The 1013090-nt window shown below is 46.6% G+C and overlaps 1 protein-coding gene across 1 annotated transcript; it reads right to left on the bottom strand.

The window, feature by feature from the left end:
* Positions 1-48158: 48158 nt before the first annotated feature.
* Positions 48159-635925, bottom strand: NPFFR1 (neuropeptide FF receptor 1). Its single transcript, XM_075348928.1, has 4 exons — positions 635389-635925; positions 435758-436063; positions 111398-111497; positions 48159-49861 (listed from the first exon to the last, which is right to left on the bottom strand). The coding sequence occupies exons 1-4, from the start codon at positions 635393-635395 to the stop codon at positions 48970-48972; spliced, it is 1305 nt and encodes a 434-aa protein (XP_075205043.1). The 5' UTR covers positions 635396-635925; the 3' UTR covers positions 48159-48969.
* Between the last annotated feature and the right edge of the window lie 377165 nt (positions 635926-1013090).

The following is a 1013090-nucleotide window of genomic DNA, read 5'->3' as shown; positions in this document are numbered from 1 at the left end:
AATAAAAGAGATCTCAGAGAGCTGCAAGATGCAATACATAGAGGATTGGAAGAGTGAATTAGAGAACTCCCAGAAACTCACCATCTACCGGTCACTGCGGAGGGACTACACTCTGGCCCCATACCTGGAAAGGTTACACCACCCCAAAGACAGGCAGACCCTGAGCCTGTACAGACTGAGTGCCCACAGCCTAGAGGTGGAAACAGGGCGGCACCGACAGACATACAAGCCGCGGGAGAACAGACTGTGCCAGCACTGCCAGCAGGGGGCTCTGGAGGACGAGGCGCACTTCCTGCTGCACTGGGACAAATACTCAGCAGTGAGGGCCTCCCACTTCCAGAAATTTACCACCCATACCCTGGACTTTCCATCCATGGACGAGGAGATGAAACTCCGCTTTTTACTGGGGGAAGAAGAATCAATGGTGGAGATCGACGCCCAATATGTCACCACATGTCATAAGCTGAGGGGAACATAAGGCCCCTAAATGGACTTTCAGAGCCCAAATTGTGCCCCTAACTCCCTATAACCCTGATCTTCCTCCCACCACACTTACTGTATTTATCTTGCTTTGGCAACACTAATTGTATTTTGGTCCTGCCAATAAAGCATATTTGAATTTGAATTTGAAAGAGAGAAAAAGAGAGAGAGGGGAGAGAGAGAGAAAGAGAGAAAGGGAGAGAGAGAAAGAGAGAAAAAGGGAGAGAGAGATAGAGGAGAGAGAGAGAGGGAGAGAGAGAGAAGAGAGAAAAAGAGAAAGAGAAAGAGAGAGAGCTGGAATCAAGGTGTAATAACGCCCATCTACAAGAATGGAGACCGACATGATCCAGCAAACTACAGAGGGATCTGTGTCAACAGCATTCTGGGAAAACTGTTTAACAGCATCATTAATAAAAGGATTATTGCCTTCCTCACCCAGGGTGACATCCTTAGCAGAAGCCAAGCTGGCTTCATGCCAAACCACCACACCACCGATCACATCTACACCCTGCACAGCCTCATCAAGACCGACGTCCACAGCAAAAAACAGGGCTGCAGCCTGAGCCCAACTCTATTCAACATCTATATAAATGGACTAGCAACAGCTCTAGAATCCTCCCCTACTCCAGGCCTCAGTCTGCATGACCGAGAGGTGAAGTTCCTGCTGTACGCAGACGACCTCCTGCTACTCTCCCCAACCGAAAGAGGCCTCCAAGATAGCCTGGCAGTACTGTAAACATTCAGCACCACATGGGCGCTTCCCATCAACCAAAAGAAGACCAAAGCCATGGTGTTTCAGAAGAGGAACCAGAATAAAATAAACTCTCCCTCCTTCACATTAAATGGCTCCACTCTGGAGAATACCAGCAACTATACCTACCTTGGTCTGGAGCTAAGCAATAACGGGAGCCTCAAGCAAGCAGCAGAAGCCCTGAAAGGAAAAGCGTGCAGAACCTTCTACGCCATCAGAAGACAACTGTACCACCTCAAACCACCTGGGAGAGTCTGGCTCAAGATATTTGACAGAGTCATCACCCCTATACTGCTGTATGGCAGCGTGGTATGGGGCCCAGCGACCTACCCAGACCACACAAAGTGGGATTCCAGCCCAACCGAAGTCTTCCACATGGAGTTCTGTAAATATCTCCTCCAAGTCCATCGCAGCACCTCAAACATAGCCTGTTGAGCAGAGCTGGGCCGATTCCCCTTATGGCTCAGTATACACAAGAGGGCGCTATCACACCAGGCGCACATACAGAACAGCAATCCCAGCTCCTACCATCATAAAGCCCTGCTGAGCCAGAGCCCAGAGCAAGCCAGGACCCTGGCAGCCAGTACAGCCAAAGTCAGCAACACACCCTGACAAAAGCCCAAATAAAAGAGATCTCAGAGAGCCGCAAGATGCAATACATAGAGGACTGGAAGAGTGAATTAGAGAACTTCCCAGAAACTCACCATCTACCGGTCACTGCGGAGGGACTACAATCTGCTCCCATATCTGGAGAGGCTACGCCACCCCAAAGACATGCAGACCTTGAGCCTGTACAGACTGAGTGCCCACAGCCTAGAGGTGGAAACAGGGCGGCATCGACAGACATACAAGCCGCGGGAGAACAGACTGTGCCAGCACTGCCAGCAGGGGGCTCTGGAGGACTAGGTGCATTTCCTGCTGCACTGTAACAAATACTCAGCAGTGAGGGCCTCCCACTTCCAGAAACTCACTACTCATACCCCGGACTTTCCATCCATGGAAGAGGATATGAAACTCCGCATCCTACTGGGGGAAGGGGAATCAATGGTGAAGATCGCCGCCCAATATGTCACCACATGTCATAATCTGAGGGGAACATAAGGCCCCTAAAAGGTCTTTCAGAGCTCAAATTGTGCCCCCAACTCCCCATAACCCTGATCCCCTCCCACCACACTTACTGTATTTTTCTTGCTTTGGCAATACTAATTATATTTTGGTCCTGACAATAAAGCATATTTGAATTTGAATTTGAGAGAAAGAGAGATAGAGAAAATGAGAGAGAGAGAGAGGGAGGGAGAGAGTGAGAAGAGAGAGAAAAGAGAGAGAGGGAAAAAGAGAAAAAGAGACTGTGAAAAAGAGAGAGAGAGAGAAAGAGAGAGAGGGGAGAGTGAGAGGGAAAGAGAGAGAGAGAGAAAGGGAGAAAAAGAGAGAGAAAGAGAGAGAGAGGAGAGAGAGAGAGGGAGAAAAAGAGAAAAAGAGATACTGAGAAAATGAGAGAGAGAGAAGAAGAGAGAAAAAGATAGAGAGAGAAAAAGAGAGAGAGAAAAAGAGAGAAAGAGAGGAGAGAGGGAGAGAGAAAAGCAGAGAGAAAGAGAGAGAGAGAAGAGAGAGGAGAGAGAGAGAGAAAAAGAGGGAAAAAGAGAGACTGAGAAAAAGAGAGAGAAAAAGAGAAAGAGAGAGAGAAAAAGATCCGTTTATCACTATTAGATATCATTATTTTACATGCAATGTGTTATGGACATGATTATATGAAGATACCCAAAATACAGGACAAGATGGCACTTGCACCCATATTTGCATTGCATTGCATACAGAGACATGTAAAAGACATTTGTTCCTTTATTTTAGTCTCTGGAATTTACCAAATGAAGAAATATATTGCTACTTTTGATTTCTCTCGAATCTTAGAAAAATACAGTATCAGGAAATGTTGGGACATATGTCTCTCTCTCCTACATCCTATGTCTTAATATTACATTAATCTTCTATGTAACAATTGCTTGAAAACGTATTTAATATGCTTAAGTGTTACATAATAAAAAGAAGAAATCTAGTGGAAATCCGGGCAAGTAAAAATAAAATCCATCTTTATTGAAAAACTTAAAAATGAAGCACCTACCTGGATACTGGCACCAACAGACCGCTAAGGGACTACTGTAATCCAATGCGTTTCGACATATAACATGTCTATTACAGTAGTCCCTTAGGGATATGTTGGTACCAGTATCCATGCGGATTCATTTTAAAGTTTTTCAATAAAGACGGATTTTATTCATCCTTGCCTAGTTTTCTGCTGGATTTCTTCTTTTTATTGGGTGGAGCTTTGCAACCCTGGCCGGGCATTTTCCTTGCGGATCCTGTGGTTTATTCCCGGATTTCATCAATGCGGTGAGATGGCTTTTTCTTGCTGTTTGTTTCATGTATAAGAATTGCGCCCTTGGACAGATTGCAAAGTCTTTCCCATGCGTCAGGTATAAAAACATCCAACTTCCTTTAATAAACAGTCATTTTTTCCTGCATTGATCAGAGCACATTCTGGTTATTGATCACTGCATGGTTATTTTATGTATATGTAGAACCCCACAGGACCTAAGGGGTTATTCGTCACCGGGCCAGTGGTTTTGTGTGGTTGCTCTGACTGGCCTGACCCGGCTCCGTGGCCCCGTCGGCTACATGTAAAAGACAAACAAGCGGGTGCAAGATGTAAAGGGGGATGGAAGGAGGGTGAAGGGTTCCTGGGAAGCATGTCACCGATTGCAGCGGTGACTGTTGTCTTGGCCTCCTCTGCCGCAGAGCCTTCCTGTGACTTTTCCTCTTCCAGGAGCGGTGTTGGATGGGAATGGGGGATGCTTTGCAGCGCCACCCGTGGTGTGAGACCAGGGATTAGCCACCGCTGCAAGATGTTGCCCTCCTCCGGGGCTGATGTTAACGCAACCCAGATAGCAAGCTCCATGGAGGAGGAGGGCGATGGGGACGGCTGATGGTGCCGGAGTGTGGGGCAGCGGCGCCGGCAATGACAAGGACGACACCAGGGTTGCGGTGCAAAGTTCTTTTTACTCACAGTTCTTAAAGGTTCCTAGAGATGCCGCTTCCCCCACCATGGATGGACTCCAGCCGGTCCCAGGTGAATCAGAGGCAATCACCGGTGTCTGTGGAAATGTGTGAGACCTTCCTCCTTGCGCTTGGCTGTGGATCCCCGTGTCTTGAAGAAACTTGGGGACCCCGCTGTCCGTGTTAAGTGTCCCGTTCCGTATGCAGGTAACGCGGGTCCTCGCCGTGGGGCCTGGCTGTAAACCCGACCCCGGATTCTATATGTCACTGTGCTTCGGGAAAGTGGGTGGTGGGCAATGGGACATAAAATCCCCACCCCCTGCAGATTTGTTAGCATCCATGAAGATTTCCCCAACCGAGTGCTCTGCACCCTGACTGCACTGGCACTGTGGGAACGGTTAGGCTCGACCTCAGCTACCATATCTCCTCTGTCTCACCATCTCCACCGGTCGCCTCTTGCCCTATTCCACTCTCATTCCTGCAGACTCAGTGCAGTGTTGTGGCCCCTGGTCCTGGGACACCATCCACCAGTCTCCCGTCCCCAGGACCAGCCTTGCTCTCCTTACTCTCTTGACGCTGTCTGCTCTCTGCTGCTCCCAGACTGAAGTGAAAAAGGTTTGTGTCTCGCTTACTCACTCAGTGCCCCCACCCTTGGGGTGACTCTTAGTGGCTGTTGCCCTGGTAACCTGGATTTCCCCAGATTGCCTGGCTTCCTGTGTAAGTGGTGACTCATAGCTAGATGTTTTGCAAGTGAGAAAACAACAAAAGTGATTAACTCCATCATCACCCAAGTCCAAACATTGCACTGTAAATGAAATGCCATGCCCTGTGGCGACTGAAGTCTCAGGGGCACCACATATACATATGTCAGATTCATAATTTGGACTACAGGCAACTAAGGGCTGTGCAACCCTTTAGTGTGAACCCCTAAATCAAATGTGGAATACTTTTTACAAAGAGAGGGTGCCCTGATGGGCTCAAACTTCTCACCATTTCTTGCTACTCTATTCATTGCTTGGTGGGAAGAAAGGTATATTTTTGATAAAACCAATCCATTTTTTTATTATATTATCTAGTATGGCTGCTATGTGGAAGACCTGATTTTCCTCTGGTCTGGCAGCATAGCGGCTATTCCTGATTTTATTACATATTTAAACAAGAAAAATTACATTTTTAATAATTAGATTTTTAACATTTTTCTGTTTGCTTTCTAAGTGGCATTTGGGGGGATCTATAGAGTCACAGTCATTCTCAAGGGAAAAGGTGTTTCAGAGACCTGACCTTTTCAACACAGACTGGACAAGGAGAACAACACCAAGTTGGCTCAGGAGTGAATAGGGATTTATCAACCCTTAAACGCTTAGCAAAACACAGTGCATTCAGCATAGTACCCTCCACCAGCCCCAAATCTGCAGACTTGCTGTGGTTTGCTCTATTAAAGCAAGCATATAGCCATGATAATTTGTGGATAGACAAATGGTCAGTCTAGAACAAAACAAGAAAATGGCTTCACATGCTGACTAAACTGATTTCTGTGTATGAGGAATCTGTTACGGTTGCTGTGGCTCTGGAGACTATGTCCGGATTTCTTGCTACTGCACATGTGCAAGCGCTGGAGACTAAGTCCTATCTTGGAGCCATTGCACATGTGCGGGTGACATCATCGCTGACACGAGGTCACATGTCTCTGACACCTTCTAAGCTGATTGGCCATTGGTCATGTGCTTGTGACACGTGGTCACATGTCTCTGACGCCTTCTATGCCGATTGGTCGCTGGTCATGTGCTTGTGACGCTTTGCTCGGTGATAGGCCAGCGTGACGTCATTGCTGTCATTCTGGCAGCGGATTGGCTCTGGTGTCCTCCATCTTGGATGAGGCACAGAGTCTATATAAGATCCTGACGCACGCCGCCCGGCGCTCAGTCCTCTTGGTTCATGCATGAGGGTAGACGCCCTGTGCACGTCCCTCTAGGCATCTCTCTGTCTATGTTAGGTGAGCGCTACCGGCAGGGTAGCATTCTTATACCTTACAGCTTCGGCTGCAGTCCGTATCCTTACCTCTTACCTTACCTTACCTCTTAGTGGAGCGGACATAGGCAGGTGCCTGAGGCACATGGTCCGGCTGGGCCTTGTGATTCTACTCGTAGGTGGACGTTGCCGCTAGGGTAACGTTCCTTATACTGCGTCTGGCAGTTGTTCATATCCTCGCACACTAGGGGAGCGAACAGAGGTAGAAGTTTTGTGCGGCTTATGCTGCTGTCCGTCTCTTTTGCACCACTAGAAGAGCGGACCTAGGCAGGTGCCATATCTAGTGGTTCGTGTCCTCGCACACTAGTGGAGCGAACGCAGGTAGGAGCTTTGTGCGGCTTATGCTGCTGTCCGTCTCTTTTGCACCACTAGAAGAGCGGACCTAGGCAGGTGCCATATCTAGTGGTTCGTGTCCTCGCACACTAGTGGAGCGAACGCAGGTAGAAGCTTTGTGCGGCTTATGCTACTGTCCGTCTACTGGCACCACTAGAGGAACGGACCTAGGTAGGTGCCATTTGCCACTCACTGCTTTTGTCTCTGTGATCTTTAACAGAGACCATTCCACACACCCTCCAAGTAAGGGAGGAATTGCTTTATTTTCTAATTATATTCCTCTGTGAGTTTAACAGAAGTATTGCACTCTGCACTTGTGCTATTATTTTTTACAGTGACACACTTATATACCCCTTATCCTCTGCCATAGTCTGCAGCAGAGTCTTTGCACGGTGGACCCTGACTGTCTGACATTCCTTTAGGTTTTATTATCAGACAGCCCCCCGTAACAGAATCACTGTGTAAAGATTCCCCAAATTTCCACTGCCATTGTTGTGTAACTAATTTGAGTAGTGTTTGTACCTTACAGACACAACTGGCAGAAAATAGTCAATGTAATATTGATAGAGATAAGCAGTTTTTCATGCTTGAATTGCAAAGGCTAGCGATGAAAAATCATTGTTGTGATATTGATGCACAACCACCCACAGGGAGGAATAGGGCATCCGCCAGGGCCCAGGAGATCCCACGGGTCAGCGTCAGCGAGCAAGGCTCCCAACCAAAGGACCGAGAGCGGACTCCCGTGTTTCACACTGGGAAGTCCACCTTACAAAACACAGTGCAGAGGAAAGTGACCGAACCATCACCCCGGGTGAGGGACCAGAGTACACCCGGCCGTGGCGTCTGGCCACCAGCATCTTGGTTAACCATTGGCCTTGTCTGATTTCTTTAAGCAATAGTAAACTGAGACTCCCTGGTCTGACCAGGCGCGCCGGCCCCCGTCATCACCGTCCTCTGCACCGAGTCACGGGGCCCCGGGGCAACCATCCCTACCCACGGAGGGGTTAACATCCAGCTGTCATCCCATCGCCCACGCGTGCCCCGCAACCGCAGTGGTGGTGTTCCACTTCACCACAGACCGTGGGTGGCGTCACAGACTGACTACGGCAAATCCCGTACAAATACGTCCTTGTCATTTGAAGTGTCCGCGTGACCCCCGGGTCCGGAGAATCCCTCAAGCCACACTGCGGGTCCTGATCTGAGCAGCCCGGCTGCTACTGACGTGGGGGCGGCACACACAGCTAACTTAGTCTGCTGCTGAGATCAAAGCATTTGATAAGGCAGCAACTAGTTATGCCACTATTAATCAGTTGAATGTCAGAGTTGCTACTAATCAGGACCGGCATTAACACTTGGCACACCAGGGAAATTGCCGGGGCTCTGGCCAGCTGGGGGGGCCCCACTCGCCGTCTTCAGTCATGCGGGCCCCAGGCTGAGTTCCATGGGCTGCATTGCTTGGGCTGGCAGCTGCACTATCCTCAATTCTGAATAGTGCAGTTGCCGTTCACACAGCATTCACTGCTGAATGCTCCATGCTCCTCCTGCATTGAAGTTCATCTATGGGCGGAGCTACCACATGGTGTTCTCCAGTCCAATAGATGAAGAGGAGCCGCAGCACAGCTCCAGCTAACGTCCCTCAGCAAACTGAGCACAGCGTATGTCCTCCCGCACTGTATGGCCCCTCTCCACCTGAGCTGTATGTTCCAACCCCCGATCTGTATGGGGGCCACCTCCACCTTAGCTGTATGTTCCACCCATCCTGATCTGTATTCTGTATGGGCCCACCCCTCCATCTGAGCTCTATGATTCACTTCCCTTAATCTGTATGGGCCCCCCACTCCTGAGCTGTATGTTCCCCCAATCCTGAGCTGTATGGGCCCACGCAGAGCAGTAGGTACCCCCCTTGAGCTGTATGGGACCCCCAAAGCCAGCCATATTTGCTGCCACCCCAGAACCGTATGTGCTGCCACAGAGAGCCATATGTGCTGCCACCCCAGAGCTGTATGCGCTGCCACCCCAGATTGTACGTGTGGCTGACTCACCTCAGGCCTATGGGGTACTTGGTTCCGGGCCGTATATTTATGAGAACAGTTCACTGGGTGGCCGTTACCCGGTTCCGTGACCCTGGGGGGTTGCTTGAAAGGGGAATAGTAATAAAGGTTTTGTCGTGATGCCACTTGCGGGTTGCGGCTAGGTAGATTGAGCCACCGCTGCACAGTCTCTTACTGCTGGGTCTGATGCTAATAGCAGCCAGGATGTTGGGCCCTCCGCAAGTAGGGCCAGGCCCCACGGGGTAGGTGATGGAGTTGGGCGTGGAAAGAAGGTAGGCCACACAAGGGATTGCAGTGTAACTCGTTTCTTTACTCACAGCGTTGTTATTGCTGGCAACCCAAAGAAGGCTGGTCCTCACCACTGGTCCCCTTAGTCCCAGTGCCGGTGTGGTAATCTGGTGGATTCTTTTCCCTGCACCTGTCTCTACTTGGTGGGTCCCCGTGCTTGGAGTGTCTGAGGATCCCCTCCTGAAAGTCTTTCAGTTTTTAGTCCGTACGGCGGGCAGTTTGAACCCTGTAGAGTCGGTGCTCTGTTCCGGTCCCTTGCTCTCCCGTCACTGCTGGTGCCCCAGACTTTACGGTCAGTGAGGTCTGGGATGGTCCCCTCACTGTGCAGATTTTCAGGTCTGCATGCAGCGTTTGCCTGACCTAGGGCTCTGTACTCCATTGGTGCTATGGTTTCGAGAATACTCCACCGTACTCCTTTGGCAACCACACGCCTGCGCCTGACAGGTCACTGTTACACACTTCCGTCAGTACAGTTACGTCTGTCTCCTTTCACTTCCACTTACTGACTGTCTGACCCCTCCTCCCTGGTTGTCATCTAGTGGACTGGATTGGCTCCACTCCTAGGTGGGCATCCATTGGGTCCAACCCTAGTCTGTCACCAGTCCTTGGGAAAGGGAAAAACAGGGATTAAATGTGTTTTGGTGTTACCGGCACTGGTCTTCTGGGTCCCTGGGTGTAGGCCCTGCATCTTTGACAGGATGCAGTACCTTGTAGCTCCTGATGGCTTCAGGGGCGCTACACGGCCCCACAGGGCCACATGTGCTGCCACCCCAGAACCATATTCGCTGCCACCTCAGAGCCGTATGTGCTGCCACCTCAGAGCTGTATGTGCAGCCCCCACAGCCATATGCGCTACCACCCCAGTTCCGTATTCACTACCACCCTATAGCTGTATGTGCTCCTCCCACCCTAGAGCTGAATGCACTGACACCCCAGAGCCGTATGCGCAGCCACCTCAGAGCCGTATGTGCTGCTACTCCAGAACCGTAAGCCCTGCGATCCTAGAGCCGTATGTGCTGCTACCCCAGAGCTGCTGTATGTGCTGCCACCCCAAAGTCATATGGGCTGCCACCCTAAAGCCGTATGTGCAGCCCCACAGAGCTCTATGCCACCCACTAAAGTAATGTGTATGCCCCCCAGAGTTGTATGCTACCCTAGTAACATCTATGCATCCCAGTAATATGTATGCACCTCAGAAACATGTATGCCCCCCGAGTAATGTCTATGCCCCCAGCCTCTCCTTTCATTTATATACTGCAGCCCCCAATCTCTCCTGTGATGTATATACAGCAGTGTCAGTGTGCACTGTGCGTGGCCATGTCTGTTAGTGACGGACACCAATTAGCGCAGCACAGTCACATGCCCAGGAGGAGCTGGACAGGAGACAAGCGGGGAAGTGAGTGAGGCTGCTGCCGGATTCACCATATTAATAATATCTCTAATATGTCTGTGTGTGCATGTATGTGTATATCTTTGTATGTCAGTGTATATGACTGGGTATAGATTTATTGTCCAGTAAATGTAAAGAATCCGGCACACTCAATAAAAATGATTTCCAAGGTGGTATTTCGTTTCAATGATTTTATTGTTCTTGTGAGGATATCAAAAGCGTAATGTGTGTACAAGTCCAACGTTTCGACCAAAACATATGGTCTTTTTCAAGGACTATGGAACAAAAAACAATATATCAGAAAGGACAAATTTCATAGGGTGAAATTAGAACACATAATTACGTGGGAAGCTAATTACATGATTTTTCATGAAAGGGGAAAAAAAATAAATGAAAAGGCATAAAAAACATAAAAAAACATGTATCCCAATGGGAATAGAAAAACAGGGATTATGCTGAATTTCGTCACAAGAATTTACAATTTATGTAAAACAACAGTAGTATTTCATAACAGTGGTATACATCAAATTTTCAATGAAAAGATAATAAAGAACAAATAACAAAGGAAGTTTACAGAGTAACACCAACCTCAAAGGTTATAGTATGGCGTGCATCATATGAGATATTCACTTTCGTGTATTTTATGTTACTCTTATAGCCTAAGATCAAAAGAGGGACAAATCAGTGACCATACAGGAATATGATTGAATATGTACCGAAAAATGAAGTCATGTAGGTTGTCAGAAAGGACAATGTCCCTATGGGAGATAGGTATAGTTACCTTAGTACCCTCACTAAAGTGGATAGGATGACTAGCGTCCTCTTTTCTGGATTAGGTTTGATAGAAAAAGCTGTATAATCTGTGACATATAGAATAAATGTAAGACATATGCGTGTATAAACAACATTAAAGTAACGCTGAATGTTGTCATATAGGATATGAAAGAATTCCCTTACGTGCCTGGTCATCTAACAATCCAAGGCAGGAGAAAGTAATATTCCTCATAGAATATGTCAAAAAAATGGTAGCACTCATGGGAGAGTCAGCAATTTAATTAAAGATCCACAGGTGTATATGCCTATAGCTCATGATCTAAAACGTATAGAGAGAAAAACGTCATACAAGTATGAGTAGCTGCCATATTACCAAAAAGAAACACATCAGTATACCAGGATTATCTGCATCAAAATAGCAGAAGTGAACAAATTGACAGGATCACCTGTAGTTAGCTTGCCTATGTGTGGCACCTATTGAGGGCTGATCTGGATTCAATTGAATAGGCGTGACAAAGCACCTAGGTAAAAGCAGGACATAGTGTAAAGGTATGGACTAAGTGTTATATCAAAAACAGGGATGAAAGAGAGCTTACCCACAATGTGAAATAATGGGACAAATCCTAGGTATGCAAGTGGGGCCTGTTATATGAAATAAAATAAGGGGATTTAGTGTATAAAGTACACCAAGATTAGGGAGTCCGGTCCAACCACATACCTTATAACTGTCCTGAAAAACGTGGTGCCCACAGGTGCCTGGTGGTAACTGGTGACTGCCGTAAATGAGTTATATATACCCTAGGTTTAATAAGGAGGCCGGCGTGCGTCTACTGCATTTCCTGGTGTGTATGTGAGAGCGAGGCCTGGAGCGCATGACGCGCAAGCGCCCCCCGTGGCATCCGGAGGGCGCATGCGCGGCAGGCTGGACCAGGCGTCACTGTGAGGAGAGTGTTTACCGAGCGAGGCGCACATCACGCATGCGCCGCCCCTGTCGGGCGGCGCATGCGCATCGGGCACATCACTCGGCATGTGAGAAGGGGGACAGGGAATGAGTGCGTCATGCGCAGGCCCTGTCCGGTTTATCGGACAACGCGTGCGCAGAAGGCAGCTCAGTCGCTGTGTGTATGTGAATGGGAGATGAATGGAAGTGAATGGAAAAGGTCTCATGCATGCATCACCAAGTGATTGGCAATGCATGTACAAAAGTAAACCATTATAGTGCATACAAGAGATCAATGTGAGACATTAGGAGAGCTGGTGGAGGCGGTACGTGCGACATCAAGAACAAGATAAACTGCGTGCTGGTGATACGTGACGTGAAGAGATGAAATCAAGAAGGATGGGCCTAAAAAGAGAAAAAACAAGATTTAGTAAAATTTAGTAAAATATGTAGGCAGTATATGTTCATGATATGTGTTTGGCAATATACCAGCTTTACAAAACATAGGAGATATAAATACTGCAATATTTACTGATCATGAGAGGCATCTGTTAAAGGAGCAACCATATATCTGTAAAATGAAACAATTTAGATAAGGACAAAAAGTAAACCGCGATATGACATGAGCGGGAAAACATTCAATCGTGTCTCAATGAAAGGTCTCATATTCCCTATTCAGTCCCCTGGGCTCCAGGGTCTGTAGAGTATGTATCCAATATGCCTCTCTATGTTTGAGCCTTTGTATCCTATTACCCCCACGTCTTAGGGGGGGTACATGCTCTATAACTTGATAACGGAGTTGGGCTACAGAGTGGTTATGCATGATAAAATGATGGGGAATGGGGAGCAAGGTCTGCTTACAGCGGATAGTTGATTTGTGTTTGCTAATGCGGTCTCGGATATGCTGGGTAGTCTCTCCAACATATCCGAGACCGCAAGGGCACTTGATCAGGTACACTACAAATGATGAGTCACATGTGAAAAAGTCATAGATGGGATAGCTCTTTCCAGACAGGGGGTGGGTAAAAGAATCACCACGTGTCAAGTTGTTGCACTGTAGACATCTAAGGCAGGGGAAATTGCCTTTTCTAGGGGTTGCAAGAAATGTTTGGCGGGGGAGGATTTTCTCAGATCCCATATCTGCTCGTACCAGATTATCTCTCAAATTTTTGGGCCTTTTATTACAGAACAATGGTGGTATCGAGAACTCCTTAATTGAAGGGTAAGCTTGTTTCAATAAAGGCCAATGCTTAAGGATTGTACTTTTGATCAAATGTGAATATGGGTGATAAGTATTTACGCAGGCTACCCTCGGAGAAGGATCCTGATTATTAACTGGCTTACGAGCTATGCGATTATGTGCCACATCACTTGGGTATCCCCTGGCAATAAATTTCTGCCCCATGTCGTGCTGTCTTATTTCACGTTGTAACGGGTCCGATACAATTCTGTGTACCCGTGTGTGTTGTGAGATGGGTAATGACTTTTTGGTGTGAGGAGGATGGCAACTTGAAAAGTGTAGGAGGTTATTCCTATCTGTTGGTTTAACATACAGGTCTGTATTGATATAACCGTCCGGGGATATAGATACCATTGTATCTAGAAAATTGATCTTTTCTCTGTCATGGTGCATTGTGAAAGTTAACCCAGGCCTAACGGTGTTCAAATCCCTGAAGAAGTGATTAAAGGACTCTAAATCCCCTCCCCAAAGGATGAAAACATCATCTATATATCTTTTCCATGAGATGATATTAGCGACCCATAGAGGATGACAGAACACGTGTAATTCCTCAAAATGGGCCATATATGCATTAGCATAGGGTGGTGCCAAATTAGACCCCATAGCTGTTCCGCGCTTCTGTAGAAAAAACTTATCTTGAAAAATGAAAAAATTATTCTCCAACACCAGTCGTAATAGGTCAACGCATAGTGATTTTTGTGTAGGGGAATATGAACTATATTTGTCAAGTAGCCAATTGGTTGCTAACAATCCATCCTGATGCTCTATACTCGTGTAAAGACTATTTACATCGATTGTTGCCAAGAGTGTATGCGGTGGAATTGTACCTAATCCACGTAAATGGGACAAAAAATCAGAAGTGTCCTTAATGTAGGCCGGGATCTGTGGGATGAGGGGCGTCAAAATCTTTTCTACAGTCATGGCTAGCGGAGATAAAATGGAGTCAGTTGAAGCAACTATTGGACGACCCGGGGGTGTATGTAAGTTTTTATGGATTTTTGGTAAAATGTAAAAAACCGGAATAATGGGATGCATGTTGATCAAAAATTCTGCTAGTTTACTGTCAATAGTTTGTTGTTTAGAGTGAACCTCCACTATTTCCTTAATTAGGGTCGTGATATGGGGTGTGGGGTCTCTAGGAATTGGTTGATATGTGGTCACATCATCAAGTTGTCTGTGGATCTCATATAAATAATATGTCTTATCCATTACAACAACTGCCCCACCTTTATCCGCCGGTTTAATAATAATGTTTTTATTATTTTTCAAATTTTGTAAGGCTCTGTTTTCATCAATTGACATATTATTTTTGACTCTTAGATCGCCCTGTTCCACAGATTTCAATGTTTTTTGTACATCATTTGAGACAAGAGAAATATACGTTTCGATCGGATGGTACAGTTTTGGTGGATTGAAAGAACTTGGGATTCTTAAATTCAGACCATGTAATGAAAAACCTTGTGTACTGGTGGTTTGAAAGGATGGCATATCCTCTCTATTCAAGAAATGTGCCTTGAGTCGCAAGGTTCTGTAGAACCTCTGCAGCTCTTGATCCAATGTAAATGTGTCAAACCTGGGAGTCGGACAAAATGATAAACCCTTTTGCAATACCTTAATTTCCAATGGTGATAGATTGTATGATGATATGTTATAAACAAGACTCATCGTACCTGAGACCGTGTCTGGACTTGATAGGGTGTTGATGTCCCCGTGGCGCCTCCTCTTACTACGCCTCGTCTTCCTTTTTGGCCCTGTCTGGGTCCCAAAAAATGACTCGAGCGGGTTTGATATTGTTCTGAGTCTGAGCCAGATGAATTGGAGAAACGGTTTGTTCTGATACGGTATCCGGATGAGTCCTCTGTAGAGCGCCATCTGTACACACGGTTGTTGTTGTAGTCCTCCTGGTCTCTGATAAATTTTGTTCTTTTTCTTGTTTGAAGAGTTTTTTGAAACTCCTCAATGATTTCTTTAGTCTTGGTTCTTATCTTATCCCACTCTGTGCTTGAAAGTGTATTGGTCAGTTGTTCCTCTATAGAGACAATTTTAAGATTGGTATCTTCTATCTCTTTATGTAGATATTCTATAGTTAGTACAATGACATCCATGGAGCATTTATTGAGAATGCTTTCATACTTCTGACAGTACTCCTGATTATCTGCAAATAGGGTGGGTCGCAGTTGCACTCTCAGTCCTCTGGGAATTCTCTGAACTCTGTGGTATTCTGCGAGGGTTGTGCAGTGTAAGCTTAATGCTTTTTGTTTTACTGGACATATATATTTTTCCGAGCACCTTAGGCTTTTCATTAAAAAGTGAGCCAGGCATCTCTATCACATTGGGTATAGATTTATGTCTGTTTATATGTATTTTTTGTGACTTTGTCTCTAAATATGTAATTGTACCTATGCTTGTATGTGTACGTATCTGTGTATGTGCGTGTCTACGTGTGGATGGGGTCCACTGAGACTCTCTCGCCCAGGGCCCACAAAAACCTGGAGACAGCCCTGCTGATAATGAGCATGCAAAATATCATCAATGATTTTTCAAATCTTGTACCAGCCTTCTCAATGTCTATGAAACCAAGGCCAGATTCCAAACCAAATTGCCCTGTGCAGGACAAAAAGGGGAGAGTAATGGAATAAGTGATGGATCAAAGATTTCAAATTTTGATTCCATCCATAAATGTGAAGGCAAGTGTGCCGCCCCCGTGGCGGCAGCCTGCCGCTGCTCGGGTCCGGGCCTTCCGGTGGGTGGCTCGAGGGTCTCCGGACCCGGGGGATCCCGCGGACACTCCGAATTAATAGGATTTGGGGGTGGTGGATGTTGGACGTATATGTACGGGCTAGGCTGTACTAGGTTCGTGACGCCACCCACGGTATGTCGTGAGTTTGGACACCACCGCTGCAGTTATGGGGCACCCGGGGGAGTTGTTGTGCAGCAAGTTGTTAACCCCTCCGTGGGCAGGGATGGTGGCCCCGGGACCCGATGGGGTTCGCTGGTGCAGGGAGATGGGTGACCGCAGGGTACTTGTGTACTCACTATGAAGGAAACACACGAGTCTCTGGTAAACCAAGGTGATGGTGCTCGGTGCCCGCAGCCGGCTGCACTCTGGTCCCCCACCCGGCTGGTGGTCTCTGTCTTTCTCCTGCACTTTTGTGTGATGGTGGACTGCCTGTGCTTGCAACTTCAGGAGTCCGCTCCCGGCTGGATGTGGCCTAAGGAGCCCTTGCCCGCAGATGCTGGCCTGTGGGATCTCTGAGCCCTGGAGGTGGCCTGTTATCCCCCTCGGTGGGCTTTTGCCTTCAATCGGGACTTTGGGTGGGACAGGACCTCTAGTCCTGGCCTCAATCAGTTAATTAACCAGTTCCAGTCGCTTCTGGACCTAGCTTCAGGGTTTGAGTACCCTCCTGTGTGCTCCGGTTTCCGAGTCGGTTCCCCGGGTCGGTATCGGCGGGCCACTATCCTGTCCCAGTCCATCTCGCTTCCACTGAGCCGTCTTCCCGGCTCCTGCAGATGGAGACCGCCGTCTACCTCCTAGCCAAAGGCACCAGGGCTCCTACCCTGGCACCTGTCAGTTTACTTCAGACCTGACACACAGGCCTGACCTCCACTCTCCTTGCACTCTCAAACTGATCTGTCTGAACTCAACCATCTGTTTTCCTGTCCCGGGCCGTCTAGACTCCTTGGTGGGTGGGCGTCTTCCAACCGCCTTGTTCCACCCCCTGTAGTGTCCATCTAGCCCTGAGGGGGGTGACTAGGGTTTTAAGGTCGGCTGATGTCACCTGTGAGGAAAAGGTGTAGTGCAGGGGCCTATCTGTGACCACCTGGCCCGGCCAGGGCATCACACTAGCATGTGCTTTCTAAAGTTATGAAAGAATGCAAAAGAAAGCTTGTTAACAGATCATCCCTACAAATGGAACATTTTAAAAGATCTAGACATAATAAAGTATGTACTGTTAGGGACCATAAATGATGCATTGTATGTGTTAGATGGGTTATGCCTTTACTGGCGTCCCCGCACTGTCCTGACCTCCTACTACCAGCAGGGAGGCCAACATACTCACCCCTCTGGCCTCCCAGAGGTGGCTGCTGTGTCTCTTGTGAACAAAAAGAATACGTTATCACAGCCCACCTAGACCTATATGTATCCCTGCTGTGTCTCTTGTCCATGCTGTCTGCTCCCTGGGCCTGCGCACACTGTGCAGGTCTCCTGGGAGCGCGTTTGTGGCACATGCACCTATTTTTAAGAGGCCAGCACACCCTAACTTGGAAGTGCCTCTTAGTCTATGGCTGAGAGGCACTGGGTATTTAGGGCATCGTCGCCCTAGGGGAATTGCCTGGACAATGTGGTTTATCCTTAGGGGGGGCTTTACACGTTGCAACATCACTTCCGAAATATCGTCGGGGTCACGTCGTTAGTGACGCACATCCGGCGCCGGTAACGACAACATGTAAATCCTAGGTGCGCCGATAAACGATCGCAAAAGCGTCAAAAATCGGTGATCTGTGTAGCGTTGTTCATTTTCAGAATGTCGGGTCGACCGCAGGTACGATGTTGTTTGTCGCTCCTGCGGCAGCACACATCGCTGTGTGTAAACCCGCAGGAGCGACAAACATCTCCTTACCTGCGTCCTGACAGCAATGCGGAAGGGAGAAGGTGGGCGGGATGTTATGTGTTGCTCATCTCCACCCCTTCACTTTTATTGGCCGGCCGCTTAGTGATGTCGCGGTGACGTCGCGGTGACGCCGAACGCACCTCCCCCTTGAAGGAGGAATAGTTCACCAGTCACAGCGATGTCGCCGAGCAGGTATGTGCGTGTGAAGCTGCGGCAGCAATCACCACATATCGCATGTGCGACGGGGGCGGGTACTATCGTGCTTGACATCGCTAGCCGATGCTAGCGATGTCGCAATGTGTAAAGTACCCCTAAGAGACATGTTGCCAATTGTCAGGTCCTTCCTTGTTTCTTGGGTTCTTATGCAGTGTGTGCTAACACATACCTGTACCCTAGTATCCGCTCTGCCGCTGTACCTGCTGCACCTATGCTACACCTACCAATGCCTGCCATACCCACCTTACCTGCTGCACCTGTCTATAGCAGCCATCCAGTCTACACCAAACTAGATCAGAGACTGTCAGAATTCGTATCCTCGACCCCCCCTGTGGCCAGCTGTCGCAGTACCGGGAATCCCTGGAGTAGTACCTGGTGGCTACCTTTCAGCACAAACCTATCCTTACCATTAGAGGCTCTAGTAAAGATGAGGTAGTTGCTTATTTACACCCCTCCAGGTTGAGCCTATACTGTTGCCCAGTGGGTCCACCCCCTCTCATACCCACGAGCATTACAGTACAGTGACGGGAATAATTATTTGATCCTTTGCTGATTTTGAGTTTATTAAGTAATGTATTATATGTCTGAAATGAATTTCAAACGGAACAGTGAATGGATATACATAGTATAGAAGAAATAGCGGTGAATAATAAATATGTCCAGCTGAACACTGCACGCAACACCTAGCACAAGCTAAAGGTACATAAGTCTGCATATAAAAGAAGGCCAAAGCAGGATTACATCCTCAATTTGTGGAAATACTGGCCCAGTAGTATCACAGTCTCAAAAATGTCATATAGCTCACCTCCAGTATATCAGTAGTGGCAAAAGAGGGGAAAGTTTATATGGGTACATAAGAGGTTCCCATGGCTGCAAATGATGGGATATATTCATATATCTCACAATTTTATGTGACCTAATAAATTTAATAACCAACTATCCCGCTAGGTGTATTAGCCAGTTATAACAGAACAATCTCCCAAGGGCTAATCGATGGAGGTCTACAGGAAATTTAATATGTCACTGCAGCTAGGTTGCATTGATAAATAATCCCCAATTCCAAATCATAGCATGCTATAAATCGCTGAATAAGATCACCACTATATAAGGGGGTATCACAATCAATGCAACAAATAAAGCCACAGCGGCATAACGATTTCAGGAACCTCTATGTGACTCTCCTTCAATATACAAATGATGATATAGGGTCACATTGATATAGGGAAAATCCCATAGCCACCAATATGGGGTATATATATCTTACAATTAATATAATTAAATAGATAGATCAGACATAATAGTCAAATACCCCTCTTGGTGTACTAGCCAAAAAGGACAGCCACACAATGTAAATCACAACTACAGTAGCTAAGTAGTATTAGTAGATAATAAGCTGAGTAACGTGCAATAAGTTAGGGAGTTTTGAATTGGTTTTAACTTTTTATATTTTTTCTTCTTAGAATTTTTTCACAACGCCTTTCCCTGCATGTGGTTCACTCTTGATATGCGGAAGTCATCATTTGGATCTATGATTATGATTCCTTTCAACCTTGGAGCTCTTTCATTATGGATTATTGTAGTATTTAATTGAAGATCTATATGTATATATTTGTTATATTTGTTCTGTATTGAATATTTTTCATAAATCCCATTAGTGCAATTGCACTGGTGTATATGTTATGTTTTGATGACTTGTATACTAATATATGCTATGTACTATGATGTTATGCCTTGTAGACATGTATACCCACTGCTCTCAGGTATCTAATCATTCCACATGTGGTTTCTTATATATCCTTATTATATATTCTTTTATAATTGATCTACCTGACCAGTATATGGCAGGATAATGGCGCCTATCTTGTGGCGATTGCTGTACGCTCGCGCCTTCATGCCTGCGGGCCGCTGACCGGCCTGTCGCGTCATCACAGGTCACCTGACTGGGGTTTCCCGGTCATGTGACCCTGACGCGGCCGCCGCTCTGCGTCCCGTGGTGGCGCGTCAGCGCGAGCGGCACTATGCATCTCGCCTCCGATAGGCTGCCGCTGTGGTTATATACCCGGCACTTCCTGACGTCACTACCGCCCCGTGACGAAGGTACTCGAAACGGCCGTCGGGCCGCTTCCTGCTGGCTACTGCACGTGTCTCCTATTCATCTACCAGGTATGGCGGGTACTACTTAGGTGTTCTAATACATTATCAGTACTAATGGGATGTAGCAATTGTTGTTACAGTTACATGGTGAGCAGTTGATTGCTGCTCTATTGCACGTTACTCAGCTTATTATCAGGTATGGTAATCACCACCTGTTTATCCTTGCCGTATGTGTGACTGCAGCGGCTTGTCTATTTACATGTGGTTACTCAGCTGGCTATTTGACATAGTGATTATCTTGGTCTGAGTTTATATAGCAATAGGACGTATGGGATTGAGTGATCTAATATCCTTTAGTCTTTAAGTCCCTTAGTATATAGCTTTCCTTGGCCTATAAATTGGTTACAGTTGGGGATTATCTACTAATACTACTTAGCTACTGTAGTTGTGATTTACATTGTGTGGCTGTCCTTTTTGGCTAGTACACCAAGACTGGTATTTGACTATTATGTCTGATCTATCTATTTAATTATATTAATTGTAAGATATATATACCCCATATTGGTGGCTATGGGATTTTCCCTATATCAATGTGACCCTATATCATCATTTGTATATTGAAGGAGAGTCACATAGAGGTTCCTGAAATTGTTATGCCGCTGTGGCTTTATTTGTTGCATTGATTGTGATACCCCCTTATATAGTGGTGATCTTATTCAGCGATTTAGAGCATGCTATGATTTGGAATTGGGGATTATTTATCAATGCAACCTAGCTGCAGTGACATATTAAATTTCCTGTAGACCTCCATCGATTAGCCCTTGGGAGATTGTTCTGTTATAACTGGCTAATACACCTAGAGGGATAGTTGGTTATTAAATTTATTAGGTCACATAAAATTGTGAGATATATGAATATATCCCATCATTTGCAGCCATGGGAACCTCTTATGTACCCATATAAACTTTCCCCTCTTTTGCCACTACTGATATACTGGAGGTGAGCTATATGACATTTTTGAGACTGTGATACTACTGGGCCAGTATTTCCACAAATTGAGGATGTAATCCTGCTTTGGCCTTCTTTTATATGCAGACTTATGTACCTTTAGCTTGTGCTAGGTGTTGCGTGCAGTGTTCAGCTGGACATATTTATTATTCACCGCTATTTCTTCTATACTATGTATATCCATTCACTGTTCCGTTTGAAATTCATTTCAGACATATAATACATTACTTAATAAATTATTTTTTGATGGAATTGGACGTTGTTCGCCTCTTTTTTCTTTCTTTTTACTTCTTGTCTTAGCGAATGTCCTTAACTAAATAATATATCCATGAATATTCTGATCAGATATTTACTAATATGAATATTTCACACTTTTCATTGTTGTCTCTTGTTACTGTGTTTTGCACAGGTTGTGTGATTTTTATCATGGATTACCGAGCCAAGGAAACAGCCTGGCTCAACCAGATGGAACAAGTATATGGTGGCACTCTAGATTGTGTTGGTAAAAGCGGTGATCAAGAAATTGAGGATCTATTCTCTGATATACAATTTCATCTGCTCAAGCGCACACGCTTATGGTGGAGCAAAGCATTGCTAGAGAGATATATTGCAAAGCAAATTATACCACGGGGTCTCCGAGTCCGAGTGACCCCTACCTTTATTATCGAAGATGATGAATTCATTAAAAAATGGGAAGAGGCATGCCATTTATGTTCAACGACCTTGATGCATCTCCTAATCAAATTTAATACCGATCAAATATCTAAACTGGACAAGGAGCTGGAGGGTGAACAAACTACATTAAAGAACAAATGCTCAGAGGAGAAACTTAAAAATTTTGAAAAAGAATTGGATGTTAACTTGGATTCAACTGTTAAAAAAATTCATGACAATCAGTTGAAAAAACTTAATCGTGATCAACGAGACTTTGCCAATAATATGGTTTATTTTTGGCGAAGACCCTCTCCTACTCATACTAATGCTGTGAGATCATCCTCACTCTCATCTGTCAATTCCATGAGTGACCGATCTGATACATCATCTGTGTCACAGACACGCTCTGGAGCATTTTTTGGAGGTGGAGCACGTGGACGTGGAACTGGATACTCTCGATATTATCATGAGTCTCCTCGCCCCTCGAAACAATTTAGGGGCTCTAATAAGGTGATTAATTTAAGTTCACTTATACTGACCTCAGCAGATAAATCCTTATTGGAGAAGGGGTTGTCCTTCTTCCCTGTGGCTAAGTTTGACCCATTTTTGGCCACTAAGGATCTTCACATCTTTGCCCGGTCCTTGATCTTTAAGAAGTTCTTTTATGATGATACTCTGTGTTCTATGTTTCCCTCAGCCCAGGAACAGGAGGCAATAAAGATCTTGGAGGAATTATCTGCTGAGAGTACAATTGGTATAGAAGGTAAGATTCCTTCCTCCATTAAACCACGCTCCAAAAAATTCCCACCCTTTACATCTTGTCCCAATATAGAGCTGTTTGTCCAGATCGTGTCAGAAAAATTCAAGGAAATCGCCACACATATTACCTATAGGGAGGACAATCTGACCCGGGAGGAGCGATCTCGTTTATATGAATTGAAACATCTTTCTAATGTGGTGCTGAAGCCGGCTGATAAGGGTGGCAACATCGTCGTCTGGCCTTCAGATATGTACGAAAAAGATGCATTTCGTCAGCTATCCAATGCAGCCTGCTATAAAAAACGTACGTACAACCCACTACTTAGTTTTTCAACGTTACTAAAGAATATATTGAAAAAGGCATTGGACGACGGTGTTGTCACCTCTGATCTGGCTTCAGCGCTACAAGTACATGAACCATCTGTAGCAACAATGTACTTATTGCCTAAGATTCATAAAGATCGATCTGTTCCTCCCGGCAGACCAATCATCTCTGGTTGTGGTGGTTTCCTTGAAAATGTTAATAAATGGATTGACTCCATCCTCCAGCCCATTGTTCAGACTCTCCCCTCCTTCTTGAAGGATACAGGGGACTTATTGAAACAAGTTGATGGAATGCATCTGGACAATGAATCATTATTGGTTTGTGCGGATGTTGAGTCATTGTACACTAGCATACGTCACTCTGACGGATTGGCGGCTGTTCGATATTTTATTAATATGTCTAATCTTACATCAGGGATTGTCAATCTTGTCATGGCCCTTCTTGAATTCTCCTTAACCCATAATTTTTTTCTTTTTAAGGGGTCCTTCTATCTGCAGCTCCAGGGTACAGCGATGGGTGCGGCCTTCGCGCCCTCGTATGCCAACCTGTTCCTGGGGCTGTGGGAGAGGGACCTCCTCCTGTCAGACCAACTGTCGTCAGTGGACCGTGTCCTTTTTTGGGCACGGTACATTGACGACATTTTTTTGGTCTGGCAGGGGTCTCCTTTTTCGTTACAAGAGTTTTTTTCTGATATTAATATTAATGATTGTAATATTCATTTAACGTATTCTTTTTCCCATGACAAGATTGACTTTCTCGATGTGGTCCTGAAGCGTGATGCTTCGGGATTTATACAAACGGACCTGTTCCGCAAAGCAACAGCCACCAATTCATTTTTACATGCCTCATCATCTCACCCTTCCTATATGATTAATGCAATTCCTGTGGGACAGTTTCTGAGGATTCGTAGGGTCTGCTCTACGGATAGTGATTTTGAGAATCAAGCCACAAAGCTTAAAATGATGTTTAAAGAACGAGGATATAGCAATCGATCAATTAAACGTGCTTATCATCGTGCTAAATATAGTACTCGTGATCAATTGCTATATCCCAAACATAAACCTCATGGCGATGTGGTGACTAGATTTGTTACCCAATATCATGCCCAATTCTCTGCCATGAGGGATTGTCTATTGGAATCGTGGCCTATCCTTAGGGCAGACCCTACACTCCGTAAGATTCTCCCTGACAGACCGCGCTTCGGTATTTGGAGATCTAGTAATTTACACGATCATCTTGTCCGTTCCCAATATAGACCACCCTCTGATCTAACTATGTTTGGTCAACCGATACCATCAGTTCGGGGTGGATGCGTCCCGTGCGGAAGATGTGTAGCATGCCCCAACATATTACGATCTGACTCGTTCTTTAACTCTTCTAACACTAGAAGTTTTTCAATTAAACAGCGTATAACATGCACTAGTTGCGCTGTTATATATTTTGCAACTTGTCCTTGTGGCAAAATTTATGTTGGAATGACTACCCGACAACTTAAAGTCCGAGTCAGGGAACATGTGCTGGGGATCCTGGCCGCTTCGTCGGCTCTTGACGCATCTACCCTCAAAACATTGCCGAGACATTTTAAGCTGTGTCACAATTCTGATGCTAGGGGATTGAAAGTTAGGGGTATCGACATGCTTAGAGTCGATGCCAGAGGTGGTGCGATCAGTGTGCGCTTGGCCCAACTTGAGGCTAGATGGATATGGACGTTGGACACGACATATCCATCTGGTCTCAATGAAAATAATAGCTTTTCCTCTTTCTTGGGATGTTTTAAGTTAGGGAGTTTTGAATTGGTTTTAACTTTTTATATTTTTTCTTCTCAGAATTTTTTCACAACGCCTTTCCCTGCATGTGGTTCACTCTTGATATGCGGAAGTCATCATTTGGATCTATGATTATGATTCCTTTCAACCTTGGAGCTCTTTCATTATGGATTATTGTAGTATTTAATTGAAGATCTATATGTATATATTTGTTATATTTGTTCTGTATTGAATATTTTTCATAAATCCCATTAGTGCAATTGCACTGGTGTATATGTTATGTTTTGATGACTTGTATACTAATATATGCTATGTACTATGATGTTATGCCTTGTAGACATGTATACCCACTGCTCTCAGGTATCTAATCATTCCACATGTGGTTTCTTATATATCCTTATTATATATTCTTTTATAATTGATCTACCTGACCAGTATATGGCAGGATAATGGCGCCTATCTTGTGGCGATTGCTGTACGCTTGCGCCTTCATGCCTGCGGGCCGCTGACCGGCCTGTCACGTCATCACAGGTCACCTGACTGGGGTTTCCCGGTCATGTGACCCTGACGCGGCCCATGGTGGCGCGTCAGCGCGAGCGTCACTATGCATCTCGCCTCCGATAGGCTGCCGCTGTGGTTATATACCCGGCACTTCCTGACGTCACTACCGCCCCGTGACGAAGGTACTCGAAACGGCCGTCGGGCCGCTTCCTGCTGGCAACTGCACGTGTCTCCTATTCATCTACCAGGTATGGCGGGTACTACTTAGGTGTTCTAATACATTATCAGTACTAATGGGACGTAGCAATTGTTGTTACAGTTACATGGTGAGCAGTTGATTGCTGCTCTATTGCACGTTACTCAGCTTATTATCAGGTATGGTAATCACCACCTGTTTATCCTTGCCGTATGTGTGACTGCAGCGGCTTGTCTATTTACATGTGGTTACTCAGCTGGCTATTTGACATAGTGATTATCTTGGTCTGAGTTTATATAGCAATAGGACGTATGGGATTGAGTGATCTAATATCCTTTAGTCTTTAAGGGGTGCTTCACACACAGCGAGCTCGCTGCCGAGATCGCTGCTGAGTCACGCTTTTTGTGACGCAGCAGTGACCTCATTAGCGATCTCGCTGTGTGTGACACTGAGCAGCGATCTGGCCCCTGCTGCGAGATCGCTGCTCGTTACACACAGCCCTGGTTCGTTTTCTTCAAAGCCGCTCTCCTGCTGTGACACACAGATCGCTGTGTGTGACAGCAAGAGAGCGACAAATGAAGCAAGCAGGGAGCAGGAGCCGGCGTCTGACAGCTGAGGTAAGCTGTATCCAAGATAAACATCGGGTAACCAAGGTGGTTACCCGATATTTACCTTAGTTACCAGCCTCTGCAGCTCTCACGCTGCCTGTGCTGCCGGCTCCGGCTCTCTGCACATGTAGCTGCTGTACACATCGGGTTAATTAACACGATGTGTACAGCAGCTAGGAGAGCAAGGAGCCAGCGCTAAGCAGTGTGCGCGGCTCCCTGCTCTCTGCACATGTAGCTGCATTACACATCGGGTTAATTAACCCGATGTGTACTGTAGCTAGGAGAGCAAGGAGCCAGCGCTCAGTGTGCGCGGCTCCCTGCTCCCTGCTCACACTGGTAACTAATGTAAACATCGGGTAACCATACCCGATGTTTACCTTAGTTACCAGTGTCCGCAGCTTCCAGACGGCGGCTCCGTGCAAGCGCAGCGTCGCTTGCACGTCGCTGCTGGCTGGGGGCTGTTCACTGGTCGCTGGTGAGATCTGCCTGTTTGACAGCTCACCAGCGACCATGTAGCGATGCAGCAGCGATCCTGACCAGGTCAGATCGCTGGTCGGATCGCTGCTGCATCGCTAAGTGTGAAGGTACCCTAAGTCCCTTAGTATATAGCTTTCCTTGGCCTATAAATTGGTTACAGTTGGGGATTATCTACTAATACTACTTAGCTACTGTAGTTGTGATTTACATTGTGTGGCTGTCCTTTTTGGCTAGTACACCAAGACTGGTATTTGACTATTATGTCTGATCTATCTATTTAATTATATTAATTGTAAGATATATATACCCCATATTGGTGGCTATGGGATTTTCCCTATATCAATGTGACCCTATATCATCATTTGTATATTGAAGGAGAGTCACATAGAGGTTCCTGAAATTGTTATGCCGCTGTGGCTTTATTTGTTGCATTGATTGTGATACCCCCTTATATAGTGGTGATCTTATTCAGCGATTTAGAGCATGCTATGATTTGGAATTGGGGATTATTTATCAATGCAACCTAGCTGCAGTGACATATTAAATTTCCTGTAGACCTCCATCGATTAGCCCTTGGGAGATTGTTCTGTTATAACTGGCTAATACACCTAGAGGGATAGTTGGTTATTAAATTTATTAGGTCACATAAAATTGTGAGATATATGAATATATCCCATCATTTGCAGCCATGGGAACCTCTTATGTACCCATATAAACTTTCCCCTCTTTTGCCACTACTGATATACTGGAGGTGAGCTATATGACATTTTTGAGACTGTGATACTACTGGGCCAGTATTTCCACAAATTGAGGATGTAATCCTGCTTTGGCCTTCTTTTATATGCAGACTTATGTACCTTTAGCTTGTGCTAGGTGTTGCGTGCAGTGTTCAGCTGGACATATTTATTATTCACCGCTATTTCTTCTATACTATGTATATCCATTCACTGTTCCGTTTGAAATTCATTTCAGACATATAATACATTACTTAATAAATTATTTTTTGATGGAATTGGACGTTGTTCGCCTCTTTTTTCTTTCTTTTTACTTCTTGTCTTAGCGAATGTCCTTAACTAAATAATATATCCATGAATATTCTGATCAGATATTTACTAATATGAATATTTCACACTTTTCATTGTTGTCTCTTGTTACTGTGTTTTGCACAGGTTGTGTGATTTTTATCATGGATTACCGAGCCAAGGAAACAGCCTGGCTCAACCAGATGGAACAAGTATATGGTGGCACTCTAGATTGTGTTGGTAAAAGCGGTGATCAAGAAATTGAGGATCTATTCTCTGATATACAATTTCATCTGCTCAAGCGCACACGCTTATGGTGGAGCAAAGCATTGCTAGAGAGATATATTGCAAAGCAAATTATACCACGGGGTCTCCGAGTCCGAGTGACCCCTACCTTTATTATCGAAGATGATGAATTCATTAAAAAATGGGAAGAGGCATGCCATTTATGTTCAACGACCTTGATGCATCTCCTAATCAAATTTAATACCGATCAAATATCTAAACTGGACAAGGAGCTGGAGGGTGAACAAACTACATTAAAGAACAAATGCTCAGAGGAGAAACTTAAAAATTTTGAAAAAGAATTGGATGTTAACTTGGATTCAACTGTTAAAAAAATTCATGACAATCAGTTGAAAAAACTTAATCGTGATCAACGAGACTTTGCCAATAATATGGTTTATTTTTGGCGAAGACCCTCTCCTACTCATACTAATGCTGTGAGATCATCCTCACTCTCATCTGTCAATTCCATGAGTGACCGATCTGATACATCATCTGTGTCACAGACACGCTCTGGAGCATTTTTTGGAGGTGGAGCACGTGGACGTGGAACTGGATACTCTCGATATTATCATGAGTCTCCTCGCCCCTCGAAACAATTTAGGGGCTCTAATAAGGTGATTAATTTAAGTTCACTTATACTGACCTCAGCAGATAAATCCTTATTGGAGAAGGGGTTGTCCTTCTTCCCTGTGGCTAAGTTTGACCCATTTTTGGCCACTAAGGATCTTCACATCTTTGCCCGGTCCTTGATCTTTAAGAAGTTCTTTTATGATGATACTCTGTGTTCTATGTTTCCCTCAGCCCAGGAACAGGAGGCAATAAAGATCTTGGAGGAATTATCTGCTGAGAGTACAATTGGTATAGAAGGTAAGATTCCTTCCTCCATTAAACCACGCTCCAAAAAATTCCCACCCTTTACATCTTGTCCCAATATAGAGCTGTTTGTCCAGATCGTGTCAGAAAAATTCAAGGAAATCGCCACACATATTACCTATAGGGAGGACAATCTGACCCGGGAGGAGCGATCTCGTTTATATGAATTGAAACATCTTTCTAATGTGGTGCTGAAGCCGGCTGATAAGGGTGGCAACATCGTCGTCTGGCCTTCAGATATGTACGAAAAAGATGCATTTCGTCAGCTATCCAATGCAGCCTGCTATAAAAAACTTACGTACAACCCACTACTTAGTTTTTCAACGTTACTAAAGAATATATTGAAAAAGGCATTGGACGACGGTGTTGTCACCTCTGATCTGGCTTCAGCGCTACAAGTACATGAACCATCTGTAGCAACAATGTACTTATTGCCTAAGATTCATAAAGATCGATCTGTTCCTCCCGGCAGACCAATCATCTCTGGTCGTGGTGGTTTCCTTGAAAATGTTAATAAATGGATTGACTCCATCCTCCAGCCCATTGTTCAGACTCTCCCCTCCTTCTTGAAGGATACAGGGGACTTATTGAAACAAGTTGATGGAATGCATCTGGACAATGAATCATTATTGGTTTGTGCGGATGTTGAGTCATTGTACACTAGCATACGTCACTCTGACGGATTGGCGGCTGTTCGATATTTTATTAATATGTCTAATCTTACATCAGGGATTGTCAATCTTGTCATGGCCCTTCTTGAATTCTCCTTAACCCATAATTTTTTTCTTTTTAAGGGGTCCTTCTATCTGCAGCTCCAGGGTACAGCGATGGGTGCGGCCTTCGCGCCCTCGTATGCCAACCTGTTCCTGGGGCTGTGGGAGAGGGACCTCCTCCTGTCAGACCAACTGTCGTCAGTGGACCGTGTCCTTTTTTGGGCACGGTACATTGACGACATTTTTTTGGTCTGGCAGGGGTCTCCTTTTTCGTTACAAGAGTTTTTTTCTGATATTAATATTAATGATTGTAATATTCATTTAACGTATTCTTTTTCCCATGACAAGATTGACTTTCTCGATGTGGTCCTGAAGCGTGATGCTTCGGGATTTATACAAACGGACCTGTTCCGCAAAGCAACAGCCACCAATTCATTTTTACATGCCTCATCATCTCACCCTTCCTATATGATTAATGCAATTCCTGTGGGACAGTTTCTGAGGATTCGTAGGGTCTGCTCTACGGATAGTGATTTTGAGAATCAAGCCACAAAGCTTAAAATGATGTTTAAAGAACGAGGATATAGCAATCGATCAATTAAACGTGCTTATCATCGTGCTAAATATAGTACTCGTGATCAATTGCTATATCCCAAACATAAACCTCATGGCGATGTGGTGACTAGATTTGTTACCCAATATCATGCCCAATTCTCTGCCATGAGGGATTGTCTATTGGAATCGTGGCCTATCCTTAGGGCAGACCCTACACTCCGTAAGATTCTCCCTGACAGACCGTGCTTCGGTATTTGGAGATCTAGTAATTTACACGATCATCTTGTCCGTTCCCAATATAGACCACCCTCTGATCTAACTATGTTTGGTCAACCGATACCATCAGTTTGGGGTGGATGCGTCCCGTGCGGAAGATGTGTAGCATGCCCCAACATATTACGATCTGACTCGTTCTTTAACTCTTCTAACACTAGAAGTTTTTCAATTAAACAGCGTATAACATGCACTAGTTGCGCTGTTATATATTTTGCAACTTGTCCTTGTGGCAAAATTTATGTTGGAATGACTACCCGACAACTTAAAGTCCGAGTCAGGGAACATGTGCTGGGGATCCTGGCCGCTTCGTCGGCTCTTGACGCATCTACCCTCAAAACATTGCCGAGACATTTTAAGCTGTGTCACAATTCTGATGCTAGGGGATTGAAAGTTAGGGGTATCGACATGCTTAGAGTCGATGCCAGAGGTGGTGCGATCAGTGTGCGCTTGGCCCAACTTGAGGCTAGATGGATATGGACGTTGGACACGACATATCCATCTGGTCTCAATGAAAATAATAGCTTTTCCTCTTTCTTGGGATGTTTTAAGTTAGGGAGTTTTGAATTGGTTTTAACTTTTTATATTTTTTCTTCTCAGAATTTTTTCACAACGCCTTTCCCTGCATGTGGTTCACTCTTGATATGCGGAAGTCATCATTTGGATCTATGATTATGATTCCTTTCAACCTTGGAGCTCTTTCATTATGGATTATTGTAGTATTTAATTGAAGATCTATATGTATATATTTGTTATATTTGTTCTGTATTGAATATTTTTCATAAATCCCATTAGTGCAATTGCACTGGTGTATATGTTATGTTTTGATGACTTGTATACTAATATATGCTATGTACTATGATGTTATGCCTTGTAGACATGTATACCCACTGCTCTCAGGTATCTAATCATTCCACATGTGGTTTCTTATATATCCTTATTATATATTCTTTTATAATTGATCTACCTGACCAGTATATGGCAGGATAATGGCGCCTATCTTGTGGCGATTGCTGTACGCTTGCGCCTTCATGCCTGCGGGCCGCTGACCGGCCTGTCACGTCATCACAGGTCACCTGACTGGGGTTTCCCGGTCATGTGACCCTGACGCGGCCCATGGTGGCGCGTCAGCGCGAGCGTCACTATGCATCTCGCCTCCGATAGGCTGCCGCTGTGGTTATATACCCGGCACTTCCTGACGTCACTACCGCCCCGTGACGAAGGTACTCGAAACGGCCGTCGGGCCGCTTCCTGCTGGCAACTGCACGTGTCTCCTATTCATCTACCAGGTATGGCGGGTACTACTTAGGTGTTCTAATACATTATCAGTACTAATGGGACGTAGCAATTGTTGTTACAGTTACATGGTGAGCAGTTGATTGCTGCTCTATTGCACGTTACTCAGCTTATTATCAGGTATGGTAATCACCACCTGTTTATCCTTGCCGTATGTGTGACTGCAGCGGCTTGTCTATTTACATGTGGTTACTCAGCTGGCTATTTGACATAGTGATTATCTTGGTCTGAGTTTATATAGCAATAGGACGTATGGGATTGAGTGATCTAATATCCTTTAGTCTTTAAGTCCCTTAGTATATAGCTTTCCTTGGCCTATAAATTGGTTACAGTTGGGGATTATCTACTAATACTACTTAGCTACTGTAGTTGTGATTTACATTGTGTGGCTGTCCTATTTGGCTAGTACATCAAGAGGGGTATTTGACTATTATGTCTGATCTATCTATTTAATTATATTAATTGTAAGATATATATACCCCATATTGGTGGCTATGGGATTTTCCCTATATCAATGTGACCCTATATCATCATTTGTATATTGAAGGAGAGTCACATAGAGGTTCCTGAAATTGTTATGCCGCTGTGGCTTTATTTGTTGCATTGATTGTGATACCCCCTTATATAGTGGTGATCTTATTCAGCGATTTATAGCATGCTATGATTTGGAATTGGGGATTATTTATCAATGCAACCTAGCTGCAGTGACATATTAAATTTCCTGTAGACCTCCATCGATTAGCCCTTGGGAGATTGTTCTGTTATAACTGGCTAATACACCTAGCGGGATAGTTGGTTATTAAATTTATTAGGTCACATAAAATTGTGAGATATATGAATATATCCCATCATTTGCAGCCATGGGAACCTCTTATGTACCCATATAAACTTTCCCCTCTTTTGCCACTACTGATATACTGGAGGTGAGCTATATGACATTTTTGAGACTGTGATACTACTGGGCCAGTATTTCCACAAATTGAGGATGTAATCCTGCTTTGGCCTTCTTTTATATGCAGACTTATGTACCTTTAGCTTGTGCTAGGTGTTGCGTGCAGTGTTCAGCTGGACATATTTATTATTCACCGCTATTTCTTCTATACTATGTATATCCATTCACTGTTCCGTTTGAAATTCATTTCAGACATATAATACATTACTTAATAAATTATTTTTTGATGGAATTGGACGTTGTTCGCCTCTTTTTTCTTTCTTTTTACTTCTTGTCTTAGCGAATGTCCTTAACTAAATAATATATCCATGAATATTCTGATCAGATATTTACTAATATGAATATTTCACACTTTTCATTGTTGATTTTGAGTTTGCCCACCGACAAAGACATGAACAGTCTATAAATTTAAGGGTAGGTTAATGTTAACAGTGGGAGATAGAATATGGGTGATTTGAAACGATGAGATAAATGTCAATAGACTATATGTATTCCCATATACATATAGGATAGCCGACCTGCTCGTCCGTGCACTGCATATCAGAGGTTGCCATCGCCAAATCACATGTGCTGGAGGAATAGACAAAGAGAAGTACAACACATGTAAGAAAAAAAAACAACTAGGCCATGTGCTGAAAACAGGTTTTTACACTCTGGTCTTTGGCCTCTGCTAGTATAGGGAAAGAGCTTTTCCTCAGTGGTTTGGGAAATAAAAAACTTACATCACAGCCCTCAGCCAATCATAGGGGAGATGAAGCTTAGTACATCTCCTGTTTCTCTGGGTATAAAAGACAAAAACCCTGACACATTCCCTCTCTTTCTCTCTTGACCTGCAGAACTCCAGACCATAAGCATAATGGGCTAAGTGTTTCAGATCCCCCCCGTATTAGTCTTCTGTACCACCGGTATTCTATATAGGAAAATTAGCATTGACAGGGGGTGGGTTGTTATTGTATGTTTGTTTAAGTAACATGGGTGGATAATATTGTTAGGAAATTGTGTGAGTGGTATACTCACCCGAGGCTGTGTCATGGCAGCAAACTCCTTCCGGGTCATGCTTTTCCCTTCCAGGGTCGACAATTCAATATTCATTGTTTTGCCCACCCACCAACATGTGTAATTGGTTGCAGTTAGACGCGTCCCCACCCTGAGTGGCAGTGTGTCAGCTGACTGCAACCAATCACAGGCAGCAGGATGGCCGGTGGGCGGGGAAAGCAGTGCATGTGTCTGCAGGTCAGTCTGGTGAACGTGCATGTGTTTCAGAAACACATGCATGTTCCTGTCAGAAGTGTGCGCGGCTGTGCCGGTGATGTGGCTTTTTTTTTCTTGTTATTTAAATAAATTAAAAAAATGTGCGGTCGCCCCCTAATTTTCATCCCCAGCCAAGATAAAGCCGGCTGGGGGCTGGTGTTCTCAGTCATCAGACGTCCAGTATTGCTGCATCTATTAGATGTGACATCTCAGTGCTTTACCAGCTCTTCTTGATTGCCATGGAGCGGTGGCAATCAGGGTAATAAGGGGTTAATAGCAGCGCACAGCTGCTACTGAACCCTAGGTTAGTGATGGCCCAGGCGACTATGAGATACCTGCATCACAATAACCTGTAAATGAAAATAAATTAGACACAGACATAGACACAGAGAAAAATCCTTTATTTGGAATAAAGTACAAAACACATGCCCTTCTTCACCTCTTTATTAACCCCCAACACCCTGCAGGTCCGGCGTAATCCACACAAGGTCCCACGCCGCTTCAGCTCTGCTACATAACAGAGCCAGTGGCCATAGAGCACGACTGCAGGCTGTACAGACAATGACTGAGCCATGATGACTGCACAGCAGGCAGCTACTGTCACAGGCTGGGGGCGCGTCTGCCTGCAACCAACCACAGATAAGAGAACGGTCGGTGAAAACACGGAAAGCTGTGTGTATACGATGCACAGTTGTTGTGAATGTCAGTTATGCTTTTGCTGCTGTGAGGCTCCCTATTGTGGCCAGGAATTGTTTGGACAGAGACCAGGTTTGCTGGAGCAATGGGCATTTCCATTGCTAACTCTCTGCCTATTTAAACTTTTGTCTGCTAGCAGTCTGAACCGGTTGTCATCTGTTCTTTAGTTTACCAGCCTTCTCATCTTGCTCCAGACCACATCTACCCCAGATAAGTGCTTTGTTCTTTCTTATGTTGTTTTGTCCTTTTTGTTCTCATCTGGGTTTGTCATTTACTGTGGTTATGGTCAGTTCATTTGCATGCAGAAATCTTCCCTCTCTGTTGCTTAGCTGGGAAGCTCCCTGAAGCTATGTTTGGAGTATTGCTCCTATAAGTCCATGTGTTTGTTGCTTTTTGAATTTGTAATTGTTCCTGTTTTCTGTTCATTGGTTTGACAAGAGCACCTGATATAGGACGGAGATCAGATCGTGCGATCTGAGGACTTTTTGTACTATCAGTTATTTGGATATTTGTAGGGTTTTTCTCTGGCCACCAGCCCCTTTCCTATATTTTCCTATTTAGTCATTGGGGCCTCACCTTTGCTAATCCTATCATCCATCTGTGTATTGTGTTTTCCTATATCACCGTAGTCTTTGAATGTGGGGGGCTTGCTATACCTTTGCGGTCTATTTCTGAGGCAGAGAGTTATTCATCCTTACTTCCTTTATTATAGCTAGTTCTCCGGCTGGGTTCACGGTGCAAAGGATGTTAATTCACCCCTCAGCTACTTCTAGTGTTGGTGGTTAGTAAGGGGATGGCGGCCAGATTAGTTGCCAATGCTCTTGTGACCTTTTTGCCAATGATCTATTGTGATCTTCCGTGGTTCTGGATCATAATACACAGTACAGGAAATTAATGCACGACCTAGAAGTAGTGTGCCGCCATGACACCAAGTGTTGGTAAGTATGAAACGTTGTTTTGTTTCTGTTTTCTTGCTCCTGTCACCTTTTTGACAATGATCTATTGTGATCTTCCATGGTTCCGGATCATAATACACAGTACAGGAAATGAATGCACGACCTAGAAGTAATGTGCCGCCATGACACCAAGTGTCGGTAAGTATGAAACGTTGTTTTGTTTCTGTTTTTCTTTATTTTTCAATTGTTATTCCGTGCACCCGGAATCCCAGATCTTGGTCCGGCACCCAGACATCTTTGAAACCGCATGGATCAGGACTTTTATTTATTTGTCAAACCTCTATGCCACCTCTCTCTAAAGACTCAGAGCGGCTCACAACATTCATTTATATATAGCGCTGTTAATTACACAGTGCTTTCACACACATTGGCAACACTTCTCCATTGGGGCTCACAATCTAAATTCCCTATCTGTATGTCTTTGGAGTGTGGGAGGAAACCAGAGTACCCGGAGGAAACCAACGTAAACACGGGGAGAACATACAAACTCTTTGTAGATGTTGTCCTTGGTATGAATTGAGCCCAGGACCCCAGCGCTGCAAGACTGCAGTGCTAACCACTGAGCCACCGTGCCACCCTAACCACTGAGCCACCGTGCTGCCCTTTTACTGTTCAGATCCGCTCAGTCCTTTGCCCGTCTGTCTCTTTGCCTGTCTGTCTCTTTGCCCATCTGTCTCTTTGCCTGTCTGCCTCTTTCCAGGGTTGTCTCTTTTGGCCGTCTGTCTCTTTCCAGGGTTGTCTCTTTGCCCATCTCTCTCTTTCCAGGGCTGTCTCTTTGCCCGTCTATCTCTTTGCCCGTCTATCTCTTTGACCGTCTGTCTCTTTGCCCGTCTGTCTCTTTGCCCGTCTGTCTCTTTGCCCATCTGTCTCTTTGCCCGTCTGTTTCTTTGCAGGGCTGTCTCTTTCCAGGGCTTTCTCTTTGCCCATCTATCTCTTTCCAGGACTGTCTCTTTCCAGGGCTGTCTCTTTGCCCGTCTTTCTCTTTGCCCGTCTTTCTCTTTGTCCGTCTGTCTCTTTGTCCGTCTGTCTCTTTGCCAATTTGTCTCTTTGCCCATTTGTCTCTTTGACCGGCTGTCTTTTTGCCCGGCTATCTTTTTGCCCGGCTGTTTCTTTCCAGGCCTGTCTCTTTTCAAGGCTGTCTCTTTCCAGGGCTGTCTCTTTCCAGGTCTGTCTCTTTCCAGGTCTGTCTCTCTCCAGGTCTGTCTCTTTCCAGGGCTGTCTATTTCCAGGTCTGTCTCTTTCCAGGGCTGTCTCTTTCCAGGGCTGTCTCTTTCAAGGTCTGTCTCTTTAAAGGTCTGTCTCTTTGGCCGTCTGTCTCTTTGGCTGTCTGTCTCTTTGCCCGTTTGTCTCTTTCCAGGGTTGTCTCTTTCCAGGGTTGTCTCTTTCCAGGGCTGTCTCTTTGCCCGTCTATCTCTTTGCCCGTCTATCTCTTTGCCCGTCTGTCTCTTTGCCCATCTGTCTCTTTGCCCATCTGTCTCTTTGCCTGGCTGTCTCTTTCCAGGGCTGTCTCTTTCCAGGGCTGTCTCTTTTCAGGACTGTCTCTTTCCAGGGCTGCCTCCTTTCCAGGGCTGTCTCTTTGCCCGTCTGTCTCTTTGCACGTTTGTCTCTTTGCCCGGCTGTCTTTTTGCCTGGCTGTCTCTTTCCAGGGCTGTCTCTTTCCAGGGCTGTCTCTTTCTAGGGCTGTCTCTCTCCAGGTCTGTCTCTTTGCCCATCTGTCTCTTTGGCCGTCTGTCTCTTTGCCCATCTGTCTCTTTGCCCGTCTGTCTCTGTCTGTCTCTTTCCACTTCTGTCTCTGTCTGTGTCTCTGTCTGTCTCTCTCTGTCTCTCTCTATCCGTCCCACCACTGACATCATAATACCTCACACATAAGCTTCTTATACTAACAGTTTATTTTGTTCCTATAGCAACCACTGACAGTTGCTATTAATAGCCAGTAGCTCCCACCTCCATTCAGTTAAATGGAGGCAGGATTTTGGTGAATAACTGTAAAGCGCGGGGTAAAATTTTCCCGTCAAAACATAGTCTAGGACGTTCCCTGGGTCACATGGGGCGTTTGTGCAAAATTTTGTGATTGTAAATGCAACGGTGTGGATTCCTTTAGCGGACATACACACACACACACACACACACACACACACACACACACATACATACACTGAGCTTTTTATATATATATATATATATATATATATATATATATATATATATATATATATATATATGGCAAAAGAACAGTCTAGAATTAGGCATATTTAGCATTGTATATTAATTATTAAAAGTCAAAATTGACATTAGTTACTATATGGAACTCTCATACAACAGTTGGCCAAACAGTTCCCCTTAAACACTGGTGGAGGAGTGGAGGAGTTCTCCACCAGTTAGCTAGCCAGTGTATTAATTGTAATTATTGCTATATTAATTAATCATAGTAGTGGCCAACATTAATAATTAATATTGGTGTTCTAACCCTTTAATGGATACAATGTAAAGTAGCCAGTGTACAGCTTGTATAAAAGTGTAAATTTGGTGTGTCTTCTAAATAACTCAACACACAACCATTAACATCAAAACAGCTGACAACAAAAGTGAGTACACCCCTAAGTGAAAATGGCCAAATTGGCCCAAAAGTGTTAATATTTTGTGTGGCCACCATTATTTTAAAGCACTGCCTTAACTATGTTGGGCATGGAGTTTACTAGAGCTTTACAAGAGCCACTGGATCCTCTTCCATCCTTCATGATGACATCACTGAGCTGGTGGATGTTGGAGACCTTGTGTCCCTTCACTTTCCATTTGAGGATGTCCCACAGATGCTCAATAGGATTTAGGTCTGGAGATATGCATGACCAGTCAAGCACCTTTACATTCAGTTTCTTTAATAATCAGTGGTCATCTTGGAGGTATCGATATCATGTTGGACTACTACCCTGCAGTCAAGTATCTGAAAAGAGGGAATCATGCTCTGCTCCAGTATGTCACATGTTGGCATTCAGGGTTCCCTCAATGACCTGTAGCTCCCTGCAGTCAGGAACACTCATGCAGCCCCAAACCATGATCCTCCCACCACAATGCTTGACTGTAGGCAAGATGCACTTGTCTTTGTACTCCTCACCAGGTTGCCGCTAAACACACTGGACATCAAATAGGTTTATCTTGGTCTCATCAGACTGCAGGACATGGTTTTAGTAATTCATGTCTTCAGTCTGCTTGTCTTCAGCAAACTGTTTGCGGGCTTTCTGTTTCATCATCTTTAGAAGAGTTTTCCTTCTGGGAAGACAGCCATGCAGACCAATTTGATGCAGTGTGTGGCATATGGTCTGAACACTGACAGGCGGTCCGAACCTCCCCTTTAATCTCTGCAGCAATGCTGGCAGCCCTCATGTATTTTGAAAAGACATTTTCTGGATATGACGCTGAGCACGTGCACGCACTCAACTTCTTTGGTCGATCATGATGAGGCCTGTTCTGAGTGGAACCTTTATTATTACACCACTGTATCGTCAAGAGGGGAGCCAGCACGATCTGAAAATGGCATGCATCATATAAAAAAGTGCAAATTCACAGATTTATACCAACTGTTTTTATTTTATGTAGAGCAACAATTCTTTTTTTCAGATCCTCAGTGAATTCTTTGCCATGAGGTTCCATCATTTGGAAATTGTAATGACCAGTATGAAAGAGTGTGTGATATAATAATAATAATAATAATAATAATAATACGTTTTATTTCTATACATATCCAACATATTGCGCAGTGCTTTACAATTCAGAGGGGACATGTACAGACAATACGAGACAATACAAAATAACAAAATGAAGATACCAGGAGGAGTGAGGGCCCTTCTCGTAAGCTTACATTCTATGAGGAAATAGGGGAGGCACAAAAGGTGAATGGGGGGGAGAAAAGCTTGTTATATATGGTCCAGCCATCGATTTAATAGGGGATTCAAAACCAGCTATATGAACCTGTCATCGGCCAGAATTTATACAGGTAAAGGGGACAAGAATTGGAAGTACATTTTTAGGAAGGGCAGAAAGGGACTAGATTAGATCAGGGCAGTGAGGTGATAGGCTAGTCTACAGAAATGCGTTTTTAGGGACCGCTTAAAGGTGTGGATGTTGGGAATTAATCGGATTTCTCTTGGTAGTGTGTTCCAAAGCATAGGCACAGCTCGTGAGAAATCTTGAAGACAGGAGTGGGAGGTTCGAATTGTTGAGGATGTCAGTCTTAGGTCATTAGCAGAGAGGAGGGCACGGGTGGGGTGATAGACAGAGATGAGGGAGGAGATGTATTGTGGTGCAGAACCATGGAGAGCTTTGTGAGTGAGAGTGATAAGTTTATGTTAGATTCTGTAGCGGATGGGCAACCAGTGCAATGACTGGCAAAGAGCAGAGGCATCAGTGAAGCGGTTGCAGAGGAAAATGATCCTGGCTGCGGCATTCAGAATGGATTGGAGAGGGAAGAGTTTAGTAACAGGGAGATCAATTAGTAAAGAATTACAATAATCTAGGCGAGAATGAATGAGAGCGACAGCAAGAGATTTTGCAGAGTCAACGGTAAGAAACGGTCGAATTCTTGAGATGTTTTTGAGGTGGAATTGACAAGAATGAGCAAGTGAACGAATGTGGGGAGTGAAGGAGAGATCGGAGTCAAATATAACCCCAAGACAGAGGGCGTGCTGCTGGGGCGTAATGATAGAACCACAAACAGAAATGGTAATATTGGGTTTCGGAAAGTTAGGAGAGGGAGGACACAGAAGAAGTTCAGTTTTTGACAGGCTCAGTTTTAGATAGTTGGAGACAGCGAACAGACAATCGGTTGTATTTTGTAATAGTGCAGGGGTGATGTCAGGAGAAGATGTGTACAGTTGGGTGTCATCAGCATAGAGATGGTACTGGAAACCAAATTTGATGATGGTTTGTCCTATAGGGGCTGTGTATAGAGAGAAAAGGAGGGGGCCAAGGACTGAACCCTGAGGAACCCCGACTGTAAGGGGAAGAGGAGAGGAAGAGGATCCAGCAAAGGATACAGTGAATGAACAGTCAGAGAGGTAAGAGGAGAACCAAGAAAGAACGGTGTCCTTGAGCCCGATAGAGCGGAGCATAGTGAGGAGGAGCTGGTGATCCACAGTATCGAATGCAGCAGAGAGATCCAGGAGGATCAGCAGGGAGGAGTGACCAGTAGATTTAGCTGTTAGTAAATCATTGGAAACTTTAGTAAGAGCAGTTTCAGTAGAATGTAAGCAGAGGAAACCGGATTGTAGAGGGTCGAGGAGAGAATTATCTGACAGCAGATTAGACGGGAGTGGACCAGGCATTCCAGGAGTTTTGAGATGAATGGGAGATTAGAGACAGGTCTGTAGTTAGTGGCACAATTTTGGTCCAGGAATGTTTTTTTAAGTAATGGGTGTATGCTGGCATGTTTGAAGGAGGAGGGAAAGACACCAGAGAAGAGAGAGAGAGATTGAATATTTTAGTTAGATGAGCTGGAGTGACAGATTTAAGGAGATGTGAGGGAATAGGGTCACTGGTGCAGGTAGTAGGGCGACAAGATGCAAGGAGCCTGGTGACTTTTTCTTCTGTGACCGGATCAAAGAGTGAAAGTGAGCTAGATGAAGTGTAGGAGGGCAGACAATGTGTGGTGTTATGAAGCTGTGAGGAAATTTCCTGGTGTATATGGTCAATTTTTTCTTTAAAATAATTGGCCAGGTCATCTGCACTGAGGTTGGTGGTTGGGGCCAGAACTCTTGGTCCGAGGAGGGAATGGAAAGTATCAAAGAGTCGTTTAGGATTGTTGGCTAGAGAGGTGATGAGGGTGTTAAAGTATGCTTGTTTGGAGAGGTGAAGGGCAGCATTGTATGTTTTGAGCATAAACTTATAATGGATGAAATCTTCGGCTAGATTGGATTTTCTCCACAGATGTTCAGCACACCTGGAACACCTCTGGAGAAAGCGTGTTTTAAACGTGTGCCAGGGCTGCTGCCGTCTGCGCTGAGTTGTGCTGCGTGTAGCAGGTGCAGCTTCATCTAGGACGCTCTGTAGGGTTTCATATAACATATATAACATATATAAATGGATATGGATCCATAAGATGGATATAAAATATAACATTTGGTGTTATATTTCATAGAACACCAAATTTTACACACCTGCTATCCATTCACACATGAGACACTGAGTCACATGACACTGGGGAGGGAAAATGGCTAACTCGGCACAATTTCACTGTTTTCACTTAGGGGTATATTCACTTTTGTTGCCAGTGGTTTAGGCAATAATGGCTGTGTGTTGAGTTATTTAGAGAACACAAACTTTACCCTGTTGTACAAGGGTAACTTGTACTGACCACTTTACATTGTATCAAAGTGTTAGATCTTCAGTGTTGTCCCATGAAAATATGTAAGAAAATATTTACAAAAATGTGAGGGGAGTACTCACTTTGGAGATACACTGTAATTATAGCAATTCATATCCAACTAATGTATCTTTTCCCGTCATAATTTTCAGTACATCTTTTAGTTCATAGTTTACTCAAACACATTATTTTGAAACATATGCTCATATTTGATCAGAATAATATTTTGAACATTGTGGAAAATGACCGTGGATGTGTAGCCAAAAAGGGTCGTTCCTTGAAGAATATTCTGTTCCCTAGTTATTTGCAGGAGCAACCATTTGCTTCCGCATGGCTTTCGCAAAAAGGTTTCCTTAAATGTGCAGGTAGTCGCTGTAACGTTTGGATTTTTGATGCAAATGAGAAACAGAAATTTTCATTACCACATGGAACGGATTTCAGTATAAATGATTTCATCAACTGTGATTCACACCATGTCATTTATTGTATTGATTGTTGTGCCGTTCATATGCGATATATTGGTTCCACCATCAGAAATCTCAAGAGGTGCATTGCAGAAATATTTCAAACATTATCAGCAATAAACATTCTTAAGCTGGTGGAGTAACAATTGTGTTAACTTATATAATGGTGATACCACTAACCTGATCTTCAATGGCATTGAAATTATCAAATCTCCAAAAAGGGGAGAAAGATGACAGAGATTGATCCATGATTTTCTCGATACTGACAATATACATAAAGTATGCAAATGATATGAATATCTTTTTTTACGTGTATTAATTGTTTCATTCATATTTTTGCTATTGTGTGTATGTCATGTTTTATTCATATACTGCTGATTCTTTTAAATGGTTAAACTCAGTTGGTGTTTATTTATTACCTGATTATTCTTTATATTGTGTGATTGGTTCATATAAGTTTAAATAGATTTCTCATGATCTGTTTTTTTCGTATGCTTATGACTAAGGGCTTGTGATATACTAGAAAACACATCAAGGTTTTGTCATGATTCGTCTGTGCAGAGCATCTCGCAGACTATAAGATTCTCTTCTGCGTTTTCCTGGTTACAGACCTAGCAGTCAGTGACACGATTCCTCTGAACAGAGCATCTTGCCTTTGGAGATGCTCTGTTGCGCTTTCCTGAGTTACTGAGCTAGCAGTTTGATTGACAGTGCAGGATTCCATCTTGGTGCTGATTACTCAGGTGTTCCACTTTCCTGGTAATTGCTAAGGCTTCTTTACTGAGCATGCTCATCCAGGACCTTGCCAGTTGTATTTTCTGGTTCTGCAGTTGTGCTGTTGCTTCTGTCTCTGCTAGTGTTCTGATCTTTGTATACTGACCCTGGACTGTTATTTGACTCCTCTCTGCCCACTCCCTGTTCTTGCCGTGATCCCCTGCCTTTTGATCTGGGACTGTTTCCTGACCACATTTCTGTTTTCTCCTTGTACTTATTACATGCTCTCCTGGATTTCTGACCCTCAGATTGTGACCTGACTACTCCTCTGTTTACTCATTGTGCTCATACGTGTCCTCCTGTTATCAGACCCCATCTTTCCTGACCACTCTTCCGTCTACAGTGCCCGTAATTAGTGACTAGCATCACGGGATTTTTTTAATATTTTGACCATGGATTTACCTTTTTCATGAATGGCTAAATAAAGGAGTTTAATTTTATCTAATAGTTGGGACGACCCTTTCCTTCAGACATTAATGTTTTAGTGTATGTGTATGGTGTATATGTACTGTTATCAAATACTTCAAATAAGATTAATTTTGAGCGGCCAGCCTTCTTGACACCCTCATTGTCAAATCATCACATTCATTTTGGTTTTAATACTTAGATTTCATTTGAACTTAGGTAACAGCTATGCGAAGTGTAAAAAAATTAAATCTTTTATTTTTTAACATCAGTTTCAAAATACACAGACAGATATTACAAGCAATCGCTGAAACAAAAATTTGATTATCTATGTAATTCACACCCTGATGTTTGATAAGAATTGGCTTTGGGAATTCTTCTATAAGACATCCATAATGTAAAAATGCATTCTGTTTGAAGGTAAAAATCTGTGCTGTACATAGTAAAATGAATAAACCCAAATACATAAAAAAGTACATAAAATACATTATGATTGTACCGAACAGTTCTACAGTCAAGGGTTAGAAACAATTCTTGATTTATTCTTCCCCTTTTCGGAGTATCCCTTTCCTGTCCTTTACAATCACTTTGTAATTACATCCATTTTACAACCCCTTTTAGAACTTTTTCATCTAAATTCTATGTTTATATATTTTTTTTAAATATTCTTTGTGAAATGTCCAAGTAATATTGCTTGATGTATACATTGTACTTTTATTTAGCCATTGGTGGACAGGTAACTGTCTCTGGAAAGCAACACTCCTTGTGAATCAGATTTTATCAACTTTAAATTCTTATGTTAAACCTTCCTGTATACCAGCCCACTCAAACCCAGCATTTTTCATTGCTTTTTTGTCAGCGATAAGTATGAAAAGGTGCAGATTTTGTGATGATTTTTTTCACTTTGACTTCCTATTTGGTTTTATAGTTTTTATTTTAAAACGCAGCATGCTCAAGGTATGGCATTTAGAAGCAACCTTTAAAAATTGCGTGCCTAGAATTTAAGGACAAGAACAAAACACATCAATATTCTTATAAACACATGAAATTCACTTGTACTTTGTGCAAGTGGACAAATGTAGAAAAAAATGCAACTCTGTAATTACAAAACATACCATTCCATATATCCATACTTCATGATGCCAGACTTCGTAAAAATGTCCCAACGTATAGCAGGGCCGTGCCTTGTACCTACACAGTGGTACCATCTTGAATCTAAAATGTTTACACAGATGTTTTTACAAAAAAGTTACAGTTATCATAGAAGCCCTGGAAATCGCTTTTACAGCATGCTTAAAACCCTCAGTAGCTGCTATTATATGTGTCACTAAAAATTTACATTATAATTTGTGCAAATGGATATGGTAAAAGTAGCTTTCCTGTTTGAAACCATCCTCTGTGATCCTGAAAGCCACTAACAACCTCTGGTAGAACCAATCTGCCCTTGTAGTGCATGGACAATATTTCATGTCAAAGGCTACATGTTATACAACAAATTCCCTGTAGCTGTCAATACTGTGTAACCATATAACCAGCTGACTGCTGCAGCGCCTCTAATATTGAAGAGGTTGTGTAGGATAAGACTACTCCCTTAAAATGAATTTGTCATCAGGTTTTTGCTACCTTATCTGACAGCAAAATAATATAGGCAAGGGAATTCTGAATCCAACGGTGTATCACATAGGTTACTGGCTGAAGCTGTTCTGAAACAAGAATTCAGGAACACAGAAATGCTGTCCCAGCCCACACCTGGCTCCCAATAGAGATTATGCATTGGCTGTGACTTGCAATCATAGCAGAGGACATGTCAAACTGACCAGCATGTGAGTTTCTAGCCCTGCAATGTTAATCACAGGGCAATAAACTCTTTAGTTTATGTAAACAATTGCACACACACTGATCAGAGACGCACAGTTGCTCTTTGTTTATTAATCTTTGCAGCATGCTTTCCTCAGCTTACATAGTAAAAACCTGCTGACAGATTCCTTTTAACTGTTAAGCCTGTGTTTACACACCTGAAAGTTATGATTGAATCATAAACACTTTCTTCACATGAATGAGGAGCAGTATGGCCGCAGAGCTATGGTGCTTAGAAATTACATTCTGGCCACCATGGATTTGCTATTTTCAAAACTTAGAATGTTAAACAAATAAGGCCTGATTTAGAACATATTTTGGGCATATAGTTAATATCAATTTTGTTTTGGAAGATACTATATTTGCAATATTTTAAACTTGTTATATTAAGTAATGGGTAATGATAATAGAGAAATAATTTCTATATCATATAACAATGATTTCATGCATAAATAAAGAATTGAGGAAATTCTAAGCCAATATTACATTGGAGCTTCCTCCTCCTCTGTTTATTGGTGATGTGCTTGAAAGGAGGCCCTCTTTCTGTCTCAGTTCATTAGCTTTGTCAGCCGCCTTCCTGTCACAGCTGATGCAGAAAGAATATTGAAGTATAAAGATATCGTTAGTATGATATAAGGTATATGCACAGTTATTCCTTATTACCAACCAAGGCTAAATTTATACTTATGAGACTTTAAAATAATAATCTATGTTGTGTTGAGCTTTACATGTGTTGAAACCTCCCTTACTTACTTGTCTTTACCTATATTAGAGTTAACTATCTTTATCCTTACTTGCGCAGTGTCTGGCCATGGCTTGCTGCGGTGATTTATTTGAGTGTAAATATGATTTTACAACAGCAATTATCTGGTAAAGATAAATCATTGTCCAAGAAAAATGTTGGAGAATTGTCACTCCGCCTTTTTCTTTATATTTTCTTTTTCACTTTTTATTTTGAAATCCATTGAAGGGGTTCTCAACTACTAGGACAACCCTTTCCCAATTTGAGTGTTAAAATAAAAACACTTATATTCATCTCCAGTGCCATTACAGCGGTCTTGGCATTTGTTCTTTCGGGGCTCACATGTAGTTGTTACATATACAAAGCGGTGACTGATCCTGTGCCGTCACTGCCCCGATGACTGAAACCCAAACGCTGCCGGGAGGAAAAAAAAAGGGTTTTCCTCCGGCCGCTTTGTTGGATATACATGCACCATGCAGCTTCCAAATGCTATTAACCTGCAGATTAACCCCATATCTGCAGGTCAATAGCATTTTTTCATGTGGCAGGTTTCCATCAATCATAGACTCACTACCTTTAGCAGAACTCTGTAAAGCAAAAAACTGTTAATCAGAAATACCACTTACAGCACTGTAGGAATATGTAGAACCGTGTATGGTCTACAGACTGGTAAACATAGGTACAATACACCTTTCAGTACGAAGCAAAGAAATAGAAACATAACTTTACAAAAATATAAATCAAATCTCATAATGGCTTTTCTAAGTGGTTAGACTGGATAACCCCTGTTATGAATCCGTGTAACCATTTGACTTTTCGGCAATAACATGGAGCTTCCAAAAGTAATGTGCTCTTGGCTTTTATGCTATATTTATATCAAAACAATCTCAGCAATTACTTAGATCACATTTTCTGTTCCTCAGTAATTTAACATTCCTTTAAAAGTTCTTTTCTAATTTTATAAGAATACATTGTATAATGAAAGGTTCTGCCCCTAACAAACACTAGTTACAAAAGGATACCGTTACACTCTGTAGTGCTAAGACGTGTGTAACAATGAATATGGGAATGTAGACATCCATTACTGCTATGAAAATCATGTAAAAATTGAGATACTTAGCACACAAAATTGGCCAGGTTTATGGGAGCCCAACAGTCAACGGCAAGGTGACCTCATTTTTGTTGGGTCCCTATCACACTAATGCCTCTCTTTGGGTTAAAAAACCTACTATTTATCTGCGGACAGGAACCTGCGAATGAAGGATTAAAATCGCCTGAGGCTGAAGAGCAGGAGTGCTCAATCAGAAGGCATAACTTTATAATCTAAGAAAAAGACTGATGGCACATCCTATGCCATCAGTATTTTTCTTTTCCTAATAAACAAGTACACTTTGGGTTTCAGATTCTCTCCTATTTCAAAAATAGTGGAAATCTTAAAGTGATGATATCTACCTGACCCAAGTGCATACACAACACTAGACACCTCTGATACACATAAAGAAGTTGTCCGCCTTGTACATTCTCTTCTTAGTAGAAGGATCTCCCAGTTAAAAGCGAATCACAGGAGCACCACTGCTTTGAAGGGACTCGTCCTAATGATAAGCTGGTCTCAGGTAGCTCTAGTAATGAGCAGCAAGTCCAGTACTGCGCCACCTCAGGACAAAAAGGAGCACTGTTCAGTTCCTGTTCAACCCAGTGTGCTGCATGAATGTGTAGGTTCTTCAGAGAGGTAGAAGGAAACTTTTATCAGCCATTAGAAGTTGCTAGTCCTTAACATATGATTTTCGTTTTTTATCTCAGAATTTCTTAATAGGGTATTTAAAAATGTGTTTTCTAAACTATACAACCCATTGATCAAAGCATGTACCTTCATCACAGTCACATCATAAACAGGCCAGGCGCATAGTCTGTGAACCATTTCAATCTTTCAGCATCAAAAAATTATGAAGAAACCGTAGATCTTTTATTTATACAATGATTATTCTTAAAAGTTGATAAACTCTTTTGATGTACTGTAATCATGTTGCTGCTGAGAATGTGCTGGAATATGTACATCAGATAGAAAAACAATTTTACAGACAATATATATCACGACAAATATGACTCACCTATGATGACATGAAAATTTAATTAAATGTTGATGGTGAGTTAAAAGTGTTTATTCCCTTCCTTGAGTCAGTTAACAAATAACTAAAAGGGATCAAATTGATACTGTGTTGATCTTTTAGGAATTTTCTGAACCCGACAAATTTTAGACCACCATTTTACAAATTGCAGATGGTTGCATCGGCCGGAGACAGGTCAAATAACCCTAATCTTGCAAAGCTAATCTTCCCCATAAAGCTTTGCAATCATCACATCACATGGTATAACACAGCTAATCAGTAGAGACTATCATTGCCTGTATAAAAGCATAAGCAGGAAATGCAGTGGCCATTTTATGGTTAATCTGGATAGTCACAACTCACAGCTTGGTTACAGAGATAAGAAAAAGAAAGCTATAAAACACCAAATAAACTGTACATATAGTGTGAAACAGCACAGCAGTGAAGAACTATTACCATCCAATTACCCACAGCCATTTATGTTGAGCTCACTTTGACATTATTAAGCCTGTGTTTGGGTTAAAGAGCTTGAAAGAGGTTGAACACAGACAGTCCTAGGAGACCTCAAAGGTTAATACATGTCTTTTAAGGATAATGGAAGGCTTAGCAATACTTTTGATTCAGGTTGAATCAGTTACCTGGAAAAATTTGGCTAAGCTGGTGAATTTTAATTTCAAAAGGTTCAATCATCTCTATAAATAAACCATCATTAGTCGGAGTGATATTTCATGTTGATATGAAAACCAAGTCTTAAACATCTCACCAAGTCTTTAAGATCACTTTGATTGACACAAAATGTACCTCTTTTGGCTGACATTTCTGTTACACATACCACACAAAGAGAAAGTTTTATATATCCCATGCTGGTATGCTGACAGTGTTATTCGAGCTTTTATTGTCTAAGTCTTCAACTACCATACCATGATGGGCAATCCTTCCACTCCTTAAGGAGAACATACCACCACCCTTTGCTGTGGTACTGTTGCAGGAGTCTGAGCCATGAGCAGAATCACTGGGTTGGACTTCAACAAAAATCCTGTTTCGTACACCAAACATAAATCCACTGTTATTCCTTTCTGAATATGTTTCCTTGTGCTCTCTATTCATTGAGCAGAACTGAACTTTAAATGCTTCCTGAAAACCTCGACGGAAGTTCTCATTAAAGTAGCCATATATAATCGGATTGATGCTACTGTTGAAAAATGCCAGCCAATGAGCAAAAGGGAATATATATACAGCAATAAGGTTGAGTTGATGATCATTAAGATTTCCATAATCTGTGAGGAGCATTAAAGTCCAAAGCGGCAGCCAAGAAATCGTAAAGAACAGTGCTACAATAATTAACATGTTTATAACTCTTACTTTCCTCTTGGATACCCTACGACCTTCTTGTTCTTCAGACATGGATCCTCGAATGGTGGCAGATGATTTGAAAAGTTTGAAAGCAATGCGAGCATACATGATGACAATCAAGGTCAGAGGAGCAAGATATATATGTGAAAACAAGACCGTGGTGTAAATCTTTCGCATTTCTTTGTCTGGCCATGCTTCCCAACAGGAGTAAAGGGGATAGAAATTATTGTAATCGTCTACCATGAAGTGATAATCATCCTTGGTCACCGTCAGGGTTACTGCTGATGGACACATTATGATAAGAGCTAACACCCATATGACAATTATTGTAAATATAGCCTTTCTTAGAGTCAGCTTCTGCCGGAATGGATATACAATACAGCGGAACCTACAAAGAAAAGAAAACTATCATTAGTATTCCCTCTATAAATCATTAAAACACCATCTAAAAATTTCCTTTAAATTTACATGAGTTGCCACATCAAAACAACCCCTATTCATATGTCTGGTCAGGGCTAATACATGTAATAAAGTGGATCTCACTTTGGAAGACGTCCAATCTATGCATTGTACAGTATATATGGTCTACTGATTTACTCCTACTTAAAACACAAGTAAAAAAGTAAAATAAAAAAGTTATTATTTTCCCTAGTTACATGATAAGACAATTTGAAGTGAGTTTCTTAGCAGTTTTGCAGGGTAAACAATGACAGCAATTCATATGAGACCCACTAAAACTTTAAGAACATTAGTTGCCTTTTGTTCTTTTTTAGTTTCAGTAGTGCTGATCCCTTGGGTGCTCCTCCACCTCTTTTCTCTGCTCTTGAGTTATAGTTTGTTCTTGGTCGGATGGTACAGCTGTGATTCAAGAGCAGAGATGGAGAAGGAGGGTTGTGAAGCATATAATGCAAAGATTGGAGGACACTTCAACCTTAGGAACTGCCTCCAGAACATTTGTAAGAGTGGCGTGTAATGGGATATCATTGCATTTCTTCAGTCGTACTATGACAAAAACTGTTTAGGAACTTATGTATATACAGGGTTTTTTTTCAGCTAACTTTATATATCGATGTCAAAATGTATTCAGTATGAAAACTTCTCACAACCTCCCTTTAATTAAAGGTTAGTTTGTTTCCTTTACTACTGTGAGGTAGCATTACTGTGATGCAACCTGGTAACCTATGTTCTATAGCAGGGATCCCCTACTTGTGGCTCAGGAGCCACATGTGGTTGGCAGGCCTGTGATGTGTGACTTGTAGCTGTCTTATAGCTTGGTGCAAAAGCACAAGGTCTAGCAAACAGCTATGAAGAACAGGTCTTCAGATAGTGACTTTTGTGGTAGCCACGCACAGAAGAGCAGATCTGAATGGGGTCACGTAGGAACCCCTGGATCTTGTTATTCTGCCTTGGTGTGATTTCTGTGGAAAAGCTTTGGCTATCATTGTATTGCTAATAAGTCCTCTAGATGTCACTACTGTGAGGAGGGTGGGAGCCAGATGTAGCTTGCCACCATCTCACAGAACTGGATGTGGCTTGCGACCCTCTCTCAGAGCTGGATGTGGCTTGCAATCTTCTCAAAGAGCCGAATGTGGCTCTCACAGCCAGAAAGGTTGGAAACCTCTGCTCTATAGCAATGTTTTCAAAATGCCAGTCATCACAGTCCCCAACAGGTCATGTTTTCATGATTTCCTGCGTACTGAACAGGTGATGCCCTCATAATAATTCCATTACAATATTCAGTGCTAGGAAAATCCTGAAAACATGATCTGTTGGGGGCATTAAGAACTGAAGTTTGGGAAACACTGCTCTATAGCAATTATATTGTTAACACATCAAATCAGAGAGTACTATCCTAAGTTTAAAAAAATAACTTGGACGAAAAACCCTGCATACTTTTGTTGCAGTTACACATTTTGTTATATACAAGTGTCATACATCCAGATAATCCTGTATTACAAACTTTCATCAGATTTTTTTTTCTGTCTTCCACATCTAGGGAGATTAGCTATAGTGCCATGGGTTGTTAACTTCTTAAATACATTGCACACTGTGGACAAAGGAATATCATGATGTCTGGAGATGGTGGACTTGTAACCATGAGAATGTTGATATTTTTCAACAATTTTGGTTCTCAAGTGGTTTCCTCAGACAGCTTTCTTCTTTTTTTGTTCTCTATGCTTAGTGTGGCACACACAGACACACAATGCAAAGATTGAGTCAACTTCTCCTCTTTTTATCTGGTTTTAAGTGTGGTTTTCATATTGCCCACACCTGTTACTTTCCACATGTGACTTTGACTGAGCATCACATGCTTGAAGCAAAGTTGTTTACCCTTAATTTTGGAAAGGTGCCAACAATTTTGTCCAGCCATTGTTTTGAATTTTGTGTGAAATTATGTCCAATTTGCCCTTTTCCCTCTCTCTTTTTATGTTGTGCCACTGCAGGCAAAAAAAAAAAAATACCATCTATCTATATATAGCATTCACTAAAATGTCAATTGTTCCAAATTTAGGAAGCTTTGTAGTATTGCTTGCTATGTGGAAAGAAAACTAGAAATATAGTAACAGTCATTAAAGATTACTATTAATTGTGACAGTTTAAATTTAATAAAAAATGCAAATGAATATCGTACTTTAATTATCATGCAGCATATGAAAAGAGCAGCACAGTATGTGTACTGCACTTTTGTGCTAATTTACCCATATGTGAATTTCAGTCATTAGGTGCTTTGGAAACAACTCCCTGATGTGCTTTTCTTACATGCTCTATTGTTCAGACAGCTTTTATCTTTGCCTTCATGGGAACATAAGTCACTTTTCCCTCTGTAGAGCTGTGTCTCTGGTAATGTATTTTTATTTTTAGATCTTTATACTTACATGGATTCTTATATATGTAGCAAACTGAAATTGTGCAGCTACATAACCAAGACTCAAACACATTATGCAATGTTGTTTAAGACACTTGTAATTAACATCTACTGTATATTGTTGTACACACATGTAATTGACATCTGTAATGTTTTACTCACATAATTAACATCTTCTTTAGATGTTAGCAGATTTGTAATTTCTACATAAAAATAGTATTTTCTGTATTTTTTTGATGATCTGTTTACCCTCTGTGAGTATGTTTTGTAAATGTAGAACTTTTCGATTCAGTTAAAAGCACTCTCAGCATCATGGAGTAGAAGCGCAGATGTACGATCTATGTCAGTCCATTGTGGTTATGGTCTCGGCATGGAATCAGGTTAACATATTCTGCAGCGGTGAGAATAAAGAATGTAAGCAAAAGAGCTTTACTTTTTTTGTACAACATCTACTGAAATCACAGGTGACTGAATAAACCTCCTGCAGCCATTTCTTGCTTTTCCCTGTTGTAGGCATGAAATATGAAGAACAGATTCAGCTAGAAAAAGGACAATGTGAGATAGATGCAGTAACCTACTTTAGCTTGACAAGCCATGCTTGTTTCAGAAAGAAATTCTCCAGATTTGGGAAACAGATAACTAGAAAATGAAGTAGTTTGTAACACTTGGCTGAATCAACAGTAAAATATTAGCCCAGCTCATCAGCTTTTTGGGGAACACAACTATATTGATTAGAAATGAGCGAACGCCTGGAAGTTCAGTTTGAACTTTAGATAAAGTTCGTTTTGGGACCAGGAATTTACCTGAACCCCAATGAAAGTCACTAACAGTTTGGGTCTCTGCCCACAAGCAGCCAGCCATAAACAGAACACTTCTGAGGAAGGGTGGGCAGGGTTTTTCCATTTTTTTTTGTGCACTACATTTGATCACGCTGTTGGTACCCCTAGTGCGACCCGTTCAAACACTACAAGTGGCTCGCACTGGGTTGAGCACCAAGAGTGCCCGAGCACAATGATGCTGTCATGGTTGTCTCTGCTGTAAGAGATTAATGACAGGTTCTGGGTCTGAGTCTTACTTTACCTGGTGAAACTCTACTTAAATGTGGTTTTCTTTCCTTTGGTATAGAGAGTGTTAATGTCAGTTTACTTCTAAGCAGCCTCAAACATCAGGTGTTTCTGGTTAGGACCACTCCCAGTCCCTTTATATACCCTCTGCTACCAGCAGAGGGTGCCAGATAGTCTTGTTTCATTTGGATTTGGGTCTTTGAGGAAGTAGGAGCTGCTGAAACCCTCGCTTGGAGTTGCTGGTGTGGCTGCAGTCTTGGTTCTGATGGCAGCAGTCTGTTGGTGTGTTTCTCCCTGTGTCTTCCTTTCCCTTGGTGTGTTTTTACTGAAGTGGTGGGGCTAGCGTCCGTCACCTGCCCACACTCTAGCCAGGGACTATTGTAGGGTCATCTCAGGGCTTCAAGTTCCGGCTCGACGAAAGGTGAGGAACCTGTATAGTGACTGGCTAGGAGTTCAGGGTACAGCAGCAGGTAAGTGAGGAGGTGCCCATCTTCCCTCTCACTGGCGCTAGGGCCCACAATTGTTATACTTTCCCTGATGTACCCCTTGTTTGTCTTGGTGTTACCCCTGTTTAGTTGTATTTTTGTCCTCACACTGGACCTCCTCTAGCCAGATCGTGACAGATGCTCACGCGAGTGGTTGGCATATGTAAAGCACCCAAATTCCGAACGTGAACTCTGTTTGTTTTTTTTTTAAAGTCTGTGTTTGGTACGAAAACTAAACCATAAGTTTGCTCATCTCTAATTTTAACCCTTGTCTGGTACCATGAAAAAAAATCACTAATTGTACTAATCTGCATGGGGTCACATTGAAGGGTTAAGTCTGTTGTTATATAAACTTCTCTGTTTGTCACCAAAGTCATTGTTGTGAATCCATACTTATCCAAAAGCAAAAAAAAAAAAGCAAAAAAGAAATTGTACCACAATCAAATATTTTGAAACACCTCCTCTACAGAATAGAATTAGGACAGACGCATTTGAGAAAGTGCATCTAGAGATTTCATAGATGTCCCAACCCAATTCAATTATTAGTAATAGATATTAATGTAGTTTATAGAAATGACAGATCTATATATCAATAAATCTATTTGTTACACTTCTTAATGTAATCAGTTTGTGCTTTTTTCCTGCAGCAGTATACCTGGAAGGTTAAAAGTCCCTTGTACAGGAAAAGAGATGCTACTGCATTAGCGCCTAATGGTAATATGATCCATATCCTAAGCAGGAAGTAAATCCATTATTGTCAGTAATTCAGGATATTACCCACTGAATGATTTTAGCGCTCTGCATTTTTTGTTGAGCAACATACGGCTTTTTCCGATTTCTTGGTTGTTAATTACCATTTTCCACATTATATCCCTATTGTCACAGCTTTCATTGTACCAGTGCAGAGTAAATTTACATTAACGATATGGCCTCCAACTGTTCCTTTAAATGGGTTCTTTACATATTCCCAAGTTGCTATTAATAAAATCACTCAGGGGTTTAATAGCATTTCCAGTTTGTGGAATCTGTTGTCAAAATTAATGTAAAATAATTGAGCTATGATATACTATTTGCATACAAGCCAGTATAGATACAACTTAATATCCTTCTAATAGGACTAACCTTATATTACTTTGTATAACAATGTAGGAAGCCTTATCCACTGGGCAGAAGATAATAGACAGACACCCATTGTGCTTTTGTACTGTAATGCATTACACATATTTTATTCCGTAAAAGTAATGCTTTTAAATGAGAATATCAGTGTAATATAGTGTTTATTTCTCTCTTTATGCCTATGTTTATGATCTCCAGTACTACATAGTGATCATTATTCTATTCCAGCAAGCATCGGACCAACAGGTTTATCAGCTTTAGACAACCAAAGCATATAATATACTACATGTCTAATATTATTATTATTATTATTATTATTATTTAAAGGCCTTAAGCTCGATCTCGAGACATGGTGACCTGATAGATAAACTCTCTTTAGGAAGGTCACGACTAGAGATGAGCGAACCGGTCGCGGTTCGGCTCGAGGTCGGTTCGCCGAACGGAGCTCCCGTTCGAGTTCGGTTCGTCGAACGTTCGACGAACTGAACTCGAACTGCATAGGAAACAATGGCAGGCAATCACAAACACATAAAAACACCTAGAAAACACCCTCAAAGGTGTCCAAAAGGTGATAAACAACTCACAACACAACACAAACACATGGGAAAGTGACAAGGACATATACTCATGCGAAAACAAAAGAGCTGGACAAGGAAAAAGAGGAGGACACACAGATATATGAGTATATGCAAGGAAACATCGATGCCATTACTGTGCAACTTGAGCCCTGCTCATTTTAGGCTTCCAATCTGGATAAATTGCCTGAGCTTGCCACGAACGCCTTGGGGATCTTGTCGTGTCCTGCAGCCAGCGGTTTCTCAGAACCTGTCTTCAGTTCTGCTGGGGGTCTGCTGGCAGATAAGCACACGCGTCTGTCCACTGACAATGTGGACATGGCTCTCAGAGGACTTTTCTTCCCCTGGGTCAGCCAGGGGACGGGAAAGGCACGCGTATTTTTGAGAGTGCTTCATGCAAAGCATCTTTTTCATCTTGAAAATTGGGTCAACTGATGCCAGTCAAGTGGGGTGTGTGTGGCCCAATTAGTGGCAACGAGGGAGACTGTGGTTGGAGTCCCCTCGCTGTGTTTCTAAAAGAACCAAGATGAACAAGTCATGGCTCTCAGAGGACTTTTCTTCCCCTGGGTCAGCCAGGGGACGGGAAAGGCACGCGTATTTTTGAGAGTGCTTCATGCAAAGCATCTTTTTCTTTTTCAAAAGGGGGGGTCAACTGATGCCAGTCAAGTAGGGTGTGTGTGGCCCAGTTAGTGGAAACGAGGGAGACTGTGGTTGGAGTCCCCTCGCTGTGTTTTACATGCTTTTAGAAGGGCATGGCATGGCTTGGAGGTTGACTTTCAGCATCTGCAAACTGTTGGCTATCAAAATGCTGCTTTTCCAACCTTTTTAACCGAGGATTTTTGAGACCTTATGCCCATCGCAGTGCCCCAAGAGCCGATGCCCAAGCGCCACTCCTTCTCCAACAAAGGCGTGCACGCGCTACACCAGCATGTCGCACTAAACATCACTAATTCCTTGAGAAACTCTGTGTGACAGGGTGCATTTCACCACAGATAATTGGCCCAGTAAGCATGGACAGGGGCGTTACATGTCGCTGACTGGGCAATGGGTTACTGTGGGGAGAGATGGAGAAGGGTCTGCTGTACAAGTCTTGCCGTCCCCACGAGTTGTGTCAATCCTTCTTCTGTATGTAGAAGTTAATACACTGCTTCTGCCTCTTCAACCTCGTGTGGGTCCTCCACCTTGGCCCAAACCCTGTGTGGTCAGGCCACCCTTCCTTTTAACTGCACACAAGGAATACCACACACCTCCTTACTATGCTGGCAGCAGAGCTCAATGCAATCATGCGGTCAAAGGTTTACTTTGAAATGTATGGGAAATGTGAGTCACATCGCTGAGAAGTTGTGGACGGTTAGCTCTGGAGACCGAGTTTCATCAATGGTTGTCTCCACTCAACCAGCAGCCAGGGAAGGCCGGGTGCGACAATGATGCAAACATGGGTGCGGCCCTTCGCTGTGACAATGTGACACATGTGCCTTGTGTGGCTCACGTGTTGAACCTGGTTGTCCAGGATTTTTAAAGCACTATCCTGGCCCACATGGCCTTCTGCAAAGAGCACGGTGTAATGCCTTCCTTGATCCACACACTCAGATGGGCTGTAAATGATAGGCTAGAGGGAAGCCACTCACCAAGCAAGACCCATAGAACCCTGAAACCCTTTAACCCCTATACAGGGATTAGGAATTACACAGGGCCCAAGGTGATCAATACCTGTGGAAGACTGCAGTTCCAGAGAATAGTAGTCAGGCAGGGTCAAAACATTAATTGAGGAATAGGAACAGAATGGAAATAAGAAAGCCGCGGAGACACCATCACGTGTTTCTCAACGCTGGCAGGAAACTAGCCAGGTCTTTCACCGGGAAGGAACAACCACGGGAAGGGCAGTCTCCAGTCAAGGAGACCACCTATACCAAACATGGTATCCATCCACAGACAGCCGTTTCGGGGTATTTACCCCTCATCAGTGTGGAGTAGGAATCTGGCTAGTGGGGGCAATGCCTAGTATAAGACTACTTAAGCAAGCATTGTTGACCTTAGGGAGATCAACATATCCACTGCGGAGACACCATCACGTGTTTCTCAACGCAGTGATTCTAGAGCATTGCCCCCTGGGAAGTATGCAAATAAGAAAGCCGCGGAGACACCATCACGTGTTTCTCAACGCTGGCAGGAAACTAGCCAGGTCTTTCACCGGGAAGGAACAACCACGGGAAGGGCAGTCTCCAGTCAAGGAGACCACCTATACCAAACATGGTATCCATCCACAGACAGCCGTTTCGGGGTATTTGCCCCTCATCAGTGTGGAGTAGGAATCTGGCTAGTGGGGGCAATGCCTAGTATAAGACTACTTAAGCAAGCATTGTTGACCTTAGGGAGATCAACATATCCACTGCGGAGACACCATCACGTGTTTCTCAACGCAGTGATTCTAGAGCATTGCCCCCTGGGAAGTATGCAAATAAGAAAGCCGCGGAGACACCATCACGTGTTTCTCAACGCTGGCAGGAAACTAGCCAGGTCTTTCACCGGGAAGGAACAACCACGGGAAGGGCAGTCTCCAGTCAAGGAGACCACCTATACCAAACATGGTATCCATCCACAGACAGCCGTTTCGGGGTATTTGCCCCTCATCAGTGTGGAGTAGGAATCTGGCTAGTGGGGGCAATGCCTAGTATAAGACTACTTAAGCAAGCATTGTTGACCTTAGGGAGATCAACATATCCACTGCGGAGACACCATCACGTGTTTCTCAACGCAGTGATTCTAGAGCATTGCCCCCTGGGAAGTATGCAAATAAGAGAGCCGCGGAGACACCAGCAATTTTTAAAGCACTATCCTGGCCCACATGGCCTTCTGCAAAGAGCACGGTGTAATGCCTTCCTTGATCCACACACTCAGATGGGCTGTAAATGATAGGCTAGAGGGAAGCCACTCACCAAGCAAGACCCATAGAACCCTGAAACCCTTTAACCCCTATACAGGGATTAGGAATTACACAGGGCCCAAGGTGATCAATACCTGTGGAAGACTGCAGTTCCAGAGAATAGTAGTCAGGCAGGGTCAAAACATTAATTGAGGAATAGGAACAGAATAGGACGGCCAGGACTTAATCAGAAAACAAGCAGAGGTGAAATGCGGATCGGCCAACAAGGTACATAAACAGCAAGCAGGAAAAATAGTCAGGTAACAAGCACACAAAATCATAAAACTGAACTGGGGGTAAAAGTAAGCAGAGGTTCATAGCTATGTCTGGCAGTGGTCTGCAGACAGGATGGGCATAAAAAAGGGTGTGGTGTCTTCCCATTGGTTGTAGCTGAATGATGGTACTTCATCTGTGAGATACCCACCAGCTACATTCAGCCAGAGATTCTGCATCTGTCAAGGTAATGCGGCCCAGTGGGTGAGCATAACCTGCGTTCACCTGCGCCGCTGGCATCGACTCCTCTCCCATCATCAGCACTATGCATGAAGGGAACACGTTGTCACCTGGCGACCGGAGTACAAATTGACGGAGCGGACTCCGTTGGTGACTTAACAGCCGTGTGCGGCAATGATGCAAACCTGGCTGCGGGCCATCGTCAGGGCAATGTGACACACGTGCCTTGTATGGCTCACGTGTTGAACCTAATTCTCCAGCAATTTTTAAAACACCATCCCGGCCTACATGGCCTTGTGCAGCGGGCACGCTCGCTATGTGCTCACTTCCATCGTGCGCACACAGCAGCTCAACAACTTTCGTCGCTACAGAAGTCTTTAGGTCTGGTGGTTAAACGCCTGAAATGCGATGTGCCGACACGCAGGAATTTGAATCTGCACATGTTGCAGCACCGCCGAACCCTGCTGCAATACGTTATGACATATAGCCTGGGATAACTTGATCCAGAGGTGGTGCAGATCACGCTGCTGGAGTGGTGTCAGATCAAGGACCTATGCACCCTTCTACACAGTTTACAAATGTCGACGAAGATGTTTAGCACTGGCAATGCCATTCTCAGCATGACAATTCTGGTCATCTACATGATGGAGCACACTGTAATTATTATTCGGAGTCAGGTGTTGGGACAAGAGGAAGGGGAGGAAGTACAGGAGGAGTCATATGCGGAAGGGATAACAAGATCTACGAGGTCCAGATGGTCAGTGGCACCTAGGCGGCAGTCATGGTGAGGGAGAGGGATTAACAAGGGCGCATAGTATCAGCAAAAAGTGTTGAGGAAGGTGCAGGAGCCCATGAAGAAATGGAGGGCGAACTGGCGATGGGCATGGAAGACTCAGCAGATGAGTGAGAGCTTGCTCACATTTCGGTTGTGCGAGGTTGTGGGGAGAGGGCAGAGGAAGGAGGCACGATTCTCACCTCTCTGCCACCAACACACCAAGGACTTGGTCCTCCTGGATGCACAAGACACATGAGCGCCTTCTTGCTGCACTACCTACAACATGACCCTCGGATTGTACGAATTCGAAGTAATCCTGACTACTGGGTTGCCACACTGTTAGATCCCCGGTACAAGACAAAATTTGGCGAAATAATTCCTGCCATAGAAATGGACGCACATATACAGGAGTATCTGCAGAAGGTGGTACGCAATCTTAGATCTGCTTTTCCACTAAACACCAGACCTGCACAGAGTGAATCTCAACGCTTTGTCATGGATAGGAGGAAATGGTCTTTTACTTGTCCACATCTGAGGGACCGAGGGCTGGCTGCTGTGCTGAGATGGCGTTGAGTACGGTGTCCCTGCAGAGTTGCACTTTTGGTCATATACCAAAATGAGTTGAAAAAGGACAGATGCTGGTGGAAAGGGGAACAGGTGTGTTGGAAAGGGGAAAAAAGTTTTGGTCCGTGGATTTGGTGGTTAAGCAACAGTAACATTTGCTGAAGAAACACCATCTGTTACAGTGGGACTTGCAGATTTGGATAAGGTGGTATATACTATGTTACCGCTATATAACGAAAATTAATAAGAAAAGAAAGAGAAAGGTATATATCCCCATCAGCAGTCAGTGTTCACCGTGCTCCCAGATGGAAAAGGAGAGGTTGGCAACTGGAAGGTTTGGTGGAGGATACAGAGCTGTGTGGCTATGAAACTAATAGTAGCCTGAACCGAGTTAGACGCCATTCGGATCTGGAGACTGGGAGCCCTGTTAGCGTCACAGGGTCCACATGCCCACCCAGCCCAGGAACTCCCTGTTAACAACACAGGGGCTATTGAGTACGATGACCGTGTGCATTGGGGCCACACCTGTGGACAGCAGGCGCATCAGCAGCAGCAGCAGCAGGCCTGTTAATGCCACTGGGCTGCACAAGCAGGACTGGTAGGACAGGAGCTGGTCTTAACCGTTCTGCGCAATGGGTTCAACACATGGAGGTGTGCTCTTTCGGAGCATAATAGAAGACTGCGCACCTCCTTGTTGGCTCCAGCCCCTTTTATAACCTGGGTCCGCCCCAAACCAGGGTGAACCACAATGCACCTCCTGGAGACAAAAGCAGAGTGACACGTCATGAGTGGCATAACTAGCGTCCTATTTGGAACCGCAACTTCAATGATGACCTCATGGCTGCCATGACCCAAACACCTGACAAGTCATAGGGGCGGGCCTCTGCAAGCAATTTGGGAGTGGCCTGGCCACATCGTCAGGACACCTGATGCCCTGTGGTCTATATGGGCCCCCCACATCAGGGGCATCTCTGATGCAGTAAGTGCCTGAGCATGCTCAGTAGCATGAAATACAGTCTCTGAAAAAAGACTATCAGCTTTAGCATGGTGTCTAGGCACAAAACAGGACTTAGACCTGGCACGGAATGCAAGTACCTGTGCAAAGAGGCTTTTCACACTAAGTGTGGGAGCATGCGCTGTATCCCGAAATGAAGACTTAGCCTCAGCAATGGCACAGTCAGGCAAAGCATACTCACTAGGTGAAACACTGTAGTTAGGCTGCGGCTGGGGTAAATCGGCACACGCATGCGCACTAGCTGCCTCTCCACACTTAGACGTGTAGGAGAAAGTAGCCAGCTGGACAACCCAAGGCACAGCCCTAAATGGCAGCTGACGCCTGGGCGCAAATGAAACCGCAGCAGGCTTCAGGTTACAGGTTTTGTAACAACAAATACCATCCAAAAGAACAGGTGTACTTCTTCCCATGGATAATCTGATATGAGCCTTTTTTCACGGACACAACCATCGCTAACAAATGTAGATGAGGCCAAAACAGCAGCTGCTTCAATGGATCTCAAGTGCTCCATAAAGTGGCCTCTCCTCCACCCCAATTTCAAGATCCCAAATACTCCATTCCTCTGTGGTGTCAATCCAATCGCACTTGCTTCCTAACAGCTCTCACGTTTCCACCAGCCCTGCTGAGTATGGGGTAACAGAGATGGTTGAGTTTGCATAGCTGTTCAGTCGCACCATAGCCTGGGAATCAGAGGTCTGCTCCAAAGCTGCAATGAGTACAGACAAGGAAGTTATTATTATTTTTATTATTATTGATTTATAGAGCACAATTGATTCCATGGTGCTGTACATGAGAAGGGGGTTACATACAGAATAAATATACAAGTAACTATAGACAGACTGGTACAGAGGGAAGAGGGCCCTGCCCTTGCGGGATTACATTCTAAAGGATTTTTGGGAGGAGACAGTAGGAGTGGTTTAGGTTGAGCGTCAAGTACGTATGGTGGTGGTGTCATTGAAGGTTATAGTCATTTCTGAACAGATGAGTTTTCAGATTCAGTTTGAAGCTTGCGGGTGTAGCAGATAATCTGACGTGTTGAAGTAGCGAGTTCCATGAAACAGGGGAAATGATCTGCGCAGATGGCCAGAAGCTTTGTGAGTGGGATCCAGGCCCCGATGAAGAAGGTGCTGAGCCTAATCTACACCCTCATTTCCAAAAAGTAAATCCTCCTGGTGGAGACAATGGGGAACATGATGAGGAGCACAGATACCTGATTGGAATGACAACTTTACTATTCGGTCAGGGCAGGAAGAGGTTGTCTCGGAGGACTCAGGACGAGGGGAATGAAAACACACAGGGTTATTGATGAGGTTGGAGACCACACTTACTGTCAAACCAAAGTCAGCCAGTCGATGAGGTCAGCAGAGGAGGTGGAGGAGGATGCTACTGACGACGAGGTTACATTGCGTCTTCCTGGCCAGAGACAAAGTACTGGAAGCACGTCAACAGCTGAATCCTGGACCACAACTTTGACTCTGAGCAGAAGTCGTGTTGGCTATGCAGGTCGCATGGGCTGTAAGCCTTGCCTAGCCTGTGAATTTTTGGACATCGCAAAGGATCACCCAAGTCATGGAATCTGTAAGATTTGTCAACAATCTGTAAGTAGAAGGCAAAAACTCACACCTTTGAGTAGTTCCTCCATGAAGTGTCACATGGATATGAATTGATAGCGTGAAGGTGTATTGCTCAGCTTTAGCCACTGTCAATGCAACATGCTAATTTGCCATTGCATGCATTGTTGCAGACTACACACAAGGGGCTGCTGTTATTTTGGATCTGCCTTTGTTTGGTCACTATAGCAATATCAAATTGCTCTTCGGATGTGGACTTGGAGATGCTGTCTATGAACAGAAGGAAAAGCGAAAGGTGTGTGTTACAGCAAGGAGCCACCGCGGAAACACTTCGTTCAATTGTGAGGGGAGTCATGTTGTACTTTGATGATGAGCCCCGTAATGCCAGTGAGCAGCATCCTGTGCCACAGACCAACATTCTTACGGTGCTGTCTATACTGCTTACCGTGAGAGGAGCGTAAAGTCTGTATTTCTGGCAACTGGACATCAGAGTACCCGGGTACGGTAGGCTGTGCCCAGACAATAATGCGGGCATGCAACACTTTGTTTTATTAGCAAAACACATATCTGTTCTGGGTAGGCCGACTATTTATAGACAATAAGACTTGCTGCCTCTGCACTGTCAAATTGTGACGTACACTTTAAATCATAGAGGGACAGCAACACATGTTTGCATTGACTGTTGCTTTTCAAGATTTCCATGACTGTGTTGCAGAGCTGTGTGGTTTGCATTCACACTGTTATCATCTGCATTATCTGTGAGGCTTCAGCTAACAAGGGTATTCAGGGGCGGTAATGTGTTTTGTCTATGTTTAGGTAGGTAACTGGGAAGCTCTTGTGATGCGCCACTGGTAAGTCGTGTTCGCACACACACACACACACACACACACGCGCACAAACACACAATTACTGCTACACAGAGGGATTAGCAGGTAGTAGGCAACAGAATAGATTGTTCAATTATTTAAATTGTATGCATGGTTCTTATTGTTTGTTTTGGTAAAGTTAAACAATCATTTATCAACCCAACTGCCTAGAGTCCTTTTCCTGTTGCCTGGTTTTGCTGCATACTGGGGAGCCCACCCTGTACACAACTTAAAATGAAGCAAAGTCGCAATGTGAATTTCACTGTGCTAAAATGCGGCCTAGCATGCCTGTGCAACCACCGCCTGCCCCATCAAGTGCATCTGCGTGCTCTTCATCCTCTGTGACTGTGGGGACAGCAGTCACACATGGTTTTTCACACTGAACTTCCACTCCTTTACCCGCAACAGGGAGTGTGATTGGCAGGTCATCACTTGTTTTGGAAGTGGAAACAGATGGTATTGTTGAGCTGTCAGACATCAAGAGAACCATCATTGGATGCAGGCTACATTATATCCACGCCTGCACCTTCGTCACAGATTGGCTGAACTACCTGCAGTTAATAATTGCATTCCAGAAATGGAAAGGAGTGTAGAATGCACATGTGTTGTACCTTGCTTGGCAGCAAAGGAACACTAACTTAGTATTCCAGGCAATTTTAGGAAGGCAGAAAAAGTCAGCTCTTTGGGCAAATTAAATAGCGTGGCAAAAGTGGACAGATGGGTACAGGGGCCGTGTTCTGTGGGTACCAGGACAGTAAAAGAAGCCTCACTTTCTATCCCTCCTAATGATCAAATGCAGCAAGGAATTCCTTGAGTTTGCTATAAAATTAGCATAGCAAAATGTGCATGAGGGTAGAATGCAGAGGTGCTTGAGATTGCTTGGCACAAGTGGCACAATAAAGGAGTCCAACAGCCAGTTCTATGATGCCACTAAATGGCAGTATTTTTTGCTATCATTATAGCTTATTAAAAACAGAGCAGGAGGGTGTCCTGCACAGGTGCTAGAAATAGCTTGGCACAAGTGGGGCACTAATGGAATACAACAGCCAGTTCTATGATGCCACTAAATGGCAGTATTTTTTGCTATCAATATAGCTTATTAAAAACAGAGCAGGAGGGTGTCCTGCACAGGTGCTGCACATAGATTTGCACCAGTGGGGCACTAATGGAGTACAACAGCCACTTCTTGTATGACACTAAGTTTACTCAATTTTTGGTATTATAATGTCTTAGTAAGTAACAATGAGTTTGAGTGTGCAATGCAGGCAGAGGTGCTGCAAATATCTTTGCACTAGTGGGACTATACAGAAGTCCAATAGCCACGTTTAGGATGCCACTAGGTACACTGACTGTTTGCTAGTATAATGGCTTAGTTAAAATGAGTTGGAGTGTGCAATGCAGGCAGACGTGCTGCAAATATCTTTGCACTAGTGGGACTAGAGCAAAGTCCAATAGCCACGTTTAGGATGCCACTAGGTTCACTGAGTGTTTGCTAGTATAATGGCTTAGTAACAATGAGTTTGAGTGTGCAATGCAGGCAGAAGTGCTGCAAATATCTGTGCACTACTGGGACTATACAGAAGTCCAATAGCCACGTTTAGGATGCCACTAGGTTCACTGAGTGTTTGCTAGTATAATGGCTTAGTTATAATGAGTTTGAGTGTGCAATGCAGGCAGAGGTGCTGCAAATATCTGTGCACTACTGGGACTATACAGAATGTTACGGGGGGCTGTCTGATAATAACCGAAAGGAGTATCAGACAGTCAGGGTCCACCGTGCAAAGACTTTGCTGCAGACTATGGCAGAGTGCAATACCTCTGTTAACTCACAGAAGGATATAATAAGTAAGTAAATATAATAAGTAAGTAAAGCAATTCCTCCCTTACTTGGAGGGTGTGTGGAATGATCTCTGTTAATAATCACAGAGACAAAGGCAATGTGTGCAAAATGGCACCTACCTAGGTCCGCTCTTCTAGTGGTGCAAAAGAGACGAACAGCAGCATAAGCCGCACAAAGCTCCTACCTGCGTTCGCTCCACTAGTGTGCGAGGACACGAACCACTAGATATGGCACCTGCCTAGGTCCGCTCTTCTAGTGGTGCAAAAGAGACGAACAGCAGCGTAAGCCGCACAAAGCTCCTACCTCTGTTCGCTCCCCTAGTGTGCGAGGATACGAACAACTGCCAGACGCAGTATAAGGAACGTTACCCTAGCGGCAACGTCCACCTACGAGTAGAATCACAAGGCCCAGCCAGACCATGTGCCTCAGGCACCTGCCTATGTCCGCTCCCCTAAGAGGTAAGGATACGGACAGCAGCCGAAGCTGTAAGGTATAAGAACGCTACCCTGCCGGTAGCGCTCACCTAGCATAGACAGAGGAATGCCTAGAGGAACGCGCACAGAGCGTCTACTCATATGCATGAACCAAGAGGACTGAGCACCATGCGGCGTGTGTCAGGGTCTTATATAGACTCTGTGCCTCATCCAAGATGGAGGACACCAGAGCCAATCCGCTGCCAGAACGACAGGAGTGACGTCATGCTGGCCTATCACCGAGCAAGACGTCACAAGCACATGACCAGCGACCAATCGGCATAGAAGGTGTCAGAGACATGTGACCTCGTGTCAGCGATGATGTCACCCGCACATGTGCAATGGCTCCAAGATTGGACTTAGTCTCCGGCGCTCGCACATGTGCAGTAGCAAGAAATCTGGACTTAGTCTCCAGCGCTCGCACATGTGCAGTAGCAAGAAATCTGGACTTAGTCTCCAGCGCTCGCACATGTGCAGTAGCAAGAACTCTGGACTTAGTCTCCAGCGCTCGCACATGTGCAGTAGCAAGAAATCTGGACATAGTCTCCAGTGCTCGCAGCAACCGTAACAGTACCTCCCCCTCAAGGGCCCCCCTCCCGGCGACGCAGGTAATCGGCAACTAAGTCGGGAGCATGGACAGCCTCCTCAGGCTCCCAAGAGCGATGTTCTGGGCCATAGCCCTCCCAATCTATCAAGAAGAACCTGCGCCCTCTAACCATCTTAGAACCAACTATGGCTCGGACCTCATAGCTAGAGCGAGAGGAATCAGAGGCAGGAGAGTGCACTTCACGAGCGTGAGGTAAAATAGCCGGCTTTAGCAGTGAGACATGGAATTTGTCATGAATCCTAAGATGGACAGGTAACTTCAATTGATAGACTACAGGATTTACCTGTCGAAGAACCTCATAAGGACCAAGGAAGCGAGGAGCAAATTTGACAGAGCTCACTCTAAGTCTCACGTGTTTTGCAGAGAGCCACACAAAGTCCCCTGGAGAAAAGACAGGAGCCGGGCGACGAAACCGATCGGACACCGTCTTCATACGGTCCTTAGCTGCTTGGATCGACTCTTGAGTCCGATCCCAAACCTCTCTGGCATTAGTTGCCCAGTCGGCCACAAGAGGAGGAGGTGCAGCAGCGGGAAACGGTACCGGTACCCTAGGGTGTTGCCCATTATTGAGTACGAACGGTGTCTGCCCAGTGGCCTCAGCCAGCGAATTGTTAAGGGCAAATTCTGCCCAGGGTAGGAGGGAGGACCAGTTATCGTGGTTCTCAGCAACAAAGTGTCGAAGGTATATAATCATAGATTGATTGGTACGTTCAACCAAACCATTAGTCTCCGGATGGTATGCCGAAGAGAGATTCAACTCAATTTGCAGAAGGCTACAAAGATCTCGCCAGAAACGGGAAGTAAATTGCGGGCCTCTATCACAAATGATACGATCTGGCATCCCGTGAAGCCTAAAGACATGCTTGAGGAATAGTTTGGCTAGTACCCTGGAAGATGGGATTCTCGATAACGGTACGAGATGAACCATCCGGGAGAAATGGTCCGTAATGACCCACACAAATCTATGTCCCTGTGAACATGGAAGATCACCCACAAAGTCCATGCCTACCACCTCCCATGGTCTATCTGGCACTGGTAAAGGATGCAAGAGCCCAGCCGGTCTCTGCCGTAATGGACGGTTGCGAGCACACGAGTAGCAGGAACCGACATATCTCTTGACGTGGCTGGCTAAGTGTGGCCACCAATACCACCTCTCCAGTAACTCTCGTGTCCGCCTAATACCAAAATGCCCACCCACCTTTGAGGTGTGGGCCCATGACAGTATATCATTCTGTCGATCAGGCGGAACAAAGGTCTTGCCTGGTGGGATTTGGTCTAACGTCACAGGGGAGAGCGTATGAAAAACCCTGGAGGGAAGGATAAGACGAGGTTCGTCAATCTCTTCCTGGGTAGAAAGCATAGAGCGAGACAGGGCATCTGCCTTGTTATTCTTACTCCCAGACAGATAGTTGATGGAGAAGTGAAAGCGGGAGAAAAACAAGGACCAGCGGGCTTGGCGAGGATTCAGACGCTGAGCGGTTTGTAAGTACGTCAGATTCTTATGGTCTGTATAGACCTGGAAAGGATGTTTCGCTCCTTCCAGCAAGTGACGCCACTCCTCCAAGGCTAATCTCAAGGCGAGCAGTTCCCTATCCCCAATGGTATAGTTTCTCTCTGCCGGTGAAAAGGTTTTAGCAAAGAAGAAACACGGCCTTTTTCTACCTGCACCGTTCTTTTGATACAAGACCGCACCAGCACCCACTGAAGAGGCATCAACCTCTAAGAGGAAGGGCTTATTCTCATCGGGTCTTTGAAGAACGGGAGCAGTTGAAAAGTGTCTTTTTACTGCCTCAAAAGCCTGAGATGTCTCAGTAGACCAGGCTTTGGGATTAGCACCTTTCTTAGTCAAGGCCACCAAAGGGGTTACCAAAGTAGAAAAATGGGGTATGAACTGCCTGTAATAATTTATGAATCCTAAGAAGCGTTGCACCGCCTTCAAGGAATGAGGTTCGGACCATTGCAGGACAGCAGAGAGCTTCGCAGGATCCATAGCCAGACCCTCTTGTGAGATAATGTAACCCAAAAAAGGCAATGAGGACTGCTCGAATACACATTTCTCGAGTTTAGCAAACAATGAGTGCTCCCTTAAACGGGAAAGGACACGAACGACATCCTGACGATGAGTCTCCAGATCAGGAGAAAAAATCAGGATGTCGTCTAGATACACCACTACTGAGGATAACAGTAAATCCCTGAACACATCGTTTACGAAGTCCTGAAATACTGCGGGTGCATTACATAACCCAAAAGGCATGACGAGGTATTCATAGTGACCGTCTCGGGTGTTAAAAGCGGTCTTCCATTCGTCACCCTTTCGAATTCGTACCAAGTTATACGCACCCCGCAGATCCAACTTCGTAAAAACTTGAGCTCCTCTCAGTCTGTCAAAGAGCTCCGAAATTAAAGGTAATGGGTATTTGTTCTTTATTGTGATTGCGTTGAGACCCCTGTAATCTATGCAGGGACGCAAATCACCCTCTTTCTTCCGAACAAAGAAAAACCCAGCTCCCGCGGGAGAGACAGACTTACGAATGAACCCCTTCTCTAAACTCTCTCTTATATAGGTCGACATGGCCTCCGACTCAGGTATCGACAGGGGGTAAACCCTGCCTTTAGGTGGAACCGAACCTGGGATAAGGTCTATGGCACAGTCATACGGCCTATGGGGTGGAAGAACCTCAGCACCCTGTTTGGAGAACACATCAGCGAAATCCAAATAGGGTGTAGGTATGGGAGAGAGATCAGTTGATGCAACCGCAACGACCTTAGGTGGTAAGGGAAGACATCGGGACTGACATTTCGAACCCCAACTAATAATGCTGTCAGACTCCCAGTCAATGTGAGGAGCATGAGTCCGAAGCCATGGAAGACCCAGAAGGACGTCGTCTATACCCTCAGGCAAAACAAGAAAAGAAATCTCCTCTATGTGACCCTGAGACAGGGAAAGGCGCAAGGGAACTGTCCTCAATGTAATGGAGTCAGACAACATAGTTCCATTAACAACACGGACAGGAATAGGCGCCTCTAACATGATAGAGGGAATATTGTGTCCCTTTACAAATCCTGAGGACACAAAAATCCCGTCAGCTCCGGAATCCACAAAAGCCATAATAGGCCATGTATTCTCAGATAACGAGAGCTGACCTGGGATACAACACTTAGAGGGTGCAGAAGACGTCTCTAGTAACCCCCCTCTAATGGTTACTAGGCCAGGGAGTTTCCCTGACGACTAGGACACTTGTTGGCATAGTGCCCAGCCTGACGACATACGTAACATATAGGAGGACCAGACTTGCGTAGTCTGGAGAACGTATGACCTAACTCCATAGGAGTTGGAGATGTTTCAGATGCTGAGGAAGATGGTAGTGGACCCTCAACAACTGGAATAGCCCGATGCTTAGGGCGTGAGGAAGAGACCTCGAGTCTACGTTCCTTATGGCGTACATCGATCCTCGTTGCTACTGTGATCAAGTCCTCCAGAGAAGCAGGGACCTCACGAGTAGCAAGGGCATCCTTGACATAGCCTGCCAACCCTCTCCAGAAGATAGGAATCAACACCTTCTCTGGCCAATCTAGTTCTGCCACCAGAGTTCTAAAAGCAATGGCATAAGAACTAGTGGATAACGAACCCTGAGATAGATCTAACAGTCTCAGGGCCGCATCATGGGTAACCTGCGGACCCATGAATACCGCCTTAAGAGCATCAAGAAAGTCTTGATGTCTCAGAGTAACCACATCAGAGCGCTCCCATAGGGGAGTCGCCCATTCTAAGGCTTTGTCCTGAAGTAAGGAGATGATAAAGCCTACTCTGGACCTCTCCGTAGAGAAGCGAGAAGAGTTGACCTCTAGGTGTATCTGACACTGACTAATGAAACCACGACATGATCTGGCATCGCCAGAATATCTGTTTGGCAGAGCAAGTCGAGGATCATGTGCAGATGTCACCATGGTCTGAGGTTTATCCTCTATACTCTTGAGCCGTGACTCAAGTACTTGTATGTAACGGTGTAACTGCTGATATTCTGCCATAACTGCCAGACCCTTGGCTCAGTCCTAATGTTACGGGGGGCTGTCTGATAATAACCGAAAGGAGTATCAGACAGTCAGGGTCCACCATGCAAAGACTTTGCTGCAGACTATGGCAGAGTGCAATACCTCTGTTAACTCACAGAAGGATATAATAAGTAAGTAAATATAATAAGTAAGTAAAGCAATTCCTCCCTTACTTGGAGGGTGTGTGGAATGATCTCTGTTAATAATCACAGAGACAAAGGCAATGTGTGCGAAATGGCACCTACCTAGGTCCGCTCTTCTAGTGGTGCAAAAGAGACGAACAGCAGCATAAGCCGCACAAAGCTCCTACCTGCGTTCGCTCCACTAGTGTGCGAGGACACGAACCACTAGATATGGCACCTGCCTAGGTCCGCTCTTCTAGTGGTGCAAAAGAGACGAACAGCAGCGTAAGCCGCACAAAGCTCCTACCTCTGTTCGCTCCCCTAGTGTGCGAGGATACGAACAACTGCCAGACGCAGTATAAGGAACGTTACCCTAGCGGCAACGTCCACCTACGAGTAGAATCACAAGGCCCAGCCAGACCATGTGCCTCAGGCACCTGCCTATGTCCGCTCCCCTAAGAGGTAAGGATACGGACAGCAGCCGAAGCTGTAAGGTATAAGAACGCTACCCTGCCGGTAGCGCTCACCTAGCATAGACAGAGGAATGCCTAGAGGAACGCGCACAGAGCGTCTACTCATATGCATGAACCAAGAGGACTGAGCACCATGCGGCGTGTGTCAGGGTCTTATATAGACTCTGTGCCTCATCCAAGATGGAGGACACCAGAGCCAATCCGCTGCCAGAACGACAGGAGTGACGTCATGCTGGCCTATCACCGAGCAAGACGTCACAAGCACATGACCAGCGACCAATCGGCATAGAAGGTGTCAGAGACATGTGACCTCGTGTCAGCGATGATGTCACCCGCACATGTGCAATGGCTCCAAGATTGGACTTAGTCTCCGGCGCTCGCACATGTGCAGTAGCAAGAAATCTGGACTTAGTCTCCAGCGCTCGCACATGTGCAGTAGCAAGAAATCTGGACTTAGTCTCCAGCGCTCGCACATGTGCAGTAGCAAGAAATCTGGACTTAGTCTCCAGCGCTCGCACATGTGCAGTAGCAAGAAATCTGGACATAGTCTCCAGTGCTCGCAGCAACCGTAACACAGAAGTCCAACAGCCACGTTTAGGATGCCACAAGGTTCACTGAGTGTTTGCTAGTATAATGGCTTAGTAACAATGAGTTTGAGTGTGCAATGCAGGCAGAGGTGCTGCAAATATCTTTGCACTAGTGGGACTATACAGAAGTCCAATAGCCATGTTTAGGATGCCACTAGGTTCACTGAGTGTTTGCTAGTATAATGGCTTAGTAACAATGAGTTTGAGTGTGCAATGCAGGCAGACGTGCTGCAAATATCTTTGCACTAGTGGGACTATACAGAAGTCCAATAGCCACGTTTAGGATGCCACTAAATTTCCTCAGTGTTTGCTAGTATAATAGCTTAGTAACAATGAGTTTGAGTGTGCAATGCAGGCAGACGTGCTGCAAATATCTTTGCACTAGTGGGACTATACAGAAGTCCAATAGCCACGTTTAGGATGACACTAGGTACACTGAGTGTTTGCTAGTATAATGGCTTAGTAACAATGAGTTTGAGTGTGCAATGCAGGCAGACGTGCTGCAAATATCTTTGCACTAGTGGGACTATACAGAAGTCCAATAGCCACATTTAGGATGCCACTAAGTTTCCTCAGTGTTTGCTAGTATAATGGCTTAGTAACAATGAGTTTGAGTGTGCAATGCAGGCAGACGTGCTGCAAATATCTTTGCACTAGTGGGACTATACAGAAGTCCAACAGCCACTTTTAGGATGCCACTAGGTTCACTGAGTGTTTGCTAGTATAATAGCTTAGTAACAATGAGTTTGAGTGTGCAATGCAGGCAGACGTGCTGCAAACATCTTTGCACTAGTGGGACTATACAGAAGTGCAATAGCCACGTTTAGGATGCCACTAGGTTCACTGAGTGTTTGCTAGTATAATGGCTTAGTAACAATGAGTTTGAATGTGCAATGCAGGCAGAGGTGCTGCAAATATCTGTGCACTACTGGGACTATACAGAAGTCCAATAGCCACGTTTAGGATGACACTAAGTTCACTCAGTGTTTGCTAGTATAATGGCTTAGTTATAATGAGTTTGAGTGTGTAATGCAGGCAGAGGTGCTGCAAATATCTGTGCACTACTGGGACTATACAGATGTCCAATAGCCACGTTTAGGATGACACTAGGTACACTCAGTGTTTGCTAGTATAATGGCTTAGTTATAATGAGTTGGAGTGTGCAGAGGACAGGAGGGTACAATGCCAGGGTTGTGGGGCTCTGGGTAGAGGAATGGAAGCCTGCCTTTCTATCCCTCTTAATGGGGAAATGCAGCGAGGAAATTCCTGACTTTAGCTACACAGACGCTGTCATCTTGTGTAGCTGTTAAACTCTGTTTTCAGGACCTGTCACCTATGGCTCTGACCCTGCCGGTACGAGCCCTTAAAAGGACTTATAGAAAGTGCTATCCCTAAGCTGTCCAGCACTGTGTATGGAGCACATACAGCAGTATCGGCGATAGGACTCAGGACGGAGCTGCGCCAGTGATGTCTGACACCAAGGACGCAGAAGGCAGATAATGGCGTGCTGGAGGAAAATGTCTGGTTTTATAATGCAGGGACATGTGACATGGACATCCTATCACACATGCCGTTGCTTCTCTGGCTAAAAGTCCACTTAGCTGTGTGTGTGTCTGGGATTGGCTGACATGCTGGCCCTCCCCACTACACGCGCGCGCTTAGGGAAGGAAGACAAGGAAAAAAAAAAAAAATGGCGATCGCCATTATCCATACAGCAGTGATCTGAATCCGCTGTTCCCGCACACTATACACTGAAATTTCATAATAGTGTGAGTCACAGAGTGACTTACACTATTACAGCGGAAAGCCAGCTAGGAATTAGCTGTTTTTTTTGCTGCTAGAACCGTTCTCGAACGTATCTAGAACTATCGAGCTTTTTTGCAAAAAAGCTCGAGTTCTAGTTCGATCTAGAACAGCCCCCAAAATCACTCGAGCCGCGAACTGGAGAACCACGAACCTAGAACCGCGCTCAACTCTAGTCACGACCTTGTGCAAGCTTAGATAGGTCCACCAATGTCTTCGCTGTTTTCTTGATTGTATCAAGCCAACAGGTTGCTGGTCTTCTTCTCCACCATTTTCCTTCTATTCTTCCAACCATGATGTCCTTCTCCAGTGATTGCTCTCTTTGCTTGATGTGTTCAATGTCGGCAAATCTTAACTTGGTGATACTTGTCTTGAGTGACATGTCTGGCTTCAAATGTTCCAAAATTGATTTGTTTGTTCATCTTATCATCCATGGTATTGATAAAATCCTTCTCCAGCACCACATTTTGAATGCGTTGATTCTTCTTCTGTTTTGTTTCTTTGCATCTATATGTTACAACAGAAAAGACCAGACTATGTACGAGTTGTGACTTAATCACCAGTGAAATGTTCTTTTATTTCAGGAGCTTGTCCAGTAACTTCATTGTTGACTTGCCCATAGCTATTCTCTTAATGACTTTCGGTTTGCTGCATCTTGAGTGATCATTGATCTGAGTAGGTTTGACTACTTGTTTATTATAATGAAATATGTTCTGTACTGTAACTCCTCATTAAAGAAACATAATTAAAACATGAAATGTATCTATAAACTGCAAGGTAAAATACAAGGTCATCTCAATAAATTAGAATATCCTCAAAAAGTTAATTTATTTTAGTACTAGCTGTATTACCCGGCTTCGTCCGGGTTAATAACTGCTGTTAACAAAATAGAATGTATTAACAAAAATGTATTCTGCACAAATAGATAGAAATGTAATTATTAAAAGGCAAAAACTAAGCTAATAGAAGCATTTCATAACATATATTTCAACACCACAGATATTCCACACAGATTTAACTAAATTGGCCAAGTAATGTGCTCCGTCTGTCTCTTTCCAGATCTGTCTCTTTCCCAGTCTGTCTCTTTCCCCGTCTGTCTCTGTCTGATTCTTTCCCTGTTTTTCTCTTTCCAGGTCTGCCTCTTTCCAGGTCTGCCTGTCTCTGTCTCTTTCTTTCTCTGTCTCTTTCTTTCTCTGTCTCTATCTCTCTGTTTCTTTCCCCATCTGTCTCTTTCCAGGTCTGTCTCTTTCCCAGGTCTGTCTCTTTCCCCGGTCTGTCTCACCGCCTGCCTCTTTGTCTGTGTCTTTTCCTGTCTGTCTCTTTCCCTGTCTGCCTATCTTTGTCTGTCTCTATTTCTCTGTCTCTTTCCCCATCTGTCTCTATCAAGGTCTGTGTCTTTCCCCATCTATCTTTGTCTGGCTGTCTCCTCCTTCCCTGTCTGCCTGTCTCTGTCCCTGTCTGCTTATCTGTCTGTCTCTTTCCCCATCTGTCTCTTTCCATGTCTGTCTCTTTCCAGGTCTGTCTTTCTTTTTCACCGTCTGTCTCTGTCTGTCTCTTTTACCGTTTGTCTCTGTCTGTCTCTTTCCCTCTCTGTCTGTATCTCTCTGTCTCTTTCCCTGTCTGTCTCTCTCTATCCGTCTCCCCACCGACATCTTATTACCTCACATATAAGCTTCTTATACTATAAATGTCTTTTGTTCCTATAGCAACCACTCACAGCTCCTACTAATAACCTGTAGTTCCAGGCTCCATTTACTTTAATGAAGGCATGTTTTTTGGAAAGTAACTGTAAAGCGTGGGGTTAAATTTTCCTGTCAAAACATAGTCTATGACGTTCCCTGGGTCACATGAGGTGTCTGTGCAAAATTTTGTGATTGTAAATGCGACAGTGCGGATACACTTTTCGTTTCACTTTTTCCCCATTATGTAGATAGGGGCAAAATTGATTGGTAAATTGGAACGTGTGGGGTTAAAATTTCACCTCACAACATAGCCTATGACGCTCTCAGGGTCCAGACGTGTGAGTGTGCAAAATTTTGTGGCTGTAGCTGCGACGGTGCAGATGCCAATCCCAGACATGCATACACACACACATACACACATACTGTCAGGGCCAGGCGGTCGGGCAGACCCAGGAGGTGGATCCACTGGGCCGAACTCTAAGATGGTGGTAAGGAGTCCGGTAGCTGCAGCAGTATGGGCAGTAGAACAGTCCGTGCAAGTGAAGGTACCGAAGAAGTCCCTGGGACCACGGAGTCACGGATGGTAGTCCGGGTGACGCAGCTCAGGTTCGGAAGCCGAGATGATGTCAGGCGGGGTCCGGAACCTTTTGGAGCGAGATGACGGGTCACAGCAGGGATCCAAGATGGTACGGACTGTCAGATGGCAGACGGACAGCGTGCGGGGTTCGGGATTCAGCAGGACCGGCTGGCGAGGCAGGATCAGCTCTAGAAGAGAGATACGTGAGTATGGCAAGACGACACAAGGAGACCTGACTCCTAGCTTGGAAAACACGAAGATCAGGCCCCGCCCTCTTGGACAATACACCCCTTTATACCCTGTACCTGTTTAGCCTCATTTCCTGTTAATGGACGCTGGCCCTTTAAGAAAGGGTCAGTGACCGCGCGCGCGCCCTAATGCGCATGCGCGCAGCCCGGGTGCCAGAAGCCAGGGAAGGAGGCTGAGAAGAGGACGCAGGGGAGCCGGCCAGAACCTGGGAAGCCGTCGGGCGCCGCGATCGGGGACCAGGGGGCCTGGGAAGGACGGGCACCGGAGCCAAGGACCCGGGGAGCGTGGCAGGTGAGCCGGGGAGCGGGGCTGAGGACCCGGGGAGCGGAGCAGAGGACCCGGGGAGGGGAGCCAAGGACCCGGGGAGCGTGACAGTACCCCCCCCCCCACGCCCCCCTCCCCGCAACCGGGACAGGAAGGCACGGATCAGAGGAGTGCCCACGTTCTCCCTGGGCTCCCAGGACCTATCCTCAGGACCATACCCCTCCCAGTCCACCAGAAAGAACTGTCGGCCTCGAACAGTCTTCATGGCCACGATATCCCTTACCGCATAGATGTCGTCATCGGCAATAGGTGGAGGAGCCGGACTGGCAGCAGCGGAGAAGGGACCAAGGACAACCGGCTTGAGCAGGGAGACGTGGAATGAGTTGGGTATCCTCATCGTGGCCGGGAGCTGTAGCTTGTAGGAGACCTCGTTGATCTTGCAGAGGACCTTAAACGGCCCGATGTAGCGAGGACCCAGCTTGTAGGAAGGAATCTTCAATCGGATGTATTGGGAAGCAAGCCAGACCAGGTCACCAGGAGAGAAACACGGAGGGTCCAGACGCCTCTTGTCAGCGTGTTTCTTCATCCGCTGGGAAGCGCGTCCAAGGGACGCCTTGACAGAGTCCCAAATGGTAGCGAAGTCACGGGCTACAGTATCAGCCGCAGGGACATCCGAAGAAGGGGAGATAGGCAATGGAACGGAGGGCTGAAGTCCGTAAACGACATGGAAGGGAGATTTGGAGGACGACTCACTGATGTGGTGGTTATGTGAGAATTCAGCCCAAGGCAGAAGCGTGGACCAGTCGTCGTGATGGGCGTTGACATAGTGACGTAAGAAGGATGTCAAGATTTGATTGACCCTCTCCACTTGGCCATTAGACTGAGGATGGTATGCGGAAGAAAAGTCCAGAGTCACTCCCAGATGTTTGCAGAGCGCCCTCCAGAAGCGGGAGGTGAACTGAGTTCCTCTGTCGGACACGATGTGGGATGGAAAGCCATGCAAGCGGAAGATGTGATGGATATAGGCTTCCGCGAGTTCCTGAGCAGAGGGCAGTCCAGCCATGGGGATGAAGTGAGCCATTTTGGAGAACCGGTCCACCACGACCCATATGACTGTGTGTCCAGAGGATAATGGCAAGTCCGTAATGAAATCCATCGCTATGTGTTGCCACGGAACTGAGGGTATAGGCAGAGGCAGAAGACGGCCATAGGGCAGGTGTTTGGGCGTCTTGTTTCTGGCACAAGAGGAGCAGGCAGAGACAAAAGCAGCGACGTCCGTGCGAAGGGATGGCCACCAGTAATGGCGTACAATCGCACCCCATGTTCTCTTCTGGCCTGCATGACCGGCTGTTTTTGAGGCATGACCCCAGTGCAACACTTTTTGCCTGTCAGTCTCAGAGACATAGGTCTTTCCGGGCGGTATCTGGGCCAGGGTGACAGGAGCCACCGAAATGATCTTGCTAGGAGAGATGATGGGTTGGGTAGTCTCTTCCTCCTGCTCCATGGGCATGAAAGACCTAGACAAAGCATCAGCGCGTACGTTCTTGTCCGCGGGTCGGAAATGGAGCTGGAAGTCGAACCTGGCAAAGAATAGGGACCACCTGGCTTGGCGTGGGTTCAGTCGCTGAGCTGACCGCAGGTATTCCAGGTTCTTGTGGTCCGTGTAGATAATCACGGGGTACACTGCTCCTTCCAGGAGGTAGCGCCACTCCTCCAGAGCCAGTTTGACCGCCAATAGTTCTCGGTCACCGATGGTGTAATTACGTTCAGGCGCTGAGAAGCTCTTGGAGAAGAAACCGCACGTCACCATCTTGCCGGAGGAGGACTTCTGCATGAGCACTGCTCCGGCTCCCGAGGAGGAGGCATCCACCTCCAAGGTGAACTGGCGGTTTAACTCCGGACGGTGGAGTACAGGAGCGGAGGCAAATGCTCGCTTCAGCGAGCAAAACGCGGCGTCGGCCGCAGGTGACCAGTCCTTTGGATTAGCCTCTTTTTTGGTCAAAGCGGAGAGAGGAGCAGTCAGGGCAGAGAAGTGAGGGATAAACTGGCGGTAGTAGTTGGCGAATCCCAGGAACCGTTGGATTGCCTTCAGTCCAGAAGGGGGAGGCCAGTTGAGTATGGAGGAGACCTTCTTTGGATCCATCTGCAGTCCAGTGCCCGAGATGATGTATCCCAGGAAAGGGAGAGAAGACTGCTCAAAGACACACTTCTCATATTTGGCGTAGAGACGATTCTCTCTCAGTCTTTGTAAAACCAGCTGTACGTTCTCTCGGTGGGTCTGGAGGTCCGGAGAGAAGATAAGGATGTCGTCCAGATAAACTACTACACAGATGTAGAGGAGGTCCCGGAATATGTCGTTCACCAATTCTTGGAAGACTGCTGGTGCGTTACACAGGCCGAAGGGCATCACGCAGTATTCATAATGCCCATCGCGAGTATTAAACGCGGTCTTCCATTCGTCCCCAGAGCGGATACGAACTAGGTTGTAGGCACCCCGAAGATCCAGCTTGGTGAACACACGGGCTCCTCGGAGCCGGTCGAACAATTCAGGGATGAGCGGCAGAGGGTACTTATTTTTTACGGTGATCTGATTCAGACCCCGGTAGTCGATGCATGGGCGTAGATCACCCTCTTTCTTCTTAACGAAGAAGAAGCCTGCTCCCGCAGGAGAGGAGGATCTCCGGATGAATCCCTTTGCCAGGCTTTCTGTGACGTAGGTGGACATGGCCCTGGTTTCGGCTGGGGACAACGGATATATCCGTCCTCGAGGCGGTGTTGTTCCTGGGAGTAGGTCGATGGCACAATCGTAGGGACGGTGTGGCGGAAGTACCTCAGACTCCTTCTTGTCAAAAACGTCTGCGAAGGACCAATAGGCCGAAGGCAGTTCCGGCAGGTTCTCTGGAACCGGAGGTCGTCGGATGGGTTGTATGGACTTCAGACACTTCTCATGACAAGCAGGACCCCATCGGGTGATTTCGCCAGTACCCCAGCTGACTGATGGTTCGTGTGTCCGCAACCAGGGAAGTCCCAGCAGGATTTGATGGGACATGTGTGGAAGGACGTAGAGAGCGATGTTCTCGGTGTGCAGGGCACCGATACGCAGTACGACCGGACTGGTGACCCAGGAGATGGTATCAGAGAGGGGTCTCCCATCCACAGAGGCAATCACTAGGGGCTTCTCGAGTGGAGTAACAGGCAGCTGGTACTTGTCCACCGTGGCCTGCTGGATGAAATTGCCTGCTGCTCCAGAGTCGAGGTATGCCTCAGCCGTGAAGCGCGTCTCTCCCTTTGACACTTGCACAGTCCATGTAACTGGGTCTGAGAGAGTCCCAGCACCTAGGGTGGCCTCTCCTACCAACCCTAGGCTTTGGAGTTTCCCGGCCTTTCCGGACAGGAGCGTAGGAGGTGTGTGTCCTCTCCGCAGTAAAAGCAGAGGCCCTTGGCGAGCCGCTCTGCTCGACGTTGTTCAGACTGTCGTACTCGGTCGATCTGCATGGGCTCGTGGACGGGAATCCCAGCTGTTGATGACTGAGATACGGAGGGCTTCTGTGGAGGAGAGGAATGCCGTACCGGACGTCTCTCCCGAGACAGCTCTTTGGAGCGCTCCTGAAAACGAATGTCCACTCGAGTTGCTAGGGCAATCAGGGCATCTAGGGTGGAGGGCACGTCACGACCCGCCAACTCATCTTTGATGCGACTCGAGAGTCCTTCCCAGAAGGCGGCTGTTAGGGCCTCATTATTCCACCCGAGTTCTGAAGCCAGAGTGCGGAAACGGATGGCGTATTGGCCCACCGTCAATGTTCCTTGACGTAAGCGGAGGAGGGATGAAGCAGACGCAGAGGCACGTCCCGGCTCGTCAAAGGTGCTACGAAAGGCCTGCAGGAACTCTTGAAGATCCTTGGTCATAGGGTCCTCCTTCTCCCACAACGGGTTCATCCACGCCAGTGCCTCGCCCTCCAGGTGAGACATGATGAAGGCGACCTTGGCTTGGTCGGAGGCAAACAGATGTGGTAGCTGCGTGAAATGAAGGGAACATTGGTTTATGAAGCCCCTGCAGGTCTTGGGATCTCCGGCATAACGAGGTGGTGAAGCCAAACGGAGTTGGGAAGCATTCGAAGAGGCTGCCACGGGTGCGGGAGCCGTGGATTGACTAGTGGAGGCCCGGAACGTTGAAGGCGTAACTGCCGCTTGTAACGTGTACAGGCGGGTATCCACGGAAGTCATAAAGTTCAGCATGCGGGTCTGGACTTCACGCTGGCGTTGGAGTTCCTCTTGCAAGGCCGCTAGTGCTGCAGCGGGATCCATGGCCTGATCTTACTGTCAGGGCCAGGCGGTCGGGCAGACCCAGGAGGTGGATCCACTGGGCCGAACTCTAAGATGGTGGTAAGGAGTCCGGTAGCTGCAGCAGTATGGGCAGTAGAACAGTCCGTGCAAGTGAAGGTACCGAAGAAGTCCCTGGGACCACGGAGTCACGGATGGTAGTCCGGGTGACGCAGCTCAGGTTCGGAAGCCGAGATGATGTCAGGCGGGGTCCGGAACCTTTTGGAGCGAGATGACGGGTCACAGCAGGGATCCAAGATGGTACGGACTGTCAGATGGCAGACGGACAGCGTGCGGGGTTCGGGATTCAGCAGGACCGGCTGGCGAGGCAGGATCAGCTCTAGAAGAGAGATACGTGAGTATGGCAAGACGACACAAGGAGACCTGACTCCTAGCTTGGAAAACACGAAGATCAGGCCCCGCCCTCTTGGACAATACACCCCTTTATACCCTGTACCTGTTTAGCCTCATTTCCTGTTAATGGACGCTGGCCCTTTAAGAAAGGGTCAGTGACCGCGCGCGCGCCCTAATGCGCATGCGCGCAGCCCGGGTGCCAGAAGCCAGGGAAGGAGGCTGAGAAGAGGACGCAGGGGAGCCGGCCAGAACCTGGGAAGCCGTCGGGCGCCGCGATCGGGGACCAGGGGGCCTGGGAAGGACGGGCACCGGAGCCAAGGACCCGGGGAGCGTGGCAGGTGAGCCGGGGAGCGGGGCTGAGGACCCGGGGAGCGGAGCAGAGGACCCGGGGAGGGGAGCCAAGGACCCGGGGAGCGTGACACATACATACACACATTTAGCTTGATATATTAGATTTCAATACAAAAAAGGAAACACATTTATTATTTAGCGTTATTACAAGCAGAGTGATCTATGTCAAGTGTTTATTTCTGTTAATGTTGATGATTATGTCTTACTGCCAATGAAAACCTAAAAGTCATTATCTCAGAAAATTAGAATAATTACCACAAAACACCTGCAAAGCCTTCCTAAGCATTTAAAATGGTCCCTTAGTCTGGTTCAGTAGGCTACACAATAATGGGGAAGACTGCTGACTTGACAAATTTCGAGAGAGCAGACATTGACACACTCCACAAGGAGGGTAAGCCACAAAAGGTCATTGCTACAGAAGCTGGCTGGGCTATATCCAAGCATATTAATGGAAAGTGGAGTGGAAGAAAAAACTGTGTTAGAAAAAGGGGCACAAGCAACTGGTATAACCATAGCCTTGATAGGATTGTTAAGAAAAGGCCATTCAAAAATTTCGGGGAAATTCACAAGGAGTGGACTGCTGCTGGAGTCCGTGCTTCAAGAGCCACCACACACAGACGTATCCAGGACATGGGCTACAAGTGTCGCATTCCTTGCATCAAGCCATTCATGACCAATAGACAACGCCAGAAGTGTCTTACCTGGGCCAAGGAGAAAAAGAACTGGAATATTGCTCAGAGGTCCAAGGTGTTGTTTTCAGATTAAAGTAAATTTTGCATTTCATTTGGAAATCAAGGTCCCAGAGTCTGGAGGAAGAGTGGAGAGGCCACAATCCAAGCTGCTTGAGGTCTAGTGTGATGTTTCCACAATCAGTAATGGTTTGGGGAGCCATGTCATCTGCTGGTGTAGGTCCAGTGTTTTTAGCAAGACCAAAGTCAACGCAGCCGTCTAGCAGGAAATTTTAGAACACTTCATACTTCCCTCTGACGACAAGCTTTTTAGAGATGGAAACTTAATTTTCCAGCAGGACTTGGCACCTGTTCACACTGCCAAAAGTACCATTACCTGGTTTAATAACCACAGTATCACTGTGATTGATTGATTGATTGACCAGCAAACTCACCTGACCTAAACCCCATAGAGAATCTATGGTGTATTGTCAAGAGGAAGATGAGAGACACCAGACCCAACAATGCAGAAGAGCTGAGGGCTACTATCAAAGCAACCCGGGCTTCCATAACACTTCAGCAGTGCCACAGGCTGATCACCTCCATGCCACGCCGCATTGATGCAGTAATTCATGCAAAAGGAGCCCCGACCATTTATTGAGTGCATTTACTGTACAGACTTTCAGTAGGCGCCAACATTTCTGAGTTTTAAATCAGTTTTTCAGTTTGTCTTATATAATATTTTAATTTATTGAGATATTGACTTTAGGTTTTCATTGGCTGTAAGCCATAATCATCAGCATTAATAGAAATAAACACTTGAAATAGATCACTCTGTAATGACTATATAATATGCGTTTCCCTTTTTGTACTGAATTACTGAAATAAATTAACTTTTTGAGGATATTCTAAATAATTGAGATGTACCTGTATAAGGATGAATGTGAATATGCCAAAATTCAAATTCGAGAAACTTGCTCATAATTTACTGGGAAATTCCATTCATCTCTACATGCACTGTGGAATATGATGGCGCTATAAAAGCAATGCAGAATAAATAAATAATATATTTGATGTGAATAGAATGTGTACTAACATATTCTGAGATCTGTACAGAATATAAAACATAGGTAAAAAATAAATTTAGAGGGCGTGGTCTGGCCATGGAGGAGAGAAGACACGGGTAACATTGCTCCTGTGCTGAAATCGGCCCCAGGCTCATAAAACCCCACAGTACACAGCCAGAAACACCCTCAATGTCGGCCAAAAGGAGGGGGAACAAAAGCAGACGAGCTTCAGACCTCCCGGTGCCCTGCAGCCCTGGAATTACGCGATTTTTGAGAAGCGCATCCGGCCCAAGGCAACAGCAAACTTACTCTAAGATGGCGGCGGCAGTTTCCCCTGCAAATCTTTCAGCGTGGAGAGACAAAGCGGGTGCAGGGCAGGACGCCGGAGCTCACAGCACTGAACATGCAGCTGCAATCCAAACACCATCCAGGTCGGAGCAGGAGCAGGGAGGGGGAGGATCGCTCCAGACTAAACGGCACACAGATAACCCAGGCAAGACAGCAGCAGGGGGGCAGGAGGGACCGGAGCCACGAGGCATGAAACAGCCGGAGGTAGGGGGAAGGCAGCGATGCCCCGGCGGGGGGGAGGTGAACACAGGCAGGGGTCCTCAGGGCCCAACCGCAGTAGAAGCTGACATAGCCAGCATACCACAGACGGATTCCAGGCATATATCCTCGGGCCTGCAAGAGAACACAGGAGGACAGGCATATGGAGCTGTGACCATATCACACAGCTCAGATAATGAGAGACACTGCTGCCCTTCTGATAATAATATCACTTTGAATTAACAGCCGGAGAATGGTGATAAGACCCTCTTGGCCCCAGATGCTGATATAAATACCACCACCCCCACCATGTCAAATGAGCAGAATATAATAACATCCATCACACCCATAATATCCCTGCCACCCTCCCCTGAAAGAGGACTGCTCCCTCATTTACTCAGGCCCACTGCTGCCACCAGTCTAACAGGAGAAGCCTCACAAAATGGTTCTCAACAAGTTGATGGTGTCTGGGAAGAGTTAAAGGCACGGATACGGACCATCCCTACCAGGGAAGAGATGGAGAATTATATTGCAAAAATGGAAGCTACATACAAGGCGGAATCGTCCGCAATAAGAGGAGACATGCAACAATTGACAAAAAGAGTGGAGAAATCTGAACACCGCACAGAAACGGTTTCACAACAAATCACCACGCAGGAGCAGGCGCTATCGGAACAGGCCTCACAAATTGAATACCTGACAGATCTCCTTGACGATTTAGAAAATAGAGGAAGGCGTAACAATATCAGAGTAAGGGGTATCCCTGAATCGGTGAGCCCACAAGACCTAGACGGAACACTGCGCCATCTGTTCAACTCGATATTAGATCTCCCTCCAGATGCTAAACTAGAATTGGACAGAGCTCACAGGTCGCTAGGCCCAAAACCAATGCAAGGTGCTAACCCGCGAGATGTCATATGCAAAGTCCATAAATTTAAAAAAAAAGAAGATATCTTATTTAAAGCACGTCAGAAGGGCCAAATTATACTCAGGGGCACTCCTATCCTGCTCTTGCAAGATCTTTCTCGCCATACTCTACAAAAACGGCGAGCATTGAAACCTCTTCTTGATGTCTTAAGACAAGAAAATTTTCTCTACTCATGGGGATTCCCCTTCAGACTACAGGTACGCCAGGCAGGCTCCCTGCGAGTGCTCCGTAACCTGGATGATCTCCCGGAATTCTGCTCGGCTCTACAGATTCCCTTGATCCACATCCCTCCAGCGGACTGGCCTAGGGTACACAGAAGGGGGGAGAGTTCACCTGCCCGGATGCTTTCACTCCCACAATGATCTCGTATCCAGAGAAACAGAGATACCTTCCAGAGGGGAGAAACCAGAAGGCCTAACGCCTCATCTTCATCCTAGAATTGAACTACACCACTTTGAACCTCGCTGAGTTTCCTTTGAGGAACTTTCCACGCAGTAAGATCCGGAGGAGGGTCTTCTTTTGGACATCCCTTTTTCTTTGCTTCTGTGGACAAGCTTCTGATCATTAGCATTGAGCGACGGAATATCGATATGATGGTGGTATCTACATGACTCCTACACTTCCTTTTGGCTTACGTAATATGTTTTTGTTTTTGTAAAATGTAAAATGTTACCATACACGTATATGAATATTATCAGAACAGGCCGCTTGGCCTGATATTTCATATTTCATGTTTATGTCTATGTTTATGCATTTGCTTTATTCCTGGTTGTGGATGTTCCTGGGTGACCGGTTTAAACTTGAGGGTCACCGTATTAAGCATTTGGGCCTGGGGCTGGTTCGGCAGGGAACTAATCCCTAGTGGAAAGACAGTCCCCCCTTTTGGGTCTCTACTCACTGCAGGCAGGAGTAGAAATTAGTGACCCCCCTTTCTTAATTTCTTAATTTCTTTATTTTCTTAATTTCTTAATTTCTTGATTTCTTGACCTATAGTCAAACATCCTTAATATATCCCATATTCTCTATCCCCTACATTTCTTTTCTTCCCCCACTTCACACAGTCTCCTCTTCCTCTTCACTCCCTCGCTTTTCCTTTCCTCTTCTCTTCCCCCCCCTCTCCCCCCCTTTTTCTTTCTCTCTCTCTCTTTCTCTCTTCTCTTCTTCTCTTCTTTTCTCGATCCCCTATATTGTCAGTCCTACTTTTCTACTTTCCTACTTAAACTCAACTCTCTAGACCTCTCCCCCTTTTCCATTTCTTGGCGCCCTACACATACCTTTGCCTACACTCGACTCCCCTCCTTAGACCTCTGAGGTCCCCAGAGCAACATGACTACACTTAACTGTTGTTCAATTAACATACGAGGCTTTAACACCCCTCAAAAGCGTTCACAGGTCCTGTACTCTATGCATAAAAAACAAGTCCACGTCCTTATGTTACAGGAGACACATTTTAAAAAAGATCATGTACCCACATTTCGAGACAGATTTTTCCCTGTGTGGTTTCATAGTACCAACCCCGAATCCAGATCAAAAGGGGTCTCGATTGCACTCCATAAACAACTGGTACACACTATAGTAGACTCAAACATTGACGAACAGGGTCGATATATTTTCCTTAAATTGAAAATAGCAAACTCTCTGTTCACACTGGCAAACTGGTACCTTCCTAACACTAATCAGATCTCTCATTGCAGAACCCTTTTAGCATTACTCGCTGATTTTGCAGAAGGAACAACAGTAATTGGAGGTGACTTCAACTTCACAATGAACTCGGCCTTGGACTCCTCATCTGGACGGAACACCACTCGTATCAGAGAGTGTCGTGCCTTGAATCGGACCCTCCATGCCCTCCGGCTGATAGATGTGTGGAGAACTCTAAACCCCCAAGGTAGAGACTACACATATTATTCCCCATCACACAATACATACAGTAGAATAGATCTCTTCTTGGTGAGCCATGGGGCCTTGGCTTGGAACCCAAAGGCGGACATAGGGGAAATTCTCTGGTCCGATCACGCCCCAATTTACGTATCCCTTCAGGTCCCATCCTTTCCCCAACGCTCATGGACATGGCGATTGAACAACAATCTACTTAAAGACACTCTTTGCCTAGAAGAACTGAAATCCTCAATTGACTCCTTTACACAAATACATGGCTCTGATCCGACTTCTTTGCCTACCCAATGGGAAGCATTGAAATGTGTCCTTCGTGGAGTACTAATCAAACATGGCTCCAGGATTAAAAGGGAAAAGACGAAGGAGGTAGAGGAGTTGCTGACACAAATCCACGAACTAGAATATTTACATAAATTAACACGCACTTCTACGGTTCTGGCCGAATTGGTCCTTAAGAGGGTTACACTTAGAGATCTACTGGATCAGAAATACTCACGACACAGAGAGAGAATCCGAGGTTATTATTATACATCCTCCGATAAATGCGGCCGCCCCCTAGCGCGACTCTTACACCCCCGGGCCAACACCTCTTATATTCCTTGTATTACCAATAGAGGCAATAAAAAATCTCATGACCCGACAGTAATACTGGAAACCTTTCGGTCTTATTACGAGGACCTTTATAATATCAAAGGGCAATACTCGGAAATACAGCCAGCGGCTCTGATAGGGAAAATTGAGAGATATGTGCAGGAGACGGCCCTACCCCCCTTAGATAGCCTCGCTGTAGAGGCACTGGAGGGAGATTTCTTAGAATCTGATATCTGTAATGCAATTCAAAACACACCCTCAGGAAAATCTCCAGGCCCAGACGGGTTTACCCCGGCCTTTTATAAAATACTCAAAGATCAATTAACACCGATTATGACCAAAACGTTCAACTCGATTGATGGAGAGTCACGGTTAACACCACAATCCTTATAAGCCCACATTAGCGTGATCCCCAAACCAGGGAAGGATCCATCTCTAGCTTCAAACTATAGACCCATATCTATTTTGAATATAGACCTTAAACTTTATTCCAAGTTATTAGCCGACAAGCTGGCACCACTCCTGCCCTCCGTTATTAACTTGGACCAAGTTGGGTTCATTAAGGGTCGGGAGGCAAGAGATAATACGATCAAAACTCTATCCCTTATTGCTAAGGCCAAGAAAAAATCAATCCCATTGGGCCTTCTGAGTATTGATGCAGAGAAGGCCTTCGACAGGGTCCATTGGAGCTTTCTGAAGGCAGCTCTGGAGCAATTGGGTTTGGGACCCCGGTTCCTACAGAGAATTAATGCTCTATATGACAATCCATCAGCCAGAGTGAGAATTAACGGGACGTTATCTTCTTCCATTGCGGTGAGAAATGGGACTAGACAGGGATGCCCCTTGTCCCCTCTCTTATACGTAGTGGTCATGGAACACTTAGCCAACGCACTTAGGGGAAACATAAACATTAAGGGGATTCAGGTCGGAGATAAACACCATAAAATTGCATTGTATGCGGATGACCTACTAGTATATGTCTCCCAACCCCATATTTCGTGCCCAGCCATAATGAAAGAGTTCGAAAGATTCAGCCTCCTTAGTAACTTTAAAGTTAACCTCACAAAGTCAGAAGCCTTAAATATTTCGCTGTCTCAGGAGGACGTTACAAGGGCAAGAGACAACTTCCCATTTAAATGGCGACCTTCCACCATCAAATACTTGGGCATCCACATACCGACAGACATCTCGAAGCTCTACACACTTAATTACCTACCACTGCTAGAGAGCACAATCAAAAACTTTAAATCTTACGGGGGTCTAAAATTATCATGGATGGGTAGAATGAATGTGGTGAAAATGGACATTCTGCCACGTTTTCTATATTATTTTCAGACTATCCCCATTTCCCCCCCCTCCAGCTTCTTTTGTAGCCTTCAATCAGCTATCATTCGTTTCGTGTGGGGTAGGTTGAAGCCTAGAATTAATCTCCGCACCCTGACCCTCCCTAGGGCACTGGGTGGGGCCGGTCTCCCCAATTTTAGGGGCTACATGCAGGCTGCGGCCATGTCCCGCCTGGTGGACTGGCATTTTAACAAGGTCTCCAAGCAGTGGATACAGGTGGAGCAGGAGGGGCTGGAGATACCACTTCATCACCTTCCATGGCTGCCCATCACTGACCTCTCTGAGGTGGGTTCATACTCAGACTTCACCAAAGACACTCTTAGGGTCTGGCATACAATATCCAATAAGTTATCCCCTACACAACATATTGGTCCTCTCACACCTTTATTCTCCACTCCATCGTTCCGCCCAGGATATCAACAAAGAAGCTTTCTCGGCTGGAGGGCAGAGGAGGACACCCGGTTGGGGAGCATCCTGATTGATGGCAAGGTTCCGCCCCTCCAATTTTTTCAAACTCAGCATCTGGGCGGGGGAAGGAAGTGGTTGGAATTTTTTCAGCTGCAGGCCTTTGTATCCACGCTGGGGTCCAGTGGCCGAGTTCGAGACACATACAACGCCATTGAAAAACTGTTTACGAAAAAAGATCAGCCTGAACGCCCGGTTTCTCAGCTGTACAGCATTCTCAATGAAATTGGGACCTCAGGCAAACGAGGCTACCAGTTGGCTTGGGAAAGTGAGCTGAAACAACATATCTCACCAGCTGAATGGGAAAAATGCTTTTTATTCACACATAAATTATCAGCTACGTGCGCCACACAGGAGAAAAATTTTAAAATCTTTACGAGATGGTACCAATTTCCAGCTAAGCTTCATTCAATATTCCCTACGGTGTCAGCAATGTGTTGGAGATGTGAACGGGAGGTTGGCACAATGACTCACATTTGGTGGGAATGTGAAGGAATACAGCAGTTCTGGCAAAAAGTACTCTCGAACTACCATCTCATAACTGGGAAAACAGTTGAGAACTGTCCCAAGATAACACTCCTCTCCATCTTACCTCACGCTATCACATATCATAAGCGAGACATTCTGCGGTTCTGCCTTGCGGCGGCACGCTCCACCATTCCTAGATACTGGAAAACTTCCATAATCCCTCCTATTTCCGAGTGGTACATGGAGATGGCAAATATTTGTAGGATGGAGGAGCTTGCAGCCGAGGGCGAGGACACCAGAGATATATTTTACAGGACCTGGAACGATTGGATAATGTTTAGGGATTCACCTGACTTCCATAAACTGTTTTGAAGATATAGACCTCAGAGGAACCCCCTCCCCCCCTTCCTCCCCCTCTCCATCTCCTTTCTTTCTCCCCATCTCTTCCCCATTTTCCTCTTCTCTCCATCTGCTTTCTCCTCCATATCCTTTTCCTGTCTTATTCTTTCAAACTCTTTATGCCTATGGTATTTTCTGCTGATCTTATATTGGAATAATGAGAGATATGTATGTATGTATATATTATTTTATAAATATTTTTGTTGTTTCATTCACAATTTTAATGGCTCCGGTCAGCAAGTTTTTTCCATTAAGCGAGGGAATACTAAAGTATTGACTTACTAGGCTTGCTTGATCCCCGCTTCTAAATTTGAAACTTGACATTTCTACTCCTGAGCTTGCTTTTCTTAATACTAGCAGTCTGAACATCGGCATAATCTTTAAATTTTTGAAGTTTTGAATAAGAATACGTTCTTTGCATATATTCTCTGAATTTCAATTTTGGTACTGCAAATCCACGAACTTGTTGTGTTCATCATTACACACACTTCAAAGGTTTTGAAAATGCCTAAGAATCGATATGCTGCTTGTACGGGACACCGGCAGGCTGCTCTCTGCAGATTGCTTTCATTGCATAACTTGTTATATGACTTTATGTTGGTTTTTTTTTTTGTAATCCTGATAACTTCCAATAAAAATAGATTGAACATAAAAAATAAATTTATTCTCCCCTGGATCTCACCTGTCTGAATGACCCTACCCCATTCATCTGTGGCACCTTAGGTCCCTCCAATGCCAGCTAGGTCCAACGTCATGATGTCACTTGATGTCATGATTTCATGGCCCTTAACTAGCACTGAATATGTCATTGATGCTTGGAGAGAAGACGATGTCAGGAGCAAAGCGGGGCTGTGTCACATGACAGGTAAGAATATAAGCTTTTTAAATTTTATAACCCCTTTCCCGACTTTCAATATTCCAACAAAACGGTGGCGGTCTTGCCTTAATTTTGCTGGATTTGCCACAAAAGTATCTAAAAACAATTCATGCAAATTTACCAATAAGTGATGAATGGAAGGAATAATTTGTTGACAACATTCAGATCCCTTTTACTCTGCTGATGCTTTGTTTTATATTACTTACCCCTTTCAGCTGTGATTCTTGCAAGATTAATTTATTATGGATACTGGCTTTTGTTCTAAAGCACCATATTTAAAGCACCACTCCATCTTTTTTTTATTTCACCCCTGGAATGGTACTTTAAATTGAAGTCCCCTGCCACTAGTTTTATACTCACTGGTCATTACTGGTCTCCGGTGATTTGTGACCTTTCAGCTGCTTAAGTGTTTCATGGAGTGTGTTTCAGGTCACAACTCAATACAACTCTGAGAGCCTCGTTCTAGCCTTGTTCTGGCTCTCATAGACTTGTATTGAGCTCTTGTACCGCAGCATCTGACTTACAGCCAGTCATAAGTTAGAGACGCTAAAAAAGGTGAAGCCGCTGGAGGGTAATTATATTAGGGGCATGGGACTGTAAAGTAGAATCTGGAGGGTGCTTTAAGCACCGTTTGAACAATACAAGTGTTGTAATCCTTCTTCTTTCCCTTGTTTATATAGCTCTGGCAAAAATTAAGAGACCACTTCCAAATTGTCAGTTTCTCTGATTGTTCTCTTTATTGGTATATTTTTGAGTAAAATGTAAACTGTTCTTTTATTCTATAAACTACTGACAACATGTCTCCGAATTTTCAAGCAAAAAAATTTGTATTTATTTTCTGAAAATGAGAAATGGTCAAAATAAAAAAAAAATGCACAGTGCTTTTAGACCTCAAATAATGCAAAGAAAACAAGTTCATAATCATTTAGAAACAACAATACTAATAAAGTTTTATCTCATGAAGAGTTCAGAAATCAATATTTTGTAGACTAACCATCATTTTTAATCACAGCTTTCATGCTTCTTGGCATACTTTCCACCAGTCTTTCACACTGCTTTTGGGTGACCTTATGCCACTCCTGGTGCAAAAATATAAGCAGTTCTTCTTTGTTTCTTCGCAAAGTTGTTTGTTGCATTTTCTTTACTTAATTTTCAGCTTTCCCGAACACCTGGTCGTCTAATGGTTAGACGGAGACCTGGAGAGGCGTACACTCCACAATGTTTTGCACTCACTGTGAAATTTGGCGAAGGATCAGTGATGATCTGAGGATGATTCAGCAAGGCTGGAATTGGGCAGGTTAATCTTTGCGAAGGATGTATGAATCAAGCTGCATACAAGGTTATCCTGGAAAAACAGTTACTTTCTTCTGCTCAGGCAATGTTCCCCCAACACTGAGGACTGTTTTTTCCAGCAGAACATTGCACCATGCCACACAGCTAGGTCAATCAATGTGTGGTGAAGGACCCCCACATCAAAACCCTGTCATGGCCAGTCCAATCTCCAGACCTGAACACCATTGAAAACCTCTGGAATGTAATCAAGAGGAAGATGGATAGTCACAAGCCATCAAACAAAGAAGAACTGCTTACATTTTTGCTCAAGGAGTGGCATAAGGTCGCCCAAAAACAGTGTAAAAAACTGGTGGAAAGCATGCCAAGACGCATGAAAGCTGTGATTAAAAATCATGGTTATTCCACAAAATATTGATTTCTGAACTCTTCCAGAGTTAAAACATTATTCGTATTGTTGTTTCTAAATGATTATTAACTTGTTTTCTTTGCATTATTTGAGGTCTGATAGCAATGAATTGTATTGTTATTTTGACCTTTTCTCAATTTTCAGAAAATAAATCCAAAATTTAATGCTTGGAAATTTGGAGAGATGTTATCATTTTTTTATAGAACAAAAGATCAATTTACATTTTACTCATAAATATATCTATATATAGAAAAAACAGAAAAACTGAAAATTTGGAAGTGGTCTCTTAATTTGTGCCAGAGCTGTATATGGTTTTCTACCTATAACCAGCTAAACAGGATATCTGGCTGTTCGCCTGTTCTCTGTGTGGATTCATTTTCTGTATACATTTACAGTCATATGAAAAAGTTTGGGCACCCCTATTAATGTTAACCTTTTTTGTTTACAACAATTTGGGTTTTTGCAACAGCTATTTGTTTTATATATCTAATAACTGATAGACTCAATAAAATTTCTAGATTGAAATGAGGTTTATTGTACTAACAGAAAATGTGCAATCTGCATTTAAACAAAATTTGACCGGTGCAAAAGTATGGGCACTAGAGTTGAGCGCGGTTCGTGGTTCGTGGTTCTCCAGTTCCCGGTTCGAGTGATTTTGGGGGGTGTTCTAGATAGAACTAGAACTCGAGCTTTTTGCTAAAAGTTCGTTAGCTCGAGTTAAGTTCGAGAACGGTTCTATCAGCCAAAAGCCAAGCTAATTAGTATCTGGCTTTTCGCTGTAATAGTGTAAGTCACTCTGTGACTCACACTATTATGAAATTTCAGCATATAGTGTGCGGGGACTGTGCGTTCATATCACTGCTGCTGGGATAATGGCAATCGCCATTTTTTTTTTCTTTTCTTCCTTCCCTAAGCGCGCGTGTAGTGGGGCGGGCCAGCATGTCAGCCAATCCCAGACACACACACAGATAAGTGGACTTTTTGCCAGGAAGCAAGGGCATGTGTCATAGGATGTCCATGTCACAAGTCCCTGCATTATAAAAACGGGTATCTGCCCATCTGGACGCCATTATCTGCCTTCTGCGTCTGGGTGTCAGTCACCGCTGGCGCAGCTCCTGTCGCCGATCCTGATGTGTACGCTCTACACACAGCGCTATACAGAATAGGGATAGAAGTTTCTTTCAGCCCGTTTAAGGGCTAATTACAGCAGGCTCAAAGCCATAGATGACAGTCAGGTACGTGGAAAAAGTTTTTAACAGCTACAGATAACAGCATCTGTGTAGCTAAGCTCAGGAACTTCCTTGCTGCATTTCACCATTAAGAGGGATAGAAAGTGAGGCATCCTTTCCTTTACACTGACCCACAACCCGGCCACTGTACCCTCCTGCCCTTTTTAGCAAAGCCATTTTAATTGCAGAGTGCTGCCAGTTAGTGGCATCTTAAATGTGGCTGTTGGACTTCATTAGTGTCCCACTGGTGCCAAGCTATTTGCAGCACCTCTGCATTGCACCCTCAAGCTCATTGTTACTAAGCCATTATAATAGCAAACACTGAGGAAACTTAGTGGCATCCAAAAAGTGGCTGTTGGACTTCATTAGTGTCCCACTGGTGCCAAGCAATTTGCAGCACCTCTGCATTGCACCCTCAAGCTCATTGTTACTAAGCCATTATAATAGCAAACACTTAGGAAACTTAGTGGCATCCAAAAAGTGGCTGTTGGACTTCATTAGTGTCCCACTGGTGAAAAGCAATTTGCAGCACCTCTGCATTGCACCCTCAAGCTCATTGTTACTAAGCCATTATAATAGCAAACTCTGAGGAAACTTAGTGGAATCCAAAAAGTGGCTGTTGGACTTCTTTAGTGTCCCACTGGTTGAAAAGCAATTTGCAGTACCTCTGCATTGCACCCTCAAGCTCATTGTTACTAAGCCATTATAATAGCAAACACTGAGGAAACTTAGTGGCATCCAAAAAGTGGCTGTTGGACTTCATTAGTGTCCCACTGGTGCCAAGCTATTTCCGGCACATCTGCATTGCACCGTCAAACTCATTTTTACTAAGCTATTGGAATAGCAAACTGTGCTGCCAGTTTAAGGGCCATAGTTGCATTGTCAGGAATAGTTATTGTTGTTTATTCTGCTGTCAATAAAGGTAGACCACCGCTGCAATCTACACCACCTCTTAATTTTTACTACCACATTTTAAGTGCACAATCTTGTCGCAATCAAAATGAGTGGCAAAATGACAGATGCTGGTGGAAAGGGGAACAGGCGTGTTGTAAAAGGAAATAAAGTGTTTGTCCGTGGGGAAGGTGGAAAAGCTCCATTAACATCTGCTGAAGATAGGCCATCTTCCAGCAAAAGTAAGATGTCTACTACTTACCATGGACAATCCGATGTGCTCTCTTTTTACAGACACGAACAACTGGAACAAAGGTAGATGATGGCCAAAAAAAGAAAATGCTTGAATGGATCTCAAGTGGTCCAACAAGTGCCCTCTACGCCACCTCAACTACCGCATCCAAAAAACACCAGTCCTCTGAGTTGTCATCCAAATCACACTTGCTTTCTCTCAGCTCTCAATTCTCCATCCGCCCTGCACAGTACGGTGGAACAGAGATGGCTGAGTCTGCAGAGCTGTTCAGTCACACTATAGCCTGGGAATCAGAGGTCTGCTCCCAAGCTACAGTGAGTACAGACCAGGAAATGGTCTGCAGTGATGCCCAGAACCTTTGTGACTCAGATTCAGGCCAGGATGATCAAGTTTCTGAGCATAATGTTGACCCTTATTCACAAACTGTAACACCTGTTGTAATAGACAATGAGGAACATACTGATGATGATGAGACGCAGATACCAGATTGGGATGACAACTTAAATATTCATTCAGGGCAGGAAGAGGCTCGGTCTGAGGGTGAGGGGAGTGCAAACACAACGCTTGATGAGGAAGTTCTAGATCCCACCTACTGTCAACCCACAGTTAGGCACTCGAGGAGGTCAACAGAGGCGGTGGAGGAGGATGCAACTGACGACGAAGTTACCTTGCGCCTTCCTGGACAGAGGAGGAGTACTGGTAGCACGTCTACAACTGCATCCTCAGCCACCACTCTGCCTCTAAGCACTAGTCGGGGTGGCTCAGCAGGTCGCATGTCCTCTAAGCCTTGCCTAGCCTGGTCCTTTTTTGACCTTGCAAAGGATCGCCCAAATCATATGATCTGTAAAATTTGTCGGGAATTTGTTAGTCGAGGCAAAAACCTCAGCAGTTTGACAACTTCCATGAATTGTCACATGAAAAAATTTCATATGTCCCAGTGGGAAGCTCACCGTGCTGCAATGTAGCCTAGCGGTGCGGACCATCCACCGCCTGCCCCTTCTAGTGCATCCGCGCGGCCGTGTGCGACAATGCTGCAAACCTGGGTGTGGCCCTTTGCCTGGGCAAGGTGACACACGGGCCTTGCATGTCTCACGTGTTGAACCTTATTGTCCATCAATTTTTAACACACTATCCCGGCCTAGATGGCCTTCTGAACAGGGCACAAAAACTGTCTGCTCCCTTCCGCCGCTCAACCGCCGCAGCTGAGTGACTTGCATCGCTCCAGAAGTCTTTCGGCCTGCCGGTTCATCGCCTGAAATACAATGTGCCGACACGCTGGATTTCGACTCTCCATATGTTACAGCGATTGTGGCAGCATCGCCGACCCCTGGTGCAATACGTCATTACGTATAGCCTGGGCCAACAAGATGCAGAGGTGGGGCAGATTACCCTGATGGAGTGGTTTCAGATCAAGGACCTATGCACCCTTCTGCACAGTTTTGACATGGCGATGAATATGTTTAGCGCTGACCATGCCATTATCAGCATTACAATTCCAGTCATTTACATGCTGGAGCACACGCTAAACACTATTTGGACTCAGGGGGTGGGACAACAGGAAGGGGAGGAACTACAGGAGGATTCATATGCGCAAGAGACAACAACATCACCAAGGTCCAGACGTTCATCACCAAGGCGGCAGGCATGGGACCATGGGGGACATGGATCAACAAGGGCGCATGGTAGCAGACGAAATGTTGAGGAAGGTGCAGGAGAACATGAAATTGAGGACAAACTGTCCATGGACATGGAAGACTCAGCGGATGAGGGTGACCTTGGTCAAATTTCAGTTGAAAGAGGTTGGGGGGAGATGTCAGAGGAAGAAAGAACGGTTAGCACCTCTATGCCACAAACACAGTGTGGATTTGGTCCGCATGACTGCGCAAGACACATGAGCACCTTCTTGCTGCACTACCTCCAACATGACTCTCGTATTGTCAAAATTAGAAGTGATCATGACTAATGGCTTGCCACACTATTAGATCCCCGGTACAAGTCCAAATTTTGTGACATAATTCCAGCCATAGAAAGGGACGCACGTATGCAGGAGTATCAGCAAAAGCTGTTACTCGATCTTAACTCGGCTTTTCCACCAAACAACCGTGGTGCACGGAGTGAATCTCCCAGTTGTAACTTGACAAACATGGGACAGTCTCGTCATCTTCAACAGTCTACCCGTACCAGCAGCACCGTATCTGGTGCTGGTAACAGCAATTTTATTGAATCTTTTCATAATTGTTTTAGACCATCCTTTGCAAGGCCACCAGACACAAGAAGTCTGACACATAGTCAACGGCTGGAGAGGATGATACAGCAGTATCTCCAAATGAACATCGATGCCATGACTTTGCAAATGGAGCCTTGCTCATTTTGGGCTTCAAATCTTGAAAAATGGCCTCCACTTACGCCTTGGAGATCTTGTCGTGTCCAGCTGCCAGCATTGTCTCTGAATGTGTCTTCAGTGCTGCTGGGTGTGTGCTGACAGATAAGCGCACGCGTCTGTCCAGTGACAATGTGGACAGACTAATGTTCATCAAAATGAACAAGTCATGGATCCACAAGGAATTTACTACCCCTGTGTCATCCTGGGGAGAGTAAATGCTTGTGGATTTGGAATGTGCTTGATGCAAATCAAAACATCCTGTTTGCAACTAGGGCACAAGTGCTGCCACTGATGGGGTGTCTGTGTGGCCCAATTTTTGGAAAAAAGGGAGACTCCGCTTGGAGTAACCCTTGCTGTGTTTTTAAAAAGGAGCCAAGATGAACAAGTCATGTTTCAGCAAAGACTTTGCTACCTACCTCGGTGTCATCCTGGGGACGGTTAAGGATGGCGTATTTTTGAATGTGCTTGATGCAAATCTACCTGTGAAGTTTACAACTGGGGCACAAGTGCTGCCACTTGTTAGGGCCAGGTGGACGGGCAGACCCAGGAGGTGGATCCACTGGGCTGAACACCTCACCGAGGGCAAGGTGCCCGGTAGCCGGAGCACTACGGGTAGCAGGACAGTCCGTTCAGAGGAGTGGAGTGAAGAAGTCCCTGGGACCACGGGGTCTCTGAAGGTAGTCCGGGTGACGGAGCTCAGGTTCGGAGGCCGAGATGACGTCAGGCAGAGTCCGGAACCAACGGAGCGAGAAGGTGGGTCACCACAGGGATCGGAGATGGTAGGAACTGATGGGATGGCAGACAGTCACCGTTCGGGTATTGTCAGGACCGGTTGGCGAGGCAGGAGCGGCTCTACGAGAGAGATAGGTAAGTATACCACAAGACACAAAGAGACCTGACTCCTAGCTTAGCAAAACGCGAAGAACAGGCCCCGCCCACTTGGAAAGGATCCCCCTATATACCCTGTACCTGATTCTTCAAAATCCTGCTGGAGGACACTGGCCCTTTAAGAGAAGGTCAATGACCGCGCGCGCACCCTAATGCGCATGCGCGAGGCCCGGGTGCCAGAAGCCAGAGCAGGGAGCGGTGCACAGGAGGCAGGAGTGCCGGGCTGGAGCAAAGTTGCCGACGGGCGCCGGGAGCGGGGACCGGGCTGCCTGGGGACCGCAGGTGATGGGGCATGGAGGCTGTGGAGCGGGGGACGCCTGGCAGAGGAGCCGGGGAGCGTGGCAGGGGAGCCAGGGAGCGTGGCAGGGGAGCCGGGGAGTGTGGCAGGGGAGCCGGAGAGCGTGGCAGAGGAGCCGGGGAGCGTGACAAGGGGGCCGGGGAGCGTGACAACACTGAAGGGGTGGGTGTCTGTGTGGCCCAATTTTTGGAAAAAAGGGAGACTCCGCTTTGAGTAACCCTTGCTTGCAGTGTTTCTAAAAATGATCCAAGATGAACAGATCTGGGATCAGGAAAGACTTTGCTACCTACCCCGGTGTCATCCTGGTACGGTTAAGGATGGCGTATTTTTGAATGTGCTTGATGCAAATCTACCTGTGAAGTGTACAACTCGGGCACAAGTGCTGCCACTGAAGGGGTGGGTGTCTGTGTGGCCCAATGTTTGGAAAAAAGGGAAACTCCACTTGGAGTAAACCTTGCTGTGTTTTTAAAAAGGAGCCAAGATGAACAAGTCATGTTTCAGCAAAGACTTTGCTACCTACCCCGGTGTCATCCTGGGGACGGTTAAGGATGGCATATTTTTGAATGTGCTTGACGCAAATCTACCTGTGAAGTGTACAACTGGGGCACAAATGCTGCCACTGAAGGGGTGGGTGTGTGTATGGCCCAATTTTTGGAAAAAAGGGAGACTCCGCTTGGAGTAACCCTTGCTTGCAGTGTTTCTAAAAATGATCCAAGATGAAAAGATCTGGGATCAGCAAAGACTTTGCTACCTACCCCGGTGTCATCCTGGGGACGGTTAAGGATGGCGTATTTTTGAATGTGCTTGATGAAAATCTACCTGTGAAGTGTACAACTGGGGCACAAGTGCTGCCATTGAAGTGGTGGGTGTCTTTGTGGCCCAATTTTTGGATAAAAGGGTGACTCCACTTGGAGTCACCTTGTGGTGTTTTACATGATTTTAGAAGGGCATGCCATGCCTATATCTGTGTCTCCTCCTCTTTTTCCTCGTTCAGCTGTTTAGTTTTCGCATGAGTATTTGTCCTTGTCACTTTCCCATGTGTTTGTGTTGTGTTGTGAGTTGTTTGTCACCTTTTGGACACCTTTGAGGGTGTTTTCTAGGTGGTTTTATGTGTTTGTGATTGCCTCCCATTGTTTCTTATGGGTTCGAGTGGTTCGCCGAACCGAACTCGAACCAGATCTCAGTTCGGCGAACCGGGCTCGAGCCGAACCGTGACTGGTTCGCTCATCTCTAATGGGCACCTCAACATAAAAGTGACATGAATATTTTTTAGATCCTCCTTTTGCAAAAATAACAGCCTCTAGTCGCTTCCTGTAGCTTTTAATGAGTTCCTGGATCCTGGATGAAGGTATATTTGACCATTCCTGTTTACAAAACAATTCCAGTTCAGTTAAGTTTGCTGGTTGCCAAGCATGGACAGCACGCTTCAAATCATCCCACAGATTTTCAATGATATTTAGGTCTGGGGACTCGGATGGCCATTCCAGAACATTGTAATTGTTCCTCTGCATGAATGCCTGAGTAGATTTGGAGCGGTGTTTTGGATTATTGTCTTACTGAAATATCCATCCCCTGCGTAACTTCAACTTCGTCACTGATTCTTGCACATTATTGTCAAGAATCTGCTGATGCTGAGTTGAATCCATGCGACCCTCAACTTTAACAAGATTCCCGGTGCCGGCATTGGCCACACAGCCCCAAAGCATGATGGAACCTCCACCAAATTTTACTGTGGGTAGCAAGTGCATTTCTTGGAATACCGTGTTTTTTTGCCTCCATGTATAACGCCTTTTTGTATGACCAAACAACTCAATCTTTGTTTCATCTGTCCACAGGACCTTCTTCCAAAATTTAACTGGCTTGTCCAAATGTGCTTTGGCATACCTCAGGCGACTCTGTTTGTGGCGTGCTTGCTGAAACGGCTTCTTTCACATCACTTTCCCATACAGCTTCTCCTTGTGCAAAGTGCGCTGTATTGTTCACTGATGCACATTGACACCATCTGCAGCAAGATGATGCTGCAGGTCTTTGGAGGTGGTCTGTGGATTGTCCTTGACTGTTCTCACCATTCTTCTTCTCTGCCTTTCTGATATTTTTCTTGGCCTGCCACTTCTGGGCTTAACAAGAACTGTACCTGTGTTCTTCCATTTCCTTACTATGTTCCTCACAGTGGAAACTGACAGTTTAAATCTCTGAGACAACTTTTTGTATCATTCCCTGAACAACTATGTTGAATAATCTTTGTTTTCAGATCATTTGAGAGTTGTTTTGAGGAGCCCATGATGCCACTCTTCATAGGAGATTCAAATAGGAGAACAACTTGCAAGTGGCCACCTTAAATACCTTTTTTCATGATTGGATACACCTGCCTATGAAGTTCAAAGCTCAATGAGGGTTACAAAACCAATTTAGTGCTTTAGTAAGTCAGTAGACAGCACCAGTGAGAAATAAATCTAAAACTTAGCTTTTAATCTTTAAAATTGTGTAATATATTAAAATACATACAGATTTGGATCACCCTGCGGGTAGCCAAGGCCCATATTCTCACACTGAATCGGGATACCGTTGGACAATTACCGTAAGGGGATAACAAGAAAGTGTGTTTAAGGTAATATGGTCAGACTGTTATAGTGCACAGTAATGCAGGAGATAACGGACAGTGGTCCTGCTATTAGCATACAATATATATATACAACATTAAATCCCACAGTTACTGGCAACAGAATATAGCCTTATACCTCTTTTAGGTTATTAAACACACAGACAAGGGCAAAAAATTGGAAGGATCTCACCCATTTAGATGATCTTCCCAAGTTTTGCACAGCATTTCCACATTGGAGGGGTCACAGAGGGGCTTGAAATCCGGGCTTGATGTAACTTGCCCTATGCCCCCTTGACTCCCGTCCTTACAAGGACGGTCCACATCTGAACCTAAGTCCTTGTGCACAACCGCCCCACATGCCTCCTGACGTGTTTCGTCACAAAAAAGTGACTCCTCAGGGGACCGGGCATAAAAGAAAAGTGTGGAGGGCCAAAGAGTGGTGTGGCACCTGCAGGATCCTTCACATAGAACACACATCCAGCGGCGGTTTGGTCACGGCCACATGCTCCCCCGGTTACACCAGCTTCACTCCTCCATTTGTGCCTGACATAATAGAGTAGCCTTATTCCTCTATCACAGGGGTGGGCAATTCATTTTCCCATGGGGCCGCATGAGAAATTGGGATTGGTTTAGAGGGCCGGACTAATATAATTACCTCAGTTCTACCCAATATTTTACATCACTACACCCCCTCCATATACTACACCTGTAATAAACTACACCACTACACCCCTATATACTACACCTGTATTATACTACACCCCCCATATACATCTGTATTATACTACACTCCCTCCATATACCTGTAATATACTACACCCCCATATACACCTGTATTATACTACACCACTATATAATACACCTCCGATATACTACATCATTACACCCCTATATACTACACCTGTAATATAGTACACCCCCATATAGTACACCTGTAATATACTACACCTCCATATAGCACACCTGTAATATACTACATCACTACACCCCATATACTACACCTGTAATATAGTACACCTCCATATAGCACACCTGTAATATACTACAACTCCACATAGTACACCTGTAATATACTACATCACTACACCCCTATATACACCTGTAATATACTACATCACTACACCCCATATACTACACCTGTAATATACTACACCTCCATATAGCACACCTGTAATATACTACACCTCCAAATAGCACACCTGTAATATACTACATCACTACACCCCATATACTACACCTGTAATATAGTACACCCCCATATAGCACACCTGTAATATACTACAACTCCATATAGTACACCTGTAATATACTACATCACTACACCCTTATATACACCTGTAATATACTACATCACTACACCCCTATATACACCTATAATATACACCTCCATATAGCACACCAGTAATATACTACGCCTCCATATAGTACACCTGTAATATACTACACCTCCATATAGTACACCTGTAATATACTACCCCTCCATATAGCACACCTGTAATATACTACACCTCCATATAGTACACCTGTAATATACTACCCCTCCATATAGCACACCTGTAATATACTACACCTCCATATAGTACACCTGTAATATACTACATCACTACACCCCTATATACACCTGTAATATACTACATCACTACACCCCATATACTACACCTGTAATATACTACACCTCCATATAGCACACCTGTAATATACTACACCTCCAGATAGCACACCTGTAATATACTACACCTCCATATAGCACACCTGTAATATACTACGCCTCCATATAGTACACCTGTAATATACTACACCTCCATATAGTACACCTGTAATATACTACACCTCCATATAGCACACCTGTAATATACTACACCCCCATATGTCACACACCCTGCTCCCCATACAGCCTGCACCCCCATATCACACACACTACACCCCCATATGTCACACACCCTGCCCACATATTTCACCCTGCCTGTACCCCAACTTACCCCTCTCAAACACTCTGCACCCCTTCACATCCTTCTGTCAGTCTGCAGCTCTCATATGCCTCTCACCCTGCAACTCCAGCTTCCCACATATGCCACTCACCCTGCAACTCCATCTTCCCACATATGCACTCACCCTGCAGCTCCATCTTCCCTCATATGCCACTCACCCTGCAGTTCCATCTTCCCTGATATGCCACTCACCCTGCAGCTCCATCTTCCCTCATATGCCACTCACCCTGCAACTCCATCTTCCCTCATATGCCACTCACCCTGCAGCTCCATCTTCCCTCATATGCCACTCACCCTGCAGCTCCATCTTCCCTCATATGCACTCACCCTGCAGCTCCATCTTCCCTCATATGCCACTCACCCTGCAGCTCCATCTTCCCTGATATGCCACTCACCCTGCAGCTCCATCTTCCCTCATATGCCACTCACCCTGCAACTCCATCTTCCCTCATATGCCACTCACCCTGCAGCTCCATCTCCCCTCATATGCCACTCACCCTGCAGCTCCATCTTCCCACATATGCCACTCACCCTGCAGCTCCATCTTCCCTCATATGCCTCTCACCCTGCAACTCCATCTTCCCACATATGCCACTTACCCTGCAACTCCATCTTCCCACATATGCCACTCACCCTGCAACTCCATCTTCCCACATATGCCACTCACCCTGCAACTCCATCTTCCCACATATTCCACTCACCCTGCAACTCCATCTTCCCACATATGCCACTCACCCTGCAGCTCCATCTTTCCTCATATTCCACTCACCCTGCAGCTCCATCTTTCCTCATATGCCACTCACCCTGCAGCTCCATCTACCCTCATATGCCACTCACCCTGCAGCTCCATCTTCCCTCATATGCCACTCACCCTGCAGCTCCATCTTCCATCATATGCCACTCACCCTGCAACTCCATCTTTTCACATATGCACTCACCCTGCAGCTCCATTTCCCCTCATATGCACTCACCCTGCAACTCCATCTTCCCTCATATGCACTCACCCTGCAGCTCCATCTTCCCTCATATGCACTCACCCTGCAACTCCATCTTCCCACATATGCCACTCACCCTGCAACTCCATCTTCCCACATATGCCACTCATCCTGCAGCTCCATGTTCCCACATATGCCACTCACCCTGCAGCTCCATGTTCCCACATATGCCACTCACCCTGCAGCTCCATGTTCCCACATATGCACTCACCCTGCAGCACCATGTTCCCACATATGCACTCACCCTGCAGCTCCATGTTCCCACATATGCACTCACCCTGCAGCTCCATGTTCCCACATATGCCACTCACCCTGCAACTCCATCTTCCCACATATGCCACTCACCCTGCAACTCCATCTTCCCACATATGCCACTCACCCTGCAGCTCCATCTTTCCTCATATGCCACTCACCCTGCAGCTCCATCTTTCCTCATATGCCACTCACCCTGCAGCTCCATCTTTCCTCATATGCCACTCACCCTGCAGCTCCATCTACCCTCATATGCCACTCACCCTGCAGCTCCATCTTCCCTCATATGCCACTCGCCCTGCAGCTCCATCTTCCCTCATATGCCACTCACCCTGCAACTCCATCTTCCCTCATATGCCACTCACCCTGCAGCTCCATCTTCCCTCATATGCCACTCACCCTGCAGCTCCATCTCCCCTCATATGCCACTCACCCTGCAGCTCCATCTTCCCACATATGCCACTTACCCTGCAGCTCCATCTTCCCTCATATGCCACTCACCCTGCAACTCCATCTTTCCTCATATGCACTCACCCTGCAGCTCCATCTTCCCTCATATGCTCTCACCCTGCAACTCCATCTTCCCACATATGCCACTCACCCTGCAACTCCATCTTCCCACATATGCCACTCATCCTGCAGCTCCATGTTCCCACATATGCACTCACCCTGCAGCTCCATGTTCCCACATATGCCACTCACCCTGCAGCTCCATGTTCCCACATATGCACTCACCCTGCAGCTCCATTTCCCCTCATATGCACTCACCCTGCAACTCCATCTTCCCTCATATGCACTCACCCTGCAGCTCCATCTTCCCTCATATGCACTCACCCTGCAACTCCATCTTCCCACATATGCCACTCACCCTGCAACTCCATCTTCCCACATATGCCACTCATCCTGCAGCTCCATGTTCCCACATATGCCACTCACCCTGCAGCTCCATTTTCCCACATATGCCACTCACCCTGCAGCTCCATGTTCCCACATATGCACTCACCCTGCAGCTCCATGTTCCCACATATGCACTCACCCTGCAGCTCCATGTTCCCACATATGCCACTCACCCTGCAGCTCCATGTTCCCACATATGCCACTCACCCTGCAGCTCCATGTTCCCACATATGCCACTCACCCTGCAGCTCCATGTTCCCACATATGCACTCACCCTGCAGCTCCATGTTCCCACATATGCACTCACCCTGCAGCCCCCCTCCCCCTCATGTCCCCTCTTTTCTCATTACCTGTCATGATGTGTCCACATCTCCTTCAGGATTCAGTATCTTGCTTTCTGCCCGGCATCCTGTGTCTCCTCCCACACAGTCACATGGGCGTGACATCATCGCAGGTCCTACAGTGCAGGATGAATTATTCCATCTGCTGTGCTGCTTCTTCTCCTGCCCGGCGGGAACTTTTGAAATGACACACGCAGTGCAGTACTGACAACGTCAGAGCGCGCGCGTGTGTCACTGACAATTAGTGCCGGCAGGGAACAGAGGAAAGACTCCTGCGTTCCGCTGCCTGCACTGACTGTGCGGACCTGCACAGGATCTCTCCTTGCTCGGCACGCTGCAGCCCGGCTCCACTGCACCGGCTGAAGACGGGCGGGCCGGTCACAGAGAGCAGGCGGGCCGGATGCGGTCCGGATGTGGCCCGCGGGCCGCCCCTTGCCCAGGTCTGCTCTATCATATACTGGTCTGCTTTCCAGCTGCCACAGTCCACATATTCTACTGCAATCCTGCAGGATCCAATGATAAGCGCCATTTAATGGCTATTGCCCTGTGTCAATGTAACCTAACATACGCTGGCCCTGTATGACACCATACTAATAGGTTTGGACTCCATAGTACATTCGACTATCACACCCAACATAGAGCCCTTGAGCCTGCACAAGTGCCTTTGATGCAATATACCTTTATCACCATATGGTATGCAAGCAATCACAGTGAAGGTTATATGAAACTCCTTCCATCTTTCTAGTTACCGGCATTCAGCCGAGTGTCTTCATACACTTGATATTACATGATAATAGTCCAGTGTGACGAAGGCCAGGAGGCCGAAACGTCAATTGTTTTTGGACCAAACACATATTCGCAAAAAGACACTGAAAACTTGATTAATAAAAAGAAATTGCATACTAAATCATCGCATTTTTGCCTTTTCTTGGGAGTTGTAGTGTGCCGGGGTTGTCCTTTTTTCTATTCTTTGTAGGCCTCATTATTTTTTTGGTAAACAGTAGAATGATGTACCTTTTGATAAATGTCTTTATTTTGGTCTAATCTGTCCACAAGATGCTTTCCTAGAAAGATTTTGACTTACTCATGTACATATTGGCAGATTGCAGTCTAGCTTTTTTAGGTTTCTGTGTCAGCAGTGTCTCCTGCCATAGCATTTAATTCCATTCAAATGTAGACAGATAGTTCACGTTAACACGGATGCAGCCTGAACATGCAGGATAGCTTGATTTCGGCTTTCTTTGGTACTTGATTGGGGCTGTTTATCCACCATCCAGAATATCCTGCATTGCAAACTTTCATCAATGTTTCTCTGCCATCCATGTCCAGGGAGATTAGCTACAGTGTCATGGGTTGTAAACTTCTTGATTGTATTGCACACCGTGGACAAAAAATATCATGATTTCTGGACATAGACTTGTAACCTTGAGATTGTTGATATTTTTCAACTATTTTAGTTCTCAAGTTCTCAGACAGTTCCTCCTCTTTCTATTCTCCATGCTTAGTGTGGCACAATCAGGCACCCAATGATTGAGTCAACTTCTCCCCTTTTAATCTGGTTACAGGAGTGATTTTCATATTGCCCACATCTGTTACTTGCCACAGGTGAGTTTGAACGAGAATCACATGCTTGAAACAACGTTGTTTACAATTTTGGAAAGGTGCCAATGATTTTGTCTGGCTCAATTTTGCGATTTTGTGTGAGGTTACATCTAATTTGCCTTTTTTCCCTTTTTTTGTGTTGCTCCAATACACACAAAGGAAATAAACATGTATATGACAAAACATGTGTAACTGCAATAATTTTCTGGGCAAAAGACTTCATTCTCAAACAATTTCAAGGGTGCCAACACTTGACTGTATCTACCAAAAAAATCCTTTTTAAGGCGCACTTACCGGATTTTGCTGCGGATTTTTTGCGGTTTTGCTGCATGTTTCGCTGCAGAAAATGTTCATAACATCTCTGCAGTGAATCACCAGCAAAACCTATGGGCAAAAAAAATCCTGTGCACACTAGGCGGAATTTGACAGCTGCATGTTTTGCTGCGGGACTCCCGCAGCAAAAACAATTGCATGTCAATTCTTTTCCGCACGTCGCTGCGGGATTTCACTCCATTGACTCCAATGTAATCGTGAAATCCCGCAGAGAATAACGCAGGCAGCAAATTCTGCGCGGTTCACTGCGTTTTCCTGCGTTATTCCCTGCGGTATTTCGCAGTTTACCTCCGGTAATGTACATCGCTTGTCTGCGGTTTTGCAGGGAAGTGATGTCATTACAGGAAGAGGAAGCCATGCAGAGGGTAAACACACACATCACACACACACAGACATCACAGACATAGATCACAGACACAGACACATAGAACACACATAGAAAGAAAACGGAAATATAGAAAACAAAGAATGTGGGCTCCGCTGTATATTTACCTTCCAGCCGAGGTAAGCACACAGTGGCGGCCCGGTATTCTCAGGCTGGGGAGGGAGAGGGGCAGGGTTAATGTCCCCCGCCTCACTCCCCCTCCCGCAGCCGAGAATATCAGCCGCAGCTGCCCCGGCACTGTCGCATGCATTATGCGGCAGCACCGGCGTGTCCCCGGTTCTTCCTGCCACCGTGTAGCAGTGGCAGCAGGGTAATACAAGGGGTTAATGGTGGTGGATCACCGCCATTAACTCCAGGCTTGATCATGGCAGCGTCTATGTGACGGCTGACATGATCAACCCGTAAGTAAAGTGAAAAAACACAGACACCGAAAAATTCTTTATTTTAAATAAAACAAACAAGCCTCGTTCACCATTTTATTAACCCCTCCCGCACCAAAGCTCCGGCGTAATCCACAGGTCCTGCGCTGCTTACATCCAGCCGCGACTGTCACAGACACAGCGCTGAATGAATGCAGCAGACAGCAGAGGTAATTACCGGTCATTTCCCACGGCCGGTAATGTGAACTCACTGCCGACCGTGGGAAATGCAGCGATCTGTCCTCTGTCTATCTATCTATCCCTCTATCTGTCTGTCTATCTATCTATCCCTCTATTTATTCTTCTGTCTATCTATCTACTATCTCAGAATTAAATGACTTTTTTTTTTTAATGTGCTTTATTGCATTGAATGCAATAAAGCACATCCCAACCCGCACGCGGCAAAACCGCGGCAATACCGCAAACAATACCGCGGTGAAACCGCGGCAAACCGCATGCGGTTTTCGGGTGCGGTTTGCCGCGGTTTTTTACCGCGGGTGCGGTAATCTTTGAGAGCATGCGGAATTTTCTCAAGAAAATTCCATTTCCCAGTGCGCACATAGCCTAAAATGTATTTGAAAACCAGTGAGCATAACTATTCATCCATAAGATGAAGCATTGAGTCACTTAAACAAAAAAATCAGGTGGGTTGGGGATTATAACTATTTTGTTGAATGCAAAACTATTAGCTCATAAATAGGTTATTTTTGTCTGGCGCTGTCACTGACAAAATCTCAACATAAATTCAAACTCTATTTAGTAGTCCCAAAGTTGGCGGACACAAGGCGTAAAACCAACAAAGTTATAGAAAATGTTTTATTTTTTTACTTACAAACATTACTGAATGGTGGCAAACAAGATCCCACACATTACTTCAAATTGAGAGTGCAACGGACACAAACACACCATACAAGCTTAGAACACACTTTATACAGACAGCTTACACACTAATACTTTTTTAAATGTCCTCCACCAACTTTACAGGACAGGACAGTTCGATTTACTTTAGAGAAGAATAAAAAGTAAAATAAAAAATACATTTATGTATATATATATATATATATATATATATATATACACACACAGTATATATAGTGTATATGTCAATGCAATTAAGAAAGATTACCTAGACTAAATTTAATGCATGATAAATTCCACTTAACAAAAAAATGTTTACAACAACTGAGAGTCATCGGTGGTTGATACCTTTTAATGGCTAACTGAAAAGATGGTAATACACTGTGTGCAGAATTATTAGGCAAGTTGTATTTTTGAGGATTTTTTTTATTATTGATCAACAACTATGTTCTCAATCAACCCAAAAGACTCATAAATATCAAAGCTTAATATTTTTGTAAGTTGGAGTGGGGTTTATTTAGATTTGGCTATCTTAGGTGGATATCTGTTTTTGCAGGTAACTATTACTGTGCAGAATTATTAGGCAACTTAATAAAAACCAAATATATTTCCATATCACTTGTTTATTTTCACCAGGTAAACCAATATATCTGCACAAAAATTTAGAAATAAACATTTCTGACATGCAAAAACAAACCCCCAAAAAATTAGTGACCAATATAGCCACCTTTCTTTATGATGACACTCAACAGCCTACCATCCATAGATTCTGTCAGTTGCTTGATCTGTTTATGATCAACATTGCATGCAGCAGCCACCACAGCCTCCCAGACACTGTTCCGGGAGATGTACTGTTTTCCCTCCCTGTAGATCTCACATTTTATGAGGGACCACAGGTTCTCTATGGGGTTCAGATCAGGTGAACAAGGGGGCCATGTTATTATTTTTACCTTTATTGGCCAACCACGAGTAGTTGGATGCATGTGATGGAGCATTGTCCTGCATGAAAATCATGTTTTTCTTGAACAATACCGACTTCTTCTGTACTACTGCTTGAAGAAGTTGTCTTCCAGAAACTATCAGTAGGTCTGGGAGTTGAACTTCACTCCATCCTCAACCAGAAAAGGTCCCACAAGTTCATCTTTGATGATGCCAACCCATACCAGTACCCCACCTCCACCTTGCTGGCATCGTAGTCGGAGTAGAGCTCTCTGCCCTTTAATGATCCAGCCTTTGGCCCATCCATCTGGCCCATTAAGAGTCACTCTCATTTCATCATCCATAAAACCTTTGAATAATCAGTCTTAAGATATTTCTTGGCCCAGTTTTGACGTTTTATCTCATGTTTCTTGTTCAAAGGTGGTCATTTTTCAGCCTTCCTTACCTTGGCCATGTCCCTGAGTATGGCACACCTTGTGCTTTTTGATACTCCAGTAACATTGCACCTCTGAAATATGGCCAAACTGGAGGCAAATGGCATCTTGGCAGCTTCACACTTGATTTTCCTCAATTCATTGGTAGTTATTTTGCGCCTTTTTTGCCCAACACGCTTCTTGCGACACTGTTAGCTATTTGCCATGAAGCGCTTGATTGTTCGGTGATCACACTTCAAAAGTTTGTCAATTTCAAGACTGCTGCATCCCTCTGCAAGACATCTCACAATTTGGGACTTTTCAGAGCCTGTCAAATCTCTCTTCTGACCCATTTTGCTAAAGGAAAGAAAGTTGCTTAATAATGAAGCACACCTTATATAGGGTGTTGATGTCATTACACCACACCCCTCCTCATTACAGAGATGCACATCACCTGATTTACTTAAATGGTAGTTGGCTCTCAAGCCTATAAAGCTTGGAGTAGGACAACATGTATAAAAAGTATCATGTGATCAAAATACTCATTTGCCTAATAATTCTGCACAGAGTGTATATAGCTAACTTTTGAGACTACTCAGGTCTCTTCATCAGGCTCAGTATAACACAAAATCTGAAGAGTCACATATTTATACACAACAGGACATAGAATAGAGCAGTAAATTAGACAAGTGATGTGAAGCAGAACTATTAGCATGGCAAGGGGACAAACTGTTGTGGCAGTAAATATTGCAGCAGTTCATAGATAAGGAGTACTGCCTAACACGGTACAAAGATATATTTTACCTGCACTTAACAAAAACACATCTTTTTGAAGTAAATGTAGTGGTCAAAGTAGTAAGTAAAAATGCTAAAATAAAGTACTTGCAGTCTGAAACCCTAATGTCATTAATTATTTTTCATCATTGTTTTAATATGCACTATAAATAATAAACAATATATAGTGAAAACATTTTATACATACCTTTCCACTGCAATGGCCACTAAAGTAAAGACAGATGCAGACACAGACATTCCTTGGACAAGACCACTCATCTTACACATAATGTTGTCGAAAGGCCATCCTGAAAAACAAGAAATATGTTATATAGCTGCATAAAAACTGATTTTACTATATGATTACAATAGGATAAACTAATGCAAATATTTGTTGTTTGCTACAAATGATACTTTCCTGCTCTCAATAACATTATGACTTCTGTTATACAGAGAGATTGACTCGCTGCTTTACCTGGAAAACTGCCGTAACATCTCAAAGAAACGGTTGACCATACATGCATGTTTTTTCGGCTGAACTCGATGGGCCAAAGAAACAAACATCCATTTTTTTGTGGACGGACCCTACATTTATGAATTGCCTCTCACCTCTGTTGCACTTATGATACGGATTTTCTCACCACGACTTTATACAGTAAACAAGGATCCTTTCAGCCATTCCCCACAAGTGTTACCAGTTACCAGTGCTTTTTAATTTTTCTGAACAGTTTATCAAAAAATAATCAAGGACAGCCAATATTTTTTATAAACATATTGGAAGACTACAACCAATCATATACATTATAGGTGATATATCAGTTTGTGTGAAGCACAGATAGTAACATGAACAGTTTAGCAGTGTAATGCAAAATAATGATCATTACAAAGACACTAATCTGTACAAGCTCTGAATCACTGAGTGCGTAACTCAGATAGCAGCTCCGCTATTGCAATGTGGCATTTCACGGAAAAAATACTTTAAAACGCTGACTGGGGACAATGCGACTAGAATGACTGCTCCACAAGAGAAGATCCTGGCGGCTTCACTTTACACTGCTCCCCTTTGTGACAGGTCTCTTCCTGTATGTTTAGAGACCTGTCAGTCAAGGAGAAAAAAAAGATGGAGAAGCAGGACTCGTCACAGTGTTTCCGAGGGAATAATAAATGGCTGCAATAGAAGAACTTGGCTCTATGTCACACTGCCTGTGGTTCGAGCTACATGAATCAGCTTACAGGTTTCCTTTAAAATGTGAGACAGAGCGCTGTTAGTGTGCTTGTCAATTAGTTAATGCATTGACAGGTCTGGAGATATGGAAATATCAGTATGGCTGAAAACAGTAGAATCTGCTGAGAAAGATATAGAGAATATGAAATAGTTCCTGTCATGAATGTTTCAAATTACCAGGTCAGTTCTGCTTCATCACATGTCCCCCCTTCCAATAGGTTCCAAGTGCAAATCCAACTTCCCCCAGCATTCTATTACCTTTGTAGTTATCCCAGTGTGATGCCCTGCACTATTCAGGTCGTCACAGGGTTCTGCACAATCTTTCTCTCCCCGTGCAGGGCTCAAACCTCCATGGTTCTGGGTCCCTATCTTGCGGTACCGCCTCCACCAGCATTCACAATCCTAGATACACTTTGCACCACACCTGTCAGGCACACCAATGGGCTGCTTAAGCAGGAATAGGGCCGCCCACCTAGGAGTCAGGCAGGTAGGTGGAAGGTGTTAAGTCAGTCGAGTGGTAGCCCTTGAGCTGTGAGGAGCTCTGAGGAAGCTGGGAGTTGTTGCTCCCAGGGGGTAAGCAGACTAGGTCGCAGATGGTAGTCTGGACATAGAGGAGTCGGACCCTCGATCGCAGGGGATTGATGCTAGGTGCCTGGGACCTGTCTTGGAGGACGGTCAGCAGCCTGAGCCTAATCACCGGTCCAGGACTGAAGGCATGATGGGGTACACGGAACCTAGGTCGGGGAGAAGCTTCAGGTGACCCGGCAATTAACCTGTGGAGAAGTGGACCTCTATGGGCTGTTCCCACGAAGCTCAGAGACCGGGGGCACTAGCGCAACAAGGGGAATAGGGCTTTCCAAACAAGAGGCCCTTTGAAATCCCAAGCGTGAGCTGCTGAGGGCAGGCTCCTTCACTTAGCCATAGTGGGGAGCGGGGACCAGAAAGCTCCAAGCTGACAGGCCACAAAGGACACTCTAAATTCTGTGCCAGGAGGTAGATTACGGACCACCAGGCGGTGCTGCAGGGGACGGGACCCAGACGAGCTCCCCTCAGGAGACTGCGGCAGTCAGAGACTTCGTTTACCCTGTTGTCAGCGTCTGCTTTATTGCTGAGAAGGAAGCAAAAGGAGTAGAGTTAAACATGGCTGCAGAACTTGACAGTCATGCGGTGTTCTGCTCTAATCTCATCAGGTGTCTTGGTGTCTTCATGCTCTGTTCACACCGCAGAGTCTGACATGACACCTGGTGCTATTGAGTCACTGTGTCAGAGCCAGGCGTCGACCAGTTTTGTGCTCACTGGTGATTGGTCTAGCCGGAGTTAAAACCTGCTGGGTTTTGAATTACTGCTGGAGTCACAAATTGTTGAAGACCTATCACAGCTTCCTCCACCTTTTTTTAAGATGGGGGAACCTTGTCCCTCATGCCGAATATAGCTCTAGCTTTGCTCCAGCGATTCCAGCCTTTGTGCGTGGTGATAGAGTTGTTGGTGAACTGTTGTATGCTATATGTTGTGCAGTAGAAATATCCTTGTTGTTTATTTCCTCAATGTACTTTATTTCTTTCTGAGCATGTATTGTCTTTACCCCTGTGTGTGCTTGCAATGAGTTTGAGTCTTGGTTTTCTCCTGTCTGTCGATATTTGTGCATTTATTAGTCCTGTCTCAGCCCTCTCTGGGGGTGGGAGAGAGGGGGTGTTAGACCAAGGCTATTCAGGAGTCAGTGGTACATTGGCGGTCCAGACCTCGTCGCTAATTGGCGTACCTCTGGAATAAAGGACAGCTTAGGGTCCCTAGTCTGAGGGGCAGTCTAGGTGCCCCTACTCCTAGTTACCATATCACACCCTATGATACAGACTACCCACAGAGTTTGTTTGTAACTTGTAACTAAGGAACAACAATAGTACAGAGGTGTGCACAACATGATATTTAAAATCAAAGCTAAATTTTTTTCCTAATATTTAAAAAATAATTATGATTTTAATTTTTAACTCATAAATCAATAGTGCACATAAAAATAAGAAAAGTAGAGAAAAAAAGTATTCAGCTCACCCATGTAAGGTCCTCCAGTCTGCGGTTGATGCACGTAGTCCTGCGGACAGGCAGGTCCAGCTTCAGAGTAAACGGTAATAGAAAATGAGTGGGACTCAGCACCAATATGGATGAATAAAAATTCATAAGCCAAGGCTTATGATTAAGGACTGTTTTTAAATTCCCCTTTTGTGTCCGAAACGCATCAAGCCGCACGGCAAGTCGCATGGCGATTTTGGATGATTTGTGACCCTTTTCTTTATTTTTAAACTTTTCAAATAAAGCATGAAGATTTTTATTCATCCATATTGGTGCTGAGTCCCACTCATTTTCTATTACCATAAAAATAAGAAACTTTGTAACATATGTGATCACAGAAACTTGCTTCCTTCTCCTCCTGGATTCATCTTTCACTCTAAAGGCTACTTTACACACTGCGATATCGGTCCCGATATCGCTAGTGTGGGTACCCGCCCCCATCTGTTGCGCGACACGGGCATATCGCTGCCCGTGCCACACAACATCGCCCAGAGCCGTCACACATACTTACCTGTCCAGCGACGTCGCTGTGACCGGCGAACCGCCTCCTTTCTAAGGGGGCGGTCCGTGCGGCGTCACAGCGACGTCACTGAAACGTCACTGAACCGCCGCCCAATAGCAGCGGAGGGGCGGAGATGAGCGGGACGTAACATCCCGCCCACCTCCTTCCTTCCTCATAGCGGCCAGGAGGCAGGTAGGGAGAGCTTCCTCGCTCCTGCGGCGTCACACGCAGCGATGTGTGCTGCCGCAGGAACGAGGAACAACCTCGTTACTGCTGCAGTAACGATAATTGAGAATGGACCCCCGTGTCGCCGATTAGCGATTTTGCACGGTTTTGCAACGATGCAAAATCGCTTATCGGTGTCACACGCAACGGCATCGCTAATGCGGCCGGATGTGCGTCACAAAATCCGTGACCCCAACGACTCCGCTTTAGCGATGTCGCAGCGTGTAAAGCCCGCTTAAGTTCATGATTAAAATTTGTGTTCAGTGAAGACAGATTTTCACTTCACTGAAAAATAATATTACAGTTGGTGCTAATAAACTTTTATGGAGAAAGGAAGGTGAAGAGGAGGGAGGAGCGGGAGACAGATACAGACATTCTGCTGCAAGTTCTCCTGAAACAACAGTTACAGTTTTCTACAGAAAATTATATGACCAATAGTGATGAGCGAGTACTAAAAAGCTCGGGTGCTCGAAGCTCGGGCCGAGCCTCCCAAGATACTCGTGTACTCGGCCCGAGCACCGAGCCCAATGTTATCCTATGGGAGACCCGAGTATTTTTGTGAAATGACCCCCCGGCAGCATGGAGAAACCCTAAAAATGTCACAAAAGTCTCAGAAGAGTGCTCAAATGACATGGCAACAGCATGGGGAAGACCCCTTGAAGCATTTATCACTCAAAAGTCACAGCTCTGAACAATTTTGTCCGAGTTTTACGCCATTTTTACGGACTCACCAGAAAACCTTCCAAAATGACACCAAAATGAATTTTCATGGCGGAAATGTTAAGGGCACATACCCAATAGTGAGATAGAGCTGGTGTATGTTACTTTTTGAGATTAATACATGAAAGATTTTACATGAAAACCTTGTGTGGCACTCCGATGTCCAAAACGCACGTTTTGTGCTTTTTACTAGCGATGTTGGTCATTTTTTTTTTTTTATTCTATCTCCCTCAGTCCGTCGGTCTGTCTCTCTCTGTCTTGTCTGTCCCCCTCTCACAGTCTGTCGGTCAGTTCCCCCCCCTCTCTCTTACTTACCGTTCCCCGATCACTGCCGCGGCGCTGCACAGCTGTTCAAACTCCGGGGGCTTTTCCTCTTTTGAAAAAGCCGGCCGCTCATTAATCAATCTCCTATTCCCTGCTTTCCTGCTTTTCGGCGCCTATGATTGGTTGCAGTGAGACACGCTCCCACACTGAGTGACAGCTGTCTCACTGCACCCAATCACAGCAGCCGGTGTGTGTATACTGTGCAGTGAAATAAATAAATAAATAATTTAAAAAAACGGCGTGCGGTCCCCCCAATTTTAATACCAGCCAGATAAAGCCATACAGCTGAAGGCTGGTATTCTCAGGATGGGGAGCTCCACGTTATGGGGAGCCCCCCACCCTAACAATATCAGTCAGCAGCCGCCCAGAATTGCCGCATACATTAGATGCGACAGTTCTGGGGCTGTACCCGGCTCTTCCCGATTTACCCTAGTGCGTTGGCAAATCGGGGTAATAAGGAGTTAATGGCAGCCCATAGCTGCCACTAAATCCTAGATTAATCATGTCAGGCGTCTCCCCGAGATTCCTTCCATGATTAATCTGTAAATTACAGTTAAAAAACACACACACCCGAAAAATCCTTTATTAGAAATAAAAAACACTAACAAAGTCCCTCATTACCAATTTATTAACCCCGACAAACCCTCCATGTCCGGCGTACTCCACAGTCCTCCAGCGTCGCGTCCAGCTCTGCTGCATGGAAGTGACAGGAGCTGCAGAATACACCGCCGCTCCGGTCACCTCCACGCAGCTAATGAGATGAGTATAGCGATCAGCTGAGCTGTCACTGAGGTTACCTGGATCCAGCGGTGGATGCAGCGGTGGCCGCGGGTAACCTCAGTGACAGCTCAGCTGATCGCGCTACTCACCGCCGCTCCAGTCAGCTCCATGCACCAACTGAGGTGAGTATAGCGATCAGCTGCTGTCATTGAGGTTAATCGCGGCCACCGCTGGATCCAGCGGTGGCCGGGAGTTACCTGACTGACAGCAGCTGATCGCGCTATTCCCTTCATTAGCTGCGTGGAGGTGACCGGAGCGGCGGTGTCTTCTGCAGCTCCTGTCACTTCCATGCAGCAGAGCTGGACGCGACGCCGGAGTCCGTGGAGTACGCCGGACATGGAGGGTTTGTCGGGGTTAATAAATTGGTAATGAGGGACTTTGTTAGTGTTTTTTATTTCTAATAAAGGAATTTTCGGGTGTGTGTGTTTTTTAACTGTAATTTACAGATTAATCATGGAAGGAATCTCGGGGAGACGCCTGACATGATTAATCTGGGATTTAGTGGCAGCTATGGGCTGCCATTAACTCCTTATTACCCCGATTTGCCAACGCACTAGGGTAAATCGGGAAGAGCCGGGTACAGCCCCAGAACTGTCGCATATAATGTATGCGGCAATTCTGGGCAGCTGCTGACTGATATTGTTAGGGTGGGGGGCTCCCCATAACGTGGAGCTCCCCATCCTGAGAATACCAGCCTTCAGCTGTATGGCTTTATCTGGCTGGTATTAAAATTGGGGGGACCGCACGCCGTTTTTTTTAATTATTTATTTATTTATTTTACTGCACAGTATAGACCCGCCCACCGGCTGCTGTGATTGGGTGCAGTGTGACACCTGTCACTCAGCGTGGGGGCGTGTCTCACTGCAACCAATCATAGGCGCCTGTGGGCGTGGAAAGCAGGGAATATGAGATGGCTGTGTACAGAGCACAGCGCGCCGGCCGGTATAAAGGCTCGGTCACGCTGTGCAGGCCGGCCAATCACTGCAATTCCACAACTAACAGGGCTGTGGCATTGCAGTGGTCTGCCAGCCAATCCCTGCATGAGGGCTGGCTCTCAAAAGAGCGCCAACATGCAGAAATGAAGACCACGAGTAAAGCACGAGTATTGCAAAATTACTCGGTACCCGCCGAGTAGCCCGAGTACAGTGATACTCGTGCGAGTACCGAGTAGTAACAAGCATACTCGCTCATCACTAATGACCAACTGTTATCTCCTATCTCAGTAATGGGAACATTTGCATGTACATTTGTATACATGTTTCCTATAATCCGATAAAAAGTACATTGTCAGAATCTAATTTGAATGGGAAGCAATCTTCATCCTTCCCACATGATTTTATTGTAATTAATAAATAACCAAGTCATTATTCCTTATTATTTAATCGGTTTCACAGTACAGGACATTCCTAAGATTATAACTTTCAATTGAAAAATATTCAAATGTATAGAAAAATGTTTGTCCCACTCCTTATTGATGGGCCGAACAACTTATTTTATTATTATTCAAGAGTTTACAAGACTTAGATTGTAAATACAACAAAACGTGTCAAGTGCCAAGATAACTTATTTCCAACTGCTGATTATGTAGCACCCCTGAGCACCTCAGGGCAATACAAGGAACTGCATGCTCTAGGGGATGCAGGACCTACCCCCTGGGACCTGGAGTACCAGTGTCTTTTCCACGAACACACATCTAAAATCCTAGTTCTCCTCTCCACAAAGGGCATAAAGGGTTAACCATATAAGGGGATGGTCGCCATGGGAACGAGTCCCTGGGTATAGCCAGCCTGGTGGGAGGGGTCAGTCAGTGGCAGTCTGAAGTTGGGAGCACACAGGAGAGGTGTGCAGACATGCCTGAGCTGGGTCCGTGTAATGATGACCCTGGGGCACAGGAGAGAGGTCATCAGGACGGGTACCGAGATATTGTTGGGACTAGAGCACGCACGGGGAACAGGGCCCTAGGTTAAATGTCAGGTTTCAAACGGTTTGATAATGGTGCATGGTGAGGATACCTTAATGGACCTCATCGAACCAAATAATCCAGTGGTATCAGCAGTAAACGAGGATCGCGGTTCGGACACGTACAGTTAGGTCCAGAAATATTTGGACAGTGACACAAGTTTTGTTATTTTAGCTGTTTACAAAAACATGTTCAGAAATACAATTATATATATAATATGGGCTGAAAGTGCACACTCCCAGCTGCAATATGAGAGTTTTCACATCCAAATCGGAGAAAGGGTTTAGGAATCATAGCTCTGTAATGCATAGCCTCCTCTTTTTCAAGGGACCAAAAGTAATTGGACAAGGGACTCTAAGGGCTGCAATTAACTCTGAAGGCGTCTCCCTCATTAACCTGTAATCAATGAAGTAGTTAAAAGGTCTGGGGTTGATTACAGGTGTGTGGTTTTGCATTTGGAAGCTGTTGCTGTGACCAGACAACATGCGGTCTAAGGAACTCTCAATTGAGGTCATGCAGAACATCCTGAGGCTGAAAAAAAAGAAAAAATCCATCAGAGAGATAGCAGACATGCTTGGAGTAGCAAAATCAACAGTCGGGTTCATTCTGAGAAAAAAGGAATTGACTGGTGAGCTTGGGAACTCAAAAAGGCCTGGGTGTTCACGGATGACAACAGTGGTGGATGATCGCCGCATACTTTCTTTGGTGAAGAAGAACCCGTTCACAACATCAACTGAAGTCCAGAACACTCTCAGTGAAGTAGGTGTATCTGTCTCTAAGTCAACAGGAAAGAGAAGACTCCATGAAAGTAAATACAAAGGGTTCACATCTAGATGCAAACCATTCATCAATTCCAAAAATAGACAGGCCAGAGCTAAATTTGCTGAAAAACACCTCATGAAGCCAGCTCAGTTCTGGAAAAGTATTCTATGGACAGATGAGACAAAGATCAACCTGTACCAGAATGATGGGAAGAAAAAAGTTTGGAGAAGAAAGGGAACGGCACATGATCCAAGGCACACCACATCCTCTGTAAAACATGGTGGAGGCAACGTGATGGCATGGGCATGCATGGCTTTCAATGGCACTGGGTCACTTGTGTTTATTGATGACATAACAGCAGACAAGAGTAGCCGGATGAATTCTGAAGTGTACCGGGATATACTTTCAGCCCAGATTCAGCCAAATGCCACAAAGTTGATCGGACGGCGCTTCATAGTACAGATGGACAATGACCCCAAGCATACAGCCAAAGCTACCCAGGAGTTCATGAGTGCAAAAAAGTGGAACATTCTGCAATGGCCAAGTCAATCACCAGATCTTAACCCAATTGAGCATGCATTTCACTTTCTCAAATCCAGACTTAAGACGGAAAGACCCACAAACAAGCAAGACCTGAAGGCTGCGGCTGTAAAGGCCTGGCAAAGCATTAAGAAGGAGGAAACCCAGCGTTTGGTGATGTCCATGGGTTTCAGACTTAAGGCAGTGATTGCCTCCAAAGGATTTGCAACAAAATATTGAAACTAAAAATATTTTGTTTGGGTTTGGTTTATTTGTCCAATTACTTTTGACCTCCTAAAATGTGGAGTGTTTGTAAAGAAATGTGTACAATTCCGACAATTTCTATCAGATATTTTTGTTCAAACCTTCAAATTAAACGTTACAATCTGCACTTGAATTCTGTTGTAGAGATTTCATTTCAAATCCAATGTGGTGGCATGCAGAGCCCAACTCGCGAAAATTGTGTTACTGTCCAAATATTTCTGGACCTAACTGTACCTCCCCGCAGTGTCCGCACTGCCCGCCGTATGGAGAAGGAGACTGTACCCCAAAAGGGACAGGTGGGGTTCCCAAACGCTCCACACTACAGGGACTCAGTCTACAGAGAGTGCCGGGGACAGAGCAACCTGGGTCACTACATTGGCACCGATACTCCTGGGACCGGAACCAGCGAGCTGAGGGTCCATGTGAGTAGAGACTGTTAAAGTAAACCTGGTGTGGTCTCCATTAATATACACCATACATCTACCAGGCACAGCCCTACCTGCGGAGGGCCTACCAACATAGCTGCCACTACCACCATCCCTGGGAGTACCCTCGTTGAGCAGCGGCGGTTCTCTATCCCTAACCGCAACATGAAGGTGGCATCATGAACATTAACCCTATTATCCCCTGTAAATACCCCCTTTTATTAAGCGTCCCCAGAGTGACATTCCCATTTGCAACCACCCGGGACTGAGTACCCCCTTCCCTGAGCGACACAATTATATTACGGTAGGACCCCTTCACCTGTATGTGTCTTCGGTATGTATAAAGTCTATTTTTACACGTACCAGAGACATGTAATAATAATAATAATAATAATCATATAATAATAATAATAATGTACCTCGCACACCCATTAAAATCTATGTTGATCTCCACATTTCTCTTCAACCGTGTGTCCATGTGAACCATTGATGTTTCCGTGTGATCCACATGGGGACATGTTTGTTTTTTTCAGGCAGCATGGTTCACATGGACCCATACAAGTCAATGGCAACCATATGACATCTGTGTGCCGTCCGTGTGACACATATCAGAATTAAATGCATTCAAGAAATTATTAATTTTTCTGTGTTAAAGATGTGCATAAATAATAGGTAGATAGATCATAGATAGATTATAGATTGATAGATAGATGATAGATGATAGAAAGATAGATGATGGCTAATAGGCAGATAGCTAGATATATTGTGCAAATATTAACCAAATAAATAATTAAATGAAAAAAAAAATGATGTGGGGTCCCCCTTCATTTTTGATACCCGGCAAGGTAAAGCAGACAGCTGTTAGCTGATATTATCAGGCTGGGAAGGTCCATAATCATTTGGCCCTTCCCAGCCTAAAAATACTAGCTGCAGCTGCCCCAGAAGTGGAACATCACATTAGATGAGCCAATTCTGGTGCTTCGCCTCTGCTCTTCCCAATGCCCTGGTGTGGTGGCCATTGTGGTAATGGCTTTTGGGGTTTATGTCGACTGTGTCCAAAAACACAGTTGGAATCAAGTCCTAGCGTTAGTAATGGAAGAGTGTCTATCAAACACCCCCATTTCTAACCGAGTAATAAATAAAAAGATACACATTGAAAAGTCCGTTATCAAAATAAACTCTCCCCGAAACTATCCCTCATTCCCCACTCCCAGAAGCCGATTTTTTTTTTTGGGGGGGGGTTGTGCTATTTTGTGTGAACCCAAATATCCAAGGGTTTACTCATCACTATGAAGAAGTCCAAGAAGTGATACGTTAAAAAACAGGAGTTTTATGGAAATGCATTGAAATACAAAAAAAATATAGGTATAAAATATCAGCAAAGGTTCCTACAAGACTGAGGAAGTGAGAAAACGCCAGCAAGTATAATATGGTAACTATTATTTTAATGTCTACATACAATATACCACAAAAGTAAATACACCTGATACATTTTTGTAAATATTTTATTATATCCTTTTATGGTTCAATACTGAAGATATGACACTTTGATACAATGTAAAGTAGTCAGTGTACAGTTTGTATAACAGTGTACATTTGGGGTGCCCTCTAAATAACTGCACACACAGCCATTAATGTAAAAAGTAACTGCTGTCATCACAACTGAGTACACCCCCAAGTGAAAATGGCCAATTTGTCCCCAATTAGTCTTCTGTAGGCGGTATCAAGTGGCTCATTTTAGTGTTACAAGGTGTCAGGTGTGAATTTGGAGTAGGCATGTTAAATTTGGTGTTATCGCTAAAACACTCTCTCATTCTGGTCACTGGAATTTCAACATGTAAGTATTGTTGGAGGATCTGAAAAAAATAATTGTTGGTCTACCTAAAGATGGCCTAGACTATGAAAAGATTGCCAACATCCTTAAACTGAGCTGCAGCATGATGGAAAAGGCCATACAGCAGAATAACAAGACAGAATATACTTAGAAGAATCCTCGCCTTGGTTGACCAGAGAATTGAAGTGTACATGCTCAGCATCAAATCCAGAGGTTGTCTTTTCAAAATAGATGTATGAGTGCTGCCAGCTTTTCTGCAGAGGTTAAATGGGATAGGAGGGTGAGCCTGTCAGTGCTCAGACTATATTGCATCGCACATCGCACACTGCATCACATTGATAGGCATGGTTGTTGTCCCAGAAGGAAGCTTCTCCTAAAAATGATGCACAAGAAATCCCGCAAACAGTTTGCTGAATACAAGCAGACTAAGAAAATGGATTACTGTATTGTGATGAGACTTAGATAAACTTATTTGGTTCAGATGGTGTCAAGCGTGTGTGGCAGCAACCAGGAGAGAACCACAAAGACAAGTGTGCCTTACCTAGAGTAAAGCATGGTGGTGGGAGTGTTATGGTTTGGAGCTGCATGAGTGCTGCTGGCTATGGGGAGCTACAGGTCATTAAGGGAACCGCGAATGCTAATATATAAAGGGACATAAGGAAGTAGAGTATGATCTCCTCCGTTTGAAAACTGGGTCGCAAGGAAGAATTCCAAAATTATGATGACCTAAAAACACACCTCCAAGACGACCACTACCTTATTAAAGAAACTAATGGGTGCTTTACACGCAGCGACATCGCTATCAATGTTGCTAGCGAAAGCAACCGCTCCCATCGTTTGTGCGTCACAGGCAAATCACTGCCCGTGGCGAACAATATCGATAGGAAGCATCACACATACTTACCTTCCTAGCGACGCTGCTGTGGACGGCGAACAACCTCTTTTTTAAGGGGGAGGTTCATGCGCCGTCACACAGCGGCCCGCCAATAGAAGTGGAGGGGTGGAGACCAGCCGCATGAACAACACGCCCACCTAGTTGCCGGCAGGATGCAAGTACGTTGTTGTTCATCGTTCCCGAGGTGTCACACGTAGCGATGTGTGCTGCCTCAGGAACGACGAACAACCTGTGTCCAGCACCAGCAACGATATTTGGGAAATGAAGGACGTGTCAACGATAAACGAATAGTTGAGATTAGTGAGTATTTTTGATCGTTAGTGGTTGCTCGTAGGTGTCACATGCAACGAAGTCGCTAATGAGGCCAGATGTGTGTCACGAATTCAATGACCCCAACGATATATCGTTAGCGATGTTGTTTAGTGTAAAGCGGCCTTAAGAGTAAAGGTGCGAGACATAAACCCTATTGAGCATCTGTTGGGCATTCTCAAACAGCCAACAGCTCCATGATATCATTATGAAGGAGTTGAAGTGGATTCCAGGGTCAAACTGTAAATTCAATGCCCAAGAGAGTTAAAGCAGTGCTTGAAAATAATGGCGGTCACATAAAACATTGACACTTTGGGCACAATTTGACCATTTTCACTTAAGGGTATATTTACTTTTGTTGCCAGCAGTTTTAATATTAATGGCTGTGTGTGTTGAGTTATTTAGAGGGCACACCAAATTTACACTGTTATACAAGCTGTGCACGGACTACTTTACATTGCATCAAAGTGTCATCTCTTTAGTGCTCTCCCATGGAAAGATATATAACATATTAACAAAAATGTGAGCGGTGTATTCACTTTTGTGTTATACTGTATAGTGCACAAATCTAATAGGTATAGATATCAAAAACATGATAAAAACACAGCATCACAAAATGCACACAAAAATGCAATGAAAAAACTCAAGAAGACTAAGGTGCAGAAAATCTGCAGTTTTAAAAATTTAACGAACACTGATCGGTTGAACATAGCCTTATGGTCTGATGATAGAGTTGTATCTTTTTAGCCATAATTCCACAAGGTACGTTTGGCGCAAAGCCAACATTACACATCACATAAAGAACACCATACCCACAGTGAAACATGATGGAGGCAGCATTATGCTTTGAGGCTGTTTTTCGGCTACTAAAACTCGGTTTAAAAGGGAAAATATTACCCCAAAAACATTTTTTCAATAATGGAAAAAATCTAAAATATTATTGGTTTAATTTTTTTTTAAATATTATTATTTGTTTTAAATGGAGTCATATGGGAAAAATAATAGAAAGGTTTTGATATTTTACAGTTTTAAAACACTAGGGGGAGTACTTGCTGCAATCTGCCATGAAAGCCAAGTGTACAAGTCTGCATTATGACTGCAGTAAAGGTGGGCAGAATCTACTCATATTTGTCTGACATCACTCCTCTCCTCCCCTTCCGTGTATTTGCAAATGGATATGGGAAGTTAAAGTTTAGGATCACTGTGTGGAGCCATTGTGTTTGTGACTGCAAAGTGATATTGACATGTGAAAAGTGTCACAATGGATGACTGGCAGGGCTGGTTCTTTTAGTTGGTGCTGTTCGTTATATCATATGCAGGAGTTAGATAGGCAGAGTGCATCACGTGCTGCAATTAGATAAGTGGAGTGTAACACAAGCTGGGATTACACATGGGGCTCTGGGGAGTGTAGCTCATGAAGGGATTAGATACACAGATGCATATCCACTTCTATGGGAGCAATGATGATGAGATCCCTCTCCATGCAGTTCTATGAGAGCTGTGGTGTAATGCGTGACCTCTTCCCCCTCTCAGTATATTTCTATGGGAGCAGTAGTTTAATGTGTGACCCCACTAAGTCCACTTCTATAGGAGCAGTGGTGTAATGTGTAACACAACTCTGTCCACGTCTATGGGAGCAGTAGTGTAATGTGTAACACCACTCCATCTATTTCTATGCGAGCAGTAGTGCAATGTGCGACACCACTCTATCCACTTCTATGGTAGTAGTGGTGTAATGTGGTAGACATCAAATACATGTTTATTAGTGTATCATGCATAATCAGTGTTAAATGCATGTCTCTGGGGGAGATCATGTGTGATCGGCATTAGATAGATGGATCTGGGGGTGTATCACACATGATCGGCATTACATACATGGCTCTGGGGCGTATCACAGATGGTGGGCATTAGATACCTGGCCCTGAGCTTATCAAACATAATCAACATTAGATACATGGCTCTAGGTGTATCATGCATGATCGTTATTAGCTTCATGGCTCTGGGGGGTATCATGCATCGTTGGTATTAAAAACGCGGCTCTGGGGGGTATCAGACATGATCGGTATTAGATATATGGCTCTGGGGATTACACAAATAAATGTTATTAGATACATGGTTGTGAGCGTATCACACATGATCAGCATTAGACACATGGCTTTGAGCGTGTCATGCATAAACAGTGTCCCGACTCTTCCTGTCACCACACACTGAACACTGTGTCAATGGCAGGGTGAAAGTAAAGTTTACACAGTAGCTGCGTTCTTCACAAAAATGGTGCCACAGCCTAGGTCACAGCTGAAGGCAGCACAATGCATGCGATGTGGTCGAACACCAACCGCAGTCTACTATGTACAGAAGCTTACATATATGGGGTGTGTAAGTGTTGTGCTCAACAAATGCAAATGGCAAAAAAGAAAAAAGATAAACAGTTAAATTAGTGTATTTAAAAATAGCTGATTATACACTGGGGAAAATAAGTATTTGATCCACTACGGCTTTTGCAAGTTTTCCCACCTACAAAGAATGGAGAGGTTTGAAATTTTTATCATAGGTACACTTCAACTGTGACAGCCAGAATTAAAAAAAAAATCCAGAAAATCACTTTGTGTGATTTTTTAAATAAATAATTCCACTTTCTCCAAAGATTTTCTATTGGGTTCAGGTTTGGAGACTGGCTAGGTCACTCCACAACCTTGAAATGTTTATTATGAATGCACTCCTTAGTTCCCTTGGATGTGTGTTTCGGGTCATTGTTATGCTGGAAGACCCAGCCACGACCCATCTTCAATGTTCTTACTGAGGGAAGGAGGTTGTTAGCCAAAATCTCGTGAAACATGATCACATCCATCCTCCCTTTAATACGGTGCAGTCATCCTACCCTGTTTGCAGAAAAGCACCCCCATAGTATGATGTTTACACAACCATGCTTCTTAGTTGGGACAGTTTTCTTAAGAATGTACTCATCCTCAGTGGCGTAACTAGAGTTCAATGGGCCCCGGTGCAAAGTTTGGACCTGTAAAAAGGAAAGGCTCTGCATCACCGATCGATAGGTGCTCAGGAGAAAAATTTAAATAAAGTAGAAAGAACTCCGGCACACTATTCACCCCCACAAAAAGAGACAATTCAAAAAATCATGCAGAGGGGTTGCAGGGGTTACATAGGCAGGTTCCACAGCCAGCAGCGGTATAGTGGCATGCTTAAGCAGACATCCGGTCCTCCCGGTGGCACAGCACATATATTCTTGGCTGCATTAGAGTGACTCAAGTAATACCTCTCTGCATATATACCTCTTCCTATTTGTAAGGACAATTAAACCAATCGCGTTTATCAGGGTTTTCCAGTTTGCCCTGCTGACAATTTGGAAGACATAGCACTGGATATAGAATAGAGCCTAGCAGACATCCAATGCCAATAGTGATGATCTAAGAACATATTTATGAATACAAAATTATACCGTCTTTACAGCCATAACAGGGACACGCTTGATGACAAATCGATCATTACATAAGTAGAGACCCACACATGATTGATCATAAGATAATTACACATGATTTGATATAATCCAGTCTGATGAAGGCCCGAGGGCCGAAACATCCACTTATAGTGGACAACGTCATGTACATCAGCTGCCACAAAAGAATTTTGATCAATAAAACAGATCTTTGCATGATTTTTTGAATTGTCTCTTTTTGTGGAGGTGAATAGTGTGCCAAAGTTTGGACCTGACACTTGGCTCTCCCATACTCCGATATCTTGATGATATAATACCCAATATGATAATGTATCTCATAGTTCTCCATACATTATAATAGACTTTTCATAGTTCTCCATATATTATAATACACTTCCCATAGCCCTCCATACATTACTAGAGATGAGCGAACCGGTCCCGGTTCGGCTCGAGGCCGGTTCGCCGAACGGGGGTCCCGTTCGAGTTCGGTTCGTCGAACGTTCGACGAACCGAACTCGAACGTATAGGCTATAATGGGAGGCAATCACAAACACATAAAAATGCATTATAAATGTACACAAACAGTTAATAAACATTGCCATAACACTTACCGGTCCTCGCGATCCCTTCTGCACTCTGTCTCCTGCCGCTATTCCATCCGATGATCGCTGAATCCTCCCGGTGACCTGCACTGCCAGCAGAGAAGCAGGACCTATCGTGACGTCAAAATAGCCATGTGACCAGTCACGTGGCTATTATCTCATTGGCTACAGACTGGTCACATGACTATGACACGTCATGTAGGACCTGCGAGTGCATCTCTCCGGTACACGGTGCACATATGTGTATCGCCGTGTACCGGCGACATGCTCTAGCACACGGTCGACTCCCCGTTCCGTTAGGGACCGGCTGACACAGCCGGTCATTAACGGAGATCACCGTTGCCATAGCAACGCAGTTAGCGGTGACGTCACCGCTAACCGCGGCTCCGGGAGCACCGTTGCTATGGTAACGCGTCTGTCAGCGTTACCGCTAGCAGCAAGCAGTGATCACTCACGGAGTGAAGGCTGCACGCTGCTTCCCGATTGTAGTGAGCATTGTAGTTAGGATGGAGGTTCCCCAGCCCCAAGTGATGCCCCTCACTACAATCGTCACTACTACTACACTAGAAAGAAAGAAGACAGAAGAGCAGGATCGTGGAGGGCTGATAGGGGTAATAAAGATGGAGTCTCTAATGTGTCTGTGTATTTATTTCTATTAAAGTATTTTTTCTCTGTGTGGTGTCTTTTTTTAACCCTTTATTGGAGATTCTTAATGGCCGGGTCAAACGTGCCTGACATTAAGAATCTCTGGCTTAATACTGGCTGGTAAAACAAAGCCAGTATTAACTCATGATTACCCAACAAGCCACCCGGCTCCAGGGCTGTTGGAAGAGTTGGATACAGCGCCAGATGATGGCGCTTCTATGAGAGCGCCATTTTCTGGGACGGCTGCGGACTGAAATCCGCAGCAGAGGCGCCCACAAACCTCGGGCTAACCTGTGCTGCGGATTCCAATCCCCAGCTGCCTAGTTGTACCCGGCTGGACACAAAAATAGGGCGAAGCCCACGTCATTTGTTTTTTAATTATTTCATGAAATAAGTGAAATAATTAAAAAAAACGGGCTTCCCTATATTTTTGGTTCCCAGCCGGGTACAAATAGGCAACTGGGGGTTGGAGGCAGCCCGTGGCTGCCAGCTGTACCTGGCTAGCATACAAAAATATGGCGAAGCCCATGACCAGCTGAGGGAGGATTCTCCGGTCATGATGTCTGTGTAACCAAACCCCCTTATCCTCTAAAATTAAACACACGGACTGCATGCGACTTGGTTCAAATGGCCACAGCAGCCTTTTTTATTGCCTATTGTTTTACAGACTAGTACCTTAGGGACGCCGTCCAACGGGCGACCCAAAACAACCACATAACGGTAACAATAGACACTAACATTTACAATACCCCCCGGGGTAGGCCCAGTCCACTACTACTACTCCCCCTGTCCCCGGCCGCAACACACCGACCCAGAGACGAGGTGCCAATCACCCACGGATTGACCCCCACACTTTGGCAGAACCCCGTGCCTGCCACATCCCGGAAACCGAGAGCCACCATACCAAGACAATGACTCCCGGTCCAGCCACCAATCACTTCCAAACCTCTGGACCAGACCTACCCCCACCGCTACTGTGACAAAAGGTATCCCAACTACCCAAAAACATCTCCCACATGACAACACAAAGGGAGGGTGGGCGGGGATCGTTCGGCGTCCGGAAACAGAAGAGGAGGTAACTCCTTCCTCTCCCAGCTAACCCTTTCCCTGCTCCTCCTCTTCCTCCCCGGCTAAAACCATCCCCCAAAGCCATATTAGGCATATACCACTGTCCCTATTAACCCATCACTCCCTACCTCCCCCTTGGTCATGTCGCCCCTCCCCCCAAGTGGGTCCGTGGCTTTCTTGACCAGCTGAGGGAGGATTCTCCGGTCATGATGTCTGTGTAACCAAACCCCCTTATCCTCTAAAATTAAACACACGGACTGCATGCGACTTGGTTCAAATGGCCACAGCAGCCTTTTTTATTGCCTATTGTTTTACAGACTAGTACCTTAGGGACGCCGTCCAACGGGCGACCCAAAACAACCACATAACGGTAACAATAGACACTAACATTTACAATACCCCCCGGGGTAGGCCCAGTCCACTACTACTACTCCCCCTGTCCCCGGCCGCAACACACCGACCCAGAGACGAGGTGCCAATCACCCACGGATTGACCCCCACACTTTGGCAGAACCCCGTGCCTGCCACATCCCGGAAACCGAGAGCCACCATACCAAGACAATGACTCCCGGTCCAGCCACCAATCACTTCCAAACCTCTGGACCAGACCTACCCCCACCGCCACAGGACAGACCACGTGACACCTTACGTGGCCTGGACCCGCCACACACCAAAAGCACGCTCCACACCATCCTGCAGACCCAACGCCCATAAATCCAGACCGACCTCGTTGAGGTGCACACCATCACCCCTCCGAAATCGCCAATCAGCCGGCTCCAAATCCCTGTGCCGTACCACAATCCCACCATTCCTGGTCACAAACCTAGCCACTACCCTATTCACCTGGGCCCTGGCCTTATTAACCTTCTCCACCGACCGAGCCCCTCTCCATGCCAACCTGGTCACTATGTCAGACCATACGACCAGCAAACCAGGATACCGCTTCCACAACTGCAGTAAATCAATCTTTATGTCTCGGATCAAATCCCGCGACGCCCTGGCACCAAGATCATTACCCCCCACATGCAATACCAGCACATCCGGGGGCCGCTCAACTTTACAATGGAAACGAAATTCCGGGACCACCCTGCCCCACTCCATGCCCCGAACTCCGATCCATCGAACAGTCGCCTGCGCACGATCCAAACCCAGCTGTCGACCATTCGGGCGGACCTCCGCCCGACGGGCACCCCAAAATACGAAGGAGTGCCCCAAGATCCAGATCAGGCACTTCCCTATAACAAATAAAACAAAACGAAAATATCAAAACCAATAACAGCACAACCACCAACACATCAAAAAACACCCCTTTCCTCAAACCTTCCGCACGTAACCAAAGTCCCATGATGCTACAACAACTGCGGTCTCACATACCGCCGAAAACAAGAAGATTCCCATCTACCAATACGCTTTACCACCTCATCTCCAAGCCCCCAACGGGCTGCCTCCGTTGCTGCACCAATTCGGAATGAATGCGACCCGAATTCCTCCGGGCGCTCCCCCGCGTTACGTAGACTTAGCCGCAGCACCGCCACAAACTGAAACCTCGACAAAAACGACCCATTCAAATGCCGCAACAACGGGCCAGGTAAGCCTCCCCTCACGGCCATAAATCTCTCGACTAAACGCACAGGGCACAATTCCTCTCCTGGAACCGCATATAACACCACCAATCTACCACGGCCCAGCTGATCCATTTTTGACCGGCGAATCCGGCACTCCACCTGACTACTGCTCACTTGCACGTCCTCAAACATCAAACCACCACCCGTCACCCTGGACGGGCTCACCAGCTCGCCTATCCGGAACGCCCCATAAAAAGCGAGACCGAAAGCCGTTGTAAATAGAACCGTCTCGTACACAGACTCACAAATGCCGCTCAGGCCACCCACCATCCGTCTCAACAAACCAAACGATACAGGGCGCCTCTTGTCCCTCTCCCGTACGCCACGGCGAAAGCCCCGCAAAGCCTGACGAACCCGAAAATCCTGTGAAACATCACGCTCCCCTCTCATTTTTAACCAAAATGCCACTGCCGACACCCGATGTGCCACAGCCGATGCCGATCGCCCGGCTGAAAAATCCGTACTCACCAATGACAACAAAGCCACCAAGTAATCCACGCTTTCCCCACCAAACATCAGACGCAACAACTCCTCCCATTCAGCCCACACCTTAGCATACCGGCACCAAGTCACCTCGGTCACCGAGTTCCGAATCAAGTCTGAGATCACCGCCTCACCAGATGCCACAAATCCTCGGGGCACTCCACTCCAACTTCGTCCGCCCACGGCAACAGCGCCCGAAACCTGCTGAACTGAAAACGAGACAAAGCATCAGCCACCTCGTTGTCAACACCCGGAACGTGCCTTGCCACTACCTGCACATTCAACTGCAGACATCTCAACACTAAATGCCGCAAATACACCACCACCGGCTCCGACTTAGCAGACAAGTTGTTAATCGCGTGCACCACCGCCTGGTTATCACAATGAAAACACACTTTCCTTCCGGCAAAGTGCGACCCCCATAGCTCCACTGCCACTACAATGGGGAATAGCTCTAACAGAGCCAAATTCCTAACCAAGCCGCTCTCCCGCCACGCCTGTGGCCACTGCCCGACACACCAATGACCTCTGAAGACAGCCCCAAACCCGGCCGACCCCGCCGCATCCGTAAACAGCTGCAACGCCCCGTTAGACGCCACCCTCTCCATCACCAGCGTCCGGCCGTTGAAATGCTGCAAAAATTGATCCCATACTTCCAAATCGTCCCTGATCGCCTTTGTGATCCGCACAAAATGCGCCGGCAACCGTACCCCGGCCGTCGCCGTCGCCAAACGCCTCGCAAACACTCTCCCCATTGGCACAATTCTGCAAGCAAAATTCAATTTTCCAAGCAAAGACTGCACCGCCTTAAGCCGCACCTTCTTCGCCGCTTTTACCCCTGACACTGCGGACCTCAAATCACGGACCTTCTCCGCCGGCAACCTGCATTCCATAGCAATGGTGTCAATTTCAATTCCCAGAAAACACATCACCGGCGCCGGGCCTTCCGTCTTATCCGGCGCCAAAGGAATCCCGAAACTGGCCGCAACTTTTTGCAACGCAAATAGCAAACCCGCACAAACCATCGAACCCGCCGGCCCGACACACAGGAAATCATCCAAGTAATGAATGATGGACGTAAGCCCGGACACGTCCCGAACCACCCACTCAACAAACGAACTAAATGCCTCAAAGTACGAACACGAAATGGAACAGCCCATTGGCAAACAACGATCAACATAATAACTGCCATCCCACCAGCAACCCAACAAATGCTGACTATCTGGATGAACCGGTAACAACCGAAACGCTGCTTCCACATCCGCCTTTGCCATCAATGCACCCCGCCCCGCCGCCCTAACCAGGTCCAACGCCTTATCGAACGACACATAATATACCGCCGACAACTCCGGCGCAATGCCATCATTCACCGATAACCCTTCCGGGTAAGACAAATGATGAATCAGCCGAAATTTATTCCGCTCCTTCTTTGGTACCACCCCCAACGGTGACACCACCAAATTCCCGCACGGCGGGGCGACATAAGGGCCGCCCATCCTGCCCAAAGCCACCTCCCTTTCCAGCTTCTCATCCACCACTTCCGGGTGATCCCGAGCGGAACGCAAATTACGATACGGCGGAACCGATGCATTAACAACCGACGGAATATGAAAACCATCCGAAAAACCAGAACTTAACAACGCCGCCGCCTCCTTGTCCGGATACCTATTTAAAAACGGAACCATCACTTCTACCTTCACCGGCGTCGTCCCTCTTACCAGCCCCATCACCAGCCTTTCCTTTTCCTTTTTTAAAACATTTGGACAAGCTATGTCCCCCCCCACATCCGGAGCATTCATGCTTAAAACGGCACGCCGCTCCAAACCTGCACTGCCCTTCATTGTACTGCCAACACAAACCTTTCTTGAAACTTGCCGGGGACCCGGCCCCCCCCGAACCCCCGGCGCCCCCCCGAAAGGGCTGAGCCGGTGCCGACATCAATCGCATCCATAAGGAAATATCCTTATGGTCCCAACGCATATCTGGCCGCAATGCCTTCCGCTGCCTAAATTGCTCGTCGTAGCGCAGCCACGCCAGTCCGCCATAAACTCGATAAGCCTCCCCTATCGCATCCATGTAGCCGAACAAAGCCGAACAATGCTCCGGCTCCTTCTCCCCGACCACGCTCGCCAAAATCGCAAATGCCTGTAGCCAGTTGGCAAAAGTCCGAGGAATAAGCCTATAACGGCGCTTTTCCTCCTCGTCCTTCTCCTTTTTGGAATCACTCGGCTTAACCCTATCCAAATTAAATTTCTCCAGGGGAAGCAGAGAAAATATCTCCACATATTCCCCTTTCCAAATTTTTTCCCGCACCTCCTTCTTTAAATGGGCCCCCAGCGGGCCCTCAAAACAAACATAAACTTCGCTTTTAGCCCTATCATCTAAGCGCACCACCTCATCCTCCTTCTCCTTTTCCTTCTCCTTTTCCTTCTCCTTTTCCTTCTCCTTTCCCCCCCCCGTCTCACTCCCCCCTTCGCCCCCCCCTCTACTCGCACCCGCTCCGTCACCCCCCGTCGCCGCCGAGGCCCCTAAACCGGCTGCACCCACCCACGCCGCCACCGGCGCCTGGGCCCCCTCCCCCCCCGCTCCCGAAGCCGCCGCCAGCCCCTGCAACAGCCCCAACAATTGACTCCACACTGCGAAACCAGCGGGCGCTGCCGTAGCCGCAGCCGCCCCCCCCCCCGAAGCCCCCCGCCAGCGCAGCCCCTGCCGCCTCCGCGGCCGTCTCACCCGACCGCCGCTCGGCGTCTCCCGAGACCGCCGCCTCGCTGTCCTCCGTCTGTCGTCCATCCGACTCCTCCGAACCGAAAGCCTCTTCCCCCTCCTCGCCGCTGGCCTCATCTTCCATCCGACATCCGGGGGGCGCCGCCGCAGCACCCCCCCCACCACGGCCGCCAGACAGGGCCGCCGCGTGGGCAGAGTCATCCCCGCTCCATCTCTTGCCCCGGGGTGACAACCCAGGAGACCGTCCTGTCCCCCGCGCCGGCACCCCGGGCCTCGACCTCTTGCGCCCGCCCCCCTGCCGACTGCAAGGGGCCTCTGGGCGCGGACGACCAGACGCCCGGCTCCGGATCTCAGCCGTCGTCGCCTCTGGCCCTCCTGGGCTATTGCAGGCCTCCATCCGCCGAGTCCTCCCGCTCCCACGGGAGACTGCCACATCCGGGGGCTGCACAGCGGTACTGAGTGACCCGGCGGTTGCCGCAGGGCTCCCGCCGTCACTCCTTCTCTCAGCCGCACCGGGGTCAGGCACCGCAGACCCCCCCCCGGCGCCGGACCTACCGCCACGTGCAGCCCCGCGGTCCCCCCGCCGACTGCAGGGGGATCTGCTGGCCTCTCTCCTGCGCCGAGCGCGCTCCCAGCCTGGAGCCGCTGCAGTCTCAGTAACTCCAGCCCGGAGGCCGGGACCGGAAGCAGGCCCCGTGCTGGCCACTCCCACCTCCCGACCGCCGCGGCTGGAACGAAGATTCCTCCCGCCGGCCTCTGCAGCAGCCAGACGCTGCTGCTGCGCTGCACTCTGCGGAGGGTCCCTGGAGGGGCTCTTACATCTCCTCCTCGCCCCCCCCGCGCCCGGGGAATACCTGCGGGGGGGCCGCGACTGGCGCCCGCCGCTGCTGGGGGGACGAGGGGCAAGCGCCGACGGGTTAACCCCGGCAGCCCTGATGTGGGTCTGCACTGCCAGGGGCCCGTGCGCTGCGACCGCTGCCTGAATCAGACGCTGGAGCTCCTGAAGATCTGCCATGGAGGTGCACGTGCAGATCGTTCGGCGTCCGGAAACAGAAGAGGAGGTAACTCCTTCCTCTCCCAGCTAACCCTTTCCCTGCTCCTCCTCTTCCTCCCCGGCTAAAACCATCCCCCAAAGCCATATTAGGCATATACCACTGTCCCTATTAACCCATCACTCCCTACCTCCCCCTTGGTCATGTCGCCCCTCCCCCCAAGTGGGTCCGTGGCTTTCTCGTCATTTTTTTGGTGGGCAAAAAACTTCTGCATACAGTCCTGGATGGAGTATGCTGAGCCTTGTAGTTCTGCAGCTGCTGTCTGCTCTTCTCCATACAGACAGACAGCAGCTGCAGAACTACAAGGCTCAGCATACTCCATCCAGGACTGTATGCAGAAGTTTTTTGCCCCCTGAAAAAATTATGTGGCTTCGCCATATTTTTGTATGCTAGCCAGGTACAGCAGGCAGGTACGGCTGCCCCCAACCCCCAGTTGCCTATTTGTACCCGGCTGGGAACCAAAAATAAAGGGAAGCCCTTTTTTTATTATTTCATGAATTTCATGAAATAATTAGAAAACAAATGACGTAGGCTTTGCCCCATTTTTGTGTCCAGCCAGGTACAACTAGGCAGCTGGGATTGGAATCCGCACCACCGGTTGGCCTGAGCTTTCTGGGCCCCACTGCTGCGAATTGCAGTCTGCAGCCACCTCAGAAAATGGCATTTTCATAGAAGCGCCATCTTCTGGCGCTGTATCCAACTCTTCCAGCACCTGCCTGCTATACCTGGCTAGCATACAAAAATATGGCGAAGCTCACGTCCTTTTTTTGTAGCTTTTTGGCAAAAAAAAAAAAAAAATGCTTCCCTGGATTTTCCATTGCCAGTGAAGGTAACACCAAGCAGTGGGGGTTAGCAGCCAGTAGCTGCTTGGATTACCCTTAGCTAGCAATACAAAAAATGCAGTGGGAGCTAACATATATTTTTTTTAATTATTTATTTAAATAACTAAAAATAAAATGGGCTTCCCTGTATTTTGATTGCTGGACATCACAGTGCTGTAAAAATAAATCTTTAAAAAAATGACGTAGCGCTCCGCGGTATTTTTGATTCTCAGCGCAGATAAAGCAGACAGCTATGGGTTGCCACCCCCATCTGCCTGCCGTTACCTTGGTTGGCAATCAAAATACAGGGAAGCCCATTAATTTTTTCTATTTAAAAAATAGTTAAAAAAAAATTACGTTGGGTCCCCCCATTTTTGATAGCCAGCTAGGGTAAAGCAGACGGCTGTAGCCTGAAAACCACAGCTGGCAGCTTTACCGTGGTTGGGGATCCAATGTGGAGGTCCCCTCAGGCTCTTTTTTATAATTATTTTATAAATATTAATAATTACACAATAAAAGTAGGGGACCCCCCAAATTGGATCACCAGCCAAGGTAAAGCGGACAGCTGTGGTCTGGTATTCTCAGGGTGGGAAGGTCCATAGTTATTGGGCCTTCACAGCCTAAAAATAGCAGGCCGCAGGCACCCCAGACGTGGCGCATCCACTAGATGCGCCAATCCTGGCGCTTCACCCCAGCTCATCCCGTGCCCTGGTGCAGTGGCAAACGGGGTAATAAATCGGGTTGATACTAGCTGTAAAGTCACCTGAGATCAAGCCCAGCAGTTTGTGATGTCATGGCGTCTATTAGATACCCAACATCATAAACTGTCAGTACTAACAAAAACAAAAAAATCGACAAAAGAAATTTATTTGAAAAAACAGTCCCCAAAACATTTCCTCTTTCACCAATTTATTGTAAGAAAAAAAATAAAGGGGTCCCACGACGACTCTGGACCGTCTAGAATATGGGGGGGAGACACTCAGGGAACGTATCCCCCATTTTCTAGGAGTGCGGACCCTTCATGTGAGGAGTGTGGGTGCAATGAATCTGCACTCACTCTCCCCGGGTCCACAGCAGCAGAGTCCATGTCGTAATGGTTGCTACCAAAGCTGCAATGCCCTGTTCATGAGGTAAGGGCATGCCTAATCAGGAGAACTACTGTAGAGCAAGCTCTGCTCACTGGTATATAGGTGCTCAGAGGTAATAATAGATAAAATTAGTGAGTAACCTCGGCACTCTATATCTCCCAGACTAAGTCAGTAAGTCACAACGGATAGTAATGCAAAATCACTCTTTATTGGTCCGTATTAAGAAAATTTTTTTTTCATAAGCATATATGTTTTTGTCCAAAACAAGTTACAAATGACGTTTCAGCCTGAGCCTTCGTCAGATTGGACTTATCTGCATGTAATCATGAAAAATGACAATAATCAGTATCACATAAGAGTGAGAGAACAATAACATAAACTCGAACAATGTAGAGGTACAATTGGGATGCAGCAAAAAAATTGCAACACAGCAAGAAATGAAACACATGATACAAATGTCATAATACAGTACAAGGACAATATAGTAATGACAAATATGGGGTCAGAGTAGACTTAGACAGCTCTGGTACGAAAGAGATGTCAATCATAAAGTAACATGTGCAGTAGGTGTAGAGCTACACTATGCATGGCAGAGCTAATGGGTAGACCGACCATAGAAAAAGTAGAGAAAAAGTGGAGAAAAAGTGGAGAATAAGTGGAACATAAGAGGAGAAAAAGTGGAGAAAAAGTGGAGAAAAAAGTGGAGAAAAAGTGGAGAAAAAGTGGAGAAAAAGTGGAGAAAAAGTGGAGATTAAGAGGAGAAAAAGTGGAGAAAAAAGTGGAGAAAAAGTGGAGAAAAAGTGGAGCATAAGTGGAGAAAAAGTGGAGAAAAAGTGGAGAAAAAGTGGAGCATAAGAGGAGAAAAAGTGGAGAAAAAGTGGAGAAAAAGTGGAGAAAAAGTGGAGCATAAGAGGAGAAAAAATGGAGAAAAAAGTGGAGAAAAAGTGGAGAAAAAGTGGAGAAAAAGTGGAGATTAAGAGGAGAAAAAGTGGAGCATAAGAGGAGAAAAAGTGGAGAAAAAAGTGGAGAAAAAGTGGAGAAAGTGGAGAAAAAAATGGAGAAAAAGTGGAGAAAAAGTGGAGAAAAAGTGGAGAATAAGAGGAGAAAAAGTGGAGAAAAAGTGGAGAAAAAGTGGAGAATAAGAGGAGAAAAAGTGGAGAATAAGTGGAGAAAAAAATGGAGAAAAAGTGGAGAAAAAGTGGAGAAAAAGTGGAGCATAAGAGGAGAAAAAGTGGAGAAAAAGTGGAGAAAAAGTGGAGAAAAAGTGGAGCATAAGAGGAGAAAAAGTGGAGAAAAAAGTGGAGAAAAAGTGGAGAAAAAGTGGAGCATAAGAGGAGAAAAAGTGGAGAAAAAGTGGAGAAAAAGTGGAGCATAAGAGGAGAAAAAGTGGAGAAAAAGTGGAGAAAAAGTGGAGAAAAAGTGGAGCATAAGAGGAGAAAAAGTGGAGAAAAAGTGGAGAAAAAAGTGGAGAAAAAGTGGAGAAAAAGTGGAGAAAAAGTGGAGAAAAAGTGGAGAAAAAGTGGAGATTAAGAGGAGAAAAAGTGGAGAAAAAGTGGAGAAAATTGGAGCATAAGAGGAGAAAAAGTGGAGAAAAAAGTGGAGAAAACGTGGAGAAAACGTGGAGAAAAAGTGGAGAAAAAGTGGAGAAAAAGTGGAGAAAAAGTGGAGCATAAGAGGAGAAAAAGTGGAGAAAAAAGTGGAGAAAACGTGGAGAAAAAGTGGAGAAAAAGTGGAGAAAAAGTGGAGCATAAGAGGAGAAAAAGTGGAGATTAAGAGGAGAAAAAGTGGAGAAAAAGTGGAGAAAAAGTGGAGAAAAAGTGGAGAAAAAGTGGAGAAAAAGTGGAGAAAAAGTGGAGCATAAGAGGAGAAAAAGTGGAGAAAAAAGTGGAGAAAAAGTGGAGAAAAAGTGGAGAAAAAGTGGAGAAAAAGTGGAGAAAGTGGAGAAAAAAATGGAGAAAAAGTGGAGAAAAAGTGGAGAAAAAGTGGAGAATAAGAGGAGAAAAAGTGGAGAAAAAAGTGGAGAAAAAGTGGAGAAAAAGTGGAGAAAAAGTGGAGAAAAAGTGGAGAAAGTGGAGAAAAAATGGAGAAAAAGTGGAGAAAAAGTGGAGAAAAAGTGGAGCATAAGAGGAGAAAAAGTGGAGAAAAAAGTGGAGAAAAAGTGGAGAAAGTGGAGAAAAAAATGGAGAAAAAGTGGAGAAAAAGTGGAGAAAAAGTGGAGAATAAGAGGAGAAAAAGTGGAGAAAAAGTGGAGAAAAAGTGGAGAATAAGAGGAGAAAAAGTGGAGAATAAGTGGAGAAAAAAATGGAGAAAAAGTGGAGAAAAAGTGGAGAGAAAGTGGAGAAAAAAATGGAGAAAAAGTGGAACACCCTTTGGTACCTTTCATGTGGCACTAAGGGGTGCTTAGCTTTGTATTTAGCCAAAAAAATGAAAAAAAAATGACATAGGGTTCCCCCTAGTTTTGTAGCCAGCTAGGGTAAAGCAGACGGCTGCAGCCTGCAGACCACAGCTGGCAACCTCACCTTGGCTGGTAATCCAAAACTGAGGGCACCCCACGCTGTTATTTTAAATTAAATAAATAATTAAAAAAAAAAAACACGTAGGGGTCCCCCAAAATTGGATCACCAGCCAAGGTAAAGCAGACAGCTGGGGCCTGATATTCTCAGACTAGGGAGGTCCATGGTTATTGGAATCTCCCCAGCCTAAAAATAGCAGGCCGCAGCCGCCCCAGAAGTGGCGCATCCATTAGATGCGCCAATCCTGGTGCTTCGCCCCAGCTCATCCCGCTCCCTGGTGCGGTGGCAAACGGGGTAATATTTGGGGTTAATACCAGATGTGTAATGTCGCCTGGCATCAAGCCCTGGGGTTGGTGAGGTCAGGCGTCTATCAGATACCCGACATCACCAACCCAGTCAGTAATAAAAAAAAAATACACGACAAACACATTTTTATTTGAAAAAACACTCCCCAAAACATTCCCTCTTTAACCAATTTATTAGATTGAAAAACAAATCCAGGTCTGGTGTAATCCAAGGGGTTGCCATGACGATGCACACTGTCCCAGTCAATGAAGAGCAGGATGTTCCCCATTGGCTGGGAGAGCAGTGCAGTGACCTGAGCTAACATCAATGGGTCAGCCCAGGTCACTGCAGGGGGGTGACAAGTGCTGCTGTCAGCGAGGTACATTACCTGCGCTGATCTCCAGCACACTGACAGCCCCTGTCACTGAGGTCAATGACCGGCGCCTTCACATCAAGTATCGCGAGAGGTCCGTGACGTCACCGCCAGTGTCAGTCTCGGGTCGGAAGCGATAGGTGATGTGACAAGCGGCGGCCATGGAGGACAGTGACAGCGCTGAGGTCGGGATGGCGGGACTTCATCACCGCAGGTAAGCCGAGCGAGCGAGCGAGCGAGCGGGCGGGCGGGCGGGGGGGGGGGGGGTGGATGTGTGTGTGTGTGTGTGTTTGTGTATGTGTATGTATGTGTACATGCCGCGGGCAGGAGGGGGTGGAGCGAGCTGAGCGGGAAAGTGTGGGCTTCCTGCACGTAACTAAGATAAACATCGGGTTACTAACCAAAGCGCTTTGCTTGGATACCCGATGTTTATCTTGGTTACCAGCTTGTGGCAGGCTGCCAGCGATGGCTCCTGCTCACTGTAACTGTAAAAAGCCCTGCTTTTTGCTGCTAGAACCGTTCTCGAACGTATCTAGAACTATCGAGCTTTTAGCAAAAAGCTCGAGTTCTAGTTCGATCTCGAACAGCCCAAAAATCACTCGAGCCTAGAACTGGAGAACCACGAACCACGAACCGCGCTCAACTCTATACATTACAATACACTGCTCATAGTTCTCCATGCATTATAATACACTCCCCATAGCTCTCCATACATTATAATACACTCTCCATATAGTTTTATGCATCTTCATGTAGTATAGAGCTCCCATATGGTTTAATGGACCCCATAGCCCTCTGGTCACCGTGATTAAATATATGTTCTCACTTCTCCTCGTTCCCCTGCTGTCCGGTCTCCTCAGCGCATCCACCGTTTTGCCGCTCTGCACAGCACACAGTGGTGACGTCATCACGCTCCGCTGAGCTGTCAACGGCAGGGTGCAGACAGACACAGCAGGAGAATGATAACAGAGGGAGCGCACAGCTCCATCTCTCATCATTGCTTCCAATTGTATCGGCATCTGCGATGCCGATACAATTGAAAGTGCAATCCTCAGCTGGAGGCCTGCTGCCAGCCAGGGGCTCTCCTGAGTCACAGGCTCCACAGTGGTCGCATGGCCTGCAGCCATTCACCACTGGCTGAGATCCTCGGGCCTCCTGGACCCCTGGGCCCAGTCACAATTTGCAACCCCTGTGACCTCGATTGTTCTGCCCCTGCTCATCCTTCTTCTTCCTCCAAATACGGCTACTGGAGTTGACAACAAAAATTCTATTTTGGTCTCATCTGACCCCATGACCTTAACCCATGCCTCCTTTGGATCATCCAGATGGTCATTGGTGAACTTCAAACAGGCCTGGACATGTGCTGGCATGAGCAGGGGGACCTTGCATGCCTTGCAGGATTTTAATCCATGACGGGGTAGTATGTTACTAACTGTAATGTTTGAGACTTTGGTCCTAGCTCTCTTCAGGTCATTGACCAGATCCTCCTGTGTGGTCATGGGCTGATTCCTGACCTTTCTCAGAATCATTCTTACCCCATGACACGAGATTTTGCATGGAGCCCCACACCGAGTAAGAATGACAGTCATCTTGTCTTTGTTTTATTTTGTAATAACTGCACTAATAATTGTTGCTTTCTCACCAAGCTGCTTGTCTATTGTCCTGTAGCTCATCCCAGCCTTGTGCAGGTCTACAATTTTGTCCCTGGTGTCTTTAGAGAGCTCTTTGGTCTTGGCCATGGTGGAGAGGTTGGAATGTGATTTATTGAGTGTGTGGACAGGTCTTTCATACAGGTGATGAGTTTAAACAGGTGCAAGTAATACTCGTAATGAGTGCAGAGTAGGAGGGCTTCTTAAAGAAAAAAAAATAACAAGTCTGTAAGAGCCAGAATTCCTGCTGGTGATAAAATACCAATTTGATGCAATAAAATGCAAATTCGTTACTTAATAATCATAAAATGTGATTTTCTGGATTTTTTTTAATTTTGTCTGTCACAGTTGAAGTGTACCTACAATAAAAATTACAGACCTCTATTCCTTGCAGGTGAGAAAACTTGCAAAATTGGCAGTATATCAAATACTTATTTTCGCCACTGTATATTTAATAATGTTTAATACAAAAAAATCAAGGCACCTTCCCTTGCGAGTCAAGGAGGTGGGCATTATGAAAAGTTCCAAATATCACTTAATTTTGTAACAAAACCTTGAGGCTTCTGCTAAAAAGTTGATATGAAGAAGAATTTCACCTTTCAGCATGACAAGAATACTAAGCTTAGGTCCAAAGCAGCAAAAGAATAGCTTTGCCAGAAGAAATTAAAAGTTTTGTCATGCCCAGCATAGAGTTTAATTGATAATCTGTGGTTGTCACGAGTGTGTCATGGCCTGATGTGCTCTTGGGGTGATCTGGGATCAGAAGGTCACAGCGCATTACAGAACGCAGATCCACTTTAGTGGCTGCTCACCATTTACCCTGAGTTAGAGAGTATTTAATTCCATGCGGCACTGAAGGGGTTAAGGTTCATTTCTATCCTGCAGTGTTCTATCAGGTAGTTGTAACCTCATCTGCAGCCTGTAACGCCTGCCTGGATCCACAGACTCAGATGGGCTGTAAAGGGGAGGCTAGAGGGAAGCCACTCACCAAGCAGGACCCCCAGAACTCTGAAACCCTTTAACCCCTCTACAGGGATTTGGAATTACACAGGGAACTGGAGATCACTACTTGTAGAAGGCTGCAGTCCGATGAGAGTAGTAGTCAGACAGGGTCAAAGCAGGGATTGCGGAACAGGGACAGAATCGGCAGGCAATGACGTAGTCAGCAAACGTAGCAGAGGTCAAATCCGGTTCGGACAGCGAGGTACAAAAACAGTAGGCAGGAGGGTAGTCAGAAAACATGCAGAAGTCAACACACAGGAATCACCAAAGAGAATAGGACATAACAGGAGCCAGGAAAATCAGAACTATCTCTGGCAGTGGTCATGTGACAGGAGGGGGAATAAGAAGGGTGTGGTGTCTTCCCATTGGCTGTAGCTGAACACAGGCAACTTCAGCTGGAAGACACATGCCACCCACAGTCAGCCAGCGGTACTGCAGATCCCAAGCTAACCCAGCCCAGTGGATGATCGGAGCCTGCGCCCACCGCTGGCATCGACTCCTCTCCCATCACCAGCACCATCCACGGCAGGAATACGGCGTCGCCTGGCGATCGGAGCAGAAGTTGCTGGAGCAGACTCCGGCGGTGACGTAACAGTACCCCCCCTCCATGAGGGGCCTCCGGACCCTCAAAACCCGGCTTCCCAGGAAATTGGATGTGAAACCACCGGACCAGACCCTTACCATGAATATCGCTCGCAGGGACCCATGACCTCATCTTAGGGCCGTAACCCTCCAATGCACCAAATACTGTACCGCCCCTCTGACAATACGGGAATCAAGTATTCTCTGTACCTCATACTCCAAGTTACCTTCAACCAAAACAGGAGGAGGAAAGTCACTGACTGGGTGAATGGGGACACATTCGATATCTTAAAGGATGGGGGGGGGGAGTTGCAGGCGGAAAGCTGTGGGATTAATTACCTCGATTATCTCATAAGGTCCAATAAATCTCGGACCCAGCTTAGCAGAAGGGACCTTGAGTTTAATATTCCGTGTGGATAACCATACCTTGTCCCCAACTCCAAGGCCCTTGAAACGTCTCTTATTAGCAGAGGAGGCTTGACCAACCTTTGCCTTCTTCAGGTTCTCTTTCACCTCAGACCAGATAGCCTTCAATTTGTCCACAGTTGATTCAGCCTCAGGAGTATCCACCACAGCGGAAGAAAAAGAACCAAAACGTGGATGCAACCCTAAATTGCAGAAAAAGGGGGTAGTCTTGATGGATTCCTAATACTGATTATTGATAGCGAACTCAGCTAGCGGCAGATAGTCCACCCAGTCAGACTGACGGTCAGACACATAACACCGGAGATATTGTTCAAGGGTTTGATTGGAACGTTCGGTCTGACCTTTGGTCTCTGGGTGCTAGGCAGATGAAAAAGATAGCTCTATATTGATCTTTTTACAAAATGCCCTCCAGAATTTCGAGACGAACTGTGTTCCTCGGTCAGAAACAATATTTTCCGGAACCCCGTGAAACCGCACAATATGCCTAATAAACAACTTGCTGAGAGTTTCGGAATTGGGTAATTCGGACAGAGGAACAAAATGACACTGTTTGCGGAATCTATCCACTACTACCCAGATACAGGTCTTCCCTTCTCTGGGTGGAAGGTCAGTGATGAAGTCCATGGAGAGATGTGTCCAAGGGCTTACTGGAGTAGGTAGGGACTGGAGAAATCCGGCAGGGCGGTTACGGGGTTCCTTGTCTCGAGCACAAGTTTCACAAGCCAGTACATATTCCTTACAATCTTTCGCTACGGTTGGCCACCAAAAATTCCTGGTTACTAATCAGAGGGCATTGCCGATACCAGGGTGACCTGCCAGCACAGAATTGTGGGATTCCTGGAGTACCCGTAGGCAAAGCGAGGGGACGACAAACAGTTTATGGACAGGAGTGGTTTCAGGAGCTTGGTCTTGGGTATTATGGACCTATTCTATCAAATCTAAGGAAACAGATGACATAATAATGCCTTTAGCTAAAATATGCACTGGTTCAGAGTTTTCAGACTAAGAGAGACAGAAGCTACGGGAAAGTGCATCAGCTCTTGTGTTCTTGGTACCGGGCCAAAATGTTACCACAAAATCAAATCTGGAGAAGAACAATGCCCACCTAGCTTGCCTAGGATTGAGTCTCTTAGCAGATTCCAGATAAGTGAGGTTCTTATGGTATGTAATGACTGTGACCTTATGTTTGGCGCCTTCGAGGAAGTGGCGCCATTCCTCGATGGCCCATTTAATTGCCAACAGCTCACGATTACCAATGTCATAATTTCTCTCTGTGGGAGAAAACTTGTGGGAAAAGAAGGCACAAGGACGAAGCTGAGTGAGGGACGGAGTACCTTGTGATAGCACCGCTCCCACTCCAACCTCGGATGTATCGACTTCCACAATAAACGGACGCAGAAGGTCAGGCTGAACCAGATTTGGGTCTGAGGAGAAACATTCTTTTAATTTTGAGAAGGCATGGATCGCCTCTGGCTTCCAATTAACCACATCAATCCCCTTTTTAGTCAAATCGGTGAGGGGTTTGTCAATTTTGGAAAAATCTCTAATAAATTTGCGGTACTAATTAGCAAAGCCAAGGAAACGCTGCAAGGCCTTCAGAGACTTGGGTTATACCCACTCCTTAATCGGTTGAAGCTTAGAGGGATCCATGCGGAAGCCTTCTGCAGACAATATATAACCCAGGAAATTAACCTATGCCTCAAAAAAAACACATTTCTCATATTTAGCAAATAGGGAGTTCTCCCTGAGTCTCTGGAGTACAGTGCGTACATGTTGGACATGTGACGCAGCATCAGGAGAATAAATCAGGATGTCATCCAGATAGACCACCACATATTGACCACAAATATCTCTGAAAATGTCATTAACAAAGTTCTGAAAGACAGCTGACGCATTACTTAATCCAAAAGGCATTACCAGGTACTCATAGTGTCCCTCTGTAGTGTTAAATGCCGTTTTCCACTCATCTCCTTCTCTGATGTGGATTAGGTTATATGCTCCCCTGAGATCCAGCTTGGTGAATCACCGGGCTCCTATGAGCTGGTTAAAGAGATCGGGGATGAGTGGCAGAGGGTACAGATTCTTTACAGTAATAGCATTAAGTTCACGGTAGTCAATACAAGGTCTGAGGCCACCATCTTTTTTATCAACGAAAAAGAATCCAGCGCCGACTGGTGACCTGGATGGTCTGATGAACCCTCTCTGCAGACTGTCTGCTATATAATCTTTCATGGCCTGACGCTCCGGACCAGAAAGATTATACATTTTATCCTTGGGGAGTCGGGAATTGGGGACCAAATCTATGGGGCAGTCATAATCTCTGTGCGGAGGTAATTTTTCAGATTCAGATACAGAAAAGACATCAGCAAAATCCCTGAATGCATGAGGTATGATGATAGATTCAGCTCTAGTCAGGTTAACAGATAACGACATACACGTCTCCTGACACTCAGGGCTCCAGCGCACAATCTCACCCTGGTGCCAGTCTATGACCGGGTTATGTTGTGCAGCCATGGCATGCCCAATACCACTGCTGACATCAGATTCTCAAGAACAAAAAATGACACAGTTTCTACATGCAGAGCACCAACAAGCATGGAGATCTCTGGAGTTACAAAAGTAACCACATCCTGAGTGAGAGGGGTGCTATCAATAGCAGATATTCTAATAGGTGCATTTAACTTTAGCAAAGTCAAACCCAGCTCTTTTGCTACAATAGTGTCTATAAAATTAGCAGCAGAGCCACAAGCAAGAAAGGCATGCAGCCGTACAGATTTTCCCTGGTGAGACAATGAGACAGGTAACATTAACCTCATAGGGTCTGCACGAAGTACCTGGGCACCTGAGCGGGTATCCTGGGGTCCGCTCAGGTGGTGCTGCTGCCTTGGAAGCGATTGCCTCTCTGATCCAGGCACTCCATGTTTGGCTCCACAACGTGATCTGCTCCCTTGCAGTCGACGGGACTCTGGACATGCTGAGATAGGTGCTGCAGCAGGGGCTTGGACCTGAGCAGACCTGAGATCCTGCACTTGCTGTGTAAGCCCATGTACAAGGCCAGAAAGGGTGGGCACCTGATTTAGCACAGCATGGAGAGAATCCATTTTTTTTTCTCTCCTAGTTAGGTAGGCCAGAGATAAATGTAATGCCTGCCTGGATCCACAGACTCAGATGGGCTGTAAAGGGGAGGCTAGAGGGAAGCCACTCACCAAGCAGGACCCCCAGAACCCTGAAACCCTTTAAACCCTCTACAGGGATTTGAAATTACACAGGGAACTGGAGATCACTACCTATGAAAGGCTGCAGTCCGATGAGAGTAGTAGTAGGGCAGGGTCAAACCAGGAATTGCGGAACAGGGACAGAATCGGCAGGCAATGATGTAATCAGCAAACGTAGCAGAGGTCAAATCCAGATCGGACAGTGAGGTACAAAAACAGTAGGCAGGAGGGTAGTCAGAAAACACGCAGAAGTCAACACACAGGAATCACCAAACAGAACAGGACGTAACAGGAGCAAGGAAAATCAGAACTGTCTCTGGCAGTGGTCATGTGACAGGAGGGGGAATAAGAAGGGTGTTGTGTCTTCCCATTGGCTGTAGCTGAACGCTGGCAACTTCAGCTGGAAGACACATGCCACCCACAGTCAGCCAGCGGTACTGCAGATCCCAAGCTAACCCAGCCCAGTGGATGATCGGAGCCTGCGCCCACCGCTGGCATCAACTCCTCTCCCATCACCAGCACCAAACACGGTGTCACCTGGCGATCGGAGCAGAAGTCGCTGGAGCAGACTCCGGAAGTGACGTAACACAGCCACTCCCTTCTGCTATAAATATCTGCTCCTCACTTCTCCCTATGCTGGCTATAGTTAAATCCTATGCTGATCACGTTGAAGGCTATCATTGCTGCTTAGCTGTGGTACCGGTTCTATTGCAGCTGTGAAGTTCTTTACTGAAGAAACTTAGGATTGCTTGTTGTTGTGTCTTTCCTCACCAGTTTGACTTACCTGCCACATGTTGTCTTATTGTAGTGGTGAGACTAGCGTTTCACTGGCCTTCACCAGCCAGGGTAAGTTTTGGGTCAGTAAGGCTTGAGATCGTCCCAAAGGGGGGGGGATGATCCATTTAAAGACATTAGGAGGGTATCCCGCTCCTCTCTACCTAGCGGGAGGACGTACTGTGGTATTGTTTTCCCTGTGTGTTGCATCACAGGTCCTCCCCTCCTCCGGCATGACACTACACTGGTATTCCCACTGTGCCGCAATGCTGGCTGGGAGTACTCCCATGACCAGGCAAGAAACCTGCAGTCACATCATGACAGTGGATTGACCTGAAGAGGGTGTTGTACACATAAGCTAATCTCGCAATCTGACAGATTTAGAGGACTGCTGCAAGCAAGAGTGGGCAAAGATTGACAATTCTTTTTGCAGCTGAAAAGATTTCAATTTATTTTTCAATTGAATTGTACAGATTATGGCTGACATTCAAGGTGGAAAAAGTTCTGAAATTATTTTTCTAGCTAACATTTTTTTACATGCCAAAAACCTACCATTTTAACAGAGCTGTCTAGACGTTTTACTAATGTATGTGTTTATGATCACCAATTGATAGAGTACCAAAAGATAAATAATACTAAAAGACCTGATCAAAAAGATACAGTGTGCACATATACATAATAGGTCTTCCTTCCGAAATGTCAACAGCTATAAAGTCTTGGCTTCAGTACTATAGACCTGGTCATTTAGAAAATGTGGAATAATGGAGTAAAGCAATCTGGTAAAGAGTATCTCATATCTTTATATAGGGTTGTCTAATTTTTAAAAACTCTTGCCAAAACCGAGCTACTAGTTGTAAATTGGAATGTTTTGCTATTCTCTAAAAGGCATATAATGGCTGAGCCCAACTCACCTTGTGTAAAGGGTCCAGAAGAGTATCCATACTTTATCCTTTTAAATCCTACCCTTGATGCGGAGTTTAGTGAAACTATTGTATTGCAAATACCACTTAAACATTGTTCTCCAAAGATAACGTAAAACAAAACATACAATAAAAATATCAATTTTCGCCTTGTGTAAAGTAGCAATTGCAATAATGCCTAAGTGCTTTAGAAAAATATTAGTGTAAAGATGTCATGGACATGGCCCTATAGTGTCTCTTTTGAACACTGTAGAGCTCTAATTTTCTACAGAGAATGCAGCATAAAGGAATAAAGCATGACATTCTCCATTATATGCTGTTTTACAGATGTAATTAGCTATTGGACAATACTGTGACTCGCATGAGGCCTAACATACCTTATTTGCAGTAAAAAAAAAACCCCAAAACAAACAAAAAAATGCATTTGTAAATTAGACGGTTGAAGAGAAGACAAAAATTCCTTTCTGATTTCAAGTATGGCGATTTTAATATATCCCTATATCACTGACCCATTTCTATACATTTCTGCATTCACTTTTTACATATTTATAAATTGTTATTAGTGGCCGCTATAAAATCAATTATTTTTCCAAACTAAAAAAAATAATTTGAAATTGAACCTAATCATTAGAGATGAGCGAACCGGTCGCGGTTCGGCTCGAGGTTGGTTCGCCGAACGGACCTCCCGTTCGAGTTCGGTTCGTCGAACGTTCGACGAACCGAACTCGAACTGCATAGGAAACAATGGCAGGCAATCACAAACACAGAAAAACACCTAGAAAACACCCTCAAAGGTGTCCTAAAGGTGACAAACAACTCAAACACATTGGAAAGTGACAAGGACATATACTCATGCGAAAACAAAACAGCTGGACAAGGAAAAAGAGGAGGACACACAGATATAGGCATGGCACGCCCTTCTAAAATCATGTAAAACACCGCAAGGTGACTCCAAGCGGAGTCTCCATTTTTTCCAAAAATTGGGCCACACACACACCCACCCCTTCAGTGGCAGCAGTTGTGCCCCAGTTGTACACTTCACAGCTACATTTGCATCAAGCACATTCAAAAATACGCCATTCTTATCCATCCCCAGGATGACACCGGGGTAGGTAGCAAAGTCTTTGCTGACCCATGACTTGTTCATCTTGGCTTCTTTTAAAAACAATGTAAGCAAGGGTTACTCCAAGCGGAGTCTCCCTTTTTTCCAAAAATTGGGCCACACAGACACCCACCCCATCAGTGGCAGCACTTGGGCCCTAGTTGCAAACAGGATGTTTTGATTTGCATCAAGCACATTCAAAAATACGCCATTCTTATCCGTCCCCAGGATGACACCGGGGTAGGTAGCAAAGTCTTTCCTGATCCCAGCTCTGTTCATCTTGGCTTCTTTTAAAAACACATCAAGCAAGGGTTACTCCAAGCGGAGTCTCCCTTTTTTTCCAAAAATTGGGCCACACAGACACCCACCCCATCAGTGGCAGCACTTGGGCCCTAGTTGCAAACAGGATGTTTTGATTTGCATCAAGCACATTCAAAAATACGCCATTCTTATCCGTCCCCAGGATGACACCGGGGTAGGTAGCAAAGTCTTTCCTGATCCCAGCTCTGTTCATCTTGGCTTCTTTTAAAAACACATCAAGCAAGGGTTACTCCAAGCGGAGTCTCCCTTTTTTTCCAAAAATTGGGCCACACAGACACCCACCCCATCAGTGGCAGCACTTGGGCCCTAGTTGCAAACAGGATGTTTTGATTTGCATCAAGCACATTCAAAAATACGCCATTCTTATCCGTCCCCAGGATGACACCGGGGTAGGTAGCAAAGTCTTTGCTGATCCCAGCTCTGTTCATCTTGGCTTCTTTTAAAAACACATCAAGCAAGGGTTACTCCAAGCGGAGTCTCCCTTTTTTTCCAAAAATTGGGCCACACAGACACCCACCCCATCAGTGGCAGCACTTGGGCCCTAGTTGCAAACAGGATGTTTTGATTTGCATCAAGCACATTCAAAAATACGCCATTCTTATCCGTCCCCAGGATGACACCGGGGTAGGTAGCAAAGTCTTTCCTGATCCCAGCTCTGTTCATCTTGGCTTCTTTTAAAAACACATCAAGCAAGGGTTACTCCAAGCGGAGTCTCCCTTTTTTTCCAAAAATTGGGCCACACAGACACCCACCCCATCAGTGGCAGCACTTGGGCCCTAGTTGCAAACAGGATGTTTTGATTTGCATCAATCACATTCAAAAATACCCCATAATTAACCGTCCCCAGGATGACACCGGGGTAGGTAGCAAAGTCTTTGCTGACCCATGACTTGTTCATCTTGGCTTCTTTTAAAAACAATGTAAGCAAGGGTTACTCCAAGCGGAGTCTCCCTTTTTTCCAAAAATTGGGCCACACAGACACCCACCCCATCAGTGGCAGCACTTGGGCCCTAGTTGCAAACAGGATGTTTTGATTTGCATCAAGCACATTCAAAAATACGCCATTCTTATCCGTCCCCAGGATGACACCGGGGTAGGTAGCAAAGTCTTTGCTGATCCCAGCTCTGTTCATCTTGGCTTCTTTTAAAAACACATCAAGCAAGGGTTACTCCAAGCGGAGACTCCCTTTTTTTCCAAAAATTGGGCCACACAGACACCCACCCCATCAGTGGCAGCACTTGGGCCCTAGTTGCAAACAGGATGTTTTGATTTGCATCAAGCACATTCAAAAATACGCCATTCTTATCCGTCCCCAGGATGACACCGGGGTAGGTAGCAAAGTCTTTGCTGATCCCAGCTCTGTTCATCTTGGCTTCTTTTAAAAACACATCAAGCAAGGGTTACTCCAAGCGGAGTCTCCCTTTTTTTCCAAAAATTGGGCCACACAGACACCCACCCCATCAGTGGCAGCACTTGGGCCCTAGTTGCAAACAGGATGTTTTGATTTGCATCAAGCACATTCAAAAATATGCCATTCTTATCCGTCCCCAGGATGACACCGGGGTAGGTAGCAAAGTCTTTCCTGATCCCAGCTCTGTTCATCTTGGCTTCTTTTAAAAACACATCAAGCAAGGGTTACTCCAAGCGGAGTCTCCCTTTTTTTCCAAAAATTGGGCCACACAGACACCCACCCCATCAGTGGCAGCACTTGGGCCCTAGTTGCAAACAGGATGTTTTGATTTGCATCAATCACATTCAAAAATACCCCATAATTAACCGTCCCCAGGATGACACCGGGGTAGGTAGCAAAGTCTTTGCTGACCCATGACTTGTTCATCTTGGCTTCTTTTAAAAACAATGTAAGCAAGGGTTACTCCAAGCGGAGTCTCCCTTTTTTCCAAAAATTGGGCCACACAGACACCCACCCCATCAGTGGCAGCACTTGGGCCCTAGTTGCAAACAGGATGTTTTGATTTGCATCAAGCACATTCAAAAATACGCCATTCTTATCCGTCCCCAGGATGACACCGGGGTAGGTAGCAAAGTCTTTGCTGATCCCAGCTCTGTTCATCTTGGCTTCTTTTAAAAACACATCAAGCAAGGGTTACTCCAAGCGGAGACTCCCTTTTTTTCCAAAAATTGGGCCACACAGACACCCACCCCATCAGTGGCAGCACTTGGGCCCTAGTTGCAAACAGGATGTTTTGATTTGCATCAAGCACATTCAAAAATACGCCATTCTTATCCGTCCCCAGGATGACACCGGGGTAGGTAGCAAAGTCTTTGCTGATCCCAGCTCTGTTCATCTTGGCTTCTTTTAAAAACACATCAAGCAAGGGTTACTCCAAGCGGAGTCTCCCTTTTTTTCCAAAAATTGGGCCACACAGACACCCACCCCATCAGTGGCAGCACTTGGGCCCTAGTTGCAAACAGGATGTTTTGATTTGCATCAAGCACATTCAAAAATATGCCATTCTTATCCGTCCCCAGGATGACACCGGGGTAGGTAGCAAAGTCTTTCCTGATCCCAGCTCTGTTCATCTTGGCTTCTTTTAAAAACACATCAAGCAAGGGTTACTCCAAGCGGAGTCTCCCTTTTTTTCCAAAAATTGGGCCACACAGACACCCACCCCATCAGTGGCAGCACTTGGGCCCTAGTTGCAAACAGGATGTTTTGATTTGCATCAATCACATTCAAAAATACCCCATAATTAACCGTCCCCAGGATGACACCGGGGTAGGTAGCAAAGTCTTTGCTGACCCATGACTTGTTCATCTTGGCTTCTTTTAAAAACAATGTAAGCAAGGGTTACTCCAAGCGGAGTCTCCCTTTTTTCCAAAAATTGGGCCACACAGACACCCACCCCATCAGTGGCAGCACTTGGGCCCTAGTTGCAAACAGGATGTTTTGATTTGCATCAAGCACATTCCAAATCCACAAGCATTTACTCTCCCCAGGATGACACAGGGGTAGTAAATTCCTTCTGGATCCATGACTTGTTCATTTTGATGAACGTCAGTCTGTCCACATTGTCACTGGACAGACGCGTGCGCTTATCTGTCAGCACACACCCAGCAGCACTGAAGACACGTTCAGAGACAACGCTGGCAGCTGGACACGACAAAATCTCCAAGGCGTAACTGGAGAGCTCTGGCCATTTTTCTATGTTTGAAGCCCAAAAGGAGCAAGGCTCCAGTTGCACAGTCATGGCATCGATGTTCATTTGGAGATACTCCTGTATCATCCTCTCCAGCCGTTGAGTATGTGTCAGACTTGTTGTCTCTGGTGGCCTTGCAAAAGAGGGTCTAAAAAAATTATGAAAAGATTCCATAAAATTGCTGTTACCGGCACCAGATACGGTCCTACTGGTACGGGTAGACTGGTGAAGATGACGAGACCGTCCCATGTTTGTCAAGTTACAACTGGGAGATTCCCTCCCTGCACCTGCACGGTTGTTTGGTGGAAAAGCCGAGCTAAGATCGAGTAACAGCTTCTGCTGATACTCCTGCATACGTGCGTCCCTTTCTATGGCTGGAATTATGTCACAAAATTTGGACTTGTACCGGGGATCTAATAGTGTGGCAATCCAGTAGTCATCATCACTTCTAATTTTGACAATACGACTGTCATGTTGGAGGTAGTGCAACAAAAAGGCACTCATGTGTCTTGCGCAGCCATGCGGACCAAGTCCACGCTGTGTTTGTGGCATAGAGGTGCTACCCGTTCTTTCTTCCTCTGACATCTCCCCCCAACCTCTTTCAACTGAAATTTGACCAAGGTCTCCCTCATCCGCTGAGTCTTCCATGTCCATGGACAGTTCGTCCTCCATTTCTTCATGTTCTCCTGCACCTTGCTCAACATTTCGCCTGCTACTATGCGCCCTTGTCGATCCCTGTTCCCCATGGTCCCATGCCTGCTGCGTTGGTGATGATGAACGTCTGGACCTTGGTGATGTTGTTGTCCCTTGCACATATGAATCCTCCTGTAGTTCCTCCCCTTCATGTTGTCCCACCCCCTGACTCCGAATAGTGTTTAGCGTGTGCTCCAGCATGTAAATGACTGGAATCGTCATGCTGATAATGGCATTGTCAGAGCTAAACATATTCGTCGCCATGTCGAAACTGTGCAGAAGGGTGCATAGGTCCTTGATCTGAGACCACTCCATCAGGGTGATCTGCCCCACCTCTGCATCTCGTTGGCCCAGGCTATACGTCATGACGTATTGCACCAGGGCTCTGCGGTGCTGCCACAGTCGCTGTAACATGTGGAGAGTTGAATTCCAGCGTGTCGCCACATCGCATTTCAGGCGATGAACCGGCAGGCCGAAAGACTTCTGTAGCGATGCAAGTCGCTCAGCTGCGGCGCTTGAACGCCGGAAGTGAGCAGACAGTTTTCGTGCCCTGTTCAGAAGGCCATCTAGGCCGGGATAGTGTGTTAAAAATTGCTGCACGACAAGGTTCAACACGTGAGCCATACAAGGTACGTGTGTCACCTTGCCCAGGCGAAGGGCCGCACCCAGGTTTGCAGCATTGTCGCACACGGCCTTACCAGGCTGCAGGTTGAGTGGAGACAACCATTTATTAAACTCGGACCGCAGAGCTGACCACAACTCCTTAGCTGTGTGACTCTTATTACCAAGACATGTCAAGCTAAAGACCGCCTGATGCCGTTGCGCTCGGCTGCCAGCATAGTAATGAGGCGTGCGTGATTCCTTCTGCGCAGTGAGAACGCTGGTGGCCTGACCAGGCAGGCTTGGGGCGGAGGTGGAGGACCCAGATGAGGTGGAGGATGCAGAAGCTGTGGCGCAACTTGGACAGACAGAGGATTGACACACAAGTCGTGGGGACGGCAAGACTTGTGCAGCAGACCCTTCACCATCTATCACCATAGTTACCCAGTGCCCAGTCAGCGACATGTAACGTCCCTGTCCATGCTTACTGGTCCAAGTATCGGTGGTGAAATGCACCCGTTCACACACAGAGTTTCTCAAGGAAGCGGTGATGTTGTGTGCGACATGCTGGTGTAGCGCGGGCACACCTTTCTTAGAGAAGTAGTGGCGACTAGGCATCTGGTACTGGGGCACAGCGACAGACATAAGGTCTCTAAAATCCTGTGTGTCCACTAGGCGGAAAGGCAGCATTTCGGTAGCCAACAGCTTACAGAGGGATAGAGTCAACCTCTTAGCTTTGTCATGGGTCGGAGGAAGTGGCCTTTTATTTGACCACATCTGAGGGACAGAGATCTGGCTGCTGTGTGTAGACGGTGTTGAGTAGGGTGTCCCTGGAAAAATGCAGGTTTGTGAGGAAAGTGCAGGCGGAGACATGATGTTGCCTTCATCCAACGTTGGTGCTATCGATGTCTGAGAGAGCTGTACACACTCACTTGTTTCCCCTTCCAAACCAACTGACGACCTTACAAGCAAACTGCCTGTTGCGGTTACAGTGGTGGAAGTTTTGCGTGGAAAAACAGGTGTGACAGCTGTCCCCACAGTCCTAGAAGATGAAGAGCGCGCGGATGCACTGGAAGGGGCGGGTGGTGGATGGTTCGCTCCGCTAGCCGGCATTGCAGCACGGTGAGCTTCCCACCGGGACTTATGATATTTATTCATGTGACGATTCATGGAAGAAGTTGTCAAACTGCTGAGGTTTTGACCTCTACTAACAGAATCATGACAAATGTTACATATCACATGAGTTGGGCGATCTTTTTCGATGTGAAAAAAGGCCCAGGCTAGGCAAGGCTTAGAGGCCATGCGACCTGTTGATCCACCCCGAATAATGCTCATAGGCAGAGTGGTGGCTGAGGATGCAGTTGTAGACGTGCTACCAGTGCTCCGACTCTGTCCAGGAAGGCGCAAGGTAACTTCGTCGTCGGTTGCATCCTCCTCCACCGCCTCTGTTGACCTCCTCGAGTGCCTGACTGGGGGTTGACAGTAGGTGGGATCTAGAACGTCATCATCAATTGTTGTGTTCGCACTCCCCTCCCCCTCAGACCGAGCCTCTTCTTGCCCTGACCGAATATTTAAGTTGTCATCCCAATCGGGTATCTGCGTCTCATCTTCATCAGTATGTTCCTCATTGTCTATAACCACAGGTGTTACAGTTTGTGACAAAGGGTCAACATTATGCTCAGAAACTTGGTCCTCACGGCCTGAATCTGAGTCACAAAGGTTCTGGGCATCACTGCAGACCATTTCCTGTTCTGTACTCACTGTAGCTTGGGAGCAGACCTCTGATTCCCAGGCTATAGTGTGACTGAACAGCTCTGCAGACTCAGCCATCTCAGTTCCACCATACTGTGCAGGGCTGATGGAGACTTCAGAGCTGGGAGAAATCAAGTGTGATTGGGATGACAACTCAGAGGAATGGTGTTTTTTGGATGCGGTACTTGAAGTGGCTGAGAGGGCACTTGTTGGACCACTTGAGATCCATTCAAGCATTTTCCTTTTTTGCCCATCATCTACCTTTGTTCCTCTTGTTCGTGTCCGTAAAAAAGGGAGCACATCGGATTGTCCACAATAAGTAGTAGACATCTTACTTTTGCTAGTAGATGGTCTATCTTCAGCAGATGATAATGGAGCTTTGGCACCTTCCCCACTGACAAAACCTTTTTTGCCTTTTCCACCACGCCTCTTCCCCTTTCCACCAGCATCTGTCATTTTGCCACTCATGTTGATTGCGACAAGATTGTGGACTGAAAATGTGGTAGTAAAAATTGAGAGGTGGTGAAGATTGCAGTGGTGGTCTAGCTTTATTAACAGCAGAAAAATAAAGAATAAATATCCCTGACAATGTAACTTAGTTATAATTCGTTGGAGTGTGCAACGCAGGCAGACGTGCTGCAAATGTCTTGGCACTAGTGGGACTATTGCAAAGTCCAATAGCCACGTATAGGATGCCACTAGGTACACTGAGTGTGTGCTAGTATAATGGCTTAGTTATAATTAGTTGGAGTGTGCAACGCAGGCAGACGTGCTGCAAATGTCTTGGCACTAGTGGGACTATAGCAAAGTCCAATAGCCACGTATAGGATGCCACTAGGTACACTGAGTGTGTGCTAGTATAATGGCTTAGTTATAATTAGTTGGAGTGTGCAACGCAGGCAGACGTGCTGCAAATGTCTTGGCACTAGTGGGACTATAGCAAAGTCCAATAGCCACGTATAGGATGCCACTAGGTACACTGAGTGTGTGCTAGTATAATGGCTTAGTTATAATTAGTTGGAGTGTGCAACGCAGGCAGACGTGCTGCAAATGTCTTGGCACTAGTGGGACTATAGCAAAGTCCAATAGCCACGTATAGGATGCCACTAGGTACACTGAGTGTGTGCTAGTATAATGACTTAGTTATAATTAGTTGGAGTGTGCAACGCAGGCAGACGTGCTGCAAATGTCTTGGCACTAGTGGGACTATAGCAAAGTCCAATAGCCACGTATAGGATGCCACTAGGTACACTGAGTGTGTGCTAGTATAATGGCTTAGTTATAATTAGTTGGAGTGTGCAACGCAGGCAGACGTGCTGCAAATGTCTTGGCACTAGTGGGACTATAGCAAAGTCCAATAGCCACGTATAGGATGCCACTAGGTACACTGAGTGTGTGCTAGTATAATGGCTTAGTTATAATTAGTTGGAGTGTGCAACGCAGGCAGACGTGCTGCAAATGTCTTGGCACTAGTGGGACTATAGCAAAGTCCAATAGCCACGTATAGGATGCCACTAGGTACACTGAGTGTGTGCTAGTATAATGGCTTAGTTATAATTAGTTGGAGTGTGCAACGCAGGCAGACGTGCTGCAAATGTCTTGGCACTAGTGGGACTATAGCAAAGTCCAATATCCACGTATAGGATGCCACTAGGTTCACTGAGTGTGTGCTAGTATAATGGCTTAGTTATAATTAGTTGGAGTGTGCAACGCAGGCAGATGCGCTCTGCAAATGTCTTGGCACTAGTAGGACTATAGCAAAGTCCAATAGCCACGTATAGGATGCCACTAGGTACACTGAGTGTGTGCTAGTATAATGGCTTAGTTATAATTAGTTGGAGTGTGCAACGCAGGCAGACGTGCTGCAAATGTCTTGGCACTAGTGGGACTATAGCAAAGTCCAATAGCCACGTATAGGATGCCACTAGGTACACTGAGTGTGTGCTAGTATAATGGCTTAGTTATAATTAGTTGGAGTGTGCAACGCAGGCAGACGTGCTGCAAATGTCTTGGCACTAGTGGGACTATAGCAAAGTCCAATAGCCACGTATAGGATGCCACTAGGTACACTGAGTGTGTGCTAGTATAATGGCTTAGTTATAATTAGTTGGAGTGTGCAACGCAGGCAGATGTGCTGCAAATGTCTTGGCACTAGTGGGACTATAGCAAAGTCCAATATCCACGTATAGGATGCCACTAGGTTCACTGAGTGTGTGCTAGTATAATGGCTTAGTTATAATTAGTTGGAGTGTGCAACGCAGGCAGATGCGCTCTGCAAATGTCTTGGCACTAGTAGGACTATAGCAAAGTCCAATAGCCACGTATAGGATGCCACTAGGTACACTGAGTGTGTGCTAGTATAATGGCTTAGTTATAATTAGTTGGAGTGTGCAACGCAGGCAGACGTGCTGCAAATGTCTTGGCACTAGTGGGACTATAGCAAAGTCCAATAGCCACGTATAGGATGCCACTAGGTACACTGAGTGTGTGCTAGTATAATGGCTTAGTTATAATTAGTTGGAGTGTGCAACGCAGGCAGACGTGCTGCAAATGTCTTGGCACTAGTGGGACTATAGCAAAGTCCAATAGCCACGTATAGGATGCCACTAGGTACACTGAGTGTGTGCTAGTATAATGGCTTAGTTATAATTAGTTGGAGTGTGCAACGCAGGCAGACGTGCTGCAAATGTCTTGGCACTAGTGGGACTATAGCAAAGTCCAATAGCCACGTATAGGATGCCACTAGGTACACTGAGTGTGTGCTAGTATAATGGCTTAGTTATAATTAGTTGGAGTGTGCAACGCAGGCAGACGTGCTGCAAATGTCTTGGCACTAGTGGGACTATAGCAAAGTCCAATAGCCACGTATAGGATGCCACTAGGTACACTGAGTGTGTGCTAGTATAATGGCTTAGTTATAATTAGTTGGAGTGTGCAACGCAGGCAGACGTGCTGCAAATGTCTTGGCACTAGTGGGACTATAGCAAAGTCCAATAGCCACGTATAGGATGCCACTAGGTACACTGAGTGTGTGCTAGTATAATGGCTTAGTTATAATTAGTTGGAGTGTGCAACGCAGGCAGACGTGCTGCAAATGTCTTGGCACTAGTGGGACTATAGCAAAGTCCAATAGCCACGTATAGGATGCCACTAGGTACACTGAGTGTGTGCTAGTATAATGGCTTAGTTATAATTAGTTGGAGTGTGCAACGCAGGCAGACGTGCTGCAAATGTCTTGGCACTAGTGGGACTATAGCAAAGTCCAATAGCCACGTATAGGATGCCACTAGGTACACTGAGTGTGTGCTAGTATAATGGCTTAGTTATAATTAGTTGGAGTGTGCAACGCAGGCAGACGTGCTGCAAATGTCTTGGCACTAGTGGGACTATAGCAAAGTCCAATAGCCACGTATAGGATGCCACTAGGTACACTGAGTGTGTGCTAGTATAATGGCTTAGTTATAATTAGTTGGAGTGTGCAACGCAGGCAGACGTGCTGCAAATGTCTTGGCACTAGTGGGACTATAGCAAAGTCCAATAGCCACGTATAGGATGCCACTAGGTACACTGAGTGTGTGCTAGTATAATGGCTTAGTTATAATTAGTTGGAGTGTGCAACGCAGGCAGACGTGCTGCAAATGTCTTGGCACTAGTGGGACTATAGCAAAGTCCAATATCCACGTATAGGATGCCACTAGGTTCACTGAGTGTGTGCTAGTATAATGGCTTAGTTATAATTAGTTGGAGTGTGCAACGCAGGCAGATGCGCTCTGCAAATGTCTTGGCACTAGTAGGACTATAGCAAAGTCCAATAGCCACGTATAGGATGCCACTAGGTACACTGAGTGTGTGCTAGTATAATGGCTTAGTTATAATTAGTTGGAGTGTGCAACGCAGGCAGACGTGCTGCAAATGTCTTGGCACTAGTGGGACTATAGCAAAGTCCAATAGCCACGTATAGGATGCCACTAGGTACACTGAGTGTGTGCTAGTATAATGGCTTAGTTATAATTAGTTGGAGTGTGCAACGCAGGCAGACGTGCTGCAAATGTCTTGGCACTAGTGGGACTATAGCAAAGTCCAATAGCCACGTATAGGATGCCACTAGGTACACTGAGTGTTTGCTAGTAAAATTGCTTAGTTTAAAAAAGTTGTAGTGTGCAATGCAGGCAGACGTGCTCTGCAAATGTCTTTGCACTAGTGGGACTATAGCAAAGTCCAATAGCCACGTATAGGATGCCACTAGGTACACTGAATGTTTGCTAGTATAATGGCTTACTTAGAATGAGTTGGAGTGTGCAGAGGACAAGAGGGTACAGTGGCAGGATTGTGGGGCTCTGGGTAGAGGAATGGAAGCCTGCCTTTCTATTCCCTCCTAATGGTGAAATGCAGGGAGGAAATCCCTGACCTGGGCTACACAGACGCTGTTGCTGTTTTCAGGACCTGTCACTTATGGCTCTCTGACCCTGCCGCTTTGAGCCCTTAAAAGGACTGCTAGAAAGTGCTCTCCCTAAGCTGTCTAACGCTGTGTATGCAGCGCATACAGCAGTATCGGCGATAGGACTCAGGAGGACGGAGCTGCGACACTGATGTCTGACACCAAAGACGCAGAAGGCAGATAATGGCGTTCGTGAAGAAAATGTCCGGTTTTATAATGCAGGGACATGTGACATGCAGATCCTATCACACATGCCGTTGCTTCTCTGGCTCAAAGTCCACTTAGGTGTGTGTGTGTCTGTGATTGGCTGACATGCTGGCCCGCCCCACAAGACGCGCGCGCTTAGGGAAGGAAGACAAGAAAAAAAAAAAAAAAAATGGCGATCGCCATTATAGAAACAGCAGTGATCTGAAGGCGCTGTTCACGCACACTATACACTGAAATGTGATAATAGTTTGATTCACAGAGTGACTTACACTATTACAGCAGAAACCAAGCTAGGATTTAGCTGTTTTTTGGCTGCTAGAACCGTTCTCGAACGTTTCTAGAACTATCGAGCTTTTGCAAAAAGCTCGAGTTCTAGTTCGATCTAGAACATGCCCCAAAATCACTCGAGCCGCGAACTGGAGAACCACGAACCACGAACCGCGCTCAACTCTACTAATCATGTGCATCTTTGCAGTTTTAGTAAATTAAGTATTCTTATTTGGCTTGGCAGCAGCTGCCTGGCATTGATTGCAACAGTTCAGTTGGCTTTAATATACCTAGGGCCTTTTACATGTTATTAATGAGTGTTTCACTGGAATGCTATGGCGAGTCTGACATATATTTTTCTTTCCTGAATACATATGTATATTTTTAGTGTTAACCCTTAGGGCATGTGCACACCTGTGCGTATTGCATGCATTTACCCTGCGTCTAGCACTGCAATGTAAAAGCATGCGTCCTGCGTCCCCAGCACAATCTATGAAGATTGTGCATAATCCATGCGCACAATGCTTTTTTGAGCGCAGCGATTTGGATTCTGAAATTTTGATCCAAATCGGTGCATTCAAAAAGGTAGCATGTAATTTCTTTCGTGCGCTTTGGATGCTGCTCCCACTCTGTCTAAGGCCCCCTTCACACGTCCGTGAAAAACACGCACGTGTGTTACGGGCCGTTTTTCGGGTCCGTGTCCCGTTTTTGTGTCCGTTTTTATGGTCCGTGTGGCACCTGTGTGAATTGCGTATGCTAGCCGTGTTTGTGTGCAGAACGTCCGTGTGTGCGTGTGGAATTAACGTGTATGTGTACGTGTAATGTCCGTGTGTAATGTCCGTGTGTGTGATGCACAATGTCGTTTATAAATGTCGGCTGACAGCAGACAGAGTTGCGCGATGAGAATGAACTCGGGTGAACTTCACCCGACTTCATCCTCATACCGCGGCTCTGTCTGTGTCGAGTACTGATTAGCGGTCACCTGTGAAGGATTCACCGGTGACCGCTAATCCCCCGAGTGACTGAAGTGTCCCCCCCTCTCTCATACTCACCGATCCCCGATCACCGGCGCTGCACGGCATTCACACTGCTGCGGCGGCTTTTACTATTTTGAAAAAGCCGGCCGCCCATTAAACAATCTCCTATTCCCTGCTTTCCCCGCCCACCGGTGCCTATGATTGGTTACAGTGAGACACGCCCCCACGCTGAGTGACAGGTGTCACACTGCACCCAATCACAGCAGCCGGTGGGCGTGTCTATACTGTGCAGTAAAATAAATAAATAAATAATTAAAAAAAAACGGCGTGCGGTTCCCCCCAATTTTAATGCCAGCCAGATAAAGCCATACGGCTGAAGGCTGGTATTCTCAGGATGGGGAGCTCCACGTTATGGGGAGCCCCCCACCCTAACAATATCAGTCAGCAGCCGCCCAGAATTGCCGCATACATTATATGCGACAGTTCTGGGGCTGTACCCGGCTCTTCCCGATTTGCCCTGGTGCTTTGGCAAATCGGGGTAATAAGGAGTTATTGGCAGCCCATAGCTGCCAATAAGTCCTAGATTAATCATGTCAGGCGTCTATGAGACACCCTCCATGATTAATCTGTAAGTTACAGTAAATAAACACACACACACCAGAAAAAATCCTTTATTAGAAATAAAAACACACACACATTCCCTGGTTCACCACTTTAATCATCCCCGAAAAAGCCCTCCATGTCCGGCGTCATCCAGGATGCTCCAGCGTCACATCCAGCGCTGCTGCATGGAGGTGACAGGAGCTGCAGAAGACACCGCCGCTCCGGTCACCTCCACGCAGCTAATGAAGACAGCCGTGCGATCAGCTGAGCTGTCACTGAGGTTACCCGCTGTCACAGTGACAGCGGGTAACCTCAGTGACAGCTCAGCTGATCGCACGGCTGTCTTCATTAGCTGCGTGGAGGTGACCGGAGCGGCGGTGTCTTCTGCAGCTCCTGTCACCTCCATGCAGCAGCGCTGGATGCGACGCTGGAGCATCCTGGATGACGCCGGACATGGAGGGCTTTTTCGGGGATGATTAAAGTGGTGAACCAGGGAATGTGTGTGTGTTTTTATTTCTAATAAAGGATTTTTTCTGGTGTGTGTGTGTTTATTTACTGTAACTTACAGATTAATCATGGAGGGTGTCTCATAGACGCCTGACATGATTAATCTAGGACTTATTGGCAGCTATGGGCTGCCAATAACTCCTTATTACCCCGATTTGCCAACGCACCAGGGCAAATCGGGAAGAGCCGGGTACAGCCCCAGAACTGTCGCATATAATGTATGCGGCAATTCTGGGCAGCTGCTGACTGATATTGTTAGGGTGGGGGGCTCCCCATAACGTGGAGCTCCCCATCCTGAGAATACCAGCCTTCAGCCGTATGGCTTTATCTGGCTGGCATTAAAATTGGGGGGAACCGCACGCCGTTTTTTTTTAATTATTTATTTATTTATTTTACTGCACAGTATAGACACGCCCACCGGCTGCTGTGATTGGGTGCAGTGTGACACCTGTCACTCAGCGTGGGGGCGTGTCTCACTGTAACCAATCATAGGCACCGGTGGGCGGGGAAAGCAGGGAATAGGAGATTGTTTAATGGGCGGCCGGCTTTTTCAAAATAGTAAAAGCCGCCGCAGCAGTGTGAATGCCGTGCAGCACTGCGCCGGAGATCGGGGAACGGTAAGTATGAGAGAGGGGGGGAAACTGACCGACAGACTGTGAGAGAGGGACAGACAGACAGAGAGACCGACAGAGAGACTGACCGACGGACTCAGGGAGATTGACGGACATACACAGAAATAGAAAGAATAGCCGACATCACTAGAAATAAAAACACCAAACGGACACGGACTATAGGTATATGCATACGTGTTTACTAACGTGTGTGCACATACCCATAGACTTTCATTGTGTCCACGTGTGCGTGCTCCGTGCAGATAACGGACATGCATCCGTGCCAAACGCAAACACATACGGATCACGGACACGCACACACGGACATAATGAAATAATGGACGTGTGACCACAATCATAGATTAACATTGGTGCACGTTTGGCCGTGTCTCCGGTATATACGGAAACGGACCAAACACGCACGTGTATCACGGACGTGTGAAGGGGGCCTCAGGGAGAGGCAGCATCCATAGCGCATGAAATCCACATGTAATCTGCTGAAACACTGCATCCATTATGCAGTATTTCTGCAGCGATTTGAAGCGCACATGTGCTGACAAATCGCTGCAGAAATTTCAGCATGTACATGCGCACATAGCCTTATTTTACCTTTTTATGCTGAAGCCTCCAATTTAAAGGGTACCTGACAGCTGATCTATGATGCTGCTGAAACCGTGCAAACCAAGCATGTATCAGCCAGGTTGATTACAGTCAGGTATGTGTCACTCCTAAAGTTGATCAAATCTGCCAAAATTCGGGATCGGCGGATCAATTCCTGATTGAAAAAAAAATATAGATCCACTCCGGATTCCAATGCCCATATAAGTCTATGGGGACCAGAATCCAGAGATTAAAAACATTGGTGGAAGTGATAGGGGGGTAGGAGTGCGCGTGGTATACTCACCCGAGGCTGTGTCATGGCAGCAAACTCCTTCTGGGTCACGCTTTTCCCTTCCGGAGTCGACAATTCAATATTCAATGTTTTGCCCACCCACCGGCGAGTGTAATTGGTTGCAGTTAGACGTGCCCCCACCCTGAGTGGCAGTGTGTCAGTTGACTGCAACCAATCACAGGCAGCAGGATGGCCGGTGGGCGGGGAAAGCAGTGCAAGTGTGTGCAGGTCAGTATGGTGAGCGTGCGTGTCTTTCAGAAACATATGCTCGTTCCTGTCAGAAGAGTTTGCGGCTGTGTCGGTGATGCAATGTCAGACTCGTACAAGTCTGACTTGACATCAGGCAGCACAGCCTGCGCTCTCAGAGCATGAGCGTGCATGTACCTAGAAACCCATGCATGCTATTGTCAGAAGTGTGCGCAGCTGTGCCGGTGATGCGCTGTCAGACTCATACAAGACTGTGGAGTTTCAGAGAAAACATACTTTTAATAACCATTGGTGTTCAAGCTGGGCTGTAGACAATTCGTACACGTGGGTCACCGTCAGCTTCTCCCTGCCCACTTATAGTGATTGATAGGCCTCCCCTTACATGCTCGTATAGGCAGAGACCTGTTGGTCCTGGGAAGCAGGTGGGGAGAAGCTGTTGAGGACCCATGGGTACAACTAGTCATTTTTCTCTGAAATGCGCAGTTTCAGAGTGAAACATACCTGGCTGTGACCACACAGACAGTACCCGATATATACTGCATGAGGTTTGGGCAGCGTTTATCAGCTTACAGGTTCCCTTTAGCATTCATGAATCATTTTTGAACCATTGTTAATCTTGTCAAGATGCAAACAGTGTGTATTATATTATATTATATATCTGCTCTAAAGAAATGATTAAAAAAAAAGACCAAAAACAGTGGACATTTTTATTTCATATGATTAATAAGCCGATAATTCAGGAAAATGTGACACGCAAATTACTTATTGTGAAATAACTAACTGAAGGATGAGGGCCAATGGCTTTGATTAGAACCACAATCTGTGCCTTCAAATGACATTTAATTTATACGAGGGGCTGCTGATAAGTCTTTGGCTTTGTGATCTTTTTTGTTTCTATGGTAACAAATGTTACATCACATGAAAGATTTATGTGTCTAATATATGTTTTCAAAATTTTGTGTTTGTTGCTTATGGCAACAGTGTTCTATGCACGCGGGAAAACAAAATGGCGGAGTCTAATGCGATATTCACAGAAACTGAGAGCAGAGGAGTGATAAAATTCTTGTTTCTGTAAGGAAAGTCCGCAAAGGATATTCATGGTGATATCTCGCAGACATTGGGGGATCAATGCCCTTCATATTCCAGACTTAAGGACTGGGTTGCCAAATTTAAAACGGGCCACTTCCGCACCAATGATGAGGAGCATCCTGGACAACCAAGAGTGGATGTTGTTCTGGAGATTGTCAATGCTGTGCACAACCTCATATTGGAGAATTGATGAATTTCAGCTAAAGCAATAGCAGACATCATGGGGATTTACCATGAATGTGTTTGTCATTATCCATGAACATTTGGACATGAGGAAGCTATCAGCAAAGTCGGTTACTGAAATGTTTGACAACAGATCAGAGAAGCATGTGAGTGAAAACTTCCCGGTCCATTTGTCCGTGTTTCCGGACTAATAAAAACTTCCTGGATTGACTGGTCACTATGGATGAGACCTAGATTTATTTGTATGACCCTGAAAGCAAGGAGCAGGCAAAAGAGTGGAGGCACAGTGGTTCTCCTCATCCAAAGAAGTTCAGGGTGCAAAAGTCAGCCACTAAGGTGATGGAGTCTGTGTTCTGGGATAAGGAGGGCATCCTGCTAGTGGACTACTTCAAAAGTGTTCCACCATCAATGCAAGGTATTACATTAAACTTTTGGATCAATTGAAGGCAGCTTCGAAGGCCAAAAGGCCCGGCAAGCTGTCCAAAGGAATCTTGTTCCTGCAAGACAATACCTCCGCTCACACTGCACAAGCGACCACGGCAAAACTGGCAGAGCTGGGCTTCCAGCTGATTGACCACCCACCTTATTAACCAGATCCAGCTCCCTCTGACTATCATCTGATTCCAAACCTGAAGAAACACCTCAAGGATACCAAACTTCACACCATTTCTGATGCCATGGCTGCTACGGATGCCTGGTTTGAAGCACAACGGAAAACCTTCTTTTTGCTAGGCTTACAGAACTTGGAATACCGATGTAAGAAGTGTGTTGACATCAGTGGAGAGTATGTGGAATAAATGTAAAGTTTCATCCTATCTCGTTTCTGCCGGGTAAAGCCAAAGATTTATCAGCAGCCCCTCATATAAAGTTATTCCAATTATGTCATATTCCATACATACAAGAAATGTCCTCTCAATCACCTCTGCTCTGTTGAGAGTACTTCACATTGTTACGCTTTTTGTTATTCTGCCAAGAGAACTATCAAGTCTCTGGGGTCATAGCTGCCAAGTATATGCAATTATATACATGGAACAAAAAGGATTCTGTTTTATTTACAAAATTGCCAAAATAAATAATAGGACATGCTTTTTATTTTCTTTTTTTTTCAAATGACATTCACACGCAATACTCATAAATGGCATCAATTTTCAGTAAAATATATTTCCCTACTGGCAGCAATTGACATAATTGCAGGGGGTTGTGTGGCTCTCATGCACTTTGCTTGGCCGGCACAATGAAATTGATTCTTTACCACCTTTCACGTAGTTCTCACATTATTTCTAATATGCTGCGATGATGTTGAAAATGTATAGCAATATTTTTCTTCAATTTTAACTGGCAGAACATCGTTTGTTCAGAATATACGTATGCTGAATGCCTATTCTCAACACCGCTTGTATAAAAACATATTTACTAGCCGTTTCCAAATTTTAGCCTTCTTTTATTAAGTTGGAAATGTAGACAAAGTGTTGACTATAATGAGATATAAAGTTGCTATTAATATCGAGCTGTGAGCTAGGATTTCATTTTAATGCAGAAAAGACAACAGTCAGCGACTGCCAGGCGCAGAATATCTCTCAGCTGCAATGTCTTTGTCCGCCAGTTGTTTACTGAATATCATTTCAGTTCCACGGAAAGTGACCCTGCAATGTGGTTTCTTGGCCTCCATCACTGATAATAATATATAAGACATGTTTTACTATTTTGCCTACTTTAAGTAAATGTGCTTTATGTATGTTATTAAAGTTGTATCTTGGTTGCTACTTTAGTTGCTTTACGCGTTTGGATCCTACCTGAGCACCATAACCAGTCCAGGAGTGCCGTGCTTTGAATTATTAATGTATTTTAAGTTACATCCATAGACTTCTATGAAGTCCATTGACGTCAATCGGTGCTGATCGGAAAACAACTTTAGGCCCGTTTCACACGTCAGTGAAAAACACAGACGTTTTTCACTGGCGTGTAAAACACGCACATGTCCCTGCGTGTGCCGAAAATCACGGCACACGTGAGTTGTCTAAGTGCAATCCGGGCTCCGTTCTCCGTGGCCCGTGATTGCACTTAGAGATTCACTCACCTGCGCCCGCTCCCGCTGTCCATGGTGCTGATCGCTTCCGCGACGCAGCATCCGGCCGGCGGTGACCCCTGCAGGAGCTACGTCCGGGTCGGCTGTGTCGCGCATAATGAATATGCGCGACAGTAATCAGCCGGCACAGAAGGAGCAGGGAGGACGGGCTGCAGAGGACATCGCTGGACGCCGGGTGAGTTAAAATGTTTATTATTTTAAAAGCACGTTTTTTTCTGGCACGTGTTTCACGGACCACACCACTGCGTGGTCCGTGGAACATCAGTGATGCCAGAAAAAAAATGGACATGTCTCCATGCAGCAATCACGCACACGCGGGTACGCTGCACGGAGACACGTGCAGTGACAAATCACTGACGTGTGAGCAGACCCATTCATTATAATGGGTCTGCGTATGTCAGTGATTCTGGTACGTTTAAAAAAAAGCACAAACGTACCAGAATCACTGACGTGTGAAAGGGGCCTTAAGTGAATTCAATAGAAAGAAAAATCCTATGGCAGTGTACAATGCATATATGTACACTCTAAGGCCTGAAACACACATCCGTGAAACACGTGCGTGTTTGGTCCGTTTCCGTGTATACTGGAGACACGGCCAAACGTGCACCAATGTTACTATATCTCTGCGGTTACAATTGCGCACCAGGGCAAATCGGGAAGAGCCGGGTACAGTCCCAGAACTGTCGCATCTAATGTATGCGGCAATTCTGGGCGGCTGCTGACTGATATTGTTAGGGTGGGGGGCTCCCCATAACGTGGAGCTCCCCATCCTGAGAATACCAGCCTTCAGCCGTATGGCTTTATCTGGCTGGTATTAAAATGGGGGGGACCGCACGCCGTTTTTTTTAATTATTTATTTATTTATTTTACTGCACAGTATAGACACGCCCACCGGCAGCTGTGATTGGGTGCAGTGATACAGCTGTCACTCAGCATGGTGGGCGTGTCTCACTGCAACCAATCGCAGGTGCCGGTGGGCGGGGAAAGCAGGGAATACGAGATTGTTTAATGAGCGGCCGGCTTTTTCAAATTAGAAAAAGCCGCCGGAGCAGTGTGAATGCCGTGCAGCGCCGGTGATCGGTGAGTATGAGAGAGGGGGGGACACTTTAGTCACTCGGGGGATTAACGGTCACCGGTGAATCCTTCACAGGTGACCGCTAATCAGTACACGGCACAAAGACAGAGCCGCGGCATGACAATGAAGTCGGGTGAAGTTCACCCGAGTTCATTCTCATCCCGCTACTCTGTCTTCCGACATGTACTAGTAACGACATTTTGCATCACACACGTACATTTCACACGGACAACACACACACATGTCAGTTATTTCACTCACGCACACACGGACATTCCACACGCACATACGGCTAGCATACGGGATACACACGCAGGCCACACATACCATAAAAACGGACCTAAACAACGGAAAACAGACCCGAAAAACGGCCCGTTTTACACGGACGTGGTTTTCACGGATGTGTGGCGGAGGCCTAAGGCCATGTGCGCATGTGGCGTTTTTTCTTGTGTTTTGGTTGCGTTTTAAACTGCACTTTGTCTGACAAAATTCATGCGTTTTGCTTCCCCAGCAAAGTCTATGATAAATCAGAAATTCCATGTGACTCGCCCACTCCAGGGCTTTGGGTGACTCGGTGTCGGGCCAGACTAGTCCAGGGTAGTCAGCGACCCTGGTGGAGTCAATTAATATGGCGGCTGTGGGGGTGATGATCATTAATAAAGTTTGTGGATACATATATTCGTCGTGACGCCACCTGTGGATTGCAGCTATGGAGCTGCCGCTACTGGATAGGGCCTCCGGGGCTGATGTAATGGCAGCTGGGATGGTTCTGCTCCCCACAGGTGGAGCGGTACCCTGCGGCAACCGTTGATGCTTGTAAGAGTCTATGGTGTTTTGGGAATGATGCGGTGCAGTGCGGAATAAAGGAAGTGTCACCAGAGATTGCAGTTCAGATGTCTTTTACTCACTGTTGCCAGGGCTGCAGCAGACTGGTTGCCGTTGGAGTGCTGGAATCCGCCATCCGGTGCCTCCGCCGATCCCAGGTAATTCTTAGGGTTAATACCGGTGCACCACTTTTAGGTCTCTTTCCTTGGCTGGCTTCACAGCCTTGACTTTGATAGATGAACTTGTCTTGGCCTCTACCATAGAATCTGGTCAAGGGGGCTTGCCTGACTGGAATCTTGCCCTCTTCCCAGGGGATCTAAGGCAGGTTGTGGCCCTGGGTGCTTGCAACCACCCTGGGCCTTCGGTGTCACTTTATGAGGAAATGTCTTTCTTCCCTCTGTCTGGGGACCGTCCCCGAATGCAGCCAGATCCCTCCACTCGATCTTCCTGTGGAGCAGGCCACAAGCAAATATGCCCTTCCGTGGCCCTGGGATCCTCTCTTCTCTGTCTGTGGTGCCACCTGGGCCTAACCGGGCCCCAGGATCTCCACCAGGAACCTTCTCTCTCTTTACTGTCTCAGCTCACTTTCTCTTCCGATTACCATTCTCCTCCTCTGCCTCACGCAGACTACACTCTCCACTAACTGACCTTGAACTTCCTGTTTCTACTCTCACTTTCTAGTCGGCTCCTCCCACTTTCCTTGTTGCTTGACCCCTACCCCATGGGAGGAGAGATGGGTCTTACGGCCCCCCTGACTACAGCACGGGGGTAGCTGCCACTATTTCTTGTCCCTGTATGTGCCTAGCAATGAGTGTTTGTGCAGATTTGCCTGTGAACCGGTATGTACCCTTGTTATTACCTAGGATGGGACATCACACCTCTGGCTGAGGTGCAATGTCTCTGTAGCGACGGAAGCCTCAGGGGCGCCACACATGCGCACATTGCTTTTTTTTAGGCAGCGTTTTGTTTGACAAAGATTTGTCAAAATTGTTGCTTAAGAAAACAGCATGTCACTTCTTCATTGCATTTTGTTAACATTTTACACATATTGAAATGAATGAAGTGTGTCAAAATGCAACCAAAATGTTTAGCTGTGCATTTGCACTGCTTTTTGGTTGCATTTTGGATCCGTTCTTGTCAACAAAATTGCAGGTCACCAACTTTTTTACATTCTCTCTCTCTGTCTCTCTCCTCTTCATGCTCACCGATCACTGGCACGGCTGTCACACTGCGCCCGTGGCCTCTCCTGCTTCTGAAAATGCCGGCCGCTCATTAGGCTCATCTCTTATTCACTAGTTCCCCAGCCCACTGGCACCAATGATTGGTTGCAGTCAGACGTGCCCACACGCTGAGTGACAGCTGTCTGACTGCAATCAATCACAGCCGCCAGTGGGCGGGTCTATATCGTACAGTACAATAAATAAATAAATAAACAATTTTTAAAAAGCAGTGTGCTGTCCCCCTCAATTTTGATTCCCAGCCAAAATAAAGCCTCACAGCTGGGGGCTGGTATTTTCAGGCTTGGGAGACCCACGTTATTGGGAGCCCCCCAGCCTAAAAATATCAGCAGCAGCCATCCGGAATTGCCACATCCATTAGAAGTGACAGTTCTGGCACTTTACCTGACTCATCCCGATTGCCCTGGTGCGGTGGCAATTGGACTAATAAGGAGTTAATGGCATCTTATAGCTGCCATTAAGTTTTAGATTAGTTATGGCAGGTGTCTATGAGACGCCCTCCATCACTAATCTATAAGTGAAAGTAAATAAACAAGTCTGACATGACATCACCTACATGGCATGCCACTCTCTGAACATGAGAGTGCATGTACACAGAAACACATGCACGATCCTGTCAGAAGTGTGCAGCTGTGTCGGTGACGCGCTATTAGTCTTATACAAGTCTGACATGACATCAGGTGGCACAGCCTGCCGCTCTTTGAGTATGACCATGCATGTACACAGAAACACATGCAGGCTCCTGTCAGAAGTGTGCGCAGCTGTGCCGGTGATGCACTGTCAGACTCGTACAAGTCTGATATGACATCAGCTGACACAGCCTAAGCTCTCTGAACATGAGCGTGCATGTACACAGAAACACATTCACGATCCTGTCAGACGTGTGCGGCTGTGTCGGTGATGCACTGTTAGTCTTATACAAGTCTGACATGACATCAGGTGGCACACTCTGCCGCTATCTGAGCATGAGCGTGCATGTACACAGAAACACATGCACGCTCTTGTCAGAAGTGTGCACGGCTGTGTCGGTGATGTGGCTTTTTTTATATTATTTAAATAATTATTAAAAAAAAAAACCACGACGTGCTGTCCCCCTTAATTTTCATCCCCAGCCATGATAATGCCAGCTGGTGGTTGGCATTTTCAGCCCAGAGCTGCCCGGTATTGCCGCATCTATTAGCGCAATACCAGCTCTTCTCGATTGCCCTTGAGCGGTGGCAATCAGGGTAATAAAAGGTTACTAGCAGTGCACAGCTACTACTAAGCCCTAGGTTAATGATGGCACAGGCATCTATGAGATACCTGCATCACACTAACCTGTAAATGAAAGTAAATAATATGGACTGTGTGTGGCATATTAACAAAATCAGCAGATGCCATTACTGCCCGGCAACGAGTAGGTTAAAACACCTGCCCCGTGGGGCGCTACACTTCCACCACTGCTACATCTGACACAATGAGTGGACATACTTTAGAGCATGACTGCTCACTCTCACTGTGAGTTCCACGCAGCAACTGAAGTGAGCTATCAGCGGTGACGTCACTCAGGTTAGCCGCTGCCATAGCTGGAGTCCTCCACCTGTGACAGCAAATCATCCGGGTGGCTGCTGCTATTTTTAGGCTGGGAAGCTCCCAATAATGTGGGTCTCCCAAGTCTGAGAATGACTAAGGCTACCTATAGCTGAAACGCGTAGGATGGTTGTTCCTATAGCCTAGCCCTGTGGCTGCAACATGCTGCACTGTATTTTAAAGTGTCTACAATAAATGTGACATTTTAAGAAAAATTCTACTACCCACAGTCACTGGATTATCTTCTGTTATTTTGTATTCCACTATTTGCCTGGAGCCAAGGCTTAAATCCATGCGCAAAGGGGAGAATCTGCAGCATAGGATGACTATCAAGAAGAAGTGAGCTGAATTTCTTTTCTATTTTTTCCAAAAGCAGTGGAAAGACCCCACAAGTGTCCTCATTTTGGAAACTAGACCTTCACAGAATTTATCTAGATGTGTGCTCAAGTAAGGACCTCACAGGCCACCATAGCTGGATGACTCTGCAGCCATTATTGGGCCTGGGATAACCATGGAGATTATCGGCACAACGCATTCACAAACGTGTGGTGCCAATCAGAGCAGAGAAGGAGCCCCCTCCCTCTACCAGCATATTGATGTCGCTGTCACTATTTACAGCAGCATCAGAGGGGCTAAGCACACCGATTGTGGATGTTAGAGCAGGGTGTAAGCTATGATAGCTGACACCCGCTCATGGTCTTGCCTGCGCCCCACATGTACGGTGTATGTTGTGAAGGGGTTAACAACACTTTTAAAAATAGAAGTGTTAATAGTTTATCAATATTAATCAACAAAATGCTAAGTGAATGAACAAAAGAGAAGTATAAATAAAACTGAAAAACCCCTTTACTCAGTGACCTCTAAGATCCGGTGATGTCACGTCAACTTCTAGATGACCTGATGTACCAAGGCCGGCCCCATTCTCCCTGAGTGACTGGGCTGTGGGCGGAGTTTCACCACTTGTCACAGCCCAGCATCTCGCGCTCTCTCCGCTGCAGAGCACCACAAGCAGGAGCGATGCTGGGCTGTGAAGAGCGATGAATCTCTGCAAGAATCAGTATAGTGATATTTCTCATTTGGTAACAGTATAACTACTATTTAGAAGTATTAAAATTATTTTACTGCTGTGTTTACTATAAGATTTAAATATTTCATATGTAGTCTCTTTTTTAAAAAACTATTAACACTTCTATTTTTGAAGCTTTCGTACTTTTCACAATTTTATATATACACACAGTATGTAAAATATTTGTAGTAAGTTTTTTTTATTAAGTGATAGTCAAAATAAAGCATAATGAAGATTAATTTTCAATTTAAGAAATAAATCTGTGAATATACGATGCAGTGGTATGAGTCAATGTGCAGCAATACTTCACACCTGCATTTCTGGTATTTAAATATTAATTAAGCTAATGAAAATTGGAGAAAAACCCAGAATATGCCATATTACATTTTAACTGAACACTAGAAGTAATAGATTTTAATCACATAGCCACATGTCATGTAACTAGAAGAAAATGGTAACATGTAGTGACCAGGCTCTTAGTTACTATTGGATCAATTGCATATCACTGGTATTTTTCAGATCTGTTCCATGTTTATTGTAACACTGAATGGCAGGAAAATATTAAATAATTTTGACTATCCATACTAAAAGACTGATAATAATTAAAGGGGTTGTCCACTCCTAGAACAAGCCCTTCTGATTCTTTTTGTTTCCCCCAGTTGAAATAAAAGACAATGTACTCACCTCACGTTTTAGCGCCATTCCACTGCTGTCGGCAATCATGGTTAAAGCCTCATGTGACATCACACGAGCCCCATGTCCAATCACCGCCGGCTTCTCTCTCCTCTCCTTCAGACTAAATGACTTAATCAACTGGAAGTGATGCTGCGGCTGCCACTCACTTCCTGTTGATCACTCATTTGGTCCGAAGGCGTGTTGAGATAAGTCGGCAGTTATTGGGCGTGTGGCTCCTGTGACTTTACAATGTCATGTGAGCCCTGAACTGCGATGACCGAAAGCGCTGGAATGGCGCCAGAATGGGTGGTGAGTATAGTGTTTTTTATTTTAACTGTGGCAAACAAGTGGAATCAGAAGGGGTTCTCCAAGTAGTGGAAAACCCCTTTAGACATCCATTGCTGGTTTATTTTTTCCTATATGATCAGATGGGGCAATGGTTTTCTGGTGGAGAATCTTACATTTGCCTGAACTTCTCTCCTCTTAGCAATAATTCTCATACTGAGAATGTACTGTAGATAGAAAAGAGCAATAGAGGAACTTGATAAGTTCTAAATAGAATAACCCTACTCATTTACCTATGCAATCTCTTAACTCACATTGCTGGTAAAGAGCATAGACATTTCATTTACTCGACCAGCTGCTTCCCTGCAGGAGCTGTTGCAACATCTATGAAGAAATCTATGTAGTGAAAAGCCCACCTCTCTCCCAGTATCCAGACAGACTGAAAGGGGTAAGTGGCATCTAGTGTCCCCAGTCAGGAATTCCTGGCCATACAGGAGACAATTCAGAAAAACATTACTAATGAAGAGGCAATAAGCTTGAAGATTACTTCGAATATGATAATAAATGATATTTCAAGAGGCAACAACATGGTAGGTAGACAGACCTCCTAAATTTACTGAAGCGAAAGGGGGACACAATGTGCTACGAGCATATTTTTTTTGTCCCGTCCTTAACCACATCCCTTAGCTTACCTATTTACCATTTCTTTATACCCTAGCAGGAGGAGATGTCACAGGGGCAGTGGCATAGAAAGACATTTGCAAATCAAAAAAGGTCCGTGGAGCCTCTGTTAGGAGTCTCGACACAGAAAATAGCTAGATATCCCTCCGGGAAGGACCTAGCCAAGGAGTGGCTCTTTTTACGAGAGCACCATAACCACCATATTAAGTGACCCTTTTAGTCAATATCCAACTCTTTGACGAGTTTAAAGATATGACAAGGGAAATATCAAGGCCAGGTATCCATCCACAGACAGCTGTTTCGGGGTATTGCCCCTCATCAGTGTGGAGTAGGATTCTGGCTAGGTGGGAGCAATGCCTAGTAGACCAGCAAGACAAAACAATCACTGATCTCGGGGAGACCAGCCAGAGAAAACACTGCCGGCAGCCAGCAAAGACGGTCAACACTGTGAAATCCTAGGTGACCTGGCCTTGGTATTTCTCTTGTCATATCTTTAAACTCATCAAAGAGTTGGATATTGACTAAAAGGGCCACTTAATAGGGTGGTTATGCTGGTCTCCTTAAAAAGAGCCACTCCTTGGCTAGGTCGTTCCCTGAGGGATATCTGGCTAGTTTCTGTGTCGAGATTCCTAACAGAGGCCCCATGGACCTTTTTTGATTTGCATACTTCCCAGGGGGCAGTGCACCTAGGATTTTACTGTATTGAGCGCCTCTGCTGGCTGCCAGCAGTGTTTTCTCTGGCTGGTCTCCCCGAGATCAGTGATTGTTTTGTCTTGAAAGAAAGACATTTAGCAGACATCATAGACTGCAGGGTGTAGGCCCAAATCCGGGATTGTTCCACTTCATCCAGGACACTTGCCTACCTGTCAATTTATTTTTTGTTCCTTTATTCATTGTTGTAGCAGCCAGAACTTTTTCATGATTATGTAAAGGCTAATTATATAATGTCCTGCTTTTTTCAAGATAAGCAGTAGTTTTTTTTAAATGATTTTTTTTACCAAACATGTCTGTAAGGCTGTATTTCCACAGGGCATAAATGCTGCATTTTTTCTGTCCCCATCAAACCACGCCATAACAATCTTCTGTGATTATAGCAATTTTGCTACATTTATTATGCATTTTTGCTGCAGATTTGAAGCAGCGTTTTAATGTGGTTTGTATAGCACTGAAAAGCTTTGATTTTGCACTTAAAAATAAAACAGTTTTTCTTTACATGCTTTTTTAAGGCTCTCCAGAGAAGTTTATTGTAAAAAAAAAGCACCAAAAATGCACAATTCCCTAACGTCGTTATATGCGCAGTGGATGGAGGTTTCATGAAGTCATATCCATTTACTTGGATAGTTAAATGCACTAGATTTTCTGTGCAAAAAAGAAAGCTTCAGAAAAAATGCAGCATTTAGGCTACGTGTGAGCACAGATAACTCTGGATGTGATTTCAAGAAAAATCCACCCATTACGCGTTCAATGACGTTTGGGTGATGCTACAGCTCCAGTGGTAGTGAGGTGGGAGAAGGGTTAATGCAGGCTGTGGGTTATTTTAAAGGAATGTGTTTTCAGGTTGCATTGAAAGGTGTTAGTTGTGGAAGACATTCGGACATGCTGAGGCAGTGTATTCCAGAATGTGACGGGGTAGGCGATAAAGCAGGCAGGGACACCAGGCTGATAGTCAATCCAACAAGTTTTATTGAGGCGAGGAGCATAAAACATCCAATATCCAAATGGTTCTTTAGAGTCTCCAATGAGTCCACACAAAGAAAACAGATCAGGGGGCGTCACCCAGCAATCCGATGCCAAGGAAAACGCAACAACAGTCCTTAGATGAGTTCCTTAAATTCAGTAGCGTAGCTGAGACAACACAATCCCATGTAGCAGCTGATCTTCAATGTCCCATAGTCCATACACAGGGACCAGGACCTGCCCTCAGCACAGATCCTCACCCTTCAGCCAGCAAAGTATCAATCAACTTAACATGTGACTCAATCTTCCACCTCTCCTTAGATACATCCACTGTATGGGAAAGGGTTCACACCCACTTTTAAGTATGTGACTTTATATGGAGAAGTTTCCAGGAACTACAGGCTCCTATTGGATGAGTCCCATGTGGAGAAGAACAAAGACACAGTCACCCACTAGATGTTGACCTAGACCTGACTACATTAAAGTCTAGACATATAGGCCAGGTGCGTAACGACTGCAGTCGCAGAGGTGGCCACTGCGACTGGGCCCGCAGGGTTATAGGGGCCCTTCAGCTGCTCTGCAGAGACGGCTCCTCTCTGTAAGAGAGGAGATGCGCTTTGTAGTGGCCGACTACCAGGGGGCCGGCCTGTGAGTCAGGGGGCCCGGTGTCAGTAGAGGGACCCCTGACCTGGAGAGGCCCACCAGGCGTTTCTGAGCTGTGGCAGAGCAGAAGTGCTCCTGCAGAGAAGACGGAATCCATCCTGCCAGGACCTGCGATGATGTCATGCCCATGTGATGTGGGAGGAGACACAGGTTTGTCGGGCAGAAAGCATCAGAAGGTATCAATTCCTGAAGGAGATTTGGACACATGACTGGTAATGAGAAAAGAGTGGACATGAGGGGGAGGGGGGCTGCAGGGTGGGTGGCATATGAGGGCTGCAGACTGTGACAGAAGGATGTGAAGGGGTGCAGAGTGTTTGAGAGAGAGGTAAGTTGGGGTACAGGCAGGGTGAGATATGTGTGGCAGGGTGTGAGACATGGGGGTGTAGTGTGTGTGATATGGGGGTGCAGGCTGTATGGGGAGCAGGGTGTGTGACATATGGGGGCAGGGGCGTAATTACTGAGGTCGCAGGGGTCGGAGGGAGAAGAGAGGTACTTGTTTTTTTATTTTGCTGGCTGCTTGACACATGGATGCCTGGGGGGGCTGGCTGTATGACACATGGAGGCCCTGGGGGGGCTGGCTGCATTAAACATGGAGGCCTGGAGGGGCTGGCTGCATGACACATAGAGGCCCCGGGGGGTCTGGTTGCATGACACATGGAGGCCGTGGGGCAGCTGGCTGCATGACACATGGAGGCCTGGGGGGGCTGGCTGCATGACAAATGGAGGCCCTGGGGGGGCTGGCTGCATGACACAGAGGCCCAGGGGGGGGGGGGTTGGCTGCATGACACCTGGGGCGACTGGCTGCATGAAACACGGAGGCCTTGGGGGGGCTGGCTGCTTGACACATGGAGGCCCTGGGGGGGCTGGCTGCATGACACATGGAGGCACTGGGGGGGGGCTGGCTGCATGACACATGGAGGCCCTGGGGCAGCTGGCTGCATGACACAGAGGCCCAGGGGGGGGCTAGCTGCATGACACATGGAGGCCCTGGGGGGACTGGCTGCATGACACATGGAGGCCCTGGGGGGACTGGCTGCATAACACATGGAGGCCCTGGGGGGGATGGTAGCATGACACATGGAGGCCCTGGGGGGGCTGGTAGCATGACACATGGAGGCCCTGGGGGGGCTGGTAGCATGACACATGGAGGCCTGGAAGGGGCTGGCTGCATGACACATAGAGTCCCGGGGGGGCTGGCTGCATAGTGTGACGCCCTGGACCCCAGGGGTCACAGGTTACAACATCATCACATACACCCCCACACTAGAAAGGTACCATCAGTCAACCATAAAGACCTGATTGCCTCCCTCAGTGTTAGACAGGCACACCAGGAGGGCGGAGTCGGGCGGAAAGACACGCCCCCCGAGGAGTCTGCTGGCCTGAGGCAGGAAAACACAAAGAGTTCAGTTCAGTTGAATGGAGTGGAGTGAAACAGTCAGGCAGGCAGACGGCAGTGACCTCCTGCAGGAGACCGCGAACACGACCAGCGAAACTGTAAGGGACTGGGACAGGGTAGTGGCCCGCCGGAACCGAACCGGGGAGCTAACAGGATACCGGAGCACCAGGCAGGGTACTCAGACCCCGAACTAGGCTATATGCCACCACCATAGTCGAATTAACTGATTGCGGTCTGGACCTCAGGGGTTCATTCCCACCAAAGTCCTGTTAGAAGGCAACAGCCCAACCCGTCCGGATAGTAGCCACCGCTAAAGGCCAGAGATCCAAGGGCCAGCACTTGTGGGCAAAGGAGCTCCTCCGACATCTACAAGCCGGGGAGCGGGCTACCAATGCTCAGGCACAGTGGTCAAACTACTACATAGGTGCAGGAGAAAGGTGGACATTGCCAACCCGACTAGGAAGCTGCAGCCGGCTGCGGGTCCCGTTCATACCTTCGTTTGGTTTACCAAAGACTCTGTGTGGTTTAATCATGAGTACACCAGTGCCCTTAGGCACCGCACCGCGCTGCACCACAACCCTGCGCCCTGTACCCCGGCCCTCGCACCACCGGGCCCCGGGACTCACATCCCCTACTCACGGAGGGGTCAACACCTAGCTGCGCCACTACACCGCTCCCGGGAGTCCCCGTACCTTCACCGCAGCGGTGGTGTCCACCATCATCACAACCCGTGGGTGGCGTCATGAACAATCATCCCAAAACCAAATACCCGCATTCCCCCGTGTGCAACGCTAACCCCCTTGCAGAGCGACGTGACCCCTGCGTCTGTGAGAGGCTCGAGCCATCACCTGTAGAACGCAAGCACGGATCCGAGCGGCTCGGCGGCCGCAGCCGAGGCCGCGGGGCGGTACACGTCGACTCTTCTGGCGTCACGAACAGGATAGAACCAGTCTACTTACCGGTAGAAGTGCGCTCTGTGATTCCAGTCAGCAGCATCCCGCTGAAAAATCTGAAGGTCCGCCATCTTGGGCGCGAAAGTTTCCCGCTCGAGTCGTCTTCCCCGAGCAGTGGAGGCGCGAAAGTGAAGCCCCGCCCCCAAAGAGAGAAGTGCTGTAGAAAAACCAAGGGGGATGGGAAGATGTCCGCACCTGCCGGAGCTGGCTGCTGCTGATGTCCACGGGAGAGGAAAAAGGAAAATGTCGGTGTCCCAGGAGGTGAGCGGAGCGGCGCCCATCCCGGAGCGGCAGGGCCTGATGGTAAAGCAGTTAGCCAGCGAGCGGCTCCCGCTCCGGTCGCAGGAGCGGAGGTCCCGGGGATGCCAGCAAGCCCAGCGGCACCCACCGGAGGACCCGCCGATGCTGATGACCCTGCGACGGTAACGGAGCAGGCACCGGTAGGCCGCCCAGCTGCACCTGAGGGGCTGGAATCAGAAAGCAGCGACTCCGATAACAGCATCCTGGTGGCCACGTATATCCCACGGGACGGCGGGAACGGCTACCGAATGGCTTTGTCGCCCCGAGCATATTATGCGCTAACATTGGATGAAGCAGATATGGATTCTGTCTCGAAGATGAGTCCCCACCCGCCGTGCTGGTCCCAGTCTGCAGGCATTGCGGCTTACCCGGGCACTTTGCTAGAGTGTGCCCCAGTGGTGCCGAACCTTAAAGCTGCAAATAATTCTCGAAGTTCAAAGTTAACGTTTTCAAGTTGAAGTTTTAAAGGTCCCGTTCCTGCATTCCCGTCTTCCTTTGTTGAACGCCCCCATGTTCCGTGGGGCGCCATCCGGTACGCCGGGTGGAAGGAGCCGGACCCTGCCTGACTTGTTTAACGTCGCCGGGGCCGGAGCCCCAGTGGGCGCCATCAGGGGTCGGAGCCCCCGGTGGAGGACAGCAGGGAGTTAGAGGAGCGAGGACAGTTCTACAAATGGAGCCCAGTCCACCGTACCTGCACTGGAGGCAGTAGAAGACGGGGCCTTTATTGGCAGTGCCGCAGTGAGTGAGCGTGGCAGTGGGGACCTGTGCTGCCTTTGGTGGACAGGGAAAAGTGACTGGAAGAGGCTGCATTGGCAGCAGAGTTTCAAAAGTGTTGGTGGTAGCCCGTTGGCTGCTAAAGTGCTTGTCCCCGTTGGGACTGATGTTGTCCCCATTTCCCCAAAAGACAAGGCTGAGAACTTGCAAGCCACCCAAAAACTATTGGGCTTGTAAATATTCCCTAACTGCCCCTTCCCGCTACTGCCAGTCTCCAGAGAGGCTGGTTGGAGGAAGGACCCGCAGCAGAGCAGGCTGGGGTCTGGTCACCACCAGGACTTGTGACCATTCTCCGGGTCAGGGGTCCCCTTGGACGTGGGGCCTCTGAAGGACTACCGGGTGCGTGTCACCATACCCGTTCCCGCTTGGGTGGCCTGGGCCAGTTCCCGTTTTTCGGACTGGGTAAAAGGGGTGCTGTCTGTTTCTTAGGGGCAGCATCAAGGTTCAGGTTAATTGGGTGGGAAAGCGGAAGGACCTGTTAATTTTATTAAAATGTTTCCCCGTTTGCAACGGTTCAAGTGTTGTGCCTCCCGTAAGGGAAGAAATGAAAATGCTTTTTGAAATGATTTACCTGTTATTTATCCTTTTTGCAGTTAACAGAAAAATAAAACCAGTGTGGACGGGCAGCCCGCGGACGGTCTGCATTAAACCAAGGGGGAGTGTGACGCCCTGGACCCCAGGGGTCACAGGTTACAACATCATTACATACATCCCCACACTAGAAAGGTACCATCAGTCAACCATAAAGACCTGATTGCCTCCCTCAGTGTTAGACAGGCACACAAGGTGGGCAGAGTCAGGTGGAAAGACACGCCCCCCGAGGAGTCTGCTGGCCTGAGGCAGGAAAACACAAAGAGTTCAGTTCAGTTGAGTGGAGTGGAGTGAAACAGTCAGGCAGGCAGACGGCAGTGACCGCCTGCAGGAGACCGGGAACACGACCAGCGGAACCGTAAGGGACCGGGACAGGGTAGTGGGCCGCCAGAACTGAACTGGGGAGCTAACAGGATACCGGAGCACCAGGCAGGGTACTCAGACCCCGAACTAGGCTATATGCCACCACCATAGTCGAATTAACTGATTGCGGTCTGGACCTCAGGGGTTCATTCCCACCAAAGTCCTGTTAGAAGGCAACAGCCCAACCCGTCCGGATAGTAGCCACCGCCAAAGGCCAGAGATCCAAGGGCCAGCGCCTGCGGGCAAAGGAGCTCCTCCGACATCTACAAGCCGGGGAGTGGGCTACCAGTGCTCAGGCAAAGTGGTCAAACTACTACATAGGTGCAGGAGAAAGGTGGACATTGCCAACCCGACTAGGAAGCTGCAGCCGGCTGCGGGTCCCGTTCATACCTTCGTTTGGTTTACCAAAGACTCTGTGTGGTTTAATCGTGAGTACACCAGTGCCCTCAGGCACCGCACCGCGCTGCACCACAACGCTGCGCCCTGCACCCCGGCCCTCACATCACCGGGTCCCGGGACTCACATCCCCTACCCACAGAGGGGTCAACACCTAGCGCCACTACACCGCTCCCGGGAGTCCCCGTACCTTCACCGCAGCGGTGGTGTCCACCATCACCACAACCCGTGGGTGGCGTCATGAACAATCATCCCAAAACCAAATACCCGCATTCCCCCGTGTGCAATGCCAACCCCCTTGCAGAGCGATGTGACCCCCGGGTCCGTGAGAGGCTCGAGCCACCACCCGTAGAACGCGAGCACGGATCCGAGTGGCTCGGCGGCCGCAGCCGAGGCCGCGGGGCGCTACAATGACACATAGAGGCCCTGGGGGGCTGGCTGCATGACACATAGAGGCCCTGGGAAGGCTGGCTGCATGACACATAGAGGCCATGGGGGGGGCTGGCTGCATGACACATAGAGGCCCTGGGAAGGCTGGCTGCATGACACAGAGGCCCTGGGTGGGCTTACTGCATGACACATAGAGGCCATGGGGGGGGGCTGGCTGCATGACACATAGAGGCCCCGAGGGGGCTGGCCGCATGACACATGGAGGTCCTGGGGCGACTGGCTGCATGACATATGGAAGCCCTTTGGGGGCTGGGTGCAAGACACATGGAAGCCCTGGGGGGGGGGGCTGGCTGTATGATACATGGAGGCCTGGGGGGTGCTAGCTGCATGATACATGGAGGTCTATGGGACTGCATAATAAACATGAAGGACACCTTATACATGGACTATAGGGGTATATTATACATGGAGGTCTATGGGGATGTGTGGAGCCCCACAGGTGTTGTGTCGGTGCATTACCTTCAGGGACTCCACGTGGAGGAACAGTATGGTCACAGGTAGGGAACCTTCTCTTTAGGATTTTCGTGACGCCACTCTCGGTATTGCGGTCAGGGTGACCGCCACTGCAGATTAAGGGGTGCCTGGGGCTAATGGTGGGTGCAGTCAGTTGTAGTGGCCTCCCAAGAGTGAGGCAAGCCCCAGGGCCCTGTGTAAGTGTGTGGAACCACAAGGCGCAGAATGACAAAAAACACAGTCCAGGCAGTCTTTCAGGGTTTTTACTCACATTTGTTGGCAGGGTGAGTAACCCGGGCGTAGCTGGGATGAACCAGGCTGGAACCAGGTATCCTTCCGGCTGGCTGATGAGGGTGACTACCAACTTGCCTTCCTAGCCCTGTGTGTTTTGGGGTGACCCCTACTTGAAGCCCTGCTGGGGTCGCCCAGGGAAGTTACTGATGCCTCTCTCCCCTGGCCCGTTTGCTTGTAGCCTGAACCAGGTCACTCCGGCTGCTTGCCTCCTGTGAACTATAGGCCCTCTCTTTGTTACGTGGCTGCGGGCTCTGTGGTGGTATGGTGTGGGTCTGAAGTGCCCCCACCGGCAGGTTTGGCAGGAGAAAATTGGATGAATCTCTGCACTGGGACCTGTTACCCTTGCGGGCCTGGTAACTCCCTGGCAGTCCCCTTACTCTGCCACCCCTTTGCTCTCTCTAGCCTTGGGTGGATTTCGGGTGGCACTACCAGGTGACCAATCTCCCCCGTCAGTAGTCACTGCGCGTACGTTGTCTGACTAGTGGCAGTCTTAGGTCTCCTCTTTGCGTCTGCTCTCCCTGAGCTCCACTTCAGACTCAGCTCCCTCCTTACTACTCTGTCTGCCTACGCAACCTAGCAACCAGGCTCTCTACCACACCCCTTGAGTGGAGATGGAGGCCGTGCCCCCTCCTGTATTCCCCAGGGGTCCACTCAAAGGTAGATGTGTGAGACCTGATTACTATGCGCCTGTGTAGTCACACCTCGGTCAGCCTTCTGGATTACCTGTATTGCACTGCCCCCAGCATGGGTGCAGTACTCAGTGGTGCCTGACCAGGTCAGGGGCGCCACAGATGCATTATATAACATGAAGGACACCTTATACATGGACTGTAGGGGTGCATTATACATGGAGGAGTATGGGGCTGCATAACACAAAATGAAGATTTATGGGGCTGCATTATAATACATGTAGGACTATGGGGGCTACATTATAATATAGGAGGACTATGGAGGCTACCTTATACATGGACTATGGGGCTGCATTATAATACATATAGGACTATGGGGGCTACATCATAATATATGGAGGACTATGGAGGCTACATTACACATGGACTATGGGGGTGCATTATAAAACATGGAGGACTATGTGGTGCAGTATAAAATATGGAGAGCAATTGGGTGAATTATAATACATGGAGAACTATGGGAAATGCATTATAATACATGGAGGACTATGGGGGTGCATTCTAATATAAGAAGGGTTATGTGGGACCCTTTATACTATATGGAAGGCTATGTGGGGACCATTATAGTATATGGAGAACTATATACAAGGGGGGACAAAGATACAAGCATGGGATGGAAATGTTTTGTGCTGAGGGAAAAAGACTCTCTCAGCACCCAGCTTTCCCATGCTCTGCTATAATCTTCTCTCAGCACCCAGCTTTCCCAAGGTCTGATATAGGAAAGCTGGGTGCTGAGGGAAAGATGGATTTCAGATCATGGGAAACCTGGGTGCTGTGGGTAAAAGCCAAGTGTCAGCGTGATTATCCTGTACACTGAGTGTCAATGTCTTATCCCGTACCCTAAGGGCGGCTTTGCACGTTGCAACATCGCACGTGCGATGTCGGTGGGGTCAAATCAAAAGTGACGCACATCCGGCGTCACTTTCGACATCGTAGTGTGCAAATCCTAGATGATACGATGAACGAGCGCAAAAGCGTCGTTATCGTATCATCGGTGTATTCTCCGATATTTCCATAATGCCGGTGCCGCGACAGGTACGATGTAGTTCCTCGTTCCTGCGGCAGCACACATCGCTGTGTGTGAAGCCGCAGGAGCGAGGAACATCACTTTACCTGCCGCCGGCGTCTATACGGAAGGAAGGAGGTGGGCGGGATGTTTACATCCTGCTCATCTCCGCCCCTCCGCCGCTATTGGCCGCCTGCCGTGTGACGTCGCTGTGAAGCCGCACGACCCGCCCCCTTAGGAAGGAGGCGGGTCGCCGGCCAGAGTGACGGTCGCAGGGCAGGTGAGTGCATGTGAAGCTGGCGTAGCGATAATTTTAGCAGCGCCAGCTATCACAAGATATCGCAGCTGCGACGGGGGCGGGGACTATCGCACTCGACATCGCAGCATCGGCTTGCAATGTCGTAATGTGCAAAGCCCGCCTAAATGTCGGTGTATGTGGAGGGGGGCCCCGGTCCAAATTTTGCACCCGGGCCCATCAAACTCTAGTTACGCCACTGCCAGGGAGGGACACTCTGTTACAATACTGCTAGAGGCGTGATTACATTATGGTGCAGGCTGGGGTAACACACTGTTACACAAAAGATGGGTGATCCTCAAGAAAAATCTTGGAGGTAGTTCAATGAGGAACGCATCACAGCTGAGGAGAGAAGGAGATCATGAAAGGACCAGAGATTATGTGTGGGAAGATATTGGGAGATTAGTTAGGAGATGTATGGAAGAAACACATTATGGATAGCCTTGTAAATCATTGTTAGTAAATTAAACTGAAATTGCTGTGTGAGTGGAAGCAAGTGAAAGGATTCATAGATAGGAGAGGTGGAGGATTAGTGAGGGGAGACATGGATTAATCATATAGCAATGTTAAGGATTGACTGGAGGGGGATGGGAAACAGTAATATAGGATGGAGATATTAGGAATATTATTACAGGAAGGAGCCAGAATGGGGACTGTCATGGTTTCCCCTCCCCGTCCACATGGCTAGGGGATGGATCCTTCTCCCGGGCCTCACTTCCGGAGCTGGGATGCTTTAAATACTGTCATCTCCGGTGAACCAGCGCCGGCTAGAAGCTAAGCTCTGCTTTGCCTGTGAGTGCTGGGCCCTGTAAGTGTTATCCTGATCCGTTCCCTCTCTGTGCCCTAAGCCTCTGTCTGTGTTCTGTCCCCTAGTCGTTCTGCCATTCCTCTGTCCCACCTCCTTCCTTCTCACAATAGCCCCGGTTGTTCCCCCCCTCTCCTACCTCCCTACTCGGTTGTTTCCTCTGGTACTGACCTCGGCCTGATCTCGACTCCTACTCTGCTAGTTCCTCCGGTCTTCCTACTGCCCGTACTGTGTATGACCCAGACCCGTCTGACCATCCCCCAGCCCAGCCTCTCTGCCCCCAGCATCAGCCTCTCTCCTCCCAGCATCAGCCTCTCCTCCCAGCATCAGCCTCTCTCCTCCCAGCATCAGCCTCTCTGTCCCCAGCATCAGCCTCTCTGTCCCCAGCATCAGCCTCTCTGTCCCCAGCATCAGCCTCTCTCCTCCCAGCCTCAGCCTCCCCCAGCATCAGCCTCTCTTCTCTCAGCCACCCCCCTCCCAGCCTCCCTCCTCCCAGCCTCCCCCTCCAAGCCTCCCCTAGCATCAGCCTCCCCCTCCCAGCCTCCCCCAGCATCAGCCTCTTGCCTCCCAGCCTCCCCCAGCATCAGCCTCTCTCCTCCCAGCCTCCCCCAGCATCAGCCTCTCTCCTCCCAGCCTCCTCCAGCATCAGCCTCTCTCCTCCCAGCCTCCCCCAGCATCAGCCTCCCCCTCCCAACCTTCCTCAGGATCAGCCTCTCTACTCCCAGCCTCCCTCCTCCCAGCCTCCCCCAGCATCAGCCTCCCCCTCCCAGCCTCCCCCAGCATCAGCCTCTCTCCTTCCAGCCTTCCCCAGCATCAGCCTCTCTCCTCTCAGCCTCCCCCAGCATCAGCCTACACCCTCCCAGCCTCCCTCAGCATCAGCCTACACCCTCCCAGCCTCCCCCAGCATCAGCCTACCCCAGCATCAGCCTACACCCTCCCAGCCTCCCCCAGCATCAGCCTACCCCAGCATCAGCCTCTCTCCTCCCAGCCTCCCCCAGCATCAGCCTCCCCCTCCCAGCCTTCCCCAGGATCAGCCTCTCTCCTCCCAGCCTCCCCCAGCACGCCGTGCTCCTCTGCCGACACTCACAGATTCGATCGCATACACTCACACACACACACTCACACATCTGAACACTCTCACACACATCCGATCGCATACACTCACACACACACTGAAGATATCGCACATACGCGCTCACACTCACAACATCCGGAGATACAACATGCTTCTGGCCATGTGATCCTCCGGCAGGTCCTGGAAGGTCACTCCACAGTATCGCCGCCGAGAAGCAAGCGATATCCCAGGATGTTGTGAGTGTGTGGATGCGATGTGATGTGTGTGTGAGAGTGAGTGTGATCTGATGTGTGTGTGTGTGTTGTTATGTGTGTGCGTGTGTATGTTCCGCCGCTGCAGGACCTTGATGCGCTGGTAACTATGCTACCATGGTTACCAGCGTATCCCGTCCCCCGCTCGCACGGGAGCCCACACCAGCATACGGCGGCAACCCCAGCAATGCGAGGGTATGTGTCGGCTGGGTTGGCGGCATACGCTGATGTGGGCTCCCGGGGGTACATTACTCACCTGGGAGTCGTGGCTCCGTGTCGGTTCGGGGAATGCGTGCGGGGGGCAGGGCCAGAGTGAGCGTGCATTGCGTGAGGGGGGTGGGGCGTGGCCGAGTTGCCAATGCGTGCAGGGTGCCGGAGCGAGAGGCCAATCTGTGTGGGGGGCAGAGCCTGGGCGAGCGGCCGGCCAATCCGTGTGTGGGCGGAGCCTGGGCGAGCGGCCAGCCAATCCGTGTGTGGGCGGAGCCTGGGCGAGCGGCCAATCCATGCGGGGGGCGGGGCCATGGCGAGCCCAGCGGCCAATCAGCTTTGTGTCACCGTAAGGACACAATTTTGGAGCAAGACAGACAGACAGACAGACAGACAGAATAAGGCAATTATATATATAGATATATATAATACAGCAACCACAAGAGAAGCAAAAAAAAAAAAACTAGTTTGTCAAACAGTATGGATTGGGACTAAGGGCGGCTTTGCACGTTGCGACATTGCACGTGCGATGTCGATGGGGTCAAATCGAAAGTGACGCACATCCGGCGTCGCAGTCGATATCGCAACGTGTAAAACCTTTTTGATACGATGAGCGAGCGCAAAAGCGTCGTTATCGTATCATCGCTGCAGCCTCCGACATTTCCATAATGCCGGTGCAGTGACAGGTGCGATGTTGTTCCTCGCTCCTGCGGCAGCACACATCGCTGTGTGTGAAGCCGCAGGAGCGAGGAACTTCACCTTACCTGCCGCCGGCTGCAATGAGAAGGACGGAGGTGGGCGGGATGTTTACATCCTGCTCATCTCCGCCCCTCCACTTCAATTGGCCGCCTGCCGTGTGACGTCGCTGTGACGCTGCACGACCCGCCCCCTTAGGAAGGAGGCGGGTCGCCGGCCAGAGGGACGTCGCATGGCAGGTATGTGCGTGTGAAACTGCCGTAGCGATAATAATCGCTACGGCAGCTTTCACTAGACAATGCACGTGCGACGGGGGCGGGACTATCGCTGCAGCATTGGTAACACATTCTTACCGATGTCGCAGCGTGCAAAGACCGCCTAAGAGCGTTCAGCTCGAAACACGTACCATCTATATTTGATTCCCCCTTGTGGGATTTTATGTTTTGGATGTGATATGCATCACTCCTTTTAACGAATGTGAATAAAAATCAAGTTTTATATACCTGGACGTGGATGCTGGATTTCCTTGTTTTTGTGGAGTTTCCTGGCGTGGCCGGCCTTCTAACCGTGCACCTGTCCTTCTTTGGAGTCCTCGCAGACCTGGGTGGGCTGAATTACTTTCCTTCACTACCATTAGACAGTACAGATATATTTAACTATAACAGATAAAACACAGTACTTTAAAGAAACAGTACCTGGCGTTAGATATGCAGTAGGATTGTGAAATAAAAATCAACATGAGTAGTGCACCTTGGTGACCAGTTGATATCTCCATTGTAAGAAGGTAATCCGTAGTGACAACAAAGAATATGAGAATCCTTAATGAATACTGTCCTTGGCATTCTAGAGTTTTATGCATTGCAACACCTGTCAATAATGGATGTCTCTGGCAACAAAAGCCTTTTTAGGCAGGTGTCACACTTGCGAGTGCCTCGCGTGTATCTCGTGCGAGTCTCACGTTGCATCACCCGGCACGGACTTACACTCTCCTCACAGGAGCGGGTCGGTTGCATGCATCTCTATGCAACTGACTCACTCCTGTGAAGAGAGTGTGAGTCCGTGCCGGGTGACGCAACGCGAGACTCGCGTGAGAAACTCGCAAGTGTGACACCGGCCTTACTGTGATACTCTGGGAATCCATGATTTAATATTCCTGATCTCTTCTTTTGCTTAAAGACATCCCATAATTTCTTTTATTTTCTTGTAATGTGGTGCAACCAGCATCTGACCCAGCAATTCAAAATTCAGTCTATCCTCCCCAATCATAGGTAATGGGAGGTTCTGTGCTCCGCTACGCAGTCTCATTATTATTGTGGAGACTCTATCACGAAGGGTCTGCAAGCTGGATCAAAAACTGAAAAGCCACAGAAGGAAAAATGCCAGAACACTCCTCACCAGGACTAACAAGCATGCAATCAAATTAATAGAACAATTCTGCATTAGGATTTTGGAAGCTAATGTCAGACATGGTGTCAAGTCTCTATCTTGTGAATGGAACTACGCATGGCATGAAGAGGAGAGCTGGAAGTTTCCTCAGGAACGCCACAGCGTTGAACAAGCTAACACAGCTGTTTTAAATGATAGTTGTCAAGTGCCAAATTAAGGCTATGTGCACATGCAGCAGTTTTGTTTCTTCAGCAAAAAACGGACCCTCTGGCAGAAATCAAACGTGTTTTGGCGTTTTTTAGCGCGTTTCAGAGCGTTTTTGGTCCATTAATGCGTATGACTTTGCCCATTTGTTTTTTTCACTATATTTTCACTATATTTATTGCAAAAACAGAGGTCAGAAACGCAGATAGACTTTGGCTACGTGCGCTTGCTGCATCTTTGTGTTGACCACAAAGATACACATTTTTGGCCTAAAAAAAAATGCGACCGCGGCAAAAACGCATCCAAAAAATGCATGTGTTTTGTCACTTTTTTTGCTGCGTTTTTGTTATTGTGTTTTTTACAGGAGAAACAAAATAGGATAGGGTAATTGATAGATAGCTAGAATAGGTGGATAGATAGAATAGATAGAAAGAAATAACAGAATTGCTCGTTAGATAGAGCGATAGCTAGCTTGACCAGCTGTTTTTTTTTAATTATTTTTTGGTAAAAAAATTACGTGGGATGCCCCATTTTTCATATCCAGCACAGGAACAGCAGCAGCTGTAGGCTGCAACCCTCAGCTGTCTGCTGTAACTTGGCTAATTATGAAAATAGAGGGGATCCCACGCATTTTTAAAATTATTTTATTTATTTAAAAAGAAAAAAAAATAAACGTGAGGTCCCCCCAATTTTCTTAAAAACCAGTCAAAGTGCAGCAGACAACTGGGGATGCATCCATTAGATGAGTAGTAGCGCATCCATTAGATGAGCCAATTCAGGCACCGGACACGGCTTTTCCCGTTGCCCTGGTGCAGTGGTATTCAGGGTAATAAGGAGTTAATGGCAGCCCATAGCTGCTACTAAGTGCCAGATTAGTCATGGCAGGCACCCCCTCATTACTAATCTGTAAGTGAAAGTAAATAAACACAAACACCCAAAAATTCCTTTATTTGAAATAAAAGACAAAAAATCCCCCTCTTTCACCACTTTATTAACCCACCATACACCCCTCCAGGTCTGACGTAATTCACATGAGGACCCATGACGCTTCCAGCACTGCCAGATCTGACACTCACAGCAAGCGCCATAAAACAGGACTGCCCACTGTGAGCTCCACACATCAACTGAAGTGAGCCGCACGGTCAGCAGTGGTGTCAACTAAGGTGATTTCTGGTCACAGGTGGAGGACTCCAGCTGTGATCAGAAATCACCTGTTATCCGCGGCTCACTTCAGTTGCCTCGTGGCGCTCACAGCGGGCATTCATGCTCTATGGCTGCTCACTGTGATTTTAAACACTGGAAATGTCAACTTCAGGATGAAACTAAAAATGTAACTTAGTAAACGTAACCAACAATATAATATATCATTTTTCAAGAGCAAAGCTGCAGGTATTTTGCCAGTTAGTAATCAAAACCATTTGCAAAAATGATTTTTAGCCCAAACAAAAAATGTATTTGAAGGGAATCTGTCACCAGGTGTTTGCCACCAATCTGAGGGCAGCATAATGTAGAGACAGAGACTCTTATTTCAGAGATGTGTCACTGACTGGGCTGCTTAGTATAGTTTTGATAAAATCACTGTTTAATCATCAGGAGATTATTATTAGAGGATTGTTTGAGGTACCGACACACTCAGTGACGCTCCAGTGATCCCACCAGCGATCTGACCTGGCAGGGATCGCTGGAGCGTTGCTACATGGTTGCTGGTGAGCTGTCAATCAGGCAGATCTCCACAGCGATCAGAGATCAGCCCCCAGCCACTAGCAACCCGTGTAACGACGTTGTGCTTGGTAACCATAGTACACATCGGGTTACAAAGCAAAGCGCTTTGCTTATAGTTACCCGATGTATCCAAACAAGAAGCCTCATGGTTAAACCTTATGGTCTCTAGAGGGTCATACTGGTAAAGGGTATAGTTTAACCCACCAGAATGTCCCAGAGACTGCACACTCCAGGAAACAATTGAAGGAACAAGAGAACCGGAGTATTTGCGTGCAAATATATTAATTTTAATAGGAACCGTTACAAATACATGTAAGAAACATTTAAGAAGCATAGACCTGGAAAAATACATCAGATCCCCATGAATCACCTAACATATCAAAAATGAACATAATCAGGAGAAAAATTCCAGTATGCAGATGATATGGCAGCTAACTGCGGCTATATATAGTGTGGCCTAGTCCACAGAGGATAGGGAGGCTATACACAGAAATGTAATATAGACTGTATCATAATAGCCACCTATTATTAGTGAATGGATCTACACCTACCCAAAGGGTACTAGATAAGTGCATGGTCACATATGGAAATATGTACAAAGAGGTGAAATTTTATAATAGAAAAATCAGCTCCATAGGGACCAAGGTAAACAAGGCCAGTAGAAAGGCTTACCAGTATATAGGTGGTTCAGGGGGACCAGTCAGAGGGGACCTCCGATGGCCGTTTCGCAGTCTAAGACCGCTTCTTCCGGGAGGAGAGGTATAAACTATATATAGCCGCAGTTAGCTGCCATATCATCTGCATACTGGAATTTTTCTCCTGATTATGTTCATTTTTGATATGTTAGGTGATTCATGGGGATCTGATGTATTTTTCCCAGGTCTATGCTTCTTAAATGTTTCTTACATGTATTTGTAACGGTTCCTATTAAAATTAATATATTTGCACACAAATACTCCGTTTCTCTTGTTCCTTCAATAGTTACCCGATGTGTACCTTGGCTACGTGTGCAGGGAGCAGGCAGCCAGCTTCTAGAAGCTGCGGACACTGGTAACCAAGGTAAATATTGGGTGACCAAGCAAAGCGCTTTGCTTGGTTACCCGATGTGTACCTTGGTTACCAGCGTCTGCAGTAGCAGGCTCCCTGCTCCCTGCGCATTCAGATCGTTGCTCTCTCGCTGTCACACACAGCGATGTGTGCTTCACAGTGGGAGAGCAACGACCAAAAAATGGTCCAGGACATTCAGCAACGACCGGCAACCTCACAGCAGGGGCTAGGTCGTTGCTGGATGTCACACACAGTGACATCGCTAGCAAATACCATGACTCAGCAGCGATGTCGCTAGCGATGTCGCTTAGTGAGACGTGTCCTTAAACTCCTGCCAGGAAATCCATCATATTCATGTGAATTTTATAACCCCGCCCTCACCACAACTTTCTGTGTATATTCTGCATAGGCAGAAAGCTGCCAATCACTGGTGTGGGTGGGGCTATACACAGCTCAGTATTCACATAAATGCTGCAGTAGATAAAACAGAGATTTTGTCAATAGGACAGTAAGCAAACAAGTAAATGCTACATCACACAGAATTAGGATCTCTGAATGATGCTGCTTGCAAATGGGCTAGCAAACCCTTTAAGTTAAAAGAAAATGATGTACATATCCTTTAAGTTGTTAAGTTGTAAATGAAGAATGACATTATTACTGGCCGTGTGGTTAACAGTTTTACCCATATGAAGGTGTCGCGGGCGGAGGAGGGGACGCTGCGCTCTCCCACTGCTCGGGTCCGGCTGCTGCTGCTGCTGCGGCCTGCTGCTGCTCGGTGGCTCAAGCGATGGGCCGGATCCCGGGGACTTGAGCGGCGCTCCTCGCCCGTGAGTGAAAGGGGTTTGGTTGTTGGGATAGTTTATTGTCCGTGACGCCACCCACGGTTGTGGTGATTGTGTGGACACCACCGCTGCTCTGGCTGGGGATCCCGGGAGTGGTGGTATGGAGCAGCCAGTTGTTGATTTGCCCCTCCGTGGGTAGGGGATTGGTGGTCCCGGAGCCCAGTGATGGGGTTGGGATGGTGGACAGGCGGGTTATGGGGCCTGTGGAGGTGCAGGGGCGCAGGGGCAGCGCTGTGCCGCACGGCACGGAGGTACTCACTCAGCCCAAAGATGATGACAAAGTTCTCGGTAAACAAACGGCTGGTTGGACGGTTCCCTCGGATGGCTGCGGTGTTGATGTTCCCTGCAGTTAACGGTGACAGTCCCTTCCCTGCACCTATGTTCAATGTTGGTAGCGATGGATTCCCACCGGTAACCCGCTCCTCGACTTGGATATGGGCCGGAGGAGCCCCTCTCTTGCCCGCAGGCGCTGGCCCTGGGAAACTGGTGCCTTGGCGGTGGCGGTGTCTCCCCGTAACGGTTGGACTGTTGCCTTCAATCGGGACTTGGTTGTTGGGAGACCCAGTGGTCCCCTTCACTGACGGATTTGGCAAATTATGGCGACTCCTAGCCTTGCCTGGATCCGAAAGGCCCCTGCCCTGGTGCAGACTGTTCTTTGTATACCGCTCCGGTACCGCCGGGTCACCACCCGCCCACGGTCCTTTCGACAACCTCCGAGCAATCTCTCCTGCAGACGGTCACCGCCGTCTGCCAACCTTGCTGTCTCAGTCCAGGGCACACACCCGGACCAACTTCAGGCTTCTTGCTGTCCCTTTTTTCTTTCTCCTTCTCTCACTACAACTCCACTGTTTACTCCTTCTACTTCAAACTCCAAACTCTATCTGCCTGGTTTTCCCGCCTCCAGGGCTGTGAACTCCTCGGTGGGTGGAGCCAACTGCCTGGCCCACCCCCTGGTGTGGACATCAGTCCCTGGAGGAAGGCAACAAGGGTTTCTGGTCTGACCTAGGTGTTCCTGCAGGGAATGTGGGGTGCGTGTGGTGTTATGACCTGTGACCCCTGGCTTGCTAGGGCGTCACAAAGGCTCAGTCTTTAATTGACAGTGCTCTTTGATCTCAAAAGGAAGCAGATACACCCTGCACCACATCCACCAGACACACCAGTGGACGGCTTGAGTGGAATAGAGTCGCCCACCTGGGGGGTCAGGGAGGGGAGGTGAGGAGTGTAGTCAGTGAGCAGTCGAGTCTGAGAGTTGAAGGAGAGTGGTTGGGAAGTAGCCCTCGAGCTGTGAGGAGATCAGAGTAAGTCAGGAATGGTGACTCCTGAAGGAACTGTCTAGGTTGCAGACGGTGTTCTGGGCCTAGAGGAGTCGGACCCCCGATTGCAGCGGATTGTGGTGAGGTGCTTGGACCCGTCGAGGAGGACAGCCCATTCAAAATGGAGTAGAGAAGGGGTTAATGCCACGCATCAGCCAAATGAAGATGTAGAAATGTTAATGAGAAATAACTTTCTTTTTTATTCCGTAGGTCTACGCATTTCGAGGTGAAAACCTCTTCCTCAGGACCAGTATATCAACAAAAGCCATTTTGAATGTTCATCCACGTGGGGCTGCAGCAGACGCCATTATCTCATGCGTATTAGGGGTTGTGACTTTCATAACTGAATTAGGTGAGTGTATATTTCCTATATACTACACTTGTCCATCTGGTATTACACTATTAGCACTCCTTATTTTTAGATTTGCACGTATGAGGAGGACAGCCGGCAGCCTAGCACTATCACAAGTCCGGGCCGAAGGCACGACGGGATACACGGACACTAGGTCGGGGAGTAGCTTCAGGAAACCTGACAATTCAACTGAGGAGAACGGAGCCTTTATAATCTGTTCCCATCCGCTCCAAAATCGGGGCATTAGCGCAACGAGGGGAATAGGACTTTCCAAATCCAAAACGGTCCAGAAAATCCCAAGCATGAGCCCTGATAGCAAGCTCCCATACTTAGCCATATTAGGGAGCGGGGCCCGGCTAGTTCCATGCTACCGGGCCATAAAGTTGAAGTCAAACTAAGTCCCAGGAGGCAGGTCACGGATCACCAGGCAGCACTATTGGGGACGGGACCCGGACGAGCTCCCCTCAGCGGCAGCGGTACCCAGAGACTTGTTTTATCCAGTTGACAGTGTCTCTTTATGAACTGAGTGAGTACGAGAGTGACCCCTGCACCCCGCGGCACCCCTCACAGAGTCCCGGGGATTCCATCAACTCGTGAAGGGTTACAACACCTTGCTGCCCCACTTCATCACCCCGGGTACTCCCAATGGCAGTGGTGGTACTACCCAAATTACCGTACACCACGGGTGACATCACAAACTACATACCAATTCCCGTGTAAATATCCTCCTTATATTTGAGTGGCCGCACGACCCCCGGGTCCGGAGACCCTCGAGCCACAGCGAACCTGGATCCAAGCAGTTCGGCTGCTTCGACGGAGGCAGTACACCAGCTGGTACATGTAGTTTCACTGGCAGCAGTTAGTAATGTCACAGTAGCTGATATGGGCTGCTGAACCCCAAAACTCTTCCCTCATTTTCACAATTGTCAATAGCATGAGGTGGCACTTATGGAAATGGTATAGGGGTTGTCTATGGAGGTGGTGTCTGGGTGCAGTTGTTGGAGCGCCTGTGATGCTAGTGCTTTTGGAAGCAACAAGACACATATGTGAACTTGCAAACATAACTCTTCTTTACCGATAGAAATAACAGGTTAGAGTCTCTCTTAAAGGCAAAGTATATGTGGATCACAGCATAGAATACACTCAGTATACGAGAGGCTGCTGATAAGTCTTTGGCTTTACGCACAAAGAAACAAGATAGGATGATGAAATTTTACATTTATTCCATATACTCTCCACTGATATCAACACACTTCTTACATCAGTATTCCAAGTTCTGTAAGCCTAGCAAAAAGAAGGATTTCAGTTGTGCCTCAAACCAGGCATTCGTAGTAGCCATGACATCACAAATGGTGGGAAATTTGGTACCCTTAAGGTGTTTCTTTAAGTTTGGAAACAGGTGATAGTCGGAGGGAGCTAGATATGGTGAATAAGGTGGGTTGTCAATCAGCTGGAAGCCCAGCTCTACCAATTTTGCCGTGGTCGCTTGTGCAGTGTGAGCGGAGGCGTTGTCTTGCAGAAACAAGATTCCATTGGACAGATTGCCATGCTTTTTGACCTTCAGAGCTGCCTCCAATTGGTCCAAAAGTTCAATGTAAAACTTTGCATTGATGTTGAAACCCTTTTGAAGGTAGTCCACTAGCAGCATGCCCTCCTTATCCCAGAACACAGACGCCATCACCTTAGCGACTGATTTTTGCACCTGAACTTCTTTGGATGAGGAGAAACACTGTGTCTCCACTCTTTTGCCTGCTCCTTGTTTTCAGGGTCATACAAATAAATTCAGGGCTCATCCATAGTGACCAGTCAATCTAGGAAGTTCTTATCAGTCCGGAAATGCTGACAAATGGATCGGGAAGTTTTCACTCACATGCTTCTCTGATCTGTTGTCAAACATTTGGGGATCCACTTTGCAGATAAATTCCTCATGTCCAAATGTTCATGGATAATGACACAAACATGTACATGGGAAATCCCCATGATGTCTGCTATTGCTTAGCTGAAATTTGTCAATTCTCCAGTATGAGATTGTGCACAACATCGACATTCTCCGGAACAACAACCAAACTTGATTGTCCAGGATGTTCCTCATCATTGATGCTGAAGTGGGCCGTTTAAATTTGGCAAACCAGTTTTACTGTTGAATATGAAGGTGTCACGCTCCCCGGGTCCCCTGCCCTGCTTCCCGGCTCCCCTGCCTCGCTCCCCGGCTCACCTGCCACGCTCCCCGGCTTCCCTGCTTCGCTCCCCGGCTCCTCTGTTAGGCGTCCCCCGCTCCACAGCCTCCAGCCCCCATCACCTGCGGTCCTCAGGCGGCCCGGTCCCCGCTCACGGCGCCCGTCGGCAGCTCTGCTCCAGGCCGGCTCCCCTGCTTCCTATTCACCGCTCCCTGCCCTGGCTTCTGGCACCCGGGCCTCGCGCATGCGCATTAGGGCGCGCGCGTGGTCATTGACCCTCTCTTAAAGGGCCTGCGTCCACTGACAGGATATTGAACACACAGGTACAGGATATAAAGGGGTTTAATGTCCAAGTGGGCGGGGCCTGTTCTTCGTGTTTTCCTAAGCTAGGAGTCAGGTCTCCTTGTGTCTGCTGGTATACTTACCTATCTCTCTTCTAGAGCCGCTCCTGCCTCGCCATCTGGTCCTGACGATTCCCGAACCCCGAACGCTGACTGTCTGCCATCCCGTCAGTCCGTACCATCTCTGATCCCTGTGGTGATCCGTCCTCTCGCTCCATTGGTTCCGGACTCTGCCTGACTACATCTCGGCCTCCGAACCTGAGCTCCGTCACCCGGACTACCATCAGTGACTCCGTGGTCCCAGGGACTTCTCCACTCCACTCTTTTGAACGGACTGTCCTGCTACCTGTAGTGCTCCGGCTACCGGACCCCTTGCCTTCAGTAAGGTGTTCGGCCCAGTGGATCCACCTCCTGGGTCTGCCCGTCCACCTGGCCCTAACAGAAGGGCATTGATCCCCCAGAGCAAAGAAACGTCAACACGTTTCAAGCTAAAAAGGCTCTTAATCATGACTAAGAGAACAATTGTTGTTATGGGATTTTTAATTATGCTTAAATACATTTTTACATTTTATTTGCTGGTGCTGGATTTTTTTCACCTCCTATTTTGTTCTTCACCTGCCAGCTGAAGCAGGTTGCACCACCACCCTCAATATTCTCCAGTGAGCTGTGCATTTCTCCTTTTTCTGCTATTGATCCCCCAATGTCTGCGACATATCACCATGAATATCCTATGTGGACTTTCCTTGCAGAAACAAGAGTATTGTCACTCCTCTGCTCTCAGTTACTGTGAATATCGCATTAGACATTTTGTTTTCCCGCGTGTGTAGTAGAACACTGTTGCCATAAGCAACAAACACAAAATTTTGAAAACATATTTTAGACACATAAGGCTTTCATGTGATGTAACATTCGTTACTAGAGAAACAAAAAAAGATCACAAAGCCAAAGACTTATCAGCAGCCCCTCATATTATATATGAGAAGGTTTTGTCTCCTGTAATGTAGCAGGTTTAGAGCATTATAGCGACTGGAGGGCTGTTCACTTCACTTGCTATTGGAGAAATTGGTATAGGCATGTGTGACGCCCTGGGCAAGCCAGGGGTCACAGGTCATGACACCACCACACCCTACACCCCGGATAGGTACACCAAAGCTACACAAAAATCCTTGTTGCCTTCCTCCAGGGGCTGATGTCCACACCAGGGGGTGGGCCAGGTGGTTGGCTCCGCCCACCGAGGAGTACACAGCCCTGGAGGCGGGAAAACCAGGCAGAAGAGTTTAGGAAGAGAGAGAGATCAGTTTAGGGAGAGTTAGAGTCAAGCTAGGGAAGTGAAGGAGTAAACAGTAAAGAGTTGAGTTTGGAGAGTTAAAAGTGAGAGGAAGGAGAAGGAGGTCAGTGAGAGTAGTGACAGAGAAAGTGACAGTTGAGAAAGCCTGAAGTTGGTCTGGGTGTGTGCCCCGGACTGAGAACAGCAAGGTCAGCAGACGGCAGTGACCGTCTGCAGGAGAGGCTGCTTGGAGGTTGCCGAAAGGACCGTGGACGGGTGGTGGCCCGGCGGTACCGGAGCGGTATACAAAGAGAAGCCAGCACCATTGGCAGGGGCCTTTTGGATCCCGGCAAGGCTAGGAGTCGCCGTGAATTTGCCAAATCCGTCAGTGAAGGGGACCTCTGGGTCTCCTAACAACCAAGTCCCGATTGAAGGCAACAGTCCAACCGTTAGAGAGAGACACCGCCACCGCCAAGGCACCAGTTTCTCAGGGCCAATGCCTGCGGGCAAAGAGGGGCTCCTCCGGCACATATCCAAGCCGGGGAGCGGGTTACCGGTGGAAACCCATCGCTACCAACTGTGAGACTCATGTGGGATTAGTGGATGAGGGCAGGTATATCTCACCCCGGTATCGGTCCTATGTGATTTAGCCTGGCCAGGATCACCTGGCTACTAATGGATTAATGGGAGGTGAAGGACGGAGGTAAAAGGAATCTGGGAAGTTGGGGGAGGGTCTCCATCTGGGAACACAGTAAGCCTGTCTGTGTAGGAGACACTTGTGAAGAGCAGTGCCTGATGTTTGTATGGTTTAGCTGGAAGGGAGAAGCCCTCCAGTTGGTAGTTAGGATAACACCATGTATAGTTAGTGCCAGACAGGCAAGGATTTATTTTGTTGGTGTTTTTTTTCTTTTTGTTTATGCTTCACTGCAATAAACCTGACCAAGCGTCAGTTACACCTTGAATTCGGCTGTCTGCCTGAGGTGAATACGTGCCCTTTGAACCCAGCAAAGGCGATCCCGGAGCGTGTTGTCACATTGTGGTGGAGAACGCGGGCAGCACGTTACAGCGCATTATAATGGATGACGTGGTGATAGCGCTGGTACAATCCGCAGCTGTGCAGCGGGAGGCTAATCGCTTGATGTCGGCACAGTTGAAGGAACTGGTGGATTCGACGGTTAAAGACCGCCAACTTTTGCAGCAGGTGGCGCAGCGTCTGGCGACCGTACCGGAGAGTAATGCGGAGGCTGACCAGAGGGTGATTCATGTGAGTCGGTGCTGGCAGAAATTAACCACAGAGGACGATGTGGAAGCTTACCTGACCACGTTTGAACGGACGGCAGAGCGGGAAAAGTGGCCAAAGGAGCGATGGGCCGACTTGCTTGCACCGTTTCTGGCAGGTGAGGCCCAAAAAGCCTACTTTGATCTTGAGCCTGAAGCAGCGCATGACTTTGATAAACTAAAAGCCGAGATCCTTGCCCGGCTGGGAGTGACGACGGCCGTGCGAGCACAGAGAGTTCATCAATGGACTTATCAGCCCGATAAACCACCGCGGTCACAGATGTTTGACCTCATTCACTTGACCAAGAAATGGCTACAGCCCGAGGTTTTGACAGCGCCAGAGATGGTACAAAGAATCGTTCTTGATAAATACCTAAGAGCTCTACCACCATCTCTGAAGAGGTGGGTAAGCCATGGAAACCCCACGACAGCGGATCAGCTAGTGGATCTAGTGGAGCGTTATTCCTTGGCAGAAGGACTTATGGACGATGCTACACATCCTCGCTCTTCCCCTTCTCGACGAGGATCTGGTAAGACTGTTCCAGGGTCATGGGGAGGAGGAAAATATCCTAAGGCAGTGGAGGAGGAAAACAGGACTGCTGGCCCTGTGAGGGCTAAGGTGCCAAACTATGGTCTTAGCAAGGGGCCCGTGAGGTGTTTCCGCTGCCAGGAGGTGGGCCACATTGCTGCAAACTGTCCAGTAACTGCAGAACCGATGCAGTGTGATGTCACGGACTTTGAAAAACGCAGGACTATGGTTGCACGGGTAGTGTGTGTTGCTGCATGTCAAGGCGATATGAAAAAACACCTGTGTGAAGTGTCCATTGATGGCAATACTGTTGTTGCACTATTAGACTCGGGAAGTGTGGTGACTCTGGTAAAGGCCAGTCAGGTAGCAGTCCCGATGGGACCGTCAGATAAATTTTCTGTGACATGTGTGCATGGAGACACCTGCTCGTACCTCACAACGGTCTCCTGCATTACTACGCCCTATGGGTCTGTGCATCATAAGGTGGGACTAGTACCAGCCCTATTGCATGATATCATTTTGGGCAGGGATTTTCCCCATTTCTGGCAGTTGTGGGAGAACCAATTAGTACCCCAGGGTAGCCGCACGGATGATCCTTCTCCCACACCTTGTGTGGGCCCGGAGCCACTAGAGGATGCCCCACAAGAGGGTTCAGAGGAGGAATCCGCTGAAAACAACCCCCAGTTCCCCTTTTCAGTTCTGGCGGGTGATTCCGATGAACCCGGGGCAGAGGCGGACACGGGTGGCTGTCCCCCATCCTCTTGGCTGAATTTGGAAGTCCAGAAAGATGACTTCCAAAGTGAGCAAATGAGAGATCCTACCCTTACTCAGGCTATAAAAAATGTTAAAATGATAAACGGGGTGCAGGTGGATGCAGGTACTAGGCTGTCTTACCCCTACATGGCACTGGAGAATGACTTTCTCTATCAGATAGAGAAGAAGGGGGATGACACAGTACAACGATTGGTTGTGCCGAGAGCCTACAGGCGGAGAGTGCTGGACCTGGCACACGGACACATGATGGGGGGACACCTGGGGGTCCAGAAAACTACCGAAAGGATATTACACTGTTTTGTTTGGCCCGGCATGCATCACGATATTCGCACCTATTGCGAGTCTTGTCCCGAATGCCAAATCTCTGCGCCTAGGCCCCGTTTTTGTAGCCCCTTAGTACCTCTGCCTATCATCGAGATCCCATTTGAGAGAATTGGGATGGATTTAGTTGGACCCCTCCCCAAGTCTGCACGAGGACACCAGCACATCCTTGTCATCTTGGATTATGCCACTCGTTACCCCGAGGCCATCCCTTTGCGTAACACGGCCACCAAGACCATTGCCAAGGAGCTGGTCCATGTGTTTAGTCGGGTTGGTGTCCCAAAACAAATACTCACAGATAAGGAACCCCCTTTATGTCTAAAGTAATGAAAGAACTCTGCAGGCTGTTACAAATAGCACAGTTACGCACCTCCGTGTATCACCCTCAAACGGACGGACTGGTCGAACGGTTTAACAAAACTTTGAAACAGATGCTCCGTAAGGCGATAGACAAGGACGGGAAGAACTGGGACTACTTACTCCCGTATTTGCTTTTTGCCATCCGGGAGGTGCCCCAGTCTTCCACCGGGTTCTCTCCTTTCGAGCTTCTGTACGCCCGACGTCCCCGTGGACTGTTAGATGTCGCTAAAGAAACCTGGGAGGGACAGGTCACCCCGTTCAAAAGCGTAATAGACCATGTAACCCAAATGCAGGACCGAATTGCGGCGGTGATGCCCATCGTTAAAGAGCATATGATACAGGCTCAAGGAGCACAGAAAAGGATTTATGATAGGGGGGCCAAGATCCGTACTTTTGCACCGGGAGATAGGGTGTTGATCCTGGTCCCCACGGCAGAAAGCAAATTTCTGGCAAAGTGGCAAGGCCCCTTTGAAATTAAGGAACGGGTGGGTGAGGTAAACTACAAAGTGTACCAGGCTGGTAAAAGGAAGCCTGAACAGATTTATCACGTGAATCTGATAAAACCCTGGAAGGACCGTCCAGCTCTGTCAGCAGGTCTGGCCCTTCCGGTCTGCAAGCAGACCATACCGGATGTCGGGACGGCGGAGACTCTGTCGGAGCGGCAAAAGACCGACGTCAAGCAGTTTGTAATCAACAATCACGAGTTTTTCTCGGAAAAGCCCGGGCAGACCACTCTCATTAAACATGACATCATAACAGAGCCTGGGGTAACAGTTCAGGTAAAGCCCTACCGAATACCGGAGGCTCGGCGGGAAGCTGTCTCCCGAGAAGTGAAGACAATGTTAGAGTTAGGTGTAATCGAGGAATCGCATAGCGCCTGGTCGAGTCCGATTGTGTTAATACCGAAACCAGACGGCTCCATTAGATTCTGCAACGACTTCAGGAGATTAAATGCGGTCTCCAAATTTGATGCATACCCAATGCCCCGGGTCGATGAATTAATAGATCGGCTTGGAAAAGCCCGGTATATCACGACCCTAGACTTAACGAAGGGCTATTGGCAGATCCCGCTAACAGAGGCCGCTAAAGAGAAAACCGCGTTTTCTACACCGGAAGGTTTATACCAGTATGTGTATATGCCGTTTGGACTACACGGGGCACCGGCAACCTTTCAAAGGTTGATGGACCGAGTCCTGAGGCCCCATAGGCAGTATGCTTCTGCGTATTTGGATGACATAGTCATTTACAGCCTGGACTGGGAGACGCACCTCCAGAAACTAGAGGCTGTGATTGAGGACCTGCGGGAGGCGGGTCTAACAGCAAACCCCAAGAAATGTCATATCGGGCTGGAAGAAGCCCGGTATTTGGGATACGTAATTGGGAGGGGAATTGTTAAACCCCAGATTGACAAGATACAAGCCATTCAGAAATGGCCGCAACCAGTCAACAAGAAGCAGGTGAGAGCGTTTTTGGGAATAGCCGGCTACTACCGACGGTTCATTCCCAATTTTGCGGCTACCGCTGTTCCCCTGACGGACCTTACCAAAGGGAAAGACTCTGTCATGATCAAATGGACCTCGGCAGCCGAAGAAGCCTTCCATAACTTAAAACTAGCTCTTTGCTCTCAACCTGTGCTAATGACTCCTGACTTCCGCAGCGAGTTCGTGGTCCAAACGGACGCTTTTGATGCCGGTATAGGGGCTGTATTGTCACAACTGAAGGACGGAGAGGAACATCCGGTCCTTTATCTTAGTCGGAAACTTAATAAGCATGAACGCAACTATGCCATAGTGGAAAAAGAATGCTTAGCCATTAAGTGGGCTCTAGAGTCCCTTAAATATTACTTGATTGGAAGGAAGTTCTGGCTGATCACTGACCATGCCCCTCTCAAGTGGATGCACTTGAATAGGGAACGGAATGGCCGAGTGACCCGGTGGTTCCTTGCACTTCAGGCCTACCGTTTTACAGTGGAGCACCGCCCGGAGGTGCGGATGGGGAATGCTGATGCCCTGTCTCGTGTGCACTGTTTTGTGGGTGCTGTTGCTCAGCTGCAGTGGTCTGAGCAGAGGGGGGGGATATGTGAGACTCATGTGGGATTAGTGGATGAGGGCAGGTATATCTCACCCCGGTATCGGTCCTATGTGATTTAGCCTGGCCAGGATCACCTGGCTACTAATGGATTAATGGGAGGTGAAGGACGGAGGTAAAAGGAATCTGGGAAGTTGGGGGAGGGTCTCCATCTCGGAACACAGTAAGCCTGTCTGTGTAGGAGACACTTGTGAGGAGCAGTGCCTGATGTTTGTATGGTTTAGCTGGAAGGGAGAAGCCCTCCAGTTGGTAGTTAGGATAACACCGTGTATAGTTAGTGCCGGACAGGCAAGGATTTATTTTGTTGGTGTTTTTTTTCTTTTTGTTTATGCTTCACTGCAATAAACCTGACCAAGCGTCAGTTACACCTTGAATTCGGCTGTCTGCCTGAGGTGAATACGTGCCCTTTGAACCCAGCAAAGGCGATCCCGGAGCGTGTTGTCACACAACATAGACTTATGTGCAGGAAAAGGGACCGTCACCGTCAACTACCGGGGAAAAGCAACAGCAGCCGTCCTTGGGAACCGTCTTTCCAGCCGTGTGTTTTACCGAGAACTGTGTCACCGTCTCAGGCTGAGTGAGTACCACAGTGCCGTGAGGCACAGCGCTGCCCCCGCGTCCCTGCACCCCACCAAGCCCTGCACCGGCCCCGCCATCCCTCATTCCCCAACTCATCACTGGGCCCCGGGACAACCACCCCCTACCCACGGAGGGGAGAACTAACAACTTTGCTGCTCCCTGTCACTGCTCCCGGGATTCCCATATAGAGCAGCGGTGGTGTCCATACAATCACCACAACCGTGGGTGGCGTCACGGACAATAAACTATTCCAAAAACCAAACCCCTTTCACTCACGGGTGAGGAGCGCCGCTCAAGTCCCCGGGATCCGGCCCATCGCTCGAGCCACCGAGCAGCAGCAGGCCGCAGCAGCAGCGGCAGCCGGACCCGAGCAGTGGGAGAGTGCAGCGTCCCCTCCTCCGCCCGCAACACATGCACCATCCAAGTAATGCTTTGCTGGTGGAGGGGCATTCATGGGTGGGCTCCCTGTGGGAACACACTAATTTTATGGGTTTACGGTTTCGGGGCGCTATCATTCCCTAATTCAGGTGGTAGAGTAGATAACATTCATGGTGTAGAAGTCAGGTAGCACTGGTTCCTGCTGGAAGCACATAAGGAGACCAGTATGAAGGAGAACACGTATTCAGCCTTATCTCTCCCGACTATAGAAAGTTTCACTCCTTTGTGGGTGTAACCATATAAAGCAAGATGCTCCCTCAGCATGGACTGGAATAGAGATTCTGGGAGTAGTAGTGCTTAATTCCTCTACCTGGACTAGACTGGATTGAAGTGAACTGGTTTGTACCTGCTTATAAGAAGTGTGTCAGTACTGCGCCATTTCTGTGGTATAGAAAGGAGAATAAATCGCTAACTTTCACATGCATACATCAGCCAGTAGATGGCAGCAAAGTACAAAGGACAATGAACATTTATCAGTTGTCAGTGTATGCACAACATAAACTACACCTTACATTATTTAACCCAGTGCCCAAAGTAATTCTGCCACACTGGAACAGATCTTCTACGGTTAACAGCATTGATCCAGCAGCAATCAATGTTGTTAGGTTAGCATCACACTAGTACAATGCTCTCCAATGAGTACTGAATAGAGTTAGGTTAGCGTCACACTAGTATAATGCTTTCCATTGAGTACTGAATAGTAGAGATGAGCGAACCGGCCGCGGTTCGGCTCGAGTTCGGTTCATCGAACGGAGGTCCCGTTCGAGTTCGGTTCGTCGAACGTTCGACGAACCAAACTCGAACCGCATAGGAAACAATGGCAGGCAATCACAAACACAGAAAAACACCTAGAAAACACCCTCAAAGGTGTCCAAAAGGTGACAAACAACTCACAACACAACACAAACACATGGGGAAGTGACAAGGACATATACTCATGCGAAAACAAAAGTGCTGGACAAGGAAAAAGAGGAGGACACACAGATATATGAGTATATGCAAGGAAACGTCGATGCCATTACTGTGCAACTTGAGCCCTGCTCATTTTAGGCTTCCAATCTGGATAAATTGCCTGAGCTTGCCACGTACGCCTTGGGGATCTTGTCGTGTCCTGCAGCCAGCGTTCTCTCGGAACCTGTCTTCAGTGCTGCTGGGGGTCTGCTGGCAGAAAAGCACACGTGTCTGTCCATTGACAATGTGGACATGGCTCTCAGAGAACTCTTCCCCTGGGTCAGCCAGGGGAGGTGAAAGGCACGCGTATTTTTGAGAGTGCTTCATGCAAAGCATCTTTTTCATTTTGAAAAGGGGGGTCAACTGATGCCAGTCAAGTGGGATGTGTGTGGCCCAATTAGTGGCAACGAGGGAGACTGTGGTTGGAGTCCCCTCGCTGTGTTTCTAAAAGAACCAAGATGAACAAGTCATGGCTCTCAGAGGACTTTTCTTCCCCTGGGTCAGCCAGGGGAGGTGAAAGGCACGCGTATTTTTGAGAGTGCTTCATGCAAAGCATCTTTTTCATTTTGAAAAGGGGGGTCAACTGATGCCAGTCAAGTGGGGTGTGTGTGGCCCAATTAGTGGCAACGAGGGAGACTGTGGTTGGAGTCCCCTCGCTGTGTTTTACATGATTTTCGAAGGGCATGACATGCCTAAGAGGTTGAGTTTCATCATCTGCAACTTGTTGGCAACAGAAAGGCTGCCTTTACACCCTTTTGAGACCGAGGATTTTCGAGACCTCATGCCCATTGCAGTGCCCCAAGAGCCGATGGCCAGTCGTCACTCCTTCTCCAAGAAAGGCGTGCCCGCGCTACCACAGCAGGTCGCACACAACCTCAACGATTCCTTGAGAAACTCTGTGTGTGACAGGGTGCATTTCACCACAGATACTTGGACCAGTAAGCATGGACAGGGGAGTTACATGTTGCTGACTGGGCACTGGGTAACTATGGTGAGAGATGGAGAAGGGTTTGCTGTACAAGTCTTGCCGTCCCCACGAGTTGTGTGTCAATCCTTCCTCTGTATGTACAAGTTCCACCACTGCTTCTGCCTCTTCAACCTCGTGTGGGTCCTCCACCTCGGCCCAAACCCTGTGTGGTCAGGCCACCCTTCCTTGTAACTGCGCCCAAGGAATCCCACACACCTCCTTACTATGCTGGCAGCACAGCTCAAGGCCATCAGGCGGTCAAATGTTTACTTCGAAATGTAGGGGAAATGTGAGACACCGCTGAGGAATTGTGGACGGTTAGCTCTGGAGAGTGAGACCGAGTTTCATCAATGGTTGTCTCCACTCAACCAGCAGTCAGGGAAGGTCGGGTGCGACAATGATGCAAACCAGTCTGCGACCCTTCTTCAGGGCAATGTGACACACGTGCCTTGTATGGCTCACGTGGTGAACCTGGTTGTCCAGCAATTTTTAAAACACTATCGAGGCCTGCATGGCCTTCTGCAGAGGGCACGGTGCAACACCTGCCTGGATCGACACACTCAGATGGGCTGTAAAGGATAGGCTAGAGGCAAGCCACTCACCAAGCTGGACACCCAGAACCCTGAAACCCTTTAACCCCTATACAGTGATTTGGAATTACACAGGGCCCAAGTTGATCAATACCTGTGGAAGGCTGCAGTTCCAGAGGATAGTAGTCATGCAGGGTCAAAAACATTAATTGAGGAAGAGGAACAGAATGGGATGGCCAGGACTTAATCAGAAAACAAGCAGAGGGGAAATGCGGATCGGCCAACGAGGTACATAAACAGCAAGCAGGAAAAGTAGTCAGGTAACAAGCCCACAAACTCATAAAACTGAACTGGGGGTAACAGTAACAAGAGTTTCATAGCTTTGTCTGGCAGGGGTCTGCAGACAGGAGGGGCCTAAAAAAGGGTGTGGTGTCTTCCCATTGGTTGTAGCTGAATGATGGTACTTCATCTGTGAGATACCCACCACCTACATTCAGCCTGCGGTTCTGTATCTGTCAAGGTAACGCAACCCAGTGGGTGACCATAACCTGCGTCCACCTGCGCCGCAGGCATCGACTCCTTTCCCATCATCAGCACTATGCACGAAAGGAACACGTTGTCACCTGGCGACCGGAGTACAAATTGATTGAGTGGACTACGTTGGTGACTTAACAGCCGTGTGCGGCAATGATGCAAACCTGTCTGCGGCCCTTCGTCAGGGCAATGTGACACACGTGCCTTGTATGGCTCACGTGTTCAATCTGATTCTCCAGCAATTTTTAAAAACCATCCCGGCCTACATGGCCTTGTGCAGCGGGCACGCTGCTATGTGCTCACTTTCATCCTTCGCACCCAGCAGCTCAACAACTTTCATCGCTCCTGAAGTCTTAGGGTCTGGAGGTTAAACGCCGGAAATGTGATGTTCCGCCACGCAGGAATTGGAATCTGCACATGTTGCAGCGTGTGTGGCAGCACCGCAGAGCCCTGCTGAAATACGGTATGACATATACCCTGGGCTAACTTGATCCAGAGGTGGTGCAGATCACGCTGCTGGAGTGGTGTCAGATCAAGGACTTATGCACCCTTCTACACAGTTTACAAATGTCGACGAAGATGTTTAGCACTGGCGATGCCATTCTCAGCGTGACAATTCTGTTCATCTACAAGATGGAGCACACTGTAAGCATTATTCGGAGTCAGGTGTTGGTCCAAGAGGAAGGTGAGGAAGTACAGGAGGAGTCATATGCAGAAGAGATAATAAGATCTACAAGGTCCATACGGTGAGCGGCACCTAGGTGGCAGTCATGGTGGGGGATAGGGATTAACAAGGGCGCATAGTATCAGCAAAAATTGTTGAGGAAGGTGCAGAAGCCCATGAAGAAATGGAGGACGAACTGGCGATGGGCATGGAAGACTCAGCAGATGAGTGAGAGCTTGCTCACATTTCGGTTGTGCGAGGTTGGGGGGAGAGGGCAGAGGAAGGAGGCACGATTCTCACCTCTTTGCCACCAACACACCAAGGACTTGGTCCTCCTGGATGCACAAGACACATGAGCGCCTTCTTGCTGCACTACCTACAACATGACCCTCGGATTGTACGAATTCGAAGTAATGCTAACTACTGGGTTGCCACACTGTTAGATCCCTGGTACAAGACAAAATTTGGCGAAATAATTCCTGCCATAGAAAGGGACGCACGTATACAGGAGTATCTGCAGAAGGTGGTACGGATTCTTAGATCTGCTTTTCCAGTAAACACCAGTGCTGCACAGAGTGAATCTCAACGCTTTGTCATGGATAGGAGGAAATGGTCTTTTACTTGTCCACATCTGAGGGACCGAGGGCTGGCTGCTGTGCTGAGAGGGCATTGAGTACGGTGTCCCTGCAGAGTTGCACTTTTGGTCATATACCAAATGAGTTGAAAAAGGACAAATGCTGGTGGAAAGGGGAACAGGTGTGTTGGAAAGGGGAAAAAAGTTTTTGTCCGTGGGTTTGTTGGTTAAGTAAAAGTAACATTTGATGAAGAAACACCATCTGTTACGGTGGGACTGGCAGATTTGGATAAGGTGGTATATACTATGTTAACGCTATATAACGAAAATTAATAAGAAAAGAAAGAGAAAGGTATATATCCCCATCAGCAGTAAATGTCCACCGTGCTCCCAGATGGAAAAGGAGAGGTTGGCAACTGGAAGGTTAGGTGGAGGATACAGATCTGTGTGGCTATGAAACTAATAGTTGCCTGAACTTAGTTAGTCGCCACTCGGATCTTGAGACTGGGAGCCCTGTTAGCGTCACAGGGTCCACATGCCCACCCAGAGCCCAGGAACTCCCTGTTAACATCACAGGGGCCATTGAGTACGCTGACCGTGTGCATTGGGGCCACACCTGTGGACAGCAGGTGCATCAGCAGCAGCAGGCCTGTTAATACCACTGGGCTGCACAAGCAGGACTGGTAGGACAGGAGCTGGTCTTAACCGTTCTGCGTTACCAACTGTGGTGGCGGCCTGCATCGACGCCCTATCCCTGCCTACCTCTGGCCTAAAGCCGCAACGGGTTCAACACATGGAGATGTGCTCTTTCGGAGCATAATAGAAGACTGCGCACCTCCTTGTTGGCTCCAGTCCGTTTTATAACCTGGGTCCGCCCCAAACCAGGGTGGACCACAATGCACCTCCTGGAGACAAAAGCAGAGTGACACGTCATGAGTGGCTTAACTAGCATCCTATTTGGAACCGCAACTTCAATAATGACCTCATGGCTGCCACGACACAAACACCTCACCAGTCATCGTCTGACCATCAATAATGAGGTGACAGGTCATAGGGGCGGGCCTCTGCAAGCCATTTGGGAGTGGCCTGGCCACATCGTCAGGACACCTGATGCCCTGTGGTCTATATGGGCCCTCCACATCAGGGGCAGGGCCAAAGAGTTCATTACCGGACCTAGTCTCTGATGCAGTAAGTGTGTCAGGTTTCCAGGTTTTCCAGTTCTCTTTTGACTGCCCTTGCCCTCGGTTAACATGGAGGTTACCGTTCTGTTGCCCTACTTCCTGTCCAGCAGCTTAAAAGGCCGCCTCCCAGCCCAGTCCAGTGCCTGAGTAAACTGCCTGCTGTGTGCTCCTGCTGTGTTTGCTGCTTATTCCGGATTGCCTCGGGATTCCCCTAAAGGACTACCTACCGATTGTCTCAGGACTGTACCCGGCTCTTAAGGCTGTGCCCGGATTCCGTTTACCATCTTCGGTCAGCACTCCGCCTGGTTCTCTTTTGGTTCGTAACCATCCTGGATAAACATTTCCGTACGGACACTCATTGACTTTACCGCTTGCTCCTTATCCCGGCCGCTGCGCATTTAGGCCTTCCGGGGTAGATTGCCGGACAGTCCCTGTATAGGGGTTCGCTCCGGTGGTCTCCCTGGGGGAGTCCGGTGCGTGGTCCCGGGAATCCCCTGCGCGTCTATTCCGGAAAGTATTGTATGTGTTATTGTATTGTTGTGTTTATTCTGTTTCTACCGTGGTGACATACTATAAAACATCTTGTACCCGGAACTCGTCTCTGATTGTCATTGCCCTACGCTATCGAAATCCTCAGAATATAGAATAAGTATTACATTATACTCAGGCCCTTAGAGGATTTCGCTGGGGCAATGACTGAGACACGAGTAGATCAGCTGTTCTCCATGATTAACTCCCTGCAGCAGGAGATGGAGGTGGTGCAGACTAAGCTTAGAGATGTGGAGGCACAGCTGGGCCATGATCACCAGGTACTGGGTCCGGCTATACAGGATTTGCAAGTCAGAGTGGAGGCTCAGGAAGCCGTCCCCACTACGTCCGTACCAGCTGCCGGTATGCCTAGGTTACCCCCATTCCGTTTTAATGGTGATCGTAGTCAGTTCCGTGGATTTATTAACCAATGCATACTGTTTTTCGATGTACATGCTGAATATTACCGTTCTGACCGGTCAAAGGTGTTATGTATCATCATGTTATTAACCTCACGAGCACTGGCTTGGGCTAATCCGATGATAGAAAACCGGGACATCCGTTTAAATCACCTAGATGACTTTCTGAACGCAATGGCGCAGATGTTTGATGATCCGAATCGCCGTGCTACCGCTGAATCTGCTCTCCTTTCCTTACGTCAGGGAAAGCGCTCTGTCATTGAATACGCCACTGAGTTCAGGAGGTTAGTGGTAGACACCGACTGGGGAAACAATGCATTATTGTCCGTTTTCAGAAAGGGTTTGTCTGGTACCATCAAGGACGAGTTAGCCCGTTCCGAATCCCCAGGGGATTTTGACCTGTTTCTCCAGCACTGTGTGCGCATAGATACCCGTTTAACGGAACGTAGACAGGAAAAATGGGCAGCTATAAACCGTATAAATAATAATACATTTCCTTCCAGAGAACCGGCTTTCAGGACGCCACGGGAGGCTGAGGACGTTCCTATGCAAGTGGACTCTCTACAAAAGCGAGAGACCAACGAACGTCGTGAACACCGGCTCCGTGAGCGTTTGTGTTTCTACTGCGGTCAATCGGACCATTTTTTAATCGACTGCCCGAAACGTCCGAATCGCCCAAATAAGGTATTGGCAGCCATGGCAGAGTGTGATAACACGGACGCAGAGTCTGATATCTCTGAGGCAAGTGGACACTTGGATGCGGTATTTCCCTTGACGGTAATGTCTACCTCACCGAAGGACTCAGAAGGGAAATATACCCATTGTTCACTCCCCATTCAGATCCGGTGGGAGGGACAGCTAATTCCTACCTCTGCAATGATAGACTCTGGGGCAGGGGGAAATTTCATGGACTTTTCTTTTGCTAGTAAACACGGTATCCGGACTCAGCAAAGATCCTTACCGGTTACCATGGAGACGGTAGACGGATCTCCGTTAACATCTGGACCAGTGGATCGGGAAACAGTACCGCTAGAATGCGTGATGAAACCAGGTCAGCAGGAGACTCTTGTTTTCATGATGATCTCTTCTCCACATTTTCCGATTATTCTAGGTATTCCGTGGCTACGGTCTACAAATCCGGTCATCAATTGGGAAACTAAGGAGATATCCTTCCCACCGCAGAGTGATCCGGCCATTTGTCCAACTGTTCCGGTTCCGGTAACACCACATGCAGAAGGCACGGTACAGGTACCCGTTTTACCCTCGGTTTATCGTGACTTCGCTGACATATGCGACAAAAGAAAGGCCGATCGGCTTCCTCCGCATAGACCGTATGATTGCCCCATAGACTTACTCCCAGGGGCAGAAATCCCGTTTGGTCATGTTTACCCGTTGGCGGCACCTGAGCTAGAAGCCCTAAAGGAGTATATTGATGAAAGCCTGGCCAAGGGATTTATTCGCCCGTCTACCTCGCCCGCAGGGGCACCCATCTTTTTTGTGAAAAAGAAGGAGGGGACTCTGAGACCCTGTATTGACTACCGGGAACTGAATAAAATAACCATCCGGAACCGGTATCCGTTACCGTTGATTCCGGAGCTATTGGAGAGAGTCCAACAGGCAAAGATATTCACCAAATTGGACCTCCGTGGGGCATATAATCTGCTTCGTATACGTCCCGGAGACGAGTGGAAGACCGCGTTCCGATGTCGGTACGGACATTTTGAGTATTTAGTGATGCCTTTTGGACTTTGTAACGCTCCTGCGGCATTTCAACATCTAGTTAATGATATTTTCAGGGATATCATGGACCAATTCATGGTGATCTATCTGGATGATATTCTAATCTTTTCTGATTCTCTCCAGGAACACCAGGAGCACGTCAAGACCGTACTTACCCGGCTGAGGGACAACCACCTGTACATTAAACTGGAGAAATGTGAGTTCCACTGCTCACAAATACAATTCTTAGGTTATGTCATCTCTCCTCAGGGACTGAACATGGAATCTAGCAAGATACAAGCCATTCTCGACTGGCCGGAACCGGGAAACATCAAAGAGGTACAACGCTTTGTCGGTTTTGCCAACTTTTACCGACGCTTTATCCGTAACTTTTCAGAGATTGTTCGTCCCATCACCCTGTTGACTAAGAAAGGACAGAAGTTTGTATGGTCCGCCCAGGCTCAGGAAGCGTTCCATCGTCTCAAGGGATGTTTTACCTCAGCACCCATACTAGTGCATCCGAATCCCGCACTTCCCTTCATCGTGGAGGTCGACGCTTCCGACTACGCATTAGGGGCCATTCTTTCTCAAAGGACCGGGGACAAGAGTCTCCTGCATCCGTGTGCCTTCTTCTCCCGCAGGTTGTCCCCTGCGGAAAGGAACTACGACATTGCGGATAAGGAATTATTGGCGATTATTGCCGCCTTCAAGGAATGGAGACACCACTTACAGGGAGCCGCGCAGCAAGTGATAGTACTCACAGATCACCGTAATCTGGAATTTCTCAAGTCTGCCAGGTGCCTGTCTCCACGACAAGCCCGTTGGAGCCTATTTCTTAACCAATTCAATTTTGTTGTTACATACCGTCCAGGTTCACGTAATGGGAAAGCCGATGCCTTGTCCCGAATCCCTGCCGTGGACTCCGTGCCTGGAACCCCGTCGCAGACCGTGTTAACAGATGCCAATTTCGTTGGAGTAATCCAGGACCAGGACTTGTGGAAGGACATCAAGCTGGCCTATGATGGTGATGTATTTCTTGCTGCCCCCCCGAATGATGTAACTCTTGTTCTTCGGAATGGTGTGTGGTTAAGAGAACGACGCATTTATGTCCCGGAGGCCGTAAGACTTCGGGTTCTCAAGTTGGTTCATGACTCAGTGTTGGCCGGTCATAGGGGGGTACAGAAGACGCAGGAATTTCTGAGCCGGTTTTTCTGGTGGCCTACCTGTTTAAAGGACGTGAAGGACTATGTCCACTCATGTGTGGTTTGTGCCCGGTGCAAGGTCCCTCGTGTGGCTCCTACGGGACTCCTCCAACCGTTACCCGTGCCATCTCGCCCTTGGGGGTCTATCTCCATGGATTTTATTGTGGAGTTGCCGGTCTCAGGCGGGCATAATACCATTTTAGTGGTGGTGGATCGATTGACTAAAGCTGCTCACTTCATTCCGTGTACCGGTCTTCCCTCAGCCGCAGAGACAGTGGATTTGGTTGTCCAGAACGTATTCCGATTGCATGGGGTACCGGATGAGATCATCTCCGATCGGGGCGTGCAGTTCACGTCGAGATTCTGGAAGGGGTTTTGTACGGCACTCCAGATTGATGTCTGTTTGTCTTCTGCATACCATCCTCAGACAAATGGGCAAACCGAACGGACGAATCAAACCCTGGAACAATATCTTCGCTGTTATGTCAGCCATCTCCAAGACGATTGGTTGAAGATGCTTCCGTTGGCGGAGTTCTCCTACAACAACACTCAGAGCAGCTCCACTAAGGTAACGCCCTTTTTCACTAACCTGGGTTACCATCCGACTATTTTGCCTAGGTCACCGGTTGCGGTTTCGGTACCAGCGGTGGAGGACAGAGTGACAGAACTACGACAAAATCTGGAGGTTCTAAGGAACACCGTAGCTACGGCCCAGGAGCGTTACAAGAGGTCGGCGGACACTCACCGGAAACCGGCACCCATGTACAAGGTAGGGGACTCTGTATGGTTATCCACCAAAAACCTGAGATTGGGTGTTCCTTCGCAGAAACTGGGACAAAAATTCATCGGTCCGTTCAAAATCACCGGGATCGTGAGCCCTGTGGCCTGTCGGCTACGGTTACCGCACCATCTAAAGGTACACCCGGTCTTTCATGTGTCTCTCCTCAAACCCGTTTCCCCTAATACTTTTCATGGTCGTATTGTGCCTCCTCCTCCGCCTGTGATGGTCGACGGCGAGGAGCAGTTCGTGGTTGAGGACATTATTGACTCCCGGCTCCATCGTCGTCGGCTTCAGTATCTGGTACGTTGGCAGGGGTACGCCCCCGAGGACGATTCCTGGGAACCGGTGGGTAACATTCGGGCACCCCGGAAGATTGCTCAGTTTCATCGCCGGTACCCGGACAAACCTGGCCCTGATCCGTCCTGAGGCCGTCTCTGGGGGGGGGAGTAATGTCAGGTTTCCAGGTTTTCCAGTTCTCTTTTGACTGCCCTTGCCCTCGGTTAACATGGAGGTTACCGTTCTGTTGCCCTACTTCCTGTCCAGCAGCTTAAAAGGCCGCCTCCCAGCCCAGTCCAGTGCCTGAGTAAACTGCCTGCTGTGTGCTCCTGCTGTGTTTGCTGCTTATTCCGGATTGCCTCGGGATTCCCCTAAAGGACTACCTACCGATTGTCTCAGGACTGTACCCGGCTCTTAAGGCTGTGCCCGGATTCCGTTTACCATCTTCGGTCAGCACTCCGCCTGGTTCTCTTTTGGTTCGTAACCATCCTGGATAAACATTTCCGTACGGACACTCATTGACTTTACCGCTTGCTCCTTATCCCGGCCGCTGCGCATTTAGGCCTTCCGGGGTAGATTGCCGGACAGTCCCTGTATAGGGGTTCGCTCCGGTGGTCTCCCTGGGGGAGTCCGGTGCGTGGTCCCGGGAATCCCCTGCGCGTCTATTCCGGAAAGTATTGTATGTGTTATTGTATTGTTGTGTTTATTCTGTTTCTACCGTGGTGACATACTATAAAACATCTTGTACCCGGAACTCGTCTCTGATTGTCATTGCCCTACGCTATCGAAATCCTCAGAATATAGAATAAGTATTACATAGTGCCTGACCATGGTCAGTTGCATGAAATAGTCTCTGAAAAAAGACTATCAGCTTTAGCATGGTGTCTAGGCACAAAACAGGACTTAGACCCGGCACGGAATGCAAGTACCTGTGCAAAGAGGCTTTTCGCACTAAGTGTGGGAGCATGCGCTGTATCCCGAAATGAAGACTTAGCCTCAGGAATGGCACAGTCAGGCTGAGCATACTCACTAGGTGAAACACTGTAGTTAGGCTGCGGCTGGGGTAAATCGGCACACGCATGCGCACTACCTGCCTCTCCACACTTACACGTGGAGGAGAAATTGCTCTTCGGGTGTGGACTTGGAGATGCTGTCTATGAACAGAAGGAAAAGCTAAAGAAAGCCTCACTTTCTATCCCTCCGAATTATCAAATGCAGCAATGAATTCCCTGAGTTTGCTATAACATTAGCGTAGCAAAATGTGCATGAGGGTGTCCTGCACAGGTGCTAGAAATAGCTTGGCACCAGTGGGACAATAATGGAATACAACAGCCAGTTCTATGATGCCACTAAATGGCAGCATTTTTTGCTATCATTATAGCTTATTAAAAAAAGAGCAGGAGGGTGTCCTGCACAGGTGCTGCAAATATCTTTGCACTAGTGGGACAATACAGAAGTCCAACAGCCACTTTTAGGATGCCACTAAGTTCACTCAGTGTTTGCTAGTATAATGGCTTAGTAACAATGAGTTTAAGTGTGCAAAGGGTAGGAGGGTACAGTGGCAGGGTTGTGGGTCTGGGTAGGTGAAAGGAAGCCTGCCTTTCTATCCCTCCTAATGGGGAAATGCAGCGAGGAAATCCCTGACCTTAGCTACACAGACGCTGTCATCTTGTGTAGCTGTTAAACTCTGTTTTAAACTCTGTCACCTATGGCTCTGACCCTGCCGGTATGAGCCCTTAAATGGACTGATAGAAAGTGCTATCCCTAAGCTGTCCAGCGCTGTGTATGGAGCGCATGCAGCAGTATCGGCGATAGGACTCAGGACGGAGCTGCGCCAGTGATGTCTGACACCAAGGACGCAGAAGAGATAATGGCGTGCTGGAGGAAAATGTCCGGTTTTATAATGCAGGGACATGTGACATGGACATCCTATCACACATGCCGTTGCTTCTCTGGCTAAAAGTCCACTTAGCTGTGTGTGTGTCTGGGATTGGCTGACATGCTGGCCCTCCCCACTACACGCGCGCGCTTAGGGAAGGAAGACAAGGAAAAAAAAAAAAAAAAATGGCGATCGCCATTATCCATACAGCAGTGATCTGAATGCGCTGTTCCCGCACACTATACACTGAAATTTCATAATAGTGTGAGTCACAGAGTGACTTACACTATTACAGCGGAAAGCCAGCTACTAATTAGCTGGTGTTTTTGCTGCTAGAAGCGTTCTCGAACGTATCTAGAACTATCGAGCTTTAGCAAAAAGCTCGAGTTCTAGTTCTATCTAGAACAGCCCCCAAAATCACTCGAGCCGCGAACTGGAGAACCTCGAACCTCGAACCGCGCTCAACTCTACTGAATAGTGTTAGGTTAGCGTCACACTAGTACAATGCTCTCCATTGAGTACTGAATAGTGTTAGGTTAGCGTGACACTAGTACAATGCTCTCCATTGAGTACTGAACTGGGGTTTATTTCAGGATCCCTAAAAAACAGGATTTTGTCAGGAATGACAGAGCCCTTACAGAGGCAATCATTTCAATTAGGCTGAGGGGTCACTGTGGCCACCGTCTGACCTGCGTCCTGACAGTTTTCTTTTTCTGTCATGCATAAGAACGTGCTTGCACCTTTCCTGAGCAAACATTCCTCTTGTTATTGTAAATATGTTTTGTTTTTTTTTCATCTTAAAATCACATTTTATTAGATGCTTAGGGCTCAAAATCTGATCATCAAATGTTTCCCTTCGCTCTTTAGGCTGGGAGTTCATATTCATCTGGGCTTAATACTGATGCTGAAATATATTTTATTTTCATCCTAGAATAATGTGCCTGGTAATGGCAAGAGAACAATCCCTTGGTGAAATGGCTGGAAGAATACTTCTGACAAGAAATAAGAAAACAATATTTGTGTTCGGATGACCAGCTGGGTTAGCCATTTATAAAGCTGCTACCATTAAAGATCCAAGGAGGAAGTTTATAGAAATGTCAAAATCCCTTAAGATATGTTGATCTTTCAGACTTGTTGTTTTTTCACTTGCGTATTTTAGTAATATTTGGGAGCTTGGAAAAGTATACGTATTTTCTTTATTGCAGCTCAGTCCAGTCTAAGCTGCAGTGCTGGATTAGATGACACAGTTTCTAGAACAATGGTCCATAACCTTTCTTACATTGAGGATTCGTTCACATCTAGGTATAAATACGAGTGCAATCCAATAAAAAAAATCTCATTTTAAACTGTAAGGCAGTGCTGATCTGTGATTTTCTTTCTTCAGTTGTTTTCAACCGGAGGAAAAAATTGCAGCATGCAACGCGTAAAATAGTCAATGCAAGTCTATGTGTGCAATACAAAAAACGGACAGCGCACAAGCTATCCGTCTGCTATCCATTTTTTATGGATTCATTACCATTCTGTAGCAAAGAACACTGTAAATGGTCCTGGAAATGAATGTTGATTAATAGCTGCTGAGAAAAAAAATGCATTGCATATACAATAGATGGCATATGGATGCTAGGCGAGAAGAAAATCATAAACTGCACAGAAAGCTGCTAATCAGTGGTGTGGGTGGGGTTATACACAGATCAGAATTATGAACACTTACATCTACAGCAGAGAAAACAGAAATTCTATCAAAACTACACCAGGCAGCCAAGTAAGTGATACATCACTGGAGTCAGACGCTCTGACAGATTATTTTTAAATGACATCTGTGTTTTCAGCAAACTTTGCATAAATCAATAGGGCAAGTGAATATAAGAGATGTAGATAAATCAGCTTCGTTCTCCACTTATGAGATAGTTCTTCATCTGACTCCTGCACTCATCTTCCACTTACTCAAGAGGAGGTAGACTGCCAATTCATTGAGGTGTCAGGTTTCACCTATGTTCTAGTTAAAATAAAAACGTTTTGGCACCGTTTTAGCCAGTTGAAAAATGATTGATTGCTCTTGTGAGAGAAACAAAATTATAATCTTGTAGTTGTGATAGTTTTTAATGGGTAACTAAAATAAAACAAGAGGATGTTACAAAGCAAGGTTTCGAGACTTCTCATGTCTCTTCATCAGGCATGGTCCCATGCCTGATGAAGCGTCCAGAGAAGTCTTGGAAGCTTGCTTTGTAACATCATTTTACTTTAGTTACCTTTTAATGGCTATCACAACACAAATTAAGAGCTGGAGCTTGAAAAATAGAAAATTGGTACAAAATGCAGGGTATAAGTCACATCATGGCAAGAAATTGTGTTATTGCATGTATACATAGGGCAGTTTATGCTGTTATCTGGTGTAATTTCACCCACCTATTTACAGAAAGCTTTTATATATATATACACATATATATATATATATATATATATATATATATATATATATACATATATACATACTATAATTTTTTTACATTTTACCTATAACTATCTATAGCTATTATTATAGCTTTCACTTTGGTGACTGGAGCAGCCAATAGACTAACTTTTTTAGATAGCTCAGTTTTCAAATTTGTTGTGCAGGTCAGGGTGGGTTACCAAAATCATCTTACTATTATAGTGAGGGTTTAAAATATTAGAAGTCATGTTTTTGTACTTCTGAATATTCTATTTACACCAGTGGTCGGGAACCTTTTTTTTGCCAGGGGCCATCTGGATATTTATACCATCATTTTTGGGTCATACTAAATTATCAAATTGAAATTTATCCTGCTATATTTGTGTCATGGGGTACTTCTCCCATATTATACGATCAACAGAGTGAGAGATGGCTGTACAATCCAAAGAGCATTTATTCCAAGCAAATCGAAACGGTCTATAAGATAATCCACAAAACAGAGGGTAAAATTAATCCAGTAACACAAATATAGTCCAGAAAGCGATAAATAAATGACCAGTTTCTCTCTGAGAAGCCACAGCTTCCCTCAGAGGTTCAATCTTCTTCCATCAAGTTCTCCAAACAGACTGAATCTCCCAGGTAAGCAGAGAGTTTACAGTAGGTGGATCTCCAGGCTTCTGTTCAGGAGTCCCACTAACAAACGCACCCAGCCAGAGTTGGGAACCTCCATCATGACACACTGCTGCTCAAAGTCCTTGAAGAACCCTTCCACATCTCCGGAAGCCTCATCAAATGGCTTGACGTCCGCCCAGGTGATCCGCACAGGCTCCTGGATCACTGGGTTTACACTCCAACTCACATTACTCCCTCTGTCGGACTCCATTGCTTCTTGTCTCCTCTGTGCTCAGCAAGCAGCCTGCTCCTTATATTCCTGAGATACACCGGGGCCAAGAGCTGCCATTTCTTTTTCAAACCACACCACCCACTGGTTTTTTGGGGCAGGGATCCCCATCCCCAGTGTTTGTCCGTCAGACATCTGGGAGGAGGTGGACTGGCTCTCACCCACAAGTAGATCAATTAAGGCTTCTTTACTCAGTAGCTCAGGCCAAGATCTTTGGCTCTCTCCTTTAGACTGGATGCAGTCCAGTTTCGGTAGTCACTCTGTTGGTGGATCTCCATTAGGCTGCGCTCTGTTGATCCCACTGCTGCCACCAGTTGTCACGGCGTCCTTCTCCCATATCATACAATCAACAGAGTGAGAGATGGCTGTACAATCCAAAGAGCATTTATTCCAAGCAAATCAAAATGGTCTATAAGATAATCCACAAAACAGAGGGTAAGATTAATCCAGTAACACAAATATAGTCCAGAAAGCGATAAATAAATGTCCAGTTTCTCTCTGAGAAGCCACAGCTTTCCTCAGAGGTTCAATCTTCTTCCATCAAGTTCTCCAAACAGACTGACTGAATCTCCCTGCTAAGCAGAGAGTTTACAGTAGGTGGATCTCATGCCCTCTCCCCCAACTTAGGAACAAAAGGCTGGCAGGGGAGGAATTAAACCTGCAAATGGGACAGTGTACACATAAGGAATACAGAATGGTCAGTGAACCACGCCCAAACATTAACCCACAGAAAATGGTACAAAATCCACAATATTCCACCATCACAATTTGGTCAAATATTTATTAACTCACCCTTAATATGATGGCTGGAGCTGCTTCTGTTTGATGAAGTCTGTTTTATTAGGTGATACTGATGATACTACTCACAACTGCTTTTCCTGATTTATGTCAGGAGCACAGTCGACTCTATGGGGAAAGTCACTGGTTCAAATCAAGGAGCAGCCAAGAAGAAGATTTCCAAAGAAAAGAGAAACAGCATCACCCAGCTCATCAATAGTGGTCTTTCGGCCAAGAAAATTGCCAAACTGCATTATGTGAGTGCAATGACAGTAAGAGGAATATGAAAAGAAGTCCATCTATCTAGTCAAAAGCCAAGAGGAAGATGTCCAGGTAAAATATAGGCTTCTACAAGTCAGTTCATCACTGGTCTATCAGTTCTGACGCCGCAAACATGGCAGTTGAAGTGGCACGTATGCTTCGTGATCTTGAGATCACAGACGTCCATGCAAGCAAGTACTAAGTCTGGAAAGATGGTCCGAAAAAAATAAAGATGCCTCAACTTCAAAATTATTGTAAGAAAGGTCATCTCAAGTTTGCAAAGAAGTTCAAAATGTGGACAGTAGAAGATTGGAAATGGGTGATTTGGAGTGATTAGATGAAAGCCAATAGACAAAGATCTGGTGGGTACAAATTGGTTTAGAAGAAACACAGGAAAAACGGGCTAAGTATTGAGAAATTGAAAAAAGTTTGTTTAAAAGAACTGAGAGTCCTCAGTAGTTGATACCTTTTATTTTACCTGTGAGAAATTGATGGAACTCTCAAGTTCAGTGGAGGAAGCCAATTGCTATGGGGTTGTTTAACAGCCAGGCATTATATACTTGACCAGGATCAATGGTGGTCTCAATACTGAGCTATATGTGAGTATCCTACTAGATGACTTACTTCGTAAACTTGAGAACTATAGGTATGAATAGGATGATATAGTGTTGCAGCAGGACAACGAACCAAAGCATAAGTAGGGATTGGCGAAGAAATGGTATGACAATGAAGTGCTGGATTGGCCCCGACAATCACCAGACCTCAACCCAATCGACTGCTTGTGGGTAGAGTTGAAGAAAAAGCTGTATAAATACCCAGGTGAGATGACCAGTAGGCACCAACATTGGGAACATGTAAAAGAGACCTTCGATTTCAGTCTAGACATGCTTAAATTTGATTGAGAGCATGACCAGAAAGATTCAGCCAGTGTTGAAAGCCAAATGTGGATTTACGAAACAATAACAAAATAAGAAAATAAAAATTGCAAAACAGTAACAATGCAGTGACTTAACAAGACTCTCCATAACTAATCATATGTTAAATAGTTGCATGTCAAATTTATATATGAAATAGCCAAGATGACTGTCCAAAAAAATCAAAATACTTATATCAAGGCATGGCACTTCTGCTACTGGGGGTGCACTGGTAAAGTCCAATTCTGAAATTTGAAAGTAAATAATGCCAAAAAGACTGACGGCATTCCCAAAATGCAGTCTGAACATATGCAAAACTGAACATGACATATAATAACAAAAAAAGACAATTGTACTCTGAAATACTAAAGAATGAAAACATTGAATGCAAGAATATAAAGATGCATTACTGCTTAAGGAAATCTAGGAAATATTTAGATATTTAGCATACAAAAATGGTCATTTCAATATCTGCCCAGTAGCCACGTCATGGCATATCTCGTTACTGGGTACTTACACTAAACTGAAACCTCTCTGTGGGTTACTAACCTCCATGTGTATGGGCATGTAAGAACCTGCTACTGAAGAATAGAATCACCTGTGGCTAATGGGGGAGAGCTGACTTGAATGCAAGGAGTTAACCTGTGCTGCCAGTACAATGAAGAGAGATGAAATATCCTAAAGTGTAATATTTAGTTGTCAAGGCATTCCAAAGTTACAAGACTCATTCATCAGGTCAATCCCATTTTGGATGTGATTGTTCTAATGAAGGAGTTTGGTAAGTCTGAAATGCGTTAAAAAATAAATAGTACACTCCTGGGTATTTTATCACTCTTCATTGCCTACTGGCAGTGAAGGTTAACCCTTTCCATTGTCGTGGGGCACTGCAACAGCCTGTCACACAACCACAGAAGGTAAACACTACACCTGATTTTTACCATTTTAATTCCCTATTGTGAACCTTGTATTAGCATCTATCTCAACAGAAAATTATTGCAATTACACATATTTTGTCATACACATCTTCATTTCCTTTGTTTGTATTGGAACACAAAAAAATTAGAAACAAAGGCAAATTAAACATAATTTCACACAAATCCGCAAAAATGAGCCAGATAAAATTGCTTCAGCTTTTCAACAATTGTAGGTAAACAACTTTGTTTCAAGCATATGATGCTCGCTCAAACTCCCCTGTGGCAAGTAACAGGTATAGGCAATATGAAAATCACACCTGAAATCAGATAAAAAAGGGAGGAGTTGACTCAATCTTTGCATTGTGTGTCAGCATGTGCCACACTAAAAACCGAGCACAGCAAGAGGAGAACAGAACTGTCCGAGGACTTGAAAAACACAATTATTGAAAAATATCAACAATCTCAAGGTCACAAGTCCATCTTCAGGGATCTTGATGTTCCTTTGTCCATTGTGTACAACATAATCAAAAAGATTACCACCCATGATACTGTAGCTAATCTCTCTGGACGTGGACGGCAAAGTAAAAATCATGAAAGGTTACAACACAAGATAGCCTGGATGGTAGATTAGCTGACCCAATCAAGTTCCAAAGAAATTCATGCTGTCCTGCAGGCTTAAGGTGCATCAGTGACAGTGCAAACTATCCGTTGCTATGGCAGGAGACCGAGGAGGTCCCCACTGCTAACACAGAGACATAAAAAAGGTAGACTACAGTATGACAACATGTACGTGAGTAAGCCAAAATTTGCCTGGAAAAGCATCTTACGGACAGGATGAGATTAAGATAGAGCTTTTGGTAAAGGACATCATTCTATTGTTTACCAAAAATAGAATGAGGCTTACAAAAAAGAACACAGTACCTACAGTCAAATATAGTGGAGGTTCAAAGATGTTTTGTGGTTGTTTTGCTGCCTCTGGCACTAGGTGCATTGACTATGTCCAAGGCATCATGAAATCTGAAGATTACCAACAACTATGGCACCCACTGTCAGAAAGTGGTTTGCATCCTAGGTCATGATGAGTCTTCCAGCAGGACAATGAGCCCAAACATACTTCAAGAAGCACCCAGAAATAGATGGAAACAAAGCACTGGAGAGTTCTGAAGTGGCCAAAAATGAGTCTGGATCTAAATCCCACTGAACACATGTGGAGAGATCTTAAAATTGTTGTTGCGAGAAGGCACTCTTCAAATATGAGAGATATGGAGTAGCTTGTAAAAGAACAGTGGTCCAAAAATCCAGTTGAGAGTAGTGATGATGAACATACTCGTGGAAGTTCGGAGACACTGTATCCAGCGCTGTAAAGGGAATCTGTCACCAGGTTTTCTACTCCATCTGAGAAAAGCAAAATGTAGAGACAGAGACCCTGATTCCAGCTCTATGTAACTTGCTGAGCTGTTTGCGGTCATTGTGCTAAAATCAATGTTTCCTCATTAATATCCTGGTCTACCTGGCAGCAAGCAAATGGCCCTCTAATGATAATCTATTGCTGATTAAACAGTGATCTTATCAAAACTACACTAAGCAGCCCAGTAAGTGAAACACCTCTGGAATCAGGATCTCTGCCCCTATGTTATACTGCTCTGAAATTAGGTGTCAAAAACCTAGTGACAGATTCCCTTTAAACAAAAGTTTGGTTCGAGACTTCAACTTGACTCCAGACGCCGAACCCCATATAAGTCAAAGGAGACTCAAACTTGTGTTCTCTTAACGAGGCTGTATAGGGGTTACTGCCGATCAGCAGTAGGTTGGGAATTTCTCACGCTTGTGAGAAAATCTGGGCTGCCGCTGACAGACAGTGACCTATGGTGCCTCGTTATGATGATTCGATTGATGTCGTGGAACATTATTCTTTGGATTCTCAGATCTTGGATTTTCAGATCTTCCAGGATTTTTTTTAATTCATAAATTGATGAATGATGAAGTGTGGGGAAGTGTTTATTCCCCAACTGGGTTACGTCAGAACTTCAAACATTTTCTTTACGGTTAAATTGGTGAACAAGGGCATATGGGGGAATGTTTATTCAAATAAACATTTTTTCCCTGTGTCTGTTTTTTTTTTTTTACTTTATAGTTGCTGGATTAGTAATGAGGGTGTCTGATAGACTCCTACCCATTAATAACCTCTGGTCTTGATATCAGCTGTCAATTCACATCTGATATCAACCCCAAAAGTATTACCCGAATTGCCACTGCACCAGTGCAATCAGGAAGAGATGTGACAGAACTGATGCATCTAATGGGGTGGCTGCAGACTTCTCTTTTTAGGTTTGGAAGGACCAAATAACCATGATAATATCAGCCTGCGGCTGTCTGATTTACCTTGACTGGTTATGAAAAATAGGAGGGAACCCATACCATTTTTTAAAAATATTGTATTTAATTATTTTTTTTTAAAATGGCGTGGGATCCCTTTTGTTTTGATAACCAGCCAAGATGAAGCTGACCCTTGAGGATTGCAGCCCGCAGTTGTCTGTTTTACCTGCGCTGGTCATCAAAAATAGACAGGAACCCAAGAGATTTTTTATTTAATCTTTATTGTTTACAGCAGCAGACAGGCCACTTCCACATGCAAACTTTATTGTTGCACGAAGAGTACCCAACATTGAATTTGGTACTTTACCGTTTGGGTTCACTCAGCACTAGTTTAGAGGTGTAAGAAGTGTATTGATGGTCATAGGAAGCGACTTATTGCAGTTATGTATTCTAAAGAGTGTGTCAACAATTTTGACCAGCCCGTATTTGGAATTTTGTGTGAAATGATGTCTAATTTGCCTTTTTTTCTTTATTTTTTTTTGTGTTATTCCAATACACACAAAGGTACGATTATGACGATATAAAACTTGCATATTTTTATATATTTAAGTGGTGAAAAAAAATTCAGAGTTTTTACAGATAGGGCAATTCATTTTATATTTTCATAGATTGGACTTTTCTAAACATGTTGATTCTAAATATGTGTAATTTTTTGTTTTTACATATTTTTATTGTTAATTAAACTTTTTAAATTTTTTTATGTTTTTGTTTGTTTTTTTTTTTATTTAGCTTTTTACTTTGTTAGCCCACTTATTGACTAGAGTATTGCTGTATATAGTAAAAATATCTGTCTTCTATGATGTCTAGCGACAGACTGGACATTACCGAAACAATGAAATGACAGGCATGGGGGCATTCAGCCGACCTGGGCTGTCTTACCAACCTATCAGTCCCTGCTATTGTACCGCCCCGGGCTCGGCTGCAACCGAGCCGCTCGGATCCGGGCTCGCTGGTGGGTGGCTCGAGCGTCTACGGACCCGGGGCCCCTGTGGTCACTCCGACACAAGTCTCTGGTAAACCAAGAAGATGGTGGTCGGTGCCCGCAGCCGGATGCAGTCTGGCCCCCCACCCAGTTGGTGGTCTCTGCCTTTCTCCTGCACCTTTTTAAGTGTTGATGGACTACCTGAACTTGCAATACAGGAGTCCGCTCTCCGGCTTGTGTATGTCGGAGGAGCTGTTTGCCCGCAGACGCTGGCCCGTGGGATCTCTCTGCCTGAGTGGTGGCTTTCTATCCCCCTTTTTGGGCTGTTGTCTTCAGTCGGGACTTTGGGTGGGAAAGGACCTATAGTCCTGGCCGCAATCAGTTAATTAACTCAGTTAAGTAGCTTCTGGACCTCGTTTCAGGGTCTAAATAGCCCCTTTGTGCTCCGGTTTCCAGTCGGTTCTCAGGGTCGGTACCGGCAGACCACTACCCTGTCCCAGTCCACCACGGTTCCACCGAGCCATCTTCCCGGCTCCTGCAGGCAGAGGCCTCCGTATGCCTCCTAGCCAAAGGTGCCCAGGCTCCAACCCTGGCACCTGTCAGTTAGTTGCAGACCTGACACAGGCCTGCTTCCACTTTACTTCACCTCCACTAACAGACTGTTTTCTATTTCCTGCCTCAGGCTCTCTGAACTCCTCGGTGGGCGTGCCAACCGCCTGGTCCACCCCTGGTGTGTCCATCCAGCCCTGAGGGAGGTGACTAGGGTTTAAAGTGTTTGGCTGCTGACACCTTGTTAGGGACAGGTGTTGTGCGGGGCTCTAACTGTGACTACCTGGCTAGTCCAGGACGTCACACTATTGCATCACAGAGAGGCCAATGGCTGCCTAAACTGAAGTCTGGGATGGATTGCAGCCCTTAAATAACAATGTCAGCAATTGACAGTGGCATTTAAGAGGTTAACAGCAGCTATTGAAGAGCACACTTATTGGTAGTGTTAGAGGATGATGACAACTATATAATATAGCTGGTATCTTCCCTCTGTGGAGCCATTCTTCTTCTGAGTCCACTCAAAAGTCCATTACACGTTCCTTGACGGATATATCCATCATTGAGCATTAAGGGATTAAAGAGGTTTTGTAACTAGATTACAGTTTACAGAACTTATACATTATTAAATAGGTTTCTTAGATCTGACTAGACTGGTGTACTTAGATGATTAATGTATTCAGCATGAATTGTGACAAATGGTAAAATGTCAAGACTGGACCAAGATATATCTGAAGGCAGATTTTTCAAAGATTTTATGGACTAAAGAAATTAGACTCTAGATGGACCAGATGGATAGGCCAGTGGCTGGATCAGTAATGGGCACAGACCTCCACTTTGACCCAGATACCAGCAAGATGGAGGGATATAAACCCTATTGCGAATTTGTGGGCCCTTCTTTAAAGGAAGATTTATGTTTTTATGGTGAAGGAAAACAGTAAACCTTTCTGAACAGTGTCTGGGAGGCTGTGTTTGGTGCTGCCGAAAGAGTTTATTGTGAACTGATTAAAAAACGGACAGCCTCCATGGATGGATGACAGGACTTTTGTTGAAAATACTGTATATGTGGCTATATTGGTCACTGCTTTTCTGGAAATGTGAAATATGTATTTATGTACATTTTAAGTTGTTTGGTTATTATTATCAGCTTAAAGGCTGCTTTACACGTATCAATTTCTTGTGTGATCGCATATGCAATCGCACCCGCCCCCAATTTCTTGCCCGTGTCGCACAAAGTCGGTAACCCACGTCACACGTACTTACCTTCCAAACGACCTCGCTGTGGGCGGCGAACAACCACTTCCTGAAGGGGGAGGGACGTTCGGCATCACAGCGACGTCACACAGTGGCCAGCCAATAGAAGCGGAGGGGCAGAGATGAGCGGGACGTAACATCCCGCCCACCTCCTTCCTTCCGCATTGCCGGCGGGACGAAGGTAAGCTGTGTTCATTGTTCCAGGGGTGTCACACGGAGCGATGTGTGCTGCCTCGGGAACAATGAACAACCGGATGTTCCTGTCGCGGGCGGGGAGGGGACACTGCGTTCACCACGCTCGGGTCCGGTGCTGCTGCTGCTCGGTGGCTCGAGCGGTAGGCCGGATCCGGGGACCGTCTGCCTGACTGAATACAAGAGGGTCCTAGGCTCCAACCTAGGCCCCTGTCTGCTTCTGCCACTCTGCACACCTCCTCTCCCTTCCTCTGCCTGGACTTGTCTCCCTTGTTTCCTGCCTCAGACCAGCTAGACTCCTCAGTGGGCGTGTCCATCTGTCTGACTCCGCCCACCCGGTGTGTCTGTCTGAACCCGAGGGAGGAAATCAGGTCTCACAGGAGATGACTGCTGTGACCTGCTGGGGATGGGGGTGTGTGTGTGTTGTTACCTGTGGCCCCTGGCTAGTCCAGGGCGCCACATTCCATTTTTAGAAAATGAGCGACGTGTCAACGATCAACGAAAGGGGAGTATTTTTGCTCGTTCACACTCGCTCGTAGCTGTCACACGCTACGATGTGTCAAACGATGCCAGATGTGCGTCACTTACGATGTGACCCCGATGACATATCGTTTGATATATCGTAGCATGTAAAGCCCGCTTAACAGATGAAAGTAAACAATTGAGATGGGAAATTTACAATTTTCATTTAGTCGCATAATAATTCTGCACATTAATAGTTTCCCACTAATGCTGCACACATAAAAATTCTCCTATGAAAGTCAAAACCCCACTTTTACTTTCTTAATATTCAGATTTATAGTTTATCAACCTTTTGGATTAACTGACAGCACTGTAGTTGATCAATAATAAAACTAATCATAAATACATTAAAAAATACAAGTTGCTCAATAATTGTGCACACAGTATGTTACATTTCGTGGCTCTCCTGAGGCAGTCTCCCATTCCTTGCCTGCCACGAGCACTCCTGCTCAGCAGCGCCGAAGGTCTGCCAGACTGCGCAGTGTGCAGGAGATACCTTCTCAGAGAGGCAGCAGAAGGGTGACACCTAGTGGTTCTCCTGTTACAAGGAGTGAAGCGGTCTCCCATTCCTGGCCTGCCGCAGACTCTCCTGCTCAGTGGCCCCGAAGGTCTGCGAGGCTGCGCAATGTGCAGAGGTTTACTGCTCAGGGAAGCAGTGAGATTCCCGTTATCTCTCCACATTGTGAGACCGAGGATCCCGCCTCTATTTCCCAGAGGCAGGAGGGTGAGCATGTGCAATGCGTGGTGGGTCCTGATTCGCTCACTGACGTCACACGGCTTGATGACAAGGCTGCTGACGTGGTGAATCCTGACTGGCCAGGCTGGGACGTCGTGGACCCTGATTGGGTCAAGTCCGTCATCTCCGCCTCGCGCCCGCCCTCGGGTGGAGCTGCACCTCCTTAAAAGCTCCCCCTGCCATCATGGCGGCGCGCGACCGTCCTTCTATGTTTGGATGTCTGGCAGCGTGCTGCCACGCCACTGCTCAGGCATTACTGTCTCTTGTGGGCTTGGCCCTTGCTGCTCCGGCAGTACCTCGTTTGCAGGCCGTGTTCCTGCCTTGCTGCTCCGGCAGTACCCCCGTCAACAGGCCGTGTTCCTGTCCCAGGTGAGCTCCTCAAGTCTCCATTGGACTCACCTGGTTATTGAAAGCACACGTGCGTGGGCACCTCTGTGCTACCCTCGTGCCATATTCTCGTGACTTCCACTGGCACACGTGCGTGGGCACCTCTGTGCTTCCCCGTGCAACAGGTACACCGAGCTGTGAGATCTGTGCCATACAACCCTCACGGGTTAGGGCAGATCGGTGTACATAGATCGTCTGTGACATTCCAGACGATCGCTAGCAGCAACCCGCTCACTCTTCACCCACCATAGCGGCGGTCCCTTACACCGCACAGTGGACCTTGACCGGCGGAAGCAGTCCATTTCCCATCTTGGCACGCTTCCCCGGGTCCCCCTCGTAACACAGTATATACAGTATATATATATAAATCTAATATATAAAGCTGAGTGTATGTGTGTGTGTGAGTATGTGTGTATGTCCGATAAAGGAATCCGCACCGTCGTATTTACAATCCCGAAATTTTGCACAGATGCTCCATGTGACTCAGGGAACGTCATAGACTATGTTTTGATGGGAAAATTTAACCCCGTGCTTTACAGTTATTCTCCAAAAAACTGCCTACATTAAAGTGAATGGAGCCTGGAACTACTGGTTATCAATAAGAGCTGTGATTGGTTGCTATAGGAACAAAGGACAGTCACAGTATAAGAAGCTTACGTGTGAGGTAATATGATGTCGGTGGGGAGACAGAGAGAGACAGACAAACAGAGACACAGATAGAGACAGACGGTAAAAGAGACAGACAGATGGAGAAAGAGACACACAGGGAAAGAGACAGACAGACACAGATGGGGAAACAGACAGACAGAGACAGATGGGGAAACAGACAGACAGAGACAGACGGGGAAAGAGACAGACGGGAAAGAGACAGACGGGGAAAGTGTTACGAACCGGTGCCGCCATAGCCGCAAGCAGCCAGCTGCGAATCCTGTTGTGCCCAGGCGCCGGCTGCCGTTCTTCACTGTGCCTCGGGTCGTCCAGTTGGCTGCTCCTTCCACCACGTCTAAGTGTGGAGAGGCGGCTAGTGCGCATGCGCGCGCCGATTTACCCCAGCCAGAGTCTAAGCCCGGTGTTTTGCCTACTGAGCATGCTCAGCCTGATTGTGTCATTTCTGAGACTAAGTCCTCAGTTCAGGCTACTGAGCATGCTCCCACAATTAATCCTAACAGCCTCTTTGCACAGGTACTTGGACTTCGTGCTGTGTCTAAGTTCTGGGATGTGCTTACTGAGCATGCTCAGGCAGATAGTATGATTTCTGAGTCTGTTGTTCAGGCTACTGAGCATGCTCAGGCACTTAGTGCATCAGAGGCTAGGTCCGGTAAGGACCTCACTGAGCATGTCCGTGAGGTGGCATGCCCTGATAGAGCAAATGGTGTCAGGTGTGCTGATGACGTGGCCACTCCGGACTGGCTCGCAGAGGCCCGCCCCTATGATCTGACACCTCATGATTGGTTGTCAGACGGTGACTGGTGAAGTGTTTGGGGCGTGGCTGCCATGAGGTCATCATTGACGTGACGGTTCCGGATAGGCCGCTGGTGATGTCGCTGATGATATGGCAATCTGCTATTGGACCTTGATGGTTCCACCCTGGGTTTGGGGCGGATCTAGGTTATAAAAGGGGCTGGAGACAACATGGAGGGGCGCAGTCTTCACTTATATTCACTTAGAAGTCATGGTGGCATAAGCCTTGTTGGAAGCGGTAGGTAGGGCTAGGCGAATGGTGCCTGTCACGCCAAGATTCGTGGCTCAGCACATGAGGGTCAGGCGCCGTGCTTCCTTGCTACCGTTTCTGTTGTGCTATAGCAGTCCAGTGGCGTTAACTGGGCTGCGACTGTTGCGTCATCTGTCCAGTTGTGCCTCCTACGCACACGGACAGCATACCTGCTGCGTCACCTGTCTGAGAGTGCCCTCTACGCACACGGACAATGCACCTGTTGCGCCACCTGTCCAGTTGTGCCTCCTACGTGCATGGACAGCATACCCAAGGACCCCTGTGGAGTTAACAGGGTGTTCCAGGATTGGGTGTGTGAACCTATTATCCTCCTTGGCTTCCCAGTCTACGCTACTGGTGTGATCCCTTGGCCTGACATGTCCTCTACACACATAGCCATTCGAACGCTAATCGAAAGACCGCTCGGCCTGTCATGTCTGACACACGTGGCCAACAGGGCGCTGTCGCAGCGGTCTTCTCGGTCAACGCTACCTGGTCACTATCTGGTCTGACGTGTTCCCTGCACACATGGTCGGGGGTTGTGCATATTCCACCGACATGCTAACTCGGTTGTCATACGGTCTGACGTGTCACTACACACGTGACCGGTTCCCTGGGTTATCTCAAAGCCATCCAGCCCTATAGTCTCCGCCTAACCCACAGGGTGCCAGCAGCTCCATTACCATCTGGAGCACGGTGGGCCTCGACTGGCGATTGGGATATATACCCCCTAGTCCTAATCTGCCAGTTCCCCCGTAACAGAAAGAGACAGATAGAGATGTGTCGCCATGGGCAAGCCAGGGGACACAGGTCATCACACCACCACACCCTACATCCCAGTAAGGAACATCTAAGCTAACCAAAAATCCTTGTTGCCTTCCTCCAGAGGCTGATGATTCACACCAGGGGGTGGGCCAGGCGGTTGGCTCCGCCCACCGAGGAGTTCACAGCTCTGGAGGCGGGAGGAACCAGGCAGATAGCTCAGGGGGAGCTTGAGTGAGGAGTTAAGTGGAGGAGTAAACAAGAAGTGAAAGTAGAAAGAAGTAAAGTGGTAAAGGAGGAAAGCAAGAGTGGTGACAGGAAGAAAGCCTGAAGTAGTCCAGCTGTGTGCAGGACAGGTCAGCAAGGTCAGCAACGGCGGTGACTGTCTGGAGGGGGACCGTTTGGAAGTTCCTGGAAGGACCCCATAGGCTGTGTGCCCGGCGGTCTGGAGCAGTGTTCCGAAGGACAGTCAGCACCAGGGCAGGGGCCTCTCGGACCCCGGCAAGGCTTGGAGTCGCCATAATTTGCTGAATCCGTCAGTGAAGGGGACGTAGATCCCCCAATAACCAAGTCCCGATTGAAGGCAACAGCCCAGCCAGTGTAGAAGAGACACCGCCACCGCCAAGGCACCAGTTTCTTAGGGCCAGCGCCTGCGGGCAAAGAGTAGAGCTCCCCCGGTCCAGCTTGAAGCCGGGGAGCGGGTTACCGGTGGGGACCCATCGCAACCAAAAAGTACACAAAGGTGCAAGGAAGAGGGACATCACCGTCACCTACCGGGAGAGCAAGTGCAGCCGTCCGTGGGACCGTCTATCCAGCCGTTTGGTTTACCGTAAAACTGTGTCCACGTCTCAGGCTGAGTAAGTACCACAGTGCCGCAAGGTACAGCGCTGCCCCCGCGTCCCTGCGCCCACCAGGCCCTGCACCTCCCAAACCATCACCGGGCCCCGGGATCACCAACCCCTACCCACGGAGGGGCAACACAACACCTGGCTGCTCCGCATCACCATCCCCGGGACCCCTGTACTGAGCAGCGGTGGGGAAATCACCACAACCGTGGGTGGCGTCACGGACAATAAACACTTCCCACACCCAACAAACCCCTTTCACTCACGGGCGAGGAGTGCCGCTCGAGAAGCCCCCGGGATCCGGCCCACCGCTCGAGCCACCACTGAGCAGCAGCCGCCGGACCCGAGCAGAAGGGGTGAGCGTAGTGTGCTGACACCCTCCTCCCCGCCCGCGACAGAGACCGATGGGGAAAGAGACAGACAGAGACAAATGGGGAGACAGACAGAGACAAATGGGGAAATAAACATACAGACAGACGGGGAAAGAGACAAACAAAGACAGACAGACGAGGAAAGGGAAAGACAGAGACAGAGACAGACAAAGACAGAGACAAACAAAGACAGAGACAAACAAAGACAGAGACAGACAGGGAAAGAGACAGACAGGGAAAGAGACAAATGGGGAAAGAGACAGACAGAGACAGACGGGAAAGAGACAGACAAAAACAGACTGGGAAAGAGACAGACAAAGACAGAAATAGACGGGTTAAGAGACAGACGGGGAAAGAGACAGACGGTGAAAGAGACAGACGGGGAAAAAGAAAGACAGAGATAGACTAAGAAAGAGACAGACAGAGACAGACGGGGAAATAAACAGACAGAGACAGATGGGGAAAGAGACAGACAGAGACAGACGGGGAAAGAAGCAGACAGAGACAGATGGGGAAAGAGACAGTCAAAGACAGACGGGGAAAGAGACAGACAAAGACAGAGACTAACTGGGAAAGAGACAGATGGGTAAAGAGACAGTCTGAGACATAGACACAGACAGACAAGGAAAGAGACGGCCAGACTTAGACACAAAGACAAAGACTGGGAGAGAGACAGTGACAGTTACTATCCCGGGCAACGCCCGGGTACTACAGCTAGTCTAATATATGAAACTGAGTGTATATATATGTGTGTATGTGTGTATGTTTGCTGAAGGAATCCGCACCATATCATTTACAATCATGACATTTTGCACAGCCAGCTCATTTGACTCAGGGAGTGTCATAGAATATTTTTTGAGGGGAAAATTTAAGCCCGCGCTTTACAGTTATTAGCCAAAAAACTTGCTTAAATTGAAGTCAATGGAGCTGGGAGCTACAGGTCATTAATAAAAGCTGTGATTGGTTGCTATAGGCAACAAAGGACATTCTTAGTATCAGAAGCTTATGTATGAGGTAATAAGATTTCGTTGCAGAAATAAAGACAGACAGATAGAGAGACAGACACAGAGAGACAGAGACAGACACAGAAAGACAGAGAGACAGAGACAAAAAGACAGAGACAGACAGAGAGTGAGACAGAGACAGACAGAGAGAGAGACAGATAAACAGACAGAAAGAGAAAGACAGACACAGATACTGAGACAGAGAGACAGAGACAGACAAAGACAGACAGAGAGACAGAAAGAGACAGACAAAGATGGACAGAGACAGACAAAGACAGACAGAAAGAGACAGACAGAGAGGCAGACAGAGAGACACTGACAGAGAGAGGCAGACAGAGAGGGGGAGTGAGAGAGTAGAACAGAGGGAGAATGGGAGAGAGATAGAAATACACTTAAGGGGGCTTTACACGCTACGACATCGCTAATGCGAACTCGTTGGGGTCACGGAATTGGTGACGCACATCCGGCCACATTAGCGATGCCGTTGCGTGTGACACCGATGAGCGATTTTGCATCGTTGCAAAAACGTGCAAAATCGCTCATCGGGGACATGGGGGTCCATTCTCAAAAATCGTTACTGCAGCAGTAACGAGGTTGTTCCTCGTTCCTGCGGCAGCACACATCGCTCCATGTGACGCCGCAGGAACGAGGAAGCTCTCCTTACCTGCCTCCCGGCCGCTATGCGGAAGGAAGGAGGTGGGCGGGATGTTACGTCCCGCTCAGCTCGGCCCCTCTGCTGCTATTGGGCAGCCGCTCAGTGACGTCGCTGTGACGCCGCACGGACCGCCCCCCGCCGGTCACAGCGACGTCGCCGGGCAGGTAAGTATGTGTGACGGATCTGGGCGATGTTGTGCGGCATGGGCACAGATTTGCCCATGTCGCACAACAGATGGGGCGGGTACCACACTAGCAATATCGGGACCAATATCGCAGTGTGTAAAGCCCGCTTTAGTTACTATCCCAGGCAACACCGGGTGCTACAGCTAGTATATATATATATATATATATATATATATATATATATATATATATATATTACACACATATACATATATATACACACATATACATATATATACACACTGATAATTACAATAATTTGTACACCTCAGCAGATTTGTAGAGCGGTTCTAATTTACTTTCAGAATCAACAGTTTCTTAGGGATTTCATTGAACAAAATAGTCCCACAAATTTGGACCATTAACTGCAAACAACATTTGTTATTTTGTACACCTAAAAAAGTAATTTTGGTCACGTCACTAAGTAATTTATGATCATGTTGCGAAAAGTATATCCCAATGAAAGTCTTAGAAGCTAAGCTAAAGTTTAGACTACAAAATTGTAATTGACAATAATTTGAACCATCAGGAGCATCTGACGAATTGTGCATGGCTCTATGCACCACGACAGGAATCCTATTCCAGTCCCAAGCCAGAGAAAAACTTTTCGTGTAAGGAACATTGCAGCTCATCTTGAATTAGATGAACTGTGGCCTGATACACCCACCGCACTCCCCGTCCTACTCTTAGCTGCACAAAACGTATGCAACTTTTCAAAGCAGTTTGCGCTTGAATTCTGTCAAAGTTGATGAATTGGTACCATTGAGTTTACGGTAATAGGTAAGTCTAAGACAAAAAATAGATCAGAGTACTGATTGCAGGGATTTTTTAGACATAGAATATTGGTCTGTCTGTCAAAATGCTCTGGCTATATTGACTTGCGATAAGCTGTGTGCTATCTGTATTATGATATTTGTTTTACATACAGAAAAAACATGAGTGTAAATTTCTTTTGTCTGAATAAGTCCAATGGATAAAATAGTTATATCTGAACCTATAATTTTTATGGGAAAATATCTCTTGTGGTGGTGGGTTCACTAATATTACTTTCTACTTAAAGGGAATGTCTCATTAGAAAATGACATATTGTTAATTCAGATTTTTATGTCAGACTAGCTGTACTACTCGGCTTCGCCCGGGTTAATAACTGCTGTTAACAAAATAGAATGTATTAACAAAAATGTATTCTGCACACAAAAACCACAAAACAAATAGGTGTGTTTTAGAGCGATTATGTGTCGAGGTTGCTGTATGTGTGGTGAAATGTGTGCTGAGGGTGGTATATGTGATCAAGTAAGTGGTAGCGTGTGGCGCATTTTGTGTGTGTGTTCATATCCCTGAGTGTGGTGAGTATTCCATGTCAGGGCTCAACATTAGCAACTGTACGGTATATACTGGCAGCTGTCAATTTGCCCCCAACACTTTTTGTTTCACTTTTTCCCCATTATGTAGATAGGGGCAAAATTGATTGGTAAATTTGAACGCGCGGGTTTAAAATCCCTGTCTGTCTCTGACTGTCTCTTTCTCCGTCTGTCTCAATCTCTTTCCCTGTCTGTCTCATTCCGTCTCTTTCCCTGTCTGTTTCTTTCCCTGTGTCTGTCTCTTTACCTGTCTTTGTCTGTCTCTTTCCCTGCCTGTCTGTTTCCCTGTGTCTGTCTCTGTCTCTTTGTCTGTGTGTGTCTCTTTACCTGTCTGTGTCTGCCTCTTAACCTGTCTCTTTCCCTGTCTGTCTCTTTCCCTGTCAGTCTGTCTCTTTGTCTGTCTGACTCTTTGTGTCTGTCTCTTACCCTGTCTATGTCTGTTTCTTAGCCTGTCTGTGTCTGCCTCTTTCCCTGTCTGTGTCTGTCTCTTTGCCTGGCTTCATTGTGACACGCCAACATTCCATATAAGGGCGTGGCTGCGCATTCTTCTGAAGTTGTGGCTGCACTGTGGCTCCCAGCTCCATTCGCTTTAATGGAGGCAAGTTTTTTGGTGAATAACTGTAAAGCGCAGGGTTAAAATTTCCCCTCAAAACATAGCCTATGACGCTCTTAGGGTCCAAAAGTGTGAGTGTGCAAAATTTTGGGGCTGTAACTGCGACGGTGCAGATGCCAATCCCGGACACACACACACACACACACACACACACATACACACATTCAGCTTTATATATAAGATGTAAAAAATGTTTACATACAATTTGTATACAAAAAATTTAAATCTTGACATTTTTACACTGGCCACTGGGACTATACCAGACTTATACTCTCCGTTATGGGCTCACATGATGAGGTGGAGTCAATGAGCATTGGGTCAGTTGGAGCATCACTGACTAAAGGCATTGATGTAGTGGAGTTGGATAGGCCAGACAACACATGGAAAACTACATCAGTCAGTCAACACCTGTAATGAGGTATCATCCTTTGGGTGGAGAACTTGATGAAGAAGAAATTGAAGAGAGATTTTATTCAGGTTCTTATGTAAGTCATATATGAAGAAGGATAAACAGCTCACTGGAGAAAATATTAGAAATAACGGTGCACGGAAGACCCGATCTTGCTCACGGGTAAAATAGCAACAAATAGAGATGAAAAATCCAGCAGCAGCATATGAAATTTAGAAATGTATTGGTAAAAAATTAAAAAGCCCATAATAAAAATATATTAGGACATGTACAGAGCAATGAAATGTCAATGCGTTTCAAGCAAAGAAAAGCTCATAATCATGATTAAGAGCTTTTCTTTGCTTGAAATGCGTTGAAGTTTCATTGCTCTGTATATGCCCTAATATATTTTTATTATGGGCTTTTTAATTTTGCACCAATAGATTTCTAAATTTCATATGCTGGTGCTGGATTTTTCATCTCTATTTTCTGTTATGTAAGAGTGTGATTATTTTGAACATCACACAATTTAAAACACCTGATAGTAGCATCACCCTTGTGGGATATTTTCCTAGCTAGTCAGTAACAAGATGAAATAATTTGTTGAAGAAAATCAACTATTGAACTTGTCGAAGACAGTTTATGTTATGTTATGTTCTTAAAGAGTTATATTAGACGTGGATCTAAGCACAAGCCTTTCTATTATGATAAAGTACCTCATACTATCCTCATTGAAAAAAATAACATATGAAGTATGGAATTGACAAGGTACAGTTACTGTAGGTGAATTCATAACTCAGTGATCATACACAAAGAGCGGTAATAAATGGTTACATATCCAACTGAAAGAGTGTTTCAAGTGGGGTATCTCAAGGCTTGGTCTTGGCCTTAGTGTTGTTCAACATTTTCAGAAATGATCTAGATAAGAGAACTGTAGATAATCTAATCAAAATTGCAGATGATGCAGAGCTTCAAATTTGCAGATGATGCAGAGCTAAGGGATAGCTAACACTAAAAAAGACAGGGATCAGAAGGATCTAGATAAGCTGCAACAATGAAAAGCGACTTAAGGTACCGTCACACTAAGCGACGCTCCAGCAATCCCACCAGTGATCTGACCTGGCAGGGATCGCTGGAGCGTCTCTACATGGTCGCTGGTGAGCTGTCAAACAGGCAGATCTCCACAGCGATCAGAGATCAGCCACCAGCCACCAGCGACCTGTGGAACGATGCTGTGCCTCGTAACCATGGTACACATCGAGTTACTAAGCAAAGCACTTTGCTTATAGTTACCCGATGTGTACCTTAGCTACGTGTGCAGAGAGCAGGGAGCCGGCTTCTAGAAGCAGCGGATGCTGGTAACCAAGTTAAATATCGGGTAACCAAGCAAAGCCTTTGCTTGATTACCCGATGTGTACCTTGGTTACCAGCGTCCGCAGAATCCGGCTCCCTGCACATTCAGATCGTTGCTCTCTCGCTGTCAAACACAGTGATGTGTGCTTCACAGCGGGAGAGCAACGACCAAAAAATAGTCCAGACATTCAGCACCGACCGGCGACCTCACAGCAGGGGCCAGGTCGTTGCTGGATGTCCCACACAGCGACATCGCTAGCAAGATCGCTGTTGCGTCACAAAACCCGTAACTCAGCAGCGATGTCGCTAGCGATGTCGCTTAGTGAGACGTGGCCTTAAGGCTATTTTCACATTGCCGTCATTTTCCCTCAGTCACAATCTGTCACTTTGAGAAAAAACTGAATCATGCAAAATAATTTGCAGGATTACGTTTTTTTCCCATAGACTTGTATTAACAACAGATTGCGACTGATGGCCTTGCATTGCAGCCGACTGATCAGTCATGGAAGGACTGACCGTCAGGCGGAAGCAACGCACAATGTAACGTTTTTCCGAGCGTCAAAACGACGCACTACGCAGGATGCCGTCGCAATCCGTCAAGAGGTATAATGGTGGTCTATGATGCAGGATTCCGCGGTAATCCATCACAGTGCTGGATTCCATCATTTTCTACTGCGCATGCCCAGTATGTACACAATCACATTGCAAGGCTCCAAAGCTGGTACGACGGATCCGTTTTTTTTACAGGGATCCGTCGCATCAGTTGTACCACAATCTGCGACTGATCCGTCTTATCAGTCACAAAATGGATTGTGACTGATGGAAAAAAACTGATGTGTGAAAATAGCCTAATAAAATATTATTGACAGGGAGAAATGCAAAAATCTGGGCAAGAAAACAAAAACAAATCTACAGAATGTGAATAATAGAACTTAGCTAAAGCACATATGAAATAGACTTTGGTATACTAATAGATCACAGACTGCACATGACTCAACTGTCATGATGATCGGGGAGAGCAGGGGACCGGGGATCCTAGACTGGCCTTCAGACTAAGGGCACTCTAACTAACCCTTATCACTCCTCAAGGTGAGGATGTTTCAGCCGCCTACCTGACCCTGGTCCTGACCAGCGCTGATCTTATAACTAGAGATGAGCGATGTTCGAGATTCGAGGTTCGCCAGTTTCATGTGCGAGTGATTTTGGGGGGTGCTCGAGATGGAACTCGAACTCGAGCTTTTTGCTAAAAGCTCGATAGCTCGAGTTATGTTCCAGAATGGTTCGATCAGCAAAAAGCCTAGATATTTACTAGCTGGCTTTTCACTGTAATAGTGTGACTCACTGTGATTCACACTATTATCAAATGTCAGCGTATAGTGTGCGGGGGGGACACGGTTTACATCTGGGCTGCAGCTGAGTGCTAAGATAATGCCGATCGCCATTTTTTTTATTTTATTTTCCTAAGCGCGCGTGCAGTGAGGCGGGCCAGGATATCAGCCAATCACAGACACACACAGCTAAGTGTACTTTTTGCCAGACAAGCAAGGGCATGTGTCATAGGCTGTGAATGTCACATGTCCTTGCCTTATAAATACGGCCATTTTCCCTCACGCCGCCATTATCTCCTTTCTTCGTGTGTGACAGTCACCGCTCACGCTGCTCCTGCTGCCGCTCCTGCTGTGTACGCTATACACACACAGCGCTGTACAGATTAGCGACTGCAGTTTTTTTCAGCCCTTTTCAGGGCTGATTTCCAGGCACTCAGAGCCATAGCTGACAGGCAGGTCCGTTGAAACGCTGTATACAGCTTCAGATAATAGCGTCTGTGTCCCTTAGCTCGGGAGGGATAGAAAGTGAGGCTTCCTTTCCTGTCCTGGTACCCACAGAAGCTGGGCACTGTACCCAACTGCCCACTTTTGCCACGCAATTTTATTTGCCAAAAGAGCTGACACTTTTACTGCCATCCTAAAAGTGTCTGGAATACTAAGTTACTGTTCCTTTCCTGTCCACTGACCCACAGAACCCAGGCACTGTACCCACCTGCCCACTTTTGTAATGCAATTTTATTTTCCCAAAGAGCTGACACTTTTTCTGCCATCCTAAAAGTGTCTGGAATACTAATTTAGTGTTACTTTCCTGTCCACTGACCCACAGAACCCGGGCACTAGTTAGAACCAGGATGACGGGTAGGCCCAGGAGGTGGGTCCACTGGACTGAGCACCCCACCGAGGGCAAGGTGCCCGATAGCCGGAGCACTACGGGTAGCAGGACAGTCCATTCAGAGGAGTGGGTGTAGAAGTCCCTGGGACCACGGAGTCTCTGAAGGTAGTCCGGGTGACGGAGCTCAGGTTCGGAGGCCGAGATGATGTCAGGCAGGGTCCGCAACCAGCGGAGCGGGGAGGTCGGTCACCACACGGATCCAGGGATCGGAGACGGTAGGGACTGAGAAGATGGCGGACAGTCACCGTTCGGGGTTCTGGAACCGTCAGGACCGGTTGGCGAGACAGGAGCGGCTCTACAAGAGAGATAGGCACAGGGAGACCTGACTTCTAGCTTAGCAAACACGAAGAACAGGCCCCGTCCACTTGGAAAGGAACCACCTATATACCCTGTACCTGAATCTTCAATATCCTGTTGGAGGACGCTGGCCCTTTAAGAGAGGGTCAATGACCACGCGCGCGCCCTAATGCAAATGCGCGAGGCCCGGGTGCCAGAAGCCAGACCAGGGAGCGGTGCACAGGAGGCAGGAGTGCTCAGGGGACCGGGTTGCCTGGAGGACGCAGGTGAGGGAGCATGGAGGCCGTGGAGCGGGGGACCGGGGAGCGTGGCACAGGAGCGGAGAAGCCTGTCAGAGGCGCCGGGAAGCGTGGCAGGGGAGCCGGGGAGCGTGGCAGGGGAGCCGGGGAGCGTGGCATGGGAGCTGGGGAGCGTGACAGCACTATACCCACCTGCCTTTATTGGAACACTATTTTATTTGCCCAAAGAGCTGACACTTTTTCTGCCATCCTAAAAGTGTCTGGAATACTAATTTAGTGTTCCTTTCCTGTCCACTGACCCACAGAACCCGGGCACTGTACCCACCTGCCTTTTTTGGAACGCTATTTTATTTGCCCAAAGAGCTGACACTTTTTCTGCTATCCTAAGGCAGGCTTTGCACACTACGACATTGCAGGTGCGATGTCGGTGGGGTCAAATTGAAAATGACGCACTTCCGGCATTGCATGCGACATCGTAGTGTGTAAAGCCTAGATGATACGATTAACGAGCGCAAAAGCGTCCTAATCGTATCATCGGTGCAGCGTCGGCGTAATCCATGATTACGCTGACGAGACAGTCCGATGTTGTTCCTCGCTCCAGCGGCAGCACACATCGCTGTGTGTGAAGCCGCAGGAGCGAGGAACATCTCCTACCGGCGTCACTGCGGCTTCCGTAGTATATGCGGAAGGAAGGAGATGGGCGGGATGTTACATCCCACTCATCTCCGCCGCTCCGCTCCGATTGGCCGCCTGGCGTGTGACGTCGCTATGACGCCGCATGACCCGCCCCCTTAACAAGGAGGCGGGTCGCCGGCCAGAGCGACGGTCGCAGGACAGGTGAGTCCATGTGAAGCTGCCGTAGCGATAATGTTCGCTACGGCAGCTATCACAAGGAAATCGCTGCTGCGACGGGGCGGGGACTATCGCGCTCGGCATCGCAGCATCGGCCTGCGATGTCGCAGCGTGCAAAGCCCACCTAAGAGTGTCTGGAATACTAAGTTAGTGTTCTTTTCCTGTCCACTGACCCACAGAACCCGGCCACTGTACCCACCTGGCCACTTTTGCCTTGCTATTTTGATAGCAAACAGTGCTGAAACTTAGTGGCATCCACAAAGTGTCTGCTATAGTAACTTAGTGTCCTACTGGTGCCAAGCAAGTTCCACCACCTCTGCATTCTACCCTCCTACCCATTTTGCTTCGCTATTTTGATAGCAAACAGTGCTGAAACTTAGTGGCATCCACAAAGTGTCTGCTATAGTAACTTATTGTCCTACTGGTGCCAAGCAAGTTCCACCACCTCTGCATTCTACCCTCCTACCCATTTTGCTTCGCTATTTTGATAGCAAACAGTGCTGAAACTTAGTGGCATCCACAAAGTGTCTGCTATAGTAACTTAGTGTCCTACTGGTGCCAAGCAAGTTCCACCACCTCTGCATTCTACCCTCCTGCCCATTTTGCTACGCTATTTTTATAGCAAACAGTGTTGAAACTTAGTGGCATCCACAAGGTGTCTGCTATAGTAACTTAGTGTCCCACTGGTGCCAAGCAAGTTCCACAACCTCTGCCTTATACCCTCCTGCCCATTTTGCTACACTATTTTTATAGCAAACAGTGCTGAAACTTAGTGGCATCCACAAAGTGTCTGCTATAGTAACTTAGTGTCCCACTGGTGCCAAGCAAGTTCCACCATCTCTGCCTTCTACCCTCCTGCCCATTTTGCTACTCTATTTTTATAGCAAACAGTGCTGAAACATAGTGGCATCCACAAAGTGTCTGCTATAGTAACTTAAGCCTGCTTTACACGGTACGACCGATTGTGCAATTTCACAATCGATCGTACCCGCCCCCGTCCTTTTTGCGTCATGGGCAAATCGCTGCCCGTGGCGCACAAAGTCGGTAAACCCCCATCACACATACTTACCTCTCGTGCGACCACGCTGTGGGCGGCGAACGTCCACTTCCTGGAGTGGGAGGGACATTCGGCGTCACAGCAACGTCACACGGCCGCCGGCCAATGGAAGCGGAGGGGCGGAGATGAGCGGGATGTAAACATCCCGCCCACCTCCTTTCTTCACATAGCCGGCGGCGGCCGTGTGACGCAGGTGAGCTGCTGTTCATCGTTCCCGGGGTGTCACACGGAGCGGTGTGTGCTACCCCGGAAACGATGAACAACTAAATTAAACGATATTATGGAACCTAGCGAGCAGTACACGACTCACGATTTGTGAGCGATACTGCGTCGCTAGGAGGTGTCACACAGGCCGGCATCGCCAGCGATGCCGGATGTGCGTCACAAATACCGTGACCCCGACGATCTATCGCACGATAGATTGTCTGGTGTAAAGCAGCCTTTAAGCCTGCTTTACACGAGGCAATCCATCGTGCGATTTATTTGGCAAAGTCTTTTTTTTTTTTTTGTTTGTATCGCTGATAGGTATTTGTCCATGTGTCACACGTTGAGTGTTGTCAAACGACCACAAAGCGCTCATCGATATATTGATTGACCATGGCGGACGTCCAAAAGGCTTCACACATGTTTTCCTTTGGTCAATCTGTCTTTTGCATGGGCGTAATTAGGCAAACTATACAGCCCTCCGTGACGTTGTCTGGATTGTTGCACGCCCTGAATTCTTCTGACCTGCTCAATCCAGTTCTGCTAATGTGGTTGATTGGTTACATACCATATATATAGTTTTGCTTCTGCGCCTGTCTTTGTTGCCTCGTGTGTCCTTAGCATCAATCTTGTTTGTGGTCTGGTTTTTGACGAATTCAGAGTATCTATCCTCCAAAGGTGGGTAAAATTTGGTTTTGTATGGTTTCTTTATCGTGTCATTTAGCCGTTCACATTTTTTTTTTTATTTTCATGTTTATTTATTATTGTTATTTGTGTATGTTTTATCGTGTATTATGTTTTTTGAAACATAATAATGTTTTTTATTATTTTTTCTCATTTTTGTTATTTTAAAAATATAAAAAATTACATGTTTATTATAACAGTGTCAAATAAAATGTTCTCATATAATCTTTCACAGATGACGGCTCATCAAAACGAATTATTTTTGCGTGATTTCATTGAAAAATATCGCACATTAACCTGTCTTTGGAAAATTAAATCGCCTGAATATAGTAACAAACGCATCAAACAAGCAGCTTATGCGGATCTGATTACTATCTTTAAAAACCATTTTCCAAATGAGCCTGTGGATGTAAATCTGATCAAGAAAAAAATACAAGGAATACGCACTGTATATAAAAAGGAACTAAATAAAGTCGAGGAGTCACGACGTTCAGGGGCTGCGACTGCCGATCTTTATGTCCCACGGCTGTGGTATTTTGATCTACTTGACTTCACAAGAGATCAAGAGATTCCAAGGTCATCAACAAGTATGCTTTCCATTCAGGAGTCAGAAAATGGGGCAATTGGCAGCGAGTCAGCGACACAATTGGTATATTTACCTTTATTCATAAATGTTTCTTTACACACTATTTTTTTTATTTTATAAACAATTTTTAAGGTGTTGTATGATCTGCTTTGTTTGTTTTGGAAATTTTGTTTTATGTACCAACATAAATAACCAACAGAAAAATTTGGTTACATTTTTTTTTTTTCCATTATTGTAGTTCCAAAATATGTTGTATCATCTCTCTAATGTGTTCACACATCTTTCTAATTTTTATTTTTTTTTTTCTTGTTACAAATGTAGGATTATGCTACTGAAAGCACTTCTCAAGAGCAGGAAACTACAAATAGCTCACAGAATCCATCTTTAACATCGTGTGAACAAACACCTGCCACATCAAGACCTTTGTTAAGGCAATTACCAAGGAGAATGAGAAGAACAACTTTATTGTCACGTGGAAACGAGTTGGCGTCTATTTGTCGGTCAATACTTGAGAAACATGACCGTCCACCTGTATCTGGATTTGCGCATTATGTTGATGATGTTTGCAAAATACTTGAAAAGAATCAAAAATTACATGCCGAAAGAATCATCGCCCAAGTCCTACATGCGGCACAAGAAAATCGCCTTACATCGGCTACAGTAGTAAAAGAAGATTTTTTGCCTGAAAATACATCTGTTGTTGCTGATGTGGCAACCCTTGGGGAATCTGTTGCATTGTCACCACCTCGAAAAGTTAAAAGCAAAAGGCGTCGGTAATTTTTTTTTTTTTTTTTTTACAATTTTGCTACGCAATTTGCATTCAAAATAAGACAAAGAAAATATTTGTCTACAAAGTGTAAATATTTTGCTTTTTCAGACTCACAAAATTTTCGCTGTATATATTTCACAATAAATGTTAGGTTTAGAACAAAATAATTGTCATGTTGTTTTCTTTAAAAAAAAAAACAAAAAAAAAACTTTTTTGTACAAATTTTTTTATTATATAGAGTTTTAAATACCCATTCTCTAAATATTTTTAGGCCTTATGTACAAAAAAATAACATGGTCAAAACATCATTACATGTTGTGACTGCAAACGGTTTAAAATTAAAATAGCCAAACTAAATTATGCATTATCATCCATGCATGTTTTTAACAATTGTACATGATCTTGTGCTGTCTGGTATAATCTGCATGCTGACTGATACACTTCTTCAAGCTTTGGTCGATCTGTTAAAAAAAAAAAAAAATATTTAAAACAAAAACATACATTTTCTCAACAAAAATTATAAAAAATAAACAAAAACCTGATCTAACTTGCACAGACGCAGAATCTGAATCAGAGCTGAGTGTCCAACCAACAGCATGAACACGTGTTGCAGCAATAGGAGGATGTTCTTCAATGTTATCTAGGGAGTGACATAATAGTTCACTATTTGTTTTTTTCCTTTTTTTTAAAAACAAAAAAAAAAAGGCAAGTTAAAATAAAAACAAACCTTGCTCTGAAACCTCATTTTGATCCAAAACAGGAATTGGTTCTGATGAAGTCCCAGGATTATTGTTTATTGCGCTCCCTTGGTCCGCTACATGTGATGATCCTTTCAAAAAATAGAAAATCAAAATTTTTTTTAGAAAAAGCAAAAAAAAACAACATGTCATATTATGTAAACACATGTATGATTGATATTATACACATGGTTTTTTGCAAAAAAGGGCCAAAAAAAAACAAAAAACATTTATTGTTAAAATATACCTCGAGTAGTGTTATTTTGTGCTCTAATTTCTGCTAGACGTTGCTTGTCACGATATTTCAGATCAGCCATTTTCTTCCTGATCTGCGTTTTTGAGCGGTGGAGGCCAAATTTCTTCCGAAGAGATTTCTTTATCTTGCGTAGAACTTTTTTTTTATGCTCCCTTGGACGTTCAGATATAAGTAGACAATCATAGTCTCTTTCATCCATTTCGGTGACAAGAAGATGGATTTCTGCATCTCCCCAGACAGTTGCTCGCATGTTTGCAGACATGTTTGTTTATGCGATTTTTAAACCGGAAGTGAAAATTCCAGCCTGCCTTGTAGTGAAAGGAAGTGATGGCAGTGTTTATTTGTGAAACATAGAATAAAGTTGTAATGCTTTGAAATCATGTAATGTATGTATTTTATAAATATATTTGTATTCATATATTTATAACAAAGTGAATTTGTTTGTTGATAGTTATTTCTTACTTTACTTCAAGTTTTAATGTAATTATGTTTGTTTCGTTGTTTTAAATAAAAAATATAGTTTACACAAAAGGTAATGTTCTCCGACTTTGTTAACACACTCTAATGTTCAGAAATGCCTTTTCTATTATAAAAATGAAAAAAAAAAAAAAAAATTTCAAATAATGAAAAAAAAAAAATAAATTATGACGCATTCAAATAATCACAAAAACGATCCCGATTGATTATGGCATCATGCCGGACACGACCAAAAGATTGAGGTGTCGGCAGGGATGGCAACTGTGGATCACTACAACGCCAAACTCCTGGGACAACATCCGAATCATCACTGCCAATGTTGTCTACATACCCCGGGGGCATGTAGGCTGCTGCATCCTTTTTGCGTAAAAAATTATGTAGAACACAGCTGGCAAGAACTACACTATCAATGGATTCGAGTTTGAGATTTATTGGTGTTGAGAATACACGAAACCGACTTGCCATAATTCCAAACGTATTCTCAACAACCAAACGTGCCCTTGAGAGACGGTAATTGAAATATTGACGCTCGGGACTCAAAGTAGTCTGGGGATAAGGACGCAGGAGATGGCTTTGAAGAGGAAATGCCTCATCCCCTAAAAAAACAAAATTTAAATTATTTTCATTTCCTGAATTTGGAGGCAAAGGTAATTGTGAACTAAATAAATGCTTTCCAAAATCAGTTTGTTCTAAAACGCCACCATCGGAAACACGGCCATTTATTCCTACATCCACTGTTAAATATTCATAATTTGCATTAACAACTGCAAATAAAATTATACTAAAGAAACCTTTATAGTTATAAAAAAAAGAACCACTATTTGGGGGTTTAATTATTCTTATGTGCTTGCCATCAATCGCACCACCACAGCAGGGAAATTGCCACCTCGTCGCAAAATTATGAGCTATATCAGACCATTCTGAAGTTGTCTTGGGGAAAGGCATGAAATCTGCTAACGCATGTATTATTGCCTGACAAGTCTCCGGAATTAATGAACTTAATAGGGATCTCGAAATACCGGCAGAATATTGTAAATCAGTGAGGCTACGGCCTGTGGCAAGATAGCGCAGAGTCACCAGCAACCTTTCTTCCGCAGGAACAGCCTTACGCATTAAAGTATCTCTGCGCTTTATGTATGGGCTGATACGCGTCAGGACTAATGAGAAAGATTCTTCCGACATACGTAGATAGTTGCGGTAATCATGCAGATTGCGTTCCTGTAAATCATGCACTAGACGCACGTGGGATATCTCATCCCTTCGAAGCAGCCATTGACGTGACCATAATCTTTTGGGCCGAGGATTCATACGTGTATTTTGGTCCATTTCCTCCTCCTCCTGCAATATCTCGGTCATAAGGAGACCCACAGATAAAATGTCAGTTTCGACATTGCTGAACATCCTGTTACCTTAAATTATATAAAACACACACATTATAATGATGCCAAATGTCGATTTTGATCCAAAAAGGAAAGATTGGCATATAACAACTTACCACAAAAAAGGTATACAAGGAGTGAGGTCGGAAAATCCAGCGAACAAACTAACGTCAGAAAAATTAGGAGTAATGCACTATAAAACACTGTGCATGACGCCAAGGATGAATGTTCACACATCATGAATACAGCGCCGTCTTTTATAACAGTAATAACCTATCACAACGCATCTGCTACAACCAATCCGATTAGATTAGGCGTGATTATTTAAAACCACAAATACGCCCTGAACGTTTACTGACGTCACAAACAACTACGAGGATGGCCGATTACACGGTGTCACACTTTGCAATGTGTCGTTCATTAAGACTAAACTGACCGATTTTATGGAATTAAATGATGAGTACACGATGGCCGAATTTCAAACGATTAGGCATCGGTTGAACTCGCAAGGAGCTGTCACATGAGGAGATGTCGTTATGAATGACGGAAGTGCGTCACAAAATCCATGACCCCAACGATGCATCGCACAATAGATCGACTCGTGTAAAGCAGCCTTTAGTGTCCCACTGGTGCCAAGCAAGTTCCACCACCTCTGCATTCTACCCTCCTGCCCATTTTGCTACGCTATTTTTATAGCAAACAGTGCTGAAACTTAGTGGCATCCACAAAGTGTCTGCTATAGTAACTTAGTATCCCACTGGTGCCAAGTAAGTTCCACAACCTCTGCCTTCTACCCTCCTGCCCATTTTGCTACGCTATTTTTATAGCAAACAGTGCTGAAACTTAGTGGGATCCATAAAGTGTCTGCTATAGTAACTTAGGGCGGTTTTGCACGTTGCAACATCGCACGTGCGATGACGGTGGGGTCAAATCGAAAGTGACGCACATCCGGCGGCACTTTCGACATCATAGTGTGTAAATCCTAGATGATACGATTAACGAGTGCAAAAGCGTCGTTATCGTATCATCGGTGTAAGCTCCGACTTTTTCATAATTACGCTGCCGTGACAGGTACGATGTTGTTCATCGTTCCTGCGTCAGCACACATTGCTGTGTGTGAAGCCGCAGGAGCGAGGAACATCACCTTACCTGCAGCCGGCAGCTATGCGGAAGGAAGAAGGTGGGCGGGATGTTTACATCCTGCTCATCTCCGCCCCTCCGCTTTGATTGGCCGCCTGCCGTGTGATGTCGCTGTGACGTTGTACGAGTCGCCCCCTTAGGAAGGAGGCGGGACGCCGGCCACAGCGACGTCGCAGGACGGGTGAGTGCATGTGAAGCTGATGTAGCGATAATGTTCGCTACGCCAGGAATCACAAGATGTCACTGCTGCGACGGGGGCGGGGACTATCGCATGCGACATCGCAGCATCGGCTTGCGATGTCGCAACGTGCAAAGCCTGCCTAAGTGACCCACTGGTGCCAAGCAAGTTCATCACCTCTGCATTCTACCCTCCTGCCCATTTTGCTACGCTATTTTTATAGAAAACAGTGCTGAAACTTAGTGGCATCCACAAAGTGTCTGCGATAGTAACTTAGTGTCCCACTGGTGCTAAGCAAATTCCACCACCTCTGCATTCTACCCTCCTGCCCATTTTGCTATGCTATTTTTATAGCAAACAGTGCTGCCAGTTTTAGGGCCATAGTTGCATTGTCAAGGATAGTCGGTGTTGGTTCTTCAGCTGTCAATAAAGCTAGACCACCTCTGCAATCTACACCACCTCTCAATTTTTGCTACCACATTTTAAGTGTCCAATCTTGTCGCTAACAAAATGAGTGGCAAAAGGACAGATGCTGGTGGAAAGGGGAACAGGCGTGTTGGAAAAGGAAAAAAGTTTGTGTCCATGGGGAAGGTGGGAAAGGTACATTAACATCTGCTGAAGATAGGCCATCTTCCAGCAAAAGTAAGATGTCTACTACTTTCCGTGGACAATCCGATGTGCTCTCTTTTTTTACGGAACAACACAACTAAAACAAAGGTAGACGATGCACAAAAAAACACATGCTTGAATGGATCTCAAGTGCTCCAACAAGTGGCCTCTCCTCCACCTCAACTTCAAAATCCAAAAAACAACATTCCTCTGAGTTGTCATCCTAATCGCACTTGCTTTCTCCCAGCTCTCAAATCTCCACCTGCCCTGCAGAGTATGGTGTAACAGAGATGGCTGAGTCTGCAGAGCTGTTCAGTCACACTATAGACTGGGAATCAGAGGTCTGCTCCCAAGCTACAGTGAGTACGGACCAGAAAATGGTCTGCAGCGATGCCCATAAGCTTTGTGAGTCAGATTCAGGCTCTGATGACCAAGCTTCTGAGCATAATGTAGACCCTCATTCCCAAACTGTAACACCTGTTGGTGGAGACAATGAGGAAAATACTGATGACGATGAGACGCAGATACCAGATTGGGATGACAACTTAACTATTTAGTCAGGGCAGGAAGAGGTTAGGTCTGAGGGCGAGGGGAGTGCAAACACAACGCTTGATAATAAAGTTCTAGATCCCACACACTGTCAACCCTCAGTCGGGCACTCAAGGAGGTCACCAGAGGCGGTGGAGGAGGATGTAACTGACGACGAAGTAACCTTGCGCCTTCCTGGACAGAGTCGGAGTACTGGAAGCACGTCTACAAGTGCATCCTCAGCCACCACTCTGCTTCTGAGCACAAGTCGAGGTGGCAATGCAGGTCGCATGCCCTCTAAGCCTTGCCTAGCCTGGTCCTTTTTTGACCTTGCAAAGGATCTCCCAAATCATGTGATCTGTAAAATTTGTCGGCAATCTATAAGTAGAGGTCAAAACCTCACCAGTTTGACAACTTCTTCCATGAATCGTCACATGAATAACAAGCATAAGTCCCAGTGGGAAGCTCACCGTGCTGCAATGTGGCCTAGCGGAGCGGGCCATCCACCGCCTGCCCCTTCCAGTGCATCCGCACGCTCTTCATCTTCTATGACTGTGGGGACAGCTGTCACACCTGTTCTTCCACGCAGACCTTCCACCACTTTATCCACAACAGGCAGTTTGCTTGGTAGGTCATCAGTTGGTTTGGAAGGGGAAACAAGTGCTGGTGTACTACTCTCTCAGACATCGAGAGCACCAACTTTGGATGAAGGCAACATCATGTCTCTGCCTGCACTTTCCTCACAGACCTGCAGTTTTGCAGGGACACCCTACTCACCACCATCTCCACACAGCTGCCAGATCTCGGTCCCTCAGATGTGGACAAATAAAAGACCATTTCCATGACAAAGCTAAGAGGTTGACTTTATCCCTCTGTAAGCTCTTGGCTACGGAAATGCTGCCTTTCCGCCTGGTGGACACAGAGGATTTTCGAGACCTTATATCCGTCGCAGTGCCCCAGTACCAGATGCCCAGTCACCACTACTTCTCCAAGAAAGGTGTGCCTGCGCTACACCAGCATGTCGCACACAAGATCACTGCTTCCTTGAGAAACTCTGTGTGTGACCGGATGCATTTCACCACCAATATTTGGACAAGTAAGCATGGACAGGGGCGTTACATGTCACTGACTGAGCACTGGGTAACTATGGTGATAGATGGAGAAGGGTCTGCTGAACAAGTCTTGCCGTCCCCACGACTTGTGCGTCAATCCTCTGTATGTCGAAGTTCCTCCACTGCTTCTGCCTCCTCAACCTCATCTGAGTCCTCCACCTCCGCCCTAAGCCTGCCTGGTCAGGCAACCCGCATTGCAACTGCGCACAAGGAATCCTGCACACCTCCTTACTATGCTGGCAGCAGAGCTCAACGGCATCAGGCTTTCTTTAGCTTGAAATGTCTTGGAAATAAGAGTCACACAGCGGATGAGTTGTGGTCAGCTCTGCGGTCCCAGTTTCGTAAATGGTTTTCTCCACTCAACCTGCAGCCAGTGAAGGCCGTGTGTGACAATGCTGCAAACCTGGGTGAGGCCCTTCGCCGGGGCAACGTGACACACGTGCCTTGTTTGCCTCACGTGTTGAACCTTGTTGTCCAGCAATTTTTAACTCACTATCCCGGCCTAGATGGGCTTCTGCACAGGGCACCGTCACTCTCTGCTCACTTTCGCTGTTCCACCGCCGCAGCTGACCGACTTGCATCGCTCCAGAAGTCTTTCAGCCTGCCAGTTCATCGCCTGAAATGCGATGTGGCGACATGCTGAAATTCCACTCTCCACATGTTACAGCGACTGTGGCAGCACCGCCGAGCCCTGGTGCAATACGTTATGACGTATAGCCTGGACCAACGAGATGCATAAGTGGGGCAGATCACGCTGATGGAGTGGTCTCAGATCAAGGACCTATGCACCCTTCTGCAAAGTTTCGAGATGGCGACGAATATGTTTAGGGCTGACAATGCCATTATCAGCATGACAATTCCAGTCATTTACATGCTGGAGCACACGCTAAACACTATTCGGAGTCGGGGGGGGACAAGAGGAAGGGGAGGAAGTACAGGAGGATTCATATGCGCAAGGGATACCAACATCTACAAGGTCCAAACGTTCATCATCACCAAGGCGGCAGGCATGAGACGGTGGGGGAGAGGGATTAAGAAGGGCGCATAGTAGCAGCCAAAATGTTGAGGAAGGTGCAGGAGACCAGGAAGAAAGGGAGGACAAACTCTCGATGGACATGGAAGACTCAGCAGATGAGGGAGACCTTGGTCAAATTTCGGTTGAATGAGGTTGGGGGAGATGTCAGAGGAAGAAAGCATGGTTAGCACCTCTATGCCACAAACACAGCGAGGACTTGGTCCGCAGGGATGCGCAAGACACATGAGCGCCTTCTTGCTGCACTACCTACAACATGACCCTTGGATTGTCAAAATTAGAAGTGATGATGACTACTGGGTTGCCACACTTATTAGATCCCCAGTACAAGTCCAAATTTTGTGAAATAATTCCAGCCATAGAAAGGGACGCACGTATGCAGGAGTATCAGCAGAAGCTGTTACTCGATCTTAGCTCGGCTTTTCCAGCAAACACCAGTGTTGCACGAGTGAATCTTCCAGTTGTAACTTGACAAACATGGGACTGTCTCATCAACAACAGTCTAACCGTACCAGCAGCACCGTTTCTGGTGCTGGTAACAGCAATTTTATTGAATCGTTTCATAACTTTTTTTTAGACCCTCCTTTGCAAGGCCACCAGAGACAACAAGTCTGACACATAGTCAACGGCTGGAGAGGACAATACAGGAGTATCACCAAATGAACATCGATGCCATGACTTTGCAACTAGAGCCTTGCTCATTTTGGGCTTCAAATCTTGAAAAATGGCATGAGCTCACCACTTACGCCTTGGAGATCTTGTCGTGTCCCGCAGCCAGCGTTGTCTCTGAACGTGTCTTCAGTGCTGCTGGGTGTGTGCTGACAGATAAGCGCATGCGTCTGTCCAGTGACAATGTGGACAGACTGACGTTCATCAAGATGAACAAGTCATGGATCCGCAAGGACTTTACCTCCCCGGTGTCATCCTGGGGAGAGTATAGGCTTGTGGATTTGGAATGTGCTTTATGCTAATGTACCTGTCAAGTTTGCAACTGGGACACAAGTGCTGCCACTTAAGTGGTGTCTGTGTGGCCCAATCTCTGGAAAAAAGGGAGACTCTGCTTGGATTCCCCTTGCAGTGTTTTTAAAAATGAGCCAAGATGAACAAGTCATGGTTCAGCAAAGACTTTGCTACCTACCCCGGTGTCATCCTGGGTACAGTTAAGGCAGGCGTATTTTGAAATGTGCTTGATGCAAATCTACCTGTCACGTTTGCAACTAGGGCACAAGTGATGCCACTGAAGGGGTGTCTGTGGGGCCCAATTTTTGGAAAAAAGAGAGACTTTGCTTGGAGTCCCCTTGCGTTGTTTTTAAAAATGATCCAAGATAAACAAGTCATGGTTCAGCAAAGACTTTGCTACCTACCCCGGTGTCATCCTGGGGACAGTTAAGGCAGGCGTATTTTTGAATGTGCTTGATGCAAATTAACCTGTCCAGTTTGCAACTGGGGCACAAGTGCTGCTGTCGCGGGCAGAGGAGGGCACGCTGCGCTCACCCACTGCTCGGGTCCGGCTGCTGCTGCTGCTCGGTGGTGGCTCGAGCGGTGGGCCGGATCCCGGGGACTCGAGCGGCGTTCCTCGCCCGTGAGTGAAAAGGGGATTGGTTTTGGGGATGTATTGTCCATGACGCCACCCACGGTTGTGGTGAAATTGGTGACACCACCGCTGCTCTGGACGGGGATCCCGGGAGCGATGACTGGGAGCAGCTTGGATGTTGATTCTTCCCTCCGTGGGTAGGGGATTGGTTGTCCCATGGCCCAGTGATGGGGTAGGGATGGTTGGCAGGCGGGTTACGGGGCCTGGCGAGGTGCAGGGTCGCGGGGACAGCGCTGTGCCGCATGGCACGGTGGTACTCACTCAGCCAATGATGTACACAAAGTCTCCGGTAAAACAAACGGCTGGATGGATGGGTCCCACAGACGGCTGCGGTGTTTCTCCTCCCGGCAGGTTGATGGTGACTGCTTTTCCCTGCACCTGTGTAGTGTAAACGGTTCCAATGGGTTCCCACCGGTAACCTGCTCCCCAGCTTGAAGGTTGCTGAAGGAGCCCCTTTTGCCCGCAGGCTCTGGCCCTGGGAACTTTAGCCTTGGCGGTGACTGTGTTTCCCTCTCACGGTTGGACTGTTGCCTTCTGTCGGGACTTGGCTGCTGGGAAACCCAGGAGGTTCCCTTCGCTAACGGATTTGACAAATTACACGGCGACTCCTAGCCTTGTCGGGGTCCGTAAGCCCCTGCCGGTTGGTGCTGGCTTCTCTTTGCATACCGGTCCGGTACCGCCACCGCCCGTCCACGGTCCTTACGGCTAGCTCCAATAGGCCACTCCTGCAGACGGTCACCACCGTCTGCCAACCTTGCTGTTCCGTCTGGGCCACACACCCGGACCACTTTCTCTCTACTCCTCTACCACTTCACTCCTTCCACTTCAAACTCTAAAACTCAACTCTCAACTTATCTGACTCTTTTTCTTTTTTTTTGGGCGGGATTAACCGCCTGGCCCACCCCCTGGTGTGAACATCAGCCCCTGGAGGGAGGCAACAAGGATTTTGTTTGACTTAGGTGTGCCTGACCGGGGTGTGGGGTGTGTTGGTGTAGTTCCTGTGACGTCCTGGCTTGTCCAGGGCGCCACACTGCCACTGAAGTGGTGTCTGTGGGACCCAATTTTTGGAAAAAAGGGAGACTCTGCTTGGAGTCCCTTTGCTGTGCTTTTAAAAATGATCCAAGATGAACAAATCATGGATCAGGAAAGATTTTTCTACCTACCCCAGTGTCATCCCGGGGACAGTTAAGGCTGGCGTATTTTGGAATGTGCTTGATGCAAATCAACCTGTCCAGTTTGCAACTGGGGCACAAGTGATGCCACTCAAGGGGTGTCTGTGGGGCCCAATTTTTGGAAATAAAGAAAACAGTGCTTGGAGTCCGCTTGCTTGCAGTGGTTTTAAAAATTATCCAAGATGAACAGATCTGGGATCAGCGAAGACTTTGCTACCAACCCCGGTGTCATCTCGGGGACAGTTAAAGGGGTTATCCGGCTTCTTTTGACTTTTTTTCATTATTACACTATTGGGCTACATTGGGGCAGGTAAGTAGATAGAGACCACTTACCTGCCCCGCTGTCAGCCCCTCTCCCCCGGCTCAGAGCGGTCATGTGACCCCTCCTGCCGCGATTTTGCTGCTTCCGGCCTTTGCACGTCTACATGGGCAGGGCCATGTTGACATGCAAATCTGGGACAGCATGTCGCCTCCCTGCTGGGCTGTACAGTGTTTGGAGTAAACGCCCCCGTTCCCTGCCCCCTCCCACACATTCCCCCGCACCCCGTACTCCACCCACAACCTCCCACACACGCCGTAGTCTCCCTCCTCCGCCTCCTGTGCCCAGCTACGTGCGCCCTGAATTGCAGCCGAGTCAGTGTCCAGTTCAATAAGGCAAGGAACACTTGTTGTCCGATACACTGCCAGCGCTGTGTCCCCAGCGCTTTATTATGTGGACTGCCTGACGCCCTGGGAACTGTTCCCCCCCCATTTCACCCACCCCCGCCCCCCCCTGTCAGTGTTTGCCCCCCTCTGCAGTATAAGCTGCCTCTCATTCTCAGCCTGCAGTGCGTGCATCCACGGGGATGACGAGCGCTGCTTCACTGCCCGTGCAGTCTGTGTCCCGCTCCCTGCCAGCCCCGCAGCTGCCCGCACTGCAATGTCAGTGTCTGCCCGCAGTATCTGCAGCTTCTCACGCCGCGGGGCTGGCAGGGAGCGGGACACTGACGCTCTCCCGCTGTGACGCACGGATCGCTGTGTGTGACAGCGAGAGAGCGACGAAATGAAGCCAGCAGGAGCCGGCACTGGCAGCTGCGGAAAGCTGTAATCAAGGTAAACATCGGGTAACCAAGGTGGTTACCCGATATTTACCTTAGTTACCAGCCTCCGCCGCTCTCGCTGCCAGCGCCGGCTCCTGCTCTGTGCACATGTAGCTGCAGTACACATCGGGTTAATTAACCCGATGTGTACTGTAGCTAGGAGAGCAGGGAGCCAGCGCCCAGTGTGCGCGGCTCCCTGCTCTCTGCACATGTAGCTGCAGGTTAGATTAGATGACATAATTACCTGCAGTAACGATCTCTTGCCTCCTGACGTCACCGCGGTCACTGCCTTCTCTGCCCGTCTCGCGGGCGGCCCGAGACTGTCACTAGCAGTGACGTCACGGGCTCTCGCGATACTGCGTAGAACGCGGCGGGCATAGAAGTCAGTGACAGCGCTGACGTCAGGAGAGCATGAGATCGTTACTGCAGGTAATGAACTCATCTAACCTCCTGACGGCAGCGCTCGGCATCCCCTGCAGTGACCTGGGCTGACCTATTGATGTTAGCTCAGGTCACTGCACGGCTCTCCCAGCCAATGGGGAACATTTTGTTCTTCATTGACTGGGAGTCTCATTGACTATGGTATGGATCGCCGTGCGACACCCTTATTGGATTACGCCGGACCCGGATTTGATTGTTCTTGTCAATAAATTGTTGAAAGAGGGAATGTGGGGAGTGTTTTTTCAAATAAAAATTTTTTGGTTGTCTATTTTTTATTTCTTACTGACTGGGTTGGTGATGTCGGGTATCTGATAGACGCCTGACCTCACCAACCCCAGGGCTTGATGCCAGGTGACATTACACATCTGGCATCAACCCCATATATTACCCCGTTTGCCAACGCACCAGGGCGCGGGATGAGCTGGGGCAAAGCGCCAGGATTGGCACGTCCAATGGATGCGCCACTTCTGGGGCAGCTGTAGCCTGCTATTTTTAGGCTGGGGAGTGTCCAATAACGGTGGACCTCCCTAGTCTGAGAATAACAGACCACAGCTGTCCGCTTTACCTTGGCTAGTGATCCAATTTGGGGGGGACCCCACGTTTTTTGTTTTTAATTATTTATTTAATTTTAAATAACAGCGTGGGGTGCCCTCTGTTTTGGATTACCAGCCAAGGTGAAGCTGCCAGCTGTGGTCTGCAGGCTGCAGCCGTCTGCTTTACCCTAGCTGGCTACAAAAGATAAGGGGGACCTCACGTCGTTTTTTTTTTTTTATTAATTCTTTTATTGGCTAAATACAAGGCTAAGCACCCCTTAGTGCCACATGAAAGGCACTAAAGGTGGCTTTACACACTGCAACATCGCAAACGACATCGCTGTAACGTCACCGGTTTTGTGACGTTACAGCGACCTCCCCAGCGACATTGCAGTGTGTGAAACACATCAACGACCTGGCCTCTGCTGTGAAGTTGTGATCGCTAGAAATCGTTCAGGACCATTCTTTGTTCCTTTTGTTTCCCGCTGTGCAGCAAAGTCTCAGTGTGTAAAGGGGACTTTACAGCGACCACGCGGCTCTGTCTGTGTAGCGTCATGATTAGCGGTCACCTGTGAAGGATTCACCGGTGACCGCTAATCCCCCGAGTGACTGAAGTTTCCCCCTCTCTCTCATACTCAACGATCCCCGATCCCCGGCTCTGCACGGCATTCACACTGCTCCAGCGGCTTTTCCTTTTTTGAAAAAGCCGGCCACTCATTAAACAATCTCGTATTCCCAGCTTTTCCCCGCCCACAGGCGCCTATGATTGGTTGCAGTGAGACACGCCCCCACGCTGAGTGACAGGTGTCTCACTGCACCCAATCACAGCAGCCGGTGGGCGTGTCTATACTGTGCAGTAAAATAAATAAATAAATAATTAAAAAATCCGGCGTGAGGTCCCCCCTATTTTAATACCAGCCAGATAAAGCCATAAGGCTGAAGGCTAGTATTCTCAGGATGGGTAGCCCCACGTTATGGGGAGCCCCCCAGCCTAACAATATCAGCCAGCGCCGCTCAGAATTGCCGCATACATTAGATGCGACAGTTCTGGGACTGTACCCGGCTCTTCCCGATTTGCCCTGTTGCATTGGCAAATCGGGGTAATAAGGACTTATTGGCAGCCCATAGCTGCCAATAAGTCCTAGATTAATCATGTCAGGCGTCTGACCGAGATACCTTCCATGATTAATCTGTAAATTACAGTTAAAAAACACACACACCCGAAAAATCCTTTATTAGAAATAAAAAACATCAACAAATTCCCTCATTACCAATTTATTACCCACAACAAAGCCCTCCTTGTCCGGCGTAATCCACGTTCCTCCAGCGTCGCATCCAGCTCTGCTGCATGCAGGTGACAGGAGCTGCATAATACACAGCCGCTCCGGTCACCTCCACGCAGCTAATGAAGACAGCCGCGCGATCGGCTGAGCTGTCACTGAGGTTACCTGGATGCAGCGGTGGCCGCGGGTAACCTCAGTGACAGTCCAGCTGATCGCGCTACTCAGCCGCCGCTCCTGTCAGCTCCACACAGCAAATGAGGTGAGTATCGCGATCAGCTGAGCTGTCACTGAGGTTACCCGCGGCCACCGCTGCATCCACCGTGTGTGTGTGTATGTCCGCTAAAGGAATAAGCTCTCATTTACAATAACGTTTTTTTGCACAGATGACCCATGTGACCCAGGGAACGTAGTAGACTACGGTTTCACATGAAAATTTAACCCTGCGCTTTACAGTCACTCTCCAAAAAACATGACTCCATTAAAGTGAATGGAGCCTGGAACTACAGTTTATTAATCTCAGCTGTGATTGGTTACTATAGTATCAAAGGACAGTGTTAGTATAAGAGGTAATAAGATGTCAGTGGGGAGACGGATAGAGAGAGACAGACAGGGAAAGAAAAGAGACGGAAAGCTAGAGACAGACAGAGACAGACGGTGAACGAGACAGACGGTGAACGAGACAGACGGTGAACGAGACAGACGGTGAACGAGACAGACGGTGAACGAGACAGACGGTGAACGAGAAAGACGGTGAACGAGACAGACGGTGAACGAGACAGACGGTGAACGAGACATACGGTGAACGAGACAGACGGTGAACGAGACAGACGGTGAACGAGACAGACGGTGAACGAGACAGACAGAAACAATGTTGATGCCATTGAAAGAGTGATGCTGTGAGGGACGGGTGGCTATTACCAGTGCGGAAATGAAAGCCACCTCACAGACCTGCATCATGCTAGTAGTGACATAGGCATGCTGTGATGTATGACAGCATGACCAAAATACCATGTAGCCCAAGGAAAAAATAGTGGTCGAGATTTTTCACAAAAATCTGCAGTAACTATATTTTATTGTAGATGATGATTATTATTATTATTATCGCACTATATCTTGCTTGCTGCTACACAGTGTAGATATGTGAATCCTCACATCACATGCAGCAGACACAGTTGTCGACAGTCAGAATGAATGGTCATGTGACCACTCGTATGCAAGCTGCACACTCCACATTCTGAGCCCAATGTGTCAATTCATATAGTGACACATAGAGGGATAAGCCTGGAGAATCTATGTGTGTGTATATATATATATATATATATATATATATATATATATAATGTATATGTATACACATAACTACGGTATATGACACAAACCACGCACACACACACATGTACCATACATACATGGCGTATATATCTACTATAGACTCACATTGGGTGCTATATATAGTCAGCCTTACACAGTATTCATTTATCTATAAGGGGTGAGGAACAACTCTTTCTGTTACCATTGTGGATGTGAGCTGATTGCTGTGTCACAGATGAGAGAAGCTGGATCTTTGCTCTGTCACATGCTGAGAGGTCAGGTGCTGGGCAGAATACTGACAGCCATTGAATGTGCAGAGGGAGGGCAGGGGGCGTTCCTGTACACTGAGGCCCGGCAGGGGGCGTTCCTGTACACTGAGGCCGGGCAGGGGGCGTTCCTGTACACTGAGGCCGGGCAGGGGGCGTTCCTGTACACTGAGGCCGGGCAGGGGGCGTTCCTGTACACTGAGGCCGGGCAGGGGGCGTTCCTGTACACTGAGGCCGGGCAGGGGGCGTTCCTGTACACTGAGGCCGGGCAGGGGGCGTTCCTGTACACTGAGGCCGGGCAGGGGGCGTTCCTGTACACTGAGGCCGGGCAGGGGGCGTTCCTGTACACTGAGGCCGGGCAGGGGGCGTTCCTGTACACTGAGGCCGGGCAGGGGGCGTTCCTGTACACTGAGGCCGGGCAGGGGGCGTTCCTGTACACTGAGGCCGGGCAGGAGGCGTTCCTGTACACTGAGGCTGGGCGGTGACAGCTCTGACTGAGGTTTGTCAACCAAGAATACAGGAAATTGTCATGTTTGTTGGAGCTAAATGTAAACAAGAGCTGCAGGGAATAAAGTGTGAATTCAAGAGAAACAAAAGTTAGAAAACAGAAAATAACAATGTAGGGGTGATTTATATGACAATACAGCACAGATTAGCTTACAATTTGTTTTGGAGTGTATGTCGGATAACTCCTTTAAGGCTGGCGTATTTTTAAATGTGCTTGATGCAAATCTACCTGTCAAGTTTGTAACTAGGGCACAAGTGATGCCACTGAAGGGGTGTCTGTGGGGCCCAATTTTTGGAAAAAAGGAAGAGTCTGCTTGGAGTCCCCTTGCTGTGTTTTACATGATTTTAGAAGGGCATGCCATGCCTATATCTGTGTCTCCTCCTCTTTTTCCTCGTAACGCTGTTTAGTTTTCACATGGGTATTTGTCCTTGTCACTTTCCCATGTGTTTGTGTTGTCTTGGGAGTTGTTTGTCACCTTTTGGACACCTTTTGAGGGTGTTTTCCAGGTGTTTTTTAGGTGTTTGTGATTGCCTCCCATTGTTTTCAATGGGGTTCGTGAGGTTCATCGAACGGTTCGCCGAACCGAACTCGAACGCGGCCTTTGTTCGACTAACCGAGCCTCTAGAGGTTCGCTCATCTCTACTTATAATCCCCTCACCTACCCCAGGGAAGGGAACAGACAGAAGTGTGATAAAACCAACAGAAGTAGACATCCAGAGGAAACCAAAACTCTGTCTCACAGCATGCTCACAAAAAGGTATAAGACAATAAGAGGTAAGAAGGAAAATAAGAGTAGGGAGGAAGCAACAAGATGAAGAGAGAAATCCACAGCAACTCCAAGCACCACAATGTAATCACCAGCAGGACTGGGACACATCAGCACACAGACCAACAGAGCAATAAACTATATTTGTCCTGGGAACATAGATTCCACCATCTTAAAAAGGTGTGGAGTAAATGTGATAGGTTTCCAACAACATGTGATCCCAGAGGTAACCAGATCAACTCTTGCTAGCCTGACCATTAATGAGCACAGAGCTGGTCAACACTCGAGCCTGCCTGTGTAATTCAGAAACACTAGCAAAACTATAGTGTGGAGTGTCAGAATCCGTAGTGTGAACAGCGTCTGATGCTGCCATGACACTTGAAGAGTTTTGAGCAAAATTCCATGTGACAGGACTAGGTCTCTTTGGATGATGGCGATGAAATGCCTTAACTAGAGTATCTGCATGGATATTAGAGGCTGGTACACAAGTCCTGTCCTCAGGACCATAAGGTGCCAGTGAGTCAAGTACTGTAAAGAACAACAAACGACACAAGAATCTATGATTTTCGATACCTGAAACTCCAAAGGCCCATCAACTAAGACCAAAGGTGGAGGTATGGTAAGAGGAGCTCCTGAACCCACAAATTTCTTTAACAGAGATTTGTGAAAAACGTTATGAATTTTACATGTTGATGGTAATGCCAGTCGGGAAGCCAGCGGATTAGTGACAGCAGTGATTCTGAATGAGCCGATTAACCAAGGACCTAAGTTAAGTAAAGGCACTTTAAGCTTAATCTGTTTTGTGGACAACCACACCACACCACCCACACAGAGGTCTGGACCAGACACCTTTAGAGTCAGAAGCACTCTTAAAGGGGCTTTACACGCTACCATATCGATAATATTTTATCGTCAGGGTCACGTCGTTAGTGACGTACATCCGGCGTCATTAACGTTATCGCACCGTGTGACCCTTATGTGCGACCTAAAACGATCTCAAAAGTGGCAAAAATCGTTTGCCGAGGAGAGGTCGTCCTAAAACCAAAAATCGGTCACCTCTCATTAGCGATGTTGTTCCTCGCTCCTGCGGCAGCACACATCGCTGTGTGTGACACCGCAGGAGCGAGGAACATCTCTTTACCTGCCTCCACCGGCAATGAGGAAGGAAGGAGGTGGGTGGGATGTTATGTCCCGCTCATCTCCGCCCCTCCGCTTCTATTGGACGGCTGCCGTGTGACGTCGCTGTGACGCCGTACGACTCGCCCCCTGAGAAAGGAGGCGGATCGCCGGCCATAGCGACGTTGCAGAGCAGGTAAGCCGTGTGACGAGAGAGCGAGATTTTGTGCGCGACGGTCAGCGATATGCCCGTGTCGCACAAACGATGGGGGCGGGTACGCACAATAGCGATATCGTTACCGATATTGCTACCGTGTAAAGCCCCCTTTATACTTAGAGCCCATGTCACCCAAATGATGCTGAAGCTTCTCCCATATTGATGAAAGTGCTGAGACCAATTGGTTCTCCCCAGGAACCCCAGATGAGTGCCCCTCCAGTAACATACCAAACTGGGGATGATAACCCTAAACATAAAAGAAAGGCAATACACCAGAGGATTCATGTGGTTATTGATAGCAAACTCGTCAAGAGCAGGTAATGAGGACCACTCCTCCTGATTATATGTGTGCCGCCCCCAAGTCAGCAGCAGCCGGGCTGCTCGGATCTGGGTCCGCAGTGTGGCTCGAGGCATTCTCTGGACCAGGGGGTCGCGTGGACACTTCAAATAAATGGTGACGTATTTGTACGGGGGTTGCTGTAAGCACTTTGTGACGCCACCCACGGTGTATGGTGAGATGTAGCACTACCACTGCTGTTGGGGAGCACCCGGGGGCGATGGGATGGCAGCTGGATATTAACCCCTCCGTGGGTAGGGATGGATGTGTACTGCCCCAGGGCTCAGCCACAGCTGCCGAGCCGCTCGGAACCGTGCTCGTCGGTGGGTGGCTCGAGCTCTCCACGGACCCGGGGGTCACATTGCTCTGAAAGTGGGTAGGGGCTACAGGTAGGGACTTGGCTGGGGAGATCCACGGCCTTAGCCGCGGTGGTTTGTAGGAGATTTAAGTTCGTGACGCCACCCACGGGTTGTGGTGAATGGATGGACACCATCACTGCCGTTGGCTAGGCTCCCGGGGATGGTGTTGCGCAGCTTGGTGTTGACCCCCTCCGTGGGTAGGGGGGGATCGTGGTCCTGGGGGCCCGAGGGAGGTGCTGAGGCGAGGGGATGGATGCATGCTGGGGTGTCGGTGCGGTGCGGCGCGGTGCGCGGCCCGAAGGCACTGTTGTACTCACTATGAGAAAACACGCTGAAGTCTCTGGTAAACAAAACAAGATGGTGAACGGTGCCCGCAGCTGGCCACAGTTTCCCCTTAACAGGTTGGTGGTTTCCGCCTTTCTCCTGCACCTCTCTTGTGTGAAAGTTATGACTCTTATGCCTAAGCAACGGTAGTCCGCTCCCCGGCTTGCTGTATGTCGGGAGAGCCCTGTTTGCCCGCAGACGAAGGCCCCTTGGGTCTCTATGCCTTGGCAGTGGCTTTACCCTAATCGTTGGGCTGCTGTCTTCAGTCGGCTCTTGTGTGGGAAAGGTCCTAAAGTCCAGTCCTTAATCAGTTGATTTGACTTAGCCTAGTTGTTTCTGGGCCCTGTACTGGGTCTGAGTACCCCTCCTGGTGCTCCGGTTTCCAATCGGTTGCCTGGTTTGGTACCGGCGGGCCACCGCCGGTCACCGGTCCCTACGGCTCCACTGGCTGTAATCCCAGCTCCTGCAGGCGGCCACCACTGTCTGCCTCTTTGCCAGAGGTGACTGGGCTCCAACCCAGACACCTAGTGAAGACTTTGGCAGGCCTGAACACAGGTCTGCCCTTGAACTTGACTCCACTTCCCTCCACTGTCAAGACCAATCTCTCTCACTGTTTTCCCGCCTCCGGGCCTGTGAACTCCTCGGTGGGCGGAGCTAACCGCCTGTCTCCGCTGCCCTGGTGTGAACATTAAACCCGGAGGGTGGTGACAAAGGTTTGTAGTTTGGCTGCTGTCACCTTTTTAGGGGAGGGGTGTGTGTGCATGGGACTACCTGGGACGACCTGACTAGTCCAGGGTATCACAGATGCCCCGGGGCCCAGTGTCTCTGTGCTGAGGATGGTGGCTGCAGGGGTTGGCACGCCTGGTCGGACCGGGGAATGTTAGTGTACTTACAGTCAAATGAATCACACAAGTCCAGTGGTAAACCAAGGTGTCGGTGGCCGGCTGCCGCGTATAATCTGGTCCCTCACCCGGGGTGATGGTCTGTGTCACTTTATTCTGCACTGTCTTTAGTTCTCCTTGGACTTCCCGGTGTGGAACATGGTAGTCCGCTCCCAGAACTACGGGTGGCAGCCTTGCCCGCAGACGCTGACCCGTGGGATCTAAAAGGGCCCTGGCGGATGCCCTATCCCCGTGGTGGGCTGCTGGTCTGCTTTTGGGACTTTGGGTGGGACAGGACCTATAATCCTGTCCTCAACTGGTTAATTAACAAAGCCGGTGGTTCTGGTCCTTGCTTCAGGGTCCAGGTACCCCCTCTGTGCATGGTTTCCGGGTCGGTTCTCTGGTATCAGTACCGGCGTGCTCCTACCCTGTCCCGGTCCACTTCGGATCTCCAGCAGCCATCTTCCCGTCTCCTGACAGACACGGACCACCGTCTGCCACCTAGCCAGCACACCGAGGCTCCAACCCCGATGCCTTTCCTCTCTGACTTTTCCCACTCCACTCCTCTCTGAACTTCCAATTCCACTTCAACTAGAACTTTAACTTCAACTACTCTTCTTCCTGCCCCGGGTTCTCTAGACCCCTAGGTGGGCGTTTTCCTTCCGCCTGGTCCCGCCCACTGGTGTGCCTTTCCTACCCGGGGGGGTGACTAAGGTTTTGGTGGCTTGGTGTAACCCTGTGAGGGAAGGTGTTATGCGGGGGCCTATTTTGTGTGTGACCACCTGGCGGCGCCAGGCCATCGAATATGAGACAAAACAGCGCAGATGCTGCTCCAAATTCTGATACATGCTTTTCATTTGTCTATTAGACTGCGGATGGAATGCAGATGAATGAGACAGTTTAATCTATAACTGATAGCCAAAAGCCCTCTAAAAGATGGCAAAAAATTGAGTTCAGAAACAATATTAGACGGGACTCCATGGAGTCTGATTATCTCACGTAAAAATACATGGGCTAAAGTTTTAGCATTGGGTAACGACGGTAAGTTGATAAAATGTGTCATTCTAGAAAACCTATCCACCACAACAAAAATGACCATATTACCAGTAGAGCAAGGAAGATCCATAATGAAGTCCATGGAAATGTCCATCCAAGGTTGCATAGGGATATTCAAAGGCTGCAGACAACCTGACGGATGAGAGTGCAATGCCTTTGATTACGCACAGGTAGCACATGCTGACAAATAGAACACCACATCCCTCCAGATTCTGGGCCACTAAGAGCAACACAATATGAGATTCAGTGTACCTATCATCCCAGGATAACCAGCAAGGAGAGAATCATGATGCTCCCCCAGGACCCTAAGGCGGAGATTCAGGGGAACAAATACGGTAACTTTTTAGCTGGGACCCTAGTCGGTGCCTCACTTTGGGCCTCAGCAACCTCCGATTCAACCTCAGCACTGAGCGCCGACACCACCACTCCCTTCTGAAGGATGCAACCGGGTCCTTCACGAAGTTCCCCCCTCCCCCAGCAAACTCCTGGACAATGTATCAGTGTAGCGTCCGAGAGCGCCAGTGAGCAAATAGATGATTACCAAAATACAAAGTGCTGAAAAAATGGACATGCGTTGGTCAGACCAACTTTTCCAAGTGACCCACTGGTGTATTGAGTGCTGTTTTTTACTCATCCCAATGTCGGACCCAAATCAGATTATAGGCCTTCCGAAGGTCGAGTTTAGAGAACCATTTAGCACCAGCAATCTGAATAAATAAGTCCAGAATGAAGCGCATAGGATGTGGGTTATCTGTTTGAGCTTATGGAAATGCAAACACTGATGCACTCCACCACCCTTCATTTTGAGCAGGTTGGCAATATGGTAGCTGTGGCAGAATACAACCCCCCCCGGATGATATGTACCCTGAAGAGTCCTCATGATCAAAACGCGTCGGGACGCAAGGTCATTGTAGGGGTTCAGCTTTGCATGACCAGTTGTGGACCATCCTTGTAAGGATCGAAGCTGATGGGTGACAGTAAGGATATAATTTCATTTCTAGGCCTTAATAGGGTCAGTTTAATGATGGATTTTTGAGGACCCTGCCTAAAGGAGACTATCCATGTACCCCGGCTCCAAGAGATTTGGTGAGACCACTCAATTTGTTCTATAAAAGTAATTATATACTGAGATATGATCAGAGTTACCACTATGTTGACCACTGTCACTGTGGAATTTATCATTTAAGTATATTGTGTTTTTTCTCTTTCTTTTTATTATATTGGATGAACACTGTCTATCCTATGAGATGGAATTAACACATTGTTTTGTTTACTGTTTTGTTTGTTGTGTTTTTTTCTTGAGGGGATTACTACTATTACTTATTAAAAGTTAAATTTAAGTCATTTGCGTTATACTAAATTGGTGTGACATTTTTTGAACTCGAGTTTCTGTGCTGTATTGTCTAATGTGTCCGTTAGCCAAACTCCCTGTTATATACTCCTTTAGAGCTAGTATCTCAATACTGGACAGATTATACAATCTGCACTTGGGCAACTTTGTCCGTGACTTCAATCTTATGGTGCAGACATAAGCTCTGTGCGATGACAATACCTGACAACCAGTGGCGTAACTAGAGTTGGATGGGCCCCGGTGCAAAGTTTAGACCTGGGCCCCCCCCTCCACATACACAGACACTTGGGGTAAGGCATACCTCCCAACTTTTAAAAAAGGAAAAGAAGGACAAAGTTTGCGGCGCGCGTAGCAAATTTTTAGGCCACGCCCCCTAACCACACCCATTTCACAGTCACGCCCATATCCACTCCCCATCCACACCCATTCAGCATGGACACGCAGGCAGCCGGCGGGCCTCCAGCATGGACACGCAGGCAGCCGGCGGGCCTCCAGCATGGACACGCAGGCAGCCGGCGGGCCTCCAGCATGGACACGCAGGGAGCCACAGTGAGGCGGCCGGTCGCCCACACAGTGAGGTGGCCGGTCGCCTTCACAGACAGGCGGCAGGGGGGCGCCCGCACAGACAGGCGGCAGGGGGGCGCCCGCACAGACAGGCGGCAGGGGGGCGCCCGCACAGACAGGCGGCCGGGGGGCGCCCACACAGACAGGCAGCCGGGGGGCGCCCGCACAGACAGGCGGCCGGGGGGCGCCCGCACAGAAAGGCGGCCGGCCGACCGCACAGACAGGCGGCCGGCCGACCGCACAGAGAGGCTCCGGCCGGGGGTGAGGGAGGGGGAGGGAGGGAAATCAGCACTGGGGAGATTTTACTGTACCAGCAGCAGCACAGGCAGCGCTCCTCTCTGTTATGCCACGTCTACTGGGATGGTAGGAGGGAAAAGCAGGGAGGCGGAGAGAGAGTGGGTGGGCGGAGCCCGGGAGCCGGCCGTCCCGATCGTGGCAACGGGACAAACAACGTAAAGCGTGAAAGTCCCGCTGTATCCGGGACGGTTGGGAGGTATGGGGTAAGGGATAATGACACTGACACTCGGGGTACAGGATAATGACGCTGACACTTGGCTCTCACCCACAGCACCCTGAAATCCCTCTATCAGCACCCAGCTTTCCTATGTTCTGATATTTATCTTGTCCTCAGCACCCAGCTTTCCCATATCAGAGCATGAGAAAGCTGGGTGCTGAGAGATGTATATCAGAACATGGGAAAGCTGGGTGCTGAGAGATGTATATCAGAACATGGGAAAGCTGGGTGCTGAGAGATGTATAGCAGAGCATGGGAAAGTTGGCTGCTGAGGGAAAGAGCCTTTTTCCCTCAGCACAAAACATTTACATCCCATACTTGTATCTTTGTCCCCCCTGTATAAAGTTCTCAAAATACTATAACAGCCCCCACATAGCCTTCCAAATAATTGTATAAAGGGTCTCACATAACCCTTCATATATTAGAATGCAGATACATAGCCCTCCATATATTATAATGCACCCCCATAATCCTCCATGTATAAAGTAGCCCTTCAATTATAATGCATTTCCCATAGTTCTCCATGTATTAAAATTCACCCCATAGTTCTCCATATATTATACTGCACCACATAGTCCTCCATGTTTTATAATGCACTTCCATAGTCCATGTATAAGGTAGCCTCCATAGTCCTCCATATATTATAATGCAGCCCCCATAGTCCTATATGTATTATAATCCAGCCCCATCAATTTTCATATTGTATTATGCAGCCCCATACTCCTCCATGTATAATGTACCCCTAGTCCATGTATAAGGTGTCCTTCATGTTTTTTATGCAGTCCCATAGACCTCCATGTGTCATGCAGCCAGCCACCCCAGGGCCTCCATGTGTCATGCAGCCAGGCCCCTCCAGGGCCTCCATGTGTCATGCAGCCAGGCCCTCAGGCCTCCATGTCATGCAGCCAGGACCCTCCAGGCATCCATGTGTAATGCAGCCAGGCCCCTCCAGGCCTCCATGTGTCATGCAGCCAGGCCCCTCCAGGCCTCCATGTGTCATGCAGCCAGGCCCCTCCAGGCCTCCATGTGTCATGCAGCCAGGCCCCTCCAGGCCTCCATGTGTCATGCAGCCAGGCCCCTCCAGGCCTCCATGTGTCATGCAGCCAGCCACCCCAGGGCCTCCATGTGTCATGCAGCCAGCCACCCCAGGCCCTCCATGTGTCATGCAGCCAGGCCCCCAGGCCTCCATGTCATGCAGCCAGGACCCTCCAGGCCTCCATGTCATGCAGCCAGGCCCCTCCAGGCCTCCATGTGTCATGCAGCAAGGCCCCTCCAGGCCTCCATGTGTCATGGAGCCAGCAAAATAAAAAAACAAGTACCTCTCTTCTCCTTTTGACCCCTGCAACCACGGTAGTTATGACCCTGCCCCCATATGTCACACACACTGCTCCCCATACAGCCTGCACCCCCCATAGCACACACACTACACCCCCATATGTCACACACCCTGCCCCACATATCTCACCCTGCCTGTACCCCAACTTACCCCTCTCAAACACTCTGCACCCCTTCACATCCTTCTGTCACAGTCTGCAGCCCTCATATGCACTCACCCTGCACTCCCCTCCCCCTCGTGCCCCCTCTTTTCTCATTACCAGTCATCATGTGTCCATGTCTCCTTCAGGAATCCGTATCTTCTGATGCTTTCTGCCCGGCAATCCTGTGTCTCCTCCCACACACTCACATGGGCATGACATCATCGCAGGTCCTGGAAGGATGGATTTCGTCTGCTGTGCAGGAGCGCTTCTGCTCTGCCGCAGCTCAGAAACGCCTGGTGGGTCTCTCCAGGTCAGGGGGCCCCTCTGCCCCCTGCTGACACCGGGCCCCCTGACTCACAGGCCGGCCCCCTGGCGGTCGCGTAGTCGGCCACTACACAGCGCATCTCCTCTGTTACAGAGAGGAGCCGGCTGTGCAGAGCGGCTGCCGGGCCCCTAAAACCCTGCGGGCCCGGCGACCGCTGCGACCGCGGTCGTTACGCCCCTGCTGACAACCCTTCTCAGAGTATACATCACCAAAATCTGAGAGAGGATCCAGAATACTAGTGGTTATCACTGAGATACAGGTCCCTAGACCTGTTCATTATAGTAAGAGCTCCATTAAAATATGTCCTGGGTTTTCCAGTCAACAATAGGACTATGAAGTGCAAACCAATGAAAGCCTAAAGAGCGCTTTACATGCAGCGACATCGCTAGCGATGTCACTCGTGAAAGCACCCGCCCCCGTCGTTTGTGCATCACGGGCAAATTGCTGATCGTGGCGCACAATATCGCTAACACCCGTCACATGTACTTACCTTCCTAGCAACGTCACTGTGGGTGGCGAACAACCTCTTCGTTAAGGGGGAGGTTCGTGCACCGTCACATCGACGTTACACAGCGACCGACCAATAGAGGCGGAGGGGCGGAGACCAGCCGCATTAATGACACGCCCACCTCGTTGCCGGAGGACGCAGGTAAGCTGTTGTTCGTCATTCCCGGGGTGTCACATGTAGCGATGTGTGCTGCCTCAGGAACGACAAACAACCTACATCCACAACGACCAATGAGATTTTGAAAATGAACGACGTGTCAACGATTAGGTGAGTATTTTTGATCGTTAACACTCGTTTGTAGCTGTTACACACAACGACGTCGCTAACGATGCCTGATGTGCGTCGCGAAATCCGTGACCCCGACGACATATCGTTAGATATGTCATTGTGTGTAAAGCCCCCTTAACTCTATTTGTGCAGGAAGGTATTTGAGCTCAAAACACGATATGAGCTCCGAATGGAGTACCCCTATGTTGATTTCTAGACCCTGTTCACACTCCATAAAAACACCTTGGACAGAGGTGATGAGTCAATGGCAAGAATGTGGACTGGACTAAATAACTCATTCACCTTTAACCCTGAGGAGCAAGCAAACTATTTGTAAATTATGTTTGCCTACCACGCATAGACTTGGGGAAGGTCCGGCATGGGGCAAGACACACAACAAACAGGGGTTTCACCACAGCAAACAAGGAGTATACCGGGGACACTGTCAGCCGTGGTGCTAGGAAAGGGGATGATAGGACATCTCCTGCACTCACCTACAGCTGCACCCTTCACTGCTAACCAGTCTTCTCTGTACAGGTTCCGCACTTGTCACCAAGCAGGATACCTGAAATCCTGAGAAGCCCTGTAATAACCCTGGCTAGTGAACTGGCAGGTAGGGATCACTAATCCCACCGCTGCACTAGTACAACATAATGGGAAAGTCTAAATAAGAGTAAGTGGTAATCCAGCACCCATAGTCCAGTCTTCAGTGAATATTAAGACATCCTTTATTCACAAAACATGTTAAAAACATAAGACTGTTCTGATTTTAAACATGTATGTTTTTAACATGTTTTGTGAATAAAGGATGTCTTAATATTCACTGAAGACTGGACTAAAGGTGCTGGATTACCACTTAGGCTAGGTTCACATTTCCGTTGTTTTGCATCAGTCACATGTGTTGCTTGACGCTTGTGACTGATGCCTTGTACAACGGATGACAAGAATTGGAATTAATTGTCATGATAAAATGAATTCCATTGTAAAATGAGAGAGAGAGAACAATTAGCTGATCGTTCACAGTAGCCGGCTGCCGGCTTTTGAGAGCGATCAGCTGATCGCCCAGCGGCCGGCTTCTGTGAATGATCAGCTGATTGGCCAGCTATTGTGAACGATCAGCTGATCGTTCGGCCGCCGAGAGAGAGAGACATTCATTTAAATGATTAAACACAAGATTTGAGAATGCGCAGTGAAAACATAAGGATTCCACTGCTCAAATAACGTTACATGCTGCGTTACTGCCGCCTGACGGTCAGTCATTCCCCGACTGATCAGTCGGGCGGCGGATGCAACGCAAGGGCATCAGTCGCAATCTGTCACTCATACAAGTCTATGGGAACAACGGAATCCGCTAAATGGATTGCGCTGTTTATCAGAGCGGCGGATTGTGACTGATCATAAACAACGGAAATGTGAGAGAGGGAGAGGGAGAGAGAGAGAGAGAGAGGAAGAGGGAGGGAGAGAGAGAGAAAAGAGAGAGAAAAGGGAGAAAAAGAGAGAGAGAGAAAGAGAGAAAAAGAGAGAGAAAAAGAGAGAGAGAGAGAGGAGAGAGAAGAGAGCAATGCAGCCTCATTCCGTGAACTGCTCCAATTTTAGAGATGTGTCCCGCGGCTCACAGCTGATGTCTCCCGCGGCTCACAGCTGATGTCTGGCTCCTCCCCTCAGTGCATAATTAACTTAAATTCTAATTATAAATAAATGATAATTAAATTCTTTTCCGGGACTAGAACTCATGAACTAACTCTCTGTAGGCGGCAGTTCTATCCATTGAGCCACTGCCTATAATGAAAAGTATAGGAAGATTTGGTAATCTTGACCTCTGTATTGCAGTAGGGAATCCAGAAGTGGATTATTCAGCTACAAAGAGGAAAGAGAGGGGAAAAAGAGAGAAAAAGAGAGAGAGAAAAATAAAGAGAGAGAAAAAGAGAGAGAGAGAGAGAAAGACAGAGAGAGAGACAGAGAGAGAGAAAGAGAGAGAAAGAAAGAGAGAGAGAAAGAAAGAGAGAAAGAGAGAGAAAGACAAAGAGAAAGAGAGAGAGAAAGAGAGAGTAGAGAGAGGAAAGAGAGAGAGAGGAGAGAGCAATGCAGCCTCATTCCATGAACTGCTCCGATTTTAGAGGTGTGTCCCGCGGCTCACAGCTGATGTCCGGCTCCTCCCCTCAGTGCATAATTAAATTAAATTATAAATAAATAATAATTACAATTTAAAATTAAAAATAAATTAAATTCTTTACCAGGACGACCAGAACTCAAACTTGTGAACTAATTCTTCTTAGACAGTAACTCTATCCATTGAGCCACTGTCTCTAATGAAAAGCATGGGAAGATTTGGTAGTTTTGACCTCTGTATTGCAGTAGAGATATCTCACGCGCAGGCACTACCTGAGTGATGTCTCCGGTGACAGCGCAGCTTACTTCAGCTGCTGCGTGGATCTGACACAGAGCACTCCTGTTCTATAGTGCTCCTGTCAGCTTCATGTAGCAGAGCTGGATGCGTCGCGGGACCTCTGTGGATTACGTAGGACCTGGAAGGGTATTTAGGGATTTTAATAAAAAGTTTGAAAGAGGGTGTTTTTTTGTCTTTTATTCCAAATAAAGGATTTTTCGTTGTGTGTTTATTTACTTTCACTTACAGGTTAATCATGGAAGGTATCTCGGGAGACGCCTCTCATGATTAACCTCTTATTACCCCGATTGCCACCGCACCAGGGCAATTCGGGATGAGCTGGGTAGAGTCCCGGGACTGCCGCATGTAATGGATGCGGCAATTCTGGGCGGCTGCTGGGTGGTATTGTTAGGGTGGTGGGCTCCCCATAATGTGGCGCTCCTCATCCTGACAATACCAGCCTTCAGCCATGTGGCTTTATCCTGGCTGGTATCAAAATTGGTGGGAACCGCAGTTTTTTATTTTATTATTTATTTTTTTTTTTTTTTTACTACACGATATAGACGGCGGCTGTGATTGGTTGCAGGGAGACAGCTGTCACTCATTGTGGGGGCGTGTCTGACTACAACCAATCATGGGCGCTGGTGGGCAGGAAAGCAGGCAATACCAGATTGAATAATGAAGCGGCAGCCATTTTAAAAGAGGAAAAGCTGCCGGAGCTTTGTGACAGCCGTGCAGCGCCGCACCCGTGATCGGTGATTAGGAAAGAGAGAGGGATTGTGCTGGGGATGCAGGACGCATGCAAATACACAATGTGCGCACATAGCCTTACCGTGAAAAATCACGCTTTTGGTGATCGAACCGTTATCGAACGTAACTCGAACAGCCGAACTTGAAGCAAATCGTTTGAGTTCGTCGAACGACTCGAACGTCACCCAAAATCACTCGAATTTGAAATTGGCAAACCGTTCGAATCAAACATCGCTCAACTCTAGTCATGATTCTGCAGTTTGCATGGGCAGCATGGGTGTCACGAGTGTCTCTCGCGGGGAGATGTGTGATGGTCCTGTGATCTTAGCTTCACTCATTGTTTGGTGTTGATTAGTACAGCAGTGAGGCTAGTGTCTCTCACCGGCCATCTCATTAGCCAGGGTGTTTGTGGGGCTAGTGAGGGATTAGGTATCCGTCTTGGGTACTAGTTGAAAACCCCATATGGGGACTCTAGGGAGCTCAGAAAACAGCTTGAGGTGAGTACAGGAGGTGACGGTTCATCCCCGCAACCCTAGTTGCAGGGCCCACCACTGTAAAAGTGCCCTCATTGTCCCTTGTTTTGTCTTGTGTAGTGCGCCAGACATCTGTGAATCTGATGGCAGCTGTCACGCAGTATATTTTGACACTACCCACTCTGAGAGTGACATTATTTCCGGCTAGGTCCGATCTTGATAGACTCGTAGAGAAGGGAGTACTGTCACAAGTGTCTCTCGTGCTGGAGAGCTGTGTCGTGGTCCTGTGATCTGAGCTTCCCTCATTGTTTGGTGGCTCAGCATATTAAATGTAATTGCTTTCTGTTGGCACTTCAGGAGTCAATGTCGGTTTTTCCTGCTAGCAGTTCCTTGCTAATAACCTTATGTGCAGCTGGTGTGTTACTTCTCCCATCTTCTTTAAGTAACCTCTCCATCTTTCAGCTTCCGACGGAAATAGAATCTTCTGTTCCTGACCACCTAGGTGACTGCACGTCTCTAGGAGCTGCTTTTCCAGTTATTGGAGTAGTGTTGTAGCAGCTATCAAGTTTGTGCCATTTTCCCATCTGTCTACCTTTCCCTTCCTGTTGACTAGTACAATGGTGAGGCTAGTGTCTCTCGCCGGCCATCTCACTAGCCAGAGTGTTTGCAGAGTAGAGATGAGCCACCCCCTAGAGTTCGAGTTCGGTTTGGTTCGCCGAACGGAGGCTCCGTTCGACGAATGTTCGACGAACCACTCAAACCCCATTGAAAACAATGGGAGGCAAACACAAACACATTATACATGTACACATACAGTTAATAAACATTGCTATAACACTTAGAGGTCCCCGCAACACATCCTGCACTCTGTCTCTGTTACGGGGGGCTGTCTGATAATAAAACCTGAAGGAATGTCAGACAGTCAGGGTCCACCGTGCAAAGACTCTGTTGCAGACTATGGCAGAGGATAAGGGGTATATAAGTGTGCCACTGTAAAAAATAATAGCACAAGTGCAGAGTGCAAAACCTCTGTTAAACTCACAGAGGAATATAATTAGAAAATAAAGCAATTCCTCCCTTACTTGGAGGGTGTGTGGAATGGTCTCTGTTAAAGATCACAGAGACAAAATCAGTGAGTGGGAAATGGCACCTACCTAGGTCCGTTCCTCTAGCGGTGCCAGGAGACGGACAGCAGCGTAAGCTGCACAAAGCTCCTACCTGCGTTCGCTCCACTAGTGTGCGAGGACACGAACCACTAGATATGGCACCTGCCTAGGTCCACTCTTCTAGTGGTGCAAAAGAGACGGACAGCAGCATAAGCCGCACAAAGCTCCTACCTCTGTTCGCTCCCCTAGTGTGCGAGGATACGAACAACTGCCAGACGCAGTATAAGGAACGTTACCCTAGCGGCAACGTCCACCTATGAGTAGAATCACAAGGCCCAGCCGGACCATGTGCCTCAGGCACCTGCCTATGTCCGCTCCACTAAGAGGTAAGGATACTGACTGCAGCCGAAGCTGTAAGGTATAAGAACGCTACCCTGCCGGTAGCGCTCACCTAACATAGACAGAGAGATGCCTAGAGGGACGTGCACAGGGCGTCTACCCTCATGCATGAACCAAGAGGACTGAGCGCCGGGCGGCGTGCGTCAGGGTCTTATATAGACTCTGTGCCTGATCCAAGATGGAGGACACCAGAGCCAATCCGCTGCCAGAATGACAGCAATGACGTCACGCTGGCCTATCACCGAGCAAAGCGTCACAAGCACATGACCAGCAACCAATCGGCATAGAAGGTGTCAGAGACATGTGACCACGTGTCACAAGCACATGACCAGTGGCCAATCAGCTTAGAAGGTGTCAGAGACATGTGACCTCGTGTCAGCGATGATGTCACCCGTACCTGTGCAATGGCTCCAAGATAGGACTTAGTCTCCAGCGCTTGCACATGTGCAGTAGCAAGAAATCCGGACATAGTCTCCAGAGCCACAGCAACCATAACAGTACCTCCCCCTCAAGGGCCCCCCTCCCGGCGACGCAGGTAATCGGCAACTAAGTCGGGAGCATGGACAGCCTCCTCAGGCTCCCAAGAGCGATGTTCCGGGCCATAGCCCTCCCAATCTATCAAGAAGAACCTGCGCCCTCTAACCATCTTAGAACCAACTATGGCTCGTACCTCATAGCTAGAGCGAGAGGAATCAGAGGCAGGAGGGTGCACTTCACGAGCGTGAGGTAAAATAGCCGACTTTAGCAGTGAAACATGGAATTTGTCATGGATCCTAAGATGGACGGGTAACTTCAATTGGTAGACTACAGGATTTACCTGTCGAAGAACCTCATAAGGACCCAGGAAGTGAGGAGCAAATTTGATAGAACTCACTCTAAGTTTCACGTGTTTTGCAGAGAGCCACACAAAATCCCCTGGAGAAAAGTCAGGAGCCGGGCGGCGAAACCGATCGGACACCGTCTTCATACGGTCTTTAGCTGCTTGGATCGACTCTTGAGTCTGATCCCAAACCTCTCTGGCATTAGTTGCCCAGTCGGCCACAAGAGGAGAAGGTGCAGCAGCGGGAAACGGTACCGGTACCCTAGGGTGTTGCCCATTATTGAGTACGAATGGTGTCTGCCCAGTGGCCTCAGCCAGCGAATTAAGGGCAAATTCTGCCCAGGGTAGGAGGGAGGACCAGTTATCATGGTTCTCAGCAACAAAGTGTCGAAGGTATATAATCATGGATTGATTGGTACGCTCAACCAAACCATTGGTCTCCGGATGGTATGCCGAAGAGAGATTCAACTCAATTTGCAGAAGGCTACAAAGATCTCACCAGAAACGGGCAGCAAATTGCGGGCCTCTATCACAAATGATACGATCTGGCATCCCGTGAAGCCTAAAGACATGCTTGAGGAATAGTTTGGCTAGTACCCTGGAAGACGAGACTCTCGATAACGGTACGAGATGAACCATCCGGGAGAAATGGTCCGTAATGACCCACACAAATCTATGTCCCTGTGAACACGGAAGATCACCCACAAAGTCTATGCCTACCACCTCCCATGGTCTATCTGGCACTGGAAAAGGATGCAAGAGCCCAGCCGGTCTCTGCCGTAATGGACGGTTGCGAGCACACGAGTAGCAGGAACCGACATATCTCTTGACATGGCTGGCTAAGTGTGGCCACCAATACCACCTCTCCAGTAACTCTCGTGTCCACCTAATACCAAAATGCCCACCCACCTTTGAGGTGTGGGCCCACGACAGTATATCATTCTGTCGATCAGGCGGCACAAAGGTCTTGCCCGGTGGGATTTGGTCTAACGTTACAGGGGAGAGCGTATGAAAAACCCTGGAGGGAAGGATAAGACGAGGTTCGTCAATCTCTTCCTGGGTAGTAACCATAGAGCGAGACAGAGCGTCTGCCTTGTTATTCTTACTCCCAGACAGATAGTTGATGGAGAAGTGAAAGCGGGAGAAAAACAAGGACCAGCGGGCTTGGCGAGGATTCAGACGCTGAGCGGTTTGTAAGTACGTCAGATTCTTATGGTCTGTATAGACCTGGAAAGGATGTTTCGCTCCTTCCAGCAAGTGACACCACTCCTCCAAGGCTAATCTCAGGGCGAGCAGTTCCCTATCCCCAATGGTATAGTTTCTCTCTGCCGGTGAAAAGGTTTTAGCAAAGAAGAAACACGGCCTTTTTCTACCTGCACCGTTCTTTTGATACAAGACCGCACCAGCACCCACTGAAGAGGCATCAACCTCCAAGAGGAAGGGCTTATTCTCATCGGGTCTTTGAAGAATGGGAGCAGTTGAAAAGTGTCTTTTTACTGCCTCAAAAGCCTGGGATGTCTCAGTAGACCAGACTTTTGGATTAGCACCTTTCTTAGTCAAGGCCACCAAAGGGGCCACCAAAGTAGAGAAATGGGGTTTGAACTGCCTGTAATAATTTATGAATCCTAAGAAGCGTTGCACCGCCTTCAAGGAATGAGGTTCGGACCATTCCAGGACAGCAGAGAGCTTCGCAGGTTCCATAGCCAGACCCTCTTGTGAGATAATGTAGCCCAAAAAAGGCAAGGATGACTGCTCGAATACACATTTTTCGAGTTTAGCAAACAAAAAGTGCTCCCTTAAACGGGAAAGGACACGAACGACATCCTGACGATGAGTCTCCAGATCAGGAGAAAAAATCAGGATGTCGTCCAGATACACCACGACGGAGGATAACAGTAAATCCCTGAACACATCGTTTACGAAGTTCTGAAATACTGCGGGTGCATTACATAAACCAAAAGGCATGACGAGGTATTCATAGTGACCGCCTCGGGTGTTAAAAGCGGTCTTCCATTCGTCACCCTCTCGAATTCGTACCAAGTTATACGCACCCCGCAGATCCAACTTCGTCAAAACCTGAGCTCCCCTCAGTCTGTCAAAGAGCTCCGAAATTAAAGGTAACGGGTATTTGTTCTTTATTGTGATTGCGTTGAGACCCCTGTAATCTATGCAGGGACGCAAATCACCCTCTTTCTTCCGAACAAAGAAAAACCCAGCTCCCGCGGGAGAGACAGACTTACAAATGAACCCCTTCTCTAAACTCTCTCTTATATAGGTCGACATGGCCTCCGACTCAGGTATCGACAGGGGGTAAACCCTGCCCTTAGGTGGAACCGAACCTGGGATAAGGTCTATGGCACAGTCATATGGCCTATGGGGTGGAAGAACCTCAGCACCCTGTTTGGAGAACACGTCAGCGAAATCCAAATAGGGTGTAGGTATGGGAGGAGATCAGTTGATGCAACCACAACGACCTTAGGTGGTAAGGGAAGACATCGGGACTGACATGTCGAACCCCAACTAATAATGCTGTCGGACTCCCAGTCAATGTGAGGAGCATGAGTCCGAAGCCATGGGAGACCCAGAAGGACGTCGTCTATACCCTCAGGCAAAACAAGAAAAGAAATCTCCTCTATGTGACCTTGAGGCAGGGAAAGGCGCAAGGGAACTGTCCTCAATGTAATGGAGTCAGACAACATAGTCTCATTAACAACACGGACAGGAATAGGCGCCTCTAACATGATAGAGGGAATATTGTGTCTTTTTACAAATCCTGAGGACACAAAAGTCCCGTCAGCTCCGGAAACCACAAAAGCCATAATAGGCCATGTATTCTCAGAGAATGAGAGCTGACCTGGGATACTACACTTAGAGGGTGCAGAAGACGTCTCTAGTAACCCCCCTCTAATGGTTACTAGGCCTGTGAGTTTCCCTGACGACTAGAACACTTATTGGCATAGTGCCCAGCCTGACGACATACGTAACATATAGGAGGACCAGACTTGCGTAGTCTGGAGGACGTATGACCTAACTCCATAGGAGTGGGAGATGTTTCAGATGCTGAGGAAGATGGTAGTGGACCCTCAATAACTGGAATAGCCCGATGCTTAGGGCGTGAGGAAGAGACCTCAAGTCTACATTCCCTATGGCGTACTTCGATCCTCGTTGCTAATGTGATCAAGTCCTCCAGAGAAGCAGGGACCTCACGAGTAGCAAGGGCATCCTTGACATAGCCTGCCAACCCTCTCCAGAAGATAGGAATCAACACCTTCTCTGACCAATCTAGTTCTGCCACCAGCGTTCTAAAAGCAATGGCATAAGAACTAGTGGATAACGAACCCTGAGATAGATCTAAGAGTCTCAGGGCCACATCATGGGTAACCTGCTGACCCATGAATACCGCTTTAAGAGCATCAAGAAAGTCTTGATGTCTCAGAGTAACCACATCAGAGCACTCCCATAAGGGAGTCGCCCATTCTAAGGCTTTGTCATGAAGTAAGGAGATGATAAAGCCTACTCTGGACCTCTCCGTAGAGAAGCGAGAAGAGTTGACCTCTAGGTGTATCTGACACTGACTAATGAAACCACGACATGATCTGGCATCGCCAGAATATCTGTTTGGCAGAGCAAGTCGAGAATCATGTGCAGATGTCACCATGGTCTGAGGTTTATCCTCTATACTCTTGAGCCACAACTCAAGTACTTGTATGTAACGGTGTAACTGCTGATATTCTGCCATAACTGCCAGACCCTTGGCTCAGTCCTAATGTTACGGGGGGCTGTCTGATAATAAAATCTAAAGGAATGTCAGACAGTCAGGGTCCACCGTGCAAAGACTCTGCTGCAGACTATGGCAGAGGATAAGGGGTATATAAGTGTGCCACTGTAAAAAATAATAGCACAAGTGCAGAGTGCAATACCTCTGTTAAACTCACAGAGGAATATAATTAGAGAATAAAGCAATTCCTCCCTTACTTGGAGGGTGTGTGGAATGGTCTCTGTTAAAGATCACAGAGACAAAAGCAGTGAGTGGGAAATGGCACCTACCTAGGTCCGTTCCTCTAGTGGTGCCAGGAGACGGACAGCAGCGTAAGCTGCACAAAGCTCCTACCTGCGTTCGCTCCACTAGTGTGCGAGGACACGAACCACTAGATATGGCACCTGCCTAGGTCCGCTCTTCTAGTGGTGCAAAAGAGACGGACAGCAGCGTAAGCCGCACAAAGCTCCTACCTGCGTTCGCTCCACTAGTGTGCGAGGACACGAACCACTAGAACCACTAGATATGGCACCTGCCTAGGTCCGCTCTTCTAGTGGTGCAAAAGAGACGGACAGCAGCATAAGCCACACAAAGCTTCTACCTCTGTTCGCTCCCCTAGTGTGCGAGGATACGAACAACTGCCAGACGCAGTATAAGGAACGTTACCCTAGCGGCAACGTCCACCTACGAGTAGAATCACAAGGCAACTGCCTATGTCCGCTCCACTAAGAAGTAAGGATACGGACTGCAGCCGAAGCTGTAAGGTATAAGAACGCTACCCTGCCGGTAGCGCTCACCTAACATAGACAGAGAGATGCCTAGAGGGACGTGCACAGGGCGTCTACCCTCATGCATGAACCAAGAGGACTGAGCGCCGGGCGGCGTGCGTCAGGGTCTTATATAGACTCCGTGCCTCATCCAAGATGGAGGACACCAGAGCCAATCCGCTGCCAGAATGACAGCAATGACGTCACGCTGGCCTATCACCGAGCAAAGCGTCACAAGCACATGACCAGCAACCAATCGGCATAGAAGGTGTCAGAGACATGTGACCACGTGTCACAAGCACATGACCAGTGGCCAATCTGCTTAGAAGGTGTCAGAGACATGTGACCTCGTGTCAGCGATGATGTCACCCGCACCTGTGCAATAGCTCCAAGATAGGACTTAGTCTCCAGCGCTTGCACATGTGCAGTAGCAAGAAATCCGGACATAGTCTCCAGAGCCACAGCAACCGTAACAGTCTCCCTCTCTGCTTTTCCTTCCGATAATCGCTGCGTCCTCCCGGTAACCAGCACTGATGATAGGACCTATCGTGACGTCAAAATAGCATGTGACCAGTCACGTGTCTATTATGTCATTGGCTGCAGACTGGTCACATGGCTATGACTTCATGCTAGGTCCTGTCAGTGCATCTCTCCGGTACGCGGTGCTCGTTTGAGCATGTCCGTGTACCGGCGAAATGCTCTGGCACATGGTCGACTCCCCGTTCCTGCATGTGGGTGCTCTTTACAGAGTCAGCCACATGCAGGGACTAGCTGTCAGAGCCGGTAAATAGCGGCATCGGGAATCACGTGATCAGAGCACCGTTGCTATGGTAACCCGCCTGTCAGTGGTGACGTCACCGCTTACAGCAGCAGCTTCTGCTCACTCACTGAGTGAATAGACTGCATGGGAAGCAGCAGCGTCTTCTTCCCATGCAGCGCTGTCTGATGTAGCAGAGCTGCATGGGTTGAAGGAGAAAGAAGACAGAAGACTAGGATCGTGGAGGGCTGACAGGGAGTAATAAACATGGAGTCTCTAAGTGTGTCTATGAAAGCGCCATTTTCTGTGGCGGCTGCGGACTGCAATTCGCAGCAGAGGGGCCCAGAAACCTCGGGCTAACCTATTCTGCAGATTCCAATCCCCAGCTGCCTAGCTGTACCTGGCTGGACAGAAAAATGGGGCGAAATAATATTTAAAATATTTAATATATAATTAAAAAAAGGGCTTCCCTATATTTTTAGTTCCCAGCTGGGTACAAATAGGCAGCTGGGGGTTGGGAGCAGCCGTACCTGCCTGCTGTACCTGGCTAGAATACAAAAATATGGCGAAGCAAATTTGGCAAAAAAAATAAAACATGCTTCCCTGGATTTTCCATTGCCAGTGAAGGTAACACCAAGTAGTGGAGGTTAGCAGCCAGTAGCTGCTTGGATTACCCTTAGCTAGCAATACAAAAAATGCAGCGGGAGCCCATATATTTTTTTTTTAATTATTTATTTAAATAACTGAAAAAAATGGGCTTCCCTGTATTTTGATTGCCTGACATCACAGTGCTGTAAAAATAAATAATTAAAAAAAATGACGTAGCGCTCCGTGGTATTTTTGATTCTCAAAGCAGATAAAGCAGACAGCTACGGGTTGCCACCCCCATCTGCCTGGTGTTACCTTGGCTGGCAACCAAATTACAGGGAAGCCCATTAATTTTTTTTATTTAAAAAAATAGTTACAAAAAAAATGACGTGGGGTCACCCCATTTTTGATAGCCAGCTACGGTAAAGCAGACGGCTGTAGCCTGAAAACCACAGCTGGCAGCTTTACCGTGGTTGGTGATCCAATGTGGAGGTCACCCCAGGCTCTTTTTTTATAATTATTTTATAAATAATAATAATTACAAAAAAAAGTAAAGTCCCCCCAAAATTGGATCACCAGCCAAAGTAAAGCGGACAGCTGGGGTCTGATATTCTCAGACTAGGAAGGTCCATGGTTATTGGACTCTCCCCAGCTTAAAAATAGCAGTCCATAGCAGCCCCAGAAGTGGCGCATCCATTAGATGCGCCAGTCCTGGTGCTTCGCTCCAGCTCATCCCGTTGCCCTGGTGCGGTGGCAAACGGGGTAATTTATGGGGTTAATACCAGATGTGTAATGTCACCTGGCATCAAGCCCTGGGGTTTGTGATGTCAGGCATTTATCAGATACCCGACATCACCAACCCAGTCAGTAATAAAAAAAAATAGACGACAAACACATTTTTATTTGAAAAAACACTCCCCAAAACATTCCCTCTTTCACCAATTTCTTAGAAAGAAAAACAAATCCAGGTCTGGTGTAATCCAAGGGGTTCCCATGACGATCCATACCATAGTCAATGTCCCAGTCAATGAAGAACAGAATGTTCCATATTGGCTGGGAGAGCAATGCAGCGACCTGAGCTAACATCAATAGGTCAGCCCAGGTCACTGCAGGGATGACAAGTGCTGCTGTCAGGAGGATAGCGAGGTACATTACCTGCGGTGATCGCTGCACTCCTGATAGCAGAGCTGTCACTGCAGGGCATGACAGGTGCTGCTGTCAGGAGGATAGCGAGGTATATTACCTGCGGTGATCGTTGCACTCCTGATAGCAGAGCTGTCACTGAGTTCAATGACCGCCGCCTTCACAACCAAGTATCGCGGGTGCCTGTGACGTCACCGCTAGTGACAGTCTCGAGTCGGCATCAAGAGGAGATGTAACAAGCGGCGGCCATGGAGGACAGTGACAGCGCTGACGTCGGGAGGGCAGGACTTCATCACTGCAGGTAAGGAACTTCACTAACCTCCTGACGGCAGCGCTTGTCATCCCCACGGCTGCTATCACTGCAGTGTGGGCAGCTGCGGACACCGTACAGTGCGGGCAGCTGTAGACACTGCTGAGCGGGTAGCTACGGGGCTGGAGCTGGAGCGGGACACAGACTGCAGCCGCATCCGACGGAAGTCACACGGAAGTGCTTCTGTGTGGCTTTTGGGGATTTTTGCACACGTAGCCAGGGTAAAAATCGGGTTACTAAGCAAAGCGCTTTGCTTGGATACCCGATATTTACCCTGTTACCAGCTTACCGCAGGCTGCCAGCGATGGCTCCCTGCACACGTAGCTGTAAAAAGCCACGTTTTTGGTGATCGAAACATTCTCAAACGTAACTCGAACTGCTGAACTTTTAGCAAATTGTTCGAGTTCGTTGAAAGACTCGAACACCCCCCAAAATCACTCAAACACGAAATTGGCCAACCTCAAACCTTGAACATCGCTCATCTCTATTGCAGAGCTAGTGAGAGATTATGTATCCGGCTCGGCGACGGGTTGAAACACCCCATTTAGGGACGCTGGTGAGCTCAAGTTGAGGTGAGTCCAGGAGGTGACCCTTTACCGCATCCCTAATTGAAGGGCTCACTGTTGTAAAAGGGCCCTCTTTATTCCCCTTGTTTATTATGTGTTGTGTACTGTGCCAGAGTCTGATTGCAGCTGTCACGCAGTACATTCGGACACTACCTACTCCGAGCTTGACAATGTCTTGTCTAGTCTAGGCCTTTTTTGAGACTGGAAAGGATGACCCAACTTACGTTATCTGTCAACTTTGTAAAAACTGACTTAGTAGAGGCAGAAATTCCAATAATTTGACAACTACATGCATGTACCGGCACATGCGCAATTAACATGCATTATTCTGGGAATTTTACTGCACTTAAATGCGGCGTAGCAGGCCTCCCCAACCACCAGCAGCCACATCTACCGCGTTTGCTGATTCTTCCTCTTCCGTGACCCTGTTCTCACCCAGGTCTCCGGCCGCAAAACCTCCACTTGTTTTCTTTCTACATTTGGGGTGAGTGAATGCCGGATATGTTATGGAAGTGGACGTGCCTGGTGTTTTTGTACAATCTCAGACACCAAGCACACCACAACTTTCTCAGACCGCCATAACATCTCCGCCTACGCCTCCCTCACATTTCCACCAGTTTTTCATATAGCCCTTGGTCCTGCAGGTGTGGCCACATACAAGATTATTTCCTTCTGCACATGCCAAAGCTAAGAGCTTGAACTTTTCTATATCTAAACTGTTGGCCATGGACATGTTGCCTCTCCGCTTGGTGGATACAGAGGGATTCCAAAACTTGATGGCTGTTGCAGTCCCCCAGTACCAGTTGCCATTACTTCTCTCATAAAGCTGACTTTTGACACCTGGAAGAGCAAGCGTGGCCAGGGGTGTTACAGATCGCTGACTGGGCACTGGGTGACTCTGGTGGCTGCGGGGGCAGGGGGACAAGGGGCTGCTCCACAACTCTTGAAATCAAGAAGGCTTGTGGGACAAATCTCTGTATCTACCACTTTCTCCACTTCTTCTACCTCCTCCACCTCCTATAGGGCTTCCACTTGCACCTCAACCTCTCCCTTAGGCTAGGTTCACATTTCCGTTGTTTATGATCAGTCACAATCCGCCGCTCTGATAAACAACGCAATCCGTTTAGCGGATTCCGTTGTTCCCATAGACTTGTATGAGCGGCGGGTTGCGACTGATGCCCTTGCGTTGCATCCATCGCCCGACTAATCAGTCGATGAACGACTGACTGTCGGGCGGCAGGAACGCAGCATGTAACGTTTTTTGAGCAGCAAAAATCCTTATGTTTTCACTGCGCATGCTCAAATCTTGTGTTTAATCATTCAAATGAATGCCTCTCTCTCTCTGCGGCCGAACGATCAGCTGATCACCTGGCGGCTGGCTTCTGTGAGCAATCAGCTGATCTCCCGGCCGCCGGCTTTTGAGAGCAATCAGCTGATCGTTCACAATAGCCGGCCGATCAGCTGATCGTTCACAGAAGCCAGCCGCTGGGCGATCAGCTGATCGCTCTCAAAAGCCGGCGGCTAGGAGATCAGCTGATCGCTCTCAAAAGCCGGCGGCCGGCTATTGTGAATGATCAGCGGATCGTTCTCTCTCTCTCGTTTTACAACGGAATCCGCTTTATCATGACAATGAATTCAAATTCTTGTCATCCGTTGTACAACGCATCAGTCACAAGCAACGCATGTGACTGATGCAAAACAACGGAAATGTGAACCTAACCTTAATGTAACACGTATTCCAACAGTGCAGAGAGAATCCCCCCACCTCCATACAGCAAAGCCAGGGCTCACCGCAGTCAGGCAGTGTTGAAATTAAAATGCATTGGAGAATGCAGTCACACAGCTGAAGAGCTGTGGACAGCTATCCAGGCTGACTTTTAGCAATGTAAAAAAGCAAGGTCAGTTCATTTATGTGCAGTGCATGATCAATAAGCTCCAAGATGTGCAAAAAGGTAGAAAAATGTTGAGACCAGCACAATCCATAAATTAAAATCTTTTTTTTATTTAATCCAGATTAAAAACATAAAGCAATCCAGCAGAAGGTACAGAGCATACTGCAGGGTAAAAACGGCAACACACTTCTGACCTAAAGTGGTCATTAGTCACTGCCCAGTGACTAAGGACCAGTTTAGGTCAGCAACGCGTTGTAATTTTTAACCTTCATTATGCTCTGTACCATGTGCTGGAGTGCCTTATGTTTTTAATGCTGGATTAAATAAAGATTTTAGATTATGCTAATCTCAACATTGTCTACCTTTTTGCGCGTTTCAGCAATGGCTGTCTCCACTGAACTTGGAGCCAGGGAAGGCCGTGTGCGATAACGGTGCAAACCTGGTGGCGGCTATACCCTGGGGCAACCTCACACACATGCCTTGCATGGCTCATGTTCTACAACCTGGTTGTACAGCAATTTCTAGGCCATTATCTCCGCCTGGATGCATTGCTGCAGAAGGCATGGTCGCTGTGTGCCCACTTCTGCCATTCCCACGCCGCGGCTAATCAACTTGCATCGCTAAAGAGGTCTTTCTGCCTACCGGTTAACCGCTTGATTTCATGTACATCATGCAGACATGGGGGAATTCCACTCTGCGCATTTTGCAATGACTGTGGCGGCAGCAGTCATAGGGCAAATCACGCTTGCGGAGTGGGCACAGATGAAGGACCTCTGCCCCCTGCTGCAGCATTTCAAAATGGCTACTAAGATAGTTAGTGCTGATGACGCAGTAATTAACATCTACATGCTATAGCGCACTTTGAATAGTCTGTGGGGAGGATGTGGTGGTCCAAGAGGAAGAGGAGGAAGCAGTGGACGATGAGGAAGCGATATCATTTTCTGTAAGGTCCAGACAGTTGTCGCACAGTCGGGTGTCATGGCAGGGTGGAGTCCATCAATCGAGGCAAGCTCTTGGTAACAGGCAAACTGGTAGTGAAGGTGCAGGATAAGGAGGAAAAGGTGATGGTCACACAACAGTCAGGAGATGAAGATATTGATCTCCTCTCTTTTCTCTGTAATTGGTGGGAGGGGCGGAGGAAGCAAGCTTGAGTGTTACCCCGCCACCAACAAACCGTGGACTTGGACCTCACGGAAGCGTGTGATACATGAGCACCTTCTTGCTGGAATATGATTCCAAAATTGTTAGGATTAGAAATAGTTCTGACTACTGGGTTGTCCCTCTGTTAGATAAGGTATAAGAGTAAATTTCACCAAATGCTTACCCCCCAGAAAGTGATGTGTGCATAGTGGAGTACTGAAACCAACTTGTACATAATCTTAAGAGTGGTTTTCCCCAAGGCAGCAATGATGTACACAGTGTGCCATTTCTGTTCTAGACTTCCAACCCTGGGAACATCGAGTCATCATTGCAGAAACATGAGCAGCAGCTTAAGTGGCAGAAGACATTTCTATGAGTTGTGGTGTGACGCCCTAGCAGGGCCAGGTAGTCACAGATAGCGCCCCGCACTACACCGTTTCCTAACAGGTGACAGCAAACAAACATATAAAACCCTAGTCACCTCCCTCAGAGCTTGATGGACACACCAGGGGGCGGAACCAGGCAGTTGGAAGACACCCACCGAGGAGTCTCAGACAGCCTGGGGCGGGAAAGTTCAGTCTAGTTCAGAAAGTCATGTCTAGAGGTCAAGTGGAGAGGTGTGTGGGCTGGACCTGTGTGCAGCTCCAGCAGAAGTGAGACCCCAAAACTGAACCGGTGCCAGCATAGGAGCCCTGGTACTGCTGGCTAGGAGGCAGACAGCGGTCCCCGTCTGCAGGAGCCAGGAAGACGGCTCGGTGGAACCGTGGTGGACCGGGACAGGGTAGTGGCCCGCCGGTACCAACCTGGGAAACCGACTCGGAAACCGGAGCACAAAGGGGGGTACTCAGACCGTGAAGCTAGGTCCAGAAGCTACTGGGGGCTAGCTAATTAACTGATTGCGGCCAGGACTAGAGGTGCTGTCCCACCCAAAGTCCCGACTGAAGACAACAGCCCAACGAGGGGGATAGAACGCCACAGCCACGGCTCAGAGATCCCACGGGCCAGCGTCTGCGGGCAAAAGGGCTCCTCAGGCAACCACAAGCCGAGAGCGGACTCCTGACGTTGCAGGCTCAGGTAGTCCACCATCTCAAACAGGTGCAGGAGAAAGACGGAGACCACCAGCCGGGTGGGGAACCAGACTGCAGCCGGCTGTGGGCACCGACCACCATCACTTTAGTTTACCAGAGACTCATGTGTTTACTAATAGTGAGTACATCAATGCCCTCCGGCCGCCCATCTCCCTGCACCGCCAAACAGCCCCCAACGGGTCCCGGGGCCACCATCCCTGCCCACAGAGGAGATAACAACTTGCTGCGCAACATCTCCCCCGGGTGCCCCGTAACTGCTGCGGTGGTGTCCACCTTCACCACATCCCATGGGTGGCGTCACGAACTTAATCACGACTCCGGCCGTACACCTATGTCCCCAAACCAACAACCCCTTTTTGATCGACGTGACCGCAGGACCCCCGAGTCCGAAAACCCTCGAGCCACCCACTGAAGGTCCGGATCCGAGCGGCTCGGCTGCCGAGCATGGGGCGGTACAGTGGCACACATTTTTTAGACCACCCCCTAGCACCAACAGAACAGAGTACAAGTCTGACACAGCAAATGACTGGAGAGGATGGTGCTAGAGTATCTAGAGCTCAATTTCGATGCCATCAGGGGGTTTGGACCCTTTTGCATTTTCGTCTTCACTTCAGCACTGCTGATGGTGTCCTGATTGATTAGCGCATCTGGCTGTCCCCTGAAAGTGCAGACTGCATAGCTTTCACCAAGGTGAACAAACCATGAATCTCCAATTACTTTTCCACCTCAGTCACAGACTGTGAAGACTAGGCGATGGTATAGTTTTCAATGTGCTGCATTGATCTCACGTTATTGCAGCCTGTGACACCTTTCTCATGGAGAAACAAACAAATAATATGGAGGAGCCGTCTTACCCTTGTATCAGCTACTGGATTCAGTTTTCCACTGGTGGGACTCGCTCATAATTTAGGAGGAAGCAATCCAAGAAAGGTTAAAGTAGAAAAAGGCAGAGGCAAATCCAGCGGTGTTCCTCAATGACCAGAAGATGTAAGTAAAATCATATAGTCTTTATTGGAAAAATATTAAAAATCCAGCCAGAGTAGCAGTGACAAAACGGGAGATTAGTCAGAGACTAGTTTTGGCATACAAGCCTTCAGACAGGACGAAGGCTTGTATGCCGAAACTAGTCTCTGACTAATCTCCCGTTTTGTCACTCCTACTCTGACTGGATTTTTAAGATTTTTCCAATAAAGACTATATGATTTTGCTTACATCTTCTGGTCATTGAGGAACACCGCTGGATTTGCCTCTGCCTTTTTCTACCTTTCTCATGGCTTCTGTGGCTTTTGGGGGTCCTTGTTGTGTGCTGCTACTGCTGCTAATGTTACTAACAAGTGTTTTGGTGGTGCAACAATCAAACGGTGTATGTATATGTATGAAGCACATAATATTCCTCCTCCATTTGCTTCCTCATGAATCACGACCAGCCCTGTCTGGTGCATAGCCCATGTCTCACTGCTGTGCAAAGACATTAAGGGTACTGTGGGGCAATTGATGTCACTGTCCTGGTGTCTGCCCCTAATTTTTGCAAATGTGGAGACTCCAAGTAGGGTGTCCAAGTTTTCTCTTGTTTGTACTGGCTGGAGTCTCAGAGGAAATGGCATACTCCTGTCACTCATCCACTTCTTCACTTGAAAGCTGTAAATTCTGGACCAGACCCTGTCTGGTGCATGGCCTATGCCTCATAGCTAGGCTAAAACACTATGAGTGCTGTGGAGCAATTGATGCCACTGTCCTGCGGTCTGCATCTAATTTTTGGAAATGTAGAGATTCCAAGTTGGGTGTCCAAGTTGTGTTTTTTCTATAGTGGATGGAGTCTCGGAGGAACAAGCCTACTCTTGTCATTGATCCACCTCTCATTTCAAAGCTGTAAATTCTGACCCAGACCCTGTCTGGTGCATGGCCCATGCCTTACTGCTGGGCCAAAATTATGGGTACTTTGGGGCAATTAATGAAATTGTCTTGGGGTCTGCCCCTAATTTTTAGAAATGGGGATGGGGACTCTTAGTTTGGGATCCTTGTTGTATGTTGAATGTAGCAGTAGGGCATTCAGCTACCTTACTATCTTTAAATGTGTTGCAGCTACCTGAGTGTGACTGAGCAGAAAAGCAGTTTGAGCTGTTGAATGAGGTATGAAGGCTCCCAGCGCACCAGGCCTATACCTGTTACTCATCCACTTTAATATTTCTTACGTTAATAGTCTAGTAAGCTAATGGCTGAGCCACAACAGTGTGGTTCTACTGTAAAACTGTTTGAGCTGTTTTGGCAGCTTTTGGTCACCCTAGAGGTGTTGTCTATGCCTTTGTTTTTGCCTCCCATTGAATTCAATGGGGTTTGGATGTGTTAGTTTGGTGAGCACAGGTGAAGTCGACAAACACGAACCAAATCAAATCTTGGAAGGTTCGCTCATTTCTAGAGAAGATACAGATTAGATATTAGAAAAAAATTGTGACAATGAGGGTGATCAATGAGAGCAATAAGCTGCCAGAAGTGGTGACGAGTAGTGATGAGCGAGTATGCTTGTTACTACTCGGTACTCGCACGAGTATCACTGTACTCGGGCTACTCGGCGGGTACCGAGTAATTTTGCAATACTCGTGCTTTACTCGTGGTCTTCATTTCTGCATGTTGGCGCTCTTTTGAGAGCCAGCCCTCATGCAGGGATTGGCTGGCAGACCACTGCAATGCCACAGCCCTGTTAGTTGTGGAATTGCAGTGATTGGCCGGCCTGCACAGCGTGACCGAGCCTTTATACCGGCCGGCGCGCTGTGCTCTGTACACAGCCATCTCATATTCCCTGCTTTCCACGCCCACAGGCGCCTATGATTGGTTGCAGTGAGACACGCCCCCACGCTGAGTGACAGGTGTCACACTGCACCCAATCACAGCAGCCGGTGGGCGGGTCTATACTGTGCAGTAAAATAAATAAATAAATAATTAAAAAAAACGGCGTGCGGTCCCCCCCAATTTTAATACCAGCCAGATAAAGCCATACAGCTGAAGGCTGGTATTCTCAGGATGGGGAGCTCCACGTTATGGGGAGCCCCCCACCCTAACAATATCAGTCAGCAGCTGCCCAGAATTGCCGCATACATTATATGCGACAGTTCTGGGGCTGTACCCAGCTCTTCCCGATTTACCCTAGTGCGTTGGCAAATCGGGGTAATAAGGAGTTAATGGCAGCCCATAGCTGCCACTAAATCCTAGATTAATCATGTCAGGCGTCTCCCCGAGATTCCTTCCATGATTAATCTGTAAATTACAGTTAAAAAACACACACACCCGAAAAATCCTTTATTAGAAATAAAAAACACTAACAAAGTCCCTCATTACCAATTTATTAACCCCGACAAACCCTCCATGTCCGGCGTACTCCACGGACTCCAGCGTCGCGTCCAGCTCTGCTGCATGGAAGTGACAGGAGCTGCAGAAGACACCGCCGCTCCGGTCACCTCCACGCAGCTAATGAAGGGAATAGCGCGATCAGCTGCTGTCAGTCAGGTAACTCCCGGCCACCGCTGGATCCAGCGGTGGCCGCGATTAACCTCAGTGACAGCAGCTGATCGCTATACTCACCTCAGTTGGTGCATGGAGCTGACTGGAGCGGCGGTGAGTAGCGCGATCAGCTGAGCTGTCACTGAGGTTACCCGCGGCCACCGCTGCATCCACCGCTGGATCCAGGTAACCTCAGTGACAGCTCAGCTGATCGCTATACTCATCTCATTAGCTGCGTGGAGGTGACCGGAGCGGCGGTGTATTCTGCAGCTCCTGTCACTTCCATGCAGCAGAGCTGGACGCGACGCTGGAGGACTGTGGAGTACGCCGGACATGGAGGGTTTGTCGGGGTTAATAAATTGGTAATGAGGGACTTTGTTAGTGTTTTTTATTTCTAATAAAGGATTTTTCGGGTGTGTGTGTTTTTTAACTGTAATTTACAGATTAATCATGGAAGGTATCTCATAGACGCCTGACATGATTAATCTAGGATTTAGTGGCAGCTACGGGCTGCCATTAACTCCTTATTACCCCGATTTGCCAAAGCACCAGGGTAAATCGGGAAGAGCCGGGTACAGCCCCAGAACTGTCGCATCTAATGTATGCGGCAATTCTGGGCGGCTGCTGACTGATATTGTTAGGGTGGGGGGCTCCCCATAACGTGGAGCTCCCCATCCTGAGAATACCAGCCTTCAGCCGTATGGCTTTATCTGGCTGGTATTAAAATTGGGGGGACCGCACGCCGTTTTTTTTAATTATTTAATTATTTATTTCACTGCACAGTATACACACACCGGCTGCTGTGATTGGGTGCAGTGAGACAGCTGTCACTCAGTGTGGGAGCGTGTCTCACTGCAACCAATCATAGGCGCCGAAAAGCAGGACAGCAGGGAATAGGAGATTGATTAATGAGCGGCCGGCTTTTTCAAAAGAGGAAAAGCCACCGGAGTTTGAACAGCTGTGCAGCGCCGCGGCAGTGATCGGGGAACGGTAAGTAAGAGAGAGGGGGGGAACTGACCGACAGACTGTGAGAGGGGGACAGACAAGACAGAGAGAGACAGACCGACGGACTGAGGGAGATAGAATAAAAAAAAAAAAATGACCGACATCGCTAGTAAAAAGCACAAAACGTGCGTTTTGGACATCGGAGTGCCACACAAGGTTTTCATGTAAAATCTTTCATGTAATAATCTCAAAAAGTAACATACACCAGCTCTATCTCACTATAGGGTATGTGCCCTTAACATTTCCGCCATGAAAATTCATTTTGGTGTCATTTTGGAAGGTTTTCTGGTGAGTCCGTAAAAATGGCGTAAAACTTGGACAAAATTGTTCACAGCTGTGACTTTTGAGTGATAAATGCTTCAAGGGGTCTTCCCCATGCTGATGCCATGTCATTTGAGCACTCTTCTGAGACTTTTGTGACATTTTTAGGGTTTCTACATGCTGCCGGGGGGTCATTTCACAAAAATACTCGGGTCTCCCATAGGATAACATTGGGCTCGGTGCTCGGGCCGAGTACACGAGTATCTTGGGAGGCTCGGCCCGAGCTTCGAGCACCCGAGCTTTTTAGTACTCGCTCATCACTAGTGACGAGTTCTCCTTCAATGAAAGTCTTCAAACAGAGGTTGGACAGACTTCTCCTTGAGATGGTTTAGTGAATGCTTACTGAACTATGATATATATTTAGACAGAGTTAAGGGGAAGGCTTTTGTGCAGATTTTATTGAAATGCCATATTTTTATAAGTACCAGTTAAACATGACAGTTGGACAAGGCAGGAAACAGGTAAGTAATGCAAGACAATCTAATAAACTTGTATTGTATTTGTATAATTTATGTTTTAGTTGCTTCAATCACATATATCTACTGTTCTTTCACACTCTCTGCACTCCATCTATATCAGCTCTTCTCTCCTCCTCTCTCCTATGTACAGCTCTCATGCTCTTTTCCCAATTTTAAACCACACAGATTTACTTACTCCCACCATACAACATGAGATACTTTCACAAATCACTTAACCATCTGCTCACTCTATTTTCAGAAAACCTGTGAATCTCATTAATATTCTTTGCATTCCTTCTGTCTCCTTTAACTGTGCTCTCTGGAACCCATGGTCAGCATGTAACAAACTCTACTATATCCATGACCATTTCTTTTGAATGCTCTTAACCTCCTAGCTTTTACTGAAAACTGGATCCTGCAGTCAGACACCATTGCAGCTTATGCTTTCACATATGGGGGCCTATTTCACATATCACCAGGCCTGAGAGAAAAGCAAGTAGAGTTGTTGATAAGCTCCTTTCAACAAAATTGGCTTTTTAGGTTATCCCCAATTACCCTCACTAATCTTTCTTTACAGTCATGACTCCCTCTGAGTGTCACCCTCCGGGCTCCTGGCATCAGGTCCACGATTACCATGCCACCTGGCTTCCACACTTCTTAGCCTGTGAAATTTTGTCACATGGTGTTTGGCTCTAAACTCACCAAATGTCATGGTAGTATCCCAGTCCTGCTGGTGATTGTATTGCTTTTTGCGTAGAGTTGTTGTGGAGTTCTCTCATTGTCTCGTCGTTTCCTCCCTGCTCTTATTTTCCTTGTTGTCTAATACCTTTGTGTAAACATGCTTTGTGATCGAGTTTTCATTTTCCCTGTTTGTCCTTATCTATGGGTTCTACCAGTCCTGCCGGGGCTGTACAGGAAAAGGGCAAGGAAGGTGGCACAGACATCATCACCATCAGACATATCTCTGGAATCAGTGACACCTAGGGCCCCCCTAGCCTGAGGGCCAGTTTAGGAGCCCAAGTCCCCAGATATCCCATCATACCCCATGGTGAATTCTCACTCTCATCATGGGTGAGTTTAATATCTGTATTTGTGATCCTCACTCCCCATTTGCCACTCATCTTTTATCTTTAACCTCCTCTTTCCGCCCTTCACAACTTATACCTGAAGACAGGAATACACTGATCTTCTCCCTGATCTGCTAAGTGCATGATTTTACGAACTCCCTTCTCCTGGTCTTTGACTACAACCTTCTTTCATTCTCTGTCAAGAACTGTCAACTCACTCAGGATACACACACTTATCCCACTTATAGTAATATACATGCCATTAATACCCAGAAACGTATAAAGAATTGTATTCATCACTGGCCCCAATCACTTTTCAATCATGTCTTGTCTCTCTCTGAAACATAATGAAACACTGCAAAGTTCACTGGATGAAACTGCTCCTCCATCACATAGAACAACTCAACACAGATGGCGGCAACCCTGGCACACGCTGCAAACACATTTTCTACAGCAGTACTCCAGGTGCGCCGAATGTCTGTGAAGAAAATCCAATCTGGCCACTGATTTCATCCATTATAAGTTTATGCTTAAAATATACAACTCTGCCTTTCACCACTCCAAACAAGCTTACTTCACCACTCTTATCATCTTACTCTCTAGCTTTCCTAATCTATTCTTTAACACTTTTCATTCCCTCCTCAGTCCAAGAGAGCAGGTCTCAACCACCAACCTCATTGCTGATGGCCTGGCTGTTGTGAATGTCATCCGAGGGGGTAATGGTTTGGAGCTCCCTCTGGTGGTCAGGACTGGGGGTGAAGCTTACTGGGACTCAACAGGTGTGGGAGTTAATTGGGAGTTTGGGAAGTCCAATTGCAGATCAGCCTGAGCTGTATAGAAGAACAGTGCCTGCTGGCTGGGGGCAGTGATAATGTTTTTCTTCAGTCTCTGAATTGGCTTGGAGTTTGTCCTTTCATTTATCCTGTGCCTGTACCATTCCAGATAAGTTGCAAGTTCTGTGCTTTATTGCCTGATCCACACTTAAGGGTGTTTGTGTTTCTTTTCATTTTGCTTAAGGTCTGTTTTCTTGCAGGAGAGGAATTGTCTTTCTGTTTTGACTAGTATGGGGGTTCCCCCTCTGCAAGCCCCACTGCAAGAAAAGAGAGATTCTCCCAGTTCTACTTGATTATTTGCACTTTTGTATTTCTTGTGTTTTTTTGGTATTTTGTTTTTCCCATTATTTACAATAGTATTGTGTTTTCTTACATCACCGTTGGCTCTATTTGTTGGGGGCTTGCTATTCCTTTGGGGACTGCTCTGAGGCAAGATAGGTTTCCTCATTTCTATCTGTAGGTATAGTAAATTTCTCTGGCTGTGATGAGGCATCTAGGTGTGTTTAGGAATGCTCCACGGCTACTTCTAGTGTGGTCTGACAGATAGGGGATTGCGGTCAGCTCAGGTTCCAACTACTCATGTATTTTGTTTGTGTTTTTCTGCTGATGGGATTTTTGTGATCATCCACGGTTACCAGATCATAACACCTGGCCAATTAATAAAAAACAAAACAAAAAAAACCTTAACCATATCTAACAAGAAATTTTCTCCCAATTCCCTAATATCATGCATTCTCTTCCCTCCTATACTTCATGTTGCCCATTTTCTGTCTTTGAAGCAGTTACAAAAGAAGAAGTTACCAGGCTCCTCTCATCTTCTCACCCTACTACCTACACTTGACTCTATTCCCTCATATTACCATCAGTTCCTCTCCTCAGTTGTCACTACACACCTGATTTAAAATCTAGCTAACAATGAGGGAACAGCCTTGTTTATCTCACCCCATGCTGTGGGACACAATTCCCTTAAATGGGAGCTGAGGGATATGAAAAGGAGCCATCTCCTGTCACTGGTGTGATTCTACAGGACTTCTCAGCTTAGCAACCATGGTTCCAGATGGTGGATTACAGAACTGCTCCACTACCCAACACTAAGGGTACCTTCACACTTAGCGATGCAGCAGCGATCCGACCAGCGATCTGACCTGGTCAGGATCGCTGCTGCATCGCTACATGGTCGCTGGTGAGCTGTCAAACAGGCAGATCTCACCAGCGACCAGTGAACAGCCCCCAGCCAGCAGCGACGTGCAAGCGACGCTGCGCTTGCACGGAGCTGCCGTCTGGAAGCTGCGGAGACTGGTAACTAAGGTAAACATCGGGTATGGTTACCCGATGTTTACATTAGTTACCAGCGCACAGCTGTGTGTGCAGGGAGCAGGGAGCCGCGCACACTGAGCGCTGGCTCCTTGCTCTCCTACCATAGCTACAGTACACATCGGGTTAATTAACCCGATGTGTAATGCAGCTACATGTGCAGAGAGCAGGGAGCCGCGCACACTGCTTAGCGCTGGCTCCTTGCTCTCCTAGCTGCTGTACACATCGGGTTAATTAACCCGATGTGTACAGCAGCTACATGTGCAGAGAGCCGGAGCCGGCAGCACAGGCAGCGTGAGAGCTGCAGATGCTGGTAACTAAGGTAAATATCGGGTAACCACCTTGGTTACCCGATGTTTATCTTGGATACAGCTTACCTCAGCTGTCAGACGCCGGCTCCTGCTCCCTGCTCGCTTCATTTGTCGCTCTCTTGCTGTCACACACAGCGATCTGTGTGTCACAGCAGGAGAGCGGCTTTGAAGAAAACGAACCAGGGCTGTGTGTAACGAGCAGCGATCTCGCAGCAGGGGCCAGATCGCTGCTCAGTGTCACACACAGCGAGATCGCTAATGAGGTCACTGCTGCGTCACAAAAAGCGTGACTCAGCAGCGATCTCGGCAGCGAGCTCGCTGTGTGTGAAGCACCCTTAAGTCCACAAATTTGTCTGAAGAACTCAGGTTGGAACTATCTGGTCACCTGGCCACATACCTCTCTGTACTTGGTTGGCTTCTTAAGCTTGCCGCTATCTCCTCTCAGTTGGTGTCAATCAAAATTGTAGTGCTTCTGGGTGGGATGGTGGCCCTGGATGTCCCAAAGTTGTGGAGGTTATAATCCCTGGTGAGTCAGTGGAATTGTGAGACTATCACTTGCACCATCTTGTGTCCTTGCTTGCAAAGTACTATTTTCTGTCGTTTATTGGAAACCCAATAAAGTCTTACCAAAATGAGGTAACCTTGTAGCACCCCAGAGGGTCAGGGGAAAATACTCATCACCATGAGGATCAGGGGCATGTCACAGGTGGCCCTGCCCGGTTTTGTAACATCGAGGTTTACACGGAGCGAGAGAGGGAGTAAGAATGATGGAGGAGGTTGATTTTGTGATGCCACCTGCGGTATGCGGCCAGGGAATTAGCTGCAACTGCTGTCGCTGCCCTCTGGGGCAGATGGTAGTAGCAGCAGATGTGTTTCTGCTCCACCAAGGTGGAGCAGGCCCCTGGGAGGATGATTAGGGGAGTAGTGATGGCGGGCGCCGAGGCGCAGTGTGGCGGCGCCGGGAAGGAAAGCGGACACAGTTTCTGCAAGTTCCAGGTGTTTTACTCACAGTTTATGCTGCTCACCCGGGAAGTACCGGTCACCCGCTGTGATGAGCTCCGTCAAACCCGGATCCTTTAGAGATCAATGCCGGTGAATTAGACGGTGGGCCCTTCCTCCTGCACTTGGTATAGATCCCCATGGCTTAAAGCTCTTGGGGACCCCTGGTTCTTGAAAAGTGTGTCTACTCCCTGCCTGTATGCAGGTGCCGCGGGTCCGATGTGGGGCCTGCCTTGGAACATGACCCCGGATTCTATGTGGCACTGTGCCCCGGGAACTGCGGGGGCCGGATGGACATGCAATCCCCCAAGCTTGCAGATTTTTGTGGACAACCTGAAGTATAATCCACCCTAGGATTCTGCACCCTGTCAGCGCTGGTTCCAAGGGAGCAATCAAGCTCTCCCCTCGGCAACCGTATAAACTCCTGTGTCCCACCAGAGCTACTGGTGAAACCCGGCTGCTCACTTCCTCTCCTGCTGGAGAACTCTCTAACTGTTGTGTTGGCTCCTACTTCCCCCAGGTGGTTGCTACTCCCATCCCATGTTCCTGCCACTAATGGATTGGGGATCCCAGGTGTGGTGGTATCCTAAAGACCCAGCCATGCTGGAGACCCCTTTTGACACAAACCTAGCCCGGTCCACGGTAAAGGAAGAGCAACCTGTGTGTATGAGTTGTGCAAGTGAAACTAGCACCGACCTCCTTTGGACCCGGGTTGAGCAATGCACCTTAAGTCAGGTGCAGTACCCTGTGGCAACTTAAGCCTCAGGGGCGCCACAACCTCACTCTTTATTGTATGAGTAGTGTTTTGCCCTTGGAGAAGGAGTAAGGGTGTTCAGGGGGATGGGCCCCGATCCGTGCAGTCTTATAGCACAACTAGTGGCAGCAATGGGATATTATTCAGCTTGATTGATCAGGGGGAGCTGCAGCAGACTACTGTTCATAGATACCGTCTAAGGCAGGGGTCTCAATCTCAGCTGGGTGTAAGGGCCACACATAGAAAAAAATAAATTGAGAGGAGCCGCATTCTTTGCAGGACCCAGTTACATTTTTAGTGATTTCATTTATTTTGTTCTATACACCTTTTGGGTCACTTTTTTGAACAGTTTTTGCTTGTTTATTTTGACAAATCTGCACATTTTTGTTTAGTTAAGTTTATAGTTTTTATAGTTTTTTATAAAAAAACATTTTTAATGGCAAAAAAAATAATTCACGCATTGATTTTGTTTTGTACATTTTATCACCTTCTTGAAATATTGTTTTACAATTAACAGCATCATATAGTAATCTTAGCCAACATCTTGTAGTGTCCCCGTGCTGCAGTAATTTCCCCCATCTTGTAGTATTGTGCTCAATAGTACAGTAGTATTGTACTCATCCTTGTAGTATTGTGCCCATGCTTGTGCCCTGTAGTATTGTGTCCATCCTTGTAGTATTGTGCTCATCCTTGTGCCCTGTAGTATTGTGCCCATCCTTGTAATATTGTGCTCATCCTTGTAGTATTGCTTCCAGTAGTATTGTGCCTTGTACTATTGTGCTCATCCTTCTAGTATTGTGCCCAGTAGTATTGTGGTCATCCTTGTATTGTACTCATCCCTGTGGTATTGAGCCCAGTAGTATTGTGCCCATTCTTGTGTCCTGTAGCATTGTGCCCATCCTTGTGGTATTGTGCCCATCCGTGCGGTATTGTGCCCAGTAGTATTGTGCTCATCCTTGTAGTATTGTGTCCAGTAGTATTGTGCTCATCCTTGTAGTATTGTGCCCACTAGTATTGTGCTCATCCTTGTAGTATTGTGCCCAGTAGTATTGTGCTCATCCTTGTAGTATTGTGCCCATCTTTGCAGTATTGTGCCCAGTAGTATTGTACTCATCCTTGTACCCAGTAGTATTGTGCCTATCCTGTAGCATTGTGCTCATCCTTGTACCCAGTAGTATTGTGCCTATCCTGTAGCATTGTGCTCATCCTTGTATCCAGTAGTATTGTGCCTATCCTGTAGCATTGTGCTCATCCTTGTGTCCAGTAGCATCCTGTGGTATTGTGCTCAACCTTTAGTAATGCACACAAAAAAAAATAATCTCACCTTTCCTCCGTTCCCTCTTATTAGGCTCCGTGCCCATGATCAGTATTTACAGAGTTTTGGACACAGCCTGTTTTAGCTACGTCCAAAACGCTGCGATGTGCAGTACAAGCAGAGTGGACAGGATTCCTAGTAATCCAGTGCCACTGTGTGTGTACTGCCCGCAGAAAACACTGACCTGCGGTGTGGCTTTCAGAGGCTGCAGCACGTCCGTTCTTTGCTGCGAAGTCGCATGTGTCCTCCCTAGGGAGAACACAGCGAGGAGACCGCAGCGGCCCAAACCCTGAACTTGGGCACGGGCAGCTGTGGTCTTCTGCGGAGGAGACTTGCTGGTGGCCCCACAGGTCAGGACCTGTCACGTACAGGATGCAAGTCCTGAGAGTGGGCATGTACCTTACTTTCTTGTTGCAGCCAGCAGACCCAGTGATGATCGCAGCTCCGCAGTAGGCCGGCGCAGGCACGGCTTTATAACAGTTGAATCATTTGCGGTGCTGCGCAGAGGAGCTCTGTGCACTATAGCACTGGCTGCGTCGGCCAATCAGATGCAAGGAGGTGATGTAATACAGCGACATCACTTCCTTGCATCCGCTTGGTGGGCAGGAGCCATAGGTATAGTGCTGACAGCTCCTCTGCGCGGTGGCGGCACTGCAAATGAATCAACTTTAGTAAAATCGAGCCGGCACCGGCCCACTGTAGAGCTGCAATCGTCAGGGAGTCTGGAGGCCGCATTAAGCGTCCCGCGGGCCGCGTGTTTGAGTCCTCTGGTCTAAGGACTCAACAATCAGGTAGGCATTTAGGCATATCTAGGAGTCCTTAGGTGAGGCATACAGGTTTCAATTGCTACCATGTCCAACCCCACCAGCTCGACCTTGGGAAGAGGATCAGAGTGGATACAGCCGCAACAGAAAAGAGCAATTACAAAAGCTGTGCCACCTTCAACAGATTGAATACCGGGCCACTGGTGGCACCGGAGACAAGAGGGTCAGCAGTGTTCGTGTCAACTGGCCTGACAATATTTAGAAAGCTGTTTTGGGGTCGTTTTACTGCTTCCGGCACTTGGTGTTTTGCCTGTGTGCAAAACAATATGAAATCTAAAGATTACTAAAGGTTTTTGGGTTGGAATGTAGTGCCCAGAGTCAGAAAGCTGGGTTTGCATGCTAGGTCATAGGTCTTCTAGCAGGATAATGACCCCAAACATACTTCAAGAAGCCCCCAGAATTGGATGGAAACAAGCGCTGGAGAGTTCTGAAGTGACAGCAATAATTCTGGATCTAAATCTCATTGAACACATGTGGAGAGAACTTAAAATTGCTGTTGGGAGAAGGTGGCTTCAAATATGAGAGACCTGGAGCAGTTTACAAGAGAACAGTGGTCCAAAATTCCAGTTGAAAAGTGTAATAAGCTTGTTGATGGTTATAGGAAACGATAGACGGCAGCTATTTATTCCAAAGGATGTGCAAACAAATATTACCTTGAGGGTTCTAATAATTTTGCTCTGACCATTTTAAGGGTTTTGTCTGACATTATTTCCAGTCTGCCTTTTTTTTGTTTTTTCTTTTTTTGTATTACATGAGTGTAACAAAACAATTTGTAACTACAATAATTTTCTGGGTGAAATACTTCAATTTCTGGAACAACTTCAAGGGTACCAACACTTTGGGTTATGAGTGTATATATATAAATATGAAAAAAATCATAATCCAAGTCTTTATGTAACTCAACCACTTAAGGTCACTGTATGGTGAAAAAATATATGATATATGCTACCTTTCTCGTAAATTAATGAATTATTTCAAGTAAGTAACTGATATTGTTGGGATGTGGTTACTGAACCTTGTACTTTATCTTTTTCTGAATGCTTTCATTACCTGTCAAGTTTAGCATTCACTGGAGGCTGAGGATTGATGTGCAATCTTAGAAAGTGACAGGTTTATTCCTAAATGGGTATTTTACCTGCAGTATACAGCATGTTGCAGATTTGTCTGTGTGAAGCAGCTCTTGTTACTTATGTGCCAAACTGTAGATTGTTAAATATACAATTAATCATTAAAAAAATAATAGTGTAATAATAATGATAATGTAAGGTCAAGCTCGCATGTTTCAGCTACATTCTTTGCCACAATTTTCTGAACAAACTGTTCCACAGCCACAACATACCCAGTTTTAAGACATAATCTGCAAAAATATAGATGTTTGCAGTACTGATTCACTGAACTACAAAAAGAGTATGTTAATTATTAGTAAGTGGAGCATTTCTGGGCTTGTTCAACCAGCAGGGCTTAAAATGGTAGTCAATGATCAAGAAATGCAAACATTGCAATATAAGAAGTGTTGCAGAGATGATCAAATGTGGGGGGATTCAAATTCACCAAATCATGTCGATTTTACCACCCTTCGAGTCTTCAAGCTTATTATTTCGGCAGTTGTGTACAGGTGTCCTTACTCTAAAACTGGGCATCCGGCCACGACAAGACCTCAGAAGAGCATCATACCATCAAACCTCTAAGGCCTGATTAGCGCGGAATGTGTTGTTCTGGAATAAAGGCACCAGTGAACAACTGAGGAAAGAAGAGGCCCTAAAGACTGAATGTTGTCCAGCAAGCACTGGAGGCAGTGTGGGTAATGGGACAGATGAGCATTGAGTATTTGGATTTTATTTTGTTTAACTGTATTGACCCAGCGTCAGCAGCCAAGACTGCTCGGATCCGGATTGGCGGTGGCTCGAGGTGTCGCGCGGACACTCGAAATAAAAGGGGGTATTTACAGGGGATTTTGTGTTTAGAGTTCGTGACGCCACCCACGGTGTGTGGTAAGGTGGAGTACCACCGCTGCTGCAGGGAGCGCCCGGTGACGATGGAATGGCAGCCAGGTGTTTAACCCCTCCGTGGGTAGGGGGATAATGCCCTGGGGCTTGGCGATGGTGAGAGGGGGATGCCATTGGGGAGGAAAGGGGTCACTGTGTACTCACTCAGTCCAATAATGCTAACACCGACAACTTGTAAATCGAAATTCTGAGCACCACTGCAGCAGGGAGGGAGCACGCTTAGATCCCGTGCCTGATGGTGTTGCTTGTTAGCATGTGACCTTTCCCTTGGCACCTTCTTTACTGGTTGGCCCCTGTAGTATAGAACTACGCTCACCCGTATGGCTAATGGAGTGAGCTTGCTCTCAGGGTTCATGCTTGGGATTTTCTGGACTGTGCATTGGGAAAGTCCTATCCCCCTCGTTGCACTAATACCCCGATTTTGGAGCGAGTGGAGAATGAATCTTGAAGACTTTGCCCTCATCGGGTAAATTACCAGGACGCTTGATGCTACTTCCCGGCCTAGGGTCCACGTACCCTGTCATGCCCTGGCCCCTGCCTGGAGATGGCTCAAGGCTGCCGGCTGCCCTCCTTGGCAGTTCCGTGCCCCTTGACACGAACCCCTGCGACCGGGGTTCCAGCTCCTACCAGGCAAAGACCAACGTCTGCCACCTAGTATCAACAGGGAGCCCAGCTCCTGTCCTCGTCCAACTAACTTGTGACCTCTCCTCACGAGAGTCACTACACAACTGACCTACTCCTGACACTCCCAAACCAACCCCCAAATGGGCAGCCCTATTCCCTTCAGGCTACCCATTGGTGTGTCTGGTGGGTGTAGTGCAGAGTGTTTCTAGGATTTTAATTGGCTCATTCTTAGCAACACCAAAGGCTAGGGACTCGTAACCAAGGAGGAGATGGATATCATGCAGAAGGGAAGATTGCACAATACCCTGTGACGACCTGATAGGCCAGGGCGTCACATAACCATTAGCTGCCTTGTTACGTTCAGAAAAATGGTGGTCTTAGATGGCATCCATTTTCCTGAATTTACATGGAATAAATCTGAATTCTGGAGAAATGGATCTTTGTAAAATATGAGTAGAATTCAGTTCTATTTGTGTTTATTAATTTACTTGTTTGTTAAATGACACAACAATAATATCATGATACCTGACAGTGGCTGCCATTTGATAGTTTTGGCAGTCAACATGTTTGTCTAACATATGCAATGCATACAATAAGGCACAAATGGGGCACTAGTGCGATCCTCGCATGACACTCGGCTCACGCTGGCAGCACAGCAGAGCCGAGTGTCATGCGAGTATCCCTGCCACTGAGAGGTCTGACTGTGTGATCGAACCCCAGCTGCAGGGGGCGGACCGGCACTGAGGTGGGGCAGGCCGGCGCTGCGGAGGGGAGGGAGGGATTTATCTCCCTCTCTCCACCGTAGCCAGCTATTGCGATTCTCGTACTGCACTCACGGAACACCGGTGTACCGCAAGTGCAGTGCGATCTTTCTCTCGCCTCATAGACTTGAATGGGTGCAAGAGAAAGTGTCTTGCATTACAGTGGCAGCATGCTGCGATTGTTTTCTCGGTACGATTAGGGCTGAGAAAATAATCGCTCATGTGCGCTGACACAGGCTAATATTGGTTTGAGTGGAATGCGATGTTTCATGCACCGTTTTTCTCAACATGTGGCTTAGGCCTAACTGTATGATGAATCAATATTTTAGCTAAAAATATTGCTCTAAAGTAAGTCCACTAAAAAAAGGGCAGTAAAGAAGAAAAATGTCCAACAAATCAACCTCAAACCTCCCCCATTACAGATAGATATAGGTTTTTGTATATTTATTTGATGAAGTTTGATAGACTTGAATTTACATATTTTCCCTCTGAGAATACTGGATTTATTATTTCAGATACAAACTATGAACTTCATAATACTACTTCTTTCATTAAAGTAAAAAACTTAATTAAAGCAACAGAATAGTGTTTTCAAGTGTAAAACCCTTTGATTCATTACATAAATTTCATATTTTGAATACATTTCTCAGAGCTGCAAATCTGCTTTTGTTCATATCCTTGATGGAACTCACTGCAGGTATAGATTTTTATACCACTGAACTATTAATTAAAATGAACCCATCATTATAATTATTTGAAAAAATCAGTAGTATATTAGATATAGATATATTAATTCCTTTTTGACATACGATATACATTTATGCTGTATGTCAGGCCCGCGTCTTTGATGCAACCACAGAATCAAAGCTGGCAGGTAATGGCTGTGATACAAAGCCAAGATCAGCCTCTAACAGTAGCCAGTGGAGCGCCATTTAAAGCGCACAGATTGAGGGGTGTGTGGTTCCATCATCCAACAACCCCTCCAGCCCACAGTGCAATTGCTGTGCACCGATGGGTTATATGACAGCTGGAGATCTTCTGAAGACCACAGTTCCTGTCATAATAGTGTAATATTGCAGTATATAATATGGAATTTACTTCAATCACTACTACTATTGATATTTACTTCATCCATATTTGTAGCAGTTTCAATAAAATTAGTGTTTTATCAACAGGAGATTATCCTTGTAGGACTAGTTGTCTCATGCCATCTGTGTAACCAAGCCCCCACCACTGATTATCAGCTTTCTGCCAATGTAGGGTACACAGAAATCTTCCAATCAGTGGTGTGGGCATTTATACATAGCTCAACATTCAAAGAACTGGCTGATCTGCAACAGAGAAAACTGTGATTTTATAATAAAACATTCAGCAAGCAGATTAGTAAGTGACACATCATTGAAGTCAGGGTCTCTGCCCCACATTTTACTGCTCTCAGATTCCATAGCCAAAACCTGGCCACAAATTGCCTTTAATTCTCCTGATATGGTTGTCTTTTGAATGACTGCTGACCATAGTTTTATTATATCTTGCATTATTTATTGACCACTATGGTCATGTAATAACACTATGAATGTCACGTTATTACTTCAGATGATGGATTCTAAACACAGAGTGAACCCAGGAGACGGCAGCAGGAAAACTGCAAGATTGGAAAGACGAGTGCAGTAGAAACCCACTTGGAAATAACACAGTACACAAAATGTTAATATATTACATACACAAAAGAAGGTTTTATCATCACAGGCAATCAGCGCATCACATGGATCACAAGAAAGAGGGATGGATGGCCATACATTTGATACATGGGCAACTCTTATACAGCTGTTCTCAGCTATGGCTCATAGAAGGATCCAAGCCCTGAATCCACATTCTCTAAGGCTAAGGCTGCTTTCACACATCCGTATTTCGCTGTCAGGCACGATCCGGCAAAAAACTGATGCTATAGATCCGGCGAAAAAAAACGGATACGTCGCATCCGAGTTTTCCATGCGTCCGTTGTGATACTGAGCATGATCAGTTAAAAAAATGGGATCCGTCGCTGGATTCCGTCATATGCCGGATGACGAGGGATCCAGCGCCCATAGGCTTCCATTATACAACATGCCGGATGGTGTGGTCCGATTTTTTGCCGGAGAAAAAAAACCGTTCCATGCTGCATCCTTTCTGGCAGCCAGACGAAGAAATTTCACCGGATCCGGCACAATCCGGTGCTAATACAAGTCTACGGGAAAAAAATGGATCCGACGCCGGATTAGTTTTATCTGCAATTCGCAGTTTTGTGCCTGACGGCGAAAAACGGATGTGTGAAAGCAGCCTAAGTTCCCACAGAAGGTTCTTAGTGAGTTTTTGATGCTGCATATTTTTAGTACGCAAAGCACACAATGTCTCCCAATTCCAGAAAAGTGGACGGGATTTACAGAAATCTCATATCCACTGGGCTGTATTTTGAATGTTGTGTAAACTGGCCTTCCGGGCATGTTTGAAATCTGCTACATATCAATTTCTCGTCTGGGTATACTGAGCTTTATGTGCTGTTTTTCCCAATGAAATTAAATTTGATGCAGAAAATACGCAGGTTGTTTTTAGTGCATTTCCATTTCGATGTGATATCATGTGAACAACATATGACTATGTTATAAAGTTCTACCAATGACAAATCCCAGGAAGTATCAAAAAAGAAGCAGCTTTATTTAAAACATCACATATCAAAAAATAAAAAAAATTGCAGCATCAAAAGCGCACTCTGAAACGCAATAAAAAAAGTAATAATAAGTACAGAAATATTGAGACTCCCCAAATATACATATCGTAGCATAATAGTGCACATAAACTGGGGTTCTCTTTGTGACAGAGCATTGCAGTGCAAATGCACTGAATGTATTTTTTATTTGTTTTGAAATCTACAATCAGGTCACCATAACTCATAATAATGAACAGTATACAGGGACTGTCGGCACTGCTTGTGTCCAAAAATTCAACATAGGGTACGGTTTCACTTGCGTTTTGCACGGACGAGTGTAATCTGTTATCGGATTGCACTCGCAGCAGTGCCAAACCATGGGCAGTGTCCATCTGCGATTGATTTCTCTTGCCATACTGGCCTGAGTAAGGAATCGCAGCACACTGGGTTTGGAAGAGAGTCTGAGCTCACGCACTAATATACAAGTTTATAGGAGCGTGTGAAACATTGCACTGCACTCGCATGTAATCCGACCGCAGTGCGATATACGTAGAGACAGGCCGCGGAGGAGAGGGAGAGAGTGTTCCCTCCCCCTTCTCCGCAGCTGTGATCTGATCGCAAGATCGCATCACAGTCGCATGACCCTCGGCTGACGCTTGCAGCAGAGGGTCATTAGCAAATCGCTTCCAATACTCTCACATCGGAAGCTCTGCACAAGTGGAACCGAGGCCTAAGAAAGAAAAGAGGACCTGGCATTTTAAATCTAGATTTATACTTGTACACAGTGTGAAGGCTTATTACATGTGGCTGTGCTGGTTTCCTGCTGCTTCATTTACTTGTATGCACTTGAGGTAAATTAATCTATTAATTACTAAAGATTCTAGAGAGAAAGCTGTTAATTTGCACAGAGAAATCTGGTTAAAGTAATTAGAGTTTGTTCTTGAAATATTATTCTCCCCTACATTTAATGAATAATGTTCTTATATAACCATGTAAGTGAAGTTCAGCACTCTCTGAAGAACAAATGAATTAGAGATCTGTATTTCAGTTAATATAAAATTTTATTGATATGGACCTTTCATTTTTTCTTATTTAATATCACATTTACATGGTGCATTGCAAATTATTCACCCTCTTGGCTCTTTTGTTACATTACAACTACACCGTGTTCCAAATTATTATGCAAATTGGATTCAAGTGTCATAGCGACTAATTTTTTTTTTTGTGTCTCAGGGTTCTTTGGATCACTGAACTCAATCTCAGATACCTGTGATAATTAGTTTGCCAGGTGAGCCCAATAAAAGGAAAACTGGATGTTCCACAATATTAAGCAGGCCACAGTTTTCCAGTAACATGGGAAAGAAAAAGGATCTCTCTGCTGCCGAAAAGCATCAAATAATGCAATTCCTTGGACAGGGGATGAAAACATAAAATATTTCCCGAAAACGTAAGCGTGATCATCGTACTGTGAAGAGATTTGTGGCTGATTCTGAGCACATACGTGTTCGTGTTGATAAAGGCAGAATGAGGAAGGCTTCTGCCAGGCAAGTCCATCTGATTAAGAGAGCAGCTGCTAAAAAGCCATTACAAACCATCAAACAGATATTTGAAGCTGCTGGTGCCTCCGGAGTCACTCGAACCTCAAGATGTAGGATCCTTCAAAGGCTACATGTGGTGCTTAAACCTACTATTCGACCACCCCTAACCAGTCCTCACAAGCAGAAACAGTTGCAGTGTGCCCAGACATACCTGAAGACTAATTTTCAAACAGTCTCGTTTACTGCTGAGTGTCGAGCAACCCTGGATGGTCCAGATGGATGGAGTGGTGGATGGTTGGTGGATGGCCACCGTGTCCCAACAAGGCTGTGACGTCAGCAAGGAGGTGGAGGAGTCATGATTTGGGCTGGAAACATGGGGAGACATCTGGTAGGCCCCTTTAGGGTTCCTGAAGGTGTGAAAATGACCTCTGAAAGTATATAGAGTTTCTGACTGACAACTTTCTTCCATGGTACAAAAAGCAGAAATGTGCCTTCAGGAGCAAAATTATCTTCATGCATGACAATGCACCATCTCATGCTGCAAAGAATACCTCTGTGTCATTGGCTGCTATGGGCACAAAAGGAGATAAACTCATGGTGTGGCCACCACCTTCACCTGACCTCAACCCTATAGCGAACCTTTAGAGTATCATGAAGCAAAAGATCTATGAGGGTGGGATGCAGTTCACATCAAAACAGCAGCTCTGGGAGGCTATTCTGACATCATGGAAAGAAATTCATGCAGAAACTCTCCAAAAACTCACAAGTTCAATGGACGCAAGAATTGTGAAGGTGATATCAAAGAAGGGCTCCTATGTTAACATGTAACTTGGCCTGTTAGGATGTTTTGGATTTAAATAGCTTTTTATTTCAGTGAATGTTACCTCCTAATGCTGCAAATTCCATAAATGAGCATTTTCAGTTCTTTAAAACATATAAAATGTTTAGAAACTCTACTGTGCCTAATAATTTGGAACAGTGCATTTTGAGGTTTGTTTTTTTTTTTTTAAAAAAAAAGAAGATTATGCTGTTATCATTGGGAGGTTTCTTCAATAAAATTAGATGTATACTCTAAAGGGTGATGACTTTTAATAGACTGACTGTCATTTGCACCGACCATTTAGGAAAATCAGAGAAAAATATCATTTGCATAATAATTTGGAACATGGTGTAGTGATGGGTGAACCCCCCGATGTTCGGGATTGGGAGTCTCACCCGAGCTTTCTGTAACGTTCGAGTTCGGGGTCGAAGATCACGCAAACTTGCATCTGAACCCCGGACTTGGACTTTACAGTTATGGGGGCGGTAAAATAAAGAATATAGTTAATAATAAACATTGTCATTATACTTACTGGTCCCATGACGCGTCCTGCAGACTCTGTCTCCCAGGCGCTTCTGCTTCTGGGTCCGATCATTGCTGTACCCCCGGGTAACCACCACTGACTTACAGGACCTTCCATGACATCATAGCCATATGACCAGTCTGGTGTGAATGTTGTACAGACATTGAGTTACAGACTGGTTATATGGCTATGATGTCACGGAAGGTGCTGTAAGTCAGATGTAGCAGAGCTGAAGATGCTCGCCCACCTTTGGACTACGTCGGAGGGTTTTTAGAGTAATAAAGATGGAGTCCTAAATGTCTTCTGTTTTATTTCTAATAAAATATTTTTTTCTCTGTGTTGTTGTTTTATTTTACTGTTAAAATAACAGACAATCACAGACGCTGTCACAGAGTGGGCATCTGTGATTGGATGATGGAGTAACCTGAAACCAGCCGATACATTTTAGCATCTAGAATGTATGGGCAGAGTCCAGGTTACTCCAACAGCCAATCATAGACGCCCATTCTGCATGATAGTGTCTGTGATTGGCTGTTGGGCCCCTCACACATATAGTAGTTTAAAAATAAATAATTTAAAAAAATTATGTAGCGCTCTGCCTTATTTTTGATTCTCAGTGCAGATAAAACAGATGGCTATGGGCTTCCACCCTGATCTGCCTGGCTTTACCTTAGCTGCAATCAAAATACAGGAAGCCCATTAATTTTTTATTTTTTTTTAAATTATTTAAAAAAATAATTAAAAAAAAAATGCGTGGGCTCCTGCCGTATTTTGATCGCCAGTCAGGTAAAGCCAAGCAGTTGGAGGCTGGGATTCTCAGTGTGGTAAGGCCAAAGCATTCTGGGACCCGCACACTAAAAACCATAGTTGCTCCTGGAAATGGCGCATTGTTTCTTAGCGCCATTTCCAGGAACTTTACCCGGCTTGTCTAGCGGCTCTGATGGCGGTGGCATGCTGAGTAATAAAGGAGTTAATACCAGCTTTGTATTCTTAGCTGGTACTAAGCCCAAAATTCATGGTGTCATTTAAAATTAGACTTGGCCACCATGAATTTCTAGTAAACAGTAAAAAAAAACCACAACCCATAGAATTTTTTTTATTAGAAATTAAACTAAAAAACATCAGAAACTCCATCTTTATTATATTATAAAAAAAATCCTTAGTCTGACATGATCTACAGGTAGAGCAATGTCAGCTCTGCGTCATCGCTCTGTATAGACAAGTATCTCTACAGAGCGAGAAGCAGAGAGAGCAATGTAGCAATGTCAGCTCTGCTTCATCACTCTGTACAGACAAGTGTCTCTACAGATCAAGAAGCAGGTAGAGCAATGCAAGCTCTGCTTTATCACTCTGTACAGAAAAGTGTCTCTATAGAGCGAGAAGCAGGGAGAGCCATGTCAGCTCTGCTTCATCGCTCTGTACAGAGCGAGAAACAGGCTGAAGCTGAGGATATGATTCGTGTGAGTCTCGCATTGCATCACCCCGCACAGCCTGACACTCTCCTGACAGGAGCGCCTCAGCTGCATGGAAATACATGCAGCCTACCCGCCCCTGTCGGAAGAGTGTGCGCCGTGTCGGGTGATGCGATGCAAGACTCGCACAGTGACAGTCAAAGTTCAATTGAGTCCATGAGCCATGGACTCGGGTGAACCCTAACATCACCGCGAACGCGGATGAAAACAGCCGAAGACTGCCAAATGACGAGCAGTGCAATGAATACCCCCGGAAGTTAACAGGACCTTCCATGACATCATAGCCATGCGACCAGTCTGTAAGCCAATGTCTGTACAACATTCACACCAGACTGGTCACATGGCTATGATGTCATGGAAGGTCCATTAGTCAGTAGTGGTTACCCGGGGGCACAGCAATGATCGGATGCGGAAGCAGAAGTGACCGGGAGACACAGTCTGCAGAACACATCGCAGGACCTGAAAGTATCATCATAATGTTTTTTAATAATGTGCTTTTTTTTTACAGCCCTTGGACTCAAATTGGACCTGAACTGTAACACGAGCTTCCCAGGAAAGCTCATGTTCGGGATTGTGTGCATGAACACTATGTATTCGGTACGGACCCCAAACTTTACAATTCGGGTTTGCCAATAACTAATTACAACCTGTGTTTAAAGGAAATCGGTCACCAGATTTATCCCCTATAACCTGCGGCCACCACCACTGAGCTCTTATATACAGCATTCTAGAATACTGTATAGAAGAGCCCAGGCCGCTCTGTAGAACATAAAAATCATCTTTTATTATACTCACCTAGGAGGCAGTCTGGTTCGATGGGTTTTGCTGCTCTCTGGTCCAGTGCCTCCTCTATGCAGCGATTGCCATCCTCCTTCTACCCAGCAAGTATGAATGACGTGTCCTACATCATCCACACAGGTTGGCATTGCAGTCCTATGCAGGCAAACTTTGATCTGCCCTGCTGATCACATGACCTGTGATGTGAAGGTGCAAGGAAAGGTTAAAGACCGCCTGCGCATGCGCACTACAATACTTTGACCTGCTTTGACCAGGACCAATCAAAATGCACCTGCACAGTGCCACAATACCAGCCTGTGTAGGTGTGGCGCCCTGGACAAGCCAGGGGCCACAGGTAACAACACACACACACCCCCACCCCCAGCAGTTCACAGCAGACATCCCCAGTGAAACCTGATTCCTTCCCTCAGGTTCAGACAGACACACTAGGTGGGCGGAGTCAAGCAGATAGGAACGCCCACCGAAGAGTCTAGCTGGCCTGAGGCAGGAAGCAGGTCCAGACAAGTCCAGGCAGAGAAAGAGAGAGGAGGTCTGCAGAGAGGCAGACGCAGACTGGGGCCTAGGTTGGAGCCTAGGGCCCTCGTGCAGGAGTCAGGCAGACGGTAGTTGCCGTCTGCGAGAGCCGGGAAGACAGTCTGGTGGAACCGTAGGTAGCCAGGGCTGGGCGGTGGCCCACCGGTACCGAACCGGGGAGCCAACTGGAAACCGGAGTGCAGGAGGAGCGTACGGAAGGTGCAGGAAAGGACTTACATTACCATCCTGGGGTCAGGGGAAAAACACCGCAGTCGTCTGTGGGACTCGTCCATCCAGCCGTTTGTTTCATCAGAGACTCTGTGTGCATCATTGGGCTGAGTGAGTACCACCGTGCCGTGCGGCACAGCGCTGCCCCCGCGACCCTGCACCTCACCAGGCCCTGTAACCCGCCTGCAATCCTTCCCTACCCCATCACCGGGCCCCGGGACAACCAACCCCCTACCCAAGGAGGGGAGAACTAACATCAAAGCTGCTCCCTGTCACCGCTCCCGGGATCCCCGTCTGGAGCAGCGGTGGTGTCACCAATATCACCACAACCGTGGGTGGCGTCACGGACAATAACCAAATCCCCACAATCAAAAACCCCCCTTTTCACTCATGGGCGAGGAACGCCGCTCGAGTCCCCAGGATCTGGCCCACCGCTCGAGTCACCACCAAGCAGTAGCAGCAGCCGGACCCGAGCAGTGGGAGAGCGCAGCGTCCCCTCCTCCGCCCACGACATAGATGACATAGGACATGTTATCCACACTGGACTGAGTAGAAGGAGGACAGTAATCGCAGCAGAGAGGAGGCGCCGGACTGGAGAGCAGCGACACCCATCGGACCAGACCACCCCCTAGGTGAGTATTATAAAACTGATTTTTACATTTTACAGAGCAACCTGGTCACAGGTTCCCTTTAAATATTTTTGTAATCCGATTTGTGTGTGATGCATCAGTACTAAATAGTCTAAGTTGGGGAAGTAAAGTAAGAAAAAGAAATTTTAAAAAATAATTTTATTGTGAAGAAATAAATAAAAATTGCTTTGTGCATATGTATTCGCCCCTATTGCTATGAAGCTCCTAACAATTTCTGGAGCAAGCAATTACCTTCGTAAGTCACATGCTTAGTGAAAGGAAATCCACCTGTGTGCAATCTAAGTTTTTCTTGTTTTCTCACTATATACACACCTTTCACCACACCACACCTAAAAATAAAAACAATGTTCACAGTTGTTGGCATATTCTTTATAGCAACTGATGTAAACCCTCAAAAAAAGGTGAGGTAGTAAAATAAAAAAAAATGACAAGGGGTTGAATACTTTCTCAAGGCATTGTAAAGTCCAGAAAGATATTTTTAAGTACCAGTGATGAGAAAATCTGCGCAAAATGTCAATTTGTCAGTTTTCTCAAATTTTGCCAGGAAAAGTGATTGATATGAAATGTATTTAATGCAAATCAATGACGACCTATTATGCTTTGGGGTCCTAGGAGTATAACAAATATACTGTAGGAATTAAAAAATAAAAAACAGTATATTTACTCATCTGTCACTTTATTGAAGTTAATTATCCAGCCTACACTAACTCTATTCTCTTTTGTTCTTCATGGGAGGGGACAGCAGCACCTTCCATGACTCCTTTCACTTCACAACTTCACACTGGCTTTTACTGTGCTGAGTAGGCCTTAAGGGGATGCATGTATTAATATTTTGATGTTACATACATAATTGAAGGCACTGATCAGTCCTCAGGCAATGCATACTGCGATGTCTTGACATTTTGATGTCACAGTGTGCATATTCTGAGGCCTACTTAGTACTGTAAGTGGCGATGTAGACTTAGAGAAGACATAGAAGAGGACATTCACTGTCATGATAATTAGAAAAGACTACTGGAGGGAGTTTTAGGTAAGTATTTACATTGGTGAGACAGGTCAGGTGAGTGCAAGCTGAGCATGTTATTTTTAATTTTTAACCTTTTTTCTGGCCCTATGCAAACCAGTAAAATTGCAGCTGGCTAGTATCTTCTAGCACAGCAATGGTTAATAGCAGTAATGTAACAGAGAAGTAAATACAGTCTGGTATCTTCCAGCAGAGTAGTTGTTAATAGCCTCAATGAAACAGAGAATTAAATGCCCACTGGAGACATGCTTGAAGCGATGTATTACATTTATCAAAGAGACAAAATGGGAACAGGACTGAGAACAGTTGTGAGCATACTATTTTTTTAATTTTAATCCCTTTTACGGCTCTGCATAATCAGCAAAATGACCGCTGGCTGAAAACCTGCCATCCTCCAGCACGGCAATTGTTAATAGTGGCGATGTACAGAGAAGCAAATGTAATTTGGTAACTTCAAGCAGGGTAATAGTTAATAGCAGCAATGTAACAGATAATTACATTCAGACTGGAGAAACCATGTGTTACATTTATTGAAGAGACCAAGTGGGGACAGGACTCTGAACAGTTGAGAGCAATTAACAACTTTCATGCTGTTTGGTACACTTTGTAAAATTAACTAATGTTGAAAATAATGCTGTTTGTAGCATGAAAGTCACGAGAAAAAGACAAGACAACAGACACTTGGCTGGAGCTTAGGCAAGTGAAGTAGAAAAATCTCCTGATCAACTTTTGGTCAATACTACCTAACACCAAAACACCTTGCTATGTAAGAGTTGGCCTTAAAATGCTTAGGGTGAAGACTTCATTGAAGTCCACTGAGTTACCTGAGAAATGATGAGAAATACTGCAAAGGGATTTAGACATAAGAGAAGGGAGCCAGACATAGTGCTTGTGATTAGACAGATGAGTAACTGTAGCGCCTTTACCGATGTCCCCACACTGTCCTGCCCCCTTCCCCTAGTCAGGACACTGGCACACTCACCCTCCTAGCCACCCAGCTGTAGCTTCTGTGACTCTGGTCCCTGTCGAAAGCTCCCAGGGCTTGTGCACGCCACGCAGTTTTCCAGAGAGCACTCTTAGGGCGCGCCCACCTACTCTTAAAAAGTCATCGTGCCCTAACCTGGAGGTCCCTCTCAGCCAATGGCTAAGAGGTACTAGGTATTTAAGGCATTCTCTCCTTATGGAAGTTGCCTGGGCAATGTGGTCTATCCTTAGAGATGCATTGCTAGTTGTCAGGTCCCTTCCTGTTTGCTGAAGTTTGATGCTGTGCTCTAACACATCTTTGTACCCTTGTACGTTCTGCACCTATCTTTACCAGCCATGCCCGCTGTACCTGTCGTATCTGCCGTATTTGCAGTACCTGCTGCACCAGCTGCATCCTCTGCACTAGCCGAAGCGACTGCACCCGTCAGTACCTGCTGTCCTAGCTGTACCAGCTACTTCTACCATATCTGCTAAATCCTACATATCTGCTGGTCCCAGACGTCCAGTCTGCATCAGCTGTCCTGGCTGAAATTGTCTGCACCAGAGACTGTACCTACCTGCACCTGTGCCTGTACTGGTACTCCCTGCTCATGGGGTCAGCTGTTGCAGTACTGTGTCTCCCTTAGTAGCACTTGGTGACTACCTTCTGCCGCAAGTCTACTTTTACGTGTGAGGACGGTTAGAGCAAAACTAATAACAGCTCAACTGTCTCCCAAGGTCCTCTGGGCAGATGACACAGCCACAGATAGACAAGTGGCCACATGGCACAACTTCAGAGGAACACGAAAATAAAAAACACAATCAGTGGTGTTAGCAGCACACCCACCGAGTAACAGACTTCCCCTGTTAAAAGCACATGGAGTCCTGCTGGAAACTGTCCATGTGCGTAAGTGTCTCACGTGTGTCCCGCCCCTGCAGCGGTCGAACCGCTCAGATCCGGGTGTCGCTACTCGTGGCTCGAGGGTCTCCGGATCCAGGGGCTCAGGGTCACACCACAACATGATGGGGGGTTATTTACAGAGTTAGATAGTTCGTGACGCCACCCATGGTGTGCGGTAATAGGGAGTACCACCACTACCATTGGGAGTATCCGGATTGATGGAGTGGGGCAGCTAGATGACGTTACTCCCCCACAGGTGGGGAAAGGCCCCGGGACCCTATATGGTGGAATGGAGTGCAGGGATAGCGCAGGCTTGCTGGTTGCAGGGGTTAATCAGGTACTCACTCATCAAGAAAGCAGACACTGACAACGTGGTAAACCAAGTCTCTGGGTGCCGCTGCCCTCTTGGGGGGAGCTCGTCCGGGTCCCGTCCCCTGCAGCACTGCCTGGTAGTCTGTGGCCTGCCTCCGGGCACAGTATTTTAGAGTGTCCAAGTGGCCCATAAGCTTAGAGCTTTCCGGGCCCCACTCCCTACTAAGAGTAGCAGAGGAGCTTGCTCTCAGGAGCTCACAGTTGGGATTTCAGTGGGCTGCTTTGCTTGGAAAGCCCTATCCCCCTTGTTGCGCTAGTGACCTCGATCTCTGAGCTTCGTGGGAACAGTCCATAAAGGCCCTGTCCTCCGCAGGTTAATTGCCGTGTTGCTTGAAGCCTCTCCCCGACCTAGGGTCCGTGTACCCCAACGTGCCTTCGATCCCAGCCTGGCTATTGAACTGCGGCTGCTGGCTATCCTCCAAGACTAGCCAAGCACCCAGTCCCAATCTCCCGCGACCGGGTCTCCGACTCTTCCGGGTTCAGACCACCATCTGTGACCTAATCTGCTTCTCCCCTGAGAGCTACAACTCTCAGCTTCCTCCGAGCTCCTCACAGCTCGAGGGCTCCCACTGCACACTTTGCTCCCCTGGAGCCAACTGACTTGTCACCTTCCACCTCCCTGCCTGACCCCTAGGTGGGCGGCTCTATTTCAGCTTAGCAGCCCACTGGTGTGCCTGACAAGGTGTGGTGCGAGGTGTGACTAGGATTTGTAGATGCTGGTGGAGGCAGTACTGCAAGATAGGAACCCAGAACCATGGGGGGTTGAGTCCTGCACTAAGAATTAGGAGCGTGCAGTACCATGTGACGACCTGACTAGTCCAGGGGCGTCACATAAGCAGCACACCGGAACAGTATGCCCAGCCCAGTTAGCCTCACTGAACTGCCACAGTACTACTGAAATGGTAAGGCGGAAGCGTGACAACTGGCCCTGGCTGTGCCTCGCTGTGAATCTTGGCGCGATGAGCCTTTGACGCCAAACCTGCCTAACCACTTCCAGACTCACATGCAGCCCTGTAACAAGCACTAAAGGGCTATTTGTTTGATGCAATGGCCGCTATATGGCTGCACTTCTCTGTGCCGTAAACATAGAATGACACTCGTGCAGTCATGGGTGTCGTTTCAGGGTCTTTTATGGACTAAGAGAGAGGGGAGCCAGCACGATCTGAAAATGGCATGCATCATATAAAAAGTGCAAATTCACAGATTTATTCTAACTGTACTGTAATATAAATGAGATTTGTAGCAAATAATTGATCAATTCTTTGAGCCACCCCTGCCAACGTCACGGCAAATCTCAATAGGGGGGTCCTACTCTATATTCTGTATTTCATGTGCCATGCGGCCTCCTAGATAAAGTTAAAAGCAGAACCATAATGGAGCACACATACCTGTAACCTGTATATATAACCGCTTCTATGTTACAAAAGAGGAAATTGTGGATAGAGGCAAGCCCAGGTCCCAGCATGTGGAGCAAGCTCTACACATACCAGGACTATATCAGAACTGACCCTCCCAGTGCCAGACAGCAACCATTTGCCGTGACGTTGGCAGGGGTGGCTCAAAAAATTGATCAATTATTTGCTAAAAATCTCATTTTTTTTTTATTATAGTACAGTTGGAATAAATCTGTGAATTTTCACTTTTTATATGATGCATGCCAATTTCAGATCGTGCTGGCTCCTTTTTCTCTGTCATGACTGTAGTTATGCTACAATTTCTGGTGACTGACCATCACCATACCATGCACGCCTGATTTTGGTTTGCAATGTATTCCTCCTGTTGGTAGCTGTTCAGATTCAGTTACCTCACCCCTTTCCACAGGCATTGCTAATTAAGCACCATACTTGGATCTGGTCCGCCTTTATCAATGGTTGCTGTCTGGCACTGGGAGGGTCAGTTCTGATATAGTCCTGGTATGTGTAGAGCTTGCTCCACATGCTGGGACCTGGGCTGGTCTCTATCCACAATTGCCTTTTTTGCAACATGGAAGCGGCTATATACAGGTTACAGGTATGTGTGCTCCATTATGGTTCTGCTTTTAACTTTATCTAGGAGGCCGCATGGCACATGAAATACAGAATATAGAGTAGGACCCCCCTATTGAGATTTGCCGTGACGTTGGCAGGGGTGGCTCAAAAAATTGATCAATTATTTGCTAAAAATCTCATTTTTTTTTTATTATAGTACAGTTGGAATAAATCTGTGAATTTTCACTTTTTATATGATGCATGCCAATTTCAGATCGTGCTGGCTCCTTTTTCTCTTTTATGGACTAAGCCCTGCCCCAGGCCAATCAAGAGATGGCAATGGTGCTGACTGCGGCCACTCAGGGACTGCCATGTCACCAATGACATCATCGACGGCCAATAAGTGGCTGCCGCATCATTGGTGACATCAGCGCTGCACTTAGAGCCTGGAGAGGAGGCGGGAACCCGCACATGCGCGGTAGGGCTGAACAGGGACTTAGCCTCAAATTAAACAAAGTTCCTGGATATCTGATGCTAGCAGCCAAGCGCCTGGAGCGGCGGACAGGTGGTGCAGGAGAGTCAGCCGACACTACTGTGGGGGCTGAGGATGGGGCAGGAGTGGCTTGAGGTCCAGGAGAACCTCGAACCTTCACTAAGAGAGGTTCTACTAAAGATGAGGTAGTCACTTAGTCATGCCTCTCAGGTGAGCCGATGCTGCGGCACAATGGGTCAACTCCCGCTCGTGCAGCTCCCCATGGAGCAGGTGGTTAACCTACTCGTTCCTAGGTCATTGCGGGTTGGGTCAGGTGATGTCATGGGTGGCCTTGCCTGGTTCTGTTGCACTGAGGTGTGCAGTAAATGACAGGAAAGCAGGGTGATGGGGAAAGTTTGTTGTGACGCCACCTGTGGAATGCGGCCAGGGGGTAGCCGCCGCTGCAAAATTCCTCGCCGGCGCAGGTGTTATGGCAGCCGGGATGGTGTCGCTCCACACAGGCGGAGCGGGCCCCTGGTGGATGACGAAAGGTTTAGCAGTCGCCTGGGAAAGCCGGAGCACGGAGGAACGGCGTCACTAATCAGAGTTGACAACTGCAGTTCCAGGTTCTTTTACTCACTGATTTAAAATTGCACCCAGGTGCTTGTCTCTGCCATCGTGGGCTCCGGTTAATCCCAAGCAAGTGAAGGGCCACCACTGGTGTTTAAAGAAAGAGAGTGAGAGAATGTCCTTTTCCTAGGATGTCCCCCTTAGCAATTAGGTACCTTGGATGAGCTCCCGCTCCAAGCTCTCGGCTTAGTAAAGTCCAAGAGTTCCAGAAGTGTCTTGTCAGAACTATAGTCACGACTCATCTCTTTGATGTTAGTGTGTTACTACTTTTACCCCCAAGTGGAACCCGCCCCCCAGGTGGCTGACTTCAGTGACCTGGGAAGTCCCATGCATCATGATGGCCACCCCCCTATCTACCCTGAGCCAACCGCCCTGTGAGAAGGCTCCTTAGCTGTATGTAAAGTGTGAATGTGGAACACCGGTGATTAACCCCTCCCCTTACCTGAGATGGATACCGCACCTTAACTGAGGTGCAGTACCCTGTGGCGACCAGAACCTCAGGGGCGCCACACTCACACCTTTGAGCATTACAGTAACAATAAGTTTCTGAGTTCTGACTCAATGGAAGAAAGGAAGATAGTAGCTAAGAGACTGTAGGAAAATTATTAAAAAAGCAGAAAAAGAGAAAAAAATAAAGTAAAACCTTGATTGTTTTAATTTTTGTATATTTGTAAATGTTAGTTTACAAGGTAAAGAGGACGCATTGCATCACAGCTCATATTGAGGAAGCATGAGTGGCAGACATGGAGAAGTAAGAGATAAAAGGATTAGCAAGAAGGTTGGAGATAATAAAAAAAGTTGAGCATAGGTGAATGAAATCAAGAAGAAGATTGAACAGGTTAAAAGAGAATTACTTGGTCGGGGCACTGAGTGAATATGAAATGACAAAGGTGAGTAGAGAAAGTCAATTAAGAAGTTACGGTTCTTCAAAATAAAGAGCAAAGCTGACCAGGCCTGGTATCTTTCTAGACATTAGAGGCTAAGTCTCATAAGTCTATTTTCAATAGGTGATGACCAGTACATGTATTGCAAATGTAAAATTGGTTTTTGTCATTCTATTTTGAAGAACTGCACGTTTTCCCAGAATATGTTGTTTTGTATGTAAGTGTCAGTTTGACCTGATATTTCTTTGCAGGGTAAGCTATTTGTCTTCTATCTTGAGCTGAATATCGAAGTAGACAAACTGTTGTACAGTATTAGCTGCGGTATTATATAAGCGGCTGCTCCTTTTTCAGATCAAATTGCTGATATGTACTGTGAGCTGCACTGGTTTAGCCCAAGGCCAAAGGGGTTATGTGCGATCCTCACATGACACTCGGCTCACACTCACAGCACAGCTGGAGTTGAGTGTCATGCGAGGGTCATGTGACTGTGGTCCGATCGTGTGATCAGACCACAGTTGCGGAGGGGAGGGCCGGATCTGCGGAGGGGAGGGAGGGATTTATCTACCTATATCCTTCCTTGTGTAACGCGAGAGCAGTGCAATGTTTCTCTCACCCCATAGACTTGCAAAGGTGCGAGTGGAACAGGATCGCATTCCAATCGCAGCATGCTGCGACTGTTTTCTCGGTCCGATTAGGGCTGAGAAAATAATCGCTCATGGGAGCGGGCACATAGAGTAATATTGATCTGAGTGGAATGCGATTTTTTTATTGCATTCCACTCGCACCGTTTTTCTCACCGTGTGTCCTAGGCCTTAATGAAGTAGTAGTTAGACAGTTTAGCAGATATGGATTGCAGATAATATTGCAAAGAATATTGTTAAACAGAACACTGTACTGTATATTGGGAACATTATATGCTGTACACTTTATTTATAAGTTGTGGTATATTAGGCACATAAAAACTAATTTCTCGGGGATTTTTTATGGTTGTTTTCTAATAAAAGGGAAGTGGAATCTAGAGAGTGCTCTGCATATATCTACAACAGTCTACTGTACTCTATGGAGTTCACAGGACTGGATTGACCCCATTCATACTCTTTCAACAATGAATCAAAGATTTCATTATTGTCAGATACTGTAGTATGTATCAAAAAATGGTCAGGGGCTACAATGTGTGTTTCTGTCCTTTCCCAAGTTTCCTCATGGGCGTTTCTGCGCTCTAAAAAATAAAAAATCTAACTGGAATAAAAGTGATGTATTTGTGAAATAGTATTTTAGCATGTGTATCGTTATCATTTTTTGGACGAGGCTTAATGTGAGTAGTGAGTATGGAGGCTTGTTAACAATGCTTCATGGGAAAAACAGGCAGGTTATTTTTTTTCCTCCTAGTAAATATAAATCTTGCTAGTTTCACTTCATATCGATAGCTACTCTAGAAGGTGATGTCCAAACCATTAATCAACTTTTCAATAGGACCAGTAGATATTAGCAACGCTAGGCATCAATCTACAGCCAGTTTGGAGTATTTGCACCTTATCAGTGCAGAGCATTGCTTGGGAGGATAAACAGGGTGGTCTTTATTCAACTTAGAACATGGAGTGGACCTTAGAAAGGGATGTATCTCCAAAAATAAAGCAGGGTATTAATTTACTTTTTGCTCCGAAAGTTGCGCTAGGGCTTATTTTCAGGCGATGTCTTTTTTTTCCATGAACAGCAACCACATTTATTCTTGAACAAAAAGATCAACATTTATTCAAATATAGTGATATTGCATTCTGGAACATTAACATAACTCTCCCTGTGGGTTACATATGTGTCATGCATGGACTTGGGGAAGGTGCGGCATGAGGCAAAACACAAAACAAGTAGAGGTTTCCACCATCACAAACAAAGGGTACACTGGGGACACTTTAACAACGGTAAGCCCCAGCGTTAGTTAGAGGAAAGATGGACACCTCCTACACTTACCTACAACTGTACCCTGCACTGCTAGCTAGTCCCTATAAAGGTTCCTCACCTGTTGCTGAGTTGGAACCTGAAGCCCTGACGGACCCTGCTTTGAACCCTGGCTAGTGAGTGGGAAGGTAAGGATCACCAGTCCCACCGCTGTACTAAAACAACACACCAGGGAAGGAAGACAAACAGGGGAATCAACAAAGGATAAACTCCAACTTCTTCGCTGCAGTCAGACACCAGGACTGCAGCCTACACCACAACAGACAGCTAGGGCTCCACCAGCTCCTTCCACCTTGAGACCAAATCTATGACTGATGATTAAGTATAACCAGTGCCCTCTAAAGGGAGCATAGGATATATATAGGGACTGGGAGTGGTGCAAACCGGAAACACCTGTGGATAGGTAATGAGTATGCTGCTGGAAAGAAGAAACTAACATTAACCCACTACACGCCAAAAGAAAGGAAACTACATTTAATATTGATAGCCTTGCATGGAAATAGCTCTCTATTCCTGAATTTGTCACTAGTCTCATAATGCAGAGAGACAGCTGTGACAGCAAGTGTTTATCTACAGTTTTAACCGGAAATTTACATACATTATCTAAAAAGACACATCTGCATGTTTTTTTCATTATCTGACATGAAATCAGAATAAACCTTTTTTAGAAACCGTTTTAGGTCAATTGGGAACCACAATTATTTATATTTGCCAAATGCCAGAATAATGAGAGAGAAAATGTTTTATTATTGTTAAAAAATTTAAAATACGTCAATAGTCAAAACGCTCAGACAAAACAAAAGACAAAAGGGTGTTTGTGCATAATAGGCACACAGTTACCTTAAAGGAGGAAAAAAAAGATAAAATAAATAGATGATGAAGGGCCCAGGGTCAGAGTGGTCTTAGACATCAGGAGATGGAACCTGAAATAATTGCACTCTGTTTGTACCCTGCCTTACAGCGGAGGTGAACACCCTCATTTATTTGGTGCCCCCGCTGAACGGCGGATGTTGTCTGGATGTTTTGATTATTGATGTATTTTTAACAATAATCAAAAAACATTTTGTTTTTAGAGGATTTACTGTATATAGACCAGTCGCACTAGCAGTGGTGTACCTCTAATAGCGGCAGAACACACATACTCTATGGGGCCCGTGAGTCGGGGAGCCAGGTGCTAGCATTAGGTTCACTTCGCCCGGCATCAAACTTTCAATTAGATCATCATGCTGAATAGCAATACAGGTGAAAGCAATGATGGAAGTGGGAGTCATCAGCTCTCTCGTCCATCATTCTCACTGTACGTCTGATGTTTCTGAGCAGCAGGCGTGATGATGTCACTGCATTGCCCCCACTGTACTGAGACGTGCAGCACTTCAGACTACATTCTGCAGAAGCCAGAACAACAGAGGGATGAGTAAAGGTGAGTATTTCCTTGTATTGTTTTGTTTTATATTTGGAAGGATATATGGAGGCCATTATACTATTTGGATAGCTACTGTATGTTGGGGCCATTATTGTTACGAGGGGGACCCGGGGAAGCGTGCCAAGATGGGAAATGGACAGCTTCCGCCGGTCAAGGTCCACTGTGCAGTGTAAGGGACCGCTGCTATGGTCAGGAAAGAGTGAGCGGGTTGCTACTAGTGATCGTCTGGAATGTCACAGACGATCTATGTACACCGGTCCGCCCTAACCCATGAGGGTTGTATGGCTCAGGGCTTCTCGATCGGTGTACCTGTTGCACGGGGACGCACAGAGGTGCCTACACACGTGTGCCAGCGGGAGTCACAGGAATATTGCACGAGGGTAGCACAGAGGTGCCCACGCACGTGTGCTTTCAAGAACCAGGTGAGTCCGGTGGAGACTCGAGGAGCTCACCTGGGACAGGAACACAGCCTGTTGAATGAGATACTGCTGGAGCAGGAAGGCAGGGGCAAGACCTGCAAACCAGGTGCTGCCTGAGCAGCAAGGGCAAAGCCCACAAAAGACAATGACATCTGTACAGTGGCGTGGCAGCACGCTGCCAGACATCCAAACATAGAAGGATGGTCGCGCACCGCCATGAAGGCAGGGGGAGCTTTTAAGTAGGAGTAGCTCCACAGAAGGGCGGGCGCGTGACGCAATCAGGATTCGTGACGTCCTGGCCTGGCTAGTCAGGATTCAGCACATCACCAGCCTCGTCATCGGGCCGTGTGATATCAGTGAGCGAATCAGAAGACGTCACGTGGGGCACATGCTCATCTTCCTGCCTCTGGGTCATAAAGGCGGGATCCTAGGTTTCACAATGTGCAGAGATAAGGGAAGTCCTGCTGCTTCCCTGAGCATCCATCCTTTGCACACTGCGCAACCTCTCAGACCCTCTGTGATGCTGAGCAGGAGGGCATGTAGCAGGCAAGGGATGGGAGACTGCTTCTTCCTTGCAAAGGGACAACCACTAGGTGTCACCCTTCTGCTGTGTCTGTGAGCAGGCATCTCCTGCAGACCGCGCAGTCTCCTAGACCTTTGGCGCTACTGAACAGAAGGGCTCGTGGCAGACAAGGAATGGGAGACTACCTCATTCCTTGCAACCGGAGAGCCATGAGGTGTAACACATTATGTGGCTGTCTACGTAGAGGCCAACACATTTTTTTGGAGGTCCATCATGATATTTGGGGAGACCATCATACTAATTAGGGGGTTGTAATAATATAGGAAGGTTTTTTTGGGAGACATCATACTATTTGTAGGCCAATTTGGGGGCCCATCATACTATTTGGAGGGCTATATGAGGGTCATTATACTGTTTGGAGTGCTGTGTGGGAAACAATTATACTGTTTGGTGGGCTGTGTGGGGGGCATTCTACTCTTTAGAGGGCTTTGTAGGGGCTATTATACTGATAAGAGAGCTGTGTGGTGAACCATTATATTTGTTTGGAGGGCTATGTGGGAGGTCTTTATTACTATGATGCTAGTCACTACTCCCAAGCTAGTCTTTCAGAAGATGTCCATATAGTCAACAGTAGAGACAGAGTCCTAGATGTCATCAATGTCTCTTTTCCACAGCAGGAGAGCTGGTGGCTCCAATCTCCATCAACTCCTCCTCAAGTAAACGGATGTTCTCCGAAGGAATATAAGAGGCTCATTGCTGCCCACTACGTCACTGCAATTTATTCTGCAATCCATTCATATGGCCTGGGTTATAGCCTCCCCCAAGGAATCAGGGTGAGCATGGAAAAGCAGAGTGTTAAGAGCTTCAGAAAGGCCCCCTCTGGAATCGACATCTGAGGGTTTGCATTATTTCACTGAACCTCAGAGGACCATTGCCAGAATTCAGTACAATAATTCTCAGTGGTGTAGGCTACCCTTTCAGGTTCATGATCTTTGCCTCAGCGATCTCAATTCCATGAAATCAAAAAATACATAGACAAACTGATTCTGGGGCCTGAGAAATTAAAGAAAAAACAGGAGGGACATTTAGTATTCCTACCCAATGGGATTCATCCCTGAATACCAAGATTGTAGAGAAAAAATAATTTACAGCTCTCCCTGAATAACCTAAACTACATTTTTTTTTCACCTGAAAGTTTATAAGGAAGGGCCAGTACAGGTTCAGGAGAGTTCAAGTGCTCATTGGAGGGTCCAGATATTGCAGTCACAGTTAGAAGCTATAAGGAGCCTTCATAAAACTAGAAACCTGTCCTTGCAACTGTCATTGCGGTAACTCAAGATTCCTATATGCCATAGTAAGATCCTGAATCATTTGCATGAGATTCACCACCTGATCACAAAGTATGTGTGTGCCGCCCCGCTCGCAGCAGCCGAGTTGCTCGGATACGGAGCTTCTGTGGGTGGCTCGAGGGTCTCCGGACCCGGGGGTCACGCTGTCACTTCGATCAAAAAGGGGTTTTGAAGTAGTGGATGTAGGACGTATATGTACAGGCTAAGCCGTATTAAGTTTGTGATGCCACCCACAGTGTGTGGTGAGGTTGGACACCACCGCTGCAGTTACGGGGCACCCGGGGGAGATGTTATGCAGCAAGTTGTTAACCCCTCCGTGGACAGGGATGGTGGCCCCGGGACCCGTTGGGATTTTGGTGCTGGGAGATGGGCGACCGCAGGGTGCTGGTGTACTCACTATTGAAGGAAACACACGATTCTCTGGTAAACCAAGGTGATGGTGGTCGGTGCCCGCAGCCGGCTGCGTTCTAGTCCCCCACCCGGCTGGTGGTCTCTGTCTTTCTCCTGCACCTTTTTAGAATGGTGGACTGCCTGTGCTTGCAACTTCAGGAGTCCGCTCCCGGCTGGATGTGGCCTAAGGAGCCCTTGCCGCAGACGCTAGCCCGTGGGATCTCTGAGCCCTGGCGGTGGCCTTCTATCCCCCTCGGTGGACTGTTGTCTTCTAATAGGGACTTTGGGTGGGACAGGACCTCTAGTCCTAGCCTCAATCGGTAAATTAACCAGTTCCAGTCGCTTCTTGTCCCGGCTTCAGGGTCCGAGTACCCCCCTGTGTGCTCCGGTTTTTGAGTCGGATCCCCGGGTCAGTACCGGCGGGCTACTACCCTGTTCCGGTCCACCTCGGTTCCACTGAGCCGTCTTCCCGGATCCTGCAGACGAAGACCACCGTCTGCCTCCTAGCCACTGGCACCAGGGCTCCAACCCTGGCGCCGTTCAATTTGGGGTATTCGCATCTGCTGGAGCTGCACCCACCTCCAGCCCACACTCCTCTCCAACTTGAACTTTAACACTCAACTCCAACACTGAACTACTTTCCCGCCCCTGGGCTGTCTGGACTCCTCTGGGGGCATCTTCCAACTGCCTAGTTCCGTCCCCTGGTGTGTCTACCCAGCCCTGATTGGGGTGACTAAGGTTTTGAAGGTTGGCTGATGTCACCTGTGAGGGAAAGGTGTAGTGCAGGGGCCTATCTGTGACTCCAGGGCGTCACATGTGAACTGGAGCCATGCTGGCAAAAATGCAAAGAGAAAGTAGCAGTTGTAATGTGATGCTAGTCACTACTCAAGAATTCCGGGCTCAGATACCAGGAGGGCTTGTAATAACCAAAAGATGTAAGGCAAAAGCATAGTCAGGTCATGGTCCTTTGTCAAAATTCTAGGAAGATAGTGGATCAAGACAAAGGGGCTAGACAAACGGGTAATCAGAAGTGAGGTCAGAGGTTGGGTAACAACAGATCAGAGACTGAGCACAGGAACAAGACATGCAGACACCACTGAGCTTAAAGTGTCAACTGTTCGGAGGGCCATGTATGGATCCATTATACTGGATGTGGGGGTCATTATACTGTTTGAAGGGCTGTGTGGAGGGCCATTGTATTGTTTGGTGGGTTGTATTGGGCTCATCATACTGTGTGGAGGGATGCAGGTGCAACTATGCTGTATGCAGAGCCACCATGCCACATGGGGGGTCAATATGCTGTATTGAGGGCCATAATATTGTGTTGGGGTCACTGTGGGGGTAATATACTTGCAGAGGGGTATTCTATAATTAAACATATCATACTGTGCATGTGGAGGGTACTGTGGAGGAATTACCTGTGGGGATAAATTACTGTGTTTGGGGGACACTTTTGTTGACATCATACTTTATGTGGGTCATGAATGGATTATCTTAGTGTAAGGAGTTTCAATAGGAGGAACATTACTTTGTAAGGGCTGCAATGTTGTGAGATGTGCACTTCTACAACCTCACTGAACATTGATTTTTATTTTTGGGGGGGGGGGAGTTGATAAGTATCTCAAAATAGACTTGACTAATATTCATAATCATAATCCAATTCTAAAGCAGGTAAAAGAGGCAGACATTGACTTTTAGGGTACCTACGGTATATCAACTACAAATTTCTTTTTACTCAGGAGAGAGCTACTTCTCATATTTTTCGAATCAAAGTTCAAATTATATTTTTCAAACATAATATAAAAATGTTATGTTTCTAAGATGTAAGCCTAAGCTGCTCAGTTCATGAGTTGTAAAACTGTTTGAAATTGCTGATGTTTGTCCCTGAACATTTATTAATTGTTCTTAGTGGATGCTGTAATTAGAAAAGCTAGAACTCCGTCTATTGAAACAATTTATTTTAAATAATATTGTACCACTGAGAAAAGAATCTACTGAAAAATGTACTTTTTTGGAAGGCTTTGTGTATTCCATTAGCATTTATTCTTCATTTGATGCAATAATTAATTCAACATGGTGAATGGGGAAATATGAAAGGCAATCAATTAAGCGGCATTCAAGCAGTTGACATGTTTTCAGAACTATGAAGTAGCGGGCCCAGGGTAATTGCCCCCTTTGACTTCTCTGTACATACCATACAATAAAATAAGGAATTAGTACTTTAAAGTGTAACCAATGTGTTAATTTTTATTGAATAAATCAAAAGTACACATGAAAATAAACAACTTTGTATTATATCTTATCATACAAATGTGCTTCTTTCTCTGCCAGAATTGATCAGTTACTATCAAAATTCTCAATTCTGAGGTAAAATCTATATTTAGCGAAGACTTTCCCATTAGGCCTCCTTCAGATGTCAGTGATTCTGCTATGTATGTTACTATTTTTTCACGTATGAGAATCACAGACATACGCAGACCCATTAAAATGTATGGGTCTGCGCATACATTAGTGATTTTTCACTGACATGTTTCCATGCGGCGTACACTTGTGTCCGTGTTTCTGCACGGAGACATGTCCATTTTTTTCTGGCACTACTGATGTCCCACGGACCACACTATGGTGTGATCCGTGAAACACGTACCAGAAAAATCTTGTATATTTAAAATAAAAAATCTTTTTAAACTCACCCGTCTCCAGCGATGCTGTCTCTGGCTTCCAGGTCGGCTAATTATTCTCATGCATATGCACTGCACAGCCGACCCGGAAGAAGCTGCAGCAGTGGGAGACACAGTGGCCAGAGACCAGGAGAGAAGGAGATATCAGCACCACGGACAGCAGGAGCATGGACAGGTGAGTAGATCTTCGTGTATTATCACGGATAGCACATGCATACCAACATCACGGAACACAGAGGGACATACATACCTTTAACACATCAATGAAAAAGACTGTTTTTCACTCAGGTGTGAAAGAGGCCTGACTGAGAGAGGAGATGGAGGTTGCTATGGATAAAATTCTATATAGACTGGAAGAGTTAGGAGCTAAAGGGAGTACTTCTCCCTCCTCCTTTCCCTTATATCTAGATATAATGTAATTAGTAACAGCTCTCATCTCCTATGTCAGTAATTGCAAAGTCTTTCTTCACTGAATACAGATTTTTACCTCAGAATTGAGAATTTTATATAAAATGACTGGTGCATTTTGGCAGAGAAAGAAGCAGATTTCTCTGATAAGAAATATTATAAAGTTACTTTTTTGCATGTGTTCTATTTATTTATGAAATAAAATTTTAAAAGACAGTTACATTTTAATGTTATATTATGCTCACAAGAAGAGATCGTCACGAGTAGACAAAATTTCAAATTTGCCAGTTTGTTTTGATTGTCCCTGGAAATTTGATTAGTGAAGTTACTTATTATCACTAATAAACGTAATATGTAATAATTAAAAACAATACTTTTACTCCTCCTCCACTCACCTATCTGGCCACTCTGCTACTCACCACCACTCATGACGTCATGACTTCATTGACCTCCTATGCACTTGCACAAAACCTTGCAGAGCATCGTGACAGCTGGAAGGTTGACACAGTGTGAGAGGCATGAGGAATCCATTACCAGCAGAGGGGATCAGATAATGCGGCAATGACCATATGGGTGTGTGATGATTTTCTCTCATGAGTGTGTCCCCTTCTGGGGAGACCTCTGGTGACTCTGGGACTAAACAGTCACAACTCCTTATTAGGTGCAGGTCTCTAACTTATATTTGAGTGAATATACTTTCTTTTTCTGCTGTAGGGGTTAAGGACTGTTTCCTATCTCTCTATCCTTTGTAGCCTTAGGGGTACTTTGCACGCTGCGATATCGCAAGGCGATGCTGCGATGCAGAGCGCGATAGTCCCCGCCCCCGTCGCAGCTGCGATATCCTTGTGATAGCTGCCGTAGTGAACATTATCACTACGGCAGCTTCACATGGACTCACCTGTCCTGGGACGTCGCTCTGGCCGGCGACCCGCCTCCTTATTAAGGGGGCGGGTCGTACGGCGTCACTGCGACGTCACACGGCAGGCGGCCAATAGGAGCGGAGGGACGGAGATGAGCGGGATGTAAACATCCCGCCCACCTCTTTCCTTCCGCATATCCTACGGAAGCCGCGGTGACGCCGGTAGGAGATATTCCTCTCTCCTGCGGCTTCACACACAGCGATGTGTGCTGCCGCAGGAATGAGGAATAACATCGGACCGTCGCGTCAGCGTAATTATGGATTACGCCGATGCTATACCGATGATACGATTACGACGCTTTTGCGCTCGTTAATCGTATCATCTAGGATTTACACAGTACGATGTCGCATGCGATGCCGGATGTGCGTCACTTTCAATTTGACCCCACCGACATCGCACCTGCGATGTCGTAGTGTGCAAAGCCCGCCTTAATCTCAGGTGCAGCTCTTTTGTGACCAGTCCCTTTCACTCTAAAAAGTTTTGTGTGTTACCATTAGAGATGAGCGAACCGGTCGCGGTTCGGCTCGAGGTTGGTTCGCCGAACGGACCTCCCGTTCGAGTTCGGTTCGTCGAACGTTCGACGAACCGAACTCGAACTGCATAGGAAACAATGGCAGGCAATCACAAACACAGAAAAACACCTAGAAAACACCCTCAAAGGTGTCCTAAAGGTGACAAACAACTCAAACACATTGGAAAGTGACAAGGACATATACTCATGCGAAAACAAAACAGCTGGACAAGGAAAAAGAGGAGGACACACAGATATAGGCATGGCACGCCCTTCTAAAATCATGTAAAACACCGCAAGGTGACTCCAAGCGGAGTCTCCATTTTTTCCAAAAATTGGGCCACACACACACCCACCCCTTCAGTGGCAGCAGTTGTGCCCCAGTTGTACACTTCACAGCTACATTTGCATCAAGCACATTCAAAAATACGCCATTCTTATCCATCCCCAGGATGACACCGGGGTAGGTAGCAAAGTCTTTGCTGACCCATGACTTGTTCATCTTGGCTTCTTTTAAAAACAATGTAAGCAAGGGTTACTCCAAGCGGAGTCTCCCTTTTTTCCAAAAATTGGGCCACACAGACACCCACCCCATCAGTGGCAGCACTTGGGCCCTAGTTGCAAACAGGATGTTTTGATTTGCATCAAGCACATTCAAAAATACGCCATTCTTATCCGTCCCCAGGATGACACCGGGGTAGGTAGCAAAGTCTTTCCTGATCCCAGCTCTGTTCATCTTGGCTTCTTTTAAAAACACATCAAGCAAGGGTTACTCCAAGCGGAGTCTCCCTTTTTTTCCAAAAATTGGGCCACACAGACACCCACCCCATCAGTGGCAGCACTTGGGCCCTAGTTGCAAACAGGATGTTTTGATTTGCATCAAGCACATTCAAAAATACGCCATTCTTATCCGTCCCCAGGATGACACCGGGGTAGGTAGCAAAGTCTTTGCTGATCCCAGCTCTGTTCATCTTGGCTTCTTTTAAAAACACATCAAGCAAGGGTTACTCCAAGCGGAGTCTCCCTTTTTTCCAAAAATTGGGCCACACAGACACCCACCCCATCAGTGGCAGCACTTGGGCCCTAGTTGCAAACAGGATGTTTTGATTTGCATCAAGCACATTCAAAAATACGCCATTCTTATCCGTCCCCAGGATGACACCGGGGTAGGTAGCAAAGTCTTTGCTGATCCCAGCTCTGTTCATCTTGGCTTCTTTTAAAAACACATCAAGCAAGGGTTACTCCAAGCGGAGTCTCCCTTTTTTTCCAAAAATTGGGCCACACAGACACCCACCCCATCAGTGGCAGCACTTGGGCCCTAGTTGTACACTTCACAGCTACATTTGCATCAATCACATTCAAAAATACCCCATAATTAACCGTCCCCAGGATGACACCGGGGTAGGTAGCAAAGTCTTTGCTGACCCATGACTTGTTCATCTTGGCTTCTTTTAAAAACAATGTAAGCAAGGGTTACTCCAAGCGGAGTCTCCCTTTTTTCCAAAAATTGGGCCACACAGACACCCACCCCATCAGTGGCAGCACTTGGGCCCTAGTTGCAAACAGGATGTTTTGATTTGCATCAAGCACATTCAAAAATACGCCATTCTTATCCGTCCCCAGGATGACACCGGGGTAGGTAGCAAAGTCTTTGCTGATCCCAGCTCTGTTCATCTTGGCTTCTTTTAAAAACACATCAAGCAAGGGTTACTCCAAGCGGAGTCTCCCTTTTTTTCCAAAAATTGGGCCACACAGACACCCACCCCATCAGTGGCAGCACTTGGGCCCTAGTTGCAAACAGGATGTTTTGATTTGCATCAAGCACATTCAAAAATACGCCATTCTTATCCGTCCCCAGGATGACACCGGGGTAGGTAGCAAAGTCTTTCCTGATCCCAGCTCTGTTCATCTTGGCTTCTTTTAAAAACACATCAAGCAAGGGTTACTCCAAGCGGAGTCTCCCTTTTTTTCCAAAAATTGGGCCACACAGACACCCACCCCATCAGTGGCAGCACTTGGGCCCTAGTTGCAAACAGGATGTTTTGATTTGCATCAAGCACATTCAAAAATACGCCATTCTTATTCGTCCCCAGGATGACACCGGGGTAGGTAGCAAAGTCTTTGCTGATCCCAGCTCTGTTCATCTTGGCTTCTTTTAAAAACACATCAAGCAAGGGTTACTCCAAGCGGAGTCTCCCTTTTTTTCCAAAAATTGGGCCACACAGACACCCACCCCATCAGTGGCAGCACTTGGGCCCTAGTTGCAAACAGGATGTTTTGATTTGCATCAAGCACATTCAAAAATACGCCATTCTTATCCGTCCCCAGGATGACACCGGGGTAGGTAGCAAAGTCTTTCCTGATCCCAGCTCTGTTCATCTTGGCTTCTTTTAAAAACACATCAAGCAAGGGTTACTCCAAGCGGAGTCTCCCTTTTTTTTCCAAAAATTGGGCCACACAGACACCCACCCCATCAGTGGCAGCACTTGGGCCCTAGTTGTACACTTCACAGCTACATTTGCATCAATCACATTCAAAAATACCCCATAATTAACCGTCCCCAGGATGACACCGGGGTAGGTAGCAAAGTCTTTGCTGACCCATGACTTGTTCATCTTGGCTTCTTTTAAAAACAATGTAAGCAAGGGTTACTCCAAGCGGAGTCTCCCTTTTTTCCAAAAATTGGGCCACACAGACACCCACCCCATCAGTGGCAGCACTTGGGCCCTAGTTGCAAACAGGATGTTTTGATTTGCATCAAGCACATTCAAAAATACGCCATTCTTATCCGTCCCCAGGATGACACCGGGGTAGGTAGCAAAGTCTTTGCTGATCCCAGCTCTGTTCATCTTGGCTTCTTTTAAAAACACATCAAGCAAGGGTTACTCCAAGCGGAGTCTCCCTTTTTTTCCAAAAATTGGGCCACACAGACACCCACCCCATCAGTGGCAGCACTTGGGCCCTAGTTGCAAACAGGATGTTTTGATTTGCATCAAGCACATTCAAAAATACGCCATTCTTATCCGTCCCCAGGATGACACCGGGGTAGGTAGCAAAGTCTTTCCTGATCCCAGCTCTGTTCATCTTGGCTTCTTTTAAAAACACATCAAGCAAGGGTTACTCCAAGCGGAGTCTCCCTTTTTTTCCAAAAATTGGGCCACACAGACACCCACCCCATCAGTGGCAGCACTTGGGCCCTAGTTGCAAACAGGATGTTTTGATTTGCATCAAGCACATTCAAAAATACGCCATTCTTATTCGTCCCCAGGATGACACCGGGGTAGGTAGCAAAGTCTTTGCTGATCCCAGCTCTGTTCATCTTGGCTTCTTTTAAAAACACATCAAGCAAGGGTTACTCCAAGCGGAGTCTCCCTTTTTTTCCAAAAATTGGGCCACACAGACACCCACCCCATCAGTGGCAGCACTTGGGCCCTAGTTGCAAACAGGATGTTTTGATTTGCATCAAGCACATTCAAAAATACGCCATTCTTATCCGTCCCCAGGATGACACCGGGGTAGGTAGCAAAGTCTTTCCTGATCCCAGCTCTGTTCATCTTGGCTTCTTTTAAAAACACATCAAGCAAGGGTTACTCCAAGCGGAGTCTCCCTTTTTTTTCCAAAAATTGGGCCACACAGACACCCACCCCATCAGTGGCAGCACTTGGGCCCTAGTTGTACACTTCACAGCTACATTTGCATCAATCACATTCAAAAATACCCCATAATTAACCGTCCCCAGGATGACACCGGGGTAGGTAGCAAAGTCTTTGCTGACCCATGACTTGTTCATCTTGGCTTCTTTTAAAAACAATGTAAGCAAGGGTTACTCCAAGCGGAGTCTCCCTTTTTTCCAAAAATTGGGCCACACAGACACCCACCCCATCAGTGGCAGCACTTGGGCCCTAGTTGCAAACAGGATGTTTTGATTTGCATCAAGCACATTCCAAATCCACAAGCATTTACTCTCCCCAGGATGACACAGGGGTAGTAAATTCCTTCTGGATCCATGACTTGTTCATTTTGATGAACGTCAGTCTGTCCACATTGTCACTGGACAGACGCGTGCGCTTATCTGTCAGCACACACCCAGCAGCACTGAATACACGTTCAGAGACAACGCTGGCAGCTGGACACGACAAAATCTCCAAGGCGTAACTGGAGAGCTCTGGCCATTTTTCTATGTTTGAAGCCCAAAAGGAGCAAGGCTCCAGTTGCACAGTCATGGCATCGATGTTCATTTGGAGATACTCCTGTATCATCCTCTCCAGCCGTTGAGTATGTGTCAGACTTGTTGTCTCTGGTGGCCTTGCAAAAGAGGGTCTAAAAAAATTATGAAAAGATTCCATAAAATTGCTGTTACCGGCACCAGATACGGTCCTACTGGTACGGGTAGACTGGTGAAGATGACGAGACCGTCCCATGTTTGTCAAGTTACAACTGGGAGATTCCCTCCCTGCACCTGCACGGTTGTTTGGTGGAAAAGCCGAGCTAAGATCGAGTAACAGCTTCTGCTGATACTCCTGCATACGTGCGTCCCTTTCTATGGCTGGAATTATGTCACAAAATTTGGACTTGTACCGGGGATCTAATAGTGTGGCAATCCAGTAGTCATCATCACTTCTAATTTTGACAATACGACTGTCATGTTGGAGGTAGTGCAACAAAAAGGCACTCATGTGTCTTGCGGAGCCATGCGGACCAAGTCCACGCTGTGTTTGTGGCATAGAGGTGCTACCCGTTCTTTCTTCCTCTGACATCTCCCCCCAACCTCTTTCAACTGAAATTTGACCAAGGTCTCCCTCATCCGCTGAGTCTTCCATGTCCATGGACAGTTCGTCCTCCGTTTCTTCATGTTCTCCTGCACCTTGCTCAACATTTCGCCTGCTACTATGCGCCCTTGTCGATCCCTGTTCCCCATGGTCCCATGCCTGCTGCGTTGGTGATGATGAACGTCTGGACCTTGGTGATGTTGTTGTCCCTTGCACATATGAATCCTCCTGTAGTTCCTCCCCTTCATGTTGTCCCACCCCCTGACTCCGAATAGTGTTTAGCGTGTGCTCCAGCATGTAAATGACTGGAATCGTCATGCTGATAATGGCATTGTCAGAGCTAAACATATTCGTCGCCATGTCGAAACTGTGCAGAAGGGTGCATAGGTCCTTGATCTGAGACCACTCCATCAGGGTGATCTGCCCCACCTCTGCATCTCGTTGGCCCAGGCTATACGTCATGACGTATTGCACCAGGGCTCTGCGGTGCTGCCACAGTCGCTGTAACAGGTGGAGAGTTGAATTCCAGCGTGTCGCCACATCGCATTTCAGGCGATGAACCGGCAGGCCGAAAGACTTCTGTAGCGATGCAAGTCGCTCAGCTGCGGCGCTTGAACGCCGGAAGTGAGCAGACAGTTTTCGTGCCCTGTTCAGAAGGCCATCTAGGCTGGGATAGTGTGTTAAAAATTGCTGCACGACAAGGTTCAACACGTGAGCCATACAAGGTACGTGTGTCACCTTGCCCAGGCGAAGGGCCGCACCCAGGTTTGCAGCATTGTCGCACACGGCCTTACCAGGCTGCAGGTTGAGTGGAGACAACCATTTATTAAACTCGGACCGCAGAGCTGACCACAACTCCTCAGCTGTGTGACTCTTATTACCAAGACATGTCAAGCTAAAGACCGCCTGATGCCGTTGCGCTCGGCTGCCAGCATAGTAATGAGGCGTGCGTGATTCCTTCTGCGCAGTGAGAACGCTGGTGGCCTGACCAGGCAGGCTTGGGGCGGAGGTGGAGGACCCAGATGAGGTGGAGGATGCAGAAGCTGTGGCGGAACTTGGACAGACAGAGGATTGACACACAAGTCGTGGGGACGGCAAGACTTGTGCAGCAGACCCTTCACCATCTATCACCATAGTTACCCAGTGCCCAGTCAGCGACATGTAACGTCCCTGTCCATGCTTACTGGTCCAAGTATCGGTGGTGAAATGCACCCGTTCACACACAGAGTTTCTCAAGGAAGCGGTGATGTTGTGTGCGACATGCTGGTGTAGCGCGGGCACACCTTTCTTAGAGAAGTAGTGGCGACTAGGCATCTGGTACTGGGGCACAGCGACAGACATAAGGTCTCTAAAATCCTGTGTGTCCACTAGGCGGAAAGGCAGCATTTCGGTAGCCAACAGCTTACAGAGGGATAGAGTCAACCTCTTAGCTTTGTCATGGGTCGGAGGAAGTGGCCTTTTATTTGACCACATCTGAGGGACAGAGATCTGGCTGCTGTGTGTAGACGGTGTTGAGTAGGGTGTCCCTGGAAAAATGCAGGTTTGTGAGGAAAGTGCAGGCGGAGACATGATGTTGCCTTCATCCAACGTTGGTGCTATCGATGTCTGAGAGAGCTGTACACACTCACTTGTTTCCCCTTCCAAACCAACTGACGACCTTACAAGCAAACTGCCTGTTGCGGTTACAGTGGTGGAAGTTTTGCATGGAAAAACAGGTGTGACAGCTGTCCCCACAGTCCTAGAAGATGAAGAGCGCGCGGATGCACTGGAAGGGGCGGGCGGTGGATGGTTCGCTCCGCTAGCCGGCATTGCAGCACGGTGAGCTTCCCACCGGGACTTATGATATTTATTCATGTGACGATTCATGGAAGAAGTTGTCAAACTGCTGAGGTTTTGACCTCTACTAACAGAATCATGACAAATGTTACATATCACATGAGTTGGGCGATCTTTTTCGATGTGAAAAAAGGCCCAGGCTAGGCAAGGCTTAGAGGCCATGCGACCTGTTGATCCACCCCGAATAATGCTCATAGGCAGAGTGGTGGCTGAGGATGCAGTTGTAGACGTGCTACCAGTGCTCCGACTCTGTCCAGGAAGGCGCAAGGTAACTTCGTCGTCGGTTGCATCCTCCTCCACCGCCTCTGTTGACCTCCTCGAGTGCCTGACTGGGGGTTGACAGTAGGTGGGATCTAGAACGTCATCATCAATTGTTGTGTTCGCACTCCCCTCCCCCTCAGACCGAGCCTCTTCTTGCCCTGACCGAATATTTAAGTTGTCATCCCAATCGGGTATCTGCGTCTCATCTTCATCAGTATGTTCCTCATTGTCTATAACCACAGGTGTTACAGTTTGTGACAAAGGGTCAACATTATGCTCAGAAACTTGGTCCTCACGGCCTGAATCTGAGTCACAAAGGTTCTGGGCATCACTGCAGACCATTTCCTGTTCTGTACTCACTGTAGCTTGGGAGCAGACCTCTGATTCCCAGGCTATAGTGTGACTGAACAGCTCTGCAGACTCAGCCATCTCAGTTCCACCATACTGTGCAGGGCTGATGGAGACTTCAGAGCTGGGAGAAATCAAGTGTGATTGGGATGACAACTCAGAGGAATGGTGTTTTTTGGATGCGGTACTTGAAGTGGCTGAGCGGGCACTTGTTGGACCACTTGAGATCCATTCAAGCATTTTCCTTTTTTGCCCATCATCTACCTTTGTTCCTCTTGTTCGTGTCCGTAAAAAAGGGAGCACATCGGATTGTCCACAATAAGTAGTAGACATCTTACTTTTGCTAGTAGATGGTCTATCTTCAGCAGATGATAATGGAGCTTTGGCACCTTCCCCACTGACAAAACCTTTTTTGCCTTTTCCACCACGCCTCTTCCCCTTTCCACCAGCATCTGTCATTTTGCCACTCATGTTGATTGCGACAAGATTGTGGACTGAAAATGTGGTAGTAAAAATTGAGAGGTGGTGAAGATTCCAGTGGTGGTCTAGCTTTATTAACAGCAGAATAATAAAGAATAAATATCCCTGACAATGTAACTTAGTTATAATTAGTTGGAGTGTGCAACGCAGGCAGACGTGCTGCAAATGTCTTGGCACTAGTGGGACTATAGCAAAGTCCAATAGCCACGTATAGGATGCCACTAGGTACACTGAGTGTGTGCTAGTATAATGGCTTAGTTATAATTAGTTGGAGTGTGCAACGCAGGCAGACGTGCTGCAAATGTCTTGGCACTAGTGGGACTATAGCAAAGTCCAATAGCCACGTATAGGATGCCACTAGGTACACTGAGTGTGTGCTAGTATAATGGCTTAGTTATAATTAGTTGGAGTGTGCAACGCAGGCAGACGTGCTGCAAATGTCTTGGCACTAGTGGGACTATAGCAAAGTCCAATAGCCACGTATAGGATGCCACTAGGTTCACTGAGTGTGTGCTAGTATAATGGCTTAGTTATAATTAGTTGGAGTGTGCAACGCAGGCAGATGCGCTCTGCAAATGTCTTGGCACTAGTAGGACTATAGCAAAGTCCAATAGCCACGTATAGGATGCCACTAAAAAACACTTAGTGTGTGCAAGTATAATGGCTTAGTTATAATTAGTTGGAGTGTGCAACGCAGGCAGATGCGCTCTGCAAATGTCTTGGCACAAGTGGGACTATAGCAAAGTCCAATAGCCACGTATAGGATGCCACTAGGTACACTGAGTGTTTGCTAGTAAAATTGCTTAGTTTAAAAAAGTTGTAGTGTGCAATGCAGGCAGACGTGCTCTGCAAATGTCTTTGCACTAGTGGGACTATAGCAAAGTCCAATAGCCACGTATAGGATGCCACTAGGTACACTGAGTGTGTGCTAGTATAATGGCTTAGTTATAATTAGTTGGAGTGTGCAACGCAGGCAGACGTGCTGCAAATGTCTTGGCACTAGTGGGACTATAGCAAAGTCCAATAGCCACGTATAGGATGCCACTAGGTACACTGAGTGTGTGCTAGTATAATGGCTTAGTTATAATTAGTTGGAGTGTGCAACGCAGGCAGACGTGCTGCAAATGTCTTGGCACTAGTGGGACTATAGCAAAGTCCAATAGCCACGTATAGGATGCCACTAGGTACACTGAGTGTGTGCTAGTATAATGGCTTAGTTATAATTAGTTGGAGTGTGCAACGCAGGCAGACGTGCTGCAAATGTCTTGGCACTAGTGGGACTATAGCAAAGTCCAATAGCCACGTATAGGATGCCACTAGGTACACTGAGTGTGTGCTAGTATAATGGCTTAGTTATAATTAGTTGGAGTGTGCAACGCAGGCAGACGTGCTGCAAATGTCTTGGCACTAGTGGGACTATAGCAAAGTCCAATAGCCACGTATAGGATGCCACTAGGTACACTGAGTGTGTGCTAGTATAATGGCTTAGTTATAATTAGTTGGAGTGTGCAACGCAGGCAGACGTGCTGCAAATGTCTTGGCACTAGTGGGACTATAGCAAAGTCCAATAGCCACGTATAGGATGCCACTAGGTACACTGAGTGTGTGCTAGTATAATGGCTTAGTTATAATTAGTTGGAGTGTGCAACGCAGGCAGACGTGCTGCAAATGTCTTGGCACTAGTGGGACTATAGCAAAGTCCAATAGCCACGTATAGGATGCCACTAGGTTCACTGAGTGTGTGCTAGTATAATGGCTTAGTTATAATTAGTTGGAGTGTGCAACGCAGGCAGATGCGCTCTGCAAATGTCTTGGCACTAGTAGGACTATAGCAAAGTCCAATAGCCACGTATAGGATGCCACTAGGTACACTGAGTGTGTGCTAGTATAATGGCTTAGTTATAATTAGTTGGAGTGTGCAACGCAGGCAGACGTGCTGCAAATGTTCGGCACTAGTGGGACTATAGCAAAGTCCAATAGCCACGTATAGGATGCCACTAGGTACACTGAGTGTGTGCTAGTATAATGGCTTAGTTATAATTAGTTGGAGTGTGCAACGCAGGCAGACGTGCTGCAAATGTCTTGGCACTAGTGGGACTATAGCAAAGTCCAATAGCCACGTATAGGATGCCACTAGGTACACTGAGTGTGTGCTAGTATAATGGCTTAGTTATAATTAGTTGGAGTGTGCAACGCAGGCAGACGTGCTGCAAATGTCTTGGCACTAGTGGGACTATAGCAAAGTCCAATAGCCACGTATAGGATGCCACTAGGTTCACTGAGTGTGTGCTAGTATAATGGCTTAGTTATAATTAGTTGGAGTGTGCAACGCAGGCAGATGCGCTCTGCAAATGTCTTGGCACTAGTAGGACTATAGCAAAGTCCAATAGCAACGTATAGGATGCCACTAAAAAACACTTAGTGTGTGCAAGTATAATGGCTTAGTTATAATTAGTTGGAGTGTGCAACGCAGGCAGACGTGCTGCAAATGTCTTGGCACTAGTGGGACTATAGCAAAGTCCAATAGCCACGTATAGGATGCCACTAGGTTCACTGAGTGTGTGCTAGTATAATGGCTTAGTTATAATTAGTTGGAGTGTGCAACGCAGGCAGACGTGCTGCAAATGTCTTGGCACTAGTGGGACTATAGCAAAGTCCAATAGCCACGTATAGGATGCCACTAGGTACACTGAGTGTGTGCTAGTATAATGGCTTAGTTATAATTAGTTGGAGTGTGCAACGCAGGCAGACGTGCTGCAAATGTCTTGGCACTAGTGGGACTATAGCAAAGTCCAATAGCCACGTATAGGATGCCACTAGGTACACTGAGTGTGTGCTAGTATAATGGCTTAGTTATAATTAGTTGGAGTGTGCAACGCAGGCAGACGTGCTGCAAATGTCTTGGCACTAGTGGGACTATAGCAAAGTCCAATAGCCACGTATAGGATGCCACTAGGTTCACTGAGTGTGTGCTAGTATAATGGCTTAGTTATAATTAGTTGGAGTGTGCAACGCAGGCAGATGCGCTCTGCAAATGTCTTGGCACTAGTAGGACTATAGCAAAGTCCAATAGCAACGTATAGGATGCCACTAAAAAACACTTAGTGTGTGCAAGTATAATGGCTTAGTTATAATTAGTTGGAGTGTGCAACACAGGCAGATGCGCTCTGCAAATGTCTTGGCACTAGTGGGACTATAGCAAAGTCCAATAGCCACGTATAGGATGCCACTAGGTACACTGAGTGTGTGCTAGTATAATGGCTTAGTTATAATTAGTTGGAGTGTGCAACGCAGGCAGACGTGCTGCAAATGTCTTGGCACTAGTGGGACTATAGCAAAGTCCAATAGCCACGTATAGGATGCCACTAGGTACACTGAGTGTGTGCTAGTATAATGGCTTAGTTATAATTAGTTGGAGTGTGCAACGCAGGCAGACGTGCTGCAAATGTCTTGGCACTAGTGGGACTATAGCAAAGTCCAATAGCCACGTATAGGATGCCACTAGGTTCACTGAGTGTGTGCTAGTATAATGGCTTAGTTATAATTAGTTGGAGTGTGCAACGCAGGCAGATGCGCTCTGCAAATGTCTTGGCACTAGTGGGACTATAGCAAAGTCCAATAGCCACGTATAGGATGCCACTAGGTACACTGAGTGTGTGCTAGAATAATGGCTTAGTTATAATTAGTTGGAGTGTGCAACGCAGGCAGACGTGCTGCAAATGTCTTGGCACTAGTGGGACTATAGCAAAGTCCAATAGCCACGTATAGGATGCCACTAGGTACACTGAGTGTGTGCTAGTATAATGGCTTAGTTATAATTAGTTGGAGTGTGCAACGCAGGCAGACGTGCTGCAAATGTCTTGGCACTAGTGGGACTATAGCAAAGTCCAATAGCCACGTATAGGATGCCACTAGGTACACTGAGTTTGTGCTAGTATAATGGCTTAGTTATAATTAGTTGGAGTGTGCAACGCAGGCAGACGTGCTGCAAATGTCTTGGCACTAGTGGGACTATAGCAAAGTCCAATAGCCACGTATAGGATGCCACTAGGTACACTGAGTGTGTGCTAGTATAATGGCTTAGTTATAATTAGTTGGAGTGTGCAACGCAGGCAGACGTGCTGCAAATGTCTTGGCACTAGTGGGACTATAGCAAAGTCCAATAGCCACGTATAGGATGCCACTAGGTACACTGAGTGTGTGCTAGTATAATGGCTTAGTTATAATTAGTTGGAGTGTGCAACGCAGGCAGACGTGCTGCAAATGTCTTGGCACTAGTGGGACTATAGCAAAGTCCAATAGCCACGTATAGGATGCCACTAGGTACACTGAGTGTGTGCTAGTATAATGGCTTAGTTATAATTAGTTGGAGTGTGCAACGCAGGCAGACGTGCTGCAAATGTCTTGGCACTAGTGGGACTATAGCAAAGTCCAATAGCCACGTATAGGATGCCACTAGGTACACTGAGTGTGTGCTAGTGTAATGGCTTAGTTATAATTAGTTGGAGTGTGCAACGCAGGCAGACGTGCTGCAAATGTCTTGGCACTAGTGGGACTATAGCAAAGTCCAATAGCCACGTATAGGATGCCACTAGGTTCACTGAGTGTGTGCTAGTATAATGGCTTAGTTATAATTAGTTGGAGTGTGCAACGCAGGCAGATGCGCTCTGCAAATGTCTTGGCACTAGTAGGACTATAGCAAAGTCCAATAGCCACGTATAGGATGCCACTAGGTACACTGAGTGTGTGCTAGTATAATGGCTTAGTTATAATTAGTTGGAGTGTGCAACGCAGGCAGACGTGCTGCAAATGTCTTGGCACTAGTGGGACTATAGCAAAGTCCAATAGCCACGTATAGGATGCCACTAGGTACACTGAGTGTGTGCTAGTATAATGGCTTAGTTATAATTAGTTGGAGTGTGCAACGCAGGCAGACGTGCTGCAAATGTCTTGGCACTAGTGGGACTATAGCAAAGTCCAATAGCCACGTATAGGATGCCACTAGGTACACTGAGTGTGTGCTAGTATAATGGCTTAGTTATAATTAGTTGGAGTGTGCAACGCAGGCAGACGTGCTGCAAATGTCTTGGCACTAGTGGGACTATAGCAAAGTCCAATAGCCACGTATAGGATGCCACTAGGTACACTGAGTGTGTGCTAGTATAATGGCTTAGTTATAATTAGTTGGAGTGTGCAACGCAGGCAGGCGTGCTGCAAATGTCTTGGCACTAGTGGGACTATAGCAAAGTCCAATAGCCACGTATAGGATGCCACTAGGTACACTGAGTGTGTGCTAGTATAATGGCTTAGTTATAATTAGTTGGAGTGTGCAACGCAGGCAGACGTGCTGCAAATGTCTTGGCACTAGTGGGACTATAGCAAAGTCCAATAGCCACGTATAGGATGCCACTAGGTACACTGAGTGTGTGCTAGTATAATGGCTTAGTTATAATTAGTTGGAGTGTGCAACGCAGGCAGACGTGCTGCAAATGTCTTGGCACTAGTGGGACTATAGCAAAGTCCAATAGCCACGTATAGGATGCCACTAGGTACACTGAGTGTGTGCTAGTATAATGGCTTAGTTATAATTAGTTGGAGTGTGCAACGCAGGCAGACGTGCTGCAAATGTCTTGGCACTAGTGGGACTATAGCAAAGTCCAATAGCCACGTATAGGATGCCACTAGGTTCACTGAGTGTGTGCTAGTATAATGGCTTAGTTATAATTAGTTGGAGTGTGCAACGCAGGCAGATGCGCTCTGCAAATGTCTTGGCACTAGTAGGACTATAGCAAAGTCCAATAGCCACGTATAGGATGCCACTAAAAAACACTTAGTGTGTGCAAGTATAATGGCTTAGTTATAATTAGTTGGAGTGTGCAACGCAGGCAGATGCGCTCTGCAAATGTCTTGGCACTAGTGGGACTATAGCAAAGTCCAATAGCCACGTATAGGATGCCACTAGGTACACTGAGTGTGTGCTAGTATAATGGCTTAGTTATAATTAGTTGGAGTGTGCAACGCAGGCAGACGTGCTGCAAATGTCTTGGCACTAGTGGGACTATAGCCAAGTCCAATAGCCACGTATAGGATGCCACTAGGTTCACTGAGTGTGTGCTAGTATAATGGCTTAGTTATAATTAGTTGGAGTGTGCAACGCAGGCAGATGCGCTCTGCAAATGTCTTGGCACTAGTAGGACTATAGCAAAGTCCAATAGCCACGTATAGGATGCCACTAAAAAACACTTAGTGTGTGCAAGTATAATGGCTTAGTTATAATTAGTTGGAGTGTGCAACGCAGGCAGATGCGCTCTGCAAATGTCTTGGCACTAGTGGGACTATAGCAAAGTCCAATAGCCACGTATAGGATGCCACTAGGTACACTGAGTGTTTGCTAGTAAAATTGCTTAGTTTAAAAAAGTTGTAGTGTGCAATGCAGGCAGACGTGCTCTGCAAATGTCTTTGCACTAGTGGGACTATAGCAAAGTCCAATAGCCACGTATAGGATGCCACTAGGTACACTGAGTGTTTGCTAGTAAAATTGCTTAGTTTAAAAAACTTGGAGTGTGCAATGCAGGCAGATGTGCTCTGCTAATGTCTTTGCACTAGTGGGACTATAGCAAAGTCCAATAGCCACGTATAGGATGCCACTAGGTACACTGAGTGTGTGCTAGTATAATGGCTTAGTTATAATTCATTGGAGTGTGCAACGCAGGCAGATGCGCTCTGCAAATGTCTTGGCACTAGTGGGACTATAGCAAAGTCCAATAGCCACGTATAGGATGCCACTAGGTACTCTGAGTGTGTGCTAGTATAATGGCTTAGTTATAATTAGTTGGAGTGTGCAACGCAGGCAGACGTGCTGCAAATGTCTTGGCACTAGTGGGACTATAGCAAAGTCCAATAGCCACGTATAGGATGCCACTAGGTACACTGAGTGTGTGCTAGTATAATGGCTTAGTTATAATTAGTTGGAGTGTGCAACGCAGGCAGACGTGCTGCAAATGTTTTGGCACTAGTGGGACTATAGCAAAGTCCAATAGCCACGTATAGGATGCCACTAGGTACACTGAGTGTGTGCTAGTATAATGGCTTAGTTATAATTAGTTGGAGTGTGCAACGCAGGCAGACGTGCTGCAAATGTCTTGGCACTAGTGGGACTATAGCAAAGTCCAATAGCCACGTATAGGATGCCACTAGGTACACTGAGTGTGTGCTAGTGTAATGGCTTAGTTATAATTAGTTGGAGTGTGCAACGCAGGCAGACGTGCTGCAAATGTCTTGGCACTAGTGGGACTATAGCAAAGTCCAATAGCCACGTATAGGATGCCACTAGGTTCACTGAGTGTGTGCTAGTATAATGGCTTAGTTATAATTAGTTGGAGTGTGCAACGCAGGCAGATGCGCTCTGCAAATGTCTTGGCACTAGTAGGACTATAGCAAAGTCCAATAGCCACGTATAGGATGCCACTAGGTACACTGAGTGTGTGCTAGTATAATGGCTTAGTTATAATTAGTTGGAGTGTGCAACGCAGGCAGACGTGCTGCAAATGTCTTGGCACTAGTGGGACTATAGCAAAGTCCAATAGCCACGTATAGGATGCCACTAGGTACACTGAGTGTGTGCTAGTATAATGGCTTAGTTATAATTAGTTGGAGTGTGCAACGCAGGCAGACGTGCTGCAAATGTCTTGGCACTAGTGGGACTATAGCAAAGTCCAATAGCCACGTATAGGATGCCACTAGGTACACTGAGTGTGTGCTAGTATAATGGCTTAGTTATAATTAGTTGGAGTGTGCAACGCAGGCAGACGTGCTGCAAATGTCTTGGCACTAGTGGGACTATAGCAAAGTCCAATAGCCACGTATAGGATGCCACTAGGTACACTGAGTGTGTGCTAGTATAATGGCTTAGTTATAATTAGTTGGAGTGTGCAACGCAGGCAGACGTGCTGCAAATGTCTTGGCACTAGTGGGACTATAGCAAAGTCCAATAGCCACGTATAGGATGCCACTAGGTACACTGAGTGTGTGCTAGTATAATGGCTTAGTTATAATTAGTTGGAGTGTGCAACGCAGGCAGACGTGCTGCAAATGTCTTGGCACTAGTGGGACTATAGCAAAGTCCAATAGCCACGTATAGGATGCCACTAGGTACACTGAGTGTGTGCTAGTATAATGGCTTAGTTATAATTAGTTGGAGTGTGCAACGCAGGCAGACGTGCTGCAAATGTCTTGGCACTAGTGGGACTATAGCAAAGTCCAATAGCCACGTATAGGATGCCACTAGGTACACTGAGTGTGTGCTAGTATAATGGCTTAGTTATAATTAGTTGGAGTGTGCAACGCAGGCAGACGTGCTGCAAATGTCTTGGCACTAGTGGGACTATAGCAAAGTCCAATAGCCACGTATAGGATGCCACTAGGTTCACTGAGTGTGTGCTAGTATAATGGCTTAGTTATAATTAGTTGGAGTGTGCAACGCAGGCAGATGCGCTCTGCAAATGTCTTGGCACTAGTAGGACTATAGCAAAGTCCAATAGCCACGTATAGGATGCCACTAAAAAACACTTAGTGTGTGCAAGTATAATGGCTTAGTTATAATTAGTTGGAGTGTGCAACGCAGGCAGATGCGCTCTGCAAATGTCTTGGCACTAGTGGGACTATAGCAAAGTCCAATAGCCACGTATAGGATGCCACTAGGTACACTGAGTGTGTGCTGGTATAATGGCTTAGTTATAATTAGTTGGAGTGTGCAACGCAGGCAGACGTGCTGCAAATGTCTTGGCACTAGTGGGACTATAGCAAAGTCCAATAGCCACGTATAGGATGCCACTAGGTTCACTGAGTGTGTGCTAGTATAATGGCTTAGTTATAATTAGTTGGAGTGTGCAACGCAGGCAGATGCGCTCTGCAAATGTCTTGGCACTAGTAGGACTATAGCAAAGTCCAATAGCCACGTATAGGATGCCACTAAAAAACACTTAGTGTGTGCAAGTATAATGGCTTAGTTATAATTAGTTGGAGTGTGCAACGCAGGCAGATGCGCTCTGCAAATGTCTTGGCACTAGTGGGACTATAGCAAAGTCCAATAGCCACGTATAGGATGCCACTAGGTACACTGAGTGTTTGCTAGTAAAATTGCTTAGTTTAAAAAAGTTGTAGTGTGCAATGCAGGCAGACGTGCTCTGCAAATGTCTTTGCACTAGTGGGACTATAGCAAAGTCCAATAGCCACGTATAGGATGCCACTAGGTACACTGAGTGTTTGCTAGTAAAATTGCTTAGTTTAAAAAACTTGGAGTGTGCACAGCAGGCAGATGTGCTCTGCTAATGTCTTTGCACTAGTGGGACTATAGCAAAGTCCAATAGCCACGTATAGGATGCCACTAGGTACACTGAGTGTTTGCTAGTAAAATTGCTTAGTTTAAAAAAGTTGTAGTGTGCAATGCAGGCAGACGTGCTCTGCAAATGTCTTTGCACTAGTGGGACTATAGCAAAGTCCAATAGCCACGTATAGGATGCCACTAGGTACACTGAATGTTTGCTAGTATAATGGCTTACTTAGAATGAGTTGGAGTGTGCAGAGGACAAGAGGGTACAGTGGCAGGATTGTGGTGCTCTGGGTAGAGGAATGGAAGCCTGCCTTTCTATTCCCTCCTAATGGTGAAATGCAGGGAGGAAATCCCTGACCTGGGCTACACAGACGCTGTTGCTGTTTGCAGGACCTGTCACTTATGGCTCTCTGACCCTGCCGCTTTGAGCCCTTAAAAGGACTGCTAGAATGTGCTCTCCCTAAGCTGTCTAACGCTGTGTATGCAGCGCATACAGCTGTATCGGCTATAGGACTCAGGAGGACGGAGCTGCGACACTGATGTCTGACACCAAAGACGCAGAAGGCAGATAATGGCGTTCGTGAAGAAAATGTCCGGTTTTATAATGCAGGGACATGTGACATGCAGATCCTATCACACATGCCGTTGCTTCTCTGGCTCAAAGTCCACTTAGGTGTGTGTGTGTCTGTGATTGGCTGACATGCTGGCCCGCCCCACAAGACGCGCGCGCTTAGGGAAGGAAGACAAGAAAAAAAAAAAAAAAAATGGCGATCGCCATTATAGAAACAGCAGTGATCTGAAGGCGCTGTTCACGCACACTATACACTGAAATGTGATAATAGTTTGATTCACAGAGTGACTTACACTATTACAGCAGAAACCAAGCTATGATTTAGCTGTTTTTTGGCTGCTAGAACCGTTCTCGAACGTTTCTAGAACTATCGAGCTTTTGCAAAAAGCTCGAGTTCTAGTTCGATCTAGAACATGCCCCAAAATCACTCGAGCCGCGAACTGGAGAACCACGAACCACGAACCGCGCTCAACTCTAGTTACCATCCCATGCCAGTTATGGAATCTTGTTCTTATGCTGACCACTTTGTTACTATTGCAGCTGTGGTGTTTAGCTGTATTTGAAGAGCTTGGAGTGTTTTATTTTTTGTGTCATCTTTCTTATGTTTTTCCCATTATGTTTGCCTGAATTTAGTATCTAGCATCTCAGGAGCATGTTTGCTGTGTCTTTTGTCTTCGATTGCCCCCATCAAGTAGGTCACTCTTTGAATGCTTTTACAAAATTAAAGTAGCCCATGTTGACGCAATCCTAATATATAGCAGTTCCTGAAGTTTTCCCTTTGATCCTGCATACGTTTTCTCCTTTAACCCCTTCACGACCGGCCGATTTTCCGCTTTCCGTTTTTTTTTCGCCATTCTTTTTCTGAGACGTAACTTTTTTATTTTTCAGTCAATATGGTCATGTGAGGGCTCATTTTTTACGGAACGAGCTGTACTTTTAAATGAAACCATCAGTTTTACCATGTAGTGTACTGGAAAACGGCAAAAAAATTCCAAATGCAGAAAAATTGGAAAAAAAGTGCGATAGCACTATGGTTTTTGAGATATTTTATTCACTGTGTTCACTATATGGTAAAACTGATGTATGGGTGTGATGCCTCAGGTCAGTGCGAGTTCGTAGACACCAAACATGTATAGGTTTACTTTTATATAAGGGGTTAAAAAAAAATCGGATGTTTGTCCGAAAAAAGTGTCGCACGTTTTACGCCATATTCCTTGACCTGTAGCGTTCCCATTTTTCAGGATCTATGGCTCAGTGACGACTTATTTTTTGCGTCTCGAGCTGACATGTTTAACGGTACAATTTTTGCGCAGATGCTATGTTTTGATCGCCTCTTATTGCATTTTGCGCAAAAGTTGTGGCGACAAAAAAACGTTGTTTTGGCGACTTTTGGAATTTTTTTGCCGCTACGCTGTATACTGATCAGATTAATTGATTTTATATTTTGATAGATCGGGTGTTTCTGAACGCGGCGATACCAAATGTGTGTATATTTTTTATTTTTTTAACCCTTTAATTTTCAATGGGGCGAATGGGAGGTGATTTGAACTTGTAGGTTTTTTGGGTTTTTTTAATGTTTAAAACCTTTTTTAACTTTTTTTTTTATTTTACTAGTCCCCCTAGGGGGCTATTGCGATCAGCAGTCCGATCGCTCTGCACTATCTGCTGATCACAGCTACCTAGCTTTAAACAGCAGATATGCTCACTGTCTTTTTCACTGTGCAGCGGGCACAGCGAAAGTGAAAGCAAGTCATGTGTAGCACAGGAGTCATCACATGACCCTGTGCTACCATGACAACTATTGGAAGTCACGTGATCGCGTCACGTGACTTCCGGTATCGGGCGGTAAGTAAAAGTTTACCGCGATCGTGCTTATAATGGCGCTGTCACATATTGACAGCGCCATATAAGGGGTTAAACGGCATGAGCAGATAATGATTCTGCTCGTGCCTAGCAGGCACACATCTCAGCTTGTGAAAATCAGCTGAGATGTGTGCCGATCGCAGCATGCTGCCGGCGGCAGACCGCGGGCAGTAACATTATGACCGCTAGGACGTAATTTTACTGCCCGCGGTCGTTAAGGGGTTAACTTAGTCATTACCAGACATGTCTAAGTAAAATATAAACCTATGAATAAATATCAGTGGTCTCATCGGGGCTTCTGTCCGAACCCCCCCCCCAGAAAACCAGGTTTTGGATGCATGCGTTGACGGGGTCATTGACTATAATGGTACAGATGTTGTCACCGTGTGCTCTTTATTGCAAACGTCTCGGGAGTATACCCCTATTGGAGGCGGACACTCAAACGTAGAAGATGTAGTCTGGATGTCCGCCTCCAGTAAGTGTACATTCCCATAAATGGTGCATGACAGAGCACACGGTGACTCCATCTGCTCCATTATAGTCAATGGCCCAATCAGTGCATGCATCCAAAACCCATTTTGTGAAAGGGTTCGGACGAAAGCCCCAACGAGACAACTGAACGTTGGTCACAATGCAGAGTGAAAGTGGCCTTAGAACGTTAGAAGGGTAAAAAGATTATTAGCAATTTCGACTAAAATTTGCAAAACCAATTTTTTTAAGGACCATATCACACTTGAAATGACTTTGAGGGTCTTATGTCACAGAAAATATCCAAAAGTGATAATATTTTAAAAACGGAATCTTTTGAAAGTGCTCAAAACCACATTCAAGAAACGTATTAACCCTTTAGGTGCTTCAAAGGACTTAAAGCGATGTAGATGGAAAAAAATGAAAATTTTACATTTTGCATAGTCAAAAACTATTTCTAAGGGACGCTTTACACGCTACAACATCACTAAAGCGATGTCGGTGGGGTCATGGAATTTGTGACGCACATCCGGCCGCGTTAGCGATGTTGTTGCGTGTGACACCTATGAGCGATTTTGAATCGCAAAAACATTCAAAATCGCTAATCGGTAACATGGTGGTCCATTCCCAATTCTCGTTGCAGCTGCAGGTACGATGTTGTTCGTCGTTCCTGCGGCAACACACATTGCTATGTGTGACACCGCAGGAACGAGGAACCTCACCTTACCTACGTCTGCCGGCAATGAGGAAGGAAGAAGGTAAGCGGGATGTTACGGCCGCTCATCTCCGCCCCTCCGCTTCTATTGGCCAGCCGCTTAGTGACGTCGCGGTGACATCACGGTGACGCCGAACGGACCTCCCCCTTGAAGGAGGGATTGTTCGGCAGTCACAGCGACGTCGCTGAACAGGTATGTGCGTGTGACGCTGCTGTAGCGATAATGTTCACTACGGCAGTGATCACCACATATTGGCCGTACGACGGGGGCGGGTGCTATTGCACTCGACGTCGCTAGCAATTGCTAGCGATGTCGCAGCATGTAAAGCAACCCTAAGGCACAGTGCAAAGTTCAGAAGGCAAGTAGTGCTATATTGGAGCTCAGATTTAGTTGGAATGGTTTGGAGGTGCCCTGTCAAATTGGCAGAGCCCCTGACCTGGCAGAAAAGATTCCCATAAGTAACCCCATTTTACAAACCATCCCCTAATAAATTAATCTAGGGACAGAGTGAACATATTGACACCACAGGTGTACCACAGAAATGTATACAATTGGGCAGTGAAGAAAGAATAATTACATTTTTTTACTAAAATTGTTTTAGCCCCATGTTTTTAATTTTTATAAGGGCTAACACGAAAACCACAGTTTGTGTAATTTTTCCTGAGCGCGTCAATACCCTCCATGTAGTTGGGAACTACTTTTGAGGTACAGTGCAAAGCTGAGAAGGGAAGGAGCACCATATTAGGCTTCAGAATTTGCTTGATTGGTTAGGTGGTGCCATGTCACAGTAGCAGAGAGACCCTGAGGTGCCAGAACAGCAGGAATCCCCCACATATAACTCTTAAACTTGTTAGAATGTTAGAATGCTGTATATAAGAGCCCACGGGTGGTGGCCGCAGCTTATAGGCCCCAAAACTGATGACAGGTTCCTTTTAAATAGCCCCAACTGCTCTACACTAAAAGAAAATAAAACGATGTATGTGAAAACAAAAAAGATAACTAAACTGCTCATCAATTAAGTACGGTATAAATGGAAATTCACTTTATTTTTTTAATACTGATTACAGAAATCAGAGTATATTTTGTGCTTTTCTACTTTACAAATGCGTGATTAAAAGTATAAGAACTGTCAGGAAAGGATTTCTGGGATGAATTTTCCCAACAGTGATATTTTAGGGTTTCATACATTTGAATGGTGCACTTTCTGTAGCATTTGCATAGATTATTGCAAATCCGCATTCAGATAAATAGGACAGTTGCAGAAATTGCTTACTGCGGATACACCATTTCATATACTGTATGTCATCCTAGGCATTAGGTCTTTTTCTACAAAAATCAAATATGTCTATATTGGTTCACAGATGCGCACAGGCCAACTATACAAGCGATTTTGTTGCTGCAACTACTTCCAACTATGTTGCTGCTACAAATTCACCTGTGAAGCTTAGCCCAGGTTTGGGGAGTTCTGGCAATTAAAAGACTCTTACAGTTTCCTACATATTTATTACTTTAAGTAATGTTTTAATTTCCTGTACTATATAAAAAAGTATGCACAAAACTGGCTTGCCATGTGGGCCTTCTACTCTTGAACATACAGTATTTATATTCATTAAGTCATAAGCTATTAATTAAATCTATAATCAGTTGCTTATGAATAGTACATCTAAAGTATGAAGTGCTTTTTACTAGTGATGAGCGATCTTTTGAAATTCTAATTAGCCAGCTTTGTCACATTTATTTATTTTTTTTAAAAAAAACCTTGTTTAGCTAAGAATCGCAAATTCTGAAAAGCCTCTAATCACCCTGAAAAAGACATCTGTAAAAATTTGAGGCTCTATAGGAAGGTGTCCAACCCCTTAACGACCAATGACATATTATGTTCTTTCCTGGGTCGTCTCCCTGAGTTTCATGCGTACTCAGCCAACATGTGCCTCTAACATCTGCGGAAAGAAGATCCGCTTGCCTCTGTTAGCTAATTAAATCTCGCTGTCAATCTCTGACAGCGGGATTTATTTAAGGGAGAAAGTGGATGTGATCCGCACCACCAGCAGTTCAAAAAGGCTTAGAAGATGTTATGCTGAAGGCTTTGTTTTTTTACTCCAATAAACCAATAAATGCAATGTTGTGCTCTGCTGCTATTGAGAATCGAATTGTGTCTATCTAGGAGGATACAGAGGAGATGTAAGAGAGGTGGATAACGGTCATTGGCAATTGAAACAGACCTTGCACCCAACTGTGGAGGCTTCATCATCATCACTAATCTTGTATGTAGAGGTGTATAACTGCCACTTAAAACATGTACCTACCTATTGGTACTGTCCCTGACCATAGTTGCAGCTCCATGAGTCTATGGTGCAGTGCATGTTCAACCTGAATGCCAAATCGACAATACACCCCATGTTCTTCTGGACATTAAAACAAAGAGTGGGCATTCTGTCTGAGAGTAAGGCTATGTGCGCACGTGTGCGTAATTCATGCAGTTACACTGCGCTTTGTAGCGCAGCATAACGGCATGCGTCCTGCGTAACCTGCACAATCTATGGAGATTGTGCAGGGGCCGTGCGCACGTGGCATATTAGAGCGCAGCGCTTCGGCTGCTGCCCGAATCACTGCGTTCTAAGAAGTGACATGTCACTTCTTCCGTGCGCTTTGCCGGCAGCCCCTGCTCTGTCTATGGCAGGAGCTGTAGGCAGAGCGCACGTTCTCGCCGGCACCATGCGCTACAGAACGCAGCTTTTCATCTGCATTCTGAAGCGCACCTTTTCGGTGCGGTGCAGAGCGCACACGTGCGCAGGTTCAGTATAGTGAGGCTGTGCACACATCATAATTTCTTGAAAAGAAGTAGAATCTATTAAGTGCTATGCCAGCAACTACATCACCCACATCTTGACAAGATGGGAGTTGAGTTGTCACACAAGCAAATTGCTGGGAGCCTATGCCTGTTTTCTTGCCATAAACTCAGGGATGGATATTAGTGATGAGTAGAGATGAGCGAACCGGTCCCGGTTCGGCTCGAGGTCGGTTCGCCGAACGGAGCTCCCGTTCGAGTTCGGTTCGTCGAACGTTCGACGAACCGAACTCGAACTGCATAGGAAACAATGGCAGGCATTCACAAACACATAAAAACACCTAGAAAACACCCTCAAAGGAGTCCAAAAGGTGACAAACAACTCACAACACAAACACATGGGAAAGTGACAAGGACATATACTCATGCGAAAACAAAAGAGCTGGACAAGGAAAAAGAGGAGGACACACAGATATAGGCATGGCACGCCCTTCTAAAATCATGTAAAACACCGCAAGGTGACTCCAAGCGGAGTCTCCCTTTTTTCCAAAAATTGGGCCCCACACACACCCACCCCTTCAGTGGCAGCAGTTGTGCCCCAGTTGTACACTTCACAGCTAGATTTGCATCAAGCACATTCAAAAATACGCCATAATTAACCGTCCCCAGGATGACACCGGGGTAGGTAGCAAAGTCTTTCCTGATCCCAGCTCTGTTCATCTTGGATCATTTTTAAAAAACACAGCAAGCAAGGGTTACTCCAAGTGGAGTCTCCCTTTTTTCCAAAAATTGGGCCACACAGACACCCCATCAGTGGCAGCACTTGTGCCCTAGTTGTAAACAGGATGTTTTGATTTGCATCAAGCACATTCCAAATCCACAAGCATTTACTCTTCCCAGGATGACACAGGGGTTGTAAATTCCTTCTGGATCCATGACTTGTTCATTTTGATGAACGTTAGTCTGTCCACATTGTCACTGGACAGATGTGTGCACTTATCTGTCAGCACACACCCAGCAGCACTGAAGACACGTTCAGAGACAACGCTGGCAGCTGGACACGACAAAATCTCCAAGGCGTAAGTTGAGAGCTCTGGCCATTTTTCAAGACTTGAAGCCCAAAATGAGCAAGGCTCCATTTGCAAAGTCATGGCATCGATGTTCATTTGGAGATACTCCTGTATCATCCTCTCCAGCCGTTGACTATGTGTCAGACTTGTTGTCTCTGATGGCCTTGCAAAGGACGGTCTAAAAAAATTATGAAAAGATTCCATAAAATTGCTGTTACCAGCACCAGACACGGTGCTACTGATATGGCTAGACTGTTGAAGATGACGAGACCGTCCCATGTTTGTCAAGTTACAACTGGGAGATTCACTCCCTGCACCTGCATGGTTGGTTGGTGGAAAAGCCGATCTAAGATCGAGTAACAGCTTCTGCTGATACTCCTGCATACGTGCGTCCCTTTCTATGGCTGGAATTATGTCACAAAATTTGGACTTGTACCGGGGATCTAATAGTGTGGCAAGCCAGTAGTCATCATCACTTCTAATTTTGACAATACGAGGGTCATGTTGGAGGTAGTGCAGCAAGAAGGCGCTCATGTGTCTTGCGCGGCCATGCGGACCAAGTCCACGCTGTGTTTGTGGTATAGAGGTGCTAACCATTCTTTCTTCCTCTGACATCTCCCCCCAACCTCTTTCAACTGAAATTTGACCAAGGTCTCCCTCATCCGCTGAGTCTTCCATGTCCATGGACAGTTCGTCCTCCATTTCTTCATGTTCTCCTGCACCTTCCTCAACATCTCGCCTGCTACCATGCGCCCTTGTTGATCCCTGTCCCCCATGGTCCCATGCCTGCCGCCTTGGTGATGATGAACGTCTGGACCTTGGTGATGTTGTTGTGTCTTGCGCATATGAATCCTCCTGTAGTTCCTCCCCTTCCTGTTGTCCCACCCCCTGACTCCGAATAGTGTTTAGCGTGTGCTCCAGCATGTAAATGACTGGAATTGTCATGCTGATAATGGCATTGTCAGCGCTAAACATATTTGTCGCCATGTCGAAACTCTGCAGAAGGGTGCATAGGTCCTTGATCTGAGACCACTCCATCAGGGTGATCTGCCCCACCTCTGCATCTCGTTGGCCCAGGCTATACGTCATGACGTATTGCACCAGGGCTCGACGGTGCTGCCACAGTCGCTGTAACATGTGGAGAGTCGAATTCCAGCGTGTCGGCACATCGCATTTCAGGAGATGAACCGGCAGGCCGAAAGACTTCTGGAGCGATGCAAGTCGTTCAGCTGCGGCGGTTGAACGGCGGAAGTGAGCAGACAGTTTTCGTGCCCTGGTCAGAAGGCCATCTAGGCCGGGATAGTGTGTTAAGAATTGCTGGACAACAAGGTTCAACACGTGAGCCATACAAGGCATGTGTGTCACCTTGCCCAGGCGAAGGGCCGCACCCAGGTTTGCAGCATTGTCGCACACGGCCTTACCAGGCTGCAGGTTGAGTGGAGACAACCATTTATTAAACTCGGACCGCAGAGCTGACCACAACTCCTCAGCTGTGTGACTCTTATTCCCAAAACATGTCAAGCTAAAGACCGCCTGATGTCGTTGCGCTCTGCTGCCAGCATAGTAATGAGGGGTGCGTGATTCCTTCTGCGCAGTGAGAACGCTGGTGGCCTGACCAGGCAGGCTTGGGGTGGAGGACCCAGATGAGGTGGAGGAGGCAGAAGCAGTGGCGGAACTTGGACAGACAGAGGATTGACACACAGGTCGTGGGGACGGCAAGACTTGTGCAGCAGACCCTTCACCATCTATCACCATAGTTACCCAGTGCCCAGTCAGCGACATGTAACGTCCCTGTCCATGCTTACTGGTCCAAGTATCGGTGGTGAAATGCACCCGTTGACACACAGAGTTTCTCAAGGAAGCGGTGATGTTGTGTGCGACATGCTGGTGTAGCGCGGGCACACCTTTCTTAGAGAAGTAGTGGCGACTAGGCATCTGGTACTGGGGCACAGCGACAGACATAAGGTCTCTAAAATCCTGTGTGTCTACCAGGCGGAAAGGCAGCATTTTGGTAGGCTAGAGCTTACAGAGGGATAAAGTCAACCTCTTAGCTTTGTCATGGGTCGCAGGAAATGGCCTTTCTTTTGTCCACATCTGAGGGACAGAGATCTGGCTGCTGTGTGTAGACGGTGTTGAGTAGGGTGTCCCTGGAAAAATGCAGCTTTGTGAGGAAAGTGCAGGCGGAGACATGATGCCACCTTCATCCAACGTTGGTGCTATCGATGTCTGAGAGAGCTGTACACACGCACTTGTTTCCCCTTCCAAACCAACTGACGACCTAACAAGCAAACTGCCTGTTGCGGTTACAGTGGTGGAAGTTGTGCGTGGAAAACCAGGTGTGACAGCTGTCCCCACAGTCCTAGAAGATGAAGAGCGCGCGGATGCACTGGAAGGGGCAGGCGGTGGATGGTTCGCTCCGCTAGGCCGCATTGCAGCACGGTGAGCTTCCCACCGAGACATATGATATTTATTCATGTGACGATTCATGGAAGAAGTTGTCAAACTGCTGAGGTTTTGACCTCTACTAAGAGAACCATGACAAATTTTACAGATCACATAATTTGGGCGATCTTTTGCTATGTCAAAAAAGGACCAGGCTAGGCAAGGCTTAGAGGGCATGCGACCGGTTGATCCACCCCGACTAGTGCTCAGAGGCACAGTGGTGGCTGAGGATGCAGTTGTAGACGTGCTACCAGTACTCAGACTCTGTCCAGGAAGGCGCAAGGTAACTTCGTCATCAGTTGCATCCTCCTCCACCACCTCTGTTGACCTCCTCGAGTGCCTGACTGTGGGTTGACAGTAGGTGGGATCTAGAACTTCCTCATCAATTGTTGTGTTTGCACTCCCCTCACCCTCAGACCGAGCCTCTTCTTGCCCTGACCGAATATTTAAGTTGTCATCCCAATCTGGTATCTGCGTCTCATCGTCATCAGTATGTTCCTCATTGTCTATAACCACAGTTGTTACAGTTTGTGACAAAGGGTCAACATTATGCTCAGAAACTTGGTCCTCACAGCCTGAATCAGAGTCACAAAGGTTCTGGGCATCACTGCAGACCATTTCCTGTTCTGTACTCACTATAGCTTGGGAGCAGACCTCTGATTCCCAGGCTATAGTGTGAATGAACAGCTCTGCAGACTCAGCCATCTCAGTTCCACCATACTGTGCAGGGCGGATGGAGACTTCAGAGCTGGGAGAAAGCAACTTTGATTGGGATGACAACTCAGAGGACTGGTGTTTTTTGGATGCGGTAGTTGAGGTGGCGGAGAGGGCACTTGTTGGACCACTTGAGATCCATTCAAGCATTTTCCTTTTTTGGCCATCATCTACCTTTGTTCCAGTTGTCCGTGTCCGTAAAAAAGGGAGCACATCGGATTGTCCACAGTAAGTAGTAGACATCTTACTTTTGCTGGTAGATGGTCTATCTTCAGCAGATGTTAATGGAGCTTTGCCACTTTCCCCACGGACAAACCCTTTTTTTCCTTTTCCAACACGCCTCTTACCCTTTCCACCAGCATCTGTCATTTTGCCACTCATTTTGATTGCGACAAGATTGTGCACTTAAAATGTGGTAGTAAAAATTGAGAGGTGGTGTAGATTTCAGCGGTGGTCTAGCTTTATTAACAGGAGAATAAACAACAATAATTATTCCTGACAATGCAACTACGACCCTTAAACTGGCAGCAGTGTTTGCTAGTATAATGGCTTAGAGTTAGTAACTATCAGTTTGAGTGTGTAATGCAGGCAGACGTGCTGCAAATATCTTTGTACTAGTGGGACTATACAGAAGTCCAACAGCCACGTTTAGGATGACACTAGGTTCACTCAGTGTTTGCTAGTATAATGGCTTAGCTACAATGAGTTGGAATGTGCAATGAAGGCAGACGTGCTGCAAATATCTTTGCACTAGTGGGACAATACAGAAGTCCAACAGCCACGTTTAGGATGCCACTAAGTTCACTCAGTGTTTGCTAGTATAATGGCTTAGTAACAATGAGTTTGAGTGTGCAATGCAGGCAGACGTGCTGCAAATATCTTTGCACTAGTGGGACTATACAGAAGTCCGACAGACACGTTTAGGATGACACTAGGTTCACTCAGTGTTTGCTAGTATAATGGCTTAGCTACAATGCGTTTGAGTGTGCAATGCAGGCAGACGTGCTGCAAATATCTTTGCACTAGTGGGACAATACAGAAGTCCAACAGCCACGTTTAGGATGCCACTAAGTTCACTCAGTGTTTGCTAGTATAATGGCTTAGTAACAATGAGTTTGAGTGTGCAATGCAGGCAGACGTGCTGCAAATATCTTTGCACTAGTGGGACTATACAGAAGTCCGACAGACACGTTTAGGATGACACTAGGTTCACTCAGTGTTTGCTAGTATAATGGCTTAGCTACAATGCGTTTGAGTGTGCAATGCAGGCAGACGTGCTGCAAATATCTTTGCACTAGTGGGACAATACAGAAGTCCAACAGCCACGTTTAGGATGCCACTAAGTTCACTCAGTGTTTGCTAGTATAATGGCTTAGTAACAATGAGTGTGAGTGTTTCGCCCGGGGACCAGGGGGTACTCAGATCCGGGCCACAGAGTCACTTCTGTGGGTATCACGATGGCGTGACCCGGTCTGTGATCCCAGGCTCCACAGTAAAAGGGGATTTGTTAGAGGAGATTGTCCGTGACGCCACCCACGGTTGTGGTGATGGTGGAACACCACCGCTGCTCTGGAAGGGGATCCCGGGAGCGATGACAGGGAGCAGCGTAGTTGTTATGTCCCCTCCGTGGGTAGGGGGGTTGGTTGTCCCGGGGCCCGGTGATGGGATAAGCAGGGGGCAGGGCGCAGTGCTGCAGTGTGGTGCCCGAGGGCACGGGTGTACTCACAAGAAAGTCACACGGAGTCACTGGTGAACTAAGAATTGCCGGTGTCCGAGGCCTCTGGTACGGGGCTGTTAGTGTCCCACACACGGTGCAGCAGCCCTGGTTGTTCCTTCCCTGCAGCAAAGTGCCTTTCTCTCCTTTCTCTTTCTCTTTCTCCTCAGCCGGGAACGGGGAATCCTCTCCCCTGTAGTGATCCGGGTACCCAGGTACCGAGGGGCCACCGCCCAGCTCCGGCTACCTGTTCTGGCCCCTTCCTCACTACGGCCTGCCCCGGCCCTTTTGGAGAACGCTTCACTCCCAGCCGGGGGCTAAACTCCAGACCTCTGTCCTGTCTGCACTCCTCACACTCTCTGCTCCAGCCCCTCCCCTCTCCTCTGCTTTTCCCTTACACTGGGGCTGTGCTTGTCTGGCTGCACCGGTGTGAGATCATATTACCAAGGAGGATTAACTCTTTATGTGACAACCTGGCTGTGCCAGGGCGTCACACACCCCCCTGGTAAAACACGGCCCGTCCTCGGGCCGGCTAGGCACCGACATTTTATTAAACTGGAAAAGCATAAAACATTGTAAACATTTTCAATCTTCCCACAGCGGGATGCACATTGCTTAAACGTTGCAACAACAAATAACACTTTTAATACTGTTAACGTAACGGGTCCTTTAGTCACCCACCCCAACAACCTAGCCTTGGTGCTGCCCCTAAAACCCAGGCAGCACCCCTTGACCCCAGTCCAGGAACAGCCCCAAATTGGTCAACGGGACCGGTACTTCGCTGCCGTTGCGGCCGGGCGGACTGCCGGAGCCGTCGTCATCTCCGTCGCGGCCGGGCGGACTGCCGGGGCCGGTGGCATGGTGGTGACAAAGGTGAGGCCTGGGGACCCCAGGTCTGGGTCCTCCCCAACAGGCGCTGCGGGCTCCGCTACCAGTAACAGGGGTAACGGGTCGGTGCATCGCTGCGGCGGCCTCTCCAGGAACCAAATGTTGGCAGAGTCCTGGCGTCCCTGCCTGTACAGTCCTTGTCACATAAGCTGCGGTTCCTTCTTTCTGCTCCCCCCCTGGTACTCGGGAGCAGTCCTTCCAGCAGCTTTTAAAGTTTCTCTTTTCGCTTCCGGTCCTCCGGAGCTTCACTTCCGCCCGCGTTCTCAGGGGGCGGAGCCTCTTTTTCGCGCCCACCGCTCGGAGAAGAAGGCGCCAAGTTGTTGTTTTTGGCGCCTAAAATGGCGGCTAAAATGGCGGATTTCAAGATTTTTGCAGCGGATCACCGCTGACAGTCCAGAATAAGGCGCACTTCCTCCAGGTAACTGGATGGGTTCTATCCTGTTCGTGACGCCAAGTTGTCGCGGGCGGGGAGGAGGGTGTCAGCACACCGCGCTCACCCCTTCTGCTCGGGTCCGGCAGCTGCTCCTGGTGGCTCGAGCCGTGGGCCGGATCCCGGGGTGTCTCGAGCGACACTCCTCGCCCGTGAGTGAAAGGGGGTGTTTGTTGGGTGTGGGGATTGTTATAGTTCGTGACGCCACCCACGGTTGTGGTGATTGCACCACCGCTGCTCAGTGTGGGTCCCGGGGATGGTGATGCGGAGCAGCCAGGTGTTGTGTTGCCCCTCCGTGGGTAGGGGTTGGTGATCCAGGGGCCCGGTGATGAGATGTGAAGTGTAGGGCCTGGAGGGCGCAGGGACGCGGGGGGCAGCGCTGTGCCTTGCGGCACTGTGGTACTCACTCAGCCTGACACACGGACACAGTTTGTACGGTAAACCAACGGCTGGTAGGACGGTCCCACAGACGGCTGCACCTGCACTCCCGGTAGGTGACGGTGACGTTACTCTTCCTTGCACCTATGTTGTCTGATGGTAGCGGTGGATTCCCTCCGGTTACCCGCTCCCCGACGGCAATCTGGGCCGGAGGAGCTCTACACTTTGCCCGCAGGCGCTGGCCCTGAGGAAACTGGTGCCTTGGCGGTGGCGGTGTCTCCCCGGTAATGGTCGGGCTGTTGCCGTCAATCGGGACTTGGTTGCTGGGGGATCTGCGTCCCCGTCACTGACGGATTTGGCAAATCTGGCGACTCCTAGCCTTGCCGGGGTCCGAGAGGCCCCTGCCCTGGTGCTGACTGTCCTTCGGAACACTGCTCCAGACCACCGGGCACACAGCCAACGGGGTCCTTCCAGGAACTTCCAAACTGTCCCCCTCCAAACAGTCACCGCCGTCGCTGACCTTGCTGTTCTAGCCCTACACACAGCTGGGCTCTCAGGCTTTGCACACTCTCTGCGCTGTCACCACTTCTTGCTTTCCTCCTTTACTCCTTTTCTTTCCTCCACTTTCACTTCTTGGTTGTTTACTCTAGCCCCTGCCTGGGCTACTCCTCACTCCTTTCACTTCCTCCTCCCTGACTAGACTGCCTGAAACTTCCTGCCTCCAGTGTTGTGAGCTCCTCGGTGGGCGGAGCCAACCGCCTGGCCCACCCCCTGGTGTGCATCATCAACCTCTGGAGGAAGGCAACAAGGATTTCTGGTTAGCAGGTGTGCCTACCTGGAGTGTGGGGTGTGGTGGTGTTGTGACCTGTGTCCCCTGGCTTGCCCAGGGCGACACATTCCCCCTTAGCAAAATGCAGACCGTCCGCGGGCTGCCGTCCTACACCGGTTTTATTTTTCTGTAAAAGGGGATAACAAGGGTTAATCAAACATCAATAACATTTTTAATAACTCTTCCCAAGACGGGAGGCACATTTTACTTTTAACGTTTCAACGGTGTACGGTCACGGTTTCCGCTCTCTCCCACCCAAGTAACCTGGCCCTGATGCTGCCCCTAAAACCCAGGCAGCACCCCTTCACCCACAGTCCAGCACACGGTACCCGAGCGGGATCTGTCCTTCCCTCCAGAGGGTAGCCACCGGTTCCTTTGGTGGCTGGGCCCTGGCCTGCTCTGCTCAGGGCCCTCCCTCCAACCTGCCTCTCCGGAGGCGGCCTGCGGAAACGGTAACGGTACCCAACATATTTACAAGCCACTAACGTCTGTGGTTGCCCTGCAAAGTTCACGGGCTTGTCCATGGTTAGTTCCCATGCATTTTTAAACTTGAAACAGTCCCCACGGGGACAACGGTGCCGGCTCCAGCCGGTTGCTAATCACAGCAGACAATCAGGTGAAAACTCGGTTCAATCAGTGTTTTTCCATTTTTCAAAACTTTCAACTTTTTCAAACAAGCAGGTGGTCCCAACGGGGACGGTGCTGCGGGCATCCATTGCCCTACTCCGGTCTTTCAAGCGCTGGGGCTGCTGGCAAGGGGTAGAGGTCTGCGCTCGCTCGGGCCTCCGGGCCCCTCCTGAGGTTAACGTCCAGCGCAAACCAGCCTCGCTCCCCAAAGTGCCGGGTATACTGCACGATCTCTCCCGGCATCAGATTACGGCCGGGATGTTCTGCGGGCAGGTGAGCATGCACGTCCCGCCGAGCTACAAACACCTCGGCCTCCAGGCCCGGCTCATAGATGAACCCGTAGCCCCGGCGGACATCAAACCGCCTCACCTGTCCCTCGTACAGCGGTCCCCGGTCACGGAACGTCACTTGCCAGAGATTCTCCTTCTCCCGGATCGCTCTGGCCACCAGCTCGGCCTTCTTCCTCTCTCTCGGCGATCTCCAGGCCCAGCGGTACCGGCTCCCTATCCCAGTACGGCGCTGCTGCCAGCGCCGGCGCACGGGTCGTGCCCCGCGGGACATCCTGAACGTTACCCACTGTCAGGAAGGTGGGTGGCGTATCCCGCGGTGTCATGGCCTTGGGCGCTGCCCTGCAGCAACAACCCGGCGCTACCTCAGCCGAGGTGTGGGGGATGGGCCTAGGGGCTTTCCGCTGCTGGGCCTTCGGCCCGGAGCGGGTCATCAGCTCCGGCTCGAGGAGTTTCTCTGGGGATGCCTCCGGTTCGGTCTTCGGAGTCTTCCACGGCAACACCGCTGACTTTCTGCAAGCTCCGGCTACAGGTTGGCCCGCTTGGGCGGTGACGCTGGGTACTGCTACCGGTTGCGGTGGTAGCAGGCCTAGTGGCGGGGTCACGGCCTCCGGGACGGGTGGCGAGGGAGGCAGCGAAGGGAGAGGGCTTGGACCGGGCCCCACAGCCGCGATGACCGGCCCCTCAAGGGCGTCGGGACGTGGGTCACTCACCCTCCCTTCCTCCGCTTCCTCCTCGCGTCTCCGCACGGTGGCTACAACGTCCGCCATGTCGGTCTCCCACTCCTCCAAGAGGAGCTGCATCTTGACCTGCAGCCTTAGGTGGAGCTGCGCGGTCCGGATCTCCACCCACGCTGCGGTTCCCGGTGCGGGGGCCACGGTGTTTCGGGACGGCATCCACATGGTGTCTTTTCTGTTTGCTCCCAGGAACGGTTTTCTGGCAAGGTCCTGGCGTCCTTGCTTTTATAGCGGCGACTACATGCCGCCAGCCGCCATCTCGTCCCCCTTAGCTCTTTCCGGCCCCTCCTCTCTCGGGGCGGAGTTTTGGCCTTCGCGCCTCTACTGCTCGAGAAGACGCTCGAGCGGGAACTTTTCGCGCCAAAGATGGCGGCTTCTGAAATTTTTCTGCCGGATGCCTCCGGCGGTAACAAGGCGCACCTCTACCTGACGGCAGAGCGGTAAGATCCTGTTCGTGACGCCAAATGTTTCGCCCGGGGACCAGGGGGTACTCAGATCCGGGCCACAGAGTCACTTCTGTGGGTATCACGATGGCGTGACCCGGTCTGTGATCCCAGGCTCCACAGTAAAAGGGGATTTGTTAGAGGAGATTGTCCGTGACGCCACCCACGGTTGTGGTGATGGTGGAACACCACCGCTGCTCTGGAAGGGGATCCCGGGAGCGATGACAGGGAGCAGCGTAGTTGTTATGTCCCCTCCGTGGGTAGGGGGGTTGGTTGTCCCGGGGCCCGGTGATGGGATAAGCAGGGGGCAGGGCGCAGTGCTGCAGTGTGGTGCCCGAGGGCACGGGTGTACTCACAAGAAAGTCACACGGAGTCACTGGTGAACTAAGAATTGCCGGTGTCCGAGGCCTCTGGTACGGGGCTGTTAGTGTCCCACACACGGTGCAGCAGCCCTGGTTGTTCCTTCCCTGCAGCAAAGTGCCTTTCTCTCCTTTCTCTTTCTCTTTCTCCTCAGCCGGGAACGGGGAATCCTCTCCCCTGTAGTGATCCGGGTACCCAGGTACCGAGGGGCCACCGCCCAGCTCCGGCTACCTGTTCTGGCCCCTTCCTCACTACGGCCTGCCCCGGCCCTTTTGGAGAACGCTTCACTCCCAGCCGGGGGCTAAACTCCAGACCTCTGTCCTGTCTGCACTCCTCACACTCTCTGCTCCAGCCCCTCCCCTCTCCTCTGCTTTTCCCTTACACTGGGGCTGTGCTTGTCTGGCTGCACCGGTGTGAGATCATATTACCAAGAAGGATTAACTCTTTATGTGACAACCTGGCTGTGCCAGGGCGTCACATGAGTGTGCAATGCAGGTAGAGGTGCTGCAAATATCTTTGCACTAGTGGGACTATACAGAAGTCCAATAGCCACGTTTAGGATGACACTAGGTTCACTCAGTGTTTGCTAGTATAATGGCTTAGCTACAATGAGTTTGAGTGTGCAATGCAGGTAGAGGTGCTGCAAATATCTTTGCACTAGTGGGACTATACAGAAGTCAAACAGCCACGTTTAGGATGACACTAGGTTCACTCAGTGTTTGCTAGTATAATGGCTTAGCTACAATGAGTTTGAGTGTGCTATGCAGGCAGACGTGCTGCAAATATCTGTGCACTACTGGGGCAATACAGCAGTCCAACAGCCACGTTAAGGATGCCACTAAGTTCACTCAGTGTTTGCTAGTATAATGGCTTAGTAACAATGAGTTGGAGTGTGCAAAGGGCAGGAGGGTACAGTGCCAGGGTTGTGGGGCTGTGGGTAGAGGAATGGAAGCCTGCCTTTCTATCCCTCCTAATGGGGAAATGCAGCGAGGAAATCCCTGACCTTAGCTACACAGACGCTGTCATCTTGTGTAGCTGTTAAACTCTGTTTTCAGGACCTGTCACCTATGGCTCTGACCCTGCCGGTATGAGCCCTTAAAAGGACTGATAGAAAGTGTTATCCCTAAGCTGTCCAGCGCTATGTATGGAGCGCATACAGCAGTATCGGCGATAGGACTCAGGATGGAGCTGCGCCAGTGATGTCTGACACCAAGGACGCAGAAGGCAGATAATGGCGTGCTGGAGGAAATTGTCCGGTTTTATAATGCAGGGACATGTGACATGGACATCCTATCACACATGCCGTTGCTTCTCTGGCTAAAAGTCCACTTAGCTGTGTGTGTGTCTGGGATTGGCTGACATGCTGGCCCGCCCCACTATACACGCGCGCGCTTAGGGAAGGAAGACAAGGAAAAAAAAAAAATGGCGATCGCCATTATCCAAACAGCAGTGATCTGAATGCGCTGTTCCCGCACACTATACACTGAAATGTCATAATAGTGTGAGTCACAGAGTGACTTACACTATTACAGCGGAAAGCCAGCTATGAATTAGCTGTTTTTTTTGCTGCTAGAACCGTTCTCGAACGTATCTAGAACTATCGAGCTTTTGCAAAAAGCTCGAGTTCTAGTTCGATCTAGAACAGCCCCCAAAATCACTCGAGCCTAGAACTGGAGAACCTCGAACCGCGAACCGCGCTCAACTCTAGTGATGAGTGAGCACTAAAATGCTTGATTGCTCGAATTGTGCAGGGCCAAGAAATTGATATCCTAACCCATTTACTGGGACAAATTGTTATTCAATATTTGCATTTGTCTTACCATAGTGTGATTACCACTTGTTGGTTTTATATTTAATAAATATTTATTATGGGGAAAAAAAATATTTTTGTTTTTTTGAACCATATATATTTCCTTAGACCTTGAGTCATTTCTGATAATGACAACCTATTGAACCTTGTTCTGAGAATGATGCTTCATAGGTCCCTCGCGGTCGAGCTGCGCTCTGCGATACCTGGCGACTGTGACAAGTGTTGATGACGTCAGTAATGTTACAGCTCATCACCACTCTCGCCGGGTCACACTGAGGGAAGCGAGAAACCTGGAATGTCTCAAGAGCGGTGACGTCACTAAGTTACTGACATCACCCCCATGATACATTCTGGGTCTCGCGGTGCCCTCTGTGTGACCCAAAGAGAGTGGTGATGAGTGGTAATGTTACTAACGCCATCACCGCTCATCAAAGATTGGGGGTGAAGTCATGGGGATGCTATGGACTACATTGGATCTGCAACATTTGCCATAATAAATTGGTGAACAAGTTACTGCCTCTTGTTTTTATTTCTTTATCTCTCTATTTTTATGTCTTTCAAGTTTCCATTTGTGTACTATGTCGGAGTTTGTGGATTAGTATACAGTGGACTACTTTGGATCTCCATGGCTTTTTATTTTAATAAACTGGTGAACCAGGTCACAAGTCGGGGAGTGTTTATTAAAATAAAGTATCTTGTATCTGTTTTAATATCTTTATACTTACTGGGTTAGTAATGGGGGTGTCTGATAGACGCCTCTCCATTACTAAAACAAGAGCTTGATGCCAGCTGGCACTTCACAGCTAACATCAACCACAATTACCATTATCTCGATTGCCACAGCACCAGGACAATCGGGAAGAGCCCAGGAGAATCGTCAGAATTTGTGTATCTAATGTGATTGACCACTTCTGGGGAAGCTGTGGACTTCTATTTTTGAGCTGGAAGAGCCAATAACCATGGAACTTCCCAGTCTGATAATATCAGCTCACAGCTGTCAGCTTCACCTTCTGCTGGTTATCAAAAATATGGGGGACCCCACATCGCTTTTTAATTAATTAATTAATTAATGTATTTATTATTTACTTTCCCTCCTCTACCAACTATCCCTACACTGAATGCAGGTATCAAGTGGTTTTACCAGAGAAAGTTCGGTATGTAGCCCTGAAAAATGACTTTTGTTTTAATGGTGCAGCAGCGGTATACAATTGCTGCAATAGCAATTAAACACTGCTTATATGACTGCTCTATTCTTAGCTCTTTCTCCCAGATCAAGTCTCCCTGAAATGCTTCCAAAAGAGAGTGTGATGAGAACTTGAGCATTGCCCATATTGCTGGCAAGCTTGCTTTTCCCAAATGAGCAGGGGATGTCACTTCATGTGCTAATGGAGAGCCATAGTGCCTATTCTATTCAAGCCTGAACATCCACAGTTTATATTCCTCCTGTAGAGATAAATGATTCAACGGACAGCAATGTGGACAAGAATTCCCACATTTACATGTATGGCTTGCAACCATCATGACTACGACCAGAGCTTTTGTGAAGCCACTCTCAGTATTGCGGTCAGTGGGGACCGCCACTGCAGGTTGAGGGACGCCTGGGGCTGATGGTGAGTGCAGTTAGTTGGAATAGCCTCCTGAGAGTGAGGCAAGCCCCAGGGCCCTGTATAGGTGCGTAGTACCACAAGGCGCAGAATAACTCCACACACGCAGGATGTCTTTCAGGGGTTTTACTCACTTCAGATGGCAGGGTGAGTAACCCGGGCGTAGCTGGGATGAACCAGGCGGGAACCAGGTATCCTTCAGGCTGACTTCTGATGGTGACTACCAACTCGTCTTCCTTAGCCCTTGGTGGTTTGGGGTAACCCCGACTTTTAGTCCCTATGGGGGTCACCCAGGGAAGTTGCTGAAGCCTCTCTCCCCTTCGGTTGCCGTTTGCTTGTTGCCTGGGCCAGATCACTCCAGCTGCTTGCCTCCTGTGAACTATGGGCCCTAACTGTGGCTACGTGGCTGCGGCTTTTAGGTGTTGTGGTGTGGGCTTTGAGGGCCCCACACCGGCAGGTTTAGCAAGGAAAGGTGGATCTATCCCCGCTCCGGGATCTGCCGCCCGTTTGGGCCTGGTACTCCCTAGCAGTCTCCTTACTTCCCACTCTGTGCTCTCTCTTTAGCTGGAGACGGGTTTCGGGTAGCACTCCTAGGTGACCGTTCTCCCCCGTCGGTAGCCACTGCGCGGACGCTGTCAGACTGCAACAGCCCCAGGGGTAGGGGTCAGCTCTCCTCGGAGCTCCCTGGACTCTGCACTGGACCGGCTCACTGCTCCTCCTCTCCTGTTCTTGCCTACGCCACCTAGCAACCAGGCTCTCTTACCACACCCCTTGAGAGGAGATGGAGGCTTTTGGCCCCCTCCACTATTCCAGTGGAGCTGAAGGCTTTTCCCCCTCCTGGGATCCCCAGGGGTCCTCTCATAGGTACATGTGTGAGACCTGATCACTATGCGCCTGTGTAGTCACACCTCGGTCAGCCTTCTGGATTACCTGTATTGTACTGTCCCCAGCATGGGTGCAGTACTCAGTGGTGCCTGACCAGGTCAGGGGCGCCACACTTTCAATCACTGTTAAGTCTCTTCCACCAACAGCAGGTGTGGCACCATCCAGGCCAAGACTGACCCTAGGGCAATTCTGGCAAATGCCAGATGGGCCGGTCCCTGTAGTGGACCGGTCCCTGTAGTGGTCCACTGTCAGTGCAGTCACCGCCGCGTTCCTCAGCAGTGTGTGCAGACCGGGCACACTAGTTGCAGCAGGAGCAGGAGGCAGCGCGCTATGCTGTGCCGGCCCTGCTGTGTGATAGTACGCCCGGCATGCACACACTGCTGAGGAGCGCGGTGATGGCGGTGCTGGTGACCGCAGCTTCCTCCTTCCTAGTCAAATGTATTTGCATCTTTCAGATGTAAATATATTTGAACAGTGTGCCGGGACTAGGCCCCGCCCCTGACGTGCAGAAACGTGATGAGATCAGCACTTTGATGACGTCATTATAGTGCTGCGGGCGCCACACGGCATACATCAGGCAGCGGTAAGCGCTCCATGGAGGAGCCGAAGAGACAGGTTTAATTAATGGGGATGAGTGGGGAGGGGCTGAGGACACAGAGCGGGGAACACTTGTGAAGGAACAAAGCTTTGTGACAGGCAGAGGAGGAGTACTGTATTCCGAGGGAGGGAAGAGGCAGGAGTGTGTAGTGAATGGGTAGTGTAATTTGTGTGTGTAGGAGGTGATGGGGGTGCATTGTATTATGTCTGGGGAGGGGGTAATGGAGGGTGCATGCATTTTATTGCGTATGGGGGAGGGGGTAATGGGAGGTGCATTGTATTTGTGTGTGTGTGTGTGTGTGTGTGTGTAGTGGGTGATGGTGGGTGTATTGTATTGTGTGTGTGGGGGAGGGGTAATGGAGCGTGCATTGTATTGTGTGTGTGTGTGTGTGTGTGTAGGGGTAATGGGGAGTGCATTGTATTGTGTGTGTGTGTGTGTGTGTGTAGGGGTAATGGGGAGTGCATTGTATTGTGTGTGTGGGGGGAGGGGTAATGGAGTGTGCATTGTATTGTGTGTGTGTGTGTGGGTAATGGGGGTGCATTGTATTGTGTGTGTGGGGGGGCACGGAGTCATTAATCGAGGACTAATTAGTGTGATATCAGTGATATTAGTCCTGGACCTGTCTGCACAGGTACAATCCCCTGTAGTGACTGCAGCGCTTGTAGAGTGATTAGGACACAGGTATGTGGCGGAACAATCCACAAATCAGAGAAGCAAAGAGCAGAAAATACATCAAGGTCTGCTACAGAATGCAAAAATGTGTCACATAGTGCCATACAGTACTTACATAGTGCCATACAGTACTCACATAATGCCATACAGTACTCACATAGTGCCATACAGTGTCACAAAATGTCATACAGTACTCACATAGTGCCATACAGTACTCACAAAGTGCCATACAGTGTCACAAAATGCCATACAGTACTCACATAATGCCATACAGTACTCACATAGTGTCACATAATGCTATACAGTACTTACATAGTGCCATACAGTGCCCCATAGTGCCATACAGTGCTCACATAATGCCATACATTACTCACATCTACAAGTGCACAAAGATATTACACATTCAGCACGCGCAAAGTGGGCCTGTGTACCCCCAAATGCCAGGGCTGAATTTTAGTCCCAGTCCAGCCCTGGCACCATCTGTTCCTAGAATTTGTGGGCCAAACTGGGGTCCCACTCTGTATGGCAGACACCACAACCCTAATCTCCTAATGATATCACCTTGCAGCTTTCTATTGCAAGAATTGGGAAAAAATGTGAAATTCAAATGCACTAAGACAAGCTGCCAGCCCAACTAACCTACCGTCAGGGCCAATTATTTCGAGGCCAGCACTAATTTTTCTTATCACAATATTTGCTGCTTCAGTTTTTACAGTGTCAATCTCCATTAACTTTAGAATGTTATGAAGAATGAACACATAAATTGCAAAGTCATTCCTTTGTAATAATAAAGCGGTGATTAATGAAACAGCAAACACAAGCAGTATTTCCAAGAAAACAGTCTACAGAATATTATTCCAGTACAGATACCGCTACACCTTAAACATTATTGCACTTTTTCAGATAAACAAACCAAGGGTATGACATTGAGAATAAAGTGGAAAATATATAATAGGAACTAAACAGATCCTTTTGTGTTTACTTTTGTAGTGACACAATTTTATTTAGGTTAAAGAATTGTTGTTAAAAAGGGGAGAATTTAAAAGAGAGAGAGAGAGAGAGAGAGAGAGAGAGAGAGAGAGTTTACATACGCTAAGAGTACTATTCCTTTAAACAATAGTAAAGTGGTCTTCAGCTCACCTGTCATCCGATGCTACGTAACTTATGATTAAGGACTCATTTGTTCTTAATACTATGTCCGAAACGCGTTAAGTTTCTCCTGTATCATGTTTGGTGCAATGCGTTTGTTGGCTGATTTTTAATAATATTTTTCAATAAAGGATTCAAGTTATTTTTAAGGATATTGTGCCGAGTCCATATACTTCCTCACTTCTACTATTCCTTTAGACAATATGGGACAGCCCATATGATGATGTCATGTCTTTGGAAGTTTCTGATAGGTTTATTGGCAACATCTGACTTAATTAGAGACACATCTGTGTATGATTTTTAATGCACATCTGAAACACACTGCTTCTTTGTGTAGCATCATGGGAAAGTCAAAAGAAATCAGCCAATATCACAAGAAGAGAATTGTGGACTTGCACAAGTCTGTTCATCCTTGGGTGAAATTTTCAGATACCTGAAGGTGCCTCATTCATCTGTACAAATATTATATGCAAATACAAACAAGATGGGAATGTCCAGCCATCATATGCTCAGGAAGGAGACAGGTTCTGTGTACCAGTGATGGATGTGCTTTGGTCAGACATGTGCATATAAAAAAAAAGAACAAAAGCAAAAGAACTTGTGAAGATGCTGGCAGAAGCTGGTTAGATTATGCCATTATCCTCAGTGAGACAAGTACTGTATCAACATGGGCTGAAAGGCCGCTATGCCAGGAAGAAACCGTTGCTCCAAAAGAAACATAAAAATGCCAGATTAATGTTTACAAATGCACACAGGAACAAATACCTTAATTTTTGCAGACATGTACTGTGGCCTGATGAACCTAAAATTGAACTATTTGTCCATAATGACCATCGTTACATTTGAAGGAAAAAGGGTGAAGATTTGAAGCCTAAGAACATCATCCAAACTGTGAAACATGGGGGTGGAAGCATCATGTTGTGGAGCTGTTTTGCTGCAGGAGGGACTGGTGACCTTCACCAAATAGATGGCATCATGAGGAAAGAAGATTATGTGGCAATATTGAAGTAACATCTCAAGTCATCAGCTTGAGCGGAAATGAGTCTTACAAATGGACAATGACCCGAAGCATACTGCCAAACTGATAACAATGTGGCTTAAGTAAAACAAAGTCAGTGATTCGGAGTGGCTATCACAATGCCCTGATTTCAATCCTATTGAAAAGTTATGGGCAAAGTTGAAAAGGCAGGTGCAAGCAAGGGGACTACAAACATGGCTCAGGTACAGCAGTTCTGTCAGCAGTTCTGTCAGGAGGAATGGGGACTAATTTCTACCAACTATTGTGAGAAGCTTGTAGAAGGATATGCAAAACGTTAGACCCTAGCCTTTCAGTTTAAGCACAATTGTACGAAATACTAATGAAATATATGTTACCTTTGACTTTGAAGAAAGTAATAAAAATTCCATAAAACATTCTATCTTTCATTATTCTGGCATTTGGTAAATATAAATAATTTTGGTTCCTAATTGACCTAAAACGGGAAAGGTTTATTCTGATTTCATGTCAGATTGTGAGGAAAATATGCAGATGTGTCTTTTTAGCCAACTGTACCTGTTTTAATATTCCAATTAAGCAACTGTACAATACATATACAATACATGTACAAAGAATTGGACTGGCTACCAGAGGAACCTCCAGTAATACCAGGCCTGGCTGCGGTTACCTGCATTGAAATCTGGAGCTCTCATGCGAGCACCGAATGATTCCACAGTGATTGCGGTTCAGTTCATGTCACAGCTGTGGACAGGCCGGGTTGAACTCCGGAGCTCAGGTGAGAGCTTCGAAGTTCAGCTCGGCCTGTTCGCAGCTACCCTGAACTGAACTGCAATCAGTCAGCGCTTGCAGTTCAGTCCTGCAAACCCCGAGTTCAGTCCAAGCTGCACTCTGGAACTCAAGTGAGAGCTCCGGAGTTCAATCCAGGTAACCGCAGCCAGGACTGGTTTTACTGGAGGTTTCTCCGGTGGCCAGCAGGAAGCTCTGGCCTACTGAAAGAAACCCAGAAAATTATAGCTCATTTAAGTTAGAGTTCTTGGCCATGGTCTGGGCTATCACAGAGCGATTCAGGCACTACCTGGCAGCCACCAAATTCACCATCTTCACGGACAACAACCCCCTAACCCACTTGGATACTGCTAAATTGGGTGCCATGGAGCAACGTTGGGTAGCCCGACTAGCAAATTATGATTTTACTGTCAAGTATTGAGCCGGTCACAAGAATGGCAATGCAGATGCTCTGTCAAGGATGCCTCACTTAGCCGACGAGGGTGAAGATGTAGATGACCTTGAAGAGATTTAGCTGCCAGTGTTCCATCGCCGCAAAGCCAACCAGTGTCAGCAGTCACACACCAGCCACCAAGAAGCGATCCTGAATCCGCTAGCTCACTACAACTGGAGGGAGACTCAAGAGAATGATCCAACGGTTGGCTTGGTAAAGAAGCTGATCACTCAACCTGGCGCCAGCCTTGATTCAGAAGCCCCGCCTGAGGCACAGTACCTATGGAGAGAGAGGGGTCGATTATTCATCCACCAAGACAAACTCTACAGGAGCTTCATTGACCCGAATACGCATGAGAAGGTGTGGCAGGTGATTGTGCCACAGAAGGATACTCAGATGGTTCTGGAAGCCTATCACAATGGCGCAGGCCACTTTGGTTGGAAGAAGCTGGAGGCACTCCTTAAAGAAAGATTCTACTGGGTGGGCATGAGAGCTGCCCTGGAGAAGTGGTGTAGAGACTGTGGCCCCTGTAATCTCAGAAGAAAAGACCATCACAGTTAGAGAGCACCGCTCCAGCCGATCCAAACCAAACAACCCTTGGAATTAGTGGTCCTGGACCATGTAAAGTTGGCACCCAGCAGACAAGGCTACACCTATGCCCTCACCATGGTTGATCATTACTCCAGGTTCCTGGTGGTAGTACAAGTCAAGGACTTGACAGGCCAGACTGCAGCCAGAGCCTTCTAAGCCCATTTCTATAGACCACATGGCTACCCAGACCAAGTGCTCACCGACCAGGGCTCGGCCTTTGAAGCAGAAGTGTTCCGGGAGTTTTGTAACCTTTATGGCTGCAAGAAGATCCGTACCACACCCTACCATCCTCAAACCAATGGCATGTGTGAGAAGATGAATCACATTGTTCTTGACCTCCTGAAAACTCTACCACTAGAAGAACGATGTGAGTGGCCAAAGAAGCTGCCTGACCTAGTGGACATGTATTACAATGTCCCTGTGAGTTCCACGAACTGCACACCGGCATATCTGATGAGGGCCAGACCGACCTGGAAGATTACCAGTGGATATGGAAATGGAAATTGAGACCCCCGAAGAACCTCTACAAGGTGCCAATTGGGATTCCACCCACCAGGCCCAGTACAAGAGAGGGGGGGGGGAATGTTTCCAGCTCACCTGTTCTCCAACTCCCAGTAATCCTCCAAAGGGCACGAGCCTCTCGGTCAGTCCTAGCCGGTGTAACAGGCGAAAAAAGTGATGAAAGAGTCGGCTCAGCACAAATCCAATAAAATATAAAAAAACATTTTTTATTGATATTTCCTTAAAATAGTCATTCCTGAAAAAACATCACACAAGGGTATAATCTGCATACAGGTGAAACTTTACGCATTTCGGACCTATATTATAAAAACAAAAGGGTCCTTAGTCATAAGTTATGACTAAGGACCCTTTTGTTTTTATGATATAGGTCCGAAACGTGTAAAGTTTCACCTGTATGCAGATTATACCCTTGTGTGATGTTTTTCCAGGAATGACTATTTTGATGAAATATCAATAAAAAAAAAAAAAAATTAAAATTTTATAGGATTTGTGCTGAGCCGACTCTTTCATCACTTTTTCGCCAGTACAAGAGAGTACAAGAGTGTGTGGAGCAAAGCTTGACCCAGCAGCGGGAAAGACAAGAAAAAGCCTACAATCAAAATGCACCTGCTGCTCCTTTGACACCTGGAGAAGTGGTCCTCAAGAGAAAGAGAAGAAATCACAAACTCGACAACCACTGGGAAGCAGAACCCTACACCGTGTTACCGTAAACACTTAGCCGTGAGAAGACATGCATCATCAGCAAAGATGGAGGAAGGACGACAGCTGTGGTTTCCAGAGATCACCTTAAGAGGTGCCCTGAACAGCTAAGAATCCATGAGGAAGTCCCCAACTCTTCGCCAGTCGAAGAACAGAGAGAGAAGATGATCCATACTGTGCTTGGAGATTTTCCTGCAAGTTGGCCTCAATACAATGGAGCTGTTGTAATTCCAGTGATCACCTTCCCTCAACCCAGAGAAGAAGTTAGAGGACAAGAAGAACCTGTTCAGAACCTAGAAGAGCCGAGTAAAGCTGAATCAGAAGACCATGCACTGGTATCAACACCCAGTACAACTATCATTCACATTAAGGCTTCTGCCACACTCACGTGAATTTCACGCACGTGCCGAGAGACACGTATTTTCCCTGCGTGTTGTGTGCAGGTAAGTACGTGTCTCTGGTACGTGCGTGACACGTGTGTTCTACGTGTGCTATCCGCGATAGCACACGTAGAATCAGTAATTATTATACTCACCTGGTCCTTCCTGCTGTCCGCGCTGCTGTCCGTGGTGCTGATCTTCGGCTCCAGCCCTCCCGTCTCCCCGCTGCTGCTGCTGCCAGGCAGTGAAGTGAATATTCAATGAGAATAATGAGCGGCGGTCGGCAGCAAGAGGCAGCAGCGGCAGAGACAGGAGGGCTGGAGAAGGTGAGTTAATGTTTTTTTTTTTTTTCACTGACATGTGTGTTTTCTCCGGCGCGTGTCACACGGGACCGCATCCACACTACACCCGTGTGGTGCGGGTGCGGGCCGTGTGACACCCGTGCTGCCGGCGAAAAACCGGACATGTCAGCGCTTTGAAAATCGCACACACGTACAAACGCACACGGACACACGTTCCGTGTGGTTTTACGTGTGTGTGCCTGCTACAATAGGGTAGCATTGGTTAACGTGTCTCCGTGCCGCCGGTACGTGTAAAAAATGACAAACACGTGCCGGAGGCACGGATGTGTGGCGCAGGCCTAAGACACATACACCGGGTGGGAGGACACAACCTCAGACAGATGACAGCATAGTACTGCATAGGTCAACCCGCAGCAACTTTGGTCAGCTCCCAATACGGTATAGAGAAAGTACAGTTTAGAAGGAAGTCAGTCTAAAATGTCTTTATGAAAAGTAATGTTTAACATGTTTTAAAGTGAAGTAATGTTCAAGAGATTGTGCCCGCAAGGACTGTTGCGAGAACTTGTTGAAAATATTCTTTACTTTAGCAACTGGTTACGTGCACTTTAAAAAAAAAATGTACTACAGGCTATGAACTGGCTATAGCCACAAACTCTCACATTGTAAAAAGTTACCTCAGTGGTACAAACCCTCAGAGTGTGCCTGTTTATGGGGCCTGGATCTGCACCACCAGGGAGCACGCCTGTTTATGGGGCCTGCTCTCCAACACCAAGGGAGCACGCCTGTTTATGGGGCCTGCTCTCCAACACAGGAGGGAGGAGGGAGGCTGATGCTGGGAGCGGCTAGTAGGGGGGAGGCTGATGCTGGGGGAGGCTGGGAGGAGGGAGGCTGATGCTGAGGGAGGCTGATGCTGAGGGAGGATGGGATGAGTGAGGCTGATGCTGGGGGAGGCTGGTGCTGGGGGAGGCTGATGCTGGGGGAGGCTGGGAGGAGGGAGGCTGATGCTGGGGGAGGCTGGGAGGAGGGAGGCTGATGCTGAGAGAAGCTGGGAGGGGGGAGGCTGGGAGGAAAGAGGCTGATGCTAAGGGAGGCTGATGCTGGGAGAGGCTGATGCTGCGGGAGGCTCAGAGGAGAGAGGCTGATACTGAGGGAGGCTGATGCTGGGGGAGGCTAGGAGGGGGTAGGCTGATGCTGGGGTAGGCTGGGAGGGGGGAGGCTGATGCTGGGGGAGGCTGGGAGGAGGGAGGCTGATGCTGAGGGAGGCTGATGCTGGGGGAGGCTGGGAGGAGAGAGGCTGATGCTGGGGGAGGCTGATGCTGGGGGAGGATGATGCTGGGGGAGGCTGGGAGGGGGAGGCTGATGCTGGGGGAGGCTGGGAGGAGAGAGGCTGATGCTGGGGGAGGCTGGGAGGAGAGAGGCTGATGCTGGGGGAGGCTGATACTGGGAGAGGCTGGGAGGGTGGAGGCTGATGCTAGGGGGGCTGATGCTGGGGGAGGCTGGGAGGAGTGAGGTTGATGCTGGGGGAGGCTGATGCTGGGGGAGGATGATGCTGGGGGAGGCTGGGAGGGTGGAGGCTGATGCTGGGGGGGTGATGCTGGGGGAGGCTGGGAGGAGTGAGGCTGATGCTGTTGGAGGCTGGAAGAAAAGAGGCTGATGCTGGGGGCAGAGAGGCTGATGCTGGGGGCAGAGAGGCTGATGCTGGGGGAAGCTGGGGGAGAGAGGCTGATGCTGGGGGAAGCTGGGGGAGAGAAGCTGATGCTGGGGGAAGCTGGGGGAGAGAAGCTGATGCTGGGGGAAGCTGGGGGAGAGAGGCTGAAGCTGGGGGAGGCTGGGGGGAGAGAGGCTGATGCTGGGGGACACTGGGGGGAGAGAGGTTGATGCTGGGGGGGCTGGGGGGAGAGAGGCTGATGCTGGGGGAGAGGCTGCTGGTGAAGGCGGGGGAGAGCAGCTGCTGCTGGGGGAATGGGAGAGAGGGGCCAATCCTAGAGACAGAGGACAAGGGTTGAGGGATAGTGCAATGACAAAATCGATGGGGGGGAGTGTAAGGACTCAGAATGAGAGGGGGGCAGCATTGGGAGCTCATTATGGAGAAGGGGCAGCATGTGTGGGCTCAGTATGGAGTGGAGCAATGTAGGGGAGTCAATATCAAGAGTGGGGTAGTGTGTGTGTGTGTGTGTGTGTGTGTGTGTGGGAGGGGTGTCTCAGCATAAGCGTTAGTGTGGTGGTCATAGTATGATGAATGGGGCAGCATGGAGGTGTCATTATGGAAAAGAAGAAGACAGCATTAGGAGCTCATGGAGAGGGGCAGCATGCATGGGACATTGTGAGGAGGGAACAGCATGCATGGGAAACTGTGAGCAGGGAGCAGCATGCATGGGACATTGTGAGGAGGGGAAGCATGCATGGGACATTGTGAGGGGGACAGCATGCATGGGACATTGTGAGGAGGGTGCAGCATGCATGGGACACTGTGAGGAGGGTGCAGCATGCATGGGACATTGTGAGGAGGGGGCAGCATGCATGGGACATTGTGAGGAGGGAGCAGCATGCATGGGACACTGTGAGGAGGGGGAAGCATGCATGGGACATTGTGAGGAGGGGGAAGCATGCATAGGACATTGTGAGGAGGGGGCAGCATGCATGGGACATTTTGAGGAGGGGGCAGCATGCATGGGACACTGTGAGGAGGGGGCAGCATGCACGGGACATTGGGAGGAGGGGGCAGCATGCATGGGACATTGTGAGGAGGGGGCAGCATGCATGGGACATTGTGAGGAGGGGGCAGCATGCATGGGACATTTTGAGGAGGAGGCAGCATGCATGGGACATTGTGAGGACAGGGCAGCATGCATGGGACATTGTGAGGATGGGGAAGCATGCATGGGACACTGTGAGGAGGGGGCAGCATGCATGGGACATTGTGAGGAGGGGGCAGCATGCATGGGAAACTGTGAGGAGGGAGCAGCATGTGTGACGCCCTGGGCAAGCCAGGGGTCACAGGCCATTACACCACCACATATATATAGGATTGGATCAATAAAGTCCCGGGAATATTTCAGTTTGACAAGGTAAACAAGTATTCCCAATTTTACAAATTTTATTACAATAAAAATTTCCACACCACAGTGTAAACAAACATATGACCATATAGGCCATGTACATAAATATGTCAATAGACAGTTTCAATAGGAAAATTAGCAGTGGTTCACACTCAGAGAGGGTCAAAGGACTTAACTTATAAGCTAGGATTAGTTATTTGTTCAGCACCAGTGATTTTGGGGCATAGCAGTCCATACAGTCCATTATACTTGTTGCTCTGTAGAAATCCTTATAATGGGATTGAACCATCAGCTTTATAATTCCATATGGTAAATTCCACCTCAGTACTCCACCTCGACGCGTTTCCCCACACAGAAAGTGTGGTTCATCAGGAGGCCAGAAAGGTATATGAGTCAGGTGTGCAGATCCATGGCGTCAGGTAACAGAATCAGCGATGGTACAGATAATGCTGTATAGATGACCACCACAGTCCCAAGTGATCGCCCGATCACTTGGGACTGTGGTGGTCATCTATACAGCATTATCTGTACCATCGCTGATTCTGTTACCTGACGCCATGGATCTGCCCACCTGACTCATATACCTTTCTGGCCTCCTGATGAACCACACTTTCTGTGTGGGGAAACGCGTCGAGGTGGAGTACTGAGGTGGAATTTACCATATGGAATTATAAAGCTGATGGTTCAATCCCATTATAAGGATTTCTACAGAGCAACAAGTATAATGGACTGTATGGACTGCTATGCCCCAAAATCACTGGTGCTGAACAAATAACTAATCCTAGCTTATAAGTTAAGTCCTTTGACCCTCTCTGAGTGTGAACCACTGCTAATTTTCCTATTGAAACTGTCTATTGACATATTTATGTACATGGCCTATATGGTCATATGTTTTTTTACACTGTGGTGTGGAAATTTTTATTGTAATAAAATTTGTAAAATTGGGAATACTTGTTTACCTTGTCAAACTGAAATATTCCCGGGACTTTATTGATCCAATCCTATATATATTTGAATTTCCAGAGTATGGCAGGGTTTTTGTCAGGGCCTGTGAATACGGCACCCTGGGTTGAGGAAGCTAACCAAGTATTCTCAACTAGTGAATTCTCTGTGGGGAATACAGGTTCAACTCTTAAAGATTCCTTTAAAGAATTATTAGCTAACTATAAAAATAATATACGATCCTGGTGGGAAATAAAAGGCTTGGAAAACTACCTTAAGCATCAGATTGTCCCTAGGGGATTAAGGATTAACATCCATCCTTCCCCAAGGACTGCTTCTGAAAATTTTTTGATCTTGTGGCGAAAGGAATCCATAGCCTCCTCCCTAAGACTAATGACCCTCCTTCTGGAGGAAGAGAAAAAACTATTTGCTGAATCCACTACGATTCTTAATACAGGCATTGATAACATTCTACGCCTTAAAAACGATCCTGACTTTGCTAGAAGGGAAGGATTATTACAAACCTCTATAGAAAGATTTCAGAATAATCTGAAAGAGCGGAAACATTCCCAGTTTATTAGGGATTTAGCAGAATTTAGGGAGGATAAGGTGTTCCAACCTCCCAATAGACAACCATCGTCAGTATCATCGTCTGACATTGATACGTCTGACTCTGAAAGACCAAGGACAAGTACTAACCCCCCTGAGACAGTCGGTCGACCTCTACCTATATGGCCAGTTTCAAAAAAATAAAAAAAAAGGAGGGATGGTTATTTTGGCTATCATGGGCCACCTCATGGGCCTTCTGGTCCGTCTGGTTCTTTTTTGGAGCAGAGACACTTGGGAAGTTACTACCCACGTACAAGAGCGCATCAGGCCAGGGGAGGATTCTAAATCTTTCAGACTTCCCTCTTTCTAATAATGACTATGCAGTTCTGTCAAAGGGTTTGGGCTTTATCCCCTCGAATCGTTATGATTGTTTTAATTGGGTTAAAGACCTGGAGTTATTTGGCAGGAAGCTGAAGTGGAAGCTCTTCTTTGAACAGAACACACGGGATCAGTGTAGGGCCTTGGGCATTCAAGAAGAGGACTTTGAATGCTTCCAGTCCCTCACTGATCTCCTTAAGGATAATGCTAAGGGGAGGGGAGATGGTCCCATCACTAGTTTGAAGAGGCCGAGTAAGAAATCTCCACCAATCAACAACTGCACAGGTGTTGACATCTTTCTAAAGCTTGTGCAGGATGACCTCTTGAAAATTCCTCAATCATATCCTGGTCTTAACTCTAACCTTACGGAAGAGGAATCCCTGGCACTTGATCGGCTATCAAAAAATGAAAGTATTATTATAAAAAAGTCCGATAAGGGCGGGAATCTTGTGGTTTTAAACCACTTTAAATATCTTGACATGTGTTACTCTCTATTGAAAGATAGGGAGACCTATGAAAGGCTACCGAGTGACCCAACAAAAACCTACGTCGATATTCTTCTCCCCATACTTGACCAAGCTAGGTTTGCTGGCCTGATTTCGGATAACGAGTATGAGTTTTTATTACCACAGTGTCCAGTGATCCCAGTGTTCTATGCACTTCCCAAGGTGCACAAGGGCCTGGAGCCGCTTAGGGGCAGGCCCATTGTGGCAGGGATTAGCTCCCTGTCCCAAAATGTCGGCATCTATGTGGACAAGGTCCTACGCCCATTCGTTACCTCTCTCCCGTCTTATGTCCGGGATACTCCCCATTTATTGCAAATTCTTGAAGATGTAAGTGTGAGTTCAGAGACCATCTTGGCCTCCATCGACGTTGAGGCACTCTACAGCTCGATCCCCCACGATCTAGGAATTCAGGCGGTTAATTTTTTTCTAAGGACTAGAGCCATTGATTGTGTGAGGCACAGCAATTTTATTGAAGAATTGCTGTCCTTCACATTACATCATAATTATTTTTTATTTGATACCAAGTACTTCCACCAACTCAGGGGTACAGCTATGGGGAGCCCTTGTGCCCCCAGTTATGCTAATCTATTCCTGGGTTGGTGGGAGGAAACGGTAGTTTTTGGGGGGGAGGATGGGGATTCTCATCAATGTATCGGACTTTGGGTCCGATACATTGATGACATCCTCATCCTCTGGACAGGATCTACTTTTGAGTTCGAGCAGTTTGTTAAGGGTCTTAATAATAATTCCCTAGGGCTTAGATTCACTCATACGTGTGACCAAAACTCTATTACTTTTCTGGATTTGGTAATAATGAAAGACGGGAAGGGTAAGATCCAGACCCTTACACATCGCAAACCTACGGCAACCAATTCCCTCTTGAAGTGGGATAGCCACCATCCCCTTCTGCTTAGAAGGGGTATCCCAAAGGGGCAATTTCTGCGTATCCGCAGGAATTGCTCCAGAGAGGATGATTTTAAGAAGCAGGCAGCAGATCTCTTTGATCGCTTCTTAGAGCGTGGCTACCCGAGGCGTATTCTACAACAGTCTTATGCTTATGCCCAAAGTACCAACAGACACTCGCTTATGACTCCGAGGGTACGTGAGAATAATTCCAACATCACACGTATAATTGGTACTTTTGATACCCAATCTGAGAGAGTGGTCTCGGTAATTAAAAAACATTGGGGGATTTTGAAGGCCGACCCTGACCTGTCTAAGCATATTTCAAAATTTCCATGCATTACATATAGGCGGGGACGTTCTCTGGGTGATAAGCTCACTCATAGTATGTACCAGGCACCTAGACCAGAAGGAACATGGTTGGATAGAAAAATTGTCGGGATGTTCCGTTGTGGTGATTGTAAGTATTGCGGATCAATGGAACAATGTAAGAGGATAAGGAGTGCGGCCACTGGAAAAAATTTTTATCTACGTGATTTTTGTAACTGTAGGACCTCCGTAGTTGTCTATAGGGCCTCTTGCACGTGTCCTCTGGACTATGTAGGCAAGACCCTGAGACAGCTCCGGAGGAAGGTGGGAGAATATCTCTCTGATATTAGGAATAAACGGGATACGCCAATTTCCCGCCATATCAATATGGTACACTGTGGTGATGCTACTCATATTCGGTTTACTGCTTTGGAGCTGGTTAAACCTAGCCCTAGGGGCGGAGATTTTGACAGGTATCTTTTGCAGAAAGAATCGGCATGGATATTTAAAATGGGCTCCCTTACACCAGGAGGGCTTAATGAGCAGCTTTCATTCAACTGCTTCCTCCCCACTTAGCGTACACTAGGTTCATACTGATTGAAAAACCCAATATGCACTACTCTGGAAGAATAAACCCCCTTTGTCTTTAAGGGGGTCTATCTAGATTGCTAGATATTATTTTTATTATCTTGTCAATGTACTTGCCCGTAGTGAGTTTTTGTGGAGGACATATAATTGATGCATTGTTTATCTGTACAGCACTGTACGCTTTCTATATGTCCTAAAAATGTATGATATTTAATATTCTGTATTGAATGTATTATCTCTCTATGTTTACCTATAGGCCGGGGGGGGTGGCCTCCGTGGATGCGGCGCCTTAACCTAATGTTGCACCGTTCTGTATTTTTATTAATAATTGTCTAATGGATTTCTGGTAACGAAGAGTCCGTAGAATTTATCTAAGTTCAAATTCTGAGGTATTGCGCATGCGTGCCCACATTTCTTTAATGGTGTCATGTGATCGGTAATCTTGATGTTGTGGGCGCCGCATTCATAGAGACCGCGCACGTGCGCGGTGGCTCCTTACTCCCTGGCTATAGGATTGATCCATGTGGGGCACTGTCCGGCGCGCGCGCATGCGCGGTTGTTCCTTATCCCTTGTTTACAGGATTGATCCATGTGGGGCTCCGTCCGGCGCGTGCGCTATGCGCGCGACGTATCGGGCATGCGCGGTCTGCAGAGGATGCTGGATTAGCCGATTGTTAGCTGTCCTGACCCTCTCCGGCCCCTGTTTTTGCTCGTGCGCTAAGCGCGCGCCACATCGGACGTGCGCACCAGTCACTCTGATTACATCCGCCCTGTTTGTCCTCAGGTGTTTTGAGTGATGGGGGGCATATATAGCTCCACATGGCTGTGCAGATCCATGGCGATCATTTGGGACTGTGGTGGTCATCTATACAGCATTATCTGTACCATCGCTGATTCTATTACCTGACGCCATGGATCTGCACACCTGACTCATATACCTTTCTGGGCAAGTACCAATTGTTATGTTAAAAAGGGCGATCACTTGGGACTGTGGTGGTCATCTATACAGCATTATCTGTACCATCGCTGATTCTGTTACCTGACGCCATGGATCTGCACACCTGACTCATATACCTTTCTGGCCTCCTGATGAACCACACTTTCTGTGTGGGGAAACGCGTCGAGGTGGAGTACTGAGGTGGAATTTACCATATGGAATTATAAAGCTGATGGTTCAATCCCATTATAAGGATTTCTACAGAGCAACAAGTATAATGGACTGTATGGACTGCTATGCCCCAAAATCACTGGTGCTGAACAAATAACTAATCCTAGCTTATAAGTTAAGTCCTTTGACCCTCTCTGAGTGTGAACCACTGCTAATTTTCCTATTGAAACTGTCTATTGACATATTTATGTACATGGCCTATATGGTCATATGTTTGTTTACACTGTGGTGTGGAAATTTTTATTGTAATAAAATTTGTAAAATTGGGAATACTTGTTTACCTTGTCATTACACCACCACACCCTACACCCCAGTTAGGAACACCAAAGCTAACCCAAATCCTTGTTGCCTTCCTCCAGAGGCTGATGTTCACACCAGGGGGTGGGCCAGGTGGTTGGCTCCACCCACCGAGGAGTTCACAGCTCTGGAGGCGGGAAGAACCAGGCAGTCCAGTGAGGGACGTGAAGGAGTAAACAAGTAGTCAAGTGAAAGTAGAAGGAAGTGAAGTGGTAGAGGAGCAAAGGAGAAAACTGGAGTAAAGGAGTAAAAGTGACAGTAAGAAAGCCTGAAGCTGGTCCGGGTGTGTGCCCCACACTGAGACAGCAAGGTCAGCAGACGGCGGTGATTGTCCGCAGGGGTGACTGCTCGGGAGTTCCTGGAAGGACCGCGGACGGGTGGTGACCCGGCGGTCTGGAGCAGTGTGCAAAGAACAGTCAGCACCAGAGCAGGGGCCTCTCGGACCCCGGCAAGGCTAGGAGTCGCCATAATTTGCCAAATCCGTCAGTGAAGGGGACGTCTGTCTCCCAACAACCAAGTCCCGATTGAAGGCAACAGCCCAACCATTAAAGTAGAGACACCGCCACCGCCAGGGCACCAGTTTCTAGGGGCCAGCGCCTGCGGGCAAAGAGTAGAGCTCCTCCGGTCCAGCTTGAAGCCGGGGAGCGGGTTACCGGTGGGAACCCATCGAGACCATCAACAACATTAGGTGCAGGAAAAGGGACATCACCGTCACCTACTGGGGAAAGCAAGTGCAGCCGTCCGTGGGAACCGTCTTTCCAGCCGTGTGTTTTTCCGAGAACTGTGTCAACGTCTCAGGCTGAGTGAGTACCACAGTGCCGCAAGGCACAGCGCTGCCCCCGCGTCCCTGCGCCCACCAAGCCCTGCATCTCCCACCTCATCACTGGGCCCCGGGATCACCAACCCCTACCCACAGAGGGGCAACACAACAACTTGCTGCTTCACACCATCACTCCCGGGATCCCCACACCGAGCAGCGGTGGTGCTAACAAATCACCACAACCGTGGGTGGCGTCACGGACAATAGACTATATCCCAAAACCCAATCCCCTTTCACTCACGAGCGAGGAGCGCCGCTCGAGAACCCCCGGGATCCGGCCCACCGCTCGAGCCACCATTGAGCAGCAGCAGCCGGACCCGAGCAGAGGGGTGAGCGCAGTGCTGACACCCTCCTCCCCGCCCGCGACAACTTGGCGTCACGAACAGGATCTTACCGCTCTGCCGTCTGGTAGAGGTGCGCCTTGTTACCGCCGGAGGTGTCCGGCAGAAAAATTTCAGAAGCCGCCATCTTTGGCGCGAAAAGTCCCCGCTCGAGCGTCTTCTTGAGTAGCAGAGGCGCGAAGGCTAAAACCCCGCCCCGATAGAGGAGTGGCTGAAGAGAAGCTAAGGGGTACGCAATGGCGGCTGGCTGCATGTGAGAGCAGCTATAGAAGCAGGGACGCCAGGACCCTGCGGCCGTTGACTGGTTCCTGGAAGGGGCCGCTGCTAAAGATGCTGAGTCTGACCAACAACACCGTGGTCCCCGCGCCTGGCCCCGCAGCGTGGGTGGAAGTCCGGACCGTCCAGCTAAGCAGCCATCTGCAGGTCCGCATGCAGCTCCTCCTGGAGGAGTGGGAGGCCGACATGGCGGAAGTGGTGGCGGCCATACGGAGATGTGAGGTGGAGGGAGTCTTGGAAGGGAGGGTAAGTGACCCACGCCCCTGTGCCCCTAGTGGGTCGGTCATCGCGGCTGAGGGACCCGGTCCATACCCGCTCGCCCTGCTACCTCCCCCGCTACCCGTGTTGGCTGCTGCTGCCCCGCCACTAGGCCCGCTACCACCACCATCGGTAGCGATACCCTGCCAATCCGCCCCGGCGGACAGACCTGCAGCAGAAGATCTTGACCACCCTGATCCGCTTCAATTGAAGAAGTCGGAGGCTGAGGCCGTCAGCAAAGATGCACCGGAGGCACGTCGGGGATGCAGCTGCCAGGAGGCGGCAGAGCAGGCCATGTCACAGCGGGGTCCCTTATTACTGAAAGTGCCGGTCGTAGCCAACACGGAGGGACTCTGGCTGGGTCCGTCCCCTGCACACACTGAACCGGAGCAAACAGAAAGTGCTCCCGGCTGGGAGCGGCGGCAACAGCAGCTGCGCAGGGAGATCGATGCCCGAGAGGGGTGTAGAGCGGATGTGCATGCCCGCATGTATATGGAAGAAGATCGCCTGCAGCGAGCTACCATTGGGGTCCAGAGCGGTGCACCATGTGAAGGTGGCACTAGAGCCCCACGAGTGAGAATGGACTGTTGAGCCGCAAAAGGGCAGCGGATGCCCGCTGCAGCAGTCCCCGTTGGGACCACCACTGAATTTCATGTTTAAAAGTGTTTGAAAGTTTGAAAAGTTTGTTGAAAAATGATAAGCAATGATTACCGAACAGTAACCTGATTGACCGTGATTTGGAAAACCGGCCGTTGCCGGCACCGTTGTCCCCGTGGGGACCGTTTAAAAAAGTTTGCTTGGAGGACTTTCCATGGACAAGCCCGTGAACTTGCAGGGCAACCACAAACGTTAGTGGCTTGTAAATAAGTTGTTTACTGTTACCGTTTCCCGCAGTGCCGCCTCCGGAGAGGCAGGTTGGAGGGAGGGCCCTCAGCAGAGCAGGCTGGGGCCCAGCCACCAAAGGAACCGGTGGCTACCCTCTGGAGGGGAAGGACAGATCCCGCTCGGGTAACGTGTGCTGGACTTGGGGACAAGGGGTGCTGCCTGGGTTTTAGGGGCAGCATCAGGGCCAAGTTGCTTCGGTGTGAGAGAGCGGAAACCGTAACCGTAAACCGTTTTGCAACGTTTAAGAAATGTGCCTCCCGTTATGGGAAGAAGTAATAAAAATGTATATATGTTACCGTTTTACTTTTATATATTTTCAGAAAAATAAAACCGGTGTTGGACGGGCAGCCCGCGGACGGTCTGCATTTTTGCTAAGGGGGAATGTGACGCCCTGGGCAAGCCAGGGGTCACAGGTCATTACACCACCACACCCTACACCCCAGTTAGGAACACCAAAGCTAACCCAAATCCTTGTTGCCTTCCTCCAGAGGCTGATGTTCATACCAGGGGGTGGGCCAGACGGTTGGCTCCGCCCACCGAGGAGTTAACAGCTCTGGAGGCGGGAAGAACCAGGCAGTCCAGTGAGGGACGTGAAGGAGTAAACAAGTAGTCAAGTGAAAGTAGAAGGAAGTGAAGTGGTAGAGGAGCAAAGGAGAAAACTGGAGTAAAGGAGTAAAAGTGACAGTAAGAAAGCCTGAAGCTGGTCCGGGTGTGTGCCCCGGACTGAGACAGCAAGGTCAGCAGACGGCGGTAATTGTCCACAGGGGTGACTGCTCGGGAGTTCCTGGAAGGACCGCGGACGGGTGGTGACCCGGCGGTCTGGAGCAGTGTGCAAAGAACAGTCAGCACCAGGGCAGGGGCCTCTCGGACCCCGGCAAGGCTAGGAGTCGCCATAATTTGCCAAATCCGTTAGTGAAGGGGACGTCTGTCTCCCAACAACCAAGTCCCGATTGAAAGCAACAGCCCAACCATTAAAGTAGAGACACCGCCACCGCCAGGGCACCAGTTTCTAGGGGCCAGCGCCTGCGGGCAAAGAGTAGAGCTCCTCCGGTCCAGCTTGAAGCTGGGGAGCGGGTTAACGGTGGGAACCCATCGAGACCATCAACAACATTAGGTGCAGGAAAAGGGACATCACCGTCACCTACTGGGGAAAGCAAGTGCAGCCGTCCGTGGGAACCGTCTTTCCAGCCGTGTTTTACCGAGAACTGTGTCAACGTCTCAGGCTGAGTGAGTACCACAGTGCCGCAAGGCACAGCGCTGCCCCCGCGTCCCTGCGCCCACCAAGCCCTGCATCTCCCACCTCATCACTGGGCCCCGGGATCACCAACCCCTACCCACGGAGGGGCAACACAACAACTTGCTGCTTCACACCATCACTCCCGGGATCCCCACACCGAGCAGCGGTAGTGCTAACAAATCACCACAACCGTGGGTGGCGTCACGGACAATAGACTATATCCCAAAACCCAATCCCCTTTCACTCACGGGCGAGGAGCACCGCTCGAGAACCCCCGGGATCCGGCCCACCGCTCGAGCCACCACTGAGCAGCAGCAGCCGGACCCGAGCAGAGGGGTGAGCGCAGTGCTGACACCCTCCTCCCCGCCCGCGACACATGCATGGGACATTAGGAGGAGGGGCAGCATGCATGGGATATTGTGAGGGGGGACAGCATGCATGGGACATTGTGAGGAAGGGGCAGCATGCATGGGACACTGTGAGGAGGGGGCAGCATGCATGGGACATTGTGAGGAGGGGGCAGCATGCATGGGACATTGGGAGGAGGGGGCAGCATGCATGGGACATTGGGAGGAGGGGGCAGCATGCATGGGACATTGTGAGGAGGGGCCAGCATGCATGGGACATTGGGAGGAGTGGGCAGCATGCATGGGACATTGTTAGGAGGGGGCAGCATGCATAGGACATTGTGAGGAGGGGGCAGCATGCAGGGACATTGTGAGGAGGGGGCAGCATGCATGGGACATTGTGAGGAGGGGGAAGCATGCATGGGACATTGTGAGGAGTGGGCAGCATGCATGGGACATTGTGAGGAGGGGGCAGCATGCATGGGACATTGTGAGGAGGGGGCAGCATGCATGGGACATTGTGAGGAGGGGGCAGCATGCATGGGACATTGTGAGGAGAGGGCAGCATGATGTGAGGTCAATGTGCAGATCATATTTCATAATTGAGGAAGGTGTGGTAGGTATAATTTATAAGGGAGGGCAGTGTGTAGTTTATTAGGGGCAGTGTGACAGTCACAGTATATAAGTGGGGACGGTGTGGTGGGAATATTTTATACTCATGCTATGTTTTGATGTGCCCATGGTGATCCCCATTGGGGGGGGGTTAGTGCCCTTCATTTCTTATTGATACTTTTTCAAGTGTTTTACAGAGTAGATCTGCCAAACAGATGTCGTGTGCGAAAACTCAGTGTTACGTTGTCACTAAGGGGTGCGACCACTTAAAGTGCCTAGGGCAGCACGAAGGCAAAATCCAGCCCTGTATATATATATATATATATATATATATATATATATATATAAACAAGAGCCAAGTAAAAATGTACTTGTCAGATTTGAATTTAGGAGGTCAAAATCATTAAGAAAAGGGTTATTTCATAACTGAACCTGAAAACTTTTGAAAATATATAGAACAGTGTAACCTAACAAAATTATTCTCCAGGTCAGTATGATTATGACTACATCAAACTCAAAAAGTTTTTATTATTTTAGTGGATTAGAAAACAGCAAACTTTACATACTTTGGCTTGTGTCATCTTTTTCTGAGATCCATAACTTTTTTTTTAACTCTGACAGTAGCGCTGCATGATGGCTTGCTTTTCATTAGTGTGATATACATTTTAAAAGCAAAAAGAAGTTTGGGCATTTTACATATATATATATATATATATATATATATATATATATATATATATATATATATATATACAGTGCCTTGCAAAAGTGAAATTGAATGAAATTTATTGCTTTTTTTAAACTTTTGTAAAAAAGAATAAACTAAAAATTGGGGCGTGCAATATTATTCGGCCCCTTTTACTTTCAGTGCAGAAAACTCACTCCAGAAGTTCATTGAGGATCTCTGAATGATCCAATGTTGTCCTAAATGACTGATGATGATAAATATAATCCACCTGTGCGTAATCTAGTCTCCATCTGCTCTGTGATAGTCTCAGTGTTCTGTTTAAAGCGCAGATAGCATCATGAAGACCAAGGAACACAACAGGAAGGTCCGCAATACTGTTGTGGAGAAGTTTAAAGCTGGATTTGGTTACAAAAAGATTTCCACAACTTTAAACATCCCAAGAAGCACTGTTTAAACGATCATATTGAAATGGAAGGAGTATCATACCACTGCCAAGACCCGGCCGTCCCTCAAAAATTTAATCTCAAACAAGGAGAAGACTGATCAGAGATGCAGCCAAGAGGCCCATGATCACTCTGGATTAACTGCAGAGATCTACAGCTGAGGTGGAAGAGTCTGTCCATAGGACAACAATCAGTCGTACACTGCAAAAATCTGACCTTTATGGAAGCATGGCAAGAAGAAAGCCATTTCTCAAAGATATCCATAAAAAGTGTTGTTTAAAGTTTACCACAAGCCACCTGGGAGACACACCAAACATGTGGAAGAAGGTGCTCTCGTCAGATGAAACCAAAATCAAACTTTTTGGGCACAATGCCAAAAGATATGTTTGGCGTAAAAGCAACACAGCTCATCACCCTGAACACACCATCCCCACTGTCAAACATGATGGTGGCAGCATCATGGTTTGGGCCTGCTTTTATTCAGCAGGGACAGGGAAGACGGTTAAAATTGATGGGAAGATGGATGGAGCCAAATACAGGACCATTCATGAAGAAAACTTGTTGGAGTCTGCAAAAGACCTGAGACTGGGATGGAGAATTGTCTTTCAACAAGACAATGATCCAAAGCAAAAAGCAAAATCTATAATGGAATGGTTCACAAATAAACATATCCAGATGTTAGAATGGCCAAGTCAAAGTTCAGACCTGAATCTAATCGAGAATCTGTGGAAAGAGCTGAAAACTGCTGTTCACAAACGCTCTCCAACCAACCTCACTCAGGTCCAGCTGTCTGCAAGGGAAGAATGGGCAAGAATTTCAGTCTCTCGATGTGCAAACTAATACACACATACCCTGTTACGGTTGCTGTGGCACTGGAGACTATGTTTGGATTTCTTGCTACTGCACATGTGCAAGCGCTGGAGACTAAGTCCTATCTTGGAGCCATTGCACATGTGCGGGTGATATCATCGCTGACACGAGGTTACATGTCTCTGACACCTTCTAAGCTGATTGGCCGCTGGTCATGTGCTTGTGACACGTGGTTACATGTCTATGACACCTTCTATGCCGATTGATCGCTGGTCATGTGCTTGTGACGCTTTGCTCGGTGAAAGGCCAGCGTGACGTCATTGCTGTCATTCTGGCAGCGGATTGGCTCTGGTGTCCTCCATCTTGGATGAGGCACAGAGTTTATATAAGACCCTGACACACGCCGCCTGGCGCTCAGTCCTCTTGGTTCATGCATGAGAGTAGACGCTCTGTGCACGTCCCTCTAGGCATCTCTCTGTCTATGTTAGGTGAGCGCTACCGGCAGGGTAGCGTTCTTATACCTTACAGCTTCGGCTGCGGTCTGTATCCTTACCTCTTAGTGGAGCGGACATAAGCAGGTGCCTGAGGCACATGGTCCGGCTGGGCCTTGTGATTCTACTCGTAGGTGGATGTTGCCGCTAGGGTAACGTTCCTTATACTGCGTCTGGCAGTTGTTCGTATCCTCGCACACAAGGGGAGCGAACATAGGTAGGAGCTTTGTGCGGCTTATGCTGCTGTCCGTCTCTTTTGCACCACTAGTGGAGCGGACCTAGGCAGGTGCCATATCTAGTGGTTCGTGTCCTCGCACACTAGTGGAGCGAACGCAGGTAGGAGCTTTGTGCGGCTTACGCTGCTGTCCGTCTCCTGGCACCGCTAGAGGAACGGACCTAGGTAGGTGCCATTTCACACTCACTGCTTTTGTCTCTGTGACCATTAACAGAGACCATACCACACACCCTCCAAGTAAGGGAGGAATTGCTTTATTTTCTAATTATATTCCTCTGTGAGTTTAACAGAGGTATTGCACTCTGCACTTGTGCTATTACTATTTACAGTGGCACACTTATATACCCCTTATCCTCTGCCATAGTCTGCAGCAGAGTCTTTGCACGGTGGACCCTGACTGTCTGACATTCCTTTAGGTTTTATTATCAGACAGCCCCCCGTAACATACCCCAAGCAACTTACAGCTGTAATAGCAGCAAAAGGTGGCGCTACAAATTATTAACTTAAAGGGGACTAATAATATTGCACGCCCCACTTTTCAGTTTATTATTTTTCAGAAAAGTTTAAAATAAACAATACATTTTGTTCAACTTCACAATTGTGTCCCACTTGTTGTTGATTCTTCACCATAACATTAAAATTTTTATCTTTATGTTTGAAGCCTGAAATGTGGGAAAAGGTTGAAAAATTCAAGGGGGCCGAATACTTTCGCAAGGCACTGTATTTATAATATATATGTATACATATATGTACACAAACACGCACACATTATATATATATATATATATATATATATACAGTGCCTACAAGCAGTATTCAACCCCTTGCAGATTTAGCAGGTTTACACATTCGGAATTAACTTGGCATTGTGACATTTGGACTGTAGATCAGCCTGGAAGTGTGAAATGCACTGCAGCAAAAAAGAATGTTATTTCTTTCTTTTATTTTTTTTTTAAATTGAGAAAAGTTTATTCAGAGGGTCATTTATTATTCAACCCCTCAAACCACAAGAATTCTGTTTGGTTCCCCTAAAGTATTAAGAAGTATTTCAGGCACAAAGAACAATGAGCTTCACATGTTTGGATTAATTATCTCTTTTTCCAGCCTTTTCTGACTAATTAAGACCCTCCCGAAACTTGTGAACAGCACTCATACTTGGTCAACATGGGAAAGACAAAGGAGAATTCCAAGGCCATCAGAGACAAGATCGTGGAGGGTCACAAGGCTAGCAAGGGGTACAAAACCCTTTCCAAGGAGTTGGGCCTACCTGTCTCCACTGTTGGGAGCATCATCCGGAAGTGGAAGGCTTATAGAACTACTGTTAGCCTTCCACGGCCTGGACAGCCTTTGAAAGTTTCCACCCGTGCCGAGGCCAGGCTTGTCCGAAGAGTCAAGGCTAACCCAAGGACAACAAGGAAGGAGCTCCGGGAAGATCTCATGGCAGTGGGGACATTGGTTTCAGTCAATACCATAAGTAACGTACTCCACCGCAATGGTCTCCATTCCAGACGAGCCCGTAAGGTACCTTTAATTTCAAAGCGTCATGTCAAGGCTCGTCTACAGTTTGCTCATGATCACTTGGAGGACTCTGAGACAGACTGGTTCAAGGTTCTCTGGTCTGATGAGACCAAGATCGAGATCTCTGGTGCCAACCACACACGTGACGTTTGGAGACTGGATGGCACTGCATACAACCCCAAGAATACCATCCCTACAGTCATGCATGGTGGTGGCAGCATCATGCTGTGGGGCTGTTTCTCAGCCAAGGGGACTGGCCATCTGGTCCGCATCCATGGGAAGATGGATAGCACGGCCTACCTGGAGATTTTGGCCAAGAACCTCTGCTCCTCCATCAAGGATCTTAAGATGGGTCGTCATTTCATCTTCCAACAAGACAACGACCCAAAGCACACAGCCAAGAAAACCAAGGCCTGGTTCAAGAGGGAAAAAATCAAGGTGTTGCAGTGGCCTAGTCAGTCTCCTGACCTTAACCCAATTGAAAACTTGTGGAAGGAGCTCAAGATTAAAGTCCACATGAGACACCCAAAGAACCTAGATAACTTGGAGAAGATCTGCATGGAGGAGTGGGCCAAGATAACTCCAGAGACCTGTGCCGGCCTGATCAGGTCTTATAAAAGACGATTATTAGCTGTCATTGCAAACAAGGGTTATTCCACAAAATATTAAACCTAGGGGTTGAATAATAATTGACCCACACTTTTATGTTGAAAATTTATTAAAATTTAACTGAGCAACATAACTTGTTGGTTTGTAAGATTTATGCATCTGTTAATAAATCCTGTTAATCAAACCTGCTAAATCTGCAGGGGGTTGAATACTACTTGTAGGCACTGTATATATATATATATATTATATATACACACATATATTGTTTACGTAATGGGAGTAAATACGAACTTTCACCACCTTTTTCATGTTGAACAGGACATGCAATGTAATAATGGCTGCAGAGAGGAATAAAACATTTATTTTTTTAGTTTTTATTTCTCCTCTCCTTTGTTGAGATACTAATGTGAAGAAGACTGAAAAGACCAAAAGGCGCTAATAGAGTTCTAAGGTTGCAAACGTTTGTGGAATAAAATCAGATGTGCTCACTTGTTACGAGGGGGACCCGGGGAAGCGTGCCAAGATGGTATATGGACAGCTTCCGCCGGTCAAGGTCCACTGTGCGGTGTAAGGGACCGCTGCTATGGTGGGAGAAGAGTGAGCGGGTTGCTGCTAGCGATCGTCTGGAATGTCACAGACGATCTGCGTACACCTGTCCGCCCTAACCCGTGAGGGTTGTATGGCACGGGGCTCACAACTCGGTGTACCTGTTGCACGGGGATGCACAGAGGTGCCTACGCACGTGTGCCAGCGGGAGTCACAGGAATATGGCATGAGGGTAGCACAGAGGTGCCCACGCACGTGTGCTTCAGAAACCAGGTGAGTCCGACAGAGATTCAAGGAGCTCACCTGGGACAGGAACACAGCCTGTTCAACGGAATACTGCCGGAGCAGCAAGGCAGGGGCGAGACCTGCAAAATACAATGACGTCTGTACAGTGGCGTGGCAGCACGCTGCCAGACATCCAAACATAGAAGGACGGTCGTGCGCCGCCATGATGGCAGGAGGGGTTTTTAAGGAGATGTAGCTCCAGCCAAGGGCGGGCGCGAGACGGATGTGACCCAATCATGATCTGTGACGTCCTGGCCCGGCCAGTCAAGATTCAGCACATCACCAGCCTCGTTATCTGGCCGTGTGATACCAGTGAGTGAATCAGAAGACGTCACGTGGGGCACATGCTCAACCTCCTGCCTCTGGGTCATAAAGGCGGGATCCTCGGTTTCACAATGTGCAGAGCTAAGGGAAGTCTTGCTGCTTCCCTGTGCATCTATCCTTTGCACACTGTGCAACCACTCCGACCCTCTGCGATGCCGAGCAGGAGGGCACGTGGCAGGCAAGGGATGGGAGACCACTCCATTCCTTACAAGGAGTAAACCACTAGGTGTCCTCCTACTGCTGCATCTAGGAGGAGGAAACTCCTGCAGTCTCCCAGACCTTTGGCGCTGCTGAGCAGGAGGGCTCGCGGCAGACAAGGAATGGGGGGACCACCTCATTCCTTGCAAGAGGAGAGCCACGAGATGTAACATTACCCCCCGTCTAGGGCCCCCCCACCACCTGTGCTCAAAGGCTGCTACCAAACCCGGAGCGTGGACATGATCCTCCAATTCCCAGGTCCTATACTTCGGTCCACGACCGACCCACTCCACGAGGAAGTACCTCTTGCCCTGAACGATTTTTGTTTTAACCAACCTCGCTACTTCAGGGTTGTCGGACGAGGAGTCGGCCGTCGGCCACCAATCATGCCTGGCCTCTAGAACTCTGGTCCTTTTGGACCTGAAGAGGCCCACGTCCTTGGAGGTATGGTCCCAGGAAAGTACATCGTTCCGTAACCTAGGGGGAACGAGGGTCTGGCCAGGTGGCACCAGGTCTAGGGGAGTGGGTGACCCGGTGGTCCCGAGGTGTTCCTTACATGACCCTGCCCAGGACGAGATTTCCCCTGTTGTCCAGTTGAGTATGGGAGCATGCCGTTTCAACCAGGGGAGTCCTAGTAGGATCTCATCCGTCCCTTCTGGAAGCACCAGAAAGGACACCTGCTCATGGTGGCCTGGTGGTACATCCATCCTGAGAGGGACGGTGATCTGGGTAATGGGTTTGACAAGTAGGGACCCGTTGACTACCTGGACACTGATTGGTTTAGGCAACAGGACCAGGGGAACAGAGTACCTAGTTGCCAGGGAGGCTGAAATGAAATTGCCGTCAGCGCCAGTGTCTAAGCAAGCCAGGGCAGGGAAGACAGTGGTGCCGAACTGCAACTGGGCGCTGAGGGTTAATTTAGAAGGAGAGGCAGCGTCTAGGGTTCCTCCTCTGATGGAAACCAGACACTGTCTCTTTTCCGATGGTTTTGAACATCGGGTAGCTACATGTCCCCTCTGCCCACAGGCAAAGCAAACGACCGGCGGCCGAGAGCCTGTGGTAGAGGAGACCACTTTGGAGACTTCCATGGGCTCCACAGAGTCATCAACAGAACTGGCTGGGAGACTGGTCTGGTGGGGAAGGAGAGTCAGAGGCTCTGTAGGCCAGGTAGACGTGGGTGCCGAAGAGACCTCGAGCCTCCGCTCCGCGTGGCGGATGTCTATGCGAGAAGCAAGCCGTATCAAGGCCTCTAAGGTGGTCGGCACATCACGCGTGGCCAGCGCGTCTTTGACGAACCCTGCCAGACCCTCCCAGAACACAGGGACAAGGACTTTATCTGGCCAGTCCAGCTCTGCGGCGAGTGTCCTGAACTGCACCGCAAAGTCCCCGACTGAAGTGGACTTTTGCCGAAGGCGTAGGAGTCGCAGCGCGGAGTCATGGGTGACTTGAGGCCCGAGGAACACCTTTCTCATGGCTTCAAGATAAACTGGAAGGTGATTCACCACCCGATCTCCGCGCTCCCACAACGGCGTGGACCATTTTAGCACTCTCCCTGTGAGCAGGTACTGGACGAATGCTACTTTCGCCTTCTCAGTAGCATAAAGAGTGGCGGACATCTCCAAGTAGGTGGTAACCTGGTTTATGAAACCACGGCACTCGGAGCTGTCCCCGTTGAAGCGCTCTGGGAGCGCAAGGCGAGGCGACTTTCCGCTCAATTCCACAGCCTGAGTAGCCGCTTGGGTGGCAATTGTCGCTAGAGCAGCCTTATCGGGGGAATACCGCTCCACAGCTGCCAATCGTGACTCCAACTGCTGCACATAACGCAGCAACTGCTGCTGCTCTTCTGCCATAGCCAGACCTTTGGCGCGACCGTAATGTTACGAGGGGGACCCGGGGAAGCGTGCCAAGATGGTATATGGACAGCTTCCGCCGGTCAAGGTCCACTGTGCGGTGTAAGGGACCGCTGCTATGGTGGGAGAAGAGTGAGCGGGTTGCTGCTAGCGATCGTCTGGAATGTCACAGACGATCTGCGTACACCTGTCCGCCCTAACCCGTGAGGGTTGTATGGCACGGGGCTCACAACTCGGTGTACCTGTTGCACGGGGACGCACAGAGGTGCCTACGCACGTGTGCCAGCGGGAGTCACAGGAATATGACACGAGGGTAGCACAGAGGTGCCCACGCACGTGTGCTTCAGAAACCAGGTGAGTCCGACAGAGATTCAAGGAGCTCACCTGGGACAGGAACACAGCCTGTTCAACGGAATACTGCCGGAGCAGCAAGGCAGGGGCGAGACCTGCAAAATATAATGACGTCTGTACAGTGGCGTGGCAGCACGCTGCCAGACATCCAAACATAGAAGGACAGTCGCGCGCCGCCATGATGGCAGGAGGGGTTTTTAAGGAGATGTAGCTCCAGCCAAGGGCGGGCGCAAGACGGATGTGACCCTATCATGATCTGTGACGTCCTGGCCCGGCCAGTCAGGATTCAGCACATCACCAGCCTCGTTATCTGGCCGTGTGATACCAGTGAGCGAATCAGAAGACGTCACGTGGGGCACATGCTCAACCTCCTGCCTCTGGGTCATAAAGGCGGGATCTTCGGTTTCACTATGTGCAGAGCTAAGGGAAGTCTTGCTGCTTCCCTGAGCATCTATCCTTTGCACACTGTGCAACCACTCCGACCCTCTGCGATGCCGAGCAGGAGGGCACGTGGCAGGCAAGGGATGGGAGACCACTCCATTCCTTACAAGGAGTAAACCACTAGGTGTCACCCTACTGCTGCATCTAGGAGGAGGAAACTCCTGCAGTCTCCCAGACCTTTGGCGCTGCTGAGCAGGAGGGCTCGCGGCAGACAATTAATGTTAGCGTCAAAAATTGAAATAAAAGTGGAGTCCAACGCTGCCGTAAGAATATGATCAGCAGTAGTGGTTTAACTTGATTTTATTACGCGTTTCAGAGATCACATCTCCTTCCTCAGATAAATTACACATGTACATCAAACATGTTGTGCATGTGGGATTTATCTGAGGAAGGAGATGTGATCTCTGAAACGCGTAATAAAATCACGTTAAACCATTACTGCTGACCATCTTTTTACGACAGCGTTGGGCTCCACTTTTATTTCAATTTTTGTTGTTGAGATATTAGCAATCAAACATTTCAGAGATATGGGCTTTTGTATTTACTGCTAGTTTTTTTGGTCTTTACCAAGGGGGTGGTGCTCACAAGGGACACATCTGGCTGCTCTGCATAATTACTCTATGAGCATAACCTCCTTATTAAAAACCTGCAAAATTGACAGTACTTAAAATTACCAATATCTCTGGAACCATATGGTGGATTTAAAAAACAAAAAACTGATAACACAGGAAAAGAGAAGGAATAAAATAAGAGCAAAAGCTGGAAACTTTTAACTTGGTGATAGGTCTTTTCTAAGTCTATGGGCAGCACCTCCTTCTTCATGGTTCATATCATACGTCAGAAGGTTTCTTTCCCTCTCAGTTCTGCTTCAAAGCTACCTGCAGACTCATTCTTAGTTCTAAAAATGTGTATGTGGACTTGTAAGCAATTTGCTCAAGCTATTAACTATTGCAGGAACTTTCCTACTGAAAACATATGTCTTCTCCTCAGCAAAAACCTGGAGACAAGTCATGTTCAGCTTGAACATATCATCATTAGTGATGAGCGAATATATTCAGCACTAATCATTACTCACACGAATATTAAAGAATTTGGGATATTCATTACTCGTTGAGTATTTTGGTATTTAGCCTCGTAAGTGTTGAGTTCCCTCCCAGCGTGTTTGGCGCCTGATTTTCAGCGAATAAACATGTGGGGATGGCCTGCCAATCACAGTAATGACATAGCCATCTTTGCTACTGGCATTACTATGATTGGCTGGCGCAGTAAAAAAGAAAAAAAAAATATGAGGACTGGTTTTGTTAAGCAGAGGAGGTCTGTGGCTACTGGGCCCTCCCCAGCCTAAAAATAGCAGCCCACAGTACAATTGGGGAATCTATTAGACGTGCCAATTGTGGCGCTTTACCCTAGTCATCCTAATTGCCCTGGGGTAGTGGAAATCAGGGTAATATATAGAGTTGATGTCAGATGTGATTTGTCAAAAATCACAGCTACCATCAAACCCTGGGTTGTAAATGGAGAGGTGCCTATGAGACCCCCGCTATTACCAACACTGCAAGTAAAAAGATAAAAAAACAAAACACACAAAAATCATTTATTTTTAATAATACAAAACACACTATCTTTCACTAATTTTTTTAACCCTCAGTGACTCAGTTGAACCCGCTGCCTTATCGCCAGACTGCTATGCGGCTTTGTCCCGCAATCCAACAGTCTTGCAATCTGGCAGCGGTGTTCAATTGAGTTCACCAAGTGCAGCGGTGACCTGACTGACCTAACTGCCGGTTTGACAGACTGTTGGACTGCGGGACACAGCGGCACAGCAGTCTAACAGTTTGATAGCTGTGAGGACTTGAAACCTTAAAGGAGCCTTTAAGTTTCCTGGAGTTTCCAGCTGTTGGGTCTCCTAAAAGGTTGACAGAGCTCACAATTATCAGATCTCCCGGCAGCTGTGAGACCCAGAAACCTTAAAGGAGCCTTTAAATTTCTTGGAGTTCCCAGCTGTTGTGACACTTGGAGGCTATGAACTCTGGAACAGTTCACTGCTTCCAAATGTCTCCACATCTGGGAACTCTAGGAACCTTAAAGGCTCCCTTAAAGGCTCCTTAAAGGTTCCTGGGCCTCACAGCTACCGGGCTGTCAGACTGCTGTGCTGCCATGTCCCACAAAACGACAGTCTGGCAATCCGGCAGTCAGGTCACCAGAGTTCATACTTGGGGCTCCCCTGCTGCTTCCTGTGAACTCCGTTGAACCAGCTACCGGATTGCCGGACTGTCAGATTGCGGGATACGGCCACATAGCAGTCTGGTAATCCAACAGTGGGTTCAATTGAATTCACTCAGGATTATAAAATTGATGAAAGAGAGTGTGTTTTTTCATTATTTAAAATAAAGGATTTTTGTGTCTTTGTGGATTTATTTTTATTTTTACTTACAGGATTGGTAATCGGGGGTCTCATAGAAACCTTTCCATTACCAACCCAGGGCTTCATGGCAGCTGTGATTTTTGACAAATCACAGCTGACATCAACCCTATATGTTACCCTGATTGCCACTTCTTTAGTGTAACAGACACAGCTGCACAGCAGTTCAGCAATCTGGCAGTGGGTTCAACAGAGTTCACTGAGGGCAGCAGGAGAGCCCCAGAATTTGAACTCTGGTGGCCTGACTGTCAGATTGCCGAACTGCTGTGTCGCCAGGTCCCGTAATCTGGCAGTCCAGCAATATGGCAGTGGGTTCACCAGTGGTCACACTTGGTACCATGTAAATCGGGCTGTCAACTCCAGTGACCTGATTGACGTCACCGCTTTTCACAGCTTGTCCCCCACTGCCCTCTAATGGAGCATCAATTGTGGGGCAGCTGTGAGCAAGCTGCTATTTTTAGGCTGGGGAGGGCCCAATAACCATGGACCTTCCCTGCCTAATAATATCAGTCTGAAGCTGTCTGCTTTTTCTTCAATGGTTATCAAAAATGGGCAAGACCCATGCCATTTTTTTTAGATTATTTATTTAAATAATTAAAAAATTACATTGTGAGGGAGCCAGCCAAGATAAAGCACACAGCTGTCGACTTTATGTGTGCTGGTTATCACAAATAGGTGGGGGTCCACACGTCAAAATGGTGTAATAGTCTGACAACATTGTTCCCAGAAGCAACCTGTGTTTTTTTTAGAGATGCATTGAGGCATTTCCCCATGCTGTTCCCATTCAACTTCAGCACTTTCCATCCATTTTCAGCATTTTTACAGCCCTGTGCCAGACATTTTGGGAAGGTCAGCCAGTAATCTATTCGAGTTTCCCATTGGTTTGTATTAGATTTGTTATTTGTGACAAACACACAAATAGTATGAATTATTTGAGACAAATAATTCGAGCCTGAATATTTCACTATTCGCCCATCACTATAAGTATTATTCCTGGCTTTGAACTTGCATTACAACAGTACCATTTTCTAACAGTATTTATTGTGTGCTAAGAATTTAGTTATCTACTTGCTTGCAAATTCTTTATGATAAAGACTAGTAGTATATTTTTTACAATAGAATTTCATTTCAGGGAAGCTTTATTTTATAGCTCAATTTTGATTTTTGATTTTAAAGATCTTTTTGGAAGTTGCCATTAGGTATTGCAGGGAGCATAAAAGTAAAACTCAGTGTTTCATTTTGACAAAACAGACAGGAACGTAATGCTTGTAAAAAGTTAAATACATGTTCACTTGCTAAATGTTCATTAGTATTATGCAGGTCTGTTTAATATTCTCTTTCAATCATATGTAGACTAGTCTCAATTCACCTGGGACAGTAGACTGTGCATGTAATATTTCTCGCTCGCATAAAGGATGCAAATTACAAGGAAGTAAATTGAGATTCATTATCTGAATTCAACCCCTGAGGGCTCATCCATACGTCAGTGACGGGCGAACATATCACTAGTGCAGCCTGTGACGCCGCACAGGAGCCCAAGAGGTAAGATGGCCCGTTATCACCTCCAAATCAGCACACAGGACTACTGTGCTGCAGATTGCCATATACTGTTGTTCACAGGTGCTCTTTTCTGCTTTTCTGTCTGTGTCCGCCACTGGTCAGTGGTTTTCTCATATGAGAAAATCCATCCAAGGTTTATCAGTGTTTTTGATCAGAGTGACATCAGAGTTTCATTAGAGGTTGTTCACAGTTTTATCAGTTTTTGACTGATGAGAAAAAAAAGAAAATGTTTCTCCGCCTTTTCCTAGCTATCAGTCCGAGCGCTGTCTGATGTTTTTCTCAGACCAATAGACTTTCACTGCTGAATTTGATCCAACACTCAGATCAACATCAAACATGTTCCTGCGATTTTCCAATTACCACTTGGTCCACAGAAAATCACGGACATGCAATGAAAGTATCCTCTGGCCATTTACTAAGTAATCAATTCATGTTCTACCATCATATCAGTTAGGAGAGGGATTCTCCAATGGTCCAACTATATCAATAGTAATTTTTTCCAGGCTGTTTTGCAGGAAAGGAAATGAGTTGTATGTGTAAATCATGTCATATCATGCATCTGACAAGTGATACAAGACTTCTACTTCACTTATATCTGAACATCCATCCTGGTCCCCAGAATAAGTCAAGAATGTATTACTTTGCTCTTACAATCTCTTGGTGTGTGTAATATTCCAGTTATATGTGGTCTTGTAATCTTGTAGGAAAAAAACAGCCAATGTGTACCTCAAATAACAAATCCATTGTGAAGAGTAAGTATGTTTTGTACTCTGAAATGTAGCACCATGACAGATCCCAAAGTTTGAGCAAAGTGTCGCCATCTTGCTAGAAAGTATTATAATGGATATTATGTTACATAATTTGCCAAAGGACTGACTGGCATTTGACAACTGTGCCATCCACGAGACCCAGACCCTTTTATAAAAATTATCTTGAGTGTTATGTAACTAATGCATTGGCCATAAAGTGAACCTGTCAGGTGCAATATTCACCCAGAACCACGAGCAGCTCTAGATGCATATTGCTAATCCTTGCCTAACAGTCCCAGATTATAGTAGCATAGATAAAGGAATCTTTAGAAAATGTATTTCTAAAGAGCCTTTATGATATGCTAATGAGGCCAGGGACTAGTTGCAAGGGTGTTAGTTCTCTTGGTTAGTCGGCCCCCTTAGCATTTAAGTATGCCCCTGTGGGTGTGTTATCATGATAATGAATGCGCAGGGTCAGAGGATGATTGCCCTCACCTCTCTACTGCCATCACGCCCGACGTTGGACTTTGGCTAAGTGCACATGATCCTAGACTTTTGGTCATGCGCACAACATGAGTTTGAAGCCAGGACACATATACTCGGCTTCATAGTGCGCATGACTAAAAGTCCGGGGTCATGCGCACTGAGCTGAAATCCAGCGTTGGACGCGATGGCAGCAGAGAGGTGAGCGCGACCATCCTATGATGCTGCACATTTATTAACATGTTTGCATGCCTACAGGGACATGCTTACATGCTAAGGAGGCTGACTAGCCAAGGAAACTAACACCCTTGCAACTAGTCGCTGACCTCATTAGCATATCATATGGAATCTTTAGAAATACTTTTTTTAAAGATCTCTTTATGTATGCTACTAGATACAGGGACGGTTAGGCAGGGATTAGCAGTATGCACCCAGAACTGCTCCTGGTTCTGAGTGCATACTGCACCTGACAGGTTCCCTTTAAGGTTATCTAGACAGGCAAAAAATTCCAGCAATAGGATGGTTTTTTTCAAGCATTAAACTATTGTTTCTTTCATCAATAAAAAAACGTGAGCAGCCTGTTTTAAGACCAAGTAATGATGGACAATTTGTCATGCAGAAAAGTGTCCCAGGGATCAACAGTAAGAGGAGCATGGAAAAGAGTATAAGACCCATGGGCAGGTCCACCACAACATTACGGTCTTCTATCTTCTCATTACTCATCATGTGCTCCGCCTTTCCTTATTCCCCTTACCTCTCCTCTCTATGTAACCCTCATTTTTGTATTTAATTCTACCATGTTGTTAAACACCATTATCCTGTGTGTATTCTCTATAACATGACTTGCAAATTACTGAAGTTATATGCTATATTTCAAACTTTGTTATATTGATAAAGAATAATAAAATATATGATATAAAAATTGTTGAAATTGTCATAATTACTTTTGGATTTGACACTCATGACAATCGGTTTGTAACAGCAGAATGGTGTGCTGTGTTTATTTAATGCAACCACTTCTACATTCTCATCAAAATCAGAATCAGATACTGGTAAGGACTGACGAGACAAACAACCTTCAGCAGCATTTTCACCTATGTGCCTCACAATCACCTGCATGTTTCTCACCACTTTTCATCACCACCACAAGAATTCAGATCCCAAGTCTCATCTGACTAGGCAGCGGCTTCCATCTCTAATGAATCCCGGGAGAGCTCTGCAAAAGGGCATGAAAGGTGACAAAATGACATCACAATTTTGTCATCAGAGCTGGAAGACCAAGCCTAGTGTCAGAAACCCTGGAATTTCAGTGTGAATAGTGGTGATAAGAAGATGTGGCCAAGACTAGACGGGTGAAAGTAAGGAACGGAGAAGCCAGAGAAGTGAACAGTGAATAAAATATAAGGATTTTTTGCATTTATTTAAAACTTATGATGACTCTTAGGGGTACTTTGCACGTTGTGACATCGCTACTGCGATCTCGTCGGGGTCAAATCGAAAGTGACGCACATCCGGCGCCAGTAACGACGTCGCAACGTGTAAAGCCTAGATGCGCCGATAAACGATCACAAAAGCGTCGAAAATCGGTGATCTGTGTAGTGTCGGTCATTTCCATAATTTCGCTACAGTGACAGGTACAATGTTGTTCCTCATTCCTGCGGCAGCACACATCGCTGTGTATGAAGCCGCAGGAGTGAGGAACATCTCCTTACCTGCGTCCCGCCTGCAATGAGGAAGGAAGGAGGTGGGTGGGATGTTTACATCCCGCTCATCTCCGCCTCTCCGCTTCTATTGGCCGCCTGCCGTGTGACGCCGCTGTGACGCCGCACGACTCGCCCCCTTAGGAAGGAGGCAGGTCGCCGACCAGAGTGACGTCGCAGGGCAGGTAAGTGCGTGTGAAGCTGCCGTAGCGATAATGTTCGCTACGGCAGCTATCACAAGAGATCGCATCTGCGACAGGGGCGGGGACTATCGCACTCGGCATCGCTACAATCGGCTACCGATATCGCAGCATGCAAAGTACCCCTTAGAGTTCAGACAAAGAGAGGCCAGCGGTTGCCTCTTTGCTGAAGCCGAGCGAATATAATTACAAATAAATCTGCATTTTAGAATTTGGGATTTTTTGTAATATTCTAGTAGAATTCAATTCCACTCAAACATACTCATCTCTGATAATAATAATAATAATAATAATAATAATAATAATAGTAAGATGAAATGTATGTCAAGTTTTTTTCCTCCAAATCAGGGATATCAAACTTAAATACACACAGAGCGCCAAAATTAAAAACTTGAACAAAGTCGCTGGCCAAAATAGTTGCAGGCTCCACATAGTCCTCCATACAAAATAATGGGTTCCACATAGAGCTCCATACAGAATAACGGGCCCCACATAGTCTTCCATAAAGATTATTGGGCTCCAAATAGTCCTACATACAGAAAAATTAGCCCCACATAGTCCTCCATACAGAATAACGGGTCCCACATAGTCTTCCATAAAGATTATTGGGCTCCAAATAGTCCTACATACAGAAAAATTAGCCCCACATAGTCCTCCATATAGAATAATGGGTCACACATAGTCCTTCAAACAGAATATTGTGCTCCACATAGTCCTCCATACAGAATTATTGGCCCCACATAGTGCTCCATACAGAATAATGTGCCCCACATAGTCCTCAATACAGAATTATGGGCCCCACATATCCCTCCATACAGAATAATGTGCCCCACATAGTCCTCCATACAGAATTATGGGCCCCACATATCCCTCCATACAGAATAATGGGGTCCACATAGTCCTCCATACAGAATAATGTGCCCCACATAGCCCTCCATACAGAATAATGTGCCCCACATAGTCCTCCATACAGAATTATGGGCCCCACATAGCCCTCCATACAGAATAATGTGCCCCACATTGTCCTCCATACAAAATTATGGGCCCCACACAGGGGGCTGATGTGATTATTAATTAGATGACCACATAAGTTTACAAAGGTTCTATAAACATTTGTCTATAATCATTATTAGGTTGCTTATACCACTCATATTGGTAAACATGTAAATCTCTCTGTGTAAATGGGCCTTGAGGGTAATTTGTCACCAAGTTTTTGCAGACTCACCGGGTAGCAATATAATGTAGAGACCCCGATTCCAGTGTTTTGTCACTTAATGGGCTTGTTGCTGTAGTTTTTTTTTATAATTTTTCTGTTGTATTTGCTGCAACTCTGTTAGTTCTCTCAATGATGAAGTCTGTATATTACTGAGCCAACACCACTGATTTACAGCCAATCAGTGTTGAGGGTGGGGATAGACAGAACTCATGAATTTGAGAACTACATACCAGCAGGTTAATTAGTCTTTGATAATCGAATATCAGGGTGGACGAGACGATCAGACCTTGATTGAGTATTGAGCGGGTGCTTGATATGTTTGATTTCCTCAGCCTACACATTTCTGGAAGCCCCGAACAGGAGGAGGAGACGGAGAGAGATTTCGTTCCATGCCCTCCTATTAGGGGCTTCTGGAAAAATGCCCGAATTTCCCATTTAGGTAATCCAAAGAGAACAACTTCAGCAATGGGAAAAAGTGCTCCTGTGCCTTTCAAGTAAAATAATAATTGAATATAATTAAAAATCAATATAGTAGATTATGATTGGATAGCAGAAAACATATTAACCCCTTCACGACGGCGGATTTTGCGCTTTTCGATTTTTTTTTTTCGCTATTTTTCCGAGAGACGTAACTTTTTTATTTTTCAGTCAATATGGTCATGTGAGGGCTTGTTAGTAGTGTACTGGAAAACGGCACAAAAATTCCAAATGTGAAAATATTGCAAAAAATATTGTTTTTGACATTTTTTTTCACAGTGTTCACTATATGGTAAAACTGATGTGTCACTGTGATGCCTCAGGTCAGTGCGAGTTCGCAGACACCAAACAAGATTAAGTCTACTTTTATCTAAGGAGTTAAAAAAAATCAGAAGTTTGTCCGAAAAAAGTGGCTTACGTTTTGCGCCATTTTCTGTGACCTGTAGCGTTCTCATTTTTCGAGATCTATTGCTCAGTGCTGGCTTATTTTTTGCGTCTCGAACTGACGTTTTTAACCGTACAATTTTTGCGCAGATGCTACGCTTTGATTGCCTGTTATTGCATTTTGCGCAAAATTTGTGGTGACCAAAAAATGTAATTTAGGCATTGTTTGGAATGTTTTTGCTGCTACGTTGTTTACCAATCAGATAAATAGGTTTTAGATTTTGATAGATCGGGCGTTTCTGAACACAGCGATATCAAATGTGTGTATATTTTTTATTTTTTTAAACCCTTTAATTTTTAATTGGGCAAAAGGGGGGTGATTTGAACTTTTAATTTTTTTTAGTTTTTTTTTAATTTTTCTAAAGTTTTTTAAATTTTTTTTATTTTACTAGGTCCCTAGGGGACTAGAAGGATCAGCAATCTGATTGCTCATTTCTTTCTCACGATCAGAGCAGCATCGCTCAGACCGGGAGAAATGATCATCTCTTGTAACAGCCAGTACTCAGCTGCTTGTTTACAGGACCTTAGTCATGTGAGCACAGGAGTCATCACTAGAGTTGAGCGGATTGCTAATAATCCGGGTCCGGCGGATCAGTGGCGAGTTGACAAGGAAGTCCGAGATCCGATCCGGAATCTGGCCCAATATATGTCAATGAGGAGCGGAATCCGGGGAGAGAGAGAGCGAGTTAGAGAGGAGAAAGAAGGGAGGGGAGGGGAGAGGAGAGAGAGAGAGAGGAGAGAAGAGAGAAAGGAGAGAGAGAGGAGAAAAAGGGGAGGGGAGAGGAGAGGAGAGGAGAGAGAAAGAGAGAGAGGAGAGAGAAAGGAGAGAGAGAGGAGAAAGAGGGGAGGAGAGGGGAGGGGAGAGGAGAGGAGAGGGAGAGAGAGAGAGAGAAAAAAAAATTATTGCCGAATCCGGATCGTGCACCCGGAATCCCGCATCTGGCCCGGACCCGGATCTATCGCTAAAACCGCACGGATCCGCATTTTTCCAGTCCGGGTCCGCTCAACACTAGTCATCACGTGACCCTGTGCTACCATGACAACCACCGGATCCACATGATCATGTCACAGTTTCAGCACGATTGCGGTTATAATGGCGCTGTCACTTATTGACAGAGCCATTTAAAGGGTTAAAAGGCACGGGCGGAAAATGTTTCCACTTGTGCCTGGCAGGCACACAGACACATGTCAGCTGTATAAATCAGATGAGATGTGTGCCAATGCAAGCAGCCAGGTGAGATTAACACTTTGATTGCTAGGACGTAGTTTTACCGCCCGCGGTTGTTAAGGGGTTAAAACAACGCATTTTGGCAAAGCTTTATTCATGGTTGTTTGTGAATTATTCACAACCAACATTGTGGATTACAAGTAGGAAAGTCTTTATAGTGAAACCACTCCAGACAGGGGAAATAATTGATCATTAAGTGGGTATGCAATCTCGTGCTTCATGCATTTCCCATAGGGGGCACTTTATGTAGAAGCATTGCAATATCTTATTTAATAAAACTTTTACTGTGTAACCTCGTATCATATGAAGCTGTGCAATTTATGGTTTCTATAATTTGTCACAAATCAGAGAAAAAAAATAAATATTTTTTTATCTCATGTATTATTATTATACATTCAGATTACTAGCATAAATGAATGAAAGAGGAATTCAGTCACAGCCTTAATAATCACCTATTGATTCTGTATATTGTAATATCAAATCATGTCTCATATTTAAACCTGCCGAGGATCTTGTGTTTTATTTAAAAATCCAATATGACTCTCTGTGTAGGCTTTTTCTTTTAAAGTCGCTTCCTCTTTTCGGTTTTATTACTTTCTCTATGTCACAAAACTTCAAGGAAGAAATATCCTCATTGTAGTGGTTTGAAAAATGTTTGGAGACTGCTGATCCATTTATTATGCTTGTGTTTGCCATGTCAGTAATGTATCTTCTGATTCTTTTTTTTTTCAAGAGGTCCCACTGTGCATCCCACATATTGTATGTGGCAGATAGTGCATTCGATTAAATAAATGATCCCCGAGGTATTGCAGTTCATAAAACTGTAGATATTAAAACTTTGACTTGTAGTAAATGAGGCAAAATTGACATTTTTTTGACATGATTCCTCCAAAGACAAATGGTGCATCCACATTTAGAAAAACCTTGGAGGAAAGCCAAGTAATTGGAGATGATTTTGTATATTTAAAGGGGTGGTTCACCCATTTTTTTTATTTTCTGTATGAGTTCTACTTACCTTTCTAGGCGTTTTCTCCTTTGGCTTCTGTTTCCAGTTCTGGCACTGAGCGGCGCTATCCTGCACGCTCAGTGCCGGTCACATGACCCCCTGGAGCTGTGGCCGCCAGCATCCTCTGACGTCCCGGCATTTCCGGGCTCTCAAACAAGACGGGTACGTCAGAGGAGGCTGGCACCAGTGGCTGGCACCACTCACACTGATTGACAGGGCTGTGGGCGGTGACTACCGCACATCACAGCCCAGCATCGAGGGGACGATCCGGAGGACGTCACTGTGGAGCCGGCATCCTGCAGATGGTGAGGCACGGGGCGCCAGTGTGCAGTACAGGGGGGGGGGTTCTTCAGCTGAATCCCCCCCTGCACGTAAGTATGTGATCACACTGTCCACCCGCCCGCTCTGCTGCGATGTCAGGAGAGCGGCCGGTGTCGGGCAGTGTGATCATCTGCTCCTCCCAGCAGCAAGACACTGACAGGCATGTCACCGCTGTGCTCTGCCATCTGTCCTGCTGCATGGGACCAACTGTCTGCACTCTGTCACCTGCACCACAAGTCACAGAGTGGAGACAGTTGGTGACAGAGCACCTCTGCCCCCCCCGTTCTTTCCCCACTCTCTTCTTTCCCCCCACTCTTCTCCCCCTCCCCTCTTCCCCCTCTTCTCTGCCCCCCTCTTATCCCTCTCTCCTCTCCCCTCTCTTTTCCCTCGCTCTCTTCCCCCCTCGCTCTCTTCCCCCCCACTGTCTTTTCCTCCCCCCCGCGCTCTCTTTTCCTACCCCCCTGCTCTCTTTTCCTCCCCCCGCGCTCTCTTTTCCTCCCCCCGCGCTGCACTTGTTGTGCAGGTGACCGGATGCTACATGTCACTAACTGTCTCCACTATGGGACTTGTTGTGCAGGTGAGAGTGTATACAGTTGGTACTATGCAGCAGAAATCACAGAGTGGGGCAGTTAGTGACATGTATTATCCGGTCACCTGCACAACAAGTCCCAGAGTGGAGACAGTGACATGCTCTGCTCTGACACATAGTGTGCTGCATGTCACTATCTTTCACCACTCTGGGACTTGTTGTGCAGGTGACCGGATGATACATGTCACTAACTGCCCCACTCTGAGACTTGTTCAGGTGAGAGTGTATACAGTTGGAACAATGCAGCAGAAGTCACAGAGTGGAGCAAGTTAGTGACATGTATCATCCGGTCACCTGCACAACAAGTCCCAGAGTGGATACAGTGACATGCAGCACACTATGTGTCAGAGCAGAGCATGTCACCAACTTGCTCTGCTCTGTCACCAACGGTGCTGCATGTCACGTTTTTGCCGCGATTTGGTGCGTTTTTTGCTGCGTTTTTGCTCACTGCGTTTTTAATCAGTGCACAATGCCATTAAAGATTGTTGATGAAAAAAAAAAAGGTCTGATGTCATTTCCTTATTCAAAATGTTCATTGTATGCAGGAGAGCAGACAGCAGCTGCAGAACTACAAGGCTCAGCATCCTCCATTCACTAGTGTATGCAGGAGAGCAGACAGCAGCTGCAGAACTACAAGGCTCAGCATCCTCCATTCACTAGCGTATGCAGGAGAGCAGACAGCAGCTGCAGAACTACAAGGCTCAGCATCCTCCATTCACTAGTGTATGCAGGAGAGCAGACAGCAGCTGCAGAACTACAAGGCTCAGCATCCTCCATCCAGGACTGTATGCAGTTTTTTACCCAAAAAGAAAAAAAAAATGACATGGGCTTCGCCATATTTTTGTATGCTAGCCGGGTACAGCAGGCAGCTACGGGCTGCCCCCAACCCCCAGCTGCCTATTTGTACCCGGCTGGGAACCAAAAATATAGAGAAGCCCTTTTTTTTTTTAATTATTTCATGAATTTCATGAAATAATTTTAAAAAAAAATGACGTAAGCTTCGCCTAATTTTGGTGTCCAGCCGGGTACAACTAGGCAGCTGGGGATTGGAATCCACAGTGAAGGGTGCCCAAGCTTTCTGGGCACCCCCACTGCGAATTGCAGTCCGCAGCCACCCCAGAAAATGGCGCTTTCATAGAAGCGCCATCTTCTGGCGCTGTATCCAACTCTTCCAGCTGCCCTGATGCCGGGTGGCTAGCTGGGTAATAATGGAGTTAGGGCTAGCAGTATATTATCAGCTAGCCCTAAGCCCGAAATTCATGGTGTCACGCCAATATTAGACATAGCCACCATGAATTTCTAGTAATGATAAAAAAAAAACACAACAACCAGAAAAATATTTTTATTAGAAATAAAACACAACACAATTAGTGACTCCATCTTTATTGAAATAAACCCCCCTCCGCAGTAATCCTGGGTTAGGGTACCGCGCCGTCCAATCCGGATCCAATATCATCTGATCGGTTTGCTGGAAGGCAAAGCGATCAGATGATGTGTCAGGTTAAACTACGTGAATCACATGACACATCAGCTGATTGTATAAAAGCCGATTATACAATCAGCTGATGCATCAGTAGAAAAAATAAATAAATAAATAAATACTCACGTCTGTGTTGATTACCGACAGCTCCTGCAGGGGAGTCTGATCCTGGCCCATCACTGCAGGAGCTGCCGGTAATCAGCTGATGAAGTCCCCTGACGGCAGGATCAGCTGATAGCCGGCCGGGCGCGAAAAAGCCGGCGACACCACGAGAATTGATCAGCTGATGCGTCAGGTGACTGCATCAGGTGATCCACCGCCAGGTCCTGCAAGCTTCGTACGTGCCCTGGGGAAAACTGCACACAGCCAGAGCGGCGGTACCGAGACAGGGGCTGGAAGCAGGCATGGCACCGGGACCCTGCAGACAGGTGAGTATGACATACACACACACATACACACTCACACACACACTGTATATATACACACACACACTGTATATACGCACACACACTGTATATACGCGCACACATACACATACACTGTATATACCCGCGCACACACACTTTCATCCCCTGGCTGTGTAGAGTTGCTGCTGTCTCTGTGTGATTGCTCTCAGTGCACATCCACTGGGAAGAGGCAGGGAGGAGGGTTTGGGTGGGAGCAGAGTGGGTGTATTAGACACAATGGGTGTGTTAGATAAGCTAGACACCGCCCTAGAGCCACAAAGAATTCTGGGACTTGTAGTAACTGAACACAGGAAGTCAGAGGAGAGATTAACCCCATCAGAGCTGGAGCCAGCAATGAGCATGTGCTGCTAGTGCACAATAAAAGGTAATTTTGCTGAAAAAACATAATAGATGTGTTGAGGGGCACATATTAGCAAGATTTATCAGAAAAAAAAAAATCAGTTCTGGTAACTGGACAACTTCTTTAATGAAAAGACTTGGTGATAGTACTGTACCCAAAGTGGGTGCTTTTTTGGCCACATATCTAACCTAAGCTGATTTGATTACTTGTGATAATTATTCCATTATAAATATACAGTATATATATATACATACAGTATATATCTACTATATATATATATATATATATATATATATATATATATACTAGCTGTACTACCCGGCTTCACCCGGGTTAATAACTGCTATTAACAAAATAGAATGTATTAACAAAAACGTATTCTGCACACAAAAACCACAAAGCAAATAGATAGAAATGTAATTATAATGTCTGTCTCCCCCTCTGTATATATCTCTGTCTTTCTCTTTGTCTGTCTGTCTCTTTCCCTGTCTGTCTCTGACTGTCTTTCTCTTTCTCCATCTGTCTCAATCTCTTTCACTGTCTATCTATCTCTTTCCCTATCTATGTCACTTTCCCTGTCTGTCTCTTTCCCTCTCTTTCCCTGTCTGTCTCTTTCCCTCTTTCCCTCTGTCTCTTTCAGCGTGTCGGTCTCTTTGTCTGTCTCTTACCATATCTGTCTCTTTCCCTTTCTTTCCCTGTCTGTCTGTTTCCCTGTGTCTGTCTCTGTCTCTTTGTCTGTGTCTGTCTCTTAACCTGTCTCTCTCTTTCCCTCTCTTTCCCTGTCTGTCTCTTTCCCTGTCAGTCTGTCTCTTTGCGTCTGTCTCTTACCTTGTCTATGTCTGTTTCTTACCCTGTTTGTTTCTGCCTCTTTCCCTGTCTGTGTCAGTCTCTTTGTGTCTGTCTCTTACACTGTCTATGTCTGTTTCTTTCCCTGTCTGTGTCTGCCTTTTTCCCTGTCTATGTCTGTCTCTTTCCCTGGCTGCATTGTGACATGCCAACATTCCATATAAGGGCGTGGCTGCGCATTCTTCTGAAGTTCTGGCTGCACTGTGGCTCCCAGCTCCATTCGCTTTAATGGAGGCAGGTTTTTTGGCGAATAACTGTAAAGAGCGAGGTTAACATTTCCCCTCAAAACATAGCCTATGACGCTCTTTGGGTCCAGAAATGTGAATGTGCAAAATTTTGGGGCTGTAGCTGCGACGGTGCAGATGCCAATCCCGGACATACACACACACATACACACACACACACACACATACACACACACACACACATTCAGCTTTATATATTAGATATATAATATATAAAGCCTAATGTGTGTGTGTGTATGTGTGTATGTCCGGGATTGGCATCTGCACCGTCGCAGCTACAGCCCCAAAATTTTGCACACTCACACGTCTGGACCCCAAGAGCGTCATAGGCTATGTTCTGAGGGGAAATTTTAACCCGGCGCTTTACAGTTATTCGACAAAAAACCTGCCTCCATTAAAGCGAATGGAGCTGGGAGCCACAGTGCAGCCAGAACTTCAGAAGAATGTGCAGCCACGCCCTTATATGGAATGTTGGCGTGTCACAATGCAGCCAGGGAAAGAGACAGACACAGACAGGGAAAGAGGCAGACACAGACAGGGTAAGAAACAGACATAGACAGGGTAAGAGACAGACACAAAGACACAGACACAGACAAAGAGACAGACTGACAGGGAAAGAGACAGACACAAAGAGACAGTGACAGACACAGGAAACAGACAGACAGGGAAAGAAAGAGAAAGAGGGAAAGAGACAGGCAGGGAAAGAGAGGGAAAGAGACAGACAGGGAGAGGGAAAGAGAGGAAAAGAGACAGACAGGGAAAGTGACAGAGATAGATAGACAGGAAAAGAGATAGATAGACAGGGAAAGAGATTGAGACAGACAGAGAAAGAGACAGAGACAGTCAGAGTCAGACAGGGAAAGAGACAGACAGACAAAGAGATAGAGAGAGAGACAGAGATATATACAGAGGGGGAGACAGACAGAGAATGGGAGAGAAACAGAGAGACAGTTACTATCCCGGGCATTAATACATTCTATTTATACATTCTATCCCAGGAATGTTAATACATTCTATTTTGTTAACAACAGTTATTAACCCGGGCGAAGCCGGGTAGTACAGCTAGTATATATATATATTATAATACAACAATGTTGTGATATTGGAAAAAAATTGTGTTGAAAAGGTTATTGAAATGTTGAATTTATGTTTTGAATTGTATTTTCTAAATGGCTGTTTCTGTTTAGTTTTGTGACTTTTTTTCGCTCGTAGACTTAAATATGTTTCGGTTTGTCACAAATATTTTATATTTCTATGGGGAATTGATTTTCATCCAAGTAATTTCCTTTTACACATATTAATTCCCTTATGGAGAGGTTTTTAATTATGTGTGGAGAATGACATGATTCAGTCCTCAAAATTGAGTTCCCATCTGTGTGTTTTCTGTAAGGCAAGATGGTAACTGATTTCCTTTCAGGATTCTCTTTTAGGGTAATATCCAAGAAATTAATTTTACATTTATTGTATTGGTATGTAAATTTAAGGTTGTAAGGCTTGTTATTTATATATTTTACAACATTTTCAATTTCTTTCTCACTGCCTATCCAAATAGGAGATCATCTATGAAGCAACCATACTATTCAATGTAGTTATTAAAATGGTTAGTTTCACAGAAAAAAAAAAATCCTCCCAAATAGCTATGATAATATTTGCATGAGATGGGGAGAATATACCCCAATGGTAACACCTTGTTGCTGAAAGTAAATCGCCAAAATTATTAATTCCTGTATTTCTTGTGTTTATGTGCTGTATTTATCCCCAAAATATGTGAGACCGTTAATTGCTACATCATATGATATTGAGGGGTACAACCTCGCGACATTGCAACTAAGCCAACCGTACTTGTTTTCGAATTTGCATTCATGGAAAACTGTAGTAACTGCTCAAGTATCAGGTATAAACCCTGGAAACTTACATACAAGAGGCTGCAAGTAATGATCCACCCAGGAACCTAATTTCTCTACCAAAGATTCTGCGCCAGATATTATGGGTCAGAAAGAGTGGGGGGATGTCTTTATGTATCTTGAGGAGAGAGTGGTAAATAGGTATCACTGGGTGTTCTATATAAAGATAATCAAAAAAATGTTGGTTCAAAGCCCCATAGCAAGACCATATTATGTATTTCCTTCTGGAAAGGAATGGTAGGGTCATTGGATAATCTGTCATATATTTCCATGTTATTCAATAAATATATATTGCTCATGTAATAAAGTTCCGCATTTAGTACAACAATTGTTCCCCTGTTTGCAGAGTGAATGATCATATCCTTGTTATTCCTGAGTTCATTGAGAGCTTGAGTTTCCCATTATGTTTGTTACTCTAGTCAAGTCCGTCCGAGCAGCTGACCTGCTCGATTCGAGTATCGAACACTCGATCATAATTTTAGTGCTTGCTCATCACTAATGACAATCTCTTGCTGATTCAACACTGTTTTCTCATAAATACAGTAAGCAACCCAGTAAGCGTCTTTGTATCTACATCATGCTCAGATTAGGTAGCAAAATCTTGGTGACAGGTAGAGATGAGCGAGCCTCTGAAGGATCGAGTTTGGTTCGGTTCGTCGAATGGAGGCCCCGTTCGAGTTCGGTTCAGCAAACCATTCGACGAACCTCTCGAACCCCATTGAAAACAATGGGAGGCAAACACAAACACATAAAAACACATTATACTGTACACATACAGTTAATAAACATTGCCATTACACTTACAGGTCCCCGTGGCGCATCCTGTACTCTGTCTCCCGTCGCTTTTTCTTCCGATAATCGCTGCGTTCTCCTGGTAACCAGCACTGATGATAGGACCTACCATGACGTCAAAATAGCATGTGACTAGTCACGTGTCTATTATCTCAATGGCTACAGAATGGTCACATGGCAATGACGTTATGCTAGGTCCGGTCAGTGCATCTCTCCGGTACTCGGTGATTGGTCCAGTATGTCCGTGTACCGGCAAAATGCTCTGACACATGGTCGACTCCCCGTTCCTGCATGTGGGCGCTCTTTACAGAGTCAGCCCACATGCAAGGACTAGCTGTCACAGCCGGTAAATAGCGGCATCGGGAGTCACATGATCGGAGCACCGTTGCAATGGTAACCCGCCTGTCAGCGGTGACGTTACTGCTTACAGCCCGCAGCGGCACCAGGAATCACGTGATCGGAGCACTGTTACTATGGTAACCCGCTTGTCAGGGGTGACGTCACCGCTTACAGCCTGCAGCCTCTGCTCACTCTCACTGAGTGAATAGACTGCACGGGGAGCAGCAGCGTCTTCGTACCATGCTGCGCTGTCTGATGTAGCAGAGCTACATGGGATGAAGGAGAAAGAAGACAGAAGACCATGGATCGTGGAGGGCTGACAGGGAGTAATAAACATGGAGTCTCTAAGTGTGTCTGTGTATTTATTTCTATTAAAGTATTTTTTCTCTGTGTGGTGTCTTTTTTTTAACCCTTTATGGAGATTCTTAATGGCCGGGTCAAACTTGCCTGACATTAAGAATCTCTGACTTAATACTAGCTAGTAAAACAAAGCTAGTAGTAACTCATTATTACCCAGCGAGCCACCCGGCTTCAGGGCAGCTGGAAGAGTTGGATACAGCGCCAGATGATGGCGCTTCTATGAAAGTGCCATTTTCTGGGGTGGCTGCGGACTGCAATTCGCAGCAGAGGGGCCCATAAAGCTCGGGATAACCTGTGCTGCGGATTACAATGCCCAGCTGCCGAGTTGTACCTGGCTGGACACAAAAATGAGGCAAAGCTCATTTCGATTTTTTTTTAATTATTTCATGAAATTCATGAAATAATTAAAAAAAGGGCTTCCCTATTTTTTAGTTCCCAGCCAGGTACAAATAGGCAGCTGGGGGTTGTAGGCAGCTGTACCTGCCTGCTGTATCTGGCTAGCAAACAAAAATATGGCGAAGCCCACATAATTTTTTTGGTGGGTAAAAAACTCCTGCATACAGTCCTGGATGGAGTATGCTGAGTCTTGTAGTTCTGCAGCTGCTGTCTGCTCTCCTGCATACACTAATGAATGGAGCATGCTGAGCCTTGTAGTTCTGCAGCTGCTATCTGCTCTCCTCTATACAGACAGACAGCAGCTGCAGGACTACAAGGCTCAGCATACTCCATCCAGGACTGCATGCAGGAGTTTTTTGCCCCCCAAAAAAATTACGTGGACTTTTCCATGTTTTTGTATGCTAGCCAGGTACAGCAGGCAGCTACAGGCTTTCCCCAACCCCCAGGTGCCTTATTGTACCCAGCTGGGAACCAAAAATATAGGGAAGCCCTTTTTTTTTAATTATTTCATGAATTTCATGAAATAATTAAAAAAAAATATGACGTGGGCTTTGCCTAATTTTTGTGTCCAGCCAGGTACAACTAGGCACCTGGAGATTGGAATCCACAGCTCAGGGTGACCAAGCTTTCTGGGCACGCCTGCTGCGAATTGCAGTCCGCAGCTGCCCCAGAAAAGGGCGCTTTCATAGAAGCGCCATCTTCTGGCGCTGTATCCAACTCTTCCAGCTGCCCTGGTGACGGGAGTGTTGTGAATGTTAGTTATGTTTTGGCTGCTGGGAGGCTCCCTCTGGTGGCCAGGAATGGTTTGGACTTGGACCAGGTGTGTTGTGCAATGGGTGTTTCCTTTGCTATCTCTCTGCTTATTTAAATCATGGTCTGATAGCAGGCTATGCCGGATGTCAGTTGTTCTTTGTATCATCAGCCTGCTTCATTCTGCTCCACACCACATCTACCCCAGATAAGTGCTTGCACTTTATTTATTGTTTGGTTCTTTTGCTCTTATCTGGGTTTGTCATTTGCTGTGGTTGTTTTCAGTTTATTTGCATGCAGGGATTTTCCCCCTCAGTTTCTTGGCTGGGGAACTCCCTGCAGTTCTGTTTGGAGTATAGCTCCTTTGGGTCCATGTGTTTGTGATTTGTTGAATTTATGATTCTTGTTTTCTGTTCATTGGTATGACAAAAGCACCTGGTTCAGATCGTGCGATCTGAGGGCCTTTTTGTACTATCAGGAATTTGGAATTTTGCAGGGTTTTTCTCTGGCCACCATCAGTCCCTTTCCTGTCCTTTCCTATTTTAGTCAGTGGGGGCCTCACGTTTTGCTAATCCTGTCATCTATCTGTGTATTGTGTTTTTCCTATATCACCGCAGTCTTTGAATGTGGGGGGCTTGCTATTCTTGTCTATTTTCTGAGGCAGAGAGTTATTCCTTCCTTTAGGATAGTTAGTTCTCCGGCTGGGTTCGCGGTGCACAGGATGTTAGTTCACCCCTCGGCTACTTCTAGTTGTGATGGTTAGTAAGGGGATGGCGGCCAGATTAGTTGCCAATGCTCTTGTCACCTTTTACCAATGATTTGTGGTGGTCTTCCATGGTTCCGAATCATAACACGGGTGGCTCGCTGGGTAATAATGAGGTTAGGGCTAGCTGTATATTATCAACTGGCCCTAAGCCTGAAATTCATGGTGTCACGCCAATATTAGACATGGCCAACATGAATTTCTAGTACAGATAAAAAAAAATACAACACACAGAAAAATATTTTTATTAGAAATAAAACACAACACAATTAGTGACTCCATCTTTATTAAAATAAAGAACCCCCCTCCGCAGTAATCCTGGGTCAAGGGTCCCGCACTGTCCAATCCGGATCCAATATCATCTGATCGGCTTGCTGGAAGGCAAAGCGATCAGATGATGTGTCAGATTCAAGGGCTTGAATCACATGACACAGCAGCTGTTTGTATAAATGGCTTTTATACAATCAGATGATGCATCAGTGCAAAAAACCCCCCAAAAAACTACACACTTCTGTGCAGACTCCTGTCCGACAGCATCAACTGATAGTTTAGCCGGCCGGGCGGTAAAAAGCCGGCCTCACCGCTCGACTTATAGTGTCAGCTGATTCCGTCAGGTGACCGCATCAGCTGATCATCACCAGGTCTGAGAGAGGGAGAGAGAGAAGATAGAGAAGAGAGAGAGAGGAGTGAGAAGAGAGAGAGGAGAGAGAGAGAAAAGAGAGAGAGGAGAGAAAGAGGAGAGAAAGAGAAAAGAGAGAGAGAGGAGAGAGGGAAAAAGAGAGACTGAGAAAAAGAGAGAGAGAAAAAGAGAGAGAGAGAAAAGAGAGAGAGAGGAGAGAGAGAAAAGAGATAGAGGAGAGAGAAGAGAGAGGAGAGAGAGAAAAAAGAGAAAGGAGAGAGAGAAGAGAGAGGAGAGAGAGGGAAAAAGAGAAAAAGAGAGACTGAGAAAATGAGAGAGAGAAAAAGAGAGAGAGAGTCTGAGAGAGACTGAGACTGAGAGACTGAGAGACTGAGAGAGAGACAAGATAGAGAGGAGAGAGAAGAGAGAGAGGAGAGAGAGAGAAAAGAGAGAGAGGAGAGAGAGAAGAGAGAGAAAGAGAGAGAGGAGAGAGAGACAGGGAAAAGGAGAAAAAGAGAGACTGAGAAAAAGAGAGAGAGAGAAAAAGAGAGAGAGAAAAAGAGAGAGACTGAGACTGAGAGAGACAGAGAGATATATAGAGAGAGAGACTGAAAGACACAGAGAGAGAGACTGAGAGAGAGAGACTGAGACTGAGAGAGAGAGACTGAGACTGAGAGACTGAGAAAGAATGAGAGACAGAGAGACTGAGAGAGAGACAAGATAGAGAGGAGAGAGAAGAGAGAGAGGAGAGAGAGAGAAAAGAGAGAGAGGAGAGAGAGAAGAGAGAGAAAGAGAGAGAGGAGAGAGAGACAGGGAAAAGGAGAAAAAGAGAGACTGAGAAAAAGAGAGAGAGAGAAAAAGAGAGAGAGAAAAAGAGAGAGACTGAGACTGAGAGAGACAGAGAGATATATAGAGAGAGAGACTGAAAGACACAGAGAGAGAGACTGAGAGAGAGAGACTGAGACTGAGAGAGAGAGACTGAGACTGAGAGACTGAGAAAGAATGAGAGACAGAGAGAGAGTTGCTTTGGCAACCCTAATTGTATTTTGGTCCTGCCAATAAAGCATATTTGAATTTGAATTTGAGAAGAGAGAGAGAGGAGAGAGAGTAAAGAGAGAGAGGAGAGAGAGAGAGGGAAAAAGAGAAAAAGAGAGACTGAGAAAAAGAGAGAGAGAGACTGAGAGAGACTGAAACTGAGAGACTGAGAGAGACAAAGAGAGCGAGAGCAATGCTCCATTCCGTGGACTGCTCCAATTTTAGAGGTGTGGCTCACAGCTGATGTCCGGCTCCACCCCTCAGTGCATAATTAAATTAAATCAAATTATAATTATAAATAAATAATTCTAATTTAAAATTAAATTAACTTTTATACCGGGACAAGAACTCATGAACTAATGCTTCTGAGTCGAGCACTCTAACCATTGAGCTACTGGCTCTAATGAAAAACATAGGCAGATTTGGTAATCTTGACTTCTGCATTGAGGACTGAAGTCTCAGATTACAGCGCAGTTCAGTTCAGGTGCTACGTGGAGAGGGCATAGAACGCTCCCTTCATCTTCATGTAGCAGAGATGATAGTGTCGTGTGGATTACTTCGGACCTGGATTGTTGTTTTGGGATTATAAAGAGGTAAATGAGGTGTTTTTTGTCTTTTATTCCAAATAAAGGATTTTTCGTTCTGTGTGTTTATTTACTTTCACTTACAGTTTAATCATGGAAGGTATATCGGGGAGACGCCTGGCATGATTAACTCATTATTACCCCAATTGCAACCGCACCAGGGCAATTTGAGATGAGCTGGGTGGAGTCCCGGGACTGTCGCATCTAATGGATGCGGCAATTCCGGGCGGCTGCTGGGTGATATTGTTGGGTGGTGGGCTCCCCATAACGTGAAGCTCCCCACCCTGACAATACCAGCCTCCAGCCATGCGGCTTTATCCTGGCTGGTATCAAATATGGGGGAACCGCATTTTTTTTTTTATTATTATTTATTTATTTTACTGCACGATATAGACCCGCCCGCCGGCGGCTGTGATTGGTTGCAGTGAGACAGCTGTCACTCATCGTGGGGGGGTGTCTGACTGCAACCAATCATGGGCACCGGTTGGCGGGGAAAGCACGGAATAACTAATTGAATAATGAAGCGGCAGCCATTTTCAAAAGAGGAAGTGCCGCTGGAGATTTGTGACAGCCGTGCAGCGAGACGCCCGTGATCGGTGAGTAGGAAAGAGAGAAGGATTGTGCTGGGGACGCAGGGCGCATGCAGACAGCAACGTGTGCATATAGCTTTACTGTGGAAAGCCACGTTTTTGGTGCTTGAACCGTTCTCGAACGTAACTCGAACTGTCGAGCTTTTAGCAAAAAGCTTGAGTTCGTCGAACGTCTCGAACACCCCCCAAAATCACTCGAACATGAAATTGGCGAACCTCGAGCCTCGAACATCGCTCATCTCTAGTGACAGGGTCTCTTTAATCCACTAAAGAAGTTGTCCAGTTTAATAAACATAGAAACACATTAACACATTAACACATTTTGTGACCACGCCGTTGTGTCTATTCATATAATACAATGGTATTTCTGTTTAAGACAAAATCCAATTAAATCCATTTGTATTGAAATGTAAGCTTGAGAGAACTACATTCTATTATTTTTTTGCTTTGTTTTTATCAAAGAGGATAACTAATTCAAAAAGTATTTTGTTAAATTGACAATAGTTGTGTAAATGGACTGCCTGCTACAAGGCTCCATGTGCTACATACATGGGGGAAGATAAGATTGCTTTTGCTTTATGCAGTGAATAATGAGGAAACATGCTCTCTATAGGAGGGATGAGGAAAGTTGTATAATTTCTGACTAGAAAACTCGAATATAAATCCTTTCCTGAATTATTGATTCATTTGCAATGGTTTCCATGGTTATGAATTCATACTTTTCATCTATGGTTTCTATGTGGCTATGGATTCATACTTTCCAGCTATGGTTTCCATATGGTTATGGATTCATACTTTTCATCTATGGTTTCTATGTAGCTATAGATTCATACCTTCCAGCTATGGTTTCCACATGGTTATGAATTCATGTCTTTTATCTATGGTGTCTATGTGTTTATGGATTCCTACTTTTCAGTTATGGTTTCTATATTATGGATTTCTACTTTTCAGCTACGGGTTTCCATATGTCATATTTTTTGTTTTATAAGATGCATCGGATTATAAGACGCACCCCAAAGTTAGAGATAAAAAAGGTAAAAAAAGGGGTTAGTCTCATACTCTGATGGTGTAGGGCGGGTGGCAGCGGTGGTGGAGCAGGGTCACAGGAGGCAGGAGAGGTGCTGGAGAAGGGCGATGCTTCATTGGGGGCTGTGCTGGCAGTGTGAAGCAGGGCGGTGTGGCGGGTGTCCCAGATGCTCTGTCAGTGGTGCGGGCTTCATAGAAATGGTGCTCAGAGTTGGCGCATGCACAGATTGAGCTCTTGGCTCAATGACAAGCCGAGATCTTGTCTGAGCACGTGCCAACTCCTGGCTCCATTTTCCTTAAGTCTGCTGCTGGGAGATCAATGGGCCAGAGGCAGCGCATGCACAGATGAGATCTTGAGCTGAGAGCTCCTTCTGTGCATGTCCGAGCGCCATTATTTAATGCCTGGACCACCGACAGAGCATCTAGGACACCCGCCGCACCACCCTTCTCCACACAACTAGCACAGCCCCCACTGCATCCAGCAGAGCTCCCACCGCAGCCAGCACAGCTCCCACCGCAGCCAGCACAGCCCCCACCGCAGCCAGCACAGCCCCCCACCACAGCCAGCACAGCACCCAGTCTTCACCTCCCGGTAAGCTACATTCGGATTATAAGATGCACTCCACATTTTCCTCCCAAATTTCTGAGAGGAAAAGTGTGTCTTATAATCCAAAAATATGATAGTTAAGAATTCATGCTTTTCAGCTTTGGTTTTGTTACGGGGGGCTGTCTGATAATAACCGAAAGGAGTATCAGACAGTCAGGGTCCACCGTGCAAAGACTTTGCTGCAGACTATGGCAGAGTGCAATACCTCTGTTAACTCACAGAAGGATATAATAAGAAAGTAAAGCAATTCCTCCCTTACTTGGAGGGTGTGTGGAATGATCTCTGTTAATAATCACAGAGACAAAGGCAATGTGTGCGAAATGGCACCTACCTAGGTCCGCTCTTCTAGTGGTGCAAAAGAGACGAACAGCAGCGTAAGCCGCACAAAGCTCCTACCTGCGTTCGCTCCACTAGTGTGCGAGGACACGAACCACTAGATATGGCACCTGCCTAGGTCCGCTCTTCTAGTGGTGCAAAAGAGACGAACAGCAGCGTAAGCCGCACAAAGCTCCTACCTCTGTTCGCTCCCCTAGTGTGCGAGGATACGAACAACTGCCAGACGCAGTATAAGGAACGTTACCCTAGCGGCAACGTCCACCTACGAGTACAATCACAAGGCCCAGCCAGACCATGTGCCTCAGGCACCTGCCTATGTCCGCTCCCCTAAGAGGTAAGGATACGGACAGCAGCCGAAGCTGTAAGGTATAAGAACGCTACCCTGCCGGTAGCGCTCACCTAGCATAGACAGAGGAATGCCTAGAGGAACGCGCACAGAGCGTCTACTCATATGCATGAACCAAGAGGACTGAGCACCATGCGGCGTGTGTCAGGGTCTTATATAGACTCTGTGCCTCATCCAAGATGGAGGACACCAGAGCCAATCCGCTTCCAGAACGACAGGAGTGACGTCATGCTGGCCTATCACCGAGCAAGACGTCACAAGCACATGACCAGCGACCAATCGGCATAGAAGGTGTCAGAGACATGTGACCTCGTGTCAGCGATGATGTCACCCACACATGTGCAATGGCTCCAAGATTGGACTTAGTCTCTGGCACTCGCACATGTGCAGTAGCAAGAAATCTGGACTTAGTCTCCAGCGCTCGCACATGTGCAGTAGCAAGAAATCTGGACTTAGTCTCCAGCGCTCGCACATGTGCAGTAGCAAGAAATCTGGACTTAGTCTCCAGCGCTCGCACATGTGCAGTAGCAAGAAATCTGGACATAGTCTCCAGTGCTCGCAGCAACCGTAACAGTACCTCCCCCTCAAGGGCCCCCCTCCCGGCGACGCAGATAATCGGCAACTAAGTCGGGAGCATGGACAGCCTCCTCAGGCTCCCAAGAGCGATGTTCCGGGCCATAGCCCTCCCAATCTATCAAGAAGAACCTGCGCCCTCTAACCATCTTAGAACCAACTATGGCTCGTACCTCATAGCTAGAGCGAGAGGAATCAGAGGCAGGAGAGTGCACTTCACGAGCGTGAGGTAAAATAGCCGGCTTTAGCAGTGAGACATGGAATTTGTCATGAATCCTAAGATGGACAGGTAACTTCAATTGATAGACTACAGGATTTACCTGTCGAAGAACCTCATAAGGACCCAGGAAGCGAGGAGCAAATTTGACAGAGCTCACTCTAAGTCTCACGTGTTTTGCAGAGAGCCACACAAAGTCCCCTGGAGAAAAGACAGGAGCCGGGCGACGAAACCGATCGGACACCGTCTTCATACGGTCCTTAGCTGCTTGGATCGACTCTTGAGTCCGATCCCAAACCTCTCTGGCATTAGTTGCCCAGTCGGCCACAAGAGGAGGAGGTGCAGCAGCGGGAAACGGTACCGGTACCCTAGGGTGTTGCCCATTATTGAGTACGAACGGTGTCTGCCCAGTGGCCTCAGCCAGCGAAATGTTAAGGGCAAATTCTGCCCAGGGTAGGAGGGAGGACCAGTTATCGTGGTTCTCAGCAACAAAGTGTCGAAGGTATATAATCATAGATTGATTGGTACGTTCAACCAAACCATTAGTCTCCGGATGGTATGCCGAAGAGAGATTCAACTCAATTTGCAGAAGGCTACAAAGATCTCGCCAGAAACGGGAAGTAAATTGCGGGCCTCTATCACAAATGATACGATCTGGCATCCCATGAAGCCTAAAGACATGCTTGAGGAATAGTTTGGCTAGTACCCTGGAAGATGGGATTCTCGATAACGGTACGAGATGAACCATCCGGGAGAAATGGTCCGTAATGACCCACACAAATCTATGTCCCTGTGAACATGGAAGATCACCCACAAAGTCCATGCCTACCACCTCCCATGGTCTATCTGGCACTGGTAAAGGATGCAAGAGCCCAGCCGGTCTCTGCCGTAATGGACGGTTGCGAGCACACGAGTAGCAGGAACCGACATATCTCTTGACGTGGCTGGCTAAGTGTGGCCACCAATACCACCTCTCCAGTAACTCTCGTGTCCGCCTAATACCAAAATGCCCACCCACCTTTGAGGTGTGGGCCCATGACAGTATATCATTCTGTCGATCAGGCGGAACAAATGTCTTGCCCGGTGGGATTTGGTCTAACGTCACAGGAGAGAGCGTATGAAAAACCCTGGAGGGAAGGATAAGACGAGGTTCGTCAATCTCTTCCTGGGTAGAAAGCATAGAGCGAGACAGGGCGTCTGCCTTGTTATTCTTACTCCCAGACAAATAGTTGATGGAGAAGTGAAAGCGGGAGAAAAACAAGGACCAGCGGGCTTGGCGAGGATTCAGACGCTGAGCGGTTTGTAAGTACGTCAGATTCTTATGGTCTGTATAGACCTGGAAAGGATGTTTCGCTCCTTCCAGCAAGTGACGCCACTCCTCCAAGGCTAATCTCAAGGCGAGCAGTTCCCTATCCCCAATGGTATAGTTTCTCTCTGCCGGTGAAAAGGTTTTAGCAAAGAAGAAACACGGCCTTTTTCTACCTGCACCGTTCTTTTGATACAAGACCGCACCAGCACCCACTGAAGAGGCATCAACCTCTAAGAGGAAGGGCTTACTCTCATCGGGTCTTTGAAGAACGGGAGCAGTTGAAAAGTGTCTTTTTACTGCCTCAAAAGCCTGAGATGTCTCAGTAGACCAGGCTTTGGGATTAGCACCTTTCTTAGTCAAGGCCACCAAAGGGGCCACCAAAGTAGAAAAATGGGGTATGAACTGCCTGTAATAATTTATAAATCCTAAGAAGCGTTGCACCGCCTTCAAGGAATGAGGTTCGGACCATTGCAGGACAGCAGAGAGCTTCACAGGATCCATAGCCAGACCCTCTTGTGAGATAATGTAACCCAAAAAAGGCAATGAGGACTGCTCGAATACACATTTCTCGAGTTTAGCAAACAATGAGTGCTCCCTTAAACGGGAAAGGACACGAACGACATCCTGACGATGAGTCTCCAGATCAGGAGAAAAAATCAGGATGTCGTCCAGATACACCACTACTGAGGATAACAGTAAATCCCTGAACACATCATTTACGAAGTCCTGAAATACTGCGGGTGCATTACATAACCCAAAAGGCATGACGAGGTATTCATAGTGACCGTCTCGGGTGTTAAAAGCGGTCTTCCATTCGTCACCCTTTCGAATTCGTACCAAGTTATACGCACCCCGCAGATCCAACTTCGTAAAAACTTGAGCTCCTCTCAGTCTGTCAAAGAGCTCCGAAATTAAAGGTAATGGGTATTTGTTCTTTATTGTGATTGCGTTGAGACCCCTGTAATCTATGCAGGGACGCAAATCACCCTCTTTCTTCCGAACAAAGAAAAACCCAGCTCCCGCGGGAGAGACAGACTTACGAATGAACCCCTTCTCTAAGCTCTCTCTTATATAGGTCGACATGGCCTCCGACTCAGGTATCGACAGGGGGTAAACCCTGCCTTTAGGTGGAACCGAACCTGGGATAAGGTCTATGGCACAGTCATACGGCCTATGGGGTGGAAGAACCTCAGCACCCTGTTTGGAGAACACGTCAGCGAAATCCAAATAGGGTGTAGGTATGGGAGAGAGATCAGTTGATGCAACTGCAACGACCTTAGGTGGTAAGGGAAGACATCGGGACTGACATTTCGAACCCCAACTAATAATGCTGTCAGACTCCCAGTCAATGTGAGGAGCATGAGTCCGAAGCCATGGAAGACCCAGAAGGACGTCGTCTATACCCTCAGGCAAAACAAGAAAAGAAATCTCCTCTATGTGACCCTGAGACAGGGAAAGGCGCAAGGGAACTGTCCTCAATGTAATGGAGTCAGACAACATAGTTCCATTAACAACACGGACAGGAATAGGCGCCTCTAACATGATAGAGGGAATATTGTGTCCCTTTACAAATCCTGAGGACACAAAAATCCCGTCAGCTCCGGAATCCACAAAAGCCATAATAGGCCATGTATTCTCAGATAACGAGAGCTGACCTGGGATACAACACTTAGAGGGTGCAGAAGACGTCTCTAGTAACCCCCCTCTAATGGTTACTAGGCCAGGGAGTTTCCCTGACGACTAGGACACTTGTTGGCATAGTGCCCAGCCTGACGACATACGTAACATATAGGAGGACCAGACTTGCGTGGTCTGGAGAACGTATGACCTAACTCCATAGGAGTGGGAGATGTTTCAGATGCTGAGGAAGATGGTAGTGGACCCTCAACAACTGGAATAGCCCGATGCTTAGGGCGTGAGGAAGAGACCTCGAGTCTACGTTCCTTATGGCGTACATCGATCCTCGTTGCTACTGTGATCAAGTCCTCCAGAGAAGCAGGGACTTCACGAGTAGCAAGGGCATCCTTGACATAGCCAGCCAACCCTCTCCAGAAGATAGGAATCAACACCTTCTCTGGCCAATCTAGTTCTGCCACCAGAGTTCTAAAAGCAATGGCATAAGAACTAGTGGATAACGAACCCTGAGATAGATCTAACAGTCTCAGGGCCGCATCATGGGTAACCTGCGGACCCATGAATACCGCCTTAAGAGCATCAAGAAAGTCTTGATGTCTCAGAGTAACCACATCAGAGCGCTCCCATAGGGGAGTCGCCCATTCTAAGGCTTTGTCCTGAAGTAAGGAGATGATAAAGCCTACTCTGGACCTCTCCGTAGAGAAGCGAGAAGAGTTAACCTCTAGGTGTATCTGACACTGACTAATGAAACCACGACATGATCTGGCATCGCCAGAATATCTGTTTGGTAGAGCAAGTCGAGGATCATGTGCAGATGTCACCATGGTCTGAGGTTTATCCTCTATACTCTTGAGCCGTGACTCAAGTACTTGTATGTAACGGTGTAACTGCTGATATTCTGCCATAACTGCCAGACCCTTGGCTCAGTCCTAATGTTACGGGGGGCTGTCTGATAATAACCGAAAGGAGTATCAGACAGTCAGGGTCCACCGTGCAAAGACTTTGCTGCAGACTATGGCAGAGTGCAATACCTCTGTTAACTCACAGAAGGATATAATAAGAAAGTAAAGCAATTCCTCCCTTACTTGGAGGGTGTGTGGAATGATCTCTGTTAATAATCACAGAGACAAAGGCAATGTGTGCGAAATGGCACCTACCTAGGTCCGCTCTTCTAGTGGTGCAAAAGAGACGAACAGCAGCGTAAGCCGCACAAAGCTCCTACCTGCGTTCGCTCCACTAGTGTGCGAGGACACGAACCACTAGATATGGCACCTGCCTAGGTCCGCTCTTCTAGTGGTGCAAAAGAGACGAACAGCAGCGTAAGCCGCACAAAGCTCCTACCTCTGTTCGCTCCCCTAGTGTGCGAGGATACGAACAACTGCCAGACGCAGTATAAGGAACGTTACCCTAGCGGCAACGTCCACCTACGAGTACAATCACAAGGCCCAGCCAGACCATGTGCCTCAGGCACCTGCCTATGTCTGCTCCCCTAAGAGGTAAGGATACGGACAGCAGCCGAAGCTGTAAGGTATAAGAACGCTACCCTGCCGGTAGCGCTCACCTAGCATAGACAGAGGAATGCCTAGAGGAACGCGCACAGAGCGTCTACTCATATGCATGAACCAAGAGGACTGAGCACCATGCGGCGTGTGTCAGGGTCTTATATAGACTCTGTGCCTCATCCAAGATGGAGGACACCAGAGCCAATCCGCTTCCAGAACGACAGGAGTGACGTCATGCTGGCCTATCACCGAGCAAGACGTCACAAGCACATGACCAGCGACCAATCGGCATAGAAGGTGTCAGAGACATGTGACCTCGTGTCAGCGATGATGTCACCCGCACATGTGCAATGGCTCCAAGATTGGACTTAGTCTCTGGCACTCGCACATGTGCAGTAGCAAGAAATCTGGACTTAGTCTCCAGCGCTCGCACATGTGCAGTAGCAAGAAATCTGGACTTAGTCTCCAGCGCTCGCACATGTGCAGTAGCAAGAAATCTGGACTTAGTCTCCAGCGCTCGCACATGTGCAGTAGCAAGAAATCTGGACATAGTCTCCAGTGCTCGCAGCAACCGTAACAGGTTTCTACAGTTATGGATTCATGCTTTTCAGCTACGTTTTCCATATGGTTATGAATTCATACTTTCCAGCCATGGTTTCCATATGGTTATGGATTCATAATTTCTATCTATGGTTTTCACATGTTAAGGTTTCATAATTTTCTTCTATGTTTTTTATGTGCTTATGGATTCATACTCTTCAGCTACAGTTTACATATGGTTATGAATTCATACATTCCACCCATTTTTTCCATATGGTTATGGATTTATAATTTTCATTGATGGTTCCCATATGGTTGTGAGTTCATACTTTTCAGCTATGGTTTCAATATGGTTATGGATTCATACTTTTCAGCTATGATTTCAATTTTTTATGAATTCATACTTTCCAGCCATGGTTTCAAGCAATGATTTGAACTGCAGTTCTGGAATACACCCTATGTACCGAAGCAACATATTAGGGGATAAATTACAGAAGTTAGAACTTGCAACACATCTAAACACATTTAAGGTAGCGATTCCCAAAAGCTTCTATCCCATCATGTCATCAGTTTCTTTCTGCAGTGAAAACTATGCAGTAACTGAGAGCAGGGATATACCCTAGCCTGATAACCCTACAGCATTACATGTTGCCTAGCTAAATATGTACAGATAAACACTTGAAAGATTCTGACTGGTAACATGATGTGCAATTATTGAGGTGACTCACCGGTGATAAGATTGTCCACCAATGTAGTTGGCATGCAGAAGATCCCCACCAGTAAGTCGCTTATGGCTAAGTTCAGAATGAACATGTTGGTCACAGTGCGCATCTGACGGTTCTTTAGTACAATGAAGCACACCAACATATTGCCAATCATACACATAAGAAAGATGAAAGTATACGCCAAGATAAACATTGCTGCAATTGCTGAAGAGTGCTGGTAGTAGAAGGAGAATGTCAGATTCTCCCTGGATATGTGCGTTGTGTTGCCAAATCCTAAGGAACTGATGTTGAACGGTGGAATAATGGGACCTAAGGAAAAAAATACAAAAGTCAATGCATTGATTTTAACAGACTGATTACATTGATGAAAGAACTTTTATAGATCTATAATTTTCAATCGATGCTTTTATCCTCAGCCATGTTTTAGTGTAAGAACATCGTTTAACTTTGCACGTTTGGTTTAATATTATTTTATCCTCAAGGAACAAACCCATGGCAAACAGTCACTACATGAAAGCATTATATCATTCCTCTGAAAAGTCAATCACACTAACACAACAGTTTTTCTTGTGTATTTTGGCAGGCTTAATATTTAGTGCAGGAAAAAGAGAGGTATTCAGCTCACCCAAATAGTGTCCTCCAGTCTGCGGTGAATGCACGTAGTCCCTCGGACAGGCAGGTCCGTGTTCCAGGAAGGTAGCAAAGAAAAGTAAGTTCTTTTTGTGTTCGAAACGCGTCAAGCCGCATGGCAAGCCGCATGGCGTTTTTGGAAAGATCTGTGACCCTTTATTAATTTTAACTTTTTTCAAATAAAGTATGAAGATTTTTATCTATTCGCATTGGTGCTGAGTCCCACTTACTTTTCTTTGCTACCTTAATATTTAGTGCCTGTTTCTTCAAAGCTTTCCTGCTAGAATTATGGCATAAAATGTTGAAAAGTCTCAAAAATATAGGCACAACTTGTAGTTGTGTCTATATTTTATGACTTTTGATATTTTCACTGCAGTTTCTCCAAGCTCCATATAAATGAATGGAGCTAGGGAAGGACGGGATGCCACAGCTTAATTCATGATGAGCTGTGGAGCTCCCTATGCCTATGGGACTTTAACTGACATCTGATTGCTTATACGATAAACTGCAATACATTACAGTATATTAAATAAATAATAGTCTCCTTTGAAGCTAAATCTATAGCTAAGTGTCAGAGGAGTATCAAGATGCAGCGATGGGGTCTTCCACCAGGCCCTCAGCTGCCATGTTAATCCATTTGTCCAATAGTGATTATGCCATTTAAATGCCGCTGTCAGTGATTGACTTGGCCATTTAAATAAGTAAACAGCTACGATCTTGGCTTACTCCACTTACTTCTGTTATGGACAGATGCCCATCATGTTTTACAGCCTGCATCTGCCCTATAATGGAGCGGGCACAGCTCCTGAGCCTGCTTCTTACACATGCACCTGCCTTGTGATACATGTTTGACAGTGTGCACAAAGGGGTTAACTAATTTATGTAATATTACTATTTAACAAAATAGCAATGCAAGTATAAGGCAACATTTTCAATAAATTTGGGTGTTTCTCAGAAATGAACGCAGACCAAAGTTTAGTACTGTGATAAATTATGTGTCACCAAAAAGGAAAGAAATCTCAAAATCATCAAGATAAGTAAATGCATTCCAAAGTTATTCTTACATGAAGTGAAGCACGTCAGTTTTGATGAATGAGATTGTCAAGAAAAGATATACTTCTCTATTCCAATAGTTTCTATCATATCAGAGGTGTTCATCATGCATTATAGGTTGGGATGAGTTGTAATTTAATTTTAGTTTCTATCTAATTTGTATTGGATTCTATGAGGTAGATTTAATCATGTAGGAAAAAAAACAGTTGGAGGTTAAACAACTGCTTTGTATTAACACATTTTATTGATTTTATTTGGTTATTAAAAATTGATATAATACTTGTACTTAAAATAGTACCAACTTTGCTGCTGTGGAGATGCCTCCATCTGTCATACCTTTCATGAAAATGGCATGTATTTAGGCCGAAGTCACACTTGCTAGTGACTCATGTGTAGAGATGAGCGAACCGGTCCCGGTTCGGCTCGAGGTCGGTTCGCCGAACGGAGGTCCCGTTCGAGTTCGGCTCGTCGAACGTTCGACGAACCGAACTCGAACTGCATAGGAAACAATGGCAGGCAATCACAAACACATAAAAACACCTAGAAAACACCCTAAAAGGTGTCCAAAAGGTGACAAACAACACAAACACATGGGAAAGTGACAAGGACATATACTCATGCGAAAACAAAAGAGCTGGACAAGGAAAAAGAGGAGGACACACAGATATATGAGTATATGCAAGGAAACATCGATTCCATTATTGTGCAACTTGAGCTCTGCTCATTTTAGGCTTCCAATCTGGATAAATTGCCTGAGCTCGCCACGTACGCCTTGGGGATCTTGTTGTGTCCTGCAGCCAGTGTTCTCTCGGAACCTGTCTTCAGTGCTGCTGGGGGTCTGCTGGCAGATAAGCACACGTGTCTGTCCACTGACAATGTGGACATGACTCTCAGAGGACTTTTCTTCCCCTGGGTCAGCCAGGGGAGGCGAAAGGCACGCGTATTTTTGAGAGTGCTTCATGCAAAGCATCTTTTTCATTTTGAAAAGGGGCATCAACTGATGTCAGTCAAGAGGGGTGTGTGTGGCCCAATTAGTGGCAACGAGGGAGACTGTGGTTGGAGTCCCCTCGCTGTGTTTCTAAAAGAACCAAAATGAACAAATCATGGCTCTCAGAGGACTTTTCTTCCCCTGGGTCAGCCAGGGGACGGGAAAGGCACGCGTATTTTTGAGAGTGCTTCATGCAAAGCATCTTTTTCTTTTTCAAAAGGGGGGTCAACCGATGCCAGTCAAGTGGGGTGTGTGTGGCCCAATTAGTGGAAAAGAGGGAGACTGTGGTTGGAGTCCCCTCGCTGTGTTTCTAAAAGAACCAAGATGAACAAGTCATGGCTCTCAGAGGACTTTTCTTCCCCTGGGTCAGCCAGGGGACGGGAAAGGCACGCGTATTTTTGAGAGTGCTTCATGCAAAGCATCTTTTTCATTTTGAAAAGGGGGATCAAGTGATGCCAGTCAAGTGGGGTGTGTGTGGCCCAATTAGTGGAAACGAGGGAGACTGTGGTTGGAGTCCCCTCGCTGTGTTTCTAAAAGAACCAAGATGAGCAAGTCATGGCTCTGAGGACTTTTCTTCCCCTGGGTCAGCCAGGGGACGGGAAAGGCACGCGTATTTTTGAGAGTGCTTCATGCAAAGCATCTTTTTCTTTTTCAAAAGGGGGGTCAACTGATGCCAGTCAAGTGGGGTGTGTGTGGCACATTTAGTGGAAACGAGGGAGACTGTGGTTGGAGTCCCCTCGCTGTGTTTCTAAAAGAATCAAGATGAGCAAGTCATGGCTCTGAAGACTTTTCTTCCCCTGGGTCAGCCAGGGGACGGGAAAGGCACGCGTATTTTTGAGAGTGCTTCATGCAAAGCATCTTTTTCTTTTTCAAAAGGGGGGTCAACTGATGCCAGTCAAGTGGGGTGTGTGTGGCACATTTAGTGGAAACGAGGGAGACTGTGGTTGGAGTCCCCTCGCTGTGTTTCTAAAAGAACCAAGATGAACAAGTCATGGCTCTCAGAGGACTTTTCTTCCCTTGGGTCAGCCAGGGGACGGGAAAGGCACGCGTATTTTTGAGAGTGCTTCATGCAAAGCATCTTTTTCTTTTTCAAAAGGGGGCTCAACCGATGCCAGTCAAGTGGGGTGTGTGTGGCCCAGTTAGTGGAAACGAGGGAGACTCTGGTTGGAGTCCCCTCGCTGTGTTTCTAAAAGAACCAAGATGAACAAGTCATGGCTCTCAGAGGACTTTTCTTCCCCTGGGTCAGCCAGGGGACGGGAAAGGCACGCGTATTTTTGAGAGTGCTTCATGCAAAGCATCTTTTTTTTTTTCAAAAGGGGGCTCAACCGATGCCAGTCAAGTGGGGTGTGTGTGGCCCAGTTAGTGGAAACGAGGGAGACTCTGGTTGGAGTGCCCTCGCTGTGTTTCTAAAAGAACCAAGATGAACAAGTCATGGCTCTCAGAGGACTTTTCTTCCCCTGGGTCAGCCAGGGGACGGGAAAGGCACGCATATTTTTGAGAGTGCTTCATGCAAAGCATCTTTTTCTTTTTCAAAAGGGGGGTCAACTGATGCCAGTCAAGTGGGGTGTGTGTGGCCCAGTTAGTGGAAACGAGGGAAACTCTGGTTGGAGTCCCCTCGCTGTGTTTCTAAAAGAACCAAGATGAACAAGTCATGGCTCTCAGAGGACTTTTCTTCCCCTGGGTCAGCCAGGGGACGGGAAAGGCACGCGTATTTTTGAGAGTGCTTCATGCAAAGCATTTTTTTCTTTTTCAAAAGGGGGGGTCAACTGATGCCAGTCAAGTGGGGTGTGTGTGGCACATTTAGTGGAAACGAGGGAGACTGTGGTTGGAGTCCCCTCGCTGTGTTTTACATGCTTTTAGAAGGGCATGACATGGCTTGGAGGTTGACTTTCAGCATCTACAAACTGTTGGCTACCAAAATGCTGCCTTTCCAACACCTGTGGTTATAGACAATGAGGAACATAGTGATGAAGATGAGACGCAGATACCCGATTGGGATGACAACTTAAATATTCGGTCAGGGCAAGAAGAGGCTCGGTCTGAGGGGGAGGGGAGTGCAAACACAATAATAATAATAATAATAATAATCTTTATTTCTATAGCGCCAACATATTCCGTAGCGCTTTACAATTCAGGAGGATCATATACAAACAAGTAACAGTTATAGAAATACAATATTTAGAGGGGAAAAAATACAACCCTGCTCGTGAGAGCTTACAATCTACAATGAGATGGGGGGAGAGGCAAGGTTCAAGTGCTTATTTACAATGACAATCCAACCATCTTACGGAAATGGGGCTGGATAATGGTTTCCTGGACCAGTGGGCCCGAGCCTTGAGATGCCTTTGGGTGCCATGGAGTTTGATGTGGAGCTATGTTGTGAGAGGTTGTAGAGGGACTATGTGAATCGAATCTGATTAGGGAGTGTGATAGGCCGCCCTAAAAAGATGCGTCTTTAGGGTGCGTCTGAAGCTGAGTAAGTTGTGATTTGTCCTAACTTCTTGGGGTAGAGCGTTCCAGAGGGTTGGTGCAGCTCGGAAGAAATCTTGGATCCGGGAGTGGGAGGTTCGAATTAGTGTGGATGTTAGTCGAAAGTCGCTTGCAGAGCGTAGAGAACGGGTGGACTGATAGACAGAGAGGAGGGTGGAGATGTAGGGGGGTGCTGCACTGTGGAGAGCTTTGTGGGCGAGAACAAGCAGTTTGAATTGGATCCTATGATATATGGGCAGCCAGTGCAATGACTGGCACAGAGCAGAGGCATCCGAGTAGCGGTTAGCCAGATAGGTGACCCTGGCTGCTGCATTAAGGATTGACTGTAGAGGAGAGAGTCTAGTTAGGGGGAGACCAATTAATAGGGAGTTACAGTAGTCCAAGCGAGAGTGGATCAGGGCCACGGTGAGGGTTTTTGTCGTTTCCATTGTGAGAAAGGGGCGGATTCTAGAGATGTTCTTGAGGTGCAAGCGGCAGGTGCGGGCAAGAGATTGTATGTGGGAGGTGAAGGAGAGATCAGTGTCAAGTATAACCCCCAGGCAGCGGGCTTGCGGCCTAGGACTTATCGTTGTGCCACAACACAACAATTGATGATGAAGTTCTAGATCCCACCTACTGTCAACCCACAGTCAGACACTCGAGGAGGTCAACAGAGGCGGTGGAGGAGGATGCAACCGACGACGAAGTTACCTTGCGCCTTCCTGGACACAGTCGGAGCACTGGTAGCACGTCTACAACTGCATCCTCAGCCACCACTCTGCCTCTGAGCATTATTCGGGGTGGATCAACAGGTCGCATGGCCTCTAAGCCTTGCCTAGCCTGGTCCTTTTTTGACATAGAAAAAGATCGCCCAAATTATGTGATCTGTAAAATTTGTCAGGGTTCTCTTAGTAGAGGTCAAAACCTCAGCAGTTTGACAACTTCTTCCATGAATCGTCACATGAATAAATATCATATGGCCCGGTGGTAAGCTCACCGTGCTGCAATGCGGCCTAGCGGAGCGAACCATCCACCGCATGCTCCTTCCAGTGCATCCGCGCGCTCGTCATCTTCTAGGACTGTGGGGACAGCTGTCACACCTGTTTTTCCACCCACAACTTCCACCACTGTAACCGCAACAGGCAGTTTGCTTGGTAGGTCGTCAGTTGGTTTGGAAGGGGAAACAAGTGAGTGTGTACAGCTCTCTCAAACATCGATAGCACCAACGTTGGATGAAGGCAACATCATGTCTCCGCCTGCACTTTCCTCACAAACCTGCATTTTTCCAGGGACACCCTACTCAACACCGTCTACACACAGCAGCCAGATCTCTGTCCCTCAGATGTGGTCAAATAAAAGGCCACTTCCTGCAACCCATGACATAGCTAAGAGGTTGACTCTATCCCTCTGTAAGCTGTTGGCTACCGAAATGCTGCCTTTCCGCCTAGTGGACACACAGGATTTTATAGACCTTATGTCTGTCGCTGTGCCCCAGTACCAGATGCCCAATCACCACTGCTTCTCCAAGAAAAGCATGCCAGCGCTACACCAGCATGTCGCACACAACATCACCACTTCCTTGAGAAACTCTGTGTGCGACAGGGTGCATTTCAACACAGATACTTGGACCAATAAGCATAGACAGGGTCATTACATGTCACTGACTGGGCACTGGCAAACTATGGTGAGAGATGGAGAAGGGTCTGCTGTACAAGTCTTGCCATCCCCACGAGTTGTTTCAATCCTTCTTCTGTATGTAGAAGTTAATACACTGCTTCTGCCTCTTCAACCTCGTGTGGGTCCTCCACCTTGGCGCAAACCCTGTGTGGTCAGGCCACCCTTCCTTGTAACTGCGCACAAGGACTACCACACACCTCCTTACTATGCTGGCAGCAGAGCTCAATGCCATCAGGCGGTCAAAGTTTTACTTTGAAATGTATGGGAAATGTGAGTCACACCGCTGAGAAGTTGTGGACGGTTAGCTCTGGATACCGAGTTTCATCAATGGTTGTCTCCACTCAACCAGCAGCTAGGGAAGGCCGGGTGCGACAATGATGCAAACATGGGTGCGGCCCTTCGCTGTGACAATGTGACACACATGCCTTGTGTGGTTCACGTGTTGAACCTGGTTGTCCAGCAATTTTTAAAGCACTATCCTGGCCCACATGGCCTTCTGCAGAGAGCACGGTGTAACGCCTTCCTTGATCCACACACTCAGATGGGCTGTTAATGATAGGCTAGAGGGAAGCCACTCACCAAGCAGGACCCCTAGAACCCTGAAACCCTTTAACCCCTATACAGGGATTAGGAATTGCACAGGGCCCAAGGTGATTAATACCTGTGGAAGGCTGCAGTTCCAGAGAATAGTAGTCAGGCAGGGTCAAAACATTAATTGAGGAACAGGAACAGAATGGGACGGCCAGGACTTAATCAGAAAACAAGCAGAGGTGAAATGCGGATCGGCCAACAAGGTACATAAACAGCAAGCAGGAAAAGTAGTCAGGTAACAAGCACACAAAATCATAAAACTGAACTGGGGGTAAAAGTAACCAGAGGTCATAGCTATGTCTGGCAGTGGTCTGCAGACAGGATGGGCATAAAAAAGGGTGTGGTGTCTTCCCATTGGTTGTAGCTAAATGATGGTATTTCATCTGTGAGATACCCACCAGCTACATTCAGCCAGAGATTCTGCATCTGTCAAGGTAATGCAGCCCAGTGGGTGAGCATAACCTGCGTCCACCTGCGCCGCTGGCATCGACTCCTCTCCCATCATCAGCACTATTCATGAAAGGAACACGTTGTCACCTGGCGACCGGAGTACAAATTGATGGAGCGGACTCCGTTGGTGACTTAATAGCCGTGTGCGGCAATGATGCAAACCTGGCTGCGGGCCATCGTCAGGGCAATGTGACACACGTGCCTTGTATGGCTCACGTGTTGAACCAAATTCTCCAGCAATTTTTAAAACACCATCACGGCCTACATGGCCTTGTGCAGCGTGCACGCTCGCTATGTGCTCACTTCCATCGTGCGCACACAGCAGCTCAACAACTTTCGTCGCTACAGAAGTCTTTAGGTCTGGTGGTTAAACGCCTGAAATGCGATGTGCCCACACCCAGGAATTTGAATCTGCACATGTTGCAGCGTTTGTGGCAGCACCGCCGAACCCTGCTGCAATACGTTATGGCATATAGCCTGGGATAACTTGATCCAGAGGTGGTGCAGATCACGCTGCTGGAGTGGTGTCAGATCAAGGACCTATGCACCCTGCTACACAGTTTTGAAATGTCGACGAAGATGTTTAGCACTGGCAATGTCATTCTCAGCGTGACAATTCTGGTCATCTACATGATGGAGCACACTGTAATTATTATTCGGAGTCAGGTGTTGGGACAAGAGGAAGGGGAGGAAGTACAGGAGGAGTCATATGCGGAAGGGATAACAAGATCTACGAGGTCCAGATGGTCAGCGGCACCTATGCGGCAGTCAAGGTGAGGGAGAGGGATTAACAAGGGTGCATAGTATCAGCAAAAAGTGTTGAGGAAGGTGCAGGAGCCCATGAAGAAATGGAGGACGAACTGGCGATGGGCATGGAAGACTCAGCAGATGAGTGAGAGCTTGCTCACATTTCGGTTGTGCGAGGTTGTGGGGAGAGGGCAGAGGAAGGAGGCACAATTCTCACCTCTCTGCCACCAACACACCAAGGACTTGGTCCTCCTGGATGCACAAGACACATGAGCGGCTTCTTGCTGCACTACCTACAACATGACCCTCGGATTGTACGAATTCAAAGTAATCCAGAATACTGGGTTGCCACACTGTTACATCCCCGGTACAAGACAAAATTTTGCAAAATAATTCCTGCCATAGAAATGGACGCACGTATACAGGAGTATCTGCAGAATGTGGTACGCAATCTTAGATCTACTTTTCCACCAAACACCAGTGCTGCACAGAGTGAATCTCAACGCTTTGTCATGGATAGGAGAAAATGGTCTTTTACTTGTCCACAACGGAGGGACCGAGGGCTGGCTGCTGTGCTGAGATGGCGTTGAGTACGGTGTCCCTGCACAGTTGCACTTTTGGTCATATACCAAAATGAGTTGAAAAAGGACAGATGCTGGTGGAAAGGGGAACAGGTGTGTTGGAAAGGGGAAAAAAGTTTTGGTCCGTGGATTTGGTGGTTAAGCAACAGTAACATTTGCTGAAGAAACACCATCTGTTACAGTGGGACTGGCAGATTTGGATAAAGTGGTATATACTATGTTACCGCTATATAACGAAAATTAATAAGAAAAGAAAGAGAAAGGTATATATCCCCATCAGCAGTCAGTGTCCACCGTGCTCCCAGTTGGAAAAGGAGAGGTTGGCAACTGGAAGGTTTGGTGGAGGATACAGAGCTGTGTGGCTATGAAACTAATAGTAGCCTGAACCGAGTTAGACGCCATTTGGATCTGGAGACTGTGAGCCCTGTTAGCGTCACAGGGTCCACATGCCCACCCAGCCCAGGAACTCCCTGTTAACAACACAGGGGCCATTGAGTACCCTGACCGTGTGCGTAGGGGCACACCTGTGGACAGCAGGCGCATCAGCAGCAGCAGGCCTGTTAATGCCACTGGGATGCACAAGCAGGACTGGTAGGACAGGAGCTGGTCTTAACCGTTCTGCGTTACCAACTGTGGTGGTGGCCTGCATCGACACCCTATCCTTGCCTACCTCTGGCCTAAAGCCGCAATGGGTTCAACACATGGAGGTGTGCTCTTTCGGAGCATAATAGAAGACTGCGCACCTCCTTGTTGGCTCCAGCCCCTTTTATAACCTGGGTCCGCCCCAAACCAGGGTGAACCACAATGCACCTCCTGGAGACAAAAGTAGAGTGACACATCATGAGTGGCATAACTAGCGTCCTATTTGGAACCGCAACTTCAATGATGACCTCATGGCTGCCATGACCCAAACACCTCACCAGTCATCGTCTGACCATCAATAATGCGGTGACAAGTCATAGGGGTGGCCCTCTGCAAGCCATTTGGGAGGACACCTGATGCCCTGTGGTCTATATGTGCCCCCCCACATCAGGGGCAGGGCCAAAAAGTTAATTACCGGACCTAGTCTCTGATGCAGTAAGTGCCTGAGCATTCTCAGTAGCATGAAATACAGTATCTGAAAAAAGAATATCAGCTTTAGCATGGTGTCTAGGCACAAAACAGGACTTAGACCCGGCACGTAATGCTACCACCTGTGCAAAGAGGGTTTTCACACTTAGTGTGGGAGCATGCGCTGTATCCCGAAATGAAGACTTAGCGTCAGGAATAGCACAGTCAAGCTGAGCATACTCACTAGGCGAAACACTGTAATTAGGCTGCAGCTGGGGTAAATCGGCACACGCATGCGCACTAGCTGCCTCTCCACACTTAGACGTGGAGGGGAAATTGCTCTTGGAGATGCTGTCTATGAACAGAAGGAAAAGCTAAAGGAAGCCTGACTTTCTATCCCTCCGAATTATCAAATGCAGCAATGAATTCCATGAGTTTGCTATAACATTAGCGTAGCAAAATGTGCATGAGGGTGTCATGCAGAGGTGCTAGAAATAGCTTGGCACCACTAATGGAATACAACAGCCAGTTCTATGATGCCACTAAATGGCAGTATTTTTTGCTATCATTATAGCTTATTAAAAACAGAGCAGGAGGGTGTCATGCAGAGGTGCTGCACATAGATTTGCACTAGTGTGACTAGACAAAAGTCCAATAGCCACGTTTAGGATGCCACTAGGTACACTGAGTGTTTGCTAGTATAATGGCTTAGTTAAAAAAAGTTGGAGTGTGCAATGCAGGCAGACGTGCTGCAAATATCTTTACAATAGTGTGAATAGACAAAAGTACAATAGCCACGTTTAGGATGCCACTAGGTACACTGACTGTTTGCTAGTATAATGGCTTAGTTAAAAAAAGTTGGAGTGTGCAATGCAGGCAGACGTGCTGCAAATATCTTTACAATAGTGTGAATAGACAAAAGTACAATAGCCACGTTTAGGATGCCACTAGGTACACTGACTGTTTGCTAGTATAATGGCTTAGTTAAAAAAAGTTGGAGTGTGCAATGCAGGCAGACGTGCTGCAAATATCTTTACAATAGTGTGAATAGACAAAAGTACAATAGCCACGTTTAGGATGCCACTAGGTACACTGAGTGTTTGCTAGTATAATGGCTTAGTTAAAAACAGTTGGAGTGTGCAATGCAGGCAGACGTGCTGCAAATATCTTTACAATAGTGTGAATAGACAAAAGTACAATAGCCACGTTTAGGATGCCACTAGGTACACTGAGTGTTTGCTAGTATAATGGCTTAGTTAAAAAAAGTTGGAGTGTGCAATGCAGGCAGACGTGCTGCAAATATCTTTACAATAGTGTGAATAGACAAAAGTACAATAGCCACGTTTAGGATGCCACTAGGTACACTGACTGTTTGCTAGTATAATGGCTTAGTTAAAAACAGTTGGAGTGTGCAATGCAGGCAGACGTGCTGCAAATATCTTTACAATAGTGTGAATAGACAAAAGTACAATAGCCACGTTTAGGATGCCACTAGGTACACTGAGTGTTTGCTAGTATAATGGCTTAGTTAAAAAAAAGTTGGAGTGTGCAATGCAGGCAGACGTGCTGCAAATATCTTTACAATAGTGTGAATAGACAAAAGTACAATAGCCACGTTTAGGATGCCACTAGGTACACTGAGTGTTTGCTAGTATAATGGCTTAGTTATAATGAGTTGGAGTGTGCAATGCAGGCAGACGTGCTGCAAATATCTTTACAATAGTGTGAATAGACAAAAGTACAATAGCCACGTTTAGGATGCCACTAGGTACACTGAGTGTTTGCTAGTATAATGGCTTAGTTAAAAAAAAGTTGGAGTGTGCAATGCAGGCAGACGTGCTGCAAATATCTTTACAATAGTGTGAATAGACAAAAGTACAATAGCCACGTTTAGGATGCCACTAGGTACACTGACTGTTTGCTAGTATAATGGCTTAGTTAAAAAGAGTTGGAGTGTGCAATGCAGGCAGACGTGCTGCAAATATCTTTGCACTACTGTGACTACACAAAAGTCCAATAGCCACGTTTAGGATGCCACTAGGTACACTGAGTGTTTGCTAGTATAATGGCTTAGTTATAATGAGTTGGAGTGTGCAGAGGACAGGAGGGTACAGTGCCAGGATTGTGGGGCTCTAGGTAGAGGAATGGAAGCCTGCCTTTCTATTCCCTCCTAATGGGGAAATGCAGCGACGAAATCCCTGACCTTGGCTACACAGACGCTGTCTCTGTTTTCAGGACCTGTCACCTATGGCTCTGACCCTACCGGTTTCAGCCCTTAAAAGGACTGATAGAAAGTGCTATCCCTATGCTGTCTAACGCTGTGTATGGAGCGCATACAGCTGTATCGGCGATAGGACTCAGGAGGACGGAGCTGCGACAGTGATGTCTGACACCAAAGACGCAGAAGAGATAATGGCGTCCTGGAGGAAAATGTCCGGTTTTATAATGCAGGGACATGTGACATGGACATCCTATCACACATGCCGTTGCTTCTCTGGCTAAACGTCCACTTAGCTGTGTGTGTGTCTGGGATTGGCTGACATGCTGGCCCGCCCCACTACACGCGCGCGCTTAGGGAAGGAAGACAAGGAAAAAAAAAAAAATGGCGATCATAGAGACAGCAGTGATCTGAAGGCGCTGTTCACGCACACTATACACTGAAATGTCATAATAGTGTGATTCACAGAGTGACTTACACTATTACAGCGGAAACCAAGCTAGGAATTAGCTGTTTTTTTGCTGCTAGAACCGTTCTCGAACGTTTCTAGAACTATCGAGCTTTTGCAAAAAGCTTGAGTTCTAGTTCGATCTAGAACAGGCCCCAAAATCACTCGAGCCTAGAACTGGAGAACCTCGAACCACGAACCGCGCTCAACTCTACTCATGTGTGACTCTTGTGAGTCTCACATCGCATCACCCGGCACGGCCACACACTCTTCTGACAGGAGCGGATCGGCTGCATGTATTTCTATGTAGCTGAGACGCTCGTGTCAGGAGAGTATGTAGCCGTGCTGCGAGACTCACGCAAGTCATGCAGGAGTCACTTGCAAGTGTGACTCCGGTCTTAGGGCAAGGCTACACTCAATGGCTATGGAGTGGGGGAGTTCTTTTCTAAACAGCATGATGTCTCAATTTTCAATTAACAATTACCTCAAAGATGTGTGGCCAAAATGGCTGTTTCTCTGCTGTAATTAGGAATCAATTCTTTAATAGATGCACAATTTGGCACACTTGCGAGAGTTTTGCAGCACAGTACCCGTCGTGGCCACACACTCTCCTTACAGGGACGGGTCAGCTGCATGTATTTCTATAGAGCTGAGACGCTCCTGACCCGAGAGTGTGCAGCTGGGCCGAGTGATGTTATGCGAGATTCATGCGAGTCATTCGCAAGTGTGACTCCGGCCTTTGGTAGATACTGTAAACAGCGTTTTCACCAGCAAAACTGTGCAGTCATTAACAATCAATTAAACCCTCAGAATTACCAGCTGCATCATTGGCGGCTAAGTGGCCAATTTGCATAGTCTCACCCTTACTATTTCTGCAATTTTGTACAGCCTAATCTGGGCTTTAAAACATTTTCAAACTATAAATGCAGAAATGGAATTCAGTCTATTGGTTGGCCTACTCAACATTTGGTTTTCTACATATACTTCAAATAGATCACTGGCAACAGCAAGAGTATGATCACACATTTTGTTGTAGATTTGTTGAAGGATTTCTGTAGCTGAGTATTATTTCTACACATCTGGATACTGTTGAATGAGTTTGCTTTAGCTATGTATTTACAAACCCACTCTGATGTGTGGAACAGTCAAAAAAATGTCTGCAACATATCTGAAATGTGTGAACTTGGACAAGATGCCCAATGGCCAACTTTCAAACTGCTTTCACACACTGCAGCAATCAGGACAAAAAAAATGTGTCAACACATCTTTAGGAATGAAACTTCGATTACTGTTGTTATTCATCCTTGCAACAAAGAAGTAACAGAAGGTGAGAACAAGGGTATATAAAAAGTTCGGAAATGGTCATTACTGCTTGTCTGCTACTAGAGAACTGCCCCCACTTCACTGCAGTTGACTATGCACAGGAACTATCAACCAATGTCTACACCATGTCATTGTGAATCTATCAGGTAGAGATACTTTATCACTGGAACCAGTCCCATTTCCTCAATTTTTGAAGATTCTCCTCACCTCAGTCAGTTTTGGGATCTATGAATTTTAAGGCAATGGTGAGGAACATTTTTCATACCAACGGTCATTCTGGTATTTGTAACATAATTCACATACAACACAAAATGAACAACTAAAAAATGATCCTGCTATATTTGGTCAATCATTTAATTATATCACCCACTAATGTGAAGGTATGAGCTGCTTCTCTTGATGAAGCATGGGATGTTAGTTGTTGTTAATTATGTTGATAATAATGATGTTGCTACTCTCAACTGCTTTTCCAGCACAGTTGATTATAAGATTTCAAAAGAACTGCTCGCAGTAAGTTGTGCTGAACACAGATGTTTATTACATTGCTTGTTTCCTCAAAATGGAAAATTCATCACTGTTCACATAACCTAGAACTCAAGAAGTGAGATATCTGCTGTATAAAATCACATAGGACACACCGAGACTGCTACATCACATAGAAGACACCACAACTGCTGAATATACATTACATAAGATATACTGAGACTGCTGTATATACTTCACATAGAAGACTCTGGGACTGCTGTATATATTCATGACATTGGAGACACAGAGGCTGGAGTAAATACATTACATAGGAGACACTGAGATTGCTGTATATGAATCACATAAGAAAACCAAGGCTGCTTTATACATTACATAGAAGGCACCAGAACTGCTGCATATAAACATAGGATACACTGAGACTGAAATGATGACACTTTAATATAATGTAAAGTAGTCAGTGTACAGCTTGTATAACAGTGTAAATTTGGTTTGACCTCTAAATAACTCAACACACAGCTATAAATGTCTAAACTGTTGGCAACAAAAGTGAGTACACCACTAAGGGAAAATAGCCAAAATGTGCCCAAAGTGTCAATATTTTGTCTGGCCACCATTATTTTCAAGCACTGCCTTTACTCTCTTGGGTATGGAGTTCACTACAGCTTCACTGGTTGCCACTGGAATCCACCTTCACTTTTCCATGATGATATCATGGAGATGGTGGATGTTAGAGACCTTGGGCTCCTCCACCTTCCATTTGAGGATGCTGAATAGATAGTCAATAGGATTTAGGTCTGGACACCTGCTTGGCAGTCCAACACCTTTACCACTTAGTTTCTTTAGCAAAGCAGTGGTCATTTAGGAGTTGTGTTTGGGGGTTATTATCATGTTGGAATACTGCCCTGAAGCCCAGTTTCCAAAGGAAGGGGATCATTCTCTGCCTCAGTATGTCACAGTACATGTTGGCATTCATGGTTTCCTCAATAAACTGTAGATTCCCACAGGCAGCAGCACTCTTGCAGCCTCAAACCATGACACTCCCACCACCATGCTTGCCTTGTATTTGTATTCCTCACCTGGATGCCACCACACACGTTTGACACCATCTGAACCAAGCAAGTTTATCTTGGTCTCATCAGACCACAAGACATGGTTACAGTAATCCATGTCCTTAGTCTGCTTGTCTTCAGCAAATTAGCAAATTATTTAAGGGCTTTCTTGTGCATCATCTGTAGAAGTGGTTTTTCTCTGGGATGATAGCCATGAGCATGAATTTGATGCAGTATGCAACATTTCGTCTGAGCACTGACAGGCTGGCCGCCCACACACACACACCTTTAACCTCTATGGCAAAGCTGGCAGCACTCAACCTCTAGATATGATGCTGAGCACATGCACTCAATTTCTTTGACTAACAATGGGAAGGCTTGTTATGATTGGAACCTGTCTTGTCCGCTCTATGGTCTTGGCTACCGTGCTGTAGCTCAGTTTCACAGTGTTGTTCTTCTTATAGCCTAGGCCATCTTTATGTAGAGCAACAATTTTTTTTTCAGATCCTCAGAGAATTCTTTGCCTTAAGATGTCATGTTGAACTTCCAGTGACCAGTATCAGAGTATGTGAGCGATAACACCAAATTTAACTCATCTGCTCCCCATACACATCTGAGACCTTGTAACACTAATGAGTCACATGATATCAGGGAGGGAAAATTGCTAATAAGACACATGCTTTGCCCATATTAACTTAGAGGTGTACTCACCTTTGTTGCCAGCAATGCCAGCACATTTAACATTAATGGTTGTGTTGAGTGATATAGAGGGCACACCATATTTACACTGTTATACAAGCTGTACACTAGACTACTTTTATTGTATCAAAGTGCCATATCTTCAGTGTTGTTCCCAGCGTGACACTCACACGTGGTAAAGTCTATGGCAAATTTTGAGTGGTCTGAAAAAAAAATTGTTCAGCTATGTCCAATATTGATCCAAGTGTCAGATCAAAATCAGCAATGCATGGGTCCACAAAGAAAATATTTTTTTTTTGCTATCTGAGAAAAACAGATGAAACTCAAATAAAATTTTGCTGAAAAATCTGATGACGATGTGGCATAACTAAGACGGGTTTTCTCGTACATGAAAAAATGGACGTCTTAATGAGCAGTACACGAATCTTGGCACAATTATACCGTTTGCACTATTCGTGTTTCCTTCGCGTGGCACAACTGCACAATGTATGACAGTAAAGCTCAATTTAATTGTTGGCGATGTTCTACCTCTAACTTTAACAGGCAAGTAAGTTTTTTTCAGACAAAAGACAGAAAATGGCAAATAGAAATTGTGAGCTTCTATAATTTTATTTGCACTTTTTCATGGATTTCAGTAAGCGTTGAATATATAATTAGGATGACAGATTGTTTTTGTGCAATGCTCAATCTAGTCATCTTAATTTTTTGTTATTCATGATAATGAAGCTTCAGATTTGCCACAGCTGACAAAGATCTAAGCTCCTGAACAAATAAGTATGCATAAAATATGCTCAAAGGTAAAATCAAATATTTTCTTAACATCAAGTAACTTTTGCTTGGGTACTTTTTTTAGTCCATGTGCTTTTCTATTGTCATGAAATATCTTATATTGTTTTCTATAGCAAATTTTTAATAGAATTGCGATTAGTAGAAATGAGCAATTTTATTTGAGTACAGATCTGCTCATCCCTAATTAATGCAAAAATGAACAAATACTGTATTATAAAATAAGATAAAATGCTCCACAAACTAATTACTTTTGGTTTTTCAAAACTGGCATGCCTTTTGTGTTTTAGTAGCATTTTATTGTAATGGATTTTAGAATCTTACATTGTCCACAGTGTTATTTCCCTCTGCACCCCTGCACAGGCTCTATAGTTAATTGGGGCAACTACCCACCTATAAAGTTCCTCTCTCAGAGGAGTGAGAGATGCAGTAATCAGGCAGTACACTATGCGGCACTGGGGCTACCAACAGGCTGAGGGAGGTCAGGCAAGCTAGGGGCAGAACCGAGAGGACACGAAGAGACACAGGGCACAGACAGGAGAGAGATCGTCAGACAAGCCGGAGGTTGGGTACCAGGAGAGTAAGTATAAACACAAGGGGCAGGCAGAAGATTAGTCAGGGGAGAAGGCCTAGGTCAGGAGCCAGCCTTGAATGGAGATGTTAGAGGGGACTAAACAGAGGCAAGTCAGGGGTCAGTCCGGGGTGGAGTGCCAAGATCAGTTACTATAACCAGGAGACAGGGTCCTCCCATATTACCATGGAAACTCTATAAAATTGAACAACTTAGTGTTAAAACATAATACAATTTAAAAATAACACTTAAATAAAATAACCTAGCGAAGTAGGTAGAGTATCAATGATATGCGGTGCCACGTAATCTTGACACTATATTCGTGATCATGTCCTGTTGCTGTAGTGTATTTGTCCTATAATTCAAACAAAAAGCCCAGCACACTACAGCAATAGGACATGATCGTGAATATAGTATCAAGATGACACCACTATTATAGAAACATCAATTGGAAAATATCTATCGAGGTTAGTTGTAACTGCCAATGTCAGTAGATCAAGTATTGGTGCCAACTGCTAAGCATATGAGTGGATGTATCCAAGTGAGGGTTGGTAGCTCCTCTTATACCAGCTGTATATATGGCTGGTGCTCTGATGCAAAAATCATACAATTACAGGTCACTACATTGAGGTCATCTGCCTCTATTACATCATGTGGAACTTCAATATGCTGAGGAGACCACCCATCCAGTGTGACAGTGTATTGGCCAACACAAGTCCAATATCAGAACAAAGAAAATTTAGCTTCATTTTTGTGAACATAAACTTGGTGTCAGCTCAGAGTTTGATCAGTTTTACTTGGAGATGTAGAATAAAAAGAAATTTCTCCATTTTATCAGTCCATGTAAATCAAACCGCACTCGGATGTCATCTGAGTGCAGTCCAATATTTTTCAAGGACTCATAGATTTGAATGGCCGAATGCCATACAATTCTTGGAGGCAAATCATGCATCCTGTAATTTCTTTTCTTTGGATCGCCCGGGAGGCGAAAAAAATCAGACATGTGCACTGCCCCATTGAACAACATTGGTTTGAGTGCAATCCGATTCTTTGACAGATAGCCCTCAGAAAGAAGATATACCGTATTTTTCGCTTTATAAGACGCACTTTTGTTCCCCCAAATTTTGAGGGAAAGTAGGGGGTGCGTCTTATAAGCCGAATATACGGGGGGGGTTATATATATATACTGCAGGGTCCGCTCTGGAGCGGTGCTGGGTACCGCTGGGGGGGATGCTGGGGGCAGGTGAACGCTGCAGGCTGCAGCCTTTGATCTCTTGCTCCCGCTCATATAATATGCACAGCCGCTGTCCATCTCCGTGGTGCTGAAATCGCACCGCAGTGACAGGCTGGGGGAGCGGTGCATATTATATGAGCCTGCGCCCCCCTGCGATCGCACATGCCCCCCCTGTGTTAGATATGGCCCCCATGCTGCTGGTCATCCTAAAATAAAAAAGCTTTACTTACCCCCTCCAGCGTTTCTCCCCGGTGTCCCTGCTTCCACTGTGATCAGGCAGGCACGCAGAGATGAGATCACTCTGCTGTGCCGATCACATGACTGGCACCAAGAACCAGGAAGTGGAGGAACAGAAGCATGGAGGGAGACAGGAGGAAGATCAGCGCTGGAAGAGGTAAGGAAAGAGTGTTTTATTTTACTATGGGCAGCAGCATGGGGGCGATATCTAACACAGGGGAATGTGTGCAATCCATAGGGGGCCATAGGCAGCACAGGGGAACATATGAAATCCATGGGGGACCATAGGCAGCACAGGGGAACGTATGCAATCCATAGGGGGCCATAGGCAGCAAAGGGGAATGCGTGCAATCCATAGGGGGCCATAGGCAGCACAGGGGAACATATGCAATCCATAGGGGGCCATAGGCATCACAGGTGAATATATGCAATCCATAGGGGGCCATAGGCAGCACAGGGGAACATGTGCAATCAATAGGGGGCCATAGGCAGCACAGGGGAACGTATGAAATCCATAGGGGACTATAGGCAGAAAAACACCAAAAAGGAGCCAAGACAAATGATATGTGCACACACAGAATGTGGTGAGCCCTCCTCATAAAGATGGCTGCAGCCAAGGTGCAAGATGCTGATGTCACAGCCACTCAACCTCCACACTAGAGGGGAGGGGCGGCTGCTTAGCATAATACATGCACACTAATAAGGCTTGTGTGACGCCCTAGCAGCAGTCGGACTGCTCGGCAGACACTTTGATGAAAAACAAAAAGGTTTTTTACGGGGGAGAATATTTGTGACGCCACCTGCGGTGTGCGGTAATAAGGAATACCGCCGCTGCTGTATGGGAGTGCCGGGGCTGATGGTGTTGGGGCAGCCTGGTGGTGATTCCCTCCGCAGGTAGGGGCCCCGGGACTCAGGGTAGGGAATAGGTAGGAACAGCCTATATTGATATAGGGCCGGCAGGGCGCTGGGGAGCCAGGGTACTCACTCAGGTGTGATGACGCATTCAGTGGACACAGACTCTGAGGTAAACAAAGTCTCTTGGTACTGCTGCTCTCGGTGACTGCACGTGCGGTGGTCTCTTTCAGTGATTCTGTGGTGGACTGGAGCCTTCCTCCATACACTGTATACTGTGTGTGTCCCTGGCCCCGTTGGCTTGAAACCTTCGGGTCCCGTCCCTCTTTTTAATTGGGACCTGCTCTTAGCAGCTGGCACGTGGGATTTTCTGTGACTGCTCTGTGTGGGAAGTCCTATCCCTCCGCTGTGCTGACGCCGCTAATCTCTGAGCCGTCAAGTACAGGCCACTGTCTGCGACCCAGCCAGGCTCTCCTCAGGGAGCTCTTAATCCCCAGGTCCTCTCTCTTTTTCAGTTACTACCAACTGTCTAACTGACTCCTCCCACCAGCCTGTCTGACTCATAGGTGGGCGGTTCCTTTCCCAGCTGGAACCACGCCCCTGGTGTGCCTGACAAGTGTAGTGTTTGGGTGACTAGGATTTGTGCTGTTAGTACAGAATCACTGTTGCGGACCCCGGAACCAAGGAGGGTGGGCCCTGCACCAAGGATAGAGAATAGTGCAGTTCCCTGTGACACCCTGGACACCGCCGACTTGGTCTTGGGCTTGAGCTGCATTGCCTCTAGGATCCTTGCAACATCACTGCTCAGCTGCTGCACCTGTAAAGACAAATCACTGGTATCGCCTGCAGGCGCTGCTGGGGTCTTTGGCTCTGGCAGTGCTCTAACAGGAGGTGGCACATGTAGAGGAGAAGTGCCGGCTTGCCAGGACGTAGCAGGAGAATCAGTTGGCTCTGGGGTTTGCAAAGCCTTGATGGCTCGGTCTTTTAAAACAGCAAAGTCCATTGCAGGATATTCCAGAGTCCACAGCCGTAGCTGCTTGCGGTCCTCCACTGACCCCAGGCCTTGCAGAAACTGTTCAACAAGCACCTTGTTTCCTTCAGCTTCACTGATGGGAATGGTTAGTTTGAGAGTCCGTAGCGCTGATTGCAGCCTCAGAGCATAGTCTCTAATGCTTTCTTGTGGGCGCTGCTTGCAGTTGTAAAACTTTATCCGGAGTTCTGCCTCAGTGCGGTTTTCAAAGGAAAGTCGCAGACGTTCAAAAATGGCAGTTACTGAGGCCCGGTCCTGATCTGTCCAGGTCTCCGCCTCCAGCTCTGCGGCGCCTGATAACTGGCCGAGTAGTACAGACGCTTGCTGCCGGTCATTCATCCCAAACATATCCAGGAGTGTGCGGATTTTTCTTTTGAATCCTTGCAGAGTGTCAGGGGAACCATCATATTGTGGTAGCCAGGTAGCGCCTGGCACATACGGTAAAGTCATTGGCATTATCTGCGCGGTCGCTCGTGCGTCCATGTCACCTTGATCTTGAGGGGGAACTGCCGCTGCGCTCGCTTCACCCGGCGCCGACATCTTTCTATGCCCCCTTGGTTTTCAGCAGCAAGATGGCGGCAACTGAATTTTTTTTTTTTTTATTCACTTTGGGCTCAACAGTTTTGGAGAAGGCGCACGTCACCCAGGTTAGTGGGTCCAGTCCAATCCTGTTCGTGACGGCAAAAATCAATGTGTGACGCCCTAGCAGCAGTCGGACTGCTCGGCAGACACTTTGATGAAAAACAAAAAGGTTTTTTACGGGGGAGAATATTTGTGACGCCACCTGCGGTGTGCGGTAATAAGGAATACCGCCGCTGCTGTATGGGAGTGCCGGGGCTGATGGTGTTGGGGCAGCCTGGTGGTGATTCCCTCCGCAGGTAGGGGCCCCGGGACTCAGGGTAGGGAATAGGTAGGAACAGCCTATATTGATATAGGGCCGGCAGGGCGCTGGGGAGCCAGGGTACTCACTCAGGTGTGATGACGCATTCAGTGGACACAGACTCTGAGGTAAACAAAGTCTCTTGGTACTGCTGCTCTCGGTGACTGCACGTGCGGTGGTCTCTTTCAGTGATTCTGTGGTGGACTGGAGCCTTCCTCCATACACTGTATACTGTGTGTGTCCCTGGCCCCGTTGGCTTGAAACCTTCGGGTCCCGTCCCTCTTTTTAATTGGGACCTGCTCTTAGCAGCTGGCACGTGGGATTTTCTGTGACTGCTCTGTGTGGGAAGTCCTATCCCTCCGCTGTGCTGACGCCGCTAATCTCTGAGCCGTCAAGTACAGGCCACTGTCTGCGACCCAGCCAGGCTCTCCTCAGGGAGCTCTTAATCCCCAGGTCCTCTCTCTTTTTCAGTTACTACCAACTGTCTAACTGACTCCTCCCACCAGCCTGTCTGACTCATAGGTGGGCGGTTCCTTTCCCAGCTGGAACCACGCCCCTGGTGTGCCTGACAAGTGTAGTGTTTGGGTGACTAGGATTTGTGCTGTTAGTACAGAATCACTGTTGCGGACCCCGGAACCAAGGAGGGTGGGCCCTGCACCAAGGATAGAGAATAGTGCAGTTCCCTGTGACACCCTGGACTAGTCCAGGGGCGTCACACTTGCACTGGGAGCCCATCATATAATGAGTGAAATGCACAGTGTCTGAACTGTAACCTATAAATGACGCGAGAAACCCAGGTCAAGCGGGCAAAACAGCACTATATAGGTGCATCTCGCACGGATACACGAGACGCACAGTGTCTGAATTAAGGCCTATAAATGACGCACAACACCAGGTCCAGGCGGGTCAGTTAGCACTATATGAGTATATAACACATGACAGTCTCACCATTTAACCACCTGAATTCAAAAGGTCCACACACATCCTGCAAAAATGGATAAAATGTGCCATACCTCAAATAGTGAGATATTAGTTTATATTTTGGCCCAAAATATGTAAGCTCGTTATCCGTTCGTCAAGGATTCTCACACTTGCGAGTCCCTACACTGAATTAGTTAGAAAAACCACAAAGAACCATATCAAAAAAACACCAAAAAGGAGCCAAGACAAATGATATGTGCACACACAGAATGTGGTGAGCCCTCCTCATAAAGATGGCTGCAGCCAAGGTGCAAGATGCTGATGTCACAGCCACTCAACCTCCACACTAGAGGGGAGGGGCGGCTGCTTAGCATAGGACATGCACACTAATAAGGCTTGCACTGGGAGGAGGGCTCACCACATTCTGTGTGTGCATATATCATTTGTCTTGGCTCCTTTTTGGTGTTTTTTTGATATGGTTCTTTGGGACTATAGGCAGCACAGGGGAACGTATGCAATCCATAGGGGGCCATAGGCAGCAAAGGGGAATGTGTGCAATCCATAGGGGGCCATAGGCAGCACAGGGGAACGTATGCAATCCATAGGGGGCCATAGGCAGCACAGGGGAATATATGCAATCCATAGGGGGCCATAGGCAGCACAGGGGAACGTGTGCAATCCATAGGGGGACATAGGCAGCACAGAGGGATGTGTGCACTCCATAGGGGGCCATAGGCAGCACAGGGAATGTGTGCAATCCATAGGGGGGCATAGGCAGCGCAGGGGAACATGTGCCAGCACAAGGGGGCTATATTCAATATAAGGGGGCCATATCCAGATTAAGGGGGCTTATTTTAGGATGGGGGCTATGAGAGACATATACCCTATATGATTTGTTAGATGGACACTGGTATGGTAGTTGCCTCATGATATCTTAAACAGGAATAATGCTACACTATTTTCTGATGCATTTTTTGCTAGTCCATAAAATGAAATATAAAATATATTCCCTATTAGAGATAATTATACAGTCATGGCCGAGAGTGTTGGCACCCTTAAATTGTTCAAGAAAATTAAGTGTTTCTCACAGAAAATTATTGCATTTACACATGTTTTGTTGTACACATGTTTATTTCCTTTGTGTGCATTGGAACAGGACAAAAAAAACCCAAATTGGATATAATGTTGCTGAAAACCCCCAAAATTGGCTGGATAAAATTGTTAACACCTTTCCAAAATTGTGGGTGAAGACTTTGTTTCAAAAATGTGATGCTCAATAAAACTCACCTGTGGCAAGTAACAAGTGTGGGCAATTTGAAAACCCCACCTGAAACCATAAACAATGGGAGAAGTTCACTAAATGGGGCTTTACACGCTACGTTATCGTTAATGTTTTATCGTCGGGGTCACATTGTTAGTGACGCACATCCGGCATCATTAACGATATCGCAGCGTGTGACACTGACCAGCAACCTTAAGCGACCTCAAAAATGGTGAAAATCGTTCACCATGGAGAGGTCGTCCCAAACTCAAAAAACGGTAAGGGTTGTTTATCCATGTTGTTCATCGCTCATGCGGCAGCACACATCGCTATGTGTGACACTGCAGGAGCGAGGACCGTGTCCTTACCTGCTGCCGGCCCCAATGCGGAAGGAAGGAGGTGGGTGGGATGTTACGTCCTGCTCATCTCCGCCCCTCTGCTTTGATTGGTTGGCCGCGTAGTGACGTTGCGGTGACGTCGCTGTGATGCCGAACGTCCCTCCCCCTTGAAGGAGGGATTGTTCGGCAGTCACAGCGACGACGCCGACCAGGTAAGTACGTGTGACGCTGCCGTAGCGATAATGTTCGCTACGGCAGCAATCACAATCGCATGCGCGACGGGGGCGGGTAATTACACGCTCGATATCGCTAGAAATTGCTAGCGATATCGCTACCGTGTAAAGCCCCCTTTAGTCTTTGCATTGTGTGTCTGTATGTATCACACTAAGTTTGGAGAACAAAAAGAGGCAAGAACTGTCTGAGTACTTGAAAACCAAAATTGTTGAAAATATTAACAATCTCAAGGTTACAAGTTCTTCTCTAGATTTCTTGATGTTGCTTTGTTCTTAGCTCTCAGCATAATCAAGATGTTTACAACCCATGGTACTTTAGCTAATCTTCTTGGTCTAGGACAACAGAAAAAAATTGCTGAAAGGTTGCAACACAGGATAGTGCAGATGGTGAATAAGAAGCCTCAATCAAATTCCAAAGAAATTCAAGCTGTCCTACAGGCTCATGATGCATAAATGTCGATGTCCCATCTATTGACATTTGAATTAAATAAAATGCTATGGCAGGAGACCAAGGAGGACTCCACTGTTTGTACACAGACAAAATCTTTCTAAGAAAGCAACTTATGGATGATGAGACCAAGATAGAGCTTTGTGGTAAAACACATTATTCTAATGTTAACCAAAAATGTTATGAGGCCTAGTAAGAAATCAACACAGTACCTACAGATAAATATGGTGGTGGTTCAATTATGTTTTTGGATTGTTTTGCTGCCACTGGCACTTTGTGCCTTGACTGTGTGGAAGGCACCATCAAATCTGAAGATTACAAAGAATTTTGGGTTGCAATGTACTGCCCAGTGTCTACGAGCTATGTTTGCATCTTAGGTCATGGGTCTTCCAGCAGGACAATGACCTCAAACATACTTCAAGAAGTACCCAGAAATGGATGGAAACAAAGCACTGGAGAGTACTGATGTAGCCAGCAATGAGTCCAGATCTAAATCCCATTGAATACTCATGGAGAAATCTTAAAATTGCTGTTTGGAGAAGGGGCCCTTCAAATATGAGCAGTTAGCAAGAGTGGTACAAAATTCCATTTGAAAAGTGGAAGCTTGTTGATGGTTATAGGAAGTGAAGGAGTGCAGTTGTATATTCCAAAGGGTGAGAAAAAGGGAGAACAAAACAAGAGTGTAGTGCAACATATTCAAAGTTTAATGCAAAAGAACTGGCACAGAAGAAGAATCAGCAACACATTCCATGGGCCATTAAGTAACAGCTACCGTATTGCATGTAATCACAATTTATAAGGGAAAAAATATAGCACAATAACGCCGGCAGGTCTGAACGCAGTCAGAGCGAAGGGAACATCACAAAATAGAGTAAAATATAAACAAGTGACAAAAAATTATAAATGTTATTATAACTAATACTCAATATTGCAAGATGCCCAATATATCGTGTTAGGCAAAACCAATTATATAGCCCTGATATTGCACATAACCCTAGCAGCAGAGGAAGATTTTAATTGGTCAAATATTAAACCCATAGTACATAACACTGTTACAAGAAAGCTCCGGCCAGATAAGGATAAAGGTAGAAAAAAGACCATGAATGGCATAAACACATGGTGGTCACCTTGACATTCCCATGGTCAGTAACAACACCCTGATGAAATTATCTAAATGTTTGAAAGATTATGAAATGTGCGTCGGGGTCCTTTGTCTCTGGGGGACCACTTGTAACAGGGTGAAAATGTACATAAGATAAATTTGCATGTTTGCTATATATATATATATATATATATATATATATATATATATATATATATATATATATATATATGTATATATATATATATACACACACATATATGTGTATGTATGTATATAAATATATATATATATATATATATATGTTTATGCTATAACTTAAATGGCCACTAGGTGTCACCAGAGGGCAGGCACACTGCTAGACAGTAAGGAGTTACATTAGGTTTCCCTGGTTATGTAGACACAAAGAGACGGTTGAAGATTTCAGTCAGGATCTGAGGGACTGTGCAAGAGAAAGACGTCTGTCATTTTCCTGTGTTCGGATTTGTTTTTTTTTCTTTTTTTATGGACTGCTTACTTGGTTTTTTTTTGAGCTCTTACTGCCCCTGACGAGGGGAATTCATCTGAGTGAATTTTTCTCCAGAAACTGTTTGGACAAAATCAACTAAGAGTGAATCAGAAGCAGTCTCAGGGGACGGACGCCATCTTGAGTGAAAGACTTCAGTGAGTAACAATTGACCTGAGACCGATCGGTATATAATAGTCAGTCAGGGACAGATAGATAGATAGCATAAAGAAGAAGGAAGATTATTCTACAGATAATTTCCTGAGAAGGAGCGGTGTTTGCTTATCCTGAGGCGTTTGCTCTGAACCAGAAGTTATTGGAGGTTAAGCTGTGTTGTGCTGATAATAAGACTATTCTGCCTTTGCTTCATCACACTGTCTGGGGCAGTGAGGTACCGATTATTGAATAGAGGTACAGGTATAAAGGTACATGTACATATATTTACTTGTTTCTGACTGTATATGGGAAGGTGGCCGGGTACCCTGATTGAATTGTAAACATAAGGGGAGGTGGTTGTAAGATTATATCCTTGGAGGGATCACGTGCTATTATCTGTAGTAGTGCACCCGGGTAAGCCCCATTAATAGATAAGGGAGGGATCGGTATAGTGGGGGGAAATATAGTGCAGTTCATCCCTACAGACCGACACTTGAAGTCCTCCAAGTTGCATAAACTGTCATTGTTTATTCCGGGCTGCTGTGGCCCATACATTGTAAGAGAACTGTTTTTTTTTATAAAGAAAATTGTTATCCCCCATCTTTGTGTCCCTGAGTTTTTCATAGTGCCATTGTATCTTAATAGTCATAACGACCGGCATTCAGTCGTTACATATTCTCCTGCTTTCTTTGGGTTGTTGTTACTGACCATGGGTATGTCACGGTGATCACCATGTATTTACGCCTTTCATGGTCTTTTTTCTACCTTTTCTCTGTCCTTATCTGGTCGGAGCTTTCTTGTAACAGTGTTATGTATTATGGGTTTAATGTTTGACCAATTAAAATCTTCCTGTGCTGCTAGGGTTATGTGCAATATCAGGGCTATATAATTGGTTTTTACCTAACACGATATATTGGGCATCTTGCAATATTGAGTATTAACTATAATAACACTTATAATTCTTTGTCAATTGTTTATATTTCACTCTATTTTGTGATGTTCCCTTCGCTCTGACTGCGTCAGACCTGCTGGCGTTATTGTGCTATATTTTTTCCCTTATACATTGTGATTACAAGCAATAGCTGTTACTTAATGGCCCATGGAATGTGTTGCTGATTCTTTTTTTGTGCCAGTTCTTTTGCATTAAACTTTGAATATTTTGCACTACACTCTTGTTTTGTTCTCCCTTTTTCTCATAGTTTTATAGTGTGCAATGTAGGGTCAAAATAGTATCTTTTCCCTACATTTCAATTTTGGATATTTATTTATATATTCCAAATGGTGTGCAACCACAAAGTAAGTTAAGGGTGCCAACAATTTTGTCTGGCCCATTTTTTAGGTTTTGTGAAAAATGTTATCTAATTTTTCTTTTTTTTCTGTGTTTTTGTGTTGTTCCAATACACACAACAGAAATAAACAGGTATATAACAAAACGTGTGTAATTGCAATAATTTTCAGGGAGAAATTCATAATTTACTGGAACAATGTCAAGGCTGCCAACACTTTAGGCCATGATTGTAGCTTATCTATTAAATAAACAATACTATGAAAATATGAGTGACCTCAATATTCCATATACATTACAATGATCAGATGATTATTTTAATGCATTACTTAATTTTGTACTTAAAAAAGATCTTTCAACATTTTTTGTAAGTTATACTGGCTACTTCATGAGAGGAGATATTGGCTTTTAAAGCTTAATGCATCTAATACTGAGCTCTGCTCACTTCCAGTGCTTGCAATGACAGCAACAGTAGGGAATGAGCAGATCTTAGTGTGATAGAGTTAGACACATCAGTGTTACTGTTGTGTTAGTGTTGTATCAATTCACATAGAAAAAGCCAGTTCTGACCTTCTCTTGTGGCATTTAATTTTATTGTATGACTGTCACGCTGTACAAAGGGCTAGTAAGACGTAGTGCAACGTATTCCCCACTAGGTGGCAGAAGAGTAGTGAAGGAGAGTCAAAGTAACACTGTAACAGAAAGGCAGCTGAAGTATAGCAAAGTAACTTCAGTAGGCAGTTAACAGGCGAACCACCAGAAGGGCAATAGAGTAGTCAAACAGTCAGGGTCTTGCCAGTAAAGTGAAGTCACTGCAAAGGGAGGATCAAAATTAAGTCAGAAAACAGAACCGAGTCGGAAGCCGGGAGATCAGAAATGCAGAGGGAAACACAAACAACAGATAGGAGAGGGAAGTCAGGGACTGGGACACAAGAATAAACGAGGGAGGGTACAGGTCAGGGCACGGTATCAAGGAGTCAGATCAAATAGGAAATCTCAAGAGAGCAAGTCACAAGCTGCAGAGCAAAACTATAACCAGCACAGGAATTCAAGTGCATAGACTAGATATAGTGTCTCCTGAAACCAGAACGAGGCTCATGGGAGTTAACCCCTGATTTGACCAGGCCGGGTCTGAAAACTCTGGAGCAGAGAAGACTGGTCCTGGATCACGACAATCACTCTGCCTTCTAATGAATGGGCACCACCAAACAGGAGGAAAAGTAAACTCCCCTACAGAAAAATGTTTGTTACATTTCCCCTACCCCCTTGGGAAAGGGAAAATAAACATATTAGGCAAAGAGAAAAGAAATAAAAAAGGGCAAGTACATTTTATTCCTTTGATTTCTATTTTTATTAAAGGTCTCAGGAAAAAAAAATTCTCCTTATTTTGGGCTCTTGTCCTCTGGAAGATCTCACCAGATTCTTCCAAATCACTGAATGATGCATAGAGATCAGACTGTGAGGTATTACTTCAAATGGATGGAGTTCTGGGATTACTGGGTACTACATTACTTTTATTTTTCTGTTGCCACCTAAAGATCTTTCTGGCCTCATATAATAAGGGGAAAAAAAATTCCTGAGATCTTTAATAAAAATAGAAAATCAAAGGAGAACAGACCAGTTCAAGGTGATTAATTTATCCACATATTCTTATTCTAAAATTGAATTGAATGTGTTAGAAAAAGGCTCGACCTTTTCTCCTTCCCACCATCTAGATGTATTCACAGCGGTGAAGAATACACATCTTTTTGCCAGAAAAATGGTCCTTATGTGGCGCCCCTGACCTGGTCAGGCACCACTGAGTACTGCACCCATGCTGGGGACAGTGCAACACAGGTAATCCAGAAGGCTGACCGAGGTGTGACTACACAGGCGCATAGTGATCAGGTCTCACACATGTACCTTTGAGAGGACCCCTGGGGATCCCAGGAGGGGGAAAAGCCTTCACCTCCACTGGAATAGTGGAGGGGGCCAAAAGCCTCCATCTCCTCTCAAGGGGTGTGGTAAGAGAGTCTGGTTGCTAGGTGGCGTAGGCAGGCACAAAAGGGAAAAGAGAAGGAGGAGTAAACAGTCTGCAGCAGAGTGTGGAGGAGTGAGGAGCAGGAAAGTGAAGCTCTGACAGGAGCAGCAGTGAAGGTCCCAGATGTGAGCCGGTTCAGTGCAGAGTCCAGGGAGCTCCGAGGAGAGCTGACCCCTTCCCCTGGGCTGTTGCAGTCTGACAGCGTCCGCGCAGTGGCTACCGACGGGGGAGAACGGTCACCTAGGAGGGCTACCCGAAACCCATCTCCAGCTAGAGAGAGAGCACAGAGTGGGAAGTAAGGAGACTGCTAGGGAGAACCAGGCCCAAACGGGCGGCAGATCCCGGAGCGGGGATAGATCCACCTTTCTCTGCTAAACCTGCCGGTGTGGGGCCCTCAAAGCCCACACCACAACACCTAAAAGCCGCAGCCACGTAGCCACAGTTAGGGCCCACAGTTCACAGGAGGCAAGCAGCTGGAGTGATCTGGCCCAGGCAACAAGCAAACGGCAAACGAAGGGGAGAGAGGCTTCAGCAACTTCCCTGGGTGACCCCCATAGGGACTAAAAGTCGGGGTTACCCCAAACCACCAAGGGCTAAGGAAGGCGAGTTGGTAGTCACCATCAGAAGTCAGCCTGAAGGATACCTGGTTCCCGCCTGGTTCATCCCAGCTACGCCCGGGTTACTCACCCTGCCACCTGAAGTGAGTAAAACCCCTGAAAGACATCCTGCGTGTGTGGAGTTATTCTGCGCCTTGTGGTACTACGCACCTACACAGGGCCCTGGGGCTTGCCTCACTCTCAGGAGGCTATTCCAACTAACTGCACTTACCATCAGCCCCAGGCGTCCCTCAACCTGCAGTGGCGGTCCCCACTGACCGCAATACTGAGAGTGGCGTCACGACAAATAGAAGATCTCCTACCAGTGACAAGATCCAGCCGAGTGGAGTCCCTGAAGGTAATGCACCGACACTGCACTTGTGGGGCTTCACATCTGGCGTCACGAACAGGATAAGGACTAGACCTGTTCAGACAGGTGACTATGTGCCTGGGCGGTCCGCTTGAAAAATTGGAAGCGCCGCCATATTGCCACCATGAAAAGCGCGCCGAAAAACAACAGCAGCCCGCGCTGGGAGAAGTTACCGCCCACGAAGAGGTGTGGCTACCCAGAGATCCCCTGCAGAGTTCTGACCTCGCTTGTGGAGAGAGCGGAAGCGTCCAGAGACGGCGGAACGGAAAAGAAGCCAGCAGCTTGTTGCTAGAGAAAATGGCGTCTGAATGCAGAGACCCAGGGCCGGGCTCCGCTGCCTGGTGGTGCCGGGAGCTCGCCGAGTTCTGCGATCAACTGGAGGCCAGGGTCGGAAGGCTGATCAGAGAGGGACGGACGGAGTTTCTGTGGATGACCGCGGCGGTTCAGGCCTATGAGGGGAGAGCCGCGCGCCGAGTGCCAGACCGGGCGGTGACGACTCAGACCCCGATGCTGCTACCGATGGGTGAGTCCAGTGATGCCCCTGCCAGCGCGAGTGCCCCGACCCCTGCTGCCACGTCCGCGGTCCCTGAAGAGGCGTCCGGCGCGGCGACGCTGAAGCAGGCCGCAGCCACGCCAGGTGCAGCCCGCCAAGCTCAGGCCGCCGCAGCGATGCCCTGCTCGGCCCACCAAGACCCGGTCCCTGCAGCAACGCCCAGTCCGGTCCGCAGAGAACCGGCTGCCACCGCAACCCTCATCCGCGCCGCAGGTGTGACACTAACCCAGGCCGCCGCCATGCTAGGCCCGGCCCGCCGAGACCCCACCGCAGCAGCAACGCTCGTCCGCGCCGCAAGTGAGGTGCTGAACCAGGCCGCAGCCCCGCCAGGTGCGGCCCGCCAAGCTCTGATCGCTGCAGCGACGCCCAGCCCAGCCTGCACCGATCCCATCGCGACAGCGACGCCGATCCAGGCCGCCGCCATGCAGGGCGCGGCCCGCCAAGACCAGGCCGCCGCCATGTCAGGCGCGGCCCGCCAAGACCAGGCCGCCGCCATGTCAGGTGCGGCCCGCCAAGATAAGATTGCATCACCATTTCCCCCGGCCTGCAAGGCCAGAGCAGACACCGCTCCCCAGTCCAAGGAGGTCCCTGCTAGGAAGCCCACGCTGGGGGAGGACCCTGCATACTGGCAGCTGAAGGCTGACATGGAGGCCAAGTTCCCACAGGAGATGGTGGATCAGTACATGCTCCCTCCGCACACCCCCAAGAGGATTCCGGCAACCCCTGCAGCAACTACGCCAAAGAGTCCCCCGCCTGGGCCTGCTGAAGAAAGTCCATCCCCAGCACTGCCACCAAAGGAGTGCTCAGAAGAACTAAGGGGGAGGGGAGGCCAGGAAGCTGAGGAGCTGACCCCGGAGATACCAGCAGTGGATCCATGCCCAGAGCCAGAGATGCTGCCGTATTCCCGCTGGGACGAGGAAGACCTAACACCGTCTGCTGACGAAGATCTGCCCCAAAGCCTCACCTGGGAGCTTGTAAGCTGTACCTCGCAGAATCCAGTCCGCAAGACACGGCGCCGTAGCAGAACCCAGTCTTTCCCTGCACCGCCATCCCCAGAGCAGAGAGAAGTCACGGCCAGAGACCTAGAGGAGAAACGGTTCCTGAGAAGAGCCAAAGCACAGGTCAGAGGACCCCTTTGTAGAGGAGTTGTGGAAGACTTTAACTTGAAGAGCGGATATGGCTTTATAGTGGCACCAGGTATGAAAGAGGGCATTTTTGTCAATAGAAGAGACGTGAGAGCTCATTTGCCCAGAGGACATCCTGGAAGAAACCTGAGAATGGGAGACACAGTGCAGTTTACCATGCATCAAGGCGAAAGAGGCTGGTATGCGCTAGATGTAGCACCATGTCCTAAAGAAGAAAGGAAAGACAGCAATAAAGAAAGAAAAGACAAAGGACCTACTGACGAGACTACCACAGATGAAGAAAAAGGTCAAGGAAGCAACAGGTGCCGCAGCCCTACAGGCCCAAGCCCTGGTGAAGAGGAATCTGCATAGAGTAAAGTACACCAAGTTACTGTTTGACCAGTTTGAAGTTTTGCAACGTTTTCAAGTTTAAGCAATGTGCCCACATAAACTAATGTGAGAAATGAACCTTAAGGCTATGAACTGGCTATAGCCACAAACTCTCGCAGTGTAAATAGTTACACCAGAGGGCACCACCACCACCAGAGCCAGCCTGTTTAGGGGCTTGGCTCGTCTGCAACCAGGGGGGCACGTCCGTATATAGGGCCTTGGCTCACCTGCAACCAGAGAGCATGCCTGTTTATGGGGCCTGGCTCTCCACCACAAAGAGGGTACCTGGTCAGCACCAACTGTGGAGGCCGCCTCTACATCCTGCCAGAAGAGGCTGAAGGCGCGGATCCACCAGGCCAGGTATACCCTGAAACCACCAGCCCATGAAAGCCGCCTCTACATCCTGCCAGAAGTGGCTGAAGGCGCGGCCAACGTGAGAGGGTTTTGGGTGGGTTAACGGACTTGTGGGTGGAGGGTGGTGATGTATGGTACCTGGTGCTTTTACAAGTTTTAACATGTTTTAATGTTTTATGCATGCATTTTAAAATGTTGTCTTGCAGCCCGAGGACGTGCTGGTGATAACTAAGGGGGAATGTGGCGCCCCTGACCTGGTCAGGCACCACTGAGTACTGCACCCATGCTGGGGACAGTGCAACACAGGTAATCCAGAAGGCTGACCGAGGTGTGACTACACAGGCGCATAGTGATCAGGTCTCACACATGTACCTTTGAGAGGACCCCTGGGGATCCCAGGAGGGGGAAAAGCCTTCACCTCCACTGGAATAGTGGAGGGGGCCAAAAGCCTCCATCTCCTCTCAAGGGGTGTGGTAAGAGAGTCTGGTTGCTAGGTGGCGTAGGCAGGCACAAAAGGGAAAAGAGAAGGAGGAGTAAACAGTCTGCAGCAGAGTGTGGAGGAGTGAGGAGCAGGAAAGTGAAGCTCTGACAGGAGCAGCAGTGAAGGTCCCAGATGTGAGCCGGTTCAGTGCAGAGTCCAGGGAGCTCCGAGGAGAGCTGACCCCTTCCCCTGGGCTGTTGCACTCTGACAGCGTCCGCGCAGTGGCTACCGACGGGGGAGAACGGTCACCTAGGAGGGCTACCCGAAACCCATCTCCAGCTAGAGAGAGAGCACAGAGTGGGAAGTAAGGAGACTGCTAGGGAGAACCAGGCCCAAACGGGCGGCAGATCCCGGAGCGGGGATAGATCCACCTTTCTCTGCTAAACCTGCCGGTGTGGGGCCCTCAAAGCCCACACCACAACACCTAAAAGCCGCAGCCACGTAGCCACAGTTAGGGCCCACAGTTCACAGGAGGCAAGCAGCTGGAGTGATCTGGCCCAGGCAACAAGCAAACGGCAAACGAAGGGGAGAGAGGCTTCAGCAACTTCCCTGGGTGACCCCCATAGGGACTAAAAGTCGGGGTTACCCCAAACCACCAAGGGCTAAGGAAGGCGAGTTGGTAGTCACCATCAGAAGTCAGCCTGAAGGATACCTGGTTCCCGCCTGGTTCATCCCAGCTACGCCCGGGTTACTCACCCTGCCACCTGAAGTGAGTAAAACCCCTGAAAGACATCCTGCGTGTGTGGAGTTATTCTGCGCCTTGTGGTACTACGCACCTACACAGGGCCCTGGGGCTTGCCTCACTCTCAGGAGGCTATTCCAACTAACTGCACTTACCATCAGCCCCAGGCGTCCCTCAACCTGCAGTGGCGGTCCCCACTGACCGCAATACTGAGAGTGGCGTCACGACAAATAGAAGATCTCCTACCAGTGACAAGATCCAGCCGAGTGGAGTCCCTGAAGGTAATGCACCGACACTGCACTTGTGGGGCTTCACACTTACACATCTACAACACAAGAGACATTTTCAGGAAATATTTCACACCAAGGAGGAGAAAATGGCTCTAGAGATCCTGGAGGAATTCTCTGCAGAAAATACTACTGAAGAAGCAAGTAAGTTCCCCATGAATCTTTTTAGCAAATCTAAAACGTTCCCTTTGTTTAATTTGTGTCCAGCTGTAGACATTTTTTATGAAATTAGTCACGGTTGATTTGGAGTCTTTGTCTCATTATCTAGGAAGGTCATCAAATTTGAATTGGCAAGAAAGTAATGCTTTAACAAATTACAGTCCATGGATGATATATTACTCGAACCGGCAGATAAGGGTGGAAACCTGGTGGTATGGCCCTCACATATTTATGAGAGGTAGGCCTTTAAATTGCTTAATGACCCTAAATGCTACAGGAAACCTTTGACTAACCCTACCCCATCTTTTCAAGAGGAATTGATCAACATGCTGGAAAGCATTTGAAGAGGGTATTATCCCTAAAAAGTATTTTGAGTCGGTAAAAAAATCTGCATCCGCGTATCCCCACTTTTTATATTATTCCCAAGGTCCACAATACCCAACAGACCCCCTGGGTAGACCTATTACATCTAGCAACGGGGGTCTGCGCGAACAGATTGGGATTATCATTCATCACTATTTAAAGCCTCTTGTTGCCACTTTGCCATCATATCTGAGGGACACCACATCTGCCCTACAAAGACTGAACCATGTTAATTTGAGTGTTGATATGGTTATGGTCACGGTAGATCGGGAGTCCCTCTATACATCCATTAGACATGAAGATGGTCTTAGGGCAACTGGAATTTTTGTTAACACACAATGTCTTTATTTTCAAAAGCAAATATTTTTTGCAAATTCAGGATACAATGATGGGGGCATCATGTGCCACATCGTATGTAAATTTGGTTTTAGGAGTATGGGAGAAGACATTTTTCTTAATGAGGCAATAGCAGAAATGGCACAAGTAAAAGAGTGGATGAGATATATCGATGATGTTTGGTTTGTCTGAGAGGGCACAGCTAAAGATCTGCATATTTTCATTACTAAACTCAACTCTAATTACTTGAATATCAAGCTCACCTACAAATATGGACGTGGTGTGGAATTCCTTAATATTAAGATTGATGTTTCAGAAAATGGTGACATTATCACGAAATGTACAGAAAACTGACAGCCACAAATTCATGCCTCTTCAGCTAATCCAACATCAACAATGAGGTGTATACCAGTGGGCCAGTTCATGAGAGCTAAAAGAATATGCTAAAAAAATCAAGCATTTCTACAAGAATTGATGGATTTAACTGAGAGATTTGGGGAAAGGGGCTATAGTCGCAGAACCACTAGAAGAGGTTTCAATAAAGCAATGGCTTCAAATAGGAATGACCTCTTGTTTGGTACAAAATCTGCTTCCAAGATAGATAACCAAATAAGATTCATAACTATTTTCAATTCTCAATAGAAATATGTGAAATCCATTCTATACAAACATTGGAATGTTTTGATGATGGATCTTTGATGTATCCTATCCTTAAAAAAATTATGCCATCTAAACTTTCGGTGGTAGCACGTAGATCCAGGAGCTTGCGTGATTTTTTGGTTAAGAGTCAGTATCCACTATCTAATAAAAATAATGTGATATCTCAAATGAAAGGCTTTTTTCCTTGTGCCATGTGCAAAGCCTGTAAAAACATGGCCAAAGCAAAAACTTTCATCAATCATGATGGATCTAGAGAATTTGAAATTTGCAAATTGTTGAATTGTTCATACAAGGGTGTAGTTTATCATGCTCAGTGTACCTGCAAAAAGGTCTACTGTCAGAGTTCCAGGATTTCCAGTTTTCTTTTGAAGGATCTTGCCCTTTGTTAACATGGAGTTTTCTGTTCTGTTGCCCTACTTCCTGTCCATCTGTTTAAAAGCCGCCCCTAAGCTTAGTCTAGTTGCCTGAGTATACTGCTTCCTGTGTACTCCTGCCCTGCTGCTCTCATCTCCTGATTGCTGTTTGGATCCAGTTGAAACACCTGACACCAGCTCTGGACTTCACCTCTCATCCAACTGTGCTCGGACTCTGTCTGCCGTCTCTGGTCGGCACTTCTGCCCGGTCCCTTCCGTTCATATCCACCCTAGGACTCACATCACGTACGGACATTTTTTGGACTATATCTGTTGCCCTTTTTGTGTCCTGGCTGCTGCGCATTTAGGCCTTCTGGGGTGATTGCCGGACAGCCCCTGTATAGGGGTTCGCTCCTGGTGGTCTCCCTGGGGGAGTCCGGTGTGCGGCCCCGGGAATTCCCCTTTGCTCTGAACCCAGCAGGTATTTACTGTGTTTATGTTCCACTGTGTATATACTGTTCTGCGTGCATATTGCGGTTACATATTACTGTGTATATTTTGTTCTGTGTACATATTGCAGTTACATATTACTGTGTATATTTTGTTCTGTTTACATATTGCGGTTACATCTTATTGTGTATATTCTGTTCTGTGTACATATTGCGGTTACATATTATAAAACGTCTTTTGCACCAAGAACTCGTCTCTGGTTGTCATTGCCCTAACGCAATCGAAATCCTTAGTACATACAATAGTAATGCATTATACTCAGGCCACTAAGAGGATTTCGCTGGGGTAATGACTGAGACACGAGTAGATCAGCTTTTCTCCATGATTAACTCCTTGCAGCAGGAGATGGAGGCGGTGCAAACTAAGCTTAGAGATGTGGAGGTACAGCTGGGCCATGATCACCAGGTACTTGGTCCGGCTATTCAGGATTTGCAAACCAGAGTGGAGGCTCAGGAAGCCGCCCCCACTACGTCCGTATCAGCTGCCGGTATGCCTAGGTTACCCCCATTTCGTTTCAGTGGTGATCGAAGTCAGTTTCGTGGGTTTGTTAACCAGTGTATACTATTTTTTGATGTACATGATGATTATTACCGTTCTGACCGGTCAAAAGTGTTATGTATAATCATGTTGTTAACCTCACGAGCACTGGCTTGAGCTAATCCTATGATAGAGAATCGTGATATCCGTTTAAATAACCTGGATGACTTTTTAACAGCAATGGCGCAAATGTTTGATGATCCTAATCGCCGTGCTACCGCTGAATCGGCTCTGCTTTCCTTACGTCAGGGAAAGCGGTCTGTCGTCGAATACGCCACTGAGTTCAAAAGGTTAGTGGTAGACACCGACTGGGGAAACAATGCACTATTGTCCGTTTTCAGAAAGGGTTTGTCCGGTACCATCAAGGACGAGTTAGCTCGTGCCGAATCTCCACGGCATTTTGAACTGTTTCTCCAACACTGTGTGCGTATCGATACCTGCTTGACGGAACGCCGACAGGAAAAATGGGCAGCTGTAAACCGGGTAACCAACTTTGCGTTTCCTTCTAGAGAACCCGCTCACAAGACGCCACGGGAGGCCGAGGATGTTCCTATGCAAGTGGACTCTCTACAAAAGCGAGAGACCAACAAACGTCGTGAACACTGGCTCCGTGAGCGTTTGTGTTTCTATTGTGGTCAATCGGACCATTTTCTGATTGACTGCCCAAAACGTCCAAATCGCCCGAATAAGGTACTGGCAGCAATGGCAGAGTATGACAACACGGACGCAGAGTCCGATATCTCTGAGGCAAGTTTACACCTGGATGCGGTATTTCCCTTGACTTTGATGTCAACTTCACCTAAGGACTCAGAAGGGAAATACACCCATTGCTCGCTTCCCATTCAGATACGGTGGGAGGGACAGTTAATTCCTACATCTGCTATGATAGACTCTGGGGCAGGGGGAAATTTCATGGACTCTTCTTTTGCCAGGAAACATGGTATCCAGACTCAACAAAGATCCTCACCGGTTACCATGGAGACGGTAGACGGTTCTCCATTAGTTTCTGGACCAGTTGATCGGGAGACAGTACCCCTTGAATGTGTGATGAAACCAGGTCAGCAGGAGACCCTTGTTTTCATGTTGATTTCTTCTCCCCATTTTCCGATAATTTTAGGAATTCCTTGGCTGCGGTCTACAAATCCAGTCATCGATTGGGAGACTAAAGAAATATCCTTCCCACCCCAGAGTGGTCCGACCATTAGTCCAACTGAACCGGTTCCAGTAACACCGAATGCGGAGGGCACTGTACAGGTACCTGTTCTACCCCCGGTTTATAATGACTTTGGTGATATATGCGACAAAAGAAAAGCAGATCGGCTTCCCCCGCATAGACCGTATGATTGTCCCATAGACTTAGGCGGGCTTTGCACACTACGACATCGCAGCCCGATGCTGCGATGCCGAGTGCGATAGTGCCCGCCCCCGTCGCAGCAGCGATATGTGGTGATAGCTGGCGTAGCGAAAGTTATCGCTACGCCAGCTTCACACACACACTCACCTGCCGTGCGACGTCCCTGTGGCCGGCGACCCGCCTCCTTGTTAAGGGGGCGGGTCGTGCGGCGTCACTGCGACGTCACACGGCAGGCAGCCAATCAGAGCGGAGGGGCGGAGATGAGCAGGATGTAAACATCCTGCCCACCTCCTTCCTTCCGCATATCCTACGGAAGCCGCAGTGAGGCCGGTAGGAGACGTTCCTCGCTCCTGCGACTTCACACACAGCGATGTGTGATGCCGCAGGAGCGAGGAACAACATCGGACCGTCGCGTCAGCGTAATCATGGATTACGCCGACGCTGCACCGATGATACGATTACGACGCTTTTGCGCTCGTTAATCGTATCATCTAGGCTTTACACACTGCGATGTCGCATGCGATGCCGGAAGTGCGTCATTTTCAATTTGACCCCACCGACATCGCACCTGCGATGTTGCAGTGTGCAAAGTGCCCCTTACTCCCAGGGGCAGAGATCCCGTTTGGTCATGTCTATCCGTTGGCGGCACCTGAGTTACAAGCACTAAAAGATTACATCGATGAAAGCCTATCCAAGGGATTTATTCGACCTTCTACCTCACCAGCGGGGGCACCCATCTTTTTCATGAAAAAGAAAGAGGGGACTCTGAGACCTTGTATCGACTACCGGGAACTAAATAAGATAACCATCCGGAACCGGTATCCGTTACCGTTGATTCCCGAACTATTGGAGAGAGTACAACAGGCCAAAATATTTACTAAATTGGATCTCCGTGGGGCATATAATCTACTCCGCATACGTCCCGGGGACGAGTGGAAAACAGCGTTCAGATGTCGGTATGGACATTATGAGTATCTAGTGATGCCTTTTGGACTTTGTAACGCCCCTGCGGCTTTCCAACACCTAGTCAACGATATTTTTAGGGATATAATGGACCAGTTCATGGTGATTTACCTGGATGATATCTTGATCTTTTCTGATTCCCTACAGGAACACCAGGAGCACGTCAAGACAGTACTTACCCGTCTGAGGGATAACCACCTGTATATTAAACTGGAGAAGTGCGAATTCCATTGCTCAAAGATACAATTTTTAGGATATGTCATCTCTCCTCAGGGACTGAACATGGAGTCTGGCAAGATATGGGCAATTCTAGACTGGCCGGAACCGGGAAACATCAAGGAGGTACAACGCTTTGTCGGTTTTGCTAACTTTTACAGACGCTTTTTCCGCAACTTTTCAGAGATCGTCTGCCCTATCACTCTGTTAATCAAAAAAGGGCAGAAGTTTGTGTGGTCCGGCCAGGCCCGGGAAGCTTTCAATCGTCTCAAGGTTTGTTTTACCTCAGCACCAATACTAATACACCCGAATCCCGCACTCCCTTTTATTGTGGAAGTCGACGCTTCCGATTATGCATTAGGGGCTATCCTTTCACAAAGGACTGGGGACAAGAGTCTCTTGCACCCATGTGCTTTCTTTTCTCGCTGGTTGTCCCCTGCAGAAAAGAACTATGACATTGCGGACAAGGAATTGTTGGCGATTATTTCAGCTTTTAAAGAATGGAGACACCACTTACAGGGAGCAGCGCAACAAGTGATAGTTCTCACAGACCATCGTAACCTAGAATTCCTTAAATCTGCCAGGTGCCTGTCTCCACGGCAAGCCCGTTGGAGCCTGTTCCTTAACCAGTTCAATTTTATCGTTACATACCGTCCAGGGTCACGTAATGGGAAAGGCGATGCCTTGTCCCAAATCCACGCCATGGACTCCGTGCCTGGAACCCCGTCTCAGACCGTGTTATCAGATGCCAACTTCGTTGGAGTAATCCAGGACCAGGACTTGTGGAAGGACATCAAGCTGGCCTATGATGGTGACGTATTTCTTGCTGCCCCCCCGAATGATGTGACTCTTGTCCTTCGGAATGGTGTGTGGTTGAGAGAGCGACATATTTATGTCCCGGAGGCTGTAAGACTTCGGCTTCTCAAGTTGGTCCATGACTCCGTGTTGGCAGGTCATAGGGGGGTACAGAAGACGCAGGAATTTCTGAGTCGTTTTTTCTGGTGGCCTACCTGTTTAAAGGATGTGAAAGACTATGTCCACTTATGTGTGGTTTGTGCCCGGTGCAAGGTCCCTCGTGTGGCTCCTACGGGACTCCTTCAACCGTTACCTGTACCATCTCGCCCTTGGGGATCCATCTCAACGGATTTTATTGTGGAGTTGCCCGTCTCAGGCGGTAACAATACCATTTTAGTGGTGGTGGATCGGTTGACAAAGGCTGCTCACTTTATTCCATGTACCGGTCTTCCCTCAGCCGCAGAGACAGTGGATTTGGTTATCCAGAATATATTTCGATTGCATGGGGTACCAGATGAGATCATCTCTGACCGGGGCGTGCAGTTCACGTCTAAGTTCTGGAAGGGGTTTTGTGCGGCACTCCATATTGATGTCTGTTTGTCTTCTGCATACCATCCCCAGACAAAGGGGCAAACCGAACGGACTAATCAAACCCTGGAGCAGTACCTACGATGTTATGTCAGCCATCTGCAGGGCGATTGGTTGCAGCTGCTTCCTTTGGCGGAGTTCTCGTATAACATCACTCAGAGCAGCTCCACTAAGGTAACGCCCTTTTTCGCTAACTTGGGTTACCATCCGAATATTTTGCCTAGGTCACCGGTGGCGGTTTTGGTGCCAGCAGTGGAGGACAGATTGACGGAGCTATGACGGAATCTGGAGGTTTTAAAGGACTCTTTGGCTTCGGCTCAGGAGTGTTACAAGAAGTCGGCAGACACTCACCGGAAACAGGCACCCATGTATAAGGTAGGGGACTCGGTGTGGTTATCCACCAAAAATCTGAAATTGAGTGTTCCTTCGCAGAAGCTGGGGTAGAAATTCATTGGTCCGTTTAAGATCACCGGGATAGTGAGCTCTGTGGCCTGTCGGCTGAGGTTGCTGCACAATTTAAAGGTACACCCGGTCTTTCATGTTTCTCTGCTAAAACCAGTTTCCCCTAATACATTTCATGGTCGTATCGTGCCTCCTCCTCCGCCGGTGATGGTTGATGGCCAGGAGCAGTTCGTGGTTGAGGACATTATTGACTCCCGGCTCCATCGGCATCGGCTTCAGTATCTGGTACGTTGGCAGGGGTACTCCCCCGAGGACAATTCCTGGGAACCTGTGGGTAACATTTCAGCGCCCCGGAAGGTTGCTCAGTTTCATCGGAGGTACCCAGACAAGCCTGGCCCTGATCCGTCCTGAGGCCTTTTCTGGGGGGGGAGTACTGTCAGAGTTCCAGGATTTCCAGTTTTCTTTTGAAGGATCTTGCCCTTTGTTAACATGGAGTTTTCTCTTCTGTTGCCCTACTTCCTGTCCATCTGTTTAAAAGCCGCCCCTAAGCTTAGTCTAGTTGCCTGAGTATACTGCTTCCTGTGTACTCCTGCCCTGCTGCTCTCATCTCCTGATTGCTGTTTGGATCCAGTTGAAACACCTGACACCAGCTCTGGACTTCACCTCTCATCCAACTGTGCTCGGACTCTGTCTGCTGTCTCTGGTCGGCACTTCTGCCCGGTCCCTTCCGTTCATATCCACCCTAGGACTCACATCACGTGCGGACATTTTTTGGACTATATCTGTTGCCCTTTTTGTGTCCTGGCTGCTGCGCATTTAGGCCTTCTGGGGTGATTGCCGGACAGCCCCTGTATAGGGGTTCGCTCCTGGTGGTCTCCCTGGGGGAGTCCGGTGTGCGGCCCCGGGAATTCCCCTTTGCTCTGAACCCAGTAGGTATTTACTGTGTTTATGTTCCACTGTGTATATACTGTTCTGTGTGCATATTGCGGTTACATATTACTGTGTATATTTTGTTCTGTTTACATATTGCGGTTACTTATTATTGTGTATATTCTGTTCTGTGCACATATTGCGGTTACATATTATAAAACGTCTTTTGCACCAAGAACTCGTCTCTGGTTGTCATTGCCCTAACGCAATCGAAATCCTTAGTACATACAATAGTATTACATCTACATTGGTCTGATGACACGTGAATTCAAGATACGTGTGCGGGAACATATTAGAGGTATTGAAAATGTGAAAGATATGGAAGATATCTCCTCTCACAAGACTCTCCCAAAGTATTTTAAAATCTATTACACATGCAAGTCCTTTGAAATTGTTTTTAAAGGTATAGATCAGGTTACTTTTGGACCTAGAGGTGGTGATCTTGGTAAAATTTTGGCACAGACTGAGTCGTTATATCTTCAGATTGGGGAACCTCACACCTCAAGACCTGAACGAGTACCTTGGATTGGGCGTTTCCTGTAAAGTTTGGTAACTATATCTTAAGTTTATACTTGTTTCTGCATTGAGGTCTTTTTAGGTGTGGGTGGTTTTGTCTTTGTCATGTGCATGTTTTTTATTGCTTTAATAGTATTTATACCTATGTTTTTAATTTTATTACTAATTAAGGTTCTTTTTTGCCCTTTAGTATTTATGTGTTGGTGTCATGTCCCCACCGGAGTCAGCTCCTGGGACTTCTGCTCCGATTACCAGGCGACACCGTGTTCCCACAATGGATAGTGCTGGTGATGGGAGAGGAGTCGGTGCCTGTGGCTCTGCTAAGCACAGGCTCTGCTCATCCACTAGGCTGAGTTTCCCTGGAACCTGCAGTACCACTGGCTAACTGTAGATGGCATGTGTCTTCCAGCTGAAGTTGCCATCATTCACCTGCAGCCTACTGGAAGACATCACATCCTTCTTATTCCCCCTCCTGTCATGTGACCACTGCCAGAGATAGTTTGTATTCCTGGTTTCTGTGCTGTTTGTATTTTGATTCCTGTGCGCTGACCTTGCTTGTGTTCTGACTACCCTTCTGCCTGTCGTTTATGTACTTCGCTGCCCGATCCGGATTGTGACCTCTGCTTCGTTTGCTGATTACGTCCTTGTCTGCCAATTCTTTCCCTGTTCTGCAATTCCTGGTTTGACCCTGCCTGACGACTACTCTCCGGACTACAGGCCTCCACAGGGGTTAAACTTTTTCAGGGTTCTAGGGGTCCTGCTTGGTGAGTGGCTTCCCTCTAGCCTGTTCATTACAGCCCGTTTGAGTCTGTGGATCCAGGCAGGCATTACAGTTGGATGTACACTTACCGGGGTTTGGTGTCTGAACAGTTGGGGGTTGGCCCGTTTATGAGATGATGACTTTGTTTGTATTGAAAGAAAGAGAAATTATGGGACCTATGCATGGATGGATTGGGGACTAAATTAATATCTGAGGGATTATTTATATGTTTTTAAGTCTTTAATTTGATTATATCCAATTTATTTTTATCTTGCACTTCATATGTACATTTGTCAACATTGTCCCATTCATTGTCCCTATTTTCGCTGTATTGTTATTGTTCAATAGCTATGATCTTTTCTCCTGTGTGATTTTTCGTGCAGCGCTGCTATGTCTTTGTGAAAGGTTAGTGCGCAGGCGCAGATTGCGGTCTTCTGAACTTCTGACCGTGTGAACCTGGTGACCGGGATTGCATTTCAAGCCTGCGTTTCACACGCGCAGCTTGGATAGTTCCTGTGGGAGTGACCTGTGATTGGCGCCTGCTGCCGCAGTATACCCCTCACAACAAGCATCTGGTAACCTGTTCCCAGCGTTTTATGCGCAGGTGGATCCACTTATATATTATCCACATAGGTACAAAAAGACAATGATCCCCCCACCTTGAGAAGTCTCTGGAAGAATCTTGGCGAAATGTATGTTGAGGTGGAGGGACTTATCTAACTGGACACAGGCGCTTTATTTTTAACCTATCCAGGCAATATCACTGCATTGTTTTGCCTATGGATTAGCCCATTTTTTATAGAGGAACTATGGGTTTTGTGGGTACATAATAGAGATGAGCGAACCGGTTGCGGTTCGGCTCGAGGTCGGTTCGCCGAACGGAGCTCTCGTTCGAGTTCGGTTCGTCGAACGTTCGACGAACCAAACTCGAACCAATAGGCTATAATGGGAGGCAATCACAAACACATAAAAATGCATTAAAAATGTACACATACAGTTAATAAACATTGCCATAACACTTACCGGTCCCCGTGATCCCTCCTGCACTCTGTCTCCTGCCGCTATTCCATCCGATGATCGCTGAATCCTCCCGGTGACCGGCACTGCCAGCAGAGATGCAGGACCTATCGTGACATCAAAATAGCCATGTGACCAGTCACGTGGCTATTATCTCATTGGCTACAGACTGGTCACATGACTATGGCACGTCATGTAGGACCTGCGAGTGCATCTCTCCGGTACACGGTGCACATTTGTGTATCACCGTGTACCGGCGACATGCTCTAGCACACAGTCGACTCCCCGTTCCGTTAGGGACCGACTGACACAGCCGGTCATTAACGGAGATCACCGTTGCCATAGCAACGCAGTTAGCGGTGACGTCACCGCTAACTGCGGCTCCGGGAGCACCGTTGCTATGGTAACGCATCTGTCAGCGTTACCGCTGTTACCGCTAGCAGCACTGATCACTCACGGAGTGAAGGCTGCACGCTGCTTCTCGTGCAGCTTTCACGGAGTGAATGCTCCACGGGAAGCAGCGTCTTCCCCCATGCAGCAGTGATGTAGTAGAGCTGCATTTGTTGAACGAGAAAGACAGAAAAGCAGGATCGTGGAGGGCTGACAGGGGGTAATAAAGATGGAGTCTCTAATGTGTCTGTATATTTATTTCTATTAAAGTATTTTTTTTCTGTGTGGTGTCTTTTTTTTAACCCTTTATTGGAGATTCTTAATGGCCGAGTCAAATGTGCCTGACATTAAGAATCTCTGGCTTAATACTGGCTAGTAAAACAAAGCCAGTATTAACTCATGATTACCCAACAAGCCACCCGGCTCCAGGGCTGTTGGAAGAGTTGGATACAGCGCCAGATGATGGAGCTTCTATGAGAGCGCCATTTTCTGGGACGGCTGCGGACTGAAATTCGCAGCAGAGGCGCCCAGAAACCTCGGGCTAACCTGTGCTGCGGATTCCAATCCCCAGCTGCCTAGTTGTACCTGGCTGGAAACAAAAATGGGGCGAAGCCCACGTCATTTGTTTTTTAATTATTTCATGAAATAAGTGAAATAATTAAAAAAAAACGGGCTTCCCTATATTTTTGGTTCCCAGCCGGGTACAAATAGGCAACTGGGGGTTGGAGGCAGCCCGTGGCTGCCTGCTGTACCTGGCTAGCATACAAAAATATGGCGAAGCTCACGTCATTTTTTTGGTGGGCAAAAAACTTCTGTATACAGTCCTGGATGGAGTAGGCTGAGCCTTGTAGTTCTGCAGCTGCTGTCTGCTCTTCTCCATACAGACAGACAGCAGCTGCAGAACTACAAGGCTCAGCATACTCCATCCAGGACTGTATGCAGAAGTTTTTTGGCCCCCTGAAAAAATTATGTGGGCTTCGCCATATTTTTGTATGCTAGCCAGGTACAGCAGGCAGGTACGGCTGCCCCCAACCCCCAGTTGCCTATTTGTACCCGGCTGGAAACCAAAAATAAAGGGAAGCCCTTTTTTTATTATTTCATGAATTTCATGAAATAATTAGAAAACAAATGACGTAGGCTTCGCCCCATTTTTGTGTCCAGCCAGGTACAACTAGGCAGCTGGGGATTGGAATCCGCACCACAGGTTGGCCTGAGCTTTCTGGGCCCCACTGCTGCGAATTGCAGTCTGCAGTCGCCTCAGAAAATGGCATTTTCATAGAAGCGCCATCTTCTGGCGCTGTATCCAACTCTTCCAGCACCTGCCTGCTATACCTGGCTAGCATACAAAAATATGGCGAAGCTCACGTCCTTTTTTTGTAGTTTTTTGGCAAAAAAAATAAAAAATGCTTCCCTGGATTTTCCATTGCCAGTGAAGGTAACACCAAGCAGTGGGGGTTAGCAGCCAGTAGCTGCTTGGATTACCCTTAGCTAGCAATACAAAAAATGCAGCAGGAGCCCATATATATTTTTTTTAATTATTTATTTAAATAACTAAAAACAAAATGGGCTTCCCTGTATTTTGATTGCTGGACATCACAGTGCTGTAAAAATAAATCTTTAAAAAAATGACGTTGCGCTCCGCGGTATTTTTAATTCTCAGCGCAGATAAAGCAGACAGCTATGGGTTGCCACCCCCATCTGCCTGCCGTTACCTTGGTTGGCAATCAAAATACAGGGAAGCCCATTAATGTTTTCTATTTAAAAAATTGTTAAAAAAAAAATGACGTTGGGTCCTCCCATTTTTGATAGCCAGCTAGGATAAAGCAGACGGCTGTAGCCTGAAAACCACAGCTGGCAGCTTTACCGTGGTTGGGGATCCAATGTGAAGGTCCCCTCAGGCTCTTTTTTATAATTATTTTATAAATATTAATAATTACACAATAAAACTAGGGTCCCCCCCAAATTGGATCACCAGCCAAGGTAAAGCGGACAGCTGTGGTCTGGTATTCTCAGGGTGGGAAGGTCCATAGTTATTGGGCCTTCAGAGCCTAAAAATAGCAGGCCGCAGGCACCCCAGACGTGGCGCATCCACTAGATGCGCCAATCCTGGCGCGTCACCCCAGCTCATCCCGTGCCCTGGTGCAGTGGCAAAAGGGGTAATAAATCGGGTTGATACTAGCTGTAAAGTCACCTGAGATCAAGCCCAGCAGTGTGTGATGTCATGGCATCTATTAGATACCCAACATCATAAACTGTCAGTACTAACAAAAAAAAAAAATTGACAAAAGAAATTTATTTGAAAAAACAGTCCCCAAAACATTTCCTCTTTCACCAATTTATTGTAAGAAAAAAAATAAAGGGGTCCCACGACGACTCTGGACCGTCTAGAATATGGGTGGGAGACACTCAGGGAACGTATCCCCCATTTTCTAGGAGTGCGGACCCTTCATGTGAGGAGTGTGGGTGCAATGAATCTGCACTCACTCTTCTCGGGTCCACAGCAGCAGAGTCCATGTCGTAATGGTTGCTACCAAAGCTGCAATGCCCTGCTCATGAGGTAAGGGCATGCCTAATCAGGAGAACTACTGTAGAGGAAGCTCTGCTCACTGGTATATAGGTGCTCAGAGATAATAATAGATAAAATTAGTGAGTAACCTCGGCACTCTAAATCTCCCAGACTAAGTCAGTAAGTCACAATGGGTAGTAATGCAAAATCACTCTTTATTGGTCTGTATTAAGAAAAAAATTTTTTTTCATAAGCATATATGTTTTTGTCCAAAACAAGCTACAAATGACGTTTCGGCCTGAGCCTTCGTCAGATTGGACTTATCTGCATTGTGAGGTAGCGTCGTCGGCTGCGCTGCAGAAGACACGGGATCCAGGCACCAAGGTTCACAGCACACGGTTTATTCCAAAGAAAAAGTCCACAATAGTACATATGTGCCTTTCCGGCAGAGAACTCAGGGAGATGTGATCACTCCCTCACACCCGGCACACCTGCCCTTGTTCCTGAATCTATTTAACCCTCCCTTCAGCCTGTAGGGAAACAGCATTAACCCTATAGTGGATTATCATGGAGTGAGCACAACCGGGGCGAGACATACCGGCCGTCATAGATAACCCCGGTCACAGTCTCACATACCCCCCCCTCAGTTCAAGCGTGCGGGGTTGAACTCCTGCCATCAAACACGGGCCGCGGGACAAGGCATCGGCGTTGCCCTGCAACCTACCGGCCCGGTGTTCAACCGTAAACCGGAGGTTCTGCAGAGAAAGGAACCACCGGGTAACCCGGGCATTCCGTTCCTTGGCGGACCTCATCCAGACCAGTGGAGAGTGATCCGTCACCAAGCGAAACTGACGTCCCAGCAGGTAATAGCGTAGGGACTCCAAGGCCCACTTGATTGCCAGGCACTCCTTCTCCACTACGCTATAATTCCGCTCGGGAGGGGTGAGCTTCCTACTTAAGAAGGTGACGGGGTGTTCCACCCCCTGAACCACCTGAGACAGCACTGCCCCCAGGCCGACCTCCGAGGCGTCAGTCTGTACTATGAACTCTTTCCGGAAATCAGGGTTTACAAGAACGGGCTGTCCGCACAGGACCCCCTTCAGGGCCCGGAAGGAGTCCTCGGCCTGCGGAGTCCAGTGCACCATGACGGACTTCTTGCCTTTGAGAAGGTCCATCAAGGGGGCTGATAGTCCCCCAAAATCTTTTACAAACCTCCTTGTCAGGTTTCCAGGTTTTCCAGTTCTCTTTTGAATGAGCTTGCCCTCAGTTAACATGGAGTTTAAGGTTCTGTTGCCCTACTTCCTGTCCAGCTGCTTAAAAGGCCGCCTCTCAGCCCAGTCCAGTGCCTGAGTATACTGCTTGCTGTGTGCTCCTGCTTTGCTGCTGCTAATCCTGATTGCCTCTGGATCCTCCTAAAGACTACCGACCGACTCTGGACCATACCCGGTTTCTTCAAAGCTGTGCCCGGATTCCGTCTGCCATCTTCGGTCAGCACTCTGCCTGGTTCTCTCCGGTTCGTAACCACTCTGGACAATCATCCCGTACGGACACTCCTGGACTTTACCGCTTGCCCCTTGTGTCCCGGCTGCTGCGCATTTAGGCCTTCCGGGGTGATTGCCGGACAGTCCCTGTATAGGGGTTCGCTCTGGTGGTCTCCCTGGGGGAGTCCGGTGCGTGGCCCCGGGAATTCCCTCCGCTCCGATTCGGGAAGGTATTACATGTGTTATTGTGTTACTGTGTTTGTTCTGTTGTGTATCTACCGTGGTTACATGTTATAAAACATCTTGTACCCAGAACTCGTCTCTGATTGTCATTGCCCTACGCTATCGAAATCCTCAGAACATATAATAAGTATTACACTCCTGTAGTACCCCACGATACCCAGGAAGGCCCTAACCTGCTTCGTGGTCAGGGGTCTAGGCCACTTCTGGATCGCCTCAACTTTGTTAATTTGGGGCTTAATCACTCCTTGGCCTATTACGTAGCCCAAGTAGCGGGCTTCCGTGAGTCCCAACGCACATTTCTTGGGATTGGCTGTCAATCCGGCTGTTCGAAGCGCGTCCACCACCGCTTGTACCTGTTCCAAGTGGGTCTGCCAATCGGAGCTGTAAATAATGATGTCATCAAGGTACGCTGATGCATACGCCTGGTGGGGTTCCAGCACTAAGTCCATCAACCTCTGGAACGTGGCCGGAGCGCCATGTAACCCAAAAGGCAAGACAACATAGTGGAAGAGACCCTCCGGCGTAACAAAAGCGGTTTTCTCCTTGGCGGACTCCGTTAGTGGCACCTGCCAGTACCCCTTGGTCAGGCCGAGCGTGGTAAAATATCGCGCCTGTCCCAGCCTATCAATCAGCTCATCCACCCGGGGCATGGGGTAGAGATCAAACTTGGATATTTCGTTCAATCTCCTAAAGTCATTGCAGAACCTTAAGGAGCCATCGGGTTTTGGTATTAGGACAATCGGACTAGCCCATTCACTCCGGGATTTTTCGATGACCCCCAGGCGTAATATTGTCTTTACTTCCTCCGATATGGCTTGTCGTCGAGCCTCCGGTACTCGGTATGACTTCAGGCGTACCTTCAGGTGGGGCTCGGTGACAATATCATGTCGTATCAGACTGGTCCTACCAGGCAGCTCGGAGAAGACATCGGGGTTTTGCTGAACCAACCGTCTGGCCTCTCGCCTCTGTGTCTTGGTGAGGGCTTCTCCAATCCTTACTTCCGGTTCGTCCTCTCCGGAGGTCGCTGGAGCCGGATGTGAACGACCCGAAGAGGAGGGAGGTGGGGAAAAAACAGCCATCAGGCTTTCCCGTTCCTGCCAAGGTTTTAATAGGTTGACATGGTATATTTGTTCAGGTTTCCGCCTACCGGGCTGCAATACTTTATAGTTAACCACCCCGACTCTTTCCTTTATCTCGTAGGGGCCTTGCCACTGAGCCAGGAATTTACTCTCTGCCGTGGGAATCAATACCAACACCCGATCCCCGGGATTAGAGGTCCGCACGGTGGCTTGTCTATTGTAGCGGCCGCTTTGCGCGGCCTGAGCCTCCTGTAAATGCTCCTTCACAATTGGCATAACCGCGCTTATGCGGTTCTGCATACCCAAAATGTGTTCAATCACACTTTTATGGGGGGTGGGCTCCTGCTCCCAGGTTTATTTTGCCAGGTCCAACAATCCCCGGGGATGTCGCCCGTATAACAATTCAAAAGGCGAAAACTCCGTGGATGCCTGTGGCACCTCTCATATGGCAAACATCAAATAGGGAAGCATCATATCCCAGTCTTTCCCATCTTTGGAAATCACCCTTTTGAACATGGTTTTCAGGGTTTTATTGAATCGTTCCACTAAACCATCCGTCTGAGGATGATACACAGACGTACGCAACTGCTTGATCTGGAGTAGCCGGCATAGCTCTTTGGTCACATGAATGGGGTCCCCTGATCCGTAAGGATCTCCTTGGGCAACCCCACCCGGCAGAACACAGCAAACAACTCCCGAGCTATAAGCTTGGCTGCAGTATGTCTGAGAGGTATCGCCTCTGGATACCGGGTGGCATAGTCAACGATCACTAGGATATGCTGGTGCCCTCGAGCAGACTTTACGAGGGGCCCCACCAGATCCATGCCTATCCGTTCAAAAGGGACTTCTATAATGGGTAACGGTACCAACTTTACCTCCCCAAAGACCCCGGGCCAATAGAACCTTTGCAATATTCGCTCCTGCGTTTTCTTGACCCCTAGGTGACCACTCATCAGGTGTTTATGAGCCAAGTCGAGGACCCGCCGGTGATACGGCTGGGGCACCACCAACTGCTCTACCCCTACGCCCCGTATTTCATCTACCCGGTAGAGTAAATCCTGCTTAAGAGCGAAATGGGGGTATCTTACCTGGGCACCAGGCAGCTGTGCCACCCCGTCAACTACTGTCACCCGACTCCGGGCATGTATTAATGTAGGGTCCTGGAGTTGGGCTGTCCCAAACGTATCCGGGGACGCCTCCAACTCCGGGATGGGCTCGACCGTCTCAGCCTCTCCTGCCAATACCTCTAGGGGCGACCTATCAGGTTCACATCCTGTCCCTATCATGGGGACCCCTACGGCAGGCGTCCCGGATTCAGGATTGTAGGGCTCAGGTCCCGGACTGACCAATATCTGAGGGGACTTAGGAGGTCCCTTCCATAAAGTCCAAAAATAGGGCAGATCCCTTCCTAGGATCACATCATAGGGAAGAGTATTAATAAGTCCCACCTCATGTTGCACCTGACCACAAGGTGCTGTGATGGTGACTATCCCCGTGGGATAGTCTCGGCGGTCCCCATGTATGCAAACCACCCCCACGGTACGTCCGGTGGCCTTTACTTTAGCCCTTAGGGTTGATCGCACAAGGGTCACTAAGCTTCCGGAATCCAACAAGCCTGTAACCGGACATCCATTCACCTGAATTTGGCACAAGTGGGGCTCAGTCTCTGGGTAGACCAGGTCAGCGGTACACACCACCTGAGCATACATTGAACCCCGCCGGGTAACCCCACAATCCATGGGCTCCGTTTTGAGTGGACACTGGGCTTCCATATGTCCCACCCGCTGGCACCGCCAACATCTAATAGGGAAGGACACCCCCTTGACGAGTTGTCGTTTAGGGTACATAGTTTTCCGGACCTCAGGGACGGAGGGTGCGGCTTCAGACGGGACGGTAGCAGACTCCCGCACCGGTGTCAGCGGTGGGTCCTTGGCCCTAGGCTTGGAGGGGCCGGACCGACGGGCGGTACGCAAAGTCTCAGTGTCCCGTATCAAGTCCTGCGTAGCCACATGCCGCTCTACCAGGGACACTAATTGGTCCAGGGTACTCGGGTCACCCTGTCCGACCCACCGTTGAACGGTGACGGGTAAAGTGCGCACAAAACGATCCACTACTACCCTTTCCACCATTTGCGCCGGGCTCAGAGTGTCAGGCTGCAACCACTTTTTTACAAGATGTAACAAGTCATAGGCCTGGGAGCGTACGGGTTTGGCTTCCTCAAAGAACCACTGATTTACCCGCTGAGCCCGTACATAGGTATTCACCCCCAACCGAGCCAGTATTTCGGCTTTTAGGGTCCCATAGTCAATGGCGTCCTCGGTACAGAGGTCCAGGTATGCTTTTTGGGGTTCCCCCGTCAGATAGGGTGACAATACCTCAGCCCACTGCGGGGTCGGCAGCTTTTCCCGCTCGGCCACCCGTTCAAACACCGCCAGGAACGCTTCCACATCATCACCCGGGGTCATCTTTTGCAACGCTTGTCTCACCGCTTTCCGGACGCTGCCGTCGTCACCCGGTCCCTGGGTTGTTGCTGCCGGTCCGGCACGGATCGACTTGGCCAGGAGAACCATCTGTTCTTGGTGCCTTTTTTCCTGCAATTGCAAGGCTTGCTGCTGACGTGCATTGGCCTGATCCATCTGTTCTTGGAATTTTTTTTCCTGCACTTGCAAGGATTGGAGCAGGTGTGCATTGGTTTGTTGCTGCTGTGCATTAGCCTGTTGCTGCTGTGCATTAGCCTGAGCCAAATGCTTTATTATGTCCTCCATGGTGTCGCCGGGTTTGGGCTGTAGTATAGCCGCTCGAATCCAGGACATGCGCAGCTGGGTCACCAGGGATGGATGCTACACCTCACCGGCTGTCATGCCCGCCGATTCTCCACCATATGTGAGGTAGCGTCGTCGGCTGCGCTGCAGAAGACATGGGATCCAGGCACCAAGGTTCACAGCACACGGTTTATTCCAAAGAAAAAATCCACAATAGTACATATGTGCCTTTCCGGCAGAGAACTCAGGGAGATGTGATCACTCCCTCACACCCGGCACACCTGCCCTTGTTCCTGAATCTATTTAACCCTCCCTTCAGCCTGTAGGGAAACAGCATTAACCCTATAGTGGATTATCATGGAGTGAGCACAACCGGGGCGAGACATACCGGCCATCATAGATAACCCCGGTCACAGTCTCACAGCATGTAATCATGAAAAATGACAATAATCAGTATCACATAAGAGTGAGAGAACAATAACATAAACTCGAACAATGTAGAGGTACAATTGGGATGCAGCAAAAAAATTGCAACACAGCAAGAAATGAAACACATGATACAAATGTCATAATACAGTACAAGGACAATATAGTAATGACAAATATGGGGTCAGAGTAGGCTTAGGCGGGCTTTGCACGCTGCGACATCGGTAACAATGTGTTACCGATGCTGCAGCGATAGTCCCGCCCCCGTCGCACGTGCAATATCTAATGAAAGCTGCCGTAGCGATTATTATCGCTACGGCAGTTTCACACGCACATACCTGCCGTGCGACGTCCCTCTGGCCGGCGACCCGCCTCCTTCCTAAGGGGGCGGGTCGTGCGGCGTCACAGTGATGTCACACGGCAGGCGGCCAATTGAAGTGGAGGGGCGGAGATGAGCAGGATGTAAACATCCCGCCCACCTCCGTCCTTCTCATTGCAGCCGGGAGGCAGGTAGGTGATGATCCTCGCTCCTGCGGCTTCATACACAGCGATGTGTGCTGCCGCAGGAGAGAGGAACAACATCGCACATGTCGCTGCACCGGCATTATGGAAATGTCGGAGGCTGCAGCGATGATACGATAACGACGCTTTTGCGTTCGTTCATCGTATCAAAAAGGATTTGCATGTTGCGATATCGACTGCGACGCCGGATGTGCGTCACTTTCGATTTGACCCCATCGACATCGCACGTGCAATGTCACAACGTGCAAAGCCGGCCTTAGACAGCTCTGGTACGAAAGAGATGTCAATCATAAAGTAACATGTGCAGTAGGTGTAGAGCTACACTATGCATGGCAGAGCTAATGGGTAGACCGACCATTGAAAAAGAACGGAGAAAAAGTGGAGAAAAAGTGGAGAAAAATGGAGAAAAAGTAGAGAAAAAGTGGAGAAAAAATGGAGAAAAAGTGGAGAAAAGGTGGAGAAAAGGTGGAGAAGAAGTGGAGAAGAAGTGGAGAAAAAGTGGAGAAAAAATGGAGAAAGAGTGGAGAAAAAGTGGAGAAAAAGTGGAGAAAAAGCGGAGAAGAAGCGGAGAAAAAGTGGAGAAAAAATGGAGAAAAAGTGGAGAAAAAATGGAGAAAAAGTGGAGAAAAGGTGGAGAAAAAGTGGAGAAAAAGTGGAGAAAAAGTGGAGAAAAAATGGAGAAAAAGTGGAGAAAAAGTGGAGAAAAAATGGAGAAAAAGTGGAGAAAAAATGGAGAAAAAATTGAGAAAAAGTGGAGAAAAAGTGGAGAAGAAGTGGAGAAAAAGTGGAGAAAAAGTGGAGAAACAGTGGAGAAAAAGTGGAGAAAAAGTGGAGAAAAAATGGAGAAAAAGTGGAGAAACGGTGGAGAAAAAGTGGAGAAGTGGAGAAGAAATGGAGAAAAAGTAGAGAAAAAGTGGAGAAAAAATGGAGAAAAAATGGAGAAAGAGTGGAGAAAAAGTGGAGAAGAAGTGGAGAAAAAGTGGAGAAAAAATGTAGAAAAAGTGGAGAAAAAGTGGAGAAAAGGTGGAGAAAAAGTGGAGAAGAAGTGGAGAAGAAATGGAGAAAAAGTGGAGAAAAAGTGGAGAAAAAGTGGAGAAAAAATGGAGAAAAAGTGGAGAAAAAGTGGAGAAAAAATGGAGAAAAAGTGGAGAAGAAGTAGAGAAGAAGTGGAGAAAAAGTGGAGAAAAAGTGGAGAAAAAGTGGAGAAAAAGTGAAGAAACGGTGGAGAAAAAATGTAGAAAAAGTGGAGAAAAAATGGAGAAAAAGTGGAGAAAAAGTGGAGAAAAAGTGCAGAAAAAATGGAGAAAAGCTGGAGAAAAAATGGAGAAAAAGTGGAGAAGTGGAGAAGTGGAGAAGAAGTGGAGAAGAGGTGGAGAAAAAGTGGAGAAAAAGTGGAGAAAAAGTGGAGAAAAAGTGGAGAAAAGGTGGAGAAAAGGTAGAGAAGAAGTGGAGAAGAAGTGGAGAAAAAGTGGAGAAAAAGTGGAGAAAAAATGGAGAAAGAGTGGAGAAAAAGTGGAGAAAAAGTGGAGAAAAAGTGGAGAAAAAATGGAGAAAAAGTGGAGAAAAAGTGGAGAAAAAGTGGAGAAAAAGTGGAGAAAAAGTGGAGAAAAGGTAGAGAAAAGGTGGAGAAGAAGTGGAGAAGAAGTGGAGAAAAAGTGGAGAAAAAGTGGAGAAAAAGTGGAGAAAAAATGGAGAAAGAGTGGAGAAAAATTGGAGAAAAAGTGGAGAAAAAGCGGAGAAGAAGCGGAGAAAAAGTGGAGAAAAAATGTAGAAAAAGTGGAGAAAAAATGGAGAAAAAGTGGAGAAAAGGTAGAGAAAAAGTGGAGAAAAAGTGGAGAAAAAGTGGAGAAAAAATGGAGAAAAAGTGGAGAAAAAGTGGAGAAAAAATGGAGAAAAAATTGAGAAAAAGTGGAGAAAAAGTGGAGAAGTGGAGAAAAAGTGGAGAAAAAGTGGAGAAACGGTGGAGAAAAAGTGGAGAAAAAGTGGAGAAAAAATGGAGAAAAAGTGGAGAAACGGTGGAGAAAAAGTGGAGAAGTGGAGAAGAAATGGAGAAAAAGTGGAGAAAAAGTGGAGAAAAAATGGAGAAAAAATGGAGAAAGAGTGGAGAAAAAGTGGAGAAGAAGTGGAGAAAAAGTGGAGAAAAAATGTAGAAAAAGTGGAGAAAAAATGGAGAAAAAGTGGAGAAAAAGTGGAGAAAAGGTGGAGAAAAAGTGGAGAAGAAGTGGAGAAGAAATGGAGAAAAAGTGGAGAAAAAGTGGAGAAAAAGTGGAGAAAAAATGGAGAAAAAGTGGAGAAAAAGTGGAGAAAAAATGGAGAAAAAGTGGAGAAGAAGTAGAGAAGAAGTGGAGAAAAAGTGGAGAAAAAGTGGAGAAAAAGTGGAGAAAAAGTGGAGAAACGGTGGAGAAAAAATGTAGAAAAAGTGGAGAAAAAATGTAGAAAAAGTGGAGAAAAAGTGGAGAAAAGGTGGAGAAAAAGTGGAGAAGAAGTGGAGAAGAAATGGAGAAAAAGTGGAGAAAAAGTGGAGAAAAAGTGGAGAAAAAATGGAGAAAAAGTGGAGAAAAAGTGGAGAAAAAATGGAGAAAAAGTGGAGAAGAAGTAGAGAAGAAGTGGAGAAAAAGTGGAGAAAAAGTGGAGAAAAAGTGGAGAAACGGTGGAGAAAAAATGTAGAAAAAGTGGAGAAAAAATGGAGAAAAAGTGGAGAAAAAGTGGAGAAAAAATGGAGAAAGAGTGGAGAAAAAGTGGAGAAAAAGTGGAGAAAAGGTGGAGAAAAAATGGAGAAAAAGTGAAGTGGAGAAGTGGAGAAGAAGTGGAGAAGAGGTGGAGAAAAAGTGGAGAAAAAGTGGAGAAAAAGTGGAGAAAAAATGGAGAAAAAGTGGAGAAAAAGTGGAGAAGAAGTGGAGAAAAAGTGGAGAAAAAGTGGAGAAAAAGTGGAGAAAAAGTGGAGAAAAAATGGAGAAAAAGTGGAGAAAAAGTGGAGAAGAAGTGGAGAAAAAGTGGAGAAAAAGTGGAGAAAAAGTGGAGAAAAAGTGGAGAAAAAATGGAGAAAAAGTGGAGAAAAAGTGGAGAAAAAGTGGAGAAAAAGTGGAGAAAAAATGGAGAAGAAGTGGAGAAAAAGTGGAGAAAAAATGGAGAAGTGGAGAAAAAGTGGAGAACTGGAGAAGAAGTGGAGAAGAGGTGGAGAAGAAGTGAAGAAGTGTTTGTTCATGCCAGATGGGAGATAAATAATTTTTTACCAGCGCTGTCATTTACTGTAACGTGATGATCGGTGTACGGTGTATACCTGTGATCACGTGAGCGGGGACCGGAAAAACCGTCCTGAATCATGATCTCCAGGGTCTCAGCTAGCCCTGAAACCCCGGAGATTTTCTGACGCTGGGGGGCGCTATTCACTTATTTCTGCCTGCTGTTTATAAACGGCAGATCAGAATAAGGCTACATTAACACGACCGATCCATTTTTGCGGTCTGCAAAAAACAGTCCGTTTTTTTTCACGGGTGCATCCGTGTGGCATCCGTTTTCGTTCCGTAGACGGTCCGTATGTCATCTGTTTGTCATCCGTGTGCCTTCCGTTTTTTTGTGTACTGCAAAAAAACTGAAGGAGGGTAAATGCATAAATTTACCCAGGATCCATAGCTTCATCCTACATGAGGCGGTCACATGTTCACTCCAGTGCCATTTTCTACTGCTTTTCACAGCGTAGAGCGCTCTGGTGATTTTCTTTTGCTTGTACACTTCATATCAGTCTTTTCTGTCATTATAATGGCAGAAAGACACATAATGTCCCACTTTCCTGCATTTTGTAATTTTGCACCCTTTGGTGCCTTTCATGTGGCACTAAGGGGTGCTTAGCTTTGTATTTAGCCAAAAAAAATGAAAAAACAAAATGACGTAGGGTTCCCCCTAGTTTTGTAGCCAGCTAGGGTAAAGCAGACAGCTGCAGCCTGCAGACCACAGCTGGCAACCTCACCTTGGCTGGTAATCCAAAACTGAGGGCACCCCACGCTGTTATTTTAAATTAAATAAATAATTAAAAAAAAAACACGTAGGGGTCCCCCCAAAATTGGATCACCAGCCAAGGTAAAGCAGACAGCTGGGGTCTGATATTCTCAGACTAGGGAGGTCCATGGTTATTGGACTCTCCCCAGCCTAAAAATAGCAGGCCGCAGCCGCCCCAGAAGTGGCGCATCCATTAGATGCGCCAATCCTGGTGCTTCGCCCCAGCTCATCCCGTTCCCTGGTGTGGTGGCAAACGGGGTAATATATGGGGTTAATACCAGATGTGTAATGTCACCTGGCATCAAGCCCTGGGGTTGGTGAGGTCAGGCGTCTATCAGATACCCGACATCACCAACCCAGTCAGTAATAAAAAAAAATAGACGACAAACACATTTTTATTTGAAAAAACACTCCCCAACATATTCCCTCTTTAACCAATTTATTAGAAAGAAAAACAAATCCAGGTCTGGTGTAATCCAAGGGGTTGCCATGACGATCCACACTCTCCCAGTCAATGAAGAGCAGAATGTTATGATGCTGAAGTTGGTTTCTTATTCGTCCAGTTTCTTATTCGGGGCTGAAGTTGGTTTCTTATTCGGCAATTTAGTTTTTTCAGTTTTTTATGCATTTATCAACAAAAATAACACATCACAATAATAAAATACAATGCACTGATGTGCCGTAATATAAATACACTCAAAACCAGCTGCGAAAATTATAAAACTGGCAAAAAAATGGGCATCAAAGTGGGCACCAAAGTATGTTAGTGAAAGGATTAAATGGCTTTGGGCCACTGATCTAACACCAAAATTGCATATCTAGTGATACCCCTAATTAAACTCAAGTGACTCCACCCTGGCCCAAAGGGGTTCTGGGCATCAAAACTGGCATCAAAGTGGGCACACAGCCAATTTTCACAGATTTGAATAAGTAACTGGTGTTTTTGAGGAGTTAAATGGCTTTGGGCCACAGATCGCACACCACATTTACATACCTAGTGATGCCACACATCAAATTCAGATCACTCCAGCCTGGCCCAAACAGGTTCTAAGCATCAGAACTGGCATCAAAGTAGGCAAAACCCCAGTTTTCACAGATTTGAATAAGTAACTGGTGTTTATGAGGGGTTAAATGGCTTTGGGCCACGGATCTCACACCACAATTACATACCTAGTGATGCCACACATCAAATTCAGATCACTCCAGCCTGGCCCAAACAGGTTCTGGGCATCAGAACTGGCATCAAAGTAGGCAAAACCCCAGTTTTCACAGATTTGAATAAGTAACTGGTGTTTTGGAGGGGTTAAATGGCTTTGGGCCACTGATCTCACACCACATTTACATACCTAGTGATGTCCCACATCAAATTCAGATCACTCCAGCCTGGCCCAAACAGGTTCTGGGCATCAGAACTGGCATCAAATTGGGCAAATGGCCAGTTTTCACAGATTTGAATAAGTAACTGGTGTTTTTGAGGGGTTAAATGGCTTTGGGCCACTGATCTCAAACCACATTTACATACCTAGTGATGTCCCACATCAAATTCAGATCAATCCAGCCTGGCCCAAACAGGTTCTGGGCATTAGAACTGGCATCAAATTGGGCAAATGGCCAATTTTCACAGATTTGAATAAGTAACTGGTGTTTTTGAGGGGATAAATGGCTTTGGGCCACTGATCTCACACCACATTTACATATCTAGTGATGCCGCACATCAATTCAGATCACTCCAGCCTGGCCCAAACAGGTTCTGGGCATCAGAACTGGCATCAAATTAGGCAAAAACCACTTTTCACAGATTTGAATAAGTAACTGGTGTTTTTGAGGGGTTAAATGGCTTTGAGCCACTGATCTCACACCACATTTACATACCTAGTGATGTCCCACATCAAATTCAGATCACTCCAGCCTGGCCCAAACAGGTTCTGGGCATCAGAACTGGCATCAAATTGGGCAAAACCCTTGTTTGGGCCAGGCTGGCGTGATCTGATATTGATGTGTGGCATCACTAGGTATGTAAGTGTGGTGTGAGATCAGTGGCCCAAAGCCATTTAACCCCTCAAAAACACCAGTTACATATTCAAGTCTGTGAAAACTGGGGTTTTGCCTACTTTGATGCGAGTTCTGATGCCCAGAACCTGTTTGGGCCAGGCTGGAGTGATCTGAATTTGATGTGTGGCATCACTAGGTATGTAAATGTGGTGTGAGATCAGTGGCCCAAAGCCCTTTAACCCCTCAAAAACACCAGTTACTTATTCAAATCTGTGAAAACTGGGGTTTTGCCTACTTTGATGCCAGTTCTGATGCCCAGAACCTGTTTGCGCCAGGCTGGAGTGATCTGAATTTGATTTGTGGCATCACCAGGTATGTAAATGTGGTGTGAGATCAGTGGCCCAAAGCCATTTAACCCCTCAAAAACATCAGTTACTTATTGAAATCTGTGAAAACTGGGGTTTTGCCCACTTTGATGCCAGTTCTGATGCCCAGAACCTGTTTTGGCCAGGCTGGAGTGATCTGAATTTGATGTGAAACATCACCAGGTATGTAAATGTGGTGTGACATCAGTGGCTCAAAGCCATTTAACCCCTCAAAAACATCAGTTACTTATTCAAATCTGTGAAAAGTGGCTTTTGCCCACTTTGATGCCAGTTCTGATGCCCAGAACCTGTTTGGGCCAGGCTGAAGTGATCTGAATTTGATGTGTGGCATCACTAGGTATGTAAATGTGGTGTGAGATCAGTGGCCCAAAGCCATTTAACCCCTCAAAAACATCAGTTACTTATTCAAATCTGTGAAAACTGGGGTTTTGCCCACTTTGATGCCAGTTCTGATGCCCAGAACCTGTTTGAGCCAGGCTGGAGTGATCTGAATTTGATGTGTGGCATCACTTGGTATGTAACTGTGGTGTGAGGTCAGTGGCCCAAAGCCATTTAACCCCTCAAAAACATCAGTTACTTATTCAAATCTGTAAAAAATTGGGGGTTTGCCCAATTTGATGCCAGTTCTGATGCCCAGAACCTGTTTGGGCCAGGCTGAAGTGATCTGAATTTGATGTGTGGCATCACTTGGTAAGTAATTTGGGTGTGAGAGCAGTGGCCCAAGCCATTTAATCCCTCAAAAACATCAGTTACTTATTGAAATCTGTGAAAACTGGGGTTTTGCCCACTTTGATGCCAGTTCTGATGCCCAGAACCTGTTTGGGCCAGGCTGGAGTGATCTAAATTTGATGTGTGGCATCACTTGGTATGTAATTGTGGTGTGAGATCAGTGGCCCAAAGCTATTTAACCCCTCAATAACATCAGTTACTTATTCAAATCTGTGAAAACTGGGGTTTTGCCCACTTTGATGCCAGTTCTGATGCCCAGAACCTGTTTGGGCCAGGCTAGAGTGATCTGAATTTAATGTGCGGCATCACTAGATATGTAAATGTTGTGTGAGATTAGAGGCCAAAAGCCATTTAACCCCTCAAAAACACCAGTTACTTATTCAAATCTGTGAAAACTGGGGTTTTGCCTACTTTGATGCCAGTTCTGATGCCCAGAACCTGTTTGGGCCAGGCTGGATTGATCTGAATTTGATGTGGGACATCACTAGGTATGTAAACGTGGTGTGAGATCAGTGGCCCAAAGCCATTTAACCCCTCAAAAACACCAGTTACATATTCAAGTCTGTGAAAACTGGGGTTTTGCCTACTTTGATGCGAGTTCTGATGCCCAGAACCTGTTTGGGCCAGGCTGGAGTGATCTGAATTTGATGTGTGGCATTACTAGGTATGTAAATGTGGTGTGAGATCAGTGGCCCAAAGCCATTTAACCCCTCAAAAACACCAGTTACTTATTCAAATCTGTGAAAACTGGGGTTTTGCCCACTTTGATGCCAGTTCTGATGCCCAGAACCTGTTTTGGCCAGGCTGGAGTGATCTGAATTTGATGTGGGACATCACCAGGTATGTAAATGTGGTGTGACATCAGTGGCTTAAAGCCATTTAACCCCTCAAAAACACCAGTTACTTATTCAAATCTGTGGAAAGTGGCTTTTGCCCACTTTGATGCCAGTTCTGATGCCCAGAACCTGTTTGGGCCAGGCTGGAGTGATCTGAATTTGATGTGTGGCATCACTAGGTATGTAAATGTGGTGTGAGATCAGTGGCCCAAAGCCATTTAACCCCTCAAAAACATCAGTTACTTATTCAAATCTGTGAAAACTGGGGTTTTGCCCACTTTGATGCCAGTTCTGATGCCCAGAACCTGTTTGAGCCAGGCTGGAGTGATCTGAATTTGATGTGTGGCATCACTTGGTATGTAACTGTGGTGTGAGGTCAGTGGCCCAAAGCCATTTAACCCCTCAAAAACATCAGTTACTTATTCAAATCTGTAAAAAATTGGGGGTTTGCCCAATTTGATGCCAGTTCTGATGCCCAGAACCTGTTTGGGCCAGGCTGGAGTGATCTGAATTTGATGTGCGGCATCACTTGGTAAGTAATTTGGGTGTGAGATTAGTGGCCCAAGCCATTTAATCCCTCAAAAACATCAGTTACTTATTGAAATCTGTGAAAACTGGGGTTTTGCCCACTTTGATGCCAGTTCTGATGCCCAGAACCTGTTTGGGCCAGGCTGGAGGGATCTGAATTTGATGTGTGGCATCACTTGGTATGTAATTGTGGTGTGAGATCAGTGGCCCAAAGCTATTTAACCCCTCAATAACATCAGTTACTTATTCAAATCTGTGAAAACTGGGGTTTTGCCCACTTTGATGCCAGTTCTGATGCCCAGAACCTGTTTGGGCCAGGCTAGAGTGATCTGAATTTAATGTGCGGCATCACTAGATATGTAAATGTTGTGTGAGATTAGTGGCCAAAAGCCATTTAACCCCTCAAAAACACCAGTTACTTATTCAAATCTGTGAAAACTGGCCATTTGCCCAATTTGATGCCAGTTCTGATGCCCAGAACCTGTTTGGGCCAGGCTGGAGGGATCTGAATTTGATGTGTGGCATCACTAGGTATGTATATGTGGTGTGATATTAGTGGCCCAAAGCCATTTAACCCCTCAAAAACACCAGTTACTTATTCAAATCTGTGAAAACTGGGGTTTTGCCTACTTTGATGCCAGTTCTGATGCCCAGAACCTGTTTGGGCCAGGCTGGAGTGATCTGAATTTGATTTGGGACATGACTAGGTATGTAAATGTGGTGTGAGATCAGTGGCCCAAAGCCATTTAACCCCTCAAAAACATCAGTTACTTATTGAAATCTGTGAAAACTGGGGTTTTGCCCACTTTGATGCCAGTTCTGATGCCTAGAACCTGTTTGGGCCAGGCTGGAGTGATCTGAATTTGATGTGTGGTATCACTTGGTATGTAATTGTGGTGTGAGATCAGTGGCCCAAAGCTTTTTAACCCCTCAAAAACATCAGTTACTTATTCAAATCTGTGAAAACTGGGGTTTTGCCCACTTTGATGCCAGTTCTGATGCCCAGAACCTGTTTGGGCCTGGCTGGAGTGATCTGAATTTGATGTGTGGCTTCACTTGGTATGTAATTGTGGTGTGATATCAGTGGCCCAAAGCCATTTAACCCCTCAAAAGCATCAGTTACTTATTCAAATCTGTGAAAACTGGCCATTTGCCCAATTTGATGCCAGTTCTGATGCCCAGAACCTGTTTGGGCCAGGCTGGAGGGATCTGAATTTGATGTGTGGCATCACTAGGTATGTATATGTGGTGTAATATCAGTGGCCCAAAGCCATTTAACCCCTCAAAAACACCAGTTACTTATTCAAATCTGTGAAAACTGGGGTTTTGCCTACTTTGATGCCAGTTCTGATGCCCAGAACCTGTTTGGGCCAGGCTGGAGTGATCTGAATTTGATTTGGGACATCACTAGGTATGTAAATGTGGTGTGAGATCAGTGGCCCAAAGCCATTTAACCCCTCAAAAACATCAGTTACTTATTGAAATCTGTGAAAACTGGGGTTTTGCCCACTTTGATGCCAGTTCTGATGCCCAGAACCTGTTTGGGCCAGGCTGGAGTGATCTGAATTTGATGTGTGGCATCACTTGGTATGTAATTGTGGTGTGAGATCAGTGGCCCAAAGCTATTTAACCCCTCAAAAACATCAGTTACTTATTCAAATCTGTGAAAACTGGGGTTTTGCCCACTTTGATGCCAGTTCTGATGCCCAGAACCTGTTTGGGCCTGGCTGGAGTGATCTGAATTTGATGTGTGGCTTCACTTGGTATGTAATTGTGGTGTGATATCAGTGGCCCAAAGCCATTTAACCCCTCAAAAGCATCAGTTACTTATTCAAATCTGTGAAAACTGGCCATTTGCCCACTTTGATGCCAGTTCTGATGCCCAGAACCTGTTTGGGCCTGGCTGGAGTGATCTGAATTTGATGTGCGGCATCACTAAGTATGTAAATGTGGTGTGAGATCAGTGGCCCAAAGCCATTTAATCCCTCAAAAACACCAGTTACTTATTCAAATCTGTGAAAACTGGGGTTTTGCCTACTTTGATGCCAGTTCTGATGCCCAGAACCTGTTTGGGCCAGGCTGGAGTGATCTGGATTTGGTGTGTGGCATCACTAGGTATTTAATTTTGGTGTATGATCAGTGGCCCAAAACCATTTAACCTTTCAAAAACACCAGTTACTTATTCAAATCTATGAAAACTGGGGTTTTGCCTACTTTGATGCCAGTTCTGATGCCCAGAACCTGTTTGGGCCAGGCTGGAGTGATCTGAATGTAATGTGCGGCATCACTAGGTATGTAAATGTGGTGTGACATCAGTGGCTCAAAGCCATTTAACCCCTCAAAAACATCAGTTACTTCTTCAAATCTGTGAAAACTGGCCATTTGCCCACTTTGATGCCAGTTCTGATGCCCGGAACCTGTTTGGGCCAGGCTGGAGTGATCTGAATTTGATGTGTGGCATCACTAGGTATGTAAATTTGGTGTGAGATCAGTGGCCCAAAGCCATTTAACCCCTCAAGAACACCAGTTACTTATTCAAATCTGTGAAAAGTGGGTTTTGCCCACTTTGATGCCAGTTCTGATGCCCAGAACCTGTTTGGGCCAGGCTGGAGTGATCTGAATTTGATGTGTTGCATCACTAGGTATGTAAATGTGGTGTGAGATCAGTGGCCCAAAGCCATTTAACCCCTCAAAAACACCAGTTACTTATTCAAATCTGTGAAAATTGGCTGTGTGCCCACTTTGATGCCAATTTTTATGCCCCGAACCCCTTTGGGCCAGGCTGGAGTTACTTGAGTTTGATTAAGGGCATCACTAGATATGCAATTGTGGTGTTAGATCAGTGGCCCAAAGCCATTTAACCCTTCACTAACATACTTTGGTGCCCACTTTGATGCCCATTTTTTTGCCAGTTTTATAATTTTCGCAGCTGGTTTTGAGTGTACTTATATTAGGGCACATCAGTGCATTGTATTTTATTATTGTGATGTGTTATTTTTGTTGATAAATGCATAAAAAACTGAAAAAACTAAATTGCCGAATAAGAAACTGACGAATAAGAAACCAACTTCATCCCCGAATAAGAAACTGGACGAATAAGAAACCAACTTCAGCATCGTCAGAATGTTCCCCATTGGCTCGGAGAGCAATGCAGTGACCTGAGCTAACATCAATGGGTCAGCCCAGGTCACTGCAGGGCATGACAAGTGCTGCTGTCAGCGAGGTACATTACCTGCACTGATCTCCTGCACTGCCGACAGCACCTGCCACTGAGTTCAATGACCTCTGCCTTCACAGCCAAGTATCGCGAGAGGCCCGTGAGGTCACCGCTAGTCAGTCTCGGGTCGGAAGCGAGAGAAGGTGATGTGACAAGCGGCGGCCATGGAGGACAGTGACAGCGCTGAGGTCGGGACTTCATCACCGCAGGTAAGCCGAGCGGGGCCATGTGTGCAGAGTGTGTGTGTGTGTGTGTGTGTGTGTGTGAGTGTGTGTGTACATGCCGCGGGCAGGAGGGGGCGGAGCGAGCTGAGCGGGGAAGTGTGGGCTTCCTGCACGTAACTAGGATAAACATCGGGTTACTAACCAAAGCGCTTTGGTTGGATACCCGATGTTTATCTTGGTTACCAGCTTGTGGCAGGCTGCCAGGATTGCTCCCTGCACACTGTAGCTGTAAAAAGCCCTGCTTTTTGCTGCTAGAACCGTTCTCGAATGTAACTAGAACTATCAAATTTTAGCAAAAAAGCTCGAGTTCTAGTTCGATCTAGAACAGCCCCAAAATCACTCGAACCGCGAACTGGAGAACTGCGAACCGCGCTCAACTCTAGTACATAGCATAGCTACTTTTTGTAGTTTGCCCTTTTTTGCTGTGAGTACATTTTATAATACATTTTTGGGGGAGTTTTTATCTCCTCTTCTTGTTGCTATTTTTGATATTTATCAGTGTAGGGACCCGCAAGCGTGAGGATCCGTGATGAGGATTGTGGGCTTACGTACAGTGGCCAGTTTACAAACTAATACCTCACATATATTTTATATGTATTTTTTGCACTTTGATTATGCGGGGTGCAGCCGGGCCTCTTAATACGGCAGTGCATAGTGGAATTTCTGTCCCTTACGTGCTGCAGTGAGTAGCGTCCGAGTAACCCGCCTAATCTAATAGTAAGGGCGTGGTAATAGGTTGATGGCTGGACACCATGCGCATACAAGTGTGAACAGTGCCCTATGCGCGCCACTAGTGTGCAATTTACCTTGCACATGTTGAGAGGCTTGTCTGCATCCTGTTTGTGCATTAGATGTGTTGGCCTGGGCTAACTGGACTGGTTGCCCTTTTTTGCTGTGAGTACATTTTATAATACATTTTTGGGGGAGTTTTTATCTCCTCTTCTTGTTGCTATTTTTGATAGTTGTCTAACTGGACACAGGCGCTTTATATTTAACCTATCCAGGCAATATCACTGCATTGTTTTGCCTATGGGTTAGCCCATTTTTTATAGAGGAACTATGGGTTTTGTGGGTACATAGCATAGCTACTTTTTGTCCACTGATCACATTGCACCATTACTTTGGCTAGGGTCGTTGCAATCAGCAGCAGTATTAGTTTATGTGCAATCTCTCTCTTTTTGTATGTGGTTTTAGTAGCCTCACTTTCATATGTAATTCACCTTTTAAATTGTTTTGAATATTTATAGTATTTATCTATTTATTTAATTTGTAGTGAGTTTGCCTTTGAATTGAGCTGTTTTTGGCTATTCAGTACTCTCTATTTCTGTACTCTGTCTTTTCAAATGCCCAGATAATTTTGAGGTCCCTCTCAGGAGCATATTTTCGGTTTTTTAATTTTGTGAATGTCAATTTTTTTTTATTTTGTTCCAATAATAAAGTATACTTGTTTTTAGCACGAATCACTTCTTTGTCTCTCATGTTTTGGGGCATTTCTCTTAGGCTATGTGCGCACTAGAAAAGTGATTTTTCTCAAGAAAATTTCTTGAGAAACTTCTGGGAGTTGAAGATTACCGCACCTGCGGTAAAAAACACACCAAATCCGCGGGAAAAACACATGCACTTTTGCCGTGGTTTCGCCGCGTTTTTTGCGCAGGTTGGTCCCTGCGATTTTTTTATGCTGAACAGAAAAAAATAATATAGATAAAAGATAGATAATCGATAGATAGACAGATAATGGATAGAGGGAAAGATGGATAGATGATTAGATAGATAGATAGATAGATAGATAGATGAGAAAGACCTATATAATGTCCCACCCCCCTGCATATTCTAAGCTGGTACCCTTTAGTGACTTTCATGTGGCACTAAAGGGTGCCTAGCCTTGTATTTAGCCAAAAAATAAATAAATAATTAAAAAAAAAATGACATGGGGTTCCCCCTATTTTTGTAGCCAGCTAGGGTAAAGCAGACGGCTGCAGCCTGCAAACCACAGCTGGCAGCTTCACCTTGGCTAGTAATCCAAAACAGAGGGCACCCCACGCTGTTATTTTACATTAAATAAATAATTTTAAACAAAAATTGTGGGTTCCCCCCCAAATTGGATCACCAGCCAAGGTAAAGCGGACAGCTGGGGTCTGATATTCTCAGACTAGGGAGGTCCACTGTTATTGGACACTCCCCAGCCTAAAAATAGCAGGCTGCAGCCGCCCCAGAAGTGGCGCATCCATTAGACGTGCCAATCCTGGCGCTTCGCCCCAACTCATCCCGTTGCCCTGGTGCGGTGGCAAATGAGGTAATATATGGGGTTGATGCCAGATGTGTAATGTCACCTGGCATCAAGCCCTGGGGTTAGTGATGTCACGCGTCTATCAGATACCTGACATCAAACACCCAGTCAGTAAGAAAAATAAAATAGACAACAAAAAAAGTTTTATTTGAAAAAAAACACTCCCCACATTCCCTCTTTTACCAGTTTATTAATAAGAACAATCAATTCCACGTCCGGCGTAATCCAATAAGGGGGGGTCCCACGGCGATCCATACCATAGTCATTGTCCCAGTCCATGAAGAACAGAATGTTCCCCATTGGCTGGGAGAGCAATGCAGTGACCTGAGCTAACATCAATAGCCCAGGTCACTGCAGGGGATGACGAGCGCTGCTGTCAGGAGGATAGATGAGATCATTACCTGCTGTGATGATCTCCTGCAGTCCTGCCATCAACGCTGTCACTGACTTCTATGCCCGCTGTATTGTCAGCAGTATCGCGAGAGCCCATGACGTCACCGCTAGTGACAGTCTCGGGCCGCTCGTGAGACGGGCATAGACGGCAGTGACAGTGGTAACGTCAGGAGGCAGGAGATCGTCACAGCAGGCAATGATCTCATCTCACCTCCTGACAGCAGTACCCGTCATCCCCGCGACTGCACGCACTGCTGTGTGTCAGTATCTGCCAGCGCTGCAGCGTGACAAGCTGCTGACACTGTGGGCAGACACTGACACTGCTGTGCGTGCAGCGGCGGGGCCGCTGCGGGACACAGACTGCACGGGCACCAGCCGAAGGTCCCACGGAAGTGCTTCTGTGCGGCGTTCAGGGAGTGTGACGTGTGTGTTTACTCTGCTCCGCTTCCTCTTCTGTCATAATGACATCACTTCCTGCAAAACCGCAGGGAGCGATGAGCATTACCGCAGGTACATCGCGGGTATACCGGGGGTATACCGGGGGTATACCGCACATCATTTGCTATCTGCGGTATACCCCCGGAATTTTGCGATTACATTACAGTGAATGGAGTGAAATACCGTGGGTATTCCGCAGGTACCCGTGGAAAATAATGGACATGCTCATTTTCTCAAGAAATTTTCTTGAGAAAAATCCGCAGCATGCGCACAGCTATTTTTTTTTCCCATAGGTTTTGCTGGGAAATGTCTGCAGAAAGATTTCAAACCTTTCTCAAGAAATTTCCGCAGCAAATCCGCGGGTAAATCCGCGGGTAAAATGGCCTAGTGCGCACAGGGCCTTAGTTGGTTTATCGCTGATCCTAGTGTCATGCCTATTTAAACATTGGACATTGTTGAATAACTTTACAACTTAGGTAGAGACCTGTACATAGATTAAAGACAATACTAAGTAACACAAAGTTCAACAGTTACAGGAGGAGTGAGGGCTATGCTCACAAGCTTACAAACTACATGGAAACACAGGGGAAAAAAATAGGTAAAAAGAGCTTGTCATGTTTGGTCCAGCCATCAGTATATTAAATAGGGCATTTCAACTAAGCTGCATGATCCGGTCATCAGCCAATAGCTAAGTGCAGTTACAAAATGCTATTGCGTGCATGAAGAATGTGGAGACAGAGAATAGGAGGGACCAGATTCTTAGGAAAGTTTAGAAAGAGGGAACAGGGAAGAGTTAGATTAGTGAAGAGAGGTGATAAGCCTCGCTAAAGAGATGTGTTTTTAAAGCACAATTACAACATGGGGATGGGTACTAGTTGGATTATCCATGGTAGCGCATTTGACAAAACTGGCACAGCATTAGAGACGTTTTGGGGATGAATGTGTGAGGTTTGAATTCTGGAGGATGTTAGTTTTGGATCAAAATGGAGAGCTCAAGTAGGGTGACAGACAGAGATGAGGGAAGAAAGGAACTGGTGATCAGCAGGGAGTAATGACCATTAGATTTAGCTGTTCATAGATCATTAGAGACTTTACTAAGGGCAGTTTCAGTGGAGTGTGAAGAGTAGAGATGAGTGATCTTGATTGATAAAGAATCGCCAAATTATAAATCATACGATCCTTGGCCGGTTCGGTTCAGGATTGGCAATTTGAGCAATTGACCCAAAAGTCGGCAATGTTTGGTTTTGTTCGGTAAATGTTCGATTTGCAGAAAGTATCCTCTTCCAGCCCCCTCACAGCCATGTCAAGTATTGGCATGGCTGTGATTGGCCACGGAACTCACTGTAAAAAAAGGAACAAAAGGGTTAAAGCAGGATATACTTAACGCGTCTCCCTGCGGCTGCAATGCTACTTCAAAGGCCGCTCATTATTCCTCATACATGTTCACTGATTAACACACACACCGACATTTCTGATTTGCTGCAGTCAGAACCCGCCACAGACAGCGTCTGAGACTGGTTGGAATCACAGACACTGTCTGCATCCTTATACTAGTGTAAAGTAAATAAATAAAATGTCATAGGATGGGTCCCCCATCTATTGATACCAGCATAGATAAAGCCTACGGCTACAGGCTGCAGCCCCCAGCCGTGCGCTTATCTTGACTGTGTATCAAAATAAGAGGAACCGCATGCGGCTTTTTTTAATTATTTAAATAATTTTTTTAAAAAACGGCATGCCATGCCCCCCAATTTTGATACCCAGTGAATATAAAGCCTAACAGCTGGAGGCTGGTATTCTCAGGTTGGGGATATGTGACGCCCTGGGCAAGCCAGGGGTCACAGGTCACAACACCACCACACCCTACACCCCAGTTAGGAACACCTAGGCTACCAAAAATCCTTGTTGCCTTCCTCCAGGGGCTTATGTTCACACCAGGGGGTGGGCCAGGCGGTTGGCTCCGCCCGCCGAGGAGTTCACAGCCCTGGAGGCGGGAAAACCAGGCAGTTTAGCTCAGGCAGAGCTTGAGTGAGGAATAAAGTGGAGTTAGGGGAGTGAAGTAGAAGGAAGCAGTAGTGGAGCTAAAGAGAAAAGCTGAAGTGACAGAAAAGTGACAGTAGTAAAGCCTGAAGTTGGTCCGGGTGTGTGTCCCGGACAGTGACAGCAAGGTCAGCAGACGACGGTGATAGTCTGCAGGGGGACTGCTTGGAGGTTGCTGGAAGGACCGCGGACGGGTGGTGACCCGGTGGTCTGGAGCAGTATACGAAGAACAGTCAGCACCAGGGCAGGGGCCTTTCGGATCCCGGCAAGGCTAGGAGTCGCCATAATTTGCCAAATCCGTCAGTGAAGGGGACGTCTGTCTCCTAACAACCAAGTCCCGATTGAAGGCAACAGTCCAACCGTAACAGAGAGACACCGCCACCGCCAGGGCACCAGTTTCTCAGGGCCAGCGCCAGCGGGCAAAGTAGGGCTCCTCCGGCCCATATCCAAGCCGGGGAGCGGGTTACCGGTGGGAACCCATCGCAACCATCATCATCTTAGGTGCAGGAAAAAGGGACCGTCACTGTCACCTACTGGGGAAAGCAAGTGCAGCCGTCCGTGGGAACTGTCTTTCCAGCCGTGTGTTTTACCGAGAACTGTGTCATCGTCTCAGGCTGAGTGAGTACCACAGTGCCGCAAGGCACAGAGCTGCCCCCGCGTCCCTGCACCCCACCGAGCCCTGCATCACCCACCTCATTATTGGGCCCCGGGACAACCAACCCCCTACCCACGGAGGGGAGGATTAACATCTGGCTGCTCCATACCACCACTCCCGGGATCCCCATACAGAGCAGCGGTGGTGTCAACAAATCACCACAACCGTGGGTGGCGTCACGGACAATAAACAATCCCAAATCCCAATCCCTTTTCACTCACGGGCGAGGAGCGCCGCTCGAGTCCCCGGGATCCGGCCCATCGCTCGAGCCACCGAGCAGCGGCAGCAGCAGGCCGCAGCAGCCGCAGCGGCAGCCGGACCCGAGCAGTAGGGAGAGTGCGGCTTCCCCTCCTTCGCCCGCGACAACTTGGCGTCACGAACAGGATCTTACCGCTCTGCCGTTGGGTAGAGGTGCGCCTTGGGACCGCCGGAGGTATCCGGCCGGAAAAATTCAGAAGTCGCCATCTTTGGCGCGAAAAGTTCCCGCTCGAGCGTCTTCTCAAATAGTAGAGGAGCGAAGGCCAAAACCCCGCCCCGAGAGAGGAGGGGCCGGAAAGAGGCTAAGGGGGATGGAAACAAGATGTCTGCGCCCGACGGAGCCGCTGGAGGAGCGGTGGTTGCAGCCGCAGTGGTACCCGTGGATGGGAATGGGCCTGCCCAGGTCCTGGCCGCGCTGGCGGGAGGTGCCGCGGCCCCCGCTCTTGCTTAGGTGATGCCGTTCTCCTTGCCCTATGCGCCCGGAGCTACCTGGCTACCGCAGTATGACGGGAAACCTGATGCTTTACAGGTCTTCCGGAAAAAGCTTAACCCGTTGCTAGAACTGTACCCCCTGACCGATAAGCAACGTGCAGCGGTAGTACTGGGCCAGTTAACCGGTGCTGCTGAGCAGGAGGCAGAGACCTGGGCCGAGGGGGACCGGCTCTCTGTAGCCACCATCTTTGAGAAGCTACAGACTGCCTTTGAGACCCGGACTGAAGCTGAGCTTAGGATGCAGTTTTACCAGTGCCGGCAACGGTCTGTGGATAGCTTTCGGGACTATGCTTTATGTCTGCAAACCGCCTGTTACGAACCGGTGCTGCCATAGCCGCAAGCAGCCTGCTGCGGTTCCTGTTGTGCCCAGGCGCCGGCTGCCATTCTTGGCCGTGCCTCGGGTCGTCAAGTTGGCTGTTCCTTCCACCACGTCTAAGTGTGGAGAGGCGGCTAGTGCGCATGCGTGCGCCGATTTACCCCAGCCAGAGTTTAAGCCCGGTGTTTTGCATAGTGAGCATGCTCAGCCTGTTTGTGTTATGTCTGAGACTAAGTCCTCAGTTCAGGCTACTGAGCATGCTCAAACTGATAGTCTGCTTTCTAAGCCTGTGGCTCAGGCTACTGAGCATTCTCAGGCACTTAGTGCATCAGAGGCTAGGTCCGGTAAGGACCTCACTGAGCATGTCCGTGAGGTGGCAGGTCCTGATAGGGCAGAGGGTGTCAGGTGTCCTGATGACGTGGCAACTCCGGACTGGCTCGCAGAGGCCCGCCCCTATGATCTGGCACCTCAGTATTGGTCGTCAGACAATGACTGGTGAAGTGTTTGGGGCGTGGCTGCCATGAGGTCATCAATGACGTGGCGGTTCCGGATAGGTCGCATGTGATGTCACTGATGACATGGCACTCTGCTATTGGACCTTGGTGGTTCCACCCTGGGTTTGAGGCAGACCCAGGTTATAAAAGGGGCTGGAGACAACATGGAGGTGCGCAGTCTTCACTTCTGCTCAGTCAGAGCATACCTCCATGTTAGAGCCTCATTGCGGCATAAGCCTATGTTGGGAAGCGGTAGGTAGGGTTAGGCGAACGGTGCCTGTCACGCCAAGATTCGTGGCTCGGCACATCAGGGTCAGGCGCCGTGCTTCCCTCCTGCCGTTCCAATCTTGCTATAGCAGCCCAGTGGCGTTAACTGGGCTGCGGCTGCTGTACTTCCTTTCCGATTGTGCTCCCTACGCACACTGACAACGCACCTGCTGCGCCACCTGTCCGATTGTGCCCCCTACGCACACGGACAACGCACCTGCTGCGCTACCTGTCCGATTGTGCCCCCTACGCACACGGACAACGCACATGCTGCGCCACTTGTCCAGTTGTGCCCCCTACGCGCACGGACAGCGTACCCCAGGACCCCTGTGGAGTTAACAGGGTGTTCCTTATCCTCCTCGGCTTCCCGGTCAACGCTACTGGTGTACCCATCTGGCCTGACGTGTCCTACACACACGTGGCCAGTCGAGAGGTGGCCAGAAACGCTAATCGGAGGACCGCTCGGCCTGATGTGTCCTACACACGTGGCTGACAGGGCGCTTTCGTGGCGGTCTTCCGGTCAACGCTACAGGGTTACCACCCAGCCTGACGTGTTTCCTGCACACGTGGTTGGTGTAGCACTAGGTGCACCAAAACGCTAATCGGGTTGTCGTCCGGTCTGACGTGTCCCAACACGCGTGACTGGTTCCCAGAGTTCCTGGGTTATCTCAGAGCCATCCAGCTCTATAGTCTCCGCCTAACCCTCAGGTGCCAGCAGCTCCTTTGTCATCTGGAGCACGGTGGGCCCCGACTGGCGATTAGGATATATACCCTCTGGTCCTAATCTGCTGGTCCCCCCGTAACAATAAGACTGCGCCAGGGTCTGGCTGGCATGGCGGAGATGGAGCAGCTACATCAGTTCATGCTGCAGCTTAATGCCAGAGTGAGGTCTCTGGAGAAGTCTGCTCTTGCTGCTGATATGGATGATGTGGTGGCTCAAGCGGCTGGAATGGTGTCCGTCACCAAGCCTACTCCAACCATCCCTCACCTCTCACTGCCCAACAAGTTTACGGGGAACAGCAAGGCATGTAGGGGATTCGTGAACCAGTGCTCAGTCCATCTAGAGCTGTTGGCTGCACGGTTTCCTACAGAGAGGTCGAAGGTGGGGTTTATCATCTCCTTGCTCTCCGATAGAGCACTGGAGTGGGCTACACCATTGTGGGAGAGGAATGACCCCATAGTACAGGACTCTAAGGAGTTTTTGGAGTCCTTGCGACAAGTGTTCCTGGGGCCTCAGGTCACTCACGACTCAGCCATACAGCTACTGACTTTGGAGCAGGGGCGTACCTCCTCAAGTCAATATGCTGTGAGTTTCCGGACACTTGCTGCAGAACTGGGGTGGTCAGAGAGGACTCTCATTCCACTGTTCTGGAGGGGATTAGCCTCGCACGTGAAGGACGCATTAGCGTCGCGTGAGGTACCATCTACCCTTGAGGGCCTCATGACTCTGGCTACCCGCATTGACCTGCGGACCTCCGAACGTCAGCTGGAGCGCAGGTCAGAGGGTCGTTCAGCCACTGTAGTGGTCTCTCCTACTGCACCTCCCTTAGAGGACATCTCTGTCCCTATGGACATCTCTAGGGTTGGTGTTGCTAGGTCTTCGAGTCGCAAGGGCATTTCCTGTTTCGATTGTGGGCAGTATGGTCATTATGCCAACCGTTGCCCAAAGCGTCAGGATAAGCGACCACGATTGGTGACCATAGCTGGAAGTAGACTGGACTCTGCATCATCCATTAGGGTGACGTTTCCCGCGTCCATTTCCTTTAAGGGGTCAACATGGTCCACAAGGGCAAGTGTGGACACAGGTGCGGGGGATAGTTTCATCTCCTCCTTTTTTGCCTGGCGGCATGCCATCCCGCTGGTGCAAATGCCAAGGCCAGTGAGAGTCCGTGTGGTGGATGGGTCCTTGTTGCCCAAGGTAATTCACCAGCGGACAGTGCCCATTACCCTTGCCATGTCATCTGGGCATAGGGAGACCATTTCATTTCTGGTTCTCCCTAAGGGTGCAGATGATATTCTGCTGGGTATTCCTTGGTTGAAGCGGCATTCCCCACATATCGACTGGTCGTCTGGGGTGATTACGCGGTTGAGCGAGTCTTGTAGCTCCCACTGCATGTCTCCATCTTCCACCCGTCGCTCAGTGGTATCTGTGGCGACTATAGACCATTCGAGTGGGAGGGCCGCTAGAGGGGGGGTACTGTTACGAACCGGCTCCGCCATAGCCGCAAGCAGCCTGCTGCGGTTCCTGTTGCGCCCAGGCGCCGGCTGCCATTCTTGGCCGTGCCTCGGGTCGTCCAGTTGGCTGTTCCTTCCACCACGTCTAAGTGTGGAGAGGCGGCTAGTGCGCATGCGTGCGCCGATTTACCCCAGCCAGAGTTTAAGCCCGGTGTTTTGCATAGTGAGCATGCTCAGCCTGTTTGTGTTATGTCTGAGACTAAGTCCTCAGTTCAGGCTACTGAGCATGCTCAAACTGATAGTCTGCTTTCTATGCCTGTGGCTCAGGCTACTGAGCATTCTCAGGCACTTAGTGCATCAGAGGCTAGGTCCGGTAAGGACCTCACTGAGCATGTCCGTGAGGTGGCAGGTCCTGATAGGGCAGAGGGTGTCAGGTGTCCTGATGACGTGGCAACTCCGGACTGGCTCGCAGAGGCCCGCCCCTATGATCTGGCACCTCAGTATTGGTCGTCAGACAATGACTGGTGAAGTGTTTGGGGCGTGGCTGCCATGAGGTCATCAATGACGTGGCGGTTCCGGATAGGTCGCATGTGATGTCACTGATGACATGGCACTCTGCTATTGGACCTTGGTGGTTCCACCCTGGGTTTGAGGCAGACCCAGGTTATAAAAGGGGCAGGAGACAACATGGAGGTGCGCAGTCTTCACTTCTGCTCAGTCAGAGCACACCTCCATGTTAGAGCCTCATTGCGGCATAAGCCTATGTTGGGAAGCGGTAGGTAGGGTTAGGCGAATGGTGCCTGTCACGCCAAGATTCGTGGCTCGGCACATCAGGGTCAGGCGCCGTGCTTCCCTCCTGCCGTTCCAGTCTTGCTATAGCAGCCCAGTGGCGTTAACTGGGCTGCGGCTGCTGTACTTCCTTTCCGATTGTGCTCCCTACGCACACTGACAACGCACTTTCTGCGCCACCTGTCCGATTGTGCCCCCTACGCACACGGACAACGCACCTGCTGCGCTACCTGTCCGATTGTGCCCCCTACGCACACGGACAACGCACATGCTGCGCCACCTGTCCAGTTGTGCCCCCTACGCGCACGGACAGCGTACTCCAGGACCCCTGTGGAGTTAACAGGGTGTTCCTTATCCTCCTCGGCTTCCCGGTCAACGCTACTGGTGTACCCATCTGGCCTGACGTGTCCTACACACACGTGGCCAGTCGAGAGGTGGCCAGAAACGCTAATCGGAGGACCGCTCGGCCTGATGTGTCCTACACACGTGGCTGACAGGGCGCTTTCGTGGCGGTCTTCCGGTCAACGCTACAGGGTTACCACCCAGCCTGACGTGTTTCCTGCACACGTGGTTGGTGTAGCACTAGGTGCACCAAAACGCTAATCGGGTTGTCGTCCGGTCTGACGTGTCCCAACACGCATGACCGGTTCCCAGAGTTCCTGGGTTATCTCAGAGCCATCCAGCTCTATAGTATCCGCCTAACCCTCAGGTGCCAGCAGCTCCTTTGTCATCTGGAGCACGGTGGGCCCCGACTGGCGATTAGGATATATACCCTCTGGTCCTAATCTGCTGGTCCCCCCGTAACAGTAAGACTGCGCCAGGGTCTGGCTGGCATGGCGGAGATGGAGCAGCTACATCAGTTCATGCTGCAGCTTAATGCCAGAATGAGGTCTCTGGAGAAGTCTGCTCTTGCTGCTGATATGGATGATGTGGTGGCTCAAGCGGCTGCAATGGTGTCCGTCACCAAGCCTACTCCAACCATCCCTCACCTCTCACTGCCCAACAAGTTTACGGGGAACAGCAAGGCATGTAGGGGATTCGTGAACCAGTGCTCAGTCCATCTAGAGCTGTTGGCTGCACGGTTTCCTACAGAGAGGTCGAAGGTGGGGTTTATCATCTCCTTGCTCTCCGATAGAGCACTGGAGTGGGCTACACCATTGTGGGAGAGGAATGACCCCATAGTACAGGACTCTAAGGAGTTTTTGGAGTCCTTGCGACAAGTGTTCCTGGGGCCTCAGGTCACTCACGACTCGGCCCTACAGCTACTGACTTTGGAGCAGGGGCGTACCTCCTTAAGTCAATATGCTGTGAGTTTCCGGACACTTGCTGCAGAACTGGGGTGGTCAGAGAGGACTCTCATTCCACTGTTCTGGAGGGGATTAGCCTCGCACGTGAAGGACGCATTAGCGTCGCGTGAGGTACCAACTACCCTTGAGGGCCTCATGACTCTGGCTACCCGCATTGACCTGCGGACCTCCGAACGTCAGCTGGAGCGCAGGTCAGAGGGTCGTTCAGCCACTGTAGTGGTCTCTCCTACTGCACCTCCCTTAGAGGACATCTCTGTCCCTATGGACATCTCTAGGGTTGGTGTTGCTAGGTCTTCGAGTCGCAAGGGCATTTCCTGTTTCGCTTGTGGGTAGTATGGTCATTATGCCAACCGTTGCCCAAAGCGTCAGGATAAGCGACCACGATTGGTGACCATAGCTGGAAGTAGACTGGACTCTGCATCATCCATTAGGGTGACGTTTCCCACGTCCATTTCCTTTAAGGGGTCAACATGGTCCACAAGGGCAAGTGTGGACACAGGTGCTGGGGATAGTTTCATCTCCTCCTCTTTTGCCCGGCGGCATGCCATCCCGCTGGTGCAAATGCCAAGGCCAGTGAGAGTCCGTGTGGTGGATGGGTCCTTGTTGCCCAAGGTAATTCACCAGCGGACAGTGCCCATTACCCTTGCCATGTCATCTGGGCATAGGGAGACCATTTCATTTCTGGTTCTCCCTAAGGGTGCAGATGATATTCTGCTGGGTATTCCTTGGTTGAAGCGGCATTCCCCACATATCGACTGGTCGTCTGGGGTGATTACGCGGTTGAGCGAGTCTTGTAGCTCCCACTGCATGTCTCCATCTTCCGCCCGTCGCTCAGTGGTATCTGTGGCGACTATAGACCATTCGAGTGGGAGGGCCGCTAGAGGGGGGGTACTGTTACGAACCGGCTCCGCCATAGCCGCAAGCAGCCTGCTGCGGTTCCTGTTGCGCCCAGGCGCCGGCTGCCATTCTTGGCCGTGCCTCGGGTCGTCCAGTTGGCTGTTCCTTCCACCACGTCTAAGTGTGGAGAGGCGGCTAGTGCGCATGCGTGCGCCGATTTACCCCAGCCAGAGTTTAAGCCCGGTGTTTTGCATAGTGAGCATGCTCAGCCTGTTTGTGTTATGTCTGAGACTAAGTCCTCAGTTCAGGCTACTGAGCATGCTCAAACTGATAGTCTGCTTTCTATGCCTGTGGCTCAGGCTACTGAGCATTCTCAGGCACTTAGTGCATCAGAGGCTAGGTCCGGTAAGGATCTCACTGAGCATGTCCGTGAGGTGGCAGGTCCTGATAGGGCAGAGGGTGTCAGGTGTCCTGATGACGTGGCAACTCCGGACTGGCTCGCAGAGGCCCGTCCCTATGATCTGGCACCTCAGTATTGGTCGTCAGACGATGACTGGTGAAGTGTTTGGGGCGTGGCTGCCATGAGGTCATCAATGACGTGGCAGTTCTGGATAGGTCGCATGTGACGTCACTGATGACATGGCACTCTGCTATTGGACCTTGGTGGTTCCACCCTGGGTTTGAGGCGGACCCAGGTTATAAAAGGGGCTGGAGACAACATGGAGGTGCGCAGTCTTCACTTTTGCTCAGTCAGAGCACACCTCCATGTTAGAGCCTCATTGCGGCATAAGCCTATGTTGGGAAGCGGTAGGTAGGGTTAGGCGAACGGTGCCTGTCACGCCAAGATTCGTGGCTCGGCACATCAGGGTCAGGCACCGTGTTTCCCTCCTGCCGTTCCAGTCTTGCTATAGCAGCCCAGTGGCGTTAACTGGGCTGCGGCTGCTGTACTTCCTTTCCGATTGTGCCCCCTACGCACACGGACAACGCACCTGCTGCGCCACCTGTCCGATTGTGCCCCCTACGTACACGAACAACGCACCTGCTGCGCCACCTGTCCAATTGTGCCCCCTACGCACACGGACAACGCACATGCTGCGCCACTTGTCCGGTTGTGCCCCCTACGCGCACGGACAGCGTACCCCAGGACCCCTGTGGAGTTAACAGGGTGTTCCTTATCCTCCTCGGCTTCCCGGTCAACGCTACTGGTGTACCCATCTGGCCTGACGTGTCCTACACACACGTGGCCAGTCGAGAGGTGGCCAGAAACGCTAATCGGAGGACCGCTCGGCCTGATGTGTCCTACACACGTGGCCGACAGGGCGCTTTCGTGGCGGTCTTCCGGTCAACGCTACAGGGTTACCACCCAGCCTGACGTGTTTCCTGCACACGTGGTTGGTGTAGCGCTAGGTGCACCAACACGCTAATCGGGTTGTCGTCCGGTCTGACGTGTCCCAACACGCGTGACCGGTTCCCAGAGTTCCTGAGTTATCTCAGAACCATCCAGCTCTATAGTCTCCGCCTAACCTTCAGGTGCCAGCAGCTCCTTTGTCATCTGGAGCACGGTGGGCCCCGACTGGCGATTAGAATATATACCCCCTGGTCCTAATCTGCCGGTCCCCCCGTAACACCGCCCTCCGCACGCTAAAGCGGGTGAATCCTATCAATGAGGCGGACAGCAACAAGATGTTAGTAGAGCAATTTGTGCAGGGGATGAGATCCCCTGAGGATCGCAAACAACTCCGGCTGTGGGCCCTAGAACACCCTGATGTGGACTTTGCCGTGTTGAAGGAACGGGCCATTAAGGCACTGCAGCCCCCAGCTTCAGAAATCTTGGACCCAGCCCCGTGGCCCATTGAGATGGCCCCCGTTGTAGTGGCCCCTGCTCTACCAACTTCTCCAATACCTACAGCTCCAAGCAGCACGATGGAAGAACTGGCCGCCCAGGTCCGTCGCATGGACGGAGACCTTGCCAAGATTCTTGCTGCGCTCCAACCTTTCACCAGATCTCAGCCTCCAGCACAGATACAGCTTGCCGACAGCCCTGAGGATGTCCCCTGGATGCAGCGGAGAAGTGCTAACAACCCGCGGAGCAGACCTCCAACCTGCTACAAGTGCCATAAGCCTGGCCATTACTTCCGACAGTGCCCATTAAACGAGCAACCCCTGGGGCCCCGGGCCAATCCTCAGGAGTAGAACCCTGTGGCCCCCCAGACTGGCGGGACCGGTATATTGGGGCCCGGCCCATCATTCCCGTGGCTGTGGACGGCATACCGGTGATGGCTCTCCTGGACACTGGATCACAGGTAACCACCATACCATACACATTGTACCAGCGGTATTGGGGGACAGACGAGCTGGCACCCCCCGATACTAGTATAACCCTAATTGCTGCTAATGGACTCCCATTGACACAAGTGGGGTATAAACAGGTGGCTATGACAGTGGGGCAAGCTGAACTGCAACACCATGGTATGATTGTGATCATGAATGAACCCAGTGATCATAACCTGAAGATAGTGCTAGGAACCAATGTGATGGAGCACTGTATGGGTGATGTGTTGGCCCTACTGCAACAGCTGGCCGCCACAGTGGCGGGGAGCCGACAGAGAGCTGTGCAGCGTGACATCCGAGCCTTGATGTACCGCCAGCATGTAAACTCAACAGGAGGAGAGATTGGTGGAGTGAGGGTGATGGATGTTGCTCCGTTGATTGTGCCCCCTAGGAGTGAGATGATGATTTGGTGTAGGGCAGCAGTAGGGCCTCAGGGGCGTGACTACCCTGCCATGATGGAGCCCATACCCTCCGAGCACTGGCCCACTGTAATGGCCGCCCGAGGGGTGGTGGACGTAAAGAAGGGGAGAGTGCCCGTGAGGGTGCTGAACTCTGGGGAGGAGGAGGTCAGGCTTCCCCGGTATGCCACCATTGCCAAGCTGCTCACCTTGGATCACCACACCATCCACGAAGCCATTCCCTCAGTCTCCCCACTTGCTACCAGCACTTCCCCGCCTCGAGGGGAGGTAAAGGAGTGGCACCAACAGCTACACGTGGGCACTGATGATACCCCTACACATTACAAAGCAGGGGTATACAGGGTGGTGCGGGAGTATGAACAGGTTTTCAGCAAACATCCACTAGATTTTGGGCAGATCAAAGGGGTCCAACACCATATCCCCACCGGTGAACACCCCCCCATCAAAGAGAGGTACAGGCCTATTCCCCCTGCACATTACCAGTGTGCCAAAGATATGTTGAGGAATATGAAGGAGGCAGGGGTTATTTGGGACAGCTGTAGTCCCTGGGCCGCTCCGTTGGTACTGGTCAAGAAGAAGGATGGTACCATGCGGATTTGTGTGGACTACCGGAAGATTAATCAGATAACCCATAGGATGCCTACCCACTGCCCCGAATTGAAGAGTCTTTGGCCGCACTGAGAACCGCAAATTACTTCTCTACCCTTGACCTCACCAGTGGGTACTGGCAAGTGGCCGTGGCCCCGGAAGACCGAGAGAAAACCGCCTTCACGACCCCGATGGGGCTCTGTGAATTCAATAGTATGCCGTTCGGGCTGTGCAATGCCCCGGGAACCTTCCAACGGCTGATGGAGTGCTGTCTGGGACACCTAAACTTCGAGACCGTCCTATTGTACTTGGATGATGTGATTGTGTACTCCCAGACGTATGAAGCCCATCTGGAGCACCTGGCCGAGGTGTTCGCATCCCTTGCCAAATACGGGATGAAATTGAAGCCCTCTAAGTGTCACCTGCTGAAATTCAGAGTGCAGTACCTAGGGCACGTGGTAAGTGCAGAAGGTGTCGCCCCCGACCCTGAGAAGATCACTGCCATCCAAGGCTGGCCGAGACCAACCACAGTGAGAGAAGTGAGGCAGTTTCTGGGTCTGGTGGGGTACTACCGGCGCTTTATCAAAGGGTACACGAAGATGGCTGCCCCCATGCAAGATCTCCTTGTGGGACAGACCAAAGGTGGTAGACCCATCGGGGCCCCACTGGTGTGGGAAGAAAAGCAGGAGGAATCCTTCTGCCAGCTGAAAGCGGCCTTGACCGGAGAAGAGGTTCTAGCGTATCCTGACTATGGCTGCCCGTTCATCCTCTACACAGACGCCAGCAATGTGGGATTAGGAGCAGTCCTGTCCCAGGTCCAGGATGGGAAGGAGAAAGTGATTGCTTATGCTAGCCAGAAGCTTCGGCCAACTGAAAGGAACCCTGAGAACTACAGCTCCTTCAAGCTCGAGCTCCTGGCGTTGGTATGGGCTATCACAGAGCGGTTCCGCCACTACTTGGCTGCAGCAAAATTCACCGCTTTCACGGACAACAATCCGTTGACTCACCTGGACACGGCCAAGTTGGGCGTGTTGGAGCAGCGGTGGGTGGCCCGGCTAGCCAACTATGACTTCACCATCAAGTACCGAGCTGGTCGTGTCAACATTAATGCTGATGCACTCTCCCGAATGCCCCATTTGTCAGAAGAAGGGTGCGAGGATGATGACCTTGAGGAGATCGAGTTGCCTGCATTTCACCAGCCACCAACTGAGAAGGTACATGTACACCAACAACGGGTGGACCTGGACCCACGGCCCAGTCAAGAGTGGCAGGAGGCTCAAAACCAGGCGCCGGCTGTCCGCCTCGTCAAGACCCTGGTGGAACAAGGTGCCGTTGGGATGGACCCTGCCGCCCCAGCTGAAGCCCAGCGCTTGTGGAAGGAACGGAAACGGCTGTACCTACATCAAGGGAAGCTGTACCGTGAGCTGATCAACCCGAAGACTCATGAGAAAATCTGCCAGTTGGTCATTCCCCAAGCTGATGTGGCTACTGTTTTGCGGGCATACCATGATGGTGCCGGACACTTCGGGTGGAAGAAGCTGGAGATGCTGTTGAGGGAGCGGTTCTACTGGAGTGGGATGCGGGAGTCGGTAGAAGCCTGGTGCCAAGAGTGTGGTCCTTGCACGCTGAGGAGGAAGGACAAGACCAGCCAGAGGGCGCCCCTACACCCGATCACCACACATCAGCCGCTGGAACTGGTCGCCCTAGACCATGTCAAGCTCACCCCCAGCCAAAGTGGGTACGCCTACGCGTTGACCATCGTAGACCACTATTCAAGATTCATGGTGGTTGTCCCCGTCAAGGACCTAACTGGTCGAACTGCCGCTCGAGCGTTCCAGGCTTATTTCTGCCGACCACATGGATATCCAGAAAAGGTGTTTACTGACCAAGGCCCGGCTTTTGAAGCAGAGGTGTTCCACGAGTTCTGCCAGTTGTACGGCTGTAAGAAGATCCGGACCACCCCTTACCATGCCCAGACCAACGGCATGTGTGAGAAGATGAATCACTTGGTCCTAGGACTCCTCAAGACGTTACCGCTGGAAGAGCGGAACCTGTGGCCGGAAAAGCTACCCGAATTGGTCGATATGTACAACAATATCCCGTCCAGCTCAACAAAGTGCACCCCAGCATATCTGATGAGGGCTCGCCCCGGCCGCCTGCCGGTGGACCTGGAAATGGGGTTGGAGGCCCCAGAAGCACTCCCTTCGACAACTGAATGGGAAACTCGGCGGAGAGCACAATACCGGCAGATTCAAGAATATGTCGAGAAGAACCTAAGTCGGAGTCGGGAACTGCAGGAGCAGTGCTTTAATCAAAAGGCGTCTGCTGGCCCTTTTCAGCCCGGAGATGTCGTACTGAAGCGGAAGAGGAGAACCCACAAGTTGGATGATCAATGGGAACAGAACCCGTACGTCATACAGCCCACAGGATGGGAAGATGGGAAGGCCTACCAAATCAGTCGTGACCAAGGAGGCACTTTGGCCACAGTTTCCTGGGACCATCTGAAAAGGTGCCCACCAGCATTGAGGGCAATGGCTGAAGTACCAGTTCCTCCACCAGCAGAGAAGGCAGAAGAGGTGATCCACACTGTGATGGGTGACTTCCCAGCAGACTGGCTTACACAGAACGGCACGTTGATTCTTCCAGTGATATTGTTCCCACAACCTGTGGATGAAGAAGTGGTGGAAGCGGTCAACCGTGAGCCAGAACCAGCGCCAGTACCCAGGGATGAGCCTGTGCCCAGCTCCCCTATGCCTCCGCCTGCCCCACACGATAACAGGGAGGAGGAACCGGTTGTTCCCTCTACCCCACTACCCAGTCCCACTGACACCAGACCCCGGAGGTCCACCCGTCCCAACCTAGGTAGACCCCCACTTAGGTACAGGGAGACCGTCCTTTAAAGAGGGGATCAGGAAGTCTGTGTGTGTTTGTTTAAAAGTTTGTTGAAAAATGATAAGTAAAATGAAACCGTGAAGCTCACCTGATTCAACCATGATTGGAAACTGGCCGTAGCCGGCACCGTTGTCCCCGTGGGGACCGTTTAAAAAGTTGCATGAGGAACTGCTCATGGACAAGCCCGTGAACTTGCAGGGCAACCATAGACGTTAGTGGCTTGTAAATAAGTTGTTTTACCATTACTGTTTCCGCAAATGCCGCCTCCGGAGAGGCAGGTTGGAGGGAGGGCCCACAGCAGAGCAGGCTGGGGCCCAGCCACCACAGGAACCGGTGGCTACCCTCTGGAGGGGAAGGACAGATCCTGCTCGGGTAACTTGTGCTGGACTGGGGTCAAGGGGTGCTGCCTGGGCTTTAGGGGCAGCATCAGGGCCAGGTTGCTTGGGTGGGAGACAGCGGAGACCGTAACCGTAAACCGTTTGCAACGTTTAAGTACTGAACCTCCCGATGTGGGATGATGTTATAATTTGTATTATGTTTACCGTTTTACCATTTATATCTTTTCAGAAAATAAAACCGGTGTTGGACGGGCAGCCCGCGGATGGTCTGCATTTTGCTAAGGGGGAATGTGACGCCCTGGGCAAGCCAGGGGTCACAGGTCACAACACCACCACACCCTACACCCCAGTTAGGAACACCTAGGCTACCAAAAATCCTTGTTGCCTTCCTCCAGGGGCTGATGTTCACACCAGGGGGTGGGCCAGGCGGTTGGCTCCGCCCGCCGAGGAGTTCACAGCCCTGGAGGCGGGAAAACCAGGCAGTTTAGCTCAGGCAGAGCTTGAGTGAGGAACAAAGTGGAGTTAGGGGAGTGAAGTAGAAGGAAGCAGTAGTGAAGCTAAAGAGAAAAGCTGAAGTGACAGAAAAGTGACAGTAGTAAAGCCTGAAGTTGGTCCGGGTGTGTGTCCCGGACAGTGACAGCAAGGTCAGCAGACGGCGGTGATAGTCTGCAGGGGGACTGCTTGGAGGTTGCTGGAAGGACCGCGGACGGGTGGTGACCCGGTGGTCTGGAGCAGTATACGAAGAACAGTCAGCACCAGGGCAGGGGCCTTTCGGATCCCGGCAAGGCTAGGAGTCGCCATAATTTGCCAAATCCGTCAGTGAAGGGGACGTCTGTCTCCTAACAACCAAGTCCCGATTGAAGGCAACAGTCCAACCGTAACAGAGAGACACCGCCACCACCAGGGCACCAGTTTCTCAGGGCCAGCGCCTGCGGGCAAAGTAGGGCTCCTCCAGTCCATATCCAAGGCGGGGAGCGGGTTACCGGTGGGAACCCATCGCAACCATCATCATCTTAGGTGCAGGAAAAAGGGACCGTCACTGTCACCTACTGGGGAAAGCAAGTGCAGCCGTCCGTGGGAACCGTCTTTCCAGCCGTGTGTTTTACCGAGAACTGTGTCATCGTCTCAGGCTGAGTGAGTACCACAGTGCCGCAAGGCACAGAGCTGCCCCCGTGTCCCTGCACCCCACCGAGCCCTGCATCACCCACCTCATCATTGGGCCCCGGGACAACCAACCCCCTACCCACGGATGGGAGGATTAACATCTGGCTGCTCCATACCACCACTCCTGGGATCCCCATACAGAGCAGCGGTGGTGTCAACAAATCACCACAACCGTGTGTGGCGTCACGGACAATAAACAATCCCAAATCCCAATCCCTTTTCACTCACGGGTGAGGAGCGCCGCTCGAGTCCCTGAGATCCGGCCCATCGCTCGAGCCACCGAGCAGCGGCAGCAGCAGCCGCAGCGGCAGCCGGACCCGAGCAGTAGGGAGAGCGCGGCGTCCCCTCCTCAGCCCGCGACAGATACCCATGTTTATTGGACCCCCACCCTAAAAACAGCAGTATCCATTAGATGCAATAATCCTAGAACTTCACTTCACTGAAAATGTGGGTAATAAGGGGTTAATGACAGCTCACAGCTGCCACTAAGCCCAAAACTAGTAATGGGGAGGATCTAAGGGTTTATGAGCCCCCCATTACTAATCTGTAAGTTAGAAGAAATAAACACAAACACCGAAAAAACACTTTATTTGAAATAAAATACAGAAAAACATCCTTTTCCACCACTTTATTAATCCCAAAAAAGACCCAGGTCCAACGTAACCCACACGAGGTTCCATGACGATTTTACCTCTCCTACTACTGAACTGACAGCGTGCGGCTATAGTACATGACCGCACGCGGTAACTTCAGGAAGAGACTAAGCCTCAGTGATAGTGGAAACTTCAGTTACAGTTAGGTCCAGAAATATTTGGACAGTGACACAATTTTCGCGAGTTGGGCTCTGCATGCCACCACATTGGATTTGAAATTAAACCTCTACAACAGAATTCAAGTGCAGATTGTAACGTTTAATTTGAAGGTTTGAACAAAAATATCTGATAGAAATTGTAGGAATTGTACACATTTCTTTACAAACACTCCACATTTAAGGAGGTCAAAAGTAATTGGACAAATAAACCAAACCCAAACAAAATATTTTTATTTTCAATATTTTGTTGCGAATCCTTTGGAGGCAATCACTGCCTTAAGTCTGGAACCCATGGACATCACCAAACGCTGGGTTTCCTCCTTCTTAATGCTTTGCCAGGCCTTTACAGCCGCAGCCTTCAGGTCTTGCTTGTTTGTGGGTCTTTCCGTCTTAAGTCTGGATTTGAGCAAGTGAAATGCATGCTCAGTTGGGTTAAGATCTGGTGATTGACTTGGCCATTGCAGAATTTTCCACTTTTTTGCACTCATGAACTCCTGTGTAGCTTTGGCTGTATGCTTGGGGTCATTGTCCATCTGTACTATGAATCGCCGTCCGATCAACTTTGCGGCATTTGGCTGAATCTGGACTGAAAGTATATCCCAGTAGACTTCAGAATTCATCCGGCTACTCTTGTCTGCTGTTATGTCATCAATAAACACAAGTGACCCAGTGCCATTGAAAGCCATGCATTCCCATGCCATCACGTTGCCTCCACCATGTTTTACAGAGGATGTGGTGTGCCTTGGATCATGTGCCGTTCCCTTTCTTCTCCAAACTTTTTTCTTCCCATCATTCTGGTACAGGTTGATCTTTGTCTCATCTGTCCATAGAATACTTTTCCAGAACTGAGCTGGCTTCATGAGGTGTTTTTCAGCAAATTTAACTCTGGCCTGTCTATATTTGGAATGGATGAATGGTTTGCATCTAGATGGGAACCCTTTGTATTTACTTTCATGGAGTCTTCTCTTTACTGTTGACTTAGAGACAGATACACCTACTTCACTGAGAGTGTTCTGGACTTCAGTTGATGTTGTGAACGGGTTCTTCTTCACCAAAAAAAGTATGTGGCGATCATCCACCACTGTTGTCATCCGTGGACGCCCAGGCCTTTTTGAGTTCCCAAGCTCACCAGTCAATTCCTTTTTTCTCAGAATGTACCCGACTGTAGATTTTGCTACTCCAAACATGTCTGCTATCTCTGATGGATTTTTTCTTTTTTTTCAGCCTCAGGATGTTCTGCTTCACCTCAATTGAGAGTTCCTTAGACCGCATGTTGTCTGGTCACAGCAACAGCTTCCAAATGCAAAACCACACACCTGTAATCAACCCCAGACCTTTTAACTACTTCATTGATTACAGGTTAACGAGGGAGACGCCTTCAGAGTTAATTGCTGCCCTTAGAGTCCCTTGTCCAATTACTTTTGGTCCCTTTAAAAAGAGGAGGCTACGCATTACAGAGCTATGATTCCTAAACCCTTTCTCCGATTTGGATGTGAAAACTCTCATATTGCAGCTGGGAGTGTGCACTTTCAGCCCATATTATATATATAATTGTATTTCTGAACATGTTTTTGTAAACAGCTAAAATAACAAAACTTGTGTCACTGTCCAAATATTTCTGGACCTAACTGTAGGTTGTTTGCGGTCACAGCTGGCGGTTCCTACAGCCCTCCACCTGTGACTGCAGGTAACCTGATTCAGGGGACCTCAATGAACTTAGTGACCTAACCTTTAGAAACTTCATTAGGCACCACAGCACCTTATTAATTCTCTTCCTGCAATTGGGATTATTTTGTATTTACTTATTTATTTATTTGTTGCTGTTCTTGAGACTATATTCTGCTCCCCTTATTCAAGTTTGTATCAGGCACTATAGCACTTTATTATTTATTTTGCCTATTGTTATTGGGATATATTTGCTGCATGCTTCAGTATTTATTGGTATTAATTTATTGCCGTATTTAAATACAGAAAAAAAGATTTTTTTAGGTATATTTATTGATTTTTTTTGGATGAAGTTGCAGTATTAACCTTCAGTGGTCCCTCTGGTATTTATTGTCTCTTTTCTGTCCTCTCTGGAGTAACCCTATCTATACCAATTGTATTTGTTTCCCGTTTACTATTATAGTCACTTTCATTTCTTAGAAAAAATGTTATTGATGAATTGATACAATAAAATATATATATACAGTTAGGTCCAGAAATATTTGGACAGTGACACAAGTTTTGTTATTTTAGCTGTTTACAAAAACATGTTCAGAAATACAATTATATATATAATATGGGCTGAAAGTGCACACTCCCAGCTGCAATATGAGAGTTTTCACATCCAAATCGGAGAAAGGGTTTAGGAATCATAGCTCTGTAATGCATAGCCTCCTCTTTTTCAAGGGACCAAAAGTAATTGGACAAGGGACTCTAAGGGCTGCAATTAACTCTGAAGGCGTCTCCCTCATTAACCTGTAATCAATGAAGTAGTTAAAAGGTCTGGGGTTGATTACAGGTGTGTGGTTTTGCATTTGGAAGCTGTTGCTGTGACCAGACAACATGCGGTCTAAGGAACTCTCAATTGAGGTGAAGCAGAACATCCTGAGGCTGAAAAAAAAGAAAAAATCCATCAGAGAGATAGCAGACATGCTTGGAGTAGCAAAATCAACAGTCGGGTACATTCTGAGAAAAAAGGAATTGACTGGTGAGCGTGGGAACTCAAAAAGGCCTGGGCGTCCACGGATGACAACAGTGGTGGATGATCGCCGCATACTTTCTTTGGTGAAGAAGAACCCATTCACAACATCAACTGAAGTCCAGAACACTCTCAGTGAAGTAGGTGTATCTGTCTCTAAGTCAACAGTAAAGAGAAGACTCCATGAAACTAAATACAAAGGGTTCACATCTAGATGCAAACCATTCATCAATTCCAAAAATAGACAGGCCAGAGTTAAATTTGCTGAAAAACACCTCATGAAGCCAGCTCAGTTCTGGAAAAGTATTCTATGGACAGATGAGACAAAGATCAACCTGTACCAGAATGATGGGAAGAAAAAAGTTTGGAGAAGAAAGGGAACGGCACATGATCCAAGGCACACCACATCCTCTGTAAAACATGGTGGAGGCAACGTGATGGCATGGGCATGCATGGCTTTCAATGGCACTGGGTCACTTGTGTTTATTGATGACATAAAAGCAGACAAAAGTAGCCGGATGAATTCTGAAGTGTACCGGGATATACTTTAAGCCCAGAATCAGCCAAATGCCGCAAAGTTGATCGGACGGTGCTTTATAGTATAGATGGACAATGACCCCAAGCATACAGCCAAAGCTACCCAGGAGTTCATGAGTGCAAAAAAGTGGAACCTTCTGCAATGGCCAAGTCAATCACCAGATCTTAACCCAATTGAGCATGCATTTCACTTGCTCAAATCCAGACTTAAGACGGAAAGACCCACAAACAAGCAAGACCTGAAAGCTGCGGCTGTAAAGGCCTGGCAAAGCATTAAGAAGGAGGAAACCCAGCGTTTGGTGATGTCCATGGGTTCCAGACTTAAGGCAGTGATTGCCTCCAAAGGATTCGCAACAAAATATTGAAAATAAAAATATTTTGTTTGGGTTTGGTTTATTTGTCCAATTACTTTTGACCTCCTAAAATGTGGAGTGTTTGTAAAGAAATGTGTACAATTCCTACAATTTCTATCAGATATTTTTGTTCAAACCTTCAAATTAAACGTTACAATCTGCACTAGAATTCTGTTGTCGAGATTTCATTTCAAATCCAATGTGGTGGCATGCAGAGCCCAACTCGCGAAAATTGTGTTACTGTCCAAATATTTCTGGACCTAACTGTATTTTAATCAAGATTTGATTTTCTGTTGGTCTTGACCTTTGTGAACAGTTTTTCGTCATACATCTGCTCATAGAGGTCTTTTTGTTATGATTTGCTTCTCTTTGACACCTTATTAAGGGATTTTTCAATTATTCATTGCTTTGAAAAAAGATTACTTTAAAGGAATGTAGTGAAGAAAATATTTAGACAAACACATCACATAGCTGGTATCATCATTTGTACTGAGACCTAATCCCGGGCATTTAACAAGTGTTAGGCAGAAAATACTTCTGGCACCACAACAGTTCAACTGAGCCTGTAATATCTTTCTCATCTATCATACTTTAAATGCCTTTATGTATTTCTGGCACGTTTATCACCTCTTTACAGTTTGGTCTGAAGTATAATACTTTATTCTGCACCCAGTTCTAAAAATTGTTTTCCAGACCTGTTAACTTTCTTTAAAGGGATTGTTTGATCTGAAAACAACCTACTGTATAAATCAGGTTTTTAAGTCAAATGTATTTTATATATTATTTTGGAAATGCTTTTTATTTAATTGTTATTATTATTTTTGTTTTCACAACACAATCTGTATTGAACAAAAATAGAAATCTTCCAATTTCCACACTGGTCACTGGGATGTTCTAGGCTCTTACGTCTTATTATTTCAGGACATTTATATAGACATTAGCACCAGTAGATTGAATCAGATTGTTTTGTATTGAAGTATCTAATGAGTGTCATCAGTTACTGTATATATATATATATATATATATATATATATATATACTAGCTGTACTACCCGGCTTCGCCCGGGTTAATAACTGTTGTTAACAAAATAGAATGCATTAACATTCCCAGGATAGAATGTATAAATAGAATGTATTAACGCCCAGAATAGTAACTGTCTCTCTGTTTCTCTCCCATTCTCTGTCTGTCTCCCCCTCTGTATATATCTCTCTGTTTCTCTCTATCTTTGTCTGTCTGTCTCTTTCCCTGTCTGTCTCTGACTGTCTCTGTCTCTTTCTCCGCCTGTCTCAATCTCTTTCCCTGTCTATCTATCTATCTCTGTCACTTTCCCTGTCTGTCTCTTTCCCTCTCTTTCCTTGTCTGTCTCTTTCCCTCTCTTTCCCTGTCTGTCTCTTTCCCTCTTTCCCTCTGTCTCTTTCCCTGTGTCTGTCTCTTTGTCTCTTTACCTGTCTTTGTCTGTGTCTTACCCTGTCTGTCTCTTTCCCTTTCTTTCACTGTCTGTCTGTTTCCCTGTGCCTGTCTCTGTCTCTTTGTCTGTGTCTGTCTCTTTGTGTCTGTCTCTTACCCTGTCTATGTCTGTCTTTTACCCTGTCTGTATCTGCCTCTTTCCCTGTCTGTGTCTGCTTCTTTCCCTGCCTGCATTGTGACATGCCAACATTCCATAAAAGGGCGTGGCTGTGCATTCTTCTGAAGTTCTGGCTGCACTGTGGCTCCCAGCTCCATTCGCTTTAATGGAGGCAGTTTTTTTGCTGAATAACTGTAAAGCGCGGGGTTAAAATTTCCCCTCAAAACATAGCCTATGACGCTCTCGGGGTCCAGACGTGTGAGTGTGCAAAATTTTGTGGCTGTAGCTGCAACGGTGCAGATGCCAATCCCGGATATACACACATACATACACACATTCAGCTTTATATACAGTTAGGTCCAGAAATATTTGGACAGTGACACAAGTTTTGTTATTTTAGCTGTTTACAAAAACATGTTCAGAAATACAATTATATATATAATATGGGCTGAAAGTGCACACTCCCAGCTGCAATATGAGAGTTTTCACATCCAAATCGGAGAAAGGGTTTAGGAATCATAGCTCTGTAATGCATAGCCTCCTCTTTTTCAAGGGACCAAAAGTAATTGGACAAGGGACTCTAAGGGCTGCAATTAACTCTGAAGGCGTCTCCCTCGTTAACCTGTAATCAATGAAGTAGTTAAAAAGTCTGGGGTTGATTACAGGTGTGTGGTTTTGCATTTGGAAGCTGTTGCTGTGACCAGACAACATGCGGTCTAAGGAACTCTTAATTGAGGTGAAGCAGGACATTCTGAGGCTGAAAAAAAAGAAAAAATCCATCAGAGATAGCAGACATGCTTGGAATAGCAAAATCAACAGTCGGGTACATTCTGAGAAAAAAGGAATTGACTGGTGAGCTTGGGAACTCAAAAAGGCCTGGGCGTCCACGGATGACAACAGTGGTGGATGATCGCCGCATACTTTCTTTGGTGAAGAAGAACCCGTTCACAACATCAACTGAAGTCCAGAACACTCTCAGTGAAGTAGGTGTATCTGTCTCTAAGTCAACAGTAAAGAGAAGACTCCATGAAAGTAAATACAAAGGGTTCACATCTAGATGCAAACCATTCATCAATTCCAAAAATAGACAGGCCAGAGTTAAATTTGCTGAAAAACACCTCATGAAGCCAGCTCAGTTCTGGAAAAGTATTCTATGGACAGATGAGACAAAGATCAACCTGTACCAGAATGATGGGAAGAAAAAAGTTTGGAGAAGAAAGGGAACGGCACATGATCCAAGGCACACCACATCCTCCGTAAAACATGGTGGAGGCAACGTGATGGCATGGGCATGCATGGCTTTCAATGGCACTGGGTCACTTTTGTTTATTGATGACATAACAGCAGACAAGAGTAGCCGGATGAATTCTGAAGTGTACCGGGATATACTTTCAGCCCAGATTCAGCCAAATGCCGCAAAGTTGATCGGACGGCGCTTCATAGTACAGATGGACAATGACCCCAAGCATACAGCCAAAGCTACCCAGGAGTTCATGAGTGCTAGAAAGTGGAACATTCTGCAATGGCCAAGTCAATCACCAGATCTTAACCCAATTGAGCATGCATTTCACTTGCTCAAATCCAGACTTAAGACGGAAAGACCCACAAACAAGCAAAACCTGAAGGCTGTGGCTGTAAAGGCCTGGCAAAGCATTAAGAAGGAGGAAACCCAGCGTTTGGTGATGTCCATGGGTTCCAGACTTAAGGCAGTGATTGCCTCCAAAGGATTCGCAACAAAATATTGAAAATAAAAATATTTTGTTTGGGTTTGGTTTATTTGTCCAATTACTTTTGACCTCCTAAAATGTGGAGTGTTTGTAAAGAAATGTGTACAATTCCTACAATTTCTATCAGATATTTTTGTTCAAACCTTCAAATTAAACGTTACAATCTGCACTTGAATTCTGTTGTAGAGGTTTCATTTTAAATCCAATGTGGTGGCATGCAGAGCCCAACTCGCGAAAATTGTGTCACTGTCCAAATATTTCTAGACCTAACTGTATTAGATATAGAGGTGATACCTGTCATTGTAATCATGTCTTCTGAACAATCTCCTGTCATGAATAGGTAGTGTGCATAAACTAGTAGCCAGTGTGAAATTGGAAGCTTTTTTTTAAATACAGATTGTGATTTGAAAAAAATAAATATTGCCAATTTGTTTTAGAAAATTACATTTAACACAAAAACTTGTTTTACACAAAAAGTAATTTTCTGATGATACTTTCATTTTTGTATTAGGATCTGTCCTAAGGTCAAAAGTCAACAGATTTTCTAATAAATCATGTATTTTTGCACTTTGATAACTCGCATGTCCTCCTTTCCTTGATATGACTAGGAGTTGGTGCATCTCGTATGGTTCCTGGACATACAGGAACAACAGGTGTATTTTGAGTATGGTTCTCTGGAAATTTGTTCTATTATATATATAAATAAATATATATATATATATATATATACTAGCTGTACTACCCGGCTTCGCCCGGGTTAATAACCGTTGTTAACAAAATAGAATGCATTAACATTCCCAGGATAGAATGTATAAATAGAATGTATTAACGCCCGGGATAATAACTGCCTCTCTGTTTCTCTCCCATTCGCTGTCTGTCTCCCCCTCTGTATATATCTCTCTGTCTCTCTCTCTATCTCTTTGTCTGTCTGTCTCTTTCCCTGTCTGTCTCTGACTGTCTCTGTCTCTTTCTCCGCCTGTCTCAATCTCTTTCCCTGTCTGTCTATCTATCTCTTTCCCTGTCTGTCTATCTATCTCTGTCACTTTCCCTGTCTGTCTCTTTCCCTCTTTCCCTGTCTGTCTCTTTCCCTCTGTCTCTTTCCCTGTGTCTGTCTCTTTGTCTCTTTACCTGTCTTTGTCTGTCTCTTACCCTGTCTGTCTCTTTCCCTTTCTTTCACTGTCTGTCTGTTTCCCTGTGTCTGTCTCTGTCTCTTTGTCTATGTCTGTCTCTTTGTGTCTGTCTCTTACCCTGTCTATGTCTGTTTTTTACCCTGTCTGTATCTGCCTCTTTCCCTGTCTGTGTCTGCTTCTTTCCCTGCCTGCATTGTGACATGCCAATATTCCATATAAGGGCGTGGCTGCGCATTCTTCTGAAGTTCTGGCTGCACTGTGGCTCCCAGCTCCATTCGCTTTAATGGAGGCAGTTTTTTTGCTGCATAACTGTAAAGCGCGGGGTTAAAATTTCCCCTCAAAACATAGCCTATGACGCTCTCGGGGTCCAGACGTGTGAGTATGCAAAATTTTGTGGCTGTAGCTGCGACGGTGCAGATGCCAATCCCGGATATACACACACACATACACACACACACAGATACATACACACATTCAGCTTTATATATTAGATATAGAGGTGATACCTGTCATTGTAATCATGTCTTCTGAACAATCTCCTGTCATGAATAGGTAGTGTGCATAAACTAGTAGCCAGTGTGAAATTGGAAGCTTTTTTTTAAATACAGATTGTGATTTGAAAAAAATAAATATTGCCAATTTGTTTTAAAAAATTACATTTAACACAAAAACCTGTTTTACACAAAAAGTAATTTTCTGATGATACTTTCATTTTTGTATTAGGATCTGTCCTAAGGTCAAAAGTCAACAGAGAGAAGAAGAGGGGGGGGTGTTTAATGCCGCGCCAAATGATCACTGTTTCAAAGTCAGATTAACGTGTCTTTATTGTTGGCATAGGTCTACGCGTTTCAGGAGCTCTGCTCCCTTCCTCAGGACCGTCAAGCACCAAAGAAATATCAAATCTCTGATCAGAGATTTGATGTTTCTTTGGTGCTTGACGGTCCTGAGGAAGGGAGCAGAGCTCCTGAAACGCGTAGACCTATGCCAACAATAAAGACACGTTAATCTGACTTTGAAACAGTGATCATTTGGCGCGGCATTAAACACCCCCCCCTCTTCTTCTCTCTGTTATCTGCCATTGGGTGGCTGCAGCCTTGATCAGAGTTATTTACGCGAATAAAGTAGTTGTGACTGTCACAACTGCATCTGGTGAGTATATTACTCCCCCCTCCTCACCCCGCATATATTGGGATAATACCCTATCTGCGCTTTTATTTCCACAGTTTTTTTCTGTCTAAGGTCAAAAGTAATATATGCAAGAACTTTTCATTTTCTAAATGTGTTTGTGTGCTTTCCTCCGGGCTCTTCGGTTTCCATTCCAAAGACTTACTGATAGGGACCTTAAATTGTGAGCCCCAATTAGGATAGTAATAATAAATGTCTATAAAGTGCTGCAGAATATGATGGTGCCATATAAGTAATGCATAATAAATAATAAATATAGTTCCAGAAATATTGGCCTTTTAATTTGGTGTATCCTATATGCTATTTTCTATGCTCTTTACCAAAGGCATGCTACTCATAGAATTTTCTGCTGGCTGCCTTTAAGGTGCTTTGCATCATTAATTACCCTTTCCCAGAGGGACAACATCCTTAAATTGATATATTGGATGACTATATAAAAATGAGTTAATACATTTCTAGGACCCTGGTCCAGTGGTAAGGTCAGTATTCTGTGTTCACTAGACAGCAGCGCTGTGACCTAGCTCCTACCTGCCAACGCTTGGGGCTCCCTTTTGATTAGCTGGTCTGGTGTGATTCACAGCTCAACTTTTGGCTCAAAAATCTGATATCATGGAACCATATACAATTGATGTGTAGATGCTGATGGTCTAGGATAGAAATGGATTATACATTAAGTTAAAAGGTTATTCCCAAAATCTTAAATTATCCTTTTTCAATGAATAGGTAATTATTTCCTGAATACTGGGGGTCTAAGATGCATAGAGGTTCTTCAAAGGATCATAAGTGCGCATGCTTAACCTCCACTTTATTCCTTGTCTTAGCTGTCTCCTGCTGTCCCATAATCAATGAATTGAGTGAAGACCAAGCATGTGTATCTTCACTCCATTAAAGATGGGTTATTGTAAAGCCATGTTCCATTGATCAAGGGCGCTATTCTTTGGAATGCTTGGGGTCTCAGCAGTCAGACTACTAGCAATTAATACGTTTCTACCTAGCTCAAGGTTAAGAGGTACCGTGGCTTGTAAAAAGTATTCACACCCTGTAAACTATAAACTGTAAATTATGGAGAGAGTCATGGGATATCATGGAGGGAGGCAGTGTATGTGGATGTAAATTATAGAGAGGGGCAGTGTGTCAGTGTGTAGGCAAATTGTTTGTATACTAGCAGTATGAGGGAGACATTATGGAGAGCGGAAGTGTGGGGGGACATTAAGGAAAGGGACAGTGTGGGGAGAACATTACAGTACAGAGAGGGACAGTGTGTGAGTGGTATATTATGGAGTGAGAAATAGGACTTGGTAAAAATAATTATATTAAAGTGGATAGTGCGTCCTCTGCCTAATATATAAGATACCATATTTATTTGCTGGATAATTGCTCTATCCCAGTGCCCCAACCCATGTTTCGCCCAGCTTCCTCAGAGGGGGTAACCATAAGACCGTACACTCTACAAGTAAAAGAGAGAGAGGAGGATTCTGCTGATTATAAGAGTTTACAGTCTACAGAAGAGATAGATAGCTAGAACCCAGATGACCATAAGAGCTTACACCTCACAGAAGAGAGGGAGAGAAGGGACACCGCTGACTAGACTAGACTCTTCAGGAGAGAGAGACTTGCTTAGTGCCTCTTAAGATGAAGAATGAGTCTGCTGTACAAACTGTGTTCTGCTAGGAACTGCCGATCTGTGATGGCCAAAGTACGAACCACCACTGTACAAGGTATGTTAATACATAAGTTGTCTTAGCTGTAGGGCATTGTTGGGAAGCCCGTGCAGCAACCAAAATGACATAAGCCTGCTGTCTGATGATTCAGCAGTGTAGGAAATGATGCAGGGCAAGTTATTTTTCCATTTTTTTGCCAAACGTATAGAATCTCAAAATGTTTGAATTTGAGTGAAACCAGGAATTTTCGGAGAATTAACTTGAAGGCGATTGTCTACAGATAGATCCACTCATCTCTAACTGCAATGTAAGAGTTTCTCCTAGTAACAGTAAAAAATGTATGTCTTGAAAAATAGGAAAACAAAATAAAAGTGAATTAAGCCAAAAACGCCTGCAGCATCAAGGAGTTAAAGATGGATGTCAAAATTTGATGTAACGAGGTCTGCCGTAAAACCCTCCATCCACCCACTTTATTGAGTTTCACAGCAGAAAAGAAATGAGATCTTCACAGACTGTAATTTCAGCAGCACTTATTAATTTCAGCTGTACTCCATATCACCTGTGGACTGCCTGGCTGGAAATAAAATATAAGGTTAGACTGAATAAAATGATTTGGGATATTTCTAAGGAACTGTTACAGAAACCTAATTTCCTGATTGGCATGTCAATGGAATTTTGTGGGCTAAAGGGGTTTTCCAATTTACTGAACTCTCAATGTACAATATAACTCGTAAGGGCACACTTGTTACCACATGTGACGTTCAGCTCTACTTCTGATGAGGTTCCATCTATCACAGGTGCTTTGTGGTAGACTATGCAGAACATCATCTCTGACATTAAATATATGGGTGTAGACTTCTACTGAGTTGCTCTGGGGTTCGCTAAAATGGAAGCAAGCACAGGAAACAGCCACGAATCAAACAAATGGCTCATAAGCAAAGTCCTGTTCAGGGAAAATCAGGATTATCACAAAATTAAAAAAATGAAATAAAAAGATATTTGGGTTTTATTAATACTTATAAAAAGCAGTACAACTTTATTTTTTAATAGGATAATTGTCAGAAAACTGTTTTTAAGGGAATCTGTCAGTGGAATCAACCCATCTAGGCCAAGTATATGGACATGTACATCATAGGAACCTGAACAAAACTCTATATCTGTCATCCGATGCCTTATTCCAGAGAAATCCACGTTTCCTTACATGAAAATGAGCTGTTAGAGACTATGGGTCGGACACTGATGTGCAGGAGAATCTGCCTCCACAGCTAATTGCCAGTTTGAAACATGTAACACAGTACAGTAGAACTGAACATTATTTTCTTAGCCAAATATTTTCTGCAGCTCTCACAGCTGTGCTGGATTGCATCACTGGCTGCCTGTAAAGGGCGCATTACACGCTACAATATATCTTACGATGTGTCGGCGGGGTCACGTCGTAAGTGACGCACATCCGGCATCGTAAGGTACATTGTAGCATGTAACAGCTACGTGCAATTGCGATTGAACGGTAAAACGTTCATCGCATGCACGTCGTTCAATTCCTAAAAATTGAACGTCAGGTTGTTCATTGTACCCGGGGTAGCACACATCGCAGTGTATGACACCCCGGGAACGATGAACAGCAGCTTACCTGCGTCCTGCGGCTCCCGGCTGGCTATGCAGAAGGAAGGAGGTGGGCGGGATGTTTACGTCCCGCTCATCTCTGCCCCTCCGCTTCTATTGGCCGGCTGCCGCGTGATGTCGATGTGGCGCCGAGCGTCCCTCCCACTCCTGGGAGTGGATGTTCGCCGCCCACATCAAGGTTGTATGGATGAGTAAGTACGTGTGACGGGGGGTTATTCGTTTGTGCGACACATTCAACCAATTGAACGTGCTGCACATATGATGGGGGTGGGTACGATCGCATATGATATCGTATGCTGGATCGTATGGTGTAAAGCAGGCTTAAGATGAAGGCTGGAGCACTGAGAGGATCCTGCAGATGTGTCAGGTATAATCACACACAGCTCTGTAGTTAGATCAGGAGAGCAGATATTATACATAATATAGTGACAATGTATTATGACTGTGCCCAAACATTCACACAGGTTAAGTACAAATCAGGAGATATGCAACATCTGCACCCTGTTCAGACTAGGATATCTGACCCTGATTTGTCCCTGCCTGACTGCAGAGGTTGGCAACCTAAGAATACACAATAGTGCCTTTACTCAACTTCAACTTACCGTTAGTGTCCTTAATAGAAATGAGAGAACCTTTCAAAGTTCAGTTCACCGATCTTTACCAAGCTTCTCGGTGTTCGCCAAGCTGTTCGACGAACAGATTGGAGAACATACCGGCCCATTGAATTCAACGGGAGGCCAAATATTTGTGCTGTAAAATGGTGTAGAGGGCTGTAAAAGAAAGAAAATTAAGCAGGATATACTTTCCGAGTCTCCTACACGGTTGTAACTGCTCCCGCAGCTGTAACTGCTCCTACGGCTGTACTTCTGGGGCCACTGATTATCCTTCATACATATTCACTGCTTTTCCCACCCACCGGCATCTCTGATTGACTGCAGTCAGACCCCACTCGCAGACAGCATCTGGGGTTGGTTGGAATCACAGACCCTGTCTGCGAGTTTATTATGGTATAAAATAAATAAATACAAAAATTGGTGTAGGGATCCCCCATCTATTGATACAAGCACAGATAAAGCCCACAGCTACCGGCTGCAGCCCCTAGATGTGCCCTCACCTTGACTGTGTATCAAAATAAGAGTATCCCCATGAGGCTTTTTTATTAAATTTAAATAAATATTTTTAAAAAATGGTGTGCGGTCCCCCCCCCAATTTTGATACCCAGACATGATAAAGCCCGACAGCTAGAGGCTGCTATTTTCAGACTGGGGAGACCCATGCTTATTGGGCCCTCCAGCCTAAAAATAGCAGCCTGCAGCTCCCCAGGATTGCCACATTCATTAGATGTGACAGTCCCAGCACTTTACCAGGCTCTTCTCAATTGCCCTGGTGTGGTGGCAATCGGGGTAATAAGGGGTTAATCACAGCTCACAGCTGCCACTAAGACCTATATTAGTAATCGGAGACATCTTTGAGACCCCTCATTTCAAATCTGCAAGGGAAAGTAAATAAACACAAACACAGAAAAATACTTTATTTGAAAACAAAATTCAAAAAACACCCTCTTTAACCACTTTATTAACTCTCAAAAGACCCAAGCCCGATGTAATGCACACGATTCCAGCTCTGCTACATCTGAACTGACAGCGAGTGACCATAGAACATGACCACCTGTATACTTAAGACAGAGACTGAGCCCCAGCGATCAGCTGTGACATCACTCAGGTTAATTGCGGCCACAGCTGGAGGTTCCTATGGTACTCCACCTATGTCCACAGCTAACCTGACCTTAATAAACTCAGTGACCTCACCTCAGATCTGCATCTCCTGACACAAAACTGCATTTTTTTTGCCAAGAGATGCAGATTTGGTGCTGAAATATTTACATCATATTCCGGCACCCAATCTACACCTCCTGGCAAAAAAAAAAACGCATCAAAACACCACGTGGTTTTGATGCACTTTTTTCCAGGAGGTGTAGATTTGGTGCAGGAATATGGTGTAAAAATTTCAGCATCAAATCTGTATCTCTTGACCCAAAAATGCACAAAAATAGTTTTCATGCCATTTTGGTGTGGTTTTCTGCTAAGAGGTGCACATTGTGTGCTAAAATCTGGTGCAGACATTCAGCAAATTTGCAGCTCCTGGAAGAAAACTACACAGAGACGGCGTCAAAACCAATTTTGTGCATTTTTTTTTTGCTAAGAGATGTAGATTTAGTGCTGAAATGTTTACTCCATATTCCTGCACAAAGTCTACATCTCCTGGCAAAAAATGCATAAAAACTGCATGTTATGATGTGGTTTTGATGCATTTTTTTCACCAGAAGGTGTAGATTGGGTGCAGGAATATGCATCTGAATAGAAATATTTCAGCACCAAATCTGCATGTCTTGGGAAGAAAAATGCACAAAAACAATTTTCATGCTGTTTCAGTGCAGTTTTCTGCCAGTAGGTTACAAATTGGTGCTAAAATTTGGTGCAGGAATTTCAGCACCAAATTTGCACCTACTGTAAGGAAACTGCACTGAAAAACTGTTTTTGTACATTTTCTTGCCAAGAGATGCAGTTTTGGTGCTGAAATATTTACATCATATTCCGGCACCCAATCTACACTTCCTGGCAAAAAAACCTGCATCAAAACACCATGTGGTTTTGATGCAATTTTTTTTCCAGGAGGTGTAGATTTGGTGCAGGAATATGGTGTAAAAATTTCAATCTATATCTCTTGACCCAAAAATGCACAAAAATGGTTTTCATGCCATTTTGGTGTGGTTTTCTGCCAAGAGGTGCAAATTGTGTGCTAAAATCTGGTGCAGACATTCAGCAAATTTGCAGCTCCTGGAAGAAAACTACACAGAAACGGCATCAAAACCAATTTTGTGCATTTATTTGCTAAGAGATGTAGATTTGGTGCTGAAATGTTTACTCCATATTCCTGCACAAAGTCTACATCTCCTGGCAAAAATATACATCAAAACTGCATGTTATGATGTGGTTTTGATGCATTTTTTTCACCAGGAGGTGTAGATTGGGTGCAGGAATATGCATCTGAATAGAAATATTTCAGCACCAAATCTGCATCTCTTGGGAAGAAAAATACACAAAAATGATTTTCATGCCAGTAGGTTAAAAATTGGTGCTGAAATTTGGTGCAGGCATTTCAGCACCAAATTTGCACCTACTGTAACAAAAATGCACTGAAAAACTGTTTTTGTACATTTTCTTGCCAAGAGATGCAGTTTTGGTGCTGAAATTTTTTCACCATATTCCTGCTCCCAATCCTTACCTCCTGACAAAAAATAGCATCAAAACAGCATGTGTTATGATGCATTTTTGAAGCATTTTTATGCTAGGAGTTGTAGATTGGGTGCAGGAGTATGGTGTAAAAATTTCAGCAACAAATCTGCATTTCTTGGCAAAAAACCCCCCCGCAGTTTTCTGCCAGGAGATGCAGGTCTGTGAACTTAGTGACCTCAGTTTCCTTACCTCAGTGATCTATAGTTATCACAGGCTCCGTCAGTGAGTCCGCAGTATTCCCCACACATGTCTGCTGACTGGATCAGCAATCAAATGTGGCTAACAGGTTTAGGTGGATCAGAGATCCACCCGTGCAGGTTAACCCTGTAGATCATGCTGTCAAACACTGATAGCGCAATTTAAAGGGCCGTGGCTAGAATCTCGCTGGTCCCCACTGCCATCAGAGGCCCTGTGATACGATCATGGGGTTCCAATGTGTTGTCATGGTAGCGCGGGGTCAGCTGATGACCCCTGACACTGCCATGACTCACTTCCTATAAGAGCTGAGTGTTGATTCTACTGACAAATACTCTTTTATCCATTAGCCTCCTATATTCTTAAATTCAAAAACCTGGCAAACATATTAAAATGGCTGTCAAATTACAAAATGATTTGTGTGATTATAAATCTTGAATCAGGCCGAACAACAGGAGATCGGTGAGGAGCTTGAAAAACAATCTGTTTGCTTCTCTTTCTCGTTCTCAATATTATGTTATTTTTTATCATTGAGCTTTTTTTCTATTAATATAGTGCCTCCACATGCTACAAATACAGTACTTTTAAATCACTTGAAATGATTGCATATGCCTCAACAGCCTATGTTCTTCAACTTCAATCTGTTATGTAACCTACTTTCCAATGTTAACAGTTTGATGTTAATGGCTGAAAGGTAATTAATGTTTAATTATTTTGTGTTACAAGAACAGACATCAGATTCATGAATTAAATATTTAAAAATTAAATATACTTTTGCTAATATGGATATCTGTGCCCCGTTAATGTCCTGTAGATTGGTCTGACTAGATGCTGAACACCCCTCGAAATGTAAAACCATTGGGCAGTAGCATTCAATGCATCACGGAGGAGAACTTGGCTCCAACATGAGCGCATGCTGAGCCATTCTACCTGATGAGCTAATTTCTTTTGTCCAGAGAATTAAGATATCTTTTGGGATTTAGAGAGGATTTAACTCCTTCCGACCATGACAAACATTGGGTGCAAGTCTATTGTACTGGATTTAGGAAGGATATAAAGGCAAACACAGATGTTCTGCTGTAAGTGCTCTTGATATTCAGCTGTCAATCTCTGACAATGACATTTATGCATTTTAATCCTGGTGTGGTGTCAATTCCAGCGCCCATCCTCACTCCCTGCAAAATTATCTTGGGGTTCCGATGGTTGTCATGGCAGCCATGGACCTACTTATGGCTTCCACTGCAGCGATCTTGGTATATCTATGAAGTTGAGAAGATGGCTAAGCTTAATAAGAGATCATTACTTTTACTATGTACTAAAAACAATAATCAAATAGCAAGGATTCATGTCCCCTAGGGCTGCTAAAAAAATAAGTAAAAAAGAATTTAAAAATGTATTAATGCAAAGGTAGATGAAATCCAGCAATCCAAAGGAAACTATTAAAAAATAGAATTTAGTCAAGAACCATTAAAATGCAAGGTACAAAGTGCAAAAAAGTGCTGTAATAAAAACAGGTGACACGTTTCGAACTGAGCTAGTTCTTATTCATATCCAGATTTAGTAAAGCGGGCTTTACACGCTACGATATATCTAATGAGATGTCGGCGGGGTCACGTCGTAAGTGACGCACATCCGGCATCGTTAGTGATATCGTAGCATGTGACAGCTATGAACGAGCAGAAATACTCACCTTCTCGTTCATCGTTGACACGTCGCTCATTTTCTAAAAATTGAACGTCCGGTTGTTCAATGTTCCCAAGGCAGCACACATCTCTCCGTGTGACACCCCGGGAACGATGAACTGCAGCTTACCTGCATCCCACTGGCAGTGCGGAAGGAAGGAGGTGGGCGGGATGTTTACGTCCCGCTCATCTCCGCCCCTCTGATTCTATTGGTCGGCCGCTGTGTGACGTCGCTGTGACGCTGAACGTCCCTCCCCCTTTAGGAAGTGGATGTTCGCCGCCCACAGGGAGGTCGTTTGGAAGTAAGTACGTGTGACGGGGGTTACAACATTGTGCAACATGAGCAACAAATTGCCCGTGCCGCACAAACGATGGGGGCGGGTGCGATCGCAAATGCGATCGCACGACATATTGAAATGTGTAAAGCAGGCTTTAGACTGAGCTAGGTCATATATAAGTAGGGGCGGAATACTGCATTCATTAAGCAATGATGTAAAACACATGTAACCAAATACAACACGGAAAATGCACAGCAATATTAGAAAAGAACAAGGGAAAACATCTCAAAAGACATAATCCAACAATATGTAGCAAACGTCATACACAAAATATCTCAGAAATAGGAGGATTTCATACAAATATCCAGTTCCTAGTATAGATAAATATGATAAGTTTAGACCTGACGGCATTGAGTTTCTAGATCAAAAATTCAGCGTGCTTCAATCATGTGTAATTTTCGTTTCCAATCTCCTTAGAATTGGTCTATTAATCCTTTCTATTACCATAAATTTAAAGTGTATTAAATCTCCTTGGTTTGTTTCTAGAAAATGTCGTAGTGCCCCTGATAGAGATTTTTTATTAGTGACATTTGCGGGTTAAGATACCTGAATATGCTCCGATATGCACTTCTTTAGTTTTCTGCTTATGCTGCCAACATATTGCTTTTTACATGTCATGCAAAAGAGATATATCATAAGTGGTGTTGCAAATTCTAAAAGTTTTAATGGAATAATCATTGCCGGCTGCACAAAAAAAAATACTGTTCTTCTTCAGGGCATATTTGCACATGTTGGATCTTGAATCAGCGCATGGAAAAAAGCCCTGGTGGAACATCATTATTTTAAATAAATAAATGCAGTCATGGCCAAAAGTGTTGGCACCATTGGAACTGTTCCAGAAAATGAAATATTTCTCCCAGAAAAGTATTGCAATTACACATGTTTTGTTACACACATGATTATTTTATTTGTGTGTATTGGAACAACACACACACACACACACACACACAAAAATAACAAAAAAAAAAGATTGTGTTAAGAAACACAGAGAAAAGATTAAAGAAGGGAAGGAAATATAGACGCTTACCTGAAGAAGTAACGAGAGGAGAAACACATTAAGAAGATTATACCTCAAACAAAATGTTCAGAAAGACAAAGACTTGAAAGATGATGATCGGAAGTATATAGGAGACTAGGTTAGGGCTTATAGAGAAGCGAAAAAAACTCAATGCAACTTTTACGCCCGCACTCTCCACTGAGTCTAAGATTGAGACTTATAAGTGTAAATAGACATTTGGCAAAGCAATAAATAAGGTTAAAAATATACTTCCAAAAAGCCTTAGCAAAAAAGATGTGCTAAAAAAGGTTGCAACTGACACAATGGGCTCTGAGGTATTCACTTTACACAAGAAGTCACCCAAGAGAGCTGTCATCTTACCTAAAGAAAAAGACAAAGTTCAAGAATTTTTCTGTAGGGATGACATTAATCGCAGAGCACCTGGCAGGAAACATGTTATTATAGTTAGGAAAGAAGGTGGAGGAAAAGAAAAGTTCCAGAAACGTCACATAGTTATGTCACTAGATGAAGCTTAAGAAGTATTCAATAACTGCCATCCTGAAATATCTGTGGGAAAATCAATTGTTTACTCCTGTGTCTTTACTATGTTTCACTGTCTTCAGATACACCCCATAATATGTGTCTGTAAGTATCATTTTAATTTCATAAACTTAGTACAATCTCTAAAGAAAGCTGAGACATCTATTCCCAAAGATGACAAAAAATTAATAAATCACCTAAGCTGTGATCTACTAGACGAAGGCTGCATGCTTGGCTTGTGTCCAAAGCGTAACACTGATTTGAAAAAGTTTATTTCTGAATATACAAATATATCAAAAAAACATTGTGTGAAAACAATGGATAGATGATGACAATGGTTGTCTTCTTCTTGAAAATTCAGGAACAGGTGATGAAGGCTTGAAACATCTTGCTGAAATACTGCCTTAGTTTACTAACACTATTTATGAAGAAATAACAGAGTGATGTTTTTGAGGAAAAAAAATGAAAAACTAGTAGTTGGGGAAGGAGTCATTCAAATGGATTTCGCCAAGAATTATGAGGTAGTGTTTCAAGAAGAAATACAACCTGCCCATCGGTCACACCGACAAGTCACAAATTTTACTTGTTGCTTTTGGCTTCTGAATAAAGAGGTCAAGTCCTATGCTGTCGTAAGCGATGGCAGATAACATAGTAAATATTCTGTGTGGACGTTTTTTCAAGCTATTGTAACGGAAACTAAACAAGTTCATCCGGAGCTTAAACATGTTTTTATATTTAACACTTGAAGTCCCAGAGAGGGGTCATTTAACATTTCTACCTTTGGAACCCAGAGACCGAATGACCTGAAGGATTTTAGCTAACATCCTATAATCACCGTCTTTTGTTCTGTAATTAAGACCATTACTGTCGCACCACAGGAGGTTGTTGTTTTCCATTGACTTTAGCCATTTAGTTGCTAGTTAGTTTTATTCAGTTTATTGTATTTGATAAAATAAAGACTATACATATTGTATTTAGTTTAGCTTTATTAGAGCAAAAAAGTACTGAAACAATGAATCATTTTTTATATATTTTAAATAGAGAATTAGAAATTTGAGAGCAAGGTACAGCTGTGACTAATGACCAGAAGCATTCAGACCTCAAGCACACTAGCAAAAAAAATCGCGCGAAAATCGCATTGAAATGCGATGCGATTTGCCAATGTATTTCAATGGCACCAAGCACACCTGCGATTTTTCTTTGTGCGATTTTTTCGTGCGAAAAAAATCACAGCATGTTCATTCTTGCGCCAATTTTGCGTGAAAAAAATTGCACGAAAAAATGAAAAAAAATCGCAGCCCATTCAAGTCAATCGCAAACAAATCTCAGCTACTTGCGATTTTTTTTGCGATCTGTCCCATTGGTCATATAGATCACTCCTCTGGGAAAAAATTGCAGATGTGCTTGGTGCCATTGAAATACATTGGCAAATCGCAGATCGCGCGATTTTTTTTGCTAGTGTGCTTGAGGCCCTAGGCCTCAAGCCGCAAAAAAATAGTGGAGTCCCACTATTTAACAATTTTAACAGACTGTATATGAGGCCCTCCTTTATGTCTAATAAAGGATGTATCTGAGTCCCTCATCATTCTAATTTTTGGTAGTTCTTGCATTGTCCAAATAGGCTTTGTGAGTTTAAGAGTTTCTCCTTCATAAATTAAACAGTATGAGTCTGACCATATCACACACCACATGGGCAGAGAAGGTAGTAAAATGTTCAAATTACATTTAGTGGTGAATGTTTTTTTCACCATTAAAAAAATAAATTACATAAACGTTATGTGTGGAGTGGGAGCAAGAGTTTTTTTTTCTCTATCTCTCGTTTTTTAATTTGCCTTAAACAAATGTCTTTATTAGAGATGAGCCACCCCCTAAGAGTTCAAGTTCGGTTCGGTTCGTCCAACGGAGGACAAGTTCGATGAACGTTCGAGGAACGTTCGGCGAACCAACTCGAACCCCATTGAAAACAATGGCAAGCATACACAAACACATAAAAACACATTATACATGTACACATACAGTTAATAAACATTGCCATTACACTTACTGGTCCCTGCAACGCGTCCTGCACTCTGTCTCCCGCCGCTTATCCTTCTGATAATCGCTGCGTCCTCCCGGTAACCAGCACTGATGATAGGACCTTCCGTGACGTCAAAATAGCCATGTGACCAGTCACGTGTCTATTATCTCATTGGCTACAGACTGGTCACATGGCTAGACGTCATGCTAGGTCCTATCAGTGCATCTCTCCGGAACGCGCTGCTCGAATGAGCATGTCCGTGTACCGGCGAGATGCTCTGGCACATGGTTTGCTTCCCCGTTCCTGAATGTCGGCGCTCTTTACAGAGTCAGCCCACATGCAGGGACTAGATGCCACAGGCAGTGAAAAGCGGCACCGGGAATCATGTGATCACCTATCAGCGATGACGTCACTGCTTACAGCCCACAGCCTCTGCTCACTCACTGAGTGATTAGACTGCACGAAGCAGCAGCATCTTCCTCCCATGCATTGCTGTCTGATGTAGCAGAGCTGCATGGGTTGAAGGAGAAAGAAGACAGAAGACCATGATCGTGGAGGGATGAGAGGGAGTAATAAACATGGAGTCTCTAAGTGTTTCTGTGTATTTATTTCTATTAAAGTATTTTTTCTCTGTGTGGTGTATTAACCCATTATTACCCAGCAAGCCACCCGGCTTTAGGGCTGCTGTAAGAGTTGGATACAGCGCCAGATGGTGGCGCTTCTATGAAAGCGCCTTTTTCTAGGGCGGCTGCGGACTGTAATTCGCAGCAGAGGGGCCCAGAAAGCTCGGGCTAACCTGTGCTGCGGATTCCAAATCCCAGCTGCCTAGTTGTACCTGGCTGGACACAAAAATGGGGCAAAGCCCATGTCGTTTTTTTTTTAATTATTTCACGAAATTCATGAAATAATTAAAAAAAGGACTTCCCTATATTTTTAGTTCCCAGCCGGATACAAATAGGCAGCTGTGGGTTGGGTCCAGCCGTACCTGCCTGCTGTACCTGGCTAACATACAACGCTGATGCTCGGGGGCGCTATTCACTTATTTCTGCCTGCTGTTTATAAACGGCAGATCAGAATAAGGCTACATTCACACGACCGATCCGTTTTTGTGGTCCGCAAAAAACGGTCCATTTTTTTTCACGGATGCATCCATGTGGCATCCGTTTCTGTTCCGTTCCGTATACAGGCCGTATGGCATCCGTTTATCATCCATGTGCCTTCCGTTTTTTTGAGTTCCGCAAAAAAACTGAAGGAGGGAAAATACATAAATTTACCCAGGATCCATAGCTTCAACCTACAAGAGGCGGTCACATTTTAACTCCAGTGCCATTTTCTACTGCTTTTCACAGCGTAGAGCGCTCTGGTGATTTTCCTGTGCTTGTACACTTCATATCAGTCTTTTCTGTCATTATAATGGCAGAAAGACACATCATGTCCCACTCTCCTGCATTTTGTAATTTTGCACCCTTTGGTGCCTTTCATGTGCCACTAAGGGGTGCTTAGCCTTATATTTAGCCAAAAAAATAAATAAATTAAAAAAAATAATGACATGGGGTTCCCCCTATTTTTGATAGCTAGCTAGGGTAAAGCAGACGGCTGCAGCCTGCAGACCACAGCTGGCAGCTTCACCTTGGCTGGTAATCCAAAACAGAAGGCACCCCACGCTGTTATTTTAAATTAAATAAGTAATTAAAAAAAACATGTGGGGGTCCCCCCAAAATTGCATCACCAGCCAAGATAAAGCGGACAGCTGGGGTCTGATATTCTCAGACTAGGGAGGGCCATGATTATTGGACTCTCCCCAGCCTAAAAATAGCAGGCTGCAGCTGCCCCAGAAGTGGCGCATCCATTAGATGCGCCAATCCTGGTGCTTCGCTCCAGCTCATCCCGTTGCCCTGGTGCGGTGGCAAACGGGGTAATATATGGGGTTAATACCAGATGTGTAATGACACCTGGCATCAAGCCCTGGGGTTGGTGATGTCAGGCGTCTATCAGATACCCGACATCACCAACCCAGTCAGTAATAAAAAAAAAATAGACGACAAACACATTTTTATTTGAAAAAACACTCCTCAACACATTCCCTCTGTCACACTTCCCGGTCCCCGACGCCGTGTCCCACTCACCGCTCCAGTCCCCGTTTCCTCAGCCCGCGGCTGCACAGCCCGCTCCTTCTCCTCTACGTCCCCCATGCTCCCTGCTCCAGGCGTTTTTCTGCAACTCAGGACACACACACGGGCTCCCCTGCTTCCTCTGCACCGCTTCCTGCACTGGTCTCCGGCACTCGGGCATCGCGCATGCACATTAGGGCGCGCGTGCGGTCATTGAGCTCCTCTTAAAGGGCCAGTGTCCGGAAACAGGAGATTGCTTAAATCAGGTGTAGGGTATATAGGGATCTTCCTGCTATGGGGGCGTTGCCTGTTCGTCGAGTTCTGCAAGCTAGAAGTCCAGGTCCCCATGTGCCTTGCTCGTACTAAACTTTGTCTCTTCTGTAGAGCCTGCTCTGCCTCCGTAACCGGTCCCTGAATCCAGTATTGCCAAGAGGTGCTCCAGTGTCCGTGGGCGGGGAATCTAACCACCATTTCGGCAGTCTGTGCCTGTCTGGAATCTCCGACTTCACCCGGCTGCCTTCCCGTCACACCCAGCTAACCCGGATCCCACCTGAGCTTCCTAACCGGCACCCGTACTGGACTCCCGTAATTGTCTCCGAGGACTCTGTGGCTCCAAATACTCCGTTCTACCCGTTCCCTGTGGGACGCTACCCTGGCTCCACTAGTACTCCGGCTACCGTGTACCTAGGCCCTCTGGTGGGGTCACTGGATAGTCCCTGTATAGGGGTTAGCTCCAGGTTGCCTCACTGGGGGAGTCCGGTACATGGCCCAGAGGATCCACTATCACCCGGACCTAACACCCTCTTTCACCAATTTATTAGAAAGAAAAACAAATCCAGGTCTGGTGTAATCCAAGGGGGTCCCATGACGATCCATACCATAGTCAATGTCCCAGTCAATGAAGAACAGAATGTTCCATATTGGCTGGGAGAGCAATGCAGTGACCTGAGCTAACATCAATAGGTCAGCCCAGGTCACTGCAGGGCATGACAAGCGCTGCTGTCAGGAGGTTAGCGAGGTGCATTACCTGCGGTGATTGCTGCACTCCTGACAGCAGCGCTGTCACTGACTGCACTGACCGCCGCCTTCACAAACCAACTATCGCGGGAGCCTGTGACGTCACCACTAGTGACAGTCTTGGGTCGGCAGCGAGAGGAGATGTGAGAAGCGGCGGCCATGGAAGACAGTGACAGCGCTGACGTCAGGAGGGCAGGACTTCATCACCGCAGGTAAGGAACTTTACTAATCTCCTGACGGCAGCGCTTCTCATCCCCGCGGCTACTGACACTGCTGTGTGGGCAGCTATGGACACCGTACAGTGCGGGCAGCTGCGGACACTGCTGAGTGGGCAGTCGTGGGGCTGGAGCTGGAGCGGGACACAGACTGCAGCGGCATCCGACGGAAGTCACACAGAAGTGCTTTTGTGTGGCTTTTGGGGATTTTTTCACACGTAGCCAGGGTACACATCGGGCTACTAAGCAAAGCGCTTTGCTTGGATACCCGATATTTACCCTAGTTACCAGATTACTGCAGGCTGCCAGTGATGGCTCCCTGCACACGTTGCTGTGAAAAGCCACGCTTTTGGTGATCGAACCACTCTCGAACGTAACTCGAACTGACGAACTTTTAGCAAATCGTTCGAGTTCGTCGAACGTCTCGAACACCCCCCAAAATCACTCGAATATGAAATTGGTGAACCATTCAACTCGAACATCGCTCATCTCTAGTCTTTATACAGGAAATAATGTTTTCTAACATTTTTTCCTGTAAAAGATTTTATCTTCAATTTGATATGTTTTTTTGATATGTGTTTTTGTCACTAAGTAAAAGTGGCGTAATACTCTGGCAACATTGCAATGTTTTGCCAAAAATCTCTAATTTATCAACAAATACAGTATAGAAATCGTGCTGGCTCCTTCTCTTTGAATTTTTTGGCAGGTGGTTAGCCTCCACCAGGCCGTGCACCCTTTTTTGGTTGTTCTATCTGTAAACTGGTTTAGCTATTGGTGACTGTTCACACACAGCCACCGGCCCTGTCCACAGGTTTTTTAATCTTAGCAGCACTTGCCTGGGCCTGTCCCGCCCACAGCTGTGACTCAGTCACAGGTACGGGAATGAAAAGCACCAGGTAAGTGCTGCCTCAAGCATTTCTGCATTTGATGTGTGAGGCCATATGGCACCCCAAACCAAATATAATATTTAGTGTAGGACTGCCCCATGGGATTTGCCGTGACGTTGGCGGGGTGGCTCAAAATATTGCAATGTTTTGCCAAAAATCTCTAATTTATCAACAAATACAGTATAGAAATCGTGCTGGCTCCTTCTCTTTGAACATTGTTCCATGCAGCGATCACGGCATCAGAGATGCGTCCAGGCATGTTCCCCATGCTGTTCTTATTCCATTTCAGTGCTGTTTCTATCCATTTTAGCTATTTTCCTGTCGTACAAACTTCCAGGGAGGGTCTGCCGGAAAAATGCTCGAGTTTCCCATTGACATTCATTATATTTGTTACTAAATTTGAGCCTGTTCAAGCATCTGACCTGCTCGATCTGAGTAATGAGCAGAGGAGCATTTTAGTGTTCCCTCATCACTACTAATAACTTTGCGATGGATAAAGAATGGCACCTAAGTATCCAATTGGAGCAATGTCTCCCAGTGACCAAGGAGCAATTTGCGGATGAAAAATGCTTTTGCCAGCATGATGGACACCAAGTCACAAGGCAACAGCGATAACTAGGTTGCTCAGTAAGCAAAACATAAGGGCCTAAGCTGCACGGCATGAAAATCGGTGCGAGTGGAGTGCGATAAAAATATCGCATTCCAATCAGACCAATATTAGCCTATGTGCCAGCACCCATGAGCGATGATTTTCTCAGCCCTAATCGGACCGAGAAAACAATCTCAGCATGCTGCGGGTGCAATGTGATCCTCTTTCTTTTGCACCCACTCAAGTCTATGGGGCGAGAGAAAAATCGCACTGTACTCGCGGTACTCCAGTGTACCACGAGTGCATAGCGAGAATGGCAATAACCTGCAACAGAGGAGAGAGGGAGAGAAGTCCCTCCCTCCCCTCCTCAGTGCCGGCCCGCCCCCCGCAGCTGAGGTCCACTCGCACAGTCGGACCTCAGTCGCAGTGACACTCGCTTGACACTCGGCTCTGCTGTACTGCCAGCTTGAGCCAAGTGTCTTGCGAGGGGATCGCTGTAATCCCCGTGTGGCCCCGGCCTAATAGTTTAAAGTCATTGTCAGGAAATTCCCCAGGTCTCAATCCCATTTACAATCAATGATTGATCTAAAAAACAAAAGCACAAAATTTATGATAAACTCTAAGCACTGATTAGTCAAGAATGAGTTGCCATTAGTTAGGATTTGGCCCAGAAGCTGATATCTAGCATGCCAGGGTGAACTCCAGATGTCTTGAAAAATAAGGGTTAACAATGTAAATATTGAGTTTTTGCATAAATGTCATGTATTTATCAATAAGAATTAAAACAAATATGAAATCTTATAATTGTACTTCAGTAACCATAGTAACATCTGACTTAAATATCTGAAATACTTTTTTTTTCGAACCTGGTGCCTTTTACCTTCCTTTCAGAAAGAGAAGGCGTGCGTGCAACCTTTCGCCCAACCTTTTCCACACGTCTTGTTTTAGCCTTGTGTGTGAGTTTCCTGTTTTTCTAAAAATGCCTTAATATATGCAGAATAAAACGTGTTTAACATTTCATCCAGAATTATGTTTCCCAGAAAATAGTTACCATATAGTTTTATTTGAAAGTATTTCTACTCCATCTTTTGCCTTATGCCATGATTGTAGTTGATGCTTTTTGTCTCAATCTTATATACAGTATATCACAAAAGTGAGTACACCCTTCACATTTTTGTAAATATTTTATTATATCTTTTCCTACTGGCAACAAAGTGAGTACACCCCAAATGAAAATTGACAAATTGTGCCCAAGTTAGCCATTTTCCCTCCCTGGTGTCATGTGACTCATTAGTGTTACAAGGTCTCAGGTGTGTTAAATTTGATATCACTGACATACTATCTTACTAGTCACTGGAAGTTCAACATGGCATTTCATGACAAAGAATTCTCTGACCATCTGAAAAAAGAATTGTTGCTGTACATAAAGATGGCCTAGGCTATAATCAGATTGCCAGCACCCTGAAACTGAGCTGCAGCACAGTGACCAACACCATACAGTGGTTTGACAAGACAGGTTCCACTAAGGACAGGCCTTGCCATGGTAGACCAAAGACGTTGAGTGCACATGCTCAGCTTCATATCCAGAGGTTGTCTTTACAAGACAGACGTATGAGTGCTGCCAGCATTGCTGCAGGGGTAAAAGGATTGGGGAGGGTCAGCCTATTAGGGCTCAAACCATACGCCGCACACTGCATCAAATTGGTCTGCATGGCTGTCATTCTTGAAGAAAGCGTCTTCTAAATATGATGCATAAGAAAGCCCACAGTTTGAAGAAGACAAGCAAACCAAAGACATGGATTACTAGAACTATGCCATGTGGTCTGACCAAGATAAACTTATTTGGTTCAGATGTTGTCAAGTGTGTGTGGGGGCAACCAGGTGAAAAGTACAAAGACAATTGTGTCTTGCCTACAGTCAAGCATGGTGGTGGAAGTGTCATGGTTTGGAGCTGCATGAGTGCTGCTGGCTGTGGAGAGCTACAGTTGATTAAGGGAACCAGGAATGCCAATATATACTGTTAGATACTGAAGCAGAGCATGATCCCCTCCCTTTCGGAAAGTGGGAAGTATAGCAACATGATAAGGACCCCAAACACAACTCCAAGATGACTACTTCTTTGCTAAAGAAACTGACGGCAAAGGTGGTGGACTGGCCAAGCATGTCTCCAGACCTGAACCCTATTGAGCATCTCTGGAGCCTCCTCAAATGGAAGATGAAGGAGCGCAAGGTCTATACCATCCACCAGCTCTGAGGAGTGGAAAAGTATTCCAGTAGCTCCCGTGAAGCTCTAGTGAACTCTATGCCGAAAAGAGTTAAGGCAGTGCTTGAAAATAATACTGGCTACATAAAATATTGACAATTTGGGAACAATTTGATTATTTTCAATTAGGGGTGTGCTGATTTTGTTACCAGCAGTTTAGACATTTATGGCTGTGCGTTGAGTTATTTAGAGGGGACCAAATTTACACTGTTATACAAGTTGTACTCTGAATACTTTACATTGTATCAAAGTCTCAGATCTTCACTGTTGTCCCATGAAAAGTTATAAAATATTTATAAAAATGTAAGGGGTGTACTCACTTTTGTAATATACTGTGTACACCAGTGCAATATGGGCGTTTAGTAAACTATACATACAAGTGGTTCTTATATGGTTACAACTAATAGCAGTAGCTAAGTGTACATCTTTTCAATATGGTAAAGGAAAATACTGCCCAAGGCAAGGCTTTCAAAATACCGCCACCATCCATTCCCATAAATTGCATTTTATTGTCTGTGTAAACTTTAAACCATATCAATGAAGCAGAGGCCATTTGTTTTCTATCATTTATCTGTGTCCAGTGTTGTACTAGAGTTGAGCCACAGTATTTTTTGTCTAACACTTAATGGCAAACAGTAAAAGGCAATATACAGCGGTGGCATCCGAGATTTATGTTTCCTGCTAGAAACTCCTGTAACTTGTGAGAGGCTTACTACATACTGAAGTGGATAACCTCTGTACCCAGAGAGAAAATTGCCTGTGGTAAGCTATTTCCCATAGAGTATGGCTGAAATTATTTCTGTGTATATACTATGTGCATGTTGGTGTGTGTGTATTCTATATACACACACATACATTACTGTATATACATGCACACAACTCACTCAGTTGCATGGGAGACGAGTTAAAGAAAACATCCAGGCTGCTTTACTGAGGCTCCATAAAACATGCCGCAAACACAGAAAATAAATGGCCTTTCAGTGCAGGCAAAACAGGATACACAGTCCAAACAACGGCACTTTTGTAATAGTCCAGTACCCAAGTCCCAGTATGGAGACTTCACAGAGCAGGCCTTCCCACCTCTACACACAACACCCAATGATACATGTGAAGTTTCTTATATCCACCATACCATGCCCCAGGATGGGGATATGTGAGCAGCCAGTGCCTCACATCTCTTTGACAGTTCATAAACTCAGTCCTTGCCACACCCTATTAACACTCTCTGTACTATATGTGCTAGACCACAGTGTTTCTCAACTCCAGTCCTCAAGACCCACCAACAGATCCTGTTTTCAGGTTTTCCTCAAGCAGGCTTTCAGGATTGCCTTAAGGTTGCACAAGTGATGGAATTATTCCCTTTCTAATATCGAGGGTAAACCTGAAAACATGATCTGTTGGTGGGTCTTGAGGACTGGAGTTGAGAAACACTGTGCTAGAGCTTGCTTCCATGCTTACATCACTGAGGGTAACCCCCTTTGTGATACATATCTCCCATCCATGACGTCTCTGACAGCCATCTTACAGTATATATAATGAATAAAATATCCCGCACATCTGACTGGTGAAACAATGCAAACATCCACAATTTTTTGTGCTCTCTGACAGTATTGGACTGGAGAGATCAGGGCCCACCAGCTAGTGATATAGAAATAAGTCATGACAAAGTTTGCAACAAAAATGAGGACAGCGCTATATACATTAAAATAAAGCATGTGAAACTAAATATCAGAGATTTCTATGATTTTTCTTTTCCCTAACGGATTACATTGACTTTGATGGACCACATTGCACCAACATGGGATCTAGTTGGTTCATAAAATGGTCAAAGGGCAGGTTTTTTTAAAATAAAGTGTTTTGGGGTGGGTTTTGTAGCAATTTATAGCATTTGTAGTTGAGGTATCAAATAGACACTTATATGATTAAAGGGAACCTGTCATCAGAAATTTCGCCCAAAAGCTAAAAGATTCCCCCTCTGCAGCTCCTGGGCTGCATTCTAGGAAGGTCCCTGTTATTATTGTGCCCCATGTGAGACCAAAATAAAGCCTTTATAAAGTTCTACCTTTTTGTATGCAGCTTCTGTAAATCCGTCACGGGGGCGGGCTCTCTGCCGTCCGTTATTCTGCCTCCTGGTCCTGTATGCCGCCCCCATCGCTCCTTTCCATATCTGATGCACCGCCCACTGCTCCAGCCATCCCCGCGCATGCCCAGTGCCAGTCTCACGGGACTGAGCAGTGTGACCGCTGGTGACGTGTTCGCAGGCAAGTGATTATGGACGGGACTGTGACTGTTATCAGCAAGTACCCGGCCATAATCTCTTAAGCGCGCAAACCTCTCCAGCATTCACACTGAGCTCAGTGTAGATGCTAGACTGTATGGGCTGCTTCCAGGGATGATGTCCCTTTGTCATGTGATAGGGGCGTGTTCGAAATACTATCACGTGACAAAGGGACGTCATTCCTGGAAGCAGCCCATACAGTCTAGCATCTACACTGAGCTCAGTGTGAATGCTGGAGAGGTTTGCGCGCTCAAGAGATTATGGCCGGGTACTTGCTGATAACAGTCACAGTCCCGTCCATAATCACTTGCCTGCGCACACGTCACCAGCGGTCAAACTGCTCAGTCCTGTGAGACTGGCACTGGGCATGCGCGGGGATGGCTGGAGCAGTGGGCGGTGCATCAGATATGGAAAGGAGCGATGGGGGCGGCATACAGGACCAGGGGGCAGAATAACGGACGGCAGAGAGCCCGCCCCCGTGACGGATTTACAGAAGCTGCATACAAAAAGGTAGAACTTTATAAAGGCTTTATTTTGGTCTCACATGGGGCACAATAATAACAGGGACCTTCCTAGAATGCAGCCCAGGAGCTGCAGAGGGGGAATCTTTTAGCTTTTGGGCGAAATTTCTGATGACAGGTTCCCTTTAACGCTGTCAGCCAGCATTGTTTGCTGCCTCAAAATTGACACCCACTCACAATTTTGGGGTTGTTCACGTGAGCATCTAAAGCGGGATTGCACTCGGAAGAATGTTATTTAATGAGGCAGTGCAGATCTGTGCTTTCTTTCCCAGTGGTATTTGGCATCCTGTGATTTGACTCTGAAAAAAAATCGGATACCATATGGATCTTTAGTATAGCATCTGATTTTTACTGATGCATTACAGTTCTGTATGCTAGGAAACGGTAAGTGGTTCTATTAAAGATTAATCGCTGCTGAGTATAGAAACAGATTGCACACGGACAGCACACAGATGACAAGTGAAAAAAAAAATCGTCTCACTTTTCTGGATGAGAATATAATTGATTTTGTATGTGCTCATCTGACCCTAGTCTTAATTTACAGCCAGATGCAACAGGTGAATTATGAAGGAGTTGGTTATCCCCAGAAATGGACCATTCAATGTTACAGTTTGTACCTGGGATGGCTGCAAGCTCTTACTTTTAGATTAGGAAGTGACCATTATCTAATTACCTTCTCCTAAGGCCTTACTCAGACATCTGATATTTTCACGTACAATAAAAACAGGCCAATTTTTTTCAATAAGACTTTCATCGTAGTTTGATCAGAGTGTGGTCCGAGTGTCATCAGTTTTTCTTATATGTTGAGAAAAAAAAAGGTTTCTCAACCGTCTCCATCCTGACAGTCTATGAAAATCTGTCTACACAAGCATGTCTTTCAAGTATGAGCTGATTGTTTCACCGACCTATAGACCTGCATTGCCAGTTTTGATCTGAACCTTGGATTAAAATCGGACATGTCTCCATGAGTTTCTGTAAACCGCATGATCAGTGAATAATCATGGACATGTAAGTGACACATAGACTATCACAGGTGCGAGTGCTATATGTGAAAACCACGATTCGTGCTCATACATAAAATAAGACTTCTGTATGAGGTCTAAAGGTCCAGTCACACTAAGCAACTTACCAGCGATCCCAACAACGATAGGGATCGCTGGTAAGTTGCTAGGAGGTTGCTGGTGAGCTGTCACACTGCGACGCTCCAGCGATCCCACCAGCAACCTGACCTGGCAGGGATCGCTGGAGCGTGGCTACACGAGTTGCTGGTGAGCTCACCAGCAACCAGTGACCAGCCCCCAGTCTCCTAGTTACAGCACACATCAGGTTAATTAACCCGATGTGTGCTGCAGCTAAATGTGCACAGAGCAGGGAGCAGCGCACACTGAGCGCTGGCTCCTTGCTCTCCTACTTACAGCACACATCAGGTTAATTGCCTGATGTGTGCTGCAGCTAAATGTGCACAGAGCAGGGAGCAGCGCACACTGAGCGCTGGCTCCTTGCTCTCCTAGTTACAGCACACATCGGGTTAATTACCTGATGTGTGCTGCAGCTACATGTGCACAGAGCAGGAGCCGGCAGCACAGGCAGTGAGAGCGGAGGAGGCTGGTATCAAAGGTAAATATCGGGTAACCAAGGACAGGGCTTCTTGGTTACCCGATGTTTACATTAGTTACCAGCCTCAGCAGAAGCTGGCTCCCTGCTCACTGCACATTAGTTGTTGCTGTCTCGCTGTCACACACAGCGATATGTGCTTCACAGCAGGACAGCAACAACTAAAAAATGGCCCAGGACATTCAGCAACAACCAACGACCTCACAGCAGGGGCCAGGTTGTTGCTGGATGTCACACACAGCAACATCGCTAGCAACGTCACAAAAGTTGTTCGTTACCAGCGATGTTGCTAGCGATGTTGCTTAGTGTGACGGGGCCTTAAGAGTATCATGTGTTGGTTTTGTATTTGCCGGTTATGAAAATGTGAGGACACATAAAAAAACCCTGTAGAAATTCAGGTTCAGTAGGACTTTAGATAATGTTCAGTTCTGGACCCGAACTTGCCCACAAGCAGCCAGCCATAAATAGGGCACTTTCAGGGGAAGGTGGGAGGTTTGTTTTTCATTTTTTTTGTATACACTACATCTGATAATGTTGATTTTACTCTCAGTGTGAGACATTCAAACACTGCAAGTGGCTCACACTGGTTGAGCACCGAGCATCCCTGAGCACAGCGACGCTCGATCGAGTGGTCAGCATATGTAAAGCCCCTGAACTTTGTACTTGAACACCGATTTTTTTGAAGAGTCTGTGTTCAGTACGAACACCGAACTTTACTCTTCGGCTCTGCTCATGTCTATTTATGACAATTTTAATAAAGAAATGAATCTTATGCCAGTCCCACGTAATCCACTGAATCCTATATACACCAAACTGGAAACCTTCAAAAAGTAAAAGCGTTACATAAACATGACAATTAGGGCTCACTCTCACTTGCGTTTAAAAAATCAGTCACATTCTCATCCAGAAAATTGGGACTCCTAAGCTGTCTCTCAACATAGGGGGCCATAAGTTATCCTTAACCTCAGGGATACTCGTGATGCTGGAGATGCCTGAATCTCCTTCCTAGCTCTGATCCTGACCAGTCCTGATCTGATTCCCTCTTCCCCTCCCTTCAGGTAGGAACTGACAGGAGTCTGATGAAACTCACAGGTAAAGAAAGACAGACAAGGGAAAGCCAAAACTCAGTCACACCACACACACACACACACACTCACACACACACACACACACACACACACACACACACACTCACACACACACACACACACACACTCACACATATTAAAACTTGCAAAGAGTGCAGGTTTCCACTAAACAAGTATTGCCTGAGTCATGTTTGTAGCAATTGTTGAGTTGATAAGTTGATGTATAGAGATGTGCATAGAAAGGTCTTAGTAAGCGTTCCATGCATTTATTTTAACCCCTTCAGCCCCCGGGCACTTTCCGTTTTTGCGTTTTTGTTTTTTGCTCCCCTTCTTCCGAGAGGCGTAACTTTTTTATTTTTCCATCAATCTTGCCATATGAGGGCTTGTTTTTTGCGGGACAAGTTGTACTTTTAAATGAAACCATAAGGTTTACCATATAGTGTACTGGAAAACAGCAAAAAAATTCCAAGTGCGGAAAAATTGCAAAAAAAGTGGGATTGTACAATAGTTTTTGGGATATTTTATTCACCGTGTTCACTATATGGTAAAACTGATGTGTGGGTATGATGCCTCAGGTCGGTGCGAGTTTATAGACACCAAACATGTATAGGTTTACTTGTATCTAAGGGGTTAAAAAAAATTCACAAGCTTGTCCGAAAAACGTGGCGCACGTTTTGCGCCATTTTCCAAAACCCGTAGTGTTCTCATTTTTCAGGATCTGAGGCTCAGTGATGGCTTATTTTTTGCGTCTCGACCTGACGTTCTTAACGGTACCATTTTTGCACAGATGCTACGTTTTGATCGCCTGTTATTGCATTTTGCGCAAAATTTGTGGCAACCAAAAAACGTAATTTTGGCGTTTGGAATTTTTTTGCCGCTACGCCGTTTACTGATCAGATTCATTGATTTTATATTTTGATAGATCGGGCATTTCTGAACGTGGCGATACCAAATATATGTGTTTTTTTTATTTTTAACCCTTTAATTTTCAATGGGGTAAAAGGGGGGTGATTTGAACTTTTAGGTTTTTTTATTTTTTTTTAATTTTTTAAAACTTTTTTTTACTTTTTTTTTTTATTTTACTAGTCCCCCTAGGGGGCTATTGCGATCAGCAATCCGATCGCTCTGCACTATCTGCAGATCTCAGCTACAGAGCTGAGAACTGCAGATTTGCTGCTTCACTTTCAATGCCGGCTGTATTCCGGCATTGAGAGGAAGTGACTCATGTTAGCCACAGGCGTCATCACATGACCCTGTGCTACCATGGCAACTGCCGAAAGTCACGTGATCATGTCACGTGACTTCCGGCGGGGGCGGGGTAAGTCACTGTCATGGCGGCGCCCATATACATATCGCTGCCAAGACTTTGGCAGCGAAATGTAAGGGGTTAATGGCCGCGGGTGGAAGCGATTCCACCTGCGGCTAGCAGGCACACATATCAGCTGTTGATAACAGCTGATATGTGCGCGTCTCGCCGCCGCCGACCGGCGGCAGGGGGCGGGGCTTACCGGCACACGATCCATGACGTATTCAGTACGTCATGGGTCATTAAGGGGTTAACATTCCTCATTTGGAGTATAGCAGTACGTTATGGGGGAATAAGAATACGTGTGCAGACAAAACATAAGACAATTTTGTATCTTTGAGCGGTAAATAAAACAAATCCTCCCAAGCAGCTTAGAAAAATTTTCAGTATACAGTTCTATATTCACTTATTTTGAGTCTGGCTGAAGCATCCAGAGCCGTGAGCTGAAATTTGTGAGCATCTTGCATTGTGAAAAAATGAAGTAATTCTCAAGTACTGCATATTTGTCACGATGACTATGATAGTGGGGAATTGGGGCTTATAAGCTGTCCCTCAAGCTAGGGTGCCTTATGCTATCCCTAATGTCAGGGATACTTCTGATGGTGGCAATGCCTGAGTCTCCTTCCTGGCTCTGCTCCTGACCAGTACTGATCTGATTCCCTCTCCCCTTTCCCCCAGGGATGGATGAGGAGTGTGATGAAGTCCACAGATCAAGACAGACAAAGGAGAGCCAAAACTCTGTTACACAGCACACAGAAAGGTAAAGATAAAAAGAGATTCAGGAGGAAAAACAAGAACAGGAAGGAAGCTGCAAAACAACAGAGGTAAACTATACAACTGCATCAAGGAAAACGCACAACTTTCACCAGAAAGTCTAAGACACCACACCTCACAGACCACCAAAAACAAACTATAGCTGGCATGGGTGGAAGGATTCAACCAGCATAAATAGGAGGGTAGCAAATGTAATAGGCCTCCCTACAACATGTGATCAAAGGAGCAAGCAGACCAGTAGAGGTTAACTCTTGCTAGCCTGCCTATGAATCAACACACAGCAGTTTGACGCCAGAGTCTGGCTGTGTTGATCCCAGACACCAGAGTAACCATCGACATGCCATGACAGTCAGCAATGTTTGTGCAAAACTCCATTTGGCGAGTGAGACAAGTGAAGGCTGTTTGTATTCCATGCTATGTGAGTGTGTAATTTTTTTCTCGCCTAGCATCAGTATGACATGCATATTTTTCTCAGCAACTACTATTCTACAAAAATTTACAAGACAATTTACAGTGTTCTATACTACAGAATGGTAATGTAGATGTAAAACGGACGCAATACGGATGGTCCATGTTCTTTTTTTTTTTTTTTGCACCCATAGACTTGAATTACTAATTCTCATCTGATATACGCGGCCATACGCAGCTTGCTGAGATTTTTTCCTCAGGCTGATTACAGCTGAAGAAAAACTTGCAGATCTGCACTAGCTGAAAAACATGGGTCTGCGTACAATACATTTTTGTCTCGCATTGCACTCTTCCATTAAATTTGCGAGTGGGAGCCCTAAGAAGAATGAAAGAAATCTCCCATATTTACTTTCACATACTTTGTCCTAACACAGAAACTGCAGCACTAAAACAATTCGGATCACAGTGTGCAGTCATTAATGTAAGTGCTGAAGGAGAACGCAGCTCCTTAGAACAGAACATCATACACCGAAAAAGAAATATAGGGGATTACTAACACGTGTTTTCTCCATAACATCTTTCCAAAATGTATTAATACATGCTGTATCTGAAAAGGACAAACATACAAGAAAACATCTGTATACCACAAAGGCTGCCATCCTAATAAAATAGACCCACCATCTCCTACTTACCCAACAATGTACCAGAGCTGCCAACATAATAATAAAATACTAGGCCAGTATACGGATAAATAGAATGGCAAAAAATAGTGTTGTGTGGCTTGGACTAAAAATTGATGTAAATTGGGAATTATTTTGCAATATGGACACAGTCTGTAAGAAAAACCACAGAGATGTGAATAGTTCCATAGAGTATAATGGATACGTGTTTTTTCTGTTAGAAACATACTGTAGGTAGAATATATATTTGAAAATGGTCGTCTTAATTAGGCTTTATGCAGAGCAGTAGATAAACCCGGCATGTATCACCGTCCCTGTGTCCTCACCTTTCCTCGCACCTGCGCACTAGAGTACTTTGATCTGCCCTCAGCAGGGCAGATCAAAACACACCTGCGCAGGACCACAATGCCAGCTAGTGTGCATGAAGTAGGACACGTCATCCATACTGGTCAGGGTCGAAGGAGGATGCGTTCATCGCAGAGAGGAGGTGCTGAACCTGAGAAAGGAGGCATGAGACTGGAGAGCAACGACACCTATCGGACAGATCCCTAGGTGAGTATTATAAAAGTGATTTTTACGTTTTACAGAGCAGCCTTGTCTCTGATATACAGCACTCTGGAATGCTGTATATAAGAGCTCACTGGTGGTGGCCGCAGCTTATGAGGGCCAAATCTGGTTACAGGTTCCCTTTAACTATTTATGTTTTTACTAATATAGAAAGAGAACTTAGCATCTCCTCTTTCAATATAGAGTAGTACTTTTATAAAATCAGGATAACATCAATGAAATGCAACCACTTAAAACCAGGAGATTTCATGCAGCTTAACATAAGGACCTTCAACCACCATGTTCCACTGTAGGCACCGTGTATATAGAAAAAAGTACATCTACCAAGGGCATGGATTGTTGGTAACAACTTCTCTTTCATTATAGAGCCATACATCTGTGAATTCATGAAGCCGTCAATGAAATGTAGCTTGCCAACACCAGCAGCCCATGCAGTCCCACATAAGGACACTGCCACCACCATGTTTCACTTTAGTCAGCATGCATTTTTCTAAATGAATTTCTCTTAATCCATGTGCCTATAGTGGTACGAGGTGATGACATCTTCTTTATATGAGGCTTCATGGGTGATGCTGGTGTCAGGGAGCTACATTTCATTGATGTTATCCTGAATTCACAAATTTACTGCTATATATTGAAAGAGAAGATTCTTCCATTACTCAGTGCCCTTGGTAGACCTGCACCTTAGCAAAATGGCAATGATCCAAAACACACATCTGTTGCATTTCTGAAGAAGAATACAGTGAAAGTGATTCAGAGGCCAAGAATGTCTTATTATCTGAACCCATCAAAACACATATGGGGAATTCTGAAAAGTTAACATGAGCATCATTCTCCATACAGCATCCAGGCTCTAAGAGAGGTCATTATTGAACAATGTAAAAAAATGCATGTTGTAATATGTTGCTAACTTGTTTATTTCAGGCCTAAAAGGCTTGGCAATGTCCTTAAACTTCATGGAGGTCATACAAAATACTAGATGTAGTAGTTAGGATGTTGGGTGTATTCATTTTTGCATTAACTAATTTAGGTAATTCATAAACCTAAAGATTTCTCCTAGAGGAGAAATTGGCCTCATATCAATATATAAACCTAAAAAGAGGGCTCTCCCAACAGTAAAGTGACAACAGTCAATCCGAGGGAAACCAAGCAAAGAAAAACCAAAAGATATAATGAAAATAAATAACTACTTTATTACATCAATAACATAGTGAGACAGGCAAAAAACAGTGAGGGTGGGCTAGATGACAAATTCACTCAGAGACAACCAAAGTATAAAATGACCAGCACCCGAAAAACACAACAGGCTGCACTGAGCAAGTGAAGTGCACATGCAGAATATAACGTTCCAGATGACAATAAAAGTGACACCAGAAAAAAACAGTATGAATATAGGATACAGTCATATGAAAAGTTTGAGCATCCCTATTAATGTTAACCTTTTTTCTTCATAACAATTTGGGTTTTTGCAACAGCTATTTCAGTTTCATACATCTAATAACTGATGAACTCAGTAATATTTCTGGATTTAAATGAGGTTTATTGTACTAACAGAAAATGTGCAATCCGCATTTAAACTAAATTTGAACGGTGCAAAAGTTTGGGCACCTCAACATAAAAGTGACATTAATATTTTGTAGATCCTCCTTTTGCAAAAATAACAGCCTCTAGTCGCTTCCTGTAGCTTTTAATGAGTTCCTGGATCCTGGATGAAGGTATATTTGACCATTCCTGTTTACAAAACAATTCCAGTTCAGTTAAGTTTGATGGTCGCCGAGCATGGACAGCACGCTTCAAATCATCCCACAGATGTTCAATGATATTCAGGTCTGGGGACTGGGATGGTCATTCCAGAACATTGTAATTGTTCCTCTGCATGAATGCCTGAGTAGATTTGGAGCGGTGTTTTGGAGTGTTCAAATCAAGAAATTGATAAGAGTGCCCATACTTTTGCATCGGTCAAATTTTGTTTAACACTAGAACTACTGAGGTAGTCATTTTGACTACTTTGCACCATGTATTTCTATATAGGTGTCACGAGTCCAGTAGTTCCAGTGTTAAATGCGGATTGCACATTTTCTGTTAGTACAATAAACCTCATTTCAATCCAGAAATATTACTGAGTCCATCAGTTATTAGATATATGAATCGGAAATAGCTGTTGCAAAACCCCAAATTGTTATAAAGAAAAAAAATTAACATTAATAGGGGTGCCCAAACTTTTTCATATGACTGTAAGTAACAGACAGTACACCCACAGATTCAGGATGGATAAAAATGGAAGAAATACATAATCTAACCCTGAGTCTGCGTGGACCAAAGATTTTGTAATAAAAGTTAAATTATTACATTTACTTTCTTGAATTGGGTTAAAAAGGGTTGGAAATTGTTTTTGTATTCAATGAGATATTGATTGAAATCTTACTTTTCAAAGGGGAAGTACTTGGTTATGCTCAGTTTATATCTTCAGAGAGACAGACACACATTTAAGAAGCACAAGCTCAGTGAGTAACATTGGAGCATGTATGATTTCGTATATTCCAAATTCTGACTTATCATATGTAAATATGTAAAATCAGAATTAGCAAACTGTATACCATCCATGATCCAATATTATTGTCAACATTTGGACTTCATGAATGTCTTGTACTGTCTTGAATGTCTTGTAGTATAATGAAATCTACCTAATCTACCTGTGGCCAAACATTTTTGAAACCCAGACCACAGCATCATGGACATTAAATTGCTGGTATTGAAAGGAAATTTTAAATCCCAGAGAGACAGGAGACTTTGGGAATACAAACTTATGATGACCTTTGACACATTCAGAGCAGGAATGAATGTGTCACATGGATTTATGTCTTTTTCATCAATTAAGAATTGTGCTCCTCAGATCATCTGGGGGCATCACAGCCCGGACCAGACCCCAATCAGAGGACATTAAAACTTTCACACTCCTGATCTATGAACTGCTGCAATATTTAGGACCACAACAGTTTGTCCCCTTGCCATACTGATCGTTCAGGACTCTCAGTTCTTTTAAACAATTTTTTTTATCTCTACTGGCTAACAAGGTACAAAGATATATTTTACCTGTATTGTAGTATAATAGAAATACACGTGACCTAAATCTGTAGGCAGTAATAACTATCTTGGTTCAACTGCTACATGTCCTCGGGGTTGTAAGGTTTCCTTCTGCAGTTTGAAAATCCTGAACACTTTGACACACGTGACTACTATCACCCTCACACTATCTGTACTGCTGTCCTGGGAGGCTAGTGACAACCGTCTGTGATGTAAAGTAGTGAACGAACGAGCAAGCAAGTGAGGCTATTATAGTTAAGAAAATAAAGTATTTTACTGAAGTAGTTGAGCTTAAAAAGGCATAAAAGAGAACCGGCATTAGCTTGGATGGCGCTCGCCGATGACATTTATGGAGTTTTAGCACAGGTTATATATGGCAACATTGCATATTTCCTCTTTAATAGAATCTCACAATGGTACAAATGGATTACAGCAGAATCCATCTTTACTACTTTCTACAAGCTGTCTGCAGCAGCTATCTTTACAGGGAGACACTGTCCAAAGCACAAGACTACTGGTAAGTCTGCTCCACCATTCCTCCTACGTATGTCTTTTTTTAGAACTCTCCCAGCTTCCCATTAGCCTGTAGATACTTTTCAGGATCAGTGCTTCTGCAACTTTCCTAAGTTCCTGTTCTTGTAGGACTTGTGATTGGTGCTCCCATCTCACTTGTTTATTTTCACCAGGTAAACCAATATAACTGCGCAAAATTTAGAAATAAACATTTCTAACATGCAAAAACAAAACCCCAAAAAATTAGTGACCAATATAGCCACCTTTCTTTATGTGTGTTATCCGTGATAACACATGGAGAACAGGAACTTTCTGCTCACCTGTCCCGGGCATTGCTGTCCGTGGTTCTGATCTACAGTCTGCACTCCTGGCGACTCCCCACAGCTGCTGCTTCCGGCCCGCAGTGGAGTGAATATGCGATGAGCATAATGAGCGGGGGTCGGAAGCAAGTGACAGCAACGGCAGAGTCAGCAGGGCTGGAGAAGGTGAATATAGAAATTCCTTTTAATTCACAGACACGTGTGTTTTCTCTGGTGTATGTCACACGGATCACATCCGTGCGGTCCGTGTGTGGTCCGTGTAATACCCGTGATGCCGGAGAAAAACGGACATGGCTACGTTTGGAGCACACGGGCACACGTATGCTCCACACGGACACACGGTCCATGGCAAAACACGCACGTGAGCGCAGACCCATTGATTTTAATGGGTCTACCTGTGCACGTGTTTCCGGCACTTGAGTAAACGGACCAAACACGTCCTGGAGACACGGACATGTGAAGGGGGCCTTAGGCTGTTCTGTAATCATCCATCAGACTGTATCCTGCAGAGATCCATTGGCAAAACGATGTCTGCCAGATCCGTTTTTTTTATCATGGGAGTCTATGGAGAACGGATTCGATAACAGATTGCTATTTATTTTCCATTTGAAATGGACCCTGTCAGAAAAAAACAGATCCATTACAAATGCAACATAAATGGATGGCTAAATAGCAATCCGTTAATGGATCCTTTCTCCATAGACTCCAATGTTAAAAAAAACGGATCTGGCAGACATCAGATATTTAATAACTGACACTAAAGTTGTCTTTGCAGAATTTTTTATTCTCAACGGATCTCTGCAGGATGATTACAGGACATGTGAACTCAGCCTTAACTGCTTTATAAAAGTGCTTATTCTGCCGTGGATTATATTACATGATCATGATTCACAGATCAGTATATATTTTTGTCCAAAAACTGGAATGAATAAGAAATCTATAAAGTATGTTCACTCATGCAGTAGGCCTGGTTGTCGAAAATCGTTTTCCCAACATTTTATTCTCTATTTTACAAAGGTTAAAATACACCCTGGCATTTTCATGATAAACTTGGCTTGCTCTGCATTTCAAGTCAGCAGCACAGGTCAAGATACATTGTGGATTTATTGAAATCTCATTCAAAATGCAGCTACCGTAATACAGAAAGATGAAAATCAACAGTAGAAAATCCTCATCAAACATGATAAGTGGGATCAATACTCTTATTTCCACTGTCCACAGCCAATATGCGTGCTCGGAGCTGGCTGTCAAAGTGCCTGCCTCACTGTGGAGTAAGCGGTGACTGTAATCGCTCCCTGCACCGCCCCTATGACTGAAAGTGAGTGCCTGCATCTAGAATAAAACTTAAAAGGGCTATTCCCGTCTCCAAGATCCTATCCCAATATGTAGTTGGTGTAATAATAATATTAGCAAATACCTCCAATTAGAAATGTAGTATATTTCTTCTGATTCACTATGTCGCTTAGGCTGCTTTCACACATCCGGTTTTTCCTGTGCGGCACAATCCGGTGCTTTGCAGAAAAACCGCAACCGTTTTTTTTTGCCGCCGGTTGCGTTTTTTTTTGCATAGACTTACATTAGTTCCGTATTGTGCCGCATGGGCTTGCGTTCGGTCCGTTTTTTGCCGAATGCGGCAGATTTAGCCGATGCGGCGGCCGGATGGAACGTTGCCTGGCACGTTTTTTGTCCGGCAAAAAAAATGCATCGCGCCGCATCCAGCCGATGCGGCGTGATTTGCAATGCATGCCTATGGACGCCGCATGCTGCGTCCTGCGGCAAACACCGCATACGGCCGCCGCATGCGTTTTTTCCACTGCGCATGCTCAGTAGCCTGCCGCAAGCGGCAAAAACCGGACAGGCCGCATGTCAAAAACTTATGCAAAGGATGCGGTATTGTCGCCGCATCCGTTGCATAAGTTTTAGAGCCGGATTGGCCGGCTCTGCTAAAACCGGAGGTGTGAAAGCAGCCTTACCTCATGTTCAGGGCATTGCAGGACCTTAGCTTTCCATGGTTACTACCATCCATATAATCACAGTTAATTAAATGTTCTCGGTCATAATCATGGATGCCTAAGATCCTGCAATGCCCTGAACAAGAGGTAAACGATATAGTGAATCAGAAGAGCTATACTACATTTCAAACTGGAGGTATATTCTAATAGTATTATTATTACACCTACTACATATTGGGATAGGATTTTGGAGATGGGAATAACCCTTTAACTTTCTCCCTGTAGCTTCTTGTATTCTGACTACTCATGGCTGAAATGCAATTTACTTGCAGACTAACCCTATTTCTGCAGGTAACATCATTTCTCTATAACGTTTTATATTTTAGGATAGTAAGAAATTTTAACATTTTTTTGGGTGATTGACAGTCAGGGATTTATTTTTTGGCTTTTTTAAATGAAACATTAGGCTTTTAGATGATAAAAAATAGAACGTATTAAAGGGGTTTTCCCATCAATAACATGAATTTTAAAGTTAATTTTAATCAATAGATCGGATAATAATAATAATTTATGCAATTGGATGTATTTAAAAAAAAAATAAATAAATAAAAATGTTCCTTTACTGAGATAATCTTATATATGTGTCCCTGCTTTGTACTGTGTAATGGTTGTGTCTGACCGAACAGGGACATGGTCTTATCATACCACAGCTCCTTGGCAGGGGAGGAAGTAATAAAGTATACAGACATTACAGCATGGGATCACAAAGTATTCTTTCTATGAGGTAAAATTATTAAAAAAATAGGCAGGAAAATGCTTTACTGCAAAAAAAGAATTAGATACGATCCCATGCTATGCTATCTTTATACTTTATTTTGCTTCCTCTCCAGGAGCTGTGGTATGATCAGACCATGTCCCTGTACGATCAGACACGGCCAATACATAGTACATAGCAGGGGCACATATATAACATTATTATCTCACCACAAGAATATTTTTTTAAAACACATCAAATTGTGGAAATTATTATTATTATTATTATTATTATTATATCTATTGATTAACTTTGAGATTAACTTTATTCATTGAAAAACCCCTTTAAAGGCTACTTTACACACTGCGATATCGGTCCCGATATCGCTAGTGTGCGTACCCGCCCCCATCTGTTGCGCGACACGGGCATATCGCTGCCCGTGGCGCACAACATCGCCCAGAGCCGTCACACATACTTACCTGTCCGGCGACGTCGCTGTGACCGGCGAACCGCCTCCTTTCTAAGGGGGCGGTCCGTGCGGCGTCACAGCGACGTCACTGAACCGCCGCCCAATCGCAGCGGAGGGGCGGAGATGAGCGGGACGTAACATCCCGCCCACCTCCTTCCTTCCGCATAGCGGCCGGGAGGCAGGTAGGGAGACGTTCCTCGCTCCTGCGGCGTCACACGCAGCGATGTTTGATGCCGCAGGAACGAGGAACAACCTCGTTACTGCTGAAGTAACGATAATTGGGAATGGACCCCCGTGTCGCCGATTAGCGATTTTTCACTGTTATGCAACGATGCAAAATCGCTAATCGATGTCACACGCAACGGCATCGCTAATGCGGCCGGATGTGCGTCACGAATTCCGTGACCCCAACGACTCCGCATTAGCGATGTCGTAGCGTGTAAAGCCCGCTTAAGTTTCTCAAATGAAAACCTTTTTTTTCCTCAAGAAAAGAAAGTACTGTACTTAAAAATACAGATTCTATATTTTTTTGTCCTGGTGCTAGAGCTTAGGATATACTTTGGTGGCTCTTATTATGGTATATATTAAAAGGTTATTCCTACCACTTTGCAGAGGAGGTCAAAACTCCAGAAACAACAGAGTGCAGTTAAGCCTCTTTGTTTTTTCACATGAAAGTTACAGAAAGAGTAGAGATTCCGTATGTCTTAATCAGTTCTATGGGGCTTCAATAATAATGTAAAATAGCTCATTTAGCTGTATAGTTTAGCTTTCCCCACTTGTTTCTAGAGCCTTAGGGCGGCTTTGCACGTTGCGACATTGCACGTGCGATGTTGATGGGGTCAAATCGAAAGTGACGCACATCCGGCGTCGCAGTCGATATCGCAACGTGTAAAACCTTTTTGATACGATGAACGAGCGCAAAAGCGTCGTTATCGTATCTTCGCTGCAGCCTCCGACATTTCCATAATGCCGATGGTGCGACTGGTACGATGTTGTTCCTCGCTCCAGCGGCAGCACACATCGCTGTGTGTGAAGCCGCAGGAGCGAGGAACATCACCTTACCTGCCGCCGGCTGCAATGAGAAGGACGGAGGTGGGCGGGATGTTTACATCCTGCTCATCTCCGCCCCTCCGCTTCAATTGGCCACCTGCCGTGTAACGTCGCTGTGACGCCGCACAACCCGCCCCCCTAAGGAAGGAGGCGGGTCGCCGGCCAGAGGGACGTCGCACGGCAGGTATGTGCATGTGAAGCTGCCGTAGCGATAATAATCGCTACGGCAGCTTTCACTAGATATCGCACGTGCGACGGGGGCGGGACTATCGCTGCAGCATCGGTAACACATTGTTACCGATGTCGCAACGTGCAAAGCCCGCCTTAGGACAGACGGTCGCAACTTAGGCAAAAATGGCCAAAATGGAATATCCCTTTAATGTATATTTTAATCTAACATTTTTTTACAGCAACAGAATTCACTATCCAAAAAAATCACATTTACAAGAAAAAAGATCCCTGATAATATGAACAGATTTGTCATGTAGCCAATCACTAATTTTGCCTCCAATACTTTATGTAAAATGCACATTTTACCCTTATGAACTGCTACACAAAGGAGGACTAGTGATCATTAAAGGCAATCTGTCTCCACTTTGACTTTCTTAAACTGTTAATATGGGCATACAGGTTATAAAATGCTGAAAAAAGTCATAACTGTTTGTCTCAGATCAGATGCCTTGTTGTGGATAAATCATCTTTTATCACGTTACATAAATGAGGTCTTCCAGGCTATGGGGCGGATGCTGCCGGGAAGATAACTCCACCTCCAGAGATTATTTTAAATAAAAGGGGCTTTACCAGTATGAGATAAGTAAGTGCAAGTAATTTGTAAGAAGTCAAATTTCATTTCTCCTGTTCTGTGTTACTTACTTGTCTCACACTGATAACCCACTTTTACTTAAAATAATCACTGGAGGCGGAGTTATGTTCCAGGCAGCATCTGCCCCATAGCCTGGAAGAGATCATTTATATAAAGTGATGATAAAAGATGATTTATCCACAACAAGGCTTCTGATATCAGGCAGATTGGTATGACTATTTTAAGCATTCTATAACCTGTATGCCCATATTAATAGTTTAGATAGATCATATGTGGTGACAGATTCCCTTTAGGCCCCCTTCACACGTCCGTGATACACGTGCGTGTTTGGTCCGTTTCCGTATATACCGGAGACACAGCCAAAAGTGCACCAATGTTATTTAATGTTTGAGGACACATGTGCGTTTTTCATTAAGGTCCGTGGGTCCGTGTGCATGCTACGTTTGTGTCTCCGTTTTGCACGGATGCATGTCCGTTTTCAGCACGCAACACGCAGCACGGACCCAATGAAAGTCAATGGGTCTGTGCGCATGTCCGAGTGACACGGACGCATCTCTGTTTGCTCCCTGTACGTTTTTTGCTTTTTTCATGTGATGTCGGTCTTTTTTCTTTTTCTGTTTCGTTCTCTCCCTCAGTCCGTCGGTCTCTCTCTATGTCTGTCGGTCGGTCTCTCTGTCTTATCTGTCCCTCTCGCTGTCTTTCGGTCAGTTCCACCCCTCTCTCATACTCACCGTTCCCCGATCTCCAGCGCGTCGCTGCACGGCTGTTCTCTAAACTCCGGCGGCTTTTCCTCTTTTGAAAAAGCCGGCCGCTCATTAAACAATCTCGTATTCCCTGCTTTCCTCGCCCACCGGCAAATATGATTGGTTGCAGTGAGACACGCCCACACGCTGAGTGACAGCTGTCTAACTGCAACCAATCACAGCAACCGGTGGGCGTGTCACTATGGAGCAGAGAAATAAATAAATAAATAATTAAAAAAAACGGCGTGCGGTCCCCCCCAATTTTAATACCAGCCAGATAAAGCCATACGGCTGAAGGCTGGTATTCTCAGGATGGGGAGCTCCACGTTATGGGGAGCCCCCCAGCCTAACAATATCAGTCAGCAGCCGCCCAGAATTGCCGCATACATTAGATGCGACAGTTCTGGAACTGTACCCGGCTCTTCCCGATTTGCCCTGGTGCGTTGGCAAATCGGGGTAATAAGGAGTTATTGGCAGCCCATAGCTGCCAATAAGTCCTAGATTAATCATGTCAGGCGTCTCCACGAGATACCCTCCATGATTAATCTGTAAGTGACAGTAAATAAACACACACACACCCGAAAAAATAATTTATTAGAAATAAAAAACACTAACAAATTCCCTGGTTCAACAATTTAATAAGCCCCAAAAAGCCCTCCATGTCCGGCGTAATCCAGGATGCTGCAGCGTCGCTTCCAGCTCTGCTGCATGGAGGTGACCGGAGCTGCAGCAGACACCGCCGCTCCTGTCACCTCCACGCAGCAAATGAAGACAGCCGCGCGATCGGCTGAGCTGTCACTGAGGTTACCTGGATCCAGCGGTGGATGCAGCGGTGGCCGTTAAGGGGTAACCTCAGTGACAGCTCAGCCGATCGCACTACTCACCTCATTTGCTGCGTGGAGGTGACAGGAGTGACGGTGTATTCTGCAGCTCCGGTCACCTCCATGCAGCAGAGCTGGAAGCGACGCTGGACCATCCTGGATTACGCCGGACATGGGGGGCTTTTTGGGGCTTATTAAATTGTTGAACCAGGGAATTTGTTAGTGTTTTTTATTTCTAATAAATGATTTTTTTCAGGTGTCTGTGTTTATTTACTGTAACTTACAAATTAATCATGGAGGGTATCTCGGGGAGACGTCTGACATGATTAATCTAGGACTTATTGGCAGCTATGGGCTGCCAAAAACTCCTTATTACCCCGATTTGCCAACGCACCAGGGCAAATCGGGAAGAGCCGGGTACAGTTCCAGAAGTGTCGCATCTAATGTATGCGGCAATTCTGGGCGGCTGCTGACTGATATTGTTAGGCTGGGGGGCTCCCCATAACGTGGAGCTCCCCATCCTGAGAATACCAGCCTTCAGCTGTATGGCTTTATCTGGCTGGTATTAAAATTGGGGGGGACCGCACGCCGTTTTTTTAAATTATTTATTTATTTATTTCTCTGCTCTATAGTGACACGCCCACCGGCGGCTGTGATTGGTTGCAGTTAGACAGCTGTCACTCAGCGTGTGGGCGTGTCTCACTGCAACCAATCATATTTGCCGGTGGGCGGGGAAATCAGGGAATACGAGATTGTTTAATGAGCGGCCAGTTTTTTCAAAAAAGGAAAAGCCGCCGGAGTTTAGAGAACAGCCGTGCAGAGCCGCGCTGGAGATCGGGGAACGGTGAGTATGAGAGAGGGGTACTCCATTCAGTCACTCAGGGGATTAGCGGTCACCGGTGAGTCTGTCACGGGTGACCACTAATCAGGACGCAGCACAGACAGAGCCGCGGTATGAGGATGAAGTCGGGTGAAGTTCACCCGAGTTCATTCTCAGCGCGCGACTCTGTCTGCTGTCAGCCGGCATGTATCAACGACATTTTACATCACACACGGACATTTCACACGGACAACACACACACACACATCAGTTAAGTTTCACGTGTACATACGGCCATTCCACACGCAGACACGGCTAGCATACGCAGTTCACACAGATGCCACACGGACCATAAAAACGGACACAAAAACGAAAAACGGACCCGAAAAACGGACGTAACACACGTGCGTGTTTTTTCACGGATGTGTGAAGGAGGCCTTAAATAGTTAAAGAAGACCAGATGACCACAGAAAGCAGTGGAATCCTTTTTTTTTTTTGCCTTGTTAATAAACAGCCGATAATATGCTTAGAGATTTCAATAAAATCAATGCGTTATTGTTTGCCGATGTGTACCAGACATTTTATATCCACAAGGCAAGAGATGCTAGTAAATCAATAGATTTTCAGCTCAATGAATAACCTTTTGCTTTGCATGCAGGTTACAATCTTAAAAGGGTATTTGAGTTCCCTGAAGACAATGAAAAATTATTTTTTTGTTTCGAATCCCTGTGTACTGTGCTAATTAACTACATTAGATCATTACAATGTTCAATAATTGTTGATTACATCCTGGGGATGTTTACTAAAAGGAAAATGGATTAATGACTGGTTCTCAACATCACCAGAAATATACACAAATTGGTGCCTGTGCAAAAGTTGCTAAAATGAATTAATAAATAAAAATAAACAAAAAAATGGCCTTTATACTCTGGGAAAAAAAACCCAAAAACAAATATTTGAAGGGTTTGGAGATAATGCTCACAGGGACGGTTACTAGTTATAGTTAAGGGATTTACCAAGGAGTTGTTTTGTTAGTTTGTTAAGTTGATTTAATATGACTTACTAATATAGTGTAATTATATGAGATGAACAGATAAGGCAAAATTCAAATTTGCTTGTTCGTTAGAAATTGCCCAGTTATTCTATGCAAATTTAATGACTTTTATTATGTTCTGATTCCTTTCCAGATCCCAGAGCATAATAAACTTAAGATGGAAAAAGTAAAAAAAAATCCTTATACTGTATTTTTTGGATTATAAGAAGCACTTTTCCTCCCAAAAATTTGGGAGGAAAATGAGAGGTGCGTCTTAAAATCAGAATGTTGCTTACCAGGAGGTGGAGAATGGGCACTGTGCTGACTGCGGTGGGCACTGTGTGGAGCAGGGTGGTGCAGCGGGTGAGATGCTCTGTCGGCAGTGAAGGGCTGTGCTGGCTGCGATGGGTGAGATGCTCTGTCGGCGGTGTAGGGCTGTGCTGGCTGCGATTGGTGAGATGCTTTGTCAGCAGTGCGGGGCTGTGCTGGCTGCAATGGGTGCTGTGTGGAGCAAGGTGGTGTGGCAGGTGAGATGCTCTGTCGGCGGAGCAATCTTCAAATAATGCTGCCAGGAGTTGGTGCGTGCCCAGATTGAGCTCTCAGATTGTCATGGCGCCAATTCCGGATGGCATTGTTTGAAGATTGCACCCCCGTCAGAGAATCTCACCCACACGCTCCCCTGCTCCACAGGCCCATGCTCCCCTTACCCCTAACCTCTCCGGCCCATCAGCTGATCATAATCACCCGTCTAATACGGGACCAAATGCGTGCACATGTAAAGCGGGGGCCCGAGGTGGAAGTTGCAGGCAAGAGATTTCCTCTGGTAGGCACCCCAGCTTCACAGGAAAAGTGTTGTGGTCCTGGCTGGGTGTGTGGCTAAGCGTGGTGCTGTTCATACCTCTCAGGAGGATGCATGATGCCGCTGTTTTGGGCAGGCTAGGACAAGACAGTGGAGGCAATGGAGATGGAGGCTGATAGTTATTGTTAAACTGTAGCACCCGGGCATTGCCCGTGATAGTAACTGTCTCTCTCCCAGTCTCTGTCTGTCTGTCTGTCTCTATGTCTGGCTCTTTCCCTGTCTGTCTCTGTGTGTCTGTCTGTGTCTACCTCTCTGTCTGTCTCTGTATCAGTCTCTCTGTCTCTCTCTATCTCTGTGTCTCTGTGTCTGTTGTGTCTGTCTGTCTCTATCTCTGTCTCTCTCTATCTTTGTGTCTGTCTGTCTCTCTCTCTGTGTCTCTCTCTCTCTCTGTCTCTTTCCCCATCTGATTCTTTCCTCGTCTGACTCTTTCCCCATCTAACTCTTTCCATGTCTTTCTCTTTCCAGGTCTGTCTCTTTCCCTGGTCTGTCTCCCTGGTCTGTCTCTTTCCAGGTCTGTCTCTTTCCCCGTCTGTCTCTTTTACCATCTGTCTATTTACCTGTCTGTCTCTTTCCCCATCTTTCCCTGTCTGTATTTGTCTCTCTGTCTGTCTCTTTCCCCAGTATTTCTCTTTCCCCGTCTGTCTCTTTCCCCATCTGTCTCTTTCCCCGTCTGTCTCTTTCCCCGTCTGTCTCTTTTCCTGTCTTTCTCTTTCCCCGTATGTCTCTTTCCCTGTCTTTCCTTGTCTGTCTTTGTCTGTCTCTCTGTCTGTCTCTTTCCAAGTCTGTCTCTTTCCCTGTCTGTCTCTTTCTCCGTCTGTCTCTTTCCCCATCTTTCCCTGTCTGTATTTGTCTCTCTGTCTGTCTCTTTCCCCAGTATTTTTCTTTCCCCGTCTGTCTCTTTCCCCATCTGTCTCTTTCCCCGTCTGTCTCTTTTCCTGTCTTTCTCTTTCCCCGTATGTCTCTTTCCCTGTATTTCCTTGTCTGTCTTTTTCTGTCTCTCTGTCTGTCTCTTTCTCTGTCTGTCTCTTTCCAAGTCTGTCTCTTTCCCTGTCTGTCTCTTTCTCCGTCTGTCTCTTTCCCCATCTTTCCCTGTCTGTATTTGTCTCTCTGTCTGTCTCTTTCCCCAGTATTTCTCTTTCCCCATCTGTCTCTTTCCCCATCTGTCTCTTTCCCCGTCTGTCTCTTTCCCCGTCTGTCTCTTTTCCTGTCTTTCTCTTTCCCCGTATGTCTCTTTCCCTGTCTTTCCTTGTCTGTCTTTGTCTGTCTCTCTGTCTGTCTCTTTCCCTGTCTGTCTCTTTCCAAGTCTGTCTCTTTCCCTGTCTGTGTCTTTCTCCGTCTGTCTCTTTCCCCATCTTTCCCTGTCTGTCTTTGTCTGTCTCTCTGTCTGTCTCTTTCCCTGTCTGTCTCTTTCCCTGTCTGTCTCTTTCCAGTTCTGTCTCTTTCCAGGTCTGTCTCTTTCCAGGTCTGTCTCTTTCCAGGTCAGTCTCTTTCCAGGTCAGTCTCTTTCCAGGTCAGTCTCTTTCCCCATCTTTCCCTGTCTGTCTTTGTCTGTCTCTCTGTCTGTCTCTTTCCCCATCTGTCTCTTTCCCAGTCTGTCTCTTTCCCCATCTGTCTCTTTTCCCATCTGTCTCTTTCCCAGTCTGTCTCTTTCCCCATCTGTCTCTTTTCCCGTCTTCCCCTGTCTTTCTTTGTCTGTCTCTCTGTCTGTCTCTTTCCCTGTCAGGCAAGGGATTTCCTCTGGTAGGCACCCCAGCTTCACAGGAAAAGTGTTGTGGTCCTGGCTGGGTGTGTGGCTAGGCGCGGTGCTGTTCATACCTCTCAGGAGGATGCATGATGCCGCTGTTTTGGGCAGGCCAGGACAAGACAGTGGAGGCAACGGAGATGGAGGCTGATAGTTATTGTTAAACTGTAGCACCCGGGCATTGCCCGGGATAGTAACTGTCTGTCTCTATGTCTGGCTCTTTCCCTGTCAGTCTCTGTGTGTCTGTCTGTGTCTATCTCTCTGTCTGTCTCTGTATCAGTCTCTCTGTCTCTCTCTATCTGTGTCTCTGTGTCTGTTGTGTCTGTCTGTCTCTATCTCTTTGTCTGTCTCTATCTTTGTGTCTGTCTGTCTCTCTCTGTGTGTCTGTCTCTCTCTCTCTGTCTCTTTCCCCATCTGATTCTTTCCTCATGTGACTCTTTCCCCATCTGACTCTTTCCAGGTCTGTCTCTTTCCAGGTCTGTCTCTTTCCCTGGTCTGTCTCCCTGGTCTGTCTCTTTCCAGGTCTGTCTCTTTCCCCGTCTGTCTCTTTTACCATATGTCCCTTTCCCTGTCTGTCTCTTTCCCCATCTTTCCCTGTCTGTATTTGTCTCTCTGTCTGTCTCTTTCCCCAGTATGTCTCTTTCCCCGTCTGTCTCTTTCCCCGTCTGTCTCTTTTCCTGTCTTTCTCTTTCCCCGTATGTCTCTTTCCCTGTCTTTCCTTGTTTGTCTTTGTCTCTTTCCCTGTCTGTCTCTTTCCCTGTCTGTCTCTTTCCAAGTCTGTCTCTTTCCCCGTCTGTCTCTTTCTCCGTCTGTCTATTTCCCCATCTTTCCCTGTCTGTCTTTGTCTGTCTCTTTCCCTGTCTGTCTCTTTCCCTGTCTGTCTCTTTCCAGGTCTGTCTCTTTCCAGGTCTATCTCTTTCCCTGTCTGTCTCTTTCCCTGTCTGTCTCTTTCCCCGTCTTTCCCCGTCTGTCTTTGTCTGTCTCTCTGGCTGTCTCTTTCCCTGTTTGTCTCTTTCCAGGTTTGTCTCTGTCCAGGTCTGTCTCTTTCCCTGTCTGTCTCTTTTCCCGTCTGTCTCTTTCCCCGTCTTTCCCTGTCTGACATTGTCTGTCTCTTTCCCTGTCTGTCTCTTTCCAGGTCTGTCTCTTTCCAGTTCTATCTCTTTCCCCATCTGTCTCTTTCCCCGTCTGTATTTTTCCCCGTCTCTCTCTTTCCCTGTCTTTCCCTGTCTGTCTTTGTCTGTTTCTCTGTCTGTCTGTCTGTCTCTTTCCCTGTCTGTCTCTTTTCCTGTCTGTCTCTTTCCAAGTCTGTCTCTTTCCAAGTATGTCTCTTTCCCCATCAGTCTCTTTCCCCATCTTTCCCTGTCTGTCTGTCTCTCTGTCTGTCTCTTTCCCAGTCTGTCTCTTTCCCCATCTGTCTCTTTTTCTGTCTGTCTCTTACCCAGTCTGTCTCTTTCCCCATCTGTCTCTTTTCCCATCTTTTCCTGTCTTTCTTTGTCTGTCTCTCTGTCTGTCTCTTTCCCTGTCAGTCTCTTTCCTTGTCTGTCTCTTTCCAGGTCTGTCTCTTTCCCCGTCTGTCTCTTTCCCCATCTTTCCCTGTTTGTCTTTGTCTGTCTCTCTGTCTGTCTCTTTTGCTGTCTGTCTCTTTCCCCGTCTGTCTTTCCCCATCTGTCCTTGTCTGTCTCTGTCTGTCTCTTTCCTTGTCTGTCTCTTTCCCTGTCTGCCTCTGTCTGTCTCTTTCCCCGTGTGTCTTTCTGTCTGTCTCTTTCTGTCTGTCTGGCTTTTTTTTCTGGCTTTTTTTTCCTACCCGTCTCTGTCTGTCTCTGTTTGTCTCTGTGTCTTTCCCTGTGATTATAAATGCGACGGTGCAGATTCCGTTAGCGGACATACATACATACATACATACACACACACACACACACACACACAGACACACACACACATACATACATACATACACACATACACTCAGCTTTATATCTATATATATAATTGCCTTATTCTGTCTGTCTGTCTGTCTGTCTGTCTTGCTCCAAAATTGTGTCCTTACGGTGACACAAAGCGGATTGGCCACTGGCCTCGCCCCCCCGCACGGATTGGTCGCTCGCCCTGGCTGCCCCCCCACACTGATTGGCCGGCCGCTCGCACAGGCTCCGCCCCCCCACACGGATTGGCCTCTCGCCCCGGCACCCTGCACGTACTGGCAACTCGGCCACGCCCCGCCCCCCTCACGCAATGCACGCTCGCTCTGGCCCCGCCCCCCGCACGCATCCCCCGAACTGACACGGAGACACGACTACCAGGTGAGTACTGTACCCCCGGGAGCCCACACCAGCATACTCCGCCATCCCAGCCGACACAAACCCTCGCATTGCTGGGGTTTGCTGCCGTATGCTGGTGTGGGCTCCCGTGCGAGTGGGGGACGTGATGCGCTGGTAACCATGGTAGCATAGTCCTGGGGAAGGCTGGGAGGGGGAGGCTGATGCTGGGGGAGGCTGATGTTGGGGGAGGCTGGAAGGGTGTAGGCTGATGCTGGGGGAGGCTGATGCTGTGGGAGGCTGGGAGGAGAGAGGCTGATGCTGGGGGAGGCTGATGCTGGGGGTGGCTGGGATGGGGGAGGCTGATGCTGGGGGAGGCTGGAAGGAGAGAGGCTGATGCTGGGGGAGGCTGATGTTGAGGGAGGCTGAGAGGGTGTAGGCTGATGCTGGGGGAGGCTGTAAGGAGAGGGGCTGATGCTGGGGGAGGCTGATGCTGGGGGAGGCTGGGAGGGAGAGGCTGATGCTAGGGGAGGCTGGGAGGAGAGAGGCTGATGCTGGAAGAGGCTGGGACGAGAGAGGCTGATGCTGGGGGAGGCTGGGAGGAGAGAGGCTGATGCTGGGGGAGGCTGGGAGGAGAGAGGCTGATGCTGGGGGAGGCTGGGAGGCGGAGGCTGATGCTGGGGGAGGCTGGGGGAGGCTGATGCTGGGGGAGTCTGGGAGGGGGAGGCTGATGCTCGGGGAGGTTGGGAGGAGGGAGGCTGGGAGGACAGAGGCTGATGCTGGGGGAGGATGATGCTGGGGGAGGCTGGAAGGAGAGAGGCTGATGCTGGGGGAGGCTGGGAAGAGGGAGGCTGGGAGGAGAGAGGCTGATCCTGGGGAAGGCTGGGAGGAGGGAGGCTGGGAGGAGAGAGGCTGATGCTGGGGGAGGCTGATGCTGGGGGAGGCTGGAAGGAGAGAGGCTGATGCTGGGGGAGGCTGATGCTGGGGGAGGCTGGGAGGGGGAGGCTGGGAGGAGAGAGGCTGATGCTGGGGGAGGCTGGGAGGAGGGAGGCTGGGAGGGGGGAGGCTGAGAGAAGAGAGGCTGATGCTGGGGGAGGCTGAGGCTGGGAGGAGAGAGGCTGATGCTGGGGACAGAGAGGCTGATGCTGGGAGGAGAGAGGCTGATGCTGGGAGGAGAGAGGCTGATGCTGGGAGGAGATAGGCTGATGCTGGGGGCAGAGAGGCTGATGCTGGTGCAGCATGGGGGATGGAGCACGATGGGGGGTGCGCAGCATGGGGGATGGAGCACGCATCCCCCGAACTGACACGGAGACACGACTACCAGGTGAGTACTGTACCCCCGGGAGCCCACACCAGCATACTCCGCCATCCCAGCCGACACAAACCCTCGCATTGCTGGGGTTTGCTGCCGTATGCTGGTGTGGGCTCCCGTGCGAGTGGGGGACGTGATGCGCTGGTAACCATGGTAGCATAGTCCTGGGGAAGGCTGGGAGGGGGAGGCTGATGCTGGGGGAGGCTGATGTTGGGGGAGGCTGGGAGGGTGTAGGCTGATGCTGGGGGAGGCTGATGCTGTGGGAGGCTGGGAGGAGAGAGGCTGATGCTGGGGGAGGCTGATGCTGGGGGTGGCTGGGATGGGGGAGGCTGATGCTGGGGGAGGCTGGAAGGAGAGAGGCTGATGCTGGGGGAGGCTGATGTTGAGGGAGGCTGAGAGGGTGTAGGCTGATGCTGGGGGAGGCTGTAAGGAGAGGGGCTGATGCTGGGGGAGGCTGATGCTGGGGGAGGCTGGGAGGGAGAGGCTGATGCTAGGGGAGGCTGGGAGGAGAGAGGCTGATGCTGGAAGAGGCTGGGACGAGAGAGGCTGATGCTGGGGGAGGCTGGGAGGAGAGAGGCTGATGCTGGGGGAGGCTGGGAGGAGAGAGGCTGATGCTGGGGGAGGCTGGGAGGCGGAGGCTGATGCTGGGGGAGGCTGGGGGAGGCTGATGCTGGGGGAGTCTGGGAGGGGGAGGCTGATGCTCGGGGAGGTTGGGAGGAGGGAGGCTGGGAGGACAGAGGCTGATGCTGGGGGAGGCTGATGCTGGGGGAGGCTGGAAGGAGAGAGGCTGATGCTGGGGGAGGCTGGGAAGAGGGAGGCTGGGAGGAGAGAGGCTGATCCTGGGGAAGGCTGGGAGGAGGGAGGCTGGGAGGAGAGAGGCTGATGCTGGGGGAGGCTGATGCTGGGGGAGGCTGGAAGGAGAGAGGCTGATGCTGGGGGAGGCTGATGCTGGGGGAGGCGCGGGAGGGGGAGGCTGGGAGGAGAGAGGCTGATGCTGGGGGAGGCTGGGAGGAGGGAGGCTGGGAGGGGGGAGGCTGAGAGAAGAGAGGCTGATGCTGGGGGAGGCTGAGGCTGGGAGGAGAGAGGCTGATGCTGGGGACAGAGAGGCTGATGCTGGGAGGAGAGAGGCTGATGCTGGGAGGAGAGAGGCTGATGCTGGGAGGAGATAGGCTGATGCTGGGGGCAGAGAGGCTGATGCTGGTGCAGCATGGGGGATGGAGCACGATGGGGGGTGCGCAGCATGGGGGATGGAGCACGATGGGGAGTGCGCAGCATGGGGGATGGAGCACGTTTGGGAGTGCGCAGCATGGCGGATGGAGCACATTTGGGAGTGCGCAGCATGGCGGATGGAGCACGATGGGTGGTGCGCAGCATAGGGGATGGAGCACGATGGGAGGTGCACACCTCCCCCCAACACACACACACACAACACACCACACACACACTGGGAACCACAAACACCGCCCTACACAGACACCCACACACACAGACAACGCTGCACACACACACAACACCCAACACACAAACACCGCGGCATACATAAATATACGCACATACCACGCAACACACACATTGCACAAAACATACCTCCCCCCAAAACACACCACACCCACACAAACCGCGCAACACACACACACACAACGCTACAGACACAGCGCTCCACAAACAACGCAACACACGCAACACACATACAACACCGCTCTCACCCCCTGCCACACCCAGACAACACCCAGAACATGTACAGCGCCCTACAAAAACACTTGGTAACTACACACAACAACATCTATATATATATAACAAAAATCATACATTAACTACACAATACATAAATTCTAGAATACCCGATGCGTAGAATCGGGCCACCTTCTAGTATTAGATAATAGTCTCTGGATGACAATTCTACACAATTCGTAGTGGGTACACTTCTTATCGGATGTTGCTTATACACAAAGCACCATTAAACACACTTCCTCCAAATTCAATTCATTTGTAACTGCCCTAGTTGTTCCCAGACCTTCTGACACCATCCAGCTTAGCATAACAGAATGGCACATGAAAAACAGCCTAGTCCACCCGTGGCTCCGTGTCCTCCCAGCAACAGGGAGGAATGATGCTCTTGGATTTGCCACACAGGGCTGCATACTCTTTTCCATTTCAGCCCATTACCACTCAGCTGTAAGCTACTCTGGGCCTGCTACTAAGCGTCTGTTTCTAGACCCTACTCACAAGGCTTCTTCACCAGTCTCAGGTTTAATTGCTGATTCTGGGTTACAATCACCCTCCATGTGTCTGTTCATTCTCTCACACTACTCTTGTTCAGTCTCAATGTTGCAGCCTCTAGAAGTTACCCACAAAATATGACCAAAGCATGACTCAACAGACTGTACAGCCATCCTACTCACTATCCATTCCTTATCTGAATTCTAAGATGGAGTCTGTCCTGTCCCAAGGGACTGGCTCCTCTCCCTGTGGGCCAATCCCAAACCTTAACCTTTTCTTGCCCTGCAGTCAGTTACCGGGCAGCCTATCTTACCAAAATACCCTACATTACCGTTAACCTATATTTTTATAATGTCCGGGGACTAGACGGCGACGTTTACTTGCCGATACTATACAACATTACACTACATTGCTTATCCAACACTGCTCATCTCTATATTACACTACATTTTATGGATTCCTATACCTTACATTACCTTTCTCCATAACATTACATAATATCTTATCACACATATATGTCTATGAACAATTTTGGTGTCATCAGGGGTAGGAACTCGATCACCATCTTACACACACATTAGAGCAAGCCGTGATAATCAGAAGATGTAGCAAGGACTGGATGGCTGATGGTGAAGAGAGGACGGACCAAAGTGAGGAGTGTTGGGGTGAGTATAAAGACTTTTTTAACATTGTTTAACCTTTTGATGGCCCATTACAATTCAGAATAATGGGATCTATAGGACTATAGTTACTGTAGAGCATTATGAACATTGTTTAGAGGTGGGTAAAAATGAGTAGGTTACTGGAAAAGTGAAGAGAAGAAAATTTCTGTGTTACATTCTTCAGAAATAAGAAGCAGTTTGTGCCATATCTTTATAAATCCTAGCAAAAAAATGGTTGTAGGGAGAGCTCGGGTCCAATAGTTACCCTGCGGCTAATAGAACTATAGTTACACCCTTGGGAGGAGGTTTTCAGCCCTTAGTACCTTTGCTAATATTACCGTATGATAATGGTGTAGTTTTCAAAATTACAGTTTTAAGTTTGCTAGTAAATCTTACTAAATTATAATTTAATACCAGCAAAATTAAGGCAATCTCTAGGGGCACGAAAAGTTAAATACTTCATTTTTAACAATGCGAATGTAATAACTCTTCTTCTACATTTCAATTTGTCCCTAATTTAGTCCTATTTAATTTTTTAACTGAGTTGTAACTTTTCAGCACCCTGGACAGCAGTTAAATGGATGAAATTCATTGTCCTTCATTCAGATCACTTGAAATTAATTTCTTTTAATGGAAAACTATTTGGCTGAGTACATTAGAAAATGTGTAATTATACAAGCTCTGCTGAAGAATTTTATGCCTAATAAACAACAAAAAATAGATGGACTGTGTATGTATTCTCTATATCATCTTTAATCATGTTTATTCATCTACATCTACAGCATCAAGCATATATTTTTCTGGTTTAAAGGGAACCCGTCAGGTCCAATATGCACCCAGAGCCTGGAGCAGTTCTGGGTGCATATTTCTAATCCCTGCCTAACAGTCCCTGTATACAGTAGCTTAGATAAAGAGATCTTTAGAAAAACTATTTCTAAAGATCTTATATCGTATGCTAATGAGCGAGGAGACTAGTCCCCAGGGTGTTAGTTCCCATGGCTAGTCGGCTACATTAGCATGTTAGTATGCTCCTGTGTGTGTGCTAACATGCTAATGAATTTGCAGTATCAGAGGATGGTCTCACTCACCTCTCCACCACCATCGCCGCCCGATGCTGGATTTCGGCTCAGTGCTAATGACCCCGCAATTTGGGTCATGCACACTATGAAGCCGGGTGTACACGTCCCGGCTTCACACTGAAGTAGTGCGCATGACCAAACTTCCGGGGTCATGCGCACTGAGTCAAAATCCAGCGTCGGGCGCAATGGCAGCAGAGAGTTGAGTGAGATCATCCACCGATGCTGCTTTGAACCTGACAGGTTCCCTTTAAGATGACAGTCCTACAGACCATGTCACCTGAGGAGTATGACAAGTGAGCATCAGGTGATGTTCAATAGGCTGCCTGTTAGTATAACATTGAGAGGCTGGGATATAGCACCTATATTACATATGTAGTGTAGTGTATTAACTATACGATTAACCCCTTCCTAACATTTGACATAAATGTACGCCAATCATAAAGTTATTCCAATTGACAGTATGCCATTATGACTTACAGTGACAGCCAAGCTCCTTCCACAAGAGCCTATGATTTGTATGTTGTGTATATACAAATGTGGCGCCCCTGACCTGGTCAGGCACCACTGAGTACTGCACCCATGCTGGGGACAGTACAAACAGGTAATCCAGAAGGCTGACCGAGGTGTGACTACACAGGCGCATAGTGATCAGGTCTCACACATGTACCTTTGAGAGGACCCCTGGGGATCCCAGGAGGGGGCGAAGCCTCCACCTCCACCCGAGGGGTGGAGGGGGCGAAGCCTCCATCTCCACTCAAGGGGTGTGGTAGAGAGCCTGGTTGCTAGGTGGCGTAGGCAGGCACAAAAGGGAAAAGAGGAAGGAGGAGGAGAAGAGCAGTCTGAAGCAGAGTGTGGAGGAGTGAGGAGCATGGAAGTGGAGCTCAGACAGGAGTAGCAGTGCAGGTCCCACGAGTGAGCCGGTTTAGTGTGCAGCTCAGGGAAAGCAGACGTGAGGAGCAGACCCTGGAGCTGTGGCAGTCTAACAGCGTCCGCGCAGTGACTACCGACGGGGGAGAACGGTCACCTGGGAGTGCTACCCGAAATCCACACACAGCTAAAGAGAGAGCAACGGAGTGGAAAGTAAGGAGACTGTCAGGGAGAACCAGGCCCAAACGGGTAGCAGGTCCCAGTGCAGGGATAGATTCACCTTTCCTTTGCCAAACCTGCATGAGGGGGCACTTTACACCCCCAAGACAACACTACAGAGTCCGCAGCCACGTAGCCACAGTTAGGGCCCATAGTTCACAGGAGGCAAGCAGCCGGAGTGTCCTGGTCCAGGCTACAAGCAAACGGGCCAAAAAGAAGGGGAGAGAGGCGCCAGCAACTTCCCTGGGTGACCCCCATAGGGACTAAAAGTCGGGGTTACCCCAAAACGTAAAGGGCTAAGGAAGGCGAGTCGGTAGCCACCCTCATCAGTCAGCCTGAAGGACACCTGGTTCCAGCCTGGTTCATCCCAGCTACGCCCGGGTTACTCACCCTGCCACCTTCCGTGAGTAAAACCCCTGAAAGACATCCTGCTTGTGTTGAGTTATTCTGCGCCTTGTGGTTCTACACACCTACACGGGACCCTGGGGCATGCCTCACTCTCAGGAGGCTACTACAACTGACTGCACCTACCATCAGCCCCAGGCACCCCTAACCTGCAGTGGCGGTCTCCACTGACCGCAATTCTGAGAGTGGCGTCACGACAATCCTAGAAGAAGGTTCCCTACCTGTGACCAGACTGTTCCATCCATGTGGAGTCCCTGAAGGTAATGCACCGACACAATACTTGCGGGGCTTCACATCTGGCGTCACGAACAGGATAAGGACTAGACCTGTTCAGACAGGTGACCATGTGCCTGGGCGGTCCGCTTGGAAAATTGGAAGCGCCGCCATATTGCCACCATGGAAAACGCGCTGAAAAACAACAGCAGCCCGCGCTGGGAGAAGTTACCGCCCACGAAGAGGTGTGGCTACCCAGAGATCCCCTGCAGGGTCCTGACCTCGCAAGTGATGAGAGCGGAGGCGTTCAGAGACGTCGGGACAGAAAGGGAGCCAGAAGCCTGCTGCTGGGAAAGGAGTTGCAGGAAGTGAAGGAATTGGCACTTCGGCTGCAAGAAGAAGTCAGAAGTCTGCTGCTGAGAGAAGACCTGGAGAGCAGCCACGACGCGGTGAAGATGGCGTCTGAAGATAGGAGCCCAGAGCCGGGTTCCGCTGCCTGGTGGGCCCGGGAGCTTGCCCAGTTCAGTGACCGACTGGAGGCGAGGATCGTGCAGCAGATCAGAGAGGGACGCACGGAGCTTCTGGAGATGGCTGCGGCGGTTCAGGCCTACGAGGGGAGAGCCACGCGACGAGTGCCAGACCGAGCGGCGACGACTCAGACCCCGATGATGCCACCGATGGGTGAGTCCAGTGTTGCACCTGCCAGCGCGAGTGCCCCGACCCCTGCTGCCACGCCCGCGGTCCCTGAAGAGGCGCCCGGCGCGGCGACGCTGAATCAGGCCGCAGCCACGCCAGGTGCGGCCCGCCAAGCCCAGGCCGCCGCAGCGATGTCCTGCCCGGCCCGCAAAGATCCGGCTGCCACCGCAACCCTCCTCCACGCCACAGGTGCGACGCTGACCCAGGCCGCCGCCATGCTAGGCCCGGCCCGCCAAAACCCCACCGCAGCAGCGACGCTCGTCCGCGCCGCAAGTGAGGTGCTGAACCAGGCCGCAGCCACGTCAGGTGCGGCCCGCCAAGCCCAGATCGCTGCAGCGACGCCCAGCCCAGCCTGCACAGATCCCATCGCGGCTGCGACGCCAATTCAGGCCGCCGCAGCGATGCCCTGCCCGGCCCGCCAAGAACCGGCCGCAGTAGCGATGCCCGCTAAGACTCCAGCTGCGACCCTGATTGAGACTGCGACAGCGACGCTGATCCAGGCCGCCGCCATGTCAGGCGCGGCCCGTCAAGACCAGGCCGCCGCCATGCAGGGCGCGGCCCGCCAAGACAAGACTGTACCACTGTTTACCCCGGCCTGCAAGGCCAGAGCAGACACCGCTCCCCAGTCTAAGGAAGTCCCTGCTAGGAAGTCCCTGCTGGGGGAGGACCCCGAATACTGGAAGCTGAAGGCTGACCTAGAGGCCCAGTTCCCACAGGAGATGGTGGACCGGTATCTGCTCCCTCCGCACACCCCCAGGAAGATTCCGGCAATATCCACGCCAAAAAGTCCACTGCCCTGGCCGGCTGATGAACACCCATCCCCAGCGCTGCCACAACAGGAGTGCTCAGAAGAACTAAGGGGGAGAGGAGGACAGAAGGCTGAGGAGCTGACCCCAGAGCCATCAGCAGTGGATGCAGCACCAGTCCAAGAGCCCGAGATGCTGCCGTACTCCCGCTGGGATGAAGAGAGCCCGACACCCTCCGCTGAGGAAGAGTTGCCCAGATACCTCACCTGGGAGCCTGCAAGCAGTGAAGTAGCAACCCAGCAGAATCCAGCCCGCAAGACACGGCGCCGCAGCAGAACAAAGTTTTCCCCTGCACAGCAATCTCCGAATAGGAAGGATGAAGTAACAGCCAGAGACTTGGAAGAGAAACGGTCTTTAAGAAGAGCCAAATCACAGGTCAGAGGCCCACTTTGTCGTGGAGTTGTGGAAGACTTCAGCTTGAAGAGTGGATATGGTTTCATAGTTGCACCTGGCATGAAAGAAGGTATCTTTGTAAACAGAAGGGACGTTAGAGCCCATTTGCCTAGAGGACATCCAGGAAGAAACTTACAGATGGGAGACTCAGTGGAATTCACCATGCACCAAGGAGAACGCGGATGGTACGCACTGGATGTTACACCATGTCCCAGAAGTCCCTACAGTAATCCTGCAAAAGAAACAGACACAGAAGAAGAGGAAAGAAAAGACAAAGAACCCATTGATGAGACCACTACAGATGATGACAGAGATGGAGAAAGCAACAGGTGCCACAGCCCTACAGGCCCAAGCCCTGGTAAGGAGGAATCTGTGTAAAGTCCATGTAAAGTAAAATAAGAAGTACAGAAGTTAAAGTTTGAAGTTTTGCAACGTTTACATGTTCAAGAAATGTGCCCACATGAACTAATGTGAGAAACCTCTTTTTGCACTTTGAAAAATGAACCTTAAGGCTATGAACTGGCTATAGCCACAAACTCTCGCAGTGTTTATAGTTACCCCAGAGGTACCACCACCAGAGCCAGCCTGTTTAGGGGCCTGGCTCGCCTGCAACCAGGGAGCATGCCTGTTTATGGGGCCTGGCTCTCCACCACAAAGAGGGTACCTGGTCAGCACCAACTGTGGAGGCCGCCTCTACATCCTGCCAGAAGAGGCTGAAGGCGCGGCTCCACCAGGCCAGGTATACCCTGAAACCACCAGACCATGAAAGCCGCCTCTACATCCTGCCAGAAGTGGCTGAAGGCGCGGCCAACGTGAGAGGGTTTAGGGTGGGTTAACGGACTTGTGGGTGGAGGGTGGTGATGTATGGTACCTGGTGGTTTTAAAACGTTTTACCATGTTTTAATGTTTTATGCATTTTAAAATGTTGTCTTGCAGCCCGAGGACGTGCTGGTGATAACTAAGGGGGAATGTGGCGCCCCTGACCTGGTCAGGCACCACTGAGTACTGCACCCATGCTGGGGACAGTACAAACAGGTAATCCAGAAGGCTGACCGAGGTGTGACTACACAGGCGCATAGTGATCAGGTCTCACACATGTACCTTTGAGAGGACCCCTGGGGATCCCAGGAGGGGGCGAAGCCTCCACCTCCACCCGAGGGGTGGAGGGGGCGAAGCCTCCATCTCCACTCAAGGGGTGTGGTAGAGAGCCTGGTTGCTAGGTGGCGTAGGCAGGCACAAAAGGGAAAAGAGGAAGGAGGAGGAGAAGAGCAGTCTGAAGCAGAGTGTGGAGGAGTGAGGAGCATGGAAGTGGAGCTCAGACAGGAGTAGCAGTGCAGGTCCCACGAGTGAGCCGGTTTAGTGTGCAGCTCAGGGAAAGCAGACGTGAGGAGCAGACCCTGGAGCTGTGGCAGTCTAACAGCGTCCGCGCAGTGACTACCGACGGGGGAGAACGGTCACCTGGGAGTGCTACCCGAAATCCACACACAGCTAAAGAGAGAGCAACGGAGTGGAAAGTAAGGAGACTGTCAGGGAGAACCAGGCCCAAACGGGTAGCAGGTCCCAGTGCAGGGATAGATTCACCTTTCCTTTGCCAAACCTGCATGAGGGGGCACTTTACACCCCCAAGACAACACTACAGAGTCCGCAGCCACGTAGCCACAGTTAGGGCCCATAGTTCACAGGAGGCAAGCAGCCGGAGTGTCCTGGTCCAGGCTACAAGCAAACGGGCCAAAAAGAAGGGGAGAGAGGCGCCAGCAACTTCCCTGGGTGACCCCCATAGGGACTAAAAGTCGGGGTTACCCCAAAACGTAAAGGGCTAAGGAAGGCGAGTCGGTAGCCACCCTCATCAGTCAGCCTGAAGGACACCTGGTTCCAGCCTGGTTCATCCCAGCTACGCCCGGGTTACTCACCCTGCCACCTTCTGTGAGTAAAACCCCTGAAAGACATCCTGCTTGTGTTGAGTTATTCTGCGCCTTGTGGTTCTACACACCTACACGGGACCCTGGGGCATGCCTCACTCTCAGGAGGCTACTACAACTGACTGCACCTACCATCAGCCCCAGGCACCCCTAACCTGCAGTGGCGGTCTCCACTGACCGCAATTCTGAGAGTGGCGTCACGACAATCCTAGAAGAAGGTTCCCTACCTGTGACCAGACTGTTCCATCCATGTGGAGTCCCTGAAGGTAATGCACCGACACAATACTTGCGGGGCTTCACACATTTTTTTATATACACATGTATGCGGACACAAACAATTTCGCTTAGTCCAGCTCACCTGCTATTTGCCGGAGACCGCTTATCCAGGACCGTGCACGGAATGGAAGGTAGCAGAACTCATTTCATGTATAAGAAAAAATTCCAGCAACAAGTCCATGGAAAAATCTTCATTAAAAATTCATGTTTATTTATCAAACTTGTAAAAACAGTCCATGTTAAATTGCCCCAACAGAGGACGCGTTTCGAACGACCAAGTTCTTAATCCGTCTCTAACTCTTCTGAGAAAAAAATGGACTCATTAAAAAGGGCTAAAACCCTAACATGAACCTCATTAACCAGTAGAAAGGTTTAGGAGGTGCAGCAAAGAAGTTCTCCCATTAACCCTACATATTCAAAGTCCCAGAGAAGACCAACCACAGTCTCCTATAGCACTAATTCCCATATGTCCACATTCTGGTTTGTTTTTAATTATTTTTATTTCTATTTAAATTTTTATTTTTTATTTTTATTTTATTTAATTTTATTTTTATTTAATTTTCGTTCTATCATTATATCATTATATCCCCCTATCACTATTTCCCAATCAGAAGCAAATTCAAAGGAAGAAGAGAAAAAAGAGGAAATCCCCCTCTAATAGAATTTATTTCCCTAGGAATTATTTTCTATGATGTTTTTTCATAAATTTTTAGCAAACTTCCAATAGAGTCCACTCTTTTCTCAATCAGAAAAAATACAATGGAATATATTACACATCTCATTCCTATCCGGTCCCATATTTACAATGATAAAAAAAAAACAAAATTATAAAAATTTGCAACAAATACAAAAAAACAAAAAACTACAAAAAATCAAAAATTTTTTAAATTTCACATGTTATTCTTCCCTAATATGCATATAACACATCATTTCTCCTGTTCAAACCCATAGGATATCTAGTTCCCATCAGGAAAATCCACTTGATCTCTCTGTGCAACAATAACTTCTTCAAATCACCTCCTCTTTTAGGCAACTTTACTTTTTCTATTGCGTTTACTCTCATATCTGTTAGAACTCCCGCATGTACGTCCCGAAAATGTTGCGACACTGCAGACAAACTCCTTGTTGTTACATTATTCGTGTCATAAACATGCTCCGAAATTCTCCTCCTTAAAGGACGCGACGTACTCCCAATATACTGCAACCGACAAGTTACACAGGAGATCAAGTAGACCACATAATCCGTACCACAGTTTATCATAGAATTTATCTCATAACTTTTGCCTTGACTAAAAGAAGAAAAACCCTTGGTACCTTGCATAAAAACACAAGAACCGCACGATTTATGTCCACACTTATAAGATCCTTTTGTCGGAAGCCAGTTCCCTGTCGATCCCCCCACATCATTCACATTAGACCTATTCAAGTGGTCACTAGGCGATAATAATGCATTCAAAGCCGTATTCTTTTTAGATACAAACTTGACTCCTTCTTTCAGGATTTTAAACAGTGTCTCATCGGTTGTTAATATCGGTAAATACTTTTTGACCACATGTACCACTTCATGATAATTTTTACTGAATTTTGTGGAGAAAACCACAGGCAACTTCGACCTCCCCACTACCTCCTTTGTCTCCAAATACTGCGCCCTACTTTTCAAATTAGTTTTTTCTTTAGCTCTTTCCAAATTATCCCGACGGTATCCTCTGGCCACAAATCTTTCATCAATAATTCTACATTCAAGTCTATAATCCTCCTCACTCGTACAACACCTTTTAGCTCGTATGTACTCACCTGTTGGGATGTTCTCAATAATATGCCTTGGGTGACAACTCCCTGCATGAAGCAGAGAATTCCCCGCTGCAGGTTTTCGATACAATTTGCATTCTATCATTCCCATATTGGGATTACCATTCATGTTCATATCCAAAAAATGTATCTCCTGATTCTCATGCTGGTGGGTAAAAAATAAATTATGAGCATTATTACTGATGTAAAATAAAAAATCCTTCACTCTATCTTCCTCCCCCTTCCATATAATCAATATATCGTCTATATACCGAAGGTATATAGCCATATCTTGTGAAAAGGGATTAGAATGGTTAAAAATATACTGCTCTTCCCACCAAAACATGAATATCCCTGCCAAAGAGGGTGAGAATTTGGAACCTATGGAACATCCCTGCAGTTGGACATATCGATTATTCAGGAATGAAAAATAATTATTCTTTAACAAGAAATTGGTCACTTCCAATATAAACTCCTGTAAGTCAGACATATAGCCAGAATACCGCTCGAGCTGATTTTTCAGAGCCAAAATCGCAAGATAGTGTGGAATCGACGTATAAAGCGTCTGTACATCACATGTCAGCCAACTGTAGCCTTTTTTCCATTCCACCTTAGACAAAGTATTCAACACATGTTTTCCATCTAATACAAAACTCGGAGATGCTTTCGCCAATGCCTGCAGATGGTCATCAAGCCATTCTGACAAATGCTCTGTCATTGACCCAATACCCGAAATTATAGGTCTAAAACTAGGTGGAAATAAATCCTTGTGTGATTTGGGGAGAGCATGCAGCAGTGATGTTCGTGGACATGAGGGAACAAAGTACTCTTTTTGCTTAGCATTAATCAATCCCAACTGCAAGCCCTCATCAGTCAACTTCTCCAGGGCCACTCTAACTCTCTCTACAGGATCATAATCTATGCTTTTGTATGTTTCACTATCCTTAAGCAATTTCAAAATTTCTCTCTCATACAATCCCACGTCCATCACTACTACTACTAATGAGTCCATTTTTTTCTCAGAAGAGTTAGAGACGGATTAAGAACTTGGTCGTTCGAAACGCGTCCTCTGTTGGGGCAATTTAACATGGACTGTTTTTACAAGTTTGATAAATAAACATGAATTTTTAATGAAGATTTTTCCATGGACTTGTTGCTGGAATTTTTTCTTATACATGTATGCGGACACAGTATGAGGAGTGAGGGGGCAATATATGCTGACACAGTATGGGAAGTAAATGAGAATGGACTCAAACACAGTATGATGAGAGGTGGGGATGGGTGTGGATACAATATGGGGAGTGATGAGGGAAGTGTATGCAGACATGGTATGAGGAGTGAGGTGGAAATATATGCTGACATGACATGTGGAGCGAGGGGTAATGTATGCGGACACAGTTTGAGAAGTGAGGCGGAATATATTCGGACATGATATAAGGAGCAAGGGGAAATGTATGCAGGCATAGTGTGAGGAGTGAGGGAGGAATATGTGCCGACACAGTATGAGGACTGATGGATGGTCATGAAGACAGTATGAGGAGAGAGAGGGGATGGGTGCGTACACAGTGTGGGGAGCAAAAAAGGAATGTATGAGGACAGTATGAGGAGCTGAGAAACTGTGGAAAGGAAGCGCACTGTCATGATTCACCTCCCTATCCACATGGCTGGGGGGCGGGGCCTTCTCTAGGGCCTTACTTCCGGCCCCTGGATGCCTTGGAGGCTGGCACTTCCGGTGAGCCAGCGCCGGCTGTAAGCTTAGCTCTGCTTTGCCTGTGATTGCTGGTCCTGTGAGTGATATCCTGATCTGTCTGTTCCTGTGCCCCCGTGCCCTTGTCTGTGTTCTGTCCCCTGGTCGTCCCTCCTGTCTTGTGTCCCCTCTCCTATTTCCCCACTCGGTTGCTTCCTCCGGTACTGACCTTAGCCTGACTTTGACTTCGCTTCTGCTCGCTTCTCCGGTCCTGCTTCTGCCCGTACGGTGTTTGACCCAGCCTGTCTGACTATTCCTCACATACCCTGCAGTTCTGCCTCTCAGCTGTGCTGATTAGGCAGTGCATGAGAACGCTGTGCATTTCTTTCCTGGTTCTCATTGCTCTGTGTAGTGTCGTCTGCTGCAGAGCTCTGGCTCCCACTGGTGGCAGCATTACGCGCACATAGGGCTTTACCTGGTATAGGGTTAACGCAGGGAATGAGACAGGTACTCACCTGCTGCAGTTGTGACAGGCACAACTCCTTAAAGGCACAATATGAATGGAATGGTGGTGAGCAGCAGCCCCGATGCAAGCGGTAAAATATAAAAGGGTTCAGAGAAAAGGGTTAATGCTGCACTAAAAACCACAGATGCAGGACATATGATGAGTTCCTTTTTCTTATTTTCACAGGTCAATGCGTTTCAAAGACATCTCCATCTTCTTCATCAGGACAAACATAAAGGAACGGCATGGCACATGTTACATGCAAGGGGTATATATATATATATATATATATATATATATATATATATACAGTGCCTACAAGTAGTATTCAACCCCCTGAAGATTTAGCAGGTTTGATAAGATGCAAATAAGTTAGAGCCTGCAAACTTCAAACAAGAGCAGGATTTATTAACAGATGCATAAATCTTACAAACCAACAAGTTATGTTGCTCAGTTAAATTTTAATAAATTTTCAACATAAAAGTGTGGGTCAATTATTATTCAACCCCTAGGTTTAATATTTTGTGGCATAACCCTTGTTTGCAATTACAGCTAATAATCGTCTTTTATAAGACCTGATCAGGCCGGCACAGGTCTCTGGAGTTACCTTGGCCCACTCCTCCATGCAGATCTTCTCCAAGTTATCTAGGTTCTTTGGGTGTCTCATGTGGACTTTAATCTTGAGCTCCTTCCACAAGTTTTAAATTGGGTTAAGGTCAGGAGACTGACTAGGCCACTGCAACACCTTGATTTTTTCCCTCTTGAACCAGGCCTTGGTTTTGTTGGCTGTGTGTTTTGGGTCGTTGTCTTGTTGGAAGATGAAATGACGACCCATCTTAAGATCCTTGATGGAGGAGCGGAGGTTCTTGGCCAAAATCTCCAGGTAGGCCGTGCTATCCATCTTCCCATGGATGCGGACCAGATGGCCAGGCCCCTTGGCTGAGAAACAGCCCCACAGCATGATGCTGCCACCACCATGCTTGACTGTAGGGATGGTATTCTTGGGGTCGTATGCAGTGCCATCCAGTCTCCAAACGTCACGTGTGTGGTTGGCACCAAAGATCTCGATCTTGGTCTCATCAGACCAGGAGAAAACCCTTAAAATTTTCAATTTTTATTATTAAAGATTAAAAACGTATCCCAAAAGACAACACACATATGCATATATATACACAAATCAATGCCGCAGTGCAGCATGGGAGTGGACAATCACCCTGTCACTCCTCCCTACCTGTCCTGCGGAGGTCGGCACCCTAAAGTTGCGCAATGGCGCCCCCGCTCTCCGTCGGCTCGCCCTCCTCTCCCTGCACTACAATGAAGGTGCAACTAGTCTGGGAATGTGGGAGTGCTCAGGAAGGATATTGCTGCACTGCCAAAACAAATTATCAAAAGGTGCAAATGCTTTAAAATATTAGGGATAGCCCTAATGACATGTGACACACATATGGGTGTGGCTCTACAGGCTGACTATCAAACCTAAAATGGCTGTAGGAGATGTAAAGATTGGTTTCAGGACAATCCTTCATAAGACATACTGTAACTGTAATAATATAACACTCATAGAGCACTCTGTACAAATGCCTGTTGTCCTACACATTCAACCATAGCACATGGCTGTCCACGGGCCAATAGCCGTATGCCACCACGGAGCCGACGGAGAGCGGGGGCGCCATTGCGCAACTTTAGGGTGCCGACCTCCGCAGGACAGGTAGGGAGGAGTGACAGGGTGATTGTCCACTCCCATGCTGCACTGCGGCATTGATTTGTGTATATATATATGCATATGTGTGTATTGTCTTTTGGGATACGTTTTTAATCTTTAATAATAAAAATTGAAAATTTTAAGGGTTTTCTCACGGTTTTCAATATATGATCCCTTAATAATCATCTATAACGGTTTTGTTCTCATCAGACCAGAGAACCTTGAACCAGTCTGTCTCAGAGTCCTCCAAGTGATCATGAGCAAACTGTAGACGAGCCTTGACATGACGCTTTGAAAGTAAAGGTACCTTATGGGCTCGTCTGGAACGGAGACCATTGTGGTGGAGTACGTTACTTATGGTATTGACTGAAACCAATGCCCCCACTGCCATGAGATCTTCCCGGAGCTCCTTCCTTGTTGTCCTTCGGTTAGCCTTGACTCTTCGGACAAGCCTGGCCTTGGCACGGGTGGAAACTTTCAAAGGCTGTCCAGGCCGTGGAAGGCTAACAGTAGTTCCATAAGCCTTCCACTTGCGGATGATGCTCCCAACAGTGGAGACAGGTAGGGCCAACTCCTTGGAAAGGGTTTTGTACCCCTTGCCAGCCTTGTGACCCTCCACGATCTTGTCTCTGATGGCCTTGGAATGCTCCTTTGTCTTTCCCATGTTGACCAAGTATGAGTGCTGTTCACAAGTTTGGAGAGGGTCTTAATTAGTCAGAAAAGGCTGGAAAAAGAGATAATTAATCCAAACATGTGAAGCTCATTGTTCTTTGTGCCTGAAATACTTCTTAATACTTTAGGGGAACCAAACAGAATTCTTGTGGTTTGAGGGGTTGAATAATAAATGACCCTCTGAATAAACTTTTCACAATTTAAAAAAAAAATAAAAAAAAGAAATAACATTCTTTTTTGCTGCAGTGCATTTCACACTTCCAGGCTGATCTACAGTCCAAATGTCACAATGCCAAGTTAATTCCGAATGTGTAAACCTGCAGGGGGTTGAATACTACTTGTAGGCACTGTATATATACACCTGAAAAAAGATGCCACGTTTACAGAGATTACGTCAGTTCTCCCATGACTAAGAGTGACGTGGGCCCACGTGACTCTTAGTCATTGGAGAACTGATGTAATCTCTGTAAACGTGGCATCTTTTTTCAGGAGTATATATATGCCCCTTGCATGTAACGTGTGCCATGCCGTTCCTTTATGTTTTTCCTGATGAAGAAGACGGAGATGTCTTTGAAACGCGTTGACCTGTGAAAATAAAGAAAAAGGGACAGTATGAGGAGTGAGGGGATATATGCTGACACAGTATGAGGGGGTAGGCATTTACACAGTAAGGGGAACGAAGGGGGGAATGTTTGCAGACACAGTATGAGTAGCAAGGGGAAGAATATATGACATGACATGAAGAGCAAGGGGGAAAGTATGTAGGCACAGTATGAGGAGTGAGGGGGGGAATTTATTCTGATACAGTATGAGGAGTGAGGGGGGATTGGCACAGACACAGTATGGGGAGCAAAGTGAAGGCACAGTTTGAGAAGTGAGGAGGGAAAGTATTTGGACATATTATGAGGAGTAGGGGCAATGAACGCAGGCACAGTATGAGGAGTGAGGGGGCGACACAGTATGGGAAGCGAGGGGTGAATGTATGTGGACAATCAGGAGTGAGGGGGGAATATATGCGGACATGATATGAGGAGCAAGGGGGTAATGAATATGGAGTGAGGGGGAATATATGTCAATACATTATGAGAAGTGAAGGAGGATGGGTGCAGACACAGTATAAGGAGAGAGGGGTGGAATGTTTGTGGACACAGTATGAGAAGTGAGGGGGGGATGTGTGGAGAGGTAGTGAGGACATAGTATGAGATCAGATAAATGTGAGGGGGCACAGAAAAAGAACTGTCTAGTGTGGGGAGGTGGTATGAAGAGGTAACAGTGGGAGGCCACAGCAAGGAGGTGACAGTATGTCAGTTAGGGGGAGTGTGACAAGTGGGCACAATATACTGGGCAGTATAGTGGGGACACAGTGTAGACGACAGTGTGAATAGGGGGCTCAGTATGGAAAGGAGAGTGCAGTGTGGAGGGCATGTGCCATAGAGAGACACTGTGTAGGTCATATTTTGTGCAGGGAACACAATGAAGGACAATTATTTATACAGGGGCAGTGTAGGACAGATATTTTTTATTCAGGAGAATTAAAAGCATTCTGCTAATATTAAGGGTATTGGGCTGAGATATGCAGCAGAAGACTGGAGAAGATGTAACTCTGCAAAGATGAGCTGTTGATGTGAAAAGTCATCATGGTGTCTGGACAAGATGAAGAAAAGACAGAGAAATACTCTGATCATAGACAACATCATCTATAAGGTACCTGGACGTAAATGATTATTTGTGATACTGAATAATTCTCATCAGTATTGTGATTCTTTATGGTCTGCAGTCTGAAGATGACTAATAACAACAACTCCCAGTATCTCATTACCATCATTAAGGACATATTGGGAGTTGTGGGTTCAAACGTTAGAAATGTATATGGGTCTGACCTGACATTACAATTGTAAATCAAGTTGGTTCTGGTAATGTACTCTAGTACCGAAGAGGGTTTTTATGCTGTGTTTCTGTACTGATGGGAGTTATTTGGCTGCATTTCTGCGTTGCTTGTGGTTATAATGATGCCTTTCTGTATTGGTGGTACTTCCGATGATGAATTTTTGTACTTTTGGTGGTTCTGATTAAATATTTCTATACTGCTGATGGATCTGATGATGAATTTCTGTACTGCTGGTGGTTCTGATGATGAATTTCTGTACTGCTGGTGGTTCTGATGATGAATTTCTGTACTGCTGGTTGTTCTGATGATGAACTTCTGTACTGCTGGTGATTCTGATTATATATTTATGTGCTGATGGTAGTTTTGGTGATGCATTTTGTACTGATGAATGTTGTGCTGCTGTGCTTCTGTACTTATGGGGGTTATATTTATGGATTTCTGTACCTCTGGTGGTTCTGGTGATGCATTCTTTTGCTGCTATTAACTCTGATCCTTTACACATGTAACAAGTCATAACTTGTAAGATTACGTAATAGATGGCTATGTTAATAACCTATTGGGCTGTCTGACAAGTTAGGGGTTACTTAAGGTACCGTCACACTAAGCGACGCTCCAGCGATCCCACCAGAAACCTGACCTAGCAGGGATCGCTGGAGCGTCACTACACGGGTTGCTGGTGAGCTGTCACACAGGCAGATCTCACCAGCAACCTGTGACCAGCCCCCAGCCAGCAGCGACGCGTGGAAGCGATGCTGCAATTGGTAACTAAGGTAAATATCGGGTAACCAACCAGCGCACACTGCTTAGCGCTGGCTCCCTGCACTCCTAGCCAGAGTACACATCGGGTTAATTACCCGATGTGTAGTCTGACTATGTGTGCAGGGAGCAGGGAGCCGGCACTGACAGCGTGAGAGCTCCGGACGCTGGTAATGAAGGTAAATATCGGGTAACCAAGGAAAGGGCTTCTTGGTTACCCGATATTTACATTGGTTACCAGCGTCCGCAGAAGCCGGCTCCCTGCTCACTGGACATTCAGTTGTCGCTCTCTCGCTGTCACACACAGCAATGTGTGCTTCACAGCAGGAGAGCAACAACTAAAAAATGGTCCAGGACATTCAGCAACAACCAGCGACCTCACAGCAGGGGCCAGGTTGTTGCTGGATGTCACACACAGCAACATCGCTAGCAGCATCGCTGTTATGTCACAAAAGTTGTGCCTCAGCAGCGATGTTGCTAGTGATGTTGCTTAGTGAGACGTGGCCTTTACTATGTTTTTATTTATGTTATTTATGTTAGGAGCATTAGAGTGGTTGTCCAAGTTTGTCCGCAGTTTATTCTGTGTGATTGTAGACTTCTAAACTCTCACAGCATGCACAGCACACTGTCAAGATTCCCTGGTGATAGAGGTGAGAGTTTGAGGTCACAAAACCACAAATATGCGCTTTACATACATGCAGCCACATGCCTAAACATGTACTGCGTCGCTCAATGAAAATTAATTGAACGAGGCTGGACATGTCTAGTCAGAATGTGGCCAGAAGTATACAAATCGCATACTTGTGCTCACATCACCGTCCACTCATACTATTGGCAAAGGAGTATCCTAAAAGTTAGCAGTGCATGTGCTGTGAGAGTTCAGAAGCCTGCAGCCACCTAGAGAGACTGCAGACTTTCATCTCAAACCTGAACATCTTCTTTAATTAGAAAATTAAGCTCATTCCTATTCCTATCATGCCCATTCCTAACAGCATGTAAGATACTCACTGTTAAGGCCGCTTTACACACTGCGATATCGGTCCCGATATCGCTAGCGTGGGTACCCGCCCCCATCTGTTGTGCGACACGGGCAAATCGCTGCCCGTGCCGCACAACATCGCCCTGACCCGTCACACATACTTACCTGCCCGACGACGTCGCTGTGACCAGTGAACCGCCTCCTTTCTAAGGGGGCGGTCCGTGCGGCGTCACAGCGACGTCACTGAGTGGCCGCCCAATAGAAGCGGAGGGGCGGAGATGAGCGGGACGTAACATCCCGCCCACCTCCTTCCTTCCTCATAGCGGCCGGGAGGCAGGTAAGGAGAGCTTCCTCGTTCCTGCGGCGTCACACATAGCGATGTGTGCTGCCGCAGCAACGAGGAACAACATCGTTACTGCTGCAGTAACGATAATTGAGAATGGACCCCCATGTCACCGATGAGCGATTTTGCACGTTTTTGCGACGATGCAAAAATCGCTCATCGGTGTCACACGCAATAACATCGCTAATGCGGCCGGATATGCGTCACAAATTCCGCATTAGCGATATCGTAGCGTGTAAATCCCCCTTTAGGAGTCAGCTCTGCTTGCTCTTCCCATCAGTCATGTGACAAACGGCTTTTCTTCCTGCTAGTCTCAGTTTTTCACTGAACATTGAGAGAATTATGAAGAGCAGCCCGCCGGCATGTGACTGTAAAATGCACAAATGTCACATATGAATGATTAGTCACATGACGACTGCTCAAACAAACTGAACTTTTGGCCACTTGATACACCTCAGTAGTCTGTCTAAGGCCCCCTTCACATGCATGTGTCTCCGGTACGTGTTAGGTCCATTCCTGCACGTACCGGAGACACGGGCACACGTAGACCCATTAAAATCAATGGGTCTGCGCACACGTGCGTGTTTTGCCATGGAACGTGTGTACGTGTGGAGCATACGTGAGTCCATGTGTTCCACACGTAGACATGTCCACGTTTTCTCCGGCATCACGGGTGTCACACGGCCCGCATACCGACCACACGGATGTAGTGTGGATGCGGTCCTGTGTGACACGCGCTGGAGAAAACTCACATGTCAGAGAAAAAAAACAAATCTTTACTCACCTTCTCCAGCCCTGCTGTCTCTGCTGCAGACCGCCGCTCATTATGCTCATTTAATATTTACTTCACTGCAGCCGGAAGCTACAGCAGCGGGGAGTCGGCAGGGCTGGAGACCGTAGATCAGAACCACTGACAGCGACGCCAGGGACAGGTGAGCAGGAAGTTCCCGTCCTCCATGTGTTATCACGGATAACACACGGAGAACACACGTAGTACCATAAACACGGCTCATAGAGGGGAAAACGCACCTTTGACACGTCCGTGAAACACGTGCGTGATTTTCACGGACGTGTGAAGGGGGCCTAAGAGTGGAAATTTTTTTGAAAAAAAGGACAAAAAACAATTTCCACTATTCCGGAAATGTGAATGCTATTGTCTACTTCTCAAGTTGTACATGTTTTTTTTTTCTTTAAAGTGAACTTTTTTTGCACAGTTGTTTTATAATAGTCCAATATTACACCCATAAATGCCACAGGAATACAATGGCCTGTTCCAGGTGCTGGGTTTAGGGACATATACCACCTTTGTTGACTTTTCTTGTCATATCCTTTTTGATAAAGGAAGGTTGTTATTTAAAAAAAATTAACAAAGTGCTCATTTTACTTTTGACATGCCTGTTTTAGTAGCTCGATTTAGCAAAAGTATACACCCCGACAAAACTGCATTCAATTATCGCATCTCTCTGTACCTATCAACCAATGGAGTATTCTTAGTTATAGGTTTTTGTCTCAGTAAGAAGCTGGGACAATAATGTTTTAATAAAAAAAAATAAATGGAAAAATATATAAGTTTTGGCATACCTGTTTTAGAAGACCATTTTAACTACCATAAACTCCACAACAAGACTATTGGCTGGTGCTGCATCCTTCCGTTAAATGTGTGTACCGACCAAACAACAAGAGCCTCATCATTGAGACCAGGTGACGATGGTGAGAGTTGTAATCACTACCTGGTGCCTGTGGATAGCTGCACTCTACTCTTATTCACAATCAACGGAGCTGCATTCGAGCAACATGGACTATGATGGAGGAGTTCATGGGAGTAATTTTGATAATAAATTGAACAAGGGATGGTGTGGGGGAGTCTTTATTCAAATAAACTATTTTTGTGTGTGTGTCTATGTATGTGTGTGCTTTTTGGATTACTGGGTTAGTAATGTTGGTGTCTCATAGACCCCTCTCCATTACTAACTCCTGGGCTTGATGCCAGCTGACACTACACAGCTGACATCAACATAAAAAAATATTGCCCCAATTGCCACTGCATAGAGCCAATCAGGAAGAGTCGGGCAAAGCGCCACTATTGGCGCATCTAATGGATGCACCAATTCTAGGGTGACTGCTGTCTGCTATTTTCAGGCTGGGAAGAGGCCAATATGTATTGAACTTCCCAGCCTTATAATACCCCCAGCAGCTCTCTGTTTTACCTTGGCTAGTGATCAAAAATAGGGGGACCAAACACCGTTCTTATTACCTATTTATTTATAAGGTCAAACAAGGCTAAAAACACCCTTTAGTGCCACATGAAAGGCACTAAAGGGTGTAAGTGTATAACATACATTGTAAAATAATAATGACAAAGGGACGTGTTGCATAACCAATAATATAACCCTTTAAAAGTCAACCTTTATTTAATTTAAGTTAAAAAATCACCCAATGTAAATCACATCAATATATATACAAAAATGAAAGAAAAAGGGAGGAGGGTATAGTGTTCACCCTAATAATTTCACCTCCCTCCTGTCCACTACCTACCGCGGAGGTCGGCACCCTAGGCCTAATACGAGTATGGCGCCCCCACTCAGCGGCGGCTGTCCCTAAGGAAGCCCTATAAGGCCCTTACGACAGTTATGAAGTTAAAGGACAGATAGGTAGGGTATGCTTAATGTAGTGGACAGATTGAAAAGAGACACTTAAATACCCCTCTACTTATGCAAATATTAATTGTTGGATAGGAACGAGTCCACAATAAACCACAATTGGGACCTTATAACGTTCTCCAAACCAACAAGGGGTCAGACCATATAGATAAAGTGTCTGATACCACAACAAGACTACCTCTCGTTGCTACCCCCTATCCTTAATATTGATAAATATAGACAAGAGGGCTACCACAATACTAGCAATCAATGGAAAAAAGTGCAAAGTGCATATGATTCAGAAACCAAAGTGCTACTATAGTTTAATGCACATAATCCCATTCACATTGCACACGGTTCGGTACAGCTGTCCTCTAAGGTGTAAATGCCCATCACATAAAGTGCTAATGCATTAAGTGCAGCGAAGTTAGTAGCAGCCTAGTTGTTAACCTCTATCCTCTGTGTTGATAAGCACAAGCAAAAATTAGCAATCAATGGATAAAAGTGCAAAGTGCATATGATTAAAGAGCCAACGTGCTACTACCGTGTAATGCACATAGTCCTATTCACAATTCATATATTGAGGTAGAGCTGTCCTCTAAAGTGCAAATGCTTATTGAATAATGTGCCAATACATAAAATACAGTGGAGTTGATAGCAACCAAACAAAAGAGGTAGTCAATGGCACTTATCATATAGAGGTCACATGTGCGTCTCAGTGATGCCTCAAATTTGCCTCGATGCGTTTCTCCGTCAGCGGTTCATCAGGAGGCTTGATACTATATCATGCAATAACAGGATGCCATGATCTCATGATGAGGAGGAGGGGACCTGATGTAATGGGGTCTCCTTAAATAGTATACCAGACAGGATGTTACCAGTCTTACACCCTCCCCCCTTAGCCTCTCTCCTTGTAGCTCCACCCCTCCCACAAACATACCGCCCATCTCCGAGTATAGGTAATAAGGTGGCTCCCTAAACTTTGATGTAAAGCGCCACTCATATCATGCAAACTTAAGTGCAATATGCAAACTCGCATGCCTCTGTTTATACAGCGTTCCATACCTCGTTCATGTGACATACGAGAGACCGGAAGTGGAGGTGCTAAATAGTATGTGCTACTCATGGTTAGTCTATACTCCATACTGGTTTGCGTTCCACCACACATCACGTGTCCCGCTCATGTGACACTCGGGAAACCGGAAGTGGAAACGCCAAACAGTATGTGCTGCTAGCTGTTTGTCTATACTCCACACTGGTTTGTGTTCCACCACATATCACGTGTCCCACTCATGTGATACTCGGGAAACCGGAAGTGGGGATGCTGAATAGTATGTGCTGCTGGCTGTTTGTCTATACTCCATACTAGCCTGCGTTCCACCGCATATTGCAAGCGCTGGTAAAAAACGATAACAAAAGTAGCAACCCATACCACTAGTGGCAAGAACCACCTGGATAGCCATAGATGAGGGGGAATTAACTTAGGCGGAGAAGAGAGATGGGGGAGGAGGAGGGGGAGAGAGGCAAATGGAACAAGAGGGCACAGGGGCCATACCAGTCACACCGGGTACTTTCCTACAGTCTATGACTAATTAATTTTTAGTCTGATATATGAAAATGTTTACCTCCCTATGGCGGGATACAGACCAGCAGATGTGGAACCCCAACACGGTAACCACGGGCTTCAGAGGAAACAGGCATATGATATCTGTTCATCAGACCACCAGGATGTACGGATTCCATTCTAAAGATCCATTCGCATTCCTTTCTGAGGAGGGCCTTATCATGGTCACCTCCTCTAGGATTACTCCTGACTACCTCCAAAACTCTGAATTGAACCTGGTGAATGTCCCCTCCATGGTGGCTGTTCATATGCCTACCTAGGGAGGTGTCGCATTGATTCCGTATATCCCCAAGGTGTTCTCCCACCCTTCTACGCAGCTCCCTCTTGGTCTTGCCCACATAATTCATGGGGCAAGAGCAAGTAGCTACATAAACAACTCCTGTAGTCTTACAGTTGGCAAAAGACCTCAAAAAGAACTCCTTCCCATTCACTGCACTTCTAATAGATTTAGAGGGTCTCATGTTACTACAATACGTGCAATCCCCACATCTATAGAAACCGCAGAGGCCCCTATTTAGCCACGTTCCAGGATGCTGAGGTCTCGAATAGCAACTATGGACAAGCCTGTCTTTAAGAGACCTCCCCCTTCTATACGTGACACTCGATCTAGCTGTGATCATGTGCCTCAAATCTGGGTCAAGGGTGAGGATGTCCCAGTGCTTCTCCAATACCTTGCGGACCCGCTTATTTTGACAATCAAAGGTGCCAATCAGTCTAGTGACATCGTCCTCTTCCCTCTTCTTCTTGCCACACCCATGTAGAAGCGCCGCTCGGTCTTGTTTCTCTGCGTGTTCTCGGGCATGGTATAGAACATTATGAGGGTATCCCCTATCGAGGAAACGCCTGGTCATGTCTCTCGCTTGTGCGTGATAACCCTCCATTGTCGAGCAGTTGCGCCTCAACCGTAGATATTGGCCCCTTGGGATGCCATTTCTAAGTGGAAACGGGTGATGGCTATCCCACCGTAAAATATTATTGGTGGCGGTCGGCTTACGGTAGGTGCTGGTAGAGAGGACCCCATCTGGCTCCTTTCTAATGTTCACATCTAGAAAGGGTAACTCATTCATATTTACCTCAAAGGTAAAATGAAGATTCATATCATTAATGTTCAGCAACCCAACGAACTTCTGAAAGAGAGAACTGGACCCGGACCACAGGATGAATATGTCATCGATATATCTCGACCACAATAAAATATGTGGTTGCCACCAGTGGTCCCCATCCATAAAGACGACGGTTTCTTCCCACCAGCCCAGGAAGAGATTAGCATACGAGGGAGCACATGGGCTCCCCATAGCAGTCCCCCTGAGCTGATGGAAGTACTTACCGTCGAATCTAAAGATGTTATGATGTAATAAAAAGTCCAATAGAACAAGAAGGAACCGATTATGGTCCATGTGTTCCCTATTCCGGGTACTAAGATAGTACTCGATTGCTTTCAGTCCCAATTCGTGTGGTATGTTACTATAGAGTGCCTCAACATCAATGGAAGCCAGCAGTATGTCCTCACCTACCGTGATGCCATCTAATTTGCCCAATAGATCAGCTGTGTCACGAGTATATGATGGTAATGAGGTAACGAAGGGGCGCAATAACTCATCAATGTAAATCCCACTATTTTGTAAATAGGATCCCACTCCTGATATGATTGGACGTCCCTTCAATACCTCAAGGCCCTTATGTACCTTGGGTAAGGCATAGAAGATTGGCATAACAGGGAAGTTGGGTTTCAGATAGTCAAACTCACTATTAGTTAGCAGGCCATCCACTCTAGCTTCCTCAAGTATCACAAGTAAAGACGACTTAAACACACCAAGGGGATTGGAGGGAAGTACTTCATAGGTGTTTCTATCACTAAGGATACGGTGGCACATCTCTAAATATTTATCGTGACTCATAATCACGAGATTGCCACCCTTATCCGAGGGTTTTACAATCAAGTTCTCATTTCTTTCAAGATCCTGTAATGCCTGAAATTCATCCTCAGACAGATTACTATCCATGTTGTCATCTCTACGGGGAATCTTTTTGAGGTCCCTCTCTACCAATTGAAGAAAAAGATCAATATTAGTAGTGTCGCCTTGTGGGGGCATCTTAGTACTCTTGGGTTTCAATTTTGTTAATGGGCCACGGCCTTTATCATTGCCACCATCCTGTTCACGGAGTAGCCCTAGGAGTGACTGATAGCTCTCCATATCAGCCTCTGTCAGACCCAAACTTTTACAACTCTCCCTGTCATTGTTTAGGAAAAATTTTCTCCATTTGAGTTTCCTACCAAATAGCTGTATATCTTTCACCCAATGGAAACAGCTATAATCATTTGTAGGTACAAATGATAGACCTTTTCTCAAAATCCTATATTCTCCATCATTAAGGGTATGGTCAGACAGGTTGATGATTTGGCCCCTATTCAACCCTCCACTCTGTGTATGTACCACCTTTAGTTCACCCGGTTCCTCAGTTGATATACCCGGGATATCCCCTGTTCTAAAAAAGATGCCCTGGTCCCACCTGGTGCTACAGAGGTTGAGGCAGAGGAAAAGCCTGAGTCCTGCCCCTGTGATCTTGTGTTCACAGGATCTCTTGTGGAATATATGGTTTTTCCTCCCCGACGCCATCGTTTGTTCTGGCGTTTGCCTCGATTATTGAACCAAGCCTCTCCTCCCACTCTCAGTGTCGGAGACCTCCTGATCAGATGATGAAATATCAGTGTCTCTTGAGGCTGGGTTAACATGCCTGTTTTAGTAGCTCGATTTAGCAAAAGTATACACCCCGACAAAACTGCATTCAATTATCGCATCTCTCTGTACCTATCAACCAATGGAGTATTCTTAGTTATAGGTTTTTGTCTCAGTAAGAAGCTGGGACAATAATGTTTTAATAAAAAAAAAATGGAAAAATATATAAGTTTTGGCATACCTGTTTTAGAAGACCATTTTAACTACCATAAACTCCACAACAAGACTATTGGCTGGTTCTGCATCCTTCCGTTAAATGTGTGTACCTACCAAACAACAAGAGCCTCATCATTGAGACCAGGTGACGATGATGAGAGTTGTCATCACTACCTGGTGCCTGTGGATAGCTGCACTCTACTCTTATTCACAATCAACGGAGCTGCATTCGAGCAACATGGACTATGATGGAGGAGTTCATGGGAGTAATTTTGATAATAAATTGAACAAGGGATGGTGTGGGGGAGTCTTTATTCAAATAAACTATTTTTGTGTGTGTGTGTCTATGTATGTGTGTGCTTTTTGGATTACTGGGTTAGTAATGTTGGTGTCTGATAGACCCCTCTCCATTACTAACTCCTGGGCTTGATGCCAGCTGACACTACACAGCTGACATCAACATAAAAAAATATTGCCCCGATTGCCACTGCATAGAGCCAATCAGGAAGAGTTGGGCAAAGCGCCACTATTGGCACATCTAATGGATGCACCAATTCTAGGGTGACTGCTGTCTGCTATTTTCAGGCTGGGAAGAGGCCAATATGTATTGAACTTCCCAGCCTTATAATACCCCCAGCAGCTCTCTGTTTTACCTTGGCTAGTGATCAAAAATAGGGGGACCAAACACCGTTCTTATTACCTATTTATTTATAAGGTCAAACAAGGCTAAAAACACCCTTTAGTGCCACATGAAAGGCACTAAAGGGTGTAAGTGTATAACATACATTGTATTGCAATAGCAGTTAAACACTGACTACATGACTGCTCTAATCTAAACTCTTCCTCCTAGATCAACTCTCCCGGAACTGTTTCCAGGGGACAGTGTGCTGAGCATATTACCCCTGAATCTCATATAATACCCGATGATACAATGTAGCCGGTCAATCACAGTAATGCCAGTAGCCAACACATCGACAGCATTACCGTGGATGGTAAGCAATCCTAGCATGTCGATTGGCTGTTTGACAGCTGCAAAACATATTGATCTGGGATTCAAGCATGGCGCTCAAGCACCCGTGATAATCGATCAAGTAACGAGCATACCTGAGCACCCTGATGCTCTATCAAGTATCGAGCAGTGGCGAGTACGCTTGCTCATCACTACTTTTTATCATTCGGTTTGATTATTTTAATCTTTTTTCTCACCTTTTCTTTATACAATTTATCAATCTATATTGAAAGGATCTTTTGGATACCAGTAAGCAATTTGAATTCAAATTTCAAAGATTAAAAAGATTTGATCCTCTCTATATATAGGCATATAATGGAGATGATCAAGTCTCTTGAAAAGTAAATTTAGTGGGTGTGACAAATTTTTTCCCAAAAGTTGATTTGCTGCAAATTAATTTATGACTAATATCAATAATGCAAACCTCTAATTGCTTGGAAAAGATGAGTCTAAAAAAAAACAAACTGGGAAGTCTCCTAGGACTACATTGAACCTATTTTAAGCTAATTAATGCAAACGCATCTTTAGGAATGTCAAACTGAGCTCAACCTATTGAACCCCTTTCAAGCTAATTAATGCAAACAACCTAGGGAATGTCAAATTGAACTCAACCTGTTTGGCTAAGACAAAAGCAAATGATAACCACTGGTAAGCAGCAACACAACAATACACTAACAGACTTTGTAGGCTTCTAAAATTGCAAAAATTAGCCCAAAAATTATCCCTTTTATGGGACATATGTCTGGCTTGCTGTTGATTATGCACAGGTGGTACAAACAGAAGAAGCAGTGACTTTTTCACAAGGTATGGAGGAACAATAATTTGGGAGGTATCAAGAGCTTGGTTCTTTGCTAAATGAGGGAGTGGCTTCTTCACAAGCAGTATAAAAGATATCCCTTTATTTAGGGAGAAGAAACAGGCGTGTTGTTTTGAAAGTGTAGTGCAATGGCTTCTCAACAAGGAGTGAAAAAAGAGAATTTTGTTTACTTACCGTAAATTCTTTTTCTTATAGTTCCGACATGGGAGACCCAGACCATGGGTGTATAGCTAGCGACCTCCGGAGGACACACAAAGCACTACACTCAAACGTGTAGCTCCTCCCTCCGGGCTATATACACCCCCTGGATGACAATCTACCCAGTTCAGTGCAAAAGCTGAAGGAGGACATCCACCCATAAGTAGAGATAGAGTAAAACTCGGCAAAACCAGCACTCTGTCTACTAACAACAGCCGTGAAGCACACGGAACAAAAAACTGCCAACAGGCAACAGGGAGGGAGCTGGGTCTCCCATGTCGGAACTATAAGAAAAAGAATTTACGGTAAGTAAACAAAATTCTCTTTTTCTTCATCGTTCCTAATGGGAGACCCAGACCATGGGACGTTCCAAAGCAGTCCATGGGTGGGAAATAAACGAAACGGAGAAGTAGGCAAAACCTAACTTCACAAATGGGCGACAGCCGCCTGAAGGATGCGTCTGCCCAAGCTCGCATCTGCCGAAGCATGAGCATGCACTTGGTAGTGCTTAGAAAAAGTGTGCAGACTGGACCAAGTGGCAGCCTGACACACTTGCTGAGCCGTAGCCTGGTGCCTGAAAGCCCAGGAGGCACCGACAGCTCTGGTCGAGTGCGCCTTAATCCCCGACGGGGGAGGCACCTGAGAAGATTGGTAGGCATCGGCGATAGCCGACCTAACCCAACGAGCCAAGGTCGGTTTAGACGCCGAAAGGCCCTTGCGCTGACCCGTGGTTAGCACAAAAAGTGAGGTGCACCGCCGAAAAACGGCGGTGCGAGACACATAGATTCGGAGCGCCCGCACCAAATCTAAGGTGTGCAACGTCTTCTCAAAGCGATGCACAGGGGCCGGACAAAAAGAGGGCAATGAAATGTCCTGGTTAAGGTGGAAGGAAGACACCACCTTAGGGAGAAAGTCCGGAGTCGGACGAAGAACCACCTTGTCTTGGTGAAACACCAAAAAGGGGGATTCCGAAGAGAGCGCAGCCAAATCAGAAACTCTCCTGAGAGAAGTTATGGCTACTAGAAAGACAACTTTCTGTGAAAGTCTAGACAAAGGAACCTCCCTGAGAGGCTCAAAAGGGGGTTTCTGTAAGGCCGTGAGGACCAAATTAAGGTCCCAGGGATCCAAGGGTCGTCGGTAAGGAGGAATGATGTGAGATGCGCCCTGCATGAAGGTGCGCACCTGAGCCAGTCGGGCGATACGCCGCTGGAACAATACCGACAAAGCCGACACCTGTCCCTTAAGTGAATTGAGGGACAGACCCAACTGTAGACCCGACTGTAGAAAAGACAGGATGGTCGGCAAGGCGAACGGCCAAGGAGCATGGCCGGAAGAGCGACACCAGGACAGGAAAATTTTACAAGTCCTGTGGTAAATCTTAGCCGAGGAAGACTTCCGAGCCTGAGTCATGGTGGAGATGACCTCAGAGGGAATGCCTGAAGCCGTCAGGATCCAGGACTCAAGAGCCACGCCGTCAATCTGAGAGCCGCAGAATTCTGGCGGAAGAACGGACCTTGAGAGAGAAGGTCTGGGCGGTCCGGAAGATGCCACGGCACCCCTACGGACAGGCGGAGCAGGTCTGGGTACCAGGCTCGCCTGGGCCAGTCCGGAGCAATGAGTATTACTCGACGGCCCTCCATTCGGATCTTGCGCAGAACCCTGGGCAATAGCGCCAGAGGGGGAAACACATAGGCCAGACTGAACTGAGACCAATCCTGAACCAGTGCGTCTGCTGCGAAGGCTTGAGGATCGTGGGAGCGAGCCACGTAAACCGGAACCTTCTTGTTGTGCCGGGAAGCCATTAGATCTACTTCCGGAGTGCCCCACTTGCGGCAAATTGACCTGAACACTGACGGATGCAGTGCCCACTCGCCGCCGTCCACGGTTTGACGGCTGAGATAATCGGCCTCCCAGTTTTCCACGCCTGGGATGTGGACTGCGGATATGGTGGACTTTGAGTCCTCCGTCCACTGGAGGATTCGTTGAACCTCCAACATCGCCAGACGGCTGTGAGTCCCGCCCTGGTGATTGATGTAGGCAACCGCTGTCGCGTTGTCCGACTGAACCCGAATGTGCTTGCCCGCCAATAGGTGGTGAAAGTCTAGGAGAGCTAGAAACACGGCTCTGATCTCCAGCACATTGATCGGGAGGGCCGATTCGGACGGAGTCCAAGTGCCCTGTGCTCGGTGATGGAGAAACACCGCTCCCCAGCCGGAGAGACTGGCATCCGTGGTGAGGATCACCCAGGACGGAGTCAGGAAGGACCGTCCCTGTGAAAGGGAGAGGGGCTGAAGCCACCACTGAAGGGAGTTCCTGGCCTGTGATGACAGAGCCACCAGCCTGTCCAAAGAAGAGATCCGCTTGTCCCAACAGCGGAGAATGTCCAGCTGCAAGGGACGCAGATGGAACTGGGCAAAGGGAACCGCTTCCATGGACGCCACCATCTGACCCAGCACCTGCATGAGGTGTCTGATGGAATGACGGCGGTGCCTCAGCAGAGAGCGCACTGCCAGACGAAGGGACTGCTGTTTGACTAAGGGCAACTTGACAAGTGCCGGCAGCGTCTCGAATTGCATCCCTAGGTACAAAAGTACCTGGGTCGGGGTCAGAGTCGACTTGGGGAGGTTGACAAGCCACCCGAATTGGACTAGAGTGGCGAGAGTGAGCGAGACACTCCGCTGACAGTCTACACTGGATGAGGCCTTGACTAGAAGGTCGTCCAGGTAAGGAATCACTGCCAACCCCTGGAGGTGCAGGACCGCAACCACTGCTGCCATGACCTTGGTGAACACTCGGGGGGCCGTGGCTAAGCCAAAGGGAAGAGCCACGAACTGGAAATGTTCCTCTCCGATCGCAAAGCGTAGCCAGCGCTGGTGTGAAACCGCAATAGGCACATGCAGATAGGCATCTCTGATGTCGATGGATGCCAGAAAATCTCCCTGGGTCATTGAGGCAATGACCGATCTTAGAGATTCCATGCGAAAGTGCCGCACCTGAACATGCTTGTTGAGAAGCTTGAGATCCAGGATGGGCCGGGAGGAACCGTCCTTTTTGGGAACTAGAAAGAGGTTTGAGTAGAAACCTCTGAACCGTTCCCGGGCGGGGACCGGAACAATTACACCGTTGGTCTGCAGGGATGCCACGGCCTGAGAGAAGGCGGCGGCTTTGGAGCAGGGGGGGGTGGACAGAAAAAATCTGTTTGGCGGGCTGGAGGAAAAAGGTATCCTGTAGCCGTGGGTGATGATATCCCGCACCCACTGATCGGCGACGTGTTGCAACCACACGTCGCCAAAGTGGGAGAGCCTGCCCCCGACCAAGGACGTTGCTGGCGCGGCCAGATAGTCACGAGGAGGCTGCCTTGGTGGCAGCGGCTCCTCCGGTCTTTTGAGGACGCGGCTTTGCGCGCCAGTTGGATTTGCGATCCTTGGCGGTAGTGGACGAGACTGTGGGCTTAGAGGATGACCAGTTAGAGGAACGAAAGGAACGAAACCTCGATTGGTTCCTGCCCTGGGTAGGTTTCTTGGCTTTAGCTTGTGGCAAGGAAGTACTCTTCCCGCCAGTAGCTTCCTTAATTATGTCATCCAGCTGTTCCCCAAACAGCCGTGACCCAGTAAAGGGGAGACTCGCAAGGTACTTCTTAGAGGAAGCGTCCGCTTTCCACTCTCGAAGCCACAAGATCCTGCGGATCGCGAGGGAGTTAGCGGAAGCCACTGCCGTGCGGTGAGAAGCCTCCAGGATGGCAGACATGGCGTAGGATGCAAAAGCCGAAGCTCGGGAAGTTAAGGCATCCATCTCAGGAATAGAGTCCCTGGAAAGGGAATGAATCTCCGCCAGAGAGGCAGAGATAGCCTTAAGAGCCCACACCGCCGCAAAAGACGGAGAGAAGGAGGCTCCTGCCGCCTCAAATACAGACTTGGCCAGAAGGTCAACCTGGCGGTCAGTGGGATCCTTAAGAGAAGTGCCGTCGGCCACCGCAACTACTGTGCGGGCTGAGATTCTGGACACTGGAGGGTCCACCTTTGGGGACTGGGCCCAGTCCTTAACCACCTCCGGTGGAAACGGGAAACGGTCATCTGAACTACGTTTCGGAAAACGTTTGTCAGGACAGGCCCTAGGCTTGTTAACAGTGGTCTGAAAGCTGGAGTGGTTAAAAAACATACTCCTAGGTTTCTTAGGAGAGGTAAACTGGTGTACCTCTACCAGAGAGGGTTGATCCTCTGACTCCTGTGGGTTGAGGTTTAGTACGGAGTTAATGGACGCAATCAAGTCACTAACGTCCGCATCACCCTCAGACAAATCAATGGGGTACATAGAGGCAGCGTCTGAGCCCACAGTAAAGGAATCTTCCTCGCCCTGCACCTCGGCTTGTGAATCAGAGCCGTGGGACGAGGAAGGAGAAGGGTCCGTGCGTCTCCGTTTAGGGGGACGGGGTCCTAGGACCTGCTCTGAGGGCTCTGCAGAGCTCGGAGCCGCAGAGACACCCTGAGAGGGAGGCTGATGCATAGACAGCAGCGTCTGGGACAGCTGCCCCATGGAATCGGCAAACGACTTGGAAAGAGCCTGTGAAAAGGATGCTACCCAAGCCGGGGGTTCAGCCACCGGGACCGAAGCAGCCTGAGGGACCCCTGAGGAGGCTCCAGGCTGAGACACAACCATATTAGCACAGTTATCACAATGTGGGTACGTGCTAGGCTCTGGCAGAATTAGCTTGCAAGCAGTGCATATAGCATACATGTTTGCAGCTTTGCTCCTAGTGACAGACATGCTGCTGTGGAGGAAGCTCTGCAGCCAAAACACACTCCTGTAGAAAGCCTGAGTGTATAAAAATCCACAACCATAGGTTGTGGCTTACCAGCCCTGCTCTCTGTGTCCTCCGGATTTCACCGCTCCCCTGTAAAGTGACAGCTTTCCAAAAAGTATGCAGCTGCAACATCCAGCGCTTCTCAGTGATAAAAACGCTGATAAAATGGCGCTGGGAGAAGGAGGGGGGGCGTGTATAAGCCCAGGAGCGGGAAAACAGAAGCACAGAGATACAGGGGGGTAGACAGGGGAGGGGACATCTCCTTAGAGAGAAGTGCCCTCCCCTCTGCTGGCCGGGCGGTGGGCGGCGCTGTATGCAAAACATACAGCAGAAGCCAAAAACGAAACTAGGCCCAAACTGAAGCCGGGGCCTAGATTTCAAAGTGCGGCCGACGAGCAGGCACCGTCGGCGCGGTTCTCATGGGAAATTCCCAGAACCGGCCGAAATTAACAGTAACGCTAAAGCACATACTGCCCCCATAATAAAAGCACCCGGGACCCCTGAAAAAACGTCTCAATACTTAGCTTTGAGACGCAGGGCCATGTCCCTGAGTGGGGTTAACGCTCCTTCCAGCAGGGACCAGACAGGGCTGTGGATGGAGCCGGCCTCCTGCAAGCAGAGAGGACCGTGGAGGCTCCCACTTCAAACAGAGCCTCGACAGAGGATGCGAAGGAGCTCGGCATGTGAAGGCTCCAGCCTTATGAAGATCAACCTTAACAGCACCCCGCAGAGTGGAGCGTGAAGGGACATGCCGGGAGTCCAGATTGGACCCGCTTTTCTTCCAAAACTTTAAAAAATTAAAATAAAATTGAAAAAAATATGAGGAAATAAAAGTGTGTGTATCCTCCTGAAACACAAAGCGTTGAACTGGGTAGATTGTCATCCAGGGGGTGTATATAGCCCGGAGGGAGGAGCTACACGTTTGAGTGTAGTGCTTTGTGTGTCCTCCGGAGGTCGCTAGCTATACACCCATGGTCTGGGTCTCCCATTAGGAACGATGAAGAAAATGTACCAATTTTGTGGGATCCGCAAGAGGTTTGCTATTCTCAAAATGAATAAACAATTATAAGGGTTTTTTATGAAGCTATCCAATAATTAGCCCTTTATTTGGGGAACATGAACATGATAGCTGTTTTCAAAGTCAAAAAGCAATGACTTGTCAACAAGCCATTAAAAAAATGTGCCTATGTTTGTTTTCTTCTGATAAGGGTACACTTCCCAGCGGCAGCAGCACAGTATAGCTATACAATACAATGCACAAGTGTAGGAGATATTTTTGTGTGTGAAGTGGCAGCAACTGCACAATATAGGAAGATGTCTGGTAGTATAGGGCCAACAACAGAAGCCGCAGTTTATTATAGCATTATAAAACAAAGCCAGGAGATGGCTTGTGTAGCTGTGCAGTGGCAGAAGCTGCACACTATAAAAATATGATGGGCTGGGCAAATAAATATCTGGGAGTGTGGGTCAATCTTTGGTAGCATCAATACAGCGTAGTTGATTTTTTGGACAGGAAGTAGATGCTTGGCTAGGCATGGACCATTGTACTGGCAGCAGTAGAACAGTGTAACAGATAAGAAGCAAGGCATATGGTATGGCCAATTTAATCATTGTCATCAATCGTAGGTTAATAGAAGTCAGCACTGATCCATGACTGCTTCATTTTGATAAATTAAAGGTTTTCCACATACACAAAGTATGACCCTGGCCACTTTGAAGTGGAGAAGGGTCTACTGGTCAGCTCTGCAGCCCGTCAGGCTTAGCTGAGCATGGAACATAGCTTATCCTGGTAATGCAACAATTTGGATTCCCTTCAGTGAAGTTAGTAAAATTTCCCCCCATTATACTTTTATGGAGTTGGTCTAAAAGCATGGCTATCTAATAGGCATGCCTTTTCTTGATGTTAATCATACACCTATCATCCCACAAGCACTCAAGCCACTGCTTGCCATGCACACTGCTTGCCATGCACACTGCTTGCCATTGTCACGCTCCCGGTGTCCCAGCAGCGCTCCTTACCTACTAAACCGGTCTCACCATCCAGGCACCGCTCCGTAACCACTGAGCCAGTCACACCTGCGTCACGCCACCGCTCTGTACCCACTGATCCAGCCTCGCCAGCGTACCACCGCTCCTTCCTCACTGGTCCAGTCCATGCGTCCACCGGTCACGCCTGCCATTCCCGCTCATGCTCCCCAGAGTCCTGTTCCTGGTCTCAGGAGTCTCATTCTGACTAATGTTCTGTATAGGACCGGGCCGCGCCCACTCACCTGGTCTTATAGCCCCAGCACTGCTGCAACAGGAAATGACCTGAGGCTGTGCTGAGTATATAAGACTGGCCTCTCCATGTGGGCGGCGCCCGATCATCGCTTGTGTTTCTATGCCTTGTCTTGTGAGCTAGGGGCTCAGGTCTTTGTTCCTGTTTCCTATTACTGCCTTAAAGTAAGCTGTGACCTTAGTGACCTGGTCCTGTCTTTGCTTCCTGATACCTGCACCCGTTCCTGCCACGTTAGTGCTCCAGCTACCATGTACCCTGCCCTCCAGGTGGGGTGCTCGGTCCAGTGGATCCACCTCCTGGGCCTACCAGTCCTCCCTGGCCCTCACAGTTTGATCAGGCCATGGATCCCGCTGGCGCACAAACATCAGAGCTGGCTGAGCTGCGCCAGGAGCTGGCACAACAGCGTGAAACCCTGAACCGAATGCTGAAATTCCTGGCATCCGTGGACCACCGGTTATATACGCTGCAGACCGCCGCCTCGTCTGAGTCCATGCAGCAACCAGTCTCTAGGTCTGAATCAGTTTCCTCCACAGCCTCGCAACTTCGCCTCGCTGCTCCGCCTCGCTATGCAGGGGATCCCAAGTCCTGCCGCGGTTTCCTAAACCAGTGCTCCCTGCACTTCCAGTTGCTCCCGCACTTGTTTGCCTCAGACCAGGCCAAGGTGGCATTCCTGATGTCACACCTGGAAGGCGAAGCTCTGGCCTGGATTAACCCCCTGTGGGAAAATGAGGACCCGATGATTACCAACATCCAGGAGTTCCTGCAAGCTTTCCGAAGTACCTTCGATGAGCCCGGACGAACTACCGCAGTGACCTCTTCGCTTCTCCGGCTACGCTAAGGGACCCTGACCGTCGGCCAATACGCCATCCAGTTCCGCACGCTCGCCTCTGAGCTGGGCTGGAACAATGAGGCCTTGACGGCGGCCTTTTGGGAAGGTCTCTCTGGCCGCATCAAAGACGAACTAGCCGGCCGTGACGTTCCACGAACCTTGGACGCTTTGATTTCCCTGGCCACTCGGATTGACCTCCGTTTTCAGGAGCGTGCCCAGGAGGTAGTCCGGGAGAAGCGACCACCTCGCCACATCTTGCCCTCACAGAGGTCTGCCGCTCCCTCGTCCCTGCCTTTCTGTGACTTATCGCCAGAACCCATGCAAGTGGACCGTCTGACCCAAGCCAAGCAACGCCATGCAGAACGGCTCGCCCGGGGCCTGTGCTTCTATTGTGGAGACGGTTCACATATGCTCCGTTCTTGCCCGATGAAACCAGGTAGACCCCAGGTCCAAGGAATGGTGGGAACCGCCACCCTTGCCACCGAAATCCCTTTGGTTCAAGTTAAACAGACTGTCCGGGTGACGACAGAGGAGACCCGGTTTTCAGCTGAGGCCCACATCGATTCTGGGGCAGCAGGCAACTTTATCCACCAGGCCACGGTTGACAAATACCAGGTCCATGTCACTCCGCTGAAGAAGCCCCTCTGGTTCGCCTCCGTAGATGGCAAACCGCTCTACGAACCTGTCCGGTATACCACCGAGCCCGTGAACCTCCAGGTTGGCACTTCGCATACAGAGACCATCGCCTTCTATGTGATCCCGAGGATGGCTCCTGAGCTCCTGTTGGGCCTGCCCTGGCTGAAACTCCATGACCCTGTTATTAGTTGGCGCTCTGGCGCGATTACCCGCTGGAGTCCCTTGTGCCACGAAACCTGCTTGCAGCCTGTTCCTCAGCCCCTGGCACTTGACTCAGTCAAGCTGCAGGATCCTGAAGAAGAGACTACGCTATCCAGTGACGTTTCACCGCCCCAGGCATCCGAGACCTTGATTCTACCATCTTCTGGAGATGAGACTTTGATTTCACCGCCTTCTAGAGTTGAGACTTTGAGTCCAGCGGCTACTAAGGATGAGACTATGACAGATACCCTGTCCGAGACGCCCGATCTGGTCGTCCAGGATTTCAGTCCTGCTTCTGACTGTCCTTCCCTTTCCGTTGCTTCCGTTGCCACTGCTCGAAAATCTTCGGTTAAGCGTGTTGCGGTCCGAAAGGGTGCATGGGGTCAGCCGTCCCTCCTTTCCTTTGCGCTGGGTTACGGTCCGGGGGCTCGGTCACAGGTGCCCCGGGGGTCCTTTGCTCGGAGAGGGGGGCTTCAAAGGGGGGTACTGTCACGCTCCCGGTGTCCCAGCAGCGCTCCTTACCTACTAAACCGGTCTCACCATCCAGGCACCGCTCCGTAACCACTGAGCCAGTCACACCTGCGTCACACCACCGCTTTGTACCCACTGATCCAGCCTCGCCAGCGTACCACCGCTCCTTCCTCACTGGTCCAGTCCATGCATCCACCGGTCACGCCTGCCATTCCCGCTCATGCTCCCCAGAGTCCTGTTCCTGGTCTCAGGAGTCTGATTCTGACTAATGTTCTGTATAGGACCGGGCCGCGCCCACTCACCTGGTCTTATAGCCCCAGCACTGCTGCAACAGGAAATGACCTGAGGCTGTGCTGAGTATATAAGACTGGCCTCTCCATGTGGGCGGCGCCCGATCATCGCTTGTGTTTCTATGCCTTGTCTTGTGAGCTAGGGGCTCAGGTCTTTGTTCCTGTTTCCTATTACTGCCTTAAAGTACGCTGTGACCTTAGTGACCTGGTCCTGTCTTTGCTTCCTGATACCTGCACCCGTTCCTGCCACGTTAGTGCTCCAGCTACCGTGTACCCTGCCCTCCAGGTGGGGTGCTCGGTCCAGTGGATCCACCTCCTGGGCCTACCAGTCCTCCCTGGCCCTCACAGCCATGCACGCCAGCATAACTTTTCACACACTGTTGCAACGGTTTGTCTTCATGGCCAGCATCACGACTTACTGTCAGTGTCATCCCCTGCCTGTGCCAATTCGATGTCCCTCTTAACATTCACCGGCTGCTGCTTCACCTCTTCTACCTCCTCCTCCACACTGTTACATGTAACATGAATCTTGAAGGTTCCTAACAGCCACAGGGCAGCAAATATCATGTTCAAGTTGATCTTGTTGCTTCAGTCGCTGTTGCACTTTTGTGCTTCCAAGATATATATGAAGGTTATGACATAATTGATGGTATAGTTTTACCTGCTGAAAAATGTTGTAGTGACTTCAGTAAGTGACATACATCCCTCATAAGCTGTCACTGGTGGAACTCAGAGTAACCTATGTTTCAGTTTTGCTGCTGCACGATTTACTCCATTACTATTTTGTGCTGTTTGTATAGATGCTCGAGTATGCAGCTTCTAATTCTAGGAGGTTATGATGTTGAAAAATCAGGCAGTGCACTGGCAGATCATTCTGTATTTGCAAAGCAATAAGGGCTTTGTCACATAAAAATGGTTTAAAGGGAATATGCACTCAGAACCAGGAGCAGTTCTGGGTGCATATTACTAATCCCTGCAAGACAGCTTTAGAAAAAGTATTTCTAAAGATCGTTTATAATATGCTATTGAGGCCAGGGACTAGTTGCAAGGGCATTATTTCCCCTGACTAGTCCGCCCTCTTAGCATGGTAGTATGCCCACAGGGGCGTGCTAACATGCTACTCAATGCAGCATCACCAACGGTGTCTTGCGTACCTGTGTCCGCTGTCACCACTGATGAGAATTCTCCGACACTTCCGGTCATGTGCACTAGACCTCTGCTGAAGATGAGACATGTACACCTGACTTCATACTGCGCAGGACCCAAAATGCCAGAGACTTCAGATCAGTGGTCACAGTGAACACAGGTATGCACAACCAACACAGTTGGTGATGCGGAATTGAGTAGCATGTTAGCATGCCCCTGTGGGCGTACTACAGGGCCGGTGTCAGCACGCGGCATACCCGGGCAAATGCCGGGGCCCTGCAGAGCTGGGGGGGCCCACTCGGCCTTGTCAGTTCTGCTGCCCCCGGGCCGAGTTCCGGGGACCGCAGTCCTTGGCACTGGAAACTGTGGCTGCCGGCCCTTTAAGGCCCGCAGACCACAGCGTTCACTGTGTTCTCCTGCATTGAGCATCATCTGTGGGCGGAGCTACCGCCCGGCGTCCTGCTCGGTCGCACAGATGAAGGAGTCACAGTGCCAGCGACCCCCAGCACATCGCTTCCCTCCAGCGCTGTGTGGGCCCCATCTGCACCGTGACCTGATCAGTATGTGGGACATCACTCCCTCCCCGCCCCTCCCTGTCCCCCCGTGCGTGTGTGGGCTCCGCAGAGCCGCGTGTGTGTTTGTAGGTATGCATGTATGCATGCAGCAGAGCAGTATGCGTGTCTGTCTATATGTATGTTTGTATATATGCAGCAGAGCAGTATGCGTGTCTGTATGTATGTATGTATGTATGTATGCAGCAGAGCAGTGTGTGTGTGTCTGTATGTATGTATGTATGCATGCAGCAGAGCAGTATGTGTGTGTCTGTCTATATGTATGTATGTAGCAGAGCAGTGTATGTGTGTCTGTCTATATGTATGTATGCATGCAGAGCAGTATGTGTGTGTATGTATGTATGTATGTATGCAGCAGAGCAGTGTGTGTGTGTCTGTATGTATGTATGTATGCATGCAGCAGAGCAGTATGTGTGTGTCTGTCTATATGTATGTATGTAGCAGAGCAGTATGTGTGTGTCTGTCTATATGTATGTATGCAGCATAGCAGTGTGTGTCTCTGTATGTATGCATGTATGATGTGTATCTATGTATGTCAGTGTATATGACTGTATAGATTTGTCTGTTCATATGTATTTTTGTGAGTTTGTCTTTAAATATGTATATGTACGTGTATGTATCTGTGTATGTGTGTGTGTCTGCGTGTTTATGGGGCCCACTGGGACTCTTCCGCCCGGGGCCCACAAAAACCTGGAGCCGGCCCTGGCGTACTACCATGCTAAGGAGGGCGGACTAGTCGGGGATATAACGCCCTTGTGACTAGTCCTTGCTCTCATTAGCATATGATAAATGATCTTTATAAATACTTTTTCTAAAGATCTCTTTAAGTATGCTACTAGATAAAGGGACAGTTAGGCAGAGATTAGCAATACGCACCCAGAACTGCTCGTGGTACTGGGTGCATATTGCATCTGAGAGGTTCCCTGTAAAAGAGCAGACATTTTCCTGGCCATAGCCACCCTCTTTAAAAGGTAGGAATAATTATTAAAGAAATGTTTAACAATTATATCAGAATGTGTCCCATGTAGGGAGCAGACCTATACAGCAAAATAGAACTAGTAAAATAGGCATCACCAACATAACCAAAAGGGTTGCATGCTAAATAGAAGAAAAGCACTTTATTGAATCATAAAATGTAAAGAACATGTTGAGAAATGAAACACTGCACAAGTGAGGCTAAAAGCAAGGACACCTGGAAAAGGATCAAAGAGGACACTGCATAATAATTGCTTACCCGAAATGTATACCACATGAATGACAAAATAATGATCATAAAGAAAGCTAAGTAGCAGAATGAGTCAGGGTAAAGAAGGTGAAATCTGTAGCTATGGGGGAAAGCATGGCGTGGAGCAGATCAACAAAGCAAAAGAGCTCTAATAGCCAAATACGCCATCCGCAAATAGCAGTGTATGGACAATATGATCAAAGTAGTCATAGTGCAGCACTCCATTACTGAGTATGTGGTATATACTGTAACTAAGTGACCAAGTAGCAAAATAATACCAGGGAGGAACTGGGGACCTTCGGCTCCCAACACCCACTTTGCATATAAAATGCTTCAGCCAAGGATAATAGAGAGTGGTAAACCATATAGTGAAACAAAAATGGAAAACACAGTGTTTGGGGGTCTTTCCTAGACCAGAGAAAACAATGTATCTGAAAAATTAGATAGAGGTGAATTTATTGACAATGTGTTTCGGAGTTAAAACAATCCCACAAACTGTCAATAAACAGCTGGGGTCTTTACAGCTGCTGCTCACTGTGCTGTGAGCGATGACTTTAAGGCTAAATGCACATGCTGCAGTTTTTTCTGCATACAAATTGCAACCAAAACTGGAACCAAAACTGCACCTTGTCACAGAGAGCCTGGAAATGTAAAAAAAAAAAAAACGCTTCCATTGTAGGTGCGTTTTTGGTGTGTTTTTGGTGCGTTTTGCATATGTTGCGCCCCTGAGGCTTCAGTCGCCACAGGGTACTGCATCACGTAAGGTGCAGTATTCATCTCGGGTAAAGAGGGGGTTAATCACCGGTGTTTCCACATTTCACTGTACATACAGCTTAGATGCCTTCCCACTGGGGACTGGACTATGGTACGCTTGGGGGGTGGCCATCACAAGGCATGGGACTTTCCCAGGCACTAGGACAACCACCTGAGGGGCGAGCACCACTTGGGATATAAGTAGGAGCAACCTTTACACAATCTTCAGTCATGTTGGTGTGACGCCCTGGTGCCGCCAGGTGGTCACACACAAAATAGGCCCCCACATAACACCTTCTCTCACAGGGTTACACCGAGCCGACAAAATCCTAGTCCCCCTCCTAGGGTAGGAAAGGCACACCAGTGGGCGGGACCAGGCAGAAGGAAAATGCCCACCTAGGGGTCTAGAGAACCCGGGGCGGGAAAGTGTTCAGTTGAAGTTGAAGTTTGAAGTCAGGGAGGGTTTGAAGTGGAGTTCGAAGTAACTGGCATTGGGGTTGGAGCCCCGGCATACTGGCTAGGTGGCAGACGGTGGTCTATGTCTGTCAGGAGACGGGAAGATGGCTGCTGGAGATCTGAGGTGGACCGGGACAGGGAAGGAGCCCGCCGGTACCAACACTGCAGAACTGACCCGGAAACCGTGCATAGAGAGGGTACCTGGACCCTGAAGCAGAGACTGGAACCACCGGCTTTGTTAGTTCACCAGTTGAGGGCAGGATTACAGGTCCTGTCCCACCCAAAGTCCCAACAGAGCAGCCCAGCAGCCCACCGCGGGGGATAGGGCATCCGCCAGGGCCCCTTTAGATCCCACGGGTCAGCGTCTGCAGGCAAGGATCCCACCAGTAGTTCTGGGAGCGGACTCCCGTGTTCCATACCAAGAAGTCAGACTCCAGAGAGAACTAAAATAGTGCAGAGGAAAGTGACACAGACCATTACCCTGGGTGAGGGACAAGAATACACCCGGCTGCGGTGGCCGGCCACTAGAAGTTTGGTTTACCGTTGGACTTGTGTGATTTATTTGACCGTGAGTACACCAGCATCCCCCGGTCTGACCGGGCGCGCCGGTCCCTACAACCACTATCCTCAGCACAGAGACACTGGTCCCCGGGGCATCCATCCCTACCCACGGAGGGGTTAATATCAGCTGCTATCCCATCGACCCCGGGTGCTCCCCAACAGCAGCAGCGGTGCTGCATCTCACCACACATCATGGGTGGCGTCACAAAGTGCTTACAGCAATTCCTGTACATATATGTCCCCTTTTATTTGAAGTGTCCATGCGACCCCCGGGTCCGGAAGATCCCTCGTGCCACACTGCGGATCCGGATCTGAGCAGCCCGGCTGCTGGCGTGGAGGCGGCACATTGGGACTACAGTTCTGGCAACACGACACCACTTTCTTCCTTCTTTCTTTACGGAGCCTGAGGCTTGGAGTAGGAAGCTCAGCCCAGATTCCTCACTTCTGGAGGGTCTTCCCTTGGGAAAGGACACTTTTAAACACCAGTGGCTGCCTCTAACTTATCCAGGATTAGCTGACGCCCATCACAGAGGAGACCGGCACTTCCGGGCAGCCCACAGAGAGTGATTTAAAGACCTGGAACCGCAACTGCTGTGTTAGCGCTTCATTCTTGGCGCTGTCGCCCCACGCTTCAGCGCCAACAGCCACTACCAGCTCCATCATCTTTATTAGGTTTGAATTGTTCACCTCTCCCACGACTAGAGGATCATATCATAGCCAATACCTCTCTCTTCCACGGCTAGTTTTTACCATTTCTACCTATTCCTTTAACTGCAGACCTCTCCCACGGCTACTAGGGACTGTGAACATTGGGTTCCATTACCATATTATACTTATCTTGGCCCTTTTCAATACAATACCATTATATGTTCACCTCTCCCACGGCTACTGGCAGCTCATATATTGTACTTTTGTATCACATTGTATGCCCCCCTTGATTCAGTGGTAGTTGTTTTTAATCTATTCATATTGCTGTTTTGCGTGTGTCTTTTTCATAATAAACTACTTATTTGTATATACACTCGATTGTTCTCCTGTGTTGTACTCTATTACGAGTGGTGCATATACTCCGCCAGCGCAAGTGTGCTGGCAGAGTATTTACTTTATGGCTCATCATTTGAGAAATTGTCTTATACCTCCATCATCTTACCTGGCGCCTAGGTTCACCTGCGGGAAGCTGAACTATCCTAGCTGCGACACCATCCACCCCAGAGAACAGCGACGGCTAATCCCTGGCCGCATACCGCAAGTGGCATCACGAGACAACTACTACTCCCAAAATCCTCAACCCCTTCTTCCTCACCATCCCGCCATCCTCCACTTTCCCTTTTGTGGACACCTCGGAGTCACGGTACCGGGCAGGGCCACCCGTGACATCCCATGACCCTCACCGACCCGGTGACGAGTATTCCCAGGACCCCGTGATGTGCTTCACATGCATTTTTGGTGCACTTTTGGTGGCAAAAAAGCACCAAAAACGCATGTAAAATGCATGCAAAACACACCAATTTGATAGCAAGCGTTTTTCCTTGCCTTTTTTGATGCCCTCATTGATTTCAATGGGTGACAAATGTTGACAAAAACGCAAGAAGAATGAACATGCTGCTTCTTTTTTGTCACCAACTTTAGTAAAAAAAAAACGCTGACAAATAAATTGCAATGTGCGCACAGAAATCTGACTTCTCATAGAATTTGCTGGGAAGTCAAATGTCAAAAGGTTCTGACAACCAAACTGCACCAAAAAAACGCAACAAAAAATGCAGCGTGCGCATGTAGCCTAACCGCTCCAGGCACACCTCTATGACTGAAAGCCAGGTGATCTCGGGAACAAATATTTTAATTTTCTCCCAATAGCCACACTTTCCGTTAGGTGGCAGACAGCTTTGTAAAGCTTTATGCAGATTAATCCTATATCTGCAGGTTAATGGTGTTTGGTTATTGACAAAGATCGTATGTGATCGAAACTATACTTACATGGTGACTCCCTGGATAGCAAGATTAAGATTGTAAAGCCCAATGGGAACAGAAATGGTATTGTCTGTAAAGTTCTGTGGAATATGGAGGCGCTATATAAGTTAGTAAAATAAGTAATCCTTATTAAAAACAGCCCCACAAAAGAAGGCTTGAATAATTGATTAGAGTCAAAGTCACTTTTGTGTAATAGGTAACATTTCATTAATAGAGGTGAGTGGGTTCCATAGAGGATCAAATTTGAGTTGAAATTTTAGACAAATTTGAAAGTTTTGAAATTTGCAGTTCACAAAACAAAAAAACTTGCCCAGCATCATTTCCTACAAATCTAATTTCGTGACAGGCTAATATTATTTTGTGCTGCGGACCATCCCATAATACCCTGCAGCTTTAACTTCTTATGGATTATCATAACTTCTACAGTGGTGGTCAGTACCGAAGCCATCACAGATCAGTGGTTCCCAGCGGAGCACAGTTTGTATGGCAGAGTCATTTTCCCTTTCCAGAGTCATTGGATAAGTCTATCTCCTGTAGAGTGTAGGCTGGTACGGTCAGTTGGGTCCTTTCTCTTTTTCTCTCACCTATAGAGTGTAAGCTCTTATCATTAGTAGGTCCTCTCCCTTTCTCTTCTGTAGTGTGTAAGCTTTTGTGCTCAGAAGGATCTTCTGTCTATCCCTTCTGTAGTGTGTAGGCTGTTATGGTCAGAGGATCCTCTCTCGTGATCTTCTGACCCCATACACACACCCTCACATGTATGTCTTGGGCAATTACAAACTTTCCAGTATTGATAATGTCACAAATGTATTCACTGTAAATCAAATTTTGGGGGAAAATTCAGCAAAACCAAGAAATTTGAATTTCAAAATATCTGCCCCTGTGTGTGCATTTAATCAAAGCCTAGTTTACAAGGGAGACTTTAATTCTCTTTTTTTACTGTGTGCATTACCGATAATGTGAGAGTATATGGAAAAAAGAGCCACATAATTTTTTCCTTTACTACTATTACAGGGAAATTGTAAATTGTTTTTACTGAAAGTTCTTGTATTTCTTTGGATTGGCAATAGCATGAGGTTATGTTCACACATTGGATTTTTGCTGCGCTGTTTTGCAGTGTTTTTTAAGAGTTTTATGTAAATTAAAAGCTATCTGAAATGGGAAAACTGCTGTGTTTTTGAAAGAAGCAGCATGTCAATTCTTTCAGCATTTTTGCAGTGTTTTTCCACCATCAAAAGTAATGAGAGAATAAAAAATTCAACTGCTGCATTTTTGTTGCGCTTTTGCTGCTTTTGTGGTGAATGAAACTAATTCACTTTGCATGAATTTATGTTTGTATGAGTTTTTTCTTAAAGGGAATCTGTCAGGTGCAATATGCACTCAGAACCAGGAGCAGTTCTGGGTGCATTTTGCTAATCCCTGCTTAACCATCCCTGTATCTAGTAGCATACATAAAGAGATCTTTAGAAAAAGTATAGTGCAGTGCATATGACCGAAAGTCAAGCGACGATATGATCGTGTGCACCAAAATCCAGTGGTGGCAGCAGAGGTGAGAGCAACCATACCTCTGACGTTGCACATTCATTAGCATGTTGTCACACCCACAGGGGCGTGCTAAGATGCTAAGGTGGCCTACTAGCCAAGGGAACTAATGCCCTTGTGACTAGTCCCTAGATTCCTTAGAATGTTATAAAGGATCTTTAGAAATACTTTTTATGAAGATCTCTTTATCTACTAGATACAGGGACAGTTGGGCTGGGATTAGCAATATGCATCCAGAACTGCTCGTGGTTCTGGTTGCATACTGGACCTGACAGATTCCCTTTAATTTTGCAAAGATTCTAAGGAAGCTCATACTGAAAAATGACTCTACAAATCCCCATAATAGGCAGTAGAATTATCTTGCAATGCAGGGGGACTCCATGGCCATTTTTTAAATTTTTCTCTCTTTACCTCTGCGTCCCTATGGAAGATTGAGACTCGTTGCAAGTTTTCCATTTCAGGAATGAACAATGGAGCAGGGCCAGGGCCCAAATAGTATGGCCAGTGTAAAATCAGTGGCTTATTATTTTAGCTATGGCTCTTTGACCATTTTTTTTTGGGGGGGGAGGCAGCAGTAGTTTGTTACATTTTTTCCTTGCCTGTAACAATAAAATTGAAATTTTGGGAGGTAGCACTGAAGAGAAGTCTTATTTGACAAAAAATATCCATTCATGGGGACAGTTTGGACTGCAAAAAAGCAGCAGAATTTTATAACCAGTAAGTGACAATTTCTAAAATGATAGCAAACTGTATACACATTTTATTCTTTTTTTGGGATGAGCAATAGGTTTGTTATTTGGAAAGTCAACAATTAAAGGCTATTCAACAAGCCTTCCAGAATAGATCCCTTTTGTGGAATCAGCAACAGTTTTGGAAAGTGAATTTGGAATGTCTTTTTAAAAGCTGTCCAAAAATTATCCTTCTAGGGAGCAGTTTCAGGTGTCCTATATTTAGACACAAAAATTAAACAAAGAAAACTGTAACAGGGTCAAAAATTGAATATATTTTATTATTAAAATCAGTGACAATGTTGCCACAAAAAAGGCATTATATGTATGTAAATATTAAACCCACATTGTAACACTACTCAATAATAGAATATTTAAAACCAAATATAATAAAGTGGCACGTGTAGCAGCAGATGAATACTATATACATTCAAAAATACAATATGCCAATCTGAAAACAATATATGTATGGCGCAATATAGAGTATGGTGGTTTCTATATATAACTAAAGTGCATATATTACTACACTTATAGTAGCAAAGTGCAGAAAATGACAGTATTATTTAGCAACAATTGATAACACCACATATAATTTTCAATTATTAATATGTATAAATAAAATTCATATGCATATACTAATACATTATAGAAACAAAACGTGCAAAGAGTGATTTTCCCAGTATTATATAGCAGCACTAGCAATTGATGACATTCTATTTAATGTTCAAGTAATTAATAAATATATAGAGAGGGCTAAAGTGCATATGCATGTACTGATTCATTTATAGAAGCAAAGTTCAGAGAGTAACTATCACAGAATTATATAGCAGCACTAGCAAATGAAATGATCTATGATGTTCAGGTGGTTAGCATATCATAGTTAATGCATAACAAATAGCTGGAGCACATGTCGAGTTTGTATAAGGTGCATTACCTGCATCATGAAAAATGCACATGTGATGCCCACCCCGACGCATGTTTCGGCAACATCTTCTTCAGGTATTAATTTTATTCCTATATTTAGAATCTAGAGCAGTAGTACTGTATAAATATAGAATACAATAGACAGGCAGGAGATATGTGGCTGTCTATTGGCAGTGTCCGTTGTAGCAATAGCAACAGCATAGTATAGATCATGGTTTACTGACAGATGAGCAGTCATGTAAGGGAATCAGTACTGGACGCAACAGGACAGTATAGAACATAGTAAACTGGCATAAAAATGCTTTGGAATGTCTATTCATTAGTATAAGTCATAGAAGAATGAAAATCCTCAATGATCTATGTCTCTTTCATTGTTACAGATGTCTCTCGATAATGCCTGTCTATATTTGACTGCAAAGATTTAAGTTTCTGCTTGATGTATAGGAACAAACAACTTGTTCACTATATGGCATACATTGACTAGCAAAAGGGTAACAATGTATTGAACCTTTAACTTTCCTGCTCCATATATCAGCATCCACTACAGCTTCGAACATGAGACTATCATTTTATAGACAATCATCTTAGCTACCTCATACATAAATTTGACTTGCAAATATTTTGCATGTATTATTTATACAGATTTTTGTCATATCACTTTATTGTTACTGTTCTGGTCCACTAAAAATCTAAATTTTATTTTTTATTATTTTATTTTAGTACTTTGTAAATCCATTTTTGGCTTTCAACACTGCTGGAATCCTTCTAGGCATGCTCTCAATCAGATTCAGATGTGGAAGAAGGAAACCGGGATATGCCGCGCTGACATCAAGCATCTAGAAGTTGATTAATTTTTTTTTTATTCAATCAGGTCTATGCGTTTCGGAGGACGCAGCCTCCTTCTTCAGGACAATTATTACAGAAAACTCAACCATACTCAAGGTTGATTTTTCTGTAATAATTGTCCTGAAGAAGGAGGCTGTGTCCTCCGAAACGCATAGACCTGATTGAATAAAAGAGAAATTAATCAACTTCTGGATGCGTGATATCAGCGCAGCATATTCTGGTTTCCTTCTTCCACATCAGTAACACGTCACTTCGGTGCTGCAGCAGACGCCATTTTATGCCTATGGAGGAGTTGTGACTGGCACAACTTCTACAGGTGAGTACCTTACCTGTTTGTCTTATCACATCCCACCAGATAAGACCCTATCTGCGCTTCTTATACACAGCATACTTCTCAAGCAGATTCAAGCATGGATCAACCAAATCTGATCCCAGGTCTCTTGTACACGTTCCCAATGTTGATACACACTGGTCAATTCACTTGGGTATGTATACAACTTTTTATCCAACACTACCCGCCAGTGTTTGATTGGGTTGAGGTCTGTGGACTGTAGGGCCAATTCAACATGTCTACTTCATTATCACTGAATCATTTCTTTGCCAATCTCAATGTTTGCTTCGGAATGTAGCCCTGTTAGAACACTATGTTGTTTTTTTCATACCCATACTACTACAGTGTACGAAGTAACTCGTCTTGTTGGATACTTACCTATGGCTCAGAATTGAGACCATCATCGATCCTGGTCAAATATCCAATGCCTTTCACAGTGAAACAACCCAAATCATCAGGCTTCCTCCACCAGACTTGACAGTTCCTTCCATTTCTCGATCCAGTAGCCACTTTTTACCTTGTTCTTTCCAGAGCCCATTTGCACCCATCAGAGTCAAGTCTGACTTTTGTCTCATCTCTCCAAATCACTCGTTTACAATCTTCTGCTGTCTATTTTTTATACTTTTTTGCAAATACAAGCAGATACTTTTTGCAATGATATTGAAGTCGAGGCATCTTCATCTTTTTTTTTGGGCCACCATTCCAGACTTGAGTAATGTGCATCCACAGTGCTTGCATGAACGTCTGTGAACTCACTATTATGAAGCATAAAGGCCCTGTCACACACAGAGATAAATCTGCGGCAGATCTGTGGTTGCAGTGAAATTGTGGACAATCAGTGCCAGGTTTGTGGCTGTGTACAAATGTAACAGTATGTCCATGTTTTCACTACAACCACAGATCTGCCAAAGATTTATCTCTGTGTGTGACGGGGCCTTAAGAGTCACCTCCACTGTGATGTTTGTCACACCAGAACTGATAGACCTTGTGATGAGCAGACTTGTTGATTCCTATATTTTGCCTAGACGTCAACCTCTTGGCTTTTGAATAGATAGATGGGCTTGGTTTTGCATTCTTCCAGCTGTCACGGCCCTCACATGATGCAGTTTGTCAATTTTCTTGGCAGTGAGACCACTATTGATGAGCTGGATGATGCTGTTTCTCTTTTGCTGGAAAATGTTCGTCATGGCTGCTCCTTGACCAATGACCTTGCACTTGAGAATCAACCTAACAACACACTGAGCTATTAGGCAATGTGAGAACAGGTTGTAATTTGTAGTATACAGGAAGAAAATGATTTTTACGCCACCAGGAGCAAAACAGTAACAATGGAGTGACGTGACAAGAATGTGCATAACTATTCATTATGTTAAATAGTTGCAAGTCAAATTTATGTATGAGATAGCCAAGATAATTGTCTGTACAATGATGGTAATCTCACATAGTCGATGGTGAGATATAAAGTCTAAAAGTCAAAAGTTTAAAACATTGTTACCCTTTGCTCGACAGTGTATATTGTCCATGCTTATAAGCTATACAATAGTTTGACTGAGCTTAAAGGAATGTATATATAAAAAACAAACTATTATTTCATATCATGATCTGTATTAAAAGCAAAATTAGTAATCTTCACACTGTCAAGTGAGACTGTTTTAAATTTTAATTTTTCAACAAAATAGTTTTCAGCAAACTCCTTATCATCAGAGGAAGGATTTTAATGAAAAATAACACTTATATAAACAGCTGATAACAAAGCATCCACCTTTCACAAGACGTGATGTCACAGCTACCCCTCTTCCCCTCATAGTGACCTTTAGACACTCATCGGAGATTTCAATACAAACTAGGGACTGAGACCATCTATTGCTAACATTAAATGAGTATTTTCATGTTATTACATTATGTTAGTTAGACAGTGTAAAAAATAGTTTGCATTTGGCTTGCTTTTTCTATGTTTCTTTCTTTTTCTGTAAGAGCTTTATCTTACATAATGTACAACTTGTTGAAAACGAGATCGGCAAACATAACCTGGCCAAGTGTAAGGTAAGTAGTAAGTACAAGAAGATAAGGGAGAGTCCAGCTCACCAAGGACTGACCTGCTGGCTGCAATCAGGGATCCTGCGCAAGGAATGAGGCTCGGCAGCCATCCAATTGTAAATAGAAAGAAGGGTTTCCAGCGCCAGGAATAGATTAAAAATCCTTTTTTATTGAAAATAAGGTAATAAAAATCCAGCAGATACCATAATAGATGTCAGAAAGATGGCAGAACAACGCGTTTCGACGCTTCAGGTCTTAGTCATGTTCTCTCTTAGAACATGACTAAGACCTGAAGCGTCGAAACGCGTTGTTCTGCCATCTTTCTGACATCTATTATGGTATCTGCTGGATTTTTATTACCTTATTTTCAATAAAAAAGGATTTTTAATCTATTCCTGGCGCTGGAAACCCTTCTTTGTAAGTAGTAAGTAGTTACATCCAAGGCTGAGGAGTTAGCTCATGAAATACCAGTCAGCTCTCTTTAGCTGTCATGAGTGTATCTCGCTCGGGGGAGACCCCAAATGAATCTGGTGTCACAGCGCCTTGCCGCTGGCAGGTTCACTACTGTTATTTGATAGCATCTCCTTGTTTGTGGTGCTGTAAGGGATAAGCACCCTTTCCTTCCTGGCTGCTGACTGTAGCTCTTTGGGATCACTCCCCTCCCTAATTAAGTCTTGTGATGTGATCACATGATGCCTGTGATATAAACTGAATCATTATTTCTATGTGGTCAACTTTGGAAGGAGCCTGCTCTGGAAGAAGTCTTGCGTGTTGTGTGCAGCAGTGGTGCTTGCTGCACAGAAGCTGCCTGGGGTATCTTTTCCTTGCATGTCTATTTCCCCTGTTTGTATTCCTTCCCTTGTGTTTCTATATTGTAGTGGCGAGTCTAATGCTCTTGTTGGCTTACGCACTAGTCAGGGTGAGTGGCGAGTTAGCTGAGGGCCTAAGGTATCTGGCTCAGTGACAAGTTGCAAGAACCCATATATAGATGGTAGGTAGCTCAGCAGTCAGCTTGAGGTGAGTTCAGGAGGTGTCCCCTCACTCCTTCTTCCTAGCAGCAGGGACCTCCATTGTAACATGACCCTGATGTTCCCTGTGTGTGGTAACATCTTCTAGGGGTTTATCAGGTACTAGGGAAACTCTGCTAGTCACCTGCATGTCCCTAGCCCATTTATTTCTATATAGCCATTAGCTGCTCACTTCCTACTTCTCAACTCCTGACTTGGAGATGATATTGTCAGTCCTGCATTATAACAATCCTGCCATTGGCATGTCTAGAGCAGTTCAATTATTCACCGCTCTCAATTTCATAAGCTGGAGCTTATTCGAAGTATTATATATTTATATATAAAGATAACAGTGTGCACTCCAAAACACGAGATGACAGACCGTTAATGTGTCACGGTAGCGTAAGCTCAGCAGTAGGATATAAAAACTTACTACGGAAACAAAACTTTCACTCAAAGGAGAGCAGTTACCCTCCAGCAACGGGAAGTAAGGAGACTGCAGAGCTATGAGCTGCTGAACATACAACGTGAAAATACCACATTAACTAAAAGTCTAAAAAAAAAACTACAGTGGCTGATATCAAAAATGATATTTTTTCTATATATTGTGACATGGTGGAAAAAAAAACATTGCCAATAGAAAAAAAATATTTAACACAGAAACCTGATTTAAACAGTAGGTCATTTTCCAATGTGACAGAATGGCTGCAGACTTTTCTTCTCAGCCATGAATGCAACATTGCAAAAAGACACGTGGGTGACTGGCGCCCGATACTAGCTTTATATAAATATGCAATTTTAATACTAAGCAATCCCCCCTCCATGCATTGATAGGTTGTGAGTGGTTTTCTCATTACTATTTTGCACCTTTGTTGACTCCACCTTAATCATCGGGGGCTGCTGCGTCATGTCAGTGCATTAGTATCTGAGACCAAAGCAGGTAAACACTGTTGCCCCTTTCTTGCTATATTCAATTTTGGGGGAGAATTTTAATTCCTTTCTCTGTAAATTTGCTTTTAATTTCTGGAATACCCCTATCAGGCAATGAACATAATAATTTCTTAAACCAATGCTTCAGCTGGTATGTGATTCATCAGGCAATAAGCCCAACATTGTATTGGTCAGTTTTTGTATTAAGCCATGTATGTGTTTCCCTTTCCTTTAATTTACATTTCGAAAATAGCTGACACCAGGTTTGTAGGATTCTTAAGAGATGTTGATATTCATTTAGTTTAAAAATTAATATTCGGTGAATTTGGTATTAATTTTAATCTAAAGCATGATACTAATGTACAGATACACACCTGTAGGATATCCAGTCTTTTATTCCGTGACATAAGCATACACTAACACACAATTAAAAAGGTATTACCAAACGATGTGTTACTTGACCCTAGAAGGTCTAGAGATCGATAAATGTGCCACATCGCAAGAAAACATACAATGAGCTTAGTATATTCTTTCCAAAATGCATTACAACTGCACTTGCCTAATTGAAAGCAAAAATAAAGAAATAATAGCACATTTTCAATACCGATGCAGCTGGGCTATGTTTGTCGTGTGGCACCGCTCTTTGTGACATCACTGTGATTTCTGGTTTTCTATGGAGGTCCAGTACGTTGAAGCTAAGGCATGCCACATTACACGTAAACTAAAATCACTCATTGTCATTATACTTGTAGCCTCCTATCAGCTACTTTTGGCTTGTTATCTGAAAACATAGAAATATCAGTGCTTTATTGGTGATTATCCTTATTTAACCTATGACAGGACATTAGCCCTTACTTTTTAGTATTTTATTCTTAGTCAGAAGAATATATTATTAGCACTAAGACCTATAACGCATAAATTCCCTAATAAAAAACAGTAAGAATAAAAGTTTCATAGATGAAAGAGCTCTTCCATCTACAGCAGATCTGTTACCACCTCCCTGTTTAGGGAGAGGAAAGGGCAAATGGACGAGCCTTGTGTGGTCTCCTTACGTCCTTTGGGGATAAATGTCATGGCTCTTCACAGTGCTGTCTATGACTCAGAAATTATAGCCCTATAGCGTTTTCTTCCATTTCATCTTGGGAAGAAAAAACTAATATAAGAGAAATCATTAAAATAAATGGGTTTAGCATTAAAGGCACCCTTCATAGAGAACAGTCTACACTCTCACCTTCCATTGTGCTGTGGAGTCCACCGGTTGCTTTGGATGAGAGCTGTCCACTCTTCCAGTGCTGAACTGCTGCCTCCCTGCAGTCCTGCAGTCACCAGTGTAAGTGGTTTGTGCTGCTGGTGTCTTTAGTGATCACACTGCAACATATCCACACATCTCCTTATCTGCAGTGATCCGGAGGATCCAGGAGGATGACCATAGATGATGCTTTAAGGGTCCCCTTCCCTGTCAGATCACCTCCTTTACAAGTATTGCAAAGTTTCTTGCTACTTTATGGTATATGAAGCCGGCACTACTAAAATCTCCACTTGTTAATTTATCCATAAACTTTAATGCATTTCCCAGTTCTTTTTAATCCATTGGATTTATATCCATTAGGGAATGTGTGTCCTCAACCCTGGACAGAGGAAAGGAGCAGCTGATGTTAAGAATGCCATACAAAGTCTTCCTGGTCCTGTCTTTACCTTCTAGAGATACTGAGGAGGGAGCGAGTGGTGTGAACGGAGGGATCTCCTCCCCATCTTATTCACAGCACCGAATTTCCTCCCTTCATTAAGCTGTCTGACTCACCAACGTCAATGCAGAGCGTGCTGCTACCTCCCTAAAGAGACAGGGGTCTGCAGACTAGCTGCTGCTGCAAGCTTCCCATTGCTATGGATACATATCCTATAGAAGCCCCTTACTATTTACAGCAGACCTCTCATTCCTGGGATTGGGGTCCTTTCTAGTAAATCATGTCTTTCATTGCAATTAAGTTTTCCTGATATATCGTGAATCATCAATCATCTCATTATGTTACAAAGAATAAACCTGATCCCCCTTCTCACCGCACGTTCAGCCAGTTTCTTATTGAAAACCTTTTGTGAAATCCGCACAATACTGATTCATGAGATTTTAATAGTGTGGAATAATGTGAAGAAAAAGAGATTTTAAACGTGAGCTTATCATTTATTGCTCCATTGTGCCTCTGCTAGCCTAATATAAGTTTCCAATGACTTTTCTGATATTAGACCAACATCCGTTATTCTGGAACAGAACAATGGTGAAGGTTTAGCATTGATAGAACAGAAGAATGGAAATTATTTTTACAGGAAAATATATTAAGTGTGATTTATATATATTGATGACAGGGATGCACATAGAAATCACAGGGTCCCATAGCAGAAGATCTAAATGCCCCCCCCCCAAAAAAAATTATTCAGCTGGGCCACATAAGAACAAATCTCACAAGTTTACAAAGATATTTACCTCACACTGAAGCCCCTAAATTCCCCTTACATAGCACCCATAAAATATGATGCCAACAAAAGAGACCGACATATGTGACGCCCTGGACTAGCCAGGTAGTCAGAGACATAACACCACACACACCCCCTCCCCTGGATAGTCACACCAGTCAGACAAAAACCATTGTTGCCTCCCTCCAGGGACTGATGTCCACACCAGGTGGGACGGAGCCAGGCGGTTGGCCCCACCCACCGAGGAGTTCACAGGTCTGGAGGCGGGAAAAGAGACAGATTAAGTTTGGAGGTGAAAGTGAGAGGTCAGAAACTGTCAGTGTCTGGGTAGGGGCCCAGACACAAACAGCAAGGTTGGCAGATGGTGGTGTCCGTCTGCAGGAGTTAGTGGATCTCTGCGGAACCATAGGACCAGGGTCAGGCGGTGGCCTGCCGGTACCGAACCGGGGAGCGGAGTGAAGCTAAGCACACAGGCAGGGCCATCGGACCACGACTAGGCTTGGAGCCGCCGACAATGGTCAAATCCGAGTGTGACCGGAACCCCAGGGGTTTCCCAACAGCCAAGACCCGACAAAAGGCAACAGTCCACACCGTGAGGATATACAGCCACCGCCATAGGCTAGAGATCCACAGGCCAGCGCCTGCGGGCAAAACGGGCTCCTTCGGTACCTATACGCCGGGGAGCGGACTACCGGTGGGCAACCACAGGAGTCAGAACATTCTAACAAGGTGCAGGGAAAGACAGCCACCATCACACTGTCTGGGGAGAGCACAAACACTGCAGCTGGCTGCGGGACCCGTCCATCCAGCCGTTTGGTTTACCAGAGACTCTGTGCATCTGTGTCTGAGTAAAACTGAATAGGAGAGAAAAGGCGCAATAGGGTCTTACCCGATATATTGGGCAAAATCATATAGAAGTGATGCACTCAGCTGATCGGGTTGTGCCAGTCACAACTCCTTAAACAGCAAAGAGTGAGCGCCTGAGCGGACGTTGCACAAGTGGAACGTCAAAGGAAAACTGGAGAAAAAACAGGGTTTTTTTGCCACGCTTGAAGACCACAGACATTGATGTCAAAACAGATAATTCTTTTTATTATTTCATTCCTACGCGTTTCAGAGACCCCAACTGTCTCCTTCTTCAGGAGACAGTTGGGGTCTCTGAAACGCGTAGGAATGAAATAATAAAAAGAATCATCTGTTTTGACATCAATGTCTGTGGTCTTCAAGCGCGGCAAAAAAACCTGTTTTTTCTCCAGTTTTCCTTTGACGTTCCATCTGTGTCTGAGTGAGTATAACAGTGCCATCCGGCACCGCGCCATGCTGCCCCTGCAACCCTGCACCCCAGCCATCCAGCCTCCCCGTTACACCACCAGGCTCCGGGATCACCAACCCCTACCCACGGAGGGGACAACATCCTAGCTGCTCCCAACCATCTCTCCCGGAACCCCCGTCACTAGCAGCGGTGGTGCCTATAATCACCATGACCCGTGGGTGGCGTCACGAACTATCACCCAAAACAAACCACCCCCTTTTCACTTGTGGGCGAGGAGCGCTGCTCGAGTCCCCAGGTCCGGCCCACCGCTCGAGCCACCGAGCAGCAGCAGCAGCCGCGGACCCGAGCGTGGCGAGCACGTCCCCTCCGCCCGTGACACATACACTGTATGATACCTCCACAGTGAGTTCCTCCATAGTGCCCTCCACACACACAGTATGATGACCCTACTGTACCCCCCTCAACTACCCCAGCAAAATATGGTGAACCCAACACAGTATGATCCTCAACTGTAACCCCCACATAGCCATCCATTGAGTATAATGTGCGTACATACATTATAATGTCCCCAACACCTCTTCACACTATATAATGGTCCGCTACTCACCCATTCAAAAGCACTCCATAAAGTATAAAGGCTCCCTCATAGCCCTCCAAATATTATAATAGCAGCTACATAGCGTTACATATAGTAAAATTGGCCCCCATATACCTCCAAATAGTATAATGGGTCTCACATTGTCTTCCATATAGTATAATGCACTCCCCATAGTCTTACATATAGTAAAATGGCCCCCATATAGTCTTCAATATAGTATAATGCACCCCATAGTTCTCAATATAGTGTAATGCACCATTCATAGTCCTCCATATATTATTATGCACCCCATAGTCCTCCATATATTATAATGCACCCCTATAGTCCTCCATATATTATAATACACCCCCATAGTCCTCTATATATTATAATACACCATTCATAGTCCTCCATAAATTAAAAAAACACCACCTTAATGTTCCATATTTTATAATGCACCCCCATGGTTCTCCATATGTTATAATACACCACCTTTAGTCTTTCATATGTTATATTAGACCCTCATATTCCTCCATATATTATAATGCACCCCATAGTCTTCCAAATAGTATAATTCACCCCATAGTCCTCCATATATTATAATACATCACCTTAATCCTCCATATTTTATAATGCACCCCATAGCTCTCCATATATTATAATACACCCCCATAGTCCTCCAAATAGTATAATGCAGCCCCCATAGTCATTCATATATTATAATGTATCCCATAGTCCTCCATGTATTATAATACATCCCTCATAAGGCTCCATATATTATAATGCACGTCCATGGTCCTCCAAATAGTATAATGTACCCCATAGTCCTTCAGATAATATAATGTCAGATCTCTGGCGCCAACAGAGAATGATAAAGGAGGGAGCGGACAGCAGAGCGCTCACTTTCATTATTACTTTCAATTGTATCGTCTGTTTCAAAGTATTGTAGTACATACTTGGACAATTATTTTCTAAATAAAGTGGTCCTCCTTATAAACTAAAAATAACCTATACTCACCTCCCATACTGGCACTATTCTGATGATATTGGTGTTGGGTCTCTCGGGATTCACATGACATTGTTGTGTTACAGGAGCCTGGAACCCAATCAGCTATTACGCTGCTGCTTTCTCGCTACTTCTGCTTGTCCGTGGTAGATGAAGGAACTGAGTGTGTAGTTGCCCAATAGCGTCCGCTGATTTGCTGCAGGGCTCAGATGACATAACAATGTCACGCGAACCCCAGGAGAGATTTGCTACAAGAATGGTGCTGATGAGAAAGATGACTCCATGTTATTTTTATTTCATAACAGGGAACTGCTCTATTTCAATAGGGGTTGTCCAGTTAGGGTACAATCTCTTTAATTCCATGGTATTGGGCAAGTATTGCAATGAAGTTGTCACTATATAACCATTCATTGATGTACACTAAAATCACATACCTTGCTTACATACAACCACTGTCATAAATATTGTATGATTGAGATCACTTTACAATAAGTGCACAAATCATAAAAGCAATACTAACTTTAAGTCTGAAGTCCTATTATCTTATTGTTCTATTATAGTATTTGTTGTCCTGCCTTGATTCCTGTTTAATTGAGGAGGTTGGTGCCTCCTTATGTTACATGGCCTCTTAAGATCGTGCTAGGGCAGAAGTTGAGATTGAATATCTCAATAAAAGAAGAGTAATTGAATATCTCAATAAAAGAAGAGTAATATATACACTGTGCTGTATAGATGTTCGTTAGCGACGTCGTTGCGTGTGACTGAATGATCGCAAATAGGGTGAAAATCGTTGATCGTTGACACATCGTTCAGTTTCAAAATATTGTTCGTCGTTTGGAACACAGCAGACATATTGCTACGTTTGACACCCTGCCAACGACGAACAACATCCACACGACCGATTTGGTCAAACAATATATCGCTGAACGATATAGCGTCGTTTCTGAGATGTGTATGTATGACCGCTACAAAATGACCTATGAGCGATCTCGGCAAATCGTAACAACGATCTGGGCGTGTCACATCGCTAACAAGATCACTAGCGATATCGTTGTGTGTGAAGCAGCCTTTAGTCTCTATTACAGTGATAGCCACAAGGCCCTTATAACAATATCTATCCAGCAACAGTGCCGCCGGATATATATTATGTATCTACAATATACATATACCCTTTTGAATAGTTATATCCCAAAGATTCAGGTCCTAGCTAATATTTGTCTTCACCTGGACCTGCAGTTACAGATTACTGACACTAGAGAGCAGCAGAGTGCACTGACCAAGAGTTACTGTATATAGCATATCCTCACTACTGTGTTGTACTGCTCAGACAGAACACTACAGATTATTATAGATTAATATTCAGCAACGTTTTTCCAGTGGTAATTCACTAGCACAATTAGAAAAGAATTATAGAATTGTGTGACATAGCTGTGTTTCTTTGAACCTTCACAAAATGTTGTTTTCTTTTGTGTTTCCATTTGAGATAATATATCTAGTTTTGCAGCCAGACCTGTGCGGTAGATACAGTATACTAGTAAAACAGTTACAGGGAACCTGACAGTTGATACATGCTATCCGATCGACAGGTAGCATGGATCAGACGCTGGCTGCATGATTTCAGATAGCAATGTTTCACTGGAAAGAAATAAATACTAAACTAAATAAAAACATCCTGTAAAAGCCTAGGTGACTGGCAGGTCGCTTCCAGTGTGTATAGAGACCTGTCACTCCACAGCAGCGGACGCGGTGAAGACACAGGAGACCTAGTCTCCAGCTGAGCCGCGTCCCCGGTTGCTTTTTAAGTATGTTTTCCTTTGAAATACTGTAGCGTTTGAGAGTCAAAGGTTCTGGGCTGGAATCATGCAGCCTGTGTCTGATACATGCTGCCTGTGGACCAGACAGCCTGATACTGCGGTCAGGTTCCCTTTACATTTTTTATCTATTGAGATAGTATATGATTCCTTTGCACTGACCAATAAATAATGTGCTGAGTCACCATGCCTGATAACATTGCTATGACTAGTCATTTTTTCATTTGGGTCATAGAAGAAAGTAATGTATTTACAAGCTGCCTTTGTAAAGGAATTACCAACTTAATATGAATTAAATGAAAAAGTTAGGTGAAATCCTCAGGGAATTGCACATTCGCTTCATCATCCTCTTGACAAGCATACACAGACTCAAAATGCCCATTAGTAACACAACTGATTATAAAAAGGTGCAATAACCGTTCTTAAAATTCTAATCTTTTTGAGTCTGCAGAAATATTGAGTGTTAATGTTATTACAAGTGAATTGTGTAGCGCTGATGTCCTGTGCTCAAATCCCACCAAGGACAACATCTGCAAGGAGTTTAGCCTCTTTTACATGTCCGGGTTTAAACACGTACAAGCCACACCAGGGCCAGACTGGCCATCTGGCAATTCTGGCAAATGCCAAAAAGGTCGGTCCCTGTAGTGGGCCGCTCAATCTATCTTTAGTCACCGCCACTCTCCAGCATTAGTTTGCCTTGCTTACATGATCACATGGCACAAAAGTAACCAGCAGGACCAGGAGGCAGCGTGTTGTGCTGTTCTTTGCTGCCATGGCCCTGTTATGCAGTGCGATCATGTGCGCAAGGCAAACTAATGCTGCCCGGCATTCATGCTGCTGAGGAGAATGACCGCAGCTTCCTCCTTTGCTCCTAATGTCTCTCAGACATAAATACATTTGAACAATGTAGTGTGACGCCGTGGGCAAGCCAGGGGTCAAAGGTCATCACACCACCACACCCTACATCCCAGTTAGGAACACCAAGGCTAATAAAATCCTTGTTGCCTTCCTCCAGGGGCTGATGTTCACACCAGGGGGTGGGCCAGGCGGTTGGCTCCGCCCACCGAGGAGTTCACAGCCCTGGAGGCGGGAGGAACCAGGCAGTCAAGTGAGGGGAGTGAAGAAGAAGGAAGTGGTAGAGGAGCTAAGTGAAAGTGAAGTAGTAGTGGAGCAAAGAAGAAAAGAGTAAAAGTGAGAGTAGAAAGGCCTGAAGTTGGTCCGGCTAAGTGCAGGACAGTGTCAGCAAGGTCAGCAACAGCGGTGATTGTCTGGAGGGGGACTGCTCGGAGGTTGCTGGAAGGACTGCGGACGGGTAGTGGCCCGGCGGTCTGGAGCAGTATACGAAGGACAGTCAGCACCAGGGCAGGGGCCTCTCGGACCCCGGCAAGGCTAGGAGTCGCCATAATTTGCCGAATCCGTCAGTGAAGGGGACGTCTGTCTCCAAACAACCAAGTCCCGACTGAAGGCAAAAGTCCAACCATTAAGGAGGAACACCACCACCGCCAGGGCACCAGTTCCTCGGGGCCAGCGTCTGCGGGCAAAGTAGGGCTCCTCCGGCCCATATCCAAGCCGGGGAGCGGGTTACCGGTGGGAACCCATCGCTACCAACACAGAAACATTAGGTGCAGGTCAAAGGGACATCACCGTTACCTACTGGGAGAGCAAGTGCAGCCGTCCGTGGGAACCGTCTTTCCAGCCGTGTGTTTTACCGAGAATTGTGTCACCGTCTCAGGCTGAGTGAGTACCACAGTGCCGGAAGGCACAGCGCTGCCCCCGCGTCCCTGCTCCCACCAGGCCCTGCATCTCCCACGCCATCACTGGGCCCCGGGATCACCAACCCCTACCCACGGAGGGGCAACACAACAACTGGCTGCTCCACATCACCACTCCCGGGATCCCCATATTGAGCAGCGGTGGTGCTACAAATCACCACAACCGTTCGTGGCGTCACGGACAATAGACTATATCCCAAAACCCCATCCCCTTTCACTCACGGGCGAGGAGCGCCGCTCGAGACCCCCGGGATCCGGCCCACCGCTCGAGCCACCACTGAGCAGCAGCAGCCGGACCCAAGCAGAGGGGTGAGCGAGCTGCCGGCACCCTCCTCCCCGCCCGCGACAGTAGCACTGGGACTTGGGCCCTGACATGCAGCAGCGTGATGAGGTCAGCACCTTGCTGACGTCCTCACACTGCTGTTGGTGATGCAAAGACACGTCGGGCAGTGGTAAGCGCTCCATGGAGGAGCTGAAGATTAAATGTTTAATCAATGTGAATGACTGAGGAGGAGCTTAGGGCACAAAATGGGGAAACATTTGTGAAAGGGACACAGCTTTGTGAGAGGCAGTGGGGGGGAGTACTTTATTCAGATGGGCAGGGTGTGTGTTGGTGTTATATTTTACAAAAGGGCAGTGTGGGGGGAATATTATGGAGAGGGGAAATATAGAGGGGATATTTTGCAGAGGGGCAGTGTAGGGGGATATTATGGAGAGAAGCTGTGTGTGGGAACATTATGGAGAGGGTAATTGTGGGGGACATTATTGAGAGGTGCAGTGTGGGTGGAGATTATGGAGAGAGGCAGTGTGGGGGATATTATGGCAAGAGGCAGCATGTACGAATATTATGGAGAAGGGCAATCAATGGGGACATTATAGTGAGGAGCAGTGTGTGAGAATATTATGGAGAGGAGCAATGTGATGGGATATTCTGAAGAGAGGCAGTGTAGGTGGTATATTAAGGAGAGTGGCAGAGTGGGGGGATATTATGGAGAGGGGCAGCATGGGGGTATATTATAAAGAGTGGCAACGTAGGAGTATATTATAGAGGAATCATGGGGGTATATATTGGAGCGCAGCAGTGTGGGGGATATTTGCAGAGAGGCAGTGTAAGGTGAATATTATAGACAGGGGTAAGGGGATGATATTTTGAAGAGGGGCAGTGTGGGGGAATATTTTGGATATTTGCAGTGTGTATGTGGTTGGAGATATTTTGTGAAAGAAGCACAGCAATTATTTATTCAGTGACGCAGCGTGGGAGATATATATATATATATATATATATATATATATATATATATATTTATGGAGCAGCATAATTATGCTTTTATTTTTAAAAGCAGGAAGTGGTGCTGAAGAACAAACAGGGAGGTTTTGAACTGTGGGCATGAAATCCCATCATGGCATCTGTACTGCGTGAGACAAAGGAGATGGGAATGACTATGATGAGAGAAGATGTCATCTATAAGGTACCTGGATATAAATGTTTATTTGTGATACTGCCTGCGTCTTATCAGTACTGTGGTTCCTGTATGGTCCGTAATCTGATAATTATTGATAACAACCACTCCCAGCATCTGCTTACCTTTGTTAAGGACAAACTCTGAGTTATAGATTGATGCGATACAATTCTGCATAGGGCTAAGCATGGTGATTTATTCATGTACTGACAGTGGTTTTGATGCTGCAATCATGGGCTGATTATTTTGCATCCCTGGCCATCAGCTATATGACAAGGCCGCAGCACTATGGAAAGCAGCATCCTCTTCATTATCTATGAGACCCAGCCAGCGTCGGACTGGCCCAGCGGAGCACCGGAGAATCCTCTGGTGGGCCCCCGGTCCCAGTGGGTCCCAATGCTTTATATTGTGCGAGGTACCGGGGGCTTGTTACCGTGGGCTGGGCAGGGGTGTTTAGCAGGCAGACTGGGCTCCCCCATGCTCTGATGGGCCCCCAGCCTTTCCATTCTAAACTGCAGTGATCGCACAGAATAATCTATGCAATCTCTGCAGTTTCCTTGATTGTAGCAGGACCTGTGGTGACATCACAGTCATGTGACTCACCACAGGTCCTTGTATAGTGCGGGAGTCCTCATGCCTGTACCCTGCACAAAATAAGGTGCATGCAGGAACTACAGACTGCGCCTCTCATATTCAAATGTACGCATGTCTTTCAGGCACGCGTACATTTAAACAGTGCGGAGCCAGGACTGAGGCAAAGGAGTTCTTCAGCACCTCACCGACATCTGTCATCACTGGTGCCGCAAGAGAGAAGAGGACGCGCAGGCACCATGTAAGCGCTTCTGCCTACCCCTGCAGTGATCCTCCCCCTGCTGTGATCCTCCCTCTGCTGTGAGCCTCCCCCCGCTGTGAGCCTCCCCCTGCAGTGAGCCTCCCCCTGCTGTGAGCCTCCTCCTGCCATGAGCTTCCTCCTGCTGTGAGCCTCTCCCTGCAGTGAGCCTCCTGCCTCCCACTGCAGTGAGCCTCCCCTTACTGTGTGCCTCTCCTTGCTGTGAGCCTCCCCCTGCTGTGAGCCTCCCCCTGTTGTGAGCCTCCTGTCTCCCCTTGCAGTGAGCCTCCCCTTGCAGTGAGCCTCCCCTTGTTGTGAGGCTCCCCTTGCCGTGTGGCTCCCCTTGCTGTGAGCCTCCCCCTGCAGTGAACCTCCTGACTCCCCCTACAGTGAGCCTTCTGCCTCCCCTTGCTGTGAGCCTCCCCTTGCTGTGAGTCTCCCTTTGCTGTGAGCCTCCTGCCTCCCGCTGCAGTGAGGCTCCCCTTGCTGTGAGGCTCCCCCTGCAGTGAGCCTCCCCCTGCAGTGAGCCTCCCCCTGCAGTTAGGTTCATCTTGCTGTGAGGCTCCCCTTGCTGTGAGCCTTTCCATGCAGTGAGCCTCCTGCCTCCCCTTGCTGTGAGCCTCCCCTTACTGTGACCCTTCCCCTGTGGTGAGCCTCCTGCCTCTCCTTGCAGTGAGCCTACTGCCTCCTTGCAGTGAGCCTCCTGTCTCTCCTTGCAGTGAGCCTCCTGCCTCCACTTGCAGTGAGCCTCCTGCCTCCCCTTGCAGTGACCCTCCTGCCTCCCACTGTTGTGAGCCTCTTGCCGCTTTCTATGGCCCTAGTACTGTGTGCCACCAACCCAGTGTTGTGCCACCCATGGTGTAGAAATTGGGGAAAAAGTGAGGAATATGCTCTGGGAGTGATCAGTTATAGGTGACTGTGTTATTTTCTGCAGAGTCTCATCATGGCAGGAAGACGTGATGGTGGTCAGCGACGGATGAAGAGGAAAAGCAAAGCTGAATAACCTCAGCTAGAGACGTCACTGGTAAGTCAGTGTATTACATGTAGACACTATTTACAGAGCTCCTGTGTATAATGTCACTAATTAATGTCCCTGGTGACCACTGTATTACCTGTACACTGACACTATATACAGAGCTCCTGTAATAGCACTGATGCACTGATGGTAATATTACTGTTATTAGTATTGTGGGTTTTTTTCATGATCATTATTGTAGTATTATTCGGGCACTGTGTGGTGGTAATATGTGGTTTGGCCACAGCGTGGTGGTATTTCTCTGTTTTATGTGGTATTATTTGGTCATTTATGTGGTCTGGTCATAGTGTTGAGGTATTTCTCCCTTGTATGTGGTAATATTCGGTCATTATGTGCTCTGATTATGGTGTGGCGGTTTTTTTCTCTTGTATGTGGCTGTATTCGGTTACTATGTGGTGGTAATATGTTATTAGTCACAGTGTGGCAGTATTTCTCCCTTGTATGTGGTACTATTGGTCTTAGTGTAGTGGATTTTGTTGTGTCTGGAGGTCAGTTTTTCTCTCTATCAATAAAGGGAAGATTATTTCCAGTTGAGATTAAATACTTCAATGTTTAACCCCTCCCTGACCTGTTACCATTATACTGTGACAAATATGCTAAGTAATCGCCTATTCTAGGGCCATGTGCCCATGCTGAGTATTTGGTCAGTATTTTACCTCAGTATTGTAGCCAAAACCAGGAGTGGTAAAATCACAGGAAAAGTATAATAGAAACACCTCTGCATTTTTCACCGAATCCTAGTTTTGGCTTAGAAATACTGATGTAGCAGTCTGACCAAATACTGAACGTGTGAACGTGGCCTAAAGATACAGTAAGTGATAACTTATTCAACTTTGGGTAACGATTGCTGGGACCTGCACCGATCGTAGACATTTATCCCCATGAAAGTGGACCTGATGTCCGGCTTGACCACTGATCCATTCATTCAATAAGTGATCACCTACCAAACCTGTGGATCGGTGATAACTTGTTTTCACCAAAGATCCCTCATACTGCAAACTATTGTAATTGTACATCAGTAATTGTGTGTATACAGGAGATGTGCAGGAGCCAGCTGTGCTTCACAGTCAATGCTCCACTATAACGGGGACAATGGCAAACAGGTATTTGCATATCGCTATAGGGTGGGCCCCTGGGGTCAATTCCTCTGGTGGGCCCCAGACACTCCAGTCTGACGCTGGACCCAGCTCTGTAAGTAAAATAGTGGCTTTCCCAGGTCCTGCAGCTAAGAGCAATCAATAGGACTGAGCTTTAACACTGGACGCAACTGTGACTACATGTTAGGCCTCCGACGCACATCTGTGCCGCCGGTACGTGTTTGGTACATTTTTGCACATACCGGCGGCACGGAGACACGTACACCAATGTTAACCTATGGTAAGAGACACACACACGTAAAACCACACGGAACGTGTGTCCGTGTCGTTTGTATGTGTCTGCATTTTTCCACACGCTCAACATGTCAGTTTTTTCTCCGGCATCACGCAGGCATGGACCCACTAAAACAACGGGTCCGTGTCTGGACGTATGTGACACGTAGCATGTCGTCTGTGTGCTACCCATACCGTCAGTGTGAGTTTTTTTTTTTAATTCTGGAAGTGATGTCGGTTAATCTCCCTCTGTCGGTCGGTATCTTTCTCTGTCAGATGGTTGCTCTGTCTGTCTGTCTCTCTATGTCTGTCCCTCTCTCTGTCCGTCGGTCGGTCTCTCCCCCTCTCGCATACTCACCTATCCCCGAACACCAGCGCGGCGCTGCACAGCTGTTAAAAACCTCCGGCGGGTTTTAATATTTTGAAAATGCAGGCCGCTCATTATTCAATCCCATATTCACTGCTTTCCTCGCCCACCGGCGCATATGATTGGTTGTAGTCAGACACGCCCTCTTGCTGAGTGACAGATGTCTCACTGCAACCAATCACAGACACCGGTGGGCGTGTCTATATCAAGCAGTAAAATAAATAAATAAATAAATAAACAAAAATAAACGTGCGGTCCCCCCCAATTTTGATACCAGCCAGGGTAAAGCCACAAGGCTGAAGGCTGGTATTCTCAGGATGGGGAGCTCCACATTATTGGGAGCCCCCCAGCCTAACAATATCAGCCAGCAGCCGCTCAGAATTGCCGCATCCATGAGATGCGACAGTTCCGGGACTCTACCCAGCTCATCCCGAATTGCCCTCGTACGTTGGCAATCGAGGTAATAAGGGGTTAATCATGACAGGCGTCTCCCCAAGATACTTTCCATGATTAACCTGTAAGTAAATGAAAATATACACACACATCCAAAAAATCCTTTATTTGGAAAAATACAAAAATACAAACACCCACTTTCACCACTTTATTAAGCCACAAATACCCCTCCAGGTCCAGCGTAATCCACGGAGGTCCCACAACGCTCTCAGCTCTGCTACATGAAGGTGACAGGAGCGTCCACATACCATGACTGCTCTCTGTCAGCGATGACATCACTCAGGTAACTCGCGGCCACCACTGGATCCTCCAACTGTGACAGCAAGTCGCCCAAATGACTAAGGTGAGCTGAGCTATCTGTAATGAAGTCACAGGTGAGTTGCGGTCTCAGGTGGAGGACTCCAGCTAGCCACGGGTAGCCTGAGTGACAGCAGCGATGATCACGCCACTAACTTCAGTCACTCAGGGGATTATCGGTCACCGGTGAGTCCTTCACGGGTGACCACTAATCAGGACGCCACACACAGACAGAGCCGTGGTATGACAATGAAGTCAGGTGAAGTTCATCCGAGTTCATTCTCATCGCGCGTCACTGTCTGCTGTCAGCGGGTATGTAGCAACGACATTCTGCCTCACACACGGATTATTTCAAATGGACACTACACGGACATTACATGTACGTATCTCACGCATACACAGACATTCCACACGCACACACGGCTAGCATACGCCATCACACGGATGTCACACGTACCGGAGAAACGCCCATAAAAAACGGAACACGGACCCGAAAAACGGAACGTGAGACATGTACGTGTTTTTTGCGGAAGTGTGGCAGAGGCCTTATACACCGTGTGCAGAATTATTAGGCAAGTTGTATTTTAGAGGATTTTTTTATTATTGATCAACAACTATGTTCTCAATCAACCCAAAAGACTCATAAATATCAAAGCTTAATATTTTTGGAAGTTGGAGTGGTTTTTTTTTTAGATTTGGCTATCTTAGGAGGATATCTGTTTTTGCAGGTAACTATTACTGTGCAGAATTATTAGGCAACTTAATAAAAACCAAATATATTCTCATCTCGCTTGTTTATTTTCAGCAGGTAAACCAATATACCTGCACAAAATTTTAGAAATAAACATTTCTGTCATGCAAAAACAAAACCCCAAAAAATTAGTGACCAATGGCCACCTTTCTTTATTTCTTTCTTGCCACGATCCCCTGCGACTGGGGATCCAGCTCCTCTAGGCCCAGACCACCGTCTGCCACCTAGATAGCTTCCTAGGAGACCGGCTCCTGACCTCCTCTCTCCTTCACTTCCAACACAACACTCTACTGCCACCACAGCCTCCCAGACACTGTTCCAAGAGGTGTACTGTTTTCCCTCCCTGTGGATCTCACATTTTATGAGGGACCACAGGTTCTCTATAGGGTTCAGATCAGGTGAACAAGTGGGCCATGTCATTATTTTTTCATCTTTTAGACCTTTACTGGCCAGCCACGCTGTGGAGTAGTTGAATGCATGTGATGGAGCATTGTCCTGCATGAAAATCATATTTTACTTGAACGATACTGACTTCTTCCTGTACCACTGCTTGAAGAAGTTGTCTTCCAGAAACTGGCAGTAGGTCTGGGAATTAAGCTTCACTCCATGCTCAACCTGAAAAGGTCCCACAAGTTCATCTTTGATGATACCAGCCCATACCAGTACCCCACCTCCACCTTGCTGGCGTCTCAGCCCATCCATTTGGCCCATCAAGAGTCACTCTCATTTCATCAGTCCATAAAACCTTTGAAAAATCAGTCTTAAGATATTTTTTGGTCCAGTCTTGACGTTTTATCTTATATTTCTTGTTCAATGGTGGGGTTTTCAGTCTTCCTTACCTTGGCCATGTCCCTGAGTATGGCACACCTTCTGCTTTTTGATTCTCCAGTAACATTGCAGCTCTGAAATATGGCCAAACTGGTGGAAAATGGCATCTTGGCAGCTTCACGCTTGATTTTCCTCAATTCATGGGAAGTTATTTTGCACCTTTTTTGCCCAACACACTTCTTGCAACCCTGTTGGTTATTTGCCATGAAACGCTTGATTGTTCGGTGATCACGTTTCAAAAGTTTGGCAATTTCAAGACTGCTGCATCCCTCTGCAACACATCTCACAATTTTGGATTTTTCAGAGCCCGTCAAATCTCTTTTGACCCATTTTGCCAAAGAAAAGGAAGTTGCCTAGTAATTAAGTACACGTTATATAGGGTGTTAATGTCATTACACCCCACCCCCCTCATTACAGAGATGCACATCACCTGATTTACTTAATTGGTAGTTTGTTCTCAAGCCTATACAGCTTGGAGTAGGACAGCATGTATAAACATTATCATGTGATCAAAATGCTAATTTGCTTAATAATTCTGCACACAGTGTATGGTGGTGTTACACTCACCTCACTCCTTTAAACCTACAAGTGCACAAAGATATTACACATTCACCACTCGACAAGTGATCATGTGTACCTTCAAATGCCAGGGCTGAATTTTAGGGGTACTTTGCACGTTGCGACATCGCTACTGCAATATCGTCAGGGTCAAATCGAAAGTGATGCACATCCGGTGCCGGTAACGATGTCGCAACGTGTAAAGCCTAGATGTGCCGATAAACGATCGCAAAAGCGTCGTAAATCGGTGATCTGTGTAGCGTCGGTCATTTTCATAATGTCACATCAATAGAAGATACGATGTTGTTCCTCGTTCCTGCAGCAGCACACATCGCTGTGTGTGAAGCCGCATGAGCGAGGAACATCTCCTTACCTGCCTCCACCGGCTATGCGGAAGGAAGGAGGTGGGCGGGATATTTACGTCCCGCTCATCTCCGCCCCTCCGCTTCTATTGGCCGCCTGCTGTGTGACGTCACTGTGACGCCGAACGACCCGCCCCCTTAGGAAGGAGGCGGATCGCCGGCCAGAACGACATCGCAGGGCAGGTAAGTGCGTGTGAAGCTGCCGTAGCGATAATGTTCGCTACGGCAGCTATCACAAGATATCGCATGTGCGACAGGGGCGGGTACTATCACGCTCAGCATCGCTAGCTGATGCTAGCGATGTCGCAACATGCAAAGTACCCCTTAGTCCCATTCCGGCCCTGATAACAACCACTCCCAGCATCTCCTTACCATTGTTAAGGACAAACTGTGAGTTGTGGGTTCATGCGATTTTACTCCCAGTCTGTCCCTGCCTGTCTGTCATCTTGCTGCCTCTGGTGAAGGTAGAAATGCTAGTTCAGGCCTTGTGACAGGCCTTGTCCCATGCATTCATGTTGCAGCATTGGACTATTAGTAGTCTGTACCAATTGATGCCACTTTTCTTATTGTCTGACCTTAATTTTTCGAAATGTGGAGACTCCAAGTAGGGTCTCCAAATTGTCTTTTGTGTGTAGTGCCAAGGTTCAGGGAGCAAGAGGCCTATGCCTATTTGTCATCTTGCTGTCTCCAGTGAAGGGGAAATGTTTGTTCATGCCTTGTTACAGGGCTGGTCCCATGCATCCATGTTGTCGCATTTGACTATTTGTAGTATGTGCCAATTGTTGCTACTTTTCCTGTTGTCTGACCTTAATTTTTGGAAATGTGGAGACTCCAAGTAAGGTCTCAAAATTGTGTATTGCCTGTACTGGCAGAGGTGTGGCAGCAAGAGGCCTAAAATTGTCACTCATCCACCTTGTGATTTTTAAAATTGAAATGCACATCCTGTGTGCTGGATGAACCATACATCCCTTTTGTGTGAAGTCACTATAGGGAAATGTCCTTTTGCTAGGAGATGCAGATTTGGAGCAGAAAAGTCTGCACCTAAATACTTGATGTGCACATATTGCCTAATCTTGTAATGCGGCACTGAGTTCAATGACCACCTGAGGTGAGGTCACTGGGTTCAATACGTTCACCTTAGGTCATTTACCTCAGTTTACAGCTGGGGTACCTTGGCAACACCAGCTGCGACATCAAGTGAACCAACTCATCTCTCACAGCTGCAGCTTCATCAGTGGTCTCAGAGACCGCAGTGAGTGGTCATGTCTTCTTTTGTAACCAAGCACTGCGACCTCAGATGTAGCAGAGTCGGGAGCATTGTGGGACGTCATGTCTGTGTATTATGTTGGGCCTGCAAGGTGTTTTGGGGGTTAATACATTTTAGAATGAGGGTGTTTTATTAAAAAAGGATTTTTCTCTGAGTTATGTGTTATTTTTTTCTACTTACAGGGTTAGTAATGGTCATAAGACCCCTTCTCAGTACTAACCTCGAGCTTGATGACCAGCATGATTTTTTGACAAACTACAGCTGCAATTAACCCGTTATATTACATCGATTGCCGCCGCACCAGTGTAATCAGATGGGCAGGGTAAAGCGCCGGAATTCTCGCATCTAATTGTTACAGTTCGGGTTTGCCCATCACCAGAGGGACTTATCACTGTGAAATTATATGATGAAAAGTGATATTTTTAAGCAAGTTAAAAGATCTGGTTTTGCGAGAAACGAACAATATTATGATTACTAGCAGCTGTTACACACTGTGAATGTCGGAGTGATATTGCAACATCCCACACGATTTTGGCCATGTCTAATAAGGGCTTTACTGAAAAAGTAAACAGGTAACAGGATACTGGGCACCACTGGCAGACAGGTAACAGGATGACTGGAAACCGCAAGCAGACAGGCAGCAGAGACTCTGGAAAGTCGAGACGGGTAACAGGATAATTGGAGACCATTGACAGACAGGTAGCAGAGTTACTGAATGCTGGCAGAAAATAAAAGGAAAAGGCCTCATTGTCTGAATTATCAAATGATCAATGACTGACAAGTTAATAAGGAGTAAACTCACCCTCGGTTTTTCTGCTGGTCAGTCACAACGCTGGATACAGCAACAGGGATGAGATCTTCTCAGAGCCTCTGCAGTCAGACGACGCTTCCGCATCTTCTCAAGACGTCCAACGTGACATGGTATGATCTGTGCTCACCACTGATAGAGTGGTATATTCAATACTGAGATAAAGACCCCCGGGGGCCGGATTAGCCAATTTAAAAATCCAATAGAATTTCCTATTCATCAGTTTTTGGAAACGATTAGATACATTGTTAGGTATTTGTTTGTTTTAACAGGTAAACATAAACTTGCAGGATTTTTTTGGTGTTCCGTTAAAAAATGTTTAAAGACACTGTATTTGTCACCACTCCATTTTTAAATTGGCTACTCTTACCCCAGAGGGTCTTAATCTTAGTACTAAATACACATGTAACTTTGGAAAATAAGTACCGGTACCATTCGAATGGATTAAGCACCTTATTAGTATTAAATACTTTTAATATATGTATGTTTCAAATGAATGTACTGTATTTTTCAGACTATAAGACACACTTTTTTTCCCCCTACTGTTGGGGGAAAGTGGGGGGTACATCTTATAGTCTGAATGTAGGGCTGTGGGTAATGAGGGTGCTGCGGTGGAGCGGCTCATCGGCAGATATTTTGTTTGTAGGCAGATTGGTCATTATGCCAATCATTGTCCCAAGCGTCGGGGAAACGGACGCATCTAGTGACTATTGGAGGGAGTTCACTATCATAAATGGTTACACATGTACATGTTACATACATGTACATGGTTACACCTCCCTCCAGGTTAGTCTTTCATGGGACTCTGTTAACTGGGACAACTACTCTATCTGCCAGGGCATTGTGTAGATTCTGGAGCAGATGTTAATTTCATGTCACCTGCGTTTGCTCGTCTACACGCTGTTCCCCTGGTGCTTCTCCCCAAACCTATTAAGATGCGGGCAGTGAATGGCTCGCTCTTGCCAGAGGTCATTTCCGATCAGTTGGTACCAATGTCCCTCACCATTGCATCAAACCATCAGGAGGTTATCTCATTTCTGGTCCTCTCTGATGGAATGGATGAGCTGTTATTGGGTTTGCCATGTTTGCGCCAACACTCACCACATATCGACTGGTCAACCGGCAAAATATTAAAATGGGGTGCTTTTTGTGAAGACCATTGTCTGCACACTAGGGTGGAGATGGTTTATTCTGTTGGTACATCTGGTTGTGTGTATCCACCCTCAATCCCTGAGACCAAGGCCATGTCAGCCTACATTATGGACAGCCTGGAACGAGGCTTCATAAGGAAGTCAGTGTCTCCTGCCAAGGCTGGTTTCTGCTTTGTCCAGAACAAACAGGAAACATTGCGTCCTTGTATTAACTATAGGGGATTGAATGCCATGACGATAAAGAACAAATACCCATTGCCATTAATATCGGAACTGTTTGATAGGTTCCGGGGAGACAAGATGTTCACAAAGCTGGCTTTGTGGGGAGCGTATAATCTCATTTGCATCAGAGAGGATGACGAGTGGAAGACTGTCTTTAATACTTGGGACGGCTATTCCGAGTATCTTGTCATGCCTTTTGGTTTGTGCAATGCCCCTGCAGTATTACAAGACTTTGTAAGCAATGTCTTTCGTGATTTACTGCTAACATGTTTTGTCTATTTAGATGACATATTGATATTTTCTCCTAATATGACTGCTCATCATAGGGATGTGGCCCAGGTGTTTGAGCATCTGCGTGCCAAGAGTCCCTTCCGTTCATGGAGTACATAGTGTCTAGCACAGGGCTAGACTACCAAATTGGACCAAATTTGGACCAAATTAGACCAAACTACCAAACTGGAAGTTGTAATAAATTGGTCTGAATCCCACTCATTAAAATCTATACAATGCTTTCTGGGGTTCATAAATTACTACCGTCAGTTCATACACCATTTTTACACCCTGGCAGCTCCATTAGTAACACTTATTCAGAAAGAAGCTAACCCTAAGGTATGGAATGAATAGGTCTCTAGGGCCTTTATGTCCCTTAAAGCTCACTTTTCCAGGGCTCTGATTCTTCACCGGCCCGATCTAGCAAAACTATTTCTCTTGGAGATAGATGCCGCATCGGTCGAGGCTGGAGCAGTCTTATATCAAAAAAACAATCAGGGCAGAAAGCATCCATGCTTTTTCTTCTCTAAAATGTTTTCTGTGGCTGAGAGGAACTGCTCCATTGGAGACAGAAAATTGTTAGCCTTGAAGTTGGCCTTCTCTGAGTGGCGTTACTTGCTGGAACGTGAAAAACATCCCTTTCAGTTGTTTACAGAGCCTAAAAATCTGTTATACCTCCAGACTGCTCATTGCCTAAATTCCAGGCAGGCTTGGTGGTCCCTGTTTTTCTCCCGTTTCCATTTTACCCTGAAATTTGTATCATGTGAGAAAAACACACGAGCAGACATCTCGGTCTGTAGATTCTACCAATGAGGAAGAGGAAGCTAAGCTAATTGTTCCTCCTGATAGTCTTCAGACAGTATCTCCTATCTCTTTGGAGGATGTACTGTGGCGCCCCTGAGGCTTAAATCGCCACAGGGTATTGCACCTTATTTTATGTTCAATATTCGCCTTGGATAAGGAGGGGGTTAATCACCGGTGTTCCACATTCACACTTTCCATAAAGCTTAGGAGCCTTCTCGCAGGGGGGGTGGCCATCATGAGTCATGAGATCTCCCTGGTCACTGAAGCCAGCCACCTGGGGGGCGGGTTCCACTTGGGTTAGAAGTAGGAGGACACTTACACAAGCTCCAGTCAGTCGATCCAGGATACCAGGACACCAGTTCTGGGACACAACACCATCACGACTTTCTTCTCTTCTCTTCACGGGGCCTGTGGCTTGGAGCGGAGTGCTCAGCCCAGGTTCCTCACGGCTGGAAGGGCAACTCTGACAAAGGACTTTCTTCTTTCAAACACCGGTAACTGCTTCTAACTTATCCGAGGTCGACGGGGCACATCACAGCGGGTGACTAGTACTACCTGGGCGAGCGACACAAAGAGTGAGTAAAGACACATGGAACTGCAGCATTTGACTTGGACTCTTATTACTGCCGCTGCTGCCCTACACCTCGGTGCCAAAGGCCATCACCATCACTACTCCCCTTATCATCCTTCTCGGGACCTGCTCCACCTGTGGGGAGCGATACCATCCTCGGCTGCTTTTACCATCCGCCTCGGAGAACAGCGACAACAGCGGCGGCTAATCTCTGACCGCATACCACAGGTGGCATCACGACAATCTTCCTACTACAACCCCCATCATCCTCCCTCCTTATTGGTGTACACCTCGGGGCACGAAGCCAGGCAGGCCATCGCGACATCCCAGACCATCACACCGGCCCGGTGACGAGTAACTTAGGTACGAGACCCCACGTGCCTGATTCCCCTTGCCTCCTGGGTCCTACAGTACCACCGGTTAAAACTTTTGTCCCTACTAGCCTACAAAGTGATGTCCTTGCCTGGGCACATGCATCCAAGCTCGGAGGTCACTTCGGTATTAAGAGAACAATCCAGTTCTTAGAAAGATCATCTTGGTGGCCTTGACTGGCACAAGACATGAAAGAATGAGCGTAAACATGTGCCTCATGTGCCAGGAATCAGCCTTCCAGGCAAAGACCAGCAGTATTACTCTATCCTTTACCTGTCGATGATAGGCGGGGGGAGATGATTGGTATGGACTTTATTGTGGATCTGCCCAAGTCCCGAGGTAACAACACCATCTGGATAGTGACCGATCACTTCTCCAAAATGTTCTATCTGGTTTCCCTTCCGCGAATACCTTCCTCACGAGTCCTAGCGGTCTTATTTATTAAACACATCTTCCTACATGGCATGCCTGACAAGATTGTCTGTGACTAGGGACCGCAATTCGCGTCTCGTTTTTGGAAGGCACTGTGTCACTTGATGAAGATAGAGCTCAATTAATTACAATTCATGAACTGTGTACCATTTTTTGGGATGTATTCCTGTACTGATAAGCGTTCTGATGCTGCTTCTGTACTGATAGGGGTTATATGGATGTATTTCTGTACTGCTGGTGGTTCTGAGGTGAATTTCTTTACTGATGAGCATTTTGATGATTTGTGTCTGCACCTATGGTGGTTCTGGTGATGTATTTCTGTACTGATGGGCATTTTGATGCTTTGTTTCTCTACCTATGGTTCTGGTGATGTATTTATGTACTGATGAGGGGTTTGACGCTGTGTTTCTGTACTGATGGAGGCTCTAGTGATGTATTTTTGTACCTCTGGTGGCTCTCGATTGATGTATTCCTGAGCTGTTATAAGTCCTGATCCTGTTCAGAACTTGTAAGATTACATTATACAGAGCTATGTTAATAAAGTATTGTGCCATCTGCCAATTTATGTTTTTTAATATTAGGAGCATTAAAGGGGTTGTTCCACGTTTGTTATGAGTCTGCACTAACTCTATGTGTCACACCATGTGACTGCAGACTTTTGAGTTCTCACAGCACGCACACTGCACGCAATCAGTATTCTCTGGTGCCAGAGGTGAGAGTGGGAGGTCCCCCTGTCAGCTGCACCCACCTGCCTCCTTTACATATGGCTTTGGTCCCCGCCCCCTGCCCCAGGGTCCCGGTAAATAGAATGAAAGAGGAGAGGCCTAGGTTTACAGCGCGTCAGGGCCCTCTGTGTGCTTTTGCTTACCTGGTGCACCCTCTGATGCGTATCTGCGTCCCCCTTTGCTCCATTTACCCGGTCTCCAGTCCAGCACATGGCTAACTTGCATGCTTCGCTACGTCGCATGCAAATTATCCATCTATAGTAGCCGAAGCGACATTGCCAGGCCCCTCTACTGCGGCTGTGACTGGGGCCCGGTGAAGAGGGGGGCCAGCCTGGGGATTAATAAAGCTAAGTAGTTACCACAGGCCACCCCTCTCCACCGGGCTCCTTACACCAGTCATGGAAGTAATGCCTTGATGGCGGCCCTGTACACAGCTGCTGCTGCCTTCTGTATTCAGCAGCGTTCCGCTCCTCTTGTCATTGAGATCACATACTTTAAACTATACTACTCACTCAATACTTTATGCAATGTATATGTATTCACTCCATATGTATTACACTCTATAGGTGTAAAATGTCAATGGCACTTCTGGGTCACACAGAGCGCAAATGACCTGGAGTGTCTAAAACGTGGTGATGTCACTCAGAGGAGGGGAATAGTGCTGGATACAGGAGAAGGTGGTGGTAGCCAAGTATATTAACACACACAAACCACGCTACGTACACTTATGTAAAGATTTAGTGGGGGAAAAAAATCATGGGATGGCTTCTTTAAATAGTTATTGCTTATCAATGCACTTAAAGCATATGCTTTTGCAGATTTTTACAGTTTGCAACTTGTGGACGATTTGTAGCAAAATTTGTGAAATGTCAAAGATTACTGAATCCATTTATAACAATGTGGACAACAGACCCTATATCTATTCTAATTAATATGAAATATTGAATTTGATTTTTAATGTAAAATATAATACAAACTACTTTGAAATTATGTACGTAACTCCACCAGCTCTGACATAAAATGAAACAATGATTTTCAGTAAACGTGATATGTGATCCGTGGTTGCACATGGACATATACTCACCTGTCCCCTTTCTGCTGTCCATGGGGCTGAAGTCTACAGCTCTGCAGCATCCGGCCCCCGCTGTCTCTCATCTCTGCAGCTACTACCGGGTCAGCTGTGGCTGCATACATGAATATGCATGCCATAATGAGCCGGCCAGGAAGCTGCAGAGAGCAGAGGCTGCACAGAGCGTCGCTGGAGAAGGTGAGTTGAAAATGTTTTTTAATTTCAATGTACATTTTTTTCTGGTACGTGTTTCACGTGTGTGGTCCGTGGGACATCAGTGATGCCAGAAAAAAATGGGCTTGTCTTCGTGCGGCATCCACGGACACGCGTGCATGCCACATGGAGACACGATCAGTGAAAAATCACTGATGTGTGAGCAGACCCATTGATTATAATGGGTCTGTGTATGTCCATGATTTTGGAACATATAAAAACTAGCACGTACGTACCAGAATCACTGACGTCTGAAACAGGCCTAAAATGATTGCTAAATCAGGACCAATGGGAAGGTGTGGCTGTGCAATTAACATTTAAGTTTCACACAAGAAGCCATATTCTATGACCTAGTAAGACCAAAGCGGAACAAAATACAACTATATTTCAGTCATTTCAACAAGAAGACTTTTGTTCAAGACATCAAAGTCATGGATGGTGCTTCCAGAGAAAACTAGCTATTAAAAGTATAGCTTGAGAAAACTATGCATTGCAATAATTCCGTAAAAATCAATCCACATGCCAGTGTTTTCTTAGCATCTGTTCAAGGGACATATTAATTGAGAGTGATGCTCCGACAGACCATAACAGCTGCCCTTTCGATATTTCTGCTTAAAAATATCTTCCATTTTCACACGCAGGGCAACAGGGATATAAGATATATTTGTATAAACAGGATCTTTGAAGAAATAGCACTTTTGCTGCTGGTACAACATATTTGATTTCTTAAGTCTAAAATGGTTATTAATAGGGTTTTCCTTTACTAGAACAACCTCTTCTCATTCCCCATGTTTGCCCCAAATAAAATACCATATATACTCGAGTATAAGCCGACCCAAGTATAAGCTGGAGCCCCTAATTTTACCAGAAACAAACTGGGAAAACGTATTGACTCGAGTATATTCCTAGGGTGGGAAATGCAGCAGCTACTGGTAAATTTCAAACATAAAAATAGATACCAATAAAATGTAATGTGCCTATAAGCCTTGTTTCCTGTAGTAATGTGCCCATCCTTGTGGCAATGAAAAACAGGAGAAAATTCCGGCCCCAGGCATCTCTTCATTAAAATCTTCAATATTTTATTTTCATGTCAAGAAATATTATATGTAGAAAAGCCGGTGTGTCATGTGTTTCATGCCCTCCCCAAGGTACACAAGGATCATTTTCATCCCCCTCTTCGTCCGATTGTGGCTGGGATCGGGAGTTTAAATGAGAGACTTTCTACATGGGTAGATAGGAAGTTACAGCCTATAGATAATTGCATGGTGGGCCATATTAAGGACACTAAACATTTGTTTAATATTAAGAACATTACTTGGCTGTAGGACTACGCTTGGATAACTTTTGATGTTGTTTCTCTCTATTCATGTATCCTGCACAAGTTGGAGATAGAGGGTATAAGGGATGCTTTGGTCCAAACTAACCAATATTCAACTGATATCAATAGGTTTAATATTATGGTTGTTCATCATTTACTGGTTACAGATTATTTCAAATTTGATGCATCATATTATTTACAGGTACAAGGTTGTCCAATGGGGCAAATTTTTCACTCTCATTGGCTAATATTTACATGGCTCAGTGGGAAAAACAACTTATTTACAGTCCGATGAATCCATACTTAGAACAATTGATATGGTGGGGAAGATACATCGATGATGTCATTATTATAATGCATGGTCCCATTGATGTATCCCAGTACACCTCTTTGGCCAGTTTCATTGATTATTTGAATGATAATCGGGCAAATATCAGATTTCTATTTGAAGTTCATGGCGACGAAGCTCCTTATCTGGATGTTGTCTTGATAGGTGATGCTGTTTTGGAAATATAGGAAACCGATCAGTGGCAATTCCGTTTTACATGCGGATGGTTGTCATCCTCCACATGTGATACATAATTTGCCTATAAGATAGTTGGTGACAGCTAAGAGATTATGTTCGATGGATCAGGCAATAGCCAATGAAAATCAGAGGATTGAAAGGAGGTTAAAAATAGAGGATATAAAAAATGGATGTTACAAAGGGCAAACAATTTAATGAAGAATAGAGCTAGGGATTTTTTACTCGGTCATGAAAACAAAGTGGACAAAATTCACACACATAATATACCAACATTTTCAATGGCCTTTAGTGTGGATTATAACAGCATTATCACATTGATGCGTACATTTTTTACTCATCCTATATCAGAATGCAGTTGTGGCTAAAATTTTGATTAAAAAGGCTATTGTGTTCACAGACGTGCTAAAAAACTGGGGAATACTTTGTCTCCAAGTCTTTTTGTTAGTGTGGAAAAAAGACCCACGTGGTTGACATAAAGGGTGTTATCAATGTGGTGGTAGGAAGTGCACCTTGTGTAAACATATGGAGAGAACAAATTAATTTAAAAATAACGTGAACAATAAGAGATATTTGATTAGAGCGTTTGTTAATTGCAACAGCACGCACGTCTATATGGCAACATGTGTGGTGTGCAATAAATATTACATAGGGTACACGGTGAGACCCCTTAAGAAAAGGATTAGTGAACATATTATGGCTGGTAAGCCGGATAACACAGTAAACTGACGTGGATGGTCTAGACTTTCTAGACATTTTCATGATCATCATAAGGGGATGTTAGTTCTCTTATGGTTAAATGTGTAGAGAGAGTTGGGAAACCGGACAGAGGCGGGGATTAGGAACGCGCGGCTAGATGTCGTAAGGCATATTGGATAATTGAGTTGGAGGCTAGATTCCCCTTAGGATTAAACTATCACAGCCATATTAGCTATTTTTTATTAAATGTAAGATGGGGGGGTGGGTTCTATTTCCTTCCATTTAATAAATTGATATATGGGAATGCCTTTGGATAATTGAGTTGGAGGCTATATTCCCCATAATAAATCACAGTTACATCAGTCACGTTTATTAAATGTAATTTTGTTTTATTTTGTTTTGTTTTTCTTCCTTTCTCTCTCCTCCATTGAATAATTGGTATATGGGAATGCCTTTTGCTAGTTTAAGTAGAGGGAGGGTCAACAGTCTATGTTGGTGTCATGAGTTTTAGTTAGGTTGTCTCACATTTAAATTACAATGAAGCACAATTAACTTTGCCAAGTAACAGGTGTATATGGTTTTATCTAATGGAATAGGTATATAAGAATGTTTTTCTGTATTGTTCATATGCCTATGATTAAGAACTTTGTTCGAAATGCGTCAGCGTTTCATGGCCTCGTGTCCACATTAATTTTTTATTCTTGACATTAAAATAAAATATTGAAGATTTGAATAAAGAGACGCCTTGTGCGGGAATTTTCTCCTGTTTTTCATTGTTGCATATGAGTGGCATCAAGCCACTTGTTCCAGGCACCTGTGTTTTGTTGGAATCCGGTGAGGCACCACGTATTCCCTTCCTTGCTCTTGGTCAGTTGTGGCCTATTCTTGTTCCCTGTAGTAATGGGCCCATCCTTGTGACCTGTAGTAATGTGCCCCAGCATGGCCCATCTTGTAGTCATGCCCCATACTGGTCCCTTGTGGTAATGTGTCCATCCTTGTACCCTGTAGCAATGTGCCCCAGCCAGTGCATCTTGAAGTAATGCCCCATCCTGGTTCCCTTGTAGTAATGTGTTGAATCTTGTAGTAATGTGCCCCATCCTGTAGTAATGTTCCCATCCTGGTCCCCTTGCAGTAATGTGCCCAAATCCTGTAGTAATGTGCCCATCCATGTGTCCTGTAGTAATGTGCCCATCCATGTGTCGTGTAGTAATTCGCCTGTCCTTTAGTAATGTGCCTGTCCTTATTCCGGTCCCCTTCTTGTCCCCTATTATACAGTTCTTCACATACACACAAAAAAAATATATTCACCTGTCCTCCGTTCCTGCGGTATCCTCTTACCTGCTTCTTGCGGACCGCAGGCACATAGACCCCTGCATGATCATGTCCAGTGCATGGGGTCGATGCAGCTTTCTACCGTCTGTGATTTACTGCAGTTGAATGCTTTGCAGCGCCGTGCACTGCAGTAATGCGATGACGGCAGCGGCGGCTCCGTGCATCAGACACGATCATTGAGGGGTGCTTCATTTAGACCCCTGCATGATCGCATCTGGTGAATGGGGCTGTTACGGGGCTGTCTGATTATAAAAACCAAAGAGATATCAGACAGTCAGGGTCCACCGTGCAGAGACTCTGCTGCAGACTATGGCAGAGTGCAATACCTCTGTTAACTCACAGAAGGATATAATAAGTAAGTAAAGCAATTCCTCCCTTACTTGGAGGGTGTGTGGAATGATCTCTGTTAATAATCACAGAGACAAAGGCAATGTGTGCGAAATGGCACCTACCTAGGTCCGCTCTTCTAGTGGTGCAAAAGAGATGAACAGCAGCGTAAGCCGCACAAAGCTCCTACCTGCGTTCGCTCCACTAGTGTGCGAGGACACGAACCACTAGATATGGCACCTGCCTAGGTCCGCTCTTCTAGTGGTGCAAAAGAGACGAACAGCAGCGTAAGCCGCACAAAGCTCCTACCTCTGTTCGCTCCCCTAGTGTGCGAGGATACGAACAACTGCCAGACGCAGTATAAGGAACGTTACCCTAGCGACAACGTCCACCTACGAGTCGAACCACTAGGCCCAGCCAGACCATGTGCCTCAGGCACCTGCCTATGTCCGCTCCCCTAAGAGGTAAGGATACGGACAGCAGCCGAAGCTGTAAGGTATAAGAACGCTACCCTGCCGGTAGCGCTCACCTAGCATAGACAGAGAGATGCCTAGAGGAACGTGCACAGAGCGTCTACTCTCATGCATGAACCAAGAGGACTGAGCACCATGCGGCGTGTGTCAGGGTCTTATATAGACTCTGTGCCTCATCCAAGATGGAGGACACCAGAGCCAATCCGCTGCCAGAATGACAGGAGTGACGTCATGCTGGCCTATCACCGAGCAAGGCGTCACAAGCAAATGACCAGCGACCAATCGGCATAGAAGGTGTCAGAGACATGTGACCTCGTGTCAGCGATGATGTCACCCGCACATGTGCAATGGCTCCAAGATAGGACTTAGTATCCGGCGCTCGCACATGTGCAGTAGCAAGAAATCTGGACTTAGTCTCCAGGGCTCGCACATGTGCAGTAGCAAGAAATCTGGACTTAGTCTCCAGCGCTCGCACATGTGCAGTAGCAAGAAATCTGGACATAGTCTCCAGTGCTCGCAGCAACCGTAACAGGGGCCGCCGCTGCCATCAGCGATTTACTGCAGTTGAATGCTTTGCGGTGCTGCAAAGCATTCAACTGCAGCAAAATCACTGACACTAGACGGCAGCATTGACCCCATGCAACAGACGCGATCATGTGTCTATGTACCTGCAGATCACAACAAGCAGGTAAGATGACACCACAGGAATGGAGAACAGGTGAGAATAATTTTTTGTGAGACCCTCACGCAAGTATAAGCCAAGGGGGGCCGTTTTCAGCATAAAAAATAAGCTGAAAACCTCAGCTTATACTCGAGTATGTATGGAAAAAAGCTTATACTCAAATTCTCTGCTAGCCCTGTTCAACCTTAGCCACAGCTCTCACTCCCTATTGATTACTTATACATCTGAAGATGGGGCAGTGAAACTGGTGGTGATTGGGAGTGGGGCTTGTGTGATGTAACTGTAGCACCCCATGGGTCAGGTGATTAACCTACTCGTTGCCGGGCAGTCGCAGGTTGGGTCAGGCGATGTCACGGCTGGCCTTGCCCAGTTCCGTTACCCCGAGGCATACAGTAAATGGTGGGGGAAGTGGGGTATTTGGAAAGTTTGTTGTGACGCCACCTGTGATGTGTGGACAGGGGATTTAATGGCCGTTGGCACCTAAGCACTGGGCGACGGCGCCAGTAAGGATGAGCCAACACAGTCTCTGTGTTTAAGGGTGTAGTTTACTCAAAACATCAGCTGCCAGCCAGGTCCCTTTGGTCACTGCCGTGATGGGCTCCGGTCAATCCCGGATCCGGTAAGGGATCACCACTGGTGTTTTGAGAAAGAAGGAGAGAGAGAGAGTCCTATTTTTAGGGTGTTCCCCCCTCAGCAGTTAGGTACCCTGGCTGAGCTCCTTATCCAAGCCCCGGGCCTAGTAAAGTCCAAGTTTTCCAGAGATGTCTTGTCAGAGCTATGGTCCCAACGGATCTGTTTTTTTATGGGAGTGTGTTGCACCTATTTCTACCCCCAGGTGGATCCCGCTCCCCAGGTGGCTGGCTTCAGTGACTGGGAAAGTGCCATGAGCATAAGGGCCCTGCCTACCCTGAGCTATCCCACCCTGTGTGAAGGCTCCTAAGCTGTATGTAGTGTGTGAATGTGGATCACCGGTGATTAATCCTCTCCTTACCTGAGATAGATACCGCACCTTAATTCAGGTGCAGTACCCTGTGGCGACCACAGCCTCAGGGGCGCCACCACAATCTCCCATGACAAATGGCAGCACTCCCGGGCTGCAACAAAACACAGTTAACAGTGCAATTTTTATATATGCGTGTAACAGGTTAACAAGAAGACATCTTTTCCCCTTTTTCGGGAGGCAGCAATAATCTCAAAACATTTCAAACGTTTTCAACAATACCGATCACAGGTCATCAAAACATTTCAAGTCAGAAAATATCATCAATGAGAAAACATTCTGCATATGGTAAACATTATCAATTATTCTTGCTTGGCTGCTGGTGTTTCCAGAGGGCCGGTCCCGACACCCTGGTTTGGCACAATCACTGGACATTCTCTGGCATAATGTCCTAACTTGCAACATCGGTGTCAGATGGGCTGCCCATCAGCATCATAATGGTCAGTTGCTGGGGGAGGCGGGTTCTTCCAAATTTGCCGCCAGTGAAGATCATCAGCACTGGAAGCCAGTTCAATGGTCACCGGTTGCTGAGCCCCTGTCGTGGTCTGCATTACTTTGATCAGAGTAGTCATGCCCTTGCTCAGTTTCAGGATCTTGAGCTGCAGCTCGTTGATGGAATCTTTACCCAAGGTTGCTCTTTAGCCTCTGCCACCACCGGGGTGGCTGGTATCATCCTGGGTGGTTGAAGTACAGCGTTGTTATGAGCCGCTTCACGCAGCACCTGGATGCCCGATCTTTGAATTCCGCAAAGCTGAGGTTGGAGTGATGCATAGCCAGGATACGGAGCTGGGTGCGATGATTATCAGACAACAGTCCCTCAATAAACTGGTCGATTAACAGGCGGTTTTCATCCTCTATCTCTCCTGGACAGAGGAAGGAAAAACGACCAAAGAGCCCAATTGCAAACAGTGATTTCTTTATTAGGTTATTGGTGAGCGGCATACGTAGCAAGAAAGACGCTGGCACAGGGTTTCCCAGAGTATAAAGTGAAATTGCACAAGGGTACAACCATAAACAGGGGTATATCATATACACAGTATAGAAAATGGTGGATCTCTGTTCCTATAAGGATGGATACAAGGATATGCACAATATAAAAGCGGTGCAACCATACCAAATGAGGACTAAATAGTTATAACCATCCATTATAGAAAAGGATAAGCCAAAGGATCACACATACAATCCCAAGCAGTAAGTGAAAAAAGAATATTATATCATGGGTACCGATGGTGGCTAGTGGCTAATGTGCGAGATACCCCTAATGCAGTAAATCAAATAGAGTCCGAGGGACAAATGCCCATCATGAGGAATACATACCACAGAAATCTGGGAGACCAGGTGGCAGCGTCCACCCGACGGAAGAGCCTTCGTCAGGGGGAGTGTCAAAGTGAGGGACGTGTAGGATTAAAAAGAAGCAACATCCAATCATCCTTGATGGGCATACAGACAGTTGAGAGACAAAGTGTGTTATAAGAAACTCACTTTCAATCCACTGTCTGCCTATAACATTCAGCTTCAGAAGATTCTCAAAGTGGCGACGGACAACGGCGTTGTCACCAAGGAGCTGGCTTCGGCGCTTCAGGTGGTCGAGCCTGTGGTTCCCACACTCTACTTCCTGCCGAAGGTGCATAAAGATATTCATTCACCACCTGGTAGACCAATTGTTTCTGGACGAGGGAATTTCTTGGAACATGTCAATCATTGGATTGACTCCAAACTTCAACCGATTGTCGGGGGTTTGCCGTCCTTCACTAAGGACACTGGCGATTTCCTCAGGAAGATCGACGGGCTGTGTGTGGGTGATGACACTATACTGGTGTGTGGAGATGTTGAGTCTCTATACACCAGTATAAGACACGCCGATGGTTTACGGGCTACTGGATTTTTTCTGGATATGTCCAGTCTGCCCGGGGATATTGTGTCTTTAATCATGGAGTTACTGGAGTTCACTTTGACTTACAATTTTTTTGTGTTCAAGGGGTCCTTCTATCTACAGCTCCAGGGTACAGCTATGGGGGCCTCTTTTGCCCCCTCGTATGCCAACTTGTTCCTGGGGCTGTGGGAGAGGGACCTCTTCCTGTCAGATCACTTGCCATCGATGGACCGTGTCCCCTTTTGGAGACGGTACATCGATGACATTTTTTTGATCTGGCAGGGTAGTGAGCCTGACCTCCATGCATTTATGGGGTCCTTGAACTCCAGTGACACTAATATTCGGATTACATATTCACACCACACGCAGTCCGTCGATTTTCTTGACGTAACGGTCAAAATAGATTCCTCTAAATTCTTGCAGACTGACATTTTTCGAAAAGAAACTGCTGGTAACATGCTGTTGCATGCCTCTTCCTCCCACCCTGATTTTATGATTAGGTCTATTCCTGTGGGCCAGTTCCTGCGGCTCCGCAGGGGCTGTTCCACGGACCTCGACTTTGAGGTTAGGGCCATTGAATTAAAAAATAGATTTTATGCACGGGGTTATAGTAAAAGATGCGTCAAAAAGGCCTTTAATAGGGCCAAGCACTCTTCTAGACACTCTTTACTATATACCCCCAGAGAGTCCCGGCCGAAGGAGGTGTTGAGGTTTGTGACTGACTATCATGGCCAATTTTCAGCCATGCGAGCTTGTTTGCAGAAATTTTGGCCTGTTTTACAGGCCGATTCTACGCTGGCTAAGATTATTCCCAAACGACCAATGTTGAGTATCCGCAGATCTAAGAACTTGCGTGATCTCTTGGTCACAAGCCATTATGAAAGTGTTACCCAACCACCTCCTTTTGGTCCTGTTTCGCCTCGGACTGGTTGTGTTCCATGTGGGCAATGTATTGCCTGCAAAAATGTGGATAGGGCTGACTCTTTTTCGGACTCTACTGGGACTCGCACATTTAAAATCACTAAATTTATTACCTGCACTACCACCGCAGTAATTTATTATGCGATTTGTCCGTGTCCGAAGATTTATGTCGGCCTTACGACAAGACAACTCAAGGTTAGAATCAGAGGACATGTCAATGGGATAGCAGCAGCTGCTGAATGCCCGGACATTTCTCTATTAAAAACTATTCTTCGTCACTTCTTTCTGCATCACCAGTCCGATCCATCTCTCCTCAGAGTTAGGGGTATAGACCGACTTAACATCAATATACGGGGTGGGAAAATTAGCCAGAGACTGGCTAATATGGAGACGAGATGGATATGGACCCTAAAAACCCTCTCTCCCCTTGGTCTCAATGACTATATTTCATACTCCTCCTTTTTGAGATTTATGTGGTTCAGAAGGGTTTGTTTGTTCTTCTTGATTTTAATTTTGGCTCTTTTGCTATTTTATTTTATTCAGTTTCATCCGATCACTATGTGGGACTGTCCATGCGCATAGGTGATATGGCTATCGGGAAGCAGTATTGCCATTTTTGGATAACGTCCGGATTGGCTACCTGACGATTACATCCAGGTCTATACCAGTGCCGGACATAATTACCACCCTTGGACTGCATTACCAATTAATTTTCCTTGCGTATTCTTATTATACGTCCCTCCAATGAGTGTGGGACATATGTATATATTTGTGTCATTACATAATAGTGTGTTGGGGAAAAAAATATATATATTATGCACATATATGTTTGTCTTTTGATGCATGATGATGAGGTTGTGGGTTTGTGTTAGTAATTAACCATTTTACAACTCCCCCCTTTTTGGGATGTTGCTATACTGTTATTTATTTATTACACATGTTTTATGATGCCGCTGTAAGAGAAAAAATACATATATCTTCATACAGTTAGAGCAATAGGCTATAGTGAGGAGAATATATATTTGTTCATTTATATCTTTATGAAACAGTGGTATTGTATTATTTATCAACTGCTCAATATATATGTTTTGACTATGTGCTACCATCCCACATTACTATCTTACCTCGGTCATGGATCAACTCCTAAATACTAATTCCATGAATAAATATGTGTGATCGATTTGTAATATATATTGCATAGTTTCAACTATTTGGTATCATCATAGCATTGATAACCTCCTTATATCCCCTCGCACTTCTTTTCGCATGGACACAATAGTGCTTTTTGCCCTGGTTACGTCCCTTATGATAATCTCCCTCGGGCATGCACGCATGCGCGCTTTCGGCCCCGGCGCGTCATCGCTCCGCTGTGTCTTTTTGCCTCACGTGGTGTCCACTCACGTGACCGCCATGTGATTCGTCACATGGCCGTCGCGTGACTTGGACGTCGGGTGACGTATGACGCGGCGGGCGATTGGCGTCCCGGGTTGCTGAGACAACACATGCGTCATTTACCTGCCCATCAAGGATGATTGGATGTTGCTTCTTTTTAATCCTACACGTCCCTCACTTTGCCACTCCCCCTGACGAAGGCTCTTCCGCCGAAACGGCCGTCAGGTGGACGCTGCCACCTGGTCTCCCGGATTTCTGTGGTATGTATTCCTCAGGATGGGCATTTGTCCCTCGGACTCTATTTGATTTACTGCATTAGGGGTATCTCGCACATTAGCCACTAGCCACCATCGGTACCCATGATATAATATTCTTTTTTCACTTACTGCTTGGGATTGTATGTGTGATCCTTTGGCTTATCCTTTTCTATAATGGATGGTTATGACTATTTAGTCCTCATTTGGTATGGTTGCACCGCTTTTATATTGTGCATATCCTTGTATCCATCCTTATAGGAACAGAGATCCACCATTTTATATACTGTGTATATGATATACCCCTGTTTATGGTTGTACCCTTGTGCAATTTCACTTTATACTCTGGGAAACCCTGTGCCAGCGTCTTTCTTGCTACGTATGCCGCTCACCAATAACCTAATAAAGAAATCACTGTTTGCAATTGGGCTCTTTGGTCGTTTTTGCTTCCTCTGTTCATGTGTCTTGTTACGACTGCCCTAGTCCTCTCCTACTCCATTATTGACCTTTCTTTACATATAACATCTTATGGAGCAATGCTTTGGTTGATTAATTTGTCTATCTCTCCTGGGTCCACCTGTTGCACCGCCTTAATTGCTTCTTGAAGATTGAGAGCATAATCCCGGATACTGTCCTGTACCCTTTGCTTGCATCCATAAAATCGCATTTTAATCTCAGATGCTGTGTGAGTGTCAAAGGTTTCTTTGAGTTTAGTTAGGATATCTTATAGCACCCTCTTATCTGTCTCCGGCCAGGACTTAACTTCACGCTGAGCCACCCCAGTTAGTTGGCCAATAAGAATGCTGGTCTTTTGATCCTCCGACATTGGATACACTCGAAAAAAGCTGTACAGTCTTTCCTTCTTTCCTTGAAATCGATCAGAGTATAGGCCTAACCCGAATACTGGGGTAGCCAGGCTGCTCCTGGGAGGTACGATATGGAAAACGGTATCACCGGAGCCACTACTGGTGCCACAGCCTCAGCAGCGGGAGCAGCTAAATTCTCCTCCTCAGACAAACCCCGGGCCAAGTAAAGTCCAAGTTTCCAGAGATGTCTTGTCAGAACTATGGTCCTGACGGATCTGTTTTTTTTTTATTTATGTGAGTGTGTTGCACCTATTTCTACCTCCGGGTGGAACCCGCCCCCCAGGTGGCTGGCTTCAGTGACCAGGGAAGTCCCATGATTGTAATGGCCACCCCCCTGCCTACCCTGAGCCATCCCACCCTGTGTGAAGGCTCCTAAGCTGTATGTAGTGTGTGAATATGGAACACCGGTGATTAACCCCCTCCTTACCTGAGATACAGTAGATAACGCACCTTTATTGAGGTGCAGTACCCTGTGGCGGCCAGTGCCTCAGGGGTGCCACATAGCAACCTCATATTTGCCCCGGGAGAGCAAGTGCCGGCATTACTGAGACGACGTCAGTACTGGAGGTAATTATAAGCTTGTTTATTTTAATCAGGGAACACATGGGGAAGGAAAAGGGGTTAACTGAGTAGTTAACAATGCCCTAAAAACTTTTTCAGGTAATAGGACCATGATAAGAACTCTAAATGCTACAAAAAGCTTATCCAGTACATGACCTTGGGTACAGTATGGAAGGCAGTATAGGTATCCATTATAGTAGCAATAATTACCGGATATAATTACTACTAAAAGAAGAAAATTAAAATAGTGTTCTCAGAACACAAAAATTATGTATTCTATTAAACATTTTATATAGTGCAAAAGTAATAAAACAAAAAAAAAAACATTTTTGCCTACTTCCTAACCATTTATCAACCATAAAATAAAGTTAACATTCATTGTATAATATTAGCACTTTATATTAAAGAGGAAAAAAACTGTGAAAAGAAATCAATGACATAATTGCAAATTGACTAATACCTACCCGCATTAGTCAGTTTGCAATTTTGTGAAATCTCCTGCCCCCAGATTGAGCTATAAGAAAAATTGGACTATTTAAAACATAATTTGTAAATCTATGATAACTTTTATAATTTTCCACTTCTAATTGTGCACTTTTATAGTACATAAAGTCTAATTCACAAATAGATGAAATAAGAATAAATGAAGACGAGAAAGCAATGTTTACCTAGAGAGTAATCTGAAATGAAATCTGCTCGCTAAAGTATGAAAAGCAAGCCTGAGGGAACAATCACTCAGTTTAACCATTTGTATAATAAAATAGTCCATGATAGAAAATGATTATAGAGAATATAAGGGACAACAGCACTTCCATACTGAGGAAAAATGACCAGGTGAATCCCTGGAGGGCCTCTGTGCAGCAGTGGACCCCCTGTATGTCTACATGAGCAGGGCTTGGCATAATACACTTGATTCATTATATACAGACAAAGCAAGGATCACATTATTTATTGAACAATCTACCAGTTTATTATTATATAGAAACATAGCAGTAGCAGGATACATAGTATACGCCAGTCATGGTTAACCTTTCACATGCCGAGTGCAGTGCCCAAACTGCAGCCCTAAACCCAATTTTTTTTCCGAAGTGCCAATATGGCAAATAATTAATTGATTTTAAACTTACCTTTGCAGTCTTCTATTCTCAGCAGGGGGCATCACACTTATACTTGCTTACCACACATTGAAGCTGAGCCACTCCCACTGCCCTTTCCAGACACAGCAGATTGATTTTTATGGAAAAAAATGCAGAATATTAGACAGACAGACAGAGTTTAGCATGGAATGCAATCAAATTTCACCCTGAAATCCACATCTACATTTCAAACATCTTGAAATCATCTGAACATCTCGAAATCCCATAGACATAAGAGTTGTTCTCCTCCCCCTTCATTATGTAGTAATGTCCCCTTCCTGGGCCACTTCCTGTTAAACATGACCCCATCCTGATCTATATTTCTTACATTCTGGTATATTTTTCCCCATAATGGCCCCATCCTGGTAAATGTACCCCATCCTGGTAAATGTACCCCATCCTGGCATGTTCCCTCATCCTGGCAAATGTACCCCAGTAGTTTAAAGCGGCTGGATGAGGCAACAGTGCACATGCCGACAGAAAGGTCTGCGTGCCATAGGTTCACTATCACTGTTATACACCATCATCAGTCTGGGTGCCCCTTCATCCTGCAGTTCATTGCTGTTGCTTAAAGGGGTTTTCCTACTAACAAAGTTAATTTTAAATTTGATTTTAATCTGTAAGTCTTGGAATAATATTAATTTCCACAATTGGATGTGTTTAAAAATGATGAGATAATCTTATACAGTGGAACCTTGGTTAACAAGAACAATCCGTTCTGGGAGAGTGCTTGTTAACCAAGTTACTCGTCTAGCAAAGCAAGATTTCTCATAGGAAATTATTGCAATGTAGACAATTTTTTCCACAACTTGTTAAATGTCCCATCCTGATCCCCTATTGTGCCATTCCACACACGTACAAACACGCACAAGCACACACGCACACACACATATGCTCACCTTACCCTCCGTTCCATCACCGGCCTCCTGGATCTTGCAGTTTGCCGGTACAGGATGTGTATGGGTTAACCATCGGGACCGATGTCGGAACGTCCGCTGCCAGAGCGCTGACGTCAAAGGCAGGAGCCGCTTGCCTCTGATTGATCAGCGCGCTGCCTTCGAGTAGCAGTTCACAGTGGAAGTTCCTCCCTTGTCACGATGGTTACCGATACAGATCCTGTAGTGGCTAATTACAAGAACCGTGAGGCCGGCAATGGAACGGAAGGTAAGGTGAGCATAATATGTGTGTGTGCGTGCGTGTTTGTGTGCGTTTGTGTGTATTTGTGCGGACTGTAAGAGCGGGTCAGAGCGCAGTGGATGTATGGAACCGGAAGTGTGTGCAGTGAGTATTTTGCACGAACGGCAAAGCTTGCTCGTAAAGTGAGTTACAAATTTACAGCAAGCTTTGCTCGTTAAGTGGAATACTCGCTAACTGGGTTACTCGTTAACCGAGGTTCCACTCTATATGTGTCCCTGCTGTTTACTGTGTAAAAGCCATACAGAGACATGGTCTGATCATACTGTTGCGGGCGGGGGCCGCTGCTGCTTCTCTCTCTCGGGGGCCTGCTCGGATCTGGGTTCGCTGCTACGGCTCGATTGGTGACCGTACCCGGGCTCTCATGGCCACCCGTCCTCACAACCGTAAGGAAGGGGCGGTATTTACAGGGGAGTTGTTTTGTCTCTGACGCCACCCGTGGGTTGCGGTGAGGGAAGGTGGCCCCGCCACTGCCTGGTGATGGGGCACCCGGGGTTGATGGAGCGGGGCAGCAAGGTGGGATCCCCTCCATGGGTAGGGGAGGTGTAGTCCCGAGGCCCGAGGATGGAACATGGGAGTGATGGCTGCTGGAGATGGCGCGCCGGGCTAGACCGAGGGACAATGGTGTACTCACAGTTCAGTAATTTCACACAAGTCCAGTAGTAAACCAAGTTGCCAGTGGCCGGCTGCCTTAGAAGGGTGCATTCGGGTCCCGCACCCAGGTGAATGAACAGGTGTCCCTCCCTCCTGCACTTTGTGTTTTTCTTTCCTTTTTGGACGACTTTGCTTGGAACGAAGAAGTCCACTCCCGGTTCTGTATGTGTTGGGAGCTGTGGCCCGCAAAAGCTGACCCTTGGTATTTCAGTGGGTTCTGACGGACACCCTATCCCCTGCGTTGGGCTTCCGTTTCACTTTTTCTGGGCAGTTAATGGGACATAGGCTGGAACCTTGTCCCCGGCTGGTTAATTGGAGAGGGGCTTGCAACCTTCCTCACCCTAGGGTCCAGGCACCCCGACTGTGCACGGTCTCCGGACCGGATTCCCGCTGTCGGTACCGGCGGGCTACGACCCTGACCCGGTCCACTTTAGGTCTCCCGCAACCGGATCTCTGTCGCCTGTGGCCCTGTTCACTGTCTGCCACCTAGCCGGGTAGTCCAAGGGCTACGACCCCTGACTACACTTCTGTCAACTCTCAACTCTCTACTCATCTGACTCAGACTAAACTTCAACTTGAACTTTCTAGTTCCCGCCTCTGACACCTCAGGACCCCTAGGGTGGCGTTCTCCTGATCCTGCCCACTGGTGTGTCCCTATTATCATGAGGGGGTGGCTAGGGTTTAATGGCTGTGTGTTATGTCTAAGGGGTACTTTACACGTTGCGACATCGCTAGCATCGGCTAGCGATGCCGCGCACGATAGTACCCGCCCCCGTCGCACATGCGATATGTGGTGATTGCTGCCATAGCGAACATTATCGCTACGGCAGCTTCACACGCACATACCTGATCGGCGGCCAAGGATGAAGCAAAAAAAAATATAAATACAGTGCAGCACGGGATCAATAACACTTTTTTCTTTGAGGTTTATTATTATATGCTATAGCATATATAATATTATATGCGCTATCAAAAACTGACAGTGCAATGTAAATGGCTGCAGCAGCAGAGATCGCACCACTTGCTCCCTGCCACCATTGGCGACCCCATAACGCGATCGCGGGGAGACAGTGTGTTGTCATGGTAGTGCGGGGTCAGCTGATGACCCCTGATGCTACCATAACGAACTTCCTATGAGAGCCGACAGAGCGCCAGTACTCACAGGGATGCTGTATTTCTACTGATCAAGGCGATGCTGGTTTGATCAGCAGAAATGCACAGGCGATTGTACTGTATAGTGATAAAATCCCCTAGTGGGACTAGTAAAATAAATGAAAAATGTAAAAAAAATTTTTAAAAAATAAAAAAAAACCTTAAAGTTCAAATTACCCCCTTTTCACCCAATTTTAAATACAACAATTAAAAAAATAATATATACACATATTTGGTATCGCCACGTTAAAAAATGCCTGCTCTATCAAAATATAAACTCAATTAATCTGATCGGTACACAGAGTGGCAATAAAAAAAATTCCAAACGCCAAAATTACGTTTTTGGTTGCCACAACATGTTTTAAAATGCAATAACAGGCGATCAAAATGTAGCATCTGCACAAAAATGGTATAATTAAAAATGCCAGCTCAAGACGCAAAAAATAAGCTGTCATTGACTCCAGATCTCGAAAATTGAGAACGCTACGGGTCTCAGTGAATGGCAACAAAAGCACTATTCTTTTTTGGGAAAAACTTCTGAATTTTTTTTCACCTCCTTAGATAAAAGTACAAGTATACATGTTTGGTATCTACGAACTCGTACTGATGTGAGTCATTAAACTGATATGTCAGTTTTACCATATAGGGAACGTGATAAATAAAGGAGCCCAAAAACTATTGCAGTTTTCTTGTAATTTCACCGCTCTTGGAATTTGTTTTCTGTTTTCCAGTACACTATATGGTAAAACTAATGATTTTCTTCAAAAGTACAACTCGTCCTGCAAAAAATAAGCCCTCATGTGGCAATATTGACAGAAAATAAAAAAATTATGGCTCTTAGAAGAAGGGGAGGAAAAAACAAAAATTGGAAATCTCCCGTAGGTGAAGGGATTAAACACATCCAAATGTGGAACTTATTATTATTCAAGATCTATTGATTAAAATGAACTTTAAAATTAATTTTGTGGGAAAACGTCTTTAAGACCGGCTGTTGCCTATGGCCTGCTATTACATGAGCATGTATGATACAGTTCAGGGGTAAACACACTTCCAGTACAGCCAGTGAAACTGCACCAGAGCCAAGAGGTGGACGGGGCCTGTGAATGGGTGGTTTATAATTAGGGCAATCTGGCTTTTTACTTGGAGCCTGAGGTTCTGGGGGGCAATGGCCAGATTGTGCTCAAAATTATAAGTGCAGGATGCATTCATGCAGCTCTGCTGCCTCTTGTACAAAATAACAGCAGAACTGCAGGAAACCATCCTCAGCATCCTGCCTCGTAGTAACTCTATGATACAGGACTTAAAATTTACTGGGGATTGAGGTACAACGCTTTTAAGATTTAAAATTAATTGGGGGTAAGTAGGGATGCTATAGAAGAACTTTTAATAAATTGTGAGATGAGCGAGTCTGCTATCAAGGACTTATAATGAATTGGGGATGAGGGAGGTTGCTATAGAAGGACTTATAATGAATTGAGGATCAGGGAAGATGCTATAAAAGGACTTATAATGAATTGAGAGGTGGAGGAGACAGCTATAAGGGATTTATAATGAATGGGGGATCGGGAGGACACTATCAAGGTCTTATAAGAAAGAGGACATATAACATGGACTAAAGCGGGCTTTACACGCTACGACATCGCTAATGCGGCGTCGTTGGGGTCACGGAATTCGTGACGCACATCCGGCCGCATTAGCGATGCCGTTGCGTGTGACATCGATAAGCGATTTTGCATCGTTGCAAAAACGTGCAAAATCGCTAATCGGCGACATGGGGGTCCATTCTCAAATCTCGTTACTACAGCAGTAACGAGGTTGTTCCTCGTTCCTGCGGCAGCACACATCGCTGCGTGTGACGCCGCAGGAACGAGGAAGCTCCCCTTACCTGCCTCCCGGCCGCTATGCGGAAGGAAGGAGGTGGGCGGGATGTTACGTCCCGCTCATCTCCGCCCCTCCGCTGCTATTGGGCGGCGGTTCAGTGACGTTTCAGTGACGTCGCTGTGACGCCGCACGGACCGCCCCCTTAGAAAGGAGGCGGTTCGCCGGTCACAGCGACGTCGCCGGACAGGTAAGTATGTGTGACGGCTGTGGGCGATGTTGTGCGGCACGGGCAGCGATATGCCCGTGTCGCGCAACAGATGGGGGCGGGTACCCACACTAGCGATATCGGGACCGATATCGCAGTATGTAAAGTAGCCTTTAGAATGAAATGCACTGTGGAGAGCCACAGTGGCTAATTAAGTTGTATTAATTGGACGTCAGAAATAATTTCAAATGGGAGGCACAGTGGTGGCTTATGAATGTATATTTTGGATAGTGTATGGCTAATTGTATAGTATTAATAACAGTGTAGTATATTTTTGTATACAAGGATGCAGTATAGGGGATTTTTTTATTCAGGAGGCAAAAGTAAATGTATCCTTGTTATTTTCCTGGCAGTGCAGCAAAACGAGTTGTGGCTAGATGTAGACATGAAGGTCAGACGAGTTGAAGAAAAACAAGAAAGAACTACTCTAATCAGATAAGATGTCTTCGGAAAATCTTTGAATGTAAATATTTATTCTGTATCTACACTGTATGACTTTCAGTAATAAACTTGTTTGTAAAACAAACTCCCTGTAACGCCTGCCTGGATCAACAGACTCAGGTGGGATGTAATGGACAGACTAGGGGGAAGCCCCTCACCAAGCAGGACCCCCAGAACCCTGAAACCCTTTAACCCCTATATAGGGATTTGGAATTACACAGGGCACTGGAGATTTCTACCTGTGGAAAGCTGCAGTCCGATGAGAGTAGTCGTCAGGCAGGGTCAAACCAGGAATAGCAGAACAGGGACAGAATCGGCAGGCAAGGACGTAAACAGAAAACATAGCAGTGGTCAGATCCGGGTCGGGCAGCGAGGTACAAAAGCAGCAGGCAGAAGGGTAGTCAAAAAACACGCAGAAATCAGCACACAGGAATCAAAATACAAACAGCACATGAGCCAGGAGTACAGAACTATCTCTGGCAGTGGTCATGTCACAGGAGGGGGAATAAGAAGGGTGTGGTGTCTTCCCATTGGCTGTAGCTGAACGCTGACAACTTCAGCTGGAAGACACATGCCACCCACAGTCAGCCAGTGGGACTGCAGATCCCAAGATAACCCAGCCCAGTGGATGATCGGAGCCTGCGCCCACCGGTGCTGCTGGCATCGACTCCTCTCCCATAACCAGCACCATCCACGGCAGGAACATGGCGTCGCCTGGCGATCGGAGGAGAAGTCGCTGGAGCAGACTCCGGCGGTGATGTAACAGTACCCCTTACTCCACGAGAGGCATCCGGACCCTCAAAACCCGGCTTCCCAGGAAATTGGAGGTGAAACCTCCGGACCAGACCCTTAGCATGAATATCGCTCACAGGGACGGATGGTATTGCTGATACCAGGGTGACCTGCCAGCACAGAATTGTGGGATTCCTGGAGTACCCGTAGGCGAAGTGAGGGGGCGACAAACAGTTTATGGACAGGAGTGGTTTCAGGAGCTTGGTCTTGGGTATTATGGACCTCTTCTATCAAGTCTAAGGAAACAGATGACATGATAATGCCTTTAGCTAAAATATGCACTGGTTCAGAGTCTTCAGACTGAGAGGGACAGAAGCTACGGGAAAGTGCATCAGCTTTTGTGTTCTTGGTACCGGGCCGGAATGTTACCACAAAATCAAATCTGGAGAAGAACAATGCCCACCTAGCTTGCATAGGATTGAGTTTCTTAGCAGATTCCAGATAAGTGAGGTTCTTATGGTCTGTGATGACTGTGACCTTATGTTTGGCGCCTTCGAGGAAGTGGCGCCATTCCTCGAAGGCCCATTTAATTGCCAACAGCTCACGATTACCAATGTCATAATTTCTCTCTGTGGGAGAAAACTTGCGGGAAAAGAAGGCACAAGGACGAAGCTGAGTGATAGACGGAGTACCTTGTGATAGCACCGCTCCCACTCCAACCTCGGATGCATCGACTTCCACAATAAACGGACGCATAAGGTCAGGCTGAACCAGAATCGGGTCTGAGGAGAAACATTCTTTTAATTTTGAGAAGGCATGGATCGCCTCTGGCTTCCAATTAACCACATCAGCCCCCTTTTTAGTCAAATCAGTGAGGGGTTTGGCAATTTTGGAAAAATCTCTAATAAATTTGCGGTAATAATTAGCAAACCCAAGGAAATGCTGCAAGGCTTTCAGAGACTTGGGTTGCACCCACTCCTTATTCGGTTGAAGCTTAGAGGGATCCATGCGGAAGCCTTCTGCAGACAATATGTAACCCAGGAAATTAACCTCTGCCTCAAAAAAAACCACATTTTTTAGCAAATAGGGAGTTCTCCCTGAGTCTCTGGAGTACAGTGCGTACATGTTGAACATGTGACGTAGCATCAGTAGAATAAATCAGGATGTCATCCAGATAGACCACCACATATTGACCACAAATATCTCTGAAAATGTCATTAACAAAGTTCTGGAACACAGCCGGCACATTACTTAATCCAAAAGGCATTACCAGGTACTCATAGTGTCCCTCTGGAGTATTAAATGCTGTTTTCCACTCATCCCCTTCTCTGATGCGGATTAGGTTATATGCCCCCCTGAGATCCAGCTTGGTGAACCACCGGGCTCCTATGAGCTGGTTAAACAGATCTGGGATGAGTGGCAGAGGTTACTGATTCTTTACAGTAATAGCATTCAGTTCACGGTAGTCAATACAAGGTCTGAGGCCACCGTCTTTTTTATCAGCGAAAAAGAATCCAGCGCCGACTGGTGACCTGGATGGTCTGATAAACCCTCTCTGCAGACTGTCTGCTATATAATCTTTCATGGCCTGACGCTCCGTACCAGAAAGATTATACATTTTACCCTTGGGGAGTCGGGAATTGGGGACCAAATCTATGGGGCAGTCATAATCTCTGTGCGGAGGTAATTTTTCAGATTCAGATACAGAAAAGACATCAGCAAAATCCCTGAATACATGAGGTATGAAGATAGGTTCAGCTCTGGTCAGGTTAACAGATAACGACATACATGTCTCCTGACACTCAGGGCTCCAGCGCACAATCTCACCCTGATGCCAGTCTAGGACTGGGTTATGCTTCCGCAGCCATGGCATGCCCAATACCACTGCTGACATCAGGTTCTCAAGAACAAAAAATGACACTGATTCTACATGCAGAGCCCCAACCAGCATGGAGATCTCTGGAGTTACAAAAGTAACCACACCCTGAGTGAGAGGTGTACTATCTATAGCAGATATTCTAATGGGAGCATTCAACCTTAGCAAAGGCAAACCCAGCTCTTTTGCTACAATAGTGTCTATGAAATTAACCGCAGATCTACAATCAACAAATGCCTGCAGCCGTACAGATTTTCCCTGGTGAGACAATGAGACAGGTAACATTAACCTCATAGGATCTGCAGGAAGTACCTGGGCGCCTGAGTGAGTATCCTGGAGCTCACTCAAACGCGGCTGCTCCTTTGGAAACGATTGCCTCAGAGATCCAGGCTCTCCATTATCGGCTCCACAACGTGATCTGTTCCATTGCAGTCAACGGGACTCTGGACACGATGAGGTAGGTGCCGCAGGGGCTTGAACATGAGCAGACCTGAGATCCTGCACTTGCTGTGTAAGTCCATGTACAAGGCCAGAAAGGGTGTGTACCTGATTTAACACAGCCTGGAGAGAATACATTTTTTTTTCTCTCCTTGTTAGATGGCCAGAGATAATGTAACGCCTGCCTGGATCAACAGACTCAGGTGGGATGTAATGGACAGACTAGGGGGAAGCCCCTCACCAAGCAGGACCCCCAGAACCCTGAAACCCTTTAACCCCTATACAGGGATTTGGAATTACACAGGACACTGGAGATTTCTACCTGTGGAAGGCTGCAGTCCGATGAGAGTAGTCGTCAGGCAGGGTCAAACCAGGAATAGCAGAACAGGGACAGAATTGGCAGTCAAGGACGTAAACAGAAAACATAGCAGTGGTCAGATCTGGGTCGGGCAGCGAGGTACAAAAGCATATACAAATGTGTGAAACACACAATGGAGTATAAAAATCCATTTGTTTTATTAAATATACATGAAACAGACATAAAATAGAGAAAATACTATAAATTGTAGTACAGTAAAAGGGGAAATGACAAGGAGGTAGTAAATCTCAACAACTGGATCACTATGCACAAAGACTGGTATTGCTGGAACAAAGATAGAGCTATAATGAGAAACCAGGTTCCACCATCTTTTAAAGAAAGGAGGCGGCTGTGATAGGTCTTCAGCAGCCTATGACCCCAGCACACTAACAAGCCAGCAGGAATTAACTCCTTGTAGATCAATCAGCAGTTAGTACAAAGCAGGTTGACGCCTGGCTCTGACAGAATAATTCAACAGCACCAAATATCCTGTCAGACTCTGCAGTGTGAGCAGTCTGAAAACACCAATATTCCTCATGAGATTAGAGCAGAACACCGCATGACAGCGTATTATTTTATGTACAGTGTCATCCCTTTTTAGAGATTGTATTTTCTTGTAATGTATAGTGCCATTACATTATTACATAGTATCGACTCTTGTTATGTATAACACCGTCTTTTACATAGCGTATTCTCTTGTAATTTTTGTGTTACATAGCACCCTCACTTTATTCCATAGAGTCTTCTCTTTTTAGATGCAAAATAAAATAACTGCTGATGGAGCACCATATGACCAGAAGACCAGTCCATCAGTGATTAGAAAATAAGTTTTCCCATATTCCAACAGCAGCCATTTTCCTTTATATCTAACAAGGCAAGATGCTATGAAATAAAAAGAAGGTGCTAAGAACAACAAAGCATAAAAAAATTTTGATATATAAGGGACATTGCTTTGCATACAGATACGTACAGGGCGGCACGGTGGCTCAGCGGCTGGGGTCCTGGGTTCAAATCCCATGAAGGACACCATCTGCAAGGAGTTTGTATGTTCTCCCCGTGTTTGCTTGGTTTTTCTCCGGGTTCTCCGGTTTCCTCCCACACTCCAAAGACATACAGATAGGGACTTTAGATTGTGAGCCCCAATGGGGACAGTGTTGCCATTGTATGTAAAGCGCTGTAGAATTAATAACGCTATATAAATTAATAAATATTATTATTATATTACATACCAAGAGAAGATATTATGTAATAATAGGAGGCTACTATTTATAAGAGAGGATGCACTATGCAATAGGCATGCCGCCATACTGTACTAAAGAGGATGCTATATACCGTAATAAGGGATGGTGTTGTACATAATTAGAGAGAATGCTATGTAATAAGAGGCAGTGCTTTACATAAGAGAGGAAACTATGTAATATACAGTATTTCACAATAGTAAGTACACCCATCACAATTTTGTAATTATTTTATTATACCTTTCCATGGGAGATCACAGAAGTATGGAACTTTGACAGTGTAAAGTAGTCAGTGTACAGCGTGTAGAACAGTGTAAATTTGGTGTGTCCTCTAAATAACTCAACAAAGATCCATTAATGTCTAAACCGCTGGCAACAAAAGTGACTACCACCTATATGTTTTTTAAACCAAGATGAGATCGTTGAGTATATAGAGGTGTCAAGTGATCCTCTTTTTTTCCTTCTAACCCCTCCATCCCCCGTGATTGGACCTTTCCTACATTCCATTCATTGTAAGTGACTACCACATAAGTAAAAATAGTCAAATTGTGCCCAATTAGCCATTTTCCCTTCCCGGTGTCATGTGACTCATTAGTGTTACAAGGTCTCAGGCGTGAAAGAGGAGTAGGTGTGTTACATATGGTGTTATCGCTCACACACTCTCTCATACTGGTCACTGGAAGCTCAGCATGGCTCCTCATGGCAAAGAATTCTATGAAGATTTAAAAAAAAAAAAAAAAAAAAAAAAATTGTTGCTCTACATAAAGATGGCCTAGGCTATAAAAAGATTGTCAACACCCTGAAACTGAATGACAGCACAGTGACCAAGACCAAACAGCAGTTTAACAAGACAGGTTCCACTCAGAACAGACCTTGCCATGGTCAACCAATGAAATTGAGTGCACGTGCTCAGCGTCATATCCCAAGGCTGTATTTTCAAAATAGATGTATGAGTGCTGTCAGCATTGCTGCAGAGGGTAAAGGGGTAGGGGATCAGCCTCTCAGTTCTCAGACTATACACCACATACTCCATCACATTGGTTTGCATGGCTGTCATCCCAGAAGGAAGCTTTTAAAGATGGTGCCGAAAACAAGCAAACTTCGGGCATTGATGGTGTCAAGCGTGTGTGGTGGCAACCAATGAGAAGTACAAAGACAAGTGTGTCTTTCCTACAGTCAAGCACGGCGGTGGGACTGTCATGGTTTAGGGCTGTATGAGTACTTCCAGCTGTGGGGAGCTATACTTCAATGAGGGAACCATGAATGCCAATAAGTACTGTGACATACTAAAGAAAAACATGATTCCCGCTTTAGAAACTGAGCCTCAGGGTAGTATTCCAACATGATAGCGACCCCAAACTCACCCCCAAGATGACCACTACCTTTCTAAAGAAAGTGAGGATAAATGTGCTGAGTAGCCAAGCATATTTCCAGACCTAAACCATATTGAGCATCTGTGGGGCATCCTCAAATGGAAGGGGGAGGAACACAAGGTCTCTAACATCCACCAGTTCCGTGATGTCCTCATGGAGGATGGAAGAGAATTCCAGGGGCTCCTGTGAAGCTCTAGTGAACTCCATGCCCAATAAAGTTAAAGTAATGCTTGAAAATAATGATGGCCACACAAATTATTGAGACTTTGGCCATTTTCACTTAGGGGTGTACTCACATTTGTTGCCAGTGGTGTTGACAATTATTCAACAGTGTAATTTGTCAAAAAGTCACATCGATGGCAGATCTGTTGAGCAATAGAACTCTGATTTTCTGTTTCCAGTTATTTGGACACGTTGTGTCCCTCAGAAAGTATCATATATATCTAATAGCACACACAGACACAGTGTCGCTGCCATCAAGTCTTGGACTCTGTATGAATGGTTTATAAAATGCATGGTCAATCAGGTTTGGGTACAGACGACCACAGTGATAGGCAGCTGAATTCTTAGTTGATACCTGTGCAGGAAATCTAAGGGGTACTTTGCACGTTGCGACATCGCTACTGCGATATCATCGGGGTCAAATTGAAAGTGACGCACATCCGGTGCCAGCAACGACGTCGCAACATGTAAAGCCTAGATGTGCCGATAAATGATTACAAAAGCGTCGTAAATCGGTGATCTGTGTAGTGTCGGTCATTTTCATAATTTCGCTGCAGCAACAGGTACGATGTTGTTCCTCGTTCCTGCAGCAGCACACATCGCTGTGTATGAAGCCGCAGGAGCGAAGAACATCTCCTTCCCTGCCTCCACCGGCTATGCGGAAGGAAGGAGGTGGGTGGGATGTTTACGTCCCGCTCATCTCCGCCCCTCCACTTCTATTGGCCGGCCGATTAGTGACGTCATGGTGACGTCACTGTGATGCTGAACGCACATCCTCTTTGAAGGAGGAGGGATTGTTCGGCATTCACAGCGACGTCGCCGACCGGGTAAGTGCGTGTGAAGCTGCCGTAGCGATTATGTTCGCTACGGCAGCTATCACAAGATATTGCATGTGTGACGGGGGCAGGCACTATCGCGCTCGGCATCGCTATCATCGGCTAGCGATGTCGCAGCGTGCAAAGTACCCATTAAGTCCTTCTCATGGACATACAGGCAATGACAGATGTTGTCTCTGATCACAAAAGGCTAAGAGGGATATGTTTTTGTACAGTTTTTATACTTTAAAAAACATGAAAAGTCTTTAATAAAAGTTATTTTATTAATAAAGTTTAATAAAAACATGCTCTTGGTTTCCACCTGTTACTGTACATGATGCATCTGCAGTGGGTGAGCAGACCCCTGCAAAAAGGGAGCATAGTTAACCCGGAAATGTTATTAATAAAAATGTTTTATTTGTATGTGCATGTGTATTGTGTTAGGGTACCCCTAGTGGCCGGGTGGGACGGCTGTCACCACAGTGGAGAGGAGGAGCCGGCAGAGACAAGGGGAGGAGAGAGCAAGGGTGTGAGGGAAAGATTAGATCAAGGGAGCAGTCGTCTCGGGGACAGGAGCGGAGCAGCAGAGCCGGGGCAGAGTGTGGGAGCTGGAAATCAGGGAAGCCGGTGAGAAAAGGAGCGGGCGGAACCTCATAGTGTGAAGCAGTCCGGTGTGGGTCCGGGCTGTGGGTAGCCAGAAGTGGGAGCCGGGCGAAGTGGAGTAGCCAGGCACATCCCCACTGGAGGGGACGCAAGGACAGGCTTCCCCCAGCTAAGAAAGCGTATCATCACCTTTATTGCTTTGTTTGGGACTTTGTGAAGAATAAAAGAATGTTTGTTCATTGCATTGAACCCTGCCTGAAGAGTGTTTGTGCGCCGGATAACATCTGCATCACCACCACACTCTGCCCCACCAAGTCATCTCCTGTCCCCATAGTGACGGTGGAACCAGGGGTAAGCCTGATCGCAAGGGCCACGACTACAAGGCCAGAGGCACCCCTGGCACCCCGTTACACATCTATCAGGGATAAACGGGTTTGCAATGTAAAACTACCCTTCCAAATCTATACTTAAAAAAATGACACAACAACGACTTTATTGCTCGAATGGCCACAGCTTTTATTTAACAATATATATATGTACCCAAACTCATGGCTCAACATGCCACCCAGTGTTAACACATAACCTGTACATATATATATATATAACCAACACACCTGATAGATCCGTCCGAGAGGCCAACTATCCTTCCTATCCCCCGGCCGTAACCTCCAACCGGCCCAGAGGACCACCTCGGCCGTGAGCAACTGACCCGAGGTGTGGGGTAACAACGTTCCATCGTTAATTACCCCTCCCCAGAACCTGCAGGACCTCCGCCCACAAATTCCAAACCAATCCGAAGCCACTCCCCCTGAGTGACTTCATACCAACAAACCGACTGTCGGTACTCCCAACCTTTCTGAACGGACCTATCACCCCGCCATAGACCGGCCAAGTGACACCTTACTTGGCCCAGGCCCTCCACACCCCCATCGCTTGCTCCAAACCATCCCTCAAACCCAACATCCACAAATCGAAACCTATGTCCGTGAGATGGACCCCATCTCGTCTCAGATACTGCTCAGTGGACTCCTCCAGCTCTCTATGTCGCACCACCACACCCCCATTTCGCACCACAAATCACCAATCGCCTGATTCAATTTGACCCGGGCCCTGTTGATCCGATCAACCGACCTCGCGAAACGCCACTGTGTCCGGGCTATAATATTGGACCAGACAATTACAATTCCCGGGAAAGCCCTCCATAGATGCAACAAATACATCTTAATATCCCTCTTCATATCCCTCGCCGCCCTCACTCCAAGGTCATTTCCTCCCATATGCAGAATTAAAATGTCCGGTTCACGATCAATGCGGCTATAATACGCCACCCCAGGACGCACTCTCCCCCAGGTCATGCCCCGAACTCCGAGCCATTTCACACGGGCTTTCGACATCGCCATTCCGAGCTGCCGACCTTCGCGACGAACATCCGCCCGCAACACTCCCCAACAAACAAAGGAGTGCCCCAGAATCCAAACAAAGCATGGACCTATGAAAATATAAAACCATGAATAACAGACCGAACAAGGAAAAATTACACTCCAAGACCATAACTCAAACAATTTAGCCCCACACACCAACCCTCACCTGACAAGGTGTGGTCTAACATACAGACGAAACCTGGAAGATTCCCATTTCCCAATCCACCGAATCCAATCTTCACTCAACCCCCACCGGGCAGCTTCCGTTCCTGCCCCGATCCGGAAGGAGTGAGATCCGTAATCCCTTGGCTCTTCCCCCGCCTGCGCTAAAGCCGTCTTCAGCACTGCAATGAACTGGATTCGCGATAACGCAGTTCCATCCACATGCCTAAGGAAAACACCGGGGTAACAACCTCGCACCTTCAAAAACTCAGACACCTGCACCACCGGGCATAACTGGTGCCCTAGCAATTCAAACAACACTACAAGGCGACCCCAGCCCATCTGATCTGTTTTAGAAAAAACGTAGCTGGCATTCCACTCTAGCCACCCCAAGCATCACGTCCTCCATCAACAGACCACCAATCGCTTGCCTAGCAGGGCTAACCAATTCGCCAATGCGAAAATCACCAAAAAACGCCAATACGAACGCTACCGAAAACAATGCCCATTCATAAGGGGACGAACAGAGCTCCCCAAACACCCCACCAAACGAACCAACAAAGGAAACGATATAGGCCGACGCGTGTCACACGACCGTGCCCCTTTTCGAAAGCCCCTCATCGCCTGCCGCACCAAGAAATCCTTTGTTGCGTCCCGAACCCCTTGCATTTTAAACAAGAAAGCCAACGCCGCCAACTTGAAACCTATCACCGAGACAGACCGACCTGCTAAAAATTCCCCACTAATCAATGTCAAGACCCCTAAAACACGACCAGTGTACCCAGGCTCCATAAAATTTGACCTTTCCAACTCCTCCCATGCATTCGACACCGACTGATAATGGCACCAAGTAGCCTCGGCCACCGATCTCCTAATTCCTTCAAACGCTACACTGACGCTAGGTCCCACAGCCATTCTGGGCACGGTTCTCCATCCTCTTCCGCTCCCGGCACCAGTCTCCTGAACCTGTGAAACTGAAACCGAGATAGCGCATCAGCCACCTCATTTTGAACCCCCGGAACATACCGTGCCACCACACAGATGTTTAGAGCCAAGCAACGCAACACTAGATGCCTCAAGTACCCCACTACCGGAGGTGATTTAGCCAAGTTATCGCAATGCATGCAAACCTTCTTGCCTGCAAATTCTGGGCCCCACAACTCCACTGCCACTATAATGGGAAACAATTCAAGCAACGCCAAGTTCTTTACCAACCTGGTTTCCATCCACAGCCGTGGCCATTTCCCAACGCACCAACGTGTTTGGAAAATCGCTCCAAAACCCGTCGCTCCTGCCGCGTCCGTAAACAATTCCAGCTGGCTATTGGACAATGCCTTGCTCATCCACAACGTCCTTCCGTTATATTGGTCGAGAAAAGTATCCTACACCAGCAGATCCCCTTTCATCACATTTGTCACTCTGACAAAATGATTCGGAGCTGACACCCCCGCGGTCGCACTTGCCAATCTCCTATTAAATATCCGCCCCATTGGCATAATACGACAAGCGAAATTCAATTTTCCAAGCACCGACTGCAAGTCCCGCAAGTTCACCTTCTTAGACCGATATAACGACCGCACTGACGCCTTCAGATCACGTAGCTTGCCCTCCGGCAACCGGCATTCCATAGCCACTGTATCAATTTCGAAACCTAAAAAACACAGAGCCGTCACCGGCCCTTCCGTTTTTTCTTTCGCCAATGGAATACCTAGACTCCGCACTAACCGCTCTAACTAACAACAAAGAACAAACCGAGGAGCCCGCCGGTCCAACGCAAAAGAAATCATCCAAATAGTGAATCACTGAATGGACTCCTGCCATATCCCTGACTACCCATTCCACGAAAGAACTGAACGCCTCAAAATAAGAGCACGAAATGGAACAGCTCATGGGCAGGCAACGATCCACATAGTATTCATCATCCCACATGCACCCCAAGAGATGAAGACTCTCTGGGTGCACTGGAAGTAAACGAAAAGCTGCTTCGACGTCCGCCTTCGCCATCAGGGCCCCTTGCCCGGCTATGCGCACTAACTCCAATGCCTTGTCAAATGATACATAACAGACCGCTGACAACGGAGGTGAGATCCCATCATTTACTGACAAACCTGCCGGATACGATAAATGATGAATGAGCCGAAATTTATTCGGCTCCTTCTTGGGTACCACACCCAGTGGCGAAATCCTTAAGTTGGAGAACGGCGGGTCCTTGAACGGGCCCGCCATCCTCCCCAACTCCACCTCCTTTCGCAGCTTTTCCCTCACCACCTCCGGATGTTCCTTTGCGGATCTCAAGTTACTCTTGCGAAACACCGGCGCTTCAGATTCGAACGGAATCCGAAAACCATCTGTAAAACCTTTCACCAACAGCTCCGGCGCTCGAACGTCTGGATATCTATTTAAATAAGGAAGCATCGCTTCTACCTTCACTGGCATCCTCCCTTTTTTCAGACCCCTCCCCTGCCTTTCCTTTTCCTTTTTTGAAACACCTGGCCAAAGTGTGGGAACCTCCACAACCGGAACACTCGTGTTTGAACCGACACGACGCCCCAAACTTACATTGCCCTTCATTAAATTGCCAACAGGCACCTTTTTTCTGGCCAGCCGGGGACCTACCACTCGCACCCGGGCTCCCAGCACCCCCACGAAAGGGCTGGGCCGGAGCTGTCATTAATCGCATCCACAAGGAAATATCCTTGTGGTCCCACCGGATGCCAGGCCGCAGAGCCTTCCGTTGCCGGAACTGCTCGTCATATCTCAGCCACCCTAAACCACCGTACACTCTATACGCCTCCCCAATGGAATCCAGGTAACCGAAAAGGGCGGAGCAATGCTCCGGCTCCTTTTCCCCAATCACGCTGGCTAAAATCGCAAACGCCTGTAGCCAGTTAGTAAAAGTTCTCGGTATCAACCTGTACCTCCTCTTCTCCTCATCCTCCTTCTCTTTCTTGGAGTCACTTGGCTTCACTTTGTCCAAGTTAAACTTCTCCAAGGGGAGCAAGGAAAAAAGTTCCACATACTCCCCTTTCCATATCTTCTCCCTCACCTCTTTTTTCAAATGCACCCCTAATGGACTTTCAAAGCACACATAAACTTCACTTCGTGCCCTATCGTCCAACCGCACAACCTCGTCCTCCTTTTCCTTTTCTGCGTCCTTACTCACCACCGCCGCAGCTGCTACGCCGTCCGCCTGTCCCACCACAACCGCCGACTCAGCTTCCCGAACTTCTATCTCTCACGCCGGCACCACCAGCGGACCACCAACCGGGGGGCCCACCCAAGCCCCCGCCGGAGACCCAGGCCCGCTCTGTCCTGACCTCTCAGCCGACAACCCCTGCAACACCCCCAACAGCTGACCCCAAAATTCCGACCCCGGTAACCCCGACTGTCCGACCGCACTAACCCCCGGCAAACTACTCCCTGCGGTGGAACCCCCGCCCCCGCTAACACTACCCGAAACATTAAACATATCAGCCGTACCACAAACATCCCGCAGTCGATCCATCCGTCCTGCCGCCTCCTCCGGTCCTTCTTCCTCTCCTGAGTCCGAAATGCTGCTGAGGTCCTCAGGGGGGACCAGCGAGGGGACAGCCTGCACCTGGCGGCCGTCAACCCCCACGGTCACCGCACCCTGCGCCTCCGGGTGTCCCCTGCTGGGCCTTCTCCTCTTGACGCGACGCGGCGTCCTGCCGCCATTCTGCCGCCATTCTTCAGGTCATTCTGCAGGTCCCACGCCTGCCTGCTGTGCTGTCATCACCTCACTTGCTGATCCTGTGAGTCTCCCTCCCTGCCGACTGCAGGGAGGCCGTGCCGCTCCCGCTGCATGTAGGGAACACCCCCCCAGCCCGATCCTCGCTGGGGGGACCGTAATCGCTGATCGCAGTGTAGGGCCCTGCGGACTGCAAGACCCTGCCTCCGGTCCCCTCTTGCTGCCGCCCCGATCTGCGCCGCCGCTCCGTCCGCTCCCTCTCCCCTGCCGTCTGCAGGGAGTCTCCGCCTCTGTTCCCCGATGCTGGTCACCACCCCCACCCCGCACTTCACTGGGGGCTGCCGCCACTCCGGTCCGAGGCCATGCAGGCCGCAAACCGGAAGTAGGCCTCGCCGAAGCACCGCCCACTTCCGGCCCACGGGATCTCCGGCGAGGATTCCTCCCGGCGGCCGGTAACTCTCCCGGAGATAGGTAAGGAGGGCTCCGCTGCACCGGAGGGTCCCCGAGGGGGCTCCTAGATCTTGTTCTTCCCCCCACGCCGGGGGAGTAGCGCTCCGGCGGTCACGCCCTCCGAGCGCGCAACGCAGGCCCGGGTGCTGGAGCAGCAGGCATTACCGCTCCAGCCCCACAAACCGCCGCCAGCTGCTCCCACAGCGCCTCCACACCGAGGACCTCAGAGGCCCCGCGCACCAAGTCCATCAAAGCAGCCAGGTCAGCCATTGTCCACGTCGGCGAGCAGCAGCACAGGTGGGACACACAGCTTGGGCAACAAAGAGGAGGTCACCAGGGCACAGCCCCCTTTATACCCCCCTGGACCACCCCACTCCTTCCTTGGTTTCCCCCAATCCCCTCCACCGACACTCCCACCAATCCTAAAGCCCCATACACTGCCCCCTAGCCATATGCCTTAATCCCTTCCCACCTTGACCCTTCCACTCGTCATGGGGCCTATTCACCCCTATGGGGCTCACTGCCCATCTTTTACCTTTAGTTAGATATGATTATGTCCCTTAGAAATTACTAAGACTGTGTTTGCATTTAAGAACTTGAAAGGGGTTGAATACAGTCCTAGGAGACCTGCGAGTGTTACACATCTTTGCCTGGCAATTAGAGGCTTTGCAGTATTGCAATTCACAGTGAATCAATTTACTGCAAATTTAATTTTCTGGGGAAAATTCATTGAACTTGGCAAATTTGCATTTCAATAGGTCCTTTAATTTCTATCACTGAATGTTTACAAAATTGAAGTCCATCATAGAACTAATAAATGGTGTATAGTAAATGTTTGAAATATTCTATACAAAGGATGAATTTAGAGGAGTTAATGTATGTGTGCTTCAATATGTATTGTGGTTGTAGTCACCTTGTACCAGTGCTCAGGTTAATAAACTGTTTAATATTTATAATCTTTGGTTGTTTATATGAATCTAGTAGAGTTCTGAGCTATTTCCATATGTATTGAAAATTAAACACATTTGTGCTTGTGCTTGAATTATTATATCAATGTGACTATGCCAGTAGAGGTCCTACTAGCACAACATAGTAATTATATTGGAAGGATTTTTGCATATACAGGTCAGTAGTGAGATGCTCTGTGTCATTCTGTAACAAAAAGGTTTCTTTTGCAAATGGTATGCATTTTAAAAGGAAACAATCCCTTAAAAAAGGTATAAAGGAGAAAAGGACAAAATATTCATTTTTACTTTTCAGAACAGTATGGAATCATACACTGTGGCTTAAAGTGAACCGATAATGAGAATAATGTTGTCTAAACTATGGGCAGCATGAATTGGACACTGGCTGAGTTCTTTCAGAGCCGTGTATATCTTACTTTGAAACGCTGTGGCATTTTAGAGAAACAAACTTTGAAAATACGGCCTTTTCCCCACCAGCTTCAGTTGACGGTTAGGTTTCTCCCTACAAATATGCACAGAAAGAAAGACCTGTCAGTCAACTTAATTAGACTGGCCGATCTTGCTTGTCAAAGTATGTTCCATCTGAAATACCAAGGCATTCTAGTTTAGATCCGCAACACACATCCGTATATTTTGTACGTGTGCGGTACGTATTTGCACGTACCGGAGACACGGAGACACGGAGACCCATGTTATTCAATGGTAGATGGCGCACACACACGTAAAATCACACGGAACGTGTCTGTGTGGTAAGTACGTGTGTGCGCTTTTCTACACGGACGACATGTCCATTTTTGGCCGGCAGCACGCAGGCACGGACCCGCTTTAGTCTATGGGTTTGTGCTTGCACGGACCGCACACGGAGTATGTCCATGTTCAGCACGTATCGTCCGTGTCCGTTTTTCATCACAAAATCTGAAACACTTCTTACCAATCTATCAGGTCAATTGTAGGCCATTAATTCTGGCGCCAAACATACATTTCCTGTCTCATTTGCACGCCAGACAGCAGCTGGGCACCTGTCCTATCACTGCAGGGGAACTTTGAGCACAGAGAACACCACAGGTACTGAGCATGGCGCCCAGAATCGATACAGAGAGGCTGATTGGAGAAGTAGAGAGGCATCCAGAGCTGTGGGACACACGTGTTGATGGCTACCATGACATGTTAGTGGTAGAACGAGCATGGATGTCTGTGGCAGAGATAGTCTACCCTAGGAATGGATAGTCTCAATGTACCCCTGGAAGGAAAAATAGATATGGTGAGTACAGATATTTGCATTGCTTCTGTCTTTACCTACATGTGCTCATTCTGTAGGCAGATTATATCCATATTTGTATAGTTTGTTTTGCATGTATTAATGGGCCTGACTCATTTTGAGCTACACTGGAGACTCACAAACAGGAGAGTGTAGTTTTTTGGCCTTTTGAACTATTCATTGCAGTTTTCTAGTAATGTCAGCATGTGTCTATGTGGCCTGCAAAGCATTTTATGCATGTACAAAAGGCATTTCAGGGTGGTCAAGCAACAATTAAACATGTTTGAAATATATTTTTGTTTTCAATTTTGTTCTTTTTCTATTGTAAATGTGCTGTGAAATGTCTGTACATTTTGAGTTGTATTTTCATGTTTGGTTTATTATGCATGTGCCTTGGTGTCACCATGTCTGGAATGGTAACAGTAATGTGTAGTGTATAATGGAAAATCTTTGAGGAACATATGGCACTTCATGGGTTTATAGACATTTTGTTTCTCATGGCTTACTGAAGGTTTTTTTTTTTTTCATTTTTGTAAGTGAAAAAGGAGATAAATGATTATACAGTGGTTTAATCTTTTTACTGGAGATCTTGTTTACTTTGTCATGCTTATTGTGTTATTATGTCACTATATGAGTGTCATGGGTTGTTGTTTTCATACACATGGATGTGTGTTCCAATTTATTTAAATTGCTGCAATACAAGAATAATGTTTTATTTTTTTATTGTTCAATTGTTATAATTTGTGACCTTATTATACAATTTTTTGTTTTTAAACAGTGGATCTTGTTAAACGGCGATGGCGCTCAGCACGTGACCAGTTCAGAGGAGAATATAACCCAGTGGCAACCACAGCTGCCGCAGCCAAAAAGAAAAAATATGTCCATTATGAAAGACTCAGCTTCCTCATGCCCATTATGGAAGTACCAAAGTAAGTTTCAAGCATTACATCACATGGCGGTTTTTTTTTTAAATGCACACATTAATTGTTTTTTTTTTCTTTCTTCAAAGTACAGAGGATAATCTAGAAGATAGTGAGGAAGCCCAGTCAGCAGTATTAACAGCGACCTCTGCTTCCGAGATGGAGCCTACCTCATATCAACCACCAACAATCCCCAACACCAGCCAGCCAGACGCAGAAGAAATGTCCTCTGATTTGGGTTTGGGAACAAGTCAATCCACTAATGTAATTCCAGGCCAGTCTACAGGGCAACAAAGTGGCCCTTCACCAGTTTTTGCAGAGAGTAGTCCACAGCAACATGCAGGCACACAGCCAAGAATAACAACTAATACCATGCGCACAGTAGCCCAATCTATCCGTGGTCGCAGACATAGGCGTTATGAAGATTTACGTTCCCTGCCAGATATCATTGATACCAGAATAATACACATGATGAATTCACTGATACCAGAGAGTGATGGAGAGAGATTTTGCCGCTCCTTTTCTCCCTCTCATGCATTGGTTCATGCTGATAGGCAGGACAGATTGAGGGCATCCTTAATAACACTAATATCTGCTACCCAACGTGAGCCTGAACCCACATATTGTTTTGAAGTGATAGAGCAATGGAGAGCTAATCCACATGGTCCACACACAAACACAACCCAACAAACTGTGAAAACCCAAACTGATGAACATTACTCTAATTTTCAACTAAATCCTGTAGTGCAACAAACACATATACAGTGTCCATCTTCTTCTATGGGAAGTGATGTACAAATTAGGCCAACAATTGTCCCACACCAAACAGGTACATTAATGACACAAAGGCCATCTCAACAGCCATCATTTGTCCCACAAGTACCCCAACAGACACCAATGCAAACCTCTTTTAACTATCCTAGTATTGTTAGTAATGTTCATAGACTACCTCAAATGTTTAAACAACCAACATCCTACCATGTTCCTAATAATCCACAACAACAGTACTTTCAACATCAGACTTACCCAACTAACTTCACATACACACATACTCAGCCTCTTCCAACACATCAATATGTACCACCTACACTTGGTCTTCCATCTGCTCAAACAATTGCATCATTATTTGTTCCAAGTACAACAACTGTTACTAGTGGAAACACTGATCAGTCACTCACTACAACATCTAGTGTTGTGCAGCAAACATATTCTGTAGATGTCAATGCAATGGAGACTACACAGGAAAGTATTAGTAGCCTAGAGGATTTAGTTGAATCATAATGTGATATTGTATGTATTATTTTACATTTTGGTATGTTTTCTAGGGTATTGCTGGTCGGAAAACATTTCAAAATGTAACACATTACTTACTCTATATGCATGGGGTCATATTTGTGTTTTCCTTTCCAAAGATTCAATAGAAATTACTCTATCACTTCAAAAAGATTACCTGCCTGTTAGAATGATGCCTTGCTCTGGACATGTTGTTTGGACCATCCATTAGAAAAAACTGGGTTTAGGGAAAAAATGCATGCACATAAACTACTACACTAACATTCAGACACCTTTATTATTAAAAATCCAGCCACTATGCAGTATCTGCATATGATCTGGTCCCATACTTGTATTCCAATAGTGTCAAACAAATTATGTTCGCATGACATTATTGCATAATAAAGTATGGTGTTTTGTATGGGCTAATGTCCCAGACAAAATTCTGTACAAAAAATAATAGAATACAGGGTGTTTTGCAAAAGATAACAGACATACATAGGTTCAATAAAAAATCTGGACTAATTTTTTCAAATCCAATTTGCCATATTTTTATTAGTCATGTACATTCAGTCGTACTGTTACTTGCAAAACAAAATTTCCTGTTTTTTTAGCAATAAAGTTAAATCACAATAGATTATTGGGACCACAAACACAACCAACCAACAAAAATAACCACAAATTATACCTATGTATGGTCATTTTCTCTTTTGTATTACATATGTGTTTGTGATTATGTAACCAAGTGATAAAAAACTATAACAATGTCAAATTTATACATGACTGTGGCGATTTAAACTAAAATAATCTTTAAACTGATTCCTCACTTGTAGACCAGAAGTGGACACATTGGTTCTAATACTACCATTCTCTACAAATGGTGCATTTAAAGCTGGCAACTCCTCAATGTCTTCGTCATTGCTTTCATGTAATCTACAGTAATTATGTAACACTACTGTAGCTTTAATGACAGCCTTGACGGTGGTTGGTTGGAGTTGGATGGTGGTTTAATAAATGCGCCATCTTGAGGCCAAAATGCCAAAGGCACGTTCAACATAGCAACGTGCTCTGGCCAATTTGCTATTGAATAGGGCTTTTGATCTGTTCAGCCCCCTTCTGGGATATGGACGCATCAAATGCCTAGACAAAGCAAACCCCTGATCTGCAACCATGACAAAAGGAACAATAGGGCTATTATTACCACGCAATGGTCTTGGTGCAGGCAAACTTAAACTATCAGACATTAATTGTCTTGCTAAACGTGAGCTTCTGAAAATGCGTGCATCTGAGGCACTGCCATAGGCCCCAATATCAGCAAATAAAAAGCAGTAGTTTGTATCTACCATGTCCAAAATAACTACAGAAAAAAACTTATGATAATTAAAATATCTTGATGCAGAGTTAGGTGGTTTCTTCACTCTAATGTGCTTTCCGTCAATGGCGCCAATACAATTAGGGAAAGCTGTTTTCTCCAAAAATTCATCTGAAATGTGCACCCTTGACACACCCATGACATCAAATACAAAAAAAGAAAGTTTGTACTCTGAAATGCTAAAGTATGAAAACTATGAATGTGTGAATATAGACTGCATTACTGCTATGGGAAATCTAAGAAAAATGAGATATTTAGCATATAGAAATGGCCATTTGTATATTTGCCCAGCTGCCACGTCATGGCATATCTCGTAACTGGGTACCTACTCCATGTTGAAGCCTCTCTCTGGGTTAAAAAAACCTCCTGTGTATGGGTAAGTAGCAACCTGCTATATAGGATAAAATCACCTGTGGGAAGTGGGGGAGGGGTGCATGTTCAGAAGGTATGACCCTCTTAAATATAGACAAAAAGAGTGACGGCACTCACCAAACTGCAATGTGAACATTTAGCATTATCAAAGTGCAAACTGTCTTTTTTTGTATTTTATGTCATGTTCAGTTATGCATCTGTTCACATTGCAGTTCCCCTGTTCACAGGGACACCAAACACTAGCAATAAAACACATCACATTATATGACAATATAATGGTACAATTGGTGTCTTCAGTGGGGACACGACTAGAGTTGAGCGCGGTTCGCGGTTCGTGGTTCTCCAGTTCGCGGTTTGAGTGATTTTGGGGGCTGTTCTAGATCGAACTATAACTCGAGCTTTTTGCTAAAGCTCGATAGTTCTAGTTACGTTCGAGAACAGTTCTAGCAGCAAAAAGCCAAGCTAATTACTAGCTGGCTTTACGCTGTAATAAGTATAAGTCACTCTGTGACTCACACTATTATGAAATGTCAGCGTATAGTGTGCGGGAACAGCGCATTCAAATCACTGCTGCTGGGATAATGGCGATCGCCTTTTTTTTTTTTTCCTTGTCTTCCTTCACTAAGCGCGCGCGCGTGTAGCGGGGCGGGCCAGCATGTCAGCCAATCCCAGACACACACACAGCTAAGTGGACTTTTAGCCAGAGAAGCAACAGCATGTGTGATAGGATGTCCATGTCACATGTCCCTGCATTATAAAAATGGGTATCTGCCCGTCTGGACGCCGTTATCTCTTCTGCGTCTGGGTGTCAGTCACCGCTGGAGTAGCTCCTGTCTCCGATACTGCTGTGTACGCTCTACACACAGCGCTATACAGAATAGGGATAGAAGTTTCTATTAGCCCTTGTAAGGGCTAATAACAGCAGGCTCAGAGCCATAGGTGACAGTCAGGTCCATGGAAACAGATTTTAACAGCTACAGATAACAGCGTCTGTGTAGCTAAGGTCAGGGACTTCCTCGCTTCATTTCCCCATTAGGAGGGATAGAAAGTGAGGCTTCCTTTCCTGTACACTGACCCACAACCCTGCCACTGTACCCTCCTGCCCTTTCCACACTCAAGCTCATTGTTACTAAGCCATTATACTAGCAAACACTGAGTAAACTTAGTGGCATCCTAAAAGTGGCTGTTGGACTTCCATTAGTGTCCCACTGGTGCAAAGCTATTTGCAGCACCACTGCATTGCACACTCAAACTCATTGTTACTAAGCCATTATACTAGCAAACACTGAGTAAACTTAGTGGCATCCTAAACGTGGCTGTTGGACTTCCATTAGTGTCCCACTAGTGCAAATCTACTTGCAGCACCTCTGCATTGCACACTCAAACTCATTGTGACTAAGCCATTATACTAGCAAACTATGCTGCCAGTTTAAGGATCGTAGTTGCATTGTCAGGGATAGTTATTGTTGTTTATTCTGCTGTTAATAAAGATAGACTGCAATCTACACCACCTCTCAATTTTTACTACCACATTTTAAGTGCACAATCTTGTTGCAATCAAAATGAGTGGCAAAATGACAGATGCTGGTGGAAAGGGGAAGAGGCGTGTTGGAAAAGGAAAAAAAGGGTTTGTCCATGGGGAAGGTGGCAAAGCTCCATTAACATTTGCTGAAGATAGACCATCTTCCAGCAAAAGTAAGATGTCTACTACTTACCGTGGACAATCCGATGTGCTCCCTTTTTTACGGACACGAACAACTGGAACAAAGGTAGATGGCCAAAAAAAGAAAATGCTTGAATCGATCTCAAGTGGTCCAACAAGTCCCCTCTCCGCCACCTCAACTACCGCATCCAAAAAACACCAGTCCTCTGAGTTGTCATCCCAATCACACTTGCTTTCTCCCAGCTTTGAAGTCTCCATCCGCCCTGCACAGTATGGTGGAACTGAGATGACTGAGTCTGCAGAGCTGTTCAGTCACACTATAGCCTGGGAATCAGAGGTCTGCTCCCAAGCTACAGTGAGTACAGACCAGGAAATGGTCTGCAGTGATGCCCAGAACCTTTGTGACTCAGATTCAGGCCGTGATGAACAAGTTTCTGAGCATAATGTTGACCCTTATTCACAAACTGAAACACCTGTTGTAATAGACAATGAGGAACATACTGATGACGATGAGACGCAGATACCAGATTGGGATGACAACTTAAATATTCGGTCAGGGCAAGAAGAGGTTTGGTCTGAGGGTGAGGGGAGTGCAAACACAACAATTGATGAGGAAGTTCTAGATCCCACCTACTGTCAACCCACAGTCAGGCACTCGAGGAGGTCAACAGAGGCGGTGGAGGAGGATGCAACTGATGACGAAGTTACCTTGCGCCTTCCTGGACAGAGTCGGAGTACTGGTAGCACGTCCTCAACTGCATCCTCAGCCACCACTGTGCCTCTGAGCACTAGTCGGGGTGGCTCAACAGGTCGCATGCCCTCTAAGCCTTGCCTAGACTGGTCCTTTTTTGACATAGCAAAGGATTGCCCAAATTATGTGATCTGTAAAATTTGTCATGATTCTGTTAGTAGAGGGCAAAACCTCAGCAGTTTGACAACTTCTTCCATGAATCGTCACAAGAATAAATATCAAATGTCCCAGTGAGAAGCTCACCGTGCTGCAATGCGGCCTAGTGGAGCGAACCATCCACCGCCTGCCCCTTCCAGTGCATCCGGGCGCTCTTCATCTTCTAGGACTGTGGGGACAGCTGTCACATCTGGTTTTCCATGCACAACTTCCACCACTGTAACCGCAACAGGCAGTTTGCTTGGTAGGTCGTCAGTTGGTTTGGAAGGGGAAACAAGTGCGTGTGTACAGCTCTCTCAGACATCGTTAGCACCAACGTTGGATGAAGGCAAAATCATGTCTATGCCTGCACTTTCCTCACAAACCTGCATTTTTCCAGGGACACCCTACTCAACACCGTCTACACACAGCAGCCAGATCTCTGTCCCTCAGATGTGGACAAATAAAAGGCCATTTCCTGCGACCCATGACAAAGCTAAGACGTTGTCTTTATCCCTCTGTAAGGGTGGCTTTACATGCTGCGATATCTGGCCCGATATCGCTAGCATGCGACCCACCCCCATCGTTTGTGCGAAACGGGCATATCGCTGCCCGTCGCGCACAAAATCCAGCACCCCCGTTGTGACGCCCTGGGCAAGCCAGGGGTCACAGGTCATCACACCACCACACCCTACACCCCAGTTAGGAACACCAAGGCTGCCAAAATCCTTGTTGCCTTCCTCCAGGGGCTGATGTTCACACCAGGGGGTGAGCCAGGCGGTTGGCTCTGCCCACCGAGGAGTTCACAGCCCTGGAGGCGGGAAGAACCAGGCAGATCAGTTAGGGAAGTGAAGGAGTAAACAGCAAGAAGAGAGAACAGTAAAGGAAGTGAAAGTGAAGTGGAAGTGCAGTAGTAGAGGAGCAGAAGAAAAGTGTCAGTAAGAAAGCCTGAAGTTGGTCCGGCTGTGTGCCTGGACAGTGTCAGCAAGGTCAGCAAACGGCGGTGACAGTCTGGAGGGGGACTGCTCGGAGGTTGCTGGAAGGACCGCGGACGGGTAGTGGCCCGGCGATCTGGAGCAGTATACGAAGAACAGTCAGCACCAGGGCAGGGGCCTTTCGGACCTCGGCAAGGCTAGGAGTCGCCGTAAATTTGCCAAATCCGTCAGTGAAGGGGACGTCTGTCTCCAAACAACCAAGTCCCGATTGAAGGCAACAGTCCAACCATTGAGGAGAGACACCGCCACCGCCAGGGCACCAGTTTCTCAGGGCCAGCGCCTGCAGGCAAAGTAGGGCTCCTCCGGCCCATATCCAAGCCGGGGAGCGGGTTACCGGTGGGAACCCATCGCAACCAGTATCAACATAGGTGCAGGACAGAGTGACCGTCACCGTCACCTACTGGGGAAAGCAAGTGCAGCCGTCCGTGGGAACCGTCTTTCCAGCCGTGTGTTTTACCGAGAACTGTGTCATCGTCTCAGGCTGAGTGAGTACCACAGTGCCCCGCGTCCCTGCGCCCACCAAGCCCTGCATCTCCCAACTCATCACTGGGCCCCGGGATCACCAACCCCTACCCACGGAGGGGCAACACAACAACTGGCTGCTCCATACCATCCTTCCCGGGATCCCCATACAGAGCAGCGGTGGTGCTAACAAATCACCACAACCGTGGGTGGCGTCACGGACAATAAACAATCCCCACACCCAAACAACCCCCTTTTCACTCACGGGCGAGAAGCGCCGCTCGAGTCCCCGGGATCCGGCCCGTCGCTCGAGCCACCGAGCAGCGGCAGCAGCAGGCCACAGTGCCAGCCGGACCCGAGCAGAAGGGAGAGCGCGGCGTCCCCTCCTCCGCCCGCGACACCATCACACATACTTACCTGCATAGCGACGTTGCTGTGACCGACGTACCGCCTTCTTTCGAAGGGGGCGGTCCATTCAGCGTCACAGTGACATCACTAAGCAACCGCCCAATGAAAGCGGAGGGGCGGAGATGAGCGGGACGTAACATCCCGCCCACCTCCTTCCTTCCGCATTGTGGCCGGAGGCAGGTAAGGAGATCATCCTCGTTCCTGCGGCGTCACACACAGCGATGTGCAGTGCCGCAGGAACGAGGAACAACTTCGCCCCTGCGACAGCAGCGATAAGTGGAAGTGGACCCCCATGTCAACGATGAGCGATTTTGGACGTTTTGCAACGATCCAAAATCGCTCCTAGGAGTCACACGCTACGACATCGCTACAGCGGCCGGATGTGCGTCACAAAATCCGTGACAACAACGATATCGCTGTAGCGAAATCGTAGCGTGTAAAGCCTGCTTAAGCTCTTGGCTACCGAAATGCTGCCTTTCCGCCTGGTGGACACACAGGATTTTAGAGACCTTATGTCTGTCGCTGTGCCCCAGTACCAGATGCCCAGTCGCCACTACTTCTCTAAGAAAGGTGTGCCTGCGCTACACCAGCATGTCGCACACAACATCACCGCTTCCTTGAGAAACTCTGTGTGTGAACGGGTGCATTTTTACCACCGATACTTGGACCAGTAAGCATGGACAGGGACGTTACATGTCGCTGACTGGGGACTGGGTAACTATGGTGATAGATGGTGAAGGGTCTATTGCACAAGTCTTGCCGTCCCCCCGACTTGTGTGTCAATCCTCTGTCTGTCCAAGTTCCGCCACTGCTTCTGCCTCCTCCACCTCGTCTGGGTCCTCCACCTCCGCCCCAAGCCTACTTGGTCAGGCCACCAGCGTTCTAACTGCGCAGAAGGAATCATGCACCCCTCATTACTATGCTGGCAGCAGAGCGCAACGGCATCAGGCGGTCTTTAGCTTGAAATGTCTTGGAAATAAGAGTCACACAGCGGCTGAGTTGTGGGCAGCTCTGGAGACTGAGTTTAATAAATGGTTGTCTCCACTCAACCTGCAGCCTGGTAAGGCCGTGTGCGACAATGCTGCAAACCTGGGTACGGCCCTTCGCCTGGGCAAGGTGACACACGTGCCTTGTATGGCTCACGTGTTTAACCTTGTTGTCCAGCAATTTTTAACACACTATCCCGGCCTAGATGGCCTTTTGAACAGGGCATGAAAACTGTCTGCTCACTTCTGCCGTTCAACCACCGCTGCTGAGCGACTTGCATCGCTCCAGAAGTCTTTCGGCCTGCCAGTTCATCGCCTGAAATGCGATGTGCCGACACGCTGGAATTCGACTCTCCACATGTTACAGCAACTGTGGCAGCACCGTCGAGCCCTGGTGCAATACGTCATGACGTATAGCCTAGGCCAACAAGATGCAGAGGTGGGGCAGATCACCCTGATGGAGTGGTCTCAGATCAAGGACCTATGCACCCTTCTGCACAGTTTCAACATGGCGACAAATATGTTTAGCGCTGACAATGCCATTATCAGCATGACAATTCCAGTCATTTACATGCTGGAGCACACGCAAAACACTATTTGGAGTCAGGGGGTGGGACAACAGGAAGGGGAGGAACTACAGGAGGATTCATATGCGCAAGACACAACAACATCACCAAGGTCCAGACGTTCATCATCACCAACGCGGCAGGCATGGGACCATTGGGGACAGGGATCAACAAGGGCGCATAGTAGCAGGCGAAATGTTGAGGAAGGTGCAGGAGAACATGAAGAAATGGAGGACGAACTGTCCATGGACATGGAAGACTCAGCTGAGGAGGGTGACCTTGGTCAAATTTCTGTTGAAAGAGGTTGGGGGAGATGTCAGAGGAAGAAAGAATGGTTAGCACCTCTATGCCACTAACACAGCGTGGACTTGGTCCGCATGGCTGCACAAGACACATGAGCGCCTTCTTGCTGCACTACCTCCAACATGACCCTCGTATTGTCAAAATTAGAAGTGATGATGACTACTGGCTTGCTACACTATTAGATCCCCGGTACAAGTCCAAATTTTGTGACATAATTCCAGCCATAGAAAGGGACGCACGTATGCAGGAGTATCAGCAGAAGCTGTTACTCGATCTTAGCTCGGCTTTTCCACCAAACAACCGTGCAGGTGCAGGGAGTGAATCTCCAAGTTGTAACTTGACAAACATGGGACGGTCTCGTCATCTTCAACAGTCTACCCGTACCAGTAGCATCGTATTTGGTGCTGGTAACAGCAATTTTATTGAATCTTTTCATAATTTTTTTAGACCCTCCTTTGCAAGGCCACCTGAGACAACAAGTCTGACACATAGTCAACGGCTGGAGAGGATGATACAGGAGTATCTCCAAATGAACATCGATGCCATGACTTTGCAAATGGAGCCTTGCTCATTTTGGGCTTCAAATCTTGAAAAATGGCCAGAGCTCTCCACTTACGCCTTGGAAATTTTGTCGTTTCCAGCTGCAGCGTTGCCTCTGAACGTGTCTTCAGTGCTGCTGGGTGTGTGTTGACAGATAAGCGCACACGTCTGTCCAGTGACAATGTGGACAGACTAACGTTCATCAAAATGAACAAGTCATGGATCCACAAGGAATTTACTACCCCTGTGTCATCCTGGGGAGAGTAAATGCTTGTGGATTTTGAATGTGCTTGATGCAAATCTACTTGTGAAGTGTACAACTGGGCACAAGGGCTGACACTGAAGGGGTGGGTGTGTGTGTGGCCCAATTTTTGGAAAAAAGGGAGACTCTGCTTGGAGTAACCCTTGTTTGCTGTGTTTTTTAAAAGGAGCCAAGATGAACAAGTCATGGTTCAGCAAAGACTTTGCTACCTACCCCGGGGTCATCCTGGGGACGGTTAAATATGGCGTATTTTTGAATGTGCTTGATGCAAATCTAGCTGTGAAGTGTACAACTGGGGCACAAGTGCTGCCACTGAAGGGGTGGGTGTGTGTGTGGCCCAATTTTTGGAAAAAAGGGAGACTCCGCTTGGAGTAACCCTTGCTTGATGTGTTTTTTAAAAGGAGCCAAGATGAACAAGTCATGGTTCAGCAAAGACTTTGCTACCTACCCCGGTGTCATCCTGGGGATGGTTAAGTATGGCGTATTTTTGAATGTGCTTGATGCAAATCTAGCTGTGAAGTGTACAACTGGGGCACAAGTGCTGTCACTGAAGGGGTGGGTGTCTGTGTGGCCCAATTTTTGGAAAAAAGGGAGACTCTGCTTGGAGTAACCCTAGCTTGCAGTGTTTCTAAAAATGATCCAAGATGAACAGATCTGGGATCAGCAAAGACTTTGCCACCTACCCCGGTGTGATCCTGGGGACGGTTAAGGATGGCGTATTTTTGAATGTGCTTGATGCAAATCTACCTGTGAAGTGTACAACTGGGGCACAAGTGCTGCCACTGAAATGGTAGGTGTGTGTGTGACCCAATTTTTGGAAAAAAGGGAGACTCCGCTTGGAGTAACCCTTGCTTGCTGTATTTGTTAAAAGGAGCCAAGATGAACAAGACTTTGCTACCTACCCCAGGGTCATCCTGGGGACGGTTAAGTATGGCGTATTTTTGAATGTGCTTGATGCAAATCTAGCTGTGAAGTGTACAACTGGGGCACAAGTGCTGCTGTGACACCCTGGACTAGCCAGGGGTCACAGGTAAAAACACACACACACCCACCCCCAGCAGTTCACAGCAGTCATCCCCAGTGAGACCTGATTTCTTCCCTCGGGTTCAGACAGACACATCAGGTGGGCGGAGTCAGGCAGATGGGCATGCCCACCGAGGAGTCTAGCTGGCCTGAGGCAGAAAACAAGTGCAGATAAGTCCAGGCAGAGGAAGAGAGAGGAGGTGTGCAGAGAGGCAGACGCAGACTGGGGCCTAGGTTGGAGCCTAGGGCCCTCGTATAGCCAGTCAGGAAGACGGTAGTGGCCGTCTGCAGGAGCCGGGAAAACAGTCTTGGTGGAACCGTAGGTAGCCGAAACAGGGTAGTGGCCCGTCCAGTACCGAACTGGGGAGCCAGCTGGAAACCGGAGCACAGGAGGAGCATACAAGAAGGTGCAGGAAAGGACTCACAATACCAACCCCTGGGTCAGGGGAAAAACACTGCAGCCACTGCGGGACCCATCCATCCAGCCGTTTGGTTTACCAGAGACTTTGTGACTTTCTGTTTGAGTGAGTACACCAGTGCCATCCGGCACCGCGCCGCCCCTGCAACCCTGCACCCCAGCCATCCAGCCTCCCCGCTCCATCACCGGGCCCCGGGAACACCAACCCCTACCCACGGAGGGGATAACATCCTAGCTGCTCCCTACCATCGCTCCCGGGATCCCCGTCACCAGCAGTGGTGGTGCCATCATCACCACGTCCCGTGGGTGGTGTCACAGAGTATCTCCCCAAACAAACCACGCCCTTTTCACTCACGGGTGAGGAGCGCCGCTCGAGTCCCCGGGTCCGACCCACCGCTCGAGCCACCGAGCAGCAGCAGCAGAAGCCCCGGACCCGAGCGTGGCGAGCGCACCCCTCCGCCCGCGACTCTGCCACTGAAGGGGTGGGTGTGTGTGGGGCCCAATTTTTGGAAAAAAGGGAGACTCCGCTTGGAGTAACCCTTGCTTGCTGTGTTTTTAAAAATCATCCTAGATGAACAGAGCTGGGATCAGGAAAGACTTTGCTACCTACCCCGGTGTCATCCTGGGGATGGTTAAGTATGGCGTATTTTTGAATGTGCTTGATGCAAATCTAGCTGTGAAGTGTACAACTGGGGCACAAGTGCTGCCACTGAAGGGGTGGGTGTGTGTGTGGCCCAATTTTTGGAAAAAAGGGAGACTCCGCTTGGAGTCACCTTGCGGTGTTTTACTTGATTTTAGAAGGGCATGCCATGCCTATATCTGTGTCTCATCCTCTTTTCCTTGCAACGCTGTTTTGTTTTCGCATGAGTATATGTCCTTGTCACTTTCCCATGTGTTTGTGTTGTGTTGTGAGTTTTTTGTCACCTTTTGGACACCTTTGAGGGTGTTTTTTAGGTGTTTTTATGTGTTTGTGATTGCCTCCCATTGTTTCCTATGCGGTTCGAGTGTTTCGCCGAGTCGGTTCGCCGAACCGAACTCGAATGAGACCTCCATTCGGCGAACCGAACTTGAGCCGAACCGCGGCCAGTTCGCTCATCTCTAGACACGACAACCAGACCACCTCATCATACAAACACAGATACCTTTAGATTTAAATGTATGAAAAATATTGTGGATGGGAATCTGCAAAGATGAGTCAGTTAGTATTAGAATGAAGCTGTAGAATGGGTCACTAGAATCAATGTTACTGTTGGACCCTTGGAAATCCAGTGTGACACTGTAGATTGATACATTCCTTTAGTTTTTAATAAGAGAAAAAAATATTTGACATCATATGGGTTTTAGCATTTAACAAGACAAGAAAACCCTTGAGAACAACATAAGATCTACAGGTCTTAAGACATACAATATTGATTAATAACAGCAAGCAATTACTGTAACTTATTTGACAATGATGGAAAACGTTCTAGTATTATCTGAGGAGCGTTAGACATATTTGACCTTTCTGTAGATGTACAATAAAGAAGATTTTCTGAAATTGCTTGGCTTTAAATGAGATAGTTGTTTTTGGGACCACTGATGAACCACGGGATCCTGGCAGGTGAATTGTTATGATGGCGTTTATGGATTCTGGAAACTCGTAGGAGGGCTCCCAGTCCTTGCACTTAACACTCCACTTAGCAGGTCACCGATCCGGCAAGACTTTGGTGTTCATCCTTTCATCCCATTACAAAGGTCTAGCCTTAGCTGAAAATGTCTGAGTTTTGTCCACAGAGTAGATGCTGACCGGTGGAGGGAGTTGACTGCAGGGTAATCGACACACTCGGTCAAGATCAGAGGGATGAAAACAATGACAAAATCAGCAGGCATAGACAAGATTAGGAAGATAACACCACACAGCACAAGAGGAGATTTTTAACTAAAAGACCTAGTTTTAACTAAATAAAAAGCAAGAGCATAACTAAAACAGCACTACCCCACCACTGAAGATCATAGATGTGAATCATGTTCTCATTCTTTTAACTTTTGCCATGCAAGCCTAAAAAGCTCAAGGACAATTCTGAAGTGACTTTGCTAGGAACATAAATTTCCATCTCAGTAGCAAAGTGTCCCCAAATGCTATGTTTCATAAAATAAAAATAAACTATTCCTAGTTTGGAGGCAGATTTTAAGTAATTTACATGCTACCACAACACCCAGCAACAGTGCCCCCTTATTCCCTGCTGTTTAGATAAAAAGGTATCTATAGTACATGAAAAATGTGTCCCCTAGAGCCCTTCACACATGATTAGTGCTCCCTAGTAAGGGAAAGTTAAAAAGTTAATTTTATTATAGTAAAAGAGCAATATTAAAGGGGAATACTTAATGACCAGACCTGAAAAGGCCTTAATGACCAACCTTTTGTTTTGCCATTTTTGCCTTTTTGCTTCTCTGCAGCTATAACTTTTTATTTTTTTCCTGATGTGATGAATGACATTGTTTTATTCACAACAAATTGCACTGTTTTAGCTGTTTTGGAGTACTATAAATAAATGCACAATTTAAGTAATTAGTTTTTCTGATGCAAATGTTAATAAAGCCATTTTTAGCTGTTGCATTTGTTCATATTTTTTACTTTTCATATTTCACACCAAATAACCTGTTGAATCTACAGGTCACTATGGTCATGTAAGTAATTAATAAGTAGAAGTTTGTATTTTTCTTCTTGCATGCATATAATAAAATGTTTTGTTTATTTTTTATGAGAAAATAAATCAGATTTTTTTTGCATTTTGTGGTAGTGGGGACTTTTTACTTTTCAGGGTTTTTATGCATTTGTTTTTGTATATAATAACATAATTATACATCATTTGTCCCCTAAGAGATTATTAAATACTAGAAGGTGGCCCGATTCTACGCATCGGGTATTCTAGAATTTACGTATTGTGTAGTTCATGTATGATTTTTGTTTTATATATATATATATATATATATATATATATATATATATATAGATGTTGTTGTGTGTAGTTACCAAGTGTTTGTGTAGGGCGCTGTACATGTTCTGGGTGTTGTCTGGGTGTGGCGGGGGTGAGAGCGGTGTTGCATGTGTGTTGCGTTGTGTGTGGAGCGCTGTGTGTCTGTCGCGTTGTGTGTGTGTGTGTTGCGCGGTTTGTGTGGGTGTGCTGTGTTTTGGGGGGAGGTATGTCTTGTGCAATGTGTGTGTTGTGCGGTATGTGCGTATATTTATGTATGCCGCGGTGTTTGTGTGTTGAGTGTTGTGTGTGTGCAGCGTTGTCTGTGTGTGTGGGTGTCTGTGTATGGCGGTGTTTGTGGTTCCCTGTGTGTGTGTGTGTGTGTGTGTGTGTTGGGGGGAGGTGTGCAACTCCCATCGTGCTCCATCCCCCATGCTGCGCACCCCCCATCGTGCTCCATCCCCCATGCTGCGCACTCCCCATCGTGCTCCATCCTCCATGCTGCGCACTCCCCATCGTGCTCCATCCTCCATGCTGCGCACTCCCCATCATGCTCCATCCCCCATGCTGCGCACCCCCCATCGTGCTACATCCCCCATGCTGCGCACTCCCCATGCTGCACCAGCATCAGCCTCTCTACCCGCAGCATCAGCCTCTCTGCCCGCAGCATCAGCCTCTCTACCTGCAGCATCAGCCTCTCTACCCGCAGCATCAGCCTCTCTGTCCCCAGCATCAGCCTCTCTCATCCCAGCATCAGCCTCTCTCATCCCAGCATCAGCCTCTCTCCTCCCAGCATCAGCCTTTTCTGGCCCCAGCATCAGCCTCTCTCCTCCCAGCATCAGCCTCTCTCCTCCCAGCATCAGCCTCTCTCCTCCCAGCCTACCCCAGCCTCAGCCTCCCCCAGCATCAGCCTCTCTCCTCCCAGCATCAGCCTCTCTCCTCCCAGCCTACCCCAGCCTCAGCCTCCCCCAGCATCAGCCTCTCTCCTCCCAGCATCAGCCTCTCTCCTCCCAGCATCAGCCTCTCTCCTCCCAGCATCAGCCTTTTCTGTCCCCAGCATCAGCCTCTCTCCTCCCAGCCTACCCCAGCCTCAGCCTCCCCCAGCATCAGCCTCCTCACACACCCGATCGCATACACTCACACACACCCGATCGCATACACTCACACACACCCGATCGCATACACTCACACACACCCGATCGCATACACTCACACACACCCGATCGCATACACTCACACACACCCGATCGCATACACTCACGCACACACACATTGACGATATCGCACATACGCGCTTATACTCACAACATCCGGAGATACCACATGCTTCTGGCCATGTGATCCTCCGGCAGGTCCTGGAAGCTCACAGCACAGTATCGCCGCCGAGAAGCAAGCGATATCCCAGGATGTTGTCAGTATGTGGATGCGATGTGATGTGTGTGTGAGGTGTGTGTGTGTGAGAGTGAGTGTGATCTGATGTGTGTGTGTGTGCTGTTATGTGTGTGCGTGTGTGTATTTTCCGCCGCTGCAGGACCTTGATGCGCTGGTAACTATGCTACCATGGTTACCAGCGTATCTCGTCCCCCGCTCACATGGGAGCCCACACCAGCATACGCCGGCCAGCCCCAGCAATGCGAGGGTATGTGTCGGCTGGTTTGGTGGCGTACGCTGATGTGGGCTCCCGGGGGTACAGTACTCACCTGGTAGTCGTGGCTCTCTGACCGTGTCGGTTCGGGGAATGCGTGGGGGGCGGGGCCAGAGATAGCCTGCATTGCGTGAGGGGGGCTGGGCGTGGCCGAGTTGCCAATGCCTGCAGGGTGCCGGGGCGAGAGACCAATCTGTGGGGGGGCGCAGCCTGGGCGAGCGGCCAATCTGTGCGGGGGGCGAGGCCATGGCGAGCCCAGCGGCCAATCAGCTTTGTGTCACCGTAAGGACACAATTTTGGAGCAAGACAGACAGACAGACAGACAGATAGACAGACAGACAGACAGACAGAATAAGGCAATTATATATATAGATCTTTAGTACGCATTTTTTAAGACTTTATTGATCATTTTTTCCACTGTAACTGTGACAGCCATTGGAGGCTCAGTTACAGGGGAAAACAGCCCAACTCGATAACATAAGTTACTTAGAGAGCTGATCTGGATCTGCTATTACACAGCAGCTCTGCTATGCTGGCAGATACCTGGCAATCATGAGAATTCCAGGTTCTACAGAAACATTGGTGGTGCTAATGTATCTGCACAGTATATAGTCTTCACTGAATGCTATGTAACTGGTGAAGTAGAAGACAGAAGTTGTAATAAATAACTTCTGTATTCTCCCCAAGGTACCCATCTGTGTCTGAAAGTTGGAGACCTGACCTGCTCCTCTTAGATTACAAGACCAGAAGCTTTAACCCTGGGCCATAAATTTCCAATAGTGCTTGGTTAAAGCCTAGGATTAAGGGCCATAAATGTATGACACTTAGTCCTTATAATGTCTGGAAGAGAATATAGCTATTCACTTTAGTGATTTGAAAAATGTTCCTATGCTTACGATTTGTTATAGTACAGAACAACTGGATTAGATTTATTTTCATTTGTTTTGTCAGTTAGTTTAAGTTTATTTATGTATATGCTTTTAGGCGTAAGTAAAACATGTCATATATATTTTTAATATTTGCCTATTAGTTGACTATCTAGCTAATATCAAATTATAGTGTGTAAATTGAGACCAAGTATTTTTTTAATTGCATTGTAATGTATATTTAAAAAGAAAAGGAAGTTTGTTTATAGTATAGGGTCTCATCTAAAACCCAGAACAATATTGAAGGATCCATTTTGATCTTTACTACAAAGGGGGCCTACTCTCTACTTTGTAAAAAGTCTTGAATGTCATAGTTTGATAGCTAGAAAATATCTAAGTTGTGGTCCAAATCTATAGCATGTGGTGAAATGGCTGTTGTGATAAGGCAGATATACTTATACAATGTTCATAATTGGTTTTGCTGAAAACATATGTACATATTCCTTCTCAACCCAACAAGTACTCCAATATATTTATCTGTTAGGGAAAAAGGCATGCACTGAAAATCATTTATATTATGGGGAATGTTGTATGTTCGCAATTCCCCACGTACTGTGCACTTTTCACAGATGATAGTAAAAAAAGAGCTAGCAATAGTGAGTTGTAGCATTACAAATAGGAAGAAAAATTACATCACGATTCCATCTGCTATTTAAAGAGGTTGTCTATTACTTTTACATTCATGGCCTATTCTTAGGATAGGTCATCAATGTTTGATTGGCAAGGGTCCGAAACCCCGCACATCAGCTGTTCTCGGTCATGGCGGTGGCAGCAGGTAGCTGGAATTGCTCAGTTCCAGAGCTGCTCCATCTCCTGATAGTGGTTGTGGCCGGGTACTGCACACCCACCTCCTATTGATTAGAATGGGAGGCAGATGTGCAGTAACTGGCTGTGGCCACTCTCAGGAGATGGAGCAGATCTGAAACTGAGCATTTCTGACTGCCTGCTGCCACCGCTAGGACCAAGGACAGCTGATCGGTGGGGGAGCAGGGTGTTGAACTCTGGCTGATCAGACATTGAGGACCTATCCTAAGGATAGGCCATCAATATAAATGTAGTGGACAACCCCATTAAATTGAGCAATAATATTTTAGTGCCATAATAGTCACAACTATCTTTACATCTATGGCTAACCTAAATTGGTATCACATTCAGCAATAAGCTAGGGTAACACAAGAGTATAAAAAATATAAATAGCAAAAAGGTATATTCAGCTCACCAGTTCTGTTTTGTGATTAGAAGGGATACTCAGATGATCCATGCCCAGAGAAGCAGGAGCTGCCGACACCAATATAGTAGAACAAAAATTCCAGCAAAGGATCACATCCAAGTGTGGGATAAAAATTAACTTTTATTTTAAGTCTCATATAAAAAAAAATAAAAAAATCCTTGCAATATGTTAAATGCAGTCCCAAAAGATAATGAAAGATTATGTGTTTCGGCTAACATGCCTTCATCATGATCATGATGAAGCTGTATTAGCCAAAACATATCATCTTTAGATGAAGGTCCTTTATGCACTGAGTCTAAGCCATGCCACCTCCCCATCCCACCCTGAAGTTAAGGCTTCTTCACCTTTTTTTGGGCTACCATTCCAAACTTGTGTAATGTATGTGGCACAGTGGTTGCATGGACGACTGTGATCTCACCATTATGAAGCATGTTAGCCACCTCCAATGCCATGTGAGATCTTGTGATGAGCTGACTTGTAGACTCTGAGCTTTTCTCCACCTCTTGACTTTTGAATCGATGGATGGACTTCGTTTCGTATTCTTCCAGCTGTCATGGCAATCACATGATGCAGTTTGCCAATTTTCTTGGCTGAGAGAACGATATCGATGAGCTGGATGATGCTGTTTCTCTATTCTTGGGAAATCTTCACCTCGATCTGAACCAGTGACCTCTCGCTTGGGAATCAAAATAATCACACACTGAGTTATTAGGGAATGTGAGAACAGATTGTAATTAGTAGTATTCAGGAAAATTAAAAATTCTACCAGTATGAGTAAAACAGTAACAATGCAGTGACATGACAAGATTATGCACAACTAATTATATACTACATAGTTGCAAGTCAAATTTATATATGAAATAGTCAAGATGATTGTCTATTAAATGAAGATAGTCTCACATTCAAAGCTGTAGTGGATGGTGACATATAGAGCTTGAAAATGAAAATTTCCAAACATTGTTATACTTTTGCTTGTCAGTGTAAGTACAGGTGCTCGGTACATCATGGTGTGGCCAAACATTTAAATATACCTTCACATCTGCTTGTTTTCTCTTGATCTCCACCCTCTGCTTTTCTTTAGTGAATGGCTGTGGCTTCATAGAGCCAGGTAAGGGCAGAGACAGATGGAAAACAAGCAGGTGGGAAGGTGCACTTAACTGGCCACACCATGATTCTCCGAGTGCCTATACAAGGTTTGAACTGTCATTCTGTGCTGACAGAGTCCCTTTCATTTATACATTGTATGGAGGTATTTACAGTGCATGGCACCAATGTCATCTCTGTAGCAGGCCCATTCTCTTACTGCTTCCTTTTTTTGAACTTCTAATAAGTTTCATGACATGAAATCCGACATTTCTTGCATTAGAGCTATGAAAAGTGTATACATTCTACATACCGCATGCTACTTTCATGAGCAATTCTATAGTATTTTATGAATTATTTAATATTTGATTGGGACAGTGTAAATGGAAAGTCGAACCATCAAGAACTGCTCAAATTAAGTAAATAACACATAGCTAGCCATGTGCCTGTCTAACACAAATAATTGCTATTTTTACTTTTTTGGAGTTTATTTTGATTCAATAGTTCGCAAGAAAAATAGTGAGAATTCGGCTTGACGATAGTTGTGGGATAATTTTGCTTAATTACTAAAAAGAAATGACCTTTCATCCACTTGTGACTTTTAGGATCGCTACTTCCAATAGGTGGCGCTGTGCTAGAGTTTGTCTCCTTTACTGGAGAGACAATTTGAATATTTCCCAGAGGGGCATTGCAGCTATAAGTCCCCTTACCTGGCAGCCAGACTGGCTTGCAAAGTCTCCTTAAGGAGAATAGTGTTCCCCCGTGGAATTTTAGGGGCATTGCAGCTATAAGTCCCCTTACCTGGCAGCCAGACTGGCTTGCAAAGTCTCCTTAAGGAGAATAGTGTTCCCCCGTGGTCCCCACATAGCTTTCTCATGAGCCAGATCAGACACCCCCATACTTTGCACTGACGAGGGGCAAGCACCCCGAAACACCGTGTCTGCAAATTGGGATTCTGATCTGGCTTATATATCCTGAGTCATATTGCAAAGGATTGTCGAAAATCCACTTGTGACTTTTAGGATCGCTACTTCCAATAGGTGGCGCTGTGCTAGAGTTTGTCTCCTTTACTGGAGAGACAATTTGAATATTTCCCAGAGGGGCATTGCAGCTATAAGTCCCCTTACCTGGCAGCCAGACTGGCTTGCAAAGTCTCCTTAAGGAGAATAGTGTTCCCCCGTGGAATTTTAGGGGCATTGCAGCTATAAGTCCCCTTACCTGGCAGCCAGACTGGCTTGCAAAGTCTCCTTAAGGAGAATAGTGTTCCCCCGTGGTCCCCACATAGCTTTCTCATGAGCCAGATCAGACACCCCCATACTTTGCACTGACGAGGGGCAAGCACCCCGAAACACCGTGTCTGCAAATTGGGATTCTGATCTGGCTTATATATCCTGAGTCATATTGCAAAGGATTGTCCAAAATCCACTTGTGACTTTTAGGATCGCTACTTCCAATAGGTGGCGCTGTGCTAGAGTTTGTCTCCTTTACTGGAGAGACAATTTGAATATTTCCCAGAGGGGCATTGCAGCTATAAGTCCCCTTACCTGGCAGCCAGACTGGCTTGCAAAGTCTCCTTAAGGAGAATAGTGTTCCCCCGTGGAATTTTAGGGGCATTGCAGCTATAAGTCCCCTTACCTGGCAGCCAGACTGGCTTGCAAAGTCTCCTTAAGGAGAATAGTGTTCCCCCGTGGTCCCCACATAGCTTTCTCATGAGCCAGATCAGACACCCCCATACTTTGCACTGACGAGGGGCAAGCACCCCGAAACACCGTGTCTGCAAATTGGGATTCTGATCTGGCTTATATATCCTGAGTCATATTGCAAAGGATTGTCGAAAATCCACTTGTGACTTTTAGGATCGCTACTTCCAATAGGTGGCGCTGTGCTAGAGTTTGTCTCCTTTACTGGAGAGACAATTTGAATATTTCCCAGAGGGGCATTGCAGCTATAAGTCCCCTTACCTGGCAGCCAGACTGGCTTGCAAAGTCTCCTTAAGGAGAATAGTGTTCCCCTGTGGAATTTTAGGGGCATTGCAGCTATAAGTCCCCTTACCTGGCAGCCAGACTGGCTTGCAAAGTCTCCTTAAGGAGAATAGTGTTCCCCCGTGGTCCCCACATAGCTTTCTCATGAGCCAGATCAGACACCCCCATACTTTGCACTGACGAGGGGCAAGCACCCCGAAACACCGTGTCTGCAAATTGGGATTCTGATCTGGCTTATATATCCTGAGTCATATTGCAAAGGATTGTCGAAAATCCACTTGTGACTTTTAGGATCGCTACTTCCAATAGGTGGCGCTGTGCTAGAGTTTGTCTCCTTTACTGGAGAGACAATTTGAATATTTCCCAGAGGGGCATTGCAGCTATAAGTCCCCTTACCTGGCAGACAGACTGGCTTGCAAAGTCTCCTTAAGGAGAATAGTGTTCCCCCGTGGAATTTTAGGGGCATTGCAGCTATAAGTCCCCTTACCTGGCAGCCAGACTGGCTTGCAAAGTCTCCTTAAGGAGAATAGTGTTCCCCCGTGGTCCCCACATAGCTTTCTCATGAGCCAGATCAGACACCCCCATACTTTGCACTGACGAGGGGCAAGCACCCCGAAACACCGTGTCTGCAAATTGGGATTCTGATCTGGCTTATATATCCTGAGTCATATTGCAAAGGATTGTCGAAAATCCACTTGTGACTTTTAGGATCGCTACTTCCAATAGGTGGCGCTGTGCTAGAGTTTGTCTCCTTTACTGGAGAGACAATTTGAATATTTCCCAGAGGGGCATTGCAGCTATAAGTCCCCTTACCTGGCAGCCAGACTGGCTTGCAAAGTCTCCTTAAGGAGAATAGTGTTCCCCCGTGGAATTTTAGGGGCATTGCAGCTATAAGTCCCCTTACCTGGCAGCCAGACTGGCTTGCAAAGTCTCCTTAAGGAGAATAGTGTTCCCCCGTGGTCCCCACATAGCTTTCTCATGAGCCAGATCAGACACCCCCATACTTTGCACTGACGAGGGGCAAGCACCCCGAAACACCGTGTCTGCAAATTGGGATTCTGATCTGGCTTATATATCCTGAGTCATATTGCAAAGGATTGTCGAAAATCCACTTGTGACTTTTAGGATCGCTACTTCCAATAGGTGGCGCTGTGCTAGAGTTTGTCTCCTTTACTGGAGAGACAATTTGAATATTTCCCAGAGGGGCATTGCAGCTATAAGTCCCCTTACCTGGCAGACAGACTGGCTTGCAAAGTCTCCTTAAGGAGAATAGTGTTCCCCCGTGGAATTTTAGGGGCATTGCAGCTATAAGTCCCCTTACCTGGCAGCCAGACTGGCTTGCAAAGTCTCCTTAAGGAGAATAGTGTTCCCCCGTGGTCCCCACATAGCTTTCTCATGAGCCAGATCAGACACCCCCATACTTTGCACTGACGAGGGGCAAGCACCCCGAAACACCGTGTCTGCAAATTGGGATTCTGATCTGGCTTATATATCCTGAGTCATATTGCAAAGGATTGTCGAAAATCCACTTGTGACTTTTAGGATCGCTACTTCCAATAGGTGGCGCTGTGCTAGAGTTTGTCTCCTTTACTGGAGAGACAATTTGAATATTTCCCAGAGGGGCATTGCAGCTATAAGTCCCCTTACCTGGCAGCCAGACTGGCTTGCAAAGTCTCCTTAAGGAGAATAGTGTTCCCCCGTGGAATTTTAGGGGCATTGCAGCTATAAGTCCCCTTACCTGGCAGCCAGACTGGCTTGCAAAGTCTCCTTAAGGAGAATAGTGTTCCCCCGTGGTCCCCACATAGCTTTCTCATGAGCCAGATCAGACACCCCCATACTTTGCACTGACGAGGGGCAAGCACCCCGAAACACCGTGTCTGCAAATTGGGATTCTGATCTGGCTTATATATCCTGAGTCATATTGCAAAGGATTGTCGAAAATCCACTTGTGACTTTTAGGATCGCTACTTCCAATAGGTGGCGCTGTGCTAGAGTTTGTCTCCTTTACTGGAGAGACAATTTGAATATTTCCCAGAGGGGCATTGCAGCTATAAGTCCCCTTACCTGGCAGCCAGACTGGCTTGCAAAGTCTCCTTAAGGAGAATAGTGTTCCCCCGTGGAATTTTAGGGGCATTGCAGCTATAAGTCCCCTTACCTGGCAGCCAGACTGGCTTGCAAAGTCTCCTTAAGGAGAATAGTGTTCCCCCGTGGTCCCCACATAGCTTTCTCATGAGCCAGATCAGACACCCCCATACTTTGCACTGACGAGGGGCAAGCACCCCGAAACACCGTGTCTGCAAATTGGGATTCTGATCTGGCTTATATATCCTGAGTCATATTGCAAAGGATTGTCGAAAATCCACTTGTGACTTTTAGGATCGCTACTTCCAATAGGTGGCGCTGTGCTAGAGTTTGTCTCCTTTACTGGAGAGACAATTTAAAAAGAAATGATAATCTGGTTGCAATTTACATGTTTTCTAAATGGGAAACTGGAACAGATATTAAGTGATCTAAAACATAAATTTACATTTTGAACTTGAAGAATTTCTGCTAATTTTGAATGATCATCTTGTGGTTCTGGTATCAAAAAACATTCTAATTATCGGTATGTATGGAAGGAAATAATTACCTCCCTTAGGTATTTACAGATGAGGTTTTGCAGTAAAAATGATTGGAAGAACATTAATAAACTTAACTTACACAGATAAATTGTCATTTTAATTTAAAGACATTTTTATTTTGAGTTCCCCTGTGTGTTTCTGAGAAATTGAAAGTGACTTTTTTTGGCCTTCTTACTTTTTTCATAAAGACCGTTCCACCACTCTTTCACTAATGATAAGACTACCATGAACTTTCACTAATGGTAAGACTATATTGAACTTCACAAACCATTTTTGAAATGTTTAAAAGGAATCTGTCACCAGGTTTTTGACACACACACACACACACACACACACACACACACACACACACACACACACACACACACACACACACACACACACACACACACACACACACACACACACACACACACACACACACACACACACACACACACACACACACACACACACACACACACACACACACACACACACACACACACACACACACACACACACACACACACACACTGCTCCTCTTTATATACCTACCAAACACACATTGCTGCCCTCCATAATATACCAACCACACACACACTGATCTCCATAATATACTCCACACATATTGCTCCTCTCCGAAATATATCCCCCAGGCCCCTACACAGACACACACACACACTGCACCTACCCATAAAATACCCCTCACAAACACTGCTCTTCTACTTAATTTACCCACACACACTGCTCCTCTCCATAATATACCACACACACTATTGTCCATAATATACCCCACACATACACTGTTAATCTCCATAATATTCCCCCCACAAACTACTCCTCTCCATACTATATTCCCCCCTACACACACAAACACTGGTTTTCTCCATAACATACCCCAACACACACTGCTACTCTCCTTAATATACCCCACACACACTGCTCTTCTCCATAATATACCTTACACACTGTGATCCTCTCCGTAATATACTCTCCCACACACACTGCTCTTCTCCATAATATACCCTGCGAGATACACACACACTGCTCCTCTCCATAATAGGTTAAAAAATTGTCCTAAGACAATAGTAAGCGCTTGACCCAAAGGACTTACTTAGAATTCTACAGCTGGTTTTAAGGCAAAAACCTCCCCAAAAATTGCCTAAAAAGGTTAATGATATAAAATAGAGATTTTTTTCCACATTTAAAAAATCTCACAAACCAGCGCTGAATAATAAGAGTGAAAATTATTTTATTAATACCATTACTCCTAATCCCTAACAAAATAAACAAGATTAATTTCTACAAGTAGATAACAATAGACAAATCATATACATTTTATAAGCACAGTAAGACTAAAGGGTCGTGGGGCCCCGGCCGGTGGCAACCACGATCTAATATAAAAAATTATTGATGTTATTAGTCAGATTAAAAAGAGGGTGAATTTCTCAAGTAAATTTTTTTTTATAGCTGCAGAAAGTTTTTACAAAGAAGCACTATGGCTGTACCAGCCCGTATATAAAGGCAATCTTTCTGCTTAAGGGTGCCTGCACCGAGGTTAAGGCTTTACTGTTTGTTGAATTTTCACTAACAGCCACGCTGCACTCATTCACGATCCCTGGTTAGGATTGAGTATACCGCGCTCCTGACAGGGAGTCTAGCGGTAATTAGATCAGTGCACCGGGGGCCCGTTACAGATCCCCAGTGTAGGTAATATTATTTATGCACAGGACAACACGTTTCGAAGGTCGTAGCCTCCTTCCTCAGGACAACAGGCAAAACATAAATAATCTCTTATTACATAATCTAGCCAAACACTGCACTCTGGGTCATAATAAAAATAATTCTTACCCCTATTGAGCAAATTCCTCCATATACCCTTAATAGAATGGAAGTGCTCAAGTAGGAAAGAAATGTATTGGATTTACAAACTCAATACTTTTAAACCTATGAGTCTAAATGAGGAGACCGACTTGTTTTATTGAATTTTAATTCAGGCCGATTGTTTCTTAAATACTATTACATATCTATTTATATTATGTTTTATCATTGTTATTAAATTTCAGATTTTATGATTATTGTTTTATATGTCAGGTCCTCACTTATAATATTTAATTTGTTTCTATCTAATTAACACAGTCTATTAATTCCATTTTTATAATTTTAAGGTTTTTTATCTTCCCCATTTTCCTTGTGCCCCTCTGCATTTGAGATTGTGTAATTGTATGTGCTTTTCCCGGCAAACTATAGCACTCTTTCTGCAAACTGCCTATGCTTTGGACTATGGGAGCCGGTAGCATACGTATACCAATTGGTTCCCACGCTATCTACCGAGATTGAACTAATGTATCCTCTGGGCGTGCGCTCTACCATTTTTCCCACGTGAACTGACTTCACCTCCAATGCCGGCTTAATTCTGAACTTTTCTTCACCTCTGATGCATGCGTGTTTCCTCTTCCTCTGGCACTCACTTACTTTTTGAATCCTCTATTAGTACAGATATACTGTATACATAGTCGCGTATTTATACTATCATGTCCCAGCTACTATATTACTTTCCCATACTTATTTCCCTGGGTTTGCGGAACATTCTCTCGCAATTGTCCCTCCCCCATTAAGTTATTCACTATTTGTCCAACTTCCACACATATTTTGTCTCACCTGCGTCACGCGCACACATTTTTCACACAAATATTTCCTATGTAACACATAAATATACAGTGCCTACAAGTAGTATTCAACCCCCTGCAGATTTAGCAGGTTTACACATTCGGAATTAACTTGGTATTGTGACATTTGGACTGTAGATCAGCCTGGAAGTGTGAAATGCACTGCAGCAAAAAAGAATGTTATTTCTTTTTTTTTTTTTTTTTTAAATTGTGAAAAGTTTATTCAGAGGGTCATTTATTATTCAACCCCTCAAACCACCAGAATTCTGTTTGGTTCCCCTAAAGTATTAAGAATTATTTCAGGCACAAGGAACAATGAGCTTCACATGTTTGGATTAATTATCTCTTTTTCCAGCATTTTTTGACTAATTAAGACCCTCCCCAAACTTGTGAACAGCACTCATACTTGGTCAACATGGGAAAGACAAAGGAGCATTCCAAGGCCATCAGAGACAAGATTGTGGAGGGTCACAAGGCTGGCAACGGGTACAAAACCCTTTCCAAGGAGTTGGGCCTACCTGTCTCCACTGTTGGGAGCATCATCCGGAAGTGGAAGGCTTATGGAACTACTGTTAGCCTTCCACGGCCTGGACAGCCTTTGAAAGTTTCCACCCGTGCCGAGGCCAGGCTTGTCCGAAGAGTCAAGGCTAACCCAAGGACAACAAGGAAGGAGCTCCGGGAAGATCTCATGGCAGTGGGGACATTGCTTTCAGTCAATACCATAAGTAACTTACTTTACCGCAATGGTCTCCATTCCAGACGAGCCCGTAAGGTACCTTTACTTTCAAAGCATCATGTCAAGGCTCGTCTACAGTTTGCTGATAATCACTTGGAGGACTCTGAGACAGACTGGTTCAAGGTTCTCTGGTCTGATGAGACCAAGATCGAGATCTTTGGTGCCAACCACACACGTGACGTTTGGAGACTGGATGGCACTGCATATTACCCCAAGAATACCATCCCTACAGTCAATCATGGTGGTGGCAGCATCATGCTGTGGGTCTGTTTCTCAGCCAAGGGGCCTGGCCACCTGGTCCGCATCAATGGGAAAATGGATAGCACGGCCTACCTGGAGATTTTGGCCAAGAACCTCCGCTCCTCCATCAAGGATTTTAAGATGGGTCGTCATTTCATCTTCCAACAAGACAACGACCCAAAGCACACAGCCAAGAAAACCAAGGCCTGGTTCAAGAGGGAAAAAATCAAGGTGTTGCAGTGGCCTAGTCAGTCTCCTGACCTTAACCCAATTGAAAACTTGTGGAAGGAGCTCAAGATTAAAGTCCACATGAGACACCCAAAGAACCTAGATAACTTGGAGAAGATCTGCATGGAGGAGTGGGCCAAGATAACTCCAGAGACCTGTGCCGGCCTGATCAGGTCTTATAAAAGACGATCATTAGCTATAATTGCAAACAAGGGTTATTCCACAAAATATTAAACCTAGGGGTTGAATAATAATTGACCCACACTTTTATGTTGAAAATGTATTAAAATTTAACTGAGCAACATAACTTGTTGGTTTGTAAGATTTATGCATCTGTTAATAAATCCTGCTCTTGTTTGAAGTTTGCAGGCTCTAACTTATTTGCATCTTATCAAACCTGCTAAATCTGCAGGGGGTTGAATACTACTTGTAGGCACTGTAATTGCTTTTTTATTTTTTTCATCTTTGATTATTATTTTTTTAGTCCAATATTTTTTTCATTTTTATTTTTAATGATAACCTTTATTGATACGTTCAAGAACGGTTCTAGCAGCAAAAAGCAGGGCTTTTTACAGCTACAGTGTGCAGAAGCCATCGCTGGCAGACTGCCAGAAGCTGGTAACCAAGATAAACATCGGGTATCAAAGCAAAGCGCTTTGGTTAGTAACCCGATGTTTATCCTAGTTACGTGCAGGAAGCCCACACTTCCCCGCTCAGTTCACTCCGCCCCCTCCTGCACGCGGCATGTACACACACATACACACTCACACACACACACACACTCACCTGTCCCTAGTCAAGCAGTCCACGACACTGACGTCCTCAGCGCCACATGACCCCGCTAGGCTCCACTCACTTCGCACTCCGCCGCCAGCACACATGGCTCCGCCCACCTGGCACTCTGCACACATGGTCCCGCTAGGCTCCGCCCACCTGTCATTCTGCACACATGGTCCTGCTAGGCTCCGCCCACCTGTCACTCAGCACACATGGTCCCGCTGGGCTCCGCCCACCTGTCACTCTGCACACATTACCCCGCTAGGCTCCGCCCACCTGGCACTCTGCACACATGGTCCCGCTAGGCTCCGCCCACCTGTCACTCTGCACACATGGTCCTGCTAGGCTCCGCCCACCTGGAACTCTGCACACATTACCCCGCTAGGCTCCGCCCACCTGGCACTCTGCACACATGGTCCCGCTAGGCTCCGCCCACCTGGAACTCTGCACACATGGTCCCGCTAGGCTCCGCCCACCTGTCACTCTGCACACATTACCCCACTAGGCTCCGCCCACCTGTAACTCTGCACACATGGTCCCGCTAGGCTCTGCCCACCTGTCACTCTGCACACATTACCCCGCTAGGCTCCGCCCACCTGGCACTCTGCACACATGGTCCCGCTAGGCTCCGCCCACCTGGCACTCTTCACACATTACCCCGCTAGGCTCCGCCCATCTGGCACTCTGCACACATTACCCCGCTAGGCTCCGCCCACCTGTCACTCTGCACACATGGTCCCACTAGGCTCCGCCCACCTGGCACTCTGCACACATCGTCCCGCTAGGCTCCGCCCACCTGTCACTCTGCACACATGGTCCCGGTATGTTCCGCCCACCTGGCACTCTGCACACATTACCCCGCTAGGCCCCGCCCACCTGGCACTCTGCACACATAGCACTGCTAGGCTCCGCCCACCTGGCACTCTGCACACATTACCCTGCTAGGCTCCGCCCACCTGACACTCTGCACACATGGTCCCGCTCGGCTTACCTGCGGTGATGAAGTCCCGACCTCAGCGCTGTCACCGCGATACTTGGCTGTGAAGATGATTCAGTGAGGAGGAGGAGGAGATCAGCGCAGGTAATATACCTCGCTGACAGCAGCACTTGTCATCCCCCTGCAGTGACCTGGGCTGACCCATTGATGTTAGCTCAGGTCACTGCACTGCTCTCCCAGCCAATGGGGAAAATCCTGCTCTTCATTGACTGGGACAGTGTGGATCGTCATGGCAACCCCTTGGATTACAGCAGACCTGGATTTGTTTTTCTTTCTAATAAATTGGTTAAAGAGGGAATGCATTGGGGAGTGTTTTTTTCAAATAAAAATGTGTTTGCCGTCTATTTTTTTTTCTTACTGACTGGGTTGGTGATGTCGGGTATCTGATAGACGCCTGACCTCACCAACCCCAGGGCTTGGTGCCAGGTGTCATTACACATCTGGTATTAACCCCATATATTACCCCGTTTGCCACCGCACCAGGGCGCGGGATGAGCTGGGGCGAAGCACCTGGATTGGCGCATCAAATGGATGCGCCACTTCTGGGGCGGCTGCGGCCTGCTATTTTTAGGCTGGGGAGAGTCCAATAACCATGGACCTCCCTAGTCTGAGAATATCAGACCCCAGCTGTCTGCTTTACCTTGGCTGGTGATCCAATTTTGGGGGGACCCATACGTGTTTTTTTTTTAAAATTATTTATTTAATTTAAAATAACAGCGTGGGGTACCCTCAGTTTTGGATTACCAGCCAAGGTGAGGCTGCCAGCTGTGGTCTGCAGGCTGCAGCCGTCTGCTTTACCCTAGCTGGCTACAAAAATAGGGGGAACCCTACGTCATTTTTTTTTTCATTTTTTTGGCTAAATACAAAGCTAAGCACCCCTTAGTGCCACATGAAATGCACCAAAGGGTGCAAAATTACAAAATGCAGGAGAGTGGGACATTATGTGTCTTTCTGCCATTATAATGACAGAAAAGACTGATATGAAGTGTACAAGCAAAAGAAAATCACAAGAGCGCTCTACGCTGTGAAAAGCAGTAGAAAATGGCACTGGAGTGAACACGTGACCGCCTCATGTAGGATGAAGCTATGGATCCTGGGTAAATTTATGTATTTTCCCTCCTTCAGTTTTTTTGCAGTACACAAAAAAAACGGAAGGCACACGGATGACAAACAGATGACATACGGACCGTCTACGGAACGGAAACGGATGCCACACGGATGCACCTGTGAAAAAAAACGGACTGTTTTTTGCAGACCACAAAAATGGATCGGTCGTGTTAATGTAGCCTTATTCTGATCTGCCATTTATAAACAGCAGGCAGAAATAAGTGAATAACACCCCCCAGCGTCAGAAAATCTCCGGGGTTTCAGGGCTAGTTGAGACCCTGGAGATCATGATTCAGGACGGTTTTTCCGGTCCCCGCTCACGTGATCACAGGTATACACCGTATACCGATGATCACGTTACAGTAAATGACAGCGCCGGTAAAAAAATAATTTATCTCCCATCTGGCATGAACAAACATGATAAATCTCCTACCCGGTCCCCCGGTGTCGCCAAAGTGCCCCCCCCTGATGCCCTCCCAGAAATCCAAGATGGCCGCGCGCACAGCAGCGCGCCGGCCGCATTCACCCTACTCCTCTGATTTCTGTCGCATGTGCCATGTACCAAACTCCTCCCCAGGCCCTGCCAGGTCACCTCTTATAACCCCACCGGTGTTCCCCGGTGTCCCACGGTACCTGTGCAGCGTTGATCCCCCCCCGGCCCCTCTTCACAATAGACGCTGCCGCATGCACAGAGCGGCTGTCAGCTCAGCTTCCTGTGTTCAGACACAGTGAGTGGTGGTTATGCATCTGTAAGCTAAATAGGCGGCACGGTGGCTCAGTGGTTAGCACTGCAGTCTTGCAGCGCTGAGGTCCTGGGTTCAATTCTCACCATGGGCACCATCTGCAAGGAGTTTGTATGTTCTCCCCGTGTTTGCGTGGGTTTCCTCCTGGTACTCCAGTTTCCTCCCACACTCCAAAGACATACAAGCGCTATGGAATTAATAATGCTATATAAATGAATAAATTATTATTATTACTGCAATGCCCTGCTCATGAGGTAAGGAACATAATTGATCAGGAGAGCTATATACTACATTTCCAAATGGAGGGATTTGCTTTTATAGTTTCCCTGCTGAACGACTACCAAACATGAGAGTCCGTTATACGCCACAAGAAAACACATCTAAATAGCGAGCTCTGTTAAGTATTCATTCAGCTCGATAACTGGACTTAAAGGGGTATTCCATCTCCAAGATCCTATCCCCAATATATAGTAGGTGGAATAGCAATAATATCAGCAAATACCAATATTTGGAAATGTAGAATAGTTCTCCTGATTAGGCATGCCTTTACCTCATGAGCAGGGCATTGCAGCTTTGGTAGCAACCATTACGACATGGACTCTGCTGCTGTGGACCCGGGGAGAGAAAGTGCAGATTCATTGCACCCACACTCCTCACATGAAGGGTCCGCAATCCTAGAAAATGGGGGATACGTTCCCTGAGTGTCTCCCCCCATATTCTAGACGGTCCAGAGTCGTCGTGGGACCCCTTTATTTTTTTTCTTACAATAAATTGGTGAAAGAGGAAATGTTTTGGGGACTGTTTTTTCAAATAGATTTCTTTTGTCGATTTTTTTTTGTTAGTACTGACAGTTTATGATGTTGGGTATCTAATAGACGCCATGACATCACAAACTGCTGGGCTTGATCTCAGGTGACTTTACAGCTAGTATCAACCCGATTTATTACCACGTTTGCCACTGCACCAGGGCACGGGATGAGCTGGGGTGAAGCGCCAGGATTAGTGCATCTATTGGATGCGCCACGTCTGGGGTGCCTGTGGCCTGCTATTTTTAGGCTGTGAAGGCCCAATAACTATGGACTTTCCTACCCTGAGAATACCAGACCACAGCTGTCCGCTTTACCTTGGCTGGTGATCCAATTTGGGGGGGACCCTACTTTTTTTGTGTAATTTTTAATATTTATAAAATAATTATAAAAAAAGAGCCTGGGGGGACCTCCACATTGGATCCCCAACCACGGTAAAAGCTGCCAGCTGTGGTTTTCAGGCTACAGCCATCTGCTTTACCCTATCTGGCTATCAAAAATGGGGGGACCCAACGTCATTTTTTTTTTAACTATTTTTTAAATAGAAAAAATTAATGGGCTTCCCTGTATTTTGATTGCCAACCAAGGTAACGGCAGGCAGATGGGGGTGGCAACCCGTAGCTGTCTGCTTTATCTGCGCTGAGAATCAAAAATACCGCGGAGCGCTACCTCATTTTTTTTAAAGATTTATTTTTACAGAACTGTGATGTCCAGCAATCAAAATACAGGGAAGCCCATTTTGTTTTTAGTTATTTAAATAAATAATTAAAAAAAATATATATGGGCTCCCACTGCATTTTTTGTATTGCTAGCTAAGGGTAATCCAAGCAGCTACTGGCTGCTAACCCCCACTGCTTGGTGTTACCTTCACTGGCAATGGAAAATCCAGGGAAGCATTTTTTATTTTTTTTGCCAAAAAACTACAAAAAAAAACGTGAGCTTCGCCATATTTTTGTATACTAGCCAGGTATAGCAGGCAGGTGCTGGAAGAGTTGGATACAGCGCCAGAAGATGGCGCTTCTATGAAAGTGCCATTTTCTGAGGCGGCTGCAGACTGCAATTCGCAGCAGTGGGGCCCAGAAAGCTCAGGCCAACCTGTGCTGTGGATTCCAATCCCCAGCTGCCTAGTTGTACCTGGCTGGACACAAAAATGGGGCGAAGCCTACGTCATTTGTTTTCTAATTATTTCATGAAATTCATGAAATAATAAAAAAAGGGCTTCCCTTTATTTTTGGTTCCCAGCCGGGTACAAATAGGCAACTGGGGGTTGGGGGCAGCCGTACCTGCCTGCTGTACCTGGCTAGCATACAAAAATATGGCGAAGCCCACATAATTTTTTCAGGGGGCAAAAAACTTCTGCATACAGTCCTGGATGGAGTATGCTGAGCCTTGTAGTTCTGCAGCTGCTGTCTGTCTGTACGGAGAAGAGCAGATAGCAGCTGCAGAACTACAAGGCTCAGCATACTCCATCCAGGACTGTATGCAGAATTTTTTTGCCCACCAAAAAAATGACGTGGGCTTCGCCATATTTTTGTATGCTAGCCAGGTACATCAGGCAGCCACGGGCTGCCTCCAACCCCCAGTTGCCTATTTGTACCCGGTTGGGAACCAAAAATATAGGGAAGCCCGTTTGTTTTAATTATTTCACTTATTTCATGAAATAATTAAAAAACAAATGACGTGGGCTTCGCCCCATTTTTGTGTCCAGCCAGGTACAACTAGGCAGCTGGGGATTGGAATCCGCAGCACAGGTTAGCCCGAGGTTTCTGGGCGCCTCTGCTGCGAATTTCAGTCCGCAGCTGCCCCAGAAAATGGCGCTCTCATAGAAGCGCCATCATCTGGCGCTGTATCCAACTCTTCCAACAGCCCTGGAGCCGGGTGGCTTGTTGGGTAATCATGAGTTAATACTGGCTTTGTTTTACTAGCCAGTATTAAGCCAGAGATTATTAATGTCAGGCACGTTTGACCCGGCCATTAAGAATCTCCAATAAACGGTTAAAAAAAAACATCACACAGAGAAAAAATACTTTAATAGAAATAAATACACAGACACATTAGAGACTCCATCTTTATTACCCCCTGTCAGCCCTCCACGATCCATGGTCTTCTGTCTTTCTCGTTCAACAAATGCAGCTCTGCTACATCACTGCTGCATGGGGGAAGACGCTGCTTCCCGTGCAGCCTTCACTCCGTGAAGGCTGCACGGGAAGCAGCGTGCAGCCTTCACTCCATGAGTGATCAGTGCTGCTAGCGGTAACAGGGGTAACGCTGACAGACGCGTTACCGTAGCAACAGGGCTCCAATCATGTGATTCCCGGAGCCGCGGTTAGCGGTGACGTCACCGCTAACTGCGTTGCTATGGCAACGGTGATCTCCGTTAATGACCGGCTGTGTCAGCCGGTCCCTAATGGAATAGGGAGTCGACCGTGTGCTAGAGCATGTCGCCAGTACACGGCGATACACAAATGTGCACCGTGTACCAGAGAGTGCAATGACAGGTCCTACATGATGCGTCATAGTCATGTGACCAGTCTGTAGCCAATGAGATAATAGCCACGTGACTGGTCACATGGCTATTTTGACGTCACGATAGGTCCTGCATCACTGCTGGCAGTACTGGTTACCGGGAGGATTCAGCGATCATCGGATGGAATAGCGGCAGGAGACAGAGTGCAGGAGGGATTGCGGGGACCGGGAAGTGTTATGGCAATGTTTATTAACTGTATGTGTACATTTATAATGCGTTTTTATGTGTTTGTGATTGCCTCCCATTATATCCTATTGGTTCGAGTTCGGTTCGTCGAACGTTCGCCGAACTGAACTCGAACGAGACCTCCGTTCGACGAACCGAACTCGAGCCGAACCACGGCTGGTTCGCTCATCTCTATTGATAACGTACAATTTTATTACCATTACACACATTAATATTTAATCTTGAAAACATTCTATGACATTTAGGATGACTTTCACTAAAAACTTTTGGTGCACAATTCCAGAAAATCTGGATAGAGCTATGGGCATATCACTCATTGTGGATTCATCCCCAGCATCAAATCCCATGAATTCTTCAGTTCAAGAATGGTAGAGAGAAAAATAGTGGCACTCACCGAGTGAAAAATTTCTTCTTTATTGTTTAAAACATGTAAAGCTCAGGAGGAGATGAAGGAAAAAGAGAAGACGGCAGCAGCCGTTTCACGCCTAGTGGCTCTTCATCGGGTCCACTGAGGCTACAATTACCACCCTTCCTTTTTTAACCAAGCTGTTACATGTTTTAAACGATAATGAATCAATTTTTCACTGGCTGAGTGCCACTATTTTTCTTTCTATCATTTTTGAAAGTTTATCTCTTTTCTGGCTCGATTGTAGAGCACCACCCTCAAGTGACCTTACGGTGAGCGGCTGCAATCTTTTCATCTGGTCGGGTTATTCCTATATATTGTTGAGCCTTATATGTGACTTGGTGCTGCTGGACATTTCTCACTGTGTTGGATTACTGAGTTCAAGACATCTGTCATTCACAAGTTTTTTTGTTTGGATTTTTTCTATATTTCCTTTTTCAATCTTTTTTCTTTAGTCTTAAAATATTTTTATCTAGTATAACCTTTCAATATTTTTAAAAATTTGTCATCAATGCTGAAGCTTGATGAAGTTCTTCTTGCAATTCATATACCGTTTTTTAAACTGATAAGTATTACGCAAAAATTTGAAAGTTGGGTAGACCTGTGATATATATCGGCTTATCCTTTATTGTCTTGAGGAAGGAGGCTGCGACCTCCGAAACGCGTTGACCTGTGCATAAATAATAAAGACATGAAATAATATTAAAAAAAAAGAAATAATATTACATCCGGAGTGGTATGGTGATAGCGCGGCAAGATACCCAGTTCCTTCTTCTGAATTTACTCTACTGTGATTGGTTGCAGTCAGAGGCATGTCTGACGTTTCCAATCACAAACCCTGTCTGTGAATCTATATCCTACAGTAAAAATAAATAAAATTGGCATAGAGTCCCCCATATTACGATACCCAACACAGAAAAAGCATACATCTACAGGCTGCAGCCACCAGCTGTACACTTATCTTGGCTGTATATCAAAATAGAAGGAACCACATGCGGCTTTTTTTAATTATTTAAGTAAATAATAAACAAAAACGGCCATGATACCTAGCCATGGTAAAGTCCAACAGTTAGGGGCTGGTACTATGAGCCTGGGGAGACCCATGCTTATTTGTCACTCCAGCCTAAAAATATCAGCCTGCTGCCACTCAAGATTGCTGCATCCAATAGATGTCACAGTCTCGGCACTTTACTGGCTTTTGCTTCTTCCTTGGTGCAGTGGTAATCGAGGTAGTAACGGGTTAATGTCAGCTTACAGCTGCCACTAAGCCCTAGATTACTGATGAGGCAGGTCTATGAGACCCCCTATTACTAATCTGTAAGTGAAAGTAAATAAACACAAACACTGAAAAAATCCTTTATATGAAATAAGATACAACAAAACACCCTCTTTCACCACTCTATTAACTCCCAAAACATCCATGCAGGTCCGACGTAATCCACATGAGGTCCCATGGCAATGCCAGCTCTGCTACATCTGAAGCTCACAGTAACAGGGGCGGATTAAGGGTAACCAGGGCCCCGGGCTGTTCAGGCTCTGTGGGCCCCCCCATCCCTACACAGGTCATGTGATGGGTCCATCATCATACACCTGAAACATCATTTCTGAAAAATAGTTGCCAAAGCTATAACCTAAAAAGCGTCCAAATACTAAACAGTGCTCAAACGCATGTGAACGCTGGAATGCTGATAAACAGGATCCTGTTTGGCCAGAAACAAGCCTGGCGTGATCAGTCTCTCCTCTCTCTCCTCTCCACTCCCCCCTCTCCTCTCTCCCCTTTTCTCTCTCTCTCTTTTCCTCTCTCCTCTTTGCTCTCTCCTCTCTCTTCCTCTCTGCTCTCTCCTCTCTTCCTCTCTGCTCTCTCCTCCTCTATTCTCCATTCTTCTCTCTTCTCTCCTCTCTTCCCTCTCTTCTCCCCTCTCTCCTCTGAGGAGAGAAGAGGAAAGAAGAGAGGAGAGAGAAGAGGAGAGGAGAGAGAAGAGAAAAGAGGAGAGGAGAGAGAAGAGAAAAGAGGAAAGGAGAGAAAAGAGGAGAGGAGAGAGAAGAGAAAAGAGGAGAGGAGAGAAAAGAGGAGAGGAGAGAGAGAGGAGAGGAGAGAGAAGAGAAAAGAGGAGAGAGAGGAGAGGAGAGAGAGAGGAGAGAGAGAGGAGAGGAGAGGAAAGAGAAAAAAGGACAGAGAGAGAGGAGAGGAGAGAGAAGAGAAAAGAGGAGAGGAGAGAGAGGAGAGGAGAGGAGAGAAGAGGAGAGAGAGAGGTGAGGGAAGAGAAAAGAGGAGAGGAGAGAGAGGAGAGGAGAGAAGAGGAGAGGAGAGAGAGAGGAGAGGAGAGGGAAGAGAGGAGAGGAGAAAGAGAGGAGAGGAGAGAGAAGAGAAAAGAGGAGAGGAGAGAGAGAGGAGAAGAGAGGGGAGAAAAAAGGAGAAGAGAGGACAGGGGAGAAGAGGGGAGAAGAGAGGAGAAGAGAGGAGAGAGGAGAGGAGGGGAGGGGAGAGGAGAGGGGAGAAGAGAGAGGAGAGGGGAGGGGAGAGAAGAGAAGAGAGGAGAGGAGAGAGGAGATAGAGAAAAAGAGAGAGAGAAACTGTGATCATGCCAGGCTGATTTCTGGCCAAACAGGATCCTGTTCATCAGCATGCCAGTGTTCACATGTGTTTGCGTGCTGTTTAGTCAGGATCCAGCGACTTGCAATATTTGGACGCAGCTCAAAAACGCTACAAGTAGTGTTTTTGAAAAATGTTAAACTGCAAGTTGCTGAATCCTCCCTATAGCGCACACAAACGCATGTTGACGCGAGTCCATTGCAAATGCAATAAAATGAAAACGCATTTGCACTGAATCCGTTTTTGCGTTAAAAAAATGTTCAGGACGCATGTTAAAAAAATGTAGTGTGAAAGCAGCCTAAAAGGCTGTCTTCACACTAGGATTTTTTAACAAAAAAAACCCTCTCTCTCTGATTAAGGCTGCTTTCACACTAGGATTTTTTTTTAACAACCCCCTTTTCCACGGCCATTCAATGTTCATTGTACCAGGTTCCTTTGCAGGATCTAAACGTTCCCGCCCCCCTCGGGCCCCCCTCCACAAAAAATAAAACAAAACAGGCATCACTTAACATTTATCACCCTAATAATCCTCTATACGAAGCACCTTGATCCACGCTGCAGATCCTCACTCATTTCACTTCCTCCACCAGCCACAGTAAACACCGATCAGTGATTGCACTGGACGAGGAAGCACCGCCCCTTCCGGTCACATGATCACCTCACAGCAGCAAGTACATTCTAGCCTGGCCACAGGGGATTTCTACTGCTCCACAACTGATACTGCACAGCAGGAATCACATCGCTCACGGACCACCGCTGATAATAGATGAGGGCAATCTGAGCAAGGGTCCCCTGGAGCCTCGGGCCCCGGGTGGTAGCCCAGATTGCCTTCATTATAATCCGCCTATGCACAGTAAGCGCCATAGAACATGACTGTGCGTTGTGAGCTTCAGGCAAAGACTGAGCAGTGACATCACTCAGGTGATTTGCGGTCAAAGATGGAGGTTCCCACGACCCACCACCTGTGACTGCAGGTAACCTAATCTTAAGGGACTTCAGTAAAGTCAGTAATCTCCCCTCAGGTGGGGTCACAAAGTTTAATGAAGTACCCTGAGGTTAGGTTACCTGTGGTCACAGGTGGAGGGGCATGGGAAACTCCAGCTGTGCCCACATATTACCTGAGTGACATCACTTCTGATTGCACGGCTCACTCAGTCTCTGCCTGAAGCTCACAGAAGGCAGTCATTTTCTATGGTGCGTGCTGTGAATTCAGATGTAGGGTTCGGGCTCTGGAATCAAGTTCAGGTCAAGTCTGTGTCCCGAACTGAACTTTTTCTAAAGACTGGCTGAACCCATCCATGAGCCCACTTATCTCTAGTTATATCTGTATAAAAAAAGATTTTTACCGCACATCCAACAATCATACCTTAACCTATTTGTTGTGAATGTCAGTTATGCTTTTGCTGCTGTGAGGCTCCCTCTTGTGGCCAGGACTGGTTTGGACAGAGACCAGGTGTGTTGGAGCAATGGGCGTTTTCATTGCTAACTCTCTGCCTATTTAAACCTTGGTCTGCTTGCAGGCTGAGCCGGTTGTTATTTGTTCCTTGGTTTTCCGGCATTCTCATCTTGCTCCAGACCACATCTACCCCAGATAAGTGCTTGGTTCTTTCTTATGTTGTTTTATTCTTTTTGCTCTTACCTAAGTTTGTCATTTTCTGTGGTTATTGTCAGTTTATTTGCATGCAGGAATCTTCCCTCTCAGTTGCTTAGCTGGGAAGCTCCCTGTAGCTATGTTTGGAGTATTGCTTCTATAAGTCCATGTGTTTGTTGCTTCTTGAATTTGTAATGGTTCCTGCTTTCTGTTCATTGGTTTGACAAGAGTGCCTGATATAGGACGGAGTTCAGATCTAGTGATCTGAGGACTTTTTGTACTATCAGGTATTTGGATTTTTGTAGGGTTTTTCACCATCAGCCACTTTCCTATCCTTTCCTATTTAGTCAATGGGGCCTCACATTTGCTAAACCTATCATCTATCTGTGTATTGTGTTTTCCTATATCACCACAGTCTTTGAATGTGGCGGGCTTGCTATACCTTTGCGCTCTATTTCTGAGGCAGAGAGTTATTCATTTTTCCTTCCTTTAGGATAGCTAGTTCTCCAGCTGGGTTTGCAGTGCATGGGATGTTAGTTCACCCCTCAGCTACTTCTAGTGTTGATGGTTAGTAAGGGGATGGCGGCCAGATTAGTTGCCAATGCTCTTGTCACCTTTTTGCCAATGATTTATGGTGATCTTCCATGGTTTCGGATCAGAACACCTATTATGGCTATGCAAAAAGTTGCAAATGTGAACATGAGTGTATTAGTTTAACATTCTGCTCAGACTGTATGAAGCCCACTACCATGTCACAGTGAACCTCTAAGTGGCACTCTAACTTAAATGGCATGGTGCTATGCACCAAACACTGTTGAAGCAAGAACACACAATCAAGAGAAGCAACCCAGTGCCACAAAGCACCTAAGCTGCAAGACATTACAGCAACAAGAGACATCCATTAATGGCAGTTTGTGTAAATAAAATTGTAAATAGTTCAAGTTAATGGCAGCAGCATAATGATTGCAGTTGCAGAGATCATGACCGGGGCCATGCTGCACAGGGGTCTTTCCGACCCCATTGCTTACCACAGCTGGATATGCATCCAAGGAGGCACATTCAGCTGAAGTGTGTTGCGTCACAGAGACCCATCAAATCCCTGCATCACAATACATGCCGGCATCCAATCAGAGGCCAGCAGATGATGATGGTATTGCCATTACATTCACATCATATGGCAGTGATGTGATGTGTCGGTTGCTATAGCAGGCACACCGAAGCCAGCTGCCTGCGTCAGTTCCAGATACAGGAGAGAACGTCATGTGTTATGTTTCAGGGACCGAGGAGGATCAAAAAATGCAGAAACCCAAAAATTAACCAGAGTGGTTGCAACCTTAACAGACTGCAGACCTAAACCTGAAAAACAACTAGAAGTAGCCGTGGGACGAGCCTACGATTACCTAGTTGTCTCGACACAGCTGGAGAAATAAATATTCTTACAGATAGAAATATAAGACAAGCTAATCTGCCTCGGCGCAATCTCCAAAGATATACAGTTAGGTCCAGAAATATTTGGACAGTGACACAAGTTTTGTTATTTTAGCTGTTTACAAAAACATGTTCAGAAATACAATTATATATATAATATGGGCTGAAAGTGCACACTCCCAGCTGCAATATGAGAGTTTTCACATCCAAATCGGAGAAAGGGTTTAGGAATCATAGCTCTGTAATGCATAGCCTCCTCTTTTTCAAGGGACCAAAAGTAATTGGACAAGGGACTCTAAGGGCTGCAATTAACTCTGAAGGCGTCTCCCTCGTTAACCTGTAATCAATGAAGTAGTTAAAAGGTCTGGGGTTGATTACAGGTGTGTGGTTTTGCGTTTGGAAGCTGTTGCTGTGACCAGACAACATGCGGTCTAAGGAACTCTCAATTGAGGTGAAGCAGAACATCGTGAGGCTGAATAAAAAGAAAAAATCCATCAGAGAGATAGCAGACATGCTTGGTGTAGCAAAATCAACAGTCGGGTACATTCTGAGAAAAAAGGATTGACTGGTGAGCTTGGGAACTCAAAAAGGCCTGGGCGTCCACGGATGACAACAGTGGTGGATGATCGCCGCATACTTTCTTTGATGAAGAAGAACCCGTTCACAACATCAACTGAAGTCCAGAACACTCTCAGTGAAGTAGGTGTATCTGTCTCTAAGTCAACAGTAAAGAGAAGACTCCATGAAAGTAAATACAAAGGGTTCACATCTAGATGCAAACCATTCATCAATTCCAAAAATAGACAGGCCAGATTTAAATTTGCTGAAAAACACCTCATGAAGCCAGCTCAGTTCTGGAAAAGTATTCTATGGACAGATGAGACCAAGATCAACCTATACCAGAATGATGGGAAGAAAAAAGTTTGGAGAAGAAAGGGAACGGCACATGATCCAAGGCACAGTACATCCTCTGTAAAACATGGTGGAGGCAACGTGATGGCATGGGCATGGCTTTCAATGGCACTGGGTCACTTGTGTTTATTGATGACATAACAGCAGACAAGAGTAGCCGGATGAATTCTGAAGTGTACCGGGATATACTTTCAGCCCAGATTCAGCCAAATGCCGCAAAGTTGATCGGACGGCGCTTCATAGTACAGATGGACAATGACCCCAAGCATACAGCCAAAGCTGCCCAGGAGTTCATGAGTGCAAAAAAGTGGAAAATTCTGCAATGGCCAAGTCAATCACCAGATCTTAACCCAATTGAGCATGCATTTCACTTGCTCAAATCCAGACTTAAGACCCACAAACAAGCAAGGCCTGAAGGCTGCGGCTGTAAAGGCCTGGAAAAGCATTAAGAAGGAGGAAACCCAGCGTTTGGTGATGTCCATGGGTTCCAGACTTAAGGCAGTGATTGCCTCCAAAGGATTCACAACAAAATATTGAAAATAAAAATATTTTGTTTGGGTTTGGTTTATTTGTCCAATTACTTTTGACCTCCTAAAATGTGGAGTGTTTGTATAGAAATGTGTACAATTCCTACAATTTCTATCAGATATTTTTGTTCAAACCTTCAAATTAAACGTTACAATTTGCACTTGAATTCTGTTGTAGAGGTTTCATTTCAAATCCAATGTGGTGGCATGCAGAGCCCAACTCGCGAAAATTGTGTCATTGTCCAAATATTTCTGGACCTAACTGTAGCTAGCCCCCCATATGTAAAGACTACGGTGATGTAGGAAAACACAATACAAATACAGCTAGAAAACAGATTCAGCAAAGATGAGGCCCTAACTATCTTTATAGGAAAGGATAGGAAAGAGCACTGTCTGCATCCGTAAAAACCCTAAAAAAATCTCAGCACGCCTGACATGGAAAAATCCTAAGACCACACGGCTGTCCCCCACTATATCAGTATTCTGGTGTTAACTGGTATCCAAAAACACTAATATAGATGAGGGACTGAATTTAATACCAAGCATGACAAAACACAATACATTGCAGAATCATGGAGCTAAATATAAAGACACTCCCAGCAGGGAATGATCCAATTCCACCAGGAACTCCATACAGGCAAAATAGGAATCAAGCAATAGTATCAAAACAAAAAAAACAACATAAAGTGGAAACAATAAGCAGAGGTACAAAGACCAATTTATCTTGAGAGGAGTTCTGGTAGAGAGCAGGGCTGGTTTCAGAATGTCGTTAACACACTGGAAATCAATTGAGCAAAGGCAAGTAACAGGGGAAAACTACTCAGTTATATAGTCCCAATCTGAAAGGCATGATTGCCAGTCCTCCACAGGTGTGTGGCTCTCATTCCACAAGTCAACTGCACCGCCAGCACTGACCTCAAGAGGGAGCCCCAAACTGGAAAATGTATTCACAACACACTGCGCCACAGGGACGACTTACCTTAGAGAGGCTGGACTAAGCGGCTACCTGGCTCTTTACTATAGCCACTGATGGTGTGGATAGGCTTTCTGCTACAGGTAGCCACCAGGTACAACTCTAGGACATTCCCAGGTACTGCAGCAGCTGACCACAGGGGTCAGGAATGCAGGTTCGGACTCAGGGTATCAGACGATGCGGCTGAAACAGACTGGATGGCAGATACAGGCAGGACGCCTTGCAGAGACTGGTACATAGGACAGGTACTGGTTCAGGATCTCGGGTTCACAGAACAGGTTCTTGTTACTGAAACACAGGTTCAGGTACACAGGAAAAGTAGTGGACTACAGGGACCTGACAATTAGCAAATATACAGTTATGCTGAAAGTACATATTGCTCTGTCAATTCCCTAAAGGGGAGGATGCCATAGGCTGAGAGGCACTTCTGGATTTAGGTGTGCTGCCACTTTAAGACGCACAGAGCACATTCACACCCCTTAAGCATACTTCCTAGAGACTTGCATCGCATACGTTGGCCTCGAGGGAAGGACGACCCCAAGGTCAGGAAGTCGCAGCAGGGTGGGAGAACATATCACTGTGGCCAGTAAGGAGAGCATGCTGGTGTGAATGCTGGAAGGAAGTTGAAGAAAAATACAGGTACACTGACGGCATTACACCAGGATGGGGGACATAAATTCCTACAAGGGGTCCAGGATGGGGGACTTTACTACATAATAGGTGGTAAGGCAACACATATGTCTTTAAAAGATTTAAAAGGCTACTTCGGACCAACGTGCAAGTGGGCCCAGGTCCAAATCGTTTATTAGGGCCCATCGGACTCTAGCTACGCCACTGTTGAAAGGGTTCAGTGAATTAAAAAAAAAACAAATACAAATTAAATTCTTATCCATTTGCTAATTAGCTTTGACGCTAATGATGAAGTGACAATAACACATCATTACCATTGTCCTGACTGTATAACATGTTTATTATATCCATTAGAGATGGCTGAATTTGCTAAAATTCAAATTTGCCAGTTCATCTGGAATTTACTGGAAAATTCAATTTGCATTTATTGCCACAAAATGAATGTTTTTTTTTTATCATACTCTGATGTCTCTACAGATCACAATGCATAATAAACGTTAAAAAGTAGAAAAAGAAAACCCTCACTGTTCCCTGGAGCTGGCAACCCCATAGCCCATTGTCTGGTCCTCTGTGCCTTTTGCCTTCCCTTGCTGTGTGCATCTTCTTTAGGCTGTGTGCGCACGTGTGCGCTCTGCACCACACACAAAAGATCCGCTTCAGAGCGCAGCTGAAAAGCTCAGTTCTGAAGCGCCTGGTGGCTGCAGAATTCGTGCGCTCTGCATGCTGCCTCTCCCTATAGACAGCATGCAAAGTGCACGAAAGAAGTGACATGTCACTTCTTAGAACGCACGCTTCGGGCAGCAGCCGAATCGCTGTGTTCTAATACGCCACGTGCACACGTCTCATGCACAATCTTCATAGATTGTGCAGGGGACGCAGGACACATGCAGTTACGCTGCGGTGCAGATCGCAGCGTAACTGCATGCAATATGCACACATGCGCACATAGCCTTAGGCCTCTTTCACACATCAGTATTGTGCATCAGTGTTGTGCATCAGTGTTTCATCAGTATTTGGATGCCAAAACTAGGAATGTCTCCAAAACACAGAACAGGTGTCAGTCTTTCAATTATAGTTCTTCTCTCTAACGCCTCTTTCACACGATCGTGGAAAACCACGCACATTTTTCACGGACGTGTCAGAGGTGCGTTTTGCCCTCCGTGAGCCGTGTTTATGGGCTACATGCGTTCTCCGTGTGTTATCATGGATAACACACGGAGAACGGGAACTTTCTACTCACCTGTCCCTGGCATCGCTGTCCGTGGTGCTGATCTTCGGCCTCCGGTCCTGCCGACTCCCCGCTGCTGCTGCTTCCGGCCACAGTGAAGTGAATATTCAATGAGCATAATGAGCGGCGGTCGGCAGCAAGTGACAGCAGCGGCAGAGACTGCAGGGCTGGAGAAGGTGAGTAAAGTTTTGATTTTTTTTCTCACAGACACATGTCTTTTCTCCGGTGCATGTCACATGGAACACATCCATGTGGTCCGTTTGCATTATGCGTGACAGGTTTGCGTTCCGTGTGACACCCGTGGTGTCGGAGAGAAAACGGACATGTTGCCGTGAGAAACACACGGAGAGGAACAAAATTATAATCTTGTGATATCTTTTAATGGCTAAATAAAATAAAGTGATGTTACAAAGCAAGTTCTCAAGTCCCTTCATCAGGCATGGTATGACAAAATATCTGAAGAAACACAAATATATGCACAAACAGAGCAGAGGGGTGGCATAATAAAAGACATTTAAATAAATAAACACTGAGCTTAGAAAGTGAATCCTTAATTAGCTTTGATTAGTGGTGTGAGAGTTGTATTGTCCCAATATCCATGTAAGATCAGAGCTCTGGTGAATCTCTGGAATAGACTCCTCAGATTTTGTAATGGGCCATAAATCCTTCTGACAGGTTGAGTCCTGTGTCCACAGAGTTAAACATTTTAATGAATTTGTATTCCCAGACCCTTCGATGGCTCTGTGATCTGAATATGTCAGGAAAAGGGGTAGAAAGTGGAAGTTACACCCCCCCTCTCCACCAGACAGACAGAGCACGTGACTCGCTCTCTAGCGCCCCTCTTATAGTCAGGCCAATTATGGAATTGCCTGACAATAAGCAAGGAGGCCGCTATTCTACTATGCCGATGATTGAAGGGTTCCCGGTGAGAGTAAGGTATATATTCCCCCGACTCCTGCGAGCGGAATATATCTAAACCTACCCTGATCTCACTGGTTGCCCCACAATGATCCTTGGCATAAACTCGCTGCCACCAGTCGATTACGATAACTATTAAGCCAAGCCCACAGACGTGGGATTCAGGATCGAGATAACAGAACAGCCCAAGATTAAATTATATATGTTTAATCGCCATAAGGGCACACTAGATACTACAATATATACAATATGGAATTTAGAAAATATATATATATATATATATATATATATATATATATGTCAGAGTACATTTACAGATAAGAAGTGGTCACAAACAGAGTCAGATCAAGCAGTTACCTTACGCATCTGGCCACAGGGGGGCGCCGTTCGACCAAGGTTTCATGGACTTCCTCACATGTGTATAGTACGCACGACCCCCGAGTAAAGACTTTTTAGCATCCTGCAACCTCAAACAAATACTTACAACGCACAGGAACTGCTATGGGAAGCAAAAAAAATGGCACCACAGTATGCCAACTTTTTCATGTCTAATGTAAACAACATCTGAACAAAGACAAAAGGGGGAGATTTTTGGTGATCAACACTGATCACCATAACCCCTATATGGGACTAAAGGGGAAATAAATCCCTGGTAGAGACTCAGAAAACATCAAAAACCTGAAAAACGAGTCATTAACACTACCTTAATGCAGAAGGTGTACAAAATTTTATTAAATAATGACATAACAAACACTCAGGTTAAAAACAGTTCGAGGAGTGCTGGCAGAGATACAAAATGGAGGAGCATGTTCGCCACTGGCTGAGTATGTGTAATACTATGGCTGGGAACAGAAGTGTCTATGACTATGCTATAACAAGTTTACCTCTCTAAAAGGAGTGCTCCATAGTTTATGAAAAGAGTTTTGCAAAGAAAAAGGGGGTGCCAGGTATAAGTTAATGGTAGGCACTAGGGTCAAATGCCTCATACATAGCATAAAATACTAGAAATTGGTGGTACAGGGGAGAGGAGATGAAACTCTCCCCAAGCACCAGAATAACGTGATCAGACAATTGAAGCACAGCAAGAGGAATAATTTGGACCCATAATAACCGAATCAGCCAAGGAGGGGTGCAGCTCCACAGACCCCAACGCATTTTTGCGAGGGCTTCTTCTAGCGACCCCCAGTGAAGAAGCCCTCACGAAACGCGTTGGAGTCTGTGGAGCTGCACCCCTCCTTGGCTGATTCGGTTATTATGGGTATGTGTCCAAATTATTCCTCTTGCTGTGCTTCAATTGTCTGATCACGTTATTCTGGTGCTTGGGGAGAGTTTCATCTCCTCTCCCCTGTACCACCAATTTCTAGTATTTTATGCTATGTATGAGGCATTTGACCCTAGTGCCTACAATTAACTTATACCTGGCACCCCCCCTTTCTTTGCAATACTCTTTACATAAACTATGGAGCACTCCATTTAGAGAGGTAAACTTGTTATAGCATAGTCATAGACACTTCTGTTCCCAGCCATAGTATTACACATACTCAGCCAGTGGGGTGCATGCTCCTCCATTTTGTATCTCTGCCAGCACTCCTCGAACTGTTTTTAACCTGAGTGTTTGTTATGTCATTATTAGAGATGAGCGAACCGGTCCCGGTTCGGCTCGAGGCGGTTCGCCGAACGGGGGGTCTGGCTCGAGTTCGGCTCGTCGAACGTTCGACGAACCGAACTCGAGCCCATAGGAAACAATGGCAGGCAATCACAAACACAGTAAAACACCTAGAAAACACCCTCAAAGGTGTCCAAAAGGTGACAAACAACTCACAACACAACACAAACACATGGGAAAGTGACAAGGACATGTACTCATGCGAAAACAAAACAGCTGGACAAGGAAAAAGAGGAGGACACACAGATATAGGCATGGCACGCCCTTCTAAAGTCATGTAAAACACCGCAAGGTGACTCCAAGCGGAGTCTCCCTTTTTTCCAAAAATTGGGCCCCACACACCCACCCCTTCAGTGGCAGCAGTTGTGCCCCAGTTGTACACTTCACAGCTAGATTTGCATCAAGCACATTCAAAAATACGCCATTCTTATCCGTCCCCAGGATGACACCGGGGTAGGTAGCAAAGTCTTTCCTGATCCCAGCTCTGTTCATCTTGGCTTCTTTTAAAAACACAGCAAGCAAGGGTTACTCCAAGCGGAGTCTCCCTTTTTTCCAAAAATTGGGCCCCACACACACCCACCCCTTCAGTGGCAGCACTTGGGCCCCAGTTGTACACTTCACAGCTAGATTTGCATCAAGCACATTCAAAAATACGCTATTCTTAACCGTCCCCAGGATGACACCGGGGTAGGTAGCAAAGTCTTTCCTGATCCCAGCTCTGTTCATCTTGGCTTCTTTTAAAAACACAGCAAGCAAGGGTTACTCCAAGCGGAGTCTCCCTTTTTTCCAAAAATTGGGCCACACAGACACCCACCCCATCAGTGGCAGCACTTGGGCCCTAGTTGCAAACAGGATGTTTTGATTTGCATCAAGCACATTCAAAAATACGCTATTCTTAGCCGTCCACAGGATGACACCGGGGTAGGTAGCAAAGTCTTTCCTGATCCCAGCTCTGTTCATCTTGGCTTCTTTTAAAAACACAGCAAGCAAGGGTTACTCCAAGCGGAGTCTCCCTTTTTTCCAAAAATTGGGCCACACAGACACCCACCCCATCAGTGGCAGCACTTGGGCCCTAGTTGCAAACAGGATGTTTTGATTTGCATCAAGCACATTCAAAAATACGCTATTCTTAGCCGTCCCCAGGATGACACCGGGGTAGGTAGCAAAGTCTTTGCTGACCCATGACTTGTTCATCTTGGCTTCTTTTAAAAACAATGTAAGCAAGGGTTACTCCAAGCGGAGTCTCCCTTTTTTCCAAAAATTGGGCCACACAGACACCCACCCCATCAGTGGCAGCACTTGGGCCCTAGTTGCAAACAGGATGTTTTGATTTGCATCAAGCACATTCAAAAATACGCTATTCTTAGCCGTCCCCAGGATGACACCGGGGTAGGTAGCAAAGTCTTTGCTGACCCATGACTTGTTCATCTTGGCTTCTTTTAAAAACAATGTAAGCAAGGGTTACTCCAAGCGGAGTCTCCCTTTTTTCCAAAAATTGGGCCACACAGACACCCACCCCATCAGTGGCAGCACTTGGGCCCTAGTTGCAAACAGGATGTTTTGATTTGCATCAAGCACATTCAAAAATACGCTATTCTTAGCCGTCCACAGGATGACACCGGGGTAGGTAGCAAAGTCTTTCCTGATCCCAGCTCTGTTCATCTTGGCTTCTTTTAAAAACACAGCAAGCAAGGGTTACTCCAAGCGGAGTCTCCCTTTTTTCCAAAAATTGGGCCACACAGACACCCACCCCATCAGTGGCAGCACTTGGGCCCTAGTTGCAAACAGGATGTTTTGATTTGCATCAAGCACATTCAAAAATACGCTATTCTTAGCCGTCCCCAGGATGACACCGGGGTAGGTAGCAAAGTCTTTGCTGACCCATGACTTGTTCATCTTGGCTTCTTTTAAAAACAATGTAAGCAAGGGTTACTCCAAGCGGAGTCTCCCTTTTTTCCAAAAATTGGGCCACACAGACACCCACCCCATCAGTGGCAGCACTTGGGCCCTAGTTGCAAACAGGATGTTTTGATTTGCATCAAGCACATTCAAAAATACGCTATTCTTAGCCGTCCACAGGATGACACCGGGGTAGGTAGCAAAGTCTTTCCTGATCCCAGCTCTGTTCATCTTGGCTTCTTTTAAAAACACAGCAAGCAAGGGTTACTCCAAGCGGAGTCTCCCTTTTTTCCAAAAATTGGGCCACACAGACACCCACCCCATCAGTGGCAGCACTTGGGCCCTAGTTGAAAACAGGATGTTTTGATTTGCATCAAGCACATTCAAAAATACGCCATTCTTATCCATCCCCAGGATGACACCGGGGTAGGTAGCAAAGTCTTTGCTGACCCATGACTTGTTCATCTTGGCTTCTTTTAAAAACAATGTAAGCAAGGGTTACTCCAAGCGGAGTCTCCCTTTTTTCCAAAAATTGGGCCACACAGACACCCACCCCATCAGTGGCAGCACTTGGGCCCTAGTTGCAAACAGGATGTTTTGATTTGCATCAAGCACATTCAAAAATACGCTATTCTTAGCCGTCCCCAGGATGACACCGGGGTAGGTAGCAAAGTCTTTGCTGACCCATGACTTGTTCATCTTGGCTTCTTTTAAAAACAATGTAAGCAAGGGTTACTCCAAGCGGAGTCTCCCTTTTTTCCAAAAATTGGGCCACACAGACACCCACCCCATCAGTGGCAGCACTTGGGCCCTAGTTGCAAACAGGATGTTTTGATTTGCATCAAGCACATTCAAAAATACGCTATTCTTAGCCGTCCACAGGATGACACCGGGGTAGGTAGCAAAGTCTTTCCTGATCCCAGCTCTGTTCATCTTGGCTTCTTTTAAAAACACAGCAAGCAAGGGTTACTCCAAGCGGAGTCTCCCTTTTTTCCAAAAATTGGGCCACACAGACACCCACCCCATCAGTGGCAGCACTTGGGCCCTAGTTGCAAACAGGATGTTTTGATTTGCATCAAGCACATTCAAAAATACGCTATTCTTAGCCGTCCCCAGGATGACACCGGGGTAGGTAGCAAAGTCTTTGCTGACCCATGACTTGTTCATCTTGGCTTCTTTTAAAAACAATGTAAGCAAGGGTTACTCCAAGCGGAGTCTCCCTTTTTTCCAAAAATTGGGCCACACAGACACCCACCCCATCAGTGGCAGCACTTGGGCCCTAGTTGCAAACAGGATGTTTTGATTTGCATCAAGCACATTCAAAAATACGCTATTCTTAGCCGTCCACAGGATGACACCGGGGTAGGTAGCAAAGTCTTTCCTGATCCCAGCTCTGTTCATCTTGGCTTCTTTTAAAAACACAGCAAGCAAGGGTTACTCCAAGCGGAGTCTCCCTTTTTTCCAAAAATTGGGCCACACAGACACCCACCCCATCAGTGGCAGCACTTGGGCCCTAGTTGCAAACAGGATGTTTTGATTTGCATCAAGCACATTCAAAAATACGCTATTCTTAGCCGTCCCCAGGATGACACCGGGGTAGGTAGCAAAGTCTTTCCTGATCCCAGCTCTGTTCATCTTGGCTTCTTTTAAAAACACAGCAAGCAAGGGTTACTCCAAGCGGAGTCTCCCTTTTTTCCAAAAATTGGGCCACACAGACACCCACCCCATCAGTGGCAGCACTTGGGCCCTAGTTGCAAACAGGATGTTTTGATTTGCATCAAGCACATTCAAAAATACGCTATTCTTAGCCGTCCACAGGATGACACCGGGGTAGGTAGCAAAGTCTTTCCTGATCCCAGCTCTGTTCATCTTGGCTTCTTTTAAAAACACAGCAAGCAAGGGTTACTCCAAGCGGAGTCTCCCTTTTTTCCAAAAATTGGGCCACACAGACACCCACCCCATCAGTGGCAGCACTTGGGCCCTAGTTGCAAACAGGATGTTTTGATTTGCATCAAGCACATTCAAAAATACGCTATTCTTAGCCGTCCACAGGATGACACCGGGGTAGGTAGCAAAGTCTTTCCTGATCCCAGCTCTGTTCATCTTGGCTTCTTTTAAAAACACAGCAAGCAAGGGTTACTCCAAGCGGAGTCTCCCTTTTTTCCAAAAATTGGGCCACACAGACACCCACCCCATCAGTGGCAGCACTTGGGCCCTAGTTGCAAACAGGATGTTTTGATTTGCATCAAGCACATTCCAAATCCACAAGCATTTACTCTCCCCAGGATGACACAGGGGTAGTAAATTCCTTCTGGATCCATGACTTGTTCATTTTGATGAACGTCAGTCTGTCCACATTGTCACTGGACAGACGCGTGCGCTTATCTGTCAGCACACACCCAGCAGCACTGAATACACGTTCAGAGACAACGCTGGCAGCTGGACACGACAAAATCTCCAAGGCGTAAGTTGCGAGCTCTGGCCATTTTTGTAGGTTTGAAGCCCAAAAGGAGCAAGGCTCCAGTTGCACAGTCATGGCATCGATGTTCATTTGGAGATACTCCTGTATCATCCTCTCCAGCCGTTGACTATGTGTCAGACTTGTTGTCTCTGGTGGCCTTGCAAAAGAGGGTCTAAAAAAATTATGAAAAGATTCCATAAAATTGCTGTTACCGGCACCAGAAAAGGTCCTACTGGTACGGGTAGACTGTTGAAGATGACGAGACCGTCCCATGTTTGTCAAGTTACAACTGGGAGATTCACTCCCTGCACCTGCACGGTTGTTTGGTGGAAAAGCCGAGCTAAGATCTAGTAACAGCTTCTGCTGATACTCCTGCATACGTGCGTCCCTTTCTATGGCTGGAATTATGTCACAAAATTTGGACTTGTACCGGGGATCTAATAGTGTGGCAATCCAGTAGTCATCATCACTTCTAATTTTGACAATACGACTGTCATGTTGGAGGTAGTGCAACAAAAAGGCACTCATGTGTCTTGCGCAGCCATGCGGACCAAGTCCATGCTGTGTTTGTGGCATAGAGGTGCTACCCGTTCTTTCTTCCTCTGACATCTGACCCCAACCTCTTTCAACTGAAATTTGACCAAGGTCTCCCTCATCCGCTGAGTCTTCCATGTCCATGGACAGTTCGTCCTCCATTTCTTCATGTTCTCCTGCACCTTGCTCAACATTTCGCCTGCTACTATGCGCCCTTGTCGATCCCTGTCCCCCATGGTCCCATGCCTGCTGCGTTGGTGATGATGAACGTCTGGACCTTCGTGATGTTGTTGTCCCTTGCGCATATGAATCCTCCTGTAGTTCCTCCCCTTCATGTTGTCCCACCCCCTGACTCCGAATAGTGTTTAGCGTGTGCTCCAGCATGTAAATGACTGGAATCGTCATGCTGATAATGGCATTGTCAGCGCTAAACATATTCGTCGCCATGTCGAAACTGTGCAGAAGGGTGCATAGGTCCTTGATCTGAGACCACTCCATCAGGGTGATCTGCCCCACCTCTGCATCTCGTTGGCCCAGGCTATACGTCATGACGTATTGCACCAGGGCTCTGCGGTGCTGCCACAGTCGCTGTAACATGTGGAGAGTTGAATTCCAGCGTGTCGCCACATCGCATTTCAGGCGATGAACCGGCAGGCCGAAAGACTTCTGGAGCGATGCAAGTCGCTCTGCTGCGGCGCTTGAACGGCGGAAGTGAGCTGACAGTTTTCGTGCCCTGTTCAGAAGGCCATCTAGGCCGGGATAGTGTGTTAAAAATTGCTGCACGACAAGGTTCAACACGTGAGCCATACAAGGTACGTGTGTCACCTTGCCCAGGCGAAGTGCCGCACCCAGGTTTGCAGCATTGTCGCACACGGCCTTACCAGGCTGCAGTTTGAGTGGAGACAACCATTTATTAAACTCGGACCGCAAAGCTGACCACAACTCCTCAGCTGTGTGACTCTTATTACCAAGACATGTCAAGCTAAAGACCGCCTGATGCCGTTGCGCTCTGCTGCCAGCATAGTAATGAGGGGTGCGTGATTCCTTCTGCGCAGTGAGAACGCTGGTGGCCTGACCAGGCAGGCTTGGGGCGGAGGTGGAGGACCCAGATGAGGTGGAGGATGCAGAAGCAGTGGCGGAACTTGGACAGACAGAGGATTGACACACAAGTCGTGGGGACGGCAAGACTTGTGCAGCAGACCCTTCACCATCTATCACCATAGTTACCCAGTGCCCAGTCAGCGACATGTAACGTCCCTGTCCATGCTTACTGGTCCAAGTATCGGTGGTGAAATGCACCCGTTCACACACAGAGTTTCTCAAGGAAGCGGTGATGTTGTGTGCGACATGCTGGTGTAGCGCGGGCACACCTTTCTTAGAGAAGTAGTGGCGACTAGGCATCTGGTACTGGGGCACAGCGACAGACATAAGGTCTCTAAAATCCTGTGTGTCCACTAGGCGGAAAGGCAGCATTTCGGTAGCCAACAGCTTACAGAGGGATAGAGTCAACCTCTTAGCTTTGTCATGGGTCGGAGGAAGTGGCCTTTTATTTGACCACATCTGAGGGACAGAGATCTGGCTGCTGTGTGTAGACGGTGTTGAGTAGGGTGTCCCTGGAAAAATGCAGGTTTGTGAGGAAAGTGCAGGCGGAGACATGATGTTGCCTTCATCCAACGTTGGTGCTATCGATGTCTGAGAGAGCTGTACACACTCACTTGTTTCCCCTTCCAAACCAACTGACGACCTTACAAGCAAACTGCCTGTTGCGGTTACAGTGGTGGAAGTTTTGCGTGGAAAAACAGGTGTGGCAGCTGTCCCCACAGTCCTAGAAGATGAAGAGCGCGCGGATGCAGTGGAAGGGGCGGGCGGTGGATGGTTCGCTCCGCTAGGCCGCATTGCAGCACGGTGAGCTTCCCACCGGGACTTATGATATTTATTCATGTGACGATTCATGGAAGAAGTTGTCAAACTGCTGAGCTTTTGACCTCTACTAAGAGAATCATGACAAATGTTACATATCACATGAGTTGGGCGATCTTTTTCGATGTGAAAAAAGGACCAGGCTAGGCAAGGCTTAGAGGCCATGCGACCTGTTGATCCACCCCGAATAATGCTCATAGGCAGAGTGGTGGCTGAGGATGCAGTTGTAGACGTGCTACCAGTGCTCCGACTCTGTCCAGGAAGGCGCAAGGTAACTTCGTCGTCGGTTGCATCCTCCTCCACCGCCTCTGTTGACCTCCTCGAGTGCCTGACTGGGGGTTGACAGTAGGTGGGATCTAGAACGTCATCATCAATTGTTGTGTTTGCACTCCCCTCCCCCTCAGACCGAGCCTCTTCTTGCCCTGACGGAATATTTAAGTTGTCATCCCAATCGGGTATCTGCGTCTCATCTTCATCAGTATGTTCCTCATTGTCTATAACCACAGGTGTTACAGTTTGTGACAAAGGGTCAACATTATGCTCAGAAACTTGGTCCTCACGGCCTGAATCTGAGTCACAAAGGTTCTGGGCATCACTGCAGACCATTTCCTGTTCTGTACTCACTGTAGCTTGGGAGCAGACCTCTGATTCCCAGGCTATAGTGTGACTGAACAGCTCTGCAGACTCAGCCATCTCAGTTCCACCATACTGTGCAGGGCTGATGGAGACTTCAGAGCTGGGAGAAATCAAGTGTGATTGGGATGACAACTCAGAGGACTGGTGTTTTTTGGATGCGGTACTTGAAGTGGCTGAGAGGGCACTTGTTGGACCACTTGAGATCCATTCAAGCATTTTCCTTTTTTGCCCATCATCTACCTTTCTTCCTGTTGTTCGTGTCCGTAAAAAAGGGAGCACATCGGATTGTCCACGGTAAGTAGTAGACATCTTACTTTTGCTGGTAGATGGTCTATCTTCAGCAGATGATAATGGAGCTTTGCCACCTTCCCCACGGACAAAACCTTTTTTGCCTTTTCCACCACGCCTCTTCCCCTTTCCACCAGCATCTGTCATTTTGCCACTCATGTTGATTGCGACAAGATTGTGGACTGAAAATGTGGTAGTAAAAATTGAGAGGTGGTGAAGATTGCAGTGGTGGTCTAGCTTTATTAACAGCAGAATAATAAAGAATAAATATCCCTGACAATGCAACTTAGTTATAATTAGTTGGAGTGTGCAACGCAGGCAGACGTGCTGCAAATGTCTTTGCACTAGTGGGACTATAGCAAAGTCCAATAGCCACGTATAGGATGCCACTAGGTACACTGAGTGTTTGCTAGTATAATGGCTTGGTTAGAATGAGTTGTAGTGTGCAACGCAGGCAGACGCGCTCTGCAAATGTCTTTGCACTAGTGGGACTATAGCAAAGTCCAATAGCCACGTATAGGATGCCACTAGGTACACTGAGTGTTTGCTAGTATAATGGCTTGGTTAGAATGAGTTGTAGTGTGCAACGCAGGCAGACGCGCTCTGCAAATGTCTTTGCACTAGTGGGACTATAGCAAAGTCCAATAGCCACGTATAGGATGCCACTAGGTACACTGAGTGTTTGCTAGTATAATGGCTTGGTTAGAATGAGTTGTAGTGTGCAACGCAGGCAGACGCGCTCTGCAAATGTCTTTGCACTAGTGGGACTATAGCAAAGTCCAATAGCCACGTATAGGATGCCACTAGGTACACTGAGTGTTTGCTAGTATAATGGCTTGGTTAGAATGAGTTGTAGTGTGCAACGCAGGCAGACGCGCTCTGCAAATGTCTTTGCACTAGTGGGACTATAGCAAAGTCCAATAGCCACGTATAGGATGCCACTAGGTACACTGAGTGTTTGCTAGTATAATGGCTTGGTTAGAATGAGTTGTAGTGTGCAACGCAGGCAGACGCGCTCTGCAAATGTCTTTGCACTAGTGGGACTATAGCAAAGTCCAATAGCCACGTATAGGATGCCACTAGGTACACTGAGTGTTTGCTAGTATAATGGCTTGGTTAGAATGAGTTGTAGTGTGCAACGCAGGCAGACGCGCTCTGCAAATGTCTTTGCACTAGTGGGACTATAGCAAAGTCCAATAGCCACGTATAGGATGCCACTAGGTACACTGAGTGTTTGCTAGTATAATGGCTTGGTTAGAATGAGTTGTAGTGTGCAACGCAGGCAGACGCGCTCTGCAAATGTCTTTGCACTAGTGGGACTATAGCAAAGTCCAATAGCCACGTATAGGATGCCACTAGGTACACTGAGTGTTTGCTAGTATAATGGCTTGGTTAGAATGAGTTGTAGTGTGCAACGCAGGCAGACGCGCTCTGCAAATGTCTTTGCACTAGTGGGACTATAGCAAAGTCCAATAGCCACGTATAGGATGCCACTAGGTACACTGAGTGTTTGCTAGTATAATGGCTTGGTTAGAATGAGTTGTAGTGTGCAACGCAGGCAGACGCGCTCTGCAAATGTCTTTGCACTAGTGGGACTATAGCAAAGTCCAATAGCCACGTATAGGATGCCACTAGGTACACTGAGTGTTTGCTAGTATAATGGCTTGGTTAGAATGAGTTGTAGTGTGCAACGCAGGCAGACGCGCTCTGCAAATGTCTTTGCACTAGTGGGACTATAGCAAAGTCCAATAGCCACGTATAGGATGCCACTAGGTACACTGAGTGTTTGCTAGTATAATGGCTTGGTTAGAATGAGTTGTAGTGTGCAACGCAGGCAGACGCGCTCTGCAAATGTCTTTGCACTAGTGGGACTATAGCAAAGTCCAATAGCCACGTATAGGATGCCACTAGGTACACTGAGTGTTTGCTAGTATAATGGCTTGGTTAGAATGAGTTGTAGTGTGCAACGCAGGCAGACGCGCTCTGCAAATGTCTTTGCACTAGTGGGACTATAGCAAAGTCCAATAGCCACGTATAGGATGCCACTAGGTACACTGAGTGTTTGCTAGTATAATGGCTTGGTTAGAATGAGTTGTAGTGTGCAACGCAGGCAGACGCGCTCTGCAAATGTCTTTGCACTAGTGGGACTATAGCAAAGTCCAATAGCCACGTATAGGATGCCACTAGGTACACTGAGTGTTTGCTAGTATAATGGCTTGGTTAGAATGAGTTGTAGTGTGCAACGCAGGCAGACGCGCTCTGCAAATGTCTTTGCACTAGTGGGACTATAGCAAAGTCCAATAGCCACGTATAGGATGCCACTAGGTACACTGAGTGTTTGCTAGTATAATGGCTTGGTTAGAATGAGTTGTAGTGTGCAACGCAGGCAGACGCGCTCTGCAAATGTCTTTGCACTAGTGGGACTATAGCAAAGTCCAATAGCCACGTATAGGATGCCACTAGGTACACTGAGTGTTTGCTAGTATAATGGCTTGGTTAGAATGAGTTGTAGTGTGCAACGCAGGCAGACGCGCTCTGCAAATGTCTTTGCACTAGTGGGACTATAGCAAAGTCCAATAGCCACGTATAGGATGCCACTAGGTACACTGAGTGTTTGCTAGTATAATGGCTTGGTTAGAATGAGTTGTAGTGTGCAACGCAGGCAGACGCGCTCTGCAAATGTCTTTGCACTAGTGGGACTATAGCAAAGTCCAATAGCCACGTATAGGATGCCACTAGGTACACTGAGTGTTTGCTAGTATAATGGCTTGGTTAGAATGAGTTGTAGTGTGCAACGCAGGCAGACGCGCTCTGCAAATGTCTTTGCACTAGTGGGACTATAGCAAAGTCCAATAGCCACGTATAGGATGCCACTAGGTACACTGAGTGTTTGCTAGTATAATGGCTTGGTTAGAATGAGTTGTAGTGTGCAACGCAGGCAGACGCGCTCTGCAAATGTCTTTGCACTAGTGGGACTATAGCAAAGTCCAATAGCCACGTATAGGATGCCACTAGGTACACTGAGTGTTTGCTAGTATAATGGCTTGGTTAGAATGAGTTGTAGTGTGCAACGCAGGCAGACGCGCTCTGCAAATGTCTTTGCACTAGTGGGACTATAGCAAAGTCCAATAGCCACGTATAGGATGCCACTAGGTACACTGAGTGTTTGCTAGTATAATGGCTTGGTTAGAATGAGTTGTAGTGTGCAACGCAGGCAGACGCGCTCTGCAAATGTCTTTGCACTAGTGGGACTATAGCAAAGTCCAATAGCCACGTATAGGATGCCACTAGGTACACTGAGTGTTTGCTAGTATAATGGCTTGGTTAGAATGAGTTGTAGTGTGCAACGCAGGCAGACGCGCTCTGCAAATGTCTTTGCACTAGTGGGACTATAGCAAAGTCCAATAGCCACGTATAGGATGCCACTAGGTACACTGAGTGTTTGCTAGTATAATGGCTTGGTTAGAATGAGTTGTAGTGTGCAACGCAGGCAGACGCGCTCTGCAAATGTCTTTGCACTAGTGGGACTATAGCAAAGTCCAATAGCCACGTATAGGATGCCACTAGGTACACTGAGTGTTTGCTAGTATAATGGCTTGGTTAGAATGAGTTGTAGTGTGCAACGCAGGCAGACGCGCTCTGCAAATGTCTTTGCACTAGTGGGACTATAGCAAAGTCCAATAGCCACGTATAGGATGCCACTAGGTACACTGAGTGTTTGCTAGTATAATGGCTTGGTTAGAATGAGTTGTAGTGTGCAACGCAGGCAGACGCGCTCTGCAAATGTCTTTGCACTAGTGGGACTATAGCAAAGTCCAATAGCCACGTATAGGATGCCACTAGGTACACTGAGTGTTTGCTAGTATAATGGCTTGGTTAGAATGAGTTGTAGTGTGCAACGCAGGCAGACGCGCTCTGCAAATGTCTTTGCACTAGTGGGACTATAGCAAAGTCCAATAGCCACGTATAGGATGCCACTAGGTACACTGAGTGTTTGCTAGTATAATGGCTTGGTTAGAATGAGTTGTAGTGTGCAACGCAGGCAGACGCGCTCTGCAAATGTCTTTGCACTAGTGGGACTATAGCAAAGTCCAATAGCCACGTATAGGATGCCACTAGGTACACTGAGTGTTTGCTAGTATAATGGCTTGGTTAGAATGAGTTGTAGTGTGCAACGCAGGCAGACGCGCTCTGCAAATGTCTTTGCACTAGTGGGACTATAGCAAAGTCCAATAGCCACGTATAGGATGCCACTAGGTACACTGAGTGTTTGCTAGTATAATGGCTTGGTTAGAATGAGTTGTAGTGTGCAACGCAGGCAGACGCGCTCTGCAAATGTCTTTGCACTAGTGGGACTATAGCAAAGTCCAATAGCCACGTATAGGATGCCACTAGGTACACTGAGTGTTTGCTAGTATAATGGCTTGGTTAGAATGAGTTGTAGTGTGCAACGCAGGCAGACGCGCTCTGCAAATGTCTTTGCACTAGTGGGACTATAGCAAAGTCCAATAGCCACGTATAGGATGCCACTAGGTACACTGAGTGTTTGCTAGTATAATGGCTTGGTTAGAATGAGTTGTAGTGTGCAACGCAGGCAGACGCGCTCTGCAAATGTCTTTGCACTAGTGGGACTATAGCAAAGTCCAATAGCCACGTATAGGATGCCACTAGGTACACTGAGTGTTTGCTAGTATAATGGCTTGGTTAGAATGAGTTGTAGTGTGCAACGCAGGCAGACGCGCTCTGCAAATGTCTTTGCACTAGTGGGACTATAGCAAAGTCCAATAGCCACGTATAGGATGCCACTAGGTACACTGAGTGTTTGCTAGTATAATGGCTTGGTTAGAATGAGTTGTAGTGTGCAACGCAGGCAGACGCGCTCTGCAAATGTCTTTGCACTAGTGGGACTATAGCAAAGTCCAATAGCCACGTATAGGATGCCACTAGGTACACTGAGTGTTTGCTAGTATAATGGCTTGGTTAGAATGAGTTGTAGTGTGCAACGCAGGCAGACGCGCTCTGCAAATGTCTTTGCACTAGTGGGACTATAGCAAAGTCCAATAGCCACGTATAGGATGCCACTAGGTACACTGAGTGTTTGCTAGTATAATGGCTTGGTTAGAATGAGTTGTAGTGTGCAACGCAGGCAGACGCGCTCTGCAAATGTCTTTGCACTAGTGGGACTATAGCAAAGTCCAATAGCCACGTATAGGATGCCACTAGGTACACTGAGTGTTTGCTAGTATAATGGCTTGGTTAGAATGAGTTGTAGTGTGCAACGCAGGCAGACGCGCTCTGCAAATGTCTTTGCACTAGTGGGACTATAGCAAAGTCCAATAGCCACGTATAGGATGCCACTAGGTACACTGAGTGTTTGCTAGTATAATGGCTTGGTTAGAATGAGTTGTAGTGTGCAACGCAGGCAGACGCGCTCTGCAAATGTCTTTGCACTAGTGGGACTATAGCAAAGTCCAATAGCCACGTATAGGATGCCACTAGGTACACTGAGTGTTTGCTAGTATAATGGCTTGGTTAGAATGAGTTGTAGTGTGCAACGCAGGCAGACGCGCTCTGCAAATGTCTTTGCACTAGTGGGACTATAGCAAAGTCCAATAGCCACGTATAGGATGCCACTAGGTACACTGAGTGTTTGCTAGTATAATGGCTTGGTTAGAATGAGTTGTAGTGTGCAACGCAGGCAGACGCGCTCTGCAAATGTCTTTGCACTAGTGGGACTATAGCAAAGTCCAATAGCCACGTATAGGATGCCACTAGGTACACTGAGTGTTTGCTAGTATAATGGCTTGGTTAGAATGAGTTGTAGTGTGCAACGCAGGCAGACGCGCTCTGCAAATGTCTTTGCACTAGTGGGACTATAGCAAAGTCCAATAGCCACGTATAGGATGCCACTAGGTACACTGAGTGTTTGCTAGTATAATGGCTTGGTTAGAATGAGTTGTAGTGTGCAACGCAGGCAGACGCGCTCTGCAAATGTCTTTGCACTAGTGGGACTATAGCAAAGTCCAATAGCCACGTATAGGATGCCACTAGGTACACTGAGTGTTTGCTAGTATAATGGCTTGGTTAGAATGAGTTGTAGTGTGCAACGCAGGCAGACGCGCTCTGCAAATGTCTTTGCACTAGTGGGACTATAGCAAAGTCCAATAGCCACGTATAGGATGCCACTAGGTACACTGAGTGTTTGCTAGTATAATGGCTTGGTTAGAATGAGTTGTAGTGTGCAACGCAGGCAGACGCGCTCTGCAAATGTCTTTGCACTAGTGGGACTATAGCAAAGTCCAATAGCCACGTATAGGATGCCACTAGGTACACTGAGTGTTTGCTAGTATAATGGCTTGGTTAGAATGAGTTGTAGTGTGCAACGCAGGCAGACGCGCTCTGCAAATGTCTTTGCACTAGTGGGACTATAGCAAAGTCCAATAGCCACGTATAGGATGCCACTAGGTACACTGAGTGTTTGCTAGTATAATGGCTTGGTTAGAATGAGTTGTAGTGTGCAACGCAGGCAGACGCGCTCTGCAAATGTCTTTGCACTAGTGGGACTATAGCAAAGTCCAATAGCCACGTATAGGATGCCACTAGGTACACTGAGTGTTTGCTAGTATAATGGCTTGGTTAGAATGAGTTGTAGTGTGCAACGCAGGCAGACGCGCTCTGCAAATGTCTTTGCACTAGTGGGACTATAGCAAAGTCCAATAGCCACGTATAGGATGCCACTAGGTACACTGAGTGTTTGCTAGTATAATGGCTTGGTTAGAATGAGTTGTAGTGTGCAACGCAGGCAGACGCGCTCTGCAAATGTCTTTGCACTAGTGGGACTATAGCAAAGTCCAATAGCCACGTATAGGATGCCACTAGGTACACTGAGTGTTTGCTAGTATAATGGCTTGGTTAGAATGAGTTGTAGTGTGCAACGCAGGCAGACGCGCTCTGCAAATGTCTTTGCACTAGTGGGACTATAGCAAAGTCCAATAGCCACGTATAGGATGCCACTAGGTACACTGAGTGTTTGCTAGTATAATGGCTTGGTTAGAATGAGTTGTAGTGTGCAATGCAGGCAGACGCGCTCTGCAAATGTCTTTGCACTAGTGGGACTATAGCAAAGTCCAATAGCCACGTATAGGATGCCACTAGGTACACTGAGTGTTTGCTAGTATAATGGCTTAGTTATCAGTTGGAGTGTGCAGAGGACAAGAGGGTACAGTGGCAGGATTGTGGTGCTCTGGGTAGAGGAATGGAAGACTGCCTTTCTATTCCCTCCTAATGGTGAAATGCAGGTAGGAAATCCCTGACCTGGGCTACACAGACGCTGTTGCTGTTTGCAGGACCTGTCACCTATGGCTCTCTGACCCTGCCGGTTGGAGCCCTTAAAAGGACTGCTATAAAGTGCTCTCCCTAAGCTGTCTAACGCTGTGTATGCAGCGCATACAGCTGTATCGGCTATAGGACTCAGGAAGACGGAGCTGCGACAGTGATGTCTGACACCAAAGACGCAGAAGGCAGATAATGGCGTCCGTGAAGAAAATGTCCGGTTTTATAATGCAGGGACATGTGACATGCAGATCCTATCACACATGCCGTTGCTTCTCTGGCTCAAAGTCCACTTAGCTGTGTGTGTGTCTGGGATTGGCTGACATGCTGGCCCGCCCCACAAGACGCGCGCGCTTAGGGAAGGAAGACAAGAAAAAAAAAAAAAAAAAATGGCGATCGCCATTATAGAAACAGCAGTGATCTGAAGGCGCTGTTCACGCACACTATACACTGAAATGTGATAATAGTTTGATTCACAGAGTGACTTACACTATTACAGCAGAAACCAAGCTATGATTTAGCTGTTTTTTGGCTGCTAGAACCGTTCTCGAACGTTTCTAGAACTACCGAGCTTTTGCAAAAAGCTCGAGTTCTAGTTCGATCTAGAACATGCCCCAAAATCACTCGAGCCGCGAACTGGAGAACCACGAACCACGAACCGCGCTCAACTCTAGTCATTATTTAATAAAATTTTGTACACCTTCTGCATTAAGGTAGTGTTAGTGACTCGTTTTTCTGGTTTTTGATCTTTTCATGGCTAAACTAGAAAATGACTTTATAGCATCCTGAAACCTCAAACAACCAGATTGTAAACACACGGACACACGGAATTACGGAACGGACACACGTTCCATGCGAAAATACTTAAGTGTGTCCAAAACCATAGGAATACATAGGTCTACCTGTGTACATGTCTCCGGTACGTGAGAAAACTGCCAAACATGTAATGGAGGCACGTACTTGTGAAAGAGGCCTAAGTTCCACTCCTTTTTGTGGCATACAAACACTGACGAAACACTAATGCAAAATACTGACTTGTGAAAGAGGCCTTAAGCCTAAGCCACACTGCGAGAAAAACGGTGCGAGTGGCGTGTGATAAAAAATCGTAATCCACTCGGACCAATATTAGCCTGTCTGTCAGCACACATGAGCGATTATTTTTTCAGTCTTAATCGGATGGAGAATACAATCGCAGCATGCTGTGATTGTAATGTGATCTTTGTTTCTCTCACACCAATTCAAGTCAATGGGGCGAGAGAAAAATCGCACTACACTCACGGTACACCGGTTTACCGCGAGTGCAGGGCGAGAATGGTAATAGCTGGCTATGGAGGCGAGAGTGAGATAAATCCCTCCCTCCCCTCCTCCATGCCGGCCCTCCCCTCCACAGCGCCGGCCCGCCCCTCGCTGCTGAGGTCCGCTTGCACAATCGGACCTCAGTCGCAGGGACTCTTGCATGACACGCTTCTCTGCTATACTGCCAGTGTACCGCCCCAGCGTCAGCAGTCAAGACTGCTCGGATCTGGATCCGCGGTGGTTCGAGGGGTCTCCGGACACGGGGGAGGGGTCGTGCGGCCACTCGAAATAAAAGGGGGTATTTACAGGGGGGTTGTGTGTTTAGAGTTCGTGACACCACCCTCGGTGTGTGGTAAGGTGAAGTACCTGGCAAAGGGAGAAATAAAGTCCTGCACCACCGCACTTTACCTGCAGTATTGTCTGCGGTACCGCCTGTGCCTGTGTCCGGGTGGAGAGCCTGGAAAGTCCAATAATCCAAAAGCGGGGTGCTCGTCATAGAACAAAATCCATGGATGAAGGGTGAGAGTAAAGAGAGACCGCACTCTGTCCGCTGTGAAGGATTTTCTTTTATTCAAACACGTGCAAGGTGAAAAGCCGGAGGCACACTGTGAGCTGGCTCCTCAGAACTGGACGACGGCCGTTTCGCCCACAAATTGGGCTTCCACAGGTCCACCCTGTGGAAGCCCAATTTGTGGGCGAAACGGCCGTCGTCCAGTTGAGAGGAGCCAGCTCACAGTGTGCCTCCGGCTTTTCACCTTGCACGTGTTTGAATAAAAGAAAATCCTTCACAGCGGACAGAGTGCGGTCTCTCTTTACTCTCACCCTTCATCCGTAAGGTGAAGTACCACTGCTGCTGTTGGGAGTGCCCAGTGGCGATGAGATAGCAGCCAGGTGTTTAACCTCTCCGTGGGTAGGGGGGATGCCCCGGGGCTCAGTGATGGTAGTGAGGGAATACCATTGGGGAGGAAAGGGTCACTGCGTACTCATTCAGTCCTGAAATGCTGACACCGACAACTTGTAAACCGAAATTCTGAGTACCGCTGCAGCAGGAAGGGAGCACGCCTGAATCCCGTACCCGATGGTGTTGCTTGTTAGCCTGTGACCTTTCCCTTGGCACCTTCTTTAGTGGTTGGCCCCTGTAGTATAGAACTAATCAGGTCCTGCTCACTCGTATGGCTAACGGAGTGAGCTTGCTCTCAGGGTTCACGCTTGGGATTTTCTGGACTGTATATAGCGCGAAAGTCCTATCCCCCTCGTTGCGCTAGTACCCCGATTTTGCAGCGGGTGGAGAATGATTCCTGAAGATTTCGTCCTTGTTGGGTGAATTACCAGGACGCTTGAAGCTACTTCCCGGCCTAGGGTCCACGTACCCCGTCGTGCCCTGGTCCCTGCCCGGAGATGGCACAAGGCCGCTGGCTGCCCTCTTTGGCAGTTCAGTGCCCCTTGACATGATCTCCTGAGACCGGGTTTCCAGCTCCTACCAGGCCCAGACCAGCGTCTGCCACCTAGTATTAGCAAGGAGCCCAGCTCCTTTCCTCCTCCAACTGACTTGTGACCTCTCCTCACGAGAGTCACCACACATCTGACTGCTCCTGACACTCCTGACCCTCCCTAACCAACCCCCCAAGTGGGTGGCCCTATTCCCTTCAGGCTACCCATTGGTGTGTCTGGTGGGTGTGGGGCAGAGTGTTTCTAGGATTTCGATTAGCTTGTTCTTAGCAACACCAAAGGCCAGGGACCCATAACCAAAGAGGATTGGGTACCGTGCAGAAGGGAAGATTGCACAATACCCTGCGACGACCTGATAGGCCAGGGCGTCACACCAGCGTGAGCCGAGTGTCATGAGAGGGGATCACAGTAATCCCCGTGTGGCCCCAGCTTTAGCCTGTTTCTCAAAGTGAAGAATTTTGAGGAAGATGCATACAACCTAGGAAAGCGGGAAACAGAGGAGCAGAAGACCTGGTATGAGGTAGGACAGGTGAGCTGTGAGGTGAGGTTTTTTGTTTTGCTTTATTTTAGCAATGCAAAATGGAAGCCACAGGTGGCCGCAATATTGTGAAGAATATGAATTTCTGTAAAAGTTTAAAATTTAATCTCTAATTAATCTATCCATTTTATACCTTGGCACCATGTATCTATCCCTAAGCTTTGCTCTGCTATGTTGGCACTATAAAGTGTCGCAAAGTGATCTTCTAATTTAGCAATAAAAAAAAGCTGGTGCACACCTGTATTAGAGCTACAGTATGTGCAGAACAATTGTCCCGAGTACAATAAAGAAGACATTTCTCTGCAGTAGCTCATGCAGACAGAATCTGACATTCTGCTTTTGAGACACAAATGGTTACATTGTATAGAAAATTGGATGCTTTGAGAGCACAGCAGCTTCTTACCATTTCTATAGGACCAAATTATTTTCATTGCAAGGCCCTTCAGTGTGCACTGCCTTTATTACAATGACATAAACTTATATTTAACCTGTTAGTATATATATATATTTTTTCAACAAAATAAATACAGGGGTTGGAAAGCATGTCAGACAATCTCATCCACTGGAAGGATATGTTATCCCGCACCATAATTAAAGGGGGTTTACAGCTCACCATTGCAGTAAGGCCCTGGTGCTCCAAAAGGAAACTTAAGCTTCACTAGCAGGGAAAAAACAGTTTAAGGCTATGTGCGCACTGGGAAATGAAATTTCCTTGCGTAAATTCCGCATGCTCTCAAAGATTACCGCACCCGCGGTAAAAAACCGCGGGAAACCGCACCCGAAAACCGCATGCGGTTTGCCGCGGTTTGCTGCGGTTTTACCGCGGTATTGTTCGCGGTATTACCGCGGTTTTGCCGCGTGCGGGTTGGGATGTGCTTTATTGCATTCAATGCAATAAAGCACATTGAAGAAAAAAAAAAAATACATTTAATTCTGATAGTAGATAGACAGAAGAATAGATAGAGGGATAGATAGATAGACAGACAGATAGATAGAGGGATAGATAGATAGAGGACAGATCGCTGCATTTCCCACGGTCGGCAGTGAGTTCACATTACCGGCCGTGGGAAATGACCGGTAATTACCTCTGCTGTCTGCTGCTTTCATTCAGCGCTGTGTCTGTGACAGTCGCGGCTGGATGGAAGCAGCGCAGGACTTGTGGATTACGCCGGAGCGGTGGATTACGCCGGAGCTTTGGTGCGGGAGAGGTTAATAAAAGGGTGAACGAGGCTTGTTGGTTTTATTTAAAATAAAGGATTTTTCGGTGTCTGTGTTTTTTTCACTTTACTTACGGGTTGATCATGTCAGCTGTCACATAGACGCTGCCATGATCAAGCCTGGAGTTAATGGCGGTGATCCACCACCATTAACCCCTTGTATTACCTTGCTGCCACTGCTACATGGCGGCAAGAAGAGCCGAGGACACGCCGGTGCTGCCGCATATTGCATGCGACAGTCCCGGGGCAGCTGCGGCTGATATTCTCGGCTGCGGGAGGGGGAGTGAGGCGGGGGACATTAACCCTGCCCCTCGCCCTCCCCAGCCTGAGAATACCGGGCCGCCGCTATGTGCTTACCTCGGCTGGAAGGTAAATATACAGCGGAGCCCACGTTCTTTGTTTTCTATATTTCCGTTTTCTTTCTATGTGTGTTCTATGTGTCTGTGTCTATGTGTTCTGTGTCTGTGATGTCTGTGTGTGTGTGATCTGTGTGTGTGTTTACTCTCTGCACGGCTTCCTCTTCCTGTAATGACATCACTTCCCTGCAAAACCGCAGACAAGCGATGTACATTACCGGAGGTAAACCGCGAAATATCGCAGGGAATAACGCAGCAAAACGCAGTGAACCGCACAGAATTTGCTGCCTGCGTTATTCCCTGCGGGATTTCATGATTAACATTGGAGTCAATGGAGTGAAATCCCGCAGCGATGTGCGGAAAAGAAGTGACATGCACTTGTTTTTGCTGCGGGATTCCCGCAGCAAAACATGCAGCTGTCAAATTCCGCCCAGTGCGCACAGGATTTTTTTTCTCCATAGGATTTGCTGGTGATTCACTGCAGAGATGTTATGAACATTTTCTGCAGCGAACCATGCAGCAAATCCGCGGCAAAATCCGGTAAGTGCGCACAGGGCCTAAGGCCACGTGGAAGGGGTTTTGCAATCATATCAGATTGGTTACTATTATATGAAAGAAAGTGTTTGTCTGCTTGTATACCTACAGGACCCTGGGTATGTGCCACTTTTACTTTAGGGTTAATCCAGTCTGCTCATAGCAGATACATGCACATCTCATAGTTATATAGCTTGAAAAAGACCTAGATCCATCTAGTTCAACCTTCCTCCACCAATTATACATTTTGTCACTAAATCATTTATAACCGACAATGTTGTGTGTGCTGAGGAAATCATCCAGCCCTTTTTTAAAAGTCGTTATAGTATCTGCCATTACTACCTCTTGTGATAGGGCATTCCACAGTCTGACTGCTCTAACTGTAAAGAACCCTTTCCTATTATTTAGCTGCTGGAATCGCTTTTCTTCCACTCGCAGTGAGTGCCCACTGGTCGTTAGTATTGTTTTTTGGAAGGAATCAGTCATGTGCCAGTCCTTTGTATTGACCACACATGTATTTATACGTATAAATGAGATCTCTTTTGAGATATCTTTTTTCTAAGCAAAACAAATCCAACTTTTTCAACCTGTCATCATATGGGAGGCCTTCCATTCCTTGTAGTAGTCTAGTTGCCCGCCTTTGAACTGACTCTAACTTCTGAATATCCATTTTAAAATGTGGAGTCCAAAACTGGATCCCATATTCTAGATGTTACTTTACAAATGATTTATAGAGGGGTAACAAACAATAGATTAGGATCACGGGATCTAATCTTTATTTTTATACACTCTAAAATCTTGTTTGCTTTAGCAGCTGCTGCTTGACATTGAGTGCTGCTGCTCAGCTTACTTGTAATAAGAATACCCAAGTCCTTATCCTATTCTTTAGTCCCGAGTTTACTTCCATTTAATATATACGCATTTATAGGATTACTTCGTCCTAGGTGCATTACTTTACATTTATCAACATTAACCCCTTCAGGACCGCGGGCAGTAAAATTACGTCCTATTTTAACGTGACTTAACGACCAGGGACGTAATTTTACTGCCTAAACTTCATTTGATTGCCGTGGCCATAGCAACGGCTTTCAAATGATGTCCCCTGCTGTTTCTTACAGCAGGGGACCTTTTGCTTCACCCCAGGGGGGTGGCATCGCCACCCCCCATCGACGATCGATGTGATTGGCTGTTCAAATCTGAACCGCCAACCACATCTTTCGCACTGGTTTTGGTAAAAATAATGCCGGAAATAGTGCGATACTGTGAGATCCGGCTATGAGATGCCGTAGCAGGTACAGCAGATCATAGGTGGATCTCAAACATGCCTTCCCCAGCCCCTGCAGCACTGATTGGAGCGATCGTGCTATGACGCGCAATCGCTCCAATCAGTGTGCAGTGGGGCGGTTTGATTTGTTGGTGGCCGCCCTCCCCAGGCCTGTGCTGGTCTGGGGACCCTCCCCCAACATGTCTGCAGCGGTCAGCACTGGCTGGTACTAGTAGTACCACGCCACCGCTGCTGCTGCCGCTGCTGTCACGTGGAGCAGGAGCAGGAGCAGTGAGTATTGTGCTCACCTTGCAGTCCCTGCATGCTCCTGTGATTACTCCTGCGCGCTCCCGTAATGGCCCGTGCCCCCCTGCGATCTGCCCCTCCCGACATCCTGATCTGCCCCCCTGACATCCCGATCTGCCCCCGCAACATCCCGATCTGCCCCCCGACATCCCGATCTGCCCCCCCCGACATCCCGATCTGCCGCCCCCCGACATCCCGACCTGCCCCCCGACATCCCGATTTGCCGGCCTCCCCCGTGATCTCTATTCTGCAGCTCCTCCGGTATCTCCCTCCTCCTCTGCTCTCCCCCTCTGCTCTCCCCCTCCCCCTCTGCTGTCCCCCCGACGTCCTCTTACCTGTCTTCACCGGTCCTCCGAGGTCTTCACTGGCCCAATCACATCTGCCTCCATCGCTGGGTCCTTCTTCCTGGGTCTTCTGCTGAGCTGTCCAACTTCCTGCCTGCTGCTCCTGTAAAGCTGTTCCTCTTGCTAATCCTCTGGGTACTGTGAGTATAACTTTTTTTTTTTCTTTTTTTTCCTCTATCCCCTGTCCATTTTTACACTTCATGCGTCCGTGCGTCCCGCCGAGCGCTGATCAGGGATGCAGATAACGTATCTGCATCCGTGGTCAGTTTACGGCGGGACTTTTTTTTTCCCGTATCCCCAACGCTTTTTGTATCGCATCAGTCCGTGCGTCCCGCCGAGCGCTGATCAGGGATGCACATAACAGATCGGCATCCCTGCTCAATTTGTGGCGTGACAAAAAGCATCAGGGATACGGAAAAAAAAGTCACGCCAAAAATTGAGCAGGGATGCCGATCCGTTATGTGCATCCCTGATCAGCGCTCGCCGGGACGCATGGACTGATGCGATACAAAAAGCGTCGGGGATACAGAAAAAAAAGTCCCGCCAAAAATTGAGCAGGGATGCTGATCCGTTATTTGCATCCCTGATCAGCGCTCGGCGGGACGCACGGACTGATGCGATACAAAAAGCGTCGGGGATACGGAAAAAAAAGTATCGCATCTGTCCGTGCATCCCGCTGAGCACGGATCAGCATCCCTGCTCAATTTTTGGCGTGACTTTTTTTTCTTTCCATATCACCAGCGCTTTTTGTATCTCATCCGACCATGCCGATCAGTGCACTGCGTCTGTGCGTTTGAAAAATCAAATGGCGTTCCTTGTCTTCTGAGCCCCGCCATGCGCCCAAACAATTGATTTCCACCACATATGAGGTATCTACGTACTCAGGAAAAATTGCACAATACGTTTTGTGGTGCATTTTTTCCTGATACCGTTGTAAAAAGAAAAAAAAAGCTACCTTGTTGCTGCAAAAATTTAAAAAAAAATTAAAAATAAATAAATAATTTTTACGGTTCAATGTTATCAACTTTCAGTAGAGCCCCTGGGGGTACAAGGGGCTCACTAAACATCTAGATAAATTCCTTGAGGGGTCTAGTTCCAAAATGGGGTAATTTGTGGGGGAGCTCCACTGTTTAGGCACCATAGGGGGGGTCTAAAATCGTGACATGGCGTCTGCTAATGATTCCAACAAATTTTGCTGTCAAATGGTGCCCTTCTCTTCTGAGCCACGCCATGCGCCTAACAATTACTTTCCACCACATGTGAGGTATATGCGTACTCAGAAGAAATTGCACAATATGTTTTATGGTGCATTTTTTTCTGATACCCTTGTGAAAAAAAATCTACCTGGTTCAAGTAACAGTTCTGTTGTAAAACAAAAGAAAATTGTATTCATGGCTCAACATTATCAACTTCTGTGGAGCCCCTTGGGGCTCACTAAACATCTAGATAAACTCCTTGAGGGGTCTAGTTTCCAAAATGGGGTCAGTTGTGGGGGAGCTCCACTGTTTAGGCACCTCAGGGGGTCTCCAAACGTGACATGGTATCCGCTAATGATTCAAACAAATTTTGCAGTCAAATGGTGCTCCTTCTCTTCTGAGCCCCGCCATGCACCCAAACAATTACTTTCCACCACATATGAGGTATCGTCGTACTCAGGAAAAAATGCACTATAAATTTCATGGTGTATTTTTTCCTGATACCCTTGTAGAAAAAAAAGCTACTTAGTTGAAGCAACAGTTTTGTGGTAAAAAAAAAATTCTTTTCACAGCTCAACTTTATAAACTTCTGTGAAGCCCCCAGGTGTTCAAAGTGCTCACCAAACATCTAGAAAAATTATTTGAGGACTCTAGTTTCCAAAATGGGGTCACTTGTGGGGGAGCACCATTATTTAGGCACCTCAGGGGGTCTTCAAACCTGACATGGCGTCCGCTAATGAGTGCAGCTAATTTTGCGTTCAAAAATTCAAATGGCGCTCCTTCCCTTTTGAGCTCTGCCGTGTGCCCAAACATTTGATTTCCACCACATATGAGGTATCTGCGTACTCAGGAGAAAATGCACAATACATTTTATGTAGCATTTTTTCCCGATACCCTTGTGAAAAAAAAGCTACCTAGTTGAAGCAACAGTTTTGTGGTAAAAAAAAATTTTTTTCTTTTCACGGCTCAACGTTATAAAGTTCTGTGAAGCCCCCAGGTGTTCAAAGTGCTCACCAAACATCTAGAAAAATTATTTGAGGGCTCTAGTTTCCAAAATGAGGTCACTTGTGGGGGAGCTCCATTGTTTAGGCACCTCAGGGGGTCTTCAAACCTGACATGGCGTCTGCTAATGAGTGCAGCTAATTTTGCATTCAAAAATTCAAATGGCGCTCCTTCCCTTTCGAGCTCTGCTGTTTGCCCAAACATTTGATTTCCACCACATATGAGGTATCTGCGTACTCAGGAGAAAATGGACAATACATTTTATGTTGCATTTTTTCCCCGATACCCTTGTGAAAAAAAACCCTACCTAGTTAAAGCAACAGTTTTGTGGTAATACATTTTTTTTTTCTTTTCACGGCTCAACGTTATAAACTTCTGTGAAGCCCCCAGAGGTTCAAAGTGCTCAACAAACATCTAGAAAAATTATCTGAGGGCTCTAGTTTCCAAAATGGGGTCACTTGTGGGGGAGCTCCATTGTTTAGGCACCTCAGGGGGTCTTCAAACCCGACATGGTGTCCGCTAATGAGTGCAGCTAATTTTGCGCTCAAAAATTCAAATGGCGCTCCTTCCCTTTCGACCTCTGCCGTGCACCCAAACAATTGATTTTTACCCCATATGGGGTATCAGCGTACTCAGGAGAAAATGCACAATAAATTGTAGGGTGCGCTTTCTCTTTTCTCCCTTATGAAAATGAAAATGTTATGGCTAAAGTAACATTTTTGTGTTAAAAAGTAAAATTTTCATTTTTTCCTTCCACATTTCTTTGGTTCCTGTGAAGCACCTAAAGGGTTAATAAACTTCTTGGATGTGGTTTTGAGCAGTGTGAAGGGTGCAGTTTTTAGAATGGGGTCACTTTTGGGTACTTTCTGTCACTTAGGCCTCTCAAAGTCACTTCAAATGTGATGTGATCCCTAAAAAAAATTATTTTGTAAATTTTGTTGGAAAAATTAGAAATTGCTGATGAACTTTGACCCCTTCTAACTTCCTAACGAAAAAAAAAATATTTCGAAAATTGCGCTGATGTAAAGTACACAAGTGGGAAATGTTATTTCGTAACTATTTTGTGTGACATATCTCTCAGATTTATGGGCATAAATTTTCAAAGTTTGAAAATTGCAAAATTTTCAAAATTTTCGCACAATTTTCTAAATTTTCACAAATAAATGCAAAAAGTATCGGCCTAAATTTACAACTGACATGAAGTACAATATGTCATGAAAAAACAGTCTCAGAATCGCCAGGATCCATTGAAGCGTTCCAGAGTTATAACCTGTCAAAGTGACACTGGTCAGAATTGCAAAAAATGGCCCGGTCATTAGGGTGTTTTAGTGGCCGGGGGTGAAGGGGTTAAATCTCATTTGCCAAGTATCTGCCCATTCTGACATCTTATCCAGATCTTTTTGTAATATTGTACTATCAAGGTCAGTTTTTAATATCCTACATAGTTTGGTGTCATCAGCAAAGACTTAGGGGTACTTTGCACGCTGCGACATCGCAGGCCAATGCTGCAATGCCGAGCGCGATAGTACCTGCCCCCGTCGCAGCAGCGATTTCCTTGTGATAGCTGCCGTAGCGAACATTATCGCTACGGCAGCTTCACATGGACTCACCTGTCCTGCGACCGTCGCTCTGGCCGGCGACCCGCCTCCTTGTTAAGGGGGCGGGTCGTGCGGCGTCATAGCGACGTCACACGCCAGGCGGCCAATCGGAGCGGAGGGGCGGAGACGAGTGGGATGTAAACATCCCGCCCATCTCCTTCCTTCCGCATATCCTACGGAAGCCGCAGTGATGCCGGTAGGAGATGTTCCTCGCTCCTGCGGCTTCACACACAGCGATGTGTGCTGCCACAGGAGCGAGGAACAACATCGGACTGTCGCGTCAGCGTAATCATGGATTATGCCGACGCTGCACCGATGATACGATTACGAAGCTTTTGCGCTCGTTAATCGTATCATCAAGCCTTTACACACTACGATGTCGCATGCGATGCCGGAAGTGTGTCATTTTCAATTTGACCCCACCGACATCGCACCTGCGATGTCGTAGTGTGCAAAGCCCCCCTTACACTTTACTATCAATCCCATCCTCAAGATCCTTAATAAAGAGATTAAAAAGAATTAGTCCTAGCACAGATCCCTGCAGTACCCCACTGCTGACTATAGCCCAATTAGAGAATGTACCTTTTATGACTGCTCACAAAGACACAAAGTAAGTCAGGGCTTTTGGTCATGGCAATGCAATGTGGATGGTCCTAAAGGGGGTGTTACATGCAGCGATATCGCTGGTGAAAGCACCCGCCCCCGTCGTTTGTGTGTCACGGGCAAATCGCTGCCCTAGGCACACAATATCGTTCAGAGCCGTCACACGGGACTTACCTGCCTAGCGATGTCGCTGTTGCCGGCGAACTACCTCCTTTCTAAGGGGGCGGTTCGTACGGCATCACAGCGGCGATCAAAATCAGGACTATTTGGTTTGAAATATAAAACCTCATATCTCTGTCATAAATATATCAAAGGATTATATGTCAGCAAAATGGAAGCAAACATATATTTTATCTAGAAGAAAGATGGTTTCAACACCAATAACAAAAGCTGATTCTTTTCTGTCAGATTGTCACAACTGTCACTGCCTTCCCCCTATTTTTGGTGATGAGTGGCAGCTTGTGGACTGGAGCCCTTTATTTCTATCTGGGACTCTGCATTGAAATGTGGTTTTGTTTCTTTTGGTGCAGAAATAGTTAATGCCAGTTTTTCTGCTAGCAGCTCTCAACAGTTAAGATCAGCTGCACTTGCTCTGTAGACACACGCCCATGAGTTTAAATAGCCAGATCTCCCAGCAAGCTTTGCTGACTATAGAAAACCATTTGTGTACTGGCCCCCTTTGGTGAAGGAGCTGCTGAGGATTTGTCTGAAGTTGGATCTTCTCCATTTTTAGTTGTATCCCCCTGTTTATCGCACCGACCCTCTTGTCCTATTAGTGCAGTGGTGGGCCTAGTGAGCCGCATCGCCCCACTCCTCAGCTAGGGCTATAGTAGGGATTTTTTAGGGCTTCAGGTATTCCTAATCGGTGACAGGTGCGGAGCCTGTATAGGGTCTGGCAAGGAGTGCAAGGTACAACACCAGGTGAAGGCAGGAGGTGCCCATTTACCCTCTCACTAGCGCCAGGGCCCACCAATTTTATTGTGTTCCTAGTGTTTCGCCTTGTTTGTGGTATTAATGGGTGTTTTTTGTTGCGCCTCAGACATTTGTTGGTCAAAATTGTCATTGAATGAATTTAAATAACCTGAATTCCCTAGATTGACCCTTATGTGCCAGAGCCTGTTTTTGACTTGGTAACAGCAACAATTTTTTCAATTCTGACCAGTGTCACCTAATGAGGTAATAACTCTGGAACGCTTCAACAGATCCCAGTCATTCCAAGATTGCTTTTTTTTATGACACGTTGTACTTCATGTTAGTGGTAAATATTGGTCAATACTACTTGCATTTATGTATAAAAAAAATCTAAAATTTGACAAAAAATTAGAAATTTTACCAATCTTTGAACTTTGAATTTTTATGTCCTTAAACAAGATAGTTATATCACACAAAATGAATAATAAATAACATTTCAACACATGACTTTACAACAGCATCAGCATAATTTATAAACTTGTTTTTGTTGTTAAAATGTTAGAAAAGTTAAATGTTTATCAGTATTTTTTTTTAATCTTTCCAACAAAATTTACAAAACTAACTTTTTCTGGTGAAAACATCACATTTTAGATGACTTTGTGGGGCTTATATGACAGAAAATACCCCAAAGTGACACCATTCTAAAAACTGCACACCTCAAACTTCTCAAAACCACATGCAATATGTTTATTAAACTTATAGGTACTTCACAGAAATTAAAACAATGCAGAAGGAAAAAGGGAAAAATTTACTTTTTCCAAGAAAAATGCTGCTTTAGCTCCATATTTTTTTGTTTTCAGAAAATTCACCATAACATTTATTGTGCAACTTCTCCCATATATGGTTCAAAACTACTGTTTAAGAACAGAGCAGGGCTCAGAGTGGAGGGAATACCGACTGAATTTTGGAGTGCCAAATTGGCTGAAATAGACAGTCAGGTTTGCAGAGCCCCTGATGTGGCTAAGCAATGAAAATCTCCCACAAGTGACCCTATTTTGGAAACTGTACCCCTTAAGGAATTTATCTAGTGGTGCGGTATCCACCTTGAATCCATAGGTGCTTCACAGAATTTTATAATGTTGAGCTCTGAAAATGAGAAAATGCATTTTTGCCACAAAAATGTTGCTTTAGCCCCAAATTTTAGATTTTCACAAGGATAACAGGAGAAAGTTGACTGTAACATTTGTTGTGCAATTTCTCCTGAGTACACCAATGCCCCATGTGTAGTGAAAAAGAAGGGAAAGAGCACAAATTGTCTGAATTCGATAGTGGACCATGTCACGTTTGCAGAGACCTGATGTGCCTAAACAGTGGAAATTCCCCACAAGTGATCCTATTTTGGAATTTTGAATTCTGGAAATTAGACACCTCAAAGAATTTATCTAGGTGTGTGGTGAGAACCTTGAAACCCCAGGTTCTTCACAGAATTTTATAACGTTGACCTGAGTAAATAAAAAAGAAGTTTTCCAACAAAGATTTTGCTTTAGCCCCATTTTCTCAAGAGTAACAGGAGAAAATGCACCATAAAATTTTATGTGCAAATTCTTCTGAGTATGCTGATAACCCATATGTGGTTGAAAACTAGTGTTTAGGCTCACGACAGGGCTTGGAAGGGAAGGAGTGCCATTTTGACTGGAATAGATTGCCAACGACATGTGACATATGAAAAGCCTCAGACAAGCCAAAACAGCGGAAACCCCCACAACTGACCCCTTTTTGGAAACTACACCTAACAGAATCCATTTTTAACCCTCAGGTGATTCACAGAATTGCATAACAATCTGCTGAGGAACTGTTGAAAATGTGTTTGAAAACTACTTTTGAGGCAAAGTGCAAAACTAAGAAGTGAAGGAGCGCCATATTGAGCATCAGAATTTGCTGGAATGGTTTGCAAATTCCATATCACATTGGCAAAGCCCCTGAGGTGCCAGAATAGCAGACCCCCACAAGTCAATCAATTTTACAAAATACCCCATCAATGAATTTATCTAGTGGTGCAGTGAGCAAATTAGCACCACAGGTGCTTCACCGAATTTTATACCATTGGGTGGCAAAGATAAAATAATTACATTTTTACCACAAAAATTTGGTTTTAGCCCCAGAGTTTACATTTTTACACGGGGAAATAAGTTGCACCAAAATATGCCACACAATTTCTGCTAAACAAGACAATACCCCATATGTGGCTGTAGAATACTGCTTAGCCACACGGCGAGACTCAGAAAGGAACTCAATTTGACTCTTGGATTTTCTTACAATAGTTTTCAGACTTCATATACAGAGCCCCTAAGTGTCAGACAAGCAGAAACCCCCTCATGTGACCCCATTTGGGAAATTACACCCATCTAGGAATTTATCTACTGCTATAGTGACGATTTTGACTCAATGGGTGTTTTCCAGAAACTGAGTTAAAATTGCAATTCTATCATTGTAGTGCCCAGTACATTGTAGTGACCATACATTGTGCCCAACTCGTGCTTCTGCAGACATGCACCTTGTAAATTAAGCAGGCTCCCACAGTATAACTGTGACTGCCGGTGAACTTGCTTCTCGATTGTCGAATTGCATGACACGGCAGCAGAGAAGACCGGCAGTCCAGCAGTGAGTCCATGTCAGGTCACAGCCAGGGGCTTCAACAGTACCAACTGTGATTGGCAGCTGTGAACTCTGGTGAACTGACTGACATCATCACTTTTCACAACAGGGGTCTCCCCCACTGCACTCTGAGTGTTCTGGAGGTTGCATTTTCTGTCACTGCACACCGCAGCCTCCAGAATTTTTTATGGAAAATTTTGGTGCTGAACCTTTCCTTTTTTCTATTTTACTTGTGGTTGCCAGCCACGTCTGTGCATCTGTGGTCTGCAGAACTAATGGTGAACTTTCTTCCCACTCCTGTTTCCTTTGGATTACATACACTGAATTTTATAATAGTGCAAGGGAAAGTTCAGGTTTCTGCTGACAATAAGATGATTTAGTAAGTTTGGTTGTATAAGAGGGTACTTTTTCTTTTAGTTTGTTTGTCTTTCTGAAATATTTGGATGCAAATTAGCAGAATTGTTCTTCAATAGGTTGTGTAGATTATATATGACCCCAATTTTTTTGCGATATAAAACTATTTAAAACATATTATTAACTCTAAAGTATAAATGTTTAATTGAATACAAAACTAAACATATTTTTTTTCTTTATTTCTTAAGATTTTTTTAAGTTATAGTTCAATTTATGGCTTATGCTGATAAATGGATACCTACTATGTGCGCTATATTTTTTATTTTATAGTGCCTTTAAAAAATGCATACCCTGTGAACTTTTCCACATTTTTTCATGTTGCACTCACAAAGTTAAATGTATTTAATTGGAATTGTATGTGATATTCAAGCACAAAATAAATAGCAAGTATTTGTTAAGTATAAAGGAAAAGATTCATGGTTTTATAAATATTTTTAAAATCTAAAATTTGAAAATAGTGACATGTAGGTGTATACAGGTTCCCTGAGTGAGTACTTTGTAGAACCACCTTTTTCTGCAACTACTGCTTCAAATCTTTTGAGTTATGTGTCTAGAAGCTTTGCACATATAGAGGAATACATTGTTGCCCATTTTTCATTGCAAAATAGCTTTAGCTCAGTGCGATTGGAACAGTCTGTGAACATGTGAATGTCTGTGAACAGCAATTTTCAAGTCATGCCACAGATTCTCAAAGGGATTTAGGTCCTTAATAGTGATGAGCGAGCGTGCTCGGAACTGACCGTTATTAAATCAAGCATCCAGGTGTTCTGGTACTCTCTGTGCTGGGCTGAGTATCGCGAGTGCTCAGATATTTCAATGACCACAACACTCAGGCTTGCTTCCCTGCATGATGTGTGCAGGCACCCTAGTGAGAGCTATTCGCAGTCTCCGGAATGGCTCTCACTGGGGGTAAAGCAATAATTTTAGATGTAGTGTTTTAAAAGAAAAAAAAACAGCCTCCCTCCCACCGAAAATGTGCTTTTTATGGCCGACTGTATGTCGACAGAGAGATGAACTGCCCAATCATTGACTTCTATGATGCTCATTACTCGAGTTGAGCCCTTTCACAGCATCTTACCTGCTCGGCTTGAGAACCGAACACCAAAACATTTTAGTGCTTAACTGTGACTGGGCCATTCACACACATACTTGCATAGTAAGACCTAAGCCCCACGGCATGAAAATCGGATAGAGTGGAATGTGATAAAACATCGCATTCCACTTGGACCAATATTAACCTATGTGTCAGCACTAGAGATGAGCCACCCCCTAAACTTCAAGTTCGGTTCGTCGAACGGTGCCCCGTTTGACGAGCCGTTTGACGAACCTCTCGAACCCCATTGAAAACAATGGGAGGCAATCACAAACACATAAAAACACATTATAAATGTACACATACAGTTAACTAACATTGCCATAACACTTACCGGTGCCCGCGATGCGTCCTGCACTCTGTCTCCCACCGCTTTTCCATCGGTAATCGCTGCGTCCTCCCGATAACCAGCATTGATGACAGGACCTATCGTGATGTCAAAATAGCCATGTGACCAGTCACGTGTCTATTATCTCATTGGCTACAGACTGGTCAGATGGCTAGACCTCATGTCCTGTCCTAGGTCCTGTCAGTGCATCTCTCCAGTACGCGGTGATCGTTTGTGTATCTCCGTGTACCAGCGACATGCTCTGGCACACGGACAACTCCCCGTTCCTGCATGGAGCGCTCTTTACAGAGTCAGCCCACATGCAAGGACTGGCTGTCACAGCCGGTGAATAGCGGCACCGGGAATCACGTGATCGGAGCACCGTTGCTATGGCAACCCGGCTGTGAGCGGTGAAGTCACTGCTAACAGCCGGCAGCCTGTGGTCACTTTCACTGAGTGATTTCTGCACGGGGCAGCAGAGTCTTTCTCCCGTGCAGTGAAGCCTGATGTAGCAGAGCTGCATGGGTTGAAGGAGAAAGAAGACAGAAGACCATGGATCGTGGAGGGCTGACAGGGAGTAATAAACATGGAGTCTCTAATGTGTCTGTGTATTTATTTCTATTAAAGTATTTTTCCTCTGTGTGGTGTCTTTTTTTTTAACCCTTTATTGGAGATTCTTAATGGCCAGGTCAAACGTGCCTGACATTAAGAATCTCTGGATTAATATTAGCTAGTAAAACAAAGCTAGTATTAATTCATTATTACCCAGCAAGCCACCCGGCTTCAGGGCTGCTGGAAGAGTTGGATACAGAGCCAGATGATGGCGCTTCTATGAAAGCGCCATTTTCTGGGGTGGTTGCGGACTGCAATTCACAGCAGAGGGGCCCAGAAAGCTGGGGCCAACCTGTGCTGCTGATTCCAATCCCCAGCTGCCTAGTTGTACCCGGCTGGACACAAAAATGGGGCGAAGCCCATGTCGTTTTTTTTTTAATTATTTCATGAAATTCATGAAATAATTAAAAAAAGGGCTTCCCTATATTTTTAGTTCCCAGCCGGGTACAAATAGGCAGCTGGGGGTTGGGGGCAGCCCGTACCTGCCTGCTGTACCTGGCTAGCATACAAAAATATGGCAAAGCTCACGTCATTTTTTTTTTTAGTTTTTTGGGGAAAAAAAATAAAAAATGCTTCCCTGGATTTTCCATTGACAGTGAAGGTAACAACAAGCAGTGGGGGTTAGCATAGCAGCCAGTAGCTGCTTGGATTACTCTTATCTAGAAATACAAACAATGCAGCGGGAGCCCATATATTTTTTTTTATTATTTATTTAAATAACTAAAAAAAATGGGCTTCCCTGTATTTTGATTGCCTGACATGACAGTGCTGTAAAAATAAATCATTAAAAAAAATGACATAGCGCCCCGCGGTATTTTCATGCTAGATGGGGGATAAATATTTTTTACCGCCACTGTCATTTACTGTAACGTGATCATCGGTATACGGTGTATACCGGTGATCACGTGAGCGGAGACCGGAAAAACCAGCCTGAATCATGATCTCCAGGGTCTCAGCTATCCCCTGAAACCCCGGAGATTTTCTGACTCTGGGGGGCGCTATTCACTTATTTCTGCCTGCTGTTTATAAACGGCAGATCAGAATAAGGCTACATTCACACGACGATCTGTTTTTGCGGTCCGCAAAAAACGGTCTGTTTTTTTCACGGGTGCATCCGTGTGGCATCCGTTTCCGTTCCGTATACGGTCCGTTTGTCATCTGTTTGTCATCCGTGTGCCTTCCGTCTTTTTTGCGTACTGCAAAAAAACTGAAGGAGGGAAAATACATAAATTTACCCAGGATCCATAGCTTCAACCTACATGAGGCGGCCACATGCTCACTCCAGTGCCATTTTCTACTGCTTTTCACAGCGTAGAGTGCTCCTGTGATTTTCCTGTGCTTGTACACTTCATATCAGTCTTTTCTGTCATTATAATGGCAGAAAGACACATCATGTCCCACTCTCCTGCATTTTGTAATTTTGCACCCTTTGGTGCCTTCATGTGGCACTAAGAGGTGCTTAGCCTTGTATTTAGGCCAAAAAAATAAATAAATTTTAATAAAAAATGACGTAGAGTTCCCCCTATTTTTGATAGCCAGCTAGGGTAAAGCAGACGGCTGCAGCCTGCAGACCACAGCTGGCAGCTTCACCTTGGCTGGTAATCCAAAACTGAGGGCACCCCACGCTGTTATTTTAAATTAAATAAATAATTAAAAAAAACACGTGGGGGTCCCACCAAAATTGGATCACCAGCCAAGGTAAAGCGGACAGCTGGGGTCTGATATTCTCAGACTAGGGAGGTCCATGGTTATTGGTCTCTCTCCAGCCTAAAAATATAAGGCCGAAGCCGCCCCAGAAGTGGCGCATCCATTAGATGCACCAATCCTGCTGCTTCGCCCCAGCTCATCCCGTGCCCTGGTGCGGTGGCAAACGGGGTAATATATGGGGTTAATACCAGATGTGTAATGTCACCTGGCATCAAGCCCTGAGGTTGGTGAGGTCAGGCGTCTATAGATACCTGACATCACCAACCCAGTCAGTAATAAAAAAAAAAAATAGATGACAAACACATTTTTATTTGAAAAAACACTCCCCAACACATTCCCTCTTTCACCAATTTATTAGAAAGAAAAACAAATCCAGGTCTGCTGTAATCCAAGGGGTTCCCATGACGATCCATACCATAGTCACTGTCCCAGTCATTGAAGAACAGAATGTTTCCCATTGGCTGGGACAGCAATGCAGTGACCTGAGCTAACATCAATAGGTCAGCCAAGGTCACTGCAGGGCATGACAAGTGCTGCTGTCAGGAGCGAGGTACATTACTTGCAGTGATGATCTCTGATAGCAGAGCTGTCACTGACTTCAATGACCGCCGCCTTCACAGCCAAGTATCGCAGGAGCCTGTGATGTCACCGCTAGTCACAGTTTCAGGTCAGCAGCGAGAGGAGGAGATGTGACAAGCGGCGGCCATGGAGGACAGTGACAGCGCTGAGGTCGGGACTTCATCACCGCAGGTAAGCCGAGAATGTGTGCGGAGTGCGAGGTGGGTGGAGCCAAGCGGGGTAATGTGTGCGGAATGCGAGGTGGGTGGAGCCAAGCAGGGTAATGTGTGTGGAGTGCGAGGTGGGTGGAACCAAGCGAGGTAATATGTGCAGAGTGCAAGGTGGGTGGAGCCAAGCGGGGCCATGTGTGCGGAGTGCGAGGTGGGTGGAGCCAAGCGAGGCAACGTGTGCGGAGTGTGAGGTGGGTAGAGCCAAGCGAGGTAATCTGTGCGGAGTGCAAAGTGGGTGGAGCCAAGCTGGGTAATATGTGCGGAATGCGATGTGGGTGGAGCCAAGCCTAGCGGGGCCATGTGTGCAGGCGGCGGAGTGCAAAGTGGGTGGAGCCTAGCGGGGCTATGTGGCGCTGAGCATGTCAGTGCTGGGGACTGCATGGCTGGGGACAGGTGAGTGTGAGTGTGTGTGTGTGTATACATGCCGAGTGCAGGAGGGGGCGGAGCTGAGTGGGGAAGTGTCGGCTCCCTGCACATGTAACCAGGGTAAATATCGGGTTATTAACCAAAGCGCTTTGCTTGGATACCCAATATTTACATTGGTTACCAGCTTACCGCAGGCTGCCAGTGCTGGCTCCCTGCACACTGTAGCTGTAAAAAGCCCTGCTTTTGGTGATCGAACCGTTCTCGAACTGTCGAGCTTTTAGCAAAAAGCTCGAGTTCGAGTTCGATCTCGAGCACCCCCAAAATCACTCGAACATGAAATTGGCGAATCTCGAACCTCGAACATCGCTCATCTCTATTCAGCACCCATTAGTGATTACTTTCTCGGCCCCAATCGGAGCAAAGCATGCTACGATTGTAATGCGAGACTCTTTGTCTCACACCCATTCAATTCTATGGGGCGATAGAAAGATCGCACTGCACTCGCGGTTCACTGGTGTACCACGAGTGCAGGGCGAGAATGGCAATAGCCGGCTACGGAGGAAAGAGGGAGATAAATCCCTCCCCTCCGCAGCACAGGCCTGCCCCTCCTCAGTGTTGGTCTGCCCCTCCTCAGTACCGGCCCATCCCCCACAGCTGAGGTCCTATCGCATGATCGGACTTCAGTCGCAGTGACACTTGCATGACACTCGGCTCCTGCTCTGCTGCCAGCGCGAGCCGAGTGTCATGCGAGGATCGCATTAGCCCCTGTGTGGCCCCGGCCTTACATATATGAACAAGGAATTCTGAAATTATCAATCTGGCTTTCGTAATTGCAGACTTAGTTAAGAAATGAAAGACTTTGGTGAACATACTTGTTGCAGAACTTTTCCTGGCGACTTCCAAAATAATTGCTGACCATGAGTGGGAAAGTTGTGTTTGTTTTGTCAGTGGTTTGGAAAATTGATTTCATATAAAAGCTCTTCTGTCTACCAATATTGTCTGTCTCTTTTGACAGACAAGCACCAAAGCAATTTTTTTTCTCTCTTGCATAGTGGCATCTTTGGCAGAGATAGATTGCATCAATTTTGGAAACAGAAACTGAAGTAGTGACAAAGGAAAGAAAGAATAAAAATGTTTTCTATCAAGGGAGATGGTTTATCTTTCATAACGTTCCGTGCAGAGCAACATTTCTCCATCATGTAATGTGTAACTGTTGAGAATATTAAGGACTTAGTTTATTTTTCTAAAGTTGCAATATATATATTCAAGAAAAATAACAGTCTTGACTGTAACTTACCAAATGCCTTCATTTATGACATTTGACTAAAATTGTAGATGTTAACCCCTTCACGCCATCCTGACCAGACCAAATTTTTACTAATAACTACTGCTCTCCATTAGAACATAATGTGGCTTGCATCATCAGCTCAAATGGCAAAGATACAATGACCAGTAATAAAAACAAGCTTAAGCTTTCCTTCTCCTTGTGAAAATTTTTCTGGTATCCAGGGCCGGCACAAGGTTTTCGCAGGACCCAAGTAAACATGTCTCATTGGGCCCCATGCACATGTGGCATGGGGCATTAAATATTTACATAGGCATATACAATGACATATAGGCATATACAATGACATATATAGATATACATGTCTATATGCTCATAGTGGCATCTTGCTGTAGGGTCCAAGTATCCTGTCGTGCATGGCCTCCGGACCGGATTCCCGCTGTCGATACCGGTGGGCTACAACCCTGCCCTGGTGCCCTTAAGGTCTGCCGCGACCAGATCTCCGTCGCCTGTGGCCCTGTCTGCCGACTGCTATCTAGTCAGTCATCCGGTAGTCCAGGAGCTCCAACCCCTGACTACCCTGTCACTTCACACTCCTCTCCTCACTCAACTCCTAAGCTTGACTGACTTGTTCCCTCCCAGAACACCTCAGAACCCCTAGGTGGGTGTCACCATCCGTTTGGCTCCACCCACTGGTGTGTCCCTATTGTCATTGGGGGGGGACTAGGCTTTGCTGGCTGATGTTGTGTACCTGGATGTGGGGTTGTGATGGTGGGCCAAGGAGAAGGGAATTCTGCACCCTGGAAGAGGGGTGCAGTCATCTGTGACACCCTGATTTTGTCACGGCGTCACAGGGGCATACATGTTACTGGGGGATATACACATTACTGCAGGTTGTACAGAACTGGGGGCAAAGATATTTCTGGGGGGCATAAAAATCACTGGTCGCACAGACATTACTTGTATGAATACACATTACTGGGGTGCCATACACATTACTGGGTGCATATGTGCCACCCCTGCAGCAGTCAAACTGCTTGGATCCAGGGTTGCTGTGGCTCGAGGGTCTCCGAATCCGGGGGGCTTGCAGTCACTCCGAAGTGTAAAGGGGGGCACCCTTCTCCAATACCCTGCAACCAGGTCTCCGACTCCTTCGGTCCCAGACCACAGTCTGAACCTAACCAAAAGTCTCCCAGGGAGCTACAACTCCCTCAGCTCTTCACTCTTTGAGGGCTACTCTGAACACTGACTTCCTCCCTCCCACCAGTCTGCCTGACCCCTAGGTGGGTGGCCCTTTTCCAGCTAGACCTCCCTCTGGTGTGCCTGACAGGGTGTGGTGTGAGGTGTGGTTAGGGTTTGAGTGCTGATGGAAGACAATACCAGAGTTAAGATCCCAGAACCATTGAGGATGAGTTCTGCACGATAAAAGAAAGAAGTGCAGTTCCCTGTGACACCCTGACTAGATCAGGGGCATCACATTCCCTCTTGGTTAAACATAGCTCGTACCCAAGCTACAGGACACTCAGAGGATTTATTTTTGTTTTAACTGGAAGCGAATAACAGGTTATACATAAATGTTCATCCCACATAGGGGAGGCAATACTCTTAAACGTTACTTAAACTCTCAGAGTTGATTTACTAGAACAACGGGGAACGCTACCGGTTGTAACGGTAGTCGGTGGCTCAGCCTACTCTGCTGCAGCCCCTTCCTGCCACAGTCCATTCCTATTGTCCCTCTCCCTTCAACTCACCACCCAAACAACCTGGATCCCTGGTGCTACCTCTAATCCTGGTGGGCACCCATCTTCCAGGTACCTTGGCAGTCCCTGGTGACAGTGTTGAAGTCCTGGAGGTGTAAAAGACGACTCTGGTAGGCGCACGAGGCGCAACTATATAAAAAAGGGACAAGTTCGTGCTGGCTGCTGCCAGTCCTGCAGGCATGGTCCATTTTTTATACTAAGGGGGGTAAAACAGGGTCCATGCACCAGGTGCAACATTGTAAACTTCTATAATGAGGTGAGGTATTCAAGTAATTGGCAATTAATCACCATTTTGCAACAGTTCACATTACCATACAACATAACTTTATACATTAGTGTAGCCAGGTTCCGCTACCATTACTGCAGCAGTCTGGGCACCCTTCTCCAATACCCTGCGACCAGGTCTCTGACTCCTTCGGTCCCAGACCACCATCTGCAACCTAACCAAAAGTCTCCCAGGGAGCTACAACTCCCTCAGCTCCTCACTCTTTGAGGGCTACTCTGAACACTGACTTCCTCCCTTCCACCAGTCTGCCTGACCCCTAGATGGGTGGCCCTTTTCCAGCTAGACCACCCACTGGTGTGCCTGACAGGGTGTGGTGTTAGGTGTGATTAGGATTTGAGTGCTGATGGAAAAAAATAACAGAGTAAGGCCGGTTTCACACATCCGGCTTTTCGCTTGTTTGCCGGATCCGGCGCTCTCCCGTACAGACAATACAGTACAGTGACAGCGCTGTAACTTCCGGGTCACATGCGCCGGTCACATGACAGCATGTGACCGGCGCTTGTTGCGCTGTCACTGTACTGTAGTCACTGTATGGGAGAGCGCCGGATCCGGCAAACAAGCGAAAAGCCGGATGTGTGAAACCGGCCTTAGCATCCCAGAACCATGAAGGATGAGTTCTGCACAATAAGAGAAAGAAGCTCAGTTCCCTGTGACACCCTGACTAGATCAGGGGCGTCACACATACATGTTTGTGGGGGGGCATACACGTTACTAGGGGCATACATGTTACTGTGTGGGCATACAGCACTGAGGGACATAGACATTACTGGGGGAGCATACACATTACTAGGGGGGCATACAGCTCTAGGGGACGCTGGCACTGTGGCTCCATTTCATCTGTGGGACAGCTAACTCCGCTCACATATGAACTTCCTTGTTTAATGCATGTGCACACACTGCAAGTGTGGATATGAAGGGTCGGCAGCTGGCAAAGTGTGACTGTCGGCCCGAGCACTGTGGTACTCGGGAATTTTCCCAGGGTCCGCAGAAAAGATTATTGCTGAGTGCAAATGGGTCCCCACCATTTGTCCAGAGCGCCAACATTTGCCCAGGTGCGCTGGGTGCTGAAGGGGGCCCTGCTGGTATTAATGTAGGATCATCAAGTAGTGCCTGGGCGCTGTCATTATCATCCTCATTACTAGAGATGAGCGAACCGGTCGCGGTTCGGCTCGAGGTTGGTTCGCCGAACGGACCTCCCGTTCGAGTTCGGTTCGTCGAACGTTCGACGAACCGAACTCGAACTGCATAGGAAACAATGGCAGGCAATCACAAACACAGAAAAACACCTAGAAAACACCCTCAAAGGTGTCCAAAAGGTCACAAACAACTCACAACACATGGGAAAGTGACAAGGACATATACTCATGCGAAAACAAAACAGCTGGACAAGGAAAAAGAGGAGGACACACAGATATATGAGTATATGCAAGGAAACATCGATTCCATTAATGTGCAACTTGAGCCCTGCTCATTCTTGGCTTCCAATCTTGATAAATTGCCTGAGCTCGCCACGTACGTCTTGGGGATCTTGTCGTGTCCTGCAGCCAGCGTTCTCTCGGAACCTGTCTTCAGTGCTGCTGTGGGTCTGCTGGCAGATAAGCACACGTGTCTGTCCACTGACAATGTGGACATGGCTCTCAGAGGACTTTTCTTCCCCTGGGTCAGCCAGGGGACGGGAAAGGCACGCGTATTTTTGAGAGTGCTTCATGCAAAGCATCTTTTTCTTTTTCAAAAGGGAGCTCAACCGATGCCAGTCAAGTGGGGTGTGTGTGGCCCAGTGAGTGGCAACCAGGGAGACTGTGGTTGGAGTCCCCTCGCTGTGTCTCTAAAAGAACCAAGATGAACAAGTCATGGCTCTCAGAGGACTTTTCTTCCCCTGGGTCAGCCAGGGGACGGGAAAGGCACGCGTATTTTTGAGAGTGCTTCATGCAAAGCATCTTTTTCTTTTTCAAAAGGGAGCTCAACCGATGCCAGTCAAGTGGGGTGTGTGTGGCCCAGTGAGTGGCAACCAGGGAGACTGTGGTTGGAGTCCCCTCGCTGTGTCTCTAAAAGAACCAAGATGAACAAGTCATGGCTCTCAGAGGACTTTTCTTCCCCTGGGTCAGCCAGGGGACGGGAAAGGCACGCGTATTTTTGAGAGTGCTTCATGCAAAGCATCTTTTTCTTTTTCAAAAGGGAGCTCAACCGATGCCAGTCAAGTGGGGTGTGTGTGGCCCAGTGAGTGGAAACGAGGGAGACTGTGGTTGGAGTCCCCTCGCTGTGTCTCTAAAAGAACCAAGATGAACAAGTCATGGCTCTCAGAGGACTTTTCTTCCCCTGGGTCAGCCAGGGGACGGGAAAGGCACGCGTATTTTTGAGAGTGCTTCATGCAAAGCATCTTTTTCTTTTTCAAAAGGGAGCTCAACCGATGCCAGTCAAGTGGGGTGTGTGTGGCCCAGTGAGTGGAAACGAGGGAGACTGTGGTTGGAGTCCCCTCGCTGTGTCTCTAAAAGAACCAAGATGAACAAGTCATGGCTCTCAGAGGACTTTTCTTCCCCTGGGTCAGCCAGGGGACGGGAAAGGCACGCGTATTTTTGAGAGTGCTTCATGCAAAGCATCTTTTTCTTTTTCAAAAGGGGGCTCAACCGATGCCAGTCAAGTGGGGTGTGTGTGGCCCAGTTAGTGGAAACGAGGGAGACTGTGGTTGGAGTCCCCTCGCTGTGTCTCTAAAAGAACCAAGATGAACAAGTCATGGCTCTCAGAGGACTTTTCTTCCCCTGGGTCAGCCAGGGGACGGGAAAGGCACGCGTATTTTTGAGAGTGCTTCATGCAAAGCATCTTTTTCTTTTTCAAAAGGGGGCTCAACCGATGCCAGTCAAGTGGGGTGTGTGTGGCCCAGTTAGTGGAAACGAGGGAGACTGTGGTTGGAGTCCCCTCGCTGTGTCTCTAAAAGAACCAAGATGAACAAGTCATGGCTCTCAGAGGACTTTTCTTCCCCTGGGTCAGCCAGGGGACGGGAAAGGCACGCGTATTTTTGAGAGTGCTTCATGCAAAGCATCTTTTTCTTTTTCAAAAGGGGGCTCAACCGATGCCAGTCAAGTGGGGTGTGTGTGGCCCAGTTAGTGGAAACGAGGGAGACTGTGGTTGGAGTCCCCTCGCTGTGTCTCTAAAAGAACCAAGATGAACAAGTCATGGCTCTCAGAGGACTTTTCTTCCCCTGGGTCAGCCAGGGGACGGGAAAGGCACGCGTATTTTTGAGAGTGCTTCATGCAAAGCATCTTTTTCTTTTTCAAAAGGGAGCTCAACCGATGCCAGTCAAGTGGGGTGTGTGTGGCCCAGTGAGTGGAAACGAGGGAGACTGTGGTTGGAGTCCCCTCGCTGTGTCTCTAAAAGAACCAAGATGAACAAGTCATGGCTCTCAGAGGACTTTTCTTCCCCTGGGTCAGCCAGGGGACGGGAAAGGCACGCGTATTTTTGAGAGTGCTTCATGCAAAGCATCTTTTTCTTTTTCAAAAGGGGGCTCAACCGATGCCAGTCAAGTGGGGTGTGTGTGGCCCAGTTAGTGGAAACGAGGGAGACTGTGGTTGGAGTCCCCTCGCTGTGTCTCTAAAAGAACCAAGATGAACAAGTCATGGCTCTCAGAGGACTTTTCTTCCCCTGGGTCAGCCAGGGGACGGGAAAGGCACGCGTATTTTTGAGAGTGCTTCATGCAAAGCATCTTTTTCTTTTTCAAAAGGGGGCTCAACCGATGCCAGTCAAGTGGGGTGTGTGTGGCCCAGTTAGTGGAAACGAGGGAGACTGTGGTTGGAGTCCCCTCGCTGTGTCTCTAAAAGAACCAAGATGAACAAGTCATGGCTCTCAGAGGACTTTTCTTCCCCTGGGTCAGCCAGGGGACGGGAAAGGCACGCGTATTTTTGAGAGTGCTTCATGCAAAGCATCTTTTTCTTTTTCAAAAGGGGGCTCAACCGATGCCAGTCAAGTGGGGTGTGTGTGGCCCAGTGAGTGGAAACGAGGGAGACTGTGGTTGGAGTCCCCTCGCTGTGTCTCTAAAAGAACCAAGATGAACAAGTCATGGCTCTCAGAGGACTTTTCTTCCCCTGGGTCAGCCAGGGGACGGGAAAGGCACGCGTATTTTTGAGAGTGCTTCATGCAAAGCATCTTTTTCTTTTTCAAAAGGGAGCTCAACCGATGCCAGTCAAGTGGGGTGTGTGTGGCCCAGTGAGTGGCAACCAGGGAGACTGTGGTTGGAGTCCCCTCGCTGTGTCTCTAAAAGAACCAAGATGAACAAGTCATGGCTCTCAGAGGACTTTTCTTCCCCTGGGTCAGCCAGGGGACGGGAAAGGCACGCGTATTTTTGAGAGTGCTTCATGCAAAGCATCTTTTTCTTTTTCAAAAGGGAGCTCAACCGATGCCAGTCAAGTGGGGTGTGTGTGGCCCAGTGAGTGGCAACGAGGGAGACTGTGGTTGGAGTCCCCTCGCTGTGTCTCTAAAAGAACCAAGATGAACAAGTCATGGCTCTCAGAGGACTTTTCTTCCCCTGGGTCAGCCAGGGGACGGGAAAGGCACGCGTATTTTTGAGAGTGCTTCATGCAAAGCATCTTTTTCTTTTTCAAAAGGGAGCTCAACCGATGCCAGTCAAGTGGGGTGTGTGTGGCCCAGTGAGTGGAAACGAGGGAGACTGTGGTTGGAGTCCCCTCGCTGTGTTATACATGCTTTTAGAAGGGCATGACATGGCTTGGAGGTTGACTTTCATAAAATGCAAACTGTTGGCTACCAAAATGCTGCCTTTCCAACAACTGTGGTTATAGGCAATGAGGAACATACTGATGAAGATGAGACGCAGATACCCGATTGGGATGACAACTTAAATATTCGGTCAGGGCAAGAAGAGGCTCGGTCTGAGGGGGAGGGGAGTGCAAACACAACAATTGATGATGAAGTTCTAGATCCCACCTACTGTCAACCCCCAGTCAGGCACTCGAGGAGGTCAACAGAGGCGGTGGAGGAGGATGCAACCGACGACGAAATTACCTTGCGCCTTCCTGGACAGAGTCGGAGCACTGGTAGCACGTCTACAACTGCATCCTCAGCCACCACTCTGCCTATGAGCATTATTCGGGGTGCATCAACAGGTCGCATGGCCTCTAAGCCTTGCCTAGCCTGTTCCTTTTTTGACATAGAAAAAGATCGCCCAAATCATGTGATCTGTAAAATTTGTCATGATTCTCTTAGTAGAGGTCAAAACCTCAGCAGTTTGACAACTTCTTCCATGAATCGTCACATGAATAAATATCATAGGTCCCGGTGGGAAGCTCACTGTGCTGCAATGCGGCCTAGCGGAGCGAACCATCCACCGCCCGCCCCTTCCAGTGCATCCGCGCGCTCTTCATCTTCTAGGACTGTGGGGACAGCTGTCACACCTGTTTTTCCACGCAAAACTTCCACCACTGTAACCGCAACAGGCAGTTTGCTTGGTAGGTCGTCAGTTGGTTTGGAAGGGGAAACAAGTGAGTGTGTACAGCTCTCTCAGACATCGATAGCACCTACGTTGGATGAAGGCAACATCATGTCTCCGCCTGCACTTTCCTCACAAACCTGCATTTTTCCAGGGACACCCTACTCAACACCGTCTACACACAGCAGCCAGATCTCTGTCCCTCAGATGTGGTCAAATAAAAGGCCACTTCCTCCGACCCATGACAAAGCTAAGAGGTTGACTCTATCCCTCTGTAAGCTGTTGGCTACCGAAATGCTGCCTTTCCGCCTAGTGGACACACAGGATTTTAGAGACCTTATGTCTGTCGCTGTGCCCCAGTACCAGATGCCTAGTCGCCACTACTTCTCTAAGAAAGGTGTGCCCGCGCTACACCAGCATGTCGCACACAACATCACCGCTTCCTTGAGAAACTCTGTGTGTGAACGGGTGCATTTCACCACCGATACTTGGACCAGTAAGCATGGACAGGGACGTTACATGTCGCTGACTGGGCACTGGGTAACTATGTTGATAGATGGTGAAGGGTCTGCTGCACAAGTCTTGCCGTCCCCACGACTTGTGTGTCAATCCTCTGTCTGTCCAAGTTCCGCCACTGCTTCTGCATCCTCCACCTCATCTGGGTCCTCCACCTCCGCCCCAAGCCTGCCTGGTCAGGCCACCAGCGTTCTCACTGCGCAGAAGGAATCACGCACCCCTCATTACTATGCTGGCAGCAGAGCGCAACGGCATCAGGCGGTCTTTAGCTTGACATGTCTTGGGAATAAGAGTCACACAGCTGAGGAGTTGTGGTCAGCTCTGCGGTCCGAGTTTAATAAATGGTTGTCTCCACTCAACCTGCAGCCTGGTAAGGCCGTGTGCGACAATGCTGCAAACCTGGGTGCGGCCCTTCGCCTGGGCAAGGTGACACACGTGCCTTGTATGGCTCACGTGTTGAACCTTGTTGTCCAGCAATTTTTAACACACTATCCCGGCCTAGATGGCCTTCTGACCAGGGCACGTAAACTGTCTGCAGTGCTCACTTCCGCCGTTCAACCGCCGCAGCTGAGCGACTTGCATCGCTCCAGAAGTCTTTCGGCCTGCCGGTTCATCGCCTGAAATGCGATGTGGCGACACGCTGGAATTCAACTCTCCACATGTTACAGCGACTGTGGCAGCACCGGCGAGCCCTGGTGCAATACGTCATGATGTATAGCCTGGGCCAACGAGATGCAGAAGTGGGGCAGATCACCCTGATGGAGTGATCTCAGATCAAGGACCTATGCACCGTTCTGCACAGTTTCGACATGGCGACGAATATGTTTAGCGATGACAATGCCATTATCAGCATGACGATTACAGTCATTTACATGCTGGAGCACACGCTAAACACTATTCGGAGTCAGGGGGTGGGACAACAGGAAGGGGAGGAACTACAGGAGGATTCATATGCGCAAGACACAACAACATCACCAAGGTCCAGACGTTCATCATCACCAACGCGGCAGGCATGGGACCATGGGGGACAGGGATCAACAAGGGCGCATGGTAGCAGGCGAGATGTTGAGGAAGGTGCAGGAGGACATGAAGATATGGAGGACGAACTGTCCATGGACATGGAAGACTCAGCGGATGAGGGAGACCTTGGTCAAAATTCAGTTGAAAGAGGTTGGGGGGAGATGTCAGAGGAAGAAAGAACGGTTAGCACCTCTATGCCACAAACACAGTGTGGACTTGGTCCGCATGGCTGCGCAAGACACATGAGTGCCTTCTTGTTGCACTACCTCCAACATGACCCTCGGATTGTCAAAATTAGAAGTGATGATGACTACTGGCTTGCCACACTATTAGATCCCCGGGACAAGTCCAAATTTTGTGACATAATTCCAGCCATAGAAAGGGACGCACGTATGCTGGAGTATCAGCATAAGCTGTTACTCGATCTTAGCTCGGCTTTTACACCAAACAACCGTGCAGGTGAAGGGAGTGATTCTCCCAGTTGTAACTTGACAAACATGGGACGGCATCGTCATCTTCAACAGTCTACCCGTACCAGTAGGACCGTATCTGGTGCTGGTAACAGCAATTTTATGGAATATTTTCATAATTTTTTTAGACCCTCCTTTGCAAGGCCACCAGAGACAACAAGTCTGACACATAGTCAACGGATGGAGAGGATGATACAGGAGTATCTCCAAATGAACATCGATGCAATGACTTTGCAAATGGAGCCTTGCTCCTTTTGGGCTTCAAATCTAGAAAAATTGACAGAGCTCTCCAGTTACGCCTTGGAGATTTTGTCGTGTGCAGCTGCCAGCGTTGTCTCTGAACGTGTCTTCTTCAGTGCTGCTGGGTGTGTGCTGACAGATAAGCGCACGCGTCTGTCCAGTGACAATGTGGACACACTGACGTTCATCAAAATGAACAAGTCATGGATCCAGAAGGAATTTACTACCCCTGTGTCATCCTGGGGAGAGTAAATGCTTGTGGATTTGGAATGTGCTTGATGCAAATCAAAACATCCTGTTTGCAACTAGGGCACAAGTGCTGCCACTGATGGGGTGTCTGTGTGCCCAATGTTGGGAAAAAAGGTAGACTCCGCTTGGAGTAACCCTTGCTTGATGTGTTTTTTAAAAATGATACAAGATGAACAGATCTGAAGGCAAGATGAAGGCAACATCATGTCTCCGCCTGCACTTTTCTCACAAACCTGCATTTTTCCAGGGACACCCTACTCAACACCGTCTACAGACAGCAGCCAGATCTCTTTCCCTCAGATGTGGTCAAATAAAAGGCCACTTACTGCGACCCATGACAAAGCTAAGTGGTTGACTCTATCCCTCTGTAAGCTGTTGGCTACCGAAATGCTGCCTTTACGCGTAGTGGACACACAGGATTTTACAGACCTTATGTCTGTCGCTGTGCCCCAGTACCACATGCCCAATCACCACTGCTTCTCCAAGAAAAGCATGCCCGCGCTACACCAGCATGTCGCACACAACATCACCACTTCCTTGAGAAAATCTGTGTGCGACAGGGTGCATTTCAACACAGATACTTGGACCAGTAAGCATAGACAGGGTCATTACATGTCACTGACTGGGCACTGGCAAACTATGGTGAGAGATGGAGAAGGGTCTGCTGTACAAGTCTTGCCGTCCCCACGAGTTTCAATCCTTGTTCTGTATGTAGAAGTTAATACACTGCTTCTGCCTCTTCAACCTCGTGTGGGTCCTCTACCTTGGCGCAAACCCTGTGTGGTCAGGCCACCCTTCCTTGCAACTGCGCACAAGGACTACCACACACCTCCTTACTATGCTGGCAGCAGAGCTCAATGCCATCAGGCGGTCAAAGCTTTACTTTGAAATGTATGGGAAATGTGAGTCACACCGCTATTACAGAGAATAGTAGTCAGGCAGGGTCAAAACATTAATTGAGGAACAGGAACAGAATGGGACGGCCAGGAAAGAATCAGAAAACAAGCAGAGTTGAAATGCGTATCGGCCAACAAGGTACATAAACAGCAAGCAGGAAAAGTAGTCAGGTAACAAGCACACAAAATCATAAAACTGAACTGGGGGTAAAATTAACCAGAGGTTCATAGCTATGTCTGGCAGTGGTCTGCAGACAGGATGGGCATAAAAAAGGGTGTGGTGTCTTCCCATTGGTTGTAGCTGAATGATGGTATTTCATCTGTGAGATACCCACCAGCTACATTCAGCCAGAGATTCTGCATCTGTCAAGGTAATGCAGCCCAGTGGGTGAGCATAACCTGCGTCCACCTGCGCCGCTGGCATCGACTACTCTCACATCATCAGCACTATTCATGAAAGGAACACGTTGTCACCTGGCAACCGGAGTACAAATTGACGGAGCGGACTACGTTGGTGACTTAACAGCCGTGTGCGGCAATGATGCAAACCTGGCTGCGGGCCATCCTCAGGGCAATGTGACACACGTGCCTTTTAGGGCTCACGTGTTGAACCGAATTCGCCAGCAATTTTTAAAACACCATCACGGCCTACATGGCCTTGTGCAGTGGGCACGCTCGCTATGTGCTCACTTCCATCGTGCGCACACAGCAGCTCAACAACTTTCATCACTCCGGAAGTCTTAGGGTCTGGCAGTTAAACGCCGTAAATGCGATGTTTCGACACGCAGGAATTGGAATCTGCACATGTTGCAGCGTGTGTGGCAGCACCGCAGAGCCCTGCTGAAATACGGTAAGACATATAGCCTGGGATAACTTGATCCAGAGGTGGTGCAGATCACGCTGCTGGAGTGGTGTCAGATCAAGGACCTATGCACCCTGCTACACAGTTTTGAAATGTCGACGAAGATGTTTAGCACTGGCAATGTCATTCTCAGCGTGACAATTCTGGTCATCTACATGATGGAGCACACTGTAATTATTATTCTGAGTCAGGTGTTGGGACAAGAGGAAGGGGAGGAAGTACAGGAGGAGTCATATGCGGAAGGGATAACAAGATCTACGAGGTCCAGATGGTCAGCGGCACCTATGCGGCATTCATGGTGAGGGAGAGGGATTAACAAGGGCGCATAGTATCAGCAAAAAGTGTTGATGAAAGTGCAGGAGCCCATGAAGAAATGGAGGACGAACTGGCGATGGGCATGGAAGACTCAGCAGATGAGTGAGAGCTTGCTCACATTTCGGTTGTGCGAGGTTGTGGGTAGAGGGCAGAGGAAGGATGCACGATTCTCACCTCTCTGCCACCAACACACCAAGGACTTGGTCCTCCTGGATGCACAAGACACATGAGCGCCTTCTTGCTGCACTACCTACATGACCCTCGGATTGTATGAATTTGAACTAATCCTGAATACTGGGTTGCCACACTGTTAGATCCCCGGTACAAGACAAAATTTGGCGAACTAATTCCTGCCATAGAAATAGACGCACGTATACAGGAGTATCTGCAGAATGTGGTACGCAATCTTAGATCTACTTTTCCACTAAACACCAGTGCTGCACAGAGTGAATCTCAACGCTTTGTCATGGATAGGAGGAAATGGTCTTTTACTTGTCCACATCGGAGGGACCGAGGGATGGCTGCTGTGCTGAGATGGCGTTGAGTACGGTGTCCCTGCACAGTTGCACTTTTGGTCATATCCCAAAATGAGTTGAAAAAGGACAGATGCTGTTGGAAAGGGGAACAGGTGTGTTGGAAAGGGGAAAAAAGTTTTGGTCCGTGGATTTGGTGGTTAAGCAACTGTAACATTTGCTGAAGAAACAACATCTGTTACAGTGGGACTGGCAGATTTGGATAAAGTGGTATATAATCTGTGACCGCTATATAACGAAAATTAATAAGAAAAGAAAGAGAAAGGTATATATCCCCATCAGCAGTCAGTGTCCACCGTGCTCCCAGTTGGAAAAGGAGAGGTTGGCAACTTGAAGGTTTGGTGGAGGATACAGAGCTGTGTGGCTATGAAACTAATAGTAGCCTGAACCGAGTTAGACGCCATTCGGATCTGGAGACTGTGAGCCCTGTTAGCGTCACAGGGTCCACATGCCCACCCAGCCCAGGAACTCCCTGTTAACAACACAGGGGCCATTGAGTACGCTGACCGTGTGCGTAGGGGCCACACCTGTGGACAGCAGGCGCATCAGCAGCAGCAGGCCTGTTAATGCCACTGGGCTGCACAAGCAGGACTGTTAGGACAGGAGCTGGTCTTAACCGTTCTGCGTTACCAACTGTGGTGGTGGCCTGCATCCACCACCCGATCCCTGCCTACCTCTGGCCTAAAGCCGCAATGGGTTCAACACATGGAGGTGTGCTCTTTCGGAGCATAATAGAAGACTGCGCACCTCCTTGTTGGCTCCAGCCCCTTTTATAACCTGGGTCCGCCCCAAACCAGGATGAACCACAATGCACCTCCTGGAGACAAAAGTAGAGTGACACGTCATGAGTGGCATAACTAGCGTCCTATTTGGAAACGCAACTTCAATGATGACCTCATGGCTGCCATGACCCAAACACCTCACCAGTCATCGTCTGAGCATCAATAATGCGGTGACAAGTCATAGGTGTGGGCCTCTGCAAGCCATTTGGGAGGACACCTGATGCCCTGTGGTCTATATGGGACCCCCACATCAGGGCCAGGGCCAAAGAGTTCATTACCGGACCTAGTCTCTGATGCAGGAAGTGCCTGAGCATGCTCAGTAGCATGAAATACAGTCTCTGAAAAAAGACTATCAGCTTTAGCATGGTGTCTATGCCCAAAACAGGACTTAGACCCGGCACGGAATGCAAGCACCTGTGCAAAGAGGCTTTTCACACTTAGTGTGGGAGCATGCGCTGTATCCCGAAATGAAAACTTAGCGTCAGGAATGGCACAGTCAGGCTGAGCATACTCACTAGGCGAAACACTGTAATTATGCTGCAGCTGGGGTACATCGGCACATGCATGCGCACTAGCTGCCTCTCCACACTTAGACGTGGAGGGGAAATTTGTCTTGGAGATGCTGTCTATGAACAGAAGGAAAAGCTAAAGGAAGCCTGACTTTCTATCCCTCCGAATTATGAAATGCAGCAATGAATTCCATGAGTTTGCTATAACATTAGCGTAGCAAAATGTGCATGAGGGTGTGATGTAGAGGTGCTAGAAATAGCTTGTCACCAGTGGGGCACTAATGGAATACAACAGCCAGTTCTATGATGCCACAAAATGGCAGTATTTTGTGCTATCATTATAGCTTATTAAAAACAGAGCACGAGGTTGTCATGCAGAGGTGCTGCACATAGATTTGCAGTAGTGTGAATTGACAAAAGTACAATAGCCACGTTTAGGATACAACTAGGTACAGTGAGTGTTTGCTAGTAAAATTGCTTAGTTTAAAAAAGTTGTAGTGTGCAATGCAGGCAGACGTGCTATGCAAATGTCTTTGCACTAGTGGGACTATAGCAAAGTCCAATAGCCACGTATAGGATGCCACTAGGTACACTGAGTGTGTGCTAGTATAATGGCTTCGTTATAATTTGTTGGAGTGTGCAACACAGGCAGATGCGCTCTGCAAATGTCTTGGCACTAGTGGGACTATAGCAAAGTCCAATAGCCACGTATAGGATGCCACTAGGTACACTGTGTGTTTGCTAGTATAATGGATGAGTTTAAAAAAGATAGAGTGTGCAATGCAGGCAGACGTGCTGCAAATAACGTTCCAATACTGTGAATTGACAAAAGTACAATAGCCACGTTTAGGATACAACTAGGTACAGTGAGTGTTTGCTAGTATAATGGCTTCGTTATAATTAGTTGGAGTGTGCAACGCAGGCAGATGCGCTCTGCAAATGTCTTGGCACTAGTGGGACTATAGCAAAGTCCAATAGCCACGTATAGGATGCCACTAGGTACAGTGAGTGTTTGCTAGTATAATGGCTGAGTTTAAAAAAGTTAGAGTGTGCAATGCAGGCAGACGTGCTGCAAATAACGTTCCAATACTGTGAATTGACAAAAGTACAATAGCCACGTTTAGGATACAACTAGGTACAGTGAGTGTTTGCTAGTATAATGGCTGAGTTTAAAAAAGTTAGAGTGTGCAATGCAGGCAGACGTGCTGCAAATAACGTTCCAATACTGTGAATTGACAAAAGTACAATAGCCACGTTTAGGATGCCACTAGGTACAGTGAGTGTTTGCTAGTATAATGGCAGAGTTTAAAAAAGTTAGAGTGTGCAATGCAGGCAGACGTGCTGCAAATAACGTTCCAATACTGTGAATTGACAAAAGTACAATAGCCACGTTTAGGATGCCACTAGGTACACTGACTGTTTGCTAGTATAATGGCTGAGTTTAAAAAAGTTAGAGTGTGCAATGCAGGCAGACGTGCTGCAAATAACGTTCCAATACTGTGAATTGACAAAAGTACAATAGCCACGTTTAGGATGCCACTAGGTACACTGACTGTTTGCTAGTATAATGGCTGAGTTTAAAAAACTTGGAGTGTGCAATGCAGGCAGATGTGCTCTGCAAATGTCTTGGCACTAGTGGGACTATAGCAAAGTCCAATAGCCACGTATAGGATGCCACTAGGTACACTGAGTGTGTGCTAGTATAATGGCTTCGTTATAATTAGTTGGAGTGTGCAACGCAGGCAGATGCGCTCTGCAAATGTCTTGGCACTAGTGGGACTATAGCAAAGTCCAATAGCCACGTATAGGATGCCACTAGGTACACTGAGTGTTTGCTAGTATAATGGCTTCGTTATAATTAGTTGGAGTGTGCAACGCAGGCAGATGCGCTCTGCAAATGTCTTGGCCCTAGTGGGACTATAGCAAAGTCCAATAGCCACGTATAGGATGCCACTAGGTACACTGAGTGTTTGCTAGTATAATGGCTTAGTTATAATGAGTTGGAGTGTGCAACGCAGGCAGATGCGCTCTGCAAATGTCTTGGCACTAGTGGGACTATAGCAAAGTCCAATAGCCACGTATAGGATGCCACTAGGTACACTGAGTGTTTGCTAGTATAATGGCTTAGTTATAATGAGTTGGAGTGTGCAACGCAGGCAGATGCGCTCTGCAAATGTCTTGGCACTAGTGGGACTATAGCAAAGTCCAATAGCCACGTATAGGATGCCACTAGGTACACTGAGTGTTTGCTAGTATAATGGCTTCGTTATAATTTGTTGGAGTGTGCAACGCAGGCAGATGCGCTCTGCAAATGTCTTGGCACTAGTGGGACTATAGCAAAGTCCAATAGCCACGTATAGGATGCCACTAGGTACACTGAGTGTTTGCTAGTATAATGGCTTCGTTATAATTAGTTGGAGTGTGCAACGCAGGCAGATGCGCTCTGCAAATGTCTTGGCACTAGTGGGACTATAGCAAAGTCCAATAGCCACGTATAGGATGCCACTAGGTACACTGAGTGTTTGCTAGTATAATGGCTTCGTTATAATTTGTTGGAGTGTGCAACGCAGGCAGATGCGCTCTGCAAATGTCTTGGCACTAGTGGGACTATAGCAAAGTCCAATAGCCACGTATAGGATGCCACTAGGTACACTGAGTGTTTGCTAGTATAATGGCTTCGTTATAATTAGTTGGAGTGTGCAACGCAGGCAGATGCGCTCTGCAAATGTCTTGGCACTAGTGGGACTATAGCAAAGTCCAATAGCCACGTATAGGATGCCACTAGGTACACTGAGTGTTTGCTAGTATAATGGCTGAGTTTAAAAAACTTGGAGTGTGCAATGCAGGCTGATGTGCTCTGCTAATGTCTTTGCACTAGTGGGACTATAGCAAAGTCCAATAGCCACGTATAGGATGCCACTAGGTACACTGAGTGTGTGCTAGTATAATGGCTTAGTTATAATTCGTTGGAGTGTGCAACGCAGGCAGACGTGCTGCAAATGTCTTGGCACTAGTGGGACTATAGCAAAGTCCAATAGCCACGTATAGGATGCCACTAGGTACACTGAGTGTTTGCTAGTATAATGGCTTCGTTATAATTTGTTGGAGTGTGCAACGCAGGCAGATGCGCTCTGCAAATGTCTTGGCCCTAGTGGGACTATAGCAAAGTCCAATAGCCACGTATAGGATGCCACTAGGTACACTGAGTGTTTGCTAGTATAATGGCTGAGTTTAAAAAACTTGGAGTGTGCAATGCAGGCAGATGTGCTCTGCTAATGTCTTTGCACTAGTGGGACTATAGCAAAGTCCAATAACCACGTATAGGATGCCACTAGGTACACTGAGTGTTTGCTAGTAAAATTGCTTAGTTTAAAAAACTTGGAGTGTGCAATGCAGGCAGATGTGCTCTGCAAATGTCTTTGCACTAGTGGGACTATAGCAAAGTCCAATAGCCACAGATAGGATGCCACTAGGTACACTGAGTGTTTGCTTGTATAATGGCTTACTTAGAATGAGTTGGAGTGTGCAGAGGACAAGAGGGTACAGTGGCAGGATTGTGGTGCTCTGGGTAGAGGAATGGAAGCCTGCCTTTCTATTCCCTCCTAATGGTGAAATGCAGGGAGGAAATCCCTGACCTGGGCTACACAGACGCTGTTGCTGTTTGCAGGACCTGTCACCTATGGCTCTCTGACCCTGCCGGTACGAGCCCTTAAAAGGACTGCTAGAATGTGCTCTCCCTAAGCTGTCTAACGCTGTGTATGCAGCGCATACAGCTGTATCGGCGATAGGACAAAGGACGGAACTGCGACAGTGATGTCTGACACCAAAGACGCAGAAGGCAGATAATGGCGATCGTGAAGAAAATGTCCGGTTTTATAATGCAGGGACATGTGACATGCAGATCCTATCACACATGCCGTTGCTTCTCTGCCTCAAAGTCCACTTAGGTGTGTGTGTGTCTGTGATTGGCTGACATGCTGGCCAGCCCCACAAGACGCGCGCGCTTAGGGAAGGAAGACAAGAAAAAAAAAAAAAAAAAATGGCGATCGCCATTATAGAAACAGCAGTGATCTGAAGGCGCTGTTCACGCACACTATACACTGAAATGTGATAATAGTTTGATTCACAGAGTGACTTACACTATTACAGCAGAAACCAAGCTAAGATTTAGCTGTTTTTTGGCTGCTAGAACCGTTCTCGAACGTTTCTAGAACTATCGAGCTTTTGCAAAAAGCTCGAGTTCTAGTTCGATCTAGAACATGCCCCAAAATCACTCGAGCCTAGAACTGGAGAACCACGAACCACGAACCGCGCTCAACTCTACTCATTACTGCTTTTCATAATCTTCCTCCTCCTTTTCCATTGAATTATCAGTTACCCAAATATATATACAAAACATCTGTCTAGACTTCCATTTTGTGTGAAAACTCAACTCCCTCATGTCCAAGTTAACCATAGTTGTTGCTGACAGAATTTTAATTATACTGTCTTTTATAAAATTATGGCATTCACTCAGACTAGATGAAGTTGCCGTTATTTTTTTTTAATGAAGCCATTACTACTTTCTACTTGACTGTAGCAGATACCATAGACTGCTCTATGGAATTGTCATGCTACAAGGTGCTCTCCAATAGCAGCAATTATGGACAGGAACTTTACATATGTTTTATCACCGATTGAGACAAGGGGGCAAGCAGAAGTGGACCCACTGGACCACAGGGGGAACCAGGCTTACTCATTTTTGGGAGGAGCTTAATTAAGCACCTGCCACAAGGCAGTAGGCCAGGTGCTACTTCAAGGGCAGTAACTGGAACTGTGGCAGCTGAGTGGAGCAGGGAGGCAGCAGGACAGCTAGGCGAGACACAACAGAACAGGACAAGAGGCACAGTCTGAATGGGAAATGGCTGCATGGACATAGGCAGGTAAGGAACTTTCAACATGGGTCATCAGGTTCAGTTCACCAAGCAATGGACATCAGGCACTTGCCATCGGACACAGGTGCAGCTGAGACAGAATGTCTGGAGGAACTCCAGTCATCAGGGTCCAGGTCATCAGGCACAGAACTCCAGTCATTAGGGTCCAAGTTATCATGCACAGATCACCAGGCATGGGACATCAAGCACAGGACATCAGACACAGATGAAGCCGGGAAGGGCTGAGGCAGACAGGACGACAGGTACAGGCAGGTATGGACACAGGTGTAGGATACAGGCAGATACGGACACAGGTGCAGGATATAGGCTGGTACCAAAGAACAGACAGGACAGGTCAAGGGAACAGACAGGACAGACACAGCAGAGCAGACCTGGTTGTATGCATGTCTGGTGCTGGAGGTTGGGAGACCAGAGTAGATAGACAGGACTAACACACAGGCTAGGATCAGAATCCTAATGCATTGCTCTGGCCCCTTCCATCAAAGGAGGGAGCCTTAAATACCTAGTGCCTACCAATGATAGGCTGAGGACACTATATCAAGGTGTGCATACTTCTTCTTAAAGGACAGAAAGCGTGCGCACCTCCTGGACTGGAGACCAGTAAACTCTAGACAACATGCGCAGAACCTAGGCCATAGGCGAAAGCCGGAGGCCAACACACACATAGGCGTCTGCAAGGATGTCCAGTCAGGGAATGCACCACACGTGAGCGGCAATGAAGGGAAATAGAGGACTGAGCAACACGTGGATGACCACATGGGGTGGCGAGCCAAGGAATGCGCAATACAAGGATGGCCGTGCGGGAGTGTAGATGACCACGCAACATATAAAAGGCCATTCAGGTAAGCAGGGGACCACGCAACATGAGAATGGTTGTGCAGGAAAGAGGAGCGAGCAGAGACATGGTGTTAGGAATGCTGGCGCTACATTCAGTCACTTCATAGACCTCACACAACACAAATACACCAATTTTATGTATTCAAGAACAAATATGAAATACAAATCTAGCTCACCTGACTTGTTGAGTACACAGAACTAAATCCATCAAAATAAAAAAATGATCCAGCACTTCTAAAGTGAAAAACTTTATTTTCAATTCATAAAAAAGCATCCATCAAATAGTATACAGAAATATCGAAGATGATGAGGATTCACATGATGCAGTAAGCTAAGGAAGCACAAACTCCATAGTTGAAAAATCCATGGAAGTGAACAACCCTTAAAATGTATTTGTCAGCAGCTTTTTGCTACCTCACCTGAGAGCAGCATTATGTGGGCATGGAGATTCTCAATCCAACGGTGTTTCACTTAGATTACTGGAACAAAATATATTAGAGAGGACCACCTACTGGGGATCTCTGATAGCACAATAATAAGTAGACTGAATATTGTAAAGAAAAGATGTGCTAATATAGCGCAAAATATATCGTAAATATGTATATCTATTGTAATATAAAAGGCAAACCACAACAAAATTAAAACCATTTAAAAATATTCCCACCCATACTCACGGAGGGGACCGAATGCCGTCAAATTAGTAGAGCACTGAAATACTTTAGGAAACACAGCTGCCAATATTTCAGCCAGTGATGAACGTCTCTTCTGGATGGCCATCAAACACGGGTTTCTTGGATCGAGAGCCTTTTGCTAACTATTTCATGAGTTCTGAAGGTGTCGTGCGCTGAAAAAACTCCTGTGTTGGTGATATGCAGGCTAATCAGCAGAGAAGAATAGACCCGATTTCAAAGCATAGCATTAAAAACATTGATTCACGGTCAATTAACTTTTGAAATATGTTCGCTTACTTTTTTTTAAAAAAATAATACAGTACTGCATATTGTATGTAATTTCAAACAGACATGTCGATTTACCAATTTTGGTTGGTCTTGTCGAAAGGCCCATTTAAACACAACGATATCGCTAACGAGATATCTTCGGGGTCACGGTGTTGGTGACGCACATCCAGCCTCGTTAGCGATGTCGTTGTGTGTGACACCTTTTTGTGATCAGTAGTGATCGCAAAAAGGTGTCAAACATTCATCGTGTACACGTCGTTCATTTTTAAAAAGTCGTTCCTCGTTTGGAACGCAGGTTGTTTGTCGTTCCTGCGGCAGCAGACATTGCTATGTGTGACACCGCAGGAATGAGGAACAACATCGTACCTGCGGCCGCTGGCAATGAGGAAGGAAGGAGGTGGGCGGGATGTTCCGGCTGCTCATCTCTGCCCCTCTGCTTCTATTGGGCGGCCACTTAGTGGCGCCGCTGTGACACCGAACAAACCTCCCCCTTAAAGGAGAGATTGTTCGGCGGCCACAGCGACGTCGGTGAACAGGCAATTGCGTGTGACGCTGCCGTAGCGATATTGTTAGCTATGGCAGCGATCACCCTGTGACGCGCCACCAACGTGGGCGGGTTCTATCGCTCGCGACATCGCTAGCGATGTTGCAGCGTGTAAAGCCCGCTTTACCCCTTATTTTAAATTTTATGTTGAAACACCCCAAACAAAAATGTGATAAACAATACTTTTATTTTAACATAAATAATTCTAATAAAAATAACTTTTAAATAGCAGTATAAAATGTGCTATAAAACATTAACAATTTAGAACATAATGAAACAAGCAACATATATTTACAAACTATATAGATCTGGCAAATAGTACCCCGGCAAACTTCCTGAGCTTGGGGATGAGCTAGGCCTCTACTGGCTAGTTTGCCCAGGATTCTGGGAACATTGTGTGAAATCCGAACTTTGGAACTGGGGACAAAATGTGCTGGGTGGTCTTGGCTCATATAGCTGGCTCTTGTTTACAGGGTCATATTCTGGATATGTGTTGGGGTGGGCCAAATAATGTTGAGGTAGAGGTGAGGGGAAAGGCAGAGGTGGGGCTGAGGTGGAGGTAGAGGGTGAGGTAGAGGTTGTGGATGAGGTTAAGGTGGGGGTTGAGGTTCAGGTGATGGGTAGAGATGAGCCACCCCCCCTAGCGTTCGAGTTCGGTTCGACGAACCACTCGAACCCCATTGAAAACAATGAGAGGCAAACACAAACACATAAAAACACATTATACATGTACACATACAGTTAGTAAACATTGCCATAACACTTACAGGTCCCCGCGACGCTTCCTGCAATCTGTCTACCGCCGCTTTTCTTTCCAATAATCGCTGCATCCTCCCGGTAACAAGCACTGATGATAGGACCTATCGTGACGTTAAAATAGTATGTGACCAGTCAAGTGTCTATTATCTCATTGGCTACAGACTGGTCACATGGCTAGATGTCACTGCTAGGTCCTGTCAGTGCATCTCTCCGGTACTTGGTGCTCGTTTGTGTATCTCCGTGTACCGGCGAGATGCACACAGTCGGCTTCCCCGTTCATGCATTTGTGCGCTCTTTACAGAGTGAGCCACATGCAAGGACTGGATGCCACAGCCGGTGAATAACGGAGATCACCGTTGCTATAGCAACCCGCCTGTCAGCGGTGATGTCACCGCTTACAGCATGCAGCTTCTGCTCACTGAGTGAATAGACTGCACGGGGAGCAGCAGCGTCTTCTTCCCATGCAGTGCTGTCTGATGTAACAGAGCTGCATGGGTTGAAGGAGAAAGAAGACAGAAGACCATGGATCGTGGAAGGCTGACAGGGAGTAATAAACATGGAGTCCCTAAGTGTGTCTGTGTATTTATTTCTATTAAAGTATTTTTTCACTGTGTGGTATCTTTTTTTAACTCTTTAATGGAGATTCTTAATGACCGGGCCAAACTTGCCTGACATTAAGAATCTCTGGCTTAATACTAGCTAGTAAAACAAAGCTAGTATTAACTCATTATTACCCAGCAAGCCACCCGGCTTCAGGGCTGCTGGAAGAGTTGGATACAGAGCCAGATGATGGCGCTTCTATGAAAGTGCCATTTTCTGGGGCGGTTGCGGACTGCAATTCACAGCAGAGGGGCCCAGAAAGCTCGGGCCAACCTGTGCTGCGGATTCCAATCCCCAGCTGCCTAGTTGTACCCAGCTGGACACAAAAATGGGGCGAAGCTCATGTCGATTTTTCTTTTTAATTATTTCATGAAATTCATGAAATAATTAAAAAAAAGGGCTTCCCTATATTTTTAGTTCCCAGCCAGGTACAAATAGGCAGCTGGGCGTTGGGGGCAGCCGTACCTGCCTGCTGTACCTGGCTAGCATACAAAAATATGGCAAAGCCCACGTCATTTTTTTGGTGGGCAAAAAACTCCTGCATACAGTCCTGGATAGAGTATGCTGAGCCTTGTAGTTCTGCAGCTGCTGTCTGCTCTCCTGCATACACTAGTAAATGGAGCATGCTGAGCCTTGTAGTTCTGCAGCTGCTGTCTGCTCTCCTCTATATAGACAGACAGTAGCTGCAGAACTACAAGGCTCAGCATACTCCACCCAGGACTGTATGCAGGAGTATTTTGCCCCCCCCAAAAATTACGTGGGCTTTGACATGTTTTTGTATGCTAGTCAGGTACAGCAGGCAGCTACGAGCTGCCCCCAACCCCCAGCTGCCTATTTGTACCCGGCTGGGAACCAAAAATATAGGGAAGCCCTTTTTTTTTTTAATTATTTCATGATATTCATGAAATAATTTTAAAAAAATGACGTGGGCTTCGCCCAATTTTTGTGTCTTGCCAGGTTCAATTAGGCAGCTGGGGATTGGAATCCGCAGCTCAGGGTGCCCAAGCTTTCTGGGCACCCCTGCTGCGAATTGCAGTCCGCAGCTGCCCCATAAAATGGTGCTTTCATAGAAGTGCCATCTTCTGGCGCTGTATCCAACTCTTCCAGCTGCCCTGGTGACGGGTGGCTCGCTGGGTAATAATGGAGTTAGGGCTAGCTGTATATTATCAACTGGCCCTAAGCCCGAAATTCATGGTGGCACACCAATATTAGACATGGCCACCATGAATTTCTACTACAGATAAAAAAAAAACACAACACACAGAAAAATATTTTTATTAGAAATAAAACACAACACAATTAGTGACAAGGGTCCTGCGCCGTCCAATCTGGATCCAATATCATCTGATCGGTTTGAGGCAAAGCGATCAGATGATGTGTCAGGTTCAAGGGCCTGAATCACATGACATAGCAGCTGATTGTATAAACGGCTTTTATACAATCAGCTGATGCATCAGTGCAAAAAAAACAACAAAACAAACTACACACTTCAGTGCAGACTTCTGTCCGACAGCATCAGCTGATAGTTTAGCCGGCCGGGAGGTAAAAAGCCGGTCTCACCGCTCGACTTATAGTGTCAGCTGATGCCGTCAGGTGACCGTATCAGCTGATCATCACCAGGTCTGACTCAGAGAGAGAAAAGAGAGAGAAAAGAGAAGAGAGATGGAGAGAGAGAAGAGAGAGAAAAGAGAGAGAAGAGAGAGAAAAGAGAGAGAGATAAGAGAGAGAAAAGAGAGAGAAAAGAGAAGACAGAGAGGCAGAGAGAGAGAAGAGAGAGAAAAGAGAGAGAGACAGGAGAGAGAGAGAAGAGAGAGGATAGAGAAGAGAGAGGAGAAAGAGAGAGAGATAAGAGAGAGAGGAGAGAGAAGAGAGAGAGGAGAGAGGAGGAGAGAAGAGAGAGAAGAGGAGAGAAGAGAGAGAGGAGAGAGAGAGAAGAGAAGAGAGAGAGGAGAGAGAGAAGAGAGAGAAGGGAGCGAAGAGAGAGAGAGAAGAGAGAGGAGAGAGAAGAGAGAGAGGAGAGAGAGAAGAGAGAGAGGAGAGAGAGAAGAGAGAGAGGAGAGAGAGAAGAGAGAGAGGAGAGAGAAGAGAGAGGAGAGAGAGAGAGGAGAGAGGAGAGAAGAGAGAGAGAAAGAAAAGGAGAGAAGAGAGAGAAGAGGAGAGAAGAGAGAGAGGAGAGAAGAGAGAGAGGAGAGAGAGGAGAGAGAGAGGAGAGAGAGAAGAGAGAGAGGAGAGAGAAAGAGAGAGAGAGGGGGGAAAAAGAGAGACTGAGAAAAAGAGAGAGAGAAAAAGAGAGAGAGAGAGAGAGAAAGATAGAAAAAGAGAGAAGAGAGAGAGAAAAAAAGAGAGAGAGAGAGAATGAGAGAGAAAAAGAGAGAGAGAGAGAAAGAGAGAAAAAGAGAGAGGAGAGGGAGAAAGAGAGAGAAAGACAGAGAAAGAGCGAAAGATAGAGAAAGAGAGAGAGAAGAGAGAGAGGAGAGAGCAATGCAGCTTCATTTCATGAACTGCTCTGATTTTAGAGGTGTGTCCCGTGGCTCAGAGCTGATGTCCAGCTCCTCCCCTTAGTGCATAATTAAATTAAATTAAATTATAATTATACATAAATAATAATATTTATAATTTAAAAATAAATGAAATTCTTTACCGGGACAGCCGGGACTTGAATTCAGGAACTAATGCTTCTTAGGCAGTAGCTCTATTCATTGAGCCACTGCCTCTAATGAGAAGCATAGGCAGATTTGGTAATCTTTAGCTCTATACAGCAGGAGATAATCTAGAAGGAGATTGTTCAGCTGCAAGGATGGATGGATAGATGGGCGGATGGATGGATGGATGGGCGGATGGATGGATGGATGGATGCATGGGCGGATGGATGGATGGATGGATGATGGATGGGCAGATGGATGGATGGATGGACGGACGGATGGACGGAAGGATGGACGGACGGATGGACGGACGGATGGACGGATGGATGGATGGACGGACGGATGGACGGACGGACGGATGGATGGACGGATGGATGGATGGATGGGCGGGCAAACACCAGCAGTACCGCACTCATCACCGCACACACGCAGGGACTACAACCCTCATCATCACCGCAGGCGCTACAACCCCCATCATCCTCCCTTATAATAATAACCAGGTAAGTGCGTGTGATGCTGCCATAGTGATAATGTTCACTGTGGCAGCGATCACCAAATATCGGCATAACGATAGGGGCGGGTGCTATCACGCTTGCCATCACTAGCATCGGCTAGCGATGTCGCAGCGTGTAAAGCCTTTACTGTGAAAAACAATGCTTTTGGTGATCAAACCGTTCTTAAACGTAACTCGAACTTCCGAACTTTTAGCAAATCGTTCGAGTTCGTCGAACGACTCGAACACTCCCCAAAATCACTTGAACATGAAATTGGCGAACCTCGAACCTCGAACATCGCTCATCTCTAGTGATGGCTGGTGTGTTTGTTGGAACGCGTTATATACAATGTAACCAGCTCACTCCCACTTGAATGCTGTGGCTCCGACTCATATCCTTTGAAAAAAGTGCACAACAGACAATCATGCACGCTGATTGCCTGCCTTACTCAATTCTTGGATTCCACTTGCAAGGCTGGACCCGCAATGGTCAAATTTGTCCTTGCCTGAAGTATTTCGAATTTTATTTAAGGCCTCAGTGGGGATCAATTCATAATTTGAATCCAAGGTACTTGTTTTGTTGGTTTTACTTTTTTTTTCCGCTGGATCCGAGAAGAGATGGCAGATCCAGAACGTACTGCAACACTGGAGGATGAGTCAGCTGCGTAGGTACCTGGCATAGTAGAAAAATCAGCAGCTGATGAAGAACCACCATATAACGACTCCTCAGATTCAGCGCCAGTCAACGAATCTATTTCAACACAAACCTTGTCTATGCTCTACATGGAGGTTTCTAATATTGATGCATGATCAGCGATATATTACTATGCGTCCTGTGAATAGAGTAAAAACAGGACATTAAAATAAGGTTTAAAAAATACTTTATAAAATAGTGACATTTTTGGGTGGTCCAAAATCTTATATAAACTTATGTGTGTAAGCTTCTTCTAGTCAAGGTAAATAGCATGAGGTGATGGTAGACATATTGTGTTATTTGGGGTGACAAGCCACTCCAATTGGATTATAATTGAATCTTATTAAAACCCGGACTGACTGCCACCTCTTTTGAACACCGTTATGTGTAATGCATATACATAAAAAGGATTAACAAAAAATAAGTAAATGCCTGGCAACAGCTTTGCAAACCAGAAACATCAGGTATCAAATGGAAGAATATTTTAAATTACTAGATATTTCACTTTACCTATTTGAAACTGCAACTTCCCATCATCCCACATGTACAGAAGCTCCTGAGAAATGTTTGTCCAACAAATATCCTTTTTATGCCTATCGCTATCTTCCTGACAGACTGTATCCCAAACGGCAGGCATACTCTCCACCTACAATATGAAAAATAGATCTGTAAATAACAATTTTCTTAGACATGTTATTCAAATTACCTATGTTTTGAATAAATGGCTAGAAAGATAGATAGATGAAGCGCAGAAAGATAGACCGATAAATTGACAGCAAGGTAGTGTATAAAAAGATTGATGGATAAGCGGATAGATAGTGTATAGAAAGAAAGACGGATAAAAGGATACATAGTATAAGAAAGACAAAAGGATACATAGAAAGAATATAGAAAGATAGACGGATAAACAGATAGATAGTGTATAGAAAGATAGATGGAAAATGCATAGAAAGATAGACAGAATAAACGGATAAATGATAAGAATAATAGATAGATAGATAGATAGATAGATAGATAGATAGATAAATATAATAGAAATTATGTTTCTTTAAATGATTATTTGTTCACACACCCCCACACACTTGTGACAAAGGTTGCCCCGATTTCCAACAGACCAGGGCAATCAGGAAGCGTTTGGTAAGTGTCGGACTTGTCTCATCGAATTGATGCGACAAGTCAGGGGTGGCTTTGAGCTGGTATAGTTTAGGCTGGGGATGCCTCTAAAACCATGGGTCTCCCCAGTCTGATAATTCAAGCTCCCAGCTGTTGGCTTGCCATGGCTGTTTTTTAGAAATATGGATGAGCCCTACGCATTGTTTTTTTTTTTAAATTACTAAAGAATAAACAATTGATGACATCAATACATGTTTGTAACAATACTTACCAGTTGGATCAACTTGGGAACATCAATCCTCATCCGCTGATAAGCCTCCATGTTCTGTCTTCTGCCAACAAACTTTGGAACTCCTCTCTGAAAAATCCTGGGAATAAAATGCTGGGAGGAATTTCCTCTTCCTGTTGACCTCACGTCCTGCCCACCTACATTGTTTTTTTATGCATTTTTGAGGCTCAATAATGCACAAAAAAATGCATGTAAAATGCAATAAATTTGCTACATGAATTTCTTTTTTTTGCATTTGTAATCAATTGGTGAAAAACGCAGGGAAAAACACCAAAAGAATTGACATGCTGCAGATTTTTGGTCACCACAAAACTGCAGCATAAAAAAACACAACATAAGCAAAGCAAAGCTGAAATCTCATAGACTTTGCTGGGGAAGGAAATGTATGCAGTTTTGTGCTACAAACTGCACCTAAAAAAAGCTGCAAAAAATGCAGTATGCACATGGAGTCTTAAGGCCACTTTACACGCAACGACATCACTAACGAGATGTCGTTGGGGTCACGGAATTCGTGACACACATCCGGCCTCATTAGCGATGTCGTTGCGTGTGAAACGCAGGAACAACTGTTAACGATCAAAAATACTCACCATATAGCTGATCGTTGACACGTCGTTCTAATCTCAAATATCGTTGCTGCTGCAGGTACGATGTTGTTCGTCGTTCCTGCGGCAGCACACATTGCTATGTGTGACACCACAGGAACGACGAACAACATCGTACCTGCGGCCGCCGCCAATGAGGAAGGAAGGAGGTGGGATGTTATGGCCGCTCATCTCCGCCCCTCCGCTTCTATTGGGTGGCCGCTTAGTGACGCCGCTGTGACGCCGCACGAACCGCCCCCTTAGAAAGGAGGTGGTTCGCCAGCCACAGCGACGTCGCTAGGCAGGTAAGAATGTGTGACGAGTGTTAGTGATGTTGTGTGCCACGGGCAGCGATTTGCCCGTGATGCACAACCGACGGGGTCGGGTACTTTCACCAGCAACATTGCTAGCGATGTCGCTGTGTGTAAAGTGCCCTTTACAGTCCAATAGATCATTATAAAATACAATTCCACTTGCTTTGGAGGTAGAATTGAGCTCTCTTACTTCTGGGGCCTCAGTTGTACCAATGTAAAGTCTACCTCTCATAAAATATATAAAAAGAATTGTTATAAAATGGGGAACACATTTTTTATTGTATTTTAGTGGTGCTGTGTGGTCATAAAACAGTAAAAAATAGAAAGAACAAAACACTTATTTCCATCATTTTTGCACCAATATTGCTCTATGTCAGCATAAAAAAGAGAGGGAACGTGACAGTGACATAAAAATGAAACCCCTTGTATAACAAAAAGAATGCAAAAATGTTTTGAAATTCTAAACAAGCTTTATACTTATAGTTTTTTAACCGCTTAACTCCCAGCTTCATACAGTCATATGAAAAAGTTTGGGCACCCCTATTAATGTTAACCTTTTTTCTTTATAACAATTTGGGTTTTTGCAACAGCTATTTCAGTTTCATATATCTAATAACCGATGGACTGAGTAATATTTCTGGATTGAAATGAGGTTTCTTGTACTAACAGAAAATGTGCAATCCGCATTTAAACAAAATTTGACCAGTGCAAAAGTATGGGCAACCTTATCAATTTCTTGATTTGAACACTCCTAACTACTTCTTACTAACTTACTAAAGCACTAAATTGGTTTTGTAACCTCATTGAGCTTTGAACTTCATAGGCAGGTGTATCCAATCATGAGAAAAGGTATTTAAGGTGGCCACTTGCAAGTTGTTCTCCTATTTGAATCTCCTATGAAGAGTGGCATCATGGGCTCCTCAAAACAACTCTCAAATGACCTGAAAACAAAGATTATTCAACATAGTTGTTCAGGGGAACAATACAAAAAACATTTTCAGAAATTTAAACTGTCAGTTTCCACTGTGAGGAACATAGTAAGGAAATGGAAGAACACAGGTACAGTTCTTGTTAAGCCCAGAAGTGACAGGCCAAGAAAAATATCAGAAAGGCAGAGAAGAAGTATGGTGAGAACAGTCATGGACCATCCACAGACCACCTCCAAAGACCTGCAACTTCATCTTGCTGCAGATGGTGTCAATGTGCATCGGTCAACAATACAGCGCACGTTCCACAAGGAGAAGCTGTATGGGAGAGTGATGCGAAAGAAGCCATTTCTGCATGCACGCCACAAACAGAGTCGCCTGAGGTATGCAAAAGCACATTTGGACAAGAAAGTTACATTTTGGAAGAAGGTCCTGTGGACTGATGAAACAAAGATTGAGTTGTTTGGTCATGCAAAAAGACGTTATGCATGGAGGCAAAAAACACAGCATTCCAAGAAAAGCACGTGCTACCCACAGTAAAATTATGTAAAATTATGTGGAGGTTCCATCATGCTTTGGGGCTGTGTGGCCAATGCCGGCACCGGGAATCTTGTTAAACTTGAGGGTCGCATGGATTCAACTCAGTATCAGCAGATTCTTGACAATAATGTGCAAGAATCAGTGACGAAGTTGAAGTTACGCAGGGGATGGATATTTCAGCAAGACAATGATCAAAAACACCGCTCCAAATCTACTCAGGCATTCATGCAGAGGAACAATTACAATGTTCTGGAATGGCTATCCCAGTCCCCAGACCTGAATATCATTGAACATCTGTGGGATGATTTGAAGCGTGCTGTCCATGCTCGGCGACCATCAAACTTAACTGAACAGGAATTGTTTTGTAAACAGGAATGGTCAAATATACCTTCATCCAGGTCCAGGAACTCATTAAAAGCAACAGGAAGCAACTAGAGGCTGTTATTTTTGCAAAAGGAGGATCTACAAAATATTAATGTCACTTTTATGTTGAGGTGCCCATACTTTTGCATCGGTCAAATTTTGTTTAAATGCGGATTGCACATTTTCTGTTAGTACAATAAACCTCATTTCAATCCAGAAATATTACTCAGTCCATCAGTTATTAGATATATGACACTGAAATAGCTGTTGCAAAAACCCAAATTGTTATAAAGAAAAAAGGTTAACATTAATAGGGGTGCCCGAACGTTTTCATATGACTGTATGTGTTTGGTGCTCATCAGCAGAGGGTGAATGGATAGGACTCCGGAGTTGACCCCGTTCCTTCCTGGCATTCAGCCATCATCTGCCTCTAGAAGCCGTGAGTGGATCAGTGCTCCCCCCACAGCTGTTTTATCGAACCGAACTTCGAACCTTTATTGAACTTTTCCAAACCTCATTGGATTTAATGGGAGGCCAAATGTAAGGCAGAGAAAACACCTTTAGTGGGGCAAAAATATGTTTTACAGTGCACCACCTCTGTTTTGGCATAACGATCAGCTTCCTAAACTATTGCAATAATAAATATAGAGGTGGATGAGAGACAGGTGTAAGACTGGTGCTCCTATACCCCTGCGAGTACAGAGAAGAGACAAATTTGAGACCTATCTAGAAGTCTCCAAATTGAGAATCCTTTCAGGCAGACAGCAGTACAGTAGCATCAATTGCCCCCCTCCCCATAGGGCATTAAAAAAGCAGGGAGGTACGGTCTATGCAAAACACAGGCTGTTGCCCAGCATTTCAATTTTAAAAATGAAGACATGCTAGAGTGACTGGTGTAGGCCTCTTGCTCGCAGAAGACTGACACTACCCTCAAGACACAACTTTGAGATCTATCTTGTAGTCTCAAGATTCATAATCCTCTCAGGCCGACAACAGAATAGTATCATCAATTGCCCTTCTCCCCATAGGTCCTTAAAAGAGCAGGGAGGTATGGTTCATGCAACACGCAGGCTGTGGCGTGGCATTTTAATTTTAAACATGAAGACACGCTAGAGTGACCATTGTAGGCCTCTTTCTCCCTGAAGACTGGCATTACAGAGAAAAGACAACTTGGAGACCCTACTTGGAGTCTCCACATTTCCAAAAATTAAGGTAAGGCAACAGGAAAAGTGGCAACAATTTGCACTCACTACAAATAGCCCAACAAAGCAACATGGCTTGGTAGGACAGGCCCTGGAACAAGCCCAGAACCAGCATTTCTACCTTCACCAAAGACAGCAAATTTACAGACAAGCGTAGACCTCTTGCTCCCAGACCACTGAAAATGCAGTGAAAGGATAACTTTGAAAACCAACTTAGAGTGTTCAGATTTAAAAAACATTTCAGGCAGACAGCAGGACAGTGACATCAATTGCCCCACCATTACACCATAGTGTCTTTGCACAGCAGGGAGGTATGGTCCATGCAGCCCACAGGAGGAAGGGGCTTGGCATTTAAATTTTAAAAATCAAGAGATGCATTACAGACAGGTGTAGGCCTCTTGCTCACAGAAGCCTGGCATTACGTCATTGCCCAGTCTGTACAGTCTGGGAGTGGGGTGGCAAAGTCGCTGAACATCAACAATTTGCTCATCTTTAGGAATGTTAGGCAGTGTTCACTTTCAGGGGATCATCACGATCTAAAACTTGAAAATGTGCTGTTATCATCCACTAATAAAGAATGTTGTGTAAAGATCACGGATTTTGGGCTGTCCAAAATTCTTGGCAAAACCTCATTAATGATGACTTTGTGTGGGACACCCAACTACTTGGCTCCTGAGGTGTTGATTAGAGATGAGCGAACCGGTCGTGGTTCGGCTCAAGTTCGGTTCGTCGAACGGAGGTCTCGTTCGAGTTCAGTTCGGCGAACATTCGACGAACCGAACTCGAACCGCATAGGAAACAATGGCAGGCAATCACAAACACATAAAAACACCTAGAAAACACCCTCAAAGGTGTCCAAAAGGTGACAAACAACTCACAACACAACACAAACACATGGGAAAGTGACAAGGACATATACTCATGCGAAAACAAAAGAGCAGGACAAGGAAAAAGAGGAGGAGACACAGATATAGGCATGGCACGCCCTTCTAAAATCATGTAAAAAAGCGCAAGGGTTACTCCAAGCGGAGTCTCCCTTTTTTCCAAAAATTGGGCCACACAGACACCCCATCAGTGGCAGCACTTGTGCCCCAGTTGTACACTTTACAGCTAGATTTGCATCAAGCACATTCAAAAATACGCCATTCTTAACCGTCTCCAGGATGACACCGGGGTAGGTAGCAAAGTCTTTGCTGAACCATGACTTGTTCATCTTGGCTCCTTTTTAAAAACATGGCAAGCAAGGGTTACTCCAAGCGGAGTCTCCCTTTTTTCCAAAAATTGGGCCCCACACACACCCACCCCTTCAGTGGCAGCAGTTGTGCCCCAGTTGTACACTTCACAGGTAGATTTGCATCAAGCACATTCAAAAATATGCCATTCTTAACCGCCCCCAGGATGACACCGGGGTAGGTAGCAAAGTCTTTGCTGAACCATGACTTGTTCATCTTGGCTCCTTTTTAAAAACACGGCAAGCAAGGGTTACTCCAAGCGGAGTCTCCCTTTTTTCCAAAAATTGGGCCCCACACACACCCACCCCTTCAGTGGCAGCAGTTGTGCCCCAGTTGTACACTTCACAGGTAGATTTGCATCAAGCACATTCAAAAATACGCCATTCTTAACCGTCCCCAGGATGACACCGGGGTAGGTAGCTAAGTCTTTCCTGATTCTAGCTCTGTTCATCTTGGATCATTTTTAATAACAATGTAAGCAAGGGTTACTCCAAGCGGAGTCTCCCTTTTTTTCCAAAAATTGGGCCACACAGACACCCCATCAGTGGCAGCACTTGTGCCCCAGTTGCAAACAGGATGTTTTGATTTGCATCAAGCACATTCCAAATCCACAAGCATTTACTCTCCCCAGGATGACACAGGGGTAGTAAATTGCTTGTGGATCCATGACTTGTTCATTTTGATGAACGTTAGTCTGTCCACATTGTCACCGGACAGACGCGTGCGCTTATCTGTCAGCACACACCCAGCAGCACTGAAGACACATTGAGAGACAACGCTGGCAGCTGGACACGACAAAATCTCCAAGGCGTAAATTGAGAGCTCTGGCCATTTTTCAAGATTTGAAGCCCAAAATGAGCAAGGCTCCATTTGCAAAGTCATGGCATCGATGTTCATTTGGAGATACTCCTGTATCATCCTCTCCAGCCGTTGACTATGTGTCAGACTTGTTGTCTCTGGTGGCCTTGCAAAGGACGGTCTAAAAACATTATGAAAAGATTCCATAAAATTGCTGTTACCAGCACCAGATACGGTGCTACTGGTATGGGTAGACTGTTGAAGATGACGAGACCGTCCCATGTTTGTCAATTTACAACTGGGAGATTCACTCCCTGCACCTGCACGGTTGTTTGGTGGAAAAGCCGAGCTAAGATCGAGTAACAGCTTCTGCTGATACTCCTGCGTACGTGCGTCCCTTTCTATGGCTGGAATTATGTCACAAAATTTGGACTTGTACCGGGGATCTAATAGTGTGGCAAGCCAGTAGTCATCATCACTTCTAATTTTGACAATATGAGGGTCATGTTGGAGGTAGTGCAGCAAGAAGGCACTCATGTGTCTTGCGCAGCCATGCGGACCAAGTCCACGCTGTGTTTGTGGCATAGAGGTGCTAACCGTTCTTTCTTCCTCTGACATCTCCCCCCAACCTCTTTCAACTGAAATTTGACCAAGGTCTCCCTCATCCGCTGAGTCTTCCATGTCCATGGACAGTTCGTCCTCCATTTCTTCATGTTCTCCTGCACCTTTCTCAACATTTCGCCTGCTACCATGCGCCCTTGTTGATCCCTGTCCCCCATGGGCCCATGCATGCCGCGTTGGTGATGATGAACGTCTGGACCTTGGTGATGTTGTTGTGTCTTGCGCATATGAATCCTCCTGTAGTTCCTCCTTTTCCTGTTGTCCCACCCCCTGACTCTGAATAGTGTTTAGCGTGTGCTCCAGCATGTAAATGACTGGAATTGTCATGCTGATAATGACATTGTCAGCGCTAAACATTTTCGTCGCCATGTCGAAACTGTGCAGAAGGGTGCATAGGTCCTTGATCTGAGACCACTCTATCAGGGTGATCTGCCCCACCTCTGCATCTCGTTGGCCCAGGCTATACGTCATGACGTATTGCACCAGGGCTCGGCGGTGCTGCCACAGTCGCTGTAACATGTGGAGAGTCGATTTCCAGCGTGTCGCCACATCGCATTTCAGGCGATGAACCGGCAGGCCGAAAGACTTCTGGAGCGATACAAGTCGCTCAGCTGCGGCGGTTGAACGGCGGAAGTGAGCAGACAGTTTTCGTGCCCTGGTCAGAAGGCCATCTTGGCCGGGATAGTGTGTTAAAAATTGCTGGACAACAAGGTTCAACACATGAGCCATACAAGGCACGTGTGTAACCTTGCCCAGGCGAAGGGCCGCACCCAGGTTTGCAGCATTGTCGCACACAGCCTTACCAGGCTGCAGGTTGAGTGGAGACAACCATTTATTAAACTCAGTCTGCAGAGCTGCCCACAACTCAGCCGCTGTGTGACTCCTATTTCCAAGACATGTCAAGCTAAAGCCCGCCTGATGCCGTTGCTCTCTGCTGCCAGCATAGTATTGAGGGGTGCATGATTCCTTCTGCGCAGTGCGAACGCTGGTGGCCTGACCAGGCAGGCGTGGGGCGGAGGTGGAGGACCCAGATGAGGTGGAGGAGGCAGAAGCAGTGGCGGAACTTGGACAGACAGAGGATTGACACACAAGTGTTGGGGACAGCAAGACTTGTGCAGCAGACCCTTCACCATCTATCACCATAGTTACCCAGTGCCCAGTCAGCGACATGTAATCTCCCTGTCCATGCTTACTGGTCCAAGTATCGGTGGTGAAATGCACCTGTTGACACACAGAGTTTCTCAAGGAAGTGGTGATGTTGTGTGCGACATGCTGGTGTAGCACGGGCACACCTTTCTTAGAGAAGTAGTTGCAACTGGGCATCTGGTACTGGGGCACAGCGACAGACATAAGGTCTCTAAAATCCTGTGTGTCCACCAGGCGGAAAGGCAGCATTTCGGTAGCCAAGAGCTTACAGAGGGATAAAGTCAACCTCTTAGGTTTGTCATGGGTCGCAGGAAATGGCCTTTTATTTGTCCACATCTGAGGGACAGAGATCTGGCTGCTGTGTGTAGACAGTGTTGAGTAGGGTGTCCCTGGAAAAATGCAGCTTTGTGAGGAAAGTGCAGGCGTAGACATGATGTCGCCTTCATCCAATGTTGGTGCTATCGATGTCTGAGAGAGCTGTACACACATACTTGTTTCCCCTTCCAAACCAACTGACGACCTACCAAGCAAACTGCCTGTTGCGGTTACAGTGGTGGAAGTTGTGCGTGGAAAACCAGGTGTGACAGCTGTCCCCACAGTCCTAGAAGATGAAGAGCGCGCGGATGCACTGGAAGGGGCAGGCGGTGGATGGTTCGCTCCGCTAGGCCGCATTGCAGCACGGTGAGCTTCCCACCGGGACATTTCATATTTATTCATGTGACGATTCATGGAAGAAATTGTCAAACTGCTGAGGTTTTGCCCTCTACTAACAGAATCATGACAAATTTTACAGATCACATAATTTGGGCGATCTTTTGATATGTCAAAAAAGGACCAGGCTAGGCAAGGCTTAGAGGGCATGCGACCTGCTGATCCACCCCGACTAGTGCTCAGAGGCACAGTGGTGGCTGAGGATGCAGTTGTAGACGTGCTACCAGTACTCCGACTCTGTCCAGGAAGGCGCAAGGTAACTTCGTCAGTTGCATCATCCTCCACCGTCTCTGTTGACCTCCTCGAGGGCCTGACTGTGGGTTGACAGTAGGTGGGATCTAGAACTTCCTCATCAATTGTTGTGTTTGCACTCCCCTCACCCTCAGACCAAGCCTCTTCTTGCCCTGACTTAATATTTAAGTTGTCATCCCAATCTGGTATCTGCGTCTCATCGTCATCAGTATGTTCCTCATTGTCTATTACCACAGGTGTTTCAGTTTGTGAATAAGGGTCAACATTATGGTCAGAAACTTGGTCATCATGGCCTGAATCTGAGTCACAAAGGTTCTGGGCATCACTGCAGACCATTTCCTGGTCTGTACTCACTGTAGCTTGGGAGCAGACCTCTGATTCCCAGGCTATAGTGTGACTGAACAGCTCTGCAGACTCAGCCATCTTAATTCCACCATACTGTGCAGGGCGGATGGAGACTTCAGAGCTGTGAGAATGCAAGTGTGATTGGGCTGACAACTCAGAGGACTGGTGTTTTTTGGATGCGGTAGTTGAGGTGGCGGAGAGGGCACTTGTTGGACCACTTGAGATCCATTCAAGCATTTTCCTTTTTTGGCCATCATCTACCTTTGTTCCAGTTGTTTGTGTCCGTAAAAAAGGGAGCACATCGGATTGTCAAAGGTAAGTAGTAGACATCTTACTTTTGCTGGAAGATGGTCTATCTTCAGCAGATGTTAATGGAGCTTTGCCACCTTCCCCACGGACAAACCCTTTTTTTCCTTTTCCAACATGCCTCTTCCCCTTTAAAACCAGCATCTGTCATTTTGCCACTCATTTTGATTGCGACAAGATTGTGCACTTAAAATGTGGTAGTAAAAATTGAGAGGTGGTGTAGATTGCAGCGGTGGTCTAGCTTTATTAACAGCAGAATAAACATCAATAATTATCCCTGACAATGCAACTATGGCCCTTAAACTGGCAGCAGTGTTTGCTAGTATAATGGCTTAGTGACAATGAGTTTGAGTGTGCAATGCATGCAGACGTGCTGCAAATATCTTTGCACTAGTGGGACAATACAGAAGTCCAACAGCCACGTTTAGGATGCCACTAAGTTTACTCAGTGTTTGCTAGTATAATGGCTTAGTAACAATGAGTTTGAGTGTGCAATGCAGGCAGACGTGCTGCAAATATCTTTGCACTAGTGGGACAATACAGAAGTTCAACAGCCACTTTTAGGATGCCACTAAGTTTACTCAGTGTTTGCTAGTATAATGGCTTAGTAACAATGAGTTTGAGTGTGCAATGCAGGCAGACGTGCTGCAAATATCTTTGCACTAGTGAGACAATACAGAAGTCCAACAGCCACTTTTAGGATGCCACTAAGTTTACTCAGTGTTTGCTAGTATAATGGCTTAGTAACAATGAGTTTGAGTGTGCAATGCAGGCAGACGTGCTGCAAATATCTTTGCACTAGTGGGACAATACAGAAGTCCAACAGCCACTTTTAGGATGCCACTAAGTTTACTCAGTGTTTGCTAGTATAATGGCTTAGTAACAATGAGTTTGAGTGTGCAAAGGGCAGGAGGGTAGAGTGGCAGGGTTGTGGGTCTGGGTACAGGAAAGGAAGCCTCCCTTTCTATCCCTCCTAATGGGGAAATGCAGCGAGGAATTCCCTGACCTTAGCTACACAGACGCTGTCATCTTGTGTAGCTGTTAAAATCCGTTTTCACTGCCCTGACTGTCACCTATGGCTCTGACCCTGCCGGTATTAGCCCTTACAAGAGCTGAAAGAAACTTCTATCCCTATTCTGTATAGCGCTGTGTATAGAGCATACACAGCAGTATCGGAGACAGGAGCTACGCCGGCGGTGACTGACACCCAGACGCAGAAGAGATAATGGCGTCCGGATGGGCAGATACTCGTTTTTATAATGCAGGGACATGTGACATGGACATCCTATCACACATGCCGTTGCTTCTCTGGCTAAAAGTCCACTTAGCTGTGTGTGTGTCTGGGATTGGCTGACATGCTGGCCCGCCCCACTACACGCGCGCGCTTAGGGAAGGAAGACAAGGAGAAAAAAAAAAAATTATACAAACAGCAGTGATCTGAATGCGCTGTTCCCGCACACTATACACTGAAATTTCATAATAGTGTGAGTCACAGAGTGACTTACACTATTACAGTGGAAAGCCAGCTAGTGATTAGCTTGTCTTTTTGCTACTAGAACCGTTCTCGAATGTATCTAGAACTATCAAGCTTTAGAAAAAAGCTCGAGTTCTAGTTCGATCTAGAACTGCCCCCAAAATCACTCGAGCCGCGAACTGGAGAACCTCGAACCGCGAACCGCGCTTAACTCTAGTGTTGATTACAGGAGAAAGAAGAAACAGCAGATGCAATTGATTTGGTGGCCAATGGTAGGGTAGGTCCAGTAGTCCACATTTTAGCACAGTGAGATTCCCACAGTAATACATGTTGGTTGCGCATATGTCTGTTCATGCGTGTAATAGTCAAATAATTTGAATTTTTGCCTCTACTGAAGCATTGTTTACAGCGTTGGCAGATAACAAAAATTGGATCATTCTTTGCTGACACAAAAAAGACCCAGGCTAGGCAACCCTTCCTGCAAACTGCAGACCCGCCACCGCTGCTGGCCACACCCAGAGTTGTGGCTGAGGATGCAGTGCTTCTCATGGTTGCATCATTATGTGTTTGTGTGGGAATCGCTAATGTTACATCCTCGCCTTCCTCCTGAGCTACTCAGCTGCGTACCTCTGGATTCCCGCCAAGTGTGATCTACAACTTCACCTTCATGCTCTGTGTTTGTCACCCTCCACCTGTTCCTGACCTGACATCACAGGATAGTATGCATGCACCTCAGGTAACTGAGTCTCATCATCATCATCTCCACACCTGATAGTTATTAATTGACAAGGGTCAGGATCCAGCTGGGACCCGACTTCATCCGGGCCAGCATCCAACTCACACAGATTTTGGGCATGGCAAAGATGCTTTCCTGTTTTTCAGTCTGGGAATCTTTGGAGCGGACATGTGATGCCCGTGGGATAGAATGTATGAACAGCTCTTGAGACTCGCCCATGTGTGGTTCCACACATTCAGTTTGCCGGTTGGCAGTTTGTGATGTGGGCACAAACAAGTGTAATTGCATACTTCCCAACCGTCCTCGATACAGCGGGACAGTCCCTCTTTTGAGCCTTTGCTCCCGAGTCCCACCCATGAGCTATGTATCCTGTGGCTCTGCCCACCCAGTGTAGCCCCGCCTTGTGGTTTCTCCCTTCTATCCAGTGACCAGAGCTGAGCGCGCTACATGAAACTCCTGTGACTGCTGCTAAGGAATGACTCTCCCCCGGCACCAGAGCCGACATCCCCATCCCCGGAGCCTGTGCACTTCTCTCCAGCTGTTCTCTCTGGCTCCTTGTGTGTTTGCTTCTCACTGCTGCAGACACACGGGGAATCAGGCACCTGAGGAGAAAGTGCAATCAGCACTTGTTTCCTCTCCTGCAGTTAGCACTGGCCAGTAATATGCAGAGTTAGCATCTGCCAGGCTTTTATTAGCTTACCGCTCACATGGTCTCCTGCCTGCAGAACTGCTGGGTAGAGATGAGCGAACCGGTCCCGGTTCGGCTCGAGGTCGGCTCGCCGAACGGGGGTCCCGTTCGAGTTCGGTTCGTCGAACGTTCGACGAACCGAACTCGAACGTATAAGCTATAATAGGAGGCAATCACAAACACATAAAAATGCATGATAAATGTACACAAACAGTTAATAAACATTGCCATAACACTTACCGGTCCTCGCGATCCCTTCTGCACTCTGTCTCCTGCCGCTATTCCATCCGATGATCGCTGAATCCTCCCGGTGACCTGCACTGCCAGCAGAGATGCAGGACCTATCGTGACGTCAAAATAGCCATGTGACCAGTCACGTGGCTATTATCTCATTGGCTACAGACTGGTCACATGACTATGGGGAGATAAGGTATGCACACCAGTGACTATGTAAGGGGAATACATGGAATAGCAGAAACTGCTGTGTGAATACTGACATGAAAAATTCAATAGCTGTATGTAAGAATGAAATGTGAAAAATGGAATCTGCATTACTGCCATGAATATATGAATAAAGAGATTTTAACTGCATGAGAGGACACACACAAGCTAGGGACCCCAACGTAGAGAAATACTTTGGCGTAGTGTTGGGGCTCTATTGCATTGATCAATTCAGTAGCTAAATTTCTCTTTATTCATATATTCATGGCAGTAATGCAGATTCCATTTTTCACATTTCATTCTTACATACAGCTATTGAATTTTTCATGTCAGTATTCACACAGCAGTTTCTGCTATTCCATGTATTCCCCTTACATAGTCACTGGTGTGCATACCTTATCTCCCCATAGTGATGTTTTTTTAGGTTTCTGCACCCAGTTCAGACATAGAATGGAGTTCCAAACGTTATTTCGTATTTGTTAGTAGTTTTTCGTTTGTGAACCCTCCCCATACACACCTATTGCCAATCCACATCGTATATATAGCCTGGGTCTCAGCTTCCCATACACGGTAAGTTTTTTAACTGCATGAGAGGACACACACAAGCTAGGGACCCCAACGTAGAGAAATACTTTGGCGTAGTGTTGGGGCTCTATTGCATTGATCAATTCAGTAGCTAAATTTCTCTTTATTCATATATTCATGGCAGTAATGCAGATTCCATTTTTCACATTTCATTCTTACATACAGCTATTGAATTTTTCATGTCAGTATTCACACAGCAGTTTCTGCTATTCCATGTATTCCCCTTACATAGTCACTGGTGTGCATACCTTATCTCCCCATAGTGATGTTTTTTTAGGTTTTAGCACCCAGTTCAGACATAGAATGGAGTTCCAAATGTTATTTCGTATTTGTTAGTAGTTTTTTGTTTGTGAACTCTCCCCATACACACCTATTGCCAATCCACATTGTATATATAGCCTGGGTCTCAGCTTCCCATACACGGTAAGTTTTTTAACTGCATGAGAGGACACACACAAGCTAGGGACCCCAACGTAGAGAAATACTTTGGCGTAGTGTTGGGGCTCTATTGCATTGATCAATTCAGTAGCTAAATTTCTCTTTATTCATATATTCATGGCAGTAATGCAGATTCCATTTTTCACATTTCATTCTTACATACAGCTATTGAATTTTTCATGTCAGTATTCACACAGCAGTTTCTGCTATTCCATGTATTCCCCTTACATAGTCACTGGTGTGCATACCTTATCTCCCCATAGTGATGTTTTTTTAGGTTTTTGCACCCAGTTCAGACATAGAATGGAGTTCCAAACGTTATTTCGTATTTGTTAGTAGTTTTTCGTTTGTGAACCCTCCCCATACACACCTATTGCCAATCCACATCGTATATATAGCCTGGGTCTCAGCTTCCCATACACGGTAAGTTTTTTAACTGCATGAGAGGACACACACAAGCTAGGGACCCCAACGTAGAGAAATACTTTGGCGTAGTGTTGGGGCTCTATTGCATTGATCAATTCAGTAGCTAAATTTCTCTTTATTCATATATTCATGGCAGTAATGCAGATTCCATTTTTCACATTTCATTCTTACATACAGCTATTGAATTTTTCATGTCAGTATTCACACAGCAGTTTCTGCTATTCCATGTATTCCCCTTACATAGTCACTGGTGTGCATACCTTATCTCCCCATAGTGATGTTTTTTTAGGTTTTTGCACCCAGTTCAGACATAGAATGGAGTTCCAAACGTTATTTCGTATTTGTTAGTAGTTTTTCGTTTGTGAACCCTCCCCATACACACCTATTGCCAATCCACATCGTATATATATCCAGGGTCTCAGCTTCCCATACACGGTAAGTTTTTTAACTGCATGAGAGGACACACACAAGCTAGGGACCCCAACGTAGAGAAATACTTTGGCGTAGTGTTGGGGCTCTATTGCATTGATCAATTCAGTAGCTAAATTTCTCTTTATTCATATATTCATGGCAGTAATGCAGATTCCATTTTTCACATTTCATTCTTACATACAGCTATTGAATTTTTCATGTCAGTATTCACACAGCAGTTTCTGCTATTCCATGTATTCCCCTTACATAGTCACTGGTGTGCATACCTTATCTCCCCATAGTGATGTTTTTTTAGGTTTTAGCACCCAGTTCAGACATAGAATGGAGTTCCAAACGTTATTTCGTATTGGTCACATGACTATGACACGTCATGTAGGACCTGCGAGTGCATCTCTCCGGTACACGGTGCACATATGTGTATCGCCGTGTACCGGCGACATGCTCTAGCACACGGTCGACTCCCCGTTCCGTTAGGGACCGGCTGACACAGCCGGTCATTAACGGAGATCACCGTTGCCATAGCAACGCAGTTAGCGGTGATGTCACCGCTAACCGCGGCTCCGAGAGCACCATTGCTATGGTAACGCGTCTGTCAGCGTTACCGCTGTTACCGCTGACAGCCGGCACTGATCACTCACGGAGTGAAGGCTGCACGCTGCTTCCCGATTGTAGTGAGAATTGTAGTGAGGATGGAGGTTCCCCAGCCCCAAGTGATGAGCTGGTGCACCTCATCCTCACTACAATCGTCACTACTACTACACTAGAAAGAAAGAAGACAGAAGAGCAGGATCGTGGAGGGCTGACAGGGGGTAATAAAGATGGAGTCTCTAATGTGTCTGTGTATTTATTTCTATTAAAGTATTTTTTCTCTGTGTGGTGTTTTTTTTAACCCTTTATTGGAGATTCTTAATGGCCGGGTCAAACGTGCCTGACATTAAGAATCTCTGGCTTAATACTGGCTAGTAAAACAAAGCCAGTATTAACTCATGATTACCCAACAAGCCACCCGACTCCAGGGCTGTTGGAAGAGTTGGATACAGCGCCAGATGATGGCGCTTCTATGAGAGCGCCATTTTCTGGGACAGCTGCGAACTGAAATCCGCAGTAGAGGCGCCCAGAAACCTCGGGCTAACCTGTGCTGCGGATTCCAATCCCCAGCTGCCTAGTTGTACCCGGCTGGACACAAAAATGGGGCGAAGCCCACGTCATTTGTTTTTTAATTATTTCATGAAATAAGTGAAATAATTAAAAAAAACGGGCTTCCCTATATTTTTGGTTCCCAGCCGGGTACAAATAGGCAACTGGGGGTTGGAGGCAGCCCGTGGCTGCCTGCTGTACCTGGCTAGCATACAAAAATATGGCGAAGCTCACATCCTTTTTTTGTAGTTTTTTGGCAAAAAAAATAAAAAATGCTTCCCTGGATTTTCCATTGCCAGTGAAGGTAACACCAAGCAGTGGGGGTTAGCAGCCAGTAGCTGCTTGGATTACCCTTAGCTAGCAATACAAAAAATGCAGCGGGAGCCCATATATATTTTTTTTAATTATTTATTTAAATAACTAAAAATAAAATGGGCTTCCCTGTATTTTGATTGCTGGACATCACAGTGCTGTAAAAATAAATCTTTAAAAAAATGACGTAGCGCTCCGCGGTATTTTTGATTCTCAGTGCAGATAAAGCAGACAGCTATGGGTTGCCACCCCCATCTGCCTGCCGTTACCTTGGTTGGCAATCAAAATACAGGGAAGCCCATTAATTTTTTCTATTTAAAAAATAGTTAAAAAAAAAAATGACGTTGGGTCCCCCCATTTTTGATAGCCAGCTAGGGTAAAGCAGACGGCTGTAGCCTGAAAACCACAGCTGGCAGCTTTACCGTGGTTGGGGATCCAATGTGGAGGTCCCCTCAGGCTCTTTTTTATAATTATTTTATAAATATTAATAATTACACAATAAAAGTAGGGTCCCCCCCAAATTGGATCACCAGCCAAGGTAAAGCGGACAGCTGTGGTCTGGTATTCTCAGGGTGGAAAGGTCCATAGTTATTGGGCCTTCACAGCCTAAAAATAGCAGGCCGCAGGCACCCCAGACGTGGCGCATCCACTAGATGCGCCAATCCTGGCGCTTCACCCCAGCTCATCCCGTGCCCTGGTGCAGTGGCAAACGGGGTAATAAATCGGGTTGATACTAGCTGTAAAGTCACCTGAGATCAAGCCCAGCAGTTTGTGATGTCATGGCGTCTATTAGATACCCAACATCATAAACTGTCAGTACTAACAAAAACAAAAAATCGACAAAAGAAATTTATTTGAAAAAACAGTCCCCAAAACATTTCCTCTTTCACCAATTTATTGTAAGAAAAAAAATAAAGGGGTCCCACGACGACTCTGGACCGTCTAGAATATGGGGGGGAGACACTCAGGGAACGTATCCCCCATTTTCTAGGAGTGCGGACCCTTCATGTGAGGAGTGTGGGTGCAATGAATCTGCACTCACTCTCCCCGGGTCCACAGCAGCAGAGTCCATGTCGTAATGGTTGCTACCAAAGCTGCAATGCCCTGCTCATGAGGTAAGGGCTTGCCTAATCAGGAGAACTACTGTAGAGGAAGCTCTGCTCACTGGTATGTAGGTGCTCAGAGGTAATAATAGATAAAATTAGTGAGTAACCTCGGCACTCTAAATCTCCCAGACTAAGTCAGTAAGTCACAACGGATAGTAATGCAAAATCACTCTTTATTGGTCCGTATTAAGAAAAAAAAATTTTTCAGAAGCATATATGTTTTTGTCCAAAACAAGTTACAAATGACGTTTCGGCCTGAGCCTTCGTCAGATTGGACTTATCTGCATGTAATCATGAAAAATGACAATAATCAGTATCACATAAGAGTGAGAGAACAATAACATAAACTAGAACAATGTAGAGGTACAATTGGGATGCAGCAAAAAAATTGCAACACAGCAAGAAATGAAACACATGATACAAATGTCATAATACAGTACAAGGACAATATAGTAATGACAAATATGGGGTCAGAGTAGACTTAGACAGCTCTGTTACGAAAGAGATGTCAATCATAAAGTAACATGTGCAGTAGGTGTAGAGCTACACTATGCATGGCAGAGCTAATGGGTAGACCGACCATAGAAAAAGAACGGAGAAAAAGTGGAGAAAAAAATGGAGAAAAAGTGGAGAAAAAGTGGAGAAAAAGTGGAGACAAAAGTGGAGAATAAGTGGAGAAAAAGTGGAGAATAAGTGGAGAAAAAGTGGAGAATAAGTGGAGAATAAGTGGAGAATAAGTGGAGAAAAAGTGGAGAATAAGTGGAGAATAAGTGGAGAATAAGTGGAGAATAAGTGGAGAAAAAAGTGGAGAAAAAGTGGAGAAAAAGTGGAGAAAAAGTGGAGAAAAAAAAGGAGAAAAAGTGGAGAAAAAGTGGAGAAAAAGTGGAGAAAAAAATGGAGAAAAAGTGGAGCACCCTTTGGTACCTTTCATGTGGCACTAAGGGGTGCTTAGCTTTGTATTTAGCCAAAAAAATGAAAAAAAAATGACGTAGGGTTCCCCCTAGTTTTGTAGCCAGCTAGGGTAAAGCAGACGGCTGCAGCCTGCAGACCACAGCTGGCAACCTCACCTTGGCTGGTAATCCAAAACTGAGGGCACCCCACGCTGTTATTTTAAATTGAATAAATAATTAAAAAAAAAAACACGTAGGGGTCCCCCAAAATTGGATCACCAGCCAAGGTAAAGCAGACAGCTGGGGCCTGATATTCTCAGACTAGGGAGGTCCATGGTTATTGGACTCTCTCCAGCCTAAAAATAGCAGGCCGCAGCCGCCCCAGAAGTGGCGCATCCATTAGATGCGCCAATCCTGGTGCTTCGCCCCAGCTCATCCCGCGCCCTGGTGCGGTGGCAAACGGGATAATATATGGGGTTAATACCAGATATGTAATGTCACCTGGCATCAAGCCCTGGGGTTGGTGAGGTCAGGCGTCTATCAGATACCCGACATCACCAACCCAGTCAGTAATAAAAAAAAATAGACGACAAACACATTTTTATTTGAAAAAACACTCCCCAAAACATTCCCTCTTTAACCAATTTATTAGAATGAAAAACAAATCCAGGTCTGCTGTAATCCAAGGGGTTGCCATGACGATCCACACTGTCCCAGTCAATGAAGAGCAGGATGTTCCCCATTGGCTGGGAGAGCAATGCAGTGACCTGAGCTAACATCAATGGGTCAGCCCAGGTCACTGCAGGGCATGACAAGTGCTTCTGTCAGCGAGGTACATTACCTGCGCTGATCTCCAGCACACTGACAGCCCCTGTCACTGAGGTCAATGACCGGCGCCTTCACATCAAGTATCGCGAGAGGTCCGTGACGTCACCGCTAGTCAGTCTCGGGTCAGAAGCGAGAGGTGATGTGACAAGCGGCGGCCATGGAGGACAATGACAGCGCTGAGGTCGGGATGGCGGGACTTCATCACCGCAGGTAAGCCGAGCGGGACCATGTGTGTGTGTGTGTGTGTGTGTGTGTGTGTGTGTGTGTGTATGTATGTGTACATGCCGCGGGCAGGAGGGGGCGGAGCGAGCTGAGCGGGAAAGTGTGGGCTTCCTGCACGTAACTAAGATAAACATCGGGTTACTAACCAAAGCGTTTTGCTTGGATACCCGATGTTTATCTTGGTTACCAGCTTGTGGCAGGCTGCCAGCGATGGCTCCTGCACACTGTAGCTGTAAAAAGCCCTGCTTTTTGCTGCTAGAACCGTTCTCGAACGTATCTAGAACTATCGAGCTTTTGCAAAAAGCTCGAGTTCTAGTTCGATCTCGAACAGCCCCTAAAATCACTCGAGCTTAGAACTGGAGAACCTCGAACCGCGAACCGCGCTCAACTCTACTGCTGGGTCCTAGCTGCCCAACAGGTTCAGCTCTGCTTTATTCTGGCTGCCCTACCAGTTAAAGGGAACTTGTCAGGTGCACTATGCACTCAGAGCCAGGAGCAGTTCTGAGTGCATATTGCTCATCCCTACCTAACCGTCCCTGTATGCACTAGCATAGATAAAGATATCATTAGAAAAAGTATTTTTAAAGATCTAATATCTTATGCTAATGAGTGCAGGGACTAGTCCCAAGGGTGTTACTTCGCTTGGCTAGTCGGCTCACATAGCATGTTAGTACTCCCACAGGGGCGTAATAACATGCTAACATGCTATGTGAGCCAACTAGCCAAGTGAAGTAACGCCCTTGGGACTAGTCCCTGCACTCATTAGCAGGGCCGCCATCAGGGCATTACTACTGTGCCTGGTGTAGTGGGCCCGGTGAAGAGAGGGGGCCCAGACAGGCCCGGGGTAATTACTTAGCTTTGTTAAGCCCCGGGCACGCTAGGCATTCCCTCTTCACCAGGCCCCAGTCACAGCCGCAGGAGAGGGGCCTGGCAGTGTTGTTTCAGCCACTGCACACAGACACATGGCTAAATTGCAGGTGAAGCCCTTCTAGGGCATCGCATGCAAATTTGCCATGTGGCCAGAAGCGCGTCAGTGGAGCACAGCAGAGCAGGGAGGCGGCGCGTCATCACACAGCACTGTGATGAAGTCATCACTCTGTGCCTCATCACAGTGCTGTTGCGGTCAACGCAGAGGTGACGAGGAAGCGGCATCCTGCAAGGAAAGGTAGGCGCTCGATGAGCTGAACATCGCCGTGGGTGGTGGGGGGCGCCCATGCCTTGCTTGAGCTCCAGGCTTGGAACCGCGGGCGTGCAATGAAGTTTTCTGTGGCTCCCGGGCAGATTCCCGGGGGCCGCAGTGCTCGGGTGCTTACAGTTTACAAATATGGTCAGGACCTGCTGCATGCCTGGAGTCCGCCCTCCGGTGTTGTCTGCCCGCTCCCCACTGCTGTCTAGTCCTCCACAGTGCTGTTTGCAGCCCCCCTACAGTGCTGTGTGCAGCCCCCCCACAGTACTGTGTGCAGCCCCCCCCACAATGCTGTGTGCAGCCCCCCCACAGTGCTGTGTGCAGCCCCCCTACAGTGCTTTGTGCAACCCCCCCGCAGTGCTGTGTGCAGCCCCCCACAGTGCTGTGTGTAGCCCCCATCACAGTGACAGTGCTGTGTGCAGCCCCCTCCAGTGCTGTGTGCAGCCCCATACAGTGCTATGTGCAGCCCCTCCGCAGTGCTGTTAATCCCCCCCAGTGTTGTGTGCTCTCTAATGCTGTTTACCAACCCCATTCTAACATGCTGTATATAAGAGCCCAGGCCGCTGTGTAGAAAGTAAAAATCACTTTATAATACTCACCTAAGGGGCAGTGCAGTGCAGACTGGTCGGATGGGTGACAGGTTCCCCTTAATCTCTGTTGGACGGGCTGCCCAACTGGTTCGACTCTGCTGGATCCTGGCTGCCCAACCACTTCGGCTCTGCTGCGTCCTGCCTGCCTAACCTCTTTGGCTCTGCTGTGTCCTGACTGCTCAACTCCTTCAGCTCTGTTGCATCCTGGCTGCCCAACTGCTTTGGCTCTGTTGCATCCTGGCTGCCCAACTGCTTCGGCACTGCTGCGTCCTAGCTGCCCAACCACTTCGGGACTGGTGCGTCCTGACTGCCCAACCACCTCGGCTCTGCTGCACCCTGGCTGCCCAACTGCTTCGGCTCTGACGCGTCCTGGCTACCCAACCGCTTTGGCTCTGCCGCGTCCTGGCTGCCCAACCGCTTCGGCTCTGCCATGTCCTGGCTGCTCAACCGCTTCAGCTCTGCCACGTCCTGGCTGCCCAACAGCTTCGGCTGTGCCGCGTCCTGGCTGCCAACCACTTCAGCTCTGCTGCGTCCTAGCTGCCCAACCACTTCGGCTCTGCTGTGTTTTGGCTACCCAACCGCTTTGGCTCTGCCGCATCCTGACTGCCCAACCGCTTCGGCTCTGCCGCGTCCCGGCTGCCCAACTGCTTCAGCTCTGCCGCGTCCTGGCTGCCCAACAGCTTCGGCTGTGCCGCATCCTGGCTGCCCAACCGCTTCGGCTCTGCCGCGTCCTGGCTGCCCAACCACTTCGGCTCTGCCACGTCCTGGCTGCCCAACCGCTTTGGCTCTGCCTCGTCCTGGCTGCCCAACCGCTTTGGCTCTGCTGCATCCAGGCAGCCCAATCATTTAGCTCTGCTGGATCCTGACTACACAACCAGTTCTGCTGTGCTGGATCCTGGCTGCCCAACCAGTTCAGCTCTGCTGGATCCTGGCTGCCCAACCAATTCAGCTCTGCTGGATCCTGGCTTCCCAATCAGTTCCACTCTGCTCCATACTGGTTGCCCAACCAGTTCAGCTCTGCTGAGTCCTGGCTGTCCAACCAGTTCAGCTCTGATGGATCCTGGCTTCCCAACCAGTTCCACTCTGCTCCATACTGGTTGCCCAACCAGTTCAGCTCTGCTGGATCCTGGCTGCTCAACCAGTTCAGCTCTACTGGATCCTGGCTTCCCCACCAGTTCCACTCTGCTCCATACTGGTTGCTCAACCAGTTCAGCTCTGCTGGGTCCTGGCTGTCCAACCAGTTCAGCTCTGCTTCGTCCTGGCTCCCCAACCAGTTCAGCTCAGCTCTGTCCTGGCTGCCCAACCAGTTCAGCTCAGCTCTGCTAGGTCCTGGGTCTGCCTTATTACAGTCAATAGCCACTTCACAGGTCGTGCTAAAATCCTATTTTTTTAGGGCTTCACACAGAAGACCCTGATGAAGCAATTGATGTTTGGCGAAAACACAATGTGAACATAGCCTTAAAGTGACAGGTATTATCTCCTCAATAATAGCACAAATAATAATATGATGTTGGTTAATTGGTGTTATCCATCCAGGACTTTTGGATTTTTTTTTTCTTAAGGGGCTAAGAATTCACAGACCAGTAGTTGTTATCTACCTGCCTGTGCTGCGCAGCGCTGATGTGTGCCGACTCAGAGCGATCACAGACGGTTCCTGGTGGTGATTCTGCAGCTTCATTTGCCCTCACTGTGGAGAGGTGATGGTAACGCTTCCCATGATCACAGCAGAACAATGAGTCTTCTCTAATTGCTTCTATTAACCTCTTTACCCCGGGAGATTTTTCATTTTTTCCTCTCCTTCTTCCAAGAGCCGTAACTTTTCTATTTTTCCGTCAATTTTGCCATATGGGGGCTTGTTTTTTGCAGGCCGAGTTGTACTTTTGCATGAAACCATTAGTTTTACCATATAGTCTACTAGAAAAGGAAAAAAACAAATCCAACTGTGGTGAAATTGTAAAAAAAAGTGCTATTGCACAATTGTTTTTGGGATATTTTATTCACCGTGTTAAATATATGGTGAGGCTGACAAGTCACTAGGATGCCTCAGGTCAGTATGAGTTCATAGATAACAAACATGTATACTTTTACTTTTATCTAAGGGGTTAAAAAAATCAGAAGTTTGTCCCTCAAAAAATTGGGCTTTTTGCGCTATATTCCGAGACCCATAGCGTCCTCATTTTTCAGGATCTGGGGCTCAGTGATGGCTTATTTATTTGCATCTTAAGCTAGCGTTTTTAGGGATGCAATTTTTGCGCAGATGCTACGTTGTGATCGCCTGTTATTGCATTTTAAATGATTTTTGCGGCAACCAAATACCATAATTTTGGAGTTTGGAATATTTTTCTCGCCACACCGCGTACCGATCAGATTATTTGATTTTATATTTTGATCGGGCATTTCTGAACACGGCAATACCAAATGTGTATATTTTTTATTTTTTAAACAGTTTTATTTTCAGTGGGGCGAATGGGTGTGATTTGAACTTTTAGGTTTTTTTATTCTTTCATATTTTTAAAAACTTTTTTTACTTTTTTTATTTATTTTACTAGTCCCCCTAGGGAACTATAAGGATCAGCAGTCTAATCACTTGTTCTTTTCTGTTCATCTAGGCTGCACAGCTCTGATCAGCAGAAATGCTTCTTTCCTGTCAGTGCCGACGCTCTGTCAGGTCTCACAGGAAATACGTCATGGTAGCAACAGGGGTAATCACAACTCTGAGCTTCCATGGCAACCATCATCTACCAGTGATTGCGTCACAGGGTTCCGATAGCAGCGGGGAATGGCGTGACCATTTAAATCACACTGTCACATTTTGACAATGGCAGCAGCCCCAAAATTACCAAGGACAAACTGGGGTCGTAAAGGGGTTAACCGAAAGCACAATGTTATTAAAGATAATTTATCTAATAGAGTACACCTGATATGTGATGTGCAGGTTTTACATAGCGTAGATTAAGGTGTCAGATCTGCTGTAGAATAGAATTTTGTAGATTTAAAATATTCGAATTTAAAATAAATACTACCAACCAAGTTTGCATTAGGAATATTTCAAATTTTTCTGTTTATAATTATTGTTTATAAAACATTGTGATCGGCAGTGCTGAATGGGTGTGGATGGGGAGTGGTTATGGGCATGACTAGTTGTGAAATTGGTGTGGTTAGAGGCGTGGCCTAAAATTTCTGCGGTGAGCATAGCGTGCCGCACAGTTTATCCCTCTTTCCTTTTTTTGAAAGTTGAGAGGTATATAATTGGAACCTCTAAGGAATAAAGTGTGTGTGATGTTAAGGTGCAGGAAAAGGAGGAGAGGCCACTTGATGCAACGCTTGTCATCCACTACAGCACCTGCTGTTTATCAGCCTCATTTGAAAGTTGAAGCGATACGCAGCTGCCAAAGAAATCTAGTGGAGTAGGCTGTCCAGTAAAGGAAGTTGTTCTCATTTCTCTTTAGATAGGATGAACTGGCGTTTGCTCACTAAACCTTTAACTTAGGCGGGCTTTGCACAATACGACATCGCAGGTGCGATGCCGGTGTGGTCAAATTGAAAATGACGCACTTCCGGCATCGCATGCGACATCGTAGTGTGTAAAGGCTCGATGATACGATTAACGAGCGCAAAAGCGTCGTAATCGTATCATCGGTGCAGCGTCGGCGTAATCCATAATTACGCTGACGCGACAGTCCGATGTTGTTCCTCGCTCCTGCGGCAGCACACATCGCTGTGTATGAAGACGCAGGAGCGAGGAACATCTCCTACCGGCGTCACTGCGGCTTCCGTAGGATATGCGGAAGGAAGGAGGTGGGCGGGATGTTTACATCCTGCTCATCTCCGCCCCCCCGCTCTTCTTGGCCGCCTGCCGTGTGACGTCGCAGTGATGCCGCACGACCCGGCCCCCTTAACAAGGAGGCGGGTCGCCAGCCAGAGCGACGGTCGCAAGACAGGTGAGTCCATGTGAAGCTGCCGTAGCAATAATGTTCACTACGGCAGCTATCACAAGGATATCGCTGCTGCGATGGGGGCGGGGACTATCGCGCTCAGCATCGCAGCATCGGCCTGCGATGTCGCAGCGTGCAAAGTACCCCTAACAGAATTTCCCACATGTACACCTCCAACACCCTGCCTATTTCCCTTTTAATGACAACCTCACCATGATTTACAACTCATGTTTGATGTACTCTTCCCTTTCAAACAGATGTTTCGCAAACCTATGCCAACATCTGTCAGACACCTGACACAAAATATTTATTTATTTCCTGTCTGAGTTGGCAATATTGTGAAGGTACTAAAAAGTACTAATGCATTTCACTGTGTAATTTAGAGCAGAATGGAAAAGTGCCAAGAAGACCTTTTTAGCTTGTTCAATAGCACATTTTCAGCAGGCACTAATAACAATAGCAATAAATGTGTTTCACTGCAGAATTTTGAGCAGGTAATTAAAATTACCTAGAAAAACATTTTAGCTAGTTGCCTAGAAAATTTACAGCAGGCCAGGCTTGACTAACTAGCAATACTTATAAATGTGTTTGCATAATTTTGAGCAAGCAATTAAAATTGGCAAGAATTTTTTTTATATACTTCACTACCAACTTTTTAGGCTACCAAATGCTAACTAGCAATTTTCAGCAGGCAAATAAAATTGGCAAGCACCACTTTTTACATACTTCCCTAGCAACTTTTTAGGCTACGCATGGCTAACTAGCAATACCTATAAATGTGTTTGTGCAAGTTTGAGCAGGCAATTAAAATTGGCAAGACATTTTTTTTTACATACTTCCCTAGCAACGTTTTAGGCCACACACTGCTAACTAGCAGTATCTATAAATGTGTTTGCATACTTTTGAGCAGGCAGTAATAGCAATACCAATTTACATGCTTCACAGGCAACTCTTTAGCAGGCACTACAAGTACCAATCCCTATTTCTATAATGAAAAGTGCTGATTTGTGGCACACACACACACACACACACACACCTTTCCCTACACTGCAAGTCTCTATTCTAAACTATCACACTCCTATCTATCTCAATTACCTATCATTAAACCCCTAGCTAAGCTCACCTACACTGCATGTCCCTATTCTAAACTATTCCTCTCCTATCTACTGTATCTCAACTATCTAACATTAAACCCCTAGCTAAGCTCATTGTCTAGCAGCCCCAGCTGCAGCACTGGCAGCAGCACATTCCCTAATGTTTCACATTCACAAAATGGCGTCTGCAATTTAGATGTACACGGACATGTGAATTAGACAGCCAATCACAGAAGCCCTTCTGTCTGAACCTTGTGGATGTTTCCTGCACCATGATTGGCTGCAGCAGCATCCACAAATAAAGTTAAGAAAAAAATGGCCCCGCGTGCCAAAATGATTCTCCCGGTTCAGAGTGCCCAACTCCTCCACTGATTTCACACATCCCCACATCAGACAGCACCACAATCCTATACAAAAGCAGACAATGCTATTACAAAAGCATTTTTGGAGATGCGGACAGGATTCAGGGGCAGAAAACTAACAAAAACGAACACTACTGACTTTTGGGGAAATGCTCGGGGTTACTGAGCCCAAACGAACAAGTTAAGGTTCGCACCGAATTTGAAATTGGCGAACCTTTACCGAACAGGTTCGCTCATCTCTAGTTGTGAGTGATTATTTCATCAGTACTTTGCACAAATGTTGCCTCCATCTTTATTTAAGGATTAAGCAGCATCCTGTTAGTGGATTAGTTTCTGTGACCTTGGCTGGTAAATACCATTGCCTTTTTTGCTATGTATATAATTGAATTCTTTTGGATTTTTTTTGTTCCTTTTGCTATTCTTTTGTAATAAAGAAACTACAATACCTGCCTCTTGATGTGCTTTAATTGCGAGAAACTTTGCTCACCAGTACAAAAAAATCAAAAGTAGTGAAAGAAGAATTCAGATGTCTAGTGCACATTTTGTTTTGGCAGATGTACTACAGAACATTATTTGCAGGATGGCTAAATTGTATCTGAAGAGTGATTTTAAGTTCACAGCACAGGCAGTTCCATCAGTGTCTTGCAGGTTTTCACCTAATTTCCATTTTTAAAGTTCATCATACTGCTCTTGAAGGTTTTTCAGGGTCAAAGCCATGTTTTTCTGCATTATATAGTAATTCAAACACATTGGTGTATTCTTTTAGCTGCCCGTTGCAATCTTTAACATACTGTATAGCACAATTAAGGACAGAGGTGTACATAGGAAAAATTGGGCCCCAAAACAGAAGGTCTCATTAAGACCTCACAGCCCGATGTTGTGTGATGTTTTTTGCTGGGTATTCAAATCGTTATGGATGCACTTTAATCCGTTATGTATAATGATATACCAGCATCCATTAGTGACAATCTCGCTATGTAGCATTTACCTGCTAATCTGTGTCACTGTTGGGGTGCGCAGGCGCATGTGGACATTGAGGGTACACTTGTATTAGCTATAGGATGCGCGCGCCCCCATGTCAGTGACACGGAGAGTCACGATACGTCACTTCCGGTTCGGCATACATCACTTCCGGTTTTGTATACATCACTTCCGGTTCGGCATACATCACTTCCGGTTTTGTATACATCACTTCCGGTTCGGCATACATCACTTCCGGTTTTGCATACATCACTTCCGGTTTGGCGTTATTAGGTCCTTGGGTGTATTCTGTGGCTTTCTCATGCGTGTTTGCACGTGGGGGTCCTGGCCACACCCCCACTTGCAGCACGCCCTATGTATCCACCTATTGAGGTGATGGGCATGGTATTGGACATAACGTCACTGCACACACCCTATGATCTGATTGGTTGGGGTCAAGACGGATAGTGATTGGATATTTATCCTTTATAAGGTCACCTCTTTTAATCAGAGACCACCCCCTCCATCTTTATTTAAGGATTAAGCAGCATCCTGTTAGTGGATTAGTTTCTGTGACCTTGGCTGGTAAATACCATTGCCTTTTTTGCTATGTATATAATTGAATTCTTTTGGATTTTTTTTAAATTTCTTTTGTTCCTTTTGCTATTCTTTTGTAATAAAGAAAATACAATACCTGCCTCTTGATGTGCTTTAATTGCGAGAAACTTTGCTCACCAGTACAAAAAAATCAAAAGTAGTGAAAGAAGAATTCAGATGTCTAGTGCACATTTTGTTTTGGCAGATGTACTACAGAACATTATTTGCAGGATGGCTAAATTGTATCTGAAGAGTGATTTTAAGTTCACAGCACAGGCAGTTCCATCAGTGTCTTGCAGGTTTTCACCTAATTTCCATTTTTAAAGTTCATCATACTGCTCTTGAAGGTTTTTCAGGGTCAAAGCCATGTTTTTCTGCATTATATAGTAATTCAAACACATTGGTGTATTCTTTTAGCTGCCCGTTGCAATCTTTAACATACTGTATAGCACTATTAAGGACAGAGGTGTACATAGGAAAAATTGAGCCCCAAAACAGAAGGTCTCATTAAGACCTCACAGCCCCCCCCCCCCCCCAAAAAAAACAAAAAAGAAATTATTAAATAAATATTTGTCTGGTTACATACCAACATCTCACAACTTTACAGTCCTCACAAAGTAATTTTTCTCCTATTGAAGCTTCTAGATTCCCCTTTCATTGCACCCATACAGTGTGATGCCAGAGAAAGTGCCCCACAAACACTGCATATGAAGTCCTTCACATTATCATCCACATGCACAGTATGATGACCCTACTGTACCAAAATATGGTATAATTTTAAAAAGATTGTAACTCCAAGACTGCGTATTATCTGCCATCCAACCAACAATCTGTTTGCACTGCTCAGTCTTCAGTAATGGTGTTTCACATCCCCCTAGATAGAGGGACAGAAAGGTAGGTCTAGTGGATGAGCATGTTTGTTGTGCTCACACAGCAGGGACAGTTCACCTTTGCCTGTGAGTGTGCCATAAGCAGCACATCCACTTCTCAATCCCTTACCACATGCCTTGTGTATATTAAATTAGGCATGCAGCTAATAGCGATATTAAAAGGGAATAGAATCTAATACATATAGCTCAGAAAAGGTCTTTCAGTTATAGGTTGCAGCAGTATAGACTGTAAGGAAAGAAACCTTGCCTATATGACTATAATGGTAAACTATTCCTTATCTAGCAGCTAATGTAATAAATCTACAGTAATAAAGCCTACTCATAAAAACTATGCACTAAATGCAAATGCTACCAAAAATTAAAAGGAGGAAATGCAATACTCCCTGAAAGATACATAGAGGAGGGCCTAGTAATAAATTATTTGACAATTCTTAAAATATTGTTTTAAATTGCAAAAAGATTTGTATTTTTAAAGTTTAAAAGATTTTACAAACAGATGTTGTGATTGAATGCATGGAAATAAGCCAACGTAGTGTGGACCGTGTAAGAGATTTATGTGACCAGAAGGAACACTAATTTCCATCACATAATATTCATATGAGACAACAAGATACAGAACAAAAACAAAGCAAGAACATGACTTTAAAAGGTTAAATCTCAGTTCACCTCTCCTATAGAAGATTCGTTGCAATGGTTGCTGTAATGCCAGACAGGAGAAACTTCCGAAGTAGAAATCAAGCAAAAGGACTTTATAAAAATCCAAGTTTATTACATATTGCTAAAAATCCATGAAGTAACAATAATACATTGTGCGGAATCACTATAGACTTATATAGAAATAATACTGCACACTCTTTACAGGCATACAATAGTGAGGAGACTACTCACTATTGTATGCCTGTAAAGAGTATGCAGTATTATTTCTATATAAGTTTTACAGGGACTACGCCCCCTATACTAGCACTTCTGAGTTACTCTATTAAGAGTGAGTGCACACTATATATTTTCACTGAAACACTATAGATGACACAAGGAGGACACATGGGGAAAATGCATGAATTACTTATCTACAGATGACACAGCTAGACGTTCAGCAAAGTATTCAACAACAATACCACAGAAGAGTACAAGCCACCTGCTTGCAACCAAGGTTTGAATGAACTGAAAAATGTCACCAACACCTATCCAAGGAAGGAGGGGGGATGATCAGCAGCTAGGAGGAAGGCGAGCTCCTGCTGGGTCCAAAAAGGGGAGAGATGAATCCAGCAGGAAAGCTACCTATACCAGTAAAAACTGACAGCAGGAACAATTGAAAGTCAGGGAGCATTTTGTGCAGCCAAATGCTGCGACTTTGTATGGTCAGAAACCACATGGCTGTCTTTCACCCATTACACACTTTTGACAGTGAGACTTCAAGATTGCTAAAGCATATGTACTATGTGGAAGGGCTGCCAAAAATTAGAATTAGGCACTGCCATACATCCTGGAAGAGACATAGAGGAGGACCTCAGAATTTATTTTTTTACCATTTGGAATGAGTGGGGCTCCTACAAAGATAAAGCCAATGCACTAAGTGTAAGATCTGAAAACATTTACTCCTTGGGGGTGTGTATATATAGTGCATTTCAATAAATTAGAATATCATCAAAAAGTACATTTATTTCAGTAATCCAGTACAAAAAGGGAAACACATATTATATATAGTCATTACACACAGAGTGATCTATTTCAAGTGTTTACTTCTGTTAATGTTAATGATTAAGGCTTACAGTCAACGATAACCTAAAGTCATTATCTCAATAAATTAGAATATTATATAAGACAAACTGAAAAAAAGTTTTTAATGCCTTCACGACCAATGACGGATCTATCCGTCATGGAGCGTGTGAGGTTAAGCCCCGCCCCCTGCCGTGGGCAGGTCGCGGCAATCCGAGCACATATCAGCTGTTTTCAACAGCTGACATGTGTGCCTGCATATTACGAGTGGAATCGCTTCCACTCGCAACATTTAACCCCTTACATCTCGCTGCATAAGTCTGGCAGCGAGATGTGTATGCGCACGGCCATTACTTTTACTTACCGCCACCCCCACCGGAAGTCACGTGCGTGATCACGTGACTTTCGGTGGTTGACATGGTAGCACAGGGTCATGTGATGACGCCTGTAGCTAACATGAGTCACTTCCTTTCAATGCCGGCATAGTGCCAGCCAGCACGGAGAGCAAAGCAGCGTATCTGCAGATCTTAGCTCTGTAGCTGAGATCTGCAGACAGGGCAGAGTGATTGGATTGCTGATTGCTATAGCCCCCTAGGGTGACTAGCAAAATTAAAAAAAAGTGAAAAAAAAGTTTTAAAAATTAAAAAAAAACAAAAAAAAAAACTAAAAGTTCAAATCACCCCCTTTTCGCTCCATTGAAAATTAAAGGAAAATTATATCCCTTTAAAAAAATAAAAAATATACACCTTTTTAATATCTAAGCAAATGTGGAAACCACACAATGGAGTCAAATAATCCATAAATGTTTATTAGTCAAAACATAGAAACAAGCAATTAAAAGGAATTATAACATAATTCCTAGGTGACAAACATAGTTAAAGAGGAAATTAGAAGACCTCGTACATGTGGGGACCAGGGCCTTATGAGTAATATATGACTGAGATTTTGTGGATTCCTATATCTAGTGAAGGTGATGAGGCCACATAAATCTCAGTCATACCAATACAACAATCCCCTCCTAAATGAAAATTTGCATGGCGTAATTATAAAGGGATTCCCCCAATATCCTGGCACTGAAATGTCCAAGATAGATCAATAGGTGGTCTCAAGTAGAGATGAGCGAACCGGTCGCGGTTCGGCTCGAGGTTGGTTCGCCGAACGGACCTCCCGTTCGAGTTCGGTTCGTCGAACGTTCGACGAACCGAACTCGAACTGCATAGGAAACAATGGCAGGCAATCACAAACACAGAAAAACACCTAGAAAACACCCTCAAAGGTGTCCTAAAGGTGACAAACAACTCAAACACATTGGAAAGTGACAAGGACATATACTCATGCGAAAACAAAACAGCTGGACAAGGAAAAAGAGGAGGACACACAGATATAGGCATGGCACGCCCTTCTAAAATCATGTAAAACACCGCAAGGTGACTCCAAGCGGAGTCTCCCTTTTTTCCAAAAATTGGGCCACACACACACCCACCCCTTCAGTGGTAGCACTTGTGCCCCAGTTGCACACTTCACAGCTAGATTTGCATCAAGCACATTCAAAAATACGCCATAATTAACCGTCCCCAGGATGACACCAGGGTAGGTAGCTAAGTCTTTCCTGATCCCAGCTCTGTGCAGCTTGGATCATTTATAAAAAACACAGCAATCAAGGGTTACTCCAAGCGGAGTCTCCCTTTTTTCCAAAAATTGGGCCCCACACACACCCACCCCTTCAGTGGCAGCAGTTGTGCCCTAGTTGTACACTTCACAGCTACATTTGCATCAAGCACATTCAAAAATACGCCATTCTTATCCGTCCCCAGGATGACACCGGGGTAGGTAGCAAAGTCTTTCCTGATCCCAGCTCTGTTCATCTTGGCTTCTTTTAAAAACAATGTAAGCAAGGGTTACTCCAAGCGGAGTCTCCCTTTTTTCCAAAAATTGGGCCCCACACACACCCACCCCTTCAGTGGCAGCAGTTGTGCCCTAGTTGTACACTTCACAGCTACATTTGCATCAAGCACATTCAAAAATACGCCATTCTTATCCGTCCCCAGGATGACACCGGGGTAGGTAGCAAAGTCTTTCCTGATCCCAGCTCTGTTCATCTTGGCTTCTTTTAAAAACACATCAAGCAAGGGTTACTCCAAGCGGAGTCTCCCTTTTTTTCCAAAAATTGGGCCCCACACACCCACCCATTCAGTGGCAGCAGTTGTGCCCCAGTTGTACACTTCACAGCTAGATTTGCATCAAGCACATTCAAAAATACGTCATTCTTATCCGTCCCCAGGATGACACCGGGGTAGGTAGCAAAGTCTTTCCTGATCCCAGCTCTGTTCATCTTGGCTTCTTTTAAAAACACATCAAGCAAGGGTTACTCCAAGCGGAGTCTCCCTTTTTTCCAAAAATTGGGCCCCACACACACCCACCCCTTCAGTGGCAGCAGTTGTGCCCTAGTTGTACACTTCACAGCTACATTTGCATCAAGCACATTCAAAAATACGCCATTCTTATCCATCCCCAGGATGACACCGGGGTAGGTAGCAAAGTCTTTGCTGACCCATGACTTGTTCATCTTGGCTTCTTTTAAAAACAATGTAAGCAAGGGTTACTCCAAGCGGAGTCTCCCTTTTTTCCAAAAATTGGGCCCCACACACACCCACCCCTTCAGTGGCAGCAGTTGTGCCCTAGTTGTACACTTCACAGCTACATTTGCATCAAGCACATTCAAAAATACGCCATTCTTATCCGTCCCCAGGATGACACCGGGGTAGGTAGCAAAGTCTTTCCTGATCCCAGCTCTGTTCATCTTGGCTTCTTTTAAAAACAATGTAAGCAAGGGTTACTCCAAGCGGAGTCTCCCTTTTTTCCAAAAATTGGGCCCCACACACACCCACCCCTTCAGTGGCAGCAGTTGTGCCCTAGTTGTACACTTCACAGCTAGATTTGCATCAAGCACATTCAAAAATACGTCATTCTTATCCGTCCCCAGGATGACACCGGGGTAGGTAGCAAAGTCTTTCCTGATCCCAGCTCTGTTCATCTTGGCTTCTTTTAAAAACACATCAAGCAAGGGTTACTCCAAGCGGAGTCTCCCTTTTTTCCAAAAATTGGGCCCCACACACACCCACCCCTTCAGTGGCAGCAGTTGTGCCCTAGTTGTACACTTCACAGCTACATTTGCATCAAGCACATTCAAAAATACGCCATTCTTATCCATCCCCAGGATAACACCGGGGTAGGTAGCAAAGTCTTTGCTGACCCATGACTTGTTCATCTTGGCTTCTTTTAAAAACAATGTAATCAAGGGTTACTCCAAGCGGAGTCTCCCTTTTTTCCAAAAAATGGGCCCCACACACACCCACCCCTTCAGTGGCAGCAGTTGTGCCCTAGTTGTACACTTCACAGCTACATTTGCATCAAGCACATTCAAAAATACGCCATTCTTATCCGTCCCCAGGATGACACCGGGGTAGGTAGCAAAGTCTTTCCTGATCCCAGCTCTGTTCATCTTGGCTTCTTTTAAAAACACATCAAGCAAGGGTTACTCCAAGCGGAGTCTCCCTTTTTTTCCAAAAATTGGGCCCCACACACCCACCCATTCAGTGGCAGCAGTTGTGCCCCAGTTGTACACTTCACAGCTAGATTTGCATCAAGCACATTCAAAAATACGTCATTCTTATCCGTCCCCAGGATGACACCGGGGTAGGTAGCAAAGTCTTTCCTGATCCCAGCTCTGTTCATCTTGGCTTCTTTTAAAAACACATCAAGCAAGGGTTACTCCAAGCGGAGTCTCCCTTTTTTCCAAAAATTGGGCCCCACACACACCCACCCCTTCAGTGGCAGCAGTTGTGCCCTAGTTGTACACTTCACAGCTACATTTGCATCAAGCACATTCAAAAATACGCCATTCTTATCCATCCCCAGGATGACACCGGGGTAGGTAGCAAAGTCTTTGCTGACCCATGACTTGTTCATCTTGGCTTCTTTTAAAAACAATGTAAGCAAGGGTTACTCCAAGCGGAGTCTCCCTTTTTTCCAAAAATTGGGCCCCACACACACCCACCCCTTCAGTGGCAGCAGTTGTGCCCTAGTTGTACACTTCACAGCTACATTTGCATCAAGCACATTCAAAAATACGCCATTCTTATCCGTCCCCAGGATGACACCGGGGTAGGTAGCAAAGTCTTTCCTGATCCCAGCTCTGTTCATCTTGGCTTCTTTTAAAAACACATCAAGCAAGGGTTACTCCAAGCGGAGTCTCCCTTTTTTTCCAAAAATTGGGCCCCACACACCCACCCATTCAGTGGCAGCAGTTGTGCCCTAGTTGTACACTTCACAGCTAGATTTGCATCAAGCACATTCAAAAATACGTCATTCTTATCCGTCCCCAGGATGACACCGGGGTAGGTAGCAAAGTCTTTCCTGATCCCAGCTCTGTTCATCTTGGCTTCTTTTAAAAACACATCAAGCAAGGGTTACTCCAAGCGGAGTCTCCCTTTTTTCCAAAAATTGGGCCCCACACACACCCACCCCTTCAGTGGCAGCAGTTGTGCCCTAGTTGTACACTTCACAGCTACATTTGCATCAAGCACATTCAAAAATACGCCATTCTTATCCATCCCCAGGATGACACCGGGGTAGGTAGCAAAGTCTTTGCTGACCCATGACTTGTTCATCTTGGCTTCTTTTAAAAACAATGTAAGCAAGGGTTACTCCAAGCGGAGTCTCCCTTTTTTCCAAAAATTGGGCCCCACACACACCCACCCCTTCAGTGGCAGCAGTTGTGCCCTAGTTGTACACTTCACAGCTACATTTGCATCAAGCACATTCAAAAATACGCCATTCTTATCCGTCCCCAGGATGACACCGGGGTAGGTAGCAAAGTCTTTCCTGATCCCAGCTCTGTTCATCTTGGCTTCTTTTAAAAACACATCAAGCAAGGGTTACTCCAAGCGGAGTCTCCCTTTTTTTCCAAAAATTGGGCCCCACACACCCACCCATTCAGTGGCAGCAGTTGTGCCCCAGTTGTACACTTCACAGCTAGATTTGCATCAAGCACATTCAAAAATACGTCATTCTTATCCGTCCCCAGGATGACACCGGGGTAGGTAGCAAAGTCTTTCCTGATCCCAGCTCTGTTCATCTTGGCTTCTTTTAAAAACACATCAAGCAAGGGTTACTCCAAGCGGAGTCTCCCTTTTTTTCCAAAAATTGGGCCCCACACACCCACCCATTCAGTGGCAGCACTTGTGCCCTAGTTGCAAACAGGATGTTTTGATTTGCATCAAGCACATTCCAAATCAACAAGCATTTACTCTCCCCAGGATGACACAGGGGTAGTAAATTCCTTCTGGATCCATGACTTGTTCATTTTGATGAACGTCAGTCTGTCCACATTGTCACTGGACAGACGCGTGCGCTTATCTGTCAGCACACACCCAGCAGCACTGAATACACGTTCAGAGACAACGCTGGCAGCTGGACACGACAAAATCTCCAAGGCGTAAGTTGCGAGCTCTGGCCATTTTTCTAGGTTTGAAGCCCAAAAGGAGCAAGGCTCCAGTTGCACAGTCATGGCATCGATGTTCATTTGGAGATACTCCTGTATCATCCTCTCCAGCCGTTGACTATGTGTCAGACTTGTTGTCTCTGGTGGCCTTGCAAAAGAGGGTCTAAAAAAATTATGAAAAGATTCCATAAAATTGCTGTTACCGGCACCAGATACGGTCCTACTGGTACGGGTAGACTGTTGAAGATGAGGAGACCGTCCCATGTTTGTCAAGTTACAACTGGGAGATTCACTCCCTGCACCTGCACGGTTGTTTGGTGGAAAAGCCGAGCTAAGATCTAGTAACAGCTTCTGCTGATACTCCTGCATACGTGCGTCCCTTTCTATGGCTGGAATTATGTCACAAAATTTGGACTTGTACCGGGGATCTAATAGTGTGGCAATCCAGTAGTCATCATCACTTCTAATTTTGACAATACGACTGTCATGTTGGAGGTAGTGCAACAAAAAGGCACTCATGTGTCTTGCGCAGCCATGCGGACCAAGTCCACGCTGTGTTTGTGGCATAGAGGTGCTACCCGTTCTTTCTTCCTCTGACATCTGACCCCAACCTCTTTCAACTGAAATTTGACCAAGGTCTCCCTCATCCGCTGAGTCTTCCATGTCCATGGACAGTTCGTCCTCCATTTCTTCATGTTCTCCTGCACCTTGCTCAACATTTCGCCTGCTACTATGCGCCCTTGTCGATCCCTGTCCCCCTTGGTCCCATGCCTGCTGCGTTGGTGATGATGAACGTCTGGACCTTGGTGATGTTGTTGTCCCTTGCGCATATGAATCCTCCTGTAGTTCCTCCCCTTCATGTTGTCCCACCCCCTGACTCCGAATAGTGTTTAGCGTGTGCTCCAGCATGTAAATGACTGGAATCGTCATGCTGATAATGGCATTGTCAGCGCTAAACATATTCGTCGCCATGTCGAAACTGTGCAGAAGGGTGCATAGGTCCTTGATCTGAGACCACTCCATCAGGGTGATCTGCCCCACCTCTGCATCTCGTTGGCCCAGGCTATACGTCATGACGTATTGCACCAGGGCTCTGCGGTGCTGCCACAGTCGCTGTAACATGTGGAGAGTTGAATTCCAGCGTGTCGCCACATCGCATTTCAGGCGATGAACCGGCAGGCCGAAAGACTTCTGGAGCGATGCAAGTCGCTCAGCTGCGGCGCTTGAACGGCGGAAGTGAGCAGACAGTTTTCGTGCCCTGTTCAGAAGGCCATCTAGGCCGGGATAGTGTGTTAAAAATTGCTGCACGACAAGGTTCAACACGTGAGCCATACAAGGTACGTGTGTCACCTTGCCCAGGCGAAGGGCCGCACCCAGGTTTGCAGCATTGTCGCACACGGCCTTACCAGGCTGCAGGTTGAGTGGAGACAACCATTTATTAAACTCGGACCGCAGAGCTGACCACAACTCCTCAGCTGTGTGACTCTTATTACCAAGACATGTCAAGCTAAAGACCGCCTGATGCCGTTGTGCTCTGCTGCCAGCATAGTAATGAGGGGTGCGTGATTCCTTCTGCGCAGTGAGAACGCTGGTGGCCTGACCAGGCAGGCTTGGGGCGGAGGTGGAGGACCCAGATGAGGTGGAGGATGCAGAAGCAGTGGCGGAACTTGGACAGACAGAGGATTGACACACAAGTCGTGGGGACGGCAAGACTTGTGCAGCAGACCCTTCACCATCTATCACCATAGTTACCTAGTGCCCAGTCAGCGACATGTAACGTCCCTGTCCATGCTTACTGGTCCAAGTATCGGTGGTGAAATGCACCCGTTCACACACAGAGTTTCTCAAGTAAGCGGTGATGTTGTGTGCGACATGCTGGTGTAGCGCGGGCACACCTTTCTTAGAGAAGTAGTGGCGACTAGGCATCTGGTACTGGGGCACAGCGACAGACATAAGGTCTCTAAAATCCTGTGTGTCCACTAGGCGGAAAGGCAGCATTTCGGTAGCCAACAGCTTACAGAGGGATAGAGTCAACCTCTTAGCCTTGTCATGGGTCGGAGGAAGTGGCCTTTTATTTGACCACATCTGAGGGACAGAGATCTGGCTGCTGTGTGTAGACGGTGTTGAGTAGGGTGTCCCTGGAAAAATGCAGGTTTGTGAGGAAAGTGCAGGCGGAGACATGATGTTGCCTTCATCCAACGTTGGTGCTATCGATGTCTGAGAGAGCTGTACACACTCACTTGTTTCCCCTTCCAAACCAACTGACGACCTTACAAGCAAACTGCCTGTTGCGGTTACAGTGGTGGAAGTTTTGCGTGGAAAAACAGGTGTGACAGCTGTCCCCACAGTCCTAGAAGATGAAGAGCGCGCGGATGCACTGGAAGGGGCGGGCGGTGGATGGTTCGCTCCGCTAGGCCGCATTGCAGCACGGTGAGCTTCCCACCGGGACTTATGATATTTAGTCATGTGACGATTCATGGAAGAAGTTGTCAAACTGCTGAGGTTTTGACCTCTACTAACAGAATCATGACAAATGTTACATATCACATGAGTTGGGCGATCTTTTTCGATGTGAAAAAAGGACCAGGCTAGGCAAGGCTTAGAGGCCATGCGACCTGTTGATCCACCCCGAATAATGCTCATAGGCAGAGTGGTGGCTGAGGATGCAGTTGTAGACGTGCTACCAGTGCTCCGACTCTGTCCAGGAAGGCGCAAGGTAACTTCGTCGTCGGTTGCATCCTCCTCCACCGCCTCTGTTGACCTCCTCGAGTGCCTGACTGGGGGTTGACAGTAGGTGGGATCTAGAACGTCATCATCAATTGTTGTGTTTGCACTCCCCTCCCCCTCAGACCGAGCCTCTTCTTGCCCTGACCGAATATTTAAGTTGTCATCCCAATCGGGTATCTGCGTCTCATCTTCATCAGTATGTTCCTCATTGTCTATAACCACAGGTGTTACAGTTTGTGACAAAGGGTCAACATTATGCTCAGAAACTTGGTCCTCACGGCCTGAATCAGAGTCACAAAGGTTCTGGGCATCACTGCAGACCATTTCCTGTTCTGTACTCACTGTAGCTTGGGAGCAGACCTCTGATTCCCAGGCTATAGTGTGACTGAACAGCTCTGCAGACTCAGCCATCTCAGTTCCACCATACTGTGCAGGGCTGATGGAGACTTCAGAGCTGGGAGAAATCAAGTGTGATTGGGATGACAACTCAGAGGACTGGTGTTTTTTGGATGCGGTACTTGAAGTGGCTGAGAGGGCACTTGTTGGACCACTTGAGATCCATTCAAGCATTTTCCTTTTTTGCCCATCATCTACCTTTGTTCCTCTTGTTCGTGTCCGTAAAAAAGGGAGCACATCGGATTGTCCACAATAAGTAGTAGACATCTTACTTTTGCTAGTAGATGGTCTATCTGCAGCTGATGATAATGGAGCTTTGCCACCTTCCCCACTGACAAAACCTTTTTTGCCTTTTCCACCACGCCTCTTCCCCTTTCCACCAGCATCTGTCATTTTGCCACTCATGTTGATTGCGACAAGATTGTGGACTGAAAATGTGGTAGTAAAAATTGAGAGGTGGTGAAGATTGCAGTGGTGGTCTAGCTTTATTAACAGCAGAATAATAAAGAATAAATATCCCTGACAATGTAACTTAGTTATAATTAGTTGGAGTGTGCAACGCAGGCAGACGTGCTGCAAATGTCTTGGCACTAGTGGGACTAAAGCAAAGTCCAATAGCCACGTATAGGATGCCACTAGGTACACTGAGTGTTTGCTAGTATAATGGCTTAGTTATAATTAGTTGGAGTGTGCAACGCAGGCAGATGCGCTCTGCAAATGTCTTGGCACTAGTGGGACTATAGCAAAGTCCAATAGCCACGTATAGGATGCCACTAGGTACACTGAGTGTGTGCTAGTATAATGGCTTAGTTATAATTAGTTGGAGTGTGCAACGCAGGCAGATGCGCTCTGCAAATGTCTTGGCACTAGTGGGACTATAGCAAAGTCCAATAGCCACGTATAGGATGCCACTAGGTACACTGAGTGTGTGCTAGTATAATGGCTTAGTTATAATTAGTTGGAGTGTGCAACGCAGGCAGATGCGCTCTGCAAATGTCTTGGCACTAGTGGGACTATAGCAAAGTCCAATAGCCACGTATAGGATGCCACTAGGTACACTGAGTGTTTGCTAGTATAATGGCTTAGTTATAATTAGTTGGAGTGTGCAACGCAGGCAGATGCGCTCTGCAAATGTCTTGGCACTAGTGGGACTATAGCAAAGTCCAATAGCCACGTATAGGATGCCACTAGGTACACTGAGTGTGTGCTAGTATAATGGCTTAGTTATAATTAGTTGGAGTGTGCAACGCAGGCAGATGCGCTCTGCAAATGTCTTGGCACTAGTGGGACTATAGCAAAGTCCAATAGCCACGTATAGGATGCCACTAGGTACACTAAGTGTTTGCTAGTATAATGGCTTAGTTATAATTAGTTGGAGTGTGCAACGCAGGCAGATGCGCTCTGCAAATGTCTTGGCACTAGTGGGACTATAGCAAAGTCCAATAGCCACGTATAGGATGCCACTAGGTACACTGAGTGTTTGCTAGTATAATGGCTTAGTTATAATTAGTTGTAGTGTGCAATGCAGGCAGACGTGCTCTGCAAATGTCTTTGCACTAGTGGGACTATAGCAAAGTCCAATAGCCACAGATAGGATGCCACTAGGTACACTGAGTGTTTGCTAGTATAATGGCTTAGTTATGAGTTGGAGTGTGCAGAGGACAAGAGGGTACAGTGGCAGGATTGTGGTGCTCTGGGTAGAGGAATGGAAGCCTGCCTTTCTATTCCCTCCTAATGGTGAAATGCAGGGAGGAAATCCCTGACCTTGGCTGCACAGACGCTGGCGCTGTTTTCAGGACCTGTCACCTTAACTCTGACCCTGCCGGTTTGAGCCCTTAAAAGGACTGCTATAAAGTGCTCTCCCTATGCTGTCTAACGCTGTGTATGCAGCGCATACAGCTGTATCAGCGATAGGACTCAAGACGGAGCTGCGACAGTGATGTCTGACACCAAAGATGCAGAAGGCAGATAATGGCGTCCGTGAAGAAAATGTCCGGTTTTATAATGCAGGGACATGTGACATGCAGATCCTATCACACATGCCGTTGCTTCTCTGGCTCAAAGTCCACTTAGCTGTGTGTGTGTCTGTGATTGGCTGACATGCTGGCCCGCCCCACAAGACGCGCGCGCTTAGGGAAGGAAGACAAGAAAAAAAAAAAAAAAATGGCGATCGCCATTATAGAAACAGCAGTGATCTGAAGGCGCTGTTCACGCACACTATACACTGAAATGTGATAATAGTTTGATTCACAGAGTGACTTACACTATTACAGCAGAAACCAAGCTATGATTTAGCTGTTTTTTGGCTGCTAGAACCGTTCTCGTTTCTAGAACTATCGAGCTTTTGCAAAAAGCTCGAGTTCTAGTTCGATCTAGAACATGCCCCAAAATCACTCGAGCCTAGAACTGGAGAACCACGAACCACGAACCGCGCTCAACTCTAGTCTCAAGGTACATACCAGCAATTCAATTAGGAGGGAAGGTCCAGGGTCCGCGCTCAACAGCCGTTTCGGATAGCCTTTTTCAAGGGACACCGCACGTTATCCAAGTCCCATAACACTCACCCTTAAGTAGTGTGTATCTAGATTCATCATCACGTCCAGCCGCGTTCACGCCCGCCCCCACACACACACTCCGGATATGACGTGCACCACAGCCGGCGGCAGGCGGTGACGTGCCGCGCATGCGTGGGGACATTTCCCCGTGACGTCATTAACGCATGTGCGGCACCACCTATGATGCCGCCGGGTAAGCGCACCCGGAAGTTGCGCTAAGGGACGAGCGTGTGCGGTAATGGACGGGATGATACTGTGGAACAGCCGAGCCGGCATGCTCCAAATATGTTAGAATCCAAGCAGCCATAATATGGGGAATCATACTTAAAGTCACTGCTAATTATCATATCAGACACAGATCACGGCATCATGTGTACCTGTCCAGATTGACATAATGGTTGCTAGCATGATCCGTTTCCAGCAATTAGTATACATATCAACTATAGGAAAGGGTGAGTGTTATGGGACTTGGATAACGTGCGGTGTCCCTTGAAAAAGGCTATCCGAAACGGCTGTTGGGCGCGGACCCTGGACCTTCCCTCCTAATTGAATTGCTGGTATGTACCTTGAGACCACCTATTGATCTATCTTGGACATTTCAGTGCCAGGATATTGGGGGAATCCCTTTATAATTACGCCATGCAAATTTTCATTTAGGAGGGGATTGTTATATTGGTATGACTGAGATTTATGTGGCCTCATCACCTTCACTAGATACAGGAATCCACAAAATCTCAGTCATATATTACTTATAAGGCCCTGGTCCCCACATGTACGAGGTCTTCTAATTTCCTCTTTAACTATGTTTGTCACCTAGGAATTGTGTTATAATTCCTTTTAATTGCTTGTTTCTATGTTTTGACTAATAAACATTTATGGATTATTTGACTCCATTGTGTGGTTTCCACATTTGCTTAAGTATTGATAGGAGTTTATCCTGGTACTAAGAATCTAATACTATGGGGATATCATGTGTTAAAATACCCTCATTAACATGATTAAATATATTTGTACATTCCCATCTTCCATGAAAATCGTTTTATTCATTAATTCTGTGTTATTCACAGTCTTGTTTTCAGGACAAATAGATTTCAGGGCACGCGATAATAATTGGCGTTCCCATATCAGTGAGGCATTTAAAGAAGACCTTGCTTGTGGTTTTAATCTTACACATAATGACAATCAGGCGGATATGCAGAAATTAAAACAACTACTATACAGGAGAACCAAACTATGGTGGAACAAAGGCTTCCTGGAACAATACGTGTCCAGAGGTTTGGTTCCACGTGGTCTGCGCATCCAGGTGTTTCCCTCCTTTCCCATCCAGGAGGAGTGGTTCATCAACGCCTGGAAAGGTTGCGCAGATACGTGTTCCAAACAGTTCATGGAACTCTTAATCAAGCTTAATGAATTCCAGGTTGGGGAAATGGAGACAGAAATTAAGTCCATCCAAGAGAAACTTAAAAAAGAATTAACAGAGCACCAATTGACTAAATTTAATACGGAAGTAGATGGTGAGTTTGTTAAATGGGAGAACGAAATTAGGACCACTAAGGTCAAAAAGCTCCAAAGGGATATGAATGACCGAGCCAACAAACAGGTGTACAGGTGGAGAAAGGGCCGCCTTAATCAGTACAACTCTGGCAAACCAAGATCGGCTTCCATATCATCCCGTACCTCAGGGGAGAGCATGGAGATGGAAGAGAAAGACGAGACTCAGACTCCCCTGAACAACCATAATAACAAGAAAACGTATGGTGTTCCCAGACAGACTCGGGGGACTACTCAGGGGAAAAGAAAAGGTATTTCACCTACGTTGCCCCAAGAACAACAAAGGACGAAAAAGAACCAATTCGAGGTAATTAATTTATCTACCCACACACTGACAGAAACTCAGGTGCAGGTCCTCCAACTGGGGTTATCTTTTGTGCCTACTGGCACCTTTGACCTTTTTACCACAGTGAAGGACCTCCACCTATTTGCCCGTAAATTGGTCCTATATAAATTACATCACAAAACATCTGCTGGCGGGGAATCATTAACCGAGAGAGAACAGGCAGCCATTGCTACCCTAGAGGAACTAGAAAGAGAGGGTGAGGGCGGTGCTTCTACTGTTTTTCCACAGGAAATTCTCCCAAAATCAACAACGTTTCCCCCTTTGTCCATCTGTCCGCAGATTGACATCTTTGTCAGGTTGGTCACCAAGGAGCTGGAAAAAATTCCTAGATTCAGTTCTGGTGACAACTTGACGAGATCGCAGCGCAGTGCTATCTGAGAATTGAGGGATTTGACTGACGTTGTGATCAAGAATGCGGACAAAGGGGGAAACTTTGTTGTGTGGCCTGTCTGTAAATATGAGCGTGAAGCGTTCAGACAGTTAAATAATAAAGAAACATACACTAAACTCACCGCCAATCCCACTATTGGACAAAGATTGGAATTGAGCTCTTTATTAGAGGAAGCCCTGGTGGAGGGGATTATTTCTCCCAAGATCAGGGATGGCCTCCTGGTTAAGAGCCCCAAATTGCCCACTTTTTACCTGCTACCCAAGGTCCACAAGGATGCCACCAATCCCCCAGGACGTCCCATCGTCTCGGGGATTGGTGGCCTCTGTGAACCAATATGTACCTTTGTGGATTTCTATCTTAAACCCTTGGTGCAGAACCTGCCCTCCTACCTAAAGGACACTAATGATCTACTAAAAAAACTGGACGGAGTCCACATGGAGGCAGACATGTGGTTGGTGACAGCGGACGTTGAGTCCCTGTACACCTGCATTGCACATGAACAAGGCCTGGAAGCATCCAGGTATTTTCTATCCAGTAGTATCTGGGATAGGTCACTTTGTGGTTTCATCTTGGACCTCCTAGAGTTCATCCTCAACCACAATGCGTTTACGTTCAAGGACCGCTTTTTCCTGCAGAGGCGTGGTACCGCCATGGGGGCGGCATGTGCACCATCTTATGCGGGGTTATTTCTGGGCAAGTGGGAGCAGGAAGCTCTGCATGGATCACCCCTTGGCCAGAATATCATCTGCTGGTACAGATATATAGATGACGTGCTGCTCCTGTGGCAAGGTAAACGCTCTCTGCTGAACACTTTTATGGAAGAACTAAATCAGAATGAAAACAATGTAAAGTTAACATACAAAGCGGATAAAAGGAGGATTGATTTCCTAGACGTTGTGGTGGAGGTTGGGGAGGATGGTTCAATAGAAACTGACCTATACAGAAAGACTACCGCGGTTAATGCACTTTTACACGCGTCATCTGCCCACCAAAGATCAACTATTAGAGCCATTCCTACTGGCCAATTTCTGAGGGCTAAGAGGATTTGCTCTACCCCTCAGAAATTGAACGCCAGGCTGAAGACCTAAAGATGAGGTTTAGGGACAGGGGGTATGGTGCCCGGGGGATTAAGTCGGGATACCAGAGAGCTAAACAGACTTCCCGGGAACAACTCCTGTATGGTACGAACTCAAGGACCTTGGTTAGAGGAGGTAATCAGACAAGATTTATTTCGACATTTAATGGGCAATGGGGACGGATTAGGGGGGCTCTGTCCAAACACTGGTCAGTTCTACATACGGACCCAGTATTGGCCAAAGATCTACCCACTCTCCCTCTTGTGACTTTTAGGAGGGGTATGAGCCTACGGGACCTCCTGGTGGACAGCCATTATGTGGCTAGGAATCCAGCTGGCCCCTTTGGATCCGGCCCCCCAAGAGTGGGATGTTATACATGCGGGGAATGCATGGCTTGCACGTCTGGAAACATCATGAGGGGCAAGGAATTTTCCTCGGCTGATGGTAAACGACGCTTCTGCATTAAAAGATATATATCATGCAGTAGCACGTATGTGATCTACCATGCGACAATCCCCTATAATTTGGTTTATGTGGGTCTGACCACCAGACAATTGCGAGTCCGCATCCGTGAGCATGTCCGGGATATCCTCAAGGCCCCATCGGTGACGGATCTCACGCTGCTTAGGACTCTCCCCAGGCACTTCAAGGTCCATCACAACTGTGATCCCACTGGACTAAGGGTGGTGGGGATTGACCTGGTCAGCAGTGGGATCCGTGGTGGCAATATGAAATTGGCCCTCTCGAAATTAGAGAGCCGGTGGATTTTCACCCTTGGGACTCTGTCCCCTGAGGGTCTTAACGAGCAGTTAAGTTTTGCCCCTTTTCTGAATACCTGATTCTGGCTAATCTGATTGTAACCTAGGGGTTCTCCGTCTCTCCTACCTGTTGAAAACAGTGGGAGCAATTTTATGAATCCTAGTATCCGTCTGTCATTATGTTGTTTTTTAATTGCATGTTGTCTATATATGTTTTTTATAGAATTCCATCTGAGGACTTGTTTGATCCCTTGACTTCTCCTCTACCCTTGAGCCGAGCACCAGTTCATGAATTATGATGGATGACATCATCTGATAACAATATGGAAGAAATTCTGGTGCCTGGAATGTGAATTGACTACTCTGTGTGTTCTGTGGAATCTGCCATTATCATTCTGGTTGAGGTTGTGATTAGCAACTTGAATTATCATTAAATATTGCTGGTCACTCTCCTTATATTAACTTTTACTTTTTTCCTTTATTACCAATATGTTTTTGTAGCCTGTTCGGGGTTTTTTCTATAGTTGATATGTATACTAATTGCTGGAAACGGATCATGCTAGCAACCATTATGTCAATCTGGACAGGTACACATGATGCCGTGATCTGTGTCTGATATGATAATCAGCAGTGACTTTAAGTATGATTCCCCATATTATGGCTGCTTGGATTCTAACATATTTGGAGCATGCCGGCTCGGCTGTTCCACAGTATCATCCCGTCCATTACCGCACATGCTCGTCCCTTAGCGCAACTTCCGGGTGCGCTTACCCGGCGGCATCATAGGTGGTGCCGCGCATGCGTTAATGACGTCACGGGGAAATGTCCCCACGCATGCGCGGCACGTCACCGCCTGCCACCGGCTGTGGTGCACGTTATATCCGGAGTGTGTGTGTGGGGGCGGGCGTGAACGTGGCTGGACGTGATGATGAATCTAGATACACACTACTTAAGGGTGAGTGTTATGGGACTTGGATAACGTGCGGTGTCCCTTGAAAAAGGCTATCCGAAACGGCTGTTGGGCGCGGACCCTGGACCTTCCCTCCTAATTGAATTGCTGGTATGTACCTTGAGACCACCTATTGATCTATCTTGGACATTTCAGTGCCAGGATATTGGGGGAATCCCTTTATAATTACGCCATGCAAATTTTCATTTAGGAGGGGATTGTTATATTGGTATGACTGAGATTTATGTGGCCTCATCACCTTCACTAGATACAGGAATCCACAAAATCTCAGTCATATATTACTTATAAGGCCCTGGTCCCCACATGTACGAGGTCTTCTAATTTCCTCTTTAACTATGTTTGTCACCTAGGAATTGTGTTATAATTCCTTTTAATTGCTTGTTTCTATGTTTTGACTAATAAACATTTATGGATTATTTGACTCCATTGTGTGGTTTCCACATTTGCTTAAGTATTGATAGGAGTTTATCCTGGTACTAAGAATCTAATACTATGGGGATATCATGTGTTAAAATACCCTCATTAACATGATTGAATATATTTGTACATTCCCATCTTCCATGAAAATCGTTTTATACCTTTTTAATATCGCCACGTTCAGAAACGCCCGATCTATCAAAATATAAAATCAAATAATGTGATCAGTAAACGGCATAGTGGCAAAAAATTCCAAAAGCCAAAATAAGTTTTTTGGTCACTGCAAGCTTTGCGCAAAATGCAATAATAGGCGATCAAAATGTAGCATCTGCGCAAAAATGGTACTATTAGAAACGTCAGCTTGAGACACAAAAAATAAGCCATCACTGAGCCAAAGATCCCGAAAAATGAGAATGCTGCGGGTTTCGGAAAATGGCACAAAACTCGCACCAACCTCAGGCATCACAATGATACATCAGTTTTACCATATAGTGAACACGGTGAATTAAATATCCCAAAAACTATTGTGCGATCACACTTTTTTTTGCAGTTTTTCCACACTTGGAATTTTTTAGCTGTTTTCCAGTACACTATATGGTAAAACTTATGGTTTCATTTAAAAGTACAATTTGTCCCGCAAAAGTCCTTATATGGCAAGATTGACAGAAAAATAAAAAAGTTACGGCTCTCGGAAAAAGGGGAGCAAAAAACAAAAACGCAAAAACAGAAAACGCCCTGGGGCTTAAGGGGTTAAACTCAGAAATGTTGGCGCCTACTTAAAAGTCTGTAAAGTAAATGCACTCAAAACTTGGTGGGGGCTCGTTTTACATGAATTACTGCATCATTTCGGCGTGGCATGGAAGCAATCAGTCTGTGACACTGCTGAGGTGTTATGGAAGCCCAGGTTGCTTTGATAGAAGCCTTCTGCTCATCTGCATTGTTGGGTCTGGTGTATCTCATCTTCCTCTTGACAATACCCCATAGATTTTCTATAGGCTTTAGGTCAGGCGAGTTTTCTGGCCAATCAAGCACAATGATACTCTGGTTATTAAACCGGGTATTGGTACTTTTGGCAGTGTGGACAGGTGCCAAATCCTGCTGAAAGATGAAATGTCCATCTCCATAAATCTTGTCGGCAGAGGGAAGCATGAAGTGCTCTAAAATTTCTGGGTAAACAGCTACGCCGACTTTGGTCTTGATAAAACACAGTGGACCTACACCAGCAGAGGACATGGCTCCCCAAACCATCAATGATTGTGGAAACTTCACACTAGACCTCAAGCAGCTTGGATTGTGGCCTCTCCACTCTTCCCCCAGACCCTGGGACCTTGATTTCCAAATGAAATGCAAAATTTACTTTCATCTGAAAACAACACCTTGGACCACTGAGCCAAAGTCCAGTTCTTTTTCTCCTTGGCCCAGGTAAGATGCTTCTGGTATTGTCTATTGGTCATGAGTGGCTTGACACAAGGAATGCGACAGTTGTAGCCTATGTCCTGGATACATCTGTGTGTGGTGGCTCTTGAAGCACTGACTCCAGCAGCAGTCCACTCCTTGTGAATCTTTTCCAAATTTTTGAATAACCTTTTCTTAACAATCCTATCAAGGCTGCAGCTATCTCAGTTGCTTGTGCACCTTTTTCTACCACACTTTTTCCTTCTACTCAATTTTCCATTACTATGCTTGGGTACAGCACTCTGTGAACAGCCAGCCTCTTTAGCAATGACCTTTTCTGGCTTACCCTCCTTGTGGAGTGTGTCAAGGACTGCTTTCTGGACATTTGTCCAGTGAGCAGCTATATGGCACTGAGGAATCACGGAGGATGCTAATACAGTAAGCTACGTACTCCTTCACCATCTTAATCAACTTATTACTCCTTGTCAGAGTAGTCCATATAGCCATTCCTTCATGCTGGAACCATATGAGAAAACTAACTAAAGAATGTATGTCTGGAACACCAATAGTGTGAACATGGTACAAGACTCTAAAACATAACTATACAATAGGATAAAGAGTTGCACACAAGTCACAATGTATATGGGAATGATGAAAAGCAAACTGCTATGGGAATATAAGACTGAAAAATACAATGAACTCTCTCAAAAGGTGAAAAACATGAAAATGGAATATGCATAACTGCTATGAATAATAGGAAAATAAGAGATGTTTTTGAGTCTTGCACCAAACAGAACAAAAGGACCCGGTCCGGTTCCCGTTAAATAAAAAAATGTTTTAAGTTTGCAACGTTTAAGAATATGCCTCTCGCCAAGGGAAGAAGCAGAAACCTTTGTGATTGTAAATATATTATACTTGTAATATGTTATTTTTATCTTTTCCAGTTCAGCAAAATAAACTGGTGGTGGACGGGCAGCCCGCGGACAGTCTGCATTAAACCAAGGGGGAATGTGACGCCCTGAACTAGCCAGGTAGTCACAGGTAGGCCCTTACACAAACACCTCCCCCCCTTAATAAAGTGACAGCAGCCAACCTACAAAAGCCTTGTCACCTCTCTCAGGGGTCAATGGGCACACCAGGGGGGCGAGGCCAGGTGGTTGGCCACGCCCACCTAGGAGTCCGGAGAGCCTGAGACAGGAAACAAACAAACAGTCAGTCAGTTAGTCGAAGTGAAGTGGAGAGTCAAGTTCAAGTATAGTAGGCCTGAGGTGTCAGGCTTGCAGCGTTAACACTCACCGGTGCCGGGGTCGTAGCCCTGGTACCGTGGCAAGGAGGCAGACAGTGGTGGCCGCCTGCAGGAGCTGGGACTACAGCCGGTGGAACCGTAAGGACCGGGGACGGGTGGTGGCCCGCCGGTACCAAACCGGGGAACCGATTAGAAACTGGAGCACCAGGAGGGGTACTCAGACCCAGTACGAGGCCCAGAAACAACTGGACCGAGTCAAATCAACTGATTGAGGACTGGACTTTAGGCCCTTTCCCACCTTCGTCTTCTTCTTCATAGCATGTTATACAACATTCTATCCCCCTCTTTTTTTGCTTGGATCTGCACTCCCCCCATTTGGCACAGGTGATTTTAATCAGCAGGAGACTGCAAGAGAGGTCAGCCTTTTTTTGCTCCCAGTCCACATATTGGACCCAGTGGGAGGTGAGTGCGCATCTCCTCTCACTGAGTGCTGGTACTGTATAGTGGCCGCTGTTGTGGTGGTGTCGTGTCAGTGGGGCACTGCGACCTGGAGCCTTGGGGGCTTTGTCTTGCAGCATGGGTGCTGTGAGGCACCAGGTCGCCTGCCCTGCTGGCGCTTTGTCACTGCAGCAGTGGTTGGTGCACGGTGCCACACTATAAGGTTTAGGATAGGGACCCACTCAAGAGGTTTGCCATGAAGTGGCAGTGGGCTTAACCCCTTAAGGACGAAGCCAGATTTGTACTTAATGCCCAGGACATTTTTTGCAATTTTGACCAGTGTCACTTTATAAGGTTATAACTCTGGAACGCTTCAATGGATCCCGGTGATTCTGAGATTGTTTTTTCGTGACATATTGGGCTTCATGTTAGAGGTAAATTTAGGATGATATTTTTTTATTTTATTTGTGAAAAAATCTGAAATTTGACAAAAAAATTAAAAATTTTGCAAGTTTCAAACTTTTAATTTTTATGCCCATAAACCAGAGAGTTATGTCACACAAAATAGTTAATAAATAACATTTCCCACTTGTCTACTTTAGATCAGCGCAATTTTTGAAACAAAATTTTTTGGGGTTAGGAAGTTAGAAGGGTTCAAAGTTCATCAGCAATTTCCCATTTTTTCAACAAAATTTACAAAACCATTTTTTTAGGGACCACATCCCATTTGATGTGACTTTGAGAGGCCTGGGTGACAGAAAATACCAAAAAGTGACACCATTCTAAAACCTGCACCCCTCAAGGTACTCAAAACCACATTCAAGAAGTTTATTAACCCTTCAGGTGCTTCACAGGAACTAAAGTAATATGGAATGAAAAAAAATAAAAATTAACATTTTACCTAAAAATGTTACTTTATCACTAATTTTCTTACTTTTTCAAGAGGTAACACCAAAAATTGGACTTCACACTTTGTTACCCACTTTCTTATGAGCGCGCCGATACCCCACATGTGGTCAGAAACCTTTGTTTGGGTAAATGGGAGAGCTTGGAATGAAAGGAGCAATATTTGAATTTTGGAAAGCAAATGTGCTGAAACAGATTGCGGGCACCATGTTGCTTTTACAGATCCCCTAAGGTACCTAAACAGCAGGAACCCCCCTCAAGTGACCCCATTTTGGAAACTAGACCCCTTAAGGCTTCTATCGAGGGGTATACTGAGAATTTTGGACCCACAGGTACTTCACAGATTTTGATAACGTTACTTTGTCATATTGAAAATTGTAATTTTTTTCTCAAAAATGTTGCTTTAGCATCAATTCTCTCACTTTTTCAAGAGGTAATTCCAAAAATTTGACCCAAATGTTTGTTACCCACTTTTTTATGAGCGCGGTGATACCTCACATGTGGTCTGAAACCTTTGTTTGGACAAATGGGAGGGCTTGGAACGAAAGGAGCAATATTTTAATTTTGGAAAGGAAATTTGGCTGAAAAAGATTGCGGGCACCATGTTGCATTTGGAGGACCCCTAAGGTACGTAAACAGCAAAAAACCACCACAAGTGACCCCATATTGGAAACTAGGCCTCTCAAGGAATTTATCTAGATGTTTGGTGAGTACCCTGAACCCCCAGGTGCTTCACAGAAGTTTATAACGTTGAGGCATGAAAATAAAAAAATAAAATTTTACCACAAAATTGTTACTTCAACCAGGTAGCTTTTTTTTTCACAAGGGTAACAGGAAAAAAATCACCATGAAATGTATTCTGCAATTTCTCCTGAGTTTGGTGATATCTTATATGTGGTGGAAATCAACTGTTTGGGCACACGGCAGGTCTTGGAAGGGAAGGAGTGCAATTTGACTGAACATTTGGCTGGAATAATTAGTGGACGCTATGTCGCATTTGGAAAGCCCCTAAAGTGCCTAAACAGTGGAGGCCCCCCACAAGTGACCCCATTCTGGAATCAAGAAACCTCAAGGCTTTTATCTAGGTGTATATTGAGCATTTTGAATCCACGAATACTTCACAGAATTTGATAAGCTTAGGTTGCCATATTGAAAATTTTCATTTTTTTCACAAAAATGTTTCTTTAGCATCACATTTCTCACTTTTTCAAGAGGCAACAACAAAACGTGGACCCCACAGGTTGTTATCCAATTTCTTGTGAGCGCAGGGATACCCCATATGTGGCCAAAACCCTCTGTTTGGATATATGGGAGGGCTTGGAATGGAAGGAGCACCATTTGAATTTTGGAAAAGTTGAAATAAATTGCGCGCACCATGTCACATTAGCAGGGCCTCTTGGGTACCTATACATTAGAAACCCCCCACAAGTGACTCCAGTTTGGAAACTTGACCCCTCAAGGATTTTATTCAGAAGTATAGTAAGCATTTTGAATCCACAGGTACTTCACAAAAATGTTGCTGTAGCAACAAATTTCTCTCTTTTAGGCTATGTGGCCATGATCCAGCGACACGGCGTCCAGTACACAGTGTCAGCCTTCCTGCAGAGATGTGAGTGTTGTCCACGGGAGAACGCAGCTGCCCATGCCCACGATTTGGGTTCAGGGTGCTGTGGAGCTCTATGCTACCTGCAGAGCACACTCATCTCCGCAGCATAAATTGACATGCTGAGGCTCAGGAAGCTGCGCCACAGGTCGGTTTATGCTGCGGAGAAAAGAAGCACAGTGGGCACGGGATTTCTAAAAATCCTTCAACTGTGCTTCTACTGCACAACGCAGCGTTATGGACGCAGGGAAAACACTCTGCGTCCAAAACGCTGCAAACCCTGATTGTGGGCACATAGCCTAAAATGCTACAATGGATGAATGGATAGATGTCAAACATATATAACGTCCCACCCCCCTGCATATTCTAAGCTGGCGCCCTTTAGTGCTTTTCATGTGGCACTAAAGGGTGCCTAGCCTTGTATTTAGCCCAAAAAGAAAAAAAAATAATTAAAATAAATGACGTGGGGTCCCCCCTATTTTTGATAGCCAGCTAGGGTAAAGCAGACAGCTGCAGCCTGCAAACCACAGCTGACAGCTTCACCTTGGCTGGTGATCAATTTGGAGGGCTCCCCAAGCTGTTTTTTTTTTTAATTATTTATAAATAAATAATTAAAAAGAACAAAACAAACGTGGGGTCCCCCCAAATTAGATCACCAGCCAAGGTGAAGCTGACAGATGGGGTCTGGTATTCTCAGGATGGGAAGAGCCATGGTTATTGGACTCTTCCCAGCCTAAAAATAGCAGGCCGCAGCCGCCCCAAAAATGGCGCATCCATTAGATGAGCCAATTCTGGCGCTTCGCCCCAGCTCATCCCGCGCCCTGGTGCGTTGGCAAACGGGGTAATAAATGGGGTTGATACCAGGTGTGTAATGTCACCTGGCATCAAGCCCAGCAATTAGTTATGTCACGGCGTCTATCAGATACCCGACATAACTAATTGACAGTAATAAAAAAAAAAATTGACAACAAAAAAAAATTTATTTGAAAAAACACTCCCCAAAACATTCCCTGATTGACCAATTTATTGAAAAGAAAAGAAAAAAAAATCCGCTGTAATCCATTTGGACGTCTCACGTCGACTCTGGACCTTCTAGAATATGGGGGACACATTCAGGGAACATATCCCCCATTTTCTAGGTGTGAGGACCCTCCATTTGAGGAGAGTGGGTGCAATGAATCTGCACCCACTCTCCCTGGGTCACAGCTGCAGTGTGCCGAGCAGCAGCAGTAGCCAGCGTCCTGAACACAGGAAGCTGACAGCTGCGCTCTGCACATGTGACCAGCGTCTGCTGAGAAGGAGCCGGAGGAGGGGGCCGCGGGGGATCAGCGCTCCGACAGGTATGTATGACACCGGGGAACACCGGGGGGGATAGGGGAGGACCCGGCAGGGCCTGGGGAGCAGGTTTCTGTCGCATGTGTTATGGCACATGTGACAGAAACCATAGGAAAGGGGGAAATGCGGCCGGCGCGCTGCTGTGCTCGCCGGTGCGCGCGGCCATCTTGGATTTTCGGGAGGGGGTTGGGGGTCGGGGGGGCACTTTGGGGATACCGAGCGGACCGGAGGGAACCGGGAAAAAGATTTATCTCCCATCTGACATGTTTGATCATGCCAGATGGGAAATAAATCATTTTTTACCGGCGCTGTCATTTACTGTAACCTGATCATCGGTATACGGTGTATACCGGTCATCAGGTGAGCGGGGACCGGAAAAACCGGCCAGAATCATGATCTCCTGGGTCTCAGCTACCCCCGGCAGCTGAGACCCCGGATATTTTCTGACTCTGGGGGGTGCTAGACCCTTTTTTCCGACCGCCGTTAAAAAGCGGCAGAAAGGAAGAAGTACCTTAATTTGTCGCCGTTAAAAGGCGTATCGGTGGTCGTTAAGGGGTTAAAACAATCTGATCAGAATGGTAACAAAAGAACCTCATGTTCTATTCAATTAATTTTTTGCCTAGCGGCTTTAGATCGTTGTATTTTTGTGGGATGTGCGATCCATGTCGTCTTCTTCTTCATAGCATTTTAAGCAGGTCCTGCCACACACTAATGCACGCTGCATTTTTTGCTGCGTTTTTGCTGCATTTTTGGCTGCAGTTTTGTGGTCAGAACTTTCTGACATTTGACTTCCCAGCAAAGTCTATGAGAAGTCAGATTTGCTATGCGCACATTGCAGTTTATTTGTCAGCGTTTTATTTGTCAAAAGTTTGTGACAAAAAAAATGCAGCATGTTCATTCTTCCTGCGTTTTTGTCAACATTTGTCACAAAAACGCAGCAAAAACGCACCTACAATAACAAGTGTTTTTTTATTATTATTATTATTATTGTTTATTTATAGAGCACCATTGATTCCATGGTGCTGTACATGAGGGGGTTACATACAGAATACATGTACACGTTACAATAGACAGACTAGCACAGGGGGAAGAGGGCCCTGCCCTTGCGGGCTTACATCCTAAAGGATTTTGGGGAGGAGACAGTAGGTGGGGTGTAGGTGGGGCGGCAGCTCCGCACGGTGGTGGGGCGGCAGCTCCGCACGGTGGTGGGGCGGCAGCTCCGCACGGTGGTGGGGCGGCAGCTCCGCACGGTGGTGGGGCGGCAGCTCCGCACGGTGGTGGGGCGGCAGCTCCGCACGGTGGTGGGGCGGCAGCTCCGCACGGTGGTGGGGCGGCAGCTCCGCACGGGGGTGGGGCGGCAGCTCCGCACGGTGGTGGGGCGGCAGCTCCGCACGGGGGTGAAGCAGTGAGGTCATTGATGGTTATAGGCATTTCTGAACAGATGAGTCTTTAGGACAGTTTTTGTGACATTTCCCGGCTCTCTCTGACAAGGTGCAGTTTTGGCTGCATTTTGGCTGCAGTTTTGGCTGCAGTTTGTGAACACAAAAAGATCCAGCGTGCGCATGTAGCCTAGAAAGTTCTGACAACAAAACTTCAGGCAAAAATGCAGCAAAAAACGCAGCATGCGCATGGAGCCTTAAACTAAAAGTAGCGGATCCCAGCTACCAAGTTGAAAAGTCCCCATTGGGACCATACTTCACATCCCCGTTGGGACTTTGTTTTGCCCCGCTTTAAAGAGACAAGGCCGAGAACTTGCAGGCCACCCAAAAACTTTTGGGTTTGTAAATAATTCCCGGACCGACCTACCCAGTTTCACTACCTCTGGAGAGGCAGACTGGAGGATGGGCCTGCGGGAAAGTGATGGCCGAGGCCCCGTCACGAATGCAACCGGGTGTGGAACCCTGTACCCGTCCCGTAAAGCAACACCTGGGCCCGTTCCTGGACTGGGGAAAAGGGGTGCTGCCCGTTTCTTAGGGGCAAAATCAATGCTAGGTTTGTTTGGGTGGGTAACAGAAGGACCCGGTCCCGTTTCCGTTAAATAAAAAAATGTTTTAAGTTTGCAACGTTTAAGAATATGCCTCCCACCAAGGGAAGAAGAAGAAACCTTTGTGATTGTAAATATATTATACTTGTAATATGTTATTTTTATCTTTTCCAGTTCAGCAAAATAAACTGGTGGTGGACGGTCAGCCCGCGAACAGTCTGCATTAAACCAAGGGGGAATGTGACGCCCTGAACTAGCCAGGCAGTCACAGGTAGGCCCTTACACAAACACCTCCCCCCTTAAGGTGACAGCAGCCAGCCTACAAAAGCCTTGTCACCTCTCTCAGGGGTCAATGGGCACACCAGGGGGGCAGGGCCAGGCGGTTGGCCATGCCCACCTAGGAGTCCGGAGAGCCTGAGACAGGAAACAAACAAACAGTCAGTCAGTTAGTTGAAGTGAAGTGGAGAGTCAAGTTCAAGTGCAGCAGGCCTGAGGTGTCAGGCTTGCAGCATTAACACTGATTGGTGCCGGGGTCGTAGCCCTGGTACCGTGGCAAGGAGGCAGACGGTGGTGGCCACCTGCAGGAGTTGGGACTACAGCCGGTGGAACCGTAAGGACCGGGGACGGGTGGTGGCCCGCCGGTACCGAACCGGGGAACCGATTAGAAACTGGAGCACCAGGAGGGGTACTCAGACCCAGTACAAGGCCCAGAAACAACTGGATTGAGTCGAATCAACTGATTCAGGACTGGACTTTAGGCCCTTTCCCACCTAAGACCCGACTGAAGACAACCACCCAACCATAGGGGTAGAAAGCCACCGCTCAGGCATCGAGACCCCCACGGGCCAGTGTCTGTTGGCACACGGGCTCTACTGGCATACATCAGGCTGGGGAGCGGACTACCGTTGCTCAGGCATAGGAGTCATCATTTTCTACAAAAGTGAGGTGCAGGAGAAAGGCGGACACAATCAACCTGAAAGGGGGAAAAGCGCAGCTGGCTGCGGGCACCGTCCACCATCTTGTTTGGTTTACCCGAGACTCCAGCGTGTTTGTAATAGTGAGTACAACAGTGCCTTCGGGCCGCGCACCGTGCCGCACCGCATTGACACGCCAACACGCATCATTCCCTCCGCCTCAGCACCTCCCTCGGGCCCCCGGGACTATCATTCCCCCTAACCCACGGAGGGGTCAACACCAAGCTGCGCAACACCGTCCCCAGGAGCCCAGTCAATGGCAGCGGTGGTGTCCATCCATTCACCACAACCTGTGGGTGGCGTCACGAACTTAATCCCAAAACAACCGCGGCCCTCGGCCGTGTACCTCTCCACCGAACGCCACCCCTCACATAGCGCCAGCAGCTCCTTTTCAGAGCGACGTGACCCCCTGTGTCCGTGAGGAGCTCGAGCCAACCACCGACGAGCACGGATCCGAGCGGCTCGGCAGCCGGCCGAGCCCCGGGGCGGTACACATCCATACTTGATACTGGCTAAATCGAGATGGTTTGAAACTTTTTTCCCACTTTTTCATCCTTTGAATATCATTAACATGTCTTTAGATCCTGCGATTTTCACAATTCCATGACTTTTTCTTCTTGGTGTTGGAATTTCAATATTCAGGATATTATATTTTGTGTATTAGATCACACATTTGAGAGGACTAATCTTAGATATACAGAAAAGAGATTTCATAATACTGTATATACATTTTTCTCATGTTGATTTTTTTAATAAAATATAGCACAATTTGTTATGTGTAATACCATCTCCTGGATTAGATGGATTCTGACATCAAGAAGTTCAAGAAGCTCATCTGTATTGGCCTCAAGTGGATTACTTTGCTTCTCAAGTAAAGAAATGACATCCATTTTCACATCAGAAGAAAATCCTAGGCCATCTAGCTTTTTTTTTTAGCTATATCAGTGAAAAGTCTATTAGAGGGTTGAAAATTAGTACGCCACCCTGTTGTAAAAATAAAGGACTTATATCATCTGGCCTCCACATTTGTTATGGGTTACCATCAAGTACGTTACAGTGGTGATACACTTTGTATTATAAGTTGCTTTAATAATATGCAAATTATTTTAATATGCTACACTATGCAATATGTTATACTATGGTATGTCTGCTGCAATTTACTGTACGATTGACAAGTAGTATGTCACTCATTTTAATTATGTTTGCTCTTTAACCCCTTCACGACCATGGACGGATATATCCGTCATGGAGCGTGTCCCGTTAAGCCCCGCCCCCTGCCGCGTGCAGGCGGCAGTCGGCACACATATCAGCTGTTTTCAACAGCTGACATGTGTGCCTCCTAGCCGCGGGTGGAATCGCTTCCACCCGCGGCCATTAACCCCTTAAATCTTGCTGCCAAAGTCTGGCAGCAAGATCTAAATACACACGGCTTACCGGAAGTCACCGCCGCCCCCACCGGAAGTCACGTGAGTGATCACGTGACTATCGGTGGTTGCCATCGTAGCACAGGGTCATGTGATGACGCCTGCAGCTATGATGTTTCACTTTCATTTTCCCTCGGCACGTAACAGAGGGAAAAAGAAAGTGACTGTATCTGCTGTTTACAGCTGTATAGTTGTGATCAGCAGATAGATAATAGCGATCGGATTGCTGATCGCTATAGCCCCCTAGGGGGACTAGTAAAATAAAAAAAAAAGTAAAAAAAAAAGTTTTAAAAAATAAAAAAAAAAAACCTAAAAGTTCAAATCACCCCCCTTTCCTCCCATTGAAAATTAAAGGGTTAAAAAATAAATAAATATACAGATATTTGGTATCGCCGCGTTCAGAAATGCCCGATCTATCAAAATATAAAATCAATTAATTTGATTGGTAAACGGCGTAGTGGCAAAAAAATTCCAAACGCCAAAATTACGTTTTTTGGTTGCCGCAAGTTTTACGCAAAATGCAATAACAGGCGATCAAAACGTAGCATCTGCACAAAAATGGTACCATTAGTAACGTCAGCTCGAGACGCAAAAAATAAGCTATCATTGAGCCATAGATCCCAAAAAATAAGATAATAGCAGCCCCCAGCTGTCTGCTTTACTTTAGCTGGTTATCCATAACAGGGAGGATCCCATGCTGTCTTTTTTTTTTTTTTATTTAAATTAATAAATATTAAAATAAATAATTTAAAAAAAAACGATGTGGGATACCCTTTATTTTGATAACCAGTCAAAGTAAAGCAGACGGCTTAGGGTTCTAGCCCATAGCTGTTTGTTTTACCTGCAATACTTATTAAAAATAGGTGGAAGCCTTTCAACAAACTTTATTAACATATGAAAAGTACCCCAAAAACAAAATTCAAATACGGACTTTTTCTAAAAGTCTATGTTCGAATCCAAACCCCAAACTTTACCATTCAGGTTCGCTCATCACTAATCACCACTAGAGATGAGTGAATCCGAGGTTCAGTGTTCGTACCAAACACAGACTATTTACAAAAAAAACTGAGTTTTGGGTTGGTGTTCGGAAGCTTTTCATATGCAAACCACTCATGCAAGCATCGCTGTGCTCAGGTACGCTCACTGCTTGCACTGTTTGAACTGCTAGCACTTGGGGTAATAGCAGCATGTTCGGATGTAGTGTGCGCCAAACAATGGAAAAATTCCGTCCACCTGCCCCCGGAAGTGCTCTGTTTATGGCTGGCTGCATGTGGACACCCGAGCCCAATTAGTGACCTCCATTGGGGTTCATGTCATGTCCGGATCCTAAACCGAACTTCATCTAAAGTAGGCTGAATCCGCCAAACTGAGCTTCCAAAGGTTCACTCATCTCTAATTACCACCCAAACATCCTTCATAGACCTACTTCCCTCTACCTAAAAACAAACCTATTTATTTATGCCACAACTATTGAGTCCCACAGAGGTTGACATGATGTATTATTTGCCTAGCTGGAAGCCCTGTATGAGGAGGTTACAACTTACTGATAAAGCTGTCTCACCTGCCTCCTAATTATGCGGACGTCACGCGAGACGATCTATCGTGCGATATGTCGTCGGGGTTATGGTTTTCGTGACGCACATCCGGCATCGTTTACGACGTTGTCCCGTGTGACACCTACGAGCGACGCAGAACATTCGCAAATCGTGTATCGTTGACACGTCGCTCATTTTTAAAAAGTAGTTTATTTTTCTTTGCACCAGTTGTTCATCATACCCGGGGCAGCGCACATCACTCCGTGTGACACCTCGGGAACAATGAGCACAGCTTACCTGCGTCCCGCGGCTCTCGCCGACTATGCGGAAGGAAGGAGGTGGGCGGAATGTTTATGTCCCGCTCATCTCCGCCCCTCCACTTCTATTGGCTGGCCGCTGTGTGACGTCGCTGTGACGCCGAACGTCCCACCCCCTTCAGGAAGTGGATGTTCGCCGCCCACAGCAACGTCGCTCAGCAGGTAAGTACGTATGATGGGGGTTTAATGACTTTGTGCGCTACAGGCAACTAATTGCCCGTGACACACAAATGACGGGGGCGGGTTCGATCGCTCATGCGATCGCACGATAGATCATATCGTGTGACACCCGCATTAGACTCATTAGATGGCCCTCAATAAAGCAAGCATAAAAAAAACTTTCTATATCCCAACACATTCCAACTATCAAATTAAATCAGCCTTTTGGTAAAATAAATAGATGTGTATGTATCACATGTGATAATATAAGCAGAGCTGCTATTTTACATTCATAGTTATCTGACAATTTGTAATTTGGATGACTAATTGTATTCTTGAATAACTACAGTGCCTTTGAATAATCCAAATGGGTAATAAACCTAAAACTTTAATATTGAAGAAAGTAAATATATTTCTTCATCGCCGATTCCAAATCTGGAATTTGTTTTTTTGCTGCATGCCCTAGTTTTTTGTCAATTTTAATTTCTTTTTCTTACAGATTATGGCACGCATTGTTTTTTAAATTGGAGTTAAAGGGCAACGACTCTTGGATTGAACATAACCACAAGGCAATTAAAGAGGACCTGTCGTCACGTTTTGGTGTGTAACCTGCATTTAGGATCATGTAGAGTAGCATTAGGAGCATTATTTATTAGTAGCAATTAGTAGCATTAGCACATGCATAGGTACAATCTGCTGACAGAGCCTCTTTAACCCCTTAACAACCGTGGGCAATAAAATTACGTTCTACTGGTTATAATGTTAATGTCCCCCGGCTGCTCGCGATTGGCGCACATCTCAGCTGATTTCTACAGCTGACATGTGTGCCTGTCACTGTAGCGACCAATTAATCTGTCCACTAATAGTAAAAATTCACTGGCTGTGTGGACAGTAGAATAAAATACATAATAACCTTTATTAATAAATTCTTTAAAACTTTAATAAACGATTCCACACTTATATTTGAAGCCTATCTGAACCACACAGTTCAGAATAACTGGGTTCAGATACTAGATTAGCAGGTAGACTGACAAATATCACTTCAGTCAAAACTGCTATAATTTATTATAAAAAGGGTGTCCAAACCTAAATGAGTAATTACTCTTATGCAGACTCATATATATCACTGCATTTCAATTAGAACACATAAATCTAAATTTTATCCCGGTAATATAGGGAAAACCATATGTGCCCACTGTTACAGGCTATATAGATCCCTTTTGCCTGTTATAACTGTTTAGAGGCTAATATATTAATGTTTAATATACCCCATGATGGCAGGGAAGGGAGTCCCAATGGCTCTCATTCATATACTAAATAGGGATATTATATCTACTGAAGTAGAATATCGCTTACTGGGTTAACAGATGTCCTCAATATCCCTATTATTATTGAGCCTTCTAAGGTGTGTATAGTAGGTATCAGGGATTATGCACTATAATGGTCATTCCCTAACCAGGATTAGGATTAGATCAATTTTCACATGAAATAGAAAAAGAAGTTTCCAGCGCCAAGGATAAAGTATAAAATCCTTTTTTATTGAAAATAAAGCAATAAAAATCCAGCAAGTACCATGATAGGTGTCAGAAAAGTTGCAGAACAACGCGTTTCGACGCTTCAGGTCTTAGTCATGTTCTGACTTAAAGTATGACCAGCTCCCTTTTATCGGATCCCTCCTCCACTAATTATAATCACACGTGTAGGTTCACTCAAGGCAACTCCTCACATAGTAATTACAAGGGATCCGAGAAAGTAGGAGTATACAATGGTAAATTCATATATGTGAAACATATAACAAAACATAAGATGACATAATACAAAAATACAGAAAAATATATATATAAAATGACATACACATTAAAAGAATTTTTATGGACCGATTTCCCTTAATGGTTAATATAGGTATTATATATAGTAATCCAACAGGACACTCAATATGTCAACATATATATGATTATATATCCTAAATGGAGTAAAGGATTTTTATTAAAAATAGAAACTGTTCAAAAATCAGATCTGTATCCAATGTAACATATAAATTTCTCATATATATGCACCATATAATGGCATTTCAATAGTGCACTAAATTAAAAGATATATACATGTTGCACACCAATCCAATATTCCACAATTATTTCAAGAAATAAGTTCCATAATTTTGTAGTTGCAAGCATATAATGAAAAGAAAACGCATGATATGAACTGGGGTGCAAGCTGTATTAGTCTCATTAAACACAGTCCCGATATAATAGGGAAAGAGAAGGAGAATACAGGATCCGGTTATATTTAATAGTGTAATATCAGATCCTGACGATTATTTAAACCTTCTGGATATCTGGTGTTAAGGGTGAAGATCCAGAAGGATTCCCTATTTAATAGTTTCCTTCTGTGATCTCCACCCCTGATCGGTCTGTGTATCTGTTCTACACCCATGAATTGGAAACCACTAACATCACCCTGATGCACTGAGGCAAAATGTTTAGAAACCGCAGATATAGCAATTGCGTTCTGTTTAAAGACATCAGAAAGATGTCTTCTGATTCTAACTTTCAAAGGACCCGTCGTACAGCCTGTATATTGAATATTGCAAACCTTGCATGTTATTAAATATACAACAAAAGTCGTATTGCAATTGATTAAAGTATTTATGTGAAATATTTTTTGATTTGAAGTAGACTGAAAGGTTTTTCCCTTTTGTGCATGGCTGCACGCTTTACATTTATTTGCTCCACATTTGTAAAAACCCTTCAGAGTAATCCAAGAGGATCCCTCTCTATGATCAACCTCGCTCAGAAAGAGACTCGGAGAGAGAATGGTACCAAGGGTAGGGGCTCGTTTAGCAACACATTTGATGTTATTTTTTGTTACTTGTTTCAAAATTGGGTCCTCACCGAGTATAGGTAGATATTTTTTCACTATTTTTGTGACTAGATCATATTGTTTGCTATAATTAGTCGAAAAAACAATATTATTACTTTGTTTCGATTTGCTTCCATTTTTTCTTTTACTTGGATTTTTATGTAGAAAATCTGATCTATCTATTTGTGCCACTATAGATTTAGCTCGGTTGAGGACCCAATTGGGGTACCCTCTATCTGTGAGTCTGTCACAAGTCAAAGTCTCTTCCTTAAAATAGTCACTGGGTTGGGAACAATTTCGTTTCATTCTAATTAACTCTCCCACAGGGATATTATGTTTAGTCCGTAGATGGTGACATGAATCTGCTGTAAGAATAGAATTAGTGGCAGTAGGTTTACGATATGGTTTAATGGTAACCCTGTTTGTGTTTTCAGTACATAATGTAATGTCCAAGAAATTCATAGTTGCCTCATGGTAAGACGATGTAAATTTTAAATTAAAATTATTATCATTTATGTAGAGGAGAAAATCTTGTATGTTATCAGCTGGACCCGACCAAATCATAAGCAGGTCGTCCAGATACCTGCCATACCATTGCAGGCATCCGGAGAATCTGTTCTGGTCAGTGTATAGAAAATCTTCCTCCCACCTCGCCATTACAATATTTGCAAGCGAGGGGGAGAAGTGGGCCCCCATGCTAACTCCTCTACACTGTAGATAGAACTTTTTATCGAATGAAAAATAGTTATGATTCAAAAGAAAATCAATTGAGGAAACTATGAAATCCTTGAGACAGGTGTCATTGTGAAGCCCCACAAGTGCAGTGTCGGTGCATTACCTTCAGGGACTCCACTCGGCTGGATCCTGTCACAGGTAGGAAATCTTCTATTTGTCGTGACGCCACTCTCAGAATTGCGGTCAGTGGGGGACCGCCACTGCAGATTAAGGGGTGCCTGGGGCTGATGGTGGGTGCAGTCGGTTGTAGTAGCCTCCTGAGAGTGAGGCAAGCCCCAGGGCCCTGTGTAGGTGTGTAGAACCACAAGGCGCAGAATAACTCCACACAAGCAGAATGTCTTTCAGGGGTTTTACTCACGGAAGGTGGCAGAGTGAGTAACCCGGGCGTAGCTGGGATGAACCAGGCTGGAACCAGGTATCCTTCAGGCTGACTGATGAGGGTGACTACCGACTCGCCTTCCTTAGCCCTTTGCGTTTTGGGGTAACCCCGACTTTTAGTCCCTATGGGGGTCACCCAGGGAAGTTGCTGATGCCTCTCTCCCCTTCGTTTGGCCCGTTTGCTTGTAGCCTGGACCAGGACACTCCGGCTGCTTGCCTCCTGTGAACTATGGGCCCTAACTGTGGCTACGTGGCTGCGGACTCTGTAGTGTGTTCTTGGGGGTGTGAAGTGCCCCCTCAAGCAGGTTTGGCAAGGAAAGGTGGATCTATCCCTGCACTGGGACCTACTACCCATTTGGGCCTGGTAACTCCCTAGCAGTCTTCTTACTTCCCACTCCGTTGCTCTCTCTTTAGCTGAAGATGGATTTCGGGTAGCACTACTAGGTGACCGTTCTCCCCCGTCGGTAGCCACTGCGCGGACGCTGTCAGACTGCAACAGCCCCAGGGGTCTGCTCCTGACGTCTGCTCCCCCTGAACTGCACACTGAACTGGCTCACTGCCCCTCCTCTCCTGTTCTTGCCTACGCCACCTAGCAACCAGGCTCTCCACCACACCCCTTGAGTGGAGATGGAGGCTTTTTACCCCCTCCACTATTCCAGTGGAGGTGAAGGCTTTGCCCCCTCCTGGGATCCCCAGGGGTCCTCCCAAAGGTACATGTGTGAGACCTGATCACTATGCGCCTGTGTAGTCACACCTCGGTCAGCCTTCTGGATTACCTGTATTGTACTGTCCCCAGCATGGGTGCAGTACTCAGTGGTGCCTGACCAGGTCAGGGGCGCCACATTCCCCCTTAGTTATCACCAGCACGTCCTCGGGCTGCAAGACAACATTTTAAAATGCATAAAACAGTAAAACATGGTAAAACATTTTAAAACCACCAGGTACCATACATCACCACCCTCCACCCACAAGTCCGTTAACCCACCCAAACCCTTTCAGGAGGCAGGTCACCGGTCCTTTTGGTAACCAGATCTGGGCCATCTACTTCCCCAGACCTTTCCTCCAATCTGCCTCTCCCGTTGGCCGCGCCTTCAGCCACTTCTGGCAGGATGTAGAGGCGGCTTCCAGGGTCTGGTGGTTTTCAGGGTATACCTGGCCTGGTGGATCCGCTCCTTCAGCCTCTTCTGGCAGGATGTAGAGGCGGCCTCCACAGTTGGTGCTGACCAGGTACCCTCTTTGTGGTGGAGAGCCAGGCCCCATAAACAGGCATGCTCTCTGGTTGCAGGTAAGCCAAGGCCCCATAACGGACGTGCTCCCTGGTTGCAGGCGAGCCAGGCCCCTAAACAGGCTGGCCCTGGTGGTGGTACCCTCTGGTGTAACTATTTACACTGCGAGAGTTTGTGGCTATAGCCAGTTCATAGCCTTAAGGTTCATTTCTCACATTAGTTTATGTGGGCACATGCTTAAACTTATAAACGTTGCAAAAAAAAACTTCAAACTGGTCAAACAGTAACTTGTTGTACTTCTTACTTTACTTTCCTCTACTCCTCCATACCAGGGCTTGGGCCTGTAGGGCTGCGGCACCTGTTGGTTTCTCGATCTCTTTCATCGTCCGTGGTGGTCTCATCAGTGGGTTCTTTATCTCTCCTTTCTCTATCTCCGTCTTCTTCTGTGTCTGTTTCTTTTGCAGGACTGCTGTAAGGCTTTCTGGTACATGGGGTAACGTCCAATGCATACCAGCCTCTTTCTCCTTGGTGCATGGTGAATTCCACTGTATCTCCCATCTGTAAGTTCCTTCCCGGATGTCCTCTGGGCAAATGGGCTCTAACGTCTCTTCTGTTGACAAAAATGCCTTCTTTCATACCAGGAGCTACGATAAACCCATATCCACTCTTCAAACTGAAGTCTTCCACAACTCCACGACAAAGTGGTCCTCTAACCTGGGATTTGGCTCTCCTCAGAAACCGTTTCTCCTCCAGGTCTCTGGCCGTGACTTCATCTTTATTCTCTGGAGACTGCGGTGCAGGGGAAAACTTGGTTCTACTGCGGCGCCGTGTCCTACGGGCTGGATTCTGCTGGGTGGCTGCTTCACTGCTGGCAGGCTCCCAGGTGAGGTTGCTGGACAAATCTTCCTCTTCATCCCAGCGAGAATATGGCAACATCTCTGGCTCTGGGCATGGATCCACTGCTGATGGCTCCGGGGTCAGCTCCTCAACTTCCTGGCCTCCTCTCCCCCTTAGTTCTTCTGAGCACTCCTTTGGTTGCAGCGCTGGGGATGAGTGTTCATCAGCTGGCCCGGGCGGTGAACTTTTTGGCGTGGACATCTCCAGAGTCTTCTGAGGGGTATGTGGAGGGAGCAGATACCGGTCCACCATCTCCTTTGGGAACTGGGCCTCTAGGTCAGCCTTCAGCTTCTGGTATTCGGGGTCCTCCCCCAGCGTAGACTTCCTAGCAGGGACCTCCTTGGACTGGGGAGCGGTGTCTGCTCTGGCCTGGCAGGCCAGGGTAAATGGTGATACAACCTTGTCTTGGCGGGCCGCGCCTGACATGGCGGCGGCCTGGTCTTGGCGGGCCGCGCCTGGCATGGCGGCGGCCTGGATCAGCGTCGCTGTTGCAGCTGAAGTCTTAGCGGGCATCGCTACTGTAGCCGGTTCTTGGCGGGCCGGGCAGGGCATCGCTGCGGCGGCCTGAATTGGCGTCGCAGCTGCGATGGGATCTGTGCAGGCTGGGCTGGGCGTCGCTGCAGCGACCGGAGCTTGTCGGGCCGCACCTGGCGTGGCTGCGGCCTGGTTCAGCACCTCGCCTGCGGCGTGGATGAGCGTCGCTGCTGCGGTGGGGTCTTGGCGGGCCGGGCCTAGCAAGGCGGCGGCCTGGGTCAGCGTCACGCCTGCGGCATGAATGAGGGTCGCGGTGGCAGCCGGATCTTTACGGGCCGGGCAGGGCATCTCTGCGGCGGCCTGGGCTTGGCGGGCCGCACCTGGCGTGGCTGCGGCCCGGTTCAGCGTCGCCGCGGCGGGCGCCTCTTCGGGGACTACGGGCGTTGCAGCAGGGGTCGGGGCACTCGTGCTGGCAGGGGCAACACTGGACTCACCCATCGGTAGCAGCATCGGGGTCTGAGTCGTCGCCGCTCGGTCTGGCACTCGTCGCGTGGCCCTCTCCTCGTAGGCCTGTACCGCCGTAGCCATCCCCAGGAGCTCCTTGCGTCCCTCGCTGAGCTGCCGTAGAACCCTGGTTTCTAGTTGGTTGCAGCACTGAGCAAGCTCTCGGGCCCACCAGGCAGCGGAGCCTGGCTCGGGATCTCTGCATCCAGACGCCATTTCCTCTAACAGCAGGCTTCTGGCTCCCTTTCTGTCCCGACGTCTCTGAACGCCTCCGCTCCCTTCACTGGCGAGGTCAGGACTCTGCAGGGGATCTCTGGGTAGCCACACCTCTTCGTGGGCGGCAACTTCTCCCAGCGCGGGCTGCTGTTGTTTTTCAGCGCGCTTTTCATGGTGGCAATATGGCGGCGCTTCCAATTTTTCAAGCGGACCACCCAGGCACATGGTCACCTGTCTGAACAGGTCTAGTCCTTATCCTGTTCGTGACGCCAGATGTGAAGCCCCACAAGTGCAGTGTCGGTGCATTACCTTCAGGGACTCCACTCGGCTGGATCCTGTCACAGGTAGGAAATCTTCTATTTGTCGTGACGCCACTCTCAGAATTGCGGTCAGTGGGGGACCGCCACTGCAGATTAAGGGGTGCCTGGGGCTGATGGTGGGTGCAGTCGGTTGTAGTAGCCTCCTGAGAGTGAGGCAAGCCCCAGGGCCCTGTGTAGGTGTGTAGAACCACAAGGCGCAGAATAACTCCACACAAGCAGAATGTCTTTCAGGGGTTTTACTCACGGAAGGTGGCAGAGTGAGTAACCCGGGCGTAGCTGGGATGAACCAGGCTGGAACCAGGTATCCTTCAGGCTGACTGATGAGGGTGACTACCGACTCGCCTTCCTTAGCCCTTTGCGTTTTGGGGTAACCCCGACTTTTAGTCCCTATGGGGGTCACCCAGGGAAGTTGCTGATGCCTCTCTCCCCTTCGTTTGGCCCGTTTGCTTGTAGCCTGGACCAGGACACTCCGGCTGCTTGCCTCCTGTGAACTATGGGCCCTAACTGTGGCTACGTGGCTGCGGACTCTGTAGTGTGTTCTTGGGGGTGTGAAGTGCCCCCTCAAGCAGGTTTGGCAAGGAAAGGTGGATCTATCCCTGCACTGGGACCTACTACCCGTTTGGGCCTGGTAACTCCCTAGCAGTCTCCTTACTTCCCACTCCGTTGCTCTCTCTTTAGCTGAAGATGGATTTCGGGTAGCACTACTAGGTGACCGTTCTCCCCCGTCGGTAGCCACTGCGCGGACGTTGTCAGACTGCAACAGCCCCAGGGGTCTGCTCCTGACGTCTGCTCCCCCTGAACTGCACACTGAACTGGCTCACTGCCCCTCCTCTCCTGTTCTTGCCTACGCCACCTAGCAACCAGGCTCTCCACCACACCCCTTGAGTGGAGATGGAGGCTTTTTACCCCCTCCACTATTCCAGTGGAGGTGAAGGCTTTGCCCCCTCCTGGGATCCCCAGGGGTCCTCCCAAAGGTACATGTGTGAGACCTGATCACTATGCGCCTGTGTAGTCACACCTCGGTCAGCCTTCTGGATTACCTGTATTGTACTGTCCCCAGCATGGGTGCAGTACTCAGTGGTGCCTGACCAGGTCAGGGGCGCCACATCATAATCACTGAATCTATCCAGATGTTGAGATAGGCAGCGTAATGCGACATTATGAGGAATGGATGGATATAAGGATATCACATCACATGTTAACCATAAAAAATGATTTTTACACTCATATCCATCCAATGCTCTAACAACCTCTTTTGTGTCCCTGATATAGCCTGGTAAGTCCGGGATCAAAGGTTGGAGAAACTGATCTATCCAACCTCCCAGATTTTCTCCCAAAGACCCAATATCCGAAACAATCGGTCGTAATGGGGGAGGGAAAAGATTTTTATGAATCTTTGGGAGACAGTGGTAGATTGGAACAACAGGGTTCTTATTAAATAGAAATTCTTTTGTTTTATCATTAATGGACCAGTACAATTACCCTCCTCCAAATTTTTTAATAATAGATTATTGTAATGTTTAGTTGGATCACCATTCAATTCAATATATGTATCTGGATCCTGTAGATCCTGTAGTACTAGTTTTCTGTATAGACCTGAGTTTAGTAAGACAATGGCCCCCCTTTTGTCCGCCTCCCTTATTATAATATCCGAAAGCAGGTTAGTCCCTGGTGAGCTGGACTTCTCCTCATCTTTTTCTTGGACACAATTTTCACATGAGGTAGATATCATAATATTCATCTCTTCCCCATACCCAATTATCCACGCTAAACCAATGATTGCTGCTGGGATGTAGGGAGTGATATTATCACCTACAATATTATATTTCACTCCCAGCTCCATAGATAAAACTCTATAGAACAATTTTGGCAGTTCAGATCTTACTGCCTATTATAATTGTTCTTATCAGTAACCTCAGTACCTCAATGCGTTTCTTCTCACCTATAACGGTGAGACACATCAGTAGGTAATTTGAACACTCAGGTCACTATTATCAGACCAGGTGTTATGCTGTGCCTGGGTTCCTCAGTATAACAGGACCATATGACTGATGAGTATCATAGATGCAAACCACAGGCAGCAGACTATTGAATAGAGTGTCAGCAACTCATGTGATCTATGTTTTACAGCCCTGCCTGATAAATCTTAGTTCAGGGCGCTACTCCGTATGGCACAGATATGCCTCAGTGTGACCCCTATCTCAGTAGCACGCGCCGCGCCCAACGCTGCCACTGAAATAGGGAAGTGCCCGCCCCTCTCCTTTCTGGCGTGCATTCCGGGTTAGCCAATCACACAGGCCGTCTCACCGAACAAATAGTGGCTGGCCATGTACCCGGAAATGCATCAGCGTCATCACAGGAGCTTCACAGCGTTACTAGGAAACAGAAAGGAACAATGTCACGTGACTGATCGCCGTCATGTGACTCACAGAGATTGACAGAAACAGCGATATTTTCAAAGCAGGCTGCCACTTAATCAAAATAAAAAATTAGCGCCTTTATGAAAATGTATATGGACTAGAGGGAAGACCAAAGTACAAACAGAAAGGTTATGAACATATATGCTATTTTTTAAAATGGGCACACAATTACATACCATTCATAACCAGTGTATAAATAAGGAGATATTGTTTAAAAACTAGCCTAGGGCACTTAATATACATTTTATTTCAACCATTTTGCAAGGTAGGCTCGCATTTAGTACTAGGGAAAATATATCAATAATACACAGTGCGAATAATAATTAAATGAAAGGGATAAAGGTGATAGACTCATTAAGGCCATTGGGGGACACAGTCTTCAGCGTATATATCCACTGTGTCTCCTTCCTCTGTACCCTATTGTCTATATCTCCTCTCCTACCAGACTCCCTCACTTTTTCAATTCCCTGGAGGGAAATTTCGCCACAATTTCCTCCATGAAATTCCCACATATGTTTAGGCTGAGACTGCACTTTGCGTTTCCACCTGCGTTTTAGGTACTTTTTAGGTCCGTTTTGAGAAGCACCTTTTTCATGCCAAAAGGCATGCGTTTTGATTTCACAGCAAAGTCTATGGAAAATGGGGATTTCTAGACCGTACTTTGCGTTTTTAAATGCTGCGTTTAATTTGCATATTTTGTGGCAAAAACCATGCGTTCAAAGAAGGAGCATGACAATTGTTTTTGCCATTTTGGGTGCATTTTGGTAACATTGAAGTCAATGAGAAATGGCAAAAACCAAGATTTCTTCAAATTCCTGCGTTTTACCTGCTTTTTCAGTGCTGAAAACATGCGTTTTGCACTACCAAAACGCATGCTTTTTGGACATCAAAATAATGATTTGATATGTCCCTTTACACACACACATAATCCGACAATTACATTTTAGAAAAATATGCATTTATTGCTATTTTAGCAATAAAATGTATATTACCGCTATAATTTAGTGAAATATATCCATTTTCATTATTTTTCCCATTAATATAGATATGATCCTTTTTTTTCTCTTTTTTCATTATGTTTGACTGTTTAAACTTTATTTAGCAGTGTCTTGATGTTCAAAACGCATCTGTCAAAACGCAGGTGAAAAAGCATGTAAAAAGCGTTGAAAACGCATCAAAAAATCTGTAAATACGCATGCGTTTTCAGCGCTAATGTTCTGAAAAAGGCAACTTTGGTCAAATCAATTAAGCCAAAAACGTGCGTTTAGAAATGCAAGTAGGTGAACGCAAAGTGCAGTCTCAGCCTTAGAGATAGGAGTATCCTCTTTCCTTCTCGTATTTCCAATATGTTCCAGTATCCTTTATTTAAACTGACGGATTGTTTTCCCTACATACATCTAGGGCATGTGCACTCAGCCAAGTATACTATACCCGTGGTGTTACAATTAATGATCTCACGGTTATTGTAGTTATGCCTGTCACTTCACAATGGAAGCTGTTGCTTTTATTCACATAAGTACAGGCCTTGCACGAGCCACATCTGAAAGTACCCACAACTGGACTTTTATTCAGCCATGTGGTACTTTCAGCTGATTTGCCTAGATGACTATGGACGCGTCGATCCCTTAAATTTAGTCCCCTCCTGTACGTTATTGACGCCCTCTCAGATAGAAAACCGACTAGATCTGGGTCCAATCTTAATACTTCCCAGTGCACTTTCAATACCTCCATAGCTTGACTCCACTTGTCATCATATGTCCCAATAAATTGTATAGTTTTTGTATCCTCTACTTTTTTCTTTGGAACTAGTAGGGATGTCCTATCTGCTGCTCTTGCATGATGGTATGCAGTCTCAGACATGTGTGCCTGCCAGGCACGAGTGGAATCATTATCAGCCCGTGCCTTTTAACTCCTTAAATGGCGCTGTCAATAAGTGACAGCGCCATTATAACCAAGATCGCGCTGAAAATTTACATACAGGCCGATACCGTAAGTCACGTGACATGATTACGTGACTTCTGTTGGTTGTCATGGTAGCACAGGGTCATGTGATGACTCCTGTGCTCACATGACTAAGGTCAACAAACAGTCGAGTACTGGCTGTTACAAGAGATGATCTTTTCTCCTGGTATGAGCCATGGTGCTCTCATCGGGAGAAATGAATGAGCGATCAGACTGCTGATCGTTATAGTACCCTAGGGGACCTGGTAAAATAAAAAAAAAGTTTAAAAAGTATTAAAAAATAAAAAAAAAAACACCTAAAAGTTCAAATCACCCCCTCATTGAAAATTAAGGGGTTAAAAATATAAAAATACACACATTTGGTATTGCCGCATTCAGAAACGCCCAATCTATCAAAATATAAAATCAATTAATCTGAACGGTAAACAGCGTAGCAGCAAATTTCATGCAAATTGCAACAACAGGTGATCAAAACAAAAATAAATCTATGTATGCCTATGTATTGTTTTCCCTTACAGCCTTTATAATAAATATTTATATATTTTCACAATATGGCTTGTGTGGGTATATTTCGCTACTTGGCAAACTGAAAGACTCTTTTTTCTTAGTTTTATTGGGACGCCTGGTCCCCACGTGTTACCCTGGCCCTCGGCATCATATCCTTCTGGTAGGTTTTGCTCGGCTTTGGCTAACAACTGCATTGGCCTTTCTTGGCCATTCTTACTCTCCTTGAGCTTTTTCTGCCTGATGTCACTTTATTATGGTATGTCTGCCGCTACTCAGTAGAGACCTGTTCTCCTGAATGAATGCTTGGGACACGTGGGGTTTCCCCTCCAGCACCAATTCCCTTGGTCCTATGTTTGTGGGGACGCCTGGTCCCCACGTGTTACCCTGGCCCTCGGCATCATATCCTTCTGGTAGGTTTTGCTCGGCTTTGGCTAACAACTGCATTGGCCTTTCTTGGCCATTCTTACTCTCCTTGAGCTTTTTCTGCCTGATGTCACTTTATTATGGTATGTCTGCCGCTACTCAGTAGAGACCTGTTCTCCTGAATGAATGCTTGGGACACGTGGGGTTTCCCCTCCAGCACCAATTCCCTTGGTCCTATGTTTGTGGGGACGCCTGGTCCCCACGTGTTACCCTGGCCCTCGGCATCATATCCTTCTGGTAGGTTTTGCTCGGCTTTGGCTAACAACTGCATTGGCCTTTCTTGGCCATTCTTACTCTCCTTGAGCTTTTTCTGCCTGATGTCACTTTATTATGGTATGTCTGCCGCTACTCAGTAGAGACCTGTTCTCCTGAATGAATGCTTGGGACACGTGGGGTTTCCCCTCCAGCACCAATTCCCTTGGTCCTATGTTTGTGTGGGACGCCTGGTCCCCACGTGTTACCCTGGCCCTCGGCATCATATCCTTCTGGTAGGTTTTGCTCGGCTTTGGCTAACAACTGCATTGGCCTTTCTTGGCCATTCTTACTCTCCTTGAGCTTTTTCTGCCTGATGTCACTTTATTATGGTATGTCTGCCGCTACTCAGTAGAGACCTGTTCTCCTGAATGAATGCTTGGGACACGTGGGGTTTCCCCTCCAGCACCAATTCCCTTGGTCCTATGTTTGTGTATATTTATGTATGCCTATGTATTGTTTTCCCTTACAGCCTTTATAATAAATATTTATATATTTTCACAATATGGCTTGTGTGGGTATATTTCGCTACTTGGCAAACTGAAAGACTCTTTTTTCTTAGTTTTAAACAGGTGATCAAAACGTAGCATCTGCACAAAAATGATATGGTTAAAAACGTCAGCTCGAGACACAAAAAATAAGCCGTCATTGAGCCATCGATCTCGAAAAATGAAAATGCCAAAGGTTGTAGAAAATGGCGCAAAATGTACGCCACTTTTTTAGGACAAAATTCAGATTTTTTTTTTTAACCCCTTACATAAAAGTAAACCTATTCATGTTTGGTGTCATAGTGACACATCCGTTTTACCATATTGTGAACACTATGAAAAAAATATCTCAAAAACAATAGTGCAATTGCAGTTTTTTGCAATTTTTCCGCATTTGTAAATTTTTTGCCATTTTTCTGTACATTATGGTAAAACTCTTAGTTTCAGTTAAAAGTATAGCTCGTTCCACAAAAAAATGGGCTCTCACATGACCATATTCACTGAAAAATAAAAAAGATACGTCTTTCGGAAGAAGAATGGCATAAAAAAAACGGAAAGCACAAAATCGTCCAGTCGTGAAGGGGTTAATGTTTTACAAACATCACTTTTACCTAATTTTTTGAAATGTAAAAAAATTATATTATCTAATAAAAACACCCTTTTATTTTTTTTTAAGATTGAATCATGGCTTCCTCCAATAGGTGTAAATGTAAGGATAGTCCTGACATCTTCTGTTATATATGTGGCTGTTATACACTTCAAAGGTGCAATATTTCTTCATTTGTGACACGTGCATGTGACGCCCTGGCCTATCAGGTTGTCTCAGGGTATTCTACAATCTGCCCTTCAGCACAGTATCCACCCTCCATTGTTACAGGTCCTGGTCCATTGGTGTTGCTAATAGCTGAGCCAATCAAAACCCTAGGAACACTTTACACTGTACCCACCAGACACACTATTGGGTAGGCCTGAAGGGTATAGGGCCGCCCACATGGGGGGTTGGTAGGGGAGAGTGAGAAGGTGAGGGAGAAAAGAAGTGAAGTGGTAGTGGAAGGAAGTGACTCTCGGGAGAAGAGGTCACGGAGCAGGGCTCCTTAGTACTATGTGGCAGACGTTGGTCTGGGTCTGGTAGGAGCTGGAACCCCGGTCGCAGGGGATAGTGTCAGGGGGCACGGACTGCCGAGGAGGGCGGCTGGCGGCCTTGAGCTATCATCGGGCAGGGGCCAGGGCATGACGGGGTAAGTGGACCCTAGGTCAGGAAGTAGCTTCACGCGTCCTGGCAATTTACCTGATGGGGGTGAAGACTTCAAGTGTCATCCTCAACTCGTTCCAAAATCGGGGGTACTAGCGCACCGTGGGTGGCGTCACGAACTTTCCTAATCCCGTGTATATACTCCCCCACTCTTTTTTGATTTGAGTGTTCGCGTGGACCCCCCGGGTCCAGAGACCCCTCGAGCCACCGCGGCTCCGGCTCAGCTGCTGCTACGGGGGCAGTATATGCATATATTGTTTCTTTTAAAGTTCCCCTTGGTGATCAAGAAAATAATTGGACTCCTCATATTGTGTGTCTTAATTGTGAGGAAATGCTTTATGACTGGACAAGTGGAAAACACAAAGGAATACCTTTTGGTATTTCCATGGTTTGGCGTGAACCTAAGGACCACAATAGTGCCTGTTATTTCTGTCTGAGCCATACAATGGTCATGGGCAAGAAAAAATGGCATATGGTGGCATATCTTAATATTCCTTCAGCAATACGACCTATCCCACACTCTGAGACACTCCCGGTTCCAGTTTTCAATGGCTTTATTTCGAAGAAAGTGAACATGGTGCTCAAATGTATTTTGATAAGAAGCATGAGGAAATGAATGTAGATTCTGAAGGGTCTTCCTCTGATGCTAAGCAGTCATTAACCCCTCAGCAGTTTACCCAACCCAAATTGAATGATTTAGTAAGATGTTTGGGCCTATCAAAGAAAGCAGCTCAGGTGTTAGCCAGGCTTCAAGAAAAGAATGTACTTCAATGGTCAGCTAAAGTATTCCATTTCAGGAAGTATGAACAAATTTTTGTGGCCTTTGATTCTTTACCAAACCATATAACCCTTTAAAACACAAATTTATTAATGACTATTTAAAATCCAAAAACCCTGTGCAATTTATAAAGGAAAAGAAAGGGAGGAAGGTAAGATTCTCACCCTGTCCGATACACCTCCCTCCTGTCCACTACCTACCGCGGGGGTTGGCACCCTAATGTATACGAAAAGGCGCCCCCACTCAGCGGTGGCTGACCCTAAAAAATCCCTAGATATACCCTCAATACAGTCATGAAAAATAGATAGAATAATGGGTCACGGGAAGGGCACATTCAAACTTAGTGGAGAGAATGACTGGAACAGCTGCATATGACCACCAGGTTCAGACTAGCCTCAAATAACTCTGGTGCACCCTGGAATAATTTAGGTCAGATATAACCAATTAATTAAGATTATAACCTCAGGGACCATAAGTATTCAACTTAATTCATTGTATACAAAAGATACTCAAATGGCAACTTGCTATGCATATTAGATAAAGTGCATAAAGAAGTGCAAAGTGCAATATGATGTGAAAACATCAAACACAGCCTGGCTCCAAGAGCTATCTGGTACTATTGGTCAAGCAAATCATATGCCCCGGGTAGCCAGTCTGATACTAAAGTGTCAATGCAAATTAAAGTGCAAATGCATAACAAAAGGCAACCAGGTGAGGTCACCCAAAGAGGTAGTCAAGCACTTATCGTATTAGGGGTCATGTGCATGTCCCAGATATGCCCCGGAATCGCCTCAACGCGTTTCTCCGGCCACGGATCATCAGGAGGCTTGATATATAACTTGCCAATCGTTTTCAGGACAGAATAATGTCTGGATAGAGGGGGAGACCTGATAGACTAAGGTCTCCTTTTAACTTCTGTCTAAAGTGGGCCGCCCCCACCTCCGGCCAATCCATCCGCCCCATCCCCTTACACACAGGCACGCCCCCCCTCACGTCGATCCACACCCTCATTCCATATGATAACAAGATAGGGTCCCCAATCAGACATAATCATTCCAGTCCTATGTCTCTAAGGCCTCCGGTGGAGCTATAACTGTGCAAACATATAAGTATTAACATTCCGGGTCACGTTCACACGATCTGCATGTCAGGATCGCGTGTGAAGCCGGGGAACGCTCCCCTGATGCGTTCCATGTTCGGACACCGCTTGCGCTCCAAACCCGCGTCATGAGGCGAAACTGGAAGCGGCGTCACACGGCGAAACCGGAAGTGGCGTCACTCAGGCACACTCAGCCGATTGGATAGAAAGAGACCGGCGGCGCATGTGGTGTAAGACAGGGAAGAATCCCCTAGCTATTTTCCCACTGTGACGTCACCTGTTATTTCTAGCATCAGGGAAGGCAAGAGATGGACGTGTCACATCTCTAAACTAGCGCACAACCTGCACTGCACTAGCAGATTAACATGACCCGGATCAACTTTCCGGGATGTAATTTTATTGTATGTTCATCATAAAGAGAATATTAAATCCTTACACAATCCCATAATAGAGGCTTTTCTTAGGGTTTATTAGCAGGTCAATCTCCATCACCATGATTATTGTGCACTGATTAAATACTATCAGTATAGATAAGCACAAGGATTCCCATAGGGAAATGAAGCTCCTTTGGGATGAAAGGAGGAGGGGAGGAGAAGAGGGAGAAGGACAGGCGGAGATCCGGGCGCACATATGAATGCGAGGGGGGGGGAGGAAAAGGACAGAAGGTGGGGCAATTCACTTCTGACACCATTATATGTTAATGCCACATATTATTGTAGCTTAGTTTAAAACATTATTACCTCCCTATTGCGGGATTCAGACCAACAGACCACAGGGAGCCATAACATCAACCCAAGGCTTCAGAGAAAGCAGGCATATGAAATCTGCTCATTCAGACCTCCAGGGTGTACAGACTCCATCCTAAAAATCCATTCACATTCTTTTCTTAGAAGGGCCTTATCGTGATCGCCACCTCTAGGGTTGTTTTTGACCACCTCCAGGACCTGAAACATTACTTCTTGTATATTACCCCCATGATGAGAGTTCATGTGCCTCCCTACGGAAGTATCCCGTTGGTTACGTATGTCGCCAAGATGTTCTCCCACCCTCCTATGTAGCTCTCTTTTTGCCTTACCTACATAGTCCATGGGACATGAGCAAGTGGCCACATAAACCACTCCTGTCGTTTTACAGTTTGCAAAGGACCTTAGGAAGAATTCCTTCCCATTCCTTGCACTCCCCCCTTACGTACTTCGCAGGTCTCATTGAATTGCAATATAAACAGTCACCGCACCTATAAAAACCGCATAAACCCCTGTCCAACCACGTCCCGGGAGGCTTGGGTCTGGTGTAAAAGCTGTGGACCAGTCTGTCCCTAAGGGATCTACCCTTCCTGTATGTGATGCTCGGTTTTTCTGAAATCATATGCTTCAAGTCAGGGTCCAGAGTAAGGATGTCCCAATGTCTATTAAGCACTCTACGGACTCTTTCATTCTGACAGTCGAATGTGCCAATCAACCTGGTGATGTCCTCCTCTTTCCTCTTCCTGCCACAGCCATGCAGAAGTGCCATCCTATCCTGTTTCTCTGCATGGTCTCTGGCACAATATAGTACATTAGGGGGATAACCCCTATCTGCAAAACGCCTAGTCATGTCCTTAGCTTGAGACTGATAGATCTCCATGGTTGAGCAATTCCGTCTCAGCCGAAGATATTGGCCTTTAGGAATACCATTCCTTAATGGGAATGGATGATGACTGTCCCACCTCAGAATGTTATTAGTAGCCGTGGGTTTACGGTAGGTGCTGGTGGAGAGGACGCCATCCGGTTCCCTCTTGATGATTACATCCAAAAATGGCAACTCCCTCGTATCTACCTCAAAAGTGAAGTGAAGGTGTACACTCTGAAATGCGCAAAGGGCGCATTCCCTCCGCAACCTGTATATCTTAGGTAATGTCATGGTTATATAATTGTTCTGGTCTAATCAGTGCTTAGTGCCCCATATTGTGGCTATATGCCTTTTCACCGTATACTGTAATTGTACTATGTGGACAGTGTGATGGTCGCCAACTAATAGTATTGTGTGGTGTGTTGCTGCTGCTGCTCTTACCGCTGTTATAATAGCACACATTGACCCCAGTGTGAGAGTATTTACATATATGTATTGAACTTTTTCATTTACTCTCGCTCTAATTGTATGTTATGGTCTGTGTGCCGTTTGTACTGCGGAGATGTTTCCACCACCAGCACGGACACATGCGTATATGGTGTTTGTCACTGCTGCTGCGGAAATACACATTGACCGCAGTGGGAGAGTATATATACATACTTATATATGTGTATTGGATCATTTTATTTACTCTCACTACATTGTATATTGCGGTCCTTGTGTCCTTTTGCTGCAATACTGATTCTCACCATTAACACGGATATATATATATATATATATATGGTGTTTTTTCTTCTATCGCTGCCACATGAAATACACATTGACCCCAATGTGAGAGTTTATATATGTATACATTCATTGAACTATCTTATTTACTCTCACTATAATTGTATGGTATGGTCTTTGTGTCTTTCTGCTGCGGAGTTGACTTCCATCAGACACAGATATATAATTATATGGTGCATTCTATATGATATAAATTTCCACAACGAGAAGTTTGATATTACCAACCTTGGCTTCTCTTACTGTATATATACTAAGTTTCTAGTTCATTTGTACATTATATTTTACATTAAGAGTTGTCCTGGTATACCATCTCTGTGAGCTTGTTCTCTCATTAAATTGTGGGTTACTATTTGCCCTGCTTGGATATGACCTTATATTATTTTTGTATATAACCGGTACATTGTTACCAATTTTTGCATTGTTTGCGGTGATGTATACCGTTCTCTCCTTCCCATCACCTTTCCGCATGTTCTAAATTATAATATGAATATCAATAAAAAAAAGTTGAACCGATGATCGCCTCTCTCTTGTGTTTGGTTTGTCTCTTGTTAACGATTTGGTTCTTATATTATAGTTCCTTTCTGCGCTGTATATGATGTATATGTATATACCTATGTATTGATATATATAATTCTTACGATATGCAGATGTTTATGCCATTACTTATACCTCACCAACCCTGCCTCCCCGTCACATCACCGGGCCCCGGAACCACCGACCCCTACCCACGGAGGGGGAAAACAAAAACAACATCCCAGCTGCTCCCTACCATCGCTCCCAGGATCTCCGTCACCAGCAGTGGTGGTGCCCATCTTCACCACGACCCGTGGGTGGTGTCACGGACTAAATCCCCCAAACCAACCACCCTTTTCACTCACGGGCGAGGAGCGCCGCTCGAGTCCCCGGATCCGGCCCACCACTCGAGCCACCGAGCAGCAGCCGCAGCAGTGCCGGACCCAAGCGTTAGCGAGCGCGCAGCAGCGGCGGCGTCCTCCCCGCCCGCGACAACTTGGCGTCACGAACAGGATTGAACCCCTCTACTTACCAGTAGAAGTGCGCCGGCGGTGTCCGGCCAAAACTTTTGAAGCGCCGCCATCTTGGCGCGAAAATCTCCCGCTCGAGCGTCTTCTCCGAGCAGGGAAGGCGCGAAAGCGAAGCCCTGCCCCCAACAGACGGAAGTGCTGAAGAGAACCAAGCGGGGGCGGGTGTGTATCTGCCTGATGTAGCCGAGGCTATAGAAAGGGGGATGCCAGGACTCTGCAAGATATCCCGTTCCTGGAGGCCGAGCAAGTAGGATGTCCTTCCCGTCCAGCAGGCCCACGCCCGGAACAGCGGCGTGGGTGGAGGCTCGGGTGGCCCAGTTAAGCCGCAGGCTGCAGACCCGGCTCCAGCTCCTGGTGCAAGAATGGGAGGCTGGAATTTTGGAAGTGGTGATGACCGCGCAGGCCCGTGAGGCGAGAGCAGAATCGGAGGAGCGGGTGAGTGACCCACGCCCCTGTGTCCCGGAGGGATCGGTCGCTGCGGCCGAGGGGCCCGGTCTGCCGTTCCTCAGCCAGCTGCATTCCCCGCTGCCCGTATTGGTCAGCGCCACCCTGCTGACCGGCCCGCTGTTCCTGAACCTGACAATAGATGACATCACTCCCGCCTGCGAAGATCCACCTGCAGGTGCTGCCCTCGAACGACAACTTGCCCGGCCAGCCCCGACCCCGCTCCCCTGCAAGGTGCCCGCTCCCCAAAGGGAGCCATCCAGCTCGGAGGCGGCTGCACCCAAAGAGGCCCCGGCAGTCCGCCCGGCCAGTACAGAGGTGGAGTGTAGCCCGCCTCAAGCCCGGAAGGTGACGCTGACCGCTCTCAAACTCCAGGCCTCGGCTGAGGCTGCGGAGGGTTGCCGCTGCAAGGCAGCAAAGCAGGCCGCAACACAGCGGTACCCCCTCTAACCAGAAGGTGCTGGTCGTGGCCCGCATCGGAAAGTACCAGCTGGGCCCAACCCCCGCGCTGGAGGAGCCGCCATGTTGGGAGCGGCAGCCAAACCTGATGGGCCGGGAGACCGAGGCCCGGGAGAAAGAGAAGGCTGCTATCCTGGCCCGCACCGTAGAGGCAAAGGACGCTCTCCGGAGAGCCTCTCCTGAAGCTCGGGGCCCGATATTTGAAGGTCAAGTCCGGCAGTTCTATCCCCGGCGTGGATGGGGGTTTATTCACGAGCCAAGCCTGGGGGTCGAGGCATTCTTCTCCAGGCGAGATGTGCACAGCCAGCTGTCCCTGGGCCATCCGAAGCGTGACCTTTGTGCGGGAGAGTTGGTCACATATACCTGTCACCTGGGAGAGAGGGGCTGGTTCGCCCTGGATGTCCAGAGAAGGGTGAGCCATGATGACCACGAGCAACCAAGGTCACCTCCTCCGCCATACAGTTGTAGGGCGGATCCGGAGGAAGCGAGTGGTGATGGTGATCTCCATTAGTGGCAGCGGTCCGCCGTTGCATAAAGTTGTCCCCGTTGGGACCCTCAGCAGTTTGAATGAATGACATTAATCAACCGAGTTCTTCACCTGATTGTCGGAAGTGATTATTCTGGCCATTGCCAGCAAGTTGTCCCCGGAGGGACTCTCTGTTTTAACCACTTGATGAGAGACTACTCATGGACATGGCCGAGAACTGGCAGGCCACCCACGAACTGGTGGGCATGTAAATAGTTTTATGGGATGGAAACCGTTGCCGCCTCCAGAGAGGCAGATTGGAGGAAGGGCCCGCAGCAGAGCAGGCTGGGGCCCGGCCACCACCAGGACCGTTGGCCATCCTCCGGGGGTCAGGGGTCCCCCAAGGACGTGGGGTCCCCTGAAGTGACAGCCGGGTGCGAGTAACCATACCCGTTCCCACTCGGGCAGCCTGAACCTGGACTGGGGTCAAGGGGTGCTGCCCACTTCTTAGAGGCAGCATCAGGGCTAGGTTGCTTGGGTGGGAGAGCGGAAGACATCCGTCCGTCCGTCAGTATTAAAAATATTTTTTATATGTGCAACGTTTAAGTGTCCTAACAAAAATTCTTATGTTTGAAATGTTTACATGTTAATTTATGTTTTACAGTTTTGGAAAAAAAATAAATAAATAAAACCGGTGATGGACGGGCAGCCCGCGGATGGTCTGCATGGACTAGCCAGGTCGTCACAGATAACACACAAACACCCTCACTCCCATTAGACAGTGACACCAGCCAAACAAAACCCTTGTTGCCTCCCTCCAGTGTCTGATGTCCACACCAGGTGGGGCGGTTGGACCCACCCAGCGAGGAGTTTACAGGCCTGGAGGCGGGAAAAGAACAGTTTAGTCCAGGAGGTGGAAGTGAAAGAAGTAAACACTTGGGTGTCTGGGTTTGTGGCCCAGGCACTAACAGCAAGGTTGGCAGACGGTGGAGGCCATCTGCAGGAGTGGTGAAGCAACGCGGAACCGTAGGACCGGGGTCGGGCGTTGGCCCGCCGGTACCAACCGGGGAGCGAAGTGAAGCCAGCACACACATGCAGGACCATCGGACCCCGACCAGGCTTGGAGCCGCCGACAATAGTCAAATCCGAGTGTGACCGGAACTCCAGGGGTTTCCTAACAACCAAAGACCCGATAGAAGGCAACAGCCCACACCATGAGGGTATACAGCTACCGCCTAAGGCTAGAGACCCAAGGGCCAGCGCCTGCGGGCAAACAGGCTCCTCCGGCATTCATCCACCGGGGAGCGGACTACCGTTGGGGATCCATAGTAGTCAATCAGTTACATCAAGGTGCAGGGAAAGACAGCCGCCATCACCTGTCCGGGGAGAGACACTGCAGCTGGCTGCGGGACCCGTCCATCCAGCCGTTTGGTTTACTGAGGACTTTGTGCATCTCTTACTGAGTGAGTACACCCGTGCCATCCGGCACCGCGCCGCGCTATCCCTGCAACCCTGCACCTCACCAACCCAGCCTCCCCGTCACATCACCGGGCCCCGGGACCACCGACCACTACCCACGGAGGGGGAAAACAACATCCCAGCTGCTCCCTACCATCGCTCCCGGGATCCCCGTCACCAGCAGCGGTGGTGCCCATCTTCACCAAGACCCGTGGGTGGCGTCACGGACTAAATCCCCCAAACCAACCACCCTTTTCACTCACAGGCGAGGAGCGCCGCTCGAGTCCCCGGATCCGGCCCACCGCTCGAGCCACCGAGCAGCAGCCGCAGCAGCGCCAGACCCGAGCGTCAGCGAGCGCGCAGCAGTGGCGGCGTCCTCCTTGCCTGCGACATATATAGCATATGTTTGATACTGCTTTCTGAGTTTCTAAATCTTGGATACTGCTTGAGAAAGTGTTATATGCAAGAAGCCTATCATGTGGGATATTGTCTGCCAAACTGATATATTATATATCTAAGACTTTCATGCGTGGTATACTGTCTGCTAAATTCCTATTTCTTAGTCTTATTCACAAGTTTTATTTTCACATGAGTGCGATCTAATTTTCTGATACCAGATGGGCACATTGAAAAAAAAAAAATCTCTCATAATATATATATATATATATATATATATATATATACAGTTAGGTCCAGAAATATTTGGACAGTGACACAAGTTTTGTTATTTTAGCTGTTTACAAAAACATGTTCAGAAATACAATTATATATATAATATGGGCTGAAAGTGCACACTCCCAGCTGCAATATGAGAGTTTTCACATCCAAATCGGAGAAAGGGTTTAGGAATCATAGCTCTGTAATGCATAGCCTCCTCTTTTTCAAGGGACCAAAAGTAATTGGACAAGGGACTCTAAGGGCTGCAATTAACTCTGAAGGCGTCTCCCTCGTTAACCTGTAATCAATGAAGTAGTTAAAAGGTCTGGGGTTGATTACAGGTGTGTGGTTTTGCATTTGGAAGCTGTTGCTGTGACCAGACAACATGCAGTCTAAGGAACTCTCAATTGAGGTGAAGCAGAACATCCTGAGGCTGAAAAAAAAGAAAAAATCCATCAGAGAGATAGCAGACATGCTTGGAGTAGCAAAATCAACAGTCGGGTACATTCTGAGAAAAAAGGAATTGACTGGTGAGCTTGGGAACTCAAAAAGGCCTGGGCGTCCACGGATGACAACAGTGGTGGATGATCGCCGCATACTTTCTTTGGTGAAGAAGAACCCGTTCACAACATCAACTGAAGTCCAGAACACTCTCAGTGAAGTAGGTGTATCTGTCTCTAAGTCAACAGTAAAGAGAAGACTCCATGAAAGTAAATACAAAGGGTTCACATCTAGATGCAAACCATTCATCAATTCCAAAAATAGACAGGCCAGAATTAAATTTGCTGAAAAACACCTCATGAAGCCAGCTCAGTTTTGGAAAAGTATTCTATGGACAGATGAGACAAAGATCAACCTGTACCAGAATGATGGGAAGAAAAAAGTTTGGAGAAGAATGGGAACGGCACATGATCCAAGGCACACCACATCCTCTGTAAAACATGTTGGAGGCAACGTGATGGCATGGGCATGCATGGCTTTCAATGGCACTGGGTCACTTGTGTTTATTGATGACATAACAGCAGACAAGAGTAGCCGGATGAATTCTGAAATGTACCGGGATATACTTTCAGCCCAGATTCAGCCAAATGCCGCAAAGTTGATCGGACGGCGCTTCATAGTACAGATTGACAATGACCCCAAGCATACAGCCAAAGCTACCCAAGAGTTCATGAGTGCAAAAAATTGGAACATTCTGCAATGGCCAAGTCAATCACCAGATCTTAACCCAATTGAGCATGCATTTCACTTGCTCAAATCCAGACTTAAGACGGAAAGACCCACAAACAAGCAAGACCTGAAGGCTGCAGCTGTAAAGGTCTGGCAAAGCATTACGAAGGAGGAAACCCAGCGTTTGGTGATGTCCATGGGTTCCAGACTTAAGGCAGTGATTGCCTCCAAAGGATTCGCAACAAAATATTGAAAATAAAAATATTTTGTTTGGGTTTGGTTTATTTGTCCAATTACTTTTGACCTCCTAAAATGTGGAGTGTTTGTAAAGAAATGTGTACAATGCCTACAATTTCTATCAGATATTTTTGTTCAAACCTTCAAATTAAACGTTACAATCTGCACTTGAATTCTGTTGTAGAGGTTTCATTTCAAATCCAATGTGGTGGCATGCAGAGCCCAACTCGCGAAAATTCAGTCACTGTCCAAATATTTCTGGACCTAACTGTATATATATATATATATATATATATATATATATATATACTGTATATATACAGTGGAAACCATGCACTATTTAAACTCATGTGCATGGTTTTCTCACTTTCTGGCACGAAATCAGAATAAACGTTCCCGTTTTAGGTCACTTAGCAACCAAAATTATTTATAATTGCCAAATGCCAGAATAATTAGGGAGAGAATGTTTTAAGGCATTTTTATTACTTTCTGCAAAGTCAAAAGTTTACATACATTGCATTAATATTTGGTACCATTGTCCTTAAACTGTATGACTTGGATCAAAGGTTTTGGATATTGTTCTACAAGCTTCTCTCAATAGTTGGTAGGAATTTGGGCCCATTCCTCCTGACAAAACTGGTGTAACGGAGCCATGCTTATAGGTCGTCTTGCTCGCACTGGCCTTTTCAGCTTTGCCCATAAATTTTCATTAGGATTTGTGATGACCACTCCAAAACACTGACTTTGTTATCCTTAACCCCTTAGTGACGGAGCTAATTTTCACCTTAATGACCAGACCAAATTTTGCAATTCTGACCAGTGTCACTTCATGAGGTTATAACTCTGGAACGCTTTAACGGACCCGGTGATTCTGAGATTGTTTTTTCGTCACATATTGGACTTCATGTTAGTACCAAATTTAGGACAATATTTTTTGCGTTTATTTATGAAAAAAACTGAATTTTGGCAAAAATTTTGAAAATTTAGCAATTTTCAACTTTTGAATTTTTATACCGTTAAATCAGAGATTTCTGTGACACAAAATAGTTAATAAATAACATTTCCCACATGTCTACTTTACATAAGCACAATTTTGGAAACAACATTTTTTTTGTTAGGAAGTTAGAAGAGTTCAAAGTTTATCAGCGATTTCTCATTTTTACATCAAAATTTACAAAACCATTTTTTTAGGGACCACATCATATTTGAAGTGACTTCGATAGGCCTAGATGACAGAAAATACCCAAAAGTGACACCATTCTAAAAACTGCACCCCCCAAAGTACTCAAAACCACATTCAAGAAGTTTATTAACCCTTCAGGTGCTTCACATGAACAAAAGCAATGTGGAATGAAAAGAAGCAAAAATTAAATTTTACCTAAAAATATTGCTCTAACCCAAATTTATTCACTTTTAGAAGAAATAACAGAACAAAATGGACCACAAAACTTGTTCCCCACTTTCTTATGAACGCACCGATTCCCCACATGTGGTCAGAAACCTCTGTTTGGACAAATGGGAGGGCTCGGAACAGAAGGAGCAATATTTGAATTTTGGAAAGCAAATTTGGCTGAAATAGATTGCGGGCACCATGTTGCATTTACATGTCCGCTAAGGTACCTAAACAGAAGAAAACCCTCACAAGTGATGCCATTTTAGAAACTAGACCCCTCAAGGCTTCTATCTAGGGGTATAGTGAGCATTTTGGATCTACAGGTACTTCACAGATTTTGTTAACGTTACGTTGTCATATTGAAAATTTTAATAATTTTCTCAAAAATGTTGCTTTAGTATCAATTTTCTCACTTTTCAAGAGGTAATTCCAAAAATTTGACCTCAAGGTTTGTTACCCACTTTTTTATGAGCACGGTGATACCTCACATGTGGTCTGAAACCTTTGTTTGGACAAATGGGAGGGCTTGAAACAGAAGGAACAATATTTGAATTTTGGAAAGGAAATTTGGCTGAAAAAGATTGCGGGCACCATTTCGCATTTGGAGGTCCCCTAAGGTACCTAAACAGCAGAAACCCCGCACAAGTGACCCCATTTTGGAAACTAGGCCCCTCAAGGAATTTATCTAGATGTTTGGTGAGTACCCTGAACCCCCAGGTGCTTCACAGAATTTTATAACGTTGAGCCATGAAAATAAAAAAATAAAATTTTACCACAAAATTGTTATTTCAACCAGGTAGCTTTTTTTTTCACAAGGGTAACAGGAAAAAATCACCATGAAATTTATTGTGCAATTTCTCCTGAGTTTGGCGATACCTTATATGTGGTGGAAATCAACTGTTTGGGCACACGGCGGGGCTCGGAAGGGAAGGAGTGCCATTTGACTGCAAAATTGTCTGGAATCAATAGCGGACGCCATGTTGCATTAGGAGAGCCCCTGAGGTGCCTATACAGTGAAGCTCCTCAACATGTGGCCACATTTCGGAAAATAGACCCCACAAGGAATTTATCTAGATGTTTGGTGAGTACCCTGAACCCCCAGGTGCTTCACAGAAGTTTATAATGTTGAGCTGTGAAAATAAAAAAATACATTTTTACCACAAAATTGTTACTTCAACCAAGTAGCTTTTTTTTTTTTACAAGTGTAAAAGGAAAAAATTCAGCATAAAATTTATTGTGCAATTTCTCCTGAGTTTGGCAATACCTTATATGTGGTGGAAATCAACTGTTTGGGCGCATGACAGGGCTCAGAAGGGAAGGAGTGCCATTTGACTGCAAAATTGTCTGGAATCAATAGCGGACGCCATGTTGCATTAGGAGAGCCCCTGAGGTGCCTAAACAGTGGAAGTCACCCACAAGTGGCCCCATTTTGGAAAATAGACCCCTGAAGGAATCTATCTAGATGTTTGGTGAGTACCCTGAACCCTCAGGTGCTTCACAGAAGTTTATAATGTTGAGCTGTGAAAATAAAAAAATACATTTTTACCACAAAATTGTTACTTCAACCAGGTAGCTTTTTTTTTTACAAGAGTAAAAGGAAAAAATTCAGCATAAGATTTATTGTGCAATTTCTCCTGAGTATGCTGATACCTTATGTGTGGTGGAAATCAACAGTTTGGGTGCACAGCAGGGCTCGGAAGGGAAGGAGCGCCATTTGACTGCACAATTGGCTGAAATCATTAGCGGACGCTATGTTGCATTTGGAAAGCCCCTAAGGTGCCTAAACAGTGGAGGTCCCCAACAAGTGACCCCATTCTGGAAACAAGACACTTCAAGGCTTTTATCTAGGTGTATAGTGAGCAGTTTGAATCCAAGAGTACTTCACAGAATTTGATAAGCTTAGGTTGCCATATTGAAAATTTTCATTTTTTTCACAAAAACGTTGCTTTAGCATTAAATTTCTTACTTTTTCAAGAGGCAACAACAAACCGTGGACCCAAGAGGTTGTTATCCAATGTCTTATGAGCACAGGGATACCCCACATGTGGCCAAAAACCTCTGTTTGGATAAATAGGAGGGCTTGGAATGGAAGGAGCACCATTTGAATTCTGGAAAAGTTGAAATAAATTGCGGGCACCATGTCACATTAGCAGGGCCCCTTGGGTACCTATACAGCAGAAACCCCCCACAAGTGACCCCATTTTGGAAACTGGACTTTATTCAGGAGTATAGTAAGCATTTTGAATCCACAGGTACTTCATAAAAATGTTGCTGTAGCAACAAATTTCTCACTTTTAGGCTATGTGGCCATGATCCAGCGACACGGCATCTAGTACCCAGTGTCAGCCTTCCTGCAGAGATGTGAGTGTTGTCCACGGGAGAAGGCAGCTGCCCATGCCCACGATTTGGGTTCAGGCTGCTGTGGACTTTAGCTCTATGCTACCTGCAGAGAACACTCTTGTCTCCGCAGCATAAATTGGCATGCTGAGGCTCGGGAAGCTGTGCCACAGGTCGGTTTATGCTGTGGAGAAAAGAAGCACAGTGGGCATGGGATTTCTAAAAATCCTTCCACTGTGCTCCTACTGAACAACGCAGCGCTATGGATGCAGGGAAAACACTCTGCGCCCAAAACGCTGCAAATCCCGATTGTGGGCACACAGCCTAAAATGCTACAATGGATGAATGGATAGATGTCAAACAAATATAACGTCCCATTCCCCTGCATATTCTAAGCTGGCGCCCTTTAGTGCCTTTCATGTGGCACTAAAGGGTGCCTAGCCTTGTATTTAGCCCCCCCAAAAAATGAATAATTAAAATAAACGACGTGGGGTCCCCCCTATTTTTGATAGCCAGCTAGGGTAAAGCAGACAGCTGTAGCCTGCAAACCACAGCTGACAGCTTCACCTTGGCTGGTGATCAATTTGGAGGGCTCCCCAGACGTTTTTCTAAAAAAAACAAACAAACAAACGTGGGGTCCCCCCCAAATTAGATCACCAGCCAAGGTGAAGCGGACAGCTGGGGTCTGGTATTCTCAGGGTGCGAAGAGCCATGGTTTTTGGACTCTTCCCAGCCTAAAAATAGCAGGCCGCAGCCGCCCCAGAAGTGGCGCATCCATTAGATGCGCCAATCCTGGCGCTTCACCCCAGCTCATCCCGCGCCCTGGTGCGGTGGCAAACGGGGTAATATACGGGGTTGATACCAGCTGTAATGTCACCTGGCATCAATCCCTGGGGTTAGTGATGTCACGGCATCTAAACAGATACCCGACATCACAAAACCCAGTCAGTAATAGAAAAAAATAAAGACAAAAAAAAAATGTATTTGAAAAAAAAAACTCCCCGAAACATTCCTCTTTCATCAATTTATTGAAAATAAATAAATTTCGGTCGCTGTAATCCATTTTAGAGGTCCCTCGGCGACTCTGGACCTTCTAGAATATGGGGGACACGTTCAGGGAACGTATCCCCCATTTTCTGGAAGAGCAAGCTCTCCATGAGCAGTGTGGGTGTAGTAATCTGAGAATACTGCACTCACACTGCCCCGGTCCAACCTAGGGCAGAGTGACCTGCAGTAACCTCATTCCAGAATATGAGGGGCACGCTCACAGAACGTACCCCCCATTTTCTAGAACAGCAGGCTCTCCATGTGAGGAGTGTGGCTGCAGATTACTGCACTCACTCTCCCCCGGTCCACAGTGCAGCAGCATGTGCAAGCAGCGCGGTCAGCGTCCCTGCTTGCAAGGATCCAGCTGACAGCCGCTGTCTGCACATGCGCCGCCAGCTTTCCAGAGGGAGGCGGAATGATCGATCGCGGGAACGGAGCAGCAGCAGCCAGGTAACGTAAGACCGGGGGCTGAGAGGAGGGGGGGTGACGGCGGGACCTGGGGATACCTTTCTGTCGCATGTGACGTGTCACATGCAGCAGAAAGAGCAGGATGAATGCGGCCGCGAGCTACTGTGCGCTGCGCGCCGCCATCTTGCACGCTCCTGAGAAGGGAAGGGGGAGCGCTCTGGAGAACCGGATGGTGCTCCGGGGGACCAGAGATCTCCGGTGTACCGGAGGAGTGGTCAGGGGGAGGACATTTCCCTCCGATCTGAAATGTTTCATCATTTCAGATCGGAGAAATGAATGCAGAGCCTGCGGCGGCAGTTTTCGGCGCGCGGCGGCGCCATTTTGGATGTCCGGTGGGGGTGGGGGGTGGTGGGGGTTGATTTCTCCAGTACCGGGGGCTTTGGGGGCACTAAAGGATTATATTTCTTTATCATCTGACATGTTTGATCATGTCAGATGAGAAAGAAATAAGTATTATTTGCCATTTTTTTTTTTATGTGTACGTCGGTATACGGTGTATACCGGCGATCACATTATCGGGGTCCAAAAAAAACACCTCGATTCATAATCTTGGGGGTTTCAGCTACCTCCGGTAGCTGAAACCCCCGATATTTTTCGACACTGGGGGGCGCTACAAGCTTTTTCCGGCCTGACGTCTCAAGACGTCGGAACAGAATAAGTGCCCTGTTTTTCCGACGCCTTGAGAGGTTAGGCCGTCGCTATAGGGTCAAGCCACGTTGTAACCAGTTTGGCAGTATGCTTCAGGTCATTGTCCATCTGGAAGACCCATTTCCGCCCAAGCTTTAAGTTCCTGGCTGATGTCTTGAGATGTTACGTCAATAGTGCCACATAATCATCCTTCATCATGATGCCATCTATTTTGTGAAGTCCCTCCTGCAGCAAAACAACCGCACAACATAATGCTGCCACCCCCATGTTTAACAGTTGGGATGGTGTCCGTAGGCTTCAAAGCTTCTCTATTTTCCTCCAAACGTAACAGTGGTCATTATGGCCAAACAGTTTAATTTTAAATTTTGTCAGACCACAGGACATGTCTCCAAAAATTAAGGTATTTGTTCCTGTGTGCATTTGCAAACATTAATCTGGCTGTTTTATGTTTCCTTTTGTAACGTACTGGAGGTGGATTCACGGGACCGTGCACCAGACTACCCCAGCGAGGCAACCAGGAGCTAACCCCTATACAGGGACTGTCCAGTCACCCCACCAGAGGGCCTAGATGCACGGTAGCCGGAACACCAGGGGTATGGGGTCTGAGTCCTTCAAAGATCTGCACAGGGAAAGTCTATTAGTCCACAGGGAACCGTAGACAGGACAAATGTCCGGAACCAGGTTCAGGTGCTGAGAAGGAACAGCCGACGGGGTCTGGATCCAGCGAGAATAGCAGGCTGAGGTTACCAGGTGGAATCAGGGACTGGTGACGGGATCAGGCTGAGGGAGATGGTGGGATCCACATCAGACAGTCACCGGGACGCTTCCTGGAGGATCAGCAATCTGGACCTGGTCAGGACGGCAGACGTGCTCTGCAGAAGAGATAGTGTTATACGGGAGACAAGGCACAGAAAGACCTTAACACCTAGCTATGGAAACACGTTGATCAGGCACCGCCCATAAGTAACAGGAAGTCTTTTATACCCTGCACCTGCAATCAGCCACATCCTGTTCCAGGGATGCTGGCCCTATAAGACCAGGTGACTAAGCGCGCCCGCGCCCTAACGCGCATGCGTCAAGCCCGGGAGCCAGAGGCAAGCACAGAAGGCCGGGGACAGAGCGCAGAGGAACCGGGGACACGGAGACTGGATCAGTGGGTACGGAGTGGTGCCAGGACACAGAGACCGGATCAGTGGGTACGGAGCAGTGCCGGGACACTGGAAGCGTGACAGTACCCCCCTCTCACGCCCCCCTCCCTGCGGCCCGGATAGGAACTGGCGCAGAAGAAGAGCAGCAATGTCCTCCCGAGGTACCCAGGATCGTACTTCAGGACCGAAGCCCTCCCAATAAATGGGAAAATACGACCTACCTCTCACCCTCTTCATGGCCAAGATGTCTCTTACCTCACACACAGTATTATCATCAGCAAGAGGAGGAGGAGAACTACCGGTATCAGGGAAGTAGGGTGAGAGGACAACCGGTTGGAGCAGGGATACATGGAAGACGTTCGGGAGACGCATCGTGGACGGAAGCTGCAATGCGTACGTGACTTCGTCGATGCGTTTGAGAACCGGGAAGGGACCAATATACCGGGAGCCCAACTCGTACGATGGGATCTTCAACCGAACGGCTTTGGAGGACAGCCACACCTTATCCCCTGGGGAGAAGTAAGGAGGAGCAAGGTGTCGTTTGTCAGCATGGTTTTCCATCTGAAAAGAGGCAAGTTCCAAGGATGTCTTGACGGCACTCCGTATGTCGGAGAAATCTGTGGAGAGAGCATCGGCAGCAGGGACACCAGAACTAGAGGGTAGCTGCCAGGGTTTTTTGTTGCGGGCACAGGACGGACATTCTGACACAAAGGAGATGATGTCCTTTCAGAGAGACGGCCACCAATAGTGACGAGCGATGAGGCACCGAGCCTTCTTCTGACCCGCATGTCCAGCCTCCTTCGAGGAATGGCCCCAAAGAAGAAATCTCCGTCTGTCACTCGCTGCAACGAAGGTCCTCCCCGGGGAAAGTTGTGACAAGGTGACCGGAGACACCGATATGACCTTAAGAGGACAGACGATGGGCTCGTCCTTCTCTTCCACCTGCTCTGCAGGTACAAAGGACCGGGACATGGCATCCGGGGACGGGGGCAGATGGCATAGAGCCATAGACGAACTGGCTGCAGACAAGGCTCACGGCAGGCCTGGCCCCATTTGACGATCTCCCCAGAACGCCAACTGACGACGGGTTCATGTACTTGCAGCAAGGGTAGGCCCAACAGAACAGGGTGAGACAACTTCGGCAGCACGTAGAAGGCAATCTGTTCTGTGTGCCATGCACCCACACGGAGTTCCACAGGGGTTGTGATGAAGAACATGGACCCGGAGAGGAGTTTACAGTCCACGGAAGTGATTACCAGGGGATCCGAGAGTGGCGTGACCGGTATGTGATATCTATCCACCGTGGCCTGTTGAATAAAATTGCCCGCTGAGCCGGAATCCAAACATGCCTCCGCAGTGAACAGATACTCCTCCACTGTCACTTGGACGGTCAGCGTGACCGGTGGCGATAGAGACTGGGCGCCTAGAGTGACCTCTCCTACCAACCTTAGGCCTTGGGATTCCGGCCTCTCAGGACAGGAACGGATCAGATGTGTGTTGTCTCCACAGTATAGGCGTAGACCCCTAGCGAGCCGCTCCGCTTGGCACAGGGCAGCTTGACCCAGACGATCCACTTGCATGGGTTCAGCGGTAGACGAATCGGGCGACATCAACTGTGAAGGAATGGAAGTCTTTGGAGTAGGAACATGGCGTACCGGTCTCCTCTCACGGAGGACTTCCTGGGACCATTCTTGAAAGCGGAGGTCAATTCGGGAGGCCAGAGAGATTAGGCCATCCAAGGTAGGTGGTACATCATGGCCTGCCAACTCGTCCTTGATGCGACCAGAAAGACCCTCCCAGAAGGCGGCGGACAACGCTTCATTGTTCCAGCCTAGTTCAGAGGCAAGCGTGCGAAAATGGATGGCGTACTGGGCAACCGTTAGGGAGCCTTAGTGTACCCGAAGGAGCGAAGAAGCCACTGAGGTGGTGCACCCGGACTCGTCAAAGGTGCGGCGAAAGGTCTCCAAAAACTCCCGAATGTCGTGGGTAACTGGATCTTCTCGCTCCCACAGGGTGTTCATCCAAGCCAACGCCTCCCTCTCAGGATGATACACCATGAAGGCCACCTTTGCTTGGTCCGGGACAAACAGATGTGGGAGCAACTTAAAATGCTGGGAGCATTGGTTCAGGAAGCCTCTGCAGGTCTTGGAATCCCCAGCATAACGAGACAGAGCAGCGAGGCGGAGTTGCGACGCCAAGGAGAAAACAGGTGTGGATGCAGTCGCTGTTTTTTGCGTCGATGGGGACGTGACTTGCGGTCTGTATTGTGTACAAACGGTGGTCCACAGACGACAAGAAATTCAGTATGCGGGTTAGGGTCTCACGCTGTCGCACCAGTTCCTGTTGCAGTTCAGCCAGCTCAGACGCTTGTGAGCTGGCAGAATCCATGGCCTGATCAATCTGTAACGTACTGGAGGTGGATTCACGGGACCGTGCACCGGACTACCCCAGCGAAGCAACCAGGGGCTAACCCCTATACAGGGACTGTCCGGTCACCCCACCAGGGGGCCTAGATGCACAGTAGCCAGAACACCAGGGGGACGGGGTCTGAGTCCTTCAAAGATCTGCACAGGGAAAGTCTATTAGTCCACAGGGAACCTTAGACAGGACAAATGTCCGGAACCAGGTTCAGGTGCTGAGAAGGAACAGCCGACGGGGTCTGGATCCAGCGAGAATAGCAGGCTGAGGTTACCAGGGGGAATCAGGGACCGGTAACGGGATCAGGCTGAGGGAAGATGGTGGGATCCACATCAGACAGTCACCGTGACGCTTCCTGGAGGATCAGCAATCTGGACCTGGTCAGGATGGCAGACGTGGTTTGCAGAAGAGATAATGTTATACGAGAGACAAGGCACAGAAAGACCTGAACACCTAGCTATAGAAACAGGTTGATCAGGTACCGCCCATAAGTAACAGGAAGTCTTTTATACCCTGCACCTGCAATCAGCCACATCCTGTTCCAGGGATGCTGGCCCTATAAGACCAGGTGACTGAGCGCGCCCGCGCCCTAACGCGCATGCGTGAAGCCCGGGAGCCAGAAGCAAGCACAGAAGGCCGGGGACAGGGCGCAGAGGAACCGGGGACATGGAGACCGGATCAGTGGGTACGGAGTGGTGCCGGGACACATAGACTGGATCAGTGGGTAAGGAGCGGTGCTGGGACACAGAGACCAGATCAGTGGGTACGAAGCGGTGCCGGGATACAAAGACCGGATCAGTGGGTACGGAGCGGTGTCGGGACTCCAGAAGCATGACACCTTTGGAGTAATATAAATATACAAAAAGACAGACCCACACATCCAATAGGTGTGAACAGGTGCTAGCTGACAACACATTATAACCACAAAACATATACAGCACACTAAAATGCTAACAATGAATAAGGGAACTCTGGTATTGCGTTACTGCTATAGGAATGTTTTAAAAAAAGAGAGATATTTAGCATATGTATTGGCCAATGCATGTGAGCCCGGTGACCAATGGCAAGGTAATCGCTGTATACCGGAAATCTTTGTATTGAGTGGAAATTGCAGTCAAGGATGAACCAGAGTTGTGCAAGTCCACAATTCTTTTACTGACATTTTTGCTGATTTCTTTTGACTTTCCCATGATGCCACAACAAAAGCAGTGTGTTTCAGGTGTGCATTAAAATACATTCACAGATCTGTCTCTAATTAACTCAGATGTTTCCAATAAACCTATCAGAAGCTTCCAAAGACATGACATCATCATGTGGGCTTTTCCATATTGTTTAAAAGTATAGTACTTGTTCTGCCATAAATGGCAGCCTGCTAATAGTCATTCATTGCAATTTCTGTTACAACCCCTAGAGGTCGTTGTTATTCTTTTGAATTGCTGAGTTTCTCTTTAAGCTAAATGTATTCTGGGTAAGGAACGCCTCCCCGAGCTGAGAAGAAGCCTGCAGCCATTTTCTCCTTGGATTTGTTAGGAAAGGACCTGCTGATTCACCTCTCTGTAAATTCACCCCTGCCTAGTGTAATCCGGTGAGCAAAGCAAATTACATGTGTAAAGGCCCCATCACACTAAGCAACATCGCTAGCAACATCGCTGCTAACGAACAACTTTTGTGACGTTGCTAGCGATGTTGCTGTGTGTGACATCCAGCAACAACCTGGCCCCTGCTGTGAGGTCGTTGGTTGTTGCTGAATGTCCTGGGCCATTTTTTAGTTGTTGCTGTCCCGCTGTGAAGCACAGATCGCTGTGTGTGACAGCGAGAAAGCAACAACTAAATGTGCAGGCAGCAGGAGCCGGCTTCTGCAGAGGCTGGTAACCAATGTAAACATCGGGTAACCAAGAAGCCCTGTTCTTGGTTACCCGATATTTACCTTTGTTACCAGCCTCCGCCGCTCTCACTGTCAGTGCCGGCTCCTGCTCTGTGCACATTTAGCTGCAGCACACATCGGGTAATTAACCCGATGTGTGCTGTAACTAGGAGAGCAAGGAGCCAGCACTAAGCATTGTGCGCTGCTCCCTGCTCTGTGCACATTTAGCTGCAGCACACATCGGGTAATTAACCCGATGTGTGCTGTAACTAGGAGAGCAGGGAGCCAGCGCTAAGCATTGTGCGCTGCTCCCTGCTCTGTGCACATGTAGCTGCAGCACACATCGGGTAATTAACCCGATGTGTGCTGTAACTAGGAGAGCAGGGAGCCAGCGCTCAGTGTGCGCTGCTCCCTGCTCTCTGCACGTGTAGCTGCATGCGCTGGTAACCAAGGTAAATATCGGGTTGGTTACCCGATATTTACCTTAGTTACTAAGCGCAGAATCTTCCACGCGGCGCTGGGGGCTGGTCACTGGTTGCTGGTGAGCTCACCAGCAACTCGTGTAGCGACGCTCCAGCGATCCCTGCCAGGTCAGGTTGCTGGTGGGATCGCTGGAGCGTCGCAGTGTGACATCTCACCAGCAACCTCCTAGCAACTTACCAGCGATCCCTATCGTTGTTGGGATCGCTGGTAAGTTGCTTAGTGTGACTGGACCTTTAGTGATAGAAACTTAGATGGAAGACTGTAGTAAATGCATTGTACATTGTAATCCTACATCTTAGTCCCTGTCCTGTTTGTATAGATAAGAATTTCTATGTATTGCAGATGCAGTGACCTTTCACCTACGTTCTCATAAGAACTGTATCTCATGTACTGTTATGCTATGTTAACTCTGTATTAACACTGTACTGACTGTAATCATTTTCTTATTATAGTTTTTACCCGTATTCCATATTCCATATACAGTATTCAACTGTATCTTGGATATTCCTATATTCGCTATATATTCCACGTATACTGCAATCAAGTTCACGTTACCAGCTAATAAATCAAGGCTACTGAATTCAGTCTGTTTATTTGAAATGTGAACGAGGGTTTAGCTGTATGCCGGAGATTCACAGCGTTACGTGAAAGAAGGCAGAACAGTACTCTTAGTGTATATAAACATTTGACTCATTATTCTGGCAATTGGCAAATATAAATAATTTTGGTTCCTAATTGACCTAAAACGGGAAAGGATTATTCTGATTTCATGTCAGATGAGAAAAACAGGCATATGTGTCTTTTTAGGTAGTGTATGTAAACATCTGTATTCAACTGTGTATATAACAAGGAGCTTAATGGCAAGATTCACAACAGGTGTTTAATCCACAAATTGCCCAATACATTTCAGGGTTCAATTAGAATTAGTATTTAAACAGTTTTCCTTATCATGCTGTTCACATTTTGACATCATGAGACCAAGACAACACCTAACAATTGATTAACAGTACGCTGCCATTGCAAGACTTCAAGCTGGATGTTTTTAGATGAAAATGAGAATGTGGCCACTAAGCCTAGAATGTCACAGAGTTACAACAGAGAGACGGTAAGAGGCAGAGAAAAGCATAGAAGTGGACGTCCTTCAGGTCACATCTCACAGTGATATGTTTGGAACAATGCCCTTCAGAACTGGATGATGAATCCCACACAACTCCAGTCACATTTACGGGAGGTGAGAGGCACCCAAGTGTCATGACAGACCATTCAAAACTGTTTACATCAGCATAGTCTGTGGCAAAGTTGCAAGGGTACCTGACCACACCACCATGCACGAGAGAATCTATCCTGGATGAGGGACCAGTGGATCTCAGTGCTGGTCACTGATGAAAGTTGATCCATGCTGAGCAGAAATGACGACCACCAGCAATGTTGGAAACATCAAGAAGAGCGCTATGCATTAGCAACTGTTGTCACTACATGAGCCTTTGGTGATTGTGGTGTTACAGTCTGGGCAGGTGTGTCTATTCAATATACAACTGCCTTAAACTTTGTGGTACAGTGACTAGCCCCTACTACTTGAACAACATCATTAATCCAGTCATTGTACCTCTCCATGAACAAAACTGGCCTAATTTCATCTTTATGGATAATAATGCTCTAGCTCATCGAGCTCGTATCATTAGGGAACATCTACTGAAAACTGAGGTACCTCAAATGGAAAAGCCTGTATTTTCTCCAGACCTGAATCCTATAGAAAACCTAAGGAATCAGCTGAGTTGCCTTGGAGAGGCTTATAAAACTGTACCCCAGAACCTCAATGACTTGAAGAAGAGTGGAATACCATGCCTCAGTGGAAAATCACCATTGCATGCTTCTACTTAAATGCTCTACATTCATAATAATATATTACTGTAGCGAGAACGTTTTGTTTTCCATAAATTTCACTCGAAAGCCAAATATTCCTAACTTTTCGTGAATAGCGTGTGTGTGTGTGTGTGTGTGTATACGCGTTGTCCATTTCTGCATGTGTCCTGCAGTTTAATATAATAGGAGCTCTGGAATATTTTTAATAATATTTAATAAAGGAATTTTTTTTTACTGTCACCTGGACTTCAGACTGTATTGCTGGATCCATTTCATTGCCTGCACAAATCATTGGATGGTCTCCCAGTCCGAATTCGTGCACCACAGAAGTAACCAAGGAGGATCCAGTTTGTCCAGAGCTTTAACAGTTGAGACGGTCTAGGTTTTGATTTCTGCCATATACATATATATATATATATATATATATACTGTATATGTGCCGCCCCCGCGACAGCCGACGCACAGTGGCTCGAGGGGTCTCCGGATCCGAGGCGGCTACCCGGAATAAAAAAAAAGGGGGAATGTTTTGGATGGTGAATGGGATAATGTTCGTGACGCCACCCACAGTGTGTGGTAACGTGAGGGACCACCGCTGCCGGTTGGGGGAGAGCCCGGGGACGATGGCGTGGCAGCTCGAGATGTTAACCCCTCTGTGAGCAGGGGGAGTGGTGTCCCGGGACTCAGTGATGGACGGAGTGGGGAACGCGTCGGGGGTGAAGGGATATCGGGTACTCACACAGTTCAAAGTCACTGACGCTGACCTCAGGTAAACCAAACTCTTGAATGCTCTGTCTTCGTTGCTCGAGCACGCTGGGTCTGTGCCCCTTTGGTGTTGCTGGTTGGTCTGAAGCCTTGTCCCTTGGCACTGTGTGTCCTTCGTATGGATCTCTTTTGCTTAAAACTACTCGGTCCCGCTCACCTGCGTGGCTAGCAGGGTGAGCTTGCTTTCAGGGTTCACGCTTGGGATTTTCTGGACGGTTGTGGGAAGTCCTATCCCCCTCGTTGCGCTAGTACCCTGATTCTGGAGTGGGTGAGGAACGGTTCCTGAAAACTCCGTTCCCGTCGGGTGAATCACTGGGCTGCGTGAAGCGTCTTCCCAGCCTAGGGTCTGCGTACCCCGTCGTGCCCTGGCCCCTGCCCGGTTGTAGCACAAGGCAGCCGGCCCGCTCTCTGTAGCAGCACCGTGCCCCCTGTCACTACCCCCTGTGACTGGGGTTCCAGCTCCTTCTGGCCAGGCCAACGTCTGGCACCTGGGTCGGGTACAGGAGCCCAGCTCCACAGCGTGACCTGTCCTGTCACCGCTGTCTCACTGCTCAACTACTACTCAACTGACATCTCTGCCCTCCCTCTTTCATCCCTCCATCTGGGTGGCCCTATTCCCCTCAGGCTGCCCAATGGGTGTTTGGTGAGTGTGGTGCAGAGTGTTCCTCGGGATTTAGGTATACCTGTTGGTAGCAACACCAAATTGACAAGACCCGTAACCAAGGAGGAGCAGGTACCATCCAGGAGGGCAGATTGCACAGCACCCTTGTGATGACCTGATAGGCCAGGGCATCACATTACTCCTTGGTTAAACGTAGCTCGTCTGCGAGCTACAGAACACCCAGCATTTATTTTTTTTTGTAAGGAAGAAAAAGTGTTAACATGAACATTTATTTGAACAGGTTCATACCACAAAGGGGAGGCATTTTCTTAAACCGTTGCTAACTTTTGTACTTTAGAGTTCATCTGCCACAGGGGACGCCACCGGTTTTAGTCGCAGCGGGGACCCAACTTCCACGTTGCGGTCCCTCCCTGCGACAGTCCAGTCCCACCGTCCTGGATCCCAACAACCCCCCACCCAAACAACCTGGTTCCCCTGGAAATCTAGATGGGTCCTTGGGTCGGGTTAAGGTCTTGGGGTACGTCAGACGACTCTGGAAGGCACAACAGGTGCAGTTTTTTTTTTTTTACAAGACACAAGTTTGTGTTGGTCACGCCAGTCCTGTGACCATGGTCTATTTTTAATTAACTATAAAAATATGAAAGTCTTTGTAAAACATATCAAGAGTCCCTGTACCGTAGTACAACTGCTGTCATTCTAGGAGAAAATCAGGTTACTTTCCCATGCAATTAGCTTTTCACGAATTCTCTCATTTTCTTACATTTTCTATATGGAAAATAAACTGTGGAAAATAAAAAACGGAAAACACAGATATCTAACAGTTTTACGGTATCACATTTTTGCTATGTCAGCATTCCTCTCTGTACTTCCGTGTAGGCTGGCCAAAGTTAACACGGGTGGATCTTCTTAACTCTTGGCTCTCATCCCCTTCTGATGACACAGCTACCTCTCCTACAACTTCCTCCCTGCCTGCACTTGGTGTTGCAGGCAAGACCCTACGTGTGCGTGGGAAGGGAATAGGTGTTACCCTAGGTGTTGGAGTGGGTGCAGTGTCAGTAAGCCCTTCCTGTTCTGTTTCTTCCACGGGTTGTGAGAATGTTAACACAGGGACTATTACTGCTCCATTCTGCATAGGCCGGTTTTCCGAAAAGTCACCTAGAATGGTTTGAATCACCTTCTTCCTTTCCACCACTGGAGGTTGGGGTTGAGGCTCTTCTGTTAGCCTGAGCGGTTCTGGGCACTTCTTTAGATGGTCCCGGAACACCGTGGCCGTAGTCCTTCCATGGTCCTTGCTGATCAAGCAGGTTTTGTGATTATCAAACTTGGACAGCTGTATCACATACGGCTGCTTTTCCCATTGCTCATCTCACTTGTGCTGCTTCCGCTTTCTTTTTAGCACTACTTTGCCAGGAGCAAAGGGAGCTGCTCTGGCCTTTTTATTGAAGTTTCTTTCTTGCCGCTCCTGGGAATGATTCAAATTCTCTTCAACACACCACTGAATTTGCTTGTACTGGGCCTGGCAACAGGTGTCCCAATCTTCCCCAGGTGCGTGTGTCTCTGGTAGTTTGACCCCCATCTCCAAATCTATTGGGAGTCTTCCAGGCCTAGCCCTCATCAGGTACGCCGGGGTGCACTTCGTGGATCCGACTGGAATATGGTTATACATATCCACCAAGTCCGGTAGCTTCTCAGGCCACAAATTTCGTTCTTCCGAGGGAAGGGTCTTCAGAAAAATTAATCACCAGGTGATTCATCTTCTCGCACACTCCATTTGTTTGAGCATGGTAAGGGGTAGTACGAATCTTCTTGCACGCATATAGACTACAAAACTCCTGGAAGATTTCGGCTTCAAAAGTTGGGCCTTGATCCGTCAAGACTCGTTCAGGATACCCATGCGGCCTGCAGAAATGGGCCTGGAACGCCTTGGCTGCGGTGCTGGCTGTCAAGTCCTTGACAGGTACTACCACCAAGAACCGAGAATAGTGGTCGACCATGGTGAGTGCATACGTGTATCCATTGCGACTGGGAGTTAGCTTAACAGGGTCCAGAGCCACAATCTCCAAGGGCTGCCGGGTGATGATCGGTTGAAGTGGTGCTCGCTGACTAGTGCCATCTTGCCTTCTCAAGGCGCAGGGGCTGCAATTCCTGCACCAGGCCTTGATGGAATCTCTCATCCCAATCCAATAAAAGTGACTCCTTAGTAGCATCTCCAGCTTTCCTTGTCTGTCTGTGTCTATGTCTCTGTCTGCCTATTTCTATCTCTGTATTTGTATCAGTCTATCTGTCTCCATCTCTGTGTCTGTCTGTCTCTCTCTATCTCTGTGTCTGTCTCTAGGTGTGTGTCTGTCTGTCTTTTTCCCCATCTGTCTCTTTCCCGTCTGTGTTTGTCTGTCTCTTTCCCCGTCTGTCTCTTTCCCCATCTGTCTCTTTCCAGGGCTGTCTCTTTCCAGGGCTATCTCTTTCCAGGGCTGTCTCTTTCCCCGTCTGTCTCTTTCGAGGTCTGTCTCTTTCGAGGTCTGTCTCTTTCCAAGTCTGTCTCTTTTCCCGTCTGTCTCCATCTGGCTCTTTCCTCGTCTGTCTCTTTCCCCATCTGTCTCTTTCCAGGGCTGTCTCTTTGACCGGCTGACTCTTTCCAGGACTGTCTCTTTTCAGGGCTGTCTCTTTCCCCGTCTGTCTCTTTCCCCGTCTGTCTCTTTCCCGGTCTGTCTCTTTCCCGGTCTGTCTCTTTCCCCATCTGTCTCTTTCCCCATCTGTCTCTTTCCCTGGCTGTCTCTTTCCAGGCGTGTCTCTTTCCCCGGCTGTCTCTGTCCAGGGCTGTCTCTTTCCCCGTCTGTCTCTTTCCCCATCTGTCTCTTTCCCATCTGTCTTTGTCTGTTTTTTTCCAGGTCTGTCTCTTTCCCCATCTGTCTCTTTCAAGGTCTGTCTCTTTCCAAGGCTCTCTCTTTTCAGGGCTGTCTCTTTCCAGGTCTGTCTCTTTGCCCATCTGTCTCTTTCCAGAGCGGTCTCTTTCCAGGGCTGTCTCTTTCCAGGGCTGTCTCTTTCTCCGTCTGTCTCTGTCCCCATCTGTCTCTTTTCCCGTCTGTCTCTTTCCAGGGCTCTCTCTTTCCAGGTCTGTCTCTTTGCCCGACTGACTCTTTCCAGGACTGTCTCTTTTCAGGGATGTCTCTTTCCCGGTCTGTCTCTTTCCCCGTCTGACCCTTTCCCCGTCTGTCTCTTTTCCCGTCTGTCTCTTTCCAGGGCTGTCTCTTTCCCCATCTGTCTCTTTCCCCATCTGTCTCTTTCCCCGTCTGTCTCTTTCCCCGTCTGTTTCTTTCCCCATCTGTCTCTTTCTAGGGCTGTCTCTTTCCAGGGCTGTCTCTTTCCAGCGCTGTCTCTTTCCCCGTCTGTGTCTTTCCAGGTCCGTCTCTTTCCAGGTCTGTCTCTTTCCAGGTCTGTCTCTTTGCCCGTCTGTCTCTTTCCAAGGCTGTCTCTTTGCCCGTCTGTCTCTTTCCAGGGCTGTCTCTTTCCCCATCTGTCTCTGACTGTCTTTTTCTGTCTCTCTTTATCTGTCTCACCACCGACATCTTATTACCTTACACATAAGCTTCAACTAACAGTTTATTTTATTCCTATAGCAACCACTGACAGTTCCTATTAATAACCTATAGCTCCCACCTCCATTCAGTTTAATGGCGGCAGGATTTTAGAGACTAACTGTAAAGCACGGGGTTACATTTTTCTGTCAAAACATAGCCTACGACGTTCCCTGGGTCACTTGGGGCGTCTGTGTAAAATTTCGTTTTTGTAAATGCGACGGTGCAGATTCCTTTAGCGGACATACACACACACACACACACACACACACACACACACACACATATATACACCCATACATACACTGATCTTTATATATTAGATGTCTGGGTACATTTGCCCATTCACCCTTCCTTCAGTTAAATGAAGTTTGCCAGTGCCGTATGCTAAACACACCATTATGTTTCCACACCATAATGTTCCCACCTCCAAACTTCACTTTTGGTATGGTTTTTTGGGGGGTAAGTCCAGTGCCTTTTGGTCTCCTAACATGGTGTGCATTATGGCATCCAAAGAGTTCAATTTTGGTTTCATTTGACCAGTATATATTCTACCAGTATTTCACAGGCTTATCTAAATGTTGTTGAGAAGACTTTAAAGATACTTGAACATGGTTTTTGTTCAGCAATGGAGTCTTGCTATGGAGATTGAGTGCATTACGTAGTTTTCTTTGAAACAATTGTACTTGCTGATTCCAGGTCTTTCCATAGCTCTGAGGGGTACTTTGCACGCTGCGACATCGGTACTGCGATATCGTCGGGGTCAAATTGAAAGTGACCCACATCCGGCACCAGTAACGATGTCGCAACATGTAAAGCCTAGATGTACCGATAAACTATCGCAAAAGAGTCGTAAATCGGTGTAGTGTCGGCCATTTTCATAATGTCGCACCAATAGGAGATACGATGTTGTTCATCATTCCTGCGGCAGCACACATCGCTGTGTGTGAAGCCGCAGGAGCGAGGAACATCTCCGTACCTGCGTCCCGCCGCCAATGCGGAAGGAAGGAGGTGGGAGGGATGTTTATGTCCCGCTCATCTCCGCCCCTCTGCTACTATTGGCCGCCTGCCGTGTGACATCGCTGTGACGCCGCACGACCCGCCCCCTTTGGAAGGAGGCGGGTCGCCAGCCAGAGCGACTTCGCGGGTCAGGTTAATGCGTGTGAAGCTGTCGTAGCGATAATGTTCGCTACGGCAGCTATCACAAAATATCGCATGTGCAACGGGGGCGGGTACTATCGCGCTCGGCATCGCAAGCATCGGCTAGCGATGTCACAGCGTGCAAAGTACCCTGAGAGTTGGTCCTTGGCTCTTGGACAACTCTTCTGATATTTTTTTTTTCCCTACTCTGCATTATGTCTTCCAGATTATGGCTTTAACAGTTCTCACTGGAACCTTCTGTAGTTTACAAATTCTTGTGTAACCAATGCCATCATTATGTAAGCAATAATAAGGATGCAAAGTTCTTGAGACAGCTCACTGGATTTACCCATCATGAGATGTTTCTTATGTGGCACCTTGGTAATGAGACAATTTTCATATGCAATCAGTTGAAGCAGCTGACATTATTTCTCTAAGCAGTCAGATTGATTTCTTCTTTCTTGATAAATTTCAGGTGTTGTCATGATTGTCATGATTTTCCATGCCTTTTTTTTATATGATTTCATTTTTATTGAATACAGTCAGGGCCAGAAATATTTGGACAGTGACATAAGTTTTGTTATTTTAGCTGTTTACAAAAACATGTTCAGAAATACAATTATATATATAATATGGGCTGAAAGTGCACACTCCCAGCTGCAATATGAGAGTTTTCACATCCAAATCAGAGAAAGGGTTTAGGAATCATAGCTCTGTAATGCATAGCCTCCTCTTTTTCAAGGGACCAAAAGTAATTGGACAAGGGACTCTAAGGGCTGCAATTAACTCTGAAGGCATCTCCCTCGTTAACCTGTAATCAATGAAGTAGTTAAAAGGTCTGGGGTTGATTACAGGTGTGTGGTTTTGCATTTGGAAGCTGTTGCTGTGACCAGACAACATGCAGTCTAAGGAACTCTCAATTGAGGTGAAGCAGAACATCCTGAGGCTGAAAAAAAAGAAAAAATCCATCAGAGAGATAGCAGACATGCTTGGAGTAGCAAAATCAACAGTCGGGTACATTCTGAGAAAAAAGGAATTGACTGGTGAGCTTGGGAACTCAAAAAGGCCTGGGCGTCCACGGATGACAACAGTGGTGGATGATCGCCGCATACTTTCTTTGGGGAAGAAGAACCCGTTCACAACATCAACTGAAGTCCAGAACACTCTCAGTGAATGAAGTAGGTGTATCTGTCTCTAAGTCAACAGTAAAGAGAAGACTCTATGAAAGTAAATACAAAGGGTTCACATCTAGATGCAAACCATTCATCAATTCCAAAAATAGACAGGCCAGAGTTAAATTTGCTGAAAAACACCTCATGAAGCCAGCTCAGTTCTGGAAAAGTATTCTATGGACAGATGAGACAAAGATCAACCTGTACCAGAATGATGGGAAGAAAAAAGTTTGGAGAAGAAAGGGAACGGCACATGATCCAAGGCACACCACATCCTCTGTAAAACATGGTGGAGGCGACGTGAGGGTATGGGCATGCATGGCTTTCAATGGCACTGGGTCACTTGTGTTTATTGATGACATAACAGCAGACAAGAGTAGCCGGATGAATTCTGAAGTATACAGGGATATACTTTCAGCCCAGATTCAGCCAAATGCCGCAAAGTTGATCGGATGGCGCTTCATAGTACAGATGGACAATGACCCCAAGCATACAGCCAAAGCTACCCAGGAGTTCATGAGTGCAAAAAAGTGGAACATTCTGCAATGGCCAAGTCAATCACCAGATCTTAACCCAATTCAGCATGCATTTCACTTGCTCAAATCCAGACTTAAGATGGAAAGACCCACAAACAAGCAAGACCTGAAGGCTGCGGCTGTAAAGGCCTGGCAAAGCATTAAGAAGGAGGAAACCCAGCGTTTGGTGATGTCCATGGGTTCCAGACTTAAGGCAGTGATTGCCTCCAAAGGATTCGCAACAAAATATTGAAAATAAAAATATTTTGTTTGGGTTTGGTTTATTTGTCCAATTACTTTTGACCTCCTAAAGTGTGGAGTGTTTGTAAAGAAATGTGTACAATTCCTACAATTTCTAACAGATATTTTTGCTCAAACCTTCAAATTAAACGTTACAATCTGCACTTGAATTCTGTTGTAGAGGTTTCATTTCAAATCCAATGTGGTGGCATGCAGAGCCCAACTCGTGAAAATGGTTTCACTGTCCAAATATTTCTGGACCTAACTGTATGTAGTTAAGCAGTGAAAACTATTTTTAAAGGGAATATGTCATCAGGTTTTTCTACCCTATCTGAGACCTATTTGAAAACCACACCCATTATGTAACCACACCAATTTTGTTAGCCACACCCATTTTCACGCAGTTTCCTCAACCAAAAAATACAAGTAATTTAAAGTAAAATCTCCTTCTCCTCCTGTACCGTCACTCTCCTGTCCAGTACCAGTTGTTCCAGTCATATTGTATTAAATGGTTTTTCTACAGTTTTTAAAAATTATTACAAAAGGAGCCCTGCTAAAATTGGAATGGGTGACCTTCCCCCTACAGATCCCATCCCATGTGGCTCCTTTCCCCCTACAGATCTCATCCCATGTGGCTCCTTTTCCCTACAAATCTCATCCCATGTGGCTCCTTTCCCCCTACAGATCTCCTCCCATATGCTCCCTTTCCCCTGCAGATCCTGTCCCATATGGCTCCTTTTCCCATATAGCTCCCATCTTATGTGGCCCCTCTCCCCATATAGCCACATATAGCTCCCATCGTATGTGGTCCCTCTCCCCATACAGCGCTCCCACCTTATGTGACCTTTCCCCATATAGCTCCCATCTTGTGGTCCCTCTCCCCATATAGCCACATATAGCTCCCATCGTATGTGGCCCCTCTCCCCATATAGCGCTCCCACCTTATGTGGCCTCTCCCCATATAGCTCCCATCTTATGTGGCCCCTCTCCCCATATGGCTCCTATCTTATGTGGCCTCTCCCCATATGGCTCCCATCTTATGTGGCCTCTCCCCATATGGCTCCCGTCTTATGTGGCCTCTCCCCATATAGCGCCATATTATCTGGCCTCTTCCCATATAGCTCCCATCTTATGTGGCCTCTCGCCATATAGCTCCCATCTTATGATGCCTCTCCCCATATAGCTTCCATCTTATGTGGCCCCTCTCCCCATATAGCACTCCCATCTTATGTGGCCTCTTCCCATATAGCCACATATAGCTCCCATCTTATATGGCCTCCTCTCCCCATATAGCTGCTATCTTATGCGGGTCCTCTCCCTGCATCTTCGGCTCGTTGAGCGCTTACCTGCTGCAAGCACCGGCAGCTTCTCCTCTGTCCTCCGTCCTCCTCCGCGGCTCGTCTCTGCACGCTGACGCTAACAGACGGCAGGAGGAGGAGCTACCCTCCTCACACTGCCGTGACTTCTGTAGCGTCAGCGCATTGCTGCACGCCGGGTCAGGGAGCAGACAGGCTCCACTGTATGCGGAAGTGCGGTGCGGAGGTACAGGGATTCATTTGTGTCAGTGTCTTAAAGAGACACTAACGCAAATGAATACAGGAAACCGGGTCGCCGCAGCTGTTTCTTGCTGGTTCTGGGAATCGGCTGCTATTTTAACAACCGGTTCTCCAGAACCGGACAGAAGCGGCTAAATCCCACCCCTGCTACTGCTGTTTAAACAGTGATTTTATCAAAAATACACTAAGCAGCCCAGTAAGGGTCACTCCGCTGGAAAGGATCTATCCCCGTGCAATATGCTCCTCTCATATTAGGTGTCAAATACCTGGTGACAGATTTCATTACAGCAAGATAAATTGTACCTAGTATGCACACTGGATAAATATGTATATTGAAAATAACATAATAATCATTCACTATAGATTGCTTTGCAACAAGGGGCAAAGTCCAATTGAGTAGCACAGAAAAAAATTAAAAAAGGAAACAAAAAATAGTAAAACATTCCAAGCTACCATTACAATAAACCACAAACCATTATAAATTGCAACGTATAAATTAAATATTAGGATAAACATGCAATATTTACTAATTGCTGACCCAATCAACTTTTCAAATGTCTCTGTTATTAAGTCTTAGTAACCCTGGGTTGTCCGTTAGGTCTTCTAGGATGTACAATGCGGTTGTAACAAGAGGCCCTAATTTATTTTTTTTATTTTGCCCCAGACTGCATTACTTTACAATAACCTGCTTCCACTTCAAGATAAATTACATCTCTCTTTCTTCATTTGTTCAATGCTTTTTCCCTGTGTAATTTCTCATTATTATACATAACTTAATTAATTGATATCTAAGGTTTGAGTTATTTGCTTGTGGATTGGATGAGTTATGTCAATAGCACCTTTACAAATATATTTACTTAGAAAATTGATGACATCTTCAATACTGATTTCACCCAATGCCAGAGGCCGGAAAATAACAGTGAAAAATGTTTGAACCTCTTCTATTTATATTTTCCTGTAGATACTGTGGTCTTTTCTTTGTAAGCCTCATTCCGTTTTCGGTAAAGAGTAGAATGATGTGTGTTACCAAAAAGCTATATCTGAGGCCCCCTTCACACGTCCGTGAAAACTACGCACGTTTTTCACAAACGTGTCAAAGGTGTGTATTGCGCCTCGTGTGCCGTGTTTATGGCACACGTCTGTTCTCCGTTTGCTATCCTTGATAACACACAGAGAACGGCAACTTTCTGCTCACCTGTCCCTGGCGTTGCTGTCTGTGGTGCTGATCTTCGGTCTCCTGTCCTGCCGACTCCCCACTGCTGCTTTCGGCCCACAGTGGAGTGAATATGCAATGAGCATAATGAGCGGGGGTCGGAAGCAAGTGACAGCAGCGGCAGAGACAGCAGTGCTGGAGAAGGTGAATATAGAAATTTTTTTTTTTTCACAGACACGTGTGTTTTCTACGGTGCGTGTCACATAGATCACATCCATGAGGTCTGTGTGCGGTCCATGTGACACCCGTGATGCCGGATTAAAACGGACATGTCTACATGTGGAGCACACGGGCACACGTATGCTCCACACGTACACACTGTCCATGACAGAATACGCACATGAGCGCAGACCCATTGATTTTAATGGGTCTACGTGTGCCCATGTCTCTGGTACGTGAGGAAACGGACCAAACACGTACTGGAGACATGGACGTGTGAACGGGGCCTTAGGGGTGCTTTACACGTTGCGACATCGCTACCGATATATCATCGGAGTCACATCGTTAGTGACGCATGTCGCAGGCGGGGAGGGGACGCTGCTCTGCTCACGCTCGGGTCCGGCGCTGCTGCTGCTCGGTGGCTCGAGCGGTGGGCCGGATCCGGGGACTCGAGCGGCGCTCCTCGCCCGTGAGTGAAAAGGGGTGGTTGGATTGGGGAATTTAGTCCGTGACGCCACCCACGGTTTGAGGTGAGGTTGGGACACCACCGCTGCTCTGGACGGGGAATCCCGGGAGCGATGACAGGGAGCAGCTGAGATGTTTCTCTCCCCTCCGTGGGTAGGGGGATTTGGTGGTCCCGGGGCCCGGTGATGGGGGCTGTAAGGTAGATGGCAGGGTTTGGTGAGGTGCAGGGTCGCGGGGGCAGCGCTGTGCCAGACGGCACTGTGGTACTCACTCAGCCAATGACATAAACTGAGTCTCTGGTAAAACAAACGGCTGGATGGACAGGTCCCGCAGCCGGCCACGGTTGTCACTCCCGGTAGGTTGGCGGTGACTGTCTCTCCCTGCACCTGTGATGTGTTTTCGGCTCCGTTGGCTTCCCACCGGTAGCCCGCTCCCCAGCGGTGTATTTGCCAGAGGAGCCCCTTTTTGCCCGCAGGCTCTGGCCCTGGGAACTCTAGCTGTGGCGGTAGCTGTATTTCCCTTCACGGTTGAGCGGTTGCCTTCAGTCGGGTCTTTGCTGCTGGGAAACCCCGGAGGTTCCCGTCGCTGACGGATTTGACTGGTTTAACGGCGACTCCTAGCCTGGTCGGGGTCCGTAGGCCCTGCCGAATGGTGCTGGCTTCTCTTCGCTCCCCGGTTCGGTACCGGCGGGCGACCGCCCGTCCCCGGTCCTTACAGTTATGCGTCAATCGGCCTCTCCTGCAGACGGTCACCACCGTCTGCCAACCTTGCTGTATGTGCCCGGGCCACGTACCCGGACATGGTCAGTCTGCTCCTCCACTACCACTTCACTCCTTCCACTTTACTCTCCCTAACTCAACCACTGTCCTTTCCCGCCTCCAGGACTGTGAACTCCTCGGTGGGTGGAGCCAACTGCCTGGCTCCACCCCACCTGGTGTGGACAGCAGCCCCTGGAGGGAGGCAACAAGGATTTGTGTGTGTGACTGATGTACCTAACCGGGGTGTGGGGTGTGTTGTTGCAGTACCTGTGACGTCCTGGCTTGTCCAGGGCGCCACACGCACATCCGGCGCCGGTAGCGATGTCGCAATGTGTAAAGCCTAGGTGCGACGATGAACGAGCGCAAATTTGTGTCACGTCGTTCATTTTCATAATCACTCCTGCTGCAGATACGATGTTGTTTGTCATTCCTGCAGCACCACACATCGCTGTGTGTGAAGCCGCAGGAACTACAAACATCTCCTTACCTGCATCCACCAGCAATGTGGAAGGAAGGAGGTGGGCGGGATGTTACGTCCCGCTCATCTCCGCCCCTCTGCTGCTATTGGCTGACCGCTTGGTGATGTCGCGGTGAGGTCGCTGTGACGCCGAACGCACCTTCCTCTTGAAGAAGGGATTGTTCGGCAGTCACAGTGACGTCGCCGACCGGGTATGTGCCTGTGACTCTGCCGTAGCGATAATGTTCGCTACGGCAACAAACACCATATATTGCATGTAAGATGGGGGCGTGTGCTATCTCTCTCGACATTGCTAGCCGATGCTAGCGATCTCGCAGTGTGTAAAGCCCTCCTAAGACTCATCTGTCCACAAGACGCTTTCGCCGAGGTCACAGATTCCGTGACGCACTTCCGGCATCGTTAGCGATGCTGTTGCGTGTGACACCAACGAGCGACCATTAACAATGGAAAATACTCACCAAATCGTCTATCGTTGACACGTCGTTCCTTTTCAAAAAAACGTTGATTATTGGGGACGCAGGTTGTTCGTCATTCCTGAGGCAGCACACATCGCTATGTGTCACACCTCGGGAACGACGAACTACAGATTACCTGCGGCCGCCGGCAATGAGGAAGGAAGGAGGTGGGCAGGATGTAACAGCCGCTCATCTCCGCCCCTCCGCTTCTATTGGGTGGCCGCTTAGTGACGCCGCTGTGACGCCGCACGAACCCCCCCTTAGAATGGAGACGGTTCGCCGGCCACAGCGACATCGCTAGGCAGGTAAGTCCGTGTGACGGCTCCAAACGATATTGTGCGCCACGGGCAGCAATTTGCCAATGAAGCACAATCGACGGGGGAGGGTACGCTCGCTAGCGATATCGCTGTGTGTGACGGGGCCTTTACTCATGTACATTTTTGGAAACTGCAGTCTAGCTTTTTTATGTCTCTGTATCAGCATTGGGGTTGTCCTGGATGTTCTGTCAGAGCATTACATTTCATTCAAATGTCAATAGACAGTTCACACTGACACTGATGAACCCTGATATAGAGAAATCCATGGCAGTTCTGGGTATGGGTACTCGAGTAAACTTCAGCCCTGTAACATCAGACAGATATACAAGGCACTGCAATATCGTGAATTAACAGTGAATTATTTGGTGGTAGAGCAGCAGTCCAGAATGTGAAAAATTTTCGGAATAAATTACCTACATCTGTTCATGGAGTTCTCTGGGAGGGCTGCCTGGGAGGACAGAGGCGGGTGCAGGCACGCGGTAACATTTACTATTGTGGTGGTCACTACATGTTATCCCAGGCAGCCCTCCCAGAGCAATCTATTAACTGATGAAGGTCTAATATTTAAACCAAAACATTTTCATATTGTAGATTGCTGCTGTACAACTAAATAAATCAGCTTTAATTTGCTATAATGGAGTGCACTGATTTTCCCTGAGCCTGCAGGACAGCATGAATTTTTTGGGAACTTAATTGGGACTGCTTATCATCTGGACTATCCTGTGTTGTAACCTTTCATCAATTTTTCTCTGCCATCCCCGTCCAGGGAGATTAGCTCGAGTTCCATGGGTTGTAAACTTCTTGATTATGTTGAGCATCATAGACAAAGGGACATCAAGATCTCTGGAGGGACGTGGAACCCTGAGATTGTTTATATTTTTTCAACAATTTTGTTTCTTCAATCCTCAGATAGTTCTTTTCTTCTCTTTCTGTTCTCTATCCTTAGGCGGACTTTGCAAGTTGCGACATCGCAAGCCGATGCTGCGATGTAGCACGCGATACTCCCCACCCCCGTCGCAGGTACGATATCGTGTGATAGCTGGCTTAGCGAAAATTTTCGCTAAGCCAGCTTCACATGCACTCACCTGCCCTGCGACCGTCGCTCTGGCCGGCGACCCGCCTCCTTCCTAAGGGGGCGGGTCGTGCGGCGTCACAGCGACGTCACACGGCAGGCGGCCAATAGCCAAGATTGCCAGAAAAGAGATGAGAAAGTCTCAATGCATGGCATAACAAAGGCAAGATGGCTTACCAAGCTGGCAGATCACCAAGTACGACCCGGGTATACACATGGGGATCGACGTCCCAACACGTGTTTCGCCTGATGTGCTTCGTCGGGGGACAGATGACCAATCTTTGCACTTGCATTTGGGCAATCAGCTGCCTATCTGGCCACTTGGGTAGATCACTTTGAGATCTAGTATCCTCCCCTGGGTCACGTGGGGTTTCTTTCCCTCCATCACTTCTCATGTCTCGGTTTTTCATTGTGATTATTAATTGTTATACCCTATGAACATATTAAAAATAAAATGTTTGTACATTTTAATCACGTCTGGTTCTTGGGTATCTTCTATACTGGTAAATTTAAAGACTCTTTAATTTAAGATATCATATTTCTCCATATAGTGTAATGTGCCCCATAGTCCTTAACATAATGCACTCCCCATAGTCCTCAATACTGCATTATGGCCATAGTATACTCACTGTTTTAAAATAAATAAATAAATAAAAACTCACCTTCACCCGCTACTACGGTCTCGGCGGCAAGCGTTCTGTAGCTCTGTCATCACGGCTCATCACAAAGGGCATGATTAGCTGATGTTATCACTAGAGTTGAGCGCTGTTCGCGGTTCGAGGTTCTCCAGTTCTAGGCTCGAGTGATTTTGGGGCCTGTTCTAGATCGAACTAGAACTCGAGCTTTTTGCAAAAGCTCGATAGTTCTAGAAACGTTCGAGAACGGTTCTAGCAGCAAAAAAACAGCTAATTCCTAGCTTGGTTTCCGCTGTAATAGTGTAAGTCACTCTGTGAATCACACTATTATGACATTTCAGTGTAAAGTGTGCGTGAACAGCGCCTTCAGATCACTGCTGTTTCTATAATGGCGATCGCCATTTTTTTTTTTTTCCTTGTCTTCCTTCCCTAAGCGCGCGCGTGTAGTGGGGCGGGCCAGCATGTCAGCCAATCCCAGACACACACACAGCTAAGTGGACTTTTAGCCAGAGAAGCAACAGCATGTGTGATAGGATGTCCATGTCACATGTCCCTGCATTATAAAACTGGACATTTTCCTCCAGGACGCCATTATCTCTTCTGCGTCTTTGGTGTCAGACATCACTGGCGCAGCTCCGTCCTCCTGAGTCCTATCGCCGATACAGCTGTATGCGTTCCATACACAGCGCTAGACAGCTTAGGGAGAGCACTTTCTATCAGTCCTTTTAAGGGCTCAAACCGGTAGGGTCAGAGCCATAGGTGGCAGGTCCTGAAAACAGAGACAGCGTCTGTGTAGCCAAGGTCAGGGATTTCGTCGCTGCATTTCACCATTAGGAGGGAATAGAAAGGCAGGCTTCCATTGCTCTACCCAGAGCCTTACAATCCTGGCACTGTACCCTCCTGTCCTCTGCACACTCCAACTCTTTTTAACTAAGCCATTATGCTAGCAAACAGTCAGTGTACCTAGTGGCATCCTAAACGTGGCTATTGGACTTTTGTGTAGTCACAGTAGTGCAAAGATATTTGCAGCACGTCTGCCTGCATTGCACACTCCAACTCTTTTTAACTAAGCCATTATACTAGCAAACAGTCAGTGTACCTAGTGGCATCCTAAACGTGGCTATTGGACTTTTGTGTAGTCAAACTAGTGCAAAGATATTTGCAGCACGTCTGCCTGCATTGCACACTCAAACTTTTTTAACTAAGCCATTATACTAGCAAACAGTCAGTGTACCTAGTGGCATCCTAAACGTGGCTATTGTACTTTTGTCTATTCACACTATTGTAAAGATATTTGCAGCACCTCTGCCTGCATTGCACACTCCAACTTTTTTTAACTAAGCCATTATACTAGCAAACAGTCAGTGTACCTAGTGGCATCCTAAACGTGGCTATTGTACTTTTGTCTATTCACACTATTGTAAAGATATTTGCAGCACGTCTGCCTGCATTGCACACTCCAACTTTTTTTAACTAAGCCATTATACTAGCAAACAGTCAGTGTACCTAGTGGCATCCTAAACGTGGCTATTGTACTTTTGTCTATTCACACTATTGTAAAGATATTTGCAGCACGTCTGCCTGCATTGCACACTCCAACTTTTTTTAACTAAGCCATTATACTAGCAAACAGTCAGTGTACCTAGTGGCATCCTAAACGTGGCTATTGTACTTTTGTCTATTCACACTATTGTAAAGATATTTGCAGCAACTCTGCCTGCATTTCACACTCCAACTTTTTTTAACAAAGCCATTATACTAGCAAACAGTCAGTGTACCTAGTGGCATACAAGAAGTGGCTGTTGTACTCCATTATTGCCCCACTGGTGCCAAGCTATTTCTAGCACCTGTGCAGGACACCCTCCTGCTCTGTTTTTAATAAGCTATAATGATAGCAAAAAATACTGCCATTTAGTGGCATCATAGAACTGGCTGTTGTATTCCATTAGTGCCCCTCTGGTGCCAAGCTATTTCTAGCACCTCTGCATGACACCCTCCTGCTCTGTTTTTAATAAGCTATAATGATAGCAAAAAATACTGCCATTTAGTGGCATCATAGAACTGGCTGTTGTATTCCATTAGTGCCCCACTGGTGCCAAGCTATTTATAGCACCTCTACATGACACCCTCATGCACATTTTGCTACGCTAATGTTATAGCAAACTCAGGGAATTCATTGCTGCATTTGATAATTCGGAGGGATAGAAAGTCAGGCTTCCTTTAGCTTTTCCTTCTGTTCATAGACAGCATCTCCAAGAGCAATTTCCCCTCCATGTCTAAGTGTGGAGAGGCAGCTAGTGCGCATGCGTGTGCCCATTTACCCCAGCTGCAGCCTAATTACAGTGTTTCGCCTAGTGAGTATGCTCAGCCTGACTGTGCCATTCCTGACGCTAAGTCTTCATTTCGGGATACAGCGCATGCTCCCACACTAAGTGTGTAAAGCCTCTTTGCACAGGTGCTTGCATTCCGTGCCGGGTCTAAGTCCTGTTTTGTGCCTAGACACCATGCTAAAGCTGATAGTCTTTTTTCAGAGACTGTATTTCATGCTACTGAGCATGCTCAGGCACTTACTGCATCAGAGACTATGTCCGGTAATAAACTCTTTGGCCCTGCCCCTGATGTGGGGGTCCCATATAGACCACAGGGCATCAGGTGTCCTCCCAAATGGCTTGCAGAGGCCCACCCCTATGACTTGTCACCGCATTATTGATGGTCAGACGATGACTGGTGAGGTGTTTGGGTCATGGCAGCCATGAGGTCATCATTGAAGTTGCGTTTCCAAATAGGACGCTAGTTATGCCACTCATGACGTGTCACTCTACTTTTTTCTCCAGGAGGTGCATTGTGGTTCACCCTGGTTTGGGGCGGACCCAGGTTATAAAAGGGGCTGGAGCCAACAAGGAGGTGCGCAGTCTTCTATTATGCTCCGAAAGAGCACACCTCCATGTGTTGAACCCATTGCGGCTTTAGGCCAGAGGTAGGCAAGGATAGGGTGTTGATGCAGGCCACCACCACAGTTGGTAACGCAGAACGGTTAAGACCAGCTCCTGTCCTACCAGTCCTGCTTGTGCAGCCCAGTGGCATTAACAGGCCTGCTGCTGCTGATGCGCCTGCTGTCCACAGGTGTGCCCCTACGCACACGGTCAGCGTACTCAATGGCCCCTGTGTTGTTAACAGGGAGTTCCTGGGCTGGGTGGGCATGTGGACCCTGTGACGCTAACAGGGCTCCCAGTCTCCAGATCCGAATGGCGTCTAACTCGGTTCAGGCTACTATTAGTTTCATAGCCACACAGCTCTGTATCCTCCACCAAACCTTCCAGTTGCCAACCTCTCCATTTCCAACTGGGAGCACGGTGGACACTGACTGCTGATGGGGATATATACCTTTCTCTTTCTTTTCTTATTAATTTTCGTTATATAGCAGTAACATAGTATATACCACTTTATCCAAATCTGCCAGTCCCACTGTAACAGATGGTGTTTCTTCAGCAAATGTTACTGTTGCTTAACCACCAAATCCACGGACCAAAACTTTTTCCCCTTTCCAACACACCTGTTCCCCTTTCCACCAGCATCTGTCCTTTTTCAACTCATTTTGGTATATGACCAAAAGTGCAACTCTGCAGGGACACCGTACTCAACGCCATCTCAGCACAGCAGCCAGCCCTCGGTCCCTCAGATGTGGACAAGTAAAAGACCATTTCCTCCTATCCATGACAAAGCGTTGAGATTCACTCTGTGCAGCACTGGTGTTTAGTGGAAAAGTAGATCTAAGATTGCGTACCACATTCTGCAGATACTCCTGTATACGTGCGTCCATTTCTATGGCAGGAATTATTTTGCCAAATTTTGTCTTGTACCGGGGATCTAACAGTTTGGCAACCCAGTATTCTGGATTACTTTGAATTCGTACAATCCGAGGGTCATGTTGCAGGTAGTGCAGCAAGAAGGCGCTCATGTGTCTTGTGCATCCAGGAGGACCAAGTCCTTGGTGTGTTGGTGGCAGAGACGTGAGAATCGTGCCTCCTTCCTCTGCCCTCTCCCCACAACCTCGCACAACCGAAATGTGAGCAAGCTCTCACTCATCTGCTGAGTCTTCCATGCCCATCGCCAGTTCGTCCTCCATTTCTTCATGGGCTCCTGCACCTTCCTCAACACTTTTTGCTGATACTATGTGCCCTTGTTAATCCCTCTCCCTCACCATGACTGCCGCATAGGTGCCGCTGACCATCTGGACCTCGTAGATCTTGTTATCCCTTCCGCATATGACTCCTCCTGTACTTCCTCCCCTTCCTCTTGTCCCAACACCTGACTCCGAATAATAATTACAGTGTGCTCCATCCTGTAGATGACCAGAATTGTCACGCTGAGAATGACATTGCCAGTGCTAAACATCTTCGTCGACATTTGTAAACTGTGTAGCAGGGTGCATAGGTCCTTGATCTGACACCACTCCAGCAGCGTGATCTGCACCACCTCTGGATCAAGTTAGCCCAGGCTATATGTCATAACGTATTGCAGCAGGGTTCGGCGGTGCTGCCACAAACGCTGCAACATGTGCAGATTCAAATTCCTGCGTGTCGGCACATCGCATTTCAGGCGTTTAACCACCAGACCTAAAGACTTCTGTAGCGACGAAAGTTGTTGAGCTGCTGTGTGCGCACGATGGAAGTGAGCACATAGCGAGCGTGCACGCTGCACAAGGCCATGTAGGCCGTGATGGTGTTTTAAAAATTGCTGGAGAATTAGGTTCAACACGTGAGCCATACAAGGCACGTGTGTCACATTGCCCTGACGATGGCCCGCAGCCAGGTTTGCATCATTGCCGCACACGGCTGTTAAGTCACCAACGGAGTCCGCTCCGTCAATTTGTACTCCGGTCGCCAGGTGACAACGTGTTCCTTTCATGAATAGTGCTGATGATGGGAGAGGAGTCGATGCCAGCGGCGCAGGTGGGCGCAGGTTATGTTCACCCACTGGGCTGCATTACCTTGACAGATGCAGAATCTCTGGCTGAATGTAGCTGGTGGGTATCTCACAGATGAAATACCATCATTCAGCTACAACCAATGGGAAGACGCCACACCCTTTTTTATGCCCATCCTGTCTGCAGACCACTGCCAGACATAGCTCTGCTTTTACCCCCAGTTCAGTTTTATGATTTTGTGTGCTTGTTACCTGACTACTTTTCCTGCTTGCTGTTTATGTACCTTGTTGGCCGATCCGCATTTCACCTCTGCTTGTTTTCTGATTAAGTCCTGGCCGTCCCATTCTGTTCCTGTTCCTCAATTAATGTTTTGACCCTGCCTGACTACTATTCTCTGGAACTGCAGCCTTCCACAGGTATTAATCACCTTGGGCCCTGTGCAATTCCTAATCCCTGTATAGGGGTTAAAGGGTCTCAGGGTTCTAGGGGTCCTGCTTGGTGAGTGGCTTCCCTCTAGCCTATCATTTACAGCCCATCTGAGTGTGTGGATCAGGCAAGGCGTTACACCGTGCTCTCTGCAGAAGGCCATGTGGGCCAGGATAGTGCTTTAAAAATTGCTGGACAACCAGGTTCAACACGTGAACCACACAAGGCACGTGTGTCACATTGTCACAGCGAAGGGCCGCACCCATGTTTGCATCATTGTCGCACCCGGCCTTCCCTGGCTGCTGGTTGAGTGGAGACAACCATTGATGAAACTCGGTCTCCAGAGCTAACCGTCCACAACTTCTCAGCGGTGTGACTCACATTTCCCATACATTTCAAAGTAAAACTTTGACCGCCTGATGGCATTGAGCTCTGCTGCCAGCATAGTAAGGAGGTGTGTGGTAGTCCTTGTGCGCAGTTACAAGGAAGGGTGGCCTGACCACACAGGGTTTGCGCCAAGGTGGAGGACCCACACGAGGTTGAAGAGGCAGAAGCAGTGTATTAACTTCTACATACAGAAGAAGGATTGAAACAACTCGTGGGGACGGCAAGACTTGTACAGCAGACCCTTCTCCATCTCTCCCCACAGTAACCCATTGCCCAGTCAGCAACATGTAACGCCCCTGTCCATGCTTACTGGGCCAATTATCTGTGGTGAAAAGCACCCTGTCACACAGAGTTTCTCAAGGAATCAGTGATGTTTAGTGCGACATGCTGGTGTAGCGCGTGCACGCCTTTGTTGGAGAAGGAGTGGCGCCTGGGCATCGGCTCTTGGGGCACTGCGATGGGCATAAGGTCTCGAAAATCCTCAGTTAAAAAGGTTGGAAAGGCAGCATTTTGGTAGCCAACAGTTTCCAGATGCTGAAAGTCAACCTCTAAGCCATGTCATGCCCTTCTAAAAGCATGTAAAACACAGCGCGGGGACTCCAACCACAGTCTCCCTCGTTTCCACTAACTGGGCCACACACACCCCACTTGACTGGCATCGGTTGAGCCCCCTTTTGAAAAAGAAAAAGATGCTTTGCATGAAGCACTCTCAAAAATACGCGTGCCTTTCCCGTCCCCTGGCTGACCCAGGGGAAGAAAAGTCCTCTGAGAGCCATGACTTGTTCATCTTGGTTCTTTTAGAAACACAGCGAGGGGACTCCAACCACAGTCTCCCTCGTTGCCACTAATTGGGCCACACACACCCCACTTGACTGACATCAGTTGATGCCCCTTTTCAAAAAGAAAAAGATGCTTTGCATGAAGCACTCTCAAAAATACGCGTGCCTTTCCCGTCCCCTGGCTGACCCAGGGGAAGAAAAGTCCTCTGAGAGCCATGACTTGTTCATCTTGGTTCTTTTAGAAACACAGCGAGGGGACTCCAACCACAGTCTCCCTCGTTGCCACTAATTGGGCCACACACACCCCACTTGACTGACATCAGTTGATGCCCCTTTTCAAAATGAAAAAGATGCTTTGCATGAAGCACTCTCAAAAATACGCGTGCCTTTCCCGTCCCCTGGCTGACCCAGGGGAAGAAAAGTCCTCTGAGAGCCATGACTTGTTCATCTTGGTTCTTTTAGAAACACAGCGAGGGGACTCCAACCACAGTCTCCCTCGTTGCCACTAATTGGGCCACACACACCCCACTTGACTGACATCAGTTGATGCCCCTTTTCAAAAAGAAAAAGATGCTTTGCATGAAGCACTCTCAAAAATACGCGTGCCTTTCCCGTCCCCTGGCTGACCCAGGGGAAGAAAAGTCCTCTGAGAGCCATGACTTGTTCATCTTGGTTCTTTTCGAAACACAGCGAGGGGACTCCAACCACAGTCTCCCTCGTTGCCACTAATTGGGCCACACACACCCCACTTGACTGACATCAGTTGATGCCCCTTTTCAAAATGAAAAAGATGCTTTGCATGAAGCACTCTCAAAAATACGCGTGCCTTTCCCGTCCCCTGGCTGACCCAGGGGAAGAAAAGTCCTCTGAGAGCCATGACTTGTTCATCTTGGTTCTTTTAGAAACACAGCGAGGGGACTCCAACCACAGTCTCCCTCGTTGCCACTAACTGGGCCACACACACCCCACTTGACTGGCATCGGTTGAGCCCCCTTTTGAAAAAGAAAAAGATGCTTTGCATGAAGCACTCTCAAAAATACGCGTGCCTTTCCCGTCCCCTGGCTGACCCAGGGGAAGAAAAGTCCTCTGAGAGCCATGACTTGTTCATATTGGTTCTTTTAGAAACACAGCGAGGGGACGCCAACCACAGTCTCCCTCGTTGCCACTAATTGGGCCACACACACCCCACTTGACTGGCATCGGTTGACCCCCCTTTTGAAAAAGAAAAAGATGCTTTGCATGAAGCACTCTCAAAAATACGCGTGCCTTTCCCGTCCCCTGGCTGACCCAGGGGAAGAAAAGTCCTCTGAGAGCCATGATTTGTTCATTTTGGTTCTTTTAGAAACACAGCGAGGGGACTCCAACCACAGTCTCCCTCGTTGCCACTAATTGGGCCACACACACCCCTCTTGACTGACATCAGTTGATGCCCCTTTTCAAAATGAAAAAGATGCTTTGCATGAAGCACTCTCAAAAATACGCGTGCCTTTCGCCTCCCCTGGCTGACCCAGGGGAAGAAAAGTCCTCTGAGAGCCATGTCCACATTGTCAGTGGACAGACACGTGTGCTTATCTGCCAGCAGACCCCCAGCAGCACTGAAGACAGGTTCCGAGAGAACGCTGGCTGCAGGACACGACAAGATCCCCAAGGCGTACGTGGCGAGCTTAGGCAATTTATCCAGATTGGAAGCCTAAAATGAGCAGGGCTCAAGTTGCACAATAATGGAATCGATGTTTCCTTGCATATACTCATATATCTGTGTGTCCTCCTCTTTTTCCTTGTCCAGCTCTTTTGTTTTCGCATGAGTATATGTCCTTGTCACTTTCCCATGTGTTGTGAGTTGTTTGTCACCTTTTGGACACCTTTGAGGGTGTTTTCTAGGTGTTTTTCTGTGTTTGTGATTGCCTGCCATTGTTTCCTATGCAGTTCGAGTTCGGTTCGTCGAACGTTCGACGAGCCGAACTCGAACGGGACCTCCGTTCGGCGAACCGACCTCGAGCCGAACCGGGACCGGTTCGCTCATCTCTAGTTATCACACCCGACGCAGCGAGATGTTAGGCGCAATCTCAGACGCTGAGGGAGAATGATGGAGGCAGGAGGAGACTACTCCCTCTTTCATCATTATTTTAAAATATTAAAGCTAACGTGAAATCATGGACCGTGGAGGCCTGGCGCTGGTGCTAGTACTTGGCCCCCTCAACTCCCAAGCCCCATAGCAGTCTGCTGGCATTGGTGATATGTCACTGATCAAGATGTGTCACACTCGGGCGAGGTGACGCCGGGTGTATGGTGCAACACATAGAGGAAAAACCAGGGAAGATGCAGAGGAAGGTCCTAGCAAGAGGGAGAGGGGAGAGGTGTAACCACCTCACAGTCACCTGTGACAGATCCCTGAGCTCCATAATGTCTCTAGATGGATCATTTCTATTGTGAGCCTTCACATGCCTAGGCTCTCGCTCACCCTGAACTTACCTTGACTAGTAAGTAGGTCAGCAAGATACTCGTCCCACTACTAGAATAAAAAACACAAGGAAAGTAAGACAAACGAAGTGGGGAAAGACACAACAAATAACACTCCTTGGTTTTTACAGCAGGGAACTTCACAGCTGTAACTGAAATGACACCTCAGCTACTCCAGAGAAAGGCTCCTTCAAACTGGAAAGTATAGAGATTCTATAAAGTTAGTAGTGGGGAAATATAGCGGAATATAGCAGGCGTGATGACAAGATGCCACATCTGTGATTAAGGCTATGAGAAATCTCAACCAGAAAGGAAAGGGTCCTTAACCCTGTTAGCATCAAAAGAAAGTGAATATGATCCAACACAAGATGTAACCTGCAGACTAGACAGACTCATGACAAGATGAAACAGGATTCCACAATACAGGGTAACAGTTGTTCCAATCTTTGCAGAATAAAGCTCAATAGTAAATGGCAGTTTGGTGTCTCAAATCAATATTGGCAATATTGAGTTAAGGGTGCTTTACACGAGACGACGGATCGTGCGATGCATCGTCGGGGTCACGGTTTTCGTGACGCACATCCGGCATCATACACAACGTCATCTCGTGTGAAACCTCTGAGCGACGCAGTATCGCTCACAAATTGTGAGTTGTGTACTCGTCGCTCAGTTTCATAATATCGTTTATTTTTACTTGTGCCGGTTGTTCATCGTTCCCGTGGCAGCACACGTCGCTCTGTGTGACACCACGGGAGCGATGAACTCTGCTTACCTGCGTCCCACGGCTCCCGCCGGCTATGCGGAAGGAAGGAGGTGGGTGGGATGTTTACATCCCGCTCATCTCCGCCCCTCCGCTTCTATTGGCCAGCGGCTGTGTGACGTCGCTGTGATGCCGAACGTCCCTCCCCATTCAGGAAGTGGACGTTTGCCGCCCACAGCGAAGTCGTATGGAAGGTAAGTGCATGTGATGGGGTTTCACGACTTTGCCGACACGGGCAGCGATTTGCCCATGACGCACAAACGACGGGGGCGGGTACGATCGATTGTGAAATCGCACAATCGGTCATCTCGTGTAAAGCAGGCTTTAATCTCTCAATGCGTTTCAAAATCACCCAGGTTTCTTTTTCAGTAGGATAGAACCCAGAACATAATAAGGGATATTCAATTTACACAGAATAACTTTGTTGTGAATTAAACTGCCTGGGAAGATCTGCACAATTTGGAAAATTCATATTTTGTCTCTACAGTCTCATGTTAAAATTAACATCAACATAAACATAAATTCATAGTTTAGTAATGTTAGATTCGGGATTGAACACTTCCAATTATTCTGACAGGGAGTGTATGTGTAAGTATACCAGCTTCATCAAGTCTAGGAGATGTATATATTGTAAAATATAGTGACAGATTCGCTTTCAAATGAATGAAATTTATTTTATTACATAAACTACATTGGGGGAGTTTGTTTAATGTTAAATGTAAATTAGAGTCTAATGCTTCAGTTGTTCAAACAGGCAATTATAGCGGATGTGAGATGTGCATTGCTGCAAACTGTGATCACTCAACATTTAATAACTGTCTGCACAGAAAAGGCACAGATGTGGAAATCCAATAAACTCAATATATACGCCTATATGCCTGGACTAATTTGTGCAGCAAATCAAAGTGGTGTGCAATTCAGTGGGTAGTAAATGAAAAGGGTAAACAGGCATTGCACAAAACGTTTATATGCATGTGCTTCAGCAAGCAGCTCAATCCAGTGTGCTCATGGTATGCTTTCCACTATATTAAATGATATGCCACACTTGTAGTTACTATTACTAAAGGAAGGAGTATTGCCACAATATGAGATATTAACGCCTTCCCAACACAGAAAATTTTCGCAATTTTTTTTTTTCATTTTCCTCCTTTTTTTTCTAAAAGCTAAAACTTTTTTATTTTTCTGTTGACATAGCCATATGAATGCTTATTTGCTGGGTGGATTGTATTTTTGAGTGACGTTACTCCTTTTAAATGCAAAGTACTAGAAAACAGGAAAAAGAATTTTAAGTGCGGCAAAATTGCATATGAACAGGGGCATAACTACTGCAGTCGCAGAGGTCGCCATCGCAATCGGGCCCGCAGGCTTAGAGGCCCGGCCTGCAGATCAGCAGCCAGCTCCTCTCTATAGGAGATGAGCAGTGCTGTTCTGTGGCGGACCATGCGGCCACGATGAGTAAGGGGGGCCCCGTGTCAGTGACGGCTGCATCAGGCAACTCCCCCCCTCACACGTCATTGCACACACCAATAGTAAAGCATGGAGCGGAGCACTTCGCTCCATGCTCCACCATTCCCCCTGTGGCTGCGCTCAACATCAAAGTGGGGGTGGTGACAGAGCCACATGTGCTGCCACCCCAGAGCCGCGTGTGCTGCCACCCCAGAGCCGCATGTGCTGTCACCCCAGAGCCGCCACCCCAGAGCCGCGTGCGATGCCACCCCAGAGCTGTATGCATGGCCTCACAGAGCTGTACGCCACCCACACTAGTAATGTGTATTTCCCACAGAGTTGTATGCTACCCCAGTAAAATCTATGCCCCCCCAGTAATGTCTATGCCCCCAGCCAATCCTGTCATTTATATACTGTAGCCCCCAGCCCCTCCTGTGATGTATATAAAGAGTGTCAGTGTGCTCTGTGTGTAGCCACCAATCAGCGCAGCGCAGCCACTTGCCCAGGAGGAGCTGGACGGGAGACTAGCTGGAGGCAAGTGAGGCTGCTGCCGGCTTGTCCATATTAATAATATCTCTACTGTGTCTGTGTGTGCGTGTGTCATGTGTATCTATGTATGTCACGGTATATGACTGTATAGGTTTATGTCAGTCTATATGCATTTTTTGTGAATTTGTCTTTAAATATGTATGTGTATGTATGCCTGTATGTGTATGTATCTGTGTATGTGTGTCTCTACGTGTGGATGGGGCCCACTGAGACTCTTTCGCTCTGGGCCCACAAAAATCTGGAGCTGGCTCTGGCGGTGATGTCACCACTGTGCGACTGCAGCTCAGGCTCAGACTGCAGAATGCAGAGCGCAGGGCAGGAGGACACTCAATGACCGGAGCCTGCAGGGGAACGAGGAAAGGGCTTATTGTTTGTTTGTTTTTTTAATCTGTGAGTACACGGTAGCCAGCAGCCTATGGGGCTGCAGTACACATGGAGGCCTATGGGACTGCACTACACATGGAGTCCTATGGGGCTGCACTACACATGGAGTTGTGGTGCCCTGGCCTACCCGGTTCCTGGAAGCAGCTTGCAACATGTCCGCACCATCAGAGAGGCCTGAATCTCTGGAGCCTGCCCCCAGGACGGCGGCTTGGCTGAACACCCAAGTGATGCTGTTGTGCTGCCATAACCGGGTCCAAGTACGGAACCTGTTAGATCGCTGGACCGCTGAGATGGAGGAGCTGGCTGCAGTCGTGCGGGCGCATGAAATAGAGACCATGCTAGAGGAGCTGGTGAGAGACCCACACCCTTGTGTCCCTAGAGGACCGGCCGCTGCGGCTGAAGGATCCGGTCTACCCCTGGCCCCAGCAGGGCCCGACCCATCGCCTGTGCTGACCGCCCATAGAAACCCACCCAGATCACCGTCCCCGATGGAGATGGCAGAGTCCGTGCTGCCCCGCCAGGGCCCGGAGGCCCGAGAGGAAGCCAGCCAATCAACCGCTAGAGCAGGCAACGTAGAAGAACAGATGGCGGACCTCCATACACCGGCCAATGACGGGTCACTTGCCACTGAGGAGCCACGAGTCTGGGCTCAGCTGGAAACCGTCACCGACCTGCCAAGCCCCACCGTTAGTTCCCTGGAGTCAGATGACAGCAGCATCTCGGGGGCTGACACAGAACCAGTCTCGGAGTCCGAGGAAGCGGGTGAGAGCCTTCCCAATGGCGATGCGCCGGTAGCTTTCTATGTCCCGCGCGGTGGAGGGAACGGATACCGGGCGGCCCTTTCCCACCAGGCCTGCCATCGGATGTTTCCGATATTAACAGCGGAAGGTGAGGCCACCTCAGAGGAAGAGGTGGACTAGGCAGCGGTCCTCTGTTGCAAGCAGTTGTCTCCCGTTGGGACCCTCAGCAGTTTGATTGAATGACTCTAATGAACCGTGACAGTTATCTGATTGTCTACATGATTATTCCGGCCGTTGCCGGCAAGTTGTCCCCGGAGGGACCCTGTGTGTTTTACAACCTGCATGAGAGACTACACATGGACATGGCCGAGAACTGGCAGGCCACCCACGAACTTGTGGGCTTGTAAATAAGTTGAGGGGTAATATTCCGTTGGAGCCGCCTCCGGAGAGGCAGATTGGAGGAAGGGCCCGCAGCAGAGCAGGCTGGGGCCCGGCCACCACCAGGACCGGTGGCCATCCTCCGGGGGTCAGGGGTCCCCCAAGGACGTGGGGTCCCCTGAAGTGACAGCCGGGTGCGAGTAACCGTACCCGTTCCCGCTCGGGCAGCCTGAACCTGGACTGGGGTCAAGGGGTGCTGCCCACTTCTTAGGAGCAGCATCAGGGCTAGGTTGCTTGGGTGGGAGAGCGGAAGACACCCGTCCATCCGTCTGTTATTAAAAATGTTATATATGTACAACGTTGAAGTGTCCTTACAAGAAATGCTTATTTTTGAAAATGTTTTACATGTTATTTATATCTTTTTACAGTTTTGAAAAATAAAACCGGTGATGGACGGGCAGCCCGCAGATGGTCTGCATTTCACCAAGGGGGAATGTGGCGCCCAGGCCAGCCAGGTCGTCACAGATAACATCCAAACACCCCCACCCCCATTAGACAGGGACACCAGCCAAATACAAAACCCTTGTTGCCTCCCTCCAGTGTCTGATGTCCACACCAGGTGGGGCGGAGCTAAGCAGTTGGCTCCACCCGACGAGGAGTTCACAGGCCTGGAGGCGGGAAAAGTGACAGGTAGAGTTTGGAGTTTTAAGTGAGAGGAGTGAGCTCTTGGGTGTCTGGGTTTGTGGCCCAGGCACTGACAGCAAGGTTGGCAGACGGTGGTGGCCGTCTGCAGGAGTGGTGGAGCAACGCGGAACCGTAGGACCGGGGACGGGCGACGGCCCGCCGGTACCGACCGGGGAGCGAAGTGAAGCCAGCACACACAGGCAGGGCCATCAGACCCCGACCAGGCTTGGAGCCGCCGACAATAGTCAGATCCGAATGTCACTGGAACCCCAGGGGTTTCACAACAACAAAAGTTCCGATTGAAGGCAACCGCCCACACCGTGAGGGTATACAGCTACCGCCTAAGGCTAGAGACCCAAGGGTCAGCGTCTGCGGGCAAACGGGCTCCTCCGGTACCCATACACCAGGGAGCGGACTACTGTTGGGAATCCATAGTAGTCAGAAAGAGAACATTAAGGTGCAGGGAAAGACAGCCGCCATCACCTGTCCGGGGAGAAGCACTGCAGCCGGCTGCGGGACCCGTCCATCCAGCCGTTTGGTTTACCGAGGACTTTGTACCTTTCTTGCTGAGTGAGTACACCCGTGCCATCCGGCACCGCGCTGCGCTGTCCCTGCAACCCTGCACCTCACCAACCCTGCCTCCCCATCACAACATCACCGGGCCCCGGGACCACCGACCCCTACCCACGGAAGGGGGAAACAACATCTCAGCTGCTCCCTACCATCGCTCCCGGGATCCCCATCACCAGCAGCGGTGGTGCCCATCTTCACCACGACCCGTGGGTGGCGTCACAGACTAAATCCCCCAAACCATCCACCCCTTTCACTCATGGGCGAGGAGCGCCGCTCGAGTCCCCGGATCCGGCCCACCGCTCGAGCCACCGAGCAGCAGCAGCCGCAGCAGCACCGGACCCGAGCATTAGCGAGAGCACAGCAGCGACGGCGTCCTCCCCGCCTGCGACAGAGTCCTATGGGGCTGCACTACACATGGAGTCCTATGGGCCTGCTCTACACATGGAGGTCTATGGGGCTGCACTACACATTGAGGTCTATAGGGCTGCATAATGTAATATGAAGGACACCTTATACATGGACTATAGGGGTGCATAATACTTGGAGGACTATGGGGCTGCATAATGCAATATGAAGGTTTATGGGGCTGCATTATAATACATATAGGACTATGGAGGCTGCATTATAATATATGAAGGACTATGGGGGCTACTGTTACGGGGGGCTGTCTGATAATAAAGCCTAAAGGAGTAACAGACAGTCAGGGTCCACTGTTACGGGGGGCTGTCTGATAATAACCGAAAGGAGTATCAGACAGTCAGGGTCCACCGTGCAAAGACTTTGCTGCAGACTATGGCAGAGTGCAATACCTCTGTTAACTCACAGAAGGATATAATAAGAAAGTAAAGCAATTCCTCCCTTACTTGGAGGGTGTGTGGAATGATCTCTGTTAATAATCACAGAGACAAAGGCAATGTGTGCGAAATGGCACCTACCTAGGTCCGCTCTTCTAGTGGTGCAAAAGAGACGAACAGCAGCGTAAGCCGCACAAAGCTCCTACCTGCGTTCGCTCCACTAGTGTGCGAGGACACGAACCACTAGATATGGCACCTGCCTAGGTCCGCTCTTCTAGTGGTGCAAAAGAGACGAACAGCAGCGTAAGCCGCACAAAGCTCCTACCTCTGTTCGCTCCCCTAGTGTGCGAGGATACGAACAACTGCCAGACGCAGTATAAGGAACGTTACCCTAGCGGCAACGTCCACCTACGAGTAGAATCACAAGGCCCAGCCAGACCATGTGCCTCAGGCACCTGCCTATGTCCGCTCCCCTAAGAGGTAAGGATACGGACAGCAGCCGAAGCTGTAAGGTATAAGAACGCTACCCTGCCGGTAGCGCTCACCTAGCATAGACAGAGGAATGCCTAGAGGAACGCGCACAGAGCGTCTACTCATATGCATGAACCAAGGGGACTGAGCACCATGCGGCGTGTGTCAGGGTCTTATATAGACTCTGTGCCTCATCCAAGATGGAGGACACCAGAGCCAATCCGCTGCCAGAATGACAGGAGTGACGTCATGCTGGCCTATCACCGAGCAAGACGTCACAAGCACATGACCAGCGACCAATCGGCATAGAAGGTGTCAGAGACATGTGACCTCGTGTCAGCGATGATGTCACCCGCACATGTGCAATGGCTCCAAGATTGGACTTAGTCTCCGGCGCTCGCACATGTGCAGTAGCAAGAAATCTGGACTTAGTCTCCAGCGCTCGCACATGTGCAGTAGCAAGAAATCTGGACTTAGTCTCCAGTGCTCGCACATGTGCAGTAGCAAGAAATCTGGACTTAGTCTCCAGTGCTCGCAGCAACCGTAACAGTACCTCCCCCTCAAGGGCCTCCCTCCCGGCAACGCAGATAATCGGCAACTAAGTCGGGAGCATGGACAGCCTCCTCAGGCTCCCAAGAGCGATGTTCCGGGCCATAGCCCTCCCAATCTATCAAGAAGAACCTGCGCCCTCTAACCATCTTAGAACCAACTATGGCTCGTACCTCATAGCTAGAGCGAGAGGAATCAGAGGCAGGAGAGTGCACTTCACGAGCGTGAGGTAAAATAGCCGGCTTTAGCAGTGAGACATGGAATTTGTCATGAATCCTAAGATGGACAGGTAACTTCAATTGATAGACTACAGGATTTACCTGTCGAAGAACCTCATAAGGACCCAGGAAGCGAGGAGCAAATTTGACAGAGCTCACTCTAAGTCTCACGTGTTTTGCAGAGAGCCACACAAAGTCCCCTGGAGAAAAGACAGGAGCCGGGCGACGAAACCGATCGGACACCGTCTTCATACGGTCCTTAGCTGCTTGGATCGACTCTTGAGTCCGATCCCAAACCTCTCTGGCATTAGTTGCCCAGTCGGCCACAAGAGGAGGAGGTGCAGCAGCGGGAAACGGTACCGGTACCCTAGGGTGTTGCCCATTATTGAGTACGAACGGTGTCTGCCCAGTGGCCTCAGCCAGCGAATTGTTAAGGGCAAATTCTGCCCAGGGTAGGAGGGAGGACCAGTTATCGTGGTTCTCAGCAACAAAGTGTCGAAGGTATATAATCATAGATTGATTGGTACGTTCAACCAAACCATTGGTCTCCGGATGGTATGCCGAAGAGAGATTCAACTCAATTTGCAGAAGGCTACAAACATCTCGCCAGAAACGGGAAGTAAATTGCGGGCCTCTATCACAAATGATACGATCTGGCATCCCGTGAAGCCTAAAGACATGCTTGAGGAATAGTTTGGCTAGTACCCTGGAAGATGGGATTCTCGATAACGGTACGAGATGAACCATCCGGGAGAAATGGTCCGTAATGACCCACACAAATCTATGTCCCTGTGAACATGGAAGATCACCCACAAAGTCCATGCCTACCACCTCCCATGGTCTATCTGGCACTGGTAAAGGATGCAAGAGCCCAGCCGGTCTCTGCCGTAATGGACGGTTGCGAGCACACGAGTAGCAGGAACCGACATATCTCTTGACGTGGCTGGCTAAGTGTGGCCACCAATACCACCTCTCCAGTAACTCTCGTGTCCGCCTAATACCAAAATGCCCACCCACCTTTGAGGTGTGGGCCCATGACAGTATATCATTCTGTCGATCAGGCGGAACAAAGGTCTTGCCCGGTGGGATTTGGTCTAACGTCACAGGAGAGAGCGTATGAAAAACCCTGGAGGGAAGGATAAGACGAGGTTCGTCAATCTCTTCCTGGGTAGAAAGCATAGAGCGAGACAGGGCGTCTGCCTTGTTATTCTTACTCCCAGACAAATAGTTGATGGAGAAGTGAAAGCGGGAGAAAAACAAGGACCAGCGGGCTTGGCGAGGATTCAGACGCTGAGCGGTTTGTAAGTACGTCAGATTCTTATGGTCTGTATAGACCTGGAAAGGATGTTTCGCTCCTTCCAGCAAGTGACGCCACTCCTCCAAGGCTAATCTCAAGGCGAGCAGTTCCCTATCCCCAATGGTATAGTTTCTCTCTGCCGGTGAAAAGGTTTTAGCAAAGAAGAAACACGGCCTTTTTCTACCTGCACCGTTCTTTTGATACAAGACCGCACCAGCACCCACTGAAGAGGCATCAACCTCTAAGAGGAAGGGCTTACTCTCATCGGGTCTTTGAAGAACGGGAGCAGTTGAAAAGTGTCTTTTTACTGCCTCAAAAGCCTGAGATGTCTCAGTAGACCAGGCTTTGGGATTAGCACCTTTCTTAGTCAAGGCCACCAAAGGGGCCACCAAAGTAGAAAAATGGGGTATGAACTGCCTGTAATAATTTATGAATCCTAAGAAGCGTTGCACCGCCTTCAAGGAATGAGGTTCGGACCATTGCAGGACAGCAGAGAGCTTCGCAGGATCCATAGCCAGACCCTCTTGTGAGATAATGTAACCCAAAAAAGGCAATGAGGACTGCTCGAATACACATTTCTCGAGTTTAGCAAACAATGAGTGCTCCCTTAAACGGGAAAGGACACGAACGACATCCTGACGATGAGTCTCCAGATCAGGAGAAAAAATCAGGATGTCGTCCAGATACACCACTACTGAGGATAACAGTAAATCCCTGAACACATCATTTACGAAGTCCTGAAATACTGCGGGTGCATTACATAACCCAAAAGGCATGACGAGGTATTCATAGTGACCGTCTCGGGTGTTAAAAGCGGTCTTCCATTCGTCACCCTTTCGAATTCGTACCAAGTTATACGCACCCCGCAGATCCAACTTCGTAAAAACTTGAGCTCCTCTCAGTCTGTCAAAGAGCTCCGAAATTAAAGGTAATGGGTATTTGTTCTTTATTGTGATTGCGTTGAGACCCCTGTAATCTATGCAGGGACGCAAATCACCCTCTTTCTTCCGAACAAAGAAAAACCCAGCTCCCGCGGGAGAGACAGACTTACGAATGAACCCCTTCTCTAAGCTCTCTCTTATATAGGTCGACATGGCCTCCGACTCAGGTATCGACAGGGGGTAAACCCTGCCTTTAGGTGGAACCGAACCTGGGATAAGGTCTATGGCACAGTCATACGGCCTATGGGGTGGAAGAACCTCAGCACCCTGTTTGGAGAACACGTCAGCGAAATCCAAATAGGGTGTAGGTATGGGAGAGAGATCAGTTGATGCAACCGCAACGACCTTAGGTGGTAAGGGAAGACATCGGGACTGACATTTCGAACCCCAACTAATAATGCTGTCAGACTCCCAGTCAATGTGAGGAGCATGAGTCCGAAGCCATGGAAGACCCAGAAGGACGTCGTCTATACCCTCAGGTAAAACAAGAAAAGAAATCTCCTCTATGTGACCCTGAGACAGGGAAAGGCGCAAGGGAACTGTCCTCAATGTAATGGAGTCAGACAACATAGTTCCATTAACAACACGGACAGGAATAGGCGCCTCTAACATGATAGAGGGAATATTGTGTCCCTTTACAAATCCTGAGGACACAAAAATCCCGTCAGCTCCGGAATCCACAAAAGCCATAATAGGCCATGTATTCTCAGATAACGAGAGCTGACCTGGGATACAACACTTAGAGGGTGCAGAAGACGTCTCTAGTAACCCCCCTCTAATGGTTACTAGGCCAGGGAGTTTCCCTGACGACTAGGACACTTGTTGGCATAGTCCCCAGCCTGACGACATACGTAACATATAGGGGGACCAGACTTGCGTAGTCTGGAGAACGTATGACCTAACTCCATAGGAGTGGGAGATGTTTCAGATGCTGAGGAAGATGGTAGTGGACCCTCAACAACTGGAATAGCCCGATGCTTAGGGCGTGAGGAAGAGACCTCGAGTCTACGTTCCTTATGGCGTATATCGATCCTCGTTGCTACTGTGATCAAGTCCTCCAGAGAAGCAGGGACCTCCCGAGTAGCAAGGGCATCCTTGACATAGCCTGCCAACCCTCTCCAGAAGATAGGAATCAACACCTTCTCTGGCCAATCTAGTTCTGCCACCAGAGTTCTAAAAGCAATGGCATAAGAACTAGTGGATAACGAACCCTGAGATAGATCTAACAGTCTCAGGGCCGCATCATGGGTAACCTGCGGACCCATGAATACCGCCTTAAGAGCATCAAGAAAGTCTTGATGTCTCAGAGTAACCACATCAGAGCGCTCCCATAGGGGAGTCGCCCATTCTAAGGCTTTGTCCTGAAGTAAGGAGATGATAAAGCCTACTCTGGACCTCTCCGTAGAGAAGCGAGAAGAGTTAACCTCTAGGTGTATCTGACACTGACTAATGAAACCACGACATGATCTGGCATCGCCAGAATATCTGTTTGGTAGAGCAAGTCGAGGATCATGTGCAGATGTCACCATGGTCTGAGGTTTATCCTCTATACTCTTGAGCCGTGACTCAAGTACTTGTATGTAACGGTGTAACTGCTGATATTCTGCCATAACTGCCAGACCCTTGGCTCAGTCCTAATGTTACGGGGGGCTGTCTGATAATAACCGAAAGGAGTATCAGACAGTCAGGGTCCACCGTGCAAAGACTTTGCTGCAGACTATGGCAGAGTGCAATACCTCTGTTAACTCACAGAAGGATATAATAAGAAAGTAAAGCAATTCCTCCCTTACTTGGAGGGTGTGTGGAATGATCTCTGTTAATAATCACAGAGACAAAGGCAATGTGTGCGAAATGGCACCTACCTAGGTCCGCTCTTCTAGTGGTGCAAAAGAGACGAACAGCAGCGTAAGCCGCACAAAGCTCCTACCTGCGTTCGCTCCACTAGTGTGCGAGGACACGAACCACTAGATATGGCACCTGCCTAGGTCCGCTCTTCTAGTGGTGCAAAAGAGACGAACAGCAGCGTAAGCCGCACAAAGCTCCTACCTCTGTTCGCTCCCCTAGTGTGCGAGGATACGAACAACTGCCAGACGCAGTATAAGGAACGTTACCCTAGCGGCAACGTCCACCTACGAGTAGAATCACAAGGCCCAGCCAGACCATGTGCCTCAGGCACCTGCCTATGTCCGCTCCCCTAAGAGGTAAGGATACGGACAGCAGCCGAAGCTGTAAGGTATAAGAACGCTACCCTGCCGGTAGCGCTCACCTAGCATAGACAGAGGAATGCCTAGAGGAACGCGCACAGAGCGTCTACTCATATGCATGAACCAAGGGGACTGAGCACCATGCGGCGTGTGTCAGGGTCTTATATAGACTCTGTGCCTCATCCAAGATGGAGGACACCAGAGCCAATCCGCTGCCAGAATGACAGGAGTGACGTCATGCTGGCCTATCACCGAGCAAGACGTCACAAGCACATGACCAGCGACCAATCGGCATAGAAGGTGTCAGAGACATGTGACCTCGTGTCAGCGATGATGTCACCCGCACATGTGCAATGGCTCCAAGATTGGACTTAGTCTCCGGCGCTCGCACATGTGCAGTAGCAAGAAATCTGGACTTAGTCTCCAGCGCTCGCACATGTGCAGTAGCAAGAAATCTGGACTTAGTCTCCAGTGCTCGCACATGTGCAGTAGCAAGAAATCTGGACTTAGTCTCCAGTGCTCGCAGCAACCGTAACATCCACCGTGCAAAGACTCTGCTGCAGACTATGGCAGAGTGCAATACCTCTGTTAAACTCACAGAGGAATATAATTAGTAAATAAGGCAATTCCTCCCTTACTTGGAGGGTGTGTGGAATGGTCTCTGTATAATCACAGAGACAAAGGCAGTGAGTGTGAAATGGCACCTACCTAGGTCCGTTCCTCTAGTGGTGCCAGGAAACGGACAGCAGTGTAAGCCGCACAAAGCTCCTACCTGCGTTCGCTCCACTAGTGTGCGAGGACACGAACCACTAGATATGGCACCTGCCTAGGTCCGCTCTTCTAGTGGTGCAAAAGAGACGAACAGCAGCGTAAGCCGCACAAAGCTCCTACCTGCGTTCGCTCCACTAGTGTGCGAGAACACGAACCACTAGATATTGCACCTGCCTCGGTCCGCTCTTCTAGTGGTGCAAAAGAGACGGACAGCAGCATAAGCCGCACAAAGCTCCTACCTCTGTTCGCTCCCCTAGTGTGCGAGGATACGAACAACTGCCAGACGCAGTATAAGGAACGTTACCCTAGCGGCAACATCCGCCTACGAGTAGAATCACAAGGCCCAGCCAGACCATGTGCCTCAGGCACCTGCCTATGTCCGCTCCCCTAAGAGGTAAGGATACGGACTGCAGCCGAAGCTGTAAGGTATAAGAACGCTACCCTGCCGGTAGCGCTCACCTAGCATAGACAGAGAGATGCCTAGAGGAACGTGCACAGAGCGTCTACTCTCATGCATGAACCAAGAGGACTGAGCGCCGTGCGGCGTGCGTCAGGGTCTTATATAGACTCTGTGCCTCATCCAAGATGGAGGACACCAGAGCCAATCCGCTGCCAGAACGACAGGAATGACGTTACGCTGGCCTATCACCGAGCAAAGCGTCACAAGCACGTGACCAGCGACCAATCGGCATAGAAGGTGTCAGAGACATGTGATCACGTGTCACAAGCACATGACCAGCAGCCAATCGGCATAGAAGGTGTCAGAGACATGTGACCTCGTGTCAGCGATGATGTCACCCGCACATGTGCAATGGCTCCAAGATTGGACTTAGTCTCCAGCGCTTGCACATGTGCAGTAGCAAGAAATCTGGACATAGTCTCCAGTGCTCGCACATGTGCAGTAGCAAGAAATCTGGACATAGACTCCAGTGCCACAGCAACCGTAACAGCTACCTTATACATGGACTATGGGGGTGCATTATAATATATGGACGACCATGTGGTCCAGTATAATATATGGAGTTCTATGGGTTGAATTATAATACATGGAGGACTATGGGAGTTGCATTATAATAATTGGAGGGTTATAAGGGCTACTTTATATATGGAGAACTATGAGAAATACATTATAATACACTGAGGATTATGGAGGTGCATTCTAATATATGAAGAGTTATGTTGGACCCTTTATACTATATGGAAGGCTATGTGGGGGCCATTATTGTATTTGGAGAACTATATACAAGGGGGGGGGACAAAGACACAAGCATGGGATGATAATTTTTTGGGCTGAGGGAAAAAGGCTCCTTCCCTCAGCACCCAGCTCTGCTATACAGCTTCTCTCAGCACCCAGGTTTCCCATGCTCTTAAATGGGAAAACTGGCTGCTGAGAGAAAGATGTATAGCAGATAAGGGGAAGCTGGGTGCCGAGGACAAGATGGATATCAGAACATAGGAAAGCTGGGTGCTGATAGAAAGAGGGATTTCAGATCATGGGAAACCTGGGTGATGCGGGAAAGATCCAAGTGTCAGCGTCATTATCCTGTACCCCAAGTGTCGGTGTCATTATCCTGTACCCAGAGTGTCAGTGGAGGGGGGCCCGAGGCCCATCAAACTCTAGTTACGCCACTGCATATAAACTATTGTTTTTTGGGGGTTAAAAATTAGCAGGCATGGGGGGCGGAGCCTGGACCAGCATGTGAGCACACGCAGGGAGACACTCTCCTGCTGACTCACCGTGATACCGCTGGAGCCGCCGCACGGCTGACAATCATAGTGACATCAGAGAGCAGGGGAAGGTACCGACATCTAGCAGGAAAAGTCTCAGCTCCTGAAGCGGTAGCATGTCCAGGCGGCAACAGAGGGAAGTGGGAGCAGGGAGAGGGCCTGGATCACAAGATGGCACCGAGGTCAGAGAGGAGGCGTAGAAAGCAAACACAGACTGCCGGCGTTGCATGGAAGCGGCTGCAAAGCTTGCACAGTTTGCAAGACAATCAGAGGAACCTCTGGAGGAGCCCGATAAGATGGTGGAGGAGAACAGGGAGGAGGAGTAAGATACGGAAGAGGCTGAAGGAATAGAGGGAAAACCAGGAGAAGACAAACAGGAGGAGGATTCAGGAGAGCAGCAGGCAGCAGAGGAAATACAGGAGAACCCCACTATTAAGGATGTGTTTCAGGTGGTCTCCTTCTGCAAACAGGCCCTCACAACATTAACCCAGCAGGTGCTGGGAATACAGGGAAATATAGCTACTCTCAAAAAGATCAGAAGAAAACTGATATGAGAACCAGTGCTGTGGAGGAAAGAGTGGGGGCAGCTGAGGAGCATATAGTTACACTGCAAAAAGCAGAGAGAAAGTTCCAGCAGCAGATATCTGAGTTGTCCGCAAAAACGGATGACTTGGAGAACCGTTCCAAGAGGAACAATATAAGACTGGTGGGCATCCTGGAAAAAGTAGAGGGAAGAAATCCTACTGAATTCATAGAAATGTGGCTTAAAGAAAAGATTGGTGCTGATAATCTGATCAAGTTATATGCAATTGAGAGGGCACACAGAGTCCCAATGCAACCGCAACCACCTGGCAAGGGGCCCCGTATGATGCTGGCGAAACTGTATAACTACAGGGACTGGGATATAATTCTATGCAAGGTGCGGGTTCTGGAGAACCTGAAAATTGATGGACACCAAGTGGCTACCGTATTTTTAGGACTATAAGACGCACCGGACTATAAGAAGCACCCTTGTTTTAGAGGAGGAAAAAATAGAAAAAAAATAAAATTAAAGTAAAAGAATGTGGTCATGACACACTGTTATTTTACTGCTGACAGTGTTACTGAGGTAATAATATCCCCCATTCTGGGTACCTTCCAGGTATATATGGCCCCCATCGTGAAATATGTATGTTCCCCATCATTATATGTGTGATTCTCCAATCTGGTATGTGTGTGTGTATATAGTTATAGTGTGTGTGTGTGTGTGTGTATATATAGAGCTATATACTGTGTGTGTGTATATATAGAGTTATATAGTGTGTGTGTGTGTATATAGTTATATTGTGTGTGTGTGTGTGTATATAGTTATATACTGTGTGTGTGTGTGTGTGTGTATAGTTATATAGTGTGTGTGTGTGTATATAGTTATATAGTGTGTGTGTGTGTGTGTAAATATATATATATGATCCAACCCCATCCAGGGGTACAGTAATACCTATACTATATTATTTATTGCCTTACTTTTACTGATGTGATGCTCACCATGCTTCAGTTTGATCCTGGCATTACAAACAAAGTCTGCCATATCTCAAGGACCTGCAGTGATGTATGAAGAGGCGGGGCACTGTGCTACTCTGGCCCACCTCTTTTCATTACATCACTGTAGGTCCTTGTCAGCTACGGGAGACTTCGTTTCTAGTGCAGAGGCAGCAGGAGCAAAGTGAAAGCAATGTGAGCCCTCAGCACAGAGACTGCGGCTGTGCTGTGAAGGTATGCTGTGCTCTGGCCCGGACACTGCAGTGATGTGCAGTTCCTCCGGGCCAGATATGACTGCAGCGGCCCCCTGCTCCTGCCTCCTAAACAGCGGACATACAGTCTCCCCAGCCGCTGCAGGAAGCCAGCGTCTGGAGCTCCCACGTGTGTCCGCTGTTTACATTAAACTATTGATTTGCTGCTCCTCACCCCCGCTGACTGCAGAGAGAGGTGGGCGGGGAGCAGATAATGAATATTCACTTACTTTAAGCAGCGGGCACACGTGGTTTCTCCAGCGCCGGCTTCCTGTAGCTGCGACCCTCCCTGCCTCCTGTGATCCCACTGCATAGCGCTGACTCCCCACAGCTCCCTACCCCGCAGCTTCAGACCATAAGACGCACCCCACACTTTCCTCCCAAATTTGGAGGAAAAAAGTGTGTCTTATGGTCCGAAAAATACGGTATATACCCTGACTACTCTGTACCGGTACAGAAGCAAAGAATGCAATTTACAGAGGTAAAGAGACGACTCCGTGAGCTGGGGGTTAAATATTCCATGATGTTCCCAGCAAAACTTCGAGTAGCAGCACTGGAGAAGGTGCACTTTTTTCTTGATCCAGAGGAGGCCATGAAATGGATAGACATCAATGCAAGGAAGCTGCAAACAACAGGAGAAGGATAGAAGCTGGCTATGAGTGACTCTGCAATTTCTTGATTTTCCTGGACTACAGGACTGGCTACTCATAAGCATTTGCATATGCTAGAGGAGAAGGAGATTTTATAAGCCCTTGTTTATGGCAGTGATGGTACACTTCCCCCTCCCCTCTCTTTTTTCTTTTTTTCCCCTTTCTCTTCCAGGTTATTATTGTTGATCTCTTGCTCCTGTTCCTGAGTGTTAGATGGGGCAGGGAGCAGTTTACTAACACTAAGCTGGACAATGACAGGAGGAGGATAATAATTCTTTTTTTCTTCTGGCCATGCGGCAGTGATTGATAAATGCTTAAGGTGGATGACAGCCAGGTGTAGGGCTGGTGCTTTTATAGCAATGACACTGCAGACAAGAACCAACTTGGACACCCATCTTGGAGCCTCGAGTTTCAAAAAACATTCAGGCACACTGCAGAGTAGTATAGTAGTATCAATTGTCCCCTCCCCATAGGGCCTTAACACACCAGAGAGTTACAGTCCACCAAGCACATAGGCCGTGGGCCGGTATTTATTTTTTGGAAAAAAAAGATATGCATTAGTGGGCCTGTGGCAGGCGAGAATACTGGCAGTAGCCTCTCCACAACATTTGAAGGCATCCTTTAGTCTCTGCCTACCCAAACAGCAATGCACTATCATCAATCGCCCGAGCCCCATAAGGAATTGCCCCCTTCCCATAGGGCTTTAAAACAGCAGGAAGTTATGGTTCACAAAATACATAGGCTGTGGCCCTTTTAAAAAAAAAATAAATCAGGACATGCAGGCCACTGGCAGACCAGAACAATGGCAGTAACCTCTCCACAACATTTAGAGACATAATTTAGTCTCTGCCTTACCAAACAGCAGAAAATTACCATCAATTGCACCATCCCCATATGGAATTGCACCCTCCCCATAGGGCTTTAAAACAGTAGGGAGTTATAGTCCACCAAACACATAGGCTGTGGGCCGTTATTTTGTTTTTTTTGTTAACAATCGAGACATGCATTATTGGGCCAGTTGCAGGCGTAGGCCTCTGTTTCCAACAATACTGGCAGTAACCTCTCAACAACATTTGGACACACTTTTTGGAGTCTCTGCCCCCCGTGTCTGTAGCGTACCGGGGCGGGCTGAGGACTGAAACCCTCGCCCACGACTACCATCCCCGATCATGTTACAGTTGTACCCAGAGTGCTGTTTTCTAAATTTTCCAATGGCAATTTAAATTGGCAAGATGCAGTGTGTTAGATACCACACTAACAATTTTTTTATAGACCACCAATAATGCGTGGTACAGTGGTTAAAACCAGAGCGGTATTTTAAATTTTTTCTAAAGGAAATTACAATTGCCAATATGCAGTATGTACAGACTGCACTAACAATACCTATTAATGTATTGGCCTGTGTAATTTGGAACAGGCAGCAAGACCTATTTGGATGCCTCACTGCCTGGCAACTGTTTATCATGCACTACAAGTACCTACAATCCTTATTGCTATGATTTCATGTGCCTATTGGTGACACAACACCTCTTCCTACTGTGCACTTCCCTATTTTAAACTATCGCTGGCCTAACTAGCTAAACTGCCTAGCATTACACACCTAATCTCACTGTCTACCAGCAGCACCTTCCCTGACGAACAACAATCAGAAAATGGAGCGCACACAAAATAGCCGCTATTTATATGCACACTAACATGTGATTTAGCCATCCAATCACAGAAGCCTTTCTGTCTCGACCTTGAGAATGTTAGCTGTGCCGTGATTGGCTGCAGAAACATCCGCAAATAAAGATAAGAAGAAAAAAAATTGGTGCCACACGCGTCTGGCTTCTCCGCCCAAGAGTCACTGCATACCTACACTGATTTTACACATCCCCACATCAAACAGCACTGCAATCCTATCCAAAACCAGAAAATCCCATTATAAAAGCATTTATGGAAACATGGCCAGCATTCGGGGATGGCAAACAAACGTAAATGAACATTATAGAGCTTTGGGGGAAGGGTCCGTGTTTGCAAAGCCCGAACCTGAGTTTGGCAAGCTTTTATCAAACATCTAGGGACCCTAGGGACCAGCAGTAGGTTTGTCAGGGGTCACCATCTTCCCTTTCCCTAGACACAGGGTCTTCCTTCTCTTTAGCTATTCGCTTGGTACTTCCCCATACCTAGCGTGACAGATATGCACTGACTGTACAGCACTCTGATTTTTTGCATTGCACGCCTTCCACATTTCCATTTGTCACTGCACAATAACGAACTGTTTAGAATTATGGCAAGGTATTTTTTAAGCGATAATATTATTTATTTATTACGATGATTCTCTTAATTGCAGCACCTTCATTTAGATTAATCATTCTTTTATTGTTTTACGTAAAAAACAACAACTTTTTAAGTAATTGAAAAATAAACTTACTATTTTTGAATAATATATGTGGTACACAATTATTCAGACAAATGACTGTACTTTTGGTATACATTTAAAAAAATGTATTGAAAAACAGAATTGATCAATTTTTTATTTTATTTTTTACTATAAAAGTTTACATGAAATGTATTAAAGACAGAATTATATCTTTTTTGTCATTAAATGTTTTTGTTGGCTTCAGGATTGCTTATATCAATGTAAGATTTGCAGAGGTGCAACCCAAGGGTATCTCATCTGATCAGCAGAATTAAGGTCAATGTTTATCCCGGCTCAACAGCATGTCTGTTCTTGGAGCTGTTATAACATTATTGATTACCTAACAGTCCAGGCAGGGATCAAATCAAGTTATTCTTATTGACAAATTGCTGTTGACAAATAATATTCCCTAGCTCAGGCATGTAACTTAAGCTTTATTTATTCCTATTACTAGTCTTATATACCCTGTTTGAATCTATTTATGTACACTACACAATTGATTAAAACCACAGTGCTGGACTGATCAGCTGTTGATTGCTGCCAGAACTTACGGTATATCCTACTCCTTGTAGAGAAGCTAGAAACTATCCTTAGGTTCTCAGGTCAGTTGATTGGGCCTTTCACTTGTAATAACTTAGATGTGCTGACAGTGTGAATCAATGACAGCATCCTTCTAATTTTTTGCACCCCTTGCATATAGTGCATACCCTTTAACAGTTTAGGAGTCCCACTCATTCCAAATGGGGAAAAAATGCTTTACATCTCTTCTAGGGTGGAACACAATGACTCCTTTAAATATTTCATAGGCCTTGTATTAAGTTCATAGGCTTCAGAGTGCAGGACAGTAGTCAGTCCACTCCCTCCAGGACGGGTTTTACATGTGGTTCATGGCCACAGATTCCATTTAAAAGTCTCTGCAGAGTAGGGAGCTCTGGATGTGTTTGGCTTGCAAGAAGCAGAACTGTCGCTTGTCACATTATCCCCATGTGCTGGTGGGAACCATCTTGGTTGGAGCACATGTGCAGGAGTTTGTTTTGGGTTGCAGAGCCAGCTAGGGCCCTGAAAAATCCAGGGAGCTGCAGAGCCTCCTGAGGCTCTAGACGGTCAGCAGGTGACACTAAACGGAGCAATTCCTAGGATCTCGGCGATGAGTCCAGTGAGAGAATCTCCCTGGACATCTGGACTTGAGGGAGCCAAATTATAGCCTGCAGAGCTTCCAGCAGGTAAACCCCAAGAAAGGGGCTTATGTGACTAACAGAGGATATTTTGCGTGAAAACCTTCAGTGACATACTCTGGCGGAGCCATAGCCAGAGTATGTGTGGATGGATCTGTGACGCCCTGGACTAGTCAGGTCGTCCCAGGTAGTCCCATGCACACACAACCCCTCCCTAAAAAGGTGACAGCAGCCAAACTTAAAAACCTTGTCACTACCCTCCAGGTTTGATGTCCACACCAGGGGGGTGGAGCCAGGCGGTTGGCTCCACCCACCGAGGAGTTCACAGGCCTGGATGCGGGAAAAGGACACAAGTTCTAGAGTAGAGTAGTCTTGACAGTGAAGGAGAGAGGTTGAGTTCAAGGGCAGACCTGTGACCAGGCCTGCCAATAGTCTACTCAGGTGTCTGGGTCGGAGCCCAGTCACCTCTGGCAAGGAGGCAGACGGTGGTGGTCTCCTGCAGGAGCTGGGATTACAGCCGGTGGAACCGTAGGGACCAGGGTCGGGCGGTGGCCCGCCGGTACCGAACCGGGGAACCGATTGGAAACTGGAGCACCAGGAGGGGTACTCAGACCCAGTATGAAGCCCCGAACCGACAGGGCCGAGTCAAATCAACTGATTGAGGACTGGACTTAAGGACCTATCCCACACAAGACCCATTAGAAGACAACAGCCCAACCATACAGGGTAAAGCCACCGCCAAGGCATAGAGACCCAAAGGGCCAGTGTCTGCGGGCAAACAGGGCTCTTCCGACAACCAGCAAGCCGGGGAGCTGACTACTGTTGCTTAGGAATAGGAGTCAAAACATTCACACAAAGAGGTGCAGGAGAAAGGCGGAAACCACCAACCTGTTCAGGGAGAAGCTGCAGCCGGCTGCGGGCCCCATTCATCATCCCATTTGGTTTACCAGAGACTCCCGTGTATTGTGTCATAGTGAGTACACCAGTGCCTTCGGGCTGCGCACCGCGCTGCACCGCACCAGCATACGCCCGCACCCGCTCCCCTGCCTCAGCGTATCCCTCGGGCCCCCGGGACCATCACTCCCCTACTCACGGAGGGGTCAACACCAAGCTGCGCAACACCGTTCCTGGGAGGCCTAGTCAACGGCAGCGGTGGTGTCCATCTATTAACCACAACCCGTGGGAGGCGTCACGAACTTACATCCCTTACAAACCACCGCGGCCCCGACCGTGGAACTCCCCACCGAAGTCCCTGCGTGTAGCGCCAACCCCCTTGCAGAGCGACGTGACCCCCGGGTCCGTGAGGAGCTCGAGCCACCCACCGTGCGAGCACGGATCCAAGCGGCTCAGCGGTCTCAGCCGAGCCTTCTGGGCGATACAGGTCCATTGTGGAAATAAACTGTGGGGTCATTAATGTTTCTATGAACTGTGTGAACATTTCCACAGAAGTAAAGAGACTTTACACTTATCTGTTCTTAGTAGAAAGGAAAGAAAAGGCTACTTTGTGTTATGTGAACTGATGCGGTTCATGAGAATATGAATAAATCACCTGGATTGTTTAAGTGACAAAGTGCTCGTGTGTGTCTCGATCATGCTGCCAGATGTGTGCCCCAATACGTTCGGGCCCAGGTCATTACAAGGCATATAGGCAAGGTTTCTTTCCTTACAGTCCTTGCTGCTGTAATGTAAAGTTGAAAGACATTTTTCGGGATACATGTATTAGCTCCATACCTAACTTAATATGTGCAAGGCGTGCGGCATGGGACAGTGAAGTGGACATGCTGTTGATGATGCACGCACAGGCCGAAGACATGAGTGAGGCAAAACTGTGCCTGTTGCATGAGGACACAAACACACTCAACCATGAGACCTTGCTTCTTGTACCACTTTCCAGGAGGCGCAAGACACCACTCCTAAAGGCCAAATAGTGCAAACAGGTTGTCGAATGGATGGCAGAGAATAACCAGTCTTAGAGTGAGAATCTTTTTAATATTGTCAAAAAATGAATTCAAAGTCCCTCCTCTATATCTCTTGCTGGCTGTACTGCAATGACTCCCTAGTAATTTTAGCTAGGCCTCGAAATGAGTGTATTGGCTTTCCCAGTTTCGGAGTCAGTTTTAAATCTCACTCTTTTTGAAGAGCAGCCCTTAGGTTATTGAGATTCTCAGGTAAAGAGTTACAAGTCTCTACACAGGGACTCATCTTATCCCATAGGTTTTCTATGGCATTCAGGTCTGCAGAAACTGCAGGCCACTCCATTTGAAGTACGCCAGTCCCCAGCAGTCATTACCTAATGATGCATCCTCGATGAGCTCAAGCGTTGTCGTCCATGAAGATGAAATTAGGCTTGTGTTGTTCATGCAGAGACACGACTGGATTAATGATGTTATTCATGTATTAGGGGTTTGTCAATGTACCATTCATAAAGTGTAGTGAAGTTCTGTATTGAATAAACATACCTGCCCACAATGTAACCTTACCACCACCAAAGGCTCATCTATTGACAACAGTGGCTGATGCAAAGCGCTCTCCTTGGCATCTCCAACATTGTTGGTGACTATCATTTCTGCTCAGCGTGAATCGACTTTCATCATTGAACAGCAGTGCCAGAGTAGAGAAACTGAGTGCATGCTGCACTGTTGCCAGAAAGTTCAGATATTGATTATTTTAAAGTTCTTTTATTCAGGTCAACGCAGTTCAGAGAGCTCAGTCTCTAGGTTGATTTTTCTTCTTGAATGTCCTGATGAAGGAGACTGAGCTGTCTAAACTGCATTGACCTTAATTAAAAAAAAAAGTAAAATAATAAACATCTGGACGTTCTGGCGACAGCACAGCATATACCAAGTTTCGCTAGTCTGGCACTGATTTCTACATACCCAGGGCTGTGACGGCCGCCATTTCTGAAGCATATTTAGGAGTTGTGACTGGCACAACAATAATAGGTGAGTTTATTTGCCTTGGTCTTTTCACTTTTTTTGCCTGTAGGACCCTATTCTGCGCTTTTACTTGTAGTTTCGCATATCACTGAAGAGCACTGAGGCCTACCGGTCCCTCATCTAGAGAGACGATAACAACTCTGCCTAACAGTGGGGTCAGGTACTCTTGCAGGTCATCTAGCATGCAGACAACACTGATGTAAATTCTTTTAAATGGTTTGACGTGACACTTGGGTGCCTCTCAACTTCCTTAAATGTGCCTGGAGATGAGTTGTATTCATCAACTGGTTCCAAAAGGCATTGTTCACAATGAAGCAGTCATCAGTGTGGGCTGTGGCCAAAGGACGTCCACTTCTATGCCTTTCTGTGACTCTTCCTCTCTCTCTGTATCTCTGTTGAAAACTACTGATGACACTCTGTGACACTCTAAGCTCAGTCAGTGGCCACTTCTGTCTGAGAACATGCTACTTGAAGCATATTGTTGATCAATGGTTAGATGTCGCCTTGGTCTCATGATGATTATGTAAAACAGTGAACAGCATAATGAGGAGGACTGTTTAAATACTCATTGTAACTGAACCGTGAAATTTATTGGGTGATTCATGGATCAAACACATGTTGTGAATTTTGCCATTAAGCTCCTTGTTAGAGGACAGTAAGTTGTGCAAAACAGTTGGACATGTGCATTCAAAAGTCTAGAGAAGGTCACATTAAGTTCACCTGAAAAGGTTAAGGGCATTTTAGGATCATCCTGAAATTTCACCCGAAAGCCAAATATTCCTAACTTTGTGTGAGTAGTGTATATAGGCTGCATGGTTAGTACAGCTATACTTAAACACTACCAATTTGGAAATGTAGAAGAATTATAAATAGTAACAAGTAACCAAGAGATTTCTAACAGGAAACAGAGGAGGGGAACCAGGGACCCACTGCACCTGACGCGCATTTTGCTTGGAAATGCTTCATCCAAGGATTAATGCATATAAGCCTTATCACATGGAATGTGGCTATAAGGGTTTAATTAAAAGTATATATCAATTTATTTTTTACATTTGCTTTGTCCTTTATTTTTGCCCTATCCCTGGTAAACGCCTTTAGGCTCTATTCTTTTGAATGAGACTGAGTTGTAACCGATTGTTATAAAGCAGATAATCTGTATGTGGAGCCCGTTGAATTCAAAATCACAGTTTGCACCCAATTTTAGTGAAATTTTTCACGGCCCGTCTTCAACACCATACTAAAAATACTGCAAATATTAAAACTCAAAATCTCACCCCTTCATGAGATTTAGACACAAATGTCTGTGTGTTGAATGCAAAACCACAGTTTTTGCCTAAAGGGTCTTAAAGAATTAAAGAGACGGCGCCCAAACAGTCACTCTTAAAGGGGCAGTTACTATTCACTCACTAAGGTGGGGCAACGTGATAACTCGCTCAAAAGTCTAACTATAGCAACAGCTGACAACAACCAGTCCACAAGTAACTAAGGCCTCATTTTTGAGAATTGTCTCACAGTAAGATTGTTCTGGTTGCTTATAGCCACTGCAGAAGTAACTGGGGCCTCATTTATAAGAGTTGCCTCATAGTAAGATCGTTTTGGATGCCTATAGCCACTGCAGAAGTTACTGGAGCCTCATTTATGAAGATTGCCTCCCAGTAAGATCATTCTGGCTGCCTATAGCAACTACAGTGCAGCTTTAACCCCTTCACAACAGGCCGATTTTGCACTTTCTATTGTTTTTTTCGCCACCCTTCTTCCGAGAGCCGTAACTTTTTAAATTTTCCGTCAATATAGTCATATGAGTGCTTGTTTTTTGTGGAACAAGTTGTACTTTTAAATTAAACCATGAGTTTTACCATATACTGTACTGGAAAATGGCAAAAAAATTCCAAATGCGAAAAATTGCAAAAAAAGTGCAATTGCACAATTGTTTTTGAGATATTTTATTCACTGTGTTTCCTATTAATTGATTAATTGATTATAATTGATGTGTCAGTGTCATGCCTCAGGTCGGAGTGAGTTCGTAGACACCAAACATGTACAGGTTTACATTTATCTAAAAGGTTAAAAAAACCTCAGAATTTTGTCCAAAAAAAGTGGCACACGTTTTATGCCATTTTCCCATGACCCATAGCGTTCTCATTTTTCGGGATCTATGGCTCAGTGACAGCTTATTTTTTGCGTCTTGATCTGAAGTTCTTAACGTTAATATTTTTTTGCAGATACTATGTTTTGATCGTCTGTTATTGCATTTTGCGTAAAATTTGCAGCGACAAAAAAAAAATAATTTTGGTATTTGGAATATTTTGTCCACTATGCTGTGTACCGATCAGATTAATTAATTTTATATTTTGATAGATCGGGCATTTTTGAATGCGGCAATACCAAATGTGTGAATATATTTTCTTTTAACCCTTTAATTTTCAATGGGGCAAAAGGGGAATGATTTGAACTTTTAGGGTTTTTTTGTTTTTTTTTAATTTTTCAAAACGTTTCTTATACTTTTTTTTATTTTACTAGTCGCCCCAGGGGGCAATAAGGATCAGCTGTCTGATAGCTCATTCTTTCCTCCCGATCAGAGCAGCACTGCTCAGATCGGGAGACATGATCATCTCTTGTAACAGCCAGTACTCGGCTGCTGGTTACAGGATCTGAGTCATGTGAGCTACAGGAGTCATCACATGACCCTTTGCTACCAAGACAACAATCTGATCCATGTGTTCATGTCACGTGGCTTCCGGTGGCGGGCAGTGAGTAAACCTTTACCGTGATCGCCATTAAAATGGCGCTGTCACATTTTGACACCGCTATTTAAGGGGTTAACAGATACAGTTGGATAACGATTCCACTCGAGTCTGCAAGGCACACATGTCAGCTGTACAAATTAGCTGACATGTGCATGGATCCCCACCGGCAGCCTGCAGCAGCTGGTGGGGTTTAACACTATGACCAGTAAGACGTAACTTTACTGCCAGCGGTCGTTAAGGGGTTAAGCATTGAAGCTGCTGTCACAGTTTTGTCCCAAAGGGTCTTAAAGAATTAAAGCCACAGCTGGGGCAACCTGGTAAGTTGCTCTAAAGTCTATAATTATAGCAACAGCTGTCAGCAACCAGTGCAGAAGTATATGGGGCCTCATTTATGAGAATTGAATCAGATTGTTCTTGTTGCCTATAGTAAGCACAGTTGCAGCTTTCAGCATTGAAGTTGCTGAGGTAAAGTGAAAGCTGAGCTCGGATTGGTTGCTATGGAAACTAGAACAGTCTGACTGTGAGGCAGTTTTCAGAACTGAGATACGAGATCCTTCAGGACACAAATTTGTTGAAAAAGTAGTTATTGTTCTGCTCAGTGATATGGCAAATTAGTAAAAATAAACAAATGTTAACGCCAAACTAAAAAAAAAACCAGAAAAGTTGAAAAAACTAATCTTAAACACTTAAGATGTTTACTTTAGGTTGAAACTGGAAATTTTACCTTAGCTAGCATAACCAACAATTTACCATAGAATTTTCCACAACCGTAGCCGTGGGTATTTTGCTAGTATGAAATAATCTCTACAGACAGATGTGGTATTGTTTTGGAAAAAAAGCTTATTTTTAGAAAATGTAGAACATGATTTGTAAGTAATAATGTCTAACATGGGCTCTGCAAAGAGCTATCTGTTCAGTCCTGGAAAAGTATTACATACCCACAATACAATAAAAAGTAGATAGATCCTAGTGATAACAACTTTAATTTCCTGCCCATTCTGCCTACATTACATTGTTGCACTTATGGTAATTTTCTTCAACTTATTATATAGCAAGGCTGGATGTTTCTATTGTTAAAAACTCATTGTTTGTTTGTATCTCCTTACTCTATAGATACCTTTCTGCTTGCACAGGCTACATTCAGTTATTTGTATGGATTTTAAGCCCCAATGAACTTAAGCAGTGAGCAAACCTGTATTGCAGAAGCTGTCTCAAGTTGGGAAGTTAAGTTTCCTAATTCTGGTGACTCAACTGCTGGAACACCCACAATCCAGAGAATTGGAGCTCTGAATAGCGATGGTTGATCTTGCACACATCCACTCATTCTTAGGCTTTTGTCACACTTGCGATTGCCTCGCATGTAACTCGCGCGAGTCTCGCGGTGCATCACCCATCACAGACTCACACTCTTCCTCACAAGGGAGTCTCAGCTGCATAGAGATGCATGCAACCGACTCGCTCCTGTGAGGAGAGTGTGAGTCCATGATGGGTGACGTACCGCGAGACTCGCGCGAGGCAATCGCAAGTGTGACACCAGCCCTAATGGGAGTCCTGCACATAGACCTCACCTGCATTTACACAGGGCTCTTAAGATCCTTTGTTTTCAAAATGGGTCGGTATCCAAGTGGTAGAACCCCCCCATTGATTGGGAAGGTATCTCTTATCCGCTGGGTAGAAGATAATGTCTAAACTTCTCATGTACCCTTTGTTACAGGTTTGTCCATTGCTTATATTCACTGGGACTTCAAATAAGGGATAACGTATAAATCCCTTTAATCCCATAAAGACCAAGTGTGGTAACTTTATGGTGCTTAGGGTATCATCTCACTAAACGATGTACCAGCGATTCCGGCCATGATATGACCTGGTCAGGATCGCTGGTGCGTTGCTACATGGTCGCTGGTGAGCTGTCAATCAGGCAGATCTGACCAGTGACCAGCCACCAGCTTATTAGCTTATTAGCGGGTTACTAAGTAAAGCACTTCGTTTAGTTACCCGATGTGTACTCTGGCTACGTGTGCAGGGAGCAGGGAGCCAGCACTGGCAGCCTGAGAGCGGCGTACGCTAGTAACCAAGGTAAATATCGGGTAACCAAGCAAAGCGCTTCGCTTGGTTACCAGATGTGTACCTTGGTTACCAGCGTCCGCAGCTTCCAGTTGCCGGCTCCCTGCTCCCTGCACATTCAGATTGTTGCTCTCTCGCTGTCAAACACAGCTATGTGTGCTTCACAGCAGGAGAGCAACGAGCAAAAAATGAACCAGCATTGTGTGTAACGATCAGCGACGAGCAAAAAATGAACCAGCATTGTGTGTAACGATCAGCGATTTCACAGCAGGGGCCAGGTCACTGCTTAGTGTCACACACAGCGAAATCGCTGATGAGGTCACTGGTACGTCACAAAACTTGTGACTCAGCAGCGATCTCGCTAGTGATCTCGCTATGTGAGAAGTACCCCTTAGTCCTGGGCTTTGTCCCTTCTTCTTATTATTATTATTATTATTATTATTATTATTACTATAAATGTATGGCCCCACGTTAAAGCTCCTGCTTTTGTAGTCTAACATGTCATGTCTCCATCTCTTAGGCACAGCTGAGGGCCCTAGGTAAGAGACAGAAAAGTGTTTTAATACAATATTGTTGGCTATATAGCAGTCAATGAGAGCTATATCATATACAGTAGCATCGTCTCTGTCATTGCTTCTGAAAGACCTAGTAATCAAATTGTCATTAAGTGTCTGCTTTGTCCTAACAGGTCCAGGTCAGCTCTGCCAGTGACTTATGTCACTCTACTATGCTATTTTTTCTTATAACTGGGACTCCTATGGAATCCCCTGTTACATTGGAAAAAAAATTATCAATTAACAAAAAAAAGTGGCCTAACAGATCTTTCATCACTTGGAGAAAAAAGTGTGTGAAAACATCTATATATATAATTGCCTTATTCTGTCTGTCTGTCTGTCTGTCTGTCATGCTCCGAAATTGTGTCCTTACGGTGACACAAAGCTGATTGGCCGCTGGGCTCGCCATGGCCCCGCCCCCCCACACGGATTGGCCTCTCGCCCCGGCTCTCTGCAGGCCCCGCCCCCTCACGCAATCCACGCTCGCTCTGGCCCAACTGACACGGAGCCCCGATTCCCAGGTGAGTACACACACACATCAGATCACACTCACTCTCACACTCACTCTCACACACACACCTCACACATCACAACATGCTGGGATATCGCTTGCTTCTACACCGGCTCCGTCAGGATCCCGGCAGCGCCACACATAACCTTGCGATGCTGGGATCTTCACGGAGGCCGTGAAAGCTGGTAACCATTATACACATCGGGTAACTAAGGTCCCTTAGTTACCCGATGTGTATCATAGTTACCAGTGTACACCGGCTCACACTCACTCTCACACACACCTCACACACACATCACATCGCATCCACACATCAAGGTCCTGCAGCTGCGGAAAATACAGACACATAACAGCACACACACACACAAATCAGATCACACTCACACACACCTCACACATCACATCGCATCCACATACTCACAACATCCTGGGATATCGCTTGCTTCTCGGCGGCGATACTGTGCTGTTGTGATCTTCCAGGACCTGCGGGAGGATCACATGGCCAGAAGCATGTGATATCCCCGGATGTTGTGAGTATAAGCGCGTATGTGCGATATCGTCAGTGTCTGTGTGTGTGAGTGTATGCGATCGGGTGTGTGTGAGTGGATGCGATCGGGTGTGTGTGAGTGGATGCGATCGGGTGTGTGTGAGTGGATGCGATCGGGTGTGTGTGAGTGGATGCGATCGGGTGTGTGTGAGTGGATGCGATCGGGTGTGTGTGAGTGGATGCGATCGGGTGTGTGAGTGTCGGCAGAGGAGCACGGCGTGCTGGAGGAGGCTGGGAGCAGAGAGGCTGATCATGGGGAAGGCTGGGAGGAGAGAGGCTGATGCTGGGGGAGGCTGGGAGGGGGAGGCTGGGACGAGGGAGGCTGATGCTGGTGGAGGCTGATGCTGGGGGAGGCTGATGCTGGGGGAGGCTGGAAGGAGAGAGGCTAATGCTGGTGGAGGCTGATGCTTGGGGAGGCTGATGCTGGGGGAGACTGGGAGGGGAAGGCTGATGCTGAGGGAGGCTGGGAGGAAGGAGGCTGGGAGGAGAGAGGCTGATCCTGGGGAAGGCTGGGAACGGGAGGCTGATGCTGAGGGAGGCTGGGAGGGGAAAGCTGATGCTGGGGAAGGCTGGGAGGACGGAGGCTGGGAGGAGAGAGGCTGATCCTGGGGAAGGCTGGGAACGGGAGGCTGATGCTGGGGAAGGCTGATGCTGAGGGAGGCTGGGAGGGGAAAGCTGATGCTGGGGAAGGCTGGGAGGACGGAGGCTGGGAGGAGAGAGGCTGATCCTGGGGAAGGCTGGGAGAGGGAGGCTGATGCTGGAGGAGGCTGGAAGGAGAGAGGCTAATGCTGGTGGAGGCTGATGCTTGGGGAGGCTGATGCTGGGGGAGACTGGGAGGGGAAGGCTGATGCTGAGGGAGGCTGGGAGGAAGGAGGCTGGGAGGAGAGAGGCTGATCTTGGGGAAGGCTGGGAACGGGAGGCTGATGCTGAGGGAGGCTGATGCTGAGGGAGGCTGGGAGGGGAAAGCTGATGCTGGGGAAGGCTGGGAGGAAGGAGGCTGGGAGGAGAGAGGCTGATCCTGGGGAAGGCTGGGAACGGGATGCTGATGCTGGGGAAGGCTGATGCTGAGGGAGGCTGGGAGGGGAAAGCTGATGCTGGGGAAGGCTGGGAGGACGGAGGCTGGGAGGAGAGAGGCTGATCCTGGGGAAGGCTGGGAGAGGGAGGCTGATGCTGGAGGAGGCTGGAAGGAGAGAGGCTGATGCTGGCGGAGGCTGATGCTGGGGAGGCTGGGAGAGGGAGGCTGATGCTGAAGGAGGCTGGGAGGAGGGAGGCTGGGAGAGGTAGGCTGAGAGAAGAGAGGCTGATGCACACACACACACACACACACACACACGCGCGCGCGCGCGCGCGCGCGCACTGCACAACACACCACACACACACACACACACACACTGGGAACCACAAACAACTGCCCTAAACAGACACCCACACACACAGACAACGCTGCACACACACAACACCCAACACACAAACACCGCGGCACACACAAATATACGCACATACCGCACAACACACACATTGCACAAAACATACCTCCCCCCAAAACACACCACACACACACAAACCGCGCAACACACACACAACGCTACAGACACACAGCGCTCCACAAACAACGCAACACACGCAACACACATACAACACCGCTCTCACCCCCCGTCACACCCAGACAACACCCAGAACATGTACAGCGCCTACACAAACACTTGGTAACTACAGACAACAACATCTCTCTCTCTATATATATATATATATATATATATATATATATATATATATATAACAAAAATCATACATGAACTACACAATACGTAAATTCTAGAATACCCGATGCGTAGAATCGGGCCACCTTCTAGTCTATATATAAATGTGCGGAAAAAAAAGAATATGGAATAAAAAGTTGTCATCGGAAACAAAATGTGTATGGGTATGTGTACACACTGCAGTTTTGTTTCTCCAGCAAAAAAACGCACCGTCTGGCAGAATAACACACCACGCATTTTCGCCGCGCTTTCAGTGCATTTTTGCCTCGTTTTGGTGCGTTGTTGCCCCTGCATATTTCTAACATTGTCAATGGCAAAACACAGGGAAAAATGCATAAAAGAAGTGGCATTCTACTGTGATGCCTCTGGACTATCAGATCGTCACAGGGTACTGCACAAACTGCCTTCTGTGCAGTATTCCGCCTCCCTCTTGGTTCTGGGTCCCTATCTTATAGTGTTGCCTCCAACAGCAAATCAAATCGTAGATACACACTGCACCATACCTACCAGACACACCAGTGGACGGCTTGAGGGGAATAGATTCACCCACCTGGTGGTCAGGGAGGGGAGCTGAGTAGTGTATTCAGAGTGAGTTAGTAGTTGGTCAGTGAGAGGAGGTAGGGAGTGGTGGCTCCCAAGAGAAGCTGTCTAGGTTGCAGACGGTGGTCTGGACCTAGAGGAGTTGGACCTCCGGTCGCAGGGGATTGTGGCTAGGTGCCTGGACCTGTCAAGGAGGACGGTCAGTAGCCTGGCACTATCACCGGTCCGGGACCGAAGGCACGGCGGGGTACACGGACCCTAGGTCGAGGAGAAGCTTCAGGCAATCCGGCAATTACCCTGAGGAAAACGGAGCCTTTATGATCTGTTCCCACCCTCTCCAGAATCGTGGCACTAGCGCAACGAGAGGGATAGGGCCTTCCAAACAAACGGTCCAGAAAATCCCAAGCTTGAGCCCTGAGAGCAGGCTCCCACACTTAGCCACAGTGGGGAGCGGGCCCGGCAAGTTTCAGACTACTGGGCCACCACGTTGAAGTTAAACTTAGTGCCAGGAGGCAGGTCACAGATCACTAGGCAACACTATAGAGGACAGGACCCGGACGAGCTCCCCTCAAGCGGCAGCGATACCCCGAGATGTCAGCGTCTGCTTATTGACTGAGTGAGTACCTGAGTGACCCCTGAATCTCACGGCATCCCACTGAGTTCCGGGGCCTTCCCTATCCGTGAAGGGCAACAACAGCTTGCTGCCCCACTCCATCACCCCGGGTACTCCCAACGGCAGCGGCAGTATCCCTTTCTTACCGTACACCACGGGTGGCGTCACAAACTATACCTCCCCTGTAAATAATTTCCCACCTTTACATTTAGAAGTGGCCCCAAGCCCCTGGGTCCGGAGACCCTTGAGCCACAAGTAATCGCAGGTATTCGAGCAGTTCGATCGGCTGCAGGGGCGGCACACTGCTTCTTTTTTCTGCAACCAAAACTGCAGGCAAAAAACATTTTCTGCAAGAGCCGTGTCACTCACACCCATTCAAGAAAATGGGTGCAAGAGAAACATTGGACTGCACTCAGATGATATCCCAGTGCAGTGCTGTATACGCACAGACTGACAATGGAGGAGCTAGGGAGATTAACCCCTCCCTGTCCTCCGCAGCGCCCGCCCTCTTCTTCTCAGCTATGACCTGATTGCAGGATCGGGTCACAGTCGCATGACACTCGGTTCACGCTCGCAGCAGAGCCTGAGCCTGGGGTCATTAGCATGTCGCACCCATTGCTCTCGCATCGGATGCCATACGCTAATGTGACTCCAGCCTTGGGCGGGTTTTGCACGTTGTGACATCGCAAGCCGATGCTGCGATGTCACACGCGATAGTCCCTGCCCCCGTCGCAGGTACGATATCTTGTGATAGCTGGCGTAGCAAAAATTATCGCTACGCCAGCTTCACATGCACTCACCTGCCCTGCGACCGTCGCTCTGGCCGGCGACCCGCCTCCTTCCTAAGGGGGCGGGTCGTGCGGCATCATAGCGACGTCACACGGCAGGCGGCCAATAGCGGTGGAGGGGCGAAGATGAGCAGGATGTAAACATCCCGCCCACCTCCTTCCTTCCGTAGAGCCGCCGGCGGCAGGTAAGGAGATGTTCCTCGCTCATGTGACTTCTCACACAGCGATGTGTGCTGCCGCAGGAACGAAGAACAACATCGTACCTGTCGCGGCAGCATAATTATGGAAAAGTCGGAGCCTGCAGCGATGATACGATAACGACGCTTTTGCGCTCGTTCATCGTATCATCTAGAATTTACACACAACGATGTCGAAAGTGACGCTTGATGTGCGTCACTTTCGATTTGACCCCACCGACATCGCAAGTGCGATGTTGCAACGTGCAAAGCCGCCCTTAGGCAGATATTGGCTGATGACCGAATCATGCATCTTATTTGAAATGCCCTTTTTATATAATTATGGCCATTTTATCTATTGTGTCCCCCTTATTTCCTTATAGATTGGAGACTTGTGGGCAGGGCCCTCACTCCTCCTGTAACTGCTGAACTTTGTGATATTTAGTATTGTCTTTATTGTCTGTACATGTCCCTACTTAATTGTAAAGCTCTGCAGAATATGTTGGCATTATATAAATACATTTAGAATTATTATATTATAAAAAAAAAAACTAAAAAAACTAAAAAAACTAAATGTGGCCTTATTAGGAAAGGTTATGGCTGATGATTTGTAGAAAGGCAAAAATGAAAAAAAAATTGTCAGGTCAGTAGGTCCCTTTCAGGCCTGGTCATTATGGGTTTAAATGATGTTTTCAGTAATAACAGAAAACAACTATCTGACTCGAGAACTAAAAACGAAGAGCAAAACTTTCACAAACTTGAAACAGATACGTCAGAATACACATTGCCCTATGGCCTTGCTCAGGAGACATTAGACAGAGACTATGTCCAGGTTTAGCTACCTCAGGAGTTCTATAATCATCTCCTTTTATCTTCTTTAATGGTTTACATGTACTGTTGTTTACAATCATTTTATCTTGCTGTAGTGAAAAGGATCAATCTGTGCATCCACTTCATACTGGTCTTCAGGAAGGTGCTGGCTGAGGAGGTAAAGAGAGATTGCAAAAAAACAATAACCAATCAGAGAAAACAGAGTTTAAAATGATTTTAAGAGGGCACCTATAGGAATCCACAGTATGATTTTGTCTTTATTCTGTATGTTGACCTTTTGTATCGCCAGTTTTCTTCTTGAACAACACCTGATCTAACATTGGCTATGGCTGTAGAGATGGGCGAACTTCTTCAATAAAGCTTTGCCAATCTCAAATTTGATACGAGCCTTAGCTGGTTTGGCTCAGGCTCGGAAATCCAAACACTTTTCCCAAAAGTCGGCAATGATTAATTTTGTTTGATAACTGTTTGCGGTTTTCTAATACTTTACTATTACTTTCGCTACTATAGTGATGATGTATGATGAATGAGGGGACATATTTGATGTGGGGAGCGGGTGGGGAGAGATCAGAGGAGTGGCGGACTTTTTCTTTTATACTAACATTACGTGTGGATTTTCTGGCAGCCAATCACAGCGCAGAAAACATCCACAACATCCACAACATCCACAATTAATTCATTATGCCAGCGATCAGACTAGGAAAAGTGAAAGTCCCATATAGGGACTAGGTAGAAAAAGGCAATAAAAGTAAAAGAAAAAACTTGCAAAATGTAAAACAAATCACAAAAAATATATACCCAAAAATACATATATTTATATAAAAAGAAAAATAAACAAAGTGCACATATTTGGTATCACTGTGTCCAGTCCAACCTGATCTATAAAACTGTCACATTATTTACCCTCTTCTGTGAACAGTTTAAAAACAATGCATCAAAAAATGCTTTTTCATTATACTAAAGAAAAAAAGTGGAATAAAACGCAATCAAAATGTTGATCATAATTACATAAGTAAATATGGTATTACTGAAAACTACATCTTAAAAAAGCTGTCACACAGCTCCACCAGCAAAAAAATAAAAAAGTTACAGCTCTGAAAATACAGCAATGCCACCCAAATTATTTTTTCTAAAAAATAGATTTTTTTTTGTGTGTAAAAGCAGCAAAACATTAAAACATTAGATAAATGTTGTATCGGTGTAACCGTACGGATATGGAAAATAAACCTGTGCTGTTAATTTTACCAAACAGTGAACGGCTTAAAAAAAAAATTGCAAAAACAATTTCTGAATTGCTGTTTCATGTTAATTCTACCTAGCAAAAATGAGAATAAAAAATGATCCAAAAATGTTATGTGCCTGAAAATGGTACCAGGGCTTGATGCCAGCTGGCAATTCACATCTGGCTTCAACCCCATATATTACACAGTTTGTCACTGCACCAGCATAATGGGAAGAGTCGAGTACAGTGCCAGAATTGGCGCATCTAATTAATGCGCCACTTTTGGGGCGGTTGCAGGCTGCTATTGTTAAGCTGGGAAGGGCCAAATAACCATGGCTCTTGCCACCCTACTAATATCAGGCCCCAGTTCTCTGCTGTCCCTTGGCTGATTTTGGAAAAAAGGGGGGAACCCACAACATGTTTTACATTATTAATAACTTATTAAAAAAATAAGCATGGGATCCCCTCTATTTTTGATAACCAGCCATGGTGCAGCTGACAGCTGAGGATTGCAGCCCACAGCTGCTGCTTTTCCTGTGCTGGATATGAAAATTCCATGTCAACTCCATTTTTTTCTAAAATTAATTTTAATATCCGCTAAACAGTTGTGCAAGCTATCTCTTTCTATCTATCGACCTATTCTATCTGTTCTAACTATATATCCATCTATCTAGCTATTCATCTGTTCTATTTATCCATCTATTTATCTATTCATCTATCTATTTTATCTACTTAGCAATATATCTATCTAACTAGATATAAAACAATAACGGATCCATTAATGGAACCATTGACAATAATTATATTAGATCTGTTAATTATTTGGTTATAAAAGTGATCCGTTTGACCAATCCATTAATGCTTCAGTTACAAAAGTGATATGTTGGTGCAATCCATTAACGGATCCATTTTTTTAATTTTCCAAATGGTTCCAAAAATGGAATGATAACAGGATATGGGGAATTTCAGAGAAAAACATACTTCATTAGCCAGCTGGGGACCAAACAGCACTGTAGACTAGTCAGACAGGCGGGTACCATATGGCTTCTCCTTGCCCACTGCCCTGGATTGACAGGTCTCTACTTATGCACACACAAGGAGAAATCTGTCAATCCAGGGAAATGGGAAGTGAGAAAAAAACTGGGATCCACCTGTCCGACTAGTCTACAGAGCTGCTTGGTCCCTAGCTGGCTATAAAAGTATGTTTTTCTCTAAAATTCCGCATCATTTCAGAGTAAACCATACCTGGATGAGATACTAGTGCCAGTCCTTGATATATGCTGCCCGCAGATTGGACAGAAAGTATCAGCTGTTACGTTTTATTTTAAAAAAAATGTTATGTTCTCTCGATTACGAATACAGAGGTTTTCATTTTGCACCATCCTTTTCGAATCATCCTGTATAAGATTGTCTTTTATAACTGAAGAAACAGAACTGTCTGAGTTTGAAGATGAATAAATGATGTGCAGCTATAGTAAGTCTTCTGAGGATTACATGTCTTTGAAATTTCTCATATCTGAACCAATGGATGTAAAGCTAATAAGGGAAGATAGCTTCTCTGAATGTAAAATCAAGGCATCAATTAGAAATATTTTGCAAGTTTTTAGCAACTGCAGTGTACACTTTGATCCAAAGTTTTTTGTGCTTCCTATTATGCCAAGGGCAGAAGTCCAAACATTGACAGCAGTTCTGAAGATGCCAAATGGCATTGACAGTTATAATTAAGCAATAAATATTTAAGGTGGATCTGTCTCCAGATTTTATAGAATAAATTGTATAAATTATTAAAGGGAACCTGTCACCACGAAAATGCAGTCTAATTTGCAGGCACCATGTTATAGATGGCTATATAGCTTTGTGAGAAAACATTCACTATGACCTGAGTTTTAATCATTTAGACCTATGCTCTTTTTGGGAGTTTCGGTCCAGTGGGAGGCCCTATCAGTGAATTACCTCTATATGCACAATAATAGAAAAAAAGCTGTCAGTCACTGATAGGACCGCCCACTGGACCAAAACTACTAAAAAGAGCATAGGTTCAAATGATTAAAACACTTCCTATATTGAATATTTTCTCACAAAACTATAATCTGCTCTACTCCTCCTGCTCTATAACATGGTTCTTGCAGATTGGACTGCAATTTCATGTTTATATAAATTAAACAAGTTCGGACAGAAAATAGAACCATGTCAATCATATATACTGACTACACCTTTATGAGGAATATATATAGCAAGAGGACTAAAAGGAAAATGTAGTGCCAGTCACAAAGTGACCATAAATAACAATGAAGTCACAGTCAAACTTCTTGTAAAAATATAAAAAACTTTTTATTAGGCATAATTATAACAAAAAGTAATATATAACATATCAAATCCCAATCATACACATCAGGTTTTTGCAGGGAGTCTCTGAAGACAAAACTCAGGGGGCCTGTCAAGGGGAGCCGGAGCTCTGCAGCAGAAGACACTAAACGAGCAACGAGAACCAGAAAGTAAATACACAGTGTTCTCGTACACTGCCTCACAGCACAGCTGGGAAGCAGAGCTGCGGGGCGTGCGAGGAAAAGTCAGGCGAGCCGGGTCAAGCACAGTACGGGCAGAAGGAGAAAAGAGCAGAAGCGGAGTCAAGGTCAGGCCGAGGTCAGTACCAGAGGAAGCAACCAAGTGGGGAAGTAGGAGATGGGACAGAGGACTGGAGGGATGACCAGGGGACGGAATAAGATAAGGGTATAGGGGCACAGGAACAGACGGATCAGGATATCACTCACAGGACCAGCAATCACAGGCAAAGCAGCGCTAAGGTTATAGCCGTCACTGGTTCACTGGAATGTCAGCTTTTAAGGCATCCAGGCTCTGGAAGTGAGGCCCGGGAGAAGGCTCCACCCCCTAGTCATGTGGACGGGGAGGCGAACCATGACAAGGCCAATGAAAAACACATGGCAAGATAGAAGATCGTAATAATCAAAAAGCCACAAACAAATTTTGTGGCTAACATTCAATGTAATATAGTGCAATCGATTGTCAAAGGTGTAAAAGAGAGTTTAGGGCAACATGTATCCTATATATACATCATAAACGCCAGTATATATATATACTGATTAATCATATTAGAATACAATCCTCAATTGAAACAGGGTTTCCATCAAGGACGCCCGTCCAGATAAAGTATTCCGGAGAAATAAATACCTTAAAACAAATAATTTATAGCACAATATAAACTCACCCATGGTGATTAGAAAGCCCAGGGTAAACGTGCCCCGACGCGCACATTTCGCAGTCTTCCTCGGGGGGGGGGGGGGGGCCGTAGTGTCATGTTCATGTTTATATAAGTAGTAGTAGTTTCATAGTCCAAAAATGTATTGTAAGGATACTACATCAGTACGAAAATGACAAAAAAAGAGAAAAAAGCAATACAATATCTATGTGCAGAGATAAATAATATGAATGTCACGCTCCCATCGTCACGGCACCGCTCCTCACCCACTGATCCAGTCTCACCATCACGGTATCACTCCTTACCCACTGATCCGGTCCACGTGCCCACCGGTCATGGCTGCCACTCCCGCTCATGCTTTCCTGCGTCCTGCTCCCTTGTGTCTGACTCTGAGTGGTTTGACTCTGGAACCCTAACGGTGGGTCAGTATGCCATCCAGTTCCGTACCCTCGCTTCTGAGTTAGGATGGAACAATGAGGCACTGACGGCAGCCTTTTGGGAGGGCCTCTCCGGTCACATCAAGAATGAATTAGCCAGTCGTGATGTTCCTCGTACATTGGACGCTCTGGTATCACTAGCAACCCGGATTGATCTACGTTTTCAGGAAGGAACTAAGGAAGTATTCCGGGAGAAGTGACCAATCCGTCACACCTCCATTCTGCAGAGGCCTACCGTCCCTCCGCCACTGCCGTCCTGCGATTCTACTCCCAAACCTATGCAAGTAGACCGACTGAGACAATCCGAGCAACGCCGAGCAGAGCGGCTTGCCCAAGGTCTGTGTTTCTACTGCGGAGATGGTACACATCTGCTTCGCTCTTGCCCTGAGAGACCAGGAAGACCCCAAGTCCAAGGGATGGTGGGAACCGCCACCCTTGGTATCGGAACCCCCTCAGTCCCAGTTACACAGACTGTCCAGGTGACGACAAAGAGACAGACAGGCAAAGAGAAAGCCCTGGAAAAAGACAGCCCGGCAAAGAGACAGAATGGGAAAGAGACAGAATGGGAAAGAGACAGAAGAGGAAAGAGACAGACTTGGAAAGAGACAGACTTGGAAAGAGACAGCCCTGGAAAGAAACAGACCTGGAAAAAGACAGATGGGCAAAGAGACAGACGGGCAAAGAGACAGAAGAGCAAAGCGACAGACAGGCAAAGAGACAGCCCTGGAAAGAGACAGCTGGGCAAAGAGACAGATGGGCAAAGAAACAGCCCTGGAAAGAGACAGCCCTGGAAAGAGACAGCCCGGCAAAGAGACAGCCCGGGAAAGAGACAGACTTGGAAAGAGACAAACTTGGAAAGAGACAGTATGGCAAAGAGACAGCTGGGCAAAGAGACAGCCGGTCAAAGAGACAGAATGGGAAAGAGACAGAATGGGAAAGAGACAGAATGGGAAAGAGACCGAAGGGGAAAGAGACAGAAGGGGAAAGAAACAGATTTTGAAAGAGACAGCCGTGTAATGAGACAGACGGGGAAAGAGACAGACTTGGAAAGAGACAGACTTGGAAAGAGACAGAACAGGAAAGAGACAGACCGGTAAACAGACAGAATGGGAAAGCGACAGACCGGGAAAGAGACAACCGGGCAAAGAGACAGCTTTTTTTTGCCCACTTTTTGCTGTAAGTATATTCAATTTATATGGGAGTTATATCTTCTCTTTTTGTTGCTTTTTTGGCATTTATCAGTGTAGGGACTTTCAAACATGAGGATCCGTGACATGGATTGCAAGCTTATGTATATTGGCCAATTCACTAATATCTCATATATTGATATATATTTTTTTTGCACATTTTTATACAGGATGCAGCCAAGCCTCTTAACCCCTTCACAACCGTCCGATTTTGCGCTTTCCGTTTTTTTTTCTTTCGCCATTCTTCTTCCGAGAGACATAACTTTTTTATTTTTCGGTCAATATGGTCATGTGAGGGCTCGTTTTTTGCGGAACAAGCTGTACTTTTAAATGAGACAATGGATTTTACCATATAGTGTACTGGAAAATGGCAAAAAAAAATCCAAATTCCAAAAAATGTAATTTTGGCGTTTGGAATTTTTTTTGCTACTACGCTGTTTACCGATCAGATTCATTGATTTTATATTTTGATAGATTGGTCATTTCTGAATGCGGCGATACAAAATATGTGTATTTTTTTATTTAACACTTTAATGTTCAATGGGGGGTTATTTGAACTTTTAGGTTTTTGGGTTTTTTAATAACTTTTTTTTAACCCCTTAACGACCGCGGGCCGTAAAATTACGTCCTAGCGGTCATAACGTTACTGCCCGCAGTCTCCTGGCAGCAGCATGCTGCGATCGGCGCACATCTCAGCTGATTTTCACAGCTGAGATGTGTGCCTGCTAGGCACGAGCAGAATCGTTATCTGCTCGTGCCGTTTAACCCCTGTAATGGCGCTGTCAATATGTGACAGCGCCATTATAAACGCGATCGCGGTAAAGTTTTACTTACCGCCCGATACCGGAAGTCACGTGACATGATCACGTGACTTCCGATGGTTGTCATAGTAGTACAGGGTCATGTGATGACTCCTGTGTTAGACATGAACTACTTTCACTTTCGCTTTCCATGGAGGCCAGGGAAGCAGAAAGTGCACGTATCTGCTGTTTACAACTGTGTAGCTGTGATCAGCAGATAGTGCAGAGTGATCGGATTGCTGATCACAATAGCCCCCTAGGGGGACTAGTAAAATAAAAAAAACGTTTTAAAAAATTAAAAAAAAAACAAAAAAACATAAAAGTTCAAATCACCCCCCTTTTGCCCCATTGAAAATTAAAGGGTTAAAAAAATTAAAAATATACACACATTTGGTATCGCCGCGTTCAGAAACGCCCGATCTATCAAAATATAACATTACTTAATCTTATCAGTAAATGGCGTTGCGGCAAAAAAATTCCAAACGCCAAAATGACGTTTTTTTGTCGCCATAACTTTTGCGCAAAATGCAATAACAGGCGATCAAAACGTAGCATCTGCGCAAAAATGGTACCGTTAAAAATGTCAGCTCGAGTCGCAAAAAATAAGCTGTCATTGAGTGATAGATCCCGAAAAATGAGAACGCTACGGGTCACGGAATATGATGTAAAACGTGCGCCACTTTTTTCAGACAAATTTCCGATTTTTTTTTTAACCCCTTATATAAAAGTAAACCTATACATGTTTGGTGTCTACGAACTCGCACTGACCTGAGGCATCACACCCACTCATCCATTTTACCATACAGTGAACACAGTGAATAAAATATCTCAAAAACAATAGTGCTATCGCACTCTTTTTGCAATTTTTCTGCATTTGGAATTTTTTTGCCATTTTCCAGTACACTATATGGTAAAACCTATAGTTTCATTGAAAAGTACAGCTCGTTTCGCAAAGAATCAGCCCTCACATGACCATATCGACTGAAAAATAAAAAAGTTACGTCTCTTAGAAAAAGAATGGCGGAAAAAAAAAAACGGAAAGCGAAAAATCAGCCAGTCGTGAAGGGGTTAAACTTTTTTTTATTTTACTAGGTCCCCTAGGGGACTATATGGATCAGCAATCTGATCACTCTTCCATATCTGCTGATCACAGCTACACAGGTGTGAACAGCAGATATACTCATTTGCTGTCTCACCCAGCTCTAGACCGGGTGAAACAGTAAGTGAGTCATGTGAGCTACAGGAGTCATCACATGACCCTGTGCTACCATGACAACCACCTGGAGTCACGTGATCACATCACGTGACTTCCGGTTTCAGCGGTATGTAAAAATTTACTGCAATTGCGATTATAATGATGCTGTCACTTATTGACAGCGCCATTTAAGGGGTTAAACGGCACGGGCGGATAACAATTCCGCTCGTGCCTGGCAGGCAAATCACCTTAGCTGTATAAATCAGCTGAGATGTGCGATGATCTCCCGCTGCTGCCGGCGGCAGCAGCGGGAGATTAACCATATGACCACTAGGACGTAATTTTACCGCTTGTGGTCGTTAAGGGGTTAATACAGACCATGTAAAATATTAAACTTTGTCATTTTTTTATTGAGCAAAATTATCCAATATCATATGTCTGTGAGTAGTATGTGAACCTTTAAGGCTCGTGCGCACGTTGCGTCGTGTCACTGCAGAAAATTCTGCAGTGATTTGACAGCTCATGTGCGCTTCAAATTGCTGCAGAAACACTGCATAAGGTTGGTGGCAACATATGATGACCAACATGCACAGGTTATGCAAATCCTTAAGAGATTGTCACGTCCCCACCGGAGTCCGCTCCTGCGACTTCTACTCCGATCGCCAGACGACGCCATGTTCCCACCATGGATAGTGCTGGTGGTGGGAGAGGAGTCAGTGCCCATGGCTCTGCGAAGCACAGGCTTCGCTCATCCACTAGGCTGGGTTTCCCTGGAACCTGCAGTACCACTGGCTGATTGTAGGTGGCGTGTGTCTTCCAGCTGAAGTTGCCAACATTCACCTGCAGCCAAGACACCACACCCTTCTTATTCCCCCTCCTGTCACATGACCACTTCCAGAGATAGTTCTGTACTCCTGGTTCATGTGCTGTTTCTATTTTGATTCCTGTGCGCTGACCTTTGCTTGTTGTTTGACTATCCTCCTGCCTGTCGTTTTTGTACCTTGCTGCCAGTTCCGGATTTGACCTCTGCTTTGTCTCCTCACTATGCCCTTGCCTGCCGATTATGTTCCTGTTTAGCATCTCCTGGTTTTTGACCCTGCCTGACGACCACGGACTACAGCCTACCACAGGTAGTCCTCTCTGGGGCTCTATGTAATTCCAAATCCCTGTATAGGGGTTAAAGGGTTGCAGAGTTCTTGGGGTCCTGCTTTTTGAGTGGCTTTTCTCTAGACTCCCCTTACAGCCAGTCTGAGTCTGTGGCTCCAATCAGGCATTACAGAGATACTGGGGAACACTTAAGCAGGATACAGATATTGAAGACACAATCCACAAGTACCCAGCAGTAACTTTTAGGAGGGGACATAATATAAAAGATCTTGTGGTAAGGAGCCACTATACCCCCCCACCCCTCCCCTGGCAAGAACTGGGTGTGCATGGCTACAAAATCGAGAAAATGGAACCTTTAGGTGTAGGGCATGTAAATTCTGTAAATATGTTGATCCATATAACGAATTCAATAGTGTCAAAACAGGGAGAGTCTACAAAAATAGCGGTTTCGCAAATTGCCACACTCAAGGGGTGATCTACCTCTTCACATGTGGTTTTCCCAAAAATTATGTTGACAAAACAAGGAGACAATTGTGGGTTCGTCATGGGGAACACCTGGGCGATATCCGCAACAAACGGTATACGCCCATAGCCAGGCATATTAATACACAACATGGAGGGAATTTTGAAGATGTTCGCTTTAAAGGCATTGAGACAGTACCCGAACTGGAGAGGAAAGGTGATTGGGATAACTTTCTCCTACAAAGAGAGACGAGGTGGATATTCTGGATGAAATCCGTGTACCCGGATGACCTAAACGAACAGATAAGCTATACAAGCTTTATTCGATGAAAATTAGAAATTAATCCAGACATACACTGAATGATATGTCCGTAGTGGACCAAGGTGGTTACATAATTGAAGTACCTTCTGGGATCCTAGAAGGGGATATCGGCAACTTATATGTGGGTTAGCACGATATTAGACTATTAGTATGAGTTGACCACAATGTGGTTACATATAATAGATAATCTATAACGTGAAGATAATGCTTTTTTGAGAGAAACCAGGGTTATTCACAACACAAAGGCACACTATAGTTGAGAATTTATACATTTTAAGATTGGCTAGGAATGTTGTTTTAAGGCCAGTATGATTAAAATACTGGAACCAGCAGAGTGCAGATTTATATGAAGGAATGTTTATAGGCCATCTAGGGCAATATTATGTAGTAACTAAAGAAATGTCAGAAGGGTTTAATACCATGGTACATGTATGTCCATTATAGGTATCTATAAAACCATATATACGTATTGGAGGCCACAGAATTCGGTATGCAGATAAAGGACAGGTCATAGTCCAATCGGGTTAATATTATGCAATAATTAAAATTAGAAGGGTTTTGTAAGAGACATATTATGTCCTAGATATATATATATATATATATATATATATATATATATATATATATATAAATATATATATAAAAGTGAAAAACTTTCTACTTTTTGCATATTCCATCTGTACCACTTTTACATCATTACTGTTATTATTATCTTATTCCATTACTGCTACCTTGAGTATTAATCTTTAATAAAACATCCTGGGGTAATTTCGTCACATGGAACTATTAATCATTGGCGATTCAGGAGAGGAATTGTGGATGCACGTATCCCGGATACGTGTCACTCGGGTCATGTGACCCAGTCATGCTTGATGCTGTGTAACGATATGGGTGACGGCGAATGAAGTGCGCATGCACACATCTAGGTAATCACAGTACACGGAACTAATAAACATGGGTGAAATTCGGAAGTATTTGGTGGTTGCACTTGAGGACCGGAGTTCCGGGTTCCCGGATGTAACGTCATCTTGGCACCAAACAAGTGTATATTTAAAGCAAGGTGAGATGGAGATGACTGTGAACGTCGGTATATTGAGGACATGCCCCCTATGTTACCATTACAAGGTCTACTATAGGTAAGAGTACTAACAGTATGGATGGGTATTATGATATATTGGTCTGTAGAAGATTAGCTTTTGATTGTTTCTATTAAGAGACCTGTGAAAACACTATAACCACTGTGTGGATCCTTTCTGATTGGCCCTATTGATGTAGCTGTAATTGGCCTGTATAGTATGCCACTTTGCATTGACTACTAACAGGTATGTGTTATATAAGAGAAATGAACAATTGGTGTATATTGTCACAGTATTGATAGTAGTCATTTTGTATATTGTGGGACAGATTTAACCCTATGAGGGATGTGAAGTGAATGGGACGACAATACAGAAAATTATTGTCATTTAGATTAAGGTATGTTTTTCTATAAACTTATATGAATGTTCATGTTATTAAGTTACAATGCATTGATGCAGATTATATATATCAGCAAAACAGACTGATATATTGGAAAAACTGTTTTGACTGAAGCGTGGGGTCCCCGGTATCTGGTGGTCAGATGAGGATATTGCTTGTAGTGATGTTTAACCTTTATATCAAGTGGAGTACTTGTTACACAAGGTAATTCTCTTTATTATTCTGCGATTTGTGTTCATTCATTTATCTATGCTGCACTAATGGGATTATGAATCTTTAATGTAATAGATAGGTACAATAGGAAACCTTCCTGGTTGATTCAAATTCCAGGGCCTGTAGCGTTAGGCGGTTGTTGCATGGATTCTGCCCCTTCTGGCATTTAATATTGGTTCGTATATCCCTATACTGTGCAAAATACGTTTTTTAAATTTATAAATACTTAATTAAAAACAATAACAATGGTACCCTCTCTTCTCTATAGATTGTGATCCATATAATTTTTACAAGTGAATTTCAAGAATCTTGAGACAACCCTGATGAGCCCTTATATTGGAAGAGAGACGGGCGAAACGCGTAGGGATATTCTTGAAACATTTTGTGGATTTACTCTTTACCAATCCTTAATTATCTCACATTGACATATCGACTGACATATATTTGACTTAATAAGTATGCCCTTATCCCTCAAAATATATGAGACAGTTACAATACATACTTACCTAATCTAGACTATACACTTAGTATCCTTGGTCTCTGTTGGTGAAACACAATTATCCAACTATTGCAAAGGAGCACTGGTGTCTAGAATAAGGGAGGGAACTAATAGGGAATAGTCGTCGCTGAACGGGGGCGTTACTAGCGCTAGGACGCCAACCTCCGTATGTCAGGAAGGGAAAGGATAGGGATAGTGTCTATTACATTCCCTCTCTTTTTCCTTCCTTCAAATTTGATTTTATAATTTGTGGTGTATGTAATTTATGTTGTGGCATATATGTTTAATAAAGTAAACAATTTTAATAAGGTAGTTTGAAAATTGGTTTTGGCGCTAATATTTACCTATGGTATTGAATAAGCGGTATGTAAGGTTTAAACAGGTACCAAAAATTCAACAGCACAATAAGAGCGACTCCATGGTTACTCAATAGAAATTTATTTTGCACAACAAAGGAGTGGCAGTGATAAGGTACTATCAAAGAACAGCAGTGATTACAAAAAAAACTCAGATTAATACAAAGCAAGAAAAATACAAGGTGTAAATCCAATATTTATATACTTGTTTTTTTATAACTCTAGTTAAAAAAATATGGCTAAGGTTAACTTAGTCCCAGACTCTCTCTTAGGGAATCATCAGTGTCTCCCCAGTTTTTTTTTAAATCCTACTATCTAAATAACTTAATCTAGCAAAATACAGGCTCTAACAAGGCCATAGTACAACCCACATAGCCGCAAGTGATGGAAAGTGCGGGCTTCACTAAGGAGACTCCGGGTTCGGACACAGCTTCGGGCTGGTGCCCATCATCCATGCTGCTACTAGCTCTCAACCCCGTTAGAAAGTGAGACACGCAACACCAGAATTTACTTGGTCAACCAGACTTCTTTATTTTTCCCATCTTTATAACAGACATGGCTTTCCTTTCTCTCTCTGTTGGGTATTACGCCTCTTGCTGTCTGCCGCTATATCACACCTTGTCTTCAATACTCTGGTATATGTGCCTCCTTCCCCTTCATACCACAAACCTTTGTCTGTTTACGGGCCCCGGCAGCTTCTCTAGCCGGACGACACTCTTGCCCACCAGTGTCAGCTGCAGGCTCCAGACCTCCAGAGGTTATCTGACTGGCCCTAGCATGAAGGCCACATCCTCCTCTAACTTTTGAACCCTCTTCTCGACTCCTGTGCCTCCTTGGACTTCCCTAGTCTAGTCATCCACCCTGCCACCTGTTACTCCTCCCTTTTCCTACCTTAACCCTATCTTATCTAAAACTCTTCTACCACTGACCTACCCTGACCATTAGATGGCAGAAGTTAGCAAGCTAATATACAGAGTTTTTCCTTGTACTCATTTTTGCTTGTAACCCCATTTTCCCTCTGATCCCTTCTTTATAGCCCATAGTCCTTGAGCCCATAGTACATTTTTGTTCTCAGTTTTATATTGAAAGTTTGATACTAACTTTTCTGCACAGTAATTTACTATGCATGAGATCTGAGCACAAATCTTACTGAATTCCATGACCTTGGTCTAACTGATATGTGAATGCATTGCAAACCAACAACAAATAATTATTTTTTCTTTTATAACATGTCCTAGTGTTTCCAGTGTCTGCATAATATTTTCAGGTCTTCAACCCTCTTACAATGTTCCAAATCCTCTGGGATGGAAAATATCATAATCCCACAACATCATGCACCCTTGTTCAATTGCCTTATTCATGACCCACTTGCAACTGCTCATAAATCAACCACACATAGAGAAACCAAATATTGAAGTACACAAAGAACTTTTCTGAAGTGAACATACAGTACATGAAAATTGTGAAGCATCGCATATCTGAGAAACATAAATTCTACATTGCGGGAATTTTCATGTTCCTGGAATGAAATAGAATCACTATTTGTACATATTTGCTTGTATGGATTTGGGAGAATAAACCACTTTTCATTTTGATCTACTGGAATACAGCTTTCATTCCTTCTGCTTTTAAATTGTATTTAACCATTTACATAGTCTAAAAGAACTCTCCAGCTGGTCAAGAAGGTCCCACTATCGCTTTCAAAGATATTTGGTTCCACTCGTGGAGTTCCAAACAGAAAAACAGCATAATAGCCCATATCTTAATGAACTATCAAATTGCAATATCTGCCAACAGGTCAAAGTGGAAAGGTTTTACACTTGTTTTATACATTGTGCTCTCCTGAGTATTCAGTTTCTTTGTTTTATTAAAATCCACAACAACGTTTCGGAGATCTGGATCTTTTTATTTAGTGATACTTTTTTATCTTTACCAAGGACAAATTTAAAATAAACAGAATACTCAGGGGAACAGCAAGAATAAAATAAGACCATTTTCGACCTGGTGATAAGTTCTTTTTAAGTAACAAGGAAACGGCCTCAAACTATATACCCTCCTATCTCTTCTCTCTTTCTCCGTCTCTTCCCCCACCACCGTAATTAATGGTATTATGAAACAAGTTAACTGCACATGTTCATTGTGTAGCTATTCAGTCTATCCACATATGCTGATTTTGTTATCATTATGCCTTCATATATGTATATTTTTAAATTTTAGAAAAAGAATAAGAAAAAAACAAATTGCATCACATCAGCAGAGCTGCCTTCTAACTATAATACCAAGAATTTATGAATCATCATGCAGAACAATTCATTAGTGAGTCTCTACAAATATTAACACTGAAAATTTCCCAAGAGTCTCTTTAGTTTAAAGCAACATCTTGTCCATACAATTGATTTGAAGCTGGAAAACCATTTAATACATATGCACATTACATTTATATTCTAAATACACCAGAGGTTGCCGTTAGTGCCTTTGGCAAAACTGAATATTTGTTGTTTGTTTAGAGGAACATTTTCATTTCATTTTCTAAAGTAGTGAGCAATACATAAGAAGTAGCTAAAGGCTTTGTCCATGCAAATATATTTTTCAGGTGACGGAAATTAGTTTCATGTTAAGATCCTACTTTAGGCTATCTTAGTGCCTATTATAACTGGATTATACTTAACAATAGAAGATAATTTCCATTGGGCTATAATACAGATTAGCAGTTGAGTCTGGAAGTTTTTGGACAGTTACAGAATTTTCATTACTTCTCCTTATTTGAAGCAGAGTGATCAAGATGTGATTGAAAGTATAGACTTCAGCTTCTATTCAGCAATTTCTGAAGAAATAGAGATAGAGATAAAGAGATAGAAGAAACATCAGGAGTGGTAGATGAACAATTTGGTACTATAATAAAAAGAAGAAATACACTAGCAAGAAGAGATGAGCGGGTCTGTTGAATTCCAAATTTGACAACTTTGTTAAATTTACCTACAAAATCAGATTTTAGTTGAATAAATTCTTGTGAGTCTCAATACTGGAAAACTTTCTCGGAAAGTTCACTTGGGGGAAAGGGGGAAAAAGAGAGAACTCCACTGGAATCAATGGTCTTTGTCTCTACATTATGCTGCTTTAATACTATTGTATGACCTGAGGATTTCGATCGCGTTTGGGCAATGACAACCAGAGACGGGTTCTTGGTGCAAAGAAGTTTTATAATATGCAACCAACAATATGTACACAGAACAAAATATAAACACAGTATATACCTGCCAGGTTCGGAGCGAAGGGGAATTCCCGGGACCGCACACCGGACTCCCCCAGGGAGGCCACCAGGAGCGAACCCCTATACAGTGGCTGTCTGGCGATCAACCCAGAAGGCCTAAATGCGCAGCAGCCGGGACACGAAAGGGCAACAGGTTATCGTCCAAAAAGGTCCATACAGTGGAAAGCGGGTCCTAGGGTGGATATGTACCGGAAGGGACTGGGCACAAGCGCCAACCAGAGACGGCAGATGGAGTCCGGGACCAGCGAGGGCATAGCTCGATGAGACCAGGTGGAGTCCAGGGCTGGTGTCAGGTGATTCATCAGGATCCAAAATAACAACCAGGAAACAGGAGCAGCGGAGCAGGAGTAGACAGGAAGCAGTATACTCAAGCAACTAGACTAAGGTTAGGGGTGGGCTTTTAAACAGATGAACAGGAAGTAGGGCAACAGAACAGAAAACTCCATGTTAACAAAGGGCAAGATCCTTAAGAAGAAAACTGGAAATCCCGGAACACTGACTGCTGCTCTCAGATGAGGTAGCAAAAACCTGGTGACAGATTCCCTTTTAGTTCATGGGTTACATCTTGGCAACCAAAAGTCTCCAAATGGATTCTGAGCCGATAAGGAGTTGGTCCAATCCAAATCCCTGAAGTCATTGCAGCGTTTCCAGGGTTTACAAACTACTATCGGACATTTATTAAACATTTTTTCCAAGATTACCAAATCATTGCCTGACTTGACAAATGTGGTAAACTGGAAATCTGAGGCAGTGCATTCACTAAATTAAAGGTATGATTCTCATAAGACGCAGAATTGGTACAGCTATACTTAGATCATTTTTTTTATAGTAGAAGTTTATGTGCACAAGGTAAACTGACTTTCACTCAACCCTGTTCATGTTCCGCCTACTTTCACAAAAAATTGCATATGCCAAGATAAACTACTATATTGATAATCGTGACTTGTTGGCAATTAACTGGGCCTTTGGTGCATGGTGTAATTTCTTAGAAGGTATAAAACACTAGATCACAGTTATCATGGACCACAAAAACAGTGTCAGGGAGAGTGGGTAAGGCAATGAAATGCACTATTTTACTAAACCTGTTCACCACTACTAAAATTAGTTTATCAAGCAGACAAAGGAAGGTCAGTAATAAAATCCATGGATAAATGTGTCCATAGCCTGTCAGGTATAGCCAATGGTATGAAAGACCCAGACGGATGAGTATGTGGGGTCTTAGAAAGCCCACAAACATTACAGGTGAATACAAAATCCACCACATCCTAATTCAACCTTGGCCACCAAAAAGTACAAGAAATGAGGTCCAATGTTGCTTTACTACCTGAATGACGCGCAAGAGTCGAGTTATGATACTCTCCTGAAATTTTGAGGTGCAAAGGCACAATCTCCCTGAAGTACAAACAGCAGGGTCATTGTCCTGAGGCTTCAAAACCTTACTCTCAAGATCTGAGCACACAGTGTAGACAGTAGAGAGGATAGTGTTCAGACAGTTCTCCTTACAGAAATCACTCCACCCAATAATCTTCCTGGACTACCAATCAACCACCGGATGTGCTTTACCAGTCAAGGGAGGCCAAGTACTATAGATGCAAAGAGGCCTTCAAGAACATGACCCAAAATAAGTTCATAAGGACCCTTATGTGAAGTTTCAAGGTCTGAACAACTCACGACAAACTCCCCTGTCCAAGAGGCGCAGAGTTGATAGCAAATATGATGATAGGTTTCGCCAGAACACTACAAGAGAGACCGTGAGTCTGGACATATTAGCCCCGACTTCACTATCCAAAAGGTCAGAAGTAATCTCAGTCTTTGCACCTATAACAACCTCTGCAGTTAGGACAAACTGAGATGAACATGTGAAGGACAAATACACTCCCAAACTGTAATCCTGCACACAACCTTGGTTAAAAGGTTTTTCAGACAAATAATTTTTCAGTTTACGTACCAAAGGACATGCACCAATGAAATGACCCTTTCCTTTTTGATGCAAAAGAAACAAAACAATCTTTTGCTGCAGTTGACCAAGGCTGAGGTGAGACTTTCCCTAACTGCATGGATTCATCCGAAATCATTTGAGAGCTTTTAGATTGAGGCACTTCGTACATCACCAGAGCATTTTTAAGTCTTTCATACAAACCCTGACCAAAATGGCTTCTGAGGGTGGGGTCATTCCACCTTGTGTCAGTGGCCCATCTGTGATATTCTGAACAGAATTCCACTGCTGACTAATCCCCCTGCCAAAGCTTATGCAGCTTGGACTCAGCCAAAGAGACTCAGTCCAAGTTATTATAAATAAGACCCAAGGCTGCAAAGATCTCATCTACTGATTGAAATTAGTGAGAATCAGTCAGAAGAAAGAAGGACCAGGACTGAGGATTCCCTTGCAGGAGAGAAACAACAATCCACACTTGTTGTTCCTCACTCCCTGGGGAGTGAGGGCAAAGCTTTTAATACAGTTTGCAAGCCTCCCTGAAAACCACACATTTATCCCCCTCCCATCATACCTGGCCAGGAGGGCAATCTTGGGTTCTCGTTTACTGTGGCTGCTAGCTAAAACCAGCAGACCCACAATCTGTTGTAGCTGGTGCACAACCTGTGAACGCAATTCTGAAAGTTTCTCATGCAATCTTTAGCTCTGCACACACCTGCTGGCACTTTGGCATCAGATTCTATTCAATTGCAGAGTCTGACAAGCAACCTGAGGCTTCTGGAGTATTCAGCTAGAGTTGGGCATCGGCTGGTTCAGGTTCACTAGTCTTCAGCTCTGCGGGAGATAATCCCTGCAGATTAGTAAGAAGGACCTAAGTGCTCAGGTTGCTGATTTGAGTATGCAGCTGTCTTCTCCCTATATTAAGCACGCCTTTCTTTTTATTTTTTTGGCGATGATAGCTTGTGCGATCCCGGTTGTTGCTTCTGTTTATGGTGATTTTTGCTGTGCTACTGACTGGTGTGAGTGTTCCCCTGTTGTGTCTTACTTCCTCCCTTTTTTCATTACTGCCCAGTACACATATTGTCTCTCCTGTGTGTTTTGAGTGCTGTGTGTATGAATTTCCGTTCTCCGTTGTCCGTGTAGTTTTGTGGGGTTTTGTCTTTGCATTTTCCAACCCTCCACATGGGTGTGGAAGAGGGGGAGTAAGATCAGGGTCCAGACAGAAGTTAGGCCCATGCTGGGGGCTTGACCTGGTTACCATCAAACATACCTTCAAGATAAGGGACAGGTCAGGGTCTCAAGTCTGAGGGCCAGCTTAGGGGCCCCTGTCCTGTCATCACATTGCCTGTGACACCCAAGGACTACTGTTGCAAAACTTCTGAACTGTCACATTTAAAGAGACTCTGCAACTGAGCCCTGATCTTACTCCCCCTCTCCCACACCCTTGGGGAGAGCCAGAAAACACAAAGACAAGACCCCACAAAATGAAACAGACAAGGGAGAAAGGAAACTCGTACACACCGCACTCAAAACACACAGGAGGGACAATATGTGTACTGGGCAATAATGAAAAAGGGGAGGAAGTAACATACAACAAGGGAATGCTCACACCACTAAGAAGTGCAACACGGATCACCATGCACAGGAAAAGCATTAAGACCATAAACGCTGGAGTAAAAACTGAAGCTTTCTTCGGCACCTCTTGGAAGGAAGCAGTGTCTTCAATAGACAAGTGACAGCTGCACTTGGCAATCAGCCACCTGAGCACTTAGATCCTACTCAGCAGTCTGCAGAAATTAACTTTTTTAGAGCTGAAGACCTGTGAACCTGAACCACCTGATACCCTGCTCTGGCTTAACAATCCAGAAGCCTCAGGTTGCTTGCCAGACTCTGCAGTAGGAACAGAGTCTGATGCCACAGTGTCAGCAGATGTGTGCAGAGCTAAATATTGCATGCCAAAAATAAAGATAAAAACAGGAGAATTGTACTTACTGAGTCTCATTAGTGACTTTCACACTGTTCCGGAACCGCTCAATAGCTCTCATGCATATTTACTGCTTCCCCCTACCACCCTCTGTGGCAGCATCTGTGCTTCGTTGTATTTTATCCAAAATAACAGTTGCACTTAAGTTAAGTGGAGGGTAAATAACTGAAGGATGTAAATAGTGAACATTAAAATGTCAATATGCATTACTGTCGAAAAAAAAACCTGGAAAAAAAATGAGTTACTTTGCAAATAAAAATAGTCAAATTTACTTGAGCCCAGTTACCATGCCAAGGTGTAACTCTCAACTGGGTCCTAATCTAATTTTTGCCTCATTTTGTGTCCAAACTGACCTCTTGTATGGGCTCGAAAAGAACCTGCAAAAGAAAAATTAAAATACCTGAAGTAAATGGGAGGAGTGCAGAGACAACGGACATGACTCCATAATACAAAAATATAATAATTGCCGACACTTCTAAATTTATAGTCTGAACTGGTGCAAACTGAATATAATATTTATTATCCAAAATAACTTAAGTAAACTTAACTGAGCAGTTTTCAAATCGCGAGCGCCGGTGATGTTATTGCGCAGACGTGAGATTATGGGTGGCGCTGTGAATGTCATCACCAGCATCATCCATAATCTCGCGCATTCGCAATAACATCACCGGCGCTCGCAATTTGAAAACTGCTCAGTCCCGCAATAGTGCCACTGCGCATGCGCGAGACTTAAGGAGCACCTAGGAACATGAGGGCGGCGACCTCATCTATGTAAATGAACACTGAGGGACGGTGAACAGCGGTAGGAGGGGGGATAACAGACGAAATACAGCCCTCCCACAGTACCATCAAACCTCATTACTATAGCAAAAGGTAATATTTTATAAAGTTGTTATTTAGGTCTGAAAGGGGGGCCAGTAGCAAGATGAACCATTATAGAATGCAGCCCATGAGCTGCAGAAGGGGATTCTTTTAGTTTAGTAGTGAAAATTCTGGTGACAGGTTCCCTTTAATCATAATCTTTTTTTTATCTACAAGGACAAATACTATTTACATACCAAAGGCATGGCAATGGGAACGTCTAGTACCCCTTCATACGCAAATTTGTTTCTTGGACTATAGCTGGGTTTACACACTGCAACATCTCAAACGACATCGCTGTAACGTCACCGGTTTTGTGACGCAATAGCGATGTTGTTTGCGATGTTGCAGTGTGTGAAACCTATCAGCGACCCGGCCCCTGCTGTGAAGTTGTAATCGTTACAAATCGTTCAGGACCTTTCCTAGGTCCTTTGTTTCCCGCTGTGCAGCATGCATCGCTAGAAAGTTTCAGTGTGTGAAAGACTTTGCAGCGACTTTGTTAGCAACTTCCCTTTCAAAAGGCTGCTTATCAACGTCCCCAACAACCAGCTAGGTCGCTCTGCAGGTCCGGATCGCTGTTGCGTTGTTGGCCAGGTTTGCCTGTTTGACTGCTCACCAGCGACTTAGCAGAGACTTAGGGAGGTCGCTGTTATGTCACAAAACCGGTGACGTTACAGCGATGTCCTTTGCGATGTTGCAGTGTGTAAACCCAGCTTATGGGTAAAGACTAGGTTCAAACCTACTATACATTTAAATATGGGTTGGTAGTTGTTTGGCTATGATGTATAGATGACATTCTGTTTATATGGCAAGATACACATGAATCATTAAACCAGTTCCTGCATCTAATTAATACCAATAAAAGAAAAAAATGCCAGCTTACCGCTAATAGTAATGTATCTTGTTCCGGACCAGGATTGGAGTTCACCAACAGAGAAATGTCAAAGGCAAAAAATTATTGAATTTTTTTTTTAAAAATTGAGAACATATCAGTAGTAGAATAATAATCTGACAGTGTCAAAAATTATTAATTAAAAAACTACACGTTTCAACTCAGAAGCCTTCTTCTGAGGTCATACAAAGTTAAAATCAATCCATACACAGAAATATAAAAGCAAATAGAAGATGACGTCACAGAGGGAGTTGGTAATTGAACAAGGGAGTGTTATCCTAAAGAAGTGATAGGCCCCCTGGCTCTAATAAGCAATTCTTGAATATCCAGTAGTTATAATAAAACAAAAAAAGAATTCCAAGTAAAGTATCAGAACGAAGCACACAAAATAATATCAATAATAAATTGATAGAACAACAGACAAAATAATTTGTTTAGTAAAAGGGAAAAAAAAATTTAAATTTTAATTTTTTTTTTTCCTTTTACTAAATTATTTTGTCTGCTGTTCTATCAATTTATTATCGATATTATATCATTTTGTACGCGTTGTTCTGATACTTTTCTTTGAGAATTTTTTTTTTTCATCATAACTACTGGGTATTCAAGAATGGCTTATTAGAGCGAGAGGGACTATAACTTCTTTAGGATACCACTCCCTTGTTTAATTACCAACTTCCTCTATGATATCATCTCCTGTTTGCTTTTATATTTCTCTGTGTGCATTGCTTTTAACTTTGTATGACCTCAGAAGAAGACTCCTTAGCCGAAACGCGTAGTTGTTTAATTAATAATTTGACACTGTCAGATTATTATTCCGCTACTCCTATGTTCTCAATTTTTAAAAACGAAATATTTTTTTTTAATTTTTTGTCTGCTTGCTGGACCTTCCTCTTTTTCTTTGACATTTAATACCAATGATTTAAATATCAAACTTATATCCAAAATCTGCAGTAATAGTATTTATTTTCTTGACCTTAACATACAAAAAGATCACTCAGGAAATCTTTATACTACAATGTATCAAAAAACCTACTCTAAACTCTTCCTATATGCAAATTCCTCACGCCCAGCGCATGTTATTCACAACATTCTCAAGGGACAATTATTCAGGATTTCTGATCAATCAGCAGCTTCTGAACAAGATAATATGCATTCGAAAAAATTATTTCTATAACGGATTATCATTAATCACGGTTACCAGGCTGCTAAACTCAGCCATCACAATAATATATTACATCTGAAGATCCAGAGACAAGAAGCTGAACAAAAAATGGTTTCACTAATCACTGGTTATCAGTATGACAACAATTTTGCACATAAAATAATTAACTTGAAAATTGGAAATTGTTTATGCAAGCCTGAATCTTGAAATGTGTATTATTATTGTTTTTTGTATGTGCGCAGAGGCCACATGTCTGTGTTTCAGAATTTTTACTTAAATATTGCACCCTTTGAGAAGGTTGGGTGGTAAACCAGACCTCTATCATAGTGGTAAGGGGTTTCTGTGAACATATTTGATTGTTTATTTTTATGTATCTTTTTTTAATTGTAGCTTTTTTTCTAAATATGTTTCCTCTTTTTTTTTTCAAATCAAATGTAAAGACTGGATATTTTCTAGGAATAAAAAATCTCAATGGCATAATAATAATAATAATAATAATAATCTCAAAGGGTCACAATGATCTGTTATATCAGTGGGCTCCAACATGTGACATACTGGAAGTTGTTTTAAAATTGCCTAAGAGACACATTTTTGGTGGTTAGAGTTTTTTCAGGAGCAACAGACTTTGTTTTACCAAATACTAAATAAGTTATACTTTGCTATTCTTGGCACACCAATTATCATTCTATGCACACCCTCTATTTGGGCATTTATACCACCCAGCCGTCCTTTAGTTTTCATGTTCATCCTCTGTTTTTGGTGGCATTTGAAATGCGCAGGGTGGCCCAAGCTTTCTGGGCCCACCCACTGTGAATTGCAGTCTGCAGCTGCCCTAGAAAATGGTGCTTTCATAGGAGTGCCATCTTCTAGCGCTGTTCCAACTGTTCCAGCGGCCCTAGTGGCAGGTGACATGCTGGGTAATAAGGGGTTAATACCAGCTTTGTTTTATCAGCTGGTATTAAGCCCGAGATTCTTAATGTCAGCCATTAAGAATCTCCAATAAAGGGTTAAATAAAGACACCACACAGAGAAAAAATACTTTATTAGAAATAAATACACAGACACACTTAGGGCTTCCATCTTTATTAGTCCCTCTCACCCCTCCACGATTCTGGTCTTCTGTCTTCTTCAACCGATCTAGCTTAGGTATGTCACAAAGCACGGGGGGAGGAAGAACGCTTCTGCTCTCCGTGCTGTCTAATCACTCAATGAGTGAGCAGAGGCTGCTGATTGGTAAGCGGTGATGTCACTGCTGTCACCGTTGCTATAGTAACCTAACGAGCGGGTTACTATAGCAACAGTGATCTCCGATCACCTGATTCCTGGCACCACTATTCATCGGCTATGGCATTACAGTGTGTGGCAGCCAATCCCTGCATGTGGGCTGACTCTATAAAGAGCATTGAGATGCAGGGACAGGAAGCAGAGCATGTGCCCGTGTATCTCGCCGGTACTCAGTACTCGCCGAGTATACAAGTACTGAGATGCCCGGGTGAGCACCGAGTACCGGCGAGCATGTTTGTTCATCCCTATCCACTGACAGTACAGGACCTTGCATGACGTCATAGTCATGTGAGCAGTCTGTAGCCAATAAGATAATACAACAGTCACACATGACTGGTCACAGTGGTTTCCGGGAGGGCACAGCGATGATCAGACTCGAAAGCAGAAGTGGCGGGAGACATAATCTGCAGGATGCGCCGTGGGACCTGTAAGTATAATGACAATGTTTATTATTAACTATATTCTTTATTTTACAGCCCCCCCGCCCCATCCCATAACTGTAAAGTCCAAGTTCGGTGTTCGAACGCAAGTTCGCTTTATCTCAGAACCAAACTAGAACTTTACAAAATGTTCGAGGTAGTCTCCCTGAGGCCTGGACGGATCCAGAAACAGGAACTCCTATACAGAACTGAGCTTAATTTCCCTAGCCTGTCTGCCTAACTCCTCTTTACTCCTTCCATGGTGCTCGGTCTCCTAAGCTACCACAGTATCCGTATCTAGGCCTGCTAATACCTGCATATAACATTTCCTACTACTAACACACTCTATGTACCACTTAACCCTCTCCTGCACACTTGGTCTCTATGTTTCACCAAATCTTACCTTAAAACATTCTTATACATTACATAATGACAATACAGCATTTCCCTGTAATAAAAGACCTTACATAAAACATATTACACTCTATATGAAAAAATACAATATTGCTCGGCACCCATGACATACGTTACATACTTAGTCATAATAGGATAAAATCTAACTAAGACACAATAGGATACACATTTAGATATATAAAACGCAGTATACACTCAGTAGGAGTGGGACAATATGCCCACCTCCTACATTAACACAAGCAAATGTTTGCTCGAAAGTCAATGGAAAGTCAGTAGTCATGCATAAAAGCTTGTATTACACCTTAAGATCAGACCAAGATTTTTGCACATGGGGTGGTATTTATGCAAATTATGGGTGTGTGTATTGTAATGGCAGGTGTTTGTAGTGTGCAAAAAAGGAGTGGTGTCTCCACTTACAGTATAACTTCTAATGAACCACCAAATAATGCTCATTAAAGTAGCCACACTGTTACCACCATGTCTAGGTACGACAGATATCTGTCACGTTTCCACTGGAGTTGACTTCTTCAATCACCAGACGACGACGCATCACCACTGTGGGCGGTGCTGGGGACGAGGGAGCAGTCAGTGGCTCTGCTGGGCGCAGGCTCCGTTCATCTATTAGGCTGGGTTTCACTAGGACCTGCAATACCACTGGTTGACTGTGGTGGTGTATGCCATCCGGCTGGAGTAGCTACCTTTAAGCTGGGGCCGAATGGGAAGGCACCACACCCCTCTTATGCTTTCTACCTTCTGCTAGCAGGTGCCAGATATAGTACTGTAATTCCCTGCTAGACTCTGGTTTCCTGCTGTTTGTTTGTATTCCCATATATTGACCTTAGCTTGACTACCTGACGGCTCTTCTGCCTGCCATTCCTGTACTTCGCTGCTAGCTCCGGTTTTGACCCTTAGCTTGTTTGCCCGACCACTCTTCTGCCTGCCGTTTCTGTACTTCGCTGCTAGTTCCGGTTTTGACCCTTAGCCTGATATCTAACCACTCTCCCGCCTGACGATTTTTGTCCCTGTTCTACCTTCTGGATTTGACCCTGCCTGGTTACTGCTCTTCTCAGGACCGCAGTCTTCCGCGGGCAGCAATCACCTGGGCTCTGTCGTAATTCTAAATCCCTGTATAGGGGTTAAAGGGTTGTGGGCTCTGGGTTCCTGCCTTGTGGGCGGTTGCCTCTATTCACTTGTTTCACCAATCCTGAGTCCGTGGCTCCAGGCAAGCGTCACTATATCTACCGGCATTAAAACTTTTGCCTTTTCGCATGCCACCAAATCCACACCTCTAGTACGATATGTTGATGAGGTTGTGGAGACTAATTAAAAGGTGAAATTTTATGCTGACAAGCAATAATTTTTAAGCAAGTTGAAAGATCTGAATTTACGAGAATCAAATTATATTACGATCGATAGCAGCTATTACCAAACTCTAATATCGCTCTTTCTAGCAATATTGCAATTTTTGTCTAATAAGGGCTTCACTTTACCAATTCTATCTATGATCTATCGACCATTAAGTTATAGTATAAATATCTTTATTACACAGTTAATAGGGTTATTCCAGTCCTGATATCACCTATTCACTGGATGAGTAATAATTGTTGGATAAGTCCCCGTACTCCCCTGATTTTTCCTTGGTTGCAAGACTGTGGCCTATACGGTTAAAAACGCAAATAAGGACAGATTAAGGGACCATATTAGAAAATAGCTGAAAACTACTCCCAGAAATTCAGAAAATATCAAGCACAGAGGAAAAGGAAAATGACTGGTGATTTCTCTTGGACTCCCTGTTCACTTGTCTCTCTGTTCTATTAAATTATTGTTTTGCATTATATTTATTCCTTCTGCTAAATGAATTGTATTTAATAAAAATGTTTCTACTTTTGCAGAGAGGATTTTTTGTGCATTATTTCTCTGATTATTATGGCCTTCACAACATTTCGCTTTTCCTCTGTGGTTGGTATCACCTATATTGTGAATAGGAGATAATTTGTAGACTGGAATATAATATTTAATAATGATAAAAAAGCCCAAGCACTAAAGATGAAAGGTTTGTGTTTCTGTAGAAAAATGTAATATGTATTTGAAGTGTAACCTTAGGTCATAATCTAAGGGGTACTTTACACGCTGCGACATCGCTAGAGATTGCTAGCGATGTCGAGCGCAATAGCTCCCGCTCCCGTCACTCGTGCGACATTTGGTACTCGCTGCCGTAGGGAACATTATCGCTACGGCATCGTCACATGCACATACCTGGTCAGCGACATCACTGTGACCGCCGAACAATCCCTCTCTCAAGGGGGAGGTGCGTTCGGCGTCATAGCGATGTCATTGCGGCGTCACTAAGCGGCCAGCCAATAGAAGCAGAGGGGTGGAGATAAGCGGAACGTAACATCCCACCCACCTCCTTCGTTCCGCATTGCCGGTGGACGCAGGTAAGGAGATGTTCATCGCTCCCGCGGTGTCACACATAGCGATGTGTGATGCCACAGGAACGACGAACAACATCGTACCGGTGGCATCCGGTAAACCTTTACTCACCTTCTCCTGCCCTCCTGTCTCTGCCGCTGCTGTCACTTGCTGCCGACTGCCGCTCATTATGCTCATTTAATATTCACTTCACTGCGGCGGAAGCAGCAGCAGTGGGGAGTCGCAGGGCTGGAGACCGAAGATCAGCACCATGGATAGCGACGCCAGGGACAGGTGAGTTGAAAGTTCTCATTCTCCATGTGTTATCATGGATAACACACGGAGAACACACGTAGTGCCATAAACACGGTGCACGGAGGGGAAAACGCACCTTTGACACGTCCGTGAAACACGTGCACGATTTTCACGAAAGTGTGAAGGGGGCCTAAGACTGTAGTGCAAACATAAGAATGGATATTTTGAGTCCATACATTATGTTAAACTATAACATATTGTTGATACAGACAGTGTGTTTATTTTGACAAAATACGAAGTACGCCTACGTCTGAGTAAATTAAACATTGACAAATCCCCAGGGCCAGATGGCATTCATCCACGAATATTGAGGGAATTGAGCTCTGTAATCGACAGACCGCTGTATCTCATCTTTTTAGGGCTACTTTGCACACACAGATAAATCTTTGGCAGATCTGTGGTTGCAGTGAAATTGTGGACATATTATTCCATTTGTACACAGCCACAAACCTGGCACTGATTGTCCACAATTTCACTGAAACCACAGATCTGCCGCAGATTTATCTCTGTGTGCAAAGTACCCCTTAGACTCACTTGTAACAGGGTTGGTGCCTCAGGATTGGAGGATTGCTGATGTGGTACCGATATTTAAGAAAGGTAAGAGGGTAGATCCAGGCAACTACCGTCCAGTAAGCCTGACATCAGTAGTATGCAAAGTTTTTGAGGGCATTTTAAGGGATGACATGCAAAGATATATTGCAGAAAATAATATGATAACTGACAAACAGCATGGATTCATGAAAGATAAGTCGTGTCTAACCAACCTGTTGGGGTTCTATGAGGGGGTAAGTTCAAACCTGGATATTGGTAATGCAGCTGATGTGATTTATTTGGACTTTGCAAAGGCATTTGATACTGTACCACATAATAGCCTTATACTAAAGCTCCAGAAGCAAGGACTAGGGGACACAATATGCAACTGGGTAAGGAATTGGCTAAAAGATAGGAAACAAAGAGTAGTCATAAATGGTACATTCTCTAAATGGGCTATAGTCAGCAGTGGGGTGCCGCAGGGATCTGTGCTTGGACCGATTCTTTTTACTCTCTTTATTAATGACCTTGTGGATGGGATTGATAGTACAGTGTCAGTCTTTGCCGATGACACCAAACTATGTAGGATATTAAAAACTGACCTGGATAGTACAATATTACAAAAAGATCTGGATAAGATGTCAGAATGGGCAGATACTTGGCAAATGAGATTTAATGTTGATAAATGTAAAGTAATGCACCTAGGACGGAGTAATCCTATAGCTGCGTATACATTAAATGGAAGTAAACTCGGGACTACAGAACAGGAGAAGGACTTGGGTATTCTCATTACAAATAAGCTGAGCAGCAGCACTCAATGTCAAGCAGCAGCTGCTAAAGCAAACAAGATTTTAGGGTGTATAAAAAGAGAGATTAGATCCCGTGATCCCAACGTATTGTTACCCCTCTATAAATCACTTGTAAGGTCACATCTGGAATACGGGATCCAGTTTTGGGCTCCACATTTTAATAAGGACATTCAGAAGTTAGAGTCAGTTCAAAGGCGGGCAACTAGACTATCACAAGGAATGGAAGGCCTCCCATATGATGGCAGGTTGAAAAAGTTAGATATGTTTAGCTTAGAAAAAAGACGTCTCAGAGGACATCTCATTTATATGTATAAATACATGTGTGGTCAATATAAAGGACTGGCACATGACTTATTTCTTCCGAAAACAATACTAAGGACCAGGGGGCACTCACTGCGAGTGGAAGAAAAGCGATTCCGACACCTAAATAGGAAAGGGTTCTTTACAGTTAGAGCAGTCAGACTGTGGAATACACTACCACAAGAGGTAGTAACGGCAGATACTATAACAGCTTTTAAAAAAGGGCTCGATGATTTCCTCAGTACACAAAACATTGTTGATTATAAATGACTTAGTGACTAAATGTAGAACTGGTGGAGGAAGGTTGAACTAGATGGACCTAGGTCTTTTTTCAACCTAAGTAACTATGTAACTAAAAAACCTTGTGATTTATTTGACCCAATTATGAGTATCTGCTATTGACTTATATAATTTTTGAGAGTTTTGAATTGTGTACGTTTAATGCCCATTGTCTAATGGTTGCCTTATAACTCTGATTCATCTAATACCAAAAGCTGGCCACTGGAGGGCAAAGGTGAACTAGACCTACAGCACATTAACTTAAGGCTTAAGCGGGCTTTACACACTACTATTTCGTTACAGCGATCTCGTTGGGGTCACGGAATTTGTGACGCACATCCGGCCGCTGTAGCGATAGCGTTGTGTGTGACTCCTAGGAGCGATTTTGGATCGTTGCAAAAATGTCCAAAATCGCTCCTCGTTGACATGGGGGTCCACTCCCAATTATCGCTGCTGTCGCTGGGGCGAAGTTGTTCCTCGTCCCTGCGGCAGCACACATCGCTACATGTGACGCCGCAGGAACAAGGAACATCTCCTTACCTGCCGCCGGCCACAATGCGGAAGGAAGGAGATGGGCGGTATGTTTGTTCCGCTCATCTCCGCCCCTCCGCTTTCATTGGGCGGCTGCTTAAAGACGTCGCTGTGATGCTGAACAGATCACCCCCTTAGAAAGGAGGCAGTACGCCGGTCACAGCAACATCGCAGGGCAGGTAAGTACGTGTGACGGGGGTGCGCGATTTTATGCGCGACGGGCAGCGATATGCCCCTCTTGCAAAAACGATGGGGGCGGGTCTCATGCTAGCGATATCGGAAATGATATCGTAGTGTGTAAAGCCACCCTTATGCAATGTTGTGCAAGTCACTACATAAGCCAGAGAAATGTGACAAAGATGGCAGAAGCTATTTCTGTACCTGTATCCGTAGGACCCCCGCTTCCGTTTTGGGATTTTTTCCAGGAGTTTTCTGTCTGTCATTGTTCTCCGACTGATGACGAAACTGAACAGATATTGTTCAAAACTCCTTTGTGATGTAAGTACATACAAAAAGTGTGCGCAATATTATATCGTTCCTTTAATTTTGTATTTTATATTAACCTTTTATAATAAAATTGCTTAATTGCCCTCTTTAAAACCGTATCTGAACCTTATTGTTAAAAATTTGGTAAAACAGAGTCTGACCCTCAGATTCTGCACAGATTTTTAGCATGTAGATTGGCTATATTCAATGGGATAATTAATATGTGGATTTCTACTACTGCAACAAATGCCAGGTTTCAAATCAATAGGATGTAGTTTACACTTGGATTTTATTGCAAATTTCAGCCAAAATCAAAATGAAAATGTTGGTATGTGAACGTAATTAAATAGTAATATGCAAAAAATGGAAACATTTGAATCTCTCAATTTAGTATGTGTCTTAAAGTTGCCTTTATAGAACTTTGATGATCAAAAACATCAATTGAATGCATTCAGCACATGCAAGGCAAATAATATACAACTTTTAATTGGACATATATTAAGTTTGATGTAAGGTGTGTTTACTAAATATGTAATTCTGGTTTTAATTAATTTTTTTATAGCAACATATTCAAAGATGTTGCCACTCGCTTCCTATTAATTACTTAACCGCAAGAAAGTGGGGAGAAGGGAGCTGACTGGTTGTGGGCTCTCACGTGTCATAACAATGTCAGGTGGACCCCGGGAATGGGAGTTCTGACATCCCTGCTACTGCGGCGGCACCAGAGGTGAATATAGGTTTTGTAATTTTTATGGAGGCAAATATGGGGAAGGAGAAGGCATTGGCCAAGTAGTGAACAGCCCCTTTAATCATTTCAAATCTAGATATTTTAATATTTTTACAGTGAAATTTATATTTGAAATTTTCTCTTGTATGCTACTGTATACATTTCTATTTTACACTTTATTTTATTTAAAGAGCTGAAAAATAATTACCAATTATCAATGTTCCTCTTTTGTATCTCCCAGTTAGAAAGGGGTGAGAAGATTTGATGTGTAGGTATTTAAGCAATTTGCTATTCACTGCACGAAAATCGTCTAGAATAACCAACGCCATTTTACACATTGCAGAAGATTAAATTAGCTAAAGAAGGAACACATGATCTTATGCACGTTCATTTCCCCAACATACCTTGCAGCTATCACATCATATCGTACAGCACAACCATTAAAGAGGAGCTATTACAGTAAAAAGAAATGCAGGAAATTAAAGTAGGAAATCTGGATAGGGAGAGGACATCACAGCTTAGCTACAGAGATATGGAGAGAAAAATATAAAATACTGAAGTAACTATACGAATGAAATATAAATACATTATATATGAGTAAAAGTCAGATATCGTTTTCTTATAATTAATTCCTGAAAATAATGCCCCAAAAGAAACCCATGCATCTTTCCTGCCAATTTTCACGTTATTTTCCATATTTTGTATCACATCCTGTCCATTTGCTGGACGTTGTGAGACATTAGCTGTAAGTTTCTAGGTTCTTCATGAAATTTGTTGTCTGTTTGCCCTCGTCCAAGATAGAGTCTGTTGCCTTGTCCAGCTTTTGAACTTCCTGTCTGCCCTGCTTATAAGTCCCAGTCCGGGGTCCATTCCCTGCCTGAGTATTTTGTGCCACTGGCTCCTAATTCTAGCTTGCTCTGGACTTCCTGCTGCTACTGCATCTTAATCCTGTGTTCTGCCTCAGTACTGTTCTTATCCAGGTCTTATTCATTACGTGCTGTGTACTGGACATTTGTGGGGCTTAGTTCTGTCCATGGTAGTATAATGAAATGGCTTGTTTTTTGTGCACTTTATTCTGGACATTTATTACCTGTTGCTGTGCTGATAATATCCTGGACATTTCACCATTTGTTGCTGTGCTCATAAAACTGGACATTCACCAGCTGTTTGCTGTAAACAAAACCCTGGACTTTCACCATCTGTTTGCTGCCATTATTTCTCTGGACATTTCACCACTGCTTGCGTTGCTTACAATATTCGGGACATTCATGCTCTAGTTTGTTGTGGACTCTTATATCTAATTTTGGATTTGGGCATATAGGTTGCTGTGCACGTTATTGTATTTGCTGTCTGAACAGTCACATAATAGTGCAGTTGTACTTACATTTAATTTGTAGTTACCTTCTGTAATGCCGGCGTCACACGGTACGATATATCATGCGATATGTCGGCGGGGTCGCAGAATTCGTGACGCACTTCCGGCATCGTTAGAGATGTCGTACCGTGTGACACCTCCGAACGACTGTGAACGAGCAAAAATGCTCACCTCATCGTTGCTCGTTGACACGTCGTTCATTTTCAAAATGTCTATCCTCCTTCTGTGCTTCAGTTGTTAATCGTTCCAGAGGCAGCACACGTCGCTCCGTGTGACACCCCGGGAATGACGAATACAGCTTACCTGTGTCCCACCGGCAATGCGGATGGAAGGAGGTGGGCGGGATGTTACGTTTTGCTCATCTCCGCCCCTCCGCTTCTATTGGCCGGAGGCTGTGTGACGTCGCTGTGACGCCGAACGTCCCTCCCCCTTCTAGAAGAGTATGTTCACCGCCCACAGCAAGGTCGTGTGGGAGGTAAGTATGTGTGATGGGGTAAATGACTTTGTGCGCCACGGGCAATGAATTGCCCATGACGCACAAACGAAGGGGGCGGGTGCGATCGCTCATGTGATCGCACGATATATCGTCCCGTGTGACGCCGGCATTAGTCTTTGCCTTTTACACTGTCTTTATTGTTTGTTTAATACAGAGTATTCACACAATCCTTGTCTCAGTTTCATTATATTTCACGCTATAAGATTCCAGTGTATCTACATAAGTGTTACATTACTCTATTGGATTACATAGGAACGTTGAGGATTTTTTTAATTAATAAACTGTTGAACAAGGAAGTGTGGTGGAGTCGTTATTCATCATTGGATGAATTCATTAGAACTTCAAGGATTTTTTTCAATTAATAAATTGGTGAATAAGGGAGTGTGAAGAGTCTTTATTCAAATAACCTATTTTTGTGGGTATGTTTTTTTTTAACTGTACAGTTACTAGGTTAGAAGAAGGAAAAAATGCGATCTGACACCTATTTAATGAACACGTGAAAATTCTTTATTAAGAAAGATGTAGATGACTACGTGCTGCACAAACAAACAGGCAGGGTGCGCATATTCCAGCAGGAAAGTAAAGAAACATATGTGAGATTAAATATACACACAGTGGTGTACCCCAATACATAACAGCCAACCAGTCTGAATACATAAGTAAATCTACATAGAGAAAAACATTATTTGTCAGAGGGAATGTAACGATCATTAGTATCATATGATAATACATTGTTCATTAAATGGGTGTCAGATCGCATTTTTTCCTTCTTCCTTGTTCATGACTTTTTCAGTGATTAAGGCGGGCTTTGCACACTACGACATCGCAGGTGCGATGTCGGTGGGGTCAAATTGAAAATGACGCACTTCCGGCATCGCATGCGACATCGTAGTGTGTAAAGGCTCAATGATACGATTAACGAGCTCAAAAGCGTCGTAATCGTATCATCGGTGCAACGTCGGCGTAATCCATGATTACGCTGACGCGACAGTCCGATGTCGTTCCTCGCTCCTGCGGCAGCACACCTCGCTGTGTGTGAAGCCGCAGGAGCGAGGAACATCTCCTACCGGCATCACTGCGGCTTCCGTAGGATATGCGGAAGGAAGGAGATGGGCGGGATGTTTACATCCCACTCATCTCCGCCCCTCCGCTCCGATTAGCCGCCTGGCGTGTGACATCGCTATGACGCCGCACGACCCGCCCTCTTAACAAGGAGGCGGGTCGCCGGCCAGAGCGACGGTCGCAGGACAGGTGAGTCCATGTGAAGCTGCCGTAGCGATAATGTTCGCTACGGCAGCTATCACAAGGATATCGCTGCTGCGACAGGGGCGGGTACTATCGCGCTCAGCATCGCAGCATCGGCCTGCGATGTCGCAGCGTGCAAAGTACCCCTAAGTCCCAGTTCCATATTACCTGCATGTCATTTTGGCAGCATATATGCTTATATTGACATCTAATGATAATCATGCAATGGGTTGGCTGTTGATTTTCATTGATACTTACTGGGTTAGTAATGAGAGTGTCTGATAGACACCTCTCCATTATTAACCCCTGGGCTTGATGCCAGCTGTCAATCCACATTTCCACTACACCAAAGCAATTGGATGAGCCAGGTAAAACACATCTAATAGATGCACCACTTCTGGGAGGGGTGCTGTTTTTAGGCTGGGAAGGGCCAAATAACCATGGGACTTCCCAAACCGATGATTCTAGCTGCCAGCTGTTTGCTTTATCTTGGCTGATTATCAAAAATAAGGGGGACTTCAAGCAGTTTTTATTATTATTATTATTATTATTATTATTATTATTGTTATTATTATTTCTAAAAAACAATAATTTAAAAAAAAAAATGGTGTAAAATTCCCTCTATTTTTGATAATCAGCCAAGGTAAAGCAGGCAGCTTGGCTGGTTAACAAAACATTTCTTTAATTTATTTCCTATACACATTTGTTTGTAGGGCAATTGTCCCAATTTTTCTTCCTTTTACAGCCCCGTAGAACTTACTATGACCACTTTACAGCATCAAAGTTTGGGTCCCCCTTGACTTGTAAAGTTTTGGAGTCAAGTTTGGGTCAAGCCCAGGTCCCGAACAAAACTTTTAACTAAAGTCCAGCTGAACCTGGGAAACCCAAATACGCATGGGTAGAGATGAGCAAAACTGAACTGTAAGGCCTAAGACACACGGCGTGAAATCAGAATGAGTGGGATGTGATTAAACATCGCATTCCACTCGGACCAATATTAGCCTATGTGTCAGCACCCATGAGCGATTATTTTCTCAGCCCGAATCGGACTGAGAAAACAATCGCAGCATGCTGCTACTGTAATGTAATCCTAGACTCTCTCGTACCCATTCAAGTCTATGAGGCGAGAGAAAAATCGCACTGCACTCGCAGTACACCGGTGTACCGCGAGTGCAGGGCGAGAATGGCAATAGCCGGCTATGGAGGAGAGAGGGAGATAAATCCCTCCCCTCTGCAGCGCCGACCTGCCCCTCCTCAGCGACGGCCCAACCCTCCTCAGCGCTGGCCCGTCCCCCGCAGCTGAGTTCCGATCGCATGATCGGACCTCAGGCGCAGTGGCACTCGCATGACACTCGGTTCCCGTTGTGCTGTCAGCGTGAGCCGAATGTCATGCGAGGATTGCAGCAGTGCCCCGTGTGGCCCCGGCCTAAGGGTTGGGGTTCTTAATGATCACTGGGTTATAAAAATCAGTGTCTGAGTTTGGGTGCTGTCTGTATGCTAACCATTTGCTAATGGATTGGTGTGCTTGGGTACACTTGGTGCTTTGCCCACTGAGAGCTGATTATAGTCTCTGAATGGCTCTCACTGTGGGTAAAAACAATATTTTCGGAAGCGGTCTGTAAAAAAAAAAAAGAACTCTGCCCTCCCTCCCCTAAAAATGCTCTGTTTATGGCTGGCTGTATCTGGGCGGGGAACCAAAATGCCCAATCATTAGTTCGGGTCCTTTTTGATTTACATGGGGTTTGCGGTCTAGGAGCAAATTTAGGTCAAGTCTGGGTCCCAAAGCGGACTTTTAACTAAAGTCTGTCCGAACCCCGACAACCCAAACATCCACGGGTCTGCTCATCTCTAGCCACAGGTCTGCTCATCCCAAATCAGGAACAATCTGATGTTATATCACAGGAAGTTAGGAAATTTTCAGGCAGAGTTCATGTGACCAGGAGAGCAGATCATGCTACAGAAAGATTTGGGAACACAAGCTGTATAGAGAAAAAAGTCCCATCTGTGGCAGTTAGCCCACATGAAATGGACTTATAAACTTGGGTGAAGGAAACTTTGGTGAAGGAAAGTCTCTCCATTAAGGCTGAATCTAAAGCCTGATTTACACCTTACAATTTCGCATACGATATCGTATGCGATGTGACCCGCCCCCATCGTATGTGCGGCACATTCAATTTGTTGACCGTGTAACACAAACGATTATTTCCCATCACACGTACTTACCCTCCATACGACCTCAATGTGGGCGGCGAACATCCACTTCCTTGAGTGGGAGGGACGTTCGGCGTCACCGCGACGTCACGCAGCAGCTGGCCAATAGAAGCGGAGGGGCAGAGATGAGCGGGACGTAAACATCCCGCCCACCTCTTTCCTTCCGCATTGCCGGCAGGAGCCGCGGGACGCAGGTAAGCTGCAGTTCATCGTTCCCGGGGTGTCACACACTGCGATGTGTGCTGCCTCGGGAACATTGAACAACCTGATGTTCAATTTTTAGTAATTGAACGACGTGCGTGCAATCAACGTTTTAACGTTCAATTGCAATCGCATGGAGGTTTCACATGCTACAATGTAACTAACAATGCCGGATGTGCGTCACTTACGACGTGACCCCGCCGACACATCGTTAGATAAATTGTAGCGTGTAAAGCCCGCTTAAGGTTTCTGGTAACAAAACCTTTTGCCTTTTTATTAAAAATTGATAAAATGCTTAAACTTGATTGTCTGTCTAACAATAATGCAAGCAGCAATTTATAAACTTTTGCTTAATTTTTTTGTTTTGTAGAAACTGCTACAATTGAATTAACTAATAATATAACACCTACTAAATAACACACTACTGTTTATCTTTTATGTGTAGATTGTCATTTTGCAATCAGGACAATCATAACCATGAATTTCATACTGTGGCTGACTGCATGTGCTGCTATGTGGGATGTCTGCAGTGCAAACAGGTGCAGGAGCTGCCTTTACATTGTATTACTCTATTCCATAAAATGGATCAAAATGGTAATGCGGCAATTTATTTTTGACATGCAGATCATCAGTCCATGTGGAAAATTGGCCATGTGCAGTGGCTATAATGAATCTATGGCTTTCAGTGTGCGAGTATGGACCAAATATAGACTCCTCTGAACGAGTTATTATAACTGCAGAAATATTTTAACACCATTAACTGGAATTACATTATCTCAGATTTCTTGCAGTTTGCATTAGAGTAAGCTATTCTAGAATTCTGTTTCTTCATGTGACCTCAGATAAACCAGATTTAACACAAACGCTGGGTTTAGGTGAGATTTGCAATATGTTCTTTTTTGTTTTGCATTCTTTTTATTCTTAGAGCCTTTGTGTTTGTTATTCCAAGCAGTCTGCTCACCCTTTTCAGTTGTGACTTGTGAGCAAAGTATTCTGAACTGTGTGTCTTCATCAGCGACTGCCTCGTATTTTTATCGGGTCATGGTAATGAGCTCCTGAGCTTAAGAACATGACAATACATCGTATTAGGTATTTGGCTAGAACTTGTTCTTTTTATTAGTGAGGAAAAGGTAAATATACTTTCCCTCTGTGTAATATAATTACAACATGGATCACAAAAGCATATATAGAGTAGATTGATTAGAAAAATTTTTGGAGACTGGAAGATAAATAGTATGTAAAATGAGGAATTTTAGGCAGTTGCATAATGTTTATGTCATACCATCCCAAATAACAGAAGAATCCAAATGCAACGCTCCAAAAACTATTATTCCAGTTTAAACTGCCACTAATTGGTGCTACTAATTGTTCAAAAAAGTGTATTGGGGCGTCACACGAGGCGATCTATCGTGCGATAGTTCGTCGGGGTAACGGTTTTCGTGACCGAAAAATCCTTTTTTTGAAAAAAAAAAGACAAAAAAACACCACTTTCACCACTTTATTAATCCCCAAATACCCCTCCAGGTCCGACGTAATCCACACAAGGTCCTATGACACTTTCAGCTCTGCTATATCGGAAGCTAACAGGAGCAGCCGTAGAACACCGCCGCTCTTGTGAGCTCCACACAGTAACTGAAGTGTTGCACTGTCAGCAGTGATGTCACTCAGGTAGTGCCTGTGTGTATGCGGTGATGATGGGTGCGGTAGTGCCTGCATGTGTGTGGTGATGATGGGTGCGGTAGTGCCAGTGTGTGTGTGCTGATGATGGGTGCAGTAGTGCATGCATGTGTGCGCTGATGATGGGGGCGGTAGTGCCGGTGTGTGAGCTGATGGGGGCGGTAGTGCCGGTGTGTGCAGTGATGACAGGGGCGGTAGTGCAGGTATGTGCAGTGATGATGGGGGCGGTAGTGCCGGTGTGTACAGTGATGATGAGGGTGGTAATGCCGGTGTGTGCAGTGATGATGGGGGCGGTAGTGCTTGCATGTGTGCAGTGATGATAGGGGCGGTAGTGTCGGTGTGTGCGCTGATGATAGGGGCGGTAGTGCAGGTGTATGCAGTGATGATGGGGGCAGTAGTGCCGTTGTGTGCAGTGATGGTGGGGGCGGTACTGCTTGTGTGTGTGTGGTGATGATGGGGGAGGTAGTGCCTGCGTGTGTGCAGTGATGATGGGGTCTCTCTCTCTCTCTTGTCATGAAAAAGAAAAAAAAAAGCGAATCCATTTTTTGCTGGATCCGTCGCATCAGTTTTTACACAATCTGAGACGGATCCGTTGCATCAGGCACAAACCGGATTGTGCCTGATGGCAAAAAACTAGTGTATGTAACCAGCCTAATGCAGAAGAATTCCAGATCATAAAAATTGCTGCTAACCCTTTTGAACAGATTTTTTTTTTTTGCAACAAATCTAGTGGTGCCCTTATAAAAAAGAGTTACATTGATCAAATCCACTGATTTTATGGAACAGACTGAATATTGGGATTGTTCCCACTCCACTGTTCCCATCTAATGTCATAATGTCAGGGAAAGAATGATTGGCCATGCTGAGTTTCAATCCTTTTGTTCTAAAAAATAATCTGTCATCCGGTTTTTGATATGTAATCTGAAACAAACGTAATATAGTGATAGAGATCCTGATTCCAGCTATATATCATTTATTGGGCTGCTTGGTGTAGTTTTTATAAAATATGTCTGCTGGCACTCTAGCAGTATTCTGAAGGCTGACCTCTATATAATCCCACCCACACTACTGATTGGCAGCTGTCTGTGTACACTGTGCATTGGCAGAAAGGTGCTAATCAGTAGTAAGGGAGGGGTTTCACAGAGCAGGAGGATTATATGGCACAGAACAACTAGTCCTTTAGTGATAATCTCCTGATGTTAAAACACTGATTTTATTGAAACTACAACACACAGCCCAGTAAGTAATACACCACTGGATTACAGTCTCTCCCCCTACTTCATGCTGCTCTCAGATTAAATAGCAGTAGGGATGAGCAGACCTGTAGATGCTCAGGTTTGCCAAACTTTATTTAAAAGTTTGATTTACTACGCTGACTTGACCCGAACTTGAGAACAGACCCCCAAACCATATGCAGTTGAAACCAGATGTTTATATACACTATTTAAAAAGACACATATGCATGTTTTTCTCACTATCTGACATGAAATCAGAGTAAACCTCTCCCATTTTAGGTCAATTAGGAACCAAAATTACTTATATTCGCGAAATGCCAGAGTGTTTTAAGGCATTTATATTACTTTCTGCAAAGTCAAATGTTTACATACACAAAGAGTATTATGCCTTTAAACAATATGGGACACATCATATGATGATAGCCTATCTTTAGCTTCTGATAGGTTTATTGGCAACATCTGAGTTAATTAGGGACACACCTGTGTATGTATTTTAATGTACACCTGAAACACACTGGTTCTTTTTGTAAAATCATGGGAAAATCAAAAGAAATCAGCCAAGATGTCAGGAAAAGAATTGTGGACTTGCACAAGTCTGGTTCATCTTTAGATGCAATTTCCAGATACCTGAAGGTGACTCATTCATCTGTACAAACAATTATACACAAGTACAAACAAGTCGGGAATGTCCAGCCATCATACCCCTCAGGAAGGAGATGGGTTTTATGTAGCAGAGATGAACAAGCTTTGATCAGACATGTGTATATCAACCCAAGAACAAAAGCAAAAGACCTTGTGAAGATGCTGGTAGGATTGTGTCATTATTAGTGTTGAGCGAGTATGCTTGTCACTACTCGGTACTCGCACGAGTATCACTGTACTCGGGCTACTCGGCGGGGACCGAGTAATCTCGCGATACTCGTGCTGTACTCGTGGTCTTCATCCCTGCATGTTGGCGCTCTTTTGAGAGCCAGCCCTCATGCAGGGATTGGCTGGCAGACCACTGCAATGCCACAGCCCTGTTAGTTGTGGAATTGCAGTGATTGGCCGGCCTGCACAGCGTGACCGAGCCTTTATACCGGCGGGCGCGCTGTGCTCTGCAAACAGCCATCCAGACAGTCAGTGCAGGGAGAGTGTTGCTGCTTCAGGGAAAAGTTTGCGGCCCTTTATAGTTATTTCCGTAGCAGGGCTGCAAACAGTGTGACCAGAAGTCCTTCTCAGGATTATTGTAGTTGTATACAGGCAGGGCAGGGTATAGCCAGGTCGGAGTACAGGAGCAGAGTCCTTCTCAGGACTATTGTTGCTGTATACAGGCAGGGCAGGCAGGGTATAGCCAGGTCGGAATACAGGCTAGTGACCAGAAGAGTCCTTCTCAGGACTATTGTAGCTGTATACAGGTAGGCAGGCAGGGTATATAGCCATTCCTAGTGGTGACCGTATACCAGCCTTCATCACCATATCTGGGGCTGGTGTACACAGTGTAAAACAGTCCTGATAGTGTCAGACTTCTCAGTAATTGTCGCTCCTAAAAACCTGTTAGGTTCTTATTGCGTCCGTGCTTGCATTTAAAAAACGCACGTGTGTGCCTGTCGGTGGCAGCGTACAGGTGCACTTGTGTTCGTTTTGCACAAACTAGGATATAACGCACAAGTCTAGTGAATAATACACGTCAGTCAGCAGTGTCTGATAGTGTCAAACTTCTCAGTAATTGTCGCTCCTAAAAACCTGTTAGGTTCTTAGTGCGTCCGTGCTTGCATTTAAAAACCGCACGTGTGTGCCTGTCGGTGGCAGCGTACAGGTGCACTTGTGTTCGTTTTGCACAAACTAGGATATAACGCACAAGTCTAGTGAATAATACACGTCAGTCAGCAGTGTCTGATAGTGTCAGACTTCTCAGTAATTGTCGCTCCTAAAAACCTGTGTTAGGTTCTTAGTGCGTCCGTGCTTGCATTTAAAAACCGCACGTGTGTGCCTGTCGGTGGCAGCGTACAGGTGCACTTGTGTGCGTTTTGCACAAACTAGGATATAATGCACAAGTCTAGTGAATAATACACGTCAGTCAGCAGTGTCTGATAGTGTCAAACTTCTCAGTAATTGTCGCTCCTAAAAACCTGTTAGGTTCTTAGTGCGTCCGTGCTTTCATTTAAAAACCGCACGTGTGTGCCTGTCGGTGGCAGCGTACAGGTGCACTTGTGTTCGTTTTGCACAAACTATTATATAACGCACAAGTCTAGTGAATAATACACGTCAGTCAGCAGTGTCTGAAAGTGTCAGACTTCTCAGTAATTGTCGCTCCTAAAAACCTGTTAGGTTCTTATTGCGTCCGTGCTTGCATTTAAAAACCGCACGTGTGTGCCTGTCGGTGGCAGCGTACAGGTGCACTTATGTGCGTTTTGCACAAACTAGGATATAACGCACAAGTCTAGTGTATAATACACGTCAGTCAGCAGTGTCTGATAGTGTCAAACTTCTCAGTAATTGTCGCTCCTAAAAACCTGTTAGGTTCTTATTGCAGAGTAAGAAATGGCATACATAGATTCTGCATAACGATAATAAATAGTCAGCACAATGTAATATATTATGCAGAATAAGGACCACAATATAAGACCAAATCGCTATTACAATAAGACAAGGACAAAGAACAAGAGGCGATCAAATAGGTCTATTTATTTTTTATTATCAATAAAAGTGTGGACAGGTGAGGGGAGTCAAACCCGGTATACATCACTACAGTTATCATGCACCAATTGTGCAAGGCATTATATAGAGTCAAGGTTGTGAACACATATGTACCCTCAAAAATACAATCTGCATAGGGTATGAAATATTTATTCATCAAATATCCCTTACTGATTTACTGGACTCACTCATCCATACATGCACACACAGAGAGTACAATGTTATAGATACAGTGGAGGCCACATGAACTACTCCAAGCTCAAACATGGACCACGTGCCCAGAGGATAAAGTATGAGACCACTATCCATAAATCGCTATGTCGAACAGGCATCAATGTCCATGAAGTACAATATAAATCTTAATATCTTTATATGCACATGGTGACCATATATAATAAAAGGATCACGTAAATGATTCCAGGTACAAAACATGGAGCAGTCCATGGAATGATGGCACGATCACTAAATTAGTGAGCAAAAATTACATGCTCAGCAAAAAAATAGGACTTCCATATAATACTGAGAAAATGGTGGTTGCGATGACCAATGCTCAATATCCATAAAACACATGAACTACTCCAGGCTCAAAACATGGAACACATGCCCAGAGAATATGAGACCATTCTCCATAGATCACCATATCGAAAAGGCATCAATGTCCATTGATTATAATATAAATCTCAATTATCCTTATATATATATGGTGTCCATAAAAAGATCATATAAGTGGTTCCAGGTACAAAACATGGAGCAGTCCATGAAATGATGGCACAAACACACAGAATATCCTTCATCCACTAATGCAGTGTACGGATGTGAGGTAAATCCTGGGATATGAAGAGGAATTATGACTAGAAGTCATAATTGCTCTCATCACTCCCTGGCAGTGCCCCCCCTCCATTCTTGTTCTCAAATGTCCAGCATCTGTGAAGGTGTCACATCCCACTTACACCTCCAACAGCCATCTCCTCTGATATGGAGATGAGATGTTGTGCGGACAATGGACACAGGATGGCTCCCTGCCGTCACCCTGTAACAAGAGTTGTATCTCATTAGCAAGGCTTGGAAGTAGCCAGACAGAACGACTCCAGTAAAAAATGGTTCATATCTCGCAAGCCATATCTCCGATAAATATGGCAACCATAAAAATGGTGTTTGCGCAGGCGGACGATGCTGGCACACCTTTTTTATGGAAGGGGGAGCTTGGGAAATGCCCCAGGCGTGATATCAGCCAATGGGGAACTGGCAGACAGGTCATGAGTCCCCTCGTTCTGTGGCTAAATTCATAACTGTCACAATGAGAGCATTGGCGTCTGCCTACGACGCTCCCAGGCAAAGTTATGGCCAATATCCCCTTTGCTGGATAATTCTGATCCATGCAGGGGGAGTGGCAGTGCTTCCCTGTGAGGTCACTAAGGTAGGAGGGGACCTGGATCTGCCCAGGTTGATAACCCTACTTCGGCCATTTTCCAGTGTTCTTCTGCTCGGGGGCCTGGTTGGGAAAGACCTGTGAGAGAGTTCCTAGAAACCTGGTCTACAGCGCCCCCCTGTGGCCAGACACACAAGGTAACTGATGTAATTGTATACCTGTTTGTAACCCATGCTTTATCTGTAACTGTACTCTGACATATGTATATTCTGTAGATTCCCTATTGTATATATTGTATTTTCTAGTGTGCGTTAGGCTGATTAAATTATATAATTAATCTTGGGCTGTTCTGTTATCTCGATCTTGAATCCCACGTCTGTGTGTTCGGCTAATAGTTACCGTGAAGCGGTTGGTGGCAGCGAGTTGTGCCAAGGATTATTGTGGGGAGGCCAGTGAGATTCGGGAAGATATTATATATTCCGCCCGCGGAGGTCGGGGGAATATATACCCTACTCTCACCGGGGACCCTTCAATAATCGGCATAAGTAGTATAGCGGCCTCCTTGCTTATTGTCGGGCAATTCCATAATTGGCCTGACTATAAGAGGGGCGCTAGAGAGCGCGTCACGTGCTCTGTCTGTCGGTCGGGAGGTATAAAGTAGGGGTGACCCCCACTTGTTACCCCCCGATTGTGACGTACTGGTAGCCAGCGCGGGGGATTTCTGAGTGACCCCCCCGGTGGTTTGTGACATATTGGTGGCAAGCGGTGGGATCGAGATAATAGTGTGTGTGAGTGTGAGACCCATACTCCCAGACACTAAAGACTGCCTGCAGCAGCTGTGGCTGCTGGGGTCTTCAGACTAGCTCAACACTAGAGTGTCAGAGTGCAGATACTGTAAGGTGTGTGGAGGCATCAGGTGTCAGTTCTGTGTCAGTGACCAAAAGTCTGCAAGAATGGCTGAGAGCACCAGGAGCAAAGCCAAAGGAATGGCCGATGCTCAGGCCAGAGACGATGAGGAGGTTGTCCACGAGTCCTCCAGGAGCTCGACGCCAGAAAACAGCTCTGCAGAGGACATTGCACAACCGGGCACTGCTGGACAAGATGAGGAGCAGCTCGCCCAAGGGTCCTCAACGAGCCAGACGCCAGCCCTCCGCTCTGCAATGGACAGTGAAGCACCAGGCTCCGCAGCGGGCCGCAGATCACCACGTGCCATTCCACCGAGCCTGGGAGGCTCGGATAGCCTTCTTCAAATGGCTATGGCCCTACGCCAGGCTGGAGACCGGGAGGGCTACAAGGAACTCATGGCCGAGCGTGAGCGGCAAGCAGCGCGTGAAGAGCGCCAGGCAGAGCGTAACTACCAGCTGCAGCTAGCTCAGCTCCGGCCCTCATCAGCCACCCGTGACCTTCCAGACACCAAACTTCCAAAGGTCCGTGTTGAGGACTTCCCAGTGCTGGAGAAGGATGGAGACTTGGACTCTTTCTTGACTGCTTTTGAACGGACTTGCTTGCAGCATCATCTGAACAAGGACCAGTGGGCCAAATACCTGACCCCCCGTTTAAGGGGTAAGGCCCTGGATATCCTTGGGGACTTGCCTGCTGAGGCGGATCAGGGCTACGACACCATCAAGCGGGCCCTGATCCAACAGTACAACCTCACCCCGGAGTCCTACCGCAAGAAGTTCCGGAGCCTACAGAAGGGACCAAAGGACTCCTGGGCTGACCACCGGCGGGCACTTGCCCGAGCTGCCGACCACTGGACCCAAGGCCTGCAGCTTTCCACCGGACCGGAGATCCTGGACTTGTTCATCACGGAGCAACTCTTGTGGAACTGCCCTGAGGATCTCCGCCAGTTCATCCGAGACCAGAAGCCAAAGGGGTCCACGGCTACAGCTGCCCTTGCCGATGACTACACCAACAACCGGGCCCCTGAGGCCAGGAGAGCGGCCACCAGCAGCACCTGGAGAGGGGGTAAGATGAATTCTGCGACTGCCCCACCTGCCCCTAGACTGCAGGGGGTGTCCCCCTCAACTCCCCTCTCCAGGCCCGTGGCAGAGCCAAGACGGTGCCACCAGTGCAACCTACCTGGACACTTCAAGGCCATGTGCCCTCAGCGTCCCAAGGCCCCGGCTCCGTCCCCGTCCCAAGGGCCGCCCAAGGTGTATTGTGTGGGTGGGGGTGGTGGTAGGTCCCTGGACAGCTTCCAACCTGTCACCGTCGGCCAGTCTGTGACCATAGGACTGCGAGACAGCGCCTCGGAGGTGACTCTGGTGCGGCCTGAGATGGTGTCCCCCCAAGACTTGATCCCTGGAAAAACCCTCGCTGTCTCCGGGATTGGAGGCATTGACCCGGCGCTGCCTGTTGCTGACATTTATGTGGACTGGGGCGCAGGGCGAGGGGTGAGGGAGGTGGGGGTAACTGATCGGATCCCTGCAAACGTGCTACTTGGGACAGATTTGGGGCAAATAACCTCCCAGTTTGGCCCCGCCCCAAAGGCTGAACCTTCAGCCAGTGCTGACATGACTCCGGACAATGTTAATGTGTTATCTATGAATGATGTAAGGGAGGAGGGAGTGAACTCTGATATTTCTGCTTGCACAGACACCATAGACACACACTCAGCTGCAGCTGTGACAGGGGAGGGGGTCAGAGAAAGGTGTGACCATGCCTCTACAAGTAACCAGCCTGTGAGCTGGGATCTGTTGCCCTCTGCAGGGATAAGCAGAGAGCAGGGTGCTGCAGGGGGAGGACCAGTGTGTGGGGTGGGGGCTACCACAGCAAATGTGGGGCCCCCAGAGATTTCACAGCAGGGTTCTGTTGCTGCAGAGGGGGAACAGGCAGGTGAGATTGGGGCCGGTCCAGGAGCGGAAGTGCTCCCAGGTAAGATCTCGGTGCAGGGTTCCCCCACAACCGGGGTGTCAGGAAGCCAGGTAGGTCTGCCTGAACCGGCGACTTGGTCAGGAACGGAGGAGGAGCAGGCACGACCCACGGTCGCAGCGGCTGTGGCCGCTGTCACCCGCAGTGGGAGTGCTGGAAGCCAAGGGGCCTCCCGGAGGTCCGATAGCTCTTCCCCTTCTGACCAAGTGGCAGCCGAGTCAGGTGGAGGCCAGGACACAGGTCCCGGGGTACTGACCGAAGATGTGACAGTCTCGTCGATTCTGGCCACATCTGGTCAGGGGTTTCAGGCAGCGTTAGAAGCTGACGACAGCCTGAAAGCTCTAAAGGAGCAGGCGGCACAGCCTCCCTCGGACTCGGACCCGGAGCGAGTGGTCTGGGACCAAGGACGGCTGTACCGGGCCACGGTCCAGCAGGGTTCACCGGAGGCGTGGCCCAGGGACCGACAGTTGGTGGTACCCTATCCGTTCCGGACGGAGTTGTTGCGGATCGCACATGAGATTCCGATGGCCGGACACCTAGGGATCGCTAAGACCAAGGCCAGGTTAAACCAGCATTTCTACTGGCCAAAAATGGGGGCCGATGTGGCTGCCTACTGCCGTTCGTGTGAAACCTGTCAGAGAGTGGGGAAGGCGGGGCCACACCCCAAAGCCCCACTAGTATCTCTGCCAATCATCGATGAGCCTTTCAGGAGGGTGGCTGTGGATCTGGTCGGCCCGCTGGCCATCCCCAGCAGCTCCGGGAAACGCTTCATACTGACGGTAGTTGACTATGCCACCCGGTACCCAGAAGCAGTGGCCTTGTCGTCCATTCGGGCTGACAAGGTGGCCACTGCATTGCTGGAGATTTTCTCCCGAGTGGGTTTTCCCCAGGAAATGCTCACGGACCGGGGGACCCAATTCATGTCCCAGCTGATGGAGACCCTCTGTAAGCAAGTCCAGGTGCGACATCTGGTGGCCAGCCCGTACCATCCACAGACTAATGGCCTGTGCGAGCGGTTCAATGGCACCTTAAAGCAGATGCTTAAGATGTTGGTCGACTCCCATGGGCGTGACTGGGAGCGGTATCTCCCACACCTGTTATTTGCTTACCGGGAGGTTCCACAGGCCTCAACAGGATTCTCACCGTTTGAGCTCCTGTACGGGCGACGTGTGCGGGGCCCCCTGGCTCTGGTGAAAGAGGCTTGGGAAGGGGATTTGGCCACCCCTGGAGTGTCGGTCATCGAGTATGTCATGCGCTTCCGGGACAAAATGCAGGCCTTGACGCAACTGGTACACGACAATATGGCTCAAGCCCAGGCCGATCAGAAGCGTTGGTACGACCAGAACGCTTGTGAGAGGACCTACCAAGTGGGTCAAAAGGTGTGGGTACTGGTCCCCGTACCACAGGACAAGCTTCAGGCAGCCTGGGAAGGCCCATACCTCGTGTACCAGCAGCTCAACCCTGTAACGTACCTGGTCACCCTGGACCCCGCCCGTGGAAGGCGAAAGCCCTTCCATGTGAACATGATGAAGGCACATCATGAGCGGGAGGCATGTGCGCTCCCCGTGTGCAACC

This window comes from Anomaloglossus baeobatrachus, chromosome 5 (assembly GCF_048569485.1).
Source record: "Anomaloglossus baeobatrachus isolate aAnoBae1 chromosome 5, aAnoBae1.hap1, whole genome shotgun sequence".
Classification (NCBI taxonomy): Eukaryota; Metazoa; Chordata; class Amphibia; order Anura; family Aromobatidae; genus Anomaloglossus; species Anomaloglossus baeobatrachus.
The sequence above is the reverse complement of the archived record's forward strand: the minus strand, read 5'-3'. Positions and strand labels throughout refer to the sequence as shown.

Excerpts from the sequence above, each read along its gene's own strand:
- NPFFR1 (XM_075348928.1), bottom strand. Across the intron at positions 111,498-435,757 it reads GGTGGACAATCTTATCACCG|GATGGCCTTTCGACAACATT; the intron begins GTGAGTCACCTC and ends CTTGTTTTTCAG. Across the intron at positions 49,862-111,397 it reads GTGGCCATTGCAGTGGAAAG|GTTCCGCTGTATTGTATATC; the intron begins GTATGTATAAAA and ends TTTTCTTTGTAG.